The sequence below is a fragment of the Triturus cristatus genome, chromosome 4_1, assembly GCF_964204655.1.
Source record: "Triturus cristatus chromosome 4_1, aTriCri1.1, whole genome shotgun sequence".
Classification (NCBI taxonomy): domain Eukaryota; kingdom Metazoa; phylum Chordata; class Amphibia; order Caudata; family Salamandridae; genus Triturus; species Triturus cristatus.
In genome coordinates, this window is record NC_140585.1 from 1,285,841,461 (window position 1) to 1,286,912,517 (window position 1,071,057).

Below are 1,071,057 nucleotides of genomic sequence, written 5' to 3' on the forward strand. Positions count from 1 at the left end.
TGAGAACCTGCTTGGCCTCCTCCTGACTAGAATCTGGTAGTAGATCCATAAACGGCTCCATGTCGCACCACATTTGGCGGTCGTACCTGCCTAGAATGGCTAATGAGTTTGCTGCCCGAACCAACAAACTGGCCATGGTGGAAAATCTCTTCCCTACATTGTCCAGCCGCCTGCCATCCTTATCCGGAGGCGTAGTCAAAGGTCTTGACGGATTCTTGGACTTGCTTTGTTTGGCCTGAGATATCACAGTCAGGCTTTGGTTGTCCTAGAAGACATGCAGGACTGCCCTCAGGAGCCTTGTATTTCTTCTCCAGCTGGGGAAGAACCGGGATGACAGTAGCTGGGTTCTGCATAATCTTTATTCCCTCATCCCACACATGCTCAATGATGGGAATTGACCTGACAGACTTTTTATATTGTGCCTTAAAGTCATATAGAAAACAGTCCGACTGTTCCGCTGTGAGAGGCAGACCAAACCTTTTGGATACACGCTCCATAAGATTATGGAACCCCCCAATATCTGCCGGAGGCGACACGTTCGTCTCCCGCCCTGCAGCATCCGGATCTTGCATTCCAGTGTCATCAGGATCCACATCCGGATCCCCTGGATCAGTTAGTGGGACCACGTGCCCCTCATCGTCGTAATCCGTATCCACATCCTGTGTATCCTCATTGGTAGGTTCCGGATACGAAGTCTGAGGAACCACTACTGGTACCACCACTGGTGAGGTACGCGGTATGTCTTTAGGAAGAGGTGGCAAGTCCACTGCCGGCCCTCGCGGAACCACTGATGTAGATGGGTGCACTGGTGGAACGTCAGGGTGTGATGGAAATCGAGCTCTGTAGTCCTGCAACATCATCTGCAAGTCCGTAACCAGAGCAACTGGTAAAGCTATCATTTCCTGTCTCAAAGTGCGAGGATGTACTTCCTGCTGAACATATCGTTGTTCCTCCTGCTCATCTTGACCATAATACTCCTCAGTATCAGTCTCTTGCTGCTTTACATGCAGATCTGAGGGACTGTAGGCAAACCCCATACTGCTCAACCTCATCCTCGTCCTCCGACTCATCTAGTAGCATAGATGGTGGTAAAGGCGTAACCCGCCTAGGTGATGTCATGTCCGGTGTAATTTTCAACCTCTGTATTGAAAATCCTGAATTTTTACCCGTCGACGGTCCCGTCGACGGAGTCGTCGTCGAAGGAATCCCAAGCGTCGACGAAATCGTCGACGGCACGGTAGTCTTCGTCGACGGAGTGTGAATCGTCGTCGACAATGAGGTCGTCGACGATGCTTGAATCGTCGTCGACGGTAGGATCGTCGACGGAGCCTTTTTCTTCGTCGACGGCAAGCTCGTCGACGGAGCTTTCTTCATCGTCGACGGGTCTCGTCGACGAACTCGTCGTCATCAGCATCGACGACGACGTCGCCGTCGTTGTCATCGTCGTCGTGGTCTTCGTCGTCGACACCGCCGTCGAAGAATGAAGCTATCGTAGACGATGAAGCAGAAGCAGACATCGTCGACGGTCCCGTCTACGAAACCAAGGAGACAGTCTTCACCGTGGAAATCGTCGTCGACGTACCTGCTTTAGTCAGCGTCGACGGACGCTGTTTCTTCACCGGAGCCATCTGTGGAGTTCCTGCAGAGTGTTTCTTAGCAGGCTTTTCCTTTTGGGACGGAGGAGAAGATATAGAAACCTCCTTTTTGTCCCTAGAGGCTGTGTCCACACCAGCAGCCTGTCCCTGCCTCTCCTTTTCACTTCCATGAGGAGATTTCATGGGACCAGCCTCCTCAGACCTTTCAGAGTTCCCGTGAGGGGCTTTGACAGGGGGTTCCGCAGAGATGGAGGGAGATGACCTACCCCTCTTCTTTGATCTCCTGGAGGAGGTGCCAGAAATCAAATCCTCCTCATCTGAAGAGAGAACCTCCTTCCTGGTCTTCAGCTTTTGCAGCCATGTCAGCAACCGACCTTCTCTGTCCCGCAAAGTCTTAGTAGATAAGGTCGGACAAATCTTGCAGTCTGTGGCCTTGTGTTCCGGGTATAAGCAGTAAATACAACTCTCATGCTTATCCTCAATGAAAAGTCTCTTCTTTCAACAAGAAGCACAGGGTCTGAATAAGGCTTTCTTTTCCTTTTCTGACATAATGTCACTATAGATGTTAAAATGTAGATTTCTGAAAGAAATATTTGAGAAAACTGAGCAGAGCTCAGTGGAGACTCCCTAGCACAACGTGCGGTACAAAAATCTGAGGCTCTGAGCTCTCTCAGGAAGGTTCCAAAGGGTGAGGCTGTGCTGATTGGTCCTGGCAAAAGTTTGGTCTCTTTTACACAAAGAGGGTGATATACTACAAAATGAGATGAGGCCTAGGCCTATTTTCTCTTTTGTTTCTATGGTTATGATATATTTTTTGTTTACCGAGGCTCCCATTCCGACGACGGGGAATGATACAAAGCATGAGAATCTATGAAAGTTCCAATACTGGGGTAATGGCATGTCCGCAAGGAGATTTTTTTGTAGCACAGGTTTTGCAAATACATGTACGTATAAGTTCTGTGGGTAGAGGTTTTAGAAATTGCGTAGGTTTTAGCACTCCATCAATATCTTCCCAACCAAATTCACATGGAGATTTCTCTACATATGCATGATCCAAAACATTTACACATCTTCCGATCAAGTAGAATGCTCTTTTAATATGTCCACATACAGAATATGACATTGGTGGAAGGTCACTTAGCGGGACTGATCTCTTGAACTCACTGTACCGAAGACTGTCACAGTCAGAACCTGTTTTCCACTCATGCACAAGGTATTTTTCTACGTCTATAAAGTCACATTCTTTTTTCGTCTCAGCAAATCCTTTTAGAAACTTAACTGGTTCAGCAGTTAAAGCTCCATGCTTTGTTCCACATTCTCTCATAGTATCAATACCCATAAGAATATGTGCCTTGATAAAAACACTGAGCATCTCTGGGTCATGTTTCTTGTACAGAATATGAATTTAGGGCCAGATGTACGACCATGACAATATGCGACTCGCAAATTGGGTTTGATTGCGAGTCTCAAAATGCCATGTACAACAGTGTCTGAGCCACTGTTTGCGATTCCCAATGAGGTCGCAAATTGCATGCCTCATGAATATTCATGAGGCACTCGCAATTTGCGACCCCAGCAATTTTTGACCCCATTGGGAATGGCTGGCCCTCCCAGGGATGGTGGCTTGCTGGGCTCAGCAGACCTCCATGTCTGGGACTGCTTTTAAATAAAGCAGTTTTTTTTAAAATGCAACCCATTTTCCTTAAAGGATGTAGTTAAGTGGCTAAAATGAATAGCCTTTTTAATGTATGTATAGTATGTGATGTGTCATACCTGTTCCTGATTTTTGTCTATTGATGTGTATTTTTTGTTTTTTAAATTAACAGCCCTGAAGAAGTCCTTTATAAGGACGAAACGCGTCGGCTGTATCGTTGTGAAATTTGATGTTTATGACCTTGTTTTAAAAGCAATTGGAATAAAAGGAAAACTTTGAAGAATAATCGTGCTGGATACAGATTACATAATTACTTTTCCTTTTTTTGATATTGATGTGTGGTGCACCTGTGCTTATGTTTTAAATTGTTATGCTCCCATGGGGACTTGCACTGTGACGGTGGGTGCGTTTCAGTGTGCACACAGACCCCTATAAGTATAGAGGGGCTAGAATATTAGAGGGATAGCAGTTCAGGTGCTGTGGATTAGAGGGTTCCACTGTCAAGCTTGGTTGTTTACCTATACCAATATCATCCTCCATGTATTTCTGTATCATTTCAAAAACAATATGTAGTACCTGTTGGACCTATGTCCTAGGGGTAGCTTGGCTCACGGTCAACAGGCTTACATCTCTACTTGGCCTCTCATACTTGCATCCTACCTAGCTCCAATCTAGCGCAGCACCACTCAAAAAGAACACTACACCAGTCAAGTTTAAGTTTTACCAGGTCTTTATCTTTTCTTTGCGAACTTGGATTTCTAATTTAAACTTTTAGAATGAAACATTTCATCACATCATAGGGTGAACGCCTCCCTCCATTCAAGATAAACCATGTCATTACATTTCAGGATAACACATTTCCTCATATTTCACGATAAACCATGTCATTACATTTCACAATAACTGTCCCTTCGGGGTAATTATAGCACAGCAGATCTATAGACCCTCTAGGTAACCCCACCCCGGCGCCTGGGCTCTGGAGGGATTGTCAACCTCCTCACGAATTGCGCTCTGAAGAACACTGGCAATTCATATCGTCCCCGCCGGTCTAAACGAGGTTCCCCTGACAGCTGGGCTCACTAAACTGCTGGCAGCCAACTTTGTTACAGACAGGCCCGCCCCCTTTGCCTTCTGTAACCCTCCTCGCTCCCGCCTCCCAGCTGCTCCGCCCACCCGCGCACTTGGCCTTAAATGGCGAACATGCGACGCAGGTGAGTGTGACCCACTTGTGGGACACCCCCGCGCCGCACGGCCACCAGCTGCTGCGTGTGCCCCTTGCCTGCCCTCTGCCTCGCTGCTGCTTCGTCCGCCGGCTGCCGCCACTGCAGTTGTTTGTGCCCCTGCCTTGACGTGAATCTGTGCCTGCTTGGTTTAATTATCTTTTTTTTCCCCTTGTTTATCGTATTTTTGCTTGCTTTGTGGTTATTTCATTTTCTCCGTGTTGCTCTCCGCCCCGCTTTTGCCTTCTGTAACCCTCCCCGCTCCCGCCTCCCAGCTGCTCCGCCCACCCTTGTCTTGACGTGAATCTGTGCCTGCTTGGTCTAACTCTCTTTTTTTTCCCCTTGTTTATCGTATTTTAGCCTGTTCTGTGGTTATTTCTTTTCCCCGTGTTGCTTTCCGCCCCGTTTTGCCTTCTGTAACCCTCGACGCTCCCGCCACCGCCGCCTGTCCCCGCCCCCTTTGCCTTCTGTAACCCTCCCCGCTCCCGCCTCCCAGCTGCTCCGCCCACCCGCGCACTTGGCCTTAAATGGCGACTATGCGACGCAGGTGAGTGTGACCCACTTGTGGGACACCCCCGCGCCGCACGGCCACCAGCTGCTGCGTGTGCCCCTTGCCTGGCCTCTGCCTCGCTGCTGCTTCGTCCGCCGGCTGCCGCCACTGCAGTTGTTTGTGCCCCTGCCTCGACGTGAATCTGTGCCTGCTTGGTTTAATTATCTTTTTTTTCCCCTTGTTTATCGTATTTTTGCTTGCTTTGTGGTTATTTCATTTTCCCCGTGTTGCTCTCCGCCCCGCTTTTGCCTTCTGTAACCCTCCCCGCTCCCGCCTCCCAGCTGCTCCGCCCACCCGCGCACTTGGCCTTAAATGGCGACCGTGCGAACGCGCAGCGGCCACGCGCAGCGGGTGCGCCGACTGAGCGCCGAAGGTGCGCCAAAGGTAAGCCCGTCTGCGCCCGTCCGCGACCGGATCGCGTCCAGCGCCAGGACCCCTGGCCCACGAGGACCCCGACCTACCCGCCTGACGTACTCCGCCGCCACCCTCATCGCTCTCAACACCGGCCGACTCCCGAATTGCCACCAAGCCACACCACGATGCACCCACGGACCTTTCAGCTGCCACGCCTGCAAGTTCTCCTGCACCCAGACCAGCCGCACACCAGCACCCGCAAAGTCGAACACCAGCAGCACCCACCTCAAGTGCATCCTGCTCAACACCCGCTCCGTCCACAGACACGCCATCGAACTCTGGAACCTCCTAGACGCCACAGCCCCGGACGTTGCCTTCCTCACGGAGACCTGGATGAACGCCTCTTCAGCTCCTGACATCGCCATCGCTATCCCAGAGGGCTACAAGATCGTCCGGAGGGACCGAAACGCCAACCAGATGGGAGTAGGCATCGCCATCATCCACAGAAACACCATCCGGATCACGACCAGCACCGACAACACCCTGACCAGCGCCGAACACCTGCACTTCCAGATCCACACCAACCCGAACACCACCCTCAGAGGCACCCTGATCTACCGACCCCCTGGACCACGCACGCAATTCAGCGAGGACATCGCCGACTTCGTCAGCCCGCATGCCCTCCCCTCCGCTGACTACATCCTCCTGGGAGACCTCAACTACCATCTGGAGAACAACAACGACCACAACACCAGCACCCTGCTCGACAACCTCGCCAACCTGGGACTCAAGCAACTGGTGTCCACCCCCACCCACCTCGCCGTACACACACTCGACGCCGTCTTCTCATCCAGCACAGACATCCTCTTCAGCCACGCCACAGAGCTTCAATGGACGGACCACAGCTGCGTCCACTTCACCTTCAAGAGAACGACGACCCACCAACACCAGCAACAAGCCGCCCACAGAAGCTGGAACAAGATCACAGCAGACCAGCTCGCCACCTCCCTGAGCCAGCACCCTCCTGCCAGCTCAGCGAACCCCAGCCAGGCCGCCGACAACCTCACGAAGTGGATCAGCGACTGCGCGGACGAGCTCGCCCCGCTGAGGACCCCGCCTGGCAGACCCGGCAGCAAGAAGGCCCCATGGTTCACCGACGAACTCAAGTGCTCCAAGAAGAACCTCCGAGCCCTCGAGAAAGTCTGGAAAAGGGAACCGACACCGGACAACAGGACCTCCTACAAACTTGCCACCCGGAAACACCACCAGCTGATCCGCGCCGCCAAGAAAACAGCATTCAAGGACCGGTTGGACAACAACGCACACAACAGCAAGGAACTCTTCAACATCGTGAAAGAGCTCTCCAACCCCAGCGCAGGAAACAACGACATCACCCCATCGCAAGACCTCTGCAACTCCCTCGCTTCATACTTCCACAACAAGATCACGGACATACACAGTAGCTTCAACAACCAACCATCGCACACCATGACCGTCCAACCACCCCCACCCACCACCACCCTCCACGCCTGGACCCCGATCAGCACCGAAGACACCACCCGCACGATGAACTCCATCCACTCCGGATCACCGACCGACCCCTGCCCTCACCACGTCTTCAACAAGGCCGACGCTGTCATCGCACCCCACCTGCGAGACATCATCAACACATCCTTCGACACCGCCATCTTCCCCGAGAGCTGGAAACACGCCGAACTCAGCGCTCTACTCAAGAAACCAACAGCGGACCCCACCGACCTCAAGAATTACCGCCCCATCTCGCTTCTCCCGTTTCCAGCCAAAGTCATCGAGAAGACCGTCAACAAGCAGATGGCCGCCTTCCTCGAGACGAACGGATCCCCCGACCCCTCACAGTCCGGCTTCCGAGCCAATCACAGCACCGAGACCGCCCTCATCGCCGCCACCGATGACATCCGAGCCCTGATGGACAATGGAGAAACAGCGGCCCTCATCCTCCTAGACCTCTCCGCGGCATTCGACGCGGTCTGCCACCGCACCCTAGTACGGCGCCTCAGCAACATCGGAATCAAGGACAAGGCGCTGGAATGGATCATCTCCTTCCTCGACGGAAGAACACAGAGAGTCCGCCTTCCACCGTACAAGTCAGAGGCCTCCGAAGTCATCTGCGGCGTCCCACAAGGATCATCTCTGAGCCCCACCCTCTTCAACGTCTACATGAGCCCCCTCGCGGCCATCGTACGCAAACACAACCTCAGCATAATCTCCTACGCCGACGACACCCAGCTGATCCTCTCCCTGACCAACGACCCCGCCGCCGCCAGAGCCAACCTGCACGAAGGGATGAAAGAGGTAGCCGAGTGGATGACGACCAGCCGCCTGAAACTGAACTCGGACAAGACGGAGGTTCTCATCCTGGGCTCTTCACCCTCCGCCTGGGACGACTCCTGGTGGCCTCCCGCCCTGGGCACCGCACCCAAACCGACAGACCATGCACGCAACCTGGGCTTCATCCTGGACTCCTCCCTCTCCATGACCAGGCAGGTCAACAACGTCTCCTCGGCGTGCTTCAACATCCTACGCATACTTCGGAAAATCTTCTGGTGGATCCCCACCGAGACCAGGAGGACCGTCACCCAGGCCCTCGTCACCAGCCGACTGGACTACGGTAACGCCCTCTACGCCGGTACCACCGCCAAGCTCCAGAAGAGACTCCAGCGGATCCAGAACGCCTCAGCCAGACTCATCCTCGACATCCCACGATCCAGCCACATCTCCGGACATCTGAGAGACCTTCACTGGCTCCCCGTCAACAAGAGAATCACCTTCCGCCTCCTCACCCACGCACACAAAGCCCTACACGACCAAGGCCCGAGCTACCTCAACAGCCGAGTCAACTTCTACGCTCCCACGCGCCACCTCCGATCAGCCAACCACGCCCTCGCCGCCGTCCCCCGCATCCGAAGAGCGACTACAGGAGGAAGGTCCTTCTCCTACCTGGCCGCCAAGAACTGGAACTCCCTCCCGACCGACCTGCGCCTGACCCAAGACCACCTCTCCTTCAGGAAGAAGCTGAAGACCTGGCTATTCGAGCAGTAGCGGCACCCCCCCCCCCCCAGCGCCTTGAGACCCTACGGGTATGTAGCGCGCTTTATAAGTGTCATTGATTGATTGATTGACAGGCAAGTTCTAGGATACCCTAGTACTAAGCTAAACTATCCCCGAATGGCAGTACCCCTAGGCTTTCTCGCTGGCAAGGCTCGCCCCGTTATCCCCTACCCTCAACTTGATTGGGACGAGGTGCTTGTAGTTACTATGGGCCCCTGGCTTCCCCTCGGTATGGGCCCCGCTTACTGTCACTCTTGAGGTCCTCCTCGTGGATGGTCCACCGCTGTTGGGAGGCGCGTTCCCTTCACTTTGTGGAACGAAGCTTGCAGGCTGATAAGAAGAAGGAATCCCTACTCAAAAAGGGGGGTTGGGGGCCTGCGCACACCCTCCAGCCTCCTCCCGCAAGGGATCCCTATGTAGCTCTCTCCCCTCATGAGCGACAGCCTCTCTTCTTCGCTACTGCCAGGAGGCGCTCCCACGACGCCAGGATCAGTGCGTCTTGCGGGGGCGCGGCCTCTGCTTCCGTCCGGCAACTGCGGGGCGGCGCTAGGCCCCTCGCACGTGATGAGGACCTCGGCCTCACAGCCTTCCCCTCCCGCACTTCCTGGAGATGGGTCTCCTCAGGCCGCCAGACGCGCTGCTCACCCGCTCCACACACCCGGGCCAATTCCTCACTCCAGGCCCTCCGGCGGCAGCGACTCCTGCCGAAAGACCCCAGGTACTCTCTCGAACTGGGGGGGGGGGGTGGCGGTCTGTATTTCAGGACGGGTCTCGTGGAGGGGGGGGGGGAAAAGGTGGTGAATTGACACATGCCGGTCCCCTCACAGGAACGGGGGCGGAGGTCAGCTAGGCTCTCGGGACTCAAGCTCATCCACCTCTTCTCGCTTGTCAGAGAGAGTGGCTACCTCCAGGCCAGTCCAGGAATCCCGGTCAATAACAGGGCTGTAAGCCTACAGCAATGGCCCTCTCTGTGAACCAAGAGGTCAGGGGTTCACTCTCCCTAGAGGCCTCCCTGGAACGCGTGCCCCAAGTCACTGGCGGCCCACAGGGACTGGTCAAGAGGTTGGGGGTGATGTCACTGGCGGGGAGAACTGTGCAGACCCTGAGACCTGTCAATCCCTGCCCAGTGCAGCCACCTCCCCACTCAGGTGCCTTACTCCTGGCTAACCGGCCACTCAGCTCTCTTCTAAAATGGCCGCTCACCTGTCACCTCTATTTATCACCTTGGGCCTGACCTGCCAGAAGGGCCCAGAAAGTTCCGGAAACCCCCATGGCAGTCATGGTCCAGGTGCTGAGGTGACAGTTGGTGCCACCATTTTAGAATCTCACCTCCCTTCCCTAGTTTTCCTCACAGGAGCACCTTGCGCCTTTCCCTCAGGTAGTGAGGGTGAAGCGCCCAGAACCTCTACATTAGCACCTAAAAAGTTTGATAGACAGAAAAAATGAGAAGGGGACAAGGGACAAAAATAATAAAAATGAGGAGGGAACTGCCAAAGGGCTGACAGGTCTAACACGCGTCCCCCCCAGCTGAAAGTGGGGAGAGCTACCCAACCCCTTGGGAGTCCTCTTCACTAAGGCGGAAATACCTGGAGAGACCGTCAGCATTGGCGTGGTCCACTCCTGGGCGATGTTCCACCCTAAAGTCCATCCCCTGTAGGGAAATGGACCACCTCAACAGCTTAGGATTCTCGCCCCTCATTTGCATCAGCCACCTGAAGGGCCGGTGGTCGGTCTGAACCAGGAAGTGCGAGCCAAACAGGTATGGCCGCAGCTTCTTCAGAGCCCACACCACCGCAAAAGCCTCCCTCTCAATTGCACTCCACCTCTGTTCCCGGGGGAGTAGTCTCCTAGATAGGAAAACCACCGGTTGGTCTAGACCCTCATCATTGAGTTGCGACAGCACTGCCCCAATACCGTGCTCCGACGCGTCCGTCTGGACAATGAACTCCTTGGCAAAGTCAGGGGCCCTGAGAACAGGTGCCGCACACATGGCCTTTTTCAAGGTGTCAAAAGCTTGTTGACATCCCTCGGTCCAGATCACCCGTCGAGGGTGCTTTTTGGAAGTGAGCTCAGTCAAGGGGGCCACGATGGTACCGTATCCCTTGACAAAGCGTCGGTAGTAACCAGTGAGGCCCAAGAAGGCCCGGACCTCCGTCTGTGTCTTGGGGGGCTCCCAGGCCATGATGGTTTCGATCTTGGCCTGGAGGGGTTGCACCTTACCCCGACCCACCAAGTGACCGAGGTACACTACCGACCCCTGCCCGATCTGGCACTTACTGGCTTTGATCGTCAGACCTGCCTGCTGCAAAGCCTGAAGAACGGACTGAAGGTGACACAGATGGTCCTCCCAGCTGCGGCTGAAGACAGCAATGTCATCCAGGTACGCAACTGAAAAGGCTTCCATTCCAGAGAGGACCTGGTTCACCAATCGCTGGAACGTAGTAGGGGCGTTCTTGAGCCCAAAGGGCATCACACAGAACTGGTAGTGACCCTCGGGTGTGGAGAAGGCTGACCTTTCCTTCGCTCCATCCGTCAAGGAGATCTGCCAGTACCCGGATGTAAGGTCAACGGTACTGAGATATTGGGCAGCTCCCAACCGATCAATGAGCTCATCCGCTCTCGGGATAGGATGAGCATCTGTCTTTGTCACTGAGTTCAGTCCCCTGTAATCCACACAGAACCGGAGTTCTGGGGTAGTGCCCGGTGGGGCAGCTTTGGGTACCAGTACCACCGGACTGGACCAGGGACTACCTGAAGGCTCAATTACTCCTAGCTCTAGCATCTTGGTAACTTCCTCATGGATGCTAGCCTTCACCTTATCCGACAGTCGGTAGGACTTGGACTTCACAGGTGGGCTGTCCCCTGTGTCCACGTCATGGGTACACAGAGGAGTCCTTCCCGGGATAAGGGAGAACAAGGAAGCAAACTGCTCCAGTACCTGGCGACAGTCCTTCCGTTGTTCAGGAGTTAGGGACGGTGAAAGGATCACTCCCTCCACCGATCCATCCTTCTCTTGGGACGCAAACAGATCGGGAAGAGGCTCACTTTCCTCTTCCTCTGACCCATCAGTCACCATCATTAACGTGACCTCGGGTCTCTCTTGGTGAGGCTTGAGGCGGTTGACGTGGAGCACCCGATGGGGCTGCCTGGGGGTCTTAAGATCTACCACGTAGGTAACCTTGCCCTTTTTCTCAACCACCTCAAAGGGACCTGACCAGCGATCCTGGAGGGCGCTAAGCTCTCCAGGTTCCATCACCCACACCTTCTGGCCAGGCTCCAGCTCCACCGGGTGAGCATTTCGGTCATACCATTCCTTCATGACCGTCTGGCTGGCTTCTAGGTTTTCAGAAGCTTGCTTCCACAACCTAGCCATTTGGCTACGAAAGGCCAGCATGTAGCTCACCACATCCGGGGGAAGTTTTCTGGGAGTCTTTTCCCATCCATCCTTCACCAGGCTGAGGGGTCCACGCACGGGGTGCCCGTACAACAGCTCGAAGGGGCTGAAGCCCACTCCCTTCTGTGGTACCTCCCTGTACGAAAACAGCAAACAAGGTAGGAGGACGTCCCATTTCCTCCGCAGGCTCTCGGGCAGACTCCGGATCATGCCCTTCAAGGTTTTGTTAAACCTTTCCACCAGACCATTAGTCTGGGGGTGATAAGGAGTGGAGAACCGGTAAGTAACTCCACACTCTTTCCACATGGCCCGCATGTAGGCCGACATGAAGTTGGTACCTCTGTCCGACACCACTTCCTTGGGGAATCCCATCCGGGTAAAAATTCCCATAAGGGCCCCTGCCACCGCAGGTGCAGTAATGGTCCTCAGAGGGATAGCCTCTGGGTACCGTGTGGCATGATCCACCAGAACCAGGATAAACTGGTGACCGGCAGACGTTGGTGGATCCAATGGCCCGACAATGTCGATGCCCACCCTTTCAAAGGGGGTACCAACGACAGGCAGTGGTTCCAGGGGAGCCTTCAGCTTCACCCCTGTTTTCCCACTAGCTTGGCAGGTTACACACGTCCTACAAAAAGTATCGGACGTAATCCTCATCTGAGGCCAGTAAAAATGAGGGACAAGTCGAGCAAAGGTCTTGTCTTGTCCCAAGTGTCCTGCCAAGGGTATTTCGTGAGCCAGTCCTAATAGGAAGGCTCGGTAACGCTGGGGAACTACCAAGGCCCGGGATGAACCATGCACCGGAGCCTTGGGTTCGCTATACAGGAGTCCATCTTCCCAGTATATGTGGAAGTTCCCCGAATCGTTACCCGCTGCCTGGGCTTCGGCCTGCCGCCGTAAACCCTCAAGGGTAGAGCACTCCTTCTGGGCCCGACAAAACTCTTCCCTAGTAGATCCTCCCTCCACCTGCCAGTCTGCAGGGGTAGGTAAGCCCTCCAGGGACGTTACATCCCCCTCCGTAGACTCCGGGACCACTTCAGTTGCCCCATCCACCTTTGGAGGGTCAGATGCCGGGGCAGGCTTCCCCTGTCCCCGTCTACCCTTTCCGGCAGCTGGTTGGGCCTTTGTCCCAGGCTCCAACCTCTGTGAATCCCCTCTTCGGGTGGTCACGGACCGAGTGTGGGCACACGTCCACTCAGGGGTCCCCAACATCTCCATGTGGGCCCTGAACTCAACCTCCTTCCACGCCGAGTGTTCAAGGTCGTTTCCCAACAGGAAGTCGACCGGCATGGCAGGGCTGATCGCAACTCGTAGAGGACCCGCAACCCCTCCCCACTCAAAGGGAACCTGGGCCACCGGATAGTGACCCTCTCGGTTGTCAGCCATCACAACCGGGTGGACTACATTGGGAACCACCTGCTCTGGGGACACCAGCTGACTCCTCACGATAGTCATGCTGGCTCCTGTGTCCCTCAGAGCCTCCACCCTCTGGGCATTGATGGTGACCCATTGCCTGTACTTAGTAGTATTCAAGGGCATCTGGGTCTTAGGAACCATCTCACAATCCCCTAAGGACACTAGGGTTAGCCCTGCCCACTCACCTCCCTTATCTAGGGGCAACTCCTCCCCAAGCACTACACTCGCCACCCCAGGGGTCTTTCCTCCAATGGGAGGGTGTGGTCTCTTGGGACACTTGGCATCCCCCTTATAGTGCCCAACCTCACCACACTCATAACATCGGACAACCCTAGGCTGCTGACCACGGTCAGGATAAGGGGGTTTGTGGGGGCCAACCTTAGGGGGGAATCCTACTCCCCTCCCTTGTGAACTCTTTTGGGGGCCTTTAGAGAACTCCCTCTTTTTGTCTCCCCCCTCTTTCTTCTGGGGGGTGCCCTGTCCAGCCCCTTGGAAATTCCCTCCAGTCCCTTTTGAGGATACCCGGGTACTTGCCCAGATATCCGCCTCCTCTGCAAGCTTCCTGGGATTAGTTAGCTTGCTGTCTACCAGGTGCTGACGCAGCTCTGGAAAACTTTTCTCGAGGAGGTGCTCCTTTAAAATTAAATTGTACAGTCCCTCATAGTCCTTGACATCACTGCCCTGCACCCAGCCCTCTAAGGCCTTCCTGGCATAGTCCAAGAAGTCCACCCAATTCTGAGTGGACAACTTCTGACTGCCCCGAAACCTCTGCCTAAATTTTTCAGGGGTCAGCCCAAATTTCCTCACTAGGGCTACCTTCATGACGGGGTACCTGGTCTGGTCTGGCTGTTTTAGCGCTAACAAGGCATCCCTCCCCACCGGAGGCATATACCTATACAGGCCACCCCCCCACTGAGCTTCGGGGACCCCATGGGCTCTTAGAGAAACCTCATAGGCAGCCAGCCATTTTACAATGTCATCCCCTATACCATAGCTAGCAACTACATCCTTGGGCAGGTAGGGCCTGGACTCTCTCGGGATTTCCCTCGGTATGCTGCCACCATTAGGACTGCTGGGGGTTCCAAGTTGAAGGGCTTTGAGCTCTAACTCTTTTAAGTGGAGCTCATGGAGGAACCTCCTCTCCTCCCTCTCCTTTTCTAACCGGGCCAGATCCATTCTAAGCTGCCTCTCTTCCCTTCGGTCAACTAGATCCGCAGAGGACAAGCTCCCCCCTGAGGCGCTACTTCCCACCCTTGATGGGGCCCTGGACCCAACGTCCATATTACCGCTCCCAGGGGGAAAAAGGACTTCTGGTTCTTCTAGGAGGTCTAGTCCTGGTTCTTCCTCCCATTTCCCGCTAGGGTGGGCCATAACCCAGGCTCTTAAGCTTGCTTGGAGCTCTGTTTTCTTCGCCCCCTGCTTAAAGAATACCTCCCGTCCCTGGCAGAACTCTTTCAATTGGGCCACTGTATACTCCTCCAGCCTACCCAATTCGAATTCCATCCAACCAGATGGGACCCCAACACAGTTAACAAGAACTTTACTCAAGAAAGGGAATATACACAGGACAATTTTAAAAACCTCCAATTAGGAAAACACTCTGGAGAAAACTCCAGCCAAAACAATCCAGTGTAGGTGGTGATGCACGCTAAACTGCCACTAAGCGGATGCAAGCACTGAGTAAGTAATCCCACCGCTGAGCACCAACTTGTTGGACCTATGTCCTAGGGGTAGCTTGGCTCACGGTCAACAGGCTTACATCTCTACTTGGCCTCTCATACTTGCATCCTACCTAGCTCCAATCTAGCGCAGCACCACTCAAAAAGAACACTACACCAGTCAAGTTTAAGTTTTACCAGGTCTTTATCTTTTCTTTGCGAACTTGGATTTCTAATTTAAACTTTTAGAATGAAACATTTCATCACATCATAAGGTGAACGCCTCCCTCCATTCAAGATAAACCATGTCATTACATTTCAGGATAACACGTTTCCTCATATTTCAAGATAGACCATGTCATTACATTTCAGGATAACACATTTCCTCATATTTCACGATAAACCATGTCATTACATTTCACAATAACTGTCCCTTCGGGGTAATTATAGCACAGCAGATCTATAGACCCTCTAGGTAACCCCACCCCGGCGCCTGGGCTCTGGAGAGATTGTCAACCTCCTCACGAATTGCGCTCTGAAGAACACTGGCAATTCATATCGTCCCCGCCGGTCTAAATGAGGTTCCCCTGACAGCTGGGCTCACTAAACTGCTGGCAGCCAACTTTGTTACAGACAGGCAAGTTCTAGGATACCCTAGTACTAAGCTAAACTATCCCCGAATGGCAGTAACCCTAGGCTTTCTCGCTGGCAAGGCTCGCCCCGTTATCCCCTACCCTCAACTTGATTGGGACGAGGTGCTTGTAGTTACTACGGGCCCCTGGCTTCCCCTCGGTATGGGCCCCGCTTACTGTCACTCTTGAGGTCCTCCTCGTGGATGGTCCACCGCTGTTGGGAGGCGCGTTCCCTTCACTTTGTGGAACGAAGCTTGCAGGCTGAATAAGAAGAAGGAATCCCTACTCAAAAAGGGGGGTTGGGGGCCTGCGCACACCCTCCAGCCTCCCCCCACAAGGGATCCCTATGTAGCTCTCTCCCCTCACGAGCGACAGCCTCTCTTCTTCGCTACTGCCAGGAGGCGCTCCCACGACGCCAGGATCAGTGCGTCTTGCGGGGGCGCGGCCTCGGCTTCCGTCCGGCAACTGCGGGGCGGCGCTAGGCCCCTCGCACGTGATGAGGACCTCGGCCTCACAGCCTTCCCCTCCCGCACTTCCTGGAGATGGGTCTCCTCAGGCCGCCAGACGCGCTGCTCACCCGCTCCACACACCCGGGCCAATTCCTCACTCCAGGCCCTCCGGCGGCAGCGACTCCTGCCGAAAGACCCCAGGTACTCCCTCGAACTGGGGGGGGGGGGGGTGTCAGTCCGTATTTCAGGACGGGTCTCGTGGAGTGGGGGGGAAAAGGTGGTGAATTGACGGATGCCGGTCCCCTCACAGGAACGGGGGCGGAGGTCAGCTAGGCTCTCGGGACTCAAGCTCATCCACCTCTTCTCGCTTGTCAGAGAGAGTGGCTACCTCCAGGCCAGTCCAGGAATCCCGGTCAATAACAGGGCTGTAAACCTACAGCAATGACCCTCTCTGTGAACCAAGTAGTCAGGGGTTCACTCTCCCTAGAGGCCTCCCTGGAACGCGTGCCCCAAGTCACTGGCGGCCCACAGGGACTGGTCAAGAGGTTGGGGGTGATGTCACTGGCGGGGAGAACTGTGCAGACCCTGAGACCTGTCAATCCCTGCCCAGTGCAGCCACCTCCCCACTCAGGTGCCTTACTCCTGGCTAACCGGCCACTCAGCTCTCTTCTAAAATGGCCGCTCACCTGTCACCTCTATTTATCACCTTGGGCCTGACCTGCCAGAAGGGCCCAGAAAGTTCCGGAAACCCCCATGGCAGTCATGGTCCAGGTGCTGAGGTGACAGTTGGTGTCACCATTTTAGAATCTCACCTCCCTTCCCTAGTTTTCCTCAGAGGAGCACCTTGCGCCTTTCCCTCAGGTGGTGAGGGTGAAGCGCCCAGAACCTCTACATTAGCACCTAAAAAGTTTGATAGACAGAAAAAATGAGAAGGGGACAAGGGACAAAAATTAATAAAAATGAGGAGGGAACTGCCAAAGGGCTGACCGGTCTAACAGTACCAGTGTTCAAAATGCGTCCAGAATAAAACAATATACATGACGATTACTGAAAAAAGAAACGTACAATTTAAACAGGAACATTTTCGACTGTGGTTTAAACTCAAGCTGTCAGTGATGTAACTGGCGGTGCTAAAGTCCTCTTTGATTCTCACTTACCAACTCAGCTCAACCCTCCCAACTTTCCTCAGGTGAGTCTACTTATACAAACCTCGCAGTGCAGTTCAAGATAAAATCACGTGACCTTCAGCCGACCAACAAAGTAGAAATAAAGAAAAAGCGTGAATCACAGTGTGATAGTAGGAGAAAGAAAAAACAAAAAACCCACACCTTGGATGGGTGGGCAACGGTGCACCTTTCAGTTGTGTAGTGATTTTGCACAAGGCAGTTGGGTTATAAGTTTACAGCTTTGTTTGTTTATTCCTACAACTTACATAGCTTGTTTTCCAGCAGCTAATTCATTGGTAGTCTTGAAAAAGCCCATGGCAGTATCATGTTTAGTGGATGTTCCAGACAAAGATGAGCGGTCTTCAAAATCAAAATTATCAAGTGCAGCAATTGATACACCAATCCTATTCATTGAAGGGATTAGCTCTCTACTTTTGCACTTGTCATGGATTGTGTGGTCATCATAAGTAGCGGAGTTTTCTTCTTGCCGTAATGTAATTTATAAAACATGATTTGGAAAAGAGAGCAGTCTTGCACAGCATAAACCTGTCGGTTCATGGGATTATCTTCCACTTATTAGCTTATACCGTCAAAGTCATTACCAACGTTGTCAGCTTCTTTTCCAAACTCAAGAACTTTAGTTTGTAACAGTTTTGCTTTGCTGATATTAAACAATGATGTAAAAAATGTTAAGACAACATCAGGAATTCTTGCTCACTCCCATGATTTACGTAGCCCGGGGGCATCACAAAATTTGTCATTAAGTCCAAATCTAAATCTTTCAGGACATTTCTTAAAATGCTTCCTGCTGATTTTACTGTATCCTGTGATTTTATTTTGGCAGCAAGAACTTCAGGAGTCAAATCATCTGAGAACACCATAAGTGGCTCAATCTTTTTGTTAGACTGACAAAAATGAATTATGTCATTGTACATTCTCACCAGAAAAATCCCAATTTCACCATTATGTCTCTGATCTTGCTGAGTGTGAACCCGCAACCAACACTCAAGAGTGGCTTTGAAACTTCATTTGCTTTTTTAAAGAGTGCAAACTTAACTGAAGGCTCATTGTACATTCATATTTTAGAATGTATGCACCATGCAGTTTGGGTGGGCATACATGTCCACTACAAATACATTCACCTTGCTGTTTACATCAGCTACTCGGCTGAAAACTTCATCTTGGAAGAAACTAGCTGCAGATAAAAACATGTTTGCTCTTTAAGACTCACTTTGTTCTTTCATCAGTCCTTTGGCCCTTGCTGTGGCTAAACCACAGAGAACACATTGAAGATCCTGTGCTTTCTGATCAGTTGTTGGAGTTGGATGAAGGGTAACCATATGTCTCCTAAGTAGATGGGCATTGGGTTTGACAGTCATCGCTTTCCCAGAAGACTCTGATTCTTGTTGTGATTCACTGGTTTCTGCAATTTTTTGACAAGTTTCTTCCAGGTTTTTTTTCCATTATAGCACTTGTTGTTACAATGATAGAATGTTTGATCCTCTTCACCCATCAGTTTCAATCTTTTGTGAACTTCATCTTGCTGAATTTCTGCAGCTTCTCAAACTCTCCTCTGACCAGCTGCAGTTAATGTTAGCTTTTCTTTCGGATTAGTTTGGCATATGACACATTTTTCTTTGTTGAAGGAGTCCTCAGATTTTGTAGTTAGCAACACTTTGTCAGGAGGTAAAGATACACTGCTACCACCTGCTTGGCTCATGTTTATGAATTTGAATCAAAGGAAATCCTGAAACAAAAATGGTTTTAAAATAAATTACCAATATGATGGCTAAAACACATCAATATAGAGTTTCCATTTTGGAAAATGGCAGAAGGGTTGCTCTGAGGAGTTATTTTCTATCTCTATTATTCTCCGTGACCCTCAAAACCTATGTTTTGACAACAAAATGAAGTATATAGGTCTCTTGGTTACGGAAATATTACAACATCACTGCAACACGTCTGCCTTTTTTAAAATGTCATCCAGTAAAATTTGCCCCAGATTAGCAATGTCTACCCAAGATAAATTACTTCTCTTATCATACAGAAACAAAAATCAAAAACAAAAATCTACGGACATCAATTTATTTTACAGAGACTTATATCACGGGGCTAGGACAACTTTATTTGATTATTAATCAATAATCAAAAAAGTACAAAGTACATGATAAAATCATCATATGGAAAGCTTAATTCATGTACATCTAATTGTCAGAAAGAAAAATGCCTATTCTACACCCATAAATTTTACAAAGTTTCCCTGACAAAAGATCTACCATACCCTAAAGTCTCATGACCATAACTCTAGACAGGAATGCCATGTTCGATCTCCTAGATCTTATATAAGTCTACGTTTCTCATTAGGGGTGAATGGCCAAATACCATTTCCCAAAATCATTTGACCGTAATTCTAGAAAAAAGCACCATGTTTGAATTTCCCAGATATTAGATAAGTCTACCTTTTCTCATTAGCGGTGAGCGTCCAAGTGCCATGTAATCTCTTAAAGATCTAAAAAGCTTGTTTGTAAAACCTTTAGCTCAACCCTGGGTAGTTGTGGATTTAAGCAGTCAGGCCTAGACAAAGGAACAAGTATAAAGAACTTAGAAGTACCATAACATTGAAATGAGAAAACCATGCAACATGAAAGAAATCTGATACCAATTTATAAAATTAGATCTTATTTTTATGGAATTGTAGCCACCAAAATAAACAAAATCCACCGGAGGGTTATGGAGATATGGATTAAAAAAAAATTGTAAATCACTACAAAATTCCAACAAGCACTGGTAACGGCAAAGTTTGAAAACCTTATAAAACTATTAAAGAGTTGTGTTTGGCTACTGCTCAGACATGGGGAAGGTCAGTGGGCCAAAAAGGAGTAGTAGGACAGCCACATTTTCACCAAAGCAGACCCCTGTTCCAGGCTCTGACTGGGCGAACCGTCAAAGACTTTAACGGAGTGGTTCCGATGCAATGAATACAGGATACTGATTATGCAGTGTGGTCGACAGGGGACATCCTAGGGTTTATTCCTCAGTCCACAGGCGTGGTGAGGTGATTTTCGCCACACAAGTCCGTGTCCCTCAAAGTCCTCTTTGGTCCAGCTAAAGTCCAGTTGCCACGGGACTACGAATCTCTGGGCACAGCAAAACTAGTAGTTCCCTTTGGTGGAGGCTAGTGTCCATCTTGGATGACCAAACTGCACTCCGAAAGCTCTACCAGACCCAGCAGAGTTGGGCCTGGGTCTTCCAGGAGACATGTGGGCGGTCAGTGGCAATCAAGGAATGTGGCTACTGACTTGCCAGAATGACTTCATCAGTTTTTGTGGCCCAGGTGCTGTAACAGGAAGTCAGCCAACTAACTCTTGGAGTTCACCTTTTCTGTCTGGAGCTCGGGAGTGACTTTTGCATGAGCCAGACACCACAAGCATAGTCCCCTCTTTGCTTGCCCAAAGATCAGCAGGTGCAGTCCAGTGGTTGGTGCAGCCACTCTTGCCAGGTCCACGGAACAACAGGGTAGTCCTTCTTCGAACCTCTCTCCAATCCAGATGTGATGTGAGGTCTGGGTGTCAGGGGTATTTATGCCCAGAAAGTGCCCGCTGGAGATGTGGTGGTTACTAGCCAATGGGCGATCAGGTCCTTACCCGCCTGGTGACAGCTTCCTGCAAAGTTTGGCATCTGGCTTTCTCAGAGTGCACTATTATGCCCACTCCCAAGATGGCAGAACCCCTCTCTCAGTGTATGAAGTTGGCTAGCCCACCCTAGCACGTGGCTACCGGAGGGCTATATGTCCACGGAAAAAACGGTTTTGACAACTTTTCTCCCCTCCCTGTCCCTGATGCCAACACTTCTACCTAAAGAAAAGAGCAGTCCCTCTCATGTGTGTCCACCATTTGCCCAGTGTGGCTTCCTGCCAGGGAGAGATGAAATCTTTTCCAAAAGGAAACCTCTATTGTTCCCACTCCTGGGAGTCGTTCACAATTCTCCCCAGGAGAGGAGACAGCTGTCTTGTGGCTAGCATCTGTGACTGGCCACTGGAAACTTGGGAAACAAAGTGGCAACTTTCTCAAAGTTGCTTTTGCTTAAAAGTTAGATTTAAATTCATCTTCAGCATCGTCTGGTTTGATTAATTCAATGTCCAACTTTAGCAGTTTAGTTCAAGAGTTAGCAAAGCTGAGTTGCCAGTGTGTAATCCTGTACATGCCAAAAGGGCTACTGGCCTTTCCACAGAAAAACCAACAAGTTGGAAGTTTTACTCTTAGGATATAAAAATATTTGTTCTACTTTTTAATATACAGTACCGAGCTTTAGGGCTCGATAGACCTGCTGTAGGAGTGATTGATGTATATTAAAAATGGAGGTTTGGTCTTTTCTATCAGGTTAAATGCCAAAGTCAAGTTAGCAGTTTAAAACTGCTCTGCCAGTGTACATTGGCAAGGTGGTTGACACATTTTCATTTTGTCACATCAAGGGTGGAAAATAAGTGCTACAGCCCTGGTGGGACGCTATCTTACAGGCCCTGGGTACCCCTGGTACCATATACTAAGGACGTATATGTAAGTAAAGTTATGCCAATTGGGTATAAGCCAATCATACATTACACTTTTAACGGTCAAAGCACTGGCACTGAGGTCTGGTTAGAAGGTCTCTGTATTCTCAGTCGAAAATACCGGCAGCATCAGTTGAAAACAGTGGAGGCGATCATGCAAAAAGACACATTTCCTCACAACTTCAATCTGCAGCGTCAAATTAATCAGAGCTACAGTATTAGTGGGTCGATAATGACCATGGATAATTCATCTTTAATGTTCTCTTGTAAGTCGTTATAGAACACAGAGGCTGCTGCTTCACCAGTCCATGATGCTTCAGACAATCTTACGCGCGAGCAGTGTAACCCCATGATTAGCAGAGTTAGTACCAGATAGAACAAAAATCTTGTATCCTAAACTGCCACAATTGCTGGACTCTGAGATAGCTAAATGAGTCTCCTGCAGACACACCAGGTCAGGCTTTAATATGGACAGTTCCTCCCTGAGGAGACTAACCTTAGCCGATGGTCTTTTACCATGTATAGCACAGGTAAAAATCCTGGCTGTGAGAACAAGAGTCAGTAATATTTTGGGTGTATATTTGATGAAGTGTTTTCTAATGATGTAGAATGGGATGATAGAACCACTTTGAGCCCTTTTTTCTAACCAGAAAGTAACAGGTGTAAACTCCCTTTACTTTTTCGGACAGAAGGACCAATTACACTGCATTTTTGTTCAGAAGGGTGCTGACCTCCGAATGAAGTAACTCCCCATGAGACTGAGATGTCTGCTTTGTATTATGTAGCCACCTCTTCCTTTCGAGGACTTGCGAGGCTGGTAGCACTTTTACCTGGATATTAGGAGGAATTCCAGTAGAAGTAGTATCTACTTACACCTACTTAGAAAGAGTTTTCACCTAGTCTATTGGAACTGCTTTGCATTTTCAACGGACTGAATTAAAAATGGTAGCCCATCTTAGTGCAATAAAACAGTTTTATTCATCCACTGGGAGGCGACATTTTTCAGACATCCTAAAAATGTATCGAACAAAGATTACCCCTATATTAAAGTATGGGTTAGAATACATTCCTATAAAAAGATGGGGCTTTTTAAACCTTAAGGAGGGAAAACTCTTACGTATGATTACTACTACAACTCAAGCTACACCTGTTCATGCATTCTACTGGAATTAGGGATAGTGAGTGCATTTACAAGAGCCCTGGTAAATCTTGGCCGATGGGCCTATAACTTACTGCATGCACCTGAAGGTACATTGAGAGCGCTTTTATGTCATGACATTTTTAAGGTTGATTCAGGGAAAATACTTTTAAAGAAAATCTAGAGATTGCTTAGGAGCACAATTAATGCTCTACGAAACTTTAACAAATTTGGTCTCCAGTACTCCTGAAGTTCTTTTGGAAAAAATCTACTCCGTGATTGAGCTATGAAATGGATAAGCTTCATTGTCAACAGTTATCACTAGCCAGTGTGGAGTACAAAGAGACCCCAAAATACCTGGGATTCACTCTAGACCATAAGGTTAGGCGTTGCAGATATAACAAAACATTGGGCGGTATATTTGATAAATCCGGCCACTGTGATCTGTGTAGTGGAGGCATTCAAGATTTGGTACATGCCCTATTTGTCTGTCCCAATAGTTCTTTGGTCGAAGCACGCTCCCGATTTTTAAAACTTATTTGCACTAAATATAATATATCTAGAACTATGGATTTGATTGCGCTAATAAGACCTCCACCAGATGAATTTGTATGTTATAAAGTGTTTAGTTTTTGAAAAGCGTTTCTTCCATTGTTTTAGAGATGTTTAAACTATGAATAATAATCTCTTCTGTATACATTGTATTTTTTTATATCGTGGTACTAAGGATCTGAATAATTTGTATATATTATTTTAAAATATTGTAGATCTCTGTAAAGGTCTATATCAATAAAAGAAATTCAAATTTGGTAGCACTTTTGATGTTGTTGCTGTTTGTGGTTTTGTTGCAGTCGTCAATTGGCTTGAATGTCAAGCTGCTGGTAATGTTGGTCATAAGGTTTGTATTGACATTTTCTGTCCTTCTTAATTTTTCTAAAAGCCCAAAGCCTACAATGTCTACGTCTTGGCCCCGAGTCTCTCTAGTTTGTCTTCTGCAATGGCCCCATCAAAGTGGTTCCAGAGTAAGGAATGTTAAAATCCTGTGTCAAACCTCAGGTTTCAAGTGGCTGAGGTAGAAGTAGGAGGTGCAACGAAGTGCCAGGCCATGACAGCAGGACAGGTGTAGCTGAATCATCAGTAGCACTAATAACCTGACTGCAGAACATCATCCCCCCTCTTGTGGTACCTCTAAAAAATCCTGTTTGTTTTCACAAGGTAGTTTCTCATTCAAATTGTTCAGGTCTCCTCAAGGACCTATTGTATGGACTAAGTAGGGCAGTGGCACTTGCCAGCTTAATGGTAGTTGCTGACATGAAAAAGGTACTACCAACTGCGTCCATTTTCTGGCTTTCCTTTACAAGAGGTACAGTTGAAAATGGCGAAGTGGGATGATACTTCCTTGCAGCAGCCACTACAATAAAATCAGGAGGTGGGTTCACATGCAGGAAAAGAGGGTCTGATGCAGGCGGCTTGTATTTCTTCTGGAGCAGCCCCTGCTGTGGCTTGAGTTAGGAACAACTCCATAGCAGGTTCTAGAAATCCTGGACCGAGGGAAGCAGTGGGAAAACAGAATGGTGGTGTAGAGTCCCAAAGATGACTAAAGTCTTTAGCTGGGTCGTTGGGATAGGAACGTTAAGCTTAGTGGCACCTCTTACAAATACATCACTGAGTGTTGTGAAGTCATCTCTATGTAAAACTCTCACTGGAGGAGAATCAGTAACAGATAGGAACTACTGATGCAGAAGAATATGACGACTATGTGTGGTGAACAGATTTTAAGCCACAAAAAGATCTAGACAGTAGAGCAGATATTGGTTGTTTTGGCCCGGTGGAGAGAGAGGAGGGGCGGAGTTCTGAGTAAAGAACGCAAGGATTGGGTCCCCAGGTGTATGGTACAGAGTAGGGGTGGGTGGTGGGGGACAAGTAAGGTGTGGCCTGTGCTCCAACATCCTTTAGTTACTCAGGTTTCCATTTCCCAGCTGTTTTAATAGGAAGATCTTCTACCGCACTATAAGTTCAAACCTCTTCTTGTGACGCATTTATATATTACATCCAGAGTGACATGCAGTGCATTTGCTGTCACTGACAACTTACAAAAAGCAAATCGCCTTTTCAATGCATAGGTGATCTGCCCTCCAGTCACAGCTGCATGTAGGTTCCGCGCACCTTCCACATTTCAGAATGCGTACCTCTTACTAGGTTCTCCTATGCTCAGCTTAATGCGTAAAAGGAAGGCCGTTGTTTAAGCACCACTGGACTCACATTCTGGTTTATGCAGGACCGTTTGTCTTCTTCTAGTTTTTTGACCTGGACGGTTTCAGGGAAAAAGTAGAATGTGTTTCAGTTCATCTGCAGCTTGCTGTTTGTATGACTGTCTCAGGCAGACAATCCTTTGTTTTTAAGTCCCACAATTTCCAGATAATTGTTTTGCATCCTTCTCCAATTATTTAAGGTGCTGATTCCAAGACCTCAGGAGTAATGTCTGCGGTTAGTTTCTGCAGGATTTCAAGCTCCCCTGACATCCATTGTGCCAGAATACCTATCAGATCTTCTTTTCCATTCTCATCTAGCAAACTCCTAAGTTCCTGGTCCAGGGCCATTTCCTATTGGTGCCTTTCTCTGGTCAGTGTATATTCGACTGTCTTAGGACCATCAACAGTCACACCCGCATTTATTTTGTGATTTTATCCTGCATTCTCCATTCTTTAATTCCTTATGAGGCTGTTTCATTATTACAATTTGTCTCACCATGTTCACTAGTGACTTCCTGATTCCAAAAGCCTGGCAAATTTAGAATTTAAGGTTGTTATATTTTTATTTATCCGCTCCAATATCTGCAATATTCTGGATTCAAGTGTAGAGTAGTCTTCCAGAAATGTATAGGGGTATTTTCTTGATCTTCTCCACTCTCTTGCTTTCTTAAAGGAGTGTAGGTGGAGCAAATGAAAAAGTTATGAGCTTTTGGTAAAATTCGTATTGATGGATACTCTATCTACTTGCATATTCCCCACTCATGAATCTTCTCCAGGTGTCAAGCTTAAACTGAAATACTTTGACATAGCTCTCCTGCACCAACAGATAGCCCTATGGCTACAAATCAACTCCAACACCTTCCAAATGTGATGTCAGAGCACCATATATGGCGCCACCCAGTCTCTGACATTAGTTCTTGTCCATTTATTCTGTCCCTTTCCACCCTCTCCCAACCGCACAAGAAGAGACAAGTCTAATGAATTTCGGAGAATGCGGCGCAAAAAACCCCCAATTCTGTTTCTTACTGTGAACACAGTAACCACTTGTCAGGGTGGAGAAACAGTCACATATGTCACAAATCTGCAGGCAGATGGAGTTTTCACCAGAAAGATTATCAAATGAAATTACCTTTCTTTTAATGGATACTGTCACAGGCAGATTTCTCACTGCATGAACTGATACCGAAGCAGTATGCCATGGAGGTAGATCGGCCAAAAGCCTACCGCCAAGCCAGTCAGGTTGAACCATCCAACCTTTGGCAGGGCCAGACAAGAGGTGCATCACAAGAAACAAAACAAGACTCATGATTGATTGGTTGCGTTCAAACAGAAGAATCACAAAAACAAGGTGCAAGCCTAATCTTAGTAATGGCTCCTTCACACTCCTGGTCCCTAGCGAACAACCTTAATAGAGAAATGCATAGGAGAAAAGAGTAGAACGCTAGACAGTAACGTATGCCGAATACAGCAGAAACATTTGTTCTGAGAAATAATAACCGGAAGCCAAGAGATGAGCAGCAAAAATTAAAGCCAAAGGGAGGGACAGGAATCATTTTATGGACTCCAACCACCTGAAAGAGGAGAGTAAGGCAAAAATAAGTCATCTAAAAAAATCACCTTCTCTGGGTATGAAAGAACACCAGAAGAGTCCTTTGACGTATTAATGGAACGTGGCAACCATCTGTGAAACAGCATCCAGCCATCCAAGGACAAACAAAAATAGAAGCAGCACTTCAAGGAAGGATAAAACAGAGCGAATACCAGTCTAAGAGAAATTAAAAGTCATAAAGGTAAATCCCACTCAACAATAAAGAAAGGAAGCAAAAAGGAAGAAACTGAACCTACCAGCAGAGGATGGTAGTACATGAGAGATCACTACTTCTATGTACTTCAACGAAGGATAAAACAGAACGAATATCAGTCTAAGAGAAATTAAAAGTCATAAAGGTAAATCCCACTCAGCAATGAAGAAAGGAATCAAAAAGGAAGAAACTAAACCTACCAGCAGAGGATGGTAGTACATGAGAGATCACTACTTCTATGCAGAGCCAGAGCCTCATTTGTGTTAGTGGTTGCAGGTGGGACCTACTGATACTTTTTTTTGGGAACAACTTTATTTCTATAAAGGAGCCGATATCTCCTCCGCATGTGGGGCACCTGGCCTCCCGCGTTGGATAAATCTTGCTGAGGCCATTAGGAGTAATATATGTCAGATAATGGTAATTGAAATATTTAAGCTTAAGCCTGTTGTTGCTGGCAGGCTGGCAGGGAACAGAGGTTGCAGGGTGGGGGTGTTGGGGAGAATTGGGAGTGGGGGGGCAGAAAACAAAAAATAAAATAAAAATGAAATAAAAAAACTTACCTTTTGGCGGCCGCCGTCTCTCCTCCTTTTCAGTCCCTTCCCACGATACCTTCTACTCAGCTTCGGCGAGGCAGGAAGCACACAGGCTCCCTCCCCGTAACCAATAACAATGCTGCAATGCAGTGTTGTGATAGGTCTGAGGGCCGTGGTTTGGCGCTCAGACAGGGAATGGGATCCTGGGCATGTTTCTCACCACGCTGTGTAATGCAGCCTGGTGGGGAACATGCAAATTGCACATGACTGTTTGGTCGGCCCAAGAGGGCCTGCCAAACAGTCATGCACAGTTAAGGAGTGCAAACCACTTCTCCCCCTGTGACCGCAGCCCCACCCTAACCTAGCCCCATAGTGAAAAATAAATCGATAAGAATGGGGTATTATCATTTTATTATTCCTTTCTTCTGTTATCAGAGCAGTGGGTCAACGCTGTTCCGACCCACTGCTGGAGACCCTACGAACCAGTAAACAAGCCAGCTCCCAATCCTCATCCGAGAAGGGCTTCACCAGCTCCATCTACCAAGCTTGTTTGGCACGCAGCGGGGGCAGGGCAAAGTCGGTATACCTCATTTTTGGGACCAGGACTTATTTTCCCTCATCTTACTTTGACCAAGAGCAAACAAGAGAGAAAAAAATAAAAGTGGGAAGAAGGGTGAATAGTAGAATGGAAAAAAATGTGACAAAGGGAGAAATTAGGAACCTGCAAGAGTGAGACAAAGAGGCAAGGGGTTTATGCTGTTGGACTAAAGGGCATGATCTGGAATCCAATACACACCCTTGTTACTCCCGACATTCAACAGCTCTGGCACAGGCTTCTGAGCAACACTTTAGGCCCTGGCACTTTTTCTCTTACAAATTAAGCACTGACTGCAAAGCCTGTAAAGTCAGCATAACCAAACCAAGCACTGAGAGCAGGACCACTCTCTCCATGTTGCACGAACAGCGTACATGCCCTACCCCTCATAGATTGATAAAAGTAAGACGCACAGACGCCAAATGAATACAAATCTCCTGGGGGAGGTGTGTGGGGGAGTATAGGCACTCATAACTATAGAAAAGGTCAACAGATGCAGAGCAAACAGAAGATATTAGAACATGGAGGGCGATTGATCTCCAAGGTCAGAGAAAAACAGCCATCCATTGTAGTAAAAATACATACGAAAGAAGGCCATCCGATCCAAAAGTGTCCACTTACTTGCTACATTGCCCAAACAGCTAAATGTTACACAATCTGAGTTTCTCTCCCAAGCAAAGGGCAAAAGCATACAGAAGTAAAGAAATCTGTTTAATTTAGTCCAATTCTTCTTGATGTGGAATATTTGCGTATTAACTAGAGATATCTATTGTATGTAATTGATCTTATCTTCTGGGTCATCGTTTACAAGGAAGGCTTGGTGAGTCTACCCAAATGAGCCAGACAGCTCACTTTTAGTCACAGCCCCACAGAACAAATGATCTACAGGTTATCATGTCAACTAAGAACGAAGGCATCCTGGCAGGAACCTGCCATCATGCACACACCAACTTAGTGGGGAACAAGTTATCCTGTACACAATGTTCTAGTTCACCACACTACGTTATGCATAATAAGAAAATATCTTTTCGTGGAGAAGGCCAGTAGGCATCCTCTCAAACAAGAGTACAATTAAAAAGCCCTCTACCACTGAACTCTTAATCACCTAGATTGCCATCTGAAATCGACTCTGTTTGGTAGTGCAATAAACAGCAAGTGCATTTACCCTGTTCCACTTTGTGTATAGGCTGCATTTTTCATCTGATGAAATACATTGTTGGGTTGGTATGGGATTTGTTTGAGTCATTGTAGATGTCTGGATGCGTGTACACTACTGGTATAGTTGGTTTTGTTTGTTGGTATTGTCTGCAAATTAAGATTAATTATGGTGGAAACCAATGCGAACCCAGTGTCTCACTTAAGCCTGAACATAAGCAATTAGTACAAGAGCCAGTACTATGTTTAAGACACCTGGCAGACAGGAAACAAGGGCTTGAGAAGGGTGAAACAAGGGAACCAATTCACTTTACTGAATGCTCCCAAATTTGCAGTTCAACCACCTAAAACAGAACACAGAACATCTAATAAGGGTTTGTATACAATAACAATTGGAACACGCAAACCCACCACTGTAGGCTATATATGAAGCTTTAGCCACAGAGTGAGTAAGACTATTTCTGTAGTTGACCCAGAGAAGAAGCACCAAAATAGAGTAAAATGACTTCAATAAATTGAGTAGCTGGCAGCACACTGAGAGGTTCAGGTGTCATGTAAAGAGGTAACCAAATCGAGTGTCCCAAAAACCAACAAACATGTACATGTGTTGTGGAAATAATTCCTGGTGGGCTTGTGGGGGAGTTGGGTGTGAACTGATATAGCAGCGATGGAGGACAACAAGACACAACGTTTGCAGGTACAAAGGATCTGGTTTGAGCTGTGTATATGGAGTCTCTGCAGTGCTCAACCCAAACGTAATAAACCTCCTTAATCTTTGTTAGGGAAAGTCTCACTATCCAAACTAACAGAGATGCCACGATGAAACAGGAAGGATGTCAAACAATCCTGTATATATTTTATCAGCTTAGATTACTCAGTCTCTAGGTCTTTAAGTTATACCATGTGCACTTCAGCCATAGATGTTTCCTGTGACGAGTGAGGTCATCAATTCTAGTACTATTAGACACAACAAGAACCACCCTATACGCCCATGGGACGTGGGTAACTATTATATATACACACATCACAAATGTTTTGTGGTACTCACTGATGTAGAGCTTTAAGTTTGCCACTTTGAAAGACCTAAATTGTATTTCAGAATCAATTCTATTTCAATAATTAATTGAAACAATTAATTACTATAGGATACCTGACGTCAAGAGCACTCATTAAAGATTCTGGACTCCCAAAGGAATGACACAATATATATTAGTTGCAATATTAAGCATGTGTCAACATACAGTATATTAAAGTGTGAGAAAGTGAATATAATACTATAGGTGATGCAGTGCTCACGTTTACATACATAAATGCAAACAAAATATATAATACACTGTACAAATCCCAATGGTATTGTTTATTTCCCCCCAAATTCTTGGACCATATGGGAAAGTATGTCGATGTTTCGACCTTAGGTCTCCTCAGGACTTTGTTGTCCACCATTCACACCAACGAGGTTTTCAAAAAATGGAAATCAATCAGAGTCCAGCACTAAGTTAATATTTCAATATTTGTAGTCCCTCATAGTGCCAAGTTCTTTTAATCTTGTTTTGCCTCAAAGCAATGCACAGAACACACGTCATTTACATTTGCGGTTCGCCAGAGTGCTCAAAGCATCCACTATTCAAGGTATATGGGTGTGAATCACAACATCAATGCATGGGGAATCTCCCAAACAATGTTAAGACCACCCTAAAATGTGAACTAATCACTACCTGTCCAATAGGTGACCTCTGTTCATCTGTGCATGCCGTCCTGCATTGCCTTCCACTTCTGTCTGGTTATCTACATTATTCTGATAATCTATCCAATGCACATCTACATTCCGACATCCAAGTGCTCCTAAAGAGAAGATAATCAGTCATACTTAACTTACAGGTTAACATAAACTCTTATCTTTATATATTACTCATATGATCCAATAGTAGATGTCCTCAGATTCCTATGAATAGGATTTCACAGGGAGAAATACATTTAAAAAGTCATTTTTAAGATAGGAGAGCAGATGGCAAAGCACACCTTCATTATGTTCACATTCACAGGCTCTACGGTGGTCTCATCACTCTAGCAAGTATATTTCTACCATAACAGGAGTCCACAGGGCAAGAACCGATATTATTCACCTTCTTTGGGAATGCCACATTCTATAGATTTGGCAGCCTACTTGTTCCATTATTCAGCAACCTACAACTAAAAAGATCAAAGTAACAAAGTGAAAGGATGTATCCCCAGCTCTGACTGTAATCACTTGGGATTATCATTTGCCTTGTTTTTTAATATTACTTCGTATCTCCTAAACACTAAGATTTTTTTTCTATCAAGCGAAACACACTGCTTTACAGAACCACTGTGATTAATCGCGTCAGCAAACCCGCCATCAGACAACCAGTTCATGGCATATGAAGACTGGTCCTGACTCATTCCTATCACTTTACATTTTCTATTCGGCCCTACATTCCTAATTTCATAACTATTACTCTCATGCTCTCTAACGTGGAAAAAAAAATAACCTTTCCAAAAGTACCTTCATTTTGTCCCACTCATTATTCATAAAGTCTTGCAACTCCGTTTTGAAAGGAATTAAAGATTTATCTCTTTCTGCCTGTATACATTCCTCCTTGTAGCTACTTAATGCAAAGCAGTTGTGAGGTAAGATTAGTTAGTATCATATAGTACCCTAACTCCAAGCAATGCCACCATCTTAGTCTAGTCTGTCAATAACTTGTATATCTAGGTATTACCACTCATCTTCAGGTTACACTTGCATACAATAGCTAGTTATTATTACACAACTAAGTAACTTTTATCACACCCTTAAAAACGGGAAACAGCCTTTACAACTAGGTTTTTACCACGTTGTGCCTTTACAACTCTTTTTTTAGCAGGCATGTTTTTACCACTTGTATGTTTTTACAACGCATGCCTTTACCACACATTTAAGGTAAGTCGGTGGGTGTGGGGGGTCTCCCCCCACACATGCATTGTTTTTATATATATAAACAATGCGTGGTAATGGCATACCTTGTAAAAGCATAAGCGTTGTAAAAAGATACAGGGTAAAAAATGCGTGGTTAAGGCATGCAATGTATTTCCCTAGATTGTTCCATCTTACAATCCTTAAAAACAAGTATTTGCACAAATGCTCTCACAAAAAAATTGTGACTTAAAGGTTCAGAGCTAACTATGTGCTCTAATATCATTTTACAAATACCAAGCGCTAGATTTAAAATAATAAAACCACCAGCAATAATCCACTTTGGTTAACATGCCAACACATATCTGGCACATAACCTCGGTAATGGTTCTCCACTCACTCCTGATACATTACCTTACCAGAGTGGTCCCACGTTCCTACTACCATCCATCTACTTCCCTACTCTTTTAACGCTCTAACATGCTTAGAAATTAATCACAATGAGTACCTTCACTCGGTCGTATTCATTGCACATGAATAATCTTCTGCATCCATTTCTCAGTGTTTTCATGCCTGCCCTCACGGTATCTACTTAAGCGAAAGCAGGTGTGAGGCAAAATCAATTATTATCAGTCAATCAATCAATCAATGACACTTATAAAGCGCGCTACATACCCGTAGGGTCTCAAGGCGCTGGGGGGGGGGGTGCCGCTACTGCTCGAATAGCCAGGTCTTCAGCTTCTTCCTGAAGGAGAGGTGGTCTTGGGTCCGGCGCAGGTCGGTCGGGAGGGAGTTCCAGTTCTTGGCGGCCAGGTAGGAGAAGGACCTTCCTCCTGTAGTCGCTCTTCGGATGCGGGGGACGGCGGCGAGGGCGTGGTTGGCTGATCGGAGGTGGCGCGTGGGAGCGTAGAAGTTGACTCGGCTGTTGAGGTAGCTCGGGCCTTGGTCGTGTAGGGCTTTGTGTGCGTGGGTGAGGAGGCGGAAGGTGATTCTCTTGTTGACGGGGAGCCAATGAAGGTCTCTCAGATGTCCGGAGATGTGGCTGGATCGTGGGATGTCGAGGATGAGTCTGGCTGAGGCGTTCTGGATCCGCTGGAGTCTCTTCTGGAGCTTGGCGGTGGTACCGGCGTAGAGGGCGTTACCGTAGTCCAGTCGGCTGGTGACGAGGGCCTGGGTGACGGTCCTCCTGGTCTCGGTGGGGATCCACCAGAAGATTTTCCGAAGTATGCGTAGGATGTTGAAGCACGCCGAGGAGACGTTGTTGACCTGCCTGGTCATGGAGAGGGAGGAGTCCAGGATGAAGCCCAGGTTGCGTGCATGGTCTGTCGGTTTGGGTGCGGTGCCCAGGGCGGGAGGCCACCAGGAGTCGTCCCAGGCGGAGGGTGAAGAGCCCAGGATGAGAACCTCCGTCTTGTCCGAGTTCAGTTTCAGGCGGCTGGTCGTCATCCACTCGGCTACCTCTTTCATCCCTTCGTGCAGGTTGGCTCTGGCGGCGGCGGGGTCGTTGGTCAGGGAGAGGATCAGCTGGGTGTCGTCGGCGTAGGAGATTATGCTGAGGTTGTGTTTGCGTACGATGGCCGCGAGGGGGCTCATGTAGACGTTGAAGAGGGTGGGGCTCAGAGATGATCCTTGTGGGACGCCGCAGATGACTTCGGAGGCCTCTGACTTGTACGGTGGAAGGCGGACTCTCTGTGTTCTTCCGTCGAGGAAGGAGATGATCCATTCCAGCGCCTTGTCCTTGATTCCGATGTTGCTGAGGCGCCGTACTAGTGTGCGGTGGCAGACCGTGTCGAATGCCGCGGAGAGGTCTAGGAGGATGAGGGCCGCTGTTTCTCCATTGTCCATCAGGGCTCGGATGTCATCGGTGGCGGCGATGAGGGCGGTCTCGGTGCTGTGATTGGCTCGGAAGCCGGACTGTGAGGGGTCGAGGGATCCGTTCGTCTCGAGGAAGGCGGCCATCTGCTTGTTGACGGTCTTCTCGATGACTTTGGCTGGAAACGGGAGAAGCGAGATGGGGCGGTAATTCTTGAGGTCGGTGGGGTCCGCTGTTGGTTTCTTGAGTAGAGCGCTGAGTTCGGCGTGTTTCCAGCTCTCGGGGAAGATGGCGGTGTCGAAGGATGTGTTGATGATGTCTCGCAGGTGGGGTGCGATGACAGCGTCGGCCTTGTTGAAGACGTGGTGAGGGCAGGGGTCGGTCGGTGATCCGGAGTGGATGGAGTTCATCGTGCGGGTGGTGTCTTCGGTGCTGATCGGGGTCCAGGCGTGGAGGGTGGTGGTGGGTGGGGGTGGTTGAACGGTCATGGTGTGCGATGGTTGGTTGTTGAAGCTACTGTGTATGTCCGTGATCTTGTTGTGGAAGTATGAAGCGAGGGAGTTGCAGAGGTCTTGCGATGGGGTGATGTCGTTGTTTCCTGCGCTGGGGTTGGAGAGCTCTTTCACGATGTTGAAGAGTTCCTTGCTGTTGTGTGCGTTGTTGTCCAACCGGTCCTTGAATGCTGTTTTCTTGGCGGCGCGGATCAGCTGGTGGTGTTTCCGGGTGGCAAGTTTGTAGGAGGTCCTGTTGTCCGGTGTCGGTTCCCTTTTCCAGACTTTCTCAAGGGCTCGGAGGTTCTTCTTGGAGCACTTGAGTTCGTCGGTGAACCATGGGGCCTTCTTGCTGCCGGGTCTGCCAGGCGGGGTCCTCAGCGGGGCGAGCTCGTCCGCGCAGTCGCTGATCCACTTCGTGAGGTTGTCGGCGGCCTGGCTGGGGTTCGCTGAGCTGGCAGGAGGGTGCTGGCTCAGGGAGGTGGCGAGCTGGTCTGCTGTGATCTTGTTCCAGCTTCTGTGGGCGGCTTGTTGCTGGTGTTGGTGGGTCGTCGTTCTCTTGAAGGTGAAGTGGACGCAGCTGTGGTCCGTCCATTGAAGCTCTGTGGCGTGGCTGAAGAGGATGTCTGTGCTGGATGAGAAGACGGCGTCGAGTGTGTGTCCGGCGAGGTGGGTGGGGGTGGACACCAGTTGCTTGAGTCCCAGGTTGGCGAGGTTGTCGAGCAGGGTGCTGGTGTTGTGGTCGTTGTTGTTCTCCAGATGGTAGTTGAGGTCTCCCAGGAGGATGTAGTCAGCGGAGGGGAGGGCATGCGGGCTGACGAAGTCGGCGATGTCCTCGCTGAATTGCGTGCGTGGTCCAGGGGGTCGGTAGATCAGGGTGCCTCTGAGGGTGGTGTTCGGGTTGGTGTGGATCTGGAAGTGCAGGTGTTCGGCGCTGGTCAGGGTGTTGTCGGTGCTGGTCGTGATCCGGATGGTGTTTCTGTGGATGATGGCGATGCCTCCTCCCATCTGGTTGGCGTTTCGGTCCCTCCGGACGATCTTGTAGCCCTCTGGGATAGCGATGGCGATGTCAGGAGCTGAAGAGGCGTTCATCCAGGTCTCCGTGAGGAAGGCAACGTCCGGGGCTGTGGCGTCTAGGAGGTTCCAGAGTTCGATGGCGTGTCTGTGGACGGAGCGGGTGTTGAGCAGGATGCACTTGAGGTGGGTGCTGCTGGTGTGCGGCTGGTCTGGGTGCAGGAGAACTTGCAGGCGTGGCAGCTGAAAGGTCCGTGGGTGCATCGTGGTGTGGCTTGGTGGCAATTCGGGAGTCGGCCGGTGTTGAGAGCGATGAGGGTGGCGGCGGAGTACGTCAGGCGGGTAGGTCGGGGTCCTCGTGGGCCAGGGGTCCTGGCGCTGGACGCGATCCGGTCGCGGACGGGCGCAGACGGGCTTACCTTTGGCGCACCTTCGGCGCTCAGTCGGCGCACCCGCTGCGCGTGGCCGCTGCGCGTTCGCACGGTCGCCATTTAAGGCGAAGTGCGCGGGTGGGCGGAGCAGCTGGGAGGCGGGAGCGGGGAGGGTTACAGAAGGCAAAACGGGGCGGAAAGCAACACGGGGAAAAGAAATAACCACAGAACAGGCTAAAATACGATAAACAAGGGGAAAAAAAAGAGAGTTAGACCAAGCAGGCACAGATTCACGTCAAGACAAGGGTGGGCGGAGCAGCTGGGAGGCGGGAGCGGGGAGGGTTACAGAAGGCAAAAGCGGGGCGGAGAGCAACACGGGGAAAATGAAATAACCACAAAGCAAGCAAAAATACGATAAACAAGGGGAAAAAAAGATAATTAAACCAAGCAGGCACAGATTCACGTCAAGGCAGGGGCACAAACAACTGCAGTGGCGGCAGCCGGCGGACGAAGCAGCAGCGAGGCAGAGGGCAGGCAAGGGGCACACGCAGCAGCTGGTGGCCGTGCGGCGCGGGGGTGTCCCAGGTGTTGTTCTGTCTCCAAATAGTACTGGCATCTTAATCTGGACACTCACCCATATAACTGGATATTACCAAAAGTCATCCAATATATATGGAAAGCTTAATTCATCGATATCTAATTGTCACAAAGCAAAAATGCCAACACTACATTAATAAATTTAATGAAGAACTAATTACAAATGTTCCCTGGCAAAGGATCTACCATGCCCCAAGTCTTATGACCGTAACTCTAGAAAGGAGCACGTGTTTGAATTTCCTAGATCTTATTTAAGTATACCTTTTCTCATTAGGGGTGATCGTCCAGGTACCATTTCCCAAAATCATAACATTAACTCCAGAAAAGAGCGCCACATTTGAATTTCCTAGATCATATATCATAGATCATATATAAGTCTAGCTTTTCTCTCTAGAGGTGAGCGTCCAAAGTGCCATGTCATCTCTTAAAGCCCAAGCCTCACAAAAAAGGCTTGTTTGTAAAACCTTTAGCTGAAACCTGGGTAGCTGTTGCTTCAAGCAGTCAGGCCTAGACAAAGGAACATGTGTGAAGCACGTAAAAGTACCAAAACAGTGAAACAAGAAAATCCTCCAACATGAAAGAAAGAAAGGAAGCCAGGCGCCAATAAGGCATAGTAGGACAGCTACCTTGTCACCAAAGCTGTCCCCTGTTCCAGGCTCTGAGGGCAAACCGCAATAGACTTTAACTGAGTGGTCCTGATGCATGGGATACAAGATGTTGAAGATGCTGTAAGACGCTGAGAATGCTGTGCAGTTGACAGGAGACTTCCGAAGATTATTCCTCAATCCACAGGCTTGATGAGGTGACTTTTTCCACAGGAGTCGCTGTCCCTCAAAGTCCTCTTTGGCCCAGCAAACGTTATGTTGCACTAGACTACAGGTGCAGCAAAATCAGTGGTTCCATTTGGTGGAGGCTAGTGTCCATCTTGGGTGACCAAACTGCACTCTGACGGCTCCCCAGGTTTTGCAGATTCGGGTGCCACTTTTGGGCATCAGGACTCTGTCTCCCAGGCTACATGTCGGTTATCAGTGGCGATCAAGGGATTGTGTAACAGGAAGTCAGCAAAATGAGTATTAAAGTTCACCTCTTCTGTCCCATATTTATGCCCAGGAAGTGCCCTCTGGAGATGTGAGGGATACTAGGCAATGGGCTAGCAGGCCCTTTCCTGCCTGATGACAATTTCCTGTTGAGAGCGCCATGTAGCTATCCCAGAGTGCACAATTCTACTCACTCCCAAGATGGCAGAACCCCTCTCTCAGTGTATGAACCTGATTCACCCACCCCAGGATGTGGCTTACTGAGGGCTACATGCCCACAGAAAAAACGGTTCGACAACTTTTCTCCCCCCATCTGTCCCTGACGCCAACCCGTCTACCTAAATAAAAGAGAAGCCCCTCTCATGTATGTCCACCATTTGACCAGTGTGGCTTCCAGCAAGGGAGAGGTGAAATCTTTTCCGACGGTAGACCCCTATTGTTCCTGCTCCTGGAAAAGGCTGTCTTGTAGCTAGCATATGTGACTGGCCACTGGAAACTTGGAAAATAAGAGTGGCAACTTTCTAAAAGTTGCCTTTACTAAAAAGTTACTTTAAATTCAACTTCAGCATCAAGTCTGGTTTAATACTGCGATTAATTTTATGTCCAACTTTAGTAGTTCTGTTCAAGTTTTAGCACACCTGAGTTGTCAGCGCGTAACCCTGTACATGCCAATGGGGCTACTAGCCTTTTAACAGTAAAAACGACAATTTGGGATTTTTACTTTAAGGGCACATAATAATATATGTTTTACTTTTTAATATACAGCACCCTGCCTTTGGACTCAGTAGGACTGCTGTAGAAGTGACTGATGTATATTAAAAACTGAGGTTTGGGCTTTGCCATCGGCTTAAATGTCAAAGTCAAGTTAGTAGTTTAAAACTTCTCTGCCAGGCTACATTGGCAGGCTGGGTGGCATGTTTTTACTTTGTCACATCAAGTGTGGCAGAATAAGTGCTGCAGCCCTGGTGGGACACTTTAACTTGAGTAATCCTGGTACCATATACTAAGAAGTTAAGTGTAATAATGTTATGCCAATAGGGTATAAGCCAATCAAATATTACCCCTTTAAGTGTCAGTGCACTGATGTCTGGTTAACAGGCCTCAGTGCATTCTCAGAACACAGCAGCATCAGTTCAAAACATTGGGGGCGAGCATGCGAAAAAGAGATATTTCCTTACCACTTACAACTAATTTTGTGAACCAGCCATCAGCTATTCAATCTGAAGGGTCAAATTAATTAGAGCTGCAGTAGTACTGGGTAGATAATGACCATACATAATGCATCTTTAATGTTCTCTCGTAAGCCATGATAGAACACAGAGGCTGCTGCTTCACCTCTCCATGATGCTTCATGTGCCAGCAGCGCAACCCCATGCTTAGCGGTGTCAATACTGGATAGCACCAAAATCTTGTATCCTAACCTGCCGACACTGCTGGTCAAAGATAGTTACATGAGTCTCCTGCAGACAAACAAGGTCTGGCTTTAATCTGGACAGTTCCTCCCTCCAAAGACTTAACCAATGGTCTTTAACCATTTATACTCCAGGTAAGAATCTGTACATCCTGGCTGTGAGAACAAGAGTCACTAATATTTTGGGTGTATATTTGGTGAAGGGTTAACATACAAAACTACTCTCTCTGTCCCCCAAATATTTTTTAAAAATAAGACTGAAGTATCTAAGATCAGCTGCCAGAGTATGGGCCGATGTCAGAATTCTACACAGAATCCCCTACTATAATAAACTGGCACCAATCTGGAATTCACCAGGGACTCCAGAATGTTTGAAAGACTGCCTAGTCAGCCCTTTGAGAAATGCTGGGTTTATGAGATGGGGCAGGTAATGGTGGGAGATAATTTAATGCCGTGGGATGTCTGGTTGAATGATGCTAGTTATAGTCGAGTATGTCCAGATTTAAACATTATCAGCTGGCCACTTGGTTTAAGATGAAGGACTGGACAAACTGTAAGACTAGCAGTAACATATAAATGCTCCAGGAGATTAAGCCCTTAAAGAAGGAAGTATCCAAATGGAATCAGAGTCTAGTAGAGGACGCTGAGGTAAAGATGCAGATGGTTTTTAGTGCATGGGCAGACAACCTATCTCAAGAAGAGTTGCAGCAACTCTGGAAAGTAGAAAGCATTTGTTCATCATGCATAGAATCCATTCGACACCCATGAAGCGGGCAAAGGTCAAGGGAAACAGGGATCCCAGGTGTAAAAGGTGAGGAGGTCAGGATGTCAATGACATGCACATGTTCGTCAGCTGCCGGCTTTGATTCACTTCTGGCAGTCGGTGGGTAAGACGATTGCAAGTATGCTTGGAAGCGCGGTGGAGTGAAGCTCAAAGTTGATGTTATATTACAACGCTGGGTGATGCAGCAGGGTGGGGCTAATCTGAACTTGATTTTGGGAAATTATGTTTCCTCTTGTTCCTCTTTGCAAGGAGAGAGATATGTAGGAGGTGGTCAAAGCTGGAACCTCACACCTGGTCAAATTGGTGGAGATCAGTGATCTATATGCACCGTAAAGAATATATTAGACAAGGTCCACCCTTGTAATCAGTCCATGTGGGTCCCTCAGGTGAGGATGCTGGAAGAGACAGGGTCAAATGATTATACCTGCACTGCAGTTGAAAAAAAACTACTCTCTCCTAATGTAATTATCTGTTGTCTTATGATGTAGAATGGGATGGTAGTCCCACCATGGGGCCTTCTTTCAAACCATAACGTAACAGGGGTAAACTCCCTTTTCTTTTTAGGATGGAGGAACATTTCCACTGCATATTTGTTCAGAAGGGTGCTGGCGCCCAAATGGAGTAACTCTCTGTGGGACTGAGATGTCTTCTTTGAAGAAGGGGAGGACCACAACCTCTTGTCCAGTAAACAGCACCAAATTGTTTGTTGTTGTTTTCTTTTACACACCCAGATGATTGCTGATGCTTCCTACTACTAAAGTGGCCAATGCAAAAGGGGGGAGTGAAGAGTCACTGCTTGGTTTTTCTGTAGCAGATGGTATTAATGTAGCCAGCTCTTCTTTTTGAGGACTTATGAGGCTGGAAGGGCTTTTGATGTTGTTGCTGTTGATGGTTTTGTTGCAGCCGTCAACCAGCGTGATTCACATGCTGCTGGTAATGTTGGTCATAAGGTTTGTACTGACATTTTCTGTATTCCTTCTTTTCAAAACAGAAAGCCTTCAGTGTCTGCAATTCGGCCTTGAGGCTCTATATTTTGCCATCCGCAATGACCCCATGAGAGTGGTTACAGAGTTCGGAAGGTTTAAAATCCTCTGCTGAGCCTTAGGTTTCAAACTGCTGAGGAAAACTCAAGAGATGCAACAAAGTGCCAGTCCATGACAGTAGCACAGGGGTACCTGAATCATCAGGAGCACTGATTACCACATTGTAGACCTTCATCCACCCTCATGTGGTACTTCTGAAAAATCCTGTTTGTTTTCACAAGGTAGTTTCTCATTAAAATGCTTTAATGTTTTCTCAAAGACCTACTGTACTGACTGAGTAGGGCAGTGGCACTTGCCAGCTTCATGGTAGTTGCTAACATGAAAAACTTTCTACCAACTGCGTCCATTTTCTTGCTTTCCTTTACAAAAAGTATATTTGAAAATGGCACAGTGGGATAATACTTCCTTGCAGCAGCCACTATGAAAGAATCAGGAGGTGGGTCCACATGCAGGAAAAGAGGGTCTTATTCAGGCGACTTGTATTTCTTTTGGAGCTGCCTTTACTGTGGCTAGGGTTAGAAACAACTCCATAGCAGGTTCTAGAAATCCCGGACTAAGGGAAGCAGTGGGCGAACAGAACAGTTTTGTAGAGTCCCAAAGATGACTAAAGTCTTTGGCTGGATAGTTGGGATAGGAATGCTAAGTTTAGTGGTACCTCTTACAAGGACATCACTGACTGTTATGAAGCCATATATGGGTAAAACTCTCACTGGAGGAGAATCAGAAAGAGTTACTGATGAAGAAGAATATGAAGACTGTGTGATGAGCAGATTTTAAGCCAGAGGAAGCTCTAGACTGTTATGCAGATCTTGAACAATTAATAGATCTGGAGTGGTGGGATGTGAAATACCGATATGATGAAGAATAGTTTTAAGGACCCTTGATGATGACGACTCCTGCGATGAGAACTTCTAAAACACCTCCTTGGATTTCTAAATGTACCTTTTAAAACATGGGGCACATGATAGGCCATAGAAGGGCATCAGCAGAAGGAGGATGTAAAGCAGACTGGGTCAGCGCATGTTGAGACATCATCTAGGGCTGCAGGTAGAGCAGATTGAGTGTGAACCAGAGGTGCACACAGCTCTCATGGCACAGGTAAATACGCTACCCGCATAGCTGCTGTTCTCTTGCTGTCCTCCCCGGTCCACCACAGCACTTTGTGCTGTTTGTATGGAGGGAGAACTTGAATTCTTTTTTACCTCACTTCCTGGTGGCCATTAGCGGGCGCCATTTTGAGAACGAGACGGTCTCGTCTCTCCTCGGAGCACCTCCCTGCTGGTATTTAAATCAGGGATGGCACCGACGCGCAGCTCTTAGATGCAGACCGTTAGACACGGTCCTACGTGCTTTTAAATTGTACATGTGATGATTTTAATGTTGGGAACTGCTAAAATCTTTATTTGCACTGGTATCGTGATTGTTTTTTAATATCACTGCCACTTAGTTCAATTATTAAATACGCTACCTGCATAGCCGCTGTTCTCTTGCTGTCCTCCCCGATCCACCGCAGCACTTTTCGCTGTTTGTGTGGAGGGAGAAGTTGAAATCTTTTTTTACCTCACTTCCTGGTGGCCATTAGCGGGCACCATTTTGAGAACAAGATGGTCTAGGTTCTCTTCGGAGCACCTCCCTGCTGGTATTTAAATCAGGGATGATACTGTCTGCGCCCGTACGCGCCTGGACGTCGCCAGATGCCAGGACCCCTGGTCCCAGGCCGCCCGCAGGCAAATCACACGGGACTTTCTGCTTGCCTTACAATCGACTGCTGCGTGCGGGCAGCACAATTGAAACCCCGATTCTTCCCCCACACAGTGCAACATATGCAGTTTTGGGGTAGGTATCTGCTCCCGGCTGCCACTCCCTGCCTCTGGCTTGAAAGATTTTGCGATCTACAACCTTAACTGCAGGGCCCTTGCCAAACATCTCGCAGAGGCATTAGACCTCCTGCAAGAAACTGCACAGGACATTTTATTCCTTACGGAAACCTGGCTCACCACTGATTCTGTGGCCATTCCGGCCTTGGCCACCCCTGCAGGCTACCTGATGTGCAACCAGAATAGAACAGTCGGGAGGGGAGAGGAGAGGATTAGCCATTATACTCAAATACGTTTATTCCTGCATCCTCACTCTGCAGAACATCCCTGATTGTGAAAGTGCCCTCTTTAAAATTGTGCTGACCCACAATTATACATTATCTGGGCTGCTTATATATCGCCAACCGGGTACTGCATAAGCCTTTATAGAAGCTCTAGCTAACACTGCATCCACGCTAATACTAGAAGCAGCCAATTTTAGCATTTTTGGGGACCTTAACCTACATTTGGAATGCCAAGAGTCCCAGGAGACTATCAACTTCCTGGGAAATATAGCTGCATGCCAGCTAAGGCGGTTGGTTGAGGGACCGACACATGTAGCTGGCCAACTCCTTGATCCCATATCCACTAATCTCCAGGCTATGGAGGCTGACCCCCTCCTCCTTCCGATGCTTTGGACGGAACATACACTCATCTCTCTGCAACTTTGTTTAGAAGGCCCCCCACGGCCACTCCTCCGCCCGCCTTCAATGAGGCGCCCATGGCATAAATTAGACCCTACTATCTTTACAGCCACTCTAAACTCGCATTGCTTCGAATGGCCAATAGATATAGAGACAGCTGAGGCTAACTTTAGGGGATGCATCCCAGAAAAAATGATCTAGGCCAAGCGTACCCAAACTCACGCATGGTACAATGAGTCTTTGACTACGGAAAATAAAAAAATTTAAATTCTAGAACGGGCCTGGAGAAGGTCCTATGATCTCACAGCACAAACTAGCTATAGGAACGCAGGTAAGCTGGTCCGGAAGACCAAGGCAATGTGCTATGCTAACATAATCTCTATAAGCAGTAATCCAACTAAAACCATCTTTTCTCTTACGAAAGACATGGTAACCCCCCCCCCCGCCTACTGCCAATAACACTATATCCTCTAATCTGCAATGCGAGACACTGGCTAAAAATTTTATTAGCAAAGTGGAACGCGTATACAGCGCATTCTGTCCGGAGAAGGTTTCCTCCAATCCCCGGAGGAATCCACTCTTGGTCGCTATGGCCTACACCTTCTGCCCATGTCCCGTAAAGACACTGAGGCCGTGTGGACCAAGGTAACCCCTGACGATCCTTCAAAACCTGATCTTTTTTGGAAATTTCACGACTGCCTTATATCGGAGGGCCGGGAGGTGATTAACAGGTCACTATCAGCAGCGGTGATGCCTAAGTCCTGGAAGCATGACAAAGTTATCCCCCTGTTAAAAAAACCACACTGGATGAGTCTCCAAACATTTGCCCAATATCTCTGCTCCCATACCTTGCCAAAATTATGGAGTCCCATGTCAATTCCATCTTCACTCAATACCTAGAAGCGAATTCGATTCTAGACCAGTCACAAAATAGCTTCCGGTCTACACATAGCACTAAATCTGCACTACTTGCAGTCACAGAGCAGCTACGGTCTGCACTGGATGAGGGTAGAACCTCAGCACTGCTCCTGTTGGATCTCAGCGCAGACTTCGACACGGTCTCCCACAGGATTTTGCTACATTGGCTAGAGTAGATTGGAGTCAACGGCAAGGCCCTGGCCTGGTTCACGTCCTTTTTGACCGATCGGTCCTTCCAGGTCTCTGCTCCTCCCTTTACCTTTAATGTCCGTCCTCTCGGCTGTGGTGTTCCCCAGGGATCTGCTCTGAGCTCCACTCTATTTAATATTTATGTCCGTGCCCTGGCCCTTCTGGCCAAAGCCCAGAACATGGCAATGGTATCATACGTCGATTCTCCAACAACTCTAAGCACGATAAGGCGAAATTCCAAGACGATCTTACGGCCATTTCTGAATGGATGGCTGACAACTACTTGCAACTGAATTCCACAAAGTCAGAAGTGCTTTTGGTGGGTCGAGATACCCATCTATGGGGCAATCAATGGTGGCCTATGGCCTTGGTACCCCTCCACAGCCAAAAAACGTGGTTAAGAATTTTGTTGGACAGCACCCTTTCATTCGATGGGCCTGCTAAGGCTGTGGCTGGCACTTGTTTTGGTCTTTTACGTGGCCTGGAACCCATTTTGGGATTCTTTGATGAACCTACCTGACAGATGATTGTTCAATCCACCGTGCTGTCACAACTTGACTACTGTAATGGGATGTTATTTGGCGCCAACAAAGCAGTGACCAAAAGACTTCAACGGGCACAGAATGCGGCTGCCCGCATGCTCTTTGCACTACTTAAGCAGTGCCATGCCGTAGACCTTCTTCAACAGCTTAACTGGTTTCCTATAGAACAGAGTCCACTTTAAGACCCTATGCACCACACACAAGATCCTGCATAGCCTGGGTCCGCAAATTTTCAGTGAGCTGTGCTCGGTGTATACTTCAGCCCGAGCCCTGCGCTCTGCGGACCTGCACTTGGCCTGTGTCCTGCGGGTGCGCAGGACAAGAGCAGGGGGCGCTCTTTCAGGGCACTGGCACCTGCCCTCTGGAATTCCATCCCGCTTGCTGCTTGTGGCACACAGGACCATTGGGTTTCAGTAAAATGATTAAGACGTGGCTTTTTTCCATCCTTTAGCCTAACTGCCTCTCTGTCAGTCTGCCTATCAGTCAAGAAAGCTTTATTCGATTGTAAACAAACAATCATAAAAGCACAATAGCAGCATTACATACATGTTAAAAATACATATAATATACATTTAGACGACTTAATAAAACATTATTAAACTTTACAAGCTTTCCTCAAATTCATGAAAAAAGAAGATTAAAATAAAGACAATTGTTTTCTTGAGCGCAGGACTTGTTTCAAATAAGTGACCATCCTGAAAACAATGTGGACATTATCTAGTTGTTTCAGTGCCAAAAGAGCGGTTCGACATTGGCGAAGCCCAAACCGTTTTAACAAAGTGACAACGCTCGTTCTTGTGGCATCTGAGTAATATTTACAAAAAAGGATAACATGGATCGATGTCTGCTTGGAGCTGTTATCACAAGGGCATGACTGTAAAGTTTGGGACCAATCATTCGCTTTAGGCAGGGTAATTAATCTATAGAATATACCCAAGCGGAAGCGAATTAAAGGGAGCCTGTCAAAATCACTTAGGGTCAGGGTGAGGTAGGGTTGAATATTAAAAGTAGTTAAAATCAATTGATTATTCAAGACTGTGGGTTTTACAATTTAATTTGACAGCCTAGCAGTCAGGCAGAGACAGGCCCATTAGTTTTAATTCCTTCCTGGTTAACTCCTTGATGGTACTGGGGTTGGTAAAATACTCAGGGTGATCGAGATCTTGGAAAAACTTTTGGACATAGCTTATCCAAGGGATTCTCGAGGCCCTATCCAATTTTAAAACGTCCAGAATGATATCTCTATTTAATTTTGTCTCCTCCTTTGACCAGAGTCTATGCCATAATAGCACTGGCTCGAGTTTTATTAAATCTGATACAAAGGAGAGCCCCAACTCCGCATGACAGATAGACGCGGAGATGCCATTAGGGAAAGATAAGATATACCTTAAAAAAGAGTTTTCTACTCTTTGAATGGGGAGCAGATCAACAGGTCCCCAAACCCCAGTCCCATAGACTGCTGCAGAGAAGCACTTAGCTCTATACATTTTAATGAGCGCCTCCAGTGGTCTTTTCCCAAGCTTAATCACAAAGGCTCTAAGGGCGGACGTGGTGTGCAGCAGTGCCAATTTTTTGGCTGCCACCGCCTGTAACCAGGAGTCATTATGGGCAAAAAGAATGCCCAAAATTGAACATTTCTCGGTGAGCCCTATCTTTTGTCCAGACTCAAACATACTTTTAGGTTTTTTAGTACTAGAACCACAGCACATAGTGAAGGTCTTAGAGGAATTAATTCTTAGGCCGATTTCATGCATAAGTTTAGAGAAACTATCCATCACCCTCTGCAGTCCAATACTGGTGCGGGACATCAGTACCGCATCGTCTGCATATAAGAGGGCTGGGATAGGTCGTCCTGCCACTTGGGGAAAGTCATAATTATCTTTTAAAAGAGCCTTTCCCAGACCATTTATATACAGGTTAAAAAGAAACGGGGCAAGGACACAGCCTTGCCTGACTCCGCTATTAATTGGAAAAGAAGCTGTGCGTTCACCCTGCAGGCCGCAACGCACACGTGCGTTAGCGTCACTATAAAAACGTTTAAGAAAATAAATAATCTGTGAATCAACCCCCATCGTGTCTAAGATTGACCAAAGTTTATCGTGGATCACGCAGTCAAATGCGGCTGTGAGGTCCACGAAAGCTAAAAATAGATTCCCCCCCCTTGGCCCTAGTATATTTTCCGACTAAAAGGGACAGGTTCAGGCCCTGCTCAACGGTACCTACACAGGCTCAAAAGCCGTATTGTAAGTCCAATAGGACAGAGTTTTCCTTCGCCCATGCTTGAAGGCGTTCTAATATTATTCTGTCTACTACTTTTGTTATGGCATCTAATAATGAAATGGGCCTATAACATGTCGGGTCCAGTCTTTCCCCCTTTTTAAAAATGAGGACAATAGTTGATTCTAAGTGGGAGGGAAGTCTGCTTCACAGCTAGCATTTAAAACTTGTGTCAAGATGGGTCCCCAAAGAGTAGTATTAGATTTAAACAAGTCAAGGGGTGTCCCATCGGGCCCAGGTGCCTTGCCGCCCTTACTTACGGACAAGGCCCGTTCTACTTCATCCAAGGTGAACTTGAGCGCATTTGCTTGGGCGGGGAAGTTCAAATTGCGAACTTCCTGGTTTGGACAATTTGTCAAAATGGAGTTACCCATGCCCTGATAAACCTTGGTGAAGTGGTTAATCCATTGCTCATCAGTTATAGCTATTTCGAGTGATGGACTATCCTCTCTAGACAAGAAAGGGCCCTGACCACTTTCCAGAAGGCCGCACTGTCATTAAACGTTGACGCAATGATTAATGCTTCCCACAACTCCTTCTTAATAGTTACCTTCCTAGCCCTTAGTGCTAATTATTATGCGTCTCTACTTTTTTCAAATAGCAAAGAGCTTGAGAACATCTAGGGTCAAACCAGCCTTTATTACGGCCCTTAAAGTTACATTGTATAGTTAAGGACTCTCTGACAGCATTTGTGATGGCCTGAAATGAAGCAAAAATTACTTCTTGGGAAGCTGTGTCTCTCAGGCATAACTCTATCTCTGGTTTGATTTTACCCAATACTGAATTAATCAGGGCATCTTGATTCACCATAGTCCAGCGCAATGTAAACCCGTTGGTGCTCTTTATAGCTAAATTACTTAGCAGGTGGTTGTTCTTTTCCGATCTTAAGATAGTATTGGTCGGAAGTAAAAAGGTTAAGCAAAGAGGGAAATGGTCACTCAGTGGGTTATCAGACACATAAAACGAGTGAAGACTATGTGCATGGCTATTGGAGACTAAGACATAGTCGATGGTGGAGCTAAGGCCCCTACCATTGAAAGTTGGGGGCATTTGGATGGGAATTGGGCACATTTCATTAGCAAATACCAGATCGAGGGTAAAGATGAGCTCATTGAATTGTTCCCCCAGTACTGAGTGTTGAAAGTGAGATATGCATGCCCGGTCATCGTTTAGCGCTTCACATAGTTTGTCCCCAGTATTCGGACATAAAGTACAATTAAAATCACCAGCCATAATCATCATTGTATCTTTACTACTACCAATATTTTTTAACAGATTGTAATTCACAGCTTTCACGTTCTCAGAAGGAATATTGTTATACAGGTTAATAACTACAAGTGAGTGCTTGGAGTCTAGATCCATTTTAACTAGCTGAAAAAAATTCAGTATGTGCGTGCATTGTTATCTTTTTAAAATTAATAATGCACGATATGTAAACGCAAAGACCTCCCTTAGCCCTACCGCTCAAACAGCTAACTGCTGGCGTATGATAGGTCCTATAGCCATTCAGATGGACAGGGTCCTTGCTCCAGGTCTCCTGGAGACACAAGACCTCAAACTGATTGATCAATTCTCCCCATGTCGGATTGTGTAACTTAGAGGCTATACCAGCAATATTCCAGGAGAGAACTTTGCAAAAGTCAGAGTTGCTTCTCACTGGGGCTATAGCCACATTTGTCCTATTTGCTACCTCACTGATGTTATTAGCAAGTGGAGAAATAGCAGGGGGGTCAGAGGGATCGTAAATGAATCTAGTGTTCTGTACTGCTCGATTTTCCCGGCCCTATTGTGTCGACGGGTGATTTTTGTGACTTCAGTCTCTTACCATCCAAGTCTAAGGGTTAGAGTAGTGAATGGAGCCTATTTACTAGGCACTTCGACATGATCCTGTGTTCTTCCCCATAGATCAGGGCTTGCACACATATCCTAGGGGATAGATTCGTTAGTATTAGGGATAACCTGTCCTGTAGTGAGGGTATTTCATGGAGCCGTGCTGAATTCAGGCCTGGTAGGCCTCAAACGGGAGAGACTCCATCTTTCTTTCTGCTCCGGCAGCTTGAGATGCTTCTGGGGTAAGGGTGATGTTTTAGTTATGAGGTGTTATTCGCTTGGAGAGAACCGGTTCAGGCCAGCCCTTATCGAAGGATTGTATTTTTCTTCATGCCGAAGACACTACATCAGGCCGGCCGGCTGGGAACGTGTCCTTGGTACGGGGAGGTACAAGAATTTGGTGGGCGGCAGGTTACGGGCCGGAATTTTCCATGAGGAAATGCACCTCTATATTAGTGAAAGTCTGAGGCAGATACGGTGCACTTACTTCAGCCCGTAGGCGGCATTTAGCCGTTAGCAGTAAAGCTACTACTTATTCCAGGGAAGACAGACGAAAAAAACTTGAAGGCGGAATAGCCAGAGAGGAGAGAGTAGCCGATGAGGAAGAGGTCCCAGTGACTCGGAGAAGGGAGGAGGGAACAGATCCGTGACTGCGGAGGTGTGACTTCCAGACGAGCCGAGGCACAGACGAGAAGGGAACCTAGATGACCATTGAGTGCAGGCTACACACGACTAAGGTGATGTCGACCCCTTTCTTATTAGAGTGTACAACCTAATCTTTCACTTTTCTTTGCAGATTATGTGTTACATAGTAATGTTATGTGATTGCGTATGTAATGAGTAATAAAGTACTAGTGAATCAACATGTGCTGCGTGTTCTTGTATAAGAGGGTAGCCTATTCTTCTAGTCAGCTGTGACTTGACATGAACAGATGTTAACCCTGATCAGGTAAGTGGTAGCTGAATAAGGGAGAGAGGAGCCCCTCGAACCAGAGAACAGGTTGTGCTCAAACTGGCAGTTCTTGTGTGATCTGATAAATAGTCCCTTGTTGTATGTTATGGTAATCATAGGATGAACTTGTGCTGAGGCTGCCGTCTGGGTAGGAAGTCCTGGGTCCGTCTGGGACCGCGAGGCTGAGGCTGCCGTCTGGGTAGGAAGTCCTGGGTCCGTCTGGGACCGCGAGGCTGAGGCTGCCGTCTGGGTAGGAAGTCCTGGGTCCGTCTGGGACCGCGAGGCTGAGGCTGCCGTCTGGGTAGGAAGTCCTGGGTCCGTCTGGGACCGTGAGGCTGAGGCTGCCGTCTGGGTAGGAAGTCCTGGGTCCGTCTGGGACCGCGAGGCTGAGGCTGCCGTCTGGGTAGGAAGTCCTGGGTCCGTCTGGGACCGCGAGGCTGAGGCTGCCGTCTGGGTAGGAAGTCCTGGGTCCGTCTGGGACCGCGAGGCTGAGGCTGCCGTCTGGGTAGGAAGTCCTGGGTCCGTCTGGGACCGTGAGGCTGAGGCTGCCGTCTGGGTAGGAAGTCCTGGGTCCGTCTGGGACCGCGAGGCTGAGGCTGCCGTCTGGGTAGGAAGTCCTGGGTCCGTCTGGGATCGCGAGGCCGCCACTTGTATTGTAAGAGGTCTAGATATATATATATATATATATATATATATATATATATATATGTGTGTATATATATATATATATGTATATAGTAGGAATTCCCTGTCCTTAGGTGGTATATATCTGTGGTTACTTGTTGTGAATAGGCCCTAGGGAGGGGGTAACGTTCTGGCTGGGTTAGAGAGGCTCTGATGAGCGGGTTCTATCTGATCCGAAAACCCAAGCAGAACATTTGGCGTCACGAACCGTTTTCGAAACCTGTGTGCGTCGTGTTGTCTCGTATTTGCTTTCGGCGTGTGCGTGGTTTTGTTTGTCTATTATTTGTGTTATAATTGTGTGTATAGTTTTTCTTCTTCTTTCTTTTCTTTTTCTTTCTTTTCTTTTTTCTTTTTCACAATGTTTTCTAGAAAATCTAAATCTACTTTTAAGTTGCCCGTTGATATTCCCGGCTGGGATTCAACGCCTTATGAAGCCTTAGCCCGTGAGTGGGCTGATTCTACTGGTTTGAGTGAGAATTGGAATTCTTTTTTGGAGCTGGCGGAGCCGGCTAATATGATTACTTGCTTACAGAAGGTGCCGGTATCTAAGGGTGATGAGCTTCCCATTTTAGGGCGCAGAGGTTGGATTGTTCTGTCTGCGTACAGGCTTCTCCATGAGAGGTTGTTGAAGTTGCAGACCTTGCATAAGGATTTGGAAGTGAACTTTGTTGAGATTCAGAATGCTCATACTTTGTTACGGTGTCAAAATAAGTTGCTTGCTGACAAACTTGAGACATACCAAACTATTGCCGAGAGGGCGGCTGTGCGAATTGCTCGTTATAAATACAAGAATCGGCGTGGTCGGGTTTCGACGCGAAAGGTGCGTCTGGTCGTGGCGAAAGCCGGACTAGATTGGAATCCTGATGAATGGGATGGTAATATCTGGAACTCGAGTGATTCTCCTTCCTCGGGTGAGGAGTCTGCCAAGCGCGAGTCCTCTCGCTCCGGCCGTGCTTGTAAATCTGCTTCTTGCGCCTCTGATGGTGCACCCCGTGATTGCGCTCGTCCTTCGAGCGGGGTCGATGCTTCTTCCACTGATTGTTCCTCTACGTGTACTGGTCGAGCCCCTTGTGATGCTCATCCCGCGGTCTCGGCGCATCCAGTTTTTCGTCGGAAGTTGCAGCAGTCTCCTGCTGCTCCGCAGGGTATTTCTTTAGACTCTTTAGAGGACTTTACTCAACAAGAAATTAGTGATATTTTGCAGCGATTTCGGCAGCGAGCTGGTGAGACCTTGCTCACATGGATGGTGCGCCTTTATGAACTGGGCGCTGCTGGGATTATGTTAGATAATGGCGATTGTTTGAAGTTTTGTTCCTTGAGTTCGGATTCTACTGTACAGGATCATTTTCGTAACTATAATGGTGGTGGTCAAATTTTTTTACTTCAATTGGCGACTGAGGGTTGTAATCAAAAGTATCCTACTGAGTCTGATTGGCCTGTGAATGACAAACCGTGGTATACTTTGCGCGACGCTGCACAACGTCTCAAAGAGGAGGTGATGAAAACGGCAATTTTTCTGGGTACTGCTGACAGGTTGCTTGATGGTTTGTTGACATCTTCTGTGCGGAATCGTATCATTCGTTCTTCCCCTGTTGCCTATAAGCAGGTCATGATGACTTTATTGATTAATCAGACTGGTAACGTGTTATCTACGGTACTGGAATCGGTACGCCAACTCGGTGAGTTGGGTGAGTGGTTTAAACCTGAACGTCAGTCCCGGCCTGACACTCGTACTCCTGGTGACAATAAACTTACTAGACGTGATATCTTTTCTGGTCTTCTGGCCGATGGTGTGCGGAGGGAGGACATTGACGGTGAGACTACTGCTCGTTTGTGGGAGTTGTTTCGCAAACGTGGCTTGGATCGGAAGGAGGGTGCCCGGCGTGTTCGGACGACTGAATGTGATCGTGGTGGTTCTGACGGTAGCGGTGATGACGACCGCCGTGGGCGCTCTGTTCGTCGTGATGATCGACGTTATGTACGTGATATGTCCCCCCGTCGTGAGAGAGACAGAGAGAGAGAAGAGGAAAGAGAAAGGGGGAGAAATGATTATGTTTACAGCAGACGTAGAGATGATAGGGATCAATCCCCTGAGTTGAGGAGGAGAGAGGATCGTCATAGTTTGGCCGATCGAAACCAGCAGTGCAATGTAGAAGACACGAATCCATTTCGTACTGGGAATGGATATGAACAGGAGGCACCGATACCGAAGAAACGTGAGAGTCTTTATCCTGATTTATCCTGGTACACAGAATGCAGTAAGCATGACTAGGAAATAGGTCAAGCTCCAGTACACAGATGGGCTCACAGAGATAACAGACCCTATGTAGATATTGATATTTATTGGAGACATCGTAATATCCAAAGGGCCCGAGCATTGGTAGATACAGGAGCGGAGGCCACTCTTATTCATGGAAAATCAAAGAAGTTTACAGGTCAGCCTTTTACAATTACCGGATTGGGTGGAAAGGAAACTCCTGCCGTTCAAACTTTACTTGAAATGAGAATAGGTAGAATCCCTAGAAAAGAATACTCTGTACTAGTGGTGCCACTCTTAGAATTCATAATTGGAATTGATATTTTGAAAGGAATGACTTTGCATTTAGATGATGGATGTTACCAATTTGGAACTACGCATTATATATCGTCCAGGCCTATACGGGTTGGTCGTTTAAGAATGCCCCCCATAAAAGTTCCTCAGGCGACAAAAGTGGTTTGTCAGAAGCAGTATCGTATTCCAGGTGGTCATGAGGAGATTAGTACCACTATTCAGGAGTTGGTGGATGTAGGTGTTATAACCCCAGTTACTTCTGCTTGGAATAATCCTGTTTGGCCTGTACGTAAGAGTGATAATTCTTGGCGTATGACTGTTGATAATCGAGAATTGAACAAACACACACCCTCTTTGACCGTTGCAGTACCGGATGTCATTACTCTAATTGAAAGAATCCAAAAACATCCAGGTACATGGTATGCGTCCATTGATATTGCTAATGCTTTCTTTTCGATTCCGATTGCCCCTGAGTGTCAGGAACAGTTCAGTTTTACGTGGAATGGGCGTCAGATGACGTTTAGAAGTCTCCCTCAGGGCTATGTGCATAGTCCTACGATATGTCACCGGCTGGTGGCAGAGCATTTGGCTGAGGTACCGGTTCATCCACAAATTCAGATGTGTCATTATATTGATGATGTTTTGATTCAAGGCGAAACACAAGAGGAAGTTCAGACCCAATTGGACAGAGTCATTGAGTGCCTGCGTGAGAAAGGTTGGGAAATCAATCTGGATAAATTACAAGGCCCGTCCCAGGCTGTGAAATTTTTGGGTATTAATTGGCATGAAGGGCACCGTGAAGTGATCCCTCAGGTTAAACAGAAAATTCTTGATTTTGCAGTTCCGAGGAATAGGAAAGAAGCCCAAAGCTTCATTGGTTTGTTTGGTTTTTGGCGTCAGCATATTCCTCATTTGAGTCAAATATTGGCCCCCTTGTACCGTGTCACTCGTAAAAAGAATGCATTTGAATGGGATAAACCACAGCAAGATGCGTTCAACCTAGCAAAAGAGGCAATTCAGCATGCTTTGAATTTATGGCCCGTACGTGATGGTGAGGTGGATTTGAATGTGTCTGTACAGGGCCTTTATGCGAATTGGAGTTTGTGGCAGAAGCAAGGCAGGAGTAGAGTGCCGTTGGGTTTCTGGACCAAAAAGTTACCTGATGCTGGTGAGCGTTATACACCTTTTGAGAAACAGTTACTTGCATGTTATTGGGCTCTGGTGGATACCGAGCAACTGACTTTGGGACATGATATAGTTTTGCGACCTGAAATTCCTATCATGCAGTGGGTTATGAGTTCGCCGAAAACTCACCGAATTGGACATGCTCAAGAGGCGAGTGTGATTAAATGGAAATGGTATATACAAGACAGGGCACGTGTGGGACAAAAAGGAGTTGCATCTTTGCATGAGCAGGTGGCGCGAGCGCCATCGACTGAGACTGAGAGTGAATGTTCCGTACCTTTAGTACAGGAGTCTCCTGTCAAGTGGGGTAGACCTTTTGATGATTTGTCCGCAGAGGACAGAAACCATGTCTGGTTTACGGATGGTTCAGCAAGGTTCATAGGGACGAAACGGCACTGGAAAGCGGTGTCCTATAATCCGATCACACAAAAACTGCTGAGCACAACTGGTGAAGGTAAGAGCAGTCAATTTGCCGAACTTTATGCTGTTTATCAAGTTCTGAAACAAGAGTTACCTGGCACATGTCATATTTTCACCGATTCTTGGTCTACTGCCAATGGACTGGCAGTTTGGTTACCGACTTGGCATTCCCATAATTGGAAATTGCATTCAAAAGAATTGTGGGGAAAAGAATTATGGCAGGAGATTTGGGAGATGCTCCCACAGAGTACTGTTACAATCTTCCATGTGGATGCTCACACCCCGATAGATTCTCTTGACAAATTTTTTCATAACATTGCAGATGAGAAATCTAAAATTGCTGAGGCAGTGGTGGACAGGCAAGATTCTGATATTGCGGGATTGGCGAAATGGGCCCACCAGAAGGCAGGACATTTTGGAGAGAAAGCCACTAGCAGGTGGGCTGCTGATCGAGGAATTTATATTCCCCTAGATTTAATCAAAAATGTTATTTTACATTGTCCCATTTGTCAGCATATCAGACAGCGCAAAGTGCCCCAAATTGTTAAAGGTCATTTACATCGAGGGAAACTGCCCGCTCAAATCTGGCAGATTGATTACATCGGTCCACTTCCCATGAGTAGGAATTGTCAATATGTTTGCACTATTGTTGATACATACAGTGGCCTGTTGGTAGCCCTTCCCTGTAAGCAAGCTACCCAATTGAATACCATTAAAACATTGGAATTGATTATGATGTATTATGGTGTGCCATTCCAAATTCAATCTGATAATGCATCCCATTTTCGTGGAAGATTGGTACAGGAATTCTGTGTGGAAAACAATATTGACTGGGTATTTCATATCCCATATTATCCGCAGGCCTCGGGTCTTGTGGAGAGATTGAATGGTCTGCTGAAGGAGCAACTGCGTAAATTGACAGATGACAAGTATAAGAATTGGCGAGACTTTTTGCCCCAAGCGCTATTAATTTTGAATAATCGTCCTTTTCTAAATGCTGAATCTCCACTTATGCGTTTGTTTCCTCCGAATGTTAATGCTCAGCCAAATGAAATCAGAGAGACTGTGATGTACTGGGAAATTACTCCCGGAGCTTTGGCTCCATGTAGAGCGACCCCAGGGTCGGCAGGTTTAGACTTGCATGCCATGGATGACACCGTTATAAAAGGTAAAGATCGGGTCATCATCGCGACCGGTGTTGGTGTTCATATACCACCCGGGAATTTTGGATTAATCGCCCCTAGATCGGGGCTGGCTGTAAAAGGCATTCAAGTGCTTGGAGGGATCATTGACAGTGATTATCAGGGAGAGATTAAGGTGCTCCTGCTGAATAGCAGTGAGGCTGACTTACTGATACATCAAACTGACCGAGTGGCTCAATTACTCATAATGCCTGTCTTCAGCGGTGAGATGGTAAAAGGCACTGCCCCAACTTTGCTAACTGTACGAGGCCAGAAAGGTTTTGGCTCCACAGACAACCCTGGGGCCAGGGTTTGGGTGCAGTCGCCTAAGAATCCCCCTGAACATGCAGAGGTCATCGCCACCGGTCATGACAATACCATTTTAGTTATGAGACCAGGGAAAGATAGCTGGGAAGCGGTCCCGGCTGACAAATGTTACTTACGAGAATGAATAATGCCTGTATTTGATTTTCTTTCAGATCATTCTTTGGACTGTTGCTGCAGGATGTGTCGGCGTCGGACTATTTTCGGGTTGGTTCGACGAGAGAGGAGGGATCCCGTCAACCCGGGATGATTTACGCACCCGATTGTCGCGCTCCTTCGCTGCGTGGGATTCGTCATCGAACTTTTGGACCTCACTGGCGAAAAGGGTGACTGATGCCCCTCACTTCTGTTTGACGCCGATGAGATCTGTACACGACATCTTGGCGACCTGCCTGGTTGCTGTCCCTGCTTCACTAGAAACTTTGACTCATATTTTCAACATTTCAAAGGCTCGCCCCAATGTTCTTCTGGGCGATTTTGCCACCCATGCGTATTGCCCCTTATGTACTGAACTACCAGACCAGATACCCCCCATCCAGTCCCAAATAGTTACCTATAATATCACACAAGGAGATTTATGTTTTTTCCTTACGTGTAATCCTAGTGCAATTTCTGAATGTCTGCGTCTAAAATTGAAAGGTGCTACTTCCTTTACCCTGCATGAGCGAACTTTGTGCTTTCAAAGGACACCGAAAACATGTGCTTCTGTCCAAAACGATATGACTTGCAAGAGTTTGGTAGTTACCCCCAGTCATTATCGCACGATGTTACTACCTGCTGGATGGCTTTTCTCATGTGGTAATACTTCCTGGCCATATGTCCCCGCAAATATTTCTGGAGGCCCTTGTGCCATTACGAGACTCAGTTTACTGATGTTCTCGTCACATCCGAATGCCAATTCTCGTGTGATTCGAGATACAGTGATGTTACAGGAGGATTGTGACTCGTCTTTGCATTTATATTCCAAGTCTGAATACCTTAGCCTGGCTATTTCAATTATTGGTGTTCCTGCTTTGGCGGTTTATAATGCCAAATCTATTGGGAAAATGGCCTGCTGGATGGTAAAATCCATTAATCATACTTCTACAGTCCTGTCTGACATGCTGTTAGACGCCCAGGGTGAACGCAGAGCCATCTTGCAAAATCGAGCGGCCATTGATTATCTTTTGCTTAAACATGGACACGATTGTTCTGATTTTGAGGGTCTTTGTTGTTTTAACTTGTCTGATCATACACAATCCATTCGCGCTCACATTGATAAGCTACATGACTTGACAGAAGAAGTTAGAAAACACAGTGACCAGGGCTGGTTTGACTGGCTCTTTAATTGGTTACCTGATTTATATCTGTTACGTCAAATATTAGGAGGTATTCTGATTACCATCGCTGTTTAGATTTCTATCTGTTGCTTTATTCAGTGTATTCCTTCACTACTTCAATTCTGCACATTTGGTACTAGACATAGATCAGTTAGCTTTGTTTCATATTATTCTTCCACAGATGTTAGTTCTGTTTAATGAATGTATAATAGACTGAAGTCAAGGGTGAAATGTACTGCTCGATTTTCCCGGCCCTATTGTGTTGACGGGTGATTTTTGTGACTTCAGTCTCTTACCATCCAAGTCTAAGGGTTAGAGTAGTGAATGGAGCCTATTTACTAGGCACTTCGACATGATCCTGTGTTCTTCCCCATAGATCAGGGCTTGCACACATATCCTAGGGGATAGATTCGTTAGTATTAGGGATAACCTGTCCTGTAGTGAGGGTATTTCATGGAGCCGTGCTGAATTCAGGCCTGGTAGGCCTCAAACGGGAGAGACTCCATCTTTCTTTCTGCTCCGGCAGCTTGAGATGCTTCTAGGGTAAGGGTGATGTTTTAGTTATGAGGTGTTATTCGCTTGGAGAGAACCGGTTCAGGCCAGCCCTTATCGAAGGATTGTATTTTTCTTCATGCCGAAGACACTACATCAGGCCGGCCGGCTGGGAACGTGTCCTTGGTACGGGGAGGTACAAGAATTTGGTGGGCGGCAGGTTACGGGCCGGAATTTTCCATGAGGAAATGCACCTCTATATTAGTGAAAGTCTGAGGCAGATACGGTGCACTTACTTCAGCCCGTAGGCGGCATTTAGCCGTTAGCAGTAAAGCTACTACTTATTCCAGGGAAGACAGATGAAAAAAACTTGAAGGCGGAATAGCCAGAGAGGAGAGAGTAGCCGATGAGGAAGAGGTCCCAGTGACTCGGAGAAGGGAGGAGGGAACAGATCCGTGACTGCGGAGGTGTGACTTCCAGACGAGCCGAGGCACAGACGAGAAGGGAACCTAGATGACCATTGAGTGCAGGCTACACACGACTAAGGTGATGTCGACCCCTTTCTTATTAGAGTGTACAACCTAATCTTTCACTTTTCTTTGCAGATTATGTGTTACATAGTAATGTTATGTGATTGCGTATGTAATGAGTAATAAAGTACTAGTGAATCAACATGTGCTGCGTGTTCTTGTATAAGAGGGTAGCCTATTCTTCTAGTCAGCTGTGACTTGACATGAACAGATGTTAACCCTGATCAGGTAAGTGGTAGCTGAATAAGGGAGAGAGGAGCCCCTCGAACCAGAGAACAGGTTGTGCTCAAACTGGCAGTTCTTGTGTGATCTGATAAATAGTCCCTTGTTGTATGTTATGGTAATCATAGGATGAACTTGTGCTGAGGCTGCCGTCTGGGTAGGAAGTCCTGGGTCCGTCTGGGACCGCGAGGCTGAGGCTGCCGTCTGGGTAGGAAGTCCTGGGTCCGTCTGGGACCGCGAGGCTGAGGCTGCCGTCTGGGTAGGAAGTCCTGGGTCCGTCTGGGACCGCGAGGCTGAGGCTACCGTCTGGGTAGGAAGTCCTGGGTCCGTCTGGGACCGTGAGGCTGAGGCTGCCGTCTGGGTAGGAAGTCCTGGGTCCGTCTGGGACCGTGAGGCTGAGGCTGCCGTCTGGGTAGGAAGTCCTGGGTCCGTCTGGGACCGCGAGGCTGAGGCTGCCGTCTGGGTAGGAAGTCCTGGGTCCATCTGGGACCGCGAGGCTGAGGCTGCCGTCTGGGTAGGAAGTCCTGGGTCCGTCTGGGACCGCGAGGCTGAGGCTGCCGTCTGGGTAGGAAGTCCTGGGTCCGTCTGGGATCGCGAGGCCGCCACTTGTATTGTAAGAGGTCTAGATATATATATATATATATATATATATATATATATATATATATATATATATATGTGTGTATATATATATATATATGTATATAGTAGGAATTCCCTGTCCTTAGGTGGTATATATCTGTGGTTACTTGTTGTGAATAGGCCCTAGGGAGGGGGTAACGTTCTGGCTGGGTTAGAGAGGCTCTGATGAGCGGGTTCTATCTGATCCGAAAACCCAAGCAGAACATGTTCCCAGCTAGATTTTGTTGAGCCACTGGACTATCACAGGACATGGGACTGCTAAGTGGCTGACCAGTTAAGTCCTTGCTATAGAGGTTAAGAAGTGGACCCACACTACACTGGCTCACTGCAGGGGTTACACAGGCTTGAGTTCCCGTATCCAGTCAGTCTATATCCTCCAGTGAGCGCAGAGCATCAAAACGATTAAACACTGGGATTGGAAATCTGGACTCCCTGAAACTCCTCGAGTGGTCACCCGGAGGAATAGTACCTCGGAATTCAAAGGGATTTGATGGTTTATAAAAATAGCCCAATGCTAAGGTGTATATATCACTAGCATTAGAGGTCCCTAAGTTGCTTCTCTCGAAGATAGTGCGCACCAGTAAGGGTGAACTAAAAGTTAACACAACACAATCTCAATTAAAGACCTTCTTTGAGGGGCCAATCCAACCTATTCTACGAGCCATTTTAAAGTTTTAAAGTCAGAAAAAAGAGGTTTACCTAAACCAGTTTTTTTACCCAAATAATAGAGTGACTTGTTTTTTAATGCTGCCCAGTGTTCGTAGGTGTTGTGAGATGGGGGGGGGATGGGGGGGTATCATTTGCCAAAACCACGATATAAGGGGTAGCAGCTGGAGGTAAATTTAAGATGGACGGAGGTTGAATGGAAGACTCAGGATGGCCCCTAAGAACAATACCTCTGTCACAATCTATCAGCTGACTAGATAGCCTAGGAGTCAAGTCTCTGCTCGCTGCAACAGAAGTACCACTAGGATGTTCTGGGGGGGGGGGGGGGGGCGGGTACTTTATGAGGGGGGAGTTGTCTAGTGCAAACAGAACTGGTTGCTGCACATAGATCTTTTTGTTTAGCAATGTTCTCACCCTCGGACTGTACGTTGGTAATTCTACAAGAATTACCAGACTCTGTGACAACCTCTCGATTATTCAGGATGCAGGAGCTTAGTGATGGTACAAATGAGTGCATATGACTAATGTGTTCCTCCACCTTAGCTAACCTCACTTCAACAGCTGATATTTTTAGCTGAATAGGTTGCAGAAGTGTTGTCATCATAGATTCAAGCCTACCCCAGAAGTTTCCAACTTGCAGGCTATCTAAAGATATAGCTGTTGCATTGGAATTAAGAACAGTCGTTTGGACTTCCCTCTGCGCACTGGGGCTGTCTGGGGGTTCCACAACCTTTCCATTGAGCCTATGCCCAGGTTGGCTCTGCTTTCGAGTGACCTTAGCCTTCCTTTTTTAGGCAGAGCTGCCACCGCGGGGACTAGCTTGGGCTTAGTTTTATGCCCTCTTGTGGTAACTGTGGGCCTAACCGGATTAACTTCTGATTCCGTAGATGACAAGGGCACAATATCTGCTGAGTGTTCTTCTAATGTGTGCCGAGTAGGACCAGGCCGGGGGGAAGATGCATCAGTATTAGTCAACGTACATGAACCAGTAAGCACAGGGGTCATAGAGAGTCTAGGGGGAGGTGCACTCGACTTCAGTGACAACCTCCTTTCCGTAAGTTTGATTTCATATACTAACAATGATTCTGCCCTCTTTAGGAAGGCGTCCAAAGTCCCTGCGGCCCCCTGGCCATTAAGTACCCTTCCCTTACTCATTCTAACCCCAAATATAAACAAATATTCAACTGAAGACTAAGTACCCAATGCAAATCACAGGTTAGATAGGACAGACCTCAAGTCCAAGAGGTAAGATGAATGGCCCAGTCCCGTCTCTGCCAGACTCTGCCGGGCTCAGAATGGCCCGCCCTTGGTCCGGGCTTCGTCCGGTGCAGTATGCGCACGCGTCCCGCGCTGCGGGACCCGTGCAGGCACTTTATGCGCCTCCAGGCGCAGGAAGACAGTGGCGGCAACGGCCGCAAGGGCAGAGGCTCTTGCGGGTTGTAGGAAACTGCCCCCTTTCCAGCATTCACAATAACGCATTCAACAATACTTGTTGTCACCAGGCCTGCAGCCCCCCAGCACACATGCCAGTTACAGTGCAAATTAGCATCAATGCGTGGGTGGGGCAGCCAACTCCGCAATGCCTGGCAGGAGCCAGATATGTTCCAATAGTGCCCCAGGGCCCCCAGAAGAAATACGTTGAGTCTCAGTCCCCACCAGGGCTCAGCACAATATGGCGTCTCTAGGCACCAGCTTCACTCGGCTACAATTGATAGCGGGCCTTGGGAGAGAATCACAAGCACAGCAGGCCCAATATAATGCCCCATTCCCGGACCGCAGCACTCGTCTGGTGACCGACCTCTGGGCTCCTCGCCCCCCCTGCACTGTTATGTTGGGGCAGGATCAGGCCTCAAATCACCAAACAGCCGCTCCCGCGGCCCTATCAGGGATGTCTCTGCGAACGGGGCTCTGCCTACCATAACGGCGTCCCCACAGCTGAAGGCAGTATCTGCCTCTCACTCCCAGCCGACACCTTCACTGGGCTCCCCCTCGACTCCTCACTTAGGCTCCTCTCCTTGCTCCTTCAGCAACTCAGCTGGCTCTTCTCTAACTTCCCCCAACCGAAAGGCAACTCTTCCAGCACACCGTCGCATTCCACACGCCTTTCCCCGGGTTCCCGGCGTCTAGTACTGCCTCTGCCTCCGCCGACCCGAAACTCCTGGCTCCAGCTCCTGTTTCCGGACCGGCCTCCTTCTCCGCTGAATTCCTCCTCGGGGATTCCCTGGTCAAAGACCCTGCCCTGGCAATTCCAGGGACAAGCTGCTTCACCAAGCAAGTGACTCGGGGCTTCTAGACGCATAGCTATTTAAGCACTGGGACACCCTGTTGCTGAGGCAGCCATGCGCTCTACAAGTATGGATAACATAACATAACAGGTGGAAGAACTTGAAAGGTACTTTACTCAGGAGGGTGTGCTGAGGCAGAGGATAGAGTTATTGCTGGCAAGACTGCTCTGGATGGTGAATAGGTCCTGGAGTGCTAGGAGTCTGCTTTAAGTAGCACACACCTCATCATCTTGAGGACTTGTTCTACAGACCACTGCGAAGACATTTTCACAGAAGTATCCCTCGATAATAAGTGCTTCGTCAGCTTCCTCAACTCCACCCTATCAATCCACAACGCTGAACCAGCTCTCGACGTCAAGGATGTAGTCACTGACCCTACCATCAAATTTATAGTTTGTGAAGGTCCCTCTGAGATCTTTCCCTGGATATCTCCCATGGAGGATCCTTGAAAATGATGGTGATTGGCTTTCATTCCGGAGGTACGGTCAGTCATGCTCTATATCTAGTCAGGACTTGTCTACATCCTGGTCCTTTGGAATAAGTGTTTGGCCTTTCATGTGGAAAGGCAGAATGTCAACTAATTGAATATCGTCGCAATTTGAACAGCCCTTGAGTGGAGGCAACGTTTCAAATACCCTTGATCATTGTACAGTCAATTTACAAATTATTGGGTCAGAACAAAGTTATGAACTGTAAGCTACATAACAGCACTCTGCCTTTATTGATATATGCGGGTTGGAAATGGAATAAAATACACCCTCATTGCAGATTTGGAAGAAATCTTTTTATCATGTAGGGGTTCTGAGGAAGGTGGCCCTTAATGGAATGTAACCACCGAAAAGTGCGTCAACTGTTTGATTGAATTTTGTCCAAGTATTCAGAGCCAGTTTTGGGAGAAGACAAACGTGTATACTTTCTTGATTGGGTGACAAACAGACTACTGGACTATGTATGTAATTTATGGGTTTGTGAGCTGAGTGACTAACATGGATGTGTGAGTTTATGTGTTGGAGTTTGTCATTATGAATTGTAAATAAAAAGTATTTTGGAGAAATATATAGATATGTTTTTTGTGAAAAAGTTATATACACGTTTTTGTATAGAAGATAAATAAGGAATTATAGGATGAGTAAAGTGTGTGCCGGGATTATTGCTGTGATATACCATTAAGCTGTAATACTGGTGAAGCTGGACGTTTAGTGATTTGTGATTCTTTCTTTACCCCAACCCAGTATATAAAAGCAATCTGTTTGGTGTTTCCTGTGGTGTGTATTTTAGAAAGAGCACTCTCTCCACATCACTCAGATCTTTTGGATCTTTTGCTTGCTGTTGTCAATTCAGCTTGATCTTGTTGAGCCACTGGACTATCACAGGACATGGGACTGCTAAGTGGCTGACCAGTTAAGTCCTTGCTATAGAGGTTAAGAAGTGGACCCACACTACACTGGCTCACTGCAGGGGTTACACAGGCTTGAGTTCCCGTATCCAGTCAGTCTATATCCTCCAGTGAGCGCAGAGCATCAAAACGATTAAACACTGGGATTGGAAATCTGGACTCCCTGAAACTCCTCGAGTGGTCACCCGGAGGAATAGTACCTCGGAATTCAAAGGGATTTGATGGTTTATAAAAATAGCCCAATGCTAAGGTGTATATATCACTAGCATTAGAGGTCCCTAAGTTGCTTCTCTCCAAGATAGTGCGCACCAGTAAGGGTGAACTAAAAGTTAACACAACACAATCTCAATTAAAGACCTTCTTTGAGGGGCCAATCCAACCTATTCTACGAGCCATTTTAAAGTTTTAAAGTCAGAAAAAAGAGGTTTACCTAAACCAGTTTTTTTTACCCAAATAATAGAGTGACTTGTTTTTTAACGCTGCCCAGTGTTCGTAGGTGTTGTGAGATGGGGGGGGGGGGGGGGAACATTTGCCAAAACCACGATATAAGGGGTAGCAGCTGGAGGTAAATTTAAGATGGACGGTGGTTGAATGGAAGACTCAGGATGGTCCCTAAGAACAATACCTCTGTCACAATCTATCAGCTGACTAGATAGCCTAGGAGTCAAGTCTCTGCTCGCTGCAACAGAAGTACCACTAGGATGTTCTGGGGGGGGGGTACTTTATGAGGGGGGAGTTGTCTAGTGCAAACAGAACTGGTTGCTGCACATAGATCTTTTTGTTTAGCAATGTTCTCACCCTCGGACTGTACGTTGGTAATTCTACAAGAATTACCAGACTCTGTGACAACCTCTCGATTATTCAGGATGCAGGAGCTTAGTGATGGTACAAATGAGTGCATATGACTAATGGGTTCCTCCACCTTAGCTAACCTCACTTCAACAGCTGATATTTTTAGCTGAATAGGTTGCAGAAGTGTTGTCATCATAGATTCAAGCCTACCCCAGAAGTTTCCAACTTGCAGGCTATCTAAAGATATAGCTGTTGCATTGGAATTAAGAACAGTCGTTTGGACTTCCCTCTGCGCACTGGGGCTGTCTGGGGGTTCCACAACCTTTCCATTGAGCCTATGCCCAGGTTGGCTCTGCTTTCGAGTGACCTTAGCCTTCCTTTTTTAGGCAGAGCTGCCACCGCGGGGACTAGCTGGGGGTTAGTTTTATGCCCTCTTGTGGTAACTGTGGGCCTAACCGAATTAACTTCTGATTCCGTAGATGACAAGGGCACAATATCTGCTGAGTGTTCTTCTAATGTGTGCCGAGTAGGACCAGGCCGGGGGGAAGATGCATCAGTATTAGTCAACGTACATGAACCAGTAAGCACAGGGGTCATAGAGAGTCTAGGGGGAGGTGCACTCGACTTCAGTGACAACCTCCTTTCCGTAAGTTTGATTTCATATACTAACAATGATTCTGCCCTCTTTAGGAAGGCGTCCAAAGTCCCTGCGGCCCCCTGGCCATTAAGTACCCTTCCCTTACTCATTCTAACCCCAAATATACACAAATTTCAACTGAAGACTAAGTACCCAATGCAAATCACAGGTTAGATAGGACAGACCTCAAGTCCAAGAGGTAAGATGAATGGCCCAGTCCCGTCTCTGCCGGACTCTGCCGGGCTCAGAATGGCCCGCCCTTGGTCCGGGCTTCGTCCGGCGCAATATGCGCACGCGTCCCGCGCTGCGGGACCCGTGCAGGCACTTTATGCGCCTCCAGGCGCAGGAAGACAGTGGCAGCAACGGCCGCAAGGGCAGAGGCTCTTGGGGGTTGTAGGAAACTGCCCCCTTTCCAGCATTCACAATAACACATTCAACAATACTTGTTGTCACCAGGCCTGCAGCCCCCCAGCACACATGCCAGTTACAGTGCAAATTAGCATCAATGCGTGGGTGGGGCAGCCAACTCAGCAATGCCTGGCAGGAGCCAGATATGTTCCAATAGTGCCCCAGGGCCCCCAGAAGAAATACGTTGAGTCTCAGTCCCCACCAGGGCCCAGCACAATATGGCGTCTCTAGGCACCAGCTTCACTCGGCTACAATTGATAGCGGGCCTTGGGAGAGAATCACAAGCACAGCAGGCCCAATATAATGCCCCATTCCCGGACCGCAGCACTCGTCTGGTGACCGACCTCTGGGCTCCTCGCCCCCCCTGCACTGTTATGTTGGGGCAGGATCAGGCCTCAAATCACCAAACAGCCGCTCCCGCGGCCCTATCAGGGATGTCTCTGCGAACGGGGCTCTGCCTACCATAACGGCGTCCCCACAGCTGAAGGCAGTATCTGCCTCTCACTCCCAGCCGACACCTTCACTGGGCTCCCCCTCGACTCCTCACTTAGGCTCCTCTCCTTGCTCCTTCAGCAACTCAGCTGGCTCTTCTCTAACTTCCCCCAACCGAAAGGCAACTCTTCCAGCACACCGTCGCATTCCACACGCCTTTCCCCGGGTTCCCGGCGTCTAGTACTGCCTCTGCCTCCGCCGACCCGAAACTCCTGGCTCCAGCTCCTGTTTCCGGACCGGCCTCCTTCTCCGCTGAATTCCTCCTCGGGGATTCCCTGGTCAAAGAGCCTGCCCTGGCAATTCCAGGGACAAGCTGCTTCACCAAGAAAGTGACTCGGGGCTTCTAGACGCATAGCTATTTAAGCACTGGGACACCCTGTTGCTGAGGCAGCCATGCGCTCTACAAGTATGGATAACATAACAGGTCGAAGAACTTGAAAGGTACTTTACTCAGGAGGGTGTGCTGAGGCAGAGGATAGAGTTATTGCTGGCAAGACTGCCCTGGATGGTGAATAGGTCCTGGAGTGCTAGGAGTCTGCTTTAAGTAGCACACACCTCATCATCTTGTGGACTTGTTCTACAGACCACTGTGAAGACATTTTCACAGAAGTATCCCTTGATAATAAGTGCTTCGTCAGCTTCCTCAACTCCACCCTATCAATCCACAACGCTGAACCAGCTCTCGACGTCAAGGATGTAGTCACTGACCCTACCATCAAATTTATAGTTTGTGAAGGTCCCTCTGAGATCTTTCCCTGGATATCTCCCATGGAGGATCCTTGAAAATGATGGTGATTGGCTTTCATTCCGGAGGCACGGTCAGTCATGCTCTATATCTAGTCAGGACTTGTCTACATCCTGGTCCTTTGGAATAAGTGTTTGGCCTTTCATGTGGAAAGGCAGAATGTCAACTAATTGAATATCGTCGCAATTTGAACAGCCCTTGAGTGGAGGCAACGTTTCAAATACCCTTGATCATTGTACAGTCAATTTACAAATTATTGGGTCAGAACAAAGTTATGAACTGTAAGCTACATAACAGCACTCTGCCTTTATTGATATATGCGGGTTGGAAATGGAATAAAATACACCCTCATTGCAGATTTGGAAGAAATCTTTTTATCATGTAAGGGTTCTGAGGAAGGTGGCCCTTAATGGAATGTAACCACCGAAAAGTGCGTCAACTGTTTGATTGAATTTTGTCCAAGTATTCAGAGCCAGTTTTGGGAGAAGACAAACGTGTATACTTTCTTGATTGGGTGACAAACAGACTACTGGACTATGTATGTAATTTATGGGTTTGTGAGCTGAGTGGCTAACATGGATGTGTGAGTTTATGTGTTGGAGTTTGTCATTATGAATTGTAAATAAAAAGTATTTTGGAGAAATATATAGATATGTTTTTTGTGAAAAAGTTATATACACTTTTTTGTATAGAAGATAAATAAGGAATTATAGGATGAGTAAAGTGTGTGCCGGGATTATTGCTGTGATAATATACCATTAAGCTGTAATACAGGTGAAGCTGGACGTTTAGTGATTTGTGATTCTTTCTTTACCCCAACCCAGTATGTAAAAGCAATCTGTTTGGTGTTTCCTGTGGTGTGTATTTTAGAAAGAGCACTCTCTCCACATCACTCAGATCTTTTGGATCTTTTGCTTGCTGTTGTCAATTCAGCTTGATCTTCTCTCTGTCCTTCAAAGTTCTCCTGGATATCTTCAAACACAGTTTACGTAAGTAGGGATCAGACACATTACAGATTCCATGAGGGTCTGTCTGGACTTTTTTCCTCCCACGGGTGGCACACTTCGCAAAACGGAATGGCATTTTGTGAAGAAAAAACAGAATGGTTTTTGTCGAGGGTAGCTGTTTTCTAAGGGTATGGAAAGCTTTCCAAGAGAAACAAAAGTAAAAAAGATTGACCTCAGTGCTCCAGGATCCTGTCAACAGAAACCAGATAACAGAACTGGGCTACTTGCCACATACACGGCATAATGGGCTACTGGTGGTAAGTTGTTACTTAAAGGAGCAGCTGCAGCTTTGCCAGACTTTCAGGCTTCAGTAATTTAGGCTGCATTGTCCCTATTTTATCTTACCTTTTTTAAAAAAAATGTTTGTGAAAGAGTTTTCTTTATTGTCACTAGGTTATTTGTAGTGACAATTGTTTCTGCATTTAATGCTGATTCATGTTTTCAAGAATATAGACGAAAACGGGGCCAATATAGCCTGATTGTAGGCTTACTTTTCAAAAGGAAAACATATATATGTGCATGCACCAGCACACATGCACACACACACACAGTGCTTCATCTTTATTATACAGTTAATTAAAACCATAACAAACAAACATCTCATCAATACTTAATTAAAACAAGGAAAGAAAATTTAAAAGCACATTGTAAAAGCAGGCAGTCAAGATTAATAACAATTCCCAAGCAGCATTTCTGGTTAATGGCAAGAGTGTTACATTTAGCCATTTAGAGCCAGAAGAAAAGTGTGAGGTGCAAAAGGCAATATCAGTGAAAAGTTGTCCTGGATCCCGCACATTCAATGGACAATTCAGTGCTCATGACTAATGAAGAGCTCCTAGAGAGGTTTGAGTCCAAAATTCAGTTTATTGATAACCTATTGCGAGGAGGAGATACATAAGATTAGAACAGTGCAAAACCAAACTGATGGGCTGTTAGGATGCTTTAAGTTCAAGAGTACTCTGTGACTCACAGGTTTTATGTGCTTTGTGTGCATTACAAATGAAATGGTATAAAGACTACTGCAGAGAAGGGCAGACAACATGTGATTAATTTGGACCAATAGAGATGAGTATTTTAGTTCTGCCATTCAGAAAAGATGTGAATATAGATGTAGTGCATGTTTACTAAAATGGGATGATAATGGTGTATTGAACAGGGGCTGAAAATTTGAAAAACTGCGGCACATTAGATTAAGAGGGTACTATTTACTATGTTTTTGCAAAATTATAATTGTGTTCATGCATGTTTAAGATATCAAACCCCTAAAATGCTAAATGTATTGTATTTTACCAACATTATATGAAAACATCTCAAGTAACAGTCTATTGAGAACATGCTTCATATTAACAATGAAGAAATTAAATATCTGGATAAATGAAAGAAAATATATGTTTCTAAAAAAATTACAAGAATGCTTAAATGGATCTTTCACATAATGAACATGTATCTGCTAACAGTTGGGTAACCACTGATGTTGCATACGAACAAACAAAACCCAGAGGTGAAACATTTTACTGACCCTTTTCATCAAAATAGACGGGGATGGGATTGTTCTTAGCTGCAAACTTGGGAAGCTTGATATGAAAATGAAGGACAGGACAGTTCTCTACGTTACTAACAGCAGTGTATTTTGGAAATATTAGATTCGAAATACTGCACCGAGAATGGGTGAGGAAAAAATCCAGAGACTCAAAATATATACAGTCTGGAGAAAATGCCCAGATGTTGCCTTGTCCAACAAATGCTAAACTCCCCAATACCATTACCTGGTGAACCTCCAAAACTGAACAGACCAGCACATCCAAATGTTGGTACAGAAAGACTGTATAGAGTACACTGACCAAGTTATGGACCAAGTATCAAACTTCTGGAAATGAGCTGTAATTCTGTCAACAGCAGTCATGTGGCGCTTTTCATGAAATGAAGCCAGCTCATTTCAGACCTTAAAAGGTTGAACTTGGCTGCTGGGGAGTGCGTCTTCAATTCAGGGCATGTTTGGAAACAATAAATCACGGTGGTTCCGGCCGTGGGAGATCGCACCACTCAAGGAATATGTGAGACCTCAGAGATCGCACCACTCAAGGAATATGTGAGACCTCGGGAGATGGAATTTTTCGTTTCCAAAGATGGCTCAGCAGTGCTACGATTTATGAAAACAGAGCTTTACTCCAAGGCCCACTGGAGGGTTCGTTATTGTGTCCTTTATTTTTGTGAAAAATGCAGAACCCACTAAAGGGTGAATAATTGGGAAATGAACTACATGTCCCAGTGTGCAAGGGAGAAACAAACCATGATGGAAGGCACACCGGAGGCCTATAAAATTAACGAGCACACAGGGGACTGCGTTCGCCATGTCTTGCTGCATTTTCACAAATTACCTTTGAAGAAGAAGCATGAAGCTTTGAAACGCCTTGGTAACAGGACATCAGTCACCTAGAATGGACATCTACCATGACCATAGCAAATCTTTTGCATCGACCAAGGACACACATATGGCCAATGAAGTGCATGCACACACTGTGCAATGAATTTCTATTATCATGGATACATCCACCATCAGATTTGGCACCAACCTTCAGGTACTGCCTGTGAACACAATGCCACACTGACACAGAGGTAATGGAATTAGAACCCTTGACACACCGGCAAGACCGATGTCCCTCAAGGCCCATAAATACACTTGGGCCCACAAATATATTACAACATAAAGCTTGGGGATCGATTTAGAGATTGGTGGAGATGGTACTCCATTGCGACGTAAACCTCTCTGACAAACTGAAGATCCACCTGACTGATTTACAGATGGGCAGACCTTAATTATGCCAGCGACAGAGACTATACTGTCTCCTTCGCTAACATACTCCTCCGAAACCCTGATGGACTAAGGACCATCAGAGGTTTGGCCATTCGACCACCTGCCTGATTTAGAGTGAACAGTTGAATAGCCAATGTTTACTCCCTGTTACCGCTGTGAAAAATATGGTAACATGGGATAGTAAAAAAGAATAAATGACCCAAAAACGATAGAAGAAAATTCTCATGGTGAGTGTTGGACCTGTCAGCCCTTTGGGTGGTCCCTCCTCATCATTATTTATTTTGTCCCACTTTTGCCTCAAACCCTGTTTGAATTTTTCCTTTTTGGGAACCACCAGACTTTTTAGTGTTGCTACAGATTCAGGGAGCCATTTTAGCTACCCCTGAAACTTCTGTCTGAGGGCCTGAAGCACAAAATGGTGGCCTCCTGTGACATCACCAGCATCCACTGGAACCTACCAGCACCTTCCAGAACCTTCCAGGAGATTCCAGAACTGTGTGACAGTTGGAAACCGTTTAGAATGTTGGAAGGTTAAGACAGAGTGTTGGCAGTTGGAGCTGGCAGTTGGCACCTGACTGGTGAAGAGAGAGGAGCACAACAGTGAAGGAGGAAGGAGTGAAGCAGCAGGGGTGGAAACTTGTGCCTGGAGTGGGGTCCATAAACCCACCCTTGATACTTGTCCCTACTGGTGGATCCCAGCCTATAGCCCTGTGTGGGGAAGAAGTCAGAAGAAAACCATCCTAAGGACCTGGACAGCAGGAACAGGCCTTAGAACCAAGAAAGCAGCAAGATTCTGACCTGAGAACTGGTTTCCCTGGAGTCTGGCGTCGAGTAGCCGAAGACCTGGAGCCCGAGGTGGAGAAGCGGCGCTGACTGAGGTAGCAGACGTCGTACCCGGAGCCGCCTGAGGTCGTAAGAGGGCGCCGACGGAGGTCGAGAGGAATACCAAGGGTCGAGAAGGAAGTGAACCGAGGTCGAGTGAGCGGCGTCATCGGAAGGGTGAAGTCCGCCCTCCGGAGTCGTCGGAGACCGAGGTAGAGGAGCACCGGAGGTCGGGAGTGAGGATCGCACTCCGGAGTCGCCCGGAACCTGTGAGGAGGAGCACCGGAGGTCGGGGGTGAGGATCGCACCCCGGAGTCGCCGGAAGTCGACAGCGAGGCCAGGCCGGCCGACGTCATCGGAGCCGAGAGCGCCATCGGACCGGAGCCGCCCGAAGTCGACATCGTGTGGAGACTGCCCGACGCCGTCGAATCGATGGTAGAGGTCGAACCGAGGCCACCGACATCGGACCGGAACCGCCTGCCGGCGTCGTCAAAGAACTGACATTGTGCCGAGGCCGCCGAGACCGAACCGGAACCGCCTCACGGCGTCGACACGACTCCAGCGGCGTCGGAACATCAGAAAAGGGCAGTAAGTGGAGTAGAGGGCGCCTTAGGCCCTGTGGAGACCTGAGAGACTACTCTAAGGGGCTAGGGAGGTGCTGAATCCCACCTGACTGTGCCTGGGGTGAACTGGGACTAACCTAGAGAGGTTGTGTGGAGAGGGAAGCCAGGGCATTGGAATTTCCCCCCCCTTTTTGATCTACCACAGTTTAGGCCTCAGCCTTTGCCTCAGCCAGGGAGTAGTACCCCTCAAGCCTACCACAACCCTACAAGCTGTGCCTGGGCCAAATCAGCCCTTCAGAATTGAAGTGTCATCTGATTCATGAGTGTTGCTGTATACTTCTAATTATTTATTGGGGATACTGTATTTATTAAGTTCTTATCTATTTATTGCTGCACTGTATTTATAGGTCCACAGGACTTGTTGGTGTACAGTATTTATTGGTACAGTATTTATTGGTACAGTATTTATTACCTCAAAGTATTTAATTGTCTGTATATATTGCACTTGTATTTATGTCCTGTTATTTATGATCACCCCTATTTATTTCAGCGAACAGCAAATATTTATTTGACCTGCTCTATTTAAGAATTTGTATATTGTGATTGTTATTTATTTTCCCAATCAGCAACTAAGAGAAAAAGATAAAGAAGAATACTTTCATAATTTTTACGGTGTAGAGTCGTTTTTGGAACGGATGCACGCATGGTTATTGTATGGGTATATTGTATGCTTAGCACGGTGCCTGTTTCCTGACCACTCGAGCCAAGCTACCACAGTGTGTTCGGGGAGTCCACCACCACCCTGCGGAGTGGGAGTGGGCAGTTTCCAACATAAATTGGTGTTCAGTGGTGGGATAGAGCTGTGCCTACGCATACTCAACAATAACTGTGGGTAGTCCATAGGCCTACACCGGGAGTTTTCTCAAGAGCGGCCTTCCTAATTGTGGGTTTTTGTTTTTTTTCCAAATTTACTCTGGTGGTGGGAGGAGGTATTACTAAAGGTACCCCCCTGCAGTGTTACTACACAAAACCTGTCCTCTAACCTGAGTGGGCAAGATGGAGTTTGTTCTTGAAAATCTAGACACGTACACTGTGGCCCAACTCAGGGAGTTTTGCCAGCGAGAGGGGGTGTACTGTCCCCCAGGAGCAAAGAAGGGTGCACTCCAAACCAGCTTAAGGGCTTGGGGGGAGGCACGCAGGGAAAGCAAGGCTGAGGAGGAAGACAGGGATGGAGAGCCTGACCCCGAGGGGGCTGAGATGTACCAACCTGAGGTGGGGAACCTGTCCGCGGGGCCCAGGACACTTTCTAGGAAGGGCAGCACTGTCTCTAGTGGGGGCTTATCCGAAGTGGAGTTAGCAGACCGGAGAGAGAAGAGACAGCTCACATGGGACTTAGCAAGGCTGGAAAAGGAGAAAGAGGAGCAGAGGATGGCCCATGAATTGCGCCTGAAAGAAATAGATCTTCAGATTTTGCGAATCGGGGCACAACCTGTTCCCAATGGTGGCAGCCAAATCCAAGAGTCCACCAGGGAATCCAAACCTTACCTGCCAAAGGACATTGTAGCGAGCTATGGGGCGGGTGACGACATCGCCAAGTGGCTCGCAGCCTATGAGGTCTCATTGAGGGCCCATGGGGTTCCAGTGAAGCATTGGGGAGGGGGATTGTACAAATACATGCCTCCAGCTGGTAGGGATGCTTTATTGGCCCTCGAAGAGGAAGAGCAAACCCACTACCCCACCATGAAACTGGCGCTCATCAGGAAGTTTGGACTAACTCCGGAAAAGTACAGACAGAAGTTCAGGGGTAGTCACAAACTGGGCACACAGAATTGGGTGGACTTCCTGGACTATGCAAAGAAGGCACTGGAAGGTTGGATTCAGGGCAGTGAAGTAAGGAACTACGAGGAGCTGTTTGACCTAGTATTGAAGGAACACCTACTCGAGAAATGTTTCCCTGAACTGCGGCAACACCTGGTGGATAGCAAGCTGACCAGTCCCCGGAAGCTTGCTGAGGAGGCGGACATTTGGGCTAGTACCCGGGTGTCCACAAGGGGGACTGGAGGGGATACTCAAAAGGCCGGACAGGGCGCCCCCCAGAAGAAAGAGGGAGGGGAAAAGAAAAAGGAGTTCTCCAAAGGCCCCCAAAAGAACTTCCAAGGGAAGGGAACAGGATTCACCTCTAAGGCTAACCCACCCAGAAACCCTAATCCTGGCCAGAGTCAGCAGCCAAGGGTTGTCCATTGCTACGAGTGCGGTGGCGTTGGACACTATAAAGGAGATCCGAAGTGTCAGAAACGATCACCCCCTCCCACTGGAGGAAAGCCCCCCGGAGTAGCTAGTGTAGTGCTCGGGGAGGAGATGCCCTTAACTAAGGGAAGGGAGTGGGCGGGAGTCACTTTAGTGTCCCTGGGAGAACGGGAGATGGTTCCTAAGATCCAGGTGCCCGCAAATACTGCAAAGTATGGGCAGTGGATCACCATCAATGGCCGAAGAGGGGAGGCTCTGAGAGACACAGGAGCCAGTATGACTATGGTACGTAGCCAACTGGTGTCTCCAGAGCAAGTCATTCCCGATGTACTCCACCCAGCCGCGATGGCTGACGGCAGAACCGGCCACTATCCCGTGGCTGAGGTTCCCTTTGAATGGGGGGGGGTTGCAGGTTCACTTCGAGTTGCCGTAAGCCCTGCCGTGCCAGTCGATTGTCTGCTGGGCAATGACATGGAGCACAACGCTTGGAAGGAGGTGGAATACCGGACTCATACCGAGATGCTGGGTACACCTGACTGGGCCTGTGTTAGCACAAGGTCCGTGAATACCCGAAGAGGGAGTTCATTCCGGCTGGAGCCTGGAACAAAGGCCCAGCCAGCTGCCAGTCAAGGGAAGAACCGAGGACAGGAGGAGCCTGCCTCGGCGTCTCCACCCCGTAGGACGGATAGGCCACCGGAGGTGGTGGACCAGGAGTCTGCGGAGGGGGACGTTACCAACCTGGAGGACCTACCCATCCCGGCCGAGTGGCACGTGGAGGGAGGCCCGTCCAGGGAGGAATTCTGCCAGGGCCAGAGGGAGTGCCCTACCCTTGAGGGGCTGAGGCGACAGGCCGAAGCCCAGGCAGCAGGGAACGTTGAAGGGAACTACAGTGTTTACTGGGAGGATGGCCTCCTCTACAGTGAACCCAAGGCACCCCTACATGGATCGTCACGAGCCTTGGTAGTCCCTCAACGTTATCGAGCCTTCCTTTTAGAGTTGGCTCACGAGATACCATTGGCAGGACACCTGGGGCAAGACAAGACCTTCGCCCGTCTTGTCCCACACTTTTATTGGCCTCAGATGAAAGTGTTGTCCGATACTTACTGCCGGACATGTGTGTCTTGCCAAGCCAGTGGGAAAACAGGGGTGAAGCTGAAAGCTCCCCTGGAACCACTTCCTGTCGTTAGCACCCCCTTTGAAAGGGTGGGCATCGACATTGTGGGTCCATTAGATCCACCGACTACAGCTGGTCACAGGTTTATCCTGGTTCTGGTGGATCATGCCACACGGTACCCAGAGGCAATACCTCTGAGGACCATAACAGCACCTGTTGTGGCTAGGGCCCTGATGGGAATCTTTACCCGAGTGGGTTTTCCCAAGGAAGTTGTGTCCGACAGGGGGACCAACTTCATGTCAGCGTATATGCGGGCAATGTGGAAGGAGTGTGGAGTGACATACCGGTTCACAACTCCTTACCACCCCCAGACCAATGGTCTAGTGGAAAGGTTTAACAAAACCTTAAAAGGCATGATCAGAAGTCTGCCTGAAAGCCTGCGGAGGAAATGGGACGTCCTCCTACCCTGTTTACTTTTTTCATACAGGGAAGTGCCACAGAAGGGAGTGGGCTTCAGCCCCTTCGAGCTTCTGTATGGGCACCCTGTACGTGGACCTCTTAACCTGGTGAGAGACGGATGGGAAAGAACTCCCAGAAAGCTCCCCCAGGATGTGGTGAGCTACATGCTGGCCTTCCGGAGCCAAATGGCTAAGTTGTGGAAGCAAGCTTCTGACAACTTGGAAGCCAGCCAAGCAGTGATGAAGGCGTGGTATGACCACAACGCCCACCCGGTGGAGTTGGAGCCTGGCCAGAAGGTGTGGGTGATCGAACCAGGAGAGCTTAGTGCCCTTCAGGATCGCTGGTCAGGACCCTTTGAGGTGTTGGAGAAGAAGGGTAAGGCTACCTACTTGGTGGACCTGAAGACCCCTCGTCAGCCCCTGCGGGTGCTGCATGCCAACCGCCTCAAACCCCACCACGAGAGGCCCGAAGTCATCTTGATGATGGTGACTGACGGAGGAGAGGACGTGGAAAGCGAGCCTCTCCCTGATCTGTTTGCGTCTCAGGAAAAGGATGGGTCGGTGGAGGGAGTGATTCTCTCCCCATCTCTAACTCCTGAACAGCAGGAGGACTGTCGCCAGGTCCTGGGGCAGTACTCTTCGTTGTTCTCCCTTGTCCCGGGTAGGACTCACCTGTGCGTCCATGACGTGGACACAGGAGACAGCCCACCTGTGAAGTCCAAGATCTACCGGATGTCAGACAAGGTGAAGGCCAGCATTCATAGTGAAGTCACTAAGATGCTGGAGCTAGGAGTGATTGAACCTTCTAGCAGCCCCTGGTCCAGTCCGGTGGTGTTAGTACCGAAAGCTGCACCACCGGGTGCCCAACCAGAACTGAGGTTCTGTGTGGACTACCGGGGACTGAATTCAGTGACAAAGACTGATGCTCATCCGATCCCTAGGGCGGATGAATTAATTGACCGGCTGGGAGCTGCCCAATATCTAAGTACCTTTGACCTTACTTCTGGGTACTGGCAGATCTCTTTGACTGATGGAGCAAGGGAAAGGTCAGCCTTCTCCACGCCCAATGGCCACTACCAGTTCTGTGTGATGCCCTTTGGGCTCAAGAACGCACCTGCCACGTTTCAGCGCCTGGTAAACCAGATCCTCACCGGAATGGAGAGTTTCTCTGCTGCTTATCTGGATGACATAGCCGTCTTCAGTAACAGCTGGGAGGATCACTTGCATCACCTGCAAGCCGTTCTCCAGGCCCTGAGACAAGCTGGATTGACGATCAAGGCCAGCAAGTGCCAGATCGGGCAGGGGTCGGTAGTGTACCTTGGACACTTGGTGGGTAGGGGAACGGTGCAACCCCTCCAGGCGAAGATCGAGGCCATCATGGCCTGGGAACCCCCCAAGACACAGACTGAGGTCCGAGCATTTTTGGGCCTCACGGGATACTATCGCCGCTTCGTGAAGGGGTACGGTACCATCGTAGCCCCTCTCACGGAGCTCACGTCCAAGAAACAACCTCGACGGGTAATCTGGACGGAGGCTTGTCAGCAAGCCTTTGAGAGATTGAAGAAAGCCATGTGCGAGGCCCCGGTCTTACGGGCCCCAGACTTTTCCAAGAAGTTCATTGTCCAGACAGATGCATCAGAACATGGCATTGGGGCAGTGTTATCGCAACTCAACGAAGAGGGTCTGGATCAACCCGTGGTCTTCCTATCCAGGAGACTACTTCCCAGGGAACAGAAGTGGAGTGCAATAGAGCGTGAAGCCTTTGCAGTGGTATGGGCTCTGAAGAAGTTGCGGCCATACCTGTTTGGCTCGCACTTCCTGGTTCAGACCGACCACAGACCCCTTCGTTGGCTGATGCAAATGAAGGGGGAGAATCCCAAGTTGTTGAGGTGGTCTATTTCCCTACAGGGGATGGACTTTCAGGTGGAACATCGGCCTGGAGTGGACCACGCCAATGCAGACGGTCTCTCAAGGTATTTCCGCCTTAGTGATGAGAACTCCCAAGGGGTTGGGTAGCTCTCCCCACTTTCAGCTGGGGGGGACGCGTGTTGGACCTGTCAGCCCTTTGGGTGGTCCCTCCTCATCATTATTTATTTTGTCCCACTTTTGCCTCAAACCCTGTTTGAATTTTTCCTTTTTGGGAACCACCAGACTTTTTAGTGTTGCTACAGATTCAGGGAGCCATTTTAGCTACCCCTGAAACTTCTGTCTGAGGGCCTGAAGCACAAAATGGTGGCCTCCTGTGACATCACCAGCATCCACTGGAACCTACCAGCACCTTCCAGAACCTTCCAGGAGATTCCAGAACTGTGTGACAGTTGGAAACCGTTTAGAATGTTGGAAGGTTAAGACAGAGTGTTGGCAGTTGGAGCTGGCAGTTGGCACCTGACTGGTGAAGAGAGAGGAGCACAACAGTGAAGGAGGAAGGAGTGAAGCAGCAGGGGTGGAAACTTGTGCCTGGAGTGGGGTCCATAAACCCACCCTTGATACTTGTCCCTACTGGTGGATCCCAGCCTATAGCCCTGTGTGGGGAAGAAGTCAGAAGAAAACCATCCTAAGGACCTGGACAGCAGGAACAGGCCTTAGAACCAAGAAAGCAGCAAGATTCTGACCTGAGAACTGGTTTCCCTGGAGTCTGGCGTCGAGTAGCCGAAGACCTGGAGCCCGAGGTGGAGAAGCGGCGCTGACTGAGGTAGCAGACGTCGTACCCGGAGCCGCCTGAGGTCGTAAGAGGGCGCCGACGGAGGTCGAGAGGAATACCAAGGGTCGAGAAGGAAGTGAACCGAGGTCGAGTGAGCGGCGTCATCGGAAGGGTGAAGTCCGCCCTCCGGAGTCGTCGGAGACCGAGGTAGAGGAGCACCGGAGGTCGGGAGTGAGGATCGCACTCCGGAGTCGCCCGGAACCTGTGAGGAGGAGCACCGGAGGTCGGGGGTGAGGATCGCACCCCGGAGTCGCCGGAAGTCGACAGCGAGGCCAGGCCGGCCGACGTCATCGGAGCCGAGAGCGCCATCGGACCGGAGCCGCCCGAAGTCGACATCGTGTGGAGACTGCCCGACGCCGTCGAATCGAAGGTAGAGGTCGAACCGAGGCCACCGACATCGGACCGGAACCGCCTGCCGGCGTCGTCAAAGAACTGACATTGTGCCGAGGCCGCCGAGACAGAACCGGAACCGCCTCACGGCGTCGACACGACTCCAGCGGCGTCGGAACATCAGAAAAGGGCAGTAAGTGGAGTAGAGGGCGCCTTAGGCCCTGTGGAGACCTGAGAGACTACTCTAAGGGGCTAGGGAGGTGCTGAATCCCACCTGACTGTGCCTGGGGTGAACTGGGACTAACCTAGAGAGGTTGTGTGGAGAGGGAAGCCAGGGCATTGGAATTTCCCCCCCCTTTTTGATCTACCACAGTTTAGGCCTCAGCCTTTGCCTCAGCCAGGGAGTAGTACCCCTCAAGCCTACCACAACCCTACAAGCTGTGCCTGGGCCAAATCAGCCCTTCAGAATTGAAGTGTCATCTGATTCATGAGTGTTGCTGTATACTTCTAATTATTTATTGGGGATACTGTATTTATTAAGTTCTTATCTATTTATTGCTGCACTGTATTTATAGGTCCACAGGACTTGTTGGTGTACAGTATTTATTGGTACAGTATTTATTGGTACAGTATTTATTACCTCAAAGTATTTAATTGTCTGTATATATTGCACTTGTATTTATGTCCTGTTATTTATGATCACCCCTATTTATTTCAGCGAACAGCAAATATTTATTTGACCTGCTCTATTTAAGAATTTGTATATTGTGATTGTTATTTATTTTCCCAATCAGCAACTAAGAGAAAAAGATAAAGAAGAATACTTTCATAATTTTTACGGTGTAGAGTCGTTTTTGGAACGGATGCACGCATGGTTATTGTATGGGTATATTGTATGCTTAGCACGGTGCCTGTTTCCTGACCACTCGAGCCAAGCTACCACAGTGTGTTCGGGGAGTCCACCACCACCCTGCGGAGTGGGAGTGGGCAGTTTCCAACAGTGAGTGTCATTCGTTTTTGTTTTTTCAAAAATAAAATCACACTTTTCTCTGTTCTTATCAATGGAAGGAAGGATGACGACTGCAACACCCTAGTGGGAAAAAAGTTTAAAATATTAAAAATTACAAGACAACTGTAAGTACAGTTGGCAATGCTTGCACAATGAAAATAGCTATTCTTAGGGTGAATTGAGCTTATGTGTAGGCCTAGGAAACCAAAGACAGGATCATTTAGTTCACACTGTGCTAGTGATGTAAGATGGTGATTTCTATGCAGCTTGCCTTTGTCCCCTGTGGATGCTTTAACCTATAGATCATTTAATCGGTGGGGGAGGCTTGATTGAAACTGCATCAATCTGGAACTTTTGGGAGAACAGTCATGCTTTCCTTTGTAAAACTAGTTCCCCCCACTCCTCCACCTTCCTGAAAATCGCATTTTTACTCTATTGAGTTTATTTTATTTTATTTATAGAGTTTTAAATAGCGCAGACTAGACCCGATGAGGGTGTCAGAGCGCTTTAAAAAAGTTACATCATAAGAAAAGTTGCACGCTAGTCACATATAAATAAGTATCTAAGAGATCGTATATGTTGTTAGTTCTTGTTACAGGTCATAATTGTGTTAGTCATTCTCGATTAGAGATCAACACGGCTCTTGGATGATGAGTAGCTTCTGTTGGTATCAACTTGCATCAGGGCTGGGATCAGGAGAGAGGTTTATTCATCAGAAGTAGTTTGAATTCATTTTTTAAAGAGGTGGTGGAGGGGTTTATTCTGATTGCTTGGGGCATGGCGTTCCATTTCCTGGGTGCTAGGCCAGAGAAGGTGCGTGTGTAGGTTTTCTTTTTCCGAAAATGTTGTGGTTTCAATAGGTGCTTCTCAGGGTTCTGCTATTGCCTAATAATTCAAGTTTATTGGCTAGATAGTTTGGTGTATTGAGGTGCAGGGCTTTGTGCATCATGCATGCAATTGTTAGCTGCACTCTTGCCTCATAAGGAAGCCAATTCAGTTCCTTTAGATCCGGGGTGATGTGGTTGTTCTTTCTGGAGCCAATGGCGAGTCTTGCCTCCAGCGTTTGGTGAGGCTCTTAAAGTAGCCAGACTGGATCTCGGCAAGCCACATAAGGTTGTATTCCCATAGTCTATTCTGGGTAGAACTAGAGATTGAACAGCTGTTTTTAGGTCATTGTCGTTGAGGAAGGGTTTTAGTTTCTGAGAATACTCATATGAAAGTTGGCTCCTCTGGTGGCTGTGCTGATATGTTCCCTCAAGTTGAGATTCTTGTCTAGTATTATTCCCAGTGATCTTGTGGAATCGATAATGTGAGGTTTGCAATTGAGGGCTGTTAGGTGTTTCTTCCAGTTTACTACGTCACCTTGTCCTTGAAGTGGGGAGATTAGGAGAAAGTCAGTTTTGAGCGCATTGAGTTTGAGGTGGTTTTTTGGTGCCAGATGTGGGTTTTTTGACAAGTTGTGTTGAATAAGTCGGATGTCATCCGGCGATGATATTTATCGGTCTAGTTGTGTATCATCCGCGTACATATGGTAATGGATATTGGAGAGTTTCAGAATTTTGGTTAAGGGTTCCATGAATAGATTGAGTTTGGTTGTCTAAGAAGGAGGCAAACCACTTTAGGACAGCTCCTGATAAGCCCATTCTGTGTCAAGTAGGTTGAGGAGACTGATATGTTTGACCGTATCGAAGGCTGATGAAAGGTCTAGGAGGATTAGAAGGCACGATTCGTTTTGATCTAGTATTCTGAGTCTGTCATCGACGATGTGGGTCATGACCGTTTCTGTGCTGTGATTCTGCCTGAAGCCTGATTGAAACTGGTCAATGAGTTGGAATTGGGCTATATGGTTGCATAGTTGGGAGTGGATGCACTTCTCCAATAGTTTTGCTAGAGTAGAACTAGTGGAAATTGGGTGGTATTTATCAGGATTTGTGTGGTCAGCCGTGGTTTTTTTAGAATGGGGGTTACCTGCCCTTCTTTTAAGCAACTTGGAAGAGTTCCTTGTGGTAGAGATGCATTTACTATCTTTGTCCAGATGGGTATAAGGACAGTTTTGATCTCGCTGATGATGTTGGCTGGAAGCGGATCACAGAAGTGGTTTGTCGGTTTAAGTGTTGTTATTAACTTGAAGATGTCATCTTCGGCAAAGATTTTAAAAGTGTTCCAGGACGCATTGTTTTTGAGGGTAAGATCATGCTGGATAGTTGTTAGTGCCGATTGTGGCACGTTGGGGTTAGGTGGGGGCGCCAATGAGAGTTGTTCATTTGCTGTACTGTGCTCTTTTTATATCATTTTGGATTTTTCCAAGAAGTGTGTAGCAAAAGTGTTGCAGTTGGGTTGCGGTTTGGGGCCTACAGAGGAGTCGTCGTGATGTTGAGCGGACTGTTGCTTAATAATTTTGAATACTTTTCTTGGTCGATTTCTAGCATTGTTTAGTTGATCTTTGAAGAAGTTAGCTTTAGAGATTCTGATGTGTTTGTAATTACTCCTCCTTGATCTGAGTTGTTTAAGGTGCTCTAGGGATGGTGCAGATCTCCAGGTCCTTTCCGCTAGTCTTAGGTTGCGGAGTTGATCATTTAGGCTCCCATTGTACCAGGGTTTGGAGTCTTTAGAGGATAGCCTTTTTAGTTGAAAGGGCGCCTCTGTGTTGAGAATGTTAGTCATTGAGTTGTTGTAGTGGGTTGTGAGTTCATGTACATCTGTCAGGTCCACTGGTGGCGATAGAAAATTGTTGGTGAGGAATGTTAGTTCATTACGGTTAATGATGGGATGGATATTTGCTGTCACTCACAAGCCTTCATCTTTTAGTTCACAACTATGTGTGTCATAAAATGCATACTGCATTATAAATATTAATGAGGCAGGAGACTTTGTGACCTTGTGTACATATATTTTGCAATGTGATTGATTACTACACATCGCAAAAAATAAAAGAGAAGATTATGACCAGTCAGTGTGCAAAACCACTAACCGGTTTGCAATCTGCACAATAATACATTTGGCACTTAATATCTTAGCACATTGTTTTGAACTGTGGCTGTTCTTCAGTAATAAAGGAAACTGCATTATCGGGATGACTTGTTTGAGTATACAAAATACTTTGACTGCTTCTAACAAGTCTGACCTCCACCTGCCCCAAGAGAAGCTGAGAAAGAAGAGGTCATCAACACAGGTGCCACGTGTCTAAAACAACTACAGAAACAAACACTATGGTAACATTTAAACTACATCCTGGATTTGTCAAATTCAAAGCAGCTTTGGAGGTGCTCAAGATGGAAGCTCCAAGAAGGCCACACTGTAGTGAGGCTCGATTGAGTCTGGTTAGAGCTGCGTGTGGATAGTTGATGCGATGTGTGCCTTACATATGACCTATCAGAGTAGTGCAGCCTGGTAAGTGTGGACAGGTCTTGGCGGGGGACAAGCCGAAGGATGGGTTTTGATCACTGGAAATGGGCTGCCTTCATTCTGATTTTGCGGGGATGTGTAGTGATTAACAAACAGCATCCTCGTGCCACTTGGTAGGGAGGTTGCTTCACACCTGGCGAGGGTGAAGCTACGGCCTAGGTACTTCACACTTCTGTGGTGGGCCATTGGGGCAGCTGCTGCAGCTCCTCCTAGTCCTCTCTTGGAGGTCTAGGGATTCTAGGGGTAGAAAACCTGGGCGGAGGGCACCAGGCCTGACAGAGAGGTATCTGACATTGATGGTGGAAGGGAGAGAAGGAATCACAGTGCGCTGGACATACCACATGGCAGTGAGACTCATGGCCCAATGCAGGCACCCTTCATTACTGCCATACTTGAAAGAATGTACAAAGCTCGTGCTTATGTGTTTCTGAAATGACCCTATGTTGACTGGCGTATACCTATAGGCAGGTGCCTGACCCGTGAGGGCATCACTCAGTCCAGTTAAGGAATCTTGATCGGACAACATATAACACAACAACCACATCTTGAACTTTAACAAATCTAGAACTCCTGAGTCTCAACAGAAAGGTTGTCTGGTCTGCTCATGCCCATATGAGAGACCAACTAATCGCTGAAGGCAAAACCACCTCCATTGAACTTCCTCGCCTGATTGTGCGGTCATAAGACATAAAACTGACCTACAAAGCATGGACTGGCAAGATGGAGGTCGATGTCCACCTGCTCATCCTCAGTACCACTGATGGCAAAATAAACTCACTTCCGCTCCACATACACCATACAAAGAACCGACTAGTAAAGCATAACTATTGCATGGATATGGCCGAGCACCTATCGCACATATTGGAGATAACTACACTGTACAAAATGAAATATATTTTAACTTGGAAAAGATTCTGGAATTAATCGAAGCTTGCTCGCAAAAACACAGAATACACATCACTGAAATCCTAGAATTGACAAACACAGGGGATGGGGCATTCTTTGCAGAGTCACTGCATACAGACTTGCTTGCTAAATCACAGTTCAAACTCTTGTTCATAATGGAGCGAGAGTACTGCTCACTGGCACAAAAACCTATGCCAGTTGCCACAGCAAAACCAATATCAGTGGGCCTTTAATACTACAGAGACTGAAATACTGTTCTAAGGCTACAGCATGAAAAATGTGAGTTCTCCTATAAAGGAAGTTATCCTGCCATCCTGTCCTTCCCAAGAAGGCTCAAGACTTTCCTCTTCACAACATATCTAACAGGATGGAAACTCGGGATGGTCTGAATCCTCTTCCGGGGCCAACACCATTTAAGGCTCTTGCCCATACACTACCCAGCCTTTATCCTCCTGTTCTCACCCTACCTGAAGGACACTTCTCTTTTAAGCTTATTTCCATAACAAAAAAGGCCCATGCCTTTCCTTTGTAAATACCCCTTCATCCACCCTCCCTCCATCTCATCACTTGATTGCTTTCTGGTTTGCATCATGTATGTAAACATATCTCATATATGTTTTTAAAGTTTTTTGTAAAGTGCTGCAATATCATTTGGTGAAGTGGTGCTATAGAAAACCATATAAACAAAAATAAAATGAAATATGGATCTTCGATTTGCGGCTTCCCTGACTTCTTAGTGGCGGTCCAGGAAGCATGATAGGCTTCCACTGTCAGTTCCCAAGAGAAAAACTGCAAAACGAATATTATACCTTCTGCCATGATCTTCTCAGCCTGCTTAAAGATAAAGATGCAGGGCAAACAGCACTGTTACACTGATCTGCACAAGACTGCTAAAGAAGCCTGGCATAGCATCCCCACTACAATGGGCCGATGGATCCGTAGCTGGCCCCTCACACTTGAGTAACATAGGCTAACTGTTCCTATTGCGGTAATATAATGTTCTAACTTTATTATATTTGGTCACTCACTTGAAATATTTCATGTTTATATGACTTTCTATCGGTCAGCTATTGAAATTTGGTTTAGGTTCAATCTTGCCATGTCAGTGTTGTACATTATGGCTGAAAGGTGATGCTTTACGAGGGGGGGCATCCCTTGACCCCCGTAAAGTGTTATGATAATGTTATTCAGTCCACTCACTGACAATGTTATAATGTTTGCTTCAACTCTCACTGTAACTATTATGTTTCTCCAAGGGCAGTAACATTGGCTGGAACGAAACATCCTCAGTTTTAGTGACCAAACCTCAACATGATCGTTCTTACTGAATCATATCTTAAGGGCAACTCACAATCACCAACCTTCTGGTCCTCACTGCATTTTCCATTATCCGAATGGACAGGTCAAACAATCCTGGAAGAGGACCAGCAATTAATGCAACAGCACCCTACACTGTAGGAAGATTAAAATGCCACCTTACTCCTCCATTGAAATTTGAAACGTTGCATAAACCTCTTCCCCAATTAAGACACTCTACCTTGACATAATCTGCCATCCCCCAAACAGTGAAGAACTCTATGACTATCTAGCTTCTCAACACATTTGTGCAGCCAGGAACATTTTTGTTGGCAACTTTAATACAAACTGCTACTATCTAAATACACCACCATTTGCTCACCACAAAAACTAAAATAACTTATAACACTTATGCCCCCTATGATAATATCCAACCAATCCAATATCACCTTTAATAAGTGAAGAAACATCTTGAAGTGAATTGGTCCAATCATCAAATTACACAAACACCTATGAACCCACCCCCCCCATACAAAATCCAGGTCACACCAACACTGTAAATAAAATGTTTCTTGGGCCAGATCACTATTTAAAAAATCTTTGCAGATAATTCAGCTGATTTCACAGGTAACACCGATTTCAAGTCAAAGATCGCCTTACATAACAAAAGTTTGCTATTCATGAATAAACAAAGACAAAATCTGAAGCCAAATAATAACATCTCAAAGACACCCAATAATAAATTTGAAGATAAACCGGACTGCTTAAGAACCAAACCCAGAAAACCTAAAGGGAGCTAGAGGGTCAACAAAGTACAAAAATACTAACAGCACTAAAAATGCTAAGAAACATACAAATTTGACATCATGAATGCAAAAGACTTCATGGTGCAATCAAAAACTCAGAATTCACTAATTAAACCCCAAAAATTATCCAAAATCATCAATTCTGACTCAACATCACAAGCCCAAGAAACATCCACACCCACCTTAAGAAAGCCACTGAATTCCAAAAAATCTTTGCCTACAACTAGTACTCACGTTGTAGAAGTTTTGCGCTTCTAATCACAAGAAATGGTCTGAATTTAAAACTGAACCCGAAGACCAGCTGAATGAAATTATCAGGTCATTGAAAGCTACTTTCTATTACGCTGATTTGCCCGAATAAAACAGATGTCAGCTAGGTTTATGAAGACATATACTTTGGACTTAATTTGTGAAAATACAACCAATAAAAATAAGAATATAATTCAAGACTACTGGATACAAGTTATTTAGTAAGAATTGTAATCAGTGAGCAGTGGCAAGAGCCACCACAGGTTATTTCAATATCTTTGTGGCTACCACCGGGTCTCGATTAGTGAGACTCTCGAGCAGTCAGTCATTGCTTCTGCTTAGAGTAAACTGGGAAGAAGGGCCATCTGGACTGCTGCCCTTCTACAGTCCTGCTGCAAGCTTCCCGGCTTTACTTCTCCTGGGCCCTCCAGCAAAGCTACTTAAAAAGCATTAAAAAAATGTATGGAATATATGAGTCCAGTGGGAGGCTGAAATGACGAAAACAGTCATGCTGTTGGACTTTCACATTCAGATAACTGTATCTAGACCATAACCTTCACACCTTAAGTGAAAAATGCACACTTACATTATGAAAGCTCAATTCATTCATGTGATCACTGAAGCAGTCTGTGCATATAAGCCACAGAATTGCGTCCAGGTTGGCACATGGGGAAGTGATATATATTTATAGTGCTATGAGGTCCCGGCCAGCAAAAGAAATCACTGTCAATATGTAACTCCTTATTTTAAAATTGTATGAAAATTACACACATTAAAAGATAGATGCCACAAATTGTGCCAAAAAAACTTAAGTGTATAAGAAAAACTAGTGCTTTCAAAGTATATATTTTTTGCTACAATGCAATCAAACTGTCCCGAATGCAAACCTTTTTAATGAGTGTCCATTAGAAGGACACACCACAGAACTCAGCTGGTAACACCCTTACATTATCTCTCAAAAAGAATACATCTTTGCCACCATGACACTTCAAATGACTCCATAAACTAATGCCTATACTGGCTAAAGGTGGCAGAGCCAAAAAATTAACAAGGAAAGCTGAGCCAGAATGGAGCAAAGGGTCTGGCTCGGTTCTAAAAGGAGGTGCAAGATCCAAGCTATAAAAATATTTGGCATGTAAAATCTGCAGAAAGAGGTAAAAATATGATAGTGACTTCAAAATTCCAAAAAGTAGATATGTTTAACTTATACAAATGTTTCACTTTAGAACATCAGATGTTATCACTTCAATGAGAGGCATTTATTAAAAGTTATAGATGTTAAACTCGAATTTAGAAATATTCATGCCCCACTGCTTTGACAGCAGTGCCTTTAGCGAACTAAAATGCAATTCAATTGTCAAGTGCACCCTATAGTAGCCTAGATTCTTAATATATTTGGAGCAACAACATAGTCTATTAAATCAAACACAAAGGAGGTTTTTCTATAGCGCACATCCTGAACTCACAAATTTGAAGATGCTCTCCAAAGTGATAATGAAGAAAAAGGTGGCTGGGTGAAATAAAATATTTTAATCTCTTCATCCTTTGTCACTGAGAGTGTGGCCTACAGGCTCCTATTTTGTAACATTCCACTGTGATATATATATATATATATCCAGAGCCTTTCGCTGGAATACTGTTTGTATGTCGAGTACATGTGCATGTATAGAGCCTGTGTCACACATCCAGGAGTAGGGCTCTGTAAGTGGCCTGAAACCTGAAGCTGTGGGATCTATTTTATCTGTCTGAGGCTTGGCGTGGTACAAGATGGAGGATGAAGGCAAGTTCCCCAGACAGTGGAAGTGTTCTGCCTGCTTTCTTGTGGCTTGAAAATGAGGAGCCAGACACTGAAGTGAGGAGGATGGAGACAGAGCGACTCTTCGAAATTGCATGAGGACTTTTCAAAGTAATGAGCTGCAGGTTAGTCCCTCCTGAGTGCTGGCATTTGGTTGATGATAAGGTGAGAGGTGGCAGCTTCTGTTTCTATTGTGCTAGGTAAGGAAGCTTCTATGTTAGGCCTACCCTTTCATCTATTCCGGATTAATGCATCAGAGAGGCTGTCAACAGCCAAGTACGGAAGTCTTATGTTTCATGATGCCTCTATTGTGGATGATTTAATCAGGAGACAGCCAAAGAGCTACATGTTGGGAGAAGCATCACTCTAAACAAAAAAGTCTGGAGAGCAGCCTTAGAACACTTGAAATGAGAACTACCCCAAGCCAATATTGTCTATTGAGACAGTGGACACTCATTCCCTGACTAGAAAATGCGTATAAAAGAGAACCAACACCACCCACTTTATTCCAATTCCGAGTCCTTGATGAACAAGGGAACAGAGTGCTCTGCAGAGTAATCACGGGACTGCTGTGTGACCAGGGCTGGCATCGACCTAACAGCCTGTGTCCCAGAGGTGAGGGGACATCTTCTGAAGCATGCACTGTCAGCTGGAGGAGTTGAGGGGCCACTTGAGTGCTTAGAACCCTGCCTGCTGAGATAGGGAAGGACTCTGGTCCTGCAGGAGGAGAGACTGTCCAGGAGGAGGAGAAGAAGCCCCACATGTCCAAAAACGTGGGACATTCAGAGGAAGCTGGCATTTCTCCTAGTACAAGATCTCAAAGCTACCACCTATCTGTGTTGGTAAAGGAAGGGGTAGAGCAAATCACACTTTGGGGAGGTGGGCTGAAATTTAGCTAGTTTCATAAGAAACAATAACAACGAAATTCACACACACACACAAAAATTCACTCTTTTCCTCAAATTTACCTTAACCCCTTACTTTACATTTCACTCTCTCTACCAGTTCTAATGCCTAGTCATTGCCCCCTTCAAACACACAAAGTCAATTAACCCTTACCTTCTCTACTGGTACCACTGACAATTGATAGATTACGCTCTCTGCCCTCTATGGGAGGACCACCGTACAAATGGCGCAATCAAGCCCTGAATTCCTTGATCATTTTCATGCCGAAGCTATGAACAAATGTCAGTACCTACAACACACCCATTTGAATTATTTTCCAGCCTAGAGAGTGCCGACAAGAGCCACTGCCATTTTTACACGCGCATGGTCAACACACAAAGTTTTGCTAATGTAACAAGGGTGCCCTTTGGCTGTGACCTTCAAGCCCACTTCTGGGCCTAGTACCTGTAGATTACGCTGCCTCAGATCACGTGACTCTGTTAAGGGGGGGCGGCTGACAGCCCCATATCCAAGTTGCGCTCCAGCTTGCCTGCGATAGTGCTCCTGAGGTTTAGCAAAGGGGCCCAAGCCTGCCCGGAGCGGCCTCCTTCGGCCTGCGGCACGGCGGGAGCCGGCTCGGGATCAGTGCAGCGATGGTTTAGCCTGCGCCGCCTCCGCGGGTGCACGGCTCGGGCTCGAGCTCCAACGGTCGCCCACAGCTGGCTGGGCGCGCGACTGAACACGGTGCGAAGCGGTGAAGCCTAGCCCAATCCCCGTCTGAGGAGGTCCGTCGCCTGAGGGGAGCCACAGTGCAGGTCATAGGCCGCGGTAAGGTGCGCTGATGTTGTTTAATATCTGGAACCCCCGTGGGATCCTGCCTCCCATAGCAGGGGCACACAGTGGCATATCACATGCCGACCTAGCATTGAATACTGCTGCCTGTAGCGGTGTTGTTTAGTACCTGCTATGTAGCATGGAATTCAGCTGCCCACAGCAGAGATCCGCTGGTGTTGGGTGGTTTTGCATTGGAATAGTGTTGATCACAATATAAGAAGTATATACCAGCGTTTCGGAACACACGCCCCAAATGTATTGACCGCGATTAGGTTTTTATTTTGCCATTTGATTGCAGAAATAAACTATCTTCAATTTAATATTTTTTAAAAACGGTCCTTGGCTTATTATCTAAACAACTCTGACACAGAAAAGATGCTAGAATCATAAAAAGATTTTCGTCTTCCTTGAGCGACCTTGAACATGCGCCTAATGTCCACCTCACTCCATATCATCAAAGACCGGTTCCAGGTCAGACATTTTCACCTGCAAACAATTGTTATCAAGTGTGTTAAGCAAACTTAGTCAATGGGCAAAGACGAATAAAACAATAACCGAATGCATTAGGTTGTAAGATTAAATCCCCGCAATAGAAAGTGTCCATAATGACCTAGTGTGAAGTGGTCACCTTAGATCCATGCTCAGCTCAAGCATCGGAAAACCTGTGTCGTGCAGTGCACGATGAGTGTCCTGTTCATGGTGGCAATATTTGGCCTCAGTGTTTCACATGAAACCCCTATAGCTTACTCCATCACAGTGATGAGTCTCACAACTTGGATGCTATCATGGGGTTGAGATGGAAAACCTTAACAGGATCTTTCTTTCTAAATCATGGCTAATTAGCCACTCACAGACAACCCTGATCTTTTGGTCTCCACTGGATCGTTAATGTATTTCTCCCTTCCCTGAGTAAAGAATCATCTCCTGTGCCTCTGTGCATCTTTTTCCTCTCAGCAAGAAATGTGTACCACTTACTTTCACCCGCAATGCTGTCACACCTGGGACCTCCCAAGATGAATGCAGGGGTGGTCATCTTTGCTGGTGTGATGGTGGCCAAGCAGTCGCACCTTCCTCACCAGATTCCCCCACCCCGTCAGCTGCTGGGCCTCCACGCATTGGCAGTTTTTTTTAGATACTAGTATGAGTGAGTGGATAATCCCAACCTTTGCTAAACTCTTCCCAAATGCATTCTATTTAGGTGGGGGTCGGGGATTAAGGGAAAGGTTTTAAAGCAATGTAGGCCGGTGTGAGAAGTTGGCCTGATATGTAGTGCTCACTATTCTAGTGATCACTGTGTATCATTCCAAACAACCCTTATTGATGATTGGTTGTAAGTCAACCTTATAGACCAGCTATCCTAGTAGCGTGGATACGAGCAGTCTTAGGCTAAACTCTAGAGGGCGTGTTAAGCCAGCTGTTTACCATCACATATACCCCTTGAACACCAAGCGAAAGGACACCACACAAGTTGTTATGAAAATAAAGGATATTTATTTATAACAAGACTACCCTGGCTCTTTATGAGTCAGGGAGCTAAGCACAATACAAAACTCTTAGGAAAATACTTCTGGTTGCACAATTTACACAAATGCCCGAGGGCACGAAACCATTACACTGCAAGTGGAAGGGGTGAAGTTAGAAAGTCTAAAGTTACTGATTCCGGAGTGATCCGATCAGTGGGACTAAACGTAAAAGGAACTGGACACTTGTAAAGCGAACCTGCGATGGAGCACCGAAATGCTCGAGTTACCTAGCCCAGAGGCTGCGGCTGTGGAAGGTTCGGCAAGATGTCGGAAGTCCTCGTTGTAGTCTCAGGAGCCTGAAAGAAGAGTTGCTGGCAGGCGACCAGTGTCGATGTTCAGCGAGATCCAAACCTGGATCGGTGATGAAGGAAACCTGAAAGCAGAGGGGACTTAGTTCTCAACCGCTAGCCAGCGATCGTGTGGGCGCCAGGAGGGTACCGGCTGAAGTCACCTCGACCAGGTGAGTGGATGACGTCGGACTCGGCTGTTTCCTCGGACCAGGAGGCGCGGCGGCGACCAGGATGGAGGGCGAGCTGTCCCACGCAGGTGTCTGCTGTCGATGATGCTGGGCCCAGGAATGGGGCAGCGGATCTTGGCAGGGGCAAGCCCACGCGGTGGAGTCAAGATGGCGTCTGGAGTGGACCAGGAGGGTCCGTGGTACTCCTCTGTTGAAGGGGAGCGAGAGCCAGTCTGGAGCAACCAGACTAGTGATGAAACAAACGTGGTGCGTCGTGAAGAGGGCCACCAGCCGGTCGGCAAGTGGTCGAACAACGCGGTGAACAGCAAGGAGCGGAAAGGCCCCCACGCAGATCTCGTGGATGCTGGGGAGGCGGACTTCGGTGCTGGAGCTGCTCAGGGTTAGGGCTTCTCAAACCCTAGGTGCACTCACTCGAGGGTCCCTCGGTGGGCGTGCTAGATAAGCGTCGTGCAGGTTCTGAAGATGGCCGGTCCCGCAGGTCTCGTCACACCTACGGCTCTCAGCTGGGCTGATGAGGTAGGTAAAAGGTCAGAGATGGCAGGGAACTCGGGTCTCGTCGAGCTGGGCAGTCTTGATCCGTGGGAGAGACTTACAGCAAACCGCAAGCGCTTAGGTGGTGCCTGCTGGTGCAGGGTGGCTACTCCTTAGCCACAAGGGAGAGTCTTCAGAAATAGTCAAGAGTTCCTTTCGTGGAAAGTAGTTCAAGATTCAGAATTATCCAATTTGGGAAGGGGACTCGCTCCTACCTTTATTCTAAGAAAAGGGGCTGGCCCGTGACTAGGTTCTACCTATGGGTGGAGCCAGGAGGGGGGTGGTTACACCCCTCTCCTTTGTCCGGCTTCGCCCCAGCTCAGGGGCTGGTGTGCCCCCGAAACTGGTTTGAGCCGGGCTATGCACAGTGAGCACCGGGGTGCCACTGGCAATCACCTTCCTTTCAGCCCTGCCTACCTGGGATACACAAACCCTGTCTGGGATGGTGCTAACACCGCCCTCGACAGGAAACCCTTTGTCCAAGCTCCCCTCGCTGGAAGGTCTCCCAGCAGCAGGAGGTCAGACTTGTGTCTGGTGGCAGCATCCATTTTGTGATGCTGAGGCTTGAGTCAACTTTAACCGGGGTTCAAGGTTACTTCCATGTCGTGCCCCTTTAAAAGGGGGGAATGCTAACCCCGTCGCCAGAACTGGCGAGGGGTTCGTATTCCAATTCGTATGACACCTTACTCGACATGTGTAGGTGATGCGATGCCAAAGTTAGCAAATAACCGCGAGGGTTATAATGCATTTAAAAGTAGTTGGCCCGCGTCACCATGGAACGGCTATTAGGACTTGGTTCCGCAAGCCGTCGACGGGCTCAGCTCGCGCCAGAGCACCGTCCCACATGATTCCCTGCACTCTGCCTTCAGGATTGATAAGGCCTGCCATAGGAGTGACTGATAGGAATCCATGTGTCCATTTTAGGGTTAGGTGTAGGAATACTACACCTACAGCAACGGGTGATTACACCACGTTGCCCCAGCTGTCGTGCAGCCAGTTGTGTCAGATTTGGGCGGCCATTCCAGGGGTGGCATAATACATGCTGCAGCCCCTGGTAGGCCCTGGGTACACCGATGCCCTGGATACCTGTGGTATGCTGAGACAGGGACTGACAAGGCGGCCCAGTTCCAATTGGTGGATGCACCTAATGTACATGTGTTTAATTTCGAGAGAGAACAGCTAGGCTGTGGGTCTGATTGGCAGGCCCACAGCCGGGGAAAGTCATAAACCAATGAAGCAAAAGCAAAAAATCTGGGTGATCATAGGATTGCAGACCCTACTCTCCTACAGCCGGCAAATCATGGCTGGTGAGTGAGACTTGGAGCCTGATCTTGGCAGAAGTTTATGAATATGAGGGAAGCAGGAAGAGTGGGTTTAGAGGATCTGGGAAGAAAGGAAGTAAGGTAAGAATGGTAAATAGGCATTCCTTAAACCCAAGAACTCGAATCACTCAGCCAGAAACCCCAAATCTTCACAGCTTATTTACATTTTAAGAAGCATATGATCTGATCACAGGCAGAGAAAAGCAATTTCAATATTTATGAAAATTTATAATCAAACCTGGTAATAATTAATCATTAATGATAAGGCAAAATTGAAATCAGTTTTTTCTGTTTTGAGGTACCCACAGTATCGGATTCTAGGCATTACTTGCTATTTTTGTTAGTTCTTGTTAACCGGCTAAAGGCCAGGCTTGTGCTTCCAGTGCCATGTCTGCTTTGAGGTAACTCATCTCTTTCCATTCTCAGCCATCATTGCCATTTGGCATCACTAAGGTCGCTGTTGCAAATCATCCCATACATCCCATCCCCTTTGTGACTGTGGGTGGTTACCATCGGTGAAGCTGTCACTATTTTTTGTTTTGCATAACATATATACTAATCTGTATTAAATGTACATGTACACATGGTGTGATTTGAAGGTAGGTTGACCATAGTTAATGAATTTTTACACCTGTTCCAGGGACAGGCAGACCAAGATGTACTATCCTGCTATGAGATATCTCTTGAAGGTCATGCAGCAGAAATCTTCTATGACGGATGAAATCGTCTTATCGGGGAATGTTTGCTCCTGATTGGTCTCCTCTCCATGGGCATCGTTGGGAGTATTGCATCTACTGGAGAATTGTATGTTTTCATTGTGCATTACTGAGCTAGCTAGATTCAGATGCCCCTTCTACTTTTTTTTTCTCACCTACCTGACTGAATCTTCATTCGATTCTACCTTTTAGAGGCTTAATTTGCTGGCACCTCCTCCTTGACTCCTCTCAGGAACTTTCCCTATTTTCGTTAGCTGAGCATAGGAGGGAATCTCCCCTTTAAAGAAAACTGAATGTGCTCGATTTTCCTCTATGACATCTTGTGTTTCAACCAGACAAGGGAAACCCAAGGATACTTAGGGACCAAGGGTAGTTTAAGGCTATAAGGAACAAGGGGCCCTAAGTGTACATAAATGTTAGTAATACTCTGGGTACAGAATAATAATGCATAGGAAGAACTCAGTCAATTAGTTAACCAGTAGTTTATTTGTATAAAAATGTAAAGTGGTTTGTAGGAGTAAGTACCCCTACGGTGCGCACCAGAACAGGTATTGCACAAACACACAGGCAAAAAAAACGTGTTTTTGTGACAACAGCAATTATGTAAAATGAAAAGTCACACTTTTTGTTGAAGGCAACACTGCTGCACCCAAAGAAACAATTTTGCATACTCATAAGGGTCAAAGTGATTCAGTCGGCAATTTTTCAATCCACTAAACATATGGGATCATCATCAGGACAATACAATGTTTGCCTGGATGTATAATACTAAAAGAATGAATCAGTAAATACAAATTACAACCTAATTTTAGGTATATTCCTGCCAAGTATCCAACAATATGGTTAATGGAGATGCCAAGGGCTAATTTTGCAGTGAACCATTGTTTTGTGTTCCCAGGGAACCGGGACGGTGCCCGGTATCCAACCTTCTCAAGGGCTTCCCAATCATGGCTAGTTGGCTTTAACATTAATAATGCAGGTAGCGTCCAATGTAAGTTTTCCTAGAAGCCGGGGGAAGGCCCTGTATCCAACCTTTTTAGAAAAAAGGGTTTGTTGGCTATAAGAAATGACCAGTAATATCCACTCAATCAGCACTGTTAACAAACAATGCACATTTACAAGAATTTGGGACAATACCTGGTGCCCGATCTCTTCAACCAGGGGCGCGTGGACTCAAACTAGATAAAGTAGCTAAAAACCATTGGCAGCAGAGAAAATGCAAGCTGTCGACACAGCGGGACGTGCCCAAAGCTAAAATTGTGTCCTGAGCATGGCAGCAACACAATTGCCATTCCGTGGTGCAATTACAACATTATTATTGTGTACTCCGATTAATACTAACCTTTATTTTTGCTTAGGGACCCTTGCTCCTCATAGCCTATGACAAGCATTTTGCTTTGCATTGGCTAATTTTGAATTGATTTGAACTATACAGTGAAAGACATTTAGGTACTTTTGTCTCTGATAACCTTCAATGATTTGAATTTGTAACTTTGCTAATCTTCTAATAAACCTTCATGGTCTGTAAATCTACTACCCTCTTCCCACCTTGTGGGGCCTAATGTGCTTCACAGTTATTGATGTAACTTTAGCATGAGGATGTTAATCTTCATCCTGGGACTAAAGCTCTATCTGCTACAGTGCAGCTTGTACTTGAATTTGCACCAAGGAAAGGTGCCCATCCTATACCACTGCAACACCATTATGATGCACCTGATCATAAGATTACTGCTCATGTCACTGCAACATTTTTTTTCACCTCCGTTCCTTTCTTTCTTCCAACCATGGGTGGATGAATCAAAGTCGCCCGTTGTTGAGCTGCCTGCTTTCTCGAAGGGGGCCCTCTATAATTATCCCCTGAAGTGACCCGGATTTGCTTATTCAAGAGCCCCAGTCCAATCATAATTGTTTGAATTTGTGCCCTATGTTCCAACTTAATGCTTTCACTTGGCGGGCTTCACAGTGCTTTCTGTCTTCACTTCCGGTTGGGCGGCACACTTTTGCTCTTGTGCCTCCTACCACCATTTTGTATTTTGTTGCACACCTCGGTGTGCATCCTCTGGGCACCTGGACCCTCAGCCTGGTTAACTCTCTGACTAACAAGGCCTCCTGCGTGGGTAGGCCTTTGTAAAAAACCAGATGAAGAGACCACATAGGTGAATAAAGACAAAGGAGGAAACACTGTTTGGCAGATGGGAGGAGAGTAAGGTTGTTGAGAGAGGAGAGTAAGGTTGTTGGGAGGTACGAAGTTGGAACTATGGAAACAGGTGGAAAGAAAGGGGATTCTGGAAGGAGACAGCAGACTGTGGCAATAAGGAAAAGTAGAGGTCTTTGGCACTCAGGAAAAGTTGGAAAATATTGGAGTAATAAGGGTGGTCTCGAGAGCAGGACTGGGGGAACTAGGGATAACAGTAACTAGGAACCATTAGGAGGCAGTCTGTGGGAGCAGTGAAGGAGGCTGTCGGTGGCAGACCAGAAGGAAAAGGCAGCCTGTAGCTCCTGGGAAGAGTAGAGTTGTGTAAAAACTACAAAGGATGGATCATAGGTGGGTGGTCTCTAACACAACACACGTCACCTACATTGCCACTTTCCACAGGACCAGCAGGACTTCTCTTCTTTCACATCAACAATCATCTAGACCAGGAATGCAGTTCTTTCATGCACCATAATCCACAAGAACAGCAATACTGTCCTATCTCACACACCATTATAGTTGCCAAGTGGCCCATGCTGTCTCAAGAGCTGCAGTTCAGTTGGGTGGCATATCCTGAGGTTGATGTTCCTGGAGGATGAGGAACATCATCAGTGGTTGTTTGGCGTGAAGGTGTACCCCACAGTTTCAGCTATTCCAAGACTAGTGTAATTTAAATGTCTGCACAGACATTAACTCACCATCAGTTTCCATGGAGAATGGGTCTGGCTTAATCCCCCAGATGCACTAGATGTGGGGCGGAGGTAGAGGACTTCATTCACGTGGTATGCTTGTGCCTCTGGATTGCAGCATATTGACACACAATCATTGACACCCTGTGCACAGGTTTGGAAAACAAACAAAACAAGAGGTGCAGTACTTTGTCGAGCTTTGGTGCACTTCTGGTCAAGAGAGATATAGCTAAATGTTGGATATCAGTGCCCACAGCAGTGTCAAAGACATGGTTAAGACTATGTCCTGGCTCAACTGCGTGGCTCCCACAGAGGTCAGTGTCTCATGCCTTGTGGCTGCGACTGTTTCTTATCAGAACATGATGCAGTTTTTAATGTTCTACAGTTCTTATGATCTTCCAAGAAAATTATTTATTATCCCTATACTCAAAAAGGCTGGTTTCAGGAAGGTTAAACCAGCTTTTATCTTTTTACAACTTCTTTCTACAGATACTGTTTTGTACACTCTTACCTTTTTAAGGGCAGCCCTGAGACTCAGGTCAAGTTGTGATTAATTTCTGCACTGTAATCTATGTATTTTAGTTATAAACCCAGTGTAATTTGATGTATTAACAGTTGTTAACCTGTATTGTGGAACACGTTTTTAATCATGTTTGTTTGACTTTTATGGTTTTACTCATAAAACCGAATAAAGTTTGTTGATGATGATGACATGGTTAAGAAGTATGGACTGGAGCATGAAAATGGAGGAACCAGTCTCTCAATCACAGGGATGCCCAAATAAATACAAAACCATGGCAGCGTTGGAGTGAACATTTTCAATTGGATTTGGCATGATATCGCAGACCTATACATTAAGTGGAAAGCTGGTGATTGTCCAAGATGTTAACAGTCACTCTTAAGTGTAACTGTCCATTTTGTTTACTGTTACTGATAAAATCTGTAAAAAAAGATTTTCATTAAAAAAAAATCCTCGATTGAAAATTCTCAATAGGGTTGATGCAGTAAAATATCCTGTGTGATACATTGCTAAAGTCATGATTTCGAGAGACAATGCAGATAAAGTTTCCGTCTTCTTGTGGCACTTTAATTAAGATAACCCACATTGATCATTTACTATGAAACTAACCTTGATGATCATTTTACTAAATAGGTAAAAGTCAGTTGATTGTCTGCTGCCCGATACCTGTTTTGTAAGCTGTTCAAGTGACATGTTATTAAAGACAAAAATAAATTGTCTATTTTTATTTAAGATATTTGAATGCTAGAACTCGGCCCAGCTATATGGAATGCTGTGAGCTATGGATTATCTTAGTGGCTTCAAGCAAATCATTTAAAAAAAGCACCTCATCATCCAGTATTTCACTTACAAGTCAATTACAGCTAAATTGTGATAAGGGTACTCCGCTGTTGGAAATTTGTGAACCATTGAAGCATAATCAGGATATTATTTCTGCCCAATGATCTTAATTAATGTTGCCATAATTCCTTTTCTTATGAGGTAGATAGTTTTAAAATGGAAAACTCAGAAATGTTCTTTTGAAAATTTCATACCGATAAATGATCAAATAAGCAAAAATAAATTTTCTAAACGGTTAGCTGAGAAATAGGTTTATTTATATGTTGCTGACCATTTCCCTTTTTTAAATATAAAATATATATATTTATATGTGTTTTGGTTGCTGGTACACTTGGTCTCTTTCCAGTTTCCTCCCTCTCAATCCCTGCTCAGAAAAATCAACACACTATATCCTGGCCAATCGAGCAGAATTCCCAGATTTCAGGTGACACACCACTCAAAGGCCATCAGAAGTTGTCCCTTCTTTGCTGTGATTTCGGCACATATAGAAGCTGATGCGTCACTCTCCGATGGGTGACTCCTGCAGGATACAGTGGATTTCATGGAACAGTGGACGGTCTTTGGTTTCTCGTCTCCAGCAGCTGAGCATTAACTTGTATGTAGCATCTGGGCAGATGGTTGGCTGTGGAAGGTAAATCTTAAAAATACAAAAAAGAAAAATTAGTATTAAGCAGAACAAACATTTTGTAATATCTCTTTTGAATATCATGAACTCTCATGGATGGTGAGCAACTGGAAATGGTACTTACCGTATATAGTGATATTTCTGGTTGATGATCTATCTTTCCACAGATTCTGCACTTTGCTAATATCCCCAGCACCATACTAGATGTGGAAACTCTTGCAATAGCCCCTCAGTGTTGAACAGTGGAGCAACATGACTCAAGGCTTGAGTCTGAGTTCAACCTAGGATGGGACACCACAGAGCCGTATAAGACACCACTGTAAGCAATCACACCAGTTCCTGGTTTTTTTGCACTTGCTCAGGTGTTTATACAAGACTGACTAGACTGACAATAATGGCAGTATACAGAAAGAAAATGTGGACCTTCTTGTAAGAAATCCATAAAACCAATCACCAGAATAGGGATGAAGAAGAGTCAGCGAGGAATTTGTGGTTAGACAAAGTATCCACCAGAATGATCACTGCCATACTTAAATCCCTTTTTCTTTTGATGGATACTTCTACTAGGAGATTCCTCGTCCTGTGAATCGATACAAAAATAGAACCTCAAAAGAGGTACTTGATCAACCAAAAACAGTCTTGTAGCACAGACCTAGCAAAATGACTGTTTTTACTGACTTCAGATTCAAAGCAGTAGTGTCTAGTGAAGGTGTGGAATGAAGCCCACGTCATAGCCATGCAAACATCCAGTATAGGAACACCCCTGAACAACACTGGAGAAGCATCCTTCGGAATCCTTATGTGTGCAGTATTATCCTTCATGACAAGGTATAGACTGAGTTAATGCAGAGGACAATCCAGCAGGAAATCATTCTCATTTTTTGGTACAGCAAAGCTAAGAAATTGCTGATCGTCGGCACAAAGGCTCTGAGTCCTGCCAGTGTATAACCTCAGAGCCCTATGAGGTTCGAAGTGATGCAGCCTTTTCTTTTCCTCGACAAAAGGCAGAGGATGGCAAGACGACTGGTATGGTAGTTTAGTCCATTGACATGAAACAAGTAGAAGAGTCCCAAGATAGCATACTTTTCAGCATGGGAGTTCTAGTACCTGCAGGACTGTCAGAGCTGGAAGGCAAACCTTGTGCAACATGAAACTTTGACACCACCTTTGGCAAAAACAAAGCCTTTGTTCAAAGCACCTGCTTGTCTGAGAACAATTTGGTTACCAAGGGAGGAAGAGAAAGGGCTGCACCATGACAACATTGCTTGACGAAGTACAGTGATAAGGAACAAATGCCTCCAATATAAGTTTCTTCAAAAAGCAACAAATGTTAAACACATGAAAAAAGTCAGCACTAAGTCAAGATTCCTTTAAAGCTTATTGTATGGAGGAGCTTGAAACATATTGGTCAGACCCTTGGGAAAAGTAATCAAAACAGGTTATTTGAACAAGGAAGGTGGATTCATTAAACAAAGAAAAGCAGATAGAATGTTTTTATGGCTGTACTGCTCGATTTTTCCGGTCTTATCGTGTTGAAGGGTGATTTAGGTGACTTCAGTCTCTTTCCATTCAAGTCTAAGGGTTAGAGTAGTGAATGGAGCCTATTTACTAGGCACTTCGACATGATTCTGTGCTCCTCCCCATAGATCAGGGCTTGCACATATAGCCTAGGGGATAGATTCGTTAGTATTAGGGATAACCTGTCCTGTAGTGAGGGTATTTCATGGAGCCGTGCTGAATGCAGGCCTGGTAGGCCTCAAACGGGAGAGACTCCATCTTTCTTTCTGCTCCGGCAGCTTGAGATGTTTCTAGGGTAAAGGGGATGTTTTAGTTATGAGGTGTTATTCGCTTGGAGAGAACCGGTTCAGGCCGGCCCTTATCGAAGGATTGTATTTTTCTTCATGCCGAAGACACTACATCAGGCCGGCCGGCTGGGAACGTGTCCTTGGCACGGGGAGGTACAAGAATTTGGTGGGCGGCAGGTTACGGGCTGGAATTTTCCATGAGAAAATGCACCTCTATATTAGTGAAAGTCTGAGGCAGATGCTGGCACTTGCTTCTAGTCCATAGGCGGCACCTGGCCGTTAGTAGTAAAGCTGCTACTTATTCCAGGGGAGACAGATGACAAACTTGGAGGTGGAGAAAAACCGAGAAATAGATATTCCAAAGAGAAGAGAGTAGCCGATGAGGAAGAGGTCCCAGTGACTCGGAGAGGGAGACGGGAGTAAACCCGTGATTGCGGAGGTGTGACTTCCAGGCGAAGCCGAGGCGCAGACGAGAAGGGAACCTAGATGACCATTGAGTGCAGGCTACATACGACCAAGGTGATGTCAACCCCTTACTATTAGAGTGTACAACTTAATCTTTCACTTTTCTTTGCAGGTTATGTGATATGTATTATGTTCCGTGAGTGTGCATGTAATAACTAAATAAAGTATTCAGTTTGTAGTAAAGCAATATGTGCTACGTGTTCTTGTGTAAGAGGGTAACCTATTTTTCTAGTCAGCTGTGACTTGACATGAACAGATGTTAATCCTGATCAGGTAGGTGGTAACTGAGTAAGGGAGAAAGGAGCCCTTCGAACTAGGGAACAAGTTGTGCTCAACTAGCTGTCTCTGTGTGATCTGATATATAGTAACACTGATGTCGTGGTAATTATAGGATGAACTCGTGCTAAGGCTGCCGTCTGGGCAGGAAGTCCTGGGTCCGTTTGGGACCGCGAGGCTGTGGCTGCCGTCTGGGCAGGAAGTCCTGGGTCCGTTTGGGACCGCGAGGCTGTGGCTGCCGTCTGGGCAGGAAGTCCTGGGTCCGTTTGGGACCGCGAGGCTGTGGCTGCCGTCTGGGCAGGAAGTCCTGGGTCCGTTTGGGACCGCGAGGCTGTGGCTGCCGTCTGGGCAGGAAGTCCTGGGTCCGTTTGGGACCGCGAGGCTGTGGCTGCCGTCTGGGCAGGAAGTCCTGGGTCCGTTTGGGACCGCGAGGCTGTGGCTGCCGTCTGGGCAGGAAGTCCTGGGTCCATTTGGGACCGCGAGGCTGTGACTGCCGTCTGGGCAGGAAGTCTGTGGCTGCCGTCTGGGCAGGAAGTCCTGGGTCCGTTTGGGACCGCGAGGCTGTGACTTGTAGGTCTTGGTATATATAGTAGGAATTCCCTGTCCTTAGGTGGTACATATATGTGGTTATTTAGGTGTAAATAGGCCCTAGGGAGGGGGTAACGTTCTGGTTTGGGTTAGAGAGGCTCTGCTGAGCGGGTTCTATCTGATCCGAAGACCCAAGCAGAACATTTGGCGTCACGAACCGTTTACGAAACCTGTGTGCGTTGTGGTTGTCTTGTGTTTGCTTTCGGCGCGTGCCTGGTTTTGTTTGCATTTTATTTTTGTATATTTCTGTGTATAGTTTTTATTTTTCTTCCTTCTTTTCTTTTTCTTCTTTTCTTCTTTTTCCTTTTTCACGATGTTTTCTAGAAGGTCTAAATCTACTTTTAAGTTGCCCGTTGATATTCCCGGATGGGATTCAACGCCTTATGAAGCCTTGGCCCGTGAGTGGGCTGATTCTACTGGTTTGAGTGAGAATTGGAATTCTTCTTTGGAGCTGGCAGAGCCGGCTAATGTGATTGCTTGTTTGCAGAAGGCACCCGTATCGAAGGGTGAGGAGATTCCCATTTTGGGGCGCAGAGGTTGGATTCTTTTGTCTGCATACAGGATTCTGCATGAGAGATTGTTGAAGTTACAGATATCTCTTAAAGATGTGGAAGCGCACTTTGTTGAGATTCAGAATTCTCATACTTTGTTGCGGTGTCAAAATAAGTTGCTTGCTGATAAACTTGAGACTTACCAAACTATTGCCGAACGGGCGGCTGTGCGAATTGCTCGTTATAAATACAAGAACAGGCGCGGTCGGGTTTCGACGCGAAAGGTGCGTCTGGTCGTGGCGACAGCCGGGCTGGATTGGAATCCTGATGAATGGGATGGTAATATCTGGAACTCGACTGATTCTTGTTCCTCGGGTGAGGAGTCTGCCAAGCGCGAGTCTTCTCGCTCCCGCCATGATTGTAAGTCTGCTTCTCGCACCTTTGATGGTGCACCCCGTGATTACGCTCGTTCTTCGAGTGGGATCAATGTTTCTTACACTGATTGTCCCTCTACGAGTACTGATCGGGCTCCTTGTGATGCTCGTCCCGCGGTTTCTGCGCATCCAGTTTTCCGTCGGAAGTTGCAGCAGTCTCCCAATGCTCCGCAGGGTATTTCTTTGGACTGTTTAGAAGACTTTCCTCAGCAGGAAATTAGTGACATTTTGCAGCGATTTCGGCAGCGAGCTGGTGAGTCCTTGCTCACATGGATGGTGCGCCTTTATGAACTGGGCGCTGCTGGTATTATGTTGGATACTGGCGATTGTTTAAAGTTCTGTTCCTTGAGTTTGGATTCTACTGTGCAGGATCATTTTCGTAACTATAATGGTGTTGGTCAGATTTCTTTACTCCAATTGGCGACTGAGGGTTGTAATGTAAAATATCCTACTGAATCTGACTGGCCTGTGAATGACAAGCCGTGGTATACTTTGTGTGATGCTGCTCAACGTCTCAAAGAGGAGGTGATGAAAACGGCAATTTTTCTGGGTACTGCTGACAGGTTGCTTGATGGTTCGTTGACATCTTCTGTGCGGAACCGTATCATTCGATCTTCCCCTGTTGCCTATAAGCAGGTCATGATGACTTTATTGATTAATCAGACTGGTAACGTGTTATCTACGGTTTTGGAATCGGTGCGCCAACTCGGTGAGTTGGGTGAGTGGTTTAAACCTGAACGTCAGTCCCGGCCTGACACTCGTACTCCTGGTGAAAATAAACTTACTAGACGTGATATTTTTTCTGGTCTTCTGGCTGATGGTGTGCGAAGGGAGGACATTGATGGTGAGACTACCGCTCGTTTGTGGGAGTTGTTTCGCAAACGTGGCTTGGATCGAAAGGAGGGTGCCCGGCGTGTTCGGACCACTGAGTGTGATCGTGGTGGTTCTGACGGTAGCGGTGATGACGACCGCCGTGGGCGCTCTGTTCGTCGTGATGATCGACGTTCTGCACGTGATGTGTCCCCCCGTTGAGAGAGAGACGGGGAGAGAGAGGGGGAAAGAGAAAGGGGGAGAACTGACTATGTTTACAGCAGACGTAGAGATGATAGGGATCAATCCCCTGAGTTGAGGAGGAGAGAGGATCGTCACAGTTTGGTCGATCGTAACCCGCAGTACAATGCAGAAGATACGAATCCGTTCCGTACTGGGAATGGATATGAACAGGAGGTACCGATACCTAAGAAGCGTGAGAGTCTTTATCCTGATTTATCCTGGTATACAGAATGCAGTAAGAATGATTAGGAAAGAGGTCAAGCTCCGGTACACAGATGGGCTCACAGAGATAATAGACCCTATGTAGATATTGACATTTATTGGAGACATCGTAATATCCAAAGGGCCCGAGCATTGGTAGATACAGGAGCGGAGGCCACTCTTATTCATGGAAAACCGAAGAAGTTTACAGGTCAGCCTTTTACTATTACCGGATTAGGTGGAAAAGAAACCCCTGCAGTTCAAACTTTGCTTGAAATGAGAATAGGTAGAATTCCTAGAAAAGAGTATTCTGTACTAGTAGTGCCACTTCTAGAATTCATAATTGGGATTGATATTTTGAGAGGAATGACTTTGCATCTAGATGATGGATGTTACCAATTTGGAACGACGCATTATATATCGTCCAGACCTATACGGGTTGGTCGTTTAAGAATGCCCCCCATACAAGTTCCCCATGCGACAAAAGTGGTTTGTCAGAAGCAGTATCGTATTCCAGGTGGTCATGAGGAGATTAGTACCACTATTCAGGAGTTAGTGGATGCAGGAGTCATAACCCCAGTTACTTCTGCTTGGAATAATCCTGTTTGGCCGGTGCGTAAGAGTGATAACTCTTGGCGCATGACCGTTGATTATCGAGAATTGAACAAGCACACACCCTCTTTGACTGTTGCAGTACCGGATGTTATTACACTAATTGAGAGAATCCAAAAGCATCCAGGTACATGGTACGCGTCCATTGATATTGCTAATGCTTTCTTTTCAATTCCGATTGCCCCAGAGTGTCAGGAACAATTCAGTTTTACGTGGAACGGGCGTCAGATGACGTTTAGAAGTCTTCCCCAGGGCTATGTGCATAGTCCTACGATATGTCACCGGCTGGTGGCAGAGCATTTGGCTGAGGTACCGGTTCATCCCCAAATTCAGATATGTCATTATATTGATGATGTTTTGATCCAAGGCGAAACACAAGAGGAAGTTCAGACCCAATTAGACAGAGTCATTGAGTGCCTGCGTGAGAAAGGTTGGGAAATCAACCCAGATAAATTGCAAGGTCCGTCCCAGGCTGTAAAATTTTTGGGTATTAATTGGCATGAAGGGCACCGTGAAGTGATCCCTCAGGTTAAACAGAAGATTCTTGATTTTGCAGTTCCTAGAAATAGGAAAGAAGCCCAGAGCTTCATTGGTCTGTTTGGCTTTTGGCGCCAGCATATTCCTCATTTGAGTCAAATATTGGCCCCCTTGTACCGGGTCACGCGTAAAAAGAATGCATTTGAATGGGATAAACCACAGCAAGATGCGTTTAGTCTGGCAAAAGAGGCAATTCAACATGCTCTGGATTTATGGCCTGTACGTGATGGTGACGTGGATTTGAATGTGTCTGTACAGGGCCTTTATGCAAATTGGAGTTTGTGGCAGAAACAAGGCAGGAGTAAAGTACCGTTAGGTTTTTGGACCAAAAAGTTACCTGATGCTGGTGAGCGTTACACACCCTTTGAGAAACAGTTACTTGCTTGTTATTGGGCTCTGGTGGATACCGAGCAATTGACTTTGAAACATGATATAGTTCTGCGTCCGGAAATTCCTATCATGCAGTGGGTCCTGAGTTCGCCGAAAACTCACCGAATTGGACACGCTCAAGAGGCGAGTGTGATTAAATGGAAATGGTACATACAAGACAGGGCACGTGTGGGCCCGAAAGGAGTTGCTTCTTTACATGAGCAGGTGGCGCGAGCGCCATCGACTGAGACTGAGAGTGAATGTTCCGTACCTTTAGCACAGGAGTCTCCTGTCAAGTGGGGTAAGCCTTTTGATGATTTGTCCGCAGCGGAAAGAAACCATGTATGGTTCACTGATGGTTCAGCGAGGTTTATAGGGATGACACGGCACTGGAAGGCGGTGTCCTATAATCCGATCACTCAGAAATTGTTGAGCACAACTGGTGAAGGTAAAAGCAGCCAATTTGCCGAGCTTTACGCTGTTTACCAAGTTTTGAAACAAGAGTTACCTGGTACATGTCATATTTTCACTGATTCTTGGTCTACTGCCAATGGACTGGCTGTTTGGTTGCCAACTTGGCATTCCCATAATTGGAAGTTACATTCCAAAGAATTATGGGGAAAAGAGTTATGGCAAGAAATTTGGGAGATGCTCCCACAGAGTACTGTTACAATCTTCCATGTGGACGCTCACACCCCGATAGATTCTCTTGACAAATTTTTTCATAACATTGCAGATGAGAAGTCTAAAATTGCTGAGGCAGTGGTGGACAGGCAAGATTCTGATATTGCGGGATTGGCGAAATGGGCACACCAGAAGGCAGGACATTTTGGAGAGAAGGCCACTAGCAGGTGGGCTGCTGATCGAGGAATTTATATTCCCTTAGATTTAATCAAAAATGTTATTTTACACTGCCCCGTTTGTCAGCATATCAGACGGCGTAATGTGCCCCAAATTGTTAAAGGTCATTTACATCGCGGCAAACTGCCCGCTCAAATTTGGCAGATCGATTACATTGGTCCACTTCCCATGAGTAGGAATTGTCAATATGTTTGCACTATTGTTGATACATACAGTGGCCTGCTGGTAGCCCTTCCCTGTAAGCAAGCTACCCAATTGAATACCATTAAAACATTAGAATTAATTATGATGTACTATGGTGTGCCATTCCAAATTCAATCTGACAATGCATCCCATTTTCGTGGAAGATTGGTACAGGAATTCTGTGCGGAAAACAATATTGAATGGATATTCCATATCCCCTACTACCCACAGGCCTCGGGCCTGGTGGAGAGATTGAATGGCCTGCTAAAGGACCAGCTGCGTAAGTTAACGGATGACAAGTATAAAAATTGGCGAGACTTTTTGCCCCAAGCACTATTGATTTTGAATAATCGTCCTTTTTTAAATGCTGAATCTCCACTTATGCGTTTGTTTCCCCCGAATGCTGAGGCTATGCCTAATGAAATCAGAGAAACTGTGATGTATTGGGAAATTACTCCCGGAGCTTTGGCTCCATGCAGAGCGACCCCAGGGTCGGCAGGTTTAGACTTGCATGCTATGGATGACATTGTTATAAAAAGTAGAGATCGAGTCATCATAGAGACAGGTGTTGGTGTTCAGATACCACCTGGAAATTTCGGATTGATCGCCCCTAGATCGGGGCTGGCTGTAAAAGGCATTCAGGTGCTTGGAGGAATTATCGACAGTGATTATCAGGGAGAGATTAAGGTGCTCCTGCTGAATAGCAGTGAGGTTGACTTACTGATACATCGCACTGACCGAGTGGCTCAATTACTCATAATGCCTGTTTTCAGTGGTGTATTAATGAAAGGCACTGCTCCAACGTTGCTAACTGTACGTGGCCAGAAAGGTTTTGGCTCCACGGATAATCCTGGGGCCAGAGTTTGGGTGCAGTCGCCTAAGAATCCCCCTGAACAAGCAGAGGTCATTGCCACCGGTCAGGATAATACCATTTTGGTTATGAGACCAGGGAAAGATAGCTGGGAAGCGGTCCCGGCTGATAAATGTTATTTACGAGAATGATTAATGCCTGTATTTGGTTTTCTTTCAGATCATTCTTTGGATTGTTGCTGCAGGATGTGTCGGAGCCGGACTGTTTTCGGACTGGTACGACGAGAAAGGAGGGATCCTATCAACCCGGGATGAACTGGGAACCCGAGTGTTGCGTTCCTTCGCTGCATGGGATTCATCATCGAACTTTTGGACCGCACTGGCTAAAAGGGTGACTGACGCCCCTCACTTCTGTTTGACACCGATGAGATCTGTTCATGACATTCTGGCGACCTGCCTGGTTGCTGTCCCCGCCTCATTGGAAACTTTAACTCATATTTTTAATGTCTCGAAGGCCCGTCCCAATATTCTCCTGGGTGATTTTGCTACCCATGTATATTGCCCCCTATGTATTGAATTGCCGAACGAGCAAACCCCCATCCAGTCCCAAATACTTACTTATAATATCACACAAGGTGATTTGTGCTTCTTTCTTACGTGTAATCCTAGTGCGATCTCTGAATGTCTGCGCCTAAAACTAAAAGGCGCCACTTCGTTTACAACCCACGAACGGACTTTGTGCTTTCAAAGGACACCGACCACATGTGTTTCAGTTCAGAACAATATGACTTGTAATAGTTTGGTAGTTACCCCCAGTCACTATCGCACGATGTTACTACCTGCCGGATGGCTTTTCTCATGTGGTAATACTTCCTGGCCATTTGTCCCTGCAAACATTTCCGGAGGCCCTTGTGCCATTACGAGACTCAGTTTGTTGATGTTCGCATCGCATCCGAATGCCAACTCTCGTGTGCTTCGAGATACTGTAATGTTACAGGAGGATTGTGACCCATCTTTGCATTTATATTCCAAGTCTGAATACCTTAGCTTAGCTGTTTCAATTATTGGTGTTCCTGCTTTGGCGGTTTATAATGCCAAATCTATTGGGAAAATGGCCTGCTGGATGGTGAAATCTATTAATCATACTTCTACAATTTTGTCTGACATGCTATTGGATGCCCAGGGTGAACGTAGGGCCATTTTGCAAAATAGAGCAGCCATTGATTATCTTTTGCTTAAACATGGACATGATTGCTCGGACTTTGAAGGTCTCTGTTGTTTTAACTTGTCTGACCATACACAATCCATTCGTGCTCACATCGACAAGTTGCGTGACTTAACAGAAGAAGTTAGAAAACACATTGACCAGGGCTGGTTTGACTGGCTCTTTAATTGGTTACCTGATATACACTTGCTACGCCAAATATTAGGTGGTATTTGATTACTATTGCTGTTTTGATTTCTATCTGTTGCTTTATTCAGTGTATTCCTTCATTATTTCAATTCTGCACACTTGGTACTAGACATAGATCAGTTAGCTTTGTTTCATATTATTCTTCCACAGATGTTAGCTCCATTTAATGAATGTATAATAGACTGAAGTCAAGGGTGAAATGTACTGCTCGATTTTTCCGGTCTTATCGTGTTGAAGGGTGATTTAGGTGACTTTAGTCTCTTTCCATTCAAGTCTAAGGGTTAGAGTAGTGAATGGAGCCTATTTACTAGGCACTTCGACATGATTCTGTGCTCCTCCCCATAGATCAGGGCTTGCACATATAGCCTAGGGGATAGATTCGTTAGTATTAGGGATAACCTGTCCTGTAGTGAGGGTATTTCATGGAGCCGTGCTGAATGCAGGCCTGGTAGGCCTCAAACGGGAGAGACTCCATCTTTCTTTCTGCTCCGGCAGCTTGAGATGTTTCTAGGGTAAAGGGGATGTTTTAGTTATGAGGTGTTATTCGCTTGGAGAGAACCGGTTCAGGCCGGCCCTTATCGAAGGATTGTATTTTTCTTCATGCCGAAGACACTACATCAGGCCGGCCGGCTGGGAACGTGTCCTTGGCACGGGGAGGTACAAGAATTTGGTGGGCGGCAGGTTACGGGCTGGAATTTTCCATGAGAAAATGCACCTCTATATTAGTGAAAGTCTGAGGCAGATGCTGGCACTTGCTTCTAGTCCATAGGCGGCACCTGGCCGTTAGTAGTAAAGCTGCTACTTATTCCAGGGGAGACAGATGACAAACTTGGAGGTGGAGAAAAACCGAGAAATAGATATTCCAAAGAGAAGAGAGTAGCCGATGAGGAAGAGGTCCCAGTGACTCGGAGAGGGAGACGGGAGTAAACCCGTGATTGCGGAGGTGTGACTTCCAGGCGAAGCCGAGGCGCAGACGAGAAGGGAACCTAGATAACCATTGAGTGCAGGCTACATACGACCAAGGTGATGTCAACCCCTTACTATTAGAGTGTACAACTTCAAATCAAATCAACTTAATCTTTCACTTTTCTTTGCAGGTTATGTGATATGTATTATGTTCCGTGAGTGTGCATGTAATAACTAAATAAAGTATTCAGTTTGTAGTAAAGCAATATGTGCTACGTGTTCTTGTGTAAGAGGGTAACCTATTTTTCTAGTCAGCTGTGACTTGACATGAACAGATGTTAATCCTGATCAGGTAGGTGGTAACTGAGTAAGGGAGAAAGGAGCCCTTCGAACTAGGGAACAAGTTGTGCTCAACTAGCTGTCTCTGTGTGATCTGATATATAGTAACACTGATGTCGTGGTAATTATAGGATGAACTCGTGCTAAGGCTGCCGTCTGGGCAGGAAGTCCTGGGTCCGTTTGGGACCGCGAGGCTGTGGCTGCCGTCTGGGCAGGAAGTCCTGGGTCCGTTTGGGACCGCGAGGCTGTGGCTGCCGTCTGGGCAGGAAGTCCTGGGTCCGTTTGGGACCGCGAGGCTGTGGCTGCCGTCTGGGCAGGAAGTCCTGGGTCCGTTTGGGACCGCGAGGCTGTGGCTGCCGTCTGGGCAGGAAGTCCTGGGTCCGTTTGGGACCGCGAGGCTGTGGCTGCCGTCTGGGCAGGAAGTCCTGGGTCCGTTTGGGACCGCGAGGCTGTGGCTGCCGTCTGGGCAGGAAGTCCTGGGTCCGTTTGGGACCGCGAGGCTGTGACTGCCGTCTGGGCAGGAAGTCTGTGGCTGCCGTCTGGGCAGGAAGTCCTGGGTCCGTTTGGGACCGCGAGGCTGTGACTTGTAGGTCTTGGTATATATAGTAGGAATTCCCTGTCCTTAGGTGGTACATATATGTGGTTATTTAGGTGTAAATAGGCCCTAGGGAGGGGGTAACGTTCTGGTTTGGGTTAGAGAGGCTCTGCTGAGCGGGTTCTATCTGATCCGAAGACCCAAGCAGAACAATGGCTCTTCGAGCGAAGCCTTGCCTGGAAAAAGAAAACACTGACCTCAAAATATAAGAAAACTTTGCCTTGAACTGGTCAAAATAACCTCATCATACCAGATCACAAAACATGAACAGTCCCAATTAACATAATTTGTTGGGGGCAGGCGAGCAGTGATGATTACTTTCAAAAGGTCTTTGACTAGATTTATGCCATTTTTTGACCATTGTTCCCAAAAGAGCATCTCTCTGTCGATCCTCAAATTTGGGTTGCGCCAGAGAGAGGTCAAGTTGGATTTTTACCACAGAAATAAGATCCAGTCATAACAGGGCGATATATCCATAGTGAGGAGAGCAGGCAGGGTTTCTTTTTTTTTTTGTAAATATGTTTATTAACATTCAAGATCATACAAATACATGACAATCAGTAATCGACCCTTGCTGAAAACATCTAAGTAGGCAATTACACTAGAATAACCATGCTCGCTGAACCCCGCTGACATATTCTCTGATTAATCGCTCCTCCTACAAACCTTACAATAAAGTCACTAGCAATTCCACCATCGGAGCAGCTTGCAAGGCCACATTTACAGACATATTAACCATGGAGCCTCCGTTCGGCAGGGGGATTTTGTTGATGATTGATCTTTCTATGTCCAACCAGACCGGGACATAGTCAGCTTGGGGGAGTAGACAGTTAGCTCTTTGTTTATAAAGATACGCGGTTTGATAGTTCCTAAAGTTCGGAAGGCCCAGACCCCCTTTTTCTTTGGTTAATTGAAGTTGTTTCATGGATATTCTGGGTCTCTTATCTTTCCAGAGGAACGTATTAAAAAGCTTATAGATCCTGCTCAGGAAGTCATTTGAGAGCGTCATTGAAAGCATACTGGCTACATAGTTTACAAGTGGAGTAATCATCATTTTTAATATCTCAGCTCTTCCCCACCAGGATAAAAATGTAGATGACCAACCATCTAATAATGAAGATATTTTCTTGATGAGAGCATTTTCATTGGTCTGTAGGGTTGTAATCAGATCTTTCGTGAAGTCTAAGCCTAGGTATTTGAAGCTATTAGGTTGCCATAAAAGAGCAGAGTTACCAATTATTTCCTTACCGCAATGGTTGTTTAGGAGCTTTGCCTCAGTCTTGTCTTTATTCAACTTATGACCAGATACTGAAGAAAATTCTTCTATTGAGGACATAAGTGCAGAAATAGCAGCCTCCTCATTCGCGGAAACAACTAATACATTGTCTGCGTAAGCTGTTATTTTGACCGTACAGTCGTTAAAGCGTATCCCTGTGATCTGGTTATTCTTCCTAAGTTGGTAGAGGAAAGGTTCAGTTTCTAGAAGGAATAGAGAGGGGGAAAGAGGACATCCCTGCCTTGTTCCTTGCTATAGTTTAAAGGAAGCTGAGAGGCACCCTCCTGGTCTAACCCTGGCGGAAGGGTTAAAATACAGTGCCATTACCATACGCGTAAAATTCTCCCCCAGATTAAATTTATCGAGTGTTGCTTTCAAGTAGGGCCAATTAACTTTGTCGAAGGCCTTTTTGGCATCCAACGTGATTGCCACTGTTGGAGAATCGGTTACTTTGGCTTTCTCTAGAACGTGAGATAGAATACGAGTATTATCGCTAGAGAGTCTATTCTTTAAATATTCAACTTGTGAAGGGTGGATGAATTTGGGTTAAAATTTTTAGAGTCGTTTAGCAAGGATCATTGCATAGATTTTGCAGTCTATAATAATTTGTGATATAGGCCTATAGTTTTTAGGGAGTGTTGGATCCTTCCCTTCTTTGGGAAGCACTGCTATGATAGCCTCTGCCGGTGTCCCACTAATCTGACCAGAGTTGCTGAATTCATTGAACATGTTTAGGAGTGGGCGAATCAGCGCAGAGGAAAAGCACTCATAAAATTTAGCATCAAACCCATCAGGGCCCGGCGCCTTCCCAACTTTAAGGGCCTTTATCGTGTTTACCAATTCGGTAGCGGTTATTGGGCTACTAATTTCATTTTTGTCTAGTTCTGAGAGGGCAGGTAGGATGCATTTGTTTAGATAATCTTGGATTTTTGTAGTGTCCAGAGTTATACAAAGTGCTGTAGAAGTTCTTAAAAACTTCTGCTATTTTATCAGGGTCAGAGTGAGCTATTCCCTTTTGGTCCATTAGATTCTTAATCATATTTTTCTGTAGTTTGAACTTTAAGTAAGATGCTAAGCTCCTCCCCGCCTTGTTGGATTCACAAAGCTTAATGCTTTTTTGTTTATTTATCCATATCCCTGCCCTGTCACTTACTTTTTTATTATACTCGTATTTCTTTTTCACTATTTCGTTCAAAATTGAGTTGTCTCTGGATATTATATGTTTTTCTTCCAGTATAGAAATCTCTTTTTCTAATTTCTGAATACTGCTATTGGTGTCCCTATTTATGGCAGTTCCAATTTTAATAAACTCACCTCTAATTTTGCTTTTTAATGCTTCGCATCTTGTGAGGTCCGATGTCTCTCCAATTTTATTTACCGTAAGATAATTCTGGATGGCACTCTCAATACTTTGTCTATTTGATTCGGCTTCTAAGACTTCATTGTTGAGTCTCCAAATAGATTGTTTTTTAAAAGGTTTCGGGTCAGTTATGAACAAGCTAATACGTGAGTGGTCTGAGATCACCCTTGATTCATATGAGGTTTGATCAATTCTGGCTATAGCGTTATCGGAAATAAGTAGGTAATCAATGCATGAATAAGAATTATGTGGAGATGAGTAGAAGGTGAACTCCCTCCCTCTGGGATTTTGTAGCCTCCAAGTGTGTGTCAAGTTAAAACATGTGCAAAGGTTGATAAGGACTTTGTGAGAGTTGTTGGTACTAAAAGGACAGCGTGAATGCCTATCTAAGGCGGGATCCATGGGCAAGTTAAAGTCGCCCGCAAGTACGTGCATGGCGGTATCTGGGATTGTTTCTATCTGCTTACTAAGACCTTCCCAGAAGTCCGAGTCATCCCTATTGGGGGCTTAGATATTAGTGATGTATAATTCTGTACTATCTTTTACCAATTTCGTCGTGATCCACTTCCCCTGTGTATCGGAAGCACTTGTCACCAGGTCTATGTTGGCTTTTTTGGCTACTAAAGTGAGGGCACCTTTTTTTTCTACCTATTGCATCTGAGCCAGCAATATCGCTGTAAAACCTATTTCTAAGTGAGTTGAATTGTTTGGAGTCAATTTTAGTTTCTTGCAAGAGGAAGACGTCACCCTTCTGTTTGTGGAGATAATCAAGGATCTTCCTTCTCTTGATAGGGTGGTTTATACCCTTAACATTCAGTGAAACTATCTTGAAACTGTTATGGGACATAGCTACCGGAGAAGGCTGAGACATAATAGTAGTGTTGAGATCATAATAAGTGATTCTCTGTCTGGGGGAGTCGTTTTGTCCAGTTTCCTCTCTAGAAAAGGAGTAGGTTGTGATAGCTTTTACCTGTACCTGCCAAAGAATTAATAAAAGCACTGGTGTTAAATTGATTAGGATTGTGTACTCTGGTGTTAAATTGGTGAGGGTTGTGAACACATTAGGATTGGTTAGGATTGTGTGCACGTAGTGTATATACCGCATACAATTCAATGAGGTACCACCTGTATAAGTAAGGATTGTACTGCAAATCATGGCAATAGCATGAAGAAAACAATAATGATGATCAGGATCAAAATGACAATAGGCAAAGAAAATCAAAACAAGCACATGAAGAAAGAAAACAAAATCCCAAACCCCAACCCTGCCCACCCACAACCCAAACCCTCCCTCCCAACCCAAAAAGTAGTGAACTGGCATGGTGAAGGGGAAGAAGGCTCCCCTCCTATGGAAGCCAGATTAGAGTTCATTGAACGCATGAGTCCAATCTGTGCCTTAAGGCATGAACATCAAAAACTGTGAACAGAGTGCAGTTAGAATGTGATGAGATTCATTGCTATGCATAAGTAGACTGTGTAAATAAAAATCTGTGCATAAACTACCAGGCGTATAATTTGGAGAAAGCTGCGGATATCTCATGATATCTAGTGATATTAAAGCGATATCAATTGGACTCTTGTCCGAGCATAGTCTACTAATAGTGCGAATTTGAACATATTCGTTATTTGACCACTAAGCGTTTTAACTAGATACTAGATAACTTAACGTGTATTAGGGTACCTTGAGAACACCTGAGGTACATCAAAGAGTTCCGTCAGGAGTATTACTTGTGAGTAGCTAACAGAATGGATTGGCAACCAGGTCGAGCCAGATCAGGGTCTTGTCAGTCCAATAGTGGATGGAATGTACTAGCAACCTAACTGAACATAACACATACAGAGACTTATCTTCCCCATAGCGTACAATATTATTGCGATTTTATCCAAGTTCAGAATATGAGGAATATATATAGCAGTATATATATGAGTAGTAAGCATCTTCCAACTGACCAACAGATGGTATAATAAAATATATAAAACACTGTAACACTGATACCTGACAGTTTCCTGACAATTATCTGTCAGCTTACATCAAGGACATAAGATTTAAACCTGTTACACTATCACATTATGTTAGCATGACGAATCGAGCAGATGAAGTTCAAGTGAAGGCTCAAAGGGTTCATCTTGTTGTTGTGCAATTGAACATTATCGAAACAGTGGAGAGTCAAAGGCTTGCATTGGAAGGCCCGGAGGCCGTAGTTTCCATTAAAGAATAATTTTTCCCATTGGGGAATCTTTTCAATTGGAGGTTACCCGTGAAAAAGTGTGGAGATCCTTGAATCGTGACACTGAATTTAGCTGGGCCCGCAAAGGCAAACTGGTAGTTCAAGGCTCTTAATCTTGGTTGGAGTGCCAAGAAACCTTTTCTTGTATCAACAGTCTCTTTGCTATAATCCTGCGAGATAAAAGTTTTGTTATTTTTCCAAAGGATGTGGTTATTTTTTCGCATGAAGGCGAGAATCTGTTCTACATGCTGATAGTGGAGAGGTTTGCAAACAATTGGTCTAGGCACTTTCTGATTCACAAGTAATCTAGTAGGTACTTGGTGGGCCTTGTCGAACTCCAGGGGTTTGTTGAATGACAGGTTAGTGGCTTGAGTAAACCAATTTTCTAGAAAGGTGATGCATGAACCAGAGGGATCTTCCTCTCCCTCAGGAATTCCAAAGATTCTTAAATTCCCTCTCCTGTTTGTCTTTCAGCCCAGATAGGCACTTCATTAGAGAGTCTGTCGTGATTGTTAGGCTCTTCAGGGATTTGCTCATTTTGAATTCCGTATCTTCTAATTGGCTGATTCTGTTTTCTGTTTCCGTTATCCTAACGTTGGTGTCCCTGATGTCATGTCTGATCGCAGAGATCTCAGGCTGCATTTTGTCAGTGTTTTCTTTCGTGGACTTGGCGAGGTCATGGACCTCCGCTAGTTTACTTAATATGGTATACATTGTGGCATTGATATCGTGTTTGCCTTTGGTAGGAGAGTCCGGATTTGGCGGGTCAGCCTTAACTCTGTAAAGGCTTGCATTAATCTTTGTCAGTCATTTTAGGATGATTACCGTGCTTCTTCACTGTAACTTGTTGACACCGACAGGTGTATCTAATGATATCATTAGAAGTAAGTTATTGGAAATGGCCCACCTGGAATACACCACACAGGCCAAAGATTGAGCGGACCATATCCTGATGGAGATATCATATGTGATTGGCAAGATGACACCTGCTTTGGTCGTCGGCTCACACATTCGGAGATCCTGACACGCTTTTCACCGACAGCAAAATATTGAGTCTATGCTCAGCATAATAACTTCAGTGCTTATAAGCTCAGGGGATGAGAACCCTCTGTAAAACGCCGCCAACCCCAGCCCTTCCGAATTTTTGGATATACCACATCATGGTTGTTGTGTCTGCGACCTGTTGAACCGCAGACAGAAGGTAAACATGCCTTGAGAGCCAACCAAAACACTCACATTAACTCCACCAGATTGATATGGCACCTCTGTTCATCTACAAATGTATGGGGCTGGTCCATTAACCCTACTAATCTGTGCAATTGTATGAAACAAAATCAATGGTTCTTTCAAGGCAAATACATAAATAAATTGCTATGGAAATAATAAAAATTTTATTCAAACACTATCGAGTGAATTTCATAGACAACCTCACTTACTGAACACATAAACAGGGAGGTAAATTTCCAAATAATTCAATTTATATTTGGTTTCTCATATAAGCTCAAACATTTTTGAGTATATCCTAAAAAGGTGCTACATATAATTAAGAGTGTGACACGGCACAGTGCTCAAGTGAATACAAGAGTACCAGTATCTGGCTATCAAGTACATTGGTGTTTGGGATCATTCCTAGAAAGCATTCATAGAATATAATAGTGCAAAAGGCATGTATGATAGTCCAATTGGAAAAGTTTCTGCCACACTGAGGTGATTAGGCTGGAGTTATAATCAGGACGGTGTAAGAGACAAAGTATAAGTATAGCAACCTAGTAAGGGAAATATGAAGAGGCCCAAACATGGAAGTCCTGCAAGCAGGCGTGCAGTGAATGATTCGGTATAAAAATCCTGCATCTCAATGGAGTCTATCATGTCACTGTTCAGATGAGGGATAAGTCAGCCATGACAGTGGCAAATGCCCATGGAGGACATAAAGGCTTCCTGCAAGTCAGATAGTCTAGCACCAGCCACCACTGAAGCTCCAAAGCCACATTAGGGAAAATTTGAATTTGATCTTTACGATCCCCCAGGGCTGAGCACTCTGAAAATGGAGGCAACGCTGTAGAGTTGATACACCGTATGCACCACCGTATGTGGGTAAACCCTAATGCAGAAGGGCGGGGGCATAACATGAACCACAATTGGGGAACAATGCAACAAATTTACGGCTGCAACCTGATATGACGCTATAGCACATACTTAGTCATATTATTTAGCTCACTGACTGAGTCTCCAGAGCAAAATGTGTCCACTGTGGCTATATGTATACATTCTTGAAGAACTAAAGACGAAAGCTTAAACTACTACTGAAGCTATGTTTTCTAAAAGTGGAAGGATACTACAAAACCATTCCTTGCAGTAAGCAAATGGCCAAAACTCGTTGAGCAGAAAGAAATGCCTTGAAAGCAACGGTGTACAACACCTCCACAATAAAGAGAAAGCATTGCATGGATTGAAATTGCACTTGGAGTAATTGATCAAATACTCCAGGTCGAATAGCAAGGAGGGTGAGTTCTGTAGGTGGTCCATCGAAAGCTGTGGTGAACATTCCCCCAACAGCCAGTCATTGAGGTACAGAGAAGTATGTATGTCTGCCTTTTGTGAATATGGACTGCAAAAGTTGAAACGACCTTCATAAAAACCTGATATAAGAGCGAAACAGTACTGCAAACTGATAGTAAATAGAGCCTACCACTAGCTCGCTTTGAGGCTGTAGGTTTGTTATATGTAAATATGCTTTCTGCAGATCGAGTGACACCATCTTAACTCGGATTCCAAGGTCAAAAAAGGGACTGCATACTGAACGCCTCCTTGAGGAGGAAAAATCTGGAGTGCATTTTTATAAAATGGGTCTAAGAACAGCATCCTCCCTGGGGACCAAAAAGTTGCACTTATGGTCAAGTTTCACTTCGCTCCAGGTCTATGGTTCCCTTGTTCATCAGAGACATCACCTCGTTGTGTATAATCCGACATGGCAGCCGACATGGCAGAAGAAACAGAAGGTATGTAGCGAGGAAGTTCCGAGAAGGGAAGGGGGAGGTCACCATTCTGTTCTATATTTTGGATGTTGCAATGTTCTGACGTAATAGTCTGCTCCTGTGCTGCAAAGTTAGGCAAGCCTGCTCTCCAACAGAAAGAACATGCTAGAACAATGGTAAACTAAAGAGGTTGTGACCTGGTGAAGAAAAGAAGGAAGACTAATGCTTTGAATGGGGCTTGCCTTTGGCACTGGCTCAAAAAAAGTGCTGTGACTGCTGCACAGGGTGAGAAGGATGGCGTTGATGATAGAGCTGCCCCCCACCCCCAAAATCTCTGGAATTTCCAGTATTGCTGGTTGAGCTTGTAGGCCAGATACAGTAAAACAAGTGAGGGTGCCATGTATTAAATGTTCCAGATCTGAGCTGTTTTTGACCAAAGACCCACAAGTATTAGAAAAACATATCAATTAGGTTCATCAGGACGTCTCTATATAACCAAGTTGCATGCTGTAGATGGCGACAGAAGTGCCCATTGAACTGGTCACGGAATTAGACATGTCCAATCTACAAAGCAGAATTTGTTTGACTGTGTCCTACCCACCTTTCACAAGCAAAGAAACCCATCAAATGGTCTGGGGGCTATCTCTCACCAGTTCAGCCATTGCCCTATGTGCATGGGAGCAGCACAGCAGCAAGCAGATATCCTTGGAGGAGTGACTACCAGAGAGTAGAATATCCACATAGCATCAATCCACTTAGACTGCTGCAAGGGGCAAGTGGGGTTAAATAATATGGGTTGTTCTTTGAGGAGATAGACTGCACCAATAGACTATCAGGAGAAGGATGACCAGAAAATAATTTTAGATCATTAGGCTCTGGCCTAAGGCACCTAGCTGTATGACAATTCAGGGGCAGAAAGTTCTTCTCAGTCTGCAATAACTGGCTCCAAGAAAACATAATTAAATTTCAACGGAGGCTTGGAGGAGGAAGAGGAAAGCTGAAAGATTTCTATTAGCATATTAATGTTGGTCTCCTTCATAGGAAGAGGTAGTGTTAGAACTTTGCTGCTTAGCAAATCACTGCCATAAAAGAAGCAACCTCCTTGAAAGGTGGACCTGAACGACCTTCCGAATTCTCCTCCAGGCATGTTTCCAGACCACTGGCATTTTCCAATGGAATGTCAAGCAGTCAGTGGTATTCCTGGCAGGTAAGTGATTCTCTCTGTCTTTGTCACCATCATCTGTGTGAGGTACAACAAAGGCCATCTAAGTTTCATCTGAGTTCGAGCCAACAATCTCATCCAACCTTGTGAACCATTGGGCATCTCAGAGAAGAGGACATCCTGAACGGAGACCTTGGATTTTTCTTGTGACTTGGCCAGATTGGCCGGTGACTGACATACTCTAATCCAGTGTCAACAAAGGCAGCATGGCACTGGAACAACTGCCAAGTCCCTCACTGGAGAAGCTGCACTGCCTCCAGAGTTGAGTCGACTTTGAGGTGGTTCCAATAGGAGTTAACCAGCCCAGACATCAGAGCTATTAGCAGAGGTTTGTCGGGGTCTCAAATGCACAGTGGGACTAGAAGGTGCACCAGAAGGGGGCAGAACAAAGCGGAAGACCTGGAGTATAGCTTGCATGAAGGCCACCATCTGCTGAGGGTCGACCAATGGTGGAAGGAACGCCAGACGCTACTTCTCAAGCCCCGCAATTAACTCCAATGGTGATGCTGACACTGAAGTCAGAGAACAATGCTGCTGGTTTTCGAACCTACCCCAAGAACAGGTTGGCGCTGGGGAGGTGGGGATTTGAAGAAGCGAGCTTAAAGTGGAATTCTGCTTGTGATGCTTCTTGAACTTTTTATCAGAGGGTTTCTCTTTGGAATGCTCTCACATCAATGACTTATCTAGAGAAGGAGATCTAGAGCGGGAACTGTCACAATGGAATTATTCCTGGAAGAACATGGCTTCCTTCTCCTTAATTGCCTTGGTTTGCATGAGACCATTCTTATTGCAAGAAACTGAGTTCAAACACCAAAGACATATTTTATGGGGATCGTAAATTGATATTTTTCTTTGACACAAATGGCACCTTTTGAAGCGTAACTTGTGGCATCGGTATGGCCTTAAATTTCACTGCCAAAAAAGATAGAATTTTGTAGGAACGAAAAAACTGATGTAGCAGGCGAGAGGTGCTCACACAAAATTCGAGAATATCTGGGGTCCCTGGATGGAAGAGGGAGAGTGAGGAAACGTGAGAGATACATTGCTAATGGAGGGCAGATCTGGCTTGAGCCACAAGTTAAACTGGTGAGTTTCGATACTGCTGTTTAGAATGAAAGGGAAAATAGTCTGGCTATTGCGCTGATGTCGTGCTCCGTCCTAGGTCTTGGAAAGACTTATGCAATGATAGCTGTAAGTTTCTATTCATATATGTTCTCAACAGTGGGGGTGGGGGATGGTATGTTATAGTGTTTGTTTTTGTCTACAAAAACTCAATAGAGATATATAAAAAAAAAATATATAGAATGTCAAAGTCTGTAAAACAGAAGAGCGAAGATACAAATCTGTGTCGAAGGGTGTGAGGGGAAAAAAAGGTACTGACGTCCGTGGGTACTGTGGTGCTTTATCTAGCTCTAAAACACCACATTGTGGAAGGACCTGAGGCCTTGTGACCCGATCTGTCAGTCAGTGCTGATAAACTATTGCAAGAGTTTACAGATCCAGTTTGGTGCCTGGGTAATTCACATGGGGGCATATGCATCAACCAAACTAATACCGATTCCTTAATAGCGAAAAATAAGGAATCGCCATTAAGGAATCTGTAATTGGCATGCATCAACAGATTCGGTTAAATTTAGCGATTCCTTAAAAATCGCTAAATTTACCGATTCCTTAATAGCGGGGCACGCAAACGGCCCCACTAGCAAATAGCGAGTTCGGTAATACCGATTTGGCTAATAGCGAGTTCGGTAATACCGAATTAGCAATTACCGAATCGGTAATAGCGAAATAGCAAATTGCCGCGTCGCTCCGGGAACAGGCTGATGACATCACCAACCAGGAAATACTGCTGCCCCACACACATAGCCTCGACAGAGGAGCAGACAGGAGCTGGAAAGAAGGACAGGCTGTGCAGAGTGAGGCCACACAGATTCTGCCAGTCACAGCACACATCCATCATGTCGCAGGAAGTGCCATCCAGCGCTGAATCTGCACGCAAGCGCAAGAAGAAGTTTTCAGACAGGGAGCTGGAGTACCTCATCGAGGGAGTGTCCAGCAAACACGACCGCCTCTTTGGCAAGCTGTCCCTCAAGGTGCCTGAGACCGAGAAGCGGCGCATCTGGCAGCGCATCCGTGAGAGGGTCAATGCGGTTGGCGTCACTAGCCGCAGCATCGACGATCTAAAAAAACGGTGGTATGACCTCCGGAAGCGCGCAAAAGAGAGGATTTCTGAGAGGCTCCGGGAGGCAAGAAGGACTGGAGGCGGAACAAGCACTGCACCATCCAACACAGCCCTGGAGGACCTTGTGGAAGGGACGATAGAGCGGGAAGCCGTCGTGGGGGTGATCCAGATGGACACGTCCGGCGCAGCCACAAGTGCCCAAGGTAAGATGCATGCCTGTGCCACACCCAGCATAGCGTAAATCCATCCCCATGCCCCCAGCCCAATCTCACTGTGTCTGCAGCTCTGGCACAGACAGTTCCACACATGACACTACTGCATCTTGGGAGTTGTAGTCTAGTCAGCCCAGAGTGCAGGCACAGGCGTAAATCCTCACACAACACATATTTTGTACATGGCTGTAGACTGTTCATTTGTTGGACCACAGAGGGACATTGATGGGTACAACACTATGTAGGTGTAATCATCCCACTAATCATGCACTGTTTCACACACAGATGCATCACCTGGGGACTCTGACGACAGCGACCAGCTGATCTTATCTGAGACACCCGTGGAGTCAGACCAGGAGACTGTGCAGGATGCGCACGCACCGCCAACACCTGCCACCCCACCAGCACCACCTCCACCAGCGCCACAATCATCGGCACCAGCACCAGTGCCACAAGCCAAGGCACCTGCGCCACAAGCCAAGGCACCACCACCTGCGCCACAAGCAACGGCACCAGCAAGCCAGCCTGCAGCCAGTACAGCCACAATACCGCAGAGGCACAGGCACCAAGTTGCGCCCTTGCAGGAGATGGCAACCCCCCCCCCCGCAATTGGCACCCACGCAGCGCACATCCACACCACCTGCTGCACCACATGGAGGCTCAAGACACGCACGGCGTCACAGGGCCCGTCGCAGTTCCGTCTCCTCAGCTGACCAGGATGTCCCAACAACCTCTGCAATTGAGGAGAGGATGCTGCGCACACAGAACCTGCAGGGAAGACGTGGCTAGCATCAGCTGCAACATCGTGCGCCTAGCGAGGGAGATGCGCGCCATGACTGCAGCAGTCACCGACATGGGCTCCGCGGTCAGGGACATGGGCACGGCGGTCAGGGACCAGACCACTGCGGTTGCTGATGGCAATGCTCAGCTCAGGGAGGAGGTACGTGAGCTCACCCGTGCCATCAGGGAGGGCCATGAGTCCCAGAGGAGGAGTAACCGGCAGCTAATGTTGCGTTCTGCCGCCGCTACCAAGGCCATACAACGGCACAGCAACTGCACCGCTGTGTTGGCACGCCGCACAGTCTCCCTGCAGGTGGACCTTGGGCACTTCTGCGGTGATGTTGCCAAGTCACTGGGACACATCACCACTGCTGTGGAACAACTACAGAGCAGCACATGCAGTGCTGCAGCATTGGGAGGGGATGACACCAGTGAGGCTGCCTCCAGTGTCAGCAGCGTGTCACTGGCAGAGGCCAGCACCAGGCGCCGAAGTTCGCGTGCCTCCACGGGGACAGGCCGTGGTGAGGGTTTGGATGCACCTGAGCGGAGGCTTGGTGTACGTGGCAAGCGGCACTAGAAATTTGGACATGCTGCAGGTCCATGGTGGAGCAACCATGGCCATCCAATTATTCTGTTTGCACAGGCCTGACTTTAAGGAACCTTTTATTTACATTTATGCAATCGGAGCATGATTCACAATGCTAGTTCTGTTGCACAATCCTCAGTGCTACTGTGCATTAAACAGTTGCACCCAACAACAACTTGTAATGTCTCATTTTAACCAGGGTCAAAAATGATTTTGCGTTATGTCTGTCCGCCTCCTATGGCCCTCTGCTGTGTTTGGGATGTGTGCCGGTCGTCGTTGGACGGGTGGTTGGTCAGCCTGGGGGTCGTCATCCCTGTCCACCTCCATGGGTATCCCCCTTCTGGTGGCAATGTTGTGCAGCATTGCACATACAGCAATTATTCGACAGCATGTGTCTGGTTGGTATAGCATTGCGCCGCCAGTCTTGTGGAGGATACGGAAGCGGCTCTTGAGAATCCCAAAAGTCCGCTCTATCACATTCCTCGTGCTGATGTGTGCAGCGTTGTAGCGATGTTCCTGCGGGGTTGCTGGATTTAGGTATGGGGTTAGTATGTATTCCCGCAGGGCGTAAGCACTGTCACCTAGAAGATAGAAGCATAGACTTAGCATTGGTGATGTACATACATGTGTGGTGTTGGTGTGGGGAAGCGTAGTTCTATTTACCTAACAGGAGTCCCTCTCCAAATTCGCCATTGAGTAGTCGCCTGTGCATTCCACTGTTGCGGAAGATGTATGAGTCGTGTGTGCTCCCTGGGAATTGTGCCACTAGGTCCGTTATGATGTTGTTGGCATCGCACACAACCTGCACGTTGATCGAGTGGTATGACTTGCGGTTCCTGAAAAGGTACTCATTTGCTGACGGAGGGCATATGGGGATATGCGTGCAGTCGATGCATCCAATCACATGTGGAAATTGTGCCACCTGGTAGAATGCCTGTTTGGTGCGGTCCAACTGCTGTGGGGTTGTGGGGAAGCTGATGTGTCTGTGGAGCATTGTCAGCATGGCATCTAGGAATTTTTTGAAGAAGCGTGACAGTGCGCTTTGCGAAACACCTCCGGCAACCGCAATTACCCCCTGGAAACTCCCTGAGGCCAGTAGGTGCAGGCTGCATAGTACCTGAACGTGCGCAGGGATTGCATTTGTCCGGTGGGTCTGGTGCTGCAGTAATGGTTCCAGGTCTGCAATCAGGCGCATGATCATAGCGCGATTGAGGCGATATTTCTGGTACACCTCGTCCTCATTTTGGCCGAGCAGGGTTATGCGCAGTCTGAACACTCGCTCCTGGACCCTTCTCCTGCGCTGTCCTGCTGCATTGATCCGCATCCTCCTTGCAAGCACGTAGAGGGCAGCCATTTTGTGGGAGCCAACAGGGTCTCCTGGGCCAAATTTAAGGGTTTAGTGATTGCCTCAATCATTTGCACATGTAGGAATTTTTTTTTTTTTTTTTTTTTTTTTTTTGTGACTTTACCTCCAGGTTTTGATTCCCCTTATTTAGCTCTGGCAAAATAGCGGTTTTTGGGATTTTCGTTATTAGCGAGTTTTGTTGCATTGGGGTGCGAATCGTTATTTGCTATTGGCAATTTCCGGGAGCTAATAGTGATTTCGGTAATTGCGAATTCGGTATTTAGCGATTCGGTAAATTAGCATTTTGGGTATTAGCGATTCGGTATGTTCGAGGTTATTTATTTAGCGATTCGTTATTTGCTCGGGTTTTGGGTTGATGCATTGGGATTGGGTATTTTTCACACAATACCGGGAGCTATTACCGAATCGGTATTTTACCGACTGGATTTTGGCTTGATGCATAAGGGTGATGGTGTTTAACATCTTAACATCAGTAATATAAACAGTGTCACAAAACATTGCTACGCAAGTGCATTTTGATGCAGGCTCTTTAAATAAAAAGTAAACCGACACTGACAAACCCAATAGGTTTGATTTTCATGTAAAATATGCACAGCGAAGCACATAACATAGAAGCAGAAATGCACACACATAGCACACATACATGCACACACACACACACCTACTGATAACCATTCACTCTGGCCAAACCTCATAGAGGAAAAACATACACAAATACACATACTTGCACCCATGCACTTATTCATGCAGACATTTTACCAGATCTACACATCTATGCCATTAAGGTACAAAAACGAGGACATTCAAATACACATGCAAAATGGCCAACACAAATATTGCACCAACACACAAGCTACCAATCATATATCACTGTGTATCAGGAAAGCACATGGTTATGTGTACCAGGGGAGCTCCAATTGACATGCCTCCAGAGAGCACTGGATAATGTACTTAAGGGGAACATGTTCTGAAGCACCGCAGGAGAGCACAGGATGTTGTGTGTTAGGGGAGCACTAGGTACTGCCATTGGAGGTCTCTAGTTTTCCCAAGTGAGTAGTGAGAATCTTATCAACTCCTGTGTTTTTTTTCGCTCCATTCTGACCCTTGTAATATTTTTCACATTATTGCCAAACTGAAAGAAAAAAGCATTGGCATAGCCAATAGGTCAGGCCGTCACTAGTGTGATGGTTATTTTTTGCATATGCATTTGATGTACTGCCATTTGGTTAGGTTTGCTCTATAAAAATATTATATACCTACATACATTGATCAAGCGAAACAAATGCAGCTACCAAAAGGTGGTTCCATATTCTTCCAATGAACAAGTTACTTACCTTCGGTAACACATTATCTGGTAGAGACAAGATCTAGCTGCAGATTCCTTACTTTAGAATCTTTCCTAGGTGCAAGACTGGATCTGGAAATAATTTTCCATAGCATGTCCGCGTGTTGATAGAAGGCGTTGCGTGACTCCGCATCGTCATCGTCCACCGGATGTGACGTCGACAGAGTCCATATAACTCCCCCGCTGATGTCAGTTTCTTCCCTGACTAATTTCTGCGCTCAAAACGTGGAGCCACAATTAGAAACTACCTAGTGAAACAGTGTACTAAAATAAAAGACACCCTTCTGTCAAATAATCACTGGATTCTTCCTTTTTGTTTCTTCCAGGATGTGAATGACCATAATGAAATCTTTGAGACAAAAGAAGACTCAGTTCGCAGAGCGGTGAGGAAAGGAGGGTCATTAAGCAATCAGCTAGTAGATCCTGTCTCTACCAGATAATGCGTTACCAAAGGTGAGTAACTTGTTCATCTGATAGAGACATCTAGCCGCAGATTCCTTACTTAAGAATCAAATGCCAATGCAATACCATCCCTGGAGGAGGGTCTGCGAATTGAGACCACGAAAAGTCTCGTACTAACTAACATGGTCCAGACCAAGAGAAAAAAAGAAGGGATATTCATAATAATTTAGGTGAGCAATAACATACACTACCACGTAAAAACCTGCGGCAGGAACCAAACCACAGTTAAGTAAAGTCGCAAGACATTTAAACCATGGGAATAAAATACCCATGCTACTATGTCAAATCTGTGTCAAAAGCAAACCAACAATATGAGAATAATACTATGCGCAGCCCTAACAGGATCCGAACCATGCATTCTCACCTCACAATAACTGGACAGAACCACAGTACCAAAATTCATAAAAACATTAAAAGCATGGGGATAAAATTACCCCTAACAATAAGACAACATTGCCAAATGACCCAATGAAAATAAACCTATTTGGTCTTAAATCCAGGTGCGAACCACAGGTTCGAACCTGTGCAACACAGAGCAGCAGGCCATGCCACTGAGCAATACCTTTATGTTGTATAAAGTCACATTCTAGCCAGGACCGCCCTGCAAATTACACAGAACAGTCCATCTCCTGTGGAGAAAACATAACAAATGTTCCTATCAAAAAGAAGTCAAAGACAACAATAGAAACTGTTGGCATAGAAGTCGTCTTTCCATATGGATGAAAACTAGGGATGATACAAATACCTCTATGATATCACAAATATATATAGTGACGTAAGAATTAAATAATTAAACACCTATGTATCAACAAAAGAAAATTCATATTTAAAGCTAAAACATAAAGCCAAATAATCCACAGACAATTATGACATAAAAGTATGGAACTATAGTGGGATCATACCACTTAGGAAAGCAACAGCCATCCAACCCGCCAGAATAATGCAAGTTGCCTGAGACATAACCATTAAGCAGTGGTAGTATAAAGTTGAATAAGATATTAAGTTTTGAAAAGAAAGCCTGATAGTCTAGCGAAAACCAATGACAGTACACAATCTTATTTTTATGAATAGAGACCCATCTACAGATGATCTAGAAAAAAAGTCTCACATACTGAAAATCGAGAATTGTGAAGGATTTCATAGTGAAGGAATCCAACGGATCTATAAAATAAACATCAATTTGTATATGACATCTAGGGACCACACTTTGCAAAGTGTGAACCCAACCACCAGCAACTAGAGACACATAAATAATGAAAAGAGTTGTAGAGGAGCAATGATCCTGTATGATAGGGATAAAAGTATTCTACAAAAGGTAGAAGCTATGAGGCCCACGCTTCTTCCCTCAAGGACAAACATTCAGAGACAAGAAAAGGTTCACCATTAGTGGGTAATGTCTTTCAGAAAAGAAGAAAAAAGTTAGTAATAATGCACAGTTATAACAACCCAAAAAGCATCAAAAACATTAAGTATCCATCATAATTGAAGGAATATAATCACCAGAGAGACTATGTCTCTCAGTAGACCTGTAATAGCATTACACAATCCCAGGAAAACAAACAAACATGCTCAAGGAACATCTACAAACTAACAATGTCTAGAGGAAGGGGCAGAAGAGCCAATCAACAGCAATGGCTAAAAGTAAGAACCTGAAGAGCAAAACATGTAGTGTCTTAAAGCTCACAAGAAGCTAAGCTTTTGGTTAAAATTTTTCTAAATCTAGCAAAAGTAGAGAACTTTTACCATCAATCATAAGTAACATCATCCTTCACCTAAACGTAAGGTGAGTACGAGGGGAAAAGCCGAAGCCACAGAAACTAATAATGTAGGCTACCAGCTACTTTCTGTGAAAATACCAGAAGGAACTTTGGGTAGACACCCTCAGTGCTGTACTATCCCATCAATGGCGCACCAGTCTATTGACCTATGCCCATACATGAAGCATAATGTCACACAAATACCACATAAAAGTATAAGAGAAACTTCATCAGAATTAACCAATAGTAATAAGAGGGTCATTGTACATAAACCTCTCATCAAAAGGCAGATCATATACACTGAGACTCCCATGGGTTACAAATTTCAAAAGTACCTAACAAGGGGTACCAACCTTCACAAACGTATGATATCATACATAAGAGAAGTAACCCGACACAGAGGGTAGAACTCTGCACACTCAAATGTGAGACTAATAGTGCACACGCTGAGCAATCCCAGCTCAACACATATATTTAGAAATGCTCACCATAGCTCCACGTAGCATATGGTACATACCATGAAGCTATTAATTCTTCAGAGTTAAGCAAACTGCAAGACCTGTATAACAAGCCTCAATTAAAACCCAACACAAATAAACAGCTGAAAAACTGTCATCAACAGCGCTGAAGGAGAAATTTACAACTTTTGAACCAAGCAGTAAATGATAAGAAAGCCACTCATCCTGGAATATACTTTAAAGAATATAACTTCTTTAAAAATAATTCTGCGGAATAGCTGCCCCATAATGTTCCCTTAATCCTGACTGACTGGAACTAAGGGTCATGAAAAAACGTGTAAAGAACCATAAGCTTATCTAAACAACCATAACCCCGCATTAAGCAGAAGTATCACACTGGTTGTCACCATATAAAAGACATATTCCAACTCAGCCACATAAAAACACTTCTTTCCGCACAAGTCGGAAAGAAAGAATTCAACCAGAACATTCATAGACTTGTCTAAGTGGCTTTTCCACTCCAACCAGCTCTGAATAGCAGAAAAAACGAATCAGTATGTTCACCATATAAATGTACACCATAAAACGGCATATCTTTCAGGTTATCCTGTACAGGCTCTAAAACCCCAGACTGATGCAGCCATGCATGTCTGTCTATTGCAGCTGACTGAGATATAGCTCTAATCATGGAATCGTTCGTGTTCATACCACATTTTATGGTGAATTTTGCCACTTACCGGACATCTTGTGCCACCTGCAGGAGTTCACTCCTGGCTTCCTTTGAAAGAGAAGGCAGCTGATGTGCCACAGAGTCCCATAAAGTATGAGAAAATCAGCGCCAAACACATGCCGTGTTTAAGGACCTCAATGACGAACTGACAGAAGAGGATATATCCCTCCCACAGTGTTCTAGCCATCTGGACTCTTTATTCGGTGGAACCAAGGGAAGGACTCTAGGGTCCAGTGAATCTGTAGCAGCCTGAATTACCAGCCCTTTTGTCGTGTGATGGTGCATGATTCAAACTGGGTCCCCAGGGGAGGGTCGATGCATATGGGCCACAGCCCAGTCAACTGGAACTCCCATAAGAGGTTTTGCCCAAGCTCCTAACAAAAGGTCAAACAGGGAGTAAAGACTTCACTCCCCTCTCACCTTGGTGAAGAACATCCATCAAAGGGTCTGTGGATAATTCTTCTGATGGATGCTGGCAACCTAAGATTTCAGCTGCCCTCCTCAATACCGCAGCATAAGAACTCCCCTCTGTTGCCATGCCAGTGGAGAAAGTAAATCTGAAACTGGAAAGGACTCTAGTCCACTAGCCTTCCTAAGTTCAGTCAGACAATAATCCTCCAAATGAGGCTGGACAGTCTTACCCAAAAGTTGTGACACACTATATTCTCCCCTTCTCCTGCCAAACTGTGCATTTTCATAGGAAAAGCAGGAAGAGGTTGCATATTGCCAGATGAAGAGTTGCCCAAAGCAGAAGGATCTACCGGCGCCTTCCAGCACAGTTATACAAAAGGGGGTGGTGATGGACGGAGCATCAGAACCAATCAAACACTCACACCCAGTCAACAGATCCGGGTTTGATCCATCACCATTCTTTAGCCCACTCTGCCACCCCAGAAACCGGTCTAGGAAGCTTGTTTCCGGTCCAGGGAAGGCATGGCTTGGCAGTTCGGGCTGGACTGTTCCCATGAGGCACAGGGTCAGACTGATTTGCATATGTCTGAACTGGGGTGGCAGAGTGGGCTAAAGAACGGTGATGGATCAAACCCGGATCTGTTGACTGGGTATGAGTGTTTGATTGGTTCTGATGCTCTGTCCATCACCACCCCCTTTTGTACCGCTTTGTTCGCCATAAGTTGGCAGGGTATGCTCAGACGTGAGTCCCTTGCTCACTTTGCCACTCGATTCAAACCGGTCTAGGAAGCTTGTTTCCGGTCCAGGGAAGGCATGGCTTGGCAGTTCGGGCTGGACTGTTCCCATGAGGCACAGGGTCAGACTGATTTGCATATGGCCATGTCTGAACTGGGGTGGCAGAGTTGGCTAAAGAACGGTGATGGATCAAACCCGGATCTGTTGACTGGATGTGAGTGTTTGATTGGTTCTGATGCTCCGTCCATCACCACCCCCTTTTGTACCGCTTTCCAGCACAGTTATGGCATCATATCGACGTTGGAAAGAGTAATGAGATTGGTGCTGCTGACATCATTGGCTGACCCAACGGTGTGAACCGCAAAGGGCTGTGCACCAGCGCTGCCTCAAATTCGAAAACGGATTCAGAGGGCCCACTGTCACCAAGGGCGAACCTGCCAGCGAGGATCCAGTCAGGGCACCTCCTACCTCCGTAGGGCTAGAAAGCGCACCAGAGGGAGACTAAGGGCCAAAAACGTTATGAAGGGAAAAGTAGTATTCCCGCATTTGGGCTAGGGTAGCCCTGGCTCCAGGATATTTAGGGAGGCACAGGGAAGGTTGAGGGACAGTGTCGGAGATGGACTTATGTACCGACTGTTTGTGCTATGAAGCATCCCTCGGCGGAGGCGGCCCCTCATCCGAACGGCTCCTCGACCGGTCTCTTCACATCGGCGAGGACTAATGAAGATGCGGTGCCTCAGATAATTGCGCTGCCAGACGTTTCATATAATGCTCTGTCAACGTCTTTAGCTGAAGATGGAGACGCTGACAGGAACCGCACTCCTCTGAGTCATGGTGTTCTCCAAGGCACCACAAACAGATGGTATGAGGATCTGTGATCAACATCTATCTGTCACAGGATCCATGGGGTTTAAACCCTGAAGACATTCCAAAAAGCACACCGTTCCCTTAACAAAACGTCGAGATGGGCCCTAAAAAGTCCCACTAACCGCTACAGATCCAAGTTGCAAGCACAGAAAAGAAGGAACTGATGTCGGTGAGGGAGTGATATGGACTCAGTCAACGTCGCATCCAGTGGACAACGTCGATACTGAGTTGTGCGTCTCCCTCTAATGACGCGTGGACGGGCTATGGAATAGTGATGTTATGAAATAACAAGCCTTTCAGTTGTGTCATGTATAGGGTGACCAGATTCTGAGACACAAATATCGGGACATGCCAGACATAGAAGTAGGACTAGAGGCTGACAATGGATATATATTTCCAATGTTGATATATATATATATCTGCAATGTTAATTGATTACCCTTCACTCCTAATGTCTTAAAGTTTTTACAAATAAAAAGGCTATTTCTTCGTATATCAGTGTATTGGCATTCAATGTTGTATTTGTTTATACAAAACATATACTGGTGAAAACGTTCTGTGAAAAGATGAAGTTTGCTTTTTAACACAGAGTTCTTGAGTAAGACTCACAAAAAAACGTAAAAAAGCCAACTTTGTCCCTTTTGTCATATTAATTTTAATTTGCCAGAATATGTTTTGCTCAAGAAAATACAATTTGAATGCAAATACTATGGAATACGAGGAAATCAAGTTTATTTGTAAAACATAGCCATTTTTGGAACCTGGAGCATACATTTGAATTGTTCTTTTCAGGGTTACTCAAGCGTTGTCCCAAAAACCGGAACATGTATTTAAAATTCAGAAAAACGCTGGAGCAGTCCTCTGAAAATGAGGAATGTGCGGGGAAATCCGGGGCATAAAATCCGGGGCATCTGGTCACCCTAGCCATGTATTTTATTATATATTATTTGCAAAGGAGACGAGAAGATATCGCCACCAAATCAAGCGTTCACATTGCAGGTAAAAAGGAAACAGAAAACAATTCACCATCTAATGGGCACCCAAAGTGCAGGCAAAATAAATAGCCAGTATTTAAAATGAATGTATGAACATTAATAAAGTTGAGCACTTTTTCAAATAGGTTTGATACTGAAAATTAAGTATTTTTAGGTGGATGTGAATAATGTGCACAGGCTTTGTGCAGTCATTGAAAGAGAAGAAAGCCAGTGGGTGAAGTGCGCTGGCGCATTTCCCCATGCAGTAATGCTGCAAATGGGCAGAAGCAAAATGTGAATGGCAATTAAACAGACTAGTGGATGAAGCCCATTTACCAAAATTCTCTCTTTGTATGTATGTTATATATGATCATTTTGAAAAGCAATACCTGGCAAAACGGCTAGAGTGGTCTTAATTATCAGACCTTAAATTGGGATTGGGTAAGCTAAAATATATTTAGAGTGCTTCGTACCCCTGACAAGGCACCAAAGCACATTTGTGGACAGGTAGCACACTATTTGAAGGGCGTTCTATGTGTCTAATGTGAGCTATACTGGTAGTGCTTTGATATTTCATGTGATGACCAAGATTGTGCTGTTATTGTGTTTGTGCCCCCTCTCTAGAATGGATTATGCTCGAGACACTTATCCAGCAGGTAATCGACCTGTAGAAATCCACTTTGTTGACTAGGATAACACCAATCCAGCTCTGCCTCCGGAGGAAACTTCTCCCACTTACAGGGGTTGACTGTCACGCTGACAAAATATTGTGGAGCCTCCTTAGAACAGCTCCTGAGACGGTCTCCATCTGACAATTTCTGATAATGGATAATGCCAGCCTAAAAACCACTAAATTTGCGAGAATTGGGAAAACAAGGAAAGCCGATTTCCATGAAAATCAGAAGATTACTATGGAAAAAATACTGCAATTCCTAAAATAATAGGATTTGTAAAAATAATTTTGGTTTTGTTAAAAAAAGGAGGGGCACAAAGAAAGTCTGAGTAGTCTTTTCTCCTATGTCTACACTGCAGCCAGGAAAATAAAAAAGATTGGAAAGCGAGGAACAGAAGAAAACAGCCACAGAAGATGAAGATCAAAAAGAACAAACTGTAAATACATTAAATACATTAAAGTGTGGGCGAAGGGGGCGGTAAGTGTGTGGCACGTACATAAAAAACAATGGGGTAGAAGGGGCAAGGGTCCTCCATGGCTTCCTGGGGGGATGGTTAAAGTGGTATGGGGTAGGGGGCTTTTACATTTTTACCCTAGATGGCCACCATGCTTGCCTGCGCACACAGGTGGTGGCCTTCATGAAATGACTTTTTTTTAAAGAGAAAGAAAAATCAAAAATCATTCACTGATGGACACTGTGCATGCATGCACATGCAAGACAGCCATCTTTGAATGATTTTTCTTTATATGGCCACCATGCTTGTGACACATGGGGCCATCTTGTGATAATTTTCTTTAAGGTGGACATCCTTTTACTTTATATTTAGGTTATCATTCAAAAGAGAAAATAAAAAAGAATTATTTTTTATGCACATTCGAGGAGAAGCGAGCTGTCGATAGCAGCACTGTACAACTTGTTGGTCTTAGAAGAATGTAATAAAAAATAAACAATGAAGACGGGATCCAAGGGGTGGGACCCGTGAGGCATGAAAATAGGAGCATGAGGAACCGGGGAGTTAAAGCCTTGAAGCAATGTGCAGCTGCTGAATACCTGCTTAAATAAAAGAACGAGTCAGTTGATCTCACATTTGAAAGGTATTAACGGACTTTTTGCTTAAGACAGTGCTTCTTGCAGATGAGCAACAGCATTGGCAAAAAACAAAATATAAGCACTGGCAAAGCTCTAGACTAATTTAGGTAAATGTTTTCCTCGTTGTTATAGCTGAACATCAGATGGATGAGAGGTTGCTGTCCAAAACTTGACCAAGTCAGGTTGTTCAAAAGTAACAGTAGATATAGAGTGACTATTAACATCTTGTCGTCAACCTTCCAGGTTAGAGAAATTATCTTGACCCATCACCCAAACTAGAAATATGGAGACAAACACCTATTCAAAGAAGTTGAGACAGAACCATAAGAAAAAGCAGGTTTGCTGGTTTCCAACTTGATTTTTTTTTTTATAAACAAATTTTTTATTTTCATCATCAAGGACAATGTCAAGGATGATACACAACAGTGCATTGAACATGGCATCAATAACATCAATCAGGGAAGCATTGACAAGCAGATGTAAAGACCCCCCCCTTCCACCCCCATCCCCCGCCCCCGCCCCCCGCACCCCCACTCCTCAAACCATGCCCCCCAGCCATTTCCCCCATATCTTGCAGAATTTTTTGGGGCAGCCCCGGGCAGCGTATAACGACCGCTCCTGGGCCGCACACCAATCCACCCCTCTACTCCAAGTAGCCCTTCTAGGTGGGTCTGGCTGTGACCACACGGCCGCTATATCCCTCTTAGCTACCATTAGGGCAGTAGTGATAAAATACTTGTCGTTACGGGACCCATCCAGCCCGTCCGTGATGCCCAGCAGAGCCATTTTAGGCTCGTGGGGGACCTCCCATCCCAGGACCTCCGCTAGGTCGGTCTCAATCGCTGCCCAGTAGTCCTCCAGGCGGGAGCAAGACCACACCATATGGAAGAAATCCGTCGGAGCCACCCCACAGCGAGCGCAGGAGGCGTCCACACGGAGGCCCGCCCGGTAGAGGCGGTCCGGAGTCAAGTAAGCGGCGTGGAGGTAATAGAGCTGGATGAGCCACAGCCTAGCGGAGGTGGTGAGCGATCGAGGGGCCATAAGGGCGTCCCTCCAATCCGCGTCATCTAGGGGTCCCACCCAGACCTCCCATCGCTGCCTCAGTCCAGTCCAGTCTACTGGGGTATTGTTAATCAGGGATATGTAAATGCGGGATATTCCACCCTTCCCCAGGCACCCCAACATCACCTGAGCTTCAGGTGGGCTATGAGAAGGCAATCTGGAGTCGAGAGGGACGTGGGCCCGAACCGCATGGCGTAGCTGAAGGTAGCGATAGAATTGGGAAGACTGCAGCGAGAAGCGGGTCTGAAGCTCCTGGAAGGAACACATGTGGCTCCCCCGCCATATATCACCTAGAGTGGAGATCCCTAGGAGATCCCATTGCCGAAAACCCGCCAGTCCCACCACCTCCCGAAGCCATGTCCCGTGCCACAGCGGTGTGAGCTGTGTTTTCGTCCCCGACCATCGAGTGTGCCTCAGAGCTGCACGCCACGCGAGAAAAGGGGCCCGCACGACGCCAGGGAGCGACAGAGGGACCGATGCTCCATAGAGCATGTTTTGGATAGAGGAGAATCCGAGGCATTGCACCTCGAGGCGGTAGGCCGGATCGCTCCATCCACTTGAGAACCAGTCGTGGATCACCAGCAGCTGGGTGGCCAAGTAATATAGATATAGGTTAGTCATGCTCAGGCCGCCGTCGTAGGAGGGGACCTTGCAGCGATCTAAGGCCAGCCGGGGCCTGCCGCCGCCCCAGATGAATTTGACCACCATCTTATCCAGTTCCCGGAACCACGGGCGCGGAAAGGAGCACGGGGTGTTTTGTAGCATGTACAGAAACTTGGGGAGGATCATCATCTTATAAAGGGCGACTCTCCCCAACGGATTCAAAGGGAGTGTCTGCCACCGGAGCATATCTGATCTGGTTTTGTTGACTATGGGAGCCACATTGAGGGCCCAGCAGAGTTCCGGAAGGAGTGTGACCCAGATCCCCAGGTATTTAAAGGAGAGTCTCCGGAGGGGAATGTCCGATTGCCAGTCGAAACAGTCCCGTGACGGGTGTAGCGGGACTAGAACGGATTTTTTAGGGTTCAGGTGAAGACCCGACGCTTGGCCAAACCGACGGAGGATCCGGCGGACCCAGGGCCCCGAGGTCGCTGGATCAGAGAGATAGAGGAGGACGTCGTCCGCATACAGGGCGATCTTATCGGGGGTCATACCTGGCCAGTCCCACCCGCAAAGAGCGGGATCCGAGCGAATCAAGACCGCCAGGGGCTCCATGGCCAGAGCGAAAAGGAGGGGCGAGAGCGGACATCCCTGGCGCGTTCCACGACCTATGGGAAACGGGCGGGATAGAGCTCCGTTGACTAAAACACGGGCCCGCGGGCTCGCGTATAGGACCGCAACCATGGCACAGAACTGGGGGCCGAAGCCCATATGCCCCAGGACCTCGCCCAGGTACTCCCACCCCACTGAGTCGAAGGCCTTTTCAAAGTCGACCAGCAGGAGGGCCAGATAGGGGGAGAGGCGGCTGCGGTGCGCTAGAGCGAGGTGCAGGCGCCGCAGGCAGTGTCTGGTCCCCCGTTCCGGCATGAATCCACATTGGTCCGGGTGGACCAGGGAGGCAAGAGATGGGCCGTGGCATAGATTTTGAGCTCGGTGTTGATAAGGGATATCGGTCGGTAGTCCGAGCAGGACTCTGAAGGGGGCTGCGTCTTAGGGAGGACAACTATGGTTGCTGTGTCCGTCTCGGGCCGGAACGAACCCTTCTCCACCGCGTCTGCAAACAGGTCCAGAAGCCTCGGGGCCAGAGTCTCCCGATAGTGAGCGTAGTATTCCTGAGGGAACCCATCAGGTCCCGGGGTTTTCCCGGGCGCCAGGCGGCTGATCGCGGCCTCGATCTCCTGCAGCTCGATAGGTGAATCAAGGGTGTCTGAAACCTCGGGCAGCAGCCGCTTGAGCACCGTTCCATTCGTCCCCAGCAACTCCTCCAGGGAGAGCGTGGACGGCCGGCGTCGGTACAGCCGGGAGTAATAGTCAGCGAACGCCTGGGCCATCGCCACCGAGGCTGTGTGGAGGCCGCCCGCAGAGTCTGCGATGGCTGGAATAATCCTGCCTGCCCGAGGGTAAGTGGCCAGCCGGTGGAGAAGAGTGCCGTTTTTGTCCCCCCAGCCGTATACCCGGGCCACTGAGGAGCGCCACAACGTCTTTGCCGCCTCCAGGGAGTGTAGGCGAATTTCTTCCCGCAGGAAGGCCAAGCGACGCGACCGGGTGCTGTCTCCCAACTCCCCCAGGTTGCACTCCAGCTCCAAGGCTTGAGCTTCGCAATCCGCGAGTTTCTGGGATTGAGATCGCCGCTGCAGTTGCAGATGCCCCTTAGCGGCCCCCCGAATAGTCGCCCTGCCGGCCTCCCACAGGACAGCAGGGGAGGAGACGGAGCCCGCGTTGTGAGAGTAATAATCGGCTATCTCGCCACCGATCACCCTCCGAAAAGCCTTGTCATGGAGGAACCAAGCGTTCAAACGCCACATTGGACGGGCAGAGAGGGGGGGGGGGGGGCCAAGAGCCAGGAGCACCGGCGAGTGGTCCGAGAGGCCCCTCGGGAGAATGCGCGCATCCTGCACTCCGGCACAGTCGGTAGATGGGACGAAGATGAGGTCGATCCGGGCATGGGAGTGATGTGCCGCCGACGTGTGGGTGTACTGGCGAGCCCGCAGGTGCCAGATCCTCCAAACATCACAGAGGCCCTGAGATTCGGCCCAGGTCGAAAGCTGCTTTGCCCGAGCGACGCGGGCCAGGGATACCGAACCCGTCGAGTCCAGGTGGGGCGCGTAGACCGCATTAAAATCCCCGCCGAAGATAAGAGAACCCGCCGGAAGCTTCGGGAGGAGGTCCCCGGCGTAAGAGAGGGCCGACGACAGGAGGGAGGGAGCCGCGTAGAGGGACATCAGGGTGAGGGGTCGCCCTTCCAGAGTACCACATACCACCACCACCATGCCCAGGGGGTCCAAGTGCACCTGGGTCAGGACGAAGGGAAAGGATTTGCGGAGCAGGATAGCTACCCCTCGGGACCCCCGCGCAAAACCGGAGTGCCACACCCTGTCATAACCATAGCGGGAGAGAAAAGGACAGTTATTGCCCAGAAGGTGAGTCTCTTGGAGGAGGAGCACATCAATCTCCGCGCGTTGCGCATATTTGAGGACCGCCATGCGCTTAAAACGGTCTAGAAGACCATTAACGTTCCAGGACAGTACACGCACGGCGGCCCTAGGAACAGGTGGGTCAGCCATAGTCCAGGACCGAAGAGGGGGCCATAGGAGGCGCGGCTGGGCACGCCCCCACAAGGAAGGGACAGCGGGACATCGGGCAGAAGAGCAGGTCAAAGAGTACAAGATGCCTTGGCACAACAACAAAGAAGGAGTAACCCCCCATCAACAAAACCTTCCCCATGAGGAAGAAACAACCCCAAACCCCCACCCCCCACCCTATACTTCGAAAAAGGAAGCATCTGTCGCCCGAACCAAGTGAAAGAACCACCAAGCTAGAACGCTCGGGCTTGAGCACTAGTGGACCCCTGGTACAACGGAAATCAAGCCTGATTCACCTGCCCTGGCCAAGAGCAACATTAACAGCGGAGCACTCCAGCCCCCGCCGGGCACCCCACACCCCCCCCCAATGAAACACAGAGAGTCAAATGGCAGGACTGCGTGAGAGGTCTGAAGTATCCACCAAGTCAGCCGGGTGGGTCGCAGGGCCCGTAAGCCGGGGTGACACGGCCCGTCGCCCGTCAGCCGCGGGACTGGCGGGTGTAGTCGAGGAGGCAGAAGATGCTCTCGACCCCCGGCGCGGCCGTCCCCCAGAGCGCGTGGTGATCACCTCCTCCGCTGTGCGCTCCCGGGGTAACGTGCGGTGCCGCCGGCGGGTCTTCGATGTCCGGGGCCTCCCCCGTCCCCCCTGCACACCCGCAGGCGAGCCGCGCCCAGAGCGGTGCAGAGGATGCTCTTCAGTCAGCCAGGACCAGGCCGCTCGTGGCGTGTCGAAGAACAATGTCTTGTGTTGGAAGATGACCCGGAGGCGGGCTGGAAATTGGAGCTGGTACTGGAGGCCCAAAGAACGCATCTTCTGCTTCACTTCAGTGTATGAGCGGCGCAGTTCTTGAACTTCGCAAGTGTAGTCCGGGAAGATCATAATTCTGTGGTTTTGGTAGTGGAGGGTGTCAGTGCGCCGGGCCTCGCGGAAAATGGCGTCTCTGTCTCTGAAATTCAAGAGTTTGAGGATGAATGGCCGGGGGGGCGCCCCAGGGGGCCTGGGGGCCAGGGCGCGATGAGCCCTCTCCACCACGAACGAAGCAGAGAGGCTGTCCGCCGGCATCCAGGATCGGAACCAGCGTTCCATAAAGTCATCCACCCGGCCCGATTCGACCCCCTCCGGGAAACCCACCAGGCGCAGGTTGCTGCGCCGAGCGCGGTTTTCTGCATCCTCGACACGGCGATGTAGCTCCTGAGAGTGGGTGGTCAGCTCCCGAACCTGGTCCTGGAGATGGCGGATGTCATCCTCCGCGGTGGATAATCTGGATTCGGCTTCCGAGATGCGGGTGGTGGCATTCCGCAGGTCCTGCCGGAGGAGAGCAACATCCACCTTGGCCTCTCCCACCATGCCTTCAAGGGATGCACGGGATGAGTTGATGGCCTGCAGGATGGCAGCAAGGTCCGCAGCGGGGGCCGGGTCCGGTTCGCCAGTGGGGCCGGACCCCTTCTCAGAGGTCGTGAATTTGTCCATCCTGGTTTGGGTGGCCCCGGACGCCGGCTTGGTGGCCCTGTCTTTACCCATGGCGGGGGCGGCGTTCAGCGGAGCCGGGCAACAGGATGAAGACCCCCCCGCGGGATGAGGACGAGTGCCCGGGCTGAAGCGGAAGCAGAAGGAGGGACGGCCGGGGGGTCTCGCAGTGAGAAGTGGAGGGGCACCGCCTCCAACTTGATTTTAGTCTAACCTTACACTCTGAATCGAGGTAAGTACAAGATCAGAAGTACAAACCCTACCTTGTGATGAAATCAAGATTTCAGATTTAATACTGAAGATGGAGAAGCTTTTTGCTAAGCAGTAGTCTAATGTTTGACACCACCTAGGGTGACCGAGCGAACACTCCTAGTTATTCCTTTAAGTAACCAGCTGGTGAGTATAGTGTGAAGCAGCACTAGAGCTAAGACCAGTCTGGGACCAGATGCAACAGAAGAGCCAAGCTTGAGGTCAGCCCTGCTCAAGGGGTGGAATACTGTCTGTACAAGCAACGCTGCATCTAGAGGACAGCAGAGTCTGAGGTTGTCATTTAATGTCATTGGGTGGTGCTTGAGAGTAGGTTGAACTAGAAGCCAGCTGGTGCCATACCACTCCATTACAATTCACTCAAAAGATTTACTAACGCTAGAATCTTCAGTTTCTCTTCGAAACATTACAGGCATCTATAGATCCTAAAATCGACAGATAGTATGTGTAAGAAATTGGCATATTTGTTGAAGGTAGTGAGAAACCACCTCAAAACAATTATCACAATCCTTTTCAGGGTCAACTACCAAATCAAAGTTAGAAAAACAGGTAACTTCAATAAATAAAATGACACCAAAATGACCAAACATCCAATAAGTAGAACTGGAGATAAGAATTTTTAAAGTCTAAATTAAAAATAGCACCACAAAGTGCCAACCTCAGTTATCTGATCTCACTAGATACAGTCAAAATCAAGTTAAGGCCGACCATGATAGCGTAAGGTGTCGTTTGCAGGGTCCAGGTTCATCCCGCTGGAAAGTTTACCTTCTCACTCAAACACTTTTATGGAGGAAAAGTGGTTGGGAACAAGTCGTCAGCGGGGCAAGCAGCCAGCTGGAACTGAAGATGGTCTTGATGACGGCGAATTGCTGAAGAGGGGAGTCCTGGGGCAGTCATCTACGGAGGCTGGAGATCTCTGAGCGAGCATAGTCCGAAGTCTATGCCCAGTAAGACCTTGACATAGACAGGTTGCTGCTCCGTGTCAGTCCCGATGAAAACCTCTAAGTTCAAACTTAAGTCATCTCCTTCCGCTGGGCAAACCAGCCAGCTGAGGCAGACTGGCGATTTAACATCGACAGCGATCTTACTGACATTGTCAGTAAATTGCTTCCCTCGCTGCACATCTTCGCCTGGTAGCTGTTGCCCCCTGACCCTTTCAGGTTCGAGGCCCTCCCCCACCTGTAGGCACCCACCTGCCCCTCATCCGTGGTGGTCCAGTGGGGAGTAGCGGTGCTGCTGCTCTCTGCCCTTGTTTTTCTGCTTTTTGTTCCTCAGCTCTTTTTTCACCTTCCTTTTATCTACTGTTGCTTTTTTTCACTTTCTCGAATTTTTCCTCTTTTTTGTGCCTTTTTTCCCTTTCCATGCCCTTGCCCCTGCTCGTCCCCCATGGCCCCACCCCCTCCAAAGCTGTTTTCCCGCTTCCCAGCTGTCCAGCCCTCCCAAACACTACTTAATGGCAGCCGCGCCACTGGCGTGTCAAAGGCAAGCCCGTCTGTGCCCTTCTTTGGACCATCCACTTCTACGACACCAGCACCCTCCACGCCCTCAACACCGTACGTCCCACCTCCTGTCACATTGCATTGCCTAATAACACCCAGGGCCCTTTCTCCTGCCGCAGCTGCTGACGCACCTTCGTCTGCCACCAGACACCAGACCTGTTCAGCACACACACCCTCTATAAACATGCCAAGGAGATAAGGGAACCTGCTCAACTCCATCTCCCCCGACATCGCCTTACTCACAGAAACCTTGATGAACTCTACCTCAGTTCCGGACATCGCCACCGCCATTCCTGATGGCTACAAAATCATCCACAAGTACCACACCACCCAACCGGGAGAAGGTTTCACCATCGTCCACAGAAACCCAAACACCACCCCCTGCGGCACCCTCATCTACAGCCTCCTCGACCCCGTCCCCCTTCAGCGAATCCCTAGTTGACTTCATCGCACATCACGCCCTTGCCTCCCTAGACTGCATCCTTCTCGGAGACCTCAATTTCCACCGGGACAACTTCGACGACCACAACACATCATCACTACTGGAGAATTTTGGCACCATTGGACTCAAGCAACTGGTCATCACCCCAACCCACTCAGCTGGACACACTCTCAAACCCATCTTCTCCGCAAAGAACATCTCCTTTAGCCACACCTCGAAACTACAGTAGACCGACCACCGCTGCGTCGATTTTTCCTCCACCAAACTCACCGTACACCAGCACGCCCACCGCTACCCACGCAGGAACTGGATCAAGGTCACAGAAGACCTGCTCCCTCAGCAACACCCCACCACCAACATCCACAGACGCCAACGCCTTAGCATGCAACCTCCACTTATGGATATCCAACTGCGCCAACACACTACCCCTCTCAGGAAACCCTCAGGCTCACAACCCTCCAAGAAACTCAGCTGGTTCTCTCCCGCTCTCCAAGATTCCAGGCACACCTGCAGACATCTTGAGAAAAGATTGGGAAGCAGCAAGACCCCGGCAGACCATGTAGCCTTCAAAACCACAGTCACCGAACACCACCTCCTCATCAAAACAACTAAGAAAACTGCCATATAGGAACCCATCAACGTCAGCGCACACATCAGTGACTAATACTAAAATGTGAAAATATTTTAGAGCGGGTGTTTAATATGAGATCTGAGCACTCCCTACCTGATTGAGGATTCTTTTAAAATGGAGCCAACCACTTTCGTGTAAGGGCTCATGTTTGTTACAGCATTTCAAAAAAGTTTTTATGCGGTTGATAAAGCAACTTTAAAAAGAGAGAACTGCTGGAGACACTCCAACTTATTTGCTACAGATGCAACAGAACAGATCTTAAAAGCCAAATCTTGTGCATAAAGTTACTTCAACGACTACGGCATAACAAACTTTACTCCTTGAAAAGCCATTCCCCCCCACCCATTCTCGTTCCCCTCTCCCTAGCTGCTTTCCAAGACCTATCTTGTGGATTAGAGAGGTGCACAAACCCCTTGTTCAGTTGCATTCCTTTGCCTGTTGCTAGGTGACCACTTGGCTGGTCCAGCAGGTGAACCTAAGAAGCTTAGATAGATAGCGCTGACCTCCCACAGCCTTTACGAGCCCTCCCCCCCCAGAGTGTTTCAGCCCGGGCATCGAGGCTATTGGTGGCAAGGCCAAAGGTGTCACCTGTTTAGGCTGGTTAGGGCCCAGGACTAGAATTCTGATGCCCCTTTCACAATCTACAAACACACTACAGGACACTGCCACAAACAAAACCATGCACATTAGCTCCAAACAGACATGCACCACTCTCTATCAAACAACAAGTTCATTCCAACTTTCGAGAAGGCAGAGCCAGCTGCCCGATGTAGGTCACGAGGAGCCAGAGCTCATCGCCAACGCACAGACCCCAGGCCGCCCCAGATGCCCGCACTTGATTCCCCCAGCTGGCCTAATCACCTCAGCAGCCTGGGGGGCACTAGCGTGAACTGATAAGAGCCCGGACAGCGCAGCGGGCCGTGTTCAACAGGCTGGAGGTTGTGCCCAAAATGGCAGCCCCTTAGTTGTGCGTGGCCCCAGCAGACATCGTCGCCCCTTGCTGTGGCTGTGACACATCGATTTGGGGGCCCAGTGACTTTTTTGACCCAAGGCTGGTAAGAGCGGTGAGCCGGAGCGCTTTCCCCCTTACTACCTCCCTCTGGGCTGTACACATTTGTTGGTTGGCAGGGACACCGCAACCACCCAGAGAGGGGCATAACAACTGGAGCGGCTTGAGTGCCCTTGGGGGAACGGTAAGGTCATTTTTGCGTTCCTTGGCGAGGTGAACCATAGTTGCCTGCCCTGTTCACTTGACATCCCATTCTTACTTCTCCATTTGCCTGGCGGACAATAGTCTGCATGCAGCACCATAAAGATGGGACCCACCCGGTGCCTCCCATGAGGGGATCAAGCAGGGCGCTTGGGGAGTGGATGACTCTTCCATGGACTCTGAGCTGAACAGACTCCTAGCGGCGATTAACGTGACAGGAGAGCACCTGGAAGGGAAAATAGAATCCATTGCAGCTGAGCTGGACCTGGTCCAGGAGGACTTCCAGAAGGCGGCAGGGAAAGTGTCAGCCTTGGAGTCAGTGGTCCAGACCCTAGAACTAAAGGCCGCCCGGCCCTCAGTATGTTGCCTAACTGATATGGAGGCACAAACATGGCGGTTAGCTGTCTGACCAGATGATCAGGAGGGGAGGGCCCACTGCAACAACATCAGGAGTTTTAGACTGCCGGTGGGAGTAAAGGGTGATGCAATGCTTGATTACCTAGAGAACTGGTTTCAGGAGGTAGTGGCTCCCAAGGGAATTTCTAAATTCTGTGCGCTACTCCAAATGCACAGGGTCCCAGCCTTGCCCCCTAAGTCTGGGTCCCCATCCAGACTGGTGGTGGCCTGCCTTCTTCATTTTCGGGATAGAGATTTCCTCCTTCAGTAGGCCCGACTACATGGCACAGTCACAGTTAGTGGAGAACGCGAGAATATCGCCCTACCCTGGCTTTAACCTTCAGTTACAGATGCAGCGTGCTTCATTCCTGCCTGTCAAGCGCCACCTTGGAGAACTGGGCCTGCCGTATGCTCTGCTGTTTTAGGCCCGCCTAAGAATACAGGCAGAGGACAAGACTCACTTCTTTGTCAATCCTTCTGCAGCACGGGACTGGGTGGAGAGCTATGATGCAGGTCAACACACCCATATCAGTTGGCTCCAGAGCAATCAACATGCCAAAGACGTGGAAGGTTCAGATGCCGGTAACCAAACCTGCAAACTAAACAACAAGTGGCTCAGGAACAAATGAGAGCAGCGAAGGTTGAGGCTTCTATGTGCTCAAGTGAGAATTCCCCGCATCTGGTTGCCTGGTCCCTGAGGGTCTCTACTTCAAGCTTGGGGGACTCCGCAATACTTGGGCTGGGCAATATCCTGAAGAGGGTCACCCTTGCCTCAGTGGATGACATTGTTTGATACCCTGGTGGGCAACAGCTCTTGTTTACTTTGTACAGTAGTATGGTTCTGGGGGCTTAATTCCAGAAGTCTTTGGACTATGTGCAGACTCTGTATTTTACACTGCTTCGGGGGTCCTGGGCGCAGGTGTGGGACTACTCATGCTGTCTGTATTGCAGTACTGCATCCTATAATTTTATTGGTTTGGCTGGTCTCTAGTCCCGTTCAATTTCTCCAATACGGACGGGGGTTGGCTCAGGTTGTTAGGCTCTGTTTGTTAGGCATGTTGCCTCTCTGCATTTGTTTGGACAGGATGTGCATGTGTCTTAATCCAGGGAGGGGGTTACGAGCGGGATTTGGCGTTGTTCTGTGGAAATGTGGATTTTCCTGATCAGTTATGTCCCCTATCTTGGACCCCAACGATTCTATGTGCATGTCACAAGTACATGTATGTTCCCTCCAGTTCCAGTTTCCAAGACGCAAACATATGTGTGTCTACCGTCGACATGTTCTCTGTCAGATCCGCCATCAATGGGCTGGATATTCAATTCCTAAGTATGAAAAGCCACCGACTTTATATGGCTAAGGTACTCCATTTTTACAGTTCAGGCAAGTAGGCCCGATTCTTTCCTCAAAGCCTTTCCCTGCTCTCTGTCTCTGACAGTTTCAGCTTGAGCTCGCATCTGTATCCATGAACTTTGTCCTACTCCCTGTGCAGCTAACGGTGCCTGCCTCGGCCAGTTTTCGCCTGCCTGCCAAGAAGCTGTATTTCACCTTCGAATTATCTAGTTTGCTCTTCAGCCGATGCATTCCTGTCTAGTGATTTAGGTAAACATTTCCTTTAGCTCACAGGCAAAGGACTCAGCCTTTCCGTCCTCCTGCAAGTGATTCATAGCCCTGTTGCCATGGAAAGTTTTCTGCCCCTCGCTTCTCATATAGACACTTAGACGCTTGTACACGCACATACAGTTAGTATAGAATAGATTCTGTCCGAGAGTCCTTCCTTGTGGATAACATAGTTCTCTAAACATAGGATGTTAGATATGATTTGGGATTAGGTTGACATGACCCCCTAGACTTCTCGTCTCCACATGTAGAGCTAAATGTCAAGTCCCCTTCACCCCCTAGTTGCACGTCAATCACACGTCATGCTGCTGCGCACGCATCCATGTTAAGTATTATCGTATAGATCCACCTATGTAAGATAATGAGAGCCAATCATGTTTCTTTTTGCTCCTTATTACGCCTAGTTTCAATTACGTATCACTATGTTAATTTATCTTATCAATTGTTACGCCTTTCTGCACTTGTTTCATTGTAAATGTATGACCTATAAAAGTTACTTCTTGTCAATAAAGTATTGTACTTCACTTCCTGAACCCTCGTGGTGACGGAACCTGAAGGCCGCGACTCGAGTCGGCCATTTTGGATGGAATAAAGCCCATTTAGAAACCTCTTATACCACGGATTTCTGCCTCTTGTTATTCTGAGCTATTTTACTTTATTTTAAGGATTCCGTATGAAATTCAGTTTCGGTAAAAAGAATATTTACCACATAATGGCGCCCGAACAGGGACACTTTCTCATCTCACGCGCCGGCGGTGCGTTGCAGGCCCGGTCTCCTGCCACAGCTGGACGGACCATAAACGCGTACCAGCAGGATTTCCTGTAAGCTCCCTCCGGTCAAGCGGGGGCGACTGAGGCTGCGATCAACCCAGACGAGGCGGTGAGAAGTGCGAAGTATCCCGACCAGAGCCTAGCTGAGAGAGCAAGATCCGAGGTATACAGAAGCCCACCAGGTTTTTCGAAATCCCGATGTCCAGAGGGTCCGCTATCCGCAGTTATCGAGTCCTGTCCATTCTCTGAGGCCTTCCGTTTCAAGGAGCTACTCGGTGAGTACCATCGCCGAGGAGGCGTGTTGACGCGCACATAGGTTGTGCCGGTCAAGACGGATTTGGGTACACAAATCCGGTCGGCACTGTTTAGCAGTGTATATGTACTGTTTAGCAGTATATCAAGTATTCCGAAGTATTCAGTTATTGTCAAGAATTCAACGTGGTGATTAGTTAGGCAGACTGTCATCATTGTCGGTTATTGTTAAAATGTTTAATGTTTAATGTTTAAAGTGTTCAAATGTCTTGCATATTGTGGTATGAATGATTGTTCTTTGTTCGCTGTTCATTATTGTGTTTTTCGTATTAAGTGAATTCAAGAGTAAGTATCAGATCAGTTGTCAATATGCCGCTCTTCTCGAAGTTAAGACAGATTACTACCAGAAAAGGGGTGCTTGAAGAAGCAGTTCCTATTCCTCCTAGGGACACTCCAGGGCATTTTATGTACCACAAGCATGGCTTAGATGCCATATTGTTTCTTGATCTATGGGTAGATTATACCAAGGGATTGCCGGAAAGTCAAAGGTGGCCCGCAGCGGGAACCTGGGATGCAGAGTGCATCATGAAAGTGGAGGAAGAGTTATGGAAAAGAAAGGTCAGACAGTCACAGAAAGACGCTGTTGAGTTATGGCGTAAAGAATCTCATAGACGTACAGAAAAAGCACGTAGACAAGAAGAGAGGAGTAAAGAAAGTTCAAATAAAGTTCAAGAAGATCTATTAATTGAGGAAGGTATCCGAGTGAAGTCAGAACAAGTAAATAGACAAAGAAATGCTCTTATGAATGGTATGTATCCCCTTCTAACCGAAGGACTACCAAAGGCTGTTCCAGGGATGCCAAAAGACTTGCCACCCCCGTTATTTCCAATTAAGGTACATCAAAAAGGGCATCCCAGAACCGCAGAAGATGTTTTTCTTTCCTCATATCTAGACGACACAGCTCCCGAGTATACTAACGCCACACTACATAGACCGTCTGGCGGAGGGGTTCAACGTCAGGATCAGGTATCCGACCCCGTGCAACAGCAAGTCCCGATACAAGCTTCGGCAAGCACATCTGTCCCCGCAGTCGATTCTACAGTGGTATCGACACCCATAGTTGCTGTGTCACGTTCAACGAACCCATTCACACCCGATGCCCCAGATGGGGCCACGGGAGGTGCTAGCAATACCTTTACACCACCCAGAATAAATAAACTTGTCTTTCAAGAATCAGCGCATTCACGTACACCTAAATTCGTAAGTGAACGTACGCTTAAGGAACTCCTTGTAAATTGTAGATATGACCCGGTGGTTGGTAAAGAGGACGAAATGGTCCTGGCATCATTACGCATCAGGCGAGCCGCAGAGTATTTAGCAAGGTTACCAGGAATGACTACGCATCTAGATAACATATACCATTTTGTTCAAACAGGACGAGATCCAGGATGTATTAACAGAGCTATGGAATTCCAGAAAGTAGAGATACAGGGGGAACTGTTACGTTTCCTCATAAACTGTGTGATCAGAAATCAAGACCGTCCGGGGGTAGACCCGAATGCAATGCTTATTCTTACAAGATGGAGCCAGAATATATCAGAAGGGAGACACGATAAGCAAAATTGTATAATAGCCATGTGCCGAAAAATCCGTAGAGAAATAGAGCGTATTCATGAAGAAAGATTGGGAACAGACGAGTTCGAGCAAGATGAAGTGTCCGAATCAGGGAATTCCGCAAGACAGTCAGAGACCATAGCCTATGTAGGCAGAGGAAGATCCTGTGATAATGCTAGATGTTTTTCTGATCCCATACACTCTGTATGCCCAAATAATAGCAGAACGTACCCGACGCCTGTAATAAATCTGAAGTCTCCTGAACATTTGTTTCAAGCCGCAGATAAAATACTACGAGAACGAAGGGGTTACCACCTCCTCGATTCCATGGATGAGCAAGAATTAGCCAGATCAGCTGTTCACTGGATTGACAGTCCTGAAATATACGGTGATGAGACCGTAGCACACACGTTTTTTAATCTCAGTGCAGATGAACAACGTTTAGCTGGAATCTATATGATTCAGCAACTCCTTATATTATATAAGAGCCAACATGCTGACCCTGGTCCTTTACCTGATATATTAACGGAACTACTCACGAACAGATGGAGAGGTTCTAGTAACAAGCTAATTAAAGAGATATTAGTGTCACGTAAACAGTATGTCCTTTTTGTAAATCCGGATTCTCTCTCGCTGCCCCACAGAGAAAGAACGCCGTACTATATGGATAGACAAAATCCTTTACGAGAAGTGCACCCAATAAAAGGCCAAGACAATGAGTTTCACCGTGTATTTGTTTACACACCCATATCAAAAATGGAATTATTAGAAATGAAGAAAGTAGTACCTAGTCATGACAAAGACCCAGCGGGTTTCCACCGAGAAATTAAAGACATGTTACTAATGGGAGAGTACACCTTTCCTGATATTATGACGATATTAAAGGTGCTTTTGCCTGCTGGCATCTATGAAAAACTGAAAGAAAAAGAGTGGGAAGTGGGAGACCAAAAGATAGACTGGACAGCATTAGCAGAGGAAGAAAGGGCCCGAACTGCAGGTTCAGGGCTCGGGGATAAAGTTAAACTGTTACCAGGTTTACTAGTACAGGTACTGCCACGTCTATTAACTACAAAAAAGGAAGATTGGGGTGCAATCACAGCCTGCAAACAAAAGCAAGATGAAGACACAAGCGATTATTATGCTCGATTTGAAAAATGTTTTGGTATAAACAGTGGTATAAAAGCAAGTAGTGACTCATATCCACATTTATTTGTGACAAAATTAGTGGAAAATGCATTGCCTCCAGTGAAGAATAGAATATTGAAATTCGAGAGTACCTGGCAAAGTAACACTCCGTCACAAATGCTACAAATGTTACAGTATCATCACAATAGAATTAGGGATGAACAAGAACACGAGCATAGACGCATGAAGGATACAAAAATGAAAATGCTAGTTTCTCAGACAGTACCAGCAGAGGGTCACAAAAAGGGTGTGACACATTCTGGTGATTCTACAGCTCCTGTAAGAGGAACCTGCAATTACTGTAAACAACTAGGCCATTATGTACACGATTGTCCAGTCCTGAAACGTAATATAGCTACAGGTATTGCAAAAGAGAGACCACGATTAGTTAGACAAGATCAGAATGAACAAGGAGCTATGCAGCATGGACAGTCCATGCCAGTTCAGCAACAGTCCATGCCAGTTCAGCAACAGTCCATGCCAGCCTCACAGCAGCCCATACAGTTTGTGCCAGCTGCACCACCGTTGCCTGCTACTGCCACACAAACCACAACACGACAAATGTATCAGACTGCACAATATGAATATCCTGAGTATCAGCGTTACGCATGAACAAGCCTAGAGAGGGAAGTTGACTTACCGCTCATCGAGATTCCTGTAGATCAAGAAGGACCGTATGTACATAGTGAATTGTTAGGTCAAGATAGAAAATTCTTACTCGATACAGGGGCAAGTCGAACAACTATAAAACGTAGTGAAGTTCCAGGGGCACCCCTCTCAGGCTCTCAAAATGTTTCCCTTGGTTTTTCAGGAAAACCTATTGTTAATGAAGTATCACAGCCTCTCCCACTTACGATAGGACCTTTGACACGAACTACAGATTTATTGCTTACTAAATCATGCCCAGAAAATCTGTTAGGAATTAAAACTCTGAAAGCACTAGGAGCCATAATATGTTGTTCTCCGGAAGGAGTAAGGTTGTTTCTACGTGATTTTAAAGGTCACTATGTGTCTAGGGACATGGATCCCCGACTACAGACTTTACCAGTACATCTATGGGCACAAGGCCCTACGGATGTTGGCTGCATGAACATTACACCATACCGAGTCACATTGAAAGCAGGAGTGGTACTACCACGAATGCGACAATACAAGTTGCCACATGATGCTGTAGTGGCTTTGCTGAAAATCATTGATGAGCTAATTGCCCAGGGAGTAGTTGTAGAAACAGACTCCAATGTATGTAATTCACCGATAATTCCGATTCTTAAACGAACTGATCCTACTGCCCCACCAGTATACCGATTGGTTATTGATTTGCGTGAACTAAACAAGTGCATTGTACCACAATTTCCTGTGGTCCCTGATATATCATCATTATTGACAGCAATTGATTCCGAAGCAACATTCTTTACTGTAATTGATCTCAAGAATGCCTTTTTCAGCGTCCCAATAGATCCGGAAAGCCAATATTTGTTCGGATTCAGTTTAAATGGGCGCAGCTTTAAATTCTCACGCGCTCCCCAAGGATTCACAGAAAGCCCCAGCATCTACAGCCAAGCACTGAAACGAGAACTTGACAGTATCCACATGCCAGTCAATACTGCACTGCTTCAATATGTCGATGATCTGCTGATCACCGCGAGAAGCGAACCTGAATGTGAAAAGGCTTCTCTGACAGTTTTACATTTTCTAGCCGACAAGGGGCACAAGGTGTCTCCTTCTAAGCTGCAATTCTGTGTCCAGCGAGTTATTTATCTTGGTCACTCGCTGTCCAAGGAGGGAAGGCAGCTTACACCAGATCGCATCCAGTTAATTGCTAACATGTCAATACCCCAGACACAAAAGGAAGTGCGGGCTTTTATAGGCCTCACTTCATATTGTAGGCAGTGGATCCCTCAGTACGCATTTCTAGCAAAACCACTCATTCAGCTAACCACACAGGAGGCAGCCACATCGACTGTTCTCCCTTGGACTCAGGAACATACACAAGCTTTTGAAAGCCTAAAGGAAGCTTTATGTCAAGCACCTGTTTTAGCAACACCATGTTATAGCAAACATTTTACACTTTTTGTTACAGAACGTGAAGGTACTGCCTTGTCAGTACTCACTCAGGATCAAGCAGGATCACGCAAGCCATGTGCTTATTTTTCCAGTACATTAGATCCCGTAGCTCAGGCTTTGCCTGCATGCCTGAAATCAGTGGCGGCGACAGCTTTAGCAATCAGACAAAGCGATGCCATAGTATTAGGACATCCATTGACAGTACAAGTACCACATGCAGTAGAGGTTCTTGTGAACCGAACACAAACACAACACTTGACCATAGCAAGACTTACCGGTTATGAACTGACATTGTTTCAACCACACATAGAGATCCGACGGTGTAATACATTGAATCCTGCTACACTATTACCTGTAATTGGAACAGACCCACTAGCTCATGATTGTGTTGAAATCATTGAAATAAAGACGAAACCTAGACAAGACTTGACAGACGTTCCATTGTTAGATCCAGACCTGACGTTGTATGTAGACGGATCGTGCATGAGAACAAGTACAGGAGATTTAGTGGCCGCGTATGCAGTCACAACAGACACTGAAGTTATTGAGACAAATTGTATAGATACTTTGTCAGCCCAAGCAGCAGAACTTATTGCTCTAACACAAGCCTGTATTCAAGCCACAAATAAGAAAGTTAATGTATACACTGACTCACGTTATGCATTCGGAGTTGTACACGACTTCGGCGTACTGTGGCGAGAGAGAGGTTATTTAACCTCCCATGGTGCCCACATTCAGCACGGACCCCTCATTCATGCCTTGTTAGACGCAATACATCTACCCACTGCTATATCGATTATGAAATGTAAAGCACACACGAAGGTTACTGATATCATTTCTCAAGGCAATGATTTAGCTGACAGAACAGCTAAACAGACTGCTCAGAATCGCACATTAGACATGACAAAGCCAATAGTTCAGACACCAACACAGTGTATGACAATTAAGGATCCCGCACTTGACGTAATTGACATACAGACACATGCTACTGCAGAAGAATTAAAGAAATGGACTGAACTAGGAGGGATCCAGACAGATCAGGGATGGATGACGAAGGAGAAATCTGTATGGTTTCTTCCTGACTCTATTGTCCAAGCCATTATAGCTACAATTCACAGCCCGGCGCATTTAGGAGAAAAAGCTATGCTAGATAGCATTCAACACATTTGGTTCAATAAACATTTACGAGCAGCAGCTAAACAAAAGGTCCGTACCTGTATGATATGTTGTCAGTTCAACCCGGGAAAAAGTGTTCCCGTAGAACAGGGTGGATTCCAGACTCCTGATCATCCTTTTGAAGTGCTCCAAATGGATTATATCCAGATGGAACGATGTCGAGGATTCAAATATGTTCTTGTAGTTGTCTGCGCTCTCTCCCGATGGACTGAGGCGTACCCAGTATCAGATTACACGGCCCCGACTACTGCCAAACAGTTAGTTCGAGAATTCTTCCCACGGTACGGGCTACCACGTGTTGTATATTCAGATAACGGCCAGCCTTTCTCATCCGAATTAATGAAACATGTCTCACTTTTGTTGGGATATCAGTGGAAGTTCCACTGTGTCCGACACCCCGAGGCAGCAGGTCTCGTGGAACGACATAATCAAATTTTGAAAATCAGATTGTCTAAAATATGTAAGGAGAAAGGTGTTGACTGGATAGTAGCCTTACCAGTTGCACTATTTTACATAAGAATGGTAGCACACTCTCGAACAGGGCTATCCCCGTATGAGGTGATCTTCGGAAGGCCACCAAATATGTGGGGGACGTCTGTACCACGTAAAATAACTGATGTTAATTGTAATATGCTGACAGATTACCTGGCTTCCTTGATGTCTGCACTACAATCTTGTCGTTCACAGGTAGCTGCAGCTTTTCCTGACAACACTGAGGTGAAACCCCATGACGTTGCTCCGGGGGATCTGGTGTTTGTGAGGAATTTCGATCGGAAAACGCAATTGGAGCCCAGGTGGAAAACACCGAAGCTAGTCCTGCTGACCACAAGAACAGCCGTGAAAGTGGAGGGCCGCAAAGGATGGATACATTCCAGTCACGTTAAGAAATTTCATGGACTATCCTCGGATATAGACACTGTGCCCTGCACTCCCTCACAGACTGATTCAAAACTTCCCTTTGTTGAAAGGAATGACTCTCAGAACTATAAATTAAAACTTAGGCCCAAACAGTCGAGCAATTTGATTGTTTAAGTCCTCTCCAAGGTGAAGCGGTTGAATTGTCTCTGACATGTATCCCTTGGACCTGAGTAGAGAAAATACCAGAGAAATGTTGAAACGACAGGCGTATTGTAAATCACTGCGTAGCTACTGTGTGAGGACATTATTAATTCTGTTTTTATTGAGTGTTTTAATAATCATTACGAGTGTGATTTTGCACATATATCATCCTATTTCTAGACATGTTTATAATATTACTGCTGAACATTCTTTTAGTGACCTACCGCCACATGAATTATCTTATAGACTTGCGCTGCGCAATAACACCTTCATTAGTATGTTACATCATTCCCATCAGACTAGTAATGCCACCAATTGTTGGGTGTGTGGCCGACTCCCTCCCTATCAGAATAACAAAGGAGTTCTGCCTTTCTTTCCACATCCGTTCACACACAATGGCTCCTGTGGAGCATGGTTTAGTTTACTAAATTCCATAGACCCAGACACAGCAGTTTATCAACAACATTGGATATGGGGAAATCTGAATCTAGTTTTATTCAAAGTCTGTCACCCTAATAAGGAGGGTCACCCCAGTAGAACAGGAACTGATTTAGAAAATGAAGTGTATAAATTAGGTAATTTTACGCCTAACCTCATGATTTTGAACGTCAAATCCGAAGTTGAATTAATTCTGCCCACTATGTCAGTATTTCCAGTTAAGGGTGAATTATGTGTGAGAAAAGTTGGTTCCATACACATGGGCCATAGCAAATGCGTTACTACAGTAGAATATAGTGATCAAGGGAAATCTTCATTTAGAGCTTCTCGCCATTCTTACTTTATATGTGGTCAGACGGCATATATGCGTCTGCCTCTAGATTGGGATGGTACCTGTTACATAGCATTCCTTTTGCCACCTGTTTTCCTAGCTCCCCCTGATTATTATCGAAATGTTCTTTTAGTACACAAAAGAGAGCGTAGAGATCTCCCAGTTGTCGATTATACTGAGACGGCATGGGACAAGTATGTAGATTTCAATAAAGGTATCTTTCCCTATATAGGTACAATATCAAATAGTAAGCTGATACGCAGACTCACCAAGACTCTTGAAGCTGTAGTAAACGAGACTATAACCGCCCTAGGCAATCTGACAGAGGAACAATCAGTGATGAGAATTGTTGTTCTCCAGAATCGTCTTGTCCTTGACGTCATCCTGGCCGATAGGGGCGGAGCTTGCAGGGTCATCGGATCCAGCTGCTGCATATTCATACCAGAAAATTCGCCATCTGTATATAAAGCTATAACACGCCTTCATAAGATTGTAAGCCAGATACACGAGAATCCAGGCACTTGGACGTGGTCCGGGTGGTTTTGGAGTGTGATATCAGCCTGGGGATGGAGAGTTCTATCCTTCCTAGGTATTGGCCTTCTTATGCTCTTCAGTTGTTGTTTATGCCTGCAATGTGGACCAGCGATTTGTGGTCTGTGTGCCACATCATGCATTCCATATCAAAGTTCTCGTTCAAAATGCCGGAAAAAGAAGGAAGAAGAAATGATGCTCCATGAGCAAATCGATGGAATAATGAAGATTGATATCTCTTGAAGGGCAAGTAGGGGACAAGGAGGGAATGTGGAAATGTGGATTTTCCTGATCAGTTATGTCCCCTATCTTGGACCCCAACGATTCTATGTGCATGTCACAAGTACATGTATGTTCCCTCCAGTTCCAGTTTCCAAGACGCAAACATATGTGTGTCTACCGTCGACATGTTCTCTGTCAGATCCGCCATCAATGGGCTGGATATTCAATTCCTAAGTATGAAAAGCCACCGACTTTATATGGCTAAGGTACTCCATTTTTACAGTTCAGGCAAGTAGGCCCGATTCTTTCCTCAAAGCCTTTCCCTGCTCTCTGTCTCTGACAGTTTCAGCTTGAGCTCGCATCTGTATCCATGAACTTTGTCCTACTCCCTGTGCAGCTAACGGTGCCTGCCTCGGCCAGTTTTCGCCTGCCTGCCAAGAAGCTGTATTTCACCTTCGAATTATCTAGTTTGCTCTTCAGCCGATGCATTCCTGTCTAGTGATTTAGGTAAACATTTCCTTTAGCTCACAGGCAAAGGACTCAGCCTTTCCGTCCTCCTGCAAGTGATTCATAGCCCTGTTGCCATGGAAAGTTTTCTGCCCCTCGCTTCTCATATAGACACTTAGACGCTTGTACACGCACATACAGTTAGTATAGAATAGATTCTGTCCGAGAGTCCTTCCTTGTGGATAACATAGTTCTCTAAACATAGGATGTTAGATATAATTTGGGATTAGGTTGACATGACCCCCTAGACTTCTCGTCTCCACATGTAGAGCTAAATGTCAAGTCCCCTTCACCCCCTAGTTGCACGTCAATCACACGTCATGCTGCTGCGCACGCATCCATGTTAAGTATTATCGTATAGATCCACCTATGTAAGATAATGAGAGCCAATCATGTTTCTTTTTGCTCCTTATTACGCCTAGTTTCAATTACGTATCACTATGTTAATTTATCTTATCAATTGTTACGCCTTTCTGCACTTGTTTCATTGTAAATGTATGACCTATAAAAGTTACTTCTTGTCAATAAAGTATTGTACTTCACTTCCTGAACCCTCGTGGTGACGGAACCTGAAGGCCGCGACTCGAGTCGGCCATTTTGGATGGAATAAAGCCCATTTAGAAACCTCTTATACCACGGATTTCTGCCTCTTGTTATTCTGAGCTATTTTACTTTATTTTAAGGATTCCGTATGAAATTCAGTTTCGGTAAAAAGAATATTTACCACAGTTCTTGGGGGAGTTCTTCCTGATTTTGTTCTGCATGTTGTGTTTATGTCCGGTGTGGTTGCTGTATGGCATGGTGCCATGAGATGCAGCTGGGCAGAAGTTGTAGGGATACTGTCTCTCGACAGCATGTTTGTTTCTGGGACGGCAGATCACCTCTGATTAATGACCTGGAATATATGGGGTTTGCCATTGCCCTTTAAGGGCTATATGTGCTAGCATATTTGAGGTGGAAAGGGGCACGAGTCGCTTCTTGCAAGAGACCCACCTGATGGCCGCAGAAGGCAGAGCATTACACAAGAGGTGGAGGGGTAAACTATACTGCACAGCTTACTCCGCATATGCAAGAGGGGCCCTTTTCTGGGTTAGGCCTGGGGTGCTATTCCTGCTACACAAGTCCATTGTTTGCTGTTAGACCTGGCACCTTTTAGCATGATTTCCCCAGTCTTTTTGCTTCTGACCTCCTGTTTTTGACTGTGTGCTGCATTACGTTTTTGCTGGTTTTATGACTCTTGGCACTTAACCACTGCTTACCAGTGATAAAGTGCAAGTTCTCCCTGTCTAAATTGTATTGGTGATTGGTTTACCCATGATTGGCGTATTTGATTTACTAGTAAGTCCCTAGTAAAGCACACCAGGTGTGCCAAGGGCCTGTAAATCAAATGCTACTGGTGAGCAATGTTCCCTCTAATTTCTTTCCTTTATGTGCGGCCGTAAAGGTGCTTCGTACACTACAGGCAGGGCTGCGTGCATTGAAGACAAGCAGCAACTTAATATGCATGTATGTGCTGCGTGCGAGCTACCAAAATCAGTGGCTTAGCAAGGGTACCATCGGCCCTAATCCAAGCCATAAAAAAATTGACTTCATCTCACCTTTGGGTTGGTATTAAAAGACACCCATCACAGGGATGCAGTGGGCTTCTTCCACCTCTGTACCCTAGTGACACTGCATCTTATTCCCTAATCATTCTATGTATGATTCCTCTCTCTTTGCTATCGTCTTGTGTCTCTTATCTCCTCCTCGCACCTTTTCTTATCCCTATCCACTTCCACTCTATCTCTCTCGCTTGTCTTTATCTTGTTCCTCCCTTTTTTAAAGTTATTCTCTTGTCTCCCTGCGCATCTTTATCTTCCCCACTTTCCTTTCTCCCTTTCCACACTCCTCTACTTCTCCCTAATCCTGCCAGAAGCAGAGATGCTTCCCAATGGACCACCAGGGATCATGGCCTCGAACACAGGACCTAGGAGGGCCAGGGGGCAACAGCTACCAGGTGGAGCTATGCAGCAATGGAAGCAATCCACTGACTAGGTCAGTAAAATCAGAGGCACACAGCACAAACAGATCTTGGAGCTGTGCTTCTCCAGCCCTAGCTGTGGCTGCCGCCAGAAGAGCAGGGCCTGGATCAACACCAAGTCCAGCGATAATTTTACATTAAGATAAAAACTGTTTTTAGATTTTAAATTCAGAAAATTATATATTTTGTTAAAAAAAAATCATATATTCAAACAATTGACATATCAATCAAGTGGATACTTTGCAAAGTTTTTAAGTACATATTATTAAATAAAAACGCCAACTGACTTATTAATGTGAATGGGTACAAATCTTAAAAAAACAGCACTATCAAACATTGAGTTCATGGTATATATGTTATGTTAATATATTTCTAAAACGCTCAAATACCCATGGTTTTCTTGGCGCTGATTTGGAATAGCAGTATAGGCAATAGCAGAAGAGGACTAGAGGTTAAAAAGCCAAGTTTTTATCATGTCTCCACGACGAACAACACACTGCGTCATGGCGCACGTGTGACAATCTTTTTTAGGGGCCCTCCAATGACTTCCTCCACGGATTTCCTCACTACCACCCTCCAACAGTATGCTTCATCTCTCAAATGCCCCCTCTCTCACACCATAAATTTGTTGTACAGAACTACTCATATCCGTGTAGGGTGGAGAGTTGCTTCGTTTTTGCTGCCTGACTGTTCAGTGAGAGACCGGATGTGAGGAGGAGGAGCGGGTAAGCGAGCGGACGGTAGACACAGCCGCAGCCACTGCCTGAGGACGCCGTGAGTCTGTGAATCCGCGAATCCATGAGCCGAGGCCGTGAACCGAGGCAGGAGCGTGGTCTCCGATAACGGAGGCTGCAGAGTGTTGTGCCCGGGCGCGCCACGGAAGCGGCCCAACTAGGTTGGGTGCGGCTGTGGTGCCCCAGTGTGTCCTGCTCCTGATCCCTTCTTCGTCATCTCCTCGTCTCCTTGTCCCCCCTCCCGTAATTGGGGGAAACACCCACTCGCTGCCCCACTCCCCCCAACTTCACCACTAGTCACCGGGCCGGATACAGGCCACAGACAGAGGCCATTGGTAGCCATTAGAGGGGATTAGACGCCCCAGTTAGCACCATCACCAGGGGCCACCAGTCGCCACTTCCACCAATAGCCATCAATATCACTGGAGTCACCAAGTACTTTTAAACGCATTAAACCCGGCCAAAGAGAATTAAAGAGAACTAACTGCCTTTGCGACTGGCTATCGGCGATCTTCACCCAAAAGCCAAGGCTCTGTCGTCTTGCCTTGCTCGCATTACCTACATTTGAGTAAGACAGCACAAGGCGGAGTAAGTCTGAGGGGCAGAAGGCCATATTCATTTTACTCAAACAAACTTGCCCAATTTTAATGAGTCTGGACATTAATCAACATAATAGGAGAAACAGGAGGCTCAGATTATCACACAGTGCACACAGCGCTCAGAGATGGAAACTCCCCTACAAACTAAAATATTTACTCCGCTACAAATTAGAGGATAGAGCGGCGAAAAGCCAACTCTGGTACAGCTACAATCCAACTTGCTCATGGAAAGGGCGACAAATAACAAAAGGTAAAACCAACAGCAGATGGGCAAGCCAACCAGCACATGATCTGGCACAGGAACTAGAACTAAGGCACCGACAAGGAGTCAAGTGCGGCTGGAGTCCACCCCTACGGCGCAATCATCATTTTTAAAATTAAACTCAAACCTTAAACTGAACAGTAAGACAACCTGTAAATATTTTATATCAATAACGCCCGGTCAAAAAACACTGGGAAAGAGTGACACCCACAGTAGAGTATTAATACACTCAACCCCACACGCCAACAAGGGACCGAGTCAGACCCAGCCCCTGAGTGGGGAGATCGCAATACAAGAAAGCGAGCCACACCCTCCCCAAAGGAATAGCAGAGAAATGGTAAAAGAGGGGACAGGTCAGGGAGACTTGGAAGTGGCTGAAATAACAAGACAGACCAAGCAACCAGCACTGCAGGAGGAAAGGCAGAAGAGGGGGCAGGAAACACCTGGCCTCCTTTCAGCCCAGGGAAAAAGTCTTGGAAATCTCATCAACATCAGAGCACTCACACTCCAAGGGCAAAACGATTAACGAAACGTGCCAGGGAAAAATGGAAGCTCTGGAAATTTCATCAACATTGGAACAATCAAATAGAGACAATCAACTCACACACACGGAGAATATAATGAACCAACACGCGGAGGGCAGAACTTACCGGCATGATCTGTCCCCGTCCCCGTCCTAGCTAGAAAGCTTACCAGTAATTAAAAGTTTCACCTTTAACCAAAGTCCGCCCTTGATGGACGAGGAACGGAGAGAGAATAACTCCCTGGGTGAACAGAATCTGCTTCATACTACGGCCGAAACAAAATGTACATCTTACAAAGGATGCCACAACCAAAATTCCCTGTTATCCTCAATAAACTCCACATTAACAACGGCCGTTAATGCGCTCACTTGGCAAACACAGAAATTGGAAATACAAATGTATACAATACAGGCGCTTGCAATAGCCATGATTAACATGGAAGCTAAAATTGACGTCCTAACCGAAAAACTGGATTTAATGAGGACCCAACCGATTGCCAGATGTTTGTGTCTTCCAATTGTGGAGAAGTTTAGCACATTACCAGAAGTCCTAACATCTATTGTTACAGAACTAAAGCAAAGACAACACAACATTATAGCCCAGCCCCATAAAAAACAACCGAAAGAATTTAAAAAGATGGCAAACAAAAGGGAATGAATAACTCTGCGGGTGCAGCCAGCTCCTCTAATGCGACGTCGCAAACGGTAACAGAAACAAGGGGGGAAAATCGTCTTGTGGGTAATTCCGATCTAGTAGAATCTACATTGACGCCTATGAATACACAAGCCAGCAAACAACTCCCGACATCTAGTAAACAAGAGTTGTGCATGGATACACTCCAACTATCCTTGCAGTCGGCACCGTTGTCCAGCAAAAATACAGCAACTAATGAGGAAACCGTAATAGGCAAGACCGAGCACAGCAATGCCGACGGGGTCACCAACTTGGAGTATACCTCAGAACCCTGTAAAACCCTCTCCAGAAGGGCAAAGAAACACTTGAAAAAACATGCAAAAAAACACAAAACAACAAAATAGAGCCAAGGAACTACTGTCAGGCCCTAGAGAATCCTATGACACTCAGCGTCAAAAAATAAATGTAAAAAATGCTCCAATACAAAGGAATTCGGTATCACAGAAACTTTTCCCAATCTTTCAAAAGCAAAGCCAGACAAAAAATAAACTTTCACCCAAATTAATTACAACCCAGACCATCAAGGAAAGTCTGGCTAAAATTGTAGCCAAATCAATCATAACCCCGACCATCGAGGAAAGTACGGCTAATTTCATAGCCGAGCAACCACAGCAAGAATTAAAAATGACCACAGATAGTCACCTGGAGGAGCAGCACCAGGAAAACAGGCGGGAAGTTTGGCACGAGGCCCTAGAGGCGGGAACAACAGCAACCACATTACCAAACAACACCGTGCTTTGGGGTTCACATGATGGTAACATTGACTCGGGAGCAACAGCAATACCTGCACAAAGCCGGGCATCACACCTCTCTGCCACTAGTCAAATGCCCCAAGAGCACAGGAATGCGGAGAATACCATCATAATATTTACGCCAGAATATACCTCACGGGGAACTTCAGACATTTTAAATAGATCCAACGTCTTACAAATCCTAAAACACATCCCAGAGCTTTCCTCTATTGTGACGGAAGATCTCATCCAAGTCCAATTTAAAACGCTGGACAATAATACACCAAGAGAATCAACCATACTAAAATAACGACTCCATTCCACAAAGAATCATGAAAGAGAGAGACAGATTTGCAAACTGGGGTATCAATGTTCATATGCCTAAAGAGGAGAAATACCCATTCATGCTAAAAAGTGGATTTTACCCAAATCAGTTCAGATCCCACGGAAGTCTATCTTAAAAGGGATAAATTACATTGCTCGCACCACATTTCCTAACTTAAGAATACACTTCACGCCCAATTCCAGCCAAATAAGGCGAACGTGTTCCTAGCACACAAGGAAGTGGCCATCCTAACAAAGATCCGAGCAGATCCCTGAAAGTAATCTCTTGGAACGTTTATGGGCAAAAAACCACCTTAAATAACAAGGAAGCATTTGAATTTCTACAGTCTGGGGACCTGTTATGCCTTCAAGAAACCTGGCTGCTTGCCCCAGAGGTGATACCCGGGTTCACGGAATTTCAGCAGCCAGCAAAAAAATACAATATATTCGGAAGACCTTCGGGAGGTTTATCGATATACACGCGTATCAGTAGCAACATAAAAATAAAACCTCTACTCAAAACGGACATGGTTCAAGCGGCTTTATTGCAAGGCATGAAATCGAATGGAGGTCCAATAAAGATAGTACTCTTGAATATCTATTTTAACAGCAAAAAGTCTCCCGGACATAGCGATATGAAGGCACTAGTGGATACGCTTGAAGAACTACTAAGCACCCAGCCAAACTGCGGGATCATAATGGCTGGGGATTTTAACACCCAAAATCTTGAAATGGCACCAGATGAAGCACTGCCCACGGACAGAGCAGGAATGGTAATGAACTCATTCTTAAACACACATAGATTAAAATCAATACAAAGGAGTCAGCGGCCGGCAACAGCCAGGATTAAAGATCCACAGGGGATGATCAAATTAACGATTGATTATATTTTTGTGTGCAACCTTTTGTACGGACAGGTGTCGGAATTTCAAAAGCCTTTCATCCAGAGCAGTGATCCTCTCCCTCTGGCCATAGCTAATACTCTACAAGCGAGTTGGCACCAGCCCACTATCCTTGTGGGCAATACAAATGGGGAAGAAATCAATGTTTTACCGAGGAGCTTAAAATAGAATAAAATAGACACATCAGCCCTAAATAGATGGAAAAACCATTGGCCCGAAAACAGGCGAAGAATTTATAAATGGCAATATCCCTGAGAATTGGATTAAACTGTCGTACAAAGTATATCATCTCCGAATAGGTAAACAAAAAAGGCACCCCCCAACATCTAGAGAAATGCCCTGTTGCCAACTACAACCACGGTGTAAAAATGTGGAGCAAAGCAAGAGGCTACTTAGAACAGTCTTACGCAACCATAAACGAGAGGGAAAAAACAAAACACATCAAAACCTACTTTTAGCAAGGAAAACACACAGGAATGTCTGGGATCACAAAAGGAAACAAGACTCTGAATGGCTGCATGTCTTAACTCTGTTGACTCCAAGCAAACAGGCGGAATTCTGGTCGTACAATAACAGGCTCTCAGGGCACGGCCACGATCGGCGCAATGTGGTCGCTAGCGACACATAGATAAACCATCTAACTTCACTATACTGTGGTGACCCCAACCCGCCATCATCGGGCACGCAAATGCCCCTCATTACTATGGGTTGGCCTGACACTCCGCCCGCAGTTACACCTTGAGTATTTGTGGCAGGGAAATTGACATCTATTGAGGAAACATCTGAAGCATTGGCCCCAGGGAATCGTGTGATGGCAATCTTAAAAAATATCAGAAAAGATGGGGCACCTGGCCCGAATGGCCTACCAGGCCAGCTCTTTAAAGAAGACTGCGACTTCTGGGGAACCTTATGACTTCTGGGGAACCATACTCTCGCCACTTTATCAGTACTGTTTGACAAACTTAAAAGTCCAGGAGACTTGGAAAGGCTCCTTGCTGCAACCTATCCATAAAAAGGGAGACTCTGGGGACCCTTCTAATTATAGGCTTATCGCCCTTTTGGACATTGAGGCAAAAGGATACGCCAGCCTTCTACTGCAAGACCTGCAGAACTGGGGTAATGAAAATGAAATTCTACCTGCGTACCAAACCGGCTTTAGACCAGGAGCATCTACAACGGACAATATTTTAGCTCTCGCCTACTTAATAGAACCGGCCGTGCAGAAAAACTCGCCTCCTCTCTACGCATGCTTCGTGGATTACTCTGCGGCTTTTGATGGAGTCAATCAGAGTCTGTTGTGGCGAAAAATTATATCTAACGCTATCCTTTTACTCCCTAAAGTAGGCCCAAATAGAATATATTTAATGCAGTATGCAGACGATATGGTGTTACTGGACCACACAAAAGTAGGCATTCAAAGATTACTGGATGCACTAAACATTTACAACAACGATCTACGAGCAAACGCAGGAAAAACAAAGGTAGTGATATTTGGAAAATATACCAACAAACTCAGACAACAGTGGAGACTGGGCAATCTAAAAATAGTAACAGCGACCAAATACAACTAATTGGGGGTGTGGCTGATGAGCAATGGGAAGCCCACAGCACAAAGTGCCTCTGTTGAAACAAAGGCCAAAGCAGTAACGTTCGCTCTGTGCGAACTGTATTCCAAGTTAAACAGCCCGTCGACCAATGCAATTAGAAAGGTTATAAACGTCAAATTTCTCCCGGCAATTACATACAGTCAGATAGCATTCCCAGCGGCTTTTATTAATACCACGGAACTTACCTACTGTTGAGCATTTAAGCGAATCTTTCAGATTCCCGCTTACACTCGCAATGCTCTTGTGCGATTGGAATTTGGGCTGAATAAACAGAGCTATGAGCATTGGGCCTCAATGGTTCGACTCCATCGAGGGGTTTGCGCAGCCACCGCACACAATGAAATCAATTTTAAAGATAATTTTTATGAAAGGAAATAATCCGTGGAGAGAAGGCCTGCACACTGTCTGTACTGAATTGATCCTCGATATGACCAAACTGCAGGATTTTACTCACCAGCCCGGCATCCTAAAGTCCATACTGAAAAAACAAGTCAGAATATTATCAAAGGAAGAGGACATGAAGGAACTGAATTCTTCGAGTAGCAATATTGGGATACTTGCAAGCTCCTATGAAGACCGCCTACGGCAGCCATACCTTGACATGTACCTAAATACGACGATTTTAAAACAAATTTGTATAGTGAAACTTATGGCTTTGCCGATTAAAGACATCAATAGGCGCTGGAAAGCCTTAGCGGCAATAACAACTTGCAGACTTTGCCACCAATACGAGGAATCCTTGGTTCATCTGGTTTGTATATGTCATTGTTTGTTACACGCACAACGTACTTTATTGAAACCTTTGTTCTTAAAACATGGGGTGCGGACCTGTACTGAATCTATGAAACTTCTTTTTAACCTGGAGACTCCAATGGAATTGACAAGGTGTGCTAAGTTTGCACATAAGGCTAAAGAACTACTAAGTAAAGCCGCGCACATCGCACCTTTTTGAAATGAAATTACCCGGTATGAAGAACTCGTGCTCCGTTTAGGATTGTACATCTTTCACTTTATTGGAACAAAATCGCCTAAGTACATTTAGTACTCGGTATATATATGCCATTGTCGGACTCACATACTTTACAATAACATCAAAACTTTTACTTAAAATATGGTTTGAATATTTCTAAGATTATTATGAATGCACTTTATAACTCGGTGACTCCAGCCCTCTTTGCAAGACCAGCAAAGTTTGCTCACTAGGGGAAGAAACCTTCAGTATTGAATTAATCTATTGGCTTAACATCTGTTCTTCATTGATTTTATCTGTTTTTAAGTGCCATTTGTAAAAATCATTTTCGTTTGTTTTAGCATATACAATACATCAAAATTCGGTAGGCAGGCATCAATTGTAACAAAGTAAGTAAGTCCTGTGGGGATTTCATCTGAAATTTTTTGGTAACCATTTTTATTAATTGACACAATAAACTATTCATTCATTCAGTGTAAGGTGTCAGAGCACTATACACACATACATTATACAGAGACAATGAATCATGTGTGTAAATCAGTCTATAGAAAATGTTACCAAAGACAATGAGGATTAAAGGATATAGGAACCACATGTCATCTATACTAGCAGGCAGTATATCTGAATATGTGGTCTGGAGAAGCACAAACTCAGGATTTAAAACTTCTCCAGTGGTTGGGATTGACCCCAGTGGTTGGGGTTAGCATTACTAATAAGACTCTGTGGGACATATTTACAAGCCCCTATCACCACAGGAATGTCACTTTTAAAGACGTTCCTGTGGCGTTAGGGGCTCCGCCTTATTTACACGGCAGCGTTAATCCATAACGCATAACGCCGCCTTGTAAATAAGGCCCCTTTTCATGCTATACTTAGCGTGAAAGGGGTGGGCATTGGGTGTTGTGGTTGGCATTCTGCAGCAACACCCATTGATTTTGACGTTGCCCCCTATTTACTAGGGAGGCGTAAGTAGGAGGCAGCGCCAAAATTAAGACCAGGGAAAACCTGGCCTTAACATGGCGAAACTAGGAGAAATGCTTTATTTCTCCTCGTTTTTGATTTTACGCCGTGAATGATTGTTTATGTGCAGGAAGGTGTCCCTGTTCCTGCACATAAACAATCATTTAAAACATGACGATTTGCAACTTCTATGTGTGCTGCACAATGCAGCACACATAGAAGTTACAAATTGCCATTTGTGATTGTTTATGTGCAAGAAGGGACATCTTGCTGCACATAAACTATCATTCCCTCAACACGGGCACCCTTGCACTATGGTGCAAGGGTGCCTGCGTTGGCACTAGGCAGCTTACTTCAGCGCCAGCGCTAGTGAAAACGCAAGGGTCCACCGTATCTTTGTAAATACAGTGCATCCCTGCATTTTCAGAATGGCAGGGCGTGGCTTTAGCATTTTGTGCTTTACGCCATGCTCTGCCATTCCCTTGTAAATATACCCCTATTTCCGCCCAAACAAACCATTTTTAGCAACATTAGGATAATGAAGCAGCAGCCCCTTTGTCTTTGCGGCATGTCCTGGGCCTCCTGCAGCGCAGCCTGCCACAGAAGAAAGAGGAGATTTCACACCTGGCTAAAGAGACAATAAAAGGACATTTCGTCGGTGCCATGCAGCTGGTGTGAAAACTCTTGCCTTGTGGCGATGGCAAAATGTCCTTTTATTGTCCCTTTTGCTCCTGGAAGTGGCCTGGGCGCTCTCAGGGACAATCTGGGCGCAAGAAGAGACAAGGCTGCCGCACGCACATGCGTGCAGCCTAAAGGAAACATAGCTGGTGGGCCTGTAGCACTGATTGTACCTCCCACGAGTACCCCTGAAAACCTGTCTCAGACCTGTCACTGCAGTGGTTGTGTGCAGTTTTAAACTGACATTTCGACCTGGCAAGTGCACCCACTTGCCAGGCCGAACCTTCCCTTTTACTATATGTAAGTCACCCCTAAGGTAGGCCCAAGGCAACCCCATGGGCAGGGTGCAGTGTATTTAAACGGTAAGACATGTTCTGGTGTGTTTTACATGTCCTAATAGTGCAGATTTTGTTTTTCATTATTACAAGGACTATCTCTCTCATAGGGTAACATGGGGATTGCCTCAAAATATCTTTTAAGTGTAATTTACCATTGGTAGCAGATAGAGATTTGGAGTTTGGGGTCTCTGAACTCACAATTCAAAAATACATCTTTTGGTGAAGTTGTTTTTCAATTGCCTGTGTGAAAATGCCACTTTTAGAAAGCATACTGTACCTCTGCCTATCTGTAGAATCCACGTCTGGGTTAAAATGACAGTTTGGCTGTTGTGCATTCACTCTAGACAGTCACACAAAAGTAGCTTAGTTGTTCCTTGCATATCCTGATGGGCCATCAACAGGCTGCTGGGCCTTCGTGAGCAAGAGTGGTGGAAGGAGTTGTTACTGACACCTCACACAAAGCCGTCTCCACCCCCTTGTTGTATGTCTGGAGCCAGGTCAGGGAAAGGCAGGATCTTGTACTCTACAAAGACTTTATTTCGGAGTTTGCCCACTTCAAAGGCAGAAAGGGGTATGAGTATTGAACCTCTGAGACCCCAAAAGCAGTACCTTTCTAGACTGAGGACATTCTGCCAGGACGAAGAGCTGGATGCTGTAGGAGGGACTGCCACTCTGCTGGCGGTTTTTGTTGTGCTGGCCTGCTGCTTCTGTCCTGGGAGTGAACGGACTGGACTTTGCTTTCTCTATCCTGCTTCACAGGTTCTCCAAATGCTTGTGCGTGCTTGCTTCCTGTTAAGAAGTCTCAGGGTCATCAAAGACCTTTGCTGAGAGTCCTGACTTGCCAAGTGGTGCAGAGTCCCTGGGCCCTTGGAAGTGGAATCTGGTGAACTGAAGGAGAAAGGCCACGCCTCGACTCCCAGCATCTGTTTTTTTCAACGCATCGCTACAAACTTCGACGCATCAAGTGGTTCCCGATCGGCGCATCGACCACGGCTTTCACCGCAGGCAGCAGCTTTCCATCGCAGCGCATCAGAAGGACCGCCGCAGCGTGAGTTTAGAGCACCACATCACCAAAGTCTGTGACGCACTGCTCCAACTCCAACGCAGCACCTGCTTGGATGCTATGGAATCAACTCAGGGTGTCTGGATTTTCCACGCATCGTCTTCGGGCTCCGATTTCTTCATCGACGTTGCCCAGCAGTAAGAAATCGAGGCAGTTTGTCCAGGGATCGTCCCATCACCTCCCCTTTCAGTAAGGAACCAACGCATCACGTCCCATGCGTAGCAGTAAGGTACCAACGCATCACCTCCCCTAGCCAAAAGGAAACAACGCATCACCTTCCCTGGGAGTAAGGAACCGACACATTGCTTTGCTTTTCTAGCGCCTCACTTCCCCTATGCCGGTGAATAACCCAGGGGCCAGAGTCTACTCCTAGTACTTGGTTGGCTTCCCTGAGGCATGCGGGAGGGCAATAGGTATAGAGTATCTAATGTGTACCTTTTGGTGGTCCAGGTTTAAGCCCAGTATCCCATCAAGGAGATTTGATAATACTTAATTAGAAGAACAGACATTCAGGTTTTCTTTGTCCTCGAAAAAGATCACATGTTATTGGGCTGATAACCAGGGCTCTGCAACATCTGTAGGGGCTGAGTGTGAGGCCTTTATGGTGGTCATACGTGGTTACTACATCACTAAAAAGACAGGGATGCAGGATCAACTGCACTCTAGACGGCAGCAGGAGGCTGTCTTGGAAGGTCTCCATAAGGAGTTGGATAACACGCCAGGTGGTAGAGAGAGGCTGCTTGTCAAGCTCGAAAAGCTGTTCTTCTGAGTGGAGCGATTACACCAGTTTGACTGTAGGCATACATGGCAAGGGCTCATGCTGAGAGGGACAAATCGTGGAGGATGTTGGGCTGGCTCTTCAAAAAAGGAGACTAGAGGCCATACTATCCTTCAGATTCAAAAATCGAGTAACTGCTTGACCTTACGAGGATGATATTAACACTGTGTTACTGTGATTCTACTGCGCGTTATACGCCACAGGCGCAGGGATCAATGACTCAGAGATGTTCCACTACATTCCGGATGCTTCCCCGCCGATGCACGACTCATGGTGGCCGAACACTTGAGGACGGAGATCATGGTGCAGGATATCTGGGGAGCCATCAAGGAGATGGCCAGGGATAAAGTTCTTGGAACAGATGTTCGGCCCATAGAATTCTATTGCACTTTCTTGGCAGCGATTGCCCTAAGACTATTGACAGTTTTCCACGAAGGAAGATGCTTCAGCCTGCTCCCTCACTCCCTGCGCAAGGCATTAATAGTGTTGCTTTCAAAGAAATATAAAGACCTGATATTGGTGGACTCCTACTGACCGTTATCCATGCTCAATGCGGATTACAAAATTCTGAGCAAGATTATGGGCAACAGAATGCTGCCCACATGACTAAACTAGTGCACCCTGACCAGACCGGTTTCATCCCCACTCGAAGCACGCTGCCAAATATACAGCAACCTTTATGGGTCCTCGACGGTCAACTGTCATTGCCGCCTGATGCCCTGGCTATGTCAGTGGATATATAGAAAGCGTTTGATTTCCTTTGGTGGTATTTCCTGTTTGCTGTTCTTCTGGGGATGGAGTTTGGAGTCCCCTTTGTCAAGTAGACCAAGCTTTTGTACTCCCAGTCGCGAGCATGGGTACGGTCAGGTTCTGTGATTTCCGAGGTATGTGATGTGGAGTGCAGTAACCGAAAGGGCTGCCCCCTTTCTCTGCTGTAGTTAGTGCTTGCGTTAGAGCCACTAGTGCTGACGGTGTAACAGGGAAGGCACCATTGGGGCCTGCAGATGTCGGGGGACTACGTTTACATCTCCTTATAGTCCGATGACCTGTTTTTATATATGCATGGAACTCCTACTGATTTGTAGGGCACAGGGCTGCCCCCTTTCTCTGCTGTTGTTCGTGCTTGCGTTAGAGCCACTAGCGCTGACGGTGTAACAGGGAAGGCACCACCGGGGCCTGCAGATGTCGGGGGACTACGTTTACATCTCCTTATACTCCGATGACCTGTTTTTATATATGCATGGAACTCCTACTGATTTGTAGGGCACAGCAGCGGCATTGTTGAACTTTGGGCGTTTATCTGGACTGGACGTAAACTGGCACAAGACGTGTGCCTTCCCCCTCTGACCTAACTCATAGGAGAATTGCCACACCTCCGCCATCCCGAATCTATGCTGGGAGAGTGCTTCTATTAGATATTTTGTGATTGACATACATAGAGCACGGGAGCTGCTCCGGGAGGGCCACATCACCAGGGCCCAGTCACCGGCTCGGAGCCCAATATCCTTTTGGAGCACTCTGCAGATATTGATTCATGGACGGATTGCCATATCTGAGATGATCCTGCTGCCCAAGTATTATATCTCTTTGCAGCACTGTCGATTGAACTTCCCAAGGGCTTATTTCCGGGAATTGGGCGGTTTACTTACCACGTTATACTAGGGAACTTCCCGGCACAGGGTGGCTCTTTGGAAGTTGCGACTACCGGTGGACAATGCGGATTTGACTGCACCGGATTTCTAATTATATTACTTGGCTGCCCAGCTGCGATGTGAGGCCCGCTGGCAGTCAGCACATTGGGATGCAACTCAAGCGCGGGATGCCCACGAAAACACTTCTGATTCGTATACTGATGCGCCCCATCAGGTTCAAGCGTAATCATTTCTGTTACTTGCACCGGGCGTACCTTACGCCTGACAACTGCACACTATGTTCCTTGGGGCCTCGTCGGACTGCCCTCGCTGGTACGCCCGACAACTGCACACTACGTTCTCTAGGGCGTCATTGGACTGCCCTCGCTGCCGTGCACCGGAAGCTGGGTTTTTTCATATCGTATGGTCCTACCCAATTCTGACCCTGTGTTATGCTTTCGTCCTACAGGTGATACAATGGGCCACCGATAGGCAATTTGATTGCACTCCATAGCTCTGTTTACTAGGCTTCCATACTCATAACATGGCTTGGAAGGCAACTGGCAGATTTAGCGCTAATATTTGCCAGGAGACAACTAAAGAAGAGTAGAAAATCCGTCTCTGGTCCAACCTGGGCGACTGGAGTAGAGAATTGTTCAAGTGGGCGGACTGTGAGGGGGAAGCTCTGTGTAGGGAAGAAACCAGGGAAATGCGTAAAGTCCCTTTGTTGCCCTCTTGGGATGTGATACTGGTGGCTTGTCTTGAATAGTAAGGGGAGAATTAGAGACAAAGAAGCATGGTCACCTGTGTCTCCCTAGTTGTCAGCCTCATCCACACACTCCACTGCTATCCCGGCTGAGAGTGGTGTAGCTACTGTCAATGTGGAGTAACGCTCAGAAACGGTTTGCCTGTGGAATGTCTGAGTCATGCTGCTGACTGTGGTGACTGAGAGGAGGGATGGTGGCTGTGCTCTTGTGACTCAGGGTGGAGCTAATGGGCCCTGCTCCTGGAATATAGTGGTCACCCTGGTTTGACACTGACTGTATTCCTGGGACTGTATAACTGACTTCACTTGCTCTCCAGTATCCACCATGATGGGACTTATACACTGCTAACTGTTGTTCTACTAGCGCCCACCCGCCGGGTTTATTGTTTCTTTTTGTTTTCTTTCATGATTGTTTTGTTTGATTGTTTTCTTCGCTTTTGTCATTTGTACTGAAAATGCAATAAACAGATTAAAAAAAACTAAATTTATTCCACCATTCAGTCACTCACCAAACTCTACACAGATGTATTACACCACACTCTGTCAGACCCTTGCACCCCAACTGTTAGAATAAAAAAGCTGTGTTGTTCTGTTAAAATACAAAAAGGCTTAGCTGTGTTGTTTATATATTGTTCTGCGTAAGTTAGCATTCGCTGCACCATTTTATGTTTGGGCGCCATTTTGATCCATGAGCGAAACTAATCTCTCTCTCTGCCTCTGCAAGAAGCAGCTTTGGTAATTTTCGTTTTCTCCAAGGTTGCGCCTTCCTGTACTAATGAATACAGTGTTCTTATTATCGCGCACAAGACAATGCTATTTTACCTTGCGTCCCTCAGTATAAAATACAGCAGGCAGGTGAGCAAGCTTTATTGTAAATTGTACAGGACTTGATTGAGAGAGGTGTGGTTGAGGAGACAACTGCTAATGTTTGTAATAGCCCTATTCGTCCCATTCTCAAACGGACACCTTTGGGTTCCTTTGATGATAATGCAGATGTTTATCGCTTTGTGATTGACTTGCGGGAGGTTAATAAAATAGTGATTACCCAGTTTCCGGTGGTACCTGACATTACGACTCTTTTGACAATGATTCCTTATTCTGCTACATTCTTTTCTGTTATTGACTTGAAAAACAAGTTCTTCAATATTCCCATTCATCCTGACAGCAGGTATCTGTTTGGATTCACCCTAGCTGGTAGAAGCTTTAGATTCTGTTGCGCTACTCAAGGCTATACAGAGAGTCTGAGTATCTATAGTCAGGCATTGAAAGGTCACCTGGATTCCTTGTCGCTCCCTACAGGTAATGTATTGCTTCAGTATGTCGATGACTTGCTCATCGCCTCGAATACAGAACAAGGTTGCAGGGACAGTACAGTTAAATTGTTGTTTCATTTAGCTCAACATGGCCATAAAGTATCCCTTTCCATATTTCAGTATTGTCCACAGGAGGTCACCAGCGTAGGTCTCCTACTGTCGAAGGAGGATAGGAGATTGACGCCTGAGCCCATCAGTACCATTGTTAAAATGCTTTGAGCAACTGCAATTGAACTCCAGGGTCGGGGGGCACATCAAGGGTGAAATGGGGGACGGGGGCGCACTGACATAGGGGTGGGAGGGGGGGGATGAGTTGGGGTTGGGAGGGGGGCTGGTCTTACGGCACGAGGGAACCCGTGATGTAATGAACAGTTGTTGTTGATTTGGAAACTAATAAAAAATGTTTCAACAAAAAAAAAGCCATTGTTAAAATGCCCATTCTGCAAACTCAGAAAGATGTGCGAGCTTTCATAGGTATCACTTTCTATTGCAGGCAGTGGATACCAAGCTATTCGTTGTTAATCAAACCCCTCTTGCGTTAACAGTAAAAGATGTGCATGAACCCTTGCCCTAGACGCCTGATTGAAAACTGTGTTTTGTTCGGCTCCAGTACTCGGCACCCCAGACTATACTAAGCAATTTGTGTTGTACGTCCATGAGATGACTGGTTGTGCGCTTTCTGTTTTAACACAAAAAGTTGGAGATAAGCAATGTTCGTGTGCTTCTCTGCTGTGCTCGATCCAGTCAAACAAGCCCTCCTGAGCTGTCTAAGAACGGTTGCGGCCGTGGCTGTCTCAATAAGGCAATCGGCTGGACTTGTACTTGATACTGATCTCACAGTCATGGTACCTCATGCTGTGGATACACTTTTGGATAAGACAAAGACACAGCACCTCACCAGTGCACGTCTGACAGGTTATGAGTTAACGCTGTTCGCCAAACATATTACGATTAAACGATGTGACACTCTGAATCCAGCCACGTTACTACTCCTCCCTTCTGAGAATAAGGAGATTGACATACATGATTGTATCTTTCGGACGGAAGAAGAGACGAAAGAACGGGTAGACTTGACTGATGTTTCCTTATCTGCCCCTCAAGGGGAACTATATGTTGATGGCTCTTGTTTTAGATTTTCAGATGGCACTATAACTGCTGCATATGCTATTACTACGCTGCGTACGGTAGTTGAGACATCACATATTCCCTATCAGTCGGCCCAAGCTGCAGAGCTCGTTGCCCTAATACGAGCCTGCAAGTTGAGTGAGGGACTGGTTGTTCATGTTTATACTGACAGCCAGTACGCTTTTGGAGTCGCCCATAATTTTGGGCGCCTCTGGGCAGAGAGAGGGTTCCTTACTTGCCATGGTACAAAGATTCAGGACGGCCATCTTATATATAGGCTTCTGTCTGCTTTGACACTCCCTAAGAAATTGGCAATAGTAAAGTATAGCGCCCATAGGAAAGTTACTGACGATGTAGGTAAAGGAAACTTTTGCAGATCAGGCAGCTAAGGAAACAGCCCAGACAAGGATGAAAAGAATGTTTGTAGCAGGTCCCGCTAGGTGGATGTCCGAGGTCACCATGTTTGAGGTTACACTTGAGAATGTGAAGGAAATTCAGAATGAGGCCACAGTGGAGGAATTAGCAGTGTGGCACGAAAGTACAGCACAATTGAACGATGAGGGATGTTGGATTGACAAGACAGGGAAGCAAAGATGGATGTTGCCAGATGCCTATATTCTTCCTATAGTCACATTGGCCCATGGCCCAGCCCATATCAGTGCTAAGGGTATTTGAAAGTTGTTAGACCCTGTGTGGCAGAACAACAACATCTCCAAAACTGCTGCACATTTAGTGAAGTATTGCATGGTGTGCATGATGCACAATCCTGGAAAGGGTACCCCTACACCACCTGGTAATTTTGCACCATCTACTTTCCCTTTTGAGGTCCTTCAGTTAGATTATACTGACTTGGACAGGGTCAATAATTTGAGTTACGTGTTGGTGGTTGTTTGTGCATTCAGTAAATGGGTTGATGCTTACCCCACTAAAGACAATACAGCCAGTGTGACTGCAAAGGTACTCCTGAAGAAGTTCTTCTTCGTTTTGGCTTGCCCTGCTTGATCTGGAGTGATAACGGAAATCACTTTAATGCCAAGGTCATACACTTAATTTGTGACGATTTGCACATAAAACAGAAATTTCATGCTGCAAACCACCCGCAATCAGCAGATTTGGTTGAGAAGTACAATGGTACCCTCAAACTGAAGTTGGCAAAGATTCAGGAGACAACAGGGTTACAGTGGCCAGATGTTTTACCGTTAGCTCTTTTGTTGACAACAACAGCAGATTCTAGAACAGGATTGTCACCCTACGAGGTCGTGTTTAGATGCCCGGCAAATGTCTGGGGCGTCCCGCGCCCTTGTAGGCTGATATTGAGTATCCATTGTTGACAGACTATCTTTGCTAGTTAACTGAAAATGTGCGTTCTATTCACCAACAGGTCCACGAGTCCCTTCCACCCACACCAGAGGGGCCCGGACATGATATTCGGCCTGGAGACTTCGTTATACTGAAGCACTTCCAGTGGAAGAAGAGTTTGGAGCCCCGTTGGAAAGGACCTGAACAGGTCCTCCTGGCCACTCAAACCGCTGTGAAAGTCGCCGGCCGAAAGAACTGGATTCACGCCAGCCATTGCCGCAGGATCCCCTTACCCTTGCCCTATGATCAGTGGGTGAGGGATGGCATTGTGACACTGAGTGTGAGAAGGTGCCTCCGTTCTTCCCCTTCAGCGACGCAAAGTTAACGTGGACCTAAACGGAGGCAGAGAATGATGACACGCTAAATGCAGCGGTCCCTCCAGAAATTCGAGCTATTAAGGAGCCTCTGTTTGTTGACCCCTCTGTGCCTGAAGTCACCAGGTACAATTTGCGTCCTCAGCTGAGGAATAGTGCACCAAAGGAGAAGTCAGATTAGCCAGGGATGGACTGTGTAAGTTAGGGTGTACTTTGCTATAGTACCAAGATTGGTGCAGTGTTCTGACATTGGACAGGATAAATACAACGTGTTCCCTAGGAAGGGGGACCTTATCCTGAGCGACGTGGGATTCATTGTGAACTTAGTATTGAGCAAGCTCCACCGCCGGTGCTCAAGAGCGCCAACGTTGATGAACAATAGGAGCCTGTACCAGTGAGGCTCTGATGGACACTGGGAACACTTACATTTGCTACCAGTTTTATTGCATTCCTCGTCTTGTTCTATAATGCATCCGTTTGGTCGACCTATTGAGGAGGAGGAACAGCCATTTGCACCACTGCGCGGGATTGGTCAACAAAGAGTAAAATAGTTTGCATAGTAATTGTTGTGTTACGCTAATAACAATATCCTGGTTCCTAGAGGAGAAATATCCTGTACATTCCTTGGTTGGTCCAACGCCCACTCCCACTGAGCACATTTTTGTTACTTTGGCTCCACACAAAGCAGCGCATAGGTTGTCCTACACCGTTAATGTTTTTATACAAATGTTTTATCAAGCTCATAATGTCTCCAAAACAAATTATTGTTGGGTTTGTGGGTTACTCCCTTCAGTCACTCATAAGAGCGACAATTTGTTGTCCCTACCATTGTCATATATTGGCAACTGCAAGGGTTGGTTTCAATTGTTTCCGATTTCAACTTTCTGTTTTAGATATGACGCCTATTGATTCTCACACTGCAGTTGAATATATGCGCTTCTTTTAAGGGTTTACTCCCTTAGGATCAGCAGGAGCAAGGACCCTCTGTACATTGTCCTCAAAGTGTTGTTTGACAACGTACCATAAAGTAAAGAACACTGCATGGTTTCGAATGGAATTGGCTGATTTCCAATGGTTCAACACTTCTGACTACTTCCAATCCTTCCGGAGTCAAAATGTTACTGAAGATAAGCCGATACCTATGTCAGTGGTTAATACGACAGCTAGGTTTTTGTGTCCAGGGGACAGGGAAGATAAAGATGGGTGAGAGTAAGTATAATTTCAAATACAAATTGAATACGACAAATACCCCCGCCTTTGATTCTGCCCCATAATGTCTATTTCGTTTGTGGGTCTCAAGCTCACGTGAGGCTCCAGAGGGGATGGTCAGGTACATGTTATCTCGCTTTCCTTCTCCCCCTTGTATATGTTGCCCCGTCAAATTATCACCAAATTCATCGATTGCAACGTAGAAGTCCATCCCTGTCCTGAGTCAAGAGGATAGTTGATATGAAAGACATAGATCAGACTGACACTACCGCACAGCAGTTTGGGGATGTTTTGAAGGGCCTACTACCTTATTGGGATCCCAGGGCTAATAGCCTTCAAATTCGCCAGCTAACGAGTTGTTGAACGGGTTATCAATATGACTGCAGGGATAATGACAAATATCACTGCTGAGCTCCAGGCCACGAGATTAGTCACTTTGCAGAACAGGATGGTGTTAGACGTCATCCTTGCAGATCGGGAAGGGGCCTGTTGCGTCATTACCAGCAGCTGTTGCGTTTACGTGTCTGATCATGCTCCCAATGTGTATGCAGCTATACAAAAATTGCATAGACTCTCGTCTGACATACACCAAGAGACAGGTACTTGGACCCTATCGGGGTGGTTCTGGAATATGCTAACAACATGGGGTTGGAAGACTCTCATCTTTTTGATTGTGGTTGCTAGTATTATTTTTACATGTTGCCTCTGTATACACTGTCTCCCGGCACTGTCTCCCGGCTTGTTACACCTACTGTGTAAATGTTCTCACCCCTAACCACAAAATATCAGTTCATGATACTAGTGCTGCGATCATGTTGCATAAGGACATTGAGAACATGATGCAGATCAATGAGGGTGTCTTTGAATACTGATTATGTGAGCACCAGCCTATAGTGATGTTTCTTATCCTTGCAACATGTTATACGTTTCTTGATAGTAACATAACATTGTTAGTTTCTGCTAAAAGGAGGGTCTGTTAGAATAAAAAAGGTCTTAGCTGTGTTGTTTATATATTGTTCAGCCTAAGTTAGCATTTGTAGCACCATTTTATGTTTGGCCGCCATTTTGATCCATGAGCGAAACTAATCTCTCTCTCTGCGAGAAGCAGCTTTGGTAATTTTCGTTTTCTCCAAGGCTCGGCCTTGCTGTACTAATGAATACACTGTTCTTATTAGCACATACCTTTCCCACTAGATAGAGCCCTGCTCCCACTAGTCCAGCGATGGGTAAAGGCAGAACGACCTTGGCATAGAGATAGTGTATGCCCGGTCTCAGGATCGAAACGTATCCTTCTGTACCTCCTTTGTGTAGCTGCCTCCATCTGGAAATTTCCAGTCTGGGCGTGCCTTCATTGGTTCTGAATCGTACATAATGCAAATCAGTCTGACCCTGTGCCTCATGGGAACAGTCCAGCCCGAACTGCCCGTCCATCACCACCCCCTTTTGTACCGCTTTGTTCGCCATGAGTTGGCAGGGTATGCTCAGACGTGAGTCCCTTGCTCACTTTACCACAGGATTCAAGCAAGCCTGGCTGAAGACGGCTGAAATGCCAGAAACCGGTCCTAGGAAGCTTGTTTCCGGTCCAGGGAAGGCATGGCTTGGCAGTTCGGGCTGGACTGTTCCCATGAGGCACAGGGTCAGACTGATTTGCATATGGCCATGTCTGAACTGGGATGGCAGAGTGGGCTAAAGAACGGTGATGGATCAAACCCAGATCTGTTGACTGGGTGTGAGTGTTTGATTGGTTCTGATGCTCCGTCCATCACCACACCCTTTTGTACCGCTTTGTTCGCCATAATTTGGCAGGGTATGCTCAGACGTGAGTCCCTTGCTCACTTTGCCACAGGATTCAAGCAAGCCTGGCTGAAAACGGCTGAAATGCCAGAAACCGGTCCTAGGAAGCTTGTTTCCGGTCCAGGGAAGGCATGGCTTGGCAGTTCGGGCCGGACTGTTCCCATGAGGCACAGGGTCAGACTGATTTGCATATGGCCATGTCTGAACTGGGGTGGCAAAGTGGGCTACAGAACGGTGATGGATCAAACCCAGATCTGTTTACTGGGTGTGAGTGTTTGATTGGTTCTGGTGCTCCGTCCATCACCACCCCCTTTTGTACCGCTTTGTTCGCCATAAGTTGGCAGGGTATGCTCAGACGTGAGTCCCTTGCTCACTTTGCCACAGGATTCAAGCAAGCCTGGCTGAAGACGGCTGAAATGCCAGAAACCGGTCCTAGGAAGCTTGTTTACGGTCCAGGGAAGGCATTGCTTGGCAGTTCGGGTTGGACTGTTCCCATGAGGCACAGGGTCAGACTGATTTGCGTATGGCCATGTCGGAACTGGGGTGGCAGAGTGGGCTAAAGAACGGTGATGGATCAAACCCAGATCTGTTGACTGGGTGTGAGTGTTTGATTGGTTCTGATGTTCCGTCCATCACCACCCCCTTTTGTACCGCTTTGTTCGCCATAAGTTGGCAGGGTATGCTCAGACGTGAGTCCCTTGCTCACTTTGCCACAGGATTCAAGCAAGCCTGGCTGAAGACGGCTGAAATGCCAGAAACCGGTCCTAGGAAGCTTGTTTCCGGTCCAGGGAAGGCATGGCTTGGCAGTTCGGGCTGGACTGTTCCCATGAGGCACAGGGTCAGACTGATTTGCATATGGCCATGTCTGAACTGGGGTGGCAGAGTGGGCTAAAGAACGGTGAAGGATCAAACCCAGATGTGTTGACTGGGTGTGAGTGTTTGATTGGTTCTGATGCTCCGTCCATCACCACCCCCTTTTGTACCGCTTTGTTCGCCATAAGTTGGCAGGGTATGCACAGACGTGAGTCCCTTGCTCACTTTGCCACAGGATTCAAGCAAGCCTGGCTGAAGACGGCTGAAATGCCAGAAACCGGTCCTAGGAAGCTTGTTTCCGGTCCAGGGAAGGCATGGCTTGGCAATTCGGGCTGGACTGTTCCCATGAGACACAGGGTCAGACTGATTTGCATATGGCCATGTCTGAACTGGGGTGGCAGAGTGGGCTAAAGAACGGTGATGGATCAAACCCAGATCTGTTGACTGGGTGTGAGTGTTTGATTGGTTCTGATGCTCCGTCCATCACCACCCCCTTTTGTACCGCTTTGTTCGCCATAAGTTGGCAGGGTATGCTCAGACGTGAGTCCCTTGCTCACTTTGCCACAGGATTCAAGCAAGCCTGGCTGAAGACGGCTGAAATGCCAGAAACCGGTCCTAGGAAGCTTGTTTCCGGTCCAGGGAAGGCATGGCTTGGCAGTTCGGGCTGGACTGTTCCCATGAGGCACAGGGTCAGACTGATTTGCATATGGCCATGTCTGAACTGAGGTGGCAGAGTGGGCTAAAGAACGGTGATGGATCAAACCCAGATCTGTTGACTGGGTGTGAGTGTTTGATTGGTTCTGATGCTCCGTCCATCACCACCCCCTTTTGTATCGCTTTGTTCGCCATAAGTTGGCAGGGTATGCACAGACGTGAGTCCCTTGCTCACTTTGAACCAGGATTCAAGCACGCCTGGCTGAAGACGGCTGAAATGCCAGAAACCGGTCCTAGGAAGCTTGTTTCCGGTCCAGGGAAGGCATGGCTTGGCAGTTCGGGCTGGACTGTTCCCATGAGGCACAGGGTCAGACTGATTTGCATATGGCCATGTCTGAACTGGGGTGGCAGAGTGGGCTAAAGAACGGTGATGGATCAAACCCAGATCTGTTGACTGGGTGTGAGTGTTTGATTGGTTCTGATGCTCCGTCCATCACCACCCCTTTTGTACCGCTTTGTTCGCCATAAGTTGGCAGGGTATGCTCAGACATGAGTCCCTTGCTCACTTTGCCATAGGATTCAAGCAAGCCTGGCTGAAGACGGCTGAAATGCCAGAAACCGGTCCTAGGAAGCTTGTTTCCGGTCCAGGGAAGGCATGGCTTGGCAGTTCGGGCTGGACTGTTCCCATGAGGCACAGGGTCAGACTGATTTGCATATGGCCATGTCTGAACTGGGGTGGCAGAGTGGGCTAAAGAACGGTGATGGATCAAACCCAGATCTGTTGACTGGGTGTAAGTGTTTGATTGGTTCTGATGCTCCGTCCATCACCACCCCCTTTTGTACCGCTTTTTTCGCCATAAGTTGGCAGGGTATGCTCAGGCGTGAGTCCCTTGCTCACTTTGCCACAGGATTCAAGCAAGCCTGGCTGAAGACGGCTGAAATGCCAGAAACCGGTCCTAGGAAGCTTGTTTCCGGTCCAGGGAAGGCATGGCTTGGCAATTCAGGCTGGACTGTTCCCATGAGACATAGGGTCAGACTGATTTGCATATGGCCATGTCTGAACTGGGGTGGCAGAGTGGGCTAAAGAACGGTGATGGATCAAACCCAGATCTGTTGACTGGGTGTGAGTGTTTGATTGGTTCTGATGCTTCGTCCATCACAACCCCCTTTTGTACCGCTTTGTTCGCCATAAGTTGGCAGGGTATGCTCAGACGTGAGTCCCTTGCTCACTTTGCCACAGGATTCAAGCAAGCCTGGCTGAAGACGGCTGAAATGCCAGAAACCGGTCCTAGGAAGCTTGTTTCCGGTCCAGGGAAGGCATGGCTTGGCAGTTCGGGCTGGACTGTTCCCATGAGGCACAGGGTCAGACTGATTTGCATATGGCCATGTCTGAACTGGGGTGGCAGAGTGGGCTAAAGAACGGTGATGGATCAAACCCAGATCTGTTGACTGGGTGTGAGTGTTTGATTGGTTCTGATGCTCCGTCCATCACCACCCCCTTTTGTACCGCTTTGTTCGCCATAAGTTGGCAGGGTGTGCTCAGACGTGAGTCCCTTGCTCACTTTGCCACAGGATTCAAGCAAGCCTGGCTGAAGACGGCTGAAATGCCAGAAACCGGTCCTAGGAAGCTTGTTTCCGGTCCAGGGAAGGCATGGCTTGGCAGTTCGGGCTGGACTGTTCCCATGCGGCACAGGGTCAGACTGATTTGCATATGGCCATGTCTGAACTGAGGTGGCAGAGTGGGCTAAAGAACGGTGATGGATCAAACACAGATCTGTTGACTGGGTGTGAGTGTTTGATTGGTTCTGATGCTTCGTCCATCACAACCCCCTTTTGTACCGCTTTGTTCGCCATAAGTTGGCAGGGTATGCACAGACGTGAGTCCCTTGCTCACTTTGAACCAGGATTCAAGCAAGCCTGGCTGAAGACGGCTGAAATGCCAGAAACCGGTCCTAGGAAGCTTGTTTCCGGTCCAGGGAAGGCATGGCTTGGCAGTTCGGGCTGGACTGTTCCCATGAGGCACAGGGTCAGACTGATTTGCATATGGCCATGTCTGAACTGGGGTGGCAGAGTGGGCATAAAGAACGGTGATGGATCAAACCCAGATCTGTTGACTGGGTGTGAGTGTTTGATTGGTTCTGATGCTCCGTGCATCACCACCCCCTTTTGTATCGCTTTGTTCGCCATAAGTTGGCAGGGTATGCACAGACTTGAGTCCCTTGCTCACTTTGCCACAGGATTCAAGTAAGCCTGGCTGAAGACGGCTGAAATGCCAGAAACCGGTCCTAGGAAGCTTGTTTCCGGTCCAGGGAAGGCATGGCTTGGCAGTTCGGGCTGGACTGTTCCCATGCGGCACAGGGTCAGACTGATTTGCATATGGCCATGTCTGAACTGAGGTGGCAGAGTGGGCTAAAGAACGGTGATGGATCAAACACAGATCTGTTGACTGGGTGTGAGTGTTTGATTGGTTCTGATGCTTCGTCCATCACAACCCCCTTTTGTACCGCTTTGTTCGCCATAAGTTGGCAGGGTATGCTCAGACGTGAGTCCCTTGCTCACTTTGCCACGGGATTCAAGCAAGCCTGGCTGAAGACGGCTGAAATGCCAGAAACCGGTCCTAGGAAGCTTGTTTCCGGTCCAGGGAAGGCATGGCTTGGCAGTTCGGGCTGGACTGTTCCCATGAGGCACAGGGTCAGACTGATTTGCATATGGCCATGTCTGAACTGGGGTGGCAGAGTGGGCTAAAGAACGGTGATGGATCAAACCCAGATCTGTTGACTGGGTGTGAGTGTTTGATTGGTTCTTATGCTCCGTCCATCACCACCCCCTTTTGTATCGCTTTGTTCGCCATAAGTTGGCAGGGTATGCACAGACGTGAGTCCCTTGCTCACTTTGCCACAGGATTCAAGCACGCCTGGCTGAAGACGGCTGAAATGCCAGAAACCGGTCCTAGGAAGCTTGTTTTCGGTCCATGGAAGGCATGGCTTGGCAGTTCGGTCTGGAATGTTCCCATGAGGCACAGGGTCAGACTGATTTGCATATGGCCATGTCTGAACTGGGGTGGCAAAGTGGGCTAAAGAACGGTGATGGATCAAATCCAGATCTGTTGACTGGGTGTGAGTGTTTGATTGGTTCTGATGCTCTGTCCATCACCACCCCCTTTTGTACCGCTTTGTTCGCCATAAGTTGGCAGAGTATGCTCAGGCGTGAGTCCCTTGCTCACTTTGCCACAGTATTCAAGCAAGCCTGGCTGAAGACGGCTGAAATGCCAGAAACCGGTCCTAGGAAGCTTGTTTCCGGTCCAGGGAAGGCATGGCTTGGCAGTTCGGGCTGGACTGTTCCCATGAGGCACAGGGTCAGACTGATTTGCATATGGCCATGTCTGAACTGGGGTGGCAGAGTGGGCTAAAGAACGGTGATGGATCAAACCCAGATCTGTTGACTGGGTGTGAGTGTTTGATTGGTTCTGATGCTCCGTCCATCACCACCCCCTTTTGTACCGCTTTGTTCGCCATAAGTTGGCAGGGTATGCTCAGACGTGAGTCCCTTGCTCACTTTGCCATAGGATTCAAGCAAGCCTGGCTGAAGACGGCTGAAATGCCAGAAACCGGTCCTAGGAAGCTTGTTTCCGGTCCAGGGAAGGCATGGCTTGGCAGTTCGGGCAGGACTGTTCCCATGAGGCACAGGGTCAGACTGATTTGCATATGGCCATGTCTGAACTGGGGTGGCAGAGTGGGCTAAAGAACGGTGATGGATCAAACCCAGATCTGTTGACTGGGTGTAAGTGTTTGATTGGTTCTGATGCTCCGTCCATCACCACCCCCTTTTGTACCGCTTTGTTCGCCATAAGTTGGCAGGGTATGCTCAGACGTGAGTCCCTTGCTCACTTTGCCACAGGATTCAAGCAAGCCTGGCTGAAGACGGCTGAAATGCCAGAAACCGGTCCTAGTAAGCTTGTTTCCAGTCCAGGGAAGGCATGGCTTGGCAATTCGGGCTGGACTGTTCCCATGAGACATAGGGTCAGACTGATTTGCATATGGCCATGTCTGAACTGGTGTACTGCTCGATTTTCCCGGCCTTTCTTGTGTTAAAGAGGGACCAATATGACTTCAGTCTCTTTCCATTCAAGTTTAAGGGTTAGAGTAGTGTATAGAGCCTATTTACTAGGCACTTCGACATGATCCTGTGTTCTTCCCCATAGATCAGGGCTTGCACACATAGCCTAGGGGATAGATTCGTTAGTATTAGGGGTAACCTGTTCTGTAGTGAGGGTATTTTATGGAGCCGTGCTGAATTCAGGCCTGGTAGGCCTTAAACGGGAGAGACTCCATCTTTCCTCCTGCTCTGGCAGCTTGGGATGTTTCTAGGTCATAGGCAGTGTTTTAGTTAGGAGGTGTTATTCGCTTGGAGAGAACCGGTTCAGGCCGGCCCTTATCGAAGGATTGTATTTTTCTTCATGCCGAAGACACTACATCAGGCCGGCCGGCTGGGAACGTGTCCTTGGCACGGGGAGGTACAAGAATTTGGTGGGCGGCAGGTTACGGGCTGGAATTTTCCATGAGGAAATGCACATCTATATTAGTAAAAGTTTGAGGCAGATACTGGCACTTGCTTTTAGTCCATAGGCGGCATCTGGCCGTTAGCAGTAAAGCTGCTACTTATTCCAGGGAAGACAGATGACAAACTTGGAGGTGGAGAAAAACCGAGAAATAGATATTCCAAAGAGAAGAGAGTAGCCGATGAGGAAGAGGTCCCAGTGACTCGGAGAGGGAGACGGGAGTAAACCCGTGATTGCGGAGGTGTGACTTCCAGGCGAAGCCGAGGCGCAGACGAGAAGGGAACCTAGATGACCATTGAGTACAGGCTACATACGACCAAGGTGATGTCAACCCCTTACTATTAGAGTGTACAACTTAATCTTTCACTTTTCTTTGCAGGTTATGTGATATGTATTATGTTCCGTGAGTGTGCATGTAATAACTAAATAAAGTATTCAGTTTGTAGTAAAGCAATATGTGCTACGTGTTCTTGTGTAAGAGGGTAACCTATTCTTCTAGTCAGCTGTGACTTGACATGAACAGATGTTAATCCTGATCAGGTAGGTGGTAACTGAATAAGGGAGAAAGGAGCCCCTCGAACTGGGGAACAGGTTGTGCTCAACTAGCCGTCTTTGTGTGATCTGATACATAGTAACACTGATTCCCTTGTTGTTAATTCCCTTGTTGTATGTCGTGGTAATGATAGGATGAACTTGTGCTAAGGCTGCCGTCTGGGCAGGAAGTTCTGGGTCCGTTTGGGACCGCGAGGCTGTGGCTGCCGTCTGGGCAGGAAGTCCTGGGTCCGTTTGGGACCGCGAGGCTGTGGCTGCCGTCTGGGCAGGAAGTCCTGGGTCCGTTTGGGACCGCGAGGCTGTGGCTGCCGTCTGGGCAGGAAGTCCTGGGTCCGTTTGGGACCGCGAGGCTGTGGCTGCCGTCTGGGCAGGAAGTCCTGGGTCCGTTTGGGACCGCGAGGCTGTGACTGCCGTCTGGGCAGGAAGTCCTGGGTCCGTTTGGGACCGCGAGGCTGTGGCTGCCGTCTGGGCAGGAAGTCCTGGGTCCGTTTGGGACCGCGAGGCTGTGACTTGTAGGTCTTGGTATATATAGTAGGAATTCCCTGTCCTTAGGTGGTACATATATGTGGTTATTTAGGTGTAAATAGGCCCTAGGGAGGGGGTAACGTTCTGGTTTGGGTTAGAGAGGCTCTGTTGAGCGGGTTCTATCTGATCCGAAAACCCAAGCAGAACATTTGGCGTCACAAACCGTTTACGAAACCTGTGTGCGTTGTGTTGTACTGTGTTTGCTTTCGGCGCGTGCGTGGTTTTGTTTGCATTTTATTTTTGTATAATTGTGTGTGTAGTTTTTTTTTTCCTTTCTTCTCCTTTCTCTTTCTCTCTTCTTCTTTTCTTCTTTTTCCTTTTTCGCGATGTTTTCTAGAAGGTCTAAATCTACTTTTAAGTTGCCCGTTGATATTCCCGGATGGGATTCAACGCCTTATGAAGCCTTGGCCCGTGAGTGGGCTGATTCTACTGGTTTGAGTGAGAATTGGAATTCTTCTTTGGAGCTGGCAGAGCCGGCTAATGTGATTGCTTGTTTGCAGAAGGCACCCGTATCGAAGGGTGAGGAGATTCCCATTTTGGGGCGCAGAGGTTGGATTCTTTTGTCTGCATACAGGATTCTGCATGAGAGATTGTTGAAGTTACAGATATCTCTTAAAGATGTGGAAGCGCACTTTGTTGAGATTCAGAATTCTCATACTTTGTTGCGGTGTCAAAATAAGTTGCTTGCTGATAAACTTGAGACTTACCAAACTATTGCCGAACGGGCGGCTGTGCGAATTGCTCGTTATAAATACAAGAACAGGCGCGGTCGGGTTTCGACGCGAAAGGTGCGTCTGGTCGTGGCGACAGCCGGGCTGGATTGGAATCCTGATGAATGGGATGGTAATATCTGGAACTCGACTGATTCTTGTCCTCGGGTGAGGAGTCTGCCAAGCGCGAGTCTTCTCGCTCCCGCCATGATTGTAAGTCTGCTTCTCGCACCTTTGATGGTGCACCCCGTGATTACGCTCGTTCTTCGAGTGGGATCAATGCCTCTTACACTGATTGTCCCTCTACGAGTACTGATCGGGCTCCTTGTGATGCTCGTCCCGCGGTTTCTGCGCATCCAGTTTTCCGTCGGAAGTTGCAGCAGTCTCCCAATGCTCCGCAGGGTATTTCTTTGGACTGTTTAGAAGACTTTACTCAACAGGAAATTAGTGATATTTTACAGCGATTTCGGCAGCGAGCTGGTGAGTCCTTGCTTACATGGATGGTGCGCCTTTATGAACTGGGCGCTGCTGGTATTATGTTGGATACTGGCGATTGTTTAAAGTTCTGTTCCTTGAGTTTGGATTCTACTGTGCAGGATCATTTTCGTAACTATAATGGTGGTGGTCAGATTTCTTTACTCCAATTGGCGACTGAGGGTTGTAATCAAAAATATCCTACTGAATCTGACTGGCCTGTGAATGACAAGCCGTGGTATACTTTGCGTGATGCTGCTCAACGTCTCAAAGAGGAGGTGATGAAAACGGCAATTTTTCTGGGTACTGCTGACAGATTGCTTGATGGTTCGTTGACATCTTCTGTGCGGAACCGTATCATTCGATCTTCCCCTGTTGCCTATAAGCAGGTCATGATGACTTTATTGATTAATCAGACTGGTAACGTGTTATCTACGGTTTTGGAATCGGTGCGCCAACTCGGTGAGTTGGGTGAGTGGTTTAAACCTGAACGTCAGTCCCGGCCTGACACTCGTACTCCTGGTGAAAATAAACTTACTAGACGTGATATTTTCCTGGTCTTCTGGCTGATGGTGTGCGGAGGGAGGACATTGATGGTGAGACTACCGCTCGTTTGTGGGAGTTGTTTCGCAAACGTGGCTTGGATCGAAAGGAGGGTGCCCGGCATGTTCGGACCACTGAGTGTGATCGTGGTGGTTCTGACGGTAGCGGTGATGACGACCGCCGTGGGCGCTCTGTTCGTCGTGATGATCGACGTTCTGCACGTGATGTGTCCCCCCGTCGAGAGAGAGACAGGGAGAGAGAGGGGGAAAGAGAAAGGGGGAGAACTGACTATGTTTACAGCAGACGTAGAGATGATAGGGATCAATCCCCTGAGTTGAGGAGGAGAGAGGATCGTCATAGTTTGGTCGATCGTAACCCGCAGTACAATGCAGAAGATACGAATCCGTTCCGTACTGGGAATGGATATGAACAGGAGGTACCGATACCTAAGAAGCGTGAGAGTCTTTATCCTGATTTATCCTGGTATACAGAATGCAGTAAGAATGATTAGGAAAGAGGTCAAGCTCCGGTACACAGATGGGCTCACAGAGATAATAGACCCTATGTAGATATTGACATTTATTGGAGACATCGTAATATCCAAAGGGCCCGAGCATTGGTAGATACAGGAGCGGAGGCCACTCTTATTCATGGAAAATCGAAGAAGTTTACTGGTCAGCCTTTTACTATTACCGGATTAGGTGGAAAAGAAACCCCTGCAGTTCAAACTTTGCTTGAAATGAGAATAGGTAGAATTCCTAGAAAAGAGTATTCTGTACTAGTAGTGCCACTTCTAGAATTCATAATTGGGATTGATATTTTGAGAGGAATGACTTTGCATCTAGATGACGGATGTTACCAATTTGGAACAACGCATTATATATCGTCCAGACCTATATGGGTTGGTCGTTTAAGAATGCCCCCCATACAAGTTCCCCATGCGACAAAAGTGGTTTGTCAGAAGCAGTATCGTATTCCAGGTGGTCATGAGGAGATTAGTACCACTATTCAGGAGTTAGTGGATGCAGGAGTCATAACCCCAGTTACTTCTGCTTGGAATAATCCTGTTTGGCCGGTGCGTAAGAGTGATAACTCTTGGCGCATGACCGTTGATTATCGAGAATTGAACAAGCACACACCCTCTTTGACTGTTGCAGTACCGGATGTTATTACACTAATTGAGAGAATCCAAAAGCATCCAGGTACATGGTACGCGTCCATTGATATTGCTAATGCTTTCTTTTCAATTCCGATTGCCCCAGAGTGTCAGGAACAATTCAGTTTTACGTGGAACGGGCGTCAGATGACGTTTAGAAGTCTTCCCCAGGGCTATGTGCATAGTCCTACGATATGTCACCGGCTGGTGGCAGAGCATTTGGCTGAGGTACCGGTTCATCCCCAAATTCAGATATGTCATTATATTGATGATGTTTTGATCCAAGGCGAAACACAAGAGGAAGTTCAGACCCAATTAGACAGAGTCATTGAGTGCCTGCGTGAGAAAGGTTGGGAAATCAACCCAGATAAATTGCAAGGTCCGTCCCAGGCTGTAAAATTTTTGGGTATTAATTGGCATGAAGGGCACCGTGAAGTGATCCCTCAGGTTAAACAGAAGATTCTTGATTTTGCAGTTCCTAGAAATAGGAAAGAAGCCCAGAGCTTCATTGGTCTGTTTGGCTTTTGGCGCCAGCATATTCCTCATTTGAGTCAAATATTGGCCCCCTTGTACCGGGTCACGCGTAAAAAGAATGCATTTGAATGGGATAAACCACAGCAAGATGCGTTTAGTCTGGCAAAAGAGGCAATTCAACATGCTCTGGATTTATGGCCTGTACGTGATGGTGACGTGGATTTGAATGTGTCTGTACAGGGCCTTTATGCAAATTGGAGTTTGTGGCAGAAACAGGGCAGGAGTAAAGTACCGTTAGGTTTTTGGACCAAAAAGTTACCTGATGCTGGTGAGCGTTACACACCCTTTGAGAAACAGTTACTTGCTTGTTATTGGGCTCTGGTGGATACCGAGCAATTGACTTTGGAACATGATATAGTTCTGCGTCCGGAAATTCCTATCATGCAGTGGGTTCTGAGTTCGCCGAAAACTCACCGAATTGGACACGCTCAAGAGGCGAGTGTGATTAAATGGAAATGGTACATACAAGACAGGGCACGTGTGGGCCCGAAAGGAGTTGCTTCTTTACATGAGCAGGTGGCGCGAGCGCCATCGACTGAGACTGAGAGTGAATGTTCCGTACCTTTAGCACAGGAGTCTCCTGTCAAGTGGGGTAAGCCTTTTGATGATTTGTCCGCAGCGGAAAGAAACCATGTTTGGTTCACTGATGGTTCAGCGAGGTTTATAGGGATGACACGGCACTGGAAGGCGGTGTCCTATAATCCGATCACACAGAAATTGTTGAGCACAACTGGTGAAGGTAAAAGCAGCCAATTTGCCGAGCTTTACGCTGTTTACCAAGTTTTGAAACAAGAGTTACCTGGTACATGTCATATTTTCACTGATTCTTGGTCTACTGCCAATGGACTGGCTGTTTGGTTGCCAACTTGGCATTCCCATAATTGGAAGTTACATTCCAAAGAATTATGGGGAAAAGAGTTATGGCAAGAAATTTGGGAGATGCTCCCACAGAGTACTGTTACAATCTTCCATGTGGACGCTCACACCCCGATAGATTCTCTTGACAAATTTTTTCATAACATTGCAGATGAGAAGTCTAAAATTGCTGAGGCAGTGGTGGACAGGCAAGATTCTGATATTGCGGGATTGGCGAAATGGGCACACCAGAAGGCAGGACATTTTGGAGAGAAGGCCACTAGCAGGTGGGCTGCTGATCGAGGAATTTATATTCCCTTAGATTTAATCAAAAATGTTATTTTACACTGCCCCGTTTGTCAGCATATCAGACGGCGTAAGGTGCCCCAAATTGTTAAAGGTCATTTACATCGCGGCAAACTGCCCGCTCAAATTTGGCAGATTGATTACATTGGTCCACTTCCCATGAGTAGGAATTGTCAATATGTTTGCACTATTGTTGATACATACAGTGGCCTGCTGGTAGCCCTTCCCTGTAAGCAAGCTACCCAATTGAATACCATTAAAACATTAGAATTGATTATGATGTACTATGGTGTGCCATTCCAAATTCAATCTGATAATGCATCCCATTTTCGTGGAAGATTGGTACAGGAATTCTGTGCGGAAAACAATATTGAATGGATATTCCATATACCCTACTACCCACAGGCCTCGGGCCTGGTGGAGAGATTGAATGGCCTGCTAAAGGACCAGCTGCGTAAGTTAACGGATGACAAGTATAAAAATTGGCGAGACTTTTTGCCCCAAGCACTATTGATTTTGAATAATCGTCCTTTTTTAAATGCTGAATCTCCACTTATGCGTTTGTTTCCCCCGAATGTTGAGGCTATGCCTAATGAAATCAGAGAAACTGTGATGTATTGGGAAATTACTCCCGGAACTTTGGCTCCATGTAGAGCGACCCCAGGGTCGGCAGGTTTAGACTTGCATGCTATGGATGACATTGTTATAAAAAGTAGAGATCGAGTCATCATAGAGACAGGTGTTGGTGTTCAGATACCACCTGGAAATTTCGGATTGATCGCCCCTAGATCGGGGCTGGCTGTAAAAGGCATTCAGGTGCTTGGAGGAATTATCGACAGTGATTATCAGGGAGAGATTAAGGTGCTCCTGCTGAATAGCAGTGAGGTTGACTTACTGATACATCGCACTGACCGAGTGGCTCAATTACTCATAATGCCTGTTTTTAGTGGTGTATTAATGAAAGGCACTGCTCCAACGTTGCTAACTGTACATGGCCAGAAAGGTTTTGGCTCCACGGATAATCCTGGGGCCAGAGTTTGGGTGCAGTCGCCTAAGAATCCCCCTGAACAAGCAGAGGTCATTGCCACCGGTCAGGACAATACCATTTTGGTTATGAGACCAGGGAAAGATAGCTGGGAAGCGGTCCCGGCTGATAAATGTTATTTACGAGAATGATTAATGCCTGTATTTGGTTCTCTTTCAGATCATTCTTTGGATTGTTGCTGCAGCATGTGTCGGAGCCGGACTGTTTTCGGACTGGTACGACGAGAAAGGAGGGATCCTATCAACCCGGGATGAACTGGGAACCCGAGTGTTGCGTTCCTTCGCTGCATGGGATTCATCATCGAACTTTTGGACCGCACTAGCTAAGAGGGTGACTGACGCCCCTCACTTCTGTTTGACACCGATGAGATCTGTACATGACATCCTGGCGACCTGTCTGGTTGCTGTCCCCGCCTCATTGGAAACTTTAATTCATATTTTTAATGTCTCGAAGGCCCGTCCCAATATTCTCCTGGGTGATTTTGCTACCCATGTATATTGCCCCCTATGTATTGAATTGCCGAACGAGCAAACCCCCATCCGGTCCCAAATACTTACTTATAATATCACACAAGGTGATTTGTGCTTCTTTCTTACGTGTAATCCTAGTGCGATCTCTGAATGTCTGCGCCTAAAACTAAAAGGCGCCACTTCGTTTACAGCTCACGAACGGACTTTGTGCTTTCAAAGGACACCGACCACATGTGTTTCAGTTCAGAACAATATGACTTGTAATAGTTTGGTAGTTACCCCCAGTCACTATCGCACGATGTTACTACCTGCCGGATGGCTTTTCTCATGTGGTAATACTTCCTGGCCATTTGTCCCTGCAAACATTTCCGGAGGCCCTTGTGCCATTACGAGACTCAGTTTGTTGATGTTCGCATCACATCCGAATGCCAACTCTCGTGTGCTTCGAGATACTGTAATGTTACAGGAGGATTGTGACCCATCTTTGCATTTATATTCCAAGTCTGAATACCTTAGCTTAGCTGTTTCAATTATTGGTGTTCCTGCCTTGGCGGTTTATAATGCCAAATCTATTGGGAAAATGGCCTGCTGGATGGTGAAATCTATTAATCATACTTCTACAATTTTGTCTGACATGCTATTAGACGCCCAGGGTGAACGTAGGGCCATTTTGCAAAATAGAGCAGCCATTGATTATCTTTTGCTTAAACATGGACATGATTGCTCGGACTTCGAAGGTCTCTGTTGTTTTAACTTGTCTGACCATACACAATCCATTCGTGCTCACATCGACAAGTTGCGTGACTTAACAGAAGAAGTTAGAAAACACATTGACCAGGGCTGGTTTGACTGGCTCTTTAATTGGTTACCTGATATACACATGCTACGCCAAACATTAGGTGGTATTTTGATTGCTGTTGCTGTTTTGATTTCTATCTGTTGCTTTATTCAGTGTATTCCTTCATTACTTCAATTCTGCACACTTGGTACTAGACATAGATCAGTTAGCTTTGTTTCATATTATTCTTCCACAGATGTTAGCTCCATTTAATGAATGTATAATAGACTGAAGTCAAGGGTGAAATGTACTGCTCGATTTTCCCGGCCTTTCTTGTGTTAAAGAGGGACCAATATGACTTCAGTCTCTTTCCATTCAAGTTTAAGGGTTAGAGTAGTGTATAGAGCCTATTTACTAGGCACTTCGACATGATCCTGTGTTCTTCCCCATAGATCAGGGCTTGCACACATAGCCTAGGGGATAGATTTGTTAGTATTAGGGGTAACCTGTTCTGTAGTGAGGGTATTTTATGGAGCCGTGCTGAATTCAGGCCTGGTAGGCCTTAAACGGGAGAGACTCCATCTTTCCTCCTGCTCTGGCAGCTTGGGATGTTTCTAGGTCATAGGCAGTGTTTTAGTTAGGAGGTGTTATTCGCTTGGAGAGAACCGGTTCAGGCCGGCCCTTATCGAAGGATTGTATTTTTCTTCATGCCGAAGACACTACATCAGGCCGGCCGGCTGGGAACGTGTCCTTGGCACGGGGAGGTACAAGAATTTGGTGGGCGGCAGGTTACGGGCTGGAATTTTCCATGAGGAAATGCACATCTATATTAGTAAAAGTTTGAGGCAGATACTGGCACTTGCTTTTAGTCCATAGGCGGCATCTGGCCGTTAGCAGTAAAGCTGCTACTTATTCCAGGGAAGACAGATGACAAACTTGGAGGTGGAGAAAAACCGAGAAATAGATATTCCAAAGAGAAGAGAGTAGCCGATGAGGAAGAGGTCCCAGTGACTCGGAGAGGGAGACGGGAGTAAACCCGTGATTGCGGAGGTGTGACTTCCAGGCGAAGCCGAGGCGCAGACGAGAAGGGAACCTAGATGACCATTGAGTACAGGCTACATACGACCAAGGTGATGTCAACCCCTTACTATTAGAGTGTACAACTTAATCTTTCACTTTTCTTTGCAGGTTATGTGATATGTATTATGTTCCGTGAGTGTGCATGTAATAACTAAATAAAGTATTCAGTTTGTAGTAAAGCAATATGTGCTACGTGTTCTTGTGTAAGAGGGTAACCTATTCTACTAGTCAGCTGTGACTTGACATGAACAGATGTTAATCCTGATCAGGTAGGTGGTAACTGAATAAGGGAGAAAGGAGCCCCTCGAACTGGGGAACAGGTTGTGCTCAACTAGCCGTCTTTGTGTGATCTGATACATAGTAACACTGATTCCCTTGTTGTTAATTCCCTTGTTGTATGTCGTGGTAATGATAGGATGAACTCGTGCTAAGGCTGCCGTCTGGGCAGGAAGTCCTGGGTCCGTTTGGGACCGCGAGGCTGTGGCTGCCGTCTGGGCAGGAAGTCCTGGGTCCGTTTGGGACCGCGAGGCTGTGGCTGCCGTCTGGGCAGGAAGTCCTGGGTCCGTTTGGGACCGCGAGGCTGTGGCTGCCGTCTGGGCAGGAAGTCCTGGGTCCGTTTGGGACCGCGAGGCTGTGGCTGCCGTCTGGGCAGGAAGTCCTGGGTCCGTTTGGGACCGCGAGGCTGTGACTGCCGTCTGGGCAGGAAGTCCTGGGTCCGTTTGGGACCGCGAGGCTGTGGCTGCCGTCTGGGCAGGAAGTCCTGGGTCCGTTTGGGACCGCGAGGCTGTGACTTGTAGGTCTTGGTATATATAGTAGGAATTCCCTGTCCTTAGGTGGTACATATATGTGGTTATTTAGGTGTAAATAGGCCCTAGGGAGGGGGTAACGTTCTGGTTTGGGTTAGAGAGGCTCTGTTGAGCGGGTTCTATCTGATCCAAAAACCCAAGCAGAACAGGTGGCAGAGTGGGCTAAAGAACGGTGATGGATCAAACCCAGATCTGTTGACTGGGTGTGAGTGTTTGATTGGTTCTGATGCTCCGTCCATCACCACCCCCTTTTGTACCGCTTTGTTCGCCATAAGTTGGCAGGGTATGCTCAGACGTGAGTCCCTTGCTCACTTTGCCACAGGATTCAAGCAAGCCTGGCTGAAGACGGCTGACATGCCAGAAACCGGTCCTAGGAAGCTTGTTTCCGGTCCAGGGAAGGCATGGCTTGGCAGTTCGGGCTGGACTGTTCCCATGAGGCACAGGGTCAGACTGATTTGCATATGGCCATGTCTGAACTGAGGTGGCAGAGTGGGCTAAAGAACGGTGATGGATCAAACCCAGATCTGTTGACTGGGTGTGAGTGTTTGATTGGTTCTGATGCTTCGTCCATCACAACCCCCTTTTGCACCGCTTTGTTCGCCATAAGTTGGCAGGGTATGCTCAGACGTGAGTCCCTTGCTCACTTTGCCACAGGATTCAAGCAAGCCTGGCTGAAGACGGCTGAAATGCCAGAAACCGGTCCTAGGAAGCTTGTTTTCGGTCCAGGGAAGGCATGGCTTGGCAGTTCGGGCTGGACTGTTCCCATGGGGCACAGGGTCAGACTGATTTGCATATGGCCATGTCTGAACTGGGGTGGCAAAGTGGGCTAAAGAACGGTGATGGATCAAACCCAGATCTGTTGACTGGGTGTGAGTGTTTGATTGGTTCTGATGCTCTGTCCATCACCACCCCCTTTTGTACCGCTTTGTTCGCCATAAGTTGGCAGGGTATGCTCAGGCGTGAGTCCCTTGCTCACTTTGCCACAGGATTCAAGCAAGCCTGGCTGAAGACGGCTGAAATGCCAGAAACCGGTCCTAGGAAGCTTGTTTCCGGTCCAGGGAAGGCATGGCTTGGCAGTTCGGGCTGGACTGTTCCCATGAGGCACAGGGTCAGACTGATTTGCATATGGCCATGTCTGAACTGGGGTGGCAGAGTGGGCTAAAGACCGGTGATGGATCAAACCCAGATCTGTTGACTGGGTGTAAGTGTTTGATTGGTTCTGATGCTCCGTCCATCACCACCCCCTTTTGTACCGCTTTGTTCGCCATAAGTTGGCAGGGTATGCTCAGACGTGAGTCACTTGCTCACTTTGCCACAGGATTCAAGCAAGCCTGGCTGAAGACGGCTGAAATGCCAGAAACCGGTCCTAGGAAGCTTGTTTCCGGTCCAGGGAAGGCATGGCTTGGCAATTCGGGCTGGACTGTTCCCATGAGACACAGGGTCAGACTGATTTGCATATGGCCATGTCTGAACTGGGGTGGCAGAGTGGGCTAAAGAACGGTGATGGATCAAACCCAGATCTGTTGACTGGGTGTGAGTGTTTGATTGGTTCTGATGCTCCGTCCATCACCACCCCCTTTTGTACCGCTTTGTTCGCCATAAGTTGGCAGGGTATGCTCAGACGTGAGTCCCTTGCTCACTTTGCCACAGGATTCAAGCAAGCCTGGCTGAAGACGGCTGACATGCCAGAAACCGGTCCTAGGAAGCTTGTTTCCGGTCCTGGGAAGACATGGCTTGGCAGTTCGGGCTGGACTGTTCCCATGAGGCACAGGGTCAGACTGATTTGCATATGGCCATGTCTGAACTGAGGTGGCAGAGTGGGCTAAAGAACGGTGATGGATCAAACCCAGATCTGTTGACTGGGTGTGAGTGTTTGATTGGTTCTGATGCTTCGTCCATCACAACCCCCTTTTGTACCGCTTTGTTCGCCATAAGTTGGCAGGGTATGCTCAGACGTGAGTCCCTTGCTCACTTTGCCACAGGATTCAAGCAAGCCTGGCTGAAGACGGCTGAAATGCCAGAAACCGGTCCTAGGAAGCTTGTTTTCGGTCCAGGGAAGGCATGGCTTGGCAGTTCGGGCTGGACTGTTCCCATGGGGCACAGGGTCAGACTGATTTGCATATGGCCATGTCTGAACTGGGGTGGCAAAGTGGGCTAAAGAACGGTGATGGATCAAACCCAGATCTGTTGACTGGGTGTGAGTGTTTGATTGGTTCTGATGCTCTGTCCATCACCACCCCCTTTTGTACCGCTTTGTTCGCCATAAGTTGGCAGGGTATGCTCAGGCGTGAGTCCCTTGCTCACTTTGCCACAGGATTCAAGCAAGCCTGGCTGAAGACGGCTGAAATGCCAGAAACCGGTCCTAGGAAGCTTGTTTCCGGTCCAGGGAAAGCATGGCTTGGCAGTTCGGGCTGGACTGTTCCCATGAGGCACAGGGTCAGACTGATTTGCATATGGCCATGTCTGAACTGGGGTGGCAGAGTGGGCTGAAGAACGGTGATGGATCAAACCCAGATCTGTTGACTGGGTGTAAGTGTTTGATTGGTTCTGATGCTCCGTCCATCACCACCCCCTTTTGTACCGCTTTGTTCGCCATAAGTTGGCAGGGTATGCTCAGACGTGAGTCACTTGCTCACTTTGCCACAGGATTCAAGCAAGCCTGGCTGAAGACGGCTGAAATGCCAGAAACCGGTCCTAGGAAGCTTGTTTCCGGTCCAGGGAAGGCATGGCTTGGCAATTCGGGCTGGACTGTTCCCATGAGACACAGGGTCAGACTGATTTGCATATGGCCATGTTTGAACTGGGGTGGCAGAGTGGGCTAAAGAACGGTGATGGATCAAACCCAGATCTGTTGACTGGGTGTGAGTGTTTGATTGGTTCTGATGCTCCGTCCATCACCACCCCCTTTTGTACAGGCTTTGTTCGCCATAAGTTGGCAGGGTATGCTCAGACGTGAGTCCCTTGCTCACTTTGCCACAGGATTCAAGCAATCCTGGCTGAAGACGGCTGAAATGCCAGAAACCGGTCCTAGTAAGCTTGTTTCCGGTCCAGGGAAGGCATGGCTTGGCAGTTCGGGCTGGACTGTTCCCATGAGGCACAGGGTCAGACTGATTTGCATATGGCCATGTCTGAACTGAGGTGGCAGAGTGGGCTAAAGAACGGTGATGGATCAAACCCAGATCTGTTGACTGGGTGTGAGTGTTTGATTGGTTCTGATGCTTCGTCCATCACAACCCCCTTTTGTACCGCTTGGTTCGCCATAAGTTGGCAGGGTATGCTCAGACGTGAGTCCCTTGCTCACTTTGCCACAGGATTCAAGCAAGCCTGGCTGAAGACGGCTGAAATGCCAGAAACCGGTCCTAGGAAGCTTGTTTTCGGTCCAGGGAAGGCATGGCTTGGCAGTTCGGGCTGGACTGTTCCCATGGGGCACAGGGTCAGACTGATTTGCATATGGCCATGTCTGAACTGGGGTGGCAAAGTGCGCTAAAGAACGGTGATGGATCAAACCCAGATCTGTTGACTGGGTGTGAGTGTTTGATTGGTTCTGATGCTCTGTCCATCACCACCCCCTTTTGTACCGCTTTGTTCGCCATAAGTTGGCAGGGTATGCTCAGGCGTGAGTCCCTTGCTCACTTTGCCACAGGATTCAAGCAAGCCTGGCTGAAGACGGCTGAAATGCCAGAAACCGGTCCTAGGAAGCTTGTTTCCGGTCCAGGGAAGGCATGGCTTGGCAGTTCGGGCTGGACTGTTCCCATGAGGCACAGGGTCAGACTGATTTGCATATGGCCATGTCTGAACTGGGGTGGCAGAGTGGGCTAAAGAACGGTGATGGATCAAACCCAGATCTGTTGACTGGGTGTAAGTGTTTGATTGGTTCTGATGCTCCGTCCATCACCACCCCCTTTTGTACCGCTTTGTTCGCCATAAGTTGGCAGGGTATGCTCAGACGTGAGTCACTTGCTCACTTTGCCACAGGATTCAAGCAAGCCTGGCTGAAGACGGCTGAAATGCCAGAAACCGGTCCTAGGAAGCTTGTTTCCGGTCCAGGGAAGGCATGGCTTGGCAATTCGGGCTGGACTGTTCCCATGAGACACAGGGTCAGACTGATTTGCATATGGCCATGTCTGAACTGGGGTGGCAGAGTGGGCTAAAGAACGGTGATGGATCAAACCCAGATCTGTTGACTGGGTGTGAGTGTTTGATTGGTTCTGATGCTCCGTCCATCACCACCCCCTTTTGTACAGGCTTTGTTCGCCATAAGTTGGCAGGGTATGCTCAGACGTGAGTCCCTTGCTCACTTTGCCACAGGATTCAAGCAATCCTGGCTGAAGACGGCTGAAATGCCAGAAACCGGTCCTAGTAAGCTTGTTTCCGGTCCAGGGAAGGCATGGCTTGGCAGTTCGGGCTGGACTGTTCCCATGAGGCACAGGGTCAGACTGATTTGCATATGGCCATGTCTGAACTGAGGTGGCAGAGTGGGCTAAAGAACGGTGATGGATCAAACCCAGATCTGTTGACTGGGTGTGAGTGTTTGATTGGTTCTGATACTTCGTCCATCACAACCCCCTTTTGTACCGCTTTGTTCGCCATAAGTTGGCAGGGTATGCTCAGACGTGAGTCCCTTGCTCACTTTGCCACAGGATTCAAGCAAGCCTGGCTGAAGACGGCTGAAATGCCAGAAACCGGTCCTAGGAAGCTTGTTTCCGGTCCAGGGAAGGCATGGCTTGGCAGTTCGGGCTGGACTGTTCCCATGAGGCACAGGGTCAGACTGATTTGCATATGGCCATGTCTGAACTGGGGTGGCAGAGTGGGCTAAAGAACGGTGATGGATCAAACCCAGATCTGTTAACTGGGTGTGAGTGTTTGATTGGTCCTGATGCTCCGTCCATCACCACCCCCTTTTGTACCGGTTTGTCCAAGTGTCTCTTTTTTGAAGACAATGTCAATTGTCCAGTCTTTGGATCCTTGGTGAGTGTTTTTTGCAGAGGATCCGGTGTGAAAAGTTCCTGCGACACTGGTTGTTCGGTCGGCGCCGAAGTTTTCAGGGCCAACGGCTTTTTAGGCTTATCTAAGCCGTGCTTCTTTGGAACCTCCGATTTTTTGCTCGGTGCCGAAGGAGGCTTCGGCACGGGAGTGTCGGTGCCGAGGGCCTTGTGATGTTTGGTCGGCGCCGGAAGAGTAGGCTTCGACACCGAAGGCTTTGGTGCTGGGTTCGGTGTGGAGGTGGAGGCCGATTTTTTCTTCGGTGCCGAAGGGTGTTTTTCGGCACCGGTGGTCGGCTGGCTCGAGCCCGAGCTGCCGGAAGGCTTAATAGGCTTCTTTACCGGGCCCGAAGGTGGGGTGTGAGGAGCAGTGTCCTTGGTCTTGCCTAGGTCCGGGGGCGAAGGTGTGACCGGAGCCTTTTTCGGTATCGGTGTGGGAGGGGGTACTGTACTCACGACCCGCTGCGCCGGGGTGATGTCCTCCACATCTGAGTCGTCGGCCTCGGAAGCGCTGACGAGGTCGTCGTCCTCCTGTTCGATGTTTTTCTGTCCCGGAGCTTCGACGTCGTCCCCGAAAATGTTGACTGGAGCAGAGGTCGAGGAGTGCGCCGCCATGTTGCGTCTAGCCCGTCGATCTCGAATAGTCTTTTTAGAGCGAAAAGACTTGCAGGCGGGACAGTCTCGGGCCTCGTGTTCTGGGGAGAGGCAGAGGTTGCACACCTCATGAAGATCGGTGTGGGGAAACTTGGACCCACATCGAGGGCAGTTCTTGAAGGGAGTTCTTTCCATCAGCCGAGACCGGAGCCGGAATAGGCCCGAAGGCCGCCGTCGACGACCGGAATCGAAGTAGTGCCGAAGAGAAGGTGATTAAGATGATTTATTATCTGAATGAGCTCGATGAGCGAGGAATTTTGCGTCGATTGTTGGAACCGGAGCTCAAAGTATTACATCCGAGCCCGATGGCGGAAAAAAACAATCTGAGGATGGAGCCGAAGCCCATGCGCAATACGAACCAAAGGAGAAGTCACCAACCTCGTGACTTCCAAAGGCTTTCCAAGAGGAAAAACAAACTGCAAACATCTGGGCCCAACACCAGATGGCGAGCTATGCACAGTGTATAATCTGCAGCTCATATGCCTCGAACATATAGATACGTATATACAAGAGTTTATGTCTGCTACTAAAACTGTAAGAAATATCATAATAAATGTTGCAGTTTTCACCACAAGATAACCGCACTTCAGACCATATTAAGTATCCCAGCTTCTATACACATATGGGTATTTATATAGAGGAGTTCTCTCCAGCTCATTCAACCTTATCAAGTGTCATGTGCATATGTCTATGTATAAGTTAATTTCAGTTGTTTATTAAAACAAATTCCTCTTTTCTCATTTGTCCGATTCGTTCTCTTTCCGACCCATCCTAAAACCTTTTTGAACCCCTAAACTTCCTTACCAAAGTTCCCCTCCTCTTCTTTGACCCATGACATCCAACTTACAGAGAAACACTACCCACAAAACAACTTACTGTTTGCCCTTACAAATCCATTCCCATCATTCTATCCCTATTCTAAAGTATACTAAACACACAAGAAATTCAAGAGCACAAACCTAACACAACTAATGCACAAAGGAATGAAAAAAATGACTAATTTACTAACTAATAACCTCTAATCTTGGGCTCCAGAGTACCGTGTTACTCGCGGCAAAAAACTTCAACACCTCAACAAGGGTAGTAGGCCCTATATAAATACATATTACAATTATATGGCTAAAACCTTTAACTGTTGACTGCTGCCAGCCATTTTACACACTCATCATCAGCATCATAACATTATTCGACCTAATACATACATACATATATGCATTACCAATGTAAGGAAGATTGTAAAATACCAAAAAATACAGCATTCTATAAAAGATAGCACTTAAAATAACATGTCAGAATAAAAAACATATAAAAAAACATATCATTAATATAAAAATATATACTATTAAATACTATAAACTAGAACATTTTGACCGTCTAATCCATAAAGCCAACAGGGATTTTTCTATACTAAAGATGACTTCTCTACTAGTGTCTGTGCTAAGAATTCTAAGTACCTCTAAATAACGTTCAGGTCCGATAAGCCTGAACAAGACTTATCGGACCTGAACATTATTTAATTAGCCCTTAAGTTTTCATAGTACGGACAAAAGAATGACAAATGTACTAGGGATTCAGGGCTTCCTTTACAAGCCAGATATTAAACATCAGAGGGTGTGGAGCTACTCCACTTACTACAAAACAGTTGGGTGTGGAGGGTCTTGTATCTGAATTGGAGGAACAATTTCCATGCAAGTGGAGGAAAAATTTCATCAATGGCATCCTCCAAGAGGGGAAAGGATTTAAAATCTACGAACACTTGGGTAAGTGAGTCCATGGGGATTGACACATTCCTCACCAGAATTAACTCCCAATAAATTACCTTAACCCTACTATTCGAAATCAAACACAGCTCCTCTGGATTTGTCCATTATTGCTCTAACCCCAACTTCCTCAATAATTCCCTGAGGGAACAGAACCAGGGAATTTTACTTATTCTGGACTGTGTCATAAGATCCTTAACGGCCACTCAATAGGGAGCAAGCTCCTCAGTTGTCCATTGACGATGCCAAAACAATAATTGCCTATACTCTGTTTTATGAGCACACTCAGTCAATAGATTATTTTGGTGTATTTCCCCATAAAACATACATCAATTTGTATGATCATAAAAATTCATCAATAAAAATATAAATTGCAGTATACTAACAAAAATACATAATGTACCTCAAAATCAAAAATGGCTAATGAGATCATCTAAAGAATTGTTTAAAAGGTAGAACCAGCACACATCATCACATACAACCCGGGATAGTTGCTAAAATCCATCAAAATATGCAGTGCTTAAGTTTTTTTTATACGCAATTGTATAGACCAAGCTCACATTAAGAATTTTGACAAGGCAAAGACAATCTTTTCTGAGGTGTCAGTTTTCAGAAGCCTTATAGCCTCACAGATGTGTTGTACAACATTTAACGGCATGAAGGCATTTTTTCGTAGGAGCACTATAAGCTGTAAATAAAAAATAAAGAATGCTGTTCAGTTTCCTTAGCTGTAGAGAAAACTGGGCTGATCTTCTTAGCCACATCATGTCTTGACCATTTTGCAGAGGAGTTACTGGCAAAATACGTATTGTGAATTTTATGTATAGATTTTTTGCATTACATGGTACAGTTTGATTCATGTAGGATTTAAATTCAGGAATACATTTTTCAGATAAAATGTGTCAATTACTCCTCTGTCTATCTGCTCAGTGCAGGTTTTCTCCCTGACATACTTCCAATAACAGGCCTTCATCCTAAGTCTAGAGGTCCTGTTTATGATTTCAGGGTTGTGCTATAATTTCCCAAGGTGTAACCTCAATAACCATGCTCTGATAAAGCTTAACCATGGGATAGAGCAATATTTAACCAGATGGATCAGATCTCTAAGTGGGATTCTATATAATTCCAAGTCATTTATATTAATTTACAAACCAGATCCTTATCCAGTACAACAATGGACTAAGGTTATCTACATGATCGACCCTGTGTAAGGCTAGATCAGAACAAAGTGGAATCAGTGAGGCACTGCTGGGAAGATTAAACATAGATCCTACCAAATCATTTTCACAAACTTTGTGACACCATGTCCCCATAACCCCAAATGTCTGCCTCATACAGGGCCCCTTCTAATGCTTTTGCCCTGTGTACTGCTCGATTTTCCCGGCCTTCTTGTGTTGTAGAGCGATTAATATGACTTCAGTCTCTTTCCATCCAAGTCTAAGGATTAGAGTAGTGAATCGAGCCTATTTATTAGACACTTTGACACGATCCTGTGCTCCTCCCCATAGATCAGGGCTTACATACATAGCCTAGGGGATAGATTCGTTAGTATTAAGGATAACCTGCCCTATAGTAAGGGTATTTCATGGAGTCGTGCTGAATTCAGGCCTGGTAGGCCTCAGACAGGAGAGACTCCATCTTTCTTTCTGCCCCGGCAGCTTGGGACATTTCTAGGTGAAGGGTGATATTTTAGTTATGAGGTGTTATTCGCTCGGAGAGAACCGGTTCAGGCCGGCCCTTATCGAAGGAGTGTATTTTTTCCCCTGCCGAAGACACTACATCAGGCCGGCCGGCTGGGAACGTGTCCTTGGCACGGGGAGGTACAGGAATTTGGTGGGCGGCAGGTTTCGAGCTGGAATTTTCCATGAGAGAATGCACCTCTATATTAGTGAAAGTCTGAGTTAGATATTGGCACTTGCTTCTAGTCTATAGGCGGCACCTGGCCGTTAGCAGAAAAGCTACTACTTATTTCAGGGAAGACAGATGACGAACTTGAATCTAAGAGGAGAGAGTAGCCGATGAGAAAGAGGTTCCAGTGACTCGGAGAGGGAGAAGGGAGTAGATCCGCGACTGCGGAGGTGTGACTTCCAGGCGAAGCCGAGGCACAGACGAGAAGGGAACCTAGATGACCATTGAGCACAGGCTACATACGACTAAGGTGATGTCGACCCCTTTTTATTGAAGTGTATAACTTAACCTTTTACTTTCCTTGCAGGTTGTATATATGATGTATTCTGTGAGTGTGCATGTAGCAATTAAATAAAGTATTTAGCTTGTTGTGAGTCAGCATGTGTTGTGTATCCTTGTATAGGAGGATAGCCTATTCTTCTAGTCAGATTCAACTTGACATGAACAGATGTTAATCCTGATCAGGTAAGTGGTAACTGAATGAGGGAGAAAAGAGCCCCTCGAACTAAAGAACAGGTTGTGCTCAACTAATAGTCTTTGTGTGATCTGATACATAGTAACCCCGATTCCCCTGTCGTGTACTACGGTAATAATAGGATGAGCTCGTGCTAAAGCTGCCGTCTGGGTAGGAAGTACTGGGTCTGTTCGAGACCGCGAGGCTAAGGCTGCCGTCTGGGTAGGAAGTTCTGGGTCTGTCTGAGGCCGCGAGACTGTGGCTGCCGTCTGGGTTGGAAGTTCTGGGTCTGTCTGAGACCGCGAGGCTGTGAGGTCTGAGACTGCGAGACTGTGGCTGCCGTCTGGGTAGGAAGTTCTGGGTCTGTCTGAGACCGCGAGACTGTGGCTGCCGTCTGGGTAGGAAGTTCTGGGTCTGTCTGAGACCGCGAGACTGTGACTGCCGTCTGGGTAGGAAGTTCTGGGTCTGTCTGAGACCGCGAGACTGTGGCTGCCGTCTGGGTAGGAAGTTCTGGGTCTGTCTGAGATCGCGAGACTGTGACTGCCGTCTGGGTAGGAAGTTCTGGGTCTGTCTGAGACCGCGAGACTGTGGCTGCCGTCTGGGTAGGAAGTTCTGGGTCTGTCTGAGACCGCGAGACTGTGGCTGCCGTCTGGGTAGGAAGTTCTGGGTCTGTCTGAGATCGCGAGGCTGTGAGGTCTTGATATATATATATATATAATAGGAATTCCCTGTCCTTAGGTGGTACATATATATGTGGTTATTTAGGTGTAAAAAGGCCCTAGGGAGGGGGTAACGTTCTGGTTTGGGTTAGAAAGGCTCTGTTGAGCGGGTTCCACCTGATCCGAAAACCCAAGCAGAACATTTGGCGTCACGAACTGTTTACGAAACCTGTGTGCGTTTTGTTTGTCTTATATTTGCTTTCGGTGTGTGCGTGGTTTTCTTTGCATCCTTTTTTATATATTTGCGTGTATAGTTTTTTTTTTCTCTCTCTCTTTCTCTCTTCCTTTCTTTTCTCTGCGTTTCTTTTTCTTTCTTTTTTCGCGATGTTTTCTAAGAAATCTAAATCTACTCTTAAATTGTCCGTTGATATTCCCGGATGGGATTCAACGCCTTATGGAGCCTTAGCCCGTGAGTGGGCTGACTCTACTGGTCTGAGTGAAAATTGGAACTCTTCTTTGGAGTCGGCGGAACCGGCTGACGTGATTACTTGTTTGCAGACGGCACCTGTATTGAAGGGTGAGGAGGTTCCCGCTTTGGGGCGCAGAGGTTGGGTTATTCTGTCTGCGTATCGGATTCTGCATGAGAGATTGTTGAAATTACAGATCTCTCTTAAGGATGTGGAGGCACACTTTGTTGAGATTCAGAATTCTAATATTCTACTGCGGTGTCAAAATAAGTTGCTTTCTGACAAACTTGACACTTACCAAACGGTTGCCGAAAGGGCGGCTGTGCGGATTGCTCGTTATAAGTACAAGAACAGGCGTGGTCGAGTTTCGACGCGTAAGGTGCGTCTGGTCGTGGCGAAAGCTGGACTAGATTGGAATCCTGATGAATGGGATGGTAATATCTGGGACTCGAGTCCCTCTTGTTCCTCGGGTGAGGAGTCTGTTACGCACGAGTTTTCTCGTTCCCGTCATGAATGTAAGCCTGCTTCTCGCACCTCTGATGGTGCACCCCGTGATTACGCTCGTTCTTCGGGCGGGATCGATACTTCTTACACTGGTTGTCCCTCTACTAGTACTGCTCGGGCTCCTTGTGATGCTCGTCCCGTGGTCTCTGCGCATCCGGTTTTTCGTCGGAAGTTGCAGCAATCTCCTAATGCTCCGCAGGGTGTTTCTTTGGACTGTTTAGAAGATTTTACTCAACAAGAAATTAGTGATATTTTGCAGCGCTTTCGGCAGCGGACTGGTGAGGCCTTGCTCACATGGATGGTGCGCCTTTATGAACTAGGCGCTGCTGGTATTATGCTGGATACTGGCGACTGTTTGAAATTTTGTTCTTTGAGTTTGGATTCTACTGTGCAAGATCATTTTCGTAACTATAATGGTGGTGGTCAAATTTCTTTGCTCCAATTGGCGACTGAGGGTTGTAATTTGAAGTATCCTACTGAATCTGACTGGCCTGTCAATGACAAGCCGTGGTATACCTTGCGTGATGCTGCGCAACGTCTTAAGGAGGAAGTGATGAAAACGGCTATTTTTCTGGGCACTGCTGACAGGTTGCTTGATGGGATGTTGACTTCTTCTGTGCGGAATCGTATCATTCGCTCTTCTCCTGTCGCCCACAAGCAGGTCATGATGACTTTGTTGATTAACCGGACTGGTAATGTGCTATCTACGGTGTTGGAATCGGTGCGCCAACTCGGTGAGTTGGGTGAGTGGTTTAAACCTGAACGTCAGCCCCGGTCTGACACTCGTACTCCTGGTGAATATAAATTTACTAGACGTGATATCTTTACTGGTCTTTTGGCTGATGGTGTACGTCGGGAGGACATTGATGGTGAGACTACTGCTCGTTTGTGGGAGTTGTTTCGCAAACGGGGCTTGGATCGGAAGGAGGGTGCCCGGCGTGTTCGAACGACTGAGTGTGATCGTGGTTGTTCTGATGGTAGCGGTGATGACGATCGCCATGGGCGCTCTGATCGTCGTGATGATCGGCGTCCTGTACGTGATCTGTCCCCCCGTCGAGAGCGGGACAGGGAGAGAGAGGGGGAAAAGGAAAGGGGGAGAAATGATCATGCTTACAGCAGGCGTAGAGATGATAGGGATCAATCTCCTGAGTTGAGGAGGAGAGAGAATCGTCACAGCTTGGTTGATCGTAACCCACGGTATAATACTGAAGACTTGAATCCGTTCCGTACGGGGAATGGATATGAACAGGAGGTACCGATACCTAAGAAACGTGAGAGTCTTTATCCTGATTTGTCCTGGTACACAGAATGCAGTAAGAATGACTAGGAAATAGGTCAAGCTCCGGTACACAGATGGGCTCATAGAGATAATAGACCCTATGTAGATATTGATATTTATTGGAGACATCGTAATATCCAAAGGGCCCGAGCATTAGTTGATACAGGAGCGGAGGCCACTCTTATTCATGGAAAATCAAAGAAGTTTACAGGGCAGCCTTTTTCTATTACCGGATTAGGAGGAAAAGAAACCCCTGCAGTTCAAATTTTGCTTGAAATGAGAATAGGTAGAATCCCTAGAAAGGAATATTCTGTATTAGTGGTGCCACTCTTAGAATTCATAATTGGAATTGATATTTTGAAGGGAATGACGTTGCATCTTGATGATGGGTGTTACCAATTTGGAACGACGCATTATATCTCGTCCAGACCTATACGGGTTGGTCGTTTAAGGATGCCCCCCATACAAGTTCCCCAGGCGACCAAAGTGGTTTGTCAGAAGCAGTATCGTATTCCGGGTGGTCATGAAGAGATTAGTACCACCATTCAGGAGTTGGTTGATGCAGGTGTTATAATTCCAGTTACTTCTGCTTGGAATAATCCTGTTTGGCCGGTGCGTAAGAGTGATAATTCTTGGCGCATGACTGTTGATTATCGAGAATTGAACAAACACACGCCCTCTTTGACTGTTGCAGTACAGGATGTTATTACCCTGATTGAAAGAATCCAAACACATCCAGGTACATGGTATGCGTCCATCGATATTGCTAATGCTTTCTTTTCTATTCCAATTGCCCCTGAGTGTCAGGAACAGTTCAGTTTTACGTGGAACGGGCGTCAGATGACGTTTAGAAGTCTTCCTCAGGGCTATGTGTATAGTCCTACGATTTGTCACCGGCTGGTGGCAGAACATTTGGCTGAGGTACCAGTTCATCCCAAAATTCAGATATGTCATTATATTGATGATGTTTTGATCCAAGGCGAAACACAAGAGGATGTTCAGACACAATTAGATAGAGTCATTGAGTGTCTGCGTGAGAAAGGTTGGGAGATCAATCCGGATAAATTACAAGGTCCGTCCCAAGCTGTAAAATTTTTAGGTATTAATTGGCATGAGGGACACCGCGAGGTGATCCCTCAAGTTAAACAGAAGATTCTTGATTTTTCGGTTCCGAGGAATAGGAAGGAAGCCCAGAGCTTCATTGGCTTATTTGGTTTTTGGCGCCAGCATATTCCTCATTTGAGTCAAATATTGGCCCCTTTGTACCGAATTACACGTAAAAAGAATGCATTTGAATGGGATAAGCAACAGCAAGATGCATTTAGTTTGGCGAAAGAGGCAATTCAACATGCTATGGATCTATGGCCTGTACGTGATGGTGATGTGGATTTGAATGTATCTGTGCAAGGCCCTTATGCAAATTGGAGTTTGTGGCAGAAACAAGGCAGGAGTAAGGTACCGTTAGGTTTTTGGACCAAAAAGCTACCTGATGCTGGTGAGCGTTATACACCCTTTGAGAAACAGCTCCTTGCTTGTTATTGGGCTTTGGTGGATACCGAGCAATTGACTTTGGGACATGATATATTCTTGCGTCCTGAAATTCCTATTATGCAGTGGGTTCTGAGTTCACCGAAAACTCATCGAATTGGGCATGCTCAAGAGGCGAGCGTGATTAAATGGAAATGGTACATACAAGACAGGGCACGTGTGGGCCCGAAAGGAGTTGCGTCTTTACATGAGCAAGTGGCGCAAGCACCGTCGACTGAGACTGAGAGTGAGTGTTCCGTACCTTTAGAACAGGAGTCTCCTGTCAAGTGGGGTAGACCTTTTGATGATTTGTCCGCTGAGGACAGAAACCATGTTTGGTTCACAGATGGGTCAGCGAAGTTTATTGGGACGACACGGCACTGGAAGGCGGTGTCTTATAATCCGGTCACACAGAAACTGTTGAGCACAACTGGTGAAGGGAAGAGTAGCCAATTTGCCGAGCTTTACGCTGTTTACCAAGTTTTGAAACAAGAATTACCTGGTACATGTCATATTTTTACCGATTCTTGGTCAACTGCCAATGGACTGGCTGTTTGGTTGCCGACTTGGCATTCCCATAATTGGAAGTTACATTCCAAAGAATTGTGGGGAAAAGAGTTATGGCAAGAGATTTGGGAGATGCTCCCACAGAGTACTGTTACAATCTTCCATGTGGATGCTCACACCCCAATAGACTCCCTTGACAAATTTTTTCATAACATTGCAGATGAAAAATCTAAAATTGCTGAGGCAGTGGTGGACAGACAAGATCCTGATATTGCGGGATTGGCGAAATGGGCACACCAGAAGGCAGGACACTTTGGAGAGAAGGCCACTAGCAGGTGGGCTGCTGATAGAGGAATTTATATTCCCCTGGATCTAATCAAAAATGTTGGTACAAGAATTCTGTGTGGAAAATAATATTGAATGGATATTTCATATACCCTACTACCCGCAGGCCTCGGGCCTGGTGGAGAGATTGAATGGCCTGTTAAAGGACCAATTACGAAAGTTAACAGATGACAAGTATAAAAACTGGCGAGACTTTTTACCACAAGCACTATTGATTCTGAATAATCGTCCTTTTTTAAATGCTGAATCTCCACTTATGCGTTTGTTTCCCCCAAATGTTGAGACTATGCCTAATGTAATCAGCGAAACTGTGATGTATTGGGAAATTACTCCCGGAGCTCTGACTCCATGCAGAGCGACCCCAGGGTCGGCAGGTTTAGACTTGCACGCCATGGATGACACCGTTCTGGAGAGTAAGAATCGGGTCATCATTGCTACTGGTGTTGGTATTCATATACCACCTGGGAATTTTGGATTGATCGCCCCTAGATCGGGGCTGGCTGTAAAAGGCATCCAGGTACTTGGAGGTGTCATCGACAGTGACTATCAGGGAGAGATTAAGGTACTTCTGCTAAATAGCAGTGAGATTGACTTACTGATACACCGCACTGACCGAGTGGCTCAATTACTCATTATGCCTGTTTTCAGTGGCGAAATATTGAAAGGCACTGCCCCAACTTTGCTAACTGTACGTGGCCAGAAAGGCTTTGGCTCTACGGATAACCCTGGGGCCAGGGTTTGGGTGCAATCGCCTAAGAATCCCCCTGAACAAGCAGAGGTTATTGCCACCGGTCAGGACAATACCATTTTGGTTATGAGGCCAGGGAAAGATAGCTGGGAAGCTGTCCCAGCTGATAAATGTTATTTACGAGAATGATTAATGCCTGTATTTGGTTCTTTTTCAGATCATTCTTTGGATTGTTGCTGCAGGATGTGTCGGAACTGGACTCCTTTTGGATTGGTTCGGCGAGAGAGAAGGGATCCCGTCAACCCGGGATGAACTGAGAACCCGAGTGTTGCGTTCCTTCAATGCGTGGGATTCGTCATCGAACTTTTGGACATTACTGGCCAAGAGAGTGACTGATGCCCCTCACTTCTGCTTGACACCGATGAGATCTGTGCATGACATTCTAGCGACTTGTCTAGTTGCTGTCCCCGCCTCACTGGAGACTTTAATTAGTATCTTTAACGTTTCGAAGGCTCGTCCGAATATTATCCTGGGTGATTTTGCTACCCATGTATATTGTCCTTTGTGCACTGAACTGCCGAATGAGCAACTCCCCATCCAGTCCCAAATAATTACGTATAATATCACACGAGGTGACCTATGCTTCTTTCTTACATGTAATCCTAATGCAATTTCTGAATGCCTACGCCTCAAGTTAAGAGGCGCCACTTCATTCACAGCTCACGAACGGACTTTGTGTTTTCAGAGGACACCGACCACATGTGTCTCAGTCCAGAACAATATGACTTGCAATAGTTTGGTAGTTACTCCCAGTCACTATCGTGCGATGTTGCTACCTGCCGGATGGCTTTTCTCATGTGGTAATACTTCCTGGCCATATGTCCCTGCAAACATTTCCGGAGGCCCGTGTGCCATTACCAGACTGAGTTTGCTAATGTTCTCATCACATCCAAATGCCAACTCTCGTGTGCTTCGAGATACTATGATGTTACAGGAGGATTGTGACTCATCTTTGCATTTATATTCCAAGTCTGAATATCTTAGCCTAGCTGTTTCAATTATTGGTGTTCCTGCTTTGGCAGTTATAATGCCAAATCTATTGGGAAAATGGCTTGCTGGATGGTGAAATCTATTAATCATACTTCTACAGTCTTGTCTGACTTGCTATTAGACGCCCAGGGTGAACGTAGGGCCATTTTGCAAAATAGAGCAGCCATTGATTATCTTTTGCTTAAACATGGACATGGCTGCTCGGACTTTGAAGGCCTCTGCTGTTTTAACTTATCTGATCATACACAATCCATTCGTGCACACCTAGATAAGTTGCATGACTTAACGGATGAAGTTAGAAAACACATTGATCAGGGCTGGTTTGACTGGCTCTTTAATTGGTTACCGGACGTGCATATGTTACGCCACACATTAGGTGGCATTTTGATTGCTATCGCTGTTTTGATTTCTATCTGTTGCTTTATTCAGTGTATCCCTTCACTGCTTCAATTCTGTACACTCGGTACTAGACATAGATCAGTTAGTTTTGTTTCATATTATTCTTCCACCGATGTTAGTTCTGTTTAATGGATGTATAATAGACTGAAGTCAAGGGTGAAATGTACTGCTCGATTTTCCCGGCCTTCTTGTGTTGTAGAGCGATTAATATGACTTCAGTCTCTTTCCATCCAAGTCTAAGGATTAGAGTAGTGAATAGAGCCTATTTATTAGACACTTTGACACGATCCTGTGCTCCTCCCCATAGATCAGGGCTTACATACATAGCCTAGGGGATAGATTCGTTAGTATTAAGGATAACCTGCCCTATAGTGAGGGTATTTCATGGAGTCGTGCTGAATTCAGGCCTGGTAGGCCTCAGACAGGAGAGACTCCATCTTTCTTTCTGCCCCGGCAGCTTGGGACATTTCTAGGTGAAGGGTGATATTTTAGTTATGAGGTGTTATTCGCTCGGAGAGAACCGGTTCAGGCCGGCCCTTATCGAAGGAGTGTATTTTTTCCCCTGCCGAAGACACTACATCAGGCCGGCCGGCTGGGAACGTGTCCTTGGCACGGGGAGGTACAGGAATTTGGTGGGCGGCAGGTTTCGAGCTGGAATTTTCCATGAGAGAATGCACCTCTATATTAGTGAAAGTCTGAGTTAGATATTGGCACTTGCTTCTAGTCTATAGGCGGCACCTGGCCGTTAGCAGAAAAGCTACTACTTATTTCAGGGAAGACAGATGACGAACTTGAATCTAAGAGGAGAGAGTAGCCGATGAGAAAGAGGTTCCAGTGACTCGGAGAGGGAGAAGGGAGTAGATCCGCGACTGCGGAGGTGTGACTTCCAGGCGAAGCCGAGGCACAGACGAGAAGGGAACCTAGATGACCATTGAGCACAGGCTACATACGACTAAGGTGATGTCGACCCCTTTTTATTGAAGTGTATAACTTAACCTTTTACTTTCCTTGCAGGTTGTATATATGATGTATTCTGTGAGTGTGCATGTAGCAATTAAATAAAGTATTTAGCTTGTTGTGAGTCAGCATGTGTTGTGTATCCTTGTATAGGAGGATAGCCTATTCTTCTAGTCAGATTCAACTTGACATGAACAGATGTTAATCCTGATCAGGTAAGTGGTAACTGAATGAGGGAGAAAAGAGCCCCTCGAACTAAAGAACAGGTTGTGCTCAACTAATAGTCTTTGTGTGATCTGATACATAGTAACCCCGATTCCCCTGTCGTGTACTACGGTAATAATAGGATGAGCTCGTGCTAAAGCTGCCGTCTGGGTAGGAAGTACTGGGTCTGTTCGAGACCGCGAGGCTAAGGCTGCCGTCTTGGTAGGAAGTTCTGGGTCTGTCTGAGGCCACGAGACTGTGGCTGCCGTCTGGGTAGGAAGTTCTGGGTCTGTCTGAGACCGCGAGGCTGTGAGGTCTGAGACTGCGAGACTGTGGCTGCCGTCTGGGTAGGAAGTTCTGGGTCTGTCTGAGACCGCGAGACTGTGGCTGCCGTCTGGGTAGGAAGTTCTGGGTCTGTCTGAGACCGCGAGACTGTGACTGCCGTCTGGGTAGGGAGTTCTGGGTCTGTCTGAGACCGCGAGACTGTGGCTGCCGTCTGGGTAGGAAGTTCTGGGTCTGTCTGAGATCGCGAGACTGTGACTGCCGTCTGGGTAGGAAGTTCTGGGTCTGTCTGAGACCGCGAGACTGTGGCTGCCGTCTGGGTAGGAAGTTCTGGGTCTGTCTGAGACCGCGAGACTGTGGCTGCCGTCTGGGTAGGAAGTTCTGGGTCTGTCTGAGATCGCGAGGCTGTGAGGTATTGATATATATATATATATAATAGGAATTCCCTGTCCTTAGGTGGTACATATATATGTGGTTATTTAGGTGTAAAAAGGCCCTAGGGAGGGGGTAACGTTCTGGTTTGGGTTAGAAAGGCTCTGTTGAGCGGGTTCCACCTGATCCGAAAACCCAAGCAGAACACCCTGTTACCTCAAAGGCAGGGGACATTTACCCACTTGAGGTTGCTTTATACCTTTTAACTACTGACATTCATATCTGCTGTGATGAATGTCAGTAGTTAAAAGGTATAAAGCAACCTCAAGTACTTTTATCTATTTGAGCATCCCAAGACACGTTTTTGGCAAGTTTTACTTCGAAATAGACAACCTCTTCACTAACTCCAAGGGAACTCCCTCTACCACCATCCTGCCTTTTAAGAAAGAGGAGTGTTCAGAGCCATATTATTAGGTTTTTCCTGCATTAATCTCATGATCCCAGTGGGATTAGAAGTATGAGAATCGATCTTAAGATGTTTCAGCCCATAGGGGTTCTTGATATCAGCAGGATGTCATCTGCAAACATTAGCACGGGGATAGATAACTTCCTCGATTTCAGTGCATCATTTTGGCCCCTTTTTAAGAAAGTCAATTACCCCATTCATATGTATGCTAAATAATGTGGCACCCTTATTTATAGGAATCCTTCTTGTGAGCTCCCCATGGCTACCCCATCTTATGCGATTGTAAGTGCCTGTCTGTTATTTCATGAAAGTTGACAAAAAAGACCCTGGAATGCCACTGTTCCTCAACATTTCCCAAGGACGGTCCCTAGTGACTAGGTCAATATCAACAAAAGCTACATAGAAATGTCCTTGCTTAAAGAGGATATGCTTCCAACGTAGTGTTTCAAAACAGAAAACCTGATCAATCAATCTTACAATACACCTAAAACCTGCCTGTAGATCAGTCAGAATGTTGTTTTAATCCAAACGATCATTCAGTTTAGATAAAACTTGTTTGCAGAAATCTTTCTGGAGACTATCAATCAGGCTAATGGGCCTGTAATTTACAGGGTTATCTTTACTCTCCTTTTTATGAATGGGAATGTTTTCCGCTCCCTTCCAAGAATCAGAAATTTCTTCACCTGCAATTATAGCACTTGATAGAATGTTCACATATGGAAGCCATACAATGGGTACAAATCCCCAGGGATCTTATCAGGCCCTGCTGCTGTCCACATTTTCAGGGATAATATAGCTCCCTCAGTGTCTTTTAGGAACAAGAAAAAACACCAATAATTGCAGGTGCTTAATGGTTCTTCATCAAAGGGAGGAATTCCTCCCAAACTCAATTCAATTCAATATAAGCTTTATTCGTTTTTTGAAAAAGACCATAAAAGAAAGCACCATAAAAACAGAACATATACTAAAATCCAGTCATAAAAAAGGACAAGATGCAAACAATATAGCATGCATGGTAAATTCATTAAAACAATACAATAATCTTGCTGTTCCTAAAATACAATAAAAATATACAGAAAACAAATCTAAAGACAAACCCTGGGTATATCTTTTAAAAAACAAAAAAACGAAAAAGAACACAACTGCTAGTAAGTATGATGATTAGCTAATAACTGTTTCTCAATCTCCAAAACTGCTAATTGGGGAAGTGGTTGCACAGGGATGGGCATATAAATTCCCAAAATTATCTTTTCAAGCTTCTGGTTATACATGGGTCTCAAGTTGTCAATTTGAGGAAATGTACTCGTTTCCTAAAATACCCCAAAAGTATATCATATCGCTCTTTTCAAGGGTTTCCTTCATGTCAGACCACTGGGCATCCTCTTAATCTCTTTTACTATTCCTGAGTATAGCCTTATAAATCTTTTTCCTCCTCTCCACCTCCAACGTATTTTAATATTTTGTATTGCCTCTGTAATGTTTGTCTTTGTTCTCCTTCATTCCGTGTTAGACCATGGAATGTTATTATTTCTATTGGGTGTTTTTTGTTATCATTGGTAAAGAAATCCTTTAACTTACAAAATAATTGTAAATGTATAAAAGTGACTGAAATACCACTGGGCTCAGTATTTTCATCAGATTCGAGAGCACTTAAAAACGACATATAAATGCTTGTTATAATCTTGGGATCCTTCACTAACTTAGTCCATTTTATGCTCCTACGATTATTGAGACCAAAAGAGTATGAATGAAGACATTAGCCTCATCGTGAAGCATACCAAGCACAGTTCCCTGCATTTTCAGGACCAGGGTATCATTATCACTATAATGGCGGTCTAGAACCTCCACGTCTATCATATAGGGCCACACCAGAGATCTAAAAATATGTAATCAATGTTGCTGGTGTGATTGCTCCTTTGAATGTGTGCTTGGCTCTGTGGTCTGACTTAGGATGGGCATTACATGCCCACAGGCCTCTAGTTACAGTCATATAATTCAATTGTCTTTCCACTAGTGTACAAATATTGATGATTGCGATATCTAATTGAGGTACACATCACACTTCGTCCTCCTGGATTAAAAGGCATGATAAGATATGAAAGGACTCACAATTTGTGTTGCAGTCTCCAGCTATTAACACTGACCATTAAGATTTAAAGAATCTAGCAGAGCATTCAAGAGGTGTACGATCTTAAATTCACAGTTTATTCTTGACTGTCCGGACATATATGTTAATAACAACCACACACCTATATGTACACCTACATGGCAACATCACAACAAGCCCCAGTATATCTAGTAATTGTGTATCCAACACCTTCATCTTACATCAAAGTTATGTTCTGAGCCAAACTTACAAGCCACCTGAGGCCCTTTCAAATTTAGAGGGGCTGGCAGCAGCATAAAACGAAAAATAGCACGGTCTGTGTGAAATTTCGATTACCCAAGTCTCCTGGAATAGGCATGTATCATACTTTGTCACCAAATCATCCCATCCGCGTTCATTATGCTCGGAATTTTTGCCTGCCACATTCCATGATAACAAGTTTAGAGTAGGAAAGGCATTGTCCCTGACATCACATGTAAATTCCGGTGTGCATACATCCTCAATTCGTCCCATTGGCACTAGCCCCATTTTCCCACCCCCCAGAATTACATCCAGAGTACTCGCATTGATCAATCTGTTGATGGTCCCAGAGTCCTCACTTGTAGTTTGTGCTGGTCTATCTTGTGGGTCCTTCAATGGTGTGTTCTATACATGTCAATCTAAATCTGAAAGGCCTGAAGCTAAATCACTCACATGGGCAATTCTGGTTATTTGTACAGAAATACATGTGTCCACTGGTTCTCTAGTTCTGTAATTTGCAACCTCAGTTGAGTGGGTTGAGTGGCTCTAGTATGGTAAACGTATACTAGAGCCATTCTAAGGAAGCGAGCAATAATCTAAAGCTATCTACCAAGGTTTTACTTGCAAGTGTTATTCGAATCGGAAATGTGTAACATGAGGCTGTAACAATGTCTTCACAAATTGCTGATCTAGAGTGACGCACATGCCTTATCCTGTGAATAGCTTTATTTACGAGAGTCCTGACTATCTCTGGTTTGGGAAGTAAGCTTTAGAACATTATATACAAGTCCCTATCAATATGTATACTTTCAACTTTGTATGCGGTTCTTTAGTTTGGACAAGGTCAGAACGTTCTTAAAGTAAAGGTACTGCTCCCCCCCCCCCCCCCCCAGCCAGTGTATGACCACTTCTCAGCATTGCGCTGAATTCACCCCTAGTTTTCCCAGCCAATGTTTGAGGGTTTTCTACTTGTGTGCCTATTCTATCAACCAAAAGGTTATGCTTGTGTGTTACATGTCCAATACGTTCACTATTTCGAACCATCCCAGTATTTGGTTCTATTTCCTACCCACCAAAACGAGGGGCGTATTGAGAGATTGGCCCCATCTCGTTTAATGCATTGGATTTTGTGCTGGTTATAGGCACCAGAAACAGTCAGTGCATGACTGGTAATTTTACAAGCAGTCCTCTCAATCTTGTAGAGGAGGTTCTTAAAACTATTGTTCATAGTTTTCAAATTTGAAACTTCTTCTTGCAATAATCGATCATCTTTTCGAATCCTATCTCTGTGGATATGTGAGGTCATGCAAATTTTACTCAGTGTACTAGTTCCATTAACTCCTATGACTTGTTTGTAACCACAACGTCAGGCTTTAGGGGGATCATTATAAGGATCATGAGAATCATGATGGAGTTCCATCCCTTCATTCGATGCAATACTTAAACCACTACCAAGTTCGCAGTTTATCAAAGCATCTGTATTTGTTCCAATGCTGGCCACATGCTCAAATCCCGCAGCATAATTACATTTTATAGCTCTCATTTTTGCTTTAAAACTGTTTCTCTTTTTTAGTGCTAAGCAAGTCTTCAGCTTCATTATGAGCTCCTCTATTGCAGACAGTGCACAATTTTCAGCAGCCCGCTTGGCCTGTTTTTCTGCTTTACCAGCATTATTTTGATTGACTGCAGCTTTCCGTTTCTCCAGCCCTGTCTGATTTTTAACCTCAATGTGTCAAAAACAAAAACAGAAGGAGTGCACCGACACCACAATGGGAACATGAAAAGTTCAATTATGAAACCAGTTATTGTGGACCTGTTATCATCAGGTTGTGATTCAGCGTGCCACCTGTGTCGCATAATCCTCTATATGCTAGTCACACTGACTCACTGTAGACTAAGGCAATTGCCTTCTCTTCAAGGTGCTTGATGTTTGTCTTCACAGTGGGAAAACGAAGACCCAGTAAAGGGTCCTCCCCTCCAAGCATCCCAGATATGTGCTGAGGAATGGAGTCCTCCCCTGCGATGTGTCCCTCCCAGGGGGACTCAGGTGAATGCTATATAGTGCAAGTCTATCAAGTGAGAGGGGTCCTTCCCTCCAATCAATCAATCAATCAATCATGGAACTTATATCGCGCACTACTCACCCGTAAGGGTCTCAAGGCGCTTGGGGAAGGGGGTCTGCTACTGCTCGAACAGCCAGGTCTTGAGCTGTTTCCTGAAGGCCAGGTGGTCCTGGGTCATCCGCAGGTGGACGGGTAGGGAGTTCCAAGTCTTAGCTGCCAGGTAGGAGAATGACCTTCCTCCAGCGGTGGCTCTCTGGATGCGAGGGACGACGGCGAGGGCGAGGTTAGCGGAACGTAGCCGGCGGGTGGGCGTGTAGAAGGTGAGGCGGCTGTTGAGGTACCCTGGGCCTAGGTCGTGGAGGGACTTGTGTGCGTGGGTGAGGAGTCTGAACGTGATCCTCTTGTTGACCGGGAGCCAGTGCAGGTCTCTCAGGTGGCACGAGATGTGGCTGCGTCGGGGGACGTCCAGGATGAGTCGGGCGGAGGCGTTCTGAATACGCTGAAGTCTTTTCTGAAGCTTGGCCGTAGTACCGGCGTAGAGGGTGTTTCCGTAGTCTAGTCTGCTGGTGACGAGAGCGTGGGTGACCGTCTTCCTGGTCTCGGTTGGGATCCATCGGAAGATCTTTCGGAGCATGCGGAGGTTGTGGAAGCAAGCTGAGGAGACGGCGTTGACTTGTCTGGTCATCGATAGGGAGGAGTCCAGTATGACGCCCAAGTTGCGTGCGTGGTCCGTCGGTTCAGGTGCGGTGCCTAGTGCCGGGGGCCACCAGGAGTCGTCCCATGCGGAGGGTGATGGTCCCAGGATGAGGACTTCTGTCTTGTCCGTGTTCAGTTTCAGGCGGCTGATGTTCATCCATTCAGCGACGTCTGTCATCCCTTCGTGCAGGCTGGCTTTGGCGGTGTCGGGGTCTCTGGTGAGGGAGAGAATTAGCTGGGTGTCATCGGCGTAGGAAATGATGTTGAGGTTGTGTTGGCGTGCGATGGCAGCGAGGGGTTTCATGTAGATGTTGAAGAGAGTGGGGCTGAGCGACGATCCTTGCGGGACGCCGCAGATGACTTCGGTGGCCTCGGAGCGGAACGGAGGGAGGCGTACTCTCTGTGTTCTGCCGGAGAGGTATGAGATGATCCATTCCAGAGCCTTCCCTTGGATGCCGGTGTCGTTGAGGCGTTGGACTAGTGTGCGGTGGCAGACAGTGTCAAATGCTGCGGAGAGGTCTAGGAGGATGAGTGCCGCTGTTTCGCCGTTGTCGAGCAGGGCTCGGATGTCGTCGGTGGCTGCGATGAGGGCGGTCTCGGTGCTGTGGTTGGCTCTGAATCCGGACTGTGATGGGTCGAGGGATCCGTTCGTCTCGAGGAAGGCTGCCAGTTGCTTGTTGACGACCTTCTCGATGACTTTGGCGGGGAAAGGAAGGAGCGAGATGGGGCGGAAGTTCTTGAGGTCGGTCGGGTCCGCTGTTGGTTTCTTCAGCAGAGCGCTGAGTTCGGCGTGCTTCCAGCTCTCCGGGAAAGTTGCTGTGTTGAAGGAGGTGTTGATGATGTCTCGGAGGTGGGGTGCGATGGTAGAGGCTGCCTTGTTGAAAACATGATGGGGGCACGGGTCGGTCGGAGATCCGGAGTGGATGGTGTTCATCATGCGTGACGTGTCTTCGGGGGTCACCTCGGTCCATGTCTGGAGGGTGGCGGCGGGGTGCGAAGGTACGACCGATGGGTGCGGGGGTGAAATGTCGAAGCTGTTGTGGATGTTGGCGATCTTGCGGTGGAAGTACGAGGCGAGGGAGTCGCAGAGGTCCTGTGAGGGAGTGATGTCGTTGTTGCCGGTGCTGGGGTTGGAGAACTCCTTGACGATGTTGAAGAGCTCCTTGCTGTCATGGGCGTTCTTGTCCAGTCGTTCCCGCAGAGATTTCTTCTTGGTGGTGCGGATGAGCTGGTGATGTCTGCGAGTGGCAAGTGTCCCAGATGTGTGCAGGGAAATGGAGTCCCCTGCCATGTGTCCCACACAGTGGAAATCAGGCAAGCGCTATACTGTGTGAGTCTGTCAGGTGCAATTAAATTAAATAGTGTGCAGCCTATGGTCAGAGAAGAGCTTCTAGCCACTTTTACTTGATTGAAAATCCTATAATATCAGGCTCAGAGAAACAGCAGGGGAGATAAAATGAGAAAACTAGCTAATCAAAGGCCTGCTTTAAAAGCCAATGTTTGAGCCCTTTCAAGAAGAGGGACTGATCCGTGGGCAACAGAGGGCCAACAACAGGTCATTCCATAACTTAGCTTCCTGGAAACACAGCAGAGCTGCCACCTGGGTGGTTGCAACATTAACACATTCATAGACTGCAAAGGTCTGGTTGGAGTATAGAATGAATAAATATTCCTATAGTCCTATCAGGCCACCCTATTAACAACTCTATGCATATGAGATGCCATGTTGAATTGAATGCACTTAGAGATTGTAAGCCAGTGAAGGTCCTTCAGTTTAGAAAAAAACAAGAAGTGTTTAGGAATACTGAGTAACAATCGGGCTGCGGCATTTTGAACACTTTGCATTCTATAGGTGAGTTTTTGGGAGATCCCTAAAGTTATGGCATTAGAATAATCCAATCTAAAAAGGTTAAAATGAAAACACAGTTTTTAATACACTAAAACATGTTGGTGACAGCCTTAATCTGCAGTAGGATGTATTACTGGGAGTCAAATTTGACTTCTAAATTGCATTCTGAAACGATCAAACATGGTGGAGCACCTAGCTCACTTGGCCACCAATCGTTTGTTCAGAGTTGAAGGTTCTGTTTACTAGTCGATAATTCCGTTTTGTCGAAGTTTAACTTCAAATGATTTTGAGACATCCAACTAGCAGCTGATGTCATGCACTGGATGAAATTGAGTCTCATCTGTCCTTCATCTGCATAAGAAAACAATGAAATCCATACCCCTTTACAAGTCTGGCAGGGGTGGGCATATAGATATTAAAAAGCATTGGACTCAGTGCTGACCCCTGTGACACCACCTAGTCAATTGGCACTGAAGTGGACGAGTAGGGAGGAAGGACTTGTTTGCGATTTTCAGAAAATCTGCAAGCCAATCCAAGGCGATGCCCTCAACACCAGTTTCTCGCAAATTATGTTAAAAAAATATTGTGGGAAATGGTGTTGAAGGCAGCAGAAAGATCAAGCAGTACAAGTGCTACTGTGCCCTTAGCGTCCAATCGATATTTCAGACTTTCTGTGACCATGAGCAGTAGTGATTCTTTAAAATGGACAGCCCAAAAGCCACATTGTGTGGCATCTAGAAGACTATTAGTATCAAGATACTGAGAGAGAATGTTTTTGGGTAAAATTCTAGCATCTTGATTGATGCAAATAATAAAAAGAAATGCCTGTCATTTGCCAAACATAGAAGATCTACATTGGGTTCCTTTAGAATATGCGTTATTACAGCGAATTTCCAAGAAATTGGAACTGAAGCGGATTTAATTGATGAATTTAATAGGGGACTAAGGAAAGGGATGATGGTGGAAGCCACCAACTTTAAGATACCCTTAAGAGCACTGGTATAACAATGTCTGCATATCTTGAAGAGTAATAGATGGAAATCCTCTTACATGCGTGCAGTCACAACTCATATAAATGGTAGAGTGGAACCTGATTCTGGTTCATCAAAAGACCGACATATCATCATAATCTGCTCCTTGAAATAGAGAGCTATAGAATTGCACATTGCTTGAGAATGATTGACTCAATGTGAGATAGAAGCGGGGGCAGTAAAAATCTTGAATATAGCCTTGCTAGAATGCTTTCCAGACTCATTCTTAGATGCATATTAGGTTGGTCTGATAGAGACTTCTAGCCATAGATTTCTTACCTTTGAATTAACCCCAAAGTGCCAGACTGGATCTGGAAATGTTTCTACTTCAGTACCTCTGCGCGTCAGTAGAGGGTGTTGAGTGACTCTAACGACATTGACCACCAGATGTGATGTCGACAGAGTCCATATAAGGCCTCCCCTGACGCGTTGACATCAGTTTCTTCTTTCTGCGCTTCTTCGCGGAACTTGTGAGCTGTTCCTCTGGCCATTTTTGGCCTCTCTCGATGTTTTGTCGATGACACCGTTTTTTTTTTTTGGTGTCCTGTGGATGACTAATGTCGGTCCCTGACCCTTGTAGCATTTGTATGTGGTGTCTGGGTTTTGACCATGACTCAGAAGAGTGTGACTTCTGTCTTCAACTTAGGCCGTCGGCGCTGCAGGAGCGCTGCATGACTGTCCTGCTGGCGCAGTGGTCGCGGGCCTCCCATCGGTCATGGTCTTGTTTTTGTTCTGAGGACCCCTTGAGGCTCTGCTCCAGGAATCCTTCCCACAAGCGTCCTTCGTCCTCTATGTCGGCTGGTAAGTCACGCTGTATGTAAGTGGTTGAAGTCGGAGCCTTCCCCGCGCACACGTGGCGTCTCTGACCTCCCTCCATGTCCTCGGGTTGAGGAGTCGGAGCGAGAGTCTATCCCGTGCCTTCCGCTTTTCCCTGGTGCCGGGGTGACTCTGGATCAGTGAGAGAAAATTATCTCTCCCGTCAGGCTAAATTTGGTTCTCTGCCTCCCTCTTGTGCGTATATCTGCCCTAAGGAGGCCAGAGGACCCTTGACTGAATTCACACCGGCCGGGTCTCCCCTGGCGTCAGTGAGGCCCTCTTTATCCGTCAGTCTCGGCTCTGGTGCACAGCCCCTTAGTGGTTCTCATCTGCGCCGCCAGTGTCGGTTCAGCCGTCTCCGAAGTTGACAGCGCTGATCCCCACTACTCTTCTCTCTAATATCGAGGTGTCGCCACATCAACGCCGGACGACATGGGGAGAGGCGTCCCCAGCTGTTTTCAGTTTGGGAGACTGGTGTTTTGGGGATGTCGATGATGACATGACGCTGCTCAGCTTTCTCCTGAGTTTCATTGAGTGTCTGAAATTGGTGAGGCTAATGGCCTTGAGTCTTCTCCCGCCTTGAGCTTGTTTTCTCCTCCTACCCTAGCTACTGAGACTACCTTGGCTTTCGCTGAGCTTCTGAGGAGGGTTGCAGTGGTTCTGGAGCTGCAGCTCTCTTCTGTGGAGCTGGCCATTGATCCCTTAATTGGGGTGCTTCACAAGCGTCAGATGACGCAGAGCCTGTGCTCCCCTTCACTGAGGCCCTATTTGATATTTTGCTAGGTTCTTGGGCTAAGCTCATTTCAGGGGCCCCGGTGGACCGGTCTATAGCTCATAGGCACCGTCCTGCTCCTAGAGACCCGGTCTGTCTCATGGTTCAGGCTGCTACAGTCTCCCCTGACATGTTCGCCCTTCTGTTGATGTCCCTCGAGACAGGGAGTCAAGGAGTCATGATACTCTTGGACGGTATATCTTTACTGTCACCAGTTCTGCTTTGCACTCACTTAATACCACTTGTGTTCTGGGCCGTATTTCTCACCTGTTGTTGGATTCCGTCTCGTGCCTTCTCCCCGCACTCCCAAGGCCCGGGCCGCCCTTACCCAGTTTTTCCAGGATGGTCGACAGGCAGCTAAATTGCTGATTCGATGTGCTATGAATACCACCGATTCTGTCAGGCGGGCCATGACTGTCAGTGGCACTTCGCTGGCATGCCTGGTTTTTCAGAAGCTGTTCAATCCACCTTGGTGGACATGCCTTTCAATGGTCACCATCTATTTGACGCTTATGCTGATTCCGCTTTGCACTGTTTTCGGGACAGTTGGGGTGGAGCCGTATCTTAAGCTCTGTTTACTATACTGCCCTCTTCTTTTCCCCCATACTCAGTTTGTCTGGGGATTGTCTCCTTGATTTCTTTTCTATGTGAGCCGTTCTAGAGTGGTGCCCGTTGGCTTCTTCTTTTCACTCATTACCTCCGAGTGGCATCCGGTGTGATGCTGCTTCCCCGGAAGGTATTTCCTTTTTTGCATATTTACCCTGTTGTGGTCCCTGGTTTCTTTTTGGAACGCATCTTATTTTTCGGCCCTGTTGGGTTTCTATGCCAGTGACTGAACAGTGTTCTTTTGCTTTCTCCCCAGGGTACTTCGCCTGTATGCCTTACAGGTCTTCCTCCATATGTTTCTGACACAATAGTACACCTTAAGGGGACTCCACATGGCATGCTGTGGTGAAATGGAGCAAGTCGAAGGTGGTGCTTGGTGGTTATTGCCTCTTGCTCCCCTCCCCCCCATATTTACTTTTTCTCCAGACTAGCCAGGGGTTTCTTTCCTTCCACTCTATCGGGTGCCCTTTTTGCCTAGCAGACGCAAGGGAAAGGGCATGGTTCTTGGCCTAGGGTGCATCATCTGCTCCTTATCTAGGTGGTGTTCCTTCTTTACTCTCTTCAGGCGTTAGCACTTCTTGTACTAGCTCTCGCTGTACATGGGCAAGACAGGGTCCTGCCCTTTCTGTTTCTCTCTTTAGGTTCCTTCCTGACGTACCATGTTCCTATCCTGGTATGGGTGGCCTACTATGCCAAACGTTTCTCTTCTATGCCTCTGTATGGCCTGTTTTAATCTGCATCTGCCCTGTGCGAAGCTGCTGTTGCTTTTCGCTTTTGGATAGTGTTTTTGTGCTTGTTAGAGACGTTTCCATGACATCACCAATACCAACCCCAACGTTTAGTTACTGACCTGGCTGTTCTCCAGATGTCCATAATCTAAGGAGAGTGAGCCCTGTGGGTTCCATGGGGTCTGGATATATTCAGAATTGACCTGAAGCCCTCAACCAATCTTGGTCACTGGTGGTGTAAAGTATTCACAACTATGGTGTGTTATTGGGGGGCGTCATCATTGGGTTTCGCACCTAGATACTCGCTTACCTAGATGAGTACCGCCTCCATCCGAGGGAAAGTACTGGTGGTATCTGTGTGGTGTTGTATCTAAAATTACCTCCTGTCTCTTAGAAATATTACTTAATGAGGGTGGAGTATACAGGAATAAGATTAAAAATGGAAGAGGTGACGTTCAACAAACATGTAAATTGTCAGCCTGAGTTGCCCGTAAGGGTCTAGGCTTACATCAGGACCTATATTGAGGTTCAATGGGTCCCTAACGGATGGCTTTTTGCATGTAGACCTGTAAGTCTCTTACTCACATGTCTTCATTTGGATATACTTTTGTCGGGAAGCAAAATGGGCTTTTATTGAGCCTATAACTTGGGAGGAGGTGGATTTAAGCCATGTCTAGGTTAGAAAATTAGCAAAAGAATTGTGATCAACAATAAAGTCGTAGACATCTAAATTGTGCTTCAGTAAAGAGTGTACATTTATGCGAAACACTTTAAAGGCACGTTCTTTCAACCTGCCAGACTATAAAGATTTTGAACATGGAGGTGAGGGAGTAGGTGAGAGGGGTACTAAGCAGGAGGACTGAGTAACAGATCTATTAATTTCAAATTATAGTACGTTCATCAGCCACCTACCTTCAGTGTCAGAGAAGTTCCTCCTGAGCATACTAGAGAGGCTTTACCAATTCGTGATTAGGGGGGTGGCACTGGGTGCGGTTCAGGCACAGACGAGCTTACCTTTGGCACGCCTTCTCGCACCACCGGCACACCCGCTGCACGGTGTGCCGCGGTGACACATAGCTATGACCTTATTGTAGCCCTCTATCTCAATAGGGGGTGTGGTCAGAGAGTACCAGGAAGCTAAAGCGCTGACTGTGCTAGTCAAGTCAAACAATGCCGGGAGAAAAGGGGGAAGCAACAGAACTAAAAGTGGATCCCCGGCAAGATTATGTGCCTGAAGGCAAGCTCCCTTGCCTCCCGCACCTTGGGAGGAAAGCAAGACAAAATATTGATAGGGAGAAATTAAATCATAAAATTAAAAAAAACAAGATTCGACTTGTTCAAGTATCTCATGGGAACCCACCACCTACCTTTGTACAAGAAAAATAAAGGACCTCAACCCGAGTCAACCGACTGTTGCAGTGGAAATTTGCCCAATGTAAAAACCAGTAAGGGAAAGAATATGGCTTTAAAATCAAGTAAAAGACGGACGTGCAGCAGCACTGTTCTTGTAGCCCTCCGTCTTAGTAGGAGGTATGTCAGGAGGACCAGGAAACTAAAGCGCTGCCCACTCTAATTTAGTCAAACAGGACCATGCCAAGAGAAAAAGGGTGCAATGCAACTAAAAGTGGACCCCAGGTAAGATCCTGTGCATGAGCGCAAGCTCTCTTGTCTCCTGCACCATACAAGGAAACCAAGACAAAATAAACAAAATATGAAAAAATGAAATCATAAAATGAAAGTAAGACCCGAGTTGTTCAAGTATCTCATGGGAACCAGGCATCTCCCTGTATCGGCCGTCTACTGCAGTGGCAATTTGCCCAATGTAAAAACCTGTAAGGGAAAGGGAAAGTATATGAGGTTAAAATCAAGTAAAAGATGGACGGGCCCCATTGCCCTTCCTGTAGCACTGTGTGTTAAAAGTGAATAGGGGGCGTAGTTAGGGAGGACCAGGAAGCAAGAACGCAGACGGTGCCAGATAAGTCAAACAGAACAATACTGAGAGAAAAGGGAGGGGACAGAACTAAAAGTGGATCCCAGGCAAGATCCTGTGTTTGAGGGCAAGCTCACTTGCCTCCCGCTTTTAAAAGGAAACCAAGGCAAAATAACCTAAATGGGGAGAAATTAGATCATAAAATTAAAATAAAGACCTGACTTGTTCGAGTATCTCATGAGAGCCAGGCACCTACCTTTGTACAAGGAACATAAAAGACTTAACCTGATTCAGCCGACTTATTCAGTGGCAGTTTGCCCAACGTAAAAACTTGTAAGGGATAGTATATGAGGCCCCCCCCTACAAGCGTTCCAGGTGTGTTGGGGTACAGAGTCTCCCTGTACTGCAGCCATACTCTATTTAGCATTATTGGATGACACTGGAGGAGAGACCCATTACAAACTAATGGGGAAACCCAATCATTGTCAACGGACCTGGGTATAGTATAATATGAAAAACAGACGGTCCTAGACTAAATTAGAAAAACACAAAGGGAGATAATTTTCTTAGATAATCAACAGCTAGTAATCAATACTTATAGACTAAAAATTATTCAATAATTCACACCCTAGAAGAACAAGTTTGTCACCATTTTTTAGGTGCATAGATGCAACATCGGATAATGGGGCAGGGTGGTATAGTGTAGTCCCCAAGCAAGGGCCTGTACTACATAATACCACCCTGCCCCATTATCCGATGTTGCATCTACGCACCTACAAAATGATGAAAAATTAATTGTAAGAATTGTGTTGTGGACAAGCCTTATTTCATTGATTTATGTTGTACTTAATAACCAGTATTGATCTCAAACTGGAAAAACTACTTTGACATTGTACAGCAGCTACTCTGTAATTCCCCTCCCTTTTATCTCAAGCATGTGCACTTCTTCTCCCTACACTTCTCTCCTTGAGCAACCCGTTTATCTCTAACATATGTGGTCATGTCTTTACCATTTCCTTGCATTCTTTTTTGCAGCAAATTGTGGGTGTATTCTCTTTTTTCTTTTTTCTTCTAGGGTGTGAATTATTGAATCATTTTTGGTCTATAAGTATTGATTACTAGCTGTTGATTATCTAAGCAGCCCACATATAAGAAACTTTTCTCTCTTTGTGTTTTTCTAATTTAGTCTAGGACCATCTGTTTAGGTCTCGCCTAGCAGCGTGCTTGCGCTGCTCTGCGAGACTTATTGTAAGGGGGCTTCAAAAAGCTCACCACACGCGTGCGTGTGTGGCCTGTTGCTTGCGGTTACCTGCACGGGCGCCATATGTTTTGAATTATCGTGCCCAGACGCCTGTGTGATAATTTAAAACACATCACTCGCTGTGGCGCGCGCGCGCACCACTCGCGTGCTTGTTATAACTTTAGCACCACACTACTCTTCAGGACGAAGCTGGAAGATTCACGGCATTGTTTGCATTCCTTAGGGGCCACGTGACGCCCTGTTGCTTCACTGCCTGCCCGCCCTCCCTGGACGTTCCAGCAGCAGGGGATGTGGCTCTCTGCCCCTGCAGGCTTCTGCTGTCTCCCGGTCCCTTTCTCCAGTGCTTTCAATGGAGAATTTGCAGTGTATGTACCTGCCATGAGCTCAACCGCTGGCAGTGCTTGCCTTATCAATAACATTGCTGTGCTCCTTAGAAATGCCAGCCCCCTTTGCTCGCATTGAAGTCAGGTAGGCGCTCCGCAGCCGCCGTCTCCCGGTACTTACTCCCCCGAATATATGGCACTGTCTGTCCCATTGAAGCTATAACAGCGGTGGTGTCTTTTAAAGTGTCAGTACTTGTTTCACATTCCATCCAATTCCACCCTTCCTGCCCTTTCATCTTCCCCTGAATATTTACTCCCTCGGATTCCTGAACTAACCTTGTTCTATTTATCGCCAACAGAATACACTTTCTACGGATGTCTGATCTGTTCGTTTTTCTTTGCAACTTTCGAAAGCAGGTGAATAATTTTATAACTCTTGCTTTTATGTTGTGAGTCTTTTTTCCTCCATGATTGACAATATTTTCTACTACCCTTACTTTTAACACGTGGCCCTACCTATTCCCTGTCAGTGCTCCCACCTGTGCATATTTGTATTTGCATTCATATAGCGCTAAGCGCTTACTATGCAACTTAGGCAAAGGGCACGTTGCATTTCAGTTCAGACGCCAACTAGGGTGCCACTAGCAGTGGGATGCAGAAAAAGCAACACAGATTGCCCTTGTGGCCTTTGTGTGTGCCACTGCGGTGCTTGCTGTAGTCCTGTTTTTAGGTATGTTGCTTTTATATTATGATTTGTTATTTTGAGCTGCATCATGTGAAGTGGTCATGTCACTGGATTTTCTGCAGATCTCATCACCGCCCAACCAAATATGCAACTAAGTGGCTACTGGAGTACTAGCAATCTAGCGGAAATCAGTCAGGCAACAGATGGGTACTAAATGAGAAATTATGTATACTAGTGTATTATCCACCTCCAGACTCACCAGACAAAGCCTAAACACACAAAAAAAGGCACATTCCTTGGCCCTATTAAGCTTGTGCTTGCAGCATAGTGATGTATGGGAAGGCTTTAATAGCATGAGACCCCAAGCCTGTCCACCCATGCATTGTTTTTTCCAGTTTAACCCCTGGCTCTCCTGCTCCCGCCAGTGCCTACAAAAAGCGCTCCAAGACCACTTCGGGTCGAGTCCGCGCTATATAAAACTGCAAGAAAAGCTTTGTGTGTGTTTGAAGACATGCCCCCAGGGAGCTCCAATTCCTGGCAAATCAAGCAAAAGATTATTGCTCCAACTGGGTATGTCTGTGCCTTCCATGCAGTGTGGGGTTGACCGAACACAGAAGCGAATCTGCACATAGCAAACATCTGGTCCGATACCTTCTAGCAGTTAATCAAGGTATCAATACATTTCTGACAAAACAATCATTATTACTAATGTGCTTGCATATTCATTTATTTGATGTTTTTTTTGACAGCATATGAATTGTCTCCCGCCATTGATTTACCCCAAACTTTAATATCTTAAATGAATAATGTCTCGCCTTTGGGATCTTATACGTTTTTAGTTTTAGACAGACAGCACATTATCTATTACATTAGTAATGCTTGTTTTCATATTATACTGGAGGAGAGACAGCAGGAGAACAGGTAAGTCTTTTTTGTACCATAGATTGTCCCTGCTGTTACACCTTTACCAGAAAAGCCAACTGTTTCAAGAACTGACTCCTGTTGGTGACCTTTATTGTCCACAGAACATGAAGTGGCCATGACGAGCAATACTTCATTGGGAAAAAAAGGTGCATGACAAAGTTGCACTGCTAGTAGGTTGCTAGAAAACCTGTATCAGTTAACAAAGGGTGCGGAGGCAACTAGAGGTGCTAGGCCAAGCTGGGGGAGGGAGAGAGCAACTCAAGGAGTGCAGTGACTGGTGTGAAGGAAGAAGCAGCACACAGGGGAGTGAGAAAGGAGAAAAAACGAATTCTTTGATTTTTAGCTGTGAAAGAATACAAGCCATTTTTTCCAAAGGGTGGTAAAGAACTAAAAAAAGAGAGACAAGTAGAAGAAAAGGAAGGAAAGCCAATGATTAAGAAGGAAGCAAATGAGATGGACAAGAAAGCCAACAATCATAAGAAATGGGCAGACCTAATGCCCTCTCTAAATGTTGGTATTGTAGAAATAAGTCTTTCGACCACAGACAACTAAAGCTGTTTGTAGGTAAGATCCAAAAATAAATTTACAAAAAGTGATTGTGGGAAGGAACTTGGGGCCTGATTACAATGTCGGTGAGTCCACCGCCGACGGCTTTTCGGCGGTAGACCCACCGACATCGGCTTCTGTGGTCCACCCGCCGCATCACAATGCCGCGGGCAAAGGAATCTGGCAGAGGGACAGTCAGCCGCACTTCCAACGGGCTCAAAGAACACGATCGACTGTTGGAGGGTCAGTAATCCCTACAATAGGCGCGGTACATGCAAAAGCACTGCCGTAGGGATTACAATGTCCCTTTCCGCTTGCCCTTTCATTTTTTTTGCTTAAATCTTTTTATTAGCATTTTTCCTGTTACAAAAACATTCAACATGAACAGTGCATTGGCACCATGTTTAACAACGTCAAGACAAAGCAGTATGGGGTACTACCCCACGTAATACCAAGCAAGCTATCAATCAGGTCACTGAAAGCAAATAAATTACGTGAAATAATGCTACTGCAATGAGTAAGGTAATGCTAAGAAATCTTATAGTAGAATAGTCTTTATGCCTTTCAAACAGGGTGTACTGCAGATCGGAACTGTGGACATAGGGTGCAACAAAAAGAGGACAACGCAACCAAAGGAAGGGTAAGGAAGTCGCCTTAGCCTTTCCACCTGCCCTTTCATGGCGGTTCGCCCGCCATGAAAAGGCAGGCGGAAAGTGACTTTGGTGGCCGCTAGCGGGACCCTTTTCCCCCTCCCCGATATGAGGTGTGGGGGGCACCTATGGTGCCCCCCTCACATCCCTGCACCGTGTGGCAGGCACTGCATGGTGCCACTCACAGGGTGCAAGGATGTTTACAAACATGCCTCTTAGCTGTGAGGATTATGCTGCAGATCTTTTCTGGGCCGCAGCACAAGCCTCAATGCTAAGAGGCATATTTCAGACCGCCTCCACGGTGGTCAGATCGTAATTTGGCGAGCGGGACCGCCGACTCCCTGTCGGTCGATCCCGTTCCTGCAACGATGGCAGTGGGACGCTTGTCCGACCGCATCATAATCAGTTCCTTAGTGCTAAACAATTGACCGGGAACCAAGCAGCCCCACGGTAGATTGCAGCTCTCGCACAAGCTAAATTAAAAAAATGAATAAAGAATCAGGGTGGGGAGTGTCTGGGGGGCAATGGACGAGCTAGGGAGGGCGTAGAGATTCTGTGAACGGGGCGGAGACAGAAAGGAAAGTGATAAACTCCCAGGGAGTGCTGAAACACAACTAAAAAAGTACTCTCCTCACGTCAGCAGTGAAAGCACACAACTCTTCTAATCGAAATTGTTGTAAAAAAAAAAAACTGTCCTCCAGGGGTGGGAAAAGTGGAATAGCAAGGAAAGCCACTGATTAAGCAGCAGGGAACTGAGACAGAAAGCAACCACACACTAAGCAAGGAGCTGACCTAAAGCCCAGTCTGAAAATTACATTCCAAACAATATAACTTCAGCAACAGATCGGTAAAGCTGTCTGCAGGACGGGACCTACAAAGAAGTAACGATGAACAAAGCAGGGATATGGGAGGTGGCATATCCGTTCATTAAAAAACAAAATGGAGGGAGGTGGGGGCTTAATTCAAACAAGGCAATAATCTATGAGGAAGGGATAGGAGTAGCATGAGAGGTGGCGTAGGGAGCATCCCCTACAGAAAAAGAAAGAAGAGAGTTTTGGAAGGTTGGTCAGAAATGTAATGAGAGAAAACGCAAACTACATTTCAGATTTTTCACCCAGAATGACATTCACCAGGTTGCTCTTGTTAGCTTCTGAATGTCATTGGTGGTGATGTTCGACTAAATGTGGTCATCACACACAGTTTCTACAAGCTTGTTTTTCATCAGTTACACACAGACCCCTAAGAGAAGCTTCTGCTTAAGTGAACAGAGCTTCAAGAATTCTAAGTAGGGGTAACTTTTTAACTTAAGTACACATTCGGGCCTAATTCCCTCCTTTTTGTGTCTCATCCTCAAACAGTTTGTTGGTTCCAATGTATGACACATATAATGAAATAAACACAGATCATTCCACCTATGTCCCAACCAATAATATCCCTAAATTAATTGGTAACATTACACCACAAAACATAATAGTAGTTCAATATCACTAATACCAGGTTTCCTTTATGTAAATTGTGCTACTCTCTTCCTTCTCACTGCCCGCAACTTTTGTTACGATTCTTAATAGCTATATCGGTTTCCATACATGACCTCTTTAGGGAGGGTGAGTTAGCATTATCTTTTCACCACTTAGGGCTGTACTGGACAGACGGGTATCATGTACAGCTAGAAGAAGAATCCATTGATAAATTACATCATATTTTTGGGAATTGTTAACGATAAAGTCATGATCTTCTCAGCATGTATCATCTTCCCTACACAAACATTGTAAAGTGAGGAAGTCACTTTCAATGTGGGTGAAATTCTTGCTTGACCCAGATAGGAAGAAGGGCCTTCTTGTGGTGCTCATTCTCTTGCTCACTTGACGAGCATCGCTATTTTCTATCCTCCCTATTCACCAGCTGTGTTACTGAAGAATGGTCACAGATTCTCAACATTGAGGACATCCGCATTTTTCTACCACAGGATGTATAGCGATTGACTCCATTTACTCCTCTCCCATAACACCCCAGCTGTGCGAGCATCTCACGGGCCCTCCCGCCATTCATTCTTTTCATCAATTATGTAAACCAAGACATTTGTGGTGTTAGAATGGCCGCAGTATATTCACATCATAAGTTGATACACACTTGCCAAGATGATATTAATCATTAACATGCTCATTTCTTGCTTCTCTTGAACTACAATTTAAATCATTTTCATAACAGGTCATACACTGTACATCCTATACCTTATATGCATCATCCTTACAGTCATAATGTCTCTTCAGGGTTGTTCTAAACCACTTTCACCTGTCGTGACAGCTTTGCTTCTGTCATTTACTTGATAGAGCGGGTTGCGGCTTTGAGGCTTCAACTTGCTACCGAATGTCTGGCGTTCATGGCCCGTGCCAAGTGCCACGTCTGCCCAGCGCTGACCATGTCTTACCCTTTTGTCTGCCGTCAAGTATCCCTACAGTTAGGCATCTCAAGGACCTTTTCCGGGGACCTATCTCAAGTGTCCCTGCCATGAGGCATCCCAAGGAACTTGTTCGGGTAATTGTCATTTATGTCCTTTTGTGAAGATATTTATTGTTAAAACCTTGTGATTCCCTGTCCCCTCATCACACTGCGGCTGCGACACCTGTGTTCTCTGGTGTGGGTGGTTAGGATCAATTTCTTGTGGTGACAATGCTGGGGATTGCTTGTCCCTGTCACCTTTTAGGCCTTGTTTGTGTCCACGCTCTCTTTCCTGATTGGGCCCTTTGATACCACACTTACTTAGTCACTCCCTGGCCCTTTCTTTTGCACGCTCTCACGTCCTGTTGCCCCTGCCATGCCCTTTGTCTGCTGCCCACTGGGGGGGGGGGGGGGCTAGCCACCTTCCCTCTAGGGTTGGCGGCACCTCCCGGTCAGCGGTAGTTTCTGCTGTGTGATGCCATGCTGAAAGAAGACAATTCTATTCATTATTACATCGTTTTGGAAATTGTTTAATCATAATTATCTCATACCTGTCTTCCTTGATCACGGAAAAACTCCCCAGTGTTCTCAATAACCTGCTCATCCGACATCTGTGAGTAAGGCTGCTCCCGACAAAAGGTGAACACCTCCCACAGTGTCACGCCAAACGCCCACACATCACTGGCGGTGGTAAACTTCCCCTGCAGGAGAATGGCACAACTTCTGTAATTTACTCCTTTTTGTATTGATACAATATGAAATTAAGTTACTGGAATATGTTCAATTACATATCTTCCTGACTATCTGAGTCATGTTTTAGTGATATCAGACCAGGACTTGTGATTGTGATGTCACAGTAGGTACAGAACAACATGTTGCACGCGAAGAGTCAGATATCACCATAAACTGCATTATTGACAGGATTTTGAGTGCATTCATCTAGAGTTCTTCCATCAAAAATAATGATTTGTTTTCATTATTGCAGCATCCATTTGCCCTTCCTTTTCATTTGGTGTTCTTCTGCCCATTTTGTTTCCAAGCATTCATATCTTCTCTGCTTGTTTTTCTCCATCACTGCCCGTAGGCAGTGTTTGCAACTCTAACCCCCATCATGTACAAGATGATGGCACCAATAGCCTAGATCAGGAGTCTCCAACCTTTACTGTAATAAGAGCTACTTATGCTCAATGAAACTCATTGAGAGCTAGTAATATTATTAGTGTTCTATTAGTGACCATATCAGACGAGATTACGTTAGGGGCCACCATATGAAAGATTACTACCAGCGATCAGGCTTTGTTGCCAGCAGTAATGTAAAAAAGGCTTTGTCAATGTGGAATGCCTCTCATGGATAATATATAACAGTGATAGCTGCTATGCCTCGCGTGCCAAGGTAATAACATTTTTAAAATGTCTCCCAAATGTGACATGATTTATCACTCAAATATTAGCTTAAAATATATTTAGAAAAAGTCATCAAATGTTCTCTGTATATCAGCTTATGAAGTCTGAAAATAAACAAATTATCATCTTAAATATGCACTCTCAATTTTGGTATACGTATAATGTTTCAACGAAGCAAAAGTGTCTAAATTAATAGGCCGGGCTAGAGACAGGAGAGCTACTTACAGGCAGCTGCAGAGCTACCAGTAGTTCAGAAGCTACTCGTTGGAGAAGCCTGGCCGATATAGTGTCAGCATTAAAGTGTGTCATTTGTGCAGCGGGTAACCAGCCGGGTATATCTTATGAAAAAGTACATTATGTTGCCCTATAATTTGATTGCTCTGCACCTAATATGGATTTTCACAATTGTCATGTCTTCAAGCTTTGACTTGAATTTTTAATTCCTGAGCAAGAGAGAAGTTAGCAAGAATGTCATAAAGGCTTTTTTTTGGTGGTGTTTTCTAGTAAAGTGATGATTGGCACCAGTGGAGGCTGTCTCCTAAATTCTGTGTGGTATGAAGTTAGTTTCACTTTCACTCTGCAAAAGGGGAAAGGGAAGGGTTGCAACAAAAAGCGAACCGGGCTGGGAAGGAAGAAATGTGGTCTGTTCCACCTGGCCCAGTGTGTAAAAAAGCCGATTGTGGTCTGTTCCTATTTGCTGTGCATGTGCATTTTGCTAAAAAGGCATTACCTATCATCCGTCTTCCTCTTCCCAGTCCTTACTTCTCTGACGCTTGCCTCCTCCCGCAGGTCATATGGAAAGACTTGAAAAAAATAACATAGTCTCCTTTCTATCCCCATTAACCCAGATGAATTATACGTCTCCCTTCCCTCCTGTTTTGTTTCCTGTGGGTCATTGTGAAGGACCGTTTACGGTAAAACTTTTGCTTTAAGTTATATGTTTACCTGTTTTGGCACCGTCATGCCAAACAGGCAGTCAGGGTCGGCTTTAGGGCGGTGCGACCGGTGCCACCGCACCAGGTGCTGGCTTCCTGGGGGCGCCGCGTTTGAAAGTTTATTAAGCTTTTGAAGCACCTGTTGCAGCGTTTCTTTCCGCCTGCAAATACCAGGCCTCACATAAATGTCAAGAAAACTCGTGTGATTAATTATCTTCCTGAAGAGAGATCAGCGTTTTGTATAGTTGAGGTTTTGACTTAGGTGAAGTTAGTGCAGAGGGTGAATATGCCTGCTGCAAAGAACTTGTATCAAGTAGATTACAGAGTGCGTATGATGTAAACAGGTCAGCAGATTACTGCTTTCAAAAGAGACATCCTTTTGTTACTTGCAATTTATAACTTAAAGTCCTAAAATACAACAGTGAGCTATTAACTTTCATCCCAGAACTGCATACACACTGCAAAGTATACATTATTAGAACATTGATTAATGTTGCAAAAAGGGTTAATTTGGCTAGAAATCTATTCTTATTATTAAAGAAAACTCCCAACTATGCTGTTTCTTTTTCGACTCTGCGTTTGTGCTTCTCCACACCAAGCACTCTTAAACTATACTGCCTACCAGTATGGGTGACATGTGACTCCTACACTTTCAGTCCTTTGGCTTAAGTAACATTTCCTATACACTGATTTACACTTGTAAGATTGATTGTCTCTGTGTAATGTGTGTGTGATGCAAAGTGCTCGGACACCCTACACTAGTATGAGTGGCGCTATATAACTAATTCAATGCATCTGAGAGAGTGTGGTTATGGTGACTTGGTCACTGTTAAAGGGTGCTAGTCAGAGAATCCATGGTGGAGGTGGTCATTGGGGGGGGGAGGGGCGCCAACAGACATTGTCGCACATGGCGCCACCAGCACTAAAGCCGGCCCTGCAGGCAGTGGATTCATATTCATTATATGCACCACTTCTGCAGCGTGCTCCTCACTCATGTGCCGAGCTGGGGCAGGGAGTGTTTGTTGAGCTGGGAGCGAGCCGCAGAAGACTGTGAATCAGTGCTTCCACCCCGTCACGCATAGTCAGATGCTTGCATATGGAGAAGGCAGCTGTGTTTCTAGGGAAGGAGGGCTCTCACATGATGGGAACTGCTTCCTTTTGAGTCTATTTAGGTAGTACCGCTGCTTCAATGTGGTCTGTTTTTTCTGTGTTGGGCTGCAGCATAGAGGCTCATAAGGCATCAGCTAAGCAGAAGCACTTGGATCCTCCTCAGAAGATGTGGAAGTTCTACAGATCTCAAGGGGAGATCTAAACGAAATAATCAAGCAGGCGGTGGACTTGGCTCTTAATGAACCTTAGGCGAAAAAGGCCAGGACTGACTCAGATGATTGAATAGGAGTCTGGTCAGAAAAGAAGATTTGTTTCTGGGTCTCATCTTTAGCAGCTTTTGGCTCATATCAGGGAAGTCCTTTGCTTTGCATAACCTCCTCAGACGGAGGATGATTTTTATGTACAGTAAAGTTCTGCTCCACCCAGCTCTTTGCCTTTGCATGATGTTATTAAGACTTTGATAACTAAAGAATGGAAAGTCTGGATAAAGAGGCAATTTCATGTTTCCTTGTACAGAGATAGCCACTAAACTCGAGGATTTTGATCAAGATATTCTACAAGTTCCTAAAGTTAACACTATTTTGTCTGCTATGGCATAATCATCTTCTTTGGCGTTGGAGGATGCTACGCTTCCTGAGGTGGGTGACAGGAAGGTGGAGGGAGCACTGAAGAGAGTTTTCTCTGCATCCAACTGTTCCCTACATGCTAATACTTATGCAGCTTATGCGACACAGGTTCTCTTAAAGGACTTTCAGCCATTGTTTCATTGTTTTCAAAGCAAATATGACCGCCTTTCAATGTTGGCTAATATGGAACTTATTGCTCAGTCCCTATCTGATGTCTCCTTTGATTCCCTTTGGTCGGCAGCTTCGCATCAGGGGCAGCAATCCAAGGAGGTAGACTCCTGTGAATGAGATCTTAGAAATTGGATGCAGCCCAGAGATCTCCCGTTCAAAATTTGCTTTCCCAGCTTCTAAGTTATTCGGAGAGGAACTTAACACTATGGTGCAGAAGTCAGCGGAGGATAAAGGGATTGTCAGACCATTTAAGTTTCTACAGGGCAAAAAATGCGTTCAGAAGAAGGTCCTGCAGTACCAAAGAGACACTACGCAACCCTTTCCTAGCCAGGCCACTAGCCGAGGGGCCTCGTTTGGTGGTAAATTCTAGCTCCAGCTGTGACAATCGGAGGCCCAGCAGAAATGACTATATGATGGTAGAAAGACGCCTCAATGCTTTCTTTCATCAATGGTCACAGTTTGTACGAGATTGTTGGGTCCTTTAGTCATGATAGAAAGGTATCAAATCAAGTTCATAGAGGCTCCGCCAATAGCCCGCTTAATATGTACCCAATTACCACATGATCACTCAAAGAAGAATGTCATGCTTCAGAGGATAAACAATCTTTTGTGCAAAAGAGCAATACTGAAGGTTCTTGCAGCTCAGAGGGCCCTGGGATATTATTCAATGATTTATTTGGTATTGAAACTGAATGGTTCCTTTACCCCGGTCCTCGACCTAAAGGATCTGACCAAGTTCTTCAGAGTGGAGTCTTTTCTAATGGTATCAGTCCAATCCATTATTCCTCTGCTCTCCAAGAACATTTTCTAGCGGCACTGGACTTGAAAGATACACACTTCCATGGGCCCATACATGCCAGCAGTCAGAAGTACCTCAGGGTTGCTGTGCGCGAGAAGGGACCACTTACAGTTTCAAGTTCTACCATTTGGCCTTGCGACTTCCCCAAAGGTATTCACAAAGATATTGGCGCCTGTAGTACCTGCATTGCACTTATGTGATATTGCTGTGTTTCCATGTCTTTGTGACTGGCTTTTATGTGCTTCTTCTCTATTTTAAGAAGGGAATCACTTGTACAAGCTAAATATTCTATGTACTTTGCTACCATTATTTGTCCCAATGGGTGACAATATAGAATAAAACATAACTCACTTTAGCAAGTAGTTTGTAATGAAATACATTCTCTAAAAAGAAAAGAACAAAGAGGAGAAAGAGGCACACACGTGTGACTTTAAAGCAGACTTCATATATTCAATAGGAATGATTCTAAAGGGTATGAATCATAAAGTTCGACATTGGTATTTATCTTGTGAATCAAGTTTAAATAAAGTCAGAGATTAATGTCTATGAAGTCCACTCTGATTAATATCAGTCCACCACATAGGATGAATCAATTTGATTATGAAGATCCAGTAGTTACACTTGGAGTAAGTAGTACTTGGCGTCGACTTTTCGGTCTCTATTGTACAAAGTCCGCTAGACCATCCTCAGGGCAACCACATATATAGGAATTTTAACAAAGACCCCATATGACCTATGACTTTAATATGGTACTTAGATTCAAAACCGCAAGAGAGACACCACGCCTATTGATTTATTCAACCAGGCTCAATTCTGATGGTTTACTGCAAATAACCTTTAACTGTTTGTTTTGAGTAATGCATCCGGGTGAGTCGTCCTCTCTGGACGTTCAAAGGTCTTATGATTTATTTGGACCGTATGCTCCCTTTGCAAGTCTCCAACTCTGTTTGTGTCGTTTGGTGAAGTTTTCAATAGTCCAAGCATACTATTCAGTGTAGATAGATCCACCAGGTGACATCCAGGTTAGGTCTTCAATATCCATTTCGGCTACCTCAGTGGAGGCTGGTGGAGCTTCTCTCAGTGAGATAATCAGGGTAGCAACATGGACTTCCCCGCAAACTTTTGTCAATCATTATAAATTCGATTTGCCTCTCTCAGCAGAAAAATATTTTTGGGGCTCTGGTTTTGGGTTCTACAATGAATTAATTGTAACCTTAATACATTTTAGTGATCAGCGAGATGCAGCCGCTACAAATTCTTATAGTGTGTTTTACTTGTTATATCCTCAAGGAAGTAAGGACTGGGATGAGGAGTAATGGATACATTACTTACCAGTAATCGTCATTACCCTGAATCTTAGTCCTTCTCACCCCAGTGCATCTGTTTCAGCATGTTAAAACAGGACGTAGGCAGGGGAGGGGGAGGTATTAATTATCTGGGTTATTGGAAATAGAAAGGGGACAATGTTGTTTTTTTGCAAGTTTTTCAAAATGACCTGTGCGAGTAGGCAAGTCTCAAGGAAGTAAGAACTGGTTTGAGGAGGACAAAGATTCAGGGTAATGATCATTACCGGTAAGTAATGTATTCATCACCCTTCTTTTTGGTGTTTTCCACTTCAGACAGCGATTCTAAGGATTATAATTTGCTATTAACATTTTTCAAAAATGTCAGAATTACATGGACAGAAAATGCTTTGTGTTCATATGTAGGACTTTTTGGTTGTGTTTATACAGCGTTCAGGGGTCCTAATTGGTAATTGTTTCTAAAATGAGCGCCTTTTTTTGAAAAAATTATGCGAAATTACAAGTATCATGCAAAATGCATGAGAATCTGTGTTATAAAGTCACACAAGATACCAGCCGGAGACTTGCTGGAAGAGAAAATGTCCGTAGTTGGACATTTTCTTCACAAAACAGTCTCCCTCAGGTAAAAACTACAGAAAATTGTGCAGCTCACCAAACAGCAAAAGGCCTGCACAATTCACATATTGGCAGTTTCCAAAAACTTCCACGGATTTCACTGCACAATAAATATTTGGAAATGGTGACCTCAGCCCAGGCCCTTGGCACTGCCAGAGGCAGTCGGAGGGAGAGGTATGAGGGATTGTTAAGCTTCTGCTGTTGCAGAAGTCCTGCATTTCAACCCGAAGGTCTTTCAAGGGCAACTCAAAGTTTAGGATTCCCAGCAGGAGAAAGGAGCACTCTATCAGCAGCACGTTTTAGAAGAGCAGTTCCTCTTTAGCATTCTGCTGCAGGCTGCACATGCTCTCCGCCGTTTCAGGCCAGCCCTCCATGGCTAGAACTAGCAGCCAAATTCCTCCACCAACACAACCCCACAGCACCACCACTTCCACATTCACACTGGAAGCCAGCCCTGCCCCTCTCATTCACTTGCATGAGCTCAACTGACTCCTCAATGGGCCACAGCAATAGTGCACCATGGCAGATGTATTCAGAGCTGCTACAACAGGCCATGCCCGCCAGTCCTCATGTCACTGCATTAGCTTGGACCTTGAGGGCAAGTGAAACCTCGACCTGCACATGTGCAGAAGTACCCACTCCATCACCCCTCCCTACCTCCCTCTAAGCAAACATAGTCTTGGGTGATTTACTGTGAGCAACCTAACACCCTTAACCTTGGCCTGCTCAGATTGTCCCTTCTTCCACGTGAAGAAGGGACAATCACCACCAGCCGTCAGTGATTCCTAAAATCTTAACTTACCAGCAAGATACTCTCCCAGGACATCCAGCGGATGGGTAGTACAGCCCGACCCTGGATACGGTAGTAATCACCGCTGTACAAGTTCCTGCTCATTCCAAAGTCAGCTATTTTTATGGTGTAATTCTTGCCCACAAGGCAGTTGCGTGTGGCGAGATCCCGATGAACAAAGTTTAGGGATGAGAGGTACTTCATACCAGAAGCAATCTGGGCAACCATGAACTTCAGGTCAGCATGGCTGCAGGGACATAAAGTGAAGGAGATTGTGAGATAAATTGCAAGCTTCAATATTTCAATCAGAATAAACTCACAAATTAGTATTATTTGTTTTATTTGTATGTATTTACTTGGTGATTAGTAAAGTGCTGCCTGTTCCAGTCTGGTATTTTCAGGGTGCAGGAAACATGATGTTGTGCATAACTGTTGTTGTACAATAGGCAGTAAGTTGTGGTCCATGGGGGCAGATAGATAATAGTAGGAAGTGGGGGAAAAAATAGATGTAAAAGATAAGCAAGAGTGGGCTTACCAACAATGCAGAAAAATGTCACAGGGGTCTTGAAATTACAGTATATTTAGTCAAATGCCAGAGGAAGGGGAATGCCTTAAGCATCTGTCTGGGCAAAAGGTATTTTAATTTAACAGCTGTCCCATGCTTGCCATTTTCTGTATGGCCTTGATGTTCCTCAAGACTTTACTAGGTGAAGCTTGTGCTATGATGACCAAATCACTTTGGGAACAGAAATTACCTTTCTGACCAAAACATTTGTGTACCTATCCTCAAATGTAGGTTACGAATTCAAATATATTAGATTCTAATCTGTGATTGCCACAAACTGTCTTCTGACAGTAGCCCTTCTCCCATACAAAACAATCAAGTTTGTCAACTATTTTAGACTTCCCCTGGTTCAGTGTACATGTTCAGAATACCCTCGTGTCTATTGCTGCATAATTGTGTCGTATTGAAGTTCACATTTTTATGCCATTTAGTGATTTATTATATCAGCAGAGTTATAGAACTGTGGGCCAGATGTACGAAGGGTGTATGTGATCTCAAAAGGTCTTATAAACGGAATTGAGCCGTTGACAACCACAAAAACCGTTTGGTATCTAAGAAACCCATATTGTGATTTGGAAACACAGTACCGAATCTCAGTTTGGGTTTGTGACTACATACCAAATCGTTAATTAGAAAGGGCGTGTTTAAGGCTTTCCTTCTAAATAGCGATTCGCTGTGGGTTATTTTAATGTTTTACTGACTACGGTGGCACTTATGCAAACAGGAAAGGGTCCCCAAGGGTAAGCCTTCCCCTTTGTGAATGTTGACAGAAATTTTTTTTGAGAGCAGGCAGTGGTCAATTGGACCACTGTTCACTCTTAAAAAATGTTAGTTACAATTTTACATATTTTTAAAAAACGCATTCCTTTTTCCTTTTACCGAAAATGTGTTCCATTTAAAAACGAATTAGAAAATAAGTTATTTAGAAGCAATCAAAGTCATGGAGTCCTATGGCTCAGCAGCCCACCATCCCTCTGATGGCTAAGATTTATAGCGGGTCACAATTTGTGACCTAGCTTAATAATAACTAATATTTGGGTTTTTACGAACCAACCTATTAGTACATAGGTCAGTTTGCAAAAACAGAATGGATTTGGCAAAAGTCAGAGCGCAATTTGCGACGACTTTTGCTGAATCCATTCTTAGTACATCTGGACCTATGTTCTTAATCTTTATAATGAACTACATTTTATTTGATGATGCATTTGTAGATTCGAGAACATAAATAAACCTTAACTGAATTGAAACGCTGAATCCTATGAACTATTCTGGATGGCAGCATGGATGTGAAAGTTTTAATTGGAGAGCGTCAACAGTTTTACGAATCCCAAATACATATGAAACGGCCCAGGAACCCCAATAACATTAAACAGTAGCAGCAAAGGGTGAGAGTGCCTAGAAACCCGCCAGCACAAAGGAGTGGGGAGAAGTGGTATGAACATGAGTGCTAACATTTATCCACCACAATAAGGAGAGCATTTCAGAAGTATTGGTAGGCATGCGAGAAGGTATTTTACACTGCCCTTTGCAATAGTAGAGGGGTGTGCATCGAGAGTGTCTCGCATCAGTGACAGAGTAGTGGCTGTTGTGCCTGGGGATTTCCTGCAGCACTTACGTTGTCCTTAACATAGCTACCTTACGGTTGGCATGGCGAGTGTCAGTTCGCCTGGTGGGCCATGTCGAGTTAGGAACTGGTTCAGGTCCCCATTCTCCATGTATTCTGTGATCATGCAGAGCGGATCATCGTTAATGCAGACAGCTAACAGCCGGATGATGTTGGGGTCTTTCAGCCGAGACATGATCTTAATTTCTTTCAGGAAGTCATTTCTAAGAAAAGATGGAAACATTGATGCACTGGTTTTAGTAGGCATTAAACAATATGTAATTTCAATATCTTCTGAGGCAAAAGAGTCTCTCTTGCTTTAAAAACGTAAACGAGAGAACGAAGTTAAGTGAAGCGGTCATGACGTGGTTGTACTCAGTGAAAAACTGGACTCCGCATGCCAGAAAAAGAAATCACGTTCGTCTTTTGAACATATCCTTATATCACATACCAATTCTCCACGCACCAAAATCATAAAGTAGTGGTATCTTTGAATGAGTAAAATTCCTATTTATTATTGTAAGATGGCATGCTTAAAATCCTTGGTTTATGTAAGTGATAAAGTACCTCCTATCCTACGATATAAGGATATCACAAGTCAACAACAATTTCTGTGACTACATAGTAGAATGATGCTGAAGGTGCACCCCCACATACACACACCAGGGATGTGGATTTCATGTCCGGGACACATTGTTTGGGGTCAAGGGCAACACGTTTTCATATGTATTTTGTCCTTGGGATAAGTAGACCCAACCCTCCTACAGCCAGGGCCGGACTAGGAACCAAAACCGGCCCTGGCAAAGTGCTCAGCTATGCTGCAAAAACGGCCCTGTATCAAAAACGGCCCCCAGGGGCCCAAAACCAGCCCCCACCCGTGCGGCGCACCGGGGATTGCAAGGTGCCCACTACGGCCAGTCCGGCCCTGCCTACAGCACAAACCATTTGGCTGCCAGTTTACAGTACCACATTATGGCTCAGGGAACAGCTTTGTCTGCAATTAAGGAAATATTTGTATCCGTGTGTTAATGCTGTTCAAACTTGTATTTATGGTTCATTAATGCAAAGCCTTTAATATTCGGGTGAGCGCTCTAAGTAAATGTTGTAAGCTCGGACTGCCCTTCTGACAGTGGTTCCAGTATAAAAATGTGCACACATGTTTTCAAAGTTTAGCAATATGAGGCTATGCATAATGCTCCCAGAATGCTCCTTGATTAGATGCAAATATTTACAGAAGCTTGAAAGCAAGCATGATCATTCTTTGTTTTCAAAATAAAATGTTCACGAAAAAAACTCAAGTAGGAAAAAAACATTTTGCTACTATAACATTTTAGGTACCATTTATTTGCAGCGTCATTTAGCAAAATGTGGTGATGTATCTAGTATTTCCCCAAAAATATTCATAATGCAAAATCAGTATAATCAGTTTCAATAAGATTATGGGAAACATACAAATAAAAAAGCATTGGCAAAGCCAGTAGGTCTGTAGTTGGTGGTCAGCCTTTTGGTTTTTTCCATGCCTGCCTTGTTTTGGCATGGTTTTTGTAAAACATTATTGGTGTGGGAGCTGCCGGGCCCTCACCATTATAACAAACATTGGCAAAAGAAAAAAATATTTTTGTCCTCAAAAAGCACACATTGTCACAGTAGTTCCTGGCACTGAACAAAACTACTTTGTGTGCCGATATGCTCCTTGTGAAAAGAGCAGAATACTGTCACTCACAGTGAAGCCAGCCAATAGACAGAAGGAGAGACAGACGTTTAATAAACACAAAAGATCATGGTTAAAAATAGACATACTTAGAGGCCCAATTATCAAAGAAAGTCTCAAACGTGCACCCATGGTATACGTCCTTGCATTAAGTAAAGATTTATGGCTTTTGTGAATTCACAAGAATTTACAGAAGGAGGCCAAGAAATAGTACTCCTAGGAAATATTTGTGAACTGCATTTTAGCAAATATGAATATGTGGATTTGCTCATTTGAAAATCTGTTGAATGTTTGCAAGTTCACTTTCCCTACAGCCACTTTTTTCCCAGCCCTCAAAGAAGTTGTACCTCTATCATTGTCAGGAGTAAATTTCAAACCTTTCTCAGCATGGTAAAAAATTTGAGAAGAGTTGGCGAAAACCCTTAAAACATGCAAATTAGCAGATTTCACTGACTCAAAAGGGCATTTCAACCCTGCAACTATTGCTTACCACTACCCGCAGCCCCGGTATGTAGATCTGTGCAAAAGTGGCAAAATAAGGGAAATGCTATTATTCAAACCCTACTGTGGAATTCCACACCCCTAGATCGTGTTTCTATAGGAAATGCATTTTCGTGTTGCTAATAACTTTAGACCCGTTTGACGAATCTCCACGAACCTTTCCAAAAAAGAACTACTTTTTTACTAGTTTGCGCATGGAAAGTTTTAGTGTGATCCATCTACTGGGGCCGAGACAAAGTGGGAGTCCCAAGATGTGTTTTCTCCTTCATTATTCCATAGGAACTTTAGACACCTCCTGCACTTCTTTTTTAATTCCCCCAGTGTGGGCCAGGGAGGATGACGCTTTTAATTTATTTTTGGGAGGGGGGCACATGTGGCCTCTTTCCCCAGGCCGATTTTGGCCCTGGGGGCCCCATCCACTCGGGCTCAAAGTATTTTTTAATGGTACTGAGCACGTGGCCCCCCTCCCTGCTGGCCGTTTTAGGCCCTGGGGACTCCCCATTCCTCAGGGCCTGAATTATGTTTAAAGGGCAGGGGGCGTGTTCCCCCCTTCCCAGGCTGTATTTTGTCCCGTGACCCCATCCCCAGGCAGGGAAATTTGTGTGTTTTCAAAATCCCTGCCACGCGGGAGCAAAGACAAAGTCTGCTCCCAACCAGCGAAAGCTAATGAAAATGCTCCAGCTGGCTGGGAGCAAACTTTTTATCTTAGTGTGGGCAGGGACACAGATCAAAATATAGCTCCCACCCAGGGGGAGCAACATAAGTAGCTGCTCCCTGTGAGGTGGGTGGGAGCAGTGCAGGCTCCTGCAGCATGTTGGGAGCCAGCTGGGGCTGCGGGAACCTTGGAGGCCCCCCATAGCCTCCCAGTGTATGGTGGGTACTGTGGATGGGCACCAGGGCACCTGTCTTTACGTAATGCAGGCCTTGGAAGATGGGGCCCCGGGGCTGATAACAGCTCAAGACGAGGGCATCATGGCCCCCATCCCCTTTATTTTAAGTAGTGGCCCTTGGAGATGGTGTCCTCAGGGCCTAATAGGGCATGGGGAGTGGGGGCCACACAGCACCCCTCCCCTTTAATTAAAAAACAACAGCCCTGGTAAACTGGGCCCAAAGGGTCTAATAAGGCTCAGGGAGGGGGACACGCAGGTCCTCACTTTAAAAACAAAAAAAGGCCTGGGGGGGGGGGGGGGGTGACCCAGTGTCCAATGATGCCCCCTCCCCTTTAAAATATATATATGGCGCTGGGCTAGGGGAGGGGGTCCTCTTGGCCATATTAGGCTTAGGACGGGGGGGGGGGGGCATGTGAAATCATGGCATGCACATAAATTACTGTTTAAAAGCCCTCATTTGTTTTCAATGTTTGAAATAAAAATCACAAACATTTAACTTAATGTTCCAGTCAGATTGGGCGACCCCGTAAATGTGCTTTAATGCAAATACAGCCTCTAGAGGCAGAACAGGTCATTGTAAGCCATGAATCAGTCCAACTACGACATCATTTCAGTGCTCGAAGTCACAATCCATTTGGTTAGACCTTTACCGCAATTGTAAAACATGGGAAATTATGTACTCAGAAAACATACAATGTGAGCTGATAAAATATTACATTATATATATATATATATATAAAATACTTGTTTGAAAGAAGATAGTTATGAACAGTTACGAAGTTCACTAGAAACTATGTCAAAGTATTTCATGAGACAGCCTATAAATCTGTGCGAAGAAGCAGTAGAACAGAAATTAGATGCCTTCTTAATTGACCCTAATGCCAAATTCTCTGAATCTTCTACCATGTGTCTTCAATCTGAAGAATTAGAATATAGAATAATCTCACTTGTAAATAGGCCTTCTTTTTCATTGCCTCAAGGTTAAAATCTAAATAGACGTGTCTTTTCATGGCGTTAGTGTGTTATACATAAATTGAGTTTGTATATGTTGATAATCGAAGTAAATCATTCAAACAGTGAACACCTTTTTATGATTTCTTTGCAAAGTTTTTGCGTTGTAAAATATTCAAGTAGAAAGAGTAGCCATTCATTGTAATCGGTAGTCCTCTATTATTTTATTCATGTGTACCCTCACTTAATGTTATTGGACTCTGAATAAGAGTGGCATGCCATTTGGTGCGAAAATTAACGCACCTGATAAAATCTAACGCTGATGTCAGATGCAATAATTATCCTTGTTAAATGTGTTGCCCTCAAATGTGGCATAACATACGGATATATAGAAATACTATTCTAAAGTTGGCAATCACATAGTGAGGTCAATGTCATATGAGGTCAACATCACTCTTGCACCAGTGTCGCTCAAAGAGGAAGAAAAATGAAAAGAGAAGAGGTTTCCGGGCCTAACTAATAGATGGCAGCATAACATGGACGTCATTTAGGGGTTGCTGGGGGTCTGGCTTGTTCTTTGCAACCCCTGGCACTGTATTTTCGACCCTTGGCCTCAGAGGTGCCAACATCACTGCCAAGAACACAGGGAAGTTTGTCATAATGGACATCAGTTGGGGCTCTAGTCTCCTTGTGTTTTTTAGTATTATTCACTATTAGTGTAATAAAAAATGAAGTGCAGTTAGCTGCATTATGACCCTCCCCGGCAGCTGAGGCACGTAACAAATGATTTTTATGTATGTTGTGTGCATGCTTGCTGGGGAGAGTGTTTATATGAGATAGCGAGAGAGTGTGTGTATATGCGAATGTGTATGTATGTATAAGCATGTGTGTGTGTGTGTGTGTGTGTGTGTGTGTGTGTGAGTTGACGTAAAGGTCAAATGGCATGTGATGTCACTTCCGCTACCCCAGACCTTTTGGTGAATTGACGATCATGCAGCATAATGGACAACATGTGAATCTAGAAGAGCTTCAAACTCAAGACTATTGTTACTGGTCAGTAACTTGTTTTATTTTGTTCTTAGAAAGGTAGGAACTCTATACAAGAACACCGACATCAGCCATGTCACTCTGTTGGTGTCTCGCACACACATGACAATGCAGCATTGCGGTTGCCGCCCTCATTGAGATATCACGGTTGATAAGATTGAAAACCCAAAGACCCAATCTGAGTTGACAGACCTGGCGTTCTTGTTAGCATCTGCTCTCAGCATTTTCACGGCTACCAAGGCTGGCTGATTGCTGGAACTGACCTCCATCGTGAACTCCTTCCCCAGAAACTCCGCCATGCCTTCTACTTCACAAAGATGAACCTAGGAGAATAATGAGACAATATAATAAAACCTTAATGCAGCACGAAATTTGCATTCACTGTAGAATGTGCTGCAAACATGTATCTTTCACAACAAACAATCACACACATACAATACTGGTCCAGTATTTCACATGTTTATTTCCACATCTGTAGGGGAGTAGCATAAAAGTAGTGGCAATGAAGGCGATTTCAGGTGCGTCAAAACTGTTTGGATATATTGTAATGTAAAATTACAAATAACCAATATTTCCGATACAAAAGAATCTGATTTGTTAGAAACATGTTTAAAAATGACAAACTCACATTATCTTTGAGCGACAGTTAACCTAAAGACTCAAAACGCAATACACTGCAGACAGCATTTTCATAAAAGTCATGAAAAGAATAGTTCCACTGCGTAAGCAAGAAGCCACTAGGATTTAAGAAAATGTGACCAGGCAAATTAAACCGGAATGCTTAATTTTGTACCTGTTGCATCGCCCATCACCCTGATGTGTGGGTGAAATGCTTAAGGGGGGGGGGGGGGGGTAAGGGTTTCAGTGGGAGGAGTTTTTTTTTATTTTTTTTATAAGAAACCTTTATTACACATTAAAAAGGATACAAACAAGGGCCTACAACCACAAGGGCTGGCCGCGGGAGGAGTTTTTGATATATATTTATGCCAGGCCAGTGAAAATAAATGTGGCCCAATAACACATTAGTTAGAGCAGCAGCACCGATAAACGCACATTGACACGCTTTTTATTCCAGTGCAAATGTCAAATTCCCCATCATTACCACTGTACTGCCTAAATGGCATGAGAAAACACTTCTTGCGGTCTCACAGAATGCATGTTACAGTGATTTGAAAGAGAAAACAACTCTAATAGTCATGAGGAGTCTTTATTATTTTGTAGCATTGTATGGCTTTAAGTCCTTGTGTACTGGTACAGTTATATTCCATTGTTTACCACAAATACACATGGCGAAACAGCATGGCGTCAACAATGTATAAGTATGGGCCAACATGTTATTTAGTATAGTAATTAGTAACACTTTCCACAATAAAAGAGGTTTTGGTTTCCCTAATAAATTTTGCGCAGTTCGACGAAGCTGCAGACATTAAAAAAAAATGTATTCCCCGTCATTGAAAGTTTGATACTTGTTTGTTAAGTGGGAGCCAAGCAAAGGATGAGCGGTCCCAAAACATTGATTTCCCATGTTTATTCCCAGCATGCATTGCCAAGAAGGTTACAGTAGTGAATGTCAGTTACTCATTATCTCATAGCGTTCCCTCGTTTATATGAGCTCATAAATGGACTTGGGAGTGACTTTAAGAAGATCTGTCTCAGAGTCCTCCGCAGAGCTAGATCTGTGAGAACAGTCTGACTGTCTCTGTTTGTGGTTGCTCCATGTAGACTTGGGACTGGATTCAGCTTGCCTCAGTTCTGCGACCACCCTGAGGACGCTGTGTCTCTCCTCTCTAGCCTCCGCTGGGGATGGTGTTCTGGTTTTATCCGGGTCTGCTTATTTCTTCTGAGATGTTGATCCTGGAGAGCCCCCCCCCCCCACCCAAACCACCGCTCAGGACAAGGTAAAGCCAGGTACAAGCCTCTTGTGGAGTTTGAAAGAAATGGGTCCCAGCTGGTATAACAACTCTTAGTCTGGCTGAAAACAACATTGCATATGAGAACTGCAATTGCTGTAGGCGCTTCTTCACCATCAGAAAAGTTGCCCGCTGTCTCTGCACTTCCTTTGTGAAATATGGGAACACCATGACTTTGTTAGTACCAATTTGAAAATTATTGTTCTGGCGAGCTTGTGATAGAATGTGGTCCCGATATTCGAAGTGGAGCAGACGAGCCACAATCAGTCACGGTGGGGCTCCCGGTTTGGGCGGTCTGGCTGGGACTCTTGTGTGCCCTTTCCAGTGCGTAGAATGGGGATAGGCCAGTTCTCTAGGAACGTTACTATATTGTTTCCCTCCTCCCATTCCGGGACCCCAATGATGCGCAGGTTATTCATGCGGGATCAACCTTCCCTGTCTTCTGCTCTCAATTCTAAGGTCCGAACTCTTCCTTCCATTTCTGATAGAGATTTGCGCTGCTCAGCCACCTCCGAGGGAATATCAGACATTGTGCGCTCCGTGTTCGTATTCTTTCTGCCAGCTGACGGTGGTCTTCCTTGAGTAGGCTTTTGTTTCTAGTGCTTTGCGGGATGCTGTTATCACCTGCATGATATCTGCTAGTGTTGGGCGAGGCTGGGCAGTTCCTTCACTGCCTCTCCAGCATCTTCCTCCTCATTCGTCTGTTCTGGCCCCCTGCCTGGGTCAGTGGCACTCTGTGCTCGTTTCCTAGGCACCTTCCCCATTTCCAGTGGGGGAGTTGCCTGACTCTGTATCTGTGGGTGTCCAATGGGTGTATTCAGCACGTCTCGTAGTTGCTCTTTTTGTTAATCCTCACTTCGTACCAGTGGCGGCTGGTGACATTTGTAAGTGGTGGGGCATAAACGTTGGGCATTACTTTTTTATAGCACGCAAAGTGAACAAGTTCAGTGGACAAACCTGGGGTCCAGGGTGAGATTGGCAAATGGTGCATTTTAAAGCAAATGAATGTAGCGATAAAGCAAGGCTTATTAAGCAGTGGGAAAGTATAGTCTTGCAATATTAAAACTGACCCATATCTTCCTGCATTAATATGTTCAACAGTTACTGTAATGTGTAAATTATACAGCATAAGAACTTTAGCCTTTAAAATGTATGCTTGCCTTGTGTCTTGCACTGCATTCAGCATTAACGTACGAAAAATATGCTCTAACCAGACTTTGAGAAGCACCCGCAGATGCTGGCTGTAACCAGTCATATAGAAATATGTGCAGACAGGTCTTTAAGTAAGATGAAAAAAGTGGGGGCTCTCAATAAAAATAAAGGAACTTGTTAAATACATTTCTGTGATTTCCATAGTGTGCCACCTGATTGGTATTTTGTTTCTCTCTGAGATGTAATTTTATCCAGATAAATGACACAACAACTGACATACACCTAAAGCCTGTCAATATGATTGGCTTTGTCACTGGGAGTTAGCTGTTTGATATAAATGAATAACAACAATGATTTCTTATAAATAATTAATATTGGAAATGTTTAAATTCTGAAATAGTGAGTCTGTGAATTAAATAGCATTCAGGCCTGTGGAAGGAGTTTTGGCCTTAGTTATGTGTTCTTTATGTTAGATATGTATCTTCTTTTTCTCTGCATATCTTGCCCATCTGCACATCTTCAACCCCCTCTCTTTCCTCTTCAGCACCCTCTTTTCACTCTTCCGCCGAATGCACTCCTCGCAGCTGTCACTTCACCGCCCCAACATACACTGCAGTCCCTCAAACTTAAGCACTTTAATTTCTCTTACTTTTGCCATCTGTGTACCCTCTTCACACACATATCCACAGGATTTCAGTTGGAAGTGTAATACATAAACATTTTTCTGTGTGCTCTGCAGAGAGGCCGACCCACTGACAGGCACTTTGTTTGGCTTCAGCCTTAGTGCCTGCACGCTCAAACAAAGCCCCTCATAAACACCTGACATTACTCAAGCCTCAAAGTATGCACAGAAAAAAATACAGATAAACAACAACATTATAAAATAGCTAATTCTTACGGAATGCAAGTTTAAGTAAAGCATTTGAAATAAGAGAGATACTAAATCGCTGAAATGCATTTCCTTGACGTTTTTAACATTCATTCTTTGAAAGTCAATCCATGTTTTTGGCATCAGGGTTAACTTAGGGGCATGAAGATAGGGTCAGTTTGAATGTTTAACATCTGTGAACTGGCCACTGTAAGCACATGTTCCACAGTAAGCACATATCTCTCGCTTTGGGCTTGACTCAGATATTTGGATCCATTTTGCGGTGGAACAAATGCTGCAGCTCCACTTCTAAAGGAGCAAGAGATGTGCAGGGAGGGTGTGGGGTGTCAAAGTGGGTGAGGTTAGCGTGATGAGGTGTCTCTGCACAATGTACAATACACAACATTAGCTTGCAAACACTTACATTACAGAGAACAAGGCACCGGATCAGAAGTGCTTGCATCCGCTTTCACCTATAACTAAAGGGTGGGATCTTCGCTTTTGAATGACGGAAGTCTGATATCATGCAGGGATAAAGTCTCTGATGCCCAGAACTGTGACGCTGATTGCGTCACTGGCCTACAGAGTGCATACAACCCTAGGCCACAATGGCAATAAAGGGCTTTAAAACAGAAATTCCTGCGTCATGCATCACAGTAAAGTTGGTTTACTGCCTGGCTTCCGTCTCCTGCTTCAGAGCGAGGAGGGGCAGGCAGACAGCCCAGCCCAGTCTTAAATAAATTGATTTATGTAATGTGCTTTTATGTAAATGTGTAGGAATATCAGAGGGGCGCAGTCCCTGAGCCCTAATGGAGAAACCGCCCCTGCTTCCTACTCTTCGTGACCCAGCTTTACCCGATCTCTGAAGAGGGTTTGCACTCTCGCTCTAGGTGGTTGTCCGTAGTGGCACAGGTCCCTCCTGTGCCCGCTCCCTAGGCCTTTACTCTATGAATGCCCGATGGTGCGTGCTCATATAGCACTGAGCCGCCTGGTTCTTGGCAATTGCTGTGTCCCGGGTGTATTGCTGAAGGAGTGAGCTCCAACCAGATCTTTATGCCTTCTTCCTCTGTCAGACAGAAACTTTTTCAAGTTTCCTTCTCCAGGGGTTTCTTTTTTCTCCCCTATCTGGTAACAGGCAGTCTATGGACCCACTTCCTCATTCACGGGGGCAGACCGATGAAGCTCCCCCTCTTATGCAGCCGCCCGCCGAACCGCCCTCCTCTTTAGTGATAGGGAGTCACACTTCCACGTCTATTTGTTCACCCCCGCTTAGTACTCAAGGCCGAGGTCCCGGGTTCTTCGCCACCCTGCAGCTCAGCGGTGCCTCCCGTCATGCTGCTTTTAAGGGCTAACGTCTGCGCCCACTCTCATAGGTTGCCTCAGCCTCAAGTCTGCGTGGCACTCACCTCCAGGGATTTTTGGGTGACAGCAGCGCTCAGCTCTCCCAGCCGTCTCCGCCTTCCTTAGGCAGCAGCGCTCCATTGTCGAGACTGCCCACCGGGCCACCACCTATGACGCTTCCAGCCTCAGGATACCCACCTCTGTTGTTTTTGCCCGCTCCACTCCTTATGGATGTCGATCGTCTTGGCACCACAGCACTGGGCAGGAGTCCCTCTTCGCTGGCGTTCCTGGCATTGCCCGTGTATTCATGCTATTGCTGGCCTGTTTGGCAGCAGCCTCTCCCCAGCGAAGTTGTGGCCTAATGCCTCCTCTTTTCTCTGGGCCTCCTGATGGGTCATCTTCACCGCACTGTTATCTTACTCCCCAGTGTTCTGCTCCCCTTAACTCTAGTCAGTGGCGGCCTGCTGTGACCGCTGCAATGCTACCCAGTGGAGGCAGGGGGGGGGCTCTCTCTGCCGTTACCGCTTTAATCCTGTGATGTCTCCCGCAGGCCCCGGGGGATCTCCTGGCATTGACTTCACCCCTGTGACTCGCCGATCACTGCTTCTCGCACCCCGAGTGTCTTTGCCTGGCTCTTTGATCTTGGGGGGGGGTGTCCGCTCACTCATCCGAGATCCGCAGCTCCCTTCATCTTTCGTCCGCCATCTTGGGAGGCTGTCAGGGCCTTTTCTCAGCCTCTGCTCTGGTGCTTCCTCGGGTCCAACCAGGGTATTCAGTGCCTGCTCCAGGGAGAGCTGGTGTCTCTCAGCCCCTTCATTTGTGTCGTTGGTGCTCTTGGGGTCAGGATGACTTACGATGGGGGATTGCCGGGCAGGAGCATCGTTCCTGTGTTTATTCTCATAGGAAACTTTGCTCACTACTACAGGAAAAATGGCTGCATATTTACATTGTTATACCACCATGGTGTAGCTTTTTATTCTGTCCACCGTAGTTGTGCTTTTAGTAACTATCATCTGCTTCTGTCTATTGATCATCACAGCACATACATTTATACAAAAATCATGCTGGTTAAAAAAAATATTGAGAACACCCCTGTGTGTATTTCTTGTATGTCTCTCTGGGAGTACTAGAGCATGAGTGTCTGAGCAAAAGGGTTTTAGATCTGTTGCCACGTTTTCTGTGTGACCATGGTTTTTATGTTCAGTGGTTGACAGAAACCATTTGCTGCCCGACTAGGTTTAGGGGGGCTTATGGTGGCACTGTGAGGTAGATGGTTTATAGAACAACATATACTGAGTGGGTGCATAGAATCAGTCTGGCACCATCCCAAAGTTAATGCTGTCCACAAATGCACAGTTCCTACCGTGAGGTGGAAACTACACAATATGGTGCTGACATTGTTGGGTAGGTTTTTATTTTATGGATCGCCTGAATAGTTAAATCATGCCTTCTCAGGCATCCCTACATACCGTCAAACCAGAGACATCCATGGTGGTAGGGAACATCCTCCTCAACTGAGTAGGTAACACATATGTATTGGCTCTAGGTAGTTCAAGCATGAAAGTATCTATTATTGCCACTGTATTACCCTCTCTGTAATTCATTGCCTATCATGTCTGGAGATGAAAATCCCGGGCACTAAACACCACAGAGAACAGCAGACATGTGGTTACTCAGAAACTATTACAACATGGTCTTCCAGCAAGGGGAGGAAATGTTACCTTTGTGGTAGAGGCACGCAAAGCATTTAGGACAGAGATGTTCTATTCTTGGGTTACATTCCTGTCTGCAGACAATGTCACACAGTTATTCCACACCTACACAGAGGATGAAATACCAAAAGAATACACACCATGCGATGAAATAGAGATACCTCTCATTTACCAAGAGCACATGAATGAGTTTAAAGGAGCCTTCCCACACACAACAGCAAATATTAGACTTTGTCCACTCAGCAATGAGGGAGCGACATGGCCGGTCTTAGCTGGATGCACACTGCATCCTAATGTTGATAATTTACCAACAGCAGAGGTGCGAACACTACATAAAGACTTGGGGCCTAATTACAAATCTGGTGGTCCGAGGACTGCCAGACTTGTGGTGGCCCGGCGGTGGCAGTCCAGCCACTGCCGCATCGGCGGTCCGACCGCCCTATTATGAGTTGGGTGGTCGGACTGTAATTGGACAGCTGGCTCCGCTATTCCCTGGCAGTCGCTCAGCGGTCAGGGCCATTGTAAGATGCAAGTGGTGCTGCTGCAGCACCGCCATCTATATAATAAGTTTCAGGACTGCCAGGGTTTTCATGGAGGTCTCTCCTCCATGAAAAAAACTGTTGATGCTGAAAGAATAGGGGCCCTACAGGGCCTCCTGTGCCCCTCCTGCCTGGGAGTGCATGCAGGTGGGCACAACATGTGCCCCACCCCATGTGCATGCGCCCCAGTTCCTGCATGGCATAGACTTGACGGTCCACGCCGTGAAGGAACCTGTGTGGTGTTCCCATTGCGGTGCCTTTTTAAAAGGCACCGCTGCCTTAAAAGAGGCACTGCAGCGGGAACCACTAGCCGCCCGCCAGACCACAAAATTACTTGTAATCTGGTGGGAAGGTGGCTGTGACTCTTGGCGGCGCAGGGGCGCAGCGGTGGCAGGTCACCCACACCTGCACTAACAAAAGTCATACACAGTTTGTTATGCGGATATTGACACTTAACCCTGCGCAGGCTGCTCAAGCTGCACAACTGCATTTAGCTACCCTGGGCTTTAGCCCACAAACGCTAAATGCAGTTTTGGGAAAAATTTCCATCAGGCAGAAGGAGATTCCGTTCTGGATTGCCCACAAACAAGTCAACTTAAAGCAGTTTTTCCCCCCATACAGGCCCGCAGGAAAAACACAGAGTACTAACAATTTGCTGGGGATGGCTCCCCTGGTGGAAGGCTGCACAACTTGGGGTACAGTCTTTGCTGCAGTATATAACAGAACACATGGTACCCCTTCTCTGGCTGTTTTTGCCTGCGGTGCTGAAACAGCTCCAGAATGAGTACGGGGCAGCTCCTGCCCTGGACTTGGGGATGAAACTGATGGGCAATTTTGCCACAGTGTCTGCCATTCTATTAAGAAACATAAAGGAGGATGCAGCAGCCTAAGGGATTTGACTCTTGCACAGCACGAGTGCGAATTTCCTAGAATTATCGAAGAATCTTATGATACACTACGTTACTGTTCTGGTATCGTGTATGGACCTCAGCCGATCTTGAACCCTATAGTGAAGGTGTCAGAGATTTGTTGACCCATTCCGGTGTAATCAAAATCCCTTGGTTCCATATTATCAAACCCCTCTTACACAGTTTGAGCCTACATGATTATTGGCTTTTTCTGGAACAATTGTGTCAGCTATCTAGAGAAAAGATCAAAGATTTGTATTGGGAAGCTGCAGCTATGGATATAGTGACGAATAGCACAGGTAGTCTCGCTTAATCTTTATTGATTTTAAACCATTTATGAGCTTTGAGACATTTATTGACAAAATCGAACCCTCTCCTGCACACAAACTATATCTGCAGTTTAGATATTGTATCCTTCTGGTCAAATCTTTTATTTTTAACTGGTCCGTATGGAAGGAGGGGGACCAAAACATTGGAACACATATTGTTCTTTTGTCCCCAGTACAGTAGGTCGCGAGCAAAGTGGATTGTTCCACTAGTGTAAGAATCTTGGTACCTAGAAACACCATACTTCTCTTAGGGCCTAACTGTGCTGGTAATTAAAATTCTATGTCTTCGGGGTGGGCAAATTTCTTATGGCAACCTGGATAAGGCACTCCAAGTGCCTATTGGATGTATAAGTCACTTCCTGAGCCCAATACAGTTGAATGTTTTGTAAATTGTATATGAGTTAAATACGCGTACTGTTTTATCATGTTTTAATAATTGTATCCATTCTATGACAGCAGCTGGACTGTCCTTTTTAGCTATTTCGTACTCTGTGAATTGTCAATTTTTTTTACTTTGTTGATCTGTGTGATCGAAATAAAGTATTTTGACTGACTGATACGGTAGGTAGAGATCATTTGGGAATCAGATCTGGTAAACCACAACTAAAGAGTAATTCTGAAAAGGATGACTCTAAGCAAGCACCCGACTCTTCAATGAAGAAGCAATGGGAAACCAAAACATAATAAAGACAAGACAAAATCACGGGTTGGGCCTCCTCAACAGGAAGCCACTGAAAAGAGATATAATCTCTGAAACTGTAATAATATTAGACTGCCTGACAGGTATCAAGATACTGATACACGTTCGTCTAGTTCCTTTCAGGAATTATTCTATAATGTTTGGAGAGAGGTAGATAGTTAGAGGGCAGTTCAGAGGAGCACATGAAACCGAAGAAGGACTCACACCGCACATCTGACTACATAAAAAAACAGGTAGATAAATAGAAACCTTCCAAGCTTCAATTCAAAAAGAAGATAGCCGGACTGAAGGTCAGGCATGCCCCAGATAATGAGGACTATGCTTCATAGCAAGGAATGGGCAGTGACAATGCTAGACAGCAAGGCAGAAGTCACACTAGGATTGTCTGGTGGAAATAGAGCTGAGTGAGTATATCATGGTGGAAACACCTGATACCAGGGTGAGTGTCCCCCATCATTTATACTAAATAAAACTACGGTTGGATGGGGACATGCCGAGGTTTATTAATGTTCTCTTTTGGGAGGATTGATACAAGGTTAAAATATTCTTTTGGCTGAAAAGGATTTACCACTGGGTTTCGTAATGGATTGCCCAAACAGGGAAACTGTAATTCTACCTGCTTTCTCTGACCTCGTTCCAGAATCAGTGAAACAATCATACGCCAAGGAGTGGGTGCTAGTGATAGCTCCTGCGTTACACCGCAACCTTGTGGGATAGGAAGACGGTTCTACATATCGTGAAATACCATTGAGGACAACCCCACAACCACAAAGATAATACCTAATAACACATAATATTGGGATTTGCTCACAAGGTCTACAAATTCAATTTAAAAAATCAAAATTGCCCATCTCAATGTCTTTTTTCTGGGATTTGAACTGTCAAGTGAAGGTAAAAGCTTTGCAACACACTTCCTGGAGAAATGTGTGCTTCTTCAACCACCGACAGCATGGCTGACGATTTCATTACTACAGCAGCGCTATTGGTGACCTGGTCTCTACAAACAGACCAAGTACTCTGTACTTAAATGCAGCAACAGCAAGGATCCTAGGCTGAGTTTGCATTTGGATCCTTCACCTACATGAGATTCAGAGGGCCTTAAATAACAGGTCAAGAAAATATCTGGATGGTCGGACTCCCTGTGAGATCCTGTGTGTGGTTAAGATGTGGGTCCCAGACCTCGACAAACCCAGCACAGTGGTGGCAGAAACACCATGTGATATCAATGAACGTTTGCCTGTTTTACAGGAACTGAACAATTTCCGGGACGAACAAAGTAATGTCCAAGTAAAACATGCCACCACTGGAGAAGTGAAGGTAGTGCCGGCAAGACCTTACTGGGTCCTGAACGTTGGGCATCTGGTCAGGGAGGAAATTGTGGACAAAAAAGAGTTTGGGACATCCTACAGACCGCCTGCACCTTTCCTGGCTGTTGAAGGAACCAGAACTGGTCTTCTTCCGCCCCTTGCCGGTCGCAAAGACAAACAATTTGTATCCATTGATCTGATCAAACCTCACTATGTGGCTGATTCCCAACAGTAAGCCACATGTGCTCCTGGCTAGCTACCTGCCTTCTCATGCTACTGTTCAGTACGTTCAGATGAAAGCTTTGCTAACTCAAGATACAGCCTCTCTTGCAAAAGAGAAATCAACAAACAACAACAAAGTTTATCTTCTACCTGTTGCACCTACAAAAACTGTACAGTCAACTAGTATAGAAACACAAATTTCGATTCAGAAGCCTGGCAAGAAAAGTCTACATAAACGTACAACAGATCGAGTAATCTCCCAGTTCTACAAATCCTGCAGAGCTACCAAAAATAGATTGGATGGCCTTGGGCTATGTTGATGACTTCTCATCGGATTCAACTGATCCACTGCCTCCACCACCACCTTTCTCTTTCGGGCTGAAAGTGTGTTTTCTATCTTTAGCTGAAAATGACATATTTTGTTTTTCCTTGGTTACATTTTTGGATTACATTTGAGATACTTTTCTTGGTTCTCTGGATTTTTGGTAACTGTCTTTATCCTGCTTTTAAATGGACATTATCTTCTGGAACACTCTGCAGTACAACTGGTGAAATTGATACTCAAACCACATGCAACATAACATTGTGAACAGCGAGAGACCTTTCCCTTGTGTACATTACAGTGGTTCCAGTTCCCAAGGGGATTGTATGGGATAGGGCATTATATTATATATATGGCCCCACTGAACTGCTACTAATTACATATTTGTTCAACATATATTTTAAATTATGTAATTACCCCATGTGCTGTTTCAGATGATTGGGACAGTAATACAGTGTATAATTGCTAAAAGATCTAGAGCATTCAACTGTATTTTCCTTTGATGAATTGTATGATGGTACATCTACTTATGAGGACATGTTCTGTTTTCAATATTATGGTCATCATTTCCTGCATAAATCTGCGTGCTGTTTATAATGACACTCAATGGGAACATTTCCCTATACCACCACGGTATTCATACAAAATATCGAACATTTAATTAGGACCTACAGAAATATCAAGTTGTAAATCATCAGCAAGAATATCCTTGACAAGAATATAAAATTTAAGGTAAGTAATATCGATGTTAGAAATATAGGAAGTGTTAATATCGATTACAAACATATCTAAGTTGTTAATATCAATGTTAAAAATATTGTTGTTAATAATTTCGATTTTTAATTTTTTTAAATGTATTTTACTATATATTAAAATGTTATATGTTATAATTGTTTGTATACATATTGGTAATACAGTTTGTGGATTTTTAGTATTTTTTAAATTCAATGTAATAGCTTTTTGGTAATTTGTTGTACCATTGTGGGTTGTGGGGTTGAAAGGGGTACAGGGTGGGAAGTAAATTAATTATAATTAATTAATTTCTAATAAATATTAAGTCAGTCAGTCAGTCAGTCAAAAAAGTCTTTATTCGATTCACATCATAAAAGACATTCTACACATATAAAATTTCGACTACAGTACAATTCATATACAATACAAAACAGACTCTAAAACCTTTAAAATATTACATAAAATAATACATTAAAAATAATCACTGCAAGTTAAAAAAAATCCAATAAAGTGCAAATAGGGACGCGCCTTTTAGCCCAGGGACCAAAGAGAATACTAGTTTATGACAGCTAACAACGCAGATCACGATTTAAGTTTCCTAGCCCTAAGGATCCATGCCCAACTGATAAATTTTGCAACACCAATTACTATAGGTTTTGAGGTATCTGTTTTCAAGATTCTACTAGCAACCTGTGCAGAACGGGTACTCATTAATCTGCAGGCAGGTCGAAGCCAGATACGTCTAGGGAGGTGGTAAATTGGGCAACAAAAAAGGAAGTGATCCATAGTTTCCGTCATGTCTGGACAAAAGGGGCATTTGTCACTACCAAGAGGACTCCAACTTTTGGTGAGTCCTCGCAGTGGTAGGGCACCCACTCTGAACTGGTGATACAGTTTGCGATCGAGAAACTTCAGGATAGTATCCCAGTAGTTTTCGTAGACAGGCTCGTCCTTAAAAACTAGGAAAGTAACAGTCATCGTGGGACCTATAGAGGAAGCACATCTCCTGTTCTTAATATAGCTCCAGTACGCATCCTTAAGGACCTTTTTTGCCGGGAAAACTTCAGTATCGGGGTTAGCCCATAGGTTACGCATCCCGAGATCAGACAACAGAGTTTTGATGCTAGACAACCAGGGAATCCTATGCGACCCCTCTAACCCTTTGATCTCCAAGAGGGCTTTTGCATAGTTAGTTAGTTCTGGTGTCGTCCACAGACGGCGCCAAAATGCCAGGGGTCTATACCCTGCCCGGTCCTCTATAGGCTGAATTCCCAGATCATATAGTAGGGGGATACGCGGGGTGGATTGGGGAAGCCCGATAGCTGACCGGAGGAATTTATTCTGGGCGGTCATCAGCTTAGACAAGTTATTGAAACCCCAAATTTCGGCTCCATATAGAATTGCAGGTAAAATCTTGGAGTCATAAATCTTCATGAGAGGAGCTATTGGTTTTGTTAATGAGTGTTTGTGCTCTTTCAGCAAAGCTCCTCCCAATTGAGCATGCTTGAGAGCGAGGAGATCCAGCTGGTGAGACCAGCTGCATGTCTCGCTAAAAGTGACCCCAAGATAAGTAAACACTGCCGTTTGGGATAAGTTGACACCACCCAGACATACCTCCGCCTTAACCCGCCGGGGCCCACGAAACACCATAAACTTGGTCTTCCCAACGTTTATCTCCAGCTCATGCTCACGGCAAAAGGTCTCGAAGCGAGACAGGGCCAGCTGCAGACCCTGTCTCGTCTTCGAGACCAAAAGGGTGTCATCCGCGAACATGAGCAGGGGAATCTTCATTCCTGCCAAGGTAGGTGCATCAGTAGGGCTGTTTAAGAAGTAGTCTACAATCCCATTGATAAATAATGAAAACAAGGTGGGAGCGAGTACGCACCCTTGTCGGACACCTTTGGAAACTTTGAATCTATCAGTCAGCTCCCCGGGTTTACCCCAACGGACACGGGCATACGTATTTTTGTGAATGGTGACAAGAAAAGAAACCAGTTCTTTTGGCATGCCCATATCCAAGAGTACTTTCCATAACTTGTCCCTCGGCACAAGGTCAAACGCAGACCTTAGGTCTACGAAAGCCGCATACAGCTTTCCTCCCCCCAGAAAAACAACCTTCCAGTACAGAAGTACTACCCTGAATACTTGGTCCAGGGTCCCAGTGTGTGATCGAAACCCTGCCTGAAGAGGAGACAACACATCCGAATCGGACATCCAGGTTTGGATACGACCCAGGACGAGTCGAGCTATAATTTTTTGTACTGCGTCTATTAAACTAATAGGTCTATAATTGCCCGGGGCAGAGCGATCGCCTTTCTTATAGATCGGCAATATCTCTGCCCCGAGCCACGAATCAGGGACAGCAGCACCACCCGCAAGGGCATTAGCCAGCAGGGTCAGATAAGGGATCCATGCATCTTGCTCCTGAATAAATAAATCGGCAGGGATACAGTCTGGTCCTGGAGCTTTGGCACTCTTGATTGATCGTAAGACTAGCTTAACTTCACCAGGGGAGAATTTTAATGTGTTTTCAACACCTGGGGGACAGAAGATCTGCTTGTCCAACGAATTACCAACCTTAAACTGTTCCTCAAAATACGCTACCCACTGCTGAGGTTCTACTTGATTAGAGGGGCGGATATCTGGGGGGGAATTACCCCATTTAAGGAGATGCCAAAATTGGACCATGTTACGATTGTGGCATGCTTGATATAAATCCCTCCAACGATCTTCATCCCAGTTTTGCTTGGCCTTAAATTGGGCGGTTTTGTAAGCAAGTCTACATTTTTGGATGGTAGAAAGAGAGCCAGATTTAATGGCCTCTTTCAGAGCACTTTGGGCCAGTCTACAATCCTTGTTGTACCACGTACATGGCTTCAACTCTTTACCCCTGCCAGTGGCAGGAGGACTTTTCACAAAAAAGGCTTTAAGCTCAGCAAAGAGTTTGTTATGGGTGTCCCGGATGTTATCCTTGATCAGATTTTGAGATTCCATTTGATTAAGTGAGGCCAGGGTACTGTTAATTAATTTTCTAATGGCCGCTCGTGAAAATTCACAAGTGGCAATTTTCGGCCATCTCACCCTTCTGAGATCATTGGTAAGGATGACATCTATAGGGGAACAACCATCCGAGGGGGAGGGGGAGACTGCAAAGCTGTTATCCTTGATACACAGTGCAAGGGGGTTGTGGTCGCTCTCGACTCTACTTACTACCACCATGTCGTCTATGAGCGGCCACAAATCCAAACCAAATATTAAGTATTTAATTACAATTATTTATGTTAATTGCATAATTCATTTTCTTTTTTAATTTTAGGCTTAGGTGGGGGTTGTGGGTTTTTAGGGGTATAGGGTGGGAAGGAAATTCATTATATTTATTATTATTTTTTTTTTATTGTAGCAAAGGAAAAAAAAAATTTATTAAATTTTACACAATACAAACTTGTAAAATACAAGAAAGTAATCTACCTACATAAGTCCCATGCCGCCTAAATAACATTCATAATTCAAATTTCATTTTTGGACAGAAAAAAAGAAAAATAATATCATCTAAATAAAATGTAAATGCACAGGAAAATACAAGCAATGGGAGCAGTTTAATTCGAGTACCGCCAAACTGTTTCAAATTTAGCAAGGAAGCCTACCCTTTTTACATAAGTGGATTCCCTATTGAAGACTCTCTGCATTTTTTGAGATCCAATGCGAAATCGTCGGGACCACCTTAGACTTCCAGTTTGCTAAAATAAGTGATCTTGCAATCAAAGTGGCATTAAAAATAAATTGACGTTGACCTAAGTTCAAATCTTCACATGACTCTATGTTGCCAAAAAGAGCAGTAAGAGAACTAGGAGAAAGATTAGATTCCAATTTCTTGGTAATTTCAGAAAAAATATCCTGCCAAAAATTGCTTAAGTGGCAGCATAAAAACCCCACATGGAGCCAGTCCCCCACTGCAAGTTCGCATCTAAAACACCTAGGATCACTAGAAGGGAACATTCTGTGAAGTCGATCGGGGGTATAATAGATCATCCATTTACTGAACCATGCCATTCTTCTTAAGTTAGCAGCCCTGACTGCTTTGCAAATCATGTTGTTATAATTTTGCCATCATTGCAGAGAAAAGGTGCAACCAGTGGTCACAGTTATCTTTTCCAAGTGATCTAAGATCATCTGTTTATTCTCCACTGATTTGAGTAATTTGTACCAATTGCCTATACCCTTAGTTTTAAAGATGAAATAAGCCTTCCCCAGGAGAACACCAGGGCATTCATTTTTAGAAGTTAGGCCTATACAAAACTGTTCAACCTGTGCAAAGCTAAATATCAGATTACTGCTTAAGTTGGTTTGGCTATTACATATCTGCTGCCAAGAGAGAGGTCCATCATTGCTGTAGAAATCCTGAAGCGTCTGAAAACCCAATTTTCCCCACTGAATACAGTTAAATGGGACCACTGTAATCCCAGCGGTATACATTCCTTTAATTTCATTTGAGGATTTCATACATTCCCCATATTTGTATGAAATTATAATTAATTTTTAATTGATTTTCAATTAATATTCATTATTTAATTGATAAGTATCTGTTAATGGTATAATTAAAAAAATAATTAAGTTTTAGGTGCAGGTTGTGGGTTTTGTAGGGGTATAGGGTGGGAAGTAAATTAATTACCATTAACTAATCATTATTCATTGTTATAATTAATTATTTAATTGAGAATTATGTGAATTGTGAACTAAATTAATGTTTTTATTTTGTATAGCTTGTATATGTATGGGTAAAGGGTGTTAAATTAATTTATAAATTACGAATTTGATAGTTAATTATGCAAATTGTATAATTGAGATATTGTTTGTGGTATATATTAGGTTTTAGTTGTATTTGTAGGGATAAAGGGTGGGGAGTTAATTAAATATTATTTATTTGTTATTAGTTAATTATTGTTACTTGTTTTATTGATTATGATGTGAATTCTGAAAGTAACATGTCTTAAATATATATATATCTTAGGTGTGGGTTGTTTGTTTTCTAAGGATAAAGGGTGGAAAAGTAATTAAATATAAATAATTTACTATTAGGTAATTATCTAAATATTTTAATTTATAAATAATGATGTAAAATGTGTAAATTATTTATTTTAATTCAGTAGAAACAAAATAAAAAATCTACAAATATTTAAATACTTAAAAACATTGTGGGTTTTCTATTTAAAAAAGTTATTTATTTGTTGTTATTATTTTGGAAATATAGGGGCTTATTAGGATGGCGGGCGGACTGAAGTCCGCCCGCCACCTTAGCGGTGCTGGGACCGACCGACAGCGTTGCGGCGGTCCCGCACCACCAATTAGGATGTGACCGCCACCCTGGTGGTCGCATTCCGCATCTTCAACATTGCGGCAGGTGCTGCTGTAAGCAGCACCCGCCCCAATGCCAAAGAGGCATGCTGTGCATTGCCATGAACAACGTGACAGGCACCGCGCGGTGGCTGCCACCTTGTGCATGGCAATGAAGGGGGGTACAATAGGTACCCATCAAGTGCAGCCCCCACCCCCCTGGGGGCCCGCAACGGGCCCCCAAAGCAATTCCCGCCATGGAAACGCCTTGTCAACCCATCAGCATAATTGCTATGCCCCAGCTCCGCCCGGCCGTCAATCGTAACGATTGCCGACCGGCGGAAAAGCGGCGGACGGACTTTCCGTCCACCGCGGTACCTCCCGCCATGCTAATATGGCGGGGGGGTAAATCATGTTGTGATGGCGGGCGGATCCGCCCGCCATCATAATGACCCCCTTAGTTTGGTATTTTACATTTAATTATAAAATTTGCATTAATGTATACTATGTATTGAAGATTGTAATAAATATGTAATTAAATTATTTTTAAATAAAATGATATATATATTATTTTTCTATTGAAACAACAAATGGTTATTTAATAAGGTTTTTAAAATGCTTATTTTTTTTTAAGTTAACTACTGTGTGTGTAATGTAGAGTGTAGTGGGAATAGTACACTTTACCCATCTGCAACCCAACTCTTTTTCTAATGTTGCCCTAATTGGAGTGGGAATAGTAAATTTTACCCCTCCGCAATCCTACACTTTCCCTACTGTTGCACTGACTGGAGTGGGTATAGTACATTTTACCCCTCTGCAGTCCAACACTTACCTTACTGATACACTGACTGGAGTGGGAAATGTAAATTTCACCCCTCCGCAATACAACACTTTCTCTACTGTTGCACTGACTAGAGTGGGAATAGTAGATTGCACCCCTCCAATTCAACACTTTCCCTACTGATGCACTGAGTGGAGTGGGAATAGTAAATTTTACCCCTCCTACAATCTAACAATTTCTCTACTGTTGCATTGACTGGAGTAGGAATAGTAAATTTTACCCTTCTGTAATCCAACAATTTCCCTACTGATAAACTGATTGGAGTGGAAATAGAAAATGGATCCCCTCCGCAATCCAATACTTTCTCTACTGTTGCACTGACAGGAGTAGAAAAAGTAAATGTTATCCCTCCGCAATCCAATGCTTTCCCTACTATTGCACTGACTGGGAATAGTACATTTTACCATTGTGCAATTCAACGCTTACCCTACTGTTGAAGTTATTGTAGTGGGAATAGTAATTTGCATTTTCCTGAGTCTAATTATTTGTGTAGTGTTTTATAAATTAGAGTGGCTGTACTGTATATATTTTATACACACATTTTATAGTTTAGTTTTTATTAATTACATTTATAATATTATTATGTTTTTGTCTAGTTAAAATTATTTTAAAAAATTAATTAGTAATGTTATTAATATGTAATATTTTTTTTGTAAATGTAAATTTTGATCTAGTTTATTTTTTGTTGTTAAATTGGTATTTTTTTTAAATGTTTTTATGTTATTGGTTATATGTGTGTGTGTGTATATATATATATATATATATATTCACTGAAAAAACCATAGGTTTCACACATGTTATAGTTAGCTGGACATTTCACTCGTAAAAAACCAATGAAATTCCCCCGTTATAGTTAGTTCAGCTAACTATAACTCGCGCGCCCGCAATCCACTGTTGATGACGTCATATATTACATCACTCATGACATGGTCAGTGACATCACTCAAGACATCACTGAGGACATCTCAAATGACATCACTGATGCGCGCACGGTGCACGCATGCGTACGTGCTCCGTGTGCACATGCGTACGTGCTCCACGTGCGCATGCGTACGTCGTGCGTGCTCCGTACGCGCATGCGCGCGTGCTCCGTACGCACATGCGCGCGTGCTCTGTACGCACATGCGTGCGTGCTCCGTGCGCATACGCCAATGCGCGCGTGTTCCGTACGCGCATGCGTGCCTGCTCCGTGCACGTACGCGCATGCACGCGTGCTCCGTACGCGCATGCGTGCGTGCTCCGTGCGCGCACGGTGCGCGCACTGCAAGTCATGTGATGTAGAAACAACACTTTTCATTGGTTTATAGTAGTTTCAGGTCATGTGATTAAGAAACAACACTTTTCATTGGTTTATAGTAGTTTCAGTTCCAGAAACTTCCAGCACCACACCCACTCCCCTCATTATTACTTCTGATTCCCTGGGAGAAGGAGAGGAGCAGCTTTTCCAGTACTCCAGTACTTGAGAATGGCAGAGCAGCAGTCATCTTCTGGGAGTGAGCAGGAGACCCTTGTGCCACAGAGACAGAGGAAACAGAAAAACTCTTTTATATGGCAATTTTTTACATTTCCACGGGGGCAGAAGAAAGTGAATGCTCCCAAAGTCACCTGCACTCTTTGTGATCGTGTCTTATCAAGAGGAGATCCTAAAAAGAAATACTCTTTTAGTATCTTCACTATGATCAGGCACGTTAGAGATGTACATCCTGTGGTTTATACTCGAGCTGCTAGAGAAAACCCTCCAGCAGCTCAGCCGAGCACATCCGCAGCAGCTCAGCCGAGCACATCATTGGCAGCTCAGCAGAGCACTTCATCTGCAGCGGCAGCTTCACCTTCTTCGGTTCCTCTGGATATACACCCTCTGTTTGAGAGGGTGCATATACGGTGCAATTCGTGTAATGCTCTTCTCTCTTATGCGGACACCAGCATTCCGCTAATAGAGAGGAAGATACAGCAGCACACGTGCCGCACACTATAATTTTTGCCATGTCTTTTTTTTCCCCTGTCCCTCAATTAACACAACGGCTCTTTTTAGAGCCACCTAACATCTAAACACTTGAATTTGTTTTTTAATTCTATTTTTTTTATTTATTTTTTCCCGCCGTTCCTGCCTCTAAAACTCAAAATGGCAGCTGTGGGGTGCGCACACCGTGCGCGCATCCCGCGATTTTTTGAAAAAAAAAATGTTTTTTTCACCCTTCGGGGTCCTTCAGGGACCCCCTGACAAAGGCTAGGGGGTCAGGAACTCTCTACCCTGCCCCCTTTTCACGTTCTCTACCTTTCTTTTTCCCTGTCACACACACAACACACAAAATGGCGGTCGACACTTCCTGATTTCGACCGATTCGAATGTTGACTGTCATGAATCCACCAATCAGAATTACGCTCGTGCACGGCACCGTGCGCGCACGGTGCGCGCACGGTGCGCGGCTATAGATATTTATGTACTTTAACTGCAATTTTCTCAGGACCTACTGAACAGATTGACACCATATATGCAAAAGGCACATCCCTGACCTGAGGACTACCTCTTTGCCAAATTTCAAGTAATTCTGTTCAGCCGTTCAGGGCTGTACCTTCGACTCTAGGTCCTATGGGAAAATGCATGGGGAAAACGCGTTTTGGGACCCCCCTTTTTTCTCGGCCCCCGCTTGACGAATCACCCCGAGACTTTCAGGGTAGGAGCTGAGCGGAGCGCCCCATTAGTTTTGAAAATTTCGCGAGGATTCGTCAACCGGCGCCAAAGTTATTCAAAATAGAATTTTGAGATTTCCTATGGAAACACGGTCCTAACTATAACTATCTACTGGCGACCGCCAGTAGATAATATATATATATATATATATATATATATATACGCATATATACATATATGAAGAAAACAAGTTTCCCAAAGGTCCAACTTTGTAGAGGAGCACAGACACAGACCACAGCACGCTGAAAATAGATATTGGTGCAAGTTTATTCCTTATGTATCAGCATGACGCATTTCGGCCGTGTTGCCACGGCCTTGATCACATGACACACTGAGAACGAACCATGAAAGATATAGTGCAAAATGTTTTCCCTCCTCCAATATAAGCCAATATATTATTTTATATTATTATACTAAAACATAATATGTCAAATATATTAAAATTATTAGTTCAATAATATTTTAAAATCAAATATATATATAATTATATGTATATATTAATATGTGTGTATAATAGTTATATATATCTTCTTGAATTAATAAAATACATGTAATTTTTATTACATATATTTAATGTTAAATATTTATGTGTATATATATATAAAAACTATATTTTTGACAATGATATTAGTGACAATGATATGTTGTTTCAATATTTTTGTCATTTACAAATATAGAATGTCAATATTTTTGTGGTCGATATTTTTGTGTGGATAATTTTGTAGGACGATATTAGTGACCTCCCTTTTAATTGCGGCTGTTTTAAGAATTCAGGTCTGCCCCTTTGCAACTATGACAACACATCGATTGATGACACATTACACGTGGTTATGCTCTGTGCAAAATACAGGAAACTGCAACATAAGTTTATATGCCCAATTTTAATACAGCTGGACGTTACTCAAGTTAGGCCAGCCTTATTGTTCTTACAGCTGTTAAACTCCCCTTCTATGTGCTTTTTCCTTGTACGTTTTTTGATGGGGCTTTTAAAACATAGTGATTGTGGCATCAAAATTCAGTATGTTGTTTTTAATGATCTTTCTTTAATGATTTTATCTATAAAATCAAATAAAGATTATGAATTGATTAGTGACCTCGCTATTCTGTCAGTAAACCACCACCACAGGGTAGTTCAAAGACATTTGCACAGTTTGCTTATTTTTCTGGTTATTACACATATGATCCAACCTCATATTATTATAGGCTTGCATCAACATCTGCAAAGAAAAATAAGGTTACTGACACCAAGCTGATATAGTCTGCATCTTTTCTTTCCCAGCTGGAAATCTGGATTTCTGGAGGGACGCTATAGATGAAATAATTTATTTGGGAGATAAGAGACGTCCAGGTTCAGGGAACTGAGGCTTTGTTTAGAGCATGCCTCATACCACAACAAATGGTTTTCCTGAACAAGATTGTGCAACAAACTTCATGTCTTGGTATAGCTCAAATGAAAGAGTTGAACACACCACGGATTCCCACATTTGCACGTTTTGACAATAGCCAACAATTAACACACTTCAGTGAAGATACATTGGATGCCAATGCTACGTAATGGCATGTACAGTTCATCTGACCCCAATTGGAAGGGATGGTTGGTTTGGTCACTGGACATTAACGGGTGTCTGGTGCGATTCCTCGGTAACACCAAGGGTTTCAAGGCTAATTGACCTGACAGAAGGCTTAAATGAAACAGGCGTAACCGATATGATCCCAGAGACAAGGTGTCTTATAAACAGACCTTTGGGATGTATAAAACCTGTTTTCCAGAGCTAAAATCCAGTTAATTTACTCTGAAAAGTAAATCTTCTCAAAATAATTCTTTGCCACAGTGCAAAAATTAAGTAAACTTCCAGAGCCTAAAAATAAGACAGTCAGTCAAATGTTTTGCAATGCATTGGCTGCTTTTTTTTAAAACAAGGTAGAATTTGTTTACAAAATGTTCTCGGCCAATCTTCCTGCCATTCCTCTACTATGAGAGGAGGATATAATCAACAACCTTGAACCAGCAGGCACTTGTTCACTTGGTCAGCTTGACATACCAGGAACACCTCTTACTCATCTACTGTTTCATTGGATCAATTTTCCTCAGGTTATACTGGAAAAACTTTCTTGACATCCTTCTCCACGGTATAAAAGGAGCTAATTCTGTCCATGCTGTGCCAAATTAAATCTGGATCTCCACTTCTTCAGCTAGCACCAGCTGTTATTTCTAAGCATCTCACGGACATGTTTAACAGGATGTTCTTGTTGGGCCCCTTTCCAAAGGAATGGAAAAGGGCTTCTATCTTGCCTCTATTTAAAAAAGCTAGACAACAATGACCCCAATTATTATAGGCCAATCTCTTGCCTTCCCTTTTCTTCTAAGATCGTTGAATAAGCTATCAATCTGGAGCTATCACAGTTTCTTAACAACAATGCACTTCTTGATGCCACTCAGTTTGGCTTCAGAAGCAAACTTATCCCTGAACTAGCTTTGATTACAGCTTAAGAGCAAATTAGGCAAACCCTGTGCAATGAGGTAATGCTTATTTGATTTTATTAGATCTCTCCGATATTGTTAATCATGGTATCCTTTTTGATCCCCTTTTTGCCACCTGCATTAGAGGCAAGTCTCTTAAGCTCATAAAATCGTTTCTATCAAAGAGAGAACAGTTTGTGAAGTTCAACGGGTTTAAGTCTCCCTCCTTCTCCTTGCCATGTGAGGTCCCTCAGGGATCATAATTAAGGCCGACCCTTTTTAATCTGTATGTGACCCTCCGGGCCAAGCTAATAAAATCTTTTAGTTTTGCACTAGTGTCCTATTCAGACGATACCCAAATTGTGGTGTTAGTAGCAAGTAATCTTGGATGAACTGGCTTCAAGATTTCACAATTGCATGCTCCATATTTGGAAATTGGATGACTAGCAACTGTTTAAAATTTAACTCTGGGGCACGATGAGGAGTGGCGAGCCGCAGTGGCTTCGCCTCGGGAGGTTACCATTTCCTCCAGACTCCGGCTGGTTCAGCTAAAAATCCTCCATAGAACTTACCTGTCAGGTCCCACATTGGTTCATATGGGATACACCCAAGATAGTGGCTGTACATGAGGTTGCGGGCAGGAGGGTACTTTTATTCATACATTTTGGGAATGTGAGACGATTCAGAAATTCTGGGAAGGGGTGGTGGCAATGATGGGGGAAGTTTTGGGGCAACAAATACCATGCAATATTAAATTGATTTTGTTAAACGTATGGGACTCCACTGATCTTACGGCCAAAGAGAGGATATGGGTCACACTGGGTTTCATGGTGGCAAAACAAAATATCGCTAGACTGTGGAGGGCTCCGACGTCACCAAGTATCGCGGAATGGGCTAAAGACATAGATTGGTGTATGGTGACGCAAATACCTATTTATGTCTCCAGGGGATGCCCGAGGAAGTGGTCACACATCTGGGGGCCTTGGAATACGTTCCGGGGGGAGATATGTGAGCCGCCTGGGGGTCGGCAGTGGGGGTTGACGATGTTGGATAAGGTGCCATTCCCAAATGCTCTTAGGTTGAAATGTGATAAAGGAGACTCTAATGTTTATTGTACCTTCAGTTATCATGTGCCTGTGGAATGTTGGATCTACACTGTATAACATGCCAAATCTTTCAATAAAAAGTTATAAAAGAAAATGTATCTCTGGGATAAGCCGAGGTTCTGCTATTCAGTTAAAATACATTGCTATGGACAACCAGGAGGTGGTCGCAAGAAATGGGGGAACTACCTACTCCAGCTCCTAAAGTAAAAAATCTCAGGGTTTATTTTTACTAACTCTCTTTTGAAGGTCATGTTAACTCCATCACCTCTTCTGGCTTTTATGTGCTTCAAACCCTCAGAAACATTCCCCCACTTAATCCCCCCGAATTGCATACGGCTGTGATTGATCTCTGCACTCATTCTGCTTTTTTTACCAATATTCAGATTTTTTTTTTATATACACTGCAGATCTTACAGAATGCGGCCACCTGGCTCCTTCTGCCATTCCTAAGCACCATTCAGTATTGCATGTTCTTCCCTATTTACACTGGCTACCTATCAAGAGAAGGATTGAATTTGCTGACCTCTGCATTGCTTTTAAAGCACTAATTGACTCAGGACCTGATTTCTTGAAACATCACTTTCAACAATATGTTCCTAGTAGATCTCTGAACTCCTCTACTGCATCTAATCTTGTGATTCTCTAAGTCAGGAGAGCCAATTGGGGTGGCAGAAGCTTCATTGCCTGCACGGCTAGGCTGTGGAACTCCTTGCCACAGCACCTAAAAAATGTGTCAAATTTACTGTGGAGTTTTCAAAGTGTAAATTTGCCTAGGAGAAAATAAATTACTAGGGGCATGAAATTAGTAGCCAGGGTATTATACCACAGGCTGAATTGTTGGAAGCCATCAAGGAGGCTCAGGTGCCTTAGTGTAAGGATGATGTTAGGTCATTTCCCAGGGACTTGCTGAATTTTGTGTCAAGTTTGTGAGTAAGTCTGCCGATCTGACTTACCATTTGAGTCATTTGATGAAGGATAAGAACACATTTAAGTGTTTTAAGTGGCCTAAAGAGTGTCAGGAAAGTTTTGAGGGTATCAAAAAAGCCATTTACAATGCTACAACTCTTCAGGGGTTAAAACTACAATGCTTAAGCACTTTCACTACTGATGCTAGCAAAAAAGGGGTTGGAAGATGTACTTTCCAGAGGGATAGTCATGAGAAAGAGTGCATTGTAGATTTTGCGTCAGGACCATTGTCTCCATCAGAAGAGAAGAATGCTGTCATCGAGTGTGAAGCATTGGGAAGTGTATGGGAACTAATTAGAAACCTTTTATTTGGGGATAAGAATGTGTAATAAGATGTGATCGTAAACTTTAGATTAAAGTTCTATCTACTAGTGGTGTGGTGAACCTATCTGTAAGATTAGCATGTTTATCCATTTGTTTACAAGATTTATTTCATATGCAAATTGCAATACATAACAGGAATGTGTTAGCTGATTTTCTCTCAAGGATGCTGTTGGATCTTGGGGAGAATGAGGAAGATAAACATATAGAATTCAAAGCTGCACTTGTATGTGACAATGGTTTCCAAGCTCTTGACAAGGATGTCTGGAAGGAGGCGAGTGACAAGGAATTGATGTTAAAGGATGTTATTGAGTGTTTGAGGAACAGTTTGCCTAACAAAAATATGTTGGGAGGTTTAAGACCATTTTGGGAAGTGAGGAATGAATTGACTTATTCCAATAGCACATTTTTTAGGGGTAATAGAGTACTGCTTTCTAATGATTTGCGGCAGAAAATTATGTTTCATTGCCATGAAGGACATCTTGGTATTGTAAAGACTAAGCAGGGAGTGAAGAGTGATTATTGGTGGCCTAGTATTGACACAGTCGTAGAGACAGCAGTGAGGCTGTGTGCAAAGTTGTTTGGCATCTGACAAGTCTTTAAAATCCTAACAATCACATTTATGCAGTTTTGGGTGTCCAAGTGCCCCTCAAGTAAGAATTGCTGTTGATATTATAGGACCATAGGGAGATGACCAATGTTTGTTATCGTGATAATGGACAATTTTTCAAGGTGGCCATGATTTAAAGTTGTTGATAAAGCTAATATGGCAAGTAATTTACAATATTTGGACAACATTTTCAAGTGAAGGTGACCCTTCATACTTGTTAAGTGATAATGGTGTACAATTTGTTTCAGATGCTGTTAAGAAGTATATGTCAGCAGATGTAGTTATAATTCATAGTACCTCCTCATTGTATAATTCAAGAGTGAATGTTATGGTAGAATATGTTAATAGAATACATTAAGGGTACTTTCCAGTTATCTGTTCGAAAGCTCATGGATTGGGAAGAGCAATTAATAACAAGCATTGGCATAGCCAATAGGTCTCGCCTTTGGGACTGTATAAGTGTTTAGCCATGCAACAGTTGATGTTGTTGCACTAAGGATATTATGCTGCATAACTAAATACTTATAAGGTCCCGAAGGTGAGATCTATTGGTTATGCCAATTCTTGTTAGTTTTGGTGCCTGAGAAGTCCTAGGTTGCAATAAACATTGCTTTGATAGACCAGTCCACCCCTTCATATAAACTCCTTCTTTGGCAAGGTTCCATGAAAGCTCGGTTCCTATTGACTGGCTGAAAGTTCAACTTCCAGCGGATATGGTCACTCAGAGCATATCCTGCAAGGCAGGCTTTAAAAAGAATCCCTAAATAGTTGACTTTGAGGTTAAGTAAGGGTAAAACCGCTCAATATGAGAGTGGCCAAACTTATAAGCCATATTTGGCAAAAAGATGACCAATGTACCTTATCATAAGCTGATTTGGTGGCAGTGATAAACACTGATCCCATTAAAAAAGTCTCCAGGCTGTTATTGCAGCCTCATACCCAGAAGTTGAGACAGAGCAAATTAGGAATTAACCAGTAAAAAGTCTGCATCTCTGTTCATGGGACCCACAGACTATGAACATCTTGTAGCATTTTCTCAAGTCAGACCCATAAAAAGCTCTCACAACTGTTATGGGTCCTTGCCTTGACTCATTGGTGTGTTGAGACTTTTTCTTTGCTGTATTAGGTTTCTGAAACCTTCCAAATTTTACTCTTGTTTAGATGTCTGCTGGGAAAGGACAGCGCTGTGAGCAGCAACCTGAAACAACAGCTTTCTTGCCTGCATGCTTGTGTATTTCTACACTTGTGTGTTCTTGAGGCAGGAGATGACCATCATCAGATTGGATTTCTTTCATGACAGTGTACTCATGGGAGGTGGGGGTGGTGGGTGGGGCATGGGAATGTTCATTTGTTTATTTTGTTGTTACCCTATGTCAGTTTGATGCACTTACCAGTCATATGGCATGCTACTGGGGCAGGTGCCCTGTCTAGTGATGGTGAAGATGTATTTATTGTGGGTCGTTCAGCCAATGGAAAAGGACTTGGCATGTCATGTCACTTGTGCGTTGAATGGAAATGCGTATTATCAAAATGCTAATAAAAATATATTTTTTTAAAAAGTCAGTTTACTAGTGTGTTTACCCTCCGTGAGGGTCAGATGCCAGATTGAAAAAACTGATTTGAGCTGCACATGTAGTGATTTCTTTTGACCAACAATTTTCCAACTTTCAAAGACAGTATTAGTACAGTTAATTCTTGATACAATAAGATCAATTTAACATTTGTAACTACAACAATATGAAAGATCGAAATTTTTTGTCAGTTTACCAACGAATCAACAATGTCCAAAATATATCAGCCAGGGAATAAGAAAAGAGCACTTTCCAGTAAAACCTTGGAAATCACCACTAATTGACTAATGCAGAGAAACATATACATTTTGTATTGCATATTCAGAACAACACTAATTTCAGATAACCCTGCATGAGGGCAAAAAGGCTGTGTGTGTGTTGGGAGATGTTCCCTGCTCATTATGGTGTCAAAATAACTTCATAGTCCTGCACAGGTAGCCAAGTGACTCCAGGATGGGATAATGTGATATCGCAAACTGGGCATGCAGATTTAATAACGAAGTAAATGTTGCCAGAATGGTACAATTATAGTTTTATCGAACATCAAAGAGATGTGTGTCATGACCCATTAGATAAGCAGAGAACGTAGGAAGTTCAAGTTTGAGTCAGTGAACATTGCAGCTTACTGTGGAATACTGCAGCAAGATGTTTTTGCACGTCTCACTGGATATTGGCGCTATACCTGTGGCAGCAATTGAGGCTTTGTACAACAGAGGGAAAACATTTGCTGCTGTCAAGGAACAGTGTTCAAGTACAGCATAGCTCTGTATTATAAAAATAACACTGACACCATTGGAAGGCCAAACGCAGAGGGAGCAGAGAATGAAAAGTTTACCATACAGTTCTCAAAACTACATGTTCCTTCCAGAGACTAGATGAAAGAACAAACAAATTTAACAAGTTACATGTTACTTTCTGCAAAAAAGGCACATTTTCTTGTTTGTCAATTCTTCAAAGCTGTTTCACATTAATAACTAACCAATGTTCAACTCTATTACCTGCTTTCTTTAAGCTACATTTTTTATGTTCTATCACATGCACCTGGAAACATTCCTGCTCGCTGCTGCTAGCAATGCTATTAGTGAACTAAGAGCAAGTCATTTGTCATGTGTACCTTATAAGTGGGCTATGTTATGTTAGGCACCCTGGTAAAGTGCACTGTGATCCACTGTATGCCGCTCCATGCTATTGGTGCTGAGGTAATGCAAGCTGATAACTGAAGAATGAGAAGAAACTAGACACTGTTTGGCATAAAGCAAAGTTTTGAAGGCTTCCCTAAAGGAAAACGGATCTTGCAGTTTATGCAAAGAAAGATGAAAAGTTCCAGACATAAGCAGCTATATCCGAGAATGATCTGCCTCCCAGTCGTCCTCTCTTAAACTTTGGGACAACAACCAGGTGACTGTTGGAGGAGCACAACCTACGAGCAGGAGTATATCGTAAACATTTCTGGTGGAAATAGCAAGTTTATTTCCCATCGAATGCCTATGTATACAACACAGAAACTGAAAACGAATCTATGTCAGCGATGGCAACCAATGTAAGGAGCCTAGAGCCGCTGAAGCATAAGTATGATAACTGACATCATAGTGTAAGTCTGTCAGCAGCATTTTAAATCGGCTGCAGCTGTTTAAGAAGTTCTGCGCATTAACCTAGAAAGAGGGAGTTACAAAAATCCAGACAACTAAGAATTGTCAACTGGATGTAAACGCGCAGAAGAAGCGGCAGGACTATACATTGCAACTGCAAAAGCGAAACAAGTTTTATGAATGAAAAACAAATGGCATCTGCGTGCGCCGCTGTTTAAAACAAGCCCGGCAGTGGTGCGTGCGCGCGCAATCTGCTCTTTTTGGAAGCACATACTCGTGCTTGTGGAGCGCCCCTGTGCGTTCCCGCAAGGTGGATGCCGCCACAAGCACGAGTATGTGCTTCGAAAAAGAGCAGAGCGACAGCTAAAGGTCCTCCTATGCAGCGCATGCGCGCTGCGTAGGCGAAACCTAAAAACTGTGTGGAAGGAAACCACGAGAAAAGTGCAATCCGGGTTGGCTGGTCAGACCAAAGATTGATAGGTGGACTTTTGAGGAGGTTAAAGAAAATGATTGAGGCACATAGAGGTTATAAAGAATTTTAGGATCATTAATGGGATACTAAACCTTGTGATGTGAAAGTCGGTCAGTGGGTAAGAGTAAGGAAACTGAGAAATAGTCCCAAGTGTGAGAGTCAATTCTTTGAACCACTTAAAGTCATTCACATTTTAAAGAATTTGCATTTGCCAAATGTTGGCACATGATCAAAGCAACATCATTCTAATGGTGAGCATGAACTGGAAGCCTCTGCTAGGGAAATGATTGGTTTGGAGGAGGAGGACGTTTGGTATCCATGAGTTGTGGTAGTACACTGGAACCACACTGCACCCAACTGAAGAGCCCCGATTAGGGTCAAATCGGTTTTGGGTTGCTTGTGTTCTGGTTTAGGGACGGCCTAGCCTGGCAGTTTGGGCTGGACTGTTCCTACCAGGTAAAGACTCGTTTGCATATGGCTGCGTCTAAACTGAGGTGGCATGGTGACAAAAGAAGATGGGTTGGAATGCTACCCTGAACGATTGCTAATGGTTAGACTTATTGCTAGCATTCGTCCCATCACCTTTTGTGTGTTTGATATAGAATCCACACTGAGAGAATTCAAGTTAAGCCATGCAAACAGTAGTCAATGTCTGTAGGCACCATTTTTAGACCGGGGTTTGTGTGGTTATACTAGAGAATATCAGGCCCTCTAGGCAAATGGAACTGGTGACCAACCAATCAAATACAATTCCAACTGATCCAGCATATTTAACATTGTCCATTTGGTTTATGATGAACAAAATCCTCAGAAAACACCTATATTTTTGGCACAGTGAGTGGAGACATGCAGGCGTAGCCTGTCCATTTGGGCGGAGGCGCCACACCCTCCACCTTTTGCCCCGTAGGAACAGTGTCTGTCAGGCTGAACAAAGGTCAGCCTGACAGACACTGTTCACTTTCAGTTCAAGCAGCCAGGAGCCAGACATGCGCATTTAGCGCTGGCTCCTGGCTGCCTGAACTGATCTTTGCTGGGCTGAGAAAGTCACTGCTCCTGTGGGCGTGACGTTATCAGCTGAGCAAAGGTTCCTGAGGTCCTCCCCTCATTGACGAGGGGTGGCGTCACTGATTGCCTTGCACCTGGGCGCTTCAGTTTTAAGCCCTGTAGCACCCAGGGTTGAGTGTCAATCAGTGACACTTCATCACAGAGTGGGGTGGGGTCAGAAGTGTCACTGACCCCATCCCACTCTGTGATGACGTTGGGATGGCTGCCTTCCCTCATTGGCTGACCTTAGGTCAGCCAATGAGGGAAGGCAGCCGCCCCAAGCCTTCAAGAACCGCTGAGGCAGTGCAGAGCTGGCTGCAGGTAAGTGTGTTTTGTTTTCATTTTAAATTGTTTGGTGAGTGCGTGCATGTGTGAATGTTTGGGAAAGAGTGCTGTGAATGAATGTGTTTGTATGTGTGTGCGCGCATGTTTGAATGCATGGTTGTGAGTGTTATGTGTGGCTGTGAGTGGGTCCCGTCCGCCCACTTCCCTCCAAAACTTACCAGCTGCCACTGGAGATATGGGTTGGTTTGGGCTTACTTCAGAATTAAAATTGCTGACGAAATTATGACTTTAGATCATGCAAACAACACGTGCAATCTAAGAAATTCAAGCATTTGTAATTCCAACTGAACAATTTAAATCTTTCCTGTAACTGAAATGTCAGGTACCCTTTGAGGCTAATTCTGATAATAATAACCTGCTATTCCACAAAAGAGAGAGTAGATGAAGGAAAACAGTACACGGACTAGAATTGCAACAATCTGGACACAAATATCATTTAAAATAATTAGATTAATTAAATAAATCTCTTATGAGTGAAAAAATGATGTGCAATGAATGGCTTCCCTTAGGATTGGTACACATATCTCCATGGGCTCTGTAGGCTGACTTCACAATTTATGGTCAGTGAATATCACTCATCCACAGATTATCCAGTTTAGATTTTTATAACAGGCTTATTTTCAATAGCCAACAAGTCTTTGTTGGTCAGTTCTCATAGGGATTGCCATAATTCCGGAATATGGTGTTCAAATTTAGAGTCAAATCTGGAAAGGATCTAGGTCAGAATAAAGAATACTTATGAAGAAAAATCATCATGAAGAACCCAGTATTAAAAATCCTCCAAGTATTTAAAATAGACTACAATAACAGCATTTCTTTATCAAATTACTTTATGAAGTTAAAGGACCTCAAGCACACTCACCCATACAAAGTCCAACTCTATCCCACACATGATCTGAACTCCAAACCTGTGCTCTACTCTAAACCCAGAAAGAAACCCTTGTGCCACATAACATCCTCACCCTGTTATTGTTAAGCACTTTTTTTTTTTTACTAGTAGTGAAATCCAACATTTGTGATTAGTGTTATTAGGTCTCGCGAGCCAAAGGCTCGAAGAGACATTTTATATCTGGGCTTTTCAAAGTGCTGCCGTGGCCTAAAGCTACAGTGCACGTGAACGTGCACACGCACAGCGCCATGTGTCTTAACTCCGTAGCGATCGTAATCACGATCACTTTCACTTTCGCGGGCTCCTCTGTTGCTGGCATTCCCCCCTCCCTTCTCGCCCAGCCCTTCTTGTTTTACTTCTTTTAAAGCGCAGCGGGAGGGGCTGCGGCCGTCGTTGTTCACGTGCACCAGTGTTGTTAATCTAAAAGAGCGACATTATGTCATCATTCAGTAAACAAGTGCTAGTGTTTACTCTTGCAGGGCATAAGAGCGGCATGCTGCGAGTAGGCATCCTGTAAGTACAACTTTTTTCCCTTTGACAACAAGCCTCTCTTGTTTTTTAAACGTGCATACTAAATAATGAACAACACCCCTGCCACCACCCAAATAGCATCAAGCAGCAATCGCCCTGCCTTGTTATTTAATTAATAAGACGCCCGTAATGCTTGCCTTCAAAAACACACCCCTCCCACCTCCCAAACATCACCCAGCAGCGATGCCGTGGCCTTTTTAATAAACTTGTAAACAAACATGTTTTGCGGCTCCCGGGGTGGCTGGGGACTGTTGGGCCTCCGTTAATTAGCTGAGATCTAGAAACATGCCTTCAAGGTTAGCCTCCCCTTAAATATTTTATCATCGGTCAAAAATACCTGCTCCGGAGAGGGCTGTTAACTCCGAGATGCCAGCGTGCCCGAGGCAAGCAGGGAAGCGCCCGAGGCTCGGTCACACATTCATCTATATTAAGGAGCCTCAGTGCCAGCCCCTTTACCTCAGCCCTGACGGGTTCACAGCACTCGGCCACAAAAGCCGACATCTTTCTTGTCACTTGCCAACAAACATCCTCATGAGCTGGTTCTCAAAACATGCGTTTCTTGTTTTTAAAAGGGAGAAAAGGTGGAATATGCGTACGAGGAATGCATTCCTGTTGTCTAAGTCTGATCCTTTGAAGCCCTGTTAGGATGACGTGTTCCTACAAGTAGTGCTATAACATTAAATGCAACCTACAGACTAAAGGCACTTGAGTACCACACTCACCTACTGAGCTCTGTCTTTGTTCTCTGGGCGCTGATAAGAGATTGTATTTATTTCCCAACTCAAGGATTGACCTCACAGGGAAGATTGTGACAAAGTTATTATCCTGATACCCAGGGCTTTAAGTGGGATGAAGAAACTGGGGGGCGGGGGGGGGTCTCTCAAAGGGGCGTGGCCAATGTAACTAAGGGCGTGGCTTAACATCCAGCTGAAAATCTGTGCTTAGTGTAGGGTGCCACCCGAGTGGTAATTTGCTGCATGATTGCTTTTGTATATAAAATACAAGTAACATTAAACCTACAGCAAGCCAAGAAAATTGGATTTATCAATGGTTGTTAGTAGCATAACATAAATGAGCAATTACTATGGCTTCGTAGTATATAATATTGAAAATGCTGCAGTTCTAAAATGATGAACCTGTGAAAGAATTATAGTGAGTTTCATCACAGGCAGTGAGGGGTGGTACTGCTGCAGAGCTAAGATTTTTTTTCACCCTGTGGGTGATGGCAAAAATGGAGAGCCTGATAGGGACTCGTCTCAACACCTCCTTTTTAGGTCTCGCCTAGTTATTACGTTTACGCAATCGCTATGCGAGACTCTAGTAAGAGGGGCATTTCAAAGTGCTCCCAAAAGTGGATTGCATGGCGAGCACGCGCACAATCACGTGCATCGTGCCGCCATGCAATCCGTTTGGGGAAGCGCTTCAGTCCACTGGCGCGTGCACGTGTAGCCACAGCCTCGGCATCATACTTCAAAGGGTCCGCTCCCCCGCCTGGAATGCGCTCCCCCGCCCCCACCACAGCATTGCGAGAGATTGTTTCCTCATGGCGCCTCTCACAACTGTCCCTCCCCCACCACAGGGCTAGTCTCACGGACGCATTGCCATCCATCGATTTCACTTTCATGCCCGTGTTCTCTTTGCCTTTCAGCACACAGCCCGCCCTTTCCCCGTGTTTTCTTGCAGCTTTGCCCAGATCTGAGTCTCAAACAACCAAAATAATAAGTTTGCCCTGCACGCTTTCTGAGCTTACAAAGTTAACATATGCCGCGCTCATTCCCTTTTCATCCTTCTAAGGTCGATAACATTAGATCCATTAATTCTGCGTCTAAGGATTTAAATAACCATATGTTTTCTTGCAACTTTGGGCACTTCACACACACAGCCCCACTGCTCACACACACAGGCATCAAGGCAGCAAAAGAATGCTCTGAGCCCCACCAGTGTTTGCCACACACACATGCCTCTCGCATCTCGTGTTTTCTTCCAGCTTTGGCCTGTGTTCTCTTTGCCTTTCAGCACTCAGCTTCCCCGTAACCACCATTTAACTAACATCCTGCCACACTCATTCCATTTTCATCCTCGCTTTCACTTTCATGCCCATGTTCTCTTTGCCTTTCAGCACACAGCTTCTCCGTAGCCACCATTTAACGCCCATCCTGCCACACTCATTCAATTTTCATCCTCGCTTTCACTTTCATGCCCGTGTTCTCTTTGTCTTTCAGCACACAGCTTCTCCGTAGCCATCATTTAACGACCATCCTGCCGTAAACACCATTTAACTACCATCTTTTCAGTTAAAATAAAATAATTGCCTCTAAGGGTTTAAGGAACCATAGAAATACAAGGCAAGGCAACATACACTCCGAATGCCACTCAGAGCCACATAATTACATGCCACATAACTACAATGCACTCAATACAAGAGACACTCCAAAAACCAATCAGTGCCACATAGTTACACACCACATAATTACACAGCGCTCAATGCCACATACACTTCAAATACCACTCAGCGCCACATAATTACACACCACATAATTACACTACACTCAATGCCACATGCAGTCCAAATAACACTCAGTGCCAATTAATTACAATGCAAACAATGCAAGATACACTCAAAATAACACTCAATGCCACATAATTACACACCACTAAAATCAACATACACTCCACACAAAACCACTCAGTGCCACATAATTATATTCTACATAATTACACTCTATCTATCTATCTATCTATCTATCTATCTATCTATCTATCTATCTATCTATCTATCTATCTATCTATCTATCTATCTATCTATCTATCTATCTATCTATCTATCTATCTATCTATCTATCTATCTATCTATCTATTCTATCTATCTATCTTTCTATCTATCGGACTATTGCACTCTATCTATCTATCTATCGCATCACCACAGCATCACTTAGCACCACCACAGCATCACTCAAGGGCACCACTACATCACTATGCGCTACCACAGCATCAATTAATGCCACAGCATCACTCGACACCACCACAACATCACTCACCGCCACCACAGTATCAATCTGTACAACCATTCAACAACAACTGGCTCTAATATGTTCTCTCAATATTTAGGCTTTATTACAAATGGCACAAAAAAAATGATAATATTTAACTTCTGTTCTTGGATTTTAGGCGCAATTAAATACACTAAACATAATCTTCACAAGAGTTATTAACAAAAGTTTAAACGATTGCCATTATAATTTACATTAACTTTTATTTAAGTATTAATTATTTGCAAAAATTAAAAGCCATTGTTTTTTGTAACATCAATACATCTAAGTCACGTAAATACAACACATATTGCATTACAAATGCTATAGGTGTCACATTTGCAACAGTTAAAATTATTGACATTGTACATGAGAAAGCTAGTAATTTCAATATTTTCAATACCAACACATAAATAAAAAATTAGTCAATTTACAATACAAAAAGCTCAAACTTTCCTAATGTGAGACCTATTGCATTGCAAATGCTTGTTTTTATTTCTATTAATCTGACATGAAAACAAAACTTGCAATTATTACTCTTCATAATGGTTTCTCCATAACGTTATTAACTCCTAAAGTTTTTTGCAGAGTGGCATAATCCTGTTGTGCAAAAAAGTTATCTTTCACATCTCTTTATTGGCATTGGAGCATGAATCACTAAGCCTCAGAAAAGTGTCCAAATGCAGGGTATTCAATTAAGGCAAAGGAAAGAATGTAGACAAAAAGCAAACAAAACAACTAACCTCTCCAAACTGTCCTTCTCCAAGCTTCTCTTTGAATGTTAAAAGCTTCCTTGGGAACTCTTCTACAGCTACATCTTTTCCGCTCAGGAGATCCATGGTGATAGCGGGCACGGAGTATGTGTTGCTGCCGGTTACACCTTGAAGATTCACAATGTCAGCCTCGGCGTAGTGGGGAACACCATCAGGGCCACTAAGCTGTGCAGCTTTTCCAACTCCACTGCAGCCTGACCGCAAATGAGAAACAGTAAGAAATGCCCCTAGGATAAGGCATCAAATGATAGACTGCCTGTGTTCATGAAAATACACAGGAAACAACACAGTGAATGATGAGTTGGAATCAATATACCTATATGGAAATATATATACATATGTATGTATGTATATATATATATATTCACAGAAAAAAACATAGGTTTCAGGCACGTTATAGTTAGGAATTAGCATTTAAAAAACCTCAGAAATTCACTGAAAAAACCATAGGTTTCAGGGGTGTTATAGTTAGCTGGACTTTTCACTTCTACAAAACCATTGAAATTCCCCCGTTATAGTTAGTTCAGCTAACTATAACTCGCGCGCCCGCAATGCACTGCAGATGACGTCACATATTACATCACTCATGACATGGTCAGTGACATCACTCATGACATCACTGATGACATCTCAAATGACATCACTGATGACATCATCCAGTGAATGTGTGTTTTTCTGAAAATTAAATATGTTTTATATATGTATATCTCAAGGTCGATGGAAGAATAAATGGGTATATAAGTGTCTAAATGGATGATTTGTTTTTGAAAAATTGATTGTGTAACTGACTGATTAAGTGTATCATAGTGAATACATGGCTTAGTGAGTAATGTTTAAATATGTAAATATCTGTATCAGTCTCTCACTTTGTGTATAAGTGGCTGCATGGGTTGGTGAGTAGCTATATGGGTGTCTATATAGGTTATTAGTTGGTTTTTTGAGTATCAGTCTGAGTGTCTGCATGGTTCGGTGGGGGGTATTACGTAGTGCATAGGTGCATGAATGAGTGACTCACTCTTTGTATGTGTTGAAGACAGCATGTGTGCAGGACTGTATGGGTGGATGAGTGTGTGTATGGGTGTGTTAGTGAGTGAATGACTGTCTCAATAGTGTCTTTATGAGTAACTACATATGTTTTAAACTAGTATATGTGACTGTTGGTGTATATAAGTGAGTATATGTGAGAGTGAGAGATTGAAAGAGTTCCTGTATGAATAAGTATGTGTTTCTATAAGTGATTGTTTAAAAGACTAAGTATGTGTAAGTTTCCGTAGAAGTAAGTGTGGTGGTGTGTGTATAACTGTATATGCAAATAAATGTATGTTTGATTCTTTATTAGCATGAGTGACTATGTGTGTGAGTAACTCTATGGATGAGTGGCATTGTGTAACAGGATGTATAGGTGAATGAGTACATATGATGAGTGAATACATGTATGAGTGACTGTATAGGACTGTTGGTGAATGAGTGGATGTGTATGTAGATCTTAGAATTACTGAAGAGGTTGTTGTAACTGGTATTGGTATGTCCATTGTTTTGAAAAATGTAGTCTCTATTTTTGAATGTGTGTATCAAAGGTTATATTAGGGTGAGAGGAGGTCTGCCACTCTATCACAAGGATGATGTCATCAGTGATGTCATCAGTGATGTCATTTGTGATGTCATCAGTGATGTCATGAGTGATGTCACTGACCATGTCATGAGTGATGTAATATGTGACGTCATCTGCAGTGCATTGCGGGCGCGCGAGTTATACTTAGCTGAACTAACTATAACGGGGGAATTTCAATGGTTTTGTAGAAGTGAAAAGTCCAGCTAACTATAACACCCCTGAAACCTATGGTTTTTTCAGTGAATTTCTGAGGTTTTTTAAATGCTAATTCCTAACTATAACGTGCCTGAAACCTATGGTTTTTTTTGTGAATTTCAAAGGTTTTTTAAATGCTAATTTCTAACTATGCCTACAGAGATAGGACATGTGAAGAAAGAAGAAAAAATGCACAGAAAGAAAAAAAAGAAGTGCAGAAAGAAGCAACCGAAGTCCTCAAAGACGAAGAAAAGTGCAGGAAGAAGGATAACGTGCAGAAAGAACAAAAAGAAGAGCAGAAAGAAGCCTTGTTGCAAAATCATCCTGTACCCTCAACTTTTTCAGACGGATACTGGTGGTAACTGAGTCTGACTAACCAGTCCTAGAGCCAGTGCTATGTTAAAAGACACTTAGAATACAGTGAAAACACCTACATACACTAGGGAACATTATGCGTTGGGGTCCCCCTGTGATTAGCATGACCTCCTCTGTAAGCCCCTAGTATATAATAGGGCAGGGGGATTAAAACTACCTCTTAAAACAGGCCACAGGGCGGTTTTGCACACGTTAACTCAGGCCCGTCCCCTTCCTTCACCACTGTGTAAACACGCCCTGTGTCCGTTTTTAGTTGGGAGATTAAGTTCATTTGAATCCTGAGGGTCCCTAGAGTCCAACTAGCCCACTAGGTACCTCCAGTAAGTGCCACAGAGCTGCGTTGCAGAGAGGTGTAAAAAGTGGCATGGCCTGGACCACCTCTCTGCAATGCAGCTCAGTGGCGCTTACTGGAAGCACTTGGTGGGCTAGTTAGCCCCCAGGGGCCCTCAATATTGAAGGAAAATTATATCCCCAATTTAAAACGTGCCATAGTGCGTGTTTGCACACGTCACCTCAGGCCCCGTCCCCTCCCTTCACCACTGTGTAAACGCACCCTGTGGCTGTTCTAAGTTGAGAGATTAAGTCAACTTGAATCCTAAGGGTCCCTAGGGTCAAACTAGACCACTAGGTACCTCCAGTAAGCGCCACAGAGCTGCGTTGCAGAGAGGTGTAAAAAGGGGCTTGGCCTCAGAACACCTGTCTGCAGCGCAGCTCCCTGGTGCATACTGGAGATGCCTGTTGGGCTAGTTGGCCCTCAGGGACCCTCAGTATTGAAGAGGAATTAATTCCCCAACTTACAACCCGCCAGGGGGCGCGTTTGCAGAGTGCTGCAAGGAGGGGGCGTGGCCTCCGGCACGATGCCAGTCTTTTATTTATTTAAATTTTTTAAGAAGGGGGCTGTGTGGTTCCCTTTCTTATTCTAATTTATTGGCCCTGATGACCCCATCCCCCAGGGCCTGTCTCCTAATTATATTTTTTTGACCCCAATCCCCAGGCCCGGCCACTGTTTTTTATTATTTTTAAAAAATATATATTTATAGACACACCTAGGACATGCTGGACAAACCGTACGTACCTATCACCATGACGATTTGCGTGATATTCATTAAAAGGCGACTATGCATACAATGAATCCACTTGGAATGTATTTACACCACTAGTGAAGCTCTGACATGTCTGATGCCCTACCGTGCCTAAACCCGGTAGACACCCTTGTCGTTTATTTATACAAACATGGGTAGCTATTGACGGGCACATTTAATACACATGCACACCAAGCCATTCAAAGGGGATTCGACAAAAATTTGACCAAAACTATGCAAGAAACCCCCCTCACGGTTAATAAAACACACATCCACTGCCGGATGTGAATACTTTTTATTTTACTCTCTGGAAAGGGGACGAACATCACTTGAGAGTCACAGCACGCTCCTGGCAGAGCCCAATGCTGTGTTACACCCACCATTGCCTGCTGAGTGCCACACACCTCTGTGTTGTATTCCACTAGCTAGTGCATATGCTATGACACTCTCTAGCCCATGTGCACTGTAACACCACCCCGTGAATATGTCATGCCACACCTGTCTTCGCACGGGTTATATTGCCCCATCTAACGTGCCTTCCTCGATGCCTATGTTATAACGCACAGTGCTATGCCATACATATTAGAATCTGGGATCCATATCTTTGTCACAGTGCATATGCAACGTTACACTCCCCAGCACATATTTTATATTACAACTTTAGAGACTAGTTAGGTTGCACAACACTGCCCAGGGCATATTACACTCCAAGGCCCATATCGCATAGCACGCACTAGTGCCTGTGATATCTCGCGCTCTCCAATGAATCTGTCATTGCGCACAATGTATTGCATATTATATTTCACGCCCGGTTCATCTCATATCACACTTTTTGGTGCATAGTTTATACCATACACTATATCTAGTTTTCATTTTCAATCGTGCTCTCAGGACTATGTTCTATATAACACTGTGTTCACCTACCCTTTTCACGGGCATTACATTTTGCGATAGGGGGTGGAGGGTCAGGGGTTGTTTCTGCCAAGTGAGCCCCGAGTCACAGTCACAAACGTCCTCTTCTTCCTGAATAAAAGTGAGATTATGCTGCATACTTGTTCATATTTTAAGTAGTTCGCACAGACACACGTTTTAAAAACAATAAAGTTCCTAATACCCGCCTTCTCTGAACAGTTAGCTTGCTGCCCCATCCCCCTCCTCCCTATCCTCTGTTGTGTGAATCCATGGACTAGCCTCCTCCCTCCTGCCATGCATGGTCTAATGTGCTGCCACTGCCCTCAATTTAGTATGATGTACCAGTCCACTCCTCCTGCCCTCCATTGCCCAATTCTATGCCCCATCATTGACCTCCTGCTTAAACTCTGTGCTTAGCTTGCTGCCCCTATTCTCCTTCCCCCTGCCCTCCGATGTCTTTGTGCATGCCCCTGCTCCATCCTTTTTGCCCACCATGTTCCATGGACCTGCCACTCCTATCTACTCTGAGTGTTCTGTTGAGCTGCCACTCCCCTCCCACCTGCCTAGCATTGTCAGATGACTGTAACCTGTCCCTGCCACCTCCACCCTGCCTGTCCACATGCCATGCCCCTATCCTCTTCCTCCTGTCCTACATGGTCCATTGTACTGCCACACCCTTCTGCCCTCCCTGGTCTGTTGTGCTGCAACTGCTCCTCCTGCCTTCCCCGTGCGGTCTGTTGTGAGGCCCCTTCCCCTGAACTTTCTTGTCTGTGCACAGGTCCTGACCCTCCCTTCTATCCTCCATCGTCCTTTGTGCATGCCCCTGCACCCTCCTTCTTGCCCATCATAGCCATTGTGCTACCACCAACCCTCCCACTTGCCATGCATGGTCTTCTGTGCTGCCATGGCCCCTCCCACCTTCCCTGTGTGGTCAGTTAGCTGCCCCTAAACCCCTCCCACCTTCTCTCCATGGTCTGTGTGTATGCCATCACAGTCTCACTGTTGCTCTTCATGGTGTGTCTTGCTTCTAGTGCCCATCCTGCCTGACCTCCATGGCTATCTTGCTGCTCCTGCCCTGCCCCCTTGCCCCCAGCCCTCTGTTTACATGTGCAGACCCCTACTCCCTCCCTCCTGGCTTGTCTGTTCCATTGTAATGCCCCTGATCCATCCCTCCTGCCCTTTATGGTCTGTTATGCTACAGCTTTCTCTCCTGTCTGTCCATTATGGTCCTGCCTCTTGCCCCTCTGTTCTCTGTTGTCCATGTGCATGGTCCTGTCCCCTCCCTCTTGCTTTCTATGGATTGTTGTGCTGCACTCCCGTCCCGCATGCCCTGTGTGGTGTATTGTGCTGCTGCAAACCCTGATGCCTGCCCTGCAGGGTCAGTTTGGTGCACCTCTCCATGTCCCTCCTGTCCTCTGTTATCCAAGTCCATGTCCCTACCCCATTTCCTTCCATGATCCAATGTACCATACTTGCGAACATTTTGAACTTGGTAAGAGGGAGATTTTGAAAGAAAAAAAACTGGGGTATTGATTTTCCCCTTTGAGTTACATTGAAAAAGAGGAGATTGTAGACAGGAGACAGATAAAATAAAGCCCATTTGAGCTTAAAAACATTGGACGTTTCCTGGCTGAATCGGGTCTGTTGGCATGTATGGTTGTACTACCATTGCCTCTTCCTTCTGCCCACAATGGTCTATTACATTGCCACAGCCTCTCTTGCAAGTCCTGTATTGTTGGTTTGTTGCCCCTGCCCCCCTTTCCACTGCCCTCCATAGTCTGTTGTGCTGCCACGGCCCTTCCTGCCTGCTCAGTGTGGTTAAATTGTTGCCTTTGCACCCTCCTACCTGCCTTCAATTTTCAGAGTCCGTGCCCCTGGCCTCTGCCTCTCAACAGTATCCTAATGAACAACTAGATTGCTAACATTCTATATTTATTACAAAAGTGTGGAACGCCTGACGTCATCTTGATGTAATCAAAACTGTAATACCTAGAGCATTTCCTTTAGAAATTACATATATGAGAGGGTCTTATTGGCATCAAAATTATGGTTAGTGCTCTAAAAGACTAAAATAAGGACATATTTTCTGAGTTTTCAAATAGCGAGAAAGCACTTTTAAATTATTTGTTACCTTTATGTTTTTTTATCCAGTTGACCACTTGATTAAATGTTGCACTTAGGGGAGAGGATGTGGTGTTACTTCCAGAACTGCAGACTTTGCAACTGGGGAACCAGGTTGGAGTTTCTGCTTCAGCTCGACATTCTGTGATTCTGGTCAAATCACTTAGTCTCCCCATGTCTACAACCAAAATGAATTTGTTCTTGTGTGATGTAACCAATGCTCATGTAAAACACTCCAATACCTGACAAGTCTGCACTATATAACACTGCAAAAACACAAAATAATAAGTGTTTTGCACACTTCTGTCATTGGGCTATATTTGGGCTACATCTGGGTGATTTTGGGCTACATTTGGGCTCTTTTGTCTCCGGTGGCCATCTTGGGAGATTTATTTGTTATGAAGTTTCCTAATTTCCTCATGTACTGCAGTCTCCTCAGTAGGAAATGCTTTCAGTTTTTTACTTTGATTCCATCATGAAGGTATTCAGATATGTCACACATTTGCCATAAATTCTGAATGTTAGCACTCTAGTTGCTCATTAGATCACTGTAGTAAAACTACTGTTCACCATGGAAGTCTGCTCCTGGTATTAAAAGTGCATGTTTCAGTCTGCATGTCAGAATTTTTTAATGAAATAGAAGAGGATTTGAGAAGTCACTCAAAATGTGCCCTCATTTTCTTTCTTCAGCATTAATCATAATTTCTATGGCAAAATGAACCCCCTCATTGTGTTCCTTTTTAAATTAAATGTTTTAAGTGTTACCAGTTTATTCCAATCAAGATGGCTTCAGGTGTGCCATACTTTTGTCATAATGAAGACAGTAAGCGCTCTAGTTGTTTTTAAGAACACTCTGGGACATTCTGTCATTGGGCTATACTTGGGCTACATCTGGGTGATATTTGGGCTACATTTGGGCTCATTTGTCTCTGGTGGCCATCTTGGAAGACTTATTTGTTATGAAGTTTCCTGATTTCCTCATTTACTGCAGTCTCCTCAGTAGGAAATACTTTCAGTTTTTTACTTTGTTTCCATCAAGAAGGCATTCAGATGTGTCACACATTTGCCATAAATTCAGAATGTTAGCACTCTTTTTGCTCATTAGATCACTGTAGTAAACCTACTGCTCACCAGGGAAAACTGCTGCTGGTATTGAAAGTGCATGTTTCAGTCTGCATGTCAGAATTTTTTAATGAAATAGAAGAGGATTGGAGAAGTCACTCAAAATGTGCCCTAATTTTTCTTTCTGCAGCACTAATCATACTTTTTATGGAAAAATGAACCCCCTCATTTTGTTCCTTTTTAAATTAAATGTTTTAAGAGTTACCACTTTAATCCAAGCAAGATGGCTTCAGGTGTGCCATACGTTTATCATAAGTAGGACTGTTAGCGCTCTAGTTGTTCTTTGGAACACTCTGGGAAGCTGCAGTAGAACACAAAGGAATCAACTGACAGTCTCTGCCCTTGTTGGATGTACATGTTTTACTGAGAATGTCAGAGTTCATTCTCACATGACTGAGAAAGATAATGTGAATTTACAGAAAATAAACTCTCAGTTCAGCTTATAGATCACCTTCCAAACCTCTGTGGGAAAAGCATGAGAAAATATTTTTCTCTCAATCATGATATCCCAGCAGAAGGCTTTTTCACATGGTGAAATCACCTTAGAACATACCACAATTCCTAAAATGAGTATGGTACCATCAACAAATGATTTATAATGTAACTAAAGTCTTAAAACCTTCTATTAACTGCAATGCTTTTTAATGAGGTGCTATCAGGTATATTGGTCCCAAGATGGCTGCCAACACTTCTTGGATGAAGTGCTGACAGCCAATCAGATCTCAGGATGAGATGTGTGGTTAGGCTCCGCCCACATATATATATGATTTTACTTTTGATTTTCTCAGGAACTACTGAACAGATTGACACCAGACCTGCAAAAGGCACATCCCTGACATGAGGACTACCTCTCTGCCAAATTTCAAGTAATTCTGTTAAGCCGTTCGGGCTGTACCTTGGACTAAAGGTCCCTATGGAAAATTGCATGGGGAAAATGCGTTTTGGGACATCCCTTTTTTCTCAGCCCCCGCTTGACGAATCCCCCCGAGACTTTCAGGGTAGGAGCGGAGCGGAGCGCCGCACCTATTTTGAAAATTTCGCGAGGATTCGTCAACCGGCGCCAAAGTTATTCCAAATAGAATGTTGCGGATTTCCTATGGAAACACGGTCCTAACTATAACTATCTACTATATATATATATATATATATATCAGCAGAGCACTCTCCTCTCTCGTGTCTGACCAGCTGAGCAGAAGGGAGCACGGACCACGGATTCTTTTCAAATATCGGTTTATTCACAAAACCAAAACAAACCAGGCAGCCATAACGCGTTTCATCCCTCCTGGGGGACTTGATCACATATATATATATATATATATATATATATATGATTGTTATTTGGACACATGTACCAATAAACGTATATAATCCCAATCACATTCTGATTAATACATCTGCCTGTGGATTCCTCACCTTTTGAATTATCCCAATGCACAGCATTCCATGGAAACTTTTCTCCTCAGTTCTTCCATGTCGACGAGGACATCACAATGGAACAGCTCCGCACGCGACTCCGCGTGACATCATCGGAGCCATAAGAAGACCTTGTCGGTGTGCTGACATCAGTTCCCGTTTTCCTTGCCATCAATGCGTTAAGGTTTTTTCCCAGGCTCTTCATTTATGGGAGTTTCTTTGTTTCTGTAGTTGCAACTTTGTAGTCATCAAAGATGACTACTCCAAGAAAGTCAGGATTCAAGCCGTGTAGAGAATGTGGGGGCAGATGTCCATGACTGACCCCCAAGAAGACTGTTTGTGGTGCCTGTCCTCAGATCACGACATCGGGACATGTACCTCGTGAAAGCGGGTGAATTCGAAGGCTCTGAAGGAAAGAGATGCCAAGTTATTCATGCCCAAAGCCAAGAAACAGAAGAGGGGTCTCAGGGGGTCTCAGACCCAATCGAAGTCGCTGACACCTCAAACTTCGAGGTCATCTAAGAAGCACAAGAAGAAGTGGCGCCATGGTTCTCTGCATCGTTCTTCGAAGGTCGGGAGTCCGAAGTCAGTGTCCCTGAGTCCTAGGCGTCATTGCAGGAATGAGATCTCTCTGACTCTGGCCCCTTCTCCAGCACCGAAAGCTGTAACTCCTCAGAGGGATGTTACACCACCTCCAGTACCGAGGTCGGCTACTCCACCTCCGGCTCCTAGATCATCAATGCTGCAGCCAGAGCCAAATTTGGTGCCTCCACAAGCGGAGTCTGTTATTCTGGATCTGGCATCCCCTGCATTCCGGGATCGGATCTATCGCATTTTTTTAAACTATATTCAGCTTCTTTGCGAGAGCTGTGACTCCTACCGGTGCGCCTGCTGGCATCATGGGTCCGTTAGCATATTCCCTGGGAGGATTTCCCCCTCATGTTCCCCAGGCACCGATCATGCCCTTTATGCTTATGGCTCCAAGGAGTTGGCCTCTTCCTATGCTGAGGTTAACGACGCCGTTGCAGTCTTTAGAGGGTTGAGTTCCTTTGGATAGTTTTTCTCCGGCTAGATTCAATTCAAAAGGTGAAGAAGTTACAGGCAGATTTATCTATTAGAAGAACAAGTTACTTACCTTTGGTAACACTTTTTCTGGTGGATACAGTAGCTGCCTGTGGATTTCTCACTGTCCCACCCGCCTCCCTGTTGCCTATCTGCTTATACCGAAAAGTAATCAATGTGTATTTTATGCAATTTATTGCTGGAATCTTGAGATAGTTGGCATTAGAAAATGACGAAGAATTTCCAGGTTTGGCTGAGTGTGTACACTGTATATACTTGTGCAAATGTTGTCGGTGTCGAAGTTACAGAAATAATGGGTGGAACTGATGTCAGCACGCTGACGAGGTCTTCTTATGGCTCCGATGACGTCACGCTGAGTCACGTGTGGAGCTGTACCATTGTGACGTCCTCGCCGATGTGGGAGAGCTGAGGAGAAACGTTTCCATGGAATGCTGCGCATTGGGATAATTCAAAAGGTGAGGAATCCACAGGCAGATACTGTATCCACCAGAAAAAACGTTACCGAAGGTAAGTAACTTGTTCTTTATTACTACAGTGCAAGATGTTATTACAACAGTAGTGTGTAAATGACTTGTGATAACCCTGCTTAATGCCTCATAGAACAGATGCCATTCTAGAATCACTGTAAAAGAGAAACCAATTCACAAGCTCTAGTTATTGTGATGTTAGATGCACAGATGTAATCTTCTGGTAATGGTTAAACACCTTTATTTATTTATTTACAAGTGCAGCACATGAAAAAATCAGCATGGCACCAACCGTACTTGTAGATCTGCTGGATGTCATATCACCATTTATTACCATTATTGACATGGCCCTTCCCCACATTCGACAGTGGCCATAAATAGCTTATACTCTGCACATCTCCATATATACTATTTATATCTCATTTGGTTGCTTTTATTGCACAACATGCTGTGGACTAAAAAGACATATTTGCCTGACAACTGTCAAGTATAGAAAATATTTTAAGGTCTTTGCAGAGTCCCTGTGAAATATGGGCTTCATCATCATAATGATTTTTATATTGAATATAATTGTTCAGTTAAACCTCCTGTGCTCATGCCAACATGCGTAAGGCTCTCACCCTTCTTGTTATTTCTTCTTTGTACAGTTCTCCTCTATTTTTGTTTTCCGAGGCATGCGGTCTCTGGAGCATGGTGCTGGCCAGTGGCCTTTTTTCACTTACAACCCCATGCCTCTGGTCCTTGAAAGATGTGACAGCTTCTTGATGAAGGCACTTCAGCTGAAACGTGCGTAAAGCCATTCACACCACAAGATAAATCGATAACGAATTTTGTTTCTATGAATTAATGCTTTCCATTTCTAGTTATATGTAGCCATCATTTGTAGACTGAATAGTAATAATTTTTTTGCTAAATGTCTCCATGATTTACTGAAAGGAAATTGTCCTTGTGGACACTGTACATGCAAATAATATATCATGGTGTTTACTATTCTACAATTGCATATACTGTATTCTAAATAATTTATTTAAAAATACATAGATTTTGTGATATAACAATAACAGAATCATTCCAATTATTACATGATTTGTTGTTATCTTATTGATCATCTGTCAGTTGCATTGGTGTATGCCTACACCTGTCTTTTTTATTTTTGTTCTTGCTACAGTCTGTTTCTAAAATACTTGAAATTCTCCCTGCGCTTAGCAAGCAATCTTCTCTGCAGGGGCCCCAGTTTTCTAACATAGCTGGCTTGTAGTCACACATTTGTTAAAGCTGCAGCACCGAGAGAATACCTGATGAGTCCTCTCTGACCCGTGACGAGCTGCTCGTATGACTGGGAAAACAAAAATAGAGGAAAACCCTGCAAAGCAGAAATAACAAGAAGGGTGAGAGCCTTAGGCCTCACGTGTGAGCATGGAATGCGTGCATTAGAAGGCAGGGATAGAGTTATCAAGACCCGAAAGGGCTCTTAGAGTGGGCCGAAACATGTTGGCATGAGCACAGGAGGTTTAGCTGAACAATTATATTCAATATAAAACCCTCAGAGTATGTTTTTATCCATACCCCAGGTATCCGACGAATAAAGGAAAACTTTGGGTATACCTGTAGGTATTTTTAATAGCAAAAGTTTCACCTAGATCCCTGCTTGTCCAGTGAGATTTAATTTAAGAACTCCCATTTCTACCTTTGGTTGAGTCTGCCCTGGAGGTATTATCCTTCCAGGGTGTGGATAGGCACCGATGATGAAGCATGTCACGATAAGTGAATGAGGCGTCTATTTCAATATCTTTGGATATTCAAGAGGTTATCTTTGGAACCTGCTCTGATAAATTTTCTCCGAGCAGGTTCCCCAACAACTATTTGAACATTCCAGTGGCCCTTTGTGTATGACAGTTAAGGTTTTGTCACTGACAAAATCATTTGTAGGGTGCCCTTGTCGTTGTCAACCCAAACCTGTTCTAGAGCTAAGTGTGACATGTTACATAATTTCATCAGCCGGTATTTAGCAAAAATGCTGGTGCTGCTATGTGATTTCCACCTAAATTTTCCTTTCTCTATGTCCAGAGTTATCATTTTATAGTAGCAACACTGTCTACTATTGATAGAGGTAGTTTTTACCACATATTATTCACTTGTAGTTTTAGTGTTGTTAGCACCAGGCCAAAATATCTCTGTAAACCAGTTTCTTATTCCTGGCATATGTGGATACCAAGTACTTGACTTTGTCAGTGCACCACTGTAATGGGTATTCTATCTCCGATTGTTTCCTGTGCTGTGTAAGGGGGGCTAGTTCTTTTTTATCATAGTTTATCGATAGTGCTGAGTAAATATCATATTTAAAGAAAATCAGAAAACATTACGAAAGGGAGGTTAGTTTCTGATTTCTTGACATAAAAGAGGATATTGTCTGCATCTTGTGAGATTAACAGACGTCTACCTGGAACGATATGCCCCTCTGGTGGTGGTGTGCTCTGAACCTGCATGCTAATGGCTCGAATTCTTTAAAAAAAAAAAAATAAATATTGCCATTTTCAAAAGAAAATACAAAAACACATACAAAAAACAAGCCAGTATACTAGCGATGTATGTCCAGGGATAGAATCTGCACAGCCAGTTCATTGCAAATGTTGTACAATATGCGCCCTTCCCACTAGTGCTAGACAGAAAAATGCGAATAACAACCCCATTGCGATGTCAATCAAGAAATAATCATTTGAGGGATGTGTTTACAGCTTCAGAAACTCGACTAATATTGCATGTACTGCAGACAGGTTAATGATAAAAATAGACAGCTTTAACATTTCACAACAACCCCTCGGCTTACCCTGTACATGTCGGGGTGTCCCCTGCCTCCCCCGGGCCCAGGCAATAAAGGGTTCCCAGATGTCACTAGGTATCGAAGTAGGGGGCATGAGTTCCCAGAATGTGTTTTATTGGGAGTGACCGTAGGTGATGTCCCTGGTCCATTCCTTAACAGAAGGCACTCTCCTCCTCCTCCAGTGCACGACAACCTGGCGTTTGGCGAACAAGAGAAGTAATGCGTGTAGTTTGCGTACCTAAACTAACATGTCTTTGACGTAGCTCAGCAAACCCAGCAGGCGGGATGGGGACAGAGACGCACCTATGATCTGGTTAATTGCTGTAAAAATTGTGGACCAAAATGTCGTTAGCTTTGGACAATCCCATGCCATGTGTAAGAAAGATGCAGGAGTGAACCCGCAGCGCCAACAGCTCTCATCGTCCCTCAGCCCTATACGGTGCAAGCCTATAAGTGTCCTGTAGAACCTGTGAAGAAACTTGAAATGAATCAGGCGAAGGCTATAATTTGGGGACAGTTCGTAGAGTTGGCAGCAACAATATACCCACTGATCCTCAGTTAGTGGAGCAGGGAGCTCGTCATTCCATCCTTGTAATGCTCTGGGCTTCACCAATGGGGCAGTGTTTTGCACATGCGTGTAGAGGAGTGTGACAAGTTTACGGGGTGATGGTGAACTTAGCAGGTTCTCTAAGGCTGACAAGGGTGGTGGGGGCACCGGAAAGGTATCATGTAGGGTGCGACAGGCGGCACGTAGCTTGTGGTATAGGAACATTTCAGCAAATGGCACCAGCTGCAACTGGAGGGGAACTGAACGTGTTCTCTGGGTAAAGGTCTGCAAATGTATGGAGGCTCAATTCTTGTGCCATTGTTTTGCTAATTCTGTCCTTTATGTTTGGCAACATGGGGTTGTGTGCTAATGTGCTATGTGCTAAAGAGGGGGCATATAGTATGGGGGCGCCCGCCCGCTTCCGCAGCTCGTCCCATGCCCAACGTAAGGTTTCTGCGGTATCTATGCCGTCTCGGAGGCGGCGGTATGGCTGGTACAGCGCCACCTGAATAGGAACAGGTGCCACTGCGTCAGTCTCCACCGCTATATGAGGCTGGAAGGGTGTCGGGTGAACCCAGTGGTGCAGGAACTGAGCTTGAGCGCACAGGGCATATAATTGCATATTTGGAGCGCCCATCCCACCCTGTTTCAAGGGGAGTGTCAGCAAATGCCATGATACTCTAGCTTGCCCACCTGTCCACACCAGAGAGACTAGCAGTGATCGTAAGGACTTGAAAAAGTTATGTGTGAGGGGGATTGGAATGTTGACAAATAAATAAAGAAATTTCGGTAATACGACCATTTTTGCTAGGGCGATTTTCCCTGCTAAGGATAACGGGAGCCTAGACCATAGTGTGACCTCCTCCAGCCAAGTGATGGCACGGCCATGATTTAAGTTCCATACCTCCTGTATGTCGCGGCTAATCCAAACGCCCAGATATTTAACCTCCTCGGCCTCCCATTTCAAAGGGAACTCAGAGACCACCGGGATTGTGGTATCTGTCAAGGGAAACAAGACAGACTTAGCCCAATTGATGGAGACACCCACCAGCCCTCCGAATCGAATGAATTCCCTCAAAATGGGGTCTAAATTTGTCGTGGGGTCAGTGATGTATAAAGTGACATCATCGGCATAGAGCGAGATGAGAAGGCTCCTGGTACTGAACTCGATCCCCCTGGCCGTGTGATGTTGCCTGATGCGCGCAGCAATGGGTTCCATCGCAATTGCGAAAAGCAGGGGGAAATGGGGCACCCCTGCTGAGTACCCCGCAAAATAGGGAAGGGTTCTAATAGGAGGCCATTCACCCGGATCCGAGCAGTGGGCTTAGTATATAACAATCGGATCAGATTAATGAAGAGCGGGCTAAATCCCATCCGACCTAGAATAAATATGGAGCACATCGAACGCTTTTGTAGCGTCGAGAAAAACTGCAGTGGCCTGCACGTCAGGGTGGAGGTAATGTAGCACCGAAAAGACAGTCCAAAGGTTATGGGAAGTAGACCGTCCAGGGATGAATCCCGACTGGTCCGGGCGAGCGATGAGGGGAAGTAGGGTCTGCAGCCTGTTGGCTATCAACTTGGCCAGAATCTTTACATCCACATTTATGAATGACAATGGCCGATACGAATCTAATTCAGTCTCAGGTTTCCCGGGTTTTAACAGTGATGATTATTGCCTCACACATAGTTGGAGGCAATATATCAGTAGTTTGAGCTTCCTCATATAATGCCATCAGATGTGGCGCTAGTTCCTCCACATACGTTTTGTAGAAGGCTGTGGTTGGGCAGTCAGACCCAGACGCCTTATCTAGGGGTAAACTTTTTATGACCTGAGTGACATCCTCTACATTAAATGGGACGTCCATGTATTCCCTGTGTCTTTGACTGAACCAGATTTAGTCTAAAGAGTCAAGGAAAGACTGCATTCCCTCTGGGCACGTCTCTTGGGTGGCCGTGTAGAGTCTGGAGTAGAAACAGGAGAATCCATCAAGAATGCCTGCCTGCCTGCCACCTAATAGCAACTCCCTGCGTGTCAGTCAGCTTGGGAATGTAGGCTGTGGAACGCGGGGTTCGAATCATGCTAGCAAGCGTTCTTCCCGGCCCTCCCTATACCTCCACGCCTCTGCGTACCTCCCGAGAAACTTGACCTTGCGCTGTGCCTCCTCAGTGTAGTCCAGCAGTTTGGTCTTCAAGAGAGCCATAGTGTTGGGTTCATTGGTGGAGTAAAATTGTGTTTCAAGTCCTCTTATTTGAGATTCAAGTGAGGCAAGCGTGCCCCGAATGGCTTTCAACACTCCCGCTTGGCGGGCAATACCTTGACCTCTAATAACCACCTTAAATGCCTCCCAGAGGGAGGCATCCTTGTGTACCGAACCGGCATTGAGGGTGAAGTACCGGTTATATCTGTGTATTTCTTCCTTAAAGGCCTCATGTAAACAGGGCATGTGGTGGGAGCTCCCAGGAGAACGCGCGTGGAGGGGACTCGGGAAGCGCCAACTTCAAAAGGCATGGGGCATGATCCGACAGGGATCGCGGCAGATGAGACACCTCAACAGTCCAGGTGGCCACATTGTGAGAAACCAGCCAAACATCCAAACAGGACTAGGCGCTGTGATGCTCAGAGATACAAGTGCCTTCTCTAATCGAAGGGTGTCTACAGCGCTAGATATCAACTAAGTCTCCATCTGAGAGTATGGCATTTAAAGCTTTGCTTGCAGCGGGATGCAGGGCCCGGGCTGCCCCCATCTGTCCAAGTAGTCATCTAATATGGCATTAAAGTCCCCCCCCAGAGAATGGTACTGCAAATGGCTCTAAAATTAGCACATATAGTAGTGGTGAGAGTGGGTGGGTAGTAGGGTTTGAACATGCTGCTATCTATACTGATTCCAGCAGTTGGATTAGCATATAGCAGCCCAATCCAGTTCAATATATAATGGATACATATCCCCTGCCGTACATTAGAAGCATAGCTGCAAGTTTTAAGTTTGTGCATGTGTGACATTCCCATATTTGCAGTGTGCTACGGAGTGGCATTTCAATGCCTAAATGGGACACTTTCAGTGATTTTTTGTGAGCAAAACAAGAAGTGACTTTTTTGTGAGCAAAACAAGACCGTTGTTGGCAGAAACGATACACTTTTTGAAAAAATTACTGGTCAAAAATCGGCCTTAAAAGAGATGGAAATGCCTGAGATAATTAGACACAAGCTATGAATAAATTGTCATATTAGGCCTGATGCTGATCCTGTGAGCCGTAATGTATGCATAAGCTGAAACCGGAAATCTTTCCTGCTGCATTTCACTCTACGTTAAGTCAGACATAGGCAAACAACACAGAGACAGCTTAGAGCTACAGAAAACCTTTGTGGAACATAATGAACACAGGTGGTCAACTGTCACCTGCACACAGAGTTACTTTTCAATACAAAGATGTATAACCTGTTCAGTACCTCTACACACCTATGGTGCATCAAGAGCACATTTGTTTATAAACACTTATACAGATTAACTTGAAACAGGCTGTACAAAATTAGCCAGAAAAGTAATATGGTAGTTAACCTACACTGTGTAAACTATAAACCACACTAACACCCTCATTGAATGGGATCATCAGTGATGTCATTTGAGATTTAATCAGTGATATAAATGATATCAAAGACCTTGTCATGAGTGGTGTAATATGTGAGGTCATAAGCAGTCCATGGTGGGGGTGCATGTTATTGTTAGCTCTGCTAACCATAATTGGTTAATTTCTGATTTTTTTTTGTTAAAAATGTTAATGTTGTCACTGACATATTCACCTAACTATAATATTACTTTGACTTCTGTTTTTTCAGTACATTTATAAGCTGTAAAAAAATAAATATTTTTATCACACCTAACTGTTACTTTACCTTTTTCAGTGAATTTCACGAGGTTTTTTAATGTAAAGTAATATTTTATTATCATGCGCAAAGTCAACCCCCTGCTGAGCACGGCCTTTGGCGGGGGGACTGGACACAGGACCTTATGATTTTTTAAAGGGGAGGTGCCTTATTAGGTCCTTGAGATACCATCCTCATAGTCCTTTTTTTAGGTCTCGCCTGCGTGGGCTGCGCACATGCGCAGTCTTGCTGGCTAGATTTAATGATTTAGAGGGAATTCTGTAAAGGGCTTCAAGCCCCGCCCCTCTTTCCCATTGGCTGGCGTCACCGTTTATGCTAAACGGTGGCCAGCAATTGGGAAAGAGCACTGCGTGACGTAGACTTTTCCACTTTTCTGCCGTCCCACTTGGACGGCCTCGCCTGCTTTCCTTCTAAAGTAAAAGGTTTCTTATCTTTATGGGGCCAAACACATGGCCCCATAAAGATAAGAAACCTTTTACTTCAGAAGGAAAGCAGACGAGGCCGTCCAAGTGGGACGGCAGAAAAAGAGAAAAGTATACGTCATGGCAAGTTGCTTGGGGACCTTGGACAGAACCTCAGGGGTGACGGGGTTCCCTGCCGACGTGAGGAGCGATCCCCGTGTTGTCTTTCTTTCCTTGATGGCTGTTCCCGAGCTGTTGGTACTTTCCAAGGAGGGATAGTGTGTCTCTCGGTTCTTTGAGGTAAAATCCGGAAGAGAAAATTCCTACAAAACAGAACCCCTCCGAGGCTGGTCTCTCACTTCTGCAGAGCTCCCTCGGTGCTCTCTCTCCTGTCTCTGTCGTGCTGCCCTCCCAGCCTCGCAGTGTCACTTTTGCTCTCTCCGTCTTTCTCCGTGCCCCTGTCCTTCTGTATGTCTCCCTCTTTGTCTGTCTCCCTGCTTCCCCTCTCTTGCTCTCTCTCTTTCTCCCCTCACCTCGCCGCTGTCTCCTTGGCTCTCTTTCCCATTCTCGTCCTGTTCCCCTTCTCTCTCTCTCCACCCGCTGCTGTCACTCTGTCTCCTGTGTTGTCTCACCCCTCTTTCTTCGTTGCTCTCTCGTTCGCGTGCTCTCTCTCCCCCTCCTCCCGCTCTTTCTTCCTTCAACTCTGCCTCGCTCACTCACTTCTAGCTTCACTGCCTCCTCTGTTCCTACTCTGTGAAACTTTATACCCTCTGCCATGATGTTGCCCGGAGGAGGGGGGAGGGAGATGGGCTAGCCGGAGACCAGCCTTTTCGGCATTATTTCACCAAATTTTAATGTCTTAAGCAGGCAGCGGAAAAATAGCCCTTAGCTCACATATCTGTGTGTTTTTCCGCTTTACTCGCGAATACCTTTGTGTTTTTGGCTTTTGAACAAACCCTTCTGGCTTCTGGACACCACAATCTTTCTCTAAGCTCGAAGATCTCAGTGAACACGAAATATTCTCTCCGATTCCTAAAGCTTCAGCCTGCACAATCTCCCTCTGCACCTCAAAGGCTCACACCGACTCCCACAGCCTCCCTTTCACCTCCATGGTCTCCCTCTGACCGCCATCATCTCCCTTTGATCCCCACATTATCTCCCACTGATTGTCATAGTCTCCCTCTGGTCCCTGCAGCCTCCATCTGGTCTACATAGTCTCCCCCTGGTCCCTACAGTATCCACCTGGTCTCCAAAGTCTCCCTCTGGTCCCTACAGCCTCCATCAGGTCCCCAAAGTCTCCCTCTGGTTTTACTTTGCATTGTGGTACTTGTAGTTGTGCTTTTCCTGAGTGCTTCAGTAATGCAGGAGGGTGGCTGCCAAGGACATTTTGTGAGCTCTGCTGGCGGGTGCAGGGTGTGTGTGGTGACTGCATAAAGTGTGTGTGTGTGTGCGTGCATTGCAGCGGCCGTGGAGAATGCATAAAGTGTTTGTGCGTTGCTGCGGCTGTGGAGAATGCAGGTAAGTTTGTGTTGTGCGTTTTTCAGATTTAATGTCGACAGCATTTAACTTAAACCTCCTGAGCAGCAGACAGACATGTTGAAGACTACACCCTTTGGGGGTCAGACCTGTGTGTGTGTGTGTTTGTTTGGGGAGGGTTCAAGGGGGCTGGTCTATTCTGGGCCAGAGGCAGTAAACAGCCGCTCCCATGTGACCCTCTCTCACCTGGTTGCTCCGGAGAACACGTTGAGCTGTGGAGTGCGCCGCAGAGTAAATATGTGCCCCTTCCGTGCACACGAGCCTCCTGCCCCAAGTCCACCATCCTCCTGCCCTATCCTCCTTAAAGATCCCCGCTGCATCTCAGACACATGGTACTAGTGCAAACAGGGGTAATACGGGTCGCCAGGGGTTTAAGTGCGATAAAAATAAGTGGGGGTCCTTCAAACGGGCTGGGCTATATAATTAAGGATGTAGTTTAAACATTTACATTTAAATTCCTATAGAGTACCTCCATACCCACACATTTGCATAGAATCACAAATGCGACTTGCATAGGTAATCATTGCTCTGTGCGCTTTCTAAAGAGGCCAAGGATTGGATGAGCACGTATTCTGAGCATCTTTTAGTCCCTGACAGGCACTGAGAGAAAATCGCACTACCTTCAGCCAGAACTCGCATGCACACTGTTGTAAACACCTGGATGGCACTCGGTTCGAATTATGCACCAGCAAGAGTAATGTGTGGTCAGAAATATTTTTTTTTTAAAACACCTAACACAGCATCCTGGAAAAAGAAAACATTCATTGCAAGGTTAGGTAAAGCACAAGAAATGTAAGCAAGGGGCGACATGGAACGCTTGAACGTTTTTGACCTCCATTGTTCAAAAATAGATCAGTGTTATTTGCACGAAGAGTTGAGGACATGAACACAGTGTCAGAAAGAGACCCGTTTCAATGTTTGTTTTAAAATACTATCGGGTCTGAGACCCAGAGCGACCCGGCCTACTTAAGGCCCTGTGTGTCCAATGTTTTGTTACTTGTGCAACGGGATAGAACAGGCGAGGATTGCTCCACTTCACAATACAGAAACGGCGATGGCACAAGGGCAGAAATCTAAAATGCCAACCGTGAAGCCTCTTTACATACTGACAGCTCGTTCATCGCTTACTCAGCTGCTCACCCACAAGCAATAACCACTAAACAAAGATGTTCCAGTCTGTGAATAAGGGTCCAGCCTGGGTTTGCGTTCTTTTGCTTCATAACTGATTTTACCTCCAAGCCCCCTCTTTCGATAATCGTCAAAGGTTTTCTTCATTTTTATTATGTCAAAATAAAAGGCCTTAATGGATCGGAGCCTGAATATTTGCCTACGCTATACTATTAGAAGGACCTATCAAAGCTCTCATATCGGTACAATTTCATGTAATCTCTGTAAGACTGACCAAGTACCTTAGGATAGCGCTTTGGCAATTGAACCAAACTTGCGCTTCCATATGTTTGGAAATCGTCACATACATAAAATAAGCCTTGATAAAGTTACGTACAGTAACAAAACTCGTGTCGGCTGTCTTAGATTGCTTCCCCAACGGGACTTTGTTTTCTGGCTTCTTCCTAAACATCACTCTTTGGAAAATTCTAGGACTAGGACCTCCACATCGGGTTACCACTTTGCCTACAATGTCCCAGCAAAGAATATGTTATTGCAATATTGAAATCTTGCATTCAAATTATGTATAATGTTGCTTGGTATTGTTTTGAAACCACATACATCCTGCTCTAAAATTGTATATAGCTTTGTCTAAATAGAAAATATGTTTGACTAAACAATATTAAACCATACAATTAATATTTTTCTCTGATGTTCTTTTCTTCTCAACTGATTTTTGTACTATCTATGGTTTCTCACTCATGAGATAGAATATTTGTTAATGACATAGAACTAATTGAACTAGCCATCTTACTAGAAAATTTAAATCTCGTTTTTATTAAAATATTAGAGTGCCGAGGTACATCTGTCTGATAATATAGGTTTTCAAAACACATAAATAAAAGGCATTGTCATTTACAATGCCAATAGCTCAAACTTATGCAAAGGCGAGACCTATTGCATTGCAAATGCTTGTTGTATAAAGGGGAGGGGGCCCAAGTGGCTACCCTCCCTGAGCCTTATTAGGCCCTAGGGACACCATCCCCCTGGGCCTTTTTTCTATGAAAAGGGGAGGTTATGTCCCTGTAACCTTTGTTTTTTTCAATGAATTTCGAGTTTTTTTAAAATGAAAAATATATATTTATGAAACAGACCTAACTATAACATTACTTTAACCTTTGGTTTTTTAAGTGATTGTAATCTAAAAATGTTATAGTTAAAAAAACGATATAAAAATATTAAATTACAGTACTTTAAATATTTTAAAAGCAACAATATTGTATTTTTTGAAAGAATTTGGGATTTGCGAATCAGCTGCAAGCCCAACCAATACATACTTCCTGTTCTGGGCTCCGCGGGGGAACCGTGGATCCGGCATGATTGCTAACTTAAAATCATAAATGGACACTATAAAATTTATGTTTGAGGTAAGTGATTTTGTAAAATAACATAGAAACTTATATTCCAAAAAGTAATTCTAGCTTACAAGGTTGTTTTAATAAATATTTCCAGATTCGCTGTGACTTCGCGTCACTGCTGTGACGGATCCGCATATCACATGTCACAGAGCCATTTGATTGGTTGGAACACCTACAGGAAGTTCCTTCCCATTTCTTCTTCTTTAGGTGTGTCACCTTAGTCTACACACCTCTGCAGCACAGGTGGAACTCTTTCCTTCTTTGTGGTATTTTTTGGTGAGCTAGTTTCCAAAATGGCATCAGGAGAAGAAAGAGAGCAGGAGAAAGAGTAGCAAGAACAAGAAGAAGAACTTTTTCTCCATATCATCAGGAGAAAAAAAGGTAATAGCAAAGGTTGTTAAATGCAACCTTTGCAATAAAGAACTCCTCAGAGGGACAAACAAAAATTATTCCCATGGCACGAGCAGCTTGCTAAAACATCTGCGGACCATCCATCCCAAAAACTGGCGAGAGCGGAAATACAGAGGGAGGCAGCAGGTTCATCCACATCAACTGCTGCAGCTCCATTTGCTTCTGGAGACCCGGTTCCTGCTGCCGTAACTGGAAGCGTTCCTGCAGTAGTACCCCAGATGCTCAAGCATGCTAATGCACAGTGTGCAATAAAATAGTTTCCATTGGTGGTCCATGCCAGCAATTTTACAAGACGGTTTGCACATGTTCTGTACATTTCTCTAATTTATTTGTTATAGTTACAGTTTGTTGTACAAATATAAAAAAAATTGAAAACTAGTTACAAAAACTCAAAATCAATGGTTCATTTTAGAACTGCCTATTTTTGTATAAAGAAAGAAAAGCTATATGTTATATGTTTGATTGTCAATGTATGAATAACTCTTGTGTGGGTGTGTGAGTGGGTGTGTCATTGGCTGAGTGGCTGTTTTGGTCTGCGAGTGGGTGTATGAATGGTTTTGTGGATCTGTGAGTGGATGTGAGAGTGGCTTAATTGGTGTGTGAGTGGTGTGGGCATGTGAGTGCCTGTGTGGGTCTGCGAGTGGGTGTGTTAGTTATTTTGTGGGTCTGTAAGTAGATGTGTGAATGACTGTATGGGTGTGTGAGTTACTGTGTGGGCATGTAAATGGGTGTGTGAGTAACTGTGTGGGTGTGTGAGTGATATGGATCTGTGAGTGGGTGTGTGAGTGGCTGTATGGGTGTGTGAGTGGGAGTGTGAGTAGTTGTGTGGGAGTGTTAATGGCTGGGTGAGTGGCAGCATGGCTCTGTGTGGGGAAGCTGTACTGGTTTTGTGGGTGTGTGAGTGGGAGTGGGTACATGAATGGTTTTGTGGGTCTGTGAGTGGGTATGAGAGTGGCATAATGGATGTGTGAGTGGCTGTGTAGCGAGTGGGGGTGTGAGTGGCTTTGTGGATTTGTAAGTAAATGTGTGAGTGACTGTATGGGTGTATGAATGGTTTTGTGGGTCTATGAGTGGGTGTGAGAGTGGCCTAATGGGTGTGTGAGTGGTATGGATGGGTGAGTGGCTATGTGGGTCTCGAAAGTGGGTATGTGAGTGGTTTTGTGGGTCTGTAAGTAGATGTGTGAGTGACTATGGGTGTGTAAGTTACCGTGTGGGTATGTAAATGGGTGTGTGAGTTGATATGTGAGTGACTGGGTGTGTGAGTAGTTGTGTCGGTCTGTGAGTAGGCGAGTGAGTGGCTGTATGGTTGTGTGAGTGGGTTTGTGAATGTGCTGTGGGTGTGTGAATCACTGTGAGTGACAGTGTGGGTCTGTGAGGGGGAGCGGTAGTGGTTTTATGAGTGTGTGAGTAGATGTTTAAATGTGTGTATAAGTGTGTGAGAGGGAGTGTGTCAATGGGAGTGTGAGTGTATCAATGGGTGAGTGAGTGGGTATGTGTATGTGTGAATGGTTGTGTGAGTGTGCAGATGTCTGTGAGTAAGAGTTGAAGAGGTTTTTTGGGTGTTTGAGTGCATGAATGGGGTACATGTGTGGGTGTCAGTGGCTGTGTGGGGTCTGTGAGTGGGTCTAGTAGTGTTTTTTGAGTCTGTGGGTTGGTAAGTGGCTGTGTCAGTGGCTGTGTGGGTCTGTGAGTGGGTGTGGTAGCGGCTTTGTGGGTCTGTGAATGGGTGTGTGAGTGTGAATGGGTGTGTTAGTGTGCAAATGGGTGTGTGAGTGTTTGTATGGGTATGTGAGTGGGTGGTTGTGTGGGTCTGTCAGGAGGTTCGGAAGTGGTTTTGTCGGTATGTGAGTGAGGGAATGGGTGTGTGAGTGGGCATGTGAGTGTGTGAAAGGGTGTGTAAGTTGCTTGGTAAGTGTGTGAAGGAGTGTGTGAGTATCTGTATGGGTGTATGAGTCTGTGGGTGGTTGTGTGCATGTGTAACTGGGTATGAGTCACTATGGGAGTGTGTGGGTGTGTCAACTGTGTGAGTGACCATATGGGTATGTTAGTGAGGATGTAAATGTCTGTATGGGTATAAGTGGGTGTGTGAGGAGCTGTGTAGATCTGTGAGTGGATGCGAGAGTGGCTGTAAGGGCATCAGTTGGTATGTGAGTGGCTGTGTGGGTATATCAATAGCTGTATGAGTGACTGTAAGGGTGTGTTAGTGGGGATGTGAATGAGTGTGTAAGTGGCTGTATAGTTGTGAGTGGGTATTTGAGTGGCTTTGTGGGTGTGTGAGCTGATGTGTGAGTACCTGCATGGGGGTATGAGTATGTGGGTGTGTGCGTAGCTACATGAGTGTCTGTAGGGGTGTGCAGGTGGGTTGAATGACTGTGGGTATATGAGACTTAGTATCTCTATAGGTGTGTGAGAAAGTGTATGGGACTATAAGTGGGTGTCTGACTGTGTAAGTAGATGTATGTTTTTTAATTGTAGTCTGGAACACCCTCACAATGTAATCTAATGCAACAACACTGGAAGAACTAATTTGTAAACCACATTACTCCAATAGATGGTGCCATCATCTGTATAAAAAAAATGAGTTAGTATTACATTTTATAAAATTATAAATTAAACTTAGAAATGTTAGCAATGCATAACTTTATTGAACAATATATCACTAAACATTTCCCATGCTCTAATGCTATGTTATAATAAAAATTAACATTTCAACTTCCCTTTTTTACTGTTCTCAGACTTTATACTTACACATCATCAATGATGTACTGTATATAGAATTATCCTTGAACATTGGGGTAAAAAACAAGCATATAGACTGTATAATAAAACACAACTGCACTGCAAATAAGCAAAGCAGCGCATTGCACACACTGCAATAAATTAAACAATCATTTTATCTATACTTGCATTACTAATCCAAAGAAACATTCTGAAATTGAGAACTTCCTCATTAGAATTCCACCACTAACACTACTAGATATGGAGGACACACCAGCATAGGCAAAGCATTATAAAGACATCATCCTCGGTAGGCCGCATGCCATCATAAATCCTGATAATGCATCTACAATAACTAGATTATTCCACTTTTACAACTTACACCCTTCTTAGAACTCTGGTTCAAAAAACAAAAGATAGGAATTTAGAAAATTCCAAGGCAATCTTTGCTTGAATTTGAAGTTCCTATCATTACATTCTGTCCATCCACTTCTACTTTTTAGATAGTGTAATGACCATATGCAATACCAACTCCTTCATGAAAATATATGGCGATAGTAGTGTCTGTTTTTCCAGAAGTAGATATTTGTCCTGCTTTAAAGTTAGTAATCTCAGTATCTAATTTACTGCCATCTGCTCTGCATTGATGTAACATTACAATAACATACTTGCCATTTCTTGCCACATGTTAAGTCAACAGAAGATTTGGTTGACAGTTTGGGATACATTATTTTGTGTAGCTTTTCTCAGTAATCTGTCATACGTCACACTTTTGGAATTTGGTAACATTAAATAAATAAAATGCTCTGATTATATGTCTGTAGTCGATGTGCAAGAGCAATCTTCACATTCATGGTGCCACAAGTGACTAAGTCTGAATAACTCATTATCAGGTATCTCCTCTTCTTCTAAAACAGCAAACATCACCATTAACAACTTCTGAGCATCTTCTTGAGTGTTTTGAGTGAACTATACAGATCCACGACATATACCTACATGTCTTGAATTCCTGATGCACAATGTGTTCTAGTTCTGTCACTACGCAGACAGTGCAACAAAACACACAGTACAGTACACAATATCGTCTGTTGTTTCTCTTGAATTGCATAGACAATACCAGGTAATGCAAACATGTTTAGCACAACATTAGCATAGCAGTTGACACCAGAGGGGTTTGGCAATTGGTAACCAACAATATCGCCCTCATTTTAAAAGCTTTGTTTCTTAACAGTTTCCTTCTTCTCTTTCGTTTCCGTCCTTGCAACAGCATCACTACACTGCTTTGAAACTTTCACCTTTGGACAGGTGTAACGTTTCTCATAAACTGGATAGTGTCCTAAATCAGTTGTATTCTTCAACACAACTTGAGTCTCCGTATACTCTGGTCTCATCAAATGGAACTAGATACAAAGTAGACAACGTCCTAACTTGAGAGAAAGCTACATATGACATACCTTCCTTAAACACTTTAGTGCCAATAATAATAAAGGCTGCATCTGAACTTAAACCTTGTGATTAATGAATAATAACAGCATGTGCTAGACAAACTGGAAACTGTTTCCGTCTAACATATAAATCTTTCAAAAGCAAATAACATGCAATACATTGTCAAATTTGCTTTGTGTTGTCAATCTGTTCAAATTTAATCACAAGGTATTCCACCTCATTCCTGTTAGGAAAACTAAGAAAATCAACAACTTTACGCATAGCACCATTACTCAAACCTTCTTCAACACTGAAAGTTTGGTGCAAAATCTGCCAACAGTTTTTGCATAGACTTAAACATTACTCCAATCCTGCTGTTCATGAAAAAGATTTTTCAAATTAATACAGTTCTGTGTGTAACTTTTCATTTATCAATACAGTGAAACCCTGGTGTTCCATTTTATCTATTGCCTTCAGTTGCAAAAGTTATTCTCTGCAATTCTAACAATTCATTGTTAAAACATGCACACTCCTCCAATGTAGGCATTAGGCACACAATATGTTGATCAACTTGTATAATACTGAACAATTATTAGATACAGGTTTTTAAGAAAACGATTTTGTAGAACACACCCTCCCTCTTTTGAAAGAACACCTACTCTAATATCTTTCCAAATATTGCCATATTCAGTATCAGATGCTTGTCTCGTATTCCTAATGAATTCTATGTATTTGAAATGTAACCAAATATTCACATTCCAATGCTTCCCAAAGAATCCCTAGTGTGATCTTGCAGCAGTGTTTTGAACACAGGCTGCGCCTTTACAGGACTAAGTTGCAATAGATCTCCAAAAACAATCAAATGTTTTCCTCTAAATAGGACATTATAATTTTGTTCTCAGCACCTCTTGCAATTCCAAATGCACAAAGGAAAGCATTAAGTTGCAGACCATGCTAACCTCATCAATAGTTAAATGTTTCAACTTTTTTAACACTCTTGACATTTCACCAGATGACGTTTGGTATTTCAGTTTGTTGTTGTGTTCAACAAGCAGAATCAAAGGTAGATTCAAACTAATACCTTTGATATTGTGTGCAGCTAATCCAGTAGGTGCTGTAACCACACATGAGAAATTGAACTCTGTAGTCTTTTGTAGAAAAGCAGTGAGAACTTATATTAAGAAACATTTACCAGTACGAGCTTGACCACTGACGTACAACCGTATAGGTTTAAATGTTGAACATGCACACTCTTTCTTGTCATGAAGCAATCCATGCTCAACTGTAGTTTTTACCTCCATATATAATTGCTCATCATTTAGCTGTGCAAATAAATATTGCAGTCTCTACCTCTTTCATTGCAATAGCAGCCTCATTTTCAATTATTGGCTGTCCAAGTGGGTCCTGACTTTGACAAGCTGAACTTTGGCTACTTTGCAAACTGTCTTTAGCCACCTACGCAGCAATAGTATCTGCCTGCTGAATTTCATCATTCAACATTTTCAAGTAGTTTGCAAATACTTAGCACTAAATGCAATCCATTGCATCATTGAAAGAGTCTTCATAGCAGTCAAGCTATCCTACTAATTCTGTCTCAGAACGCCAAGGTTTAAATAGCTGTAAAAGTGCCAAATTGAAAGATTCAATTTTTTCAGCAGTCTGGTAACTCAGCTTTCTATAATTAATTAGCCTGCCTTTGCTATGTCGTACCAAACACCTATTGTAAGCAACTACTGCAAATTTACCTTCATCTACATTTTCTGTCACATTTTTCTATTTGTGTAGTACTGGAGCGCTCCATACAGACAGACATTTTCAAGATGAACACTCCTTTTGGGATATTAAGCATCCAACACATTTGTCTGAGTCAAATTCGGCAGGCTATTGAATTTCTGGAAAAGACTTAAAAACTCTGTTTCGAGCTGTTGCCAGGCCTAGACTCACCCAAATAACTACTGTGGACTTGGAATATAAACTAGCAGAACTCAAACGATCTCAACATACATAGGATCAAATATCCCTGTGTGAAAGAATCTTCAAACTGAAGCTTTACAATTTCTTTGTTAAAAACCTTTCTTCAGGGATCTCTTCCCACATATCTTTCATCTCTGTCTTCTCAAATTTTGTTATGTATGAAGTGAGATTCCACATTTGCAAAAGGGCAGGATTGTAGTCATTTATATATTTTGAAGCCTCTGTTCTCCAAAGGTTGTAGGTGTTTTTTGGTGATTTATAAGAAAATGGGTGCCTTACTGCAGACATAAAACTGTTCATTCTTCATTTTGAAATAACAGTTCTGGAAGTCCAAAACTACATGTGTACAATTTTCCTTTTGCTCTGTATTTCCACTGACAGTACTTTCCACATCTATGTGATAGGAAATGCAGTACTTGCTGCTTTATGCCTTTTTCTTCAGCGCCTTTTGGAATGCTATCTCTTATATACTGTTCTATTAAAGAAAGTACACACTCATCTGTCTTGTCCAAACTTAGAAACATCTTTTACCCACAACAGCATACGATTATGATGAGCACCTCTTGCTTGCTACTCTTTTCGTAAGAAGAAATCAGTTATTACTCCAATTGGTGGATTTCTTTTGTTGCAGATGAACAACAGCATAGCTTGAAATCTATGGTTGAAGTACCTGCAAAGGGTCTAAAGAGCAAAGTTTTCATCTTTTCCATAAATTCTTTCAACAAAATCTTTTGCAGACATTTTTGTAAGTTAACTCCTGTCTTAAGAATATGGTTATCAGCATTTGATAGTCCAGACAAATCACTTTCCAACAAGAGATGGAATACATATGGAATACTTTGTCAAAATCTAGGGTCCTCTGTATATAATCTTGTTGACCTATACTCTGCTGCAGGTATTTGCACAGGGCAGTGATCATACCCTCCCCTAAGGAGAGGAGGTGGCGCAGAGGCCAGAGCTGTGGACTCTGGATCTAGGGATCCCGGTTCGAGTCCTGGCGTTGGCGCAACATCCTGTGATTTTGGGCAATTCACTTAATCTCCCTGTGCCCATGGACAGTGCCTGCATACCCTCAAAGGTGATGAGCTGCGCTATATAAATCTACAAATTACTAATTACTACTTAGAAATAGTTGTGAAAATCATCGAGCATCTAAACTTTTCTCCAACACAATCTTTGGAGCTCCTGTAGCTTGTCTCATCTAATACAGTTCAATGGTATCCCCCATAACCTCTTTTGATACTGCAGTGCTCATATATTTTTTCAGACCTACTTCAATCCACTTTTTCAAACTGGCCACTTGAAGGCAACATTTCTTCTTCCATGCAGCTTCCAAGTTCGACAACATCTACATCTTCGTAGTACACATTATTCTCTTTACGATACAATATAGCTTTCTTCACCATAGTTACATCCACTAGTTCCTGACAGATTTTTTTGTTTTTGTGGGCACACCATTCACTAGAATAACAAGCAGTTTTTCCAAATCTCTCTCTACACCCACAGTTTAAATATTGCGTTTAAAATCTAAAAGTAAATACACAACTCTACCTTAAAGCACTTTTTTTAAGCTCAGTGGGTAGTAGTTTTCCAGTCTAAGGTTCCATGCGAACTATTGTTTGAAAAGGGTGTATAGATTCTATCCTTATTGCTTCATAAACATTCAGATGTTGAAGTTCCTCTGGAATTTCACCCATCTCTAACTTATAATGCGTTGCTCTTGCAGGAATTTTGTTGTTGTCTAATTTGTTATAAGAATACTTGTGCATGATCTGGTTTGTCGACAATTCAAAACTTTCCTCCACAAATAATACACTGCAAATTCTAAGTACTTTTCTCTGTTTTCTTCTTCAGTTTTTAAGCAGACATCAACATTTCGAATTTAGCCTTTGTAGTGGGTGCGCCGAAAACAAATACAAACATAGTTTGGTTTCTTTGCAGAAACTGCATTAAACGTTGCTACTTTCCATCTAAAGTTATCAGTACTAATATCTGTCTTTTGTTCCCCTAGACCTGAACATACTAACTGCTCGTTTTGGCCAGCGTGCACTACAGGATCAGAGAAATGTGAATGAATATCTTCCCAAACATTTTCAACCTGTGATACTGTATCATGCAGAAGTGCTTTGTTCATTTCTCCTAAACACAATTGCAGGACTTTTTACAAAGTAAAGTCTTCTAACTAAAGTTTACATTTTTGAATGATGAACAGCCAACATTAGGAATTTTTAAAAAGTACTTTTGCACGCTTTCCTGGATAGACACGCAAACGAGTGTCCTTGTAAATTAGAATATTTCCTCACTTTGCATGGATCTAATGCTTGTAATACTGACATTTTCTGCTTTACACTTTTAGATGGGAATTGGCATAGAAAAGTTGTTAATGTATCAGTTGATTCCTGGTGAATACTACAAATACTGCTGTACTCCCATTTATACACATGGGCATGTTTACGCCTTCCTTGTACCTCTTCACCTATCTCTTCCTCTACATTTCTAGGAACTATCTCCTCTTCTGCAATGCAAAAAACGACTTTTACCTCATAGCATCAACGAGTTGTTTCAATTGTATGGAGTAAGGCATTCTGGTATGTAAGTCATTTTCTTAATTAAAGAAAACATCAGTACTACAGGTATGCTTCCATTCTCCTAGGGAATAATTAGCAAAAATAACTTTTATTCTTAAGCCTTTTTTTGGCTTCTTTTTTTTATAGACAACACTGTTTTATCCAATGTTGTCATTCCATTTATTATCAAAAATAAAGATTTACGCATCATCGCAAACGCATAGTCAATCACACTTTCAATATATTGTTTTTGTTTCAGTGCTGCCCTTCTCCTCTTATACTGCTTCATGTTTTGTACCAAATTTTGTATTACCCTACTTCTAATCATTCTCACTCGCATTTCGTTAAATTGTTTCTGCCGCTTTGCCGCTTGCAATCTGACTTACTTCTTCTCCATTGTGATTTGAAACTTTTTCGACATTTTACATTTTCCCTATTCTATTTTAACAAACTCCTTAGTTCTCTTACTAGCAGCTCTTTTTTCCAGAGCGTTCATCCCATCATGTTCTTTTTTGCTCTCAGTTTGAAGCAGATAGTACTCTTTTTTCTATTTTTACTGTGTTTCTTTCTCAGCATTGTAAATCCTCCTCTTAAAACAAGTAATATCTGCAAACCAAATATAGAATACATTGCATCACATTCTATTACATTACGTACTATAAGCAAATCAGTACCTCCATAAGTAGTTATGTCAAGTTATGTCAGTTTGTAACAGGCTATCTAAGTGTCTAAATATAGGTGTATAAATGGCTATATGAGTGTCAGTACGGGTGTGTCAGTGCCTCCGCGGGCATGTCATTGGATGTGTAAGTAGCTGTGTGGGTGTGTGACTGAGTGTGTTAGTGATGATATGGGTGTCTAAATGAGTATATATAAATAGTTGCATGGATTGGTAATTGACTGTGTTAGTTGGTGTTTGGGTGTATAACTGTGTGTGCAAGTGGCTCTGTTAGTGGTGCATACATAAATGCTGTGTGGGTTTGTGAGTGGTTGTGTAAGTGCCTCTGTCACTGACTTACTGGGTGTATGAGTGGCTCCAAAGCTTTCTAATTCGGTATGCGAGTGACTGCATGCGTGGGTGACTGGGTGTACAACAGGGTGTTTGGGTGTATAATTGCATGTGTAATTGACTGTCTGACTGCTGGGTACATGTTTGGCTGTATAGGTGTGTAAGTGGGTGTAACAATGCCTGTATGAGTGTGTGAATGACTATGTACGTGGATGTATACGTAAGTAAATAGGTGTGTGAATGGTTTTATGGATGTGTGACTGAGTGTGTCAGTCACTGTCTGACTATGTTAGTGATGGCTATATAAATGCTTTTGTGGGAGTGCAACTTGGTATGTGACTGCCTGCCTGACTGTGTGCAAATTATACACTATTAACTTGCACACTATAAGCAAGCACCCAAATCTACTTTCAAACACATTCATTCATAATGTCTTAATAAAATAACTATATTTGCAGTATAGCAATTCCTCTTCCTCTTTTACTGCTCACTATATTTTTTGTTACTATTCTCATCTAACCTCCCTTCTATTTCACCTTTTACTATAGTGTCTACAAGCTACACGTTGTGTTTTAGCCTATATTCACTCATAGGTTTTTGTTATATACGTTTTTATAGTGCAACCTAATTAACATACCTGTAAAACTTTTTTGCTGTTGTCCAACTTTTATGGTAATATCTGATAATATCTGTTTTCTACTGCAAATCTCAAGTCGGAAATATCTCAATTCTCTTCCACTCTCAGTATAAAAGTACCAATAATGGCTACCCTTCTTCCCACTGTGCACTCCTGTACTTAGCAAATCACAGAATTCCTTTCATATTTTATTTTTGTTACACCACTTCTCGATTGTCACTATTTTTTAACCCTTTTCATGTTTCCTATAAAGAAGCCCAATTTGGTAGTTTCTATAGCAGATTCGTGGATACATCTCGGCGGTCAGCACCCCCCCCCCCCCCCCGTGGATAGCCGCAGCAGCTCCACATGAAAGCCCTTAAAAACATTTAACAATCTGCTGTTAAAGCTTTGCATTGTTATTTTTTCTAAAATATTGCTAATTACAAGACATACACTCCCTGCTAAGCAATTTATGTACTCCTGTCTGTTTTTCAGTTACGCAATGCAGTCTCTTTTGTTCCCTTCCACCACACTCTTTAAGCTCCATTTCCATAGTGACCATGTTTTCAATCGTCTCTGCCTACCAGTAGGTCAAACGTTCACAAGACCTTCTCTCAACAGCATACTAGCTTCACATTAACTGTAGAAGGTGTGGTTGACTGTTTGTAAATCTAAGCATATCCCAAACAACATAACTTTTTTTATTTCTCCAAAGCCAATCGCAGAGTTAGTTACTTTTTTTTCTTAAAGTCATTACCTAATTTTAGTTCCCTGCACATCTCCACCACCCAATCAAATATGTTCTTTTATATTTTACTTGCTGTCCTCCATCTTCAAAGCCGACTCATTCTGTTGCAGCCTTTTCCTGTGTTCTACTCCTGCTTGTCTCCAAAATAGTCAGTGTCTGGATTGTGGGCCATAGTTTTGTGTTTTGGGCTAGAGAGAGTGCTACAAAGAGTGGCATTGACAGGGACCTAGGTTTTCCTAATGTAGACATTACTTGGGTTGGCAAGAGAGGGTCAAAGTGGCATCAGTTGCTGCCTTTGGAGGAAAGCATTGTGGATTGCCAACATTTAGACCTCATGATTGTGCACTGTGGTGGCATTGACCTAAGTACAATTACTGGGGTAGAACTGGAAAACCTAATGAAGGATACCTTTTGTAAATTAATGTCACTTTTCCCACATACTGCCTTGGTGTTCTCCAACATCTGCCAGAGACAGAAGTGGCAGTGGTCAACCCATTTTTGTCTGCAGTTCTCGAAATACAGGAAACATGACAATTAAGCTGTTTCGGCATTTCTCAGAGACGACAACATGGGCTTTATATACCATAACAACTTACACTTGGACATGGACGGAATGTGTCGAAAAGACAGAGTCCATTTCACAGACACAGGCAACAGGCTGTTAAAAGACTGCATCCTGTTCTATGTGTAGTTATCATTTACACACCATAAACAAAAAGGCTATTTTCAGAGCCAACCCTTTTTCAAACACTGACTCTTTTGTTTTCAAATCCTTTTTTTCAATTTTTTTTATGCAGATCCACTGCGGATCTTCAGATAAATAAGGGGTCTGCTGACCATATTGCAGGCGGATTCAGTGGGTGTGATTGGGTGTGTGAATGGCTGTGCAGGTCTTTGAGTGGGTGTGAGTGGCTGTATGGGTGTGTGAGTTGCTGTGTGGGTCTGTGAGTGGGTGTGTGAGCATCTGAGTGGCTGTGTGGGTTTGTGAGTGGTTTTATATTTTTGTGAGTGGGTGTGTCAGTGGCTGTATGGGTCTGTGAGTGTGAGTGGTTTTGTAGGTCTGTTAGTGGATGTGTCAGTGGTTGTATGGGTGTGTCAGTGTGTTTGTGAGTGGTTGTGTGGGTGTGTGAGAGACTGTGTCAGTGGTTGTATGGGTGTGCGAGTGGTTGTGTGGGTCTGTGAGTGGGGGTATGAGTCACTATTTGGGTATGTGAATGGCTGTGTTGGAGTGATATTGGCTGGATGAGTCTGTTAGTGGGTGTCAGTGGCTGTGCAGGTCTATAAGTAGGTGTGTGAGTAGTTTTGTAGGTCTGTGACTGGGTTTGCCAGTGATTCTATAGGTGTATGAGTGTTTTGTGGGTGTGCAAGTGGGTGTGTGAGCATGTGAATGGGTGTGATTGGCTGTATTGGTCTGTGAGTGGGTGTGTCAGTGGTTTTGTAGGTCTGTGAGTGAGTGTGTAAGTGGCTGTATGGTTGTCTGAGTGGTTTTGTGGATCTGTGAATGGGTGTGTGAGTGACTGTATGAGTGTGTGAGTGATTTTGTGGGTGTGTATGAGAGGCTGTGTCAGTGGCTGTATGGGTGTGTGAATGGGTGTAAGTGGTTCTATATTTCTGTGAGTGGGTGTGTCAGTGTGTCAGTATGAGTCACTATTTGGGTGCATGAATGGCTGTATTGGAGTGTGATTGGCTGGGTAAGTATGTTAGTGGGTGTCAGTGGCTGTGCAGGCCTGTGAGTAGGTGCGTGAGTAGTTTTGTAGGTCTGTGAGTGGGTTTTCCAGTGATTCTATGGTTGTATGAGTGGTTTTGTGGGTTTGTAAGTGGGTGTGTGAGCGTGTGAATTTGTGTTTGAGTGGGTGTGTAAGTGGTTTTCTGGGTCTGTCAGTGGGCATGTGAGTGGCTGTGTTGGTCTGTGAGTGGGTGTGATTAGCAGTGTGGATCTTTGAGTGGTGTGTGAGTAGTTTTGTATGTCTGGGAGCAGGCGTGTCAGTGGTTGTGTGAGAGACTGTAGGAGTGGCTGTGTTGGTCTGTGAGTGGTTTTGTAGTTCTGTGAGTAGGTGTGTCAGAGGTTGTTTATGTGTGTCAGTGATTGTGTGGGTTTTTGTGGTTCTGTGAGTGGCTGTATGGGTTGTGTCAGTGGGTGTATGAGTGACTGCATGGGTCTGTGAGTGGGTGTGAGTGGTTTTGTTGGTCTTAGTGGCTGAATGGGTGTGTATGTGACTAGGTGGGTGTATAAGTCGTGTTGCAGATCTGTGAGTGTGTCAGTAGGTGTATCGCTGTGTAAGTGGGTGTCTGAGTGGTTTTGTGGCTATATGAGTGTGTGAGTGGCCGTGTAGGTCTCTTAGAGGGTGTGTGAGTGCCTGTGTGAGTTTGAGTGGGTATGTGAGCAGTTTTGTAGGTCTGTGAGTGGGTGTGTCAGTAGCTGTATGGGTGTGTCAGTTGGGGTGTGAGTGGTTGTGTGGGTGTGTGAGTGGTAGTGTGGGGGTGTGAGAAAGTGTGTAAGTAGGTCTGTGAGTGGCTGTATTCTTTTTTAATTCGGATCTGGATCTACGGATCTGTTGCGGATTTACACAGGAGTCATACTGAGCACTCCTGTGGATCTGAGGTTCCTGACGCGTGTAAAAACATTTTTGGGTAATTTCTTGCTCATGAGGGGTCCCTCACACCACCTCCATCACTCTCATGGGGTCAGTGTGGTTCGACCCTGACCCCTTCAACACTTTAAAGTTTTATTTTTACCCAAGGACCATTTCCCGAAACAGAAAACGTCACTGCACCTTTCCTCTCAGGTTACGGCTGGCCATTCACGGCATTGTTGTTGGTGCGTGAATTTGCAGATCCATCACAGTTGATCCGCATTTCTGATATATATGCATCTTTTTTCTTTAATAACTCCAAAACTACTGAACAAATTTACACCAAATTACAAATAGCACTCTTTCTGGCCCAAGATGTAGGTTTCTGCCAAATTTTGTATAATTTTGTTCAGCATTTCGGGCTGTTGTCATATTAAAAATTCCCATGGGAAATTGTACGGGGATAATGGGTTTTGGGATCCCTTTTTTTTAGGCTTCCTACTTGACGAAACACCCCAAAAGTTTTCAGACAGTAGCTGAACTAACTGGCACACTAGTTTAGAAAATGTAATGAAGATTCATCAAGTGGCACCAAGGATATTAGCAAAACAAAAAATGCTTTTCCTATGGAAACTAGGCCCTGATTATACCTACTGCTGGCACCTGCCAGTAGGTAATGTGTGTAAACATATATGTGTGTGTAAACATTATATATTTTTATATTTATATATATATATATAAAAACAACCTTTCCCTTCATTAAAGAAAAGTCGTCACTCAGGTAAGTAATTTGGTATTGCTTTTATTCCATGCAGAGCCCTTCTTTGAAACGCGTTTCAGCTGTATTATCAGCCTTTGTCAACCAATGGTGCCTTTTTTCAAGTAGTGGCTTTTCAAGGGATGCTATTTATACTGCCATCAAAGAAATACTTCAAAATTTATTTGTAAAGGCACAATCACTTGTCATTATTGCACACTAAATAGGCACTTTTATATGAATTTTATAAGGCATCTGAGTAAATATTTTTCTTTTTAGATGCCAGTTCTTTGAAGTCCCATGATTCATCACTGTTGACTGCCTCACACTGCTGTGAATTCAGGCACTGATATTGCTAAAGCAGCACAATGTTACTAACCTCTGCTAGGGACAAGTTCCTTTGCGGCCCAGCTCCGTGTATCCTCATTTAAAAAAAAGTTCAAGGGCCAACATACCCCTCATATCCTTTACTTAGTTTGATGCGGTACTCAGGGGCTCACCAGCTTTGACATCTCTTCCATGGCTTTACGGAATGCTGGTGTGCTTCCTGATTGCTGGTGGTGCAAGACTAGAGCGCTCCGCATGCGCTCCTAAACATAAAAAAAACCTTTTCCTTCATCCAAGAAAAGTCGGCACTCAGGTAAGTAAGTTGGTACTGCTTTTATACCACACAGCACCCTTCTTTTAAACGCGTTTCGGCTGTATTATCAGCCTTTGTCAACCAATGGCGCCTGTTACAAGTAGTGGCTTTTCAAGTGATGGTAATTAGACTGCCATCGAAGAAATACTTCAAAATTAATTTTTAAAGTCACAATCACTTGTCATTATTGCACATTAAAAACTGCACTTTTATCTGTACAGACAGTCACCAACGTGTTTCAGAATTCGAACTGCATGAATTTTATAAGGCATGTGAGTAAATATTAGACAGTCTAATTAGCATCACTTGAAAAGCCACTATGTTCTTCCTGGCAGGGGTATCCCTGTTGGCCACCCCATGTTTCCTTTAAAAATTGCCCCTATTTTATCCAGTTCAAATATTGGTCAGTCCAATTTATGAGTGGGCAGCTCTCTCATGTTTCTCTCTAGTGCCTAGGAGACCTGGATCATCATCATTCAAATATGGGGGTTGCCCACCCCCTTACCTGAGCGGAGATTACACACCTTAACAGTGTAGATGGGTCAGACCGAGAAACAACCCAAACCCCTCCACCACCACACTTCGGCCTCACCTTCTTCATCATGTTCCATACTAGCTGGGAACACTTCCCTGGGCTACCAGATGAGCTTCAGAATGCGCTGCTTAACAGTGCTTTTCCTCCTTTACCACAGTTTGATACTTGCTAGTCTTGCAGTTCAGTTCAACTTTGGATGAGTCAATGTCAGCTGCCACTACCTTGTGTTTGGTCAGAACTTGTTTGATTTAATTATAGAGGGCTCAGTGTTCTGAGAACCACAGTCACCATCTGGGCAGGGAGAATTCCAACAGCCATCACCAACTTATGCCTTCCAGTCCGCCCACCTTCTTTTGGGCTGCCACAAAAGAAATCAGCAGCAGCACATAGTTCAGGCAAGGATTGCCATTCTGGAGCTGGCATGGCCATATCCTTTGCAGTCCATTTAAGTGCTTTAAAGTGGCTGCAAATAAGTGAGTGTTATGCAAACCCCCAAATGCATAAGTAGAGAAGATATCATATAATCTTCATTATCCATCACCCTGGAATTTGTTTTGATAGTAATATACCCAACCAGAGACAGATAAACCTGATCGTAAAATCTTAACATTATGGTGTAAACGATACCTGCATTATCACCCCAGCATTCACTATCCATTTCAGGTAGTACTGTGCTAGTTGCCTTCAAAAAGCTTAAGTATCGAAAGCAGAGTCTATCACAAACATATCAGGCAGGATTATGTGATCCCATGTGCACATCAAAACAACCTTAAAACAAATTCGCAGATAAGCCTGTGTGGTGATAACATCAATTTAGAAGCAAGTCCAAATTGATGAAGGTCGCACCTATATTGCTGTACAGATCTGATAGAGACCTCTAGCAGCAGATTCCTTATCTTAGAATTATCCCATGGTGTCGGACTGGATCCGGAAATATTTTCATGAGCAGTACCCCTGCGTGCTGGTTTGTGGCGTCTTTCAGCTCCACGTGGCGTCATCTGAGCCAGAAGTGGTATGCACGGGGCCTATATAGGTGCCACCCCGACACGCTGACGTCAGCTCTTTTCTTTCCACGCCAGTCAACGCAGATCCACAGACGAGCTACCCCCAGTCACTTTTTGACTGAACTTTTTCAACCTTTTGTCGAAGAAATTTTGAGACATTGTCTCCTGGGGTGGCACGGATGTTTATGGTTTTAAGCCCTGTGGAGCCTGTCACTGTCGGTGGTGAATCCACACCTCGTCTGCCTCTGGGGTCTGGAGTGCCACCACGATGCCAAGACCTGCATCGATTGTCACGCAATGCACCCAAAGGCCTTGAGGGGTGGTCTCTCAGGTTCCTTGCCACTTGATGAGCCAGCAATAATCGCTGTAGTTGAATTCGTCCAGGCATTTGGGTAAGTCTCACAAAAAGAATAAAAACTAGAACGTCAGCTTCAAGGCCTGACTCAGCAGTTGAGCTTGATCCTTGGCTGTTTCCATGCCTCCCCAAGTTTCCTGGAGCCGGAGCGACCCCCGTAAAAACTCTGTGAGTTTTATGAAGCCATGCACCTTATATTTGGGTAGCATGTCACTGTTGGCGTGCCCTCGAGCCCTGCAGGTTTTAGAGGGGCCCCTGCTGGCTTTCCACCTGCTGGTTCGCCTACAGCACCAGTAAGACCCCTTGGATCTATGGACGTATACAGACCGACTCCAGTCAAGCCACTTTGACATTCTCTGGCACCCGTACCACTGCAGACAGAAGGTGCTGACCCTATTCTTATCCCCGACTCTGACACAGAGCCAGATGGGCGTCATCTGATGCAGACTTTGAATGGGGGCATTCCATCAAGGCCTGAGCCCTATTCCTATGGGCTACGTCTTGGGGAATATTAGGAGGGGCCATTGTACCCTTATGATTACTAGCCCGCTAGACCCCAATGAGGACATTTGGCAGATGCCAGTGGACTGAACACCACTCCGGAAACTGACTTGGTCTCTCCACCTACCATGTCTATGGAGAAGGGGCATCATTTAGCAAAAACGAAAACTTCTCCAAATCTTCATATAACAGAAACAATACGTGTATAGTGTACAGAAGCCATAAGACAGACCAGTGAATTTTTATTCTTTTTGTTAAAATCAAGAACCATAGCACATAATGTTGTGAAATTGACTAAACATGATTATATATACATGATTAGTGAGAACCACAAAAAAGAGCGGACTATACAATTATTCAATCTAAATACAGCACAAAAAAATAAACAAATGACCTATTACAATACAGTGAAGATAAAAAATACATAACAATAATCAGATAACAAACATCCAAAAACAGAAGATATTAAAAAGGTAAAAATTGTTGCTCATTATGATAACAGTTCTAGTATAATAGGGATAGTACTGGGATAACATGTATTAAACCATAAGAACAGAAATGCGCAGTTATGTATTTTTTGTCTTCACTGTATTATAATTGTGTATAATATAAGTGGATAACAGTCCTATGAACCAACAGGCTTATGCTGTCGAAATGCACTATCTTTTCAAAATCATGTTTTATGAATTACATCACAGCAAAAAGAAAACTCTGCTACACATGATGACTGCCCACGCATCTATGACAAGTGCAAAAGTAGAGAGCTAATCGCTTCAATGAATAGGATTGTAGAATCAATAAGTTATAATGACATAGTACAACCAGCACACTACTGCCTAGTAACTTTACCAGGAAAGGATTTACAATTGCTGCTCTTGATAATTTTGATTTTGAAGACAGCTCTTCTTTGTCCGGAACATCCAGCACACATGATACAGCCATTGTATTTTTTCAAGACTATACCAATGAAGTAGCTGCTGGAAAACAAGCTGTGTCAGCTGTAGGCATTAACAAACAAAACTGTAAACTTATAACCCAACTGCCTTACCAACGTATGCAAAATCACTATAAGCCGCCAACATGTCCCAGTCTATTTCAAAGTGGCTAAGGATCTTATTCTACCTGATACCGTGGTCGACAAAGCTGATTTAACTGAATTTATCATATCGCTTATTCAGTGAGGACTGAAGGATGAAGAAAACGTACTTCCTCCAGCCTTGAATTCATGCTCTGATCTCCCAGAATACTGTCCAACTGAAGAAGGTTGGATTTTTACCAGTAATACCATCTCCAGTCACAAACTACGCAACAGTATACACTGCTCTAAAGGATTTCCAAAATGTGCATGATCATCTTGAAGATCAGCCTATCCAGCCAATTTTCTGCGATGACGGTGTTGTCGATATTATAGCAGACATTTTTATGAGCAATCCAGTAGAATTTGATGATCTTTATCCAATGATGGGCATTTTCCACATGACAAAAATTGTGTTGCGGTGTGCAGGAATTTATCTCAGTGGATGTGGTATAGACAATGCCCTTATTGAGGGAGAAATCTTTGGAAGCAAAATTGTCAAGTCAGTATTGAGCGGAATTCATTATGTTTGTTTGTTACAAGGTATGCTCATCATATCTGAGGCTGTACAAACATTGTGTTGGAATGCTTTCTGGAACAAGAATGACAAGTTATTTTATGCATATCTTACCTCAAAAGGGAACAAGGCACAGAGTGCACTTCATTCAAAAGACAGAATGCAGAGCCAGGCAATGTTCAATACACGCAGTTCAAAATCAGAAAACCAAGTTTGTAGAGTTTCTCAAAGAATGTGAAGAAAAATCTAAACTTTGCAAGTAATAGGGAAATAAAAACAAAGTTCCTTTCGCTGCCGTATCGAAAGAGTTGTAGAAGATAATTGGGGTAATTCAGGGTTGCCCCCTACCTTCCTGATGGATTTTTTTGAAACAACTTTGCCAAGACCAGGAGCCGGAGGAGCAGCGATGGAGCTGCCTATGGAATTTGCAGAACCAAAAATTGTGTTTTTTTTTGTTGTTTTTTTTAAACTTTATTTTAGATCAGTGACACAGCTATCCAGCCGACAACCCGGAGGTACGGCAGCTTTAGAGATTCAACACATGCTTGCGTCCACATATCACTGACAGGAGAGCCAAAGGTTCTATTTTGCATAAACATAAATACAACCCTAAACACAAGCAAGGCGAAAGGTACTGTAAACACCAAGAGAGGTTCCCGTCAGGGGGGACGAGCCCCATCACGTCCAACAGGCACAGGTCTATAGTAAGGGAAAGGAGGGAAAGGCAGAGACTCTAGAAACAATCACATATCAGCGGGAAAGTCAAAGCCGGAACAAGACTAAGGGGAAAGTTGCTCCTCAGGCGGATCCGGGTCGGGGGGCAGGCATATGTCCCCTCTGTACTGGTTCCATGGCCCCCACACAGCGTGCCATTTCCGAGGGCGCCCTCGAGCACAATACACTGTCTTCTCCCTAAACATGCTCCAGTCCATGTTTTCCATCCACGCTGTCAATGTGGGCGGCCTATTGGAGCCCCACAGCCGAGCGATATCGCGCTTGGCTACCATGTTCCCCAGGGTCACCCACTGAGTCTGTGCCGCGTTGTGGTCAGTAGGACTCCAGACATTCAGGAGACAACATCGCGCCTCAGGCTGCATAACAATTCCTGTCACCTCCCCCATCGCCTCGTGGACTTGCCTCCAGAACTCCATAATCACACCGCATTCCCAAATAATATGGAGGAAGGTACCCACCATACCACAGCCTCTCTTACATAAGCCCTCCTCAGAGAAACCCATGTGGACCAACCTGGGCCCCGTCACATAGACCCTATGGAGTATTTTAAGCTGCACCAGCCGCAGGCACGCGGGGATAGCGACCTCTTTGGGAGAAGAAACTGCGTACTGCCAATCCTCATCATCTAGTTCAAGGCCGTCCCTGGTCCATTGAGCGCGCAACCCTAGGAGAAGATCCGCCCGAACATTGATAAGCTTCTTATAAATGAGCGAGATCGTGCTCTCTGGCATGTGACCATCCAGGATCCGATCCTCCAACGGAGAGGACTCGGGCACCTTCTCCCCCTCCACAAGGACTGACCGCAAGGCGTGGCGCACTTGAGCATAACGGAAGAACTCCGTGCTCCCCAGCTCGTATTCCTTCTGCAGCTCCTCGAACGACTTTATCTTACCCTTAACCAAAAGGTCTCCAACCCTGGATATGCCGATCAAATCCCATTTCTCGAACCCTTTTGTGCGCCAAATCTCGGAGTCAAACAGAGGGGTGGCAAGGGTAAGCTTACCCCTCCAGCCCAGCGAGTCCGTCGCCACCTTCCACACATGGACGGCCACTCTGGTGGGCCCCGTGAGGGTGAGGTCCGCCGATTTCGAATACAACGCTCTGTGGTAGTTACCCCCACGGAGCAACCAGCGGTCCATGGCGAAGCCAGGGCTCAGCGCCGGACCATAGACACCATGGTTAATCGCGCTCAACTGGGTGGCCCAGTAATAACGTCGAATGTCTGGAAGTGCGATACCACCGTCGTACCATGGAAGCGTCAACTTAGCGATTGCGATACGCGGACGCCCGTCCCATAAGAGCGCGCGCTGGTGACTTTCGATCTCACGGAAACAGCTGGCCGGGACCCGGTCAAGAGTATTCTGCAGGGCATAGAGGAAACGGGGAAGGGACATCATTTTAAACAGTGCAGCGCGGCCAAGGAGGGAGAGCGGCAATCGCCGCCAGCTCGCCACATCTCGCCGCAGGCGCGCTAAGGGAGGGAGCAAGTTCTTCTCGTAGCGCAAGATGGGGTCGGTGGAAATATAGATCCCCAAATACAAAAAGCCCTGCTGGGCTATCTGGATCGAACAGTTACGCGGGACAGGCGGGACATCCCCACACAGGACATACAAGTGTGACTTCCCCCAATTAATGACTAGGCCCGAGTTTCTACCGAAAGATGTCAAGACGTCACAAACCACTATCAGAGATTTCTTAGGCAAGATATAACAGAATGTCGTCGGCGTAGAGTGAAATACGGTCTTCGTGGCCAGGCGACCAGCGAATCCCACGTATATCCGGGTGCCACTGTATCCAGGCCGCCAACGGCTCAAGAGCAAGGGCAAACAGCAACGGCGACAGGGGGCAACCCTGCCGGGTGCCTCTCCCGAGCTCGAAAGGTGCCGACGCCCGCCCGTTCACCACGACGCTTGCAAGAGGCCCCTCATAGAGTAGCCTCACCCACCCCACGAATCCAGGCCCGAAGCCAAATTTGGCCAGCACCGCCCACAAGTATGCCCACTTTACCGTATCAAAGGCCATCATGGCGTTGAGGGACGCCACAATAGCCGGCTCTCGCATCGTACCCGTCCTGGCAATCACTCCATGGAGGCGTCTAAGGTTTAGTGCAGTGTTACGGTGCGGGATAAAGCCCGACTGATCCGGGTGGATCAAGTCGCCAAGTACCCGGACCAGGCGGTTCGCGAGAATCTTGGCAAGGATTTTCGGCTCGGCGTTTTAGGAGCGAGATCGGCCGATAGGAACCACACCTATCCCGGGGCTTTCCGTTTTTATGTATTACCACAATCGTCGCCAGCCGTTGATCGAGCGGAAGAAACCCGTTCTCCCGCGCCTCCACGAACATGGCGGTCAAGTGAGGAGCCAACTTATCCGGACAAAGCTTGTACAGCTCTATCGGCAGACCATTTGGGCCCGAAGCCTTGCCAGAGCGCAACGCACGGATAGCACCTGCCACTTCGTCTACAGTGATATCACCATCGAGGTCCTCCCTATCAATGGCGGAAAGGCAGGGCAGAGCGATGTCACGCAGAAGATCACACGAGTCCTCAGTCGGTCTATCCGAGACCGAGGCGTAAACCGTACGAAAATAGTCCGAGAAACACCGGACTATACCGTCGGGATCAGTGACAACCTCTCCCCCATCCGTCAACAACTCCGGCACCACACGATTAACACGCTCCTTTTTGTCCAGCCATGCCAGCAATTTCCCGGCCTTATCACCAACATCATACAACCGCCCCTGGTGCTCCCTGTGGAGGGTCTTGGCGGCATTTGTCACCAGATCCCTATACTCCAATTGCTTCAGGCTCAAATTGTGCAACGTGGACGTCTCAATATCCCCCTCCAAGGCCAACTCTAGAGCCGCTATCTCGTCCTCCACTTGTATCACCTCGGCGTCTCTCCGCCGCTTGGCGGCCACTACCAAGGACAAGGCTTCTCCTCTCAGTACAGCCTTAGAAGCTTCCCACAAGGACACCGCGGAGTCAACTGAGCCCTGATTTTCTCGAAAATAGTGGTCAACTGTCTTCAGCAACGCGCTGCGCAGCTTGGGGTCCCGAAAGTACCAGGGGTTAATGGGAGCCACCCTGCCCCCCGCCACCCGGCCTATGTCCAGACGTGCCCACACCGGTGAATGATCTGATATGCCCCGTGCCATGTGCCTAACCTCAGTTACCAAAGAGGCGTGTGCCGCCAGAGTGAGCAGATAATCAATCCGGGAGAGACTCCCGTGGGCCCCGGAATGGAAGGTGTATTGTCGCTGAGTGGGGTGCCGCAGCCTCCAACAATCTACCAGGCCAAAAGTATCAATAAAGTCGGGAAGCCACTTCTGAGCCCCCCCGGTGTCTCTGGGCGGGTACCTATCTAGCATTCCAGAACCAACCGCATTGAAGTCCCCTCCCACCACTAGCATCCCTTCGGGGAGTTCCAACAAAGCCTTGCCCAGATCAGCAAACGTGGAGGCCTGCAAGGCAGGAGGGACATAAACAGAAACCAAAACCAACGTTCTGCCCTCCCACCTCCCCGACACGGCCACAAAGCGCCCCCTATCATCAGCAATGGTGGAGTCAACCTCAAATGGTAGGGAAGCTCTGACAAGTATGCCCGCACCCCTGGATCCCGAGGAAAACCCTGAGTGAGCAATGAATTTGTAGCCCTTTCTGTTAAGTGCATAACACATATTCCCTATAAGGTGGGTCTCCTGCAAGAGGACCACATCTGGCAAGGTCCGTTTCAAAAATTGCAGGACTATCCCCCGTTTTATACGGTCCCCTAAGCCATTAACATTCCAGCTGAGTACGTTTAAGCCCCTATCCCCCATCCCTGAACACAAAGAGACCTCCCCCCCCCCCCCCAGAGAACCACAATCGGACAATTCTGACAGTCATTGCTACGCCTTGCAAGAGAAAACAACAACCCCAAACAACAACCCCAACATCCTGAAACCCCCCCCACCCTGCACCCCTGCGTCAGCTTACAAAGCCCCCCCAACTTGCAGTGTGCCTGTCGCCCTACCAGAAACAAATCTACAAAAAGCACCCCAAGGGAGGAAAGAGCCCCTATCTTCCCCCCGCCGCCCTCCCATTACTGCAATAAGGTGCGAGTCACTGTCCAGGGCTGAATCGAAGCGGGCCAGCACCGAAGGTATCACTTCTGTCCATCCCGGTCGCCTTCCACCCCATCCACGCTGTCCCGGCCGGGCTGTCGCCGAGGGAGTGCATCCAACCAGTCCCCTGCCATGTCCGGCGATTCGAAGAAGAAAGTCCGATCCTCATATACCACACGCAGCTTAGCGGGGAAAAGCATGGCATACTTCAGGTCCATATCCCTAAGCCGCCGCTTCACCCCCAGGAAACTTTGCCTCTGTTTCTGCACCATCTGGGTGAAATCAGGGTAAAAGCTCACAGAGGCATTTTGACCGGGCCTGTCACCCTCGATGCTTGCAGGATAGCGTCCCGATCTCGAAAGGGGAAGATCCGGGCGACAATCGGCCGCGGGGGGGCTCCCACCTTAGGCCGTCCGCCAGGCACTCGGTGAGCCCGCTCCACCGCGAAAAACTTGCCGAGGCCCTTTGGCGCAAGATGATTCACCACCAGATCCTCGACGAGGAGGTCCACGGAGAGCTCCTCCGAAGTCTCCGGGACCCCAATAATGCGCACATTATTGCGCCGGGCCCGACCTTCAAAGTCCTCGAGCCGGCGAGCGGAGAGGTCATTCGCGGTTCGTAGCTTGCGGACCTCAGCCTGGAGTTCCGAGACATCGTCCGCGAGGCCAGTAGTCTTGAGGTCCAGGGACTTGACCCGCTCATTGGTTTTTCCCAGGCCCGCGCGAATTAAGTTGACATCGACCAAAATCATGTCCACCTTGTGCGCCAGGGTCTCGAACTGTCGCCCAATCGAAGATTGCATCCCATCTATCGCCCCCTTGATATCTTGCAATGATAACTCCGAGGCTGGGGATGAATCGGCCTTCTGTGCTTCCAGCGACTGTCCCGATCCACCAGGCGACCCCTTCTGCTGGGCATAGCGATCCATATTGTTGGATTGGATATAGCCTCCCCGCCTGGTAGTCTTAGACTTCGACCTGTCTGCCTCCGATTTGGTCGACATCTCGGACAGCAGGACGGTCAGTCGCAAGAGGACGTCCCTCACTCAGGTAGAGGAGACAGGGACGACTAGGTCTTCAACAGCCAGTCAGGACCGGGTGGAGGTCTTCCAGACAACAGAGGATCTGTATGACGCACTCCCAACCCGGAGCAAACAAAGGGCGAGAAAGCGAAAGTGAAAGTGCCGCGGCATCCGTCCGTCAGTTCACACCTCCCAAGGCCGCTGTTGTTCAATTAGTGGCCGGGCATCCTGCCAACGCCAGCCCCTGGCATCCTTCGGAGGTAGGCCGCAATCTTCCGCCATGCACAACTTCGGTCCCCGGTGGGCGATCTTGGCCCGGACAACGTCAATCGCCCCAGCTGTGACTCATCTGCAGGATTCCGTGCATGAAAATCAGGATTTAGGACAGGATGATTGCCGGAGGGCGCGAGGGTAGCGGGAGCTCAAGGCTCACGCGGCCATCTTGGTCAAGCGCTAGGCTCCTCTAAAAAAAAATTGTGTTTCTTAGGGCATATCTGCTAAGCTGCCTAAACCCGTGGTCTGTGATGGAGCGCCCATAGTGTCAATGTCAGTGTTAATATCTAGTATAGTCTTATTTATAGATGGCCTGCGAGGGACCCCCAAACTCGCTTGTTTACCTTTGCCTGCTCCTCTCTTCCGAGGGGTCTGTTATGATGAAGGCAGATCGCTACTAAGCACTCCTTTTGGGCGTCTAGGGCTCATGTGAGGAATAGAGAGAGAGACTGTAGAAATGGTTGGCAGAAGTGATTTAATAGTGCCAGTAGGTCTGATAAGAAGAATGCCACTCGAAGATTTATACGGAATTAAAGGCCTCAACACTATAGCACAAGAATTGCCCTCCTCAGCTCCATCTGTTGTCAAATCAGTCAGTCGGGGCACACAGCCGCAACTGATTCTGCCCGGAGTGCCCCGGAAGGAGATCCTTGCCGCCGCCCGTCTCTCAATGGCAACATTGCTCAAGGCTTGGAGCAGATGACCCCTGATGAAGCACGGCTAGGCCTACACACCCCCAGGCCAGGCTGCCACTCAATGCCACGCCGCTCCGAAGACCCCCGGCAGCAACAGGCAGTCCCCCCTTGAGGACAGACTGGAACCGGCAAAAAAAAACGAAAACGCCCAGCACACAGCAGGCAGAAAGTAAGCACCTCACCCCACTGAACGCCAGAGCCGAGTATTCCTATAGCCTGGCGAAATCAGTCTCCGGCAACAAATCCTCCTCGTTATGAAGAATGGAGCCGAATAGCAACAGAGGAAATGCCAGAGAAAGCCTGCCGACACAAACAGGTAAGGAGGCTTCTTATCTCCAGTAAAATCGGTTTGGGTGGCTCAGGGACGTTAGGTTGGAGTATTTAGCAAGATATTGCCCAGGATATTTTCAGGGAGGGTCCCCTTGAGAGGGGGGGGGGACTGTTGGAGAAAGTTATTTTTGATTTTCACTGGGTGGGGAGCATATTTGGGGAAAAAGAAAAAAAAGTCCTCAATGGCTAAATATACAGGATATTCTAAATAAAAATGGAGTGGTCTCTGAGCAACTAATTTGCTGTCTGTCTGTAACATCTGTAAAATCTGCAATTGTTGGTCAGTCAGAACCTTAACCCCTTCTTTAACATCAATTAAAATCCTAAAGTGGAATGTTAATGGACTTAGGGTTCTGAGTAGACAGAGGAGAATCTTTCAATATTTGCACCAATCGAAGTTGTTATACTTCGGAGTAGCTTTGATTATCAAGCACTCGGCTAAAGCCACATTAGGCAATGTTAAGGTAGACTCCAAAGGGCGTTGGGTTATTTGTGATGTTAAAATCCTAAAGGAATGGTGTACCCTTGTTGGCTACTATGGTCCGAATATAGATGTTGAGGGCTCTTTAAATACCATCTATAGTTATCTGATTCAATCTAACTATCTACATATTATGTGGGGTGACTTTAACATTCTTCTGAACCCTGTTCTTGATAGGTCTAAAGGTGGGAGGGTAGTTTACACAAAGATAGGTTCTTTCACTAAAGTGCTGATGAAGGACTTAGGGCTGATAGATATCTGGAGGGAGAAATATAAGGGGTTGGGTGGCCCTTCGGATTTTACATTTCATAATAAAAAACATGGGCACTTTTCCCGCATTGATTTCTTCTTGATCAATATAAGACTGTTGAACCGTACAACCTCTGTAACGCATGTCCCGGAGCACCTCTCTGATCAGTCTGCCGTAGCCTTACAGCTACAAATGCCCAGAGGTGTGTCTACTAAAAGGTGGACCTTTGATAGAACCCTACTCCTAGACACTCTAATAATTTCGCAATTGAAGAAAGAAACACTATTCTTTTTTTAAACTAACAAAGATTCGGCTTCATTGAAGGTAATCTGGGATGCCTATAAGGCATTCATCAGAGGTAATGTAATAAGTTTGGCAGCTAAGAAATACAAGGAGAGTAGAATGATGATACAGAAATTGGAAGATGATATTTCCAGAGCAAGGAATGAAAGTAAATTTCGCCACAATATGCAACTGGATGGGGAGGAAAGCAGAGAGGTCATAGCTAAGAGACGGTTGCTAATAGACCACCTAGATGACATTATCAGGAAAAAATGGGACGCTAGTAAGCTAGCTAATTAAGAATGTGGTAGGGATGTGGGAAGATCCTCGCCTGGAAGTCTCGGATAAACCAAACCAGGAATTTAATTAAAGAGGTAACTATGGTAGACTCAGGTGACAACCCCTCAGACAACCTTAAAATAGAACAGGATTTTGCAGTTTTTTTTCAGCGGTCTCGGTGTCTCAAATAAAAAAATATATTAAGGGTATATCCTTGCCTTACCTCACAGAAAATCAAAGTAGCTTGCTGAATCAGATTATTTCTTTGGCAGAACTTAAGACTGTGATGAAACACCTAAAAAAGGGCAGGGCAGCGGGGACGGATGTATCCCTAATGAATTCTATATGGCTCTGGTAGAGGAGTTGCTCCTGTCTTTGTTATCCTGCTCGACAGGATTTTCTCAGGTAATAATCCAATCCCTAGGTCTTGGGATGAGGCTGTTGTGTCCTTGATCTTAAAACCAAACAAAGACTCAAGAAAATGTGAGTCATATAGACCCATCTCCCTGCTGAATTGCGATTATAAAATCTTTGCACAAATTTTAGCAGGGAGGTTGAACCCTGTAATGAGTTCTTTGATCCACCCTGACCAGAAGGGGTTCATTAGTGGCCGTCAGCTTCATGACTTAACGCATGAGCTGATTTGGGCAATTGACATAGCCTCCACTAATATCCTACCCCTCATGATCTTCACATTTGACAGAGTGAACTGTCCTTTTTTAACCTATATGACCCGAAGGTTTGGTCTGGGAGAGCACTTTGTCAGAGCAATCAATAACATCTATAAAACCCCAACCGCCAGACTTACTGTTAATTGTAACCTCTCTAAATCAATTAAGTTAGAACGGGGGACGAGACAGGGGTGCCCCCTTTCCCCCCTACTGTTCGATCTATACGTAGAACCCTTGGCTTTTAGTATTAGAGCTAGTAATATTTTTGCTTCGTTTGGATGGGAGGGTTGGGAAAAACAGTTGCGCTATATGCGGACGATATGATGGTTTTCTCTAGGAACTCCCTTGTCATCTTGCCCTGCCTGGAGAAAATACTGTTGAATTTTGGGAGGGTCTCAGGTTATCTAATTAATGCTCAAAAGACAGAAATTATGACAAGGAACACACCACTGAGTAACGTGACAGTTAAACAGCAAATTTGATACTTAGGCATACAAATTACACAAGATATCACTAAATTAGCCGAAGTAAATCTTGACTCAAAACGGAAAGAGGCGGCCGTATTATTAAGATCTTGGAGTGATCTTCCATTGTCCATTCTGGGCCGCTCCAACTTGATCAAAATGTCAATCCTGCCGAAATTCACTTTTATTTTCAACAAGATCCCTTTATCCTTCGATCAATCTTCTTTGAAAGATCTACAAGGGCTTATTATTCGCTTTCTCTGGTCCAATAAGGGGGTGAGGATTGTATGGAGGAAGTTGCGATGTGCAAAGCTAGAGGGGGGTATAGCTAATCCTGACTTCCGTTTTTATTGTTATGCCTTTCAACTAAAGAATGTAAGGTCCCTCCTGTTTAACTCTTCCTGTTCCTCCCCCCTGCTTCTAGCAATGTCCAAAAATATTCCACAGGGTGGTGATGGCTGTTAATACTTTAAAAAACTCAAACTTAAGGTTTTAAGATCTGCTTGCGAAGTTTGGTATCATACGAGGAAGATCCTGAAGATCCCATATTATAGTGCAGGGGGCCCTGGTTGCAACTCTCCAGGCACTCCTGCCTGCCTAAAAGATAGTCTATCGACCTCTTTATTGGAAGAAGGTATTTTGAACTGGAGTCAATTGCTTCAAGAGAACAAACGTCTATTGGAATGTACTTTACAATATCACACATCAAAGACTTTCAAGATTTAAGATTTATCAGTTATCTAGCTGGGCTGCTCACTTAGATAAAGAGGGAGAAGTAAATGAAGAATAAGAACTTATTCTACGAGGCCCCCTCTATCAATGTCAAGAGGTCTCCAAATGGTATTGGCTTTTGGTCAAGAGGGAGCCACCATTAGTACCTATGGAGGAGTCCTGGAGAAGAGACCTGCCTTCGACCAACGTAACATATTTATGGCAAGTATCGATGTGCACTTAATGGAATGTGGGCAAAGCTGCCCATCTTAAGAGAAATCATATGTTCACACTCCTTTGGGCATACTGGTCCCCGAAGAAACTTTCTAAATTCGGAGGTGAATATCGGGAGGTTTGTTTGAAGTGAGCCTCTGATGATGCGGATGACATGCACATGTTCTGGCAGTGTTCTCCTATCCAGGGCTTCTGGCAAAATATAGGTAAGATTGTCTCGGAGGTCTTGGGGCAAGACATCAAGGTAAGCCTGATTTAGACGAGTGCTGTGTGGGCTGCATTTCAAATAAGCGGCAGGCATTGTTAAAGTGAAAGCGTGCATGGCGCACTGCTGCAAATACACACAAGAAGGGCACCATTGCTGTGCGCTTTGTCGTGCCTGCTTTAGCAAGACTTACATTAATTAAATAGTGCTTCCTGCCTGTTAATGAAAGCTAGAGTGTAGGGACACATGTAAGAGGGGCTGTCCTTATGGGAGATAACAACGGAAGACAGAGTGGTACTAAGGAGAGACTACTAAGCCGATTGATAAATCAAAATCCATTATTAACAAAGGACAGGAAGAGGAGCCAATTGAAAAGGTTGGTGGAAAATGGGTGGTGCTTAAAGTCCATACCTGAATACTGCATGTCTTGAAGAGATAGAGCAAGCGCTGCCTAGGCGAGACCTAAAAAAAAGACCCATACACCATTGGAGTAAACTCTCATGGTGTGGGTATCATTAGTTTTTTTATTTTTCAAAAACATTCGCCCACTTTGGGAATTTTTGTTTGAAAAATCAAAAACTTTGCAAAAAGTTTGACGGCTGTCTGTCATGTGTGACGGAGCCATCCATCAAATATTTCCTACATTGACAGGACCGCCTTGATGATTCCTTTCAATGTATACAGCTGTCCGTTGACCTAAACTTGCCAAGCAGAGTAAAGGCAGGGTGGCTGGCATAAAGCCCGGTGCTACGCTGTATGCCTTTAATTCCCCAAACCCTAAATCAAGCCCTTAGATAGGAAACAAGATAGTGCTAAACATAGTTGAGAGAAAAAAACTCATGACCATGAAAGGAAGTTAGGGAGTTTTTCTTTGGATGACCCAAGGCCAGATGAGCTTGAGGTTTCTTAGAGCTGATGAAATGTGTTATCAGTGCTGTTCTGAAATGGAGCAATGAAGTACTAATCCTGTACCAAAGAGGAATGTAGTTCTATAGGCTTCGTGCAAAGCTTGAAAAGATTTGTTTACATGAATATTCAGTTTTGCCCTTCTTGATTTCCAGTCTCTGGCAAGGTTCTGTCTCACTTTTCAACTGTGTTCAACACATTGCCACGGCTTCCTGTCTTTCTCTTTTCACTCCTTCGTTGGTCCCTGATACTTGCCATACCAAACCTCCTACTCACTGTATCCGGTTCTCCAAGCTCAAAGTTTACTGAACCCATCTTGTTTCGCAGTGAGAGTTTCTGCCCCTCTGAACAGCATTGGTTTTCTATTTTTTTTATATAGATTTCTTGTAGCAAACCTTTTGTGATTGGAACACAATGGTTTGCCTAGGGGTGCCAGGTTAAAAAATAAACTGTTAGTATCAGTATTAAAATTAAGATGCAACAATTATTTATCACAAACTATCAAGGTAACTAACAGGTTATCATGGCTGTGTGTCGTGTGGAATAGTAGTGCTCTGTTTAATACTTTCCACTGGTTTATTTTGTTGCAAGCCTTAGAGTGTGTAAATGTTTTGAGCATGTGCAGTTCCTCCATCAGAAGCCACTCTAACACATCACAATGCCATCTTTCCAGAGAGAGGCATGATGGTTGGAGAGAAACTATAGCTATCCTCCTCTGGACAACCACACGCAAATATTTCAAATTTATGTTTCATTTTACCTTTTTTCAGACATGGGTGTATCCCAAAGATACAGGGTCTTATTTATGAGGCCCTTACACTGCTATTGCATCACTTTTTGTGACACTGCACTGGTGTACAAATGTGCCACACTGTGCCATATTTACAAAGTGACACATCTAGGCAGATGCGTCACTTTGTAAATCCCTGCACTATATTATACCTGAGTCAGGTATAATGTATGCAGGGTTGGCGTTCCAATGCAGGAAAGCCACGTAGAAGTGACAATGTGAAACCTATGAGATTTCACTGCGCCACTTCTAGGGTGTCACTACGTCAAATCCTTATGCCTGCTTGAGGCACACCCCAGCAATGCATCACTTTTGTGCCTACAGATATGTCAGGAATACTGACGTATCTGTAAATCCTTGTGACATGTAGCGCCATACAGTTAATATGGCGCATTCAAGGTGTTGCAAGAAGGGTGCACTGAAAAGTGTTGCATCACTTTTTTCATGTAGCGATGCAACACTTTTCATAAATGAGCCCCACAATGTTTAATACAAAACTGCACCATTCGTTCCACCAACTTCCATTCTTTTAACAAATGTATTTGTACTGCTTGATTTTCCCGGCCCTATTGTGTTGACGGGTGATTTTTTGTGACTTCAGTCTCTTGCCATCCAAGTCTAGGGGTTAGAGTAGTGAATGGAGCCTATTTACTAGGCACTTCGACATGATCCTGTGTTCTTCCCCATAGATCAGGGCTTGCACACATATCCTAGGGGATAGATTCGTTAGTATTAGGGATAACCTGTCCTGTAGTGAGGGTATTTCATGGAGCCGTGCTGAATTCAGGCCTGGTAGGCCTCAAACGGGAGAGACTCCATCTTTCTTTCTGCTCCGGCAGCTTGAGATGCTTCTAGGTTAAGGGTGATGTTTTAGTTATGAGGTGTTATTCGCTTGGAGAGAACCGGTTCAGGCCAGCCCTTATCGAAGGATTGTATTTTTCTTCATGCCGAAGACACTACATCAGGCCGGCCGGCTGGGAACGTGTCCTTGGTACGGGGAGGTACAAGAATTTGGTGGGCGGCAGGTTACGGGCCGGAATTTTCCATGAGGAAATGCACCTCTATATTAGTAAAAGTCTGAGGCAGATACGGTGCACTTACTTCAGCCCGTAGGCGGCATCTAGCCGTTAGCAGTAAAGCTACTACTTATTCCAGGGAAGACAGACGACAAACTGGAAGGCGGAATAACCAGAGAGGAGAGAGTAGCCGATGAGGAAGAGGTCCCAGTGACTCGGAGAAGGGAGGAGGGAATAGATCCGTGACTGCGGAGGTGTGACTTCCAGACGAGCCGAGGCACAGACGAGAAGGGAACCTAGATGACCATTGAGTGCAGGCTACACACGACTAAGGTGATGTCGACCCCTTTCTTATTAGAGTGTACAACCTAATCTTTCATTTTTCTTTGCAGGTTATGTGTTACATAGTAATGTTATGTGATTGCGTATGTAATGAATAATAAAATACCCAGTTTGTAGTGAATCAACATGTGCTGCGTGTTCTTGTATAAGAGGGTAGCCTATTCTTCTAGTCAGCTGTGACTTGACATGAACAGATGTTAACCCTGATCAGGTAAGTGGTAACTGAATAAGGGAGAGAGGAGCCCCTCGAACCAGAGAACAGGTTGTGCTCAAACTGGCAGTTCTTGTGTGATCTGATAAATAGTCCCTTGTTGTATGTTATGGTAATCATAGGATGAACTTGTGCTGAGGCTGCCGTCTGGGTAGGAAGTCCTGGGTCCGTCTGGGACCGTGAGGCTAAGGCTGCCGTCTGGGTAGGAAGTCCTGGGTCCGTTTGGGACCGTGAGGCTGAGGCTGCCGTCTGGGTAGGAAGTCCTGGGTCCGTCTGGGACCGCGAGGCTGAGGCTGCCGTCTGGGTAGGAAGTCCTGGGTCCGTCTGGGACCGCGAGGCTGAGGCTGCCGTCTGGGTAGGAAGTCCTGGGTCCGTCTGGGACCGCGAGGCTGAGGCTGCCGTCTGGGTAGGAAGTCCTGGGTCCGTCTGGGACCGTGAGGCTAAGGCTGCCGTCTGGGTAGGAAGTCCTGGGTCCGTTTGGGACCGTGAGGCTGAGGCTGCCGTCTGGGTAGGAAGTCCTGGGTCCGTCTGGGACCGCGAGGCTGAGGCTGCCGTCTGGGTAGGAAGTCCTGGGTCCGTCTGGGACCGCGAGGCTGAGGCTGCCGTCTGGGTAGGAAGTCCTGGGTCCGTCTGGGACCGCGAGGCCGCCACTTGTATTGTAAGAGGTCTAGATATATATATATATATATATATATATATATATATATATATATATATATATATATATATATATGTGTGTGTGTATGTATATATATATATATATTAGGAATTCCCTGTCCTTAGGTGGTATATATCTGTGGTTACTTGTTGTGAATAGGCCCTAGGGAGAGGGTAACGTTCTGACTGGGTTAGAGAGGCTCTGATGAGCGGGTTCTATCTGATCCGAAAACCCGAGCAGAACATTTGGCGTCACAAACCGTTTTCGAAACCTGTGTGCGTCGTATTGTCTCGTGTTTGCTTTCGGCGTGTCCGTGGTTTTGTCTGTATATTATTTGTGTTATAATTGTGTGTATAGTTTTGTTTCTTCTTTCTTTTCTTCTTTCTTTTTCACGATGTTTTCTAGAAAATCTAAATCTACTTTTAAGTTGCCCGTTGATATTCCCGGCTGGGATTCAACGCCTTATGAAGCCTTAGCCCGGGAGTGGGCTGATTCTACTGGTTTGAGTGAGAATTGGAATTCTTTTTTGGAGCTGGCGGAGCCGGCTAATGTGATTACTTGCTTACAGAAGGCGCCGGTATCTAAGGGTGATGAGCTTCCCATTTTAGGGCGCAGAGGTTGGATTGTTCTGTCTGCGTACAGGCTTCTCCATGAGCGGTTGTTGAAGTTGCAGAACTTGCATAAGGATTTGGAAGTGAACTTTGTTGAGATTCAGAATGCTCATACTTTGTTACGGTGTCAAAATAAGTTGCTTGCTGACAAACTTGAGACGTACCAAACTATTGCCGAGAGAGCGGCTGTGCGAATTGCTCGTTATAAATACAAGAATCGGCGTGGTCGGGTTTCGACGCGAAAGGTGCGTCTGGTCGTGGCGAAAGCCGGACTGGATTGGAATCCTGATGAATGGGATGGTAATATCTGGATCTCGAGTGATTCTCCCTCTTCGGGTGAGGAGTCTGCCAAGCGCGAGTCCTCTCGCTCTGGCCGTGCTTGTAAATCTGCTTCTTGCGCCTCTGATGGTGCACCCCGTGATTGCGCTCGTCCTTCGAGCGGGGTCGATGCTTCTTCCACTGATTGTTCCTCTACGTGTACTGGTCGAGCTCCTTGTGATGCTCATCCCGCGGTCTCGGCGCATCCAGTTTTTCGTCGGAAGTTGCAGCAGTCTCCCGCTGCTCCGCAGGGTGTTTCTTTAGACTCTTTAGAGGACTTTACTCAACAAGAAATTAGTGATATTTTGCAGCGATTTCGGCAGCGAGCTGGTGAGACCTTGCTCACATGGATGGTGCGCCTTTATGAACTGGGCGCTGCGGGCATTATGTTAGATAATGGCGATTGTTTGAAGTTTTGTTCCTTGAGTTCGGATTCTACTGTACAGGATCATTTTCGTAACTATAATGGTGGTGATCAAATTTCTTTACTTCAATTGGCGACTGAGGGTTGTAATCAAAAGTATCCTACTGAGTCTGATTGGCCTGTGAATGACAAACCGTGGTATACTTTGCGCGACGCTGCACAACGTCTCAAAGAGGAGGTGATGAAAACGGCAATTTTTCTAAATACTGCCGACAGGTTGCTTGATGGTTTCTTGACATCTTCTGTGCGGAATCGCATCATTCGTTCTTCCCCTGTTGCCTATAAGCAGGTCATGATGACTTTATTGATTAATCAGACTGGTAACGTGTTATCTACGGTACTGGAATCGGTACGCCAACTCGGTGAGTTGGGTGACTGGTTTAAACCTGAACGTCAGTCCCGGCCTGACACTCGTACTCCTGGTGACAATAAACTTACTAGACGTGATATCTTTTCTGGTCTTCTGGCCGATGGTGTGCGGAGGGAGGACATTGACGGTGAGACTACTGCTCGTTTGTGGGAGTTGTTTCGCAAACGTGGCTTGGATCGGAAGGAGGGTGCCCGGCGTGTTCGGACGACTGAGTGTGATCGTGGTAGTTCTGACGGTAGCGTGATGACGACCGCCGTGGGCGCTCTGTTCGTCGTGATGATCGACGTTATGTACGTGATATGTTCCCCCGTCGTGAGAGAGACAGAGAGGGAGAGGAGGAAAGAGAAAGGGGGAGACATGATTATGTTTACAGCAGACGTAGAGATGATAGGGATCAATCCCCTGAGTTGAGGAGGAGAGAGGATCGCCATAGTTTGGCCGATCGAAACCAGCAGTGCAATGCAGAAGACACAAATCCATTTCGTACTGGGAATGGATATGAACAGGAGGCACCGATACCTAAGAAACGTGAGAGTCTTTATCCTGATTTATCCTGGTACACAGAATGCAGTAAGCATGACTAGGAAATAGGTCAAGCTCCTGTACACAGATGGGCTCACAGAGATAATAGACCCTATGTAGATATTGATATTTATTGGAGACATCGTAATATCCAAAGGGCCCGAGCATTGGTAGATACAGGAGCGGAGGCCACTCTTATTCATGGAAAATCGAAGAAGTTTACAGGTCAGCCTTTTACAATTACCGGATTGGGTGGAAAGGAAACTCCTGCCGTTCAAACTTTACTTGACATGAGAATAGGTAGAATCCCTAGAAAAGAATACTCTGTACTAGTGGTACCACTCTTAGAATTCATAATTGGAATTGATATTTTGAAAGGAATGACTTTGCATTTAGATGATGGATGTTACCAATTTGTAACTACGCATTATATATCGTCCAGGCCTATACGGGTTGGTCGTTTAAGAATGCCCCCCATAAAAGTTCCTCAGGCGACAAAAGTGGTTTGTCGGAAGCAGTATCGTATTCCAGGTGGTCATGAGGAGATTAGTACCACTATTCAGGAGTTGGTGGATGCAGGTGTTATAACCCCAGTTACTTCTGCTTGGAATAATCCTGTTTGGCCTGTACGTAAGAGTGATAATTCTTGGCGTATGACTGTTGATTATCGAGAATTGAACAAACACACACCCTCGTTGACCGTTGCAGTACCGGATGTCATTACTCTAATTGAAAGAATCCAAAAACATCCAGGTACATGGTATGCGTCCATTGATATTGCTAATGCTTTCTTTTCAATTCCGATTGCCCCTGAGTGTCAGGAACAGTTCAGTTTTACATGGAATGGGCGTCAGATGACGTTTAGAAGTCTTCCTCAGGGCTATGTGCATAGTCCTATGATATGTCACCGGCTGGTGGCAGAGCATTTGGCTGAGGTACCGGTTCATCCACAAATTCAGATGTGTCACTATATTGATGATGTTTTGATCCAAGGCGAAACACAAGAGGAAGTTCAGACCCAATTGAACAGAGTCATTGAGTGCCTGCGTGAGAAAGGTTGGGAAATCAATCCGGATAAATTACAAGGCCCGTCCCAGGCTGTAAAATTTTTGGGTATTAATTGGCATGAAGGGCACCGTGAAGTGATCCCTCAGGTTAAACAGAAAATCCTTGATTTTGCAGTTCCGAGGAATAGGAAAGAAGCCCAAAGCTTCATTGGTTTGTTTGGTTTTTGGCGTCAGCATATTCCTCATTTGTGTCAAATATTGGCCCCCTTGTACCGTGTCACTCGTAAAAAGAATGCATTTGAATGGGATAAACCACAGCAAGATGCGTTCAACCTAGCAAAAGAGGCAATTCAGCATGCTTTGGATTTATGGCCCGTACGTGATGGTGAGGTGGATTTGAATGTGTCTGTACAGGGCCTTTATGCGACTTGGAGTTTGTGGCAGAAGCAAGGCAGGAGTAGAGTGCCGTTGGGTTTCTGGACCAAAAAGTTACCTGATGCTGGTGAGCGTTATACACCTTTTGAGAAACAGTTACTTGCATGCTATTGGGCTCTGGTGGATACCGAGCAACTGACTTTGGGACATGATATAGTTTTACGACCTGAAATTCCTATCATGCAGTGGGTTATGAGTTCGCCGAAAACTCACCGAATTGGACATGCTCAAGAGGCGAGTGTGATTAAATGGAAATGGTATATACAAGACAGGGCACGTGTGGGACAAAAAGGAGTTGCATCCTTACATGAGCAGGTGGCGCGAGCGCCATCGACTGAGACTGAGAGTGAATGTTCCGTACCTTTAGTAAAGGAGTCTCCTGTCAAGTGGGGTAGACCTTTTGATGATTTGTCCGCAGAGGACAGAAACCATGTCTGGTTTACGGATGGTTCAGCAAGGTTCATAGGGACGAAACGGCACTGGAAAGCGGTGTCCTATAATCCGATCACACAAAAACTGCTGAGCACAACTGGTGAAGGTAAGAGCAGTCAATTTGCCGAACTTTATGCTGTTTATCAAGTTCTGAAACAAGAGTTACCTGGCACATGTCATATTTTCACTGATTCTTGGTCTACTGCCAATGGACTGGCGGTTTGGTTACCGACTTGGCATTTCCATAATTGGAAACTGCATTCAAAAGAATTGTGGGGAAAAGAATTATGGCAGGAGATTTGGGAGATGCTCCCACAGAGTACTGTTACAATCTTCCATGTGGATGCTCACAGCCCGATAGATTCTCTTGACAAATTTGTTCATAACATTGCAGATGAGAAATCTAAAATTGCTGAGGCAGTGGTGGACAAGCAAGATTCTGATATTGCGGGATTGGCGAAATGGGCCCACCAGAAGGCAGGACATTTTGGAGAGAAAGCCACTAGCAGGTGGGCTGCTGATCGAGGAATTTATATTCCCCTAGATTTAATCAAAAATGTTATTTTACATTGTCCCATTTGTCAGCATATCAGACAGCGCAAAGTGCCCCAAATTGTTAAAGGTCATTTACATCGCGGGAAACTGCCCGCTCAAATTTGGCAGATTGATTACATCGGTCCACTTCCCATGAGTAGGAATTGTCAATACGTTTGCACTATTGTTGATACATACAGTGGCCTGTTGGTAGCCCTTCCCTGTAAGCAAGCTACCCAATTGAATACCATTAAAACATTGGAATTGATTATGATGTATTATGGTGTGCCATTCCAAATTCAATCTGATAATGCATCCCATTTTCGTGGAAGATTGGTACAGGAATTCTGTGTGGAAAACAATATTGACTGGGTATTTCATATACCTTATTATCCACAGGCCTCGGGTCTTGTGGAGAGATTGAATGGTCTGCTGAAGGAGCAACTGCGTAAATTGACAGATGACAAGTATAAGAATTGGCGAGACTTTTTGTCCCAAGCGCTATTAATTTTGAATAATCGTCCTTTTCTAAATGCTGAATCTCCACTTATGCGTTTGTTTCCTCCGAATGTTAATGCTCAGCCAAATGAAATCAGAGAGACTGTGATGTACTGGGAAATTACTCCCGGAGCTTTGGCTCCATGTAGAGCGACCCCAGGGTCGGCAGGTTTAGACTTGCATGCCATGGATGACACCGTTATAAAAGGTAAAGATCGGGTCATCATCGCGACCGGTGTTGGTGTTCATATACCACCCGGGAATTTTGGATTAATCGCCCCTAGATCGGGGCTGGCTGTAAAAGGCATTCAAGTGCTTGGAGGGATCATTGACAGTGATTATCAGGGAGAGATTAAGGTGCTCCTGCTGAATAGCAGTGAGGCTGACTTACTGATACATCAGACTGACCGAGTGGCTCAATTACTCATAATGCCTGTCTTCAGCGGTGAGATGGTAAAAGGCACTGCCCCAACTTTGCTAACTGTACGAGGCCAGAAAGGTTTTGGCTCCACAGACAACCCTGGGGCCAGGGTTTGGGTGCAGTCGCCTAAGAATCCCCCTGAACATGCAGAGGTCATCGCCACCGGTCATGACAATACCATTTGAGTTATGAGACCAGGGAAAGATAGCTGGGAAACGGTCCCGGCTGACAAATGTTACTTACGAGAATGAATAATGCCTGTATTTGATTCTCTTTCAGATCATTCTTTGGACTGTTGCTGCAGGATGTGTCGGCGTCGGACTATTTTCGGGTTGGTTCGACGAGAGAGGAGGGATCCCGTCAACCCGGGATGATTTACGCACCCGGGTTTCGCGCTCCTTCGCTGCGTGGGATTCGTCATCGAACTTTTGGACCTCACTGGCGAAAAGGGTGACTGATGCCCCTCACTTCTGTTTGACGCCGATGAGATCTGTACACGACATCTTGGCCACCTGCCTGGTTGCTGTCCCTGCTTCGCTAGAAACTTTGATTCATATTTTCAACATTTCAAAGGCTCGCCCCAATGTTCTTCTGGGCGATTTTGCCACCCATGCGTATTGCCCCTTATGTACTGAACTACCAGACCAGATACCCCCCATCCAGTCCCAAATAGTTACCTATAATATCACACAAGGAGATTTATGTTTTTTCCTTACGTGTAATCCTAGTGCAATTTCTGAATGTCTGCGTCTAAAATTGAAAGGTGCTACTTCCTTTACCCTTCATGAGCGAACTTTGTGCTTTCAAAGGACACCGAAAACATGTGCTTCTGTCCAAAACGATATGACTTGCAAGAGTTTGGTAGTTACCCCCAGTCATTATCGCACGATGTTACTACCTGCTGGATGGCTTTTCTCATGTGGTAATACTTCCTGGCCATATGTCCCCGCAAATATTTCTGGAGGCCCTTGTGCCATTACGAGACTCAGTTTACTGATGTTCTCGTCACATCCGAATGCCAATTCTCGTGTGATTCGAGATACAGTGATGTTACAGGAGGATTGTGACTCGTCTTTGCATTTATATTCCAAGTCTGAATACCTTAGCCTGGCTATTTCAATTATTGGTGTTCCTGCTTTGGCGGTTTATAATGCCAAATCTATTGTGAAAATGGCCTGCTGGATGGTAAAATCCATTAATCATACTTCTACAGTCCTGTCTGACATGCTGTTAGACGCCCAGGGTGAACGCAGAGCCATCTTGCAAAATCGAGCGGCCATTGATTATCTTTTGCTTAAACATGGACACGATTGTTCTGATTTCGAGGGTCTTTGTTGTTTTAACTTGTCTGATCATACACAATCCATTCGCGCTCACATTGACAAGCTACATGACTTGACAGAAGAAGTTAGAAAACACATTGACCAGGGCTGGTTTGACTGGCTCTTTAATTGGTTACCTGATTTATATCTGTTACGTCAAATATTAGGAGGTATTCTGATTACCATCGCTGTTTTGATTTCTATCTGTTGCTTTATTCAGTGTATTCCTTCACTACTTCAATTCTGCACATTTGGTACTAGACATAGATCAGTTAGCTTTGTTTCATATTATTCTTCCACAGATGTTAGTTCTGTTTAATGAATGTATAATAGACTGAAGTCAAGGGTGAAATGTACTGCTTGATTTTCCCGGCCCTATTGTGTTGACGGGTGATTTTTTGTGACTTCAGTCTCTTACCATCCAAGTCTAAGGGTTAGAGTAGTGAATGGAGCCTATTTACTAGGCACTTCGACATGATCCTGTGTTCTTCCCCATAGATCAGGGCTTGCACACATATCCTAGGGGATAGATTCGTTAGTATTAGGGATAACCTGTCCTGTAGTGAGGGTATTTCATGGAGCCGTGCTGAATTCAGGCCTGGTAGGCCTCAAACGGGAGAGACTCCATCTTTCTTTCTGCTCCGGCAGCTTGAGATGCTTCTAGGTTAAGGGTGATGTTTTAGTTATGAGGTGTTATTCGCTTGGAGAGAACCGGTTCAGGCCAGCCCTTATCGAAGGATTGTATTTTTCTTCATGCCGAAGACACTACATCAGGCCGGCCGGCTGGGAACGTGTCCTTGGTACGGGGAGGTACAAGAATTTAGTGGGCGGCAGGTTACGGGCCGGAATTTTCCATGAGGAAATGCACCTCTATATTAGTAAAAGTCTGAGGCAGATACGGTGCACTTACTTCAGCCCGTAGGCGGCATCTAGCCGTTAGCAGTAAAGCTACTACTTATTCCAGGGAAGACAGACGACAAACTGGAAGGCGGAATAACCAGAGAGGAGAGAGTAGCCGATGAGGAAGAGGTCCCAGTGACTCGGAGAAGGGAGGAGGGAATAGATCCGTGACTGCGGAAGTGTGACTTCCAGACGAGCCGAGGCACAGACGAGAAGGGAACCTAGATGACCATTGAGTGCAGGCTACACACGACTAAGGTGATGTCGACCCCTTTCTTATTAGAGTGTACAACCTAATCTTTCATTTTTCTTTGCAGGTTATGTGTTACATAGTAATGTTATGTGATTGCGTATGTAATGAATAATAAAATACCCAGTTTGTAGTGAATCAACATGTGCTGCGTGTTCTTGTATAAGAGGGTAGCCTATTCTTCTAGTCAGCTGTGACTTGACATGAACAGATGTTAACCCTGATCAGGTAAGTGGTAACTGAATAAGGGAGAGAGGAGCCCCTCGAACCAGAGAACAGGTTGTGCTCAAACTGGCAGTTCTTGTGTGATCTGATAAATAGTCCCTTGTTGTATGTTATGGTAATCATAGGATGAACTTGTGCTGAGGCTGCCGTCTGGGTAGGAAGTCCTGGGTCCGTCTGGGACCGTGAGGCTAAGGCTGCCGTCTGGGTAGGAAGTCCTGGGTCCGTTTGGGACCGTGAGGCTGAGGCTGCCGTCTGGGTAGGAAGTCCTGGGTCCGTCTGGGACCGCGAGGCTGAGGCTGCCGTCTGGGTAGGAAGTCCTGGGTCCGTCTGGGACCGCGAGGCTGAGGCTGCCGTCTGGGTAGGAAGTCCTGGGTCCGTCTGGGACCGCGAGGCTGAGGCTGCCGTCTGGGGAGGAAGTCCTGGGTCCGTCTGGGACCGTGAGGCTAAGGCTGCCGTCTGGGTAGGAAGTCCTGGGTCCGTTTGGGACCGTGAGGCTGAGGCTGCCGTCTGGGTAGGAAGTCCTGGGTCCGCCTGGGACCGCGAGGCTGAGGCTGCCGTCTGGGTAGGAAGTCCTGGGTCCGTCTGGGACCGCGAGGCTGAGGCTGCCGTCTGGGTAGGAAGTCCTGGGTCCGTCTGGGACCGCGAGGCCGCCACTTGTATTGTAAGAGGTCTAGATATATATATATATATATATATATATATATATATATATATATATATATATATATATATATATATATATATATATATATATATATATATATATATATATATATATATATATATATATATATATATATATATATATATATGTGTGTATGTATATATATATATATATTAGGAATTCCCTGTCCTTAGGTGGTATATATCTGTGGTTACTTGTTGTGAATAGGCCCTAGGGAGAGGGTAACGTTCTGACTGGGTTAGAGAGGCTCTGATGAGCGGGTTCTGTCTGATCCGAAAACCCGAGCAGAACAGTATTCCAATACGTTCTTAGCACACTAAATTCCCAGGTCATATTACAATCTGCACTATTACAGCACCTTGGACCAGAATCTGTGCTAAAATCTATATTCTACCAACATAAACCTATTATTGTACGACTGCATTTTAACTATAAGACAGAAGTTCCGACATACTGCCTCGGTTGTGCACATCATTTACTTCAAGGCTCCTCGCCACTTCCCCATGTGCTCTACCACACTAATGCACTGATGCCAACAAACAATAACTTACTGTCACTACCTCTGTTCCTCGACATCCCCACAGTCGACAGGGATCTCAACTTAACTGGGCACCTTTTTTGAAACTATATTTTCCCAGTGGCTGGAAAACATAGGAAAACCATGTGCTCAGTTTTGACCTCTAAATCTCCTCTTTCTCCACATTTTCCTACAGTCACCTCTGCCACTTCCCCGTCCTCCCATATTTTCCTGATACTAGTCTCATCCCCTTCCCCATAATGCTGTCTTTTTGTTTTGAAGCAGCCATATTGGTTCAAATACTAAATTAACATGTCAATCAAGAGGGTATCCAGATTCTCAATGTTAGCAGTGCAAACATATCAACCTCGTTATATGAAGCATAAGTGTGGGGATTTTCAAATTCTCACACTGTGCTCTTCCCTCCAATTATATCTGTTTGATTATGATGCATTTTATTTTGTGATTCGCTTTGATAATTATGGTTTGTGAGGGATAGCCAATGACAGTTGATTTTGCTCTTGATTAAAGCGTCTTTACTAAGGTCACAGTTGAAGAGAGTCAGGAGAAAAACTCAGTCACTCATTACCACTTAAAAATCCATAATCTTGTCCAAAATTAGGCACTACAATTGACGGAATGGTAAGAGAGTGAGCAGCCACCTGGGAAGCGGTAGAAACACGTGGAGCTCTGTCATTGGCCTAAAAAGCTATGCAGTCTGCTTCGGGAACAACCGATCACTGAGTTGGACCAATTATGGAGGAAAGAGAATTCTATCTGAACACCACATTGCGATCATTACTGACTAACAGCTTCCAAGAAATCCAGCTAATAAGTGATATTATCAACTCCCTGACCTTTTTATTGGATTTCTCTTCATAGAGAGGGGTGACAGAGACAGTCCTCGCAAGGCACCAGCAAGGCCAGTCATTCTTTACACAATTGTGCTCTGCACACCATAAGGAACACTTAAAGACAAGCGATGCACTGCACCAGGGATAGAATTGGGTTATATATTCTGTACAAAAACATTTGTCTCAAACCTGCTTCCTCCTCTTCTGTTGCAAATTCTGGAAGTTTCCGTATGAGCCTCGAGGGTTCTTGGTAGTCTGGGCCAAGTGGGAATATCCTTTCATAGGTGGAGTTGGACTCCTGTTCACTGGGTGAAGAAGAGCGGTTGTGGTTGTGGTTGAACATGCTGGACTCACTCGGTAGCGAGAGGCTGACAGTCAGTTCATCATCTAGCATACGGCGAGAAGCCTGAAAGACAGGAAGTGCATGTCAGAGGATTGTTGGCATATCCACCATGGTATTAGCTGCCCCTCCATTTGCAGGGGGGGTCGACATTTCCTTACTTTTTCCTCATATTGTTTTCTATGCTCACCTTGATGGTCCAAGTCAATGTGTCATTATTATTTATATACTGCATGTTACACTCTTCCCAAATATATTTCCAGAGATTTGCAAAAGGAGAAAATATATAGAGAAAATCCATGATCAGGGACAGTAAAAAAAAAAAGGAAAGAAGGTGCATATGTCCCCTAGTATCGAAATGGACAAGTGTGTAAAGAGTAAGGTCCTTGGCGAAGACTGTTGTGTAGCTTGTATTTAAAGACTGACAAATCTAGAGGGCTACACAAATAATCTGAGAGCTAGAGCGTGATGCTGAAGACATTGAGCTGAAAGACAGGGAGATGCAAAAACCTGGGCAAACCCAAACACCAGTCGCAAAGAGTGAAAAAGAAAGTGAAAATGCATTAAAAGTTGTGCAAGAGGGCAAAATTGGTAAAAACAGGAGAGGCACAAGCAAGATGGAATTTTAAATGTGTAGTCCAAATATGGGTGATATGTAGGGAAAAAAGAAAATAGAGATAGGGCCAGTCAAAAATAATGAACAATCATGAATGAGGAAGATAGTCTGAGTCAAAGGTTCTGTAAAATGTGCCTGCCACTTATGTTGAGCAGTGTGGACAGAAAAAGTAAGACAAATATTTCATTGAGAGTAACAAAGCTGGAGTAATAAAAGCAATTGGAGTGAGCAGAAGGTGTGGATAAATTGTGAAGTAGAGGGGGGCAAGAATGAAGATAAACTCCCACTGTGAAGTCTTAATGTCACTAACCGTTACAAAAGTAGATATGAATAGGTTGTTCTGAACAGAAGAGAATGATTTTGATCATTTTCTGCATACAAATGGGAGGTGAACTCAAAAGATGACAGCATCGATGCCATTATAAAAACGAGACCCTTGGACTACAGAGATACAGAAAAAGTGCAGTAACTATAGAGAAAATATTTTTTTCCAAGTATGCGAGCATGACTTATTAGAAAAGAGTAATAGATGAAGCAACAATGTGGACAGGATCCGCTACACTTGTAAATGTAGATGAATGATCAACAATATCCCCCAATAAAGCAATAAATAAGCCATCATGAAGGATGAGCACAGCTTAGACAAATGATGTCAAAAATGTACATTCATGAAGCAGTGCAACCTCTGTATTTATTTCAAAAGATACGTGGGTAAAGTGTCATTTTTAAAACTACTTTTTACTGATTCTCATATATTAATTTGGGAAATGGCGACATGCCATTTTAACGGGACAAAAATCTAGGGGGCTAAATTATCAGGTAAATAAAAAGATATGTTCAAAACAATTGAAGACAAAAACCTCAGAAGTGTCCAAAAGTAAGTGACAGTGTTTGGGTTGGAGGAAACATTAGTGTAATATTTAGGTAAAGACATACAAACAAGTTAACAATTTAATTCAGCTCAAAGGTACACATTAGAATAAGGGAGAGTGTTAGTTTGAGGGTTAAGATTAAAGTACAGAGTAGGAATTGGATTCAGATAGGAGCAAGGCACAAAAGGGTTACAAGTGATATAGATTAGACTGTAAAGTTTAGGGTTAGGATCAAGGTAATCTGAAAGGTAAAAGAGAGGATTAGGATTATGCATAAACATGGGGAGGCTCTGGGACTATGGGACAATGGGGAAAAGGACATACAAGTTAAAAGTCACATTTCCCAAAATTTAAGTCTGAGATTTTTGGAAAAACAAGTGTAGAGACATAACCCAGAAATTCTCAACCTCAGACTAATTTCCAAGTGATTACTACCCCCGAACAAATCACATGAACCAGATGACAGCCCCTTGTACATTTCAACCGTGGAGAGGACCAATGGGTCTACTGCTTTGCTGTCAAATAGTGCTAAAATAAGGGTTGAACTGACAATCTCTATCAAAATCAGTGCATCTCTTATCACCTTACACCCCAATCATGCAATCTACACCAGCCTCTCTGAATACTGCATATTTTCTTACCGTCAATGACCAAAAAGTCTCCCTGAACCATCAAAAAATGTCTATGGTGACAAAATAATTTGGCTTAGATTCTCTTTTAAGTTCATGCAAATATTTCTGTGTACTTGGAGGTTGTAATAATCACTTTTACTGAATTTGCCCATGACCATCAATTTCCTCAAACCTTTCCATCTAAAAGCACATTTTAAGATGGTTGTGCATATAAAAAAAACATAGGGGTTCTTAGGATTTTTTGTATCTGACATACAATTGCCGCACCATACAACCAAGGAAAAAAGAGGGTGTCCCTTTGTCCATTCTTGCTACATTTGACATAGAAACCGAGAGTGCTTGGAATTTTCACAGAACAATGTGGACTGTACAAGTCATGGAAATTAGCTATATCGTGTCTGTGTTGTGTCATCAAGATGTCTAGCAGACCAAATATATGCAATAGATAAGCCGATATAGGTGCGGATGAAACAAACAATATAAATCTTTCCTCACTCTCCATGTTTCGTGCATAAGTGCTCACTCTTTTCACAGTCTCGCCATCAGATTACCCAGAGCATTTACAAAGCTATCATCGTGATGTGTGCACCAATTAGAATGATCTCTATAATCCATGTAACTGCACCCTGCCATATGAAAATTAGGATGAAAACTAAATCTATTTGGTGAATTGCTTCAATAAATTAGCACTAGAATGCGTCTGAGTCAGGAGATTCTGTTGCAAGAAGCCCTCCTGCATTCAGTTATGTCTTAGATACAACCTATTCTACTCTTTAATTATATTCTTCCAACACATCAGTCTATTTTGTTGTTTATCGTTTGTATTTATTGTTTTGCCCTCTCGCCATGAGTTTCACTCAAATTATTTATGGTATAAATTTGTATTTTGAACTTTTAATAATGAACAGCTGAACTTGGTAGGTAGCCATTATTAATAGTCACTTATGATGGACAGTTGAATAACTATCGGTGTTAACTCTGGATGATTTCTCTCAGAATATATATCACGCATCTTCCATAGATGCCATTATTTTCTCTCAGCTACCACGTAAACTAGCAGCTTCCCCTATATTGCGGAAGTGCTTCAATATATTTAATTAGCTTCCGAGTTAACTTGCTGTCTAGTAAGTTTAAATTGTCAGCTACTAGCGCACACTGGATGTATCTCTGACAGATTAAAACTACTGCCTCAAATTCTGCTACATTGACCTACCACTGAGTAGGAACCAATGTATTAACCTACCACCACATCAACCAGGAATGTACATAATGTGAGCAGGGATTACATGGGCATCACTACATTAACCAGACATTCATATCATATAGTTAGCATGTGTCTCACCCTATGTTTTAACTGACCATCAGCCTAGAGCCAGAGCTTAACTTTGCTAACCTAACACTTTCTCTATTTCTAACCTCAATCCCTACCTTACTGTTCATTGAAAGAAATTCTGGGCTTTATTGGCAGCCCATTCAGACACAGGAAGAGATGGGGAATATGAGCAGGCTTGAATCTAGGTTAATATGTTTCCTTGAAGGTTGTCCAGTTCAATAGAGTGGAAATAGTGATGTTGTACAGTGGGATCCTTTCCTACTGGTATCTTCGATTCCTTCTCTGCCATTTCACTTCAAATGTAGGTTAGGCTTGCACCCTTTTGTAAAAACAGTCAGTCACAGACACAAAGTTGCTCAAACACTCACCTATTTCCACAGTCACTCAATTGCTCACTGTCTTCATATTAATGCTTCTAACTTACCTATATTTGACAATTAGCACCCCTTGTCCCCATGCCTTGCCAACCCCAAAGTTGCTAAAGTCTAAGGCCACTAGGAAGATGGAGGAGATACTGTTCCGAGGAGATGACCAGAAGCAGCCTGAAACATTGATTTGCCTCGTCTCGGTTGACACAAGCCCCAAGGCTCTGTGATAGTCTGGTCAAAGATGTCCAGCTCTCTGCCTTGCAGACCTAAATGTGTGTGCTTTAAGTTCCACTTTAAGTGTGGGGTGTTTTTAAAGAGGTATAGCCTAACTCCAGACCTTTATATTTACTTGGGGGTTGAGTTCAGACCTTTATATTTACTTGGGGGTTGAGTTGTTGGCCAGGGGTAGGAGAGTTCAGGTGCAAGGGAACAGAGTTGTGGTTTGCTTGCCCATTTGGCAAGTGTCCTCAATGTATTCCTTGACAGGTACTTTCAGTTCTTGAAGTATAGGTGGGGATATGCAGAAGGAGAATGGTTAATAACAGCAGATTTGCACTAGAAATGTCTCCACAAGATCATTTAAATACATTGACATGCACCATCAGTAATCCATTAGATGACACCCATCCCATGCTTTCCCCGATGGCTGATCTTGTCGATATGATAACACATGGCATCCTCACATGGAACATTGACGATCAGCTAGATCGAGTCAAGAGGGGTGCTGTGTTGAAAACAGATAAATGTTTGCTGCAGATACACTCTTTCTTTTTTTGGAAACTATTTTTATTGGCATTTGAAATCATATATAGAACATTCACACAGAGAAGTTCAAGATATAGGCCTGGTCAACTTGGACCTGAAAACTTTTACTACCCAATGGATTAATGATCCAGTTTAATCATTCTGCATCAAATATGTTTACAGAAATGGAAACCCCGGCACTCTAATTATTTACATAAACAATTTTTATATGTGAATCTCTCAAAACAAGAAAACAATATGATATAGAGAAATACCTCCTGACACAGGTAATATCCAGGAGAGCATACGTTGATCATTCAAACACTGATTTATTCACTGATAGATGACCAAAAGCATGATCATTAACATTACATCAAATATCAAAACATTCATGAAAATTATTTTTTCTATGAAGTTCTTGAAAATCCAATTCTTGTCATGTAGAACATCAGAAACAGCCAACGCGCGTTTTGTCACCACTGTGACTTCCTCAAGGCTTAAATGATGCTCGCACGGGGGCCTCAAAATATCTTCTCCCTTATTGACTCAATTATCCCGTATAAATGAAGAGTCCTAGGTCCATATTCGAATCCTCGAACCGACTAAAAGTATACTTCTGATGACTGCTTTAGGTCCTTGTCTTTCCTTAACACGACTTTAGTATAAAAGATTGGTTCTTCCAGACGTTTTTGATACTTCGTCTATATTTTCAAAGCGCTAAATCCTGTTTCACATTGTCTGGAGTCAAAATTAAATAGAAATCGAATCAAATGTCCATTAATATTGCGAAATGATCACTCGATAGTACATAGGTAATGGCCGCGCTGTCATCAGCAAGTATGTCTCCACAGGTTAGGGAACCATGAGAAGGCCCTGAGAAAATACTCCATATAGTCATGGCAAACTAACTCCCTGCCGTCCGTTATGTCAAGACTGTCTTGACATAACGGACGGCAGGGAGTTAGTTGGAGACTAATAACCAGGATGTTAAAATTATCCAATAGCCACTGAAACAAATATTGATGCACTGAAATGTCTCTGATTTTATATTTTGCTTATTATTGAAGAACAGTTTTAATATTTTTAAATAATATTAAATGATAGGAAGCTTTATAAGGTTTTTATTACTGGATGATTTAACCTAATGTTGAAATGATATAGTTTTTAGCAGTGGACTTTAGGAAATTGTTGCACATGACACTTTATTTAGCATTTTGTGTGTGTAAATGATACATGTTGACATCAGTCCTGGCATAGACTCTGGCAAGCTGACCTGCATTTGTGCAGTTGTCTCAGGGGATAGGGGAATTCCCAATCAAATTGTAAGAGGAGCATTTGATGTACATGAGCCCTATCAATATCATTTTCGGAAAGGGTGACTTGATACTATTGTTCATGCCTGTATAATTTGATGAACATTTATGGTTTGAACAAAATCGAATTAAGATATTTATACTACTACTATTTTTCCCCACCCTCAAAGAGGCATGGTCAAACATTGTTGAATGATAGTATGAAGCTTGCAGGATTTAGCGATGTGGATGACTCAGTTAGACACATTGTGTAGCCATTGTGGAGTCCAACTTTCTGCACAAGTTGTTGATGCCCTTCAGTACTATCTTCTCTTGGTTGCCAAACTAGAAAACCCATCTTTCTGCTTCTGACAGCGTGCCACCGATATATTGTGGATTTCAGATACATCAGTTATTCTCAAAACAAAAATATAAACCCTTTTAGTAAACAGCACATGCAGCAATCACATCAGTCCAGAGACATTGCTTTATGACTTTTTCCTTCAAATTTGCATTCCTTTGAGCGGAATCAATATAATACACATACAGCCAACCACACACAAGCACACTTCCCCCATTCAGTGGAATAATCGGTGCACCCATTCAATGGATTTGTTCCTCGAGACATGCTGCTGAAAACATAATGCGCTAACAGCACAAACAAGATGCAACAATCGGTCAAACTTATGAGCCATGCTGGCATTATTTCTGGTTGAGCTCTTTCGAACTGGTAACCTGACACATGGATCTTGTAGTATAGTGCAACAAGAGAAGTATAGATGATATACATCATGGCTGATACACAATACCTTTTTCTTTTTAAAGTTAATGAGAGTAGCAATAAAGAAAGCCTGCAGCGCATACGAAAAAGTAATCCATGAAAGCGCTAGGAAGAACAAGGAAGTTGAGTTTTCTCCATTTTGTCAACTGTGTCTACAGCATTTAGAGGCTTGTTAATGGATGGGCCATACAGATAAATGCATCTCCAATACGCTGACTAGGTAATAATTCCATGCATGTTTCCATGGATATGGGGGTTCAGGGGAAAAGAGCAGTTCCTTTCGATTACCTTTTCCAACATTTTCTGCCAGAACTGTCGCCAGAGGATGATAACAATGATGGCTACCAAGATGAAGATGATTGCGACCAGGCATCCAATCAGTATGCGTGTGTTACTGTCATCTACTTTTAGAGTTGGATCTGTTGTCAGGAGGGAAAAGAGAGCAGGAGATAAATAGAGAAGTGTGTAACACAACAAATGTGTCTATTGTGAAATCATTGAATGCAGTTAGCCCACTGGTGAATTGGACAAGAAGAGAGTCGATTCAAAGTTCTTTGGTCTACCATGATCAAACTATTCTCATCAGAAAACAAACATTTCATCAAATATCAATAAACATATTTTACATTTCTTACTGAGATTAATATAACTGAGCCAAATAGTCACTTCATTCCCTAACCCTATTCCCTCAGCATTAACAACTGATCACGTTTGTTTCCGAAAGAAATATGACATCCAAATAAAATACCTTTCTGACTGCAATCAGTGCAACTTAATTTACAGGGTCTGCCCTGAGGTTTGGCACTAATATGATCATTTTCTGAATAACATATAATGGAGCATGAATTTCCTTTACTTGACTTCATTATCTATACACACACACATATATATATATATATATATATATATATATATATTCACTAAAAAAAACATAGGTTTCACACACGTTATAGTTAGAAATTAGCATTTAAAAAACCTTGCAAATTCCCTTAAAAAACCATAGGTTTCACACACGTTATAGTTAGGAATTAGCATTTAAAACACCTTGCAAATTCACTGAAAAAACCATGGGTTTCACACATGTTGTAGTTAGCTGGACATTTTACTCGTAAAAAACCATTGAAATTCCCCCGTTATAGTTAGTTCAGCTAACTATAACTCGCGTGACCACAATCCACCTCAATTAGTAAAAGAAAACGGAGAAAAAAAAAGAACTAGATAAGTACATTTAATAACATAATTAAATCACCCTCCCACCTATTCCATATCCAGCAAATCCCAGATGTTTTCTTCACACCTCTATACAGTGTAAGCTGCATCAAAACCATCTCCACCCTCGTAAGTAGCAATTGGTATTTTATCTGTGTCCGATCAATTACCTCTGTCCCAGACCTCAAATTGTAAAGAAGTTTATAGCCTTAAGTCTTGTCGTGTAATTCCTATATTACTTGTACAGGATCTGCACGCTTCGGATAACATAAACTGTGGGTTTGGTGGCAGGCTGATTCCATGCACCCCACTGGCTACGTTAACCTGTTTGCATTAGCTAGCTCACAGTGCCACTGGAATCTCCTCTTATCAGGGAGAGAATATATTCTGGCAACCTCAGAACATGACAACCCTGATCCCCCAGAATCGTGGAAACAATGTACTACTTTTCGCTCAGTCACTCGTGCTCACTTAGTTTGTCTCAGAGATACATAGAATAAACAGTCTGGGCGTTTCAATAAGTATTTATTGAACAGTTGTTATTCTAGTGTAGAATATATGAGCTGCAACAACCATTAGACAGTAGCAGAGATATATGGTTAGCAATACTACGAAAGTAAAAGGATGGTACAGTTCTACCGTTATGCAATAATCTGGAATATATACAAATACATAGAATACATGATAATAAGTGCGTACTCCTACAATGTCTCCCTAACTAGATGTACCTAAATGTACCTAGCATCTGTGTAGGTGTTATGCCAAGAATCCCTCTAGGATCTAGTCCACCCCATTACCTGAGAATTAGAGAATGTGGGACCCCGTCCTGGTCTCGAGTTGGACACCCTGCGAGGAATTTTAGACCATTGCTAACTGGAGCGTCTGCATGCAGGAACCTCAGTGTCTCTGGTCAGTGTGTCAGCCGGGAAGTCACAGTCTCCTCTGTCTCTCTAAGCAAGACATGATGTATATATACCCACAGGTCTCACCAAGGGTCCTACCTTGCTGTGTTACTGTGTCGGCCTAAAGGATGACGTTGGGCTTAAACTTTAACATAGATATTATATTGGAGATGTTCATCCTGCTGTGAGTCCTGCTGTGCATCCAAGAAGCCTCATGCATAATGTATGAGTATCAAAACAGGGAAAAACCTGCATTCTGAATGCAGTGTCGTATGTAGGTAAAAGGTTAGTGCCTAAGAACCGTTATGTATGTAATGTAGGGAAGAATATAGGTGAAAGGTTGTGATGTTTACCTGCGCCTATATAAGGTACCTATATGGAATATAACACCCACTCCTCTTCCGACTGGACGACATATGTAACCTATAACGTACTACTAGCCTAACTAGATATAGGTATCCTCAAAGTTCATAAAACATTCATTTTGTTAAAATGTTTGAAACTTCTAAAAACTTCTAAAAAACGTAAAAAATGTTAAAAGAAAAATGTTTGCAAACTATGCTCTAAAAAGTGTCCGTAGTTATAGTCCGAACTACTATAAGCATTAGAAAGCCATTTATGCCCAATAAATGAAAGGATTGTCAATTTTGTTTCTGAGTTCCAAATAGAGCTTATTTAAAAAAGGGCACATTTTTTCCTAGCACCCGACGAGCCAAAATGAGTCAAATGTTTATGTGTATTGGCTGGTAGACGCAACATTTTCGTTGCTTGCTTCTGCAGTGGACAGCCCCTGTAGCACCTCACAAATCACGTCAATTGAGCAAAGATGATGTTCCACGTTGTCCACTGCAGAACATGGGCCGTTATCGGATCCAGTAGAGCATTCACGTTCGGTTGCGCACATGATGGGAGTGTCAAACAAAGGTCTAACACGCATTCTTCTCCGCAAAACAGGCATCGAGGACAGGTAAGATGCAGTTCATCCAGACTGGTGGAAATGACAGGAACCAAGATGCACTTAGTTCTCTCAGGCGAGGTGTACCTAGATGTTGTACCATTCGGTCATGGTATTTCCGCTCCAGGAGCGCTTTTTCCATCTCCTTGGTGACTGGGACGTCCATTGCGTAGCAGATAGAAGACAATTAGGATACCTGCTATTAGAAACAGGATCAGCGGAACACCACCAAAGATGCTTCCCAGACAAAACTTGCATACAACAAGGAACCGTTATGTATGTAATGTAGGGAAGAATATAGGTGAAAGGTTGTGATGTTTACCTGCGCCTATATAAGGTACCTATATGGAATATAACACCCACTCCTCTTCCGACTGGACGACATATGTAACCTATAACGTACTACTAGCCTAACTAGATATAGGTATCCTCAAAGTTCATAAAACATTCATTTTGTTAAAATGTTTGAAACTTCTAAAAACTTCTAAAAAACGTAAAAAATGTTAAAAGAAAAATGTTTGCAAACTATGCTCTAAAAAGTGTCCGTAGTTATAGTCCGAACTACTATAAGCATTAGAAAGCCATTTATGCCCAATAAATGAAAGGATTGTCAATTTTGTTTCTGAGTTCCAAATAGAGCTTATTTAAAAAAGGGCACATTTTTTCCTAGCACCCGACGAGCCAAAATGAGTCAAATGTTTATGTGTATTGGCTGGTAGACGCAACATTTTCGTTGCTTGCTTCTGCAGTGGACAGCCCCTGTAGCACCTCACAAATCACGTCAATTGAGCAAAGATGATGTTCCACGTTGTCCACTGCAGAACATGGGCCGTTATCGGATCCAGTAGAGCATTCACGTTCGGTTGCGCACATGATGGGAGTGTCAAACAAAGGTCTAACACGCATTCTTCTCCGCAAAACAGGCATCGAGGACAGGTAAGATGCAGTTCATCCAGACTGGTGGAAATGACAGGAACCAAGATGCACTTAGTTCTCTCAGGCGAGGTGTACCTAGATGTTGTACCATTCGGTCATGGTATTTCCGCTCCAGGAGCGCTTTTTCCATCTCCTTGGTGACTGGGACGTCCATTGCGTAGCAGATAGAAGACAATTAGGATACCTGCTATTAGAAACAGGATCAGCGGAACACCACCAAAGATGCTTCCCAGACAAAACTTGCATACAACAAGGAACCCTGGAGCTCACGGTTACCAGATATGCGATGCATGGAAGCATTCCACAGCAGCCTTGATTGCTCAGCATCAAGTAACTCTCATTCGAAAGTATCCCAAATGCTTGAGTAATAAAGGCAGCTGGGGCACCCTTCGGATGACAGGACAGGTTTGCCACAGAACCATTACAAGCCCCGTGCAGTAGAAAGCCCTGACATATGAGCGATCCACTTAAAGCACTCTCACAGTTTGTACCACTGAGAAACACTTCTCGATCCCCACTCCGGCATCGAAATCTGTATGGTAATTCCCAAGATTCCTTAATGTATTCCTCACCCATTTTTTCATATTTGCCTGCCTGCTTTTGTTCAAGGCAATATTGAAACTGAAAAGTAGTGACCGGTAGAGTTATGTGGCCATGGATTAGCTATTCTGTGTGCGGTGATTCCGCCACTGTGAAAGGTAATCTATCCAGCTTTTCAATACGCAGCATTGTATATTAACTCCCCTTTGTGCCATTTCTATCTGTTCATCTGTTAGATTATATTCAGAAAACAGAGAAGTACTGTTTATAAAATGCCAAGGCACATAGCCTGCACGCAAAGATTGTAGCGTCCAGCTTAACAACATAATAGAATGTAATTGAGATTGCCCGTGTTGTAATATGGCCAAATCTTGTTCCAGTATGTCTATCGCAGAAGATACAATGTTGCCTAAGGAATATATCTGGGAGGTCAATGTTGTTAACTCATTGTCTACCACTGCTAGAGATTCCTCGAAGGTAATACGGTCTATTTCCGTATTCTTTCTGCGGCCTTTTGTTGTGATATTTTCCAAATTTCATTGTAGGCAGCGTAAATGCCAGCATATATGAAACGTTTTTTGCGTTGTTTCCTAGGACCTAGTAAAAAATCCTTAGATCCACGTCCTGTGTGAGTAAGGATAAGTGTTGTTTCACTTCTGTGAGTGTTGAAGTTTCTAGCCAATTAAGGCACAATTTCCCAACACTGTAGGATGTCACTACCCCTGGATGTTGTCTGTACATAACGTGGATCTGGCCTATGGATACTAAACCCTTTGGTTCTACCCTGACAACCATTGGTGTCTGTGGGCAGAATCAACCATTTCTTCCAATCAAGATCTGATCTATTGTATTGTATGATGTCATCTAATGTAATCCCTGTTTGTGATGTTTCATTACCCTCGGTGTGTGATGGTGTCGGCAGCCAAGGTGTGTTCAAGTCTTTATTCTTGGCTAAGCAAGGCAAGACGTCTGTTCCACTGTCTCGTTCAAAAACATGAGTTGTTGCGGGATGAGGCATGCTCTAAAAAAAAGCTTCTATCCCCTGCACCTGCCATTCTCTAGTACCCTAGACTGATTTCAAGTCTATAGTGTCTTTCCATAAGTCATAACCCTGTTCAGACAACGGGGCAATAAAGGATGCAGAGTAAATCTGTTTGGTGTTTGTTAACATATTTTTCTGTGCTGATGTTGGTGCAGCCTTATAATAATATGAGGCTGGGTCAGATATATTAAACCCTGAAAAATATGGAAACTTTTGTGCAAAGGTTTTTGAACTGCCCTTTGGCGGTGTTGAACAATGTTCCCACTGGTGGTATGTGAACACATTTCTAGGATTTGCAGATTTATGCAGAAAATGATGACCACGCGCGCTACACTGACAGACGCAGCAGAGAGCACTTGGTTGCATGTCATTATTTTAACTTGTTCAGCTGTTTTAAAAATTGTGCCGCTTTTGCTCAAACCTTCATTTGCACCTTCCTCTGCCTCTTCATCCGCGCTGCCCCTGGTCCACCATGGTTTTTACCCGATTTATGTGGAGGGAGCAGCCGGCATCTTTCTCTCCCCCCATTTCCAGGCAGGTGACCAGAGGGGGCGGAGCACTAGGGGATATTTAGGCAATGTCAGTTTCCTAACGCAGCGGGCGCACAGGCGGCGCGCCGAAGGCGCACCAAAGGCAAGCACGTCTGCGCCCGTCCGCGCCCGACTGGGCCCAGGGGCCACAACCCCTGCCTGTTTTTCTGGAACGTGTATATCTTACAGCTCCCAAGCACCACATACGCTAAGAAAGACCTCCAACACGAACTGCTCACACTCTCTTAATGTGGCAAATAAAGTATCCCACTGCCCGTACTGTGAATTTTCCTTCCAGCCTTTCCCCAAAGCTGAGATGCGCATTGCTGCCCCATCTCCGTTGAGGATGTTCCTCCTAAATTGTAGATCGTTTCCTAAACACTCCAATGAACTTGCCATTCTGCTGGAAGATTTAAAACCCGATGCTCTCTTTCTAACAGAGACTTGGCTTTACCCAGAGGCGGACTTTGTCCTTATTCAAACCTTCCCTCCTGGGTATCTTTCACTCAGGGCAGATTGCAAGACGGGTAGAGGTAGGGGTATAGCCATTGTTTTTAAGAACATTTTCAACTGCCGCATCACAACAGACCCTCTACAGGACTGCGAAAGCCTGGCCTTTTCAATTGATTTTTCTTAGACTAACACCTTTTCTGGTCTGCTAATTTACCGCCCCCCAGGCTCACTTGGGCAATTTCCTACTGCCCTGCCTACCACTGTCGCCTCCTTAGCCTGAACACCTTCTAATTTTATGGTGCTTGGAGATCTTAATCTCTACATAGATAACCCCGCCGACCATTCAGCTAATGAACTCATATGTAATCTCTCCGCACTTCAACTCACTCAGAGAGTCTCTAAACATACGCATATCAAAGATCATCTATTCGACCCTGTCTTCAGTAATTTACAAGATCATACTGTAGGCACCCCTACCCCACTTCCTTGGTCGGATCACTTTTTAATCCCTTTAATCTGGGAAATCCATGGACCCACTTTCTCCTCTAATATAATATCTACTCTGGAATGGAACTGGGCAAAGCTCCCCACTGGGCACTAGAGTTCTGTTCTTGAGGCCACTAAACCTGCCAGGGACCCGAACCCCATTGTGGCCAATGAAAAGTTCAATAAATGGATCCAAAGCACCCTCGATGTAGTCCTCCCAAAAAAACACACCCACAAACAAGCCAGGCCTAAGACTGCTCCCTGGTTCTCTCCCAGGCTGAGAGAACTTAAACAATCGCGTAGAAGACTGGAACGCTCTTGGAGACAAAATTATTCTGATTCCAGGAAACTTAAATACAGAGAGGCTATTAGATCATATAAAGCTGAAATTAAATCTGCCCAAGCCGCTTTTTATGAGGAGAAAATCATCTTAGCAGCAAACTACCCCAAATAAATTTTCAGAATAACCAAGTCCCTCTCCAATTTACCTCAGCAGCAGGCAACATCAGAGGGGGCACTTACTAGGTGCAATAACTTGGCAGAGTTTTTCCAACAGAAAATGCACAACATTTACATGTCCCTTCCGGCATTCCAGAATCAACAATCTATGTCACCGACTTTGGGGCCACTTGCCGGAACCCAAATTACACTAGGGCAATTCCCCCCTCTGGATTTTGCCTCATTGGACTTGGTCATGGCAAAAGTAAAGTCGGGCTCCCCTATTGATCCTGCCCATCCGTCCCCCCTGATTCTAGCTGCCGACACCATTCATCCGGTAATCCTTGATCTGGTCATCTCCTCCATCTCTTCCGGAACTGTTCCCCCCACATGGAAGTGTGCTCTGGGAAAGGCCCTCTTAAAGAAACCTAATCTTGACCAGTCCAACCTAGCCAACTTTCGCCCCATTTTGCTCCTCCCTTGGATGAGTAAGATTCTGGAAAAGCATATAAATTCTACCCTAGTAGATTTTCTGGAATCCAACGAACTCCTTCATCATTCCCAAACTGGCTTTCATCCTCAACAAGGGACTGAAACTGCTCTTCTGGCAGTAACCGAGGAGGCGAGGCGGATACTGGATCAGGGAGGCAAGGCAGCGATCATCTTACTTGACCTCAGTGCCGCTTTCGACACTGTTAACCATTGCACCCTGCTTCACCGGCTAAAAAGCGTGGGAGTTACCGGGACGGCCATAACTTGGCTACAATCATTTCTCAGCGATCGGTTCTTTCAGGTCTTTGAGGGTGATGTTGTCTTCAACCGGCTGTCCCTCAGCTGTGGAGTTCCTCAGGGCTCCTCCCTGAGCCCCACGCTGTTTAACATCTATATGAGACCCTTGGCTGAGATTGTCCATCCATTTGGCATTAAAATCATCACATATGTGGACGACACGCAGCTCGTGGTGGCATTGAACCACCCCGAGAGGTCGTCTAGCACCCTAGGCCCGTGCCTAGAGGAAGTTGCCAAGTGGATGGAAGACTTGTGCCTTAAGCTGAATGGGGATAAGACCGAGCTCATGCTCCTGGGCAACTCACCCTCATTCGACCCGGTTTCGCTCTGGCCGAACCGCCTCGGTCCCGCACCAAATCCGAAGACTCAAATCAAGAGCCTTGGTGTGTGGCTTGATCACTCGCTCAGTTTTAATCAGCAGGCCGTCAAAATCTCAGCCACTTGCTACGGCCTCCTGAGGATGCTCCATAAGATCCTCCCCCTTCTCACTTTTCAGGCAAGAAGGATCATGGTTCAGGCCCTCATCCTCTTTCACCTGGACTATGGGAATTCCCTCTACCTGGGAGCCCCGCAAACCACCATCCATAAGCTCCAGGTCATTCAGAACTGTGCTGCTCGCATGCTCTTGCAGAGTCCCCGTCGACAATTGGCGAAACCTGCACTAAGGAGCCTCCTTTGGCTACCAATTAAGGCAAGGATCCAGTTTAAGGCCATGTGCCTGACTCATAGGGCCTTCTGGAAGAAGGACCCAGTCTCAATCCAATCCATGATCACTCCCTATCAACCTCCCAGAGATCTCCACTTTATGTCTTCCTTCCTAGTCACCTCACACAGAATAAGGAAGGCTAGATGGGGCGGGCGTTCCTTCTCCCATAACGCTGCTAACTCATGGAACTCTCTCCCACTCCATCTGCGGAAGGAACGAAACCTGCTCTCCTTTCGAAAGATTCTAAAAACCCTTCTTTTCAATGAATGCATCTAACCTGCTCCTCTCTTGTTATTTTGCGTTAGTCCACAGCACTGGGAGGCCTGAGGGTAGCTATTGCGCTATATAAATGTTATTTTCATTTCATTTCATAATGTTGATAACAATACATTGATTCATAATCTGCTGAGCACTCCAATGTTTCACTATTAGAAAATGCAGCAGATTTTTCTAAATCAGACAATATGTTATTTACAGTTTCAAAATCCCATTCATCGGAAAATGTACTTGAGGTAATGATATCACTCAGTGATATTTTAAATAAATGTGGAATTCTTAAAATTTATGTCGGTCCAAATATATGGAAATCAACCTGAACCCAAACTATACCATCAGGTGCAGGAACTGCTGTAATGTTCACTGATGACAAGTCTCTTTGTTCTCGATGAAATGATTTATGTGGTTTCAAAATTAAATTCACATTTTGGGCTGCAGAGCTTTGCCCAATGTATTGTCCATTAATAAGCATATTAGAAACTATTACTAAGCCTAACCAGAAAAGAAAGAAAATCACCCCAGTGTGATACCAGATAAGTTCTCCTAAGAAAGTTCAGAAAGTCTTTAACCTGCTGCTTGCGTGATTTTTGGGCTGGCGTCATTTCTGGTTCACTTGGATCCAAGAAAAAGATATCAAAGTTTATGAAGTAGCCAGAAGCAGTTCGATCAATTGTTGGAATTGCATCGGGATTTGTTGAAATCGTACTTTGCTCTCATTGAGGCATGTTGACTTAAACATCAGTATTTGGTCTTATAGCGATTTGTGCATTATTTTGAGTTTGACTTTGAAGTTGAACTTCGGGTTCAAGTGGAACGTGCTCCATAGCATTGTTGCATAGTCCTTCATTCCGTACAGGAGGCTCTTTGAACGTGATGAGTATTTCCGTTTGAACTTCTTGAATTGTAGCAAGAGGAGGGCATCTGCTACTTTGGAGTCCACAAAGCCTACTACTTAGTATAGGCCACATAGTGTAGTTTAATTAGGTCAATTGAGACACATCTTTTCTCCTTTTTTCCGCAAGAGGCGGGAGCAGTACAGTTCTTGTTCCTTCCATGGCTAGGTCCGGTACAGGTTTTCTGAAGGATGGCACAAATTATTTCTTGTCCGCTATTTTCTCTCTGATCAGATACCCGACTTTTGGGTTCCAGACAGGTTTTGCCGTGACAGATTTGACTTCCCCAGTGGCGGTCTGTTTCAGGTGGACATTACTTTGTTGTGTCCTGGATTCATTTGAATCCTGTAAAACAGCCAACAATCATGGATATCAAATGGTTTCTCTTCTGCCAATGCACCTTCACAATCAAGATCAGGTACCCACTTGGTTGTCCCAAATAGGACCTCATATGGAGTGACCCGCCCCAGAGAACTTCTTGGCATGTTATTGAGAGCCTGCTGGACTCGATAGAGATGTTTTACCCAACTTTCGCCCGTGCCTAATACTCTAGCTGTTAAAGATTGCTTTAAGTCTCAGTTTTTCTCTCCACTACCGAATTTCCCTCGGGATGGTACGGAGATAAATGCCGCAATGCTACACCCAGACTTCCCATGGCCTCCTTGTAAGCCCTAGAGCAAAATGTAGGGCCCTGGTCAGAATGTAATGTGCCAATTGCGTATGTCCCTATGAAGACTCGCAAATCTTTTATAACAGTTTGAGCGTCATCCGAGCGCTGGGGCCACACCCATAGGAATCTCGAGCAGGAATCCACTGCAACCATTATATACTTCTTAGCCCCATCTCTTTGTAAGGGGCCCCAGTGGTCTAGGTAGACACACAGTGGCTTGTCAGCTATTAACAATGGTGTCTGTGCAGGACGTGTTACAGTGGAACCTTTCATCTGCTGGCAGATGTCGCATTTCAAGACATAGTCCTTAGTCTGCTTTGTTAACCCAGGCCACCAGTAGCGTTGTTTTAACAATGAAACAGTCACCGTAACTCCTGCCTGTGCAGAACCTATCCCCTCAGGTGCTGCTAGAATTAAACCTAACCTATGATCCATGTTTGGAATTACTCTATCCCCCACTCCAGGAATCTGAGCAAATGGAATGTTATTTGCATCTAACTTGTAGGAGTACTTGAGTGGAAATCTTTTTGGTACTGCACCGTTGTTCTTGCTTGAAGCAATAACAGCTACCATAATCTCACTGTCTATTCCCTTTTTAGAACGAGTGATTGCAGCTACAGAAGCCGTGCGAACACCCCCCTTTGCGGCTTCATCAGCCAATGAATTCCCTACAACGTGAACGCCATCACGCTGATGACTCAGTGTGTGTATCACGTGAGTCCTTGGTAGTTCCGATTTAAACTTCACTACCTGTCCCATAGCACTTTATGCTTAATTGTGACACCTTTTGCATCTTTGAACCCGTTTTGAACACAGTATTGCAAGTATTCATTGTAAGACTGTACACAGTAAAACGAATCGCACACAATTAGTGTGGGGAATTTTCGATCCGTGTTTACCAGTGCCAGTATCAGCACTTTTAACTCCTTTTAACTCTGCCAACTGAACCGTGCATTCTCCTAGAGATTGCGTTTTGGTGCAACTTGGATGGGACTTTCCTTCCCGCATGCAACCTTTAATCTTTTCACACGCTGCTCTATATTGTTGCTTACTCCCTGTGGCCGGTGGAGCAGATTCATCAGTGTAAATAATATATTCATACTGATCCAGAGGCATTATTTCATTTGGTAGAGTATATTCTTGTTCGTATTGCAGGAACGCTTGTGTCTTTAAATTTGGGTCGTACCTGTATTCTACATCTGTTGCAGTGAGAGAATGAGTCCATTGTATCCATCTCAGATGTAAGGCTTTAGCGTTTGGAACGCTTGCCTTTGTCGCAGCCTCTAAGGCTGGGACTGGAGTCCCTACTATTATTTGTTTCCCCTGAGCCAGTGCTCCTTCGCCCACTACAGCAGTCTGTACTGCTGTTAGAATCTTTTCTGTAGATGCAAAGCGCATCTCAGCGTTTGTGTACAAATGTGAATTGTATGCAATTGGTACTGTTTCACCTTCATTGTATGTCAGATAGGTGTACCCAGATTGACCCGCAATGTTACGGATCACCAGGTTGCGTACGTTTACGCGTGCCTGTAAGTGCTTGGAAGCTATCATGTCAGCTTGTAAGGAACAAAGTGTATCTGTGTGTTCCTGAATCCTGTTTCTCGCTGAGAAATCAGGTTTTATTAAGTCACAGAAAGGTTTTACTCTTTCTGCGTAATCCAAAATGTATGTTCTACCAAAATTTAGGAATCCCAGCATTGATTGTAGATTTTTTAATGTTCTTGGAGGTTGGAGCAGTGTGCATTTTTCTAAAACATTTGCTGCCAGGCTTTTTCCTTTACTTGAAAGTTCATATCCTAAAAACAGGACATTGAGGTGGGCTACTTTTGATTTTTTTAAAGTAACATTTGTAGCCCTCAGATGCAAATCCTAAAATTATAGTAGTCACTCTGTCCAAGTGTTCCTCCAGGTCATCGTCAATCAGATGAATATCATCCACATAGGACAATGCCTCTTCATCTAATTTTTGAAGTAACTCAGTTACCCTGGCCGAAAACAACCCCGGGCTATTCTTATACCCTAGGGCGAGTCGCCGAAATTGCCTCTGCGACCCTAGAGCTGAGAATGCTCTTAGATACCTGCTTTTAGGCGCTATATTTTGGCAAACAAATCCATTTGAGATATCAAGTGTTGTTTTTTATTTTTTCCGCACAATGTTATTCATTAACGCGGCACTGTGTGCATTTTGAACTGCAAATGTCTTAGTGCAAGTGTTTAAGTGTCTGTAATCTAAAACTAGATGATATGTTTTGTCAGGTTTCATGACAGGAAACAAAGGATTATTCATTTGAGAGGTGCAAGTTTCAATCACCCCCTGGTATTCAAGTTGATCTAAGATCTCCCTGACCTGTTTTTTAGCTTCTTGTTTTATTGGATACTGCGTCTGTGCAGTTGGAGTGTTCTTTAAAGGAATTCATCCAACAAGGTTTTTGTATAATGCCGGAGCCTGGGCTACCGCCCACTCCTGCGCGTATGTATGTTGCAAGTGCCTGGGAATATGATCTGAGAAGGAAGGTAGAATTACCGTTTCTCCTTTAGGGCAATCCATGACAAATGCTGGTGGCCAATCCTGTTCACCTAACAAAATGTCATAGCCAAACGTTAGGTTCTCACAAAAGAGACCTCTCACTTTCCTACTTTTGTCCCCCTCCATTTGGAGCGTTATTTCAAATACTTTATGTGGGACACTTACTCTGGTATCAGGTGTTTCCACCATGATATAATAATTCAAGTCCGCTGTCAACAGAAATTCCATCAGGTTCTGGTGAGCTTTTGCTACTTCTGCTGCACTGTCTAGCATCGTCAGAGCCCATTCCCCGTTCAGTAGTTGAGTCCTCAGAATTCTGGGCTTGTCTGATCCTTAGACCTGCAACTTTCTTTTTCTTGAACTGCGGCTGTTGCTTTGGTTTTTCTTCTTTTTTGGAAGTATAATCTTGAGGGTGCTGCTTGTCTCTGGACTTTGTATGCTCTTCTTGTCTTTCTGACCATCCTTCCCTCTCAGAGTCTTCCAATGAACCCTGAAAGGAACGAGAGGAACGTGTATCAGTATCCTGATACCTGTCAGGTTTCCTAATATTTTCCTTATTCCTAAGGTTATACCTTTTTTCTGTGGGCTCCTGTGGAGGAGATCTACCTCGAGATTGAGATCAGTTCTTTTTAAAGTTTTGTTGTTTTTTATTATCCCACTTATTTTTAGAAGAAGCAGGTGTCTGCTTTGAAGTGTCCTTTTCAGGACTGCCCATCAGTTGTGGTGTTAAAGCTAGCCCACCCAAACTGTCTCTGCCTAATTCTGCATACGCAGTTTCAATTATTTTTGGTAGTTTGTGTTGTTGATCTAAAGGACTGAACTTCCTTAGGCGTTGGCAGATTGTCACTGAAGCTGCTTCCCCTTTAATATTAGCTAGTATTATGGCTGATACCTGGTCATAGTTACCTAGTAACTTCATCCCTAAGTTCAGAGCAGGCTCTGCTCCTTACTCATTTTGTATTTGTCTTAATACATCAGGTACTATTGCTAATGAAGGAATACCATGTGTCCTGGGATAAATGGCAGCAAAGACTGTACCTCAAGTGTTACAATCTTCTACTTGTGGTGTTATCCCCATGGGTAAGCAGATTGTTAGCATTCTGTTTTTTTCATACGTGGTAGTATTCGGGAATACTGCCTCGATCTGAGTTATTTTTTGAGCTACCCAGAATGGCATTTGTTCACATTTAGAGGGCATTTTGCCCATCACCAGTTGTGATGTTTGTGGTGTGATTTTAGTTGCTGTATCCTGAGATTGAGTTCCATTTGTTGCAACTGTTGTTGGTTGGACTGTGAAAGTCCTCATTACGAATTGTGTCAAGTTGCTATAGATTTTAATTAAATCCTTGTGTTGTATGAGTAAGTCTGTCTGTGGGATTTTGTCAATGTCAGGATGTGTTGTGCAAGCCGCTAATATCGGCCATGTTGCCCCTTCTCCTCCGAGCGGGCCTAATCTTACTCTTTTTCTTATGTGGGGTAGGGCAACATAAACATTTATACTGGTTAAACCAATATAATTGTTCCTGGTAAATGAGTGGAACCTCAATGTCCTCAAACAGACCATATTCCACGGGTGCATCTCCCTCTGTGTAAGGGTGAAATGTCTGTGTTCTAGCATCTGCTGCCAGGAATGTAACCCACAAATAAAATACCTCTGTTTTGTTCGATTTGTGTGCCTCAATCATGAAAGCTACTAAGCCACCCTTGGCTTCTAAACCATTTTCTAACAGCTTTATGGGGATTCTATGTCTGAGTTCTTCTGCAATCGGAATTGCGTCTGCATCTTCTCCTCCTGAGAGGTGTAGATCTACTACTGTGTTATTTCTGTCCTCAGTCATTTTGTAAGGAAGAAGTTTGTTCAACATTGTGTTCTTCAAGCTTGATTTACCAACATCTAATAAATAGGATTTTTCCCCTGCTTAGCTGTGGCGGAGTTTGTGCCCACCCACTTGTTCTGCTCGATTTTCCCGGCCTTCTTGTGAGGAACAATAATGTAATGTGACTTCAGTCTCTTATCATTCAAGTCTAAGGGTTAGAGTAGTGAATGGAGCCTATTTACTAGGCACTTCGACATGATTCTGTGCTCTTCCCCATAGATCAGGGCTTGCACACATAGCCTAGGGGATAGATTCGTTAGTATTAGGGATAACCTGTCCTGTAGTGAGGGTATTTCACGGAGCTGTGCTGAATTCAGGCCTGGTAGGCCTCAAACGGGAGAGACTCCATCTTTCTTTCTGCTCCGGCAGCTTGGGATGCTTCTAGGTCAAACGTAATGTTTTAGTTATGAGGTGTTATTCGCTTGGAGAGAACCGGTTCAGGCCGGCCCTTATCGAAGGATTGTATTTTTCTTCATGCCGAAGACACTACATCAGGCCGGCCGGCTGGGAACGTGTCCTTGGTACGGGGAGGTACAAGAATTTGGTGGGCGGCAGGTTACGGGCCGGAATTTTCCATGAGGAAACGCACCTCTATATTAGTGAAAGTCTGAGGCAGTTACATGTTCAGTCCGTAGGCGGCATCTAGCCGTTAGCAGTAAAGCTACTACTTATTCCAGGGAAGACAGACGCCATCTTGAAGGCGGAGAAGAACCGAGAGACAGATGCTTTCCTAGCAGAATGGCCAGAGAGGAGAGAGTAGCCGATAAGGAAGAGGTCCCAGTGACTCGGAGAAGGGTGATTCCAGGCGAGCCGAGACACAGACGAGAAGGGAACCTAGATGACCACTGAGTGCAGGCTACATACTACTAAGGTGATGTCGACCCTTTCTTATTAGAGCGTACAACTTAATCTTTCACTTTTCTTTGCAGGTTATGTGTTATATCGTAATGTTATGTGATTGTGTATGTAATGAGTAATAAAGTATCCAGTTTGTAGTGAACCAACATGTGCTGCGTGTTCTTGTATAAGAGGGTAGCCTATTCTTCTAGTCAGCTGCGGCTACATGAACAGATGTTAACCCTGATCAGGTAAGTGGTAACTGAATAAGGGAAAGAGGAGCCCCTCGAACCTGAGAACAGGCTATGCTCGAACTGGCAATCCTTGTGTGATCTGATGAATAGTGAGACTGATTCCCTTTTTGTATGTTATGGTGATCATAGGATGAATTGTCGTATGAGACTGCCGTCTAGGTAGAGAGGTCTGGATTCGTATGGAATCGCGAGGCCGCCAATTGTGCTGAGACTGCCGTCTGGGTAGAGAGGTCTGGGTTCGTATGGGACCGCGAGGCCGCCACTTGTGATACTGTCGTATGGGCAGAGAGGTCTGGATCCGTATGGGATCGCGAGGCCGCCGATTGTGCTGAGACTGCCGTCTGGGTAGAGAGGTCTGGGTTCGTATGGGACCGCGAGGCCGCCACTTGTGATACTGTCGTATGGGCAGAGAGGTCTGGATCCGTATGGGATCGCGAGGCCGCCGATTGTGCTGAGACTGCCGTCTGGGTAGAGAGGTCTGGATTCGTATGGAATCGCGAGGCCGCCACTTGTGATACTGTCGTATGGGCAGAGAGGTCTGGATTCGTAGGGGATCGCGAGGCCGCCACTTGTGATACTGTCGTATGGGCAGAGAGGTCTGGATCCGTATGGGATCGCGAGGCCGCCGATTATAAGAGGTCTTGTATAGTAGGAATCCCCTGTCCTTAGGTGGTAGATATATGTGGTTGCAGGATTGTAAATAGGTTCTAGGGAGGGGGTAACGTTATGGCTGGGTTAGTGAGGCTCTGATGAGCGGGTTCTATCTGATCCGAAAACCCAAGCAGAACATTTGGCGTCACGAACCGTTTACGAAACCTGTGTGCGTTGTGGTTGTATCGTGTTTGCTTTCGGCGCGTGCGTGGTTTTGTTTGTATATTATTTCTATACAATTGTGAGTGTAGTTTTTTTTTTTTCCTTTTTCTTCTTTCTTCTTTTTTTTTTTCTCTTTTTCTTTCTTTTCCGAGATGTTTTCTAGAAAGTCGAAATCTACTTTTAAGTTGCCCGTTGATATTCCCGGCTGGGATTCAACGCCTTATGAAGCCTTAGCCCGTGAGTGGGCTGATTCTACTGGTTTGAGTGAGAATTGGAATTCTTTTTTGGAGCTGGCGGAGCCGGCTAATGTGATTACTTGTTTACAGAAGGCGCCGGTATCTAAGGGTGATGAGCTTCCCGTTTTGGGGCGCAGAGGTTGGATTGTTCTGTCTGCGTACAGAATTCTGCATGAGAGGTTGTTGAAGTTGCAGAACTTGCATAAGGATTTGGAAGCGAACTTTGTTGAGATTCAGAATGCTCATACTTTGTTGCGGTGTCAAAATAAGTTGCTTGCTGATAAACTTGAGACGTACCAAACTATTGCCGAGAGGGCGGCTGTGCGAATTGCTCGTTATAAATACAAGAATCGGCGTGGTCGGGTTTCGACGCGAAAGGTGCGTCTGGTCGTGGCGAAAGCCGGACTGGATTGGAATCCTGATGAATGGGATGGTAATATCTGGAACTCGAGTGATTCTCCTTCCTCGGGTGAGGAGTCTGCCAAGCGCGAGTCCTCTCGCTCCGGCCGTGCTTGTAAATCTGCTTCTTGCGCCTCTGATGGTGCACCCCGTGATTGCGCTCGTCCTTCGAGCGGGGTCGATGCTTCTTCCACTGATTGTTCCTCTACGTGTACTGGTCGAGCTCCTTGTGATGCTCGTCCCGCGGTCTCGGTGCATCCAGTTTTTCGGCGGAAGGTGCAGCAGGCTCCCGGTGCTCCGAATGGTATTGCTTTAGACTCTTTGGAGGATTTTACTCAACAAGAAATTAGTGATATTTTGCAGCGATTTCGGCAGCGAGCTGGTGAGACCTTACTCACATGGATGGTGCGCCTTTATGAACTGGGTGCTGCTGGCATTATGTTGGATGCTGGCGATTGTTTGAAGTTTTGTTCCTTGAGTACGGATTCTACTGTACAGGATCATTTTCGTAACTTTAATGCTGGTGGTCAAATTTCTTTGCTTCAATTGGCGACTGAGGGTTGTAATCAAAAATATCCTACTGAGTCTGACTGGCCTGTGAATGACAAACCGTGGTATACTTTGCGCGATGCTGCACAACGTCTCAAAGAGGAGGTGATGAAAACGGCAATTTTTCTGAATACTGCTGACAGGTTGCTTGATGGTTTCTTGACATCTTCTGTGCGGAATCGTATTATTCGTTCTTCCCCTGTTGCTTATAAGCAGGTCATGATGACTTTATTGATTAATCAGACTGGTAACATGTTATCTGTGGTGCTGGAATCGGTACGCCAACTCGGTGAGTTGGGTGAGTGGTTTAAACCTGAACGGCAGTCCCGGCCTGACACTCGTACTCCTGGTGACAATAAACTTACTAGACGTGATATGTTTTTTGGTCTTATGGCCGATGGTGTGCGGAAGGAGGACATTGATGGTGAGACTACTTCTCGTTTGTGGGAAATGTTTCGCAAACGTGGCTTGGATCGAAAGGAGGGTGCCCGGCGTGTTCGGACAACTGAGTGTGATCGTGGTTTTTCTGACGGTAGCGGTGATGACGACCGCCGTGGGCGCTCTGATCGTCGTGATGATCGACGTTATGTACGTGATTTGTCCCCCCGTCGTGAGAGAGACAGGGAGAGAGAGGGGGAAAGAGAGAGGGGGAGAGATGATTATGTTAACAGCAGACGTAGAGATGACAGGGATTTCTATGCTCGCTCCTTTTCAAAATACAGCCGGTGATATTATCCCTACCTGTGGCGCTTTCCAGGGGGCTGGCGAGTCCTGAATTGCAGTCCTTCCCCTCCCGCTGTCGCTGTGGGTTTACCGGCGACCGCTGTGTGGAGGCTTCGCTGGACTACGGTGACCAGGCTCCCTTGCAACAACTTCCGGAGGCGGACACCCTGCATTTCGCGCCCGTAGGCGCTTTAAAAATAACTCTGCCCCCCGCATCGCGGGACCGCGCGCGGGCGTAGCCGGGCTAAGCCCGGGCAAAGGGCGGGCCCTCTTAGGCCCTCAGAGGCACGAGGAGGACGGGACGGGGCCACCTCCTTTTATTCATCTATTCGTTACAACTTGAAGGTACTGTTCATTGGTTCACTGGCCATTCCTCATTTGGGAACTGTGGGTACTGCTATCATCTCCGGGACTATCTGCCTTATAACTATGATGTTGCTATGTGTCATTGATACTCGTATCTGTAGTCCTGCGTAACAACCCAAATCGCAGAACAGGGGTTATTATTTGTCAGCATGGCCCCAAGAGGCACCCGCAGCAAAACTGCTGCCGCTGTGACTGGCCCCATTGACCTTTTTATTTCTAAGGCCAATGATGCCATCAACCAGGGCATAAATCTACTAGAACGCAGGGTATCACAAGACTTGGCGCATGCCAAACGTTCTTCGCTTGGCCTCATTGCTACCGCCACTACACCTGCACAAATTATGCCTAATAACATCAGACCCCTACTTGATGTTTGTGCTGACATACACACCATTCCTAGCGAGGTTAACCTCTCAGCCTCAATTCCCCTGTTAGACACAGATACCGACACTAGCACAGACCTGGAAAAAACGCCTGACTTACTAATTAACCCCTCTCCCAAAGTACAATCTGCTGATAACACCAGGCATGCTAGAGGTAGGCGTGAGGGGGCAGTTCAAAAACTGAAGTTACACGTACCCAAGCCCCGGGTAACTAAGATCAGGAAATATGGCCGGGCACAAAGGAAACCTGGGAAAAATACCAACTTTGTCCCTGACAATAATCATAACGCGACTAAGGTTACGGTAATACCCCAGAGGGATGATAGTGAAACTGTTCAGCAGGGCAGAACAACGAACACTAACGGAAATATAAACAAGGCATATGACCCCCTGTTGGAAAGACTGGGGGATTTATTAAGCATTTATCTATCCCCAATCGAAAATAGGCTTGCTCGATTAGAAAAACAGCTAGATGAATTGAGCAACCCTCTTAAGATTTTCCTAAAGGGAGGTCCTGCAACCAGTACAAAAAATAGTAACCCCACCAATATAGTAGGCCCCAAAACAACTATCTTACAAGTACCCCCAGCCGCCCCAAATAATGCAGATAAAGTTGTACCTGTTGCGCTGGCCAATGGCCCAATTACTAAACAAAAAACAGCAACACCACATACTAATAGCAAATTCACAGATAAAAGAAAGGATCCTGGCATCAATACCACCGCGAATACCACACTCTCAACTGCGAGCACCACAGGTCACCCTTCAATTTCTACAAGCAATCCTATCTTGACCCAACCCATCCCAAAACCGCCCAGACAAGTTCCGGCCCGCATCAATCTTCCTCCGGAATGCGGTGCATATGTATTAGTGTTAGTAAATGTTACTAAACTAAGAGAGGATCAGGATGAAAATCCCATATCACTCAAAAATAAAACCCTGCACTGGCTAATTACTAACTGCAATTACCCGATTGATGGTGCAAGGGAGATTATTAACACACAGCGGGTGGGTTGGATTGGACCCCTTAGGAAAAAATTTGAGGGCGACTGTGTCATTATTAGTTTTAGAAAACCACATTGGGCAGAGAAAACACTAGCCAACGCCCCTTTACCATCGCCATGGGAATTTAACACCACGCTCCTTCCCTTAGGATATTTTTATCGACACCTGATACCTCCAGAACAAGCCACGGTTAACCCTCCCAACAATTTCCCCATTAACTCATACCAAGAGATGAATTTTGGTGCAAGGGTCAAATCACCCTTTTTTGCCCAAAACCAGAACCCAAATGCCGCCTTTTCCAACAACCCCAATTGGCATCCACAACCTCTAATGCCAATTCTTACCCCCAACCATCCACAACATTTTCAAGCCCCAACTATGCGTCAGAGCAATCACAGGGATAGGTCTTATCCAATCCCTAACCCATTCCAGTTTGCACAGACGACACAAGTCAGGCCAATGTACAATATCCCAACTTTCAATCGGTTCGACTATCTATCATCATTAGACGAACAGGATTGACTGAGTATACCCCTTAATAATGAATCATGCAAGAATGCAAAAACTTGTAACCAAGAGGATGCCACAATCATAAATTCACTTGCATCACTCCATGCTAAAACAGTAGTTCCAGAAATCATATTGACGGATAGCACTCCGGCCATTTCAAATGAATCAACTATCTATGATAATGGGAATACTAGGTGCACATTTATCAACCAGGGGTTCAAACACGGCCTATCAATCCTAAGCTGGAATGTCGCAGGTTTAGAATCCAAGCTCTCTGACCCTGCCTGGACCGAACTAATTAAGGACATAGACATACTCATGTTCCAAGAGACTTGGGCTGTTGATAACCTGTATATCGAAGGCTATCACTGTTTCAGCCTGACATCTCTAAAACCTAGTTTTGGCCGAGCGGTGGGTGGACTCTTTACGGGGATTAGAATTTTGGCAGGCGGTACAATTAATGTTCTGAAGTTAGACAACCTTGCTAATTCCAACATTCAAATTCTGGAATATAAATTGAAATCAAAGACCACAATTTATTTAATTAATTTTTACAATAATGATTTTAATGGTGTACCGAACAAAAATTTTGTTGCTTTATCTAAGGTTTTAAATATAATTGATTGTTCCATGTCAGTAGATATTAAGACTAGTATTCTGATCGGGGGAGATTTTAATGTGAAACTTATAGATAACTATGGATCCACTAACTTTGATCACTGTAATGACCGCAGGGGTTTGGAACTGATTAGCATACTCTCGGATTTTAATCTTGTTGATGTAATGAGTGTAGGGTATGATATGAATTTTCCCTATGCCCCTACGTTTAAGGGCAGGGATAACGGTTCAATTATCGATTACATTTTTACATCACCTGTGTTAACGGACTGTTTAATCAAATCTTCTGTGGTGCAAACGTCCTTCAGCGATCATAATCCTTTGTTTGCTATTTTTAACCTCGCACCCAGTCCGATTTTTATGAATTTAAATGGAGCTAGGGATATCACACCCTCAATTGATGGCCTTCGCCTTAAATGGAGAGGAATTGATTGTGGGGCCATTTTAGATACGATTCAGGAGGCATATCCGGATCTATTGAAATGTCTCTCCTCCTCCAGTACAAATAATGAAGAACTGATTACTGATTTTGAAGCTTTATGCACCAATATAAAAACTCTCCTGTCAGTCCCACTCTCTACTGACCATAAAGAGCCACGGTGGTTTGATACATCTTGCTCCGTGGCCAATAGAGAGTTAAGAAAGGCCCTCTCTGCCAACCCCAGGTGTAAGGACGCTGTTCGAGCCGCCAGGAAAAACTATAAAGATAAAACATCGAAAAGGAAGGCAAATTTGCTCTCCGATCACTGGGATAAGCTGGTTATCAGCGCCAATCTGGGTGGCAGCGGCCCATTTTGGACGGCAGTTAGGAGAACGAGGGAAATGGGCAAAGAGCTTACTAAAATTAGTTGCAATATAACCAGTACAGCCTGGGAGACCCATTTTTCTAATATTTATGCTGCCCCCTCTGATGAGCAACCTCTCCCTAACCTGAACCAAACAGCAGGTTTAGAGATTTCGGACTTAGAAGTCAGGAAAGCTATCAAAGAGAGCCTAGGCAACAAGGCGCCCGGGCCAGACGGCCTCCCTATAGATATCCTTAAATTTAATGTTGATCTTTGGACACCAATACTTTTAAATATTTTTAATAGTCTTCCACATGTAGCCATGCCTGCCACCTGGGCTACTAGTATTATTGTCCCCATTTACAAAAAGGGAGACAGATCTGACCCAGTAAATTATCGTCCCATCTCCCTCCTGGACAATACTTTAAAAATACTAGGATGAATAATTTATAATAGGGTACTGGTATGGGCGTCTGATTCTGACTTTTTAGACCCCTGCCAGATGGGGTTTAGGAGTGGGGTAGGAACAGTCGAGCAATGCCTAAACTTAAAATTGATAATAGATAAATACTGCATTGCTCGCTCATCCCCCGTTTACCTAGCTTTTATGGATCTTTCATCCGCATTCGATCTTGTGAATAGATCCAAGCTATGGTTAACTCTCCTGTCAAATGGTCTCGATGCCACTCTTGTTAGATTCTTAGCCTATCTCCATACTGACTTGAAAGCTCGGGTACGTATTGGTATGGGCGGAGAGGTATCGGGAGCCATTAAGATAGGGAGGGGGTTGAGACAGGGGTGCGTTTTAGCACCCCTGCTGTTTATCATTTATATTAATGGCCTGTCCAACTGTTTAAAGAAAGCTACCCCCGATGTCCCAATCATTTTAGGAAATCCCTTGCCCGTACTTTTATATGCAGACGACGCTGTCCTTTTGGCACGTACACCAAACGCCTTACGTCTGCTTGTACATAGTTTTGTAAATTTTATGGAGGGACTGGATTTAAAAGTTAATTTTAAAAAGTCTTTTATTATGCCTTGTGGGCCGGGCAAAAGGAAACTCGGCACTATTCAAATTGGAACAGATAAACTCGAATCTGTCCATAAGTTCCCTTATCTGGGGTTGGTTTTCGCTGCGAACGGCTCCTGGAGTGGGCATGTGGCCCACGCCACGAGCAAGTTCTCGAAAGCCAACAACTCCGTCCTGAGTCTCCCACGCCCTAAGAAAATCGGCGCCACTAAAGCTATTGTTCAAATTTTTAAATTACAGTGTTCCCCTGTTGCTACGTATGGAGCCGAAGTTTGGGGATCGGCCAGCAGCATTGGTATTCAAAGAGAGGAAAACCGTTTTTGCAGGAAACTGCTGGGAGCACCAATTTCCTCTTCCAATTTCATCTGTCATAACGAACTTAACCTCCCATTCATAAACGACTTTATTAAAGCAAGACCAGCACTCTTCTGGATCAGAATCTGGAGGAATGAGGCTGCTGCCCTTACGCAAAACATCATTAGGGACTGCCTCAATAGTGATAATGGCATACAGATTCCCTGGTTTAAAGAAGTTTTTAAAATATTTAATGAAATAGGAAGAGGTATTTTGTTTACTGAGCCAACGGCTATTGAACCAAAGGACAAACATGAGGTTCAAAAGGCACTCTATGCACTTTATCGTAATGAACGGCTTGGAATTGAACTACAGAAATCAGGGGTCAAAAAATACATTGGTAATGGTCTCTGTATGCAAATCATGCCACCCTACCTATCACTGCCTATGTCAAATTGGGAACGATCTCTACTGTTTCGTCTAAGGGCAGGAACTGTTAAATTTCTGCTCTCTTTTCCTCTGGGGTATCAACACCATACTGTCCTTACCCCCTGCCCCTGTGACGGTACAAGTACTCAAGATGATTTGCACTTTCTGTTTTTCTGTAAATATTATGTGAGATATACCAAATGGCTTTTAACCCCATATTTTAGAAAGCTCAGACCTCTTACACTTCAGGAATCCTACATGCTGCTGCTCACCCTGGACAATGATGAACTGACATTTCGCACTAGCACTTTTCTAAGACTAGCCATACGTGCACGCAAGACTATGGAAAGTCCTTGTAATCAGATTCAGTCAAAAAATACTACTGCTAAAACCTTATAAGTTAATGGAATTTACTGTCTATCCTCTGTATGAATTGCTTTGTTACTATGAAATGTAAATTATTTAACTGTTTTGTATTATGTGTATGTATATGTTCTTTGATGTGTCGGTACTTTTATGAATTTTAACAAATTCGAATAAAGGTCTTTTGAAACTTGAAACTTGATAGGGATAAATCCCCTGAGTTGAGAAGGAGAGAGGATCGACACATATTGGCCGATCTAAACCCGCAGTACAATGCAGAGAACAGGAATCCATTTCGTAATGGAGATGGATATGAACAGGAGGTATTGATACCTGGGAAACGTGAGAGTCTTTATCCTGATTTATCCTGGTACACAGAACGCAGTAAAGATGACTAGGAAATAGGTCAAGCTCCAGTACACAGATGGGCTCACAGAGATAATAGACCCTATGTAGATATTGATATTTATTGGAGACATCGTAATATCCAAAGGGCCCGAGCATTGGTAGATACAGGAGCGGAGGCCACTCTTATTCATGGAAAATTAAAGAAGTTTAAAGGTCAGCCTTTTACAATTACCGGATTAGGTGGAAAGGAAACTCCCGCAGTTCAAACTTTACTTGAAATAAGAATAGGTAGAATTCCTAGAAAAGAATACTCTGTATTAGTGGTGCCACTCTTAGAATTCATAATTGGAATTGATATTTTGAAAGGAATGACTTTGCACTTAGATGATGGATGTTACCAATTTGGAACTAAACATTATATATCGTCCAGGCCTGTACGGGTTGGTCGTTTAAGAATGCCCCCCATAAAAGTTCCCTAGGCGACAAAAGTGGTTCGTCAGAAGCAGTATCGTATTCCAGGTGGTCATGAAGAGATTAGTACCACTATTCAGGAGTTGGTGGATGCAGGAGTTATAACCCCAGTTACTTCTGCTTGGAATAATCCTGTTTGGCCTGTACGTAAGAGTGATAATTCTTGGCGCATGACAGTTGATTATCGAGAATTGAATAGACACACACCCTCTTTGACTGTTGCAGTACCGGATGTTATTACCCTAATTGAAAGAATCCAAAAACATCCAGGTACATGGTATGCGTCCATTGATATTGCTAATGCTTTCTTTTCGATTCCGATTGCCCCTGAGTGTCAGGAACAATTCAGTTTTACGTGGAACGGGCGTCAGATGATGTTTAGAAGTCTTCCCCAGGGCTATGTGCATAGTCCTACGATATGTCACCGGCTGGTGGCAGAGCATTTGGCTGAGGTACCGGTTCATCCGCAAATTCAGATATGTCACTATATTGATGATATTTTGATCCAAGGCGAATCACAAGAGGAAGTTCAGACCCAATTAGATAGAGTCATTGAGTGCTTGCGTGAGAAAGGTTGGGAAATCAACCCGGATAAATTACAAGGTCCGTCCCAGGCTGTGAAATTTTTGGGCATTAATTGGCATGAGGGGCACCGAGAAGTGATCCCTCAGGTTAAACAGAAAATTCTTGATTTTGCAGTTCCGAGGAATAGGAAAGAAGCCCAAAGCTTCATTGGCTTGTTTGGTTTTTGGCGCCAGCATATTCCTCATTTAAGTCAAATATTGGCCCCTTTGTACCAGGTCACTCGTAAAAAGAATGCATTTGAATGGGGTAAACCACAGCAAGATGCGTCCAGTCTGGCAAAAGAAGCAATTCAGCATGCTCTGGATTTATGGCCTGTATGTGATGGTGATGTGGATTTGAATGTGTCTGTACAAGGCCTTTATGTGAATTGGAGTTTGTGGCAGAAACAAGGCAGGAGTAGAGTACCGTTAGGTTTCTGGACCAAAAAGTTACCTGATGCTGGTGAGCGTTATACACCTTTTGAGAAACAGTTACTTGCATGTTATTGGGCTCTGGTGGATACCGAGCAATTGACTTTGGGACATGATATAGTTTTGCGACCTGAAATTCCTATCATGCAGTGGGTTATGAGTTCGCCGAAAACTCACCGAATTGGACACGCTCAAGAGGCGAGTGTGATTAAATGGAAATGGTATATACAAGACAGGGCATGTGTGGGACAAAAAGGAGTTGCATCTTTGCATGAGCAGGTGGCACGGGCACCATCAACTGAGACTGAGAGTGAATGTTCCGTACCTTTAGTACAGGAGTCTCCTGTTAAGTGGGGTAGACCTTTTGATGATTTGTCCGCAGAGGACAGAAACCATGTCTGGTTTACGGATGGTTCAGCAAGGTTCATAGGGACGAAGCGGCATTGGAAGGCGGTGTCCTATAATCCGATCACACAAAAATTGCTGAGTACAACTGGTGAGGGTAAGAGCAGTCAATTTGCTGAACTCTATGCTGTTTATCAAGTTCTGAAACAAGAGTTACCTGGCACATGTCATATTTTCACTGATTCTTGGTCTACTGCCAATGGATTGGCAGTTTGGTTACCGACTTGGCATTCCCATAGTTGGAAAATCCATTCAAAAGAACTGTGGGGAAAAGAATTATGGCAGGAGATTTGGGAAATGCTCCCACAGAGTACTGTTACAATCTTCCATGTGGATGCTCATACCCCGATAGACTCTCTTGACAAATTCTTTCATAATATTGCAGATGAGAAATCTAAAATTGCTGAGGCAGTGGTGGACACGCAAGATTCTGATATTGCGGGATTGGCGAAATGGGCCCACCAGAAAGCAGGACACTTTGGAGAGAAAGCCACTAGCAGGTGGGCTGCTGATCGAGGAATTTATATTCCCCAAGATTTAATCAAAAATGTTATTCTACAATGTCCCATTTGTCAGCATATCAGGCAGCGCAAAGTGCCCCAAATTGTTAAAGGTCATTTACATCGCGGGAAATTGCCCGCTCAAATTTGGCAGATCGATTACATTGGTCCACTTCCTATGAGTAGGAATTGTCAATATGTTTGCACCATTGTTGATACATACAGTGGCCTGTTGGTGGCCCTTCCCTGTAAGCAAGCTACCCAATTGAATACTATTAAAACATTGGAATTGATTATGATGTATTATGGTGTGCCATTCCAAATTCAATCTGATAATGCATCCCATTTTCGTGGAAGATTGGTACAGGAATTCTGTGTGGAAAACAATATTGAATGGGTGTTTCATATACCATATTATCCACAGGCCTCGGGTCTTGTGGAGAGGTTGAATGGCCTGCTGAAAGACCAATTGCGCAAATTAACAGATGACAAGTATAAGAATTGGCGAGACTTTTTGCCTCAAGCGTTATTGATTTTAAATAACCGTCCTTTTCTAAATGCTGAATCCCCACTTATGCGTTTGTTTCCTCCGAATGTTGATGCTAAGCCCAATGAAATCAGAGAGACTGTGATGTACTGGGAGATTACTCCCGGAGCTTTGGCTCCATGTAGAGCGACCCCAGGGTCGGCAGGTTTAGACTTGCATGCCATGGATGACACCGTTATAAAAAGTAAGGATCGAGTCATCATTGAAACTGGTGTTGGTGTTCATATACCAACTGGAAATTTCGGATTAATCGCCCCTAGATCGGGGCTGGCTGTAAAAGGCATTCAGGTGCTTGGAGGAATCATTGATAGTGATTATCAGGGAGAGATTAAGGTGCTCCTGCTGAATAGCAGTGAGGTTGACTTACTGATACATCAAACTGACCGAGTGGCTCAATTGCTAATAATGCCTGTCTTCAGTGGTGAGATGACAAAAGGCACTGCCCCAACGTTGCTAACTGTACGAGGCCAGAAAGGTTTTGGCTCCACAGATAATCCTGGGGCCAGAGTTTGGGTGCAGTCGCCTAAGAATCCCCCTGAACAAGCAGAAGTGATTGCAACCGGTCAAGACAACACCATTTTAGTTATGAGACCAGGGAAAGATAGCTGGGATGCAGTCCCGGCTGACAAATGTTACTTACGAGAATGAATAATGCCTGTATTTGATTCTCTTTCAGATCATTCTTTGGACTGTTGCTGCAGGATGTGTCGGCGTTGGACTCCTTTTGGGCTGGTACGACGAGAGAGGAGGGATCCCATCAACCCGGGCTGAGTTGAGAACCCGAGTGTCGCGTTCCTTCGCTGCGTGGGATTCGTCGTCGAACTTTTGGATTACATTGGCCAAGCAAGTGACTAAAGCCCCTCATTTCTGCTTGACACCGATGAGATCGGTGACGGACATTCTGGCAACTTGTTTAGTTGCTGTCCCTGCTTCATTGGAGACTTTGACTCATATTTTTAATATATCAAATGCTCGCCCCAATGTTCTTCTGGGCGATTTCGCTGCCCATGAGTATTGCCCCTTGTGTACTGTACTGTCAGACCCGATACCGCCCATCCAGTCCCAAATAGTTACCTATAATATCACACAGGGTGATTTATGTTTTTTCCTTACTTGTGATCCTAGGGTGATTTCTGAATGTATGCGTTTAAGATTGAAAGGTGCCACTTCATTCACCGCTCATGAACGAACTTTGTGCCTTCAAAGGACACCGAAAACATGTACTTCTGTTCAGAATAACATGACTTGCAAGAGTATGGTAGTTACCCCCAGTCACTATCGCACGATGTTACTGCCTGCCGGATGGCTTTTCTCATGTGGTAATACTTCCTGGCCATATATACCCGCAAATATTTCTGGAGGCCCTTGTGCCATTACTAGACTGAGCTTGCTCATGTTTTCATCACATCCGAATGCCAACTCTCGTGTGATTCGAGATACAGTGAGGTTACAGGAGGATTGTGACTCATCTTTGCATTTATATTCCAAGTCTGAATACCTTAGCCTGGCTATTTCAATTGTTGGTGTTCCTGCTTTGGCAGTTTATAATGCCAAATCTATTGGGAAAATGGCCTGCTGGATGGTAAAATCCATCAATCATACTTCTACAGTCCTGTCTGACATGCTATTAGACGCCCAGGGTGAACGTAGGGCTATCTTGCAAAACCGAGCGGCCATTGATTATCTTTTGCTTAAACATGGACACGATTGTTCTGATTTTGAGGGTCTTTGTTGTTTTAACTTGTCGGATCATACAAAATCCATTCAAGCTCACATTGATAAACTACATGACTTGACAGAGGAAGTTAGAAAACACATTGACCAGGGCTGGTTTGACTGGCTCTTTAATTGGTTACCTAATTTGCATATGTTACGTCAGATATTAGGAGGTATTCTGATTACTATCGGCATTTTGATTTCTATCTGTTGCTTTATTCAGTGTATTCCTTCACTACTTCAATTCTGCACACCTGGTACTAGACATAGATCAGTTAGTCTTGTTTCATATTATTCTTCCACAGATATTAGTTCTGTTTAATGAATGTATAATAGACTGAAGTCAAGGGTGAAATGTTCTGCTCGATTTTCCCGGCCTTCTTGTGAGGAACAATAATGTAATGTGACTTCAGTCTCTTATCATTCAAGTCTAAGGGTTAGAGTAGTGAATGGAGCCTATTTACTAGGCACTTCGACATGATTCTGTGCTCTTCCCCATAGATCAGGGCTTGCACACATAGCCTAGGGGATAGATTTGTTAGTATTAGGGATAACCTGTCCTGTAGTGAGGGTATTTCACGGAGCTGTGCTGAATTCAGGCCTGGTAGGCCTCAAACGGGAGAGACTCCATCTTTCTTTCTGCTCCGGCAGCTTGGGATGCTTCTAGGTCAAACGTAATGTTTTAGTTATGAGGTGTTATTCGCTTGGAGAGAACCGGTTCAGGCCGGCCCTTATCGAAGGATTGTATTTTTCTTCATGCCGAAGACACTACATCAGGCCGGCCGGCTGGGAACGTGTCCTTGGTACGGGGAGGTACAAGAATTTGGTGGGCGGCAGGTTACGGGCCGGAATTTTCCATGAGGAAACGCACCTCTATATTAGTGAAAGTCTGAGGCAGTTACATGTTCAGTCCGTAGGCGGCATCTAGCCGTTAGCAGTAAAGCTACTACTTATTCCAGGGAAGACAGACGCCATCTTGAAGGCGGAGAAGAACCGAGAGACAGATGCTTTCCTAGCAGAATGGCCAGAGAGGAGAGAGTAGCCGATAAGGAAGAGGTCCCAGTGACTCGGAGAAGGGTGATTCCAGGCGAGCCGAGACACAGACGAGAAGGGAACCTAGATGACCACTGAGTGCAGGCTACATACTACTAAGGTGATGTCGACCCTTTCTTATTAGAGCGTACAACTTAATCTTTCACTTTTCTTTGCAGGTTATGTGTTATATCGTAATGTTATGTGATTGTGTATGTAATGAGTAATAAAGTATCCAGTTTGTAGTGAACCAACATGTGCTGCGTGTTCTTGTATAAGAGGGTAGCCTATTCTTCTAGTCAGCTGCGGCTACATGAACAGATGTTAACCCTGATCAGGTAAGTGGTAACTGAATAAGGGAAAGAGGAGCCCCTCGAACCTGAGAACAGGCTATGCTCGAACTGGCAATCCTTGTGTGATCTGATGAATAGTGAGACTGATTCCCTTTTTGTATGTTATGGTGATCATAGGATGAATTGTCGTATGAGACTGCCGTCTAGGTAGAGAGGTCTGGATTCGTATGGAATCGCGAGGCCGCCAATTGTGCTGAGACTGCCGTCTGGGTAGAGAGGTCTGGGTTCGTATGGGACCGCGAGGCCGCCACTTGTGATACTGTCGTATGGGCAGAGAGGTCTGGATCCGTATGGGATCGCGAGGCCGCCGATTGTGCTGAGACTGCCGTCTGGGTAGAGAGGTCTGGGTTCGTATGGGACCGCGAGGCCGCCACTTGTGATACTGTCGTATGGGCAGAGAGGTCTGGATTCGTAGGGGATCGCGAGGCCGCCGATTGTGCTGAGACTGCCGTCTGGGTAGAGAGGTCTGGATTCGGATGGGATCGCGAGGCCGCCACTTGTGATACTGTCGTATGGGCAGAGAGGTCTGGATCCGTATGGGATCGCGAGGCCGCCGATTGTGCTGAGACTGCCGTCTGGGTAGAGAGGTCTGGGTTCGTATGGGACCGCGAGGCCGCCACTTGTGATACTGTCGTATGGGCAGAGAGGTCTGGATCCGTATGGGATCGCGAGGCCGCCGATTGTGCTGAGACTGCCGTCTGGGTAGAGAGGTCTGGGTTCGTATGGGACCGCGAGGCCGCCACTTGTGATACTGTCGTATGGGCAGAGAGGTCTGGATCCGTATGGGATCGCGAGGCCGCCGATTGTGCTGAGACTGCCGTCTGGGTAGAGAGGTCTGGATTCGTATGGAATCGCGAGGCCGCCACTTGTGATACTGTCGTATGGGCAGAGAGGTCTGGATTCGTAGGGGATCGCGAGGCCGCCACTTGTGATACTGTCGTATGGGCAGAGAGGTCTGGATCCGTATGGGATCGCGAGGCCGCCGATTATAAGAGGTCTTGGTATGTATAGTAGGAATCCCCTGTCCTTAGGTGGTAGATATATGTGGTTGCAGGATTGTAAATAGGTTCTAGGGAGGGGGTAACGTTCTGGCTGGGTTAGTGAGGCTCTGATGAGCGGGTTCTATCTGATCCGAAAACCCAAGCAGAACACCACTCCAGACGTCTCTGGTGTTTTGTGAGTAGGGGTCTCTAAGAATAGCACGACTGAACTACTCAGATTCTACTGTTAAATTAGTACCCAACCAACGTTGGCGGCACCATGTCGTGTAGTTCCTATATGACCTATACAGGATCTGTGCGTTTCGGATAACATAAACTGTGGGTTTGGTGGCAGACTGATTCAGTGCACCCCCACTGGATACGTTAGCCTGTGTGCATTAGCTAGCTCACAGTGCCACTAGAATCTCCTCTTATTGGGAGAGAATAGATTCTGGCAACCTCAGAACATGAAAACCCTAATCCCCAGGATCGTGGAAACAATGTACTACTTTTTGCTCAGTCACTCATGCTCACTTAGTTTATCTCAGAGATACACAGAATAAACAGTCTGGGAGTTTCAATAAGTATTTATTAAACAGTTGTTATTCTACTGTAGAATATATAAGAGCTGCAACAACCATTAGACAGCAGCAGATATATATGGTTAGCAAAGGATGGTATAGTTCTACCGTTTTGCAGTAATTTTGAATATATACAAGTACATAGACTACATGATAATAAGTGCGTACTCCTACGATGTCTCCCTAACTAGATGTACCCAAATGTACCTAGAATCTGTGTAGGTGTTATGCCAAGAATCCCTCTAGGATCTAGTCCACCTCGTTACCTGAGAATTAGAGAATGTGGAACCCCGTCCTGGTCTCGAGTTGGACACCCCGCAAGGGATGTTAGACCACTGCTAGCTGGAGCGTCTGCATGCAGGAACCTCAGCCTCTCTGGTTAGTGAGTCAGTCAGGAAGTCACGGTCTCCTCTGTCTCTCTAAGCAAGACATGATGTATATATACTCACAGGTCTCCCCAGGGGTCCTACCTGGCTGTGTTACTGTGTCGGCCTAAAGGATGACATCAGGATTGAACTTTAACCAGTGGCGTCACTAGGGTTGGTGTCACCCAGTGCGGTAACTCATGGTGTCACCCTTGCGGTCCGCACCCCCGCGTGACGCCACTGAGAGAAAGAGTTGCCTTTGGGTCAGCCCGCTCATGCCACTGGGTTTCAGGTGTTTTTCTTTCTTTTGCCTTCTCTTGGGTGGGCTGCCTGTCAAGGACATGGCTTTCTGAGGACGGTCACATTCATTGTCTCATATATGTTAACAGGAGAATTTGATGACGTACTTATCAAGTAGTCTGTCCTTTTGTCAGAATGCAGATGCAACGTTTAGCCTGTAACTGAGACCCAGGGTGTGTTTGTTATACATACTTTGCTGACACAGCAACATTATAATTGCTTAATTAATACTAGGAAATGTGTACAGTTTGGATAGCTTACTCTTTAAGAAAAAATACTGGTATTCACTAATCGCCCTCGCAGGTTAATTTATTTCATCTTATTGCCATGTTTTACAGCTTTTTTTATTTCCCAAGTAAAGACCCTACTTGGTCAGACATCTCTTATGTGATTAGTTTTTAAGAACTTATAAAATGTATTTTCAACTCATTCGTGCAATATCATTCAAATGAGAGTCACAGGAAGTCCGATATCCATGCTGAGCAGGCTTCCACGGGCATTGAGTTTTATGTTTTGTTCGCTCAAAGTCTGGCCTGGTATTTCAATCATGCTCGGTGTTTAGATAGTTTGGTTACCAGAGTTTCCTGCGTGTCTTTCATTGTTTTTGAACCACGTTTGTTCTTTTTTAGCCCAGGCATCCCCTATGAGTGACAACACCACAAACATCTTGGAAAACAATTCTGCTTACTGTACCAGTTTATGATTGTCTTTGGAAAGGGAATCGGGTTACACTGTCACGGAGGCATTCCTGTGTCTCTCTGTTTTGCCAAAGGCTTGTCCCACAATAGAGCGAAGTGCCCACTTTCACAATGACTTTCTTTTGTCCGCTTTTCGACCCCGCAATTCTCAAATAACTAAAAGAGAGAAAGTGAGGGTGGGGGTCTACAGACTGCGCATGCGTAAAGATGGTCAGGGCCGTTTCTAGGTGTTTTGCCACCCTAGGCGAGAACTGAAAAACGCCGCCCCCACTCTCAGCTGATGTAAAGTTCTTGCCGTGCGTACCCTAAACACCACCTGCTCAGCCTCTACTCACGGACTCAGAGCAGGTGTTCATGAGTTTTATTGTTGCCAGGAGACAGAAACAATTACTGGGGCCCGGGCTGGGGCACAGGCTGAGGGTGGCGGATATCCTGTGCTATACATAAGCTATAATGCACTTTTGTGAAGGGCTAGAGAGCCTTTCAAGTTCAACAGAATAGTATTATGGAATATGTCTGTTTATCTAGGAGAAGTGTTTCCAACCAAAGTTTGCAATATATTCATTCAAACATGCATAGTTTAAAGTTGTTACCAGTTATTTCATCGTAATTTGCACAACACTGTGTTTGGCTCGATGATCAGAATGGCTTAAAAACATGAAGTTTTATTTTTTAAGCACATGCTCGCAAAAAACATAGCAACATTGTATGCAAGGAAGCGAGAGAAAATGAAGCTGTGAAACACCCTATCATGCGGGGAAGCGAAAGGCTGCTTCACAATAGCTTAAAAGCGCATCACAATTAACACCGACCTCTGCAAACACGGCTCCACTTCACCAATTCAGCTGTCATAATTTACAAGCCAGGAACGAGAACCTTCCGTTTTTGGACAAGGGAAGCACTAAGCACGCATTCTATTGCTGCAGATAAGCATCACTCTAACGGACTTTGAAACGCAAATGTTTTCAAAATGCACGCCTCAAGCTAGGGAACCCGGGCCGGGGTTAAGTGTGCTGCCACCTGCTATTATCAATGACTTGCGCGGATTACTACACACCCGGAACCTACTGCGCAGTCAAAAATCGGGTCCTCCCGAGAACTCACTGGCAACTTTCGTTTCCAGCGACTCCATCAGATGAGCTGGGCAAAATCACGGGGAAAGGAGAGGGCCAGGGGACAGCAGCACAGCGGGAGGGAGGAGCGAGGCACAGGCACCCCTGCGGCTTCTCCTGCTTATTGCTACCGCTGAATTGCAAGGCAAACTTGCCAAAAACTACTACTGCAATTACTTTTGGATAAATACGGTCTGCTGCTCACTCTGGCACTTACTGATCATCATGCAGGCTCGGCGGCCCTGTCGGCTGTAGTCACGTCGTGCAGCCAGGGCAGGATCCTATCCACATCGTTCCAACTGTCGACCGCGGTGGCGATGAGGAGCTGGCTCTCAGCCTTAATCCGTTACCCCGCCCCCCTGCCGCATTTGACTCTCACCCCCCACTGACCTTAGACTAAACACCTCAACAAGCAATGATTGGCCGGGCAAAGACTGACTTCAGCTACGCTCATGTATCGGGCAGGGGGTGTCTAACATGGATACATTGTTGTAGCGAAGAGAACAGTGCTCGAGAGCTACGAGCTGCCAGCCCTTTAGCCTGCCAGAAACAGCGCTGCATTGACAGCTAAGCAGCGCTATATTGCATGACTAAAGTCACTGTCACTGGGTGTCACCCCATGTGATGGTGTCACCCGGTGCGGTCCGCACCCCCCGCACCCCCCTAGTGACGCCACTGACTTTAACATTGATATTATACAGGAGATGTTCATCCTGCTGTGAGTCCTGCTGTGCTTCCAAGAAGCCTCATGCATAGTTTATGAGTATCGAACAAGGGAAAAACCCACGTTCTGAATTCAGTGTCGTATCTAGGTAAAAGGTCAGTGCCTAAGAACCGTTATGTTTATAATGTAGGGAAGAATATAGGTGAAAGGTTGTGATGTTTACCTGCACCTATATAAGGTACCTATATGGAATATAACAGTTCAAGTAGGTAAAAAGGGGGTTCCCTCACCCTTCGAAAGTTAATCAAGCACAGGATTTCAATGGTCTCAAAATCCAACTAAGTCGCCAACATGTTGTTAGCAAGTTTGCCCATGGCCATGAGGTTCTATAGCCCTCTATAACACAGAGTAAATGGCGGAGGGGCAGGAGGGCAGAGGGTGGGGGTAGGGTGAAGGGTAGCATAGTAGTTTATTGTTCGATTACTTAAAAATCATGACAATTTAGAGCAAAACAGGCAAAAAAAATACATTTCATCTTAAATACAGCAAAAAGTAGTTATAATTGTTAAAAAGATACAGTGATGTGAAATAAATATATATATATATATATACACACACACACATATATACATATATATGTATTTATACATATACATACTATTTTTTTTTTTAACCTCTTCTGTGCCCATGACGAGATAGTCTCGTCATGGAGCACGGTTGCACTGTGCCCATGACGAGACTATCTCGTCATGAACCCCGCCCGCTAATGTAACGGCCGGCACAGGAGGGGGAAAGGGCGGGGCACTGAAGGGGTTAAAGGAGCAGCTAAAGTGTATTTAAAAACATAATAACCTTGTTGATGAGTTTAAAACCCACCCCCAGCCTTCAGTAAAACATGCAAAGGCTCCACCAGTAAAAGTCTTGGAGTTTGATAGGGAACGCAGGGGTCCCAGATCGGTCATGGATTTAAAGATTGTGGCGATGGCTCCTGCAAACCTACGGAGTTACGTTTTTTTGCAGTTTGGAAAACAAATTTTGTAAACTTAACATTGAGCATCGTGTTGTTGGGGTTCATTGCTGATATGATGGCTTGCCGGCATGATCGAACGCCGTGCTTGATTCATTCACCTCGCAACAACCGCCTTCTATCTTTGAGAATTGCAGGGCAAACACACAACACATGCTCAATAGTTTCTGAGTGATTACCGCAGCCACTACAATTAATGTCCTCATTTGAGAGACGCCATGCAGGCAAATGTTTTAAGAAAGGCCATTCGCTCATCCTCAGTGCCATAAATCTTTTCTTCCAGGCAGCTGCATAAGTGCTCGAAAGATATGGGGCCTCTGATCTGGGTTTGAGCTCAGTGATTATAGACCAGGCGTGTTTTCTTTTAGCCAATTGTGCCCTGTCCTGATGGAAAGACCAGAGGTGAACACTTCTTTTAATGGACAGTTTTAGTGCCTGCTGGGGCAGATTAATTCCCCAATAGTCCACGACATCGAGCAGATTCAAAGAGTGTTCGAGGAATTGTCGGTGTTTTTGGCTGGATTGACCTACTGATATTTATTGCCACAACTTGGCCTCCAGGCATCCTTCCCTAGAATTACGCAGTTTGTGACACAACTTGATGAATGCACCTGCTCCGACACCCTCATGGTTCAGAAGGCCAAACTCAAGCCTGATCTGAGCCGGAGATGCCGATTTCGGAAGGTGCCAGGCTCGTTTGTAGACTCTAATTGTTGTTTTATTCAGCATTGACGAGTTGCTCCCCAACATTATTTCTGGACCATAGGTTAAACAGTTTCTAACCTTTGCCTTCATGACTGTCAGGAGGGGGGATAAGCTTGGGCCAAGTAGCTGTGCCGAAAGTTTCATTGTTGCTGCTGCTTTTGCTTTGACGGCTTCTTTCTGTTTTACAAAAGAGCCCTTGGAATCCACATGAATGCCCAGATATTTATACGATGTCACAGTTTTTGCCATCAAAGAACCACCCGCCGGTTTGCTGCTTTCGATTCCCGAAGGTGATAGCTTTCGTTTTTGAAAGATTTAATTCCAGAGCGTTACTTGATGTGAAAGAAAGCAGCTGGTCAAGAAGTCTCTGTAAACCGACCCTCGTGTGGCTGAATAAAACAAGATCGTCGGCGTAAAGCAAATTACTAATTCGAGATCCACCAAGTGATGGGGGATGAGAGTTGACCTTGTCCAATAGATGGGATGAATCAGAAATGAAAAGATTGTATAAAAGAGGGGCCAACACACACCCTTGTTTGATCCCACAGAAGGTCTGTATTTTTCTTGAGATGTGTGACCCGTCACCCAACTTGATGCGGATCCAGGTGTTTGAATGAAGTTGGATTATTAATTTTAACAGGTCACTCTGGATTCTCCATTTTTTTAATTTGTGCCATAACAGGGCCCTAGGTACCCGGTCGAAGGTCGCTTTAAAGTCAACAAAGCAACAGTGTAATGACGTTTTTAAGAATGCTGCTTTCTCCGTAAGTACGGATAGGGCCAGTAGGTTGCTAGTAGTACCCGATTTGGCCACGAAGCCAGTCTGCTTAAATGGCAGCCGCTGAATTTTTTGCGCCCAGGATGACAGATCTTCCAACAGAAGGCTAGCGTAATATTTGAAGTTTACATCGAGGAGTGCTATCATCCTATAGTTTTTACGATTAGCTCTTCTGCCTCCTTTAACCATTGGGTGAATTATTGCTCCTTCCATGATTCTGGTATATCGTAAGTGTGTCGACAATGCAAAAATAATGGGGCCAGATGTTCGGACCAAAGCGTGGGGTCAACTTTAAACAGCGCGTGCAGGAGCCCGTTAGGGCCTGGGGCCCCGTCCGACCGGGCGTTGCTAATACAGCGAGTAATATTTTGTCTCATGCCTTCGTAGGAGAGCCAGAAGTTTGAAAGTAAAGGGTCTTGCTGAAACTTGGTTTCCACGGTATTGATAAATGAAGTAGAAGCATTGGGTTTATCATGTATGGTTAATGTGCCATTTCTCGTTGTTTTCCATGGTGAGGTGATGTTCAATTGATCCCTTTCTTTATTTTGATCTTGGAAGTGCTCTGTTAGAAAAAGAACCCATTCAGCTTCGCTTATGTTGGCGCTGCATTGGCCAGTTACGCCCAGTGTGTGGGGTGGCGGTCAATTTCTTTCCAGTTGGACACTATTGTAATTTTTGCTGCACCTGGGGAATTTCATGACATCACCACATCTGCCTTGAACTGAAAGCGCAACATTTGTGGATGTATACTCAACAAGTTCTGGACCGCTTTCGAAATTTCAGTATAGAAAGGGGCTATCTGTGGGCATATATGTTTCGGCTCCCCCCTAGAGTCGCAGCCCATACAGCATAGTGGGCTATTTTTAGGGTAGAACTGGTGTAACGCTGTTGAATAGCGATACCAATCCAATTGCACTTTGTAATGTCCTTTTTTTCCTGGAGTGATCCATACATTGTGGTGTAGGTCGTTCCATAAAGTCTGCCATTGCTGCTCTAAGATCATCACTCTTATTCTATCCTGCCACCTAAGTCTGTATGGTGTATCACTGTGTTGTGTCACTTCAATAGAGTAGATTGTATATTTGTCAAATTATTCACTTGAACCCATAGCCTGGCGTATGAATTTTTCGAAGGGAGTTAAATCTCTAATGGCAACGTCTTTCAACCCATGTTGCCCAATGACACAGTTGTGTGTAATTAAATCTTTCCTTTTCCACTACTCAGAAATCCCTTTTGTACTACTTGAAGAACAGCATTAGAAAACAGATTTGATAGCATAATGCAGCCACCCTCTTGCCAGTCTAAGAAGGGGTCTAGACACTCAATTATATTCTACCATTGAGCAGGAACTTTTTTTTCCCCTTTTGGGCAATTGACAAAACAGTGACATCGGGCCATTCCTACTTTCTTCTTCCTCCATGTAGAGCAGGCAAGTACCTCAAGATTTTTAATTTAGATCACATTATGTGATGGAACTCTAGAACCGGGTGAAAGGGCAATGCCTTTGTAGAAAAAACTAGTCTGGGGGCAAGATTGGTAAAACTGCCATTCTTCAAACACTTTGTATCTGTGGTCTATTGATGTATTATTTCTCCTTAGAACAATTGGCTGGTGATTGCCATCTATACGCCTCAGGAAGAAGAGTACTGACAAAGAGAGTAAGGAAACATTACATTCTTTTGTGGACTGCAGACTACAGGGATCCAATTATGATCTTCAGTGACTTAAAAACCTCAATGAAATGAAGAATCCAAGGTGGTATATCCTCTTTAGGGTTCACCTACACAGTGCTTGCACTGTGCTTGTGAAATCTAATGATTTAATATAAATCTTAAAAGGGGCTTACAAACTGCCCTTGCTTTTCATTGGTTCCTGTGCTTGCTACCTACTTTTCCTCCATTTCTATTGGCTGTAGCACACTATTTCCTGTTGTCCTCCTGTGTTTCTCTTATCAGTGTCCTGTGGTCCAAGTACAGTTTTCATCCACTTTTGTGGAACTTTTTTTAATGTTTTGCTTGCGCACATAGCCGAGACCTCTCAATGCGGACTCCCTCTCATGTGGAACTGTGGTCTACAGCTGCTGGAGTGGGGTAATCCTGCTCCTTTCCTTCACCGACAAGGTTAGGCTGCACACATACATGTGCCTCTTCACAATGCGCTCTAGTCTTTGTTTAAACGTCTCTATGAAGTGCATGTATTCAGACTCATCAGTTTCCTTCCCGCTCTTCTCTTTGTCGCAATCACATAGCCTCCGCAAGCAGACCAATGAGGCACACGCCGACTGTTCTCTGTTGCACGGTCTCCAACACCACGAGCGTTCATACTCACACAGCCTCCACACGCAGAACAATGAGACAGGTCCAGTCTGTTCTCTGTTGCACGCTCTCCAACACCGCAAGCACGATAAATGAGCACAACATCTGTGTGCTAAAAAGGTGCGCACATTGTATTTTTTCCTAAATTAGAGGTTGTTTATAGTGCACAATCAAGGCGATGATAACGCTGCTCGAAATTACGCTTGTTGTTTTATGTAACAAGTTATTACGTTTACTTCATTTTATTGTTGCTGGTTTATGTTGGAGTCAGCAGCGACTACGTTCTGGAGCGGCTTGGGGATTTCTTTGTGCTTATATTTATGCTTACAATGTACAGCGCTTGCTCTGTGCTTATTTTTATCTTTAGCCCGTCCTCTGAGGAGCCACCGCAGTGCCTCTCAACTCGGCACTCCTCCTTTAAAGACACGTTGCCTGGACAACGCAACACCACTGGTATTGGAGCTCTCGCAGCCGCCACTCTTGAAGTTATTGGCAGGAGACGCTTTATTATAAGGCTCGATAAAACTGACAATAAGCATCCTCAGCCCAATTGGCCATACACAATAATACGTTCCAGCCATCAAACTAATACATGAATTAACTATATCTCACTCCACCCTCGGCACAGCTCACCCCCTACTTGGCTCCAACAAACTTTTCCCTCTCTTGATTCCAAAACCTTCTTGATACGTGCCTGTTAATATAACTTTTCGGTGGCACTCTGTCTTTTATAAGCCTTTTCCCATTGCCCCTTCTCTGCTTCCTTTATGTCTGAATACAACACTGCACCACTGGAAGTGTCGTACCACGTTTTGAGTAAGTAAGTATAGTCCGGAATCTAACACATGCTCCCTACACAGACACTGGTATACATCAGAAAAGCAGACATCCATGGGTCTATGTCTGTGGCAGCACTTGGTCGGCTAGCCAATTCTAGTTCCTCATCCTTAGATCTTTAGTATTGTGTCTCCCTGTAAAGTAGCTGAACAACACCCATAATTGTGCATGTTCTAATCTATGCAATTGTGAGCCCCCAGAAACACCGTTATATCCATGTATGGCAAGTTTATTATATTTAGTCACCATTTCACCTCCTGATGTCCCCCCGAGAAGAGCCCCCAAGATATCCACTCCCAAAGACAGGTCCTTCTCAGCCTGTACTGCACAGTCGCCATTCTGTAAAATTCCTTCTTAGCCCTTCTACAGGGTCTAGAGCCACCACTCTGATGCATCTTTCTCTCATTCTCAGTTCCCTTCCTCTTTTCCCTTTGTTCCAAGTATTTATCCCATACTATGTGATAACTCACAAACAGGTCCGCTAGCTTAATCTCACAGAACCCTTCTATGCTGTGTCTCTCGAAAACCACCCCATCCACTCTCTTCATCTTTCTCCCACATACCCTGTTCACCCTATTTCTGTTTTTACCTTTCTCCTAAAAAACTCCGTCCTGAAGCTGTCAGCTTGACCCGTTACACATTCATGTCATCACTACAAAATCTGTGCCAATGGCATGTCTCCCTCCCGACCCTTTAGTACTAGGCGTCTCCAGAATGGCACCCGCCATTTTGCTCCGCCTCCTCCCTGCATCAACCTCCATGCCTTTCCACTGCTTTCTTCTTTCACCTTCAACACTGAACACTTTCCTCTCACCAAACCAGTCCACATCACCACTCCGGTACTGCTATTTGGCTCCAAGTCACAGTTCCACATCCAGATACACTCACAAATCATAAACACACAGACCTACATACATCTCTCTGTTTTCCACACATACATGTCAAGCTGTCACACACGCACACAGCCAAACGCTATACCGCCAATACATGCAATGAGAGCATCACCCATCACAAAGTTAATTTGTGCACCATCATATTAACACACTCACCATTACACACACATCAAACAAGTGACTACATAAACATGGGAGCACATGTACCATCCCACCACCACATACAATAACTTACAAAAGAACAAATAACAATGTCACATATCAACCATCACCAGGCCCTAAAGCTATCTCTCTCTCACATACTCACACATGTGCAATCCTGTAGATATTAAACAAAGCTTTCACTGCTTCTGTTTCTGTACCATTGTATGTACATGAGGGATGCTTGCACTGCTGATGCATACTCTGTGCCAGCACTGTTTAATACCCATCTTCTACTTATACTGTCTCGGTGCTACGGCATAGGCATGTGCACAATATATTGGCTTTCTCAATAAACAAGTCATAACACTTTTATGGAGTTTTCAGCAACTTATATTGCACAACTGCTCACCAAGCTCAAACTAATGACAACAGAAAAATTATTATTAATCACATAGGTGAAACCTATTGCATTTACCAGTGCTTGTTTAAAAGACTGAGGCCCTCATCATTAGTGGCCTGATATTTGATGCATTATTCATCCCACCCGTAAGGAAAAGATTTTTAACCTGTAACAATCGGTTGGTAGCTGTTAGTGTTGTAGATTCATATACCAATGACGTTCCAGGTGCCAACATGCTAAAGGCCTCATCTTTGCTCTGAGAATTCTTGCCTTGGCCTTGGGCTTCCTCTGGTATTGAGGGTATCTTTCAGCATTGAACTGCCTCAAGTACAGTGGGCGGTGCTGACTATTGAGCCTTTTATAGAGCTGGTTCTTTGGATAAAGCATGGCGTTCTCTGGCCCTTCATTTAAAGACTTGTTTGGAGATTGATCCACAGAGGGAATGTGTTGTGTGAGAGGGTGTTATATGTGTTCGAGGATGGGGGTGTACAAACAGCCTTCGATTGTGACCCCTCAAATCTGATGGCTGGTCAGAGGGAAGAGAATTTCCCTGAGCACTGGGGGCTCGATAGTGTTATGTTATGTGTATTTGTAAAGTGCACTATCACTTGCAAGGGTACCCTGACGATGAACAGGTGTGTGTGTGAATAGCCCTGCCTATGATAGGTTGGTTAATTGACAAGCCGGGTCTTGAGCTGGTTGCTGAATTCAAGAGGAGAGGATCTGATGTGGCGAGGGAGGTTGTTCCACACTATAGGAACGATATAGGAGAAATCCCGTCCTCCTGATCTGGTTCTATATATCCATGGGATGTGTGTGAGTAGGATTCTTGTGGATCGAAGGTTCCTGGACGGTTGGTGGAAGGAGATGCGACTGGTCAGGTAGGTGGGGCCTGAGTTGTGTTGTGAATGTGTGGGTGAGGATTTGGAATTGAGCGCGTTTGTGTATCGGTAGCTAGTGCAGAGTCCAAGGTGTGGTGTAATGTGAATTCTACAAGGGAGGTTGGTGATCCCAGTGTAGAGGGTGTTCCCATAGTCCAACTTGCTGGTGACTAGGGCCTGAGGGACAGTTTTTCTAGTGTTGCTTTGGAGCTATTTGAAGATCTTCCTCAGCATCTTCAGGATCTGAAAGCAGGATGCAGTGACGGTGTTGACTTCTGCGGTTATGTCCAGTTTGCTGTTGATGATAATTCTGAGGTTCCTGGCGTGCATTCTAGGTGTGGGTCATTGTTCGGCCAGCCACCAGTTGGAGTCCCATGGTAAGGTGTTCTTGCTGAAGATCACTACTTCTGTCTTGTTAGTGCAGTCTGGGGTCCGATGTAGTGCACTGACAGCTGAAGTGGACAGTTCCGGAGCACAGGAGGAATCTGTCTGGAACTCCGTGACATAAAGGGTCAGAGTCTTCTGATAGTAAGCTGAGGCAAAAGGCATGGGCTTATGAAGTACTGCTGCTGGCTCCGTTCTGAGCTTTACCGATACGAGTAGGGAAGAGAGGGTGATGCTGTGTTACTGAAAGGCCAGGAGCCCAGCCAGGGAAGGTGAGTTGGGTTTGCAGACTACAGTGTGGTGGTAGAAGGACTTGAGTGCATGTGGGGCTTCACTGGAGTGCGGACCACTATCCCTGGCACAGAAACTGGCTGGGAGCCAGGTATCCCCACTGCGGGTTAAACAGATCCAAGCAAATGCTGTGCTGTTACATAGGCTGCTACTCCAATTCACCTTTCTGAATTAAGCTTCATCCGAACTCCTGCCTTCATCAGTTTGAGCTCTGGGACACTTCCAGATACAGATACTTAGTATCCTGTAGCTGAAAGCTAACAGCCACTGGAAGTTGGGTGGGCCCTTCCGCTAGGTCCTATGTTTGGTGGCGTAGCCTGTTATAAGTCAATCATCAAGTAAAGGGAAAACATGATGTTTCTGTGTGTTCAGGAATAGCACTAATACCAGTATTACCTGATGAAAACCTGTAGTGCTTATGTAAGGCCAAACTGTAGGACTGTAAACTGAATAACTTCCACTTCCGCAAACAAATATCAGATATCTCTTGTCGAACTTTCTGTTGAAAATGTGCAAGTAGGGATTATGGCGATCCAGTAGCACTAGTGATTCTTGAATTTCCAATGATTGAAGGTGTTAATGAGCGGGAGAGGAGGAGTGGTTGAGTCATAGCTTTCTGGAGAATGGAAATTCTACTGTAAGTGATATGTAGGGCTCACGATCCAAGATACTCTTCCACCATCTTGCCATGAAATTCTCAAAACTTTGCTTCACAGGTTTTAAAGTAGTGCGAATGAGGAGGAAGTGGAGTCTTGATGGTGTCTGACTCTGGAACTGCCTCTATCTCTCAAGTTTTGAAAATACAGCTGTTGCTGATGAGGCACTTTGTGTGATTACTCATTGAGAAGAATAACAAGGAAATGAAAAGCAAGTAGGACTCACCTGTGACACCGTGTTGCAGTTATTGACCTTCCAAAGTATCTTTTTTTTTTGCCATTGTTTTATCAAAAACCATGGAAATACGCCTGCCTGTACATATACATACATACGGATGGATGTCAGCCATCTTTCAATGGTTTTGTATACTTTATTATAATAAACGCTCCACGATGGCCATAGCGAATGTGTGTAGACATGTGCACAAGCAACTTGCTAGGTTGCAGTGTGTAGCTGGTGGACCCTCGCTAAACGAGCAGGGTGAAAGAAGGAAGATGGGGAGATTCGGTTTCATGGAGGGCAGGCTTAAGCAGAGAGAGAAGAAGAGGCCGGAAAAATATATTCTGTCCGGAATGCAATAAATCCATGGGAGAGCGGACACAGAAACAGTCAACATAATAAGGTAAGAGAGCCAGCAGCATCTTTGCTGATCTAATATGTGATTGAAAATGTCTCAATCCAATGGTTGAACGAGGAAGAACAAACCAGGCAATGTTTTGAAGTGGGCTTGCACAAAGCTTCTTCTAAGTATACGTTGAAGTATTGGATACAATAGGTCCATCGATGACAGACAACCAAAGCTGTTTCTAGGTGAGACCAAAAAAGTGACGGATGGAATGCTTTAATTATTTCAGCAACTAGTAATTACTCTCAAACAGAGGGAGGTGTGGGTACATCCAGAACATCTGAGTAGTAACATGGGTACCCAGATTAAAAGGTTATATTGGGATCAAACCCTCTTGGAAATTTGGCATGATCCTCGCCCGCAGGGTTTGATGGACAAGTTTCTAACATACAAGTGTACGCCCAAATACAAACCCTATATGGAAATGATCACGCCCCATTCTAAAACCTTGTACTTTCATTTTAGAATTGGCTCCCTTCCAATTTGCTGACTGCAAAATGGAAGGGGAACGAAGATGAAAAAAGGGATTGTCCTTTTTGCCCATTAATTAATTAAACTGAGGTCCTTTTTTATTCTTTTGTCCTAAGTATATTTTACCTCATTCTAAGTGGATAATTCCAATCTGCCGCCAATTTGGTGTTATCCACTGTGGGGAGGAGCTGCGTATTCTGGGATCGGACACACATGAACCTATGGTTTTTGCACTTTCAAAATATTTTTATTGGGTCTGGTATATAAAGACTACTAGCCTCAATTAGTATGCCTACATTTCTAGCATAGTTGTTATTTATAATTTAAATATTTGTAGGCTGTGTTTCCGGCACCCTTACAACAGAATACATTTCTGTGAGTTTTTAAGTTTTCCTTAATGTAGGACAAAGCATGTGTCACTTAATTATGTATTTCTAGATAATTTATACTTTGGATTTCTACTATGGTCATATCTTAGGAGTCCATTCTATTCTGGGAACTTCTTGATTATTACGTTTTTATCTTGTTCACCTGTTTTTTGGCTGTCTTGTTTAGATATTCCTTATAGAAGGACAAAGCACGAGCCACTTTAATATGCACTTTACACTTTAGCAAAGAATAATTTCTAATGTGGCATGGATAAATCATTGTGCAGGCTGACCAAGGCAATTGTTAGTCCCTCTTATATGTTATTTTTAGAAATGATAGATTGAAGTGCCTTGCCTAGCTGTCTGAGCCTACCTAGCAGCTTTTAGCGTTTTTATTGGAGCAAATAGTGATATGAAATTGTAAATGTTTACAGTGTTTGAGGCAGCTCCCTGAATTCCTTACCTGGGACATGGTGTGCTATTCTTAATTTATTGTAAATCTTTTGACTATATTAGTATAATTGATTTGTGACTTTATTTGTGTAACCCTGTATCTATGTTTTAACTGTGATTTTAAATGTACTTTTATAGTTATATATTTTTGTGACTGAAGAAAAGTTATACTTGACTACTCTCAAACAATTGTTGTGGTTGTCATACTCTTGAATGTTGGCGCCATTTTAACTTCTACATTTTTGGGTTACGGCTGTAGTTGCTGTGCAGGTAAAGCTAGACCCAGATAAGAAATAATTGACACACTGTGTAATTATTTCCAACAAGGGGTCAGGATTCTCACCAAAAAGTCGCAAGAAGCTTGCCACAGAGCCTTCCTTATCCATGCATGTTCCCAATATATATTTTAAAGGACAAAGGATTATCCTTAACCAAATGACTGGTCCGATTCTGCGATGTAGCTGTCAGCTGGTTACTAATTTGGTAATCTCTTAAAACAGATTCAAGTATCTAGCTACTACACAAGAGGTATTCACTGTTCTGAGGACAAGACTACGGGTTTTACAATCTTTACATCTATTGCATTAATGGATTTTGACAATGTCTATAGAGGGAGGTTGTGAAATACATTCAGTTCCATGTTGGCTGAAGACACTTAGACCACATAAACTATTTTGTATTGGATAGGTCAATGTGAATTTAAGGTGAGTTGGAGCAGACTGGTGCTCCCTTGTTTACTACATATATACTTTTGCTATTTTAGGTCTACCTGTTTGTAAAGTTTGTATCTATTCCCACTTTTTACCTACTCTCTCCCCTCTGTGCCTTGGTTGCTGTTTTACTCGTCTCTCTATTTAATTCTGATCTCACTTTATCACGTGCAAATCCTGTCACCCACTCTTTAATTGGATCTCCTGTTGTTTTATTGTTTTGCATTTGCACGTTATGCCTCGAAAACTAAATTTTTTTGCAAAGGGCTCTCATACCCTCAAGCCCAGGGTAGATGATAATCTATTATTCGTAAAACTTATCTATAATTGCAGCATCAACTTGTCCTCAATATGTCACTTTCTGGGTCACTCACTCCTCATTTCGAGTGAAGGACACTCCGTGCAAGCTCTGACTCCCCTATTAGTTCCACTAATTGTAATAGTTCTGTACAAATTAAGTTCTAGTGCCTCAGTTGCCTACTTCCAATTTCGGAATTGATGAACTGATCTTGCAAGAGAGGAACTTTTGGTAACAGCAAAAGTTTGTACAATTGTTTCCATTTGAGACTGGTTTGAATAGAACATTGCTTGCAGGAGAGATTCTCTACTTGAACAAGTCCCTCGGCCAGTGTCTTGGATGACCTTTGAACACAAGGTATGGCTTTGTGTTCCACTTTCATACAAGATAACGCAAAGTGGCCCTCTTTCTCCCCTGCTGTTTACCCTGACAATTGAGCCACTGACCAAGTTAGTTCAGAGGGATGCCCAAATCTGGGGGTTCAGATGGAGGCAGGGTTTGGAGGATCGCATTTCTTTATATGCTGATGATGTCGGTTATTTTCAGTAATTCAGTGACCATGAGGGATGCCCAAATCTGGGGGTTCAGATGGAGGGAGGGTTTGGAGGATCACTTTTCTTTATATGCTGATGATGTCTTGATTGTTATTTTGGAAAAGAATAGGGACTCCTACATACAACAAATGAACATGCTAGCTGTAGGGCAAACAACATAAGGGGAAAAAAGACAAGCTATATGCAAGTGTACAATATTCAAAAGAATTGATCTATCAGAACAACATATAATCAATTAAAGAACATTGTACATGGATATTATTAAAAATCTTTTTATTTTCATAATGTTTTATCGTTTTTTAGTATAAAAAATATCTCTATTTCTCTAGACTCTTCAATGCATCAAGCAATTTATGACAATTTATAGCATGATCATATAATTAAAAGAGACATACAATACACTTTTTATATCTAATACAGCACTTGTCATGTATTTGAAACAGGGTCCAGATGGTTCATGGACAGAAAGTCGGATCGGCGGTAGATGGAGACTACGCGCGTTTAGGCAGTTGCCTTCGTCAGGAGACCGTCTCAACTTTCTCAATTTTATTCTTCCTTAAATTCAAGCTGTTATGGACAATGCTGCTTTTTAGAGTGGCTCGATGGTCAATCAAAAATGGCTGGGAACCTTTCAGAACAAATGTGAATGGATGCAGTCGAAATACTTAGTTCTCATATCTTGATGCATTGAAGATTCTAGAGAAATAGAGATATTTTTGATACTGAAAAAACGATAAAACATTATAAAAATAAAAAGATTTTTAATAATATCCATGCACAATGTTCTTTGATTGATTATATGTTGTCCTGATAGATCAATTGTTTTGAATATTGTACACTTGTCTTTTTTCCCCTTATGATATGATGTCTTGATTGTTCTCAGTAATACAGTGACCATAAGGGAGCGGGCAAGGAACGTCCTGGAGCTCTTCGGTACGGCCTCAGGCCTAGTGGTCAACTGGTGGTGCCATTAATGTTATCGCCACATGAATGTGGCTGGTTATCACACCTACAATGCTGCACCATTCAGTTCTGCTAGCTGGGGCTGCAGTTCTTCCTGGACAGATCTCTTTGCTGGGAGCACAGCATTACTCCCCTGTTGACCAGGATGGGTCGGGACCTTAAGCAATGGGCCTTGGTCCCTCTGTCCATTCAAGGCATAATTGCCCTGTACAAAACGATAGCACTACCGCGTTGGCTGTAAATCCTTTGGAACTATCCATTTAAAATTGCCCTAATGGTCTTCAGTCCTACAGATCATACATCTGGGGGGGAAGGTAACCCTGGATTTCCTTTGACAAATGAACAAAACATTAATACAATGGGGGCATGAGCGCAACAGACCTGCTGCTTTACAGCTGGGCAGCCACCTTCTGGCTGTTAATGACTACCTCTTTGGTAATCGCCTCGACCCAGCACATAGACTGGAACTGGAGGATTCTGGAGAAAATGTGGTGTACCATTACCTGTATGACACCAGGGCCATGACACGCTAGCCAGAGGTGACAAGAGTGACATTCAGTGTATGGCGCAACTCATCTGATGGTATAGAACTCCCATACAGGAGACGCCGCAGTAGGTGGGGGACTAGCTGGAGACCTTGAGTAGGGCCTGTGACTAAAGTGGGACGTCATACGGCTGTCCAGGCAGGCGGACGTATGGGCAAGGTCACACATGTGGTTCTTTGAGAACCTAAAGAAGGAGTATGAGCTGCACAACTCAGAGTTCTATAGGTTCCTGCAACTGAAGAGCATTCTGGATCCCCTGTGGTGACTCCCTGGTCCTCTCCTTTAATTCAGCCTACTCAAGGCCCGACTGACTGTGGAACCTATAGGAGCATACAGGATTTCAGGCCTGTATCGTTCTTTGGTAGGTAATACCCCCAATTCGATGAGCAGTCTCAGAACAACATGGCAGGAGGACGTTGGGACCCTGGAGGATGATGAGTGGCGAGAGGTCCTGATGCTGCTCTGGGTCCTGGCAATCTCTGCTTTTTTCCACTCATCAAGCTACACTATTTACATAGGGCCTATTACACACCAGAGCTGATGTGGAAGTTTGGGTCTGGGGTGCCCTTGGTGTACTGAAGATTTAGGGACTTACATAAGATATGGGAATGCCCCAAGGTTGTGCAGTAAAGGGAACAGATTGGACAGGAACTGGGTTAGGTAAAGGGTAGACTGGTACAGCTTACCTACCCAGCTGGCTTTGCTGGGTCTGGTTGAGGAGGCGCTCAAGGTAAGAGGCTGATGTTGAGGATTGAATGTATGGTGGCTAAACTAGACATAGTCAGCAGGTGGATCTCCAGAAAGACTCTCGGGCACTATATCACTATATCAATGGAAAGTACTTTGCTTGGTCACCGACTCTCTTCTACATGAGTGCTGTGTTGACTATGGGATTATGGTGACATGTTTTGACTTCCTATATAACTCAATACAAATTCTTATACAAAAAAAGCTAACGCAAAGTGAAATTTTACAATTTTACACTCATCTTGTCCCACTGATGTTCAGTTTGCTTATATGGAGCAGAATTTTTGCCTTATCATCTTAATATGATAGAGACATCTAGCTGCAGATTCCTTATTTTAGAATCCTCCCCAGGCACCAAACTGGATCTGAAAATGTTCACAGTAGTAACTTTGTGCGTCATTAGACAGCACTGAGTGACTCGGTAACGACGTCGTCTCCCACATGTGACGTCAAGGGAGTCAATATAAGCCCTCCCCCAATGTGCTGACATCAGTCCCTTCTTTTCTGTTCTCACAACACGGATCTGCACTGCAGTTCCTCCGGCCCTTTTCCGGCCTACTCAATGTTTTGTTTGTGTATGGAGCAGTGTGCCTTTTTCTACCCTTCTTCAGTGTCCTAGGGCTCAGGCCTTGTGAGTCCTGTGGACGACCAATGTCCACCACGGATCCTCACTCGGTTTGCATGTGGTGCCTGGGTGAGCACCATGACTTCGAAGAGTGCCACTCCTGTCTCCGCCACATGAAGCTCCTTGTGACGTGGATGTCACAGGCACCGAAGTCTTCTCGTCGTCCTCAGTCGTCTGAGCTCCACAGGCCGACTGCACATGCGCTTTCTGAGCTGTTCTCTTGTGCGTCATTCTCCCTCGATATCTGGAGGTAAGTCTCTGCATTGCCGGTCGAAGTTACGGCGCCGGCCCACTGCCTTCGTTGTCTACTGCTTGTCCCCGCTTTTCTGTTGAGGTGTCAGGGCGTGAGTCTGCCCTTCGTGTCCACCTATCCAGGGGCCAGGGTGCCTTTGACCAAGTTGAGACAATGTTCTCAATCTCTTCATTCTATTCTTGGGTCATCACCTCCCTCTGAAGTGCCCTTGGGTCCCATGGAGGTGCATGAGGTCGTGCATGTGACCCTGCAGGTGGGTTCTCCCCGGCTTCAGGTTGGCCTCTGTTGTCTGACGCCTTAGAGATGCCGGTGCACAGCCCGTCGAGGCTCCCACCTTTGCCTTCCGGTCGGCCAACGCCAGTGTCAGCATCAGGGTCTTCTTTGCTGGCTCCCTTAGTGGTGGTGTCAACACAGATTGACGCTCCTTCTGATGTCAAGGCGTCGACTGGCTTTGGTTACGCATCGGAAGTGGCGCCGATGGAGCTGACCGTCTCAGACTTCCTTCCTGGAGGTGAGTTCTGCTCTGGTGGGCATGCTCAATTGAGCTTCAATCGTCCTGGATTTGCAACTTCCTACTGTGGAATTGTCAACAGACTCTTGAATTTGTGTTCTATGCCCTGGCCAGTCTAAAGTTGAGCCTGTAATTCCTTATTGTGACTGTCTTTTCGATATTCTGTTAGGTGCTTGGGCTAAACCGGAAACAGGACTCCCTGTGGGTCGCTCTATTTCTCAGGCATCACCCTGCCCACGGATCTCCCTCCTGTCTCCTTCAACATCCCTCTACTAGGGGCTTTGTAGTTCAGGCAGCTTTAGCCACTTAAAATATAGATTTTCTCCCTACTGTCCCAACGGAACGAGAGACCAGGAAATTTGAAGTTTGTGGTAGAAGTATTTTCTCTTCTTCTAGATCTGCCCTGAGATCTCCGTAGACTTCTTGCGTCCCCGCCCGCTTCTACCATGCTTTGTGGCACTCCGTGGAACACCTCTTGCCCTTCCTTCTGGAGGAAGCCTGAAATACTCTTTTTCAATTGGTTCGGGATGGGCAACAACTGTCCACACTCAGCATCCACTGTGGTATAGATACCACTGATTCTGATGGCCAGGCTGTGGCCTCTTCCATAGCCTTACGTCAGTGTGCATGGTTGCGAACTTCCAGGTTTTTGGTGGCTTTGCAAGCTACTTTGATTGACATGCCTTTTGATGACACATTCCTTTTTTTGTGCGCATGCCGGATCAGCTTTACGCCGGTTCACAGAAAGTCATAGTCGTGCAGAGTCTTAACTTTGTTGTTGTACTGGGTTTGTAGGGAAAATTGTTTTTCATTGTTTCAGCTTCATAGAGTGGAATGCTTCTCTCCCTCCTACGGTTACACCCGGTGTGGTGCCCTGCTTGCTGCAGGTGCTTTTCTTCTAATTATTCTATCAGTGACAGATTTAGTCTCCAGCCCACTGGAACAGATCTTACTTTGCGGCCTCATGAGGGCCTGTTATTACAGCTTCCTTTTGCTACTTAATTCTTTCTACCCTAGTACTTACTCTATGTCGGGTATGTTGTTTCATTGTGCGGATGGACTATAGCCTTGTCCCCTGTTATTTGAGGACCTTATTTTGTATGCCTCAGGGGCATCTTGTGAGCTACCTATACACTCTACTTTATCATGCTCCTGCGTCTGTTAATCTTCATCAGTTTGGTGTTCTTTGTATCTGTTTTTATCATTTAGATCACAGCCACTACTGTTGCTTCCTGTGCGAGGGGGTTTATACATATCTGCCATCGCACCCATGGGGTGGGTGTTGCGTCTGCTGTTCTTTTCAGTTCTGTTACCCTGGGACCCACTCCCTTTGGTTTTTGGTACCCTTCTTTCACAGGAGCCTGGGTTTGCCTTTCTTTCCTGTATCTTTCTTCCTCGTAGGTGGAGATACTGTTCTCTTCCTCACAGCTCCATATGTCACTCCCGCCTTTTGTGGCATCGTTTTTCTATGTGGTGGACTACTCTCCTTTTGCCATCCTCCTTTGGGAGAGGTTCCGTTACCGCCCCTTTTTTGGTGGAGGTCTTTTTTTTTGGACATATCATATCTTCTGTCCAACTATGTATTTCTGCTGCGTATGCACTGTCCTCCAATGTGGGGGCTTTCCCCCCTCCTGGGGCTTGTTCCTCTTATACTTTGTACTCTCAGTTTTCGTGTAGAGCTTTGGTTTGGTGTATTAACTGTTTCTCAAGTTTCCATGAAGCGTTGGTCAGGTTTCTCACCTCTTTCTCAAGCCTCCATGGGTTGGACAATGTGTGATTGTCTACATCAACTATGTATTGTCTTTAGTCTCTGCCAGCTCTTTTGTTTTACCCTGGAGGTCTTCCTCTTCTTCTTTATGGCGGACTCCCATCTGTTTATTCTTCGTTTCACATGTTACCACCTGCTGGCACCCTCCCTCAGTATGTGGCGTTGGTTCTTGGACGGCTGCCCTTGTTTTCCTGTAGTGTGCAATACCCTTCACTTCCTACTCTTAGGTGGCAATGTGTTGATGTTTTTCCTGCTTGTCTTTCTGTCTTCACCTCAGTTACTGCCATAACTTTTTCTTTACAACAGTAGGATGTTTTATCTCTGTCCTCCAGTGATTACCTCTGTTCTTGGAGTACCCTTCATTCCTCCACTTCTCGTCCTCCCACTCACTGATGGAGGATGTGGCTAACCTTCGGTGGAGTGGATATTCTTTCGCTTATCCTGTATGACTTTGTGTGTCTACGGGAATTTCTATGTTTTTTCTATGCATATTTATCCTTATACATTTATCATAGGATGTATATGTCTCTGCATTTATATACCTATCTCTTGTATGAATCTTTAGTAGATGTCTTTTACTACTGGTTTCTATATGTGTGTGCTGTGCACATATGGTGCTCTGGCCTTCTATACATTATACGTCACTGCAGTTTACCTGCACCTTTCTTGATGACCTGGTTCAACCTCCTTGGTTTTACTTGTCTGTTTCCTTCCTTCTCTTCAGTGAGCATCTCCGTTACATTATTTTGCAGGATGCCTTTTATATCTTCAAGGTTCTCAATGTAAGACTGGCTTCTTTACCGTTCTTGTTGTTTCCTTGATACGCTCTTCAGCATTCATTGTTTTCTTTCTCTTTTCTCCATCATTCTATCATTGGAGGTTGATTTTTTCAAAATCCGTTTCCCAGGATAGTTTCCTAGATGATCGGTGGATGCTTTTTATTCATTGTAAGTATGTAAGCTGTGGTTGAGCACGCTGTGTATGCTCCTTCCATTTGGTTTTGAGCCTGGACTCTATGGACTACAGTCCTTGGTCCCTTTGCATTCCCTGATCTTAGGTAGCATTCCTTTTGCGGCTGCCTCTTTACTGGTTCTATACTGTCTTCTTAGGGTCTTATAGCTTTCTACTCCCTACGGGCTTCCCATAGTCCTTCTTGGACATCAGTCCTTTCAGTGAGCATCTTGCTTCATCTATCATTTTCGGATAGTTTGGTCCCTTTTTCTCTTTTGGACTGGCTTCTTCTCTTTGGGGATCATTTGTGAGGTCAGTTTGCAGCCCTCCTTCAAGGATGGCATTGCTGGGTATCTGATTCTAAGATAAGGAATCTGTGGCTAGATGTCTCTATTAGATGGACAAGTTCCTTACCCTCGGTAACGCCTTATCTGGTAGAGACAGGATCTAGCCGCAGATTCCTTATCAACCCACCCATCCTCCCCACTCTGCAAACTGAAGACCCTGTTGTCTCCTAGATCTCCTTTTTGCATACTACTACTGTTCATTCATTCTCTACTTGTTGATATAAGATTTTATCCTTTTTTGGCACACTGCTTCCAGAGACTGTTTCTCTAAGTGGCTCTGTGTTATTGGCGCGAAAATACTCATATAAGAAACTGAGGTCAGCGCATCATGGGAGGGCTTATATGGACTCTGTTGACATCACATTATGGAGACGACGTTGCTGTGGAGTCGCTCGACGCCCTATACTGATGCGCAGAGGTACTGCTGGGCAAATTTCCGGATCCAGTATGGCACCTGGGGAGGAGTCTAACATAAGGAATCTGTGGCTAGATCCTGTCTCTACCAGATAAGGCACTACCGAAGATAAGTAACTTGTCCATCATGACCTAAGTGCAGTTCTTCAAACTATAGTGACTTTGAATCCAATCCAAAAGGTGTCTCAAACCTCACACTACGAGTCTCACTTTCAAAGCTTTGTCTGTGAAATATACGAGTCATTTCTTTTTCATGGTTAGCATTAAATTTTCCAAGGGTGTTAGAGGAACAGCATGTAACTGCTCCTGGTACACTGCGCCTCACATCTGTGGAAGCAAACCGGTGCCTCTAGTGTCATACCTGATACCAGTGGCACAAAGGTGGTAGTATTAGATCCCATTTGGTTGGGGCCTTCTACAGTGTTGTCACTTTTTCTAGGGTGATAAAGGGTAAATAAAGTCCTATCCCGTGAGCATACTCTTCTTGAGTAGGTATTCTTGATCCAATGTAGCAGCAAATGGTGTACATTAGGTTTCTAACACCACAACTTCAAAAACATAGAACATGACTTTGTGGGAACGCTCTATCTAAGCAGGAAACAACAGAGGCTAAAGGAAAACTTAGTGTCCTGCCACTCTTCTGGTATCTAAATTTAAGTAACTTGGAACTAATATGGTGGAATAAAGGGCATTCCAGGAGTCAACATTTTTTTAAATTTCCCTCACTGTCAATATCAAAACTGCACATCTTCTAAGTGTGGCCTGATGTGGGTCTTGTTTGCTTCTAAATTGCCTTCTAAATCCTTAAGGCCTAAGGATTCGTTGATGCACAAGTAACAAACCCGTCTTTGCAAGAAGCTGCATGCATGACACTGTGAACTTATTATTTGATAAAGAATAATTTTAAACCATGGCATACCGTATGTAGTGGGGGCACCTGGGGCCTCAAGAGGACCTCCTGAATTGTTGTACATTGCTGCATCTGTACAAAAATGAAATGCAAAAAAAAGAAATGGGTAAGATATCCTGCTGTCCAATGGGAGTAGTAGGAGGAACGGTCTCAAAACCTAACCACAAGTGTAATATGGAAAACATCTTAAAATAATAAACATGAGTTATATTGAAACACTGCAGTATTATCGTTGTCTGTCAGAATTATATTCATAAACAGGGCCGGAGTTAATTAAGAATTGTTTAGAACTTCTGGGGTATAATCAACTGAGAAGGGCATGGCCAGTATAAACAATAATTTAGACTGTCATGGCAAGTGATAGACTCTTAACATGCTAACCTGTCTGGTGAACGTTCTGGAAGCAAGCCACTATGCACATGAGGCTGATAGGTTGATAGGAATTTGCACTTAAAGGTTCAGTGGTAGAGAACTGGAAACACAACTACAGGAACTAACATTCCTGTTGCCTAGCTCTTTGCCTTTACATTGATAGGACCAGTGAACAGCAATTAATCTAGCTTATTTTAAATATATCTATTGAAAGAGGAAATGCTGAGAGATAAGTCATATAATGTGCTATAGGTCTTTATCGCTCAATGACATGAAACTGCATCATCCAGCAAGTTGCCACAGGACACTAATCCTGACCATCCCTGATACCAAGTTGTTACCTTCCTATTTTTACAGGTTTAGACACGTCACAAAGCTCAATGCGCTGAATGAAATGGAATGCTGCTTGGAGAGCACCAATATGTTTGACCTGTGGGCTTGGTCTACCTGTCAGACTCGAGTGCAACTCAAAAACATACTTACTTAGGATCACTATTTGTGACACAAGTATACGTATCATGTGCCTAGGAGATCTATTCTGGACTTCTGTAGTGTCATTCTGGAAGTATGGAGGTGTGTCACACAATATTCCATAGGCAGGGTACAGTAAATACAAATTCAATAAGGTGTGTATTTCTTATCCACTTTAATAGCAATATCAGTAGCCTTAGTTGCAGTTCAGATTAAATATATTTTTGCAAGATGGCCCAGCAACCTTGCTGAAAGTTTGTGAGGAACATAGGAAATATTGAGATCTACTAAATATAGTGTAAAAGACTGCAGTTAATTAGATAAACAAAATGTGATCAAGTTTCACATATCACTCGAGAAAATGTTCACTTGAAAACAGGAGTCATATACGCTATGGTGTCTAAAGATTACATCTTAATCTTTTTCTTAGAAGGGAAACATTATTATTCCTTGTTTTTGTGAGTATATACCATTTTTGTAGTTATTTAAAACAACTACAAAGCAGAGCAATAAATAGAATGAAACAAAAGAAAAGAAAATGAGATTCATATCTGGTGGAGTAGCAATATTCACGATTTGGCACTGTTATAAAAGGAATAAGATAATCTAACACTACAAACAGGTGGAATTTTTCTAATGCTTTTTAGGAGCACAAACGATCATCCTAGGAAGTGACATGTAAAAGCCATAAAACCAATGAAAGAAAATCATAGACCAATTCATTATTAAAATAAAATACAAATCTGTTAATCACAGTGTCAATGCCTGCTTTCTCAGAGGGACTACCCCCCCATATATACATTTTTGTTTTAGTTTTGCAGAAACACTCTTCATGAATTTAATCAATATAAATCTGTTCCTTGGTTTGTGTAACTAAGGTCTAAGCTGAAGACCTTGGACTCCCTTTCATAGCACCTAGAATCCCCTTAGCGAGTATAGAGACTGCTAATGCCTCAGCAACATATGTTTCTGATTCACTTATTTGCCATTCTGCCTAATATAGACACAGATCTTTAGCCTTGTGGCAATGCTTTTAGTCTAGGATTGACAGATTTTGCCAACACACCAGCTGACCTCTGTGACCATATGTACGCATAGAACTGTGCCACTATCTTCAGAGCACAAAGTTTGAGTCACGACACAACTCAGAATTCAGCGTGTCCACAGTGTGTGAGAAATCCTGGTGCTTATGGTTCTAACATTATCATTAACAAATGTCAGGACACTTCATTGCTTTTAAATGTCACACCATTTTATCTCAGCGAAAGGACACACCTCTTCAATGTCACAACATGAAAACATTGAATCGACATTGTACCAAACTGCAATCTAGCGATACTCAAGAATACCTATTGTAGTTTGATAAAAATGTTGTCTGCCCTCTAAACCCCAATACATTGCATGAAAATAGCACTTTGTGTAGTTCCACGGGCCTTTTGCGCCTGCTACTTCATCGGCACCAGCCACTTACCTGACTGGAAGGTGATTTCGCTGAACATCATCCAGGTATCTGCAAAGTGATACTGGCACTTAATGGCACTGGCCATGCGATTGTGCAGCAGCACAGTGACGAAGCGGGCACTGGGGTTGGCATCATCGAGAACCAAGCTGGCAGTGATGGAGTTTGACTCCCAATCATTGACCTCTGACCTAAAATAACACTGGACTTCCCTGAAGATCTTCACACCTTTGGTGAACATGTTATTGCAGTGGACCTGTAACATGGAGATTAGAGGGAAGAAGATAAATATGTAATGATAACAGATATTCATCAAGAATGGAGTGCAGCAGGGAGACAAAATGCCATGCAAACAGACTTGCCGCATGGAGAGTGGAGGGGAGACAAAATGCCATGAAATCATGCTATGTATAATGGAGATATGATAATAGGGTGAGATTCAACATGTTATGGGGCCAGAATTGCATCACAGAGATTGGAGGGGGATCTGAGAGACATATCATGAGAACATACCTGAGAGAGGGAAACAATATGTCTTGAGACCAGACTTGTAAGATAAAACTGAAGAGGGAGAGTGAGAACATGGGAACAGACCTGCATCATGAAGAATGGATTGGGTGGAGGGAGATAACACGTCACAAGAATAGACCTGCGCTCAGGAGATTTAAGGAGGAGAGAACAAGTCATGGGGTGGAAGACAACACGTCACAGGAACAGACCTGGGATCAGGAGTTAAAGTGAGGAGAGAACATGTCATGACAATGGACTTGCATCACAAAGATCGGAGTGGTATGGAGAAATAGAACATGTCATAGAAAACAGATCTTCATCCTAGTTATTGGCTGGGAAGTGAGACACCACATCCTCAAAAAATACCTTATTATGGAGATTGGAGAGGATGGAGGAAACATGCCATGAGAACACAGTAACCCTTTTCACAATGTCACACCTTAGAGAACACTACAGAACACATCAATGTTTACTTTTTAGGGGCAGGAATTAACCAATGCAAGAAATGTGTTGCCCCAGCCCTAACAAGGTTAGCACAACCTGTACAGCCAACATTCAAAATGTATCAATCAAGCAAGCCACAGCAAGCAGCAGAAATTAAGACAGTTTTTAGCACAAAAATACATTTCACCATATCAACCTTATTTTAAGCGTGTGGTAATAAGCAGGCTCTGAGATAGCGAGTTCATGGCAATCTTTTACATGACAATATACTTGTTGCATAGTAGACCTGCCAGTGAATATAATGTATTTTTCCAAGTGACTTTCACTGTGGAAGGCAATGGTGACTAATAACTTTCGATGTGGAGAAAATAGATTTTTACAGCCATTTTGTGTGTGCTAAGGGGAGAAGATGATGGGATAGTTTTAGGATCCTTGAATTGTGAGAAATAGAATTCAATTGTTCTTTTCAAACTGAGATTTGTGGGCAAATACATTTAATGGGAAAAGCAAAACCACAAGTCCAAGAAAGAAAAGGCCTTTTGGTAAAAATGTGAGGACTTGCTGAAGCCACCACATAACATGGAGCCACTTAATAACCAAAAGTGAGGAACTCATAAGGAGATTTCTTATACGTTTGCTGTATTGCTGGGAAGGTAAAAAGGTTTCCGATGTCAGTATGTGGGACGTTTTCTCTGTATAACTGGGGAGGGGCAAACACATTTTGAAACAGACAAGTTTTCGCTGGCTAGTATGTTAATCATGGTAGTAGCGGATAGGAACATATGATAGGTAGTATGGTTGCTACTGAAAGAGGCAGTGGTCTAGATATTGAAGGTGATGAGTCACATGTAGCGGAAAAAGTAAATCTTGCGGATGTCAGAAGATAGGAACAGGACGGTGGAGCCAAAAGTATTGAATTGAAAATTCTTGTAATTTAGGATGCAAAGGGTTTAAAAGATTTAACTCTATATGGGAAACTTTGACCAATTATCTGAAACAACTTTGAACTCTTTCTATATGTACTGGTTGTCTTCACAGCATTGCTCTTCAGATGGTATTCATAGACCCATTTTGGCATCAAATAAACTGAATCAAATTGATTAGCTTTGAGAATGCTGTACACCGTACCGCTTACATTTGATGGCAAAAATATCTGCCTTGTTACTGTAAATGTAACTATTTTATGATATTATTCCATTTTTGTTTAGATTATTCGAAACTCAATATTTTTTTTAATGCAATGAAGAGTAAAAGGGAGGCGGTGTAAATATGCATTGTGATACTCTGGACTTGACCCAAAAAACGATCGCCCTATCAATCTTTTGGATTCATCAGTGAAAGTGATGAGTAGAATTTTACAAATGAGGCTTGGAGAATAGGCTGAGGATAATTCTCTCCTATCCCCAGTACAGTTTGGTTTTAGAAAGAGTTTAGGGACAATCGAGCAATGCATAAACTTTGATCTGCTGATAGGAAAATTTACCCGGGCCATACAAGGGTCCCTTTATCTTTGTTTTGCGGACCTAAGTAGTGCATTTGATCTAGTCAACCATTACATATTATGGTCAATACTGATTTCCATTGGTGCTCCTGCAGCTATTGTTCATTTTCTTGCACATCTTTACTTGAAGTTCTCAAGTAAAGTGCGCTATGGACCGCAGGGCGAATGCTCACCCACTTCAAATGTGGAAAGAAACATTCGGCAAGGGTGTGTTTTGTTCCTGTTACTATTCACACTTTTTATTAACGGGGTAGACTCTTTTTTACAGGCCATACAAACTGATGCCCCAAGTGTTGTCAGGCATCCTATACCAGTGTTATTATATGTTGATGACGCTGTGTTGTTATCTAGGACCCTACCTGGCCTCCAGAAATTGATGAGTACCTTTGCTGAGTTTATGGTTGCTAAGAGTTTGATGATTAATAAATCCAAAATGGTCACAATGATCTGCAGGCGCAAACCAAAAAACTGCAGAACCTTTTTTATTGATAACATGCCTATACTCGGGGTAAATTCTTTTAATTCTCTGGGAGTCCTCTTTACGAGCAATGGCTGTTAGGCCCAACAGGTTATTAATACTAAATCCAAAATGGCTAGAAATTCGAACTGAATTTTTACATTTTCACGTAAGTTGGGTAGCAGACCAATTAAAGAAATGGTAGAGATATACAAGGCCAGGGGGGTGTCCATCGCTCCCTATAGGGCCGGCCTTTGGGGTTATTCATGTAGTAAGCCATTGCAACTTGAGGAAAATTGTTTTATTGAACATTTACTCTGTCTTACCTCCTCTGCTTCCAATTTTATTGCTCACCAAGATTTGCTATTGGTCAAACCCTTACTTCTGTGGTTTTCTTTTTGGTCAAAAGTGGAGACTGGTTTTACCAAATCAATCACAGATTGTTTAAACCTGGATAATGCTTTTTGCCTGCCATGGCAGTAGTATATTAATTCCTATTTTAGTACCCTTTTCAAATTTTCTGTGTGTGGTGACCCTTTAACTGTTCTGAAACTTACTAAGAATTTGATTAAAGTTACCTTTTTCAGGAATAGGGTGGATCTCAGGACAGACTTGGGAATTATGAAAACTACAGTCTCTTTCTTTGGAGGAGGGATATCAGTATTATTTGTCTTGTGTAACTAATCAACATCGATATGTGCTGACTAGGTTTCCTCTCGGTATTGTGCACCACCTGGTAGCCTTCCCCTCTATGAAGGTATGCCCTTCAGAATCGACTCTTTGTCCATGTGATTGAGTGAGCAAGCAGAGCACAAAGAACATTAAGCTATTTAGTAGTTTTTATACAGGGTATTGACAGTACTATCTTAAACCCATCCTTGTTGCACAGAGTATTAGGAATTATAATGTGGTATTGCAGTTTTTTTATTTTTAAATGATCACTTAGGGCCCGATTCCGGTCTCGCTCGGAAAGTCTTACGGCCGTCCGTAGAGCTTTCCGAGCAACTAGAGCTCCTGGGCTCCGAGCGATAGAGTACAATTTGCTGCAGCGCTGATGGATTCGGGTCGCTCGGAGCCCCATAGAAGTCTATGGGACCCTGGTGTACATTGCGTCCCTAGGCTCCCAAAGACAATAAACGCGAGTACGCCTCGATCCCGCTCGCACCATGCATGCATGTGTCCCCTCCAGTGATCGAGTCGTAGGGGCCCGGGTGAAGGAGGGCCTGCTATGGATCCCCGAAGTCTGCTTCCCGGAGCTTTTTCGAGTCGGAGGCTCGACTCGATCCAGCTGCTTGGCGCGCACATTGTACTTGGTTGTCCGGTAATCCGCCCTGTTGCGCTGTGCGTGTTGGCCATGGCGGAGTCGTCCGGAGGGGATTGCTGACGCGTACGACTCGCTTGGAGCACGAGGCGATTATCGCATTGCACTTGCTTGCTCGTACAGCTGTACGAGTAACCCGGAAATCACGCGTACAACTTGGACTTGCTACTGATGGATGCCGTCAGGAGCGCTTCTGGGTGAGATCGGAATCGGGCCCTTAGTGTGTTTTAAAGTTGCTGTTTTTATTTTGAAGGCCATTAACTTAAGTAAGAATATTATTAGCTGTGGAATTAGTAAACAATGTATTAATGCTGGATTGTGGAATTTATGTACTATCTGGAATTATGCACTTTATTTTATTTATGTTATATTATGATGTTTTAATTATATTTATGCACTTTTGTGGCTGTTCAAACTAGCCAAATAAAGTTGAATTGACTGACTGCAGTCTTGATTATCTCTTGTCCTTTTTTCATTGTCAGTTGTTTTATATCTGTCACAGAAGATGACGACTTTGTTGGCTTTAAAAATAAAATACATTTTTAATTAGGCTCAGAGCAGAATCTTTCTTTACTAATAAACAGAACCAAACGCTGTTTACAGGACGAAGCAAAGCCACTATATAGTGTCCCTGAAAGGCCTCAAATCCATACTTAGGTAACAATTTGGTTTGAATTACAGAAAAGATTTGAGTGGCTCTGGGATCAAATTGTTTGACACGGATTGTCTTCACAGCAAAAGCCAAGGTAGAAGATATACTTCTTGAGGTTGAAATATCACACATGGCTACCAAACGCATGAAGCCCGAGTGTCCATCAATTGTGAGTGTGAGTGTTCAATTCGGATATTATCAGGAAACCAAGTGCCAGCTTTACAACAATTACAACTAAAGAGTAAAATTCTAGGTTTTTGATCAATTGACAATTATGTTCCAGCTCACACACTTACTTCTAAAGCCTGTAGAAACCTTTATAATCCTCGTATAGCACAATCTGAGTTTACTTTGTTGCCTCCATATTGCCGCACAGAAGTATTTTGGGAGCCAAACTTTGGAGGAAACATATAGCTTTTATAAGTTCTCTACTCGGATCCGCTATAAATAACGAATGGCTAGCACCAGTGCTAATATGCACCCCTGCTTTGGACCTTGGTTAGTGAACATCTTATTAGAAACAGAGAAATCACTTCCCAATTTTACACATAGCTGTTGGTATACATGCTTCAAATTGCACAAGGTAAAGATGGAGAAATGCCCCAGTCAACCGTCTTTTTCCACAGTAAGACTCTGTCAACACCATTGAAGGCCACCTTCTATTTAATAAAAGAAGCTAAAGTGACACTTTCAGTTACATTTATAAGGATCTGAATTTAATGCAGACTTGGAGGGTGGGCATTAAAGGCCGTCAAAGGTTGGGCTAGCAGGAGCATGGTTGCATATGTGTCTGAGATACTGATACTAAATCTACATGCCTTAGTTACCTAGGAACTAGTAGGAGAACTGACAGTGCACCCGGATGAACACTCTATTCCATAGCTAACTTATATCAGCAACACTCGGCCACAACTACACTTGCCTCTAACTAATTACTCTTAAAGATGTTAAGCTATGTAAAGCTAGGTTTACAGTGAACACAGCTTTCGACAGAAAGAATTCAGAGCTCACAAGCCAACAGTCAGGATCTACATACTGACTAACTGATTTATTTGGAGCATGGAGGACAGGGAACTCCACCACAAACATGGCAGAGGACCCTGTTCCCCAAACTGACGGTTTTCCTGCTCTATTTAGAGTCCAGTGCACCATCATGTTTCTGCCAGCAAAAACTATAGACCAACATCCCTTTGGAGTTAGGGCCATTGGTCTAAATTCCTTAGATCGTGTGCCTGTTGCAAGCGGATGGTCCAATATACTTTGTTCCTCTTAGGATCTACCAGGAAAAGTCTGGTGGTCCTGAACAGAAAAAAATAAAATATGACTCCTACATCCGAGGAAAAAACTACCTGTGTGTCAGGGTCATATTTTTTTCATGTTTCAAAATCAAACTCTCACTTTGGGAGTTTGTTTTTGAAAACCAAAACATGAAACAAGGCAATTTCTCAGCAAACTTACAATGCCTCCGGAGGATCCGCTGTGGCGGCAGCTCCTCTGAAGTGGCAACGGTCTCTGCCAGACAGCTGGAAAACTCGAAATATGGCAGGCTGTATTCTGCCAGAGCAGCTAAGTATATGACTTAACTGCCTCAGAAGAACAGTGTAATGCCAGCCAAACTGGGGCCCTATATCATGGCTCGGCGTGGAGACAAATCTAAATTGGGTTGGAAACCGGTATCAGTGAATGTTACTTCCTTAATTTATTATGAGGCTCATTTCAGGATGACTGAGCTTTCTTAGAATCAGATGATCTGTGTTCTGCTATATCCCTGCGATTCTTCCTCAAGTCAACCACCTACGCACTGTTTTTTGGACTTTTTACTCATGCCCCCTTTGTAAGTTCTTCCATCCAGTACTAGGTAAAGAAGGAGATTCGTGAAGAAAGACTTTTTTGTTTCCTTTATCTTATCGATTTGTCTGTAATGTAGTCTCAAGCTTTCATCCGGCTGTATTACAGCTGAGGAATTTTCTGGACTAGTGTATTTGAATTTGAAGGTTGGTTGCACTATCTGCCTGTGTGGTACTGAGCGAGAATGTTTTGTGCTGCCAGCCCAGGCGTTGCTCCTGATATGTTTGCACTTTTATTTATGGAGTGCATTCATAACTCTATTAATTGTCATTGACTTTGTATAGTGTATTGTATGTGTTATTTTTAATTTTATGTATCTAAGTTCTAACAGCTTCAGACAAAATAAACCTAATAAAACGACATAGTAATCATTTGAGGTAATGTGATAACTACATTCAATTTCCCCTCACCTAAGTTTTCCTCAAGGTCTACAAGCTTCTATCACCTTAGTCCCTTCCTGTCTAGACTGCCAACGTTATATACATCAGAGTCCCACTCTGCTTGATTCGCAAGCTGCAGAGAATTCAAATCCACCTGCAAGACAATTTCCTAATCTGCAACTCTGGACTTGAATTTCACCAGCTCTCTGGCTCGACAATGTATGTTGCACACTGAGCCATCCATACCACTAAACAACTTTCCATTCCATACAAACTCCCTACCTACTGTCAAACATGAGAGCAAGTATTGCATGGAAGGTTTGCATTATTATTAGACATTTGTGCAACAGCAGCACAAGCATATGTGTTGCAGCCAGGTCAATGCCCCATGCTTACAGCCTGTCTCAGACTTCAGAAATGTTACCTTTGCGTTGTGGCAGAGTAGAGGATATGTTCCGCTACGTACATTCTACCATACAATACAATAGGTTTTGCGGAGTACTTCAGTCCAGGAACTGCAGCATGGTGTGCTTTGCGACATGCAGCAATCTGGTAACCAGGATTCATGCCAGTGTGTTACATTGTCAACACTGCTGTAGTAAAGAGCTGCTTTTTACATACATGTTTTGTGGAAAACAAAGTCATATTGCATGAAAAGACAGCTTACATTAATTTTAAAGTAAAAAAAAAAAAGGCTAGGCCCTACTTCAGGTCAGTTGATTTTATATTGTTGTCTTACAAAGGGGCCACTTCTCAAAAGCAGGGAACAACACAGCAACAGCTTGGCAGCCAATTATTTGCTGTAGTGTATAGCCAGTGACTCCAAAAACAGTCTGGCTGCAGTACTCTCTGCCAGCAGCCATTCGTCACTCTAACAGGCTCTGGAGTTTCCACACTGGCGCAGGGCTTTTGCAGCAATAAACAGCTTCCCCCTTCAGTGGCCAGACCGCTCCAACATATTACAGACTGGCTTGTCCAGTTCTAAATTGCAGGTATTGGACTGCAGGACTGGTCTCATTAGTGGAAAGATCAGCTGAATAGCACCTTAGCACATCAGGGAGTAGTGACACAAAGAGAACATGATTCAATAATAAGAGATCCGACGTGCTAAAGGATTTTGCAAACACAAATCATGCGATTTGCAAAATCATCGGCTTCGCTATCACAAAATTCCTCTTTGGATTGTCCAAAACCAAAGTTTTTCTGACTAAAGAGGTTTTGAGACCCATACCAAATTGCAATTTGAAATGACCATCAAAGGGGTGTTCCTTCCAAACTGTGATTCGGTATGTAATCTATAAATAATTTGTGACTGCAATTCCGGTAGCAAGGAGTTGTACAGTTACCGACACCTCAAAGGAGGTGGTAACTGATTCACAAAGGGGAAGGAGGCCGCTTACCACTGCCTGCTCTTCCCGATGTTTTTCTAAATTGAAATTTATTTTTCAGCACCGCATGCTGCGATAACAAGAGATGGTCATCTGCTGTCCCTTGTAAGCCGCCAACCTTGTGTATGTGCCAATCACAAGGGATCACAAATTGTGACATGCCTAGTTAATATTGTTCTATTACTCCCTGCATATGGTAATTTTGCAAATTGTCCTAATAGGACATATGTCGGTTGGTAAATCAGATACTGGTCACAAAACGTATGTGTGAAATTTGTGCCCATTTAATGCGACCAGGTATATTCGCACATCGGACCAAAGTTTCTTAGTTTGAAGTGAGAAAACCTACTCTAATGTTTCCTCTAACTTAAATAATAACTCTTTCCAACAACTGAAGGAGGGTCAAAAGGGAATCTAGTTTGAATTTGGATGCTCTACCTGCTCTTTACAGTCTAATAATTCCTGCTATGGAGGGCATTTATCATAATTCTCCTAATGGCTCGGAAATTCTGGATTCACATTTTTCAGCATTTCGGAAGACATTTTGTTACTTCACAGACTGAACAGGGAATAAGGGAAATATGCCCTCCTTCCCCTGGCATAAGAGGGCTTTTAAAGATTCTAGCAGGATACATATGCCCACCTTTCAGAGATATAACATAGAGAATATAAAGGTAGCTAGGAAATCTTTCAACGTGTTTTTTTGTGAAAAACAAAGGGTGTGAGGAGAAACAGTGGGCCTATTTACTTAATGCAATTAGATCAAAAGACGTGAGCTTTATAGGAAAGTGTTGCCATGGTTGCCTTGCTCTTTCTAGCCCACCAGAGACTCACATGCTACCCAATAACTGGATTTAGTATTTTCTGCACTTTATGAGGGGTGTGAGATAGGCCTGTCTGTGGTAGGCGTGGTCTTTTTACACATTTTACATGAGATTGCTCATTGTCCTGATTTTGTAACCTTCTCCCTTGAAAAAGTAATGAAAGCCATCTCTAAAAAGTTGGGTGAAGATACTGGGAGAAATAAATTTCAAAGTAACCTTTATATATACGAGCATATATATGTAGTGGTTAATATAATTGCTCAGGAGGGCTCTATGCCCAACTTGTGGGTGGGTGCAGAAATCACTCCCATCCTCAAGAGAGGTAGTTTGTCTAATCTCAGGGACTACATTCCTCTAAGCTTGATTGACAGTTTACAAAAGGCTGGATTGAGGCTGATAAAGTACTTTCACATTTTTAGGCTGGTTTAGGAATAGTGTCAGTATTATTGACCAGGTCTTTGGGCTCCTGCTACTGGTATGGAACTATGTGACTTTGCGGGACAGGCTTCTATTTGTCCTTTGCTGCTTTAAAATGCCCTTTATTAGGAACGAAACCACAATAGCATAGACGGACCAAATCAGCATTTGTGTAGTGTCACAGTTTTCAGTACATTTGTACCTCAAGTATTACATCATTTCCTGGTGCGCCATTTTTGTGTTTATTACATATGTGAATACAACCGCTATGCCTTTTTGATTTACTACTAAGGCAGCCTTTGTCTCCACCCACTGACGTATGTAGATAAAACCTCTTGGGCTACCCCTACATGGAATGTAACGTTAAGGATGACCGCAAGAAGGCACAGCTATGATACACAAGGCTGGCTTGGCATTTATTATTTATTGCTCCTTCTCCTACAAGAAGTAGGTATATGAGGTCGAAGTAGGCCTATTGGCCGAGCTGGCACAACTTGACAAAGTAAGTGACCTGCGCTAGAGGGTTTTGTATGCTGACTTTTTCTAGTATGATTTACTTTTTGCTAACTTGTTAATGGCTTCTCTCTTATCTCTATACCCACAGCTTGTGACTATAGGATCCATCCGCCTCTAAGTTGCCCTATGGGGCCCTAGTAAGCCCCATTAGAAGATATCTGAAATCTCTGAATTAATCACCCGTCAAAAACCCAATTTATTAAGCCCCTAGTTTGGCATGGGGAATGCTCACCAATTTCGGTCACCATACTGCTTAGCATGGACTGTAGGTTTCACACGAGAGAGAAAAATATCTCTATGCATGTCATGTTTGTCTTTGTTTGTACATCTGCTATTGTGTGTGTATGTGCATATATATATATATCACTGAAAAAACCATAGGTTTCACACATGTTATAGTTAGGAATTAGCATTTAAAAAACCTTGCAAATTCACTTAAAAAACCATAGGTTTCACACATGTTATAGTTAGGTGGATATTTCACTCGTAAAAACCAAAGAAATTCCCCCGTTATAGTTAGTTCAGATAACTATAACTCGCGCGCCCGCAATCCACTGCACATGATGTCACATATTACATCACTCATGACATGGTCAGTGGCATCACTCATGACATCACTGATGACATCATCCTTGTGATAGAGTGGCGGTCGCGCGAGTTATAGTTATCTGAACTAACTATAACGGGGGAATTTCTTTGTTTTTTTACGAGTGAAATATCCACCTAACTATAACATGTGTGAAACCTATGGTTTTTTATGTGAATTTGCAAGGTTTTTTAAATGCTAATTCCTAACTATAACGTGTGTGAAACCTATGGTTTTTTCAGTGAATTTGTACGTTTTTTTAAATGCTAATTTATTTATGTATTTTTATTTTTTTTATATATTTATTTTACAATAAACTACGTATTATAAATTATTATTATTTTTTTTTGGTTTTCACCCTGCCCTTTTTTTTTTTTTTTAATTTTTTTGGGGGGGTTTTCCAGGGTGCGCGCTCCCCCGCGATTAAAAAAAAAAAAAAAAAAATGTTTGCCTTCGGGGTCCTTCAGGGACCCCCTGACAAAGGCTAGGGGGTCAGGAACTCTCTACCCTGCCCCCTTTTCACATTCGCCACCTTCCTTTTTCACTCTCGCACTGAAAACAAACAAAATGGCGGCCGACACTTCCTGATTTCGACCGATTCGAACGTTGACTAACATGTAACCACCAATCAGAATTACGCTCGCGCACGTTAGGGTGCTCGCACGGTGCTCGCACGGTGCGCGCACCCTGCGCGCGTATAGATATAAATATGCTTTTAAATGCTATTTTCTCCGGAAATACTGAGCAGATTTACACCAGACCTGCAAAAGGCACTTCCTTGACCTTATGGCTACCTCTCTGCCAAATTTCAAGCAATTCTGTTCAGCCGTTCGGGCTGTAGCTGCGACTAAAGGTCCTATGGAAAAATGCATGGGGAAAACGCGTTTTGGGACCCCCCTTTTTTCTCGGCCCCCGCTTGACGAATCACCCCGAGACTTTCAGGGTAGGAGCTGAACGGAGCGCCCCATTAGTTTTGAAAATTTCGCGAGGATTCGTCAACCGGTGCCAAAGTTATTCAAAATAGAGTTTTGAGATTTCCTATGGAAACACGGTCCTAACTATAACTATCTACTGGCGACCGCCAGTAGATAATATATATATGTATATATATATATATATATATATATATATATATATATATATATACACCATCATCTTCAAAACTGATTCTCCCGCCTCTTGTGCTGGTGAGCCCATTACGGGGTAGCGAACCCCCAATACTTCCACAGTCCTCTCATTTACAAGCAGAGAAAGCCAAGCCATGGCTTAATTCCTTCAGCGTGTGTTTATTTTAAATAAGCAGCAATAAACCCCCAACGTGTTTTGGAGTTTCCCGCTCCTTGCTCACAGGTCAGTTGTGTTTGCTTCACCATTACACATATACTTGTGACTACACCACAATCAAAGTAGGACTACCCGTTGGGTATTAATAGAGATGAAGAATTAGCAATCGATTTAGGGTAGAATTCTCATAAGACCTATTGGTTTTTCTGGTTTGAAGAGAGGTTCAGTGTAAATATTTCTGTGCAAATCTCGGAATGTAAGTTTGCTGTTATCCCTGCTTAGTCTACAAGTCCATATTCCTTAAAGTATGAACTCACATTTGTTACTCTACCTAATCCAGTGCTCCATCTTTGTGAAGATGAAATAGCATTTCCCACTGAAATGTATGCTCAAACGTTGTTTTTCTTTTACCAAAAAATTAATATGTTGTAATGGCGATAACAGCTATTTCACCAGAAAATGTTTAAACTGTTAAGTGAAGAGGCCGCTAGCTGTAGCAATATTTCTTGAGGTTCTTATCTTGTGTATTGGCTCCCTTTATATTCTCTTGGGAAGTTCCTTTCTTGCGTTTCATCAATACCCTCACTCTGCTCCCTCTCCCTATCCTCATCCCTTCTGCACCCAAATTATGCCACAAGTATGAAAAGCTACACATCCATCCTCTAGGTTCCTTTACTCCTTTCTCACCTGCGCACGTGCCATTCAATCCCTAACTTTGTTTAAGATACTTCCCTTCAAGGCATTACTTCCTTCCTCAATCGCCCTTCCATACAGACTCCAACTCTTCTTCGGCTACCCAAATTGTGTTATTATTTTAATCTCCACACAAAATTTCCACAAGTAAAGGCTACAGAAAATGGAAGGGAGACTTGATGTTAAACCACAATAGTGTTTATGATAGCTTATGATCTTTTAAGGATAATGAAGCCCTTTCGAGCAAACAAGGCTTATAATTAGTTTTGTATGTGATGCCCCTCTTCGTCCCCTTCTCCAAACCTTCATTGTAGTGAAGTTCCGAATGCGGTCAAACTCGAACATGATCTCTATGTAGCCGTTGGCTGCAGTCTCATTCCTCCATCCCACGTAGTCATAGCCAGGCCATACATGGTACTCATGGGTCTGTGTGAAGTCATCAAGACCAGAGACTCCATCCGTGAGCTGACCAAGTCCCTCGGTCATGCTTGGTAGAAAAAAGTAGCAAATCAAAAGAGCATGAATCTCTCCTCCTGCATACGTGAATAGCATGCATTTGTATGCTACATAGTGTGTTTGCCATGACAGTGAAAATAAATGTGGCACAATAACACATTATTTAGGGCAACTGTACTAATAAACGCACATCAGAGATTTTTAACTGTAGTGCAAAGGCCAAAGTCCAGTTAATTACCTCAGCAGAGTGGTAATATGAGAAAAACACAACTTCCTGCCTTGCAAATTGTTAGATGTTACAATTATTTTACACATCGGAACGACTTTTCAAAAAGTCACAAAGCCTCTGCAAAGTGATTTGTACCTCATAGCATAAATGTAATCACTAGATGCCTGATTTTGGCTAAATATCTTTTTTTATTGCTGTTTTTTTTTTTAACAAATACACATGGAAAATGTCTTGGCATAAACCACACATGCAGATGAACAGAAGTAACATGCTATTTATTATCGTTATTGAGTGATGTTCAGGCATCATAACCCATTTGAGGCTTCATCTCTTGTGAGTCTTGGCCACTTCCAATACTCAACAAAGCTAATAAATAACAAACATATTGCCCTCTTTATATTTAGTATATGTATATATGTTGGAGTTTCTACAGGATAGATTTGGCGCCCTTTGCCGAATTTTCACAAAACTTTCCCATAAAAGTTAAATCACCTCAGCTCATGGAAAGTATTGTGTGAATCCATCAAGCGGGGGGCCAGGAAAATCCTGAAAATTAATTAAAATAAAATATAAGGGGGCAGCATGAGCACACCCTGACCCCAAGGGGCGCGTTTGTGAGATCAGAAAAACTTTATTCGATTGTAAATAAACAATCATAAAAGTATGCATAAAAATAGAAAATACATTAAATCATAAAACTTTGATTAAAAATACATGATGCCCAGAGATTTACAAAAAATATACATTATAATATCATCCTTTTCCTAGTAAAAATAACTTTTTTCAAATACAGATTAAGTGTTGCAACACAAAGATGATTGTCCAGGCGTTGAATATCGTAAAATGCACGACGACATTGGCGATGTCCAATCATCCTTAAAAACGGCAATAATATAGTTCGCCTTTCTTGATTATAAAATTTACAAAACAATGCGACATGCATAGTACTTTGAGGAGAAATTTCATCACAAGGGCAGGGAGACAAATCGTGAGACCAATCATTGATTGTGGGGAAACTAACCAATCTGTGGAAAATACCGAATCTAAAACGACACAGTAAAAATCTATCATAATTACCCGGAACATGGGTCAAATAGGGTTGAATATTAAAAGAAGGTAAAACTAATTCATGTTGTAAGACAGTGGGTTTTAAGACCTCCACTGCACATCTTGTTGATTCTAAAAATGGCAAACCCTCTTTTTTAAGGTCCTTCCGTGAGATTGCTGAGATGTTAAGAGGATTTAAAAAGTAATCCAGTTTGCCTATGTCAGATAGGAATTTTCGTACATATCTCAGCCATGGTATCCTCATATGACCATCTGACTTTAAAACATCTAAAAGAATATCTCGATTAAGCTTAGGTTCTTCTTTTGACCATATCCTGTGCCATAATAATACGGGTTCTAGCTTAATGAGATCTGATATGAAAGAAAGTCCCAATTCTGTATGACAGTTATAATTGGAGGAACTCTTGGGGACCGCGAGGATAAACCTCAGGAAAGTATTTTCAACTACCTGAAGCGGGATAGGATTCACAAAGCCCCATATCCCACTACCATACATAGCGCCTGATACGCATTTAGCTTTATAAATTTTAATTAACTCTGCGGGTGGTCTAGTACCTAGTTTCCCTGCGAAGGACCTAAGGACAGCAGTCGAGCGAATCATCGCCTGTTTTTTTGCAACCAATGCCTCGCCCCAAGAGTCCTTTTGAGTAAATAAAATACCAAGGTAGGAAAATTGTTGCGTAAGAACCAACCGTTGACCTTCAATAAATATAGGCTTCTTTGGTTTTACATTTCTACCACAGTGCATGATAAATGTTTTTGCAATATTTACTTTTAAGCCCAATTCTGTCATAAAAAGGGCAAAACTAGCAACCACGCGCTGTAGTCCCAATTGAGTACGGGACATCAATACAGCATCGTCCGCATACATTAGTAGCGGAATCGGACGGCCAGCGATGCGCGGGGGATCAAAATTGTTATTGCACAAAGCTTTCTCCAAACCATTTATATACAAGTTAAAAAGGAAGGGGGCCAGGACACATCCTTGCCTTACCCCGCTCCTAATTGGTATTTTACCAGTGCATTCCCCATTTTGACCATAGCGTACAGACGCTGAAGCTTCACTATAAAAACATTTAAGAAAATAAATAATGTTATCTTCAACCCCAATTTGTTCCAGTAATATCCACAGTTTGGAATGAATCACACAATCAAAAGCGGCTGAGAGATCAACAAAAGCCACAAACAAATTCTCCCTCCTAGCCCTGGTGTATTTCCCAGTCAACATCAGAAAATGTAAGCCCTGTTCCACTGTTCCTAGGCCAGTACGAAAACCATATTGTAGGTCAGATAGAATAGAATTATCCTGAGCCCATAGGAGTAGACGGTCCAAAATTATTCGTCCAGCTACTTTTGTAAATGAGTCTAAAAGGGAAATAGGTCTATAACAGGCCGGATCATGTCGATTCCCTTTTTTAAAAATAGGGACGATTATGGACTCCACCCAAGTGGGCAAGAATTTTGACGCACAACAGGCATTTAGCACCTGAACCAGAAGGGGGGCCCACAGAGGCATATCTGCCTTAAATATATCTATGGGTACACCGTCTGGACCAGGGGCCTTCCCACCCTTGCTTACATAAATCGCTTTTTCAACCTCGGGCAGAGAGAACTGCATATTTCTCAGGGATGGATAGTCAGAAGGATTGCAAGGGGTGGGAAACGTTCTATCCCCCTCGTACACTTTTGAAAAGTGATCAATCCACTCGTCCTCAGAGATTGCTATTTCAAGAGCGGGACAAGACTCTTCTCTAAATAAGGGGTTTCTGATGATCTTCCAAAAGCTTGCGCAATCGTTGCATACCGACGCCTGGTGCAACGCATCCCAAGATTCCTTCCTTATCTCCTTTTTCCTATCTTTGACGGCAAGTTTGTACTGTATCCTAAATTTACGTACATCTTCTGAACACCTAGGTTGTTTATGTAGTGCATTCTTTAAAAGAGAGTACGCTTTGGTGCATCTAGAATTAAACCAACCACCCTTCTGCGCTTTGTTATGTCTGCGTTGTCTCGTTAAGGAAGATCTAATCTCTTTACAAATTGACAGAAAAGATGCTAATATATTTTCTGGAATAGCATCCACTGTTAGGCACGTTAAGAAATCAAGGGCACAGTTGGTAAATACCCTTTTAAGCGTATTAATTTGGTCCACCTTGTCCCTTTTAAGCGAAAAGCCATTGATAGAACCAATGGCAAGGTTTTCCCAGAGTATATCGTTATCTGAACCTTTTTTTGGGGCACACCTCTTTGGAATAAAAATGGAAAATCAGAGTGGAAAATTATCGCTTAGTGCAATGTCAGATACATTAAAAGTGACAATGCCACGAGCATGCCTATTTGTAATAAATGCGAAGTCAATCGTGGAGGTACAACCTCGCCCATTAAACGTAGGGGGAAGAGGAAACCTCAAACCTCATTTATAAAGCCCAAATCAAATTGACCAATAAGTTCATTCAATTGCTCTCCCAGAGTAGAATGATTAAAATGAGACAAACTCAAACCATCATCTCTGCCTATACTACATCTATTATCTGCCATCATATTGCATAAAGTGCAATTAAAATCTCCCACAAGGAGTATAAGCATATTAAATCCAAAGATTTTTTCCTGTGAGAGAATTACTTTAGCCAACTTCTTATAGACAATAGAAACTTCCCCAGGGGGAATGTTGTTATAAAAGTTGATTAAGACAATCGGGGTGGATAAATCCAAGACCATTGTCAAGGCCTGGAAATGGGAATCTTCAACTGGCTCTGTTATCTTTATAAGATGCAATTTGTTAGATATGTAGATCGCCAACCCCCCCTTGGCCCTTCCATGGAGGGTATCCACTGCTGGAGTATGGAACGTTTTGAACCCATTTAGGTGTACCGGGTCCTTGCTCCATGTTTCTTGCAGACAAATAAGATCTTGCAATTTAATGAAGTCTTGCCAGAGTGGATTACCAATTTTAGATTTAATACCAGCAATGTTCCAAGAACAAATGCTACAGGGTAGGGATCCGGGGGGGGGGACAAACAGGCGGAGCCGGGGTGGAATCTACCAAGGAAGATATGGTTCCACTCTCATTCCTGTCCACTAATCCCACTTCCAATACAGCCGGCCGTCCTGCATTACCATCAAGCTCTGGTAAGCAGCGGACTACCCCCGATTCTCCCATATTATTGTCCATTGGATCACACCTAGGCTCTGTAGTGATAGTTAAGGTATTTTGAGAAGAATAGGTTTGCTGTCAGTCATTATTATCTAATCCACTTAAAATGTCAAAATGATTAAATGTTGATATGTTGTATCTTTCTCCTTCAGGATACCCCTGATTATAGAGTTGACCCCACAACCTTTCTCGACGTATGAGGGGATAAAAGAAGTCAAGAGGAACAATATTGACATAGTCAGCGGCTAGGTGGCCAGTATAGCATTTTTCAAGTATATGGTTAACCAGCAAAGGGGTCCGGAACGATACGATCACACAGTCCCCTCTCAGTGATTTAGTTGACGAACCAAGCCAACGAACTCTTCTAACCATCTTAAAGTTTGAAAAAAGAGCGGTATTCGACCCAAATTTAATGGACAAATAATGGAGGGCCTTATTCCTCAAAGTTGACCAATGTTCGAAAGCGTCTGGGGCAAGGGGTGGAACATTTGCTAGCACCACAGTATAGGGTCGGGCCTCGGGTGGTAAGTTCAACGTGGGTAAAATAGATGTAGTCGTTTTCTCCCTGGTATCTACAACAGGTCTTACAGTGGTTAAATCTATATTAGGAGCTGAATTAGGGGGTCCTACGGTGTTTATTCCATCTGAGTTAGTAACACTGGTGCCAATAGACTCCTTCTGCACACAACCACCAGACATCTCTGACGTTTTCGTAGGATTGCTATGTGCATCAAACGAAGATATTTGGGGTACAGCAGGCAGTAGGGTAGAGGGTACATTAACCTGTGAGACTATTGAATTCCCCACCACATGAGTTTCCATATTATTGACCCTAGCTTCGATGTTTACTAATTTTGACAAAATAGGTGCAATCAGAGTAGTCAACATGTCCTCCATTTTCCCCCAAAAGCTCTCCCCTGATAACAGGTAACTCGTACAATTATTAGGAGGGGCAACTGAAGATTTGTTCTTATCCTTTTGTCCTTGTTCCACATTGGTTTTGCTAACAATTTTACAGGATTTATTAGGTCTCTTTTTTTTAGCATTTATTGGTTGCAATCCCTCCTTATTGCAATGTTTTTGCTTACTCCTCGCCTTCTGGCCTCTGGTTGTCATTTGCGGCATGTCAATAATAATACTTTGCTCTGAGCCGGTAGTAGAAGTTGGGCTTAAGAGTGATTCTCGACCCATCTGTACTGGAGGGCCCTCGTGCATAAGTGGGATCTCAGGTGATTCATTTATGGAGAATATGGCCGGGGACAAGGAAAGCCTAGATTGAGTAGGCAGCAAGTCTCCGGCTGGCTGCTGCTAGGGAGTTACTAAATCCCCTGATTCTTGTTGTGATCTTATTACTGGAAGACCAATAAATGATGGTACTATTAAAGAATCCTGGGACATAGTAGTATAGATCGATGCATTATTAACAGATAAAGGGGGGGGCAGGCCTGCAGGAAGTGAAAGGCGCCTTTCAGTGCTTTCAATAGCAGATGCAACCGCCCCAATTGTTTTTTGGAGCATACGATCAATAGCAGTCAAGGTTGGTAACGATGTATTATTTTGCCTCATATCAGTATGGGTGTGAGGGACCTTACGCTTCCCCATAACTGGTATCAAACACGGTGCAACAATATCAATCTTAATTAAAACCTTGTGCAATAAATAGTTATACTACCGCACCTACACAAATGATATTTCCAATACACAAAATACGTGGGCAATGTAATAATAGATTTGGGTAACAGGACCAAGAGATGTGGCCCGGCACGGCCTCCTCCAGCCCCTGACGGCCACAGACGGTCCCGCCCTTGTCCCGGGCTTAGCCCGGCGCCGCCCGCGCGCGTCCCGTGACGCGGAAGGAGCCGCGATCTTTTGTGCGCCTCCGGGCGCGTGAGTGGCATCAACGGGCGCTCAGGCGCCTGGGAGTTGTAGTTCCCTTCCCGCTCTCAGCCGCGGAATACAATGGCAGCAGCGGCGATGGCGGGAGGGACACGCAGCATACAGGGCCCAGGAGCGAGCAGCGGCAAACACGTAGGTGAGGCAGGAAGCCAACTGGGATCAGCGAAGTCCCCCAAACGCAGATGCAGTCCTCTGTTTTTTGAATTTCCCGCTCCCCCGAGGGAGCCGCGATCTTTTGTGCGCCTCCGGGCGCGTGAGTGGCGTCAATGGGCGCTCAGGCGCCTGGGAGTTGTAGTTCCCTTCCCGCTCTCAGCCGCGGAATACAATGGCAGCAGCGGCGATGGCGGGAGGGACACGCAGCTTACAGGGCCCAGGAGCGAGCAGCGGCAAACACGTAGGTGAGGCAGGAAGCCAACTGGGATCAGCGAAGTCCCCCAAACGCAGATGCAGTCCTCTGTTTTTTTAATTTCCCGCTCCCCCGAGGGAGCCGCGATCTTTGTGCGCCTCCGGGCGCATGAGTGTCGTCAACGGGCGCTCAGGCGCCTGGGAGTTGTAGTTCCCTTCCCACTCTCAGCCGCGGAATACAATGGCAGCAGCGGCGATGGCGGGAGGGACACGCAGCTTACAGGGCCCAGGAGCGAGCAGTGGCAAACACGTAGGTGAGGCAGGAAGCCAACTGGGATCAGCGAAGTCCCCCAAATGCAGATGCAGTCCTCTGTTTTTTTAATTTCCTGCTCCCCCGAGGGAGCCGCGATCTTTTGTGCGCCTCCGGGCGCGTGAGTGGCGTCAACGGGCGCTCAGGCGCCTGGGAGTTGTAGTTCCCTTCCCGCTCTCAGCCGCGGAATACAATGGCAGCAGCGGCGATGGCGGGAGGGACACGTAGCTTACAGGGCCCAGGAGCGAGCAGCGGCAAACACGTAGGTGAGGCAGGAAGCCAACTGGGATCAGCGAAGTCCCCCAAACGCAGATGCAGTCCTCTGTTTTTTGAATTTCCGCGCGTTTGTGAAGGGAGGATCCAAAGGGACCACCCCCTTGATTGGCTGGCTGTGACATAAACAACATGCTGTGGCAGACTTACAGGACTTGTGGACCTTGTCCTCAGTGTGATGCATTGTACAGAAAGCCTGATTTTGAGGGTCACAAAACGAAGCATGTCTAAATACTCATACTTAGTTGATCCCCCGGTCCAAAGCTGTGTACAGGGCTATTTAGGCAGCATTAGTATAATGTACGAATAAGAAAGGTAGGGAAAGGGATTGAACAGCAGAGTGGACGAGAAAGGGGAATGAAAAAAGAGGGTACTGACTGGAGAATGGACTGTGAAGTCGGTGGGAATGGAGAGTGTACATTTTAGGGGAGATTAAAGAGGCCTGGCTATCATTTTCAAGACACTCTACAGACATTAGGCTACCTAGCTGCTAACATCTCTGCTGTGGACCCTTGCTAAACTACCTGCAACTGAGCCCTAGCTCTACTTCATACCTTACAGACAAAAGACAAAAACAAGCCTTATCAAGAGACACAGAAATGGCTGTGAATGGAATTTAGCAGGTGTATAAGGAGAACGGAAATTGGACAGAAGAGCCCAGAGAAGAGCCAACAATGGGAGTGGGTGCCATTGAAGCAGGGATGTGTGTTTTGAATTGTGAGCGGCAGGGATTCAGGAAGTGACCTCTCTCCTGAAACGTTCTGGATTGAGAGTTTAGCCCTTGTGCCAGGTCTCTCTGTTGTGAGCCTTATCCTGGGTTCCTTCTGTGCTACAAGAGGAAGTCTCTCAGGTCATTAGATTGCAAACCCTAATGGCTGAGAGGCTGACCTGACTCTATAGATCATAAATAGGTTTCAGGAAACTTCAAAATGTCAGATTCAGTCAGTGCACTGGGTAGAATCATTTGTGAGGTACAGTGTGAGGAGGAGGTGTAGAAGAGAGAGGCTATATTTCCTGTACAGGCAAGATTGTCATGAGTGTCTCATAAAAAACAGGTAGGTTCTTTAAGTGCCTCCATCACTATTATTATTTACGGCGTTAGCCGAGATCTCCTGATTTGCTAAAAATATATATAATAAACTTGCTGCGGTGCCATTTACATTTTTCTTCTGCCCACAACAGCATACAGCATGGGATCATATCTCAGCCTATTTCAGCCACTGTTTATGTTTATGTTTTGTAAAGCGCATGGCTACTCGAAGGCTTCCCCACGCTGGTGAGTACTGTGCTGATAGTAGGGTCTCTGGTACATTAACTGTGAGTGACAGCATTGTGCTGGGTCTCAAACTTCATATGTTCATCATAAATAAAATCGTGGTTGTGTGACTGAGTGAATCTTACGAGTAAGTAGCTCGCTTCTATAGCCCATAGTATAATACATTATTTCATGAAAGCATGATCTCATAATTAATCTGCACCTTTGGTCACAGTCCTCTGTTGGACCAAGGGATAACTCCACTGTGCAATAACTGCACTACTATGAAGGCCCCAAATCACTGTCTCTTGTGAATAAGCCTGTACTATGTGCTGCTAAACAATATTATCCGATCAGCTTATTGACAGGAACTAAGGGGACGTGTTACTGTTTGTTATAAAACTGAAGCCACATGTGGTGCATTCACTAAACACTTTCAAGAGCATCTTCACAGCCTTGCTTGAGAGCAAATCCACTGAAATGCCCAAGCACTGTTCATAATGTGGAAACATGCCTTTGTTGCCTCTTTCCACAATATTTGACTTTCAAGACAGATGTTGTAAGGTTCAGTAACCACATAGTACCTGTATCCGACTGCTCCATCGTAGATAGAATCATTCAGGTAAATGACCTTCCCTTCAGAATCGAACTGCTGCCCAGAAGGAGCACTGTAGGAGACCAAACCATCTAAAACAAAAAGCACAAACCATCAGACAAAGTAGAACCCAGCCAGAAAAATGGGGAGTGCTCGCTACACCCACAAAGAACAAAGCATGATAAGATGGTTACATCAGTAACAGTTTATAAAGCTACAGCACAACTATAAGACAGCCATGTCAATTAAACTGAAAATAGAAAGAGTGGAGACATTTCCTGGTAAATAGCAAAATCAACAATTTTTTTAATTTTTATCCTGCATACCAGGCAATAGAATGAGAAAGCCCTCATAATATTTGTGTACGAGGTGGTGAAACGTTTTCTCGGGAGGACCAGCTACAAGTTCCACAACGGCAAATTTGACCATCTCTTTGGGATATATTTTAATTGCCCTATTGCTCTGACAACATTTTAACACTGACAACATTTTAACAGGAACCCTGCTGCTTGGAGAGATGTACCACGAAACAAGGAAGAGGCAGAAGCTGTGCTCACTAACTTCAGCCTCAAGCATATTCCGAAAAGAAACTTGATCATTTTTTCCATCAACGTGGAGCTAAGGCCTCATTCTACGCAACTCACCTCAAAGAGAAATGAAGAATTGAAAAGCAATTTGCAAACTTCAAACGGAGAACCAAACCACATCATGAAAGTTCCTTATGAGGGCTAAGGTCAATGCCTAGAGGTTGGGTTAGTTACAAAAGCGTGTTGACCATTTGTGGTACTAGAGACAGAAAAACAGCTGGAGCCGGATTCAATTGAGAGTCCCCTGAAGTGGGAACATATAAATGAATTTTCCTCTAACTACTTTCCATCAATTAGACCATGTGTCCGTAATGTAGGGGCAAAAGAAGACATTTATCCAAATGACTTGGACTGCTAATTAGGGATTCCAGATTGCTCCATGCTGGAGTAACACCATGTTTCCATTCATAATTTTTAATTTAGTGAATCAGTACATTATCGTATTTGTTGTCTTTATTTGCTTCTAGTGAAATAACTCCATTAACAAATCTAATGAAAAGGCACTCCATATCACCGTTTGTATCACACAACCACTAACCCTCTCTTCTTCATTACTAGGCCTTCCCTTCCTCTTCAACCGCTTTCTCTCTCTGTTACTTTTCAAGAATTCTGTAATCAATGGTAATCCTACCCCGGCTAAAAAATATTTGTCCCTGCCTTTCTATCCAAATACTATCCTGATTCCTGAGACATTTGCTTTCTGTTCCCCAATCGACTCCTGTTTTTTCAATTCATGCGGAGGTTGGTTTGGGTTATGTTACGGACAAGCTTAAGATGGCCCCATTGTTGTGTTGGCTGAAAACCTGGCTAAATCAGGAAATCACTCTTAACCATCTGATCCTTACTGACATCCTAGCCTTGGATAATGTTAAAAGAATACCTTGGTTGGAGTACGTTAGAGCGGCGTTCTCTTGCCTTGGGTGCCCTGAGCTTTTTTCGTCCCCATCACATATTGTCAAGGCAGACATTGCTTGGATTAAACAGTCTTTTCAAGACAGGGTAAAATTGGATAGTGAGGAGCGTGAACTATTAAAACCCTGTGTTAGAGCGCACTTCATGCTCCTTTTATCTCCCTCATTGGAACCGTATTTAAGTATTGTCTCCAATCCATACCATAGATTTTTATTGTTGAGATTTAGATTTGGTCTGATCCACCACTCACTTGGTTTCTATCCGTCCTGGGGCAGGCCTGAATGTAGTAAGCCATGCCACTGTGATGATTTTTCATCTCAAGACACTATGCACTTTATTATGTTCTGCGAATTCTACTCTGTAAGCCGCAAAAAATATCTGCTCCCAATTTTGAAGGAAGCCGGCTTTTTACAAGTTAGACCTGCATTGTTATTTCTTCAGCAGCTGAGTAGCACTCGTATTATATTCAGTGTGGCAAATTTCCTGGTGGCTGCTATGCTCTGTAAGGCGAAAACTTTTCCCAACCTATGTAACCAGTGAGCAACTTTTTTAAATGTTTGCCCTTTATGTATGGCATTTTTAACTGTGCGGATTTACTGCAATTATATTGGTTTATTTTATGTTTTGGATTATTTGTTTGATTTTTGTATGAAATCTGTACTTTTATGATTTTAATTAATCGAATAAAGTGTTTTGACTGACTGACTGACTGACTACTATCCTGTATCCTAACTTCCCTTTTCTAAAACCCTTGGGTGATCATCATGAGTTACCTACCTTACCGCACCATCTCAACATAATTTGTTTCTCAGCAATCTTTCTGCAGGCACCGTCACACGCACACATGCCCAGTATTCTCGGCTCTGGCTTCACAAAAGCACATTTCTTTCATTTCTTCCATTCTTATCCTTCTTCATTTCTCAGCAATAGTCAAAGATCTAACTATGCAGTGCTTAATTTGTGCCGGTGTTTTCCTGTGCTCAGCACTGGCACTAATTTCACTTACTAGTTCACCATAAGGTGGCTCTGTGCATTAATTTTTAAGCAGAGATTATTTTAAAATGATTTAACATAACAATAATAATACCTTGTTCGGACCATTCTTACAGCTTTGGGTGACAATGAATAGTCCTCTCATTGTCACATATGTTGGAGTGTGTAGGTAAGTAGATAAAAGTACCACTAGCATGAGGCAGTGCGAGTACGGCCATTGGGCTGCACAAACTGCAGTAGCCTCCCGCGAAATACCTTGGACCCGGGCACTTACTTTCTTTGAAAATTAAGAGCTATGCTAGCATCTCTTGGCTTTCCTACGCGTTGCTGTCTCAGCACTGCAATGGTTAGCCGGGAGTATAGCTTACAGGTTGCCTCCTCCCCACTGAAACATGTGTTAATCAGGCCAAGAGTCTGAATTATAACAGACGACCTTCCACCCTTCCATAGTGGGTAAACTAAGTATCACTAAAGGGAGTAACAGTAACACCTCTCTTGTGCACCTGTAAGTTGCTTAGAAACAGGATCACTGGGACGTGAAGCGATATGCGAAAATAAGTTATTATTATAATTATTATTATTATTAGTATTAGTAGTGGTAGTAGTAGTATTATAGGTGCCCTGTGTGTCCTACCACATTTTCTTTTTTTCTGGTAACTCATCACTCTCTCTTGATACCTCCCTATCTGTGACATCCTTAGATTTACCACAGATAACAGTACCACATTTTTTACTTTCAATTTATAAATGTGTAACCTGTTGTTTTCTGCTTAGGGAACTCTACTGTATCTAGAAGCTAGGGTATCACCAAAAGTGTTGACTCCCCTAGCATGTATGTTTGGGGCTGCCTGTCATAGAACATGCCTGAGTATTTGGGCTCATGTGGTGTGTATTAAGGGAAGGTGAGGAATCTGTGGGTTCCTCTGCAAGAACACAGTAGGCACTACACATAAATGTGGGTCCTCTGCACTAGTAAAGGCTAGCAGAATTTCTTCTCACTCAAATAACTTGAGGGGCTGTGCCATGGGGGTGCCATAGCAGCGTTAACCCTGTCTGGTTTTGGCTGCAAAACACACTTATCTTTGAGCCTTGCTTGAACACACGACCTGGGACTTGCTTGAACACACAACCTGTTTTGTTATTGAAATAGGCTTTGTTTCAGAAGTACGCTGATCCACTTTCAGGGTGTCTGCTTTGTGGGAGCTCAGTCCATACCCTGTGGCCTTCTCTGGCTTCCGCCTTTGTGTCCTGGTGAATCTGCCATGGCTCCCTGGAAATCCTTATTTTCTTTTCAAGTTTGTGCCTACCTTTTTTGTGAAACTGTAATAGCCCAAGATGAAAGCCTGCAAACACACTCTCTATTTTGGGTCGGCTGAATTCATGATTTGCAGATTTTTGTACCCGTACTTGATTGGTCATGGATGCTGGCCAGTGTCTCTAGCATTAGATAAATATAGACCCAGAGAGAGAGAATTTCTTTCTCTCTATCTTTCTCTCTCTCTCTCTCTCTCTCTCTCTCTCTCTCTCTCTCTCACACACAGGACTGTACTCTTCGCTAAGTCGGTTCATCCTTGATTCCAGCGCCATTTTAATTACCTTTCTAGCGTTTACTCTTCAAAGTTTAACGCACTTTGGTCCCCATTTAAAATCCCAATTGTCTGCTCTTGCTGCACCCTGCTTATGAACTCGATGGTCTGAGACCCATATACCTTCCTCAACCATCAGGTACTTTTGGGATAATGACTTGTAAGTTCTTCAGGTGTACATTACAATGGTAATAGTAACAGGAAAGTTTAAAACTAGAGAGGTCTAATCATTTGTGCAACAATAATTTTTTTATCAAAGTGTTCCTGTTTGAGGCATGGTTGAAATGATGATCCATGCAGATATGTCCTTACAGAGCTCTAGGCTATGGAGGTATTTGCTGATCTACATAAACAGGGTACGTAGGCAGACTGGGGTTGCCGCAATGCAGCTTGGGTTATTTTCACCCTGGCAGCCCTGGAAAAAGTGGCATGAAGGGTGTCGGGAACGACGACTGACCATTAGAGGTGAGTGCCCTCCCTCCAACCTGAAGGAATAGGAATATAAAGTTTTTTTTTGTTTTTATAAAGCAGATTTTATTAAATTTATAAACCACTTGGTAGATTTATGCATGACACGAAAATCACCATTTATAGAATTACAAAAGGGAATAACATACATTTCGCCAGCTTTGCTTTCAATTATAGATGTTAGTGTTTTAGTGTTATTTATATGTTTGAAATATTGAAATAGTCCCATAACTGGTCCCAAATCGTTTGTGTTTATCTGGGAATCCTCTAGCAAATTAGCACCTGTTTTAACGATTTTTTATTGGTATTATTCTTCAAACATATTAAACCATAACAATTATCCATTGTACACATTTAATAATTAAAAACAATTATTAAAGAAAAGGAAATGAAACAAGTCTTGAAGAGGTCTTAAACATAAATTCCCCCCCCTCAACGTACCTATTGCAGTAACACCCCCTGGGTTCAAGCTCTGTATACATATCCACAAAGGAAAACAGAAAAACAGTATCAAGGAAAGTATACAAAGGGGTAGAGCTAATAAAAAGAACCTAACGAGATTGGAACGATGGGGCGGATCTACAGAAGCAAGATAAATGCCTGGGACTCCTGACAGGCATCTGCTTCTCTCACTCTTACCTCCCGTTCTCCCCCGCCAGTCAACTCCATAGACAGAATTTGCTATGTGCCCCAGGTTCCCTATACAATACAATATAATAAAATGTATAAAGCAGGTGGCTGCATCTGAAGAGGTGTCACGACACTAGCGCTTTAAAAGTGGAACATGGAACTAAACTTGAGAACAGGAGGCCCATACATCAAAGAGATCATTTTTCAGAAGCCAATGAAAGACTGGCTCGGTAGGCATGAAGCGAAGAGTCAAAGGCAATCAGTAAGGCAGTCAAAAAGAAAAAGGAGCGACCGCCTCTTCTTGCCTTGCAGCCCATAGGAACACGCAAACATTTTTGGCCATTGGAGCGCAGTGATCTCCCCTGCCGGTAGGGATGCAGTCTTCTTCTTAAATATAAATGGCCTTTTTGCTTGCAAGCTCTGAAAGCAAATATTAGAGCTTTGAATTTGACATGGGTAGCAATGGGCCGCCAATATAGACTGCGCCAGGAGGCCATGACAGATGATTGAGCCGGGATCTTCAGGATCAACTGGGCTGAAGTGTTCTGGAAGATCTTCAGGTGGTAAAGCAGATACGATGGTAGACCCAAAGAAAGGCTATTAGCATAATCCAACTTTATGGTTACCAAGTCATGAATGATGGATTTACAATTTTCCTCAGGAAACAGATGGAGCATCTTTCTGATAGGTTTCAGCATGGGGAACCAGCTGGCTGGCACATCTCTAACCTGTGGTTCGAAAGGCAGGTTGGAGTTGAATTTGACTCCGTCACTACACTCTGGTAAAGCTGCCCCATACCTGCTCAAACTACTACATTTTTCCATAAGATGCCATGTTGAACATTTCTTGCACCAAAGTCTCTATTGTCAGGCAGTTGCTCGTCCTCGATAACCTCAATATACAGAGTTTAGCAACTGCCACTGAGGTTGAACACCATCTTTTACAGTGGTAAGTAATCCATGGGAACATTAATGTACCATGCAATAATACTGTCTAATCCACTGAAAGACCCGTGATGTCCTCTGTGTCATTCATAACCTTTCATACCTCTGCCCAACACTGTTGCAACTTTCTGCACTCCCACACTATGGGCATTATTTAGAGTTTGGCAGACGGGATACTCCATAAGAAAAGTGGCGGATGTCCCGTCTACCGTAGCACAAGTGCATTATAGCCTATGGCATTTGAAGTATAGCAGACAGGCCATACTTGACAACGTATGCATCCGCCGAACTCTAAATAAGGCCCTAAGTGTACTATGTCACTATCTAATTAGTCACATCTCTAACACTCCACCCTTGGATATATACATGCAGGTCTTGGCATTGTTGGATACCAGTGACATCTGTGTAAAACGTTGTAGTAGGCAAATTTCAGGACAGCCTCCCTCAGATATTTATAATGTCTCACCAGTAACTTGTGCCATTCTTCATGCATGTAGTTAATGTGTAATTTATGTGACCACCACTCGTTCAATAGCATGGCTGCGGCGCTTGAGAAAGTGAAATCTGCTATGATCCCATATAGCCCTGTAAACCACCCCTTTGTAGGTGTCTCAGGATATCAAATAGACTATATTATGGTAATTTAATGGGTTGTGGACCTGAGAGTTTTTTTAAATACAGTGAGCCAACCGTTGATAGTTCCAGAATTGTGCAGGATGTAGTCCAAATTCTGTTCGGACTTCAGGAAATGTTTTCAATGTTCTCTCTATGAGTAGTTGTTCGAAGTTTCTATGACTTGTCCACAAAGGTACTGATTCCCCAAAATGCATGCTGCATTACTGCATTACTATTGTGCCCCAACTTGTCATTTGCAGATCTCCATTAATTTAGCATTTGTTTCAAAAGTTATGTTAACTCGTGATATTAGTGGATTGCACATACATTTTGGTCAGGTTAAACTTGCATTGTTTGTAGACAATGTTATATGCTTTTTGATTGATAGCTAAGTGTTCCTTCCAGCACTGCTAGAAGAGCTGCATTGTTCCCAGGAATTCAAGGGTAGGGATTGAGGAATGCTGAAACCACAGATCCAGGTGGCCTCTAACTCCCCTTCACTGTTCCGGTAACTATATTGACTATTTCTACTAGAATACTACCAGCACTCTAGGTGACAACGATAGCGGAAATAAAACTCTGTAAATAAAATAAACAGAGACATAAAATAAAATGCTGAACTTATTGTATTGGAAGTCCGACGGCAAAAATAGGGCTTACCTAGCCAAACGCATCCGTAGAGCTCCACCCGCATGCAGACGTTCATAGAGTGATCTGTTACTGGGATGAAGCGAACAAATCTGGCTATGATTGGTGGTTCTAGGTCCTTTAGGACAATGTCATACCCATTGGCGTTCCCATCGAGAACCTGAAGAGAAAGAAATATACAGCCATGGTGTTGGATAACTTGTGAAAGTGCAGATCTATCTAATAGTGTTAAATCTCCCACTGAAACACTCACAAATATAGATGAAGGACGTGACACAGGAAGACAATGACATACATGTTTCCTGCATCTCTTTTGCAATTCCCTTGTAGACAGCTTCTGCTGTAGCACCTTACTGCATCCCAGGATTTCCTCAGGCACTGCCACTTTGCCCTCTCTTGGACAGACATGGATCTCTATCAGTTGTGTATCAAACAAATTCTTCTAATTTCCGGTCCAATGTCAATGTGGACGACAATAAACTGCTTCATCCCTACAAAGAATGCCATATCATAGACCGCCTATCTGATTGAGGGAAGAGTGTATCTGTAGTGCTATGGAAAGAGTGCACTGCTACTAGATGCTGACCGTAGAGATATATGCAAGCAATCAGGAAACTCTTTGGAGAGATATGTTTATAGTTGTTTCCAAAATTGCTTCTGTTCTTAAGTGGGTAAAGCACACTGTTTGGAGTGTGGGTGCTAAGTGTTACATGATTCTTCCTCTTCAGGTCTTAAAAAGTGTTCAATTGACAGACTTATTCTTTAAAAGTATTTATATTTAGGATTTTTCTATTGGAAGAATTCAACCTAAAACAGCTCTGTTTTATTTGTCTATTGTTGCACCATCTTCTGTTAATTGGTCTTTCTGAATTTCAGAGGCCACTGCAAAATTTCTACTTTAACCCACCTCTTTCCCAAGTCGATTTCGCCAGGAGATCCAGCGGGTTCCATCTCTGCTATATTTTATCTTGAACATTTGAGCAAATTCTTTTCCATGACCCCTAGCATGGCGTCCCTGGCTGCCCACCAGGGTAATGAAATGCAGCATGCGGAGATCGATTTGCAGGAACTCCTTCAGGTCTCCTGGCTCCACAGACGATTCTGGACACCACGCTCCATCGCCATCTTCTGAATCCAGCCTGTCAAGAACAGGAGTGAATTAGAATTCCAATTTTCTGAGATTAATTCCAACAAGTAACACATTAAAGTCAAATGTATTTATTACTTTTGATATTATGTTTTCAACAGTGGTCAACTCAATATATTGATGGTAAAGAGCTCACTTCTTGTTTAGTTGCGCTGCCATCACCCCTCACAGTTCACATCAAAGTTCAAATATATTTATTATGTTTAATATGTTTATAGTATGTTGGTGGCTTGCCCAAGCAGCGGGTGCGGAATCTGGGCAATATGATTGGTGGTGGTGGGGACTTCAGATTTCCCAACGATCACGCTGAGACATTGTTAAAACAAATGATATGAGATGCAAGACATGAGGGAGGCTTAAGGGGCAGTGGAAAGAGAGAGGAGAGCGGATTGTTAGGGGTACACAGTATACTCAAAACATAGAAGAGAGAGTGAGTGTGTGAGTTTTTACCAACGTGAACATGTAAAAGTCCCAGGTGAAATTCGACAGACCCTTCACATTACCAGATTGGAAGCACTTGTACCCAACTATTTGCTGCAGAATACATTTTTTTAGGGGGGTGCAACACCCCAAATACCCCCTCTGGAGCAACGCCCCTGCAAAGCAGTAGACTCGCTCCGCAAGCATTTTACTAATAATAAAACAGATTTATCTGTTTCACCCATAACCTCAAGCAGTCTTTCTTTAGTAGTATTTAAGTGTGGTGAATTTTCTTGTGGTGGATATATTATGCATTATCTCTTAAAGATGTGCCATTTATAAGTATAGGATTGGGTGGGCTTCTAAAAGCAAATGCAGAATGCCACTGAGTTGTTCTAGAAACAAAAGGGGAGAATTCCTAAATGCACTCCATCAGCCATCTTCCCAGAAGCAGCCGCGGCAGGTAAGCGCTGCGGGGCAGGGCGCTGCGTGGGGGATGTCAACAGACGGAGTAGGAGTTATTTATTCATTTAATTTGCCGTAGTCCGTCATCTGTCGACATACCCCCACCCAAAATACCCCCCGCCCCGGTCCATCAAGCTTACCAGCACCAGCTGCTGTTCTCACTATCAAATATGACCAAACTCCACCTTAAGGAAGTGGATTCTCTTCGTATTTCTAGCAATAAGGATTCTGAGTGACAAACAGCGTTGCACACAATTCTCCTCGGTTGACCACCATCAAGCAGGATTTTGAATCTGAGACTATCCAACATTTCTTTGGAAACATGCTGTCTATAGACTCAGATGTGGTCAACTCAAGGGTTAAGAGAAATGCAATCATGGTGTATTAATACATAAAAGAGAAGTGTTATATTACTCGCAGTTTACTCCAGCGCCAGGCTTTAACAAAGAAATGTCCTAATCTTTGCACCCAGAATTCTGCAGAACTTATATTGAAGATGAATACTAATGTTATGTTTCCAAGATGATTACCAGGTACCCTTGATCCTCTGGGGAGGGGAGTTTGTCACATATTTTAGTTAACTGTTCTCACTTCTCTGTCCATTTTTTAACATCTCCGTAGGTTTGTGTGTTGACTCTTTAAGGGCATTAAAACATATTCTGATTGAAAGGGAGTTCAAGTTTCTGCTTTGTCTGCAAAAGAACAGCTATCTCCTGGTTTAACTGTAGCTCAGGAACATATATATCAAGATAAATTTTATTTTAGGGACAGCTCGCAAACTTTTACTGCCTGCCCATTGCCTTTCACCTGGATCTCACTTCACAATTAGTCTACCACGAACTTTGAAAGAAATGGTGATACTCTTTCCTAAAGTATATCATGAGTTACACGCCATAAGTATCTTTGGTAATTTTTAGGCTTTGCATTGTAACCTTACTTTTTGCTTTATGTTGGTACATTTGGACTATTCTTCACCAAGCCGGATAAAAATTGTTTCAGCAACTTTGAAAAATCAGTCTGAAATAAGGAAAAAGTGGTCAAGAAATTCAAAAGTTAAGAAATCTTTTTTAAAAAGAATAAGTGGTACAGAATATTTTACAGAATACTCCGTTCCATGTTGATTGGGTTATCTGGAGCCGCAATAAGTAGGCTATCCTGTGGTGGAGGGACTGCGAACTGGCTTCGACAAAAGAGTCCTGGAGGACAGAACGACGGGCGAAATGCCCATCTGGACGGACCTGACTGTCCACGCAGTCGTACTTCATAAACGTGTGGAGGGACATCCATGAGGCTACATTGCAGATATCCAGCACAGGTACTATGTGCGCTAATGCAGTAGTGGCAGCCCTGGCCCTGGTTGAATAAGCCCACAATCCCTCAGGAGGTTGCTTGTTTGCCAATGCCTAGCAGAGTTTTATGCGGAGTACAATCCATCAGGGGATGGTCTGTTTCGGCATGGCCGTGCACTTCTTCACTCTGGTGAACCCAAAGAAGTGTTGTTCATCCACCTGATGGGCTTTGGTGTGATCAATATAGAAAGATAGAGCTCTCTGAGAGTCCAAACAATAGAGTCTATCATCCTTGGGAGGATGAGGCGGTGAATAGAAAGCAAGAAGCGTGATGTTCAGGCCAATATGAAAGGTAGTGACCATCTTTGGGTGGAAAAAGGCATGCGCCCAAAGGGCCTGTTTGTCAGGGAAGAAGTTGGTATATGGTCTATGGAGGGTTAACCGACAGAGCCTGAAGCACTCTGACCCCCCAAAACCGTTTTGATGGTCTAACGCCGTAAATAGCAGCTATGCAGGGGCTCAAAGGGAGCACACATGAGGTAAGGACAAATTAAGATCCCATTGGGACATCACAAAGGGAGTAGGTGGGAATAAATGCTGTAAACATTTTTGAAAAAAACAGTTACAACCGGTGACTTGGAAGATGGAGGGTTGATCCAGCAGCCGCAGAAAGGCCAAAATAGCTGACAAGTGACCTTTAAAAGTGCCCAGGGCATGCCTTTGCCAACCCAAAGATAGAAAAAACATCAAAAACTCCGACAGCTGCCGAGGGGGATCCACATGATGTGGGGAACACAAAGCCATAAACTTATCTTAACGGCATGCATAGACATTTTTAGTGGATTGACACCTGGCTGCCAAAATAACATCACAAATTTTGGGAGTGAGATCGAAAACCCTCAACTGCTTAATCTCCTGGCATTAAGGTGTACAGCGTGCAGGTTCGGGTTCATGACCCTGCCCTGTTGCTGTGACTGGAGATCCACTCGAAGAGGCAGGCTGACCAGAGGACAGATGCTAAGGCTCAGGGGTTTGGAATACCATTCTCTCTGTGCCTAATCTGGAGCCACTAGAATGACTTAGGCCAGGATGATCCTGATCTTCTTGAGAACTCTGGGCAGGAGTGGTATTGGTGGAAAGGCATATAGGAGTCCTGAGTTCCACTCAAGGCAGAATGCATCTCCGAGTAAAAGCTGCTTTGGAAACTCCAGCACACAGAAGTGCTGACATTGCGCATTCTCTGCGGCGGTGAAGAGATTGAGCCAAGGTGCTCCCCAGTCTGGGAAGAAACTGTGAACCATCTACAGATGTAGATGCTATTCGTAATCCGTGAGGCATCGACAAGTGAGTTCATCCACGCTCGCATTCAAAGTTCCAGCTAGGTCTTTAACGACCAGCAAAATGTCCTAGCGCTCCAGCCAAGTCTGGAGGCGCAGAGCTTTCTGGCACAGGGTTCACGACCCCACCCTGTTTGTTGGATAGAAGGAAGGCTTTTAATGCCAAGAGAATTGTCTTCAACTCCAGCTGATTGAAGTGGAGTCAAGACTCCGCCGGAGACCACAGTCCTCTGATCTCGACTCACCGTTCCAGAGGATAGTCATGGAATTGCACCGTGTCCAGAATAGCTCTGATGAAAGGGAGCATCTGAGAGGGAGTCATGTGTGACTTCAGCATGTTGATAATGAACCTCAGCTAATGCAGAATGTTTCCCATAGTCTGGAGATGGATGATGACTGCCTGGGGTGAACCCGCCTTCAACAGCCACTCATCGAGGTGGGGGAAGACTGGAACCTCTGACCTTTGCAGATGTGCTGCACCGGTGAGGGCAAAATGGAGCACAGCAAACTGGAAATGCTCCTGGCCCACGGTAAACCACAGGAGACGTCTGTAGATGGGTAGGATGGGGGTGTGGAGATACGTGTCCTACAGGTCCAGGGCTCCCATCCAGTCTCCAGGATACAAGGCACACAGAACCTTAGCCAATGTGAGAATCCTGAATTTCTCTTTTCTCAGAAAGAAGTTGAGAAGGTGCAGATCTAGTATAGGGTGAGGCATCTGTCCTTTTTCAGCACCAGAAAGTATAGGAAATTACAACCACGCCCGACTTTCTTGGCATGGTGAGTGAGGCTGAGGTGTTGCCACAAATAGTAGGGCGTACCGCTTCTGCACAGTCTGAAGCACCCACTTGTCGATTGTAGATGCCGACCATCGAGGCAAGTCGTACCTTATTCTGCCTCCAATGGGATAGCAGTGGTAGATGGAAGGCACACTATTGAGGCTTGGAAACTGTGGCACCAGGAAGTGGTACACTAGGCATCATGTTGAAATTGGCTTCTGCGTCCTTGTTGGGCTCTGTGGCTCTGTCCCTGAAAGGACAGGTCAGGCTGCTGGAGCTGGTACGGATGGTACTTCGAACCCCCAAAGTTACCCCTTACAAGTTCGCAGTAGGGGCGAAAGGACTGCTGATGCAGCTTGGTTGATAAAGAGACAAAGGGACCTGGCAATAACCCTTCTCTTGGGAAATCGCTCGAGTGCTGCATCAGCCTTGTCAGCAAAGAGGCGGGGCCCATTGAAGGGCATGTCGATCAGGATGACTGGACATTCTCCGAGAACCCAGTGGACTGTAAACAGGCGTAGTGACGCAGCGCCTCCATAGAAACCATAGTTCTACCAGGAGAGTCTGTCGTGTCCAGTCCACACCGGATGACGGACTTCGTTGCATCCATGCTGTCCACCATAGCTTGGTTGAGGATGGCGCAGCCTTCCTCAGGCAGCACAGGAAACAACTGCTCAACCGATTCCCACAATGCATGGTAGTAGCATCGCAGAAGGCATGCATTGTTCACCAACTGCAAAGCAAAGTTGGTGGAAGAGAGTACGCGCTTTCCAAAGGTGCCCAGCCTCTTGAATGTCCTATTTGGTGGGGTGGTGGGGAACGCCGAAGGGTTGACCTCCAGGCTTTCAGGGGAGGGGTGCTGGAAGAGGAAGGCTGGGTCTCCTGGGGTTGAACAGTGTCGGTGAGCACTCATTCGAAGCATAAGAGCCACTGTGTAAGGTTTTGCCCAAGCCCCCAGGAGCATGTTGGTGAGGGCTTTATTAAAGGGAAGCATGGGCTCAGGGGAGCCCGCCTCAGGTTTAAGCACCTCCATCAAGACATTGGTCTTGACCTCGACAGCCAGCAGCTGAAGTTTGAGGACCTCCGCCTCTGCTGTGCGAATTACAGTGCCTAAATAGTTGTCTTACTCCGAAGCCTGGCCCGGAGGAGAGAGCATGCCAGAGTCGGGGGAGGTATCCAAGCCACTGGTATAGCCCATCTCCTCATACCAGTTATCCTCATCAGGGTTCTCTAGGGGACCATACATCTCCTCCCCTTTCAGCGAAGCTGGGCCTGTCAAAGAGAAGATAGTCCAGAGAATGGTGGGGCCTGGATGGTGCCAGCATCGATATTGAGCAGCAATGGGTCAGTTTTGGAAATTATGATCAAATCATCTTCGAGTGGTACCGGCAATGTCGAGGATGTCGCCAGAAGAAATGGAGCTTGGGTGGATGGAGGCATCCTGGGTATCAGAGTGGATCAGGGGGCAGATCCAGAGGGCTGGTTGTGATTGAGGGAGAACCCATCAACAGTAACTCAGCAGAGGCACCTCCTGGCTCAATGGGCCCCGAAGGCGTGCCAGAGGGAGTCGGTTGCCCAAAGATGGCATGCATTGAGTCATAGAATTCTTCTTTAAGTGTGGCGAGCGTCGCTCCGCAAATTTAACCCTAAAAGAGTCAAGCGTCAAAGCGTTTTTGTGGTAAAAACAGGATGAAGCCACCTTCCTCAGGACAATAACATATCTATCCCTCTTAACTAATGGCCTAGGAGATTCACCTGTATAGAGACATAGAGCAAATATTAGCTTAAACACCCTTGGTTACACTCCCTACATCATTTAGGTTACAGAATAAGCCTCCTAAAGATACAATGCTTATACATTTTGTAACATTATTACACAAATAGGAATGAATGTTGGTATACCTTCCAGTACTGATTGGGTAACATTGGGCAAAGGTGTAGGAAGATCTACACAAAATTGGGTGGTGTATGTTGGGAGAAATTTTGAAACTCTTAAATTGGGAAATTTTTAAACTGTAATGTGTTTGTATAATAATGTTACAAAATGGTTACCACTGAAATGCGTCGACGCTTTTAGGGTTAAAATTGAGGTGTTGAGTGTGAACAATGAAATATTGTTAATACTTTGACTGATTCCTTCAAATTAACCGTGATGAATGACAAATATATATCTCCTATTGTGTCTCTCTCTCTGATGTTTTAATACTGTGTGAAATAACCATTTATACTGTTTTTAATTGTTTTACTGTGACTTTGTATACATATGTATGTGCAACTTTTAACAATATAATATTAAATTTGGATTACATATATTTGTTTTGGTTTTCCCTTTCAAGACTAGTGGAGTCTTATTCTTGAGTGCTTCTGGGAATGTGTGTTGTAAAATTGAATACTAGTTTTCCAAGAGTAGTAGAATTTTCAAACAGGTTACAAAATGAGACAAGGCGGTACTAAGGAGGGACTACTAAGCCTTTTGACCAATGAACAGCCACAGATTAGAGTTACAGTGAACGATGACACAAGCCAACATAAAACATGGACGGAGAGTGGGCGGGGCTTCAAGTCCCTACCTCAGTACAGCATACCTCGCAGAGCAGTGCATGCGCTGCCCAAGCTCGACCTAAAAAGGTTTGACTAAAAGCCAAAAAGAGTTGGTTAAACAATGTCCGAGATAGCTTTCTGGATCCATGCTGTTGTCAGGTCACCTTGGTGGCACCTACATGGGCAACACAAATGTGACTTCTGATGTAGACAATGCTAATGCAAAGATGAACAACCACCTACCAGCACGCAGAGGTGCTTCTCAAGATTTTACTGAGGAATCTGTGGCTAAAAGTCTCTGTCAGAAATGAGAACCAATCCAGAGTGGTGTAATTATAGCACAATACTATGATCAGAGACTGCTCCAGATGTTACCTTGATACCATCAACTGTTCTCACTGCTTCAGGTCTGGACTTTTCCTTCCAACCGTATCTCTTGCACTATGCTGTTAAAGGTATATGGAAACATGTTTTATATGATGGGGCAGCAGGCACTTCCTGGCTCAAAAATTGCCTCTGCTCCCTGTGAGCCTGGCTTTTTCCTACAGACTGTTTTCCATATATTTTAACATAGCATCCATCTATCCACAGGATATGCCAAATTGATTTGAAGCATTTCTGTTAATCAATCAGTTATCTAACTCTAATGCCAGCTCAACCATCTAATCAATGAGGTCTTGGAAATGGATCTCAGTAGCAGCGATATCATTGAGTACGTCCTGAATGACACATTAAAATATGGCTAACTGCACCTTTCTGGATCCCCTCACATCAGCTATGGACCTCTTACAATATTTTACATAAGAAATCCCACTACTCTTCCTCGCCCCTCTGCAGGATGAAACTCCAGATGAGGAAACACCCTGTTTCTTGCATAAACTCTTCAAAAATGTTCCTCAAAGCAGTGAATGGTTTGAAATCTTCATGCAGTTTTATTTGATGGTGAGCACTCCTTGCATCCAACTTGAAGAAGAATCTACTACCCTTTTAGAGCAACACTATCTCGCAAATGTTGGTCAAAGGGAAAGAGCACGGACGATCTGCTGGATTTATGTTGGTGCTAATGTTCCACAGGCCCAAACTCCCCAACATGACAAAAATGTCTGGCACCTCATTGTAGAGACGCTGCATTTTTCAGTGAAGGAGCCCAGTTTCCGTGTTCTAGATCCCCTCTAGAACCAGGATTCAATGGTACTTTGTCTCAGCATGAAAGCATGAGGGGAGGAGAAATTGTTAGAAGGTCAATCATTTCAATTTCAATTCACTATGACTCTTAAGAATCACAGACTAGCAAATAAGGTTAGTTAGTTTATTACAAAGCCAAAAATAACAGATCATACAGACACCTCAGAATGAGGGTGTAGAAGTACATATGGACTAGTACGATCTGCAGATGAAATTAAGGCGTCGCAACATGCGCAGAATAATTAGTTCAAGCATCAGGATTAGGGAACAAACGTCCAAGTTCCCTTGCATCGAAGGTTCGTGGGAATAAAGCATTTTGCAGGGCAGAATCAATTAAGGTGTCAGCATGTGCGGTCTTCATTAGAAGTCTCCCCATATCAGTTGGGTCCAGCAGCATGAAGCTACTAAGACTGAGCTCTTTCTAAGATGCTCTCTCTCTCTCTTTCTCTCTCTCTCGGCACAGAAGAAGTGTGTGGGGCTCTTTCCCTAGTTACGATACAGCAATAGCACATGTGGTTACCCAGGATCCTTCATGAATCACGCTATCTGGTCATGCCACATCCTCATAGGTGTTTTCCCATTGTGCAGCGATGCTCCTGTGCAGCGGTGAGATGACCTTGATTCCCAGGATCTCGCCGATGAGAACGTACAACAGTTCTCCACTATCAGTATCAACGCTCAATGTATCCCCTTCTCTCCTCGCCTAACTCCTAAAACAAAGACATTATTCTAGCTAACATTAACTCTAATGCGAGTGCTTCCAGGGAAAACGCATTTCAAGCCTACAGAATTCAGCTAACATAAGAAAGATAGAACATAGACGTTACGAATTTGCTTATAAAATAAACACTCTTTCTCAATATTACTGCATTCATCTAAGTTAACAAGTTACATAAGCACATTGAATACATGAATAATTGTCAGTGGTATACACAAATTCTGCACGTTAATGATTTCAGCTAGTTACATCTGGTTTCTAAGTTAATTTCTTCACGTTTACATTGAAATAACCTAAAATACGGCACGATTCACAGTATTACAATTTACATTCTAATGTCTCATGTTAATACAACGAAAGAATTTATGTGGATGCAGGATACTCGGGTGATTATAATTAAGGCTCCCAGTTTCCCGTTTTTACTGATTTTAACAGATAAATACAGACAGAAGACAATGTGTTTCCTGTCTCTCTTTATTTTTAAAAGAAGAAAAATTCTGAAAATTGTGCTTCATGTGGGTGACTCTCCATGCTATCTTCGTGAATTCCAGGACCACAGCTGAGCAGATAGACTGCATGGGAAGTTAAAAAACAGGTTGAAATTCCCCTAAATACAGGCATACTTTGACATCAAATCAAATCAAATCAAAGAAAGCTTTATTCGGAGAGATAAATTCAATCCATAAAAGCAGATACAATATTATAGTTCATTTTAAACAATAAAAACAAATATAATTAAAAATATGTATCCAAAATATATGGCAGGAAAATTTCATACAGGCGGTACCGATTAGTATATGTGCAAATAGCAATCTGTAAACGTGAAGGAGTAACATTTCATTTTTGATTTATAAATTCATAAGTTTAGCTCTCAATATCATATAAAAGACAAGTTAAAAGGTTATATAGAGCAATGACTATAGTGCAATAAATATATATATTTTAGAGCAGGGAAGAAGGAAAGATAGCCCCCAACTGCAGTATTAGGGTGCATTGGGGGATATATCCAAAACAACGTTTGGTATCTAATAGTTACAGTACTTCATCTCAACAGTTCTAATAGGCACCTTGCTCTATCCTTGGTTATGTTTTAGGCGCTATCACTATTAAAAGAAACTAAGTCAATACTATTTCGGCTTTTGATAAGATTTTTTAAGAAAAATGTAACATTAAAATTTATACAATCGTTGTCGAGACATTGGAGAGCCAAGAATGCTGGACGACATTGTCGGATGCCCCAGATTTTAAGAATTGGGATTATCCATTTCCTTCTCAAGTCTTTATAAAATTTACAAAATAAAATGACATGGATGGTTGATTGTTCGGAAACAGAATCACATGGGCAGTATGGTAGTTTTTTTAACCAGTTGTTAATAGTTGGGAATGCCACCAGCCTATGAAAAATATTCAGCCGAAAACGTGTAAGAAGAAATCTGTCATATCCTTTCTCAGATTTTTGTAAATAGAGTTGCATATCATAAGATTGTGGCTGACAGACGGTTTTAACGCTTCACTCGTAAATCTCAGTCTCTCCATGTGATTCAGGCAAGATTTCTTAAAATCTTTCCTTGAGACAGCTAACAGAGAAGAAGGATTGTAAAAATATTCAGGACTTCCAATGTCGGTCATGAAGTCCCTCACGTATCTGATCCATTCTATGTCAGAGGAATGGTCCAATTTAAGTGCATCCTGAAGCACTAGCTGGTTGAAGTGATTTGACTCAGACTTCCAGATACGATGCCACAAGATTGCGGGTTGAATTTTTATAATGTCTGTTAGGTAGGGAACACCCAGCTCCGCATGGCAGACATAGGTAGATGTGGAGGCCGGAACCGCCAATAGGTATCTTAGAAAAGCATTTTCCACTTTCTGCAATTCGGACACATTACGGTAACCCCAAATCCCTGCCCCATAAGTTGCTACACTCATGCATTTTGCGTTGTATATCTTAATTAATTCCATAGGAGCTCTTTTTCCTAATTTTTGGGAGAAGTTAACAAGGGCAGAAGTAGCTCTCACAAAGAGGAGTTTTCTTTGGGTAATTGCTTGGCCCCAGGAGCCCTTTTCATCTATTAAAATCTCCAGATATGAATAGGTAGAAGTAGTGGCCAATTTGCTCCCATTTAGATAAATGTCCTTTCCCTTTTTGTTACCTTTGCCACAATTCATCACAAAAGTTTTTGAGACATTTATCCTCAAGTCAATGCCTTGCATAAAGTTATTATAAGATTCCAATGCCTGCTGAAGTGCTAAAGGTGTCCTCGCTAAAATAACGGCATCGTCCGCATAGAGCAATGCTGGGATACGTCTGATTTCCAAATTGTGTTGCACTTGGGGGACATCCTGGCTTCCCTCCAGTAAGGCCTTCTCAAGTACGTTGGTATACAGGGTGAAAAGGAATGGGGCCAGGACACACCCCTGTCTTACCCCTCTTTGCACCCTGAAAGATGAAGTGCATTCACCCGCTGTACCAAATCGGACACGTGCTGAAGCATTGCTGTAAAGAGCTTTCAGGAAGTCAATTAGGGATTCCTCTACCTGCATCTCTTTTAGAATACTCCACAGTTTCTTATGGGAAATGCAATCGAAGGCCGAGGAGAGATCAACAAACGCTAAGTGTAATTTTCCTCTCCTCGCCTTCGTGTATTTACCCATCAAAATAGCGAGATTAAGGCCCTGGTCTAGTGTCCCCCGGCCTTCCCTAAAACCAAACTGTAAGTCAGACAGTATATTCTTTTCTGTGGCCCAAGTTTGCAACCTCGTGAGAAGAATCCTTCCTGCTACTTTTCCTAATGAATCTAGGAGTGAAATTGGTCTGTAGCAGGAAGGATCCTGTCTGTTGCCTTTTTTAAAAATAGGGACCATGATAGATTCTGTCCAGCTATTAATAAGGCCCTGTGAAGAGGTTGCGTTAAGAACGCGTGTTAGAATCGGAGCCCACAGGTCTGTATTATGTTTGTAGATATCTACAGGGACCCCATCGGGTCCTGGGGCTTTGTAACCTTTACTTTCGTTTAATGCTATAAAGACTTCATCTAATGTAAAAAGTATCTCAGTTGGGTAAACCACAGTGAGTTCAGTAGTAGGTAATATTGAAAAATCCGTGCATTCTATCGCCTCCGGGGAGCCAAAGATTTTTGAAAAATGACTCACCCATTGGGCTTCGTCTATCGTTACCTCTATAGAGGGAGAATTATCAAATAGAAGGAATGGAGACCTAGTTACTTTCCAGAATGTTTTACTATCCTTTTGGATACTAGCCCTGTGTAGGTCTTCCCACAAGGAGTTTTTCACTGTCTTTTTTCTCAACTTAATAGCCTGATTGTATAATTTTCTTGCTTGCTGGATAGCTTCTCTGTCTTTTTCCCTACTATGAATAGCTTTTTTTAATGCACGATGAGCATTCGTGCAATTAGTATCAAACCATCTTATTTTCTTGTAGTCTCCCCTTTTTTTCTCTATGAACAAACAGTTTTTTATTGTTGCCGTGATGTGCTTAAAACTTTCTAGAACCAACGAAGGAGGGGAGTTCTCATTTAAAGATGTCAAAATGTGGGCTAGGGCATTGACCACTACAGAAGCTGTAGTAGTGTCAGGATCTGCAAGTTCCCATTTCAAAGAATAGCAGTTCTTACTATCAATTGCCAGATTAGTGCAGGTATGATGTGGTTTTTCCGTTTTGCTTTTATTATGTGGGTTGAAATTTTTGGTCATAATTATTAATGTTTGTGGGAAGTGATCACTGATAGCAATCTTATGATTTATAAATTGCTTTACCCTACTGCCAAAATTATTTGAGACCAAAATGTAATCTATCACCGAGCCTACACCTCTCCCATTGTATGTTGGTGAAAAGGAAATGGGAGGAACTACCATTTCATTGGCAAAATTCAGGTTCAGCATAAATAAGGTCTCATTCAGAGCACTACCAAGGATGTTATGGGAGAAATGGGTTAGACTACTATTTTCTTCATCATTCAGACCACATATCTGATTGTTGTTATTAGGGCACAGGTTAACATTAAAGTCTCCTCCCCAGACTATCTGGGCGTTCCCTGAGCTGACCATCTGAATATTGTACATAATTTGTCTAAATTGATCTATTACCTCAGGCCCTTTCTCTTTAGGAATGTTATTATAGAAATTCACAAGCGTTAATGTATCTTTCCTATCCATCGTGAGGGTAAGAATCTGATAATAAGGATCAGATATTTCAAGCGTAATTTTGTTTGCTGTCACCAAGTTGGAAACGTATATACATAATCCTCCCTTTGATCTTCCATGAGTGGAAGGACGGGCTGGAGTATGGAAGGTTTTGAAACCGTCTATATGAATTTCGTTTTGAGACCATGTCTCTTGGAGACAAAGGATGTCCATATTCTTTATAAGATCAAGAAAGAGGTCATTATGACGTTTAGAATATAGACCCCATATGTTCCAGAATGTAATATTAATATGCCCTTCCTCTTTCCAAGGTATTGTTAATGACTGGGGATCTAATCCTGATGCATCTGGGTCAGATGAAATAACATTTTTAGGTTCCACTTCATTTAAGTTGGGAACGAAGATTTCCTCAGACATTGATTTATTCTGCACCTGACTATAGATATTATAATCACGGCCTTCTACTAAATTCTCTGACTGGGGTATACCCCTTTGGGATTGATTAAACGGACCAATAACCAGGTTTGCAAGTAGGATCTCTGGGTTATTGTACTGCTCGATTTTCCCGGCCTTCTTGTGTTGTAGAGCGATTAATATGACTTCAGTCTCTTTCCATCCAAGTCTAAGGACTAGAGTAGTGAATAGAGCCTATTTATTGGACACTTTGACACGATCCTGTGCTCCTCCCCATAGATCAGGGCTTACATACATAGCCTAGGGGATAGATTCGTTAGTATTAAGGATAACCTGCCCTATAGTGAGGGTATTTCATGGAGCCGTGCTGAATCCAGGCCTGGTAGGCCTTAAACGGGAGAGACTCCATCTTTCTTTCCGCTCCGGCAGCTTGGAAAGTTTCTAGGTCGAGGGTGATGTTTTAGTTATGAGGTGTTGTTCGCTTGGAGAGAACCGGTTCAGGCCGGCCCTTATCGAAGGATTGTATTTTTCTTCATGCCGAAGACACTACATCAGGCCGGCCGGCTGGGAACGTGTCCTTGGTACGGGGAGGTACAAGAATTTGGTGGGCGGCAGGTTACGGGCTGGAATTTTCCATGAGAAAATGCACCTCTATATTAGTGAAAGTCTGAGGCAGATACTGGCACTTGCTTCTAGTCCATAGGCGGCACCTGGCCGTTAGCAGAAAAGCTACTACTTATTTCAGGGAAGACAGATGATGAACTTGAACCTAAAGAGGAGAGAGTAGCCGATGAGGAAGAGGTTCCAGTGACTCGGAGAGGGAGAAGGGAGTAGATCCGCGACTGCGGAGGTGTGACTTCCAGGCGAAGCCGAGGCACAGACGAGAAGGGAACCTAGATGACCATTGAGCACAGGCTACATACGACTAAGGTGATGTCGACCCCTTTTTATTGAAGTGTATAACTTAACCTTTTACTTTCCTTGCAGGTTGTATATATGATGTATTCTGTGAGTGGGCATGTAGCAATTAAATAAAGTATTTAGCTTGTTGTGAGTCAGCATGTGTCGTGTATCCTTGTATAGGAGGATAGCCTATTCTTCTAGTCAGATTCAACTTGACATGAACAGATGTTAATCCTGATCAGGTAAGTGGTAACTGAAAGAGGGAGAAAAGAGCCCCTCGAACCAAAGAACAGGTTGTGCTCAACTAATAGTCTTTGTGTGATCTGATACATGGTAACCCTGATTCCCCTGTCGTGTATTCTGGTAATAATAGGATGAGCTCGTGCTAAGGCTGCCGTCTGGGTAGGAAGTCCTGGGTCTGTCTGAGACCGCGAGGCTGAGGCTGCCGTCTGGGTAGGAAGTCCTGGGTCTGTCTGAGACCGCGAGGCTGAGGCTGCCGTCTGGGTAGGAAGTCCTGGGTCTGTCTGAGACCGCGAGGCTGAGGCTGCCGTCTGGGTAGGAAGTCCTGGGTCTGTCTGAGACCGCGAGGCTGAGGCTGCCGTCTGGGTAGGAAGTCCTGGGTCTGTCTGAGACCGCGAGGCTGAGGCTGCCGTCTGGGTAGAAAGTCCTGGGTCTGTCTGAGACCGCGAGGCTGAGGCTGCCGTCTGGGTAGGAAGTCCTGGGTCTGTCTGAGACCGCGAGGCTGAGACTGCCGTCTGGGTAGGAAGTCCTGGGTCTGTCTGAGACCGCGAGGCTAAGGCTGCCGTCTGGGTAGGAAGTCCTGGGTCTGTCTGAGACCGCGAGGCTGAGGCTGCCGTCTGGGTAGGAAGTCCTGGGTCTGTTTGAGATCGCGAGACTGTGAGGTCTTGATATATATATATATATATATATATATATATAATAGGAATTCCCTGTCCCTAGGTGGTACATATATATGTGGTTATTTAGGTGTAAAAAGACCCTAGGGAGGGGGTAACGTTCTGGTTTGGGTTAGAAAGGCTCCGTTGAGCGGGTTCCACCTGATCCGAAAACCCAAGCAGAACATTTGGCGTCACGAACTGTTTACGAAACCTGTGTGCGTTTTGTTTGTCTTATGTTTGCTTTCGGTGTGTGCGTGGTTTTCTTTGCATTCTTTTTTATATATTTGCGTGTATAGTTTTTTTTTTCCTCTCTCTCTTTCTCTCTTCCTTTCTTTTCTCTGCGTTTCTTTTTCTTTCTTTTTTCGCGATGTTTTCTAAGAAATCTAAATCTACTCTTAAATTGTCCGTTGATATTCCCGGATGGGATTCAACGCCTTATGGAGCCTTAGCCCGTGAGTGGGCTGACTCTACTGGTCTGAGTGAAAATTGGAACTCTTCTTTGGAGTCGGCGGAACCGGCTGACGTGATTACTTGTTTGCAGACGGCACCTGTATTGAAGGGTGAGGAGGTTCCCGCTTTAGGGCGCAGAGGTTGGGTTATTCTGTCTGCGTATCGGATTCTGCATGAGAGATTGTTGAAATTACAGATCTCTCTTAAGGATGTGGAGGCACACTTTGTTGAGATTCAGAATTCTAATACTCTACTGCGATGTCAAAATAAGTTGCTTTCTGACAAACTTGACACTTACCAAACGGTTGCCGAAAGGGCGGCTGTGCGAATTGCTCGTTATAAGTACAAGAACAGGCGTGGTCGAGTCTCGACGCGTAAGGTGCGTCTGGTCGTGGCGAAAGCTGGACTAGATTGGAATCCTGATGAATGGGATGGTAATATCTGGGACTCGAGTACCTCTTGTTCCTCGGGTGAGGAGTCTGTTGCGCACGAGTTTTCTCGTTCCCGTCATGAATGTAAGTCTGCTTCTCGCACCTCTGATGGTGCACCCCGTGATTATGCTCGTTCTTCGGGCGGGATCGATGCTTCTTACACTGATTGTCCCTCTACTAGTACTGCTCGGGCTCCTTGTGATGCTCGTCCCGTGGTCTCTGCGCATCCGGTTTTTCGTCGGAAGTTGCAGCAATCTCCTAATGCTCCGCAGGGTGTTTCTTTGGACTGTTTAGAAGATTTTACTCAACAAGAAATTAGTGATATTTTGCAGCGCTTTCGGCAGCGGACTGGTGAGGCCTTGCTCACATGGATGGTGCGCCTTTATGAACTGGGCGCTGCCGGTATTATGCTGGATACTGGCGACTGTTTGAAATTTTGTTCTTTGAGTTTGGATTCTACTGTGCAAGATCATTTTCGTAACTATAATGGTGGTGGTCAAATTTCTTTGCTCCAATTGGCAACTGAGGGTTGTAATTTGAAGTATCCTACTGAATCTGACTGGCCTGTCAATGACAAGCCGTGGTATACCTTGCGTGATGCTGCGCAACGTCTTAAGGAGGAAGTGATGAAAACGGCTATTTTTCTGGGCACTGCTGACAGGTTGCTTGATGGGATGTTGACTTCTTCTGTGCGGAATCGTATCATTCGCTCTTCTCCTGTCGCCTACAAGCAGGTCATGATGACTTTGTTGATTAACCAGACTGGTAATGTGCTATCTACGGTGTTGGAATCGGTGCGTCAACTCGGTGAGTTGGGTGACTGGTTTAAACCTGAACGTCAGCCCCGGTCTGACACTCGTACTCCTGGTGAATATAAATTTACTAGACGTGATATCTTTACTGGTCTTTTGGCTGATGGTGTACGTCGGGAGGACATTGATGGTGAGACTACTGCTCATTTGTGGGAGTTGTTTCGCAAACGGGGCTTGGATCGGAAGGAGGGTGCCCGGCGTGTTCGAACGACTGAGTGTGATCGTGGTTGTTCTGATGGTAGCGGTGATGACGATCGCCGTGGGCGTTCTGGTCGTCGTGATGATCGGTGTCCTGTACGTGATCTGTCCCCCCGTCGAGAGCGGGACAGGGAGAGAGAGGGGGAAAAGGAAAGGGGGAGAAATGATCATGCTTACAGCAGGCGTAGAGATGATAGGGATCAATCTCCTGAGTTGAGGAGGAGAGAGAATCGTCACAGCTTGGTTGATCGTAACCCACGGTATAATACTGAAGACTTGAATCCGTTCCGTACGGGGAATGGATATGAACAGGAGGTACCGATACCTAAGAAACGTGAGAGTCTTTATCCTGATTTGTCCTGGTACACAGAATGCAGTAAGAATGACTAGGAAATAGGTCAAGCTCCGGTACACAGATGGGCTCATAGAGATAATAGACCCTATGTAGATATTGATATTTATTGGAGACATCGTAATATCCAAAGGGCCCGAGCATTAGTTGATACAGGAGCGGAGGCCACTCTTATTCATGGAAAATCAAAGAAGTTTACAGGGCAGCCTTTTACTATTACCGGATTAGGAGGAAAAGAAACCCCTGCAGTTCAAACTTTGCTTGAAATGAGAATAGGTAGAATCCCTAGAAAGGAATATTCTGTATTAGTGGTGCCACTCTTAGAATTCATAATTGGAATTGATATTTTGAAGGGAATGACGTTGCATCTTGATGATGGGTGTTACCAATTTGGGACGACGCATTATATCTCGTCCAGACCTATACGGGTTGGTCGTTTAAGGATGCCCCCCATACAAGTTCCCCAGGCGACCAAAGTGGTTTGTCAGAAGCAGTATCGTATTCCGGGTGGTCATGAAGAGATTAGTACCACCATTCAGGAGTTGGTTGATGCAGGTGTTATAACTCCAGTTACTTCTGCTTGGAATAATCCTGTTTGGCCGGTGCGTAAGAGTGATAATTCTTGGCGCATGACTGTTGATTATCGAGAATTGAACAAACACACGCCCTCTTTGACTGTTGCAGTACCGGATGTTATTACCCTGATTGAAAGAATCCAAACACATCCAGGTACATGGTATGCGTCCATCGATATTGCTAATGCTTTCTTTTCTATTCCAATTGCCCCTGAGTGTCAGGAACAGTTCAGTTTTACGTGGAACGGGCGTCAGATGACGTTTAGAAGTCTTCCTCAGGGCTATGTGCATAGTCCTACGATTTGTCACCGGCTGGTGGCAGAACATTTGGCTGAGGTACCAGTTCATCCCAAAATTCAGATATGTCATTATATTGATGATGTTTTGATCCAAGGCGAAACACAAGAGGATGTTCAGACACAATTAGATAGAGTCATTGAGTGTCTGCGTGAGAAAGGTTGGGAGATCAATCCGGATAAATTACAAGGTCCGTCCCAAGCTGTAAAATTTTTAGGTATTAATTGGCATGAGGGACTCCGCGAGGTGATCCCTCAAGTTAAACAGAAGATTCTTGATTTTTCGGTTCCGAGGAATAGGAAGGAAGCCCAGAGCTTCATTGGCTTATTTGGTTTTTGGCGCCAGCATATTCCTCATTTGAGTCAAATATTGGCCCCTTTGTACCGAATTACACGTAAAAAGAATGCATTTGAATGGGATAAGCAACAGCAAGATGCATTTAGTCTGGCGAAAGAGGCAATTCAACATGCTATGGATCTATGGCCTGTACGTGATGGTGATGTGGATTTGAATGTGTCTGTGCAAGGCCCTTATGCAAATTGGAGTTTGTGGCAGAAACAAGGCAGGAGTAAGGTACCGTTAGGTTTTTGGACCAAAAAGCTACCTGATGCTGGTGAGCGTTATACACCCTTTGAGAAACAGCTACTTGCTTGTTATTGGGCTTTGGTGGATACCGAGCAATTGACTTTGGGACATGATATATTCTTGCGTCCTGAAATTCCTATTATGCAGTGGGTTCTGAGTTCACCGAAAACTCATCGAATTGGGCATGCTCAAGAGGCGAGCGTGATTAAATGGAAATGGTACATACAAGACAGGGCACGTGTGGGCCCGAAAGGAGTTGCGTCTTTACATGAGCAAGTGGCGCAAGCACCGTCGACTGAGACTGAGAGTGAGTGTTCCGTACCTTTAGAACAGGAGTCTCCTGTTAAGTGGGGTAGACCTTTTGATGATTTGTCCGCTGAGGACAGAAACCATGTTTGGTTCACAGATGGGTCGGCAAAGTTTATTGGGACGACACGGCACTGGAAGGCGGTGTCTTATAATCCGGTCACACAGAAACTGTTGAGCACAACTGGTGAAGGGGAGAGTAGCCAATTTGCCGAGCTTTACGCTGTTTACCAAGTTTTGAAACAAGAATTACCTGGTACATGTCATATTTTTACCGATTCTTGGTCAACTGCCAATGGACTGGCTGTTTGGTTGTCAACTTGGCATTCCCATAATTGGAAGTTACATTCCAAAGAATTGTGGGGAAAAGAGTTATGGCAAGAGATTTGGGAGATGCTCCCACAGAGTACTGTTACAATCTTCCATGTGGATGCTCACACTCCAATAGACTCCCTTGACAAATTTTTTCATAACATTGCAGATGAAAAATCTAAAATTGCTGAGGCAGTGGTGGACAGACAAGATCCTGATATTGCGGGATTGGCGAAATGGGCACACCAGAAGGCAGGACACTTTGGAGAGAAGGCCACTAGCAGGTGGGCTGCTGATAGAGGAATTTATATTCCCCTGGATCTAATCAAAAATGTTATTTTACATTGTCCCGTCTGTCAACATATCAGACAGCGTAAGGTACCCCAAATTGTTAGAGGCCATTTACATCGCGGGAAACTGCCCGCTCAAATTTGGCAGATTGATTACATCGGACCCCTTCCCATGAGTAGGAATTGTCAATATGTTTGCACAATTGTCGATACATATAGTGGCTTGCTGGTAGCTCTTCCATGTAAGCAAGCTACCCAATTGAATACCATAAAAACATTAGAATTAATTATGATGTATTATGGTGTGCCATTCCAAATTCAATCTGATAATGCATCCCATTTTCGTGGAAGATTGGTACAAGAATTCTGTGTGGAAAATAATATTGAATGGATATTTCATATACCCTACTACCCGCAGGCCTCGGGCCTGGTGGAGAGATTGAATGGCCTGTTAAAGGACCAATTACGAAAGTTAACAGATGACAAGTATAAAAACTGGCGAGACTTTTTACCACAAGCACTATTGATTCTGAATAATCGTCCTTTTTTAAATGCTGAATCTCCACTTATGCGTTTGTTTCCCCCAAATGTTGAGACTATGCCTAATGTAATCAGTGAAACTGTGATGTATTGGGAAATTACTCCCGGAGCTCTGACTCCATGCAGAGCTACCCCAGGGTCGGCAGGTTTAGACTTGCACGCCATGGATGACACCGTTCTGGAGAGTAAGAATCGGGTCATCATTGCTACTGGTGTTGGTATTCATATACCACCTGGGAATTTTGGATTGATCGCCCCTAGATCGGGGCTGGCTGTAAAAGGCATCCAGGTACTTGGAGGTGTCATCGACAGTGACTATCAGGGAGAGATTAAGGTACTTCTGCTAAATAGCAGTGAGATTGACTTACTGATACACCGCACTGACCGAGTGGCTCAATTACTCATTATGCCTGTTTTCAGTGGCGAGATATTGAAAGGCACTGCCCCAACTTTGCTAACTGTACGTGGCCAGAAAGGCTTTGGCTCTACGGATAACCCTGGGGCCAGGGTTTGGGTGCAATCGCCTAAGAATCCCCCTGAACAAGCAGAGGTTATTGCCACCGGTCAGGACAATACCATTTTGGTTATGAGGCCAGGGAAAGATAGCTGGGAAGCTGTCCCAGCTGATAAATGTTATTTACGAGAATGATTAATGCCTGTTTCTTTTTCAGATCATTCTTTGGATTGTTGCTGCAGGATGTGTCGGAACTGGACTCCTTTTGGATTGGTTCGGAGAGAGAGAAGGGATCCCGTCAACCCGGGATGAACTGAGAACCCGAGTGTTGCGTTCCTTCAATGCGTGGGATTCGTCATCGAACTTTTGGACATTACTGGCCAAGAGAGTGACTGATGCCCCTCACTTCTGCTTGACACCGATGAGATCTGTGCATGACATTCTAGCGACTTGTCTAGTTGCTGTCCCCGCCTCACTGGAGACTTTAATTAGTATCTTTAACGTTTCGAAGGCTCGTCCGAATATTATCCTGGGTGATTTTGCTACCCATGTATATTGTCCTTTGTGCACTGAACTGCCGAATGAGCAACTCCCCATCCAGTCCCAAATAATTACGTATAATATCACACGAGGTGACCTATGCTTCTTTCTTACATGTAATCCTAATGCAATTTCTGAATGCCTACGCCTCAAGTTAAGAGGCGCCACTTCATTCACAACTCACGAACGGACTTTGTGTTTTCAGAGGACACCGACCACATGTGTCTCAGTCCAGAACAATATGACTTGCAATAGTTTGGTAGTTACTCCCAGTCACTATCGTGCGATGTTGCTACCTGCCGGATGGCTTTTCTCATGTGGTAACACTTCCTGGCCATATGTCCCTGCAAACATTTCCGGAGGCCCGTGTGCCATTACCAGACTGAGTTTGCTGATGTTCTCATCACATCCAAATGCCAACTCTCGTGTGCTTCGAGATACCATGATGTTACAGGAGGATTGTGACTCATCTTTGCATTTATATTCCAAGTCTGAATATCTTAGCCTATCTGTTTTAATTATTCGTATTCCTGCTTTGGCAGTTTATAATGCCAAATCTATTGGGAAAATGGCTTGCTGGATGGTGAAATCTATTAATCATACTTCTACAGTCTTGTCTGACTTGCTATTGGACGCCCAGGGTGAACGTAGGGCCATTTTGCAAAATAGAGCAGCCATTGATTATCTTTTGCTTAAACATGGACATGGTTGCTCAGACTTTGAAGGTCTCTGCTGTTTTAACTTATCTGATCATACACAATCCATTCGTGCACACCTAGATAAGTTGCATGACTTAACGGATGAAGTTAGAAAACACATTGATCAGGGCTGGTTTGACTGGCTCTTTAATTGGTTACCGGACGTGCATATGTTACGCCACACATTAGGTGGCATTTTGATTGCTATCGCTGTTTTGATTTCTATCTGTTGCTTTATTCAGTGTATCCCTTCACTGCTTCACTTCTGTACACTCGGTACTAGACATAGATCAGTTAGTTTTGTTTCATATTATTCTTCCACCGATGTTAGTTCTGTTTAATGGATGTATAATAGACTGAAGTCAAGGGTGAAATGTACTGCTCGATTTTCCCGGCCTTCTTGTGTTGTAGAGCGATTAATATGACTTCAGTCTCTTTCCATCCAAGTCTAAGGACTAGAGTAGTGAATAGAGCCTATTTATTGGACACTTTGACACGATCCTGTGCTCCTCCCCATAGATCAGGGCTTACATACATAGCCTAGGGGATAGATTCGTTAGTATTAAGGATAACCTGCCCTATAGTGAGGGTATTTCATGGAGCCGTGCTGAATCCAGGCCTGGTAGGCCTTAAACGGGAGAGACTCCATCTTTCTTTCCGCTCCGGCAGCTTGGAAAGTTTCTAGGTCGAGGGTGATGTTTTAGTTATGAGGTGTTGTTCGCTTGGAGAGAACCGGTTCAGGCCGGCCCTTATCGAAGGATTGTATTTTTCTTCATGCCGAAGACACTACATCAGGCCGGCCGGCTGGGAACGTGTCCTTGGTACGGGGAGGTACAAGAATTTGGTGGGCGGCAGGTTACGGGCTGGAATTTTCCATGAGAAAATGCACCTCTATATTAGTGAAAGTCTGAGGCAGATACTGGCACTTGCTTCTAGTCCATAGGCGGCACCTGGCCGTTAGCAGAAAAGCTACTACTTATTTCAGGGAAGACAGATGATGAACTTGAACCTAAAGAGGAGAGAGTAGCCGATGAGGAAGAGGTTCCAGTGACTCGGAGAGGGAGAAGGGAGTAGATCCGCGACTGCGGAGGTGTGACTTCCAGGCGAAGCCGAGGCACAGACGAGAAGGGAACCTAGATGACCATTGAGCACAGGCTACATACGACTAAGGTGATGTCGACCCCTTTTTATTGAAGTGTATAACTTAACCTTTTACTTTCCTTGCAGGTTGTATATATGATGTATTCTGTGAGTGTGCATGTAGCAATTAAATAAAGTATTTAGCTTGTTGTGAGTCAGCATGTGTCGTGTATCCTTGTATAGGAGGATAGCCTATTCTTCTAGTCAGATTCAACTTGACATGAACAGATGTTAATCCTGATCAGGTAAGTGGTAACTGAAAGAGGGAGAAAAGAGCCCCTCGAACCAAAGAACAGGTTGTGCTCAACTAATAGTCTTTGTGTGATCTGATACATGGTAACCCTGATTCCCCTGTCGTGTATTCTGGTAATAATAGGATGAGCTCGTGCTAAGGCTGCCGTCTGGGTAGGAAGTCCTGGGCCTGTCTGAGACCGCGAGGCTGAGGCTGCCGTCTGGGTAGGAAGTCCTGGGTCTGTCTGAGACCGCGAGGCTGAGGCTGCCGTCTGGGTAGGAAGTCCTGGGTCTGTCTGAGACCGCGAGGCTGAGGCTGCCGTCTGGGTAGGAAGTCCTGGGTCTGTCTGAGACCGCGAGGCTGAGGCTGCCGTCTGGGTAGGAAGTCCTGGGTCTGTCTGAGACCGCGAGGCTGAGGCTGCCGTCTGGGCAGAAAGTCCTGGGTCTGTCTGAGACCGCGAGGCTGAGGCTGCCGTCTGGGTAGGAAGTCCTGGGTCTGTCTGAGACCGCGAGGCTGAGACTGCCGTCTGGGTAGGAAGTCCTGGGTCTGTCTGAGACCGCGAGGCTAAGGCTGCCGTCTGGGTAGGAAGTCCTGGGTCTGTCTGAGACCGCGAGGCTGAGGCTGCCGTCTGGGTAGGAAGTCCTGGGTCTGTTTGAGATCGCGAGACTGTGAGGTCTTGATATATATATATATATATATATATATATATAATAGGAATTCCCTGTCCCTAGGTGGTACATATATATGTGGTTATTTAGGTGTAAAAAGACCCTAGGGAGGGGGTAACGTTCTGGTTTGGGTTAGAAAGGCTCCGTTGAGCGGGTTCCACCTGATCCGAAAACCCAAGCAGAACAGTTATTTATTGGCATTTGGGGTAGTCAGTCCTGGTCTTCTAATGAAGTTAATATACTAAAGCGATTGTAAACTGGGACACTACAGTTTAGGTTGGGCATGATCTGATGGTGGGCCAATTTCGCTAGATCGGAGATGGGGCGATAGAAGAAGCCCAGGGGAAGAATATTAATCCCCATTTCAAGTGTACTTTTAGCTACTTTCCCCAAGATTTTTTCGACTAACCAGGGGGAACGGAAGGTCAGTACCAGGCAATCACCAGTGAAAGGCTTCCTAGTACTTCCGATCCATCCGATCCTGCGTATCATCTTGAACTCTTCAAACAGGATTCTAGTGTCACCCACTCTATCCCCCAACCAGTGTAATGCTTTGTTCCTTAGTGATTCACAGTTCTCTTGGTCATACTGCCCTAGTGGTGGTACATTTGCCAAAATCACTGTATATGGAGTACAGGCTGGAGGAAGGTCCAAATGTGTAGGGGGTGATGAGTTTATATGTGATGCTTGAAGAGCAGATGGGGTATATTTATCAGTGACCGAGTTGCCAATAGTAGTGTGATTTTGTTGTATCTTAGATATCCTAGGGTACTTACTAGGTTCGTTCGTAATGGTGTGACCAGAGATATCGGAATGGGACAGGGGTCGTCGCGTTTTCCCGGTGTCATTCCCAACACTACTAATAGACTTGGAACAGGGGGGTAGAATAGCCTTGTTGTCGTTATTGGAAGGGAACTTGGCCACAATGGACTCAATCCGATCCAGTCTTACGCCAATAGACTCAACTGCTCCTCTCACAAAGGAATCTAAACTTTTTATAGATGAGAGAATACTCTCCAAATCAGTCCCCTTAGTATGTTGTTTTGTGGTATTTGCTGTTTTTAGAGATAATGGGGGAGTTTGTGGTATGCTATAACGCTTATCTTGGCAGTTTTTCTTTGTTGTGCTCTCTCTATCGCTGTGTGCACTTGGTTTGCTCATATCCCACATACCCTTTCCTGACTTGCCGGACTGTTTCCTGACTATCTTTTTTTTCTTATTTGATTGTGGGGGGATTATATCACCATGATTGTTGTGCACTATAATATCACAAACAGTTTGTTGAATACAGCCATTAGCTAAAGATCTGGTAACAAGATCCACATTAGGAATAGAGTCTTGGGTAAGGGTAGCTTGCTCACCCGCCACTCTAACTTCTTCAGTCATCAGTGACTCTGCTGCTAAGGTTTGTTCGACTGTAGAAATTTGTTTTTCTATTGCCCCCATAGCCCCAGTCAGATACGTCAAAAGTGTTTGCTTTTTGGGCTTCTTGGTGTCCATTCCCTCTGGTGGGTCACAACTCAGTGCTTTCCTTTTACCCATGGTGAGAGGACCTTGTTAGATCGTGGGGGCACTGTAAGAATCAGTTTGTTTAGAGTCTGTCTAGCAAATTATTATGTTGCAAATCATACGATTTCAATTCCGGAGCTATTTCTCCTATAGCAAAAGTTACCTTCCGGATTCCTCGGGTTCGTATTTTGGAGGTTGATTAGACACAAGGAGGGGACGCTTCAAAGCCACGAGGGAATGCCCGGTCCGGCCTCACACGGTCACAGATGGGCAAGGACGGGCCCGCCCTTGGCCCGGGCTTTGCCCGGGCGCCGCCCACGCGCGTCCCGCGGTGCGGAGAGCGCACCTCCTTCTTATTCCCCTCGGACTACTGCTGATGATGTCACTAGCGTGCACGGGGTATGAGCGGGGCTGCTGGGAGTTGTAGTATGGCCCAGGATGCCCGACCGCTCGCCCCGGTTTGCCAGTTCAAGCTCGCCTCTCTGTCCTTTGGGAAAAGTTCCAGTAAGGCCAATTGCAGTGACTCCCTCGTTAGGCAGGAAAACAGGTAGGAGTGGTTCCAGAATGCGCGTCACTTTGACATATATTTGTAGTATAATACTGATATTTACTTGTGGGTGTAGTGTTTCGCTATATTTGGCTGTTTAATTTGCTCAAACGTGACAGGCAGAAAAGTATGAATGCACATTTATCAGTAAAATAAATGTGGAATTATACCATTTTACAACTTCATTTATTCTCCGAACACATTATAAACATGGATAAATCCCAATAAGGTGGCCAAAAAATAAATATGAATAAATACAGACTGAAATGTTAGAAATAAATGCCATAAAACAGGGATCCCTAATTAAAATGCACCCTACAATGAAAAATGGATTTTGCGCTACAACAGTCGTTTTCATTGTTTCAGGAGGTGCTGGCTTGTTTAAGGCCGATGGAATGCACTGGTCTTGTATTCCACTGAGGCACTGCTTAGCCCTGCCGAACTGAAGATGCACCACCACCTTACTGCTCTTCTATGTACCACCCTGCCCTGCCCTCACCAGTCAGGGAGATGTTCTCGGCCACAGGGGGACACTTGGATGGTGTCAATCTAGCAACAGCTGAGGATGACAGTTTAGTTAAAGTCTACAGACGGTTGTCCTTCTCCTACAGTGTTTCAATCCCACTGGTAAGCAATGATAAGTGACAGCAAAGTGGATGTGAATGGTTCCTTTCGTCTGCGGAGGTGATGGTTTAAATGTTGTTTCCTCTTCATGCATGCAGGTCTTTGAGCATCGCTGTATTGCAGACTGTTGTGGGGATGCAGCCTGGCACTCTTCACCTAATTTTTATGAAGTACTCCAAAGCCCACTTTATTCAAGACAGCCAAGACAAAGTGTTCCTTGGCAGGTAGCCCCACCGCAACTATTCTGGAATGATAGCTGAAGTCTGAACCGCAATACTATTAAGCCCTGGAGTCAGAGAACACCAGACTGTGCTCCATGCCCCATCAGGGGCTTAGCTTTAGGGTATGCTTGGGGTGTGACACCCCCCCAAATAACTACATTCCTGGCTTGGTGGTTAGGACTCGGAACCCTGTGCCGGGTCTCCCATATGCAGAGCTACCCCAGGGTCGGCAGGTTTAGACTTGCACGCCATGGATGACACCGTTCTGGAGAGTAAGAATCGGGTCATCATTGCTACTGGTGTTGGTATTCATATACCACCTGGGAATTTTGGATTGATCGCCCCTAGATCGGGGCTGGCTGTAAAAGGCATCCAGGTACTTGGAGGTGTCATCGACAGTGACTATCAGGGAGAGATTAAGGTACTTCTGCTAAATAGCAGTGAGATTGACTTACTGATACACCGCACTGACCGAGTGGCTCAATTACTCATTATGCCTGTTTTCAGTGGCGAGATATTGAAAGGCACTGCCCCAACTTTGCTAACTGTACGTGGCCAGAAAGGCTTTGGCTCTACGGATAACCCTGGGGCCAGGGTTTGGGTGCAATCGCCTAAGAATCCCCCTGAACAAGCAGAGGTTATTGCCACCGGTCAGGACAATACCATTTTGGTTATGAGGCCAGGGAAAGATAGCTGGGAAGCTGTCCCAGCTGATAAATGTTATTTACGAGAATGATTAATGCCTGTTTCTTTTTCAGATCATTCTTTGGATTGTTGCTGCAGGATGTGTCGGAACTGGACTCCTTTTGGATTGGTTCGGAGAGAGAGAAGGGATCCCGTCAACCCGGGATGAACTGAGAACCCGAGTGTTGCGTTCCTTCAATGCGTGGGATTCGTCATCGAACTTTTGGACATTACTGGCCAAGAGAGTGACTGATGCCCCTCACTTCTGCTTGACACCGATGAGATCTGTGCATGACATTCTAGCGACTTGTCTAGTTGCTGTCCCCGCCTCACTGGAGACTTTAATTAGTATCTTTAACGTTTCGAAGGCTCGTCCGAATATTATCCTGGGTGATTTTGCTACCCATGTATATTGTCCTTTGTGCACTGAACTGCCGAATGAGCAACTCCCCATCCAGTCCCAAATAATTACGTATAATATCACACGAGGTGACCTATGCTTCTTTCTTACATGTAATCCTAATGCAATTTCTGAATGCCTACGCCTCAAGTTAAGAGGCGCCACTTCATTCACAACTCACGAACGGACTTTGTGTTTTCAGAGGACACCGACCACATGTGTCTCAGTCCAGAACAATATGACTTGCAATAGTTTGGTAGTTACTCCCAGTCACTATCGTGCGATGTTGCTACCTGCCGGATGGCTTTTCTCATGTGGTAACACTTCCTGGCCATATGTCCCTGCAAACATTTCCGGAGGCCCGTGTGCCATTACCAGACTGAGTTTGCTGATGTTCTCATCACATCCAAATGCCAACTCTCGTGTGCTTCGAGATACCATGATGTTACAGGAGGATTGTGACTCATCTTTGCATTTATATTCCAAGTCTGAATATCTTAGCCTAGCTGTTTCAATTATTGGTGTTCCTGCTTTGGCGGTTTATAATGCCAAATCTATTGGGAAAATGGCTTGCTGGATGGTGAAATCTATTAATCATACTTCTACAGTCTTGTCTGACTTGCTATTGGACGCCCAGGGTGAACGTAGGGCCATTTTGCAAAATAGAGCAGCCATTGATTATCTTTTGCTTAAACATGGACATGGTTGCTCAGACTTTGAAGGTCTCTGCTGTTTTAACTTATCTGATCATACACAATCCATTCGTGCACACCTAGATAAGTTGCATGACTTAACGGATGAAGTTAGAAAACACATTGATCAGGGCTGGTTTGACTGGCTCTTTAATTGGTTACCGGACGTGCATATGTTACGCCACACATTAGGTGGCATTTTGATTGCTATCGCTGTTTTGATTTCTATCTGTTGCTTTATTCAGTGTATCCCTTCACTGCTTCACTTCTGTACACTCGGTACTAGACATAGATCAGTTAGTTTTGTTTCATATTATTCTTCCACCGATGTTAGTTCTGTTTAATGGATGTATAATAGACTGAAGTCAAGGGTGAAATGTACTGCTCGATTTTCCCGGCCTTCTTGTGTTGTAGAGCGATTAATATGACTTCAGTCTCTTTCCATCCAAGTCTAAGGACTAGAGTAGTGAATAGAGCCTATTTATTGGACACTTTGACACGATCCTGTGCTCCTCCCCATAGATCAGGGCTTACATACATAGCCTAGGGGATAGATTCGTTAGTATTAAGGATAACCTGCCCTATAGTGAGGGTATTTCATGGAGCCGTGCTGAATCCAGGCCTGGTAGGCCTTAAACGGGAGAGACTCCATCTTTCTTTCCGCTCCGGCAGCTTGGAAAGTTTCTAGGTCGAGGGTGATGTTTTAGTTATGAGGTGTTGTTCGCTTGGAGAGAACCGGTTCAGGCCGGCCCTTATCGAAGGATTGTATTTTTCTTCATGCCGAAGACACTACATCAGGCCGGCCGGCTGGGAACGTGTCCTTGGTACGGGGAGGTACAAGAATTTGGTGGGCGGCAGGTTACGGGCTGGAATTTTCCATGAGAAAATGCACCTCTATATTAGTGAAAGTCTGAGGCAGATACTGGCACTTGCTTCTAGTCCATAGGCGGCACCTGGCCGTTAGCAGAAAAGCTACTACTTATTTCAGGGAAGACAGATGATGAACTTGAACCTAAAGAGGAGAGAGTAGCCGATGAGGAAGAGGTTCCAGTGACTCGGAGAGGGAGAAGGGAGTAGATCCGCGACTGCGGAGGTGTGACTTCCAGGCGAAGCCGAGGCACAGACGAGAAGGGAACCTAGATGACCATTGAGCACAGGCTACATACGACTAAGGTGATGTCGACCCCTTTTTATTGAAGTGTATAACTTAACCTTTTACTTTCCTTGCAGGTTGTATATATGATGTATTCTGTGAGTGTGCATGTAGCAATTAAATAAAGTATTTAGCTTGTTGTGAGTCAGCATGTGTCGTGTATCCTTGTATAGGAGGATAGCCTATTCTTCTAGTCAGATTCAACTTGACATGAACAGATGTTAATCCTGATCAGGTAAGTGGTAACTGAAAGAGGGAGAAAAGAGCCCCTCGAACCAAAGAACAGGTTGTGCTCAACTAATAGTCTTTGTGTGATCTGATACATGGTAACCCTGATTCCCCTGTCGTGTATTCTGGTAATAATAGGATGAGCTCGTGCTAAGGCTGCCGTCTGGGTAGGAAGTCCTGGGCCTGTCTGAGACCGCGAGGCTGAGGCTGCCGTCTGGGTAGGAAGTCCTGGGTCTGTCTGAGACCGCGAGGCTGAGGCTGCCGTCTGGGTAGGAAGTCCTGGGTCTGTCTGAGACCGCGAGGCTGAGGCTGCCGTCTGGGTAGGAAGTCCTGGGTCTGTCTGAGACCGCGAGGCTGAGGCTGCCGTCTGGGTAGGAAGTCCTGGGTCTGTCTGAGACCGCGAGGCTGAGGCTGCCGTCTGGGTAGAAAGTCCTGGGTCTGTCTGAGACCGCGAGGCTGAGGCTGCCGTCTGGGTAGGAAGTCCTGGGTCTGTCTGAGACCGCGAGGCTGAGACTGCCGTCTGGGTAGGAAGTCCTGGGTCTGTCTGAGACCGCGAGGCTAAGGCTGCCGTCTGGGTAGGAAGTCCTGGGTCTGTCTGAGACCGCGAGGCTGAGGCTGCCGTCTGGGTAGGAAGTCCTGGGTCTGTTTGAGATCGCGAGACTGTGAGGTCTTGATATATATATATATATATATATATATATATAATAGGAATTCCCTGTCCCTAGGTGGTACATATATATGTGGTTATTTAGGTGTAAAAAGACCCTAGGGAGGGGGTAACGTTCTGGTTTGGGTTAGAAAGGCTCCGTTGAGCGGGTTCCACCTGATCCGAAAACCCAAGCAGAACAGTTATTTATTGGCATTTGGGGTAGTCAGTCCTGGTCTTCTAATGAAGTTAATATACTAAAGCGATTGTAAACTGGGACACTACAGTTTAGGTTGGGCATGATCTGATGGTGGGCCAATTTCGCTAGATCGGAGATGGGGCGATAGAAGAAGCCCAGGGGAAGAATATTAATCCCCATTTCAAGTGTACTTTTAGCTACTTTCCCCAAGATTTTTTCGACTAACCAGGGGGAACGGAAGGTCAGTACCAGGCAATCACCAGTGAAAGGCTTCCTAGTACTTCCGATCCATCCGATCCTGCGTATCATCTTGAACTCTTCAAACAGGATTCTAGTGTCACCCACTCTATCCCCCAACCAGTGTAATGCTTTGTTCCTTAGTGATTCACAGTTCTCTTGGTCATACTGCCCTAGTGGTGGTACATTTGCCAAAATCACTGTATATGGAGTACAGGCTGGAGGAAGGTCCAAATGTGTAGGGGGTGATGAGTTTATATGTGATGCTTGAAGAGCAGATGGGGTATATTTATCAGTGACCGAGTTGCCAATAGTAGTGTGATTTTGTTGTATCTTAGATATCCTAGGGTACTTACTAGGTTCGTTCGTAATGGTGTGACCAGAGATATCGGAATGGGACAGGGGTCGTCGCGTTTTCCCGGTGTCATTCCCAACACTACTAATAGACTTGGAACAGGGGGGTAGAATAGCCTTGTTGTCGTTATTGGAAGGGAACTTGGCCACAATGGACTCAATCCGATCCAGTCTTACGCCAATAGACTCAACTGCTCCTCTCACAAAGGAATCTAAACTTTTTATAGATGAGAGAATACTCTCCAAATCAGTCCCCTTAGTATGTTGTTTTGTGGTATTTGCTGTTTTTAGAGATAATGGGGGAGTTTGTGGTATGCTATAACGCTTATCTTGGCAGTTTTTCTTTGTTGTGCTCTCTCTATCGCTGTGTGCACTTGGTTTGCTCATATCCCACATACCCTTTCCTGACTTGCCGGACTGTTTCCTGACTATCTTTTTTTTCTTATTTGATTGTGGGGGGATTATATCACCATGATTGTTGTGCACTATAATATCACAAACAGTTTGTTGAATACAGCCATTAGCTAAAGATCTGGTAACAAGATCCACATTAGGAATAGAGTCTTGGGTAAGGGTAGCTTGCTCACCCGCCACTCTAACTTCTTCAGTCATCAGTGACTCTGCTGCTAAGGTTTGTTCGACTGTAGAAATTTGTTTTTCTATTGCCCCCATAGCCCCAGTCAGATACGTCAAAAGTGTTTGCTTTTTGGGCTTCTTGGTGTCCATTCCCTCTGGTGGGTCACAACTCAGTGCTTTCCTTTTACCCATGGTGAGAGGACCTTGTTAGATCGTGGGGGCACTGTAAGAATCAGTTTGTTTAGAGTCTGTCTAGCAAATTATTATGTTGCAAATCATACGATTTCAATTCCGGAGCTATTTCTCCTATAGCAAAAGTTACCTTCCGGATTCCTCGGGTTCGTATTTTGGAGGTTGATTAGACACAAGGAGGGGACGCTTCAAAGCCACGAGGGAATGCCCGGTCCGGCCTCACACGGTCACAGATGGGCAAGGACGGGCCCGCCCTTGGCCCGGGCTTTGCCCGGGCGCCGCCCACGCGCGTCCCGCGGTGCGGAGAGCGCACCTCCTTCTTATTCCCCTCGGACTACTGCTGATGATGTCACTAGCGTGCACGGGGTATGAGCGGGGCTGCTGGGAGTTGTAGTATGGCCCAGGATGCCCGACCGCTCGCCCCGGTTTGCCAGTTCAAGCTCGCCTCTCTGTCCTTTGGGAAAAGTTCCAGTAAGGCCAATTGCAGTGACTCCCTCGTTAGGCAGGAAAACAGGTAGGAGTGGTTCCAGAATGCGCGTCACTTTGACATATATTTGTAGTATAATACTGATATTTACTTGTGGGTGTAGTGTTTCGCTATATTTGGCTGTTTAATTTGCTCAAACGTGACAGGCAGAAAAGTATGAATGCACATTTATCAGTAAAATAAATGTGGAATTATACCATTTTACAACTTCATTTATTCTCCGAACACATTATAAACATGGATAAATCCCAATAAGGTGGCCAAAAAATAAATATGAATAAATACAGACTGAAATGTTAGAAATAAATGCCATAAAACAGGGATCCCTAATTAAAATGCACCCTACAATGAAAAATGGATTTTGCGCTACAACAGTCGTTTTCATTGTTTCAGGAGGTGCTGGCTTGTTTAAGGCCGATGGAATGCACTGGTCTTGTATTCCACTGAGGCACTGCTTAGCCCTGCCGAACTGAAGATGCACCACCACCTTACTGCTCTTCTATGTACCACCCTGCCCTGCCCTCACCAGTCAGGGAGATGTTCTCGGCCACAGGGGGACACTTGGATGGTGTCAATCTAGCAACAGCTGAGGATGACAGTTTAGTTAAAGTCTACAGACGGTTGTCCTTCTCCTACAGTGTTTCAATCCCACTGGTAAGCAATGATAAGTGACAGCAAAGTGGATGTGAATGGTTCCTTTCGTCTGCGGAGGTGATGGTTTAAATGTTGTTTCCTCTTCATGCATGCAGGTCTTTGAGCATCGCTGTATTGCAGACTGTTGTGGGGATGCAGCCTGGCACTCTTCACCTAATTTTTATGAAGTACTCCAAAGCCCACTTTATTCAAGACAGCCAAGACAAAGTGTTCCTTGGCAGGTAGCCCCACCGCAACTATTCTGGAATGATAGCTGAAGTCTGAACCGCAATACTATTAAGCCCTGGAGTCAGAGAACACCAGACTGTGCTCCATGCCCCATCAGGGGCTTAGCTTTAGGGTATGCTTGGGGTGTGACACCCCCCCAAATAACTACATTCCTGGCTTGGTGGTTAGGACTCGGAACCCTGTGCCGGGTCTCCCATATCAGTCGGTTTGCTCGTCATAAGCTAAGAATAAAATACAAAACTTAAATTATACGTATACAGTAGAGAGAGACATGATACGAATGATGACTGAATTTCAAAACGTGAAACTAGATGTCCTGGAATCAATACCGGCTTCCCCTGCTTGTCCAAACTGTGTGATTGTTAGCAAATATTTTATTTCACATAGCCTCCTTTTTCTTTATAATCACATATGAGTGTACTTTTAAATATGTGATTACAAGGACCTCTTATATTTGATTAAATACACTGTAATGTTGCTCCATCTAGAATATGAATGTAGGCCACGTTTAGGGTACACATGACTACTGACTTGCCTCTTAGTTCGCTAATGGTATTGACTGGGATGAGCCATGAATGTTTCTAATAAATATCACTTTTTATAAATGTCTGCCTATGTAGCTATGTAGCTCTCCTTTAGACACCAGATACTCACTGTCACATCCACCTTCTTCAGGTTTTTAATAATTCTTCCCGAGGTGTTAGATGTTCTCCCTTTCAGGGCTAGGAAAATTGTGATCCATGCTCTTTAAACTTCTAAGCTGGATTACTCAAACTCTTTCTGCCTAGGTCTTCCCAAGAAACTCATAAGCAAACTTAACTTGGTACAGAATTCGGCAGCTAGACTACTTTGTCTTCCCAGACTTTGTTTTATCTCAGCTAAATTGAAGGACCTTGACTGGCCACCAATAAAAAAGAGGATACACTTCAAGACTGACTCACGTTCGCAGAGCTCCCTATCTTTATGGTCCACAAAGTAGCCCAGAAATATTTAAGTCCCACTTGCTGACCAGACCTATGAGATCCTCCGATAACTTCTCTATTCTCGTACCAAACGTTTATAGAGAGAAGGGTGCTCTGAGGCAGTTGCAGGAGCAAAATTATGGCACACTCTTTCTTGCACAAAATTTTAAAACCTGGATTTTTACTAATAACTAATTTTCTCAGCACTTTTGCAGTGATATAATCTGATGCACTATGGTGAAACGCTTCCGCATGTTAATGAAACACTTTTTTGAAGAGATTATATCATATTTTGACATTATGGTAGTTGCACCATATATATTGCTAAATGTTTTCATGATTCGGCTCATATACGGACTCCTGCAGCCAAGCCTGACCCATGGCTTGGCTTTGGCTCAGCCCACACAAATAATTTGCCTGCATGCCCTCGTTTATTTGGAACCCCAGCTTAGTACATGGGGCCATCAATCACTTGGATCTCTGCTAACATGCAACGATTTGACAACCTCCACCATCAAGGCTTCTTTTAGCAGAGATGAAGAAGAGTGCATGCAAAGACAACACAGTTAAAATAAGTTATCAGTGGGCAGGGACTCTAAGTCGTTCTGTTGTACATGACTGTAGTCATGACTTCCATATAATAAAACTTCCCTCGCGACCTCTATTTATAACAATACAATTTAATTGCAATAAGGGAAAAACAGGCCTAAAAACAGTGATGCAACACACAATTTTTTTTTTTACATTTTTAGTAGTTTAATTTTTATTATTTAACCTTTTCTATTTTTCTTAGAACAACTCAATACATTTCCTTTTTTTTGGAATATTTGAAAATCACTGACTATATTCATTACAGTGATAATGCATCATATCAGACAGAAATCCTAGGGCACACTAATTACAAAGAAAATTCATTATGTCTTCATACAATCTCATCTGCATACATACCAACACATTCCACATTCATACATCTGTCACAATCAAAAGAAGAAGGAAGAGAAAAGTTTTATCGTATACTGAACATTGGAGACATAAAGTACATAATAATCTCCTATAATTAATAAGACAACTGCAAGAGCAGGATGCTAATGTCAATGGTCAGTGGTCAACATGACTTCCTACAGAGAACTGCCAGACCCTAGTGGTATGGGCAGAGACGTAGCTTTAGCGGAGATGTTTGGTGTGTGGCAACCCTCAAATGCATTCTTTTTTTGGTAGCTGGATTTTGGGGCCTTAGGTCAGGTCTGCTATGTCTGTGTTGTTGTTTTTTTGTAATTCTCATTTCACTAAGAGGTTTTAACTTGTTCATATTTTGGATCAGGATCTTAAATATATATAGTGCCAGTTTCCCAAAAAAGCATCTACACCCAAATTAAGTAATTTTTGGTATTCACAAACATTGGCAATAGTAGACTTGGAGAGCTGTGCCCGGCTCTTCTTTCCAGGTATACTACTTTCAATCAAACACCCAAAAGGTGATGGGATGAATAATTGCAAATAGTCTAACCAGGGGCAATTGCTCAGGGTCGCATTCCAACACAACCTTTTTTTTACCCACTGTGCCACTTCAGCCAGAGGCCCACCTAATGCAGATCAGTACTGACCTTCTTCCCCATGGAAACAGTCCACCCTGCACCTTGGTCATCTCTCCCAGTTCACCCTGCAGCCCACTGCTTTTGTTAGTTGGGAAATTTAGATTCACACCACCTTGAATCTCACTGACTACTCTATGCCCCTGGATTCCATCAAACCACAGTAGGCATAACATCTAAGAATGATGTAAAAATAGGAAAAGGTTTCAAGTATGACTAGGAAGTTGGTGGGATAAGGCAGAGCTTGCGTATGAGTGGTGTTGTTTTAACTCGTTTGTTCTAAATACTTGTTTTTATTATCTTATTCGCTGAAAATGAATTGCTGATTGTTTTTTTAATATCTTAGTATGTGCGCTGCTGGTTTTTAGCTTTGGATATACCTGAGAATTATGGGCCAGATGTAGGTGGCTAGATACCGGTCGGTAACACCGAAATTCGGTAAATTTCAGCGTTACCGACCGGTATTTAGCCATTCCTAATGTAGGTAAGGAATCGGTAAATAAGGAATCGGTAAATACCGATTCCTTATTGCTCTTGCATTTAAGAAATCGGTAATACCGGTTCCTTAAATGCAATGTAGGAAGCACATTAAAGAGTGCTTTTGAGCCTTAAGAAATCGGTAATTACCACCAACTTCAAGTTGGTGGGAATTACTGATTTCCTTTAAAAAATCACTTTTTTGTTTTTTGTTAAGTGCCATGGGCATCCAAGCCCATAGAAATGAACGGGTAGGTATTCCTTATTACCAAATCTCAATTACCGATTCAGTAATAAGGAATATTAAGGATTCGGTATTTTTTACCGAATCTTTACCTACATAGGAAATACCGATTTCTTAATAGCGAATTTTACCGATTCGCTATTAAGAAATCGGTATTTCAGATTTACCTACATCTGGCCCATTGTTATTTTAATAAATAATCAATTGTTGATTTTAACATGTCTTTGCCCATTTTGCAGTGTCATTTCTTTCTGAACTTTTATACATTTTTTCAAATGAGAAAAAAGTTAATAATTGAATTGAATTGGGTCCCCACTAAAACATTCAGGTAATTAAATGCTGTCCCTCACGATTAACCCTCCTCTAGAACATCTAAGGCTTTTATGCTATTCACATTTCTGTTTTCATCAGAAATACCCAATTCTTCCTATGACAACCTTATGATAGAGGAAACATGCATACAAGCCACAGGACACAGGAAGGCTACCTTTCATCATACACTGTATGGTTGTCATACTGCTGCTTAATTCAATGGCTCTTATATGCGATGGTTTTTTGTATCTGGAGATGTGGTAAAGTCAGCGCTTGTAATTTTAATGCTGATGCCCGTCCTTTGCAAGGTAATACTGCATGTTCCACAGTTTGGGTAGTAGGACCTTTCACTCAGTACAGAATGTAGAGCGAGCTACATCCCTTGATATCCCTTTCCAGCATTTGCACCACAGTTGGGCCACATCTCCAAAACTGGATTTATTTGGAAGCATCATTATATGAAAACAGATACTGGTATATTAGAAAAGGTTCAAAGACAAGCAAAGAGAATAAATGTGTGTATATGGACCGATACAGTACGAATCTAACTAAAAAATAAAAATGGAGGGACCAACATGGGAGGGAAAGATTACACATGCGTGCTCCATGTGGCATTTGTAGACATGTGTATTGTATTGAGGGTACTGACAGGACATACCTATCAGTACCCATAAGGTCCTCAACCTCCTGGTACATTATCTGTTGATTACACATAAACAGTACTGCTTGGCAAACACGAGAGGGCATTAACCTCTCTCTCGTTATGTCAGGAAAAGGCCCCTTGCACACCCACATCAACCGCCAAAGCGAAATTATACATCTTCTTAACTTAATTTTCCCCATTTGTCTCAAAGTATCTGTGCTTCACCAATCTGATTTTTTTTTGTTTGAATCTGCATATTGAAAATAAGTTTTATGATTAACATCTCCGTTGCTTTCATGACCAATTCTACATATAATAGTATTACAATAATCATGTAAGTGTTCAACATCGTGCTATACCGTGGGTTACACAGTGTGGCAAATTCATACATTAACGCATCGTGAGGGTAACCCACGCTGTACATTATTCAAGCATGATCCTAACAAATACAATGCAATCTCCGAGTGCAAACACAGCAGGAAGAATGGTGTAAAAGGGGAGCACTTAAACATTGGGCATCAATAATATTCCAATAAAATGCCAGCAACTAAGCAAGTCCCATTGCAAACGGTGTTCAAGGAGGGCAGAGTACGGATCTTTACGTTTTATCTAACAATAACCATAAGAAAGAAAAGAAAAAAAACATTTTTCACCAAGAACATGGTCAACTACTACGTCCAGTTGTTGCAAAGGCCTACACGTCTACCCCAGTGTTATTCACAAGCCATGTGTGAGGGCTGCTAGCCATGAGTGAGGAAAAAGGAGAGGGGAAAAAAGAGAGAAGAGGGGGAAGGGCAAGCCTTGCAACAGGTCTGCAGACTCCAAGGGTCTCCTTAAGTACAAATCCTTTTGTGACAAAAGGATTGATTTGTATGTTGATGGTGTGTATATTGTGTTGCAACGGCAACAGAGTATACACACCACCCACATGAAGGTCCACCCACCCAATTTTGATGCGTGTGGAACGTAGGTTTAGCTACGGCGGTGACTACTCTGTCACCGCCATAGCCAAACCTTTCTGACAGCCTGATGTAGTAAGGGCGTCAGAGAAATGGCTACATGTCCATCCGCCCAAATTAGATGGGCGGACATGTAGTTATTTTCTTACTGTTCGTCAAACTCTGGCAGTGACAGAGAGTAAACTGTGAATATTGCTGTCCCCTCCTATAGGAAGCTGGCTCTGTATATCTATATACCAAAATGAGGTATAGTGCGCACAGAGTCTCTATTTGTGGTAGTGTGGGGGGAGCAGTAAGGCATTATCAGAGGGTAGTGTTAAGCATTTGTTGTACACACTCAAGCAGCAAATGATGTCACACATTCAAAGACTGAACTCAGACCAATTAGTTTGTATAAAAAATATTATCTAGTTATATTTATTTTCTAGAACCAAGCAAGGCTGGTTCAGGTAAGTGTAAATTATACTTTTCAAGGCAGGTTGAACAATACAAGCAAGCTGAATGAAAATGACTTTGTTACAGGTTTGTAAATATTTTTAATACAGTTGAAATTACTGTTAAATTACGTTTGATTACTTTACAGAATACTTTATTTATTACTTTTTCTACTCTGTGTGATATGCCTAGATATAACACTGGGACATTTCCTAGAGAAAAGGTAAGTAAAGCAGTTTTTAGATATTTGCAGTTTTTCAAGTTCTCATAGAAAATCAACTCCACACTTTCACAAGAAAGCAGTCAATGCAACAAGGTCTGTTGCCTTATTTCACCGGGAGGGGGTTAGGGGGGGCAGGGGGTTTGGTGGGAAGGTAAGGGTAGTTAAGGGGGTAAAAAAACAGAAAATTCAGGACAGCAATGTAGTTGGACAGAAGGTCAGACATACTAGTGGAGCTGCAGCAGTTAATGTCAGGAGGGGCCAAAAGTGGCTCGGAAAGTTTTTTTGTAAAGGCATGGATTTGAGTGGTAGGGGAACAAACAAGTATAAGCTAATATGGGTAGGTTAACTATATCTACAATTAACATTGCTGGATTAAATGATAGAGATAAAAGAAATAGGGCTGGAGAACTGCTACGAGGAAGAGGGGCAGATATTATATGTCAGCAAGAGACGCACATTCCATGGCAGAAAAGAGGGATTAATTTTATTCCGGGGTATGCTCTGGCTGCCTGTTCCTCACAGTCTACCAATACGAGAGGGGTGGCTATACACGTCTCTCAGCGACTGTTACCGATTAACCGTGTTAAGTCTGATAAATGGGGGCGGTGGGCCATTGCTTCCATACCAAATTTAGTTACTATGTGTACAGTGTATGGGTCTAATTTCGATGACATAGATATATGGACAAAGTTGGAAACTGAATTAGCATCCTGGCCAACACCATTAATTATATGTGGTTATTTAAATATCCATGTGGATATTGGAGGATGGGGTAAGGCAAGATATATAGGGAGGAAACCACAGGCTTTTAAAGCTATTAACGCTCTCATTGATAGTCACGGGCTGGTCGATATGTGGGCTTGTAAGAATGCAGAGGATCCAGGGTATACCTATTTTTCACATCCGCATAGGAAGTATGCCAGACTTGATTATTTTTTAGCTTCAGCCTCTCTCATTGAGGGAACAGATATTAAGAGACTCCCAAAAGTATTGTCAGACCATAACCCATTAATTATGAGTATTGATGTACCGGCATATATTAAGGGCTTGCAAAAGTGGTCTTTTGATAAAAAACTGCTAGTTACAGAAGGATTTATTGCACATATTAGGGGATGGACAAAGCAGTTTTTTGATATCAATAGATATAGTACATCTAGGGAAAATGTTTGGGATGCGTACAAGGCAGGGCTTAAGGGCGAAATTACAAGCTTTGGGATATTCCACCAGAAACAATTGAGAGGGGAAATACTTGCTCTTATGGAGGAGCTGAATAGGGATGAGAGACAACATATGGAAGCCATAACCCACAAACAGATAGAGCGACAAAAGATCCTAGAATTAAAAGTAACTAGGACAAAGGCCAAACTCAATGGAATCTATAATAAAACAGGCAGCCGAAAGGTATCAAACGGCAACACAGGAGAAGTATGAATACGGGGAAATGACGGGGAAACATCTGGCGTTACGGATGAAGCAAAGGGCCACGGCAAATAATATTTTACAATTAAGAGGGGAAGACGGAACGATGGCTACAGATTTAACAGGCGTACTAAATGTGCTCACAGACTTTTATCAGGATCTGTATAGATCTAGAGGTCCGATAAGGGATGGAACGGAGATAGCATTGATTAATGAAGATTCCCAATTGTTAGAGCTTGAGGCGGATATCTCGCTGAATGAGGTTGCCGAGGCTATAAAAACAATGGCTATGGGCAAAGCATCGGGCCCAGATGGGATACCAATGGAAGTTTACAGAGCGCTACAAATAGAATTAACCCCGTTACTCCTGGATCTGTTTCTATCAATTCAACAGAAGGGGATTCCTCCACATTCTTGGCAGGATACTAATATTGTACTATTCTTAAAGAAGGGCAAGAACCCGGAAGATCCTGCCGCATATAGACCAATATCATTAATTAATGTAGACGAGAAATTGTATTCTAAGATATTGGCCTTAAGATTATCTAAGGTAATAGGGACCCTCGTCAGCCCATGGCAACATGGCTTTATCCCAGGTAAAAGCACCACGGATCATGTCCGTAGAGTTATTACATTATTTGATATCGCCGAAGCCACAGGGACACAAATGTCGATGATCTTGCTGGACGCTCAAAAAGCGTTTGATCAAGTTGAATGGGGGTACCTGTGGAAAAACTTAAGACATAAGGGATTTGGCCCACGGATTTTAACAGCTATACAAGCTATGTACTATAAGGCACATGCAAAAATACAGTTAATGGGGAATGAATCAGCCAGGATTAGGATTACTAGGGGGACACGGCAGGGCTGTCCATGCTCTCCTATACTATTTGCACTTTATATCGATCCTTTGATTAGGTCTATATTGGAGGATCAAGCGATTAAACCAATAGAGACCCTGGGATATAGCACAAAACTCTTAGCCTATGCAGACGATGTTGCAGTAGTCACCACAGATCCGTCTGGCGCCATAAATCAGATTGAGAGACTCGCTGTCGAATTTGGGGAACAATCAGGGTATAGTTTAAATACAGACAAAACACAAATCATCTGTACAAAAAATACATGGTTTCAAGATACATGCAGGACAGAGGCAGCCACGTATTTAGGGATAACTATAGCAGCCGAGATTGGTATAATATGGGAAATAAACATGTCACCTTTAATTAAAAAAATTAAGGCGGATCTGAAGAGATTGGATAACCTACATTTATCGATCATAGGTAGAGTAAATGTCATTAAAATGACGATGTTTCCTAAAATATTTTATCTTCTGCGATGTATACCATTAGAGCCGGAAAATTTAATATTCAAGCAGATGGAGCAGATATTTAGTCAATTTATCTGGGGCTACGGGAAAATTAGAAGATCAATAAAATATATGTCCCTACCACAACATCGGGGGGCCTCGCAGCTCCAAATATGCTATACTACTTCTGGGCAATAATGCTGCAACATATGAGTATCCTTTTTAGGCCACAGACCTTGGGTTCAGCCGGGGTAATTAGCCTTATAGAAGGGGATAAAGATACCCCACCATCTATCTATGAACTGGCTATGGGTAAAAGTGCACCAGGTTTGGTTTTATGGCAGCTGGAAGGTAGCTACTATAAAAAAAACTCATTTTAAGGTAATCAAATCAGCCTGGAATCTATGGCGCAAGATCGGTAAACACATGAAAATACCCAGAATGAATAGATATTTAATATTGTGGCGCTCATCGGCTTTTCCGGCGATATTGTATGATAATATAGGTAGAATTTGGGACAGAGCAGGTATAAAAAACTTAGCCGATATTACGATCTGAATGGGATAGTCTCGTTTGGGGACCTCCAGGAACGATTTGGAGTAGATACCGGCACAATATTTAAGTATATACAAATTAGGGCGATAATAAGTAATCTGTCCCCACAACTAAATAATCTATCTCGCATTACCCTTTTAGATTATGTGACAAAAAAACAATATAGAGTTAAGGATATATATACAATGTTGATGGAGGCTAATAGTGATGATATCCTTAAAGTAGAAAGTGCCTGGGCAGGCAAATTAAATAACCCAGACGTAGACATTAGCCGATCACTTGCGCTGTCCAAAAAACCTTCTTGACGGCAAATCTTAAAGCCCAGACTTTTAAAACAGTGTTTAGTCTCTATTTTACTCCGGCTAAACTTTGGGCATGGGGGAGAAGAAGTAATAATAAATGTCCTAGATGTGATCAGGGACCAGCAGATATAAGCCATATGTTTGCAGATTGTTACAAATTGAATAGCTTGAAGAAAGGTATTGAATGCTTTTTATGTCAGAATTTGGGGCAATCAGTATCTCTTACTCCAACCTTGTTGATACTTGGTTTTGATGAAAGTTTACATTTAGATCATCGTTCAGTTTATTTTTGTTTTATGGCAACAGCTATCTATCGCTTGCTTATATCCACTAGGTGGAAGGACACGGATCCCCCTACATACCAGGCTTGGTATGCCAGAGTATATCATATCTTTAATTTAGAGTTGGTACTCTATAAATGTAAGGGTAGGAGTGGGATGGCAAGGCTTCAAAAAGTTTGGGGGCCAATGATGGAATAATTACCGATTCAGGTGGAGAACCTATGTCGGTAATATGGTTTCTGGCTAAAGGTAATCTACGCCCAGGAAGTATGGGTCTGTGATGTTATCATATTGCTTTTCGTTATTTTTTGTTTGCTTTTTTAGGTCGTTTCTGTATATTATCAGATGGAATAAGCTGTTGTAACTTGTCTGCGTGCTCATTGGTATGTCTTAGAATTAATTAATGTACTATTGCTGCCTGTTCAAAATAAAAAAAAAATTAAAAAAAAAAAGAAAGCAGTCAATGCAGTCCTAGGGGAAGAAAGGTGGTTATCGGTTTCAAGGTAAGTACTTGGGTTTTGGAGTTGGTTTTCTGGGGTAAGAACCTGGATTCCCTCAGGGACAAGGATGCACTCTCAAAGCACCCTCAGCGGCACTAGGGCGGCCGGTGCAGAATGCTGAGGCCCAATGTTATCCAATGGGGGATAGGGGGCCTCAGGTTGGTGGCTGCTCACGAGCAGGCCACAAGGTTATGGGAGCAAAGCTCCTGGTGCTAGGCTCAGGGCAAAGGGGGATACGAGTTAGCACCCAAAGTACACCCGCAGAGGCGCAGGGGTGGCTGGGTGCAGGGTGCTGTTTTGGCGTCAGGTGCCCTGTTGTTTTCAATGGGGATTCTCCGGTTGCAACAAAGACTGCAGGTTCCGGACGAAGATATTCTGGAGGTGACCACCGGTTCGGGAGGTAAGTTGGGATGCCTGGGGATGCTGAGACACCGTCGGCTGGGCCACCCAAGTCCGTGGCACGTCGGGTGCAGAGGTGTCTGGTTTTCTTACCAGCTCCGGTAGTAGTCAGGGAAATCCTCCAGAAAGGGGCTGCAGGCGTTGATTGGAGATTCGAGGCAGATCAGAGATCACCAGATCTCATGTCAGTAGTGCCAGGGAGACCTCCTCGTGGTATTGGCCCACTCGAACCATGGGCGGCGGGTGCAGAGTGGTGCAGACTCGCGGTTTTGGCTGGGGCCAGAGTCTGTTGGTGAGCAAATCTGCTGCTCACGGGAGACAAAGTCTTGGTTTTGGAAGACAGGGCAGGTCCTTCAGGTTCTTGAGGGAAGCTGGCTGCAGGACGCACCGGGATTTTGCTGGAGCAGGTTCGAGGAGTGGACAGGCCGGTAGGGCTGGGACCAAGTCAGTGGGCGGTCTCATCGTCTTGGTTCAGCACGGCTTCTTAGGTCCTTCTTCTTCTCTTCTTCTGGTCGGTTCCTGTCCCGAGGAGGCAAGGTTCGGGGTTGCCCCTAAATACTAGATTTAGGGGAGTTACAGGTAAGTAAAGTTTGGGACTAATGGGTCTCTTCCTTGGGGTGGGAACACCCCCTATTATGCCACCCTCCACTGGGAGGGGGGCATATTCCTCTCTCTGGTTAGCTGGGTCCCCCGTCAGCAAGATGGCGGGGACTGAGAGGTGTGCTTCACCTCGCCTCCCCCACCTGAGGGGTGGGGTTGGCAAAGGTGGGCACACCTCCCTTCCTCACTTGGTTTTCTCACCGATTCTCCCGCCCAAAGTTGGGGTCAGAAATGGTGGGAGCCAGTTGCTGGGAGCAGCAAAAGGCTGGGATAGCTCACAAAGGCTCCAAGCCTTTGAAGCTTCCCCTTCGTGGACCCTGCCCATCCTGGGGAAGGAAGCTTGGCACATCATCCCAGGATGTGCATTGTTTCAGATCCCCGAGAGCAGCAGGCTGCCGACCCAGTGGACAAGAAACATGTCTGGTGGTGGCAGCCAGCAAGCAGCCACTCAGCCAGGACACTAAAGGTAGGTCCTTTTTCAGAGGGCATTTCTAAGATGCCCTCTGAGTGCATTTTTCATTAAATCTCCCACTGGCATCAGTGTGCGTTTAATGTGCTGAGAAGTTTGATACCAAACTTCCCAGTTTTCAGTAAAGCCATTATGGTTCTGTGGAGTTCGTAATGATAAACTCCCAGCACCATATATTCTTAAAGGCATTACTGCACTTACAATGTCTAAGAATTGGCTTAGACACTGTAGGGGTACAGGGCTCATGCACCTGTACACTCACCACTGGTATAGTGCACCCAGCTAAAGGGGCGGCTGACCTATGCCAGGGCAGTGTGTTGTAAGCATGGCACGCAGGGATGTGTGCCATGTCGACTCTTCACTTTGCTCTGCACAAAAACACGCAGCCTGCCATGGCGGTGCATGTGTGGAAAGGCACAGGTCCTCTAAGGGTGGCACAATAAGTGCTTCAGCCCTTAGAGGCCTTCTCTGGCCACAGTGCCATTGGTACCTATGGTACCATTTACACGGGATTGACCTGTGGCCAAAGAGTTCCAATTGGGTTTTGTCTTAATGCAGTTTTAGTCAAAGTACGTCAGCAGTTTGGCAAAAAGTGGGGGCAACCATGCAAAAAGAGGGCACTTTCTTACATCTCCCAAGGAAATAACTTCCATGGAGAGGGGAGCATTACTTTTTTTCTATTTTCAAAAACCAAATCTGTGTGGGATTTTCTTTTTGAAAATAAAAAAATTTACCTGTTTGGTGCAGGATTACGCCATGCTGACACAACCCTGCACCAAAGTGCGAGATGCATTGACAGGAACTACAGTGACACCAGTTCATTCCAATGCTTTATAAATACTGCCAGTTTGCTGGTCATTTATAAATTTGGCGGGCTGTCCATTCACCAGGGGGACGGATTAATCTACTCAATCCCCCTGGTGGTACAATGGGCTGGCCGCCATTATGTAAATCAGCCACAAAGTTTATTTTAGTAGCCATAAAGTACTCAGCATGTAACATTAATTCAGAATTCTCTTTAGCTGAACGAACTCTCCTTCTATTGAGATGCCGTCATATCAAAATATAAAATGTTCCAGTTAGTTCAATGAACAATGTTGGAGTGGTATTGGGCTATCCAGAACTGCCAGATGGGTCAGCTTGAAAGGGCCACTTTGTGGGCCATTTTATTTTTGGTCGCACAGGCTGTGACGGGACCAAATTAACACACTAGTTCTTTCAAGCTGCCCCATCTGGTAATGCTAGGCTGCCCGACATGCCAGTCCGACACTGACAATGATTGAGGCATGTGTCACAACCGAGCTTTGGTGGTCATGTTATTCAGTATGGCTGAGGGGCACGTGTAATAATGTTTTTCTACTTGTATGGCATGGTCTGTGGCTACCGCAAGTGAACCGAGCTGTTTTGTCTGTCATATAATCTGGGTGATTCATTCAAACTGCTGTCAGTGCCATCCTGTAAGGGAAGTCATATTTGTCTTGGACATCGAGCACTATTTAGATTAATAAACCTGGAATTTTGTAACAGAAGCAATAGGGGATTTCCCAAATCTTTATGGAATTTTCCCTGTGAGTTTTTTGGCCCTCAAAAACCTTTTGAAGCAGAGCCATCATAAGGATTTAAGGGGCACCAGGAAAGACATACTGTGAGCCCCCTTGTTTACAACATCTTTGAATGTATTAACTAACCATTTTCAGCTAATTGCCCTTGCGATGCCAAATAAAAGTGAATTTTATGTTTAACTTTCGGAAGTAGAGGCACACAAATCTCAAGCGTACCTGTTTGACAACCAAAGAGTACGGAAAGTAAGCCTAAACGAGCACTGATAAAGCCTTTTCTTTTTGCACTTGGATCATTTTATTTCTGATATTTTACAGGGAATTTAATGTTTAACCAGCGTGGTCCTAACACTGTAGGAAAAACACATTGATGAGTCTGTTTAGTGGCCCTGCGTATAGTGCTTGAAATTATAGCTATAATTGCCCCATACTCATAATCACCAATACACTGCCTTTTTAGGTATCGTCTAGGCAGCGCCTGCGCTGTCTCTGTGAGACATGCTGTATTAAGGATATGGGCTTTAAAAGCTCCTCCCATTTTGAAAAACTGCCCCTGTTACATGTGTTGTTACTCGGAGCTTGTGAGCACTATTTATTTCTTTAACCTGGCGCACTTGAGACCAGTGCTGGTGTTTTAGAGAGCTCTGTTGTAAACAGCGCTGTAACTCGTGCTGTCAGTGTCATAAAGAAATACTGCCTAGTTAATAAAACTTGAGTTATGCCACTGTGGACTCACAAATGACATGTGCATCAGAGAGTGGTCAGGACAATGAAAGAAACAGTGTATCAAAGCAAACAGCACAATGCATGACAAGGAATAGAACACAGGACTGGCAGAACATTAACTGAAAAGCATCAATCCACGACCACAATACAGGGTTCCTGACCAAACCCGATAAACACCAAGGGAACTCATCAGTAAGTCTGAGATATGGAAATAAATGTCTGAAATTCCTATTGTGGCAATCAATGGCATGCATTTGTGTGCAGTAAACATGGCTGGGGTTGAGGTTTCATACACATTTAAACTTCTATCAAGTGTAGATGGAGCAAAGATATTATTTACAAATTGTCAATATTACAAAAAGCAAGTTAATGTAAAAACATTCTTGCACAAGACACATACATGTTATTTCAGATGTCATGGTTTATTAAATCAATTGTTGACTTTGCGGCTGCTCAGAATGTGCTGGCTGCCACATGTGAATTTGAAGAAATTAATCACAAACAAGTGCAATGTGATTGGATCCTTATACACACCAAAAAGTAAGAAAAACAGGAAAGGCCTTAGAATGGAAAAAATCCCAGTCTACAGGACAAAGTAGCAATAATGTGAACTTTGAGAAATCTTAGGAATGTGCATATGTGTTACATGCGAAGGGTTATAGGGAGGTCTGGTTCATCATTGGTAACAGAGAAAGATGCTTCATATGCAGGAAGGAGGGATATCTTTGAATCTTAAAGTATGACTTGCTTGGATCAGGATGTATAGGGTGTAGGTTAAAGAGCACAGATTGCAGACACATCGACAGCAATTTTGCAATGGGGTTTCTATTGAAGAAAGGTGGCTGGCAGTGTTGCATTGTGACACAATTCATAGTGATCCACAGCAGTCATTTTTAATTTACCATTCTAATATGGTGGAGGGACATGTGAGAATTACATATTAACAGTAATAAAGAACAAGCATTGGCATAGCCAATAGGTCTCGCCTTTGGGACCTTATAAGTGTTTAGCCATGCAACAGTTAATGTTGTTGCAGTAAGGATATTGTGCTGCATAACTAAATACTTATAAGGTCCCAATAGGTCTCGTATTTGCAAGAGTTTCAGCTAGTGGCATTGTAAATGATAATGCCTTTTATTTATGTGTTTATAAACCTGCCAGCGGCGTTTAACCCACCGCTTGCAGGTTTTCTAAACACATAAATAAAAAGCCTTATCATTTACAAGGTCAATAGATCAAACTGTCGCAAATGCAAGACCTATTGCACTGCAAGTGCTTGTATTGTTGTAGCTCGTTAGCTTTACTACGTTTATGTGCCTTTCTGTTCTTAGATGGTTATATGTTATAGGTGGCACTAGCTCAATGGGTCGAGGGGGTACAGCTCATGTGCTATTTAAGTTACAGTTTTCACAGGAAAAGCCTTTCTACAGTACGTCATACATCTAGTCATTACGCCAATATGTCTAACAGTGGCCATCCCTGTACTGTTCAGCGTGGATGCCTTTTAAAGCTGCATACGGTGGAATATTTCTGTGTGTCCTATAGTCACACGAGCACATTTGCAATGCAATAGGTCTCGCATTTGCCCGCGTTTAAGCTATTGACATTGTAAATGACAATGCCTTTTATTTATGTTTTAAAAACTAGAACAAAAATAAAAAGCATTATCATTTACAATGCCAATAGCTCAAACTCGCGTAATTGCGAGACCTATTGCATTGCTTCAAGTTCGGCAGCACGGTTTTATTTTCACATCCAGCATCACACGTGATACCAGTATACAATGTTTAAAAACGCCTCCATGCTCTGTTTTGCTCCTTTTGCAACAAGCCATGAGCCTAGAGTGAATTTGATTTTAATGGCTGGCTGGGAGTGTGTTGTGGGTAGAGATGACCGTGGGCAGAGCTGCAAGTCAGCCCGCTCCAATGCTTTATGGACATGGTCTGCCAGCAGGGAGCGGGAGGGAGGGAGAGAGAGAGAGAGAGAGAAAGGGAAAGAGTGAGAAAGAGAGAGAGGGGGAGAGAGAGTGAGAGAGAGGGGGAGAGAGCGAGAGAGAGAAAGAGAGAGCGGGAGAGACAGAGAGAAAGCGTGAGAGAGAAAGTGAGAGAGAGAAAGCGAGAGAGCATAAGAGTAAGAGAATATTTATTATGTAAATGGCATAAGGATATCAGAAGTAAAAACTGCACTGCTATGAAATCAACTATTATAAGATAAGTAGGGACTGCACTAGTATGAAATGCAGAAGATTAATGAAAGATGAATAAGGAAATTTACTAGTGAGAGATACATCATTGTAAGAAAAACTGAGAGAGACATATTTTAACATACACCACCGGTAACAGTAGGAGCGTGTGCATAAGTGTGACATACAACAAAAGTGAAAGAAGCAAGTCGTGTAAATATACCATGGAAAGAAAAACAGTGTGTGCACTACTGTGAAATACTCCTAGGTAAGAGAAGCAGGATGTGCACGAATGAAACAGATAACAGGGCCAGAGAAGCAAGTGCTCTCTTTTAAACGATACATCAGGATAAGTGAAGAACGGTGTATACTAGTAAGAAACAGATCAGAGTACATGAAGGAGAGTGTGCACTAGCATGTTATACTCATCGTATTCATAGGCTTGAGATACACCAGAGGTAGTGAGTGACTGCACTAGTGAGAGATCGGGGGAAGAGCAGCAGGTTCTGCACTCATTTGTCAATGTCAATGTCAAACGTTTTTATAGAGCGCACAGATCACCAAAAGGTCTCAAGGCGCTAGCAGCCAAGACAAAGAGACAGACAGTGACCAAAGTACCCAAATACCGAACTCTATTGAGAAAAAAGCCAAGTCTTCAGCCTTTTACGGAAGTGTAAATGGTCCGTTATAGATAGCAACTCCAATGGAAGTTTGTTCCAAAGCAAGGGAGGTAAGTACGAGAAGGATCTGCCACCATTGCGGACCGTTCGAATGCGTGGTTGGGCAAGGAGGAATTTTGTGCTTGACCGTAGGGAACGTCCAGGTACATACCATTGAAGTTTTTTAGCCAAATATTGAGGACCAGTACCATGCATTATCTTATGTGTAATGCTTAGGATTTTAAAACGTCCTCTTTGGCGAATCGAGAGCCAATGCAGAGTTTTAAGAGTCGGAGCTGATGGAGTACGGGAGGGGAGGTTAAGAACAAGTCTGGCAGCCGTATTCTGAAGGATTTGAAGTTTGGAAAGTAGATCGTGATTAAGTGTGGTAAACAGGGCGTTACCATAGTCAAGACGACTAATGATAAGTCCCTGGACCAGCGGTTTCCTTGCTTCAATGGGTAACCATTTAAAGATCTTTCGCAGCTTACGCATATTCCCAAAACAAACTCCGAGCACTTGATTAATATGGACATTCATGGACAGGGAGTTGTCTATGGTAATACCCAGGTTGCGCACTGCTAGCTTGGGCAGGGGACAAGTGCCCAACTCCGTAGGCCACCAGTCCCGAGTCCAGAACTGCTCAGCTTTTCCGAAAAGGATAACCTCAGTCTTGCTGCCATTCAACTGCAACACGTTTAAACTCATCCAATCATTGATCTGGACCATGCAGCTCTTAAAACGGGATTGAACACCATCCTGGTCAGAATGACAGGTAACGAGCAGCTGGGTATCATCAGCATATGACAGAGTCTCAAAAGCGTATGATCTGATCATACCCGCTAAAGGTGTTAAGTATACGTTGAACAGCATGGGACTGAGAATGGATCCCTGCGGAACCTCGACCGTTACTGGGTAAGTACGGGAGACATTTTCATCTACAGAAACTGTAGTGAAACGGTCAGCCAGGTAGCTCTCAAACCAGTCCAAGGCCTTCCCTCTGACACCCACCTCCCACAGACGATGTTTCAGAGTTCTGTGGGAGATGGTGTTGAAAGCCGCAGACAGATCCATGAGGACCAAAATTGCAGATTCTCGATGATCCAAGGCAAGCCTGATGTTATCCACTACCTCGATAACTGCGGTCTCTGTGCTATGAGCAGCACAGAAACCTGATTGGGAGGGATCAAGAAGGCCATGGATCTCAAGATGGGCAGTAAAACGTTTATTAACTAGGTGCTCCAGTACCTTCCCAAAGTAGGGGAGCAATTAAATGGGACGGTAATTTACTGGTGCACTCGGATCGGCCAAAGGTTTCTTGAGACTAGGCTTGACCTGAGCATGTTTCCATCTCAGCGGAACCTTGGCTTGATTCAATGACATGTTAAAAATGGTAGTTAAGGCATTTGCAAACAGCGGGAGGGAAGGGATCGGCTGGAGAGCCAGATTTAATCCTACTTAGACTTTCCGTTACTTCGATGACAGTTATAGGTTCAAACTCCATTAATAAGGGGGCCTTATGATGTTCCAACAAAGAAGAAGATTTAATCACATTAGCAGTGTGATAACTATGGTCATCAACCTGATGAGGAAATGAGGCATATATTGTTTTGATTTTATTATCAAAAAACAAAGAAACAGAGTCGACCCACTCTTGCGTAGGCAAAAAGGAGGATTGTTCGACCTGGGGGGCGGTAAATTCCTTCAGTATTTTATAGAGTTCTTTACTGGAGTGTGCTGCGTTATTTATGCGCTAAGTGAGATAAGCCTTTTTAGTTAATTTAATGTTATTGATGTAGGATGAGTGAAGGTACTTATAATTCCTACGATGTTCCTCGGTTTTAGTTTTCCTCCACTGACGTTCGGCAGCCCGACTTAGTTGTTTATCAATTTTTAATGCAGCAGTGAACCAGGGTGAGGCGTTATTTTTTACTTGTAGTAAGAGGAACGGCTTTGTCCAAGGCCATTGTGATGGAAGATTCAAAATTACTGACAGCAGAATCCACCGTATCAACCTCCTTACCTAGTAATGGAAGTTCAAAGTGTGCTAGGAAAGTATCCGTTGTAAGTTTACGCCACGGCCGGATCAAGATGCTTTTATTCGAACTGAATTTCATGTGTATGTTTATAGGCACGCTGAATTTAACAATAGAATGGTCCATCTATAATACTGGGCAGGGAGATTCAATGGTCGGTTTGGGGGCATTCATGAATATTAAATCTAGTGTATGTCCTGCTAAATGGGTGGGGCCGATTACCCTCTGTGTTAATCCTAGTGTGTGCATCGCCCCGATTAAATGGGCCGAATCAGGGTCCAGTGGCAACTCCGCATGATAATTAAAATCTCCAAGTAAGATAAAATTATCTGCAGCTAATACATGTGGCGCGATTGTTTCCAGCAGCTGGTTAACAAATTGCGTCTTTGGTCCAGGGGGTCTATATATCAGCACCCCATTCCAGGTTTCTGAGTCTAGAATATCAATGGTAAAAATCAGAATCTCTAGCATTGCAGAAGAGAGTGATTCTAATACTCGGATCCCTGAGGGGGCCCTGGTAGCGACTGCAATGCCACCACCTCTGCCCACTTCTCTGTCGAGCCTTGTCAAATGATATTGAGAAGGAAACGCTGTGACAACACTCGCTGAAGATGAGCCATGGAGCCAGGTCTCCGTTATAAAACATATACCAGGTTTCTCTTTGTCTAAGAGAGTCCAAAGTTCAAGAGCATGTTTAGGTATAGACCTAGCATTTAGATATAAGGCCAGTAGAGAATTCGGAGCAGTTTTAGTAACTCTCGGACGGGAATTCATTGATTCATGAGGACGTATAATTGTCTCATCTCTGTTGTGGGTTAAAGGTGGGGATTTCATGTAGGACTCGGTGGAATGTGGATGTTTACTAAACATAAAAGAATTGAGGGGGTTTAAAGAGCACAACTCCATACTGGAGTAACGCAACATACCGGCTCACTAAGTTACCTGGAGAGAACAAACAAACAAAACTCTAGGCATCTGACGGCGATTTGGCGCGGACGGGCGCATACGGGCTTGCCTTTGGCACGCCTTCGGCGCGCCGCCGGCGAGCCGCTGCGAGCGTCCGCGCCCTGATCCACGTTATGTAGGCGGAGTGGGCGGGGCGAGCAGCTAGTGTGCTGACTTGGTGAGCGGGAGTCGCTCGACACAGCAGAGCGCCCCGGAAATGGCCTCACGTCCCTCCGCTCAATCGGCGCAAGCCGTGGCGGAACGGGGACCGGCGACTAAAGTGCAAATAACAGTACAGGAAGTGAAAGCAGCAGATAGGGATAAGATTTCTTTAAAACGATTTAACATTCAAATGTCACATTTCACTAAAAACGTTAAAAACATTGCGCATTAAGCATAGGTTAAACGAGGCAGAATGTGAACAATTATGTTGAGCAGCAGTCTCAGACCGTAAGCAAAGTCGTTGGCTGCGGCTTTATTGAGTAGAGCTATAGCATATGATATCAGTAGGGGAAAGAAGGGTATGCACTAGTGTTAGATACATCAGAGGTAAGAGGAGCAGTGTATGTAGTAGTATACTGTAAGAGAATCTGGCTGTAGATTGTGTAAGTCAGCAGGGTAAGGCAAAAAGGGCATGCAAAAGGATAAGTAAACAGTAGGATAAGAGAACAAAATGGACATTATTGTGTTAGATACAGCTGGTAAGAGAAGCAAGGAATATATCAAAGTGAGTTTGACCTGTGATAATAGGAGTAGAGTGTGCACTAGTATGTGAATCGCTGGCCATAGTGGTACCCGTAGGCAGAAGTATGAGAATCACTAGGCATATCAGAAGGATGGTGTGCAACTAATCTCATATAAACAGAAGCTTAGTGTGCACTAATGTGAGGTACACCGAGGTAAAAGAAGCAGTGCAGGCACTATTGTGCCATGCACTAATGTAACAAAATTAGTATGTGTGCACTAGTGCGAGACATACAAGCAAAGGATCTGTACTATTTAGAGATACACGGCGAGAAGACAACCATAGTATCCACTGAGAGATACATTAGTAAAAAAAACAGGGCGTGCCCTAGTGTGGATAGCTACCATTAGGTGCAGCATGAGGTGCACAAGTGGGATATCCATCAAAAGTACATTTGTAGGGAGGATGCACCAGGGCTATGAGAGATAGGATGTGCACTGACTCAAGCTACAGCACTGTATACACGTATGTGGTATACATAAGGTGTAAGAGAAGGCTGCACATGTGTATGATGTGCATGAGAAACACCAGTAGAAAGTGATGTTGAGTGTTCATTAGAAGGGCCTCTACAAACATAAGTGAAACGGGATATGTATTAACGTGAGGTACGACACAATAAGAGAAGCTGGTGCTATACATTAGTGTGAACTAACAATAGTAAAGAAACAATTGTAAATTAGGGTTATACTGCTGTGAAATAGCTCATGCTTTCGATAAAAGTGGTACACTAGTGTGAGATATACTAATCTGAAGTGAAGTGGGGTGTGACTAAAGTGACACACGTGTGCGAGATACACCAGGGTAAAATAATCAAGGTGTGTACTAGGAAGTGCTATACTAGGAGTCTGAGAAGTGAGATGCGAAATATTTGTTGTAAGACACTGGTTTAAGAGGAGCATGGCATGAACACTAGTGTGAGGTAGTTCAAAGATAAAATCTCCATACACACTAGTTTGAGGTACAAAAGGTGCAAGAGAGGCAGGGTGCGCTCAAGTGTTACAAATTTGGGGGAAGCGGGTATGACCTTGTGTCACCTTTCCTGAAGGTAAAAACAGCATGATGTGCACCCAGTGGTACAAGAAATGGGGTTAAGAACGCTGCATTTCACTAATGTGAGATACTAAATGGTCTGAAACATGGGGTATATAGTCACGTGATACACGAGGAGTAACAGCAACACAAGGTGTGCAAGTGTAATATACATCTTAGGTAAAAGGGGCCACAATTTGTAGAGTAGAGTAGAGTGAGAATCAGAACGTGTAAAAGAATCAGGGTTTACATTACTGCGAGCTGCTACAGGGTAAGAGACTCCGGATAAGCACTTGTAAAGGCAATGTCAGGAGTGGCAGCTGCAGTGTGTACACTTGTATGTGGTATGCCTAGGCCAAGAGAAGTAAAGTGTGTGCTGGGCTGACGTGCGACACAGTGATAGGGATGGAATGTGCATCAAATGATACCCACTAATATGCACTGCAGATAAAAACAGGAAAGAGTGTCCTAATGTCAGACTAAGCAGGATAAGAGAAACCGAGTGGGCAGAGGATGTGAGACACTCATGGATACGAGTAGCAGGCAGCATCAGTGTGCTCTACTGTCATATACACCTAGAGCAAGAAACGTAGGATGTACATTTCTGTGAAATGCAATAGGGGTATGAGAAGCAAGTCGATGCACTAATGTCATATACAGCTGACGTGGGAAACGTAGGATGTTTATTTCTGTGACATACGGTAGTGTGTATACTAATGTGAAGTACAAAACCAATATGAAAAGGGAGCGCGTAAGGAGTCATTCCGTCTACGAGGGCTGCATAGTGTGGAACTATGTGTGTGCTAGATTAGGGTTTGCAGAGAATGGAGAGCACTTGTGTGAAATATACCAAGGAAAACAAGGAATGCTCGTGAGAGAGAGGGGGAGCAGGAGGTGAGCCCGGGAATGGTGCATGCGTGTGCGCAGTCTGCTCATTTTCAAGCACTGCACTCGTGCTCGTGGTGTGCCGATGCGCGCTCCCGCAAGGTGGATGCCGCCACAAGCACGAGTGTGTGCTTGAAAATGACCAGAACGATGGCTAAAGGTCCTCCTATGGAGCGCATGCGTGCTGTGTAGGCGAGACCTAAAAAATGAAGTGTGCGCAAGTGCAACAGAAAAAGCAAGTGGATTGATGGGAAATTGCAGCTGCCTAGCTCACTCTCAAAAGAAAAAATACATATATATATTGAAATCAGGAAATGAGACGGCGAGCGGGACAGGGAGCCAGAAAGAACAGAGGAGTGAAATGGGAAAAAGAAGTGCATGGGTTAAGAAGCCATGGGTCAAAGGGGGAATAACAAGGACCTGTAAACACGCCTATGGGCACTAAATACTGAATAAGAGTTCCATTAGGTGAGCAGTGAAAGGATACAACTCATGGAACCAGAGCACTGAGACGGAAATGCTCCAGGGCAGCACAGGAATAGGGAGGAAAGCCACTGCATTAAAAGCAGATACCTGGGATGACAACAAAGTCATCAAATCATGAACATGTGACTAACCCAACGCCTACTCTAAGTATATGTTATGCTTTGGAAACTATAGGTCTGTCAATAAACAGCTAAAGCTGCCTGGGTTAAAACCTAACAAAACTCAACAGTGAGATTATGGCAGCAAGTGTAGGGTATTGAAAAAAGAGGTATGTGGGGGTTATAAAGCTCAGGCAGCCTTGGCATTTGGCGACCCCAGCATTAGGAAGTGGGCTCCTCAGAATATCTTTTTCATATTGTTTTCACAAATTAGGCACTGAATTTAGATAACAATCCAGGGGCTAATGGCGACATAGCAAAACCCTGAATAGATATGCACAAGTTAGCAAGGAGAACAAAGGCAAAGTTATTCACATCAAAGAGAGTTGGAGGGAAAAATGGTCAGACTGATCAGCATGTAGGTAAAAAAAGGAGAAATCATTTCAAGACATTCAAGGAAATACAAATATTTACTTTAGAGTTGGGTGGGCGGATCACATTGTTTTAGACAGGATTGTGTTATATCAAGATACATGAAAGAAGAAGAATGATGGTCCTAATAAGAAAAGTCTCTTTTTTACTTTCTATCAGAAAACAACAATTTAAACAAATATAAAGATACCATTGACATATAAAGACAAAATTTCTAAGATGTTCAACGGAAATCTGCCAGATGGGGGTGATACAACTGATAATGTCTTCAGAGCAACATTTACCAATTATGTTGACTACAACCCCAATTCACTTAAGAATCAAACTACGGATATGCTTTCCATGATGATAGTTTGATACAATAAAGGATGGAACATGGCATAAAATGATATTGGATGATGTTTTGAGAGGTTTGAAAGAAGTCAATAGATTCTCAACTCACAAAGATGCAAATTTGACAAGAAGGAGGTGGACTATCTTCGTCATTCTATTACCATTAAGTGGGTAAATCTGTAGACAAATAGAATGACGGTGACCTAGGAGGCACAACAACCACAGATAAAGAAGCGATTTCTATAATGTTTTTAGTTCTGTGAATACTGTTCGCATTGTGCATAATATTTTGAACCTTAAGTAAAATCATTCAAAATTGACTCATGAGAGACGGTCCTTCAAAAAAAGAACAGAAAGGGAGACCTATCAGACCCCTCCTTTACATCAAACATATCTGTGCTAAACAGCCCTGGCTGCACATTTTCTGACTAATCAGTAGAGTTTCCTACTAGATATGGCATTCTTTATCTAACTATCAAGGTAGACCAATTGAACTCCCTCCCCGAAAATTACCCAAACAGAATCCAGCCACTTGATTCTGAAAGCACTTCAATACCTGGATCTTCACTGAGCTCTACATTTGTGCCCTTCTGCTCTAGTTCTAAACCCCCCATGCTCTGGCAACCACACTTCTTTAATAACAGAACTAACAAACCATCATGAGATTGCATTATATTATTATGTACATGCAAATATAAATACACACATGTGTGTGTACTATGCTAATGAAAAAAGTAACCTGCCTGCATGGTAAAGTGCCCCCTTTAAGGTACCTTTAAAATAGACTGCATGAAACCTATCTGCATTTTAGAAAACTGGGTGGTAAAGGTGCAGTGTGGGTAAAGGACACTTTGTAAAAGTGACATGCCAATGCAGTACTTTGCAAAACTCTTATGTAGAAGGGGAGCTCATCATCATCATACCGAAGTGAAGTTTTAGTTCACATGAAGCACAAGGTCCTAATAGCAGCGTTCAAGCCTAGGAGTACATGTGCCTCTTAAATACCACATAATATATCATAACGTAGCATAAGATGATGTAAAGTAAAATAAAATAAAGATAAGATACCAGCCCCCCAGCCTCTGTCCTCCAGCTCCAAAGCCATAACTGGCTTTTTATCTCATTGGGTGCTTCACGGTAAGCTAGAGCCTTGAAGGCTTTTTTGAAGGCCCATACACGCTGCGGTTGCTCCTGTCATTCTCTTCTCCTCTATGGGATGCATTGCAGGAATCACAGCAGGGCATAAGAAGGATGCGAGTGAGAACAGGGAACGACAGAGATGAGGGAAAGAGAAAAAATGGAAAGACATAGAGGAGGGTGAGAGATAGAAAGAAGGGAGAGAGGAGGGAGACAGAGAATGGATGGATAGAAAGGAAATGGAGTTTGTTTATACATTTTTGTAAGGGGTGCTTCATGTTCCCAGTTCCACCCTGCTTATCCCTAGCTGCCAAGGCTGAACCACTAGAGTAGGGTCAAAGTGTAGGAGCCTCCATGGAGCAAACTCAAATTTGTGCACTAACAATTCTGAACAGGGAAGAAGATCTTACCGTAGACATGTGCAGCACCGAACACATCAGCCCAGTCCTTTCCTCACATCACTAGCCTCATCGATGACTTGCTGCTGGAAGAGAGGATAACTGCTCTACCAGCAAAGCTCCCAAGACATATGGCTTAGCCGGCATGTGTCAGATTACTAATGAAAATGAAATACCAGCATTTGTATAGCACACAGCTACCTCCGGAGAGGTGTCCCGGCGCTGGGGGCCGTCAGGAAGATTAAGGGAGCTATTGCCCAGAGTCACATGGTGCTGGGCTAACCCGCTGCCGGCAACGGGAATTGAACCATGAATCCCGTGGTCCGGAGACAGGCACCCTGGCCGCTGTGCCACACCTCTTCCCAATCAGCTCCCAGGCTCCCGGGTTAATAAGAGACAAGGAAACCGAGAGATGGCCGGTTGGAAAACCTGCTGATTTTCAGTAATTTTTCCATGATCACTCATCTCTAAAAGTTGCACTAAGAAATCAATGTGAAAAATATTACCCGACGATAATCTTCGCTTTCTGTAGTACAGTGGAAAGAGACAGTTCTGAAGACCTAGGAATGATTCATCATAAAAAGTGTTTCTAGTCTCTTCAGATATTATCAATCTATCATTCTGGAACTAACCACTCCACACTACCTTCTAAAGTTTGTGTATTATGTCTCAGGCTGAGGTTCTCTCTGGTACTGAAATGTCAGACCCCCTGAAGGACAAATAACATTTTGCCTCACCATGAGCCTATGAAAGCCCTGGAGGCAAAAGTGCTGCGCCACATCTGTGCCGCTGCTTGTATCCACACACCACCATTCCTTAACCCTGTCTGCTAGCTCAGCCAAACAGTGAGTAAACACATTAACTGCACAGTCCACTCTACAGTAGTAAAGCACAGAAAGGGTCATCTGGGCACAAGAGCGTAGGAAACATAACTGTGTTTGACTTGACTGCACCTGAGCCACTTGCTATGGGTGTAAGAACAGAATCCAAAATAAAAGGGTTCCAAACAGTGGCTGGAGACATAAAAATCCTGTTATACACAAATTATATTCTTCTGACTCTCCCCTCACCAGGATCCTCCATTCTCGAACTTATGTCCATAATACAATCATTTTCTATCTTTTCCAGATACAAAATAAATTAGGTAAAATGCAAGGCCGTGCCCATGTCCAAAACCATGACGGTGGACACTCTAGAAGAGTATATTTTTAAAGGGTTTGCCTGCAAGATGAAATATCTTGGTATGTTAGATAGTGGTAACCTAAAAAGCATGGGACATGATAATGTCTCAGCACTGATTGTAAAATGGAAATATCTGCAACTATTCTTTTGGGAGTAGGTCCAAAACATCAAATGACAGAGGCCCCAGGTTCAATTATGTCTTTGGTATGCTACTGATAATTGTCCCTCGATCATTGCTTAAATCCATAGATGCCATGCTCAAAGAAGGATTTTGGGGGAACAGTAGGCCCAGACTCCAAATGTCCAAACTGTATGCAGACACTTCATCTAGGGGACTGGGACTTCCCAATATTGAGAATTACTCTGTGGCGCACCAACTTTCACCATTAACTTACCATTTCCATTCTGAAGTAGAATCAAATGACTGGGTCCTAATCGGATGTCATCTCCAAAATAGTGAATCTAATGTAGGTTTCTTCTACAGGGGGTAGCGTGAAACAGAGATCCAGACAATCTGTTCTTGCGATGCGTAATTTAGATGGGGAAGGGCAGACACCACTCTTTCAAATAAATTAGATTGATACATATGTGTGCCTCTGTCTGGTATAATGCAGTGCTGTACATTGACAACTCACCCTTTCATTGTAAAGAATGGTCCTCTAAAGGCATACATACAAAACCACATGCAACATGTGGTGGATCATAGAGCAATAAAGTCCTTTGCAACCCTGCGAGAAAAGTACGGCATTGGTGAAAATCAACAATGGGGAAGCATACAACTAAAAAACTGTCTGGAAAAAAAATTGGGCAATGCACTGCAAGATTTGAAGTCCTCTACTATACAGGAGTGACTTTTTAAGTGTGGAGTATACAAGACACTAAACTCCTAGCTCTATAATTTAATCAGGGAAGAGATCTTCTCCAAGCCCAGGCACTCACACCTCCAGTGTTTTTGGTCAGCCTCTACAGAGAGACGGCATACAGAACAAAAATGGTCGCTCTTCTTAAATAACCCTGACAAATGCCTAAGGGAAGCGAGACCTAAGCTGAGTTACTTCAAGATTGTACAGCAGTATTACTGGATTTCAACCACACTTCATTAAGCTGGCTTGATCCCGTCCATGGCCTTTTGGCGATGTGGTCAGCCAGGTGGCGATCTGACACATATCCTACGGTCTTGCACAGGGCTTGCACAGTATGTGGCCTAAAACTGGGGAAAAATGAAACTCCATGACACTTGTGGCATACAGCCCTCCACAGAGCTAGCCTTGCTACATGATACGGAGGATATTGATGGGTTGAGCATCTCCTGCAACAGGTGTTCGGACTCATCACTGGAAGTGGCCAATATATGCATACTGCGTAAATGGAACTCACAGGTATCCCCCATCAATACCTCAATGGTCTGGAGCGATTGCCACACTAGCTTCCTCTGAGAAGGTAAAAAACAGCATGGAGTACATTTATTGAGAGTCTTTCACTCTCTATCACACCCGCTGATTCACTCTAGTAGTTGGCAGCCGTAACCCTGTAGCAGAGACACTTGCAGTAGAGTCTATACCCCACCTCTCCAATTTTGTGATGCTGGCCTATAGTAGGCGCAAGAGTCACATCATAAGAGCATTATTCTTAAGACTGAATTTTGTATGTCAGCATATTGTCCCTAGTGGTTGTGGCTTTTATCATTGACAACTACCCAACCACAGAGAGACGTCAGCCCGCGAGATCCCTTGTTGACCTTGATATTTATGAAGAGAACTGTATGGTGAGAGTTTAGTCAACAGGCTACGAATTCCACCCTGTTGTGTATGCGATAACCTTTTTTCTTTTATCCTTTATTAATTGGGTGCGTTGTGATTTTTGGATTGTCATTCTGAGTGCAAATATTTATTCAATATAAATATTCAAACAGAAACATTGTAAGAAAACTGTGTTTGAGAAGTTTCCCACAGGCTTTCCAATGACGTTTCTAACGTGCTTGACTTATACTATGATGTCAGGTACTGGAAATAAATATTTTGTTGATGTACACATTTCTTTTATTGGGGATTGAGTGTTTACCCTGCCATTTTTAGAAATGTGCAGGGGACACGGTTGTTGTCTCATGTCTTGCACTTGTCAAGAACCACACCAGTTCCTGCTCATTAGTTCTAACCCAGGAAAACCAGAATTAAGTAGATTTGCAGTGGCAAAAATTAAAACTCAGCTTCAAGAAAAACATTGACAAGACAGCCAGTTCAGCACCAAATCTTCCTGCTTCGCAGAGTCAAGGACTACCTCAGTAAAATCGACTTCATAGCAGCTATTCGAGAATATGCACTTTCCTCCTTGGATGGTGCAAAGCATTGCAGTCTGGTGTCCCTAACACACATTTGATATATTTCACTAGCAGCATCCAAGCAGCTGCACAACTAATCAAAGAAATAGGAATGTAGGGCGGTGCCACTTCCTCACACTCCAAGAGTTCCCACTGTCCAGCAGCATCATATTCAAGAGCTGAAGCTCCATCTTTAAGCAGTAAGTTGCACCACGCCGCCTACCTGATGGGCAAAAATCAAGATCTCCAGTGGTCAATGTACTGACCTAGTCAACCTTCATATAAAGAACAACAAGAAGTGGACGAAGATATGAAAAACCTTCCTTGCTATCTACTAAGGATCTGGAATTTCACCCAGCTGCAGATCTGTCTATCTCCATGTTGCTCAAATATTAATTTGGCTTGAAAAAACAAAACACAAGAGGTGTTTGGCAAAACAGGAACAGTTGGTTCAATTCAGCACTGCGGCCAGGAGTACAGCTTACAGAAACAGGTCTGAGGACTGTCTCAAAGTACAATCGGAGCAATTTGTATACAGTTTTCGGGAGAAATAAAAGTACATCTGGCGATCCTTAATTGGTAAAAGAATGCAGGCCTTGTCTGTGAAGTCATAAATACAAGGTCCCTGATAACAAATTCAGGTGGGCCTCAACCTTCCATGGACACAATCGGTAGTGTGTCCAGATGTCCGGCATGAGGGTCGCGTGATCACTGCATTTACTGAGTGTGTTGTGTCCTGATTGGCTGTGTGTTCCTAACTCCAAGAGGCATCTGACTTCATGGTGTTTTGGAAATGTGTGCACCCCTCTGGCCATGTGTGCTTTATTGAGGCCAATTTTCCTGGACCATTGTGGTGTCGCTGCACTTATCTGGGGGATGGACCTGAGTTTCATGTTCGGGCCTATATCTGCCGGCCACACACCACCTCACCTGTGACCTGTCAATCAGTTACCACAGACCTGGGTTACAAAGCCTGCCTGATCACGTATTTTTTGAGTTAGGGTTGATGGAGAGTTCATGACGGGCAAATTTGACAATAGCGATGCAATTTCGTTAATGTATGCAAGTGTACCATCATAAGCATTAGCATAGTTTTTTCAATATCAACATTCATATCACCTACATTTCAGTAGTTAGATAAAGAGAATCCTCTTCAGGCAAGATGCCACCTGCAACTGGCGATAGAGACTCCAATGATGCAGGAAAATGTTTTCAAAAGAATACAGTAACAGTCACTGTATCTCATAGTCATATAGATAGGGCAATATTGATTTCCTTAATTCACATTTCAAAGCCATGTCACTGGTAGACCTATTTGATTAGCCTGTCACTTTCAAGAGAAAACATACATTTTCAGTGGTGAGTGGTGTTTTATAGATGTGGAGAAGCGCCGGAGCAGAGTGAATGTTTTAACCCACTAACAAGCACTGTGATAAATGCCTTTATTCTCAATGCCAAAGTTCTCAATCATGGCTTGTTAAGAGTGTTTTATTTATAATGAGCTGTGATTGAGAGCTCTGAACTTGAAGCTGAAGGCAGTGTGAGTTCCTCACAATGCCTTTCCGTGGGTCAAAAAAGTAAATAATAAAATATGTACTTACCCACGAGTCCTCAATGTTCTCCTCGTCTGAAGTCCCAGCGCGAATCTCTGAGCCTTAGCCTACTCCCCTCTACCACTCTAGACGCTTCCCTCATGCTCCTGATAATGTTCAGCAGCATGAGAGCAGCGCCAGGATTGGCTGGAGCGGGCTGGCATGACGCTCCTTTAGGCACAGGAGACCTGCACCTGCTCTCCACCCAGCTGTCTAAATCAGTTTGGGCAGAGAGGCTTAAAGTGCACCTGTCAGGCTGGCTGTCGCATGCTCACTTTAAACAGGAGTGGGCACCTCCTACCTTCCTGCAAAACAGTAGCAACGGCCCATCCCCATCCTGACTCTTGGCTCGGACTGGCTAGGCTCGGGCTGAGAGAAGCTGTGAAAAATAAAATGGTAATAAATTCACTTTATTAGCATCTCATTTTTCACCTCTGCTGCTTTTAAAAGGGGGGGGGGGTGAAGCTCCTCTGCTCACATGGAGGAAAATGTTACATCACTTTCGAACATTGCTACAGAGTTAACGTTCGAAACCCACCATCAGCGTACTGATTAGCACAAGTTTTTAGGTCTCGCCTGGCGTAGGCTGCGCAGACATGCGCAGTCTCGCTGGCGAGATTTAATGATTTAGGGTAGCTTTCACTAGCGGGGTTTAAGCCCCGCACCTCTTTTCCATTGGCTGGCGTCACCGTTTATGGTAAACGGTGGTCATCCATTGGAAAAGAGCTTCCAGTGATGTACACTTTTCTCTTTTAGAGCCGTCCCAGTTGGACTGGCTGCCCTGACTTACTGCTGGCGTAAAAGGTTTGTTATCTTTATGGGGCCAAACACATGGCCAGCTTTTGGCCAGCTCCGCTCCGCTCCTACCCTGAAAGTTTTGTGGTGATTCGTCAAGCGGGGGCCGAGAAAAAAGGGGGGTCCCAAAACGCGTTTTCCTCATGCAATTTCCCATAGGATCTGTTGTCGCAGCTACAGCCCGAACCACTGAACGGAATGAAACCAAATTTGGCAAAGAGGTAGTCCTCAGTTCAGACTCGTGCCTTTTGCATAAATGGTGTGAATCTGTTCAGTAGTTCCTGAGAAAATGAAGGTAAAAAAGTTAGTGATATCTATGGCCGCGGAGGATCCGCGGTCCGTACACGCACCGTAAGCGCACCCTCCCCGAACCAAGCGCGCACCCTCCCGATCGCGCGCTGAATGCTAATTGGCTGTCGAGTGTCTCTCTACATTCGAAACCAGGAACTGTTGGCGGCCATTTTCTGCCTCGGTAGAAGCGAGGCTGAAGAAGCAAGGGGAATAAGTGTGTAAAACATATAAAGGGGGCAGAGTGGAAATACTCTGACCCTCTAAAGGTGCTTAGGGGGTCCCAGAAGGACCCCCTGGGGCCCCCTTTTTTTTAAAAAACCGCGAAATGCGCGCCTGGTGCGCGCATCCTATCGCGTTGGATGCACGGATCCTCTCGCGGTGGGTTCGTGGATCCAAGGGAAAAAAAATGAAATTGTTGGGAGATAAAGATTAAGCTTAAGTGTTTTGTTCTTGAGTGGCTCTAAAAAGAGCCGTTGTGTTCATTGAGAGTTTTTGGTACTTATAAGTAAGTACCTATACAGAGTCTAAAGTTGTTGAGGAAGACTCTGTTTCCTTCATCAGTAAAGTGTACTCCATCTCTCCTATACATATCGTTCATATGAAAGCGCAGATTGTTATTGTAAATGGACCCCATTCTGTAGTCTCGGAGAAAAGCAGAAACAGATTTATTCACATGTTTCCTAGATTTCTCAATCTGTGGACAAAAATGATCGGACCAGTTCCATTTTTGCCTTTGGCATATGTTAGAGTACACAAAGGCAGTTTTAGGGAAAAGTGAAATCAGTTCTGCAAAGGTGTCCTTCATAAGCATTTCCAGACCTACCCCAGTCAAAGTGCCTAGGTCATTGCCACCACAGTGCATTATTATGAGGTCAGGGTGTTGGATTTGCATGAAAGATTTCACCAATGGCATCAATTGGTGCCACTTTAACCCTCTCTGTCCAATCCATTTAATGTCTACATTTGTCAAACCTAGGTCTTTGTGAATGCCTTTGTTTTCTGCATACCTTTGGCTCCAGAAAATGTAGCTGTGTCCCACAATCCACACTGTAAGCATCTTGTAAGGAGGTCTGGATGCACTCAGATGGTCTCTGTAAATGAAATGGCAGTTTGGAAAGTAAGATGTTTCTAAAATGGTGGCTAAGATGCAATTTTGAAAAAAGACAAGAAATCATTGGGTGTTTAACAACCTTCTACACTGAAAGGTAAGGTGCATATTTCTGTTTTTTAAACGCATGATTCTTATTGGTTAACAAAAACTGATTGTAAGGAACATTATATATGATAAGCTGATATGTTGAGAAGTCAAGCACACTTACTGTTTTGATTAGCAACATTGTGTGTGCTGACTTTGTGACCTGTGTGCTCAGTACAGTGTTCCATGACCTGTTTCTATGGTAACGGGCAGAAGGCAGATTGGGGGAAGGGTTGAAGTTTATATCATTTGGAAAGGGTTGAAATGTTTAACCAATAGAAATGTGTGTTTGCTTTTGAATTTATGTGGGAAGGAATGTGATTTGATGTTTACATGTATATGTGTGGAAAATGAGAGGGAAACTTTGCCATTCTTTGGTTCTGCTGACAGGTGCACAGTGCAGACATTCTGTATAAGAAAATCTGGTGTGTGACTGATATCTGGTGTGTGACAGATATACTTCTTAATCTACAAAACATCTTGAAAGGTGAGTTTTTTAATTGTGAGGGGATGTATGTAGACTATTTTTATTTTAATCAGAGTAATGTATTTCTTCTGCTAAAGTGTAGGGACTACTTTTTTTCTCTACAATCTTATTGACAGTGTGTGTGCATGTAGAAACCATTTTGTGATAAGGATTTGTTTTTTTCATGTGTTTGTAGAGAGATAACCATGCAGTTTTTACATTTTGGTAGAATTACAAACCAGTCATTGTTTATGAATTTGTGAAATGAGTTATGTTTCTGCAGTAAAATGTAGTACTCCTTGTAGATGAAGAAATATGTTTTGGTATAGTGCAAGGGATTGTGTTGTTTGTCTAGAATCACACAGAGAGCCTGTGTGCATTTGGGAACCACTGAGAGAGAAGCATTTAGTAATATCTTGTATTTGCTGACAGATAACTCTTTTAAAACCTGTCATGTTGTCAAGTTTTAGTAGCATTAGAAGCCAGTCTTTGCTGATGCGTTGATTAAATGAGCCAGGCTTTGATACAAAAGTGCACTTTTGAAATATGCACATTGTGTGCAGTTCCCTTACCACCTCCATAGTAGTAAATAAGGGTTGGTAAACTCGTAGGGATAGTGGTTGTTGTCTGTGAGTCTGTGTGCATTTGGGAACCAATGTGAGAGAAGCATATGGTAACATTGTGTATTTGCTGACAGATAACTATTTTAAATCCTGTCATGTTGTCAAGTTTCAGTAGCATTAGAAGCCAGTCATTGCTTATGCGTTGATTAAATGAGTCAGGCATTGACACCAAAGTGCAGTCGTTAAATATGTAGATTGTGTGCAGTTCCCTTACCTCTTCCACTGTAGTGAATGAATTTTGGTAAACTCCTTGGGATAGTGGTGCTTGTCTAGTATCACACTGTGAGTCTGTGTACATTTGGGAACCACTGTGAGAGAAGCATTTGGTAACATCGTGTATTTGCTGATAGATAACTGTTTTAAAACATGTCATGTTGTGAAGTTTTAGTAGCATTAGAAGACAGTTATGGCTTATGCTTTCATTAAATAAGTTAGGTATTGACAGTAAAGTGTAGTCGTGAAATATGTAGATTGTGTGCAGTTCCCTTACCACTTCCAGTGTAGTGAATGAGTTTTGGTAAACTCCTAGGGATAGTGGTGCTTGTCTAGAATCACACTGTGAGTCTGTGTGCATTTGGGAACCACTGTGAGAGAAGCGTTTGGTAACATCGTGTATTTGCTGACAGATAACTGTTTTAAAACCTGTCATGTTGTCAAGTTTTAGTAGCATTAGAAGCCAGTCTTTGCTTATGCGTTGATTAAATTAGTCAGGCATTGACATTAAAGTGCAGTTGTGAAATATGTAGATTGTGTGCAGTTCCTTTACCACTTCGACTGTAGTGAATGAGTTTTGGCAAAGTCCTAGGGATAGTGGTGCTTGTCTAGAATCACACTGTGAGTCTGTGTGCATTTGGGAACCACTGTCAGAGAAGCGTTTGGTAACGTTGTGTATTTGCTGACAGATAACTGTTTTAAAACCTGTCATGTTGTCAAGTTTTGGTAGCATTAGAAGCCAGTCTTTGCTTATGTGTTGATTAAATGAGTCAGGCATTGACACTAAAGTGCAGCCGTGAAATATGTAGATTGTGTGCAGTTCCCTTACCTCTTCCACTGTAGTGAATGAGTTTTGGTAAACTCCTAGGGATAGTGGTGCTTGTCTAGAATCACACTGTGAGTCTGTGTGCATTTGGGAACCTCTGTGAGAGAAGCGTTTGGTAACATCGTGTATTTGCTGACAGATAACTGTTTTAAAACATGTCATGTTGTGAAGTTTTAGTAGCATTAGAAGACAGTTATGGCTTATGCTTCCATTAAATGAGTTAGGTATTGACAGTAAAGTGTAGTCGTGAAATATGTAGATTGTGTGCAGTTCCCTTACCACTTCCAGTGTAGTGAATGGGTTTTGGTAAACTCCTAGGGATAGTGGTGCTTGTCTAGAATCACACTGTGAGTCTGTGTGCATTTGGGAACCACTGTGAGAGAAGCGTTTGGTAACATTATGTATTTGCTGACAGATAACTGTTATAAAACCTGTCATGTTGTCAAGTTTTAGTAGCATTAGAAGCCAGTGTTTGCTTATGCATTGATAAAATGAGTCATGCTTTGACACTAAAGTGCAGTACCATGTAGTATTGTCTTCACTGCACCAGAACTGAAAATGTAAAATTTTTACCCAGGCACTGTCCTAGAAGTAGTCTGATGATTTAGTCCGTTTCTAAGTACTTATGTTGTGAACCATTCATTACCAAATAGACTGCTTCAAATGTCTATGCAGTATGCATGTAGTTCTCTAACCACCATCACAGTTGTTTTTCACACCTTCAATTCCCTAGTCAGTATCCATACACTTTCAGGAATCACCCTGTCACTCCCTTTGCAGTCTTCTAGTGACCCATTCAGCACCATGTAGTAATCCATTCACTGTGCCAAAACCCAAACACTTATAAATTCACCAAGACACTCTCTTTCCAGTACTCTAATGATTCAGTCACTGTCTAAGTATTCATGCACTGAGCCAGGCCTTAGCACATGGGCTGCATCAAACCCCTATGCACCATGCATGCAGTCTTCTAACCACCTAGAGACTTGTCTTTTACACTTTCAATTCCCTAGTCAGTATCCATATAGTCCAGCAAACATCCTGTCACTCCCTTTGCACTCTTCTAGTGACCCATTCAGTACCAAGTACTAATCCATTCCCTGTGCGAAAAGCCTACCACTTATAAATTCATCCAGGCAGTCTCCTTGCTGTAGTCTAATCATTCAGTCAGTACCCAAGTACTCATGCAGTGAGCCGGGCCTTAGCACATGGACTGCTTTAAATGCCTATCCAGTATGAATTCAGTTCGCTAATCAGCTACACAGTTGTCTTTCGCACCTTCAATTCCCCAGTTAGTATTCATACACTTCTAGCAAACACCCTGTTACTCACCCAGTGTGTCTCCTTTTAGTACTGTAATCATTCAGTCAGTTAGCATGTAGTCTTATAGTGAGGAAGGCTTTAGGGCATGAACTGCTTCAAAGTAGTATGCACTATGGGGCAGATTTATGTTTGACTTGCGCCTCATTTACGCCGCCGTTGCGTCACTTTTGTGACGCAGCAGCGGCGCAAATCCTGCGCCATGGTGCGGGGTATTTACAACGTGACGCATCTGGGAGATGCGTCACGTTGTAAAGCCCTGCGCCACATGTAGGCGTTCCAGGGCAGGTGGGGGCGTTCCGGCGCAGGAACGCCTCCTAAAAGTGGCTGAGTGAAATCTACAAGATTTCACTCAGTCACTTTTGAGCCCATGCTGCGTCAAAACCCTGCGCCTGCTTGAAGCAGGCGTAAGGATTGACGCAGCTTTGTGCAGATAGGGCCCCCCAGAGCATTGCTGGAGCTGCGTCACGCTTGCGACGCAACTCCAGCAATGCGCCACTTTTACGGCACAGATGCGTGACGCATCTGTGCTGTTTTTGCCCCATGGTGCGCCGCATTTATAATGCGGCGCACCATGATGACCATGATGGCGGAGCTGGGGCGCAAAATAACTGGCGCATCCCTGCTGATATGCAGGGATGCGTCAGTTATTATAAATATGCCACTATGTATGTAGTGTTTTAATCATCATCACACTTGTGGTTCAGGGCTATAGTTTCTTAGTCTGTTTTTATATAAAATGTGTTTGTACAGTAATGGAATACTGTAAATTTGAAAGTTATTAATATACATTTATTTGTGATTCTTTTTTGCAGATACTGTTTTTCAATGTTAAAATCGAGAAATTATGCCAGAAAAAAAAAGGAAAAGAAAAGAACAGAGACAGGAGGATTATTTGAAGAAACATGAACCAGAAGTATAGGAATGAACAAGATAATGTGGCTAAAAGGAAAAAATCTTCTGGTAAGATCACGAAGCAATTTATTAAAAATGTTTGTAGGAGCAAACAGAATGTAGAGAATGCTGCAAGTTCAAAGAATTTTTTAAGTAAAAAAAAAATCAAAATAAGAGGAAAAGTAAAAAAGCAAATGTTCAGTCAAAGGAGATAAAGTATGGTAAAAGAAGACAAAATCAGTATAAGGAATTACACAAAAAAATATTTTACAAGAGAGTAGTGCATAATTTGCTGAAAGATGTGAAGAAATATAAAAAGAGAGCTTTATTTTATAAAAATAAGAAGCATATTGAAAGCATTGTGGAAAAGGCTTTTGAAGTAAAAAGGAAACTGTTTATTTTACTGTTAAACAGAATTCGATCACTAGATAAACCAATATATGTAATGAAGGCCAAAAGTAGGAGGAAAAGAGTTATTAATAAAAAAAATGTTTGTGATGTTTTTTTGGGAGAATGGAAACACAGTTCTAGTTCAGAGCCTTTTTTTAATGAAGAGAGTTATTCACTAAGTGAAAAATTATTGTATGCAGTTGACACCAGTGGTAGAGGTTATGAGGTTATTGATGGTTGTCCAATGGAGAAAGAGAAAATGGTTGAAAGAAATGCAGAAGAAGTGATAGCTGATGAAGTTTTAGGGAGACGTGCTAAAAACCCTGTGTACACTTGGGATTGCAGTAGTGTTTGTAGTGTACGACAGGAATCTATTGAAAAATTATGTAGTTTTTTACGAGTCTATACTAAAAAAAGTGTAAAACAAAAGATTAAGCTGTTGCAAGGACTAGACCCTTGCAGAGTGAGAAATCATACTGGTTTGCAAGGTCATTCTCTGGCTTGTCTTTCTAGGAAAGTTTGTGAAAGTGTTTTTCACCATTTCAGAATGCTGGCAGTACATCATACTCAAATGCGGAAGTTAGGGAGAAGGTTGTATTATGCAAAAAGTCCAGCACTAAAGTTAAGTGAGTTGAACAGTGCTCTTTTGCGTGGGTCAGTTTCAGATGTGAAGCAGGTCTGTGAGGATATTGAGTTTTGTTACTTTGGGCCTCAGCAAGAGAGTGAAGAAACTGACACATTAATAGAATAAAATGTTGAAGACAATGTAGAACCTGTAATTACAGAAAAATTTGAGGATGAAATCACAAAGTTTAAGGTAATTTCAGGTGAAAGACCAAATGTTTCTTGTATTTGTTGTCGGCGAAGTCACTATAAAAATCAGACTAGGGGTGTCAATCTGTATTTAAAAAGTGAAATAGAAGATAATGATAAGTGGATGGAATTTGCAACTTATTTGTTGGTAGAGGATTGTTTTGATTTGGGATGTGAGCAGCGTATTTGCAAATATTGTTATAATAAATTAGATGAGAATAAAATGCCTGCTAGAGCTGTTCATAATAATCTAGAGTTGGTTGCTATTCCTCCAGAGCTGATAGATTTAAATACGCATGAGTCTATTCTGATACAATGTGTTCACCCGTTTCAGGCTATTGTTCGTATGGAGCCCAAAACAAGTAAATTACCTCCATCAGAGTTGCAAAGAGGATTGAAAGGAAGAGTTGTGTATTTACCATTAGATTTAAGGAAAAATGTTGAAACTATTGGTGTAGATTATGCAGAAAATGAGCCACTAGTCATTCTAGTTAATGGTGTTCCTACTAAGAATAACAAAATCTGGCAAGAGTTAGTGGATGTTAGAAAAGTGCAAAAGGCATCATTGTATCTGTTAAAAAATAATGAGTACTATAGAAATGTGTTTGTTGGAGAAGAAGAAATAGATTTAGCAGAAGATAGTGAAACATTAAGTGGACAAATTGAAAAAGTGGACATGTCCAGATGTGAAGAGATCTATGAACATTACAGTGTACATCCACTTCATTCCAAAGAGGTGATGGGGAATACAATTGAGTTGTTTCAAATGAAAAAAGCAACAGGAAGTCCCATGAGTGTATGGGAAGAGAGCTAGGAAGCTCGTTGTTTCCCGCAGTTGTTTCCAACAGGAAAAGGTGGACGATATGATGAACGTCCTGTGCAGATTCCTGCATCTGAATATCGGACAACAAGATTATATGCAGAAGATCCAAGATTTTGACAATGTATCCCTTATATGTTTCATCTTCTGTTTGAAAGTGACTTGTCTGGACTTTCATATGCAGTAAATCACATTTTAAAAACTGGAATGCATCTTCAAAATGTAACTGCAAAGGATTTTATGAATAAAGTGCATCAGAGAGATGATCATTTAGAATCTCAGTTGATTAATCTGATGGCATGTCAGCGTGGGACTAATGAATATTGGTACCGTCGACATGGAGAACTGAAATGCATGCTACGGAACTTGGGAACTCCTACATGGTTTGTTACACTAAGCTGTGCTGAGTATGCTTGGGATGATTTACTTGAATTTCTTCGAGAGGCAAATTCCAATATAAAAAATATTGAATACAAGACACCTGGAGAATTGTGCTCTTTGGATCCTGTCAATGTATGCAGATATTTCAATCATAGATTTGAAGCTATGATGTCTTTCATCTGCAATAAAAAGAATCCTCCTCTTGGAGAAGTTGTGGATTTCTTTTGGAGAAAGGAGTATCAAGCAAGAGGTGCTCCTCACATACATATGTTGTTATGGGCCAAGGACGCCCCCAAATTTGGAACAGATTCAGATGAAACTGTTTTGTCTTTCATTGAAGATTATGCTACATGTGCTTTTCCAAATAGCAGAGAAGAGAAAAACTTAAAACAACAAGTCTTACGATTTCAAAGCCATAGGTGTGGAAAATACTGTCGACGAAAGTACAAGTCAAAGGATAAGTTCTATACCAAATGTCGTTTTGTATTTCCACGTCCTGTATTAGCCAAAGGAAGAGTGAACAGTTTTATGTCAGCTGTACGACATACTATCACAAGAAAGACTCCGAAAAACAACTACAACTTAAGAAGAAGCGAAGAATCAAAATACATAAATGACTACAATCCAGTTATTTTATCCATGTGGAACGCTAACATGGATATTCAATATGTTGCGGACAACTCCATTGCTGTTGCTCGATATGTAACGTCTTACATTACTAAATCAGAAAAGACTGAATTGAAAGAAATGTGGAAAGAGATTGCTCACAAGAAGACTCTAAGTAAGAAATTATACAGTTTCAGTTTGAAGATGTTATCGCATCGTGAAATTGGAGCATATGAATGTTCAGATCGGTTATCATCTGCAAGTCTATATTCCAAAAGTAGAAGAATCATTTGGGTGAGTCTAGGTCTTGCAGGAATGCGAAATCGGGTACTGAAATCTGTTCAGAAATTGAATATTTAGCAGAAAATGACCCTGAAAGTACAGATATTTTGAAAACCAATATGTTGGACACATACTATCCAAAGAGACGTCATCATCTTGAGAACATGTGTCTCTATGAAGTGCTGCAAAACTACACTTTTAAACGGAATATTACAGAGAACATCAACGATGGAAAATATGGAGTGATTGGTTCTGAAGGATGTCTGGTGAAACAAAGGAAAGGAAATTTAATTAATCACAGAAAACTGAGTTGCGACACTCCTGACAAAAGGGAATTTTACTATTTAGCCCTTTTGCAAATGTTCAAACCATGGCGTTCTGAACTGGAATTACTTGGAGATTTTCCCAGCTATGAAGATTCATTTAATGCTTGTAAAGATAGCATACAATGCAGTGCTTTCGCAAATTATGTGAAAATGTTGAATGATGAAATTGATCAAGAAGCTACAATTGCAGCTGAGATTGCTAGAGACAGTTCTCAAGACAGTCAAAGTTCTGCTGCACTGAGTCAAGATCCACTAGGACAACCAATTGTTGAAAATGAAGCAGCGATTGCAATGAATGAGGTGGAAACAGCAATGTATCAAGTACAAGAAGATGCAATACAGTTAGGAAACTTGGAAGAGCAACTAAATGTTGAACAGAAACAAATATATCAGCAAGTGAAAGAGCAGATTGACATTGGATTACTTCATGAAAAGAGAGTGTGCTCATGTACATCATTTCAACCTATCCAAATGTATGTCAAGCTGGAACAGGAAAGAGTTTCTTAATTAAAGTAATTACAAGTTATCTGCAAAAAACAACTGAGTCGCATTTGTCTTGTGTTGTCACTGCTCCAACTGGGTTGGCAGCACATAAAATTAAAGGAATTACTTTACATCGTTTACTAATGCTGCCAGTAGAGCATGAGAACAAATTGGAATACCACAAGCTATCTGGAGAAGCTTGTTGTGAAGTTTCAAGAGTGCTGAAGAAAATGAAACTTCTCATTATTGATGAGGTGAGCATGGTTTCAAACTTGATGCTTGCCTTTGTGCATTTAAGAATGCAGCACATTCTTAAAACAGAGTATGACGTGTTATTTGGAGGAAAACACGTCATAGTTTTTGGAGATCTACTGCAACTGACTCCGGTAAAAGGACAACCGGTATTTAAAACACGTGCCCATGAAGATACCAGAAAGTCTCTTGGCAGTGTTGGTAATGTGAACATTTGGAGTAATTTTGAAACAAAGAACTGACAACAAATATGTGACAGGCAAATGATGCTGAATATGGAAGTATTCTTCAAGATATAAGAATTGGAATTCTTTCAAAAAGAGGGAAAGAAGCTTTGGAGAGTCAATTACTTTGCAATGTCTTTCTAAATGAAAATGCAGTTCCTGCAAAAGTGTACGTGGAAATTGCTAAAAATAAGTCAGTGATTTGCTTAATGCCAACACTGCATGAGTGTTCAATATTTAACGAAGAATTATTAAAATTGGAAAATGAAGAAATTGTAAAAATGGAAGCCATCGATAAAATACTACATGAAGGAATCACTATTATTTTGACGGGTAAGTTGAGATCAAAACTTGATTGTGTAGAAAAAAAAATATCTAAAACGGCTGGTTTGGAAAAGACACTGTATGTGTGTGTGTAAACTGTCGGGTAATTTTAAGGCGTAATTTGGATGTAGAGAAAGGTTTAGTTAATGGTGCAATGGGCAAAGTGGTGGATTTTGTGAATTATCAGAAAAAAGAAGGAATTGAATTTATAGAAATTAAATTTGATCAGATTGATGAAGTTAAAGAAATTGGTCGTTGTTCAGTTTATTTTTTGCTTGTTAAAGATTTATATGTCCGTAGGAAACAATTTCCATTTTCTCTGGCATATGCAGTGACTTCATAAATCTCAAGGATTAAGTGTAGACAGTGCATTGGTGAACATTGGATCTACTGTATTTAAAGAGGGTATGGCATATGTTGCTTTGTCGCGAGTCAGAACCTTATCTGGTTTGTTTTTGATTGATTTTGATGAGACAAAGGTTACTGCAGATGCAAACTGTGTAAAAGAGTATAATAGGTTAAGAAGGGTGTATGCTCCCAATTTAGGTCAATATCCTGTATTTGAAAAGCGTGTGGTTGGTCGAAAAAGAAGGTTAGAGAATATCTGTACTGAAGATGTCAAGAAGGGAAAAGAACAAGATAATGTTGTGATTGCAGGTAAAAAGAAATTGGACACTGTTGAAGAGATTTTTGGTTATCAGTTTGAAAATAGTTCTGGTGTCAACTGCTATGCTAATGTAGTGGTCAATGTTGTTTTTTATCTGGAAGGTTTGCAAGCACAAATTATGCAGAATCGGGAAAAAAGATTTTGTTCTCTGTTGCATTCTGTTTATGAAAAATTGACAACAGATAGAAGTAAAATATAATCTGTTTCAGATGTTCGTAATCTTTTGGATGTGTGTTCTGGTTCTACACAATTTACACAAAATATCCAACAAGATGCTAAGGAATTTTTAATGTATATGCTTACAATTTTTGAAAATGAAGGTGTAGAAATAGAAAATATTTTTGGCCTTTCTTACAAATGGGAACATTATTGTGAAAATTGCATGTATACATGTAGCACCAATGAAGACACTGAGAGATTTCTGTATTTAACATTACCAGACTGTAAATCAGTGTCTTTCAATAAATTAGTGAAAGGTGCAGTTCAAAACATGGAGTGTAGCCAATGTAAATCAGAAATGTTATCCACATTATTCTTAACAAAATATGGAAAATACATAATTTTAATGATGCAACGTTGTACAGCTGACGGAAGAAAATTGGATACTTTAATAAAACAATTTGTAGCAGCACAACTATCAATATCAGGAAGGACTTTTGTAGCAATTGCAATAATTTTCCATGATGGTCCTTCCACCACATCTGGACATTACACTGCCTATCTAAAATGTGACAAAGGCTGGACACTTTGTAATGATGCCCAGTTGGTTTTCAAACAACGTTTGCCTAGGGAATTACAAAATTCCTACCTAATATTTTTAAAGCCAAAGTTTTAGGAAGATAATTCACTCTCTGAGGAATTTATTATTATAATTTAATAGGACTACCATTGGACGATTTACATAAAGAAGAAGTGCAAAAATACCATTTGGCCTCAAGGAAAGGTATATTTTTGAATTATGGACTTTTTGGTGGTCATTTATTCGGTGATTATTTTAATGCGGCAACATTTACAGTTTTTATAAGTTAAGGTTATAAAATTTTGTAATCTGTAAGCATTTCATATATGTATGATTTGTATTTTCTGGTATTTTACTGAGAATAGTATGTTTTTTTTTTTTAACAATCTTTCTGATTGTTTTTTTTTTGCCCGCTGTTAAGTGATGAGTACCATTGAAATCACTATTTCGAGTGAAATTCAATATATTCTGAGAACAGCAAAAAAGGCAAACAAATTACTTTGTGGAAATTATGTTGTGTTGTAAAAAATTTATTATTATATGTTATAATTTTTTTTCTTTTCTTTCACAGATCCAAATTTTAAAATAAGCAATTTTTAAGAATTTATATTTGAATGAAAAACAGCAAAAAATGAATACCATTTTTTATTCCTATTACTGTGAAGGTAAGTTTAACTAAGTCTCAATATGCAGAATGAAGAGGCCTGCAAGAAGCTACAAAGTTGAAACACGTTTCTAAAAACACTCTGTTTATGTAGTTTTGAAATCTGACCATAATCAGATATCATGTGACCGGCAAAAAGAGATTTAAGGGGTTCATAATATTTCACGTTTTTAGCTGTTGAAGGACCGCAATCATTTCAATCATTCTTCTTTGAACATCTTTGCAGACAAAACTCTGTGCTTACCTTCTATCATTCGCAAGGAAATTTAAAAACGGAAATATGTCACTTTTTGTAACATAGTTATTGTGCAAGATACTCTTTTGTATTTACAAAGAGAGGAAAAGGCACTCTGTGCACTTTTTCTACTCCATGTAAATACAACCTCATCATTTAGACCACTTTGTGTTGAAAGGGTGTTCTATAAGTGTTGTTGTGCATGATTGCACTTAATACTCATAGAACAAGACACATGTCTAGATTTATCAGAAATCATAAATCTCGATATGTGTGTGAATGGTGCACCATTCTAAAATTGGTGTAGAAAAGCACAACAAAGAGAATTGTTTTAATTTCTCCACATTTTTATATCTTCAATGCATGCTGAAATGTTCAGCATACATTGAAGGAGAAAAATGCATTTTCTCATTGTTTTTGTGCAGGAAGGTGTGTCTTCCTGTACAAAAACAAACAGCACATGACACAGATATCCTTGCACTATGGTGCAAGGGTGCCTGTGTCACCACATGGCTGCAGTTTAAGCAGCCGTGCAGAGAGAAGCATAGATTTGCAACATATTTATGTACATATGTTGCATCCCTGTGCTTCGGAAGTACTACAGCACACTGCAGTTAAAGAGGTTACTGTGTGATGCTGCAGCACTTCCTTATAGTTCTGCACTTATCACCATACGCTACTAATGCATTCATTCAGTCAATTACGTACTACAGATACATTCATCTAAACTTTCACACACTAACAAAGAAATTTAGATCTTTTTTTAAACCAGGAAAGTTAGTTCTTACAAGAACTTTTTTTTTCTTCTTTCTTCTTTTATATTTTATTTTTGGTTTTTCTAACAATTTTGTGATTTTTTTTGTTTTTTCTGAAAAAAAAACCCCCCCAAAAAACAGGAGAAGCCAAACAATGAACTTCAGGGAACAATAAAAAAAAACAAAAAAACTAGCAAATATGACTTTCTTGGCGGCGGCAGATCAGATCGATCGACTGCTCGCCATAGCACAAAGTCTTATTGCACTTAGTGCAGAGCACTTTTAAAAATTGAAATTGAGGACGGATGTCCAAGGTTTGGGCTGATGGATGCACTCTTGATGTGCTCGGCTGCGATGAGGTGGATGGCGCAGGAGCAGGAGTGTTTCTCATCCGTTGGCACTCTTCTTTTGCAAGATTGTTTGGATGAAGGGTCCTCATGTGCTTCATCATACTTGCCGTGCCGCAAGAGTATTTCTTGTTAGGATCCCCTCTTGATAGGACTCTTTTGAAAATCTTGCACGTGACCAAGGTGGCATTGGTCTTATTCTGCCCCTCGGGAAAAGTAAAAAATTTCCACACCACTGAAGAAAAATGTTTTTTAAGTGGTGCCTCCGGCAAAAATTCATCCTCAGAACTATGAGGTGATGCCTGCTGCCCTGAAGCCATTTTTGGTTGAAAAAAGTTAGAGCTAAGTGTAAACTTAGTCTAAAAAATCTTCTTCTCTCCAAAGAGGTGGTTCTCCAAAGAAGCTCAAAGAAGAATGATTGAAATGGGTGGAGTCTTTCAGTAGTTAGAACAGGAAGTGTAATGAACCAATCAAATATCTTTTTTTGGAGGTCACATGGGATCCGCGCACCGTGCGCGTACGCAGCATGCACCTAGCACGCATCCGCGAAATTGAATTAAAAAGAAATATAGGATTAGATGTCAAAATATATTAATTTTAAGACTAGTTTAGAGTTTGTCTTCAATTAATATTCACATGAAATAGATAAATATGTTTTTTTAAATGTTAAATACTTCGCGGGATCCGCGCACCCACCGCGTCATAGACGCAGATGACGCACCGCGGAAGCGCGTAAACGTCGCGTTACGTACATCAAACTTGTCGCGTATAGGCTGGGAGTCCCGTACCGGTCGCATTGGAATCGCGCACTAACCACGTACCCGACGCATACCATGCGCGGATGCTATCGCGTAGGGATAGAGAACGGTGCGCGCAGGGTGCGCGGATCCAAAAACATAGGAAAAAAATATATAAAATAAAGTTTTGCACATATAGTTAAAAAAATATTTTGAAAAATATAAAAAAATATGTTTGAAAAACCCATTAAGTTCAAATAATATTTTTTAATTTTTAAAAGAATTAATTGAAAAAATACGTTTAAAAATGGTGATAAAAAAGTATTGAAAAAAAAAATGTAATTAATGAAATGACACACTGAATTTGAAAAATATAGAAATCCAATCAAAATCATTAAACATGATATCTTCAGAGATAAGTTATAGATAGGAATTAGCATTTAAAAAACCTTTGAAATTCACTGAAAAAACCATAGGTTTCATGCACGTTATAGTTAGGAATTGGCATTTAAAAAACCTTTGAAATTCACTTAAAAAACCATAGGTTTCAGGCACGTTATAGTTAGGAATTGACATTCAGTTAACTATAACTCGCGCCCCCGCAATGCACTGCTGATGACGTCACATAATACATCACTCATGACATGGTCAGTGACATCACTGATGACATCACTGATGACATCTCAAATGACATCACTGATGACATCACTGATGACGTCATCCATGTGATAAATTAGTGCATCTTCTCACACCCTAATATAATCTTTGATACACCTACTCAAAATTTCAGACGGCCATTCTGACAACCATAGATACTCCAATACCAATAACTACTCACCCACTCATTGACTTTTAGGTCTACATACATGTCCACTCACCCTGTTGGAAACTGCAACCTTCGTTTTCTTCCTGCCATACGAGTTTCGGGCCACTGCCCTCTTCAGTGGCAGATAGTATGTGTTTGGTGGCATGCGCATAACCACCAGTCCTATCGAGGGGCAACTCTTTCTTTCATTGATAGCGGTCGGCCCAGCCGCGGGACTGCATAACTACAAAATCTTTGTGGGTTCGCTACTGAACAAAGGAATGCAGAGATAAAGCGCAGCAGGAGGTGCTGTTAATGTGCATGGGTGCCTGAATGAATGAATGACACGCGTATGGCAGGAAGAAAACGAAGGTTGCAGTTTCCAACAGACTGCCTGTGCTCTGGCATTAATCCTACCTGCAGTGCGGTCCTATCGAGGGGCAACTCTTCCTTTCATTGATAGCGGTCGGCCCGGCCGTGGGACTGCATAACTAAAAAATATTTGTGGGTCCGCTACTGAACAAAGGAATACAGTGATAAAGCGGAGCAGGAGGTGCTGTTAATGTGCATGGGCGCCTGAATGAATTCTGCCGTGCCTTGTGATAAAGCTTTGAAAATGTGTTTTTCAGCGGCGACCCATGTGGGTTTGATGAACTACCAGTCCCAAGAATCTTTGCGAGCAGATGCACCTGTGAAATACTGACTGGGGATATACTGGTGGTGATGCGCACGCCGCCAAACACACACTATCTGCCACTGAAGAGGGTGGTGGCCCGAAACGCGTATGGCAGGAAGAAAACGAAGGTTGCAGTTTCCAACAGACTGCCTGTGCTCTGGCATTAATCCTACCTGCAGTGCGGTCCTATCGAGGGGCAACTCTTTCATTGATAGCGGTCGGCCAGGCCGCGGGACTGCATAACTACAAAATCTTTGTGGGTCCGCTACTGAACAAAGGAATGCAGTGATAAAGCGGAGCAGGAGGTGCTGTTAATGTGCATGGGCGCCTGAATGAATTCTGCCGTGCCTTGTGATAAAACTTTGGAAATGTGTTTTGCGGTGGCGACCCACATGGGTTTGATGAACTACCAGTCCCAAGAATCTTTGCGAGCAGATGCACCTGTGAAATACTGACTGGGGATATACTGATGGTGATGCGCACACCGCCAAACACATACTATCTGCCACTGAAGAGGGCGGTGGCCTGGAACGCGTATGGTAGGAAGAAAACGAAGGTTGCAGTTTCCAACAGACTGCCAGTGCTCTGTCATTAATCCTACCTGCAGTGCGGTCCTATCGAGGGGCAACTCTTTCTTTCATTGATAGCGGACGGCCCGGCTACTGAACAAAGGAATGCAGTGATTATCTCATTCATTCCTCCCTTTAAATCCAAGGCTGTTACTAATCCATGTGATGTGCCACAGGGGTCCCCACTGAGCCTCATTCCTTTTACTAACTATATAGATCAGATGGCAAAGATAGTAAGGAATAATGTTTTTGAGATAGTGTCCTATGCTTACGACACCCAGCTGGTGGTATCAGCCAGCCACAATCTGGAAGCTAGCAGGAACAAGATTTTGTGACTGTTTATGCTTAGTGGCTCAAGGGATGAAGAAGACCTGCCTACAACTAAATAGGGAAAAGACAGAGATTGTCCTCTTTGGTAAGGCCAATGGGATCTGGTGAGACTACTGGTGGCCACACAAACCTGACCCTCCATCTTCTCCCAAAAAGCATGTCAAAAACCTGGGTATAAAAAATCAATTTGTAGCAGTTTGCTGCTCCTGCTTTGGCATTCTGCGTCTACTTAGAAAAGTATTGATTACCCTGCAGTGCCGGAAGACTAAAACGCAAGTCCTTATCATTAGTCATCTTGACTATGATAATGCCTTATTCGTAGCCATAAATAAGTCACTTCTATCGCACCTGCAAATTGTGCAGAACGCTGCAGCTAGCTTGGTCTGCCATCTTCACCCTAGGACACCAACGGACCTACTTCTGAATTCACTGCAATGGCTACCTGTTCAAATTGCTATGCCATACCTATACCGCTCTGTATGATAAGGGCCTGTGCTATCTCCAAACAACAGTTAGGTTTTATCTACTTGGTAGAAGGCTATGATCTTTAGACAATATTGCCTTGCAACCCCATGCCGGAATCGTACTGCCAAAAGCGGTGGGTGGTCATTATCCTACCTTGCCCCATATCTTTGAAATAAGGTGCTGCTACTTATGTGTACTTCTGAAAATCTGACCAATTTAAAAAAAACTTGCTCAAAATCTGGTTATTTTAGTGACTTTGAATCTCATTCTCATTTCTCTCCTGGGTTAAGTTGGCCGGCTATAAGGTAGAGTTACTCCACTGGGAGTTAGTGGACGCACTCAATAACAGGTGTATGGCATGCTGCAAACCTTTAGGTGTGTTAAATTCAGATTTAACTCTAAAAAGCATATTTGGAAGTATAAGCTACCGAAACTACACAATCAGTGAAATAAAGTTTATTTGCCTCTGATTTCTTCTTAATATTCAGAGTTTTTGTCTGATTAGATGTTTTTAGCTCCTAGAGATTAAATAGTTTTTCATATGGGGCCTAATTCACAATGGCCTCTGCACTTGTGGAAGAGGCCCTGCAGTCATAGGGGAGCCTCCACAGTCAGGGCAGAATCTCCACCTTGAGAATTCTCATGCAGAGATTCCGCCCCGAGTGCGGAGACTCCCCTATGACTGTGGGGCCTCTGCCCGAGTGCGGAGACTCCCCTATGACTGTGAGGCCTCCGCCACGAGTGCAGAGACTCCCCTATGACTGTGGGGCCTCCACCACGAGTGTGGAGACTCCCATATGACTGTGGGGCTTACACCCCTATGACTGTGGGGCCTCCACCACGAGTGCGAAGCCTCCCCTATGACTGTGGGGTCTCCACCCCGAGTAGGGAGACTCCCCTATGACTGTGCGGCCTCCGCCACAAGTGCGGAGACTCCCCTTTGACTGTCGGGCCTCCGCCCCGAGTGTGGAGACTCCCCTATGACTGCGGGCCTCCGCCACGAGTGCGTAGACTCCCCTATGACTGTGGGGCCTCCGCCACGAGTGCGGAGACTCCCCTATGACTGTGGGTCCTCCGCCCGAGTGCAGAGACTCCCCTATGACTGTGGGGCCTCCGCCCCGAGTGCAGGGACTCCCCTATGACTGTGGGGCCTCCGCCATGAGTGCAGAGACTCCCCTATGACTGTGGGGCCTCCGCCACGAGTGTAGAGACTCCCCTATGACAGTGGGGCCTCTGCCCCTATGACTGAGGGGCCTCTGCCACAAGTGCGAAGGCGCCCCTATGACTGTAGGGCCTCTGCCTGAGTGTGGAGACTCCCCTATGACTGTGGGGCCTCCGCCACAAGTGCGGAGACTCCCCTATTACTGTGGGGCCTCCTTCACGAGTGCGGTGACTCCCCTATGACTGTGGGGGTTCCGCCCCTAGGACTGTGAGGCCTCCGCCACGAGTGCGGAGACTCCCCTATGACTGTAGGGCCTCTGCCCCGAGTGCAGAGACTCCCCTATGACTGTGGGGCCTCTGCCCGGAGCGCGGAGACTCTCCTATGACTGTGGGTCCTCCACCCGAGTGGGGAGACTCCCCTATGACTGTGGGGCCTCCACCATGAGTGCGGAGACTCCCCTATGACTGATGGGCCTCCGCCACGAGTGCGGAGACTCCCCTATGACTGTGGGGCCTCCGCCACAAGTGCGGAGACTCCCCTATGACTGTGGCTCTTCCGCCCCTATGACTGTGGGGCCTCCGCCACAAGTGTGGATACTCCCCTATGACTGTGGGGCCTCTGCCACGAGTGCGGAGACTGCCCTATGACTGTGGGGCCTCCACCATGAGTGCGGAGACTCCCCTATGACTGTGGGGTCTCCGCCAGGAGTGCGAGACTCCCCTATGACTGTGGGGTCTCCGCCCCTATGACTGTGGGGCCTCCGTCACAAGTGCAGAGAGTCCCCTTTGACTGTATGGCCTACGCAACGAGTGCGGATACCGTTTTTGAATCAGGCTCATGGTTTCCAACTTACGGATAGGTAGCTTCTCCTTTCCAAATCTGTGGCAATAACTGGACACTCCAACATATATTCTGCCAGAGAATATGGCAGAATTAAAATGTCACTCAATCTTGACGTTATACAGCAAAACCCCACAAGTGTGCAGTTGCACTGCAGGGGACTTCCAGTCCAAGTGTAAGAAGCATTAGAAAATGATACATTGCATCACAGTTTCATCCTCCTTGAATTCCATAACTTCTCCAAGGCAATTCCATTTCAGACTGGACTTTCACTTTGTTGCCACTGTGCCAAAGCCAAGCATAAGGCAGCATCTCTCAGGCTCGACATTCTGAGGAGGGATAAAGTAGAGCAACTTCCTCCCTCATTCTAATGGCACTTAATATGGCCACCAAAGAACTCCCTGAGGCATCTCCCAGATAGCATGGGCAAACCTAGGAGAGGTTCTGTTTCTTAAGCACTAGACAGTAACACATATAACATTTCCAATTTGCACCCTCTACCTTGTTAAAACAACCATATTTCTCGTTACAGCTTTTATGCCAGAAAAAAGCTACTAAAGTAAAAAATACAGTCCTATACACAATCATAAGTACATACAGTGCTTAATTTGAGCTGGTGGTTTCCGGTTCTCGGCACCGGCACTTAATTCTCAACACTAGCGCGTGTGACAGCCGCCACAAGGCAGTGCTGTCTGGTTAATTTGAAGATAACCACAAGAACAGGTATTTATTCATTCAACATACATTAAAAATAGCTATCACCTGCCGCTCAAGCCATTATTATAGGTTTGAGGGCCTGAAATAGAAATAGAGTTGGCAGCATGACATGGACAATGTGTGGTGCAAGCTGCAGTGGCCTACTGACGGAGAGCACTGGTACTTCTGTTTTCTTTACAAATTAAGCACAGGGTACATAGCACATTCTATTAATATATACCAAAGTGAAACATCTGTTCTACAGCTAACACCCCATGAACAAAACTAGCATCTGATAACAATGTGGGCTCACCTTCCATATTTGGCTGCAGTTGATTCAGACCACTGGCTGGAAGCTGTGATATCTTCATCGGGAATGTGACCACCAGACATTCCCAAAGGGAAGCGACACACCACTGGAAAAAGTGAAGGACATGTTAGCAAACTCTTTTTCCCCTCAAACCAAAATAAGGTAACAAATTAACATTTTTTTACCTCAGAAAAGCAGAAGGATCTCCATTCCAATCATCCAATGTAGTCCTTCAATTGAGTTTTTTGCTACCTAGGTACCAGGTTCATGCACTCATTTTAGTCCCTTGCATGCTGGCCGTATGCTCTCTCCCTAAGCACCTATGCGTACTTTTGACCTTTTACCAGAAGCATACACTTCTCTGCATCGTTCACATCGTATGCCCAAAGTATTGCTGAAAATGGAGAGCTAGTGTATGGTTGTCTGGGAAAACACACCATCACTGGGTGCGAAATTCAAATGGCTTATTCTAAAGTCTGGACTTGTGCACATTTTCCTTGCTTTATGCCCTCCAGAAAATCTAACAGAAACAGAAAATAACATCTCTTCAGAAAATAGCTACAAGTCAAATTTAGCCTCAGTGAGGACAGTGAGAATCATATTGAGTGCCATGTCCTTACCCACTGAACGGTCGATATCAGTCAGGCAACATTTTGTTTTTAAATCTTCATATATTCAGTTGTTGCATATCACCTCTTCGCTCAGTACTTTATGTGCAACAAAAACAAAACATGTTATGGGGCTGTTAAACTAAATCCCTCGTCAATCAATTACAACTCACACATTACACAGTCTATCTTCACATGTCAACACAAGTTTACCACTTAGACTTTCCTCATTATACATTTGAGCTGTTAAGATACTGCCTAAGTGGAGATCAGATATCTCAGGGCCAGGTCGATGGTGGGAGAAGGGCTGAGTAGATTTCTGAGGCTTCATTGTGAAATACTAGATCTTGTATATTTGGAAGAGGGTCCTTGCCCCATCTCATCACCACTCGACATCTGGCCACAACGAGTGTCAATGCAGTACATCTCACCAGGGGAGATGGCCTCCCTAACATGGTCCAGATATGCTAAAACTGGAGACAGGGACACACGATTTCGAATCATTTTCTCTATTTCAGTAAATACTTCTGTCCTGTATTCTAGTGTTCCCGGACTCTTCTAGGCCAAGGAATTCGATCTGCACTATCTCTGTGACATCCGTTGCATGAATCTAAATCTTCGCTTGGTCTATTTGTGGGATGAAACATGGAAGTAAGAAAGGGAACTAGTGCAACCGCTTCTCCCTCCACAACTTGCTGTGGCATGTAAGGAGGGCCATGCATCCAAGGGTATGGAAATAGCGCCTGCACCCTGTAGAAATATAGGGGCACATGCATCAACCATTTTGCCTTCACAAACGGGCCGCTTGCGAACGCAAAAAATGCTTTTCAGATGCAGCAAACCATAATTTTTCGATTTGATAACCTGTTACCGAATCGCAAAATGGGTTTGCAATTCGGTATTTGGAAGGGGAGTGTTTAGGGCGTCCCTTCCAAATCCCAAATCCTAAAGGTGCATGAATGTTTTGTGATCGTGAATGCGACATTCGTATATTGCCACCTACTTCAAGTAGGTGGTAAACCATTCACAAATGGGAAGGGGTCCCCAAAGCACCCCTCCCCCTTTGTGAACGGTTGTAAAAGCATTTTTAGGAGCAGGCAGTGCTCTTAAAAAAACCTTTTCATTTCTCTTTTTGTAAAGCATCTCGTTTTCTTTTAAGGAAAACGGGCTGCTTTACAAAAAAAAAGATTGCTTTATTTAAAAGCAATCAAGGACATGGTGGTCTGTTGACCTCAGTAGGCCACCATCCCTGTGATTTTTGTGATTCCTAGGGGGTTGCAAATTGCGATCTACCTCATTAATATTAATGAGGTAGAGCAATTTGCGACCCCCTAGGAATCTCAATCTGAAACTCATTCAGACACATGCATCAAGTTAAATTGGGCTTGCAAAAATAGCGAATCGCAAAAAAGGCTGTTTGCTAGCGCAATTTAGCCCTTCCCAATGCAGGAACCCAAAAACGAAAAATAGACAAATTTGCAAAAATAAAGAATCGCAAAGAATGCAAAAGCCAATTTAGCGAATCCTTCTCTGCGAGTACCTTAATAGCGATAGCAAATAGCGATTCGCAAACAAAGAATCGCAAATCAATGCATGTAATTTCGCAAATAGCGAATCGCACGTAAATCGCAATTTTGCAAGTGCAGATTAAGGGGAATCGCAAACAGGTGGTAAACAGGAGTAAAAAAAATCACACAGGTGCAACCCCACAGAAGCCTATTTAAACTGACCCAAGAGGCCTCTGAATCTTTTCACAATGGCAGCGCACTACGTGATGGCGAGGAGGATGAGGATCTATGCAGTAGCCCAGCGCAGAAGGAAAATACAGGAGCGGATTTTCAGAGTGCGCATCACATTGTTGGGACAAACAGCAGATGAAATCTGCGACAATTACAGGCTGAACGGTGCAATGATCCTTGACCTAATAGCAGAATTGGAACCCCTAATGCGGCGCCAGACCCGTAGGACCCATGCCATCCCCACTCATGTCCAGGTCCTATGTTGCCTGCACCTACTTGCGTCAGGCAGTTTCCAGGGGGTAGTAGCTGTAGCTGGAGGCATATCACAAAGCTCCCTTTCACATTTCCTTAAGTCCTTCCTGGACGTCATGATGACAAGGATCCACACCCACATCACCTTCCCCACAACCCAACAGGAATTGAACAAGACCAAACTGGACTTTTACCAGGTAGCACAGTTTCCTCATATGATCGGTTGCATAGATTGTACGCATGTTGCCTGCCATTTGTCCCCCAGCAGATAATGAATACATTTTCAGGAACAGGAAATCCTATCATTCCATCAATGTACAAGTAGTGTGCAATGCAAACTATAGCATAACAGACATTGTGGCACAATACCCTGGAAGCACATATGACTCCTATATATTTTGATATAGTGGCATTCACACACGTCTGCTCAGGTGTGAATTTGGCGAAGGATATCTGCTTGGTAAACACATATACTTATTCCCCACACAAAATTCCAAAATGGCAATGCATAACTGTCGCTAACCCTTTGCTTACTACCCTGTATTGACACCATACCTCAACCCAGCCACCCCACATGAGCAGAGGTACAATGCAGCACACATCAGCACACGGAATGTAATTGAACGCACATTTGGACTGCTGTAAAGTCGCTTTCGCGTCCTCCACAAAACTGGCGGAGTGTTGCAGTACCAGCCAGAGACCTGCTGCAGGATTGTGGCTGCATGTGCCATGTTGCACAATATTGCAACCAGGAGAGGCATACCCATTGAAGTGTCTGAACGTGAGTCTGAGGGGTACAACCAGCCACGGGCACAACTACAAGTGCATGGGGCAAGCTCAGCAGAAGGGCAAAGGAGACGTGCAGACATCACACAACATTATTTCCGAGGAATGTAATGATGAGACACAACACTTCAAGTTTGAACAGAAAAGTATTTACTACCATGAGACCATGTAGTATTGTTTAGCCACACTTAGAAGGTGCTAAGTAGCACAGTGATTCCATTCACAAAAGAGCAAATTAACTTATTTCAGGACCTGGAACTCAGTCACTATTATGGTTTTGTTCATGGTTACGTCACAATGGGCAAATAAAGATGGACAAGTCAGTCTAGCGCTTCCTGCCAAGCACTCCCAAACGCCTTTCGCCTACATCTGCACGATCCCTCATGGGTGCACTGGAAGGTGTTGTGCTGCGGGTACTGTGCCTCCTGCCAGTGGTGACTGGCACTTACAGGCTGCTAAGGCTGGATGCCTCCTCACTCCCCTCTTCCCCCGTAACATTGCTGCCCCCAACAGTAGCAGCCTGGATCTGTTCCATGGCAGTGGTTACTTGGCCCAGGGACCGACGTGACAGCAGTGCAGTGGTGTTGCAAAGGTTATTGTTTGACCTGGTATAGTCAGCCAAGCGCATCATGAACTGAGATGCCTTCTCCTCTGTGTGTTGTGGCCCTCCTGCATCACCTGGGTCAGCTCCTGCATGGTTGCGTTGGTCTGTCTGTTTCCTTCCACCACTGCTGTAGTTAGTTCTCGCACACAATCAGTCATGACTGTGATGTTCCTAGCCAATTTGGTGATTTGCAGCTGTATTGAACACATATGTCTCGCTTGCAGGCGCTGCACCCTCAACATCTGGGACTCCACACCACCCCACACATTTGGAGTTTGGTCATCCTGTGCTGCAATGCGGGCCCTTGACCTGCGCCTCCGTCTTTGCCGGATCTGTGCCTGGGTTGTAATTGTGGGGCTCACACGAGGCTGGCTAGTCTTAGGAGCGGGCTCAGGATCCAGCTCAGATTCCATGAGCTGCAGTGATGTAACTGGGGCCCTACGTTTTGTGGGTGCGGGGCTATGCTTGGTGGGGCCACAGGTGTCTCCATGTCAGCCTCTGCAGGAGTGTCCGTGATGCCTCCACATTCACTGTCCCCAGTGTCTCCTTCTGCTGCATCTGTGATGTGAAACAGTGCAATGTTAATTTGTGGTAAGGCTAATGTTGTGTGACAGTAAGCATACTTGGCTCTCATGAAATCACTGACTGTAATCACTGACTGCCATGCAGTGTTGACGTGTTTTACTTGCGATTGTTGTGTTTGACTACCCACTTGCCTGACCTGCCTACAACTCCCATAATGCATTTGGGTTTTGATGAAAAAAGAGCGACTTGAGTTTGTATCTGTACACTGGGGTTGGACTGAAGGGGATATGCACAATTGATTAGTACGTTGATATGTATAGTTGCATGCATCTTACCTTGTGAAGTACTGGCCGCTCCGGATGTATCCAGCTGGGTTAGTTCCACCACTGCTTCTGGCTGGATTGTGGGCTCAACCAGGTCCTCCAGGGCTGTATTGTCAGGAACTGTTGATGGGCCCCCTCCAGTACTATTGGCCTCCTTCAGCCTGTCTGCAATTCGCTCCTTGGCGCGGCTGCGCAGGTCGTACCATAGCTTCTTGAGGTCATCTATACTGAGGTGTGTAACCCCCCTCTGCATTTACCTTGCTCTTGATCCGGAGCCATATTTTTCTTTTTTCTGCCTCCGGCACTTTGAGTGAGAGTTTGCCAAAGAGCTTGTCATGGCTCTTGGCCACCTCCTCAATGAGGTTTTCAAGTTCCCTCTCACAAAATTTCAACTTGCGCTTCCTGGGCACTCTCCCCTCATGTAGGTGGATCCATTTCTGTGTACTGAAAGGGTCTGCAAATCAATTTGGATGCTAGTTCTGCTCTGCTCCAGCACTCAGCTTCCTCCTCTCACTTTCTCTGGGCACTGAATGAAGCATGGGCTGGATGACTTCCTGATTGTGATGTCATCAGCATGCTTCCAATGCGATGAGCTATTTGCGATTTTGCTAATAGCGATTTCACTATTAGCGATTTCGCTAATAGCGAAATTGCAAAACAGCTTTATCCGTATTTGCACGTCTCTGTTGTCAGAGCGCTATTTGTGATTGCAAATTTTACTGATTCGGTAAATAATCGCTAGGGGGGGTCATGCATTGCAGATAGCGAATCCTAAATAGCGATTCCTTATTAATCGCTATTTAGGAATCGCTAATTCTGATTTTGATGCATGTGCCCCTTTGAGTTTCATGCATTGTAAATTGCGATTACCTAATTGCAATTCTCAGGAATTTGCAATTAGGTATTTGAATTTACAATGTTGATGCATGTGCCCCATAGTTCCAAATCCAGGCCTGAAAATGCCTGAAGTTCATAAGGAGAAGTGAGGGCTGACCAGCTTATGCTGGGCTGTTTAGCAGCAGAGGGTAGTTCAATCATTAATTTTGTTTATGTAATAAAAAAGGTGGAGGTAAGGATGATCAGGATGATATGGAAAAAGTATAATATCCGACAACAATCATTTTCATAATGGTTATTCCGACTGTGAGGGAGAATGATAACCTAATCCAGTGTTCTCCATGTACTATTGTTTCCAAGTATTCAGGGGCGGAGGAGCGTTGCCCCACTGCTTTTCAGCAGTGCAAAACAGGAAAAATTAAATGATAACACAATATTATTATAATTTTATGTTTCCCTGCTAAAGCAAATTTTGGGGAGGGGCTTGGCTGTTGTCGCAGCCAGCAGGGGGAGGAGTGGTCAGTGCACTTAAGTGCGCATGACGGTTTACCCCGCCCTCTTGGGCCGATCAAACAGTCATGAGCACTTAGCATGTTCTCCACCCAGCTGTATTGCACAGCCTGGGTGGAGAACATGCACAAGCTCCCACTCCCTGTCTGAGGGCCGAACCATGGCACTCAGACTAATCACGATACTGCTGTCATACTGGACAGCAGCATCGTGATTGGCTATGGGAGTCTGTCAGTCTGTGTGCTTCCGGTTCACAGAAGGAGAGGACAAAGGATAAGCAAGGTAAGTGATCTTTTCGGGGTTTTTTTCCCTTTTTTTAACCGCTACGCACCCTGCCTCACCACTACTGGCCCACAGCAGCCGCCACTGATGTATTGCTGTTTTCGGATCAATGTCCCTGTATATCTGGTGCAAGTCGTTGAAAAATTGTGGGCTGTCTATGTTAGGGCCATATATATTTAATAATGTGAGAACAAGGGCCTGTATTTCTATCTGTGCTATCATGTGTCTGCCCTCAGAGTAAATCTATCAATCAGTCAATCAGGGGTTTGTATAGTGTGGCTACTCATCCATGAGGGTCTCAAGGCGCTGAGGGGAGAGAGGCTGCTGATCTGTCTGGGTGCTGGGGTTCAGTTGAAGAGCCAGGTCTTGAGATCCTTCCTGAATTGAGTCAGGGACGGGGATTGCCCGAGTTGTGTTGGTATAAAGTATCTTAACTGACCCTGCCCTCCTTATCCATGTTGCAAAAGACACACAATTGATGGACGGAATGCAGAACAAATCAAAACATTCACCCCCAGTCAAAAGATCTGGGTTAAATCCATCATTCTTTTGCTCACCATGCACCCCAGTTTAAACCTGGCCCATATGTAAATCAGTCTTGACCCTGTGCCTCATGGGAACAGTCTTGCCCAAACTGCCAAGCCAGTTCCTCCCTGGACCGCAAACACGCATCCTAGGACCAGTTTCGGGGTTTCACCCCTCTTCACCCAGGATAGCTTGATTCCAGTGGCACAGTGAGCCCAGGACCCACGTCTGGGCATACCTGGCGCACTTAGGGCGAGAAAGCAAAAGACACACAATTGATGGACGGAATGCAGATCCTTATCCATATTAGCACCCCTTGTGCATGTGTGCTGTATGATGCGCACAAGCTAGACCTGCCCATGTTGACTGTGTTAGATTTCTCAGATAAGGGTGTTAATCGAGTATCTTATATAAACACTATATCTATATTATGTCTTTGGATTTAGGCCAAGATTTTTATGACTTTGTGATGATCATTTAATGCTCTTACATTCCTTGAATGTGCAATTTGTATGTGCAGCAGGCCTATTTCTCTAGTCTTAGGGGGGATATGTAACTTATCCCTCTATTTTGTACTGACATATACACATGGTTGTTCTGAACTTTGCTAAATGGTGCTGCTGCACACTGACCAATTATCTTTCCCTTCAACATGGTCATCCCAACTGCCCTATATTACCCTTAATCTTCCCATTAATTGATGTCCCCCAAACTCTTTATCCGCCATTACGTCTCATGCTCAGAAAGTGTATGTAGCAGGCTTTTTCTATTTGCAGTGGTTGGTGGAGAACCAAAGTTTACCATTAGGGCAACTTGTGAAGTGTCTTTTAGGATATTCCCCTGTGTTATTCATTCTGCAGTAGTTTCAGTCTGTCCTAGAGCTATGCATAATTCTTCTACTTCAATCCACTGCTATAGTCTGCAAACGATTGCTAAAGATAATACTACGTTAATTGCAAAGTTCTTTATAGCAGGCCAATCAGTTTGGTGATGTTGAAAGGAGTCCGGCACATTCATCAGAGTAAGTTGTTATCTTCCATTCCACCTTCAGCTCCTTTCAAGAGGACATGTTCTGTCTGGGCATTGTTCTGATGTGGATTTGAGGTGATATGAATCTTACCGTCCAGGCGGAACATCAAGCGTCTTTTTATTGTAATGAATGAGCATGTAGCAATCTAAACCACAACACTGAAGTTTAGAAATAAGATAATGAGGAGCCCATATAGTTGAGGCCTCTTTTATCCGTGGTCCGTCCAAAGCATCGTCCCCCGATCTCTAGATTTCAACAGATGGGCAGTTATTTGTCTAGACAGGGCAACCGGCAGTGATCGTGGGGCCAAAGATCCATGCACTGCGGTATCCTGTTTGCATGTAACCTAGTAACAGGATGCCACAGTTTGAGAATATGTGGGGAATTGGGGACCTTTGCTGGAAGTTACGAAGGGAGACAGACGTTCCTGGCTTGCTCTTAATAAAGAAGAGATTATTCACTATACTTGCACTTGTGCTTCCTACATGCGCTCTCCTGACTATGAAAGATGAGACAATTTTGTGCACGAACACATACTTTTCGAAGTTGCCAGTGTCTATGGATTTTGACAGACCACTCTTCTATTGTTGCATCACAATCTGGCTTCCAAACCTTCACTCCTGGATCTGACGTACTACAGCATTTGTTTCATAAAATTTATTTTATTGTTGTGAGGGGAAAGGTTGCCCTCAATGTCTGATATTATTCGTTCAGCTTGATCAAGCCTTAACACGTGTTCATCTAGTTGCTCCCTCATGCAATCTCACTGTGATGACAGAACATCTATTTTAAAGTCTGTGGATTGCAGGTTGTGCTTCATTTTATGTAGAATTGTTCTTATGTCTTCATCTGAGGCTACAGCAGGCAGTTGGAACTCCCCTGTCTATGAAGAGTTATCTTGATCTGCTATGGACAATGGCTAGTTTGGGTGGTTTATTGTCGGGCTTCCCCATTATTCCAACAAAGCTCTACCTTGGTGTAGCACTTTCTGTCAGCTAACCAGCTGTACTTATTTTATGGTTTACTATAGCTGTTGTTGCAGTGTTTGATCACTGGTATTTAAGGGAACAAGTTGGCGGACGTTCTGGTATTCTCTTGGGATCATTAACTTTCTCGTTCTCTTTTTTATGGTGTTGGGCGTGGCTCCATTGGCCTATTCTGGTTGCAGAGCCATTTCTAATTCTTCGTTTTTCATCCCTAGCACTTTGTGATTTTTTCAACGCTTCTTTTTTTAACTGCTGCCCGACACTGGAAAGGTCTGATACCTCATATCTCGTGACATGCAAGGATACCTGAGATAATTGTGTAACAACAAGACCCAGAGAAGATCTGGGGTAAGGGATCCAGAGGCACGGGGTACTGGGAGCCGGCAGCCTCCGGCATCCACTATTAATCACATATGGGGCCGCTCCCAGCTGGATGTCCTAGATGCTACAGTTTCTTATAATGTGAGTGCAGGCATCTCACAAAAAGTGAAGGACTGGTCTCACACACCACCTGGTGTCATGCTTCATCATTGACCAGTCCTCACACTCTAAAAACTTGGTTTGGTAGAGGGCAGGCATACACCTGATGACAGGGATGCACTTCTAAATTAAGTGGGGGCCCTTACATACAGAAAGTGAGTTAAAAGGCCATTATAGGTGTCCAAATTAGCTTTCAATTCAATGTGGTCAACATGTTTCTGCCTTGTGGCCAGTAGAGTTTTCACCCCACACAGTGGGAACTCTTTCACCATACTCTTGTAAGAGTGGAGCCTGCCATTTTTTTCCTCTAGGTCCTGATGAATGCCGCGGACCCTACTGGGCCACAAGGCAGAAACATATTGACCACATTGAATTCGGTGGGGGGACAATAGAATCCCCAATACTCCGATCACTTATTTTGAAAACCATATATATGCCAGCCATATTTAAACTAATTTGACATCTATAATGGCCTTTTAACTCACTTGCTGTATGTAAGGGCCCCCACTTAGTTTAGAAGTGCATCCCTGTCGTCAGGTGTATGCCCGCCCTCTACCAAACCACATTTTTAGAGGGCGAGGATGAAGCATGACACCAGGTGGTGTGTGAGACCAGTCCTTCACTTTTTGTGAGATGCCTGCACTCACATTATAAGAAACTGTAGCATCTAGGACATCTAGCTGGGAGCGGCCCCATTTGTGATTAATACCTGAGATAATTGCCAGGTCTTGCAATTTGTTGATGGATATAATAAGCACTGTTAACTTAGACTGCTTTAATTCTTCCATGCCACACCAGCTTGCCACTCCACATGGGCTGCATTCTGTCTTGGCCCATCAGGTTTATGCAGTGCTATACCAGCTACATTGTGTCATTGGCCCTGGTGTCATCAAAGTCAGTTTATCGTATTTCTTTTGCGAATGCAGGTGCTCCATCCAAGGTGACTTGATGAAATGCCACGTTAATGCGGGGCTGGATGTGCATTATTTAGACTTTTTCATGCCTGGTTCATCTACGGCCTAAGGAACAGCTTTAAAGTAATGGCAAACAAGGATGACTATCATTCTCTAATTGTGATATTCAACAAAGGACTCAGAAATGCTGAAAGACACTAGAAAAGGCAGACCCATTCCTGTGCCACAACCTGTCTGACGAGAAATCCTTTTTCTGTTGTGCCCAACTTAAATTGTCTGAAATTAGCAATTTTTCCAAATATGGATGGATGGAGGAAACGTACTCCTCAAAAAAATGCCAAGGAACTTTTTGGGTACTGTTAACACCTTTACACCTGTTACTTTGACTAAGCCTTCCTGCTCTATGCCACAGCTACCCAGGACTGAGCCAAGGGATTGTGTAAAGAAGCCTAACTGGACCTGATATAAATTGTAACATTATTACATGGTGAGGTCTCACAATCACTCCACATAATAATTCACTTTCCTATAGTAGGGTTTTCCTACAGGCGTCTGTATCTAGAAGGAAGGAAAATCCCACTTCAGAATTCCGAGAAACAAAGAAGATATCTACACTCAACCATCTAAGGCCATGTCCAAACAGAGAAAACTTAAATTAGCTGATTAAGGCTCAATAGAAGCCAGGCAGTAGCTCAACAGAGAGGAGAAAGATTACTCCTTCTGTTCTCATGTCGACAAGTAATATGCCAAAATTGAATGGATGTTCATCTCTACAAGCTTACTCCACAGTATCAAAATTAAAGAGGACACACTACAAGACTATTCCTCAATAGAGACACATTTGAAAGGGGGGGGGGGGCATTACCAAAATAATGAGAAATTGGAAATAATAGCCAAGCCTAGCCAGAAAACTAGCAATTAAAGCTGAACTAACACAGGACTAAGATTACTTTTCACATAATGACCCAGAATACATTCCCCTTTTTAATCATCAGGACACACTTAAGGCGACGTTTAGAGGTCTAGCTATGTCTCCGGCTCCGGCTGCAAGGCTGCAGAGAGAGGAACACCATAAGAATCGAAGCGCACAGAGTAGTTATAAAATTTAGAATGCAAACATAAGCAAAAACCCAGTGGAGCCCAAGAGAGAGAGCTCACCAACTGGGGGTACTGAACTTAAAACATTTTTTTAAAGCAATAAAGCAGGTTAACTCCTTGCTAGAAGATCGAGAGCCCAAAGAGCGAACAATGATATAGCTAAATTAAAATCTCCTGATGGTCACAATGCAACAGAGACAAGAGAGGATTATTTTTGTGTTCAACCAAATATATAGACAGCAGGGCATGACAGATAAACAGGGCCAATATAGCCACATTTCTTGAGGGGATCCTGCTCCCAACCATTTTACAGAACTAGATAAACCTATAGAGGAGATCCTGACTGCCATCAAATCTATGCATCCCAACAAGGCTCCTGGCCCAAATGGGCTATCGATGGCCTTCGATTAGGACTTTACCCCCTTTCTTCTAGGCCTACTCATGACTCCCTTCAAGTCAGTCAAGGGAAATCATGATATTACTCCATCAATGAGAGAGGCCAATGTTTTGGGTATCTCAAAACTGGAAGAACTGTTAGGGCAATGCATATCATATAGCCTTACAGCCCTACTCAATGCAGTTAAGGATTACCACCAAGGTCCTTACCAGATTGGAAAGGGTCCTACCTTCGTTAATAGAGCCTGTCCAAGTGAGGTTCGTAAGGGATAGACCAGGCTCAGATAACATTAGGAAAGCAGCTCATCTAATAGAGAATACCAAGAGAAAAGGGACTCCAGCTCTCCTCGTGTACTCAGATGCAAAAAAGGCATTTGGAAGGGTGAGCTGGGAATTCCTTAAAATAGTGCTAGGACCAGTGATGAATCCTGGCTAATTATAACAAGCATTGAAAATGCAATAGGTCTCGCCTTTGATGAAGTTAAAGCCATTTGCTTTGCTAATGGTATTGTATAGCAAAGCAAATGGCTTTAACTTAATGAAAGGCGAGACCTATTGCATTTGTAATGTTTTTTTTTTTTTGCGAGTTGTTCCGACTGCATGCATGGTACCTGCCAAACCCAGCCGTATTTCGCAGAGAGTTGGTGAAACGGCTGCCGTCATCCCTTCTCATGAGGACGAAAGTGGCTTGCTGGTGACTATAGTGCACCGACGGGAGTATGGAAGTAAGAAGGGGAAAATATCTGTCAAATTATGTGCCCTGTTGTGAAAGATTTACACCCAAGAGGTGTTTTTTTTACAAGAATGCCATTACAGTGCAGCGCCAAGCACTGATGGAACGCACACAGGTACAGCGCAAAGCACTCATGGTAATAACACACCTTCATGTTAATTGCAAAGTGATGCAAAGTTTTATATTTACCAATTTTCAGTCAATCCTTATCTTGGATATTGTGCAATAATGAAACGACGAGCTTAGCAGTTCCATGCGCTGCATCTGTGTTACTCAAGATAAAACGTATAGCACGCAGGCTTTGAAAACAGTTTATCTTTCCATATGTACTCTCAGAAGAGCCGCAATCTCTCCAACTTTTATCTCGTCAATACAAAACTAATGCTGTTGTACCAAGCTTCAATGTGCTCATGCATGTAAACGCAGTCATGCACAAAGGTGCGCTAACTATATGTGTAGTGTGAATGTTTAACCTGCTGTATTGCACTGCAAGCATTGGGAATAAATGAGGGCTTATATCTAGGCAGTTGAAGAAACCTACAAAGAGAACTTAATTTCCTATCAACCATCTGCACAGAAAGGGACGTCACTGGATTTCCGATCATCCAAGTGACATAACTGGATTCCGTTTCCCACCCACGGCACCTCTTGCCCACAAACTACTTAATGGCACCTGCAAAACGGATGATGAAAGGATGCGTGCAGCAGGCACAGCTGCGCCTATCTGCACCTGCACCGTGTCCAGCACCAGGGACCCTGGTTCTGTCCCAAGCCCCGCTACTGTGCTGCACTCCTCTGTGCTTTTAGGCCGGGCTGCCTCTCACCGCACTGCTGCCACACTGCACAACACAACGTTGAACGAGAGTTCACATGTGTCTCCTGCAAGTTCATATGATCAACCACTCCTATGCCAACAGCATCCAGCAGGCCACTTGCCAATAGCTCAAACTAGCGAAATGCGAGACCTATTGCATTGCAAATTCTTGATTTTCCAATTATGGGAATTACAGGAATTTAAAGAGAAGAACTTTTTAATCAAAAAGTTGTTAAGAAAAATACAATTTACTCTTCATTACCAAATTTGTTTGTAGAGCCCCAAGAGATACAGTGGAGCAGATCTGCCACAAAGTACAATAACACAAGCATTTGCAATGCAATTGGTCTCCCATTAGTGAAAGTTGGAGTTAATGGTGTAGTAAATGACAATGTCTTTTGTTTATGGAGTGGATGTATGTAGTGTGGAGTTTAATTATATGGATTGGTTTGAACTTGTTAGTTGTGGAATTGTGTGGGGTGGATTAGTGTATGTGTGTGTGTATTTGTGTAGTGGAATTATGTGGATAGTAATTATGTGGTATTAAATTAGCTGGAATTATATAGAATGGGATTGAGTGTTATGGAGTGTAAATATGTGTATTGGTATGTTGTCTTGTGGCGTGGTATGTAGTGGAATTTAATTATGTGGTGAGCTGTTGAATTGTGTGACAGGATGTTGAATTTTGAGGTGTGGATTAGATGCATTTGTTGTGTAAGTGTGTTGATTTGAATTATGTGGTTTGTTGTTGAATTATGTGGTGCAGAATGGAAATGTGTGGAGCTGAATTGTGTGGCTTGGAACTGTGGAACTGTGTGGTATTTTTAGTGAAATTATGCTGATGGGAATTATGTATAAATGCGACAATATCTCAGCGGGATATACTGGAATTATTTAGACTGGTATGTACAAGACATTACAAAAAGCAAACAAAAAGGAGGAGGCTCAAAGTTGTTCTTTTCAAAGCGCCAATCGGCGTCATATATTTAGAAGATCAAGAAAAAATTTTAAACAGTGATAGTAAGAGCACGATAGGGTATGAATACTCAGGCAACCATAGTGTAGAAGGTGTACAAAAGTGCTCGTGTTTGTGAAACAACGCCGCAAGTGACAACGTGAATAAACCACAGCAGACGGCGCAAAAGAATATGCAATATATACAATTAAAGGAACCTTTTAATTGTATATATTGCATATTCTTTTGCGCCGTCTGCTGTGGTTTATTCACGTTGTCACTTGCGCCGTTGTTTCACAAACACGAGCACTTTTGTACACCTTCTACACTATGGTTGCCTGAGTATTCATACCCTATCGTGCTCTTACTATCACTGTTTAAAAAATTTTCTTGATCTTCTAAATATATGACGCCGATTGGCGCTTTGAAAAGAACAACTTTGAGCCTCCTCCTTTTTGTTTGCTTTTTGTAATGTCTTGTACATACCAGTTTAAATAATTCCAGTATATCCCGCTGAGATATTGTCGCATTTATACAGTATTCACCCAAATCTCAGTTGGGTCTACGGGTATTACTCCTGTGCTTGTTCTAGATGGGAATTATGTGGCATGGTGTGGAGTGTATTTGTATGGATGGTTGCTATGTGGCATAGTGGTTTTATGTGGGATGTATTTATCTGGTATTTAGTAGAGTGTAATTAGGTGGCAATGATTAATGTGCACGTATGTGCAACGGCTATATTGAATGTACTTTATTATCCATTATGAATAACGGTAAAAACAGCTGCAGGAGGACTGTCAAAATTATTTGTGTTTGCAGGGCCTGTTTTACCCTTAGTAAGTTGTTGGATGCAAAGTTACCAGACAGAAACCGCCACAACATTTCCAAAAAATAAATAAACACAGATCCTGGAGATGCTGCCAGAAAAGGTATTTAAATGAAGGGGTTCAGGTGATATTACAATTTGGATGCAGCACTTTAAACCATCCCTTGCCTATGACTTGGAAAATAAATAATTTAGGTGGTGAATGCAGATTTAATGAATAAAGCTTCAGCAGCATTTCAAATGTTTAAAAATGCAAACTCTAAACATGTTTTGTGAAATAGGATTAGAACTCAGACATACAAAGTGAACAGTAATCTAAATACAAATCCTTGATCTGCTAGTGTGCTGGGTTTATGACACTGACCTGGTGACATTACATGTGAAGTCTAATGGCTCACTGTATGAGGGTGGATTAGCAGACGCAGCCATAAATCTCGGCAGGGAGCTCATTTATGGAAAAGAGTCACCTAGCGAAGTAAAGAGGCCCAGCTTGGCAGGCGCTCATGTGAGAAAATAAATAGCTGTTGTGTGTGAAAAGTGTGGCAGAGCAGAAAGAATACAGAGGAGCAGGACAGCATACCAGGTCCGTCATGTGGGGGAAGTGCACAGAGCAGAGAGGCACACTGGCGAGAGAGCCATAAAAGCATAGATGTGGGGGGAAGAGCAACAGAAGGGAGACTTCTGAAACAGTCCTGCCGCGGCGCATCGGGGTTGAACTAATGCCAATTAAGTCATTTTCCTCTCATTCCAGCACAAAAATGAGAAACATTGAGCAATAAACCTTATAGGTTATAAATAAATGAATGGTGCGTTAAAAACAAAACATGTACAACAAAAAGCACACGTACTTGGCGCCTGAAAATAAAGTGACCGTTGCGTTTCAAAATCGGAATGTTTTTATTTATGTAGCTAAAAGAAAGCACTGCTTTGTTAAGTTGGACAAGCACAGTGGCACACAATAATAAACAGCGTACTGCGTGGTGAAATTTTGAAGAGTGCTTCACGTTTGCAGTTAACCTTGAGGCAAACGCTTTCGCGGAATACGATCCGCTGCAGTGCTGGGGTAAAGTGCCCTCTGTTAGCCTCGGCCGGGGGCACACACGAGTGCACCTTTAAAGAGTCCGGCAGTGGGGTAGCGGGGGGCAGCGAGGATCTGCAGCATGCAGCTGAAGTGCTCCCTGGAGTCAAAGTGCAGCAGCAGTAACCTGAAAAGTGTGAGGAAGAGCGGCTACTTGGGCAGGCACGCAAGAGATTTTTCGTGCAGCTGGGGCCGGGAGAGATGCCTCAGGAGCCGGACCAAGTACTAGGAGATTGAAATGAAGTGGCACAGCAGGCCGCCCATGCACAGCATTTCGCTCGACTCCTCTAAGTAACAAGATGAAAACAAATGTAAAACCATGATGGAGTAGCGTTTATTGCAGTTTTATATAGCACAAACTCCACACAAAGATATTGGATCACTGTGCATGAGCACCGGTTAAATTACAGAAGATCACATTCTGCAGTTCTGGTTGTAACGCCACAGTCAACCCTGCAGCTGGACAGACATGGAGATTAAGACGCACAGTGCCATTAGAACAGAGCCTTGCTGGTGGTAGTGTACGACAACTTGTATTTTGCTGCTTTTGTCATTGCATACAGTTATATGATAAGTGAAAGAGGGCCACGCTGCAGCCAGAGCATGGGGATCTCTTGTCTTTATGGGGCCATGTGTTTCTAATTAGAAACACATGGCCCCATAAAGATAAGAAAGTGTTTTGCGACAGCAGCAAAGCAGGCCACCGAGTCCGGATCGGAGGTGAAAAGGCGTGAACCCCAAACCCTCATTTCCAATGGCAGGCCACCGTTTAGCATAAACGGTGACGCCAGCCAATGGAAATGAGGGGCGGGGCTTGAAGCCCTCTTCTGAAAGTCCTCCTTAACAATAAATCTCGCCGAGCAAGCAACGCATGCGCTCCCACGCTAGGCGAGACCTGAAAACTTAACAGCAAGGTTTAAGATGACTGGAAACTTCAGAGGCACATGACGGTGCTGCTGCCCCTTTTTTCCATACTTTTTCTGTGTCTACTGAATCTTTAGCAACACTGATAGGAGCCAACTTGGGCAAAAGAGCATAAGATAAGTCTATTTGCGGATGATGTCCTTTTCCGTCTGACTGAACTCAAAAGCTCATTGCCCAAATCCAGAAATCACTGAAATTCCCCTCCTAGTATGAAATAATATGGGGGTTGAAGAGGTCTGTCCACTCTGCTCCCACATTACAGCCTGATTCAGTTTAATTCTATGTTGTCCCCAGCGATGGATGGAAGGAGATCTGGTAAATAACGAAAGTGAGAATGCCTGATGAGGAGAGATTTTTTTCAAAATAGCAGGAAGTCCTTTCCAGAATGCAAGAAGACCTTCAATCTAATCGACCTACACAAAATGCAATGTGTACACATTAAACATTGAGGCATTCACCCACACCTAGGAGAGGTGACCAATGAGCCCCGGGCCCCTTTTGAGAACTTTTCTAAATGAATTAATCAAATAAAATTAGGCAACACCTTATCCGACCCCCTTGGCTATGAAAAAAGGTGTTCCCCAGGGCACCCGTACACTGCATTCCTCAGTTGTATTATTTTCTGCATTTTTCTGTCTACTTCCTGCCCACGATTTTAAATGAATTGTGCCACGGTCACGTGTTTTAAATGTGCTTTTTTATATTTAAACTGATTACTGCTAAACCGAAAGTTAAATTTTGATTATGTTAATCTGCTCGCATGAAAGGCTTATGGGCAGTGTTTAAATAAATGTCTTAGCCTTCTAAGCTCTATCCTTAGCCGCACCAACATCTCCTATCATCTCTATGCTGACAATACCCAGTTTTTGCCACAAAGTATCCTCCCCAGAAACATTATGGCCTTAACCTCAATTCTAGCAGGTATTCAATCCTGGATGACTAGGAACATCTCCAACTGAACCTCCTCACAACAGAATTACTCCTTATCTCACCCCCAGATGGCTCTATTCAGTCTCAATTGTGGCAAAATATGGTGAATTCCTGGATGGTAGGTAATGGATGCGTAAATTTGGATGAGATTTACAGAGTGAGATGCAATGGAACTGGGTACCTGGTCAACCAAATACTGGTGTAAACCGGCCATCCACAACTGTACTGGATGCAACTGGTAGTGCATTTGAATGGATGCCCACAATATACCAGGATTTGCCCCTATATGGCCTTTTACAGCTTTATACCGGAAGCAGGTTTCATCATGACATGAATGCCAGGGCAAACATTAATGAAGAATATGCCACGGGTGCTCAAAATATGCCAAGGATTACTACTTTTCTGTCAAAGCAAACATTAGTCAGCAGTAAATATCATCATGCACGGTATGCACGTTTTACAAAGAATTAACACCATAATAGCAGTGCCAATCGTATGCCAGGGGCTAGCATCATCATGAAATGGATGCTGGCAATCAACTAAGAGTTGTCATCATTATGCCAGACCCAGCATTATATGCCATCATTTCATCTGTGTCAAACGCAAGATAATAATCATCCATATAAAATGTAAATCCTCTAAAATAGCAGTTATGTAGAAAGGACAAAGGAGTTTGGAGTAACAATCCAACAGTCATGGAAGGGAGTCTGGAGGGGCAGAGCCAGAACTGGGCAGTTGGGCAAAACATAAAAAATTTCAGATTTGTGGAATACTTTTTGTCAGATGTCTGGATCCAAAGAGATGTGTAAATGCCTTTCGCACAGGAACTTTGAGATACTCCGTCAGCGCCTGCACATTGGCCCTGTGGGGTCTCGGTTCCAGTTAGATTATCCTTGTAAGGAAGGGGTGTGAACGAGTGGTATATGAACCTGTGGTGCATGCACATTAGACCCGGTGCGCCATGACCACCATAAGATGTCAGTTTCTGTACTGTCAGGAAGGTGGATGCTCATGTAATATATAAGTACCTACAGGATGGTTTAGTGAAGTGCCATTACCTAGAACATCCGAAAATATCAGTATCTGTACCGTGCCCAAGCAATGAGGTGTCAATTTTTGTACCATTTCACAAGGCACACTTACACACACCCCTGTCTGACCCATGATGTCGACCAAAATGTGGGGTCAACTCCTGGTTAGCGGAGGCAGAGGAAGTGCTTACTCCCCTACAAGTGCAGAAGAAAAGAAAGGGCAGACTCCCAGCCCCTTGGTTCTCCACTTTTTTGGCTGCAGAACGTAAATCTTGCAACAAACTGGAAAGAATTTGGTGCAAGAACTACAAAACTGACAGTAAATCCAACTACAAACCTGCTCTTAGAGTCTATCAAGTCTCTCTTAAATAGACTCACAGTTTGTATTTTGCAAACAAAGTCAAGTCTACTGAGCACACCTCCAGCTCCATCATCCAGACTGTGAAATCCTTTCTCTCCCTGGAGTCCTGCCATAGGGCAATTGCCCCGTCCCAAGAGCTGTGCAATGGGCCAGTAACGTTCTTTGAAACAAAAATCTTTTGCCTGCCGTGTGGGCCCTGATAGTTATAGTAACAGGCTTATCCAGTTCAGACCTATTTCCAATCCAGGCTATCCAGTTCGGGCCTATTTCCAATCTAGGCCATCCAGTTCAGGCCTATTTCCAATCCAGGCTATCCAGTTTAGGGCTATTTCCAATCCAGGCTATGCAGTACAGGGCTATTTCCAATCCAGGCTATCCAGTTCAGGGCTATTTTATTAGAACATTCTAGGGAACGGAGCAGCATAAAATTGGCTTTACCTTCATTCTTATCGATTTGACCACATATGTATACTAGGGCCTTATGTATTCATGAAATAATGTAATCTGTAAGAGTAAGTGCACTTAAAACCACATATGAAGTGCACGTGTTTGTAATCACAACATTTAGGCTTCTAGTAAGCCGAAACGCGTCTCTCTGTTATCTTTGAGATTGAGGGTGACTTGATCCAATAAATCAGATGCTGTATCAAGCTGGATGCTGTGGTATATATATATATATATATATATATATATATATATATATATATATATATATATATATATATATATATATATATATATATATATATTACCTACTGGCGGTCGCCAGTAGGTAGTTATAGTTAGCACCACGTTTCCATAGGAAAACCTCAACATTCTATTTTGAATAACTTTGGCGCCGGTCGACGAATCCTCGCGAATTTCTCAAAATAGGTGGGGCGCTACGCTCCGCTCCTACCCTGAAAGTCTCGGGGGGATCCGTCAAGCGGGGGCTGAGATAAAAGGGGGGTCCCAAAACGCGTTTTTCCCATGCATTTTTCCATAGGACCTTTAGAACGAGCTACAGCCCGAACGGCTGAACAGAATTACTCAAAATTTGGCAGAGAGGTAGTCCCTAGGTCAAGGAAGTGCCTTTTGTAGGTTTGGTGTAAATCTGTTCAGTAGATTCTGAGAAAATAGCCTTTAAATCAATATATATATCTGAGCCCGCTTACGGTACGCTTACCGTACGCTTACGGTAAGCGTACGGTGGCGTGCGCGAGCGCGATTCTGATTGGCTCTTAGATCTTAGTAAACATTTGAATCGGCCGAAACCAGGAAGCGGCGGCCGCCATTTTGTGTATTTCACTCTGAAAAAAAAGAGTGAAAACAAGGAAAGGGGGCAATGAGGAGAGTTACAGACCCCCTAACATTTGTAAGGGGGTCAAAGAAGGACAGAAAAGTACAAAAAAAACATTTATTGATTTTAAAAAAAATCACGGGGTACGCGTACGGTAAGCTTACGGTAAGCGTACGGTAGAAAAAAAAAAAAAAAAAAATGAAAATCAGATTTAAGTCTTTAGATATTAGGGGGCTCTAAAAAGAGCCGTTGTGTTTATGAAATGATTTTTTAGTGGTACCTACAAGTAAGTACCGATGCAGAGTCTAAGGTTCAAGAGGAAGACTCTGTTCCCTTCATCATTGAAGTGCACACCATCTCCTCTATAAATGTCTTGCATGTCATAACGCAAGTTGTTGTGGTAAATGGCACCCATACCATAGTCACGGAGGAAAGCAGAAACAGATTTGTTGACGTGCTTTCTTGCTTTGTCATCGCACCGCGTGCCCACCGTGCGTGCACGGCACTAACTGCGTAAAGTGGGCGCGCGGTGCGCGAAGCGCACCGCGTGCTCACTGTGCGCGCACGGTGCATTTAGCGCACCGTGCGCGCACGGAACGAACTGCGTTAAGTGGGCGCGCACGCCACGAATGGCGTAAAGTAACTTAGCATTTAAAAAACCGTACAAATTCACTGAAAAAACCATAGGTTTCACACACGTTATAGTTAGGAATTAGCATTTAAAAAACCTTGCAAATTCACTGAAAAAACCATAGGTTTCACACATGTTATAGTTAGCGGAAATTTTACTGATAAAAAACCAATGAAATTCCCCCGTTATAGTTAGTGCAGGCAACTATAACTCACGCGACCGCAATCTTCTGCTGATGACATATGTGTCTTTATGAAAAAAAAAAATTTGTAATATATGTATAGCTAAAAATGTATGGAAGAAGACATGGGCAAATAAGTGTCTAAATACAGTATTAGCATCAGCAGAGGATTGCGGTCGCGTGAGTTATAGTTGCCTGCACTAACTATAACGGGGGAATTTCATTGGTTTTTTATCAGTAAAATTTCCGCTAACTATAACATGTGTGAAACCTATGGTTTTTTCAGTGAATATATATATATATACCTATATTCACTGAAAAAACCATAGGTTTCAGGGGCGTTATAGTTAGCTGGACTTTTCACTCGTACAAAACCATTGAAATTCCCCCGTTATAGTTAGTTCAGCTAACTATAACTCGCGCGCCCGCAATGCACTGCTGATGACGTCACATATTACATCACTCATGACATGGTCAGTGACATCACTCATGACATCACTGATGACATCTCAAATGACATCACTGATGACATCATCCTTGTGATAGTGTGGCAGACCTCCTCTCCCCCTAATATAACCTTTGATACACACATTAAAAAATAGAAACTAAAATTTTCAAAACAATTGACATACCAATATCAGTTACAACAACCTATTCAGTAATTCTAAGATCCACATACACATCCACTCATTCACCAACAGTCCTATGCAGTCACTCATACATGTACTCACTCATCATATGTACTCATACACCTATACATCCTGTTACACAACGCTACTCATCCATAAAGTTACTCACACACATAGTCACTCATGCTAATAAAGAATCAAACATCCATTTACTTGCATATACAGTTATACACACACCACCACACTTACTTCTACAGAAACTTACACATACTTAGTCTTTTCAACAATCACTTATAGAAACACATACTTATTCATACAGGAACTCTTTCAATCTCCCACTCTCACATATACTCACTTATATACACCAATAGTCACATATACTAGTTTAAAACATATGTAGTTACTCATAAAGACACTATTGAGACAGTCATTCACTCACTAACACACCCATGCACACACTCATCCACCCATACAGTCCTGCACACATGCTGTCTTCAACACATACAAACAGTGAGTCACTCATTCATACACCTATGCACTATGTAATACCCCCACCGAACCATACAGACACTCAGACACTCATACTGATACTCAAAAAACCAACTAATAACCTATATAGACACTCATGTAGCTACTCACCAACCCATGCAGCCACTTATACACAAAGTGAGAGACTGATACAGATATTTACATATTTAAACATTACTCACTAAGCCATGTATTCACTAAGATCCACTTAATCAGTCAGTTATACAATCAATTTTTCACAAACAGATCATCCATTTAGACACTTATATACCCATTTATTCTTCCATCGACCTTGAGATATACATATATAAAACATATGTAATTTTCAGAAAAACACACATTCACTGGATGATGTCATCAGTGATGTCATCAGTTGTGTAACAGGATTTATAGGTGTATAGGTGTATGAGTACATATGATGAGTGAGTACATGTATGAGTGACTGTATAGGACTGTCTAAGGTTCTTTAAATGCTAATTCCTAACTATAACGTGCCTAAAACCTATGGTTTTTTCAGTGAATATATATATATATATATATATTATATTCTGGCGGTCGCCAGTAGATAGTTACAGTTACAACCTAGTTTCCATAGGAAATCTCAAAATTCTATTTTGAATAACTTTGGCGCCGGTTGACGAATCCTCGCGAAATTTTCAAAACTAATGGGGCGCTCCGTTCAGCTCCTACCCTGAAAGTCTCGGGGTGATTCGTCAAGCAGGGGCCGAGAAAAAAGGGGGGTCCCAAAACGCGTTTTCCCCATACATTTTTCCATAGGACCTTTAGACACAGCTACAGCCCGAACGGCTGAACAGAATTACTTGAAATTTGGCAGAGAGGTAGCCATAAGGTCAAGGAAGTGCCTTTTGCAGGTCTGGTATAAGTCTGTTCAGTATTTCCTGAGAAAATAGCATTTGAAAGCATATATATATGTGGGCGGAGCCTAACCACACATCTCATCCTGAGATCTGATTGGCTGTCAGCACTTCATCCAAGAAGTGTTGGCAGCCATCTTGGGACCAATATACATGATAGCACCTCATTAAAAAGCATTGCAGTTAATAGAAGGTTTTAAGACTTTAGTTACATTATAAATCATTTGTTGATGGTACCATACTCATTTTAGGAATTGTGGTATGTTCTAAGGTGATTTCACCATGTGAAAAAGCCTTCTGCTGGGATATCATGATTGAGAGAAAAATATTTTCTCATGCTTTTACCACAGAGGTTTGGAAGGTGATCTATAAGCTAAACTGAGAGCTTATTTTCTGTAAATTCACATTATCTTTCTCAGTCATGTGAGAATGAAGTCTGACATTCTCAGTAAAACATGTACATCCAACAAGGGCAGAGACTGTCAGTTGATTCCTTTGTGTTCTACTGCAGCTTCCCAGAATGTTCCAAAGAACTACCAGAGCGCTAACAGTCCTACTTATGATAAACGTATGGCACACCTGAAGCCATCTTGCTTGGATTAAAGTGGTAACTCTTAAAACATTTAATTTAAAAAGGAACAAAATGAGGGGGTTCATTTTTCCATAAAAAGTATGATTAGTGCTGCAGAAAGAAAAATTAGGGCACATTTTGAGTGACTTCTCAAATCCTCTTCTATTTCATTAAAAAATTCTGACATGCAGACTGAAACATGCACTTTCAATACCAGCAGCAGTTTTCCCTGGTGAGCAGTAGCTTTACTACAGTGATCTAATGAGCAAAAAGAGTGCTAACATTCTGAATTTATGGCAAATATGTGACACATCTGAATGCCTTCTTGATGGAATCAAAGTAAAAAACTGAAAGTATTTCCTACTGAGGAGACTGCAGTAAATGAGGAAATTAGGAAACTTCATAACAAATAAATCTCCCAAGATGGCCACCAGAGACAAAAGAGCCCAAATGTAGCCCAAATATCACCCAGATGTAGCCCAAGTATAGCCCAATGACAGAATGTCCCAGAATGTTCTTAAAAACAACTAGAGCGCTTACTGTCTTCATTATGACAAAAGTATGGCACACCTGAAGCCATCTTGATTGGAATAAACTGGTAACACTTAAAACATTTAATTTAAAAAGGAACACAATGAGGGGGTTAATTTTGCCATAGAAATTATGATTAATGCTGAAGAAAGAAAATGAGGGCACATTTTGAGTGACTTCTCAAATCCTCTTCTATTTCATTAAAATATTCTGACATGCAGACTGAAACATGCACTTTTAATACCAGGAGCAGACTTCCATGGTGAACAGTAGTTTTACTACAGTGATCTAATGAGCAACTAGAGTGCTAACATTCAGAATTTATGGCAAATGTGTGACATATCTGAATACCTTCATGATGGAATCAAAGTAAAAAACTGAAAGCATTTCCTACTGAGGAGACTGCAGTACATGAGGAAATTAGGAAACTTCATAACAAATAAATCTCCCAAGATGGCCACCGGAGACAAAAGAGCCCAAATGTAGCCCAAAATCACCCAGATGTAGCCCAAATATAGCCCAATGACAGAAGTGTGCAAAACACTTATTATTTTGTGTTTTTGCAGTGTTATATAGTGCAGACTTGTCAGGTATTGGAGTGCTTTACATGAGCATTGGTTACATCACACAAGAACAAATTCATTTTGGTTGTAGACATGGGGAGACTAAGTGATTTGACCAGAATCACAGAATGTCGAGCTGAAGCAGAAACTTCAACCTGGTTCCCCAGTTGCAAAGTCTGCAGTTCTGGAAGTAACACCACATCCTCTCCCCTAAGTACAACATTTAATCAAGTGGTCAACTGGATACAAAAACATAAAGATAACAAATAATTTAAAAGTGCTTTGTCGCTATTTGAAAACTCAGAAAATATGTCCTTATTTTAGTCTTTTAGAGCACTAACCATAATTTTGATGCCAATAAGACCCTCTCATATATGTAATTTCTAAAGGAAATGCTCTAGGTATTACAGTTTTGATTACATCAAGATGATGTCAGGCGTTCCACACTTTTGTAATAAATATAGAATGTTAGCAATCTAGTTGTTCATTAGGATACTGTTGAGAGGCAGAGGCCAGGGGCACGGACTCTGAAAATTGAAGGCAGGTAGGAGGGTGCAAAGGCAACAATTTAACCACACTGAGCAGTCAGGAAGGGCCGTGGAAGCACAACAGACTATGGAGGGCAGTGGAAAGGGGGGCAGGGGCAACAAACCAACAATACAGGACTTGCAAGAGAGGCTGTGGCAATGTAATAGACCATTGTGGGCAATGGTAGTACAACCATACATGCCAACAGACTCGATTCAGCCAGGAAACGTCCAATGTTTTTAAGCTCAAATGGGCTTTATTTGATCTGTCTCCTGTCTACAATCTCCTCTTTTTCAATGTAACTCAAAGGGGAAAATCAATACCCCAGTTGTTTTTCAAAATCTCCCTCTTACCAAGTTCAAAATGTTCGCAAGTATGGTACATTGGATCATGGAAGGAAATGGGATAGGGACATGGACTCGGATAACAGAGGACAGGAGGGACATGGAGAGGTGCACCAAACTGACCCTACAGGGCAGGCATCAGGGTTTGCAGCAGCACAATACACCACACAGCGCATGCGGGACGGGAGTGCAGCACAACAATCCATAGAAAGCAAGAGGGAGGGGACAGGACCATGCACATGGACAACAGAGAACAGATGGGAAAGAGGCATTGGTAGCTAGCTGACCATAATGGACAGACAGGAGAGAAAGCTGCAGCATAACAGACCATAAAGGGCAGGAGGGACGGATCAGGGGCATTACAATGGAACAGACAAGCCAGGAGGGAGGGAGTAGGGGTCTGCACATGTAAACAGAGGGCTGGGGGCAAGGGGGCAGGGCAGGAGCAGCAAGATAGCCATGGAGGTCAGGCAGGATGGGCACTAGAAGCAAGACACACCATGAAGAGCAACAGTGAGACTGTGATGGCATACACACAGACCATGGAGGGAAGGTGGGAGGGGGTCAGGGGCAGCTAACTGACCACACAGGGAAGGTGGGAGGGGCCATGGCAGCACAGAAGACCATGCATGGCAAGTGGGAGGGTTAGTGGCAGCACAATGGCTATGATGGGCAAGAAAAAGGGTGCAGGGGCATGCACAAAGGACGATGGAGGATAGAAGGGAGGGTCAGGACCTGTGCACAGACAAAAAAGTTCAGGGGAAGGGGCCTCACAACAGACCACACGGGGCAGGCAGGAGGAGCAGTTGCAGCACAACAGACCAGGGAGGGCAGAAGGGTGTGGCAGTACAATGGACTATGTAGGACAGGAGGAAGAGGATAGGGGCATGGCATGTGGACAGGCAGGGTGGAGGTGGCAGGGACAGGTTACAGTCATCTGACAATGCTAGGCAGGTGGGAGGGGAGTGGCAGCTCAACAGAACACTCAGAGTAGATAGGAGTGGCAGGTCCATGGGACATGGTGGGCAAAAAGGATGGAGCAGGGGCATGCACAAAGACATCGGAGGGCAGGGGGAAGGAGAATAGGGGTAGCAAGCTAAGCACAGAGTTTAAGCAGCAGGTCAATGATGGGGAATAGAATTGGGCAATGGAGGGCAGGAGGAGTGGACTGGTACATCATACTAAATTGAGGGCAGTGGCAGCACATCAGACCATGCATGGCAGGAGGGAGGAGGCTAGTCCATGGATTCACACAACAGAGGATAGGGAGGAGGGGGATGGGGCAGCAAGCTAACTGTTCAGAGAAGGCGGGTATTAGGAACTTTATTGTTTTTAAAACATTGTGTCTGTGCGAACTACTTAAAATATGAACAAGTATGCAGCATAATCTCACTTTTATTCAGGAAGAAGAGGACGTTTGTGACTGTGACTCCGGGCTCACTTGGCAGAAACACCCCCTGACCCTCCACCCCCTATCGCAAAATGTAATGCCTGTGAAAAGGGTAGGTGAACACAGTGTTATATAGAACATAGTCCTGAGAGCACGATTGAAAATGAAAACTAGATATAGTGTATGGTATAAACTATGCACCAAAAAGTGTGATATAAGATGAACCGGGCGTGAAATATAATATGCAATACATTGTGCGCAATGACAGATTCATTGGAGAGCGCGAGATAGCACAGGCACTAGCGCGTGCTATGCGATATGCGCCTTGGAGTGTAATATGCACAGGGCAGTGTTGTGTAACCTAACTAGTCTCTAAAGTTGTAATATAAAATATGTGCTGGGGAGTGTAACGTTGCATATGCACTGTGACAAAGATATGGATCCCAGATTGTAATATGTATGGCATAGCACTGTGCGTTATAACATAGGCATCGAGGAAGGCACGTTAGATGGGGCAATATAACCCGTGCGAAGACAAGTGTGGCATGACATATTCACGGGGTGGTGTTACAGTGCACATGGGCTAGAGAGTGTCATAGAGTATGCACTAGCTAGTGGAATACAACACAGAGGTGTGTGGCACTCGGCAGGCAATGGTGGGTGTAACACAGCATTGGGCTCTGTCAGGAGCGCGCTGTGACTCTCAAGTGATATTCGTCCCCTTTCCAGAGAGTAAAATAAAAAGTATTACACATCCGGCAGTGGATGTGTGTTTTATTAACCGTGAGGGGGGTTTCTTGCATAGTTTTGGTCGAATTTTTGTCGAATCCCCTTTGAATGGCTTGGTGTGCATGTGTATTAAATGTGCCCGTCAATAGCTACCCATGTTTGTATAAATAAACGACAAGGGAGTCTACCGGGATTAGGCACGGTAGGGCATCAGACATGTCAGAGCTTCACTAGTGGTGTAAATACATTCCACGTGGATTCATTGCATGCATAGTCGCCTTTTAATGAATATCACGCAAATCGTCATGGTGATAGGTACGTACGGTTTGTCCAGCATGTCCTAGGTGTGTCTATAAATATATATTTTTTAAAAATAATAAAAAACAGTGGCCGGCCCTGGGTATTGGGGTCAAAAAAATATAATTAGGAGACAGGCCCTGGGGGATGGGGTCATCAGGGCCAATAAATTAGAATAAGAAGGGGAACCACACAGCCCCCCTTCTTAAAAAACTAAAATAAATAAAAGACTGGCATCGTGCCGGAGGCCATGCCCCCTCCGTGCAGCACTCTGCAAACGCGCCCCCAACAGGCATCTCCAGTATGCGCCATGGAGCTGCGCTGCAGACAGGTGTTCTGAGGCCAAGCCCCTTTTTACACCTCTCTGCAACGTAGCTCTGTGGCGCTTACTGGAGGTACCTAGTGGTCTAGTTTGACCCTAGGGACCCTTAGGATTCAAGGGGACTTAATCTCTCAACTTAGAACAGCCACAGGGCGCGTTTACACAGTGGTGAAGGGAGGGGACGGGGCCTGAGGTGACGTGTGCAAACACGCACTATGGCACGTTTTAAATTGGGGATATAATTTCCCTTCAATACCGAGGGCCCCTGGGGGCTAACTAGCCCACCAATTGCTTCCAGTAAGCGCCACTGAGCTGCATTGCAGAGAGGTGGTCCAGGCCGTGCCACTTTTTACACCTCTCTGCAACGCAGCTCTGTGGCACTTACTGGCGGTACCTAGTGGGCTAGTTGGACCCTAGGGACCCTCAGGATTCAAATGAACTTAATCTCCCAACTAAAAATGGACACAGGGCGTGTTTACACAGTGGTGAAGGGAGGGGACGGGGCCTGAGTTAACGTGTGCAAAAACGCCCTGTGGCCTGTTTTAAGAGGTAGTTTTAATCCCCATGCCCTATTATATACTAGGGGCTTACAGAGGAGGTCATGCTAATCACAGGGGGACCCCAACGCATAATGTTCCGTAGTGTATGTAGGTGTTTTCACTGTATTCTAAGTGTCTTTTAACATAGCACTGGCTCTAGGACTGGTTAGTCAGACTCAGTTACCACCAGTATCCGTCTGAAAAAGTTGAGGGTACAGGATGATTTTGCAACAAGGCTTCTTTCTGCTCTTCTTTTTGTTCTTTCTGCACGTTATCCTTCTTACTGCACTTATCTTCGTATTTGAGGACTTCTGTTGCTTCTTTCTGCACTTCTTTTGTTTCTTTCTGTGCATTTTTTCTTCTTTCTTCACATGTCCTATCTCTGTAGGCATAGTTAGAAATTAGCATTTAAAAAACCTTTGAAATTCACAGAAAAAACCATAGGTTTCAGGCACGTTATAGTTACGAATTAGCATTTAAAAAACCTCAGAAATTCACTGAAAAAACCATAGGTTTCAGGGGTGTTATAGTTAGCTGGACTTTTCACTTGTACAAAACCATTGAAATTCCCCCGTTATAGTTAGTTCAGCTAACTATAACTCGCACGCCCGCAATGCACTGCTGATGACGTCACATATTACATCACTCATGACATGGTCAGTGACATCACTCATGACATCACTGATGACATCTCAAATGACATCACTGATGACATCACTGATGACATCATCCTTGTGATAGAGTGGCAGACCTCCTCTCACCCTAATAGAACCTTTGATACACACATTCAAAAATAGAGACTAAAATTTTCAAAACAATGGACATACCAATACCAGTTACAACAACCTCTTCAGTAATTCTAAGATCCACATACACATCCACTCATTCACCAACAGTCCTATACAGTCACTCATACATGTACTCACTCATCATATGTACTCATACACCTATACATCCTGTTACACAACACCACTCATCCATAGAGTTACTCACACACATAGTCACTCATGCTAATAAAGAATCAAACATACATTTACTTGCATATACAGTTATACACACACCACCACATTTACTTCTACGGAAACTTACACATACTTAGTCTTTTAAACAATCACTTATAGAAACACATACTTATTCATACAGGAACTCTTTCAATCTCTCACTCTCACATATACTCACATATATACACCAATAGTCACATATACTAGTTTAAAACATATGTAGTTACTCATAAAGACACTATTGAGACAGTCATTCACTCACTAACACACCCATACACACACTCATCCACCCATACAGTCCTGCACACATGCTGTGTTCAACACATACAAACAGTGAGTCACTCATTCATGCACCTATGCACTACGTAATACCCCCCACCGAACCATGCAGACACTCAGACTGATACTCAAAAAACCAACTAATAACCTATATAGACACCCATGTAGCTACTCACCAACCCATGCAGCCACTTATACACAAAGTGAGAGACTGATACAGATATTTACATATTTAAACATTACTCACTAAGCCATGTATTCACTATGATACACTTAATCAGTCAGTTACACAATCAATTTTTCAAAAACAAATCATCCATTTAGACACTTATATACCCATTTATTCTTCCATCGACCTTGAGATATACATATATAAAACATATTTAATTTTCAGAAAAACACACATTCACTGGATGATGTCATCAGTGATGTCATCAGTGATGTCATTTGAGATGTCATCAGTGATGTCATGAGTGATGTCACTGACCATGTCATGAGTGATGTAATATGTGACGTCATCAGTAGTGCATTGCGGGCGCGCGAGTTATAGTTAGCTGAACTAACTATAACGGGGGAATTTTAATGGTTTTGTACAAGTGAAAAGTCCAGCTAACTATAACACCCCTGAAACCTATGGTTTTTTCAGTGAATATATATATATATATATATATATATATATATATATATATATATATATATATATATATATATATATATATATATATATATATATATATATATATATCCAAAGAAGAAATGCGCCAAGACCCGGTTCCTGGACAAAAGTGCTTTTATTCAAATTGGCGCAGGTAATCACGTGCCAGAGGCACCTGACACGTTTCAGCATTTTGCCTTTCTCAAAGGTGTGTCCTCTTTAAGTGCAGTGTCCCAGTTCGTAATTGATCACACGCCCCTTCGTTGGCCACACTCAAACTCCCAAGATGTAGTTCGTGAGACAACATACTCTCGGTGTGATCTTGGTGATGTTTAGCATATGCTGTCTCAACGTCTCGATGTAACCAGGTAGGTATGGCACAACAATGGAGAGAGACTGGTGCACCTCTGTTGACACGTTGTTACCACACAATCTCAAATCAGCGCTGGGTCCAGGACCTGCTGAACAAGGCATCTGCCTCGCTCCGCTCCCTTTCTCACCCCTCCTCACAATAATCGCCGGCATTCCGTAGGCTTGTGGCGGGGCGAGCGGGTCATGCCCCCCAACTTTAATCGTGATTACCTGCGCCAATTTGAATAAAAGCACTTTTGTCCAGGAACCGGGTCTTGGCGCATTTCTTCTTTGGATGTTGTTTTGCGGGAATCGCTGTCTCCCGTATTTGCTAAGACCGCCCTGCAGGGTTGGGGGTCCCCGTCGACAGCATCTTTCTGGACGATATATATATATATATATATATATATATTTACACCAAAGTTACCCAAAGGCTGGCACACCCAGGTAAGTTGCGCTTCTGACAATTCAAAGGCAATCCAAAGGCATGATTCCCCACAGTTCATTTGGTCCGACGCGTTTCGAGCATGTCGCCCTTCCTCATGGACCTGGAAAAACATGACAGCAACTGTGTTAACTACTAATGCGTTCCCTCTTTTATTTCCATTCTTCCGCCAATGCACGTTCCAATGAACAACAATAATGCATGATGGGATTAGTAGCATGAATTATACCCCAGTGGGTCACATGCTGCCAAGAATCCTGTCAATAAAGTTCTTACTGGGTGCAGAATCAATCCTATAGTGCCGCTTTTAAACATTCAAGAGAGCGCCTCCTGTTCCGCCCTCGTACCATGGAGACGGAGGTGGACCCGCTTCAATCCGCAGTCGTGCCAAGCCGTGGCGGGGTTAGCCACTAATTTATTTACACCAAAGTTACCCAAAGGCTGGCACACCCAGGTAAGTTGCGCTTCTGACAATTCAAAGGCAATCAAAAGGCATGATTCCCCACAGTTCATTTGGTCCGACGCGTTTCGAGCATGTCGCCCTTCCTCATGGACCTGGAAAAACATGACAGCAACTGTGTTAACTACTAATGCGTTCCCTCTTTTATTTCCATTCTTCCGCCAATGCATGTTCCAATGAACAACAATAATGCATGATGGGATTAGTAGTATGAATTATACCCCAGTGGGTCACATGCTGCCAAGAATCCTGTCAATAAAGTTCTTACTGGGTGCAGAATCAATCCTATAGTGCCGCTTTTAAACATTCAACAGAGCACCTCCTGTTCCGCCCTCGTACCATGGAGATGGAGGCGGACCCGCTTCATTCCGTAGTGATGCCAAGCCGTGGCGGGGTTAGCCACTAATTTATTTACACCAAAGTTACCCAAAGGCTGGCACACCCAGGTAAGTTGCGCTTCTGACAATTCAAAGGCAATCCAAAGGCATGATTCCCCACAGTTCATTTGGTCCGACGCGTTTCAAGCATGTCGCCCTTCCTCATGGACCTGGAAAAACATGACAGCAACTGTGTTAACTACTAATGCGTTCCCTCTTTTATTTCCATTCTTCCGCCAATGCACGTTCCAATGAACAACAATAATGCATGATGGGTCCCATATATATTATCTACTGGCGGTCGCCAGTAGATAGTTATAGTTAGGACCGTGTTTCCATAGGAAATCCGCAACATTCTATTTGGAATAACTTTGGCGCCGGTTGACGAATCCTCGCGAAGTTTTCAAAACTAATGGGGCGCTACCTCCGCTCCTACCCTGAAAGTCTCGGAGGGATTCGTCAAGCGGGGGCTGAGAAAAAAGGGGGGTCCCAAAACGCGTTTTCCCCCTGCATTTTCCCATAGGACCTTTAGTCCGAGCTACAGCCCGAACGGCTGAACAGAATTACTTGAAATTGGGCAGAGAGGTAGTCCTCAGGTCAGGGATGTGCCTTTTGCAGGTGTAAATCTGTTCAGTAGGTCCTGAGAAAATAGCATTTAAATCAATATATATATCTGTAAGCGCGCTCCGTGCGCTTACGGTAAGCTTACCGTACGCGTACGGTGCCGTGCGCGAGCTCAATTCTGATTGGTGGTTACATGACTGTAAACATTCGAATCGGTCGAAATCAGAAAGTATCGGCCGCCATTTTCTGTCTCTTGCACTGAAAAACAAAGGTTGATAACATGAAAAGGGGGCAACGAAGAGAGTTGCAGACCCCCTAGCGTTCGTCAGGGGGTTCACGAAGGACCAAAAAGTATGAAAAATAAATTTCATAATTTTAAAAAAAAATCGCGGAGTGCGCGTACGGTAAGCTTACCGTACGCGTACGGTAAAAAAAAATAAAAAAAATAAAAAGAATTAACAAGCACATTTAATATATAAATCTAAGGACCCCCAAGGGAGAAAAAAAACCAATTGATATTTTGTAAAAAATGGCGAGGCGTGCACGGTACGAAATGCGCAACGTGGGCGCTCGGTGCGCGAAGCGCACCGATTTCCCACAGCGCGCGCACGGTGCGCGAAGCGCACCGCGCGCGCAAAAATTAAAAATAAATACATAACTTAGCATTTAAAAAACCGTACAAATTCACTGAAAAAACCATAGGTTTCACACACGTTATAGTTAGGTATTAGCATTTAAAAAACCTTGCAAATTCACTTAAAAAACCATAGGTTTCACACAAGTTATAGTTAGCTGTACATTTCACTCGTAAAAAACCAATGAAATTCCACGTTATAGTTAGATCAGGTAACTATAACTTGCGCGACCGCAATGCACAATGTGTCATTTCAGATGTCATCATTGATGTCATGAGTGATGTCACTGACCATGTCATAAGTGATGTAATATGTGAAGTCATCAGCAGTGGATTGCGGGCGCGCAAGTTATAGTTACCTGATCTAACTATAACGTGGAATTTCATTGGATTTTTACGAGTGAAATGTACAGCTAACTATAACTTGTGTGAAACCTATGGTTTTTTAAGTGAATATATATATATATATATAAAATAATGAGTGTTGCTAATATTTTGCTTTGGTAAAAACAAGTGATAATGTATTTGTAAGAATTTTTTTTTCTTTAATGTGTAATAGACTATGTATACATGAGAACTGTATTCACTTTTATAATGTAATTGTTCGTGTATTAGCATGCAGTAGAACGTGTTTTGAAGTTTTATTAGTTAGCTTGACTAAAGGCCTTAAGTGTTTGGGTTTCATAACGCTTACCCTTCAATGTAAGTGTTGTCTTGGATGTAGTGTTTCTCTTCCCTCTCTAGGCGTCTGGTATGATGGCCTAGAGGATGGAAAGAACGCTCCTATGTGTAAAACTGAAAAGCGAGCGAGTAGGGAGTCAAAGGTGAAATTAAAAACGACCAGAAGGGAGGCTGAGTGTCTGTGTCGAACGGAGACCTAAATCAAGGTTGTTTGGAGATATTCAGATCAAACGATAAATAATTATCAACATGTTTTCGAAACGTACATCTAAGGAGAAGGAATTTCGATTGCATCATGCGAAAGAAAGTATTGTTTGAAGGAGGTCTCTAATTGGGAGCATGACAATAATTTAGTAAGGTAAGCTGTAACTAGGCAGTGATTTCAAAGATTTTTATTTATGTGACCGGTCTTTTAGAAACAAAAACCATTACACCAAATGACATTTTTAAATGGTACTACTACATACTTATATAAACACATAAAATCGTTAATAACATTTTTACACGGTTGATCTGCAAAATACATCTGTGCAACAATTATTAAAAATTTCGTTTAAAATGGAGGTTTGGGAAGTTCATGTCTTTGTAACAGCCTATTTATAATACGGCATTTCACTTTTTGAAATTTTTCTAGTTGTCCAATAGTATTTAAAAAACGTGTTCGGTCTCCACAAAGTTTCAACCAATTTCCTTTAAGTACAGATTTAAAAATGTCACCCCCCTACATACTAGGGGAATTGAGGCCCGACGAGCCAGGTGATTACAGCTTCTCTACACAATCGTATATTCATACTATTCAGTGGTGCTTTTAATAGTGTCTTCCATTCTTTTAATAACTTTGGGTATACGCAAAAAATATGTTAAATAGATTCATATTTATATCCGCATAATCTACAATCTCGATTTTCCCTTTTATCCTTCCATACTGGGATTAAGTCTTTTGTTTCCCACATGCTGAGACGCAGCCTCATAAATTGATGTTTTAAGGTAAGTAAGAAATAGGCTGATAAATATTCCGGAGGCTTTCTTTTTCCATATGAACTTATAACCGTCCAGGCATGTTGTCTTTGCAGTAAGATATTCTCATCCATTGAGTGAGACAAGAGTTTTATTGTAGTATTGATTAGTTTATTGAAAGCCTTTTTCCCTAAACGGAGATTCCAAATGTCTTGGGCAGACAGGTCCTCTATCGCCTGGTTTAAATAACTGCCCCACAATCCTTGCGTTTTCTTTTTCTTTTGTCTCTCTATTTCTTTCCAGCATAGTCCCGTTTTCATAATTTAATGAAGGCGCCTTTGCTCCGAAATTCCTGATTTAGTAAGTCAAACTCTGGCCGCACCTGGGCTGGCGATGCACTTTGTTGGATATGAAAAACTTTTTTATAGACTTTTGTTTGTATTTTGTTCAAGGCAGGGATTTCACATCGTTTCATTATTGCAGTGCCATAGGATACTGTTGGCATTAACTGTGCCAGCATGACAGTTAATAGATTACAGTATGATGGACAGCTCAATTTTTGTTTTTTAATACGTTAAAACCATATATCAGGATTTGAGTTTTTGACCTCATTGAGGTGAGCTGTGCTTTGTAGCTCAATTTTTGTTCTACATTGAAACCAAGATATTTATAGGAGGCGACTGCTTTGACTTTTTTCCCCTCTATATGCCATATGAATTTCTTGTGTTTGGCATCCACTAGCCGTACAACCTTTGTTTTTAATAAATTCAATTCTAGCCCTTGTGCTGTCAAATATTTGGCTAAGGCACTCATTCCTCGTTGTAAGCCGATTGGAGTTTGATATAGTAGTGCTAGATCGTCGGCGTACTGAAGGCACCTAATTTCCTCATTAACTATCAATGGGGGATGACTATTGATTCCCAGGAGAGCATCTTCAAGATCAGATCTATACAGATTAAAAAGGGTTGGAGCTAACACACACCCCTGTTCCAGGCCTTCCTGGGTGTATATTTTCTTTGTTATCCACCGGCCATCCCCTAATTTTACCCGACTCCATGTGCACGAATATAATTCTCTGATGGCATTTAACAACTTTGTAGGGATGCCCCAGCTGTCCAGTTTTTCGAATAGACGTTTACGGGGCACAATATCAAAAGCTTGCTTTAGGTCCACGAAACAGGCGAACAAGCGGGTGTTCTAAAATTTGGCTTTTTCAGCTAACAATGTTAATGTCGATAGGTTTGTTAAAGTGCCTGCTCTGGCCCGAAACCCTGTTTGAGATCTTGGGATGCAGTTGTGATCGTCTGACCATTTTTTCGATTGGATTAGCAAGCAGCTCACATATAACTTTGCTTCAACATCAATTAAAGCGATTAACCTGTAGTTTATCGGCCTAGTTGAATTTCCCCCTTTAAAAATTGGCAGGATGATACTTACCCTCCATGATTCTGGGATTCCGTTTGTCAAGAACAGCTCGTTAAAGAGTGGAGTAAAGTAATGGGCCCAATATGAAGATTCTCCCCTAAAAATGGCCTTGGGAATTCCGGTGGGGCCTGGTGCACCCTCTGGTTTTAGTTTCTTTATGATTTTTGTTAATTGACTTACTTCCGTTAATTTGTCGGAGTTTTTGCTTTGTAGGGCGATGTATTTATTATTCGAATTAATGACTCCGAGGATAAACTGCGTTTTTTGTTCCGCGCTCCTCCTGCTATCCTTTTTTGCTGTTTGACTAGCTGGTGTTGGTTTGAGCTTTGGTTCTTTATGCATACTCATTATGTGAGCTACCCATGTATCCTCATTTATCCCGGAATTTTGATGTCTATTTTTCCCGAGTGTCAGTGAATTTATTTGATGCCAGAAGTGTTTTCCGCTCCGTTGTTTACTTGCCAGAAGGAGTTTATTCCATATTGCCACGCGGAATCTGTTTTTCGCTGCTCGACAGTTTTTCTTATATTGTGTTCTTAGTTTTTAAGCTCACTTCTGTCGGGTTTTCCCCCCCTTTTTAACTGGTTTGAGAATGCTGTTATTTCGTGCACTATTAGGCTTTTCTGCTTACGTAGTTCCTGAGTGAACCAGGGATGATGATTGCTAGGCCAAATGGGCTTCCTGTGCTGATTAGAGGGATTTTGCCTCTTCTTGTCCACGAAGCTTTGCATAAGGGCTCCTGTTAGATTTTCCCAGGCTCTTAATCTCCCGCCCTTCCCGGCTTGAGGTGGCTCTAAACTTCTGGATTCCTCTAACCTTCCTTCACTCATAACTAGGCAGTGTTCGTGTCTGTACAGAGCACACTTTATGCTGAGACTTAGGAGAGGAGAGGTTTAGACCACTGTGCCTTATATTTATGTGCTTTTTTCTAAAACTTCTACGGAAGTTTCATGCCGACACCTTTCTCTTTTTTATGTAGATCCAACCAAAGCCTAGTTTAGCATTTATAGTATAATCTATTATAGATTTAGACAACTTCATGCATCATAGGCAGAAAGACCAAACTTTTCAATCACCTTATTCTGTTCTGGTTTTGTTATTATGTACTATGATTTTAGAAGTTCTCATTGGTACCTTATTGTTGAGAATTAATTTTGTTCATAGAACTGGAAGCGCATTAATGATTTTGTATTGTTACGCAATGTTTCTGAAATTGATTTATAATACGCTGACTATAAACTTGTAGTAAATATAGGGTTCATGCTATCCTTGAAATTACCCAATAAGATGCTGGTACGTGCCTCAGAAATGGCTACACCCAAAAAGAGGTCATTATAGGTGGATGGTGGAAGTTTGTACCCCTTAATCCTGGATTGATTTGAGGAAGGTAAAATCCTCAGTCATAAGTTTCTTTATTGTGTTATTTTTCATTTGTTACATCTTGTAACCTCGTAAAAAGCAACAGAAAGACAGCCGACCTGTGTTTCGCCTGGTGGCCAGTTGGCCGAGGGCTTTCTCAAGGCAAGAATTCAAAGGACCACAGAGATTACATCATTCACTTCATTCGACCGCGTTTGTACAGTATCATTGCATTGCACACGCACAATCCTTTGAATTCTTGCCTTAAGAAAGCCCTGGGCCAACTGGCCACCGGGCGAAACATGTGTCAGCTATCTTTCTGTTGCTTTTTACGAGGTTACTAGATGTAACAAAGAAAAATTAACACGATAAAGAAACTTATGACTAAGGATTTTACCTTCCTCAAATCATTCCAGGATTAAGGGGTACACACCTCCACCATCCACTTGTAATAAATATAGGTCTAACTGGATTCCCGACTTAGCGCTTTGCCGTGTCGCCAAATGGGTTGCATTGTATTTGAATTGAAACTAGCTCCTTTATTCTTCAGGCTATTGAAAAAGATCAGAACTGGAGGGGACAAAAAGGGCACAAATCCTCTCCGCTGGATCAGGAACAATCTAGGGAAGCCATTCTGAAATGTAATTGGGCGCTCCTCTGGATGCCTGTCTAACTTGTTAGCTGCAGCAGCAGATGTCATCAATCCTGTGCTTAACCCCATCTACAACCATTCCCTCTCCTCGTGGGTTATGCCTGCCATTTAGAAACTGGCTAGAGTGGTCCTTGTGCTAAAAAATCCTGCACTGGACCCCAATATCGTTTGCAAAACAGGTTTATTTCTCTTCTTCCAGCCTTCAATACAATGCTGGAAAAACTGGTCAATGCCCAGCTTTCTGATTATCTTGAACAAGGCAAGCTATTACACCCTAGTCAATGTGGCTTTCACCCCTGTCACAATAAGGAATCTGCAGTACAGGAGATTTCTGACCCAATTAAATGGTCGTTTGATTTGGGGACGAATGCGGCTCTGATCCTTCTTGATCTATCTGCCGCTTTCAACACTGTCCGATACTCCATCCTCCTGTCCGCTGTGAGAGGTATTTTGTGCGACTGGTGTAAATCCTTCCTGGACGCTAGGGGCCAATCTGTTGCGCTCACCCCTTTTTCTTCTGAGGACAAGGTAGTCAGCTAAGGGGTCCTGCAGGGCACTTCGTTAACCCGTACCCTATTAAATGTTTTAATGTCCCCTCTGGCCTCTGTGGTTGAGCTTTTTGGGAGTAAAATCATTTCATATGCCGACAATACCCAGTTGCTCTTTGCCTTTGATGGTTCCCATGCCTCAATTTCAGCATCTTTTACAGACTGCATGTGAGCCATTTTTGAATGGATGTAAGGTAGCCAACTCCAATTCAATGCGGAGAAGACAGAAATTATTCCATTTGGATCACGTATCAAACAGGTGGGAAGATCTTTGGCCCCCGTGTTGTCTGCCTTGCCACCTCCATCTTTGGTGGTTACAATCTTAGGGTTGAAGCTGGACACCACTCTATCCATGCGGCCTCAGATCTCTGTGGTAGTGGGCCCATGCTCTGCGATGCTCCGCACTCTGAAGAAATTCCTTGCCCACTTCACTTTAGTGTCAATGAGCGTTGTCAATGAGAGTTGTGATTCATGCTCTGATCACCTCAAGCTCGGACTACATTAACACTCTCTACTTAGGAAGTTGCTGAGGCTCTGGTGAACTGCCTGCAGGGGGTCCAAAATGTGACGGACAGGCTTCTCCTGCATTTACCTACGTGTTCTTCGATCTCGTTGGCCTTGAAAGCCCGTCAGGAAACATATCCTATTTAAAACCCTGATTCTACTTCACAGGTCAGTAAATCTATCCAGCCCTGGCTATCTGGGGAAGACATTTTTCCAGTGCCTCCACTCCAGTGCACTGCGTTCTGCCTCTGCTTTGCTTCCGTCGATCTCTCGCTTTAAGCGTGTCCAAAGGAACGGTAAAGCCATCTCTTTTCGTGATGCCAAAGCATGGAATGAGCTCCCACATGAATTGCGTCAGATTCCCCTTGACACCACATTCCGCAGAAAACTCAAAACTTGTCTCGCTCTCTCTGGGACAGAAGGGTCTTGGTTACTGGGCACGTACCATCGACTCCTTCCTCTAGTGCTGGGACACTGCTCAGAGTTGCAGTGCGTTTTATAAATCACTCATTCATTCATTCAGGCAGGTGTCAGTGCTTGTACCATGCGTCCTGAGAGCGATCGGAGCCTGTAGTATTGCTCTGTAAAAGTGCACTTGCTTTCATGGCCGCAGTCTGTTGTTAATCCATACAGAATGGCTGCCAAGAAAGATTCCCTCATTTGCATGCAGAATGTGCATATGCAATTGAAGGGAAATTCTTCAGAACACTCGTTGAGTAAGTCTGCTGGCACATTCCATTGACCACAGAGCCCCTTCTGTAGCACCGGTGCCAACCCTATGTGCAGAACCTGGTTCAGAGCCAGTTTCCACTGATGCCTCTTCTGCAATGTACATCTAACACCCTGGGGCCTCTTACGCCACACGTTTTGCACATGAATGGAATATTTCTCCTTCTTTATATGGGCCACATTATTTATAAACACAAATCACATTCCATTGCACAATAAGTGTACTGATTCCAAAATTATTTAAAATGCTGATATTACTGCACAGTCTATTAAAACAAACACTGATCTGATCGATTTAAAGCTTTATTTCATATCCATGTAGGCTGGCAAGTTTACCTCCAGATTACAAACAAAACATTGATGACAGGAAAGTCACGACCAAGAACAACAAAGTGACAAACCTCAGCAATAAAGTCCCAGTGAATTAAAAACGATTTCCAGTTAGCAGCAGGCTTGTCTTTCATTAAGTCAGCTTGTGCACGAAGTTAGTCTGGAGTAGGATGCTATTACTATTAAGTATTGTAAATTTACTGCAGATTTAAAAAAAAGAAAGAGACCTTTCCTACCAAGCTCCTAAAAACCAATGTTGCAGATATATGAAAAAGCAAAAAGAAAGTTGCCTTTGATTGGCAAGACACTGCTCACGAAAGTGCTCACTGTGAACCAAAAGCAACCTCTTCCATATGGCTCTAATCGGTTGATGCATTTTCGCTCGTGAGTGTTCAATGCGAAACAAACACAAACTCTGTGGTACAACAGCACTAGTACCTACGATCACATGTGCCTCTCCATTCTCAACCACATTCAGGGCCTCATTTATGAAAAGTGTTGCCTCGCTGCGGTAAAACAGCGATGCAACGCTTTTCAGTGCGCCCTCTTTGCGACACAATGGATGCGCCGTATTTATTGCACGGCACTCCATATCGCAAGGATTGACAGATACGTCAGGAATCCTGACATATCTGTCAGCGCAAAAATGGCGCATTTCTGGAGTGTGTCTGGAAACAGATGCAGCTCCAAAAATGTGTCATTTCACATAGGGAAAGCCCCATGTGAAAAGACCTGTATCACCAGGAGTAAGGATTTTACGCAGTGAGGCCGTAGAAGTGTCGCAGTAAAATCTCATAGATTTCACTGCAACACTTCTACGGTCCTTTTTTTGCGCAGGAACGCCCACCCTGAAAACATTATACCTGTTGCAGGTATAATGTAGTGCAGGAGTTTACAAAGGGACGCTTCTGCCTAGATGCATCACTTTGTTCATATAATGCGGTGTGGAGTATTTTTTATGCAGTCGCAGCATCACAAAAAGTGACGCAACGGTGGCGTAAAGGCCTCAAAAGTAAGTCCGTCAGTCTGCAGCAGGGACTTTAGTCAGCACCTGCTCAGACTAATGCAAATATTTCTAAAGGAGGGACTCTGATCACTGCATGTTCACTGTTACTGCATGTCTACCACTATTTCACTTTACTCTGCAAAGCAAAATACATAAGTCAATGCACCAGTAAAGCATATACGATAGAAACAGAACATGAACAAAAGTTCATATTATAGACACTAAACACCAGTCTATGCTCCAAATACAAGATCCAGCTAACTCTGGCCAGCATAGCAGCAGAAACATACTTCTGCTTGCACAAACGAGAATCAATAATCACGATTGCACACTCATTAAAGATCACTAGCTTTTTCAGGTAAATTCAGTCTGTGTTGTGGGCGTGATCTTTTGTGATTAGTGTCTGTTTCTGTTTCACTGCTTGCATGAATCAGTGGCAATGAAAACACACCTCAGCCAAACTGATACAACGTATCCACCAATAAAGACCGACAGGCTAGTCAGGAACAAATACTCCTCTTGGTTGTTCCAAATTGGGAATAATCCTTTCCACATGAAACAGCAAAAGGAGGGTAGCCCTAACAAACCATTTGCCGAAGTGAGGTGATCCAAAAGCCGTCTCACTTTATCTATTATATTCATGATAAAAGCTCTTGCTCAGCCAGACCTAAAAAGCAGAGAGAGAATAAAACTACAAAACCCTGAGAGAAGATATTGGAGGATTCAACACACTTTTATTAAACACTGGCATTACAAAAACAGTAATGGCAATCAGGTGTCTGGCAACAATGCAAATCGTACTGGGACTATGGGGAAACCTAACATCTGAACTACAACCCACCCATTACAATTGATGCCCTAAAAGATGCAAGTCTTAGAAAAGGCCACGGGTAGGTAGTACAAACTGTGGCTAAAGAAAGTCATAACAGCAACTGAAGTTCAACCACTATAGAACAGTAACACAGCTCATGGTGCTCACATTATTCCATACATACCTAGCATCTTGAATGTTGCAGAGCCTTCTGATGGTCAGCGAAGTTGCTCTGGTGGTCCCAATTTTAATTTGAAAAGTTGTAGTTTATGCAGCAAAGTATATCAAGCTTTTTTTCTTTGCCAGATTCTTTGCTTCCTATTGGTTAATTAAGTGTCCTGCTTGGTCACAAGATCCAAGATCTTTGAAAATAGCAAAAATGGTCTATTATTCTTTGGTCTTGGTCTTCCAACCCTCATCGTCTAAAGTTACAAGCATATATATATATATATATATATACATATATATACATTTGAGGATATGGAAAAACGATTGAGCAAACATGAAGAAGAGATACAAAAAAAGAAAATACGGAAATTCCAACGTGATAAAATTGATTACGCTACGGGCAGAGTCTATACTTTCGCAAGAAGATATGATGCTAATTATAAAAAACAATCAATGGATCAAGCTCTTGACCAAACAACACCATGTGAAGAAACTGCCAGAATTTCAAGTGCAGAGAGCTCTGAAGTAAGTTCCGGTGAAGAAGGAACGTCGACGAATCGATTGGGTTTGGATTTTTCCGGGGAAATGCGTTTGGTCAGAATGACAACACGGGGAAGAGGAAGAGGCCTCCCCCAGAAATCGGAAAATCATCCAAAAGAACCAGACGGGGGGGCAAGAGGCAAATTCAAAAAAACAAGAGATCAAAAGAAATAAAACCCCCAATGAATTACAAGAACAATCTAGTAGTCAACCTTTCCTCCAAAAAACTAACCGACAAACATCTTCACCTTCTAAATAAAGGACTAACTTTTGTTCCTTCAAACAACATGGACCTGGCTATGTCCAGGGTGGACCTATATCTCTTCTGCCGCAAATTGAAATTGAAAAAACATTTTGCATCAATACCAACAAAAGGCAATCTTCATCAAATGTCAGAACCATTGACACCGTTAACACTGCATGATCTTGTGCCCTTAACGACAGCACACAACCTGCTATTTGAAGATGGTACTAATACACCTGCAGATACTATGGACAGGACGAACACACAGATCTGTGAAACCTTAGCAATTGAAACGAATTTAACCATCAGCAGCCAATGCAAGTCCAGATCACGATTCTGCCCACAACTACCTGCAGGAAATAGAGTTGACATTTTCCAGGAATTAATGACCGAAGAACTACGGACTATTTACATCAAAGAAAGGAGAAAAAACCATGACAAATACGGCAATATGACCCAGGATGACAGATGGGCATTAAACGATCTCAAAATGGATGACAAGATCGTAATCAAACCCTCCGACAAAGGGGGTAACGTAGTAGTAATGGATGAGCAAAAATATTACTCAGAAGTCAAACGCCAACTTAATGACCCATTAAACTACGAGAGACTTAAAGAAAACCCAATGCCTCTGATTACTAAAACGTATCATCAAAAACTTCAAAATTGGCATCAAGCAGGTCTATTAGACGAAGATGAACTCAGTTATCTATTTATCAAACACCCCATCATGCCCACAATTTATGTACTACCAAAAGTACATAAAAGCCTAGACAATCCCCCTGGTCGTCCGATTGTCAGCTCATGTGGATCGCTACTGGAAAATACCTCTAGATTTCTGGACATCTTCCTATTTCCGTTTGTACTCGGATTACCATCATATATTAGAGATTCAATGGATTTCCTGAACAGGATCTCAAATATACCTTGGAAGGAGGAATACATCATGATAACAATTGATGTTGTATCATTGTACACCTCAATTCGGCACACAGATGGTATCAAATCCTGTGAATCCTTCCTTCGAACAAGGTCACTCAATGTGCTACAACAAACCAACATGCTAATAGAAATGTTGCATTTCTGCCTCACGAACAATGTATTTACCTTTGACAAGAAGTATTACAAACAAAACCAAGGCACAGCCATGGGTACTTCTTTTGCACCAACGTATGCAAATCTCACCATGGGCATGTGGGAGGCAGACCAAATCTGGTCTGAAAGAAACAAAGGCATGTTTGAGCACATAGTACTCTGGGTCCGTTACATAGATGACCTGTTTCTAATATGGGAAGGCAATACTGAGGATCTGAACATCTTCCTCGAAGGTTTGAACAACAACCTTTTTCAACTTCAATTCACTTACAATATGAGCAAAACCATGATTGATTATTTAGATATTCATGTCTACATTGAAAACAACAAAATTTGCACTACACTCTTCCGCAAATCGACATCGTGCAACAGCATCCTATCAGCAAACAGCGCACACCCCAAATGCTTAAAATGGAGTATTCCCTATGGGGAGTTCCTAAGAGCACGGAGGAACTGCTCGGAAGAAAAAGAATTTCTTCTCCAATTAGAAGAAATGCATGAGAGATTCCTAATCAGGGGATACCCAACAGTAGTGCTAGACAATGCTAAATCAAGAGCTCTGCAACAAAAGAGAGAGACCTTATTGATACCCAAAAGAACTGCTTCTGTACAGAGTGAAGACTTGGACACTAACAAAATAAGATACATCACTAAATTCAATTCATCAAGCAACATCATTAGAAACAAACTTCAAAGTCATTGGAAAATTTTGAGAAAAGATGATGATCTTAAAGAAATAACAACAGACCATCTGAATATCACATATAAGAAAGCTGCCTCTTTGAATGACATTCTAGTTCATAGCCACCACCAAAGGTGCGAAAAAGGTGGTAGTAAAATACCATGGCTAACTGCAAAGGGCTTCTTCAGATGTTCAAAATGCAAAGCTTGCCGCCATGGCATGAACACACAGAAAATCAGTATCCTGACCGGCGAGTATAAGATCATCAAAGAGAGAATCACCTGCGAAACTACACATGTGGTCTATGCTCTGAAGTGTGAGTGTGGGAAAGAATACATCGGTAGCACTGTCAACAAACTAAAACTGAGAATTCTACAACATCTAAGAGCTACCAAGAACAAAGATTTCTCCTATGCTATCTCAAAACACATATGGAATGTTCATAATGGTAATTTTGATAAATTGAAGTACTACGGAGTCGAACACATCACCCAAAACATCAGAGGAGGAGATCGTGATCTTCTCCTAAGACAAGCAGAATCCAAGTGGATTATACTCAAAGGAACTGAACAACCATGGGGTCTCAATGGAGATGCTGAATTACACAACTTTCTATGATTAACCTCCTTTGAACTTATAGACATTGAATCTCATCATAATACTATCAAGAAACTAACAGCTCCACATGTTTGTAAACTCAATCACCTTTTTAACATCATTCCATATCTGTACAAATCTTGTGAGAAGTCAAAATATGAGCACAGTCATTACCACTAATACTAAATTATGTGTAGTACACTTAGGATGTTTTTGTTAACCTGTGGCACCCTCCTTTATCAGTATATGGCCATTTTCTAAAATGAGGTCTTGATCCTATGAATCTTTTATTACGGAGACATCATCAAATGATCTACCTTCAGGCACTGGTACTTCACCCAAACGCCACCCAGATAAAATCCATCATAGAAATATACTGGTGAATATCACCATATATATATACATATACTTCTAATAACAATCATGAAATCTCCCTGAACTAATATGTTACATTCATCATAACCTTTGTTAAAACCCCATATCTGGTTGAACCATCAAATGAATACATCAGGTTTTAAAAGTCATACCTGATGGTATTGAGGGCATGCCCACTTTTCCATTACAATAGATCTTACAAATAACCTTAGTCTACATTTCTACACATATAGAATACTTGCTATCTTTCAAATTTTGCAAAAACATGTGCTGCTTTTTCTTCTCTTGCCTTTTCCCCCCCCCCTTTTGTTCCCCCCCACCTCCCCCCCTTTCCCCCTCCCCCCCCCCCCCTCTCCCTTCCCCCTTCTCTTCTAATTTTTAACCCTCTCCTGACTTTATGTTGCAATACAAAACATTTATAAATTTAACACATAATGCAATGGATATGAAATACTTCACAAGGTTACATGTCTTATCTTTCTCTTTTTATTCTTGTCGTACTTTACATTGTAATGAGAAAAGTATACATACTTATACGTGTTTGACATGTTATGCAATGCCAACTAAGTACTTTACTTGTTTACATACATCTGTTTGCATTTACGTCACACCTTAAGAACGTTTTGATTGCACAAATATGTTTATCACTATTCTGTTAAATTTGCACCTTTACTTTCTTACAAAAAACTTTTTTTGGGTGTGTTGTTAATTGGGGGCGGGTTTGACCAACCCCTATTTAAACACCCTTCACTGGATATCACATGACCCGGACGAAGGCCCTTGGCCGAAACGCGTAGGTCGTTCCTTGTTTGCACCTGATGCACGATGCACTTTGCCATGCATTCTTAAGAAAAAGAAGAAAATAAAATGAAATTGAGCAAACCTCAGTATTGACGTGGACTTGCCTGTTGATGTGCTGCCTTTCTGTGAACCTCTGACAAATCTGGTGAACAACTCCCTGGAGGTATAATACAGGAAAATCCTTTCCCATATATATATATATATATATATATATATATTATCTACTGGCGGTCGCCAGTAGATAGCTATAGTTAGGACCGTGTTTCCATAGGAAATCCGCAACCTTCTATTTGGAATAACTTTGGCGCCGGTCGACGAATCCTTGCGAAATTTTCAAAACTAATGGGGCGCTACGCTACGCTCCTACCCTGAAAGTCTCGGGGGGATTCGTCAAGCGGGGGCTGAGAAAAAAGGGGGGTCCCAAAACGCGTTTTCCCCATGCATTTTCCCATAGGACCTTTAGTTCGAGCTACAGCCCGAACGGCTGAACAGAATTACTTGAAATTTGGCAGAGAGGTAGTCCTCAGGTCAAGGATGTGCCTTTTGTAGGTCTGGTGTAAATCTGTTCAGTAGGTCCTGAGAAAATAGCATTTAAATCAATATATATCTGTAAGCGCGCTCCGTGCGCTTACCGTAAGCTTACCGTACGCGTACGGTGCCGTGCGCGAGCTCAAATCTGATTGGTTGTCACATGACTGTAAACATTCGAATCGGACGAAATCAGGAAGTGTCGGCCGCCATTTTGTGTGTTTCACACAGAAAAAAAAAGGGAGATAACGTGAAAAGGGGGCAAGGAAGAGAGTTACAGACCCCCTAACATTTGAAAGGGGTCAAAGAAGGACACAAAAGTACGAAAAATACATTTATTAATTAAAAAAAAAAATCGCGGAGTACGCGTACGGTAAGCTTACCGTACGCGTACGGCAGAAAAAGAAAATAAAAAAAGAAATAAAATTCAGATTTAAGTGTTTAGATATTAGGGGGCTCTAAAAAGAGCCGTTGTGTTTATGAAGTGATTTTTTAGTGGTACCTACAAGTAAGTACCAATGCAGAGTCTAAGGTTCAAGAGGAAGACTCTGTTCCCTTCATCAGTGAAGTGTACACCATCTCCTCTATAAATGTCTTGCATGTTGTAACGCAAGTTGTTGTGGTAAATGGAACCCATACCATAGTCTCGGAGGAAAGCAGAAACAGATTTGTTGACGTGCTTTCTTGCTTTGTCAATCTGTGGACAAAATTGATTGGACCAGTTCCATTTTTGCCTTTGGCATATGTTAGAATACGTAAAGGCAGTTTTAGGGAAAAGTGAAAACAGTTGTGCAAAGGTCTCCTTCATAAGCATTTCCAGATCTACCCCAGTCAAAGTGCCTAGGTCATTGCCACCACAGTGCACAATTATGAGGTCAGGGTGTTGGATTTGCATGAAGGATTTCACCAATGGCATCAATTGGTGCCACTTTAACCCTCTCTGACCAATCCATTTAATGTCTACATTTGGCAAAGCAAGGTCTCTCACCATACCTGTTTTCTCTGCATACTTTTCACTCCAGAAGACATAGCTGTGCCCTACAATCCACACTGTGAACATCTTCCAAGGATATCTGGATGCACTCAGGAGGTGTATTTCAGTAGAATGGGAAAAAAGAAATGAAAGACAGTTTGGAAATGGAGGCATACATATTTTTTTAAAATAAAAAGAACTCATTGGCTGTTTCATACCATTCTACACTAAAAACTAGGCTGTATGTGTAAATTTATAGAAGCATGTTTTGTATTGGTACAGAAAAATGTGTTACCAAAGAACATTACTATGGATTTGCTGTTAGGTTAGAAAAGTCAAGCACTCTTGCTCTTTGGAAATGAAACATTGTGTGGTGAACTTCTGACCTGACTCCACACAGCAGTGTTCCATGAGCTGTTGCTATGGTAGCAGGCAGAAGTCAAGTTGGGGGAAGGGTACTTTTGGAAAAGGGTTGGTTTTCAACTAATAGAAATGTGTGATTACATTTGAAAAAAAGGGGGAAGCACTGAGATTTGAAATTAACATGTATATGTGTGGAAAAAGAGAGGGAAACATTGCCATTATCTGGTTCTGCTGAGAGGAGAGAGGTGTACAGAACAGAGATCCTGGCTCTGATAATCTGCTGTTTGAGTGCCACATTTCTTTCAGAACTAACTAGAACATTACTATGGATTTGCTGTTAGGTTAGAAAAGTCAAGCACTCTTGCTCTTTGGAAATGAAACATTGTGTGGTGAACTTCTGACCTGACTCCACACAGCAGTGTTCCATGAGCTGTTGCTATGGTAGCAGGCAGAAGTCAAGTTGGGGGAAGGGTAGTTTTGGAAAAGGGTTGGTTTTCAACCAATAGAAATGTGTGATTACATTTGAAAAAAAGGGGGAAGCACTGAGATTTGAAATTAACATGTATATGTGTGGAAAAAGAGAGGGAAACATTGCCATTATCTGGTTCTGCTGAGAGGAGAGAGGTGTACAGAACAGAGATCCTGGCTCTGATAATCTGCTGTTTGAGTGCCACATTTCTTTCACAACTAACTAATTTTAAAGGTGAGTTATGAGTTTGAGAGGGGATGTATGTGGTAAATTTAGAAATGAATAATAGAATTGGAATTCCTTTTGTTGAAGTTGTGTTTTTCATTTTGTGTTTTGGGAGAAATTTAAATGTAAGGAACATGTAAAATATTATGGACTATGTTTTCACCATAAATTAAGGTGTACTGGTATAAATGAGGAATACTGTTTTCTGCATAGAATCAGAAGATGACTCTGTGTGCAAAGAGGAATTGTTGTCAGAGATTTATTGCGTATTACTCTGGTAATTTTAGATTTGCATTAGTAGGAAAGGGGCAGCTATTTTTCTGCAGAAGCAGACTCTTAGCACACACCCAGCTGCTTATCCTGTAGAATCATGCATAGTATTCACAACCGAGTGGTGTTTGAGGTTGCAGTGAGTAATGCAAATACATTCAACATCACTAAGGCTGGTTGCCTTTGCTGGAGTGTAGTCATTATTAATCCCTCAAGGACCTTGTAATGTGGTAATTGTTTTTTAGTGTTTTTAAAAAAAAAAAAAAAAAATACGCTTACCGTACGCGTACGGTAAAAAAAAAAAAAAAAAAATTTTTAAGAAAAAATTAAAAAAAGTTGAAAGGTAAGGTTGGCTCTTAAAAGAGCCGTTGTGTTCATGCAGGGACAGAGGAAAGAAAGAATGGGAATATTAGCTGGTAGGACAAATGTGCTGGTCTATTCTGTTGTTAATTAGGGGAACACTGGTCTCCCCACGAACAATTAGACCATGGCAATTTGAGCACCGCATTGTAACCCTCGCAAATCGATGGTTAGTTTCCAGAGGACCAGAAAAAGGTGAATCTCCCCCCACAGATGAAGGGCTCAGCTGAGCTGCCGAAGATGGACTCGGCTGAGCTGCTGTGGATGTGCTCGGTCGACTTACTGAAGGGTTTCCTCCAGTATGTCGAGCATTTGTCCTAGGGTGTACATCCTCAAGGTGTCTTAACATAGTGTGATTCCCGAAGGAATACTTCTTGTTAGGATTACCTCTAGAAAGTACACGCTGGCAAAGCTTGCAAGTCACTAAAGCAGCATTTACTTTTTTCTGGCCCTCAGGAAACGTAAAATACTCCCATATAAAAGAGCTCTTTTGTTTCCTCCTTCTCTGCCTGATGGTGGTGCTGCTAGCCTCACTCTCAGAAGAGGAGTGCTGGTCTGCCATCGTATCCCAAAGACAACTCAGCTCCTTCTCCTAAGGGATCACAAGCAGAAATGAGGGGAATGGGTGTGGTGTAGGAGAGTTCTAGAACTGAAAGTACTTTAAACCAATCAAAAGTGTTGTTTCTTGATCACATGACCCACCGTGCGCGTACGTTACGCTTACGGAGCGCTTACGGAGCGCTTACGGTAAAAGTACGCATGCGCGTATAAAAGACACGCGCACGCGCGCATGCGCATAACAGGCACGCCCCAACACTTCCGCGTAACGTGCGCGTGTAACGTATGCGCTTACGCGCCGCGTACGCAGCACGCACGTCTACGTAAATTGCGTAACCATACGCAAAAAGAGTAGAAATATTACGTACATTACGCAAAACGTACGCGCACGTAAAAAAAACAAAAAAAAAAAAAAAAAATTGGAAAAAAAGAATCACTATGTTATACTAATATATCTTACCTGTTTGGTAAAAAAAAAAAGGTGAAAAAAAAATTTAAACAGAGTACAAAGAGAATATAAAGTAAAAATAAAAAGAAGTAAAAAACCTTGCAAAAAAAAAAAAAAAAATCACACACGTTAAATATAAGAATTAGCATTTAATAAACCATACAAATTCACTGAAAAAACCATGGGTTTCACACACGTTATAGTTAGGAATTAGCATTTAAAAAAACCATACAAATTCACTGAAAAAACCATGGGTTTCACACACGTTATAGTTAGGAATTAGCATTTAAAAAACCTTGCAAATTCAGTGAAAAAACCATGGGTTTCACACACGTTATAGTTAGGAATTAGCATTTAAAAAACCTTGCAAATTCAGTGAAAAAAACATAGGTTTCACACACGTTATAGTTAGCTGGACATTTCACTCGTAAAAAACCAATGAAATTCCCCCATTATAGTTAGTTAAGCTAACTATAACTCGCGCACCCGCAATCCACTGCTGATGACGTCACATATAACATCACTCATGACATGGTCACTGACATCACTCATGACATCACTGATGACATCTCAAATGACATCACTGATGACATCACTGATGACATCATCCTTGTGAAAAAGTGGCAGACCTCCTCTCACCCTAATATAACCTTTGATACACACATTCAAAAATAGAGACTACAAAATAAAAAATTAATGGAAATTCCAATACCAGTTTCAACAAACTCTTCTGTAATTCTAAGAACCACATACACATCTACTCATTTACCAATAGACCTAGACAGTCACTCATACATGTACTCACTCATATGTACTCATACACCTGTACATCCTGTTACACAATGCCACTCATCCATAGAGTTACTCACACATATAGTGACTCATGGTAATAAAGAATCAAACATCCATTTACCTTCATATACAGTTATACACACACCACCACACTTACTTCTACGGAAACTTACACATACTTGGTCTTTTAAAAAATCACTTATAGAAACACATACTTATTCATACAGGAACTCTTTCAATCTCTCACTCTCACATATACTCACTTATATACACCAATAGTCACATATACTAATTTAAAACATATGTAGTTACTCATAAAGACACTATTGAGACAGTCTATCACTCACTAACACACCCATACACACACTCATCCACCCATACAGTCCTGCACACATGCTGTCTTCAACACATACAAACAGTCAGTCACTCATTCATTTACCTAAGCACAACGTAATACCCCCCACCGAACCATGCAGACACTCAGACTGATACTCAAAAAACCAACTAATAACCTATATAGACACTCATGTAGCTACTCACCAACCCATGCAGCCACTTATACACAAAGTGAGAGACTGATACAGATATTTACATATTTAAACATTACTCACTAAGCCATGTATTCACTATGATACACTTAATCAGTCAGTTACACAATCAATTTTTAAAAAACAAATCATCCATTTAGACACTTATATACCCATTTATTCTTCCATCGACCTTGAGATATACACATATAAAACATATTTAATTTTCAGAAAAACACACATTCACTGGATGATGTCATCAGTGATGTCATCAGTGATGTCATTTGAGATGTCATCAGTGATGTCATGAGTGATGTCAGTGACCATGTCATGAGTGATGTTATATGTGACGTCATCAGCAGTGGATTGCGGGTGCGCGAGTTATAGTTAGCTTAACTAACTATAACAGGGGAATTTCATTGGTTTTTTACGAGTGAAATGTCCAGCTAACTATAACGTGTGTGAAACCTATGGTTTTTTCACTGAATATATATATAGATATAGATATAGATATAGATATAGATATAGATATATATATATATAGATATAGATATATAGATATATATATTTATGTATATATATGTGTATATATAAACAGTCACCGTCGGGTCCTTCCGGGATGAAACCCTTGCCAGGTGGTGCGCTGTCCGGCGAACCCAAAGCCGGATAATTCAATAAAAGTTCTTCGAAGAAAAAAACGCACTCTCGGAGGTTAATCGTATTTTACTAAACATTATATATGTAGATATTTTTCAATGATTGTGTAATTAATGACATAAAAAAATTGTATCAACATATTAAAGGCAAGAAAAGAAAGAAAATCCAATATACAAAACTACAATATGTTTACCTCATGAAGAAATTAGGTGAAAACAATGAAATCGTGATAAAAAATTCTGACAAAGGCAGTAACCTGGTTATCTGGCCTAAGAATGAGTACATTAAAGAGACCAATAGACAACTGAATGACGGCAACTGCTATGAAAAAACGACACATAGGGAATATGCCAAAGCTAAAGAGACTCTTTACAAACAGCTATCACAATGGCGCAGCGAGGGACTTATTTCATCTGAAGAATTTAAATTCATGAATAACAGGTGGGCCAATACATTGACTTTTTCTTGCACGATCTAGTTAAAAATTTACCCAGTTATGTGCGGGACACCAGTGACTTCTTGGAAAAGATTAAAGATCAACATTGGAATGAAGATATGCTGCTTGTAACTTTAGACGTTAAGTCTCTTTACACAAGCATAAACCATGTACAAGGAGTAGCCGCAGTGAAACACTTTTTGGCCAACAGGACGTTTGAATATCACGAACATAATAAGGTCATTGTTAGTCTCATTGAGTGGTGTTTAAACAATAATTTCTTTCTGTTTGGGAAGGAGCTGTATAGACAACTTAGAGGAGTTGCGATGGGTTCCTGTTTCTCCCCCAGCTACGTGTGTTTACACGTAGGCTGGTCGGAGGAACAGGTCCTAAATATAGAACACAAAGAATGGGTAAATGAAAAGATAATATGCTATCTAAGGTATATTGATGAAATTTTAATCTTGTGGCAAGGAGATGAACAAGAGGCCATACATTTTGTGGAAACTATTAATTGCAACTCCCTCAATCTTCGCTTCACATCACACATCAATAAAATGAGTGCAGAGTTTTTTAGATGTGAAAATCTATATTAAAAATGAAAGAATTGAAACGACTCTATACAGAAAACCCACAGCTGGGAATGCAACGCTTCATGCTACTAGTTTGCATCCCAAGCATCTAATAGCCAGCATTCCCTATGGGGAGATATTGAGGCTAAAACGGATATGTAGTCTAACTATGGATTTTTAATCTTGCCTAAATGACTTGATTATGAGACTAAAAATACAAAGATACACAGATAAAATACTACAACTAGCTATTGATAAGGCAAAATTAAGACCCAGAGAAAGCCTTTTTAAATCTACAGAATCCATTAATTCAGGTGCAGTAGTAAAGATGGCCACAAGGGAAGAAATTATTTCAAATGAAAGTCCCAGATTAATAACCACATTTAGTAGTGAAGAAAGAAAAATCAGGGCCATTGTGAAGAAAAATTGGCCCATACTACTAACAGATGGAGTATTAAATTCAAAATTGTCAAGTACTCCTACTATCACATTCAGGAGAGCTAAAAGTATGGGTGCTGTCCTGGACAAAAATAGCCCTGAGATCAGACAAAATACAATGTGGCTTCAACCTGCACATGGATTCCGAAAATGTTCTAGCTGTAGAGCTTGCAAATTCGGAACTAACACAACTCACTACCAAACTCCATTTAATACACAGGAGGTGGCAATTACTGGAAGTTTTAATCGCAAAACCGAGTTTGCTGTGTATGTCCTGACATGCACCTGTGGCTTGAACTACATTGGTAGCACTAAGCTGCAGGTGCATATCAGGATCTTGCAGCATCTTCGTGCTATTTTGCACAGTGACCCCACTTACCCGGTGGCACGCCATTTTAAAAGCACTCATAATAATGACGTTGCTTGTTTAAAATATTTTGTGGTAGGTTCAGTTCCGAAATCCCGCAGGGGGGGAAACCGCGAGCGCCAGCTGAGACAACTCGAAACAAAATTAATCTTGGAGTTCGATAGCAAATGGCCTAATGGGTTGAGCAATACTGAGGATATGCACAATTTCCTTCAATTTCTTCAGTTCCCCATTTTTCTGTGTATTTGTATTTTTATCTTTATTGTTATCTTTATTGTTATCTACTACAACAATTGAATTGAATATGATATCTGTGTTTCCTCTCCACCATTTTGATGCAACACAATAGGTTGAATTTTATCTGTATGGCGGTCTTAATATATAGGTTCACTAATAATAAGTACAAAAGGAAATTGATTTTTTTGCCTGAAACAATTTATATAACTCCAAAGCTTGCTTTATGAAAACAACACATTTTTTAAATCTTTTTAGTACTATTTTTTACCAATATGAGAAGTTGTTTGAATATTGTTCATATGATTTTAACAATATTATCCAGAAATGGTTCTTTTATTGTTAATAATATTTATATATATTTATTCAATCATTCGGTAGGCACTTTAAAGAATATTCGCACTAATTTGCACAGTTTTGCACAGTGGATTGATTGTTGCTTTGTTATTTGCACTTTATTGATTATTTATTAGTCAATGGATTTCGGTCGAATTATGCAATTGAGATGAATGCATTAAATTGGTACATATATATTTAGTGACTGGGCCATATGCCTTATCTTGACATCAGTTAATAATAACAGACTGGTTCAGCTTGTACTAGATAGAATCTATAGAAAGATATTAGGATTTTTTGCGATAGAAAAAAATCTATCTATCACTTATGTATTTATAGAGACATAGTAATTACAGTGAACCTATATTTATAGGTCCAGTCACTATAATCAGGCTACATACGTATATATTTGTATATGTTGCAAATTTATGTATTTATACTTGTATATCTTTTCATATATGTGTATGCTTTTTTTTATATATATATTTATATAAATACACTGCTAAATTTATTTTTATTAGCTTTTTTGCATCCTAATAATATCACTTTATATTTGAGATTTAACTCGACATTTTTACAAATTCATTGAGAGTATTAAGCTCAGGATATAGAATGGATAGTGTTTTTTCTCTGTTTATGGTCACATGATCAAACACAAGTAAATTGTGGGAGTACACCTTTAAGCATTTAAAAAGAATCATGTTCACTGTGACCGATGTGTGATCAAGGGCTCCTGGGCTCGAAACGCGTCACTGCTGTAACTTGGGCTGAATAAATACCATCTCGCCAAATCTTCATGGTCCATCTCCATTTTGCCAGTTCCTGCTAGCTGGAGGTCGTTTGGAGTAATACTTTGTCATATATATATATATGTATGTGTGTATATATATGTATGTGCGTATATATATATATATATATATGTATGTGCATATATATATTATCTACTGGCGATCGCCAGTAGATAGTTATAGTTAGGACCGTGTTTCCATGGGAAATCTCAAAATTCTATTTTGAATAAACTTTCACTTTCAGTAGTTCTTTATTCGGTTGTTAAAAACACCATAAAAGGATATATATATATACACAATTCATCATTTAAAAAGCAATTAAATCAGCATCATAAGAACTCTGATAAAAGGAGGGATACATATTCAGAAAAGTGGTACATAAATTCATAGCGATCACAATTTACACCTGACCTCTGGTTGCTCTTAATCTCAATGCGACTTTGATAAAATTCAATATGCAGCACAAAGTCAGTGGGTCGGCCGCCCGTTGTAAAAAAAGTAGCGCAGGTTTAATTTGAGTCAAATTGGCCCTTTTCATGATGTCAATTAGGAATCTCCGTATTGAATAAAAAGAACAAAAAAATACAAAATGAAGGGTGTCCTGCGGAGACATGTTGTCGCAGCCGCAGGCACCCTTCTGCTCAATCGAAACAGTATAGCCTAATGGATCAGCTAATAAATATGGTAAAAGATTGAGCCTAAAACGAGATATTAAAAATCTGTCCTGAGCATTATGCATAAGATAAAGATAAGGTTCCATTCCCTCGGTGGTCTTGACGGTACTATGCACATTCACTGAACCCTTACTCCCTTCTTTTATCATTCTATTTGTGTTTCTTTGGGCCAGGAACAATCTTTTTAGCTTAAGTTTATCCTGAACTCTAATCACTGACGGGTTAACAAAAAGATCTATGTGGCCCAAGTTCTCCAGACTGGTCTTAACATACTTAAGCCAAGATATGTTCATACATCTTTCTCTCCCTAAGCAATCTCTCATTATTTGCCTACTTATCTCGGCTTCTGGATTTGTCCATATATTGAGCCATGATAAAATGGGTCTGTACTTGGCCGTATCTATAATGTATGGCCTCCCTAGCTCTATGAGCAATAACAGCTGGAGTACTCTGGGGAATTTTAAGTACTGAACGCACAATTTTATTTTCCTCCCGCTGCAGTTGTTCCAGGTCTACGAAGCCCCAGACTTCGGCACCATACAGAGCTTTAGAACAACAAATGGAGCTATAAAGATTCATTGCTTGTTCTGGCGACCATCGCCCTAACCTCCGCCCATAATTGGTTATTGCACCATTTGATGATATTAATTTCCCACATCTCTCTTCTACCAAGGGGGTGAATTTTAACCTCTCATCAAACAGTATGCCCAGATAGGAGAAGGTCTGCACTTTTTCCAATATATGAGTCCCAATTCTGTAGGTAAACTTGGTCCGGGGTTTATTACCTGCCATCATAACAAATGATTTGTCGAGATTAACGGAAAGATCTAAGGTTCCCATAAACTTCACAAAACCATTGATTAGGGTCTGTAAGCTTTTTGGCGTGCGGCCAACAGAACCGCATCGTCTGCGTAAAGCAGAACTGGAATGTGACGCATACCAACCTTTGGGCAATCAGTGTTTAAATTAATCAGGGTCTGCTCTAAATTATTGATGTATAGTGAGAATAAGAAGGGCGCAAGAATGCACCCCTGTCTCACCCCACTAGTACAAACAAAGGGATCGGTAAGTCCCACTTCAGTATTATAACGTACCCTGGCTGTAGTGTCCCTGTGCAATTCCCTGAGTATGGTGATCAGGCCCTGGTCAATACCAAGCTGGTTCATCATTAGCCACAGCTTGTCCCTATTTACGTGATCAAAAGCAGCCGCCAAGTCCATGAACCCTAAGTTAATGGTTTCATTAGTTGTTTTATTGTATTTGGCGACTAACATATAGAGATTCAAACATTGATCACTAGTTGACCTCCCTGATCTAAAACCATATTGAATGTCCGATATGATGTTTTTTTCCTCGGTCCATTTAATTAGTCTATTGAGGATTACCCTTCCCAAAATCTTGGCAGAGACATCAATCAGCGAAATGGGCCGATAACACTGGGGGTTGTCCCTGTTGCCCTTAAAGATAGTAACAATGATGGCAGTTGACCAAGATCGTGGCAAACCAAACGCAATTGCTGCGTTTATCACCCTGGTCATGATTGGGGCCCATAACTCCACATTACTAATAAACAGATCGGGGGGAGACCCGTCTGGGCCGGGTGCCTTGTTTTTAGATAATCCCTCAATGCCCACTGTTATTTCTGCTAGGGTGAACTCAACCAGCTGCTCCTGCGAGGCAGCACCTTCCTCCGAGGCAGTGGTCTCAATCCCATGATTATACAGGCTCTTAAAGTGGGAGACCCACTGCTCCGGTAGGATGTTTGCACCCACCTCCGGGGTGCGGCTATCATGAAAGCAGGGCTTATTAATTATACTCCAAAATTTGGTAAAATCCTTTCTTTCTGCTGCCTCCCTTAGGTCCGCCCACACTTCCCCCTGTAGTGCTAATTTTCTCCTTTTGACCTCGGCCTTATAGTTAGCTCTGCACTGGGTTACCCTATTTGGGTCCCGGGGCTTTTTAACTCCCTAAGGGCCCGTGAACAGTCCCTATCAAACCATCTTGGTTGGTTGAGGGTTTTTTTGGGGGTATGTGTTGTCAGAAACCCTTCAACCAAGCTAGTTATCCTCCCGAATGCATTTAATAGTTGTGGCCCATCAGTTCCAAGGTCTAGACATTCTTCGATGGGCTGCTTCCCTTGCTCCATCAAGGCTCTATAAAATGCTGCACTCTCAATTTTGGCCCACTTAAGTCGCCTTCCTTGATCTGTCGCCCTCTCGACAATGCCCCCCACAATACATGTCCTAGAGGGGACCTGATACTGGAGTTCCATTATTAGGGGATTATGGTCACTAAATGGGCTCCACTCGATCCCAACTCCCACAATCCTACGTTTGAGAGGCCTAGAGACTAAAATATAATCAATAATTGACAAACACCCTCTCCCTTTGAAAGACGGGGGAGGGTGCCATCACTCTCCAAGGGCATCATATCTATAGTATGTTCCATATCGTGGTTGATCAGGATCTTGCTCAGATCCCTTCCTACTAATGTATGGGCAAAATGAGGGCCTTTTATAGTGGGGCAACGTTACCAATCTGAATTAATTGGGAGAAAAAAAGGGCATAAGTGGGTATTTATATCACCCATGATTATATTAAATGGGAGCATTGCCCCATTTGTATATGGGTATTCTTTGCTCAAACTAGTGTCTAATACCCCCAGAGTATAATTTTCCTCCCTGCCATCTCCCGTGTTGTAAACATTATATAAGATCATTCCAAGTCCCTTCCCCTCGAACCTTACAGCCTGTACATTACGGGATGGGCTTACTATATTGGACCATTTGCCTTGCAACCTTAAATCCACATACAAGGACAAGCCACCGATAGCTCTGCCTGAGCTAGTTTTTAGGGCTGGAATAAAAAAACATTTATAGCCCTGTATATGAAAGGAGCTATTATCGATCACCCAGGTTTCCTGGAGGCTAATTACCTCAAATTGTTCGATCTTTTCCCTCCACTCCTGGGTATTAAACTTGCTTGCTAAGCCAGCTATATTCCAGGAGATAAAATTTAAACCACCTTCTAGCTTCTTTGCCTGACCCATACTTTGGGTATTTTCCTGCGCCCCATTTAACTCTCCTGAGGTCCTTGACACCCTTCTCATTCCCTTATAGCCCTGAAGGGTTTCACCTCTCTCCATCTCCCTTTCCACCCCATTAGGATACAGAATGTCTCCAGTAGGTGCAATTAACTGATCAGCGGGCTCTTCCACTCTTGCTCCCCTCGGTATTACTAATATGTCTGTATTAACCGTGGGCCGGTAGACTGAAGGTAAGGGATCTTGTGACGGGCTCGTCCATCCCTCCCTCAGGGCCACCGCCTTTTTGATCTTTCCCTCATTTCTTTGCTGTGACAATGGGGCGGGGGAGTGAGTTAGTCAGTCATTATCCTCTAAGGACGACAGGGGGGTAAACCTATTTCTCCAACTAGTAGTGCCTCCTTCCCACATCCCTGACCTTTCTCCATGATATCTCTTGTTTGTGTGAGAACTTATGTACGTTTTCTCCCTTCGTCCTTCCAGATAACATGTTTCCTCATTTTGAGCAAGCTGGCGAGGATAAAAATATTCCAGGGGCAGGGGTTTTATGTGCCCAGTGTAGTTTACTGAGTCTTCTCTAAGAATATGTTTGACTACACTACTGTTCCTGAAATTAATAATAATACAGTTTCCTGTAATATTTTTGTGCCTGTTTCCGAGCCAGTTCACCCTTCTAACCAGGAGGATCTCCCCATCTTTCCCCTTTGGCAGTGGTTTATTATAACTCAACCAGTGTGTGATCTTATTTTTTAATTCCTGGTGGGACTCCTTTTGTTCGCCTTTTAGTTCTGGGACCCCCGCAAGGATCACCACTAGTGGGCATGCCTCTGGGGTAAGTTAATCGTTGGGAGGGGAGCAATGGGTGCTATCCTAGGCATATTTGCCGACTGATAGGTCACTTGATTTATCTGAGATGTGTTCGAGGTACTTAGTTGATCCCTTGATATCATGAGAGGGTCCTGTGCTTGCCCTCCTTTGTACAGTTCCCTCTCCCTTGTGCTAATAGTCTTGGTCTGCTGCGTTATATGGGCCTCTCGAGTTAAAATCTGTGTGGCTGGAACTTGTCCCTCCTCTAAACTGCTAGTTTGCCCCTCAGCTACAGGGGCTTGATTGGCTCCAATGAAATTAGTAATAGTGGTGGTATCTGTCACTGGTCTATGTGCCCTATCCCTGCTTTTCACTTCATTGATGATTTTATCCAGTCTGCTTACAAGTGGTTTAATCTGACTTACTATGAAAGTTTCTAAATATGTTTGTAGGTCAGCCACTATTTGTGACAACAAGATAGGTGGGATTGCGTATTGTTTTGGCTCACCCTCCACTATTGAGCCTAGAGGAATTGCCCAACCCAGCCACCTTCGACCCACCCTTTCCCTTACCGCAGACTCATGGTACAATAGTGTGACGCCAAAAGATCATCGATTGCCTTGAGTCCTTGTGTAGTTACCGCAAAAGGCTGTTGCAAGTCACAACATGAATATGAGGTTAATGCTTACTGTCAATGGTGGCAGACAGGGTCCGATCACCCTTGTGAGCACAAACAAGGAGTCGCCATTAGGGGGGTGGCCCAGCCCTGCCTCTTCCTGTCGATGACGGGCAAGGACGGGCCCGCCCTTGGCCCGGGCTTCGCCCAGGCGCTGCCCGCGCTGCCGGAGGCTGCGATTGATTTTAAAGCGCCTCCGGGCGCGCTTTGGCCACGTCACTGCTGGCGACCGGCTGGGGCGTCTGGGGGCTGTAGTCTCGCTGGCCGTTGCCCTCACGGCGATATATGGATTCCCCCTGCTGCCGCTGCTGCCGATGCTGCCGAGATCAGGTGAGAGTCAGTTCCCGCGCTGCTGGAGGCTGCGATTGATTTTAAAGCGCCTCCGGGCGCGCTTTGGCCACGTCACTGCTGGCGACTGGCTGGGGTGTCTGGGGGCTGTAGTCTCGCTGGCCGTTGCCCTCATGGCGAGATATGGATTCCCCCTGCTGCCGCTGCTGCCGAGATCAGGTAAGAGTCAGTTCCCCTATTTTGAATAACTTTGGCGCCGGTTGACGAATCCTCGCGAAATTTTCAAAACTAATGGGGCGCTCTGCTCAGCTCCTACCCTGAAAGTCTCGGGGGGATTCGTCAAGCGGGGGCCGAGAAAAAAGGGGGGTCCCAAAACACGTTTTCCCCATGCATTTTCCCATAGGACCTTTAGTCGATGGTACAGCCCGAACGGCTGAACAGAATTACTTGAAATTTGGCCAAGAGGTAGTCCTCATGTCAGGGAGGTGCCTTTTGCATATATGGAGTCAATCTGTTCAGTAGTTCCTGAGAAAATTGCAGTTAAAGTACATAAATATCTATAGCCGCGCACCGTGCACGCACCGTGCGCGCACGGTGCGCGCACCCTATTGTGCGCGAGCGTAATTCTGATTGGTGGTTACATGTCAGTCATTGTTCGAATCAGTCGAAATCAGTAAGTGTCGGCCGCCATTTTGTTTGTTTTGAGTGCGAGATTGAAAAAGGAAGGTGGCGAACGTGAAAAGGGGGCAGGGTAGAGAGTTCCTGACCCCCTAGCCTTTGTCAGGGGGTCCCTGAAGGACCCCGAAGGCAGAAAAAAACATTTAATTTTTTTTTTTAAATCGCGGGGTGCGCGCGCGCACGGTGAGAAACCATTAAAAAAAAAAAAGTTTATTGTAAGATAAATATATAACAAATATAAATAATAAATACATAACTTAGCATTTAAAAAACCGTACAAATTCACTGAAAAAACCATAGGTTTCACACACGTTATAGTTAGGAATTAGCATTTAAAAAACCTTGCAAATTCACTTAAAAAAACCATAGGTTTCACACATGTTATAGTTAGGTGGACATTTCACTCGTAAAAAAACAATGAAATTCCGCCGTTATAGTTAGTTGAGATAACTATAACTCGCGCGACCGCCACTCTATCACAAGGATGATGTCATCAGTGATGTCATGAGTGATGCCACTGACCATGTCATGAGTGATGTAATATGTGACGTCATGAGCAGAGGATTGCGGGCGCGCGAGTTATAGTTATCTCAACTAACTATAACGGGGGAATTTCATTGGTTTTTTACGATTGAAATGTCCACCTAACTATAACATGTGTGAAACCTATGGTTTTTTAAGTGAATATATATATGTATATGTATATATCTCAAACTGGCTCTCTCAATTTCCAGTAGCTTACCAGAAGCTACGGAACTATATATTTTCTGGACACATTCATTTGTTTAATTATTCTTTTCAGCACATTCAGGAATACCCAAGATAGCATGATTTCTCCTTATCGGTTTATTTTCCTACTGATTTTAAATATGCCTCGTAAGAAAGCACCCTTCAAGAACAGCCTTACCATAGGGTGGCTGTCCAAGGACATAGCTGTGAAGTAACCCCATCTCTATTATGACACTATTGCATTAACCATTCTTACTTTATCAGGCATAGAACTAGGGCTGCACCACACTGGAGCTTAACAAGGCTGACGCATATGTGTGATCGTGTGTGTTCTTCCTTCATGGGAAATGAACTAGCAGCTTGGGCTGGGCTATCCCTAGCGGGATGAGGCGAAAATAGATTTGTATAGGATTAATCCCCATCTGGAGCAACATAGTGAGCAGATGTCAGTGGTCTGGAATGAGTGCCAAAGAGTTTACCAGTTATCGGCCAACAGCACCTTGCATGCTGGTAATTGAGGGCCTAAACTTGGAAAAGGAAAAGTAAAAGTGATGTTTGCTATAGGCAAAACAGTGTGAATGTGTCACTTATTGCAATCGCAGCCACAGCCCATGCAGGTAAGAGCGGTGGGGCCCGAGGGGGGGCTGGGGGGGGGCGGATTTTGACAGACAACAATTTGTGAAAATTAATTATTTATTTAACTTTCCCTCGTGATCGTCTGTTGACTTCCCCAACCGCCAACTCTGCCCCCCTCCCCCCACCGCTCTTACCTGCACGGGCTGTGGCTGGTCATTGTACACGGAAGCAAATATGGGCATGTTTTCAAAATGGCATTATGGGCTTAGGCTGAGAGAATACACTTCCATACATTAATCCATGAAACACACCCTCTTCGTGCAAATTGTAAAGCAGGGTCTGAGGAAGTAACGCCTCTCACAAAGTGGGCACCAGGGAGGAGATGTGCGGTTGGGTCTTTGTTTGCTTGGCACTTGCCTTCAGAGGTGCCTCACGCTTTAAACATGGCTGCCCCCAAAACAACCGTCTGTAGTTCCTGATTCTCTGACTTTTCGTAAAAAGTATAGCACTGCGCATAGCAGTGGAAAAGTACTCCCAGCCTCCTTCTTGGAATGCAAGTGCCTGGTTTCACTTTCCACACAGGCCTCAGTAACAACAGCTCGTGTTTTGAGAGACCTGCCGAGGCCCGGGAGCCAGTGAAAGACCTGCTTGTTCCATGATGTTTACTGTCTTGCCACTGGCTCCAACCAATGAAATAGTCTCTCTAGGTTGGCACCACGGAATGGAATATCAGTGAAAAAGGGAGGGTAGAAGCAAACAGCAAAAGGAAAGAAAAAGGAAGTGAGTGGGAAAACCACAGAGCATGAAAAGAAAAATTACGGCGTAAGGGATGATTAGAAAGGATAAACAAGCACTAACAAAGCCAATAATTGTAGCTTTTTCAGACAGAGACATGTAACTAAGAGAAACATGCTCACACCCATGCAATCAGAGCAAAATATCTAAAAAGCCCAAGTATGCACAGAACAAGTATACGATAACAGGTTTACAAAGTCGAAACTCATACAGGCACCCCTCTACGCAAACACACAAAAGCACTGATTAATCGCTGTGTGAGAAGCAACATAACTAATAAGCAACACACACAAGAATAAAAAATATCTTCTAGCCAAGAATAAACAAATGCACCAATAGAAAAATAGCAGGTGTTAAAATAACCATGCAAGGCACAATTTGCACAAAAGTAGGTACAAACGATTTGTACAAAGATACTCACAATGCTTATTTGTTGGTTGGCCTTTCATGATACAGGCGATGGTATCCTGCCAATTAGGAAGAAAGCTGGGGATGGCATATGCTACAAACCTCTATTAAAATAGAACCAGCCCATGAAGCAGTATTTCTTGCATTCATTCTGGTCCATAATGGTGAAATAATTCTGGGCTCTCGTATTGGTATTTTGTCTCAGAATTTCTTAAACGTAAAAGATTCACCTAACTTTGAGGAATTTATGGATGAGATTGCTCCTCCCTTAGCAAAATCTCTTTACCTACAATTTAGGTATGGGGTTTTATTGATAAACTCCTACACATGTAGGTGGGCTGGGGAAAATGGAACGGATGCGTGTATGATGTGTTCCCTTGGGGCTAGGGAAGATATTCCCCACATACTTTTTTTCTGTCCGGCTTATAAGAAACCGAGGACCTCCTGGATTAAACCCCTTTGTAGAAATATGAGGGTTGAGTCATACAAAGTAGCGGAGCGCATATTATTATCTAATTCGTCCCAAGTAATGGTATATGGTATAAGTAGATTTTTATTCAATGTGTACATCATTAGGAAACGTTCCGGTTATAAACTGTAACTGCAGAAGGAGGAATTATGGATTACCCTTGCTAACAGTTTCACCCTATTAAGTCTACCTCAGTTTTAGTATTATTCATTTTAAGAATTCTGGCTTTTAGCTAATTTAATGTGCTTATTTATATTTTATCTGGTATTGCTTAATCATGGAGAAATATTCACCTTTACCAATTGTATGTAATTTGTATGTCATGGCCCATATGTATTGTTGTTCATGTATTTTTGACTTTTATGGCTACATATAGCCGAAATAAAGTATTGACTGACTGACTGACTGGTCCATATTCAAGAAATCAGGCTTCGGTGGAAGGGTATTGACACACAGTATTCAACTCTGATACAGCACTCATAAGTTATTGTTTCTGTTGGACCTGATGGCAATACTGGTCAGGCACGATGAGCCATTTTCTGTTTTTTAATTTACAGTAACACAATATTTTTGATCATCTATATTTCTCCTGGCATAGTGTTTACCATGGGCACTACCTCTGCAGTGGCTCAGTATTTCAGAGTGGGTAAATTTCTGATTTGACAGAAAGTAGGTACAAAATGATAGTAGTGGGACTATAACAGTTCCATGGGCTGCAGAGGACTAATGGAACCAGGTCTAATGTGGAAACTATGAAGTATTAAACGATTTGTTCACGTCACTATCATACTTGCAATTTATCATGGTTTTGTGTGCGATGGAGAGGAACCAGCCAGAGCCTAATTTGAGCCGGTGGTTGTCGGTGGGCGCCCACCGGCACACATTTTTGGGGCTCTGTACTTTTTTTCCCTCATCAGACTTTTCCCAAGAGCAAGATAGGGAAAAACATATAAAGGAGGAAGAGAAAGGCGGAAAAGCCGGAACCAGGGGAAAAAGGCAGGAGCCTGAAAGAGTGAGATCAAGGGGCAGAGAACTAGTGTATGGGGTGGATTAAACAGGGTTGAGGTGAACTGAAGACCACAGCCTTGGTACTCGGCTCGCTGACATTAAATAGCACCGGCCGGGCTTCTGAGCAGCTCTTTGGACGCCGGCACTTATTATTTTACAAAGTATGTGTTGGAACCAGCATAAGGAGCCTAAGAGCTATAAAAAGTCCAGAAGCGGAATTCTACAAATCTTACTTGCACAACTGCAGAGGCAACCCCAAGTGACCTAAGTTCTCTTTCTTGCATCCTCTTTATTTCAAAGTCATGGGTTTCAGTAAAGAGATGGGACACTCCTTCACCAGAACTAATGATAGCTAGCTATCTGGCTGAGGCACAGTCATTTCACCAGTGGCGGCCGCTAGCTGGGGAAATTGGTGAGGCAGCAGTGGGTGAGGTAGGGCAACGGAGGGGTGAGGGTGATTAACACAAATAAAAACTTACCTGCAGCCTGATGTCCGCAGCCTTGCCGCCTCTTCAGACGATGTTCGCAAAGGCTCCCAATGTCACCTGCACCAAGCTAGATGCTACTCTCATGCTGGTATTACCCAGCATGAGAGAAGCGTAGAGATTGGGCAGAGCGGGCAGGTTCCATGCTGGTGATATCTCCAAGCAATAGCCTGGAGATATCCAAGTGCGCATGTCGGTTTGGCTGTCCTAAGATGGCCGGCCATTCCTACATGCGCACTGGCAGTGAGCCCACCCTCCTCCTGCTCTTGATGGCCCGCCCTCAAGAATCGGCGGCGGCTCTGGAGTAAAATAAGATGATAATAAAGCAGTTTTATTAACTGCTTTCTTATCATTTTATTTTACATGTGTCTGCTGGTTCCAGCAATGGGGCAACACTTCTCCACCATAACGGAGGAGGTCCCCTGAATCTCATTCCCTGGATGCACCGAACGTCTGAGGAGGTGCTTATAAGAATATGCACCAATAGCCAAACAGTCAAAATACAAAAACATGGGGCTAAACCAGCACTGCTGGAGGATGCAGTTGAACCTTTATACCTGAAGGGGAAAAGTCCATAGTACAGAGTCATTTTATTTTAAAATACACTATGGTTTTCCAGGGGGCTCTCTAAAGCAACCCATCCTAAGTCAAGAAGAGTAACAAAGGTCTAACTTGTTACTAGTTTAAAGTGAGCCTGTAGGTCCCTGATTACCTCTGGTGATTTAGTTACACAAAGAGGAAAATTCAACAGAGAATTAACTATTTCTAAATGACATTACCCCACCGTATTTTAACAAGATATATGTACCATGTTCTCCAAAAAGCACCATAGGACTCAGTAGCGGCCTGTTTCTTGGCAAAGTGTGGGCAGAGGGGGGGGGGGGGGGGGTGGGGGGTCCGGGACGTACAAAAAAACTTACCTGTTCGCCGCTCAGAAGCTCCTCTCTGGCTCCGTCACTGCAGACACAGGCTCCCAGAATCCCATGGGCCAATCCTGACGCTGCATGAAAGCAGCATCAGGATTGGCCTGAGCATTGATGATTTGCGCTCCCAGGGAGACTTGGAGCCTGTGCATGCTGGTCTCTCCAAACCAGCAACGCAGCTGGCTTGGAGAGAGCTTCAGTGCACATGAGGGTTTTGGCCAGCCAGGGACGGCCAGCCAAACCCTAATGCGCACTGACAGCCAGTGCACCTACATCTCCCCCTCTGCCTGTTATCTCCGTGGCCCCGCCAACTAGGCGATACTGCGAAGAAAAATAAAACGATAATAAAACGAGGTTTATTATCGTTTCGTTTTTTGTTTTTTGGATGCTGGCAGTTGGGGGGGGGGGGAAGCGGGAGGGGTGGCGCTCCTCCGCCATGGCAGAGGAACTGCAGCTGAAAGGACTGCCACTACTCCCACTGACTCATTTAGTACATTCACACTTTAAGAATCACCTCGATTTTTCATAGCGCATTACTTTAGTACCATAATGAAAAAGGTCAGAACCCCCGCTCTGAACATTGTTTCGGTACTACTGACTGCATCAACCCTTAGATGCATTTTACAGGGACAGGACTGTTTGTTGCTCTTTCACTTTCGATGCCAGAACCTGGTATAGGCATCGGCGAAGCCATGTTGCTGCAGCCTAGCCTGGAAGCTGGCCTATAACTGGGAATACATGATTTAGACAATGGCGGATGGTGACATTTGAAAGTGGTGAGGTGTAAAAGTAGGTATAAGCGCCAAGTGAGACGCAAGAAGGAACTTATATGAAAAGTTACTGATGAAAGTGCTCAGTATCAGGGAGGTTCAGATTATTTTTGCGAGCACTGTAACTTCACGAAATGTGACATACTTAAGACGATTTTCATCAAAATCTTAATATCTGCCAAACACTTTCCTGGAAGGTGGGTTCCCTGCCAGTTTAGCACATTATTAACATTCCATTATAAATATGTTTTGTTACAGTTTAAAAAAATAAAATATATACAGTTTTAGTGTGTTACAAAAGCATTATAACATCACATTAATCAGATAATCTAATGAGAATGTATCAGCTCCATCAAAAATATTGACAAACAATAGTGCAATTACTGAAAGCTGTGTCAACAGTGACTGTCTGGGCATATTTTAAGACATCACCGGAAAATAACATCAGTTCTGAAAATGTCACATTATCCTTATCCGCCCGAACCCCCAAGCAAAGGTAAGGTAATAAGGTACTACAACTTTCCTGTATAAGAAAAGCGTCCTATTGCTACTGTTTTTTTTTCTAACATCAGATTTTATTGATTTTCCATAGTACCAGATGGGCGAAGCCCAGCAAGCAAAGTGCATTTGAAATACATACTGCAAGGTCTCTAGGTACTGGGCATTACTCACCCCTAAGGTCTGCGGAACATCAGACCAAAGAAAACACCCCATCCACCGCCCCCCAAGCGCACACCACACATACTTTAGAAACATTATATGCACATATCGTAGAGATCCCTGTCTCCGTCTTTGTAGCACCAACACTTTAAACTGGTACATCGCTCACCACCAGCCGTTCTATAGGGTCCCGGGTGGCTTGCTGCGCCATCAATGACAAATCAATACCCCTGTACTTGGCCCACCTAGCCCAGATCTTCCCATGCTTCTGCGGGCAACCCCTCACCTGGAACACAGCAACCTCCGCCGACATGCACCTTCTCATGGCCGTTTTCCAGGTAGTTATACTGGGCGGGGACGTATCTTTCCAGTGTTGTGCTATGTCCCTCTTAGCTAATGTGAGACCGAGAAACAGTAAGTGTCTTTTATACCTGTTCCCCCGAAGTCTTCCGTGCTTTGTAAAAGCGTCAGTCTGGGGTCCGTCGGGATGTCCCATGCCAGAACGCGCCCTATGCAAGACAGCACGCCAGACCAGAAGAGCTGCAACGCCACGCAACTCCACACCGAATGAAGGAACGACCCCTCGTCCATGCCACAACGGAGACAGATGGGGGACTGAATGGCCCCCATCTTCCAGAGGCGAAGACGTGTGTAATATATCCTATGGAGATATTTAAATTGCATTAATCTATATCTGGTAGATACTGCAGCGCCCCTGGGGCTAGCCAGCGCCTCGGCCCAGTCATCTTCTGTCAGGGCGGGCAGGTCCGCCTCCCACGCCGCCCGGGTGCGGTGAATAGTTGTCTTGGAGTGTGTAGTGAGAGTTTGATAAATTTGCCGGATTTTGTGGGCCCCCAGATCCCCCATCAACAGACGACCTTCCAGCGGGTGGAACTCGGGTAATGACTCAAGATGCCGTATCAGTGGGGTCAATGCGTGACGGCGCTGCAGATAGCGATGAAACTCTGATTTGTGAATGTCAAAGTCCGCCTGCAACCTTTGAACGGATTTTAGAGTGGTTCCCTGCATAATGTCTCCGAGAGTGGAGATCCCAATATCCTCCCATCTGCGAAACCCCACCAATGCCACGACGGGCCGGAGGTGTGTTCCCTGCCAGAGAGGAGTGGCGCCAGTCAGCGTACCCCACCAACCTATGGACCGAACCACCCGCCTCCACTATTGCTACTGTTTTAACCTTATTATCCATTTGTCACTCTAGTAAAGCGCCGTGAAGCTGCGCAATAGACAGAGGCACTATCAACAATCAGCCACTCTTTCTATACACATGGGAGTCAACAAAACCATCGACCAGTGATGTCTGGTTATTCTGAAGCAGTGAAATACCATGTGCACTAGTGGGGCAGAGACATGATACAGAATTTTCCAGCTGGTAAGCACGTTTCAAATAAAGGCACAAATTAAAGATATTAGCATGGCATTGCCTTGTAACCGTTCTTTATATCACAAATGCCCCCACATTTTCATTTCTCTCCTGCTCCAAGTAAAATTGCCAATCACATAAAAACTATACAGATTTATATTGCTTTTATGACTCTCGCTGTATGTTGCACAAACCCTCAAACATTAATATCTACAAACAATGTATTTTGTTTTAAAATATCGACAAGTGTATATTTCTAATTGGACAAATGAGGTGAATAAGAACATTATTAGCATTCTTAATACTCTTCGCTCGCTAGATTTGTTAAACACATTGACGCTTCTGTTTCCTGTTTCGAAAAGGTTGGACGGTGCACGGGCTGCATAATTGCCCAATTACAAAATCTCTACTAAAAGATTGAGGTACTTTAAAAACAAAATAAATATTATGGTCTACTCTTTACTCGACTCAAACAATTAGAAGATAGGCTGGTTTAGTGTATAATGTTTCATATTTAAATTCTCTGAAAACCCTCATACACCTCGCTGCATCGTACTGTACACGGCTATAAATCACGTTACTGGCTTTTGTAATAAAGAAAATACAAAGGGTCCTGTTCAGGCAACATATGGTCCTCCACAGTGCCTCCAAGCGCGGGACCGCAGGCACAGACTAACTTCACCACAACCAATCCTGAATTTGCTCTCATGCAGCTTCAAGTAGAAAAAGCATAAGAGCAATGTCAGGATCGGTGTGAGCAGAAGAGCCCAGTGCTCCAACGGATACTGACGGCCTGTGCTGTGTTTCCAAGACGATGCAAAAGGGAATGGGTTTGAGAAGTCCAAAGTGCGCATGTCGGGTTTGATCGTAGTCAGAACCCTGTCCAACTCCACATGTGCACTGGAACTCAGTTGGATGCCATTTGGCAATCATGAGGATTGGCCCCGCCCTGGCCCTACCCCTGACTAACCTGAGGAGAAACCGCTGCTGGATTTAGATGGTTTGGACCCCAGTAACATGAAGGCTTATTGGAGGGAGGGGAAAATCCCCATGATTTTTTTGAACAACTAAACATTTCAATAGGATACTAAATAAAAGTACATGTTTAGATTTTATTATGGTTGTATTATTGTACAACAAGGATTGGTAGCCTGTCAAGCTTGGTCCCTCCCCAACTCCTGCTAGGAGCGTGAGGAACTCAGGAGTTCTCTTGAATAATAAACTGCCCTACACTGATCAAGTAAATGTGGTCATTTCAGCTGCTTTTTGAAATGATTATAGAGAAATTGCACTTCCTACCTGAACGACTCCAAAAAACAGCGGTGACCGCCTTAGTTATCTCAAAAATGGACTACTGCAATGGGCTTTATCTTAATGCCCATAGGCAGATTTTAAACAAATTTTAAACTTTACAGAACACAACAGTGCGATTGCTATGTCAAATTACCAAACGCCAAGTAGTGTCCCACTTTATTGGCACGCTTCATTGGCTCCTGGTGAAACAGAGGATACCATTCAAAGCATTCTGAACTGTATATAAGGCCCAGCGTGGAACAGATCATGACTTTTTGAAAAAATCCTTTACTTGGTACTCACCTTCTCGTTCCCTTAGATCTGCATCAGCCAAACTTATTTTAGTCCTGAGATTCAAACTTGCCAGTTGGGATGGCAGAGGTTTTGTGCTAGGAGCCGCGAAGGCTTGGAATAACCTCCCTTGGCACATTAAAACCCAACAAGTCTTTTGGCCTTCAGGAAGGCCCTCAAAAGTTGTCTCTTTGTCTCCACCTCAATTTCTGATTCTTGCACCTTTCGCACACAGCTAGCGCCAAGACACCCTTTGGGTGCATGCAAGAGCAATACAAAAACAGTTAACCATAACAAAATTGGGGCGCATCAATAGGATGTGGTGCAGTTTAAAGCGCAGTTGGCCAATGGTATTCATTTGAACTTAATGGATTCATTTCTTAGGAACTACTAAGGATTATGCCCCAAATGGTAAATCTTAAGGCTAAGTGGAGAAAAACATTGGCAGATCCGGATCGAAACTAACAGCGAGCATGGATAGCTCTAAATTTAGAAGTGAAAAATACAAATACCAACAAGTTTTAGGAAATGTTATAATGGCGGCCTAAAGTGAGGCCCAACTGTTTGGAAGTGGGTGCAAATACCCTTGAGTCAGCCGCGGCCCATGCAGGTAAGAGCGGTGGGGCCGGGTGAGGGGGGATTTCGACAGACGATGACAAGGGGAAAGTAAATAAATAATTAATTATCCCTTGTCATCATCCGTCGAAATCCCCCCTCAACTGCCCTACTGCCAACCGCTCTTGCCTGCACAGGCCGCAGCTGCCTTGATTGGATGGAACACTTTAGGTATTTTTATGCTCGAATACGTGGTGATGAGGATCCAATAGGAGGCCAACAAAAATGTGCAAATACAGGATATTATTGCCCTGGAAGGTGTGTCCTGTACTATTGCAGAAGTGAATGAAGCAATTGGTATCCAGAAGGCAAATAAGTTCCCAGACCCTAATATGGTGCCTGTAGACTTATAAAATGTATTCTAGGAAGCATTTCTAACATCAGTATTTAATTCTGTGGCTAACAGTGTAATGTTCGCTGATTCATAGAAAGCAGTAATTACTGTTCCATTGCACAAAAATGGCAAGTGCTCTGATCCAGAAAATTACTGGATGGGACAGGTATAGTATATGATAAGTGTTTTTAAATAGTCTATGTACAGTGGTTCCCAGTCTTTTGACTCCAGAGGACCCCCACTGAGTCACTATGGAAACTGGAGACCCCCAAGCAATTTGCACAATTTAAATTTTAAACATTACAACAGTAATTCGCAAAAAAAAAAAAGACACAAACAAGTGCACACCACACAAATGCTCACATTTCTAAAAAATGTATTACATATTGAAAAAGTTTGCAAAACATTATAATGGTAAGGTTGGTGCTGCATCTTGGCGACTAACTTTTCAATGTTTGGTTTTATTTCGCAGCATGAGGCTCCTGCCAGGGTCAGACTGGGAACCGAAAGCAGCCCCGAAAAATTGTGTCATACCAGCCCCAGTACAGTGCATACCAAGTGCATCAAGTGAGCCTGACCACTACATAAGGGGCTTTGGGGGACTCTACCCCCAAGAAAATTTGGGGATAAAGGTGAATTCTACAACACATTTGTCATTACATATTGAATTTTATTAGCTTGTAAAGCATAGTAAATGATGACCTTACTGTGCACCAGAATACGACAATCGTTGTTGGGGTCTTCAAAGATTCCCGCACTTTCACCCTCCCATAGTGCCTCTCATATTCATAGCCAATTTGTCACATGTATTTCATTTGTTTTTTAGCACCTCACATACCAGTGTAGGATGTTGGAGCACTTCACATCACACACATACAGAGTATAAATATGTGTATAGAAAATGCTACATGAGGCAAAGGAGACTACAAGATGTAGGATTCACATGTCATCCATACTGGTAGACATTTTCTGAGAGTGCTTGGTTTGGAGAAGCACAAACTTAGAATTCTGAACATAGTACAGTGGTTAGAGTTGACTTTAATAATAAGAATGTATTTCTACCCAAGCAAAGCTTTTTTAGCAGCATTACCATAATGAAAGATTAGGAAAACACTTACTAACCTGTACCATTCATTTTGCATGCAGCTCTTTGATGGCAGTTCATAGTTCACTGTGCTAGATTACGATTGTAACTTATGACCTGCACAGTAACAAAAGAATCTCTGTGACAAAAGTAGCAACCCACTGAGCTATGCACATAAAATACAGGTTTTTTTTTAATGCATGGTACACGTTCTTTGCAGAAGGCATGTTACCCATCTCCACTACATTAGAGGAGACAAAGCTGCCACTAAACAAAACTCCCATCCCTCTCCAGCAGGTACATTAATCACCGGAGTTATCTTATCACTTTTATTGCTGCCTGACAACTTCTGATTATACAAGGATCTTTACAGTGCTTTTAAAACTGCTGTCTGCAATCCCCTGGGAATGTGTCACAGACCCCTGGGAGTCCGCAGACCACAGTTTGGGAACTTGTGGCCTATAAGAAATGGTAGGCTGTAAAAGTGGTGAGGCGTAACAGGGGCGTATCATGGTCAGTATGATTAGGGGGGGTGAGCTTCAGATTTCCCAACAATTACGCTGGGACATCTAGAATTGCAACAGAGCATCAATCAAACGCGGAAGAACTTGAGGAAGAGAATCCGTCTGCTCAAATTCAACTTTACATCCGGAAACTTAGCAGCAGCAAAGGAGGCACGGATAGCACCCAGGAAAAACATCTGGGCTGTAAAACGCGCAAACCTAGAGGTGGAGTGGAAAAAGATATTTGAGATGCTCAAAGAAGGATCCCTAGCCCGGTTCTGGCAGTACGTAAATAAGCTAAAAGCGCCCGGGCCACCAAGGGCAAATACAGTCTCAGCAACAGTGTGGGAAAACCACGTAAGGTGTCAGTTCTTAGTTCACAACCCCTCAGCCATCTTGGAATCAGCCAGGGCAACAGTAGAAGAATACCAAGCCCCAATTTAATCTATGAAAATAGTAAAGTTAATTAAATCCATGAAGGCTAGCGGAGCACCAGGCCCAAACAGGATCCTTGCTGGGATGTTTCAATCTGCCCCAGATAGCTGGGCCAAGCTCCTAACTCCACTATTTAGTACCGCATAGACACTGGGCAAAACACCTGGATCCTGGAGAGGCTCAATACTGTGCCCGATGCACAAAAAAGGCGACCTACTGAATCCAAATAACTACTGTCTAATCGCCCTGTTAGACCTGGAGGCAAAAGCGTATGGCCGAATCTTACTGGAAACACTGGAAACCTGGGCAGAAGAACAGGAGCTACTACCATTTATCCAAACAGGATTCCAAGGAGGTGCAGCGACTACTGACAACATAATAGCTCTATCAGTACTCAGCCACAAAGCCACACAGATGAATCAACCTCCCCTCTTCTGCTGCTTTGTCGATCTCTCACCAGCCTTTGATAAAGTGGATAGACAAGTCCTTTGGAGGAAACTGGCAAACTGGGGCATTCCATACTTGCTCCTAACGGCCATAATATCTAAGTACTCGGACACCTGGATACGTGTGAAAACAGGTCCCGAATCCCTGTCTGCAAAAATATGCACATCTGGCGGACTGATTCAAGGATGTGTGCTTGCCCCTTTACTTTTTAATCTATACACAGCAGATCTGGCAAGGGCCCTCTCCAACAGCCGTCTGGTCCCTCCACGGTTAGGCCACCACTATTCACACGTCCTTCAACACGTGGACGACATTCTTATCATGGACCACACCAAAGTAGGACTGCAACGCGCACTGGCCATGCACATGTACTGCATTCCCAACCACTTATTCATTAATTCGGAAAAAAATAAGATTCTGGTACTTGGAAAACAAAACCACAAAAAGCAAATCTCCTGCCGTATAGGCGCTATGACTATCACCTCAGCCCCAAAATACAAATAGCTGGGGGTTGGTTTACAGAACCATGTGTGCACAAAAAAGACTTGAACAAGAAAGTGACAGCATTTGCCTGCGGACTAATCGGATTAAACACCAAGTTAAAAAGTCTGTCAGCAGAGGGGATAAAAAAGTCACGCAAGCGTCCCTTCTACCAGCATTATCATATGGACATCATGTGTTTCCGGGACGTTGCTCGGAAATCCTGGAACAAACACAGTGTTTGTGCTACAAAAAGATCTTCCATCTCCCAAAATATTTCCTTAGGGTGAGACTGAGACTGGAGCTCGGACTGACCAAGCAGTCTTTAGCTCTTGATGCAGACCTTTTAAAATATGACATTCGGATCCTGAAAGCCCCAGAGAAATCTCTAAAGAACTGCCTCAAAGACATATTTGAGAAAGCCGGATCTCCATGGCACACTCAGCTCGAGAAAGCCCTAGCCACCACAGAATTGAACAAAGAAGCACTTGCCTGGACTTATATCACATACACCATCTGGAAAAAATGCATAAACAAGCAAGTTCAAACAATTTCATTCCGGAAAGACCAGGAAACAATAAAAGCATCTATTTTCTTTGCCCCGCTCAACGCATCATATCTGGTATCCAAACCTCAGCCTTACCTCTCAGCGGCGCTGAACTCAAAAACCCAAAGAGAGATGTTATACATGCGATTGCTGGCCCTGCTGATAGCGGAATTTAGCCCGGTGTGGGTGCACAAAAAAACACTAGGGGGGCATGCCATCTCTGTGCCTATAAACATGAATCATGGCTGCATCTTCTGTGTTGTTGCCCAATCATTGCCAAAACTAACCCCACATCCTGGCTCGCTGCAGGTGTTTTGTACAAATCATCAGGGATGCTCTCCAGCCCCTCTCTGGGCCCCGATCTGGCCTTCCTATAGTCGAAAAGGTGATTCCGGATTATTTTAAAGGGAAGCCAGAATAACCCTCAGATAAGACCAGACCAACGGAACACTCTTGGCTACCCTTTCAAATCGGAGCGCAAATCGGAGCATGCAGTATAACGAAAGGCTGCTGTCTTCGCTTTTGAGGAATGATTTGAGACTGGAACTCCCCAATAAATCGCAAAAGCACAGGCACTTTTCCCGGGACATCACCTCATGGATGGAGTGCCGAAGAAGCAGGGGAGATCTGTAGGACAGCAAAATAAGGACCTTAGAGGGGAAGCTAGGCGATTGGACCAAGTCGCAGAGCGCAAGTCTAAAGTAAATGCGAAAATAAGCTCTGAGTGAAAGGAATGAATTTAGAAACTTGGACTCCACTAGAACTATCGATCCTTTTGCCAGGGGCTGATTTTGTACTATGGCTATTCCACTTTAAGATCGACTAATGTTTTATTTTTATTAATTTTACTACTGTATTGCAATGGTTTTAATTAACTTATGCAAGAAATAAATAAAATACCAAATACCAAGACATGAGGGGGGCTTAAGGGGCAGTGGAAAGAGAGAGGAGTGCTGATTGTTAGGGGTACACTGTATACTCAAAACATCGAAGAGAGAGAGTGTGTGTGTGTTTTTGTCAATGTGAGCTTGTAAAACTCCCAGGTGAAATCCGACAGACACTTCACATTACCCGATTGGAAGCACTTGTACCCAACTATTTACTGAAGAATACATTTTTTTGAGGGGTGTAACTCCCCAAACACCTGCCGCCCCCCCTGGCCCCCTCCAACCCGCCACCCCCCTCCCACCCCCCACCGGAGCTATGCCTTTGGGGCGTAAAACTTAAGGATGAGTGCTCTGTGGCGAGCGAGTATAGCTTGCGAGTCTGACTGTCATAGGGGTGGTTCGGGGGGTTCTCCCCAGGGAAAATTTGAAAAAAGAGTGAGCAAATGGTGCATTTTCAAGCTAAATTGAGAGAGCAAGAAGGTTAATGAAGCAATTACGGAATTGTAGTTATGACATCAATAAAGAGATTATATATGATATTCACAAAGGTAACTACTTATTCAGTATAACCATAGAACGTCTAACAGACTTTGAAATAATAATGCAGTGAGTAGCTTACAGATTTCTTTATTTATTAATATACTGTTACAAATTGAATATAGTAAAGTAATACAAGTTATTGTGATTTGTCTGACTGGACACAATGAGACGGCAAGCAATAAAGATTAAAAGGCAGTTGAACACCCAACAAGGCACTTGACGTCTCATTCAGGCGATGAAGAACTAGGATCATATCACCCCCATCCTGCTGGAACTCCCGTAGCCCCCTTGCTGATCCGCCACATCATCAAATCCTCCTTCCCACACTGTTGCACATAATCACAATTGCAACTGGAATAAGTGATCATTGCTCTGTTCAGCAGAGAGGCCAAGGATTGGATGACCAAGTATTCTGAACCTACTGGCAGGCACTGTGAGAAGTTAGCACTGCTTTCAGCCTTTGCTCCAGAGCTCTAAATGTTGGCCCGTTATAAAGGCCTGGAGGTGACTGAGTTCAGAGTATACACTGTACGTGGGAAAAGAGATTGCATGGCAAGCCGACGTCTACAACTGACAATTTCAGGCCACAGAAACACCATGGGGCTTATTTACATGCCTCTTGCGATGCCGGTGCGTCCCTTTTTCCTATGTTGAAAGTGACGCATCGGCGGCGCAAGGGGTTTGTAAATAAGCCCCCATGTTTTTAATTGACTAAACACAACATTACTATATACGTGTGCTGACATGCATTGAGGGAGCTAGGATGTTGCTAACAGGCTGTGCATTATGCTGGTGCACAGTGGTACGAATAGGACACAAGTTTGAGACTTTTGGGGGCTTATGGCCATCTGAGTCTCGAGGTAGAGGCCAGAGAAATGTTGTGCAAAGTTAAGCCCCTAAGCATCCAAGCAACGCAAAGATCACTTGTCACTTGTTCCTGGAAACAGTAATTACTGTATTCAGCTGTGCAGCCATCATTTGTCAGCACTGCGGCTGCTTGTGTGATCTTGTAGAATTTCATAAGGCAGTTTAGTACACACTTTTCGCAAATGGTAGGTGCCTTTGGGCAGTTGAAGGGAAATTGTTTTACCCTAAGCCCCTTTCCTATATCGTTTGCCCCTAAGCAGCACGTGCAAGACATCCGACCAATGCAAACTCGCAAAGGTCAATGTCACTGGCTGTTACTGGAAACGATCATTCCTGTATCCAGTGGTGCATGCTTCAACCTATACAGATAAAGTTGATAATCCATCTTTTCTCATTGTGTGCCTCTGGTGATGAATAATGTGGCGAATAATGTACATTGGAGTAGTAAGGAGACCATGGCATGGGCCCTAGAGAAAGCAAGTAAAAGCAACCACTTGCCCACGTGTTTGGTACTTAAAATGAACAATAGTCATAATTTAGTCGGCCCTCAGTCCTCTGAGTCGTGGTGCCACTGCAACTGCCGCACCATTAACAGGTGTGCCTCTGCACAGATAAAAAAAAGACAATAAAAACTTCAGAAACGTAGACTGAAAAACTATTAACATCTGAAGGATATATTAATGAATGACCCATAACAGGATACAGGGTGCTATTTTTTGCTCTGCTACTATGGCGTTGCAAACAGTTCAGACAAATGCTGTTTTCCCCGACAGGTTCACTTGCTGTACAGACAAGTGCGCAATGGTGGTAACACAGGGTTGTCCAGGATCCTCATCCTGAGCCAGAAATGCACTTTTTTCTTCAAGCTACATCGGTGAGGGTTTAGAGAGGGTTCAAACCTTTTCAACCATTTTGAATTATTTTAAATCATTCAACCTGTTCTAGGCCACTCATAGTTTAGTAAGGGTGTTATTAATAGTTAGTAAGTTGCAAACTTTAAAGTTAGGCAAAAATAAATCATAACTTCTTAATAAGGCCACTTGTATCCCTGAATTGAAACCTACACGATCAGCTGATAATATTTTAATTTTGTGAAATAAGGTGAGGAAACAATAAACCTGTCTGGGGATTTCAAATAAAAATAATTCATGACACAGGTGACAAAACACACTATTGAAAGCATACTGTCCACTCATGATCTTAAAACTCAATTCAGGCTTCAGGATACCAAATTAATTCTGACAAAACAGAAATCCTTCCCATAACCAAATTTTGCTCTAAACATACTTTTAACCTAACGGGATTCCGCTGGAATAATTCTAAAATTAAATACCTGGGCTTGTGGTTTACCAACCTTATTTTGGACTCGACCACAATAAATATGAAGGAAATCCTGGATCGGGTGTCCAAACTACTTTCCTCCTGGAACCCTCTCTTTCTTTCCTGGTGGGGACGCCTGGATTCTATCAAGATAATGGTCACTCCTATATTGTTATATGTTCTTTCAATGCTCCCAGTTCATATCCCTTCTTTTTACTCCAAGAAACTGGACTCCCTTCTTTCTAAATTCCTATGGAATAGTAAAAAATCCTGAATTTATTTATCTCATCTCAGAAAGTTAAAATCTACTGGAGATGTACATTTCCCAAATTTTAGATTATTTCATAAATCCTTTTGTCTTAAGCAGGCTTCTTATTGGCTTAATACAGGCGTCTCCTCTCTTACTCCTTTATGGCTCAATATTTTTTATTCTCTTCCCCCTGAAGACCCCTTGTCTATGCAGGATCCGCTTACCAAATTTTTATTGCGGTCTCCAAGGGCCTCTCTTATTTATAAATTGTTCAACTCTGCTGATCCGGAACGAGTTAAGACTAAGGTGGAACTTACATGGGAAACGGATTTGGGGTGTGAATGGAGCACTGATTTCTGGAGCAAGATCTGGACCAGATCGTTAAAAAGTTCTAGATCTGCATATACTACTCAATCTATGTTTTTTCTCTACCACAGATTATGTTTTACTCCCATCTCTATTGCTAATTTTGCACACTCTGATAACAAGACTTGCTGGTCTTGTGACCACCCATTGGCTGATCTATGTCCCCTCCTTTTTTCTTGTCCTCACGTAGCCTCTTTTTGGTCACAAATTTGGTCTAGGGTTTCGACTATTTTTAATCTTCATACTCTTTTATCAAATATCCTTCTCTTCACGGGTAGTTTATCACAATCACTTGGGTTATTGTCTCAAGAACAAGGGTTGTTTGACCTCATGTTAGCCTTAGCCTTCCAACAGATTAAACTTAATTGGAAATTTTCAACCAAACTCTCAGTCAAATCTTGGTGGAACACTTTATGCCATTATCATCCTGTCATAATCCACAGAGAAATAGAGACATATTTTGTTTGCCACTAACTGTTTATTTGAATAAGATCTCCATTGCTCAGATATCCCGTAATCCTTCTGAAAATGTCCAACCTCCATGATTTTCTTTTTCTGTTTAGTTCCCTTTTTTCTCTTTTAAAATATTCATTATTGCAACTCTATTTGAACATATTAACTGCATACCCTTTTGTTCTGATGTGTATTTATTAATATTTGATCCTCAGTTGTGGAGGATATCTTTTCCCTCCCCTCTTTTTTCGTTATAGATCCTAAAATTGTAAATGGCTTTCTACTATGTTTTATGGCATATTTTATACCTTATATATTGATTATTTTTAAATATTGTTATGGTTTTTGCCCTATGTTGTATGATGAATTTTATGGCAATAAAGCTTATTAAAACTTTAAGAACAAAAACGACACTCAGGCCAAACTGAACAGCCAAGTAGCTGAGCGAAGTCCCTGATTGGTTGCAATTAAGCTAAAGGTAAAATGTTAAATTTTTCATCTTCTCTTTGAGCAATATTCAGGGAATCTTGTGGAATTAAATTGTTGATTCCGACCACCCCTCAGGAGTGGAAACTTCTAGCGAGTATGGGAAATCACTGATGAAATGATTAAATGAAACGTGCCCCAACACACTGTTTTTCTCAAGTTTTTCAGCCATCCATAATCTTGGCAACAGCCCATTCAGATAAAAGCTGAAAGCCAACTACGTGTCTGATAGAAGGCTCTGAATTACTAGCACTGACTGCGCCTGCTCCGAGCGTTGCGTCTAGCGTTTTGGGTTAACTGGCGGTAGCGCCTTCCCCGCGATGGTTCAGAGTGGTGAAATTATTTTACAAATCATGTAACCATTGCGGGAGGCACCACGATCCCACAATGAGCGCGGTGAGTGTCAGGAGGGCAACGCTGAGTGAGGCCTGGGGCACTGGACAGATGTGAGTGGGGCCTACCCTAAGATGATCGGCACATTCATTGGTACAATTCACATGACTAGAAGGCATCTCCAGACCCTGTCTCCATTTAGAGGGACTGCCAGTGACAGGTGCTTCATCATTAATAAACTGTGCATGCTTCTTTTGTTTTTTTAAACATTTCTTTATTGTGACTTTTATAATACACGAAAACAATAATGTACAAAGTACCCAGCAATGTACCTCATAAACACTATAATAAATAATATCCTAAAAAGGAAAAATAAGATCATCAGAAAGAAAGAAAAGTGAGAGAAAAGAAAAAAGGAGAATAAATAAATAAATAAATAAATAAATAAATACATAAATAAATAAGGAACAGAAGGGTCTTCCCCTTTAACCAACACAGTTAAGGCAATACCTAGGGTAACTGTCCCTCACACAAAACGTGATCCTCTTAAACAAGCACAGAGCACCACTAGCTCCACGCATATCATTAAAAACACGAATCCTAAAATGAAAGCACTCCAACCACCATCCTACAGGGAAAAAAAAGTAGCAGTCACATGCCAATGGAAAACAGTCAATGATCACAAATCCTCAAAAAAGGACCCCAAACCTCATCAAAAACGTGTATCTGTTAAAATGGATAAATAAATGTTGTTGAAGGAGCACAAGGCCATGAAAAAATATGTTGCCTGCGGGGGGAAAAACACTACCCCACCCCCTTCTTAAAGCTATGGCTTTTATTACAATATATGCATTAGAATTTTATTATTTTCAAAATGTTTTTCCCTGATTACACATGTGAATATTGTGTAACGCAATACGGGGGTTGCTTTTGGTTGAACAGGCATGAAAAACCCAAAGTTTTGGTTGTATGATGTGTAGTCAAAACTAAAAAGATCACAACTTGAACCAATTTAACTTTTTTGGCCGAATGGGGTAACATTTTCAATAAGCTATCATTACGATGATGACCATTAAATATTACTCTGAGGTATGAATTGCCAGGTTTTCACGTTGTTATCCCCACACCCAGAAGTATCGATACTGCAGGAATCGGTATTTGTCTGATGGAGGAATAAGAGCTGTGAACGCTTAAATCAAGGCTAACATGCAGGAATAGGTGTTCCTGCACGTATTCATGCATGTTTTTACCAACAGCGGTCTGTTTCCACATGGACTTAGTCGCGGCTCAGTGACTCGTCCGCCATCACAATACCTTCCCATGAGGGACTTTCATCCTCTAAGAACACTTGTGACCTTGGGTGCATGCATAAAAGGTATGACCAGCTCGCCCCTTGAGCCCCCTCCCCCCCCCCCCAGTCTCCTGAGCCAGTCATGACACTGCTCCCTTACTGTTTAGTTTACTAAACAGCATGAGAGCAGTGTGATGGTTGGCTCGGTCAGACACTGCTAACGCTCCTTAGGAGACTTGGGGGCTGTGACTGTAATCCGCGGGCTCCTTACATTGCTGCAGCGGCAAGGGTTCAAGTGCGCATGTCTGGCTTTACACAGCAAGGCATCCGTCCAATCCGACATGCACACTTCAACCCAGGTCCACATGAACCTGCGTCTCAATCATTTAATTCAAGCTCCACCCCCCAATCACGTTCCCTGCGCCTGCACTCAGTCTCATGCAAATTGAAAAAAGTAAGCATGGCAAAATCTGCCCGGCCCGGTCCATGCCGAAATAAAAGCAGAGCACTCAGCGCTGGCACTGCGGCTTAAACATTTAATATGAGGTCCAGTCGGCCAGGGAGCAACAAAACAAACAGAGGGGCAAAGCCCCCATGCCCAAATAAAGAAACTGTCGCTGGGCTGTAATATAAGGGACAAAGTACCCCCTGCCGTACATTATAAGGATAGTGCAACTCACCAAGGCATGCGATAACCATACAGAGGATCAAGGACAAAGGACGAGTTCCTTTATAGGGTTATGGAACCCCTTGGTGACTTACAATATCTTTATCATGTATGCCGGGGGGGGGGGGGGTATCCTATATAATTTCTGGTCACACCATCACCTTTCAGACAAAAAACTTAAAAAGTTGGAGTGTAGCTCTTTCATACGAAAGGGCAAGCATGTTAACAAACATGAAGAATACAAATAAAAAACTCTAGTGCAAAACTAAACACATTAAAAAAAACATGTTAGTTATTTGCTGCAAACAGATAATAGAAACAGTTACATTTTTTTTTTTTTTTAGCTGTACTAGCTTGGAATGTGTAGAAACATGCAGAAAGATTCTAGCTTTTCTCTATCTAAGGAGTGCAAAACATGAAACATGTTCTCTCTGCTTGTCATTGTAAGTTAAAAAATAGAGCAGAAGAATGAAAGGCAACATTCCTTTTCATTGCTTTAAACAGCTGCCTCAATTATGCTCTGTGACCTTACCTGCCTTTCACCACGGCAGCTGGCTCTGGGAGCAGGCATTGTGACCTCAGAACTCGCCTGTAATGAGGACTGCACTGGCCAAAGCGGGCACTGGGCATTTCCCGGTGGGACGGAAGGGTGGGGGCCGGTTTTGGACACCTGGGGGCCGGTTTTTGTTTCAGAGGGTTGGTTTTGCAGCAGTGCTGCAATATCGGCGACCAGTAAAAAAAAGCGGCAGCGGGAGTGGCGCTTCCCACTTTCACTCGCCTTACCAGGGCCAGTTGAGCTGATTGCCAGGGCTAGTTTCAGTTCCCAGTCCGGCCGTGCCTGTAAAAACTTATAATTGTCGAGTTCTGTCGTCTTTTTGTTATACTATTAAACAACAAAAGAGTATGGGAAAAATACTACAAAGGAGGGAGTGAAGCCAATACAAAAAAATCAATCAGATTTGTAAAAAGAGCCCTCACTCACCAACCTGATTGGTGACATGCTTCATCATTGGGCTCCCACCAGGGAGGTCTAATACCTCCCAGGTGTGCTACTACGCCTGTTTACAGCAGAGCTGGTGATTGAATGTGATGTGTGAGTGCAGAAGAATGTGCAAAGTGAGATAAAAAATGTCAAGGTTTAAACCAAAATTCTTTATTGGGGTAAACCCGGCATTAATTAAAAAAGGGGATTGTAATAACTAAATACCAGATCTGGTTAGTTATCCCGTATAGTGAAAGAAATATATACAAAATGGTGAACATGTTTCTGCCTTTTTAGCGTGTTCACCAGGCATTCGTCAGGACCCTACTGCCCCGGTGGTATGCACGCGCTAAGGTGCACCCAACCGTTGGAAGTAATACTTAAAAAACTCACGGTTTTTGTTACCGGAAAACTTCAGGATTTCTGAAGACAATGTGGCTGTAAAGATAAACAGAAACACAAAAAACAGATATAGATATCCTGTTTGTAAAAGACACAACACATAATTACATGTAAGTGAGATTGGCGGATAACTCCCTTCACCATTTCAGAATATCAGGAGTTGATATTTGATGAAAGTTGGTAGATTCCAACTATTGAATTCAGAAACACCATGAGATCTGCCTGGTGGGAGCCCAATGATGAAGCATGTCACCAACCAGGTTGGTGAGTGAGGGCTCTTTTTACAAATCTGATTGATTTTTTTGGATTGGCTTCACTCCCTCCTTTGTAGTATTTTTCCCATACTCTTTTGTTGTTTAATAGTATTCTCCTAGGGGGACCAAGAGTGTGTTTTGACCCTCTCTCTCTTGTTGTTTGAGTCTTTTTGTTATAATAATCAACAACTGGGTGCTTCACAAGTCGCCAATTATAAATAAAAGAGATACTAGCGTTTATACAGGGATTACATAATCCACTGTATTGTAATATTCCTACTGACCTACAAGCTGTCTTTAGGAAAGTGATTGGTGTCATCAAGCAGGTCCTGAGGTTATATTTGACCTGTACCGACTCTGCAAGCTACCTTGTAGACCTGAAGTTAGAATTTGATTCTGATACTCTTCTACTGCCTTAACCTCTTCAGTGCCCATGACGAGATAGTCTCGTCATGGAGCACGGTAGCGCTGTGCCCATGACGAGACTATCTCGTCATGAACCCCACCCACTAGTGCAACGCCCGGCACAGGAGGGGGAAAGGGCGTGGCACTGAAGGGGTTAAAAAGTTTGGGTATGTTGGAAGGTTTGCTTTGCACGAACCCACCTCTGCTATGGAGAGGCGTGTGGAAGGTCTGATGAATGTACAGCTAAGTTCCAGACTGCCACAGGCGTTCGTCAAGGATGTGTCCTGGCACCACTTTTGTTTAGTCTGTTTATTAACGTGGTCGGTGAACATCTTGCACAGATGAACCTGTGCTCCTTTAAGTTGGCTGGTGATGGAAACACTATTCTCTTGTTTGCAGATGATGCATTTACTACAGATGCAAATCGAGTTAGCAATGCGTCTGTTGGTGGGTTTTGAAGCTTATTGCTGCAGTGGAAAATAAACAAATAATATAAGCAGAACGAAGTTTATGGTTATGAAATCGAGAAATAAGCTGAAACAAAAATCTAGCGTTTAGGAAGTAGCTTTACAGACAAATTCTTGCTTTGGCAGCTGCACCAACAAAGGAAAATTCAGTGTGCATGATGGTTGCCATTTTAAGATACAATAACAACCTTAGTTGTAACATGCTGCATGCAGCAGCCAATGATACAAATGTAACAGTGTTTGGCGCAGATTGTTGGGTATTTTTTTGAGCCAAATTTCTAGGGGCAGCTATATTTCGCAGGTTCCGGGCTGGGTTAGGGTGGGGCGGGGCTGGAGGCATAGGGGGAGGTGTGGTTTGTGCACACTAAGTACACAAGACTGCTTGGCCGGCCATCTGGGACCGGCCAAACAGTCATGCAGACTAAGCATGTTACCCTCACATGCCCTGGCCTCCAGTCCCCATCTGAGTGCCGATCCACGGTGCTCAGACCAATCACATCGCTGCATTGCAGCATTGTGATTGGCTTAGGAGAGACAATCATAACGCAGCATTGTAGTGTTGTGATTGGCTATGGGGAGCCTGGGTGCTTCCTGGTACCCGGACTCCGGAGAAGCGAGAAGAAACGGCCAGCGGAAGAGGTAAGTGGTATATAATTCTTTTTATTATGTCCCCCCCTGCTACTCCCTCCTCCACCCGCCCCTCCACCTTCCTTCCCTGCCAGCCACTACTGCAAATGTTTTTGAAACATTTGAAAATCGATTGGGGGGGGGGGCGGGGGCTTCTTCTGCAATTGGGAAAGGTCATTAGTTCTATTTCTGGCATAACTGCTTTACGTCCTGTCTTGTTATGAGCCAGGCTTTATGCTAACCCATATGCCAAAGTATAACAGAAAGGAATATCATGGACTGAATTCGAAGAACCATAAGAAATGTAATTGGTGACTCAAAGTTGAAAGGCACTAAAGAGGACTGGCTATAGGGAAGATTGTGACAACCCGATCATTATAAATTCCGATAGAATCCGCAAGAGACAAGATTCATTTGCAACAAAGAATTTAGGGAAATGTTGCTTGTTGCTCATTCTTAACATGGTACTTACCGGCTGGGGTAAATACCATATTTGAGGAATATTTTGATGATATTGCACCAGAACTGGGGCGCTCATTGTATTTAAGATTCAGATTTGTTATACTATCAGTGTGTGAAATATATTGCTAAGTGGAAACCAGATCACAACCCAGGAAATTCTGATTGCGAGATGGGGGAAATTGACACGTTATTTGTTTTATGTTGTTCTGCATGAAAACTAGGGGGTGTTGGAGGTGAAGACTATTGCCCAGTTCCAGGGCCCACAGCATTTAGAATTATGTCATGAGTCCAACCAAGCGCCTATGTATCAGAAATTTCCTATATATAGACTAGTAGACTTGTAACATGTTCTACCATGATCTATTTTGTGGTTTTGAGAATCTTTTAAAGCTATATTGTTGGTATATTACTGTAAGACATGAATATCAGAAGTGTGTCCAATGCTAATAAATGGAAATTTTTTGGGAGGCTTATAACCAAAACGGACCTTTGGTAACGCTCCTTTTGGTAGAATCTCCAGCTGCAGATTCCTCACCTTAGAATACCCCCCAGGTGCCAAACTGGATCTGGAATATTTTTTTACAGCAGGGCTCCTGCGTGTTGCTACTTGGTACTGTGCAGCTGCACACTGGTCCCCTACCGCCCCGGAAGAGATGGAGCAGAGCTTATATAAATGCCACCACTGCACACAGATGTCAGTTTTTTTGTCTTGTTCCCTTTCCACACCTTCACACCCAGAGTGTGAACAATTGTGCTGATAACTAACTTGGAACCTTTAAGAAAATAAGCCACTCCACAAAATGGGGAGGTGGGAGGACATTGAGGAATCTGCGGTTAGATTATCCACCAGAAAGAGAGTTACCAAAAGTGAGTAACTTTGTCTTCTGATGAATACTTGTAACCAAAGCTCCTCACCTTAAAACAGACACCATGGAGGTACTTTCCTAGGTGGAGGGTCTGTGGAGTGTGCTCAGATCAAAAAGTCGTGAGCAGGCAAAATGCCCTTCCAACCAGACCTGGCTGTCAATGCAGTAGTGCTTCGTGAACGTGTGCACCGACGCCCATGTCACAGCCTGACAGATGTCAAGGACAGGCACTCGAGGTGCCAATGTAGTGGTAGCAACCTTAGCCCTGGTCAAATGGGCTCACAGACTTTCCGGAGGCAGCTTCGTCGCCAGATTGTAGAAGTTCTTAATGCAGAGGACTAGGCACCTCAATATGAGCCTCTTTTGCACAGCCTTCACTTTGGTTTGTTCAGAGACCCCCACAAATCAGCCACTCGCAGGTCCTTGGTACGCTCATTGCAAAAGGTTAAAGCACTTAACCTGATAGAGACTCCTCCTTTTTCAGGGGGTGAGTGGAAGCAAAGAACACTGGTATAGTGATGGACTGCCCAACATGGAAGTAAATCACGACTTTTGGAATGAATGGTGCCTGCGATCTCAGCACTAACTTATCTGAAAAAAGGGGGTGTAGGGCAGTTGCACTGAAAGCACGTAAAGTTCACTCGCTTGATGAGCTGACATAATCACAATCAGGACAACGATCTTTAAAGTCAGGAGATGCAGCGAGCAGCTATAAAATGTCTCAAAGGACTATACATGAGAAACGTCAATACCAAATAAAGGTCCCAGTGTAGCATCACAAACAGTTTAGCAGTAAATATGTTTGTCAAACTATTTAAAATCACGAAACAATGAGTAATTTAAACAAGGATGGTTAGTCCAGCAAACACAGAAAGGCCCACTACAAGGCCTAGCTGTGCCAAAGAAAAAACAAATAAAAGCTCGTAAGGGGTCAGTCTTGTAAACGCCACACAAGGCATTAATGGATTTTCTATAATTACCCAGCAAACAATTGCATTTAATGATCACAATGCTAGACTGGAGGAAGTAAACATGAGCTTGCCAAAAGCCTCAATCATCTTGGATACTCTGATCAGAGGAGTGGTTCGAAATGAGTTAGAATTCACCTTACTGGTCGTGGTCTGTGCAAGGAGGCTGTCTGGACATGGGTGCTTGGTGAGAAAATCTGGGTCACCACGTGCCGGTCTGTGACATCTGCCCACCTGCCCAGTCACAGGTGGCCAAGATTAAGGCTTCAACAAGTAGCCTTCAAAGTGTCAGTGACAGCATCCTTAAATGGAAGAAAGGGTTCAGTAGTAGCCAGACCAGACTGTACAATCTCTGTAAGGTCATTTGTTTTCACTCGATGGAGGGTGCTGTAATACTAGTATCTGAGCTGCCCAAAAGACCATAATTGAAAAGAAGGCACTCCCTTCCATTTTGGGCCCAAGTGGTGAACGAAAGCTCTCACTCAGGTGAAGTGTCAACCCTTTTGGCAGTCTGTAAATCAGTATATAATGGGTCATATTTATTGTGAGGGGGAAGCAAGCCACCGTCATCACTATCATCAACATCCTAGGGTGTCCTATGCTCTAGCATAAGATCAGAGTCAGAACCAAAATGAAAATGGAGCCTTTGCTGATACGTGTGACATGGCAGAGGCACAGGGTTCGACTCAGGGTGCATGATGACCATTTGCTCTTCTCTAATTTAGTAATGTGACATCAGTCAGGTTTGAGCCAAAGTCGGTTTTGGAGTCTGACATTGGTGTTGGCACTAGGTCTTCTGGTGCTAGGGCATCTACACTGGTGAATGTGTAGTGGGGACCATTGTGGATCTTAGGAGAGAGTATATATAATTCTATATTGGAGTAGGTATGGGCTCTTTAGCGTATCCCAGTAGGATAGACAGCATTGTGGATGTGCCCGCTGGCATTTACTCGACTGTGGGCCCCTGCACTATGGGCCCAAAAGGGACAACAAAGTGAGTCAGAAGGGCGCCGAAATTTGCAGCAGGGGTATGGCCTCCCTGACGCCTTGATCTGCTGAGTAGTTGAAAATGGCCTCAGAAATTTGGGGCATGTCAGGAAATGTGGAGGAATCAGTTCACTGGCTGGAGATCTCAAAATTGTGTGACTAACATTGTGATGCCCTTACTCCTTCTCTTTGGAGTCAGAGCGGTGTGATGAGGTTGAGTCCTGCTTTGCTTTCTTGTGTTTGTGCTTGGGCTTGGACTTAGAGGAGGACTTTGAGCATGAAGTTGAGCGGAGTGACTTCTTGTGTTCTGCCAACAAACCTTGATGCAGTGAGTAACAAAAGCGAACAACCACTCACTCTATGAGTCACATGACAGCTATTATCCTTGCAGATAGCATTTCCTTTTTTTACCCTGATTTACATGAATAGAGTGTGACAACAGGCACCGCCTCCCAACAGGATCTATGTTCCGAAAAATGTTCGTACTTTAAGTAGGCGGTATCATTTCTCTTCTATTATACTCAATGCTGCATGTTAGACGATGCGACCATTTCACTTTCGATCGCATCAGTCAGTAGATGATTAACTCTGGCCTGGGGGCACATGCACTGACGATTGGTCTCCACCGCCTGGGGCCTTGTAATGTTTATAATCATTTTATGTCTCCTTTTTTCTTGCAGAAGTTAATTAAACTGACGGTGAAACACGTAAGTTACGCACTTAACTCACCAATGCACACCTTAGCGTGTGTGCATAGATCACATGATTTCAGGGCAATTTCACCCTGAACCACAGGTCCTGAAGAAAGCAAATCAATTGGGAACACATTGGCTGACACATGTAGACCACATCACTTTCATCATTCACACAATCTTTGGAGACGTGCGAGACCATACTCTCTCATTCACATCCAACAACTTGTTGTTCTTTATTATGTGGTACCCCTGGGACCACATAATAAAGAATTTGGTACCCCGGAGGTAGTTTTAAATTTCTCACTTTCACGGTATTCATTTCCCACTCAAAGACAAAAACAAAAACCAGCTCCACTGTAATCAGGCGTCGATGCACACCCAGGAGGCACTCGGCCCCCTGGGTGGGAACCCTACGATGAAGCATGCCACCAACTAGGTTGGTGGGTGAGGGTTCTTTTATAAACAAAATGGGTTCCCTACAAGGGAGACGTCTTTGATGACCTTTACTATTTGGTTGATCAAAGCTGCATTTTGAGCTTGTTCTCTTTGTTTGTTAACTCATTTTAGGGGAGACAAACAAGCCCCTCTGTTCTCTCCTCTCTCTACCTCTTTCTGTTAAGATTCATGTGCTCTGCAACATATAGCTTCGCCTCTTGGTCTTTAATTGCTTTCACATGCATGAGGGCACACTTATCCTATGACTTAGAGTCACGGCCCAAGCCCAGATACCAAAGAAACATTTGGTGGGGGTCCATGACCAACATTGCTACTTACAGTCGAGGCGTGGCTTGAAACCTACTATTTTGAGTGAGGAGATCATTCACTAGCACTCTGATGAAATCATTTAGAAGTCGTCAGAAAACCGGCACAGTTGCGAGTGAAAGAAAGGAAAGAAAGGAACTAAAGAAAGTGTGCAGGAGTGGTGCTTAAATGTGGCTAGCTTCGTCACTTCTGGGATGGTATGGAACTGGAGTAAAGGCCCGCAGCAAGCAAGAGCACTGCTGTAAAAGCTTTCCGGATACAGTGTGGTACCTGGAAAGCATTCTAAGGCGAGGTATCTACTGTCAGGAGTATCTATCAGAAAATACATTTTTATGATGATGTTGATAACATTATCTTTCTTGGAAAAGTCAGTTTACAATGGGGAAACCTAAAAGACTTCAAAGTTTAATCAATGTCATATTCCATTCAATAATGACCTCATTCAAGTGCGTTCAAGATCCACTCACATAAACAGCTCTATGCTGGACCTCCTAGTTTTGAAAGAATCACTATATGAGACTGAAACTCCCATGCCCCTGATTTAGTCCAATCATGTTCTCATCCCCTTCTCACTACACTCCTCTGAAGATGTGAGCACTGGTCAAAGTAGATGACCCATGCAATGGTCAGAGACCTGATTAATAATGACACTATCTTTTTTACTTTAATGACCATGACAATAATCATGGACAAGATTGCCACGAAAAAACAAAAAATGGTACTCAATGGTATTGAAAAGACTGAAGAAAAAACAAACTTTCAAAGCCACAGATCAAATTTGGCAACAAATAAATACAAAAGACTTTTTCTAACCAAGTTAAAGCATTGTTATATGGAAATAGACCAATCTAAAAACAGCTATTTGAAATTGTGCAACAATCTACTCCACCCATAGGGGATCACCAACATCAGCAAAGAAAACTGCGAGGAGTTCTTTGCCTACTTTGTGGAGGGGATCAAGATCGATCTCTAGTGCACTCTCTGAGAGTCCAAGACAATGGTGAAACAATCCATAAATCTAAGATGACATGGTCTTCATTTAGAGAAATATTGAATACCACTGTCAAGACCAAGTATTCATCCAATTTCTCAGAACCCATCTCTACCACATTTTTCAAAGAAATCACTTCCTCTGTTACACTATACTGGCCTATTCTGAACACTTCTTTGTCTCATGAACAATTCGAAGACTACCTAGAAGCAGGTCTGGTCTTATCATTAGTATAAAAAAGTTTGGGGAGATCCAGATCATTTGAATGATTTCTTTGGTCTCTAATTTACCCTTCCATGCTAAAGTTTTTGAGAGATGAGTTGAGACCAAACTCAAACTCTCAACAGACGGGAATAACATCCAACATCAGCTCCAATTGGGTATCAAGTCAGAGTGCAGCATGAAAACAAAATTTCAAAAATAGCTGACAACAAACTCTGCTTTCTGGATAATGGTAACGCCTATCTCCTTATCCACCTTAACCTTTATGCAGCCCTTGAATGGTGAATTGCTCCACTCTCCTCAAAATCCTTAAGGAGAGAATGGGTCTGAATAGGTCTCCTACTTTTATATTGTTTTATTTGGAGATAGCTCATCTATTCATAGTACATAAGTAGGAAACAGGAAGAAATTCATTGATAATTAATAACGGCGTATTTACACAGTTACGACCGATGTTTAAAAACCATACACAGTTTATGAACTTAAAAGGTTTATAATGTACGATAATTCACATCATTAATTATACAGTCTAATTTAACAATATTTTAAAAGCATATCGAAACCGAGAGCACAGCAGCCTACCATTGTAGTTTAACCTGAATTTTCCCACAAAGTCTTAAACTTCTTATAGGAGCCGGCTCTTAAAGCGTACTTTTTTTCGTGCTCTTTAATCCTGTTCAAATTACTAAATAGCTGGGTGGGAGTGGGAATGTCATTCGATCTCCAATTTTGTAAAATCAACGAACGTGCAGCTAAAACCAGGATAAATATCTGTTTTTGCTGTAGCGTAGTTGCTGTTAACTCTGTGGAATATCCTAAAACTATTGTCTTGGTATCTAGTGTCTGGGAGACTTTCAAAATATCATGACATTATCTGTTGATGTTTTCCCGAAATCCATCTAGTTTCGGACATTCACAGATAATATGAGTCCAGTTCCCCTCTCCCTGTAAATTGCATCGAAAGCAATTTGATGTAATCTGGGGATTGATTTTGTATAGGAAATCTGGAGTGCGATACAACAGCCACTTATTTTTTGTGTGCTTTTTGATACAATGTATTTGGCCCTCCGGTACGGAACAGAGAGACCCAACCGCTTATTGACATACGGTGCATATGATTTTCTAGTTGCTCTACGAGCTCGCTGAGATCACAAATATGTGTAGAGTTATGTTCCGATGGAATACTTTTAACTCTAGCAAATGACCATTGCATAATGACTCTACTTTATTTAGCAAGAACAAAAATGGGTGTGGCTCTAATCAGCAAGGCTAAGCCCGTTAGCATAAAGAACAAATTGATTGCCAATGCTGATAAGCAGTTTAGAAGGGTAAATGGAACGCGGAGGAACTTCAATCACACCACGTCTGTACTAATTAATAGTATTTATTCAAGGAGCATCTTTTTAGTTCATTAAAGTTTTTCATGAATGATTTGAACAAACATCATAATGGAAAACACCACAGTGAATTATTACAACAATAATGTACAACAATGACTAAGCTGCCAATTTGGCAGATATCCCTATTAACAAATTCTCTAAATCATTCATGAAAAACTTTAATGAACTTAAAAGATGCTCCTTGAATAAATACTATTAATTAGTACAGACGTGGTGTGATTGAAGTTCCTCCGCGTTCCATTTACCCTTCTAAACTGCTTATCAGCATTGGCAATCAATTTGTTCTACTGTATTTAAGCGTTGGTTCTATTTCAGACCAGGTCTTCCAACCTCCCAACAGAAAATCTCCTATTTTACTGAAATCCTGTTTTTTCCAATTGGACATATTTTCTGATTCTAATAATAAATCTTGCCCTACATGGATATCCGAGAGGAGGGTTCCTCCATTTAAAGTGGGGATCGAATAATGTTTATATAGCTTTTTTTTCCGTGTAATGCTCTATTGAAGGGTTTTATACCTTACTTTTTTAGGAGTTTTTATCAAACGTATAAAATCTCAGATTAGATATTCCTTATAAATTAAGTCTAAAAAGAAATTATCGTACCTATTGATATTTAGGACCCTCGTAGATCTATATGTGGTGTGTGCAAAGTTAGCATAATAGTACTCTTTCAAATCAGGAAGAGCTAGTTCCTATTTCAAAAATAGCTGACAACAAACTCTGCTTTCTGGATAATGGTAACGCCTATCTCCTTATCCACCTTAACCTTTTTGCAGCCCTCGAATGGTGAATTGCACCACTCTCCTCAAAATCCTTAAGGAGAGAATAGGTCTGAATAGGTCTCCTATTTGTAGACTTGAGACTCATTATGGGTGTTTGCCCCAGAGCTGTGGGTACTTTGATCGCATTAAGTTATGGTTCTCACAGAAAGGTGGGTAATCCTTAGACAACCTATCTCGATTGGCATAGTAATAGTGGGGTTTTCTTTCTCTCCCTTCATTCGTCTCTCTACCACCTCCCATTGTGATTGCGGGGAGTTCATTTGAGGTTGAAATGATTGTAGTGTTTTATTTGAGATGGTTAAAAATTTACCATACAAAATAAAATAGATAAAATAGAAGGGAAAATGATATACTGGAAGGAATGGATTGAGAAAGGAGTTATCTACATTGAAAACCTCAGCTCCTCAGACAACTCTATCTCCTTCACAATGTTGCAACAAAATACAAATGACCAAATCTAGACTTTTGCAACTCACAACAGGCTTAAATAAACTAAAGAATCCACATACCACGGACCTTGTCTGTCTACTTAGGAAACTAGTCTCACAAGGATATATGGCTGCAAAACTCTACAAGCTACTTACCACAAATAACCCGAAAAACAACACTTACATTCATAAGAAATAGGAAAGTATCTGTGCCAAACTGAACCTCTAGCCTTTAACTCATCAAATAGGGTCAGATTCTTGAAAATTCTCCACAAAGACCAAAATATCCCCTTACTAGCTCAATGGTAGTTCTGAACACTACAAAGATCCCTTTGGACACCTGATAAATTGTTTAAAATTGGCCTTTTAAAATCCAATTTATGTTGGAACGATCTAAAAAACACAGGAAAAACAGAATCCAGGCTCTATCACTGTAAACAGTGAAGATCATTGTGGGAGGAAATTGAGAAGATAATCATGTATATGTTTTAAAGCATTATATCACACAACCCCATCAATATAGTCTAGGTCCTTGGTCTATTAACACACAACCAAACATCAAGAGCCCTGATCTCCTCCTTCTAGGCTAACGTTTAATGCTGGTTATCAAAGGTTTGTAGAACTACAACAATATCTTGCATTACACTTGGTGAGCTTTGGTGTGTTTTATATGAAGCGCTGTATGTAATAATAACTTCTGACTCAATTCCTCTCTCTGCCTCTGGTCTAAACTGGACCTATACCTGGAAAAATCAAAGCCACCTTGACACTACTAATCACTGCTTGTTACTCAGAAGTGTACCAGCTTCCATGATGATACTTAATTCAGGCCAAACTAGAATATGCTAGACATAGCTTAGTATTGCATCATGGCTCACTCTGAGGTTCTCATCTATACTATACTCATACTATAGCTCTAAAAGCTGCCCATGGTCTAAAGTGCACTATAACTGCAAATATCGAAGCCACTGATTCTACGGATCTGCACCCATCGCTCAGAAGACACTCGTGATCATAATTCAGGCTAGCTTAGTCAATGCTGCACTTAACTTGATATCCTAGTACAAAGCATTTTGAACGGGTTTCTAATTCCACTATACTTATACCATATTACTGCATCAGGAATCATACACGGATCAAATGCATGACCTACTACATGATACTGCCTCTCTTCCTGTTCTCTTACGGGACATACGTTTTCCTTTCTACTTCTTCAAATGTACCTCTCGATCTTGCTGCCACCACTGATGTCTATGTATCACTCTCGGCTTACTTTAATTGTGTATTATTATCATTTTGATTTAATGCCAGTCATGATGGTTTTTACTGACAAATTGACATAAGGGTTGAAAAGGTCCAATGTACTGGAAGAAATAAGTGTTGCCTGTGGCTGCTGTTTCTAAAATCACTGATGAACTGTAACTCGCTCTACAAATGAAATATTGTTTGGCATTACTGCTAATCAGTATTTCAGAAGAACAAAATTAAACAGCAATCAACTATTAGTGTGACTGTTGTAATTAATACAAATGTACTATTTTTAAATTGGTTACCTAAGACCTATGAATGGTGAGGCTAAAATTGGAGTCTGTATTGTTTGGAACCATCCTTTGGTTTAGATTTTGTTGATCCTCCTGGTAGCAAAGCACATTGTTTGTGAGCACACATTCGCAGTATGGAAACATCACTACTATAAGTCACAAAATGTGTATGTGCAACCCCACTATATCTACTGCATCCATTGTATTAACTAAGCACCATGGAAACCACAACTGACAAAGAATTATTCCGCAATGGTGTACTAAAATACCCGGATGTTGCATCCACCGGTGAACTGCCAAAGCTTGTTCCTGGCATGTGAAACCATTTCACACAATATGTATGTACTTCTCTTTTATGTCTTCTTTAAAATCAGTAAAGGTTTATGAAATTTAAAGAAAACAACAAGAGCTGCCAAGTACTGTTCCAGTTGTTTTGGGATGGTAGATTTAAATAGAAATGATCTCTGAAAAAGATTTCCCTGTGTTTTCCTTTTAAGGTTTTGCCTGCACAGCGCATGCGCTTTGCTTGTGAAATCTCTTGTATTTAATATATCATAAAAGGGTGGTCTTATAAGTTCCCATTTCCGAATTACTGTGTTCATTCGCTTTTGTGTGGAATTTTTTTTTTGTTAACTTCCCATGGCCGCACACATTTACAATACTTCTACTAAAGCTGTTCACACTGTTTAAGCCCCATTCAGTGTCAAGATAAGAAGATCTCTTCCCAATGCAAAGGCACACAGCTTCAAACAGTATGCTGGAATGCTTGCTTTTTATTACTTAGTTGTGTAAAGCAGATGCTTTAGCCTTAGAACGTTTGTGGTATTTCCTATTCATGCCTCAATACCTTTATTTGCCCTTTGTAGGCATTATCCGATTGATTTTTCCAGCTTAATCTATTTGGTCATTATGATCAAATTCTAAATGTTGTAATAAACGTTGCACATTGAAAATAAGGTTAATATACAAGAGCTATGCTATATTTTACCACTAAAAAGGCATCCACAAGTCCAGTTAGTTACCTTGCAGACAACAGTGTCATGATTTGAATGGAGAAGCAGGTGCTGTAGCACCGGGCTGAAAAGTTGTCAGAACTCCTCTAAACACGTAATATTGCTATAATTGACTACTAAACAGGCAGTCACAATTGCAGTTACCTTGCAGTTAAAAGGGACTTGATTTGAATGGTGCAGCAATTGCAGTGGCACCAGGGGAAAAGCTCTAGGGATCCCAATAAACCCAGATTACTGCTAAAATTTTAAACTACACAGGCAGTTACAAGTACAGTTACCTTGCAGTCAACAGGGTCATGATTTGAATGGTGCAGCAGGGACAGTGGCACTGGGCTCCAAAGTTGTCAGAACTCCTCTAAACACCCATTATTGCCATATTAGACTACTATACAGGCAGTCACAGTTGCAGTTACCTTGCAGTTAAAATGGGCTTGATTTAAATGGTGCAGCAGGTGCAGTGGTACTGGGGCCAAAAGTTGTCATAAGTCCACTTAACACCAAATATTGCTATATTTTACTACTAAACAGGCAGTCACAAGTGCAGTTATCTTGCAGGCAACAGGATCATTATTTGAATGGTGCAGCAGGTGCAGTTGCACCGGGCCCAAGAGTTGTCAGAACTACTCTAAACACCTAATATTGCTATATTTTACAACTAAGGGCCTGATTCCGATGCGGTTAGGAAGGCCTCCTAACGGCATTAGCTCCGTCCAAATCAGATCTGGAACATGTCTTTCCGACCGGCTCGGAAAGGTTTCCGACCGACCGAGTACAATGCGAGTTAGGCGTTAGGAATACCCCAATCCGAACCCACCTGCATTTGGAATGACCAAGCTGTACGGAGCAGAATCGTACATCTCAAAGGGCCGTGTTTCCGAATGACCAAGTACGATGCTGGATTTGGGAAGGCTTTCCAAATCGTGCCGTCCGACTCTAATGCAAAGAGAACAATTGATGGACAGAATGCAGAACAATGTCTCCTTGTGTTTGCTATGTTCGCCCTAAGTTGGCAGGGTATGCCCAGACGTGGGTCCCTTGCTCACTTTGCCACTGGATTCAAGCTAGCCTGGCTGATGAGGGTTGTTAGCCCGAAACCGGTCCCAGGATGCTTGTTTCCGGTCCAAGGAAGACATGGCTTGGCAGTTTGGTCTGGACTGTTCCCATGAGGCACAGGGTCAAGACTGATTTGCATATAGCTGTGTCTGAACTGGGGTGGCAAAGTGATCTAAATAACGATGATGGATTCAACCTAGATATGTGACTGGGGGTGAGTGTCTGAAAAGTTTCAGCGCTCCGTCCATCATCTCCTTGTGTTTACTATGTCCAATTCTAATGGGCAGTCAGAATCAGACTTTGGTGGCCCATAGTGGGCCCCCCTGCACCCGGATCCTTCCCAATCGGGCCTGTAGGGGTACCTTTGGGTCCCCCCTTACCGGCCATGTACAGTGTGGCAGGCACCAGGTGGTGCCCGATTTTCCTTAGCCACCCCTCTCTTCAATGGGAGCCTATGCATTTGGTTGGAACAAAGGATCCGATTGAAGTCAATAGGAATCCAACCAAATCGTATCTGGAAGCATCCGGATGCATCGTACTAGGGTGGTTGGACTCTCCCGATGAGATTCGGTCAGAACCCATTCCCAAACCCATTTGGTTGGAAGCTTTCCAAACCGCATCACAATCGGGCCCTAAGTAGGCAGTCACAAGTGCAGTTATCTAGCAGGCGGTAGGGTCACAATTTCAATTGTGCAGCAGGTGCAGTGGCACCGGGACCAAAAGCTCCAGGCACCCCACTAAACACCGATTAGTGCTATATTTTACAACTAAACAGCAGTCACAATTGCAGTTATCTTTCAGGCACTAGGGTCATGATTTGAATGGTGCAGCAAGTGCAGTGGCACAGGGCCAAAAGGTTGTCAGAACTCCCCATAACACCTATTATTGCTATATATTACAACTAAACAGGCAGTCATAAGTGCAGTTATCTAGCAGGCAATATGGTCATGATGTGAATGGTGCAGCAGGTGTAGTAGCACCAGGACAAAAAGCAAAAGGCACCCAACTAGACACCTAATATTGCTATATTTTACTACTAAATAGGCAGTCACAAGTGCAGTTACCTTGCAGACAACAAAATCATGATTTGAATGGTGCAGTAGCACCGGGCCCAAAAGTTGTCAGAACTCCTCTAAACACCTAATATTTCTATATGTTACTACTATACAGGCAGACACAATTGCAGTTATCTTGCAGTTAAACGGGGCTTGATTTGAATGGTGCATCAGGTGCAATGACACTGGTGCCAAAATCTCGAGGGTCCCCACTAAACGCAGAATGTTGTTAAATTTTACTGCTAAACAGGAAGTCACAAGTGCATTTACCTTGCAGGTACTAGGGTCACGTATTCAATGGAGCAGCAGGTGCAGTGACACCAGGGCCCAAAGCTGTAGGATTCTTCTAAACACAAATTATTGCAATATTTTACTACTAAACAGGCAGTCACAAGCGCAGTTACCTTACAGGCAATAGGATCATGATTTGAATGGTGCAGCAGGTGCAGTGGCACCGGGGCCAACAGCTGTCAATACTCATTTAAACACCAAATATTGCTATGTTTTACTACTAAACATGCAGTCACAAATGCAGTTACCTTACAGGCACTAGAGGGCATGATTTGAATGGTGAAGCAGGTGCAGTGGCACTGGGCCCAAAAGTTATCAGAACTCTTCTAAACAAATAGTATTGCTATTACATCAATGATTTCTTTTATTTCCCTCTTTCATTTCATTTTTCAAAATTTTGCTATTACTTACCCGTACTATACTACTAGTAACAGCACAATATATCGCTTTTTTGTACATAAACAAGTCCTAACACTTTAACAGACTTTCTGTAACTTATATTGTAAAACTACTCAGTAAGCTACAACTTAACTACAAAAAACAGCTTCTTATTAATAACATAGACTAAACCTAATGCCTTTACCAAAGCTTGTTAAGAGTACATCCCATGTCAGACAAATAAAATATGTAATACATTTAGGGCCTGAATTACAGTTTGGCGGACAGAGTATCCATAGCATATGTGGCAGAGTACCCTGCTCGTCAAAGCCTCCGTCTACAAGCCTCATTTGGAGGCAGGTGGCCCTTTAGTAGTATGTTGACTGAGCCTTCAGTTGTTTCATCGACGGAATACTTCCTCGGATGGCCCGAAGAAGTAGGGAGTTACACTGCCCACCTATTTAGGAAAAACCAGGTGGTGAAGGACAGAGAAAAAAAAACAATGACCCCCACACCCTGGGAGAAAACTCCCAGTGAGTGGGGTTATTAGATTTGTCTTTCAGAAACCAACTCCCACTTTGGGAGTTGGTTTCTTAACAACAAATAAATGTAAAAGGTTAGTTGAACGGCCATCAAAACTGACATTTGCTATCCGTCAAGCCTATAGGAATTTAAAAGGAACCATCGTGACAGAAGATCTGTTCAATGTACAAAGATGACTGGTGGGTCAGAGGTCATCTCTAAAATTAGCGAATGGATTACCGCCAGGTTGCGCAAGCAATGTCCTCTGCCATCCCGATGGACACTATTGTATCTACAAATTCTAGTTCTCCTAAAGGTATTTGTTTCAAGGTATTTAAGGTATCACAAACATTGCATCTAAGGGACTCATTATGAGTGGCCCTGAAATCTCGATGGGGCTGGAACAGGAGCCCTATAGTAGTTACTAAATCCCCTGGATCAACACAGATCCGGTGTTTTTCACCCACACACTGCACCTGCTAAATCCAGACACAATATTCAGAAAACTCCGTATTAAAATGTTCAAATCCAGCAGGTATTGATGTGGGGGCGCTGATTCCGGCAGACTAATCCCCAGAAACGTCATCAGGAGTATTTCTGCCCCCACATCCTCCTGAATTAACAATGCCTGCAGCATTGGTAACTCCAGTTGGGGGCGGGAATGCCAAGCTGGATTCCAGTCTTCTCACAATAGGGCCCTAAAAGCACGTTATCTGGTTTACTGGGGGGACCCAGAACTGTGCACCATGAAATGTCTATGCTTTATGAGAGGGTTACAGCTGATAGCTTGGACACGTCCAAGTCCAAATTATTGAGGTCTTTCTTCCCTTTCCTTTTGCCACTTTGACTCGATGGTGCAGGTGAAATTTTTACCGTGGCACGGAAACTAATTTGATACATGCAGCAAACTTCACCAACGGAATAACACCAAAATTCCAAAATGATAGCTTACATCAGAGCAAAACGCAATTCACGCTTCCTTTTGCTTTTTCGTGCTCACAGAAAAAAACAATTACCTTCAAAGGAGCAGACTTTGTTGTCTGTTTGAAAAGGATTGATGTTAGAGTGAGTCACACACTTCAAGGACAAAAGTGCTGACTGGATCCAGGGCTTTGAAAAAGCTCTTTTCTTTAATTTGGGACATTTTGGCATTTTTAATAACAGTGATTGTCTCCAGGGTTGATTGTTTCTATATGGCAACATGCTGCTTGTTCTGATTATGTTTATATACGAGGTTTTCTTTCAGTCCGCATTTAATCCGAAACAGTTTTTAGGTTCAGGACTTTCTTTTAAGCTGGAAGTTGGCAGGGCATTAGATTGAAGTTCCGTAAATGCTGGGTCACTAGAAGACAGACAGGTGCCGTTTTATCACAGGGCGAGGGCCATTACCAGGCGCAGTGGAGGATTCGGAGCTAAAAGCAGCCCAGAAAAATGTATCCCTCCCAGCGCCACATTGTACTCAGTGAGTGTAATAAGTGCATATGACTGTCTCCAAAAGGATTTGAGGTGGCGGGGGTGGGGCGAATTATGTACACGCCCACAAGAAAATAGTGTATGTCGCCTCAGGGCTTTCTGCCAGGCTGAATAGCAGATGCTCCATCTGTCCTGCCACTCCTTAGAGCACTCGCTTTTTAGGTTGAGCCAGGGCAGCGCAAGCGCTGCTCTGTGAGGCATGCTGTATTGTGGTATGGCACAGAGGCTCCGCCCATTTCCCACCCATCTTTCCAATTGGCTCCTTTTACTGTCCTTTCAAAATTGTTGCTTTTCATTCGAAAATAGGCTTAGTAGTCCCTCCTTGGTACCGCCATGTCTGCATTTGTAACTTTCCATAACGACTGAACCTTTTCCTTGTTTTGTTACCCGGTTTGCTTTATCTAGTCGGTGAGCTTTATTCTCTTTAATGATCTCCCCTATTCGACCCACGACGTCGCAGCACGCCGCCACCTTTTATATTGTTATTAGTCATGTATTTCTTAATTTTTGGTGCTGTCCGTATTAACTATTACAGCCGTGCTTATTTAATTATTTAATTTACGGCACGGTCCGCTTTCACTTTAGCGGCTGCACTTATTAGATTGATTTGAATTTACAGCTTTGATTCTAGCGGACGCACTCATTTATTTATTTAATTTACAGCGCTACACATTTTTTTTATTTTTACACATTGTGTAAAAGTGCCTGATACGCGCTTTCACTTTAATGTTGGTCGCGCCCCTTTCTTTAGATGCTACCCACTGTAACCTGAATATGGCGAGTTGCATCTAAAAAAAAGGGGCGCGTCCACCATTAAAGTGGTCTCGCATTTGCGAGAGTTTGAGCTATTAGCATTAGAAATGACAATTCCTTTAATATATGTGTTTCATTGAAAAACCCATTCTACACTCCCTCCCACTAGGCTCAGGCCAGCGATTAACCTGCTGCACATTCAAGTTCAGCATATACGCAGGTGTAGAACATTAGATATATAGTAGAGGTGCCTGTGGAATACTGGAATTCACTCTCACCTGGATTAACCTGGGCTTTGGCAGAATTTGGGATGTGAAGCAGCATCAGCAGCATGAACGGAATCAAGGGCAAGGACATCATTTTCCATCAAATGATTTCTGCGCTCGCGAATCTAGAATGCGCAAACGGAAAAGAAAACCAACAATGAAACCAATACCAGATTTTTAAAAAGATCAAAGTGATTATGTCATTCTTCATACCAACATTCTGCATCACTTGTGCATGCAAATCATATATAAGAAGAACTTGACAATAAGAGATGACCATGAACTTCAGCATACCTGCCAACTTGAATAAAAACCTCACAGTGTGAGGAGGGGCGGGACCTTGGAGGGGGTGGGACTCGTGCCGAGAAGTACCTAATAGGGACTTTTGGACCCACCCTGCCCCGAAGCCCCCGCCTCCAAACCAACCCTTAATTCACACTGGCAGTTTGAAGCCTCGGAATACGAGCTGGAAATCCACTATTTACAGTGGTTTTCAACTTGTTTTCCCTGCCACCGTGTGACATTGGCTCCTCACCAGGTGTCAGTGTGATGGGAGCCGATATCGTGTGTCACACAGTGGCACCGTGAGAGTTGGCAGGTCTGTTTCAGTAGTCTGTTTATTCCGATAGTTGCAGGTGGTGGGCACCGGTACTCATTATTAAAGACAGGGACCTAGTTCTAATCATCAGACTTATACTCAAAACAAGAGAGAGAGAGGGGCAGAAAAATAGGAAATAGGGAAGAATAAAAAGAGAGGAAACCAGGGACAAAGAGAGAAATTAGAGATGGAAAAACCTCCAGTGGCTAGATAAAGAGAAAGGAACTGGAGGTAAGAAAAGACATGAGGTGGAGGTATGACTAGGCTGCCTTTTTATACGGCAACCCCAGTATTTGACAGTATCAACAGCAGGCTTCTAAGAGTAAATTTGGTCACCTGCATTTTTTAACAAATTAGAAAGTGATTATCTGATGATGGAAAGTAATGTTATTTCAAATGAGGTACCCCTTAGAGGGCAATTAACAATGAGTCTGAAGTGAGTATCTGCCCATGGTTGATCTTTCTGAAAAAGATTTTTGGACTTTCATTAAATCAAAGGAAATGGTGCACAACAACATACAAGTCAAAACATTTCCCTGTACCCGTTGTAGACCATGCATTGTAATAAGGTGGTCGCTACAGAGTCCAGGGAAAGTACAAACTGGTCTATGAGTAGTTGGAGGTGGTGGGCACTGGCCCTCATTTTTAGAGACCGGAATTTATTATACATCATCAGACATTGACCGACAGTAAGAGAGAAATGGGCTGGAAAGGGAAAAAGCAGAAAGAGAAAGATGGAAAAATGTGAGCAAAATCCTTCTTTCATCTCCCATTGATTAAGAGAAGAACTCCTTAAGCCTTGAGAAAGAGAAAAGTCTATAGGACGAAACACGTGTTGGCTGTTGGAGGATGCTGTTATCCAAAGCTTGTGCTTGAAAAAAAACACACTATCAGCTTGCTAGTGACAACATTATTCCACAATAAAACCTACACGGACTCATGTATTCAACTTTCTAACACTACCAAATAATTGCTTTTTGAGTGATCCTATATAATTTGTTGTATTTCCTTTACCTCTACCTTTCCCCAAACACTATAAATCCCTAACCCGCTTTACCTCTAATCATCACTAATACCAATAAACCCCTTACCTGCCTCTACCTCTGCCTTTCCCTCAACCTAAAAAATCCTTACTATTCCTTATCCTTACCCTTCCTCAGCCACGGCCCGTGCAGGTAAGAGCAGTGGGGCCGGGTGGGGGGGATTTCAACGGATGATGACGAGGGAAAATTAAATAAATAATTCATTTTCCCTCGTCATCGTCTGTCTAAATCCCACCTCCCCCGCCCCCCACCGGGCCCCATAGCGCTTACCTGCACGGGTCGCGGCTGGCCTTACTTGTTCCCTAAGACTCCTAAATATCCCTTACCCTATCCATTAAACCTATTTTTTTTATCTGTGTGGTAATGTACCATTTAGTAAAGTACCAGAACATGGCTGCGTGGTACTTAACTGTGTGGCACTTACCTGAGTGATAACATCCTAAGCGAAAAAGTTGCATACCTTGTTTTATAACTCTTCGTTTCGTCTGGGAAGAAAACATCGATATTATTTATAGATGTAAAAAATCCTAACTATCCGCTTAAGGTACTTGAGCAACACTTCGAGTGTATTCGCTTGTGAAGTGAGACCTCATTTGTCCTTTAGGGCATTAGCCACAACTTGCACTACGCTGTTGTACTAAGTGTGAGTAGCCACTTAAGTTCAGAACCTGGTTGTTCACCTATGAACCAGTGTGTCAAAAAAGTTTGAGTCAAAATTTGAGAAGTTGGGACATACTCATGATCTACCATGAGACAAGGTCTCCAGTAAGATCCTAAGTAAAAATCCTACCCAGGGCCCCACCTCAAATTAAGGCTCTTGGGGTGATACAGGTATAAAGCTCCTTCCAGCCTTCAACTCAATCTCAGTCTCTCTCCTCCGCTGGAAATAACAGAGCCTTAAAACTCGACATGTCATGATGACATCACTGTGACCGTGGTGCTTCGAGCCTCTCCAAGATTATTCCTTTAAATTAAAGCATATGGGTCATTCTGGAAGACCAAGCTAAGATGTACATACCAGAGGAGACTAACCAGAAAGACACTCTGAAAACATACCCAGTCCAAATAAATCATAATTAAGGCACAGTCCAGCTTCTGGCCAATTACACTTCTGCCAAGAAGTTCTGCAACATAGTACAGTGAACTTACACATTCTAGGTTCTACACATCCTTTTTGCCAAATTTGTGGGCTTGATTTCCTTGAATAGTATTTCTAGGTAACAGGTTACCTGGTTATGGACTTCAGATTTTGCAATAAGTCAAAGGATGGATAAAACCACAGAATGCAGAGATGAACCGTATGCTCTTTACTGCATATGACTACTGCATAAAAGCATTTCATAAATAAATACAGGATGTAGCTACGTGCAAAATACTTCAAAGAGGTGGTGGGCCACAAATGCCTCCTAAAGTCAAAATGCTGCCAGGCCTTGATTTACGGCCTGTTGTGGTAAGAACGTTCGTTAAGATGTCCCACCATACAATTTTCAGTCAAAACTCACCACAAAGAGCTTTCAGTCGAAATGTTTGTGGGAATGGACTGTGGGGATGAAAGCCCTCGCATAACTGCCCAGTCCCTGTTCGTCTTTGTCTTCTCGTGTGTTTTTGTCTCAGTGCATGCTCTGTAATCTATGAGCATACGTTTAGTGCTCAATTATTTTTGGTGACATTACCAGCAAACACAACGATCTGTCTGTTGTGGATATTCGCTACTGGGAGATGTTTGGTGGCACTTAATTCCAAGTAGCAGAGCTCTGCTTTTTCATGCCTGGCTTGGCAGCGCAGTTGTCTGCAATACTATTTTACCAATTCTTTAACATATATATAGAGGGCTATATTAACAAGGAAGTAACGCAGCACGGTGCAGCAAACAATTTGGATGCACCACGCTGCGTTACTTCCGAAGCAAAGGGATAGGTCGTATTTACAACAATATGATATATCCCCCTGAGTTATTCCCTGTGCTGGGGTACAATTGGATGTCATGCGCCAAAGCAGGCACTCTTGCACCATGGTGCAAGAGTGCCTGCATTGCAGGGATGATTGTTTTTGTGAAGGAAGGGACAAATTCTTGCACAAAAACAATCACAAGAGGTGTTTTCCTCTTTCTGCAGCACCCATCGAAAGAGGAAACAAGCATTGGCATAGCCAATAGGTCCCGTTTTTAGGACCTTATAAGTATTTAGTTATGCAGCACAATATCCTTGGTGCAACAACATCAACTGTTACATGGCTAAACACATATAAGGTACAAGGTTTAGCCATGCAACAGCTGATATTGTTGCACCAAGGATATTGTGCTGCAAAACTAAATACTTATAAGGTCCCAAAGCGAGACCTACTGGCTATGCCAATGCTTGTTTAGAACTTGTGCCCTGTGTGTACTACCCTTGAAGATCATGCCCACGAGTGCAGCATTGCAGCCCATTTTGTAGCGCTGCTGGCACAGTCAAACTGCTGTAGGCGCTGAGAAGGGGCGGACAGGTGACAGCTGAAGGCAGGTTGAGTGTGCGCTCGGCCGCTTGGATCGAACCAGGCTCCAGAGAAAGAAACCACACACGAGGCGGGACGGCTGAGGGCTACAGCTTGCTGACTATTAAGTCGATAGAATACAGCAGTCCAGGCCCTATTTCCAGGGTCCTGATGTGGCTGGCTGGAGGGAAGAGAAACCATGTATGGGAGTTGTTGAAGAAAACAAATCATGCCCCCTGCTGTAGCCCAGCATGAAGACCTGCACCTGTGCCACACACAGAGAGCACAGAGATGGCAGGGCTCGACCCTGTCAGATTGGCACAGCAGCAGGAGCTGCAAAACACAAACTCCCTGCCTGGGTTAATCACTGGAAGTCGCGTACTGGAAAACAACAAGGCACCCTCAACGTGGTGCTGTATTCCGGTTCTTTTCACGTACACTTACACCGTAGTGAAATTGGTGGAGAATTGCAGAGGGTGTGTTCAGAATAGTGTGAAGTCAGTTGTACAAAATCGAATATTAAACTGCTGTGCTCTTGCCCTGTACATTGTACAGGAGAGTATATTACTCTGCCCAACATGAAATTTACATCTTTGAGGCAAGACTTATGTACTGATGGCATTAATTAAATGCAAGCGATTCTGCAATGGGCCAATACGGAAGAATTCAATGCTTGAAATAATAGTGCGATTGCAATGCATTATGGAGGCTGTGGTCCGTGAAACCTCGCTGAACATACTTGGGACAACAACCCATTGCGATATCTATCATGAAAGTATCTTTTGATGTATTGAAATTTCAACAATTGTATTGATAGAAACACGGCATCACAGTGGAATCATCATCGCCTGTGATTGCCCCACTTTATTGAAAGTCTTTCTTTTATGTTGATGTATCTAAATTTAAAAGGAAAAGTAACTGACCACTCTGCATTCCGTTAGGATTCCGACCCGGTGAGGGTAGAAACTTGTCATGGTGACTAAGACCTCTCTGCAATGAACGATGTCTTTTCACAATCTGGTTGGTGGACTTGTTTTACTCTGCTGGGCTTGGGAGAGTGTCTTGGTAATATCGAGCGGTGATCGCCACTTGCAAAGCCCCTACTCGTGAGGCTGGGTGTTCTACACAATGTCAACAGTCTTTGAAGTAATATATTGTTGGACGCCCGCCGTTTGCAATTTGGAATGGAAACAAAGTGAATTAATGAGGTGATGCAACTGTGAACAAGCATTGGCCACGCGGCCGTAAAAGTAACACCGCGCGGCCGCGAAAGTCATCGTGATCACAGTGAAAGCAAAAGTGATCGCGATGACGCGCTGTGCTCGCAAAAATGAAATTAAAACAAGCGTTGGCCGCGGGGCAGTAAAAGTAACGCCGCGTGGCCATAAAAGCGAAAGTTATTTTGATTCCTTGCAAATCGCAATTAGGTCATCGCTATTTGAATGTATGAAACTCCATGCATTTCATTTAGCGTTTCCTAGTGCATTGCAAATCGACCTACCTTATTAATATTAATGAGGCCTGTTGCAATTTTCGATCCATTAGGAATCGCTAAAATCACATGAATGATGGCCTGCTAGGGTCAGCAGACCATCATGTCTGTGATTGTTTTTAAATAAAACAATCATTTATTTTCTTAAAGGCAGCCCGTTTTCCTTAAAGGAAAAGTAGTAGCGTTTAAAAAAGAAAAATTAAAAGTTTCCTTCACATTTTTTAAGAGAAGCCAGTGGTCCCTGAGAAATCATTTTCATGACTATTCACAAAGGGGAAGGGGTCCCTTTGGAACCCATTCTTGTTGCAAATGGGTTATGACCTACTTGAGAAGGTGGTAAAGTGCGAATGACTGCATTTCGGTTGCAAAACATTCCTACATACAGCTGCGATTCGGTATTGGGAAGAGATGCCTTAACCACGCCCCTTCCTAATACTGAATCAGTACGTATTCGCTATTCAAAACTGCAATTCAGTAACATGTTATCGAATGGCAAATTGGAATTGAAACATACCAAAGAGCACTTTACCCGTCGCTAACAGCCCAATTCTGTGAATCGGGCCGTTTGCAGCAGGTAAAAGGCATAATACATGTGGCCCTTAGTGTCCTGCATCTAAGCCAAGGTCAGCGTTTGCAAATGTCTGCAAAGCATCAGAATGGCATTTCTGGTGCTCCACCACAAAGCCCACAGGTTTATGGGAAGGAGGCGGAATCTCAAATGACCATCAGCGTCAGGATGCAGTTTTTGGTCCTCTCTCATCTGTGAACTTGCTCCAAACTCTCCACTGGTGTCTCACTTACAGTCTGTTCAGCTATTGTGGAGCCATGCAAGGCACTTCTGATCAGCTCATTCACGCACAAGAATGCTGAGGGATGTAATTCCAGAAAACATGAAATTTACAGATAAATTGAGGACGCCATCAATCCTCAGGAAAGCCAGCTGTGCTGCCTATTCACAGGTACCTGCATGAAGCAAAACAGCCAGGAAGAAGACTGCTGGGTGGTCCTACTCTAATATGTTCTTTGGGGGATGCAACATACTGTACATTCCAAACTCCAATCAGACAGCAAAGGTCAAAAGTAGCACTTTATTTAGAGGTCAGCATTTGAGTCATCAATCACCACCTCCACCTACCGTACTAAATAATTTTCCATAGTAATGTCATGGAATTACCGAAAAAGGTGCTCCCGTCGACATGGTAGGAAAATGCAGGCCAATACACAATGCCAGGGTGTCAAGTCGCCCCGGTCAGCACTTGTTAAATACAATCGCAAAAAGTGGGGCTTTAATTACGAAGAATGAAAGGCAATGTCTGCTGGGAGGTTTTCTCTCAGAGCATGGGGGCAAAGTTGTGTTTTTCCATGGGCATGCAATCCATAGCTTCAAATTTATTTTATTGCTTGATTAATTAAAATCATTACAATATACATTGTTTAACGTAATAAAACAAACATTAAAGACATAAAAAAGACTGTTTGAGGCAATAAATACAAATAATAGTGATCCAGTCCAGAAATAAAGTGCATGTGCAACACACCACAGTCCCCACCCTGCACCACCACACCCCTCCAGCAGCTCAGTTTCAATGCCCTTCCAGCTTCTTGGAAGCATAGGAGAGGAAACTCATTGCCTTTCAGGATAATTGAACTGGATCCATAGCAGTCCCAGTCAGGAAAAAAAGCAGTCCGAAGCTTCATCTTAACTAGAGTGGGCTTTTCAACTACATTCAGGTAGGGGTCCTCCAGCCACGGGCCGGACACAAAAGGGTTCCGATAGCAGAGCCGGGTAAGGGGTTGTATGACGATACAACGCATACTAATACCACGCGTGTCATTACAACGCGGGTATTACTACGCGATGTCAATGACATCGCATTTCATTACATTGCATACTTTTACCACGAGTATGCCTTTACCACGCATGCCATTACAACGCAAAGGCATGCATGGTAAAGCTATACTCGTGGTAAAAGTATGCACGGTAAGTGACAACCCTACCCCTACACAACACACTACTCCCACCCCTACACTACCCCTAACCCTAAAACACTACTACACTACCCACACTACTCCCACCCCTACACTACCCTAAACCAATACTACACTACAACACTAACCACACTACTCCCACCCCTACACTACAACACTACCCACACTACTCCCACCCCTACACTACCCTAAACCCTAAAACACTACTACACTACAACACTACCCACACTACTCCCACCCCTACACTACCCTAAACCCTAAAACACTACTACACTACAACACTACCCACACTACTCCCACCCCTACACTACAACACTACCCACACTACTCCCACCCCTACACTACCCTAAAACCTAACACTCTACTACACTACCCACACTACTCCCACCCCTACACTAAACTACACTACCCTACACTAAACCACTACCCCCACCCTAAGCACAATCAGCCTTACCTCTTTCCTTGTGGGTCCAGCGTCGCCGTCTCTGCTCCCGGTTCCTGCTTCACATTACATCGCATGCGTTGTAAAAGCGCATGCGATGTAATGGTATACGTGGTTTTACCACGCGTTGTAACATCGCATGCGTTGTAACGCATGCGATGTAATAGCAACGCGTGGTAAAACCCGCGTTGTAATGGCTGTTCCCCATGTAAGGCTACTCCGTTTGAAACAAAGCGGTCCCCCTACCTCAAAATACGCTGGATGAAAAGAGAGAAGAGTGGAAGGAGCCCCTCCCGAAGTCCCTCACCACTAAATGACATTTGCTGTATTCTCATCAGCCCAGCCGAGGTCTCACAAGACGCCATTTAAAAGAAAAGGCCTAGTCTGTGCTGAACTGGATGTTGTAGCAACTCCAATGACCTCCATAAACAGTTCCAAAGCAAACCCACTATTCAATCAACCTCAAGTTTTATTTATTTAAAAAAAAAAAACATAATTAATACAAAACATTCATAGTTAAAAGGTGCTGAGAAAGCAGTAACCTGATCCCAAGATAGAACAATTTTAATAAGAATCCTCATAGCGCATTGGATAGTTTATCTAGCGAAATGTACAGCTTTATAATGATGAAATATGACCGTTCAAATATGTAGTCCAGCTCTGCCACGAACAAGCAATAGCTTGGGTCACTGCAAAAACTATTGGGTGAGGGGGGAGACTGCTGAACATTTCTTGAAGCCTTCAGATACAGTTCTGGTGTTTTATGCTCTTAATTAGGAGTGGATTGAGCCCTCCATGTTTTTATATGAAATCAGCAAGGGGAATGATCACAAAAGGGCATTAGTGCTCTGAGACTATAGGCATCCAGATAGGTTTCTGGACATTCCGCTCCTTTCCTTAACAAGCACCATGTTGGTAAAGTACTGTCCTCATGTTTTATCCATATCAGTAACCCCTTACGTGCTGAGGGTTCCCGCTCTCTTCATTAATCCTAAAGTAGACTGGCTGCTACTCCCTGCAACAGTATTGACCTGGACAGACAGCCTCTCTCTCTCTCCTAATTTTGCCATAAGAACATATAGTAAGGTGGTGGAAAGTTGGCTGCATTGTGTCAAAGCCGACTAGTGTTCAAAGACACAAAAAAAGGACCACAAGCTTGCCTAGAAGCATCATCCGACTGAGGAGCAGCGGTGGATGAACACAGGAACATAAAGAGGATCACTGCGTTTAGTACAAGCTGATCCCTGTGGTGATCTCTAGGCAGTCCCTGCCTCACTGTGACTCTTGCACATTGAGGGATGGAAGTCTTTTAAATGGTCACCAAAAATGGTGCTGCTTATGGCGGTGGAGCTGACCCTGGGCGATAGGCGCCTCATCCAGCTGTGGGACTTGTCTCATGACCACACCATGGTAATACGACAGTAACCAGAGAATCAGCAAAGCTATATGAAGGGAAGCCCGGCTTATATGGAAGCCAGCATTTCCAAGGTCAACTCCTATACTCCACAGGAGCCAGTGGTTATGAGTAGTGAGTCCGCTCACTGCATGATTTCTTGGAGAAACTTGCAAGGCCTTCACCAGGAGACTGTCCATCTTCTATCTCTATGCCCTCAAAGGTGTTTACTTGCGTAGTGACCTCAAAGTGAGTCGAGATTCATAGGATTCTACACCCTCTCCCATCTTTAGGGCACAGGTTCATCTTGACCCTCTGATATCTGGACAAAGTGTTTTTAGAAGTTTCATGTTTGGACTCAGAGTCTTGAGCAGGTTCATCTCTTCTCGTATTGCCAAAGAAACGTGCTTGCAGTGCCCACACGGGTCAACAGCAGCATCTGCAAATATAAGATTTAGAGACAAATCACTTTCAAGTCTGACAATGGGTTTAGAAGGAAAGTTTCCAATGGGATTAGGAGAGCAATACCCTCAAAAGGGGTTTATGGAGGATTAATGCATGATGCCAATATCAACAACTGGTCAATAGGGAGACAGCAATTCCACTGGACACAGAGTCTCAGGTAGGGCAGAGGATGCTGAGACCACAGCACCACTGTCACATCTCTAGCACGGGGCACGCTATGAGGAGGACTATTGTGAGTGGGCCATGAAGAGACTGAGTGTGATGTTTCAGACAAAGAGGGTACTGACTGAAAATACATAAAAAGACGCAAGATGGAAGCAGTGGGAGTGGGCAGGTTCGATTCAGTCTCTGCTAGGCTACAGAGATGGGATCTGGGGAAGACCCACAAGATGAGTTTAGAGAGTTTTTTGTTGGTGCACTTAATGAATACAAATCTCTGTATTGTTACAAATATGTGTAGTCCTAGAACTTAGTTTTTCAGTACATTCTCTGCCTCTTCTCCTCCTGGAGGGTCATCCGAGTGTGCATGCCTAGAAGTGATGCAGGCGCATGAGACTGGGACCTCATAGCAGTATATCTGACTAGCCAAAATGTCCATTCTGCTTTTTCCATGTTTTATATCAGAGCAGTCAGATGTTTTTGCCTGTGATTTTCTGGTGTTTGTGGGAGTGTGATCTCAGGTGAATATAATCCCATCATAGGCACTGGAAGTTGGCGTGTGGAGGGGGATGCTTCTGCACCCTCAAAATAAGCATGTTCGAGTTCAGAATGTGGGTGAGTAATAAAGATACCTTTACATTTAGTTTTCATCTTGTTACATCCGTTGTGCATTCAAAGACAGAGGTCATATGTTAGGTCATATCTTCTGTCAAATTGCTGCTTATTCTTTTAACATTGAGATTGGTGTTTACGTTTCTCTTTCTGACTGCAAAGTGAGAACATTTTGTAAAGTGAACTATGTGACAATCTTGCTGGGGTACAGAACGTGTGAAAGGAAAGGCTGTAGGATCTCAATTTAAATACCTGGAAGTGAACTGTGCAAATTATTTTGAATGCATCAGCAGTTAGTAAAGCACAAATGAAGTAAGTTTTTGTAAATTTGAAGTATGATGGAAACAAACTTTAATACGATTAAAACAAATCAAGGCACTTAACTTGGAGATGCGCAAATGATAAATATTCGTGAACTCCAAATTCCATACATTATTTTTGCATGCTCTATAGTTTTAGCAGTAAAACAGCATGTCTATGTAAAGTTAGAGGCCATTTCAATGGAAAATGCGCTGTTTGTAAACGTGCCCTACCACACCATACTTTAGTAATGTATGTGTGACAGTGTGCTCCAGAGTACACTGCAAGCTATATATCCCACACCCTTACCACTCTCCTGCTGAATTGGCATGGCTCATTTGCTAAACTTGTTCCTAGAATGACGCTTGAATTTCCCACCTGTTTCTTTACTGGGGTAACATTGATGAAAATTGTTCCAGCACCACTACATCCCGCATATTAATAATGTTGGGGCTGGGGTTCCCTTTATAAGGAATGTGCCCCTTTAATCTCTGCTTCTCCTGCTAGCAATGTTCATTTGTTTTATGGGTGTGTATTTGCTCTGCTTTGATTAAATCCTATGTTTTGAGACTTGTATGTTTGCTTCTCTTTTACCCCTAGTGTGAATCACACGGTGGGTGTTCGAATAAGGGTGGGTTGCTGTAATAAACATACTTGGGGTACCATTCAGATTTTGCAGGTTTCCATCTCGATGTGTGGTTATGCAACTCAGGCGTTACATGTTGTACAACATTTTTTGTTTTCTCTCGATTTCAGTGATCTCTTTCTTGGCAGGGCGTGGATATGCAAATTTGTTGGTGATCATGAAACTTGCGTTTTTGTACTTTTTGGAGAAGATGAATCTATTTGCCTAATTTTATGTATAGTTAGTTTTCCACAGCGAAATACCAAGATGTTCAAATGTATGCTCTACATAGCTACTCTAGCTTTGCTATTTGTTGGAACTTACATATTCTCGATCAGGCAAGCAATAATTTGCTTTATATCATATAATGTGGTCAAGATGAAAGCCAGGAAAAGAACTCGGGACTGAAGGTTACGCAACCATAATAAACTTTTCCACTTGAACATACCAACTCCTACAGGTCCACACAGGGCAGTATCAGAAGTTAGCATGGATGCTGAACCACAGTACCACAGTAATAACAGCGAATAAAAAATACAGGCGATTTTGAAAGCTAATTAAGTCTAATGTCTGTGATTATTTCTGAATATTGTCTCATGTTCATTAAAATGAAATAAGAGTTAATAATCTAAAGCTAAGCAGGACTTGTGTGCTTTAAAAAAGAGAGGAAATGGAGTGGGACATGCATTTGTGTTTAGTTTCACAATAAAAATCACAACGTGTTGCTCTCACTGCAGATCAGGAGGGGATGGAAGGTAGAGCTAAGGGCATGTTTATCCATGCGAGGTGTGTGGGAGGCCAGTATTTGGGGGTAAGGGCGGTGCTGCTATTCCTGGAAAGCGCCCTCAACGGATTTTCTGAACCACCCTTTTATTTCACATAAGGACCCTTTTGTTTCCCGCCAGTCCTGTGGGCATGTTAATGCAAAGGGCTAGAGAGCTGAGGTTTTAATCCCTGCTTCTGCCAAAGAGTCTCTTCTTAGAGGTCAGCGCTGAGGTTATGTAAGATTACACATGTGAGCAAGGAAGGCGTGCCCATGGCGTGGGTCTAGCTCAAAGAGCCAAGAAGAAGCCGGTGCCAGGGGAAGGCGAAGTCGGACCTAATGGGGGCCCGGGCCAAGTGCCGCCCGGACCCCCAAAGGAGCGAGAGGTAGAACTCAGCCGCAGGCTGAATAGATACGGTGCTCTCATGGGGTCCTTGGGATGCCACACGGCAGGGACCCGGAAGAGCAGGGAGGGGCCAAGATGGCACTGAAGGCAAGCTGGACGGCACTTGCGGCCCGGTCAAGTCCGGACGGACACCCACCAAGTCAGTAGCAAGTTGAAGCCTAACCCCTTGGCAACAGCGGCCGGGGTACTGGGGCCCCCTCCAGAAGGTGATCTGTCTGAAAGCAGATAACAACCAAAAATGGTCTGAATAAGCCACGATGGCAAATCATTAAGCGAGTCAACAAAATGTTATGTTTGACAATGAGAAACACATGTATAAAATGGTTAAGTGTTTAATAAACAGCAACCTTTTTTGGCACCAAGCAAGTTGTCCATGATGTGTTTAAAGGTCAAAGGGATGCGGGGTGTGGCTTGGAGGGCAGAGCTAATGGCTGCCTGATTCCGTCGCTCGGCCGGATCGGAGAAAAGAACCTTAAATCCCCAACAAGCAAATGAAGCAAAAGTAGCAGTGTTCAAAGATTTGACCATTGTAAAAGCCCGGGCCAAGGGTGTTATCCTTGCGAGACCCTCCGGTGCCCGCTGAAGAGAGAAAACTGCACTTACGCCGCGGATGCAGAGAAAGTGAAGCGAGAGCAAAATGGCGGCGTCCTAGACCTCCACAGATTGTTAATCGGACTCAAAATGAGGTGAAAATACAGGCGAGCGACACGCTAGTACACCGCTAATCCCACCGCCAACACCTACCAGCCACTGACGGCGATTTGGAGGTCACATAGTGGCCAAAGAGTGAGAGCGCGAGGGCGGGTGTGGCAGCAACAACACCGGCTAGCAGGACTGCACCTAACACATACTGCCTGGAGCTGTGACGCAGGAAGTTTAGGAGCCAGCTGCATGTCGCAATTTGCATTTGGTATTTGGGAACGTAAAGAAAATTAATGCGGCATGAATGGACCTAATAAATGAAACCGAAACCGAAACAAAACTGGAACTGATGAACAACACAAGGCGGTGGAATGCTAAAATGGCGCCCGCCGCAACAAAGGTTTAGTGGAAGCTACTATATTTTGCGCTATGACACAGGAAGCAGAAGTACCATCTGCAGTTGGTGGGAGGGTGCCGATCAGCAGAACTGCGGCGCCCCAATGAAGAGAGCACACATAAGCAAGAATAACGCGTCTGTGAGCCTGTGAGCGAGTGAGTTAACAGAAGCTATAGCACTTGGCGGAAAAGTGCCAGACATAAGATCCGCAGAGCTCCGCTATTAACCAGAAGAGAGCAAAGCCTCCAATTTATCCCGAGTTTACTTAAGTACAACAGAGGCGATCTATGGAGCACAAGCAAGCACATACAAAAACAGAACGAGAAAGAAAGTGAAAGGCATCACTGCGCAGTGGATCCCTAAAATGGCGCCCACCGTAAAAGGGACATAGGGGAGGCACTGGCACCGCACCGACATCACGGACACCGTAGGCTCGTCATCTACGCAAGTGGGGGGCGTTAATCAAGCTATACGACCTTGAGTGCGACACATCAGCACACCACTAAATCCATTCGCAAGCACTGCCCAACAACAACAACTGACGGCCCCTACCCAAGGATCTCTGCGGTACGCAAAGCACAGGGCTCATGGGGAGGGGGCAAAATACCAAAAGATTAAGTAAGCGTGGGTGCAAGAGGGTCTGTGAGCGAGAAGATTTATCCACAGCTGCGGCACCAGCAAAGGTGCTCTCAGCTCGTGCTGCTCGGAGCTGCTTCACTTCAGGCTAAGCCTGAGAGCCTATTGCAGATGGTCTTGAAAGTGCCAGATATCATAAATGCAGTGCTAAGAACAGATCTCGTTAAGCAAGAATAACACGGACAATTACGGTCCTAACAAACCCAATCAACGAAACCGAAACCAAAAACTGTAGAGCAAAACACCGCTGGGGGAGCCGTAAAACAACGCCATAGGAAGGCAGTGGCTCCGCAATAACACCACTGGCTCAGCAGTCTGCACGAGGTGGGCACTAATCAAGGCTGCATCTGGAGCGAGCAACGAAAATCTGCCTTGAGAGCATGATCCTGCTACAGAGGTGCAGGGTAGAAGGCAGACAAAAAAACAGTCCTGTAAGCAACACAGAGCTGTTGATACCTATATTTGGTGCTCGCCACAACAAAGTCTCATACATGGTCATAGACACAGGGAAGGCAAGGCTACCTACAAGGACATTGAAAACAGAGACAGTAACAGCAAATACATTGAGAGAACACAGAAACACCAAAGACAACTCCACAGAAAAAATCATGGCAGAGAGAAAGTTGAGGCTGCAACAACAGCTAAAAAAGAGCAAGGGAGAGCCAACGATATCTGATTCCCCGCTGAAACAAAAGCCAGACATCAACAGCACCCTAGACATATTCCTAGCTGATGTCCACGACCTGGCTAAGACCACAAAGAACACCACAGACGCGATCCAACTTGAGATCGCAGCTGTCAGAGCTGACCTGAATACAGTGAATAATAGACTCGCAGCACATAAGAGCATTCTAACACAAGACTACTCTAAGCCCACAGTCGATACCAGGAAGGGATTTCTTGCCTTACGCGAGAAACTCAGGAGCAAAAACATGCAGTTCTCATTTGTTGGCCCCGCCAAATACAGGATAATCGACAAGGGTAGACATCACTATTTCAGTGAGCCAGAGGAACTGGCTGCATTCCTGGACGGACCAACCTCTCAAGACATGGAAACATCGCAAGCCAGCTCCAGCAAAAGGAGATCGTCGCCGGAACCGAATACTGTTTGAAGCTCTACCTCACTGGCAGGGCCAAGCTCTTGTAGCGAATCTTAAGAAGGAATCAATAACATAACCACTATCTACCTCACTATCTACCTCACCTTGCACAGTATGATAAGATGGGATCTGCCACCGCTATATACCTCACTAACTCAAGCAATACCTGCCTCGGTAGCGTTCTCAGGCCAACAGACACGCCGCGACGCTGGCCCATCGTATCCTTTATAGACGATAATTCTGTTTATGTACTCTACTCCAACAAGCAGTATGTGTGAGGTATCGAGATATGGGCCTAAAACGCATAGAGGGGCTGCATACCTAGTAGGAACTCATAGGGATTTCAGCGAGACAACCTACCCGACAGTTATTCTCCGAGAGGCGGGACGACGATCCTGCCGTCACACCTCCGACATATGAGTTTTTTCAGTGGGAGGGAGGGGTGGGAGGGGGGAGTGGAGGGGGGGGACCAGCACTAGGGTTTCTCAGATCTTGGCTTTCTATATTCTCTATCCTCCTTTTCTTTTTCACCTCTTTTTTCTCTACAAACTGTATATGGCATGCCTTGATAACCAACGTTTTTGGGAGCCCTGGCATACATGTGTACCCGGAGACGACATTTTCATTGCTTGCAGAACGGTTGGAGGATGTAGACGTATTGAACCTGGGGATTAGGGTGATAGGGCAAACATTCCCGCTCCTCATTGCCAAATTCCGAGATAGCGATGTTGAGAAATGAGTGGCTCCTACCACACTACACCCCGGTTGATGGCCCACAATAACACACTCGCCCTGGCAACCGACCTCAACATAGTGTCCCTCAACGTCAAAGGTCTTACCCACCCTATTAGAAAGATTATAGACTACCTAGCTAAAACCAAAGGCGATATAATCCTACTACTGGAGACCAAACCAACCCTGGAGGATGCCAAACTAGTGAGAGGTAACTGGATCTCGCAGATAGCTTGCTCGCCCCCCGACAAAAAGAAACGTGGGGTAATGACACTGATATCCAAAAGATCCAACATTACACTAGACTCACAGTCCCACGATAGCGAAGGAAGACTGCTGGTGACACATTTAAGAAGGGGGAGGAGCTAATCCACGTAGCAAACATATACGGCCCCAACGCGGACCCATCCTTTTGGTCTGAGGTGTCAGGCACGCTAGATAGCTTCCCCCAAGACGACCTCATGGTGGTAGCAGGGGATTTTTAAATCCCATTGGACCACATAACGGACAGACAATCCTCCTGTCAATATTACCCTACGCACTCGCATGCTTTACTCCAGAATATCTGTTCCAAATTTAACCTAAAGGATGCATGGCGCCTCCAACACCCGGACACTAGAGACTACACATTCTACTCCAACCCTCACAAATCTTACACCAGGATAGACTATATACTAATCTCTGGATCGCACACACGTCTAATCGAACACTCAGACATAGCACCAAGACTAGTTTCAGATCACTCATGTATTAGCCTAAAAATGAGCGGTGTGTCACAATGAAGCCGTCCCGCGGAGAGGGCGTTTTAATAGTGATGTACTTGTAGACCCTGCGAACAAAAAAAAATTGAGGAGACCATAATAGACTACCTCATACACAACGACTCCCCGGAGACAAGCACTACCACACTCTGGGATACCCTGAAGGCAACCATCAGAGGCACAATAATTGAAATAAAGACAAAAATAAACAAGAGTACAAATCTGAGACTAACACAGCTTGAGCAGGAGATCAAGAGTTTAGAAATGGCCCATGCAAGGGCCCTACATGATAGCAAGACCCTCGCAAAATTAACACAAAATAAGTACGAATACAACAAAATACTGAGTGAGAGGGCGGGACTGTGGATTAATAAATACAAAGGCCTTAACCTTTGCGAAGCCAATAAAGCAGGGAGACTCCTGGCCTCCTACCTCAACGCAACCAGTTTGCCATCTCTTCCATCACAGACTTTAGGAACCAAACACACACAAGATACAAAGACATCTTAAAGACCTTTCAAGAGTTTATCAAGAACTTTACAAAAAGGAACAGAACCTTAATTTAGACGAGTGTACAAAATACCTCAATAGACTCGGGTTACCGCAACTAAGCACCGAGGATACACTTAGGCTAGGTCAAGAAATTAACTATATCGAAATTGAAATGGCAGTCAAATCGCTGAAAGAAAATAAAGACCCTGGGCCGGACGGGTTTACAGACGCTTTTTACAAGACCTTCCTAGATCAGCTGAAACCAACCATGAAACAAGTTTTTAGCCACTCAGCGTCTAGGGGGGCAGTATCACAAACCAAGTCAGCAGCTAACATTATAGTCATTCCAAAGGAGGGGAAAGACCAACTGTCACCCAAAAACTACAGACCCATATCCTTTATCAATGTGGACTGCAAAATATATGCTAAAATACTGGCAGTCAGACTCAACTCTTTTCTCCCCAAACTAATAAGCAACTCCCAGGTTGGTTTCCTATGTATTCGAATGTCTAATGACAACACCGGAATTCTCTGCCACATATTAGAACATACAGCCATGAAATCTAAACCGGCAGTAGCTATCACATTAGATGCAGAGAAGGCCTTCGATAGAGTCTCCTGGGCTTTCCTGGAATGCTGCATGCAATCGTTCAACTTATGGGGCGGGATACATACGGATGGTTATGGCTCTGTACGGGGAACCATCAGCCCGTATCCTCGTTAATGGGTCTCTCTCTGAACTTTTTACACTGCAACAAGGCACTAGACAGGGATGTCCACTATCCCCTTCATTATTCTTACTTGCACTGGAACCCCTTATCCAAGATATAAAATTAAATACGAACATAAGAGGGATCGATATCAATGGCGTTGAAGTAAAATTAGCTGCCTATGCGGATGAAATACTAATAGTAACTAAACAACGAAAGACATCAATTGAGGCCCTGATGTAGACTATAGCAAATTACTCCGGGTTCTCAGGGTATAAACTAAACAGAGATAAGTCAGAATGCAAACCACTAAATATTCACTGCACGAGAGACACCCTGGGGGGGTCGGGCATAGCCTGGCAAATAGGATATATCAAATACCTAGGTGTAAGTTTTGGTAGCGACTTAATGGACACGCTACATCAGAATGAGAAACTACTACTAGAAAAGATTAAGAAACTCCTGGACTCCTGGTCTCCAAAATTCATAAAGTGGTGGGGCAAAATCGAAACTATTAAAATGATGATCACCCCAATGATTAACTATCTGATTAGTATGCTCCCGCTCCTCCTCACAGATGATTTCCACCGCAAAGTTGACATCCTGATCTCTAAATTCCTTTGGCGAGGGAAAAAAGCACGGATAAGTATCAAAAAATTAAGACTGGATAAAAGTCAAGGAGGGGTAAATCTAGCAGACTTCAGAATATTCCAGCTAGCCTTTCTGGCAAAACAGGGCTCATACTGGATATCACCGCCCACCGACAAAACGCCGGTATGGCTACAGGTAGAGAGGGCCATCCTGAATAACCTAAGCCCCCCTGGCTCTATTAATAGCAAATAGATACCCCCACACCTCCAAGTCCATCTTTAAAAATACAAAAATCACACTACTAAAGGTAGATAAGCTGGAAAATAGCATCAAAGGTTCTAAAATGGAGTCACTATGGGCCAATAGCAAGATTTTGTATAAAGGGAAAAGCCTAGCCTTCGATGTATGGATTGAGAAAGGTATCCACTACCCTGACCAACTAGAAAACAAAACATACCCTATTACATTCACAGATCTCAAGTCAAGATATAACCTTGCTGACATTGAATTCTATAATTTTTTTTAAAATTGGAACGGCCCTATCAAAAACCAAAACATCCACCTCACAACCATCAATCTCACGATTTGTGTCGAACATTAATAAAGTGGGGCACCAGGTCTCACAGCTCTACAAACTCCTCCGCCCCAAATGCTCTAAACCTAATGATAAGACGGTTACCTATTGGGATAAACAAACGAAAACCACACATAGCGAACAAGAATGGGCCACACTATGGAGTTCGGCCTCACGTAATAAGATCTCCCCGGTGCTCTCACAAACAAAATTTTGGCTGTTACACAAGGCTTTTTGGGCCCGGGCCAGTTTATTCTCATTAAGCCTCAGGGATGACGCGTTATGTCGGAACTGTAACAAGGAAACCCGGGACTTAGCACACCTTATCTTTCACTGCCCAACACTCAAATCATTCTGGGAGAAAATCTTTGTGTTTATAAATGGTTTGTTTGACTGTACGCTAACAAAATAATTTTCCACCCTTACCATGGCATTTATGTGCACAGACTTGAGATCTGAACCAGATAAAGCCCTACTAGACCTACTACTGACAACAGCAGTGAAAATGGTCCTCGCCAATTGGAAAGACACAAGTAAAACTTCTTACAAAGGCTGGTTCAACTGGATCACCCATCTCAGAGGTGCGGACAACATTGCACTGCAGAATTCACTCTGGAAACCGGCATCCAGAAAGATGTGGAAATCTCTTGACACGTACCTAGACTCTTATGAACCTCTGTGAAAATAAGAGACCGGCGGTACACAACCTGGTACCCCCTATGAACGCACCACCCAGACAAACGTACTTAACTGGTCTCAACCAATGTCGCCTTCTCGGGCCGGCCGCAAGGGGGGAGCCCCACCAACACCAGCCTACATGGGTGCCAACATCCCCACAGAATGTCATATGTAATTGTTTAAGAAATGTAACCCTCCTTGCCTGTCTCCTACTTCTTCTTTCCCCCTTGTTTCTCTGCCTTTTTCTACCTGCCTCTTTCTCCTTTCTCTAACTATCGTCATGTGGGGTTAGCCAAACAAACGTGACATAACGTCTCAATATACTGATGTACAAGCTGCACTTGGTACAAACTTTGCTAACCCTGTAACAGAATTGCTAATATGTTCTTGAATAAAATAAATAAATAAAACATGTTGAAATTAAAAAAGGTCAAAGGGACGTAGTTGGAAAATGACTAAGGGAGGGGGAGGCAACTCGCCGCCTGGGAGACCCAATGGGGGCCTGGGCCAAACGCGGAGGCGGGAAGCCCCCCCCCCCCGGGACGCAACCCTGGGAATAAGGGGCAACCGCAATTGGTCACCCCAAGTAGAGCTCCAATCAGGGGAGCAGGCCGCAAGCCGTGGAGGGGAAATAAGAAGGGGCAAGCAGCCCCCTCGAGCATTCAATCTCATCTGATAGCAAGAAGAAAGGGAATCCCACCCACCCACTCCAGAGAAAGGCGGGCGTCGCAGCCGCAGTGGGTTGAGGTGAGGCGGAAGACAACCTAGAAGGATAGGAAAGGAACAGAAATTGATAGAAGTAGATGGAAGGCTCATGCAGTGTCCTTGGGATGCCTCACGACAGGGACACTGAGGGAGTAAACAGTGGCCAGTGGCCACGGAGAGAGTAGATGGAAGGTTCCCGCAGGGCCTTTGGGATGCCTCACGGCAGGGGTACCGAAGGAGAGAGAGGTAGAACTCAGCCGCAGGCTGGATAGATGAGGTGCTCACATGGGGTCCTTGGGATGCCACATGGCAGGGACCTGGAAGAGCAGGGAGTGGCCAAGAAGGCACTGAAGGCAAGCGGGACGGCACTTGCGGGCCAGGCAAGTCCAGATGGACACCCACCAAGTCGGTAGCAAGTTGAAGCCTAACCCCTTGGCAACAGCGGCTGTTGTATTGGGGCCCCCTCCAGAAGGTGATCTATCTGAAAGCAGATAACAACCAAAAATGGACTGAATGAGCCACGATGGCAAATCATTAAGCAAGGCAACAAAATGTTATGTTTGACCATGAGGAACAAATGTATAAAATGTTTAAGTGTTTAATAAACTGCAACTTTTTTTGGCACCAAGCAATTTGTCCATGATGTGTTTAAAGGTCAAAGGGACAAAGTTGGAAAATGACTAAGGGAGGGGGAAGCAACTCGCCGCCTGGGAGGGGTGGCGCGGATATAGCTAGCCGAAGGGATACAGGTACATGTAATTACTGTTGTGTGCAGAAGGGGAGAGCGGTTGGCACATAAACAAAAAATCATCAAGTGTTCATCAGCAAACACAAAGAGGTGTCAACAGAGTAGGAATGACAGTATGCCCACCTACCTGAAGGGGCCACTTGCTGAGCACCGTATTGCAAATGCATGTTGTGACACAGTGTATTTGTGATTATGTATGTGTGTGCCGCCCGTCTAAAAGGGGCTACATGCAGGCGTGCATCGCCCATAGGGCTCAAAGGGCTTCAGCCCCGCCCCCTCCCCCCCAGTCGTGTGTGTCAGCCCAGTCTGAGACAGCTTCCCGACCGCGCACACAGACAGTTTTTGAGCTTCTGTAGGCTGGCTGGTCTGGCGTCCCTCTTATCGCAGCCTCACCCGAGTACTTCACAGGTCTTCAAAAGAGCTTTTACTTGCTAACAAGGCTTTGTTGTTTTTCACCCCTTCTTAGAGCCCCTGCATCTCCACTCTGCCTATTGCTGGAAGAATTAGCCCCCCCCCCCCGAAATTTTTAGTAGCCCTCCCCTCCACCCCCTGAAAATTGGCTCTCGTTGCACCTCTGGCTGCATGTGGGTAGAATCTGTTGTGCTTCTGGAGGCTGCATGGACTGTTCCATGCAGCCCTCCCAAAGGCGTGGACCAGGGGGAGCATGGCTTTAGCCGGTCCCCCCCTGGGCAACTTCATGCAAGTGGAACAGGCCACAGGCCGGGATAGGCAGGTTAGTCCATAGGGGCGGGTCTTAGTGGTAGGTTATAAAGAGGGGCTCTTTGCGAGGGAAAATCACTCGTGAGGCAGTGCAGAGGGCAGTTAGTGGTGAAAGGAAAAGTTTGTTGCCCACCATCCCACCCAATTATTTTAGATTTTTTCTTCGAGTGTTATAAGATTTACATTATGTTATTTGGGGGCATATGTATGAAAGCAAAAATTAGTCGCAAACGCTGCGAATCGCAAAAAACAGCGTTTGCGACTGATTTTTCGCTATTTCATATGTATGACACATTTCCAAACTGAAAAATAAGAAATCGCTAAATTAGCGATTTCTTAGGCTGCGAAACAAGAAAACTGCGAATTTCCTAGCGAATACCTAATTTGCGATTCCTTAGCGTTGCGAATATCGCTAACAAGAAATCGCTAACTAAGAAATCGCAAACACATGTATGAAAAAATCGCAAATTGCGATTTTACGAAATTCGCTAATTAAGAAATCGCTATTAACACCAATTGCTTGCAGGTGGTAAACTGGTGCAAGGTACAAAAACCAGCCCACAATGCAACAAACACACCCACAATGGCTGCAATGTACGTGATAGCCAGGAGGCTGCGTATTCGGGCCCTTGCACACAGGAGAATGAGACAGGAACGTATCTTCAGGCTGCGCATCACCCTGTTACAGAACACTGAAGAGGAGATCTATGACAAGTACAGACTGCACCCACAGACCATAATGGACCTGATTGAGGAGCTGAAACCCCACTTGGAGCACCCTACTCGCAGGACACAAACAATTCCCACACATGTGCAGGTCCTGTGCTCCCTGCACCTCCTCGCGTCAGGGAGTTTTCAACGGGTCATAGCGGAGGTTGGTGGTGTGTCACAGAGTGCACTTTCGCGCTTCTTCCATGCCTTCCTAGATGCAATGCTACTGAGGCTCCCACATCACATTTACTTCCCCACCACCCAACAGGCATTACAACAAACGATACTGGACTTCTACCAGATTGCACGTTTTCCCCACGTCATCGGCTGCATTGACGGGACCCATGTGGCCATCACACCCCCAGCAGAAACTGAATATGTCTACAGGAATCGGAAATGCTACCATTCCCTCAACATACAGATTGTGTGCAACGCTAAGTATCACATCACCGACATCGTAGCCAAATACCCCGGCAGTACACATGACTCCTTCATCTTCCGACACAGTGGAATACACAGACGTCTGAGTGCTGGAGAGTTTGGGGAGGGGTACCTGCTCGGTAAATACATTGCACACATCAATACATCCACTACATCAGTTGAGGGGGGGGACATTGACTCACCTATTGTGTTTTCTTCCATGCAGGTGACAGTGCCTATGCAGTGCGCGACTTCATCCTGACCCCATACCTGGATCCTGCAAATGCAAGTGAGAGGAGCTACAACAGGGCACACAGATCTACACGCTGTGTCATTGAGCGAACCTTCGGAATCCTGAAGAGCCGCTTCCGGTGCCTGCATAAGAGTGGAGGCGCACTGCAATACAGCCCTGAGACCTGCTGTAAAATCGTGGCAAGCTGTGCAATGCTACACAACATGGCAATGAGGAAAGGCACCACAATTGATGTGAGCGATACAGACACATCGGATGACGAGCGCCCTGCTCCCCCTGCCAGACCAGCACCAGGAGTTGGGGCAGCTGCTGGACGCCAGAGACGGACTGAGATCACACAAAACTACTTTTAGGTGAGTATTGAGGAAATGAGACTACAAAGCCTGATGATGTGTCAAGTGTTTAATCACACTTAACATGAAAGAAATTGTAAATTGTCCCCAGCACATGTTGTACACACAGTGCAGAGAAGGCACAAGAAATAGGGCAAACAGCCTTTTGCGGGTTAATGCACCCGTGTTGCAGTCAGTGTCCCCGCAGATGATCACCTCCGTCGGTGCCGTCCAGGGTGGTTGACCCCCATGGTGCGCCCTTGGCCTGCTACCTGTCTGCCACTGCGGCGTCTTTCACCTGGCAAGGTTGGAGTGATGCTGCTGCGACTCGATGTGTCCTCACTCTCAGCAGAGGCCATTAGTGCGCTGCCACCTGCATTGGCTGTCTGCAGCTGTTCCACAGCAGTGGTCACCTGCGCCAGCCCTCGCGCTATGTCCTGGCAGCAATGTGCCATGTCCACCTGCATGGTTACGCTTCTGCGTGTGAGTGCGCTGGTGGTGGTGCAGAGGCGGTTGACTGCCTTGGTGTAATTGTGTAGCCGTGCATTGGCACGTCGTCCAGCCCTGTCATTGGCAGCTTGGGTGTCCCTCAAAGTGGCACAGAGCTCTCGTATTGCCGCTACCATGTTGCGATTGTCCTGATGTAGGCGGCCTAGCTGGCGATTCATTGACCGCATTGCCTTGCTTTGCAGGCGCTGTTCCTGCAACATGCACTGTTCCAAGCCGGAGAACACGGTGCCTTCTCCTTCTGTTGCAGTGCTGCTCCTGGGCCTTGACCTGGAAATGGCCTGTTCCCTTTGCCTTGGTGTTGGTGCGTCATGACGGGGCATGTCTGTCACACCCTGACTCCCCTCTCTCCTGTCGGTGTCATCGCCTGTTGCTGGGACTTCATCCTCAAATGGAGGCAGTGGGGGCACATGTGCGCGCTTCCTGCGCTGAATTGGCTGCTGCTCTGTCTCATCGCTGGAGTCCGCAGGGTCTGCAGGCTCCTCTCCCTCAGCGCTGTCTTCTTGTGGCATGGCGTGTGCTGTGGATGTAAAGGGGACTATATGAGTTTGTGTTACTGTCTGCATGTGGCACTCAATAAAGTTACAAATCTTTGACGGCTATTCTCTGACACATTTCTATTCAATGATCCCCAAAACACATATGTTGCATTTACTTGTGATGGTGTCATGGACACACAGTCAGACACAGTACTACGAGTACCATGATGCATTGCTGGGTGTGCTGTAAGACCTGGGCTGGATTGGCATGTTGGGAGTTAACTATGCGCATTTGGGGGAGTGTGCAAGGGATGGGGAGGAGTGCAGGGTGATTTGGCATGCATCTTACCTTGTCTGCTGGATGAGGGGTCGGAGCTGTCGATTGCAGCCACACCACCAACGCTCTCAGGCAGGAGGGTTGACTCCACAAGCTCCTCATGGGGGGTTGGCTGCTCTGCAGTGGATGGTCCTCCTCCAGTCTGACTGGCATCCTTGAGTCTGGCTGCCACCCTCTCCTTGGACCTCTGGCGCATATCATACCACCGCTTGCGCAGCTCCTCGATGGTGCGTGTGGTGACTCCAACAGCATTCACCTTGCTCTGTATTTCCAGCCAGATTTTCCTCTTCCTGGCCTCTGGGACTTTGAGTGCCTTCTTCCCAAACAGGAGCTCATGGCTGCAGACCATCTCCTCAATGAGGACCTCCTGCTCCTTTTCTGAAAACTTGTGTTTTCTCTTTCTTTTTTCTGCATCTTTGCCCTGCTGGTTTTGTTTGGGATCCATTGCTGGTTGCTGTCTCCAGGAAAGCCTCCTCACACTCCACAAGCAGCCTCTGGGTGTGGCTCAGGTGAGCAGGTGCAGGCAATCACTACAGTTTCCTGTTTGTGATGTCATCAGCCTGCACCAGGCTTGCAGATTCCCGTTTTTGCGATTTCTTATTTAGCGAATTTCGCTATTAAGAAATCGCAATACGGGATTCTGCGAATTATTTGCGATTTTTAAGGAATCGCAAATGATTAGCGATTTATTTTATACATCCCGTTTAGCGAATCTGATTTTGCGAATCGCAAATTCTCGCAATTTGAGATTCGCTAAAGGGGAGTTTCATACATATGCCCCCAAGTCTTTTATTTACAGTTAAGAAGTTATTTAGTCCTGTTTCAGGCCAATGTCTGTCTTGCCACGAATAGGCAGGCAGTCCTGCCAAGTATCACGCATCAGGCGTGACTCTAACACATTTCAGTGTGGTGCTCCGCATCACCGCACTGTAATGCATTGTCACGCATAATGCATAGTGGCAGTCTCAGGTGTACATTTACTGATGGCTGCAAACGTGAGTGTGGCAGCTGGCTGCAGGCACTGCCTGTGGTCTGCCTGCACCAGCGCGCTGCTTCTGTGGTCTTGAGGCAGTGATCCCAGCTAAGCTATGGCCTGCCAGTCCCAGGCTCTCTGCTACAATGTATCACCCGTGGTGCCAAGCAGCTCTGAGTCAGCCTGCTTGACGTCACGTCCGTTGCCTAATAGCTAGGGCTCCAGGGGAAATGTCACGTCCTGCTCTACTGGCTCAGGAAGCGGGCAGTTTATTCTTCAGGAAGACGGTCGCAAATAATCATGGGGCAGCGCTGTTGCTCGTACGTGATGGCCCGGCCACAGTCGGCTGTAGGCCATTATAATCAAGGCCACAGCAGCATTCAGTTAAAATTCCGAGCCGGCCGAGGGAATTAGTGCAGTGGACGGGTTACGGAGAGCCATAACTGACCGTCACTGTCGGTTTACAGCGCCGGCTGCCCGGACTCTGTGAGGACAGTAGCAGCCTGGACCGTTGTCTAAGGCAGATTGCCATGGGGGTAGCTCACTCGTGGCATGAGCACCCAGCAGTCTTGTTGCAGTGCGAGTCACCGACGTGCCAATCATGCTTCCGGCTGAAAATGATCACAGTAAGTAGACAGTTGTTTCAGCTACTTGCCACCCTGTTTGTCAGTGTTACCACAATATGGTGTCAGTGTTAACACAATTGTCAATATGGTGGTGCTGGGAGGGGCAGGATCTGGAGTCTGAGGCCCTTGTACTGGTTCCCTAGCCCTCATCTTTGCTTTCAGTGATGTTTGTGCCTGTAGCCGAGGCTTTCAGCGCTGAGCCGGAGCATTACTTTCAGCATATCCTATCGGTAGCTCTGTAACAGCCTGCCTGCGGCTGGTGTGAGCTGGTGCCACGGCTGCGCAGATAGCGGCTCCATTTGCTGCCTTGTGCAGACCTCTCAGCTCGGGGTAATGATTATCAGGGTTTAGCAAGGCTTTAGGTGGGCTGGGTCCTGCCGGTGCTCAGCACAGGCAGTTCTGAAAAGCAGATGCCGAGACAGGTCTCTTTCGGGCTCTCCATTTTTGCCCATACCATCAGCATGAAAAAAAATCTTAATTCTACAGCAATAACACTCTTCACTGACCTTGATGTAACTTCAAAGATACTCGTTATGTTTCTTTCACAGTCTCACCATGTCCTAACAGAAGCATTTTCAATGTTATTTACAATGAAGCTAAAGTTGTTGCTCATTTATCTTATGCAACTAATAAGCATTGACAAAGCTAAATAGTCCTGTTTTGTTGTAGCAGTAATGTTACTAGTCGTATTATATATCTGGATGCAATGACAGAAGCAGCAAAATACCAGTCGGGCGGCACAATATGCCAACGCAGTTTTTCTCATTGCATGTTTTTAACCTACACCCTTAATTACATCGGCCACACCCCTTTGAGAGACACCCACCCCCCAGTTTTTTCATCCCACTTAAACCCCTGGGATTGAGGCTGCTAAACTAGTATTACATAATAAAACACAGCTTGGCTGTTACCTATATGTCACCCATGGCAATCTGAAACCTTGGCAGCTATGGGCAGGTTGTAGCAGTTTTGTTTTTAGTCAGGTGGTTTTTGGGGGGATTGGACAGTCTGGAGCGAGCTTATCCATCCCTCGGGGGGGAGAGGACAGAAAAGAGGAGAGCTGGAGAGGAAGCGATGGGGTTTTTGAACAACACTAGAGCACATCGCTTGGGGATGCTGGATAGGGGGGATAGTGAGATGGGGTTTGCAAGGCAAGGTGGTGCTTATTGGGGAATTGAAGGGCGGGGGAACGTTCAGATTTTTATGTATTAATGAAACTGAATTAAATTGTAAAGTTTGGTATTCTTTACTATTTTGCTTCATACCTGTCTTAATAAAGTGGCCTTTTTTGCTAACTAAGCAACAGTGGTATGTGATTTCTTGTGCGATAAGGCGTGTTTTGTAAGGCTACCCTGTTACGCTAGACCATGATGGTAATGGCCATGATGTAACGGGGAAGACATTAAATTGCCTGGGGGCTCAAGCCTCGAGGCAGATAAAACCGTAACAAGCACTGTGTGGGCTCAGTTTGTTATGGGCTTAATTAAAGCCCTTATGCACATGTAAACCTGACACAATCCATTATCACCATGCAGAAAGGTGCAATACAATGGGTTTATTAACAATTTGAGCCCTATTACTAGTGGGCCCGAGCAGTATAGCAGATTATGGAAATGGCGATGGGATGGGAATGATTCTTGCATGGTTAATGGGAACGTACACCTGCCCTGAGTGACCTGATTGCATGTGATCCTGGTGTCCTTGTATGTGTTGGCCCAACTAGCACGCTAATCTAGCATTTAGACTGACCATGGCAGTTCCAAGGAAGAGAACCTGTTCTTGATCCTCAGGGGAGCACCAGGCTTGGCCTCTTTGCTGACATTGGCCTACTGCCATGGCACGTGTTGGTCACATAAAGTAGTGTGGGCAACACACTGATTTAGTGCACTGACAGATCAGAACAGACCTTGTTCGCTGTTTCAAGGAGAATGTGGCCCACCAGCCCCATTTGTTTCAAGTTCTGCTTTTACTTGACACTCAGACCTTTGTGCTGACATCCCTTATCTGCTGAGTGTATGTATTTATGGTATATGAGTGTAAGGGGTATGTAATGCATGTGTGTACGGCCTGTTTGCCGGTATCAGTGGGATCCATTTTGAGATCCCTGGTTTGACATGGCACAGAATGTAGGAATGGCTACAGCGTCCCAAGACTGTGGAAGTGTGTTACCTGCATTCCTGACGATGGAGGGTGGAGACCCAGGCACTGAAATGGAGGAGAATGCAAACAGGGCTGCTCCAGAAATTCTGTTAGGAACTTTAACAGGGGATTGCTGGTTAGTCATTCTTCAGCAGCGCCATTTGGTGGATGGAGGTGAGTCAGCAAATTCCATTGTTCAGGGAAAGAAATGTATATGTGGGACCTACCTTGCCACAAACTTACAAACATACATAGATGCTGATAAACCAAATCAAATAGAAATGATTACTGCTAAAGTGCCTCCTATTGAGTAACTTACTACTGCTGCGATATTCATCTATATTTATGGACATAAAGTAAAAATTGATTAACCAGACTTACTCAAGATCTGTTACTTGTAGAAATATCCCACAGACCTCTTAGGCAGATTTAAATCATTAGGTTAAGCAAAAAAGGCACATTCATCAATAATTTGCATCTCTGTCAAATATCTACTTTGTCCAAAACTAATTCAGATTCACATGGGTACACAACCTAGCATTACAGCCGGCCCTGCCTAGCAGCACATTGGAAGTGTGCTTTGGAGGTGAACTGTGGCCTACCTTTGTTTCCTTTAGAATCTGCCTGGTAATACACCATTACATTTTAGACCTCAACAGATACACATACATAATGCACTGTTAATGAATGTAGTTCACTGAAGACAAACCTGAAAAACTAGTAATGGTTTTCAGTGTACAATGCACACAATAAACTCACATGGTCGCCATATTTTGCTCTTTTTTTACATGCTAACTGCTGAGGGTTGTACTGAACATGACGGTGGGATTGAGGTATGGTGTGCCTCGTTTGTTGCAAACCATAACTAGAAATGGGTGGGTGCAGGGTCTGGCTTTCTGCCACAATTGTGCCCCATTTTTTACTGACTGCAGCTAAAAGGGATTACTGTTTACCAGCTGATACTTCAAGCCATCCATAATCTAGGAGCTTACATTCCACATACTTCAAGTCTTGTCCCAGAGAAATCACCTCACAGGCCTGATCTGGGGAAGAGGAACTCATTTTTATCAAAATGGTGATTGAATGTCACTCCTTACCTACTAGGATCAGAAGGCATACTTTGGACAGGTAAGTTACTTTCTGAGAACCGTGAACCCTGGTTGTGGATCTACCAATGGCATTCCATTTTCTCTTGGGGTTTAACTTTTAGTAATAATCTGACGAAATGTCCTCCTTCTCATAACTTTGAGAGCTTGTTAGGTGTACCTACACCTTGGGAAACAGATTTGTTTCCTAACTTAATATTATTACAGAGAAATCCAAAAGAAAAAGGTCCTTTCAAGAACTTACTAGCGCCCTTCACCGATGTGTGCATCAAGGACACGCTGCATTTTAATGTCTTTATTTCTTGTGCAATTTGTTTCTTCTTCAAGCAGCAAAATACATTGTACCTATGGCCGAAACCCACCCCAATCAGCAGCTGCCATAGACCTGGAAGCAAACTCCTAAATGGACCAGTGAGTGGAGCCCATATGAGGACCCCACAGAAGTATTTCCTGTACAAAATTAACCGTACCTTGATTTGAAGGACTTTGGGAGTACATCATCCCCTCTAATCTGATCCAATAAAGTGGCTTTAAAACTCTGATTCTATCAAACTGCTTTAGTAATCAGCCATGTTTTTTTTTTACCCTCACGTGACCTCTAATGGTATTATATCCTACAGAATGAACAATATATTTTTTTTGTAATGCACTATTCATTTAGGGGAGTTAACCCTTTAAGGATTTGCGTAGGTATGACTAAATAATATTGCCCAGGGCAAAATAAAGTGCCTTAGTCGTTTTGCCATCAGCTCCAATTCCTTAGGCTCCTGGAAACACTCCAAATTGCATAGGGTCAGCACTGCCCTTACTGCACGTATCCCAAAATTTACTTCGAACAATTGAGGATAATAAATGCCTCCTTTCTAAGAGCAATGTATCATTAAAATAAACATCATTAAAAACAAAAATATGTATTTGTAACATTTGGAGTAGTTCTCACTCTTTTAAAGACTGAAGGGGCTCCTTGTGGACTGATGGTCATTCATTAACTGCACATATATTAAAAAATCATGGTAGTGCAAAATTAAATGCAGACAATTGTGGGAAGAAAAAGGAGATACTCAATAAGAGGCAAATACTGTATGATTCAGAGAGGGATGTAAAGCCTCCAATCAACACCAAAAATGGTGACACAGAAGCCAGCTCTGCAAGAGAGGCCATTAAGTACACACACTCTCAAAACTAACATTGTAGACAACAAATATACAAGGTATCCAATACACCTTTGCCACAGACAACAAAAATACAAGGTATCCAATACACCTTTCCCACAGACCAAAAAAATACAATGTATCCAATACACCTTTGCCTCAGACAACAACAATACAAGGTATCCAATATACCTTTGCCTCCCCTAACCTTTCTAAATCATCACCAACCTGCCTATACCTTTAATGTAGGTACATCCCACCACAACAGACACTTTTAGTCATGGAAGTCCATCTTGGTACCTCTTTCAGTATCCAATCTAACAAAGGTTCCAGTTCATGGTCACTGTAAGGGAAGGGTATCCTCTTGCCACCCAGTAGCTCAGCACACATAGGGATTTGAATGCCAAATTCATGTGTCTGCTGAACTATGGGACACCGAGTGGTACAAAGACCAGTTACATTTTTGGTTACATATTTTCATTTTACATTATGAGTTAAATTACATTACATTATGGATTACAATATTTTAATATTTATTGTTATATGGAAAATATGAGACTAATGAACATTGGAGCCACAATATAAATTTATCAGCTCATAGTTATAGCGGGAGTTACCCAGTAGATGAAACACGTGATGACTGGCTGAAGGAAAAAGGTAAATATATATTTTGGTACATATAGGAGGTCAAAAACGTAGTATGCTGAATTTAGAAGGTATTTTAATGGGTTGAGATTCATAATAAAGATGAGACATTATATGGTGTGCAAGCAACTATATCGTATGACAATAAAAAGCTCTGTTTTTGCCCCGTTCAGAGACCCACTGGGTAATGGGTCCTCTCAAATGTTGTGGACTCATTTGAATATTGATTATTGCTCTTATATACAGTATGCAGTGCTGATCATTTAGAATACAACAGATGTGCCCCAATATTATCTCCGTTACCCATATCCCTTTTTTGTTAATGACAATTTACTGTTTGAGGAGGCTTTGTAATAATACATTTTATGTAACCCCAACATTTATTGTACAAAAGCTATTTCAGGCACCAAAGATTGATTCATGCTTTATTTTTTAATTTAAGAGCATTCCTGGGTGTGCTACGGGATGCTACTATGAGTAACTGAGGGGACAACTTAAAAATCACAAACAGAAGAAATGCAAAAGCCGAAATAGCTGGTGTTATAGCAATGAATCACCTGTAAACTATCCCAACTCTTCCCTAGGTGACAAGCAGTATAGTCCAGATCCTATGAAGGTTGGACTTCCACTAAGTACCAAATGGGGCTGGTGAATGGTACTCTATGACCTATTCCGGCAAAGCTGGAACTATTAAGTATTGTGTGGTGTCAACAACAGTTAATGCTTCTTCTCAAGATCCACCAAGACTGAAAGAATTGTGTTGTAAGAGACAGAAGTATGAGTTGTAGTGGACCTGAATTGTATCCTCAAACCATACATGATCTGGACCTTACAAGGGAATGTGGTCTAATGAGAAATGTGTTTACTGTGTAGCTGGCAGGGTTGATTTGTAAATCCAGCTTTCCCTACAGCAAGAAACTGGATTTTTTTGTGGGTGGGTGACTACACCCCTCAAGGAATAATGACAATTCTAGTCAGGTAGAACCCCTAAAGTTACTAAATTAACCTGAGCTCCACCCACTGGTAGATATGGAAGAAAGCAGACAGGCTTGGCGGAGGGCAATGTGTAAAGTATTTGTGCAATACCAAAACAGTTAGAAGGTAAAACCGCAAAAAGTACAAATTATTAACTGAATTAGAAAATAGAATATAATTTAATAAATAAAATGACACCAAAATAACATTAATCTAATAAAGGGGCCTGGAGTTATGAATTTTCAATGTTTTAAGTAGAAATAAAGTAAAAAAACACAAATCACCAATGATAGTCAACGGTTGCGGTAGACCAGGACCAGGGCGCAATTTGAACATGACTGCCATGGAGCGCAGGTCGGATACACCAACTAGATTAGTCCTAGTCAAAGATTTTTAGTTTCTAACTTAAAGTTTGATGCACCAATACCACAGGAGTACAGGGCCTCGGGGTGGCACTTAGAGTCTTCAGGGGTTGTCAGACAGAGGCCAAAAACAGGGTCCAGTTGCCACTGGTCCGCTGGGTACTACCAGGAAAAGGCCTTTGGAGTCCACTACTTTGCCCTGGGTTCAAGAGAGAGCAGGTCCACTCCTTCAGGACTCCGCCCAGTCATAAACAGCAGGTCCAGTCCTGATCTTCCACACTACCAGGACGTGTTCTGAAGTGTGTGCCTGAAAATACCACATTTACGCCTGCCACTAGTTAGTGGTTGGGAATAACTACTGGGCATGCCTTAAGCAAGGGGATATAAAGTTACTGGTGTCAATCCTACCTACTTTGAGTATTTTGAAGATGGCGAAAGTCTTTGACTTGGGATCCTGTTCTCAAGTGTACCCCAGGGTAATATATAAGCCCAGAGACAAAAGTCTGTTTGGCCAAAAGCATGGTCCTTCAGCAAATAGGAAGTGGATCCACAACAATTGTCTCTGTATTCTGTTCTCTCCTCCCTTTAAGGTGTGCCCTAACCAAGTGAACCAAGCAGTCAAAAAGGATGGCAACAGGACCCACACTGCATTTTCGGTAGAGTTCAGAGGAGTCATCTCTGCCCCTTCCGGTCAGCCTACTGTTTTCTTCTGGGAGGCATTTCACAACTATTCATATCTGTTCAAGACTAATTACTGGCTAGGAGAAGCTAGAGAGCCAACACAAATCAGCCTCAAGGAATTTCAGGCAGGGAAAGGGTAACTTTCTAAAAGTTACTTTTCCTTAACAGCATACACAGGCTGGGTCAACTGGGTGACGTACCTCAGAGGCGTGGATAGCTTGACCCTACAAAACTCACCCTGGAGACCAGCAACCAGGGGGATGTGGGAGTCACTAGACACGTTTCTGAACTCCTACGAACCCCCGTGATACCACCGACTACTCCTATGAACCCCTGTGATGCCACTCCAACTACCTCGCCCCCACCTCCCCGAGTGGGATATCCCTTTGACACAGGGCTATAGGGACAGATTAGGCTCATCGCTATAGAACCTTTCTTGGATTTTCTCTTTATTCTTCCTTTCCTATCCTCTCTTTCTATAATCCTCTACCTAATTTCCCAGCAAGTCAATGCAAAAGGGTTTTGCTAAACATGTATACCAAAGTACCTGTATTTACTACAACACAACTAAGTTTGGCTAAACCTCGTAACAGAAATGCCAATGTACTTGCTTATAAAATTAATAAAATACTTTGAAATCAAAAATAATTTTTAAAAATCTGATTTCACCACTTAGCTGGATTTTTTTTAAATTAACTATTAAAATAGGTATCTAATTATTTTTCTAGCTGGTCCTATTCTCAAGATACAGTATTAGTATCAGTATTCGTATTTTAATCTGTACTCTGGTTTTTCCACATATGACAGCTAGGCCTGCCACAGTGAAAATAGGTTTGGGCTCTAGCCACTGCAAAACTATGTTAATATACAATTTGAACATGTCCTGCTTTTAAATATTTAAATATCATGTACCATTCCTTGTGGGCTACAAGGGTGACTTATTAATATTTATAATGGAGGTTTTTTTCCCGTCAAAAAGGTTTATTTTGACAGGTTGAATGGCAGATTATTTTACACTGCTACAGTGGCAGATCTGAAGTGATGTTTGCACTGCCACTGTAATTGGTGGCACACAGTGACATGTAACTTTAAGACCCTGTGTACACCTTGTACAATATACTAGTGAGTTTTAGGCAAGTTACGCATGCCAATTAGAGACATGTTAATTCAGCCATGTTTAAATCAGCGGCATAGTCAATTTACAACGAGTTATCAGGAGTAATGTGCACACAGCTCTATAGCCTGCAGAAATAGATCGGGCAAAAATATGGGGCATACCATGCAAAAGCATGTCATATCCTACACCTACATGAATACCTTTACCAATCATGTGTCTAAGTTCCCTTACCTGCCCCACCTGAGAGTACCAACAACATTGCTACAAGTGGTGTTAAGCTCTCTATAAACATACAATTAGGTTTCCATGGCAGGTCAGTAACAGTCAATTGTAATTTTACACTTAAGTCTGTTGCGCTAAGATTTTTTGTGTTTCTGCTTGAGAAAATTGGCCTGCATAGTGGGTGTATAGATCATATCATAAAATTCAAGCTATACTCTCCTCCAGATGATTACTGTATCTTCCGCGAAACAATCTACGGAACAATTCAGGATAACACAATGTCACATGAATGTTCTAGATGTACACTTTATGGATACAGTAAAGCCATCATACTGGGCATTCAAAGTTAGGTATGAATATTTCTCTATTCATTGAAGATTTGCAAATATTTATTACTCAATCATCAAGAAAGGAAATAGCTATAGAGATATAAAATAGTGGAAAAACAATGTGCACAGGAGGCAGAATGCAGGCTTATGTTTTTTGGGTAAATTAATAAATTGTTCCTAGAGTGCAACATTATTTATTAATCTAGTCTGGCTAGAGCTAATCGAGGTCATGTGTTCTCATTAAAAGCAAATGGCTTTCATTACCACTAGTGTAAACTATTTGCTTAGCTATTTCTACAATACCCATGTAAATAGCAAATCAGGTATCAACCTTTACTACATATAAAGGCAATGTTTAGTGTAAAAAATAGAAAGAGGGACCGCATTACATATTTGGTTGCTAAATAAATCAATTTTTGAATAAATAAATCTTGCATGAGCTGGAGGTCAAGGGAAATCGATTGCTGTACAAATAATTGGAGAAAAGTATTTTGTAGCAAGTCTATCTAACTGATCACAGTGTCTGCTAAAAATGTCCATCACAATAATATTTTTGTATTCTTGGCTAGCCCAAATTTAACAGGAGGTTCTCATCAGTAATTCCATTCTAGGGTTGAGATTAGATTATGTGAATTCTTGTCAAGCCCCTTTGCCATTCACCACCTCAGCAGTGTTTGTATTAACTGTGCTCTGTGCCCCCACCTAGCTATTTTACCAAGGAGAAAAAGGGAAAGTCATACTTGCACTAGAAGAAGGCTCACACACTGCGTAAGTGCCCAGCCAGCTGGTTTATTTTCATTCAAAGTCCATAAATTCACAACTCCTGCCAGCCTAGCCATTATTGCATGTGCACTATATTTTCCATGGATTATTAGGTAATGTATGGATGGTTTTCCAGAAAGATAGAATTATATTTTATGTCTCTTCTTTTCCCTTCATACATACGGCTTCTCGGATTGGCATGTGGACGGCTCCCGTAACTCATCACATGCAGCTATCTGCCCTCCTCTGATCCAACTGTAGATGTGGGCGCACATGCGGCCGTGATCTTGCTGCTGAACGCGCTGACAAGGCAGGTTGAGCCGACTGGAGTCATGTTACAAACTCCTAAACTGGTTGCACGGCGATAAAGGAGGGCAACAGGTTGCAGTAGGGAGTAAGTGCTTCTATCATGCTACGCTGTGAAGAGGCGAACAGACTGATGCAACAGGACGCGAAATGAGGTCAGCGTGCTCCACAACCTTGGACGTAATCAGGGGCTGGGTGCCCGGTTTCTCTTGTCTTCCTCACCAGCGCAGCAGTGGACCTGAGTGCCTAATTGAAGGCCCCCTACTTTAGTTTACCATTTCGGAGACGCAGTAAGCAGTATTGTATGTGGGTCTCACTCCTCCCCCAGGGGAAATCTTGTTTCTCGTATCAGAATCTTGACTAAGTTGAAAACAGAGAATACCGCTTAAGGCGATTAAGCGAGGCAATAAATTAAGTAAAGCAACCCCTGGAGGTAAACGTCCGCGTGTAGGACCTAAAAACTTGTGTCTGATTTGATTCAGTGACCTCAAGGTGGGTTTGGGGGACTACCCGGACACTCAACTAGAAAGTGGACCTGGACTGGAGATGTCAGATTCAGATTCCGATTCTATATTGAGGGGTTCTAGAGCACAGACTAAGGAGTCTCCTGAATCTCAGGTATTAGGCCCTGACAGCGATCCAATTAAGGGACAGTCTCAAGGGGCATCAACAGGAGGGAAGGCTGCTGTCAGCTGGGGCCCCAAGGAGAGTGGGACACTGAACAGATCACACTTGTCTTATAAGTGAATGGGGCCTGGAGCTCTGTCAGCTGACTCTAGTGAGAGGGGGATTCAGGTTTGACAGATGCAAGTAAACTCACATTTATTGAGTAAGCTTCTGGTAATAAAGCCCCTGAGCTTTTCCCCTTGTTCCTCAATAACAACGAGCCCAGTACACCCGTCTGCACATTGATACTGGTTTGGGAACCAAGTCCGAAACCTGCCTCCCCTAAACTCTTGCACACAGATACCTCTACAGGCCATACTGGCTGTGAGATCTGGTCCACAGCGGGGAGGGATACCTCCCATTCGTTTTTGGATCTCGCCCATTTGAACACCAGAGAGGCCACATCCAGCGGAAGCTTAACAACTACAACCCTATCCCCCGGTCTTTCAAGGTACTTTAAGTCAGATTTAAGAGGAAAAAAAATCAATACAAATTCTGCAACAAATAACTGCCAAACAGGTCACCGACTGGTTGCTCAATCTGGAGGAGAAGGTCTCTCAAGCTCTTGACAGGCTGGAAATGATGGAGCAATATATCTCCGATTGAGAGGATAAAATAACTCAAATTGTAGGGTTGGTGCACAGTTGGAGAAGCAGTAGGAGCCTTGAAAATGAAGCATGAGGAGTTGGAAAACCACTCACGGGGATCCAATTTGTGAACTCTAGATACCCTCACACTTTTTTGCTTAATTTCGTGGATTATCGGATCAAGAAGAAAATTCTAATTTAGACAATTCAAGCTAAAGAATTTGACTTAAATAAGGAGTTCTCGATTCATATCTTTTCCGTTATGACTATGGATTCTGTCCTTTGAAGGAAGGATTTAAGGGCCATGCTCCCCTCGTTTTGCCAGGCATGGGTTCAGGCCACTGTCTTTCATCCAGCTAAATTGAAGGTTCTACATAATGGCTGGTTCCACTGGTTTACATCTGTTGATGAGGCACAGGCATTCTTAAAATCTATATTAGCTAAGGGATAGATTTATTTGTTATAATCTAAATTTACCTGCCATTTTTGGCAAGGAGGGTCGGCCGTGGGAGTGTTGGGGGCAGGGTAGCTGGGCGCAGTGCCAGGGTGCCAGGAGACCTGAAAGGACTCTGGGGCCATTACGGGAGTGGCCCAGAGGTGAGGGTGGGCAGGGGTTTGGTGTGGGGTCTCGGGAACGGGCTTCCTGGGTAATGATGACGTGTCTCATTGGTTTGTATTATTGTTGGAGGGGAGCACGTTTTGTGATGGATTTTATTGCTTTGAAGGGGCAAAATATCTGCTTGGGTATAGTGGTTGGGCACAGCCTGGACACATTTACAGGGCAAAAAAACCAAAACGCTGTTTAGTGCAGTAAAAAGACGCTATGTATATGGATAATAGGAAACAGGTTGTGTTATAGTCTGTCAAAAAGCAAATGGGTTAAATAATAGATGTATACAAGATACAGTTTTTTTAGTCAATGGCTATATGATCCATCGGTCATACTTATACAAGAGAGGCATTTTGTTTGAAGGCATGATGGCAATAAACTCTGTTACTCTTGGGTTAGCCAGTGTTTCTTTTCCTCTGCAAAGGCAGCTCACGGGGGACATCGGTGGTGTTTAGCCGCAAGGCTTAGGTCAGCTGCTTTCTCCCTGTGACAGATGTTGGGGGTTATTGGGTTATAGTCCCCACAGTGGTCCCCAACACGAGGTAACCAATTGTTTTTTTATACGGACCAATACCTGATGATATCAACCCACTTCAGTAACTGCTGTGGGAATTATGTAAACTTCCCAGGGTGCCCATTATAGGGGATGATTTTACTTAGCTCCCAACACCCAGGGAAGATTCTTCTAACCAAAATCGTCTGCAGCATAAGTGCAACATACATACTGTCTTTCTTGATATGTTCTCTAGATTAGGGGTCCAAGATGTTTGGCTTGGGTTAAATCCCACATCTAGAGTTTATTGTTATGTTCAAAGAAGTATCGATCCGCCTCACGGATAGACTGTTTTTAATCTTCCTTAACTATCCCTAATGTTTCTTCTCATTATAACGCTGGGGCTTTTTCAACCACTCTGTGATTGCATTCAAATTTTCTACGTTTGGCTCCAGAGTATTGAGGAGATGGGTTATGAATATGTCACTGCTGACCCAGGACTCATATGCTTGATCTCTATTTACAGAGATGGAGCATGTATTTCTAACTGGTGCCCATACAACAGGTGCCATTGTTTAGGAAGCTTTTAAAGCCACAATTCGGGGTACCATGATCTTCCTACTGGCCTTTCAAAGGAAGAAAGATAAGGAGAAGCAGGAGAAATTGCAAAGAGAGCCCGATGAAGCATATTGTCAAGTTTCCACAAAGCTGATCTCCAACTCACTCCACCTATTGCAGGAAAAGAGAGAAGTTCTGATGGAGTTCTTTCTAGAGAGGGAAATCCTAAACAGCCAAGCTTATAATTTTTTTTTTGTATTTTTTTTTTGCATCTTTTATATAGCGCGAACTCGACCCGAAGGTATTGGAGCGCTGTACATGAGCACCGTATTTATATTACATATTCAGGCACGGGGAGATTAAGTGATTTGCCCAGAATCACAGGATGTGGACGCGACCTCGAGGCTCGAACCCTGGTTTCCTGCACCAAAGTCTGGTATAAGGGATCCCAGTACGAAAGAGATAAAAAGGGATAATGAAAAGATTGGGCAAATATTTTTGCATCATTATGAATCCCTCTATAAGGCGGATATGGGTTCATGGGATGTGGCCCTGGCCGACAAGTTTTTGCAGGAGTTTTTTCTTTCAGAATTAAGCAGTGAAGCTGCAACTCTGTTGGTATGACCAATCAACCCGCGGAGATTACAGGGGTTATAAGGGAGCTAGGTTTAAGGCCCATGGGAAAGATGGTTTCGGAGCTGAATTCTACAAGCACTTCTGCGCTATTCCACCCTCATTTAAGAAAGTAGTTTAGTACATTTTGTAAAGAAGAGGGAAAATGAATTAGCCACTGTTTTGTATAGGCCCATCACACTTTTAAACACTGATTATAAGTTCTTTGCGAAACTTTTATCGAATCATATTAATGTGGTGATGAGGTCACTGATTCACTCTGATCAGTGCGGTTTTATAAAAGGATGTAGCCTGAGAACCAGTACTTATTATTTGTCAGAATTTATCGATATAGTTACAACCGATAATATCCCCACAGCTGTTATTCTGATAGACGCAGAGAAGGCTTTTGACCTCATGAGCTGGGAATTTTTGTTAAAAATTTGGGAGAAATTTAATTTCCTGTCCCAGCTCTCAGGGTCAGTAGCCAGATTATATAAAGATATGTTGTCCTAAAGAATAATAAATGGCTCTAGTGTGGGGATGGTGTTCCCCAGCTGGGGGACGTGCCAAGGTTGTCCCCTTTCTCCAACTCTATATGCTTTATTTATAGAACCCCTGGCTCAATATATACCATCACACAGTGTCATCCATTCCCATGTTTCGGGTGCTGCAAGAATAAAACTATATGCAGATGATATGGCTTTATAATTTACGTCCCGGTAGATTGATTATAGCAACAGCCTTGCAAGCAATCCAGAAGTAGACCAGATTGGGGAGATAGAAAATCAATGCATCAAAAACGGAGTCATTGTTGTTTATTACCTCTTCTGAGGTTTACCACCGGATGTTAGGCAAAACTATAATTCGCACCCTAAAAGACATCTGGCTGTTCCCTGTCTTTGGACCTATTATTTTGCGTCCTTTGCCCTACAGCTGCATCGGTTTTCCATGCAGGGATCACAGTCCGATTACTCTTTGGTGATACATATGTTAGATTGCTGCAAGATTGTCAGCTTGCCGAGTGTTATCCACAATCCTACAATGCCAAAGAAAGTCAGGTATAGGACCATGCTCCTTTTTAGGGCTTTGAAGTTAAGAATTGTTATGTAAATTTGAGTTACCCATGGTTCGTGCTGCTACCCCTTTGTCTTGCTGCTCCCATCTTTCTCTCTGTTTTCCGCCAGCGGTCGTCCAGAAGTGGGCAGAGCTTCATATTTATAAGATTGGGGATTTTTTAGCATTGGATAGAGTCAAAACCGCTGGTTCCCGCAGGCCCGCACAAGCAGCTATCTTGAGTTTTCCCTACAGACTGATGGTCTCTGGACTTAATAGTTTGCTAGTCAATTGCTCAGCGGGGCTGGTTGGAAAACATTTCCAGCTAAGAATGTGAATGATTCTTTGAGCTTCTGGTATAAGGAGCTTTGTCTGGACTATTCCCTCCCTAAAATCTGGACTAAATGGCAGGAATGTACACAGATTGAGATCGATGCTGAGAGTTGGTCAAAGTACTTTGACTATGGATTTACGCTGTTGCCGGGGGATAATTTTCATAGGATTATGTTTTTTAATTTGTGGATGGTATATTACACCCCAGAAAGGCGCAATAGAATGTTTCATACAGCCAAAAGAAGGTGTCCCAGATGTAAAGGAGTGGGAGACTGGGGGTATATGTTTATGACCTCTAAAGCCATCTCTACATTTTGGCTGCAGATTTTTTTAAATACATTTCATTCTTTCTTCTTAGCTTAGGTAGAGCTTTGATTTTTCTTCCTTTGGGGGTCTCTGTCCTAGCGAGGGGCACACAACGTTGGGTGTAACCGGGTGCTTTATAAATGAAATTTTATTCAATGCTGGCTACGCGGTCAAACCCGCAACTAGTACCATTCTGCTTGCCTTACTATTCTCTCACCTGAAATTGGTATTGCACTGTCACTTTATATTTCAATTTATCTTATTTACTGCGGCCTATTTGAATATGGAGTTGGATATATGTGTTTTGGTATTCTCTCTGCACTGTCATGTATTGCTCCATTCCATAAGGGTGGGAATCTGCAGAAATAAGTGCCTTGCGAATGAGTTTGCATATTGAGAATTTTAAATTTACCAATGTTTTGGATTAGGATGCATTGCGACTCTGGAACACAGAACTTGATATTTACTGTATGACATTGTGGGTTTGCCTAATGTTGAGATAATTGTGTGTACTGTTTTCCAAGCAATAAAAGAAAAAAATTATAAAATTCAAAATCAGATGGCTTTTTGTTAGTGCTCTTAAAGTAGGCTAAATGCTGACTGCATAAAGCAAGTAGTTGAAAATCTTCTGGGAGTTTGGAAGGGTACTCCAAACACCATGAGAGATGGGGCTGGTGAAGACACCAATGAGTGATCTTTCAAGATGCCACATTCTCAGGGGAGGCTCCTCCTCTAAGGCAGAGAAGTGTCGCCCCACAAGAAAAATTAAATGATACTAACGCCATATTGTTATAATTTAAATTTTCCCTAGCGGCTCTGTAGGTTCGGGCGGGGCTGCCCACAGAGCAGGGGAGGAGTGGGAGGCACTCTCCAAGTGCACATGATTGTTTTGCCAGCCGTCTTGGGCCGGCCACACAGTCATGCACACTTTGTATGTTCTCCACTGAATGTAATGCACAGCCTGTGTGGAGAACATGCACATGGCCCCAGTCCCCATCTGAACGCCAAACTACGGCGCTCAGACCAATCACAAAGCTGCTATCAGCTAGATTAGCTAGAGGAGTCTGGAAGCCTGGGTGCTTAGTGTTCCAGCATCGTGGCAAGGACGGAGGAGAGGTAGCCGCCGGTATGGTAAGTTTAATTATTCTCCCCCCCTTTTTTTCTAACTCCCCCTCCTCACCTCACCACTGCTGCCCCGTAGCAGCTGCTACAGCACATTCTGAATTGCTCTGCAGGCCACATTACTCATTTGAAACAGAGAACACCCACCTTCCAGGTGTGCCTACTCTTGTAGACCTACTGGAGGTGTTTACTGGGTATCCAGCTCACTTGGATTGCCTGCTTAATTTCTGCTGAATGCCCCCTCACTTCGTCTGCCCTGCCAGTGGAGGTCAGCACCTACTGACAAGCTCGCTGGGTGAGCACTGTGGCTGTGCTGCCAAGTTGGACAGGAATATAGGTGGGAATTGGTAAGCTCATTGGAGGACATGAAGTTTATTGGGTCATACCTGCCCATCAAGCCCCATGCTGATGGCCTCCATTGTCTGTGGCGGCCTTGTGTGATAGCCTGTCCTCCTTATGTAGCATGCGGCATCGGGTTTCACATCGCTCCAAAGTAGGAGAGAAGTCAACAAATTTCTCAGTTTACTCTGGATTCTCTCTTCCCCACTTGACTGCCCAACCTCCAGAAGCCTGCGGGGTAACAGGGACTGCTGGTGGGCCGTAAGTCAAGTGTCTTTCATGAGCTTTTTAGCCAGATGGTCTAAGAGTGTGGCGGCTTACAGTGACATGGATACTCCTAGAGCATTACTGCCCATCACCTGCCAGCTGTTTGTCTTTCGTAGCTCAAAGAGAAGGGCAGCTGCCATCTTTCGCTGATATACTCTGAGAAATGACCAACCAGTGCAGTAACAGGCCAGGGCTCCTGTTGGTATGGTGGTGAACCCAGAGTGCCCTTCTCGCCTCATCTGAAGGCTGCCTTTGCAAACCATCTGAGCCACTAACTGGTGATGTGACCAGCATCCTTGTTCTCTGGATTCTTCAGGGGTGGTGGACTCTGGACCAGCAGATGATGAGGGCAATGCCTGAGACGCCTTTCTGAGTGCTGTTCATGCTCTCTTCTCTGGCATCTGGGGCAGTGGTCCTCTACTCGCTGTAGTGGTTGCTATCTCTGATTCGGTCAAACTCTAACAGCAATGGCTGATGCAACCTGCACTGACTCGCTCAATGCAGACAGATGCAGATCCTCTGTAGTGGTGCATCCCCAAACAAAACAAAGGCTCCGTTCTGAGGCCTAGCAATCTGCTGCATCCTCCTCCCCAAGCAAACTGATGCACATTCCCACGGATTCTGTGTCTATAGGCTGTACTAGACTACAGTATTACTGGCTTACAGTAGTTCCCTTGTTGCTAAGCTCCTAAGCGAATGATATTACCCTTGTCTCTCGTTCTCGCCCAATGAAAGGCAGTGGGCTACCTGCTGCATGACCTGAGAGGACCCGCTCTACTGTCCTGCATATGCTCTGGTTACGGGGTGGGTCATGTTGGGACCAGTAGGCAACCTGTTGTTTCAGCCACGGTTGTGATGACTGTCATTCATGTCTACTCTGAACATGTGGGGTGTTGCCAATGTGCCATCTGAGCGACAGGGGGAACGGTGACCACAGACCAGCAAAGTTCGCCTTGGATGCAAAAAGGGCATTGTGCAGTGCAAAGAGAGCAGGAGCCTATCTCTGATTTCCAGCCTGAATGAACAGGTTTGCTGCGTAGTTCTGATATTAAAGCTTAGAGTGCAAAAACGCCTTCATGCAGCCAATGGTAAGACTGATACACCCATGGCGCGTATGCGACATATCAAAAGGAGGCTAGTTAAAAAAGTGACGGAACAGGGAATATTAATGCTGAAAATTATATTATCACCTGTGACATAAAGCTTGGTAAACTGGAGAAGCACCTGAAGGCGATAAGGGTGAATAACGAGAGGCCAGATCCACATTCAATAACTTCAGAATAGTGGGCATTCTTGAGTCAACACATAGGGATTGGTGCAGTGCATGCTTTTAGATCTTTTGGTCAGAGTGAACTTTTCAGGTCTAGTTCTTGTCGAGAGAGCCCATCGTTCCCTGGCCCAAGACAACCTGCTGGTGTCCTAAATCAGCATAACATAACTTCATTATAGCAGAGTTGGAGACATGGAGGACATTCACATTTGCAAAGAAGCTACAGTGCCTTGAGGAGGAGTAATTACTGTTGTATCCATCCCGGTACAAGATTATAGCAGGTATTTTTTCCAACCCATGGGTTGCTTCGGCCTAGATGAAGCAATACCTCCTTAGTGATGACAAGTGGTCAACAAATGAAGAAGCAAGCTCCAGATTCAGTGACCATTATCAAAGTCCTTTTGTCGGGTCTTTGTTTACTTTTTTTTTCTTTATTAAGGCAGCCTTGTTGTGTCTCCTAACTGGTGCCTCTGTAACACTGTGGGGCATATTTGCAAGGGCATTGCGCCACCGGAGCATCACTTTTTCTTACGCTCCAGTGGCACAATACCCTGCTCTGTATTTATAAGGCGGCGCTAAGCCACGTGTACTAATTTGGCCTGCGTCCTTTGCATGTCAAGCCTGAATGTTCACTTTACATGCGACTTCAAAAAGTGAATGTGTGCAGAGTGGCATAGTACACCGTCCATTTAAAGCATTACTAAAGTAAATATGTGCAAGGTCACAAACAGCAGTGTCCAGGAAATGCATCACAAAAGTAGCACCAATTAACGCTGAGCACCTTTGTGTGATGTCACAGAGACTGCCATGGTCTAAGTGTGTCTATTGTGTGTCATACCCGAATGTCCACTTTACCTGCGTCATCAAGAAGAGCATTTGTACAAAGTAGCATTATACATCGTCCATCAAAATCATTGCTAAGGGAGCTCAGTTTGAAGCAGAGCACTCACTGCATGATATCTCAGAGTCAGAGAGTTGTGGCGCAGGGGAGAGGTGTGGCGCAGCGGCCAGAGCGACTGACTCCCAGGCGCAGGGCTCATGGTTCAGCACTGGAGGCAGTTCAGCCCAGCACCTTGTGACTCTGGATAATAGCTCACTTAATCTCCCCGACGGCCCCCAGTGCCTTGAGACCCTTAGGGGTGAGTAGTTCACGCTTTATAAATACCGGATTAATTTATTTGGCCTGAGAATGTGTTATCGTGGATGCCAAATGTCCACATTCTACCTACGTCATCAGAAACGATTAAGTTAAGAGTAAGGGTCTTAAGGCCAGGCATTTATCTGCTGTGTCCACAAATGTAATGAACCTCGCCGTGGCGAGAGGAAGATCACCCTGCAGGCAGAATGTTATCGCATTTCGCCATGTTCTGACTACAAATTGATTAAAAATGTTACACAGCCAGAGGCATAGGTAATTGAGCAAGAACGTACAGGTACATACAATGTGAGCTAATCAGGTCCGGACTGGTTGTACCGGGCATCAGGCATTTCCCCGGGAGGCTGGAAGATGGGGGCCGGTTTTGGAGTAGTGGGGACTAGTTTTGTTAATGGGGGCCAGTTTTCAGTGGCGTTGCAATATCGGCACCAGTAACAAAAGCAGCAAGCAAGTATTTCCAGCCTCCTGGAGTGAGGCAGTGCTTTCCCAGGGGCTGGTCCGAGAAAACTGCCAGGGCTGCTTTGGGTTCCCAGTCCGGTCCTGGTGCTAATGATCCTTCCGGGTTATTGCAGAGTCAACACATCATTGTTAAGGGTTTCGATAACCACTCCAGTCGTTGATCAAGTGTCGCTACATTACCAAACCTGAGATACATCAGATGGATCTTGTAATAGTGTCTAACACTCTCCGTCAGATATACCTGGGGCGTCAGGTGCTTGTAAGAATTAATGGACATACAGGCATAACTTCTACGTTGAAATGACTCCTTATCACTGATGGATGAGAGGCGTTTTACTTGTTTATTAGGGAAGTGTTTAAACTCATTTTTTGTTAAGGGTCGATCTCACAGCTTCAAGCTTTGAAAGTGCGTCTTTCAGTGCAGGTGTCTATGCATTTTTAGATGGATCGGTTTGAATTTCTTACCAAATTAGGTCTTTGAGGATTTTAGTGTACTCCCTGAGCAGGGCAAAGAAATATTTCAACAGCCCTGCATGTGGGCCAGGTCTTGTTCGTTCAGCCTAAACTCAAGACTAATTTGGGGCTGTAAGGCATCTCCAGGTAGGCTAAAAAGAATACGGAAGACTTTGCGTTGCGCAACATTTAGAAATGATGTTAACTTGTTCGGGAAAGCTTTGGCCCCATAGGCCACTGTTGGGATTAATTTGGACTTTATCCAGCGGCGGCAGGCACAGGTAAATGCGGTAAGGCGGGCAAGGGTGGCAGGGTGGGAGGAAGTCAACGGATGACGGAATAGGTATAGTTAAGTAAATAAATAATACCTATTCCGTCGTCTGTCGGCTTCCTCCCCTGAGACACCCCGCCTTGGCACACCGAACTTACTTGTGCCAGCTGCCGCTGCCTTTATCACTTAAAGCAGCGAACTCAGTGAAGGGCTTGCAGTGTTAGCCAGGAGTTTCCGAACGGCAAAGGTGATTGAGGTGAGCTTGGGCTTCAGGGTGTTTAAATGCTGAAGGTGAGAGGTGCAATCAGGAAGCCAGGCTGCCAGATATCTATAAGAACTCATGCTCTTTACGATGGCTCCGCACAGGTGTCATGTGCCCTTTTTAATGAGACATTTCCTGAAAATTAGGCTGTTCGTCTTTTCCAGGTTAACCATTATCCTTGCAATATGTATCCAGAACGTCAAGTAGTCTTTGGAGGACAATGCCAGTTTGACTCAGTAAGACTACATCATCTGCAGTGGCTTAACGATAATTGAGGGGGCCCCCCTGCAAGCTACGTGGAGGGGCCCCCTCCGGACATTATCAGGAGCTCCCCGGCCGAAGTGCAGTGCTGAGGGGGCCCCCGGGAGCTTGGGGGACCCCGCACTGCGGGGGATGCGGGGGCTTGTGTTACGCCCCATATCATCTGCATATTGGAGGGTTAAAATTGGTTGTTGAGATAGTTTTGGCGGATGAGAGTCTACTTGATCTAATCAAGCCATGAGATCTGCTAAAAACAGGTTAAAAAGGAAGGGGGGCCAGGACACATCCTTGTTTCAATCCTCTGTTGGTTTTAATTTTAGGGCAATAGATGGTTTTCTCCCAGCTGAACTTGAATCAATATGTTTGTATACAGGAGATGAATTGCACACAGAAGGATTGAAGCCCTTTCAGCCTTTTACGTTTTTTCCCAGAGAAGATCCCTGTGAACATCGTCAAATCCTTTGAAAAGTCAATAAAACTGGCATAGAGTGGATCATTTTTGCTGGTTGATTTTCCCACAAGCATTTGAAGTGCTACTAGGTTATCCAACATGCTTGCATTGGACCTGAAACCAGCCTGATTGAAGGAAATTAACTTTTCAGATACTGTCCACAATTCTAGAGCAACACTCTGTTTGCTTGTAAATGGGTTGCACATAGGACTATGCTTCCCACAATTCTCACTCTAGTGGCACGGCCATATTGATCCATAAATGACTTGATTTAGGCATATAACACTTTCACTGATGATGCTGCCTGCTACCTTTAAAACAGGTCGTTCTAGGTGGTCAGCAAGTTTTGCTACAAAACAGGTACAGAAGTTTAAAGTACTAGGCGTCCTCATGCTCACTATGCTTCACAATGTAGCACACTGCATGGGAAGATAAAGGAGGTCTAAAGTTAAGTCTACGGATTCATTGTGGAGCAACCTGTAGCTTCAGTGCAGCTCTGACCTCCATCTACAGAATAAGGGGCACATTCTACAGGACGGCATCCTGTGAGGGATGACAACTACCTGAGGTTTTTGTCTGGTTGAGCACTAGATCCACGGTGAATGTCAATGAGAAAGCCAATGGACAACGTAATGGGACAGGGTAACAGGCTCTGATACCATGTGCCCCTGACATCACCAAAAAAATCCAGCACACTACACTCAGGATTCAAGAGCTCCCTGAGTTGGTTTATGAAACCACTGGACTGAAAATGCCACCTCCCCTGTGGATTTACTGCTAAGTATCTAACTCTCTCTAGGGATGTGTGGAGGGATGAACACGGAGAGCTCTGAAAGAAAGTTGTTCCCTCTCTCTCGTCTCTCTCTCTCACACCTGCATGCACTCTCCTTCTTTCATTCTCTCTATGCACCGTTGAGAAATCCAGGGGAGATGTGCTGCTAAGCTGCATCTGTGTATGCCTAGAGGCCTACTCCATTTCCCAAAGACAGGATATCCCCTAGGACTGCAGTGTGACAACTATCAATGCACTCCTTCAGCTTGGAAGCTCTGAGCCTGCAGCTTTTCTTTACCGTATATCCCAAGGTACATGTTGACCCACAAATAAAGTTCTTCATCCACTTGTAGATCACCTAGAGACAGTAAGACTATTGTGATTTCCTGATGTGTGGCCAGGGACTTCCCAGAGAGAACCTCTTGCATTTCTACAACTGGGGAACAGGCTATCTGCCATGGGAGAGATTCCGAGATTCAGGTCAATAAATTGTTGGATTTTGCCCAGAAGATTTATTGGACGGTCTTTATCAATTAGACTGCTGTGCTGCATAAGTCTTTCATTCTTGGAATTCTTTAGGGATTTTGCCTCCAGGCTTTCTTTGCCATCTTATGCTTGCCACCTTTCCCAATTATTTATATCTTGCCCGTGCCACAGATGCCGTCTTTCATTAGGCTGGGTTTTAGGCTCCAGCATTATCTACTGCATCCTTAACACCAAATTACCCCTTCTCAGCCTCTGAGGACATATCTCCTTCTTCATGGGATCAACTGTGCACTATCAACCCAGAACAATTGAGTTTAAATGAACTCCTAGGTATGAACAAGTTCACTAGGCGTCCTTTAACAGTATATGTAGCTAGTTTGTACTTTTTGCACTAACATTTGCTTCAGTAGCGGCTGCTGTGTTGATAGAATGGCGGGCGACAAATAATTAAAAGAAAAACACTTAAGTGCCTCATCGCGCCCCTCTCTTCTACAGGCACAGGCTCCCAGAGTGCACTGCAGCCAATCCTGACGCTGCTTTCATGCTGCTGAAAGCAGATCCAGGATTGGCCTGAGTGCTGATGTTTTGAGCTCCCAGTTAGACTGGGAGCCTGTGCCTGCTTTCTCCATCCTAGCAACGCAGCTTTGGTTGGAAAGAGCTTCAATGCGCATGACGGGTTGGACGGGCATGAAGGTTTGGCCGGCAAGAGACAGCCGGCCAAATCAACATCCTCACTGAGTAGCAGTGCAACCACTCCTCCACCAGCCTGCCATCACCCTGTCACCGCCCCAAGCCTCAGCTCTGAGAGAAAAAATAAAACGATAACAAACAAGAGTTTATTATTGTTTTGTATTTCATTTTTTTGGCTCCTGGCAGGTGGGGCGATGCTCTACCTTCATAGCGGAGCAGCCGCTACTGATTTGCTTTTGTCATATGGTTAGTGAATAGGGTGTGGCTATAATTAACTGCTCCAAGTTCAAGATTGTTATTTATGTAAATTAAATTGCCAAGATTGCACCCATTTTTCCAAGTGCTGGTGATTTACCTCATCTATACTGCATCTGCGGGCTCTACTGAGATCCTGAGCTGAGGAACCAACACATGCACGCACATACACAAACACACAAACACACATACACACATATACACATACTAGAGGCCCTATCATCATCCATGGTGCTATAGACTTCTGACTTCTGACTCAAGCTAACCCCTACTTACTGGATTATTTACAAATGAGGCCAGTGAACACAAGTTCCTCTTATTCACCTGCCTAACCATGAAGTACCAAACTTCCAAACCTTATTTGGGCTATTTTAGACACTGTGAGAAGCTGCTTGTTTTGAGGTGTGCAGAATCTTCCCCTTTTACTTTCCCGCCCTTTCTCCAGTTATTTTCCTTCTTTTGGAAACCTGTTTTTTTGTATTTTATTTTTTTTACTTTTACTGTCTCTGAAACCTGCTGAACTAGCCTCAGAGTTATAGTAACTGTTTTCAATTAGTGCCCCAAGTGCCTTTCCTTTCAGCTCCTGTAACACGGGTCTTTATCATAGGGCTGGCCTGCAATGGCTGTAAAGGCCAGGCAACTAACAGTGAAAGCTGCAAACCGTTCATACCGGACACACAGTAAGGTAAACAAAGAAGGCTGGGCAGCCCTGTTATTAATAATCAGGTATGACAGGGAGTTATAAGATAAGTTGTCCCTCAATTAACATTTTTCTATTTTTAGGCATATAATAACAAGGCTGGATAACCAGCAACTTCTCTCCTAAAAACGTAATATGACTACTTCTTTGAACTACTTTGTCCACGGCGGTGGGAGCTTAGCTGCTAAGAAATGCCTCCCCTACAACTATGTATTTCTGCAAGCTCTGCACGGGAATCCCAATTTAATAAAATTATTTTTGAGTATCTCTTTCTTTTGCAGAGATATGAGAAAATATTCATGATTTTATTTTCCAAATCACAAATATAAAATTAATTCATATTTCTGTTTGGCACAGGAAACTGAGCTAAAGAATGCAAGTTGTTCTAGTCGAATATTTGAGTTTTCCCCAGGAGTCCATAAGGGCTATAGATTGGCTATGGAAGGAGTGAGACCAGTAAGTGCTCTGTTTACTGCACACACTAGTTTCTGTACTAATGCTTATAGCCAATCACAGACATCAGGGATCCAGCTGCACAGCTTTTGGAGCTTGTATTTGAAAGCTAAGAAGTGTGAATATGAACATTCTGTTTGTCAGCGGGTGGGCAAAGACAAAGAGGGAGGACTTGGATGACTTCCGAATAGAAGTCACACTCTGGGACAGGAAAGACATAGTTTTGAAGGGTTTGAGACAGTTCTACAACTTCAACCTAATTTGACCTGACTCAACAGCCTCCACGGCTAAATTGACTATGGGCGGACAAAGATTTGAGGTAACTTTGTGCTTTTTGATAAAAGCTTGAACAGAATTGGGAATAATAATGGTAGGAGACTGCTATACTGTGAGGTAATTAAAGAACACAGATGAAATGATAAACACTGACAGGCTCCTAACAGAGCAGTTCCTAATCTAAGGAGTAGCAAATTTCATACAGCAGCAATTCAGAAATAGAACCACACAGCCTAAGACACATGAATTGACGCAACTCTTACTCTCCCTAGGGATCGACGAAGGTTGGTAATTTGGCTATATAGGGCCCCTATTCACAATGCCTATAGCCGCTCTAACAAACATGAAGTTGAAATGGCAGACAGGCCAGGGGAAAGATAAAGAAGGATGTGACTGAAAGAAATCGCTAGGATATGTTTGTACGGTCTCTAGGAACACGTCTTAAATATACTCAATTCAATCTTTTTCATAGGACCTACTTGGCAAGGAGGAGGATTAACAAAATATATAATCAGACCCCAGCCAAATGCAGAGTGGGCGTAATGATGCAGAGTTTTATCACTTGGTGCAGAACTCCTCAAAAGTGGTTCCAAAATTGGAGTGGCTTTTCTGCTTCTGGCACGCCAATTAGGATGGAGTGTTGCCTGCTGGACCTCCTTCCAATTCCTCAGATCCAGAAAGCAGGGAACAGGTTTCTGGATCAGGCGCTGTTGTTTGGCAAAAGAGCCATTGTCATGGCATGGAAAGCAACAGATACTCTATCGCACAAACACTTGTGTTAGGTTGTTGTGAAATGGGCTGGCAGCATGAGCGCAGGATTAAGACGCCGAGCTGCACATATATGAAGTGCATTTATGAAGTGCGGACAGCAATCACTTTCTGGGGATACAAAAGGGATAAGCCAGAAGACTGTTGTGTGTGTCCATCACAGGGCGTACTGAGCACTTCTCCGGACAGCTATGGGAGATTGTAAGGATAAGACTGTCAGCATTCTGACCCCTAGCAGAGAGGATGACAGGCCTCTTCACAAGTTACATACTCAGTAGCTTGGATAATTCATGTATCGTAGATGATGAATCTGAGAAGCCTACACCCACTAGATCTTACTAGTTTAGTTAATAGTTAAGTAGTTTAATAATTGTAATGTCTTGTTAGATGTGATATGTTCTATTGATCAAGATCCTGAGAGGCCTCATAGCAGAAATGACAATAGGGGTATTTCCTTATCACTGTGAACTTTAATGAGGGATTTAAAACCTGTACCCATAATATGAAATATTCAAATAAAGATACTTAAAAAATACTCTATTTGTTGTTTTTATTCAATGCAGTTGAAACAAAAATGCAAGCAACTACATTCTACGTTGAAGGTTAAATGCGAATTACATGTTAGACTTTAAACGTGAGCTTGAACTGAACAGTTTCTCGAGGCCCACTCATCTCAAATTAGCAGTGCACAGGGTTACAGAATATGTGCCCATTTCTACACAAATAATAAATGTAGCTTCTTAATGCATGAATAAATTGTAAAGATTTACTAAGATGTCATTCCAAATGCTCCTGCATGTAAATAATTCTTGTGAAATGTATAAATCTTTAAACATTATCTACGCATACACATTCTATTTTAGTAACCTCACAATGAGACATTTAAAAGTTAACTTTTTCTGTCACATTAATATGTATCTATTACATAGACCTTTATTAGTCACATTCTATACACACAATTATAAGTCTCATTAACTTCCACGTGGCGCACTTTAAATATGCGATACTCCATTTTCCTTAATTACATAAATCACACAGAACATATTCGAGTGCTGACCATGCTTGATTATGATACACTCCTACAGTATCTCAGAATGGGATACAATGAACAACGCTCCAAAAGAGATTGACACACAAGGGTGCGTCAAAATTGGTGCCCTGGGACAATGATTCCTTGAATGCATTCCTGGAGCTGAGAAAAAGCCTTTGTAGCACTGGTGCATTGGGAATGCCAATTTACAACAAAGCGTTTTCGCTCTTCTGTAGTGAAAAGAGAAGGTTGTACTCTCTCACTATTGACTCAGTATCAATGAAGTGCCTGTAAACAAGTTGCCTACTTCTCAGCTACTTTGGATCCAGTAGCAACAGAAGTTCCTGGATGTCTCAGATCCGCTTCTGCAACAGGTGTAAGCATAGAGAGAAGTGAAATCATTGTAATGGGTCACCCTTTGATCGTCTTTGTACCCCATTCAGTTGAAATATTGGTGACTCAAACTCATACTCAGCACCTAACCAATAGGCTCACAAAGTATGAGCAGACTATTTTGGCTGCTGAGAATGTCACCTTGAAAAGATGTTCAGTTCTAAACCCTGCTACTTTTCTCCCTTTACCTGATTGTGATGCAGATGAGATCAAAGTAGAGCATGACTGTCTATGTTACTGAACTATGCACCAAGCCCCGTCCCAACATTACTGACGAGGCATCGTATGAATCTGATTACACCCTGTTTGCGGATGGCTTGTGTCTCAAGGACAATGAAGGAAACCTGAGGGCTGCTTATGCTGTCTGTACTGTTGTGGGAGTGGTGGAAGCTGAACGGATTTTTCATCAGAGCATGCTGCGTTTCAGACCAGCTGAAAGTGACAATATTCACTGATATTCAGTACAGGTTTGGTGTCATTCATGACTTTGGACAGTTATGGTCTCAAAGGGATTTATGACCTCGTTAGGGTCCCCGATCCACAATGGAGAAAATGTGAGAAAACTGTTAGAGGTCCTACAAAGGCCAGCCCAAGCTTCTGTCATTAAATGTTCTGCCCATTATAAAGGAAACAATTTTGAGACAGTTGGAAACGCTAAACAGACGAAGTTGCACATTATTTTGCATTAAGCATTTGCACTTTCAATAGTGAATATACAAATGAGGGAGCTGATGAAACCAATTTAAACCTCTTGATGACAATTGCTGATACATGGGAGGAAGTAGAGAAATTACAAGAGGATGTAACTGAGGAGGAACAGCAAGGTTAGATCATAGCAGGATGAGTGAAACAAGATGATATTTGGGTTTCAGGAGATGGAAGACAAGTACTGCCTAATAGTTTGTTGCCACTGACGACGAGGTATTATCATGGGTCAATGCATGCATGTAAGAAGGGATGTCATGGTGAGGTTGTTTAGACAGATTTGGTTTAACCCAAAGTTTTGAGCGATGGCTGTGGCACTGTGTTACAGATGTGGGAAAAAGGAACTGCTGTTACACTGAGTCACGTAGCGAGATCTGGAGGTCCTTACAACAGAATGCAGCTGGATTCCATTGAAATGCCAGTATGAGGTACATTCTAGTAGTGTGGTGCAACTTTTCACATTGGTGGAAGTCTACCCAACTAGGAATGTGAAAGCCTCACTGTAGCTAAGCTGTTGTTGAGGGAACTCATTCCGAGATTCAGATTTTCAATCTCTTTAGAATCAGATCGAGGAACTCATTTTAATAATGAGGTTCGGAGAACATTATATGCAGCATTGCAAGTGGAGCAGAGATTACATTACAGTTATCAGACAGAAGCTTCAGGTATCGTGGAACAGGTCAACAGCACTCTGAAATCCAGTTTGGCTAAACTGTGTGCTTCAACATCTCTGAAATGGCCAGATGCTTTTCCCCTTGTGCTGATGAGTCTTTGCAGTGTCCCAGATCAAAGGACAGGATTGTCGCCCTATGAGATAATCATCAGAAGGGCTATGCGGTTGCCTGCTATGCCTGTAAATATGCTTGTGAACATCACAGATGATTTGGTGCTCCATTACTGTAAAGGAAGGGCTGGCGTGGTTTGTTCTGTTTCTCACCGGGTTTAAGCGGAGACAACACAGCCACATCAGGAGAAGTGCCATTACCTTAGTACTGGTGACTGGGTCGTGGTGAGGAAACATTTGAGAAAGAACAGTCTTGAGCCCCGTTGGCCTGGTCTGTGCCAGGAGATACTGGTTGCTATGACTACTGTGAAGTGTGGTAGTCTTACTAATTGGGTGCACATGTCCCACACTCTTAGAGTCCCGTGTCCCCTTGAACGATTAACAGCACCTCTCCCAGAAGAGATGCAAGCAGTGGTTGAGAGGCCAGGGGATCAGGTCAGCCAGGCTGTAGGGGGATAAACATTGCCTGAGACAGAACCTGAACAATCTGAGGGGCTCTTGATTAATCTAAAGCTGAATTTGAAATAGAAGAAGCTGATGCTGTGGTGGTGAGCAAATCAGATTCTGACCCCAATGAAGGAACTAGTGATCGGGGATCATGAGTGGTGGTGGAAGAAAGCTGGCCAATGAGTAAAGAAAGGAAAAGGTTGTAGGTATCCTCTGAAAGAACTCTTGCACCCATGTCCGAGTCTGGCGAATCAGAGCTGAGTGGAAACAAAGGTGGAGGATTAAATCTCAGAAGGTCTAAAATATCCAGGGTGCCTTGTCGGAGGTACTCTTTTCCTAAGTGGGCTTATCTCACTACTGATGACGAGAGCAACTTCTGAACGTTCCGGAATAATAGTGGAGATGCAACTGAGACTTTCGGAAAATTGAACTATCTCTTTATATTTGCACATCCTTAACCGACAAGACTGAGTGCTTTGAGGAACTTAATGCTGAATGAGACCGAATGTCCCTATCTAAATCCAGAAGAGTCTCCTGTTCTTGTTGATGGCTTGAGGGTAATGATATTGGAGATGCTTATTAATGAACTTGGTCCCCATATTATTAGAGATGACGAATGAACTTTGTTGAATGTCTTAAACGAAGAATACCTAGGTCCGAGTGGAAGAAGAATAAATTTAGAGTCAACATTTAGAAGAACACGGAGTAAGGCTAGGGAAGCCTCACAAAGATTGTACATATTTTATGGATAAAGTTGAGCACAAATCAAGATTTCTTTGCTGTTTTGCACAGGTGGAGACTGAGAAAGTTGGTTGCTATTTCTCTACCCACTTGGTCTGAGTCTAAATAGTATGGAAACGAATAATACTAGCCGTAGACATAGGTCATTAACCCCTTCGATGCGCATGACGGAGCAGTTCCGTCATGCGCATCGGTTGCGCTGTGCGTATGACCGAACCGCTCCGTCATGGCCCCGCCCGCGCAATAGAACCTTCAGCACAGCGCGGTAATCTGCGCTGCGCTGAAGGGGTTAATAGGTACAATATTATTATTTGTGGTGTTAGGCTTGATAGCATTAATTGTAGGGTTAAATTTGGGATCAACTAATGTCAAAGAGGAGAAACATATGTCTGCACAGAAACCATCACACAAAGTAGGTGGAGAGTTATATTTATTAGAAGGGCAGAATTTACATGTTGATTTATCTAGAGGAGATTATACATTAAATGTTTATACTAACTTGCTTTATGAGTATGTTAACACAATGGAAGCAAGGGATTGTTATGTTTGCATGCAGTTACTTGCTTCAGTAGCTGAGGGTGTTACATACCATCAAACACCATTGACATATGGCATTAAATGTAGCTTATTGTTGAGTATCTTCTGTGGAAAAGTTCATTTTCAGTATTAATATTTTAATTATGGTTTGTTTTTTTAGAAGTCCCGCTGTTCAAACATTGAAATCGACATTCATATACTGAAACTGTTAGTAGATATTTTGCCCTGATTAAAACGTTAGGTATAATTTGACCCGTGGTCTTACTGACATGGAAAAGAATTTCTTAGATCAAGTAGAAGATGGATATAGAGCAGAAAAGACTAATGCAGATAAAGGAATTTGTGTTACAAGTTGGTCACAGGAAGAGGCAGATCATCAAGCGGCAGGGAATACTGGAGCATTGACATTAGATTGGCAACACCAATGAAAATTGTGCATACACAATGATAAGAATGCATATTATGCTATTCCTGTAGGGGACAGTGAGTGGAACCATACATTTGAGGTTCAAGGATCTTGAAAATTGTTCTTGAAAGGAACTGACCTTGTGATTCCCGGGGTTTATTTTATTTTGGCAAGAATGCTTATTTTAAGTTGCCAAATAAATGGTAGGGAACATGGTTTATAGGAGTAGTGCTTCCAAAGATGTATCATGTTGAAAATTTTGATCATCCTGTTTGGGAGCAGAATCTAGGTTCAAACGAGGTGCCAGTGCTGGAGAGTGTGAGTGATATTTTTGGCACAATAATTCCAAATGTAGGGGTGATATTGAATGGCATTAAGATTAGAAAACTTTTCACTGTAGTTGATAAACTGTCTACTAGTACGCCTGGAGCATTATTGCTTATAAATACTGAGATGGTTGCTATTAGGGCTATGGTTTTGCAGAACCGTCTTGTGTTAGACATTCTATTTGCAAAGGAGGGCGGAGTCTGCCGAATGTTGAAGGTTCAACAGTGTTGTATTTACATCCCAGACAAAAGTAAGGACTTACAGAAGAACACAAAGAATATAATTGAAATACATATTGAACTGAGTGGATTGGCAACAGAAGGTGTTTAGGATTCAGTTGGACATTGATTTAGTGCTATAGGTAGGTTGTTTGCAGATTTGGAAAGTGGTATAGTTGGTTCCATCTTGAGACCACTGTTGATAATTCCCATTTGTGCAGTAGTCTCGATTGTGGGTGTGAAGATGTACAGGAAATACAAGGCGAAGAAAGGAGTCGCTCGGAAAAGTGAAGACATGGAGTTAGAAAGGAAGCATAAAGAATATTACAATTAAATGAAGTGTTCGGATGAGTTCAAGCAAACATCAATTGCCACAACAAGGATTTAACTCGGCTAACTTGATAGGATCAAGAGATAAGAGATTGTGTGATGCTTGATACACCATCAGAGGGGGGGTTGGAGCAGTGTAATTTGATCCCATTCTGAGATACTGTATGAGTACATCATAATCATGCATAGCTAGCACATGCATATTTTTGTGTGATTATTGTTACTAAGGAAAATTGAGCATTGCATATTTAAAGTACTTCATGTGAAGATCAATGAGACGTATAATTGTGTGTATAGAACGTGACTAATAAAGGTCTATGTAATAGTTACATATTAATGTGACAGGAGAAGTTAACGTTTAAAGGCGAGGTTAATAAAATAGAATGTGTATGTGTAGACTAATGCCTAAACATTTATACGTGTATCAAGAATTATTTCCATGCATTTGGAATGACAGCTTCATAATTCATTACAATTTATTCATGCATTAAGAAGCTACATTTATTATTTGTGTAGAAATGTGCACGTATTCTGTAACTCTGTGCACTGCTAAATTGATATGAAAGTGGGCCTTGAGAAACCGTTCAGTTCACGCTCACGTTTAAAGTCTAATATGTCATTCATATTTAACCTTCAATGTAGAATGTCTTTGCTTGTATTTTTGTTTCCACTGCAGGTGTGGATAAAGCCTCATTAGTTAGCATAGAACGAGCAAGGAGGCAAGTTCTCATGGAGGTGGAAAAGAATGACCAAGGACCAATTAAGTTGCAACTTATCGATGTGGGAAAGGTGGTGCAAGTATCCAGTTGTGCCAGAATCATGGAAAAGTACAGGCGGAAGTCACGCGGGATTGTTTACCTTGAATACAACTGATATTTTGTGCTGTAACTTAGTGAGGGACAGAAGAGAAATCTTAGGACTTCACGGTGAGGAGATCTTTGCATCTGATTATGTGGCTTTATGCTATGTGACCCATGGTTGGAGTGCCTTCTACTGAAGACTCTGACAGCTGACACCTTTCAAAATTTCACTTTTATTCAATGCTTCTTAGTTTAGGGCTGTTCCCTTAAAGTAGTGTGGGAAAGATAGCTTTCTCGTGCTTACCTTTGAGAATCATTTGATGTCGTTTAATACTCAATTCTTTTGCCTGGTTATTTGCATTGTCATTATAGAGTTAGTTGTCTGCTTTGTGCTGTTTAGGGTGAAATTCTTTATGAGATTTGAACTCATATTGTTCGTTCTGTATTTCTGTATGATAATGTTGAGGCTGGTCTATATCAATTTGTTTCTAAATTTATAATTAAATCTTACTAATCACAGATTTAGTTGTCGAGTGGATTATTCTGTGACCGTACCTTTCCACAAAACAATGAGAGGCTCTGGATTTAATCCCAGGAGTGATTGGCTTCAATATAATGCTGGAAGAAAAAAGAACTATTTATGGACAGAATGCAGAACAATGTCTTACATTCACCCCAGTCCAGAGGTCTGGGCCTAAATCCATTTGCTCACCATGCCGTTCCAGTTTGGACTCTGCCATATGCAAATCAGTCTTGACCCTGCGCCCAAAGAGAAAAGTTCAGCCCGAACTGCCAGGCCAGGCCCTCCCTGGACTGGACACAAGCATCCTAGGACCGGTTTTGGGGTTTCACCCCATATCAGCCAGAATAGCTTGACTCCAGTGGCAAGAAGAGCACGGGACCCACGTCTGGGCATACTCGTCCCACTCGGGGTGACAAATGCAAAAAGAACAATTGATGGACAGAATGCAGAACAATGTCATACATTCACCCCAGTAGAGAGATCTGTGCCTAATCCATCGTTTTTTTGCTCACCATGCCATTCCATTTTGGACTCAGCCATATGCAAATCAGTCTTGACCCTGCGCCCAATGGGAATAGTCCAGCCCGAACTGCCAGGCCAGGTCCTCCCTGGACTGGAAACAAGCATCCTAGGACCGATTTTGGGGTTTCACCCCTCATCAGCCAGGATAGCTCGACTCCAGTGGCATGGAGAGCACAGGACCCACGTCTGGGCATACCCGTCCCACTCTGGGTGACAAATGCAAAAAGAACAATTGATGGACTGGGGTGGCAAGGTGAGCAAACAAATGATGGATTTAACCCAGATCTCTTGACTGGGGGTGAATGTTTTGATTTGTTCTGCATTCCGTCCATCAATTGTGTGTCTGTTGCTTCATACAATGCTGGACACACATTGAACTCTGTGTTCACAAATAAGCTTAACACCACCAGCAAGGTGGTACACAGCTTGCTATGACCATTTACCATATATACATTATTCTCTGCAGCTGAAGCAACCCACCACCCATCCTAACCAGTAACTATAGAAATGTCAGTCTACCACACTTTGTAGAAACATAGAATACTGTTAAAAACAATCCGCTGCAACCAGATGAAACTACGCTGAAGAATCTGTACCACAACTATTCTTCTGCTCCTGACAAGCTGACCACAGCATGTACAAAAAAAACAAAGCTAGCAATTGAAATCTATCAGCAAATATTTCCCCATTTAACTATCTAAGGTGGAATTAACTAGCTACAACTAAAGGGTGGCTGATACAGATCAAACTCGATTAAAAATAATCTCCCCTCTAAGAAATACAAGCACGGCTTCCAGAAGGTAATCACAAGAGCCAAAAAGATTTTCCTCCTAAAATGCAACAGAAACTACTCTGATGAAATGTGGGAACTCTTTAATTATTTGCAACATTCAGCTCTGACTTGCGTCCATTCGAAAATCAGTTAAAGGTCTGCAGAGCACTTCCTGAGCTGGAGGAGCTGCGCCATTTTGAACTTGGCAGGCATGTAGGCGCGCGGTTTGTTTTACCAAGATTTCAAAAGCAAAATGCAGGTTCTGCTGTAGAGGCATTTATTAGACCATCATAGCAGGCCTGTGCCAAGCAGGGACGTGAATGTGATCTATTCATAGCCTTTTTAGCAAAGAAGCCAGCAAATCCCCACAATTTACAGACTTAGCTTTGCTTTTCTGCAAAACCGTAATAAAAAAAAAAAATATCTTGCAAGGTCTCAAAACTGACAAGTGCTGCTGATTGTTTTCAAAAGCAAACTAAACATGGCCAATAAAAATCATATTTACTATACTTATTTATTTTCATTTCAGTGTTTTTTTTTATTGCGGTGCATGCTGCTGATTAGCTAGCTGCACGTGCGTGCTTCTGGGTTAAGAAGTAGGTCCTGCTGTCAGAAAGTGATGGGTCCACGGTGGGGCATTCTATGTGTTCGGTTCAATAATGCACAGCAGCATATGGTTTTCTACCGACAGAGAGCTTCTAGTGCTCATCAGAAGCTCATTGCCTTCCTTGTGCTACGTGTTTACCGCAGTTCTTGGGTGACATTGCCTTCGGCCCTTGCTAGGGGAGAAACTATGTTTTATAAATTGTGTTTCAGAGTGTTGTGTACTTGGCGGGTAAGCAGATAATCAACTGTCGCTCTATTCGTCATCGAAGCTTGGGCTACTGGCCTAGAGAGGCACATACCTCACATAGGGGAGGGAGTAAGCAGGAATGCTGTGATTACTTACCACTGATAGCATTACTCTGAGTCCTTCTCTCGCCATGCTGACTCACATAGTGAGGTCCACTGTGCCTCCAATCACACACCTTTACAACTTATAAAATTCCCTCCCTTCTCCATACCCCCATACCTCCTGTTCCATACCAAGCCCAAACACCACACAGTTGGACTGAGCCGAAAAAGGGCGGGAGGGAAAAATCCTGAGTCATCACGGTGAGAGAAGGACTCAGAGCAATGCTATTACCGGTAAGTTTTCGCTGCATTACCCCTTCAGCCCTCTCGCCGTGCTAACTGACATAGTGAGATTTACACAAGCCATCAAACGGACCAGCACAACAACACAGAATGCAAACATAAGTTTAATCCAAAGGCAAAGTTTACAATACGGAAGCCGGCACCCGGGAACTGAACAAATCCGGCACTTCTGGACCCTGGGCCACCCTATAATGGGACACAAAAGTTGAAGGAACTGCCCAAGTGGCAGCCCGACAGTTCTCCTTCAAAGAAGCTCCCTGCACCTCAGCCATGGAAGCAGACGTGCCCCTGGATCCACATAGGAGAAGACAGACCAAACTGCTTGTAGCCCAACAAAATCACAGATTTTATCCACCTGGTCAACGTCTGAAACGAAGGGTTAGCCTTCTTCTGGGCGGGACCTTAGTTGACAAAGATAAAGAAACCCAAAATCCCTTCACCTGTTCATGGTAAATCAGAACCGCCCTATGCACATTCATCGAATGAAAAGTCACTTCCTTAGGGGACTGAGGGTCCGGACACAATAACGAAGAATCACTTCCTGTTGACAATGGAACATAAAATTCACTGTGGGCACAAAAGCCGGCCCCAAGCGAAGAACAAGCCTGTCCTCAAACACACAATAGAAAGGAGACAAACAAGACAACAAGCCCAACTCCCCCAGCCTGCAAGCAGATGTGACAGCCACAAGAAAAAAAGAACTTCAAAGTCGGAAAGCGGAACACCACAAACTCCAGCATCTCAAAAGGGGGATACTGAAGATCCCGCAACACCAGCAGCAAATCCCAAGACAGGCACACCACCTGAGGTCTGGACGGAGACTGGACAACCCCTTAAAGAACCTGAAAACCAGCACCTGGTTACCCCCCCCACCCCACCCCCACTCCCCCTGAGTCCAAAAAGCCTTAATTGCCCATTGAACCTTAAGAGTAGCAGGGCTCAGGCCCAGCTAGAAACTCTCCTGGACAAAATACAGCACCTGAAGCAGAGAAACAGACAAAAGCAGTAACTACCATGTGGCACACCAAGCCTGAAACGTCTTCCAGTGCCTAGCATAAGAAGACCGGGTAGACAACCGTATGGACACCTGCACCGATGAGGAAACAGAAGCTGAGAGACGCAGTAACATCAATCCTCCCCTCTTAACCGCCAAGCCGTCAACTTGAGCCACGCCAGGGAGGACACCGGGAGACATGAAAACCTCAGGGGAGAAGGAACCAATGGAAACCTCCATTCCGGACCCACCTTCATCTTCATCAACCGAAGAAACCAGACAGATTGGAGCTGTGCTGGAGCCACCAGAACAACCTGAGTCTTCTCCCTCTGAACACAAACCTGACATCTCTGGATCAAAGTACATGGAGGGAAAGCAAACAGCAGGCTCACTGGCCACAGAAACGGGAAAAGAACAGGGGAAGAATGTTGTAAAGGAAGATACAGAGTCCATCAGTACATGTAGGATACTTCTTTATTAGTAGCTTGGTTCCAGTATAGGAGATCAGGATAGTAGGAGAAGATAGATGGTACAAAGACAGCCCCACCAGGAGCAGGCTCCTTGACTAACTGACACTCTAACACAGAGAGGCACTCAGGCATTCTATGATGTCATGGAACATTCTGACAGAGCAGTACAGTGGAGAATAGTAGACAAGTAATTTACTACAAAGAAGCACATTGCCAGGTCCACCCACAGTCGACCCCATAGCTGACACACTTTGGCACTGCGCGGCCACGAACAGAGCCGCAGTAAAACGCTGGAGCACATGCACTGCGCATGCCCATTGATGTGTTTGGACACAAAAAAGGAACAGGAGATATGAAGGAGGGGAGGGACTTTTATAAGTTGGAAAGGTGTGTGATTGGAGGCACAGGGGCCTCACTATGTGAGTTAGCATGGCTAGAGGGACAAGGGGTAATGCACATCTCTTCGTGTGGTTATAACGTCCAGGAGGAGGACTTATGTATCCGCTGAAGAAGAAAAATACTCTTGGGTTACCAATACCGCAAAGACTGTGACCTAAGAGCAGACTTAACATTCAAGGCATGATCTGGAACATTTTAGTGATTTACTTTCTTTGTTTTCTTAACCCCCCCCCCCGCGTAGAATTCTTAAAGTATATGCGGTTTGAGAAATTTGCAGAAAGAAAAAAAAGCCTAAATAAATATACTTGTCGACACCACACTGTCATTGAACATGTAGGTGATTTTAGTAAAGGCCTCGATCGCCTCGTGCAGCTATAAATTTGAAAACCTAATTGGAGATACTGCCTGTTTATTTTTTATCTAAAACTCATACAGCAGCTGTCACCAAGGCCTCGATCAGCTCTAAAATCCCCCTCTGCAACTGTGTGCTGATGTGTGCAATTGGAAAGTCTTTAAAATTGCTGGGTCCGCACTGTATTTTAGAATATGCTTCCAATACTTCATTGTGTGCATACTAAATGACAAATTAATGGTTTTCCTGTAATGTAAACAATCTTGGAATAAACAGGTAACCATCACACAGGAAGTGCTTAAGGTCAGACCTACTGGCTTTGACAAGGTGTGTTAATACTACCATGATTTTCTCAGTAGTGAGATTCATCCACTCGCTGCAAAAGACAGGCGCACTATGAATAGTCTGGTGGCTTAGTGGACTAATGCATCCACTGCAGGGGCCTGTGTTCAACCTCATGGTCACAGGTTCAAATTCTGGCGGGTCCCCTCAGCCATTCATCCTTCTGAGGCCGATAAAATGAGTACCATTGAGTTGGGTAACAATAAACATCTGTTATTCAGCGCCTTGAGACCCATGGGTGATAAATGCACTTTACAAATACACGTGTTATGTTATGACAATTTGAGAAAAAAGAGCTCGGAGGCTCTAATTAAAGCCTACCGAGTTAACAACACATGTAACAGGTGGTGTCCCCAGAGGAGGTTAGAAAATGAGAGAAGGAGGGACTACTAAGCCTTTTGACCAATGAGTAGCCACAGTTTACAGTGGACAATGACGCAAGTCAATGAAAAATATGGGCGGGGAGTGGGCGGAGCTACAAGTCCCTACCTGAATACAGAATGCATCACAGAGCAGCGCATGCGTTGCCCAGGCTCAACCTAAAAATCATCACACCTTGATACACCTCCTACCACCTCTGTACATGTTCTCAGATTTGTCCTTGTTTTACTTTAAGTAGCTCTATTAAAAGGTTTTGTTAAAGGCATGTAACATTATACCTTATTGCTATATGGAAATTTCTTGTATACTCCTCTATGCAACTCTACTGTCTCCCACCACCATGCCCTTCGATATCTGCCCTAATTTTCACATTCTAAATGGGGCCGCTACTTGTGTCTGTTTTATATATTACTTGTAATATACTCGTTTTGGTAAAATGCTAAACATATACTCTTATTATGTTCTATGTATTGTAATTCAATTAATTATTCTGTGCCAATAAAAAAAATGTGAACAGAAAAAAAATCATTGCATGTTCCTATTCATGCCTCACTCAGTTCTGTTCTCGTTCTTGTAGGTTTTTTGTAGGACTTTAAGCACTAGAATGTCAGGAAGGCAAGGTGTAGAGTAGATACTATACCATGCAAGACACATTTAAGAGGGGGAAGTGAAAGTTTGCATAAGGATGGGCTGGAGAGCCTTCGTGTGCAGGAGGGGAGTAAGAGAGGTGGGATGATGGGCAAGGAAAATTAAACGAGAATATTAAGTAGGGATTTTTTTACATAGAACTGCAAAGATGTTGGATGTGGTGTATGATCCAGAAAATCACTGAAAAAACAAGGGTAAAGTAAAGTGATGGTTGCAGAAGGGCACGGCAAAACAAACGATGTGTTGTCAGGCGCACAGACATACACGGACAGCGGTAGCCCAGAAACACAGTGCACCACACACGTGCATTTGTTAATACTGGCCTTAGCTAGATATCAGTTGCAGAAGAAGAGAAGATGGAATAACAAGGCCTTGTCGGGAACATGAGTATTACATGGAGATCAGTGGCGAAAGAGTGATGTTCAGAGGTGTGGAGTGCAGGTATGTCAGACCTTACACAGCTCTCGGAGTTAGCTGGTTCTGATCTCGCACAACAAGTAAACAGGCTTGTGGTGTCACTAATCTGAGAGGAGGCTGGTCAGGCTGGCCAGAAACTACCATCTGCTGATCGCGACAGGCGCAGTCTTCTCTGATCTCTCCCCTTCACGGTTCTGTAATGCTAAGGTCCGGCCCTCGCTCGTTGTGCAGTGCTGATCCACTACAACACAGGTCAACTCCTTGTATCCGTCTGCAAATCGTTTTTTCCTCAGCTCTGGGAGTTTAGTCCTGACCCATCAAAGACCGAAAGCCAGAAATTCAGCATGCACACCTCTGCAGAGGAGACTAACTGTCCAGGCCCTCATCATTTCATGCATTGACTATAGTAACGCCCTATACCTTGGTTCACCCCAATATGTGAGCAAAAGGCTGCAGGCCACTCAGAATGCGCTGCTTGGCTCCTTATGAACCTTCCAAGGCACCAATCGTCACAAAAGGCCTTGAAAGAACAACACTGGCTCCCAGTGAAGCAGCGAGCGCCTTTTAAGGCCTTGCGCATTTGACACAGATCACTTCATGAGAGAGGCCCCCTTTTGCTAAGATCCTTTGCACCCCGTTCATTCCTGGGAGGTCGCTCAGATCTACTTCAGCTCATTTTCTCAGGTTCCTAAGATCAAGAGATCTCGTTGGGGAGGCTGCTGATTCTATCATTTGGACCCCAAACTCTGGAATATCCCTCTGACCAATGATATTGCTTTTCATAACACCTTGAATACCTGGCTTTACAATGAAGAGTCTCCCTCCTGGTAATGCACTGGCTGTTACGATGACTGTTCTAGCGCTGGGAGGCCTACGGGTAGCCATGCGCTTTATAAGAATCAAAGAATAGACCATAAAGGATAAGGAGCAGAACGGCACCTCCTTCTTCCTTCAAGTAAAAGGTCAACACCGGATGAGCTCTAAGGGGAAGCCTTTATCTAGTCCTGTTGCAGATTGTCCAAATTCAACCGCCCAGTCATATTCAAAGTTAGCCCCAAACATTAGGGTGGAACCAATCCTGACAAAGTGCATTTTCCTTTTAACTGTTCCACAACTCCAATGTAATAATTTGGGAAGCAGCTGGCACTCTCAGTTTGTATTTTACTTCCAGATAACTTCTCTATCAATCATTCAATGCCATAAAACACAGAATTTGGTGTTTAGGGTTGGGCAACCCATATTTTCTTCATAAGGTGTGTAGCCTTCGCCCTGTTTTTAGGACACTTCATTTTTTGTGGTTTCTCTTGTCAGACCACAGGCTGAATGGCCGCAACTGACTTCACCTCAGCCAGAGGAGAAATAATAGATCGTTCCAGCGCAAAATACTGTATGTGTGTCTAGACCCAGATAAATGCACACAGCATTCAGGGCTTCATAGCATGGCATAGAGGAGAAGCACTGACTACCATCAAAACCCATGGAAGCTCTTTAGAGGCCACCCACAACCTTAGGGGGCTTTGCTCCAGGGGTAACCAACCTTTCATATCCTTAAATACTATCATGCATAGAGGATAGAGCTTACTATCGGGGAGCTAAGGGGGCCAGTCACGGCTTACTACAGATTGGCCAGGAAGAGACTGCAAACAGTCACTCCACCGGGGCGCAAATAAAAAGCATTACTGCTGTATTCAGCTCCAATTCTTGATTGTGCCGTGGCCTGGTCATGGGGGGGTGGAAGTTATGCAAGCCCAAATAAGCACCCCTTCCGATGGTCCATTATCACACAACATAGCCTAGCACTCTGTTGATGAGCAACACATCTTAACCAAGTATAGCTCGTGTCAGGAGGTTCATAACATTGATTCCCTGCACAAACATTGTTATACTGGGTTAGCTAGAATGATAACAAGCACTGGCATAGCCAATAGGTCTCGCCTTTGAGACCTTATAAGTGTTTAGCAATGCAACAGTTGCATAACTAAATACTTATAAGGTCCCAAAAGCGAGACCTATTGGCTATGGCAAGCGGCCGTGCTGCCGCGAAAGTGAAAGTGATCACGATTGCGATCACGATCAAACATCAAAGCGGCCGCGAAAGTGAAAGTAATCGCGGTAAAGCGCGGCACGCGCGTCCGCGCACATGCACTGTAGCTTTAGGCTGGCCTGGTAGCACTTTTTGGAGCCCTCTCAATAAGTCTCGCCAGACCAGCGCATGCGCTGGGTCAGGCGAGACCTAAAAATGGGGAGCAGGTCATCACATGGGTGCAGTGCCTGGGACTTTTGAACCCACAGGCAGTCTCTGCCACCTTTAACACAATGTACTGTGGTGATGTTGTCTTGCATTGAATTACACACATTCATATCCCAGTGTTTCCGTGTACAGGTTTGAAAAACCACTCAGAGTTCACATGTGAAAACATGTCCTTACTATTTACACCTCAAAACTCTAGATTCAATTTTATTCAAAATAGTTTCTTAAACCATTCAAAAACACACAATATATCAATCACAGTTTCCATTATTCTGACATAGAGATATCTTAGGGAGTAAGTTGCAAATGCTTGCGTCTCACACACTAGGGAGAAAATAAGAAGTGTGACAAAAATATACTAGGGGACCCGAGGTATTATATTTACATTTATGCAATGTATCACATTTTTACAAACTTGCAGGATTCAGAGAACTGGTGCGATTGATTTTTCTCTTTGGATTGGTGAACCAAGCTAAATATGAACAAGCATGGAAAAAGCAAGAGATTGCGGCCTAAGAGAAGGCCAAATTATAGGCTTTGACAATGCTTGTTGGCACCGGCAGGAGAACATGTGCATCAAGACACGTGCCTGGCTGGTAATCTTGGAACGGGTTTTCTATGAAAGGAAATCCATTTCAGGATTGCTGTCAATAAGTATGCTTGCATGCATATGTATTATGACACATCCATGCCTTGTAACATGATGGATGACCATGTTACAATGGTAAATTCAGTGGCGGCTCCTCCGCTAAGGCAGAGTAATGTTGCCCCACTGCTTTTAAGCAGTGTAACTAAAGGAAACATTTTATCATTTTATTTGTTCCTGGTGCTTTGTGGCCGGGGTGGGCGAGATGCTCTGCTCTCACAGCAGGGCACAGGAGCAGTGGTTTGCCCACTACAAGTGCGCATGAATGCTTGGCCAGCCCTCTCTGGCCAGCTAAATAGTAATGCACGCTTTGCATGTTTTCCATGAAGGCTGCATTACAGCTTGCATGGAGAACATGCCCATGCCCCCATTAGCAGGCTGAGTTGAACCACAGTGCTCAGACCAATCACAACACTGCTTTGCAGCGTTGTGATTGGTCAGGGGAGCCTGGGTGCTTCCTGGTTCATGTCCTGGCCGAGTCCTGACGCGGAGGAGATGCAGCGGCGATAAGGTAAGGTTTATTTATTGCGGGTTTATTTTACATACCACCTTGAGGGCTTCAACTACAATCTTGTATTCAACTTCCAGTAAACCTTTTTAATGATATTAGAAGTTCTTGATGCAATAGAGGAAGGATTGCTCTAGAATCAAGACAATCCTTAATCTTCTAGAGGCAGTCATTATGGCTAATCCTGGACAGACTCTGAGCGCTACCCACATGAAGGACCTCAAAGTGCAGCTTAAAAAGGCAAATGTCATTGTTCACCCATATCCTGGTTCAACATAAAAAGAGTCTAAGTTTGACAATGCATTCAAAGATTTCAACATCCAACTCCATAAGAAAGAGACAAAGGAGTGTTCAAGGGTAGCTTCAACTGGGTTTTAAAGAACTGAATTGTGGCTACTACCAGATTGTTCATTATAGTGTGATCCCACATATCAGCTCTGTACCATGTAACAGATTGTCTCTGAGCCCGATAAACATCAAGCGCAGGTGAAACTGCATGATAGCCTAATCAACATGCATCACTCAATGCAGCATTTGTTCTATACTTCTACGTAAGAGTGCTCTGGTCCATTTGCTTGGACTAGGATGCATTTGCAACCACTCTAATGACCAAGTAATTAAATTCAGAGACCCTTTTGAGCAAGATGCCCTCCAAGAAGAGGTTAGCTCGAAGGGATCTGTGAGTATTAAACGCCATAAACATTGTCATGATCAAGACCCCAGTTATGACAAAAAATCAGGACCCTTACTCAAAAAGTACTTTAACTTCCTATGGGCCTCTGAACTCAGCAGGTATACTCTGCAAAAAGTAGTCAACATATGTTTACAACTGCCCGCGTATTGGCATCATTGGCACAACCAGGAAGATTTTCCATCACCCCATTCAAAGAGATTGTAAAAAGGGTAGATGTCTAGACACACCTTAGGTTCACACCCTTGTCAATGCCAACAATATCATTTGATTCACACTTATGACCTTATCTCACCCCTGCATAGTTATTAAAAAGTAACTGAACGATAAGGAACAACAAATTGCTGGGACACCAGTCCGTGGAGTACTACCTCCAATACCAAGAAGAGTGGAACAACATCAAAGGCCAACTTAAAGTCAACAAAAGCTACAAGTAGAGCCTCCCCCTTCAGTGTCACATATTTCCAATAAACAGAGAAGGAAAAGCCTGATCAACCTTGCTAACATTTGCCTTATACCTTTAGGAGTATGCTCAAATCACCAGACCATTCCTTTAATTTCTCTAGAACCATTTTGCAAAAGATTGGATGTTATCGACAAGGCCTATTGGCCTATAATTTCCCAAGTCACAACCCTTGCCTTTCTTTGAAAAAAATATATTCTCTTTTTTTATTTTTTTTTATTTTGCAGTTAGTAGAAAAAGAGATAAAAAAAATAAACAATTCATCCACATAGCAATATCAATGAAATACATAATAAATGCTTATTAACATAAATTACAAAATCTACATTCCAATATTTCGAAAATATAAGCAAGCATAATCCTAATTCCCACTTCAAATTTTATAAAACTTCCTTAAAGCTCCTACTCTTTGAGAGTACAGCTTCTCCTTCGCCTCATTTCGAGACATCTTGAGTAACCATTGGGCAAATGTTGGCAAATCAACCTCTCTCCATCTTTGCAATATCAGAGATCTGGCAGCAAGTGATGCCATGAAGATATACTGTTGCTGAGAGATAGATAAACCCGATATATCAGACATACCAAAAAGAACCATACTCAGTTTGGGCAACAGATTTATATCAAACTTGTTGCCAAGCCACCGACATATTTGGTTCCAAAATTTGTTTAGAGCTGGACAAGAAAAACAAATATGGAACAAATCCCCAATGGAGTGGTTGCATCTAAAACATGCACCTGAAATAGAGGAGTACATTTTGGAGAGTCAAGAGTATAATAGAGCTGCGATGTAGAAAAGAAAGTAATCCGTTTAAAATTGGCACCCGGTATGGCTTTATGTGACCAGGTATTATATAATCTCCATTTTTGGATAACTATCCGACACCCCGTACGTAGAATTTAAGATCTTTTGAAGAGCTTGCGGAACAATTTTAGCTTGAAGCTGACTGAGTAGAGTTTTATACCAGCTACCGATCCCTCAATTCGCCTTCACATAATAATTGAAGCTAATCAGATTCGCTCAGGGATCAAGGGAGACTTGTAGGCTGCTTAAAAAAATCCTAAATTGAAAAAAGGAAAATAATAATGAAGATGGAAGTAGAGGATTGGACTGTTTAATTTGATTCCAGGATTTTATTTGATCTCCTAAAAACAAATCCCTGAAATGTAGAACTCCAAATCTTCCCCAAGTGGTTATGGTTTTATGACTTATTCGGAGACCTATCTCCCTACTACGGGAAATAAACATATCAGAGTGGAAGGTGGTAAAATGATATTCCTGCTTCAGTAAACAAAATCTATCAACAATGATTTGGGGTGTCTTATATCTGCTACGCTTGGGGAGCCTCGGAATTTTGACAAAAGGGACAAAGTGGGAACCAGATTCCAAAAGCATTTGCTTCAAGTAGTAATTGCTACCTAGATCACGTCTAGTAAGAGACCTTGTGCACCAATCGAAAAAACTGCTTGATAATATTTTTTGAAATGAGGAAGTGCAAGGCCCCCATCTAAAGTTGGTAACTGTAAAGTCTCTAGTTTAGTATGAGGTTTCTTACCAGTCCAAGTAAATAACCGGAGAATGTGATCTATCTCGGTAAAAAAATTTGAAGGGACTTTAATTAAAAGATTCGAAAAAATGAAAAGAAATAAGGGCAAGATCATAATTTTTATAACTGCGATTCTCCCTATCAAAGAGAGTGGTAGGTTCTGCCACTGCTTTAAAAATCTTCTAGCCTTAAAAAGCGTAGTCTCATAATTGAGCTGGTAAAGCTGAGAAGGATCATGCAATACATAGATCCCTAAGTATCTAATTGCGCCTGTTGAGCGAACCTGGTTCGGCAAATCGGATGGAAGGACCTGATCGGAGCAATTGAAAAGCAAAATTTCCGATTTGGAGTGATTGATCTTATATCCCCCAAATCGGAAAAAAATTGAATTTTTTTAAACACATTCAAAATATTGTGTTGCTCAGCAGATAAATAAAGAACAATGTCATCCACAAAAAGTTTTAATTTAGGAGCACCCAGCAGAGGTGCTCTAATTTGTGGATCTTGTCGTATTAACGATGCTAGGGGCTCTATAAAAAGTGCGAACTGCACTGGTGACATTGGGCACCCTTGCAGAGTGCCGCGTTTATTTTGTATTGAACCGACGGTTTGAGAATTTATTATAATCTTTGTTTCAGCAATAATATAAAGGTTATTCAGAAAATTAACAAGTTGTTGTGGAAAATAAAATTTCGATAAAATTGCAAACAATATTTCCCAAGGGACTGAATCAAAAACTTTTTCAGCGTCTATCATGATTTTGGTAGCTTCAACGTTTTTGTGAATATAATAATCAATTGCTTGAACTAAAAAGTTGGTGTTTGTTGCCATCGTTCTACCAGGGAGAAAACCTGTCTGATCTCTATGTACCAAAGATTGAGCAGGAGCTGTTATTCTTAGTGCAATAATTTTAGTAAACAGCTTATAGTCAGCATATATAAGGCTGATGGGGCGATACGATCCCGGATTATCGGGTGGTTTACCTTTTTTAATAAAACGTATTATAGCAGCGTCTGAAAAAGATACAGGCAGATGGCAACCTTCTAATATTGCATTGAATAGCTCGACTAAAATATCGATTTATTGAGGCAGAAAGACCTTGTAAAACTCGGCTGGAAAACCATCGCAGCCACTAGCTTTCCCATTCGGGGATCCCTTAATAGCCTCCTGGACCTTCCTCAGATTTAATTGGAGCCACTATGGAAGCTTTTTGAAAATCATTAAGTTTAGGTATGTCTTTAGAATTAAGAAATTCTTCTATACAAAAGATTGGATGTTATCGACAAGGCCTATTGGCCTACAATTTCCCAAGTCACAACAATTGCCTTTCTTTGAAAAAAATATATTTACTTTTTAAAAAGAAAAATTTATTTTGCAGTTAGTAGAAAAAAAGATAAAAAAATAAACAATTCATCCGCAGAGCAATATCAATGAAATACATAATAAATGCTTATTAACTTAAATTACAAAATCTACATTCCAATATTTCGAAAATATAAGCAAGCATAATCCTAATTCCCACTTCAAATTTTATAAAACTTCCTTAAAGCTCCTACTCTTTGAGAGTACAGCTTCTCCTTCGCCTCAATTCGAGACATCTTGAGTAACCATTGGACAAATGTTGGCAAATCAACCTCTCTCCATCTTTGCAATATCAGAGATCTGGCAGCAAGTGATGCCATGAAGATATACTGTTGCTGAGAGATAGATAAACCCGATATATCAGACATACCAAAAAGAACCATACTCAGTTTGGGCAACAGATTTATATCAAACTTGTTGGCAAGCCACCGACATATTTGGTTCCAAAATTTGTTTAGAGCTGGACAAGAAAAACAAATATAGAACAAATCCCCAATGGAGTGGTTGCATCTAAAACATGCACCTGAAATAGAGGAGTACATTTTGGAGAGTCAAGAGTTTAATAGAGTTGCGATGTAGAAAAGAAAGTAATCCGTTTAAAATTGGCACCCGGTATGGCTTTATGTGACCAGGTATTATATAATCTCCATTTTTGGATAACTATCCGACACCCCGTACGTAGAATTTAAGATCTTTTGAAGAGCTTGCGGAACAATTTTAGCTTGAAGCTGACTGAGTAGAGTTTTATACCAGCTACCGATCCCTCGATTCGCCTTCACATTATAATTGAAGCTAATCAGATTCGCTCAGGGATCAAGGGACACTTGTAGGCTGCTTAAAAAAATCCTAAATTGAAAAAAGGAAAATAATAATGAAGATGGAAGTAGAGGATTGGACTGTTTAATTTGATTCCAGGATTTTATTTGATCTCCTAAAAACAAATCCCTGAAATGTAGAACTCCAAATCTTCCCCAAGTGGTTATGGTTTTATGACTTCTGAGGAAGAAGAGGTGGAAGAAAAGGAGGAATAAGTATTTTTATAACGAGAGAGAAAGACCGCTCCAATATCAAGCGTTTGGTCCACTGATTGATTTCTATCGATGATAGTTTTAATCGTTGCTTCATTAGTTGTTTTTTTCAGAGACCATGCAAGGAGCTTACCCGCATATTCGCTTTCCTCATACAATTTCTGAAAACATGTATTTTGATTTAGAATAGTAGAAATATTTAAATCTTTTAAATCACTTCAAGCTTTTTCCAGATTTTGTTTTGTGCTTGAGGAATAATTGACTACGTGTCCCTGCACAGCTTGATCTAGATTGTGCTGTAGCGCTAGAGCGGTAGACCTTCTTCTTTTGGCTAGTGCCAAATCACTTCCCCTCTAATAAAAGCTTTGCAAGCTTCCCAAACAAAAACACACGGGCGGAACCTTTGTCCCTTTCTACGAAATCTTTGATTGATATACGCTTACTCGTAAGCCATTCTTCTTCAGTTAAGAGAGTCTTGTCTAACGTCCAGAGAGGACGCTCAAGTCTAGCCAAATTAACCTTAATTTCTATCACCTGAATCGAGTGATCTGAAAAGGGATTTGCAAGTATGTAGGTCTTGCCCCGTTGCCAGTAATGTGAAATTTTTAAAAAATCAATTCTCAAAGCAGAATTATATCTCTTCGAAAAACAGGTACATTCCCTTGCCCTAGGATGTTGGATTTGCCATGGATCTAATAGAGCAAGTTCCTGAACTATGGTAGCAGAACTTCTTGCTACTCTTGGGTGGTTTTGAGCCTTATTTTTTCGAGAATTATCAAGCTACAAGTTCTGTATTAGATTCAAATCCCCCCTATAATAATGTGACCTGGAAGTTGAAAGAGAGCATCTTCAAGACCCTCCAAAGCAGATGTGTCATCAGAGGTCGGACCGTAAAAGCTAGCTATCTGGAAGATCTGATTACCCATCTTCCAGCTTACAATGATCCATCTGGCATTGGGATCCTTATTGATTTGAAGAACCTCACCATCACAGAGGTTTGTAAACGCAATTGCTACCCCCCTTACTGCAGCTCCCGCTGAAGCAAAAAAAGCTTGAGAAATTAAGCTTGGTAATTTGCAAGGGGATGCGTCGCCTCTTAAATGTGCATAACTGCATAACTGGACACAATTTGCCACCTTGTTCACTCACAATTTTTTTTATCATCAATGAAGCGTATTTTAAGAGATCCCTCTATGAAAATGCATTCTGCTCGATGAAATCTGAAAGGTGACAAAGAAGACAAAGCAGTCAAGACAGATAGTCGTATGGTTGTTCGTGTAGTTGCATACCAGACTCGTAAGAAACAGCTTCGCTCCACAGACAAGCAGATCCAGTAAGCGTCCTCTTTCAACATGTCTTTGGAAACTATTAATAGATCAAGTTCTAGCACGAGCTCAGCTACTACAGCTCCTCTCCCAGACACTTTTCCATTAATTACATCAGCCTTGCTAACCAAACCGGTTGTATCAATTTCTACGGCAATCAGTACTCCCTGCCTTCCATCGGCAATCACAAATACGGAAAAAGACAAGCAGCTTTATCCTCTATTTTCCTGGGTTAGTGCAAAAGAGCCAAAAACATTGATCCTTGCACCCACTCATTCGATTCAACCAACTACTGAGCAATTATCATCATTGGCTTCTTTGCTATCAACTCATGCCCCCGAACATTCTCACTTCCTAAATCAGAATCGGACCACTCAACAAGGGGCAGTCACTTCAGCTATTTTCACTACAACTCCTCCAATTACAACTACAACTACAACGACACCGAGTGTGGATCCTATATCTTAACTACCTCCACCACTCTCAGTATTATCTCTGCTGTCTGTACCGCCTTCTCAACTACCTACAACAGAGGTAACTTTGCAACTAATCCTAAATGAGCTACGGGACATTAAGATCTCACAAGAAAAAGCTCATACGAAAACTAATGAACAATGGGAACAGATTAATAACAGTCTTCTACTATTATCCTCTCCTATTACTCAAGCTGAATCTTTAGTCTCCTCCTTAAAAGACTCTACAAAGATCCAAGATAAAATGATGTTCTAGATGAGATCCGGGCTCGAGGATCTCCAACTTAAAATTGATGATCAGGAGAATAGGGTGCGGCGACTAATCTTCGATTTGTGGGGATACCAGAAGATTCGGAAGCCGGTTCATCAGTTCAGAAACTGATTTCTGATTTAATCCACAAATATGTACTGGAGGGCAAGACAGCTATCGGTGAAGATCTTACTATTGTTCGGGCTCATCGTGTCCCCACAATTCGTCATTCCAACGCTAAATATCCTCAAACTATAGTGGCTTGCTTTGGGGCTGTCCGGATAAAAGAGCAGATCTTAAAGCAGGCAATCTCTAAAAAAGCTTTCTCCACAACCCAGAACTATTTGTTCCGGATTTTTTCAGATATGTCAATATTAGCGGCACGAAGACGAAGAGAGTTTGTAGATCTGATTAACAAATTCAAGAACTCGGGGGCACCCGCTGGGATTATGCAACAATCAAAGCTAAGAGTGCTATATAAGGAACGTAGTCATATTTTTCATTTTGTAGACCAAGCCAAGGAATTTTTGAGCTTAGTGAAGCAGGGCGGTGGGTAAAAATGCTAGGGATTTCTCTTTCCCTTTTTTTCTTTTCTTTTTTTTTGTTGTGTGATCGCACTGACAAACATGCAAAGATGTAAGAGACAATAACTCTACGGTTCTAATATTGTAGGGCCATACGTATGACGGCAATTTTGCGATCGCAAACGCCGAAATTTGTTGAATTTCGGCGTTTGCAATCGCAAATCAGCAGTGTCCAATGTATGACACAAAACACCCCTCGCAAAATAAGGAATCGCAAATTGCGATTCCTTAAATGCAATGTAAGAAGCACAATAAAAGTGCGATTTGGCCGTAAGGAATCGCAATTTACCACCAACTTCAAGTTCAAAGTGCCATGTGACTCACATACATGCACATTTCAGGGGTGCAACAAGGTGTCCTTTTGACACCCTGGCACCCTTGAAATTGCATCCTCAATTTGCAATTCTCTAATTGCGAATCGCAAATTGAGAATGTTGTTCCATTCATTCCTATGGGCCTCTAGGCCAATAGGAATGAATGGGGAGGTATTCCTCAATTGCGAATCGCAATTTGCGATTCTCAATTAAGGAATATGTAGGATTCGCAAAGCTTTTTGCAAATCCTACATACATAGCCAATTTCAAACTTTAATGGCTACACAACAAATAATTAGATTGGCCTCATGTAACATCAATTGGGCCAACAATCACACTAAGCTAAAAGCTACTTTGAAGTGGTTGGTATCTGCACAAATTCAGATTATTCTGCTGCAGTAAAAAATATATTCTCATTGGATTTTTGAGATGCATAACAAAACGGACACAAGCATATGTCCAATACAAAACAGAAGACACAGTGGAAGGGCATCAGTACATCAAACAGTTTCACTCAATACAATAACAATGATATGAAGGCATATAGGGGAACAATTTCCTGTCGGTAAGCGCAGTCATTCAAGTAGTTTAGAGTATCAACTCTTTGTAGGCACATCTATATTTGTCCATTAGGGGATCACAGTCATAATATTTAATCCAGGAGCCCCAAATCTTATGGAATTTACATGGGCATCCTCTGCTCTTATATGTAACTCACTCCGCTGCCATGTATAAATCCATCTCTCTTTTCCATTCCGTTATGGGCGTATCTCAGTATTTGGCCAGATCTCTTTTGGCAATCACCAGGCCTAAATGAATGAACAGTAACTTCATCTTGGGGAGGGCTACATCATTGGGGATACCGAAGAGGATATATTTAAGGTCTTCCGGAAGCAATGTCTCCAGTATCGTACCCAATTCGAATAATCATTTTTGCCAGAAGGGGCGTATGACCAGGCAGGTCCTAAGTGTATGGAAGAAATCTCCCCCTTGTCTTATGCATCGGAGATAGTCTGATGATGCCGCTCTCCCCATTTTATATAAGTGCACTCTATCTTAATAGGTCAGGTGAAGGATCTTGAATTGAATTAGTCTCAATCTGAAGCTAATCACCACCTCCCAGGGGAACATGAGAGCATCATCCCAGTCTAGATCCTCTGGTTCGCAAATCTCAGTCTCCCATGCAGGCTTAAGTTTCTTTAGGGTATTGGGCATGTTATTATTTATGGTTTTGTATACAAATGAGACTGCCTTTTCTGTTATTTTCCCCATTTGTAGCCTACCCTCTGGGAGGTCTCTGGTGATTGATTCTGCTCCCCAAGCGTGTTTAAGTTGGCGGTACTTAAAGTGTTGTATATCATGGAGCTGGTAATCATGCAGGAGGGAGGAAAATGATATAAGTGCCCCCTCCTCTAATATGCACCCACCTTATAAATACCAATGTGGTCCCAGTTTTGAAGCCCCTTCAGTTTTCCAAGTTCTTTAAAACCGTTCCCAGTACATAGTGGAGTTTCCCAGGTGATTTTCTTTGCCCAACCCAGACATCTATTTGTTTTGTTGCACGCCTCAGTTATTACTTGGGTTATCAGAAGAAAGCGCCTCATTCCCTTTCCCTCATAGAGATAGTGGAGATACGGTCGATTTGAGAATTGTTCTCTTTCCAGAGCATAGGTATGGTGGTCTTCCTCTACATGGTCCCAGTCATTTATTACGATCAAGTGGGAGGCCCAAAAATATGCCCTAATGCCTGGTAGCACTATACTCACGCTGTAGCAACTCCATTGCAATGTTTGGAGGGCTATTCTGGGATGCGCTTCGTTCCACAACAGCTGCCGTAGTACTCCTTCAATTTTAGTGAGAGCCTCATGCAGGATTCTATAACAGGATTTTTGTTGGGCGTACAGACATTTCAGAAGGGTGACCAGTTTAAACATGGCTGCACAATTTCATGAGGAGGGCCGTTCAACAAGCGGTATTTTCTCGATATTAAGTTCTGTACTTCTCTCGAGGTGGAGTGTTGCGTAAATGCCCAAATATTGGAAGCCCTCCCCAATCACCCTCAGCCGCCCATAGAGTCCTAATAAAACATCATGGTTGGTGACCGGATAGAGAACTGATTTATTCCAATTAATAATGCACCCGGAATGAACAACATAAGTCTCAAACATCTGAAACATTGCAGGAATCGAGACATACGGATGGATGAGATGAAAAAGGATATTATCTGTATATAGCGAAATTTAACACTCGCCTCGCTTAAACAAATAAATTATCTCTGTACCCAGCCATGTGTTTAATGATAGGCATACAATAAGAAATATTGTTGAAAATGACTTAGATATAGTGGCTCCACCCCTGGTTTACAGAGGTCTGTGGGTATGTTTTCTAAACCAGATTTTGTTTTCCTTTTTCTGGTTCAGGGTGGAATTTACAATTTCCTCTTGATAAAAAAACACCAAGGAGTGCTCAGGCAGTATTCAAATAAGATCATCATTACATAAGCATGAATGTTTAGAAAGAAAATCTGCATAAAGAAGTAAAAATTGGGATCCAGATCTTAGATGCAATATGGGCCCTCTGATATGATAAAGACGCAGTTGAGATTCCAAACTTCCCTTTTTAGTTTTTAGAATGGTTTCATAGGATTCAGATGATAGATTTATGGATGAGCACTATAGTATGGGGAACTCTTCCATAACATGCAAGATGAAAGTTTGCATACAGTTTGCACAGAGACCATGTCTCTGGTCCAGTAATGTTTGTGTGTTGTTCCTTCATGCCATTCATGGTTGCCACAAAGAATTGTATTCTGTTTGTTCGGATAGGAAGGGAGAATGAGTTATCGTGTATATGGACTGTAACTTGAATGACTATCACTGCCTGCATGTGTATGATAAGAGGCATGTGATTCCGGTTGACCAAATACAAAGTATTTCTACTGGATCCAGTAGGAAATCCTTTTTGAACATTTTTTTAAATGATAAATGGAAAATTTCAGTTGACTTCATTTGTGTCTATAGTAGCTTATTTCCGGCAATTAGGATGGAGTTAGCAGGTTTTTATAAGTTTCAATTGGTGATGTTAGGATTTCATTGGCGTTTGGTGATATTGGATTAATTTGGTATCTGCTTGCGGCTATTGTCTTCTGTATGAGTCTTTTGGTTTAGCGGTGTCTTTTAGGTTCCGTTGGTGTCTGTCTGTTTCTAACTGTTTCAGCTTTTGTTTGTTGGGTTTAGTTGGTTTCTCTTGGTGCCTTGGTGTATGTTGGTATAATTGGCCATCTGGTTTATAGTCATATTGTTCATTAACTGAAAAGTTCCAATTTACTTCTTCTGGACATTTGTATTTGAATGTTCAAAAACCATGCCACAATTGAATTTAGTGAACCTATTTTTATTTTGATTGCAGCTTGTTTTCATTTGTAATTTGAATGAACAAGGCTGAATAGATACGTTAGTCCTTTAGGGGTCCGAGTTTGCCTCATGCATCCTTGACGTGACCGGTGCTCCGAACTACCTCTTGTTTCACCTGCATCGAAGCACTTAGGGTACCGTAGACAATTCCTTATCTGTATTAATGATGAGGCAATTTAGCAGCGTTTCTGCGAACTTCACAGTACCGGTGTTCTAGATCTATCATATGTTACATTGGAATCCTGGACATTTCATGATTGGTTCCATGTTAAGCTTCTGACATTCTTGTCGTCTGCTTTCAAACCTATAAGTGGTTAGTTTGAGTATCCGTCCCTAGACATTTCCCATTTTTAGCATTTCCAGAGAGATTTCCAATCTTGCGCTTGGTACCAAAGTAGCATTATTCCTCAAATCGGTAAACTACAGTTCAAGTTGTGGCTTTCCTGATGAAGGAGCTTGGCGCCGAAACACGCATAGATGATCTTATGAAGACTCATTAATAACCCAAAGTCACGATCTCTGGCCTATAATGACCATGTTTGTGTGACATTATTTGACTTTTAGAGATGTACTGTAAATCATGTTGTTAGACTGAACTGGAGCCCATTCAGCACAATAAGATACACGAAGATACCACTACCATTGCACATTGATGGTGTAGTGTTCTGTGAATGTGCGACTGTATGGATATCTGATTGTTGTCTTTCCAAATCATGTAATATTGTGAAGTAATTATTACTTAATGTACAATAGGGTTTTAAAGAGATGTTAAGCTAATAATAAAATATGAAAATATTTTTTTTGTCTCCGTTTTTTGGCCCATATATATAGTAACCATGTACTGTGTATATATACATAGTTGCGCGAGGGCATTGTTTATACATTGGAACCTCCATATGGCACGTTGCTGTAGGGATATCACTCGTAACTTTACGAGTCGTACGTCAATTTGTGAATCAGGCCCCTAGTTCCCCACATCGACAAAAACTAGAATTCGGGGGGACCCCGACCCTACTCAGCTGAACTCGTGAGTAGTATGTGGTGTGTAGGTAGTTAAGCTATATCAGTCGGAATCTTGCAAATATGTCCACGGTCCTCTGTACCACTGGGGCATCCCGCCAATCAGTTTCATCCAAGGGTCCTACCGAGGTCTCCTATGTGGTCTTAACAGTGGAGAATCTGTTGGGGAATTTTGGTTCAGTGTCTTATATATTTGTGAGAGTACTCTCTTCCCCAGATGACCCATAAAAGGTTTACCCTCCAAGGGGTTGAACTCAGGGATGTCTTGCAACTCCGGGGCATGTGCTGTCAGCGCATGGCGCAGCTGAAGGTATTTGTGTAATTGTGTGTTGGTCAGCAAAAATTGATCCTGTAGCTCCTGGAACGACCTTATGGCTGAGCCCACCCAGATGTCTCCCAATTATGAAATACCAATCCTATCCCATTGGCAAATGCCTCCAACTGAGTTGTGTCATGAGCTCCAGAGTGGGGTAAACTGGGTGATTCTCTCTCCCCACCCCAGTAGTTGATTCGGCCGTCTACATATCGCAAAACCATGCTGGTCGGGTCAGCAGAGTGTGGCAAATCAGGCCCCTGTAAAGTATGTGTATGATGTTATCTAGACCCAGTAATGTAGGCTCAGTGATATAAGAAGAGTCTCCCCATACTCCATTGAGCCAATCATTAATGACAATCAGATGGGATGCCCAGTAGTATATGTTGACGTCTGCCATGCTGAGACCCCCATTTTATGTCGGTTGAAAGCATTTTTTCGAAGGCTATGAAGGAGCGGCTCCGTTTCTATAGAAAGGAGCAAATCATAGTTGTAAGGGTTAGAAACCAAGCATCTGGGATCCAAAGGAGGAAATTATGGAGGTCATATACGAGAATGGGGAGGGTCTTCATCTTAAAAATGGGAAACCCGGCCCAGATCCGAGAGTGGAAGTTCAGTCCACTGTCAAAGATCCTCTTTAGTCCTTGCCGCCAGTGGCCGCAGATTGAGGCTCTAGGTCAGGTTCGTTTCCAAGCACATAAAAACTCCCAGATGTGGGAAGCTGAATAACCGTGTGGGGATATTTCTCCTCCAATGTACAATCTCAGTCAGTGACCAGGTTAACCGGCGCCATAAGCAACTTGGACCAATTGGGGTGCTGGCCAGAGGCCTCGCCAAAGTATTCCAGGGTGTCAGAATCTTGTTGAACTGGTGGTAGTACTCAACCGGGAACCCATCTGGGCCCTGGTCTTTTCCAGGTGTTTAACTCTAATAGAGCATCTTCCATCTCCTCAGAGGTCAGGGGTGTCTCAAAGACCTCTCCCTGTTCCACCAAGATAGCAGGCAGTGGGATGGCGTGAAGAAGGGGATCCTCCAGTTCCACAGGGGGCCGTAGGGCCTGTGCATATAGTGTTTGGTTGTAGTCTGCAAAGCCATGTGCAATATTTCTAAGTGGTATTGATGTGCCAATGACCGAATCCAGGACTCAATCTCCATAATGCAAGCTTGCTTTGCCCTTTCATGGTCCCTTATGTATGCCTTCGCTCTCCCACTGATTGTGGCCTTTCCTGCCTCCCAGAGTAGAACTGCTGAGTATATGGACCCTTGGTTCTCCTGGAAATAGGCCTCAATCTTAACAACAGTAAGTCAGTGTCAGTGTACTACGTATTAGTCAAATTGAAAATCCTCCACATGAGCCTCCAATAGGATCCCGGGGATCAAACCCTAATCTAAACTGTAGAATGGTCAGAAATACCACGGTATGGATCTCGACTTTGGTCACCTGGGAGACCTCTGTGGCTGGTTGGAGGATGATTATTGATACAAGTGAGTGCATTCCCAGGCACAGGGTGCCAGGTCATCCAGACACTGCAAAGGTCTAAAGCCCTTATCCAGCTCTGGAGTGGTTTAGTTATGCCAAGCCTGTGAGGTGTTGGCCCTGTGGTCAAGTCGTTGGTAGCATCTGAGACCGTGTTGAAATCCCCTGCTATGAAAGTAGTCCTATGTGGGAATGTCACCTGTATTGTGCCGCAAGTGCTGTCGCAAGAGCCTGTGGGGGAATATAGACACATAGATGGTTGAGCTGCTTCCCTTTTATCACACCCTCCTCCCAAACACATCTACCCAGAGCGTCAGTGGGTATTTTGGTAAAAAAAAAAAAAATGAACAACTCATTCCACCCCATACTTCCCTACCTGATGCATCTGTCACCCACAAAAACCCTCATAGTTCAGACATGAACTGTCATGAGGGGGAGATCCCAAAGCCACATTCGCCAACTTCTACAGTACCTTGCTCCTGCCCTCAAGAGAGAGAGAGAGACTCCTCGAATGTGGATATGAAGTGCGTTCAGTTCTCCCATGCCCGGTCGCTGCAGCGACTACGGGCCCTCCTTTGAGCCCTCACCAGGTGACCCCAACACCAGCCTCAAATCACCGGGTTGGTCCGACTGACCCCCTGCTGGTAGCACTCTAGTCCCATCCCAGTGTCGGAGGTATCCGGGGATAAAGTGTGGTCCCCCACCATCTTCCGGAGCGGGTTCATCTGCTAGGAGGGTTGCCCCACGGTGGTCGTTCAGGCAGGCCTACTGATCATGTAATAGGGAGCCACCTTGGGGGGTCAGCTCAGCGCCCTTCCCTCCATCGCCTACTCCCACGCCTCCTCTGGAGATTCAATGAAATGTGATGTGGACTCATGGATCAGTTTCAACGTGGCCAGGAAAATCAACATGGAGCGAAGATTCATCGCCAACAACCAATGTCTGTCTTGCACCTGCATTGTGTAATCTGGAAAGATCATGATCCGGGACCCTTCATACGGTAGGTCCTTGATCTTACTGGCTTCTTGGAGTATCAAGTGCCTGTCTCTATAGTTCAGGACTCGTGCTAAGAGTAGTCTTAGGGGGTCACCTGGAGCCAGCGATCCCTGGTTCTGCTCCAAGACAAACCATTTGGAAAGGGATTCCACACGCATCAACGAGCATATTCATAACTCCGGAAAATTATTGGGGTCATTGGCTTCTGCCCCTTCGGGGAACCCCACAGAGCCCAGATTGTTGCATCTTGATCTGTTTTTGCCATCCTTCATCCGCCTCTTGAGGTGTTTAGTAGCTGAAAGGAGCTTATTGACTGTAGTAGTGAGAGCCAAGACATCGCCTTCCAGAGTCGAGATGCATCACTACACCTTTGTGATCCGGTTGGCCATATTGAGGAGGACTCGGCAAAACAGAGTGACGTCTATACAGGCCTCACCAATTCGGGTCTCCACCACCTCTCTGGAGGCCTGGATACCATGAAGAAACGCAACTGAGTCAGGGTGGTCAGTCGATATCATTGGTGTCGCCGCCAGTACGGGAGCCCTCACAGAGGCCTGGGCAGATGTGGTATACTTATCCTTCTTGACCTAGGCTGCAGAGCCCCTGTCTTTGTCCTTATCTGCACCTGGGAGACATTGTATCCAGGTAGACACTGATGGTCAAGTTTGCAATTGCCCCTGGTCCACTTACCTCGCGTCATTGGGGTCTAGGACGGGGGCAGCACGAGCAGCCTGCGCAGTTCAGTACCATGGGCCTCTTGGGCACTGTGTCTCTAGTTCAAGTTGCTGTCCGTTAGCCCCACTACACTGCATCCAAGCCGCGATACGTTTAGGCCTGTATTTTAAGTGGGGGGCAGAATGAGCAGCCGGGCATAGAGCTGGTGCAATCGTTGAGTCCCAGGCTCCCAGCCTCAGATCACCTCCCAGGTTATGTTAAAGTTCGTTAGTGAGAGGAGGCGCAGACCAAACCCCAGTTTATACGGTGGGGCCGCTGGTGCGGACCCAAGCGCTGTCTTTTCCAGGTCTCTGGCCAAGAGCTCCCTCAGCAGTACGTGTCAGGGTCAGAGAGCCACAATAGGCTCAGGCCACCCCTGGCCCCGAATCAGCACTGCACGGAGCTCTCTGAGGCTCAAGGATGACTCAAGATGGATTAGATGGCTTGGAGGCCATTAATGAGTGACCATCATCCAGCCACGGCTACGCCCTATCAGCTCTTAACATTTTAATGTTCCATTTTTTTGGCTTAGGAAATGAAGAGCCTCTAAAATAAATTGTTTTTAAAAAATGGCAAATTCTACCAGTTTAGGTTCAATATTATTGTGGGCAACTGAAAAGTCTTTGGAGGGCATCTCTAATGTTACTTAAACTGTAGTTCTGAAACAATATTTAATCTGTCAGATCCCTAATTTTGTTAAATTATATTAAAGCTGATTAATGTAAAATGTGTAGCTCTGATAATGCTCTTTATTGAAGCTGTGCAAGATTGAACTTTGGAACATGTTTCGGGTTGAACTTATGTTAAACCCTGCCTGCTTCTCTTTGTTATTACTCCTGTAACATATATCCTAATGTTTGTTTGTAACTCTTGAACACTGGTATTTATTGTATCCGAAATGCCTGAAAATCTTGTAAGGCGCCCTCATACCCTTTGGGGAACTTGTTGGTACCAATATATGAGGCTGCAGTTTTCACATTTCTATATGAATGGCATGTCTTTAAAACGGCTTTTTAAATTAGTGTTTCTGTCATAGATACAAAACATAACTTTAAATAAATAAAAAATGATGTTTCTGTTATATTGCTGATAGTTGCAATGGGGAGGGAGGTGCTGGTTTTGTGGGGAAGGGAGTAGAGGAGGTTCCACCGTATTGATTGTTAGTGTCTAGGACTGTAGGTTGTCAACTTCATTAACCGAGTAGTTACTTTTTGGTAAATAAATGTATTTAACTTAAAAATCTAAGTTCTACTTTCAGAGCTTTTACATTTAGGCTTAAAACACCAGAGAGATTAGAAAAATAAAGCCATGTGCTTTTTAGAACAGCCAATTTCAAATAAATTCTGCACACTTTAAGATGGGTCTGTTGCAGGTTGTGATTTGTGTTTTACTAGAGTTCTGCTGTATCACACAGTTCCTGGGGATTTCCTAGTAACTCTCTACTCCCTTCTGAAGTTGACAATCAGTTTGAGCAAATCTGTATTTATTTGTTTGTGAAGGGTTTGATCCAGCTGCACCCCAGCCTAGGAAATGTTTGAGCCAGATTTCTAAAAACGTGGATCACGGGTGACTCTCTGGTGGGCCAACTTTCCATGATTAAGAACACTAGATGTAACTGTCCTTTTTATGGTCTGAGTCAACGTTCACGGTGAGCCTGGCTCGTCGTGTTGATGCTCTGATCTCCTCTTGCCTGCTGTTTGTTTTTCCTGTGACTTCCCACTTCCTTCCTCGTGAGTGGTTTTCTTGTGGCTGGAACTGATACATGCCTGCAGGGAGAGCCCTCTTCCAAGAGTAAAATCTAAACATTTGGCTACAAAGAGCCATTAGACTTTGAGAAATTGGCCTTTGTAGAGAAATTCTGTAAACTGCAGATCTCTTTTACAGGAACTGTGGATTCCATTGAAGGAGATAGGAAATAATGAACCAGTGAGAACAAATTAAAATGAGCATTCGAAAATCATTCACACAAAACAACAACAGGCATCTAGGTCTCGCTGTTCAAATCTCTAACTGGAGCCCACTCAAGAAGCATAAATGAAACAATGGTGCCAAGGACAAGACTGGTTGTGACAAATGAGGCTAGAGGAGGCAAGCAGTAAAGTGAAGGGATAACAAAATCAGGATGACAGTCTAAGAATATTGTGTCACAAAGTGTATTTCCATGGAGTTGTGTCTCTTGCTCAACAGGAGTCCAGAAAGAGAGAGCTGCAGTTGGGCGATCTAATGAATCCAACACTGAAAGAGAGACTGAGGCTGTGGATATCTTCTGTATTCATGAACAGGCCTCACTGATGCACAAAGAGTGTATACTCTGCACACTCAGGAAGATTGGCAACAATTTATTTAAGTTGGTCTTAATGCAACAAGGCACAGATCGTATGCTCTGCACTTTGAAGAAGAGGGGCACCAAAGTATTCAGATGGACTTTCGGTCAGGCGACTTCATCCATAGGTGTCATTCACATTTTACTTCCACACACCACATTGTACAGCATGGGGCAGAGGAGCAGCGCACTCCATCCATTGGCTGTCCTGCGCTGTGGGTGACAGCATTTTGCCTGACTACATGTGCAGAAACACGTGAAATGCAGTAACCCCTTTCACTTAGTTTTCACTGCAAATATTCTGTGTCCTCCTTAACCTCCCCCTAGCCCCAATGGTGTGATGAGCTGCCTCTGCAAAGATGCCACCAATGGACATCCTGACTTGTCCACAAGAGTAGACAATTATGTTTTGGGAAATCTGAGACCCTATGCCCTACCACCCCTGTTCCAACATCATGTCACAAAAGTAAAAGAGACAAGCATTGGCATAGCCAATAGGTCTCGCCTTTGGGACCTTATAAGTGTTTAGCCATGCAACAGTTGCTTAACTAAATACTTATAAGGTCCCAAAAGCGAGACCTATTGGCTATGCCAAGCGGCCGTGCGGCCGCAAAAGTGAAAGTGATCGCGATCACGATCAAACATCAAAGCGGCCGTGCGGCGGCAAAAGTGAAAGTAATCGCGGTAAAGCGCGGCGCGCGGGCCCGCGCACATGCACTGTAGCTCTAGGCTGGCCTGGTAGCACTTTTTGGAGCCCTCTCAATAAGTCTCGCCAGACCAGCGCATGCGCTAGGTCAGGCGAGACCTAAAAAGGGGCAGATGACTTCTTCAAGACTTGCTCTGCTGAGGCTCATGCCAATAAGGGTATGGTCCTTCTCGAAGAGGAATACAGTTTTTTTTTTAGATGCATAACCTCACTAAGACATGTAGCAGAATGTGAAGTCTTATCAAACGTATTCCTCAGTTTAAGAACTGAGACTTTGACCAGCAAGATATAGTGGTTTGAGAAGGCCTTGGAAAAGACCAATGGAAGGGCAAAGGGCACTGAGTACTTCGGAAGTAGGACAGATTTCTTCCCTGGAGGACAGTGTTAATTTGAGGCAGTGTTCAATTGAGACATTGGTGTCTTTTCTTTGGGATACAGACAGTACGAATGCCCTCTTGTGAGGAAGACACTCAGACACCCATCCAGGGACCCTGTGAAAAGGAACAATCATGGAGGTATAGTTATGATGTTTATGAAATTCACTGAGTATAGACACAATTTGTTGATAGGTGATGTCAGTAGGAAATAAGTTGTGTTGGTACATAAAATGATTATCAAAAATGAGTTGAAGGGCTTTGCAATTTCTGCAACTGTGGATTATCCAGCAGAAATAAAAGTTACTCAATTAATAGAACGTTCTTGTTTCACTCATGCAGGTAGTAGTAAAAGGAACTGTGTTAACAGTATGTGAAGTTATTCACTCAGGCTGTTTGGTTGCTGTCTGTTTGATAGGTGGGCAGAGGGGAATCAAGCCAAGTTTGCCTATTTTTGGTTACCGGCCACATTTTTCTCAGTAAGCAACCTCTGTGAAGCAGAATCTAAATCAGAATGAGTTATTGGGGGTGAGTTTCACATTTTAGGGCAGTGAAAAAGTGTTAATGATTCTGTTCTCTCTGCCCCGTCCCTGCCATCTACTGTTGTAACCGCAATGGATGGGAAGGTAATTGGAGCTTACTATTAATGTGTAAAGCTAGGAATGTTAACAAAATTAGAAATTTGATAACTCGTCGCAAAGTAACTATAACTCGCACCCACGCCATGCACAGCGTTGTCATCAGCGATGTCATTTTAGATGGTGCAGTGATATTTTTAACAACGTCATAGCACGTCGCGATTGTTGTAATATGGGCGGTAATTAGCAGTGGATGGTGAGGCCGTGAGTTATAGTTACTTCGGGGCATGAGTTATAGTCACTAAAGAAAACTATAATTGCTGAATTTCAGTGGTTTTGTTCGATTGAAACAATATGTTTTAAATTACATTTTCACCTAACTATACGTCCCTTTAACCTTTGATTTTTTCAGTGAATTTATACGTTTTTTAAATGTAAAGTAAGATATTATTACAATTTCTAACTATAACATCACTTTAGTTTCTCTTTTTTTAAGTGATTTCTATGTTTATTTGTCCATCACGAAGGGTAGTGGGCTATTGGGCACAGGGCCTGGCTACAGCTAGGCCCTGTGCCAAACCCCCCGTGGGTGCCAAAGCCCAAGCCATGCACAGCTTTCGGCGTGCGCGGTGTGGACTTAGGCACAGGGACTGGGCGCAGGCCAAACTCGCCATGGGTGCCTAACCCCCAGCCACGCATGTCATGTCACAATAAAATTGTATCATTTTAAGTAAGGCAGACGTACTGGCTTTGTCAAAGGGTCAAAACACCAAACTATAAAAAGCAGCAGGCCTACTGGCTTTATTGAGGGTTCAGAATATCAACATATATAAGGTATATATGCTTTGTCAAAAAGTCACCTAGAACTATAATCAAAAGTAAAAATATTTTGAAAACTCACACATGGCATTGTTTGATAATAGCGATTGTCACAAAATATTTCAAACTGACAGACAAATAAACATGTTTGAAATCTCTCTTCAATATTTTTCAGACAATAAAGTGCAACCATAGAGCCAACCACAAGGGATCCCTCACTCCAACTGAAAAGCATAGAGCTCCGGCCCGGAGTGTTTAAAAAAAACATATTGTGAGTTCTCCTGGGGTCATGGATTCAATGACCCAGGCGACTTGCTGTGTTTATAAATGCTACTGGGTGGCTGCTGTGCTCCCTACAGCCCTCCAGAATATTAAACAAAATGCTTGGTGGTGCCCCTACCTCATCACCAGGATTAAGGCATATTACTCAAAAGTCCTTGTAGGGCATTATGGGGCACTAATAGCAAGGAGCAGTGAATCACTTCTGCCGCTCATTTATTCATTTTTTCTTTTTTTTTGGGTGTCCCGGTCCTACCTGGGAAACCCACAATTTTATTTTTAAGCTGGGGGACACAGAGAGAGGCCAAGGCCCCCAACCATGCAGGCTCCCCAGCCATTACCTTTTGTGGGTGCTGGTGAGATCTGGACTTTAACTTTTACTATGGGTGCCCTGGTGGCCACCCGGTGCTATCCCATTTTTACATTTTTTTTAGATGGGGGCCATGGGGTGAGCCCCTGTGGCCCTGCCGCTCCCCAGTCAGCACTCAAAATGGCTGCCAATGGGAGCCGGCAATTATTTTTCAGTTGGGTGCCCCGGTATCTACCCAAGGCCTCCATTAACTGATAAGTCAAAGGGGCTGCGGAGGGTGCCCCAAAGCCCTTACCGTTCCCCAATTGGTACCCATTATGGGTGCCGGAGGAAGCCAGCTGTTCATTTACTCCCGCCCAGGTGGGAGCAGCTTATGTCTGTGCTCCCGCCTCGGTAGGAACAAAGTTGTGTTCCCTGCTCGGGAGAATGCGGGCAGGTAATGCACGCCCTTTCCTGGGTAGGAAAGATTAGTGTCATGGAGCCACAGGATGGCTCGTTGAGTGGGGTCTCATATCCCCTACCCATTTATAATTATATATATTCCTTGTGGCCTAAAAATGGCCATTTGAGAGGAGCTGTGCACCTCCCTCCCCGTTAAAAATCAAGAGGCCCCAGCAGACCCCATGGCCTAAAATGGCCCAGGGAGGAGCAGTGCACCCCTCTCCTGATTAAAAATCAAGAGGCCCTGGAGGATGTGTACCCCAGGGCCTAAAAATGACCTGGTGAGGGGTGTCAACCGCCCCTCTCCTAATTATTAATAAATCACTCTGGGGGTTGAGATCCCCAGGGCCTTGAGAAGAATCGGGGAGGAGACTGCACGCCCCCTTCCCAAAACACTATTGCGCCGATTTCTGAGGACACAACTCAAGAACGGAGAATGGGCTCAGACAATGCTGGACAGTGCAGCAGAAGTAACAATAGCTCCCCAGAACCTGAAAGAACTTTTGGAGATAGTGGACTTGAATGAGTACATAACAGTTGAAACTGTAGATACCAGTACTCCACAAAAGTTATATGAAATAACACTTCGGATGGAGGGAGACATACCAAGAAAAGTGAAAGCACATTTTTGGGAAAAACTTTCAAGGGGTTATGACATACTTCTAGCAGAAAAAAGACTGGCCACCAAAAGTTGTCAGGGAATGCTCACAGGGCGAAGACATCATTATGCCAGCATTCTCCAACCATGTTCCTATAAAACATACTTATGCCAGGAAATGGGCAGTTGCCCAGGCCCCAGAATTATACAAAAATCATGTAGGATGGGATAAGGACTCGCCACACCATATAATCCAATCAAAAAGTCAACCTACTGCACAATGGCAGTACCCAATTAAGCAAGAAGCTAAAAAACAGGTCAGGGAGATCTTAGATCAACTTGAATACCAAGGGGTGATTGAAACATGCACCTCATCATTGAACAATCCTTTGTTTCCTGTTTACAAACCAGACAACACATATCGTCTAGTTTTTGATTACAGACACCTGAACACTTGTTCTAAAACCTTTGCAGTATAAAATGCACCCAGTACAGCACTAATGAATAACATTGTGAGTAAAAAATATAAAACCACATTAGACATTTCAAATGGTTTCTTTTGTCAAAACATAGCACCTGAAAGTAGGTACTTGACAGTTTTCTCAATAATGGGCCCCAGCGTCACTTCTGTCAACTCCCTCAAGGGTTCAAGAACAGCCCGGGGTTATTCTCAGCAAAAGTAACAGAGATACTACAAATTTATGATAACGAGGCATTGTCATATGTTGATGATATCTATCTAACAGACGATGACCTGGATAGGCACTTGAACAGTGTGAACACCATTATACTGGGCTTCGCCTCTGAGGGCTATAAATTCAACTTTAAAAAATCAAGAATTGCCCATCTCAATGTCCTTTTCCTAGGATATGAACTTTCAAGTGAAGGCAAAAGCCTGGCAGCAAACTTTTTAGAAAAGTGTGCGTTGCTCCAACCTCCAAAAGTGCTGAAAAACTTAGTCGATTCTAGGTTTCCTGAATTTTGGAAGAACTTACATTCTAAATTACGCAGAAAGGGTTAAACCTCTCTACCAACTAATCAAACCTGATTTCAAAATCAAAGATTGGACACAGGAACACACAGATATCCTGCGTTCACTCCAAGCTGCCATGTTAGCAACAAATCACTTACAAACACGCGTAAATACACGCAATTTAGTGATCCGAATAATTTCGGGTCAAAGCTGATTCACCTACTTAACTTTTAATGAAGGTGAAAAAATACCTATTGCATACAAATCGCATTTGTACACACAAGCGGAAATGCGATTCACTTCGACAGAACAAATTCTGGCAGAAGTTAAACCCGCTGTAGCAAAAGAAAGAGCTCTAGCTCAGGGGAAACGCATTATTGTCGTGACTCTTGTACCAGCCTTAGAGGCAGTTACAAAAGCGAGCATTCTGAATGCAAACGCTTTACATCCTAGATGGATACAATGGGTTAATTCTCTAGCTGCAACAGATATTGAATATGTTTTTGATCCTTATTGATCCTTATTTAAAAACACAAGCATTTCTGCAATACGAACATGAATGTCCTCTGCCTATTGAGATTCTCACTATTGACCAGTATGAATTTATAATTTATACTGACTGATCGGCACAACCCGCTACGGAAAGTAAGCAAGCTTACAGTGAAGCATGCGCGATCGTTAAAGGTCGTATGCGTAATGGCAAATTCCAACCAATGGTCACTAAAACACAATCTCTAGGAGATTGTACAGCTCAGCGAGCTGAACTACAGGCATTCAAATTGGCACCTGAAAATACGGATCGTGAATTCCCCACACTTATAGTGTGCGATTATTTTTACTGTGTACAACCGTACAATGAATATTTACAGAATTGGCTTGAAAATGGTTTTCAAAGATGCAAAATTAAGCATAAAACGCTTGGGAACAAATAGTTCCGTTGCGAGACGGACTACAAAACACTCATGTGATACACACGCTGAGTCATCAACGTGATGGCGTTCACGTTGAAGGAAATTCATTGGCTGATGAAGCTGTGAAGGGGGCTGTACAATTGGCTTCCGTAACTGCAATCACTCGTTCAAAAACTAAAGTAGACAGTGAGATATTGTTGGCTGTCAATGCTTCAAGCAAAGGCAGTGGTGCAGCGTTACCAAAAAACATTCCACTCAAATACTCGTATATATTTGATGCGAACAACGTTCCGTTTTCTTCGAATCCCTGGAGTGGGGGATAGGGTAATTCCAAACATGGAACATAGATTAGGACTAATCCTAGCAGCACATGAAGGGATAGCCTCTGCCCATGCAGGTGTTTCCGCCACAGAATCGTTATTAAAACGGAGATATTGGTGAGCCGGCATTAGGAAACAGACCAAACACTATGTTTTGGAATGTGAAATATGCCAAAAGATTAAAGTCTCTACAGTGAATCGTCCTGCGCAGACGCCCCTGTTAATTTCAGACAAACCATTAGCTTGTGTTTACCTGGATCACTGCGGTCCCTTGCAAAGGGATGGTAACTATAAAAATATCATGGTCGCAGTGGATTCGTGCTCAAAGTTCCTATGGATGTGGCCTCAACGCTCGGCTGACGCTAAAAGATTTGCGAGTCTTAATCGGCACATACGCAATAGGCACGCTACATTCTGACCAGGGCCCTGCGTTTAGCTCTCGGGCTTACAAAGAAGCCATGGCCAGTTTGGGCGTAGCATTGCGGTACTCCTCTCCATTCCATTCTGAGGGAAATTCGGTTGTGGAAAGGAAAAACTGGGACATAAAGCGGGTCTATAACAGCTAGGGTATTAGTTTCCGGTGATGGGTGGGTCAAACATCTCTATGGGGTCCAACGCTCATTAAACAATTTGCCAAGAAGTTCTGTAGGGGGGATTCACTCCATATGAGGTCCTATTTGGGACAAGAATGTGGGTTCCTGATCTCGAATGTAAAGGCTCAGTGGTGGAAAATAAACCATTTGATATCAAAGATCGTTTGGCTGTTTTACAGGACTTAAATGAACTAAGATCGAAACAAAGCAACGTTTTCCTGAAGCCAACCACCACTGGGGGAAATCCTGCCATCCCAGCACGTCCTGTCTGGATCCCAAAGCTTGGGGATCTAGTCAGAGAGACGATTGCGGACAAGAAGGAATTTGGGCCTTCTTACAGACAACCGGTACCTGTCCTAGCAATCCACGGATCAAGGACAGCACTTCTGCCGCCCCTTGCAGGTAAAAAGGAGAAAAGATTTGTGTCCATCGACCTCATCAAACCACACTATGTGGCCAAACACTAAACAGTAGGCAATGCGGACTTCGACCAAGTAGCAGACGCACTCCTCTAGCTACTATCCAAGAGGTTAAACTGAAAGACTCATCACAATTGAGAATCCCACAGTAAGAAATGAAGGACTAAGCAACAATGTTATGGAACTCATTCCTCTTGAAATCCAAATAACAGTTCTTCCAGATACACCGGTCTACACCAACGTAGCAAGTGATCAACTGGTTGCAGCAAATTCAACAAATCCTGATGCAATTCCAACCATTGACAGAACTGCTTCTGGCTATTTCATTAACTTTGATACGTTTTCTGAAGATCCCAGCGAGCCTGAAACGACGGCAGCAAAAAGAACTTTCAAAGAACAAGCACAAGACTTTTTTCATCACGTGAGAAAGACTTATCTGGTTTCACCATGGATTGTACTATGGATTATTTCTGGAATATTTTTCTTTCTACTTTGGCTAGCTTTAGTATTAACTCTGAGCATGTTAATAGATGGAAGATATATTCATTTGGACACAGGAAGTAAAAATGTGAACTTACTTTTGAAACCACACAAATCATCCCATCGTGAAGCAAGAGACTTCTCAGCAGTGATCATCACAGCCATTCCTATACAAGATGGTGTAGTTTGGGACAAAACGGATTATGATATATTCGGTCCGTCTGAACTTTTGAAGATTCCACACTTATTTAGGATTTCATTAAGTGACTTTATTACCTCCAGTACCTATAATTACTATTGGGACTTTGAGACTGTTAATAACATGATGTCTGATCTACAAAGGTCTGCTGCATTCTCTAACCATGAATACTTGGAGGGGTCAAAAGACTATGAACAGCTTTGTTGTTACAACCACTGTGGTCATCATTTCTTGCATAGATCTGCAACACCTAGAAATGTATTTATGTATAACCAATGGGAACATTGTCCTACACCACCAAGGGGTAGCTCAAAAACATTTGAAATGAAGTTTCCATATTTTTCAGGATATAATACATCCAATCCATAAACGTTTTACTTTAAAATTGTAAACAAAACAGGAACGAAAAATATGATAACCAATACGAAACAGATTTATTCTGCTGTCTTTAATACCCAGCTGTTTAGAAAGGGTTTCGACTTTTGGAAAGACACAATTGACACAAAATCTGTCTGGGGGTATAAAAGATTGGCAAGTGCAGGGGATAGAAGCTTTGTTTAGCGCCTGCATCATACCACAACAGATAATGTTTTTGAATGACACTGTCCAACAAACGTCTTATCTTGGGTTAGCCAAGATCAAAGACATGAACACACCGTCCACACCATACCAGCACCTGCAAGTAATAGCACTACACAGGGGGTGGTCGACATACATACTATCTTAAAAAACAACAGATCAGATTCCAAATGGAAAAAATGGTTGCTCTGGCCCACAGAAACAGACATCTGTCAAGAAAGATTCCTGAACAAGGCATAAGGTCTAACAATCAATAGGCCAGACCTACGCTATGTTCAAAGACAGCATCCAGGGGTAGTAACAACATACAGTGTAGGAAAACTATGCCTTGATTGGCTGCAGACATCTACATTATAGGATGTGAAACAACACTTATCTTTACTTAAAGAAGACGCAAACCTTAAGGAATTCTTGCTAGGTCCAAGAAAACCGTGTCAAAAACGTTTCATATATGCCGGCATCTATGCTGCTTATAATGAAATATGGAAGTTTACCCAATCAGACGCTGCAGAAAGAATACGAGAAATTGATCGTATTCATTTAGAGAAATCTCTCGCCGTGCACGACAATGGGTTAACGAATCTGTCATCCAGGATATATTCATTGGGCAACATTGTATCCTCTGCTATAGACATTGTGGAACAAGATTTGGTCCTGCTGCGTCAAGGCCAGTTTCAATTACGTTCTATTCTGTCATTAAGCTGGATGCTACAAAACTTGCGTGCAGGTTATGTGCTTTGGTATTTCATCAACACGTCTTCTCTGTTTTCTGATTGCAATCTCACTGATAAACAGATCGAAATGGCACAAAGGGGAGCAAAGTATGCAGTGCTGAGCCTTGAAAAACTGGAAAAATTGCCATTAACGGTAGCAGAAAAACCAGCTACAGAATGGATCATTCATGGCAAAAAAACTCTGCCTGTTACAACTTTCCATTTTCAGTATTGCGTTAAACACATGCCAGTAGGCAAATATGAAAGGTTGGGTAAAGAATACATCAGGACATCCTGGGATTTACCTTACACACACAGATGTTGGAGTGGGGGGGCGTGAAGTGATTATTTGCGGTACACACTGTGAAAATGCACTGAGCGGTTCACTCATATGTCGGGATATTAGGCTACACGGAGCCTGTAGCGGTTCCACTGCAAATTTATCCTGCCACCTGCAAGGTTCACCAGCCGGTGTGATTAATCCAACGTTTGGACAACTTTCAAATGGGGGTTACCTCATGTTGAATGATCAGAGCTGTTGTGGAATGTTGCCAGGTATTCCATATCTAGTAACGGTTACTTCCAGGATCACTTGCTGTATGCAAGTCTTGTTCCCCCAAATAGACTCAGTCAGGGAGTCGCCTTTATGGCCTACACTGAACATCTCTTCTATACGAATTGATACTTTAAGCAGAATAAAAGCCATTCTTTTACAACAAACCGTGCCTTTGACCTCGGCCAAAGAAACCTATGATCTACAAGTCGCAAGGACTGCGGCTGAGATACAGGCTCTGTTAAGGACAAATTGCCCTACACATTTCACAGAAATGTTGGGACGTATCTTAAACATGTCTGATATGAGCGGTATTGTGCATGTATTTAAGGCTGTATGTTCAGGACTGTTAACACCTTTGCAAGCAGTCCTCGGAATCATTCCAAACTTCATGCACTCGGTGTTTGGTGGTCTGCCGCTAATTCTAGCAATCGTCGCAGGAATCCTATTTTTATTTCTACTGCTGCGCTACGGCAAGCCAATCCACCAGTGTCACTCCCAGGACCTTGGAGAATGCTCTCCTGGAAAGGAGGTGTCATGAGCGCATAGTGCAACTATTGGGTTTACCTCGTCTACGAGAACTAAATACCACATGGTTCCTGTCATTCAGACCAATCTGGCAAGATTGCATCTTACCTGTTCTACACTGCCTGCTTGCAGTGAAGAATGCGATACTCTGCTGGACCCGATAATGGCCCATGCTCTGTGTTGTCCCCAGAGGCTACCTGATGACGGCATTCATTGAGATCTCACAGACGCAACATGCTACTGCTGAGGTACGAGATGGATCAACAGGCACACAGGTAACATCGGCATCAAACACTGCTACTGACAATGCATCACCTCTATGTGCAGTTAGTCTTCTAAACGAGGTAATCGACCTGTCACTGACAACGGTAGACACATTTTTGTCTACAGGATTAGAGGATTTCATGTTTTCCCCAGCATCTTCAAATAGCTTTTGATTTGGCTCACAGTAACCTTGTAATCTATGAATTCGGCCTTCATTTTCTCAAAACGAAATTTTGAACTTTCCTAAAAATTGCATTTTTGTGGATATTGATTTTTTTTTATGGCTAAAAGCTCTGCTTACAGTAGAGCTATTCTTAGAGAACAGACTTCTTTGGAACACTTCCAGGGACGCGTTGTCACCTTTTTTTTTTCTTCACATTTATGTAATCATGACATGAAATGTCTCTGGACTTTATCCTTTCTGTATAACTGGACCATTTCATTCCGTATGTGTATATATTTTTTTGTGGTCATTCATTGAGCATTCACTGTAAATATATGCTTAGAATGAAACATTGCTTCAATATGTACAGCGCCTTTGCATTTCATGTATAGCAAACCTTTTAACAAAGACTTTTTTAGTATGCTTTTACAAATGTTTTTAGTGAAACATGTTATACTCGATTTTATGTTTAGCACGTTTAACATTTAGTAATATCGATCATTCGTCAATGGAGTGGGTGTTGTGTTTCGATTTAGATACCCGTATATAGGTTTCCCTGTGTCATGTCCTTATATAGGCATAGGAATCCCAGTCCTTATTTAGGCATTAGCCATGCTGTCCAAATACAGGCATGGTCACCTGCATCCGTCCATCCAACGTCACAACGAGTTCTCAGAAACCAGACCCTTAAGCCGACGGGACTTTCCCCAGCTAGGATTATTGATTTCTCCAAGAACTCATCTATTATGCATGAACTACTATTCCTTAGGGGTTCATCCATGACGTCTTCCTCTGCCCGACTTTACGTCAATGCTAGCATTCCTAAACACCTTTCAGGTATAAATATACCTTCCCTTACTATGGCAAACCACGGCACGACTTGACTGCACGGTTCACCACGGCAAGTTCGGAAGAGACCATATCCCGGCCTGACGCACTGACCAGACGCTGTCATCCCTGCTCGCAGAGAATCCAGCTTCCAGTGTTCTGACTCCCTTCGCAGGGTGTTAAGAGTTTGAGACCCGCAAAGAGATACCCGCCTCTCTCATTCTAAAGGTGTGGAGCCGACTAGAACCTAGAGGGACTCTTGCCATGCTAAACTTAGTATATACCATACTATAAACAGCACCTACTTCTTACCTCGTACTCCACTTAGGTTAGGTACACTGGGGTAGAACTATTTAGAAGCATCAGACGAGTATTCACTTTTTAGCCTGTGTTATTTGTGTATGTATATATGAATATTTGTCATAGCTAAAAGACAATGCTATTGCAGTATTATTTCTTCTTACTGCTTACGCTGTGCGTATTATATCTTGCTTACTGTCTAATGATTGTAACAGCTCATATCTCTTACATGAGAAACAAGACTGTTCAATAAATCCTTTTATTGAAACGCCCGTTTATCTATTTCTGTGTACAACTGGAGAAACTAAGCATGCACGATTGACTGAGTGAAACTGTTATCTATTGTTTCCACGATTCTGAGATGCGTTCAGATTCTAAAGGAAACAAAGTTGTCATGTTTATGCCATTGTCAGAAACTAATCCCTTCTTGTTCATTCGAGAAGTTTCTAGTGACCACTGAGTTCGCTGGCACACACAAGTAATTAAGTTTAATGTACTCGATAGGAGCATACTGACCTTAGTCCTATGCAAAAACTATAGTGTATATTATTCCAATGTGCAGAGCGTATATGGGAAATAGGAACTACACTACACCAAAGCTTCTCAACCAGGATTTTTGGTACTTTGTTCAGCTGGCCTAACTTGGTCCCTGTATACGGCCCATGCACCATCATGGTGAGCCTGAACTTGTGACTTTGTCCTGGTCCAGCGCAACCAAATAACAACAGTTGCAACTTTGTGCTTTTAGGCACTATTTTTACTTAAATCTGTAAAATTGAATATCTGTGGTTCTACCGATTGGATTGTTGCTCTTTTGGCCTCAAATAATGTATGAATTTTTTTTCTCAAGCTTTCTAAATTGGTTTGGGATTTTTCTTGTGTTGTGTTTTTACGTTATTGCTGTTTGAAGTGCTGAATAAATACTTCACATATTGCCTCTAAGTTAAGCCTGACTGCTTTTGTGCCAAGCTACCAGAGTATTAAGCACAGGTTAATTTGGGGTTTGCTTGTGTTTCACACTGACTTAATTATGGTTGCAGCTTGAGCAGGGTTTCACCCCACCTCCCCAAATCATTAACCCAATTTCCTACACCCCCATTGTTTTTTTTACCAGGACAGGGGACTTAGTCCCCTAGCCCTAAAATAACTGCAGCCACATCTTCGTTTAAAAAAAAATATATATATTTTTATTGCCATTTTATAATATTCTAGATGTGAGATGCAGTCAGGTGAAAGGAACAGAAGCAATCAGCAATATACAAATAACAAAAGGAGAAAAATCATCAAATCACTGTACATTTTACATCATCCGTTCCTGCCCATGTTCGTGGGTGTTAGCTCCACCCTCACGGAGGTAGTGTGATAATTATATGGAGAGTTGTCCAAATTTTCACCAAGCTTAAATCACATTATGCCATTGATAATGTACCCACCCCAGAGGGAAAAAATAGGGGGGAAATGATAGAAGAAACAAGAAGAAAAAAGAAAAAACAATGAACTGTTGCAGAGGTGCCGTGTAGATGTGTTGGAGTATTGACATCAAATGGGGTTGAAGGCGTTGCTAACCCTTCAACGGGTCCAGTGGCAGCCACATCTTAGATGTAGAGATAAGCTCTGATTGACTGCCACAACATCAATTATCAGCTCCGCGGATCCTCCACAGTGTGAAATATAAATACATTTCAACCTTCATTTTTCCAAAACTATGGAATGCATTTACACCAAATCACAAATTTCAGCTTTCTGGACCAAGCTACAGCATTCTGCCAAATTTGGTGCAATTCCATTCAGCAGTTTCAGCTGTACCTTTGTCTAATATTCCTATGGAAAATTGCATGGGAAAAATGTGTTTTGAGACCACGCCCTTTTTCTCGGCCCCCGCTTGACAGTTCACCCTGAAACTTTCCAGGAAGAATCTGAAGTGATGAAATGTTTTTGGAAAGGTAATTAGCAGTGGCTAAGAATAACTTAAGCATTCCATCCATCACCTTTTGTATACTTTCATATGTTGCCCTAAGTGGGACAGAGGGTGGAGGAGAGAGAGGGTACATCTACTTCATATTGATAGAAGTTTCTACACATGTGAAGTTAGGAGCTGGTAGTAAAGTATTCATTCTCTGAAGGGGTGAGAGCTCATGGTAGGAGACTGTGATACAAGAGCCAAAATAAATATGTTAAAATTGGACTAAGCTTGAGGAAGTGAGTGGACATCCACTTCTCAATGATGACAAGACTCTCTCATATGATAAATGTCAGTGAGGGATGGCATAAATAGACACAGTTGGTACCATCTACATAATGGTGAATGGACATGCCTGTGCAAAGTTCTAGATCACCTGGTGGCTTCATACAGATGTTGAAATGTATGCACACCAGAATGACGTTTGGAACAACTTGTAGGGAAGTCGGCAGGTGACGATTTGGAGGAACTGCTCCGCACAAACTGGGTACGCCCAGCAAGAAAGAATGAGAACCTGTGCAGAACCCTCCATCTCATCCCCAGGCCCTTAAGGTTAGCCATGGTGGCTATGAGGTCTTTTTGGTCCCCTGTATGATATGCTGCTGAGAAATTTAGGAGTGCAAATAATCAGGTACCTCCATTATCTGGTACACAGAGAGCATCATATACCGCCAGAATGGTGTCGGACTCTGTTGTGCATCCAGGACAGAAGTCTGATAGGTTATGCTGGGAAAGATTATGTGGAAACAATTGCTTGAAAAATCGTTGGAATGGGGGCGGAGCTTAGCTTGCAGCGAAGATGGCTGCTTGAGCTCGGAGCTCCGGCGAGCTACCCAACCGATCCGGCAATAATCCTGCCCCAACCACCTAAAAGAATACCTCATACCAGTGGCGGAGACGCCTACCCGGCCGCGCAACCGTTTGGCGGAATCTTGAGCCCGGGGCAGGCTGTAGAGCAGCAGCGGGAGCTGACGACGCCGAGAGCGGACTGGGCAGAGATCCCCGGCATTGCGTGCAGGCACGGACGGCTGTGCGTAAGTGAGTGTGCGGCCAGCCACGCGAGGAGGAGCCGGCCTGGGGCTGATCGCCGTCACTTGCAGCATCGGAAGGAGTAACCCTGAGGCGAGCACAACAGAGGGGAGCACCAGCGCGAGTGAGGGGACAGAGAAGCTTGCCGCCGCGTGGCATCGCGGAGACCCACCTGGGAGCTCCTGAGCTGACCGCGCTGCGTCTGGCGTGCAGAGGACCCGGCGATCCGGTGCCTGGCTCCAGCGGTGAGGGTGCGACGAGGTCGGACGTCGGAGCGGTGAGTGCCGAGGGCGAGCTGACTGGGGCACGCTGGGGGCGGGCAACGTCCGCTCCCTGGCCAAAGACTCTGATGTGGAGACCGGAGTGACCGCGCTGCGGCAGCGAAGAAGAGGCCGCACATGTTGAGAACCTGTAGCTGGTGAGGCGGATGCTCGGCTGTGGTCCCTGTCGGCTGCAGAATATAACAGCGAGGGAGGTCTGGGTGTGGTGGTGTCTCCTGGCCCCAAGTTGGAACGTTGGTCTCTAACGGAGTGTAGCTGTGGACTGGCACAGTGCTAACCGGAGCAGAGCAGAGAGGGGTGCAGCGATTGGGAGACTGGGCCCCCGTGCGCACGGAGACGGGGTGCAAGCTGTGTGAGCAGTCGCTGCGAAGCGCAAATGAGCGGAGACTGCGGAGAGAGGCTTAGCAGTGCAGCGAAGCGCACGGGAGCACAGGCTTGGCGCGCTCTGGGGGACCGCACCGCGCTGCGAGGCGCTGTGACTTGAGATGGGCAAGACCGATAAATCCCAGCCCAAGTTGACATTCGAGCAGCGGCGCCCCAAAGCCCAGGCGCCGCTGGAGGCGGCGACGGGGAGCACACCTGCCCCCCCGGAGGAAGAGCAGGACATTCGAGGACTATTGCTGTCAATGGAGAAAGGGTTGCAGAGTGGCATAGCCTCCCTCGGAGCCAAGATCGACGCACTATCATACCGGATGGATCGCATGGGCGAGCGTATAGACCAACATGCGGAGCGCCTGGACCAGTCAGACAGACGTCTCTCGGAGGTGGAGGGAGCGCAGACGTCCCTGGACGTGGGCCAAAGGAAACTCGAGCGCCAGTTGCAGGTGTTACAAGACAAAACAGAGGATTTAGAGGCCCGTACACGTCGGTGCAATTTGCGCATTACGGGCCTTCCGGAGACGACTGCGACGGGCCGTATGGAATGCTTCGTAGAGACGCTGCTGGTCGAACTGTTGGGAAAGGAGGTGTTTTCCGGGATGTTCGTGGTGGAGAGGGCGCACAGATCCCTGGGCCCCAGGCCCCCACCGGGAGCACCACCCCGACCGATTATCCCAAACTGCAGAACTACAGAGACAGGGATGCTGCTCTGAGGGTGGCCCGCGAAAAGAAAACCTTGACATACGAGGGGTCGACTATCTCACTCTTTCCGGACTTCACAGCCAGAGTGCAGAAAGCTAGACGTCAGTTCGCCCCAGCCAAAAAACAGCTCCGGGAGTTGGGATTGGATTATGCGATGCTGTACCCGGCCAAAATGCGGGTCAACAGACAGGGCAAATCACATATTTTTCAGGACCCTAAAGCTTTGCAGAAAGCGCTCAAGGACTGGGCTAAGGAGCAGCGAAGGAGCCCCGCGACGCAGCTTCAAGAAGGTGCGAGGGATGGCGGACTGGACGAGCAGGATTGACCCCGGAGGGCAGGCAAGACTGGTTGAATTCATTGACTGTTGAGCAGCGTTGAGCTGGGGTTGGTGGGTTGATGCGGGTTGCGGGGCTGGGGTCAGCTGAGTGCGGGCAGAGTGGGGTATGGTACACATCCTCCCGCCGATGGAGCGGCCGCGGGCGCGTGCCCACAGCGGGGGTTAAACCAGCTGGGCCCGAGCGCGAAGCCCACTGCCCGAGGGGTTTAACTATATGGTCACTCTGTTGGTGGGTGTGTGCGGGAGCTCCTGAGTTCTTATGTCCAGATTACAGCCGCGGAGCCGCGGTCGACTAGAGCAGGTGGGTGGAGGACGGACAGATAGAGGCTCGCCGGACCGGGTGGTAGCTGTTAGGTACTAGGCGCTTCCACACTAGGGTGTGAGCGCTGAGCAACCTCCGCCCGCGAGAGCGTGCCACAGCTTTCAGTGGGTCAGTAAGTTGGGGGTAGGGAGGCGGGAGGTTTAGGGCGCCCATTCATGGGAATCGGCAAGGCCAAGTTGGGGCGGGACTGCTGTGGGTGGGGGGAGGGGGGGTTCCAGTTGTAGGGTTTTGAGGTTTAACTGTCGGTATGCACTGAACTGTATATTTGTACGCGCCTGCTCCTTACGACACAGAGCTGCGGGCGATTGGCGCCCCGGCATAACTGCTGTCCATGACCAGCACAGATATGGCTGAACGCCTTGGCACTCTCAGAATCCTGACCTGGAATGTTAGGGGCCTGAATGATCACCGTAAGGTCCGTAAAGTTATGCACTACCTTAAGAGATATCAGATAGATATAGCTTTCATCCAAGAAACGCATCTTCCTACTAATAGTCCTATGCTGCGCTCCAGGGAGCTCTGCGACGTGCATGCGGCGGGGTTCACGACACACTCTAGAGGGGTACTGACATGGGTCCGCCCCCGGGCGGAATATAGAACGCAGCTCATTGCTACGGACAGCGCAGGCAGATTTGTGCTAACGCGCTTTCAGGGCGGAGGTTTGGATGTACTGTTGGTTAACTGTTATGGGCCGCACTATGATTGCCCTGAATTCTACACAGTTGGCGGGCACGGTTAGGGACCAGGGAGCGCGGAATGTGCTGTGGGGAGGAGACTTTAATGTAGTTCTGAACCCCGGGATGGATAGATCGGGAGGTCCGGCACGGGCGCAGTCAGCGGCGGCGAAGGCGATTACGCGAGAAATGCTCTGCTTAGATCTGGAGGATGTATGGAGAACTCGTAATCCGGAACAGGGGGGCTTCACACACTACTCGGCATACCACAGCTTGCATACGCGCATAGATTATTGGCTTGTGTCCTCGTCTCTCCTTTCGCAGGTGTGAGCCTGTGCGGTGCTCCCGCGCACACTTTCTGACCACTCTCCTGTGTTGATGTCATTGGCTGCACCCAGAAAGACGGTTCCGCCATTTCTTTGGCGATTTCCCCCATATTCGCTGCTGGACCCCCTGTTTAAGGAGGAACTGGCGGAGGCCATTGGGCAATTTTTTTATACCAATCTAGGGTCCGTGGACAACTTCCAGACTATCTGGGAGACCTTTAAGGTCTATATCCGAGGAGTGGCGATGGCCAAACACTCGGGGGTGCTACGAGACATTAGGCAGCGGCTTACGACGCTGGAACGCAAACTGGAGGCCCTGGAGGCTAAACAGCACGTAGCACATGATGAGGGCGTCCCTGAGGAGATGAAGACTCTACTGGCGGAATTCCACGAGACCGCTGATGCAGAGGTACTGCATTTGGGGAAGTACGCTACCGCCAGGGTGTATGGGGAGGGTGATAGACCGGGATCGATATTAGCAAATTTGCTCAAAGCCCGTAGACGTAGATCCGTCATCACCCAGGTCAGATCGGAGGAAGGTGTGCTCTTAACGGAAGAGGAAGATATAGTGGCGCGCTTTCAGTCGTACTACACTAAGCTGTATGCTTCTCAACAGACCGGTATGGAGGATAGCATAGGGGACTACCTGGACTATATTAAACTGCTGTTTCTTACAAACGAGCACAGGGAATTTCTGGCCCTGCCTATTGAAAGGGATGAAATTCTGGAGGCACTGGCAGGCATGAAAGCGCAGAGCGCCCCGGGAGCGGATGGCCTCACTGTTGCATTCTACCGAGCCTTTATTGATCAGCTCCTTCCACACATATCGACATTGTTCGATGACATGTGCGTTAAAGGGAGCATGCCGCCATCCATGCGGGAGGCTCTCCTGGTGGCGATTCCAAAACCGGGTAAACCGCCGGAGGAATGCAGTTCTTATAGGCCGTTGTCGCTGCTGAACATTGACGCTAAACTATACGCTAAGGTGTTGGCCACTCGCCTAGCCTTGCTCACCCCGGACCTTGTAGCCCCTGAACAGGCGGGGTTCGTGCCTGGCAGGAACCTCACGTACAATCTGCTGACGGTGTTTGGAGTCATGCAACATGTGCGCCCAGACACGCGGGCATTAGCTGTTTTTCTTGATATGGAAAAGGCTTTTGACTCGGTAGAGTGGCCGTTCATGCAGCAGGTCCTGACAAGAATGGGGCTGGGCCCGGTCTTCCTGCAGCTGATCGGGGTGCTGTATAGTGGCCCCACTGCGAGACTCCGGCTGGGAGACCGTGTTACGGATGCGATGCCTATTTCGAGAGGGACGAGACAGGGCTGCCCCCTGTCGCCTATCTTGTATGCACTGGTGGCGGAGCCATTGGTGTGTGCTCTGCGTGAATATCATAGTCTGAGGGGAATTAACTTTCCAATTTATAAGATAGTGGTCTCCACATACGCGGATGACACTTTGCTATACGTCAGGGACCCAGAATACAACCTGGCCCCGGTGTTGCGGGAGGTGGTTCAATATGGAGCACTCTCAGGTCTGAAGGTGAACTGGACCAAGTCTATAGTGTTCCCGTTGATGCCGGTCACGGCCCCCTTTGACATGGAATATCCGCTGCAGTGGTCGGACGACGTGGTCCGTTACCTGGGGATCCAGCTGCATATGGACTCGGAGGTAGTGCTATCTGAGAATTATGGCAGGGCAATCAGTAAACTCGAAGATGACGTGGAGACCTGGATCAAGCTGCCTCTCTTGCTGCTGGGACGCATATCCATCATGAAGATGGTGGTGCTCCCTAGGTTTCTGTTCTTGTTTGCCAACATCCCCATGGTGCTATCGCGCGCCTTCTTCGCTCGGCTGAAGGCGTCCCTGCTTAGGTTGGCGTGGGCGGGCAAGCAGGCACGAATCAGCTGGCGGGTCCTGACGTTGCCCTACCACCTGGGTGGCCTGGGAGCGCCGGACCTGGAATTGTATTACAGGGTGGCGCAGGGGGCTCAGGCGCACAGTTGGATACATGGGGACGGGGCAGTCCCGTACCTCAAATTGGAGACTTTGCTCGCAGCGCCGCTCCCGCTCCCCGCTGTCATTTTCGAGCCACCGGACCGCCGAACGGGGTTCTTAGACTCTTTGAATTCAACCCGACATGCTTGGCACAATGTAATACAGCGCACGTCGGGGGCGCAGCTCTATTCGCCGGCAATGCCACTTGACTGGGCGGTGTGGCTGTCCCCCTGCAAGGAAGAGGGGGTGGTGCGGTCACTCCGAGCGTTGGGTGTACACACCATGGGAGACATGTTCGTGAACGGCGTGGTTAAGACATGGGAGGAAGTGGCCGCGTCGGTAGGGGGTGGCACGCAGTTGCAACGTTTCCAATACCATAGTGTTAGACATGCTTGGAGACTGCTGCTGGGGGATGACATGGCAGAACCGCCGGAGGTTCCGGAGCTGTCCTTTATTATTAAGAACAAAAATCCCCATAAGTTGAGCTCTGCATTATATCGCACGGCGCAGTCGCAAAGGTCGCAGGAGTACACTAAGGCCCTACTGGCATGGCAGAGAGATCTTGAAATTACAATTGACGACGCCATGAGGGCATACTGCTGCACGGGGATACGACGCATCTCCCTGCATGGCAAACACCGGCTGGTCCATTTCAAATTTATAAACAGGATTTATTATACTCCGGAGCGACTACATCGTTATGGCCTGCTAGAAGAGTCGATGTGTGAAAGATGCAAGCACCCAGTGGCAGACTTTATGCACCTGGCGTGGCACTGCCCTGGCATACGCGGCTACTGGGAGGCGATCTATCGGCAGATAGCGAGGGTGGCAGAGGTGGAGTTGGCTCCAGATCCGGCTGTTGCCCTGTTGGGACACTCCAGGGTAGTGCCAAGGGCGGTGCGATGTTTGGTAGACATGGGGATGCTGGTGGCGAAACGGCGCGTCGCGATGTGCTGGATACGGGGCCCATTACCCACAGTGGCGCAGTGGAAACGTTATGTACTCTACTGTTGTACTCAGACAGAGAGGTTCAGTGAGCTGCTGCCGCCGCGCAGCCGGCCCAAAAACTTTTGGGGACTGTACACGGAATATATTGGCAAGGGAGATACGGAAGCAGAAAGCGCCCCGGGGTGTTCCGGCATGGAGGCAGTTCAGAGAGAGGATCCTGGGGAGAGTGCTGGTGGGGTGGAGGCATAAAATCCGCACTGGAGGGACCAGATTAGAGGTGATGAAGATCTTCAGGGAAGCTTCAAGATGTCGGGATGTGGGTGAGCATTGAGTGCAAAACTATAGATACGGTGGCGGCTGACAGGTGACCTCAACAGTTTGAAATAGGTGGGTGGGCTGGGGGGGCCTGGTGGGATTCCAGGGCGGGGATAGGGGGTTTAGAGTTTAATGCCAAAGGTACGGAACTGGGAGCAACAGGATACGGGTAAAACACGCTTAGACCTTGCAACTGTCAGGGGGTCGCTCCTAAGACAAGGATTTCCGGTGAAAGCGAATTGGAACACTGCAGGAGCTGTGCCGGCTGCACACGGTGATGCCCGGCCTCCGGGATGTGGGATAACCGGGGCTGTTGGGTTAATATTTGCAACACTGTAGCCGGCCCCCGGGTTGTAGGCGCAGAGATCTGTATGTTAATGTGCCTTTTGCAGTCAATAAAAATATTTAACAAAAAAAAAAAAATCGTTGGAATGCAGTGCGTGCCTTTTTGAGGCAGGGGTAAGACTCGACTAGACTCCAAGAAATCAAGGAAAATACCACAGGAAAAGGATGCACTGACTAGCAGGTCTCAGTGGTTTCAAACTCAGCTGCAATGCTCTTTACCAGACAAAATTGGAAGGGGTCTTCAGAATATGCGGTGGGTTTAATTTTACTCAAGACAGTTAAGCGTTCAATTTGGGTAATGAAGAGAGAGTCAGCAATCGTTGAGGTGGCCCAGATCGAGGCAAGAATGACAATGGACTTGATTAATACTTTACAGGACAGCATTCTGTTCTTAGCTAACTTCTATATTCTTCTAACCCAATTACTTACCTTCAATTGAACCTACCAGACAGTGCAAGCTGTCTTGTTGCAAAAGACCTATTGTCAGCTTATCAAGAACTTACAGTGTGTTTAAAGTCAGCCCATTGTTTCGCTTTACTGTCACTCTCATTTGCTTGCTCCTTAGTCAGTGGCTTGCCTTGTCCATCTTGTGATTGTCCCTCTCCTGGAGAACCGCCTCTTTATTTTCCTTTCTTTTCCTTCCACTGCTCGCTTAAAGGGAACTACTACTTTCTTTTTGTTTAAGCATTTCATAAAACTACATGAGTTGCCCAACTGTCTCCCTTGTGTGCTTTGCTACCCTGTGCTCTGTGTTGCTTTCCTGTACGTATGCTTCTTTCCCCCAGCACTCTGAGTTGCTCTCTCTCGCCCATGTGCTTCTCTACCCGTGCTCTATTTACATTTGCCTGTTTGCTAAGCACTTTGCACCCGTGTTGTTCTCCCCCTTGAGGTGCATCTCCCCCCATCCTCCTTGATTGCTCTCTCCAGTGTGCTTCTTTCCCCTTCCTCCACCCCCCACTGCCATGACCTACTCCCCTATTGCCCCATCCAACTTTCACCCCTCCCTGTAGGCCTAAATATTTTTGTAAGTTTCGCTTTTTTGGAGGTCCTGGCAGCAAATTGCTGCTGCCCCTTCCGATTTAGAAATAAAAGTGATTTTGTGCTACTTCACTTTCATATTTTTTTATTTACCACCCTATCTCACATCAGTAAAAAAACACAAAGGCACAAACATCATGTGCATGCATCATGATGCATGTGCACACCTACTTAATGATGCAGCTACGTCATTGAGCCATTTTTAGGTCGAGCCTGGGCAGCGCCTGCGATGCTCTGAGGTGCTGTACTGGAGTATGGAATAGAAGCCCCGCTCACTCTCAGCTCATATTTGCCATTGGCTTGTGTCATTGTCCTTCGTTAATACTGGCTTCTTATTGTTAATAGGCTTGTTAATCCCTCCTTAGTACCCCTTATCTTCATTTGTAACCTCCCATTAGGACTGGCCTTTTTACTTCTGTTGTATTGTTTGATCCTCTTATACTGTTATCATCTGCTACTTACTATTTGGTCTGTTATACTCCCCAGTTAATGTATCATTATGTACTTTATACTGTAATGAAACACTGGACTCTACCTATCCCAATGCAGCATTACCTACCTTCAGTTTGTTTGTACACAAATCCTATGTAAATCCCTAAGACGCCCTATGAAGCAAACAATTCTTGCTTTGTTAGATCTTGTCTGGTGTTTTCATGCCCTCCTCTTATGTACAACGCTCTGGAGCCCTACTGAATATTGTTGTTATTTTTAACTTGATTCCTATGTCTGTCAATAAACACTGAAGTGAAAGTTCTCAGAAAAATATCTGTACCTTGCTATCTGACACTGCACAGACCCCTTTTACAACATCACTGGCAGCAGAATAGCTTTACCACTTCACATGAATCTGAACACCTTTAAAACACCTGCAACAAAGCACTGTCACCAGTGCACTTGTGAAATAATCACTTTACCACTGCACTCGCAGCGAAGCCTCTTTGTGCATATACACCAACCCTGTACCAATTCAGATTTTTCAGTGTTTGTGTAGTGTGTTGTTGTAATTATCCTTCTCTTTCCTTTATTTCCCGTACTTGGTTCCTTCCATCCCCCCCGATCTATTGCCTTAAACTGTTCGTAGAATGCTCCAACGTTCTACTGTGCGCTCTCGGTCCCAACTGTCATTCTGGGCCATGGATGTCGAGTCAAACTGACGAATAAAGTTTCTTACCTATATCGAAGTCTTTTTATTTCACTGGCGACGAGGATGTCCCTCTAACCATTTTTATTCACAGGGAGTTCTATATTGTTATAACTTTGAATTAATAGTCTCATAATAATGGCCGTGGCAAGCATGAACCAACCTCCACCTTTCCTATCTGAGGAAGGGGAACCCCTTATGGCATGGAAAAACTGGATCAAAGGGTTTGAAACATACTTAATTGCAATTGGCGCAAGTGGGTTTTTTGCGATACGCAGACAGCACATTTTATTACATAACCTAGGCGCTGAGAGGGGGAAGGTATTTGACAGTCTTCCAAATTTGGAAGAAGAGGAAGGAGAATATGGTGAGAGGGATGTCTATGCTATTAACCTTAAGAAGTTAGAACTCCAATTTGCAGATAAGATAAATGTGGTTTTAGAGCGACATCCATTTTTTGGAAGGAGTCAGGGAAAGAACGAGAAAGTTGCAAATTATATAGCGATATTAAGAGGTTTAGCGAATACATGTGAGTTCAATGAATTTACAGATTCCCTCATTAGGGACCAATTGGTGCGATGTACAAATAACAAAAAGATACAGGAGAAATTATTAGTAGGGAATCCTGATTTAAAGAATGCTATTGATATAGTAAAGAGTATAGAACACACTGCAGAATACATAAAGGAAGTATCTGTTACTAGTGAGAAAGAAGTAAATGAAATCTGTGGTGAATTTAAAAATGTATGGGCTATTAAGGAACAGAAGAAAGGTGAAACGGTTAAAGAAGATCATGAGAAGATTTACTCCTGAAAACAGGATGAAGTGCTTTAGGTGTGGAAGCACGGGCCAACTTGCCATTAGTGTTAATTGTTGGGCCAGAACAGCCAAGTGCAAGAAGTGTAACCGCAAGGGACATTTTGTACGCATGTGCAAAGACATTTCTGGCAGAACAGTTAATGCTATTGAATCAAATGATGATGACAGGAAAAAATATGTACTTCATGTTGATGTGGAGTGAAAATAAGATGTGTATATGGTTAACTTGCCCAAGTGTGAAATTGGATTGGATGGGAGAAGAGTGGAAGTTTTTGCTGACTCGTGTTCTCCCTTTACATTCATTAATAGCAAAACTTATTCTAAGTTTGATGATCAGGTATCATCCCTTGTTGAACCAGATGTTGTTCCAGTTGGGTATAAGAAAGACCCCATACCACTGGAAGGTGTAGCCATCATGAAAATCATATTTAAAGACAGAAGCACAGTAGGAAAGGTGTACATAGCCAAACAAGGATCCAATCTTTTAGGATGGGCACATCAAAAAGATTTAGGAATTAAACTAGATACTACAGCGGAAGTACCTGTCATGCTTGTAGAAAGATCAGTATGTGGTATGGAATTACTTGATGAATTCCCAGAAGTATTCACAGACAAGCTTGGCTGTTTAAAAGAATTTCAACATAAAATAATATTGAAGGAAAGTGCCAAACCTGTAGTGTAGTGAAGACTGCTGTTTATATACTTACAATGCTAAGTTAGCACAACCGCGTGAGATGTTAAAAAGCCATCTTGCCACTTTTGCACACAACACTGTAGTTACATGTTATTAATTGAGAAATGCTTGCTCGACTTTGCTTCACATGAGAACTGTCTGTTGTTCACATCCCTAACAGTGAGCAGCGACCTTGGTCTGAACATTGTGTAAAGAAACAGTCTGGGTCGCTAGACGGTGCATGTTGTTGGGTTCAGGTTGTTCGGCCCACAATTTAGCCATAACACGCACGCAGCTGCAAATACCTGAAAGTCGAGTGCTTTTAATATTGCAGTGCTGCATGTTTTGCACACATTCGGAAGAAGAGCTTTCCCAGGAGCAGAGTCTAGCTGATCCTGTGATGTGATTCCACTAAGCTGATCTTTACGGTATGGGGTTCCGCATTCAAGCCTAGAGACCTTTTATTAGTCTAATAATAATAATATTAGTTTACTAGCGAAAGGAAGGTGGCTGATATCCACTGTCATTTTAGTATGATTACTCCTTTCATTTTCTATGGTATTGTAACTATGCTGATGGTTTTGATCTTAATCATTTGTCTGCTTATGTTAGCCAAAGTACTGCAACTTAGGACACGAGGTTTATAAAATAAACTCTTTAAACTTTACAGTGTCTCTGTTTATTCTGTTGTGGACTGATATGAGAACATTTACGAACAGGTATTTCTGATTCCCACCATTCCTGAGAATACACTAAGTCGCTTGTTCTGGGTTGTCTATACATTGGGACCGCCGAGATAAAACTTGGATAACGAATGGGACACTGATGCTGGTCGGATAAGGGGTTCTGGGTTCTGAGGTGAGTTTTTGGTACACCACAATTCACTGAGGTCCTGGTTTCCTGTGCATAGTTCTGTGCATAAGCAGAATCCCTGCAACATGGCGCACCTAACGTTTGGTCGATTGATTTGAAACGCCTTAGTAGTGCTTATATTAGTCCACAACGCCCTCACTCTTGTTTCCGGTTAACGGGAGTGACGGGTTTAACCTACCTGTGTTTCGACTAATAGGTTCTTTCAAGCTTGATCATTAAAAAGGTTATTTTTACTGAACCCGAGTGCTACTGTTGATATCGTTGACACTCTTTAGTGTGTCCTTACAGCCGCGCATAGTCGTGCACCTCTGCACCGTCATTTGACAACGTATGGGGTGCCGGATGATGGGATGGCTGTTATTTTCGTGGTGAGCGCTGATGCGTCTTACCCATATGAGTTGTTTTACTCTTGGGTGACTTTTCCGGCGGTGGATGTGGACGATGATACGTTTCATTCCTTTACTCCCACGCAGCTACCTGCAGTCTATACGCCGTATAGGACACAAGAAATTCCTATCTCTGCCTGGCAGCATACCATTTGGTTTAATGGCGTCCTTCCCCATGCGGTTGCACCGACTAGAATGGGCCCGTTGTCTATTGCAGGGGCCACATGGCAGGTGCTAGCCGGATTTACGCCTCATCCTCGCTATCTCACGGTGGCGGTGGCTGAGTTGCGGGTACTACACACAGCCCTGATTACAGTTCATAGGGCTTTGGTGCAGTACGTGTAACGCAACGTGCAGGTGGGTGCACCTGCGGTTGCGGGACAACCAACAGACCACCATGCGGTGGTTATTAGTCCTGTTATGGTTAATTCGGTAATGGGCAAGCGCCCCCAAAATAAGGATGATTTTCCTTATTGGCTTGCTGAGAAATTTGACCAACTGGAGGCGGTTTTTCCGCATACCTCTCCTGTGGAGAAGCACAGGATACTCGCCATTAGTTTGCCGAAAGACTTGGTCCCAGATATGACCGATTGCACAAACTGGGGCAAGGTCTTTGCAGCGACCTACTCGAAGTGCTTCGGCACTCCGTCTATGTCGGTATTACCCTCCGTCATTAAACGTGTTCAAGAGAATCACGGAGCGGAGGCTGCTGTTGAATTAGGAATGAGGCTTGTCGGAGTGTTCGTTGTGGTGGCTTCCATGGTAATGGGCAACCTCAAAGGCGATGCCATGCAGTTCCAAGTGGCTAATAAGCTGGACCGCGTGGATGAACTCGACAGGCCTAATGAGTTCGCTAAAATAATTGCGCAAGCATATAGGCCTGTAGGCCGTAGTGCCTTGTGTGTTAAACCAACCGTGGTAGTTCCTGATATAGTACAGCAAACTAAGGTGAGCTCGTCTACTAAAGACGAACGCCCAAATTTTCCTAAACAAAGTTGGCGAGCAAAGAAACAGGGGAAGCAGCAACAGAAACAGGGGTCTCGTCCTGCCTCGCCCGTGCAGTCATCTAGCGAACGCACATATGATCTGCGCGATCGATCTCGTATTAAGTCACCTGATAGATTTCAGATTTCTGAACAACGCTCTCCTCGTTCTTCACAGGAAACATCGGCTTCACAATCCGGTGGCGGAGACCGTGGGTAAGGAAGGGGTGCCCAAAGTCGTGAGCAACCCCGTCAGACTGACGGCAAAGGCAAGCAAGACGAGTCTGCACGTCAAAGACCCCTGTTTCAGAAGAAGGAACTTGCTGCGCTAACAGCGAGGTATGCCACAGATGGTGCGGATGCAGCTTCAGAACCTGACATGGGCCCCAACGCTGCTCGACAGCGCGGCGGAAGTTACAGTAGTGCGACAAGCACTGCGTCCATATCTGGTGGCGACAGCAACTGATACATTCATAACTGTAGAAACTGCTGACACTAGAGTGGCTCCCCCTGACAAACTTTATAATATAGTCCTTTTAATTGAAGGTGACATACAACGCATGATTAAAGAGATTTTTTGGGATAATCTGACCTCTTCCTATGATATTTTATTGGCAGAGGATGATTGGCTCCCGGCTTTCATTTTAGATGCTCCTAGAGGGGAGGAGGTGATTCTCTCGTCCTTTGCGCATTCAGTGCCAAAGGACCAAGCTAAGAAGTTCGCCGAGGAGTGGGCTCTGGTGCTTACACCTGCGTTGTATCGTAATCAGGTAGGCTGGGATAAATTGTCCCCCAGCCATGAAATTCCGTTGCGGTCCACGCCCCAGCCACAACCCCAATATCCCATGCGTCGCGAAGCAAGACCTCACGTCGCGGCTATCCTTGAACAATTGGAATATCAGGGTGTAATTGAAACATGTGTGTCACCAATGAATAATCCTTTATTCACTGTGACGAAGCCTGATGGGTCGTACCGCCTGGTTTTGGATTACCGGCATTTAAACTCTCATTGCCGGACATGCGCGGTACAGAATACCCACAGTTCGGCTCTCGTCGATAGTCTCGTGAGAAAACGGTTTAAAACCACACTTGACATTTCCAATGGCTTTTACAGCCATAACCTATCCTCTCTTAGTAGTGAGTGGACGGCATTTACCTCGGGTGGCAAACAAAAACATTTCAAAAGATTACCGATGGGCTATAAGAACAGCCCTGGTGTCTTTGCCGCTTGTGTGGTCTCTCTGTTAGAGAGCATTGACCCTGATGCGTACTCATATGTAGATGATATTTATCTCACAGATGACGAGTTATGGCCGCATCTGTGTCGCGTTGATCGAATCATTGTTTTGTTTGCAGACTTCGGTTACAAATTCAACTTTGCGAAGTCTCACATTGCAGAATATACAGTGTTGTTTTTGGGATACGAACTCAACAATGAAGGTCGAGGATCGGCTCCGCACTTCCTGGAGAAATGCGCATGCCTACGTGCTCCTACGACACTGAAGAAATTACAATCTCTGCTGGGCTTTCTGAATTTCGGTCGAACGTACATTCCTGATTATGCCCAGCGTATCAAGTCGCTTTATGCCTTGGTACAACCTACTTTTTCCAAATCATGTTGGCTGCCGGAGCATTCAGCTATATTGCAATCATTGCAAGCTGACCTTCTTGCTTCAAAATACTTACTGATGTGTGATAACCACACTAACCTGGTCATAAGAATTGTGCCGGGCGCAGTGGGTTTCACATACTTAATGTTCAATGAGGGCGACACCGTCACCATTGCCTACAAATCACACCTGTACACTTCGGCTGAACTGCGATTTTCCGCTGTCGAGAAAGTTCTCACGGCAGTGCAGATGGCGATTCTGAAAGAACGAGCGCTATCGCAAGGTAAACGCATGTTGGTGGTAACATCATATCCTGCCCTTGAGGCGGTGACGAAAGCAAGTGTACCTAATTCTAAGGCTTTGCATCCAAGGTGGATACAATGGGCCACTTCCTTCACATCGCCCGACGTCACATATATCTTTGACGCGGCTCTACAGACTCAGGAGTTCTTACAGTATGAATTCGTTCATCCAGCTCCTCTGTCCTTGCGCCCGCTCGAGGATTACCATTGTGTCATTTACACTGACGGTTCTGCACACCCGGCTACTGGATCGAAGCATGCCTACTCAGCGGCTTGCGCAATTGTGGTTGGTACTTTCGTGAATGGTGAATTCCAATCCAATGTCGTGCATACGCAGTCATTGGGTGATTGTACCGCACAGTTGGCGGAGCTTCGTGCTCTGGTGCTTGCACTGGAGTGTGCTGATCCTCGAGTCACTACTCTTATAGTGAGTGACTCGTTTTATTGTGTACAATCTTACAACGACAATCTACATTTTTGGTCTCGAAATGACTATCGTGATTCCAAAGGTAGCACAATTAAGCATAAAACGCTTTGGGTTCGAGTGGCAGAACTTAAAGAACATCTGCCTCTCGTGAATGTTATTCACACTCTTGGACACCAACGAGTTGGTGTCCATGCTGTCGGCAACAGCCTAGCTGACGAGGCAGCAAAAACAGCAGTGGCGACATACTTAGTAGCAGCAGTTACAAGATCACAAAGTAAGATCGATTATGACATCTTGGCAGCTATTTCTGCTACAGAGAAGGGAACAAAATATCCAAGAGGTTTCCCTTCTCGTTACCATTATCGCTTAAGTCCTGATAACGTCCCATTAGTGAGGATTAACGACGTTGGTGACAGATCGATTCCCAACGCGGACTGCAGACCATCTTTGATATTAGCAGCTCACGAGGGCATGGCGTCCACGCATGCCGGCGTTGCAGCTACTGTGTCTCTGTTACAACAACGTTACTGGTGGTGCGGTTTATATAAACAAACTCGCGCTTATGTTCTTAATTGTGACATTTGCCAGCAGATAAAACCTTAAACTGTGGCGCGCCCACTACAAACTCAGTTGTACATATCTAATAAACCACTGGGTAGTATTTATTTAGATCATTGCGGTCCATTCACCCCTGATACTGCGTACAAATATATCTTGGTTGCAGTGGATTCGTGCACACGTTTTCTGTGGGTGTGGCCACAAAGGAGTGCTGATGCCCGTACTGTCATCAAGGATTTGCGTGTCTTTGTTGGAAGTTTTGCATGTGGTACCTTTCATTCTGATCAGGGCCCTGCGTTCGCCTCTAAGGCGTACAAAGAAGCCATGAGAAATTTGGGGGTCCATGTCAAATTTTCGTCTCCATACCGACCTGAGGGTAATAGTGTGGTGGAGCGAATGAACCGTGCCTTAAAGCAATCTTTGACAGCCAGGGTTTTAGGTACTGGCCGGAACTGGCTAGCCCACATATATGACGTGCAACGTGCACTTAATAATCTCCCTAGAAGGTCTCTAGGTGGGCGGACCCCATACATGATACTCTTTGGCATACGAATGTTTGTCCCGGACCTTGATGGTCTAGACATGGCGGCGTCTCCCGCACCCTTTGACGTAGATGATCACTGTGCTGTATTGCAGAATCTACAAGAAGCCAGAGACAGTCTAGCGAAGGAACACGTACCCTCCACATCTGATGCTGCGCTTCAGATTCCGGTAGTCGACTGACTACCTCGAGTTGGTGATCTGGTCCGTGAGAAGGTGGAGAACAAGAAGGAGTTTGGCCCCTCTTATCGTGCACCAGTTCCGGTGCTTGGAGTACAGGGTACACGTACAGTAATTTTACCTCCACTTCCTGGCCGCAAGGATAACAGGTACATCTCTATTGACAATGTCAAGCTACAGCGAGTGGCCGATTCTTCTTAGTATGACACCAGCGGTTTCTTGCCCTTCGATGCTGAGAAATTCTGTTGTGGCCCCAGCTTCTAACACCTTGCCTGATGTTGCCGTCGAGATGCATACAGTTACTGGTCCTTTGTTGCCACCGACACCTGGTGGTTTACCTGAAGATATTGAGTATGCTTATCCTGCGGATGTCCCGTTGCCTGTTTTACAATCCACCACAGTTACCCAGTCGCGCTACTCCTTTGACACTAATTCAATGACTTCCATTCATTTATCTCTGGGTGAGAATGCCACTAGGCATATAGATCAGCCCCAATCGAGCAATTTGATTCCCCAGTTAGAGAAAATGGTCCGCTCTCTGCTACTACCATTGTTAGAAAGGGTTAAGACGGTTAGTGAAAAGGTTGAACGATTAGAACAAACTGTCTTAGACAATTTTTGTTCACTTAAAAATGTCATTAAACTAGCTACCAAGGATAGGGATAATCTCTTAGGGGTGCCTTCTACTCTCCCCGCTTTCCCACTGGTATCTCCAGACCATGAAGTAACGTCTAGGGTTAATCCTGAGGCTGTTCTCCCCAAGGCTTTGGTTATTGATAATTCTATTAATCAACGTGTTGGCCATGAAGGGGACCACCCTATGAGTGTGTGTAGTACCAATACTGGAAAAAAGAGCGTGAGCAAGGGAGGAACTGTGGAACCTGGGGCTAAAACCAGTATATTCTCCAGGGCTCACATACATCTGCCCCCTGCTTCCACTCCCTATGTAGCCGTATTGACAGGTGTCCCCGAATTAAAAGAAGGTGTATTGGAATCCTATCAGCAACTTAAAAACAAAGTTACTTTCTGGTTAAACAGGAACAGACCGATCCCGAATTATTTGGACGGAAAGATCCTTTTCGCTAGAAGGGTTAGCTGGGTAGGTCCAAGACCTAAAGACGTTCCTGGGGACTCTATTATCGTTAACTTTGAAGATAGACGTATAGTGCACTGTATTTGTGACCATCCACTGGCCTGCGACCAGTCAAAAATTGGGGTTCAGGATTTAGGGTACTTCTACAATTTCAATCCCAATATTCCTGCAAGATTAAGATCTAGTCCTGTTCGGAAAAACTGGGAAGCGAACGACTTGTGCTACCCAGTAGCTCTAGCTTGACCGGCATCTGGGACGCCGTTTCCTATTATATCCTCAAATTTAAGCATCTCTACTGGAGAGCCTAAGACTAATGAAAATGTATACAATCGCCCTATCACCGGGGTGGCTGAAATAATAGATGTACCAACCCCTAAACTGACTGAGAAATGCAAAGTGGATGTGAGCAGACCTATGCTGACCCTACACACGTTCCTGGTTATGGAAGGGAGAGGGGATCAATGGTCTCTTGGAATGTTGCAGGCTTGAAGTCAAAAATGGACTCCCGGAATGGTTAGCCTATATAGGCGGCTTTGACGTCTGCCTCTTCCAGGAAACCTGGTCCTGTGAGCCCCAGTTTATGCAAGGCTTTTTGAATTTCTGTGTCCCCGCAATTCAGGGTCTTAGGGGGCGCCCAATGGGAGGCCTGGTAACTTGTGGTTCGACAGGATGTATTCCCAGGTGCTTGTGCAGTCTTAACTGGGTCTGATGATATCCAGCTAGTCAGGGTATCACTTGGCCCCCTGGGTGACCTGGATATTTACAACTTGTATTTGAGAGACCCCAATAGGACGGGTTCCCAGGTTTTGGCCCATCTAGTTTCCCTTATAGACCAGTACTCGGGTGAGAGGCGAGTGCTTGTCGCCGGGGATCTGAATATTACCTTTGAACCACTCTTGGATCCTGATTCTGGGTGGGGTGTTGACCCTGTGGAAGACCAACTCTGGGGTGTACCTGTGCTTGATCTCAATCCAATAAAAAGGTGGACCGAGATTATTATCCAGGTCAATGCTTTCTGCTATGAGTATGGTCTGAGGGCCCTGAATGGGAGAACGCCAGGTGATAAACAAGGGGCTAAGACATTCGATAACGGTCGGCACTCCAGTAGGATTGATTATGTCCTATGTAGCTTGAAATTATGGCAATCTGTTCTAGATATGGTGGTTGAGACTAGAGCTGAGAGTGACCACAACCCTATCTATGTAACTCACCGATGGTGGTCTAGTAACCACTTAGTAGCCGGGGAGATGGACCCGAGACCGCCTGAAGTAATTTCTACAAATGATATGCGTAGACTTAAGTGGCGTGAGCTCGAGCTTAACAATCTGGCTATTGCTGACATAGACAAGAAATTAGCTGGTGCCATTGTGGAGCTTGAGGGTATATTAAATTATGAGCCATGCAGTGTTGAAGTTACTTAATCCCATGATAAATTGTTTGTTGAAATAGGCTCGTATTTTATGAAGACTATGAGGAACAAGAACAAGGCTACAACTAAGAGAAACAGATGGTATGATGACAATCTAGGGCCAACCTGACTATAGCTCTGTCTAGTGGACGAAAGGATTGTGTCCGTTTTGCCAGATTAACATATAAAAAAGCTGTAAGAATGGCAAAAAAGAACTGGGACGAACAACGTTGGCTTGATTTAAAAAGTGCTTGTCGCTCTAGAGATTCCCGGTTATTTTGGAACATTCTTAAGTGGGACAGAGGTGGGCGGCCTGATAGTCCTTCCAATTATGTCTCCCAGGTGGAGTGGGTCCATTATTTCAAACCCAAATATGCTTGCAATCTCTCGTTTAACTTTGCATGGGTTCCAAACTATGTCTTTTTTTCCCAGGGTCCCTTTTGTATTCAAGATGCCAAAAAGGCCCTGGGTTCTGTTACTAGTGGACGTGCCCCTGGTCAGGATAGGGTTCCTTCGGATGTTTTTCTCCACGACAAAGATAATTGGAGCAAGTACATAACCCTATTGGCTAATGCTGTGGCTGTAGGAGCACCAGTTCCTAAATCATGGAGGGGGGCTGTCATCATCCCTGTATTTAAGAAGGGTGATAGGGCGCTCCCAGGAAACTATAGGCCAATTAGCCTTACAGATTCTATCCAGAAGGTGATAGGGAGGATGGTCCTGAATCAAATCCAAGAGTGGATTGATGATAATAACATCTTGTCCCCCTTTCAAGCAGGTTTCCGCAAATCAACCAGCACGGTGGACCAAGTCTTTTGTTTTGTCCAGCTCCACTGGAGGGTGGTGACATTGGGCAAGGGCAGTCTCTACGCAGCTTTTGTTGATTTAAGAGCTGCCTTTGACCTTGTACCTCGCCACCGGTTGTGGGCAGTTCTGGAGAGACTAGGTCTCCCTAAAGAAACTTTGACACTGGTCATGCGATTGCATGAGTCCAACTATGCTAGGATACAGTGGGGTGGGCCAGGTGAGGACACCCCTGAGTTCCCGGTTGAGCGTGGTGTGCGACAAGGTTGTACTATGGCACCCACGCTCTTTTCACTCTATATTAATGGGATAGTTGACCTCATGCTTTCTGTAAATACCGATGCTCCAAGGTTGGCGGGTGTTTCCATCCCTATACTAATGTTTGCAGACGATACGCTTATCGTATCCTGAACATCTAATGGTCTGCAAAAAGCTCTGCGCCTGTTTGACGACTTCTGCCTCGCCCATGGTTTGGAGGTCAACGTGGCAAAAACAAAATTTATGGCCTTCAACCCCCATACCAGCTTTCGAGGGAAAAGAGTGTCTATGAATGGGCAACCTTTAGAGATGGTAACAAACTTTACGTACCTTGGTATGCAAATATCAAATAACAATAAATGGCGTAAGCACCTTGAAATGGCCTCCCTGCGATTTAAACAATTAACTGGTGCCCTGAGTAGGGAATTTAATAAGTCATTCACAAAGCCAATAAGCCCGGTATTGCAAGTCTATGAAGCGAAGGCCCTAAGCTCTGTGCTCTACGGGGCGGAGCTTTGGGGCTTTGATCAGTTAGCTACTTTGACCAGTGTGGAGCATAAATTTTTCCGAAGCATAACTGGTCTTCCCCAGAGCACCCCTCTGATCCCACTTAGGTATGATCTGGGCAGAAGGTGTATTAAGGATATTGCAAGGCTCCGTCCGGTTTTATACTGGCGGAGGCTTTGGACTACTCCTGAGCTTTCCCATTATGCTAACAGCCTTATGGACATTATAAAAATCGATGTTTTCCATAAAATTGTGTGGCTGAAGAACTTACACGCGTCTCTAAATGATATGGGTATGGAGGGGTTATGGTATGACCCGGCGACTGCCCAGTTTCCATCAAAAAGTTCTCTTAAAGTAGCATACTGGGAAAGATTAGATTCCCAGGTATTGAATAGAGCCACAGGGATGTCCGGTAGCTTTCTAGAGGCTAAAGACACCCTAGAATTATACTGGGATCTGGTCACCAATGTTGGCGATAGGAAACTTTATTTTCAGTTTAGAGCTGGCTCCTTGCCTCTTAGATTTTTGACAGGAGGGTGGATTAGGAAATCGGAAGTACAGTGCCCTGCATGCGGGGCGAAAATAGAAACAACTCCCCACTTCTTATTTGCCTGTCCAGCATTTATTATCCCAAGGCGTGTTTGGCTTTCTCCCATGTGCAAGACCCTTGGTACAAGAAGCTGCGCCGTGGCATTACGTATTCTGCGCACTAGCTCCTCAACAATAGCCTTTGTTGCCTTAGCAAAATATTTGGGATGGGCATGGTCCTTGCGGAGAAAAGCAATTAAGTGTACCCTTGAAGGACCCCAATGCATTTAGCGTTTGGGTTTTCTTTGATTCTTGAATTTAGGGATTTTAAATGAGTCTTTTCCTATTACTTGTCAGTCCATCGATGTGTTTAATGTATTTTTAAAAGCATTTTAATGTATTTATTGAAATTCATGTTTTATGTATTATGTTTGTGTCTTTTATGATTGTTCTAAATCGAATAAAGACTGATGATGACTTCCATTGCCCCATCAAAAGTTTCGATTTTTGTTGCCTGGTTCAAAATACATTTTTTAATTCCCCCTTGGACTTACATTTGGCTGGTGCTCATATGTATTTTTTTGTTTATGTCCATTGGTTTTGTGGTAGTGTTTTTTAGACTTATAAATGGACACTACCTGAAAGAAATATCTACAATTAGACTAATTGATGGAACTTTGGCCCCCCACTCCTCATCACATATTATGAAAAGGGACCAGACTTTTGTGAACATTACTGCCTGGCCTGTATGTGATGGGATCGCTTGGGATGCTGTAAAATTTCAAATTCATGGTCCCACTGAAGTAATCAATGTGCCAAATGTATTTTGTGTTTCTATGGGTGATGTAGTTAAGCAGAACATCCACTCGGATGATTGGGATGTTCAAGCCATAGAAGCACTATTTTCTGATTTAAAATATTATGCTGCATTTGATGCTGAAGGTTTGTATTTAGATACTGCTAATTATGATGAGCAATTCTGCTATCAACATTATGGCACGCATTTCCTACACAAAGCAAATAAGTTTACAAATTTTGTAAATTGTACACAATGGGAACACTGTCCAGCTCCTAGGCTGGGCAGCTCCGCCATGTTATTGGACAAATTCACATATTTTTCTGATTTCAGTGTGTCGAATCCGGCCTCCTTTTATTTTAAGGTTGCGGCTGAGTCTGCTTCTAAAGTTAGACTGACACACATCAAATTGTTGTATTCCAAGTCCTTTATGGACGAGTTGGCTATCGAAGGCTATGATCTGTGGAAAGCTACTATCGATCTTAAATCGGTTTGGGGTTCTAAACCGTGGCAGGTACAGGGAACAGAAGCTTTGCATCGTGCCTGCCTCATCCCGAACCACATGTTATTTTTGAATTCGTCAATATTTCAGACCACCTGTTTTGGATTGGCTACTTCTAAAAAATTAAATTCTCCCTCAACTCCGGGTCTGGATGCTTATCCTAATTGGGATAATCATACAGATCTGTCCCTTGCTACGTTGCAGTCATACATTTCCAACACATCCTTCAATATTTCTGAATTGAATCCGGAAGGGTGGTTAATATGGCAAACGAGCTCAGATTCCTGTCAACATCGGTTTCTGGATTTGGCACCGGTATACACAAGTTCGTGTAGACCCCTGTTTTGAATCTTCTCACACGGTAACTACCTACTCAGTAGGGAAGTTATGTCAATCTTGGCTGCAACATTCCACCTTAGCATCTGTTAAACTTCATTTATCAGAATTGAACGACAAAATAGATATGAATGATTTTGTTAAGGGTCCTGCGGTTGGCAGGTCCAAAAGATGGGTATATGCTGTTTACAACGAAGTTTGGAAGCTATCACAGATTGAAGCTGCATCCAGATTACAGCTATTGATCAAGCCAATATGGAGAAAGTATTGGCTGTAATAGATAATGGCATTAACACCCTGTCTTACAGAATTTATACCTTAGATAATATTGTTTCATCTGTGGTAGACATTGTGCAGGATGATTTGCCTGTTTTGTATCATGGTCAAAATCAATTGCGTTCCATAATGCAGTTTGCATGGACATTGCAAACGTTAAAGGCTGGGAAAGTCCCTTGGGATTACATGAATACTTCATATTTGTTCCTCCCTTTTAATTTAACTGCGAAACAACAGTTCATGTCCATGAAAGATGCAACATACTCATTGCTGCACATTGAAAAGTTAGAACCTTTACCTTTCTCTGTTGCCGAATTAAACTCCGCTGTGTGTCTTATCCACGGGTTGATCACATTACCATTCCCCCTGTTTAAGTTCAGTTCGTGCATGAAACATTATGCCCTTGGCAGATACGAAAAACTGGGTACTGCCTTCCTGCACAAAGTTTGGTCACTCCCATTCACTTACAGATGCATGAGGGACGGAAAAGAGGTTTACTTAAAGGTGAAGAGTGCACTTCCACTCCAGATCACTCTGTGGTGTGTAGGCACATTCAATTGCATGGTGCATGTAATGTGCACGCTCCTAATTTAGCCTGCGTGCTGAAAGGGATCCCGGTGCCAGTTATAACACCGTCTTTTACGCTGCTTGCTAATGGTAGTTATTTGCTATTAAATAATGAAGCTTGCTGTGGGATGTTAGTGGGAATTCCCTACATAGTGACTGTATCACAGAGATAAGTCTGCTGTAATAACGTCCTTTTCCCACCCCCACATGGATGGCTCGATGTATCCATCTGGCCTTCCATTCCAACCTTGAAAGCAGAGTTCAACAAAATGAGCAGAATAAGGGCTCTATTGTCTCAAAAAGAAGTAGTGTTGACTTCATCCCGGGAAACATTTGTCCTTCACGTAGCAAACACGCGCACAGAGGTGCAAGCGCTTTTAAATACTGATCTCCCACTTCATTTTGGGGCCCTGATTCAGACTATCTTTAATGCCTCGTCAACAAGTGGCCTGGCACATTGTTTTTTAAATTGTGGGCTCCGTCCTCGTGACCTCCTTTCAAACTATTTTTGGTGTGATCCCGGCATTTTTTCATTCTATTTTTTCCAGCGTCTTCGGAGGTCTCCCTTTGATTCTCGCCCTCGTAGCTGGGGTGCTTTTGTTGATCTGTGTACTACGCTATGGATGCACAACTTGCGTCACACAACAGCATGTCCCGGCTGCTCCATCTTCGTAACCGGATGCTTGAATACTATGGCACTTTACCACTGGCAACACTAAGCATAGCCTATGGATTGTCCTTCCGGTTCCCCTACTTTACTTGCGTGCAGCCTGTCTTTCATTGCCTAGATTGTCCGTTCCAATGGGCTCTGGATTTGTGCCTGTCGAACTCGGTGTCTCCTGCCCTGGATTATGATCGGCTAATGAGCCCCTTAGTGGCTCATGAGTTGGACAGTTCTGGCGTCAGGATTATGGCCTGTGGAGCAGCACATGGAGTCCTAGAGAATTAGGACATCGGAATGGCTGCAGCTGAATTCTTAGCGAGAAGTTATCTTGAAGAACACACCAGTTGTCCTCTGATGGTGCTAGAGGCTCCGGTTGTCGAGGAACATGTGTGTTCCTTCTCTTGCTGAACTGGATGGCAGATAATTTTGCAGAACGTTCCAATGATTTCCTCTTGGAAGCTGTTGCAACTTATTGTGCTTATACCTTGATGGATTAACTTTTCTCCCACTTCATTTCGTTGAACATCCATCGATGATATATTTTTCCCTTTAAATGGTGTTTTTTCTCTCCTTTTTTTCTTCGAACTTTTCACTTGCCTTATATGGACTCACAATCTATGCTCTGGGTTCCGTTATATCAAACTTGAACTCTGCATTCTTGAAAGTGCGCCCCTACTGGTTAGGGGTCCGATCAAGGGGGGGTGTAGTGAAGACTGCTGTTTATATACTTACAATGCTAAGTTAGCACAACCGCGGGAGATGTTAGAAAGCCATCTTGCCACTTTTGCTGCTTTTGCACACGACACTGTAGTTACATGTTATTAATTGAGAAATGCTTGCTCGACTTTGCTTCACATGAGAACTGTCTGTTGTTCACATCCCTAACAGTGAGCAGCGACCTTGGTCTGAACATTGTGTAAAGAAACAGTCTGGGTCGCTAGACGGTGCATGTTGTTGGGTTCAGGTTGATCGGCCCACAATTTAGCCATAACACGCACGCAGCTGCAAACACCTGAAAGTCGAGTGCTTTTAATATTGCAGTGCTGCATGTTTTGCACACATTCGGAAGAAGAGCTTTCCCAGGAGCAGAGTCTAGCTGATCCTGTGATGTGATTCCACTAAGCTGATCTTTACGGTATGGGGTTCCCCATTCAAGCCTAGAGACCTTTTATTAGTCTAATAATAATAATATTAGTTTACTAGCGAAAGGAAGGTGGCTGATATCCACTGTCATTTTAGTATGATTACTCCTTTCATTTTCTATGGTATTGTAACTATGCTGATGGTTTTGATCTTAATCATTTGTCTGCTTATGTTAGCCAAAGTACTGCATCTTAGGACACGAGGTTTATAAAATAAACTCTTTAAACTTTACCGTGTCTCTGTTTATTTTGTTGTTGACTGATATGAGAATATTTACGAACAGGTATTTCTGATTCCCACCATTCCTGAGTATACACTAAATCGCTTGTTATGGGTAGTCTATACATTGGGACCGCCGAGATAAAACTCGGATAACGAATGGGACACTGATGCTGGTCGGATAAGGGGTTCTGGGTTCTGATCTGAGTTTTTGGTACACCACAATTCACTGAGGTCCTGGTTTCATGTGCATAGTTCTGTGCATATGCAAAAACAACAATTGATGGACAGAATGCAGAACAATGGCATACATTCACCCCAGTACAGAGATCTGGGCCTAAATCCATCGTTTTTTTGCTCACCATGCCATTCCAGTTTGAACCCAGCCATATGCAAATCAGTCTTGACCCTGTGCCCCATGGGAACAGTCCAGCCCGAACTGCCAAGCCAGGTCCTCCCTGGACTGGAAACAAGCATCCTAGGACCGGTTTCGGGCTTTCAGCCCTCGTCAGCCAGGATAGCTTGATTCCAGTGGCATGGAGAGCAAGGGACTCACGTCTGAGCATACCCTTCCCACTCGGGGTGACAAATGCAAAAACAACAATTGATGGACAGAATGCAGAACAATGTCATACATTCACCCCAGTACAGAGATCTGGGCCTAAATCCATCGTTTTTTTGCTCACCATGCCATTCCAGTTTGAACCCAGCCATATGCAAATCAGTCTTGACCCTGTGCCCCATGGGAACAGTCCAGCCCGAACTGCCAAGCCAGGTCCTCCCTGGACTGGAAACAAGCATCCTAGGACCGGTTTCGGGCTTTCAGCCCTCGTCAGCCAGGATAGCTTGATTCCAGTGGCATGGAGAGCAAGGGACTCACGTCTGAGCATACCCTTCCCACTCGGGGTGACAAATGCAAAAACAACAATTGATGGACAGAATGCAGAACAATGTCATACATTCACCCCAGTACAGAGATCTGGGCCTAAATCCATCGTTTTTTTGCTCACCATGCCATTCCAGTTTGAACCCAGCCATATGCAAATCAGTCTTGACCCTGTGCCCCATGGGAACAGTCCAGCCCGAACTGCCAAGCCAGGTCCTCCCTGGACTGGAAACAAGCATCCTAGGACCGGTTTCGGGCTTTCAGCCCTCGTCAGCCAGGATAGCTTGATTCCAGTGGCATGGAGAGCAAGGGACTCACGTCTGAGCATACCCTTCCCACTCGGGGTGACAAATGCAAAAACAACAATTGATGGACAGAATGCAGAACAATGTCATACATTCACCCCAGTACAGAGATCTGGGCCTAAATCCATCGTTTTTTTGCTCACCATGCCATTCCAGTTTGAACCCAGCCATATGCAAATCAGTCTTGACCCTGTGCCCCATGGGAACAGTCCAGCCCGAACTGCCAAGCCAGGTCCTCCCTGGACTGGAAACAAGCATCCTAGGACCGGTTTCGGGCTTTCAGCCCTCGTCAGCCAGGATAGCTTGATTCCAGTGGCATGGAGAGCAAGGGACTCACGTCTGAGCATACCCTTCCCACTCGGGGTGACAAATGCAAAAACAACAATTGATGGACAGAATGCAGAACAATGTCATACATTCACCCCAGTACAGAGATCTGGGCCTAAATCCATCGTTTTTTTGCTCACCATGCCATTCCAGTTTGAACCCAGCCATATGCAAATCAGTCTTGACCCTGTGCCCCATGGGAACAGTCCAGCCCGAACTGCCAAGCCAGGTCCTCCCTGGACTGGAAACAAGCATCCTAGGACCAGTTTCGGGCTTTCAGCCCTCGTCAGCCAGGATAGCTTGATTCCAGTGGCATGGAGAGCAAGGGACTCACGTCTGAGCATACCCTTCCCACTCGGGGTGACAAATGCAAAAACAACAATTGATGGACAGAATGCAGAACAATGTCATACATTCACCCCAGTACAGAGATCTGGGCCTAAATCCATCGTTTTTTTGCTCACCATGCCATTCCAGTTTGAACCCAGCCATATGCAAATCAGTCTTGACCCTGTGCCCCATGGGAACAGTCCAGCCCGAACTGCCAAGCCAGGTCCTCCCTGGACTGGAAACAAGCATCCTAGGACCGGTTTCGGGCTTTCAGCCCTCGTCAGCCAGGATAGCTTGATTCCAGTGGCATGGAGAGCAAGGGACTCACGTCTGAGCATACCCTTCCCACTCGGGGTGACAAATGCAAAAACAACAATTGATGGACAGAATGCAGAACAATGTCATACATTCACCCCAGTACAGAGATCTGGGCCTAAATCCATCGTTTTTTTGCTCACCATGCCATTCCAGTTTGAACCCAGCCATATGCAAATCAGTCTTGACCCTGTGCCCCATGGGAACAGTCCAGCCCGAACTGCCAAGCCAGGTCCTCCCTGGACTGGAAACAAGCATCCTAGGACCGGTTTCGGGCTTTCAGCCCTCGTCAGCCAGGATAGCTTGATTCCAGTGGCATGGAGAGCAAGGGACTCACGTCTGAGCATACCCTTCCCACTCGGGGTGACAAATGCAAAAACAACAATTGATGGACAGAATGCAGAACAATGTCATACATTCACCCCAGTACAGAGATCTGGGCCTAAATCCATCGTTTTTTTGCTCACCATGCCATTCCAGTTTGAACCCAGCCATATGCAAATCAGTCTTGACCCTGTGCCCCATGGGAACAGTCCAGCCCGAACTGCCAAGCCAGGTCCTCCCTGGACTGGAAACAAGCATCCTAGGACCGGTTTCGGGCTTTCAGCCCTCGTCAGCCAGGATAGCTTGATTCCAGTGGCATGGAGAGCAAGGGACTCACGTCTGAGCATACCCTTCCCACTCGGGGTGACAAATGCAAAAACAACAATTGATGGACAGAATGCAGAACAATGTCATACATTCACCCCAGTACAGAGATCTGGGCCTAAATCCATCGTTTTTTTGCTCACCATGCCATTCCAGTTTGAACCCAGCCATATGCAAATCAGTCTTGACCCTGTGCCCCATGGGAACAGTCCAGCCCGAACTGCCAAGCCAGGTCCTCCCTGGACTGGAAACAAGCATCCTAGGACCGGTTTCGGGCTTTCAGCCCTCGTCAGCCAGGATAGCTTGATTCCAGTGGCATGGAGAGCAAGGGACTCACGTCTGAGCATACCCTTCCCACTCGGGGTGACAAATGCAAAAACAACAATTGATGGACAGAATGCAGAACAATGTCATACATTCACCCCAGTACAGAGATCTGGGCCTAAATCCATCGTTTTTTTGCTCACCATGCCATTCCAGTTTGAACCCAGCCATATGCAAATCAGTCTTGACCCTGTGCCCCATGGGAACAGTCCAGCCCGAACTGCCAAGCCAGGTCCTCCCTGGACTGGAAACAAGCATCCTAGGACCGGTTTCGGGCTTTCAGCCCTCGTCAGCCAGGATAGCTTGATTCCAGTGGCATGGAGAGCAAGGGACTCACGTCTGAGCATACCCTTCCCACTCGGGGTGACAAATGCAAAAACAACAATTGATGGACAGAATGCAGAACAATGTCATACATTCACCCCAGTACAGAGATCTGGGCCTAAATCCATCGTTTTTTTGCTCACCATGCCATTCCAGTTTGAACCCAGCCATATGCAAATCAGTCTTGACCCTGTGCCCCATGGGAACAGTCCAGCCCGAACTGCCAAGCCAGGTCCTCCCTGGACTGGAAACAAGCATCCTAGGACCGGTTTCGGGCTTTCAGCCCTCGTCAGCCAGGATAGCTTGATTCCAGTGGCATGGAGAGCAAGGGACTCACGTCTGAGCATACCCTTCCCACTCGGGGTGACAAATGCAAAAACAACAATTGATGGACAGAATGCAGAACAATGGCATACATTCACCCCAGTACAGAGATCTGGGCCTAAATCCATCGTTTTTTTGCTCACCATGCCATTCCAGTTTGAACCCAGCCATATGCAAATCAGTCTTGACCCTGTGCCCCATGGGAACAGTCCAGCCCGAACTGCCAAGCCAGGTCCTCCCTGGACTGGAAACAAGCATCCTAGGACCGGTTTCGGGCTTTCAGCCCTCGTCAGCCAGGATAGCTTGATTCCAGTGGCATGGAGAGCAAGGGACTCACGTCTGAGCATACCCTTCCCACTCGGGGTGACAAATGCAAAAACAACAATTGATGGACAGAATGCAGAACAATGTCATACATTCACCCCAGTACAGAGATCTGGGCCTAAATCCATCGTTTTTTTGCTCACCATGCCATATGGCCATGTCTGAACTGGGGTGGCAGAGTGGGCTAAAGAATGGTGATGGATCAAACCCAGATCTGTTGACTGGGTGTGAGTGTTTGATTGGTTCTGATGCTCCGTCCATCACCACCCCCTTTTGTACCGCTTAGTTCTGTGCATAAGCAGAATCCCTGCAACAGTAGCACACAAATGCAGAAACATACCCATAATTATGAGAGAACCTCTTAAACAAGAACTAGACAAGTTAGTCAGTCAAAATGTAATTGAACCTATTGAAAGTGCTGAATGGGTTGCCCCACAGTTATTACATCTAAACCCAACACTAAGGCCATCAGATTATGCATAGACTTGAGGGAATTAAACAAGAATATTTGGATTGACAGGCATCCCTTGCCTAACATAAATGAAATGCTGAGTCAAATCAAAAATGCAGACTTTTTCTCAGTAATAGATTTATCCTCGGCCTACCACTAGGTGGAGCTCCACCCCTCTAGCAAAGCATTGACATCATTCATTACATCATTTGGCGCATTTAGATTCTGTAGGATGCCATTCGGACTTGCATCCGCTGCTGCGGTGTTCCAAAGGGCTATGCAAAGGATCCTGGAAGGAATAAGCCATGTGTTATGCTTCCAGGATGACTTGCTGGTTTATGGAAAAGATGAAAATTAACATAATGAGACCTTCAGGACAGTGTTCACCAAGTTGAAAGAAGCAGGACTAACTTTGAAAAGAGAGAAGTGTCAAGTAGGAGTACGGTCAGTCACCTACCTAGGACATGTTATATCCAAAGAGGGTATTAAGCCTAAGGTGGATTTGGTAGAAGCGATCAGATCTGCTCCAGTACCTTCCACCAAGGAAGAAGTAAAGTCCTTCTTTTGTTTGTCGGAATATTATTACAAGTTTGTAAAAAAACGTTGCTAACATTACCATTCATTTAGAAAAAAGGCGTTAAGTTCATCTGGAACAAAGAATGTATGGAAGCATTCAATGAATTGAAGAATCTGATTGTGAATGCTCCTTTTTTAGGACAATTTGATACTAGTAAACGTACCATACTGACAACTGATGCAAGCACCAAGGGCATAGTGGCGACCCTCAGCCAAATGGTGGATGGGGAAGAAAGGATAGTGGCATTTGCATCGAGAGCATTAACTGACACAGAAGCTCGATACTCAGCAGTTGAAAGAGAAGCACTGGCCTGCTTCTGGGATGTTAAACATTTCCGTGTATTCCTGTGGGGTATTCCTTTCACCCTGAAAATGGACCACAAACCCTTGATAAATGCATTTTCAGTCAAAAATATTGAAAGAACCACTCCCAGAATATCCAAATGGTTCCTTGGTTTAGAAGGGTACAACTTCAAGATTGTGTATATTCCAGGACCCAGTATCCAAGCAGCTGACTGCTTGTCTAGACTTGCCAGAAGATGAGTTGGGAAGAATATGTGGTGGGCGCTATTACAGAGGGTATACAAAAAAAAGGAGTGGGAAGAAAGCATGAGAGATGACATAACAATTCAAAGTGTGAAATAACTCATTTTGAAAGGTTGGCCAAATAAGAGTTCTGACTTAAAAAATGATGTTATGGGATTCTTTTTTAACAACAAATTTTATTGAGTTTATAACACCCAGTGGGCGAACCCCAGTAAGCAGCATATAGACAAATGACAAAATGCAAAAACATGGGATACCGGAGAGGACCTCAGCAGGAGATCTGCATAACATGCGATCCAACATCCCACCCCTCCCTCCAACCCTGCACCACACTTCCCACATGGAACAATAAATGCATGCACGATCACAAGAATAGGTCCACAGCTACAGCCAATGAGCACATTAGATTAGGGAGTCATTGATGACCAGTCGTTCAATAGCGTCTGGATTCTCTGGCTGTAAAAGAAGGGACAGGTCGATACCCTGGTTTTTAGCCCACCTGGTCCAAATTTTCCCTTGTTTCTGCGGGCAACCCTGTGCCTGAAACACCACGACTTCAGCCGACATACATTTATCTAAGGCTGTTTTCCATGCCGCCACCCCGGAGGGAGAGGAAGACTTCCAATGCAGCGCAATGTCGCGCTTGGCTAAGGTGAGGCCCAGGAATAGGAGGTGTCTCTTATATCTGTTTCCCCCGATGTCTTCAGTGCTGTGAAGAAGTATCAGTCGAGGATCCGCCGCGATGTCCCACCATAACACCCGCCCCAGACAGGACAAAACACCCGACCAAAAGTGTTGTAGTGCAGCGCAGCCCCAGACCATGTGGAGAAATTACCCATCATCAGCGTTACAGCGGAGGCATGTAGGGGACTGAATAGCCCTCATCTTCCAAAGGCGAAGGCGAGTGTAGTATATTCTGTGAAGGTATTTGAACTGAATCAACCTGTACCTAGAGGAGACGGCAGCTTACCTGGGGTTGGCAAGGGCCTCAGTCCAATCATCGTATGTTAGGGCCGGTAAATCCGTCTCCCACGCCGCCCTAGTCCGGTGTATATTTGTCTTGGAGTGCGTGGTCAGAGTTTGATATAGTTGGCGGATTTGTGTCCTCCCAGATCCCCCATTAACAGTCTACCCTCCAGTGGGTGGAATTCGGGTAAGGACTTGAGGTGCTTTATCAGGGGAGACAGGGCATGGCGGAGCTGAAGATACTTATGGAACTGAGACTTGTGTAGGTCAAACTTCTCCTGCAGCCTCTGAAAGGATTAAAGCGTGGGTCCATGCATCACATCTCCTAATGTAGATATTCCTATAATATCCCATCTGTGAAATCCGGTTAGAGTGGAGACGTGCCGGAGGTGCGTGCACCGCCAAAGGGGAGTCGTGCCTGTCAGCATGCCCCACCAGCCCATGGACCGGGACACACGTCTTCAGATCTGAATTACCGTACGGCAGGCCGGGGAAAGGTCGAGTTACTGTACAAGAGACCCAGTAGCGGGTAGTCCGCCAGGAAGAACCGTTCCACTGCATAGGCTGGATTAGCTTGAGGGTTGTACCACCATTCATTGATTACTAAGAGCTGAGACGCCCAATAATACGCCTGTATGTCCGCTGCTGCAATGCCACCACAATAGGTGGATTGGATACAGGTCGCTAAAGCTACCCGGATCGCCCCTCCCCCCCCCCCAGAGGAATCTGTTCAGGAGCGCCTTGATTTGAAGAAACCACGACGGAGGGATAGGATATGGGAAATTCTGCAGCCTATAAAGCAAGCACCGTAGGGACACCATTTTGAAAATAGCGGACCGGCCGTATAATGATAAGGGAAGGTGGGACCACACAGTCGTCTTCTCACGTACCGCTGGGAGCAAGGGGGCTATGTTGCGCGACCACGCCATGGTTGGACATCTGGTGAAATGGATACCGAGGTATTTAAACCCCTCGTCAGCAATGACCAGCTGTGTGGCCCACGTTTGACTCCCCTGTTCGCCGCATATGGGGAAAAGGACCGATTTGGATGGGTTGGCTCGTAGTCCGGTCGTTTCACGAACACCCGCAAGATCTGGAGCACCCTCGGCCCGGTGACCCAAGTGTCAACAAAGAAAAATAACGCGTTGTCAGTATACAGTGCTATCCTGTCCGAGCACTCAGGTGACCAGACCAGTCCCCGATAAACCGCATCCAAGCGTACCCACGCAGCCAATGGCTCTATCGCTAAGGCGAAAAGGACCGGAGAGAGGGGGCAACCCTGCCTGGTCCCTCTGCGGATGGGGTAGGAGGCAGAACGGTAGCCGGCCACACGGACCGAGGCTGTTAGATCTGTGTACAACAATTTAACATATGTGTGAAACCAGGGCCCCAGGTTAACCTCTTCTAGAAGTTTAAAAAGATAGGTCCAGCTCAGAGAGTCGAACGCCTTGTCGATGTCGGCTTGCAGGACAGCCGCAGGGTGGTCCTCGGCTACAGCAGTATGCGCGCGCCTGATGTTATGCCTGGTGGAGCGTTGAGGCATAAAGCCAGATTGGTCCGGGTGCACGAGGTCTAGAATGCAGGTGCGGAGGCGATCAGCCAACACCTTCCCCAATAATTTCGGCTCGAAGTTTAGTAGGAATATGGGGTGTTATGAGCCTGGGGCCTCCGGAGGACGACCCGGTTTGAGAAAAAAAACTATTTCGGCATGGCGCCAGTCCGGGGGCAAGATCCTCTGTTCCGATGCCTGGTGCAGCGCGCCGAAGAGGTGGGGACCGACGGTCCCTATATGTGGGCGCTAAAAATCGCAGAGAAACGCGTTTGGGCCCGGTGCACGGCCCGGGTGTGTATTGGTGAGGGCCGCCTGCAGCTCCTCTAGAGAGATGGGCTTGTCGGGAGCATTCCGCTGCTCATCAGAGAGGGATGTGAAGGGATTTTGGGAGGTGAGGAACGAATTGTACATACACAAAGACAATTTGCATAGGGGCAACAAACTTGTTCCGCCTGAAAGTTTGCTTGGAAAAATTGTAACGTTGGCACATGAAGGCCACCTAGGGTGCAGTCTAATGAAGAGCAAGATCAGGTTACATTACTGGTGGCTAGGCATGTACACCATGATTGAGAGAAGCATCAGGCAATGCATAAGCTGTGCATGCAGTGACAAGAGCAAACAAGTAAGCAAAGGTCATATTTCTGCTGTAGAAGTGCCCATGGTCCCTTGGAACAAATTGGCACTAGACATCATTGGTCCTATAAATGCTAAAGGACTAGGAGGAAGGTATATTTTGACATTAGTGGACTATCATTCCAAATGGGCGGTCATTAAAGTTGTTGATAATGTCATCACCAGCACTGTCATTACATTTCTACAAGATGTATTCCGAAGTTAGGGAGTACCTCGGACCCTAATAACTGACAATGGTGTCCAATTTTCTTCATCACTAATGAAAGAATTTTTAAAAATATTTGCTGTAAATCACTTGCAAACTGCTTTGTATTGTCCAAGAGCTAACGGATTAGTTGAAAGAGTTAACCGTATGATCAAAGATTGTATCCAACTAAACGTTAACAGAGGGACAAATATTAAGAAGGAGTTGGACACAATGATCTGGTCCTACCTAGTAACCCCTCATTCCATTGCGGGTGTTTCCCCATTTAAGTCTCTCAAAGGAAAGAACCAGGCTCTAAGTTAAGTCCCCTGTGGCTGGTCGGTAACAATGTGGAGGAGGTTGATCGAGACAAGATAAGGGAGAAGGTCCAAGAGCATCAAAGGAAATATGTTAACAGGTACAACAGTAAAGTGCTAGAAAGGAGTAATATGTGGAAGGAAGGGGATGTTGTAAAAGTGAAATTACCAAGAGCTGTATATTCAGGTTCTTCCAAGTTTTCGGAGAGGAAGAAAATATGTAAAGTATTAAAAAAATTGTATTTCTTGAAGATGGACAAGTGTGGTGCAATGACAGGATTGTCAAAGATAACAGTGTGGATGTACAAGGTTCCTCTAAGGAAAACAGAACACCGGTAAATGATGGACCTGATATTCAACCGAGAAAAGAGTTCCTTAGGAATCAATGTAAAAAACCGTTGTGGCACAAAGATTACGAAATGTTTTAACGTTATGTTTTTCTTCTGTACTCTCAGTTTATACATATGAAAACATTTAATTCTATTGTGTTTCCCTAGGGAAGGAGATGTGTTGTAATTATCCTTCTCTTTCCTTTCTTTCCCGTACTTGGTTTCTTCCATCCCCCCTCCCTGTTCTATTACCTTAAACAGTTCGTACAATACTCCAACGTTCTACTGTGCGCTCCCGGTCCCAGCTGTCATTCTGGGCCATGGATGTCGAGTCAAACTGATGAATAAAGTTTCATACCTATATTGAAGTCTTTTTATTTCACGCATATAAGCTTGTGAATTGGTGTTAGTGCTTTTACGAATGTGTTTATGGGGTGGGGAGGAGAAGGAAGCTCATCCACGTCTAAAACCAGTCATTGAGAGCATTCTCAACGCCATTCTGAGTATCCCTGGCATGATATCAACCCATCCTAGATACATAGTGATTATTCTTTTTTTAATCGTTTGTTTTATGATAGTCATATAACTGCATGAACTGTGCATTACAAATGGCTTCATGAGTGCTGGACACACTTAAACGTGCAGGGTCATAGTAAAGCATCTACACATCAAACCAACTTAAATAAAAAACAGTATAGTGGTACAGTATCGGCTGATTCTCATAGATGTATTTTGAAAGTGTACATACAGTATATAAAGTAATATCAGCTAGATGGACAACCAATATTAGTTTGTTACCATTACCAACATTCTGCCAACTCTTGTATCTGTCACAAATTACCACAGCAGTCTATTTTTCGTTAACTCGCCTACATACATTCATACATCAAAATAGCTCTGACATTTCTTCCTGTCATGCTCTGAGAGGTGTGACCTCGGTACTCTCACCCATGCCAAGCAGTATGATATCCTACAAGGCAGTCATTTCCGGCTTGCCCAATCCTGATACCATGTTTCTCAACACAGAGCATTCAACTTCTGCCCACATGCACAACTCTGTCAGGAAGCAGATTTTTGGGGAGCTGCAGATGACTTTCAAGCCATCGCTATACAGCACTTAGCCATCAGTACAGCCAGATCAGTAAGTCTGTGCTCTTAAATTAAGATTTTTGGTCGAGAGGACAGGCTGGGCAGCCATATCCCATGGTCACTGTGACCAATTGTCAGAACCCCTTTCAGAGGGCCATGAGGCATGTAGCGGATACTGGGCCCAACTTTAGTGGTTAATGCCTTTTACCCCTGATGTTCAGTGGCCCAACCTACTATGAATCCAGAGCAACTCGGTTAAGTACCTTTCCGCACTGTCCTCTCAGTGGTAGCTGCGGACGAGCAGTCAAAGGCTCCCTTGCGGTGGAGGTGCAGATAAAGGTAAGTGAACATGACTCATAAATCAAAGTGCACAGAGTACGAGCAATAAATCAATGTCCAGTCAAATACTTCCTTTTGTATGCAAAATAAGTATTATTTTTCTAACTCTACACATGCAAAGGAATAAAGAGATGCTTAAGCAATTGCACAATCAGTTTGAGGTTAGAGCACTAGTCGGTGCCCAACAAATCTATGTCCCACCCTAACATGTGGTTGTTCCCCTCTCACTGGTGCCCCGTATTCAGGGAATGTATACTAGTAGGCCATACTCAAGAGTTCCCCTTTGACTCCTTTGGTAGTTAGTCAACACCATTAGCAGCGAGCCCACCGAGGCCTCAAAAGCCTAATTCCATACTTACCCGCTCCAGCGGTGTGGAAGTATTTAACCGGTGCACTGAGAGCCCTCACCGAGGGTGCTCCCGAGTTCAAATATAGCACGTTACAATGTGTGCTATTACCACGCAGTAGGTAACAACGCGGTTGTTACCACGACCGTGTTGTTACCACGCGTGGCATTACAACGCAAGTTGTTTCTACGACTTGCGCTAGGTGGCGCGCTGGACTTAGGAATAGTATAAATTACTATTCCTTCTCCAGTTAGCGCAACAGCAGGGAAGGTGTTGGTTTTAAAATCCAACACAATCCCTGGTGTTGCAAGCCACCTAGCGCAAGTCGTTGAAACGTCTTGCGATGTAATGCCACGCGTGGTAAAAACGTGGTCATTGTAACGACCACGTTGATACCTACCAGCGTGGTAATAGCAGCATTGTAAACGCTGTCCCCCCCGGAGTCCTGATCCTGTGCAAGGAAGTAAACGCTGCAGTACCCAGATGGTGCAGACTCTCAACTTTGAGCAGCGCTGCAGGTTCCTTCCAAAGATCAGAGCTGCTACTGCTCAGCAAGCATGAGGTCATTCAATTTCCCCCTAATGGGGGAAAGTGGGATGGGGGTATGGATTCGATTCTTTGGTGCGCGACTGAAGTCCCTGTGAGAGAGTTATGTTTTCAGCAGAATCCTTGTAGTCCTGGGGGATTCTGTGAGATCCCAGTGTCCTCCAGTACGTGCAATAACCCAAACTCTTGGCTACCATGGTACTGACAGCCCCTCCTGGCATATGGGGTTGTCACATTACTCACGATGTGGGAGTAGAGTATTTAGGTGTGGTCACTTACTGCGGCAGCCCGCCTGGCATATGGGGTCTCTGTTATCAGCAGACACAAGTCTCATGCTCCTGATCCAAATAAGTTAAACGGTGGCCTCCTCTGGCATACTTGTGTCACCGTGGCGAGGCACTGTGGGGCATGCGCTTCCCGCACAGCGCTCCTTGCACGGCTACAAATCACTGCGGCCATGTCCTGGCATATGGGGGTCACGGGACCGTTCCTGCACCCATAGTGGTTTAAATCAGTCCTCATGGCTTCGCCCATCAACAGTGGCCATATTTCTTTGATCACTGAGTTGTTTCTTCTACTGCCAGACACTTAGCAGCACTTTTGAGTTAGGCCACTCTAATACAGCTCAAAGTCACGCACCCCTAAACCTCCTTGTCTGAAATACCAGTCATCTTCCATGGCTCTGGGTCAGCTCATTAGTAATTGGAGTGCCTTAAACACATTTTGTGGCCGTATCACCAGCACATTAATAACAAAGTGTAACAGAGGTGGAGCATGACCAGCAGCGGGAGTTTTAGCCAGATAGCTGAAAACACCAAGGGAAATTGCCTCCTACAATATCCAGTAATATTTACATAACGTTGGTGCTCATTTCAGCTGGTTGACAGTGCTGATAGTGTGGCTTCAGAAAGATCATGTACAACCTGCTCCAATTCACTTTCAGACCAGAAAGAAAGCCAAAACCATACAGAATTTCCATCCGTAGTGCTAAATCAACCTTTGAGAACCTAGTGGAGAATATTATCCATATAAAGTGATACGTTGTGTAAAGTTCTCCTTTTCAGGTTTTTGTGGATGTTAATACATGGATTAAAATTAAATACATTTGGCTATGGTACTTTTCCATGACAATGAAGGAAATTACACACTGGGCATTTAAACACTGATAACTAAACACTTACAAGATACCAAAGGCGAGACCTATTGGCTATGCCAATGCTTGTTATTTCTTTTCCTGCTCTCGAAGTGCAGGGGGAAACCCCTGCATATCCTGGCTGCATGCAGTGTTTGAAAGTCTTCAGCCAGCAGGCCTCCCATAGAGATAGTGGCAGAGCCTCCCATTTCAGCGGTGGCCCCACAGAAATGAATCCTTCATTTCCAGTGACTGCAGGGGGTGGGCATCCTCCTTATAAAGCCATACGAAACTTGACGAATTGGATGCCCTTCCTAACGGGTCGGGGCTTGCTGGCGACGTCACCACCCAAATATACCACAATGAGAATCACGCTTCCTTCCAGCACGAAATTCAAACCCATCCAGTCGAGAGGTAAGTAAAGTAGATTTTATTTCGATAGGCAGGTCAGTAGTAAACCTTTTCTAAGGTACAGGGACTATAAGGTCTTCATTACAGCTTATAATTCAGAAGCTGTTTACTCCAGCTTTTAATACTGCAACTGCACCAGGAGCACTTTACCACAATCCTGCACTATGAGGCCCCAGCAATGAACACGAATGTAAGCATTAGTATATATGTGTATATATATATATATATATATATACACACACACACACACACACACACATCTTCAACCACACTTCTCTTCCTCCGAGATTCAGCCGCACTTGTTCACCACATCCTACGAAAGTTGCATGACACCATCAAGCTACTCAATATTGATTTATTTTCATTTGCAAACACCCGACATAGGACACCAACGCGTTTCGGCTTACGCCTTCAACTGGGCAACATTTATATATATACACACATTGGTATATATTACACTTGGGTTCTTTTATTGCAAAGAATGCAGTGTTTTATTGCATAGACTGCAGTGGTAAAACACCCATATTTCACCGGGAATTGAGAAAAGTGCAATGTGTCTCACGGGTGCTTTTAAAATATGGGTTTCTTCATGCTAATGGCTGCTCCTACATCATTGTGCAGACCTCTACCCCATTGTCAGGGCCACTGGCACTATGTGGCAATGGAGTACATAATTATGTAGCAGGGTTATCTAAATTATGCAACATGAAAGGAAACTTAATGTGGTATTTTGTGCCACATTCTGTAGCAGTGGTATTTGCTACAAACTTATCATCCGTACCGCGCCGATTCTACCAGGGACGGTTTTCTACCAAACCCTAATTATAAGAGGGACCAAATATATCGACAACTCTATTAAGAAGCTACACAAAATCCAAGGTTGGCCAATACATATTATTACAGTCCTTACAAGCAGATTGGACAACGAAAAATGAGTTTTAAGTAACCAGAACACTGCATTTTTTGAAAAAAGCATTAACTGGAAAAAGTAGTTCAATGTTATGGAAGAATATTCCTAGGACCTTGCAGACCACTGTCAAGATTCTTCCAAACAGTTACAGTGTAAACCACTGACTAATTACATCGATGGTAGCCCGCCTATATTTTTAAAAAGGTACAGACTTTTTATTGTGCTAAATTCTCGGGTGCTCTTTAATACATGAAATGAGAGTCATGAATTTGGTCTTGAGAAAGATGGAAATATAATCAAGCCATCGAAACGCGTCGACGCTTACCTTGTTACACTAATCTGTTCACCGGGACGACAGTCAACGAGTACTAAGCACAAAAGTACCAGGTTCTACGTCCCACATAGGGTTTTGACAGATGTGTTATACTCTTGATGACATATTGTGTTTGTCTTAGCTAGTGACTCTCATTTGTTCGGTTAGTTTTAAATTGTTTGTTTTTAATTGATTGCGATGAACTTAAGTTGCTCATTTTTATTGTGATTTATTATTGATTCGTGTCTATTTACTGTCTGTACTAAACAAATTTTGCGTTTTTAATGTATTGTGTAGAATTAATAAATGTATCAATCAAACCAGATTTTTATTAGTTTATAACTGTGTTTCTTTGTGTTCCTGTTGGCACGCAATACAATCCTCCTTAGTTTGAGATGAATGAATGAAACAACTGGGTTTGAACTAGGATATGCATGGTAAGATTACTCACTATATTAGATCTTACTGCAAGCTCATTATTTGTTCCAAAGGATATCCCTTTTGATTCATTTGCTACAAACAACATTTTTGTTGAAATTGTAAACGATGTGGCAAGTGTGGTAAATCCATAATTATGCAGTAAATGACGCGTGCATAGAATTGCATATTTCGACTGGCCCTAACCACTGTCCATTGTTTTATAATGTTTTCATGAAAGATAAACAAAACTTAAACATTCTTATTCCACATACTGCCCATTGTTAGATGCATCGTGTAGAGAACAGCTTCAAACAAGATCGCCCTGGGTTTCTGAACAAGGCAAAGGCTGCTTTTTCCAAATTCAACATTCTTAACTGCATAATTACCATTCTCTTCTTTTTACAGCAGGCAGCCAAACGGTATAGTCCAGTATTCAACATACTATATTCAATAAACATGTTTGAAAAAACATATGCTTCAAGCTAGGTATCCCAAAAACAGCATATAATATAAAAAAACATAACTGCTAATTTGCTATTTTGAACGTCAAGTGGGGTTTTATACATTTGCATTGCATACAAAACAGTTCTCTAAATATAGAGCATTACTGACAGTAATTCACCAATTAATTATACATTAACAAGTTAAAATAGGATATGCTCTATACTAGTTATTACAGATTATCAACCAAATCTCAAAATGTTAGCTCTAGAATAATTATTAAGATTTGACTTTTGGGGACAAACAGTTGTGTTTGCCATGAAGGAATCTATTGTTCTAGTCTTCAACGCCAGTACACACCAGCGAATGTCCTAGGACTCTCTCATTGAGCACAGGGGTGTTTGCCCTTTGAGTACCCTCTATATACCAGTGCAGTGCCACAGTAGGCAGACTGGCGAAAGTTTGCAACACTCCTCTCGGAGACTTTCCCCCATCACACCTGTTGGCAAAACTACGACAACCAACCCACTCTCCTCGATAGCCCCGAGGTGCAGGTGTGCATCAGAACTGAGGACTTGTGGGGCCCACATTAATGTTTACCCAGTTTGATCCCTTCGCTGCTTGCAAAGTAGAGCTTACTACAATGGAATGTCTCCCACAGACATTCCCAGTAGCTAAAAAGCCTTGGCTTAAACAATTCCATCCATCACTTTTTGTTGTGAAGATGTGACTTCAGTCAGCCAGGAGGTAGCAAAGTTTACTGTGTGGAAATTGCTTTATTTATGCCGGTGGTACATATGTCGAGCACCGACACTCGTTTTTGGGAACGGCATCATTTTTTTCATCCTTGGACTTCAACACACAACAAAAGGTGGACACGGGTAAAAGGAGCAGACAAGGAAACAGTGACGAAGGATGAAAGGAGTGATAAAAGAAAGATGCAGCAATAGTAAGGTAGCCGACCGAAGAATATGAGGAATGGATTGGAATCAAATCTAGAACAGAGCTTTAGTATTCAACAACCCCAACAATGGGCAGCCCCTGTGAAGGGGCACCTAAGAAGAGAAACTGTGCCCCCCCCCCCCCCCCCCCCGCCACTTTAGTATTAATTGCTGTTTACAAACTAAGCCTTGAGTCCTACATCCAGTCCCTGAATCCATCCATGAGATAGGCGCGCAGCTGCTCTGGACTGCCATGCACACAACTTTGGAAGAACATCTGGCTGAGTCAATAGACCTCCCTATTTCTGAAGTGGTCCCATTAACCAGTGCCGTTAATCCGTCTGTCTACAGAAAAAATAACCCACCAGGACTGCCGAGGGTGGAGGAGACTTACGTGCTGGGACCCCGGGATGGTAGCTGGCCTTGTCTCCTTTTGGGCCGCTTCCCCTCGCGTGGGGGTGGGGTGTCTTGGGGGTTAAGAGTCCAGAGCTCTGGGGCGCCGTCCGGCGGGAAGCCGAGGAGAGTTAAACGCTGTCGGCTGATGCAAGGGCTCCGGGAGAATCGTGCCATCCAGGGATTCCTGGGACGGAGCCAGACATCACAGGACCGCGCAGGCCCGGCCCCCGCTCAGCTCCGGCTGCTCGACATTTGGCTTCAATTAGGAGCGGGGAAACATCCTCCAACTTCAGCAGTCGGGCACTGTTTGCTGTTTGCCTGGTTTATTATTGCTGCAGACCCAAGGGAATGTTTCCAGGGTCTGATTTACAGCAAGCGTGCCGACCACAGCCCGGAGCATGCATGCGCACTGGAATAAAGCCCTCGCAGGCTGCTGCCTCCTAGGGTCATCGTGCCGGCCCTGGGACAAACCATGCTTTCATTTCCCAAATAACCTTGAAACCGTTAACAAATCTTCGCCGAACTTGACAACGACCAAAGCCACTTATGGAATGTTGCCCTTTGTATTATTGATGCACAAGGAACTCTATGTGGCCTAACAGTCAGAGCTGCCTACTTTGGAGCTGGGAAACCAGGTTCGAGTCCCAGGGTCAGCTCAACATCCTGTGATTCTGGGCATATCACTTAATCTCCAGTGCCTATCAAAAAACAAGCATCTGCAATGCAATAAGTCGCCATGAGTCAAATCAAGTCAAGGATGCTTTATTCGACAACTTAATGTCATAAAAGTAAACATGTCATACAACAATGCATTTCATGAACATATTTAAAAAAAAAAAAACGTTTTTTTTAAAAGCCTTCCTAATATCAACCAGATAACCAAAGTTTAAAATGCATGCAGCACAGAAACCTTTTATAAGGTGCAAAATGCAGATAGGCAAAACATAATCAAGTACAGATACTTCATTTATGTTGTTTCAGAAGTCAGCCTAAGAAATCAAGCCCTGGGATGCATATAATTCAGGAACATTTTATAAAGTGCAAAAGTGCAGAAAAGAGCAGATTTAAAATGAGATAGTCTGCGTTTGTAGCATTCCTGGTGTCAGTCAGAGGACCAAGTCCCGCTTTACCTACAGCACATAACATTAAGTAAAGTGCAAGAGGGCGAACTCTATCAAATAAGATAGTTCCCAATTTCAGACACATAGTGGGCCTCTAAATAAAATCTATAAAAGCATTTTAACAATAAAAAAAACAATTTTTTCCTGCACCTAATGGCTCCTGTTAAAAAACATTTACGCGAGTTTGAGCTATTGGCATTGTAAATGACAATGCCTTTTATTTATGTTTTGGGTTTTCAAACATAAATAAAAGGCATTGTCCTTTACAATACTAATTATCTTAAACTCTCGCAAATGCGAGACCTATTGCATTGCAATAAAGGGCCTTCTCGACCGCTTGTTAGATTGTAAATATCAGAGGAAGAGGCCTGCGACGTCTTCAAAGTAGTGATAAATAGTGCAGTGAAGAAGATGTGTAAGTGTTGTAATAAAGGGCCTTCTCGACCGCTTGTTAGATTGTAAATATCAGAGGAAGAGGCCTGCGACGTCTTCAAAGTAGTGATAAATAGTGCAGTGAAGAAGATGTGTAAGTGTTGTAAATTACACAGACACAAAGTGTGAAATGAGAGTTACATATGATCTGAGCTGTAAACACTAACAAAGCGCTACAACACCTTTCACTCTGTGATTACACTGTCGCGGCTCAGGAGGAAGCTTGGGAGGGGGCTATTTCCTGCCCTCTCTGTGATTTGCGTGTGCAGTGTGGCATTGAGTAAGGTCATTGCTATCTTTGGCCTAATGAAAAAAACACTCCACCTTTAGTAGGGCCCTGGCTTCACCTCCTGGTGCAGGATGGGCTGTGCTTTATGGCAGGCATGTAGGGAGGGAGGGAGTGATGATCTTGGCTGCAGCTCCAGCCTCGTGCAGTGCCCCTGCTATTACGAGTGAGCGAGAGGCGCTCTGGTGGTGGTATTGGTGATAGTGGTATTGGTGGTGCTGGTATTGGTGGTGCTGGTATTGGTGGTTGTGGTATTGGTGGTGGTGGTGGTATTGGTATTGGTGGTGGTATTGGTGGTGATATTGGTGGTGGTATTGGTGGTGGGGTAGTGGTGGTGGTATTGGTGGTGCTGACATTGGTGGTGATATTGGTGGTATTGGATTGGTGGTGGAGGTATTGCTGGTGGTATTGCTGGTGTCGGTATTGGTGGTGGTGGTATTGGATTGGTAGTGGAGGTATTGGTGGTGGTGGTGGTACTGGTATTGGTGGTGGTATTGGTATTGGTGGTGGTATTGGTGGTGATATTGGTGGTGGTATTGATGGTGTCGGTATTGATGGTGGTGGTATTAGTGGTGGTGGTGGTGGTATTGGTATTGGTGGTGGTGGTATTGGTGATGGTATTGGTGGTGGTGGTAGTGGTATTAATATTGGTGGTGGTGGTGGTTTTGTAGTATTGGTGGTGGTACTGGTATTGGTGGTAGTGGTATTGGTGGCGGTGGTATTGTTATTGGTGGTGGTATTGGTGGCATTGGTGGTAGTGGTATTGGTGATGGTATTGGTGGTGGTATTGGCAGTGGTATCGGTGCTGGTGGTATTGGTGCTGGTGGTACTGGTATTGGTAGTGGTGGTGGTATTGGTGGTGGTATTAGCGGTGGTGGTATTGGTGGTGTTGGTATTGGTATTGGTGTGGTATTGGTGGTGGTATTGGTGATGGTGGTGGTATTGGATTGGTAGTGGTGGTATTGGTGGTGGTGGTATTGTTAGTGGTGGTATTGGTGATATTGGTATTGGTGGTATTGGTATTGGTGGTGGTGGTATTGGTATTGTTGGTGGTGGTATTGGCGGTGGTATTGGTGGTGGTGGTATTGAATTGGCAGTGGTGGTATTGGTGATGGTGGTGGTGGTTGCATTGGTGGTTGTGGTGGTATTGGTGATGGTGATATTGGTGGTATTGTTGGTGGGGGTATTGGTGGTGGTGATATTGGCGGTAGTTGTATTTATGGTGGTATTGGTGGCTGTGGTGGGATTGATATTGGTGGTATTGGATTGGTGGTGGTATTGCTGGTGTTGGTATTGGTGGTGGTGGTGGTATTGATGGTGGTATGGTATTGGTGGTGGTGGTATTGGTGGTGGCACTGGTATTGGTGGTGGTAGTGGTATTGGTAGTGGTGGTATTGGTGGTGGGGTATTGGTGGAGGTGGTATTGGTGGTATTGGTATTGGTGGTGGTGGTAGTGGTGGTATTGGTGGCATTGGTGGTGGCGGTATTGGTATTGCTGATATTGGTGGTGGTATTGGCAGTGGTATTGGTATTGTTAGTGGTGGTATTGGATTGGTAGTGGTATTGGTGGTGGTATTGTAGTATTGGTTGTGGTGCTGGTATTGGTGGTGGTAGTGGTGGTGGTATTGGTGGTGGTATATTTGGTGGTGGTATTAGTGGTGGTGGTATTGGATTGGTAGTGGTGGTATTGGTGGTTGTATTGGTGGTTGTGGTGGTATTGGTGATGGTGATATTGGTGGTGGTATTGTTGGTGGGGGTATTGGTAGTGGTGGTGGAATTGGTGGTATTGGTGGTGGTATGGTATTGTGGTGGTGGTATTGGTGGTGGCAGTGGTATTGGTGGTGGTATTGGTGGTGGGGTATTGATGGAGGTGGTATTGGTGGTGGCGGTAGTGGTGGTGGTATTGGTGGCATTGGTATTGGTGGTGGTATTGGTGGTGCTGATATTGGTGGTGGTCTTGGTGGTGGTGGTATTGGTAGTGGTATTGGTGGTGGTATTGGTATTGTTGGTGGTGGTATTGGATTGGTAGTTGTATTGGTGGTGGTGGCATTGGTGGTGCTGGTATTGGTGGTGGTGCTGGTATTGGTGATTGTGGTATTGGTGGCGGTGGTACTGGTATTGGTGGTGGTATTGGTATTGGTTGTGGTATTGGTGGTGGTATTGGTGGTGAGGTATTGGTGGAGGTGGTATTGGTGGAGGTGGTATTGGTATTGGTGGTGGAATTGGTGGCATTGGTGGTAGTGGTATTGGTGGTGGTATTGGTGGTGGTATTGGTGGTTGTAGTATTGGTGGTGGTGGTATTGGTGGTGGTGGTATTGGTGGTGGTATTAGCGGTAGTGGTATTGGTGGTGTTGGTATTGGCGGTGGTATTGGTGGTGGTGGTATTTGATTGGTAGTGGTGGTATTGGCGGTGGTATTGGTATTGGCGGTGGTATTGGTATTGGTGGTGGTGGTATTGGATTGGTAGTGGTGGTATTGGTGATGGTGGTGGTGATATTGGTGGTGGTATTGTTGGTGGTGATATTGGTATTGGTGGTGGTGGTGGTGGTGCTACTGGTGGTGGTGGTATTGGTGGTGGTATTGATATTCGTGGTGGTGGTATTGGTATTGGTGGCATTGGCGGTGGTATTGGAGGTGGTGATATTGGTGGTGGTATTTGTGGTGTTGGTGGCGGTGGTATTGGTTTTGGTGGCGGTGGTATTGGTGGTGGTGGTATTGGTTGTGGTGGTATTGGTAGTGGCGATATTGGTGGTATTGGTGGTAGTAGTGGTGTTGTTAATAAAATAAGCTTTTGAAAACAACCCATCAGGTGGCTAAGTGCAGATAACATGTAACACAGATGTGCTGTAATCAGTTCAACCCATTAGTACACGATTATGTGCTTGCTACCAGGAATTCACATGACTTAATTTGCTAATCATTTCTAAATCCATTTTACTTGGGGGTGGGGGGTTTGAAACAGACACAAGATAATTCAGGGTAAAAGTGATTGAAAGCCGGCGCCCGAGTTATGGGGGCGGCCGTGCTGCTTAAAAAAACACAAGCGGTTTCAGCTGAAGCACCGCATGTCCGGCCTGCAGTAAGAGAAACTCAATAAAGTAAATAGTGCTTACAGACTAAATAACAGGTCCTGTGTAACAACCAAAGTAAAGGGGCCAGTAGCCATGGGAGGTTACAAATGAAGACAAGGCTGTACTAAGGAAGGACTAACAAGCTTATTAACGAATCTGAAGGTAGCATTTACGGAAGACAATGACACAAGCCAATGAAATTTATTGGCGGAGAGTGGGCGCGGCTTCTCTCCCATACTCTACTATAGCAGTCTTGCAGAGTGAGCAGTGCATGTGCGCTGCCACTACGCTCGACCTAATGAATGTGTCCTTGTGCAATGTAACTGGTGCTCATGTAAAGCGCTGTAATACCTTGGGGTCGAGTTCGCACTGTATAAAACTGCAACAAAAAAACAGCCTATTTAACACGCCAGCAAGCAGGTTTACTGTTCAATGACCATCAAGTAGCGAAAAACAACCAAATGCATGATTGTTAGAAACTGGACAAGGAGAAATGGCCCCATTTGTATGCTAATCCTGCATCTCTTTTTTCATAATTACATTTTAATGTGTGCCTGGAATGTAAGGGAGTTCTATTTTTCAATAAATGTTATGTACGCATAAAATATTTAGTGGTAGCACAAAGCATACCCATGTTGTTATCCACCTGACCATTTTGATTATATTTATAACAATTGCATTGGACAAGAAGGTGCAAGGATACTACAGTCTAAGAATTTAAGTATAAAAGACCATTTTTTAAGAGGACAGGCCTGTGAACAACAATCATAAACAATTACAGCATGAAAACGTAGCCTCACTAATATCAACACAAATCCGAACATTCCCACGCTCAAACGTCCCTGAAGTCCCAAACCCAGTGAAACCAATCACAGACCGCAACAATTATCTTTCGTCCTCAAAACATCTCGCCATCCTCTCAAATCCGTTTCGTCTTGACCCCGTTCCCTAGACACCTTAACCTTGCTCATCTAGCCTTCCTGTACCCATAAGGTCCTGTCTGTGCAGGCCCCCCCTCAAAACCCACCACCCAGGCTGACTTTGCCCATTTAATAACGATCCAGGTCTGCAGTATACTCAAGCAGCTCCTCTCTTCACTCTGTCCTACAGCAGCAAAACAAAGTAAACTATCTATACACATCAAACCCCTTTTGTTTCCTTTTCTTTTTTAAGCAAAACCAATAGGCACACTCTATGCAATCCAAACTACCTTGACGTTAAAACATAAACGAGCCTTAAACAAAACCAAATAACTAAAAAAATCTCCAATCCCCCTCATATCTTAACAAACCAGAAGGATGAGCGGGATAAAAATCCTTTAGGAGTGCAAGACACAGCAAAAGATGCCGTCCTGCCTCAGACCTAGCTCTTAAACTTGGCTCAAACCTCATTTTTTTTTTGAAAATCTTTATTAACCGCAGTTGCGTCAACTTACAATGTACGTCCACTAGCCAGAGCGTCAAATCAGCAAGACAAATACACACATGTCCAGATGGTGAGACACAGCCATTTAGCCGGCAACCCGGAGGTCCGGCGGCGGTAAACAGTTAAACATGTGCATAGGAATCAGGTGTGTACATTGTGTGAAAATGGGTCTATGGTGTTTTTTTTGTGTTTTGTCGTGTCGCATCTGAAGCGCATTGTCTGCAATAGCGGATGGCGCTGTGGTCCAGCCCACATTGCGGCGCTGTCGATTAACACCTAGGCCAGTAGGGGGAATCGCGCAAGGCACCAGGTTTACCCCCAAATGCCAAGGTCTCCGGGCAACGGAGCCCTGATGTCTTACTCTTGGCGTAGGCTGGAGCGCGACGAGGAGGTTGCAGTATAGCTCACAAAGACATACATGTCAGCGTGTATATCCGGTGAGCCCAGTGTGCAGCTTCGCAGTTCAGCTCTATACGTGCGATACGCGGCGCGCTATCGTCCCCCCAGCGGTGCGCTCCCCCAGCCGCCGAGCGCCTGCGCAAGCCCGGTATGCAACACTGCGCGCCTCGAGTGGGTCATTCCGCGGTTACCGGGCAGAACCGCCGCCCACACGTAGTGCGCGCCATTGCTGCCTCACCAGTGCTACACAGGGCGCGCTAGGCAGGGCAGCGCCTCGGGGGCGTCGGATAACACTTCCAGCAACTGTTTTCTGTGGTTGGACAGGGGTTCGGTCAGGGAGCGTAACCAACAACTAAACTGCTCCCCGTGTGTGTAGTGCGATTGGGGGGATCGGGGCTAAGGTCATAAACTCGGGTAAGGTCCAGGGTAAGGGGGGAGGTGGAGATCATTCTGCGTTAGATTAGGAGGAGACAGCAGCTGTCAAGTGGGGCACAGCTGGGCCTCATGAGAGGTGCGCCGAGCAGCAGGTCGGGGAGGGGGAGGGGGGGGGGGGGGACAGGAGGCTGTCAAAAAGGGCCCAGAGCCCGCCGTGTCTGCGTCCGCAGTCCTAGGTTATCCCCTCGTGCGAGTGAGGTGTTCCTCTGTGCCCAGGAGGGAGCTCCTGCGGAGGGCGGAGTGGTCATATCTTCCCGTTTGAGCCCGTATCCCGGTACCGCGCGCGCCGCCTCAGACTGCAGCGGCAGCAAACCCTGCGCGCGCGCCATAGACGCACCGCAGGCGACGCCTGGCAGCAGTCTCCTGCAGGGCAAAAGCGAGAGGCGCTAGGGGGGCAAGCAAGCAGTGGGGGCCGCGAACCATCTCTGTCATGGTCTCAGGGATGTCGCCATCCAGCTAGCAGGGCAGTGATGCCCTCCAAAGGCTCAGGTTATCCCTCGGTCCCGGCAAGCCACCTGAAAGGCTGCGAGGAGGTCATCCCAAATCTGGGCGATGGGGAACTTCCGGAGCCCTGCAGTTTCCTCACGGAGAAGCACCGCACTCTCCGCCTGCGCCCAGTTAACGAAGGAGGCCCTCCAATGCCTGATGTGCGGGGGGGACCGCTGCCTTCCAATGTTTGGTGAGCAGTCGTTTGGCTGTTATGAGACCCATGTCCCAAAAGCGCGCCTGTGCTTTATTTGCTTTTGTGCGTTTGTATAAGCCTAATATGCATGCATCCCACGTGCGTGGTAGCCGTCCATCTGCACCGCGCTTAATTAGTGACAGCACGTCGTTCCAGTATGCCTGTACACCAGGGCAGTGCCATAGCATATGTAAGAGGTCCGCTCCCGGCAGCGAGCACCGCTGGCAAAGTGCGTCCGCCCGCAAGAAATATCTGTTAATCTTTTCAGGCGTGAGATACGCACGCTGCAGGATGTAATATTGGATAAGTTTAAAGCGGGGGTTACGTGGAATGTTGGTCGGGCTGGCCAGTATCATCGCCCATTCCTTGTCTGTCCAGGCTCTGCCCCTGTCCATTGGCTCAAACCTCATACCGCCGCCCGCTGACCTATCCTAGCACTGGGGCACATGTGGACTACACAGCATGTCCAAAAAGCCCAGAGGGGAGACATTGACATGCCTCCCCCCCTGGACCACAAGGTGCAATAATAAAACAGGCCACACAATTCAAGAGAATAAAACCAACTTAAAAACCCAGCCTCATAAACACAAAACCTAATGTTCCCACCTTTAAAACTCCTTAGAGCCCGAAGCCCACAAAAACTAATCACAGCTCACATCAAACGTGTCTTCAAACTATCTCCTCATCCTCTCAAATCTAGCTTCTCTTGAACCCCTCCCTAGACACCTTGACCATCTTTCCATCTTTTAAAAAAGGCTTATCATTTCAGTGCCTACTTTCTCACCCCTCTACGAGCTGGTTTCGCCCACTGAGTAGCGACCCAATCCTTCAAAATACACAAGCGTCTGCTCCAATCCTCTTAACCAGAAAAAATCCCTGACTTGGTGTTTTATTGTTCCTTTTCCAAACCACAGAAATCAAATAGTAAAATACTACAGCAGTTTAAGTTAACCCCACAAAAACACAGCCAAATGATCGGTAATCACCGCTCGAATTTCAACTCATAATATTAATTTCCAAGAAACAATAAATGAATGCCATCTGACCTAAATAATGTATAATTGTCCATATCAATCACAGTACACTTAATCATACCAACACCCCGCATTGCACAGAAACCTCTCATTACCCGCTTAACTCTTTTTGGGCTTTTTCAATCGCTATATGCGTCCTGTCACCAGTCAATATCTGTCTTGAGACCAAGACCAATTCTATCCATAAACACATCATTTTTACAAAATCAGCTTTCATTGCCTTCCACAGTAACATTACCAATAGCTGTACACTCTAATCTAACCTGAAAATAAATCAGCTAATATGGGTCAATGTTGCCCCAGGTGCATATCCAGGGCCACTGGAATTATGCGATTGTGCTGCCACGGTGGTTTTTGCTTGATTATTGATTTGCTGCATTTGCCACATAATCCATCATCTGCTGCATAATCTACAGATTTTAACTACAAAAATATTTATTTCTAGCTCACAAGTTACTGAAAACACAGCGACGCAATAACTGCTCCGCAGTGGGAGGCCCTTTGCAAAGGTTGGATGATCACCTTTCTGTTACTTGTCGCTATATTTAGGTGTTAAACTGGTACCAAAAAAGTGCAACCTAAGCCCGTAGAGTATTACCAAGAGTAAAAATGACAAAATAATGCTATCACAAAATGTGCAGCATTATGCCGCATTCTTTCCCTTTTCGTGCCACATAATTTTGACAAAAATGCTGCATAACTTGGCCCTCTCCAGCCACATAGTTTGAAGTGGACCTAGATATATCACTCTTGCCCACTTTTGTATAGCTACCACTGGGCGTCCACTCCTAACAATTGTCCAAAAGGCCTAGCAATGGCCTGCTTCGCCACTTATCTGACAAAAGTGCCCTACGGTAGATTCAGTGGTTTGTTGCTTGAACATCAAAAACCTTGAGAAACAGGAAACAAGAGGCATTTAGAAAAACAGGAACAGTTGGTATAATTAAACAGTGCGGCCCGGAGATCAGCCACAGGCATATGGTCTGTCTCAATTTACAATCGGTCTAACTTGGGATTTTATACAGTTACTTGAATGCAATAATGTAGTTCTGGTGATCCCTTTTTGGTAAGGCATGTGAATATTGTCTTTGGAGTCATAAATTAATGTATTGGATTAGGAATCCAGGTGGGCCTTGACCTTGCGTGGACCCAATGCAGACAGTATTCAGGTGTCCGCGATGGGGAGCGTGTGATCACTGTGAGTAATGTGTATTCTGTGACCAGATTGGTTATGTGTTCCTAACTTCATGTGGCATCCAACTTTATGATGTTTTGGGAATGCGCGCACCACTCTGGCCATGTGTACTTAATTGGGGCCAATCTCCTGGACCATTGTGGTTTTGCTGCACCTATCTGTGGGATTGATCAGGGATTTCCTGTTTGCGTGTTAATCTGCGGGGTACGTACCACCCCACCTGTGACGCCTGGGTCTCAGAATCTGCCTCACTACGTATTTCTGAGTCGGGGTTGATGTGGAGTTTACAATGGGTGAATTTATCAATAAAGATGCGATTTTGTTTTTATACATTAATGTATTGTTATTTATACTGACATCAACTTTTTCAATATTAACAGGTTCATCCAGTCTAAAGTCCTGGAGGACAACTGTTAGAATCCGGGGTCTCTGGTTGGCGCAGGTATGCACTTGCGACAAGCAGGGACCCTTTCCTCTAAGTCAGGGCGAAGGATTACTCTGGGAAAATAACCCCTGCTCACCCTTTAGGTAACGTGGCGCGAGCAGTCAGGCTAGATTCCAGAGGGCATTAGGTTAAGCATTCAAGATGTCCCACACAACAACCACCAACCCACCACACAGAGACACAAGGTTGTATTTTGTAAAAATAAACTCTTTATATAAAAAGGTTTCTTCAAGCAGGCTTAAAAATACAGTTTTTCACTTCAAATGAGGTTCCAGTTACTTGTAATGACTTTTCAGCAGTCCACAGTTCTTAAAATGGCAATTCTTGGTTCAAAATACGCTTCTTTGAGGTCTGTGCGCTTCGTAGCGCCTTCCGTACGCTTCGTACCGCTATTTGGACGCGTCGTGCCGTTTCTCACGCTTCTCGCGTGAGCACGCGTACAAGGACTTGAGCCGTACGGACCGTACCCTCGTAGGTACGCTTCGTACAAGTCCGGTACACCTCCTGCCAAACCTCACGCCTCCCGCGTGAGCAACATCTATATATTTTCAACGGTACGGACCGTACCTTCGCTGGGACGTTCCGTACAGCTGGGGTGAACCATACCAAAACTCACGCTTCACGCATGAATAGCATAGCGCGACGCCAGCGCTGGTATGGACCGTACAAAGGCAAGTACGGTTCGTACGAGGGCGCTCTCAGTTCACGGTACCTTGGGTCTTTGTAGGGAGTTCGTGGCAGCCTCAGCAGTCCCGCAAAGGGTGTCCCGTGTCGCGTTGCAGTCCCGGCTCTTCCGTGGACGGCGATGCTTCGGGGGGCGCTCGGGGACGTCTCAGCATACCACGGAGGTCGGAAGCAGGAGGGGCAGCTCGGGGGTGATCCTCAGCGCGTCGCGCTGTTGGCAGACACCAGGATCGGCGAACAATGCACCTTGGGTCCTTACAGTGGTCTCGGCGGCTCAGGGTCGCAGAGGCTCGGCGCTTGGACGCAGGTAGTCTCCCTTCACGTTGCGAGTTACGGCTCGAGGGGGCAGTTGTTTGCTTTGGTCAGACCAGGCGGGCTGGTCTTCGCGGTGCTCACAGCAGCCCGGGCAGTCAGAGGTCGCGGTGCTCAGCGAGGTGGGGGCACACAGGTTCTTCTGGGGTCAGCATTGCAGGGCCACCCACAGCAGCTTCCTCTTCTTCCAGGGAAAGGTGGCGCCCACTGTTCCTGGGGCGCAGTTCAGGGGGCAAGTTCACACGCAAGCCCTTGGAGATTGTTTGTAAAGCACAAGTTGAATAAAAAGTATTTTCTTCAGTCTTTTCCTCTCCTTCCAGCAGCAAGGCACCCACCACAGGCCAGTCTCTCAGGCTTAGAGACAGTACTCCTCCATGCAGCTTTCCCAGGTCCTTCTCTTCAGGCAGAGTTTCTTCTTGGCGCAAACAGGATCTGATTCCTTAGGAGCAGGGCTCCTTCTTTTATACAGTAATTCTTTTGTTCTTTGTCGCCAGGGGGCCAGGGCCTGGCTCAGTCCGGTTTTGGAGCACTTTGTTGTGGTGACTCTGCTCTTTCCTTTCAGCAGCAGGGCAGAGACATCAGCCGCTCCACAGGGGGCGGGGCCGGCATTGTGGTGGCAGAGCACAGGTCTATTCAAGAGTCAGGGTGTACTCCTCCCACCCATCCTGGTGTAATCTCTCTACCCACAACCTGGCAGCCAGCCTGTCTCCTGGAAATCCCCAGCCCTGCTCCCCACTGAAACTAGGCAGCACACACACACACACACAGCAGAGGCGGACTGAAATGGCCAGGTCAGTAAATACTAACTTTCTAAAAGTAGTATTTACAAACACAGGATATTAAAATAAACTTTACTAAAAGAAGTATTTTATTATTCTGAGTTCAGGCATACTAAACTTGACTTTCTACCATGCTCTCTGAGTCCACTGGGATTACAGCATATAGTAATTCCAGCAGCCCATTCTGGCCTATGGAGAGCAGGTAGCCTTCAATAGTGAAAAACGAAAATGGCTGTAATTCACTATTAGGACATGCAACACACATCAAGGCATGTCCTACCTTATGCCTACAATGCACCCTGCCCTTGGGCCTACCAGAGGGGTGACTAATTTGTAGTTAAGTGAAGGTTTAGGGACTGGCAAGCAGGTGCACTTGCGCAATCAGCGCGACAGTACCAGACTGCACGCAGGTTCTGCAGTGGCAGACCTTAGACAAATTTTGCTAGGCCGCTTCCGTGGGTGGCACAACCAGTGCTGCAAGCCCACCAGCAGCATTTGTATTTACAAGCCCTGGCACTCCTGGTGCACTTTACTAGGGGCTGATAGTAAACAAAATAAGCCAAACATGGACACCAATCAATGTATACATTTTTCATAAGGGAGCACTTGCACTGTGGCACTGATTGGCAGTGGCACAGTGCTCTGAGCATCCAACACCAACAAAACACATGAGGCACATCAGCAAAAAGTGGAAGGGAAACTCACGCCAAGGGGCCAGGTCTAACAACAACATGCAATAAAGAAATAGAACTATGCTGGGAGGTGAAGCAGTGTGCTCCCCTTCTGTTTGAAAAAGCTCTCTTGAGCCATTGAGCTGATGAGCGTTTGGAGATGCACCTGTGTGCCAGTGAGAGGTCCTGAGACCTTAAAGTATTGTGGCAGCTTTCTCAACAACCTCAGAAGAATTTTGTTTTTTATTTCTACTGATGAAGGATAATATCCAGAAACAAACGTGTCTAGAGATTCACATCACTAACCTGTATCAACTTTGCTGAAACACTACAGCAGAAATTCAAGTAAGCATTTAAAGTGAACTGCATTTACCTTAATGCTAAGGGGTGAACTGTGCTGGGAGGTGAAGCAGTGTGCTCCCATCTCCCTTCTGTTTGAAGAGGCTCCCTTGAGCCATTGAGCGGACAAGCTTTTGGAGATGCACCTGTGCGCCAGTGAGAGGTACTGAGACCAGAAAGGATTGTGGCGGCTTTCTCAGCAAGATGAATTTAGCTTTTTATCTCTTCTGATTTTGGGGCGTAGTAGCGCTACGCGTAGCTACGTGAAGTGCACTTCGCAAGCTACGTGTAGCTATGCGAGCTGCGTAGTGCGGTAGGGAAAATGCTGTTCGCACTGATTGTATAGTGCTGGATGCTTGCCCGCTCTGTGCAAGTGTGCAATCATTGCAAACGGCATCTTGCACAGTGCAAGCTGTCATTTTCTGCCGCTCTAGTAGATTTGTACTCGAGCAGCAGTTTTCTCAATGCGGACTGGTAGTTTCTCATCGCGAGCGACCACTTGCAATGAGAAACAAACCTCACCTCCCCGCGTTGAGAATCTCGCCGGGAGGTTTATTTTCCACGCTCGCGATCGGCAACTTGATGTTGCTGATCGCGAACGAGGAAAAAGTCTCGCCGGGATGTCATTTTGCTCGCTCGCGGTCGCCAACTTGATGTTGAGGACCGCAAGCAAAAAATGCCCGCTACGCTGCACTGTGCTACGTGAAATTCACATAGCGCGTAGTTGCACAAACTACGCGAGCGTAGCATAATCCTATGCCCAGGGTTAATGAGAATATCCAGAAACACGTGGATCTAGAGAATCACAACACTAACAAGCACCAACTTCGATGAAACACTTCAGCAAAAATTCAAGCATTAAGTTGAACTGCATTTACCATAATGCCAAGGGCTGAACTGTGCTGGGAGATGACGCAGTGTGCTCCCATCCCCCTTCTGCATGCAATAAAGAAATATAAACAAGGGAAAAAAACATTATCAAAAAAGACATTAGCATGACTCTTCTGTCCTAATGTAATGTTGGCAGCAGTCAGATTTACAACAACTAGTGTGTCATAGCTCAGATTCAGAAAACCCATCTTATCTGCCTCTGTTGCTGCCCTTATTCTGCAGGAGAGTGCCCCAAAACGAACTGAAGAAAAACAAAGATTTCACCATAGCATGACTCAAAACGCTCATAACTCGATAAGCTGACCGTTTCTTTTCCACTGCAGTCTACTCTCGCCCATATAAAAGTCTACTAAATTCCAAATGGACACAAAACATCAACAGCAACCTTGTTAAATCTAGTCCAACCACCCTGGTCGGCTTTTGACTGCTTAAAAGATATTCCTAAAAAAAAAGAGCCCTTCTGTGACATCCTGCCTCAACAATCTCCTCCTGTGCCTGGTGCCTAAGTGCTCTAAAATTCTAAGTGCTTAAAAACATAACCACACCATGCATAAGGAGGACAGTAATACTTTGAAAGAAGAGTAACAACAAAGCTCCAGAACATCACAAATATTCCTTAACAACCCACCTATAATAGGTTGTCTCATCCTTGGCATTTCATCCTTCGCTCAACTAGCCTGCCAGCATTCTCCTACCTAATTCTCCGCTGAAGGCTCATTCCTACAAAATATATAAAAAGATATCCCTAACAATTTACCTGAAATGGTTGCAGCTGATAAATCACACACTATCAAAGACATAATAAACTGTTAAACAACCTTTTCTTTACAATTCTGCTAATGAATTGCCCTCTCTTCTTGCACGGTAGAGGCAAAATCACTCCAAGCCTATCTATAACACCTCCTAGTGGATGGTGCTAAAGAATTTAACAAGCGCCTGAACTCACAAGCTCCTGATTCCCACAACTCTGACATTCTGGTGTGCTCCACATCTGCCCTTGGCGTCAGCCCAAGAAATCTCTGCATCTTTGCATGCGAATATATCGTATCCTGCCAAAGAAACTCATAATCAATAGCCAACATAACTCCATTGAAATTTGGCAAAAATGATTTCCAAACTCTTAAATAAGCTTGCAGACTTGCGATAAACTTCACCTTATGTTGTGGTAATGCTGCACCGCACACTGCAAAACCCAATGTCAGGTATTGGGCTCAGGATGAGGCATGCTACTTGGGGTTACACGCATTGCCATGACAGAGAAAGTCACAAATTCTGATATAGTCCACTCAAAATCACACTAGCTTTACTTCTGGAAGAAGCAGACCAGATGCTAGGAGACTGTGAAGGACACACCTGTGGCGGGCGGGCCCATCAGAGACTATTGGGCAGGCTTCTTGGTCAGACTGCTGTACTTCCAAAGCAGGGTGGGCAGAGTCAGCACTAACTGAGTTTGCTTGAAATACATTTGCCTAGCAGCACTTCATAAGTCAGTCCTGGCTCCTTGCTCTTGTCAGTCAGATTTGCGTACTTGCACCTTTGTTTCTTTTCTTCCCTTTTTAGTTTACTCCGGTTTAGGTCTGCCATGATGTTTTGCTTTTCACTTCTTGTTTTTCAACTTCCTTCCTCATCTGCAGTACCTCATGTCTCCAGGGTATCCTAGGGTCTATGTCTGCCTACTGATGGGTTTTGATCTTGGATTTCCATAAGGTATTGATCAACACACGTTTCTGTGGGTTACACATTCTCTACACTATTTTCTTCTGTACCTATAAACAGTAGGTTATATTCCTGAGCTAAAGATACTACACAGGGTGGACTCTAATAAAAATAGAGACACATCCATGCATAGGGTCTGGAAAATTTGTACACACAGATATAGCTCCAAAAAAATACTCCGTTTGTCACTAGACTAAGTAAAAGCTAGTTGCTGATCGTCAAAATATCCAAAACACTGGGTGCACAAAGATAGCCTACTGTTTATAGGTCCTGAAGAAGTATGGAAACCCCAGATCAATGAAGGACTAAATTAAAAGTGGTCTCTGCATTGAGCAAAATTGTAAGATTGTACAATTGTACACATTAATTAGGTTCTTGAGAGAAGTTTGTATTATACGTGTGGATGAATGTAGTTCAAAATGAGTAAAAGTCAAGTAGGGTGGTGAGTTTTAATGAATGTACAGTAATGAGCTAACTGCTGCATTGTATAGTTTGATAGACCACCAAATGTATTGTAGATTGTGTTTCATGAAGTTGAGGAACCAATCAATGTATAAATTATGAAAAATGTGTTTCTTATTCTAAAAGATACAAAAAAGAAAAATGCAATTTATAAAAAACAAAAAATGAAACTGAATTGTATACATTTGGGTCAGTGACTATTGGAAATATTCCAGGATTGATGTAGATAGATCAAGCAGGAATAGCTAATTTTGTTTTAGAAAAACACATCTGTCAGTATATTTGTTTTGACTTCCATAGTTGGCAGTTGTAAATCCAATACCTCCGATGCTCATCTCTTAATCAAGGCAAAGGAGGCACTCTCTCCATTGATGGCCCAAGGGGAGAAAACAACCCAGTGTCTGGGAAGTGTCCAACCCACTGGACTCCTGCAAGTCCATGTATAAATTGTCATCACCATAGTGTGGGGGAAGCAATACCCCTCATCTTATTCTAAATTGTAATCTCCAAAGACTGGTTGACTCTGAATAGAGTCTAAATCAAAAAGCTGAAGGAGCGCTGGGGTGCAGCTCCAAGAAAAAAGCATGCTTCACTCAGAATCGAATTATAATTTGAAGCGGTATGTCTGTATGGCTTTGGGATGTGACCTCAGGCAGTGCCGAAACAAATTTGGCTCAGTCAGTAAGGACTATTAGAACATGGTGGTCATCAGGCGGTCTCGTAGCCGGTGTCGATGTCAAAGGGACTGGTGTGGATTTTGGTGTGGGTTGGATTAGAAGTTGGCTTCAGCATCACAGCGGAACCCGAGACAGGTTCAGAAGGCACAGATAGTGCGAGGGTGGACCTGCTGGCAGTAACCTGACTGGAGGCCTTCACAGATCCTTTAGTCCCGAAGGTGTGGCACAGTCGCAACATGGCTTTCTTAAAGGTTTTAATCTGTTGTGACGGTGCCCATGGCCCTGGATACTCAATCTCCATCGCGATCAGCAGCAGAATTGGCTTCTCAGATGGAGACTTGAAATGAGAATGAGAAGCACCCTGATGTCCTCGTGAGCTTTCAGGCTGAGATTGTCTGGACTGGGAGCAATCCCATTTAACGTTCTGCTTCGACTTACTGGAAGATTTGGACCATGACGAAGAGCTGTTGCTGGAATGGCCCAGAGGGCAGGTATGGTTCTGTGTCCTCGACTTGACCAGGACCTGGACTTCTGTCTTTGGCAATGTACAGTTTCACTTCACAACCCGCCTTTAGATTCTTGGAGTCGTGCCCGGAATCCAGACATCAAAGACACATCTTGTGGGGATCTGTCAAAGACATTTGTTTATGACAGTCCCTACAATGCTTAAACCCTGTAATGTTTGGAGGGAAAATTATTCCCTTGCACACTGAGAAAAAAATATGCTGAGCAAAACAACTTGTGAACTGACAAGGAAAAAGTTAGGATCAGGCTTCCGATCCCCGTACGAAGGTGCAGAAAGACAGGAATTGATGGCGACCTGCAAGGGGGTGCTTTTGTGGAGCTCCGTCATCACTTCCAGGGCATAATAAAGTCAATGTAGAGCTACACAGCACCACCTCCAGACACACAAGAGCAATGCTGTATCAATCGCCTACATTCAGTCTGATGCCTGGGGATGTGATTGGAAGTATCCATCAGAATTAAGATGCCTGTAGCACCACAGGCCAACGCGTGTTGAAAAGGTCGCAATGTATCAAGATTTTGATTCAAGAAGGATTTGGTGATATTCTGAGTTCAAGTTGACCTTTGAGAAACACTGAGAGTCTCTAACTTTAATGACAAAGTCATCCACCAGCAACCTGAGATAACATTCCCTGCAAATTCTGGAGATGGAAGGCTGCTATCAATGTTGTTGTACGTTTCACTGGGCTTTTTTCAACTTCTGCAACGATGAGGGAGACCCACCATGTGAAGCCCCTGACCCTCTCAAATGCATTTGCCCTGACAAGCTTGGCCAGCACATCCCGCCCCTTTTACATCACATTGAACACCACTCTCTGGTGCTGCAGTGCAACAGATAAGTTGCTTTGTTGATGTGTAGCTTGACCAACATATTTACAGTCTCCAAGTTCTCTGGAACAACGCACTGAAATCTCCTATCATGTCATCCCCTTCACAGTTTTGAACAAAGAGTAAACAGTGGATGAAGCGGAGAGGATACCTGAGCACAGTGTCAATGCCTGACTATGGGAGGAAATCTTTGGTCTTCACAGAGAGTCCTCTAGGTGAAGTGTCCATTGTAACCGAGCTCTCACTCTTATTAGGAGACAAGACACACATTAAATCTGGTAAACCCAAAAAGATCAAGATTTCATGCTCTGTATTTAACCACTAGAGATTTTCATACTCACTTAGGTGCTGTAAAGGAGTCAGTTGTTTAAGAGCATGACATTACCTGGAGAGACGAGATGGTTCTGTAAAGAAGTGAAGCAGTTTTGCTATTTTCTGAATGGGGAAGGGCCTTTTTGGTGTTACAAATGGTATTACCAAGCCCCTCTATTTTTAGCAAAACTTGGGCTTTGTTGCAGTATTTCTTCTCCTAAGGAGGTGATGTTTATCCGCAGGATTCTGATACTTTGTAAGTAACTGAGCAGGTTCCACATTGTAACAGTCACGATTACCTTTCACTTTAAAATTGTTCATGTGTAACAGATAAGTGTTTTGTATTATTTGTTCACTATGGTCTTAGAGGATGACCTGGGGTGGCAGAGTGGGCTAAAGAACGGTGATGGATCAAACCCAGATCTGTTGACTGGGTGTGAGTGTTTGATTGGTTCTGATGCTCCGTCCATCACAACCCCCTTTTGTACCGCTTAGAGGATGACAGCCCATTGGTTATTGAATTTGGCAATTTTGGGCTGATTCACCTTTTACTAATACTACTATTGAATTTAGGTCCACCAGTTGCCCTCATATGTGGTTTACATTTAGAAAGTGTTTCAGTCCCTATTGTTGATTGTATACTTTGTGATCTTTCAAGACCTATAGAGCAAGAATATAAGCCTGACAATTCTTTATTGGCTGACTCTGCATTTACAAGTACATATCAGGATCTTCATGTTAGTTAGGAGTTTTTCAATCTGACTCATGGGTTACTTTCTGGATTTTTTTTTGTTTTAATAAATGGGGACCGCTCTTATTCTTCTCACACATCTAGACAGATGGCTAATATGTCCTGAAGAGATCCGCTGACTTATGCTCCCAGTGTCGACAAATCAACAAAAAAACATTGGGCTGTAAAATGAAAGCTGTGCTATAGCAACAACCTTACTGTGAATGGCTTCTGCATCATTAACACAATGCACCCCCTTGTTTCCTATTAATGAATCTGGTTCATGTGTGTATATTTTTTTACCAGAAATCACCACACATTTCTTTCAACAAGTGTCTTTGTGTGTGTGTGTGTGTGTGCCATTATTTTAATATGAAGTCAATGTGAGTTGATTGCACTATAACTGTGTGTTCCGGATATAATTCTTGAAATATTTGATATTCTCTCACAACTATTTTTATAGATCAAACTGAGTCTATAATATTCTCATACACACCTTATTGAATGAATCCTAAAGAACCAGTCTTTCTTAATCCTATGCATTACCCGCCATGTGGTTAGATATGAGGGTTAGACCTGTACTTCATATAAGCATGGACCTCATTTAGGTGTGGAGTGGGGGGGTACAGAAAAAAAAGAAAACTTATCTCCTCGCCACGTCTCTCCTCATTGTCCCTAGTCATCCTCCCTTCGCTCCGTCCGCAACAGGAAGAACCCAGGCTGCCCTAAGCCAATCACAAAGTTGCAATGCAGCGTTGTGGTTGGTCTGAGCGCCGTGGTTCGGTGCTCAGCAAGGGAATGGGAGTCTGGGCATGTTCGCCACCCAGGATGTAATGCAGCCTGGGTGGAAAGCGTGCAAAGTGGCATGACTATTTGGCCAGCCCGAGACGGCCGGTCAAACATTCATGCGCACTACACAGAGTGCCCACCACTCCTCCCCCTGCTCGGAGAGCAGAGCAGCCCCGCCCTGCAAAGCTGCCACAGCAGGAAAAAAGAAAATGATAATAACGAGTTATTTTATTTTTCCTTTATTTTCACTGCTGAAAGCAGTGGAGCGACGTTCCTTCCCCTTATGAGAGAAGCTGCGACTGCAAAGAACACAGCTCCTCTTTACGGGCGTCGGTTGGGGCTTCACTCTCCCTGTGTTCTGTCAATTTGTTTATTACACTAATAATTGAATAATATTCTATTACTCACTATTAATGAATTAAAAATGGAGTACCATTAGCTGGGATGTGACAGATCCTTGCAGCTGAGGTAAGTAAAAAAATGCTTTTAAGTGTATGGTGGGTGCGTGCTTGCAGGTTAGAGAGTGTTTCTGTGAGAGAGTGTTTGTAAGTGTGAATGTGTATGTATGTGTAAGTGCGTAGGTGAGTGAAAGTCAAAGGGCGTGCAATGCCACTTCCACTACCCCTGTCATTTTATTGAATTGATGTCAATGCATATGAGTTATGGTCTGAGTCAGGAATATGAAATGAACAGGCACATGCATCAAGAAAAGCTTTTGAGAGTCCTTAATTGTGAATATTAAGGAATCGCAATTAAGGACTCGCAAAAGCCTATGCATGTAGGAATTGCTATTAAAATAGCGATTCCTTAACATTCATTATTGCGACTCACAAATTGCGAGTCGCAATTAATGAATGGCTTCCCATTCATTCCTATGGGCCTCCAGGCACATAGGAATGCATTGGAGATTGCGGGAGCAATTTGCGAGTACCAGTAGGTACTCGCAAATTGCTCCCGCAATTTCTAGGGTGCAAGGGTGTCAAAATGACACCCTATTGCACCCATGTATTTGAACTCTGCACACATGTTGCATACACACATGCTCTAAGGGCATGTGTGTGCGCAACATGAAACTTAGAAAAATGCAAATAAGTGCATTTTTCTAAGTTTTAGCAAATTACCATGAAGTCCAGCTTCATGGTAATTTGCTCCCGCTAGTAGCGAAATCGCTATTTTTTAAACTTTAATGCATTGCATTTAAGGAATCTCAATTAGGGATTCCTTAAATGCAATCGCTATTTAAGGAATCGCTATTTTGAGATTCCTTAAATTGCGATTTTTGCATTTGGGATGATGCATCCCAAATGCAAAAATACTGGTCGCAAAGGGGCAGATTCTGAGAATCTGCCCGTTTGCGACCGGTTTTGTGGTTGATGCATGTGCCTGATAGTAACAAGAGACATAGATGCCTGCACCAGTGAGAGTCCGGGATCTATGGAGAGCTGTGCAGGATAAATTACCCAATTTTAGTCCAAAGTATAATTTGCTCCCGCCACAAAGATAAATAAACAACTGCAACTGAATATTGTAGAAGACTGGAATGCAAATCTTCCAGCAAATAGTTTGCAAAGAACTTCCCGCAGTCCTGGATAGTGGTTTGTAAAAAAGAAAAAAACGATTGCTCACTTCAGCACCACATGGTTTCAATTTTTTAATTTAGTGACTGAGAGCTTCCACTTTGAGAATACACTAATATTTGGGCCATGCCATCTTTGCAGCGAAAATGCACATGTGACTATGGCCCCAGGGCAAAAATACTGAGCGCAGACAGGAAATTGCTTTTAAGTTTGTACCAGAAATCTAATAGACCCGGAGTTGCCATATTGTCGAAGAATCCCATATTTTATTTATTCATCTATCTGCAGTTATATAATGTACGTCAGAGCGCTGCACACGAGTAAAACCCATATTCAAGACTCGAAATCGGCAGGTGCTACAACATGGAATAACAATTATCGACAGAAGTAAGACTGACAGCAAATGTTGACACCAAGAATAACTTCTGTTTTACAGCAATTACTCAAAATACAAGCGCGGCAATGTAGAATGTTAACACACAGAACAGCAGATCTCTGACCATCTCAAGTCAAGGTAGTGTAGCAAATATTTTCAGAAAAGCGGTCATCTTTTTGTTGATAACTTGTGCTCGGGCGTGTAGGTTCTTTATGAATGTTTCAAAAGAGGGGTGTGTGCGAATCACAGTTTGCACTTTACTTTGCAAGTGAAGAAATACACGTTTTCATATTTTTACAGTCATATCAACAGATAAAGCCTAAAATTATGTGCCTAAGTTGTGCGTTTAAATAGCATTTCAGCAGGGAAATGTAATTTTACATTGCACGAAAATGTAGCTGCCGCATTTAGTGACATACACTGTGCTACATTAGATACCTTTGGGGGAATGAAAAATATATCCTAGGTTTTCTTTTGCAAGATATAGTATCATTAAGTGATGTGCATCATCTAATGTACAAGTGTTAAATGTCCAGAGAGCGCCTGAAAAGATGTGCGAATCAGGGATCTCATTACAGAGAGTACCCAGGGAGCCCAACAGGCGTTTGCGCCCGCTGTGCATGCCCCCGGGGCACTTCGGTATTACAGAAGGGGCTAACAACGCTTGTGCGGCCCCTTCTGTAAAACCTATAACGCTGAAGTACATAAAGTGCTGGCCCTATCTGCAGGGAGCGTTCCCTTATTTGCATGGAGGCGTGCCCCTCGAAAATGAGGGAATCCCTTTGCCTCTGCACCTGCTGTCAGTGCACCCCCTGACAGCAGCCCTCTGCAGGGGCTAAAGGGGGTTCTATGGACCCCCCAGACATCCCCTTGCAGGTGTTGCAGTCACTGACTGCACTTCCCTTTTGAAGGGGGATCTCTAATCTCCCTTCAAAAGTGCAGGCGGGTTGCCGCCTGCACTGTGAAAACACGTAGCAGCTTTAAAGCAGCAGCTCCGTTTTTTAACAGGAATGCACTGCCCCTAGGGCAGCACGAGTTCGCGGCTGCTCTGGGGGAGCACATTCTACGTAATAGGGCACATTTTCTCTGTTTGTGCCCAGTGTATCTGTTTTAAGCTGCAACAGGCGCAAACAGGAAAAGTGCGCCCTAATACATAATATGCATAAGAGATGGATGAGTGGACCCAGGCGTAGTTGAGATAAAGCACGTACACATGCGTTTCCTCTGACTTCGTAAAAAAGCAAAAATTAGCTTGAGTCCATGTAGAGTGGGGAGGTAGGACCCTGAGAAAAGTTCGGAACCAAGGTCATTTAAGTCCATTGGACAATGACCACTTCTTGGGTTGAGAACGTAGACAGGAAGTTTGGGGAGAACATGGACTCAATGTAGTTAGTCACAAGCAGGCGAACAACAGAGTTGCAAAGTCAGAGGCTAGAAGAAGTAGTAGAGTGATGAGCTGTAGAAAGAAAAGCCCAAATAAAGAATCCTCTGACAAATGAATTGTGCACCAGTCCCAAAATCTGGCTACAGGAAGGAGCGAAGCGACCCGTATGAGCGCTCGGACCACTGGCACAGACCAGGGGGCTCTATTATGTAAAGGGTGCACCTTTCCTATTTGCGCCTGGCGCACCTTAATACAGGTGCGCTGGGCACAAACAGGGAAAGTGCACCCTATTACATAGAGTGCGCTGCACCCAGTGCAGCCGCAAACTCGTGCTGCCCTAGGGGCAGCTCATTCAAGTGAAATACGGAGCGGCTATAGCCCTTTGGGTGCTCATGACGGAACCATTCCGTCATGAGTACAGGCGCAGAAAATCCCTCTGCTGCAGACAGCAGAGGGATTTTACAGGTTTTTTTTGCTTTGGGAGAACTTCCCCAACCTCCGAGGCCTGTTTTTGATTTTCTTTGTAATGACGATCGCTCGCATGGCGGGCTGTCGTCATTACAACGAAAACAAAACTGAAACTTTGTTTCAGTTTCACAGTTTCGGTGCTTGTAGGGTTATCTCAGCCTCCCGAGCACCGAAACACATGGGAGAGGTATCGTTGGAAAGGGGAGAATCTCCCCTTTCCAATGGTGCCCTTCCCTAGTGGATCCCTGCTTGCAGATCACCCCAGGTGTGGGAGCTGGCCAGAATGGGCATGCCAATGCCCCCACCCCCCTAAAAAAATGCTACAGTCCATCTCCCCCCTAGGAGGCAGATGGGGGCAGTAGCCCCTGATCTGCCCCGTAGTGTGGGGGGCAGAAAGCCCACAAGACACCAGGTTTTTTGTTTATATACGTAGGGGTGGGGGCTGCCAAGAATGGGCATGCCAATGCCCCCACCCCAATAAAAAAAATGCTACAATCTTTCTGCCCCCCAAGGAGGCATATGGGGCAATAGCCCCTTATCAGCCTCTCCGGGGGGAGAGGGGGCAGAAAGCCCACTAGGCACCAAGGATTTATTTTCCCCCAAAATCTGGGGTGGGGGATGCCCAGAATGGGCATGCCAATGCCCCCCCCCCCCAAAAAAAAAAAAAAATGCCAGTCTTTCTGCACCCCAAGAGGCAGACGGGGGCAGTAGCCTCTGATCTGCCCCCCATGGGGGGACGAAAGACCACTAGGCACCAGGGATTTTTGTTTTATACGTAGGGGGGAGGGCTACCCAAAACAGGCATGCCAATGCCCCTATCCCCAAAAATTGGCACAGTCTGTCTGCTCCCCTCGGGAGGCAGAGGGGGCAATAGCCCCTTATCTGCCCCCTCTGGGAGGCAGAAAGTCCACTAGGAACAAGGAGTATATATGTTTTCATAATTCAGGGGTGGGGGCTGCCCAGAATGTGTATGCCAATGCCCCTCCTCTCCCAAAAAAGATGCCACAGTCTTTCTGCCCCCACAGGAGGCAGATGGGGGCAGTAGCCCCTGATCTGCCCTCAGGGGGGTCAGAGAGCACACTAGGCGCCTGCGACTAGGATTGGCTTTTATCTGTTGGGGTGGGGGCTGCCCAGAATGGACATCCCAATGTCCCCACCCCCTCAAAAAAAGCCACAGTCTTTTGGGGCATATCTGGGCAATAGCCCCCCATTCCCCCTCTTTAAGAAGGCAGAAAGCCCACTAGGCACTGACTTTTTTTCGTAATGTGCCTACCTGTGGATTTTGGGTCCTAGCACAGCTGGCACCCATGGAAACCTAGCAAACTTATACATTTTTTAAAGCTAGACACCCAGGGGAGTCCAGGATGGGGTGACTGGTGTGGCTCTCACCAGGTTCTGTTATCCAGAATCCCTTTCAAACCTCAAACTTTGTAAAAGAAAACACATTTTCCTCATATTTCTATGATGGAAAGTTCTGGAATCTGTGTGGATCCACAAAATTCCACCCACTCCGCATTCCCCAAAGTCTTTCAATAAAAATGATACCTCCCTTGTGTGGGTAGGCCTATTACCCGCAACAGGAAACGGCTCAAAAAGCAACGTGGACACACCATATTTTTACAGTGAAAACTGATACTTTTTTGGGAAAGTGCCTAGCTATAGATTTTGAACCCTAGCTCTGCCGGCACTTAGGGAAACCTAGCAAACCTATATATTTTTTAAAACTAGACACCCAGGGGAATCCAGGATGGGGTGACTGGTGTGGCTCTCACCAGGTTCTGTTATCCAGAATCTCTTTCAAACCTCAAACTTTGTAAAAGAAAACACATTTTCCTCATATTTCTGTGATGGAAAGTTGTGGAATCTGTGTGGATCCACAAAATTCCACCCACCACGCCTTCCCCAAAGTTTTTCAATAAAAATGATACCACCCTTGTGTGGGTAGGCCTACTACCTGCAACAGGAAACGGCTCAAAACGCAACGTGGACACACCACATTTTTACAGTGAAAACTGACACTTTTTTGGGAAAGTGCCTAGCTATGGATTTTGAACCCTAGCTCTGCCGGCACCTAGGGAAACCTAGCAAACATATACATTTTTGAAAACTAGACACCCAGGGAAGTCCAGGATGGGGTGACTTGTGTGCCTCTCACCAGGTACTATTACCCTGAATCCCTTGCAAACCTCAAACTTTCTAAAAAAAACAAAATAAATAAACACCTTTTGCCCACATTTCTGTGATGGAAAGTTCTGGAATCTGCGTGGGTCCACAAACTTCCACCCACCCCGCATTCTCTAAAGTCTCCTAATAAAAATGGTACCTCACTCGTGTGAACGGGACAAGTACCCACGACAGGCAAGGGCCCAAAATGTATTGTGGAGACATCAAAATTATCCATCACAAAACGACCTGGTTTTGCAAGGGGGGGGGGACCTGGGTTTTTGGCCCCGGGATAGGCAGCCATCTAGGGAAACCTACCAAACCCAAACATTTCGCATAACTAGACACCCTGTGGAGTCCAGTGAGGTATGGCCTGCGTGGATCCCTCAATGTTTCCCTACCCAGAATCCCCTGCAAACCTGAAATTTAGCTGGGAAAAAAAAATGTCCTCACTTTTCTGTGTGGGAAAGTTCTGGGTTCACCGGGCTGACACAAATGTCCTATCACCTAGCATTCCCCCATGTCTCCTGATAAAAATGGTACCTCACTTGTGTGGGTAGGCACAGTGGCTCCAACAGGAAATGTCCCAAAACATATTGTATAGACTTCAAAATTACCTATCATAAAACTACCTGGTTTTGCGGGGGGGACCATGTTTTTTGGCCCCTGGCTCGCGGCCATCTAGAGAATCCTACCAAACCCACAATTTTCTGAAAACTAGAGAGCCGGGGGGGAGTTTATGGAGGTATGGCTTGCATGGATCCCCCAGCGTTTCCCCACCCAGAATCCTCTGCAAACCTCAAATTTTGATGAAAATATAAGAATTTTCCTAAAGTCTGTGTGGAAAAGTTGGGGGATGACCGGGCTGACACAAATTTATTCCACCCAGCGTTCTCCCAATAAAAATGGTACCTCACTCGTTTGGGTGGGTCAAGTACCAGCGACAGGCAATGGCCAAAAATGTATTTCAGAGACATCAAAATAACCTATCACAAAATGATCTGGTTTTGCAGGGGGGGGGGGGGGGGTCACCTGGGATTTTTGGCCAAATGCCTCTTATCTTCTGTATTTTTTTTTTTTTAATAACTTTATTCAGTGTTTTAAGGCAGGCAAAGTGACATGCGAACAAGCCCGTCAATGCCCATGCGTAACTCAACAGGCCCCACAACTGAAGGTATGCGACTGGTCCCTAGCGTACGTAACCAAGGTTGGCTACAAATGTACATGCGACAAAGGGAAAATGTCCAGCATGAGGCCCATATAGTATAACAAGACTTGGAAAGGGCAATGTCGAAGTCGGCACCTTAACTAAACCCACCCGTTACTAACCCCCTCCCTCCCTCCCTAGCCCAACTCCCCCAACTTCCCCCCTCCCCTCCCTTTACCGGTGTGCTGCCGCCCCTTGTGAGCAAGAAGATGGAGTGTCCCCAAAACTGTATCCGTTGAGCCTGAGACATCAGTGAGTCGGAGTAAACGGAGGTATTTGGGGCACGTGACTTCATTAAATTTATTCGTCAGCAGTGCCAAGAGGGGGCGCCAGACCGTACAGAAGGAGTCCGAGAAGTGGGTCAAGTTAGCGTTCCATCCCGATAATGTACCACAGTTTGTGTAGCCACCCAGTATGTGTCGGGCGAGTGTGCGTGCCCCATAGCGATAAGATATGCTGTACTGCTGCACCCATAGCTAGCCCCATTTGTTTCCCCCGGATGGATTTCAACGGGAAGGTGAGTGCATTGGGTAGCCCTAGCAGAGTATAGACAGGAAAACAGGGTATGGTCGTGTCGAAGTAAGTATCTATATCATTAAGGACTGATGTCCAATAACCTACCACTTCCCTACAATCCCTACAGTCCCAAAGTAGATGTGTAAATGTGCCCTCCTCATCACAGCCTCTGCAACAGGTGGGGCTGCGATTCGTTTTAATTTTATTGAGGCGAGCCGGGGTCAGGTGCCAATAAAGGGCAACTTTACTGGCTGTGTTCCTGGCAGTATGGTTCGCTCTATGGTAGATCTGATGCCACTCCTTTAGTGAAAGGCTCCTCCATAACTCCGTCTCCCACCGCCGCTGCCCAGCCGAGCGCTCCGCGAAAGCTGGCGGTCGCAGCATCAGATATGGTTCAGAAATAAAATGGCGGTCAGAATGCTTCGATAAAAGCCACTTCTCATAGGCCGTAAGGTGTCTACTCACAAGCGGGCGCGTATCAGGGTGAAGTAACCAATGGCGAAGTTGGAAATATTGGAATTTTTTGGGACGCTGAATGCCGTACCAGTTAGCCAACTCCACGTGTGGGATGAACCCGTCCACATCGAAGAGATGGCCTGCAGATTTACAGGTCGAGGCTTGCCATTCCGGAAACGCCCTCTTGTCAAATCCCGGAGGGAAGGCCGGATTGTCAAATAGGGGCGTTAGCATCCCACGTCCGCACCACCGAGCGCGTGATGGGAGATCTATTGAGATACCTTGGGCGATCTACAGGATTCAGAAACGGTATCTTAAACAATGAGAGACCTGCCTTCGCCCTGTCCTGAAATAACCACCTTTTCTCTGACTCAGGTCTACTCGATTCCACAAGATAGCGAAGTTGCGCCGCTCTATAGTAGGTCAGTAAATGGGGATCCCCAACCCTCCCTCGTTTGGGGGACGGTAGGCAATATCTCTACGGACCCTCGGGCGCTTCCCAGCCCAGATGAAACTGAGCAGCTCGCGTTGCAGAGAGTGGATGTGACGCATGGGGGGTTCCGCCGGGATCGTCTGAAATATACAAAGCATTTTAGGCAAGATGGACATTTTAACCGCTGCCACGCGACCAAGCAGTGAAAGGGGATGAGACTGCCACTTGCGAAGAGCACAAGTGACTTGAGAGTGGAGGATGGTGTAATTACGGGCAATTGTTTGGGCGGTGGTCGGGGTCAGAGTAATCCCTAAGTAGGGGATTTCAGGCCGAGGGCGCAATTCCCCAAATCCTACAGCCGCGGTGCGAGCAGTAGTGTCATTGAGTCCCAGCGGCAGCAACATAGACTTACCCACATTAACTTTAAAACCCGAGAGTTTACCAAAATCCATCAACTCCTGTAGGAATGCTGGGACAGAGCGACGGGGGGGTGCCGAGAGTCGCCAAGATGTCGTCCGCGTACAAATTAACCGTATGGCGTTCCCCTCCGAAGGGAATTCCAGAGATGTCAGGATTATCCCTGATCCGTTGTGCTAGAGGTTCAATATATAGCGTGAAGAGCAGAGACGAAAGAGGGCACCCCTGCCTCGTGCCCCGCCGGATATTGAACGGCCGGGAACTGACCCCGTTGACCCGGATCGTCGCTGTGGGTTGATCATAGCAGCTCGCGACCCAAGCCCTAAATCGAGTTCCGAAGCGAGCCATTGTCTTATCCAAAAAACCCCAGTCCACCCTGTTGAACGCTTTCTCAGCGTCAACGGGAAGCAAGGCATCGTCCAGATCCATAAAGTGGGCCTTGTCGATTAAGTGCATTAACCGCTTGGTGTTGTCGCTACTTTGCCTATTGGGTCTAAAACCCGATTGATCCGGTTCGATAATACCCGGCAGGCGGGAGCCCAGTCTGGCAGCCAAGACGCCCGTAAAGAGCTTTAGGTCCAGATTAAGAAGGAAGATCGGGCGATATGCCGCACACTGCGTGGGATCCTTCCCCGGCTTGGGAATGACCACTATATCAGCTGCCAGCATATCCGCAGGGATGGAGCCCGGTCCCTCGAAAGAGTTAAACAAGCGGGTTAAAATCGGTGCAAGGGGCTGGCAAAAGGCTTTGTAAAAACCCGCCGAAAACCCATCCGGCCCCGGGGATTTCAGAGGCTTGAGGCGGGATATTGCGCCCACAACCTCCTCCACCCTAATGGGAGCGTCCAACGCAGCAGCTCCAGACGCATTCAGAGCTGTAACCGCCACCTGGCCAAGGTAGGCCTCCCCGAGCCGTCAACCGTAGGGTCTCTACTATACAAAGTGGCATAGAACTCCCGAAGGGCTTCTGCAATCCGCTCGTCATCTTCAACCCTCTCACCGGCGGAGCTGCTGAGGGCCGTGATTTTGGAACGTTGAGTCTTGGCTCGAAGTTTGCTTGCCAGGAGCTTCCCTGTTTTATCGCCCCCGATATAGTAGGAATGTTTAAGTCGTAGGGCAGCATACTCCGCCCTGTCAAGGTCCAGGCTAGCCAGCTGGGCCCGGGCGGATTTCAGTTGCCGCCACATTCTCGGGGCTCCAGCACGGCTGTGAACTCTTTCGAGTTCTGCTACCTTGGCCGTCAGATCCTCTCTCTTCTCTCTGCGGATTTTATCTGCCGCGGAAATAGCTATTAATTCCCCGCGCACTACTGCCTTAAGGGCCCCCATAATGCGGTCAAGGATACGTCCGGGAAGTCGTTAGTTGTCAAATAGTCAATGATGCATTTACGCACCTGCTGGACAACATCGGGATGCTGAAGCAGGGATTCCCGAAGACGCCACCTCTCTTTTGGACGATGCAAGGGGCGAAGGTCAAGCGTGACAGTAACGGCGTCGTGGTCGGAAAGAGCCGCCGGGACGATTTCAACGGTCTGAACCAGCGCGTTAAGGTCGGACGACCCTATAAAATGATCCAGTCAAGATACGTCTGATGTACGTGGGAGTAAAAGGAATATTGCGTGCTATGGGGATGAGCCGCTGTACTGCTCGATTTTCCCGGCCCTATTGTGTTGACGGGTGATTAGTGTGACTTCAGTCTCTTACCATCCAAGTCTAAGGGTTAGAGTAGTGAATGGAGCCTATTTACTAGGCACTTCGACATGATCCTGTGTTCTTACCCATAGATCAGGGCTTGCACACATATCCTAATAGATTCGTTAGTATTAGGGATAACCTGTCCTGTAGTGAGGGTATTTCATGGAGCCGTGCTGAATTCAGGCCTGGTAGGCCTCAAACGGGAGAGACTCCATCTTTCTTTCTGCTCCGGCAGCTTGAGATGCTTCTAGGTTAAGGGTGATGTTTTAGTTATGAGGTGTTATTCGCTTGGAGAGAACCGGTTCAGGCCAGCCCTTATCGAAGGATTGTATTTTTCTTCATGCCGAAGACACTACATCAGGCCGGCCGGCTGGGAACGTGTCCTTGGTACGGGGAGGTACAAGAATTTGGTGGGCGGCAGGTTACGGGCCGGAATTTTCCATGAGGAAATGCACCTCTATATTAGTGAAAGTCTGAGGCAGATACGGCGCACTTACTTCAGTCCGTAGGCGGCATCTAGCCGTTAGCAGTAAAGCTACTACTTATTCCAGGGAAGACAGATGACAAACTTGAAGGCGGAGAAAAACCGAGAGACAGATACTCTTCTAGCAGAATAGCCAGAGAGGAGAGAGTAGCCGATGAGGAAGAGGTCCCAGTGACTCGGAGAAGGGAGAAGGGAACAGATCCGTGACTGCGGAGGTGTGACTTCCAGGCGAGCCGAGGCACAGACGAGAAGGGAACCTAGATGACCATTGAGTGCAGGCTACACACGACTAAGGTGATGTCGACCCCTTTCTTATTAGAGTGTACAACCTAATCTTTCACTTTTCTTTGCAGGTTATGTGTTACATAGTAATGTTATGTGATTGCGTATGTAATGAGTAATAAAGTACCCAGTTTGTAGTGAATCAACATGTGCTGCGTGTTCTTGTATAAGAGGGTAGCCTATTCTTCTAGTCAGCTGTGACTTGACATGAACAGATGTTAACCCTGATCAGGTAAGTGGTAACTGAATAAGGGAGAGAGGAGCCCCTCGAACCAGAGAACAGGTTGTGCTCAAACTGGCAGTTCTTGTGTGATCTGATAAATAGTAAAACTGATTCCCTTGTTGTATGTTATGGTAATCATAGGATGAACTCGTACTGAGGCTGCCGTCTGGGCAGGAAGTCCTGGGTCCGTCTGGGACCGCGAGGCTGAGGCTGCCGTCTGGGTAGGAAGTCCTGGGTCCGTCTGGGACCGCGAGGCTGAGGCTGCCGTCTGGGTAGGAAGTCCTGGGTCCGTCTGGGACCGCGAGGCTGAGGCTGCCGTCTGGGTAGGAAGTCCTGGGTCCGTCTGGGACCGCGAGGCTGAGGCTGCCGTCTGGGTAGGAAGTCCTGGGTCCGTCTGGGACCGCGAGGCTGAGGCTGCCGTCTGGGTAGGAAGTCCTGGGTCCGTCTGGGACCGCGAGGCTGAGGCTGCCGTCTGGGTAGGAAGTCCTGGGTCCGTCTGGGACCGCGAGGCTGAGGCTGCCGTCTGGGTAGGAAGTCCTGGGTCCGTCTGTGATCACGAAGCCGCCACTTGTATTATAAGAGGTCTAGATATATATATATATATATATATATATATATATATATATATATATATATATAGTAGGAATTCCCTGTCCTTAGGTGGTATATATCTGTGGTTACTTGTTGTGAATAGGCCCTAGGGAGAGGGTAACGTTCTGGCTGGGTTAGAGAGGCTCTGATGAGCGGGTTCTATCTGATCCGAAAACCCAAGCAGAACAGCCGCCCTCCAAAGATCTATCAGCCCCCTATTCTGCAACCAATCCCGTTCCCCACTCAAGATCGCTCCTGCGTCCCCCTCGGCACTGACCCGATCGGTCTTGTCCAGAATCCATGACCAGATTGAGGTCGCCCCCGATTAAAATGTGCCTGTCGTGGTGATGAAGGATTTCAGACAGGGAATCCAGGAGGAACGACTCATCTACCGCCAAGGACCAGGGTTCAATTCCCGACGCGGCAGGGTCGTGGACCAGGGTCAAAACGGACTTGATAATTCTCGCCTCGGTACCTACTCTAACCAGGAACACACTCGGCAACTCTGTGCATTAAGCTTGCCTCATCTCTACAACGGCCCCCCACAGACGCCGGGGATGCCTGGTTTCACATTGGAGATACCCAGAAAGGGACCATCTCACAGGGATAGCCAGGACGGGTTCCCCAGCGGTCTACAGCGCCGGGACGCCCCGTTGCTGGGGCAGCTGTGCGCTTTACAAGTCTACAACATTTAACATGTCCCGCATTGGGAGCGTAGAGGGAGCCCACAATAACAGGGGTACCTCCCACCCAGAGCCTATAGGCCAGTAGCCGCCCCTTTACCTCCACCAATTTGTCCCCAATACCGCCATGGAAGTGTCTCGCCAACCGTATGGCCACCCCCCCTTATTATCTGGCATAGAAGAAAAGAACTGGTGGGGAAACCCCCGAGATCGCATTCTATGCCAGTCTTTAGGTAGCAGGTGCGTTTCCTTTAACAGGCAAATCGAGGCCCCTGAGTTTTCTAGGTAGCTCAGAATTGGACGTCTCTTAATGGGGCTATTTAACCCCTTTACATTAAGAGTAAGAACCTGGGTTGCCATGGGGGACCTCGTAGTTCGTGGAGTGTGTGTCGGCCAGGCAACGACCAGTAGTGGCCATGGGAAATCGACCCAGCGACGTCGCCACCAAAGGGCACACCGTCCAAAGTGCTCTCTTCCTCTATAACCTTCCCCTGGCAGCACACCGGCACCCCCCTTCCCTCCCCTCCGCAACTCCCCCACCTTCCCTACCCCCTACCCCCTCCCCCCAACCCCCCACAAAACAGTTCCATAGGCCAAACATTGTCCAATATCCTCAGCACGAGCCAAGGACAAATGGAGAGAAAAGAGCTGGGAGAACATGGCATCCGGGGAACCCGGGCTCCCCGCCCGCTACCCCCCCGAAAGGTTAGAGAGTATGATGCGTAGTGTGTCCCCCCATAGTGAGTTTATGGAGAGTCCGGCCTAGAAGTGTCTCTTGTGACTGCTGTGAGGGCTGAGGCTCTTTCAGTGGTCATCGTGGCGCGGTCCGGCTTCACAGTTGTCACAGGCGATCGACGACGTCCCATCCGCTGCCAACCATCTCTGGAAGAACACTGCAAAGGCTTAGGAGAAGAGTCAGGAGTGTGTTGAGTAAGGCCAAGCAAGTCGGATACCTCTTGGAACGAGCGAAGTTGGTGCAGCTTACCGTTCCACCTGAAGATTAAGCAGAAGGGGTGGCCCCACGAGTATGGCACTCCATTGGCTTTTAGGAAGGTGGTTGCATCCTTGAAAGCTTTCCGTTTCTGAAGGGTGATGGAGGCCAAGTCCTGGTAAAGAGCTACGGCGACCACCTGATACGCAAGTGGTTGTTTTAGGCGAGCCTCCTTCAAAATGCGCTCCGTCAGGGGAAAGTCCGGCAAAAAGGCCAATATGTCTGGTGGGGGAGCCGGAGCCTTCCGGCCCAGGCCCACCCTGCGGGCGCGATCGATGCGAATCTCAAGATCCGGGCCTTCCCCCAGAATGTCCCGAAAGAGGCCCTGAAGTTATTCAGTCACATTTGTCCCTTCTGCTTGTAGTGGGACGCCCCTCACGCTGATGTTGCTGCGGCGGGATCTATTTTCAAGGTCCTCCGCGTGAGCCTGCAGGTCAACCTGCTGATCCCTAAGTCGAAGGATTTCCTGCTGGAGCTGCTCAACTTCATCAGATTTAGATTGCTCCGCATTCTCTATAGCTGCTACACGCTCTCCCAGCTCATCCACATCGCGACGAATTTCTTGCATCTCTCCTGAAACCTCCTGTTTAAGTGTTTGAAAGTCCTCTCGGAGGGTGTTAAAAGGAGCTTCAAGAAACGTTCGGGTGATGGGCACCTCTCCTCCATCCTGTCTAGAGGATTGCGTCGGGGTGGGGGGGGGGGGTGGAGCTCCCCCTATCTCCATTCGCTGATCCCTTCACTAGCATATCTCCCAAGGAGCGGTCCCCCTTTCTCTTCGTGTTGGCCATGTTGGTGCCACAAGCGGGACATCTAAGTGGCTGCCCAGTGGGGGTAACGATGAAGCCACTCGCAGGGTCCGCCCTCCGACCCCCAAAGACATGATGGGTCCCCAGCCGCCGTATCCAGGCCGCGACCAGTCCTCACCAAGGCGGCCCCAAGCAACGACGAGGAGATAGGGGACACAAGCTGGGCACGCCCCGAGTCATGACCCCAGGCCCGTAGGGCGTCCCCGCTGCCTCAACTCCACACCACGGTCTCCCCCACACTCCCGGGCCCGGAGGGATTTCCGTGGGCTCCAATCTGCAGCAAACAGACCTCACCTCGCTCTAGGCGTGCCTACTCCAGCCACCACGGGGCGATGAGGGAAAGCAACTTGCAAGTCCAGCACTCAGGGCCACCCCTCCGGGCCAAAGAAGGCGTACCGGAAGCCCACGCCTTCACAGCATCAAGGTGCCTCCGTGGCTTCGATTTTCGTGCCGGCCGCGCAGCACCCCTCCAGGCCGCCGCGAGTCACCGATGGGGCCGCGCTCACCTCTCTCCAACAGCGGCAACGCTCTCTGCAGACGCCGCTCTCAGGAGTGCGTCCCACCTCCCCCAAGCCGCTACCAGTCCCGACCTCCGGTCCGGCGTGGGTCTCTGCTGACTCCCGCTGGCACCCCGGTCACAGAGCGGGCGCCATTTTGTGGCCGAGCCCCTGGCCCTCCACGGCCAGCTTCGGTGGAATCCGCCGCCTAGGAGGCACGTCGGGCCTCGCTTCGCAAAGGCGCCATGCCCCTGGATAGAAGGAGAAGGTATGCTGCCAAATTGGGGGGACTACAGGCACAGAGTAGCCCGGGGCGAAGGGCCGCCGCGGGGAGCCTCGGAATTCCGCCTCTCGTCAGGTCGCCATCTTGGCCATGCCCCCGTCTTCTGTATTTTAAGGTAAATCGAACCCAAGCAACATTTTTGCGAGCAAGCCAGGAGGATTGGGATCTCGCACCCAACTGCAGTCGAAGGAAGGTGACCCCGTCCAGGCTCATTCACGTTGCGCAACAACAGAGGTGGGCAGACACTACAATTGACTTGAAATTCTGCTGAATCTGCGGGACAGAGGTCCGTCCTGAAGCAGCCTTCACAGAGGGTAAGAGTCTACATCTGAACCTGAAACATTGTCTTTTAAAGCATTTGGTGTATGGCAAACTAAGGAGAAGCGTAAAAGGATCACCTGAGTGCCCTGACTCTGACAGAGTCTGGCATATTACCTATTTTGTTTGTCCCAACTGTGAGTTAGAAAATACCCTCTTACCAGAGGATTCTACCCATTTAGACTCCCTACCGTGGGAGACGTCAGAATAGTATTCAAATTAATCCAGCTAGTTGATTAACTGATTAAATTAGTTGACTAAACTCCTGGCAGAGGGGTGCCGAGATGAAAATGCAGGGTCACACAGGGCAGGTCGATAGCATTGTGCAATATAGTGGGTTACTGGGGGGCCAGAGTAAGGTTTGGCCCAGGCCCCTAAGAGGGCATCAGTGAGCACCTTATTAAAAAGTAATAGAGGGGGCGTGGCTAAGACCTCGATGGAGTAGGACGTGCGCCGTGAGCGCTCGGTCCTCCAGAGGTCGGCCAGGGGCCATTTTTTGAGTCTTCAGAGGCATGGGGTGTGTTCGGCGCCCCCCTTCCAGTGCATCTTTGCCCCTGTGGGTCCCGGTTGAGGTGCCAGGGACTTTGCAGCAGCGAGTCTCCCGGAGCAGCGGTGCTCCCACTCGCCATGTTGTCCTCGCCGGTTGCAGTGGCCTACATCCTGCGTGAGTCTCGGGCCCTGTGGTGGGGTCGGCTGCCGGGGTGAGGGGTGTTGCTGGGGAGACTCATACGCCCCGGTGCCCCCGCGCCCGTCTGCGCACCTCCCTGGCCCTTGCAGCACTGAATGCACTTGCTGGAGGCCCCTCGAGACGGCCCACGTCGAGACCTGGACCGGGAACTGTGTGCAGGCCGCGGAGGCCAGTGATTGTCGGCCCGGGTGCGTGGCCTTGAGGTCAGGTGGCTGGCGGGACTAATTAGGGTGGCGGAGCGAAGTGGCTGCGGGGCCCGGGTGAGGATGCGCAGCCCCCGGGGACAAGTGACTCTTGCCCATCGCCACGCGCGGTGCTCGCACGCCCCTGAGGCCTATCGCTGCTGGGCATCCTCTGCTATCTCTCTCCCCTCCTGGACTGCCTGGGCCTCGCTCAGCAAAAGTGTTAGCAGCTATAAATTGGAAACTGTGGTTGGCTCTCATTTTCATGTTATATAATGCCCTCTCAGGTATTTGAGAGAGGAAGGAAGGAGCCAAGTCCAGATTAGATTTTTTGTGCTTCTTTTATGACTTACCCAAAGATTTGAAGCATGAAGTCAATTGATCCCCAGGGTGGACTCCTGAAGCACCTAGACCGAGAATGGGACCGAGTCCTCCCCTTCGACTTGGACCGGCCCATTCTTGGGGTCGTCCGATGTTTGGCGACTTAGAGTTTTGCATCGTACAGTCTTCGGGTTCATAAACGCACAGTCACTGCAGGCCTTAGAGTAGTAGCTCGACTGCAGGCATCATAGGCAAACATGGTGAAGAGTTGTTACAGTTACTTTAAACAGTCCTTACAGGGTTTGGACCCGGTTGTCTTGAGAGGTGACATTTCCCTTAAACACTGGTAGAATTTTGATCCAAAACTGTCTCGAAGAGATGAGAAGTAGCTCCGGATCAGTGCCTGGTAGCGGATAAAGGAAGCAGGTAAAGGAATGGATGTCAGTGTGTGGGAATGGCGCCTATATGAACCCCATACCTCGTTAACGGAACATCATCAGTGCGGAACCGCATGGCCACACCGACCGGAGCGAGGAGGTACTGCTCAAAAGTTTCTGAATCCAGTCTAGTGCCTGGGGAATATTCAAAAGGTGAGGAATCTGCAGTGAGAAGTCTTTATCAGAATCTTTTTTTTACAAAATGCACTTCTAACAGTCAAAGTAGCTTAAGATCTCAGAAAATTGTCTTTCAAGAAAATAAAGCATCAATGTCACTGACCTTCTTGGATACTTCTTTGGTTCTCCTCTTTTTCTTGTAGAGCATATCTCAAATAGTGCGCTGTTCATTCACAGGGAGCGCATAGCAACTATTACAAGCAGCATGCTGCTCATCCACAGGGAAAGTGGTACAAGTGGTTGTGCTGCTCTTATAACAATATGCAGACTGAATTCCCCAATAAATGAGGAATTATGAGGCCTAGACCTTAGGAGATAAACTTTGTCTTATGCTTCAAGAAAAGAAAAAGATAAAATAAGGATTAACTTGTTTACTCATCAACATGGACAGATTCTCCGACAACCCATTACTCTCCATGTAGTTCAGCTGAAGTTTGATGCCGACAGAGCGTGCCCTTCATTTATTTTTCACCAGCTCACACGTGATTTTAGTCTCGAGGAACAAGAGCTGATTAGGAGCTCTAAATCGGTAACCATATTGGTATGGTTTTTCTAGTCATTTTTCAAAGCTTTTCCCCATGGTCCTGCCTTAGTTTCTCCAATACGATATTGTGGTGTAAATCATTTAAGTACTTCCAATACACAAATAGTACTTTTCCTGAGAGTACCCCCTTTCAAAGGCCAGTCTACCTGCTGAAGTTTCTTCAGAAGCTGGTAATGAAATGCCTTAACCAGATGAGGGGCATCAATATCTGATGCCTCTTTCCAAAATATAGATTGCTATTTTTCAATCCAGACTTCTTTTAACTTTATATTATTTTTGCTCATTACCTACAAGAGGTGATTTTGGGTCTTGAAGTCTCTTGAGCGGGTGATTTTTTCTTTAGATGCGAGATATAAGACATAGGGTGGAACCCACAATGAGGCGGCATTTTCAGTTTCACAGTAACTGGGTTTGACATTTTTTTCTAATTAAAAAGGTCCTACAATAGGGGGCTTTGGTCTCCTATTCCTGTTTTTATGTGTAAGTGCTTGGCGGCAACAATACTTTATCTCCCACACTATATTCTAGATTTGGTTTCCTTACCAGCTTGCAATTTGTCATTTATCTTCGCTTTTTTCTTTGGTCTTCTCATGAGTTTCGTCTATATTTAAATGAAATATTTTGCAACATGTGCTGAGACTTTCCCCTATCTATGGAATGGGTTGGGATGTCTCACATAATTTAAGTAGAAACAAGTGTACCTGTAGATGAATTGCTGGGATTGTTATGAGCAAATTCAGCTGGCCAAATTAAATCTGACCGGGCACCTTCCTACACCAACAGATACAATCAAAGGTATCGTCTAAGTTCTGTATTAGTCTTCTTGGTCTGACCTCCTTGTTTCATGATGGCAACTACTACAATATCTAGTCTCGATTTCCAGACCCTGCATAACTGCTTGCTTAAAATGTGACAGAAACCAAGACTCAGGTGGACGCCGTGTGTTCTTGTGGTAGGTATCATGTACTGTTTTCCAGGGAATAAATTGGCTGATTTTGGTGGGAATAGATACAAAAGAAATTGTGTTATATTTCTTGACTAGAGGGGACTTTGTTTGAGGATTCCTTTGTTACCTGCCTGTGGGTTATCATGACAATATCGCAAAGCGATTTCCTGAAGTTCACACACTGGCAAATACAATGCCTGTTTATAATATGTTTATCATTTTCCTATCAGACTCTTCTAGGGCTCAGTCTCTTGCCTGGTTTTCTGTTAGAATCTTCTTTATTTCATCATTCATATTCTGGTTGGTAACTGCACAGGCAAACCTTTTTTTAGGAATAATCGACTAATCTTTTACTTGAAGCGTAATAATTTGTGGGAGTTAATAATAGAGAATCAGTGTTTCAATTAGCTGTTCCTGGTCAATAAGTAATAAAGTCATAATCAGCAAAATACAGCGACAATTTCAACTGTCTGGGAGTATGCGTCTGCTGACTTCAGGAACAGTAGGTTTCTGTGGTCAGTATATAACCAGCATGGTGGACTTGTAGTTGTGGGATTTAACTTAAGAACACCCTGATTTAGTGATCCAACAAGCTTCCTTTTTTTCAAGCTTGGACACTTCATCAAGTTTGGACCCTTTTTCTTCGGCTGCTACCCTCTGTATAAAATTGGTGTGCACTATAAAAACACATTCGCATAAGGGGAAGATTAGAAGGGAATACTCTTATACCGCCTGCTCCATTTCTATCTCCGTATCTACAATGTCAACACTGACTAGGAAAAGAAGGGGCACAGTAACAAATCAAACAGGAGTGTGCTTATCAAATATTTTACATTCATTGTGGGTTCCCGGAATTATGAGCTGATAAATTGTGCAATACAATAAACAGACAATCTGCCAATGAGATAAATATGTCTGTATATTTAATCAAGTCTCCAGTTATTGGATGTGCAGTTTCTGCAGAACACAGTGCCCATAACTGTGGGCTACAATTAAAATCTTTAAAAAGACTGATACATGCTTGAGAAAGAACAATCTCTAAAATTATTCCCTAGTACCATAAAAATCTTTAACATGTACAATAGTTTATAATTATTATATACATTTGTTTTAAAATAAAAAAAGGCAAAAGGTTTGCTTCCAACATTAATGTCATAGGGACACAATAAATATAAAGAAAGTATAATCTTAGTTTCAGAAACTATGCCACTTCATTTAGTCAAATCCATTTCTATGCTTTTTTGGTATTAAAAAAATACAATTTTCAAAGAATATAAATAAGACTGAGGTGTAAAATATTATTCTTCACTTTTTAAAAATGTAAGTAGTCCATAGTGCTTTTCCCCTTATGATGTTTCCCACCACAGGGAAGGGATAAATCCGGTAACCAGAATACAAATCCCCAATGCTGAGAAGCTATTCTTCAGCAGCACTTGAATGAATCCTACTGGCATTTTGACCCCAACACCTTGTGAGCTATTTTTCACCAGTTTGTGAATAAATTGCACTGGTGCTGTACTGCAAACGCTCCGCAATATGTTCTTCACCAGCTCATGAATGTTGCATACTGGCATTTTAAACCTCTTCCCAGCTCAAGGAAGCTGTGTGCTGGAATGTTAATCGGGGTGCTTCACAAGCCATTCTTCACCAGTTCATGAATTCCACGTTCATCAATCAGTAAGGGTGGATGGAATTCACGATTATTGACATGCTTTTCCAGTCCCTGAGTAGAGGCAACAAGGAAGGCAAGGAGGAAGGAAAGGCGAAGGAAAACAAAATTAGAAAAAGGGGTTCAATGTAACAACTGAAAAATGAATGGCTGAACAATTCCTTTGTTATTTTGCAGGAGGATTAAAAGATTTAGCAGTTCTTGGAGACTCCCAGAGCATTTATAACATATGTACAAAGCGGTTTGATTTATGTAACTTCTTAATCCTTTCTGTCTAAAGTCTGAACCACATAAAAGCAAAACATTGTTTTTGGTTTTCTCAGAAAGACAAAGCTGTTATACATAAAGAATCCTATTGCAAACATTCCATTTCATCGTTTTTAGCTACTCTATGCTATTACATTAAAGGACTATGCATGTGCCAATTTGTTTCAGCTCCGCCCCCAAGCCAAAAGCTCAAATCAGACTAAAGGATTATTTTTAGGTCTCGCCTGAGCCAACGCGCATGCGCTGCTCTGCAAGACTAAGTAAGGACTTCTCAACTCTAAACACACGCTCGTGCGTGTGCTTTTTTTAATTCACTCGATATTGGCCTTTGCATGCGCCTTTCTTAGAAAGACAGCACGCAATTGGCCCAAGGCGGGTGCATGTCCCGCCTTCTGTCTACTGTGGCCTAGGGTCCTCGGGAGCAAACAGTAGCACCATCTGTTTCCAATTATCGCAATTGGAAACCGATGGCGGTCAGCGCTAGTTTTCCCTTGCAGCGCGCGCGTGCACAACACTCGCGGGTAGTTTTCTAGTGCTTGTTATACATGAGATTCCTATGCGCACGCCCAATTAGTATTTATTTTTGCAAGCATACACAGACCGATCCAATGTCCCTTTCTATGCCTTACACGCACACATCTATTTTACTTTGCACGCTGTTTCCTTGTACAAACAGACATACACAAGTGCGGCTCTTTAATCTTACAGCAACAACATATTTAGTACTGGTTTGCGCGCACGCACACACGCATCCTCTTTCTCTTTGACACTGTTGGGGCTTATACACACCCTGCGGCGCATGCATGAGCTTTTATGTGCAGTGTGCACACACAGTCTTGTGTCTCCGTTTTGCGAACACACACAAGTGGGGTTTGTTTGTGTGCACGCACGCATATTTGGTACTCCTGTTGGCCCACGGCCCTGCTCCTGTGTACGCACTCACGCCGTTGGTCCGCTGGCCTCCCTCTACGCATCTCCCAGCCACTGCAAGCCTCACGCATCAATATTCCGCTCGGGGTTGCCCGCTCCGCCCGACAACCCCAGATAAGCACCTTGTAATCAGAGCGGTCATATTTCTATTAAAATAACCTCGCCCCCTGTCCCGGCCAGAAGCAGCATTTTAACTCTTCCCAGACAGGGAAAGCAAACACACGCGGGTCTGCTTTGCATACGCCTCTTGCAACCAACCCGAGCCCGGCAGAGCACCTGCTTTGCATCAAGCAATGCTGCCTCCGGAGGTGGGCTGAGAGTTCGACTGAAACGGGCGGAAGGTTACACCTTACAGCAGGAGCACAAGCCCGGGACGGGGAAAGCGGGGACTGCCACCCCTTTCCTTGTGTCCCAACTGACTCTAAATCTACCTCATCCAGTGGGCAGTTACCAAATAACATCAGGTCACTTTCCAGGTTAAGGTTTTCATCTAATAAACAGCTGCGTTCTGGGACTTGTGGCCATGGTTAATTTGAACTGAAGTAATACACCTGAAGACAATAATATGTAGAAAAAAAGAGGAATAGGGCTTGAAAAGTGGTGTCCTGGTGGTATGCTGATCATCTGGCAGCACTTGTCACTGGGCACTAGTCAAAACCTTGAATATAGGGTAACCGTATGTCTCCATGTCGCTGGGACACCACTTGTTCATTCCTGGACTTTGCTTTTACATATCAATGCTATCTAGGGTGTGGGTCCAATCAGATCACGGACAATGAGCCACAACTACAACTCCCAGAATGCTCCGTTTATGTAAAAGCGAAATCCAGGACAGGAAAAGCGGAGTTCCGGTGACATGGAGTCATCAGATCATGCTTCAGGAATACTATGCAAAATTGCAGGTTTGGGAAAGTGGTAACTGAGGGTCATTTAGTAAATGTGAATTCAAATATCTACATATATATTAACAGATAACGACATGTCACTAGCTGCAGTATTGTCCAACTTAGGCTTTCCTATTTACAAGCCACTTTGATATTTTTCAGGTCTGTTCTATAAAGGTCTGCAAGCCCTGATCCACGCAATATTTTCAATATATCATCAGGGGTGTAGAGGACTCATTTGAATGCATTGTATGTACATTTTTCCCATGTGGATATCCGGAAAAGCCAGTCAGACCATCACTCACCACTGCTTCACCCTAATTGGTGAAGAAACTTGTGCTGTTAAATGAACATGTTGTCAGACGTAACATTTCATATGGTGAACCCACACACCCAGTTGCACAAGTGAAAACCACCACACCTACCAGTCTACCCCCACCAGAATGACCCTGTTATGACAGCACATTGATTTTGCTAGTACCTTCCCCTCATACACACTCACTTCCTAGGGGGAAGGCTCTGTGCAGGGGGGGATGGGCAGGTCTCAGGAGCTACCCTTCTCACAGGATCTGTTACTGAGGAGCAGAAATCGAACATCATTCATGATTCATGATACTGCTTCCAACTCACCACTTTACACAGGCATTCCATGGTCTCAGCAAACGAACAACAACTATTTCATCTAGATGCCCAGCAGTTTTAGCAGCCCATTAAAAAAAAGTATTCGGATGTTCTGAGTTTAACACATGAATGTATGGGGGATCCCAGTGGTGGGCAATCTACTCGCATATGACACGGGACAGCCACCTTTATGGTCATCAGTGTCACTAAGGATGCAATGGTCCACTCATTTGTTTCTCTTTAACATATCATTACTTTCAGGCCTTTTAGGTCAATTTCCTCCACTAACGTGCAACAGAACTACAAGTTCCAACAAGCACTAGGAGAGGCTCACGGCATCCTTACTGACAAGGGGTAAGTTGGTTGTCTTCAGCACCCAGTTCATTATGGATGCCAGCAGAGCGCAAGTCCTAAAAAAAGGAAGTGGGGGGACTAACCTAATTAATCAGTGTGTAAGTGGAATCACGGCGCGTGACAACATAATGCACAGCAGCCACAATGCTCTACAACATAGCCAAAAGTTCTGGCTAAACACATAAGGTCCAAAAGGCGAGACCTATTGGCTATGCCAATGCTTGTTAATTCTGTTACAGAACACAAGCAACCCCAGTCACATTTCCGGCATTGGTGAGGTGCTGCTTGAATATAGCTGGTCTCCTTCTGTGATGGCAGAGGTAAGATAAAAAACAATTAAATGGAATGCTATCCAGAGTTATTCCCAGTGAAGAACAAGCCCATGCGTCACTTATAATCTCATACACACTACTGCTCATATGCATGTCCAAATTTCAATATTAAGTTTTGACTCACACATCTTTGCTTGTCATTTTTCTTTACTTACATGCACCTAAACAAGTAAAAGGTCAAAATAAAACATTAAACCTTCCTCATGACTGACCAAATTACTGTGAAACAATGTTCAATACCCTTTGTTCATGATAGGAAAGAGCAAAGGAACACTCGATCCTTTAAATCAGCCTTGGATGCCTACAGTATTTCCCATAAAGAAATAATTGTCCGTACAAATTCAAATACTGCATGTGATACTTCCAAGAATAAGGGTTTGAAAAAATATTTAAGCACACAATATTCTAGCCAACGAACACCACGAAAGACTAAGATACGCTTGAACGTTTATGCTAACTGACAGCGTACATCCCTTTCACTCATTCAGACAGACATCGCAACAGAGAGCACACACTCCAACAAGACGATGATGACGTATCGTGGTGTAATACCGGTACACTAGATTTATTCTGATGATGAGCATTAAAGTGCATACTAGCCATTTAAAAAGGCACTACTCTTTCACAACATAAGCATAAATTATACTACTAGTCCACATTTACCCAATACCTGTTGACATTTAATAAATACGTTTTATGTAAATCACAGTATACACGCCGGAGAATGGAGATTCTGAACCATCTCATCACATTCAACGTAAACAGCCTAGAACCATGCAACCCAAGTGCGGGTATCAAAAACTGCCGCAAACAAAAGAAGAACCAGCACAAACACAACTAGAATATTTGAGATTTTCTGATCTTAAAGCCATCACATCTTACATGATCACCATAAAACCTTAATGGAATAACCATGGACTTTTAAGGTAATATAGCAACAAGAGATTAGATTAAAAATTTCGAATAATTGCCCACAGCAACAACATCATTTCGAACAAATATTCTCCTCCACCTATTCTTCCATGCGTTAACTGTAAAATGCGCTCATTCACAAACTGGGTGTCAGAGTACGAAAATAAAAAAAAAGGATGCGGGAATCCTGGTTACAACAAACACTAGAGAATGTGTTACTAACAAACAAAAACAGCAGAGTATTACTGGTTTCTGAACTCACAGTGAGAAACATCAAACATGGGAGAAAGACCATTAAGGTGCATAGTGCTCAATTATGAAACACGGCTGCCATTCTTCAAGTTTAAAATGCATTCAGATAGTATCATGGTCATGTCTGCCAAACTTCAACCACATACTACAGAATAATACTTACTTCTCCAGAGTATGAGATGAGAGGCGAGATTTCACATTGAATTGGCTGGTCATTAGCATCTTTCAGGCTATATTAAAGAAAAATAAAAGCAATACATATAAACACAAATAAGTAGCTTACTGGGTGCTTTATATCTTGTAATATCAAAAAACATTCCATGCCATTAAAGCAGAGCAAGAAGTGGCCATACGGGCATTATGCACGCGAGTTAATCCCGTTCATTTGCCGAGTTGCTGGTCTACATAAAAGCAACCAATGTAGCACATACTACCAGGGCGGAATTGAATATTCTTCGTGATTTTAGCTTCTATAAGTAGTGTTAAGAAAAACTACAGAAAAAATAACACTATCTAAAAAACACTGTTTTGTGTAATTCTGCTCAGCATTCCCTACATGTTTCCTGCGGAAACACCACAGGTAATACACCGATTAGATGTAAGTTATGATAAAAATTGGTCCCAGGGAATTGCTAATTTAAAGATTAATTGTTAAACTATTCAGCAGTCTAAACAATCAATTGAAGAAAAACAGAGAGCACTAACTAAGCGGGCACAACATGGCTTAAGAAATCAAATAGAAAATATGCACTAGTTCCAAAAGATCAAGATGCTTTACTCACTAATTTCAATGAAGCTCAGAGGTCAGGATTGCTGCACACAAACCTTTCAACCAGCTCCCATGTGAATTTCTGAAGAGTGGGTTGAAATATCATGGGGCTATATCCAAAGGTAAGAAGGCTTTTGACGGGAAACATCACTAGTACTCCACTGGTGCATCTCCTTCAGAGTTGCTGTAGCATACCTCCAGACATCACGAAGTGCATTCAGGAAAACACTGAAAAAAGTTTCTACTCAACTGGCAGAATGCTTTCATGATGTTAGAAAACCTCACACTAACTTGTTCTTCTGTGTCTACTTGATTTATTTCCAAAATAGGAGCACAGATGACAATCAATGGACCTTTCACAGAGAGCAGGGCAACGGAGTCAAGTGTGGCACAAGAGAACAAGCACAATAGATAGACCATGTTACAAGTAAGTAACTTCTTATTTTCTACACAATACCATGCTTTAGTAGAGTACCAAACTTTGACATGAGTGAAAAGGAAAAGTATAAAGACCTTGAACATGAATATCTTTCCTTGTGCTGCCTTACCAACTTATCAATCAGCCAAGCACTAAGGGAGCAGGTTTTGTTCTTCTTCTGTGAGGAATTACAAAATGATTTTTTTCTATCAGAACTGCAGATAACAGTGTTTATGATAAACACTTTTCTCTTCAGTCATCAAGCCTCCATAGCAAAAGCTATGGGTCTGCATCGGGCACCACAGACTTGGCAAGTTTGCCCTGACTCCTGAGGGCCTCTCGGAAATGCATTGTAATTATTTTGCCAGAACCTTAGTAGGAGTCAGAGTTTGGAAAGTCAATTAATATGAGTGGTAAGAAAGCAAATTTATCTAAAGCTCGAAATCAAGAAGAATGTAATCAAAGGGCAACTTGAGAGTTCTTTGAAACAAATGAAGTTGGAAATCTTCAACATCTGGAAAGATATATGTGAATGTTAGGCTGCTAGTGCTGAAGGTTTGGATTTGTTTGTGAATGAGTCAAGGTTGCTTTTGGTGGCTTGTTTACACAGAGACCTGTGTTTCAGAGTTGGGAAAGAAGTCTTGGTCTGACCTGTGCTTCCTAAGGAAAATAATGCTAACTTGTATTCGTTTTGTAGAATTAGTTCTAAAGGAACAAATGAAGAGCAAAGTCAGTCGAACGGAATGATACAAGGCACCAGGGACTTCTTTGGCACCACTACTCTTGTGAGAGGAACATCAAAGCAGCAAATCTTGTGGGTTTTGAGGTCTTACAAGATTTATGGTCACCAGACATGTGAGCAGGTTGTAGCACACACGTGCATCTTTTACTTCAAATTATTTTACTTTGGTTTTTGTAACCTGCAACATACCCCTCCCCTCACCCTATCCCCCTCCCCTCACTCCATCTACCTCCCCCCCGCCACCCCCCCCCCCTAAACTGGTAATGGGAAGCTCATTCAATTAATACACATCAGCCCAGTAGCTGTCCAGAGTACTTGGAGCCTGGGCTAGAATGAAACCTATGCTAACAAGTGAAAACATTGCATTTCCAATGTTTGCTTGAGTACGGTGCTACATTCTCCTTCTTTGAACTAATCACAAACTGGGCTAAGCAATACTTCTCTGATCTCTGCCTCTAGCTGATCATTTTATAGCACAGTTCTATTTTCCTATATGAGCTTACTAGGATGTGGTAATATTTATTGTTGTTTCTACAGAGTTTCTTCTACTGCATCATGCCAAAGAGGCACTGCCTGGTTCTTAAATCTACTTAGCCTGTAATCCTGGTCTTCCCATACTACACCCAAAATGTAACTAGTAATTCTTGTGGTAGACTACTTTAAAGCAACTCTGTTTGCCAAAAGCCAGTACATGAGAAAAGACATATGTGCAGAATGATCCTGTGTTATGATTTCCAGGCGAGATCTTTTCAGGTAGATTTACTGTAGTCTGGTTCTTTCCTGATTTATTGCTAGTTCGGGCTGCACTGGTGAAGAATGTCTTTTTGGTTACGAGAAAACAAAAATGGGTCCAATGGGTACACCAGTGGGAGCACATTGCATCCCCTCGAGGAGGCTAAGATAGCTGGGTTGGGTCCATTAATGACAGACGGACTGAATGAGTGGGTGCATTAAGACTTTAATGAGCAGAAGAAGACTGCGCAAAAATCAAAATGAGTAAGTAACCTTAGGGTGAGAGTCTACAATAGACCGTCATGGCTTATTTTAGAGACAATGGGCCTGATTAATATATTGGCGGAGAGGGTACTACGTTGCAATTGTGATGGAATTCTCTCTCTCCCCGCAATATAGTGGTCTGCCTGCAGCTTTTAAATGCGGACGGACCTTAGTATTAAACATGGAAAAGACTACTCTGCCTCCGCCATGATTAATCCCCTCCAACGGCCCTAGGGAGTCCGAGCTGTCGGAGAAATGGGCAATTTAGCTGGGCGGACATTTAGTCATGTTTTACTGTTCCTCACCGCCAGGTAAAACCTGGCAGTAAGGAACATAAAAACATTAGAATGTTCCCCCCACGTTGGAAGAAACATTACTTTTTTTCTTTTTAAAATAAAAAATACATTGTGTTTCAGGATTTTCTTTTTGAAAAGAATTCTGTTTGCTAGAGGGCTGCATTCTTCCAACGCAGCCACAAAGCAAACAGTAAAATGCACTGACAGGAACCATCCTGATGCCGGTTCCTGCCAATGCCTTTACAAATGACCACCAGGTAGGCGGTCATTTATAACTCTGGTGGATGGAGTAATCTTAGCCTGGAGGACATAAAGTCTTCCTCCCATGACCCAGCTCATATACACAAGCAATGAAGCCCTCCGATGAGAGTAAGTGCTACTTCCAAATGCCAATCCAAATAACCACTGTGTATTTTCACGTGGAATAATGACAAACAAATAATTGGTACTCGAGCAGTGAAATGCATGGTGACACTCAAACCACTTCACTGAATGGCAGAACACAAGATTAGGGTTAAAAGGAGTGCTACACAGCGACAGAGATTCAAAGAAGTGAGCAGATCAAACCTGGACCCCATAGAGAAAGCACAAGACCAGAGAGCACAGATTTTCTTTTCTACAGTACTGATGATCACGCCCTCTAGTGTAGATAAAGCAGGGCACTCAGAAAACCTCATGAGAGCAGTCAGTTGTCTGAAGGCAGAGCCATGGGGAGAAGGTCAAGTAAAGATCCTGCAAACAGAAGTGCCACCAGTTAGGACAGACCGAAGGTTCCCAGCATGCTGCTGTGAAAATGTTAGTGCCTAAGAAGCAACAGCCCTTCACCGTGCACAAGAGATAACATAGTTACTTTTTATTGGCATCGATGACTTCCGACACTCCATTCGCTGAGTTGCTAAGTGGGAATAAATAATAATTTATGATATTTACAACGGATAGGTTGAGCATATGAGCAGTCAGCCATTTTCCCCATTACGCTCGCAGGGGTAACAAAACATACCATCAGCTAAACTTTATTATATCTACACCCATATCACACAAGTGTTTGTTGTAATATGCTATTTATTACTACTGTTGAGTGGGAGGAGCAGCCATGATTCAGAAGCCTTTGGGTGGCTCATGATGCCCCAATATTCCTTTAACAACGGTAAAGAGTAGCATTTTACACTCCGTGGATCTCAAGATATGGCTAAGGCCATAAAATATCTTTAACACAAACCAGAGCAACGTGGGTTTAAAGAATGCAGTGGGTCGAAATCAAGTTATATAGGCCTTCCAAGAATGGACACAGTAATCTTTAAGCATTTATTTGTTTATTTTGGGTATTAGAAAGCACAAAAATACCACCTCATGGCCAGTCGATACTATCTTACTTTGATAACTTTATTTCGGTCAAAGACCATAAAAGTGCAAATAAAATACATACATACATAGCACATCCAATAAAATGATAAATATAGGTATATTTTTTTTTCTTAAAAAAAAAGATTAAACAGTAGGTTATCAGAGCTATTTCGATAGTTTAAAATGGTTTAAAACTTGTCCTACGACGCCACATACCATAAAGGAAACGGGAGACAGCAAATACAATGGGCGGGGAAGTGTCATATTTAAGAACTCTACACGCCTGCACACAATGTCTAAAACCCAAGTTTCTACATATTGGAATAAGCCAGGTTTTGCGTATGTTGCTGTATGCTGGGCAACAAAATAAGACATGGATAACATCTTCTCTAATGTAGTTACATGCTGGGCAATTTTCATTTTCAGTTTTTGCCCATTTCGAGGTAAATGACCTAATGGGTAAAGAGCCATGCCTTAATTGGACATATAATTTCCTCGCAAGAGGGGGTTGGACTACATCCAAGAATTTCTCCCACCCCATTTCAAATTTGAATGTGAGGAACTCAGTAGAAAGCCTACCATAGGATGTTGAGCTTTGTAGTGCGCGTAGATTTTGCTGTCTCACCAGATTTAACAACTGGGCCCTAGATATCCTCGGGCAGCTCAGCTCAGGGGTCCCCCATGACTGGGGCAAACCTATTTTTAAAGAAAGGGCCTTAATGTGGGAAAGCCAGGGAAGATTTTTGTTTTTTAACTGTTCCCAGGCCTCCCGGAATTCGACTCTGAAGGATACGAGCTCAGGTACTGACCAGAGCCTCCTCCAGTAAAGCAAGAGTCGCACATCTGCCAAATTCTCAATAGACTCCAATCCCAAGTCCATTCGCAAGGGGATAAGGGGTGTACTTGTCGGTAGGCCCACCAAATTTCTCATAAAGGCCTGTTCAACCCTCAGGAGGCTTGATACGTTCTTGTGGCCCCAAAGTTCAGCACCATAAAGAGATGCAGTCCGAGCCTGGAGGCCATAGATCTCAAGGGCGGGCGCAACCGGTTTAGATATCGATGCTCTCTGAAGCTTGCCAATGCCCCCTGCTATTTGTGAAAGTCTAAGAGCAGATTTGGCAATCTGATGGCCCCAGCCAAAATCCTCCGTCAAAGTAATCCCAAGGTAGACAAAGGTTTTAACTCGTTCCAACGGAATACCATTCAAAAGAGGGTTCGGGCGCGTGCGCCTCGGAGGATTAAAGATCATAAACTTGGTTTTGTCCAAATTGATCTCCAAACCCCTCGAGGCGCAAAAGCTCACAAAACCATCCAGGACACGCTGGATGCCCGAAGATGTTCGGGATAGCAACAGGGTGTCATCCGCGAACATTAATGCGGGCACCCGGCCAGTCGTCAACCAGGGGGCATCATTGACCGTTACTTCATTTAGGGTGTCGACAAGACCATTAATGAATAGGCTAAAAAGGGTAGGGGCCAAAACGCACCCCTGTCGAATGCCCCTAGAGACAGGGAAACGATCCGAAAGGACCCCATGTCTCCCACACCTGACCTGTGCATAATTTCCAGCGTGCAAACGGGTCAGGATATTGAGCAGGTAGGGCGGAAGGCCCAGGTCAGCCAATACCTCCCACAATTTTAACCTAGGGACTAAGTCGAAAGCAGCCCGCAGGTCCACAAAGACAAGGTAGAGGCTGCCACCCTCGACCCATGTGGTTTTCCAAAAAAGGACCAGGAGACGGAAAATTTGGTCCAAGGTTGAGATGCCAGATCTGAATCCAGCCTGGAGGGTGGACAATATTTCCCGTTCCTCCATCCAGGCTTGTATCCTGTCCAGTATAATTCTGCCCATTAGTTTTTGTGTTGTATCTAACAGACTAATGGGCCTGTAATTTGAAGGGGTAAGTGGGCAGCCCTTTTAGTAAATGGGGACGATCTCAGCCCCCAGCCAAGTGTCCGGTGGATCAGACCCCGTAAGGATCGCGTTAAATAAAATAACAAGGTAAGGAGCCCATATTTTAGGCTGGGATCGAAACAGGTCCCCCGCCAATTTGTCGAGGCCGGGAGCTTTGTTTGGGAGCAATCTAACTATGGCGGTTTCTACCTCCTTCAGGGTGATGCTCTCTGGGAGGTCAAAGGGATGCACGCTCGGTCCCAACCCTCCACCCGAGGCCCCCGTCAGTCGATACTCATGACGGGGGTCTGGGGTAGGGGGTCGGGCGAGTGTCGCAGTTCCCTCCTGATTAAGTCCAGGGGCTAGGTTGAAACCTGGCCGAGGTGGGTCATCATGCTCTAGACATACATATAGAGCCCCAAAATGAGCTTCCCACACTGAGGGTGCAATATTTGGGAAGGTAGCTTGCCCTCCTCCCTTAGAGCCTGTACTAACAATGGCCCAAAATGACTTTGCGTCCGTAGTCAGGAGCGCATTTCTCAGCTCTTCCCACCTAGCTTCCTCCCAGTCCCTCTTGGCTCCCTCGATTGCCTTTTTATAAAGCAAACGAGATGATCTAGTTTCTAAGCTATCCTTGGCTTTAATTGCAGTAAGGAGGTCCTTCTTAGCTTTCCTACAGGTGACATTATACCAGGGGTGTATCTTAGCCCCACCTCGTCTAGGCCTACTTAGTGGGCAAAGAACATCCCCCAACGCACTGGCCAACTGCCTATGGATTTTTACAGCATGGCCGTTTGGTGGCAAATCGTCCATTGCAGCTATCCATGGTATAGCGAGCTGGTATACTTCACCCAGCCTAGACGGGGAGTTCTGAAAGTGAGGCCAATTAACCCTACGTCGATTATTCGAGACCATGAGGGGCGTGATCATATTAGTAGTAGGACCAGCTTCAGGGTTAGTCAGCCCAAAGCTCCCCGGCTTCAGTGTTAGGACAAGGGCGTTGTGGTCACTATCATGTCTCGGATACACTCTAAATTCCAAGAGCCTGTCCCAATGTCTTACTTCCATCATGATTCAATGATTCATGAGTCAATGGTGGACGTTTGTTCTACCCTGTTAAATGTAGGAAATCCCGGACGGTCAGGGTCCAGTCTCCCATTACACGCCTGCAAAGACGTAGCAAGTGAGAATGATTTTATTTGGAGGACCAGCCGAGTCTATGCCTTGACAGGAGGGATCTTTGGTTCCGGGATACACCAGAGCAGGTCTTCACCGTCCTGCTTATCCGAATCAGGGTTAACCAAGGGCTCAAATTGGCAATTAAAATCCCCACCAACGATTATTATAACTGAGGGGCCAAGTGTCTGGATAAAGAGATCTAATGCTTTAATCGTGTCTGACTCCTGCCCACTCCTAACTGGCCTAGAATAGATATTCATTATGGCTATTTTTGGTGTGTTCAGGGGTGTCAATAACACACATTGGACATCAGAGGAGTTAGTTGGTATTTGAGAAGCTTGGACGCCCAAGTGGGTGCCTATCCAGATTGACAGGCCACCAGATGGGCGGCCTCTGCCACTAGATACTGCCAAGATATGAAAAGTTGCATAACCTGGACTAACACTTTCCTCTAAAGCCCAAGTTTCCTGGATCAGGCAGATATTATGTGCTGCCATAAAGGAGCCCCAGTCAGGATTAGATAATTTGTTTTTTAAACCAGCAACATTCCACGAAAGGATTTTTATAGTGCCATCGACTACCTTACCAGTGTCTTTTGAAATTCTGATTGCCATAGTGGAAGAACTATCGCAAATGGGGGACTCTAAATGAACTTTCCTCTCCGTTTTGTCTATACTAGGTGCTTCCCCCCCCTACAACAGACTCCCCGCGGGAGCCCCGCATCCCCTGAATCACTCCCTCCCGCCCAGCCCGAAGAACCAGAAGGTATGCCCTCTGCAGAGATAGGGATTTTGGTATTTCCCTCCAGTGCAGTTAAAGGGGTAGATGTTTCACTAGTGTTATTCGGGACTAGCTCCTGGTCATGTGGGCGTCAATCAACCTGGTTCAGTACACTAAACCTATTTCTATGCACAAAGGAAGACAGAGGGGGATTATAGGCATAGAAATCTACCCAGCTTGTTTGCCCCTGGTGGACTCCAGATGGACAACCATTTCGGCCCACGTCATATTTAGCACTTTTACAATGAGCTGATCTCAGATGGAGCACGGGATAAAAGTATGACAAGTGGTGGGGGAGGATTTGAGTATTTAATCTAGAGGGGGACAAACCACAGATGTACTCAATGGCAGCAGTATCCCTAAAGTTTATTACTACACAATTCCCTGCAATAGTTTTGGGACCCTTCCCAATCCAGTCTATTCTTCTTACAGAGAGTATTTCCCCAGAAATGTAGGATGGGAGAGGTCTGTTTACATTAAGCCACTGGATACACTTATTTTTTAACTCAGCATGGCTTTCATTTTTTCCCTGGGTTAAAAGTGGTACCCCCGTTAAAACTACAACGTACGGTAAGGACTCTGGGGGAAGGTTAATAGTTTGCAACTCCGATGGGGTAGCTATGGAAGATGGATTTATATTTGTTGGAACCAGGACAACGGAGGACCCCCTTTCCAGTCTATATCTTTCACATCCTGTCTTCTCATCACTGGGAGTGACTTTTGCATTTGCAGAAGCCGGGACCGGGATCGCAGCTACATGGGAACCGTCAGCGACTATGTATGTACTTAGATAAGGGCTAACTGTTTCCAAAGCTGGCTCATTGTTAATGGGGGCCAATCGTGTTCCTTTGTTCCCTGTAGCACCATCAACTACTAAGGCAGTCCCAACTTGAGAAGCACTACCACCTGCTACACTAGAGTCAGATTTCCCGTGTGGAACCGTTGGGGACGTTTTCCCCAAACCCATATTATTGAGGGTAGAGACTAATCTATCAATCCTAGATGCCAGGGATTTGGTATGTTTACCAATAATCTGTTCTGAGAGAGACTGGAAGTCAGCTACTAAACTAGTAACCCACAGCAGAGCCACCGTATTCGCTGGGGAAGGGCCGATGGTAGTTAGTACTGAATCGTACTTATGTCCTATATTTTTAATTGACTTCTTTACAAGTCTCCTTTTCTTACCTCTAGGGCCCGGTTTGTTTATTATAATAGTGTTTGGAGGAAGTGGAGATAAACTTGGAGATGCATTGCTAACTATAGCATCTGTAGGGACCTGGGCGCAGGGTAGGTCAGCAAATGATGGCGTAAGGAAGGAACTTACGTCTGGAGGGTTTGTTACAATTGTTGAATAGTCTCCTACTTGTTCTACCAAGGGGGCCACAGGGGTAATTGACAACCTTCGTTCTGTGTTTTCAATAGCATTTACCACTACCCCAATGGTTTTTTGGAGCATCATATCGATAGCCGTTAGCGAAGGAAGGGGTAGTGCCGTGGCCACCTGTTGTCTCGTCACGGGGCGGGAAACTACGACCTTTTGGTTTTTACCCATTGTGGAGGTTGGCTAAAAGGATAGTCCTGACCTGCAAATCCTTAGTTAAAAAGCCCAAGGAAAACGTAATGATCAGAGATAACAGTACCTTTGAGCAAATAACCAGCCTATCGAGGGTAACCAATGGCGATGTTAGGGGGGTGTTCCGTCCCGGCCTCCTCCGGCCCCTGACGGGCAAGGACGGGCCCGCCCTTGGCCCGGTCTTCGCCCGCGCACGTCCCGCGCGTCGGTGTCTGCAAGCGCTTTTGTAGCGCGTAGTCAGCAGCAGTTCCTCCCACCAGGGAGCAAAGGCTTGTGGCTCTTGTAGTCCCCAGCGATGGTGGCAGTTGTTGGCGCGTCACGCGCTGCGGTGTCTGCAAGCGCTTTTGTAGCGCGTAGTCAGCAGCAGTTCTTCCCACCAGGGAGCAAAGGCTTGTGGGTCTTGTAGTCCCCAGCGATGGTGGCAGTTGTTGGAGCGTCAAACTTACATCCTCAAACCTGCAAACAGGTCCTGAAATGCCCTGCTTCACTTTCGGACTCTACCCGGCATCAGTGCAAGACGCACGCTGTCTACAGTAACATAACAGCACATGAAGACGATACTATCAAATCAGCAAGACCGTAAACATTGATTTCTCAAATGATTTGTACAGTGCTATGCTAATAATGTGGTATTTAACCTATGCAATGTAGTAATAAATGTGAAAATGTAGGTTTATTAGTACGTTGCTTTGAAATAAAAGGCTTTCTTATCACATACAGCATATGCTATACATCTATAAAGAGAAGTTTTACACTGGTCACAGTCAAATGAGCTGTAACAATTTCAAAGCCTAAATCAATAATGCTGCAAATATGGAGACTCTCTCTAGTCGTAGATTCCTCGCCTTCTTAATTATTTCCAGGTGTCCGACTGGATCCGGAAATTTTCAGCCGTACCTCTGCGCACTGGTAGGTAGAACTGTGCAGCTCAAGAATGACTCTGTTAGGCTACAGAAATGACTTACAGAGCATAAATAGGTGCCCCACGATGCAGAGCCCTTAATAGCAAATTGGTCATGGCAAGTGTGCAGATTCCTAGACAGAGTCATATCACAGAACGGGGAAGATGGGAAAGCTGGCGAGGAGCCTGTGGCTAGATAAGAATCTCTATCAGAAAGAGCGATACGGGAGGCACGGAACTGGTTCTTCAGATAGAGATTTCTAGCTGCAAATTCCTCAACTTTTGAGTAGATACCATAGCAGTACCTATTTGGAAGTGGGTCGTTGGCTGGACTCAAACCAGAAAGGGAACGTACATAGTGATGCCCACATTGTCACCTAGCAAATGTCCAGGACAAGGACTCCATGTGCCAACACAGTGATGATAGCTTTGGTCCTGGTAGAATAGGCACACAGTCCTTCTGGAGCCTGCTTTTTAGCCAGTGTATAGCAGATCTTAATACAGAGCACTATCCAGCAGGAGATGGCTTTCTTTTGCAAAGTCTTGCCTTTTTTGCTGCAGAGAACACTACAAAGAGCTCATCGTCCATCCAGCGTTATTTGGTGTGATCTAAGTAAAAAATTAAGCGTTCTCTTGAGGTCAAAGCACTGGAGTCTCTCTTCCTCCTAAGAGGGGTAATGTGGAGCATGGAACGCTGGCAAGGTGATGTTTTGACCAACGTGGAACGACGTTGCAACTTCCATCAAGAAGGATGCTCGCACCTGCAGAGCTAGTTTGTCTGGGAAGATGGTGGTGTACTCCGGGTTGACACAGAGGTTGAAGCTCATTCTCACGTCACACCGATGTTATAGAGATGAGGAACATTGTCTTGGGGGGAAAAGCCTCAATGGACAGCTGTGAACTGGCTCAAATTGAGCACACATCAGAAATGTGAGGACCAAGTAAAGGTCCCACTCAGGCATGCCAAAGAGGAAGGGAAGAAACAAATGTAAACCTGTTTAAAACAATTAGAGGTTTAAAAAAATGAGGGTTGATCCAACAATCGCCAACGTGACACAATAAACCATGAAATGCTAGCCAATAGGTTATCAGAATTAGGAATCAGGGGCACCGTCCTCAAGTTGCTGACATAATTTCTCTCTGACAGCGTTCAGTTGGTAGAGTCCGTAGCTTTCTCGTCCGAACACTTCACATTCCCATGTGGGGTACCGCAGGGTTTGTCCCTAAGCCCTAGCCTGTTCACTCTCTATGTTTCCCCTCAGGCAATTTGGTTTCTCAGTGGTCTCATACGCTGATGACACCCTGCTAGTAGTGTCAATTTCCAGTAACGTTGAAGAGAGAGCACATCGTTTTAATAGCTGCATGACCCAGGTCAACCAGTGGATGAGGTCCAACTGCCTAAAATTGAATGGCGGAAAGTCAGAGGTTCTCCTGTTAGTCACCCAGATGGTGGCATTCCAGTTCTAGTGCAGTAAGTGAAACATTTAGGGTTCATATTTGATGACAATCTTATCTTCAAAAGCCAGATTAGTACCCTCACATCAACTATCTATTTCATTTTAAAGATAATCAGGAACGTCCGTCCTTTCTTTCCGCCCGACACCCTAAAAACACTTGTGACAGCATTAGCCCAATCCAGATTCGACTATGGTAATGCTTTATACATGGTTATCCAAACACAGTATCTACAAAAGCTACAGTGTATCCAAAATTGGGGAGCCAGACGCCTGCGGGATATCCCATGGTCTCAGCCAGTCTCCCACTGTTTGAGAACCTTGCACTGGCTCCCAGTAGACAAGAGGATCAAATTTAAATCCCAAATGCTTGGCATTTAAGGCACTGCACGGTGCCGGTCCTCATTATCTGAAGAATCATCTGATCTGGTACAGGCCTTCCAGAAACTTAAGATCTGCACATAGCAAACTCCTACAAACCCCAAGGTTTAAGAAAGCTCGTTGGGGTGGAAGAAGCTTCTTGTTATGGACGGTCAAAACATGGACTCGCTCCCAGCTGGCATAAAGAACAGCCCAACGCTGTTATCCTTCAGGAAATCGCAAAAAATCTGGCTCTTCGCCAACTAACATTTTTCATTCACAGTTTCATTGGCCATCTTACTGGATTCTCTGGTATTCGCGCTTGTGTGCACTTTATAGATGCTTAAATCAAATCAAATCAAATCAAAAAGGCTGAATTAACCAAAAGGTACCCTTTTATCTGTGTCCAGAGCAAAGGCTGTTGGGCTAGGAATAAAATAACCAATAAAACGTTAGATAACATTGCCTGGCAGGGTTCTATATGCCAAGCATCACACTAAACCACAAATTTGACCCAACAACAGGCATATACAGTTTTGTCAAGGGACACCTGGCTGCCAAGATGATATCTCTTCTCCCCCCCTGTGTAGAAAGGTCAAAGGTGTTCAGCAGTCACTGATCAATCTCCAAGCATGGTAGTGGAAGGTGCAAATGCCCAGGTGCAGAAATCTGCCCTGTTGCTGCGACAGCAGGTACTCCCACAGGGAAAGGTGCAGCCTGATCGGAGTACAGATGTTCTACTCCAGGAGTTATGGATACCATACTCCGATCCAGGTCCACTAGTATAACTTGTGCTCAGTCGATTCTGGTCAGCTTGAGAACTCTGGCCAGAAGTGATATCGGCAGAAAGGTATACAGGAGTCCCGAGTTCCACTATGGGCAGAACATGTCTTCGAGCAAGAGGCCCCTTTGGAAACTCCAATGCACAGAATTGCTGACATTGTGCATTTTCAGCGACGGTGAAAAGATTGAGCCAAGGTTCGCCCAATTTGTAGAAGAAACCTTGCTTCACTTCCCGATGTAACTCCACTCGTGATCCACTAGGTGCTAAAGGAGTTCTTCCATTCTTCCACCCTGGCATTCTATGATCCTGCCAGGTGGTTCATCATCAGGAAAATTCCTTGGGGATCCAGCCATTTCCATAGGTGCAGGACCTCCTGGCACAAGGTCCCTAACTGCACCCCAACCTGAGTGTAGCAATAGCATATGGCGGTGGTGTTGTCTGTGAGCAGCTGTACCAGCCTCCCCTTGAAGGGGAGAAGAAAAGCTTTCAACTGCAAGTGGATGGCCCTCAGCTCTAGTAGGTTGATAGGGAGCTGGGACACCGCCAGAGACTTCTGATCTCCACCTTTCCCAGATGTCCAACCAATCCCAGAAGTGATGCATCGGCCACCACTGCCAGCTCTGGGTGACCCAATCATTGTCCAGTAATGGCCACTGCAGATCTTTTCCCATCTCCTCTGAAATCTTAACATGGTATGAGAGGTCCCTTTGATGTTGGGCCTATTGGGACTTCAGATAACAGTGCAAAGCCCACATACACCACGTGGTGTGCCTGACCAGCAAGGTGCAGGAGACCAACATTTCCAGCAGCCTCAGAGTTGACCGCACTGAAATCCAGTACTGAGGCTGAAAGAGCAAGATCATTGTCTGAATGTCCCGGGGGAAAGAGACGAAACAGAACCGTGTTCATGATGGTTCTGTTGAAAGGGAGCAACTGAGAAGGAGTCAGGTGTGACTTCGGCACATTGACAGTGAACTGGAAATGGTTGACAACTGCCTGGGGCGAGCCTGCCTTTACTGCAACAGCCAGTCACCGAGAAAGGGGGAAGTCTCGCACCCCTGACCTCAGAAGGTGTGATGCCACCACCACAATCACTTTTGGGAACACCCGAGGGACACTGGTGAGACCAAAGGGAAGCATAGCCAATTGAATATGCTCTTGTCCCACCCGAACCGCAGGAAGGTCCTATAGGCTTGCAGGAAGGGTATAGAGAAATTGACGCCCAGCAGGTTCAAGGGCACCATTCAGGGTCGAAGGCAAACATGACCTAGGACAGTGGGCAAACACGAGCTAGGACAGAGTGCGCATTTTAAATTTCTCCTGCCAGAGGAAGGCATTGTAAGGTTACAGGTCTAAAATTAGACGAAGGCCTCTATCCTTTTTTGGACTCCTGACAGTAGTGGTAATAACAGCCATGTCCTACTTTTGGCACAGGCGCCCTCTTGATAGCCGTTTTGGCCGAAAGAGCTTGCACTTCCAGCTGCAAAACAGAAAGATTGTCCTGTCAGGCACTGGGGGGGGGGGGGCAGGGGGGGGGGGACAGTGGAAGGTGCAGCAATGTGAAAAGGAAGAGTAGAACATAGCCCTTCCAAACAATTTGAAGGACCAACATTTCCGATGTTATTGACTGCCAATCCGGCAAGCATTATCGGTTCCCGTCTCCCACCGGAGGCTGTGCTGCAGTTCGGGCATGCTAAATGTGTTTGGCAGGTGGGGCTGCAGGGTGGATGGTGGACTGGGGCACCCGTTGACCTTGACTTTGGGGGGAGGTAGTCACCACAGCCTAAACCTCGATATGGCTGGACGTCTTGTGGAGGTTGAAATGACTGGCAATATGGGGCTCCTCTGCCGAAGCCGCAAAAGGAGAAGTAGGTCTGATGTCATTGGAGAGGAGGGGCAGACCATTCCAGGGAGAGTGCCATGGTCCTGCACTCTGAAACCGCTAAAGAGAGGAGTTTCCATGACACCAAACGAGTGAGTTCTGTTGAACGGCATGTCCATAAGGGATGACTGAACATCACCTGAAAATATGGTGGAATGTAGCCAAGCGACAATAGCGACACTGGTACCAATGGCCTGCCCAATGGAATCAGTGGTGTCCAAGCCACAAGAAATTGTTAACATGGCTGCATCATGACCATCCTGTATGGCCTGGGTAAGGACAAGTCGAAGATCTTCAAGGAGCCCTGGCAGGACTTGAGTCATCAAATACCAAAGGGTGTGGAAAAGCGCCCCTGCAGACTGCTGGCATTCACTGATCAAAGCGGCAGGCTAGTGGAGGCTCGTTTGACGAATTTCTTCACTCATTTTGAATCCCGAACAGGTGGTGTAGAAGGAACATTGTTAGGGTTAGTCCTACTTGCAGATACCTGCATCACCAAGCTTTCAGCAGAGAGGGGCTGGGATAAAAATGCAGGGTCGTCCGGGGCCGGGTGCAGATATGTGTACCCTGGGGGGGGGGGGGGGGGGGGGGGGGGGGCGCAGAGCAAGGTTTGGCCCATGCTCCCAACAAAGTATCCGTAAGGGCCTCATCAAAAGGCAAGAGGGGCTCAATAGATGTTTTCCGTGGTTGAAGGACCTTGAAAGAACATTAGCCTTAATCACCAAGGAGGGGAGAGGGAGGTCGAGGACTTCGGTTGCACTACGCATTACCATGGCGCTAGAAGCCCTCTCCTCAGTGGCAGCACCAGGGGGCGAGAGAAGCCCCAACGCAGGAGAGGTATCAAAACTACTGCCTCCTGCAGGTCATCATACAATTCTCCTCATGATCTGGTTCGCTAATATCATCATCCATATTGTAGTCATTGTCTGAGTCCGAGTCGAACAGGGGAATGCAGGGTGTGCGTTTGTCTATGTGAAGGCAGATCTAGTGGAGAAAGGGGTGCCGAATCGGCGTCATAGAGGACAATTGGCACCTCCCCTATAAGATGGTTTCACTTACCCTTGGGAACCACGAAAAGGAGGTTTCCGAAATTGGAGCGTCCCCAGAGATTTAATTGTTTTGAGGGCTTCTTCCACTTGACTCCCAAAGAGATCTTCTCCATTGTATGGGAAGTCCAAGATTTAATTTTGAACCTCAGGGCGGAAAGGGTGGCTTTGAGCCAACCTTGTCCTCTGAGAACCGCCGCTCCTGCCAACTGCCTGAAACCTGTGATGGCAACATCCATGGCGGAATTTAATATTTCATTGGATGCTCTTTTTCCCTCATGTAAGATATTTTTTGCCTCCTCTTTAGCGTCCTCTGGGAGTTCGTCCATGTAGGGAGCAATGTCGGACCACATCTGTCGATCATAGCGCCTTAAGATCACCAGAGAATTTGCTGCTCTCACTGTCAATGCAGACATTGATGAAAAACGCTTTCCAATTGAATCTAGACACTTGCCATCTTTATCAGGAGAAGCTGAAAGGGGTGCTGCTGGATTTTTTGAGCAGCGTTGAGCCACCTGCATAACCACTGAATCCGGCTTTGGATGCCCCGTGAGGCACGCTGGTACATTGTCAGTAGCTTTGTATTTTTTGTCAAGGCGCAGAAGCATTGCCGGTATAGAAGCTGGGGTCTTCATAATCCGCATGCCTTCTTCCCAGATATAATTAATAATTGGTATGGCTCTAACAGATTTACGGTACGGTTCCTTGAAATCGTAAAGGAAACAGTCAAATTGCTTTCAAGGGAGTGGTAAACCAAATCGTTTTGCCGCACGTTCCAGAAGATTATGAAAGCCTCCTAAGTCCTCTGGTGGAGAGTCTACTGGAGGAGGTGTTGGTGAAGCAGGCAGAGAGAATGAATATTTGTCCCATTCTGTGCCTGTCCCGGAAAGTTCTCCCTCCTCATGTTCTTCATCCGAAGAAACTGTTTCCTGGAGAGGAACACTGCAGAGTATTTGGGAGTGATAGTCTGGTAGGAGTGGATTTTTGCACTGGTGACCCCATTGGAGATGGAGAGACAGCAACAGGTACTGAAGGTGGAAAATGCTGGCGGTAGCCCTGAAGCATAAACTGAAGATCTGAGATGAAGGCAGAAGGCACTGTCACCGTCTCCTGCTGATAGTGCTGACAGCCTGGCTCAGGTTGTGTATAGTGAACATGACTAGAACAGTCTTGCTCCTGTTCGTCATCTGGCTGATACTAGACATGTAAATCTGATGGACTATACGCAGGAACAAAAGGGCCTTTCTCTTCCGTATCCTCCTCTTCCAAAAGATGAGTGGGTAGAGGAGGCGTAATTTTAATTAGTGACGTATGTTCTGGGGTCATATCTATCTCTCTTGGTAAGACAGTAGTCTTCGGCAATGGTGATTTAGGCCCTGGCCTTGATCTTGATGATCTAGGAGCCTTCATCAACGAGATATTCTCTGTAAACAGCTGAGTTGTAGCTGACAGCGATGGGCTTGATGACCGTGTGCCCTCCTCCTGCATCTTCTACCTCGTCGCCGGCGGTGCCTTCGTCAACGGCGGTGCCTGTGTTGACGATGCTGTCTTCGTCAAAGATGACGACCTCGTGGACCGCAACTTGTCCGTCGGCGGCTTTACTTTCAGTGACAGAAAAGAAATCTTTGTCGACTATGACAGAGGGATGTTGACGAAATCGGGGCCTGAATAGACGACGATGGAGATGTCCTAGACGGTGACAGGGCTGTGGAGAACGACGTTGATGTCCCTAAAGTGCATACCCTTGTTGTCGACAGAAAATCCCTCTTGGAGTGGCAGAGAACTTATAGATGGCTCTGAAGAAAGTTTTTTTAAAGTCAGTCTTAAGCCTGAAGGTGGAGTTTTAGGCTCAGATACAGACTTCTAAAGCTGTTCTTTCTTGTGAGACCCTTTGCTGTGCCATAAGAAGACATCCTGAGAGGAATTTTGTGGCACATTTTGAATGGGGTTTCTTGACAGAGTGCGATGAATCCCTCTCTTTTTTTAGGGAAATCTTTGATGAGGTAGACTGCTTGCTCTCAGAGTCTGACACAGGATCAGACCTGGTCTACATTTTTTGGAGTCAAGTAAGAAGCCTTCCCTCATGGTCGCGGAAAGTCTTATTCGAGAAGGTGCGACATATCTTGCCTTTAGACGCCTTATGAGAGGGATATAAACAATAAATGCACTCTTTGTGAGGGTCTTCCACATACAGTCTCTTCTTCAGACCAGTGGCACACTCTCTAAAGAGAGTCTTTTTTGCCTTTTCTGACATAACTCAGTCAGATTTGTGGCAAACAACAGATATAAAGAGCGTATATATATATCAGAGTAAGAAAGTATATCAAATAAAGTCACTTCCCTGAAAGAAGAAGTCCAGAAAATCTTTCTGAAGATGAGAAAAGCGGAGCAGAGCTCAGAGGAGACGCTCTAGCACAATGTGCAGTAGACAATCAGAGGTTCTGAGCTTCTCTTAGAGGTGTTCTAGACGGTAGTCAATGCTGATTGGCCAAGGCAAAACGTTGGTCTCTTTTTTAATAATAACTATGATAGGTTAATAAACTGTAAGGCCTAGGCCTTTTCTAGTCTATACCTATCAGTCTACTATTACTGTTCCTTGAAATCGTAAAGGAAACAGTCAAATTGCTTTCAAGGGAGTGGTAAACCAAATCGTTTTGCCGCACGTTCCAGAAGATTATGAAAGCCTCCTAAGTCCTCTGGTGGAGAGTCTACTGGAGGAGGTGTTGGTGAAGCAGGCAGAGAGAATGAATATTTGTCCCATTCTGTGCCTGTCCCGGAAAGTTCTCCCTCCTCATGTTCTTCATCCGAAGAAACTGTTTCCTGGAGAGGAACACTGCAGAGTATTTGGGAGTGATAGTCTGGTAGGAGTGGATCTTTGCACTGGTGACCCCATTGGAGATGGAGAGATAGCAACAGGTACTGAAGGTGGAAAATGCTGGCGGTAGCCCTGAAGCATAAACTGAAGATCTGAGATGAAGGCAGAAGGCACTGTCACCGTCTCCTGCTGATAGTGCTGACAGCCTGGCTCAGGTTGTGTATAGTTAACATGACTAGAACAGTCTTGCTCCTGTTCGTCATCTGGCTGATACTAGACATGTAAATCTGATGGACTATACGCAGGAACAAAAGGGCCTTTCTCTTCCGTATCCTCCTCTTCCAAAAGATGAGTGGGTAGAGGAGGCGTAATTTTAATTAGTGACGTATGTTCTGGGGTCATATCTATCTCTCTTGGTAAGACAGTAGTCTTCGGCAATGGTGATTTAGGCCCTGGCCTTGATCTTGATGATCTAGGAGCCTTCATCAACGAGATATTCTCTGTAAACAGCTGAGTTGTAGCTGACAGCGATGGGCTTGATGACCGTGTGCCCTCCTCCTGCATCTTCTACCTCGTCGCCGGCGGTGCCTTCGTCAACGGCGGTGCCTGTGTTGACGATGCTGTCTTCGTCAAAGATGACGACCTCGTGGACCGCAACTTGTCCGTCGGCGGCTTTACTTTCAGTGACAGAAAAGAAATCTTTGTCGACTATGACAGAGGGATGTTGACGAAATCGGGGCCTGAATAGACGACGATGGAGATGTCCTCGACGGTGACAGGGCTGTGGAGAACGACGTTGATGTCCCTAAAGTGCATACCCTTGTTGTCGACAGAAAATCCCTCTTGGAGTGGCAGAGAACTTATAGATGGCTCTGAAGAAAGTTTTTTTAAAGTCAGTCTTAAGCCTGAAGGTGGAGTTTTAGGCTCAGATACAGACTTCTAAAGCTGTTCTTTCTTGTGAGACCCTTTGCTGTGCCATAAGAAGACATCCTGAGAGGAATTTTGTGGCACATTTTGAATGGGGTTTCTTGACAGAGTGCGAAGAATCCCTCTCTTTTTTTAGGGAAATCTTTGATGAGGTAGACTGCTTGCTCTCAGAGTCTGACACAGGATCAGACCTGGTCTACATTTTTTGGAGTCAAGTAAGAAGCCTTCCCTCATGGTCGCGGAAAGTCTTATTCGAGAAGGTGCGACATATCTTGCCTTTAGACGCCTTATGAGAGGGATATAAACAATAAATGCACTCTTTGTGAGGGTCTTCCACATACAGTCTCTTCTTCAGACCAGTGGCACACTCTCTAAAGAGAGCCTTTTTTGCCTTTTCTGACATAACTCAGTCAGATTTGTGGCAAACAACAGATATAAAGAGCGTATATATATATATCAGAGTAAGAAAGTATATCAAATAAAGTCACTTCCCTGAAAGAAGAAGTCCAGAAAATCTTTCTGAAGATGAGAAAAGCGGAGCAGAGCTCAGAGGAGACGCTCTAGCACAATGTGCAGTAGACAATCAGAGGTTCTGAGCTTCTCTTAGAGGTGTTCTAGACGGTAGTCAATGCTGATTGGCCAAGGCAAAACGTTGGTCTCTTTTTTAATAATAACTATGATAGGTTAATAAACTGTAAGGCCTAGGCCTTTTCTAGTCTATACCTATCAGTCTACTATTACTGTTCCTTGAAATCGTAAAGGAAACAGTCAAATTGCTTTCAAGGGAGTGGTAAACCAAATCGTTTTGCCGCACGTTCCAGAAGATTATGAAAGCCTCCTAAGTCCTCTGGTGGAGAGTCTACTGGAGGAGGTGTTGGTGAAGCAGGCAGAGAGAATGAATATTTGTCCCATTCTGTGCCTGTCCCGGAAAGTTCTCCCTCCTCATGTTCTTCATCCGAAGAAACTGTTTCCTTGAGAGGAACACTGCAGAGTATTTGGGAGTGATAGTCTGGTAGGAGTGGATCTTTGCACTGGTGACCCCATTGGAGATGGAGAGATAGCAACAGGTACTGAAGGTGGAAAATGCTGGCGGTAGCCCTGAAGCATAAACTGAAGATCTGAGATGAAGGCAGAAGGCACTGTCACCGTCTCCTGCTGATAGTGCTGACAGCCTGGCTCAGGTTGTGTATAGTTAACATGACTAGAACAGTCTTGCTCCTGTTCGTCATCTGGCTGATACTAGACATGTAAATCTGATGGACTATACGCAGGAACAAAAGGGCCTTTCTCTTCCGTATCCTCCTCTTCCAAAAGATGAGTGGGTAGAGGAGGCGTAATTTTAATTAGTGACGTATGTTCTGGGGTCATATCTATCTCTCTTGGTAAGACAGTAGTCTTCGGCAATGGTGATTTAGGCCCTGGCCTTGATCTTGATGATCTAGGAGCCTTCATCAACGAGATATTCTCTGTAAACAGCTGAGTTGTAGCTGACAGCGATGGGCTTGATGACCGTGTGCCCTCCTCCTGCATCTTCTACCTCGTCGCCGGCGGTGCCTTCGTCAACGGCGGTGCCTGTGTTGACGATGCTGTCTTCGTCAAAGATGACGACCTCGTGGACCGCAACTTGTCCGTCGGCGGCTTTACTTTCAGTGACAGAAAAGAAATCTTTGTCGACTATGACAGAGGGATGTTGACGAAATCGGGGCCTGAATAGACGACGATGGAGATGTCCTCGACGGTGACAGGGCTGTGGAGAACGACGTTGATGTCCCTAAAGTGCATACCCTTGTTGTCGACAGAAAATCCCTCTTGGAGTGGCAGAGAACTTATAGATGGCTCTGAAGAAAGTTTTTTTAAAGTCAGTCTTAAGCCTGAAGGTGGAGTTTTAGGCTCAGATACAGACTTCTAAAGCTGTTCTTTCTTGTGAGACCCTTTGCTGTGCCATAAGAAGACATCCTGAGAGGAATTTTGTGGCACATTTTGAATGGGGTTTCTTGACAGAGTGCGATGAATCCCTCTCTTTTTTTAGGGAAATCTTTGATGAGGTAGACTGCTTGCTCTCAGAGTCTGACACAGGATCAGACCTGGTCTACATTTTTTGGAGTCAAGTAAGAAGCCTTCCCTCATGGTCGCGGAAAGTCTTATTCGAGAAGGTGCGACATATCTTGCCTTTAGACGCCTTATGAGAGGGATATAAACAATAAATGCACTCTTTGTGAGGGTCTTCCACATACAGTCTCTTCTTCAGACCAGTGGCACACTCTCTAAAGAGAGCCTTTTTTGCCTTTTCTGACATAACTCAGTCAGATTTGTGGCAAACAACAGATATAAAGAGCGTATATATATATCAGAGTAAGAAAGTATATCAAATAAAGTCACTTCCCTGAAAGAAGAAGTCCAGAAAATCTTTCTGAAGATGAGAAAAGCGGAGCAGAGCTCAGAGGAGACGCTCTAGCACAATGTGCAGTAGACAATCAGAGGTTCTGAGCTTCTCTTAGAGGTGTTCTAGACGGTAGTCAATGCTGATTGGCCAAGGCAAAACGTTGGTCTCTTTTTTAATAATAACTATGATAGGTTAATAAACTGTAAGGCCTAGGCCTTTTCTAGTCTATACCTATCAGTCTACTATTACTATTTAAACTACCTGGGACTCCCACCATGATGATGGGGAGTGATTCAAGCATGAAAGCTCCAATACTGGAGTAAAGTAAGTGGTGTAGAGTGGCGCAGCATAGAGTAAAGTGAGTAAGTTTCAGAGTAGAGTGAAGTGGTGTAGAGTGGAGTGCTGCAGAGTAGAGTGAAGTGGCATAGAGTAGTGGCAAAGAGAGCACTGCCATTCTACTCTGCAACACTGCACACCACTACCCTCAATGCCACAGAGTGGAGTGGTGTAAAGTGGAGTGTCCTAGACTGGAGTGGTGTAGAGTGCAGTGGCAAAGAGAGCAGTGGTGCATAGTAGAGTGCACTGGCATAGAGTAGAGTGGTGCATAGTACAATGGCATAGAGTTCATTGCTACAGAGTAGAGTGGCATAAAGTGCAGTGGCGTAGCGTGCACTGGTTTTGAATAAAAAGAGGTGTAGAGTGCACTGGCATGGAGTGCAGTACTTAGAGTAGAGCGCAGTGGTGTAGAGTAGAGAGGCGCAGAGTAGAGTGCTTTGGTAAACAGGAGGTTGTACAGCCTTCCATCCAGCACCTCTCAGTAGCCAGCATGCTTCTCACATAAATCCTCTTACTTTGAAGTCAAAGAAAGAAAAGTAAATGCCAAGCTCCCAAAAAGACAGAGCATGACATTTGACCTCGGTCTTTGCACAGCAAATGTGATAAGATAAGAACACATTTAAAGGCCTGTTAACGCGGAAAGGGACGGACTCAAGCTGGACAGCCTAAAACAAAACAAGGTATCAAAAAGAAAGCAAAGGAATGTGAGTTCCAAACCACAAAGACAATGGTATGCAATGGGCAGAATGCATTCCCGGGGAAGCTCTCCGAATGGCCCCAAGATGATATTAGCAAACCAGACAGCTGAGCTGTGTGGTAGGCTTCGACCTAAAAAATTAGTTTGAAAATGTAACTTAACCGTCCTCTGCAGAGGGTATACATACGGCATTTAACTCAATGGGCACACAAGGGGACAAAAGGCAAATATTACTGTTGTGTGCTCTGACTCACCTAAACCTTTATTTTTTGTTAATCTACTCATTATAAAGGAAAGACAGCCCTGATCATGACCTAAATCAGCAGCCAAAGCACAGTCACTTACAGAGGAATAGCTGGAATCCTGGTGCCATTCTCGTCTACGAAGTGCCCACCAGCATTAAGGACCCAACAGTGATGCAGCGACATAAGGGCATGCCTTGCAGTGGTGGGGTTGTCCTTCCCATTCTGACTGTCCGCATTCTTAAGGGGGGAAAACTCCTCTTCGCGCAGCACTTCATAAACTACAAACTTCCTACAGTTGGAAAAATGAAAAATACACAAAAGTTACAAAGAGTAAGAAAGAGCATTCAATGGACATAAAATTATCCCAACTTCTGTATAACACACTTCGAACTACATAAATGCGGAGGACACTCTTCTAATAGCTGAAACTAAAAGAAGCCTCCAAAACTGGATTGACAGCTTTTGTTTATTCTGCACTGAGCAAGGCCTCGAAATCAAAACCAAGCTGATAGTTTATTACAAGAAATAATGAGTGAAGGCTGTCGCAGGCATAGCATCTTCCTATGCTAGCGACGCCCTCCACTCTTTTTGTCTTAGAATAAACCATCAGCTTGGTTTTAGAAGTGTTGATTTCGAGGCCATGCTCAGACCATAAAAAACAAAAATGTTGAGGAGTTTGATTTTTTAGGAATCCGGTTGACAGATTCTGGATCTTGGGGCCCACAGATTCTCAAAAGTTCTCTCACGATTAAACAGAGCCGGTGCCATATGTAGGTTTGCTAAACGAGCTTCTTGGTTTCAAATACTCCCTGTGATGGAAATTTACAAGAAGCAAGTCAGTAGTGCGGCACTGTATGTTCCTGAGCCATGGGGCTACTGCAACATGGGCATGTTGATCATTGTTAAAAACAGTTTCACTAGAGCACTTACTGGCCTAGGGAGGGGTACACCACTAGTACCATTGTGACTGGATCTAGGTATATTCCAATTGCAGTCTTGGCAGCCTTGAGACCACTGTTATATTGGGTTCGTATTTGGGTACCAGCAAATTACACCAATATAGAGAGGGGCTTGCAGAGATCCTAAAATTGCAATCGTCCACAAAAATAAAATGGTTGGCCTTTGTCAAACAAAAAGCTTTGTTCGAGCTTGGCTTGGCTAGTTTTTGGGAGGCTACCTCTTCTATCCATGCTAATGCTGCTTCAAAGATGAATCTGCGTTTCCAAGAGAAAGCTGCTGCCCGTAATGAGCTGCAAAATCCCAGAGGCAGCCTTACTAGATGCACTGTCTTGCACAAATGCATAACTAAACATGAGGAATTTTTAAATTATATTCGTCCATTGTTTTAACAGTTTAGACACTGGACCCTCCCAATTGCAGTTTATATCTCATCATGGAATGCTGCTAAACCCGGCCTCTTTAGTCTTTCTGTTGATGAAACAGAGAACACTTGTTTGTCTGCCCTTTGTATGCCAAAGCTAGAAGTTGATTGTTTCCATCTGTTAGTGTAGTGCCGGAGTTTAATGGAAAGAAGGCAAGTGCTCAGGATTTGTAAAATCAACTCTTCAACGATAGTCATAGTTGCTTTATCTAAGATGTTGTACACAGTCTGGTACATATGGCAAAAGTCACTACTTTAATACCGATTAAATATTGTATAATGGGTCCAGCTTATTGCACTTTATATTTTAGGTGATTTTAACTTTTTTATATTGCATTGTAGTAAATCTGCTAGCACTAGACCTTCCACCAACTGACCAGACACCTACGATCCAACTCCCACTTCCTCACACACATCTCTCGGATCAACTGAGGCAACAGCGAAGGATACTCCTTCTCACACCTGGCGGCCAAAGCTTGGAACAACTTTCCCCTGCATCTCAGGACTGCCTCATCACTGCGGGAATTCAGGAAAGGACTCAAGACCTGGATGTTCGAATGATCCGAGCACTACAAAGCAGCTAGTAACTCCAGCACATTGAGGCCCTCACAGGTGATTTGCCGTGCTTTATGAATCCTGATTGATTGTGATTGGAGTTTTAATTATTTACAACTGGAACTGTTTTTATTTTACACTGCATTTTATGTCTCTTTGATGATGAAATTATCATTTCGATCAATCAAATAAATTTCAACTTGAATTATTACATATAAACTTAGTAGCAACAGTTATAAAGTATCTCGTGCATAAAGGAAGTCTACACTCAGTAGAACGTTTTCTACATTTTGTTGAGTCAGTGCCTCAGAGCTTCTTGCATTTCATTTAAGATTTTTATCTACTGATCCACACTACACACTTCCAAGGGAAAAATGTTTTTTGTGTGAAAAGCAAAAATCTCAACTATCATAGCTGTATAAATCTCTACTCTCCTGGCTTATTTCTTGGTGAAAGCAATTTTGGCAGCAATTACAGCTGCGGGCCTGTTGAGATAGGTCTCCAACAACTTTGTACACGTGGATTTGGTACGCTTTGTCTATTCCAAACAGAACTGGTGATACTCTGTCAAGTTCACTGAGTAGCCTTTATGGACAAGACTCAAGGTTATGTTACACATTATCTAATGGATAGAGGTCGGGGTTCTGACTTCATGCAAAGACATTTACCATTGAGCTCCTTTGTCAATCAGTGTGCTTCGGGTCACTTTTTGCTGAGAGGGGAACCTCCATCTTAGTTTCAGTTATCTTACAGAGGGCGTAAAGTTTTCTAAAGGGCTTTCCTGAACTTTGCCCTATCAATCCAGACACAAGACACCAGTGTTCTTCAAATTAGGGGTAGTATTTTGCTGCACTTTGGTTTTGTCAATTCGCAAAACCTGTTGCGGCATTATAAGAGAACCCCCGGAGTTTTCTTGCACTCTTCAAATGGGATTCAAGAACAGTTTTCTTCATTAACTTTCCTTATTGGCACTTAACAATGAAGTTCACAATTGTGGGGTGCTTGTGATATTTTTGCTGACTGCACAATTTGACCTGTATTAGCTTTAAAAGTGCAGACTTCACCTAAAGTGTCCATCGGCCTACTGACGACTAGTTCCTCTGATCAGTAAGGTTTTTGTACAGTCACCCAGTTTGGAAGGATAGCATAATCTAGGCAGGGTCTTGCTAGTGGCATACAGTTTACCCTTTTTAATTATATTGACTGTGCTACAAGGCGTATTCGAGGCCTTTGAATAGTTTTTTACCCATCTCCTGAGCTGTGTGTTTCCACCACTGTTTCCTGCAGTTCATTTGAAAGCTTCTTGGTGCTCATGGTTGCACCTTTGCTGTAAAATGCACTAGCAAGCAGAGAGAACCTACTGGAAAAGCTGAAACTATCTTGAAATCAAAATAAATCACTACAGTTTAATACAGGTGGTGACCATGTTGTGTAGTTTTGTAGGTGGTTGGTTATGCCTAAGCAAATTTACAATTGCCATTACAAAGCAAGTGGACACTTACTGAGCCAGTTATTTTGGTCATTTGGATTGATTTTCCACATGTTTCTAGAACACTTTCAGTGTTGTGTTTTACAGTGTGTAGGTAAATGCAAAAACAAACAATATTTTAATGCAGTTTAATTCCAGGCTACAAGGCAACAAAAACAAACTTCTGAAAGGGGATGTAGACTTTCAATAATAAAAAAGCAGAAAGGATAGAGTAAAAGGCAGTACTTTTTTTTTTTTAGGACGATTGCCTATGCAAACATTTCTTCACTAGCCTCCTTCAGAAGCATTCAAATTCACTGCTTACACTATGAGCTGCCTTACAGGATAAATCTATAACACACACATTAACCTAACTCAAATCACTTCTTTTTACCAACTAAGCCTCAGGTCGAAAGCTCACAAGAAAAGATGACTTACTTTCAAATGCTCCCTCGTGAAGGGACACTTCAGTAAATTCACGGCCACTGTCACGATCTTAGATCACCATATTTAAGTGCATTACTAAATAAAGGCACAACACTTCTACCTCTTTGCAAATAAAAACAATTTTTAAAAAATTGCCAAAAAAAATACTGTTGATCAAAAAGGCAGTCTTGTGATTGTAATTATGCATTTTTTTCACAGATTTACAATTTTGTTTGGCTTCCAATGTAAATCAAAAATGCAAACTTCACTTCGAGAAACAATAGTTTCCAGGACAATAGCGGATACAAGCTGTCCCTCTAGAAAATAATGTATACACTATATTTTGTTTACTATCAGTAGTTTGAAATAACAGATGCTTAAACTCAAGAGAATAAACAGAGATATGGGATGAGATAACAAATCAGCCAAGCAGTTCAATCTTTGCTTCTGATGCCAGGATGTAAAATATTGTGCACAATATTTTATGCATAATGATTTCGTTATAAAAACGCATGCTTCAGTTCAAAGGCTATCCCCTGAAAATCAAAGAGCTGGTGGTAATGACCTCACTGGAAGATTCATTACAATAATGAAAGTTTGCAGTGGAGGGGACCTCACCTCCTGCCTAATAAAACTGCTCCTGACTTGTTGAGTCTCAGCTCTGAGAGGAAATATGAAAAGAAATAGGTCTGGCGTCAGCTATTCCTTGGGTCTCCAACCTGATCCAGCTGGCGAGAACCTGGGCACCAACACTGCTGCTGGCACATGCACAGAACACAACTGGCGTGCTTCCATCTCCTGCTCAGTTTAGAAGTAAATAATCAATGGCACACAGCAAACATGTCAGATACATAAACAGCGACCCTACAAAGGCCCACACAAGGTTTGCACGTACTTCGCAAACTGAAAGATGTCAAAGACAAACTTTTCCATCTTGATCCCGTTTGGCTTGTCTGGCGTGATGAGCTGCCCTCGAGTATCCACATATGGAATTTTCTTCTGTGCCACGTGGTGCTGCAGCTGGGGTTCATGGATGCTAGAGGGGAAAGCAAAGACAGTGAGTAATAGACCAATCCTAAATATACAACATACAATGGCAGCAACTGTGTTGTCCAAAGCAAAACAAAAACAATGCCTCATGGGCATCTTCTCCAGCATAAATCGAGTTGTGTACATCTAAATTGATCTTAAGGGTGACTATGAGATGGTAGTAGAGTTCACTTGAGTCTCATTTCCGCCATTCGTGAATGCTTGACAAGCGTGCTGTGCTCCATACTTCTGTAGAAGCAGCAGTACATCCAACATAACTCTGGAACAATAGCCAAACATAAATACACCGCAAACCATACCATAGTGCAGCTAAACAAAATGGCGCAAACTCCTCCTTCCCAAGAATGCTATGAACTGGATAAAGAAAAAGTGGAGTAAAGGACCACAAACTAAAGTACACAAATGGATGGATGAACGGATTCATAAAACGTGTTCCATATATTTTCAAAGTCCTGCCACTGCATGAAACTCTTTTTGGTAGCAGGTCTTGAACTCATTAGGCTTCCCTGCCGACTGATGCTTTGGGACGCCACTACAAGGTGGGTGAACCGGTACATCCAAAGGGTGCAGAAAGGGTTAGACAAGTTGCTCTAACCAACCCTTATGAAAACCCATGAGCAGCTTGTGTAGGCAAGGAAAGTGCTTCCTGATTGATTAAAATATGTGAGGGCAGCATGCACATCACAGTACAACCACACCCGCTCAATATATGCCCTTCTACTTTCCCGTTTTGCTAGCTTACCGGATGCAGTATCACCACCATGGCAGAGTAGGAGGATGTAGGTGTAAACATACTGGAACACATCCTAGCCTGGATTAGGAGTGCCAGGGTCCTACCAACGAAGCTCATATTTCCAATGCAACAAAGGCTCCATCTTGGAAATCTGCAGCACTTTTTGACCCTTACAAAGCAGCTCTAAGCTTTGAGCTGAAAGCATTCGAAAATGAAGGCTCCTATCATCTATCACCAAATGCATTTAATCATGCTACAACCATGCATTTATCCTACTTCACATTGAAAAATACAATTGATAGAAAATGGGTGGCAATGGAAACTATGCGTTTTTTGTGAAGAAACATCAGTTGTCTGTGACAGGTGACATTCACACCTCCAAGAAATCTCTCATGACATGTAATTCACAGGAGTGTTATCAAACAACGCTTTCTGACAGTCAACACTTTTTCAAAACAAAGTGAAGATACTGTCCCCATCACACACTTCTCCCAAAGAAAAAGCTGCCACATCCATATGAATGGGCGGATCATACAGACAAGAATGGATAAAAACCATGACCAGTGCGTTTTTCACAGGTATTTAGCCTGCTGAATGACTACAGATTTTGGCCCAGAAATATGCTGACCAGAGAAAGCATACACATCCCAGCAATATTTTTAAAACTAGATACTCAGGATAATTTGATATATAGATGTTACCACCTTTTTTGTGTCAAAACGACCTGCATGAACCATCCTGATGCTAGTAAACGCGATTTTGGCACATTTATGCGCCACAGAACAACAACACGTGCGCTCATACGCTAATGTCCAAAAAGCTTTATTCCTCCATGTTAGGTACTTTGTAAGGGAGGGCAAAAGGTAAAACTACTCATTTCAAGTAGATTTCAGCAGTATCTTTTCCATGAAAATTTGGCATGCAGGAGTCTGGCACCAATAATCCCGGATACCCAGATACAGACAAAACCAGGGAGGCATAACTTGTGTGGATCACACCAGCTCTACTTATCCATAAAAAACAGGAACATTATTGACATTTCCTCACACTTATGTGGAGTAAAACTCCATATGTTACCAATGTCAAATGTCCCCAACTCAAGCCCACAAAATGATACCCCTTATGTGTAGACAGGTGTACGACAGTAAGGAAACGAAATACAGACATATTGCAATTTTCAATGAAAACATACCCCCAAAACGTCTGGGATCAAAACTGTGTGCCAGGAGGCCCTTCTCCCAAATCTGTTTATTTTTTTTCCACTTAAAAAGTTATCGCTGGAGTTGAGGGGGCATATCAGCTCTGCCCCAATGCAAACAAAATGATTACTGGACAGAAATAAAAACTGAGCGGGAGCCATTCATCCTTGCATTCTCTATGCCAGGACACCTGAAACACTCTTGGTGTTTTCGTTAATAACAAAATTGATTCCTGGAATCTGGTAAGTGGGGTTTAGAAGCCTTCCGTTTATGACTCAACTTTCTTGTGTAGACTCCAATAACTTACTTCAACTCTAAAATTAAAATTTACTAAACCCTTGAAGGCAACCCTGAACCATCCCTGAATTCTTCGATTCCACCCCTCAACATACTCGGAAGAGTATTTGCCTTTAATCATTGCAATGGAAAAGTCTTTTTTTTCCCCAATGGTTTTACTCAATGTCCTGATGGGGAAATTTATAATAAAATTAAAAAGGAAAATAAAACTGCATTTGCCTTCAAATGAAGGGGTGACGAACAAGGTGTGCATCTTGCAAACAAGGTCAAACACCGGCAACGCTGCGCCCAGAATCACAGAAATTCAGGATGAACACCGATGAGGCCTGGGGGCCTTCCCAATCTGAAAAAATGAGATCACCACAAGTTGTCTGGAACATGTATGTTGCTGGAAGGTAAACTGAGACTAATGTACAAATTATGAAACTCGCCATCTTTTGTGACTCGATGTTATTTATGTCTGAACAACCAACTTAAGGTTGACAATTTAACCTATCCATCACAGTGCAAGAGCTTGCCATTTCTACCAATTGATCATGAGTGGCACTCACCTAGCCGTCTGATAGATCAGGATGGATGTCAACCACATGCTTAAATCACAAAACAAAACAAAAGATTGCAACAAGTATAAAGTGTCAGGCATATGAAGCCCAGACATGAAACAAAGTCATAAAGAGCACATGCGAGCCCGCAGAAGCTGAAAACCAACCAAGCACCTTCCAGGATCCTGCAATTCAGAAAAATCAAGAAAAAACAACAAAATAGAGAAAATAAACACTTGGATGTTGCTGCAAACCCTAAAGTACAGCATGCTAGGCTCTTGAGCACCTTCAACCCTGCCTTGAATGCATACACTACCTACATACTTTCCATAATCTTTTGAAAAATGGGATGTCTGTTCCAACCACTGGACTGCAGACGGGCATTAAAATTGAAGTTGATGTCTAAAACATATCTCGGTTGGACTCCAACTGCGGCACACAGATTGCACACCCTCTAATTACCTTTCACAATACTAACTAAGAACCACATGTAGATTCCTGCCCCAAACGCAATATTCTGCACATCTCCTACCATCGTGTTTGATCCTTCAAGTGCATATTCAGTCACCAAGAACTCACCTCAAAGTGATTGCTCAATTATTGTATTTCAGAACTGAGGTGTTGTGCACATGCAAGATAGGAGCTTTGAAACAAAGATCAAGACATTAGGTTTACAACAATTGAAACAGAATTGTAGAATAAGCAGAGATGTAGACGAATGATAGACATGACTTTTCACCATTCAGAAGGGCTTAGAGAAACAAAAAATAATAATCGACTGCTGTTCTTTTTGTGGATCAAACGCAAGTCAGCAAAGTCTAACTTACTGGACAATGTCCCTGAGGAAAGACAGAGAGAAGAAATGATTGGCGATGTTGCCTGCATTAAACATCAGTCTCCCATCTGCACTCCGTCTCTGTGCTGTTGACAATGTGATCTCACTGTATTCCACCACCTGATAGACTCCGTCCACTTTGCACACCACACCCACGGGCTCTGTGGGGTTGGTCTTCTCCACCACCTACACAGTGAAAATGAGACAGACTTTTATTTATATGAAAGTTAATTTCTAAAAAAAGTCACATATTTGAACAAGAACACTTCAGAGAAAAATGTAGTACTAAAATAAAAGGATGTTAGTTACCTGACTAACTATAGTACTTTTGTGTTTGTCCCAAAAAAAAAACACACAAAAAACGACGCGTAGTTTAGAAGACCCGTTTAAACTATGCTCCACATTTCTTTTCCCACACTCTACAAGGATGACACAAAATGAAAGATGCAGAGGAATTGAAAAGGCTTTGGAATCACATGGAGAAAGTGCATCTCTAGGAAGAATATTGGAGGAAATATTGCGGGCATCTTGCTATCACTCTAAAATCCCTGCCTGCTCTGGGGTCATTTCTGCACACAAAACTGATTCTTGGCTCGTTACGGGACTTGGAGGAGGCTTAGATGAGGGAGAAGGCAGTTTAGCTCAGATATCGAGAATTCGCAAAAACAAATGTCTTCTTTCCCTTGCCTTGACTGGACAGAGCATCTTACTGAACAGGCGCATACAGCACAGTGCTTACAAACTGCTCAGAACCTAGACTAGATACCTATTTTGCAGATATCAAGGGGAGGTACAAGAGCATGGGTTCCTGAGGGCCAGAGAATGTATCTAAAGGAACAACATTCCAAGAGGATAAATCCTATCAAACAATTAGTAGACATTTCAGATGCCTCCTTGTCCTGTTTAGGGCAATCATGGATGAGAGAGACATTCACTTGGAGCAATGTGTAAGGTTAGTGTGAGGTAGATGTATTACCCTACTTGTGGAGGACTCCTTTACCACTCGAAATATAGTGGAAAAGGATGACAAGTATTGTGGTTTAGGTTGCAATGCATTAAACTTTTTTTTTAAAGTAAATAAGATTGTTAGAGTGTTATCCAACTGGAGCTGCAGCTTGCTATCCTGTGAAACAACGCAATGGCTACCACAGTGTCCCCACTTTAAAGTCATGGGAACCCTGATTGATTCATAATGCTTGTGAGTCAATCATGTAACTTGTTCACATGAGGCTTTCTGAAATGCTAAAAAACACAAAAAATGTCAAAGTGTCTCCAAACTGCCCACTCCTTGAACACGCTACTATGATGGGGTATTTCTGTAGGCAGTAATTTCCAAAACGTAGGACTTGAGTGAACTGAAATCCTCACCTTGCTAAACAAGGAGTGAGCTAAACAACTTGAGAAGTGAGGCTATAGGATCAATAGACTACATTCAATGCTTAGTGACATCTGATCTCACAAGGCTCTTTGATGGATTATTTTGCAGCAGCTTCTATGGCTTCTCAATTATCTGCCAAAAGCCCAAACCACGGAGAGGCAGTATATGGCACTTGTTAGACCTGGCATCCTTGGCATGGTTTCCATCTGATCTCCTGTTTTTGATGATTGCTGCGCACTTAAGATTTTGCTGGCTTTAGGAATATGGCCACATTACCACTGCTAACCAGTGCCACAGCGCATGTGCTCTTCACTTAAAACATTGGTTTATCCACACTAGGCATATTTGAATTGCATGTGCCCAGGACCTGTAAATCAAATGCTTCTGGTGGACTTGCAGCACTGATTATGCCACCCACTTAACTAGTCCTTAAAACATGTCTCAGGCCTGCCACTGCTGTGCCTGTGTGTGCAGTTTTAAACTGCCATGTCAACCTAGCAAGTTAACCTTACTTGCCAGGCCCAAACCTACCTTTTACATAAAAGTCACCACTAAAGTATGCCCTGGACAGCCCATGGGCAGGGTGCAGTGCATCTTCAGATGGATCCTAGTAAACACCAGAAAGACAGTCACCCAAGCCCTCATAATCAGCCGCCTTGACCACAGCAATGCTGATGTCATTAGAGTTGGATTTATTTCTGCGTAACTGATCTTGACGGCACAGATGTTTTAAATGTGGGAAAATAATTCGATGGTAATCTGTAGGTCTTCTTTCCATAACAGATACTGTTTCCTTAGTAAAAATCGATTCAAAGTTTAATTGGGGTGAAATGTGCTAATTTTCGTTGTTATAAATACATTTGCATAGTTATCAATCTGCTATGCAGCCAATGTTAAATGAGGCCAATCTTTTTTCCACCGAGCCCTCGAACAAGCGAAAATGCATTACACAGTAGTATATCGCCATCAAGTGGTTATTTAAAGGATTACGCTGCAGATCATTCTAAGAGGTACTCGAGTCTGTCAACCAGGTTTGAAATACCATTTACAGCTATGGAATTTCAAATGAAACCAGGGCTACACGAGCAAAGGAGTCACGTTTTAAAAATGCATGGCAGCGAATGCATATTAAATAGACTGAGCTATGGAGACATTATTAGATAATAGCCTGGGCCTTCATTTATAAGTATAATACCTGAAATCAGTAAGCACAAAGGTATTAGCAGTTTATATAGTACCCGTATCATGAGCCATTAACAATGCAATCTCGCTGTAAGGTGTTATTGCCCGCGTAAACGGCACTCATCTTGAAAACACGTGAAGGATGAAATTCTGGGTTATCCTCAATGAGATTTGAATCTTTGACCTTGACACTGCCTACAGATTTCTAGGGTTGGATTGGGTCTAAAAATTAGTCCAGGTATGCAAAAATGTGAACCTGGCTTTGCATCTGCCAAGGGTAGCACCAATCATCTCTGGACACGTTCCTGGCCCACATTCTACGTAATGTGAACTGTATTTAAAGACCACTTCAAATAAATTAGGTAATGTCCTGGCAGGAGCAGCTACACACTTGTTTACAACACATATTGAGCAGTTTTCAGTAACATGCACACCCCACAAAACACTTCAGACACAAACCATAATCCACTCACACTTCTGTCCTTTGATAAATTAAAATCTAGGGCCTCATTTACAACAAAATGACGCAGCGCGGCGCTGGAAACCATTTTGCTGCGCCGAGCTGCGTGATTTTAAAAGCACTGGGAGGAGTCATATTTGCAACTATTTGACACAACCCTGTGCTTTCCCCTGCATTGGCGCACAATTTGCTGCCAGAGCAGGCACCCTTGCACCATGGTGCAAGGCTGCCAGCGTTGCGGGGATGATTCCATCCTAAGGCTACAAGCCTGTTTGTGGGAGGGGGGTGAGGCTGGAGCGTCCCTCCATTTTAGAAATTCCAGTCTCAGCCTGCGAACGTAACCATTCCTGCTCTGTATCTCCCCCTCCCTCAAAATCTGTAACAATTGAAGTATAAGGGCCAGTCGCCATGGGAGGTTACAAATGAAGACAAGGCGGAACTAAGGAGGGACTAAAAAGCCTATTTACGAAACAGAAGCCTCAAACTCCTACAGTTAACACTGTTTTGGCTTCATTGGCATCAACATCTAAGCTTTTATCAGAGAATTTCAGCCTGCTAGATGTCATGGAGGCTTCGCTTAATAGGTCTGATGTCGCTTCCAATTTTTCAGTGATTCATATTCCACAGCCAAGTGTTACTTAAACACTTTCAATACCTATATGACTGTATATGAAAAAAATAAGACCCCCCCACTAATATTCTAGCAAACATGAAACTGGTATTCAAATTTATCTCGAATGTCACATTTGATAGTTTATGGGCAGCCACAGCATCGGTTGGGGCTTCAATAGCTGGTACTAGACTGCTTTGGATGAACTCATGGAAATTAGACTCCACTCAGAGAGGTCTACTTAAAAAATTACATTTAGAAATACAGCTACCTCCTACGAGGTTAGTAGTGGAGCTGTGCTTCCATAGAGCTGCAGACACTTTAAACTTGCCTTTTTCAAAGTGGAATACTCTACTAAAACAGTTTCCATTGATTTCAGGCTGAAAATGAATGAATATGAGTAAAATAAAGTGCTGCAAAAATGCCGCTAAATTTCCATATTTGTGCCGCTAAATTGCCTAATCAGTGCCACAATATCCTGGGGGATCTGAATGCTCTCAACACTGAAATCCCCTCCCAGCTCCTAAGAAGACTCCAGACTATAGAAAACACTGCAGCCACTCATCCTGGACCTTACCAAACAAACCTGCATCTCCTCTCACCTCAGAAACCTCCACTGGCTCCCTATCCAGAAAAGATGCCAGCTCAAGATGCTCACACACTCCTACAAAGCTCTCTGTGACGAAAGACCATACTTTATCAACCACTTCTGAACTTCCATCTACCCTCCACAATTTTTTTTTTTTGCTGAGTTTTATATAGCGTGAACTTGACCCGAATCCAATCAGGTATCAGAGCGTTTTACATAGCACCAGTTACGTTACATGAGGACACACATTTATTTTTTGTTAGGCACGGGGAGATTAAGTGATTTGCCCAGAATCGCAGGATGTTCAGCGTCATTACCGAGACTCGAACCCAGTTCCCCAGGCCCGAGGTCGAGCGCCCTAGCCGTTAGGCCAACTCCTCTCCTCGACACTTGCGCTCGCTCATGTCCCCCTCGTTAATTGCAGCCACAGCGGGGCTGCTCCTTCTACTACATCGACGCCAAGACTTGGAACGTCCTCCACCTCCACATGGCACCTTCCCTGGCGGTCTTCGGAAAGCGGCGCAAGACCTGGCTCTTTGATGCAGATGCAGCAACCTCAGCGCCTTGATACCCCAAGGGGTGATAGCTTTGCGCTACATAAATACTGATTGATTGATAGGAGATACAGGACACATTGGGACTGCCTAATTAAAATTTATAAGAATAATTCCCAATCAAGCTATCCTGGCTGAAGAGGGGTGAAACCTCGAAACCGGTCCTAGGATGCTTGCTTCCAGTCCAGGGAGGACCTGGCTTGGCAGTTCGGGCTGGACTGTTCCCATGAGGCACAGGGTCAAGACTGATTTGATTATGGCCAGGTCTAAACTGGGGTGGCATGGTGAGCAAAAGAATGATGGATTTAACCCAGATTTCTTGACTGGGGGTGAATGTTTTGATTTGTTCTGCATTCCGTCCATCAATTGTGTGTCTTTTGCTTTCTCGCCCTAAGTGCGCCAGGTATCCCAAGACGTGGGTCCTGGGCTCACTGTGCCACTGGAATCAAGCTATCCTGGCTGAAGAGGGGGGAAACCCCGAAACCAGTCCTAGGATGCTTGTTTCCGGTCCAGGGAGGACCTGGCTTGGCAGTACGGGCTGGACTGTTCCCATGAGGCACAGGGTCAAGACTGATTTGCATATGGCCAGGTCTAAACTGGGGTGGCATGGTGAGCAAAAGAATGATGGATTTAACTCAGATTTCTTGACTGGGGGTGAATGTTTTGATTTGTTCTGCATTCCGTCCATCAATTGTGTGTCTTTTTCTTTTAGAAGTTGGCATTTTCTAACTGTAAAAATTAGGTGCCTTCGGCCTGTCTCTGGACTACACGGTCGGTATGGGTGACAACTGGCTTCCTGCATTCCCTCTAGACAACCACACACAAAGGAAGGGTAGGTGTGACTCAGTGGTCATCTGCATGCTGATGGGTTATCCTGAGCAGGATAGGAGGGAGAAGCCGACTCTTATACGTGAAAGGGCTGTGTCCAGTCCCCATACAAAGGGTTGCAGTCTGGAGCCAGAGCAGGAAAGAAAGGGAACCTGTGCACTTCAAAGCATCCCTTTAAGGTCTCCCCCACTTCAAAGGCCCAAATGGGTATAAGTACTGGACCTCTGACACAACCAGGAAGAAGGACTGCTGTGCTGCTAGAGAAATTGACACTATGCTGAGCTGCTTTGCTGTGTTGGCCTGCTGCCTCTTGCCTGGGAGTGAGAAGAACTGGACCTGCATCTCTACAACCCAGAACCAAAATATCACCAAGGGATTGTTGGCTTGCCTCCTGTGTTCTGAGGTCTCAGGGATATCAAATTCTTTTCTTCATCCTGCAACTCTGTCTGCTGTGAGTCCTGCTCTCCCAAATGGTGTCAATCTAGTCCTGGGCCCTTGTAAGTGAGTACTAAGTACTGCTACTAAGAAAATCCATGAGATCGACGGTTTTGCTCTGACCGGAACCTGCGCATTTTCCCTCGACACCGACGCATCGTCTCTGCTGCACGAACAGCATACAATGCACTGCTGACTGCGCAACTCATAGTCTCTGGTTTCTGACACATTTCCGACTCTGCGCGGCTCCGTGCCAAGAATATGCTTTGCGCTGCTCGCATTGCCTACAGCCCAGCGGTTCAACGATAATGCATTATCCTGTTCATCGCATCTTGACTTGACGCATCTTTGACTTTGTGCAGCTCGGAACCAACACATTGCCTACATTTGCAGGATCGACAGCAACGCATCGCCTCCTTTGCTACAAGCCTCCCCCTTGATGGCGACGCATCCAAGGTACTGTTCACCGGATAAAGACTGTTCACTGTATCTGACCCACGCACCATCGCGGTCGGCCTGAACGTTTGGATATGCCCCAGTGAAGTGCGACCAGACAACCCCGATTGGCATTTTTTGCTTCTGATCACTACAAAATAGTTTATTCCTTTTAAAATTCATATCTTGACTTCTACTTGTTGGATTTTAGTTGTTTCGATCTTGTTATACTCATAAAAATATAAGATAGTTTTCTAAACTGGCGTGGAGTCTTTTGTGGCGTTTTCACTGTGTGAAGCACAAATATTTTATACATTGCCTGTTCAGTTAAGCCTGACTGTTATGTGCCAAGCTACCAGAGAGTGAGCACAGGTTAATTCAGAGTGTGTTACTGGCTTACCCGGATTATGATTACTGCTTGAATAGGGTGCATACCTCTGCCAATCGGAAAACCGAATTCTAACAGCACTCAGCTGTGAAATTACATCCCCCATACCAAGAGGTCATTGGTCTATTTTGTCAGGAAGAATAAATCGAATGGCACAATCTATGGGCCATCGGCTTGTAAAGAAAGATTCAATCAATCAGCAGATTTGTAGAGAGCTGCTGGTCACCAGTGAGGGTATCCAGGGGCTGGGTGGGTACAGTTGATTATCTAAATAGCCAGGTCTTCAGGGACTTTTGGAATTCTAGAAAAGATGAGGAGGTCCTCATTTGAAAGGGTGGCTCGTTTCATGTCTTTGCTGCAAGGTAGGTGAAGGAGCGACCTCCGCATCTGCTACGTCAGATGATGGGGTGAGTGTTAGAGAAAGAGACGCGGGACGGAGGTTTTTGGTGGGCTGATGAAAGTTCAGATGGAGGTTCGGGTAGGCAGGTCCGAAGTTGTGTAGGGCCTTCTATGCATAGGTCAGGAACTTGAACTAGCATCTTTTCTGTAGAGGGAGCTAATGGAGTTCCCAGAGGTAGGGGGTGATGTGGGTTCGTCTAGGGAGATCCAGGACAAGACTGGCTGCGCATTCTGTATGGTCTGTAGTCGTCGGAGGGGAGCTGAGATCCCTGCGTAGACAGCGTTGTCGTAGTCCAGTCGGCTCTTAATGAGGACCTGGGTGATGGTGAGACTTTGGGGTAGCCATTGGAATATCTTGCGAAGCATGTGGAGGATGAAGAAGCAGGCTGAGGGAACGGAGCAGACCAGCGTCTTCATGGTTAGCTTGTTGTCCAGAATGATGCCTAGGTTTCTAGTGTGGTCAGTGGGGTAGGAGTAGGTCCAAGTTCTGAGGGCCACCAGGATATAGCCCCATGGGGAGCTTTTGTCTTCGAAAATCATGGAAATGAGTACAGCACTTATTGAAGAGGTGGAAATGGAATAAAAGTCATACAAAGATTTTCCTGGCTACATGAATGTATCCCACGGAGAGGCTGGTCATTTCTACATCCAGAAGCCGTATTGGGGCACAAAGAATACTGCAAAAGGTCCATCCGTCACGGAAATAACAACTGGTCTACTCAGCAGTGCAGAGGAGCACTTCTGCTAGATTCTGTTTATAATGCTGATACTATCACTGTACTCCAGGTTATGCCTCAGGGGGCACATGTAGGTGCATCATTGATGAGCCAATACCTTTCAGGTGAGTCTTCACCTCCAAGAAAAGGGACAAAATGAGTGAGGTGAAAACCACTGTCCACAAAGATGACTGAAGTACCAGGAAACATCAGCTGGCAGGTAGTGCTGGCTGTCCAAAAGGTGTTATCGTGGATAAGGGAGACCTGTCTCCAGGGAAGCAAGAAGCCCAGCTGAGTTCATAGATCCAAATGGAACCCGGCCTTCAAGTTCTTTTTGCTGTGCAAATGAAACTTAACTGCAGCCTCAACATCAATCTCCCAATGAATGTCTAGAAAAGGAGAAAAGAGCATGGGAGTACTGTTTGACCTTGGCTTAGCCTACAGGAATGCATTTGTAATCAACTTGGCTTCCAACAGGAGGACAACCGTTAAGGATATTTTCTTTTCAGTCTCCCTCATGAACAGACATTAGGTTCATTAGAAACCGACATGAGGCAACTTGCGGGGTTCAGTTTTAAGAGTCCCCAATTAGGCACCCCTCACAAAAATAGTCATGGGTAACTGGAGGATGCTCCTCAGTGAGCTCTATCCATGTGTCCTCACTCAAAAAGATAATTTCAATGCAACCCACTTTCCTATCAGACACACAGCTTTGCTATGTTATAGCAACTGTAACATTTTGATGTGTGCATTTCTGTGGGAAGAATACCAGCCTGGAACCACCAACATTTCCAGAAGCAAGACAGGTTAAATATTGTATAGGAATGGACATGTACCAAGTATGAGGCTACGGTGACCTCTAGTGGTGACCAAGTATCAACTCTTAGAAACCACAAACCGGTGTTTCAAAATGTTTCTGCACTATAATGTTTCAGCAAACTATGTTATATTTTTTAAATCTTATCACCAATGGTCTGTGCGGATGCTGTGCCAGGGAGGGTAGTAGTTAGGTAGCCAGGCGGGGAGGAAGAGAGTAGGTGGAGAGGTCGGCAGAGTCAGTGGAGGAGGTGGTGGGCAGAACTTACTGCCTCATTTTCAGGAGTCCTACCAGCACTCTACCCAATAGCTGAGAATAAGGAGTTCATGTCTGCAAAGTACTTGGGTAGCTACCTATCATTTTAGGATGTTCCAGGGATCTTCCATCCTGCCCATCAGCACAATGAAGCTTGAACACACTTAGCCCTGGTTTGAAGATGACACTTGCCAACATAGTACGTTCTTTAATGGTGGGCAAGTGGTTCTCACACACCAACCTGAAGCAGTCACCCAGCTGTAGGGCATTAATGACTCATGTTGGGTTACAATGAGAGGACTGCATATGCTCTGAAGGTGGGTGAGTGGAGACCATGTGTACCTGAATATGCAGAAAGGTAAATATTCACTACTTTTCCAGCTCTCATCAAACCCAAATGTAGCCTATGTCTAGTCACTAGTGCACCCCTGACTAACCACATATGCTAAAAAGTCACAGACGTTACTGCCTTGCCGTTTTGAACAATAGCCTCATTGGAACAGGTAGGACACATTTTTAGAATTTACTTCTGTTGCTAGTTTTGAGGTGACATGCAGGCAAGAGTGGCATTTACAATCAATAAGACACTTTCTTTTTTTTAAGGATGCAGAGGAAAGGAGTCCCACATAGTAAGAGAATGGAAAGAAAATGAAAATGTGGTTGCAGTACTAGCTGAAGAAAGGCTCAACATGAAACAATGCGAAATTTAAAAGAGCACAGCAGTTGCTAGATAATCAGCTACTGAGAACCAGAACATGGGGAGGGAATTGGGATAGAGGTATGGAATGAGTAAAGGATAACGGAGTAGAAATAAAATACTTCTAACAGACGTTTTGCAGCTTATCTGTTAAAATTTCACTTGTTTTGCATTATCATGTCACATCATGCTCAATCAAGTGTTTCTAAATTTGTTTTTAAACTTTGCTTTAATTCTTAAAAAGAACACATATGAACCAAACAGTTGTCCCCACAAAATGCCTCTGATGGCCAGTGCCAAAGTGTTAGGACAGTCATTGTGCCCGCTACACCGCACTGCATGGGAACAATGGAGAAGAAGCGTGACAGTTGGCAGACTAATGAAGTTACAAGCAGGCACTTTTGTGATGCAGTTTCACCTATTTCTGCACTGCAGATATCTAAATCTATCACCATATTCTTTTTAACTGGGTGGTCGATAGCCAGAGACTAGATTCTGTGTGGCAATTTAAAACAGTAAAGTAGCTTTAATAAAAAAAAAAAGGTGCTGTAGGTTGCTCCAAAATACATAAGTGATAAATTAAAGAAGCATCAACTTTTGGTCCAGCAACTAATCTGATAAATACTTCTCTGAGGCAATTAGCAACAAGCATTTGCAATGCAAAAGGTCTCACATTTGCGAGAGTTTAAGCTATTGGCATTGTAAATGACAATGCCTTTTATTTATATGTTTTAAAAACCTGCAAGCGGTGCGTAAACACACTTTGTACTTATAGTTGTTGCTTACAAGAAGCAAGGCTGGCAGTAAAAGAGGCGCAGTCACTGGATTTGTTGACTTCAACAAGGGACACTGCTTTGTGGCGCATTGTGTGCAGCGTGGTACCAGCACAGATAGAATACCATGCAATTTGGTATACTTTGTTTAGTACAAATGTATCTCGAATGTCCATTAACCACAAATTAAGCATAAAATGATGGCATAATGTGAGCCAGTTAAACTGTAGATGAAAGACAAGGTAACAATGTTTGGATGCAAAGTGTGTGCTGTTGGGTAGAGAGACCTGGTTATGTTTACGCTGGCTAAGGTGAAAGTAAAATTACACTTTTAAAGTTTGTTATCAGTAAGAAATCCCATTACATTACTCAACAATTAAAAGACTGGAAAATAAGGGTAACATGAACTTCCTTTAGAACACACCTTTCTGCTATCTTTTGTCTCTACCATAAATCATACTGAAATCCCTGTATTAGGAAGGTGCTTCTTAGTTGTAAAAATGCTGTGGGGGTGTTCTCAGATGAATGCAGATGGCTGTAGCGGTTAGACAAAAACATTATGCTTGGAGTGCACAGCCAGTCTTTCCGTGCACTGCATTTCTTCAGTTAAGGAACAGAGAAGAATGAGTAGAGCGCACATAGCAACTCCCGGACAGCCTATTGGGCGGTAGGCGTGGTTCAATGCTTCCCTGCTTGCAAGGTTTACTACAATTTCCTGTCTATTTTTAGGTCTCGCCAAGGCAGCCCTTGATCTGTTTCTTCGAGACATGCTGTATTCAAGTAGGTACTTGAAGCTCCGCCCATTTTCTGCCCATCTTTTCAGTTGGCTCATGTTACTGTCCTTTCTAAATGGTTTCTTGCTTAGGCTTATTAGTCCCTTCTTAGTACAGCCTTTTCTCCTTTTGTATTCTCCCATGAGGAATGGCCCTTTTATGTATGTTTTATTTTCAGTCTGTGAGCCCTATTTTCTTAAATCACTTTCTCCTGCATGCCACTGCAGGCAGGGGATGCTTTCTGGACAACAGTTTTTTTCAATTTTTTAACCAGCGGGCACACCTTTGCGGCCGTACCTTTCTTTATGCTGGCTTGTATTTACGGCTTGACAAAAGAATGTGGTTTTTTTAAAGCGCCTTTTCCGTGCTTTCACTTTAATGGCGGCTGCGCCTCTTTCTTTAGACGCGGCTCGCACTATTCAGCTTCACAAACAAATGCTTTTTTTTTGTAACGGTGCCTCATGCTGCACTTTCACTTTTAAAGGCGCCGAGACCCCTTTCTTTAGACCTTGCTCGGCCTATTCAACATATCAAGTTGCATACGGCGAGGCGCGTGTAAAGAAAGGGGTGCAGCTGCCATTTACAAAATTTACACACAAAAAATAAGCATTTGTTTGTTAATATACGGAATAGAATTTGGTAGCAAGTTTTGAAAGCTATTTGTGTCTGCAAACTATAATTTCGTCCTCTGTTTTTTTCGTGTTCCCAGTTTATGACGTAAGGCACCGGCTGATTCTCAGTGGGTCTGTATTCAATTAGCTCCCTGCGTCCGTTGCCTCACTTCACAGGGGCCCCTGCTGTGCCTTCTGCCCAGGTCTCTGCTCTCCCAGAGATTTGCCATTGCTTCAAACAGGCACTGACTTCCGGGCGGAAATCGAATCCTTTGTCCACCTTCTTGCGAGGTGAGCCCATACCTCGCATGTCCTCCCACTGATCCGACAAGTCCTTCGCCACTGCTGGGGTAGCATCGGCACCAACCACTTCGGGGCAGGGGGGTGCATAAATATAGGGGGTGGGGGTGAGAACAATGGCATGCTCTAGGCATCAGAACATGGGTCATGCCACACATCACCTGGGACGAATTTTTGAATTCTTGCTGCAGTACTTTCCTTCTGCACAGATTGGAAGCTGCTGGAAGCTTCTCTCGCCCTCTATCCAGACTGATTTTCCTCTCCCTTTTGATACGTTCACTGTTTGTTTTCTTTGGGGTGGATGTTCAGAGAGCCACGTCGACGGTGATGTTACTCCAACACTGGTTCCCATCCATATACCTAAGCTCTTCGCATGGGATGCCCAGCACTCCATAAAACATGCATCTCTTTGAGACAGTGCCTAGGAGTCAAGCCTCTGTGCATGACACAGAGATAAGACTGATATGGCGGGCTAGTCTTTGAATCAAGCATTCAGAAGACAAAGCATGGGGATGAAACATAGTATCAATCTGCCTACTCCAAGCAGAATAGGACACAGAGCAGCAGTCCAGATGCCCTCCCCCGGAGCAGGCTATGGTAAAGAGCTCTACAGAGTGAAGCTCGGTGTAACACTAGGACAGGGGCTGAAAGAAGCAGATTTGGGAATTCACAGGTGTAGCTCACAAACCCGGTTTCATTTTTATCATTTCAGGAGGCAGTTGGCTTTCAAAGCACAGTTTTGTGAGATGGGATTTGATTAAGGGGAGGCTGAGGCTAGTAAAAGCATACACCTTGCTTCTTCCATCATGAGCGGTGGGCTTGACTGGCACGGGCAAGGCGGGGCTAGAATCCAATTGTAAAGCCAGAACCGAGGTTAAGTAGTGTTCAGCAACCAGTAGTAGGCAGTGAGTGAGCGACCTAGAGGCACTTAGTGGGTCTCTGTTGCCCTCGATGACACAGACCCCCCTCAGATGCTGCCGTTGCGTGGACAGCACTCTACTGTTACTGCTCTCCGGTATGCTGAGCTGCACCTTGATGACGGTTGGGCCAGCCGTCAAATTGATGCTGGGCCTGATCATGCAGCCAGTTGGCTTTCAACACATCTCGGGATTTTTATCCTTTATATGTGTGGGTATTTATAGCACACAGCATGCTAGGGTGACGCCAGAGTCCTTTGCAGGAAGAGATCAGACATAAAATGTAAGACATAGTACTAATGCTGGCACATACGTGTTGTAAATGTTAAATATGTGCGTGGCAGAGAGTAAGTACATGTTATCAAAAGGTTCATGAATTGTGTGTTCACAAGTTAGTGGTTTTGCTTCACCGAGTCCTTTTATGCCTCAGGTTTACCTAAAATACAATGAGCTGCTTGCAATGCTGCAACAATCAAGTAATATGGATATGTTATAGTTTATAGTATGAGGACTGGAGTCAGAATACATTATTTGACGCTATTTGGCCTGGTGAGGCGGAGTTCTGAATGTGAGGCAATTCCATCTTTGCTGAGAAAAGCTGTTGCCTTCACATTGTACGGAGGTGTAATTACAGTGCTGTGATTCCCCTTCTACAGCAGTACAACCAGGTCCCAAGTGTCTCACCGTCCTCTGTGTGGTGCAGGGTGCTTTAAAGTGCCCCAGAAGTGTTATTTTCCCTCGGCATCCTGACCTGCTTCACAGTCAGCACTCGCCCCATTTGTCCTTTTAGCAGGGTCTGACTGGAGCAGAAAGTAGGGTTGGGCACCAAAACAAAAGTGGTTCCATTAGTCAACTAAATATCTAAAAAGAGCAAGCATTTGCAATGCAATAGCTCTTGCATTTGCGAGAGTTTGAGCTATTGGCATTGTAAATGGCTTACGAGAAGCAAGACTGGCAGTAAAATAGATACAGTTACTGTCAGCCTGGCTTCTCGTAAGCAACAATTCTAAGTACAAAGTGTGTGTTAATGCACCGCTTGCAGGTTTTCAAAAATAAATAAAAGGCATTGTCATTTACAATGCCAATAGCTTAAACTCTTGCAAATGCGTGACCTATTGCATTGCAAATGCTTGATTCAGCTGTGTTTGAGCAAATTAATAAAAAAAAACAGCACATCCAGTAGATCTCAAAAGCACCCGATACAAACAAGCAGATCTATTGTTTTAACGAATGAGGTATAGAAGGGAGGCAGCAGCAGCTCATGAGAGGGAGCGTAGAGCAGCTGTTTAGAATGCAAACAAGCTGCGGGAGGTGTTCTGGGAAAGGCAGGGAGATTAACTGTACTGGAAGCAGCAGCGAGGACAGAGCGAAAGACTGAGTAGTGCACAGAAGGAAAACATACGGCCCATAGTCCAACGATTCATGTAGCAGGGGAAGTCTCCAGGGCGGAACAAAAGGAGGGACTACTAAGTTAATTCACCAATGATAAGCGAGCATTTCTAAAGGACGGTGAGAAGAACCAATCAAAAAGTTTGGCGTTTTTTGAAGCCCATTTCTTGGATACTACATGACTCTTCAAGACAGCGCATGCAATGCATGCGCTGCCTAGGCGATGACCTAAAAACCTTGGCAGGCAACATGCAATCTTACGTATGCACAAAACTGCCAGCTAATAGAGCAAGGCTTGCTGTGGTTTGTAATAAAAAATATCCACTTCTTTTCAAACACAAGCAGAGCCGTCTTTCGAAGAAGGCTACTGTAAATGCAAACTACCCTTTTATGATTCCCGCTACATCGTTGGGCACATAGCTGTGAAGGCAAATGCACTATAATAATAACAAAATAAAAAATTCAGACTTTGTAGGACACTCACGAAAGCGTTGCCCAATTTCATACTATTTCCTTTCAATATGTAGGCTCCTTCTCCCACATATGCCAAATAGCACTGTCTAACATACCTATTAGACAGAAGGTCTATAGTCGGCTAGAAAACAATATTCTAACCACTGGCATTTTATTTTATATATACTTGTGTTAACAAAAGATATGAATCTCTATCTTGAGAGGGTTCTTTTACACTGAAACATTCATTCAAGAACCAAACAACTGAAAGCCAGTACCTACCTTTGCGCCACAATCAGCCCCCTTCTTTACACAAAAGCCAATGAATATAGGATCTGCCACTTTCACAAGGATGTTGTCAACACAGTAGACGTGGATGCACTCGATTCCTCGATGCTCCATATCGTCAACCACACCGTGAGCTCCCAGGGCTCGGTACAAGCCACCATTTCCATCTACATGAAGTAAAGGGAGAAAATCAATTATCCCATTTGGGAGATAAAGTGGAACAGTATGAATGACATTGATTAAGCAAGGATAACATGAAACCTGTTTTGCTTCACATCAATAAGCTGTTATTTCCAAATCATGTGTTTACAACTCGTATAAAACAGATTACATTCTAACTTGCATCCTTACAACTTGCCAACCAATACATTAATCAAACTGTGAAGAAATATCTTGGTGAAAAAAGGATGGGATACTACTGCTGGAGGAGGCAAAACTGGTTATTCACGGCAAGAAGCAGTTTGGTATCCAGAACATGTAAATACTGCTCAGAAGCAGGCATGTTTTCACTCTTTAAATAGTACCTGTAAACAAATAGCATTTGTTCTATTATTTTATGTTAGACCTGGCCCTTTTTGCACCATTATCCCCTGACTTTTTTCCTCCTATTTTTTAAACCTCGTTTTGTTGGCTTTAGGACTTTGGACACTTTACCACTCCTAATCAGTACTAAAGTGCATATGCTCTCTGTGCAAAGTGTAATTCTGATTGGTTATCCATGATTGGCATATGTGAATTACTGGTAAGTCCCTAGTAAAGTCACTATGTGTTCCCAGGGCCTGTAAATCAAATGTTACTAGTGAGCCTGCAGCACTGGTTGTGTCACCCACATAAGTAGCCATGTGAACATGTCTTAGGCCTGCCACTGCAGTGTCTGAGTAAAGTTTTAAACTGCCATGTCTCCCTGGCAAGCACACCCAATTGCCAGGTCCTAAGCATCCCTTTTACTACATGTACGGCACCCCTAAGGCAGGCTCAAAGTACCCTCATGGGCAGGGTGCAAAGTATGTGAAAGGTAGGACATGTACTGATGTGTTTTACATGTCCTGATAGTGAAATACTGTCAATTTTCTTTTTCACTATTGCAAGGACTAGCTCTTCCATATGCTATCATTGGAGCTGCCTTATAACATTTTACAAGTGTAACTTTCAATTGGGAACAGCTAGAGACTTGGAGTTTGGGCTCCCTGAGCTCAGAATTTAAAAACATACCTTTTAGTGAAGGAGGTTTTTAAATTGTGGGGTTGAAATGCCACTTTTAGAAAGTGGGCATTTTCTAGTTTAACCATCCTGTGCCTCTGCCTGCCTGTGAAATCAATGTCTGGTTTAGAATGACAGGGGCCTGTTTGTGCATTCACTCTAGACAGTCACACAAAGTGAGTTGAGGTGTGCCCTGCATATCCTGATGGCCCATCACCAGGCTGATGGGAATTCCTGAGCCAGAGTGGTGGGAGGATCGGTCAGCTGCACCTGAAGAGGGCAGTGCCTGGCCTCTCACAATGCTGTATTCACCCCCTGCAGTGTTGTCTGGAGCCATTACCAGGCAGGACGAGAACTTGTCTACTACAAAGACAATCCTTTGAAGAATGACTACTTCAAAGGCCAAAAGGGGTATAAGTATAGGACCTAAAATCCTAGACTTGTAGGAGACTTTTGGATTAAGAGGAACCTCTGCAAAAGAAAAGAGATGAAGAGCTGTGAGGAGGAGTACTACCCCTTTGCTGTGTGTTGCTTTGCAGGGTTGGCCTGCAGTTACTGCTTCTGCTTTGGAGAGGGAAAGGACTGGACTTTGATTTTTATCCTGTTTGTGAAGTTTATCCAAGGGCTTGTGCGTGGTTGCCTCCTGTTAAGAAGTCTCAGGGCCATCAAAGACTTCATCTGCAGCATCACTGACTTCCACTGCTGAGAGTTTTGACTGCATTGTGGTGCGAATTTCAGTTCTGGGCCCTTGGAGGTGGTTTTGCTGCTTGAAACCATCAAAACAGACGCATCACCCTTCCAGCACCTGTTTTATCGACGCAACACCACCGTGTGGAAGAAATTTCCAAATACCACCACCATGCGGCCAACGAAAATCGATGCAGTGCCTGTCAGCAGCCGAAGAAACCAGAGCAGCCCGAGTTCCGTGCACCGTGTCTCTGCAGTCTGAGACCACCGCACCAACTCCATCTCAGGCCCTGCTGTGCGGCTGAAAGAATCAAAGCATTGTTGGACCCCGGCTGAAGAAATTGACGCATTGCCTGTTCTGCTGCCGCTGCATCGACCACCAGCGTGTTCGGAACACAACTGTGCGCCATTTCCCTTATCGACAGTGGGCCGCAGTAAGTGTTCGAGGCTGCGTGTCCAGAGACAGAGGCCTCACCTCCCCTTACAGTAAGAAACAGACACATCACCTCCTCTCACAGTAAGGAACCGACGCATCACCACCCCTGCATAGCATGTAGGAACCGACACATCACCTCCCCTGGGAGAAAGGAACTGACGCACCAGCTGCCCCGAGAGTAAGGAACCAACGCATTTCTGTGCATTCCGGCACCTCACCACCCCTGTGCCTGTTTTCATCTATCGATTTTGAAGCATCTCAAGTACTTAGCACTAAAAAGTGACACATCCATAGTTTTCTATGGACTGAACTATTTTGAACCTTTTTACTGTGATATCTTGATTGATGTTTGTTGGATATTTGTCGGTTTGGTCTTGTTTTGATTAGATAAATATTGGCTATTTTTCTAAACTGGCGTGGTGTCATTTTGTGGCGTTTTCACTGTGTTACTGTATATTTGTACAAATGCTTAACGCATTGCCTCTGTAGTTTAGCCCGACTGCTCTGTGCCAAACTACCAGAGGGTGAGCACAGGCAAACTTAGGTGTGTACTTAACTCTTCCAGACTACAGTGAGGGTTCCTGCTTGTATAGGGTGCAAACCGACTGACAACCACAAACCTCATTTCTAAAATTTTACAAATGCCAATAAGCTTGCTAATTGGTTTAATGCATTCAGACACGAAATAATCAGCAAGCAGGCACTGAATGAGTAAATGGCAAGCACCTGCAGCACCATAACCCACTTAGCAAAGTCAAGCCAGTTTCGCTACATGGAACACTGGAACACACACGAGAGTCCTTCATAGTAAGTTTAGACCTTCAAATACAGAAGAAGATTCACAAACAATCTTGGGGCACAAGAAGTTTGAAGACAGCAGAGGAAGACCAACTGGACCGCAAGGTTTGGAACTGATGTCCAAAGCATGGAATTCCTCAAAGAACATGGATGTGGAGGAAAGGTTAGACTACACATAAAAAGAATATATGCCAGAGATTTAAATCTTCGTACAAAATAATAAGGATGTTGCTTATTTACATATCACTGGTCAGTACATGATCTTATCCTTTGCCTACGGCATGTGAAAATGAAATGCACCAGAATGTTGATTTTTTTTTTATTAAAAGCAATAAACTGCCAACAAGCCACCTCACTTTTTGTATTAAAGGCAGTTCCAAGTTTACAATATGTTAATCATGAGCAAGCACAAGGACCTATGAGTTCCGAGGGATTTGGAAAATTTGAGAAAGCCCGATTCAAGGCAGAGATAAGGAAAGAACATTTAGAAACATGAAGTCTTCAATGTAAAGCACCCTACACCCCTCAAAGTATTTGATACTCTCCAAATGGATAATTATTATCTTTGTGTGGTCATTCTTAGGGTATCTGGTTTGAGAGATAAGAAAGGCCACATCTTTGAGTAGCTTTTTGGACAAGGCAAGAATTTAACAAGTTATTTATTTGGGAGCCAATGGAATGCAATGAGAGTAGGCAAGATGAAGCTACTGTGCCTCAGTTCAAGAATGAGGAGAGTAGTTTGATTGTGTACTCTTTGAAGCTCGGTCATCTTCTTGAGCAGAGAGTTCTGTATTCATTACACTGCACTAATCGAGTATGGAAACGACCAACCCAACAAGTGGCAAGTCCTTGAGGAAGGAATATTAAAGACTGACCTACATGTTGCACTTGCAAATGGAAGAAGGTTGCAGTGGAGAATTGTGTGAGAAAGGCCAGTTTAAGTAAGTGAGCACCCACTTGCCAGAACTCAGACTTTAAAGCATATTAACGCATACAGTTCTATTGCTTTCAGCTTGTAACCAGATTAAAGTAGTCACTGATGTCCAAGCAACTACAATGACTGCAAATTATTCAGATTATAGAGGAAGCTCAACTTCGTGGAAAGGAGGCATTTCAACTTCATGCCCTGGAGTAAAGGCAACTTAACTCCATGTTCTGGAATAGAAGCAACTCAGCTTTAAAGAGTGGAACTGAAATCCTTGAGGATCACGCAAACAACTGCTGTGGAACAGAGGAAGCTCAACTTCTCCTCTAGACTAAAGAGGTTTCACCTTCACGTCCTGGACCAGAAGTAGTTCAACTACTGCTATGGAATTTGATAAAATACCTTATATTACTATCTAAATATCGCAAGGGTGACTAATCAGGCTAATCTACAGCATGTAATGTGAAATTATGAGCATTTCAAAGCTTCCATAACATTTTGAGCTCTAAGGAAAGCAGTTTTTATGCAACACACCCTATGTACCAATATATGCTTGAAGCTGCACTTATAATGTTACCAACAATCACTTTGAAACAGTGCTCTAAGATACCGGCTCCAGAGAAGCATGTGCAGCATGTGAGAACAGACTTTTCTTCCATTTATTGCAGTCGCTGGTTGGCACTCGCAAATAAGGGGCAAGATGCCTTAGCTATAAACCAACTTTTTTTAAAAACAGCTGCACTCTCTCAAACATTGCAATCACAGCTTTGACTCTGCTTTGCTGCAAGAGTACACACCTGGTGCCATGGCCAATTGTCCCTTTTCCTCCAGCAGAATCTTGCCATCAAAGCTCATGGCAGGCAACATTCCCTGCTGGAAAAAGACCACATTCTCTGGCCTCAGTCCAAAGTATTTGTGTTTTTGGAAAAACTCTTTGGTAGACTCCATTGTTCTTCCACTAGTCATGATGTACCTGCACAAATACATAAATGAGGGAAAATGTCAAAGCGAAACAGAGATACAAGAAACAACACCATTGCCTAATGAACACTCAATCACTCCAACAAATATTTGTTATAAAGGGATATGTTGCGGTGTTCAGCACTTTGGCCGTTTGGAGTTTAACAATATTAATTAGAAATATATGTTTTCCATTCCCTACTATATACATCCTTTCAGAGCACTATACTTTATATATCCTAAAAGGCATTCACTCGTACACTTTGCTCATTTGGAGTTGCACACTTTCTGTACGTTTGGACTTGTATACTTTCTATCCTTTAGACACATGCACTTTCTATAGTCTGAGGAATTCAAATTCTGCCCAAGCAAGACATTTGGTCTAATGGCTTATATTTTAGTCCAAGATAGGGGTTATGATCCCTGATTCAGCCTTTGAATAAACAAAAGTGTGATTCTGAACAAACCACAATCTCCCTGTGCCTTATTTTGCAAATCCACTAAATTGAGTATAAATGTGAGGCAAAGAATACATCAAACGTAGTGTGCTGCCTAGTGCTGTTTAAATTTGATGCAACTCCCAATCACCCTCATTTCTGTGATCTGTTTCAAATGGACCCACATATATAATGAACCCCATGAATGAGATGCTCATGTGTCAATAAAAAAGTTCTCTGCAAAACCAATCTGCTAGTTCTTGGAGTTAGGTTTGCATTCTATCATAGACCTAAAATACAGACGCTAATTTGAAACCCACACCAGAACTAAGGGATTAAGGACACTATTTAGGAAGGGCAAGAGAAGCATAACAATTGAAGGATTGCCTAAAAGGACATGAACATGCAAAGTCACATTTTACAAGTGCTTGATTAATAAGTACATTTCCCAGGTACCTGTGAAAAAGTCCACACAACCAGTTGGACTGCAAGGAAGCCACCTCTCCATCCTGGGATTCAGAAGTCAAACAAACTGTGGGCACAGAGGGCACTGGGAGGAGGATGTGGGTGGCGTAGAGTCCGCACTTCCTTGCTTCTTAGAATGACTAGGAAGTGTTTGAAGGAAACCAGTGTAGCCTATCCTGACCATTTTGGCTGCTCAGACAACAGCTAAAGCTATGCCCGAATGATTAACCACAGAACTTGCCTTGCTGCGATGGTGGCACCATGCAGCAAAATCACATTCCAGGCATGCTTAAACTAATGATGCAAGGTTGCCAGGAAACCCGTAAACAACACTGAAGCCCTAATCATTGAGATGAATTACTTAAATGATATCCGCCACTGACATATGGTCGGAAGGGAATATGTTTGAATTCTGGCATGGCAGGCTCAGAATTTCAGCCTTCAGTGGTCAGTAAACTGAGTACCATTAAATTGTCTAACAGTAACTAACATCTGCTATTTACAGAGCTTCGAAATAGAAAAAATGTGGCATGAAGTATATCAAAACATGTTACTAACATCCCGATAACCCTACCCAGAACCACAGAATGTAACTTATCTGTTAAGGAAGAACCATGAAGCACCATGACCTTTCAGACAATAGATTGCACCCTATCTACTCAGGGGTGTTAAAATATATAAATACACTTGCTAGAGCTTATCAGTGTGGAGTCCAGGGACCATGCACAAAGAATACTTCCTTCTTGATGCGGAGAAGGACATTTGCTGCATGAGAGGAGCAAAAGTGAGCTGGACTATAGCTGTGTGTTAGCATCCAGTTATTTATACCACCTGTAAGTCACAGGGTAAATAGTCAGCATGGCCCAACTAAATCCTTTCTTACGTCGGAGTTCAGGAAAATGACCAATAGAGTGGTGTAAAGCAACAGTCACCATTTACAGTAGTACAATTGCACCAGACTTTAGCTACAAATCTGCTAGTACTTTCCGATACTCTTAACAAAATGTTTTAAAGTCATGCAAATACATGGGAGTACAGTGAAAGAGTTGACTTTTATGGCAATATACTTTAAGAGCTACACAGTACCTTCTCAAGAACCAAGTTTACATTTTCGACAGCATATAAAAAGTGCAGAAAAGCCCCTATACCATTCAATGGTAGTTGCTGTGCTCTCTGTCCCTGCACAAACAACCACTCGAAAAACAGATAGGAGAGTGTTAAAGTAGATTTGCAACAAGTAACACACATGCAAACGTACAGTGGTAATTTTGAAGATACAAGAGGTTAGATGAAGCAATCAGATGTGGCGGTGGGGTGGTAGAAGAGAGCCAGTGAAATGAGAAAAAGGGTTATTTGAAGTTAGATTGGAGTGTACTGAAACAAGGTGACGTCCTTAGATGGGGGGGGGGGGGGGGGGGGGGGGGAGGGGTTGCTGTTCGTGAAAGTGAGGTGCAAGGAGACTTCATTGGCTTGCTTTTACTTGCATGTTATGCAAACACAAATGGCTACAATTTCTTAACTACGAACCCTGTTTTGTAACTATGTAAGGCTGTGTGGGCGGTTACAAGGGCATTACCTCCAACACTATGAGAGAGAGCTTGGGCTTCTACTAGAATTCTCACGGCGGCCTAACGGCTAGGGCGCTCGACCTCGGAACTGGGTTCGAGTCTCAGTAATGACGCCGAACATCCTGTGATTCTGGGCAAATCACTTAATCTCCCCGTGCCTAACAAAAAAAATGAATGTGTGTCCTCATGTAACGTAACTGGTGCTATGTAAAGCTCTCTGATACCTGATTGGATTCGGGTCTAGTTCGCGATATATAAAACTCTGCAAAATAAATAAATAAAATAAAGGGTTTAATTTGAGAGAGAAAGCCAATTTGGAACCAGGCTGTTTGGCATTCTTGTTTGCATGCACACTGAGGGAGAGAAAAAGGTAAATGTGGAAGCCCAAATATTTTGAACTTGTACAGAGGGAGACATTAAGTCATCAAGATGCCTTGACATGAAACAGGATTTAGTCTGGTTTTCTTGTACCTGTTATTAGTTTTTATTAAACATGTGCAGTACATGATCACCTTTGTAGATACTGCATAACTCAATCATGGACTATACCTTTTTTGATACTACCAAGGCAAGTTGCAGGAAACCTATTACTTAGCTTCTTTTTGATTCCGTGCAACAAACCTAGCAAACACACCTGAGATCTCTTAATATCAGTTCTGTTCAGCATCTGTTCCAGTGTACTTGCTATTTTCTCTCAATGCGCCATGATCGGTTTGCACCCCATACCATGAGGTGGAAATCTGCTCAAAGCATTCCACACGTAGGGGAATTTGGATATAACTGTGAAATATATTCTGAACAGCTGCTTTAATGTCAAGTAAGTCCTCTGGACAAAATTAAACTCTTGAATCGTAAATTGGGCGTTTCTGGAAATTGTTAATGTGTGCTGTGGTATAGGAATCCTAATCCCTCTCAGGCAGAATCCTTTCCACATTCTACGACCACCTTTCTCCAAGACCAAGCAAGTTAGTTTTAAACTGGTTGACATGTGCCTTGCAAAGAAGTGTCACCACTTCCCTCCCGGACCCTACCACAAATATCTGATATAGAATCAGACACAGTGGCTCAATTGCAATATGTCCCCCCATAGCGAATGGATGGACCCACCAGTCTGCCATATTATAGGGATTGACTAGCCTGGACACTATATTCTTGCACCAGATCTTGGAAGACCAATAACTAATCAGAGGCATACAGATCACCTAGTGTTTGTATTCCGAATCGTCACATTTCAGCCGGAGCCCCAGGTGCAAATACAGTCTCGTACTTCTTCCTCCAAAGGCACTCTGCCAACAATTCTTAACCACTTTAAGCAATCTAGCAGGATTTATCTGTATTACCACCAAGCGTAGGGCTGCTATCTCAGTGAGGGGAATTTTTGCCATCACCAAACCTTGCAGCCATGGGTGAGTCTGTAAACTATCTGATTCCCCACTGCAATTGTAACTCAAAGTATTAAAAGCTCATAGTCGGAGACCCCGGAACCCTCCCTTATTAAAGGGGACCCTGAGCAGTGTCACTCTACACCAGGTAGCATTTCAAATTAGGGATGTTAACAATCTATCTAGCCCTTTAAAGATCAGAGTGGGAAACTGAAATGGTAGATTGACAAAATCACCATTTTTGATAGCATCACTTGGCTCATTATTGTAATTGGAAACATTACTCTCTGTTATAATTAACATTGTGATACCCCTAAATGCTCGTGTATCCTACTTTGGGCTGTAAATGACTGTTGGATGTGAATTATCACTTTTGGAACTAAAATAACTGTGTTTAGAGTCATCTTCCTGCCCGAAATCGGTCAAAATAGAAGCTTCTAAGTAGTAGAAAAAGTCTAAAACAAAAAAAGGCAATTTTACAGGGGACACTAAGAATATCGATCATTTAACCCATTTCCTGGACACTAGCCCAAACTCTTACATGACTGTTCTGACGTGCATGTCCAGTGGTTGAGTCTCCCAAGTACATCAACACATCATCTGCATACAGAGAGATAACATGCATCACTCCTAGCCATTGCCCCCATAACTAAAGACTCCATAACCAGTCTAAAAATCAACTGGGAAATGGGCACCCCTTCTCATCTCTCTCCCAACACTGTACAAGCCTGATATCCCTTGCACTGTTTGAACACTGGCTGTCGAAGTAGTGTACAACGTTCTAATCCGACTTAACATCCTATCTCTAAGCCCTACTCTGTGCAGTACCTCATTTACATACCTCCCACTGACTAAATTGAAAGCTTGATCTAGGTCTACTACGAAGACACAGGGGCAGGTGCCATCATCGGAACACGGTTGATCACATGGAACAGACGATTAATGTTGTCCAATGTGTTTCTCCTTCGTACTAAACCACTCTAATATGGGTGTATGTGTCGGTAGCACTCTAAAGAAATGGTTCACTATAACCTTACTGCGTACATTAGAATCATAATCAGCATCAATAGTGGTCTGAACGCTTTTTTGTCATGTCTTGGCGACCTGGTTTAGTTTTATCAAAGCTTCTCTCATTGTGTAGGGCAACACCCCTAGTTGTAAGGCTCATTTGGGTCAACAATTTTGCTACCAACACATTCACATACATTTTGTAGAATTCATCTGGCGATGTACCTGCCCCAGTGTCTTCCCTGTTTCCAAGTCTGCAAAAGCAGTTATAATTTTGGACATGTTCAGTAAGTCCTCAAGACCCCCAGTCGCTCCAGTAATAACCAGCTACGTTTAGCCCAGTTCAAATAACCCAGCAATCGATTTTTAGCATGGTCAATTGTTTCTGCATACAGCTCAGAATAATATTGTTGAATAACCTGATTTATACCCAGTTGTTAGTACATGGCTCGACCCATATTGTCCAGGAGGTCAATTATCGGGACCCCTTTCATCGTGGAGTTTTAAAGGCCTCATTTGCACCATTATGAATCAGAGCAATATGGGATCTATAATGAATGCAACATAGACGTTGCATTAATTGGGCAAGATATTCTATTTTTTTATATTAAAGTTCCTCAAGTACTTCCAAGGGGGTCGAAAGTGTCTGCACTAAGCCTCCCAACTGCATTTCGAGTTTATACACATCTATCACAAGGGTCATCTTGATACCATAAGTCATTCTAATGCAATGGCCTCACATCATTACTTTAAAAGCATTCTATTTAAGCAGCGTAGCAGGCACAGTCCCTTCATTTACCCAGAAGAAATTCTCCACCTCAGCTTCAACTTTTTGTTTGAAGATTAGGTTATCCAACACCGTCTGGAGCCCCCAGACGGTGATCAGATTTCTACACCTGGCACAATACAAGGGAGCAACCCAAAATGCCCTGTGGGGTTCGGAAGCAGACTACGCCATTTCTGCTGCTTGTGGTGGCTCCGGGACAGCAGACCCACCACCAAGAACATGAATATAAACAAGTGCAGAGGAGCTGCAGAGGCGTTGCAGCTCCCTCAAATGGCCCAAGGAGGTGTTTGAGGAATACTGACCGTACGTTGGAAGGGTCACAAAAAGGAAGACCATCCCAGGCTTCATTGTTTGTTACAAGCACTCTACAGGCTGGAGCATGTGCTCTACAGCTAGAAGTGCAACATCCTCTATAGGCTACAGTTATGGCTGCAGTTATTGTAGCCTGAAGGTATTTCATGAAAAGTACACGCCGTAAAGCACCCTCGGGGGGGGGCAAAGTTAATGGTTAAATTTGGGATCAAAATGTGATGCCCTATAGGTGCTGTCTTTATGACTGCGTTTTCATTATGTGGACATATATAAAAAGCACACAGACACATGCCAAGCGCTTTAGTGATATAATAATGTTAATAGTAATTACTAATCAAAATGCATATGCTTTATTATCATTAATGAGTGCATTTACTCATGGTTATTATGGATTATTGTAATTACTCCTAAAACAATGATGTTTTGCCATGTCGTCTGTTGAACTTGAATATGTGACCAAATCAATAGACTTATCTTATGTTTGTTTATGACCCTTTGGGGGGTCAGAAGAGATTACACAATATCAAATGTATTTCCACCAGCCTTATGTAGATTTGGAAATTACTACATAGTATTGAGTAGTGTGTGTGTAATAACTGTACTTTTCCTTTTTCAAATGAAAAACAGACTGAACAATTAGCTACTGCGTGCCAGCGGATGGCGATTACTAGCACACCACCTCTCTTGGGTAGGCCTGTGACTTCTCAGCTCCGCCACCCTGAGAGAGACAAGCTCGACAATGGGGTGTCTGGTTCCCAGTGGAGGGCGAATGTGGACCCATTACTTGTGGCGTCCACACAACTAATGGCCCGTTTCCATACATTCCATAACCTGGATTGTGGAGGGCAGCGAAATCAAGTCGTCTGCTATGCCTTGAGAGACTTTCAGCAGATTCACAGACTCTAGCATCATTCCCGCCACTAGAGCTTAAGTCTGTGTCACTGGATTCTCCGGGTCTCCTCCCTATATACCTATAGTTGGTCTTGGGCACAGGAGCTCCTCTCACTCCCTTTTGGCCTGGGCTGCAGTAAGGTGCCCCTTACAACCAGTCTTGGCCTTTCATCATGTCTTTCGGCATGCCTCCCAGACCAATGGATTCCATCTTCGTCTGCTGCCTACCCCACTGCCTAGGCACAGGACTCCTGGGGTTACTCAAAGAATATAGTACAATTAACAGCCATGATTTTTTGGTGTGCTGGGAACGAAAGTGATTAACGGACCCCGTTAACTCCCAGCTTTTGCTTCATTGTTAGGAAAGATGTGCGCTGATGTTATAACACGGGTGTTAAGCCCAGGAAAATCATAGCTTTGGTATTCTTAACCAGAAAATGGCTAGTCCTCATCGCACGATCACTTCCTTGTCTTTGTAGTATAAAAGCTACACCACCACTGACCTTGGGGGAACAACTTGAGGGAGCGGTCTCGCCAACACCCAGTTTGTGCTTTCCACTGCAAACACTTCACTGAAGCTGTGGCCCTCGTTTGCATTCAAGCCCACATGACGGTGGCATTGCCACCTCTATCCTACACCTCTGCTGGGGGACCCCTGTCTTGTGCCTCCCTCTAGGGTCACCTAATATCCTGTGCAGCATGTCCCTTCTTCAAAGGTTGCAGTGCTGCTTCCCCCAGTCATTGGATTAGTGTGGGTCCATGGCACCAGGCAGTCTCACTCACTGGTATCGGACTTCACAAGTCTGAGGAGGTGGTAGTGGGGTTCGGGGTGAGGAGAGCTTTGGGGGCAATTGCTACCTCCTCCACCGATGTCCAGGATAACATTCTTGTAAGTACTGAACGCCTTCAAGGTCAGGGCATTACAAGCTCATGCTGCCATTTTTGTTGGCAAAGATTCTCAATCAGGCCTGGTGTGTTCTGCTGGATTCCGCTGTTTAATTTATTCAGGCAACCCAAGCCATTCCTGGGCATAAAAAAACAGGTATTTCAGCAACTGAGAGGGCTGTAAAATTTAGGATGTTTGCAATATCAGATGGTGGGCGCCATTTCTTGCAGGCCATGAATCTAGGAAAACACAAACTATAAAATGTCCACAGGAATCATGAACCATGAGAATCATGTCAGCCAGGTAAATGATAAGACAAACACCACTACCACTGGCTCCTAAAGCCTTTATTACTGGCTTAAATATCCTGGTGAAATATCAAGGGGATGGAAAACCTGAACCAATGATTTTGCAACTGAAACTGAAAGAATCTTCTGTGCTGGGGAAAAAATTGGAGATTTCAAGTAAGCGTTTATGAGGTCCAATACGGACCATTCAGTCTCTCTCTTTCAGAAGATCTCTCAAATGTTGGATGTCTTCCTGTTGAAATTGGAGTAGAGAACTAAACCATTTAATTCTCGAGGATTTAGAATCAACATGAAGCCTGCACCTTTCTTTTGGACCAAAAAGATGTTGCTGCAATACCCTCTGCAGAGAGGATGAATTGCCTCCTTGTGCAGCAACGCCAGAACTACTTCTTTGGTGTAAAGGCTTGCTCTCGAAGGGAAAAATGTTGAGGTCTGGATGGAAAGCTCTGGATGGGGGTCCTATAAAACTCAAGTGGAAACTGTAAGAAATAAGATTATTATTAGGGTGGGTGTCACTACCCACCTCAAGGAATGATCACAACCCTTGTCAGGGTAAACCCTTAAAGTCACTAAATTAAACTGAGCTCAAGCCCCTCGTAGCTTTGGCACACAGCAGACAGGTTTAACTTACAGCACTGCGTAAAGTATTTCTGCAATACCAACACAGTAATAAAATCTTACTGTAAAACAATACAAATCCCAAACTGAATTAGAGAAAAAAGAAATGTAATTAACAAAATGACACCAACATGACAAAATCCAATAAGGTGAACCAGAGATGTGAATTTTTAAAGTTTTAAATAGGTTTAGCACCAAGAAGTATAAAGTACCAATGATAGTCAGTGGTTGTGGTATATCGTGACCTAGGCACAATTGGACGGTGACTGCGATGGAGCGTGGGTCGGATACATCAACCAGGTTCATGCCATTCAAAGATGTTACCTCTGACTTTAAACCTTTATCTCCCAATCCATCACAGGAGTACACTTTTAAAGCTCTGTGGGACCTCAGGGGAGGCAATTATTGACTCATAGGGTGGCAGGCAGAGGCCAACAGCAAGGTTCAATCCAGGTTCAGTTGCACTGGTCAGTTCCAGGAAAGGCCTATAGTACCTTGTTGTATGAACAGGAGGTATGCCTTATGGCGGTTGGGATTCCACTTCTTTGTCCTAGGTACAAAGGGAAGCAGCTCATAAACCAGTCCTCTTCTGTGCTCAGGTCTAGAAGTGTTCTCAAGTGGGTGCTTCAAGGTGCCACATTTATGCCTAGCATGAGCTATTTAGTTGTGAATAACCCCTGGGCATGCCATAACCAAAGAGGCAAAAGCTCCTCGGGCCACCCTTAACCACTTTGGGCATTTTCAAGATGGTGAAAAATTTCTGCCACACTCAACTTGGGCTCCGAGGACCGAGAGTGTATGTGGGGAGTATATTATTGGAACCCTAGAGTCCTCATACATCTAACACAACCACTGTGCCTAAAATAAACCCAGAGACAGAAGTCTGGTTGAATAAAAGTAGGGTTTTTTAGCAACCATACAGTGGATATGCAGGAATTGTTTTGGCTTTCTGTTTCCCTTCTTTTTAAATGCCCCTAGTTTTATATGTAAAACCCCGGGACAGACATATAGTGGGGCAAAGTAAGTCCTTCATCAACCAGACAGTGGAGATACAAGAATTATCTTTGCATCCTATTTTCTGCCTTACAAGTGAGTGAACCACAAACTGTTATGTGTAAACCAGCAGACATGTCAAGTAAACTTTGACACTCAAGGAGGACTGGACACTGAAATGTCAAAAAAGATGCTCACAGCATATTCGGTGAGGTTCACAAAAGTCAACTATATCCATTCAGGTCAGCCCACGGTTTGCTCCTGGGAGACATTTTACACCTATTTAAATGCTAATTTCTGGCAGACAGAGGTTAGAGAATAAATACGAATTTGAACTCCAAGAACTTCAAGCTGGTAAAAGGTAACTTTCTAAAATTACTTTTATATTGCATTTTTAATAATTGTTACAAAAAGTTGTTTAATTATTTTTCCAACAATTCCCACTACCAAGATACAGCATTAGGATTTGAGTCTGTACTCTGGTTTTCTACATAGAACAGCTAAGCCTGCTACAGTGACAAAGAGCTTTTAAGTGCTAGTCACTGTAAAAACATGTTAACATTAAACGTCTACATGCCCCACGTTTAAATACCATGCCCCTGCCTTGTGGGCTACAAGACATACGTAGGGAAGATTAATTAATATTTAAAAGGGAGGTTTTGAGCTGCAAAAGGGTTATTTTGACAGGCTGAATTGCAGTTTTTACACTGCTACAGCCAGACGTCACTGGTAGGCCTGAAGCCATGTTTTACAATGTCACTCTAGTGGATGGCACAACAGGAACTGCAGTTCAATTGTGATATTTAACTTACAGGCCCTGGGTACATTTTGTACCGTATACTAGGGACTTGGGGATAAGTTAAATACACCAATTAGGAATTTGCCAATTCAACCATGTTTAAAGGGGGAGCACAGGCACTTTACCACAGATTAGCAGGATTGAAGTTCACTGAGGTGTAACGTCAGCAAAACTAAAGAGTCTAGCAAATGGTGAAAAATCTGGGATGACTACATAAAGTTAGTATCTCTTGACCGCATTTAGGAGAAGGACCAAATCAAAACTCAAACTCCCTTACTTACCCAGTACAATAGCCTCTACTACTCGAACCCTGTTTAGGCTGATGGCAAAAAGTTAACTGGAAATTAAATTAAAATGTGATTTATACAGCATGTGGCTACTCAGAAAGAGGGACCCAGTGCTATTCACAGTTAATGAGGAGGAGGGGTGCTAGTTGACTAACAGGCGAAAACCCAGGTCTTAAGTTTCTTCATGAACTGCCCCTGTACGTCAATTTGATGTAGGTTTAATGGGAGTTTGTTCCATGCTCGAGGGCCCAAGTGAGCGAAAGACCGGCCTGCAGCTTTAGACAGACAGACCTTCGGGACTGTGGAAGACCCAGGTTTCTCGTAGCACTGTAGCGTAGTATTCTGGTAGACCAATATCTCGGGCCAGTTTGATTCACTGCTCAAAGCATAAAGAGCAGGATTTTGAACAGAATACGCTTGTTCACAGGGAGCCAATGCATATTCCTCAAGTGCGGAAAAACATGAGCCAGTCTTGGGATATGGAGTATGAGACGAGCTGCCACATTTTGAACTTTTTGAAGTTTTCTCATTAGGTACTGAGGATGGCCTGTGTACAGGGCTTTGGCATAGTCTAGCCTGGACACGACCAAGGCCAGTACCACCGTTTTTAAAGCATGGAAAGGTAGGGATACATTTTTTGCAGTATGCAAAAGGCCAAAATACGTTCACACTACAGTGTTGATTTGATTATGAAAGGTCTGATTATCAACCTTGAGTGCCAGATTTTTTATGACCTTGACTTGCAAGATGGGAAGTGAAGTCCCATCTGGCCAATGGATTGGTCTGTGCAGTTTGAAATTATGTCCAAAGCTGAGAACCTTGATTTGGTTGACGTGCATTCATTGAAAGACTGCAGAGAGACAGGGGTTGATAGCATCAGGGGCTATTACTTTGCCTTTCTTAAAAGAAAAGAAAAGCGAAGTGTCATCAGCGTAAGAGATTATCTTGGCCCCGAACTAGACTGTAGGATACTGGTGCTTGCTGCACAGTAGTTGATATTTGTACAACAAATCTGTCCAAAGTCATTCATCAAGTCTGCAGTCATGAGTTCCCTGCAACTAGCAGAAGTTTTAAGTACCAAGTATCAAGCACAGAGCTATAGATAAGAGAGATCAGAGCGGTTCAGGCTGGTGTAAGGGACTACCTCAGCATGGATTATATGTTGGCCAACAATTTAAGAGGATGGGGTCTGGAAGAATCTGATCACAAGAACATAGGCCATCATTAGAGTGCACTCTAGGGAAAAGGTATTTCGTTCGGAGACAAAGAGGTTACTGTGGCTGGTCTAGGTACATCAGATGCACCTGTACCACTGTTCGATCTTCCTACCTCTCCTGAAAAGGGAGTGAACCAGTTACTAGGTCATTGGAACCTGCCAGAGTTAAGAGTTGCTTCAAACCGGATCTAGTGGGAAAGCCGAGTTTGCAAAATCTCAGTCAACGTTCTACTCTGTGACGGTTGAGCCAAAATGCCCTACAAAGGCCCAAAGAAGGGCCGTTGGTCACTTTAGAGTTACATATGAAGATGTGTTGCTCCAAAGTGATCTTTCTAATCTAGAAACTAGAACCGGGTGAAGACTGGCAGTTCCCTAGCTGCACCAAGACTTTTAAAGTCAACTAACTCACAAGGTTCCTTTAAGGTTAAAAATAACTAAGGAGAAGTTTTGCTCTTATTTGCACTGGCCTAGACTGTGTCCCAAAAGTGATCATTTTTGCCACCAATGCCTTATTTGCCAGTGAAGTGGTAAGGCTGGAGGATAAACAAAGGCACCTCTAGTACATCTACCATTGGGCGGAGCACCTTTTATAGGTTAAGAATAGATACAGTGGGTCTCCAGAATCCCTCTACTATTTCTAGGGAGTAAGTATTTTGGTGGTAGATACCCAGTGATGGTAATTTTGAGGATCATGACTTCCTCTGTGGTAGTCATACCTCAAAATGATATCTTTTCATGGGCTGGATTTCCCAGAAAGATGTTATTTAGCCCAAGACGAGCTTCATGTTGAGCAACATGGAGGCCATGTAGGAAGAATTAACGTATGTGTGGTTCACATCCTACTATTCCCAGAACAATGGAATGGGTAGGAGGTTTAAGAAAACTGGCAAATGATGTGGTTCACTATGGGCAAGGCCTTGGGCACAAGATCACGGTGCATTTGAGTCACAAAGAATACAGTAAACTTTAGGAGAAAAAGTCGCCAACTGGTAATTAAATGTCATTGCTAGTACTTTGTCAAAATTGATTTAGAGTAGAAAGCTGCTGTGTACATGTTCTAAACTGTGGGGCCATCAAGTACCTCCAGGCCCCTGAAGGAAACCAGAACTACAATAATCCTGTTTAGAACTCATCAGCATGCCCTGAATGCAGAGCTTGCCAGAGTAGACTTCATTCAAGGAAACTGCCATTAATATTGAGCTTACGAAGACAAACCAAATGTAGTGAAAAGGATTAAAGCACACATTCTTTCACTGGACTCCAGAAGCTCATGTCTGGAATTCCTGAAGGAAAGGGGACTTACACAAACCATCCAAAACAATAAATTTGAAACACAATTAAACAAATTGCCTAGCCCTAGACTCCTGGCTATATCTGAGAGCCCTGAAGGAAGAGGGGCTTACCAAAAACATCAAATGTGTCTATGTCTCCAAACTCTAAAGGCAGTGAGACTTGCCAGGAATTCCATATACAACTATGTTTGAAAACAGTCACCTTTACCTTCCCATCCCAGGCCCCTGAAGACAGCAGAGCTTACCATGGAATGGTGCACTTTGTGTCATGCCTCTCATCAGCGGTGCGCTGCAGCCTTAGAATGCGCTCTGCCTGGATCTGAAAGAGAGTTTTGTGGGAAGGCAGGCCCACGTCATACATCCCCTTGGGGTAGGACACGCCCAACCTTGTCCCTTGTCCACCAGCCAAAAGGAGAACTGCAACTTTGTTCTGTGAAATCTGAGCAAAACCTGCGTAAAAAAGAGAGCAAAAGAAATGAAAATAAAATTAATGCAAAACGTAATCCACTGTAATTGTTGGCTATTAATCAATTTAAGAGGTTAGATGGGAAAACATCTTAAAATAAATATTCCCCTAAATTCAACAAATTTATCTTATTTCCATTTTCAAGGCAGCGACAACATGAAAAATATTTGAAAATCTTCACTCTTCTGAAGAGAATTTATTTTTTGCAATCACAACACCTTTGAAAAAATGCAATTAGGTTGGCACATATCAAGGGATGTTCAAATATGGGCTAAGGAATTGGTCCTGAATTCTAAAAGACACTGTTATTTCTGGAAGGTGAATAATGAATACCCTTTTCTCACATCAAGGATCATGCAGATAATGTTTTTTTCTGCAGGAGTCTAAGAAAAACTCAACAATTTTTTTTTCTCCTTTAAAGGTGACAAGTTGCCTTAACAAGTAAGCTGACCTGGACGTAATTAAAATTGCATGTAGCACTATGTGGGCTTATTTGAAAATGAAAGGTTCCTGCTGGATAAAGTTTGGTTTTAGAGTTGGATTCGCTTATCAAATTATTCACATATTACCTTACTTACCAGCCAAGCCTAGGCCTTACATCACATTACAAATACATATCTCTTCCCGTAGTGAGACTTACGCAACTAAATACGCACAATGTGAAATAACATGCCTTAGCTATCAGTAGAAGTGTGTGTGGGGGAGACTGGAGCAGAGTGTGAAGGTTGGTCCTTTCCAAAGAACAGGCTTAGGCATACACCGTTAGTTAATAGAGGTTTATTGAAGATCGCAGTTACATAGAGACCCCATCCAGCAGAGAGCTGAGAACAACTGATCAGAAACTTTGAACAGCGCTAGGCAACAAGTACCACACTCCAAATTCTAGAAGCTGTGGCTGTCAGAGAGAAATGCTAAGAACACCACACAGAGCTAAAAGACTAGAAATGTCACTTTAGATCAAAGTCCAACTTGGTGAGGGTGTACAATTCAGGGGGCCTGGGTATCGATCCTGCCTTTTAAGGATGCCAGATTAAATTTGAAGAAAGAGACTGGTAATGTACCTTTAAATTGCTCTCTGACAGCTAGGTGTGGAAAGACAGCACCCTTAGATGATGTTGGGCATCACTTATGCTCTGATGGATGTAAAAGGCATGTCTCATGAATAAAGGCTGCAGCATCATGACAAGTGATCACATTACACATGACATACTTGGATAGTCAGGGCCATTATAAAACAGATAGGCACAAGAAGAGAAATTTGCAGAGAATAATTTCATTGTATTCTTTAGATAAGAAGACATCCATGTCAACTTCTTCCATGGTCCCTCGACTGCTCTGTCTACAATCTAAAACATCACACTGTACCTTGGGACAAATATACTGAATACTGCTGTTGCAGGCTTGTTTAAATATTAATTTTAACAGACTGTAAAGCCCCCGTCGACTTAGCAAAATTAACTTCAAAAGCGATAGCCACCTATCGCACAATAACCCATACCTTGTAGGGCAGAGTCTGGTGACTAGTATATAGCTTACAAGATACCTGGACTTGAATTTGATTTTCTGCGGTGAGTATTTTAGGCTACTTTCAGAAAACAGGAAGACCTTCACAAAGGTGAAGTTTAGACTTCTGAGTATCAAGTAAATCGAAGATTGAAAAAGCAGCACAACATTAGTCATGCGGAAAGATGAATGGCCTCAGCCTATCTGTAATCTGATAGCAATACTTTCCTGAGAAAGGGATTAGAGTGTTGGCATGTTGTGCAAGTATTGAAGTATACAAAAAGAGCACTGGATGGAAATCTTGAATTAATCTCAGCCTCTGGTAATTACTCAGGCTGCATCCCAGTTCACTGTTATTTTGCAAACCATGCCGCCTCCATCTGGACCCAGACATGCAAATCTTTCCTGACCCTGCTCCAACAGGAACAGTCCAGTCCGAACTGATATCCCAGGTCCTCCCTGAAGCAGAACACAAGCAACCCAAGACCGGTTTCACCCTTAGTAGGAATCATCAGTCGGGTTGAGCCTGGTTCCAGTGGCGCAGTGTGCATGGGACCCACATCTGGGATGGTTCCCTCATCTTTAATTTTTTGCACTTCTTTCTCTACACTCTGATGCTATCCTGTCTTGTGGGTGTGCTGTGAGTGAGTGACAGGGGAAGAAAGCTTCTCAGCCAGATAAGCAGTGGTACTGTCAGTTACAGTACATATTCTTTTTTACATGCATCAGTGTAGAAGCTATGTTACTATCTTTTTTTTAAACAGATACTATGGAAAGATGCCAGTCAAACAAACTAAAGGGCTTGAGTTACGTGGGTATCTTCCAGGAGAGGTACTGATGTAACATGACAAGGACTGTACCAAACCAAGATGATGATTGGGGAGAAGATGTAGCCTTACGGCTACGTTTGCCGACTTTGGAGCTAGGGAACCGGGTTCAAGGCCTCAGCAACAGCTCAGCCTCCTGTGATCCTGGGCAAATGACAAACTCCCCGCGCCTACCAAAAAAAATGAATGTGTCCTTGTGTAACGTAACTGGTGCTCATGTAAAGCGCTCAAAAACCTTCGGGTCGAGTTTGCGTTATATAAATCTGTATTAAAAAAACAAGGCATTTAAAATCTCCCAATAAAAGACAAAAAGGAAGAGAACAGCAGAGTCAGGGAACAGTGTAGGTAGAGGCCAATCGCCAGTCTTTCAAGTACAAATATCTGTTCGAATTAACAATGCTTTTAGAACTGAGTGGTATTCAGAGGATTACTTTGTTAGATATGAGTCTAAGTGGTGAGCAGATTTACTAAATTTCCAAAGCTACGAAAACAACGGAGAGCTGTCCTGGTGGGGTGTTTTTTGCATGGAACGATGTAGGAGATTTATACAAATGTAGGATGAAGGCAAAGGGCTTATATCAACCGAGTAGGCCCTAACTTTCCTGGCGAGTCCAGTCGGAGTGATGATTAAAACACTCCATTTCTGCTTTTGTTATGTGGCAGCAGGGACCTGTACTGCCCAAACTGTCAATAAAACTAGAGTAAAGAGAAAATCGGATTTGCATACTTAAAAGGCCAACAAAAACAAGCATCTGCAATGCAATAGGTCTCGCATTTACGCGAGTTTTTAGTTATTGGCATTGTAAATGACAATGCCTTTTATTAAAATAAATAAAAGGAATTGTCATTTACAATGCATATAGCTTAAACTCTTGCAAATGTGAGATATTTTGCATTCCAAATGCCTGAAGGCATCGCTAAGTTGCCCCCATCTGTCTCCCATGGCCCCTTCTGTTTCCCGTTTGCTACGAGTTAAATAAACAAGTCGGAGGTCACAACTGAGCACGAGAGACCCTCCTGCTGTAAGAGAAACTCATTCAAGAAAATAGAGCTTACAGACTAAAGAAGACGTATTGGGTAACAACCAAAGTAAAAGGGCTAGTCCTCATGGGAGGTTACAAATGAAGACAAGGTGGTACTAAGGAGGAACTAACAAGCCTAATAAGGAATCAGAAGCCAGCATTTACGAAGGACGATGACACAAGCCGATGAAAAATATGGCCAGAGCGTGGGCAGGGCTTCAAGTACATACTCGAATACAGCATGGCTCGCAGAGCAGCGCATGCGCTGACCAGGCTTGACCTATAAAGCCAGAGAAGGTAAATTAGAATCAGTTTTAGAAAACTGCAGAACACTTCCTATCCAATAGCAGAAATATACCAGAAAGAGTTCAAGAGAATATTTCAGCAAATATATTCAGGTTTTTTCCCTCAGTGACAGATGGATATGGTCCCAAAACCAAAGTGTGAGATTTCATGACCTTCTGGTTCAGGACAAAACATCCAGCATCTTCTTCGGAAGCATTTAAAGAGTTCTTCCTTAACATACACATTATACAGCATCTAGACAGGGTGAATTTAAAACAAGTTAAGTGCTACCTTGACCAGCCAAGAGTTATTTTTGAGGTAGTAAATAAATATTTTAACCTGGTAAACGTAATAGCCTAGAAGGGTATAGACAATGTTCAAAGGATATAAAAGATATTGAACGGTAGGCTTTAGAGGGTAGACGTCGACAGCACAGATGCTGAATGCTGATGGCCTTACAGTAGATTTTCAGGGGGTCCATTACTGGGTCTAATGCCTTTTAATATGTTTATATAAATGACTTTTAAGATAATGCAAGGACTTTTGCTGCCAATACAAAACGCATCAGGACAGACAAAGAGCAATGCGTGGTAGAACAAAGGAATCTAGACAGCCTTGGAAATAGGGACGAGCAATCACAAACGTGGTTTATTTTGCATAACAGAATAATAAAATGGTGATGTATTTTGAGTCAATGATACAAATAAACAAATAATATTGGAAAATGAGATAGTGAGGTGGCACAGAGATCACAGCGTTCAATTTTCAGCATTGTACAGATAAAATGGTATTAATGATTTGCTTCAGCCACGAGTCTGATCCTCGTGCGAGCTCCCTTTCCAACAGTTCTCCTGTCCAGCTTGTCTGCACTCCGCTACCCTTTGCTGCCTGTCCACCTGATGCCCTCTGTTTGTGCCTCCTCTCTCGTTTGTTACTCCGTTTTGACTTTTCTGCTCATTTTTCTGCCCTCTGTTTTTGCTTTTTTCTGCCCCCTGTTTTGCTTCTACTGCTCGTTTTTCTGACCTCTGTTTTGACTTTTCTGCTGTTTTCTGCTTGTTTTTGCTTTCTGCTAATTTTTCTGCCCTCTGTTTTGCCTTTTTCCGCTAGTTTCTTCTCCCTACCTGCCATTCCCTCCTACCGCTGTTTCCCTCCTCCTACCAACCAGCGCCTCGCCCTCTCTCTAAGACCTACTTAATGGAGGCTGAAGCATATCCCAATTGAGCAGGTCCTCATGCCAGCTCCCCCTGTGACAGTTTTCCTGTCCTGCTTGTCCGCATCCCTCTGCTTCCTATCTACCTGCTGCCCTCTGTGCATGTCTTCTCTGCTCGTTTCTTGCTCTGTTTTGCCTTTTCTGCTCTTTTTTCTGCCCTCGGTTTTGTCTTTTCTGATCATTTTTCTGCCCTCCGTTTTGTCTTTTCCTCAAGACCTGACTTTTCAATGGAGACCTCGCACCCCGGGGCCCGGATACTCCCAGGGGTGACAGTGCTGCACTCTACAAATGTTGAATGACTGACTGGACAACCACTGAAAAAGGAATTACTGAAGGCACAAATTAAGAGCTCCATCCCAAAAATAAAGCGGTTTATAGATGACAATAGCTCCACTTAGTATTTCACGCTCTTGAATTATCCAAGAGTGGCACAATGCTAGCAGGTACTGAAGATCCTGGCACCAGTGAAATCAGTTGCTAAACTGGAGGAGGACTAGTATTTGGAAACCAGAAACTGTTCACTACATAAACTCTAAAGAATTTTCTTAACCTAATTTGGAAGCAGGTCATATCTAGAAAGTGTCCAAATGCCCCGGAAGGCCCCGAACTTGAGACCCTCTGGGCTTTCAGGGTACTTGAGGAGTTGGGATAGCCTAGGACGGCAGATGACAGGTTTATGAAGATAAAAGTCCTACTGCTATCCTCTTTCAAGAAGGCTAGAGACACTTGGACGTAGTGCTCCACAGATTTTATTAAATAAAGGATCATTGGTATTCTGAAAGTCCATCTTTATAGACTACATTTTTTAGGCCAAACGTTCAGCATTCATACGCCTTAGGTTCAGTGTAACAAAAGCGATCAGTGTTAAAAGTGTTTTATTGCACCATAATTTAACTTTTTTATATAATGCATTTTAATCCTGTATAATAGGCCCCTTTTTTGCCCTCATAGACTAAGAGTTATAGAGTTTTTCAATGCTAAACCACATTTTTAATAAAGACCACAGTCTTTTGAGTCAAGAATGACATATGAAAAATGGCTCTGTTGGGATGGAAGGAGAACCTGAAAGGTAGGAGTGTGAAGCATAAGTGAGGGAATATATTCAAATCTAAAATATGGTTTTGATGTCATGATTTAGACACTGCCCAAAGACTTTTGAAGCATAATGTATATCTTGTGTACTTTTCCATTTTAAGTAACATCTGAAATAACAACAATTCCATTTCTTATTTATACAATGATTTCTGCTGCTAATGCATTAATCTGCAGAATTCTGAGCCAGAAACTAAGGACATAAAATGTGAATTGCAACGAGAAAAGGGTAGACGGCCTACATCCTGTACCATCAGGAAGTGCTTTCGATTGGACATCAGAAAAAGAAAAGTCTGCTGCTGAATCCCACAAGAACCTCTGGTGTCAAAAACTTCCTGTATTGCTTCCTGCTTAGACTAGAGCTTGAAATGCACTTTCCCTTTTCAACTGTATTCCAAGGGCTTTCTGTTAAGTGGAGGATGACTAGTACGTCTAGATCTCTACAAGTAAGGCAGACTAACACTGCTCTCATTTTCCTGTGCCTCTTGTAAATTGAAGCAGACTAACATTCCCCAGTGCCTATTTGTTTAGAAGCATACTACTATTGTTTAAATACTTCTTTAAATCCTTTACACCTACTATCACAGTTCCTAATAATACAGCTTTGTACAGTCATTTCTGTAACTTCTGTCTCTCCCCAACCTAGGTGTCTTGTCTAATACCTCAACTGTATAAAAGTATCCCTTAATTGAATAAATAGAAGGTACCAGAGATGACAAGACCACACCGATCATCGAACACATGAACTTCCAGCTCAGCACTGACGACAAAACTACCATCAGAGGTATAGATCTTTAAGTGAAGCCCGAGAAACGTTGTCTTCTAACTGGCTGGAGCTCTGAGCACCGTGGATCGGCACTCAGACAGGAACATGGAGCCTGTGCATGTTCCTCACTAGGCTGTGTAATGCAGCCTGGTAGGAACATGCAAAGTGTGCATGAACTGTTTGGTTGGCCCAAGAGGGCCGGCCAAACAGTTCATGCTCACTTTAGGAGTGCAAACCACTCCCCCCCCCCGCTCAGGCCACTGACTGTATGCAAAAAGAAAAAGACAATAACGATAAGTTGTCATTTTATTTTACTTTTTGCGCAGTGGGGTAACACTCCTCCGCCTTAGCGGAGGAGCTGCCACGGAGTAACTGATAGCAAGGGTTACACAATATGTGCTGTCTTAGTAGTCATAAAGGGGCACCAACTGAGTGGAGTCCTATGCAGATATTAAAAGTAGAGCTGTAGTAAGGCCAACTCTCATGTCCGCTCCTGCCTCTACCCCCACAGCCTGTTCAGAATCTCTAAATCCTGCATGGGGGAGACGACGTTCAATCCAGCCATGCAGGTCACACCTACCTCACTTTACCACTAAAATAAAAACAAGCCTAGGCAAAACCTCTAGGGGTGGCTTTAAAGTGCTCCCATATACAAACTGCCCTTGTGCATGCTTGCATATCCATGTGTTACATTAAAGCCAGGGCCATTGGTTTTGCCAATGTTAGATTTGTTTTAATCTGCAGGACTGTGCAACGTATGCCTTGAAGTGTGCATGTGGGCAAACGTGTGCATGTGACTCATGCATAAATCCTGACTAAACATTACAAAGACTGCTACAGTAAAAAAAGATTGTTTTCAGTGTAGTTTTGAGAAGTAAAACAGTTCCTTGTGCACTGTAATGGAAGCACTCCATACGAGGTGAAACAATATATCAAACACCCAATAGCATGAGGTGAAAGAAAAATACCTAGAATGGGATTTGGCTTCATCCTGAGGTGTATCTTTTAAGACGGGTACAAAATGTCAAAATGCTGTGCTGCCTTGCCAGACTGGAAAAGAGAGGGGGGGAAAAAACAGCAGTGGGTAGTATACCCTGGAACTCCTCCTTCTGCCATAACATCAAGCTGTGGAAGTAGATATATTTTGTGAACAGTTGATTCATCCATTTTTTTTTAAAGTTGTATATCATTTTGCAGTTCATGTTATTACATTGCTCTTTTGCTCTCTGTCTTGGGAGAGCATGAGACTGTGTACGTGCTGTTGATGGCATGCAAACACCAAGTGCAGGATGTTTTTAGCTTATGGGTCTTCTCGGATGTGCTTGCAGGTAGCTTTGGTGCACCCTGGGTATGCCTCCTAATTACCGTCTGACCACAAAAAATTATTGTTTGCCAACTGTCTTCAGTGCAACGTTCTCCTACGCGGCACGAAATGTATAGAAAGCTGCCGATTGTAACCCCCAGCTGAACAGTGCAGATGGTCGCTGGTTGTTCTTGCTCGTGCTAAAGCATATGATCTTTCCTTACTAACTACTTAAAACTGTATTTGTCCATGCTTTATTTAGAATGAGAAGTTTGCTTTAACAAACATCCCAGTGTGGGGAACTGTCATCACTAAAACGTATGTCTGTTTAACTCTAGCTTTGTATTTCGGTATGCACACTGGTGTTATGTTATATTGTAAAACTTTAAATAAAGTTTTAAAAAAATACAACGCACAGCCCAGTAAAACACCCAGCACCTATGGTCTTCACTCGCTACAACAATCCCCTCCAGGTCTCCAGAACAGCAAGATATGGAATGCAGAAGAAGAGAAGTAACCGGTCATGCAGCAGTCTAAACAAAAGTGAAATACTCAACTTTGAAGTGGTTCAAAAGAGAAGTGTCTGGCCTTGCAAAAACTCAGAACAATCCTTGTCATTGCAGTGGCCCAGAAGAAAAGCACCACACTTAGAAGAGTCCATTAAGAAAAGAATGGAAACACCACCCTGGATGAAGAAAGCTAAATAGAGATCTCCTTGCAGGCAACAGGCCCTCCAATGGGCTTCATCAGGGGGCGCACTGATAGTGCGCCTCCTGACAGCTTCTTTGCCTCTGCGCCCGTGTCTCTAATAGGGCACGGCACAGAGGCAAAGGGATTCACTCATTTTCATTGGGGTCACGCCCCAATGCAAATGAGGGAACACCCTCTGGTGATATCGCTGGCACTAAATGTGCACCAGCGACATCTGTATTACAGAAAGGACAGCACAAATGCCTGCGGCCCTTTCTGTAATACCAAAGTGCCCCAGGGGCACGCAAAACGGGTGCCCATGCCCGTTGCGCACCCGGGGTCCCTTCCCATAATACGGCCCCTCTCGTTACTGCCAAGAAATAGCTTTGCTTTGCATATGAAAATTTGAAGATCTGCAAGAAAGAAGGTGGGACCGTTTGGTTTATATTGCTCTTTTGGTCAACAAGGTAAATACCACTGCTTCCGTGGTCTTCAAACTGCAGAAAATGGATACTGAGTAGTGTCCGGAGATGGGAGGTGTGAAGATCTCTCAATAATGAGGCCTGAAATTACCTCTGCCACTTCACAAGCATCTCTGAAGCCAATAGCATTATGTAAACATACTTGTCAAAATTATTTTTTATGTTTGAAAACTTAAATTGTTGTGAACCAATAAGTATTAATAAGATCAACGACAAGCACAATTTTTGCACAGTGTTACTCCTCGGCCCCTAATGTCTTCTAGATGTTTTGACTTGCTAACAATATTTTCTATTTCAAATGATGTATTTATTGTGAGAACCCCTGTATTGCTATGGACTTTTCTATGAAAATGCCTGCCTGCTCAAACCACTCTTTAAATGTTACACTCACATGCAATAGTTTACATTTCATGTATTCACTGCACCAATTAAAAACACACTACTGAATATTAGCATTTTCTACATTCGTCAAAAAAGTGCCCTCAACCCTCACAAAATGTTTAGGCTTGCTTGCAATATTTAACAATTTATATTGATGAGAAAATATAGATTTTACCTGATGTGGGCCATTGGCCAAACCACTTTCATCAATGGGGGTTCAACATTAAAAAAGGTTTTAAGACCTTCGCACTAGGTAGAATATGGGACTAACGTGCCATGTGTAGGTGCAATCTGGATCCAAAGGAGAGCATGCTTGTTCTGGCAGCAGATAAAATGAGTTCTCTGGATGAGAGATAGATTTAGTGGTACACAGCCAAAGAGCCTTTTAGTCCTACAGAGCATACCTCAATTTGAGAGGCAGCTGACAGTGTACAATGTGGCGTTAAGACAAGGAGCAAACCGTTTGTATCGTAGGGTGAAGGCAAGACTGAATGGATTTAGCTAGGGAACACGAGCTCTTTGCAAGAGTGAACTTTAGGAAGACTGTGGGCATATCAACAAGCATTATCTGTGTGTTACAGAAAATGAAGTTTTGAGTCCTCTGATAAAAATTTCAACAAGCTATACAACATAACAGTTACTGAGAATCTCCACCTGATAAACGCACAAGTACCTGTAAAATACTAGACCTGGTCACTCATAAATGCGTTATTAAATTGCCTGGATTACCTACCATTAGTAAAGCAGGTTTTGTGCAAGATATTTCTTATGTATTGGGCATTTCAGGTTTTGGGACATTGGAATAATTTCACGCTCTGTCAATATTTGCAGAACATTGGCTGTTTCGGTGGAGAATGAACTAAAGATAAACTGTAAATAGTTAACAGGGTAACAGTACTCCACAAACTGAATGTTAGTTACTGGAATTCATGAAACTGATACAGCATTTTTAGTACGGATTGTTTGTTTAACGGAAATACATGGAGTCTTAAAATGAGGATACTTCTTTTTTAAATACATTATTTAGAAAGTCATATTGTTTAGTTTAAAGTTTATGGCTAGGAAGAGAGAGGTCCGAGTAGGGTGGAGTTAGGGTAAACCAACTAAGTAGGGAGCCATACGTGTCCACCTATTACAAGCAAGCCTTCTATAGCTAGCTTGTGAAGCCTGGAAAAGGGTGTCAATGATAAACACGCTCATGCAGCGGCCTTTGTGGAGGGAGAGCCTTACCCGCCATACCCTCACAGCGTGTTATAATGAATGCCTACTGTAGTCCACCGCTTCCGAGCCAGTGTTCAAAGAATAACCATACATACCTGCCTACTACTGACAAGCTACAGTGGTGTCTACTGGGAGTCAAGGACAAATAAAACGATCTCTTAAGGCGCTGAAGGAAAACAAAACAAGCTAATTACCACTAACAGAGGAAGGAAGAGCTGCATTATGGAACAGATGCTGGATCCTAAAGGAGACAACGTGCATGTGCTAAACGACAGTACATTTAATTTCATATCATGCTCCAGTGTGAATGCCAAAGCTGGTGCACACACTTATCATATGGGTCAGTAAAGCCCAGATAGGTCACCCACGGTACAGTATGTGGTGTGTAGCATGCCATGCAGCCAATGGACTCTCTGTAGACAAGTGTTTGTACATGGCGAGCTGGTCCATTGCTCAATGTTTGTCATTAGTGTGTGTACACTGATGGGGCAGCGGTCCGATCCCCTTTCACACAATGTATAGTGGGACATGTACCTAGAAAATATGGGGGCATTTCCTTCTTAAATCCCTTCAACAGACATGAGCATGTTAACAAGTACAATAGCTGGAAGGACATTTCTTGGTACTCAATGTAAGCTGATTCACCAGTTTTGTTCCAATCAGCAACTTTGACTGCTATTGTCCAAGTTCACCTGGGTCAACGGCATCTCTTCCATGGGCACTTTTATTTAATCACAACCAAAGATTAAATCAGTATACCTTCCTGCTCCCAGTCGTGAAGCTGGTCTCCATCTCTGGTGGCACTGCCCAACACATCCTTGGGGACAGCCTCCATGCGTGCATCCACCTTCTCCTGGTTGGCCAAGCTGCCAAACCCTTTCATAGCCCTCTGGAAGAACATATTCAACTCTGTCAAGTCCATGCCCTGGAGCTCACCCAGCAGGTCCAGCTGCTGATCATAGGAAAGCTCCTCCCAGTACTGCAGAAGGTGAGACTGGCCAGCTTCTGCCAGCCTTTGCTGCAACGCATTCATATTCATGGCGAAGTGAGGACCAGGACTCCAAGAAGCATCTGAAACAGAAAGGTAGATCATAGGCAATAGTAAAGAGAGCTTTCGGGATGTTTAGTGAATTGGGAAGCTCATTATATAGTCAAGTTACAGTCACCAAAGATGAAAGCTCTTGCACAGCAGGGAACCGCTGAGTACTGCATGACTGGGATTCTTGGAACGAGGTTTTTTTCAAAGTTGACAACAGTGACTGTTTTTGTGAACACATTAGCTCCTTCCAACATATACCACACACTGTTTGTTCGGGGCTGAAGAATCATCACCTTTCGAGGGTCATGGCCCTGTGCCAGAGGTCTGGACACCTCATATAACTAGGGAAAACAGGAATTGTAACTAGTAAAAAAGAGGGGCACTTGAGCCGGATTGTAAAAAAGTAAACTGCACAATCCTTTTCAAATATGTTTGGAAAGTATTTTTCTGAAAGAAAATGCTAACTCTCCACATGCATAGATGACCACTAAGGGTGCATCAAAAGTATGAAGGTTCAAGGAACAATACCGTATAACCATGTTTTGTATTAACTAAAATACAGAACAATTAACACAGTCTTTACAACGAATAAACAAAATAGATAGACACAGAAAACATAGGGATGGAAGTATGTAACAATCTAAAAGAAGGTCATTAAGACACTGAATAATGAAAGCCTCTGGAATTAGGAGCTTCACCCAGCATTACAAATCTACAAATAGATTAATGCTTCCAGTTGCTACATACACTGTAGGTTCAGGGATGTCAGGTGCCATGTGCGCCAAGATTACCATGTTCTAGTTGCTCCAGACACCACAGGTTCCAGGATACCACCTGATAATTCCCCTGTAGAATTTTTTTATCCTTTTTTATTTTTTTATTTTTAGTAGTTCAACCTGTACATCTACTAGTCCAAATCCATAACTTGTATGTCATATTTTGCATCAGCCAACATGTATTTCAGTCTGTGCCTATGTGGGATAATGAGTTTCATCAAGGAAAATTATATTAACCGTTTTGATCATGAGTAAAAGTATCACATCTTGGTGCGCATTCCTGATGCATCAATCTGGTCATGGAATGCATCTAGTATTGATGTTCATGTCCAGCCCAGGCTATATAAGAAACACAATGTGTTATGGTTATAATTACTCATTCCTGTCTAGCACAGAATCTAGACCCAATCTTCTACACCAACAGTGACACTAGTCCCTGATCCCAGTACCATCAACCACAGCATTTGTCTTTACACCCTCCCCACAGATGTTAGATTCAGATGATAACTTGCACAGGTTAATGCCTCACATCTCTTGGAAAAAATGAACACAACAGCATTATACTATGCCCCCATGATAGTCCAGCACTAGTTCATAGCCTCTAACCCTGGCAATTGGTCCAGATACTCTATGATCCCTTTACGCTAATAACCAGAACATGAATACCAGCTACTGTCACTTAGCACTACCCCTGGCTCCCAAATTCCCTTCGCGCTTATGCAATTCCTGATGCTTTCTGCTACCGGCATACCTCTCAACTTTTGGCAGCAGCTTGATATATGAGACTTTCAATTTCAGTGGTAGAATCCCCGTTATTTTTAACCAAATATGACGTTATTTTAACTTTCAGGCATGTATTTGAATCTGTCTGCTTAAACCATACTGGATAACAAGTACTGGCAAAGCCAATAGGTAGCGTTTGCTGCGTCAGAACGCTTTTATCCCCCATATGGGCAGTCCAGCCACAACAACGTGGGGGAAAGCAAGCAACAATGCAGGAAGAGGTGAGAGAAATGGGGCAATTAAGAACAACACAGGAAGAGTTTGGGAAGGAGTAGGCAAGCAACAACGTGGGAGAAGGATGAGAAGGGGGGAGGCAAGCAACAACGTGGGAGAAGGATGAGAAGGGGGAGGCAAGCAACAACGTGGGAGAAGGATGAGAAGGGGGAGGCAAGCAACAAGGTGGGAGAAGGATGAGAAGGAGGAGGCAAGCAACAAGGTGGGAGGATGGTGAGAAGGAGGAGGCAAGCAACAATGTGAAGAATGGCGAGAGGGAGGAGACAAGCAACAACGTGGAAGGATGGCGAGAAGGAAGCAGCAAGCAACGTGGGAGGATGGCGAGAAGGAAGCAGCAAGCAACAACGTGGGAGGATGGCGAGAAGGAAGAAGCAAGCAACAACTTGGGAGGATGGCGAGAAGGAAAGAAGCAAGCAACAACGTGGGAGGATGGCGAGAAGGAAAGAAGCAAGCAACAACGTGGGAGGATGGCGAGAAGGAAAGAAGCAAGCAACAACGTGGGAGGATGGCGAGAAGGAAAGAAGCAAGCAAAAACGTGGGAGGATGGCGAGAAGGAAAGAAGCAAGCAACAACGTGGGAGGATGGCGAGAAGGAAAGAAGCAAGCAACAACGTGGGAGGATGGCGAGAAGGAAAGAAGCAAGCAACAACGTGGGAGGATGGCGAGAAGGAAAGAAGCAAGCAACAACGTGGGAGGATGGCGAGAAGGAAAGAAGCAAGCAACAACGTGAGAGGATGGCGAGAAGGAAGAAGCAAGCAACAACGTGGGAGGATGGCGAGAAGGAAGAAGCAAGCAACAACGTGGGAGGATGGCGAGAAGGAAGAAGCAAGCAACAACGTGGGAGGATGGTGAGAAGGAAGAAGCAAGCAACAACGTGGGAGGATGGTGAGAAAGAAGAGGCAATCAACAACGTGGGAGAATGTTGAGAAAGAAGAGGCAAGCAACAACGTGGGGGGAGAACCTGGGCTCTGTGGACAATTTTAGTGTCATTTGGGAGGCCTTTATGGTCTACATACGTGGTATCGCCATGTATACACATGCGGGGGTTCTCCAATCACTAAGAGACCGATTGACACGTTTGGAGAAAGATATATCGGCGCTGGAATAAACTTTTCAAAGGAAAGGGGACAATAAGGTTTTAGCAGATATTAGAATTGCGTTGGAAGACTTCCACGACACAACAGATAGGGAGATCAAGCATCTTTGTAAATATGCAGCAGCTAGAGTTTATGGTGAGGGTGACCGCCCCGGGCATAAGTTGGCGGTTGTGCTGCGACCGCGACGTGAGGAGGACACTATTACAGAAATTATAGACGAAGATGGTCTCCTCTTGCACGAGTGTACAGACATAGGGAATAGATTCCATAGATACTATTCACAGCTATACACTTTCCAACCCCCCCCCCCGACGATATGGCTAAACTAGATTATCTAGAACACATTTAATTGACATGGCTCACAAACGCTCATCGGGAGTACCTCATGGCCCCACTATCTGTAGGCGAGGTCAGAGCTGCTTTTCAATCGATGCAAGCTGGCAGTGCGCCGGGGATAGATGGGCTCACAGTAGTCTTTTACAGGACATTCCAGGACCGCTTGGTCCCTCACCCCTCCCCCCATGACACTCTTTGAGCATATGGAGCAGGCTGAAATGATGCACCCCTCTATGAAAGAAGCCCTGTTAATTATGATACTTAAACCAGGGAAGGCCCTGGATGCTTGCTCGTCCTACAGACCCCTATCTTTGCTAAACTTGTACACCAAGATTTATGCGAACCTCTGGTGCCACTAGTAGTGAGGCCGGAACAGGCAGGGTTTGTACCTGGGCGCAATCTAACGTTAAATCTCCGAACTAGAGGGGAGGAGCCTAGCGCGCAACCAAGATGGCCGCGTAGGTGCGAGGCTCCCGAGGACCTCCGCGACCTCCTATGACTATCCTGAACATATCCTGTCTCAGATGAGGGGACTGTGTTGGTGAGCCCGAGCTGAGGTGGCGCCCGTTTTCCGCTTCCAAATCGGACCTCGGACACCGACTTTAGCACCGATTGAGGTTTGCGGCCTTCTCCTGGCCGAACCCCGGATTTGCGTTGTGGGCCGATCCAGTGACGAAGTGAATAACAGCGGCGGATAGGGCTTGGTGGCTCGCGTAACCCACACTTTCACTTTCGCTTTCGCACCCTCCTTGCTGTCTATGCGAGGTTGGCTCGCGGGGCTTTGTGTGTTGGTGTGGCCTCGCTGGGGGACCCTGCCTGCCCGCCGGCTGTGATCCGCCCCGCAGATCTGGGGGAGGCACCCCCCCCGGAGCCCGTGGACCGGCTTGCCCGCCCTTCACGACGTGGCTGGTGCGATCGTGAGACTGGGACCATGGCCACGAAACAAGATGGCGATCGGGCAAAGGTAAAATCGACCCGGCGTGGCGCTGCCCATCAGTCCAACAGCATGGATCGCTATACCCTCCAGAAGGGATCTCCTGAGGTGCCACGCAGGTCCATTGAGGGCCCTACTGATGCCCCCGATCTGCCCACGGATGCGGGATGTCATGGGCGCCATCGCCGAGATGAAGGCCTCTGTGGGCCAGCGTTTTGACACACTGGCGCAGAAGATCGACTCGGTCCTCGTAGATGTTGGCCTGATAAGGGCCGATCTCTCCAAGACCAACGACCGAGTCGATTCTTTGGCCCACACCGCATCGGGCCTTACGACAGATGTGGCGGCCCTGCAAACGGAGGTGCGCCGGCTTGCTCGGGCGAGTGCGCTGATGGATCGTCGCCTGGAGGACTCCGAGAGTCGGGCCCGGAGGAACAACATCCGTATCATCGGGGTGCCTGAGGGACGTGAGGAAGCGGCGGCGGACCTTTTCGTGGAAGACCTGATTGTTACCCATCTCCAGCCACGGGGGCTGAGTAAATTCTTTGCTGTGGAGAGGGCCCACAGGGTTCCCGGGGGAAGGCCTAAGGTCGGAGCCGCTCCGAGACCTCTCATCGCCCGGATTTTTAATTTTCGGGACAGAGACGCTATCCTGCAATCCTCCAGACTACAGGGACCGATTAGACTTGACAATATGGACATTAATTTCTATCCTGATTTCACCCCTGCGGTCCAGAAGCGGAGACTGAGCTTCCTTGGTGTCAAGCGCCGTCTTCGGGACCTAAATCTCAAGTACGCCATGCTTTTCCCAGCTAAGCTGCGAGTGGAGGTGGAAGGTCGCACACACTTTTTTGATCGTCCCGAAGCGGCCGGGGACTGGCTGGATACTCTGTCTGGAGATTGGGATCGGGGTGGCGGGGGGGGAGCGGCCGGGGGAGAGGGCTCGCCGGATCAAGGCTGAGGGACTAATATTAGGCCTCGCTCGGGACAAAAATGATGCCATTTTTGACTATACGTTGGATTGCTTAAGTTCCCCTCCTATGGAGGTTGTGTGGGGTCTCTTGGGGGTTCTCCCTCCTTCTCTGGGGGTCTAGTTAGTTTAACTATCTATGGGGCGACAGGCACACTGCACATTGGGTGGGCTGTCTGGGCTCATGCAGGGGTGCAGGGAGGGGGGAGTTTTGTTGGGGTGGGTGGGCAGGGATGGGGTGTTGTTCGTTATTATCACAAGGCAACCCTTTTTTTGTGTTGGTTCTACTGTGCTCTCGGGGGGACGAATGATGGTTTCTGTGTATGATGGGGGGTAGGGAATTAACTTTGTTGTCTTGGAACGTCAATGGACTGGGGGACAGGATCAAACGAGGTGTGGTCCTGCAGTATTTGAAGCGACTCTCGCCTGATGTGGTCTTCCTGCAGGAGACACACCTTATTGGCAATTCCTTCTGTGCCATGAATCGGCGTGGCTACCGCCTCGTGGCCCACTCGGGCTTCACGTCAGGCTCGAGGGGTGTGGGTATCATGGTAAAGAACTCACTCCCGTTAGAAATTGATGAGGTGCTCCACGATGACAGGGGACGTTACACTGTCTTGGTGGGTAGAATGGAGGGCAAAGTGGTTGTCTTTGTGTCAGTGTACGTCCCACCGGGGTTGCAGTCGACCACCTTTGCAGATCTGGGGCGCCTCCTCCTTGGCCTTCCGGGGGGGCTTCTGGTAGTGGGGGGGGGATTTCAAAGCGGTGGTTTCTGGGACTGTGGATCGTCACCCCCCTAGGGACCTCCCCCGGGCACAGGCGTGGCTATCCGGCCTCTTGGATACACTGGGATTGGTGGACTGCTGGCGCTTAAAACATCCCACGCAGCTGCAATACACTTTCCACTCGGGGGCCCATGGTAGTCTCTCACGGCTTGATTATGTCCTTGTCCCGGCGGCCCATGTCGGGAGGGTGGGGGAGGTGCGCCATTTGGCACGGGGTATCTCGGACCACTCCCCACTATTGCTGCATTTTGATGTCTTCCCGAGGGCTGAGAGCAGGGTGGTCCCAATCAATCCCTGGTACCTGCGCGACCCCACCATTCGCGCTGACTTGATTAAATCCCTCCAGCGCTATTTTGAGGAGAATGTGGGGTCAGTGCCTTCAGCTATCTCCCTGTGGGAGGCCTTCAAAGCAGTACTTAGAGGGGAGGCCCTATCCCTTATTTCCCACGCCCGGAGGCGCGAGCGGGAGGAGGTGACCCGGGTGGAGGCTGAAATAGTTGAGCTGGAGGGAGATCTAGAAGATGGGGTGACGGATGCTGCACTTCATGTCCTCCAGCTCAAACAGGCGGCTTATAGGGCCCTCGTTACGGAGGCGGCCAGGGGCCTTAGTAGAGAGCAACAGGGGCGACTGTATGATGTGGGTGATAAGGCTGGTAAACTGATAGCGTGGTTGGATAAAAAGGAGAGAGCGAATCGTGTGGTCCCGCTGATTGAGAAAACGAATGGGGTGTGTGTAACTGAGCCAGAAGAAATTGTCTCCTGTTTCGCGGAGTATTTCCGCGAGGTGTATTCCCCGGTCTCTTCTTGCTCGGAAGAGGATTCCTGTGCCCTGCTCAGGGATATCGCGCTGCCTTCCCTGTCCGGGGAGGACAGGGTGTCGCTGGACGCCGCTCCCACCTCTGATGAAATCGCCCTCGCCATACGCTCGGTCGCTTCTGGCAAGGCCATGGGCCCGAACGGTATCCCTATCGAGCTGTATAAGCTGCGACCGGATACATTGGCGCCTCACCTCCGCGCAATGTTCCTCGCGGCCCACTCGCTGGGCTCCCTCCCGCTTGACCAGCGTCTGGCTACAATCGTGGTGATCCACAAGGAAGGGCGACCTCGGGATCGGGTTACTTCTTATCGGCCTATCTCATTACTGAATGCGGAGCCCAAAATTCTCGCTAAGGTACTCGCCAATCGGCTGGTCGGTGTGGTGGGAGATCTGGTTCATCAGGACCAGTCTGGCTTTATTCCCCATCGCAATACAGCCCTTAATCTGCGGCGTTTGCATGGGGTGCTTGCGCGCGTCCCATTTATACGGGAACCGGCCATTTTGGCGTCCTTAGACGCCACCATGGCGTTTGACACGCTTGAGTGGCCATACATCTGGGCGATGCTTGCGAAGTTCGGATTTGGCCCAGGATTCATCAGTTGGGTCAAACTGTTGTATGCGGGCCCATTGGCGCAGGTGGTCGTGAACGGAAGAGTATCGGCCCCGTTTGAGCTGGGCCGGGGCACGCGACAGGGCTGTCCCTTGTCGCCGCTTCTTTTTGCGCTTGCCTTGGAGCCCCTGGCGGAGTGGCTGCGGTGGGAGCCTTCCATCCGTGGTCTCCGTTGGACCCCCGAGTATGAGGACCGCGTATCCTTATACGCTGACGACATCCTTCTGTACCTAGCCTCCCCACGTAAATCACTTATAGTGCTAGTTGATGTTTTACACTCGTTTGGTCGTAACTCCGGTCTCGTCATCAACTGGGCTAAATCGTGTGTGTATGTTCTCTCTGGGGAGGCTCCTATTCTCCCGCGGGGCTGTCCGATCCAGATCGCCCCGCAGGGATTTCGGTACCTGGGTGTCTTCATTACTCTGGACCCGGAGGCCCGGTATGAACGGAATCTGCTTCCCCCCCTCCAGCGTCTGCGGGTAGATGTCGCACGCTGGCGGCGCCTGCCGCTTTCGCCGCTCGGCCGGGCGGCATTGTTCAAGATGATGTCTCTGCCGCGTTTTCTGTACGCTTTGCAGAACACTATGGACTTGGTCCCGGCGCGCTACTTCCGTGAGGTGGAGAGTCTGCAACGCCGCCTGTTCTGGGACGGGAGGCCGCGCATTGCTCTGGCTAAGCTGACGCTCCCATGGTTTGACGGGGGGATTGCCCTCCCGGATATTAAACGGTACTATTGGGCCTCCCAGCTCGCTGCCATTAACCATGGCCTCTACGGGCCCGCCCTAAACCCGGCATTTGAAATGGACAAGATGCTCCTGCCAGGTGGCGACTACAATCGAGCGCTCTACTCTAGCGCGCCCGACGCTCGTCTGACGGGCCCCACGCGTATTATGGTGCAAGTCTGGCACGCGGCCAATGCAGCTATGGGGTGGAAGGACCGTTTGACCCGGGCATCACCTCTATACGCGTCTGAGCGGTTAGGTTCCCTGTGGACTTCTAAGGGCTTCGAGAAGTGGGACATAATAGGTATCAGTAAAGTGGGGGATCTTTGGACGAGGGGAGGATTTAAAACGTTCGATATGCTGCAGACGGAATTTCAGTTGCAGGGCAGTGAATACTTTCGGTATTTGCAGGTCCGTCATGCGCTGGGATCCGTCTTCTCGGACGCTGCCTCCATCCCGGAATATTCCCCCCTGGAGGATAGAATGCTGGATGGGCACATCCCGGACAGCACGATCTCCCTTATATACAAAAAGCTAATAAACGACCGCTCGGGCCTGTTGACTGCCCTTCGTGCGGCTTGGGTTGCCGACGGGCTGGAGTTGGACGACGAGGACTGGACCTCCGCGGTGGCCTCCCCGAAGGAGGTGGCCATACCGGCTCGCCTTCGCTTCGTCCAGCTCAAGATACTCCACCGGGTCTACATGACGGGGCCAAAGCTACTGCGTATGGGCTATGCTGGAGATGGGTTGTGTAAGCGTGGGTGTGGTGCTTTGGGGACCTTTATGCATATTTTGTGGGAGTGCCCGGAGGTAGAGGGGTTCTGGCGTGGTGTACATGAAGTGCTGCGACTGGTTACGCATGTGGCGCTGTTGCCTGAAGCGAGGAGATGCCTGTTGAATGTGTGGGAACCGACTGATTACTCGGCGCCGCAGACGTGGTGGGTGACTCTGGGATATATGATAGCCAAGCGTGATATTGCTCAACTGTGGGGATCCCAGAGGCCCCCGACGGTCTCGGCCTGGAAAGAACACATGGACTGGTGCATGTTTCGCGAAAAGGTGGTGTATGTGGCTAGGGGTAAGCCTGGGACATGGGTGAAAGTATGGGGCCCCTGGAACGCCTACCGAGGGGGTATCTGCGCACCACCGCTGCTGCCTGATGCCTCGCCAGCCCCATCCCCTTAGCCGACTCATTCCCCCGCTGCCGGGCATTGGGTTCCCCCAGTCCTCGCTCTGCTCTCTTCCCCCTCCTCACACTTCTGTGTATAGTTGGGATCCCCCCTCTTGGGGAGCACGTGCTGCTATTTTTGATTGTGGGTTGCCTTGTGGGTGTGGTTTTAATTTTTGTTGTTCTTAATTTAAAATGAAACCGCATAATGGGGCCTGGATGATGTGGCTTTTGACATTGTTACCTACTGTGAAATGCTCCTCCTGTAATGCCACGTGTTCCATAAATGTATGTCGTATGTTCCTATCATTGCTAGCGGCCGGCCGGAAGGTTGTGGGCCCATACTTGTATACTTTTAAGACTTGTAATAAACGGTTTCAAAAAAATAAAAAATAAAAAATAAAAAAAAATCTCCGAACTATATTTGGCACAATCCAAAGATTAGACTCAGACGTCAAGGCGGCGGCAGTTTTCCTGGACGCCGAGAAGGTGTTTGATTCGGTAGAGTGGGCCTTCATGAAGAGAATGTTGTGGAGAATAGGCGTGGTGCCATTTTCATCCAACTTGTATCAACGCTTTACAATCGCCCCATGGCTAAGATTTCCCTGGGTAGAGAGGTCACAGCCACTATAACTATTTCTAGAGGGACTCGACAGGGTTGCCCGTTGTCCCCTCTCCTCTATGCTATAGTGGCAGAGCCACAAGCATGCGCACTGCGTGAATATCATAGCCACAGAGGACTGCGATTCTCGGGTTACCGATTAATAATCTCAGCGCGCGCGGATGATAAATTGCTGTATGTTAGCGACCCCGGCAACAACTCCCACTTAGTTAGATTTCCCAATGCAGGGACCTAAGACCTGATACATTATTTGGGGATACAGATTCACACTGATCCGGCTGTGGTAGTTGCTGAGAATTATGGGAGGGCCCTCTCAAGATTAGAGGACGACATCAATAGATGGATTAGGCTGCCGGTCTGGTTGTTAGGAAATATCTCTCTGATGAAGATGGAGATTCTGGCAAGGTTCCTGTTTCTATTTGTTACCATCCCCATCCTACTCCCACGCTCACTGCTGTTTCTCAACCTCCGCAAACTCACGGTCAAACTCGCGTGGGCAAGTAAGCAACCCAAAGTTAGGTGGGAGATACTGACTCTACCGTATAATGCTGGGGGGCTGGGCGCGCCCATCCTGGAGTTATATTACAGGGTAGCTCAGGCCTCACACGCTTATGCCTGGATACATGGCCCAGCTGACTTGCCACAATTGCTTATTGAGCGACAAGCTGCAGAACCCCATTTGCTGCTGCAGATACTGCTTAAAACCCCAGTCCAGCGTCATGGAGTCCCTCAACTCCAGGGCCCACGCATGGCACAGGCTGCTTGATGCTCAGATGGGGGCAATTATACTCTCCACACTACCACTAGATTGGTGCACCTGGTTTCCAATAGGCAGAGAACGGAGGTGGCTCATACACTGAAGAGCGTAGGAATACACACACTGGGAGATTTCTTTCGGGCTGGAGCGGTGCGAGACTGGGAAGACTGTTAGGGACACACAGGGACTCACGCTACTAGACAAGTTCCAATACTTCAGGGTCCGACATGCGTGGTAGGATATGCTAGGTGAGGAGATGCAGGAGCCTAGTGACTTCCCAGCGCTTTCCTATACCATCAAAGCTGATTCCCCAGCGAAATTGATCACAACGAAGTACGCCCTGGCACAGGAACCCAGGAAAGCACAACTACAGAAAGTCAGACAGGAATGGCAGAAAGATTTCAGCATGACAATTGATGATAAATGTTGGGCTTATTGTAGCAAGTCACAAGACGGCTATCACTAAATGGAAGACACCGCCCGATACACTTTAAATACATCAACAGGGTGTACTACACTCCTGTCAGGTTGTTTCGCTATGGCCTGAGAGACTCCCTGAAATGTGACAGGTGCGGAGAACAGGAGGCTGGGTACTTAGATGTGTCATGGCTATGCCCCAGTATATTGGCTTTCTGGGTGAGGATTTTCTCAACACTGAGAGATATTGTGGAGGAACAGATTGAACCTACCCCCTTGCTAGCTCTGCTGGGATACAGCAGATGGATTGCAGCCGGTAGTAGGAACCTGGATGCGATGGGCCTCCTGCTGGCTAAACGTAGAGTCGCTATGAGGTGGGCCAGAGGTCCCATACCATTACTGTGTGAATGGATTGCTGATATGCTGTATTGCAACACGCAAACAGATGTTTATAATGAACTGCTTCCGCCACAGAGTCGACCTAAAGGATACTGGGGATTAAGTGCCTATGACTCGGACGTGGTAAGTGACTGTGCATAATGTGAGGTATTCCATTTAGTGTATTTTTTGTACGCATGCAAGCTTTGAATGCCTCCTTTGTCTACCCTGGAGGTCTGCCCACACACGCTTTTTATGAACTGCTACGTGTCTGACACCTTCACAGTTGGTACTGTCGAGAATGCAATATCACACCGATCATGGCGTAGGGACTATTTTGCCCTGAGGGTTATGTTTCATGTGCATGTCCAAAGTTTGTTTTTCGATTTCATTATGTATAAAAACTACTATGTCGCACTACGGTGCAATGAAGGTCTATACTATGTAAAATGCAATAAACAAATAAAAAAAGACTTTTAAAAAACGTGGGCAGGATGGTTAAAAGGAGGAGGCAAGCAACAACGTGGAAGGATGGTGAGAAGGCGGAGGCAAGCAACAACGTGGGAGGATGGTGAGAAGGAAGAAGCAAGCAACAACGTGGGAGGATGGTGAGAGGGAGGAGGCAAGCAACAACGTGGGAGGATGGTGAGAGGGTGGAGGCAAGCAACAACATGGGAGGATGGTGAGAGGGAGGAGGCAAGCAACAACTTGGAAGGATGGTGAGAGGGAGGAGGCAAGCAACAATGTGGGAGGATTGTGAGAAGGAAGAAGCTAGGAACAACGTGGGAGGAGGAAAGCAACAACATGGGAGGATGGTGAGAAGGAAGAAAGCTAGCAACATCGTGGGAGGATGGTGAGAGGGAGGAGGCAAGCAACAACGTGGGAGGATCGTGAGAAGGAAGAAGCAAGCAACAACGTGGGAGGATGGTGAGAAGGAAGAAGCAAGCAACAACGTGGGAGGATGGTGAGAGGGAGGAGGCACGCAACAACGTGGGAGGATGGTGAGAAGGAAGACGCAAGCAACAACGTGGGAGGATGGTGAGAGGGAGGAGGCAAGCAACAACGTCGGAGGATGGTGAGAGGGAGGAGGCAAGCAACAACTTGGGAGGATAGGGGCGGGGCAAGTAAGCAACGTGAGAGGAGGTGGGAGGGGCATGGCAGGAATGGGACAAGCAAGCAACAACAGAGGAGAGGCAAGCAACAACGTGGGGGAGAGGGGTAGAGCAAGTAAGCAACAACGTGGGAGGATGGTGAGAAGGAAGAAGCAAGCAACAACGTGGGAGGATGGTGAGAGGGAGGAGGCAAGCAACAACGTGGGAGGATGGTGAGAAGGAAGACGCAAGCAACAACGTGGGAGGATGGTGAGAGGGAGGAGGCAAGCAACAACATCGGAGGATGGTGAGAGGGAGGAGGCAAGCAACAACGTGGGAGGATGGTGAGAGGGAGGAGGCAAGCAACAACGTGGGAGGATGGTGAGAGGGAGGAGGCAAGCAACAACGTGGGAGGATGGTGAGAGGGAGGAGGCAAGCAACAACTTGGGAAGATAGGGGCGGGGCAAGTAAGCAACGTGAGAGGGTGTGGGAGGGGCATGGCAGGAATGGGACACGCAAGCAACAACAGAGGAGAGGCAAGCAACAACGTGGGGGAGAGGGGTAGAGCAAGTAAGCAACAACGAAGGGGTCGGCGTGACGGGGTAAGCAAGAAACAATGCAGGAGAGGGGCGTATGAAACAGTGAAAGCAAACAACAATGTGGAAAGAGCAGGTGGGACAGTGCAAGCAGACAACAACGCGAGAGGGGGCAAACAATGGAGTGAGAGGGCGCAAGCTCTGGAGCGAGTGGGGTCAAGCAACAAAGCAAGATGGGGCGAAATGCCTGCAAACCCATGCCCTCTTATGGTGTGCTGCATCTAAAATGAAAAAGTCGCTCCTAAAGCGTTAGCAGTGGAAGGACACTGGGCAGTACTTGGGTCATGCTCCATGGCAGGGACAAACAGACGATGAGGAAGTGAGGCCTAAGTGCTGACCATAGAGAATCAAGGAAAAGAGTGAAGATGAAGCCAACGAATCGTAAGCAATGGGAGGGCTCTAAGTCAGCTGCAAGTAATGAAAATGTCTCACAAGTAACAGCACAGGTACTCAGTCGAGACCTAAAAAATGATTCAAATGCAATGGCATAAATAATAAAGTATTATTATTTTACATGGGTTATGTTCTGTTACACTTTTCTCCCAGCTATGAAATATCTCTCATCATGCCAGAAGATAGCTCAATGAGCTGAACATTCTCCAATTTGACAAAGTGATAATCGTCAGGTCGTAAATTTGCATCCTGGCCATCTTCCTGAAGGACAGTAAATGGAGTACATAACTTGTGGAACAGTAGTACCCATTATCTAAAGGCATGAACTGCAATTTTAAAAAAAGCTACTTATTATTGTTAAATATAGATTGCTCACAGGCCTCCTGATGGGGCCTGCCGCAGGGAGGCAGGTGAAGAAGGCAGGGTGGCAGGTGGGTAAGTGTGAGAACAGTCAAAGGCAGGTGAGTTGAAAGGTATGGCCTGGCACGATTCTCAAAAGTGGACAAACTCCCGGTCAGTGCATCCTGCCCCCGACCCTGCCAAAAGGCAAAAGTCCATATGTATAAAGATGGGGTCTTGAATTAAGTTATAACAGGGCATTTTAAGAAATTTCATGTTGAGAAAGAGGGCCAAAATGGAGAATAAAATCAAGCTTTTAAATGAGTAATAATGAATAAAGAAAATGGAATGGAAATGACAACTAACCAGTGTGGTTCAATTGACTCAGAACGATCAAGAACATCTTAAAGTGACTATATACCCCCTTCATCTTTACTGATTTTTGGGATTAAAAACACCTGAGGGTACAGGTGTCCATCATTAAAAGACTAATGGCTTTAATATCTTTCATAGCAAATATGTCAGGCCCATGGCACCCGACATAACATTGCCCAAAGAACCAATCAGGCCTGTATGCTTTATCGTTGGTTTGTCACCATAGCCTATTCAGGCCTAATGAATTCTGCACTAACATTCTTACAAATCAACGCTCAGGCATTAAGTCACAAAATTAGACATATTCACAAACTTGCAGATTTCAAAAGAATGTTTCACCCCTTTTAATGTTGTTAGCAATGATCAACATTAATTAAATCTTCTAAACACATATCTTCTAAGAGAGGCAATACAACACCTAAACTGCTGCCTACTACAGTAGTCACAGAGAATCCATGCAATGGTTGTGCAACGGGTTTTAACACAAAGTAATAACAATCCACCCTTATGCCAACAAATGATTTTCACAATAACCTACACCTGTTGCGTTTGGCATGAATTTTCAATTTAAGAGAGGCCCAATGGCCTTCTGCCAAGCTAAAAACCTTTTCCTGTGAACTAATGAAGCCTACAGCATAGACCCACGCACTCATCACTAGCAGGCTGGACTACGGCAACGCCCTCTACGCCGGAATCAACAAGACTCTTCTGCACAGGCTCCAGACCATCCAGAACGTCACAGCCAGACTCGTCCTCAGGACACCGCGCCATGAGCACATGACCCAACACCTACAAGACCTCCACTGGCTCCCCGTCGAGAAGAGGGTCACCTTCAAACTCCTCACCCACGCTTACAAATCCCTCCACATCGGACCCAAATACCTCAACGAGCGATTATCCTTCCACGTACCCAAGAGGAACCTCTGCTCCGCCGACCTCGCCCTGGCAGAGGTCCCCCGCATCCGCAGAAACAGAACCGGCGGAAGAGCTTTCGCCTACATCGCAGCCAAAACCTGGTACGAGCTCCCGGTGAACATCAGATGCACCCCAACCCTGCACACGTTTAGGAAGGACCTCAAGACCTGGCTCTTCGACTGATCCGGAGCCGCCCCACCCCACCCACAGCGCCTTGAGACCCTCACGGGTGAGTAGCGCGCTTTACAAACCCCTGATTGATTGATTGAGATCACTGGATTTTCAACATAACCAATTCAGGCCTTCTATACTGCACATAAGCTTTCCTACACTGCATCTGTTGGATTACAGTCATAAAATTACATTGATGTATACAATTACTATAGGCAAAAAAACATGCAGCCCTAACTAATGTCATAACAAGAATTCTCAAATTCCAAAACGTCTACGTCAGAGGGGTAATCAACACCAAAACCCTGTCTCACCATGGTAATTTGTGAGATTCCCTGTTACAAAATACTTGTCTACAAGTGTCAACACACTGTAATGACAATGTCTATTGACTTCAATAAGCTTTTCACAAGAAATAAGTTAAGCCTCTTGCCTTTGTAATAGATTTTCATCATAAACAGATCAGACCTATAGCTCTGATAAGTGGCTCGCCAACATAACCAAATCAGTCCTGCTGTATTGAGAATCAGCTTTGCCACAAATACCAAAATGTACTACAAACACTCTTTTTTCAACAGAAGTAAACAATTTCCACCCAATCAGAATCTACATAGAGTAATTAATATTTAAGTAGAGCCAAAGTTCCTCTAGCTAAAGCCCCTCTCTCAATGGTCATTAAAATACAAATATATACAAAACAATCCTTCCTCAAACAGGACAAGGACTCTCAAAGTGCAAATCTTTTACCCTGGGGGTTTATCACAGGGAAAGGGTAATCACACTAAAACCCTTTCCTACTATGGTAATCTGTAAGATTCCCTATAAAAGAATACCTGTCTACAAACTTTAACAAAATGTAATGACAAGCCATCATTAAAGGACTAATGGCTTTAATATCTTCTTTTCATTATAAATAAGGCAGGCTTAATGCGTTTGTCTTAACTTTCACAATACAAAAATTGCAATATCAGAACTCTTTTTCAGGAGAACCACACATTGTCTGCCCAATAAAATCCTTCCTCAATCTAATCAACCTCTGGGCAGAGCCAAAGCTCCTCTCTCAGTAGTCAGTTTCAGTTGATCACATAAGGTATGCCTACAGCAGTGCAATAAAGCCAGATCTTAAAAAAAATAATACATATACTGGATGAAAAGCAAACACATTCCTGAAGATAACTCAGAAATGTACAAGTGAATTCAATATTTCCAGTCTTTATAAATGGCATAGTTTATTTTTCAGATAGTAGAATGCAGGAGATAAGCACAAACAAAGGTTAAAGATTAGACTTAGTAACATCCCAGAAAAAATATACATTTTTCTATGCATTTTACAAACAAGTGGGGAAACAACACTAAGAGCGCGGGTGGCGATTTGGGGTGAAGGGGCAGCACGCAGGGGAGAGAGAAAGGGAATAATTGTACTTACATGGAGTGCTGAAAGAAAGAAAAAAGTAGTTTCCCAAATGTGGCGGAAGGGAGGATACAAGTCATCCACTCAAAAGGATGATAAAGAGAGTATATCCCAATGGAGGGACAATCACAAGAAGAGAAAGGATAGCCATTTAATAGGAAGCAGATGAGAGCGACAAGAAAGTCAACCAGTGGTAAGCAATGGGCTAGCAAAAAGCCCACTATAGGTTGTTGCTATGGTCTACAATAGATCTTGTCTGTAAGCGAGACCTTATCAGTCCATGTTAACGGGCACTTTAAAACTCCCCGGATTTCCCCCCTGCAGTACAGCATGTTCCAGTTCTGACCCTTACTCTTCTACCTAGACACTGGCACCAAATGCCTGCCCCTGACATTCTGCCTGGTCCCCATCAATGCTTCTGCATAGCGGTTGAAATGGAATTAGAGAAGCGAAGGCACTCGCTGGGCAAGAGTATCTTTGTGCTATTGAGAAGCGCGAGTACTCTCCCTTTCAAATTACGGAATTGTGGGTACTCCGTGAATGCGAGTACCGGTCCATATAGAGAAATGTCTCTGCAATGCTTCTTGTCCCAGACCCGTGCCTCTGCACTACTTACCCGGGCACTTACTGGTACCCCTACTATCAGCGCGTGCTGAGAAATCTGCGTCTACCGGTACCTGGCACCACTTTGACAGTGCCCATAGCCATCGCTGTCTGCCCCTTGCACCAGTTTCTGTGTCCAGCACCGTTTCCTGGGACAATCATGCTTTCTATGCCCTGGCACTGCGTCTGGGTTTATTCGCACACTCATGCTTTCAAACCCACGAACTGCTTCATGGTCATGCTCAATAGCCCTACTTCTAACCTCGGGTCCTGCCCCTACCCCCGACTCAGAAGGGCTACAAAGCTGTAGACCCAGCACACTCACCCAGCGCCTCGGCGATGTTCCCAGGATCCGTGCCGCCACTGAGCGGCAGTGCCACGGCATCCAGTAGTGCTACCGAGGGGCGGGACCGGCTGACGTGGCACGTACGAGCTAACGTCACACAGGGTTCCGGTAACCTCGCCCCTGGTTACGGGTGTGGCGTCCTTCGTAAGAGTGCGAGTGTGACTGGGTACGGAAGTTCCGTTTAGGGACAGGTGTCCCCCTTTCCGCTCCTATGCTTGGTACAGCCCGTGACTGTACCAGGCACCCGGGTCCGTATGAGACGCGATCCTCATCTAGAGCCAGGCTGGGCCTGCTGGGGGCGTGACGGCCTGGCCGGTCAGCCGCAGATATTCTGAGACGGTCATTGGGGCAGAGTGCCCGCAGGCTAAACCGCACTGCAATAAAGTGCCTTAAAATGCTTACACGCTTGCGTTATATGGTGTTACTACTTTTATATAGATGTAGTAGTTTATTAAAAGACCAATAGCATGATCATTAAAACAAAATACAATAAAAACACATTGTCCCATAGTACATGAGTAGAACATTTAATCAAATTTTGGTTTTGAAACCCTGCCTAAAACAGAATCAATATTAAAAAAAAAGTTTAATATTTACAGTTCTAAAATAGCTACACAGACATAAAAATACATGTTTAAATGTGTCCAACCCTGGCAATATTTCACAGCGGGGCTGTCGATCTCTGCCACCAGGCATATAGCAAATATTGTGTAATTGCAAAGGCAAGCCATTGTGTTGTATCCGATGGAAATATACGCAATGCTTCTGATGGGCGTGAAAAGGAAAGCAATCGGCAGACTGGGATAATCCATGTTTTCCTTATCTTACTGTACGCAGGACACAAAAAAAAGAAGTGCTCAATTGTCTCTTGTACAGACAGGCATATGGGGCACATAGGAGTGATTGTAACATTGGCACATTTGTTTTTCCAAACATTTAGCGGTAAGATCCCAAGCCTGAACTGAATATAAAGTGCTCGTGCCTGTGGTGGTTCAATTTCATCCATGAACATGTCAAAGTTAAAACATTTAAAAATTGCAAAGTTAAAGTGCCACGTGCTTCGGTTTCATTGCTGGAGCAATTGTTGAAATCCCAATATCTCTCTTTAGCAATGGGGCCATTCTTTTTCTAATAGGACCAGGGGCCTTCCACATCATATCCAGGCCCAGGCGATACAGCCATTCTCTAACCCTCTTAAACCAGAGCAATTCACCTTTTTGTTTTTGTAGGGTTAATAGTTCCACCACTACCTCTTTTACGTGGATCTCCGCATTATTAACCCAGATTCTGATCCAAAAAATCCGTGCCCTAAGGACAGCACAGTGTGAGAAAGATTTAACTCCTAAGTCGAGTCAAAGTGTGAGATAGATTTAACTCCTAAGTCGAGGTGCAGTGGTAAAATTGGAGTATTGATTGGGACATTAAGTATTGCCCTAAGGAATTTATTTTCCACTACCTGTAGCTTTTTAGTGTTCTCCAAACCCCACAATTCAGCGCTGTACAAAGCTGCACCTAGTCCTTTGGCCCTATGTATCTCCAGTACAGGAGATATTGGGCAATAGGTTGAACATCTTAGCCTCCTTGCTATTGCGCAGTCCACTAGTTGTAGTGACGACTCACTCTTTTGAGTTTGGGGAGTCCATGCAAAGTAATCACTAATTCTGACTCCCAGGTAGTCAAAGACCTTAACCTGTTCTAATTGTTGGGTGCCCAATGTCAACTTTCCCTTTGAACGTTTGTAGGGGTTAAAGACCATATATTTAGTTTTCGAGCAATTAATTTTGAGGCCCCGGTCTTTGCAAGCTTCTGCAAACTTATTTAAGGTGTTTTGGTTACCCTTCGGAGTCTTAGAGATAAGGAGTGTGTCATCTGCAAACAACAAGGAGGGTAAGGGACTGCCCGCTAGTCTAGGAGGATCGCCTCCGCAATCATATAACTCTTGGATAACCCATTGATGTACAGGGTGAATAGAGTTGGGGCAAGCAAGCACCCCTGGCGTACCCCTTTGGAAATTGCAATACTATTTGAAAGGCTGCCATCTGACCTCCACCTAATTCTCGTGTAATTACCATCATGCAGGCGAACCAGTAACTGCAGAAGATCATTTGGTAGTTCTAGTTTCCTCAATGTGGCCCACAATTTGTTACGAACGATGGAGTCAAAGGCTGTTTTAAGGTCAACGAAAACAACATATAGATGACCCTTCAGGAGCTTAACTTCCTTCCAGATTAAAAACAAAAATCTAAATGCTTGGTCTAGGGTGCTTGTAGATGACCTGAAGCCAGCCTGCAGGTGGGAGATAATGTTATTCTCTTCCATCCAATTTTGGATACGGAGCAAAATAACTTTACAAAAGAGTTTCTGGAAGACATCTATAAGACTTAACGGTCTATAATTTGAGGGGTCCCCTTTCTCTCCTTTTTTAAGATTGGTATTATTTCTGCTCGTTTCCATGTCGAGGGGATATCCCCCCCCCCCTTGCTGAATGGCATTAAAAACCTTTTGAAACAGAGGGCCCCAAATATTAGGCTTGGCTTTGAACAAGTCTCCTGGGAGTCTATCTATGCCAGGAGCTTTTCTTGCCTGGAGTATACGACCTTAACATGGGGCCCTTAGATAAGGTACTCCTGCGTAGGTAACAGAGATGGGTGTTCCGCATGAAGAGTCAAACCGCAGGATTGAATGAAGATATACCATGGAATGTCTTATAGACACATACTCCCATGAATAATATCTTCTACCTTCTGTTCATATATTCATGATTTTGAGTTTATAATTGGGTTGCGTGCTTTTTAGTTCTGACTATAGCACATTGCTTTATAGTCCTGACTATAGCACATTGATTTTGAAATGAAAGATGTGTTATTTTTACCTTTTCCCTCCACCCGATGCATATGGAAAATAGATTAACTGCATATCCCATAATGCATTATGGCCGATTGGGTGTTTACCCTTTAACATAAGACGCGTCTTTTCTGACATCTAAAGTTGTTAATATACACTTGTAAATATGGGGCACTTAATTTAAGTTTGGCGCCACGACATAATAGTTCTTTGACTTGGTTTAGATTACCGTAGCGCATCATGTGGCTGAATTAATACTGACGCACTCCGTGAACCGGAAGTGGTGTGTTCTACTTCCGGGAGAGGAGACGCGCTAACAGTATTTCAAGCGGAGACAGGAGATACACATTCTCCCTTTGGCCTCTATTTACAGACAACATATGCTGGGATACTTGGTGAGTCGGACAACTAAGTAGCTAGAAAGGTATACGGTGAGTGACTCTTGTCGAATATTGACTGTGATATACGAGAGAGTTCTCTCTCGTGTGGGGGGCATGGAATGGTTCCATAGAATTGATAATGTGTATTAACATTACGACGCATGGTTTGAGACTATCTCATATATAGACATTCTATGAGAGCCTTATAAAACGGGTGACCCACAACATATTTAGTGAACTCCTTGTTTCTCCCATTTTGTGAACGGTTATGATGCTTACAAAGATGAACACTAAACTATCCTTTTTCCATATGTAAACAGCCATGGAGTTTAGCATGAATAAGAGGTGACCCCCCCCCCCGATTTTGATACTATTCTGCCACAGCTTGTCACAATCATATAATGTCAATAGAATAGTCTAGTGTATGTGAGATACTGAGGACCAAACACAAAGATATATACATTATACTAGGATTGAGTTTTCTGTCAACCGTAATTTTTGGTTTTGATTTCGAATTTTATTTAAATGACCTGAGATGTGTTAATGTAAACAAGGACTAATGTCACGACCTTGATTTTGCCTTCAGGTTCCCACATATAGATAGAGGACCTGGTAAAGGTAGAGGCAGACACCTAGTCTGCTATTGGTGAGCGCATCGATTCACCGTGTGTGTCATTTCACGTGTGTGGTGGCCTGGCACAATTTACACTTACACCCGGGTATTAGCCTTTGGGCATGATTGTGAATATGTGTATAACACAGGAATGTTTTTGTGTGTTACAGCAAACAGACCAGACTGAAGTTGGTCCTGAGAACATCTATATAAATAAGTATGGTTTTTTGTTTATCACAATGTTTAGCAGAGTGACAAGACATTGGTCCTGAAGAATGCCACAAACCTTTGGTCACCTGGCAGAAACAGGTTGACCTAGTCAGATAGGGAACATCCTTACCCCTATCGTTACACTGTTTTTTTTAACTCCATCCATTGGGGATACTCATAGAAATATTTTTTCCCCCACATGAGATGGTTTTAATGCACTTTTGATATTATTTTTGCACTCTGCTCCTCACTCACATATAACATTGGAGTGAAAAACACCTCACGCTCCTCTCCTGAGGGAGAGTCGTAGCCCACACAGTGCGCCTTGCGGGCACTGCGTGCAAGAGGGAGCCCAATGATGAAGCATGTCACCCAAAGGGTGAGTGAGGGTTCTCGTCTTTAAAAAGCAAATGCCCCTTTCTCTTTAATTTTGTGCACATTCATATTCACATTCTAGTTGAGAAACCATCAGGTTACCTTTTGTGTGTATTATATAAGTGGAGTGGTACCGTGGATGGTAAGAATTCCTCCAATAGAGACCCTGTTGTGAGACAATAAATTACCAAAATCATCGCTATCGCTATTGTGGGCCGCTGCAGCTGAGGAGCTGTGCCGCTGAGTGGCCGCATTTGCCGTCTTACGAGAATCATTACAATCGCTATTGTGGGCCACTGCAGCTGAGGAGCTGTGCCGCTGAGTGCCTGCATTTGCCGTCCTACGAGAATCATCGCAATCGCTATTGTGGGCCACTGCAGCTGAGGAGCTGTGCCGCTGAGTGCCCGCATTAGTCACCACTTCGAGGATCTTGTTATCACCTGCGTGTGCCGCTGGGTGCCTGCCTTAAGCCCCGCCCCAGGATTATCGTTAGTGCACGCTGCGGACCGCTACAGCCGGGAGCTGTGGCCGCTGCGAGTTCGCCTGTCATCACCGCGGCTTCCTTGTGAGGCTGCATGCCGTGCTCCCTTTAAATCTCAGGTACATTGTGCATCACCGGGTTGCGTGGACCCCGGCCTCGAACTAAGTTCGTTCCACACGCTTTTTGAGAGCCTTGATTGCTTTTGAAGTGAATCTGTAATTATGTGCATTGTGGTTGCTTGAGTGCTTTTAAGCCTCGTGTTCAGTCTATATAAAGATAACTATTTTTCTAGAACTACTTGTGGTGTCCGTTTGTAGCGTCCTTCCTGCGTTATTGTGTATGGTCATAAATGCTTCACACACTGCCTCTGAGATAGGCCTGTCTGCTCGTGCTGCGTTACCACAGGGTTGAGCAGGGTTTGTCAAAGGGTGTAGCCCCTTACTCTGACTTAGGAAGAAGGATCCCTATTTTGACCTCGGTGCCAGCCGCTGCCAACTAGAGAGCCCCATTTCTAACACTAAACCACTGGCCAATTCTGAGAGGACCTTTCACTACCATTAGGGCACCCCTGGGGTAAGTTTTAAGGGGTGAAGCAAGTGGTAGGTGAAGGGCAGGTGCACGTGTGTTCCCTGTCCATATAGTGAAGAATATCCATGTATGTTTTACCCACCTATGAGGTTTGCCCTTCCCATAGGTTAACACATAGGGGAATGGTTGAACTTACTTCAAGTTGTAATAGTGGCTTACAGTGTAGCAGCCTTATAATGTTTCCTATCATTGGATTCACAGTGACAAACCCTCTCCCGTGGTAAAGAGGGATTTGTCATTAATAGCTTAGAAAGGCCTCTTCTAGAAAGTGGGTATTTCTTTGCTCTAAAACTCTTTGTGTACCTTTTAGTTTGACTCCAGTCCACACTGGAGAATGGAGGAGCACAACTGTATATTCCCATGAGACAGCTATAAACATTGGACATACAACTGGAACGCCAGACCTCTGCCATTTAAGGGCCTGGCTGGATAGATTTGAGGAAGGGCTTTTGACACTTGGCCTCTGGGAGCCAGATCATGATTAAGATCTGCATTCCATGGCAGACAGGACTGAAATTTAGGGGAGACATCTGTGGTTCAAAGGGAAACCCTCTGAACCACACCCAACTTACTTCAAAGGCACAGTACAGTATAACTACTGGTGCCATACTTCAGTGGTGTAGACACACACTTGTGGAGACGTGGGACCAGGGATCCTGGAACTGCGTGGTGCACACTGCCAGGGTAATCTGTTGTTCACAAGTAGGATCACTGCCATTGGAAAGGACTGTGCACCCTTCCTGAATAGTGGCTGGCCTAGGCTGACTACCTGCTGCTCTGTGGTATCCTGAAGTGTGCTTTGCAAGGACTTGTTGGTCTGCCCCCTGTTCTTTGGTGGAGGTCTCAGGGACCTCAAAGACCTCCCGTGAGGGACCCCCACACCATCTACTTGTGACACCTGGAGAGCGGTGCCCTCTTAAGTGTCTACATTGTCTGCTGGATTTCAACTGGTAGTGTGGTGTGAGCACGGAATTAAGAATTGTGCCTTGAGACCGAATTGTCTTGTGCATGAGCCCAAAAAGCACTACCCACTTCTAAGGAGTATGGCCCTGCATCGTTGGGGCTCAACGTGCATAAGCGTGTTGTTGGTGGTAAGCGTATTCACCGGTCGTAGGACCCCGTGTGGCCCGCTTCGTTGATTGTGCTGCATCTCTCTTTTGAGTCAAGTCGGCTGCTTGCTCATTGCATGCGGTGTCCGATTCACAGGTTGCGACCCTTTGAAGTGGGGGCATACCCAAAGTAGTGCCTCATTCTACCAATGCACACCAGATGTCATGCTTCATTTCCAGGGAGGTGTAGAGAAGAGGATTTGTGTTTCATGGTGCCCAGATTGCCCGGATGCTACTTTGATAGATATTTGTCTGACGGGGTGCATCTTTCTTCCAAAAGGTTCCCCCACATCATCCCCCATTCATCGATTATTCCGTTTGTGCCCTCACTGCAGCAGACCAACAGCCCTCTCCTCGCCTTGCTCCGACGACTTTGTGTTACCAGGTAGTACTGGCCAGGGTGGTGAGAGTGACTGGGATAAGGAACGCTTCAGAGAGCGATTGGAAGTGGATCAAGAGACTGGGTTACCCCCCTGTGCATCACAGAACTGGGCTGGAGCCAGAAGGTACAGTGTGGAATCCTTTGAGTAAATAACTTTCGACCTCAGCTTGCTTCTGCTCAGCATAATGTGGGTGACCTTCCCAAGTAGCGGCCAAGCCCCCATTTGTCGACTGCCTCCAAATTAGCCCTGCTACCTACCCCCACCTTCTTCCCTGGGACCCTGATTAATTGTGACTCCAACAGCAATCAGCCTGGGATCCACGGAAAGGTTTTCTTTACCCCGCGGGCTGGAGATAAAGTGGTTGGGCTTGCTGACTGGTGGACGGGCGCTTGGGCCACGGCGTCTGCATGTGTATTATAAACTGACCTCCTCGATATCAGTGCACCGCATTAGGGTGATGTGTGTGTTCCAGTGTGCTCCATAAGGGTTTGCCTGATAACCGTGGCACCGTGAATTGGTGCTGAATGAGTATTTGGGAGTGACTGGCTGTTATTACTTATACCGCACGGCGGTGTTGATTTACACATTGATTCCTTGTCAAAAGAATATTACTTTTGACATTGGTTTTTAACCGTCCAGCCTTGGTCTACGGTGTTGCTTAAATGTGTTGTAATTATCGGAGTGTACACATTTCTGATATTGTTGTGATCTGGGGTGCACCCTATAACTGTGTGGTATTAAATAATAATGATTGCAGAGGTGGGCTTGGGTCTGACAACGGTTCGCACAACATACGGGTGCTGGGGAGTAACGTAGGATCTTTTCCATGTGTGCATATTACTGATGTCATTGTAACACAGTTGGGCCTAGCACTGCTAGTTATATTTCCTAATGTGATTTGTGCCCAGAAATACATAATGTTCATGTTGTGTTAATTAATATGTGTGTTGAATACAAACTTAATTTACATACACCGCACATGAAGTCTCTTTTGTGACTCTCAGTTTATTTATTGTGTGAGAGTGCTGTGCCAATACTTTACACATTGCTTGATAAGCCTGACTTCTCAGTGCAAAGCTATCCAAGGGCGAGCGCAGGTTATACAGGGAGTGTAATCACGGGCCCCTGGCGAGTGTGGTAGGTTCTGCCTGCCAAGGGCCTCACCTCAGCCAACCAGAACGTGCCAGTTCCAACACAAGGGTTCAAATTGTATGTTTATTTCTTTAACATTGCTTTTCTGCTCAGGTCCACTCTTTCCTTCCCATGTGCTACAGTGCAGTTTGGCTTTTATTGCATTGCCCATTGGTAGCCACCTGGACCTCAGCACTGTTCAAACTGCTCTATGTCCCACTTGTCACTCTCTCCACATGTCGCTGCCTCCTCTCCTGTTCCATGTCAGCTTTCCTTTTCATTTTTCTCAACCTGCCCGTTTCCACCCTATACATTTCACCTTTGTCTCATTTAATATTTAACATTGTCTCCTTGTCTCAGCCTGATCTTCCCCACTCTTTCTAAATTTTCTCATTACACTTGTAGACCAAAAGGACATACCAAAATTACATAAAAGCAATGAACATCAAGAAAACTTTCACAACAAAGTGCACTTTGGGAAGGAAGATGCTGTGCCATTAAGAGGGGATAAGAAGACAAGGTAAATAGAGATCAGTATCATATGTCCCAATGCTTGCAACATGATGCCAATTAAAAAATCACCATTCAAAAGGGTGAAGTCTGCTCGGTATCAAGAAGCTAATTTCGGTGCCTATTTTATTATTGCACAGAAAAAAGTAGGTTCTTGTGCATACAGAAAGAGTGGTCCTCTGCCACAAACAAACCTCATCATCTTTTAGAGCTGAATACACTCCTCTGCAGATAGAGCTGAGCTCCAGCACAGATGCAGCCAAGTCCCTGCATAAATAGGGCTGAACCCATTCACAGATAAAGCAGAAAGCGCGTACCCATAGGTAATTTCTTTCATTGAGCTGGCGCTTAGTTCCTGCATACATGGCACTGCAGCCGCTGGGCAGATAGAGCTGAGCTCTTCCAAGTATGCAGCTGAGCTCCCTTGCAGACAGTGGTTAGGCATAGATCGAGGTGAGTCAGTTCACAGCCAGAGTTGAGCTCTTTCAGCATTCATTCCTATAATTTAAAACCTGAGGTTCTGAGGGGACTTAGAAACCAATACCAGCTAATATTATGTGGGAGTATCACACATCCCTCACCCAGATTAATCTTCCGGGGAGTGAGGTGGGGAAGGTGGGAGGGAGGATGATAGTGAAAGAGAAGGGATTGAGAGAAGCGATTGAAGAGAGAGAGAGAGAGAGATAGAAAGAGAAAGAGAAAGAGAAAGAAAGACAAGGTAGATAGTAGTAAAGTAGAAGTAAGCATCTGTGCAAATATGGACAAAAGGTGAGGAAGAAATGAGGAAAGTGTGACCGAGATGGAAAAGAACAGAAACTGAGGGTGAAACGGGAGACACCTGTGTGAGATATGTATGAACAACACCACAACAGTAAAGCTAAGGCAAACGTTATATTTTGCTATGTTAAGGGTATTTGTACAGTGCACAGCTCACCCCGTCAACTATCCTGATGCTGAAAAAGCAAGGGCTATGTCGGCTGTGGCTGGGCCATGTCTAGAAGAGCCACATTTTCCGTTACTTGCAGGGCTCAAGTGCTGAGGTGGCAGCTCTAATGTATTGGGACAGGTCATTTCAGGCTTTAGGGATGAGGTAGGGGTAAGCACGACAGCCGACTCTGGTTCTCTGTATGTGGGTTGTATTTCCGAGCAGGATCCTGACTGAGAAGAGGTGTCTGGTGGGTGTGTTGCATGTGGGTTAGTGAATGATGGCACAGTGGAGGTCTTTGTCAGGCAAGGTGATGTGAACATGGGGGGAAAGCCTAAGTGTGAGTCTGGCTGCTGGGTTTTGCACGGCCTGAAGTCTTCTAGCAGTTAAACGGTGATTCTGACAGAGTGCATTGCTGAGGGCCTGGGTGACCATTTGGCATTTACTGACTGGGAGACATTTGAAGATATGATTCAGCATTTTGAGGGCGTGGAAGCAGGAGGGGTTGACTATGTTGAGTAAAGAAAACCTTACAGCATATTTCACTCATTCCTTTTGGTCCCTTCATAAGAAGTCTGCCTTTCACACTGCCACTGGGCAGTGCTGTTTGTGGATGGTGCCGATACCAAACTCCCCCAAAACATTTTGGAGCAAACATTTTTTAGTAAATTTAGCACTGGGTTGGAGTGAAGGTACTTGACACCTATGCTGTAGAATTGTAAATGGTGGTATAGGCAATTTTAAAATTGTGTTTCACATGGAACACCAAACGTAAACCCTTCACATGATGAAGGAGTTTGGTGTTTTATATATTCACTTCCCTGGCGTGGTTGAAATAGGCAAACCCTAAAGTGAGTGGATGGAGGAGTAAAGCAAAAAGCTTGTGAGGGCAAGCCAACTTCCAGGGCGCAACAGGAGGGGTTTCTTGTAGGAGCCTCTGTTAGTGCATGTGTGCTAATCATTAATGCATGGCTTGGTGGCACCCCAAACACAGGAATGGACTTCATTCATGGTCCCCTCAGTGGACAAAAGCACGGCATAGGCCCCTATGCTGCTAGCTATACCTTCCATCTTCCTGCGAAAGAGCACCAGACATCTGTTCAGGTGACTAAGTATGCAGGCACTGTGCACTGGCTGGAGATACAGGAGCCCTTTGAGAGCGGTGCAGCAGGGCTATGGGCATTCCGTTCCCACATGTATGGGTCTACTCTCAGGTCTGCTTCTGACTATCTCAATCTAATCCTGCAGAAGTGTCTTAACTTATGCTGTTGATGCTCACCAACAAGAATACATTTAATTTTGACTAGGCTTCAACTCCTTCACTAATATGGCTGCCAACACTACTTCCCATGATGAATTTCTGGTGCACCATGCACAAATTAAAATCTGTGCATCTTTGTCCAACCTTCTTTAATTTGGAGAGAAAGAAACAGTGACTGAGTGCAGGTTTGGCTTAGATGCACGTGTGTATTTTTATACGAAAATTAATCTCGAGCTAACTGGCTATATAGTTGTAATTTATAGCCTAATTTCTCTCACAGCAGTGTTTAGCCACATTAAAGAAGTATTGCAGGGACAAAACCTGAAAAAAGATTTGTCAACCTTTTGAACACTACTCTCTGCTCCACACTGATGGGTACAGTGGAGATTATTGAGAAGTCATTCCATCTCCGAGTAAAAAATGTGCGAATTGCATTTTTTGGTGCTTTCACTCCACAAAAAGCAATGGTATTAAACCCACATATTTTTAGGGAACCATGAAATATGGACAGTATTTTACGGTTACGTTTGAAATACAGATTTTGATGCTACTGTAAAAAACGTTTACATGGTCCAGGCCACTAGAAATATGCAGCCTGGAGAACCACGTGTATCGAAATTATGTGGCAAAAATTGCAAATTATGTGGCACTCACTCTGATGTTATTTTCATCTGTTTGAGCTGGAAACAACAATTTTGGTGAAATCTGCATCTTTTGGAAATAATGTGGCAAATTTAGTAAATCTATAATTATGCTGTAAACTCTGCAGTCACAGAGTCACATAAATCCACTGATCGCACCAGTGCCTATAGTTTTATCAATAATTTATTTGTAACAGGTAAACAAAATCTCAACATTTTAATTCCAGTCAATGCCCATTGTTAGCAGCACTTTGAATAAAACAGCTTATTGTGTACAAAAAAGATTGCCATCTCAGACTTCTGATGACATTTACAAACTGCAAGGCCAAAGATATCACCAGAACCCCTCAATGGTAATATTTGGCCACATTACACATTTACCCATTATATATGCTCTGTATGTACTTAACTTTAAACCATTGTGTATATGCAGATAGATACACCTCAACCTTTAACAAGAGACAACTCATTTAGATACTAACCATGTATGAAACAAATACCAAACTGATTTGCATTCAGTCCACTCACTAGACAACATGAGGAATGCAGCCTGATGGCTATGTTAAAACATTACCAGAGCATGGGAGTTCTCGTAGAGTGGTGAAATTGAATGTTTACAGTTTTTTTAAAGTTCCAGAACATAAACCAAGGAAGGAGATGTGGTCTAGTGGCTAAGCTGTCGACCTGAGGACCTTGATTTGAATCCAGTTTGGCACAGACTGAAAATTGTGCCATTCTGGGCAATCACTTAATCACAATGTGCCTAAAATTTAAATGTGTGAGATACTGGTGTAAGTAACAAAAATATATAAGTCACCACTTTGTAAATACAATGTTGCATAATTTTCCATTACATCTTATAATGGGCAACACTCTGTTGCTCTCGGGCTAGGTCTATGCTATTGAAATACCAACATGTGCATGCTTTTACATTGTGAACAGGTAACAGCTTATTATTCTCTGCGGATACCCCCTCCTTAGAGCTGTTGGTAAGCCCACCTCAATTTGTGACAGCTAAATAAACTCCCATGATTTTCTTTATCTCGGTTTATTCTTAACACCTCAAGTCTACTTCTTTAATTTGTGTGGGAGCACGTTATTCGGTACATTGGGAGATCCCCCCACACACATCTTCTTGTTCCCTGGAAGCATGTTATTATGCAGTTCATGCTAATTTTAATCAGGAAGGCTGCAGTACTTTCGTTTCTGACATGCATAGGACTCCCTTGGTACCAACCATCTTGCAGACATCTGATGCTTGCAGGTCTGGTGGACACTCTCAAAGCTACAGCAGTACTCGGTGTCTCAGGGGAATGCATTGGGGAGACAAAAGATCTGGCTTTAATGTGCTACAACATGAAAGAACAGGCAAGGACATAAGCCCTTTCCATGTGCTAGCACTTGAAAGCTAGACCTATTGACCTTCCAAATGTGAATTCTAATACTGTCTCAGTCTCCAGATTGTGAAAATGGTAACCCCATGAACACTGTTTAGTACTCGCCCCCCCACTTGAAGTTCCGGGTCTAGTTGCACCCCTGACAAAGCAGTGTCTCCTGTGGAATTCTTCTGGTAAGTCAGAAGAATGTTCTGTGGTACAAGCTTGGAACACAGTGGCCAGTTTGTATTACTTAGTTTTAACTTGTAGGCATGGTGGTCCTTTTCCTTGGTTTGCTCTGGACAATGCAGAGTGCCTTGAATATTGCATTTCAATCTACAGGTAGCCAATGGAGGGGCTGGAGGACTGGAGTCATGCGTTCTCTTCGGTGAAGGCGGAGAAGCAGTCTTGCGGCAGCATTTTAGATTAGCTGTATTTTGTTTATGATGAATCTGGATGCACCAAGGTATAGGCTGTTGGCATAGTCAAGCTTGGGGATTACAAATGTGAGGATAGCTAGTAGTAGATTAATTTGGGTGTCTTCTGCATAGCTGTAACAGGTGAGGTTAGGTAAATTAATTCTGTTTGTAAGGGGGGTTATGTAGATGTTGAATAACCGAGTTGCCCAGGTTTCTTATTTAGTCCTCTGTGAATTGAAATATGGCACTTGTCATTTTTCTTGACCCTTACACTATACCAACGTTTCAAACCTGAAGTTAAGCGGATTTTTCATTAAAATGATTCCTTTGCAATTGTCCAACACAAGGCATTGCTTATTGTAGTCATTGAAAAAAAAAGTATATTTTTTAAAAGTAAAACGAAAACTGAAGGGCAGAACTTCAAGGAATTGTTTAAATGTATATGGAAAGCAGGTTATTTTAGATGGCATCCTGTGCTCGTCTTAAGCATAAGGTGGCAGGTAGTTCAGTTTTTGTTTAAATGAGAAATGTTACCTGCATACTCTGGTGTCAGGATGGTACTTTGCTAGAGGAATCCAAAATGTTTGCCCCAGTCTTGGACATCTACGTGTTATAAGCTGTGTGTGAACTTGGGGATACAGCCAAGCTCAAAGTCCTTTCAATAGAGATCAAAGTATAACAAAGCAGTGTAACCAATAGATAGGCTATTGGTGCGGCCTGGTAAGAGTTATTGGTGTGTGTATACAATGCCAGAGGAACAAACAAAGTCTCCTTATTTTCTTTTTCACTTTGAAACTCCCAACAGAAGCCCAACCAAATAATTAGCTTAAAAATATCAAGTGCATGTGGTAAAAATATGGTTTAAATGAAAAGACAGAAAGTGCCTGAACTGTGAAAATTGTTTTAAAAAAATTAGACCATTAAACAGCAACAGTGTAAGCAATTGGGTAAATTAATCTCACTCACTTCAACCGCTGCCTTTGTTAATTTCATGTAACATAATTTATCACCCAGTTTCCAATACACTCCGCCTTGATACTTTCATACTTTCGTAAATGCGCTACCTACTTTTCCCCTCATCAGTGACAGGAAGTTGCTTTTTCTCAGGGATTCTCCAGAATTCATTGTTACCATTTTTTTTACTCAGCCACCTTTATAAACACCCTTTCCCCCCAGTGCAGATGGCCAAAGGGCTTGCTTCTCCACCCAACACTAAATCTTAACTGCCTTCCTTTCTGTCTCCTATCCATCCTACTAGCCAAATTCTAATCCGGAACAACAAATTACTCATCTTCAGTAACTCTTTTTCCAGCGGATACTCTATGTAACTTTCTGCTAATGTATAACTGATATCTGGACACTTACCGTTCATTGCCATTCACTGTTAGCATTTAGGCCTTGAGTGACAGTGCTCGAAGCCTGCTCTTTCTGATACAGCTCTAAGGCTGGTCGGCAATTCCCATTATACATTGACCTACCTAGTTTATTTCACCTAATGTCTTCCTTGATTCCCTGCTGAATTAACTTGCACATTCCTTCCTTTTACCCCTTTATGAACTCTTGCAGAGCCCCCAGTTCAACTGTATTCTCTGTGACTAATTTCTACTTCCCACCGTGGAATGCTACCTCAAATATCTTACTATTCTCCAAGATTCACTTCAGTCTGTCTCTGTTCCATGGGACTCTGGGTCACAGAATTATCAACGAGGCACAGGTCACATGACCCAATTTTGAATATACATTGGAAATCAAATCAAATGATTTTGTATTCGATCTCATGAGAACAGCTCATAAAAGAAACATGATAAAATCACAGTATTACTTAAAACATACAAGCAGCAAATTAAAAAGCACTCAGAGACATAATAAAACATCAAATACATCTCGCAATGACATAAAAAAACAAGTCATACTAAAAGAGCATGGATTTGTGCAAATAAAGTGCGCTTCTTTAAAAAAGAGCCAACTGCCTTGCACGTAAGAGAATCTTCTAATTGTTGGAGAAAAATCAACACTACTCTGCACCTGCTAAATGTATATTTTCGAAGTAATGAGAGTAAAAATCGTTTAGTAAGGGGGTAAAAATGGCTAAAAAGACAAAGTGTAGTAGGGTGTGCGAAGATGACACATCGCAGGGACAAATTAGTATATCGGAAGAGGCAAATTATCCTTGGGGGAAACACAGAAGCCATCTGATAGATCCCACTCTGAAATGCGTCAGTAGCATCCGCTCTCTTGTATTCTGTACAGTAGTTAGATAGGGTGCCCCCCCTTTAGTAGTTGACGGAGGCAGTACTGGCTGTTGGCTTCATTACTCCCCGCCCCCTCCCTCTGAACCTGTATCTTTGATCCACCTTTTATCCCTCTTTGTAATATTTTCTTGTTTATCAAATATGAACAGGCAGCCTAAAGCAAGGTTTGTCTCCCTATTATACCTAAGACAGGGGGTATTAGGGCCATCCAGGCAGGAGAGACAATCTAATATAATAGTGCGATTAACGCCTGCCAATTCAATTAGCCAGATTGAGCAGCATAATACCAATGGAGCAAGATTTAATTGGTACTCCACATAATCCAACCATAGCTCTTGGTGAGGTACAAAATGACGGGTTGAGGGGGAAACACCCGTCAAGTTCAAACAAAGTATATTTGGACCAATTAGTCCTCAAACACATAAAATCTCCATAAATACAATCTCATAAAAAAACATGTCTTAATAAAATCTAGCATAAAATTCATACATATGAAATTCATTAATCGTTCCACCTTTCTGTTTAAAATACCATGTATCATATAAATATGTACGGGAGAGATTTCGATTCTATTCAACTTTGAGGTTTTTTTTTAACTTTTTGGATGAACTTCCCAATAGCACATGCTACATCCAAATTATACATTTCAATTAAAAGATCTACTGCTTGTGACCGATATTTAATATCATACTTTTTAAAATTTGGGCATAAAAACATTTTCCTTATACCCAAGACCTTCCGGCAGTCCAATAAAATGTGCAATATGGAACATGTGGTGCCCAGATTAAAAGTGCACTTCCCTTTGGAGTCAATCATAGCTCTTTTTACCCCATCGTTAGCATAACAGGGGTTAATACCAATTCTTAACCTTAATAGTTCTCTTCAGATCCAATGTCAGGGGAGTACATCTATATATGGGAAATGTTGTTCATTTTGCCATGAGTTAGCCATGAAGCGTACAGATTTTCTCCTCATTAGATATTGTTGATCGAGATCTCAAGACATTTCTTCCCCTAGTGACCTAAGCTCCCTCTTATCTACCTCAATTTGTAAATTATGTGGGCACAACTTGATCTTCATAACTCTACAGGCTTTAGTTATGGTTTGCCTTGTCCCCTTTGCCCACTTCAGGTCACTCTGCAGTATCTTATTTCTACACCACTGTGATATTTTGAACTCTTCCCCACAGCCCAGGCGCTGCCAAAATCTTAATAGCACCATACATGCCGTTATATCCCATGATATCATTCCAGTCTCCAGTCTTACTGCCTGAACCATTGAAGACATGGGCAATGATAATACATTTTTCAAACATTTCCCTTCTTCGGCGTCCCGGCTATTTTTACCACTTAAATATAAAAATTCTTCTCCATATTGAAACCGTGGTGGTATCATGGCTACGTAAGCTTTTAAAACTGGTTTGTCAGACATATCTCCTTAGTCTTTGTTAATTTTTTTCAGGCCACTAACAGAGGCAAGGGCCCTTACTCTTAACGCATCCAGGTGAATATGCCAATTCAGATTTTTCTCAAACCACATCCCTAGGTACTTATATTTGTTTACCTTTTCCAACTTCGCGGAACCCAAAACCCAACTAAACCATATTATTCTTTTACCAAAGCTCAATACCTTTGTCTTTTCCATATTTAATACAAGGTTTTAAGGCTGCAGTATTCATTAAACATATTCAGCTTTCTTTGTAGGCCTATCTCCGTATTACGGGATCGTCTGCATACAGTAAACGGTATATGTTTTCCTTTTAACTTTGGGCTAGCTCCCCTCGCAGCGCCCAAAACTGAAGGTAAATCTGCTATGAACAAGGAGGAAAAGAAGGGGGGCCAAAATGCACCCCTGTCTTAACCCATTTCCAATTGGGATTTTCTGTGATAGGTTTCCTTCTATATCCAGAATTACCTGGGCCCAATTACAGGTGTGTTGCGCTTGAATTGTCATCAACAGATCTTTAGGGATGTTGTATCTAGTCAAAGTCTCCCACAGTTTCTTACGGACTGCATACTCTATTCTCCTCTACTTACACACTACTAGTATCCCTGTAACTCCCGAACCATAAGTCAGGGAGGGGAGACACTTCCTCCTGTAACTCTCAAGAATTGGAGCAATTGGCTTTCCCCTTAAGGTGGCAGCTAATGAAAAGATGGAACCAACAGCATGTGAGTAGCGACTTATCCTGCTCCCAACACAGGGTGTCCAGGTGCATGCCTCATCAAACATTAGGCCTAGATAGGCAAACTGGGTCACTCTCTCGATTAGTTTGCCCCTGATGCATATAGTGCATGTTTTTGTATTCTAAGAGCCACATACCAATATAAACATTTTATAGAAATTAGTCAGTAAGTCTAGTTTTTCCATTAAACTCACAAAACGTTAAGATATTAGCAGTCCTGGCAAGCAGCACAGTGTCATCCACATAGAGAAGTGCCGGCATGGGTTTATTTTTAACTATGGGCACATCAGCCCCAACATTATGAAGTGCTATTCTAGGTAATTTATATACAGCAGAAATTGTATTGGGGCAAGCACGCACCCATGGCGTACACCCCGACAGTGGCGGCTCCACCTCTAAGGCGGAGGAGCATCATCCCACTGCTTTTTTGTAGCGAAACAAAGGGAAAATAAAATTATAATAACTTGTGTTACTATTATTTTATTTTCTCCTACTTACGCATGTTCTCCATGCGGGCTGCATCGTAGCCTATGTGGAGAACATGCCCAGGCCTTCAGTCAGCGTCTGAACATGCCCAGGCATTCTGTCAGCGTTTGAGCGCCGAAGCACAGTGCTCAGACCAATCACAACGCTGCTAAGGCAGCATTGTGATTGGCGGACTGGGAGCCTGGGTGTTCTTCCTGTGGCCGAGCGAGGGAGGACTACGGAGGAGAGACGGGGCGAGGAAGCGTCGAAAAGGTAAGTCTTTATTTTATTTTTTTATACCCCCCCGCCCCCTACCTCTGATCCGTGCCGGCTGCACCCCAATAAACCAAAAATGTGGGGCAGCACTCACCACTTTCCCCATACCTCACAGATGCCTTTTAATCCCAGTGGAGATGTTGCAAAAGGGTGACCAGACCTGCTTCAAGGCCCATTAAAAATGTCAGGTAGGACAGAAATGCCGTAGGCTTATTCACTTGTAAAATGTAAGCAACTGTGTCTGTTTGGATTGGACAATGCTGTTCATTTCATTGCTAAATCTCCTGCCCTTTCGGCACTCAGAGCCCTCTCTGCTCGTACACGGCCCACACTGCTCCCTGCCACTTCTGCTCAACAGCTGAGGCTGGTTACTTTTGAAAGTGGTGGGGCATAATGCTTGTCTTGAATTCTAGCGAGTGAGTCAGGTTATCTTCTATGAGGGTTGGCTAGGAATTATCTCCCAAGAAACGTTTGGGAAAATAGGGTCAAATAATGCTCTATAAAGCGTAATGTTCATGTTTTCATGTACATTTCCTAAAAGGCCATAGATTCTGTAAGTTAGTATCTAGAGACAAGGGAAGCCCTTAGATCGTAAGGGACCAATGATACTTAATTCTTGATTCTAGGAACAAGGGTCCCTTAACATAGTAATTTTTTTTATATTCTCATGAATACAATAATCAGTTCCTTGAATGGTTTCAATGACCAAAAATTTGAAATTTTATTACAACATCTAAATTCAAACAAACAAAATATAAGAAATACCTCACCGGAGTAATTTCAAAAAACAGGTTTTAAAAAACTGACAAAACAAAAATTTACACTAATACAGGCAAGAAAAACAGTGACCAATATTTATATACAGCACTCAGGTCACTAATTGGAAAAAGCGAAAAATGCTGCACCCAGAGCAAAAATGATTCTGAAGATAATTTAACGGGTCAGAGTGTGTGTGTAAATAGCGTTGCAATCCGCCAAAAAAGGGGGGATCATCATCAGAACTGAAAGTCAGTTGCTGAAGGAAGCTGGGATTCTGTTGCAGTAACACCCCCACTTTTTTGCCAGATTTGTGATGCACTTTGACTTGATGTGCCCTGGATCCCTGTCAATCAGGTTCCAAGGACCTGTGTTCTTTCCCAAAACTGTACCTTTGTCCCCCAATTGGCACTTTTCTGGCCACATGTAATTCCCCTGTAAAAGGTACCATGGGTACCAAGGGCACTGTGGCCAGAGAAGGCCTCTAAGGGCTGCAGCACATATTGTGCCACCCTTAGAGGTCCTGTCTCTTAACACACACACACACACTGTCATTACAGGCTGTGTGTTGTGGGGCAGAGAAAAGTGAAGAGTCGACATGGCACACATTCCTGTGTGCCATGCCTGCAACCCACTGCCAATGGTATAGGTAAGACACAACTCTAGCTGGGTGCACTATACCACTGGTGAGGGTACAGTTGCATGAGCACTGTACCCCTACAGTGTCTAAGTCCATTCTTAGACATTGTAAGTGCAGTAAAGCCTTGAAGAGTATATGGGTTGGGAGCTCCACAGCACCATAATGGCTTTACTGAACTCTTTTAAGTTTGGTGGAAAACTTCTCAGCATAATAAACCCACACTGATGCCAGTGTGGGATTTATTATACAATGCACTCAGATGGCATCTTACAGATGCCCCCTGAAAAACAACAAGCCTCTGGTGGTTTCCCTGACTGGTACACACCAGCCTGCCACCATGAGACCTGTTTCTGGACCCCTGGGGTGGGAGCCTTCCCTCCCTGAGCCCAGAAACAAAGTATTTCCCGGGCAGAGATGGTCACACTTCCCCCAGGCCAGGAAGAGCCATCTGCGGCAGGGGAGCTTCAAAGGCCTTGCCGCCTTTGTAAAGCGACCCCAAGCCTCTCCTGCTATCAGGAGCTGGCCCCCTTCCTGTTTCCCCTCATTTTCAGCAGGAAGACAGCCGGGAAAATTAGCACAGCCCAGAAGGTGTGCCCATCTCTGCAAATCCCACTCCTCAGGTGGGGGTGAGGTGAAGCCCACTCTTCAGTGCCCGCCATCTTGCAGATAGCAGGCACTCTCCTTTAGGGATTGTGCCCACTCCCACACATGGGGTGAGCTCCACAAGGGTGTAGCCCATTGGCTACTGACCTCGAGACTCCTGAAATGCCCCCTAAATACAGTATTTAGGGGGCAGCCCGAAACTAAGAAGGCAGATTCCCGCAATCTATGAAGAAGAATGACGAAAGAAGACGCCCAGCAGAAGAGACTGCTGAGAAGAACTGACTTGGCTCCAGCTCTACCAGTCCGTCTATAGTTTCCCGAGATCCTGCGCCAAAAGTGACCTTGTCCTGCAGCCAGCGACCTCCAGAACCCCTAGGAGGACTGACTGCCTTCCACAAAGACTGGATCTCCTGTGAACAGCTGCTCTGTTCAAAAGAAACACCAAAGAAAAACTCTGAGCCTGCTGAGGACAAAGAAACCCGAAGCCAGGTACCACCACTGCACCCGACGCCTACGACCCGAGTTACGGTGGCCTACTGGTCCCAGCGAAGTCCTCCAGCGCTCCAGAGTCCGAGTCCACTGTGGATTCATCCCTCCAGGACTGCCCAATGTCACCTGCAGCCTCTGCACACAGACCCCGCCACGAACCGCGAGTGGCCCAGTAAGGTGAAATCCAACCTCAAAAGACACCCGTGCATCCAGCCGCCCTGTGCCCTGGAGAAGAGAACCCAAGGCGCACCTATGTCCCTGATCCCTCCAACTTCCTGCCCAGCTGTTGGTTTCTCCGGGACGTCTTCCTGGACCGAGCCTCCAGCCAAAATCCCAAACCGGCAACTCCCATTAAAAACAACAGGGCACCCGACACCAAATCAGCACTCTGCACCCGGTTGCCCCTGTACCGCTGTGGGTGAACCTTGTATGCTAACTCAGAACCCCCTTTGCCCTGAGTTAAACCCCAGGAGCTTTGCTCCCACAACCTTGTGGCCTGCTCGTGAGCAGCCACCAACCGGAGGCCCACTACCCCCATTTGGATAACATTGGGCCTCAGCACTCTGCATTCGGCCGCCCTATGCCGCTGAGTGTGCTTTGAGAGTGGATCTTCGTCCTGTGAGGAACCCTAGTTCTAACCCCAGAATACCAACTCCAAAACCTAAGTACTTACCGATAAACCAATAACACTGTTTTCTCCCGTAGGACTGCATTGACTGCTTTTCTGTGAAATATCTTCAAAGTGTGGAGTTGGTGGCATGAAACCTTGAAAAACTGCATATGTGTACTTACCTTTTGTCTAAGAAATTTCTCAGTGTGATATCCAGGCATATCACAGTGATTACCAAAAGTAACAAAAAATAATTCAAAAAGTAACGTGCACATTACTCTAGGAAGTAACTAAAAAGTAATTTTGAATGGTTGACTTACCAGTAAACCAACCATCTGCATTGTACCTGCAAAGTATTATTTCACTTACCTGCACCAGGCCTGGTTTGGTTCTAGAAATAAAATATAACGAAATCATAGTTGTATACAAACAAATTGGTCTGAGTTCAGTCTTCGAGTTCGTGACATCATATCTTGCCTGAGTTTGTACAATAAATGCTTAGATGCAATAAATACAATAAAGCTTTACTGGTCGCCACACTACCGCAAATAGAGAGTAAGGTATTATCTTCTGTCCATGAGGGGATTTTCACAGAACGATCCCCTTTTCTTTAGCGCTGTGACACCTATACACATTGTCAGGTCAGTTGACACTGCCAATAAAAGGGAGTATTCTACATGTGCCCTCCTCCAGTTACTAACCAAATCAGTGTCCAGCTCATTCTGTTCCATGCTGACCTGCTGCATATCACCTATCACGAATTCCATGCAGAGGTGTCACAGAATACTTCAGCTGGTGCCACAGTAGGAGCTGTAAAAGGGGGGGGGGGGCTGAATCATTCATGATAGTGTCCACAGTTGAATAGACTGTAGGTGGTTCAGAACACAGCAGCCCGCCTGGCTCTTAATTTGCACCCCAGAACCCCTTCCCGGCCACTGTTGAGGCATCGTCACTAGCTTCCCATCCATCAGAGAATCAAGTTTAAAATCTGCAGTCTAATCCACAAAGCACTGCATGGCAGAGGTCCAAGCTACCTTGCAGAAAAACGTAAGCACAATCTGCCTGGCAGATCACTTCGATCGGGGGTAAAGCTCTGCTTGTTATCCCCTGCTACAGAAAACTGCGGGCGGGGGCAAAGCTTTTGCATATCTTGCTCCAAAGTACTGGAACTAATTACCTGTTCAACTACACCAGTGCACTAATCTCCTACACTTTAGGAAACTTCTAAAGACAGACCTTTTCAGTAACTGATCGCTCTGGCTCTGCATATTCCGCTCCTCTAGCACGGAGATACCCCTCCGGGGGCGATTCTGGCGCTTTACAAATTCTATCATCATCAAGCCAATATGTCCAGGCTCTTGGGCCAAAGATATATGGCCCAAAATGGTTTCTTAATTTGTTGGGCTGCTGAAGGGGTGTACCTCGTCCCTCCAAACAGCAGTGCTGTCTTGTCCCAGACGGGGCTCGCTGTTAGCTTCATTTAATGCTAAGTCAAGTTGGAAACATCAGACAACATTGTGGCATTCACCCCGCTATTTGAAGGCTCTCCAACAGCTCCCATGAAAGCTGTGAGTTAGGCACAAGCAGACATCCTGATCACTTGCACATGCCTAACCAAAAAGTGAAAGACTCTTCTTGTTAAGTTATCTGAAACATTATAACTCTTAAGTTACTGAAAACCATCTGTAGTTGAGCCATTCTTCTAGCTGGTCAGGGTCGGCTTTAGCGCTGGTGGCGCCCGGTGCAATATTTGTTTTGGTGCCCACACCCCATGACCGCCTCCTCGATTCCCTCACTACCACCGGGCGAGTGCCCCTCATATCTCCAATCAGAAGTTATTGCTAAACACAGTGCCCACCTGATGAGGCCAGCGCCCAGGGGCGTAACAAAAGGCCCTGTAGCCCCTGCAGTGAGGGGGGGGCCCTGAGCTTCAGAGGGCCCCTTCATCACAGTAGCGTGGCCTGAGAGCTCCCGAGCAGGGCCGGACTGGGAACCAAAATTGGCCCTGGCAAAGAGCTCGGCTGGCCCCCGGGGAGTGGCCGAGCTGTTTGCCAGGGCCGGTTTCTGCCGATTTTGTTACAGGGCAGTAATAAAAACGGCCCCCAGGGGCCCAAAATCGACCCCCACCCTAGCAGCCCAAGGGGGAAACGCCCGGTGCCCGCTATGGCCAGTCTGGCCCTGGTAGTAGGATGAGACCTTAAATGAAGTGCTTTGCGTCTTCTGTTTTACAACTACCTGTAGCGCTTTGGATAGGGCGCTCCAGCCTAATACTCACAGATCCATTTTATCTTCTACCTGCGGTGTGTGACTACAAGGCCACTGTTGTTTTCTCTTCCATGAGGCGTTGTTTTCCTGCAGTTAGGGTAACGGGAACCTTAGGAGCCTATTACGCTTGCTAGCTCATGACTGTTACCAGCCCCCACCCCTTCCGGCCTACCGGGGGATTGCCCAGCATCACCAGTCCGTACAAGGAGCCCCTGCAAGTTTCATTACGCCAGTGCCAGCGCCCCCTCCATAGGCCAATACCCTGTGCAACCGCACTGGTCGCTGTAGTATCGCGATAGGCAATGGGATAGCCCACGCCTATCGCTGCCAGAGGGGGAGTGTTTGAACAAAGAAGACCCCCGTAAACTAAGCAATGAGGAATGGTCTCGACTGGAGAGGAGACCACGTGATTGAGATAATAAAGTGCCCAGGGCTCTGGGCGGGAGTTAGTCCACTGCTACCCCGTAACTAATATACAGTGTCCGTGTAGTTATTGTTGTGCCCCGGCCCCACGTGCCCACAACTTTACATTGGCGACGAGGTGGAAGTTACCTCACCTAGGGCCTCATGTAGGTAGCATACCAGTTACCACTTCTAAAATACCGAACGTTACCGAATCGGTATTTTAGAAGTGGTAACTCGTATGTAGGTAATGAGTCGGTATTTTTTACCGATTCGTTACAATTCGGTAATTACCGAATCGGTATTTACCGATTCGGTAATGAGGCATACCTTCCCATTGAGGGGAAGGTATGCCTCATTACCGAATCGGTAAATACCGATTCGGTAATGGTGGAGAAAATGCAAGGGTGGCAGGGTGTCACATTGACACCCTGTTGCACCCCTGATTCGGCCATGTGTGCACATGTGGCACACATACATGCCCTAAGGGCATGTATGTATGCCACATTGCACACTGCTACGCGCTTCAAAATGCATACACACATACATTAATTATTTACCACCAACTATAAGTTGGTGGTAAATACCGACTCCTAAACACACACACACACTCCCCCTACATATCATTTCTGAAATCGGAATTTACCGATTCGGTAAAATTACCGAATCGGTAAAATTACCACATCGGTAACGTTACCGATTCGGTAATTTTACCGATTCGGTAGTTTTACCGAATCGGTAAATTCCGATTTCAGAAATTGACCCCCTACATACCAATAGCCAAAATACCAGTCGGTAACGGTATAATTACCGAAAATCGGCCGTTACCGACCGGTATTTGGCTACCTACATGAGGCCCCTGCTGTGCAGCCCCGGTGCGAGCGCTGCCTCTACCGCTGCGTTTGTGTCCCCTCTCCAGTTTTGGATCCCCCAGGTGCCGGGTGCCTCCCACCGCACGCCTGTCTGCCGTGGTGCCTCGGAGCGGCTCCGCTGTGCCCTCCCCAGCGGCCGCGTCACTCAGGGAACGTCCCGGACTGGATCGGGCTACACCGGCTGGAACCCTCGCTCTGCAGACGGCGCGGTGAGTGCGCGCATGCTCCCTGCTGCCCCCGTGTGGCCGCTGTCGGTACCGCGCCTGAACTGGCTATAAACCTGCCTCGCCCACGCATAGGCCCAACCACGGATGCCAGCGCTGCATCGGCGCTCCGCGTGTCCCGGCCACAGGTCTGCCTTGGGAAATTGGAAGGCCTGTAAGTGACTCTGCCTCCACTGCTGCGCTCTGTCCGTATAGCCCTCTCTCCTCTTCCTGTGGGGACACCATACCTGCTGCGTCCCACGGCTGTGGCCCCAGCCGCCACCACGTGCCTCTGGACCCAGGGACAGTGAGCTGCTGCGTGGCTTCGCACCTGCTGCGTTGTGACGGTTGTGCGCTAGTGGCCCCGTGTCAGCACCTATCCACGACACAGCAGTCGCTGCCACCGGCTCCGCGATGACCACTGTCCCGCCCCTGGAGCCGTTCGAGGTATCGGGCCCGCCGCCGTCTCAGGCGGCGCGGTGGAAAGAGTGGGTTGAACGCCTGGAAACCTTCTTCGAAGCGGCGGAAATCAAAGAACGATGCCAGCGGTCCATGCTGCTTCACTTGGGAGGAAAGGATATCCACAAGATCGCGAAAACAGTCCACGGAGCTGGGCCCCCGAAGACCTATGCTACGCTGCGGGAGGCGATTACAGCGCATTTTGAACCTTATGCGAACCCGGATTACGAGCGATTCCTTCTCCGACAAGCAAAGCAGCTCCCGGAAGAATCGGTTGACGTGTTCTACGCCAGACTTAAGGAACTAGCAAGCACATGCACCCTGCCCGACGAGGATGATGAAGTGCGCGCGCAATTCATCCAGGGGTGCGCATCCTCCAAATTACGCGAGCGTGTGCTAGAGGAACACAACATGCCGATGAAGGACATACTGACCCTGGGACGTTTTAAAGAACTTTCCAAAGCGAGAGCAGCTCATATGGAACTGAAAGCTCCAGTGACCGTTAAAGAAGAACCGGTATGCGCCATCCAACCCAACGCCCGTGGCCAGCAGCCGAAACCCAGAAAGGCGGCAGCTCAAGGGTCCGGACAGAGTCCCAAGCCTCGCCCCTGCGGATGGTGCGGAGGCCCACTCCCACATGACGGAGCATGTCCAGCGCAAGGGAAGACATGCAGCGCCTGCGGAAAGATCAACCACTTCTCTAAAGTGTGCCGCTCAAAACCAGCCCGGCGAGCGCATGGCCCAGCTCGACCAGTACATACCCTAGAAGCTGCACCTGAGGAGTCGTCGGACAGCGACATGGACGATGACGAAGCCGCGACGGCGCACGTGGTGCACATGCTGCATGCCCTGTCGGCATCCCCGCAAGCGGCACCCATGTGCATGGTGAAAGTGCAAGGACACCCAGTGACGACGCTCATCGACACCGGTGCCACGATAAACCTCATGGCTATCAGTGCGTACAAGCAGCTGCCCAACCCGCCGGCGCTCCACCACACCAACGTCCAGGTATATGCGTTTGGGACCCACACCCCTCTCCGGATGTGCGGAATGTTTCAAGCGGAGCTCTCCCACAATGAACCCTGCCAATCAGCCAAGGTATATGTGTCCAAAGAAGGGTCCGGATTCCTACTTGGCTGTCGCACAGCTCTGGAACTACGTCTCATACAGTTCGCGTGTGCACTACAGACACATGGCCTAGACCAACTCGTGGCGAACTTCGCGCCCATCTTCACAGGCATCGGATGCCTCAAAGGCCCAGCAGCCCGACTGCATATTGACAAGACGATAGCCCCGGTGGCCCTCAGGCACAGGAGGATCACGTTCCACCTCAGGCCGAAAGTAGAGGCGGAACTCCGCATGCTGGAAGCGGCAGGGATCATAGAGAGGGTGACAGGACCCACGCCATGGGTGTCCCCCATCGTGGTCGCGAAAAAACCAAAGCAGCCCGACACCGTCCGCATATGCATCGATATGCGCATCCCGAACCTAGCGATCAAACGAGAGCGCCATTTGATGCCCACAGTGGATGATATCATAGGCGAGTTGGCCGGTTCCAAATGGTTCTCCAAAATGGACCTCCGCTCAGGATACCATCAAGTCCCACTCCACCCTGACTCGCACCCGATAACCACGTTCTCCACGCATGCCGGCCTATGGCGGTACAAGCGCCTCAATTTCGGAATCTCCAGTGCGGCGGAGGTGTTCCAAAACATCATCAAGACGGTGTTGCAAGGGCTGGAGGGGGTGCTCAATGTGAGCGACGACATCCTCGTCCATGCTCCCTCGCTAGACGAACACATTGTCCACCTCAACGCTGTGTTCACACGCCTGAAAGACCGTGGACTTACGCTCCACAGAGACAAGTGCGAGTTCCTGCGGAGAGACATAAGCTTCTTTGGGTACCGTTTCTCGGACAAAGGGATCGGACCGGACCCCGCCAAAGTCAAGGACATTCAGGAAGCGCCAGCCCCCACGTCAGTGACCGGAGTCCGAAGCTTTCTGGGGATGGTCACGTATTGCGGCCGATTCATCAAGAACCTATCTGATCTGACGGGGCCCCTGAGAGACCTCACCAAAATGACGGCTCATTGGACCTGGGGCCCACCGCAGGAACTGTCATATCAGCAAACCAAAACTGCACTGTCGGCGGACACCACGCTGGGGTATTTTGACCCTCGCCACGAATCCCAGTTGGTTGTGGACACCAGTCCCACTGGCCTAGGAGCGGTGTTAGCTGAACGTCAAAGCTGCGGAGACTGGGCACCGGTAGCCTACGCCAGCAGAACTCTCACGCCCACCGAACAGAGGTATTCCCAAATCGAACTGGAAGCTATAGCAATTCTGTGGGGGTGCCGCCATTTTCACATCTACTTGTATGGCCACAAGTCACAGTCGTAACGGACCACAAGCCACTGGTGCCGCTTTTTCAAGGGTCCTCGTCCGCCCCCCTCCACGCATCGAAAAGTGGATACTGCAACTGCAAGAATTTCACCTGAAGGTGGAGTATCGGCCTGGCTCAAGGAACCCAGCAGACTTCCTGTCGCGGCATGCCAGACCGGTCACGCCGCCAGAAGCTGTGGAAGCGGCGGCAACGGAAGATTATGTCCGAATGGTAGTCGAGCGGTCCCGACCACTCCCGATGTCACTACACGAGGTGATGACGGCCACACAGGACGACGACTGCCTCCAGATGGCGATACAGGCAGTTAGGTCAGGTGACTGGCAGCCCCTCCAGAACCCGTCACCCCTGCGGACGACTACCGCCCAATCCGCGCTCAAGTCGCTCTACCAAGTCAGGCATGAACTGTCTGTGTCGGAAGAAGGATGTCTCCTAAGGGGCCCGCGTCTAGTCCTACCGGCCAGCCTCACCAAACGGGCAGCAATCCTAGCCCATGGAGCGCATCAGGGAATAGTTAAGTCAAAGAATCGACTTCGAAGCAAGGTGTGGTTCCCAGGCCTCGACCACCTGATTGAAACACTCGTACAGCAGTGCCCCGCGTCCCTCGCCACAAGTCTCCCAAGCAGACCAGCGCCAGTGATCACAGAAGAAGGTCCTCGTAAACCGTGGGAAAGAGTAAGCGCGGACTTCGGGAGTCTACCAGGTGGACGATATATGCTGGTGGTAGTCGACGACTACTCCAGGTACCCAGAGGTAGAGTTCGTTCCTTCCACATCAGCAGCTGAAGTCATCCCGAAGCTCGAAAAGGTGATAGCCACCCACGGACTGTTCGGAGAACTGCGGACGGACAATGGGCCACCATTCACCAGTTCGGACATGGCAGAATACCTTGCATCCCACGGGATAAAACACCGCAAGATCACACCTCGGTGGCCTCAAGCCAACGGCGAGGTAGAACGTATAATGCGGACATTAAACAAGACTATACAAATTGCAATGTCGGAGGCCCTCAGCATCGAGCGGGCGGTATATCAGTTCCTGCGTGAGTACTGGCTCACCCCGCACTGCACCACGGGGATATCGCCGAGCCGCCTGTGTTTCGGCCGATCAGTGACGGTCACCATTCCCCACCACTCCATGTGGGAACGGGCGGGAAACCCTCCGAACCTGTCAGACCTCAGGCGAGCCCGGACGAATGAAGCGGCGTCCCAGAGGAGAGGCGCCAGAGAGTCTGCCATCGCCATTGGTGACCAGGTGCTGGTGCAAGACCAACATCCCGCAAGCAAGTTCCGGACACCATTCGAGAAAGACCCGTGGACTGTCACGGCAGTCAAAGGTACAATGGTCACCGCCCAGAAAGGCTCTGAAACCGTCACCGGAACGTGTCTTTGTTCAAGAAGGTCTTCCCCGCGGGAGCGGCCACTCCAGCCAGCTCGACGGTCCAGAGGAAGACACCCGACAGACCGCCTGGAGGCCCAGAGATCAGCACGACGGACCAAGAACCGTCGGACCCTGGCCGCCTGTCACCCCACCTGCGGCCACCACTGCCATCAGCCCAAAAGTCGTGGGAGGAGCAAAGGAGAGACACCGCCATCGAATCAGCAGACCGGCTGCCGAACTCGCAGCCGAGAGACAGCCACAGCCGGTATCATCTCCGCCCCTGCCCCAAGCTGTCCCAGAGGTACAAAGACTATGTAACCAGTGGCTAGTCGGCGGCCAAAGGTCGGGTCACAGCCTGAATAAGCGGTGGAAGCCACAACCCAAGTAAGACTGTTTCATTATGTTATGGTGGGACTGTAATCCAACGATCTGGACTAGAAGTGAATGTTGATAATGTTTCATATCAGTTGTGTTTGTTGTTACTGGGTGGGGGAGGAATGTAGTATTGCGATAGGCAATGGGATAGCCCACGCCTATCGCTGCCAGAGGGGGAGTGTTTGAACAAAGAAGACCCCCGTAAACTAAGCAATGAGGAATGGTCTCGACTGGAGAGGAGATCACGTGATTGAGATAATAAAGTGCCCAGGGCTCTGGGCGGGAGTTAGTCCACTGCTACCCCGTAACTAATATACAGTGTCCGTGTAGTTATTGTTGTGCCCCGGCCCCACGTGCCCACAACTTTACAGTCGCACTGCCCTAAAGCCGGCCCTGTAGCTGGTAAAGCTCCACCTCACTTCAATGGCGTAACGAACCTTGAGGGGGGCGGCGCTCCGGGCCTAGTCCGAAACTCTCGCGCCAGGGGCCTGCCAGTGGCTGAAGGGGCCCCCGTTCTCCCCCTGCACCGCGGGCCCTGAGGGGTCTTTTGTTACGCCAAACGCCACTGCCTCAGTTAACAATGCATATTGGTTTCAGGGGGGTGTTTCATGGCTAGCTACCTAAACGTCATCTGTCAAAGCACACAGCTGGATGTCATTAAGCAGACGAGGAGGAAATGCAGAGCATTCGGGCCCCTCACTGTCTGCGGCTGTCAGTTTCCACAATCTACCCAGAGACCGAGCAAATGTAGTAATAACGGCAAGTTCGGGTTCCCAGAATATCAAGGCTTCATTTTAGGTACGACACCAAGTCTGAATGGCAGAAAATACCAGGTTTTGCGTCATCTCCCTGGAAGGTTTCTTCCGTGGCGCTACACCCTGTTGCTGTGGTGTAATACTGCACTAATGTCTGAGTTCAAGACGAAAATATCATTTTTCCAATTACTTTTCTCGAATTATTGGATCATATTCGAAGAGCAAAGCATTTTACGTTTGTTAGCTTTGTCATAAAAAATCGTGTAACGCCAGTGTACTGCTGCTGTAAACCATTAATACGGTTTGGATTAGTTATGCTTTGTGTCGCACATGCACTGCAGATAAATTGGCACGTAATCAGACAGGTGGTAATCGATGTCTGAAACAATGGTTCCACTCCCCCCCCCCCCTCCCAGTCGAGCCTCTACGGTGCCCCTCCCTTAATGTCTTTACCTCCCTCTGTTGTTGTCTCAGCGGTGTCCCCCCACCTCTTCCCCCCATTCTATCCCAGAGCTGGCACACAATAGTCCGATAGAAGAGACATGAAAGGAGTGGACAGGTACACCGCCCGCTGCTGCCGGATTTCAAGCGGCCATTTCCGGCTGCCACGCAGCCTAAGGTTATGGCCCTTTCACTGTAATGAGTAATGACGCAGGTAAACTTATATCCAAACTAAAGGCAGCAATGCCGATGCATGTGAAAAACCTTGCCCTGAGCCGGAAAGCTTTGCGAGACATTGGACGTCACAAGAAGTGAACAAGACGACATACACATACCAGGGGCATAACTAGTGCTTGAAATGGAAATATAGAAGTGCAGGCACTCTGTACCAGAGTACCCGCTTGATTCTGAGAAGTTCCGGTACCCTCCAATTAAAAGTATTGCATTTTTCGTGAAAAGTGCAGGTACTTACCAACTCCTTACCGCACAGTACCGGCACATTTAAAGCAGTGGGACTAACGCAATCCCGAGCGGCGGGGGGGAGTGGGGTGGCGGTGATGAGAGTTTTATAAAACTCTTCAGGGGGCCTCCTTTCAGTCCAGCGCCAATGAATATCCGTGCGATATGGGAGACTACGGGGCCCCTCTTCACATTCGCGGGGGGGGGGGGGGGGGGGGGGGGATAGGTGGCTATAAAAAGTCTGGTTCACCCACTCACTGCCAGGGAAATGCTTCTGGGGATCAAACACATTGTTCCCATGAAATGGGAGGTGATGACTTTCAACAGGGACTTTGGCTAAGGATCCAAGGGCTAAAGCCACAGTTGCCTGTAGGTAGTCAGTGGCTCTGGTGGCGGGGCATCCACATTGGGCTTAAGACTCGAGGACTAATGCCATGATGGCCTGCAGATGGGCAGCTTATAGCCCTGCTGGCAGGACAACACCATAGGCCTTCAGCAAATCCACCGCTGACATAGGCTGAGCTATGGGAGTTCCTTGAGGCACAGACTGGATTTTCTTTTATAGCCAGGTATTTGTTCCCCCAAAAAATGGAGATTGCAGACTCTGAAAAAGATTTTCTCAAAATATGTTGAACCGGTTTGAAGACCAATGTCCGGGACAGTCTTCGATGGAATGGTTGTTGTTGCCACCAGCCCACAGATGCAAACATAGCAGGGCGGGAGTGGTAAAAATTATGAAAAATAGTTATGGATTAAATAATGAAACTCAAAGGTTGTCACAAGAGTAATGAACAAATCAACAGGCTTTGACCAATATGAAAGTTTTAGTTTACATAAGACTAAATCAATCGAGGAAATCCAAACAGTGGTGCTCAGTCCTCCAGTGATCACATGGTGGGAAAATGTGCAGTCAAACATATGCGTGTCAAGAAGAATAGTAAAGACCACCATGCAAATAATAAGACCCAGATGCATAATACAGTATTCATAGGAAGCACTTTAATAATTTACCAAGAACCTGCGGTCGACGTCTTGATATCAAGAAGGCCCTCTCCTTAGGCTTTAGTTTTGCACTCTGGAACCCAAGGAGTTTGAGTTGAGGCACGTAGAGGCAAAGCCTGCGCTTGGTTTCGAGAAACTCTTGGGCCAGCGGCTTCTTTTCCGAACGATCAGACACGTCTGGCCTGTCTGCCATGGAGTCCTGAGGGAGAACAGCCACAGAGAAATCCCAAAGAGATGGACAGCCAGGACAGGAAATGACTCTGGCAGCCCTGGGATTATTCCATGAAGAAATGTGCTAACTCCTGCTCCTCCAAGAACCAACAGGAATGATGGTACTCTAGGGTACCCTGTGCCTCCTTCTTGAGAGCTACCTCCCAACATGACTGCTGCAGTTGTGACTCTTTAGATGCTAGCTCATCAGGGCCCAGGGCCTTTTGGTACCACCACCATTTCTTATGTCTCCTGTGTCTAGTAGGGGAACTGGTGGTGTGGCAGAACTGGGGCAAGGGTGTCTCTTGTGCTTCTTGCACCAAGGCTCTCTGCTTGCTGACTCCGCTAAGGCAGAGGAGCGCGCTCCACTGCTCTTTGAGTAGTGCAAAAAGGAAAAATAAAATGATAATAACAGTATGTTATTATCATTTTATCCTTCCGTAGTGAGGGAGGTTTACGCAGAGGGGCAGGGCTGTCGTCAAAGCTAGCAGGGGATTGGCTGGGGCACTCAAGTGCGCATGACAGTTTGGCCGGCTGGCTTGGACCAGCCGAACAGTCATGCTCACTTTGCATGTTCTCCACCGGCTGAATTGTACAGCCTGGGTGGAGAAGATGCACAGGCTCATAGTCCCCATCTGAGCACTAAACCACGGCACTCAGACCAATCACGACCCTGCTGTCATGGTAACAGCAGCATCGTGATTGGCTTATGGGAGCCTGTGTGGACGTTCTGCTTCCGGCGAGAAGGCAGCAGCAAGGGAAGTCACTTTTATTTTTTTTACCCCCGGCTCACCCATACTACTCGGTGGCAGCCGCCACTGGACTTAGTGGCACTTTCCCTTTCAACTTCCACCTTCACAGCAAAGTAGAAGGGCTCAACTGTAGATGTGGGTGGAGGAGTCATGAGTGGGTCCGGTCTGTTCAAGCTGGGGCGGCAAACATAGACCAATCGTAGGAGGAACTCCAGTTGATGTCTTAAAGCAAGTCTCCAGAGTCACTGGAGCGAACTTGAGACTTTGTACTCTGTCCACATCAAGAAGGAGAGACTGACTTGATACCAAGATGCAAAACTAGTTTTGGTCCACTTCAATAGCGCACCAGGGTCTCCACAGCAACAAATTGTTTGATCCTTGGAGAGTCTCCAGGGCTTGAGTGCATCACACACCTTTCCTGGGCCATGACAACTGGATCTAGATGACACTAGTAGTTTAATATCAGGTGAAAAATATGCTTCCCCTATCACTTGTATACGACTTAAAAGGATAACTAACCTCTGCCTTGAAGGGAGAGGGCTCTCAAAGGGGTAGTATTTAGGTTGGGAAAGGCCTTCCTTCCTCAGTGACAGAAAGGGTACTTGGTACAAAATCTAGTGCCAAAACCCTTTTCTCACTCGGTTTCTTTTTTCCCAGTGAGGAAATCTGGAAATCTAACATCTCTTGTAGGATCGCATCAACCTTACTATGCATACAGGGCGGTGATTCTACAGGGACCTCCTACCTACACTAAAAGGAAACATTCACCAGATGATATCTATAAGCAAGAAGTTGTGTGGGTTAGCCAGCGAGAACGGTGATATGAGTGCATGGCCTCAAGATGGAGCATTGAGACACGAGTCACCCGAGCTGAAGGAAGCGAAGGGAGGAAAAACAGAAAAAAGATAAAGCGTTTTTGGTAGCACTGTCCGCATCAGGAATTCTCTGTGGGTATAATCTCTGACCAGGCGCGCAACACCCATTGGACTCACAGGGCTTCAGTCCCGTCCCCCCCCCCCCCCCCCCCCCCCCCCCGTCGTGTGTGGCAGCCCGGGATGAGACACCTTCCCGGGCAAAAAAGCAGCCGCACTTGACAGGTCTTTAAAACACCATTTGCATGTTAATGAGGCCTTGCTGTTGTTTCACCCCTTCTAAGAGCCCCTGCAGCTCCACTCTGCCTATTGCTTAAAGTTCAGCCCCCCCCCCCGAAATTTTTGCTCAGCCCCCCCCCCGAAATTTTTGCTCAGCCCCCCCCCCCCTGAAATTTGGCTCTAGTTGCGCCTCTGTCTCTGACCACCTACGTCTGAGTATTTTGAGCACTAAAAATTACGGTACCCTGTGAGTGCTGTTTTTTTTTAATTATGATTTTGTTATAAATTGTCTTTATTGGGTACCGTACAAGTGTAATGCGTCTAACACAGCCTGTGATCTCACTTTGTAAAATTCTTCTCCTCCATTGAGACTTTTTCCGTTCCCCTCCCTGAGCTGAAGACGTCACCACAGCAGGGAGGTGTTGGGAGTGTCCCTCTATAATTCTTTCGGAGGACGATCACACCGTGGAAGCTAATAAGCTAATGCTGCTTTATTATTTTGATTTTTTTAAAGCATTCTAAAAAATGTCCGTTATTTCTTGAAGCACCAACACGGAGCTTCATACGGTTACCTATGACCGAAGACGCCTTTTATTACCTGTGCGAAACAAAATAGGAAGCCCTAGTTAATTGCAATTCACGTTGCTGTGATTTCAAGATGCGTCACTTTAAAAAAAAAAAAAAAAAGAAGAGACGGCTTATATTTGGATGATGCACTTGGCAGGGTGGAGACCTGTTTTATCCTCCAGTTCTAAGGCGTGTGTGGAAAACGTGCATTTCAAGTGTGGTGACATTCAACGCGGTGCCCGGCCTCTAGGGCAGAGGCGTGACGTGCCGTCTCTGCCGAAGCCTGGATTATGATTTTCATAGCGATATAGTTCCGGTTGGGACGTTGGCTCGGTGAGAACAAGCATTGGCCGTCCAAATGCCAATTAAAAACGCAGTATACCACACTAACAGTATATGTCACGAGCAGAACGGACGAAGCCTCCAATCGGAGAGACTGGTTCACTAGTCTAATTGAATGCGATTGGCTTCAGTTTTGTGATCTGATCAGGCTATCGCCCTCTATTCATTGTATTTTACTATCCAGTATTCGATCTTGAAGCCCTTAAAACAGCCAAAACAGTGCCACATTCAAAGGCTAAGCTCTGGAGCTGTAATAAGAGACGGGGTCTTTTGCACAGGAGCGGTTACAAACAGCCCATCCTCTTGAATGCATAAACCCCAGGACAGGGCCGGCTTTAGTGCTGGTGGCGCCCTGTGCGACAATGCCTGTTGGCGCCCTCCCCCCCAATGACCACCTCTGCAAGTGCCCCTCATGCTTCCAGAACCATTGTCTCTCGGATTCAATTAGTTTTATAGGACCACTCATACCAGTGTAAGGTGTCTGAACACTTTACATCACACACACATTGCACAGACACAATCAATCAGGCATGTGTAAATTAGTGTATAGGCAATGTTACATCAGACGGGACTACAAGCTGTAATGTAGGAGTGACATATCATCGATACTGGTAGGTAATATAGTTTGCGTCCTTATTCTGGAAAAACACATTCAGAACTTAAAACGTAACATTATTGTTCGAGGTTCTCTTTAATAATAAGAATTGTTTTCTACCCAAATGAATAATTTTCACAAGATTAGGATGATGAAAGACTAGTCAAAATCCATATAGCTGTAACATATACCTTGCACGTTGCATGCAGCTCTTTGATGACAGTTAATAGCTCAATGTTCTATATTATGATTGTGACTTATAAACAGGGCCAGCTTTAGGGCTGGTGGCGCCCAGTGCGACAATGTTAGTTGGCGCCCCCAATTACCACAGCCACGGATACTCTCACTAGCACCCTTTAACAGTGACCAAGTCTCCATAACCACTCTCTCTCAGATGCATTGAATTTGTTATATAGAGCCACTCATACCAGTAAAGTATGTCAGAGCACTTTGCATCACACACACATAACAGACAATCAATTATACTTGGGTAAATCAGTGTATAGGAAATGTTACATAAGCCAAAGGACTAAAAGTGTAGGAGTCACATACTGGTAAGGCAGTATAGTTTAGGAGTGCTTGGTGTGGAGAAGCACAAACTCAGAGTCGAAAAAGAAACTGCATAGTTGGGAGTTTTCTTTAATAATAAGAATCCATTCCTACCCAAATGAACCCTTTTTGCAACATTAATCAATGTTCTGTACTTTGCAGAGTGAATACAGTTCTATGATGAAAGGTAATACCTCACTGTAGGAGAGTAGGATCTGCACTTATGTTGCCCCCACTTTTTTTCTGATGTTTACACTGGCTTCTGGCTATAGTCTGGCTGGGTCCCTGCTAATCAGGGCCCCAGCTTCTCTGTTCTCTCTAAACAACTTGGAGTGCATATTAGATGCACTAGTGATTGGATACTGTGGTAGCTTATGAGCCCCTAGTATATGGTACCTTAGGTACCAAGGGCATAGGTACTTCACAGCCCTACCAGGGGCTGAAGCATGTATTATGTCACCCCTGGGAAGCACTAGTGATTGGATACTGTGGTACCTTATGAGCCCCTAGTATATGGTACCTTAGGTACCAAGGGCATAGGTACTTCACAGCCCTACCAGGGGCTGAAGCATGTATTATGTCACCCCTGGGAAGCAGACTAAATCTGACACCACAGGCCCGCTACTGCAGCCTGGGTGAGGTAGTGTTAGCACTCCTCACTGAGGTATAGGTTCCCTATATCTCACCTTACACACACATATAAACCTATCAGTCCCCCCTAAGGCAGGCCCTAACAATCCTGAGGGCAGTGTGCTTGGTTTCCATGTGAGGGGTTGCCTCTGCCTGAGCAGGGCACCTCTGTAGCTCTCAGAGTCTATTCTCTGCGGATGTTTGTGGATGCGGTTAAACCATATACTCATAAGTGCATTATAACCAAGCGGTAAATGCTAACTTTGGGATGGCTGTATCAAAACATGTCGTGTTTGGTGTCAAACGCTTTGGAATCATACCCCCACACCAGTAACTGGTGTGGGAGTATGATCCCACCCTTCTAGAGGGATAGACATGTACCCACTGCGGAAACACAGTAGAATCCTGAAGAGCCCTGGCATCACAAAATAGATCAAAAATCAAAGGAAATGATGGACGGAGTGTTGAACATTGCAAGCACTCACCCCCAGTCAACTGATCTGGGTTTAATCCATCACCGTTCTTTAGCCCACTCTGCCACCCCAGTTCAGACATGGCCATATGCAAATCAGTCTGACCCTGTGCCTCATGGGAACAGTCCAGCCCGAACTGCCAAGCCATGTCTTCCCTGGACCGGAAACAAGCTTCCTAGAACCGGTTTCTGCCATTTCAGCCGTCTTCAGCCAGGCTTGCTTGAATCCAGTGGCAAAGTGAGCAAGGGACTCACGTCTGAGCATACCCTGCCAACTTATGGCAAACAAAGCAAAAACCAAAGGAAATGATGGACGGAGTGTTGAACATTGCAAGCACTCACCCCCAGTCAACTGATCTGGGTTTAATCTATCACCATTCTTTAGCCCACTCTGCCACCCCAAGCTTGTTTCCGGTCCAGGGAAGACGTGGCTTGGCAGTTCGGGCTGGACTGTTCCCATGAGGCACAGGGTCAGACTGATTTGCATATGGCCATGTCTGAACTGGGGTGGCAGAGTGGGCTAAAGAACGGTGATGGATTAAACCCAGATCAGTTGACTGGGGGTGAGTGCTTGCAATGTTCAACACTCCGTCCATCATTTCCTTTGGTTTTTGCTTTGTTCGCCATAAGTTGGCAGGGTATGCTCAGACGTGAGTCCCTTGCTCACTTTGCCACTGGATTCAAGCAAGCCTGGCTGAAGACGGCTGAAATGCCAGAAACCGGTCCTAGGAAGCTTGTTTCCGGTCCAGGGAAGACATGGCTTGTCAGTTCGGGCTGGACTGTTCCCATGAGGCACAGGGTCAGACTGATTTGCATATGGCCATGTCTGAACTGGGGTGGCACTTAGGGAGTGCACAAGCACTCCTCCTCCTCCCCTCTTCCATGCCCCGACCCTCCATGCACAAGCTGGCTCAGAAACGACAAATGAAAAATAAAACTTAAAAAAATAAAACTATGTTAGAGCATCGTTTTATTTTTCGTTTGCTGGCTCTGTGGCAGGCAGTGAGGCAACACTCCGCCATTGGGGAGGAGCCGCCACTGCTTTTGGGAGAGAGCACACAAGAACCTAGGGCTCCTCCCCCTTGTGGCGGAGCTGGCTCACCAAAAGGGAAGTCTGGAGCTGCCCTTGGGTCACGGTCTATAGACCATGTATTTCCAACCAGTCGATCGCAAGCTACCAGTAAGTCCCAGACCCCTTTAGAGCAGCTCACTGCCTCAAGTGCATTTTAAAATATGGGCAGGGTCACATTTTCCTTTTAAAGTCAGGGGACGGCTGTGTTTATTTTACATTAGCATCAGGCTGCAAATAGCAGGATCTGATAATGAGCAATGCTCAGTCAGATTTAGGAACCAGGCTAGGGCACAGGGGTGAATAACTGAGGTATTTATCTCTTTTTTTATTAACATTTCTAAACAATTTTATTTTGCATTTTTCAAAAGAGAACAAAGAGATACGACACATCGAACAATTCGACTAGGAATAGTAAATCAGATGTGACAAAAATGACGGGGAAAGGCGGAACACTTACACCCAGACAGTATGAAAAAAAATCTGTATAACATTTCACCCCACAATGGGCATGCACATGAAAGTTATATTTTGACAGAACCGTCCTCAGGGTCAGAAGAAGACATAATGTGGCTGTCAGAGGTGCGTAGAACCCTGAACATCGTCACATGAAGCCCCCCTGCTTGTTGGAGTTAAATGTGAGTGGTAAACGTGTGCCATGTGGCGTTAAACTTGGCCACCCTGTCCCGAATGATGCCGGTCAATTTTTCCATGGTATATATAGACCATACCTTTTCCCACCACATATTTAAAGGAGGAGAAAGTGGTTGCTTCCACAGCTGCGCCATGGAATGTTGTGCTGCTAGAAGCAAGTGGGAGAGCAGGTGGCTTTGAAGGGTCGATGAAGGGAAAAGCCTATCAGCCCCTGGGTCGCCTAAAAGGATCGCTAGAGGTTCAAGTGGAAGATGAACCTTGGTTATCGTCTGTATTATATGTTGAATCTCAACCCAAAATGTCCGGATCACTGGGCATGACAACCATGTCTGTAGGAAGGTGCCTCTCTCCCCACACCCCTTCCAGCACAAGTCTGAACCCCCGAACATCTTGGCTAGTCTAACAGGTGTGAGATACCAATGGGTCAAATTTTTATGTGCATTTTCCTAATAGTTGACACAAATATTAGACTTGGTCGCACTAAGCCAGATGCCCCCCAGGTGTCGTCAAATGTCTCAGTGGCTAACTCTCTTTCCCATTGTAGTACATAAGCGTGTTTGCGAGATGGAGTCAACTGTAAGAGGTATCAGTGAAACTACGATATGCCCTTTCGGCGTACGTTATTGAGGCCAAGAGACTCCACGGGTATATCATCGTGCAGGAGAGCCAGACACGCAAGGGGCCTACCTGCCCAATGAAGAGATTGACTCAGTTTGAAGCCGTCGTGGTATTTATCTCTAAAACAAAAAGTACTTGTCTACTTACTATTGGAGCTGAGAACAAAATGATGTTTCTGAATGCTCTTAAATAGGAACAAATTTAAATGAAAAGTTAATGATTAAGCTAACGCTTCATTTGAATTTTCTCCCGATTCAAAGTGTTATATTTACAATCAGCAGGCCTCCTGCTCTCAGTGGAAAGTGGACACTATGCCATATGTATACCTGAAAAATACAGTATTTTTAAGTGGGAGGAATTTAAAGTGCAGAAAAATGTTTCATACTTTGAACCTTTTTACAGAACATTTTTCTACACTTAAAATTTCTCCAATCTAAAAAAAAAAATGGTTGTATGTTTGTGTCATACATGTAACAGTACAGCATATGGCGAAAGGAATGTCCTGTGCAACAAGTACTTACAACAAAGGCCCCTAGTCACCCATACACATATATCCTATTCATATGCATACATGTTCATACATCCCCAAAGATCACATTCTCATTGACACACATGGCAGCTCTGTCATAATGCCCTCTGTCAAAATATGTTTTCAAAACATAGTTTCAGGGTCTATGGACATTACCCTTAAAGTTAAAGAAGCTGGGCATGGGGGCGTCTGGTAACAATGTGCGAGTTGTTTAGCCTTCAATAGCTCACAATGATTTTCACTGATCAGAAATAGCTATCACTACAGAAAAGGTTGGAGACCCCTGATATGTTGTGCTCCTGTTGCATCTTTCACAACGTGCTCCAGAGATTAGACCAACAGCATACAAGGCTGAGGTTCACCTTTTGGCACAAGGACTCAGCCATACTTTAGAGCATCGGCAGAATGCAGATGGAACTGAACTACCCATTTCGCAAAACAACCCAAACTGAAAGGGTGTTTTATATTAAATTGTTTGAGGTCTTAAAGACATTTTGTCTAATTTCTGGACCACAAAATAATACTATAGACTAGCAGCTCGTATATGCTCGGTGTGGTTTTTAGGTTTGGAATATTGCACTTACAGCATTGATGGCAAATATATTACATTCTATGCTTTAAGGCTTCTTCCAGCCATTGGCTTCTTTTGCTCTGAAACCTTCAGCTACTGGCTTGAGACATTGTTGTAGGAAGGTGGGTTTCTGTTGCAGTAAACCCCCCCACACTTTTTGCCAGACTACTGATGCACTTTGACTTGATGGGCCCTGGGTCCCTGCCAATCAGGTTCCCAGGGCCTGTGTTTTTCCCAAACCTGTACCTTGTATCCCCAATTGGCACCTCTCTGGCCACGTCAGTCCCTTGTAAAATGTACCATGGGTAACAAGGGCATTGTGGCCAGGGAAGGCCTCTAAGGGCTGTAGCACTTATTGTGCCACCCTTAGAGATCCTGTACCTTTATACACACACACACTGCCATTGCAGGATGCGTGTTTTAGTGCAGAACAAAGTGAAGAGTCGACATGGCACACATCCCTGTGTGCCATGCCTACAACCCACTGCCCTGGTATAATTCAGCCACCCCTCTAGCGGGGTGCACTATACCAGTGGTGAGGGTACAGGTGCATGAGCCCTGTACCCCTACAGTGTCTAGACCAATTCTCATACATTGAAGTGCAGTAATGCCATTAAGAGTATATGGTGCTGTGAGTTTGTCATTACGAACTCCACAGCACCATAAGGGCTTTACTGAAAACTGGGAAGTTTGGTATCAAACTTCTCAACACATTAAACCCACACTGATGCCAGTGTGGGATTTAATGAAAAATGCACACAGAGGGAATCGTAGAAATGCCCCATGAAAAAAACACCAGCCTCTGGTGGGTTCCCTGACTAGTACACACCAGCCTGCCACCACAAGACATGTTTCTGGACCCCTAGGGTGGGAGCCTTCACTCCCTGAGCCCAGAAACAAAGCCTTTCCTTGGCGGAGGTGTTCACACCTCCCCCAGGCCAGGAAGAGCAATCTGTGGCAGGGAAGCTTCAAAGGCCTTGCCGCCTTTGTAACATGACCTCTAGCCTCTCCTGCTATCAGGAGCAGGTTCCTTACTGTATCCCCTCCTTTTCGGCAGGAAGACTGGTTGGAAAAATTTACACGGCCCAGAAGGTGTGCCCATCTCTGCCAACCCCACCCCTCAGGTGAGGAAGGCAAGGTGAAGCCCACTCTTCAGTGTCGGCCATCTTGCAGATGGCAGGCACTCTCCAATCAGGATTAGGGATTGCGCCCACTCCCTCACGTGGGGTGAGCACACCAAGGATGTAGTCACCCTAAGGTCAGCAGCCCATTGGCTACTGACCTCGAGACCCCTAAAACACCCACTAAGCACAGTATTTAGGGGGCAGCCCTGAACCAATAAAACAGATTCCTGCAACCGAAGAAGAAGAAGAAGAATGAAAGAAGACGCCAGCAGAGGAGACTGCAGAGAACAACTGACTTGGCCCCAGCCCTACCAGCCCGTCTGCCGTTTCCAGAGATCCTGTGCCAAAAGTCACCTTGTCCTGCAGCCAGCGACCTCCAGTACCCTGGGAGGACTGACTGCCTTCAACAAAGATCGGATCTCCTGCGAACAGCAGTTCTGTTCAAAAGAAAATACCAAGACAGATTTGGAGCCTGCTGAGGACAAAGAAACTCGAAGCCTGGAACCACCACTGCAGCTGACGCCTACGGCCCGAATCTGGGTGGCACACCGGTCCCAGCGAGGTCCCCCAGCACTCCAGAGTCCGAGTCCATTGTGGGTTGACCCCTCAAGGACTCCCAGACGTCGCCTGCAGCCTCTGCACGGAGACCCCCCCCCAACCGCGAGTGGCCCGGTAAGATGAAATCCGACCTCAAAAGACACCTCTGCATCCAGCCGCCCTGCACTCTGGAGAAGAGAACCAGAGGTGCACACCCTACCCGAGCCATCCAACTTACCTGCCCTTGGTTCCTCCCGGAAGTCTTCCTGGACCGAGCCTGTAGCCAAAATCCAAAACCGGCAACTACCATTGAAAACAACAGGGCATCCGACGCCAAAACAGCACCCAGCCGCCCCTGCGGGTGCACCTTATTTGCTAACTCGGATACCCCTTTGCCCTGAGCCTAACACCAGGAGCTTTGCTCCCACAATCTTGTGGCCTGCTCGTGAGCAGCCACCAACCGGAGGCCCCCTACCCCCCCATTGGATAACATTGGGCCTCAGCACTCTGCACCCTGCCGCCCTAGTGCCGCTGAGGGTGCTTTAAGAGTGCATCTTTGACCTTGGGGGAACCCTGGTTCTGACCCCAGAAAACCAACTCCCAAACCCAAGTACTTACCTTTAAACCAATAACCACATTTCTTCCCATAGGACTGCATTGACTGCTTTCTTGTGAAAATTGTTGTGTGGAGTTGGTTTTGTATGAGAACTTGAAAAACTGCAAATATCTAAAAACTGCTTTACTTACCTTTTCACTAGGAATTGTCCCAATGTGATATCTAGGCATATCACACTGAGTAGAAAAAGTAATCCGTGAAGTAATGTATAAAGTAATCAAAAGTAATCTAACAGTAATTTTCACTGTATTGAAAGTATTTACAAACCTGTAACAAAGTCATTTCCATTCAGCTCGCTTGTATTGTTAAAACTACCTTGAAAAGTATCATTTAAACTTCCTGTCCCCGGCTTGCTTGGTTCTAGAAAATAAATATAACTAAATAATATTTTTATACAAACACATTGGTCTGAGTTCAGTCTTTGAGTGTGTGAAATCATTTGCTGCCTGAGTGTGTACAACAAATGCTTAACACTACCTTCTGATAAAGCCTTACTGCTCGCCCATACTACCACAAACAGAGAGAAAGGTGCTATCTGCTTTTACCTCTGCCTACCTTTGGGGTTCCACTGGACTATGTGCACACTATACCTCATTTTGGTATAGTATAAACAGAACCAGCTTTCTACAATTGTCAACTAAGTCTTGGATCCATTGACAGATGTATTTGAGTTTCATTGCTTCTCAATTTGCTGTTTGGGTGTGTGCACTGGAATGTATGAGGGGCTATTTTACATCTAAGATAATTTAGCTAGAAGTCCAACCGGTGTCCCTTTCTCATTCCATAGCAGTTATGTGCCCACCAGGGGCCAGAGACTGAGGGTAGTGGCAAAGATAACTAGGCAGGCCCACAGAGGGAGGCAGGCAATGCCTGATTCCCTCAGGCGGAGTGGAACCAATGAGGGGTTATGGACATTGAATTTATCGAGTTGAGTGAAAATAGTCATGTACGTTCCAAACTCTAACGCTTCTAGAAGTATCTTTACTGCATACTCTAACTGTCCTTGGAGAGTAGAGTGTACAAAGGGAATAAAATATGTTATCCTGGTGGATTGCAATTGCATCAGATGCTCTGGGACATCAATGTTAGCAGCAGTACCCATTGTGGTTACTGCCCAGTAACCGGTCATTGCAACAAGACCCTGACAAAAGATATTACGTTTGTGAAGCAAACCGTGTAGAATTTGGTTCCAGACTTCTGGAGACATGAAGTAACATCCACTGAAGCCCAATACATTTGCAGTAGATGGACAGTTAGCTGGTAGATACTAGACAGCTTGAGGACTGTGTACTGGAGTCCATGCCTGCAGATGAGCTCAAAAGATTGTCCAAGAGTAACACCATTCTCTATTTAAAAAAAACCATGATGAAAGAGGAGCTCATAACTAGACTGATGGCCTGGGAGCTGGACAGATATACTACAGGCACACAGACTTGTGAAATTGGCATTCTAGCACCAGACACCACACTCCCTTTCCTCAAGCCACCAATAGTCTTCTGTCAGCCCTTGCTTTTAGCACACTACACTGCCCACATAAGAGTTGCTGAAAATCAAGCATCTCACGGGGGAGATGCTTAGAAAGGAAAGCCAGAGAAGATCAGAGAGCTTGAGCAGGAAAAGCTTAGTAGGCAACTTCAGAATGAGGCAAATGCACGTGAGTAGAGAGCGCTCTAAGCAGAAGGAGAGGGGGAAACCGGATACTAGATAACAAAAAGCTTGGCAATGTGCAGGAGTTCAAGTCCTTAGAGTAGGAGATTGTAAATGTAATGCCAGGCCATGCTGCAGCTCTAGTTGCAGCCACTTTAACCTAGCTTTCCCCAATAATCTAGTAGAGAAATGCATAATTGGGGTAGATTTATTTGTCAAGCTTTAAAGTTGTAATAGTAGATTGAGAAATTAACTGGAGAAGAAATGGACGTAGCTTAATGGGGGGAAAAGGCCATTATTGAGTTCAGGAAAGGACTATACAACAGATATTTTGGGCTTAACCTAGTCCAATAACATAAATCGCTTCAAGAATGTGTCAAAGACTCACAAGGATACTTGAAAGCAAAGAGTGAGAAGTCAATGACGAGGCATTGTGCAACTTGCTGTTTACTTAATGTGACTGTCCAGGTTAGCTGAGGCAACAGGCAAACTCTGCAAATCCGAAGCAGATACACATGGCTTGCTTCTCTACCAACAAGACGACATAGGGGAAAGCTGCTTCTTTATAGAGCTCTGTTAAACAAATATCTAATGATGTTCCCCTCACTCCAAATCAGGCACTCACCCACGTTTTATTGACCATTTGCACATCTGATTCACCAAAAACAGCACAGCAATATTTGCAAGTGGGATCGGTCTAAATCTGAAGATTTTTCTTGGGTGGCATGTGCAAAGCTTTCGCACCAGGAACAACACTGTGGATAGCTGTACAAGTGATGCAAAGTTCCTCAAAGGCGATGTATCTTGCCATTGAGTAACCAGTGATGAGCTTGAAGGCGCAAGTGAAGTGATCACGAATGCTGAGCTACAGAAGCTGTCTGGTGGCCACATTCTGGAAGTGCTGGAGTCTGCAGAGAATAAAAAGTGGCATATCCCAGGTATTATTAACTGGTGCAATTTAGGAGAGAGAGAACCAAGGCATGTATCCTGTTGAACAAATGTGTGCGAAAAGTCAACATTGTATGATGGTTACTATGTATTACACAGTCAGCTCTGTATAGCATGGGTAGGTAACCTAAAGTGGGTTGGAGGGGGGGGGGGGGGTTAGGGAAAGAAAGAAAGAAAGAAAGAAAGAAAATATATATATATATATATATATATATATATATAGTTCAGTCTCTTTTGGTGGGACACAGGCTTTGCCAACCCCGCTGCATCTGGCCGCAGGGATATGCATGGGTTTGGCGGATGGCGCCCAGACTCAGCTGCATATGGTGTTTAAGTTTATCAAAGAAGAGATGGATGGGATGCTTGAATTAATCTCATCCATAGGTAATTAATTGGGCCGCATCCCAGTCTATTGTTATTTTGCACACCATGTCACCTCAGTTTGGATCTGGCCATATGCATTGCAAATCAGTCTTGACCCTGCTCCAATCAGGAACAGTCCAGTCTGGACTGTCACGCCAAGTCCTCTTTGAACGGGAACACAAGCAACCCAAGAATGGTTTGGCCCCAATTGTGGCCCTTCAGTTAGGTGTAGCTTGCTGCCAGTGGTTGGTTATAGGGATTTTTGTATAACTTCATGAAAGCCAGTGTGCCCCTACTAAACCATCCTGAGGTTGCATGGATGGATGACAGGAACGGAGGCCTCTGCTGGAACTTAGAAAAAGCAACACGGACAAGAGGGGGGTGGGGGGTAACAAGAAGCAACACAGAAAAATTGAGGGAGGGAGGGAAGAAGCAAAACAGACAACATGAGGGTAGGAGGAAAAAAGCAACACAGACAAAATGAGGGTGGGAGGGAAGAAGCAACAGAGAAAAGGAGGGTGGGAGGGGAGAAGCAACAGAGACAAAGGTAAGGTGGGGTGGAGAAGCAACATGGACAATGGGAGGGTAGGAGGGGAGAAGCAACATGGACAAAGGGAGGGTGGGAGGGGAGAAGCACCACGGACAAGTGGAGGGTGGGAGGGAAGAGGCAACAAGGAGAAGGGGAGGGTGGGAGGGAAGAGGCAACAAGGAGAAGGGGAGGGTGGGAGGGAAGAGGCAACAAGGAGAAGGGGAGGGTGGGAGGGAAGAGGCAACACGGAGAAGGGGAGGGTGGGAGGGAAGAGGCAACACGGAGAAGGGGAGGGTGGGAGGGAAGAGGCAACACGGAGAAGGGGAGGGGAGGGTGGGAGGGAAGAGGCAACACGGAGAAGGGGAGGGTGAGAGGGAAGAGGCAACACGGAGAAGGGGAGGGTGGGAGGGAAGAGGCAACACGGAGAAGGGGAGGGAAGAGGCAACGTGGACAAAGGGAGGGTGTGAAGGAAGAAGCACCACAGACAAGGAGAGGGTGGGAGAGAAGAAGCAAAATGGACAAGGGGAGGGAAGAAGCAAAACAGACAAGGGGAAGGAAGAAGCAAAACGGACAAGGGGAGGGTGGGAGGGAAGAAGCAAAACGGACAAGGGGAGGGTGGGAGGGAAGAAGCAAAACGGACAAGGGGAGGGTGGGAGGGAAGAAGCAAAACGGACAAGGGGAGGGTGGGAGGGAAGAAGCAAAACGGACAAGGGGAGGGTGGGAAGGAAGAAGCTAAACGGACATGGGGAGGGTGGGAGGGAAGAAGCAAAACAGACATGGGGAGGGTGGGAGGGAAGAAGCAAAACGGACATGGGGAGGGTGGGAGGGAAGAAGCAAAACGGACAAGGGGAGGGTGGGAGGGAAAAAGCAAAATGGACAAGGGGAGGGTGGGAGGGAAAAAGCTAAACGGACAAGGGGAGGGTGGGAGGGAAGAAGCAACACGGACATGGGGAGGGTGGGAGGGAAGAAACAACATGGACATGGGGAGGGTGGGAGGGAAGAAGCAACACGGACATGGGGAGGGTGGGAGGGAAGAAGCAACACGGACATGGGGAGGTGTGAGATGGACTAAGCCACGCCCTATTTACAACACTAAGTTAGCATAACCGAGATCATAGTTAACAAGCAAGCTTGTTGTTTCTGCTGCGCTGCACACGACACTGTTGTTATGTGTTATTCATTTTGTAAAATGCTGACTCGTCTTTGCCCTACAGAATAACAAACGGTTGTTATACATTCTTAACCGTGAAATGTGCCCTTGGTCTGTACATCATGCAAAGAACGCGTCTGGGTCACTAGAAGGTACAGAGTGTTGTGTTTAGATTGATCGTAGACACTTGTTAGACATATCATGCATACAGCTGGCAATGTTTGAAGGACGAGCGTCTTTAATATTGCAGAACAGTTTGGTTTTACATTCACTCGAACAAGAAGAGCTGATGTATGCTGTGAGAGCTGATCCTTTGATGTGATTCTACTAAGCTGATCTATACGGTATGGGGTCCTCCCTGTTAGCCTAAGAGACCTTCTAATAGTCTAATAATAATAATGTATTAGATTATATTGAAAGGAGTGTGGCCATATACCACTGTCATTAATAGTATGATTGCTCCTTTCATTATATATGGTATTGTAATAATGCTCATGATTCTGATCTGTATTGTTAGTCTGCTAGTGTTAGCCAAAGTACTGCATCTTAGGACGCGAGGTTTATAAAATAAACTCTTTAAACTTTACCGTGTCTGTATTATTCCGTTGTGGACTAATAAATAAGTACGAACAGGTATTTCAGATTCCCACCACTCCTGAGAAATATCTAAGTCGCTTGTTCTGGTTTGTCTATACATTGGGACCACCTAGCTAGATCTAGATTAACGAATGAGATACTAAGCTAGTCGGATAAGGGGTTCTGGGTTCTGAGGAGGATTTTCTGGTACACCACAATTCTCTGAGGTCCCGGTCTCCTGCGCATAGTTCTGTGCAAAAGCAGAATCCCTGCAACATGGCGCACCTAACGTTTGGTCTTAACGTCTGAGACGCTTTAGTAGTGCTGATTTTAGTCCACAACAACCCTCGCTCTCGTTTCCGGAAAACTTGAGTGACGGTTTAACCTACCTAGGTTTAGACTAAAGGTTCTATCAAGCTTGAAAATTAAAAAGGTTATAATTTTTGAGCCCAAGTGCTACTGAGTAAATCGTTGTTATTCTTTTAGGAGTCCTTATGGCGGTTAATATTCCCGCTAATAGTAGGGTTCCTCTGCGTGCTCATCTGAGGGCGTATGGGGTACCTGATGACGGGATGTCCGTAGTTTTTGTGGTCAGTGCTGATACCACCTACCCGTATGAGTTGTTTTACTCATGGGTGACCTTTGCGGAGGTGGATGCAGACGATCATTTATTCCACGAATATACAGCCTCGGCTGTACCTGCGGCTTATGCCCCATATCAGACTCTGGAAATTCCTATTACTGCCTGGCAGCATACAATTTGGTTTAATGGCGCCCTCCCCCATGAGGTCGTACCGGCGAGAATGGGCCCGTTATCAATTGCGGGAGCTACATGGCCGGTACTGGCCGGATATACTCCACACCCACGCTACCTGACGGTGGGAGTGGGTGATTTAAGAACACTACACACTGCCCTGATTACGGTCCATAGGGCTTTAGTGCAGTATGTGTCACGCACATTTCAGGTGGGAACACCTGCGGTTGCTGGACACGGGGCGGATCACCATCACGCGGTGGTGATAAGCCCTGTTATGGTTAACTCGGTTGTCGGCAAGCGCCCCCTCAGTAAGGATGAATTTCCTTACTGGCTTGCAGAAAAATTTGATCAATTAGAAGCCGTGTTTCCAAACACTACACCTGTGGATAAACACAGGATACTCACCATTACTTTGCCCAAAGACCTGGTCCCTGAACTTGTTGATTGTGACAATTGGGGCAAGATCTTTGCGGCGACATATTCGAAGTGCTACGGCACTCCGTCTATGGCTGTACTACCCTCCGTTATCAAGAAAGTTCAAGAAAGTCATGGTGCGGAGGCAGCTATTGAGTTGGGAATGAGGCTTGTCGACAGTTTCAATGTGGTTTGTTCCATGGTAATGGGCAACCTCAAAGGAGATGCCATGCAGTTCCAAGTTGGCAATTTGCTGGAGCTTCTGGCTGATGAAGACAAGCCTCGGCAATTCGCAAAAATTATTGCAAAAGCCTACAGGATGGTTGGACGTAGTGCCTTAGGTGTAAAACCCACCATAAGATGAAGTACAACAAACTAAGGTGAGTTCGTCTACAAAGGACGAAAAGCCCAACTTTCCTAAACAAAGTTGGCGAGCCAAAAAACAAGAGAAGCAGCAACAGAAACAGGTTTCTCGTCCTGCCTCACCAGTTCAGTCGTATAGTGAACGCACTTATGATTTGCGCGATCGTACTCGTATTAAGTCACCTGATAGGTTTCAGGTTTCTGAACAACGCTCTCCTCGTTCTTCACAGGAAACATCGACTTCGCACTCTGGTGGTGGAGAGCGTGGAAGAGGACGGGGCACTCAGGGTCGTGACCAGCCCCGCCAGACTGACGGTAAAGGCAAGCAGGAAGACGCTGCCAGACCACGTCCACCGTTTCAGAAAAATAAAGTTGCTGCTATCTCAGCGAGATATGCCTCAGATGGTCAGGACACAGCTTCGGAACCTGACATGGACACTAACGCTGCTAGACAGCGCGCCGGAAGTTACAGTAGTGCGGGAAGCATTGCGTCCATTTCTGGAGGCGACAGCAACTGACATTTATGTGACAATCGAAACTGCTGATACTCGCGTAGCCCCCCCAGAGAGATTATTTGAAATAGTCCTTAATATTGAGGGTGACATACAACGCAAAATTAAAGCGTTTTTTTGGGATAATCTTACCACCACATATGATATTCTTTTGGCGGAGAAAGATTGGCCTCCGGCTTTCATTTTAGACGCCCCTAGGGGAGAGGAAGTTATACTTCCGTCCTTTGGGCACGCAGTGCCCACGGAGGAGTCTAATAGGTTGGCCGGGGAGTGGGCGCAGGTGCTTGCGCCTGCGTTATATCGTAATCAGGTTGGCTGGGATAAATGTTCTCCCAATCACGAGATTCCATTGCGATCCGATCCCCAGCCTCAACCCCAATATCCCATGCGTCGCGAGGCTAGACCTCACGTCGCGTCAATCCTTGAACAATTGGAATATCAAGGAGTAATTGAGACATGTGTGTCACCCATGATTAATCCTTTATTCACTGTAACGAAGCCTGACGGATCGTACCGCCTAGTTTTGGATTACCGGCATTTAAACTCACATTGCCGGACGTGTGCGGTACAGAATACTCATAGTTCGGCTCTCGTGGATAGTCTTGTGAGAAAACGTTTCAAAACTACGCTCGACTTATCCAATGGCTTTTATTGCCATAATCTGGCCCCTCTTAGTTATGAGTGGACAGCATTTACCTCGGGTGGTAAACAAAAATTGTTCAAGAGGCTCCCGATGGGCTATAAGAACAGCCCTGGAGTTTTTGCCGCTCGCGTGGTCTCTCTCTTAGAGATGGTAGACCCGGAAGCGTACTCGTATGTCGACGACATCTATCTGACAGACGACGAGTTGCTTCCACACCTTGCTCGTGTGGATAACATAGTGACTATGTTTGCAGACTTCGGTTACAAGTTTAACTTTAAGAAGTCGCACATTGCTGAATTTACAGTGTTGTTCTTGGGGTACGAATTCAATAATGAAGGTCGAGGCTTGGCACCGCAGTTCCTAGAGAAATGCGCAAACCTTCGTATCCCTACGACACTGAAAAAACTTCAATCCTTGCTGGGTTTTCTGAATTTCGGTCGATCCTACATTCCTGATTATGCCCAGCGTATCAAGACACTTTATGCCTTGATACAACCAACTTATACCAGATCTTGCTGGCTGCCAGAGCACTCGTTGGCATTATATACTTTGCAAACTGATCTTCTTACAGCTAAATATCTAAACACTCGTGACAACCACACCAACCTGGTCATTAGAATTGTTCCAGGCGCGGAAGGTTTCACGTACTTAACGTTTAATGAGGGTGACACAGTCCCCATTGCTTACAAATCACATCTGTACACATCGGCTGAGCTGCGATTTTCCACTGTTGAAAAAGTCTTGACAGCAGTTCAGATGGCGATCCTGAAAGAACGAGCGCTATCACAAGGAAAACGCATGCTGGTGGTAACGCCGTTTCCTGCTCTTGAAGCAGTCACTAAGGCTAGTGTTCCGAATTCTAAGGCTTTGCATCCAAGGTGGATACAATGGGCGACCTCCTTAGCTTCGCCTGACGTCGAATACATCTTTGACGCAGCGTTGCAGACTCAGGAGAGTTTGGAGTATGAATTCGTTCATCCAGCTCCACAGTCGTTGCGCCCTATCGAGGAGTACCATTGTGTCATATACACTGACGGGTCGGCGCAACCCGCAACTGGATCAAGGCACGCTTATTCAGCGGCTTGCGCAATTGTAGTCGGTACTTTCGTAAATGGAGAGTTCAAATCTGATGCAGTGCATACGCAGTCATTGGGTGATTGTACCGCGCAACTGGCGGAGCTACGTGCTCTGGTGCTTGCACTTGAGTTTGCTGATCACAGAGTCACTACTCTTATAGTAAGTGACTCTTACTACTGTGTTCAATCTTACAACGACAACATACTTTTTTGGATTATGAATGGTTTTCGTGACTCCAAAGGTTGCTCAGTAAAGCATAAGACAATTTGGGCTCGAGTGTCAGAACTCAAAGGGAGTTTGCCACTTGTGGATGTAATTCACACTCTTGGTCACCAACGAGTTGGTGTCCATGCTGTCGGTAACAGTTTGGCTGACGAGGCAGAAAAAACGGCAGTGGCAACATATTTAGTAGCAGCAGTTACAAGATCAAAATCAAAGATAGATGCAGACATCTGCTTCTGAGACGGGCACAAACTTTCCTAGAGGTTTCCCGTCCCGATACCATTATCACTTAAGTCCTGATAACGTCCCATTAGTGAGGATTAACGACGTTGGTGATAGATTAATCCCCAACGCGGACTGCAGACCAAATTTGATAACAGCTGCTCACGAAGGTGTTGCGTCAGCGCACGCTGGAGTGTCAGCGACTGTCTCTCTTTTGCAGCAACGTTACTGGTGGTACGGTTTGTATAAACAAGCGCGGGCTTATGTACTTAATTGTGACATTTGCCAGCAGATCAAACCTTCTTCTGTTACGCGTCCACCTCCAACGCAGCTGCATATATCAAATCAACCACTAGCGTGTGTTTATTTAGATCACTGCGGTCCGTTTACCTCTGATACTGCGTACAAGTACATCTTGGTTGCAGTGGATTCGTGCACATGTTTTCTGTGGGTGTGGCCACAAAGGAGTGCTGATGCCTGGACTGTCATCAAAGCATTGCGTGTCTTTATAGGGAGTTTTGCGTGTGGTACCCTTCACTCTGATCAGGGCCCGGCGTTCGCCTCTAAGGCTTACAAAGAGGCTATGAGAAGTTTGGGGGTCCAAGTCAAATTTTCGTCTCCATACCGGCCTGAGGGCAATAGTGTTGTGGAACAGATGAACCGTGACCTAAAGCAATCGTTGACAGCCAAGGTGTTAGGTACAGGCCGGAACTGGCTTGCCCACTTGTATGACGTCCAACGTGCACTTAATAATCTCCCTAGAAGGTCTCTGGGTGGGAGGACCCCTTACATGATGCTCTTTGGAGTGAGAATGTTTGTTCCGGACCTTGATGGTCTAGACATGGCGGCGGCTGCCGCCCCTTTTGACCTCGATGACCACTGTGCTGTATTGCAGAATCTACAAGAAGCAAGAGACACTCTGGCAAAAGAACACGTGCCCTCTGCATCAGAAGAAGCGCTCCTAATTCCGGTGGTCGGCTGGCTGCCTCGAGTTGGTGATCTGGTCCGTGAGAAGTTGGAGAACAAGAAGGAGTTTGGCCCCTCTTATCGTGCACCAGTCCCAGTGCTTGGTGTATTGGGTACATGTACAGTTGTTTTACCCCCACTTCCTGGTCGCAAGGAAAAAAGGTAGATTTCAATTGAGAATGTCAAGTTACACAGGGTGGCCGATTCTCCATAGTATGACACCTTCGGTTTCCTGCCCTTCAATGCTGAGAAACTCTGTTGTGGTGCCACCCTCTATCATCGTACCTGAAGTTTCCATTGAGATGATCACAGTTAATGATCCGCCACCTACGGCTGGTGGTTTACCCGCTGATCCTGAGTATGCTTATCCTACAGAAGTCGCTTTGCCCCTTTTAAATACAACAACACTTGCCCAGTCCCAGTCTTCCTTTGAAACTGAATCATTGACTTCCACTGTCCCTTCCAAAATCTCTATATTTTTTGCCTGGTTCAAGAGACATTTTTTGGTTGCAACTTGGACTTACATCTGGCTGGTGCTGATTTGTATTTTTTTTATTCATGACGATTGGCTTTGTGGTAGTGTTTTTTAGACTTATCAATGGACACTACCTGAATGAACGTTCTACAATTCAAGTAATTGATGGAACTTTGGCACCACATTCCTCATCACACATCATGAAAAGAGACCAGACGTTTGTGAACATCACCGCCTGGCCTGTACGTGATGGGATTGCTTGGGATGCGGTGAACTTTCAAATTCATGGTCCCACCGAAGTTATTAATGTGCCAACTGTTTTTCGTGTTTCTATGGGTGATGTAGTTAAACAGAACATCCGCTCAGATGATTGGGATGTACAAGCAAAAGAAACACTGTTTTCGGATTTAAAATATTATTTGATGCTGAGGATCTGTATTTAAATACTGCAAACTATGAGGAGCAGTTTTGTTTTCAACATTATGGCACACATTTCCTACACAGAGCAAATACTTTCAGAAATGTTGTTAATTTCACACAATGGGAACATTGTCCTGTCCCTATGCCTGGCAGCTCTGCCACTTTATTGAAAAAATTCACATACTTTTCGGATTTTAGTGTGTCAAACCCTGAGTCTTTTTACTTTAAGGTAGCGGTAGAACCCGCTTCTAAGGTCAGACTGACACACACAAAATTATTATATTCCAAATCCTTTATGGAGGAATTGGCTATTGGAGGTTATGACGTATGGAAAGCTACTATCGATCTTAAATCGGTTTGGGGAACTAAACCGTGGCAGGTACAAGGATCAGAAGCTTTACATCGTGCCTGTCTTATCCCTAACCATATTTTATTTTTAAATTCATCTATTTTTCAGACAACCTGTTTTGGATTGGCTATATCTAAAAAATTAATTTCCCCCTCGATCCCTGATCTGGGTGCTTACCCTGGTTGGGAAAATCACTCAGATCTGTCCCTTACTATGTTGCAGTCGCTTGTTTCCAATGGCACCTTCAATATTTCAACATTGAATCCTGAGGGTTGGGTGGTATGGCAAACAAGCTCAGATTCCTGTCAACGTTGATTTCTAGGTTTGACCACAGGGTATACACAACTTAGGGTTGACCCTCGTTTCACATCTTCACACACGGTGACTACCTACTCTGTAGGTAAGTTATGTCAGTCATGGCTGCAACATTCCACATTAACTTCAGTTAAACTTCATTTGTCACGTTTAAATGAAAAAATAGATTTGAATGATTTCATTAAGGGTCCTGTTAATAGTAGATCTAAACGATGGGCTTATGCTATTTACAATGAAGTTTGGAAGTTGTCGCAAATTGAGGCTGCTTCTAGACTACGTGCTATTGACCAGGCCAATATGGAAAAAGTATTGGCTGTGATAGATAATAGTATAAATACATTGTCTTCTAGGATTTATACATTAGATAATATTGTTTCTTCTGTCGTAGACATTGTGCAAGATGATGTATCTGTGTTGTATCATGGTCAAAATCAGTTGCGTTCAATTATGCAGTTTGCATGGACATTGCAAACGTTAAAGGCAGGGAAAGTCCCTTGGGATTACATGAATATTTCATCGTTGTTCCTGCCGTTTAATTTGACTGACAAACAGCAGTTCATGTCCATGAAGGATGCTACTTATGGATTGCTACACATTGAAAAATTAGAACCTCTACCTTTTTCTGTAGCTGAGTTAAATTCAGCCGTGTGGTTAGTACACGGATTAGTAACTTTACAGTTCAGTTTGTTCAAGTTTAGTTCGTGCATGAAACACTATGCTATCGGCAGATACGAACAACTTGGTGATGCGTTTCTGCATGAAGTTTGGTCACTTCCGTTCACTTACAGATGCGTGAGGGATGGCAAGGAAGTTTACTTAAAAGGTGAAGAATACACTTCCGCTCCTGATCACTCTGTTGTCTGCAGACATATACAATTACATGGCGCTTGCAATATACACGCTCTTAATTTAGCTTGTGTCCTAAAGGGAATTCCCAAGCCAGTTATAACGTCTTCTTTTAAGCTGCTTGCCAACGGTAGTTATTTGCTTTTAAATAGTGAAGCTTGCTGTGGGATGCTAATGGATATTCCTTACATAGTGACTGTTTCACAAAAAGTAGTTTGCTGTAGTAACGTCCTTTTCCCACCCCCGCAAGGCCGATTCGATATATCCATCTGGCCAGCGATTCCAACCTTGAACGCAGAGTTCAATAGGATGAGCAGAATAAGGGCTCTTTTGTCTAAAAAGGAGGTTGCGTTAACTTCATCCCGTGAAACATTTCTTCTTAATGTTGCAAACACACGAACTGAGGTAAAAGCTCTTTTAAATACTGACCTCCCCCTCCATTTTGGAACTTTGATTCAAACTATCTTTAATGCTTCTTCTACGACTGGCCTTGTACATTTTTTTTTAATTGTGGGCTTCGGCCTCGTGACATCTTTCCAGACTGTTTTTGGTGTGATCCCCGCATTTTTACATTCTATTTTTTCGAGTGTCTTCGGAGGGTTCCCCTTGCTCCTCGCTTAGGTGGCTGGGATCCTATTGTTGATTTGCGCTCTTCGCTATGGCTGCACACCGGGAGCTGCAAGACAGAATGCTGCGCTTGCTACATATTCGTAGCCGGATGCTTGATTTCTACGGCACATTACCGCTGGCGGTATTAAGCGTCAAGTATGGATTGTCTTTCCGGTTTCCCTTTTTTACGTGTGTGCAACCTGTTTTTCATTGCCTAGATTGTCCCTTCCAATGGGCTCTGGATTTGTGCCTGTCAAACTTGGCGTCACCTGACCCGGATTTTGATGAACTAATGTGTCCCTTAGTGGCTCATGAATTCGACTGTTCTGGTGTCGCGTTTATGGCTTTGGGTGCGGCACACGGAGTCCGTGGAAACTGGGATATCGGAGAGGCAGCTATTGATTTCCTTGAAAGGAGTTATATTGAGGAGACTGACAGTTGTCCTATCATGGTGCTGAATGCTCCGATAATTGACGAACATGTATGTTCCTTTCACTTGCTCAACTGGATGGCTGATACTTTTGCGGGACGCTCCAATGATTTCCTCTTGGAAGCAGTCGCAACTTACGGTGCATATACCTTCATGGATTGACTGATTGACATTGTCAATGCAGCTTGCATCCAGAATTGTTAAATTTCTACGAAACTTTTGCTTCCCTTTTTTCACATCAATTTTTCATTTTTTTAAACGAACATTTTTTTATTCACGGACTTTACACTTACCTTATATGCCCTTGAGTCCGTTCTAAATCACTTGAACTCTGCGTTCTTGATAAATGTATCCCTATTGGTTAGTGCTCCGATCATGGGGGGGTGTGAGATGGACTAAGCCACGCCCTATTTACAACACTAAGTTAGCATAACCGAGATCATAGTTAACAAGCAAGCTTGTTGTTTCTGCTGCGCTGCACACGACACTGTTGTTATGTGTTATTCATTTTGTAAAATGCTGACTCGTTTTTGCCCTACAGAATAACAAACGGTTGTTATACATTCTTAACCGTGAAATGTGCCCTTGGTCTGTACATCATGCAAAGAACGAGTCTGGGTCACTAGAAGGTACAGAGTGTTGTGCTTAGATTGATCGTAGACACTTGTTAGACATATCATGCATACAGCTGCCAATGTTTGAAGGACGAGCGTCTTTAATATTGCAGAACAGTTTGGTTTTACATTCATTCGAACAAGAAATGTGCTAGTACTTATATAGCGCACAGCTACCCCGGACCGGGGTCTCCCGGCGCTGTATTCATACCACTAGGGAACCCTTCCTGGCTTTCCCTGTGAAATGTCCACTCCTGGGCATCCCCAGGGTGAAGCCAGGCATCCCCAGCGCTGTGGGGCCGTTGTGGAGATTAAGCAAGCTATTGCCCAGAGTTGCAGCGTGGGACCCATGATCAGAATAGGCACTGAGGCGAGAATATCCGGTCCGCGGAATTTATAGCCCGAGACCCTGCCGCGATGGGAATCGAACCCTGGTCCCGGACCAGTGCTCTGCATCGAGGTCTGCCGCTCTAACCATTGAGCCACACTTCTCCAGAAGAAGAGCTGATGTATGCTGTGAGAGCTGATCCTTTGATGTGATTCTACTAAGCTGATCTATACGGTATGGGGTCCCCCCTGTTAGCCTAAGAGATTATATTGAAAGGAGTGTGGCCATATACCACTGTCATTAATAGTATGATTGCTCCTTTCATTATATATGGTATGTAATAATGCTCATGATTCTGATCTGTATTGTTAGTCTGCTAGTGTTAGCCAAAGTACTGCATCTTAGGACGCGAGGTTTATAAAATAAACTCTTTAAACTTTACCGTGTCTGTATTATTCCGTTGTGGACTAATAAATAAGTACGAACAGGTATTTCAGATTCCCACCACTCCTGAGAAATATCTAAGTCGCTTGTTCTGGTTTGTCTATACATTGGGACCACCTAGCTAGATCTAGGTTAACGAATGAGATACTAAGCTAGTCGGATAAGGGGTTCTGGGTTCTGAGGAGGATTTTCTGGTACACCACAATTCTCTGAGGTCCCGGTCTCCTGCGCATAGTTCTGTGCAAAAGCAGAATCCCTGCAACAGAGGGTGGGAGGGAAGAAGCAACACGGACAATGGGAGGGTGGGAGGGAAGAAGCAACACGGACAATGGGAGGGTGGGAGGGAAGAAGCAACACGGACAATGGGAGGGTGGGAGGGAAGAAGCAACACGGACAATGGGAGGGTGGGAGATAAGAAGCAACATGGAGAAAAGAAGAAACATGGATGGGGTGGGAGTTAAGAAGCAACACAAATGGTGGTGGAAAGCAAGAAGCAACTTGGATGGGGATGGAGGGAAGAAGAAACAGACGTGGGCAGAGGGAAGAAGCAACACGGACAGGCGGGCAGTAGTGAAGAAACAACACAGATGAGGGCAGGAGGGGAGAAGCAACACAAGACAGGGATGTGAGGGACGAAGCAAGACAGATGGGTTGGGACACAAGAAGCAAGCTAGACAGGCATAGGAGGGAAGAAGGAACATGGATAGGAGTGGGAGGAAAGAAGCAATACGGATGGGGATGGGAGGAAAGAAGCAACATGGACATAAGAAGCAACATGGACGGGGAGAGAAGAAGTAACACAGACACAGGGTTGGAAGGCAGAATCAACATGGGCAGGCAAGAAGCAACACAGGACAGACAGGTGGGAAGCAAGAAGCAACACAGACTGGGGGTGGAAGGGAAGAAGCTACAAAAACGGGGAGGGAAGAAGCAACCCAGACAAAGGCGGGAGGGAAGTAGCAACACGAACAAGGAGTGTCGGGACGGAAGAAGCAACATGGGCAGTGGGTGGGAGGGAAAAGCAACACAGATGGGAGTGGGAAAGAAGAAGCAACACTGATATAGGGTGTAGGAAGCGATACAGACAACAGGGGTACGAGGAAGGAGGCAACTGGGGATAAGAGGGAAGAAGCAATAAAGACACTGGTGTTGGGACAGAGCAAGTCACTTGGACAAAGGGGGTGGGAGTAAAGAAGTAACAAAGAAGAAGCAACACAGACAACAATGAACGACAGGGAAGGGGAAAAATAAAAGTAGTACCTGAACTACAATGCGAGCAGCGGAAGGACACTTATCAAAATGAAGCAACCAGTACCTGGTCCATGCGCCACATGAAAGAACAGGAATTTAAACTGTCACACGCACTGACAGGCATCAACTAAGAGTGACAATAGCCAACGAATGGTAAGCAATGGAAGGGCCCCAATCTCCTTTTATTTAATCAAATCTCTGGCAAACAACAGTGCATGCGTGCTGTCTTAGGCGAGACCTAAAACAGCCCAGCAGAGCTCTGAAAGGGCTTGTCATATGAGATACGGTTGATGTAACTGATTCAAGCTCAGCCTAACTGGCTTTACAGGAAACATACCTCAGAGGAATTGTCAACAGTTCCCTATGCACTAGGCTCCCTCTGCTTTACTTGTCAAGGCCAAATTTACCTATTACCTGAATCACCAATTATTCCCTCTACCTATTCCTCCAGGGAGAGATTGGGAAAGAGGGAGAGGAGTTCAGAGAAAGGAGGATTGGGAAAGAAAAAGGAACAGGAGTAATGGGGAGAAAGGGAGAGAGAATCACTACTTATTCCCGCCCTATCCTCCTTGAGAGAGTTAAAAAGAGACAGAAACCCGAGAGAGGTCTGGTTTCTGGCAGTGTTACCCACGTAGAGCCCGATTTACGAAAGATTCACCCCAGTCATGTGTCTAGGGCATTAGAAGATGTAAAAATAACAGTCACACATTAGCGCTTTGTATTTGTAGAATAAAGGTAGCAAGTAGCAATTAAAAGAAGCGACAGGGATCCGATGCTAGTCTAATATCACTAATCTATGCCTTCTTTTAGCAGCAGAGCAGTGCACTAATAGCGTGTCCATTCTCCTTCAGACAAAAATAATCATGGAATTAAGCAATTATGCGGCTGTGGTGATTTCCTCATAATTATGAGCATATCACAGTTACCCCATAATCAACTTACAACATAATGTTCTGATCTCTACGTTAAAGGTTTCTAGTTAACATAATTTATAAGGGAATAGATGTGACCTAGCAGCACGATCTCCCTCCTTAAACACCTGGGAACCCAAGCTCGAATCCCAGGCTACCCTCTGTGCTAGACTTAAAATCATGTGATCCTGGGCGAATCACTGAATCTCCCTGTGCCTAAATGTGCGTGAAATGTATTTGTGTAATCCCCACTTGATATACATGATCTTATGGATCGTCTCCTGAACCTTCAGGTAATATACAGCGCTTCACAGCTAGGGTCGCCCTATACCAATACATACATATATATACATTACTAAAAGAAACAAGACACTTGTGGTGCAAAATTGTACAGTACGCTTTGCGAATGTTAACTCGTCACCTCTCAGTTGTTGATTGGTGTATTCAGTTATTAAACTGGTACCAAGGAGGAGAACGGTTGCCCAGACAGTATTAATATCCCTAGTTGGTGGACTGGAACTCAACTTTTACACAATTAAATACAGTTCAAAGAGGGTAGAAAAAAATCTCATGGTAATGTTTTGCTTCTTTACTCGTGTACATTTTCTTCTATTATTAAGGCCTAGTGTCGTGAATCTTACAGCGTTTTCTAGCAAGACACTAACATTAAACACAAGCATTGGCATAGCCAATAGGTCTCGCCTTTGGGACCTTATAAGTGTTTAGCCATGCAACAGTTGCATAACTAAATACTTATAAGGTCCCAAAAGCGAGACCTATTGGCTATGCCAAGCGGCCCTGCGGCCGCGAAAGTGATCGCGATCAAACATCAAAGCGGCCCTGCGGCCGCAAAAGTGAAAGTAAATCGCGGTAAAGCACGGCGCGCGCGCCCGCGCACATGCACTGTAGCTCTAGGCTGGCCTGGTAGCACTTTTTGGAGCCCTCTCAATAAGTCTCGCCAGACCAGCGCATGCACTGGGTCAGGCGAGACCTAATAAAGAATGTACGCGCCTGCTCTGCACCTCGTGACTCACTGTGACATCTTTTGAAAAGGCTGGGTATTGGGAGTAAGAATCCAATGCTCAGGACGCGAATAAAAAGTCCATATAGGGCTCCGAGCTTCGGCTCTCTAAATCGTTCACTCGGTGTATCACATAGGGTCCTGACATGGACGCCCTCATCAACAATGAAGGAACACAGAAGTCACCCGACTGGATACTTGTAATACGTTTGAGAGGTTCAGCAGAATAGCCAGGGCCCTTCCATAAAATATATTCCACTACGTAATTCGTGTTGCTCTCTTTAGTTGACTTATATTGTAAGTTAAGGTGTCTGGCAACGCCAGTCATCAGGGCATAGGTCTCTGTGACTTGCTGAAGGATAGAAAAAAATGCCTATTGGGAACGTGGTTGAAGAAATCTGATACATATATTTAACATAAGTATATTTGTAAAGCCACGTTCACCCATAGGCATCTTGGCGCTGAATAACAGATGTTATGTTTATTGTCACCCAACTCAATGGTACTCATTTTATCGAACTCAGATGAATGAAAGGCTGAGTGGACCCACCGGGATTCAAACATGTGACAATGAGGTTGAACCTGGAGTGGACACATTAGTTCACTGAGCCACCAGGCCCAACTAAGAGATAAAGGACCATGGTGCTACCAGGCCACCACCCAGGGCTTTAAGTGGGCCGGATCTCACCGGTGCTGAGCACTGGCAGCTTTTGGTAGGAGGCCTGGAAAGGGTCTCTATCGGGCTCTGTTTTGTGCCCTGGCACAAGCCGTCCGTTTTTTTCCTGGACAGCAGTGACAAAAAGGCACATCGATATAGGCGTGTTAACACGGCTCACTTCTCACTAGTGGAGAGGTTATGCATGACGTCATGCCAGGTGAGCGTTGTAGGGGAAGGGAACTCCTTTAAAGGGAGTCATTTTCTCTCTGGGTTTCCCTTCTCTTTTTGAGACTCAGGAGCAGCAACATTGTTGTGGTGTCACCAGGGCTTTTAGTGGAAGCTTTTTCAATATTTTATACAAACCATAGTTGCTGCTTATTTATCTTATGCAACTAACAACCCTTGACAAAGCCAACAGTCCTGACTTGTTGTAGGTATGATGTTACTTGTATCATATACCTGGATGCAATGACAGAAACAGCAAAATACAAGTCGGGGGCACATTATGCTAAGCATAGATGTTTTGCTGAAGTGTTTTTAAACTACGCCCTAATTACATTGGCCACGCCCCTTTGAGAGACCCCCCCCAGTTTTTTTCATCCCACTTAAAGCCCAGACACCACCATTGTAAATGCAATAGATACTTCAGATACACTGGAGCCACTGCCACCTCACTATTAAGTGCCACCTTTATCCAGACCACCGAGGGACGCCATTTAGATCCTTGCACAGCTCATATGGTAACATTCTAGATGCCTCGTTTATGTGGGGGGTAATCGCCGAGCTTCTTGAAAAATACATACACCGCACCATTACGGAATTGATGAAAGGCCAACACCAAAGTTGGCACTTTCAAGCTCACGACCTGCAGGTCACACTCACACTAGTGTCACTGAGTCATCATTTCGGCTAAACGCGGGGATGTCTCAGCAGCTGTGTAGGGAAGGCCCCCACTGACCACCCCATGAATACCTTCAGGTCGTTCTCCAGCCCCACAGAGGAACTGACGCAGAGGTGACTGATTCATGGAACGAAATCTTGTTCATTTGCGTCTCAAATCATAGGGGACAGCGCTGTATTCATTACTAGAATTGGGAACGCCAGTGGGGAAGTATTGAAAGTATACCCTCTACTCTACTTAGATGTACACGTCCTTTCCCCCCATAAGAATCATCAAACCATTTTGTTCACAAGGATGACACGCACTCGAAAAACAAACATCTGCCGAGTTATGGGGAAAAAAACAGCCATGGCTAAATTCCAAGGACAGCTCTGCCCAGGCTTCACTTACTAATAATAAAGACAAATCGCTAAATAAATGTGTTTTTTGAATGATGCGGATTTTGGATGAATACCCACTGGGCGGCCCCTGCCTCGGCCTGCGCCACTGAGCAGCTGCCGCATCTGGACTGGATCATGTTGCCAGGCAGCAGCAGCAACAGAGCCGTGCCCCCTGCCTCTCCCTGCTCTACGTGAGTCTCACACGTTGTGTCACCTCTGACCCAATAACCACATCCGGGACTCTCAGGTTGCGCAACGAGGCAGGACAAACGCAGCGTTAGCTGAAAATTCGAGCGAGGAGTAGAGTAATTTCAACCGTCAAATATATGGAACCGGACAGGATTGACTTTCTGATATTTTAGTGTAGACAGGGTTGACATATGTTTTTATACAATGTATGTGTATTTGTGAGACTTATGTAGTCCAAACCTAGTTACCCAAAAAGCGTTGTATACAAAAGTAGATTTCCACTGGACAGGAACATAAGAAGGGATGAAAAGTTCCCTACCTTTGCTAAAGCTCTTTCTGATAGATACTCTATCTAACCCCAGATTCCTCGCCTTTAGAATATTCCCAGGCACTAGACTGAATCCAGAAGTTCTCTCAGCAGTGCTTTCACATGCTGCTAGTTGCCACTGTATGGCTCTGCGTTGACTCCATACCACCTTGTACCCCTGCGTAGCCATTGTTCCACCCTGGAAGTGATGAGGCTGAGCTGCATATAAACGCCACTGATGTACACCAAGGTCAGTTTCTTGCTCATCTCTTTTCGTGCCCTCAGATGTGGAGCACAAAACTACTGTTGCTACCAGTGTGCTGATCTCTCATTTGGGACCTTTTTTTCAAAGGTAAAAAGAGACAACTTCATAAAAAGGGGAGGTGGAGGGCAGTGATGAATCTTGTGTTAACAGTATCCATCAGACGATCAAGGACACCTTCAGTAACGCTCTTTCCGGTGGATACTTTCTCTAACTGAAGATTCCTTACGGTTAGAATAGACACCAAAGCAGTACCTCTCTACTTACAGGGTCTCTTGGAGTGGGCTCAGCCCAAATAGTCCTGTAGGAACAAATAGTAGTGCTTGCCCAATGTGTGCACTAATGCCCACGTAGATGTTAAGGATAAACACCCCGCAAGGCAAGTCAGTGGTGGCTGCCTTGGCGGAATGTACCATCAGTCCTTCCAGAGGCTTTTTTGTGGCCAATGAGCAGTAGAACTTACTGCAAAGGTCTATCCACCTTTCTGCACTCTCACCTTCCTCTGCCCCAGAAAAAAGCCCAAAATATTTGATCTTCCACCCGTTGCCCTTTAATACAATCGATATAAAAGCTTAAAGCTCTATTGGGGTCCAGCCGATGGAGCATCTCCTGCTCTTTTGAGGGGAAAGGCAACAAAAAGAACATTGGGAGAACGATGGATTGTCCAATGTGAGAGGAGTCATGACTTTAAACAAGAAGGCTGCCTGGGTCCTCAGCACGTTTGTTCGGAAAAAAGAGGTGTAGGGCAGCTGTACCGAAAGGGCCCGGAGGTCACTCATGCAACTAGCTGAAGTGATTGCAATGAGGAAGACACTTCTGAAAGTCAGAAGACACAACAAACACCTATGACTTCACTCGACGGGAGTATACATTAGGATTATCAGGACTAACTTAAGGTCCCACTGTGCCATCGGAGCCAGCTTGGGAGGGAAAATGTGTGTCAAACCTTTAATAAACCGCATCACAACAGGTGATTTAAGCAAGGACTTTCGGTCTGTCAAATGCAAAAAAGACGAAAGGGCCAACAAATAACCTTTAATAGTGTCCACTGCAATACCATGTTGGTTCAAAGACAAAACTAACAATAAACATCAGACACTTTGACCTGTAGAAGGGTCCCTGTTGCAGAGTCCACACCAGGACACAAAGTGTTCCCAGTGTAAATTGACTTTGTAGAGGGACACCTGGAACAAGGATAACATCCACAACCTCAGGTGGTAGATTGAACACAGTTAACTGGTATTGCTCAGTCTCTATTTATGGAGGTATGAATTACACAAGTTTGGGTGCCAGCTGCTGATGAGACAGATTATCCTCTTTAAGTGGTAGCCTGATGAGAGGACAGATGCTCATGTCCAAACGTTTCAGGTACCAAACTCTCCTGGCCCAATCTGGAGCCACTAGGATGACTTGGGCCTGGTCATTGCCTTTCAGCCTCTGCCCTTCCTGCCCCAAGTTCTGAAGACAATCTGGAATGTTTCTACTAAGGCAGAGAAACCTGGAGCTTTTTATTAGGTCCAGCACATTTGCTCTATATGATAATAATTGTTGGGGTAATTTGGGTGTGCAGTCCCTTAAGGAAAGGTAACAGAAGAAGAAGAGTTTATTGTTCCAGGAAATTGCTCACTTAGGAGCAAGGGCCCTCACACTGGTAAAGGTTTTGACACTGCACATTCTTGATGCTGGCAGAAAGATCCAGCCACAGATTTCTCTGTGCCACTTCAGGGTGCAACCAACATTCGTGAGCCGCCAGCAGCGAAGCTGTCCTCCCTAGTATTTTAAAGGCTCCTCCTGGTGGTTCACAATAAGGGAGATGTCCTGAGGCCCCAGCCAAGTCCAGAAGTGATGAGCCCCCAGCTGCAGCACCCAAAACCCCATCCTCCCTGTTTGTTGTAATAAAACATGTCAGTGGTGTTGCCAGTGAAACTTGCACCAGTTTCCCTTCGATGGACGGCAGAAAGGCATTCAGATCCAGGGAAATGGCCCACAACTCCAACAGATTGATATGGAGTCAGATTCGATTGGGGACCAGAGTCCTCTGCTCACCTCCCTTAGATGACGTCCACAACCCAGCAATGATGCATCCGTGACCACTGTCAACTGTGGGTGGGGCAGGGAGAGAGATTTGCCGCTTGTCTAATTGTAGTCAAGTAGCCACCACTGCCGATCTCTTGCAGTCTCCTTCAAAACCTGAATGGAATCATACAGGTTTCCTTTGTGTTGAGCCCACTGAGCTTTCAGAATCCACTGCGGAACCTGTAGATGTCACCTGGCATAGTCGACGAGCAGAGGTCACGAAGTCTCAGAACTGCTCTTACCAGGGCCAAGGATTAGGACTAAAGCATCAAAATCTTAGCCTGAATGTTCTGGACTTGTTGCAATGGAGGGAAGGCACTGAAATGCACTGTATGCAGGACCGCTCCAATGAGAGGAAGTCTCTGTGAAGGAGACAGGTGCAACTTCAGCACATTGGTCAAGAGCCCCAATCAATCAATCAATCAATCAATCAATCATTACATTTGTAAAGAGCACTACATACCCGTGAGGGTCTCAAGGCGCTGGGGGGGGGGCTGCTACTGATCGAAGAGCCAGGTCTTGAGGAGTCTTCAGAAGGCCAGCAGGTCCTGGGTCTGCCGTAGGATGATGGGGAGAGTGTTCCAGGTTTTGGCGGCGAGGTAGAAGAAGGATCTGCCGCCGCCGGTGGTTTTACGGATGCGAGGCACTGTGGCGAGGGTGAGGTTGGCAGATCGGAGGCTGCGGGTGGGGGTGTAGAAGCTGAGTCGGTCGTTGAGGTATGCCGGTCCGGCGTTGTGTATGGCTTTGTGTGCGTGGATGAGGAGTTTGAAGGTGATCCTTTTGTCGATGGGGAGCCAGTGTAGGCCTCTTAGGTGGGGTGCGATGTGGCTGCGTCGGGGGACGTCGAGGATCCGTCGTGCCGAGGCGTTCTGGATGCGTTGCAGCCTTCTCAGGAGCTTGGTTGTTGTTCCTGCGTAGAGGGCCTTCCCGTAGTCCAGTCTGCTGGTGACAAGGGCCTGGGTGACGGTTTTCCTTGTGTCGGAGGGGATCCATTTGAAGATCCTGCAGAGCATTTGGAGGCTGTTGAAGCAGGACGTGGAGATGGCGTTGACTTGCTTGTTGATGTCAGGAGGGTAACAGCTCACTGCTACCTTCAGCAGTCGATTGTTGAAGTAGGAGAAAACTGGTCCCCCAAACCTCTGAAGATGGGCGGCAACCATTGTCATCACTTCCATGAACACCCAAGGGGCACTGGTGAGGCTGAAGAAAAGAACGGCAAATTGAAAATGGTTCTGACCTACCCTGAACCACAGGTAACATCTGTGGGACTGCTGGACTTTTATTTTCATATTTCTGTCCTGCAGGTGCAAGATCTGAAAAGATCTTAGGGACCTGTGCAGTACCTTCTTGAGCCCTGTCCTTGGTCATAAAAGGACTGGGTTAACTGCTGCAGAGGCACCTAGTACTGCATGTATATCAACCCCCTAGAGTAGCTTAGAAAGGTCAAATCTGCTGGAGAGGCCTTAAAACGTTCAAAGGTGTGGTTAGCTTTTTTTTGCCAAATAGACAGATTAATCAAAGGGTATATCCATAAGGGATGCCTGCACATCTCCCAAAAACACTGGGGGATCGCTTCCACACAGTGATGAAGCATCACACTGGTATGTACTGCTGTCCCCAAGCAATCTTGTTATGTGCCCCAAACTAGGCCTAAGTATCAAACGACCTTTCACCTACATTTGTCCTACCTTGCTCTGCATAATGGTTCTAAGCACTGACCTTTCACCCAGTTATGTGCTGGATAAATGTCGATCGGTTTCCTTGAAAATAGTCTTTTTTATCATGCATTATATTATATTATTATTATTCTTGGAAAATTCCCCTGCACATGACGTACATAACAGCATGAACATACTCTGTATAAAAGTCATGGCCACCTTCATCCTAGGGGGAAAGATCTACTTTGCATAATTGCAGGTATTGATTTAGGTTCATTTAATAATCCTTCTCATAACATATCGATTGTGTTAGGCACCCAGAGGCTATCTTTATGGTGTAAAAGACCCATACCTTTCCTAGATGTACAGAGGTGACGCTTCGACGCAGACACAAGACACTGGGGTCCTGGCCTGCAGAAGCTCCAGCAGGCAGTGGCCTGACATCCCTTCGAGACAAAGATGAGGTCCTTTGTTCTCTCTCATCAGGTAACAGGACTGGCTCTTTCCTAGGGGATTCTTGGCTTTACACCCACATACATGCTAGGTACACTTAGATAGGGTCCACATAGTAAGAGTACGCTTGATTATTATCATGTTTATATATGCCGGCATATATTTACTGTTTTAGCACCATGGTAGAATTCTACCTTCTATTTACTCTGTTGGTGCTTGTAATCCCTTACGTTAGCTTCTGTCTATTAATTGTTGCAAAACATATTTTTTATACTAAAATGACGCGGGCTCAATAAATGCTGATTGAAAACGTCCACATCGTTTATACTGTATATTTCTCTGAGACTAAGTGAGTACGAGTGACTAAGCGAAAGTACTGTACCGTTTCCACGATCCCCGACGGCTCAAGAGTGGTCATGTTCGACGGTTGCCAGAAACTATTTTCTACCTGGTAAGATTAGGAGACTTATAGTGGCTCTGTGAGCTAGCTTGTCTAAAGGCTAACATATCCTGCTGGGGTGTCCAGAATCAGTCTCAACACCAAGCCCTTAGTTTATGTTGTCTAAACGTGCAGATCCTATGTACTTTTAGGAACTTCACAATAATCTGTCATATCCAGGCCAACATGAATGACTTATTTGGCTGCATCCTGACTATCCTGAATGGTCTGAGAAAGGGAGGCCATAAATTCTTCTGGTACCACCAGCAAGATATTGCTGGCCATGTTCCACAGGGCTTGTGTATATCGACCTAGTAAGCACATTGCGTTGATCTAACCCAAGGCCAACCCGGCAGAAGAAAACATTTCTTTCTTGAGTGCCTCAATCTTCTTTGACTCCGTGTTTGGTGGTGGGAGGATTCTTGTTGGGAATGAGTTTGAGTTGACTTTGCTGGTAGAAGCCTGTCATAACAGACTCTCAGGAATAGGATTCTGTGTCCAAAAGTCAGAGTTCCCTGGTGCCTACCTGTGGCGTCTGACTACTTGCCTGATCTGAACACCGGAGGGCAACAGCAAGATTGAGACCAGGTGTCCATCATTTAGGGCTTCAATTAATGTAATGGCTGAGAGGAAGCTAGCCCAGGCTACAGGATCTGCATAAGGACATTTGTTTTAACTTCAACAGAAGCTAGTTGTAGGTCTAGGACCTCAGCAGCACATAGAATTACCACACTCTTCTGTTTGAGCTCCAATGAGGGATAACAGGCCTGTATAAGGGAAGTAGCAAGCCAATTAGCTTCCTATAGTTCCATATATAATCTGTTATCACCATAACGTGGGCAGTTAGTCATCCCTATTGGCATCTGCGGGAGGTAAACGTTCATCTGAATTAGATCCAAAAAGGTGATGCCCCCTCTGAGGTCAGAGGGGTTTGCCTTGATACGGTGAGGACATGGCCTTCGGACCAGCGTGAAGTACAGTCCTATGGGTAACAGCTACATGAGCCTCTTGAAAGGAAACCTATTCACAATACTACAGTTGTGGTGGTGATTGTCTTTGAAAGTGGTGAATGTAAATAGTGCATTGTACATCAGTTTTCATAACAATTTGCTAAAAAGCCCTATGTTCAGAAGGGGCACTTGTGAAATATCTTAATACTTTCATGGTGTGTCCGGCAAGCCTGACCCTTCAAAGGAGTGTTGCATGTTTACCACCCCCCTACCCCCACCAAGATGGGTTTGAGAAAGTAGTGGCAAATGTGATATTTTTCCGCACTATTTCCTTCCAAAAGCTCTAAAAAGCAAACTGTTACACAGGCAGTTGAGGAAAAATAAAGCTCACATAGCCTATCATTTACTGTAGTCTCTATTTTATGCTTTCTCTTCATTTCATTTTTTGTCCCGGCCCCTCGATTCTAAATCATATGTTATTGATGAGAATCACCTTGGCATAAACAAGGTGAGAAAATAAAATACACAAATCTTGTAATCGGAAGGACACAGGTGAGGGAGACATATTTTACAGCTCATATAGCTGTTTTATTCTTCAAATTACAGGACCTTACAGTTTCGGACAGCAGGCGGCTTACACCTTCCTGTCTGACAGCGGTAGTGAATATCACTCAAATAAAGGCATTAAATATATATTTGGAAATGCAATCATTTCCTCCCAAGTAATATATTGCGAGTTCAAAATGATACACACATTGTGCTATCAATGAATCACTCTCGTTTTGGATAAAAGAAACTTTTTAAGAAACGTGGTAAGAAATTTGGGAGTTATCTTGGATTCGACCCTCTCTATAAGCTCTGAAGATGACAGGTAAAAAAATCCCTTTCCATACTATGCAAACACAATGACTGATCTTCTATCATTGAGTTTTCCAGAAGGTCAGGCTACTACGTCCCATGTTACAGAATGACTGAGCTACCCAAATGGCCCGCACGGAGCTTCAGCCTTGGTCATTAATCACTTTTAGAGAATCCGGAATGCAGCGGCGAGTCATCTCCTGCACAACCACATCGCACCGGCCCTAGATGCCCTCCACTGGCTCACTATTGCCAGGAGATCTGCTTCAAAGATAGTCTGCATTCCTCACATAGAAAAGGGCTAGTGTTAGACCTGGCACCTTGGCGTAGGTCTCCCTTCCATTTTTTGCTGTTGCCTCATGTGTTTTTGCTGGTGTTAGATGCTTTGGGCATTGTGCCACTGCTGTCCAGTGCCACAGTGCAAGTGCTTCCTATTGTAAATTGATGTATTAATTAGTGATTCCATTATTGCCTGATTTGGTTTACTTGTCAGACCCTAGTACAGTGCACCAGGAGTGCCCAGGGCTGGTAATCCAAATGCTGCTGGTGGGCTTGCAGCACTGGTTGTGCCACCCACAGAAGCAGCCTGTAAAAGTGTGTCTAAGGCTTGCCATTGCAGAGCCTGTGTGCAGTCTGGTACTGCCGTGCTGACTGGGCAAGTGCACCCACTTGCCAGTCCCTAAACCTTCCCTTTTCTTCATATCAGACACCCGTATGGTAGGCCCAAGGGCAGGGTGCATTGTTAGTATAAGGTAGGACATGCCCCGGTGTGTGTGGCATGTCCCAATAGTGAATTACAGCCATTTTTGTCTTTCACTATTGCAAGGCTAACTGTTGCCCATAGGCCAGAATGGGCAGTTTGATTATTACACCTTATAATCCTAACTGACTCAGGGAACATGGTAGAAATTCGAGTTCAGTATGCCTGAACTCAGAATGATAAAATACATCTTTTAGTGAAGTTGGTTTTAACATTCAGTGTTTGAAAATATCACTTTTAGAAAGTAGGTATTTTCTTGTCTAACCATCCAAACCTGCCTCTGCTAGGCTGTGTATTCCTTGTCTGAAGTTTGAGTGACAGAGGCTGGGGAAATTCCAGAAGACAGGGTGAGTCAGCAGAGGGCTGAATAGAGAGATCTGCATCTAGATGGGTGGGAGGAGTTGCACCTGGGACCTGAATAGGGCTGTGCCTTCCCTCCACAATGCTGGCTCCACCTCCTGTGGGGCGTCTGATGTCTCTGCCCTACACTCTGAAAGGAAAGAAGGAGTCTTGTCAACAAAATGCTCCAGGACTGACCACAACTGGTTTGGACTAGGCAAAGGCCTCTCTGCCATCAGAGAACAAAGAGAAACTGGGTATAAATATTGGGACCCAAACCCAAGAACTTTAGATCACTTTGGGAAACAAGAAGAAACCTTTGCTGAGGAGTGGAACCAGAAGAAACTGAGGAGAGACTATCCCTAAGCTGAAGTGCTGCTTGGGGGATTGGCCTGCAGTGGTTGCCTGACTGCCAAAGAAAGGAGAAAGGACTTTGTGTGCACTTTATTCAACTTGTGAAGGATCTCCAAGGGCTTGGAAAAGAGCTTGCTGAAGTCTCAGGGACAACAGACTTCACCCACCAGCTCCCCAAGAGTTCATTAGAAGTGCCTGCTGTTTTGCGAGGCTTTCTGAGGGACTGCGTGTCGCAAGGAACGGGAAGCGCGACTCACGGACAAGAAGCGTGTCGCCGAACGGCCGCTGCTGCTTCACAACACGAAGCGCCTCGCTTCGCCGGAGAAGAGGATCGACGTCGCAGCAGACGCTGCCGCATCACCGGGAAGCGTGTCGCAGAAGAATCGTTGCGTTATCGCAGGTCCACCGAAGCGCCTCGCATCATCAGGGGAGAGGATCGACGTCGCAGTAGATGCCGCCCCATCTCCGGGAAGCGTGTTGCAGGGCCTGTCGCGGCTCATCGCCGGAGAAGAGGATCGATGTCGCATCAGATGCCGCCGCATCTCCGGGAAGCGTGTCACTGGGCCTGTCTCGGCTCATCACCGGAGAAGAGGATCGACGTCGCATAAGATGCCGCCAAATCACCGGGAAGAGTGTTGCAGGGCCTGTCGCTGCTCGCATCATTGTGGAAGCAACTCGCATCGCCAGGGGAGAGGATCGACGTCGCAGCAGACGCCGCCGCATCACTGGGAAGCGTGTCTCAGGGCCTGTCATGGCTCGCATTGTGAGGAAACATTTCGCAGCGCCGGAGAAGTGGATCGACGTCGCAGCAGACGCTGCCGCATCACCGGGAAGCGTGTCGCATTAAGAAGAAAGCGCCATCTTTGTTTCTTTGCACCAGATCTTCAATGCATCACCGTCCTTGCAACACTTTCGTTGTCTTTCGTTACGCATCTTAAGGTACATTGAACTCTGAGTGTCGCATTTACCATCTTAAGAGAACTAAGCTAATTCTACCATTTTAAAGTAACAGTATTGTAGATTTTTGTCGTTTGTGGTCTTGTGATAAGTCTATATAAATAATACTTATTTTTTTTATATAAAACCTGTGTGGTGTCCATCTGTATTGTTGTCACTTGATTACTGTATGTGTTCACAAATGCTTTACACACTGCCTCTGAGAAAAGCCTGTCTGATCGTGCCAAGCTACCAAGGGGGTTGCAGGGGTTATTTTAGGAGTGTACCCCTTTACCCTGACTAGACGCAAGGGTCCCTATTTTTCACAGGTACCTACCTATGCCAACTAGAGACCCCCAAATCTAACAGCTAGCAACTGCCCTATTAGCATCTTCACTAATCATAGCACAGCACAAGAAGAAAACAATTGGAGACACATCCTTCTCTGGACAAGCTGCAAAATGATGGCACTTGCTTACAGCATGTATACAGGCAACGACAACCAGGCAAAATTCAGATGACTGGTTTTTGCTAAATGAAATGAAGCCATTGAAAAGGAGAGATAAGCGCTACATTACTACCATCCTACTTGAAAAAGGCACCCCTGGATCTTTTTTCCTGCAGAACCTCAAGCAGTAGATATATATTATAGTGTACCACACAGAGAACAAAGCTCATAATTATCGTACACTAAAATCAGAAAGAATAATTTTAGAATCTTACACAAATTTACAAATATATATATGCCAATAACATAAAATATAAAACAACATTCTATTATAAATTAAAACATTAAACTATTTAAAAATATTTTAACTTAAATTTCCCAATACAGTCAATCCAACAGTTAGGAAAGTGTTGGCAAGTGGAGGGATGCAAATTATTATTTCCACTCCAATTAGTGCAACAGTAGTGAAAGTGTTGGATAGTGAAAGGGTACCATTTACTATTCCAAGTCCAATGAGTGCAATAGTTAGGAAATTGCTTCATAGTGGAGGGATAAAATTTACTATTCCAACTCCAGTCAGTGCAACAGTATGGAATGTGTTGGCTAGAGGAGGGGTCAAAATTACTATTCCCACTCCAGTGAGTGTAATAGTGGGGAAAGTGTTGGATAGCGAAAGGATAACCTTTACTATTCCAACTCCAGTGAGATAAATTAAGCTATTGGCGGAATTCCTGCCTTTTGACAGATATGGAATTTAAATATCTATTTAATCCATCACCACGAGCCCCATGTACCTATACTCTACCTACGATACATAAGAACTGTATCTATACACCAGGTAGACCCATCATTTCAGGTATTGGATCACCTACGAAGCACATATCTGAGTATATTGACATTTTCTTGCAACCCATAGTACAAAATTTAACAGCATTTATTGCAGATATGAGAGACTTATTGAACAAACTGGATGATTTAGTATGGTCATATGAATTCACATTTGTTACTCTAGATGTCAATGCCTTATATACTAGCATCCCGTTGGAGAAGGACATAGAGGCTCTTACTTATTTTCTATCCAAGCGGGATGCTACTCTATATGAGCATACTCAAATGATTTTAGACCTCACACGTCTCACATTAGATTTTTTTTTTTTTTACACAACGGTACGTGGTTCAGGCAATCATCTGGAGTTGCCATGCAATCTAAATTCTCACCCTCTTTTGCTAATATTTATATGGGATTATTCGAACAGCACCATATATGGAGAGCTGGGCCACCCAATATGACAGAATCAATCATTAATTGGGGGCGATTTATAGATGACATCTTTCTGATTTGGGGTGGAGATAACGCCACTCTCAATGATTTCGTATCACACCTCAACAATAACATGTACAATTTGGGTTTCACACATCAGGTCAGTAGGAAGGAGATTGATTTTTTGGATATCACCTTGTATATAGAAGGTGGTAAGATTGCATCTAAACTATATCGTAAACCTACTGCGTGTAATTCAATTCTACAAGCGGATAGTGCCCATCCTACTACACAAATCAGAGCTATCCCTTTCGAGGAAATTATGCGTTTGAGAAGGAACTGTAGCAATGACATGATTTTTCAGGAGGAATTGGGTCGTCTGAGATCTAGGTTTACAACTAGAGGATATGACAAAAACACATTGGACAAGGCACAGAACAAGATAAGGAAGAGATCACGTTCAAACCTCTTAAGAACAGGGACAAAAAGAAGAAAGCAACAAAGATACAATGTGGCACTGATTACACAATACAACTCACATAGTCAGGATCTTTTTAAACCGCAGATCACAATATAGTAGAGGCAGGACACTTAGAAACACCCTGTGCCTATCGTACATCAATCCAGAAATGGAAATTTATGTGCATGTTCTTCTATAAGGATTATTAAATATTGTACTCATGGTAAAAAATATCCATGACTTTTCATGGTTGTATTAACTGTTTATGAGAGTGCTGAATGCAGTTCTATTTGAATGCCTTTCAATTAAATAAATATTAATACTTAAAAAATAATAATGAATTTGATATAATTAAATTACTTCTCACCCTTTTCCCCTATAAATCCACAACCTGCTACGGAATTAAAAACGCAAAAATCAATTAAAATGAAATTTATAACTACTAAAAATGTAACACATATATTAGAAAATATAAACAATTCTTATACAAAAATAATACCTCATACATTTAAAATTGTGGTATTCTCGTTGTCATAGTGATGCTTTGCCTATGTCATCAGGGTTCTGCATTTTATGATCAGGTCTTAGGAATGTTCTAACTGTTGCCTGGGTGAGAGAACGTAGTGCTTTGAAGAAGGTTCTAAGACCAGGGTTGGTTGGGACAGTGTCATGTTGAGCTGGCTGAGGATTGGATGGGTCCTATTTACCTTGGAATAAACCTGCAAGTTCCTGATGAATTTCCTGAGTCAAGTGTCTTTATTATGTGGAAAGGAGATTCTCACATTGGCGTATTCGGCAGCTGAACCAAAGGAAGGACCCAACATCCACAACGCTCTGTTTGAATTGATTTACAAGGTACTGTGAAATCTGATTTGTGGGCTGGGAGCTTTCGCAGTGAATGTAGATAGTATGGAATTTGGCTATTTGTTCGTCACGGGCTCGCCCCTCTTGTGATAGTGTTTTAACCCTCATCTAAAATTCAGTGGAGCTATCAACTGTCACAGCACTTGAAGATTTATGACTTTGATGCAAGTGAGATTAAATTATTCATTTTGGTCACACGCTAGATTTTTGGCAAAGAAAAGCGTAACTTGAGGCCAAAACCGTTGCTTACCTTAACACTATATTTAAAAGTGTCCGCGTGGGATTCTTAGCGTGAGCGTGCTGGCCCGTGCCTCTCTCTTTTTTCCATTGTTTTGGCCACGGAGTGTTGCTAAGCAGCCTCGTCAGCGAGCTGAGTTGCCTGGCAGCAAAAGTACAGGAAGTGGTGCGTTTCAGCTCCGTGACACGCACACGCCCCTTTGTGACGCGTTGAGGGAAGGAAGTGGAGGCGTTGCCCAGCAACAGGAACAGTATGTGCGTTTCATCTCCGTGATACGCACACGACTCTGGGTGACGCATTCAGGAAAGGATGTGGAAGCGTTGCCCAGCAACTTTAACAGGGAACATTGCTAGTCTGCTTCGTTGCGTTTCATCTCCGTGATACGCACACGCTAAGGTAGACACAGTATTTTGATTTATTTTGGATTTTCAATAATTTTGGTGTTTCACATCTATGATCATCTTGGTGATATGCACACTATGGAAATATAGAGGGAAGTTTCAAGGAGTATATTTTTTGTTTTCATTTTAATTTTTGTGACTGACTGTTTTTTTTAATTTCTAGCTCTGGTGTGGAGTTAGATTTACTCAGTTCGTCGCAGGAAGTTAGGATCAACACTTCAGAAAGAGAACGCTGAAGCTTTAGTGCCTTCTTTGAGCACATGTAAAAAAAAAATTGTAAACAACATTCATTCTGTCACTTTGGTAGGGAAATTGTTTCTTTTATGTGACACTGCCATCTATTGTTCGGTTGCTGTATTGTTGGGATTTGATGTACATTTTGTATATTTGTGAGCAAGAATGTTTGCAAGCACTTTGAGAAACACAGTGTGATAGGGGTATTTGATATTTTACAAGTGCTTGTTGCAGGTTTTTCAATGTAATTGTTGCAACCATGCAGAATATGACTGCTCCTCCCTTCTTTTTGTCGGAGCCACGTGAGCCCTCTATCAAGTGGAAGAAGTGGAAAAAAGTATTTGAGAGGTACGCTAAAGTTTGTGGTGCGAATCTTGGTGCAGAGAGGAAAACTGCTCTTCTCTTACATTGTCTTGGTTCGGAGGGTCAAGATGTTTTTGATCATCTAGCTGATCTCTCTGTTGTTGAAAGCAGGGGTCTAAATGAATATGAGGTGTGTATTAAGAAACTAGATAATCATTATCTACCAAAAGTTAGCACGATACTCGAGAGGTATCAATTTACTAAAAGGCTCCAAAATAATGGTGAATCGGTGGAGATGTATGTTACTCAACTAAGGAAGCTAGCGTCTTCCTGTAGATTTGAACAACTGTTGGAAGAGAGAATAAGGGATCAGTTTATGTTAGGGTGCAATTTAGAGAAGGTGCGTGAAGAACTATGGCTTAGGGAGGAACCCTCTTTAGATGAGGTATTGCAAGTTGCAAAAAGGATTGAACATTCATTGAAATGTGTAGACACCTTAAAGAATGATGTGAAAGTTTCTATTGAAATGGTAAAAGAGGGTATTGTTAGCAGAAACGTCTCTAAAAGTGATGATGCAGTTAAAGATAAATCAAAACCTTTTGTTCCGAAATGTTTCAGGTGCGATAAACTTGGGCATTATGCGAATGATAAAAAATGTCCAGCACTGAAAGCAATTTGTGCTAAATGTAAGCGCAAGGGTCATCTGGCGGTTGTTTGTAAAACTAAAAATTCTACAAGCAATGTCAAAACAATTGACACAGAGTGTCAAAATGAGGACATTGTATGTGGTCAAATTGTAGTACAAGTCCAATCTGATGAACGACAAAATAGGTCTGGGGAGGTTAGGTCTTGTCCTTTGGATGTTAGTACTCTTGTAGGTTCACCTTCAACCTGTATGTTTGATTCTGGGGCAAACATTACGATTGTGTCAAAATCATTTTATCAAGCAAAGCTTGCTGGAAAGGTCAATCTACTGAAACCAGATATACGCCCTTTGGCTTATGGGGGTGAACCTATCCCATTATGTGGGTATTTTATAGGTTTAATTGAGTATCGTGGGAGATATGTTTCAGGCAATGTGTATGTTTCCAAGAAGGGTGACAGTATCATCAGTTGGTTCCATCAGGCAGATTTAGGTGTTATGTTGGATTCAGGGAGCTCCTCACCTATTGTTCTCAAACAGAAAGTTCAAACTGTTCTTCTAAAACCGGAAGAGGGTGTTTTGGGTGACATCAAAAGTACATTTCCAAGAGTGTTTAGAGAGGAATTAGGATGTCTCAAAGATTTTAAATTGAATATACCTCTACGCCCTAACTCTCAACCTTCTACTTGTAAAGTTAGGAATGTTCCTTTAGCAGTTAGGGAAGAGATGAAGAGGGAATTGGATAAACTTAAAGAAGGTGGAATAATTGAAGAAGTCTCCAACATGGAATGGCTTGCTCCGGTTGTCGCTGCACGCAAGGCCAATGGGTCCTTGAGTTTGTGTGTGGACTTAAGACAACTAAACAAGTGTGTGGTTGTCGATAAGTATCCATTACTTAATATATCGGAATTGCTCACATTGTTAGGTGGTGCCAAAGTCTTTAGCACAATCGATCTAGCTTCTGCATATCACCAAATTGAACTTGATATGTCTTCAAGAGATTTGATCTCATTTATTACACCTTTCGGAACTTTTAGGTTTGTTAGGATGCCGTTTGGCTTGGTGTCGGCGGCATCTGTGTTTCAACGTACTATGGAAAGAGTTTTTGAAGGGTGTGATGGGGTTTGTGTATATCAGGATGACATTTTAATTTTTGTAAAGGATCACGAGGGGCATAGGAAGGTGCTTTTTGAAGTGTTAAGCAGACTTGAAAATGCCAATTTAACTGTAAAATTAGAAAAGTGCTGTTTTGAAACCTCTTCTATTCATTATTTAGGGCACACGATTTCTGGTGCAGATATTTCTCCGAAACCTGATTTGGTCAACACAATTTCTCGCATGCCGCCACCAACCTCAAGAGAAGAACTGATGAAGTTTTTTGGAATGGCGGAATATTATAACAAATTTGTTGAGGGATTTGCGGAACATTGTTCAAGCATGAGAGCACTCTTGAAGAGAGGTGTGGAATTTAAATGGTCTGAAGGATACAGAAACACGCTATTCGGTGAGCGTGAGGCACTTGCTGTTTTTTGGGCTATCAGGAAATTAAAGAAATTTTTATGGGGTACCAAATTTGTGGTTAAATCAGATCACAAACCTTTATCTGAGATTTTTGGAAAGAAGGGCATAGACCAAGTTTCTGGAAGGATTAGTAAGTGGGTTATGGCTCTTCAAGAGTATGATTTTGCAATAAAATACATTCCTGGTGTTGTGAACACGGTAGCTGATGCTCTTTCAAGACTAGTAGAGGGTTCTGGTGAAGGTGATGACACAGATGATTGGGCTGAAAGTGATTTGCATGTGTGTTTGGTCAACACTAGTATGATTGATGAGGATCAATGGAGGGTGAAGTTATCTCAGGATCCGGTATTGTCTGAAGTGATGGGTTTCATTCAGAGTGGGTGGAAAAAAAAATGCTGGGTCAATTGAGGCTACAAATTTTTGGGGCGTAAAGGATGAGTTGGGAGTGTGTAATGGTATTTTGTTACGAGGAACACGGTTGGTACCTCCTTTAGAGACAAGGAAGGCCTTGGTGGATATGGCTCATGAGTTGCACTCTGGTATCTCTAGGACCAAGGAGCGGCTTCGTTCTTCATATTGGTGGCCAGGAATGGACTTACAAATAGAAAGGGTCATTAGAGATTGTTTGGTGTGTGCAACAAGTGATAAGTCGAAAATTGTTAGAGTTCAACCTATGGTCATCAGGGAACTTCCGAGTGGACCGTGGAAGGAGGTAGCGCTGGATATTGTGGGTCCCATTCATTTCAATGGACAGCAAAATTATATTTTGGTGCTTTTGGATTTGTTTTCAAGGTGGCCTGAGGTACAGTTTATTTCTGGGATAGAGACTGTTCATGTGATCAGATTTCTAGAAGGTCTTATAGCTAGAGAGGGTTACCCAGAATCAATCTTGACGGATAATGGCGTACAATTGGTCTCAAAAGAAATGGAGAAATTCCTTATGGATAGAGGCATAAAACATAAAAAGTGTTCCCTGTATCACCCAGAAACCAACGGGATGGTTGAGAGGTTCAACAGGGTGATCAAGGAGACAATCTCTTTGGCAAAAAGCTCTGGGAAAAATTGGAAGGAACAAGTGTTAAAGAAAATTGAAGACTATAGAATGACTCCTCATAGTTCAACGGGTCAGTCTCCTTTTATTCTTTTTAAAGGGAGGGCTCCTTGTACTCTGGTGGAACCCTCATGGGTTCGACGTTTGGGGGATACTGTGTTTGGTTCTTCTGTGAAAAAGGACACTAAAGGGTGGAGGAAAAGAGAAGAGAAAAAGTGTCTAGCTAGGAAGGAGAATTTTGATGTGAGGAAATCCACTAAACGAACGAAAGTCAAGATTGGAGATAAGGTGGTTGTAAGGCTTCCGGGCTCTAAAGTAAAATGCTCTAAACCTATATATGTGGTTAAAGTGTTTGATAATGCTATAAGAACAAATGACCATAAGATTTGGAACTTGGGAAGGATTTGTGTGTGTTCTGATTTTGGTGAAGGTTCTGAGAACACATTGGGAAATGAAACAGTGTTGTCAGAACCATCACGCAAATCTTCTAGGGTTCAAAGGAAACCAGAATATTTTAAAAATTATATTTCGTGATTTGTTTTTTTGTTTGTTTTGCATGTGTGTTTTGTTGTTGTTTACGGAGGGAGGTGTGTGGTATTCTCGTTGTCATAGTGATGCTTTGCCTATGTCATCGGGGTTCTGCATTTTATGATCAGGTCTTAGGAATGTTCTAACTGTTGCCTGGGTGAGAGAATGTAGTGCTTTGAAGAAGGTTCTAAGACCAGGGTCGGTTGGGACAGTGTCATGTTGAGGATTGGATGGGTCCTATTTACCTTGGAATAAACCTGCAAGTTCCTGATGAATTTCCTGAGTCACGTGTCTTTATTATGTGGAAAGGAGATTCTCACAAAAATATATACTAAAATGCATAACACGAATTAAACAATCGATATTTTAAACAACTATATTTTTGCAAGTGATATTAAACACTTCTATATTTTTAAAATCGTTATTTCTTACCTAAGATCGATATTCTTGACCACAATATTCTAGCTGTCGAAATTTTTCACTCACGATATTTAGGACTCGATATTTCTGTAAGTCGACATTTAAAACGTGATATTTTGCCTGTACACCCATTTATCACGTGGCTTTGAGTCATCACCTGAGCCCACACACGAGACACCTCATGTGGGTCTCTTACGGACATATGTTTCCTGCCATCGCATGATTTGAAACCTGTAGATTTAGGAGGGGGACATTATGCTCTAGAACACTGATTTATATGAGTCGTCGTCAGAAAACCAACAAGGTTGGGAGCGGAGTGCCATATCCAAGTCAAATGGAATGGAAAGGACAATACTGGTGTCAGTACACAGATGTGGCGCTTATGTGTGGCTCCACTCTGCAATGTCTTGGGTGTACAAAGCCAATGTGGAGCAAGGTGCCATCTAATGGTACCAGGAGCAATACTGATTTTTTTTTCCAGATGTAGTATGGTGAATATTCTAAAGGTGAGTAATCGGTGGTTAGAAGTAATGCATCATAACGAGCAGTTCTGTAAACCTGGAATATTTTTCAGAACATTATTTAGGAGAAATACTTCTATCAGAAGCTTTCTGCTTAACTTGGACCCGTGCAGACACAGCAGGCCATTCCACTCTCTTCCCAAGATGAGTTCCTCTGGAACCACCAGTGGCCCAAAACTCAGCACTGTTGCAAATGGTGTCTTTACATTTCAATAATTGTTAATGTTTGTAAAATACAAAGCACATATTTATACAGAAAACTAAGAAAACAACCATCTTGAGCACAAAAATGGGGAAAAACTACACACTGAATAACTAGAATACTTTACTATCCCCAATGAATCACTTGAGACAAGGCGAAAATTCACATCCTAAACGGAAGCTGGGGCAATACCACAGGCCTAGAGAACAATATCATCAATCACAGCTTTCTGGTTCTTCTCATTTGCGGTGTCCAGTAGAATAGGACATGTTGATTAAAGAAAAAGTTACTTAACTACTCTTTCGATCTTTCTGGTGAATACTCTAATCTACCTTCATATTCCTCAGCTCTTGAATAGCCCCAGGTGCCAACCCAGATACAGAAACTTTGCCACAGTTGTTCTTCCCCGGTAGGGGATTCTGCCTCCATTTTGGCATCGGAAGCAGAGCCAAAGTATCGTCACTGGAGCCAGATAGCACCCACCCTGGGTGCTCTGTCAGTTCTACAACCCTTTTTTCACTCGTGCTTTTTGAAGCAGACATGAGGAACTGAAAAATAATTTAAGATAGTGCAGTGCAACAATCTAATTTGGAACCTTTTTAATGTGAGCTAGTGACCTTCTTTCAGAGGCAGGCAAGATGGGTGAGGACTCTGCAGGTACATGGAGTCCACAAGAAATATCGTTACCAAAGGTAGGTAACTTTCTTCTTGGCTCGTCTTTTCACCTTGTCTTTGCTACTCCATACCCCACGAAGAGCTGGTCATCAGACCTGGGGGCATATTTACTAGAAAATTATGTGGCGCTGCAAGCCCAAGCTGCATCATTAGTAAAGTGCAGTGAGGTATCGTATTTACGGCAATACAACAAATCCCTGTGCTTTCCTCTGCACTGGCGCACAATTGTCTTTTTAGCTCTAACGCAGGCACCCTTACACCATGGTCCAGGGTGCCTTCATTGCAGGGATGATTGTTTTTGTGCAGGAAAAGACACCGTTCTACACAAAAACAATCATGAGTCAGAATCCATGGCTGTTGCGTGGGAACGACCACAGCAACACACATGAAACGCTCCTTTTGTGCAGAGTAATGCATGAAAGGGGACCATATTTACAAGGCCATGCAGGGTGGCTCTGCGTGGCCTTATAAATATGGCTCAGCATTGTGCACCACCGGAGTGTAAAAAAAAAGTGATGCTCCGGTGGGGCAGGGGCCTTGTAAATATGCCCCCTGATCTCTTTGTTGCAGTTGATGTACTAAAAGATTGAACTTCCGGGGTCCTGCTGGTTTAATCTATCCTTCTCCTTGGTGGGATGAGGCAGAGTATAAAATATAGGAAGGATAGTGGATTGTCCAAGATGGAAAGGGGTCACTGGCTTTGGAAGAAAATCCAATTTAGTTCAGAGAACTAACTTGTCTGAGGAGAAGCATGTGAAGGGCTGGCAAACACTCAGGTCTTGCAACTCGATGACACGTCGCACCGAAGTAATGGCCACCAGTGAAACTGTCTTGGACATCCTCGTACGCAACTGCGAATTATGGTTAATAGAAAAAAGAAGCATCCATCAGAAAATGGTACATCACAAAGAGCGTGAACAAATGTGAAAGCTCTTTCAAAAAACTGATCAGGATGGGAGATTGAGAATGGATGGCTGTTCTGGAAAGCAGAGAAGTACAGATAAGGCTCCTGTGTATCACTTAAAGGTGCCCACTGCAGTCCTGCTGCGTCCGTGAAAAACCAAAATCAAGGACCTCCGACAGGTATGCTCACTTTCTCCTCCACACGAAAATCAGTTCCATCTTCCAGAGTAGAGTGACTTCTTGGAAAAATGACGAGTGGACAGTATTGCGTCAACCACCTCCAGTGTAAGCTGAAAGGAGCTCAAGTATCCCCTATCAATCTACAGGCATGAAGGTGGCGGTTCGCCGGTGAAAAGAGCAATCAAGAGTCTCTTAAATAAGCGTGAGATGACCCCAGAAGAGCTGCAAAAACATGAGGCGGAAGAGCTCAACACTGGCACCCTCTCTGTATTAACTCAGTCTGTTAAGAACAACACACAAGTTCTGATCAACTGTTGCAACAACAAGAAGCTGTTTGGGCGAGTGAAGGCTTTTGATAGACATTGCAACATGGTGCTCGAGAACGTGGATTGAAGTGTCAAAGCGTGGAAAAGGCAAGAAGAAATCCAAGCCTGTCAATAAGGATCGCTACATCTCTAAAATGTTCCTTCGAGGTGATTCTGTTATAGTGGTATTGCGAAACCCTCTACTAGCTGGCAAATAAGGGACTCTCCTAAGCCATTATCCACCCAGAGCAGCGACTAAGCCTTCTTATGATGCAATTGATTGCATGTTTCATTGCATTTGATAACAGCCATATCCTTGGTTTCATATTTTGTATTCCCCCCTTGATTTGTATTTGACTTCTCAGTCGGACAGAAAGACGAGAGCTTCCTGATAAGTGCCACCCTTATTTGGAGGAGTGACATGTGTTTCTGTTTCCCAATCCCAGCACCAAACTCACCTGCATGAAGGTGGAGGCTTTAGAGGTTGGGGAGCAGCACCTGCCCCCGCCAACCGAAGAGGAGGTCCATCCTGAAAAATAGGTGGAGCAGGGGACACAAAGAGGTGTAACAGGTCTGTATACCACAGCCTTCTCGTTCAATCTGGCACGGGACAACGATGATCTATTTGCCTGGTCCTGACAAATATTACTCAGAACTTCAGGAATCAATGGTGTGGAAGGAGACGTGCAGAGAAATGGAAACATTCATCTCAACTGAAATGCATCTCCCCAAGGTTCCCTGCAGTTGATACTGCAGGGCAAAGAACTGTGAGCAATGGGTGCTGCCATGAGTGGCAAAAGTTCCACCTTATAGTGCCCCACAGGGCAAAAATGGTCTGGACCAACAGTGGTTAAAAATGCCACTCTTGGTTGGCAAGATGATGCCAACAGAGATAGACAGCCCTGGCGACTAGCCAGATGCTAAGTTGGTGCATTGAAGCCCAGAGTCTGAACGCTTAGTGACACAGAAGATAAGATGCTGCTCCGAAGGGAAGAAGGTTTTGAGAGCCATCTGAATCACCCTCTCTTCAAGCAGCACCTGTTATTCTAGAGTTTCAAGGCCCTTGATCTCCAGCTCCTCCATATGAGCACCCCACCAATATTGTCACAGCTAGTGGGTGGTAGAAGGACATTTCTTGGAACAAGTGCTCCCTCACCGACCACCAGGCAAAGTCTGCTGCAGGGTTCTGGGAAATAGAGACAAAATCCTACCATGCTGGAGCTAGAGAGCTCTCATGTGCAAGTTCGTAACAAGGAGAAGAACCAATAGCACCAGTATCCTCACAATGTCTTTTGGTTTTAAATCATCTATGAGTTTTGAGGTATCAATCAATGAAATCAAACCTTCTCTTGCACGCAAACTATATCTGCAGCTTAGATATGATATCCTTCAGGTCAAATCCTTTGTTTCTAAATGGTCTGCAGTGAGTGAGGGTGGTGATGACCAATGTCCGACATGTGAGGTGGGGCGATCACTGGAAGACATTGTTCTTTTGCCTCCAGCACAGTAGTTTCTCATAGCAACCTGGATAAGGCGCTCTAATTGCCTATAAGATGCGGTAGCTACCTCCTGAGCAGCTATAATAGGGATGAAACCAGTGGAGTGTTTTGCAAATTGTGTAAGTGTGTTTAGCCTATGAACTGCTCTACTTTGTCTTAATAATTTTTTCTGTTTTATGACAACAGTTAGGCTTTTATACATTTTGTAGTTTGCAAATTGTGTTATAAGTTTCTACTTTGTTGATCTGTGTGATTGAAATAAAGTAGTTTGGCTGACTGACAAGGAGAATGCAGGAAGCCAGCAGACCAAGTAGGCTAAGAGCCTACAGGAGGGGAACCCACGCGGTCACCTGCAATATCAGAATCATATCCCAAATGTCCTGGATCCTCTGAAGAGGAAGGAAAGCTCAAAGCAATGTTGTGTCCAATATTGTCCATATGAACAGGTGGTACTGAGAATGCTCCAGGTGGGACTTTGACATGAGCTTTTCCATCAATTTGCCCAAGAGCAGGGAAGCTGCGGTCTGCATATGACCCAACACCATCTGTGGGAAGGTGGCCTTGAGAAGGCAGTCAAACACGAAGATCCTCGACCTTTTCGAATGCACTGCAACCACTGCCATCCGCGTGGTGAAGGCTCAAGATGCAGATTTTATGAGAGGACCGTATATTGATAACGAGTACACCCTACCATGAATCACCAGTGCCGGAAGACTATAGGATCAGTATGCAAAAATATGGGTCCTGGAATGTGAGGGACACTATCTAGTCTACTCGTTCCAGTGGCAAAAGAACCTGAGCTAGGGACAGCACCTTGAACTTTTACTTATACAGGTAAAAGTTCAATAGCCTGAGCTCTAGAAATGGACAAAGGCGGCCATCCCTCTTGGTAACCAGCTAGTATGGAGAGAAGCTCTCTCGTCCAATTTTCTGCTCTGGCACCAACTTCACTGGCTACTTTCTGAAGCAGGGATGCCACCTCCTCCTGCAGTACCACAGATATTTCTCTGACTGAATAGACTTTTCGGGTGGGATAGTGTGGTGAGGGATCGTTGGTGTTGGAAGGGTAGGGTATACCGTCTTTCTCCAATTTGAAGAACTCACCGTTTCAAACTTGTGGCCTTTCAGGCCTGTACAAAGGAGGACACCTGCTATCCTGTGGGCCGCACATGTTCCTTTGGGGGTGAACTGTCTATAGTGGACCTCCTTTAGAGAATGGAAAAGTCCTTAGTCAGAGATTGAAGCTCCAGACTTCGGCCCATAGCCCTACCAGCTTAAAGTGCTCCAAGGCTACATTTGCATGGCCTCCAAAGCGATGTACGCCATCAAATGGCATGTCCATGAGTGTGACCTGGACATCGCCAGATAAGCCTGTATTATTATAACCAGGCATGATGGAGCAGGGCTATTGAGGAGCTTATCACCCTGGCCACTGAGTCTCCCCTGCCAGACCTGCCACTATCCTCATCACGGAGGGCAACCTCTGTAAAATGATCCTTCAAAGGAAAAGGGAAGTTGGGGACAATCATTGCTGCCATGTTTAACAAAGAATGGGTGTAGAGGATATATAAGTAGGGGACACTGAGGGAGGGCAGTACCAGGCTACCCGTAAAGGACACCTCCCCCCACACACAGAAGTTTTTTTTTTAAGACTCCCTGTGAGGTGGGTGGGTAAGAAAGGATCCCAGGTTGAGTTTTGTGAAGGAAAACGCTTGTACCACTAGACTCTCCGTCGAAGGGTTGACCTAAAGAAATGCTAGGTCCTCCTGTGCTGGTCAACAGTGCCTAGCCACAGTATGGTTCCCTGCTGTGGTCAGTCTTGTAATGGCATCCTTCACAGACTCTAGGAGGGCCTAATCAAAGCACTGTAATGGCTCAGCTGAAATAGTGGCAGATTTGAGAATCTCAGTGAGGAGGTTTAATCTGATGTCTTCAAAAGGGAGGGACATCTGAAGCTCATGAGCTACCTTTTTAAGGACACCCTGGAATGATGCCATCACTTCCGGGCGTTTCCTGGATGCAGATCAATATCAAGGTCTGAGGAGTTATCCAGCCTGTTAGCATTTTTCAGAGCTAGATAATCTACCCTTTCATATGTGTGAAGATGTGGAAAAGATGCTGAATCACTATCACCCATGTCCCTATACTCAACTAAAGGATCAGTCTGTTTAAAAAATATTGTGTATTGTGTGCAAGTAATGTTGAATGGCACAAACATACTCCTATCTGCAGCTCTCCGACTAAAGTAGCCTCTGAGCCTCCTTCCTGGACTGAAGTGTCTTGACTTGGAACAGAGGAATTTTCTGTGGAGGAATACGTGGTAGTAACAGAAGAGGTAGCCCGACAGTTGTTGGAACAGGTGTCTAAAGTTGTTGGAACAGTCAGTAGCGTGCTGGGATGGGTGCTATAGGGTTCATGTGACGTAACCACGACTTCAATTCCAGCATTCAGGTGGAGTCAGCACCCCATACCAGCACGGGAGAGCTATGTGAAAAGTTTAAAGATCCAGTCCAGTGGTTATTCAAGAGGTGAGGATTGCAGGTAGAAAGAAGTATATCAGAAAAACTAATACAAGCATTGACTTCTGTCTGGTGTAACACATGTAGGACCCAAGTGGTAAATGGCCCTGCTAGCTCCATTTACCTTAGTGCATGAAAAACAAAAGTATAAAAATGTTACAATTGGGGTGAAGCAAACAAACTGACTAATTGCTAGGACGGAGATACTAAAAATCATAGCTCTGATTAGTGGCTTTAATGGAATAAAGATTATACTGGGGGGTGGGAGGGTGGAGCAACACACGACTCAGCAAACACAATGCTAATTTAATACAGCCCGCTGTGAGCCAGCTAAAAAAAAAAAAAAAAAAGTAGTTAGGCAATTATGCCAACGTGTTAGAGATGTGTGATGAACACTATTTATGGTGTAACTAGCTTTAACAATTGTTTTGTTTTTAATATGCTGAGATGTTTATTATTGTGATTCTTGCTCAACTGATTTACACAAGAATGGTTCATAATATATGGGGTGAAGAACCCCCCCACCCCTTGCTGTATATTATAAGAATACTGCAAGTCATGAAGGTCTTGTGTGACACTAAGAGGAACTAAGCTAAAGGACAAGTTCCTTTATAAGGTCCTGGAACACTAAGGTGACTTGCACTGTTTTTATAATGTACGACAGGAGATTCTTCATTCTTAATAATACACGATCATCACCCTTCCCACAAACCGCTTAAATCCTTGGTGTGTTGCTCTTTCAAATAAGAGATAAGGGGTTTGCAGATATGAACAATAAGAGGAGAATCTGTAGGACACAACTGAACACACAGAAACAGATGTTTATTGTAAAATATATTAGAATCAGCTTAACATAACTCAGATTAAAAAAAATGAAGTAGCTCAGAATATGTAGAAAAATCCAGACAGATTCTTTCTTCCCTATTATATCTTCAAGCGTGCACAAAATAAACGTTTACATAAATATTTCCTGTTTGCAGATCACTGTTGATCTGGAAAAAGAAATCTGAAGCAGGGAAAGCCAGGTTTCGTTTTCGCATTTAATCTGCATCTTTAATTATGCTCTGTATGCTACCTTGCCGGATGTATGACGTTACAACGCACACTTTTACAACGCATGCACTTACAACGCATTTTTTACAACGCATAATCCATTACAACGCATGACATTACAACGCATGACACTACAACGCATTTTTAAAAAATACCTTTACAACGCATTACCATTACAACGCATACTAACTTTACAACGCATACCATTACAACGCATAATATTAAATTGCATTTAAGGTAAGTATTAGATAGTATAGGGGTTAAAATTACTTTTCTAATTCCAGGGGGTGCAACAGTAGGGTAAGTGTTGGATAGTATAGGGGTAAAAATTACTATTCTAACTCCAGGGGGTGCAACAGTAGGGTAAGTGTTGGATAGTATAGGGGTAAAAATTACTATTCTAACTCCAGGGGGTGCAACAGTAGGGTAAGTGTTGGATAGTATAGGGGTAAAAATTACTATTCTAACTCCAGGGGGTGCAACAGTAGGGTAAGTGTTGGATAGTATAGGGGTAAAAATTACTATTCTAACTCCAGGGGGTGCAACAGTAGGGTAAGTGTTGGATAGTATAGGGGTAAAAATTACTATTCTAACTCCAGGGGGTGCAACAGTAGAGTAAGTGTTGGATAGTATAGGGGTAAAAATTAGTATTCTAACTCCAGGGGGTGCAACAGTAGGGTAAGTGTTGGATAGTATAGGGGTAAAAATTACTATTCTAACTCCAGGGGGTGCAACAGTAGAGTAAGTGTTGGATAGTATATGGGTAAAAATTACTATTCTAACTCCAGGGGGTGCAACAGTAGGGTAAGTGTTGGATAGTATAGGGGTAAAAATTACTATTCTAACTCCAGGGGGTGCAACAGTAGGGTAAGTGTTGGATAGTATAGGGGTAAAAATTACTATTCTAACTCCAGGGGGTGCAACAGTAGGGTAAGTGTTGGATAGTATAGGGGTAAAAATTACTATTCTAACTCCAGGGGGTGCAACAGTAGGGTAAGTGTTGGATAGTATAGGGGTAAAAATTACTATTCTAACTCCAGGGGGTGCAACAGTAGGGTAAGTGTTGGATAGTATAGGGGTAAAAATTACTATTCTAACTCCAGGGGGTGCAACAGTAGGGTAAGTGTTGGATAGTGTAGTGTAATATTATGCGTTGTAATGGTATGCGTTGTAATGGTAGTATGCGTTGTAATGGAATGCGTTGTAAAGGTAGTTTTTAAAAATGCGTTGTAGTGTCATGCGTTGTAATGTCATGCGTTGTAAAGGATTATGCGTTGTAAAAAATGCGTTGTAAAGGTAGTGCGTTGTAAAAGTTGCGTTGTAAAGGTTGTTCCCCTACCTTGCCCCGTGGCTGCTGGCACTGGCAGCAGGCATTACGAGGTCAGAACTCAACTGTAATAACTTAATGCATTATTTCTTTATTACAAGCGACAAGACATCACAAACCACCTGAAATAGTTACATTAGACAGGCTTGTATACAGGGATTGCATTGTCCCATGCATTGTAAACAAATACTTTTCAAACAAACAGCATTATTTGTGAGTACACATTCTTGGGCTCAGGGTGGAACTTTGCAAGATCGGCTGCAGATGCAAGGGGTGGCCAGTATCTCTGTCTTCTAACACCACCATCCCTCAACTGGAGCATCGATTATTGGAAGGGATCAGAGGCAACTGTCAGTTTTTCTTTTCTCCGAAAATGTCGTACTTTTCTTTTAGGGCATAATAAATCTCCAAAGGTATCAGGGTAATACAACACAATCCCCTCTGCGCCACCAACAAAAAATCGTTTCAAGAGGCTTTTAATATCTGAATCATACTTGGCCAGTAAGAAAACCACACATTTTTGACTTCAGCAGATCAACTGAGCGTATACAGAATGAGGTCTCAAACCGGAATAAAAGAATACAGGTCGAAGTGAGCGATGTCAAACCTATCAATCTGTGAATGGTGGAAAACTATGTTATCCCAAACAGCTTGAGCAGAATTAGTGGGCTGGAAGAGGCTTGAGCGACAGCCATGAGAGGGCTGCATCTAGCCATTCTCGAGATCCAACACCTTTGGGAATAAGTTCAAGATTGGAAAATAGGTGATGATGACAAAAACTGTGCCTGGTCAGCCTTTCGAAGGAAAAACGAGACAAGAGAAAAACACTTTCTCTACGCCATTGAGATCCCAGTAGACTGCAGTCAAGTGATAATGGGTCTAATGCACACCAATTATTAGGCCATCAAGCAGTCCCACATTATCACACTCCAAGTAGCCTAACCAAAACGATACACCCCCCCTTCCCCCGCAGAAAGTAAGGAGGGGGCATGGAGTCTCCAGTATCTCATTAATTGACCTTGGCCTGAATGGGGCCCCTGAAGGGGTGGGGGGGCTTTGCCACATGGGGCTTGTGTTACACCCCTGTACAGTCTGCAACATTGGCTGTATGGAAAGCATACAGCTCGATAGCCCAAGTCAATGTAGACAACCAGATGGCAGACTATTAAAGAAGACTGTAGAGGTAGATGTTCTGCACAGGGAATGCAACTGTTTGAGGCCTCAAAAGCATCTGACATGAGGTAATGTGCGCTCTCCCTGTCGTGTCTCCTTATCCTGCATGGACAAGAAAGGCTACCATTATCCACAAGAGGCTCTCGCCTATACCTGGACTTTCTCACAGCAGCCTAGACACTCCAAATGGCAAAAGGAATTCACAGAATGCTTACACCTCCTTACGCTACCAAGCGACGGGGGATGAATTAGAAGCCACTGGGGTAAGAGAAACCGGCAGTTGTCTGCAACTATATCTGGGACAAACCCACTGGGGCTTTATTATGAATAGACCTAACACGTGTACTGTCATGGGCACTGAGCCTGCATTACTATAGACAGGTGCTCCGGTCTGGTGTTGGAGGATGGTGCAGTGGGAAGAAAGAAATGGTAGGGCATAATCATGGTGAACGATCTGGAGCACCCATCTGTCGCATGTGAAGGATAGTCATCTTGGGAGGAAGTACTGGATTCAGCCTCCAACAGTGTGGTTGAGTCTTGGTGGCTATTGCCGTAGGGGAGGGGGACTTTAAGGACTGATGCTCCATGCCCGGAGCGCTCCCTACCAGATCCACGTCCTTGGCCACGAAAGGACCGGGGTGACTGCAGAGTGGGCTAAGGATGGGGTGCTGCCTGTACACCAACCTCGTGGAGTACTTGGATTTTCCTGAACTAGTGAGGAAACTGGCTGGGGGTCAAACGCATGCTGTGGGCTTACTCCACCTAAAGTGTTCAAGGACCACAATAGTTTTGTCACAGAACAGACATGAGTGCGCCTTTCTATGGCTTATAAGGGAGGCCTGTATGTCTCCTGAGACACGTGCGGACTGCATCCATGCATGGTGACAGGGCACCACACTGGGGCCAGCTGCCCATCCCAGGCAATCAGGAGAATCACATATTTGGCCGTATTCTGATTGATTTTAGTTAGAGGTCCCAAGTTCTATCAGAACCACCAGCAAGATCTCACTGGCCATGTCGCAGAGGACGTGCATATATCGGCCCAATAAACAAACAGTATTGACTGACCTCAATGCTAGACTGGCCAATGAGAACATTTACTTCCTAAACACGTCAATTCTCTTTGACTCCCTGTCCGGAAGAATCGTAGGGTATGAATTGACTTTCACCTTGCTGGTGGAAGCCTGGACCACCAGACTCTCTGGAGTAGCATGCTATGTAGGGAAAGCTGGGTCGCCAGGAGACAGCCTTTGGCATCTGGCCACCAGCTCATTCACCAGTGGGAACAAATCAAATGTCCATTAAAGTATTAGTAAGAGGTTCATTGAAAGGAAGCAAGGGCTGAGATGAGGCTGGTCCCAGTTTCAAAATCTTAAGGAGGGCAATTGTCTTGATTTGAGCTGAAGGCAGTAGTAGGGCCAGGACCTTAGCGATTCATTTAAAAGGAAGCACTCTTACACTGGAGGGCCAAGGCGGTGAATTAAACCCTGTATCAGAGTAACTATCAAGCTCAGTGGCATCATGTCAGTCCATGTAAAGGCTGTGATCATCACAGTATGTAGGGGAAATCATCCTCATCCCCACTGTCATCTCAAAGTAGTGGCATGCTCTGGTCAGAGCGAACAATATAGTAGGGCCTCTGAGGGCTGGGCTTCGATTACCTTCCCTTCACTCCAGTAGCAAAGTATAAGACTCTAGTTCTATAGGGACCAAGTGCGCTACAGCAGATTTAGAGTTCAACTTCGGTTGGGGTCTAGCTGATGGCAGTTCATGGCTGAGCATCAGAGTTTGCATCAGTGTTGGAGTGGCTTCTGCAGGCCTCAGAGCAGGGGTGGAAGTCTGCACCGGAGTTGGTGCTGAAGCCATGATGAGTACAAGGGAGGTTCAGATAGCGCCATGGACGAGCAGTAATCCGACTGGGAGCCCATGCAGATCCTTGGGGCCCAAAAGTGTACCGCAGGAGCTGAAAGAGAACCAACAATATGAGCACTGCCCCCTTAAAACGGAAATGCTAGGGAGTCGCTGATACATGGGAAACTGGTGCATCGGGAACTGCGGAATGGGCTCATCAACCGGGAGCAAGATCGACTGCTACCTTTAGGCTTTTCTCTTTCAAATCTGTTTATTGAAAGATTGCAATCTTAAATCACAGTGCAGGAACATAAAACAGGTTTTCAATAGTATACAGCTGGCTTTATGGGTTGCACAAGTTTGGTAATAGCAGTCACTGTGTATCACGTTTCTATAATCATAGCGGCTATGGGCACAATTGTGCCTTGTTGGAAGCCGCTAGCTATGGTATTGTACAGGTAACAAGGAACAAAAACAATAGATCGTGAAAGTGCCACAAAGAGGAGGGGTGGGGCATTCTAAATGTGGGCCAACAGGGTTCACTATAGGGGGCTAAGGGGTGGATATCAGACTCTCCACGATGTCAAGCTGTGGGGTCTCCTGTAGGTTCAGTACCCTGAGCTAGCGTAACGTCTACTACAAACAGTTGGAGGGCACGGAGCTTAGGTGGAGTGAAACATGTGTGCTCCAATTCAGAAAAGTGGTCTATCAGTGGCTGCCGTGTGCATGTGAATTTAGGTTCAGTGTGTGTCACCCAGCATGTAAGAAGTTCCATCGCCATAGTATGCCAAAGGCGTGTAAACCACAGGGCGATGGGAGGTGCAGCGGAATTCTTCCAATAAAGGGCTAGCAGCTGTTTGGCGGCACCGAGCAGATGCGATACGAGATGCCAGTATGCGTGGGTCATGGCCGTGAGGGGGCGGGGTGAGGGGTACAGGGGGTATGTGGAAATTAACGGTATCCTTAATGTGGCTCAAAACCTGTTTCCAATAAAGGGTTAGAGATGGACCGGTCCACCATGTATGTATGAAGTCCCCACCCGCAGTTTGGCTGTACCAGCAATTGGGAGGGAAGGCAGGGACCATCTTGTGCAAGCGCTGGGGAATGTAGTACCATCTTGTCATGAGTTTGTAAGCGGTACCCGCTGAGGTATGCTTCTTAATATTTTCAGAATGTCACGCCATACCTGATCCCATTGTTTCAAAGCGATTTCTTCTTTAATATCTGCATGCCACTGTGTTTGGTATGTATGGGGTCTGAGCAGGCTAGAATTCTGCAGCACTTGATAAGTACCAGTGTTTTAAAAGAGGTGAAGGGCCGGACTGCCCCTTGTGTGTTTTGTGGTGTGTGCAACTGATGTCAGATCTGATAATATTGCAGCCTGGACTCGTCAGGTAAGTGATAAGCGCTCTTGCATTGATCAAAGGTTTTGAATCTATCTCCCTCAAAGAGGTCCTGGATTGTACGGCATTCGCCCTCTCTCCATGCCAAGAAGGAGGATTGTGGCTGTAGAGCCGGGGGGAAGTTTGGGTTAGGCGCCAACGGTGTTTTGAGGGAGGGAAAGGAGGTGAAGCCCATTTGTATTGCAATTTTATTCCAGATCTCCAGCACCGTTTTTGTGGGTGGGGCTATGTAAGGACTACGAGGCCGGGCATGCCGTGCAAGCCAAGCTTGGTCCCAGAGCTGCCTGTAGGCTACCGCCCAATCCATGAGGAACCAGTGCTTCTCACTTTCACAGACCACCCATTCCCAAATGAAAGAGAGGTGTGATGCCCAGTAATAATCCAGGATGTTGGGACACACCAAGCATCCCCCCCCCCCAAATCTCTGGGTAGCATGAGTTCATTGGGGAATCTCGGACGCTTCCTTTCCCAAATTAAAGTGGTAGGGTCCAGCTGCAAGCGCAATATATTGGTCTGTGGTAGAGGAGTAGGAAGCGTTTGAAAAAGATATAGAATCTTCGGCAGGATGGACATTTTAATTGTGTTAAGTTGTCTAAGCCACGAGATTGGGAGCGATTTCAAGGTTCGTAGGTCCTCCAGCACTGCTTTCCTACACTCCGACCCATTTGGCTGTGTCCATGTGAATAGAGAAGAGGTCAGGCTCAAGCCAAGGTAACGGATCGAGTGTGGAGCCCAATGAAAAGGGGGGAGGGATTGCAATTCGGGGATATCTGCGCTCATTATGGGGGGTCACATAGAGCGGTGTAGAAAGCGTGGAACGCTTGTAGTTTGTCACGCTTCAATATGAACCAAGCACCCTCTGCATTTTTAACCTATGCAATGAGCCCTCACCTCCCGCCGTCGCAGTCGGCTTGCAAGAACTGGCCCCACCTTGTCCCCTAGGTCATAGTATCGCTGCTTCAATGCCAACAGTGTCTGCTCCACCCTATTTGTCCTATGTGCCCGCAGTTGGCCCCGGAGTATAGTGAGTCACCGTTTATGGGTTCTAGAGGGTGCAGAGTGTTCTAATCGCTCAAGGGCTTTAATATCACTATATGTATACAAAAAAAACCTGTTCATTTTTATGCTCCTCATCTGGAGGTTAATTGTATAAGCAGAGGAAGGAGTTCTGTCACACTTTTCCTTTATCACTCCTCACTTTCATTCGAGGTAGTGTCCTCACACTCTACTGCCTAAATTATCTATAATTATTTAAAAAACTTTATCACATGACAGTCAGTGTCTTCATACCCTATATATACAGGGGTGTTTACTCAATACCACGTCAGAGATAGGTTACATCAATCTATATGTAAACCTAGAACAACTTATTCAATGTGAAAAAAGGAGGACAAGATGGCACCACCAATAGAGCTTGCTGATTGGTACTCACGAGCTATGCCCACTTGTCTCATCATTAGTAACCATCTTGCCTCAAAGTAAATATGTGTCCCAAAAAAAGTGCAAAAAATTAAACCAATTGTGGTGTTTGAAAGAACAAGACCCCGTGATATTGAAATAAGTGTCACAAATACCAACTTTATTATTCAAATGTGCACTTATTCAAACTAAAAATTGTCTGCCTTATGGCAAACCTTTAGGCAGACATGTTTCATTGCCAATCTTAATTCCAGGCAATTTCGTCAGGGCTGAAGGGTCTTTTAATCACCAATCAGGGACACTGGTATATTTCCACACGTGACATGTGGGGACTAAGTCGCTCGTACCAGCCCACCACTTTGTCATCCCGAGGAAAGCTCCAAACGTGAGCTCCTCGTGTCGGTAAGTACCCAAGGAGTGGGACCCAAACAGAGAGCAGCCCATCATAATCTTGCCTTCCACCCCAATCTCCCACGGAGATAAGAAAGAAAAGAGTAGGAAAATGAGAAGAAACCATCAACAATGAGAGGCCAACAGGGCCCAGAAACTCCTTTCCAGTCCACGAGTAGCCTGTAGTATCCCGTAGCAACCTTGGGAGTTCTGAGAACGTTCTCCAGCTGTTTGTATATGAAATTCCATGAGTTCAGTTAATTGTTAGCCTGCAGGTGGATGGGACGTTTTTGTATCCTGTGACTTCCCTTGAATAAGGAAGTTAGTAATCTAACTGCAGTTTCCCGATGCTTTTCTACACTGGCAACGAGTTGGAGCAACCAGGACCCCACTCTGCACCCTAACGATGCTTTACATTTCTGCGCATGAGACTAGGGAAAAGCAGAACAAGCAAGAAATGCCCCAACATATATTCCCCTATGATCTTCTTAAAGGTACAACGCTGTTTTAGCCATTTTGCCCTACACCTTATTTACGCGAAGACAGGTCATTCTCCAAAGGGCAGAATTGGACGGGGTGGGCACAACAAAGGTCGTCGCTGGTGTCGTAGCCCGTCCCCTGCAGCCAGTATATGTCATGGCGAGGGGAGAACCCCACCGCTGAGACCCATTCCATGAAAGTGAAGCTCCAGGTGTGGGCAAGGCTGCCAGCGGTGGAGAATGGCGGTACTCGATTAGTCAGTTCGCCTGGGTGGACATTCCTGAGTAAATAGGTGCAGGGTACCGCGCCACCAGACATGTAGAGTATATGGTAATGGTATAACAAAATTAGAGGTGCGCTCGGAGCATGTTAACGTTCTGTGGTTCAAACAGGACAGGCAGATGAATAGCGTTACTTAGACGCTGCTCGAGAGTGGGTGGGCGAGTGTCCACCGTCCATGCACTGGAGGTGCTGAATGAGATCTCGGTTGGCTTGGGAGGAGGACCGATTCCCGCCCCGCGCACCTCGTTGCGGACGGGACACTGTGTCCCAGTGTGTTGGCTCCCTAGATGAGATGATTTGAGGAAAAGGAAGCTGTAGAAGCTGCTTAGCTTCTCGTAGGGAACCCAGTGCTCAATGTCTGCCCTCCCAGGTGAAGATCATGGCAAAAGGGTGGCCCCATTGATATTTAATGTACCATTCTCTTAACTTATCTGTTACCGGTTTAAAGTCTCTGCGACTTTGCAGCGTTACCCAAGCAATGTCCTGGTAAAGTTGAACAGTGTACCCCTTATAGGTCAGCTCTGTTTTACTTCGTGAGGCCTTCAGGATAGCTTCTTTCTCAAAGAAGTGTACCTTTGTAAGTATGTCTGGTACAAAGTCTGGATGACCTGGAGTTGTGGCAACTCGGTAGGCTCTGTCTAGAGCAGGAGGGGAGGAATCATCGTGGAGCATGTCTGCCGTGAAAGCCATAATATCTGGGCCCTCCGCCCCTCTAGGAAAGCCTCTGATTCGGAGGTTATCCCTCCTGTTTCTGTTTTCAAAGTCTTCCTATTTTATCTTGAGGTTAATGTGCTGGTCCTCTGGAATAGCCATTCTCTTGCAAAGGTTCTCTTGATCTTCTGACTAGGCGTCCACCTTGCGCTCCCGGTTTTCAACCCTCCCCCTGAATCTCTGATATCTTTCTTGTCTTTAAGGCAAGTTTGAATTCAGTTTTGAGAGAGCCGATCTCCGAATTGATTTCTGGGAGGAAGGTATTCATCTAGGCCTGTGTGAGCAGCAGGGCCGCCACCTCTAGTGGAGGGTCCATGGGGGCTGGGGTCGGAGGGCTGGACTTGAGCCACATAGAAGCAATCATGTTGTCACTGGGCAGGCTGTTTGCAGTTTCTCTGCCCGTTTTGGCGCGTGGCATATTCCAGCTAGGGATCCACTCTTATGTGTAACAAGCACACAGCCTGGATTCACGCCCCCAGGGATCATGGCACTAGTCCTCCATTTCAGAGGCCGCCGGTAGTGGATATGACTCCACAGAGAGATGCAGTCACTGGGGGAAGCTGGGACTGGGTGTTGGGGTGACCCCAGCCTCTTCTGGATCAGAAGAAATACAGCTCAGTTCGCAGTGTTAAGTGTCAGTAGGGTTCCTCTAGTGGGCAGGCAATCCCACAACCAGCCGAGGCAAAGGGTCTCATGAGTACTCCAGTGAGCAGTTAAACTGGAGCTAGCGCAGGCTGGAGGGCGAGCCGCAGCGTTCCCGTGCTAAAGGAAGAGGGGGTAGTGTCTGCATAGGGGCCTGTTGCAAAAGTTACTACTTGTGCAACAATATATCTGTAAGAGACATTAGTTAGTGATCGATTCCTTACCTTAGAATATCCCCAGGCGTCAGACTGGATCCGGAAAGTTTTCGTCAGTAGTACCTCTGCGCGTCGGAAGGTAGCATCGTGCGGCTCCGCGTCAGTCGCTGGCGTCGTAAGCGCCAAGATGACGTCACGGAGACTACTTAGGCGCCACCCATGCACGCTGACAGTAGTTCTGTACACGACTTTCCGTGCCAGGAACGCAGAGCCATGCAAGAAACTGACCACTGGTGCAATGAAACTAGGGCCCTGAAAAGGATGAGCTTAACCCTAGAAATCAGTTCGCAGAACGGGAAGGATGGGTGGGGCGGTAAGGAATCTATCACTAACTAATGTCTCTTACAGATATATCGTTCCACAAGTAGTAACTTGTGCATCTGAAAGAGACTTTAGTGATAGATTCCTTACCTTAGAATAGATACCCCAGCAATACCTACCCCGGAGGTGGGTCTGCGAACCAAAATCACACCAGAAAGTCCCGGGGAACCGAACGGCCAAAGAAGCAGTCTCTCCAGACTTGGCTGTCTAGGCAGTAGTGCTTGGTAAAAGTGTGCAGCGAGGCCCACGTAGCTGCCTGACAGATGTCCCGGTAGAATGGGCACGCAGCCCCACAGGAGGCTCCTTCTTCGCCAATGAGTAACAGGCTTTGATGCAGAGAACGACCCACCGAGAGATGGTCCGTTTGTGCACGGCCCGACTTTTTTTGGTGCCCACGTAGCCAACAATTAGTTGGTCATCCACCCGGAACAGTTGTGTGTGCTTCAGATAGAAAAAGAGCGCACGTTTTGGGTCCAGACGATGGAGCCTCTCTTCTTCTTGTGAAGGTTGCGAAGGCGGAAATAAGGTGGGCAAAGTGATGGCCTGCCTGATGTGGAAGGGCGTGACAACCTTTGGCAAGAAAGAAGGACGAGTCCTTAAAACCACTTTGTCTGGATGAACAGAGAGAAAAGGAGGCTTAGAAGACCCTGGAGGTGATAGCTACCAAGAAAGCCATCTTTAGAGTGAGAAGACGTAAAGGACAGTCATAAAGGGGCTCAAATGGAGCACACATCAGATAAGTCAAGACAAGAGTTAAGTCCCATTGAGGCATTATGAAGGGCACGGGAGGAAACGTGTGTGTAATGTCTTTCAGGAAACGATTAACAATGGGGGACTTAAAAAGAGAAGGCTGATCTGGAAGCCGTAGAAAGGCGGAAATGGCCGAGAGATAACCTTTGATAGTGCCCAGAGCAGAGACGTGCTAGGCCAAAGAGAGAAGGAACTGAAGGACCTCGGAAAGAGGGGCAGCAAGGGGATCCACAGCCTTTGCTATGCACCATGCCACAAACTTGTTCTACCAGCAGGCGTATACCATCTTAGTGGAGGAACGCCTGGCTGCCAGAATAATGTCACAGACTTCGGAAGGAAGGTCAAAAGCTCAATCTCCACGCATGGAGGTGGAGGCTGGGCTGGTTCGGGTGGAGGACCGTCCCCTGTTGCTGCGACAGAAGATCTTCCCAAAGAGTCAGATCAGGGGAGCGACCGCCATGTTGAGTAGCTCGGGATACCAGTATCTTTGTGCCCAATCCGGAGCCACAGGGATGACTTGGGCCCGGTTGCGCCGAATCTTCTTCAGCACTCTGTGCAGAAGTGGTATAGGCAGAAAGGCGTACAATAGACCGCAGCTCCCCTCGTGACTAGAAGCGCCGCCGAGCGAGTCCTGCCTTGGAAATTCCAATGCACAGAATGGATGACATTGCGTATTCTCTTCGGTGGCAAATAGATCTAACCAAGGCTCTCCCCACTGCAGAAAGAGACCTTGCGCCACCTCCCAGTGAAGACGCCATTCGTGATCCATCATGCACCAGCGGCTGAGTTAGTCCACTCTGGCGTTCAGAGAACCTGCCAGGTGTTGAACTACCATGGTAATGCCTTGATGTTCCAGGCATGTCCAGAGGCGGAGAGCCTCCTGACATAGGGTCCACGACCCCACCCCGCCCTGTTTGTTGCAATACCACATGGCGGTGGTGTTGTGCGTGAACACCTGCACTACACTTCCCTGGACAGAGGGAAGGAATGCTTTCAGTGCAAGTCGGATCGTCCAAAGCTCCAAAAGGTTGATATGGAGCCGGGACTCCGCCGGAGACCAGAGGCCCCTGATCTCCGCCTCTCCCATGTGGCCGCCCCATCCCAGGAGGGACGCATCTGTCACCACTGTGTGCTCCAGTTGGGAAAGGGAGAGGGATCTGCCCTGGACCCAATTGCGATTTGAGAGCCACCACTGCATGTCGTGTGCAGTGCCCTCTGAGGCCTGGACATGATCGGACAGGTTGCCCTGATGCTGCGGCCACTGGAACTTCAGGTCCCACTGCAGAGCCCGCATATGCCATCTGGCATGTTCCACTAGCAGGATGCAGGCCATGAAGCCCAGGAGCCGGAGGGTCATCCTGACTGAAACCCGGGATAGAGGCTGAAAGATCGGAATCATAGCCTGAATATCCCGGACTCGCTGCTCGGGAGGATAAACCCGAAACTGCATTGAATCCAGAACTGCTCCGATGAAAGGGAGCTTCTGAGAGGGACACAGGTGCGACTTCAGCACGTTGATGGAGAACCCCAGCAAATGCAGGAGGGTGGCCGTAGTCTGGAGGTGGGAGACAACTGCCTGGGGCAAGCCCGCCGTCAACAACCTGTCATCAAAATTGCGGAAGACTGAAAACCCTGATCTGCGCAGATGAGCTGCGACCCCCGCCATCACCTTCGTAAACACCTGTGGGGCACTGGTAAGACCAAAGGGGAGCACAGCAAACTGAAAGTGCTCTTGGTCCACCGTGAACCGCAGGTAACGCCAGTGGGCCAGCAGGACGAGGACGTGAAAATAAGCGTTCTGCAAGTCCAACGCTACCATCCAGTCTCCAGGGTCGAGGGCAGCCAAGACCCGAGCTAGAGTCAACATGTTGAACTTCCCCTTCCGGAGGAAGCGGTTGACGTTCCTGAGGTCCAAGCTGGGACGCAGGCCCCCTTTTTCCTTCTTGGGGACCAGAAAGTAGTGGGAACAACCACCATGTCCTACTTCTGGCCCAGGAACGCGCTCGATGGCTTCCCTGGCCAAGAGGGCCGCGACTTCCTGCTGGAGACGTGCAAAATGGTCCCCCGACATGCGGTGGAACTGAGGTGGCATGGCTGGAGGGGCAGTCTCGAAGGGGAGGGAGTAGCCCCTTCGGACGATTGCAGGACCCACCTGTCCGAGGTAACGGAACTCCTGTGGGGAAGGTGATGGGGAATCCTGCTGCCCACCGGCGTGGGGTGTGCCCCAGAGCTCGGACTAGGAAGGCTTTGCGGTGGATGCTGAGGGAGCAGAGGTGAACTGACCCGCACGCTGGCCCCTTGTCCCACCGCAGTGGGCACCACGTCCACGGCTGCGCTTGGTTCTGCGCAGGCTTCTGGCTGAACGAACTTGTCAGGGCGCCCCTTCCGTGGCCACGAAAGGAACGAAAAGCAGACGTGGCCGGGAGCATGGTGGAGAGACCCAAGGACTTGGCCGTAGCCCGGGAGTCTTTAAAACGCTCCAGCGCACTATCAGCCTTATCGCCAAACATGCGAGTACCATCAAAGGGCATGTCCATAAGAGAACTTTGAACATCCCCTGAAAAACCAGTGGACCACAACCAGGCATGACGATGGAGGGCCACTGTTGTGGAAATCGCCCTACCCAGTGAATCCGCAGTGTCCAGTCCACACCTGATGGTGAACTTTTCTGCATCTTTCCCCTCAGCAACAGCTTGGGAAAGCACTGTCCAAACCTCCTCCGGACACTGAGGCAACACCAGCGCAACAGTTTCCAACACAGCATGGGAATAAAGGCCCAAGAGGCATGCGGTGTGCGAGACTCACAGGCTCGAAAGGAACTGCGGGGGTGGTACCCCCAGCCCCCCCGTCCACATCCGGAGACCGACGAGGGGACGTCAGAGAGCAGAAACGCTTTTTCTACTTCTTCTTATGACGTCTCTTCCCGAATCCGAGTGGGACGACTTCGACCCCGGGAAGCGAGGATGATGGCTCCGCGAGCGATTCCTCGAGCGATCCCTGGACCTCGAACGGCGTGGAGACGACTACCGGGCCTCCAATAACTTACGGGACCGCTCCCGCAAGGTCTTCGAAGCCATGGCCAGACAGTCGGAACATGACCGGGAGTCATGGTCGCGCTCCAGACAGTAGAGACAGACGCCATGGGGGTCGGCCACCGACATCGTACGGCGACAGGCCCCGCAAGATTGAAATCCAGGCATCCCTACGTGGCACCAGGAGTCAAAGACTCAAAAATGGAAGACAAAAAGTCAGAAAAGTTTAACCAAAAAGTGACTAGGGTACGTGCCCTAACCAGATCAGCGCTTGCTGGCGTGGAAAAAGAAAGAACTGATGTCAGCGCACACGGGTGGCGCCTAAATAGTCTCAGTGACTTCATCTTGGCGCTTAGAACGCCAGCTACGGACGTGGAGCCGCACAACGCCACCTTCCCCCGCGCAGGGGTACGTACTGCTGACGAAAACTTTCCGGATCCAGTCCGACGCCTGGGCATATTCTAAGGTAAGGAATCTATCACTAACGTGTCTCTTTCAGAGAATTGCAGCTATGCATTGCCACAATTGGAACAGAGGGAGGGACACAGTTGTCAGCAACAATTCGACAAACTAGGGTCTGGAAGGAAGCAGAATAGGCCAGGCCAGGTATGGCCCCCTGGGAGCCACGGAGGCAGCAGGGAGGTCCGGGATCAAGCAAGTTGGGTGTAGGGGGGGGACCGGGCATCGCCTCAGGGGTGGGGGGGGGGGGGGAGAGCAGAGCCCACTGCGCGATCTCACAGCCGGTCACTTCCGGTCCCCCGAGGCACGACCAGCACCCCACCGGGTATCTCCAGTCAAAGAGGATCTCCGGTTTAGGAGGTGGCCGAGGCAGTAGGTGGGTCCAAAGGCTGATCAGCCTGCATACACGGGAGTCATGGAGCAGTTCAGAGGCAGGGACGAGGAGCAGAACCTGCTGCCTGACCCCACAGCCGGTCACCCCTTACCGCTCAAAAGCAGTCAGTGCACCGTTAAGCATCTCCAGCCTCCAAGAATCTCTGAACCCAGACCTAGGATTCAGCCACCTACCCGAGCGCCGCCAGAGGTCCAGCGGAGGAGTCCCTTCAACAGGAGGTAATCCGCAGTAGTACCCAGGTAGGTGAAACATGGTCAGTGAAGCTTGGGAGAAGCAAGTCCATGTCAAGAGCGTGCCCCTGGTGAAGAAATCGAAACCTTCTCAGGGGTTTCACAGATACACCTGGTCCTTTTAAACCAACAAAGAAGAGATTAGCACAGAAGCTGTAATATAAAAACAATGCATTTATTAAACCTCACATGAGGGAGATTGCATCACACAGTACCCTCAAGTCACTGTAGGAGGCATTCTAAGAAGTACAGAGAACAGGGGCCTTATATACCCACACAGGGGCTCAAAAGAAGGCGGTACAAGTACACATGAGAAGAGTTACACACATAGATGGTCATACAGAAAATGCAGTCAACAAGTAGGAGGAGTAATGATTTGCTGACATCAGTTAGAACAGCCTGACAGTTCTATACTAGGAGCAGGTGCATTCTATTAGCTAGGCCTTTGAGTATGTGCGAGGTTCTGGAAGAGGGAGAAAGCAAATGGCTAGCACATAGCTAACTAAAATGGCTGCCAAGTACAAAATGGCTTTGAGCTCATGCTAACTGATTCCTGCAATCTTTAACAGATTGTCCTCTTAGCATGAGCTAAAGACATTCTTATGATCTAGTAGGAACATAGAAAATATTTTGCACATTTATTTTCATAAATTCATCAATATTCTAATCCATTGCTAGGTGGGCATTTCTCATTCTAAATATTGTTAAGCGGGCATATACAAGGTATAAGCAGGAGTACAAAGGGAACAGAGCATTGGGTCATACAGATAGCAGGAAAGAGTAATGAATATTATCACAAACAGAACTACCAATATTTTTCAACCCTAAGCAGAAATCAAATCCTAGAACCATCTAGTCCAACTCTATGTAAAAAAACATTTTCAATAGACTTTTCCAGTGTTCTTTTTAGGAGGGCTAGAGTATCAATCATTATAGTCAAGGAAAGGGTAAAGTAACATTTGTCAACTTTGCTCTCGCAGAATAAACATTATTCCTAATGCAAATATTAAAGCAGTCAGACATATTATTACAAAAACAATCCTGGTTCCAGGGGACCAGGAGGACCACACAAGGCCATGAGAATTAGGACAAGGAGCCGCAAAGGGCTGCTCCTCCTCAAAAATGGGACGACCAAAGGGGTACATTTTTAACAAGATAAAAAAAGAAGCCCTTGGCAAATTGAAGCTGCTGTACAACCAGCCAGAGGGGAGTCTTCTCCCTGTGTCCGTTTGAGCCTCACAGGCAGGCTCTTGTTGTTCCCACGGTGGAGCTGCACAACTCCAGAATCACGGCCCAGTTTCAAGGGAAAAGTTTCTTCTTTCAGGATAGGGCAATCACCTTCCGGGGCAAATGCCCTCAGCGATCCTGTCCAGTGTCTCAGGCAGTGAACCAGTTTTCTTCACTTCAATCTAACAGGCACCAAAGGCACAGCACCTGTACCCTGAACTCAAGTCCTTCCCTAATTCCTGTATTGCTTTGCTGGCGCACTGCTCTTTCGTTGGGGCCACAGATCGTATCCAGTGTGCCCAGGTATCTCTTGATCAACAAACATAGGTGCAGACTTTACAGCTAGCATACAGGAGCGTGATGCTGAAGTGCCTGAAGCAACCCTTATTTCAAAGGAGGTCACCTCAAGCAAAAACTTCCTTGCCATTCTGGTCCGTCTGTGACTCTCAGCTGGGCATCAAAAACTTGATCCACGATTTCTCCTTTCTGATTTGACACCCCGTCTTTCGCCCAAGACAGTGGCAGGGGTACACACTTCACATCCCAGTGCTTCCAGCCTTCTACCTTCACTGAGATCCGAGTTGCCAGCAATGCCTGTGCTGGTTACATTCACCTTGGCTTCAAGCTGGACTGGTGCTGACTCCTCAGGCTGGATCTGATGTCCAGGCCCTCTGGCAATGGTTGTAAGGCAGAAATATCTATTGGTGGACAGAACAAAAGGTCTTTAGACAAGGCATACAAATAATCTATCAACAGAGAGGATATTCTCAAAATATTTCCTAGTCCTGATGCGCCCCATATATTAGCAAGGCACCCAAGAACCACTTCATCTATCGGAGAGTTAAAAAAACCCTGGACCTATTACTCGATTTGAAGCAGCTAAGGAAGTCTGTGTTAATTTACTAACTTCTGAGGAAAAGAGAGAAACAATACAGACATACTCTAAATCCTTACATTTGTGTATTCCTATATTATTCATATGAAGACCCTCAAGAAAAAAGGAAATGTTCTACACTTTTACTCAGACTTTGCATTACTTGTACAGGACTGCAGACACTTCTAAAATGATTTCTCTTAATAAAAGCACCTACATTGTACGCTTAGGACCATGCTTGCATGTTATAGGTGCAGCAGGAAAATCTAAAACTGCTAATTTAACAGGGATTCCTATTACATAAAGAACTAAAAAACTCAACGTAGTGGGTACATACATTTTTCCAGCAGAACATGTGACAAACAAACTCCTATAAAACAATAATTTCCTCAAAAATGTTTGCTAAGGATCACATGGGCGTCTTTCCTGCATTCTACTTTTCACGATCCAAACTATGCAACATCAGCTCTAGTAAGGACTGTCAGTTTATTTACACAGACTAGCTAATTAAAGACTAGCAATGCCCTTGCAAAACTGTATGTAGCATGAGAATAACAAACAATAATGGTGTTATCCCCTGAGAATTTTACAACAAAAACTACCCACATCTAGTTCCCCTTAAAGATCAAATAAGGGAACAGCAATCTAGACTACTCATCCTTTCATAATTTCGTCAGACAGGACGGGCAGTAGCATAGCATATCATGGCTGTTTCACAGATAGCTTAGACAGGCTCAAAAGAGATTGAGAAAAAAGAGAGAAAACATAAATTTGCCTACCCTTAATTTGTAGAGGAACTAGCCTCCTTCCCCCATTTCGACAATAGGAAAACCTGAAACAGGTTTTACTTCTGTCGACACTATCCACTTCTATCTGTGGCAGCTGGGCACAAATACACTTGTAGGAGGTAAATAGCACATTGAGCTAGCTAAAAAACATGAATACCCAACCACCAATTCCTTTAGCAAATGTGCAAGTGTAACATGAGGGCACATGAATTCAAACTAAATCCCATTGCCTCCTTAACTCAGCCCTAAAAGCATTAGTGCTATATACATGGCAGAACCATTCTCTTAATCAGAGTTCACATATACCATTATATTTCCCTCTGTTAATATGAGTGCACAAAAACTTGCTTTTGCCAAAAAAAAGTAAGCAAAACTTATCTTTCTCTCCCAGCGCTGTCATCTCGTCTTTCAAAAAGCTTCAGAGGTCGAAGTGTCAAAGTAAACCTTGCTCTGAGCCCTGCTAGGCTTGTAAATATAGAACTCTACCTTTAAGGTAATCAAAATAGGGCACTGTTCCGTAGTGAGTGTTGTCAAAGGACAACCTACACTCCAAAAAGATAACAAGTGAGACAGAAGGAGATACTAGGTCAGGGACTTAGTGAATGGGGTGGGAAGAGACACAAATTGTCTCTTGTAGCCCTCACACATCCCGAAGGATGTCATGCTTCATCATCGGGCGGTTGCTCCTCGTCGGGCCGGCGGTGCAATGCCCTACGGGTCCCCCGAAGGGTCTCTTTAGCGGAGATCTTTTAGAGAACTGCCGATGGGTGCATGTGGGTGTGTGGATCTAAGTACTCTGGGAGAGGTGAGGGTAGTGCGTGCAGTGTAAGTTAAAATTACCTAAGGGTTTCCAAAAAAAGAAGGTAATTTTTAATAAGGAGGTACCCTTGGTAGACTAAAAAACCCGTAGGTTAAGAGTTACCAATAGAGACGCAATGTGTCCGGGTAACTATGCTATGGTCGACATGTTTCACGCCTTGAATGGTCAGGACGATCCTTGGCGTTTCATCAGGACCAGGGGTGATAGTGATGTGAGGTGGGTGCACGAACGTATTAGTGTGAGTGGGGTACCATTAGCCCTCTCACAGATCTAACAGGGGGTCAGTGTAGTCGCCTCCCACACTAATTGTGAGTGGCTCTTAAATAGGTTGTGCCCCCTTTGGTCAAGACCTAGAACAGTGGGGTAAAAGAACAAAACAGAAAAGAGAATGTTGCAGGGATTCTGCTTATGCACAGAACTATGCGCAGGAACTCAGGCCCTCAGTGAATTGTGGTGTACCAAAAACTCACCTCAGAACCCAGAACCCCTTATCCGACCAGCATCAGTGTCCCATTCATTATCCGAGGTTTAGCTCAGCGGTCCCAATGTATAGACAACCCAGAACAAGCGACTTAGTGTATATCTCAGGAATGGTGGGAATCAGAAATACCTTTTCGTAATTATTCTCATATCAGTCCACAACAGAATAAACAGACACGGTAAAAGTTTAAAGAGTTTATTTTATAAACCTCGTGTCCTAAGATGCAGCAGTTTGGCTAACATAAGCAGACAAACGATTAAAATCAAAACCATCAGCATAGTTACAATACCATAGAAAATGAAAGGAGTAATCCTATTAAAATGACAGTGGATCTAAGCCACCTTCCTTTCGCTAGCAAACTAATAGTATTATTATTAGACTAGTAAAAGGTCTCTAGGCTTGAATGGGGAACCCCATACCGTAAAGATCAGCTCAGTGAGATCACATCACAGGATCAACTATGCTCTGCTCCTGGGAAAGCTCTTCTTCCGAATGTAATGAAAACATGTAACAATGCAATATTAAAAGCACCCGACTTTCAGGTATTTGCAGCTGCGTGCGTGTTATGGCTAAATATTGGGCCAATCAACCTGAACCCAACAACATGCACCGTCTAGCGACCCAGACTGTTTCTTTACACTGTGTACAGACCAAGGTCGCAGCTCACTGTTTGGGATGTGAACAACAGACAGTTCTCATGTGAAGCAAAGTCGAGTAAGCATTTCTCAATTTAATAACATGTGACTACAGTGTCGTGTGCAAAAGCAGCAAGATGGCTTTCTACATCTAACGCGGTTGTGCTAACTTAGCATTGTACATATATAGATAACGATCTTCACTACACCCCCCCTTGATCGGACCACTACCCAGTAGGGGTGCACTTGCAAGAACGCAGACATCAAGTTTGTTAGAACGGAACCAAGGGCATGAACTGTAAGTCCATATAAGGTAAGTGAAAAAGTTCGAAGAAAAAAATAAGGGAAAAAAGATGTAAAAGGATTGAAAGAAAAAAACCATGTTAAGGATAAAAAAAAAAAACCATCATTGAAGGACGTAGGACGAAACGAAAGTGCAAAAGTCAATCCATCAATGTATAAGCACAATAAGTTGCAACAGCTTCCAAGAGGAAATCATTGGAACGTTCCGCAAAATTATTTGCCATCCAGTTCAGCACCGGGTAGGAACACACATGTTCCTCAACCACCAGAGCCTCCAACACCAGACGAGGACAACTGGCGTGTTCTTCAAGATAACTTCTTGCTAAGAAGTCAATCGCAGCCGTTCCGATGTCCCAATTCCCAAGGACTCCATGTGCTGCTCCACAGGCCATAATCCCGACGCCAGAACAGTCCAACTCATGAGCCACTAAGGGGCTCATCAGCCGATCATAATCCGGGGCAGGAGACACCGAGTTCGACATACACAAATCCAGAGCCCATTGGAACGGACAATCTAGGCAATGAAAGACGGGCTGCACACAGGTAAAGTAGGGAAACCGGAAGGACAATCCATAGGCAATGCTTAGAGTTGCCAGCGGTAAAGTGCCATAGTATTCAAGCATCCGGTTACGAAGATGGAGCAGCCGGGACATGTTGTCGTGTGACGCAAGTTGTGCATCCACAGCGCAGTGCGCAGATCAACAAAATAATTTCAGCTATGAGGGCGAGAAGTAAAGGGAGACCTCCGAAAACGCTGGAAAAAATAGAATGAAAAAATGCCGGGATCACACCAAAAATAGTTTGAAAGGGGGTCACGAGGCCGGAGCCCACAATTTAAAAAAAATGAGCCAGGCCACTTGTTGACGAGGCATTAAAGATAGTCTGAATCAGGGTCCCAAAATTAAGTGGGAGATCAGTATTCAAAAGCGCTTGCACCTCAGTGCGGGTGTTTTCATCTCGGGAAACATTTGTCCTTCACGTAGCAGTCAACGCGACTTCTTTTTGAGACAATAGAGCCCTTATTCTGCTCATCTTGTTGAACTCTGCTTTCAAGGTTGGAATGGAAGGCCAGATGGATACATCGAGCCAGCCATGCGGGGGTGGGAAAAGGACGTTATTACAGCAAACCACCCTCTGTGATACAGTCACTATGTAGGGAATTCCCACTAACATCCCACAGCAAGGTTCATTATTTAATAGCAAATAACTACAGTTAGCAAGCAGCGTAAAACACGGTGTTATAACTGGCACAGGAATCCCTTTCAGGACGCAAGCTAAATTTGGGGCGTGCACATTACATGCACCATGCAATTGAATATGCCTACACACAACAGAGTGATCCGGAGTGGAAGTGCACTCTTCGCCTTTCAAGTAAACCTCCTTGCCGTCTCTCACACATCTATACGTGAATGGGAGTGACCAAACTTCGTGCAGGAAGGCAGTACCAAGTTGTTCATACCTGCCTAGAGCATAATGTTTCATGCACGAACTGAACTTAAACAGAGGGAACGGTAATGTGATCAACCCATGTATAAGCCACACAGCAGAATTCAATTCAACAACAGAGAAAGGCAAAGGTTCTAACTTTTCAATGTGCAGTAAGGAGTATGCAGCATCTTTCATGGACATTAACGGTTGTTTTGCAGTTAAATTAAAAGGAAGGAACAAAGATGAAGTGTTCATGTAATCCCAAGGGACGTTCTCTGCCTTTAGCGTTTGCAACGTCCATGCAAACTGCATAATAGAACGCAATTGATTTTGACCATGATACAATACAGACAAATCATCCTGCACAATGTCTACCACAGATGATACAATATTATCTAAGGTATAAATTCTAGAAGATAGGGTGTTAATACTATTATCTATTAAAGCCAATACCTTTTCCATATTGGCTTGATCAATAGCACGTAATCTGGATGCAGCCTCAATTTGTGATAACTTCCAAACTTCGTTATAACCAGCATACACCCATCTTTTGGACCTGCCAACTGCAGGACCCTTAACAAAATCATTCAAATCTATTTTGTCATTTAATCGTGCTAAATGAAGTTTAACAGATGCTAAAGTGGAATGTTGCAGCCAAGACTGGCATAACTTCCCTACTGAGTAGGTAGTTACAGTGTGAGAAGATTCAAAACGGGGGTCTACACGAACCTGTGTATACCCCTGCTTTAAATCCAGAAACCGATGTTGACAGGAGTCCGAACTCGTTTGCCACACCAACCACCCTTCCGGATTCAATTCATAAATATTGAAGGATGTGTTGGAAACCTGTGTCTGCAACTTAGCAAGGGACAGATCCGTATGATTACCCCGATTAGGATAAGCACCCAGACCCGGAATGGAGGGAGAATTAAATTTTTTAGAAGTAGCCAATCCAAAACATGTAGTCTGAAAAATTGACGAATTTAAAAATAACATGTGATTCGGGATAAGACAGGCACGATGCAAAGCTTCTGTTCCCTGTACTTGCCACGGTTTGGAGCCCCAAACCGATTTAAGATAGATAGTAGCTTTCCATAGATCATACCCTCCAATTGCCAACTCGTCCATAAAGGACTTAGAATACAACAATTTGGTGTGTGTCAGTCTAACTTTAGAAGCAGACTTAGGCGCAACCTTAAAATAAAACGAGGCCGTGTTTGACACACTGAAATCAGAAAAATAAGTGAATTTGTCCACTAACGTGGCAGAGCTGCCCAGCCTAGGGTGTTCCCATTTAGTGTAATTTACAAAATTTCTAAACGTATTTGCTTTGTGTAGGAAATGCGTGCCATAATGTTGATCGCAAAATTGCTCATCATAATTAGCAGTATCTAAATACAAATCCTCAGCATCAAATGCAGCATAATATTTCAAATCAGAAAACAGTGCTTCAATGGCTTGAACATCCCAGTCATCTGAGTGGATGCTCTGCTTAACGACATCACCCATAGAAACACGAAATACATTTGGCACATTAATTACTTCAGTGGGGCCATGAATTTGGAATTTCACAGCATCCCAGGCGATCCCATCACGTACAGGCCAGGCAGTAATGTTCACAAAAGTCTGGTCCCTTTTCATACTATGTGATGAGGAGTGGGGGGCCAAAGTTACATCAATTAGTCGAATTGTAGATCTTTCTTTCAGGTAGTGTCCATTGATAAGCCTAAAAAACACCACCACAAAGCCAATGGACATAAACAAAAAAATACATATGAGCACCAGCCAAATGTAAGTCCAAGGGGGAATTAAAAAATGTCATTTGAACCAGGCCCCAAAAATCAAAACTTTGGACGGGGCAACGGAAGTCATTGAATTAGAGTCAAAAGAGTCTTGTGAGTGGGCAACTGTGGTGGATTGTAAAACAGGCAATGTAACATCCGCAGGATAAGCATACTCAACATCTTCAGGCAGACCATTAGGTGTCGGTGGCAATAAGGGACCAGTAACTGTATGCATCTCGACGGCAACATCAGGCACGGTGTTAGAAGCTCGGGCCACAACAGAATTTCTCAGCATCGAAGGGCAAGAAACCGCCGGTGTCATACTAAGAAGAATCGGCCACTTGCTGTAGCTGGACATTGTCAATAGAGATGTACCGGTTATCCTTTCGACCAGGAAGTGGAGGTAAAATGACTGTTCGAGTACCCTGTACACCAAGCACTGGAACCGGTGCACGATAAGTGGGGCCGAACGTCTTCTTGTTCTCCACCTTCTCACGGACAAGATCACCAACTCGAGGTAGCCAGCCGACTACCGGAACCTGAAGCGCAGCATCAGATGAGGAGGGTACGTGTTCCTTCGCTAGACTGTCTCTGGCTTCTTGAAGATTCTGCAATACAGCACAGTGTTCATCTACGTCAAAGGGTGCGGCTGACGCCGCCATGTCTAGACCATCAAGGTATGGGACAAACATTCGTACACCAAAGAGTATCATGTATGGGGTCCGCCCACCCAGAGACCTTCTAGGGAGATTATTAAGTGTACGTTGCACGTCATACAAGTGGGCTAGCTAGTTCCGGCCAGTACCTAAAACCCTAGCTGTCAAAGATTGCTTTAGGTCACGGTTCATTCGCTCCACCACACTATTACCCTCAGGCCGGTATGGAGACGAAAATTTGACTTGGACCTCCAAATTTCTCATGGCTTCTTTGTACGCCTTAGAGGCGAACGCAGGGCCCTGATCAGAATGAAAGGTACCACACGCAAAACTTCCACCAAAGACACGCAAATCCTTTATGACAGTGCGAGAATCAGCACTCCTTTGTGGCCACACCCACAGAAAACGTGTGTACGAATCAACTGCAACCAAGATGTATTAGTACGCAGTATCAGAGGTAAATGATCTAAATTAACACAACCCATTGGTTTATTAGATATGTACAACTGAGTTTGTGGTGGGCGCGCCGCAGTTGAAGGTTTAATCTGCTGGCAAATGTCACAATTAAGAACATATGCTCTGGCTTGTTTATACAAACCGCACCACCAGTAACGTTGTTGTAGCAGAGATACAGTAGCTGCAACACCGGCATGCGCGGACGCCATGCCCTCATGAGCCGCTAATATCAAAGATGGTCTGCAGTCCGCGTTGGGAATCAATCTGTCACCAACGTCATTAATCCTCACTAACGGGACGTTATCAGGACTTAAGCGATAATGGTAACGAGCAGGGAAACCTCTCAAAAATTTCGTTCCCTGCTCTGTAGCAGCAATAGCTGCCAAGATGTCATCATCGATCTTACTTTTTGATCTTGTAACTGCTGCTACTAAGTATGTTGCCACTGCTGTTTTTGCTGCCTCGTCAGCCAGGCTGTTGCCGACAGCATGGACACCAACTCGTTGGTGACCAAGAGTGTGAATTACATTCACGAGAGGCAGACGATCTTTAAGATCTGCCACTCGAACCCAAAGCAGTTTATGCTTAATCGTGCTACCTTTGGAATCATGGTAGTCATTCTGAGACCAAAAATGTAGATTGTCGTTGTAAGATTGAACACAATAAAAGGAGTCACTCACTATAAGGGTAGTGACTCGGGGATCAGCAAACTCTAGCGCTAGCACTAGAGCACGAAGCTCCGCCAACTGCGTGGTACAGTCACCCAATGACTGTATGCACGACATCGGACTGGAATTCACCATTTACGAAAGTACCGACCACAATTGCGCAAGCCGCTGAATACGCGTGCTTTGATCCAGTTGCCGGTTGCGCAGAACCGTCAGTGTATATGACACAATGGTAATCCTCGAGCAGGCGCAAGGACAGAGGAGCCGGATGAACAAATTCATACTGCAAAAACTCCTGAGTCTGAAGTGCCGCGTCAAAGATATATGTGACGTCAAGGAAGTAGCCCATTGTATCCACCTTGGATGCAAAGCCTTAGAATTTGGTACACTTGCTTTTGTCACCGCCTCAAGGGCAGGATATGGTGTTACCACCAACATGCGTTTACCTTGCGATAGCGCTCGTTCTTTCAGAATCGCCATCTGCAATGCAGTTAGAACTTTCTCGACAGCGGAAAATCGCAGTTCAGCCAAAGTGTACAAGTGAGATTTGTAAACAATGGGGACGGTGTCGCCCTCATTGAACGTTGAGTATGTGAAACCCACCACGCCAGGCACAATTCTTATGACCAGGTTAGTGTGGTTATCTTGCGTCAGTAAGTATTTAGAAGCAAGAAGATCAGCTTGCAATGACTGCAATATAGCTGAATGCTCCGGCAGCCAACAAGATTTGGAAAAAGTAGGTTGTACCAAGGCATAAAGCGGCTTGATACGCTGGGCATAATTCGGAATGTAAGTTCGACCGAAATTCAGAAAGCCCAGCAGAGATTGTCATTTCTTCAGTGTCGTAGGAGCACGTAGGCATGCGCACTTCTCTAGAAAGTGCGGAGCCAATCCTCGACATTCATTGTTGAGTTCGTACCCCAAGAACAACACTGTATATTCCGCAATGTGAGACTTCGCAAAGTTGAATTTGTAACCGAAGTCAGCAAACAAAACAATAATGCGATCAACGCGACGTAGATGCGCTTCCAACCCGTCATCTGTGAGATAAATATCATCCACATACGAGTACTCATCAGGGTCTATGCCCTCTAAGAGAGAGACCACGCGAGCGGCAAAGACTCCAGGGCTGTTCTTATAGCCTATTGGTAGTCTTGAATTGTTTTTGTTTGCCACCCGAGGTGAACGCCGTCCACTCACTACTAAGAGAGGACAGGTTATGGCTATAAAAGCCATTGGAACTGTCAAGTGTGGTTTTAAACCTTTTTCTCACGAGACTATCGACGAGAGCCGAACTGTGGGTGCTTTGTACTGCACATGTCCGGCAATGAGAGTTTAGGTGCCGGTAATCCAAAACTAGGCGGTACGACCCGTCAGGCTTCGTCACAGTGAACAAAGGATTGTTCATAGGTGACACACATGTTTCGATTACTCCTTGATATTCCAATTGTTCAAGGATTGACACGACGTGAGGTCTAACTTCGCGACGCATGGGATATTGGCGTTGAGGTTGGGGCATAGTCCGCAACTGAATCTCATGGCCGGGAGACAATTTATCCCAGCCAACCTGATTTCGATATAACGCAGGTGCTAGCACCTGAGCCCATTCCTCGGCGTACATTTTAGCTTGGACCTTCGGCACTGTGTGCGCAAAGGACGGGAGGATTACCTCCTCCCCTCTAGGAGTATCTAAAACGAAAGCCGGGGGCCAATCCACCTCCGCCAACAGAATATCAAAGGAAGTGGTCAGATTATCCCAAAAAAAACCTTGAATTGTACGTTGTATGTCACCTTCAATTTAAATGACTATATTATACAGTCTATCAGGGGGAGACACCCGAGTATCAGCAGTTTCAATATTCACGAATATATCAGTTGCTGTCGCCACCAGATATGGACGCAGTGCTTGTTGCACTACTGTAACTTCCGCCGCGCTGTCTGGCAGCGTTAGCGCCCATGTCAGGTTCTGAAGATGCGTCCGTACCATCTGAGGCATACCTCGCTGTCAGCGCAGCAACTTTCTTCTTCTGATACGGGGGTCTCCGACGCGCAGATTTGTCCTGCTTGCCTTTGCTGTCTGACTGGCGGGGCTGCTCACGACTTTGAGCACCCCTTCCTTTCCCACGGTCTCCGCCACCGGATTGTGAAGCCGATGTTTCCTGTGAAGAACAAGGAGAGCGTTATTCAGAAACCTGAAATCTATCAGGTGACTTAATACGAGATCGATCGCGCAGATCATATGAGCGTTCGGTAGACGACTGTACCGGTGAGGCTGGACGTGACCCCGGTTTCTGTTGCTGTTTCCCCTGTTTCTTAGCTCTCCAACTTTGTTTAGGAAAGTTGGGGCGGTCGTCTTTCGTAGACGAGCTCACCTTAGTTTGCTGTACTATATCAGGAATGATCACAATCGGTTTTACACCCAAGGCACTACGACCCACGGTCCTATTTGCCTTCGCAATTACTTTAGCGAACTCTTTGGGCTTGTAGGCATCATCCATGCGGTCCATCATATTTGCAACTTGGAACTGCATGGCATCTCCTTTGAGGTTGCCCATTACCATGGAGCATACCACATCGAAGCTGTCGACAACCCTCATTCCCAATTCAAAAGCAGCCTCCGCACCATGATTCTCCTGAACCTTTTTGATGACGGATGGTAGCACAGACATAGACGGAGTGCCATAGCACTTGGAATAGGTCGCGGCAAAGACCTTACCCCAGTTGTCACAATCGGCCATATCCGGGACCAGGTCTTTCGGCAAAGTAATGGTGAGGATCCTGTGTTTCTCCACAGGAGATGTATTTGGAAAAACCGCTTCCAGCTGGTCAAATTTCTCAGCAAGCCAATAAGGAAATTCATCCTTACTTTGGGGGCGCTTGCCAACCACCGAATTAACCATAACAGGACTAATAACCACAGCGTGGTGGTCCGTAGGTTGTCCCGCAACAGCAGGTGCCCCCATCTGCACGTTGCGTGACACGTACTGCACTAAAGCCCTATGGACTGTAATCAGGGCTGTGTGTAGTACCCGCAAGTCAGCCACCGCGAGATAGCGGGGATGAGGCGTAAAGCCAGCTAGCACCGGCCATGTGGCCCCTGCAATAGACAACGGGTCCATTCTCGCCGGTGCAACCGCATGGGGAAGGGCGCCATTAAACCAAATAGTATGCTGCCAGGCAGAGATTGGAATTTCTTGTGTCATATATGGGGTATAGACCGCAGGGAGCTGTGTGGCAGTATAGGTATGAAACGTGTCATCTACCGCCGGAAAAGTCACCCATGAGTAAAACAACTCATACGGGTATGACGCATCAGCGTTTACCACAAAAATTACAGCCATCCCATCATCCGGCACCCCATACGTCGTCAAATGACGGCGCAGAGGTGCACGGCTATGTCAACCGCCATCAGGACACACTAAAGAGTATCAACGATATCAACAGTAGCACTGGGGTTCAGAAAAAATAACCTTTTTTAATGATCAAGCTTGAAAGAACCTATTAGTCGAAACACAGGTAGGTTAAACCGTCCCTCCCGTTATCCGGAAACCAGAGCGAGGGTGTTGTGGACTAATACAAGCACTACTAAGGCGTTTCAAATCAATAGACCAAACGTTAGGTGCGCCATGTTGCAGGGATTCTGCTTATGCATAGAACTATGCGCAGGAACTCAGGCCCTCAGTGAATTGTGGTGTACCAAAAACTCACCTCAGAACCCAGAACCCCTTATCCGACCAGCATCAGTGTCCCATTCGTTATCCGAGGTTTAGCTCGGCGGTCCCAATGTATAGACAACCCAGAACAAGCGACTTAGTGTATATCTCAGGAATGGTGGGAATCAGAAATACCTTTTCGGAATTATTCTCATATCAGTCCACAACAGAATAAACAGAGACACGGTAAAAGTTTAAAGAGTTTATTTTATAAACCTCGTGTCCTAAGATGCAGCAGTTTGGCTAACATAAGCAGACAAACGATTAAAATCAAAACCATCAGCATAGTTACAATACCATAGAAAATGAACGGAGTAATCATACTAAAATGACAGTGGATCTAAGCCACCTTCCTTTCGCTAGCAAACTAATAGTATTATTATTAGACTAGTAAAAGGTCTCTAGGCTTGAATGGGGAACCCCATACCGTAAAGATCAGCTCAGTGAGATCACATCACAGGATCAGCTATGCTCTGCTCCTGGGAAAGCTCTTCTTCCGAATGTAATGAAAACATGTAACACTGCAATATTAAAAGCACCCGACTTTCAGGTATTTGCAGCTGCGTGCGTGTTATGGCTAAATAGTGGGCCGATCAACCTGAACCCAACAACATGCACCGTCTAGCGACCCAGACTGTTTCCTTACACTGTGTACAGACCAAGGTCGCAGCTCACTGTTTGGGATGTGAACAACAGACAGTTCTCATGTGAAGCAAAGTCGAGTAAGCATTTCTCAATTTAATAACATGTGACTACAGTATCGTGTGCAAAAGCAGCAAGATGGCTTTCTACATCCAACGCGGTTGTGCTAACTTAGCATTGTACATATATAGATAACGATCTTCACTACAAGAAGAGTTTAAAAACAAATACACCGCTCATAGTAGTTCATGTAGCGCGTATGTGCATTGACCTCCTGAACAAGTAACCAAAAGACAGTTGGTCCAAACAGGAGGTGAGGCATGATAATAATAAGGTCAGTTCTGGTTCCTCCATGACTGGTGTGTCCTGTGTCAGCACCAGGCAGGGGCACCAAAGGGAGGGCGCCATTGCACTCAGCTCAAGACGTCCGAGTGAGTTTGATAGGCGTCCCAACCCGTGTACCCCCCAGCCGATGCTAAGACAACAGGTCATCACCAAGTACGGCTGGTAACGTTGTTGAAAGCACAGAGGCCGGAGAGGGCGTACCACAAGCCCCAAACTCCCCCTGTTGCAAAATAGCGAGGTGGGAGCGTTGCGTTAGTGCTTACCTAACGGAGGAGCAAGTGTTACTCCATGAGTTTAGCGGCGTTGGGTGCCCACACCTTCTTGGGCTGCAGGTGTACGGCAAATGGCAGCACAATGGTCGGGCCCATAAGTGGGGTGGGGGAGAAAGGAGAGGCGTGTGCAGAGCACAGCGTTAGCGATACAGCAAACAGGGTGGAGACTTACTTCCATAGTGGCTGCTTCAGCGGAATCAGGGGGTACTCAAGGTTTGCTCGGGTGTCGGCTCTAGAAACCTGCCCCATCCAGACGCCAGCTCGTATGTTGAGTGAAGAGGGGATCCGGCCGTAATTTAAAGTGTGGAAGAAGGGGCGTGTGAGGAGGTTCCTATTTCCGGTAGCGCGTGTCATGCTTCGTCATCGTGGGGAGGAGTGCGCATGCGTGTAGCTAGCCCCGTTAGAATGCTCATGCGCGCATACGTATAGTATATCGTGCTGGTAGTACGCATGCGTAGCAGGGACAATGGTGAGCTAATGTCGGGCGAAAGTAATGCAACACTGTAAAGCACTCACTACAAAGCTGGAAATGTGCAAAAAGATGAAAAATAATAATGCCCGAATAGGGATGTATCGAGCACGTGAATGGCAAGTGCCTCCTCTGCTGATGTGTGGTGAGCGGGCAATTTCGAATTTACTGCGTGTTAAATATCAGGTGAGTATGTATGATAATGGCTCAAAAGTCTCGACCTGCCACGTTATATCAGGTGTGCCCAAATATCTCCTCTACCACCACTGAGGCACGGAAGTGGATATAGAAGTGACAGAGTGGGGGGGCACGAGTAGTGCTGTCAATATCCCTGGTGGTAGGGGTTGGAGATAGTACAAGAGTGCCCAAATCTCATGGTAGTGGGGTGTGGGAGAGAGGTCACCCAGCAGCAGGGTCGGTCTGCAGTAATGTCAATAATAGTCTGAAGCAGCGACTAGATCAGCCAGTTCATAAGGGATGTAGGTTTTCAATAGCCCACACATGAAGGGTGATGGAGAAATCTACAGTTCTGACCACGGAATTTCATCGTTCAGGCCCTGTGTGTCAGTGTGGAGGCGATGGACCCAACGTTGTTTGCGTCTAAAGAGAGAGTCGCTATTCCAGCATGGATTGGCCTCTAGGATGGTCCACTGGATGGCTTTATATGGGTGGCCTTTCTCCAAGAAGTGGTTAGTCAGTTTGGTAGCTGAGCGTGCTCGTCTCACTGTGCTCTTATGCTCGCTGATGCTTTTCTTAATAGCTCCGGTTGTCATCCCAACGTACTGGAGAGTGCACGGGCATGTGATGAGATATACACAGTTCGTTGTGTTGCAATTAGTGTGTTTGCGTTGTTCCCATTTCAAGTTCCCCAGTTGTAAGAATTTTGTGTGTCGCGTAGAAGAGCATGCCCCACATGTGCCAAAAGGATAGTGTCCTGTGACAGCTGGGAGGTCCCACAGGGTGGTTTCTTTGATCATCTGTGGAGCTCGTGGTCGTGTGTTGATCAACTGGTCACGTAGGTTTTCCGTCCTTTTGAAGGCAAACCGGGGGGTCGGAATATCCAGAGTATCACTGTTGAGGATCCTCCAGTTCCGGTTGATTATTTTTTTGATTTGGTTTGATAGAGGGGTGAAGGTCGTGACGCAGGTGATGAGACCATTAGTTTTGGGTTCCCTTGTTTCCAGAAGACCTTCATGTGTGTTGTTCCTGGCCCGCTTTCTAGCTCTTCTGATCACCTGTCCTGGATAGTGTCTCTGAGCGAGGTTGTCTGCCAGGTGGTTGGCTAGGAGGTCAAAGTCATGTATTTTGCTGCAATTGCGTTTGATTCTCAAGAATTGGCCGTAGGGTAGGTTCTCTCTCAAAGCTTTGGGGTGGTAGCTCTTAAAACTAAGGAGGCTATTACAGTCCGTACTCTTCCTGTATGTGGTGGTATGTAGTATACCGTTTGAGGCTGATGGAAAGGTCCAGGGAGGGGATCTTCTCCTTGCTGGTCGTCATGGTGAATCGAAGGTGCGGGTCCTGATTATTAATCCATTCCTGGAATGTCATTGCCAAGGTTTCGGGCCCCCTCCAAAGGATCAGAATATCATCAATGTAACGTTTCCAGGTTACAAGATGCTCATGGAAGGGGTTGGTATCGGAAAAGATGTGTAGTGCCAAAGTGGGCCATGTACAGGCCTGCCAGGCTCGGCGCAAAGGTGCTACCCATACTAGTACCTTGTGGTATATGGTGGTTTTGTATATGAAGAAGTTGTTGGTGAGTGCCAATGCGATAAGTGCTGAGATGAACCCTACCGGGGTTTGGGTAGGGAGTTCTGATTCTCGTAGGAGGTTGCTGATAGCTTCGATGGTGGCATCCTGGGGTATGTTCGTGTAAAGTGCTTCTACATCGAGTGTGAGCAGTAGGTTGATGTCCTCCGTGTTCTCCTCGTTGATGACCTGAATCAAGTTAAAGGACATCACGGGTATCCTTCAGGTATGCCGGCGTTGATTGGACTAGAGGACGTAGGAAAAAGTCGCTGAATTGGTTGAGGGGTTCCAACAGTGAGCCGATGCCCGATGAACTCTACCTTTAACCCTTTACCAGCTGTCCTATTTTGTGTGCAAGGCGTTCCATGCGGTTTTTCAATTCAAAGTGACTATGAAGAATCACAGCTGAAAGGCAGTCGTGTTATTCCTGTTTTCCAGTAATTCAGAAGTAAGAGAATAACTTCTGATGGGTTTTTATTTGTTTTTATATTTGTAAGCAGTGTGCGGAGTGCTTGTCTAGCAGTATAGAGGTCAGCTACTCATTCTATACTTACATGTGTGCATTTACTGAAGCCTAAGAGCAGTTTAAAAGCTGCTCTGAGTGGCAGAACTGCTTTTAAAAGGTGAATTGTGCTCAATTTTGACTTTGGTGTTTGGGGCACTCAAAAATGAATATCCTACCATTTTTTGGCATATTAGTCATCCCCAGAATGTCCTCTACATATCACAGAGATGGGGGGGGGATCAGAAATGTATAAGGTACACCCTTATAAAAATGAGTATTGTACACCTGGGTAAAGTGACATTTTCCATTTTAGTTCCCCACATTGCTGTAAAACGCTGCTTAAATTCAACTTTAATGCTAGGAGTTCACAGTATTATTATTAGGCATTATAAAGATTAAAAAACGAATTTAAGAGGAGCCTAGCGCGCAACCGAGATGGCCGCGTAGGCTTACGGCTCTCGAGGGCCTCCACAACCTCCCACGTCTATCCTGACTTAATCCTGATTTATTTGACGGGCTTTTGCTGATGAACTTGCGCTGAGGTGCCACCCGTTTTCCAAATTCAGATCGGACGCCGGGAACCGGAATGGTTGCACTCCGAAGTTTGCGGCCTGCTCTTGCCTTGGTCCCGATCTCGAGTTGGTGAGGTGCCCGGGTACGAAGTGAACAACAGCGGCAGGCGCTGGGCTTGACCTGCCACGGACCCCGCACTTTCACTTTCGTTTTCAAGCTTGTTTTCTGATATCGGCTGAGGGACTTTGGTGTTTCAGAGGGGCGCGGACGGAGGAGTGTCTGGCCTGCCTCTCGGACTATACGTGGGCTCACTGTCGGCGACGGCGGTGTCCAATTGAACTAGCCACCTGGTCCCCTTTTTCCTGGTGTCGGTGGGTGCCAACCTTGGTAGCCTCCGGACGATGGCGGCGAGACTGGAAGGAGACAAGTCGAAACCCAAGTCAACCCGGAGGGGTGCCTATACGCAGGTCAATAACATGGATTGGTATGCGCAGACGAAGGGATCCCCTAGTGGCTCGCATAAATCGCCTGAGAGGTCCAAAGAGGTCTCAGGCCCATCGTCAGAATTGACTTTGCTGGACGTCATGGGCGCCATTGAGGAGATGAAGGCTGCTGTGGGTCAGCAGTTTGATACCCTGGCTCATAAATTGGACGCGGTCCTGATCGATGTGAATTTGGTCAGGGCAGACCTGTCCAAAACTAACGAGCGGGTCGACTCCTTGACTCAAGCGGCGTCGAGCCTAACTGTGGATGTGGCCGCCCTGCAGACGGAGGTCCGTAGGTTGCGACTAGCCAGTGACCTGACGGACCGTCGACTTGAGGACTCCGAAAGCAGGGCTAGACGGAACAATGTTCGGATCATTGGAGTGCCGGAACGATCGGAGGAATCTGCTGCTGATCTTTTTGTGGAGGATTTGGTGATCAACCGTCTCGCGCCCAAGGGCCTGAGCAAGTTCTTTGCGGTGGAGCGGGCCCACAGGATTCCGGGTGGTGCGCCCAAAGTGGGTGCTCCCCCGCGGCCTATAATCGCCCGACTCTTTAATTTTCGGGATAGGGATGCTATCCTTCAGGCGTCGAGGGTGGCCGGGCCGCTGAAGTTTGAGAACTCTGTCAGCTTTTACCCGGACTTCACGCAAGCGGTCCAAAAACAACGGCTGGGATTCTTGGGCGTCAAACGGCGCTTGAGGGACATGGAGCTGAAATAGGCAATGCTATTCCCGGCTAGGCTGCGGGTTGAGTTCCGGGGTCGCTCGCACTTCTTCGACCGCCCGGAGGCGGTTGGAGACTGGTTGGATGCCCTGCCTCGGGGACAGGATCGAGACACTCGGATGGCGGAGAGCGGAGAGGATTTGGTGGAGCAAGACTAGAACTTGGTTCCTGGTGATGGACTAGACTGGTGACGTTTTGTACCTTGGCTCAACTGGACCCTAGTTTGACACAATATGCCCTTCAAATGCCTGGAGGTTGTGGGGAGCTTATTGGGGCCCTTTCCTCCTTCTGGGGTTTTTTTTTCGTGGTATATGTTAGGGCGACAGGCACACTGCGAGTTGGGGGGGCTGTTCGGGCTCAAGCAGGGGTGCAGGGAGGGGGGAGTTGTGGTTTGGGGTTTGTGGGGGAGGGGGGTTGTTGGGGACTGTTTGTTTGTTTCGCAAGGCAATGTGAAGTTCTCTGCTGACTTGTACGGGTTGTGCTTTCCGGTATGTGGGTATCATGCACGGGAGTGGGGTGGGGGGTAGGGGATTGAGAATCCTTTCGTGGAATGCGAATGGATTGGGGGACAGGATCAAGCGCGGGGTGGTGTTGCAGTTTTTGAAACGGATTTCGCCCGACATTGTTTTCCTGCAGGAGACACATTTGATTGGGAACTCCTTCCATGCCCTAAATAGGAGGGGCTATCGCCTTGCCGCTCACTCTGGTTTCACTTCTGGCTCTAGGGGAGTGGGCATTTTGGTTAGGGCCTCTCTCCCATTGGAGGTGGACGAGGTGCTTCACGATGATAGGGGGCGCTATGTGGCACTGGTGGGGAGATGGGAGGGTAGGACTGTTTCGCTCGTTGCTGTTTATGTGCCTCCGGGGTTACAGACGGCTACATTTGCTGATTTGGGGCGTCTGGTCCTGGGACTCCCTGGGGGGGTTCTGGTGTTGGGGGGCGATTTTAATGCTGTTGTCTCCGGGTTGGAGGACCGCTGCCCCCCCAGGGATCTCCCTAGGGCTCAGGCCTGGTTGGGTGGCTTTTTGGACACCTTGGGACTTGTAGATTGCTGGAGATTGATGCACCCGGGACAGGCGCAATACGCCTTTCACTCGGGGGCCCATGGGAGTCTCTCGAGACTTGATTACATGCTTATGCCGGCGATCTAAGCTGGGATGATTGGGGAGGTGTGTCATTTAGCCCGAGGTATCTCTGACCATTCCCCCATATGGTTGCAACTGAAGGTTGTCCCTTGGGCAGAGGGGAGAGTAGCACCCATTAACCCCTGGTATCTACGTAACCCTAAGATCCGCGCGGAACTGGTCAAGTCCACTGATCACTACTTCAATGATAATGTGGGGTCGGTGTCGTCGGCCGTCTCCCTATGGGAAGCTTATAAAGTGGTGATCAGGGGGCAGGCCTTGTCCCTTATCTCCCATGCTAAGAGGTGCGAGAGAGCAGAGGTGGTTCGCCTGGAAACTGAAATAGCTGAAATGGAGGAGGACTTGGAGCGGGGAGTTACTGATGAGAAATTGCACGTTCTCAGCCTCAAACAATCGGATTATAGAGCGCTAGTCACGGAAGCCGCTAAAGGGATGAGTAGAGAGCAGCAAGGACGACTGTATGATGTGGGGGATAAGGCCGGAAAGTCGATTGCCTGGTTGGATAAGAAGGAGAGAGCGAGCAGGGTGGTGCCCGTGGTGGAGAGAATGGACGGAGTGCGTGTGACTGACCCTGTGGAGATCGTTGACTGCTTCGCGGATTATTTCCGCGGGGTATACTCTCCGGTTTCTGTGCGTTCGGAGGAGGATTCTCATCTGTTGCTTAGAGACATTGCATTGCCTACCCTATCGGAGGCTGATGCAATGTTGGAGACGAAGTTGTCGTCAGATGAGATCGCTCTGGCCACTCGCTCGATCGCATCTGGTAAGGCTGTGGGTCCTAATGGTCTTCCCATTGAACTATATAAGTTGCGTCCCGATAAGATAGCGCCGTATCTTCGGGAGATGTTTTTCGCGGCACGTGCGGCGGGCTTCCTCCCCCCTGACCAACGTCTCGCCAACATAGTTGTAATACACAAAGAGGGGAAGCCGCGAGATCGCTGCGCCTCCTATAGGCCTATTTCGCTGTTGAACGCAGAACTCAAAATTCTGGCTAAGGTATTGGCTAATCGGCTGGTTTGAGTCGTGGGCGACTTGATTCATCAGGATCAGTCCGGTTTCCCCCATCGGAATACCGCCCTGAATTTGAGGCGGTTGCACGGCGTGCTTGCTAGAGCGGAGTTTATACGTGAGCCGGCCATCTTGGCATCTTTAGATGCTACTATGGCGTTCGACACTTTGGAGTGGCCGTATATTTGGGCCGTGTTGGCGAAATTCGGGTTCGGCCCGGAGTTTATTGGTTGGGTAAAATTACTATATGCTGACCCATTGGCTCAGGTTGTGGTGAATGGTAGGGTGTCGGCTCCCTTCGCACTGGGGAGAGGTACGAGGCAGGGATGTCCGTTATCACCCCTTCTCTTTGCACTTTCTTTGGAGCCTCTCGCCACCTGGTTGCGTTGGGAGCCGTCGTTGCGGGGCATTAGATGGACGCCGGAGTTTGAAGACCGTGTCTCCCTTTATGCGGATGACATCCTTCTGTATCTGACCTCTCCCCGACAGTCGCTAATTGTATTGGTGGACGTATTGAGTTCCTTTGGTCGCAACTCTGGCCTGGTTATCAACTGGGCCAAGTCATGTGTTTACGTCCTCTCGGGCGAGGCCCCCCTCCTGCCACGGGATTGCCCTATCCAGATTGCTACACTGGGGTTCAAATATTTGGGAATCTTTATTCCTCTGGATCCCGCGGTCCGCTATGAGCGAAACCTTCTCCCTCCCCTCCAGCGATTGAAGGCCGACGTCGCGAGGTGGCGACGACTTCCGCTCTCGCCGCTCGGACGGGCGGCATTGTTTAAAATGATGTCGCTACCTCGCTTTTTGTATGCTTTGCAAAATACTCTAGATGTCGTGCCAGCCCGTTATTTCCGGGAGGTGGAGGGTCTTCAGCGCCAATTGTTTTGGGACGGGCGGCCGCGGATCGCTCTCGCCAAGTTGACGCTCCCTTGGTACGATGGGGGGGTCGCCCTCCCCGATATTAAACGATACTATTGGGCGTCTCAATTGGCGGCGGTGAACCACGGGATATACGGTCCTGCCTTGAATCCGGCCTTCGAGATGGATAAATGTCTGCTCCCGGGTGGGGATTATAATAGGGTGCTGTACTCGGTGACCCCGGATGCACGGTTGACAGGACCCACGCAGGTTGCGGTACGTGTGTGGCATGCGGCGAGTGCTGCGATGGGGTGGAAGGATCGCTTGACTCTGGCGACGCCGTTGTATGCCTCCGGGCGGCAGGGTTGTTTGTGGAGAACGAAAGGCTTTGAGAAATGGCTTTGAGAAATGGGATAGGATTGGTATATGTAAGGTGGGTGATCTTTGGGTGAAGGGGTCTTTCAAAACGTTTGAAATGCTTAAAACTGAATACAAATTAAATGATAGAGAGTACTTCCGGTACGCACAAGTATACCATGTGCTGTGTTCGGTCTTTCCGGACGTTGCTGCTATCCCAGAGTATTCCCCGCTGGAGGATAGAGTGTTGGATGGCTATGTGCCCGACAGCACTATCTCTCTGATTTACAAAAAACTTATTAATGATCGCGCGGACCTGCTGCTCCGTCTGCGGGAGGCATGGACGGGCGATGGCTTGGAACTGGACGATGAGGACTGGGTATCGGCGGTGGCCTCCCCGAAAGAGGTGGCGATCCCGGCCCGCTTACGATTCGTACAGCTGAAGATCCTTCATAGAGTGTATGTCACGGGGCCCGGTTTGCTACGTATGGGTTACTCGAGGGATGGAATGTGTAAGCGTGGCTGTGGCCTGCCGGGTACCTTTCTTCATATCTTATGGGAATGTTCGGAGGTTGTGCGATTTTGGAACGGTATCCACACCGTACTGGAGGAGGTCACGCACGTTGCTCTGTTGCCAGAGGCTAGGAGGTGTTTGTTGAATGTCTGGGAACCGAATGACTATGATGCGGCACAGACGCAGTGGGTGACTTTGGGGTACATGGTGGCTAAGCGGAACATTGCACAGCTGTGGGGCTCCTCGAGGCCGCCCACGATCGCGGTATGGAAGGAGAACATGGACTGGTGTATGTTTAGGGAAAAGACGGTGTATGTGGCGAGAGGCAAGCCAGGGAAATGGACTAAGGTATGGGGTCCATGGAATTTATATCGTGGACGTATCTGCACTCCGCCTCTGCCATTAGAGGTCGATATTGCTTTGTCCCCCTAGCCACACATTCTGCGGGATTGTGTGAGGTGTGTTCCATGCTTTGTCTTCCCATTGCCCCCCACTACCGCTTCCTGTCAAGAACTGCTTTGGACACTGTACGTTGTTCCCCGTCCTGGGAAGAGCACGCTGCTATTTTGGACTCTCATTGCCTTGAGTGTGTTTTACATTTAATAGAAAATGAAACTGTTTTTTCCGATTGCTCCTGGCCTATGGCCACGGCCTGTTGCATGTGCTCACGAACTGCCGGGAGCTTTGCTTCTGGCTCATTTGAATGTGTGGCGTTGCATTGCGGGCCCTCGGGCTCTGTAGCGGTCGGCCTTGGTGGTTGTAGGCCCTTCTATGTACTTTATCGTGTAATAAAGGTTTCTAATAAAAAACAAAAAAAACGAATTTAATGCACTTATTTTTAATAACATGTTTTTTATATAATCAAAATTCCCCCCTTTTTTTTTTTAATAACTCCTACCCTTTTTATGGTTGCACATATGAAAAGCAAGCGTCATTCCTTTCCTATCATATTTAAACACATTCATTTATAACGCTAAGCACAGAAGCCTTACTTGAAACATGAAAAAATCTGCGCAACTTTTTAAAGGACAGTTATTATTTAACATCAAAACCACGGATGTGCTTATGTAAAAGGCATTAAGAAAGGAAATCCCTTCTTATCTTTTCTCAGTTATCCAAAATAATGAAACTGTATTTCTAACTTTTAAAACAGCAGTCTGTAATGCAGGCCTTTATACCAGGTTTACACGGACTTAAAATCTAGGTGACTCAGCATTTTCCCCTCTGTAGCCTGCAGTCAGAAATAGCCATGTGCTATTGACACAGCTGTTGCTTGTGATCAGCAGGCGTCGAATTCTCACGCCTTTTAAGCCAGCACAAATCTATCGTTCTGTAATGTGTGTTTAGTTCAACAACAACCAACTCACTCAGATGATGTGAATGCCTTTTAATACCCAATACATAATGATAAATGCTGTGACATTTTGTATCTTAGTCCAAATTATTGTAAAGCCCACAATTTCGTTTTTTCTTCCTTTATATGATGCCTATTTTATTCCTATTGATTGTTAATTCTAATTTTATCTTTAGCATTGTGGCAATTTGCACACATGTATAGTGTCTTACTCTGTCAATTTTAACGATAGCGTGCAGCTATTTAGCATGTATTACATAATTCATTGCTGGATTATTTTAAAATATATTTTATTTTAATGATATTTTGCATAACGGAATGATGACGTAAAAAACCACATTGAGCTCATTCCAGACATTTTCAGAAGGGGGTCATACACTCAGAACACACAATAGAGCGCGCTTAAGGCTAGCCATTCTTACACAAAGAGCGCAATCTCTATTTACTCACACAAGTACCACCAATAACAAACCACATAGACCTTTAAACACACAATTAATCCACAAATCAACATTTAGGACCGAAACAAAAGACAGCCCAAAGACTGTACTGAAACCAAACCATTTGTAAATATTAATTGTAAGTCATATTTACAAGAAAAGCTCTCAAAAGTAGTTCAAAAACAGCCCAAAAGACTGTTCCATTTTTCAAGAAGCCAAAATACACCAAATTTGCTAGTTTTGGCTGGCAGAAAACCAAAAATCGCTCTGCATATCACCACTTATGAATGTTACTAAGTGCACAGACCAGGATCCTTTTTATGTACATATTTAGTTCCTTGGGGTACTAGTCACCAAGGAAGAAATACGTTTTTATACCTAAACCTATTTAGGTATCCCCTCTTGGGGAGCCGGCTGATTCCATACAAGTTCCATAATGGTACCTCCAAGAAAGCAACACATTCTACGATGTGTGCTAAGAACAGGCATGCCAAGAACATTGCAGCATATACAATATTATACACAAAGTAGCACTTAACTCAAAGTGTGCCATTCAAGTTTTCAAAAGTTTCTCATTACCTGCCTACATAAATTGCAATTTACATATTTCCATATTCCAAATATTGGCCAATTTCCATATAATTCCAAAAAGCGTCGCAACAAACGACCTTACCAAGCACAAAATCTCCAACCTCTCAATGCCAAGTTCTGAGTGACCTAACGGTCGTTTTTAGAATACTCACGCCAAAAAGGTTCTCAGTCAGGAGTGGTAAACATTTGGAGGAGTCAAATCAGGAAGACCAGGAATATACTGGGCTGCAGAGACAGAGAATCTCTGTGCAGGATACCTCCTTAATAGAGTCCTGTCCTCCTCAGTAGATTCCCTTCTCCCATCAAGACCACTCCCTTGGATAGCCACTTCTCTGATGAGGTTCACGTTGAGCGCCAATTGAAAAAATAGAAACCTTCTCAGGGGTTTCACGGATACACCTGGTCCTTTTAAACCAACAAAGAAGAGATTGTCACAGAAGGTGTAATATAAAAACAATGCATTTATTAAACCTCACATGAGGGAGATTGCGTCACACAGTACCCTCAAGTCACTGTAGGAGGCATTCTAAGGAGTACAGAGAGCAGAGGCATTATATACCAACACAGGGGCTCAAAAAAAGTCAGTACAAGTACACATGAGAATAATTACACACATAGATGGTCATACAGAAAATGCACAGTCAACAAGTAGGAGGAGTAATGAGTTGCTGACATCTGTTGGAACAGCCTGACAGTTCTATACTAGGAGCAGGTGCATTCTACTAGCTAGGCCTTTCTGAGCATGTGCGAGGTTCTGGAAGAGGGAGAAAGCAAATGGCTAGCACATAGCTAACTAAAATGGCTGCCAAGTACTAAATGGCTTTCAGCTCATGCTAACAGATTCCTGCAATCTTTAACACTGGGAGGTCACAGGAAGCAGTGGAGCGATTTTTGCTCCTAATTTAGCTAATCTCTATGTAGGTGATCTGGAAGAGAAGTGGATCAATAATATCAACAATCCATTCTTGAGGAATATAAAAAGCTGGAAACGCTCCATCGATGATCTCTTCTTCATCTGGGAGGGTACCGAGGAGAGTCTGGATTCCTTTGTAGCATATCTCCATATTTGTCAAACAGCTCTAAGTTTTACCTACCAAAAAGATAGACACATGGCCCCATTTCTAGACCTGAAGATAAGATGTCGTGACGATCATCTGGATGTTACGCTTTATGGTAAGCCTACTGACAGGAACACACTTTTACAATACAATACGTCGTAATTGCTCCGAAAAGGAAGATTTCTTCAAAGCAGCAATTATACTCAGTACTAGATTACGTGAAAGGGGCTATCCAAAGAGACTTGTAAAAACGTCAATGAAAAGGGCGTGTTTCAGCCCCCGGGAGTAAAACCACAAAGGAAAGCACTAAACGTAGTGTGTGCGTCACCACCTTTTGCCCACTGAGTACTCCGATACAAAAGACCATTAAGAGACACTGGCCAACCCTAAGTACTCTTAATTCTTGTCAAGAACAACCCATGTTTTCTTTTAAAAAAGGCAAAAATATCAGGGACCATCTGGTACACTCTGATACTAGTGTCAGTCATGGTAAGAGTACCATCCGTGATCTATGGTCACTACCTCCTCTGACAGGACACTATAAATGTGGCAATTGCGTGGCTTGCAATTCACACACAGAGACCAAAGAATTCACACACAGTAAAATAAGATTGAAACTGTTCCACACCTAACGTGATTTGCTGTATCTGGTGTCCATGTGGCCTGATACATATTGGCCAAACTACACAACCCATGAAAGCGCTCCGATATCTCCGGGTCTAGCCAGCGCTATATAAAACTCTCAAAATAAATAAACTAAATAAATAAATGGCAAGTGATAGAGAAGGCCACAATACCGCCGAGAGGTGGAGACATCACACTGATTCTACAATCATTAGAATGTAAATGGATAGAAAAGTGTGGGTCAATCAGGAATGGTCTGAATAGTCTTGAAGAATGGCGTAGATATATCAGCCTATATTGAACTAGGGCAGATAGATACGCTAAAACATGAATGGGATAGACAGGGCTCTGTCTATGCACCATAATACACGCATACAGTTAGTGAAAATATAAGATTGTAATCCTGTACATGGTGTATTCAGCATAAGTGTATCAGGGCATGATAATACACAAAACACTATTAGGTATGCCTACATTAATTTCTTTTCTGTCTGCATAAAGATAAATTGTGAAAAAGTCATTTTTACCATAATGTATATACATATGTCAATGTTGTCCTTTTCTATCTACTTGTATATCCACTGTATATAACAGCACATTGGTACGACATGTTCACTAATTCAGAATTTGTATAGCTGTTTCTGAACATATGATGATAATTATCCTCTGTGTATTGAGAATATATTGTGTTCCGTGTACCGCTTTCACTATTTTATTAATTTCACTGTTGACAGTTGAAGTATAATTGCATTGACTGAATGCACATTTGGCTCAAAGATATTGATTAAGTAAATATTACTTGAGGAGTACTGTTGCGTAAATATGACACTTTTAACAATATGCCCATCAGTAATATGCTGAGTCCTAAATATATAGCAGGCTTTCAGGCAATCTTCACCATCTTAAGATGGCCGCCGCATTCACAAATGCTGGGTTGCCCAGCAACGTGAAGCTGGTGTTTCCCATTTCCGGTTACCATGCCCGATACCTAGACTCAGCGCCGACTCATGTAATGAAGTCGACCGAGACTAAATGAGCGGCGCGATACCAAGTAAGTCCTGGAACCGCTAGAGATTATCCCGCTACAATTCAATAGCAAACCTTGCTAATATTCCCTTTTCCTTACTTAGGTCATTGCCTGCTAAATTGGAGCCTATCCGTGGCTCTACATATATAAATTGTTTGTCAAACCGACCTCGGAATTCCCTATCAAGGAATAGAACATCGTTGACCTAGTTTGAACATCGTCTGACTAAGTAAGTGCTCCGCTCCAATTGTACCATTTAGTCCTCATGATTACAGCTTAGTTTCTCATATACAATACCCGTTTGCATCAACAGGTCTCGCTATCGTCTAATGATATGATGGAGCCATTATGTGGGTTCCTGGTTTAACCATCACATCAATATCACAGCACTGATCTGCCGCAGATGATATTACATTGGATGTACTTTGCCACACCATAGTGAGTACCGAACTACATTATTCGTCAATATGCATTATATGGGCATTTTTAAGAGAGTGTCCCTTAACATAGGTCAGGAAATCCTGTACCGTCCAATAAGCAATTTAGGCACTAAATTTAAAGTCTACATCAGTATTACAGCCCTTCATTTTTTGTTTGAATATCTTTATTAACATTTTTTTTTATTTTTTACTTTTTTTTTGTCTCAGCCGATACAGTTATCATTAAACATCAACAGGCATCACTTACATGTTTACAAGCAGCGTATGTCTTTCTCGTGATGTTGATATCGCTGGTTTCTGCAGTGCATGGATACCTGTCCATATGTCGATTATCTTGAGCACTAACGGCCCATACATCCTGTCATCTCTGAGCTATCACCAGGATTAATGTGTTCAGTGTGCCTACTCTCGACAACAATCTATAATGTAACAAAAACAAGAGTTGTCCAATGTATTTAACAGAATACTCAACACTTATACAAAAATGGTAGACATAGTAGAGCCCAGCTCTGTAGTGTTACCCTAAATCATACCTAAAAGATTCAGATCTCTATGTTTGAATAAATGCCGCCTTTACTCATCAGATATCTCTTCCCCTTTTTTTTTGTTTTTGGTCCTTTGTGCATAGAACATTTCAATCTAATTCTTGTGTTAACCAATAATAAACCTAAACACACAAACAAAAGATGTCCATGTGCGGGGAGAACATGTACCCAATACTATATGTGATGTGTCGTATTAGCTACTGCCATGTCTGGAATAATGTCTTATCGTGTGTGGGCTGCCACTTCCATTACTCATACGGTCGTGTGGTCACCGAGGTGTTTCTGCTTCCATGCAACATCTGCTGGGAATGGAATGCGGGTCCTTATCGGATTCAACCACTATAATTGGGAAAGGAGATAGGCGCGGCATATCGTCTACTCTCTGGCAACGGCCTAGGCGTTAGGCCTCCGCCTGTGCTGCAGGTGTTGTCTGCGGTGGGGCATCACTCTGCACGAGCGTTTTGAGCATAGCGTCCCAGGCCTGCGCAATGGGATGTTTCCTCAACCCTGCCGTTTCTTCCCTGTGTAGGGTAGTGCTTTCAGCCTGGGCCCACACCTCCAGGGATTTTTTCCAGTGTGATACCTCTGGCGGGTCTTTGTGTTTCCACCTTTTGGTTATGAGTCGCTTCGCCGTTATGAGGCCTAAATCTCGAAAGCGGAAGCTCGTTTTATGTATCTTATTTCTTTTATAAAACCCCAGGATACAGACTTCCCAATTTGCAGGCACATCCATGTTAGTGCAGCTAGTTAACGTTGCCGATACCGCACTCCAGTAAGTGTGGAGCCGAGGGCAAGCCCAGAGCATGTGGAACAGATTAGCACCTAAAAGACTACATCTTGGGCATGCAGAGGTGTCGATATTAAAATATTTGTTAATTTTGTCTGGGGAAAGATACGCCCTGTGTAGTATGTATGTTTGTATTAATTTAACTCTTGAATTACGTGGCACATGAGTGGCGCTAGCTAATATTCGGTCCCAGTCTTTATCTGTCCAAGGACGGCCTCTATCATCGGTCCAGTGAGCGCGAAGACTCTGTAGCGGTTGCAGCGTGTGACTTAGGAGGGCCTGCACTAACCAGTGTGTTATGTGCGACCCATCACATGTAGATACTGTAATAATTGATGTGTCGGTGGTTCGTTTGTTATGTCCCCCCATGCTAAAATGAGCGTCCGTATAATAGTTGCATATGTAAGGAATTGGCCACGTGGTAATTCAGTTTCTGCCGTTAGTGCTTCGAAGGTCAACAATTTGCCATCTGTGTATAGATCTCCAAGCGTCTCTACTCCAGCCTCAGCCCAGGGTGTCAATGCCGTGTCAGTTATAGTATCTCTTCCCCTAGGTGTCCCTATAAGCGGTAGTGTCGGTGCGTAGGGGAGTGTATTTTTCGTTAATTGAAGGCTTCTTCTTATAGCATCTATGCACCAGTTCGATATGCATCTGTGTTGGCCGGGGAGCTTTTGATAATAGGTGAAACAGTCCGCAGATCTGATTCTGCGTCCATTCTGTCGTCTCCGTCGCCGTGTCTGCCAGGTTTTTCCCACTCAGCCATTTCGTAACCCACTGTAGTTGCGCGGCTATATAGTAGAGCTCCAGGTTTGGCACTGCCAGTCCGCCTCTTTCCGAGGGTGCATATATTTTCTGCAATGCGATGCGGGGGCGCCCCGCATTCCAGATTAAACCTCGGATCAACCCCTCCAGGTCTCTAAAGAATCGCACTGGAACATATACCGGAAGGTTTGCAAAGTAATACAAGAGCCGGGGCAGAACTATCATTTTAGTTAAGGTGACTCGGCTCATCACGTTTAGTGGCAGTGTTTTCCAGAATTGTATCTGCGCCTTTATAGAAGAAATGGCTCGGACCAGATTGTCCTCCAGTACATCACCTGGGGACCTATATATATAAATTCCGAGGTATCTGAATGTAGTCGGATACCAGTTTAGCGCAGTCTCATTAAGTGTTATCCGTGCCTCGGTCGCATTCTCGCTGAAAGAATAGGCACCAGACTTGGCCCAATTCACCCTAAGGCCCGACACCACTTCAAACCTATGGAACAATGTTGAGATTGCCGGTGGTATAGCGTGCAAGTCCCTTACGTATAATAACAAGTCATCTGCATATAGTGATACGCATGCGTACCGTCGCTCAAAGGGATGCCCCAATCCGCGCCTCCTTCCCGCAGGAGAACTGCTAATGGCTCCATGGCCAAAGAAAAGAGCAGCGGTGACAAGGGGCACACCTGCCTGGTGCCCCGCTTCACTTTTATTTAATCCGACAGGAGCTTGCCCGTACGGACCCTTACCGTTGGGCGCTGATACAGCAGCTGCACCAGTCGTAAATAATCATCACCCAACTCCTATTTGCGTAGGACTGCCGCTAAATACGGCCATTCCAGTGAGTCAAAGGCCTTTTCCAGGTCCAATACCAGGCAGCCAGACCTAGGCCAGGTCTCCACTGCGTATCTCTGCAGTTTAAACAGCCTGCGGATATTTAAGGAGGTGCTTCTGTTAGGGACAAAACCGTTTTGATCTGTGTGCACCAGAGTCGGCAAAAACTGAGCTATGCGCCTGGGTAGAGGCGAGGATTTTATAATCTGTGTTTAACAGCGCTAGTGGTCGATAAGAGCCCAAATTTTCAGGGTTTCTGCCAGGTTTCAATAATGAGACCAACGTGGCCTCATTCTGCGTGGGTGTGAGGGTTGCGCTTTCCAGAGCCGCCTCATATACTCGCAGCAATTCTGGTATCAACACATCAGAGTATGCCTTATAAAATTCAGCCGGTAGCCCATCAGGGCCCGGCGTTTGCCATTGGAGAGTGCATAAATGCTATCTCTGATCTCCTCCGACAGCATAGGGGCGCCCAGTTCCTCACGTTGATGGTCTGTTAACTGCGGCAGTGTGACAGCGGACAGAAAATCTCGTATTTTGTCGTCCGTAGCCCTCAAGTGAGATCTGTATACCGTAGTGCAGTGCTCCACAAAGGCACGGTGTAGGTCTTTCTGGGTGTGTGCCTCTACTCCCTGCTCCGTCAATATTGCCGTCACGGGCACGGCGGCCACTTCTTGTCCCATCAGCCACGCTAGCAGCCTTCCAGGTTTATCTCCCATGTGATGTGTGCGCGCAGAGTGTGCTGCATAATTTAGATTACAGAGTCGCTCGAGCATGCCAGAGGGTTTCTCTCTAAGGCTCGCTAGGGGCTCGGCATTGCCTTCCAACGCCACACCCTCCTCCCGGAGCAATGCAGCTTCTAGTCGTGTCAGATATGCCTCCAGTTGTTTCCGCATGCCCGCCTGTGTCCCAAGACAATCCCCCCTTATAACAACTTTAAATGCATCCCACTCTATCTGAGGAGTTGTGGCCGTGCCAGTATTGTCATCATAATAGCGCGTGATGTTGGCCGCTAATAGGTTTCGAAAAAGCGCATCTAATAGCAAGTCTGGCTGCAGCCGCCAGGTAGGGACTGGCGTGTGAGGGTGGCCCCATAGCATCTCCAGTATATGCGGGTTATGATTGGAGTGTGTCCTGCCCAAATAATAAACTGCCGAGACGTTAGGGAGTAATGTGTCTGAGAGCATGTACCGATCCAACCGCACATGCAAGTCATGTGCCCCTTAGTAATAGGAGTATATCCTGTCCTGGGGGTGGCGGTGTCTCCAGGCGTCCGCCAGACGCCACTGTGTCGCCCAATTATTGAGTGCTTTCATTGCATGATGTATGCTTGTGCCCGGTAGGGGCGGAAATGAGCGGTCTAGTGAGACGTCGAGTACACTATTGTAGTCACCCCCCAGTAACATTGGAGTATCAGGCCACTGTGCCAGAAGATGCGTTATCCTGTCAAGGAATGCCGCTTGTTCTGTGTTTGGAGCATATAGTGATGCAAGGATTATGTCTCGGCCATCCAGCGTGCCCTCAAGTATTACATATCTGCCCTCCGGGTCTATTAGTGACTGCGCAACTTGAAACGGAACCCCCGGTCTTATCCATATTAGTGTACCTCGTGCAAAAGCAGAAAACCCCGTAGCAAACAATTGACCCCGCCAGCGGCGGTGTAATCGTGGCGTCTCTACCTCAGCCATGTGAGTCTCCTGTAACAGCGCGATTTGTATATGATGCCGTTTAAGGTATGAATAGATCTGATATCTGCGCGACGGTGTATGCATGCTCCTCACATTCCATGTACCTATCTTAAAGGAAGCCATGGGTCCCGTGATATTGCCAATTAGCTTTTGCCCGTAGCAGCTGTTTTAACACACACGTGAATAATGACTTATTTTGGCATTTTCCGTCTGGCCCACTGAGTTGCTGTTTGAGGCATTGAACAGTTCCACACATTATGTCGGACATCACATAAAAGAAAAACCAACAATACAAAATTATGAACATAATTAATACCAAAAGGGCGAGAATGCTAATAGCAATCGTCCAAACTTCAAGGTGGAGATAACAATCAATATAGTCCAGGGGGGTGCGCTGCATATTGTTCTTATGTGGCATCTACAGTACGTACACTGGGCCACCCAGAGGCTCCCCAGTAGCAGGCAGTCCCACCGTTCAAGCGGGGCAGTCAGTCCATAGCAGAACAGGGACCCCTTCCGACTGGAATGCATATACCAAGGCCCAAAACTACAACTGTGTGCATACCAGAATCCCTTGCCTCCCCCTGCTACACCCCGCCAGTTAGTTCTGTGGATGGATCAATGAGTGCACCCTTGACTTTCCTCATGAACACACATAGGGCCACCTCCTGCACACCCCCCATGCAGCCACCCCAATACCTTAGGTCATGTTGCAGTCCACTGCAGAAGCCCACAGCGGTCACATTAGGAGGTCCGCCGTCTGCGGGGTGACATCCGGGTGCTCAATGGAGTCATGTGTTTCCGGAAGGCCATATATCTGTTCGTCGTCGCTAGACAGGTCCCGCTGACCCAGACGTGCTGCCCGCCACCTGCGAGTCACTGATCTCCGCCACCGCCTGCAAAGCATCGCGCTGGGCACACAAGACTAGCTCCAGGCTGGGGTGTCTGAGTTAAAGGCAGCGCTTTCCGTCCTGTAGAGCTGCGTTCCCTCCGACGGCGGCGAAAGGGGTCTCTCCGCCTCGATGGTGCCACCGGCGCAGCCGCATCCCGAAGCGTCTCACCAGTGTGCGTGTCCAGCCAGTCCTCCACACCCTCCGGGGTGTCAAAGAAGTGTGTCCTATCGTTAGCGACCACCCGCAGCCGGGCAGGGAACAACAGAGAGTAGTTCAAGCCTTTTAGCCGGAGGCATCTCTTCACCGCCATGAATGAGTGTCGCTGCCGCTGTACCTGGATGGTATAATCCGGGAAAAACATTACTTTGTGGTTGTCTATTTGGATATCTTGAAGTTTCCTGCAGTATAGAGTCACGATCCCGATAATTAAGGATCCGGAGAAGCAAGGGTCGTGGATTTGCTCCCGCAGGGGGGGGGCCTCGCCGGAACTCTATGAGCACGCTCCACGACAAATTGTGGAGAGGGATCCCTCTGGCAGCAGACCTCTGAGCCATGTTTCCAGATGCGAGGCAGGTTCTCTTCCCTCCCAGCGTTCCGGAACACCTACCACGCGTATATTATTGCGGCGCGCCCGGCCTTCGGAATCTTCAGCCCTGACTTCCAGGAATTTAACTCGTTGCAGCAAATCGGTTTGCACCACCTGCGGCTTGACATCGGTGAGTGTTGATTCCAGAGCGGCAGTGCGGTCCGCCAATTTCCGGTGGTCCGCATGTAGATGGGCAAGGTCGATAGCCACCTTATCAATTTTAGATTCCAGCGAGGTGCGGGTCTGATTTATGGTTGCTTCCAGCCGCTCCACCGCCGCGAGCACCGCATCCAACTTGTTTGCCGTCTGATCCGGACTCCCCTGCCCCGCCATCTTAGGCCTGGCTGGCTGCGGCAGCTTCTGCACACCTCTCGCCCCAGTTTGCTTCCGGATGCCCCCCGACATCAGACGCAGCGTCAATGCACCTAAGCCGCCTCACCTCCCCAGCGGCCTCACCGCCGCGCCACCAGAGCCCACGCGGTGGGGCAGGCCTGGCCCTCGAAAAATAGGTTGCGTCTCTCGAGCAGCCAGCTGACCCCGCCTGACTCCCACCGGGGATCCCGTCACAGTCCGTGCGGATAGTGTCTAGGCATTCATGCACAGTCCTTAGATCAAAGGGAGGGCCCACCGTCTCAGTCGGCCACAGATACAGACCATCAGTGCAGCACACCCAACGGGGCTTGGCCAGACGAAGGCCCACAATGTCACGTCGGAGCAACCTCTAAGCACCAGTCCCACACTCGGGGGCAGCAGCGCAAGTGCCTCTCTGCATGCCTTCCCCCGGGGCCCTCATTTTAGCGTGGAAAGCTCTGTGTGCATGTCAGGGTTCCAGCCAATCCAGACGGCCCCATCCGTCTCCACGCTCACAGCCGTCCGTCGCAGTGTCCGGCGTCTCCAGTCAAGATCCGGTCCGGCCCCGCGCTCTGGCCAGTAGGCGCCCCAGGGGAGCCCGGGCCGCAACGCACCAATAACACCTCCACCTTCCAGCTGCTGAAATGGTGGCGTCAGTCCCGGTGGTTTACTTTCATTTTCCCCTCGTAATATCAGGCACCCCGCTCGGGCGGTGAAAGTTAGCTGGGAGGAGCGGATAGCTCCACAACAAGTTCGCAAGTGCTTCACAGTTCTCCCGGGCCCTCGGTCTAATTATCTGTGTGGGGGGGGGGGGGGGGGGGGGGGGGGGAAAATCGCAATACGTGGCTCCGGCTCGAGGCACCGCCAGCGACGCCGCTGCTCGCGGCCCTGTGGGTGGGGCCCAGCCGCGGGCTCCCGCAGCCGATCCCGCCCACCCAGCGGCTCTCTGTCGGGCGGTCCGCCGCCGCGAGTGTCCCGGTGCGGTGTGTGGGGTCCCGGCGATGCAAAAACCCCCAGCAGAAATGTAATTTGCAGCCCTCCGGATGCCTGTGAACGGAGTAATGTGCCCGACCTGGGGAGCCCCGGCGGAGATCTACCCAGGCACGTCCGCGGCCATTGCTGTCGCAGCCACGCCCCCATCAGTATTACAGCCCTTCATGACTATCTGTAACAGCTCATATCTACTCATACACATCTTTCTTCCTCCACAATACCCCAGTAACTTGGTCCTGATGAGACCCCGTATCTAGAGAGGGTCGAAACGCCGTCGACTACAGACAAAAGAGAGAGCTTAAAAGATTAAATAATCATAAATGTATCTAGCTCATCCTTTTGTACTTCACCAATAACCTGTTTTTCCCTTGATTGCAATTTGTAAGTTTCCACCGTAGAAGACAAAGGGACTTCTTGCAGTAACACTGTGACCAATTTGCTAATTTCTTCAAAATGCATGCCTCACATATCAATACTAGGCTACAGGACATTCTTGCTTACATCTTGAGACAGTGGTTACAAGGTCATTCCACAGCAGTGCATTGTTTTTGAAACTGTGATCAAGTATGACTGGCTTGGTTGCAAGCCACAACATGTAACATGAACTAACATCTAATAGGAGCCAGTGTACAGTAATTCATGGTCTGTGGGCATGGATGTAGTAAGAGTGACTGATAAAACACAAATTAACCCTGACATTCCATAAAACTAAATGGTAATACACAGAAGAGAGTGACTTGACGGGTTTCTACCGCAGGGTGGCCTAAAAACACAGGGTCATCTTTATTCAATAACATGAAGGAGAAAGGAAACTTCCATGAATTGAACAGATGTAAATTGTGATTGTTTTGTACCAGCCTAATGATTTATATTTCTTACAGTAGTAAAATGAAAAGTCGTGATTGGTAGGAAAATAATGTTGTGTAGGCAGGTGATAAGGTGGATGGGTCACTACCTAAAAATGGTGCTTCTTTCATTTGTTCGATACTCAGTATATGGGGCATTCTTTTTTTGCTTTTATTTTCCGTGTTGGGTCAAATTATATGGTGTAAAAATAGCTGCTTCATTTAAAAGATGCCAAGGCACAAAACCTAATCTGAGCATTTGTAATGCCCAATTTAATTGTATGATAGCTCTTAACTGAACCGGACTGTGTTGTACCAGACCTAAGACTCCTTTGAGGAGTTCTACGGCTGATCACATGAGATGTGTTTAAACAAGTAGACTCTCTTAGAAAGCATGTCTATACCATTTTTGATAACTTTAAAAATTGTTTGCAGGCTTTCCTTATCAATTTGCCTAATTCTTTCTGCAGATTCTTTTTCTAAGAATCTCTTCAATTCATTATAAATGGCATAGATTCCTGTAGCCAATAATCATGTATTTCTAGTGGGATGTGGGCTTACAAGGAAGTTAAAGAAATCCATGTTTTCTTGATGGAGGATAAATGTTCTTTGACCACGAAAGACTGAAATGTGCTAACCAGCTTTGGCACAGTTTGCCTATACTATATTTGGTAACAACTACAAGCGTTTGTGTGGATCAGGTCAATTCACTTTAGGAACAGGGTGAAAAGGAGGGAGGATAGGGGACACCAATTCCTGGTACCTCAGCAGACCTCATACTGGTCTGACACCATCATACCCGTCCAGACTCTGGCAGTGGTGTTGGTATATAACAAGCGGACCAATGCCACATATGCGTCTACATCTGGGTCATAACTGTGCCTAGGTATGCCCAACTAACGGAGTTGAATGCCTTCTCTAAATCTACAGCTATCAGACCTCTGATTTCCTTCAGAAGAGTTTCAGACGTCAAGGCTTTTGACATTACAGGGCATAGATTTGTCCCAGAGGGTGTTTGCTTCTCTATCTCCAAAAGACCCAAAACTATGTCTAGAACGATTTTCTATCCAAGCTTTGATAAATGTAGAAAACTTTATGTGGTGAGATGTATTCATGAGTATGAACGAAGGACTGAATGTCTAAGAGATCGTGCTGATCAGCAGTTGGTTATTTCTTTCAAGCCTCCTCATAAGGCAGTCTCCACTCCTACTTTGGCCCGTTGGGTCAATGAGGTCATGAATAGAGCGGGGATCGATTTAAATAAGTTTGGTGCGCACTCTACTAGAGGGACTATGGCTTCTAAGACCTTCATCCTGGGCGGTGGGCGATTTTTTTGGGAGGTTTGAGAGGTAGAGATAGAATCGGATGCGAGCCTTCAAAGATAGGGAGCACGATGTGGTCTGGTTTCAACAGGGGGCAAGTAGTCAAAGGAGGAGAAGGTGATGCATATAAATTGTCTGGAGCTTCTTGTAGGGTCTTTTGCAATAAAGAGCTTCATGAGAGACAGGGTGAAGTGTTGTGTGCTGTTGAAGATGGACAACTTGTCGGCTGTGAGGTACGTGAACAAGTTGGGAGGACCACGATCGAGAGGTCTAGCAGACTTGGCAAAGGAGTTTTGGAGATTTTGCTTAGAGAAGGAGATTGTAGTTCAGGCACAATATTTTTCGGGTCTGTGCAACATAGAAGCGGATTGGTTTTCAAGATATCTAAGGGATGTGAGCAATTGGAAACTTCAGAAAGGGATATTTTTGAAGTTGGAGAAGAGATGGGGTCCTTTTCAGGTGGATCTTTTTGCAGACAGACTGAATTGTCAGTTGAAAGAGTTTTACAGCTGGAGACCGGATCCGGAAGTGAAGGGAATAGATGCTTTTCTACAGGATTGGAGTGTGGGGAGAAACTATGCTTTTCCCCCATTCTCACTGATTCAGAGAACTCTGATGAAAGTGAGGAGAGAGAAGGCGGAGATGGTAATTTTGACACCTTTTTGGAGAGCTCAGGTGTGGTTTCCAGATATGATGGATCTATTGATAGGGGATCCGGTATTGCTACCGGATTTGAAGGAGATCATTCTGGAACCAGAAGGGAATGTTCACGATTTAGTGATGAGGGTTCAGTTAACGTTAGTGGTGTGGTTGATTTCAGGAGAATATGGCA

General features: G+C 44.9%; 4 protein-coding genes and 1 long non-coding RNA gene across 7 annotated transcripts in view; 1 reads left to right on the forward strand and 4 right to left on the reverse strand.

The window, feature by feature from the left end:
* Positions 1 to 90,030, reverse strand: part of LOC146856590 (volume-regulated anion channel subunit LRRC8A-like) — a 276,776-nt gene extending 186,746 nt beyond the window's left edge. The window contains exons 1-2 of one of the 2 annotated variants that reach the window (XM_085650748.1): positions 89,727 to 90,030; positions 30,915 to 31,041 (exon numbers count right to left, since the gene is read on the reverse strand). The gene's annotated coding sequence lies outside the window, so the exon portion shown is untranslated. The remainder of the gene's footprint in view (positions 1 to 30,914; positions 31,042 to 89,726) is intronic. The other variant, XM_085650749.1, reaches the window with a different exon arrangement.
* Positions 90,031 to 99,143: 9,113 nt separating this feature from the next.
* DDR2 (discoidin domain receptor tyrosine kinase 2) lies at positions 99,144 to 785,793 on the reverse strand. Its single transcript, XM_085654795.1, has 17 exons — positions 785,623 to 785,793; positions 640,479 to 640,591; positions 535,470 to 535,572; positions 449,659 to 449,890; positions 448,764 to 448,911; positions 441,358 to 441,460; positions 432,091 to 432,274; positions 418,979 to 419,222; positions 416,674 to 416,736; positions 360,238 to 360,368; positions 353,161 to 353,377; positions 286,435 to 286,658; positions 250,044 to 250,174; positions 244,784 to 244,975; positions 242,596 to 242,830; positions 235,381 to 235,530; positions 99,144 to 99,545 (listed from the first exon to the last, which is right to left on the reverse strand). The coding sequence occupies exons 2-17, from the start codon at positions 640,558 to 640,560 to the stop codon at positions 99,408 to 99,410; spliced, it is 2,577 nt and encodes an 858-aa protein (XP_085510921.1). The 5' UTR covers positions 640,561 to 640,591; positions 785,623 to 785,793; the 3' UTR covers positions 99,144 to 99,407.
* LOC146856595 (uncharacterized) lies at positions 664,640 to 666,195 on the reverse strand. The gene is made up of 2 exons (XM_085651276.1): positions 665,763 to 666,195; positions 664,640 to 665,454 (listed from the first exon to the last, which is right to left on the reverse strand). Exons 1-2 carry the CDS (start codon positions 666,193 to 666,195, stop codon positions 664,640 to 664,642), a joined length of 1,248 nt encoding a protein of 415 aa, XP_085507402.1.
* LOC146856596 (uncharacterized) lies at positions 667,215 to 856,910 on the forward strand. The gene is made up of 3 exons (XR_014981538.1): positions 667,215 to 667,349; positions 832,328 to 832,425; positions 856,774 to 856,910. It is a non-coding gene; the product is annotated as an uncharacterized LOC146856596 (long non-coding RNA).
* Positions 825,915 to 927,086, reverse strand: UAP1 (UDP-N-acetylglucosamine pyrophosphorylase 1). Of its 2 annotated transcripts, XM_085654797.1 has the most exons (11): positions 926,950 to 927,086; positions 909,046 to 909,357; positions 897,284 to 897,488; positions 883,627 to 883,802; positions 878,778 to 878,950; positions 863,529 to 863,722; positions 859,776 to 859,916; positions 855,151 to 855,339; positions 835,301 to 835,345; positions 831,393 to 831,459; positions 825,915 to 826,731 (listed from the first exon to the last, which is right to left on the reverse strand). In XM_085654797.1, the coding sequence occupies exons 2-11, from the start codon at positions 909,323 to 909,325 to the stop codon at positions 826,639 to 826,641; spliced, it is 1,563 nt and encodes a 520-aa protein (XP_085510923.1). In that variant the 5' UTR covers positions 909,326 to 909,357; positions 926,950 to 927,086; the 3' UTR covers positions 825,915 to 826,638. The 2 variants fall into 2 exon arrangements, with proteins under 2 accessions (XP_085510923.1, XP_085510922.1); XM_085654796.1 differs by lacking the exon at positions 835,301 to 835,345 and having other exon boundaries at positions 926,950 to 927,062.
* Between the last annotated feature and the right edge of the window lie 143,971 nt (positions 927,087 to 1,071,057).

What these genes read in the sequence shown, in the direction of transcription:
- DDR2 (XM_085654795.1), bottom strand. Translation starts at nt 640,560, where the DNA reads ATGATGTCCTTGCCCTTGATTCCGTTCATGCTGCTGATGCTGCTTCAC. An exon ending in CAAAGCCCAGGTTAATCCAG is followed by an intron (nt 535,573 to 640,478) that starts GTGAGAGTGAAT and finishes CACTTTTTCCAG; the next exon opens with TGGTGTGTCGCTTCCCTTTG. An exon ending in AGGTGCCCCCACTACATACG is followed by an intron (nt 360,369 to 416,673) that starts GTATGCCATGGT and finishes TCCTGACAACAG; the next exon opens with ATCCAACTCTAAAAGTAGAT.
- UAP1 (XM_085654797.1), bottom strand. Translation starts at nt 909,325, where the DNA reads ATGAATATGAATGCGTTGCAGCAAAGGCTGGCAGAAGCTGGCCAGTCT. An exon ending in ACAAAGTGCACCATTCCATG is followed by an intron (nt 883,803 to 897,283) that starts GTAAGCTCTGCT and finishes GTATTTGTGCAG; the next exon opens with GTACATCATGACTAGTGGAA. An exon ending in AGGATTCCAGCTATTCCTCT is followed by an intron (nt 835,346 to 855,150) that starts GTAAGTGACTGT and finishes ATTCCCACTTAG; the next exon opens with CAACTCAGCGAATGGAGTGT.
- LOC146856595 (XM_085651276.1), bottom strand. Translation starts at nt 666,195, where the DNA reads ATGGATCCCAAACAAAACCAGCAGGGCAAAGATGCAGAAAAAAGAAAG. An exon ending in CCCCTCATCCAGCAGACAAG is followed by an intron (nt 665,455 to 665,762) that starts GTAAGATGCATG and finishes TTACATCCACAG; the next exon opens with CACACGCCATGCCACAAGAA.